Genomic DNA, 1,119,721 nt, shown 5'->3' with positions numbered 1-1,119,721 from the left:
AATTGCCCCCTGGGAAGGTGGGGGTGAGCTGCCATCTTGAACCGCTGCAGTCCATGTGGTGTAAGTAAACCCACAGTGCTGTTAGGGCGGAGCTCCGGGATTTTGATTCAGTCACAGTGAAAGATTTTCAAGTCAAGATGGTGTGTGGCTTGGAGGGGAGTTAGCAGGTGGTGGTATTCCCATGAAGCTGCTGCCCTTGTCCTTCCAGGTGGTAAAAGTCGCAGGTTTGGAAGGTGTTGGCCAAGGAGCCTTGGCACGTTGCTACAGAACACCTCGTAGATGATACATACTGCTGCCACTGAGCATCAGTGGTGGTTGAGGTGCCAATAAAGCATGTTGCTTTATCCTGGATGGTGTTGAACCTCTTGAGTGTTGTTGGAGCTGCACTCATCCAGGCAAGTGGAGACTATTCCATTACACTCCTGCCTTGCAGACTGGCGAGACTGACCTCTGAGGAGAGATTGAGTCAGTTAGGGTTATATTCGCTGGAGTTCAGAAGAATGGGAGGGGATCTCGTAGAAACCTATAAAATTCTAACAGGTCTAGACAGGGTGGATGCAGGAAGGATGCTCTAGATGGCGGGGAATCCAGAACCTGGGGCTATGGTCTGAGGATATGGGGTAGACCATTGAGGACTGAGATGAGGAGATATCTCTTCACCCAGAGAGTAGAGAGCCTATGGAATTTGTTAGAACAGAAACCAGTTGAGGCCAAGCCTTGTATGTTTTCAAGAAGAAGTTAGATGTAGCCCTTGATGCAAAAGGGATCAAAGGATATGGGGCGAAGGCAGGAACAGGCTATTTAAGTTGGATGATCCGCCATGATCATAATGAATGTTGGAGCAGGGCCATCGGGCTGAATGGTCTCCTCCTGATCCTATTTTTATGTTACTGTGACAGGCTTTTGGGAGTCAGGAGGTGAATTACTTTCTGCAGTATACCAGCAACTAAGCATTTTAAGTCATTGTGTTTTCCTTATGAAATGAAAATTGCTTATTGTCACGAGTAGACTTCAATGAAGTTACTGTGAAAAGCCCCTAGTCGCCACATTCCGGCGCCTGTTCAGGGAGGCTGTTACAGGAATCGAACCGTGCTGCTCACCTGCTTGGTCTGCTTTCAAAGCCAGCGATTTAGCCCAGTGTGCTAAACAGTCCCTTATTTTGTAAAGCAAGAGATTGGACAGAATGGGTTTAGTCTTCTATAATGCTAAGCAACTGATGAGTCATTGCATGCAGCTGAACATTTATGGATAAACTGTGGATGCACCATTTGCTATTTTTCACCCCTTGACATTAATGGACAGGAAATGGCAGGTAATGTGCACATGACTGTCTGTTAAACCTCCCATTGCTGGTGGTGTTGAACCTGAGAAAATTCTAGGCTTTCACCCAATAGGTGCATTTACCTATTGTGTAGTTGCATATGGGTAAAGTATCACCATTATGTGAAATTAAGTGGCTGTGCACAATCTAGTGAATGACAATGTCAATGTAACATAAGGTTCAAAATCCTCCTCCAGATACCAGGCCCTAAGAGGACGACCGTGGACTTCCATAGGATTAGTGCTGCAATGGTTCGCCATTGCCTTCTGCGGTATGGCAGACCAGGAAACACTCCCGCTCTTACCACCTAGCATCAGGCTTGTTGGAACGAAACAAAAGTTCAAATTATGTAATGTATAATAAAAGTATAATACGCATCAATCAATCTGTGCATGGGATCAACCTCCAGCCTCCAATTTCATTAAGAGCTCTCTTATTTATTTCACAATCCTGAATTTGAGTGAAATTAAAGGTTTCTGCTAAAGGTTTGTCAATCTGCTTCACTCCTTGCTGTGATTTATGCATCATTACTGAAATATATTGCGTGACCCACAGTTGGATGAATGACATTTTTGTCAAGTGACTCTTGCGATCTGGGAAAGAAGCATTATTGTAAGAATACCATAATTCTTAGACACTTTCCTGCTATTCCTGCAGAGAAAGAAATTTTATATGAAATTACCAATTGAATATCATCTCACCACTGTCATAATTGATTGATTTGCAGGAAGAGGGTTATTTAGTGTCATTCGTATGAAAAATATTGCTCTGTAACTGTTGTTCATGGGATATATCATCTTTGGTTATCCAGGACCAGAAAACTGAAGGAATACAGATGATAGCAGTTTTTGTCTTACAGCACAATTGGATATGAATTTTAACAACAAATTATTTTCCGGTGATGTTTTCACTCCCCCCCCCCCCCCCCCCCCACTCTTCCCCCCCCCCCCCCCCCATTTTTATTCATTTGGGAATCACTTTACTGACCAACAAAATACTTTTTTTAAATCAGTGTTGAGAAATTCATTCAGAAAAGGTTTTGTAGAAAATTTGTGAGATGAACTGCTTTACTGATGATGGAACCATCAATTCACCAGACACGTGTTTCCGATATGAATCTAGGCTTTAATCGACTTACTTCAGAGCCAGCCTGTTACCCGTTGATGAACTCTTAGTGAACTCAGGCTGACTCTGGACAAGGGTATTTATACAGGTGCACTAGGGGGAGGAGTCGTGGGTGGAGCCAAGGGTGGAGCCCAGTACAAGTTCCTGAGTACTCCCAGAGCTACTCCCCCTAGTGGTAGGATAGCGCTACTGCGCTTACAAAGACAGTGTGAATTATCATATATACATCTATATATTACATTCACCACATTCACCCCCTGCAAAAAAATCAAGTCCGGCGGGGGTGGTGGTCTATAAAGTCAGTCTGTCCGGTGGTCGAATTGTCCGCTGTGATCTGCGGAGCACCGTGGTTGCAGCCTCTTGCGGTGGCTGGATGGGTGTTGTGTGCTGGGGTACGATGGCGGACTCCAGGGAGGGTTGTATCCGAGCTTCATACTCTCCTGGTTCGACTGGGGACTGGGGGCGCTGGGGGCTGGCCGGCGCGGGGGCGCGGAACTGGTGGAGCGAGCTCTTGGGCTCAGGAGCGCAAGGGGGTGGCAGCATGGGGTGTAGGGTGAGAGGTCCATCTGTGGGGGTAGAGGGGGCGCTGGATCCGGCGGGTGCCAGATCCCGGAGGGATACTGTGTCCTGACGGCCGTCAGGGAACTCGACGAATGCGTACTGGGGGTTGGAGTGGAGCAGGCGCACCTTTTCAACAAGGGTTGGTTTTGTGCGCCCTGACGTGTTTCCTCAGAAGTACCGGGCCCGGGGTCCTCAGCCATGCCGGAAGTGAGACCCCTGTGGTAGTGCCCCTGGAAAAAATTATGAGCCTCTCGTGAGGGGTCTGGTTGGTCGCCGTGCACAAAAGGGACCTAATAGCGTGGAGCACGTCTGGGAGGACTTCCTGCCACTGGGAGACTTGGAGCTTTCTAGACCGGAGGGTCAGTAGGATGGTCTTCCAGACCGTTGCGTTCTCCCTCTCCACCTGCCCGTTCCCCCTGGGGTTGTAGCTGGTAGTCCTGCTCGAGGCAATGCCCTTGTCGAGCAGGTACTGACGCAGCTTGTCGCTCATGAAGGACAAACCCCGGTCGCTGTGTACGTAGCTGGGGAAACCAAACAGGGTGAAGATGCTATGCAGGGCCCTAATGACTGTGTGGGAGGTCATGTCGGGGCACGGGATAGCGAATGGGAAATGGGAGAACTCGTCTACGACGTTTAAGAAGTAAACGTTCTTGTTAGTTGAGGGGAGTGGCCCTTTGAAATCAATCACCTGCCGTTCAAAGGGCCTAGAAGCCTTAACCAGGTGGGCCCTGTCTGGTCTATAGAAGTGCGGTTTGCACTCCGCACAGACCGGGCAGTCCCTGGTGACCGCTTTTACCTCCTCGTTGGAGAAAGGCAGGTTTCGGGCCCTGATGTAGTGGGCGTGCCGGGTGACCCCCGGGTGGCAGAGGTAATTGTGGATGACTTTTAATCGGTCGATCAGCGTTGGCGCATGTCCCGCGGGATAGGGCATCCGGAGGCTCGTTGAGCTTCCCGGGTCGATATTTGATATCGTAATTGTAGGTGGAGAGTTCGATCCTCCACCTCAGAATTTTGTCGTTTTTAATTTTGTCCCTTTGCGAGTTGTCGAACATGAAGGCAACCGGTCTTTGGTCGGTGATGAGGGTGAACCTCCTACCTGCGAGGTAGTGCCTCCAGTGACGGATAGCCTCCACAATGGCTTGTGCTTCTTTTTCGACTGAAGAGTGTTGGAGTTCTGAAGCGGAGAGGGTACGGGAGAAAAATGCAACTGGTCTCCCTCCCTGATTTAACGTGGCTGAAATGGGGTGGATTCATCCACCGCCCGCATGGCCGCTTTGGCGATGTCCTCTTTGATGCCGTCGAAGGCCTGGCGTGCCTCGGCTGACAGCGGAAATCGTGTGGTCCTAAAGAGTGGGCGGGCTTTGTCCGCATATTGAGGGACCCACTGGGCAAGTAGGAAAAAAATCCCAAGCACCGTTTGAGGGCCTTGGGACAATGAGGGGGAGGGAGTTCTAAGAGGGGGCGCATACGGTCCGGGTCTCGGCCCAGGACTCCGTTATCCACGACATAGCCGAGGATGGCTAGTCTGGATGCGCGGAAAACGCCTTTCTCCTTGTTGTACGTGAGATTCAGTTTCTGTGCCGTCTGGAGAAAACGGTGGAGGTTGGCGTCGTGGTCCTGCTGGTCATAGCCGCAGATGGTGACATTGTCCAAGTACGGAAACGTGGCCCGCAGCCCGTACTGGTCCACCATTCGGTCCATTGCTCGTTGGAACACCGAGACCCCATTAGTGACGCCGAAAGGGACCCGGAGGAAATAGAAGAGGCGCCCATCGGCCTCGAATGCCGTGTAGTGGCGGTCCTCCGGGCGGATTGGGAGCTGGTGGTGTGCAGACTTCAGATCCACTGTGGAAAATAGCCAATATTGGGCGATCTGGTTTACCATGTCTGCAATCCTGGGGACGGGATACGCGTCGAGGAGCGTAAATCTATTTATGGTCTGACTGTCGTCGACCACCATACGGAATTCTTCCCCGGTCTTAACGACGACCACCTGAGCTCTCCAGGGACTATTGCTGGCCTCTATAACCCCCTCACTGAGTAGCCTTCGGACCTCTGCTCTGACAAATACCCTATCCTGCAGGCTGTACCGCCTGCTACGTGTGGCTACGGGTTTACAGTCCTTTGTGAGATTGGCGAAGAGAGGAGGGGGGGGATTTGCAGCGTAGCAAGGCTGCAGATAGTGAGTGGGGGCAGGGGCCCTCCGAAGCTGAGGGTGAGGCTCTTGAGGTTGCATTGGAAGTCTAGGCCTGATAAGAGTTGGCGCGCAGAGTTGGGGCAAAACGTAGAGTTTGAATTTCGAGTAGCTAGTGCCTCGGATTGTGAGTGTCACGGTGGTGCGCCCCTGGATCTGGACCGAATGGGAGCCTGAAGCGAGTGAGATAGTTTGCTGCACGGGTAAAACGGGGAGCGAACAGCGTCTTACCAGGTCTGGATGTATGAAGCTCTCCCTGCACCCGGAGTCGAAGAGGCATGGCGTTTTGTACCCGTTGATATGGACCTCTGCCATCGGGTTTCGTAGATTCTTTGGTCGTGATTGGTCCAGGGTGACCGCGCTGAGATGCGGGTAGTCTGCGGCTCAATCAGCTGTGCTGGAGTGGCCCCGTGATGACTGCCCTCTGAGTTCATAGTCGAATTCGAATTCTTCCGCAGAGTTGTCCGAGTTTGGAGATGCCGATCGGGCCCATGGATCGCACGTGGCGGGCGGCGAGGAAGATGGCGTCCAAGATGGCGGCCCCCATGAGTCGCTGGTGGCCGGCCGCGTGGTGGAGGTTTTCCAAGATGGCGGCCCCCATGGATCGCACATGGCTGGAGGGGGCGGAGTCGGGGCATAGGCCGCAGCGTTTCAGGCCCCGCGGGCCTGCGAGTGAGGGGAGCGATTACTTCGAGTCGCTGGGGAGCTGGAAGCTGGGGCCCTTTTAGCGAGGCACACTCTTGCGTAATGGCCTTTTCGCCCGCAGCTGCTGCAGGTCGCGTTGCGGGCCGGGCAGTGCTGCCGCGGGTGCTGGATCTGGCCGCAGAAATGGCTGGCTGGGGCAGCATGGTGGCTGGGTGGCCGCGTAGCACAGGCCTGGGGGAGTCGCTGGTCGGGGGCCCATGATTGGGTCGCGGGGTCCGCGGGGAATGAGTTAAGGCTGCAGAAGGAGACCTCCATCGTGGTAGCAGCTTCCACAGTCATTTCTAAGTCCTGGGCCCCCTTTTCCAGCAGTCGTTGGCGCACATAGTTAGACCTGAGGCCCGCTACAAAAACATGGCGTACCGCCAATTCCCTGTGTTCAGCCGCGGTAACCGCTTGGTAATTACAGTAATTGGACAAATTATTGAGTTCCCTTAGGAATTCGGCGAGTGATTCTGTAGGCCGCTGGCGGCGAGTCGTGAAAACATGGCAAGCGTAAACTTCATTAATAGGCCTTACATAAATTTTATCGATAACTGCTAGCGCCGCAGTATATGAACTGGCCGAGTTTAGTTGCGTATAGATTCTGTGGCTCACCCTCACGTGCAGTAGACTTAGCTTCTGATCCTCTGTCGTTTCGGCTGTGCTCGCTTCTGCCAGGTAGGCCTTGAAGCACCGGATCCAGTGGGAGAAGATTTATTTAGCCTCTGCATCCTGCGGGTCGAGTTCCAGGCGTCCAGGCTTGATGGCCGATTCCATAATCGATCTTTACTGTTCTTAAGTCGATTAAATTGATGGAACCATCAATTCACCAGACACGTGTTTCCGATATGAATCTAGGCTTTAATTGACTTACTTCAGAGCCAGCCTGTTACCCGTTGATGAACTCTTAGTGAACTCAGGCTGACTCTGGACAAGAGTATTTATACAGCTGCACTAGGGGGAGGGGTCATGGGCGAAGCCAAGGGTGGAGCCCAGTACAAGTTCCTGAGTGCTCCCAGAGCTACTCCCCCTAGTGGTAGGATGGCGCTACTGCACTTACAAAGACAGTGTGAATTATCATATATACATCTATATATTACATTCACCACAACTGAGTTTCCATCAAATTGTTTGTGCAAAACATTTCGCATCAGATTTTCTACTCGAGAGATTGGAAAAGGTGATTTTGGTGTTAACACATGGATAATTCTGCCTGATATAAATTGTTCCAGCTCTGTAATTTTCTGCAATGCTCCGGTGGTAATCTTTGGCAGCCAAGCAGAGATCAAAATATGTCATTTTAATAAGTTTCACAAGTCACAAATGAGCCCTTTGACTTGTGTAAAAAAGTTAGCAAATGGTATTGTCAGGAGAGAACAGCGTACGATAATGAGATCAAAACTGCAAAGAAAATATCATAGTGATCCTCCTAAGTAATATTTGGATCTGAAAAATATATGGGGGAGCTCACCAACCTTGGGCCCCCTTCAAGGAGCTACATTCAAATGTAGAGTGCTGGTTGGAGAATTGACACCATTTGTCAATCTTACTCTCACTCACATTCCTTTTGAGTGTGGATCGGAAGTAGTAAATTTAACCTAAATGGCCACGTTCTTCGCATGATATGCAACCATTCAAATTCAAAGAGCTGAAGATTGATCCTCAGCTGGATATTGGGTCCAATTCTGGGCACCACACTTAGGAAGGATGTCAAGCCATTGGAAAGGTTATAGAGCAGATTGACTAAATTGATACAAAGTAAAATACTCTACATGGTGAAAATCATGAAATAAAAACAGAAAATGCTGGAAATGCTCAGCATGTCGGGCAGCATCCATGGAGAGGAAAACAGAAGCTGGGATTTCTGGTCCCGCCACATCAGAACCCACCATTCCTTCCTTCCATACCCACTCTCAGTTTACCTCAAAGGAGGATCTCATTAACTCGGCAACATTAACTCTTCCCTTGCATGTTCTCCTGGACATTCAACGCAGAACAATACTTTTCATGGTACCTCGGTAAAGTGACATTAAATCTAAATCTAAACCAATAAATCTAAATCTATTCCCCCTCCCAGCTTGCATCTTCCTCTTCTACTTAGTCCTTTACCCAAATTCCCTCCCTTACTCCTTCCTCCCGATAACACCCACATGCATCCTTCTCCCCTATTGGTTAGCATCAATGCTTCACAGCTCCAGGGTCCCAGGTTCGATTCCCGGCTGGGTCACTGTCTGTGTGGAGTCTGCACGTCCTCCCCGTGTGTGCGTGGGTTTCCTCCGGTTTCCTCCCACAGTCCAAAGATGTGCAGGTTAGGTGGATTGGCCATGCTAAATTGCCCGTAGTGTAAGGTTAATGGGGGGATTGTTGGGTTACGGGTATACGGGTTACGTGGGTTTAAGTAGGGTGATCATTGCTCGGCACAACATCGAGGGCCGAAGGGCCTGTTCTGTGCTGTACTGTTCTATTACCCCTTCCTCCCCCGACACCGTCACCTCTACGAGTTCCCTCCCCCTTCGCAGCTTCACCCCTTTCTCCCCAGACTTCTCTTTCTCACCCCACACCTAACAGATTGATTTTGAATGGAGCGTGTTTCATGGTTTGAACTAATCTCTCTGCTAATACACTGGTGAATGGGTTCTAGAGTGCTGAGCTGATGTGATCAATTCCATTACATCTCAAAAGATTCTCAAACTCCTGCGAGACAAATTGAGGTCCATTGTCTGTCACAAATTGTTTTAGTAATCTGGAACAACGGAACATTTCTCTTAGTCTTTGAATTGTACACTCAGCAGTAACAGAGAACATTACTGAAACGTCTGGGCATTTGGAATGAGCAACCACACCCACCATGAATTTTGTTTTTTCAAATGGAGCAGGAAAAGTCATTGTGGATCGGTACCAAGGGTTTTCAGGCCAATTCCATGGATAGAGGGGTGCCAGTTGAGGCATGTTTCTCACACTCTGGCATGATGAATATCTTGCCTTGGCTTCAATAGCTTGGTCCAGGGCAGGCCACTAAAAATAACTTCTTGCAGTCTCCTTCATGCAAACTATTCCACAGGGTCTGGAATGCAGTTGTGCCAACATTGCTTTGGAGCAGGCGAGTTATTATTCCACCAACATTGAGGAAACCAAACATCCTGAAGTGACTAATAACTCCACTCTCCTGGAACGTAAGGATGAAGGTTCGGTGAGACTTGAAAGTCTGGAATACGTTGCCGTGACTTTGGATAATGTTGGGTCCACTCGGGCGGCCTTCTTGATTTGGACTGAAGTGTTCACCTGGTGTACAAAGTAGAAATTATTTTTCTGAGCAGTGTCCCTATGGCTGACTGGTAGGGACAGCCCCAAAAGACCACCCACATTGCCATGAAAGGTAGATTTTCGATATTTGAAGTATTTATTCGATATTTAAGCAAATATGCCTGAGCACTCAATATCAATGCCCTACGCAGCAGCCTGCGTGCAGTTAAAGTAGGATTGCCTGTGCGTGGACTGAATATTGAGGTGAGTGGTCGATGATCTGCCAGGAGCATAAATTCTCTGTCCAACAGGTACTGATGAAACTTCTAGATTCTAAAAATGATTCCCAGTGCTTCGAGTTCGGTTTGAGCCTATTGGCTCCTTGCTTTACTTAAAGTCAGTGAAGCGAATGCTATGGGCCTCTCCACACCAGAGGGCATTATGTGTGTGACAACTACCCCAACTCCAAAGGACAATGTAACAAATGCAAGTTGCAGAGGCAAGGGCGGGGTCAAACTGCGTCGGTACCTGTTCATGCTGATTCAGCCTTCTTGATTTCAGCATCACAGCCTTCTGTCCATTTCCAGAAACAGAAGATAATGCAGGGTTATCAACTGTGGAATAAATCTCCTGCAATAATTCAGCAGCCCCAAGAACGAACGGAGTGGGATGATATTCTGAGGAGCTGGAACATCCACAATAGACTTGTCCAGCAGCAGCAATGGCATATACCAAATATTCCGCAGAAGGCTGAAAAAATTCACATATCTGTCTTTTTGAACCCATAGACTATACTTCTCTAATTGTCAGACTATACATCTCTAGTCTTCAGACCATACATCTCCAGGGCGACATCCAAGTTCTTGAGATGATCCTCAGTCTTGCCCGTTACCAAGATGTCAGCAAGGTAGCACTGAAATCCAGGCAAGCCACTCAGGATCTGATCCATGGCCCTCTGAAACAAGGTTGAAGCTTATATTATTCTGAAAGGAAAGTGGCAGTATCTGTACCTTCCCTTGTGTGTTGTGATATTCTTGTGACTTCTCATCAATGCGCATTTGTAAGCAGTCCTGGTGTAGGTTTATTTTGCTGAATTCCTGTCCATCAGCCAGGCCAGCAAAAAGGTCCTCAATTCGAGAAAGTGGATATTGTTCAGCAAACAACACGGGGTTAAGAGTAACTGTGAAATCTCCACAGATGCAAATGGAGCTGTCTTTCTCGAGCACTGGATAGATGGGTGTTACCCATTCACTATGATTTAAGACTCTTATCTTGACTAGAGCCCCACATCAGCTTTAAATTTTGGTCGTATGGCATAAGGCAAGGTTCTGGCCTTCAGAACGTTTGGCTGTGAATCAGCTTTGATATTTAATTTTACAGTAATTCCCATCACGATTCCCAAATCAACTTTGAAAGCAACAGCACTTTTCATTTATTTATTTGGGGTTTTTTCTTCATAAATTTGGAGTACCCAATTCTTTTCCTTTTCAATTAAGGGGCATGACCAACCTATCTTCTCTACAAATCTTTGGGTTGTGGGGGTGAGACCCATGAAGACACGGGGAGAATGTGCAAACTCAACACGGACAGTGACCCGGGGCCAGGGTCAAACCCGTGACCTCGGCGCCGTGGGGCAGCAGTGCTAACCACTGCGCCATCCAGTACTTTTTTTAATGTAACAGTTGTCAGACCAGTTACTTATGTTGCAATGCTCTGTACTCAGTTTAACTAGATCTTCTCCAGCCATGGCCATCCAACTAGAGCAGGGTAGTTGCCTTTCACACAAACTGTGGTGCCTGAGCAGTCTGTTCATTTAGTTCCACTTTAACCGTTCTGCTCATCATAGGTACAGATTCCCCTGTATGAAAATGAAAATCGCTTATTGTCACGAGTAGGCTTCAAATGGAGTTACTGTGAAAAGCCCCTAGTCGCCACATTCCGGTGCCTGTTCGGGGAGGCTGTTACGGGAATTGAACCGTGCTGCTGGCTTGCCTTGGTCTGCTTTCAAAGCCAGCGATTAGCCCTGTGAGCTAAATATGGTATCAGGTCCATTTTTGCAGACTTAAAGGAAGATGTTTAAACTTCTTCTACACAGCACCTGGGGACCAGAGAAACTGCTGCCGCTGTATCCACTTTCACACATATTGGTTGACCCTCCAGCAGCAATGTTACCCTGGAGCCCTGTGAACTACCTGCCACTGACAGGAGGGGCTCTTCTTAATCTTCAGACTCAGTATCACTCTGGTCCTCCCATTCCTGCCATATGACATGCAGATATTTCTTCTTCCTAACGCCACACTGCAAATTTAGTTTTCTCTGGTTTGCTTTTCTGATTCAGTGCTTTGTTTTGTTTTTACAGGCATGCCACACTGACAGTACTCAAGGTTTCTGCACCAACATCCAGACTGATGGCGACCAGACGTTCCACAACGGTAACATTATCGGCCGCTTGCTAGTTTGTGTGTATGCTCAGCTGTCAATTTATGCACGCAACTGCTGTGCTTCTTTTGCAGCCAGCCCCACGAAGACTGTAATCCCTGTGGCTTTCTGCAAAGTGAGATTAGCCTCTGTCAGGAGGCGTTTCTGGATTGCTTCACTACGAAGGCCACTGAACAACATGTCACCGAGGATATTGTTCAGTACTTCATTTAATTCGCGATGTCCAGTGAGATTTTTAAGTGCTGCAGAATACTGCGCAATTGTTTTCCCCATTCATTAATTTCTTTTGTGAAACTGTAATCTTTCTGCTTTGACAAATCGCCTCGGGGAAAAATGTGTCTTGAAGACTTTTACAATATGATGGTGCCAGGTTTATCAGGCTGCACCAATGTTCGTAATAAGCCAAAGGTTTTAGCTCCCATCACACTTTCTATCCTTTACAATTCCAGTTGCAAAGATAAAAAAACTCAATGTTCGGTGTAAGAGCTCCATTGTTGAACAGTGGGGTGAATTCTCGGCCTCCCCACCCATGCGTTTCTCGGCGGGGTGCCATCGCTGGTAGCGGGATTTTCCGGTCTGCCGCTGGCCAATGGGATTTCCCATTGTAGCCACCCAACGCCGCCAGGAAACCCACTGGGGGGGCTGCTGGTGGAATGGAGAATTCACCCCAGTGTCATCGAAATGTTCCATAGGTCCGGTAAGTGTAGTCACTTTCAGCCTTTTATTTCATCTTCTTAGTCAGTTAATGTGTTGCTACTTTAAAAGTCGTTAGTGCTCTCGGGGCGGCATGGTGGCGCAGTGGTTAGCACTGCTGCTTCACGACGAAGAGGACCAGTGTTCGATCCTGGCCCCGGGTCACTGTCCTTGTGGAGTTTGCACATTCTCGCCGGGTTTGCGTGGGTCTCACCTCTGTGATGATATGCATAAAGCAAGTTGGTGCATAATGTTATGCACGACCTCAGACCACTAGATGGCAGTGCAAACCCACCACGTGATCCTGTGGCTGGGGAGTTGGGAGTAGGTCATGCTGGAGGATAGGCGTATTTTGCCTCTACCGAAATACAATAGTTAATTAGTGTTAGCAGTTTATTGCTTTATTTATCCTAGTTATCTTAACACACAGTTGTTTAATAATAATTTATTTAAACTAGATGTTCTGTAGTTCATCATTCACTTTGGCCAGTCTACAGAACAATTAAACCCCCTCAATCCAAAGATGTGCAGGGTAGGTGGGTTGGCCACGCTAAATTGGCCCTTAATTGGAAAATAAAAAGAATTGGGTACTCTCACGTTATTAAAAAAAAGATTGTTAGTACTCTCACCATTTTCTTCCCCACCCAGCTGCCTCTGCAGTTGCCTGCTTTCTCTGCTGAACTACCTGTGCTTTGTGGAGTTTGGCTGGCTCACCATTGTGGCTGCTCTTTTGTTTCAACACATTTAAAAACTTCTTTGTTCCTGTTTGAAGCACAGCAGCAATCTCTTCTCTTTTATTCTGGTCGACTCTGAGGTTTATTTTTCCGAACCTGGCAGGGACTTTCGCTTTCTGTTTCCCGTGCGTTTTTCAGAATGCCCGGGGATTGACCACTTTGTTCCCTTTCAGGCACGCTAAACTTTTAAAACTTCTTGTTTTTTTCAAAAAACACTGCAGCAATTGCAGCCCATAAACTCTACAGGGTTTTCATTTATTTGTTTTGTTGCTCCTCAAACTTGGGCCAACCAGCGTTCCTGGTAAAACACTCAAACTCGCAAATCATCATACAACCGTACTAAATTAGCACATAAGTATCAAAACATCAATACATAAAGAGTTACACAAAGTATCAAAACTTTTTTCGGCGGAAAGGTTTAAAATCTCACAGCTTGGACCTAAATACCACCGGTTAAGAGACAAGATGATTAGACCTAAGGCTCTACTTCTTACAATGGTTATTTCTGCAGAATATTGCTCCAGATAGACATTGTGTCGATCCCTGCTGGTATGACTCCCACACATTGGGGCCAATACTGACATACTTCCTATTACAAAGTGCCATCTCAGCTGGTTTCGGGAGGGGGGGGGGGGCGGCATCGCCAGGGCCCTTAAACACATCCCCCCACAGGAGACCTCCTTTACCTGTACCCACTCCCACCCCCTCTCTCCCCACCACCGTCGCACCTCTGCATTTGCTGCCCAATAGTAATACAGCAAGTTTGGGAGCTCCAGCCCCCTCCACCCGCTGTCCTCTCTGGAAATAAAGCCCTCCGTATCCTGGGCATCTCACCTGTCCATACTAATTCCGAGATTAATTTATCTACCCTCCGAAAGAATGCCTTTGGAAGCAATATCGGAAGGGACTGGAAAACAAATGAAAACCTTGGGGAAATGTTCATCTTTGCAGTCTGCACCCTCCCTATAAGGACAGTGATAGGGCATCCCACCTCTTCAAATCCCCTTTTACCCGCCTCTACAAATTGGACAAATTCCTCTTAAGCATCGTGGCCCAGTCATGGGTCACCTGAATTCCCAGATATCGAAACCTTATCTTGGCCAGCTTAAATGGCAAAACTCCCAAATTCACACTTCCCCTGGGCGTTCACCGGGAATTCCTCACACTTTGCCACGTTCAGTTTATACCCGGAAAATGCGCCAAACTTCTCTAATCGGTCCATTATTTCCCCTATATGCTCCGGCAGATTCTAAATATACAACAACAAATCATCTGTGTACAATGACACCGTATGCACCCTATCTCCCCTTACAATGCCTTTCCACTCTCGGAGTGCTCAGAGCGCAATGGCCAAAGACTCAATAACCAGCACAAACAGCAGCAGGGACAGTGGACATCCCCATCTTGGGCCCCTATGCAGCCTAAAATATCCCAAACTCATCATGTTCATCCTCATGCTTGCCGTGGGGACAGCATATAGCAAACACACCCACAAAATGGACCTTGGCACAAACCCAAACCGACCCAGGATCTCAACAGGGCTCTCCATTCTACCCAGTCAAAGCCTTCTCCGCATCCATTGAATTAATATCTTCCAGTGCTTTACCCCTAGATAGAGTCATTACCAGTCAGTCTTCTGGGGCGGATTCGGCGGGGGCGGGAATCACGCCCCGTCGGTCGGCGGGCCCCCCTGCGCTGGTCGGCGGACCCCCCACGGCGATTCTCCGGCTGCGATGGGCCGAAGTCCCACCGCTGACAGGCCTCTCCTGCCGATGTAGCTTAAACCACCTCTGGCGCCGGCGGCGTGAGCGGGCCCCGGGGTCCTGGGGGGGGGGTTGCGCAGGGCGATCGGACCCCGGGGGGTGCCCCCACGGTGGCCTGGCCCGCGATCAGGGCTCACCGATCGGCCGGCGGGCCTGTGCCGTGGGGGTACTCTTTTTCTTCTGCCGCCGCCACGGCCTCCACTATGGCGGAGGCGAAAGAGACCCCCTCCACCGCGCATGCGCCGTGGTGACGTCAGCGGCCGTTGACGCTCAGGCGCATGTGCGGACTCACGCCGACTGGCGAAGGCCTTTTGGCCAGCCCTGACGCCGGTCGGCATGGCGCCAAAGGCCGTTGGCGCTGGTCGGCGGAGCGGGAGCCACTCCGGCGCGGGCCTAGCCACTCCGGTACACCGGGACCCCCCCGCCCCGCCGGGTAGGGGAGAATCCCGGCCCTGATTCAGCTTCCTCCTGATGTTGCTCGATATCTACCATCCCTTAACAAAACCTGTCTGATCCGCAGAGACCCCCTCTGGCACACACCCGTCCAATTGCCTTGCCAGCACCTTAGCCATCAGTATTTAACAGACAGATGGGCCGGTAAGACCCACACTTTGCTGGATCCTTATCTTTCTTTGGGATCAAAGAGATTGTTGCCTGCTCCAGCATGGCTGGCAACTCCCTACATGCCAATGAATCATTTTACAATCCCAGGAGATACGGCGCCAAACTCTGCCGAAAACTACTGGAAAGCCATCTTGCCCCTTCCCCGTCTGCATCAACCCGACACACTCCATTATTTCTGAAATCCCAATGACGCCTCCAGTGCCAGCAGCGGGATTCTCCGTTTCTGAGACTAAGATTTGACACCAACGCAGAACTCGTGGACTTCCATGACAGAAAAACAGGAGCCGAACCTGGACCGATTCCACTTCTGTTAAGGGGCTGGCACCGGCGCCATGTTTCAATGAGAAACCGTGCCAGATTCGCCAGTTCTGCGATTGACACTCAGGAGGCTGACAAGCTGCAGCTACAAATACACACTTCACTCCCCACACACACACACCATCCCAGCCAACAAGATGGCAGCAAGGAGAGTGGCCCGAAAATTCACCGACGCCGAGTTGAAGACCCTCTTGAACATGGTGGAGGAGAGGCGGTTGACCCTGTACCTCGGCACAGGAAGGACGCTGCTATCTGCCGCCGTTTGTCATGTGTGGGTGGGAGAAGATAGGAGGGGGACTGCATAACTTGCGGTCCCTCACCATGGCTGAACCGACAGTCCTATCTATAGTGGAGATTCAGTCGCAGAACCAGGGACTGCATGAGGTGTTGCCGGCAAACATCTAGTGGAGGTGTCCAATAGCATAAGTAGCAGCAGGTGATGCCGACAATGCATGCCACCCAGGTGGCGTCCACGGTGGAGGCATTGGGGGAAACGGTTTTGGTGATGGATCAGCATGTCGAAGGCCTGGGGCATTCCGTGCAGGCGATGGCCGAGGCCCAGGACAGGGTCTCACAGGTGACCATATCCCAGAGCCACTTGGAAATTGCAGCGGCTCACCTGAGTGTGGCCCAGTCACAGCAGGCCATGGCTAGGAATGTTGGCGGCATTGTCAAGGCACTGGCCGACATGGCACAGATATAGAGGGAGGTGATCCAGTCCCAGAGGGAGATGGCGCAGTCACTGGCTGATGTGACACAAACCCAGAATGTGGTGGCACAATCGCAGTGTCATATGGCGCAGTCGCAGACAGAGATGGTCCGCTCTCTGTGCTCCATGGGTGCACGTGTGCGGATCCTGGTTGAGACCAGAGCGGGCCTCCAGGACTGGCAGCACCAGGTGGTGGGGGAGCCTCAGGGGATAGCTCTGCTCGTACCCCTGTCCCATGGAGTAGCCCATGAGCCATCGGGCACCCCAAGGGAGGAGCAGATGATGCCGCCCGTGCTGGTGACTCCTTCAGGTGCCGGAACACCGCAGCATCTCGGACTCTCCCAGCTCTCCTGTCCCTGGTACATCTGGTGGGCAGCGGCAGAATGGGGCGGCACGAACCACACGGGGTACCCGGGCAGCAACCAGCCCATCCAGGCTTAGTCACCCCAGAAGATGCCCGCCAACGAGGACACAGGTTGTAGGGGGGGAAATCACAGCAGGCCACCTCCACTCCTTCTGTACCATCTGGGGAACCACCTAGGCATAACTTTGGGCCCGTAAGGCCAGAAAGCTAGACACCAGTTCAGTTGTCACAGGTGCAGGGCACAGTTTAGTTATAGGGGCTAGGGCACAAATCTCTACACATTTCTTAACATTAAAAACATTTTACCACTGTTACAACCTGCCTTGGTGCTCTGTCCGATGGGTGTCCATTAACCGGGTTTAAAAGGCCAAAACTGAAGCCTCCAAGCAGGAGCCACCTGGTGTGCGACTGATCAGCTCATTCCCGTCACCGGAAGTCCCAGCTGCTTTTCTAATTACCTTCTTTCATCATAAAGTCAGAAGTGGAGATGGTCATTGATGATTGAGTGTGGTGGAAGGGGCAGCACGGTAGCATAGTGGTCAGCACTGTGGCTTCACAGCGCCAGGGTCCCAGGTTCGATTCCCCGCTGGGTCACTGTCTGTGCGGAGTCTGCACGTTCTCCCCGTGTCTGCGTGGGTTTCCTCCGGGTGCTCCGGTTTCCTCCCACAGTCCAAAGATGTGCAGGTTAGGTGGATTGGCCATGCTAAATTGCCCTTAGGAACCAAAAAGGTTAGGAGGGGTTATTGGATTACGGGGATAGGGTGGAAGTGAGGGCTTAAGTGGGTCGGTGCAGACTCGATGGGCCAAATGGCCTCCTTCTGCACTATATGTTCTATGTAATACTCTCCATTTGTCTGGATGCGTGCAGCTCCAACAACACTCAAGAAGCTTGACACCATCCAGGACAAAGCAGCCCGCTTGATTGGCATCCCATCCACAAACATTCACTCACTCTGCCGCTGATGCACAGTAGCAGCTGTGTGTCCCATCCACACGATGCACTGCAGGAACTCACCAAGGTTCCTTAGAGAGCATCTCTCATACCTGCGACCTCCAGGACAAGGGCAGCAGATGCACGGGAACACCACCACCTGCAAGTTCCCATCCAAACCACACATAAGACCATAAGACCATAAGACATAGGAGCGGAAGTAAGGCCATTCGGCCCATCGAGTCCACTCCACCATTCAATCATGGTTGATTTCAACTCCATTCACCCGCTCTCTCCCCATAGCCCTTAATTCCTCGAGAAATCAAGAATTTATCAATTTCTGTCTTAAAGACACTCAATGTCCCGGCCTCCACCGCCCTCTGTGGCAATGAATTCCACAGACCTACCACTCTCTGGCTGAAGAAATTTCTCCTCATCTCTGTTCTAAAGTGACTCCCTTTTATTCTAAGGCTGTGCCCCCGCGTCCTAGTCTCCCCTGCTAATGGAAACAACTTCCCTACGTCCATCCTATCCAAGCCATTCATTATCTTGTAAGTTTCTATTAGATCTCCCCTCAACCTCCTAAACTCCAATGAATATAATCCCACGATCCTCAGACGTTCATCGTATGTTAGGCCTACCATTCCTGGGATCATCCGTGTGAATCTCCACTGGACCCGCTCCAGTGCCAGTATGTCCTTCCTGAGGTGTGGGGCCCAAAATTGCTCACAGTATTCTAAATGGGGCCTAACTAGTGCTTTATAAAGCCTCAGAAGTACATCCCTGCTTTTATATTCCAAGCCTCTTGAGATAAATGACAACATTACATTTGCTTTCTTAATTACGGACTCAACCTGCAAACATCATCCAGACTTGGAAATATATCGCCGATCATTTACGGTCACTAGGTCAAAACCTGGAACTCTCTCCCTAACAGACTGTGTGGGTGAACCTTCACCATTTGGACTGCAGTGGTTCAAGAAGGCAGCTCACCACCACCTTCGCAGGGGCGGTTAGGAATGGGCAATAAACGCGGGTCTAGCCAGCGACTCCCACATCCCACCAACAAATGTAAAAGATTTACAAAACCCGTCCAAGAATGATTTTTCAAAATTATAGCTGTCCAAGGCGTTTTGATCATTGTAAAATGGCCATAATTATTTTTAAGTTTCTTAAATTAAATTCAAATTTTTAAGTGATTGTGCACCAAGGCCTGTGTGTATGCTTCTTATATTAACAATGGCCAGCAGGAGGTTTCCTAAAGGCTTACTGGGGATATAAACCATGTTGTGTGTAATTAAATCATATGAACAAGGTGATCTCTGGTTCAATTCTACAGACAGAGGTTTGAATTGTTTCTGGGTTCCACAATCTACCCATGGGTGAAAGGTGGCACAATGGGATTTTCACAGGGTACGCCATCTAATTAAGGACTGCAGGCGGACTTTCAAAGTTGTAAGGACAATCCGAGACCTTCCAGCTTGAGAGGAATAACAGGCAGTAGTGAAAGGGAAAATGGGTGTCCCACCTCTACCACTTATTTAATTCTTCAATTAAAAATAGATTCACCAGCCAGGTCACTACTCGGTTGTATGGGGTGTACAGGGGTGTGTAATGTTCTTGTCGGATGGCCTGATTTATATTACAAGAACACTTCTAGCTAAAGCTATCAATGATTTATTAACATTAATTGTGGGTCAAATATATACAAGTCAACAGATGAATAAAAGTTCATCCTCTCTCCCAACTCCCTGGTCAGTCTGAGGTCATCGGACTCTAACATTCACTCATATACTAATGAGACTCCTAGTGATCAGTCGGTGAATTACAACACAACCGTGATATCACTGCAGGGGGTAGGTGATGTGAAGGTGGGGAACCCCTCTACAGGGCATCTTGCACTCTGTGGCCTTTCCTACATGCAGGAAGGCCCTTTAGGCCTCGTGCCACACACCCTCACCCTCCCCACTCCCACCCCTTGCAGATTGCCTTCAGGTGCCTGGCTCCAGGCTACTTAGCTGGCTCCCACTGGCGCAAAATTCCAGGCAGCTTCCTTTATTTGGCCTCAATTTGGCTTTTAATGAGACCGATAGGCTAACTGCTCGGCTGTCTGCTGCCACTTGTGGATGGGCAGCGCTGCCAACTCCATCACACCTGTTGGGAAAAATGGCCCGGAAAGAGGATGGAGCCGGGAACCAGCATGTTGGCTGGCAGGGCGATAATCTTTGGCCCTGGCCCACCTCCGATCCTGGCTCCAACTGGGCCCGAAAGTCCAACCCAAAGTACCTGGTAAGTTTGCGAATACCTGACAAAAGAAACAGTTAATTTTCTACAATTGGCCATGCCACCACCAAGCTGGCGTAGAATAAATCAGCAGGATTTCTAATGCTAGATCCTATTTGTGCCCCCTGACGGAAATGCACAAGTGACTGCCGGATGATGACAGGACGAGGACAGGACTAACACTAGCTCAGCTGTCGTTTACTGTCTAGGTTCATGCATGATAAATACCTGTCGCAAGAGGTCAACAGGCTTGTAAAATAACAGGATTTTTGAAAGAAAATGGAAGTGAATTTTTAAAAAATTGCCAGATTTAAAGTTAAATTGCCGTAAAATAAAAAAAAATAGTTTTTAATAAACTAACAAAAGTGAAATAAAGCTTGGGCTGAAGAAAGAACGGTTGCCCATGGTGATGCAGTATCCTGGCAACCAAATTTGTTTTCCTTGCGATGTGTGGATATTTTAGAACACGCAAGTTTTGTACTTTTAACGCATTGAAATTTGACTTTTCCACAGGTTTGACATTAATTTGATGTTTCTGTAATGATACATTTGCATTTTGTAGTTTTAATGACATTTTTCTCCCTTTTAACTGAACACAGTGTTCAGGGGCTAAAGTAAAACCTGCCTCTTGATACGATGCAGTTTGTGAAGGCTAAAAATAGGCCAGTGAAAAATTGATATTGCATGGATGTTATTACACTGACATGGAGACCAAAACCATTTTGTAAGTTCAATGTAAAGTTATATTAGGTTTATGGGATCCAGGATCTGTAACCAATATTTAAAGATTAATAATGGGCTGGACTCTCCGCCTCGCGATGCTGGAAACGCGAATCGCGATCGGACAGAGAATTGGACGTCCAGCAAAAGTCGAGGGACACGTCTGGTGCTGATTTTGGTGCCTCCCTAGTGGCGATAATGTGGTTTGTGCCCCGTGCCGGCAAGAGCATGCAGAACCGGCATTTGCATACATTTAAATCTACTTAGTGGGTTGGATAAGTATGCTCCAGCCTTCAGCGACACTCTCAGGCGAAAGTCATGTGGGCTCGGTTTGCAACAGGTATTTACAAACGGGGACTGGGCGCCATGGCTGATGAGGTGGAGTGAGATGGGAAGGAAACTTATAAAAGTGTTCAAGATTGTAGTGCTTGCTGGGGGGAGTAGCCACCCAGGCCGGAGTGAGCGACTTGGTGACAGGCCGGTGGCTATCCCTCTCTGGATCGTGGTGGCCTGGCGCAGGCCGCCATTGCTGCAGTATTTGTTTCAAACGCACCAAATTGGTGCAAGTTACAGGCCCCTGCTCACGTGTCTTGTAAACATTCAGAGTCTCTGGTGACGTGGATGCCCACCCAGGCCACCTCTCTGGAAGCCCTCAGACCCCAGCTGCATCAACAACGGTATGGACATGGCCAAGTCCAATCAGTGGCCCGCCATGTGTTGCCATTCCTCAGCTCACCCCAAACAAAGGACGCATGCACGGTGGTCTTTGGCACCCTCCCTGGCACACTGCCCTCTCAGGGCATAGGTCTCAACAATGACACTACCAGCCGTCTAGGGCAGCATGGTGGCCCAGTGGTGGCCTCATAGCGCCAAGGACCCGGGTTCAGTTCTAGCCTTGGGTGACTGTCTGTGTGGAGGTTGCACGTGCTCCCTGTGTCTGCATGGGTTTCCTCTGGGTGCTTCGATTTCCTCCGACAGAAAAAAGATGTGCCGGTTAGGTGGATTGGCCATGCTAAATTGCTCCTTCGTGTCCACAGAAAGGATGGGTTGGGTTACAGGGATAGGGTGGGATGTAAGCCTAATAGCATGCTCTTTTGGGGGGTCGGGCAAACTCAATAGGCCGAATGGACTCCCATTCATCCTGCCCTGGTCAGGTTGTCACATTGTGACAGATCCAGGACCCAAATCACACTGCAACAAAGCTCCCACCAGACGCATACTTCCCTCGCTCACCCCCATCTGCCCACACACAAGCCTCTAAGCATGGAGGCAATTGGTGTCACACCGTGACTCTCTCCACCAGACAACCAGCTGCCAGATAACACATGTCCTATCCAATGATAAACCCCCAGTAGACCCCACTGGGGAAACAGGACAGTGGCCACAGCCACGGTTCAACAGGGAGACTTTGCACCACTTATGCCAGATGGTGGTGTACCTGGCACAGCGAGGGTGTGGAGGAGGACACTTGTTCCCGGTGGTCACCTTGAACTTTTATAGCTCTGTGTCTTTCCAGGGGCCGAGCGAGGACTTGTCTGGGGTATCGCAGACATCTGCACTCAGGTGTATCCATGCTATTATGGATCCCTCTGCGCCCGAGAAGCCGAACAGAGCAAAGATGGTGTTGAGGGCTTTGATGACGGTGGCAGACGTCATGTCGGGGCATGGGACGGCAAAGAGGAATCGGGAATATTCATCAACCACACTGAGAAAGTACATGTTCTGGTCGGTGGAGGGGAGGGGCCCTTTGAAGTCCACGCTGAGGTGTTCAAAGGGGCGAGAGGCCTTCACCAGGCGCACACGGTCTGGTCGGTAGAAGTGCGGTTTACACTCCGCGCAGACCTGGCAGACTCTGGTGATCGCCCTGACTTCCTCGATGGAGTAGGGCAGATTGCGGGCATTGATGAAATGGTAAAAACGGGTGACCCCTGGGTGATAGAGATTGTCGTGCAGGATCCGGAGTCGGTCCACTTGTGCGTTGGCACATGTACCTCGGGATAGGGCATCGGGGGGCTCGTTAAGCTTACTGGGGCGATACAAAATCTGTTGGTGGAGAGCTCGATCCTCCACCTCAAGATTTTATCGTTTTTGATCTTGCCCCGCTGTGTGTTGTTAAACATGAAGGCAATCGACCTTTGGTCAGTGAGGAGAATGAATCTCCTGCCGGCCAGGTAATGCTTCCAATGCCGCACAGCTTCAACGTTGGCTTGGGCCTCCTTTTTGAAGGAGGAGTGCCGAATTTCGGAGGCATGGAGGGTGCGGGAAAAGAATGTCACAGGCCTGCCTGCCTGGTTGAGGGTGGCGGCCAGAGCAACGTCTGATGCATTGCTCTCAACTTGGAAAGGCAGCGTCTCGTCGACCGCGTGCATCGCGGCCATGGCAATGTCGGCCTTGATACGGTGAGCCTCGGCCGTCAGGGGAAAAACGGTGGATTGAATGAGTGGGCGGAGCCTTGTTCGCATAGTTTGGGACCCACTGGGCGTAATATGAAAAGAACCCCAGACATTGTTTGAGGACCTTGGGGCAGTGAGGGAGGGGGAGTTCCATGAGGGGGCGCATGCGATCGGGGTCGGGTCCCAGAGCTCCATTCTGAACCACATACGGAGGATGGCTAAGCGGTTCGTGCTGCACATGAACTTCTCCTTGTTATACGCGAGGAGAGTGGCGGTGTGGAGAAATTTGGAAAGGTTGGTGTCATGGTCCTGCTGATCGTGGCCGCAGATGGTGACATTGTCCGGGTACAGGAAAGTGGCTCGCAGTCCGTACCGGTCAACCATTCGGTCCATCTCCGTTTGGAAGACCGAGACCCCGTTGGTAACGCCGAAGGGAACCCTAAGGAAGTGGTAAAGGCGGCCATCTGCTTCGAACGCAGTGTATGGGCGGTCCGCCTTATGGATGGGGAGCTGGTGGTAGGCAGATTTCAGGTCCACTGTCGTGAAGACCCGGTACTGTGCAATTTGATTGACCATATCAGATATGCGTGGGAGGGGGTACGCGTCGATCTGCGTGTACCGATTGATGGACTGACTGTTGTCAACGACCATCCTGTTTTTCTCCCCAGTTTTGACCACTACCACTTGGGCTCTCCAGGGGCTGTTGCTGGCCTCGTTGATGCCTTCCCGAAGCGCCGCTGGACTTCAGACTTGATGAAGGTCCTTTCCTGGGCGTTGTACCGTCTGCTCCTGGTGGCGACGGGTTTGCAATCCGGGGTTAGGTTTGCAAAACGTGAAGGCGGGTTGACCTTAAGGGTCATGAGGCCGCACACGGTAAGGGGTGGTAGGGGCCCTACAAATTTCAAGGTTAGGCTCTGGAGGTTGCACTAGAAGTCCAGGCCGAGTAGCAAGGCAGCGCGGAGGTTGGGGAGGACGTAGAGGCGGGAGCTGCTGAACTCTACGCGCTGGACGGTGAGGGTGGCAATGCAGTACCCCCGGATCGCCGTGGGATCCGGAGGCCAGGGAGGTTCTCTGATTAGCGGAGTGTACCGCGAGGGAGCAGGGCCGTACTGTATCGGGGTGAATGAAGCTCTCAGTGCTCCCGGAGTCCAGCAGGCAGGAAATCTTGTGCCCGTTGACCTTCAACTTTGTTGAAGCAGTCGCGAGGTTGTGTAGTCGAGACTGGTCAATCGTGACCGAGGCGAGACGCAGCTGGGCGTCGTCGGCGGTTGCAGGGGTTGAGCTGCCTGATGAGGTTCCCGACGGGCAGGGGTCCTGAGTCAGGTACGATGGCGGCGCCCATGGGCTGCCCGTGTCCTGGGGCAGGCAAGATGGTGGCACCCATTGGTCCTGGGAGAGACAAGATGGCGTGCCCATGGGCCGCACGTGTTGTGAGCAAAGAAAGATGGCGCCTTCCACTGGCCGCACGTGGTCCGAGGAGGGGAAGATGGCGGTGCCCACTGGCCGCACGGGGGTGGTGCCGGGGCAATAGCAGCGATTGAGTGGGCCTGGCGCACTGCAGCGAAACGTCCCTTCTTGCCACTGGCTTTGCAGAGCGCGCTCCACACCGGGCAGCGCTGTCGAGGGTGTTTTGACTGCCCCCCAGGGTTGGTTGGCTGCTGCACGCACAGGCGTGGGGTTGGCTGAGCGCGGTCGCTGATGGGGTTCACGATGGGGCGGCCGTCTGCGGAGTCCACGATGCACGGGGGGGTGGGCCGCGCGGTCGGGGGCAGAGGCCTGAATGTTGCCTGATGCGACCTTAAGTGAGAGCGCTAGTTTTTTGGTCGGCGCAAGGTCGAGCGTGGCCCCTTCTAAGAGGCGCTAGTGGATGTAGTCAGACCCTATGCCCGTAACAAATGCGTCTCTCATCAGCAAATCCGAGTGTTCCGTGGCCGAAAAGGCCTCACAGTCACAGTCTGTAACTATGGCGAGCAGGGCATGCCAGAAATCTTCCACCAACTCACCGAGAAGTTGGCGCCATATGGAGAGGAGGTGTCTGGCGTAGATTTTGTTCGTCCGTTGAGCGTCATTTTCCTTCAGTAGCGCCATGGCCTCTGCATAGGTCGGCGCGTCCTGGACGAGGGGAAAGACGTTGGAGCTCAGCCGCGTGTAAAGGATCTGGAGCTTCTGGAATTGTGTCTGGCGCAGACCCAATGTACGCTTCAAAACCGGTTAGCCAATATTCAAAGTCCTTTTTGGCGTTGTCTGCTTGAGGATGCAGCTGCAGGCGATCCGGCTTGATGCGGAGGTCCATCTCTGAAAAATCGAGAGTAGAATGTAGTCGAGGCTTTATTACACTGAGATGTGTGGCCTCCTACAGCAGCTGACAAATGGCTGCTGTACTGATAGCACACATTTATACTCCGCCTACTGGGCCGAGCCAGCAGGCAGGGATCTACCCCCGTACCTGTAGTACAGGGGCCTTACCGTAAAACACATATATATACAGTATATACATCAGTGGTGACTACCACATGCTGCATACTATACAACATTGCACAGCAGAGTGCTGACATGCTAGAGGAGGAAGAACTCCAGGGCTCATGTGATGAGGAGGATGGCCAGGAAGAACCGAGCATGGAGCTTGGGCTGGCACGGCAGGCTGCCCAACCTGTGCTCCACTGCCACTGCACATGGGACAACCTCATCACCTCCAACTGAGAGGCTGTACCACCGGTAGCTCCACCCATCTCCGCATACCCCCTTCCCAGTAGTGCCCCTTTCCTGCTCACAACCTCCCCTGCCCCTCCTCCCCTCACTGCACCTCCCCTGTTCCTCCTCCCTTAACTGCACCTCCCCTGCCCCTCCTCCCTTAACTGCACCTTCCTGCCCCTCCTCCCCTCACTGCACCTCCCCAGCCCCTCCTCCCTTCACTGCACCTCCCCTGCCCCTCCTCCCTTCACTGCACCTTCCTGTCCCTCCTCCCCTCACTGCACCTCCCCTGCCCCTCCTCCCTTCACTGCACCTTCCTGTCCCTCCTCCCTTCACTGCACCTTCCTGTCCCTCCTCCCCTCACTGCACCTCCCCTGCCCCTCCTCCCTTCACTGCACCTTCCTGTCCCTCCTCCCCTCACTGCACCTCCCCTGCCCCTCCTCCCTTCACTGCACCTTCCTGTCCCTCCTCCCTTCACTGCACCTCCCCTGCCCCTCCTCCCTTCACTGCACCTCCCCTGTCCCTCCTCTCTTCATTCCATCCAAACCACCCCAGCTCCCCCTCCACACTCCGAGGGTCCTACTAGCATCACCACAGGGTGTTGGCCATAGGTAGACAGTATCAGTGGGCCTTGTCCACGGGATGGAGGATGATGATGACTTGCTGTGTGCCGAGTTCTAGTGTTCCTCATTGGTCGACAAAGTCTGACTCCTGCTTTCCGTTTCAAATCCACTGCCCATCTGGATGATCTCCCCATGTGTGCTGACCATTCCATCGCACTGGCCCATATTTCCATTGGTGGAGGTGGCGGGGGGCATGTTATGGAGATGGGGTGAGCGGTGACGGGTCACTCTGGGTGAGCTGTCCAAAAGGCGGACTCATATTTCCGGCCCTGTTCCCTGCCACCTTGTTTTTTTTAAAGTGGATTTTATTCCAAATGTATATAAAAGGTTACAAAACATAAACAATTTGGGGAACAAACTCCACAACACAACTATGCAGTTTATACAAATTTCCCAATTTTTCACCCCCCGCTCCCTGTGACTACAGTTGGAGCTTTCAAGTGTTCTGCGGGCCCTGCCCCATGCCATCCTCCACCACCTTCCCCCCAACCCGCAAAATCACCCCACCCGACACACCCTTTATATCCAGCCCAGCACGTCCCTCACACCCTTCAAACAGAGGATGGAGGCAGGTCGGTTTGTTAGTGAAAATGTGTTTAATGGTGGCTATATTCGTTGATGTGTCCTGAACCATAACTCTAACCTATGTGCAGCACCTGTGTCAACTTAACTGGTACTTAACTTTCTAATTTTCCGTGCGCTAATGGTCCTTTCAAGTGTGACCCAGACAGCACAACAGATGTTGAGACGGCCTGTTGTGTTTCTTGCCCTCTGACCGGAGATGTCTTTGACGACTGTCCTCTGCTGCGCCTGGGCCTGGCCGACTTTTGGCTGTCACAGGTGATGAAGTGCCGGCCCATTATGCCTGCAGCCCATGTGGTGTGCCAGTGTCAGGTGGGGGGGGTTCAGAAGCACTTAGGTGTCCCAGCCCCTACCCTGTGGGAGGCATGGGCCACATAACGTCCTCCTCCTTTGGGGTACTCAATGACCCCTGGGCTATTCTATGGGATGGAGGTGAGGCTGGAGTGAGCTCCTGGCCAATGTTCCGAATCCCACTCATTGTGGCCAGGATCAATATTTAGCAAATCTGCTATAGGAGTGAGACAGCAAGTCTCTAACCCCGTGGGATCGAACTCCTTCACCCCGGAGGCCGGCGTTCAGTGTTGGTATCTAAAAACGACGTCCAGTTGGAATGACACTTATGAGGGCCTCTGATCCCCTGGGAGACTCTGAGGTGCTTGCCATCTGGATAGGTGGCACCCTGGGACTACCAGTGCCAGTTGGGTGCCAGCCTCACAATTCAAGGTACTGTCAGACTGGCATTTTCCCACGATGGCAATCAAGCCTGGTAGTTTCCTGCACATGTGATGTGGTGTGCAGGGGAAGAGGGACCCTGTTATAGGTGTGTTGGGGGAGTTCATGGGTTGCGTCTGCAGAGTCGAGTTCAGGACGGCAAATGGCATCCCAATCTCTTCCTGCATCGAGGACATCTGCCTAGCGGTGCTCCTCAGTACAGGAAACGGGATTAAGTATACCTCGCTAGAGTGTTTCTCGTTATGGCCCCGAACTGAAACGGAGTCCTGATAGATAGCATGGTATTTCTTGGAGCTGTGTTGGGAAACACGCGGCTAAACGTACTCATCACGGGATTCTGTTCCAATTTGGTTAGATTGCGCCCTTAAGTCTCCCAAACAGCGAATCCTACCCAATATTTGGGGGAGCAGAGAGCGGCTAGTTGCCATTGTAGATTACTTTATCATTACTCAGATGTGCGCTACAGTGCTATCCTTATCAGAGACTGAGTTCATCCCACACTTGTACTCTCCTCCTCCTTTATAGACAGTACAAGGGAGAGGGTAAAGACTAAAGAATGCCAATTATTTGAATATTGTGCAGAAATAGTAAGCTACCTAGCTGGTTCTGTAAGAGGAAGGGTAAGCTGCACCATATGTACATTTAAACACATTGAGGCCATGTTTCTTGTCTCCTTTCAGCATGAAAAATTTCAGTTTCCAGTTGCCCTAATTTTTTCCTGCACGGTAGCTCCAGGGGCCCAGGTTCGATTCCCCGCTGGATCACTGCCTGTGCGGAGTCTGCACGTTCTCCCCGTGTCTGCGTGGGTTTCCTCCGGGTGCTCCGGTTTCCATCCACAAGTCCCGAAAGATGTGCTGTTAGGCAATTTGGACATTCTGAATTTTCCTTCCGTGTTCCTGAACAGGTGCCGGAATGTGGCGACTTGGGGCTTTTCACAGTAACTTCATTACGATGTTAATGTAAGTCTACTTGTGACAAGAAAGATTATTATTACTATTTGTCTTACAACTCAGGGGATGCTTAGTTATTTAAGTCAACAATCATTTCATTCCTGTCTCAGTTTAAAATTATTGTAACTCTAGCTATAATACAGTATTATTATTTCAGATTTATGTGGCATATTCATTAAATGGCATTTGGTTTAAAATAAATGACTTGGTAAACTATGGTCACAAGTAATTTTTAAAAAAGCAGCACCTGCTTTATATTTTTCCACTAACAAATATATAAATAAGTATTCGGATGTTAGAGGTGGAGGACATTTTTGCTCTGGTCAGCAATAGGTACAGAATAATGAAAGCTGCAATATGGCAGTGCTAACATTTTCTCCAAAATGATGCAGAGACAATAAATTAGATATTCCTCCTGAGTGTTCTTTCAGTGTTTGATTCAGCAGGAGACCCTGGGGTTGGATTCTCCAACAATGGGACAATGTCCCCACGCCAACATAAAAATGCTGGCGTTTCAGCAGGAACCCAGAGTGCTCCTTGCAGCTCTGGCTGCAGATACGGGGCCCCGCACTTCCGGTTGGGAGTCTGCGCATGCGCATGGCAGCGGCCGCGTCGTCCGACATGGCGGACTCGCACCATGAATGAATGAATATTGCTTATTGTCACAAGTAGGCTTCAAATGAAGTTACTGTGAAAAACTCCTAGTCACCACATTCCGGCACCTATTCGGGGAGGCTGGTACGGGAATTGAACCGTGCTGCTGGCCTGCCTTGGTCTGCTTTCAAAGCCAGCGATTTAGCCCTGTGTTAAACAGCCCCATGGACTGTCATCAAAAATGTAGCCCCCCCTCCTGCGGGGGGGCCGGAGTTTCTGTCTGGTGAGAAACTCCCAGGGGGGGTCGGGTCGGGGGGGGGGGGGGGCGGGGTCGGGGCGGGAGGGGGGTCAGGTGGGGGGGGGGGAGGGGTCGGGGGGGTGTCGGGGGACAGTCAGGGTGGGGGGGTCAGGGGTTGGGGGGGATCGGGGTGAGGTTCTATCGCCATGGGAAATGGGCTGAGTGGGGGGTGCTGGCCAGGGGTGAGCAGTCGACATGTTATGGCTAGTCGGGGTCGGGGTCTGGTCGGGGGGGTGGGGGTTGGGGGGGGAGTCGGGGGTGGGGGGTCGGGGTGAGGTTCTATCGCCATGGGAAACGGGCTGAGTGGGGTTGCTGGCCAGGGGTGAGCAGTCGATATGTTATGGCTAGTCGGGGTCGGGTCGGGGGGGGGGGGGGGGGGGGTCGGGGGTGGAGGGTCGGGGTGAGGTTCTATCGCCATGGGAAACGGGCTGAGTGGGGGGTGCTGGCCAGGGGCGAGCAGTCGATGGGTTATGGCTAGTCGGCGGGGGAGGGGTGGGGGGTGTCCCCTGATCCGGCTGATCACGTGGAACGTGAGGGGATTGAATGGTCCGGTTAAGCGGGCCCGGGTGTTTTCGCATCTGAAGGCGGACGTGGCCATGCTCCAGGAGACTCACCTGAAGGTGGCGGACCAGGTTCGTCTGAGGAAGGGGTGGGTGGGGCAAGTTTTCCATTCAGGGCTCGACGCGAAGAACCAGGGGGTGACGATCCTGGTTGGGAAGAGGGTGGCGTTTGAGGCGTCTGAGGTGCTGGCTGATAGTGGCGGCAGATATGTGATGGTGAGCGGTAAGCTGCAGGGGGAGAGGGTGGTGTTGGTAAATCTGTACGCCCCAAATTGGGATGTTGCTGGTTTCATGAGGCGTATGTTGGGCCGCATTCCTGACCTGGAGGCGAGGGGCCTGATCATGGGGGGGGGACTTCAATACGGTGCTGGATCCCCCACTGGATCGTTCTAGTTCTAGGACAGGCAGGAAGCCGGCGGCGGCCAAGGTGTTGAGGGGGTTTATGGACCAGATGGGAGGGGTGGATCCCTGGAGGTTTGGGAGGCCGAGGGCTCGGGAGTACTCTTTTTTCTCCCACGTACACAGGGTTTATTCCCGTATTGATTTTTTTTGTCCTGAGTAGGGGGCTGGTCCCGAGGGTGGAGGATGCCGAATATTCGGCTATAGCGATTTCGGACCATGCTCCGCATTGGGTGGATCTGGAGATGGGGGACGTGCGGGACCAGCGCCCGCTTTGGCGTCTGGACGTGGGGTTGTTGGCTGATGAGGAGGTGTGCAAGAGGGTCCGGGGGTGTATTGAGAGCTACCTTGAGGCCAATGATACTGGGGAGGTCCGGGTGGGGATGGTGTGGGAGGCTCTGAAGGCAGTGATTAGGGGGAAGCTGATTTCCATCTGAGCCCATAGGGAGAGGGAGGAGAGGAGGGAGAGGGAGAGACTGGTGGGGGAGCTGCTGAGTGTAGATAGGAGGTATGCAGAGGCCCCGGAGGGGGGATTGTTGGGGGAGCGGCGTAGCCTGCAGGCCAAATTTGATTTATTGACCACCAGAAAGGCGGAGACACAGTGGAGGAAGTTGCAGGGAGCGGTCTACGAATATGGAGAGAAGGCGAGCAGGATGCTGGCGCATCAGCTCCCCAAGCGGGGCGCGGCTAGGGAGATTGGTGGAGTGAAGGATAGGAGTGGGAATGTGGTGCGGAAGGGGGTAGAGGTCAATGGGGTCTTCAGGAACTTCTACAGGGAACTGTACTGATTGGAGCCGCCAGTGGTGGGGGGTGGGGGGAATGGAGAGCTACTTGAACAGGTTGCGATTTCCAATGGTGCAGGAGGAGCAGGTGGAGGGACTGGGGGCGCCGATCGAGGTGGAAGAGCTGGTTAGAGGGATTGGCCACATGCAGTCGGGGAAGGCTCCGGGACCGGATGGGTTCCCAGTTGAATTTTATAAAAAATATGCGGACCTGTTGGGCCCCCTGCTGGTTCGGACCTTTAACGAGGCATGGGAGGGGGGAGTTTTGCCCCCGTCGACGTCACGGGCGCTGATTTCCCTGTGCGGAGTCTGCACGTCCTCCCAGTGTGTGTGTGGGTTTCCTCAGGGTGCTCCGGTTTCCTCCCACAGTCCAAAGATGTGCGGGTTAGGTGGATTGGCCATGCTAAATTGCCCGTAGTGTCCTAAAAAAGTAAGGGGGGGGTACTTCCGAGTACTTCAGGCTCTACCGTGGGACGAGGCAGGGGTGCCCCCTGTCCCCCTTGCGTTTTGCGTTGGCATTTGAGCATCTGGCCATGGCGTTCAGGGAGTCGGGGAGGTGGAGGGGTCTGGTGCAGGGTGGGGAGGAGCACTGAGTGTCACTTTATGCAGATGACTTGCTGCTGTATGTAGCAGACCCAGTGGGGGGAATGCCGGAGGTGCTGGAGATTCTTGCTGAGTTTGGGAGTTTCTCGGGCTACAAGTTGAACCTGGGCAAGAGCGAGCTGTTTGTTGTACACCCGGGAGATCAGGAGGAGGGGATTGGTAGGCTCCCGCTAAAAAGTGAGGAGTTTTATGTACCTGGGGGTTCAGGTGGCTAGGAGTTGGGGGACTTTGCATAAGCTTAATTTTACTAGGTTGGTGGAGCAGATGGAGGAGGAGTTTAAAAGGTCGGACATGCTGCCGCTGTCGTTGGTGGGTAGAGTACAGTCCATTAAAATGACGGTGCTCCCGAGGTTTTTGTTTTTTTTCCCAGTGCCTCCCCTTTTTTGTTCCGAGGGCCTTTTTTAAGGAGGGTGAACAGCAGCATTCTGGGATTTGTTTGGGTGCACGGGACTCCGAGGGTGAGGAGGGTCTTTTTGGAGTGGGTCAGGGATAGAGGGGGACTGGCGCTGTCCAACCTCTCTGGGAACTATTGGGCGGCTAATGACTCGATGGTACGCAAGTGGGTAATGGATGGGGAGGGGCCAGCATGGAAACGGATGGAGATGGTGTCCTGTGGAGGCACAAGCCTGAAGGCACTGGTAACGGCGCCATTGCCGCTCCCTCCAACGAGGTACACTACGAGCCCGGTGGTGGAGGCTACTCTCAAGATATGGGGGCAGTGGAGGCGACACAGGGGGGGAAGTGGGGGGCTCGGCGGAGGCCCCCCTGCGGGGGAACCACAGGTTTGTCCCAGGGAACATCGATGGCGGGTTCCTGGGGTGGCACAGGGCGGGCATCAGGAAGTTGGGAGACCTGTTCATTGACGGGAGGTTTGCGAGCCTGGGTGAGCTGGAGGAGAAGTTTGAGCTCCCCAAGCGGAGCTGGGGGAGCAGATTGAGGAGGGGACATGGGCGAACGCCCTGGAGAGGGTGAACTCCTCCTCTTCATGTGCGAGGCTTAGCCTCATCCAGTTCAAGGTACTGCACAGGGTTCATATTTCCAGGACGAGAATGAGCAGGTTTTTGAGGGCGAGGACAGGTGCATTAGGTGTTCGGGGAGCCCAGCGAACCATGCCCATGTGTTTTGGGCATGCCCGGCACTGGGGGAATTCTGGCAGGGGGTGGCGAGGATGGTGTCGAGGGTGGTAGGGTCCAGGGTCAAGCCAGGCTGGGGACTCGCGATATTTGGGGTTGGGGTGGAGCCGGGAGTGCAGGAGGCGAAAGAGGCTGGTGTTTTGGCCTTGGCGTCCCTAGTAGCCCGGCGGAGGATCTTGTTGCAATGGAAAGATGCGAGACCCCCAAGCGTGGAGACCTGGATCAATAACATGGCGGGATTCATTAAGCTGGAGAAGGTCAAATTCGCCCTGAGGGGATCGGTACAAGGGTTCTTCAGGCGGTGGCAGCCTTTCCTCGACTTTCTGGCTCAACAATAGGGAACTAGGTCAGCAGCAGCAGCAACCGGGGGGGGGGGGGGGGGGGGAGTTTCAAGGGGGGCATTGTTTATGTAATGTTAAATTAATTTATTTTGTTGTTCATTGGGTTGGGGGGTGGGGGGGGTTCGTGATATGCGTTGTTACGGGTCAGGGGGGTGTTTATTATTGTTATTATTATTGTTCTGGTGAACGTTGTTCACAAAACACGTTGTTCCAAAAACATTTCAATAAAAATTATATATATATTTTTAAATCCCCACCAGTTGGCTCTCAAAAAGGGGGACAGCAGCCTGTGGTCCTCTGGGGCTTTCATGTCAGTGAAACAATAATGAAAGTTCTGTCATTAATTCAGTGGTTCTTATTTTATCATTTTAAATTCAGAGATAATTACAATCATTGTATAAATGAATGATTCCCAGAGATCACTTGACCAATTTACTTGGGCATAACACTGACTGGATGGTATTTATATAACCAGCCTACACCCTGTAAATCTTTGAGAGTAAAGTGAAAAACAAAATAACAGGAAATAATGTTCGTCACAGAGGATATTGAAAAGTAATGACCAATTTACCCAGTTTTTGTTTGTACACAATTGCCAAAAATACTGTAAACCTTTAAACTAGTATAATGTAATCAATGAAATTAACTTTCATATACTGAAGTCTTTTCAAACTATTAGCAATTGAGAGTTGTTGTTAATTCTATAGCAAAAACAGTAACTTTCAAACATATTAAAATGTAATTATTTATATTCACCATACAAGCATTCATGATATATATGCAAGAAATCAATCGGCCTCTCATGCTTTTCCTGCACAGGCTTCTCTGCAAATGCTTAGAAATTGGAATTTTTGGCTTTTAAGCAGGGAATGTCTGACAACTGTTTTGATGAAAAGTTTGCAATGGTTTTAAAATGTACAACTGTTTTAAAAAGATTTTGACCGGTTATTGCTGAAATGCTTAATACTGCAGATACGTGGGGCAATGTTTAGAGGAGATGTATGAGGCAGGTCTTTTACGTAGAGGGTGGTGAGTGCCTGGAACGCGTTGCCAGGGTAGGTTGTGGAAGCAAATACATTAACGCCGTTCAAAAGGCATCTTAACAAACACATGGATAGGATGGGTGTAGAGGGATATTTCACAAGGAAGTGCTGAGGATTTTGCCAAAGATTGGTATCAAAGGGCCTGTCCTGTGCTGTATTGTTCTTTATTTGCTGAAAGAAATCCAACAGAAGTAGGTTCTAAATAATTAGAATATCTAGGTAGAGGAACAATGCAGTCTATGATCCACCTTATATCCAGCCTTGAAGCAGAAAGAGTAGAATAAAATAGTTAGGAATAACTAAGGATTAATGGTGCTATGATACACAGGGTAGAATCTAGCAACTTGAATTTATGTAGAACAGTCCATTATTGGATTGTTGATCTAGATACAGAAATATGTTCACATCAATAGGTAAACATTCCAGTAGAATTTAGTTATCGCACCAGATGCAGTGTATAACTTTCCAGTCCTCATGCTATCCAACATTATGCATTCCCGAAGACTAACATGAATTATTTCAGTTAAGACTACCCATACTTGTGGGCAGCATGGTGGTGCAGTGGTTCGCACTTCTGCCTCAAGGTGCTGAGGTCCTGGGTTTGATACCGGCCCCACGTCACTCTCCGTGTGGAGTTTGCACATTCTCCCCATGTTTGCGTGTGTGTCACCTCCACAACCCAAAGATGTGCAGGGTAGGTGAAATGGCCACGCTAAATTGCCCCTTATTTGGGGAAAAAAATAACTGGGTACTCTAAATTTATTTTTAAAAAGACTACCCAAACTTACATACTGTTAGAATAAAGAGTCAACCTCTCATACTATCAATCCGGATTAGAATATTGTCGCATCATAGAAACTCTACAATGCAGATGGAGGTCATTCGGCCCATCAAGTCTGCACCAGGCCTCCGAAAGAGCATTCTAGCCAGGCCCACTCCCCGCCCAATCCCTGTACCCTAACCTGCACAACCCTGGATACTAAAGGACAATTTAGCATGGCCAATTCACTTATAGGCACAAGCTGAAAAGGACTGTGCTAATTCATTATTTCACATGGTTCCCAACAATAAGTTAATACCAGTAATGGTTTATACAGGAGACTAATTTCAGACAAAAAAATTGTACAGTAACTGGAAAGATCACTTCAGGCGATAACCACATACACATTCAAAGTAAGAAAACACGTAAACCAATTTAAAAGTATTCAGTTTTTTTTATTTAAAATATTTTGCCAGTACAAAACTGTCATCTTTACAGTTTACAGATAGATTGTAACTAAAATATTCCCTTTGAGTAATATTTCCTTTGAGTAATAACGACTGAAATGGGTATGCTATGTGGCAAGTGGTAAAACCTTAACCACACCTGCGCTTTTTCACCCAACACTTCCTTCAAATCCATCTTTTGAATTATTCAGAGGTGGAAAAATAAGTTGCTCAGATTTTGTGTGCTAAATAAATGGATTGTTTTGAATTCAAGATGACAATGAAAAACTCTCAAAAACTCTCGTTATTTCAGGATTATTGAAAGTGCATTCAATGTTATATGCAGCAAATTCAACTGCATCAAGAATTTCTTTCATTCTGTTTGCCAACAGTTGCTGTAGCGGCCTCTGTTGGTTGCAAATTGGTACGGCAGGAGTTTCCTCTCAATCCATTATTGGCAAGGTGAAAATATTACTCTTGACACAGCATCCAAATATCAATTGGACATTATTCTAGAACATATAAAAATTATAACAAAGGTCATTAGCACATGATAGAATGCACTCGAAGTATCTTGCATTTTAAAAACCAAAGCTGGACAATAAAATAAAGGATCCCTGAATGTCAGTTACAGCCAGTCAACAGTGTAAAATGTCTCTATACTTCATTTGTAAAATTCACAATTACATTGCATTAGCTAGATACAATTTCAAAATGAAGCTTTTAGTTGAGTACTGAGGCTTGAAAGAAATACTAAAAATTAAGCGGACCATTTAGCTATGTTTTTATGAACTGATTGTCATTGTAAATTAAGGCTCAGGTTATATTCAGCCACAAGTCTTATGCGATGCTTTGAATAGGCAAATTCAACACATCAAAATGAAATGGCTTACATGGTTATTAAATAAAAAGTTATACAATAAGTAAACCTGTCAATTTCTATTTATCTTTAACTTGCTTTACAAAATAGCATAGTTTGACCCCCATGCATTTGGAGTTATCCAGTTTAATAACTTACATTGCAGGAATGTATCCATTGAATTACAGTACAAAAGTATAAGCAGGGTACCTCAAAATATTCTGACTTTAGACAACTAAGAGTATGCATTATATGTTTCAAATTTTTTTTTTTTTTAAAGAGTACCCAATACATTTTTTGCAATTAAGAGGCAATTTAGTGTGGCCAATCAAGGGTTGTGGGGGCTAAACCCACGCAAACATGGGGAGACTGTACAAACTCCACACAGACAGTGACCCAGGATCGAACCCGGGTCCTCGGCGCCGTGAGGCAGCAGTACTAACCACTGCGTCACCGTGCTGCCCTGGAGTATGCACTACATGTAATGACAATTTCATTCTGACTATTAGGACTGCGGCACCTCACACCATATTAGGCTCAATTCTTCGGCTGTCGTTGAACATCCTAAAAGAAACACGTGCAGAGGAAATCTTCAGTTTTATCTTTTGAAGATTTCATTAGACAGTAACTCATGAAAAAAAGTGTAAATGTGCTGAATCAAAATACCTAGAAGCTGTAAAGAGCTTTCATTACATTGCATGATTTGATAGGAGAAAAAGCGATTCATAACATTATGAATAATGTTAAAATGAAAATGAAGCAATTTGTTTATAGTTTGGCAGAAAATACGAAGAGAATCTGGCACAATGCAATCAACTGGGATCTAGACCGGACTGTAATATGCTGATTCAACAGAACCATTTAATCATCAACACCAACAGCAGGATGAAGCCCAATGTCATTTTGCCAAGTTTCCATATAATACAAGGGGATCAGTAATACTATTGCTCCCCGTTCCCTCCTAAGCCAGTGGAGACATTCTGATATTCACAATGGGCTACTCTCTACTGGCAGTGCTATATATCATAAATAATTTGGCAAACATTTCTACCAGATGATTTGAACAATCATTTCCGTTGGCTCACAGAGACTGTTTCTAAATAGAGAGACGCTACATAATACTCCCTTAAATGTATCCCAGTTTTATCAGAAATCCATGTTATTTTCTTAACCCTTTCCTTAACAAGTTGACGCAAATTCTTTCTAGAAGTAAAATTCTTGCATTTAATTAATTCCTTTTAAGAACTGAGAACATTGTTAAGTTACTCAGCTATATTGCACAAAGCAAGGTCCCATAAATGAGAAGAGTGATAATCTGGTGGTGGTGTTGAATGGAATATCCTGCTCTAATAACCAGGAATCTGTGTTTTAAATTACATTTGCTCATTATGTAAAGATTTTGTGACAAAAAGAAATTCATGCATTTAGCAGATCTAAAATAAGGAGGTTACCTCACCGTTATAACCTTCAAAAATGTAATAGCTACTACAATCAATGACATTTAATTAAGCACACTGCTGACTCAATATTGGTCTGCTATGTTAAAAGTGTTGGAGGCTATTTATCGGAAAGGTGAATCATTAATCTGAATCTGCATTTTTGTTAGTGAATTGAATACTGTATAATTACATATTCCACATGTAAACTTGTAACGCTGTAATTAGTCTTCGCTTTGTGGTGGAACGTCTGCAGCCCCACCAGTGGTAAGATGAGAGTAATTATAACACACAAAGAACATAAGTAGTTTTCATTCTAAAACATAAGAATTAATAACGGTAATACAAAAATAGGACAGAATGTATCATTTCAAATTGGAACTGAATTACACCAATTGGTCCAATTGCTGTCTGACCTTTTAGTCCAGCTTCACCAGAAAACTACATCTTGTAAAATGTCAGACGCGATCAACTATGATATTGAAGTATCTTAAACCCAATAATAACTTGTTTGCAGTTTGATTCTTTTTTTAAATTTAGAGTACCCAATTCATTTTTTCCATTTAAGTGGCAATTTAGCATGGCCAATCCACCTACTCTGCACATCTTTGGGTTGTGGGGGCTAAACCCACACAAACATGGGGAGAATGTGCAAACTTCACATGGACAGTGACCCAGAGCCGGGATTGAACCTGGGACCTTGGCGCCGTGAGGCAGCTGTGCTAACCCACAGCACCACCGTGCTTCTCTCGGTTTGATTTTTTAATAGGAACTATAATGGTGAGACTCCTTCTTTAAATGATTAAAATGAATTGAAATATTTTGACAACAGCTGTTCACATGTTATTCTTTTTGTACAATATCATACACAGGAAAATTAGAGGGAATTTCTACGAGTATGATTATTTATCAAATGGTATTCTTAATCATAACATTTTCTGTAAAATTGATTTATAGTTCTATGAAATAAGTAGTATGAAACTGTAAAGTAAGCAATCTGTACATTTAGCACACACATGAACAATTATCACAAGAGTTCATGAACCCAACAACCCAACTTAAAGTACAAATGTTATTTTAGTAATTCCATTGAAGGAGGCAGAGTGGGGAGAATAATCATAGCACAAGTTTTTACCTTTATATTAAAAATTTCCCTTTAAACCACACTTGTTACAATATAATTGTTAAAATGCTCAAAGGGATTTCAGCCCAAAATGTTTTATGCTGAAGAAAGGCCACAGGTTTATATAACGTTAACATTTTGAATGGACAATTAAATATTTTTCTTTTTTTTAAATATTTAGAGTACCCAATTAATTTTTTCAAATTAAGGGGCAATTTAGCTTGGCCAATCTATCTATCCTGCACATCTTTGGGTTGTGGGGCGAAACCCACGCAAACACGGGGAGAATGTACAAACTCCACACGGACAGTGACCCAGAGCCGGGATCGAACCAGGGACCTCGGCGCCGTGAGGTCGCAGTGCGGGCCCACTGCGCCAGCCTGCTGTCAATTAAATATTTCTAAGTAGCACATCAAGCTCAATAGTGACAGAGCTCAAAGAGTCCACAACCAACAGCTCTAACGGCAAACACCTCAACGCCCGCCCCGTGCTAATTTCGCCCTTCCCACAAAGCTTAATTTCCAGACTAAGGACTCATTTGAAGGAAATGTCTTGAACATTTTAAATTAATGCAATCGGCAACTGCACTCATAATGCACCGCCTGTGAAAATTCCCTAGTTGAAGATAGATGCTTGTTAATTAATTATTAATTTAACTGAACGTTATACAACTTGCATCAGACCAATATGATAAATGTAAAAAGCTATGTATCAATGATTACAATAGCTTTTGCAAAGCATCTCTTTATTATGCCCATTAAATTGCACTTTTAATGAATTTTAATGATTGCACTGTTGGGTTCTGATTCAGCTTGTACTCCGTATTTTGTAAATGAAGAGATTTTGCATTTTTCTGTTGGCTTCACAAAGAATCCAGTGTAACTATGTTTTGCCATTTCTAGATTATATGACATGAAGCACTATAAATTTTCACATTGTTCATAAGAATTTTTGCATTTAAAACAACAAAAAGAAGTTATTGGTGTGTGTTCATTGAGAATATTTCTCTCTTCCGGGTGATGTTTCTTTTCACTTGCAAAATTACAGGAAGCACTTTTGGCACACCATTCAAATACATGCTTAATTATGTACAACACATTGGATTTAATTACACAAGGTGAAATCTGGAGTCAAGTAGATTAATATAATGAAAATACCTAACTTTAGTTCATTTCAATTTTCTGTATTATGCCCATTCATTTACATGTGCAATATAATAATAGGCCTAGATTATTTTTCTTAAAACGATTGACAGAAATTTAAGAGAAAATAATCTGCCAATTGAATAGCTTGTGAGCCAGCACCTATCCAAACAGTATCAGTAAAGTTTGAGTTATCATCACAATAATAATGAGTCTGTACAAGGGTGATCTTGAAAGACAACACAGACTGGATACAAAGTTAGGTTTGTTGGGAAAATTGATAAGTTAAGCTATGAACACTCTAGGCTTTTATTCTATATTCTTAGCGACTTGATAGACAAAGTCTGTAGGTCTTCCACAGGACAAACAGTTTTCAAGGCACTCGAGCAACTATTTGCTTTAGTCAGCAATATCCTTAAAGGACACGGTTACCACTGCAGAAAATGTTCTACATCCCTGCCAGTGTTTCTTTTGTACAATGGAGTTGGGCGCAATTCCACAAACTATTATTTGGGTGCCGAATGAAGCTGCCATTCAGAAGTCTCTTCTGGTGTTACACTGGACAATAAACAGTGGAATTTAAGAAGGAGACATCTGTGGTTCAAGGGGAGGTTTTCTAATACAAGTCCTTGTATATCTCTTGCAGGAGCGGATGAAGACTCATTTCTGCCTCTGTTTTCCTGATAGTGTGCAGAAGCTGCACATGCTCAGTTACAATCTGTCTTAGATCCGTCATTTTTTGAAGTAGTTTTGCAAATAATTGTGGCGAATCTGGGTGGTTTATCTTAAGTTGAAGGGCAAGTGCTTGTAGAATGCTGTCCTGCAGTTCTTCAATTGGTTTAACATTTAGCAATCCAGGTCGATCTAGGACAAAGATGATAAACAGTTTCATATTCTGATATAACAATAATGCCTTGCATTTATGTCACACCTTCAAGGCAGTAAACCATTTCAAGGCACATCACAGGAGCATTATCAAATAAAATGAAACACCTGGCCACATAAGGACACAGGCGACCAAACAGATTGGTTTTAAGGAGTATCTTATAGGAGGAGAGAGGTAGAGAGCCAGTTTAGGGAAGAAATTCCTGAACTTAGGGCTGAAGCAGTTAAACTACAGCACATATTGTGAAGATATCCTGCTTCTGAATGAATTTCACAATCAAAGCCTCTTAAAAAACAAATCAACAGTTTACAAGACTCTTCAATATTAGTAAACTTATTTTGTTTAGTTTCCCTTTAATAGAATTAAAAACAATGTGTTTACTAGGGCACTGATTTGGTGAAGAAGCAAGCAACAGGAGTGAGGAAGCTGGCTACTCAAAAGTGATGCGACTGTGTTATTTTACGAGTGCATGTTCACTCCTATGAAATCAAATTTTATAACCCTTCCAAGCATCTTACCCTAATATCATAAAGCAGCGAGTGCTCAAATTGTTAAGAACATACCAATAGACAGAGGAAAAATATGAATCAATTCTCTTAACAGCGCTGATGGTGAAACATCTGGTTTGAAATGTGAATCTATTTGTGCTTTGCATAACGTGGTTTCTCTTAAGATGTGTAGAACAGGTGGGCACGAGAAGATTTTCTCGACATGCAATGTGTAACAAAATTGTGAAAGCATTTGTAAAGAACACAAAGATATCTGCCCCTATAATTCACAATGAATCTCCTGAAAACAGGAGTGATTTTCCCACAGGGCATGTGTGAGGTCTCACGCAGGACATCAGTTGGTGGATCGAGTGGAGGCTACAGTAATAATTTCGTCAGGGCCCTGCCAGTAACAATAGGTCAGTAAATCTCAGCTAAGGTGTTGCAGCTCTATCCCCGAGTTGTACTTACATCTCACCTTGCGAAAATACTAATTTTCATAGATGTTTCCCCACTACCCCCACCCACCACCTTAACAGAAAATCAGGCGAGTGAGTAAAACTAGTTGAGGAATTGAACAAATGAATGTGATATAAAATAGGATTATTAGTTAAAATAGTATAGATAATAGGGCCGGTCCGATGGTAGTGAGCTCACAGACAAAGGACAAAGGAATTCAGCAAAGCCTGGCTAGAAAGGGGGAGGGTAGCCTTGTGGAGAGAATGGTGAAAAGGATGCTGGGTAACAAGAGGCTCAGGATTGAGAAATGCGAAGTGAGCCAATCAGGATATATGGCCAGGTCAGGAGGTGTATAGAATGACCAAAGGGAAGCTTATATGTGAATCTTAATGTGATTTTGAATATATCTGCAGAGATCCTTTTGTCCTTGGTCTCTCTTGCTCTGGGCTCCCAGAAGACGGCTGTGTGTGCGTTCTGAGGTCCTACGAGTAAGCCAGCCTTGCAAGTTGGTTATTATTAAATGATACTATACCTATAAATCCATCTCTCATTTTAATGAGCCAGACTATCGGGTGAAGAATTTAACATTAACATTGTGACCTCTTAAGAGAAATATTTTCCTTCTCCAGGCAGGGAATTTTTGTAGTGTGGAGGAGGGTCTCTGGAAAACATATTGAGGGGGAAATAACCCTTTCAAAACACAGTGGAAATAAGACTTCCACGCTCGAAAGAAACACAAAATAACAATCTCTTTTCATGTAAATTCCAGTTCAATTTCTGTTATTAAATTGGAACAGGAGTGGGTCTTTCATCCCCTGGAGCATGTTAAGATTCAGTTGGATCATTCAGTTAGATCATGGCTGATCTATATTATGATTCACTTATCAGCTTTGGCTCCAAATACCTTAACACCCTTGCCTAACAAAACAAAACTCTCATTCTCAGCTTAATTTTCGAAGCCTGGACAGCTTTTGGGGAACAGGGTTCCAGATTTCCACTAAGCTTTATGCAATGCGACTTATGATATCAGTAGCAATACTAGAAGCATAGAACGAAATATTAAATTTTCCCTAACTTTCAAAGACAAAGTATTCTGTTATGGTGAAATGAAATATATGTTCGATTATTTGGAAACTGGTGAAATAGAAGTCTTGATGAGAAATTTGAATTCTTCTTGGGAATTTCTCTCTGCACAGAACCCAAGAATAAGGCCGCCGGTTGTTTGCATCAAGACAAATGGGACAAATTTGCCACTCAAGCACCAGTTCTGAATATAAAACATGCGGCCAGGATACCCACTGGATTACATTGTGGCTTTGCAAACGCTTTGTAAAATAATGTTCTGCGATTTCATTTAAATTGAGCCCCAAGTCCAGTTTTAGCTTAAATATGGATCCCCTGCTCCAAGAACACTCGAGCACAAATATTTTTATGATTCCATGGGAACAGCTAACCTTCAGGCATGATTCATTAAATTGCTTAGTTTTACAGGATGTTTGTAAAGCTGGGCAATCAAAGTAAGTAAATTCTGATGGGAATGAAGGCTGTGGTGATATGTGCCTGCATGAATTATAGCAAATAAGGTGATCAGAGAGCATGGGTAATATTGGACCGAAGAATATCACTGCCCACAGTATGAGGTGAGGTGGGAGTGACTTCCCGCGATATCAAGGCCGTATTTGATCCAGTGTAGCATCCAGGAACCCTGGCAAAACTGGAGTCAATGGGAATCGAGGAAAACCTCTCCGCTGGTTGGCATCATACCTGGTACAAAGGAAGATGGTTGTGGTTGATGGAAGTCAGTCATCTCAGCTCCAGGACATCACTGCAGGAGTTCTGAGGCCCAACTATCTTCAGCTGCTTCATAATGTTCTCCCTTCCATCATAAGTTCATAACTGCACAATTACACATCCATTCATGACTCCTCAGAAACTGACGCAGTCCATGTCCAAATGCAACAAGATCTGTACAACATCCAGGCTTGGGTTGACAAGTGGCAAGTAACAATCACGCAACACAAGTGCCAGTCAATGACCATCTCCAACAAGAGAGAATCTCACCAGTGGGAGGGCAACAAGGGAGGGCAACAAAATATCCCAGAGCGAGGTCAACCAGAAAATAAATAGCTGAAAGAACAGTTGATTGGCCTTTCAAGATCAAGTGCAAAAGGAATGTGTGCCCATTCAGCAACCTGAAGGAATAAAGATGGTCTGAAGCAGCAGAATGGAAGCACAATGGATGGAACTCTAGGTGACTCTATTGCATTACAGGAAAACTCAAGATGAAGCAAGTGAGTTTCGCAAAGCAAAGGAAAACCTGTTGAAAGATTTTTTACACACTACAAGAATCCCTCAAGATGAAGTTTATTCTTCTGGAAAAGTACCAAGAGAAGGAAAATGAATTTAACATCACTCTGAACAAACTGACCAACCAGTTGGCCGAGCAGACTCAGCAATGTTCAATATTCTAGGAGGAAGCCAAAAGCTAAATGAAACAGACTGAAGAGCTGAAGAAGCGGTTGAATGAATAAGAGGAGGCCTTGAAAGGATAAATCGTAGAACTTTCCAGACTGCAAGTATATAACTAAGCCATGGGTAGCACAATTACAGAACTGAAACAAGTTAAAACTTTGCAGGAGACAGACCTGGCCAACGGTAAAAATGAAATGAAGGACCAGGACAAAGTTCTCCTGCGGCCAGGGAACCAAAAAACAGAAATAAGATCTGAAAATGTAATTCGACACCAAAGTGCAAGGATGCAGAAGGAAAAAAAGCAGTGGATATCTCAGACATACAGGAAACCATTGAGCGGAATAAAAAGATTCATAAGCTTGCAAAACCCGAGGGGCAGCATTGGGGTGCAGTGGTTTGGATTTTTGTCCCACAGTGGCAGCGACTCGAAGTTCGATTCCAACCTCGGGCCACGGTCTGCGTGGAGTTTGCACGTTTTCCCCCGTGTCTGCGTGGGTTTCCGACCACAGCCCAAAGATGTGGTTATGGTATTCTCTAAGTCTGAATAAAGATTTTAGACTTCCAGTTAACACAAATACTTTATTCAATGGGTTCGTTCTGTTTCCAGAGCTTAACTAGATAGAATGCAGTCAAGAAGTACAACCAGTGAAGCTAAGGTAAATTGCCTGTGCTGAGCTGTCTCTGTCTGCTGCTGCTCACTAGCCTTGTGCTTCTGAAAAAGGCGGATTCTCCCTTGGGCTGGACCCTTCACACCCGTCTCTGATGCTGCCCTCTAGTGATGCTGTGGCTGTTACATCTGTCTGTATGTGCAGATGTTTGTACAGATGTACAGATCACTACAGTGGTTAGGTGGAGTGGCAGTGCTAAATTGCCCCTCAAGTGTTCAAAGGTTCATTAGGATTGCAAGGTTTTGGGGATATGGTGGGGGAGCAGCCCTGGGTGGGGTTCTCTTTCAGAGAGTCGGTGCAAACCTGATGGGCTTCGTGGCCTCCCATCTGTCCTGCAAGTATTTTATATAGAATCTAAAATGATTTGCAAATGCCCCAATGAACAAATGTTTGGGCTGAAATTGTGAGGCAAATGGAAATGAAGGTTCCATTTGCGAAATGCGTGGATTCAGTAAGAACATGATGGATACCCCAGAAGAAAATTAGATTCCGGTGACAAAAAAAATACTCCACTGACCCTGCTTACTGTTATTGCGAACACATAGGCTTTGCTATCAAATTTGGACAATTGCAAAGACATTCTGATTTTCAATTTTAAGTTAAAGAGACGGTTACACTTCACAATAAAAACGGTCTTTTCCCTTGCTGCAATTCTGATGGAAAATAAAGATCATAAGTTAACCAAGGAAATGGCATTTGATACATTTAGGGGATTTTCACAGTAACTTAATTGCAGTGTTAATGTAAGCCTACTTGTGACACTAATAAAAGATTATTATGACGAGGGAGCAAAGTCGCTGTGACCTTGAGAAGTGAGAAATGGGTCAGACGTTAAGTTTCCCAGCTCAGCACTGACCTAAGCACAGATACATTTTCTATATGAGGGGAATTAAATAAAAACAGTCATATATATGAAGATTTCTCGCTAATTTTGCTTCATTTCCTGATAATAAAGATAGACCCTTCTGAAAACCGTCGAGGCGGGGGCCTTTAGTATCAAGTTCTCAGTAATAAAAACCATATTGTTACCGGTGCCCCATTTTCAAAGTATTAATTCACAACAACTGAACTTTAATGCTCAGGCTTGAAGAGCCAGCACTGCAGGAAGGCATAAAATCTTTGTGAAAAGTAGAACAGCTGAGCCTCTCTGCAGCTTGTAAATCAAAGTGCCTCTTGAATCAGGCAATAGAATATCCAGGAGCCAGGATTGTAAAATGTATTTCATAGGCTCATGAAACTGGGTATTAATTATTTTTTTCAGTTGGTCAGCGTAAGATTATGAAAATGGAATATTTTTCAGGGCCATGGGGAAAGAATGGTCTGTGTGGGATTAATTAGGTAGTTGCTTCAAAGAACCAGAACAAGCACTATGGAATGAATGCAACCCCCCCCCCCCCTCCCCCCTCGCAGTAAAATCCAATGGCTACTATATTTTATGTGGAAAGAAGGGGAGTGTGGTAGCGCGGGGAATCCCAGAAAATCCATTACACAGAGGTCCTGCAGAATTCAGCAGCAGGACCTCATTATCATTAAAACAAAATTCTCCGTCCTCCCTCAGTGCTGGCCAAATCGATCGACAGGAAAGTCAGCGGCAGAAGCGGACAGGCTGTGGCAGTCGGGAAGGCGGGAGTGGTGGCCCACACCACCATGTTCCTCCCTCCTCAAGTTTCCTTACAGATCCATGACATACAGAAACAGAAAAACTCTCATTTACAGTTATATACAGAGAGAGAGTTACAGTAAGGGAGCTTAAAACAAGGTTCATAAGGTAAGCCTATCAGGTGACTTTGTAACTCTTGCCGAACATCTCACCTTGGCACCCTGCTCTTCCTGGTTGGAGGCACCTGAATCGTCAACAAGGGCAGGCAAATTGGGAGAGCCTGAAATAGCGGCAGTACTGACTACTCCTTCAACTCCTTCAGTGGCCCCTGATGATCTCTATTCTAACACCACCACCGTGGCAAATTGTATATTGGTAGCTGGGGTTGGGTCTATCCACCCCTTTGTGGGGATGACAGTTTCTCTCCTTTGGTGCATCCTAACTCTCTGTGGAAGACCTCAGCAATGTGTAAAATTGCCCTGGTATGTCCTGCACATACAGAGGACAAATCTAATCCGGCTAATTACACCCCATCAGTCTACTCTTGATCATCAGTAAAATGATGGAAGGGGCCATCAACAACACAATCACGTGACACTTTCTTAGCAATAACTTACTGACTGATGTTCAGTTTGGTTTCCGTGAACGCCATTGAGCTCCTGACCTCATTACAGACTTGTTTCAAACATGCACCAAAGAGCTGAATTCCAGAGGTGGGAAGAGAATGACTGCCCTTGATATCAAGGCTGCATTTAACAGAGTGTGGCATCAAAGAGCCCTAGCAAAACTGGAGTCAATGGAATCAGAGGGAAAACTCTCCGCTGGTCTGTGTCATACTTAGCACAATGGAAGATGGTTGTGGTTAGTGGAGATCTCACCTCCAGGACATCACTGTAGGGGTTCCTCAGGGGAGTGTCCGAGGCCCAAACATCTTCAGCTGCTCATCAATGATCTTCCTTCCATCAGAAAGTCAGAAAGGGGGATGCTCGCTGATGATTAAACAATGTTCAGCACCATTCGTGACTCCTCAGATAATGAAGCAGTCCAGGTCCAAATGCAGCAAGACCTGGACAATATCCAGGCTTAGTAAGAGTGGCAAGTAAAATTCAGGTCACACATATGGCAGGCAATGACCATCTCTGCCAAAATAAAATTTAACCATCACCCCTTGACATTCAATGACGTTACCATAACTGAATTGCCACTATCAACATCCTGGCGGCTCCAAGAAATGGAATTGGACTAGCCATATAAAAAGTGGCAATATGAGCAGGTCAAATGCTAGGAATTCTGAAGCGAGGAACTCACCTCCTGACTCCCCAAATCCTATCAACCAACTACAAGGAACAAGTCAGGAATGTGATGGAATACTCTCCCCATACCAGGATGAGTGCAGCTTCAACAACACGCAAGAAGCTCAACACCTTCCAGGTCAAAGCAGCCTGCACGACTGGCCCCTCTTCCACAAACATTCACTACTTCTTCCACCAGTGACGAAAAATGGCAACAGTGTGTACCATCTACAAGATGCAGTGCAGGCACTCATCAATGCTCCTTAAGCAGCACCTGCCAAACCCATAACTGTTAACATCTAGAAGGGCAAGGGGAGCAGACATGCGGGAAGACCGCCACCTGGAAGTTCCCCTGCAAGTCACACCAGCCTGATTTGGAAATATATCACCATTTCTTCACCATTGCGGTGTCAAAATCTTGGAACTCCCTCCAGTGCTGTGGGTGTACTACACTATAGGGACTGCAGCTCTTAAAGAAGGCAGTTTCCCACCAGTTTCTGAAGGGCAATTAGGGATGGGCAATAATGCTGGGTTGCCAGCGGGGCCCATATTTGTAAATGAATGAAACAAAATGAGCACTTTAAATTTTCTTTTTTATCTTTTACATGAATGCATTTTAATTTACAAAGTATTCCAACAGAAAGTGAAAATGTATTGCATCTGTTACATCACCCCCACAGAATAATTGTTCGCCCAATTGGAGAAAATATTGTTCTTTAAGTGTTTCTCGTGGCCAAACAGCCTGGCAGCACTTATTCCCAATGTTCACACATGTATAATGGCACAAGTGAAAGGCATTAAAAATTGCACTGTACCCCAGAAAGGCGCCAACAATGGCTTCGGAACAGGAAGAGTGAAAACCTGCTGATAAAACAGACTACAACCACGAAATGCATGCCCGAGCAGCATTTTCCTGATACAAAACCAAAATTAGTATTTCTTACCTCCACTGAGTATGACAACGGCAATAAATATTGCAATGTCACAGTCATTCAGGCCCAAGCTATTGAACTTCATGGCAAATTCAAATTTGGGCTCCATGATGTCACAAAAGGGTTTCCTCAGGCTCTTTAAAAATTCACGAGTCATAAACCCTTGGCCTGCAGCAATCAGAAGTCCATCTTTATTCATCAGGGAGGCCAGCATACTGAATATGACCTCATGGACACCGTATTTAAGGAGAGTAACTTGGTCATTTAGGTCAAGATTTATGAATCCGGGGATAGATTTGGCAAATTCAGTGATTTCCCTGACAGCCTCCACTGAACGGAATTGGCAGCGTTGAAAAATTCGTATTTCTACCTCTGTGTTCTGTTCTTGCAGCGATGTTTGTTTGAATTTGATGCGCTCCTCTCCTGCCTTTAAGGAATTCATGTCATAAATAACAAATGGCTACAACAGGAAAAATAAATACATGTTACATTAGTGATGTATATTGTATTTTCATTAACACTCTTATATTAGAATCAAGATAAGGGCTTTCGGCAGAAACGTGTTACTCCAGTTACCGCATTCTTCTGAGGGTACACACACATCCCTCCTGCAAATGGTGGCTGCCCTACTGCCATTAATGCTGGAAGTGGCTGGCAGCTCTGTAGTGCCAGCAGCGCCACATGGTGCTTTGATCACTGTTTGGACTACAAGGAGTTCCCAGATTCTAAGCCCCGTGGCCAGGATGGAGGTAAATGTGGAGGTCTCATGGCCTAGAATGGGAGGCCCTTGAGCATGGGGTAGAAGAGGAGAGAATCCTGATGGCAAGACCAGGCGGCAAGGGAGCACTCAGGGGCAGACCTTCGGTTGGCAGAGGGGGTTGAGCGCAATGTGGAAAGAGAGAGGAGGCCCCCTTTTTCTTCACAAAGCCCGAGCAGGGGGACCTGCTGGACATCCCACCGCCCCAAGTCCATAAACTCCTCCTGCTGATCATAAAACTAAAGCCAAGCAGGAAATGACCCTTAAGTGACTATTCATTGACCGCTTAGGGAGAGTGTAGCTGGAATGCCCCAGGTCTCACATCCCCCCCACCCCCTCAACCTTTATCCATCAGACCTTGCTACCCCTTCCCCACCTCACAGGCCTCGCAGCCACCTCTCCAGTCTCCCGGCAAAATTGAGGGTAGCATGGGGACGGGCTGTGAGAAGGTCTGTCAAGGAATTTTATATGCCGTCCCGCTCGCTAACCCACTGGCAGGGAACTAAAAAATTTTGCCCCGAGAATTAAAGGGCCAAAGATCCACTGGGGGCAGAGGTGTTGGTGGGGGAGTGGGAGGGGAAAATATCAGAGGGGTTGCATCCTGGCAAATATGGTTAGATATACCTTCCTGGGACATCAGCTTTTAACTCCAGCCAAGTTTTAGAATTCAAAGAGGGAGCTTTGCTATTTTATATGGGACATGCAAACTTCCATTTTTCAGATACTCTATGGCTCCAGAGAAAGGCATAACTAAGGCGAAGCATAACAGTAAAAAAATGTTTTAAGAATCACAGCAGTAAAAGGGCAGTCAGAGAAAAACAGGACCAGGAATAGAACATGCAGTCCCTCAAGCCTGTTCCACCATTCAATTAGATATGTTCCTAATTGAATTCATAAGAGAGATAGAATCATAAAACATGCTAAAATTGTTGAAATGAAAAATAGAATCACAAATATTTTGAATGGCAGTTTCCAGCATGTATTCACAATTGTCCTCTCCAAACCAAGATATTACAAGTAAAATCAATGACTTTATTTTAAGTAAGATGGTGGCTTAGATAAAAGATTTAGCAGTGGGATAGAGAATCCAGCCCCAGGAATGGGAAGTGCTCTCAGAACTAACCAGGCTAATTCGTCTTTTGAAAGAGCCTGCAGCTGTGAAGCCAGGGGCTGCTCACAGTCAAAGGGTGTGAAATTGACTTTCAGGAGAGAAGCTTCAGCCTGGCTCTGTCCTGGAAGTGTTTGGTGGGACAGACAAGCTGAAGCTCTAGTTACCCCTGTTCTGGGTCTTCACAATATTTAAAGTTGACTTGAAGGCCTCACAGACGCAAAACCCCTCACCGCCCCCCCCCACCCCGGTGGTCGACCCCCGACCTGGAATGCTTTGTACCCCCGACCAAGCCCAACCCCGAGGGGCGCTCCGGTGCCTTTGAGCCGCATGCCAGAAAATGGAATGGCTGCTCACCTCCTCCCTTCCCCATAGTAGCTATTGCACCAGCTACACGTTTTTGAAAAGGAGTACTAAACGACATGTGTGTGACTTGGGGCTGGGGAGTCAGGTAATTACCCGGAGGCCAATCAGTTGACTTCAAGCTGGTAATAAGATTGAAATGCAAATGAAATGCCTGCAAATTAGAGTTAATGATATTCTCGCCATCTTTGGGTGAGATCTGGAACTCACCATTGGGAGCAGGCCGGGTGAATCGCAAAATGGTTTGTGCCCGACACAATCTCAATTTTGTTTCCCTCTCAGGCTATTCACCCGGCACACCCAATCTGAGCGCTGTGCAACGCGGTCACTGAATCACACTCAATAAGTCTTAGACTGCTAGTGGATCCAGATCTTGGGATATTTCTAAAACATCTCAAACCTTCTCCAGAGTCCTTCTTACGATTCAATGCGTGCCAAATGAGTAAAATCTGCATGAAAATTCAATTTTTGCTGTCTGGTCAATGGAGCAAAATTGTTATTTTTATTTAGTAATAAATTTATAGACCCCCCTCCCAAAAGGTAAATTGCAAATTGTTCATTACATTGCTTATTAATTAATTGCATAGCTAAATTCAGCAACTAAAATATTGATTGAATAATTCAACTGTAGTAAGTTGGCAAAATAATAGCATTGAACAGGTACTTACCGATATGTCTCCCGTCTTTCCTGCCATAATTGCTCGAGATTTAGCTTTTGTAATAGGAAAAGACTTATTGTACGACTCAAACATGTGTTTTGCAAGAGAAAGGAGATCAGCAAACTCGGGGTTGAGTTGGTCTGCATCGCTGGAGATTTCGGCTAGGAGTTTCTCCTTTTCAGCTTGTGGCATTCTGCCAAATCTAATTGCTATAAAATAAAAATCAAAAACCAAGGGCATTTAGTTTTGAAATTAACTCTATATATGTCTTCATAGAACATAGAACAGTACAGCACAGTGTAAGCCCTTCGGCCCACGATGTTCTGCCGGCCATTTATGCTAATCTAAGATCAACCTAACCTACACCTCTTCAATTTACTGCTGTCCATGTGCCTGTCCAAGAGTCGCTTAAATGTCCCTAATGACTCTGACTCCACCATCTCTGCTGGCAGTGCATTCCACGCACCCACAACTCTGTGTGTAAAGAACCTACCTCTGACATCTCCCCTATACCTTTCTCCAATCACCTTAAAACGATGTCCCCTCGTGACAGTCATTTCCACCCTGGGGAAAAGGCTCTGGCTATCCACTTTATCCATGCCACTCATCACCTTATACACCTCTATCAAGTCACCTCTCTTCCTTCTTCGCTCCAGTGAGAAAAGCTTGCTCCCTCAATCTTACTTCACAAGACATGCCCTTCATTCCAGGCAGCATCCTGGTAAATCTCCTCTGTACCCTCTCCAAAGCATCCACATCCTTCCTATAATGAGGCAACCAGAACTGGACACACTATCCCAAGTGTGGTCTAACTAGGGTTTTATAAAGCTGCAGCAAAACCTCATGGCTCTTAAACTCTTAATGAAAGCCAACACACACTACGCTTTCTTAATAACCCTATCAACCTGGGTGGCAACTTTGAGGGATCTATGTACATGGACCTCAATATCCCTCTGTTCCTCCACAGTTCTAAGAATCCTGCCTTTAACCCTGTATTCAGCATTCAAATTCGACCTTCCAAAATGAATCGCTTCACATTTATCGAGGTTGAACTCCATCTGCCACTTCTCAGCCCAGCTCTGCATCCTGTCAATGTCCTGTTGTAACCTGCAACAACCCTCAACACTATCTACAACTCCCCTAACCTTCGTGACATCGGCAAACTTACTAATCCACCATTCCACTTCCTCATCCAAGTCATTTATAAAAACCACAAAGAGCAGAGGTCCCAGAACAGATCCCTGTGGGACACCACTGGTCACTGACTTCCAGACGGAATACTTTCAATCCACTACCACTCGCTGTCTTCTTTCGGCCAGCCAATTCTGTATCCAGACAGCCAAATTTCCCTGTATCCCATGCCCCCTAACTTTCTGAATGAGCCTACCATGGGGAATCGTATCAAATGCCTTACTGAAATCCATATACACCACATCCACTACCCGACATTCAACAATGTGCCTCGCCACATCCTCAAAGAATTCAATGAGGCTTCATAGAATTTATTTACAGTGCAGGAGGAGGCCATTTGGCCTATCGAGTCTGCACTGGCTCTTGGAAAGGGCACCCTACCCAAGGTCAACACCTCCACCCTATCCCCATAACCCAGTAACCCCACCCAACACTAAGGACAATTTTGGACACTAAGGGCAATTTATCATGGCCAATCCACCTAACCTGCACATCTTTGGACTGTGGGAGGAAACCGGAGCACCCGGAGGAAACCCACGCACACACGGGGAGGATGTGCAGACTCCGCACAGACAGTGACCCAAGCCGGAATTGAACCTGGGACCCTGGAGCTGTGAAGCAATTGTGCTATCCACAATGCTACCGTGCTGCCCTAAGGCAGGCTCGTGAGGCATGACCTGTCCCTCACAAAACCATGCTGACTATCTTTAATCAAACTATGTTTTTCTAAATAATCATAAATCCTATCTCTCAGAATCCTTTTCAATATTTTGCTCACCACAGACATAAGACTGGTGGATCTGTAATTCCCAGGGATTTCCCTATGCCCTTTCTTGAACAGGGGAACAACATTCGCCTCCCTCCAATCATCCAGTATTACTCCAGTGGAGACTGAGGACGCAAAGATCATTGCCAACGGCACAGCAATCTCCTCCCTCGCTTCCCATAGTAACCTTGGGTATCCCGTCAGGCCCAGGGGACTTCATCTATCCTGATGCTTTTCAAAATTTCCAGCACATCCTCCTTCTTAATAGCAACCTGCTCGAGTCTATTAACCTGGTTCACACTGTTCTCATGAGCAACAACGTCCCTCTCTCTCGTGAATACTGAAGCAAAATATTCATTTAGGGCCTCCCCTATGTCCTCAGACTCAAGGCACAAGTTTCCTCCACGGTCCCTGATTGGCCCTACTCTCAGTCTGATCATCCTCTTATTTCTCACATGAGTGTAGAAAGCTTTGGGGTTTTCCCTAATCCTTCCCGCCAGGGCTTTTTCATGCCCCCTTCTAGCTCTCCTCAGTCCATTTTTGAGTTCCTTCCTGGCTACCTTGTAACCCTCTAGAGCCGAGTCAGATCCTTGCTTCCTCAACCTTACGTAAAAGGTAAATTGTAAGATTAAAAGCGCTATCCATACTGAAGTGAATGGAGAGTATTCGTCAAAAATATGATTATCAGACAATGTTTACTCTTTGCAGCCCTTATGCTTCTTGCACTTGAAATATTTTAACTGATTTATATTGTAACAAGGTAGAAAAGGCCTACTTATTTCAGTAATGATGCACCATCAATGGACACGAAACGTAGGTGAAGTCCGAATCGAAAGGCTTTAATCAGCAAGAAGTGAGCCCAGCAGGAGTACAGAAATGGCCTAGCTGCTGGGGAACACGGGTTCTTATACCCCGCCTCGTAGGCGGAGCTACCTTCCTCTCGACCAATGAGAATATAGAGAACACGATACTTGGGCCAATGGGCAGCGAGCCCTCTGCACCAATGGCAGCTCACACTCCCAGTTACCGTAATACCCCTAGTCACACTACCACAAGTAATATCTTTAAAATGTTTGCCATTAACCAGCCTTTAACAGCTGGGTCTGAACATGAAGGGAGAGGCACAAGGTTCTCCCCTCCTGTTGGGGGAACCTTAAATCTTTTACTACCATCACCTGGACCTACTGTCACGCTCCACTCAGTTGGGTGGAATTGTTCTGAACAATTGTGCAATCATGGTGTCTTGAGAAGAGAAAACCAAAAATTCACAAACAGCCGAGTGAAAAAATTTCTCATCCATGTCCTTACTAGATGATCACTTATTCTGAGACTGTGACTCCGAGTTCGAGATTTCTTGGTCAGGGAAACACTCTCCCAGCATGTACGCTACCAAGCCCTTTAAGAATTGTATTTGTTTCAACAAAACCACCTCTCATTCTTCTAAATTCAAAGGGGTGTAGAACTAGTTTACTCAATTTCTCCACATAGACAGATCTCATCATCTGAGGAATCAATAGCAAACCTTAATTGCACCCCGTCTAAGGCAAGTCTATCTTTCCTTGGGTAAGACAACTAAACCTGTGCATAGTGTTCCAGGTGTGGTGGCTATAATTATATAATTGAAATGAAATGAAATGAAATGAAAATCGCTTATTGTCACGAGTAGGCTTCAATGAAGTTACTGTGAAAAGCCCCTAGTCGCCACATTCCGGCGCCTGTCCGGGGAGGCTGGTACGGGAATCGAACTGTGCTGCTGGCCTGCTTGGTCTGCTTTAAAAGCCAGCGATTTAGCTGAGTGAGCTAAACCAGCCCTGCTGCTGTAATTGGTGTAAAGCATCTTTACTCTTGTGCTCTAAATGCTTTGTAATAATAGCGAACATGCCATTTGCTTTCCTAATTGTTTGCTGTAGCTGCATGTTAACTTTCTGTGATTCCTGTGCAAGGACATCAATATTCCTCTCAATATTAACATTTCCCATCTTTCACCATTGAAAAAATATTTTACTTTTCTATTTTTCCTACCAAGGCTGACAACATCATCTTTCTCTACACTAAATTCCTTTTGTATCCATTTGCACCCTTTATTTATCCACTTCGCTGCTAATTATCCCAACCATGAATTTTCAACCAACTTGAATACGCTACACTCTACCTCACCCATGTAATTGATATGGGTAGTAAATAGCTGAGGCCCGAGCACTAATCCTCGTGGTGATCCACTAGTTACAATGTGGCAACCCGGATATTACTTGTTTACTTACTCCTGCTCTCTTTTCTGCCCATTCAATCCATGCTATTATATTACCCCTAACCCATGAGCCCTAATTTCGTATAATAACCTCCAGAATGGTATGCAACTGAATACCATTTTAATATCTACATACAGTCTATACACTGGTTCCCTCTTAGCTACTCTGCTTGTTCAAAATAAAAGTGTTATTTGTAGTAGTGATGTGCCCAAGGACAGGTTCTCTGCTTCTTTCTCCACACTTCGGGGTATTGCGCTGACCTGTTCAGTAGCATAATAATAATAATAATAATAATAATAATAATTGCTTATTGTCACAAGTAGGCTTCAATGAAATTACTGTGAAAAGCCCCTAGTTGCCACATTCCGGCGCCTGTTCGGGGAGACCGATACGGGAATTGAACCCGCGCTGCTGGCCTTGTTCTGCATTACAAGCCAGCTGTTTAGCCCACTGTGCTAAACCAACCCCTAGTACCGAGAAACCTCCTGGGCTGGATCATCCATTTGGGAGACTAAGGGATCGATTCTCCGATTGGCGATGCCGAAATCGCGCTCGCCGATTGGCTGACGAATGTACTTTTATGCTGAAATCGGGGGGCGGCGGCGTTTTTCCGATGCTCCATCCTCTCCAAAATGGCACTGTCGGGGCGGCCTCAGGATGTCACCCGAGGCCCTCACCCGATGCTCTGCCTCCAATGGGCCAAGGCCCCGACGGTGTGGGGGGGGGGGGGGGGGGGGGGTGTGTGTCCTCAACTTTTGGGGACCTGGCATGGCGGCTGCGGGCTGTGCCCAGTGCCGTCACAGTCGGGGTGGGGGAGGGCTGTTCTGCTGGCAGTGGGGACTTCGGCGGAGGCTGGGGGGTTGGTCCTGGGGTGGCAAGGGGGTCAGTTTTTGGCAGGCCAGGTCCACGCGTGGCCGGCACCATGTGGCTCGGTGTGGCTGTGGACCCGGCCATTCTGCGGCCGTATCTTCAGGTACAGGTTTATGCATTGCGACTGCCAGTCCCTCACCGGAGGGAGGATCGGTGCGGGGTGGCGGTGCCAACTTTGTGGTCTAAGACCAGATGGATCCTGCGGACATAGTCGCAGAATCGGAGAATCCAGCCCTAAGTATTCCCGCCGGAATGGAAGAGCATGCAATTTGCATTCCCATTAGGGCGCTATTCGTTCCGCGATACAGGACATTGAAATAGCCCAGCACTCTGCCAGAGTGAATTAGAAGCAATGCCCAGCCCAGCAGGCGGTGCAACCGCTACGGCCGGAATTCATGCTAAACAGCTTGACAAGTTGGAGCTGCCTTTAAGCACTCCACTCACCACATTCTCATTGCAGCCACAAGGATGGCTCAGAGAAGATCTGCCCCCGATTGCGGGGGTCTGAAGTGGACCCACTGCTCAATGCCAATGAGGAGACAAGAGACATCCTGTTCCCCAGGGTGGGCCAGAGACTCAAGCACGTCTTCCTGAACAGTGCCTCGGAGGAGTAGGCAGAGGCAGTCAGTGCTGCCACCCTCATATGGAGGAGACAGCCTGGTGATCCTAAGGGGTGGGGGTCACTGGTGATGCCTCTTCCCTGAGAGGGGCAGTATGCCAGGGAGGGTCCCAAAGTCCACGGTGCAGGTGTCCTTTGGTTAGGCTGAGCTCTGCTAATCTCCTGCTTCCTCTGCAGTTTCACTGAGGAGTGCCAAGACCTGGTGGGCCAGTGATTGAGCATGGTTACGCCCATTCCCTTTTTGAAACAGCTGGGGTATGGGTGTCCAGAGTGGCAGCCTGAGTGAGCTCCCAGATGACCAGAGGCTCAGCATTTACAGGACCCAGTGAGCAGTCAGCAGTGTGAGCAGCTAAGAGCCTGTAAGTAGCATCATAGGTGTGTGTCTAAATCACATAATGCAGCATTGGTGGTCTGAGCCAGGCCTATCGATCCTGAGGGGGAAAGCCCGTGTCCACAGACCTGGCACCGTCATTCCCTGTTATTCCCCTTGGGCCAGGCAGCCACCCCCAGCAAGCCCAACAATTTTTGAGTGTGCCCCCCCCCCCAACCCCCCAAAAACAGGCATGGCACCCAGACCTCACTTGTAAATACTTGCACCAATTCACGGCTCGTGACCACTGCCTGAGGGGTCAGAGCATCACGGAGAGGTGGAGCATGAAGTGTCTGAACCTGCTAATGAGATTTAAATCCATGCAAATGATGGTTTTGCATGGCCCAGCTGTCACGCAAACCTCGCTCGCTCCGCCAGCAGGGGACTGGAGGAGTGGCATTGGAATCAGTGTCGGGTGCAAATCCCGAATTTCCATTGGCATGTTATTCTCCGCCTGATCGCAATTCTCATTGCCGGCAGCAGGAAGTGGAAAACTCAACCCGCCAGTTACAGTTCCGCTGTCCAACATCATCATTCTATTTCTCCCTATTGGTCTACATTCCTCTAATCTTCCTTCAATTACCCCCTTCAGCAGGTTCTCATGCCAAACCAAACTGTTGCCTTTTCTTGATTATATTCACGAAAAATCTTTCCTCCGCCACCATCCTGAGAAGCTTTGTATTCGTCATTGGCTCTCCAACTGACTCACTCATCATTCTCCAGAATCACGTTTCACAACTTTCTCGTCTTTGGATTCCCAATTTTCTTAAGTTCTACACTAGCGTTCCATACAATAAGATACTCTGGCCTGGATGTTTGCAAACGATGGACGAGTCATTGCGAAAAAGGCAGAAAAGACTGAAGATAGTCCAGTACCTCAGCATGGCATCTACCATAATTGCGGAGGTAGGTATGGGCCAGGGTCGGGACTTGCACTCTTCATGGGGGCAGCTGTTCATATAAATTAGCATCTGCCTCCACTCGTGCCTGGGTCATGGGGGTTTGACTCTCACTGCCTGAAAGAGTGGTAGAAGCAGAAACCCTCAATTCATTGAAAAGGTGTCCGGATGTGCACGTGAAGTGCTGTAACCGTTAGGGCTATGGACCAAATTCTGGAACGTGGGATTCGGCTGGGTGGCTCATTTTTCAGCTGGCATCGACACAATGGGCCAAGTGGCCTCCCTCTGTGCCATGAACTTCCTATGATTCTACATAATGGGTGAAGTATAACAGGCCAGGCTGCAGCTAATTCAAGAAGACTGCAAGTAGCATGGAGTATCAAGAAAGTTTTCAACAGAAGAAACAGGCAGCTTTTCAGCTGGGCTGTCTTCCTCAGTGTTAGTGGTAAATCAACTTGCTCTTCCTTTAACTAAATAAAACTTGGTTTGACTAGCTCCTTATTGCGCACTGCATAAATAATGAAATACATTTGGATTTGGCAAAGGCACACTGTTGTGAAAAAGATAGTTTAGACCTTTGTTGTGACCAACCGAGGAGTTTGAAGAGAGGGGTGCCAGTTCACTCCTCACCTGGTCATAATAGTTTTCATAAGGGATTAAACAGTTGAATAAAATATTTATTTTTCTAAGTATGTATTTGGAGCAACACAAATGTAGTGAATGAGTTTTTACAAATGGTGGTGTTTTAAAACAAAAAGTCAACAATAGACACTTCGAACTTTATTTAATTTCAGCATGGGTCTTGCAGTCGGTCTGCCCATGGTGGATACTGGATGAGTTGGCATGATAGGGGTATGGGCATAGGAAGATGGCTGGCGGACATAGGTTGGCATTAAGTCAGCATGGAGGCTAGAAAGGACCATGGGGGAATGAGTGGACAGGCACAAGTTGGCATGAAGAGTATGAGGCGCTATGGGGGTGGTTAGACAGCATAATGTGGCATGGAAGTGGCATGGGGAGCATGTGGGAAGAGTGATTGGTAGAGGGCTGGTCTTTTGTTTTATTGCTTTTTAAAAACATCTTGGACACAGTATCAAAGGGCAGAGGCAGGCCTTCTGCCCAACCTGCCTCTCCAACCTGGCAGCCTCTGCATTCATTTCGGGAGTGGTGGGCCTGACTCCCAGAGAACCCTGCCACCGTGAAAGAAAATCCCAACATCAGGCGAACTTTTCCCCTGAGTTGGGTTTGCAGAGCTAGGAAATGGCCTGACTTGGGAGCGAAAATCTATGCCTCCAAATCATTGCCTGGAAGATCGCTTATATTTATTCCTAGTCTAAGCAATTATTTTTGTTTAGACAATGCTATTTGGATTGGATTTGGATTTATTGTCATGTGCACTGAGGCACAATGAAAAGTATTGTTCTGTGCACAGTTGGTGCAGGATCTGAGGGCACAACCAGGGACTCCATCAGAACCTGTTGCTTTCTGAAGGTTCACCTTCAAGAAAGCCGATCTGACTTCGGAGGCTGTGACGGTAGGTCGAGGCTGTGTTCGAGGCTGCTGGGGCAGTTGACAACGGTTTGTTAGTTTCTCGAACGAGCATAGAATGCATTGAGTTCAGTGGGGAAGGGTGCGCTGTTGCCGGAGATTTAACTTGGCTTTGCTCTGTAGCCCATTATGTTGTTTAAGCCCTGCCACAACCGATGAGAGTCCGTGTCTTAAGTCTGTGGTTCTAGCTTAGTCTGATAGTCACTTGGCATCCTGGATGGCTTTGCGGAGGTCATACCTAGATTTCTTGTATAGGTCAGGGTCGCCTGTCAGGAATGCCTTAGACCTGGCTTTCAGTAGAGAGTGGATCTCCCGGTTAAACCATGGTTTCCGGAGACTTCCGGTGGCGGCGATGTTCGAGTGAGCCGCACATTCGGCGGGCTCTCACTCCGGCGGGGCTTAACAGCTGATTCCCCGCGATAGCGGGACCACGGGGGCGGCAAAAGGCTCCCGTGGAAAGAAGAGGAGAGCGGGCTGCAGCAGATGGAATCATGGGAGGCCAGCAGGTAGAGGAGGAAAGAGAGAGAGAGAGAGAGAGAGAGAGAGAGGGAGGCAAGGAGGAAACTGACCTGAAGGGTAAGATGGCGGACCCACGGACCTTCCTTCCTCCAGGACAAAGAAAAAAAGTTTGGAGTTGCTGAGGAGGGACAGCTTGGACCCACTTCAGATGCCCAGAAGGTAAGATTTAAGGAGCTGGGCGAAGGAAGGTGGCAGCAAAGGTGCTGAGGAGCGGGTTGCGGCACATGGAACAGCGGGATTCCAGAAGGCAGAAGAAGAAGGAGAAAAAGGGACAGAGACAAGGACCTGAAGAAAATTACCTGGGACCTAAGATGGCGGACACACGGACCCCGGACTCAGCAATCCAGCTGGCGCTGGATAACATGCTCCAGGTAATGAAGTCCAGTTTTGAAGCGCTGAAGCGGGACAGCTTGGACCCAATCCAGAAAGCGGTGGATCAGCTGAACCAGAGGCTGGACGCCCAGGATGTTAAAGTTAAGGAGCTGGGAGAGGCGGTGGAGGAGCAGGCGGATGCGCAAACAGTTGCAGCGCTAGAAGTTGACGGCCTGAAAGAGCGGCAGAGAAGACTGCTGGACAGAGTGGAGGAGCTGGAGAATAGAGTCCGCAGGAACAATCTGAGGATGGTCGGCCTCCCGGAGGGGGCTGAGGGAGCTGATGCTGCAGCGTTTGTAGCAGACCTGCTGAAGCAGCTGATGGGGGCCGAAGCCTTTCCGCGACCGCTGGAGCTGGAGGGGGCACACAGAGTGCAGGCAAGGCAGGGGCGGCCGGGCGGACCCCCCCGCCCGATGGTGATTAGGTTCCACAGGTTCGTGGACAAGGAGCGGGTGCTGCAGTGGGCAAAGAGCGCCAGGAGCAGCACGTGGAACAACAGTGTTCTCCGCATTTATCAGGACCTAAGCCAGGAGGTGGCTCGGCGGCGAGCAGCCTTTAAGAATGTCAAGGAGGTGCTGTTCAAGAAGCACGTGACGTTTGGTCTGCTGTTCCCAGCTCGGCTATGGGTCACGCACCAGGGTCAACACCACTACTTCTCCGAGCCCGAAGAAGCGATGGATTTTGTGAAGGACCTGGGGCTGGTCCCGAAAGGAGGCCCCAAGGACGCGAGTTAGGGCCCGAGGATTTCTGTGGGAAGGAACGCCGAATGTGCCTGGACTGCTGCTCAACGGTTTGCTGGGCCAAAGGGGCCAAGCGGAACATTTGAGACTCTTTCCTTTGTTCATGGACATTTATGTGTTTTTTCTCTTTTTTCTGTGTTTTTTTTCATTTTTTTTCCTGTTTGGGCTGGTTTGTGCTTTTTGTGCAGCTCGCGGAAGACACTGGAGCCGGCTTGCCCCAGTGGGTGGGGTGGAGGACGGGGAAACAATGGGAATGAGACAGGAAGGCACCGGAGTGTTGAGTCACCGGGCTAGCAGATTGGCTAATCAAGGAAGTCAGATGGGGGGGGAAGTTACAGCCAGTAGATGGCAGGGGTGGGGGTATCGGGGGATGGGGTTAGGGGAGGGGGGGGTGGGGTTGTTCTGCTGACGGGAGAGGGACTTGAAATAGGCACTGGAAAGGAGGTCGAGGGTGGAGGCAGCCAAAGGGCGGGCCAGGAATGGCGCGACGCACGGGTCAGGGGCCGGCCCGAGAAAGGCTATGGCTGACCGGCGGGGTGGGGGGGGGGGGGGGGGGGGGGGTGGGATGTGCCCACCGACCAGGCTGATCACCTGGAACGTCAAGGGACTGAATGGGCCGGTTAAGAGGGCGCGGGTGTTCGCGCACTTGCGGGCCCTGAGGGCGGACGTAATTATGTTGCAGGAGACACATCTGAAAGTGTCAGACCAGACCAGGCTAAGGAAGGGCTGGATTAGCCAGGTCTTCCACTCGGACTTGGACTCGAAGTCCAGAGGGGTGGCAATCATGATCAACAAGTGCGTGCAATTTGAGGCAGAGGGCATATCCGCAGACAGGGGGGGCAGATACCTGATGGTACGGGGCAGACTGGAGGGGAGAAGAGTGGTGCTGGTGAATATATATGCCCCGAACTGGGATGACGCGGACTTCATTAAAAGAGTGCTGGGGAAGATCTCGGACTTGGATTCTCGCAGGCTAATAATGGGAGGGGACTTTAACATGGTCCTTGACCCGACTTTGGATCGGTCGTGTCCCAGAACGGGTAGACTCTCAGCAATGGCAAGGGAACTGAAAGGGTTTATGGAGCAAATGGGGGCAGTGGACCCCTGGAGAGATGGATAGCCAACAGGAAGGGGCTACTCGTTTTACTCGCACGTCCATAAAGTATATTCCAGGATAGATTTCTTTGTACTAAGCAGGGACTGTATGGGGGAGGTAAAGAATACGGAATACTCAGCAATTACCATTTCAGACCATGTCCCGCATTGGGTGGACCTGCAGTTCGGGGGAGAGAGCTATCAACGCCCGCAATGGAGGCTCGATGTGGGATTGCTGTCGGAGGAGGGGATCTGCGAGAGGCTTCGGAAATGTATAAAAAATTACCTGCAGGTGAATGACACTGGGGAGGTCTCAGCGGCGACCGTGTGGGAGGCGCTAAAGGCAGTAGTGCGGAGGGAGCTGATTTCAATTGGGGCCCACAGAGCCAAGGCAGACCGGGCAGAGATGGATAGATTGGTCAGGGAAATGGGTCGGATAGATGAAGAGCACGCGGAGTCCCCGGGGGAGGTTTTACTCAGGGAGAGGCAGAGACTACAGGCGGAACTGGGGGCACTATCCATGAGCAGGGCCGTGGAACAGCTTAGGAAGGCGAGGGGAGTGGTGTACAAGCATGGGGAAAAGGCTAGCAGACTGTTAGCGCAGCAACTCAGGAGGAGGGAGGCGGCCAGGGAAATAGGTAGAGTGAGGGACGAGGGGGGGCGCAAAGTGGAGGATCCGGCAGAATTGAATAGGGTATTCCGGGACTTCTATTGTAAGCTGTATACTTCGGAGCCGCCGGAAGAACCAGAGGGGATGAAAAGGTTTCTGGACGGGTTAACATTCCCAACAGTGGGGGGGGGGGGGGGGGGGGGGGGGGAAGAGAGTGGAAGAGCTGGGGGCCCCAATTAGAGTAGAGGAGGTATTGGGGGGCCTAAAGGCCATGCAGTCGGGGAAGTCCCCGGGGCCGGATGGATACCCAGTAGAGTTTTATAGGAAGTTCTCTGAGCTGGTGGGTCCGGTCTTGGCGAGGGTTTTCAATGAGGCAAGGGACAGAGGGACCCTGCCGCCGACAATGTCACAAGCCACCATATCTCTGATATTGAAGCGGGGTAAAGACCCGGAGGTGTGCGGGTCCTACAGGCTAATCTCCCTGATTAATGTAGACGCCAAGCTCCTGGCAAAGGTACTGGCGGGTAGAATGGAGGACTGTGTACTGGAGGTGATTGGGGAGGATCAAACGGGGTTCGTGAAAGGTAGGCAGCTGGCGGCCAATCTGAGGAGATTGCTCAATGTGATAATGATGCCCCCGGCGGGTAGAGAGGTGGAGGTAGTGGTGGCAATGGACGCCGAGAAGGCCTTTGACCGGGTGGAGTGGGACTATCTATGGGAGGTGCTCGGACGGTTTGGGTTCGGGGAGAGATTGGTGGATTGGATCAAATTATTATATCAGGCCCCGAGGGCCAGCGTCAGGACCAACAGAGAAGTGTCGGAGTACTTTAGGTTGTACCGAGGGACCAGACAGGGCTGCCCGCTCTCCCCGCTGCTGTTTGCGCTGGCCATAGAACCGCTGGCGATTGCGCTGAGAGCCGCAGAGGGTTGGAAGGGGATGGTGAGGGGCGGGGTTGAACACAGGGTTTCTCTTTATGCAGACGACCTGCTCCTGTACGTGTCGGACCCATTGGCCGGGATGGGAACTATACTGGGAATGCTGAGGAAGTTCGGCCAGTTCTCAGGATACAAATTAAATACGGTCAAGATTGAAATGTTTGTGGTCCAGGCAAGGGGCCAGGAGAACAGATTGAGAGGGCTACCGTTTAGGCTAGTTGAGGAAAATTTCCGGTATTTGGGAATCCAGGTGGCACGAGACTGGGGCAGGCTGCATAAGTTAAATTTGGCCAGGGTGGTGGAGCAAATGAAGGGAGAGTTTCGGAGATGGGATGCACTCCCGCTGTCGCTGGCAGGGAGGGTGCAGACTGTAAAGATGACAATCCTCCCTCGATTTTTGTTTATTTTTCAGTGCCTCCCGATCTTTATCCCACAGTCCTTCTTCAAAAGAGTTAACGGGCTGATCATGAGCTTTGTCTGGGCGGGAAAGTCTCCGCGGGTGAAGAAGGCGATGTTGGAGAGGAACCGCAGTGAGGGAGGGCTGGCTTTGCCGAGTCTGGTCAATTATTACTGGGCGGCCAACATCGCTATGATAAGGAAGTGGATGGTGGGTACGGGGTCTATTTGGGAGCGGGTGGAGGCGGCTTCGTGCAGGGGCTCCAGTTTTGAAGCCCTGGTCACGGCTCCTCTACCGCTGCCGCCGGCCAAGTACACCACCAGCCCGGTAGTGGTGGCGACCCTGCGGATATGGGGCCAGTGGAGGAGGCATGTGGGGGAGATGGGGGCGTCTGTCTGGGCGCCAATCTGTGACAACCATCGGTTTGCCCCCGGCAGTATGGATGGGGGGTTCCGAGTATGGCGGCGAGCAGGGGCGGGAAGGGTGGGTGATATGTTCCTGGAAGGGAGCTTCGCGAGTTTGAGGAGCGTGGAGGAGAAATTTGGGTTGGTAAGGAGAAATGATTTTAGATACCTACAGTTGCGGGACTTTGTTCGTAGACAGGTCCCATCTTTCCCGCGCCTCCCGCCAATGGGGATCCTCGACAGAATAGTCTCTAGGAGGGAAGAAGGGGAGGGCAGAGTCTCGGGTATATATAAGGTGCTCATGAGGGAGGAAGGGTCCCAGACAGAGGAACTGGAACTTAAATGGGAGGAGGAGCTAGGCGGGGAAATGGAGGATGGGCTGTGGGCAGAGGCCCTGAGTAGGGTAAATTCGACCGCGACTTGTGCTAGGCTCGGGCTGATCCAATTTAAGGTCGTTCACCGGGCCCATATGACGGTGGCTTGGATGAGCAAATTTTTCGGGATAGAGGACAAATGCACTAGGTGCGCGGGAGGACCAGCGAACCATGTTCACATGTTTTGGGCATGCCCTGACCTGAGGGGGTACTGGGAGGGATTTGCGGGGGTCATGTCCCAGGTGCTAAAAACAAGGGTGGTGATGAGTCCAGGGGTGGCAATTTTTGGTGTTTCGGAAGACCCGGGCGTCCAGGGGGAGAAAGAGGCCGATGTGTTGGCCTTTGCTTCCCTGATAGCCCGGCGACGAATATTATTGGCGTGGAGGGACTCAAAGCCCCCAAAGATGAGTGGTGGCTTGCGGACATGTCGAGTTTCCTGGGGATGGAAAAAATTAAGTTCGCCTTGAGGGGATCTGTGCAGGGGTTCACCCGGAGGTGGTAACCATTTATTGACTTCTTTGCGGGAGAGTGAGCGTCAGCGGGGGGGGAGATAGAGTAGAGTAGGAGGGAAAATATGGCGGGTAGTACCGGTGGGAGGGGAGCGGGCTTGTGCAATATGTTACGATGGAAGTATTGAAAGTACGTGGATGTTTGCACATTTTTGCCTTTTTTGCTTCCTTTCTGATGATGTCTGTAACTGTTTATAAAGCCAAAAACTACCTCAATAAAATTGTTTATTAAAAAAAAACCCATGGTTTCCGGTTGGTGAATGTACGTACTACCTTCTAGCTGCGGTTTAATTTTCTTCCAATTGGCGGTGCCAGGCTAACTGGTCTACTGCTTCCCGTATATTTGCTCCCCAACTTTGAATAGGAGGATTTTGCTCCCTTCCAATACACATGCACAATTCTAGAATTTCAGGAATTCTCAAAGATCAAAACCAATGTATCCGGTACATCTATCGCCATCTTTTAAAATCCAGGATTTAGCACGTTTTATTCGCATTAATTTCTCTGACATTATTTCTTCGTTAATTTCTTTAATTGGCACAAAATATTTTCTTAATATCTCTGCCATTTATAATTTATAACTTACTTATGTCTCTGCCTGCCTGATTCACATCATCATCAGGCCCTATCATCAGGCTTACAAAATTTTTTGCCATACAAGTCTTTTTCTTTGATCTATTAACAAATATTAACTTTTTGTTTACTTAGAATTTACAGTGCAGAAGGAGACAATTCGGCCTATCGAGTCTGCCTCAGCCCTTGCCTAAGCCCACACCTCCACGCCGTAACCCAGTAACACCACCTAACCATTTTTGGGCAATTTAGAATGGCCATTCCACCTAATCTGCACATCTTTGGACTGTAAACGGGAGCACCCGGAGGAAACCCACGCAGACACAGGGAGAACGTGCAGACTCCGCACAGACAGTGACCGAAGCTGGGAATCGAACCTGGGACCCTGAAGCTGTGAAACAGCAGTGTTAACCACTGTGCTACCGTGCCGCCCGTAAGTGTTTTTTATAATGGACTTTTAAGTTATACAAGGCAAAGGCAATTTGTGAACACACATTGAAAAGTAACAGGAGTGAAATTATGAAATAATAAATTAAAAAATAATAAAATTAAAAATAATACAGAAAAAACAAAAAAAGGAAAAATTGTGTATACATATTTGCACTGAAGATTTAGTGTCAAGCAACAAGCACCAACATGCCAGGTCAGATGCGGGGTAATGATCCCTTTATCCTTTCCAAAACAATGGGGTAGATTTTTAGCTTTACCACCTGGGCATTAAGCATCACCTTGTGGTGGCACGGTAGCACAGTGGTTAGCATTGTTGCTTCACAGCGGCAGGGTCTCAGATTCAATTCCAGACTTGGGTCATTGTGCGGAATCTGCACGTTCTCCCCGTGTCTGCGTGGGTTTCCTCCGGGTCCTCCGGTTTCCGCCCACAAGCCCTGAAAGACGTGCTTGTTAGGTGAATTGGACATTCTAAATTCTCCCTCAGTGCACCCGAACAGACGACAGAGTGTGGCGACTAGGGGATTGTCATAGAATCTTCATTGCAGTGTTAATGTAAGCCTACTTGTAAGAATAAAAAAAAGTCTAAACCTTGGCACTGTGCAGAACACAAAGTGTGGCGAGGTAGATTTCATGCTGTTCACAGAACACACTCAAATCTCTTTCTATTTATTTCAATGGAAGGTGAAACTGGCAGTTTTTCTTTTAAGAGTCATGTGCTTTTCTTTTTTGCGTTCTACCCGAGAAGCAAAGATGAAAATCTACCACAATCTACACTCATTAAAGCTCAATGTGGCATTTCCACTTAGCACATCAATTTGGCTTGTGGCTTTTGAGTATGACTGTCAATAAGTTGCCAGATAATTCCATTTGGCACATCTACAAATCTAACTTCTCAGAACTAACAATGTTGTGGGGATGTGCCAAGAAATCAACTCTGAGCTTTTAAAAGATAAATCTCAAAAGCCCATTAGGCTATGGAATGATTCAACTGCTGCTAAATGTAGGTTGCACACATGGATCTTACGAAATAGAAGTATGAATAGGCTATTTGGCCATCGACCCTGCTCTGCCATTTGACAAGATCAAGGCTGATCTGATTGCAGCCTGAACACCACTTTCCTGCCTGTCCCCCATAAACTTCAACTTCCTGGTCAAGCAACAATTGTCGAACTTTGAAAATATTAAATGATCCAGCCGCCTCAGCTCTCTGTGGAAGGGAATTCCAAAGACTAACAACCCTCAGAGAAGAAATTCCTCCTTATCTCCTTCTTCAATGGAAGACATCTTGGTATTGGTCTACTAGCTCGAGCGGGAGCACGATGTGGCCGGTGGATGCTGGGTGAAGCCTCCCGCAGGCTTCATGGCAGCCAGTAGGCCTCGCGAGCTGTCAAAATCAGGATCCTGCCCACAATAGGCGTGACCAAGCTTCGCTCAAATAGGTTTTGCACCTACTTAAGTGAGCTAACCTGTGATCAGCCGGCCTCCCCAGGAAGGCCCCAGTCGGGCACCGTTCAGTACTGTCCACAAACGTAGACCAGGCGGAACGGCACCCCGGGGAGTGGGGAGGGGGTGGGGGAGGTGGCTGAGTGGTCAGGGATTGACCAGGGTGGCTCCCTAGCCCTCCCCCTGGAATGTGGGTACATTGCTATTGCCAGGCTGGCACCTTGGCACTGCCACAGTGCATGGGAGCCAGTGCAAGGGCATTGCCAAGGGTCAGGGCCTGAGGGGGGTCATGCCCATGAAAGGAGGGTGGAGGGGGTTATCAAGAGTGGGAGGGGGTGCAGAGCAGGTACGAAGGGGCCTATGGGAGGCTAAGGTGTTGAAGAGTGGGGGGGCATGGAAGAGAGGGGGCTGAAGAGGCGGGGGCCAGGGACCCCACAGCAGTGTGCCATCATGTGGGAGATGTGGGGACTAAGTGTGGGCTAAACTGGGGAGAAACTCCCAGAAAAATCCGACACAAATGAGACTTAGAAACATTTCTGTTAGATCGCGCCCTATATTTCACCAGCCCTTTTTATGCACACTCACTTCGACCTCCATATTCCAGTGTAAGCTGTATGCATCTTCCTCTCCATGTGGTTTCCTACCTATCTTTCTATCAGCAGCAGATTTGGCTACAATATTGTCAGTCCTTTTATCCAAGTTATTAATGTAGATTGTGAATAGTTGAGGCCTATGGCGATCCATTAATTATATTTTGCAAACCTGAAAACAACCTATTTTTCCCAGCTCCGTTTCCTCTTAGCCAATCATCTATTCATGCTAATATGCCACCCTCAACACCACAAGCTCGTATCTTGTTATGAAACTTTTTTTGTGGCGTTTTGTTAAAAGCCTTTTGGAAAACTAAATATACCACATCTACTCATTTCCTTTATTCACCCATCTTGCTACATATTTGAAGGACTCTAATAAATTTGTCAAACATGATTTCCCTCTCACAAAGACAGAATGACTCTGCCTGATTGTATTATGATCTTCTGAATGTTCTGCTGCTACCTCCTTAATAATGAATTCCAGCATATTCTCAGGTAACATAACAGAAAAATACTTAGGGACACAAAATTTGAAAAAGGCCCGAATTTTCCGATTGGCCTCAGAACTGCTGCATCTGGTGCTGATGAGTCAGAAAACTGTGCACTTACCTGGTTCTGCTTAAAAGGGTCTGACTTCCCATGCATCACCCAGAAGAACTTGTTCAGTGCAGGAATCCATGCAGAGGCTAGCCAAGAGATCAGTGCAGAATGCATGTCCTATTATTTTATGTCACTAGCTACCATATGGTAAGTTTAAAGGTTCAGTCTGAATATTAGTGAATAGGTAAGTGGGCAAATGGGCTCAGGGGGTAGAGGGTAGGTGGGTAGTCAAGTCAGGGGAGAGCAGTCAGATTGGGTAGACAGTGAACAATGAATCTTGGATATTCTAATTTATATTATTTTAATACTAGCATTAACATATTGATTTAATGTTAGGGCGTAAAGTACCACTGTTCACAAAATGTAAGCTTGCTTGTTGGCAGAACACACGACCATTGAACTATTTCTCCCAGCTCAATCCTGTTTGCACCTGAATACACATGGATTTTCTACAGAGGCTGTTAGACAGCAAGCTAAAGGGAACCATGGCTGATTTCTCCTCTGAATAGCCAGTGGCTGAGGCCATTTGCAGCAAAAGCAAACTTAGCACAGATGGGTAATTATGGAATCCCTACAGTGTAGGAGGTGGCCATTCTGCCCATCAGGTCTGTACTGACCCTCCGAAAGATCATTCCACCTCGGTCCATCAAATTTTAGATCTAGTCTTTAAGTTTGTGGTGCAATTGTACAATTTACGTTATAGTTATCAAACTGGCAAAACAGCATGCTTTATTAGTATTGTCACTTTTGGAGGTCAGCTAGTGGTAAAACATATACACAATCCAAGATGATAGTTCCCACTGTATTATAAGATTTTGGCATGTAGAGGGACTGAATACAATACTGCCCACACAGTGATGCTAGAGAACACATGACCCACACCTTGGGGGTCAGCATTGGACAGTCATGAGCAGAAGCAAGCACGAAGACAGCTCCGAGCTTAGAGCTTTACTGTACCTAAGTATATAGTTTCTAGTAATTAATAAATACGTACTGATGAACTACCTCATGCTACAAATACCGTAATAAAATTTCCTGAACTTTGCCCATGGTGGCAGCAAGAATAGACCAGCTGAAAACTGTGCAGAGATTACAGAAGAAAATTAAAGTCCTGGAAACCTGAAGGAAAAATCAAAGAAGTATTCTGACCTAAAAAAATAGTTCAAGGGGCGAAGGTGCAGAGAGAAATTGCCAGAGAAAAGTTCCAAAGAAAGGCTTGGAAGCTGAAGGCAGAAATTAAATTCCTCACTACAGCAGAAGACTCCACTGAATCCTGTGGATTTCCAGCTTCGATACCCGGAGTGTGCAGAGTCAGTAAGGCAAGACTGCAGTGGTCAGGAATTGTCACTTAAATTGGAGTCCAAGAAACCCAATTCCAAAATTGGGGCCTAAATACGTGGCGGTCGAGCTTGCTCCGAATGAAGAAAACAAATTTAAGATTAATCACGACCGAGCAGGCAGCTTAAAAAAAACAGCAAAAAATTAGGATTCATGCTTTCAAAACCCAGGAATATTGTCTAAGCAGCCATTTGAAAAAAGATTAAATGCCGAGATCATGAATGTCATTACTGCGGGAGCCCGCCAAAACCAAAAAGCATGGGAAAACCCTTTGTGCAGAAGCATAATGTGGTGCTATCTTGGATTTCTGGAAACCTCAAAGCTGAACCTGCAATTTAAAAATTTTAACCATGGATCAGACATCTACTTTTCTGGGCAGCATGGTGGCGCAGTGGTTAGCATTGCCACCTCACGGCGCCGGGGGCCCAGGTTCGATCCCGGCCCCCAGTCACTGTCCGTGTCTGCATGGGTCTCATGCCCACAATTCAAAAAGATGTTTTTAAACTCACTTAGCTGTGCGTGTCTGGGCAGGACACGGTTCACGACGTCTCGCAAGATCTGGTTAGACATTGCGAGGAGTAATCCTGAGGAGGCCTCTCCTGGGATCTACCGGCTGCGTCGCACCCTGGTTTAGGTGGGACGTGGCCAGTAGATCGCGCCCACTGTGTTTCAACTTAAGCAAGTAGGTAATGGAATGGGAATGATGCAATGGCAGGAGCCAGGGCAGGCAGTCAGTTTAGTTTTGGGCTGTGAGTTGAACAGCAGCTTCTGCAGAAGGCTGTCCGGGATTCAGCATGAAACTGATAGGATTTCTCACTCTCTCCAAGTAGTCTTTTCAAAGAACTCTTTATGGATAAGCTGGCAGGTAATCCTGTGCTTGCTAACTTTATTTTGAAATGTTTTTTGACCTTTGATGGGTTTCCTGTCCAGTATGCAGGGCATACGGTGTGTCCAGGGCAGCACGGTAGCATGGTGGTTAGCATAAATGCTTCACAGCTCCAGGGTCCCAGGTTCGATTCCCGGCTGGGTCACTGTCTGTGCGGAGTCTGCACGTCCTCCCCGTGTGTGCGTGGGTTTCCTCCGGGTGCTCCGGTTTCATCCCACAGTCCAAAGTTGTGCGGGTTAGGTGGATTGGCCATGCTAAATTGCCCGTAGTGTCCTAAAAAGTAAGGTTAAGGGGGGGGGGTTGTTGGGTTACGGGTATAGGGTGGATACGTGGGTTTGAGTAGGGTGATCATGGCTCGGCACAACATCGAGGGCCGAAGGGCCTGTTCTGTGCTGTACTGTTCTATGTTCTATGCGAGCAAATGTTAGGGTCTGGTCCAAGATTGTAATACCAACCCCTCAGATGGTTACCATGGCACCTTGAGTAGATTATAGTCAAGAGAAGAACCAGCAATGACAAGAGCCTCAACCTCCGACCCCATGTCAGTTGGAGAGATAAACTCGGACACCACAGAGCAGACTCTGCAATCTCCAGCCAGCGGTGCCTCAAACGATGTCAGAACAGAGTAGCAGCGATCCACTGACAACAGCACACCACACAGCCAAACGGAAGTGGGAGTTCACAACAAAGTCCCACCCTCACAACAGAAAGAGTCACTTTTCATCCCAGCATGCATCATGACAAGCTGCATGAAGCAAGTGAAGAAAATTAAACCCTTACAGAGACTTATAGGACCCAGAGTTCACCTAGCCCATTAAGAATGGGTTAAACTAACCACCATCTATCACGACAATTGTGGAATCGGCAAGAGTCTTCGATGCCAGAGTTCGATGCCAAAGAATGGAAAAATAAAGGCTGGAAAGACACCCAAATGCCAGAAATACCTCCAATTCAACAAGGTTTACCTACAGCGACAGAGCCTACCTCTGACAGCAATGAAAACAAGATGTGGAACGATTGCAAGGCCTCCAGCAACCACCTCTCTCCCCCAACCTATGAACTAAATCTTGAGGAGGAAATAATGTAGTAGTACAAATGTAAATACATGGGGTAAACTGCGATAGCATGTAAATACGCTGGATCAAAAACATAGGGTGGGGAAGGTGTCATATAAGAGCACATAAAAAGCTCACGTGGGACTGAGTACCACCCACACAGTAATGTAAGAGAACACATGACCCGTACCAAGGGGTCAGAGTAGTGTTCGTCAGAGCCATGTGTAAGACCATAAGACATAGGAGCAGAATTAGACTACTCGGCCCACTGAGTCTGTCCGCCATTCAATTATGGCTGATATTTTCTCATCCCCATTCTCCTGCCTTCTCCCCATAGCCCTGATCCCCTTAGAATGAAACTTGGTGTCAGCTCCCAGCTTAAGAGCTTTTCTGCACCAATGTATACAGTCTCTTGAAGTTAATAAATACTCACCATTGATTTACCCCAGACTACGAATGTCTTAATAGGATCTAGTGAAGTATGCCCACCACCTTTTCAGAGGCATCTAGGGATAGGCAATAAGTGCTGACCTTGCTAACAACACCCATATCCCAAGGTTGAATACAAGAAGAATGCGTTGACGTACTGCAGCTCAGCTGTAAAATACAAGTCCACACTCGTGAATCTTCACAAGCTCAGTTACTGATTGCAGCAAGACTGCTGAAAGATATACTTCCCCAAAGAGCAATAGTGAGTTAAAGCTTTCATGCACACTCTCTAGTAGCAAATAGGAGGTTCTGAGGTGCAATTTAATATTGCTGCCTATTGTTACCTAAAGACTGGTGTGATGGTGAATGGGGTGGGAATTGAAAGAGGGAAATTTGATGGTTGTTGTATTTACACGTCACTTTTTCCATTTGCTGTATCCTAAACCGTAGAATTTTCTGAAGAGTGTGAAAAATCTATGCACAGAAGTTACAAAGAGACAGTTTCACTTGCACTTACCATTATGCGACATGCCGACAGCCAGGCATTTCTGAAACCTGCAGTACTGACATTTATTCCTGTTCTTCTTCTGAATCCTGCAGTTTAGGTCACACCTGTCATACATCAACTTCAACCTGATTGTTCGCCGGAAAAATCCCTGTTGCGCAAATCAAATCATGCCATGGATGGAACATATGTATACAAAATGAAATAATTAATCCTGTTCGGAAGATATTGAACAACTTGTGCTTTTCTTTTTGTATTTGGTCTTAAATTCCTGGGCTAAATATGTACAGAACAACAAGTTGATCTGTCTATTGCACACAATATTTTTCAATTAAACCTTTAAACAGTAGTATTCTGACTTCCGGTGGCGGCAACGAGGAGCTAAGCCGCACATTCGGCAGCTCCCGCTGAGAACGGACTTTGGGGCTCTTTTCAGGGCCCCCAACGGAGCTGTAGCGGCAAATCCCGACGGGGGAAGAGGTCAGGAGTCGACCACAACGGTCCTATGGTCCGGACCAGGAGTGGGGTAAGGAAAAAACCGGAGAAAGCACCCCTGAAAAAAATGGGGGAAGGAAGAAAAAATGGCGGCCGGCGGAGGCCTCGAGGAGCTGAGGCAGTGGGCCCAGGAGCAGAGGCGACTCTGCTGCGCTGCTTCCAGGAGCTTAAGTTGGAGCTGCTGGAGTCGCTGAAGGTAACCAACAGGGAACTAATGGAGACCCAGACAGCCCAGGGGGCTGCGGTCCGGGAGCTGCAGCAGCAGGCCTCCGAAAGGGAGGATGAGGTCGTGGCCGTGGCGGGGAAGGTGGAGATGCACGAGGCGCTCCATAAAAGATGGCAGGAGCGGTTCGAGGAGCTGGACAACCGGTCGAGGAGGAAGAATTTGCGGATCCTGGGCCTCACGGAGGGGCTGGAGGGGTCGGACCTAGCGGCCTATGTGGTGACTATGTTAAACTCGCTGATGGGGGCTCACAGAATTCTGGCTAGGAGGCCCAAGCCGAACGAGCCGCCGCGGGCGGTGTTGGTGAGGTTTCATCGGTTCGTGGATCGTGAGTGTGTGCACCGGTGGGCCAAGAAGGAGCTGAGCAGCAAGTGGGAGAACACGGAGGTGCGGATCTTCCAGGACTGGAGTGCGGAGGTGGCGAGGCGGAGGGCCGGGTTTAACCGGACGAAGGCGGTGCTCCACAGACGGAGTGTGAAGTTCGGCATGTTGCAGCCGGCGCGTCTGTGGGTCACCTATAAGGATCGGCACCATTTATTTTGAGTCCCCGGAGGAGGCGTGGGCCTTTTTGCAGGCTGAGAAATTGGACTCAAACTGAGGGTCTAGGATGGGGGATGCTGTATAATACTGCATTTGTATTTGCTTGGTTTAGTGTAAGATGTGGGTTGGCCTTAGGGTGGGTGGGGTGATGTCGTATTGTCTTTTCTATATGGGTATTTATGCAGGGGTCGGTTGGACGGGTTCGGGCAGAGGGGATAAACGGGGAGTTCGGGGAGCTGGTGGGGGGGGGGGGGACTGACAATGGGAGTAGCCCTGGAGGAGGCGGGGCCGGGCAGGGAAGAAAGCGCGGGCTTTCTGCGGGTTTCCCGCGCTGGGAGATGGTGGGGGCGGGGCCGGTGCTGAGAAGCGCGGGTCGTGGCTGGCTGTTTTCTTTTCCCACGCAAGAGCGGGGGGGGGGGGGGGGGGGGGGGGGGGGGGGGAAGGACCCGTTGACGGGCACAATGGAAGAGGGGTAGTCCCACGTGGGGAGGAGTCGAAGGTAGGACGGGAGTCGCCGGGGTCAGCAGAAGTTAGCTGGCTCACGGGAGTGCTATGGAGGGAGGGGCGCGGCTAGGAGGGGTCCTAGCCTGGGGGGGGGGGGGGGGGGGGAGACCGGGTTGCTGCTGAAACGGTCTGGAAGGAGCTGGAGGATGCAGGGGGTGCTGGAGGGAGGGAGGGGGGGGGGGGAGTTGCCGCCATGAGAAACTGGCAGAGCGGGGGACGCTGGTCGGTGGTGGGCAAGGGATGGGGTATGGCTAATCAGCAGTGGAGGGGGGGCAGGGAGCCCTCTGATCGAGCTGATAACCTGGAATGTGAGGGGGCTGAATGGGCCGGTCAAACGGGCCCGGGTATTTGCGCACCTGAAGGGGCTGAAGGCGGATGTGGCCATGCTCCAGGAGACACACCTGAGAGTGGTGGACCAGGTTCGGCTGAGGAAGGGATGGGTGGGCCAAGTATTTCACTCAGGGCTGGATGAGAGGAGTAAGGGGGTGGCGATCCTGGTGGGGAAGAGGGTGTCATTTGAGGCGTTGAAGGTGGTGGCTAACAGTGGCAGGAGGTACGTGATGGTGAGTGGCAAGCTGCAGGGGGAGCGGGTAGTGTTGGTGAATATTTATGCCCCAAATTGGGACGATGCGGGATTTATGCGACGTATGTTGGGCCGCATTCCGGACCTGGAGGTGGGGGGCCTGATCATGGGGGGGGGGGGGACTTCAACACAGTACTGGATCCCCCATTGGATCGATCCAAGTCCCGGACGGTTAGGAGGCCGGTGGCGGCTAAGGTGCTGAGGGGATTCATGGACCAGATGGGGAGGGTGGATCCCTGGAGGTTTGCGAGGCCAAGGGCCAGGGAATACTCATTTTTCTCCCACGTACATAAGGCCTACTCGAGGATTGATTTTTTTGTCCTGAGCAGGGGGTTGGTGTCGAGGGTGGAGGATGTGGAATACTCCGCCATTGGCATTTCAGATCATGCCCCGCACTGGATGGACCTCGGGCTGGGGGAAGAGAGGGACCAACGTCCGCTCTGGCGCATGGAGGTGGGGCTGCTGGCAGAGGAGGAGGTGGCCGAGGGGGTTCGGGGATGTATCGAGAGGTACCTTGAGGCCAATGATAACGGGGAGGTCTGAGTGGGGACGGTCTGGGGGGCATTGAAGGCGGTGATGAGGGGGGAGTTGATCTCCATCCGAACCCATAGGGAGAGGGGGGAGCAGAGGGAGAGACTGATAGGGGAGATGGTGCAGGTGGATAGGGGATATGCGGAGGCCCCAGAGGAGGGATTGCTGGGGGAGAGGCGTAGCCTTCAGGCCAGATTCGACCTATTGACTACCAGAAAGGCGGAAGCTCAGTGGAGGAAAGCACAGGGGGCGGTGTATGAATACGGGGATAAGGCGAGCAGGATGCTAGCGCACCAGCTCCGGAAGCGAGATGCGGCCAGGGAGATTGGGGGAGTGACGGATGGGGCTGGGAAAGTGGTGCGGAGGGGAGTAGATGTTAATGGGGTCTTCAGTGACTTCTATGGGGAACTGTACCGGTCGGAGCCCCCGGTGGAGGGGGGTGGAATGGGGCGCTTCTTGGACAAGCTGCGATTCCCAAGGGTGGAGGAGGAGCAGGTGGAGGGACTGGGGGTGCCGATCGAGCTGGAGGAGGTGGTCAAAGGGATAGGGAGCATGCAGTCGGGGAAGGCGCCGGGGCCGGACGGGTTTCCGGCGGAATTTTATAAAAGGTATTTGGACCTGTTGGGCCCCCTGTTGGTCCGGACCTTTAACGAGGCAAGGGGGGGGGGGGGGGGGGGGGGGGGGGGCTTTGCCCCCAGCTATGTCACGGGCGCTGATTTCCTTGATCCTGAAGCAGGACAAGGAGACTCTGCAGTGCAGATCATATAGGCCGATTTCGCTGCTGAACGCCGATGCTAAGCTGTTGGCAAAGATCCTGGCCACTAGAATAGAGGATTGCGTGCCCGGGGTCATTCATGAGGACCAGACGGGGTTTGTGAAGGGAAGGCAGTTGAATACAAACGTGCGAAGGCTCCTCAATGTCATTATGATGCCGGCTGTGGAAGGGGAGGCGGAGATAGTGGTGGCGTTAGATGCGGAGAAGGCCTTCGATAGGGTTGAGTGGGAGTATTTGTGGGAGGTGTTGGAGAGGTTTGGGTTTGGGGAGGGGTTTATCCGGTGGGTGAGGCTGCTCTACGAGGCCCCGATGGCGAGTGAAGCCACAAATAGGAGGAGGTCGGAGTACTTTCGGCTGTACCGGGGGACGAGACAGGGGTGCCCCCTGTCCCCCTTGCTCTTCGCGTTAGCGATTGAGCCCCTGGCCATGGCATTGAGGGAGTCAGGGAACTGGAGGGGCCTGGTGCGGGGTGGGGAGGAGCATCGAGTGTCGCTGTACGCGGATGACCTGTTGCTGTATGTGGCGGACCCGGTGGGGGGGGATGCCGGAGGTGATGAGGATTCTTAGTGAATTCGGGGGTTTCTCGGGGTATAAGTTGAACCTGGGCAAGAGTGAGGTGTTGGTGGTGCACCCGGGGGACCAGGAGGGGGGGATTGGTAGGCTCCCACTGAAGCAGGCAGGGAAGAGCTTCAGGTACCTAGGGGCCCAGGTGGGGGGCCCAGCACAAGCTCAACCTCACAAGGTTGGTGGAGCAGATGGAGGAGGAGTTTAAGAGGTGGGATATGTTACCGCTGTCACTGGTGGGGAGGGTGCAGTCCGTTAAGATGACGGTGCTCCCGAGGTTTTTGTTCCTGTTCCAGTGCCTTCCCATCCTTATCCCGAAGGCCTTTTTTAGGAGGGTCAACAGGAGTATCACGGGATTTGTGTGGGCGCATGGGACTCCGAGGGCGAGAAGAGTGTTCTTGGAACGAGGCAGGGATAGGGGTGGGCTGACGTTGCCCAACCTCTGTGGGTACTATTGGGCTGCCAACGCAGCGATGGTGCATAAGTGGGTAATGGACGAGGGAGGGGCAACATGGAAGAGGATGGAGGCGGCGTCTTGTGTGGGCACGAGCCTGGAGGCGCTGGTAATGGCGCCGTTGCCGCTCCCTCCAACGAGGTATACCACGAGCCCGGTGGTGGCGGCTACCCTCAAAATTTGGGGGCAATGGAGACGGCACAGGGGAGAAGTGGGGGGCTCGATGGAGGCCCCGATACAGGGGAACCATCGGTTTGTCCCAGGGAGCATTGATGGCGGATTTCTGGGCTGGCACAGGGCAGGGGCTAGGAGGTTGAGGGACCTGTTTGTGGAGGGGAGGTTCGCGAGCTTGGGGGAGTTAGAGGGGAAGTTTGGGCTCCCCCCGGGGAGCATGTTTAGGTACATGCAGGTGAGGGCGTTTGCCAGGCAGCAGGTGGAGGGATTCCCCCTGCTGCCCCCACGAGGGGTGCGGGATCGGTTGCTCTCGGGGGTGTGGGTTGGAGGAGGGAGGATTTCGGACATATACCAGGTAATGCAGGAGGTAGACGAGGCCTCGGTGGACGAACTGGAGGGTAAATGGGAAGAGGAGCTGGGTGAGGAGATTGAGGAGGGGACGTGGGCGAATGCCCTGGAGAGAGTGAATTCCTCCTCTTCCTGTGCGAGGCTTAGCCTCATACAGTTCAAGGTGCTGCATAGGGCCCACATGACTGGGACGAGGATGAGTAGGTTTTTCGGGGGCGAGGACAGGTGTGCTAGGTGCTCAGGGAGCCCAGCGAACCACGCCCATATGTTTTGGGCGTGCCCAGTGTTGGGGGAGTTTTGGAAGGGGGTAGCAAGGACGGTGTCGAGGGTGGTGGGATCCAGGGTCAAGCCAGGCTGGGGACTCGCAATATTTGGGGTTGCAGCGGAGCCGGGAGTGCAGGAGGCGAAAGAGGCCGGTGTTCTGGCCTTTGCGTCCCTAGTAGCCCGGCGGAGGATATTGCTCCAATGGAAGGATGCGAGGCCCCCAAGCGTGGAGGCCTGGATCAATGATATGGCGGGGTTCATTAAATTGGAGAAGGTGAAATTTGCCCTGAGGGGATCAGTACAAGGGTTTTTCAGGCGGTGGCAGCCTTTCCTGGACTTCCTGGCGGAACGGTAGGGAAATAGGCCGACAGCAGCAGCAACCAAGGGGGGGGGTTTGGATCGGGGGGAGGGAGAACTGTGTACATGGGTCTGTGGGATGTGGCGGGTGCTATCTCTTTCCCTTTTGTTGTTTGGGTGCTCTTTTGTTTTTTTCCCTTTTGTTTGTAGTTGCTTTTGTAGTTGGGGGGGTATTGTTCTTGGGGTGTTACCGTGGTTGCTTTGTTAATAGAGTTAAGGTGTTTATATTTTGTAAAAATTTCAATAAAAATTATTTAAAAAAAAAACCAGTAGTATTCTACACAAATGCTGTTACATCTAGATTAGCAATAGGAACATAAATTCAACAAACCTTACATCCTTCACATGCATGGACCCCATAATGGAAACCTGAGGCCTTATCTCCACATACTCTACATTCAATAGACAGGGCTGAATTTGATGAATCTTCTTGTAACTTTGAAAATGAAGGTTCTTTTCCGGATTTTTCATTTAAGGAAGATGGTTCAACTTTAATAGTACCTGTGCAAAGATAAATCTTTTATTCATTCAAAATTCACATGTTATGCCAATTTAGCATTAGAGGACACGGAGACTAATTTTACACCTGGCATTAAATTATTGTAAAGAAAAGATATTCATAAAATGACGAGCAGCTTCAAGCAGGAATTTCCAGTTTTGACATTCAAGTAGAACATTTTTCACTTATCTAGAATTGAATAAACTTCTCCGCGCCATTACACGGTAGCATGGTGGTTAGCATAAATGCTTCACAGCTCCAGGGTCCCAGGTTCGATTCCCGGCTGGGTCACTGTCTGTGCGGAGTCTGCATGTCCTCCCTGTGTGTGCGTGGGTTTCCTCCGGGTGCTCCGGTTTCCTCCCACAGTCCAAAGATGTGCGGGTTAGGTGGATTGGCCATGCTAAATTGCCCGTAGTGTCCTAAAAAGTAAGGTTGGGGGGGGGGGGGTTTGAGTAGGGTGATCATGGCTCGGCACAACATTGAGGGCCGAAGGGCCTGTTCTGTGCTGTACTGTTCTATGTTCTATCTTAATTGTAAAATATTCAGGCCCAATTCCCTGCACCTCAATGGTACAGCTTCCCAGAGCATTTAACATGTGTTTAAACGTTGCCTTCTCCCTGCAGGATATATAGCTGGTTTCCCAACTTTACTTCACGTGCTTGTTCTTTTAATCTGTTTAGAATAATGCTTTTAATAACCATTTCATTTGTTCTCTCCCCCCCCCCCCAATAAATCTTCTTAAACAAATCCCTTATCCCTTTGAGGTTAGGCGTAAAAGGAAGCATTTAATCACATGCACATTGTGTATGATAATAAAAATTCAAATACTATGATACATATTTTAAAAATAATGAAGAGAAAATTTTGAAAAATAATAGCTTTCATTAGATTTGTTGTCCTATAAGACGTAATGAAACAAATAACATACTTTGATAATCCAGATATCTTTCATCATATTTATAGTCTGAAGAATTCTCATCAATTCTGAAAGAGGTTGAAGCATGATCCTCATAATTAACTGGAGAAACAGTGGAAAAGTCCACTGTAGCAAATGGCTTTACATCGAAGGAATGTGAATGGTTGGCAAATTCCGACAGGTCCATTGTGCCCAAGGCAAAATTGATGGGCCATAAAGGCAGTTGTGTATCTACCATTTTTGGTCCTGAGAAAAAGAAAAGTAAAAATGGAAAATTATTGTGGGTTTTTAATGTAAGGAATTCTGCTTAGATTATTGCACAACACAAACGGAATAGCCAATAATACCACAGTAAGCATTCCAGATTTCATGCCAAATAATTCATACGATATACAATATGATACGCATATTAAAATGGGAACATTGCTCCTGAAAAGTTGTCAGACAAACTGTTATATATCTTTGATGCTGCAAAGTATAAAGGAATGGAGATGCCCACAGTCTGGATTCTTGTAAAACACCGTGATAGGTTTATCAAGAGTGTTGCTCATACAATTGCTGATGTCACTACACATCACATAATGCATAACCAGCAGGAATGTATCCCCAAGTACATTCATTTTTAAAAAAATAATAATTTTTATTCAAATTTTCACATTTTCACAAAAAAGGAAGAAAAAAAAACAGAACCCCTCCGCCGTAAACACAAAAGAGAAACAATAAATTAATGCCCGTCATTGGCAAAAAACAGATATTCAACCCAAAACATAAACAAAGAGACAACCCCCCCCCCCCCCCCCCCCCCCGGGTTTCTGCTGCTGCTGACCTTTTGTTTTTACCGTTCTGCCAGGAGATCTAGAAATGGTTGCCATCTCCTGAAAAACCCCTGCACAGACCCCCTTAGGGCAAATTTCACCCTCTCCAATTTAATAAACCCTGCCATATCGTTGACCCAGGCCTCCATGCTTGGGGGCCTCGCATCCTTCCACTGAAGAAGAATCCTCCGCCGGGCTACTAGGGACGCAAAGGCCAGAACACCGGCCTCTTTGGCCTCCTGCACTCCCGGCTCCACTGCAACCCCAAATATTGCGAGTCCCCAGCCTGGATTGACCCTGGATCCTACCACCCTCGATACCGTCCATGCTACACCCTTCCAAAATTCCCCCAGCGCTGGGCATGCCCAGAACATGTGGACATGGTTTGCTGGGCTCCCTGAGCACCTAATACACCTGTCCTCGGTCCCAAAAAACCGGCTCATCCGTGTCCCGGTCATATGAGCCCTATGCAGTACCTTAAACTGTACAAGGCTAAGCCTCGCACACGAAGAGGAGGAGTTCACCCTTTCTAGGGCATCCGCCCATGTTCCCTCCTCAATCTCCTCACCCAGCTCCTCCTCCCATTTATCTTTCAGCTCCTCCACCGAGGCCTCGTCTACCTCCTGCATCACCTGGTACACTTCCGAGATCCTCCCCTCTCCAACCCATACCCCCGAGAGCACCCTGTCCCGGACCCCACGCGGCGGCAGCAGGGGGAACCCCGCCACCTGCCAAACGCCCTTACTTGCATGTACCTAAAGGTGTTCCCGGGGGGAGCCTGAACTTCCCTTCCAGCTCACCCAGGCTCGCAAACTTCCCGTCTATGAACAGGTCCCCCAGCCTTCTGACACCTGCCCCAAGTACATTCATGCCACTGTATTGAAATGATCCAGCTTATGTTGGAAATTGATTTCAGATCGGTCATGGTTAGCAGAGCTCTTCAAAAGGATTCTCAGAACAATGACCCTTTAGCTCAGTGGGCTAGACAGCTGGTTTGTAATGCCAGAACAAAGCCAGCAGCGTGGGTTCAATTCCTGTAGAAGCTTACTCGAACAGGCGCCAGAATGGGGATTTTCACAGTAACTTCATACTTGTGACAATAAAAGATTATTATTATTATTTCAAAAATATGGGGATAGATGTTCACCAGTGCTACAGGCAAAAATAGAACATTTGAGTCCTAATATGTTGGGAAAAAGAGTACTCCTACTTCCTGTACCCGATCCATCTTGTGTCAACATCAGATGAGATGGATGCCTAAAATAGGCATTGGCGGCCATTAATTAAAAAAGTTTGTTTCTGATGAGCGGGTCAGTTATTGTCTATGCTTAAGCCAGGATTCTTCTGTGTGATCCTTGAGGGCAACTACTGGTAAGTTTTAATTGTTTAAAAAAAAAACCTTGTGGAGTTAAGAGTGTTCAACACGACTCCACAGGCCTGGAGGTCACCTCCTCCCAGCGCCCCCTGGCAGTTTCAATTCCACTCCTGCTCCTGAACCTTACCTGAGGACCACTTCCAATGAGGCAGGCAGTCACAATTTGATTTTGGAAACATGACCAGTGCCCTTAACCCATTCCAATTTTTCAGATGAGGCATGAGGATCAATTTCTATCAATCCTTGGACTCTTGATTTTGACGCCCGCTGCCTTTGCGACAAACAGTCGGAACCTGAAAGCAGGCTCAGCCTAATTTCTACCTCTCTGCATTTGTGATTGCCAGGTGCATATTTCACCGTAGAAATAAATTGGCGCAAAACCAGAACTGATAAGATCAGCACAGGAACTGTCATGAAATAGCTCATGAAGCATGTACACTATTGCCCTTTAATCTTTCTGATCTAAATTTCTCTGCGTTGCTTAACAAGGCAAGTGAGCACTACTCGAGTCTGGTTAAAACCTGCCCAACAGTCTGAGGTCTTTAATTATAACTTTGTAATTAACCTTTTTCAAATTTTAATTCTGCTGGTCCTTCAGTGTACGATAGTTACGTTGTTGCATCAAAACAGAAACAACAGATTGCATTTCATGCGCCTTATTTAACAATTAGAAATTATATATGCGGATTCTGTACATCCATGTAGATCTACTTTCGTAAGTCAAAAGAAACTTGCGTGAAAGAAAATTCATGGAGGTATTTAGGCATAATAACCCATGGTGCAAAGGTTAAATGGCTAAATTTTTCCGATCAGTCTTTTGAACTCAAAAACATATTTCTGCTGCATCAAGTACTTCAGAAGAACTATATAGTTCAGCTGTTAATAAGTTATCTTCAAATCTCCTGCAAATAATGATTTCCTAGTTGATGCAATCAGCTGTATGCGTTGCAAATACAGCTGTATGCTTTGTAAATTAAGGTCACTCAGTTTAAGCGTGTCTAATGCATATTGGATTCAAGGCATAAAAAATGCTTTCGGATTATGAAACTATACAATGTAGAGATGCTAACTTTATTAAATTACAACAATTAGCCATTATATTTGCAAAAGCTGCGTTATTCGTTTACAGAGTTTCAGCAACAATGGAGCCAAATTCAGAACAAATACTTCCTTTGTTTCACCAGATCGTATCAGCATAATTTTAGGGCAGTGAACATTCACTGCAGGAGATTGCAAGTTTCAGACTTCTTACATTACATGGAGTAGCAGGAACAGAAACAATTTACATTTAAATAAATACAGCTGCAAGTTGTTTGCTGATCACACTTACAACATGCCACTTAAAAAAAAGAAACAATTAAAACAATAAGTTAAACAACCCAAATGCATTTTCTTAAAATGAAAAAAAAGTTTTTACAGGGAATTAGGCATTTCACTTATTCACTGTAGATTCACTTTGAAATACGGTAAGCACATTTATATGCGAGAATGTATTAAACTACTGATTAGATTTAACTCCTGAAACTTATGGTCAGCAGTAAAAATATATAGAAAATACTAGTTTCTGGAAACCAACAGCAAGTTATCAAATCAATAAACATGCTGTGGTTATGTTACATGTGCTGTGTTCATGCTAACACTGGGGGTGTCACTGTCTGCCAACAGCATGCAGCATTCTCTACACTAGACTCATCATGCTAGTGAAATAAGGGGACAACAATCAAACAAGATTGATCTCCAACTCTGGAAATGTATATAATTCCATGCATAGCCTTCCCTCTAGGCTCAGAAGGTTGATTTTTTTTGTCATTGCGTTTTGGGCGTGTGGGAGATATTGGCGAGGCGACATTCCCCGCCCATCCTTAGTTACACGGAGAAGATAATGATGGACCATCTTCATGAGTCACTCAGTTCCTGAAGTAATGCTGCTTCTTCAGTGGTGCTACAGAGATCCCACAAAGAAATTTACTTGCTATATTTGTGCAACCTTAAAGTTGAAAGATATGTCAAATGGAACACAGTCAAAACTTGTTACAGTGTGTGTGGTTTGTGGGTTTTTATTATTCACCTCAAACTTGCACCAAAAACGGAAAATAAGTTTTGGTCACTTTGTTACATTAGTTAACATTAATTAATATGGTTTCAAATCTCATTTTGCTGTATATATATTAGGTACATCCTGTTTGTCGCAGGCTTAATAAATGTCCATGTAGTGGAGGGACCAATATACCAGGCATTTTCATTTTGCAGAGAATGGGCCATGGTGTGCTGAAAGGTGGCTAATCACAGATGTATTTTTATTTATTTGGTGATAAAATCTGATCATTATTTCCTGTGTCTGTTTTTGCATCTCTTAGCAGTTCTAGAGGTTTCAAGGCTAAAAGCAACTTTACGTACCTTGGATTTTGAAATAGCACCTCACCATTCAGAATAATTCTTTATCCTTCACCAAATTCAAATCAGGGTAAAATAATTGACACTTTCAGATCTCCACTGCTTGACTGGGGAATGGGAAAAGCCCTTCAATCTGCTGATATTTTTTTCCGTAATGGGCCCAGATCTTTCGCTCTCTGATGCACTATCAATTACCACAAGACGAGAGTAGAATGTAGTCGAGGCTTTATTACACAGGGATGTGTGGCCTCCTACAGCAGCTGACGAAATGGCTGCTGTACTGATAGCACACATTTATACTCCGCCTACTGGGCAGAGCCAGCAGGCAGGGATTTACCCCCGTACCTGTAGTATAGGAGCCTTACCGTAAAACCCATATATACAGTATAATACATCAGTGGTGACTACCACACTCTCCAGATCGTTGGAAGACCGGACATATGACCCAAGATTCACGTTGGGATCCCGTGGAAGTCCCAATGCGCCGGTCTCTGTGGGAATTTCCTGGTACGTTTGAACTGGTGAACTGCTGCCCCAGACCCCTGGCAAATGTTTGTTCTCCCACATGGAGTTGGGGACTTCGGACTGTTCTGTGGGATTGAACTGAAGAGTTACCCCGGAGATATTAGACTCGAGAAAAGCTGCCCCAAAATAATTAGGGGCTTGAGAGCCCAAATTTCCTCTGTTCTAATGTAATCCCAACATACTTTGGCAAATTGTGGTGTCCAATAACAGTGTCTTCAGACAGGCTGGTCTGATTGAAGAATTCTCCCAAGTCGGAAAGGAGGAAGTAAACAACACAAATTATAATATCACAAATAAATCAGTTTAAAGGCAGAAGATTGTGACATACATAGGGGATTAATGTAGAAGCTGAAATAGCAAACTTTCAGCAAAACTAATTTAAAAAAATCATAAGAGTTTTACATGTCTTCTGTGGGAATGAGACACCGTATTGTTCATCAGTAATTGTGACTTAGTGCTCCATTAAAACACAACCACACTTCATTCAACATGGTTAATTGGAAGACCGGACATATGACACACCTCATTCGACATGGTCATGTCAATTTACTGGACAGCATTTAATGGAGACAATGGGGGAAGAGGGTCTTCCTCGCCAGCTGGAGAGCCTGTAGGAGCCCCCCATCACATTTATTTTGGGTAAGGCCTGTAGCCACCTGGGGTGGTCACGTCCCGATTCCAAAATGGATGCCCGCAAAGAGTATAGGGAAAATTGGCCAGCCACAGGAAAAACAAGCAGGTGCAAGGTTTCCTGTGTATTAAGGTTTGCAGAACCCAGACAGAACCTAAATCAAAAGCCATCTACATACTAATCAATCGGGACCAAACCAGACTCCCCGGCGCCAGTTGGAGCTAGGGCAAAGGCAGGCCAACGGACACATAGGGCCCGCCCAACCATCAGGGAACAGCTCCAGTATTGGAGAAATCGATAAAAACCATTGGGACATGGTCCAATTAATTGGGACCAAGTCCGGGGTCTGCCCAAAAGGGCGCAAAACCCGTGGGGACTATAGAGTCCCCAAGTTCAGTTTGCTCTCTTGGCAGCTCTCAAAGAACTCTTGACCGTGACTCTCAGCAAGGAGAGACCTGCCTAGTAGCTGCACCAACCAGGTAAGTCTCCAGTCAACGCACGCTACGAGATAGACGCTCCTAGCTACTATTCCATACCAGCTTGAAGCCAGCAGATTCAGAACTAGACAAAGGCCATTGTGCCTCTAACCTGGTGGGCCATTCGAAAGCTAAGTATAGGCCTTTAGTAGCAGTGATAGTTTAGTAAGTAGAGTTTGTGCATGAGTAGTGATTGACTGTGTGTACAATAAATGTGTTTTGGTTTGAAACTTACTAACTGGTGTATTGAGTTATTGATCAGTACTTGGCTTTGAACCTCGTGGTGGTATCAGAAAGATACCTGGCGACTCTAGAGCAAAGGTTATTAAAACAGAGAAATTAAGTAAAAGCATAACGAGCAACAGGCCTGCACCATTAAGTGCAGGTCAGGCATTTAACTGGGCAGTGGCAGGCCTTTCATGGGATCAAGGACCCCAGCAGTGCCTGCCAAGAGCTATTGGCCAGAGGCCAGCAGCCCGTAATTTTTCAGCAGTGCCACTGTGGAAGTAGAGGTTGCCTCTAGTACTACACCATCCAAGGCCTTAGATTGCCATGGACCCAGACACAGCTGCGTGACGACAGGGAGGGGTTTACTGGAGGGAGTCGGGGGGGGGGTTGCTGGTTATGGTTGGGAGCAGGATCAACAACAAGACTGGTGATTGCTCTCAATTACTTTCCTTTTCCAATGCTGGTCCCCTCAATCAGAAAAACTCATGTCTTTGAATATGCAGCCCAGGTAGTGCTGGCTCAGGGAAGAAAAACACGATGGCTGCACAGTGGGCTTTTCCCACCATATTTTGCTGGGAGGTATGTCTCACCCCGTCACCCACTGGCTTTTTAAAGAGTGTCTTGATCTCCAGCACTAAAAAATAAAACCTAGAACACACTCATGGATTCCCCCTCCCCCTGCACACAGGGAACCACCCCCCTGTACCTTCCCAGAGAAAACTTCCCCTTAGCAGTGCCAGGGGTCAGTGCTGGGGTACCGCATAGGCATGCCCCCCTTCCCCTCGGGAGTGTACTTATCTGTGGGCTCCTTGCATGGTTCTTCGCCTCGTTTACGTTGCTTCAGACCTGTTGCAAACCTCACCGATGTGATGGGAAATCCTAATGTGGGAGGACAATGTAGCGGGGAAGCCCACTAATGGGATTTAAATTAGGTTCCCAACCTTCCTGTGCAGGACCCTCATTATGTCAATAGCGGGGCCGGGGTTGAACCGGTCACAAGCTCACGCCAGCGAGATTCTTCTCCTTGGCCTCTTGTAGGATTTTGTGCCAACATCGCTATTTGTGCCCACCGCAAACCTGGGTGCAAAATCTCAACCCATGTTTCAGATGTTCCCATCCTTTTTGTGTCTCTCTGAAGGTCTGTGCCTCTTTATCCTCACCTCCGTGATTTCCCAGTTTATACAATTCCTAGATATTTCCTTTCTCGCTAGATCTCGAAAATGTCCTTCCATATCTTTGCCTCAATTTTTATTCCCCCCTAACTGGTGCAAGCCTCAGCCTCAACAGCAGCTTTAAATCACCTTTTGTTCATAGTTTGCACCTAGCTCTGCCCCTTTCCTTGGCTGAGCAGTAATCTGCCCTTGTGGAAGAGTAACTGGTAAATAAATGGGAGCCACTCCATCACGTTACTTAGCAAAATATCTCGGGGAGAGAATTTGATGTACACGCCTCTGATGTGATTGTTTCCCTGGCTTTGCTTCCCAGTCATCATCCCTGTTTGCACCTAGCTCTGCCCCTTTCCTTGGCTGAGCAGTAATCTGCCCTTGTGGAAGAGTAACTGGTAAATAAATGGGAGCCACTCCATCACGTTACTTAGCAAAATATCTCGGGGAGAGAATTTGATGTACACGCCTCTGATGTGATTGTTTCCCTGGCTTTGCTTCCCAGTCATCATCCCTGTCCTTTCTCTTCTCTCTGTTGTCTTTCAACAGCTCTCTTTCCCACTCTACTCTAAACCCCTTCCTCTTGCTCACTTGGGTCCAATTATTCCCTGGCATTCAACTCAGCCTGAACACTGCACTTGCTGTTGATACCTTTTCTACAATTCCAAGGAAGATTGATGATTATTTATTCTACCTATTTCCAAGAGTGATGTTTGCCTTGCTGGACACCTGTGTAAAGGCTTGATGTGGGGCCCAATGCATTAAATTGAGATTGTTAAACATATCAGGCCTGACAGCATCCATGGGGAGAGAAATGGAGTCAATGTTTTGAATTAAATATGACTCTTTTTCAGAACTGTACCATTTGGAAACTAAAGGAACTAATTGGGATTGTTGAAAAATAAAGGATCAGGTGTGCTTTCAACATGCCATGACCTACAGAGAGCTGATGAAATTTCCATTTATACAATACCTATCACATCAAAACACCTTAATAAATACACACAGAGTACATTGCAGTGATTTAAGTAAGAAAATGCACTGACTTCCAAAATTTAAATACTTATTTCAAAATTTTAGTCACAAGAAGTGACCACGCCAGGGGCCCACAGATAAGTATTCAGAAATAGAAAGTTTTTATAAAATAGTACTGCTATCATTAATTCTATTACTGTACATATTTTTCAGATCTATTTGGCAAATTAACTGGACAGAAGTTTTTTGACGAATACAGTTATCACTTCTGATGACTTCAAATTTATTATTGCAACAAAATGGAGCAAAATTATCACTGGTTTTTAGTTTGATTGTTTCCATCATTAGCTCAATGGGACTAGCCATATAAATATTTTGGCTACAAAAGCAAGTCAGAGGGTGAGAATTTTGTGGCGTGTAACCCATCTTTTAATGCCCCAAAACCTGCCCAACACTGACATTGCACAAGTTAGGTGTGTGATGAAATAGTCTCCACTTGCATGGATGAATGCAGCTCCAACAATAGTGAAGAAAGCTGACACCATTGAGGACAAAGCCACCCATTGGATCGGCTGGCACCTCATCCACCAACTTCATTCACCGACTTAAACATTCACTTCCTCCACCACCAGTGCATAATGGCAGCAGCATGCATCATATACACGGTGCACTACAGCAACTTGCCAAACCTCCTTGAACAGAAGCTTCCAAACCTGTGATGTCTACCACCTAAAAAGGACAAGGACAAAAACTCAAGGGAACACCATCTAGCTGCATGTTCCACTTCAAGCCAATTACCATTCTAACGTGGAACTATATTGCATTCCTTCAAACCTGGAACTACCTTCCTAACAGCGCTGTGAATATTCCTACACCAGATGGACTGCCATCTTCTCAAGAGCAATTAAGGATGAACAAAAAACGTGGGCCGCGATTCTCCCAAAGGGAGACAAAGTGCCGACGGCGGAGTGAAACCCGGAGTGTTTCACTCCGGCGTCGGAGGCTGCTCCTCGCCCCCTATTCTCCCACCCCCAGGGGGCTAGGAGCGGCGGTGCGTCAATCTCGGGCGCCGGGCCTTGACGCTAGCGTCAAAGCGGTGGCGCCTAAATGACGGCACCCGCGCATGTGCAGATTGGCCTGCTCCAACCCGCGCATGCGCGGTTGCCGTCTTCCGATCCGCTGCCCCGCAAGACATGTCGGAGTGATCTTGCGGGACGGCGGAGGGGAAAGAGTGCGTCTTTTAGAGACGCCAGCCTGAAGATTGGTGGGCACCGATCGCGGGCCAGACCCCTCCTGAGCACCCCCTGGTGCTCGACTCTCCCTCCGCTCCCCACAGGCCCCACACGCAGTGGTCGCGCGCTGTTCATGTCGGCAGCGACCAGGTGTGGTTGGCGCCGGCGTGAACCGGTTGTATTAGGCAGGCCGCTCGGCCCATCCGGGCCGGAGAATCGCCGCTCGACCGGAGTGGCGATTCTCCGAGTGACCTGTCGCAAAACGCGACATGCCGTTTTGGGGGGTGGGAGAATCGCGTGCGGGTGCCAGGGTGGCATGGCGTGATTTGCCCGGCACTCCCGCGATTCTCCCACCCAGCGTGGGGGTCGGAGAATCGCGCCCGTGGGCTTTGACAGCGATGTTCACATCCCATGAAAGAATTTTTTTTTTTTTTAAATCACCCTTTGATCGCTTTTATGACTTTCCTTTGTGTCTCTGCTTTTTCTTCTTACAGTCTGAGCATTACCCGGTGTGATTTATTGTACAGTCACTTGCCGTATTTATGTCACATTTATCTTGTGCTCTATTTTAACCAGAGGCATTATTAATTCATTTATTTATAGAGCCGTGTTTTAACTGAGGTCATTTCACTGTTGGTACTTTTGATGAACTTCCTCACTCACAAGCCCTTTATTTAAAATATCTCGAGACAGTGGTCACATTGGCCATGGCAGTATGTTCCACTTCCCCTTACTGAAATGAATCTGGTCAGTGGTCGGGAGCTTCCCCAGCACACAGGGGACGCAGTCAATTCTGCTGGTTTTTCATTCGAAATAAACTTCATGTTGACGTACTGCATTGCAGGAAAAAAAAACTTACTGCTGGCTTTGATTTATAATGAGCCTGCAGGTTTACAAACTTACTCCCCTTAGTTTGGTTGGTCTTCAGTACAAACTGGCTTTTGCCAGTTTCTTAAATTCTGAAGGAGACCCCCCCCTCCACATCAATTAAGTGTCAGAATACATTTTAAGAACTGATGGCTTTAAATTTGAATTAATTCACTGGTGAAACGGTACTAATCATGAATAAAGTCCAAAAGGAAAAGGTTTGTTGACCCAAACATTGACCATTCTGCTCTCCTCGTGTAACCCTTATGATTGCCATCTTTTTCCAGCACTTGCCATTTTTGTTACCTATCGCATGATTAGCTATCAGTGTTGGAAAGTTTTGCTACACTCGGAATACTTCAAATGACAGCCTTTTCTTTATGCAAATCTTGCTTCTATGCCTAGTTCCACTGAGTTAATTTTTCTTTTAAGTCATGTTTCCTGTAATAAAACAGAAAAAATGGTAATACAAGACACGAGATGATGTTGAGTGACAATGATAAACAGCAAAGCCAGAACATAAATGGTTTTGTTTTAAGCATGTTAGTAATGATTCCATCAGCTGGGCTTGTCCTCGGTCATTCACTAATGACATTTTATTTGGGCCTCCCTTCTTGAGGTTTAATTCAATTTTCAGCTGCTCGCAACAAAAGTCTATTAATTCCGATCTGTTTAAATTATTTTTATTAAAACTTTTTCAAGCAGAATTTTTACATAACAGAAAAATATTTAACAAAACTAGGTGGCTGTTATCATTGTACAAAAAGAAAATTTACATTTGACAGACAACCCCCCCCCCCCCCCCCCCCCGGTTGCTGCTGCTGCTGCTGACACTTTACTGCTCCCCTAGAAAGTCAAGGAAAAGTTGCCACCGTCGGGAGAACCCCATCAAGGACCCTCTCAAGGCAAACTTTATTCGCTCCAGGCTGAGGAACCCAGCCATATCACTAACCCAGGTCTCCACGCTCAGGGGTTTCGAGTCCCTCCACATTACCAAGATCCGTCTCCGGGCTACCAGAGAGGCAAAGGCCAACACCTCGGCCTCTTTTGCTTCCTGCATTCCCAGATCCTCCGACACCCCAAATATCATTATTGTTGGACTCGGCTTCACCCGCGTGTCCAATATCTTGGACATAGCCCTCGCAAAGCCCTGCCAGAATTGTTTAAGCGCCGGGCATGCCTTAAAACATATGGACATGGTTCGTCGGACTCCCTGCACATCTCCCGCACCTATCCTCCACCCCAAAGAACTTTCTCATTCTCGCCGTCGTTAAGTGAGCCCGGTGTACCACCTTAAACTGAATTAAACTGAGCCTGGCAGATGATGCGGACGAATTCACCCTGCCCAGGGCATCAGCCCACGGGCCCTTCTTTAGCATTTCGCTTAGCTCCTCCTCCCACTTGCCCTTCAACTCCTCCACTGAGGAGGAGTATTGCAGTAGGGGGATGTATGCCTGTACGTGTAATACAGGTTCCTCCGGTAAGCCCCTGCTGGCTAGCTCCGCCCACAGGGAGCTTGTGTATAAATGTATGAGAGCCTCAGTCTACAGTTGCAGATGGAGGGACAACATCGTACAACAATAAAGCCTCTATTGTACTAGTCCCTCGGCTTTGAGTATAATTGTTAGCGCTACAATTTATTGTTGTACGATTTCCCGTTCACCATGGACATCAGAATCAAGCCTGACCGCCTGCAGCTGAATCCGCAGTCGCCTCACGCCAGAAAAGACTTTGTTCACTGGCTCGCAGTTCACTGGCTTACATAGGATGGTCATAGACTGCAGTCAGACCATCAACAGGTTTACGCAGCTGGACGCGTATCCTCTCCCCCGTAACTCCAACCTGATCAACAGGATCGCGCAGTACAAGGTCTTCTCCACGGTGGACCTCAGGTCCGCCTACCATCAGCTGCCCATCCGCGCGATTGACCGAAAGTACACTGCGTTCGAAGCGGATGGGCGACCCTACCACTTTCTAAGGGTTCCCTTCGGTGTCACAAACGGGGTCTCGGTCTTCCAACGGGAGATGGACCGAATGGTCAACCAATACTGATTACGGGCAACCTTCCCGTATCTCGATAATGTCACCATCTGCGGCCACGACCAGCAGGACCATGACACCAACCTCCAAAAATTCCTCCGAACCGCAAAACTCCTTAATCTGACCTATAACAAGCATAAATGCGTGTTTAGCACTGAACGTCTAGCCATCCTCGGCTACGTAGTGCGTAATGGACTGATAGGCCCTGACCCCGAACGCATGCACCCCCTGATGGAGCTCCCCCTCCCCCACTCCCTCAAAGCCCTCAAGCGCTGTTTGGGCTTCTTTTCATATTACGCCCAGTGGGTCCCCGATTACGCTGATAAAGCCCGTCCACTCATCCAGTTTTCCCATCGATGGAGGCTCACCAGGCCTTTAGCCGCATCAAAGCAGACATTACAAAGACCACGATGTGCGCTATCAACGAGTCCCTCCCCTTCCAAGTTGAGAGCGACGCATCCGATGTAGCTCTGGCGGCCTCCGTCAATCAAGCGGGCAGACCCGTGGCCTTCTTCTCCCATACCCTCCACACTTCTGAACTCCGCATTTATCAAGCGGGCAGACCCGTGGCCTTCTTCTCCCGTATCCTCCACACTTCTGAAATCCACCACTCCTCGGTCGAAAAGGAAGCACAGGCCATAGTTGAAGCTGTGCGACATTGGAGGCACTATCTGGCCTGCAGGAGGTTTACCCCCCTCCTCAGACCAACGGTCAGTGGCCTTCATGTTCGACAACGCACAGAGGGGCAAGATAAAGAACGACAAGATCTTGCGGTGGAGAATAGAACTGTCCCACCTACAACTACGACATCTTGTATCGTCCTGGGAAGCTAAACGAGCCTCCCGATGCCCTGTCCCGCGGCACCTGTGCCAACACACAAATGGACTGCCTCCGAACCCCCCACGAAGACCTCTACCACCCGGGGGTCACCCGCTTTTTCCATTTCATAAAGACCCGCAACCTGCCCTACTCCAGCGAGGAGGTCAGGGCAGTGACCAGGGAATGCCACATCTGCGCGGAGTGCAAGCTGCACTTCTACCGCCCTGAACAAGCGCATATTATAAAGGCTTCTTGCCCGTTTGAACGTCTCAGCATGGACTTCAAAGGTCCCCTCCCCTCCAACAACCGCAACACTTACTTCCTCAACGTGATTGACGAGTACTCCCGCTTCCCCTTCGCCATCCCCTGCCCTGACATGACCACAACCACCATTACTAAAGCCCTACACACCATCTTCTCCCTGTTCAGTTTCCCCGCTTACATTCACAGCGATAGGGGGTCCTCCTTATGAGTGACGAACTGCATCAATTCCTGCTCAGCAGGGGCATCGCCTCCAGCAGGACGACCAGTTACAACCCCCGGGGTAACGGACAGGTCGAGAGGGAGAACGGTACAGTCTGTAAGACCGTCCTGCTGGCCCTATGGTCCAGAAATTTCCCAGTCTCCCACTGGCACGAGGTCCTCCCAGACACCCTCCATTCTATCCGGTCACTTCTCTGTACCTCCACTAACCAAACGCCTCACGATCGCCTTCTTGTTTTTCCCAGGAAGCCTTCCTCAGGGACCCCGCTCCCGACCTGGCTGGCGGGTGCACAAGTCAGACTCGTTGGTCGAAATAGTCCAGCTACTCCATGCAAACCCGCAATACGCGTATATCCTGACGGCCGACAGGACACGGTCTCCGGATCCCGGCGACAACCCCGGCGGCAGCACCGCCCCCCCCCCCCCCCAACCGCCCCCAGCAAGCCCCCCCCCCCCCGGCCCCACCGACACCTACAACCCAGCGGACAGGATGCCCCTCCCCCGGCCTGGCCCCCGCTAGCTCCGACCAGGGGTACGGACACAAGAACAGGATCATCGCTCCCGGAGTCACGTACGACCACCACTCCAACGTCGCTGGCACAGCTACGCAGGTCAAGCAGGACGTCTAAGGCGCCCGATCGACTGATTGAATCAATGTGACCTGCTGACGGACTCTGTTCTCCATTCCCCCCCCCCCCCCCCCCCCCAATGTTTACACACTGTACATAGTTTTGTTGTATTTTGCACATAATTGCGGGCCAGCCATCAATACAATGGTACGACCTAACATCTCTAGTCATACTACCAGTCTCTCATGTACTCACGGGACACGCACCCCCCCCCCCCCCCCCCACACCATGTCCGCGTTTCCCGTACCCCCTCCCGGTTCCTTTTTCAACAGGGGGTGAATGTGGTAGTATGACTAGGGGTATTACAGTACCTGGAAGTGTGAGTTGCCATTGGTGCAGAGGACGCGCTGCCCATTGGCCCAGGTAAGTCATGTGCCTCAGATTGGCTGAGAGGTAGGTAGCTCCGCCTACGATTCGGGATATAAGAACTGTGCTTCCCGGCAGTCGGCCTTTCTTCTGTACGTCTGCTGCCGGGTACACTTCTTGTGTATTAAAGCCTATCGTTCGGACTTCATCTACGTTTCGTGTCCATTAATTGTGCATCAATGACATAATAAAAATCAACTGGATTCATGCTCCTCATTGCCATCTAGTTAACCTCCGGTGGAATTGTGCATGTGTTCACATTGTGCATAGTCATGATCAAGCTTGGTCGCAACGGCGTCGGTGGTCAAACAATCTGATGACAATCATTCCCAACGTTCACAGATGAGCAGTGGCAACCTGGACTAGGTTGTGGTGGTGGGGGGGGGGGGGGGGGGGGGGGGCGTGCACAGCTTACTGTGAAACTCTACCCAAGCGAATGGTCTGTATTCTGTGGTAAAGTAATAGTGAGATCAGTGCTCACCGTTATTGAAGAGAAAAATTAAACAGCAACTTCTAACAACCACATGTGCACAGTTATTTATCTGAGATATGTTGGGCGCAATAAACGGAGTTTCAAGTTTCTAAGTGTGGCAGCGAGCAAAAACTGCGGCGAGCAAGAACTGCGGCGAGCAAGAACTGCGGCGAGCTTCCCGATGCTCAGACAGGCGAGGCCATCACCGGAATCAAACGTTTATTGGTCACTTAACAAGGCCCCACGGGCTTAATGCCTCAACTAATGGTCCTGCCGGCTGATTCACCAGAACCACGTCCGCCAGTCCCTTGCCAATAAGGGGTAGCAGCAGTTAAACTGATCCCGCAGAACAAACCTCACGCAGCCATGCCACCGAGCAGCCAACCCCATCCCCTGGTCAGCGATGCCGACCAGGCCAGATGGTTGGATCCGGTTTAGTCCAGACAGGATGCCCTGTTCCCCCGAGGGCCTCGGAGGGTCAGCCACAAAGCAGTGAGTGTCCCCTGGGAGGAAGTAGCAGCGGCTGTTAGCGCGGGGTTCATCACGAAGATGACTAGCTCCAAGTGTCGTAAGAAGGTGAACAACCTCTACTGGGCTGCATGGGTGGGTTTGCACCAGCCTTGCCCCCGCCTGCCACCCCTTGCCTCCCCCCCCCCATGCACTGTCCTGCCAAGCACGACACTGTGCCCCGGTCCACCCATGTCCAGCAGTGCTGTCCGAGCCTGAATCTCAATTCCCTCCCCCCACCCCCCCGCTTCCCCGATGAACGAAGCTCATGCTCACGATGCCCCCTCGATGTTCATATCATATAATTTACAGTGCAGAAGGAGGCCATTCGGCCCATTGAGTGTGCACCGGCCCTTGGAAAGAGCACCCCACTTAAGCCCATTCATCCCTATTCCCGTAACCCAGTAACCCCACCTAGCGTTTTTGGACACTAAGATCAATTTATCATGGCCAAGCCACCTGACCTGCAGATCTTTGGACTGTGGGACGAAACCGGAGTACCCGGAGGAAACCCACGTAGACACGGGGAGAACATGCAGACTCCGAACAGACAGTGACCCAAGTGTTCCTGCAGGAGAGGTTGGTCCACAACAGAGGGAGAGGGCCCAGATAAGTGGTGGGGTGCCAGACATCAGAGTTCTCACCCCCTACGAGGAATGGGCCCTGCATGTTGCGGCGGTGGCCGAGGACAGATCGGTCACCGACATACACCGACGTGGAGGCTAGCAAATGCCGCAGAGGCGAGAATCCACTGGCCGCCACCCAGATGACCTGTCACACGCAGGTTGTTAATGCCAGACAGAATGATCCTTCCGTCTCACTGACTACATGTCCATTCTCTCGCAGGATCTCCATCTGATGGTGCTGGCCCATCCGGAGTGGTCCCCCCCTGCCTCCCAGGGAACAGTTCGGAGGGGATCTCCGAGATGACCACCATATTCATGGCACAGCTGTCACCCCCCACCCTTCAACAGTGCAGAGACACCATCTCGGTGGGTGACATTAGTGTATAGGCTTCTGGCGCTCATTCTGGAGCACCAGACAGTTACTGATGCACATCAAGTGGAAGCAGGAATATCCAGGTGAGACAGCAGTCGGAGATCTGTTAGATCCCAGGGCCCAGCTGGGTCCCAGGCAGATGCTGAGTCTCTGGACCAGGTTTACCTGGAGCTAATGCAGTCGAGAGTGCGGCCATGAGATTCAGAAGGGGATCTCAGCGACACTCTAGCAGGTCCAAAGCTGATTAGAGACCCAGGGGCTACGGGCGCAGGAGATGGCATAGAGGGCAACACTGCTAGGCTGGTGACTACAGTAGAGAGCCTGGTACCATATGTTTGCAGCATGAGTGCTGTTGTCCAAGGCGTAGCTCATTAAATGACAGCCCTGGCTGAGCGCCTCAGCAGCATGTCCGGCTCGCTGTGAACCTTTCTGAGGCACTGCTGAGCATGTCCCAGTCTCAGCTGGTCATTGCCGAAGCGCTGCAGGGCGTGTCCCGTTCGCTGGGGATGTGTCCCGGTCATAGGTGGACTTTGCGGGACACTCCAGTGACCGATGAGTATCACCGAGGGCGTCGACACATGGTGCAGACCATGGGGTGGGGTGGGGGGGGGGGGGGGGGGGGGGGGGGGGGGGGGGGGGGGGGGGAAAGAGAGACAGGTTAGAAGCAGTGGGGAACAAGTAGGCAGCACCACTGGGGGCTATGTGCAGTTGGGGACACATATGTACAGCATTAAAACAAGTTTCACCCCAGAAATATACGCCTATGTCACTTTCTTCTGCAATGCAGGATGACCTCCAATTGCATCCCCCCCCCCCCCCCCCCCCCCCCACCCCACCCTCCTCAGTGCCCCGTATGAATTGGCAAATGCGTGGTCGTTTGCTGGGTCGGCGGTTAGATAGGGGGTTGTTCCGGTTAGTTGTCCAGAGATTGGTTTTAAGCGGTGATTATTGGTTTCTTGACATGCCATGGCGGGGTTTGGTTCTCGCCAACGGGGATGTGCCAGTTAGATTACAACCAATTGGTGCACCGTGCATTTCCCGAGTTTGGCCTCCCCGCAATTTAATAGCCGTGTCGCGTTCAAGCAATGATGCACCCGTTAAATGGCATCCATTGTCTCTGGGCAAGATAGCATCTGATGTTGTCTGAGTTTCCCTGCTCCTCCAGATCCCCTGCACATCAGTATCTCACCAAGAGATCTGGAATTCATGTACGTGGGAGGGCATCAGATTGGCATATTTTGTGATAGGTCTGCATTCAATACAAAGGAAACATCTAGAGCTTTTCCATTCAAGTGACTATTGACTATTTAATACCATGTTAAGACTTAATTACTTCACAACCATGTTGGCACTGAAAACAACTTTTACCTGTGTATTATTCCTGAATGGATTAGTTATTGCTGGAGATTAAAAAAACTTAAACAAAAATTAAATGTTGCTTTAACTTTTCCTTTTTTTTTCCTTATATCTCTCCCTTAATGGAACCATTCTTGCTGTCTCTTTATTTTGCTTTCTGTACATTGTCTGACATTTGAACTAACTACTCTGACACTTTCTGAATTAGACTTGGCAAGCTCAAAGGACTCTTCAATCTTATTGGTTAAGGAGATAGACAGATGCCAGACTTGTTCACATATGTCCCAGATTCCCTACAGAGGGCGCCTTGCTAGCTTGGGTTTTTAATATTAGGCCATAACTTACTGGCTCCCCAGTGTTGGATTTGAGGGGTACCTAAAAATGCACTGGGGAATCCCGCAAGGAGGTTCCCAGGTAAGAGCTTATCCGGCAATTATGCGGAAGCTCCAACTTCCACTGGACAACTGGGAACCTCCTGACAAAGCGATTAAAATCACTAACTTTGGATGGCTCTACCAGTGTTACACTAATCGTTACTCTGAAAGAGTTGGAAGAAATGAAAGCAATTATAACTTCAGCATAACTATCTCGAAGACCCAGACCGAGTCCTGTTCAGGATCCCCCCAAAACTCCGAGCACTCCTCCCATCAGGTTCGACCTGACGCACACCCCTTCCTGTCAATGTCTGAACCCCCACATCCCGTTCACTTCCCATTGAAACTTACCTTCTCCCTTCCAACTCACCTGCTTTAATAATATAATCTTTAATGACACAAGTAAGCTTACATTAACACTGCAATGAAGTTACTGTGCAAATCCCCCAGACGCCTCACTCCGGCGCCTGTTCGGGTACACGGAGAGAGAATTCAGAACGTCCAAGTCACTTAACAGGACATCTTTCGGGACTTGTGGGAGGAAACCGGAACACCTGCTTTTTCCACGTGGCCGCTCAGCCCATCCGGGCCGGAGAATCGGCGGCCTCGCCGTGTACAGCGGCCCGTGATCGGTGCTGCGTCAAACGCGCCGGCTCAAATGGTGCCGATTCTCTGCGCCTCGGAGAATCGTCCGCCGGCATCGGGGCGCGTAACGCGGTTGCGGTGATTCTCCGGCCTGGAGCGGGGCTCGGAGAATCCCACCCAGGGACTTTAGAATTCTAGCGAAGCTAAATTGTGAGGGAGTGGCAATCTGCTGATGTTTGCCACTCTCAGTTACGGGCCAATCACAGCAGGTTCCAGTGAAAAAGCCCACAGGAAGCCTGTTGGTAAGTTCAAGTATAATGAATGGTGCTGTTTGCTGCAAACTCAGACTATTCAGGAGAGAAATGGAGGGAAGAAAGTTGATATCGCAAACTTAAATTAAAAATGGCTGAATATTATTTGACAAATTAAATATTTAGAAAGGTATTTGATCATGAGATTGATGAATAAACATACCAAAGACAGTGGTTAAATTTTACTAGTCGCAAGGATTACTTGGGAAATTCCAGTTTTCAAAACTTTTAAATCAAAGCTCCTTTTTTATAGTAATCAGTGCAGAAGCACAATAGTTTCTGCTAAATGGGTCATTCTGTTATGATTGAAACCCTTTTTAAGGGGCAACCTCTATCATACTACTGTTCTTTCAGCTGACTTCATGAGCTTTCAGCACTAATTCACACACCTTAACTCTGTATTTCTGTCTGAGTTTGCTTTCTCTAATCATGAATAAAAGTAGGAAGGCTAACATGCTGGATGTGCGCCATACAAAACAAAGGCCTGTGATTTCGTGAAGATTCTTTGTAAATGGCAGCCAGGACCTAGATCTGGATGTCCCATGCCCATTTCTGATGGATCTCATTTTCATCAGAGAGGAAAGAGGCAGGTCGCAATCTGAACTCAGCGGTGCTGTTTGAACTCAGTGCAGAGTTCAAACAAACCACATTTTCACTGCAGGAAGTGCCCAAACGCGCTGTGTGGAAGTTATGAACTTTCAGAGTAGTCATAAAAGCTCTTAAAGGGAGAAACGTCTGCAGAATGGTCAAGCTATCATGTTATTTAAATGCCTTGCCCTTTAAAAATGCTTTTAAAATCAGGTTCCTGAGAGTGCGGAGTTCAAACAAACTACATTTTCACTGCAGGAAGTGCCTTAATGCGCACTGTGGATGTTACGAACTTTCAGAGTAGTCTTTAAGCTCTTAAAAGGGGAGATCATGGCCGGGATTCTCTGATCCCGCGGTCACGTTCTGGTGCTGGCGTCAGCAGGCCTCCAGGTATTCCCCCCTTCCCAGGGGGCTAGTATGGCGCCAGAGTGGTGTGTCCGCTACTCCAGCCGGCGGGCCACGGCCGGTGCGAGTTCGCGCATGCGCATGGGTTACCGTCAGCGCGCTGGCCCCGGGCAATATGGCGGAGTCCTACAGGGGCCCAGCGTGGAGGAACATAGGCCTCCCACGGAAATAGCCCCCCCCCCCCGCCGATTGGTAGGCCCCAATCGCTGGCCACGCAACCGTGGAGGCCCCCCTCGGAGTCGGATCACCTCCCCCCTCCCCACCAGGACAGCCCCTGCAGCCAGAACTCCGAGGTCCCGCCGGGTAGGACCATACGAAAGCTACACGGCAGGACTCGGCCGAACGTGGCGGGCATTCGGTCCCCGACCGGTGCGGCTGCGATCTCACGGGCACCCGAGAATCGACACCAGAGAATTGGCGGGCCGGTGTCGGAATGGCGTGGGGTCGGAGAATTCTGGCCCATGTTTGCAGAATGGTCAAACTATCATATTAGTTAAATCCCTTGCCATTTAAAAATGGTTTTCCAAATAGGCTGCCTGAATCAGTGAGGTCAAAAAAAATCTGACCAGTTACAATAGTTGATTGTTGACATTACTCCCAAGGGCTTTTAGTATTAATGCTTGGCTGCTTTCCACAAGCTATCCTCATTTCGGTAAGTCGTGGAAGTTCACAGTTTGATTGACAGCTCAAAGATGTTATTAAAGAATTAACTTTCTTTCTGATGAGGTTATGAATACAACTGTTTGTTTTACAAGGGATCGCATTCTTGAGGGGTTTCAAATATTTTGAATGGAATTCCATGAATGAGTGTTCTTCTATTATAGTGAAGGTTGTAATGGATTTTTCGAACCTTCTTCCATCTCAACCTGGCACCAGCAGTCTGTCCATGGTGGATACTGTTTGAGTTATTATGGAGGGCATAAGGCAAAGGATGGTGGCTGGAGGAGCACGAGTTGGCATTACATTGGCATGGAGGGTATGAGGGGCTCTGGGATGGGTGAGGACATGTGTTCGCATTGATGCAGCATGGAGAACGAGTGGGGGGGGGGGGGGGGGACGGGATGGAATGGGGAGGTCTAGAGGGTCTAATATTTAACAAAACAACCGCCTTTTAAATAGCCCGCTTTGGTGCTCAGGAGACCCTTTGGTCATCTCCAATCTGCACCCAGGAGTGGTGGCTCAGCTCCATCCTGCTTCACCCCTTGCCAACTCCCCCCCCACCCCCCAATCCTTGAACGAAGGTTGAGCCATTTGGGGAGTTTCTGAGGTGGGCAAGGCAGACCAGGAGATTTCCTGACTTGAGTTACCCAACTTGGGAGCAAAATCACCTTTAGTACAGGTGTCATACAGATGAGGAGAATTTAGGAATCACTATCTTCACGTATTTAATAAGAGGCTGCATGGTGGCACAGTGGTTAGCATTGCTGCTGCCCAGCACCAGGGACCCAGGTTCAATTCCAACCTTGGGTCACTGTCTGTGTGGAGTTTTGTATGCTCTCCCTGTGTCTGTGTGGGTTTCCTCCGGGTGCTCCGGTTTCCTCCCACAGTCCAAAGATGTGCAGGCTAGGGTGATTGGCCATGCTAAATTTCCCCTAGTGTCCAAAAGGGTAGGTGGGGGCTCTTTCAGAGGGTCGGTGCAGACTCGGTGGGCCGAATGGCCCCCTTCTGCGCTGTAGTGATTCTATTCTATGATAAAATTAAAATTTGGTGGAAAAAGTAGTAACCTTTTAATAGTCGGCCTACAATTTAAATAAGAAATGTTGTGGATTTCATGGAATAAAAGTTCAATGACTAGCATAACCTAACACTATTGACACTACCTAACTACAGTAACTATACCTAACTCCACTAGCCATCTGAACTAATCTGATACTGCCCTGGTCACAGTGCACCCAAGAGAGAGAGAGAGAGACACACACAATGTGGTTGCTTTTTTATACCCCTGTTGGTCCGGCCCTCTGGTGATCATGTGGTGCTACTGATTACACAGATTTCCTTGGATGGTGATGTCCAGCACGAAGGGACATAGCTTTAAATTGAGGGAAGATAGATATAGGACAGATGTCAGAGATAGATTCTTTATTCAGAGGGTGTGGAATGCCCTGCCTGCAACAGTAGTGGACTTGCCAACACTAAACGCATTCAAATGGTCATTGGATAGGCATATGGACAATAAGGGAATAGCGTAGATGGGCTATAGAGGGGTTTCACAGGTCGGCGCACCATCGAGGGCCGAAGGGCCTGTACTGCGCTGTAATGTTCTATGTTCTACACATTAACCCCTTATGTACATGCACATAGAGATCACTACAGGCTCCAATGAAGTTACTGCGAAAAGCCCCTAGTCGCCACATTCTGCCGCCTGTTTCAACAGGATTTCAGTTCAAAGTTCTCAAATTTTGTTTGCCCTTGTTCCAAGTGCCAAAGTTATTCTACATACCAGTCAGACTAATGACACAGACCCACGTGTACGAGAGACTAAATCTAAACGGTTTCCCGCTCGGAGAGACGTAAAATTCCCATAGCACATTTTGAAAGAAGAGCAGAAGAATTATCCTCGTGTTCTGATCAAAATTTATCTTTCAATGGGCATGACCAAACAGATTATCAAGTCATTTTTGCCATTCCTGACTGTGGAATATTGCTGTCCAAAAATTATCTGCTGTGTTTCTCTAGATTGGAGCAGCATCCAGGCTGTAAGTCATTTTGGGACATCCAAAGGCTATGAAAGGCCCAAGATGCAACTTCACCTATAAACATAAGCATTGCCTCATGGGGATGGGACAATTGGGCGCAGCCAATTTGGCGCGGCCGTTTGGGCGCAGACGACAAATTAGTTCATTTAGTTTAGTTCATTGGGTGATTATGAGCAAGGCTCCTCAAGTACTCAAATTTTCAAATTTATGAACACTTTCATGTATTCTTTTATCTTTATTGTAAATTAAAAACCTTAAATTAGTTCATTTAGTTAAAAACCTTAAATTAGTTCATTTAGTTAAAAACCTTAAATTAGTTCATTTAGTTTAGTTCATTTGGTGATTATGAGCAAGGCTCCTCAAGTTTTCAAATTTAAGAACACTTTCATGTATTCTTTTATCTTTATTGTAAATTAAAAACCTTAAATTAGTTCATTTAGTTAAAAACCTTAAATTAGTTCATTTAGTTAAAAACCTTAAATTAGTTCATTTAGTTAAAAACTAAAGTTAAAAAACCTTTAGTTTAGTTCATTTGGTAATTATGAGCAAGGCTCCTCAAGTACTCGATAGCATCCATGTTTTCAAATTTAAGAACAGTTTCATGTATTCTTTTATCTGCATCTCTATACTTTTTTAGTTTTTGTGGCGGTTCATGGCCGGCTAGTAACCTTTCATAATATGCATCTCTACCTTTCTGTACTTTACGCAGGCCATCAATTAGTTTCCATATGGTGGGATGATGCATGCCAAGTTCATATTTCAATCGACGGTGGGCTGCCTCCGCATTATTGTTTGTGCGGTCTTCCCCGTTTAATGTTCTCTGATAAAGGTTCCAAATCTCAGGGCGAAATAAAGGTGTTCGTCTACCATTTCCTCGTCTGTTCAGACGACCAACATATGTATCTTCAAACCAGTTCAGTAAATCTTGAAGTTCTTGCGGCAGTTGGGTCGCTAAAGCATCCAGATATTCATCAATTTTGTTCAAAGGGACAAAGGCAATGGCAATAATCATTTTAGCTTTTAACGCGAAATCTGGATCAGTGTTATACAAACTACGGAACCCCATACTAGCTAGATGTTTTTACATATTTTGAGCTAAATGAAAAAAACATCCTTTTATTTGAACATCAGGGAATATGTCTTTCATAGCACTGTGCGCAGCTTGTTCATAATCACAGACGATTGAACTGGGTTTCAAGTTGGGTTCGATTTCTTTCAATAATGCGAACATTCCCGTATATGTGGTGCGTTGCTTGTTGGGCAAAAGAGCATAAACCGTAGGAGTAACTCCTCCGAATGGCTGTTCAGCTGCCTCACCACGTTTGCAGCTTTAGTATGGAGACGTGCTTTGCACCGGTTTTTTTGCTCACAACGCCAAAATTTCACTTCGCTGTCATCTTTGCTTGTTTTGTCAAAGACGTAAAGGAATCCGTTATGAACAAATTTTTCTTTACCACGTTTCGTTGATACTGCCTCAGCCATCATATGGGTATGCGAATTGGTTTAGTTACAAAATATATAAAAAGATGGTGATAGAACGCACCAGCACCCAACTCAACGCACCCGCACCAGCAGCCAACTCAACTGAGGCTAATTCACAAATAAAGAAATGTTATTTTGGTGCCTAAACGTCAATAATGCCAATATATAACGCCAATATATAAACAGATGGTGATAGAACGCACCAGCACCCAACTCAACGCACCCGCACCAGCCAACTCAACTGAGGCTAATTCACAAATAAAGAAATGTTATTTTGGTGCCTAAACGTCAATAATGCCAATATATAATGCCAATATATAAACAGATGGTGATAGAACGCACCAGCACCCAACTCAACGCACCCGCACCAGCCAACTCACCTGAGGCTAATAATAAAGAAATGTTATTTTGGCGCCAAAACGTCCGGCGCCAAAACGGTTGGCGCCAAAACGGCCGCGCCAAAACGGCTGCGCCCAAAAGTACCTAACCCTTGCCTCATTCCAACATTACATAAAGAACAGTCAACTCACCCAAAGCACTGCTCCCAGGTGAGCCTCAACCCACACCCACCCAATTATAATACTTTTTTTTTTAGATAGAGATGTTTTAATGTTAAAAGCACAGAAACAGAGAACTGTTTACATCAGGGGTGGGCAAACTACGGCCCGCCAAAGGTCTTTATGCGGCCCACCAAGATCAAGTCATAAAAAAAAAAAATTTTTTTTCTTTTTAATTTTAATTTTTTTTTTATAAGGATAATGGGGGGGGGGGGGGGCGTTGGGTTACTGGTAGAGGGTGGATACGTTGACTTGAGTAGGGTGATCATTGCTCGGCACAACATCGAGGGCCGAAGGGCCTGTTCTGTGCTGTACTGTTCTATGTTCTATATGAGGCGCCCAGAATCATAACCGGGTGAAGCGCCATTTTTGAAAAGTAGAGAAAAAGAGGGCTAAAGGCAGGATGCCGCCGGGGGAAGCGCTGAGGTATATGCCACACGCTAATTGGTTACAACCGGGACTATTAATTAATATACTATGTGGCCCTTTAAAATTGTGAATTTCTGAATGTGGCCCTTGCACGGAAAAGTTTGCCCACCCCTGGTTTACACGATCAACATACGGTCACCGTTTCAAGTCGGTTCCATGAATTGGATGACAAACTTATAAAACAACTGTAGTCATATTCTTCTGCAGTGATTCACTAGACTAAATTGCAGTTGATAAAGCAATATCGTACCAGCATTACATCCTGTGAGCAATAATTTAATAATTCAGCTTCTTACCGGTTTCAGACATTAGAAACATGAAGTCCCTGGAGCAGCTCAGTGCCTGATGTATAGTAACAGAATCTGATTAACCACTGAAACCCATGTACCTTTATACCAGTGAGAAAGTGCCAGAGTGAACCTTTTGAACTACTGGAGCATTAAAACGTCACATGATTTAAACTCTTCTGATTTCATATATCCTACACCCACTGATCTTGCTTGGTGACACTCAATTAACTTGTATAATTAAAATAATCGAAATTTCTTGATTTAATGTTTGCATGTCTTGGAACCTCCAAAGCCTGACATGAACTTGTTTGTCTTAGCAAATTTCCCTCCCGTTTCCTCTGGATTGGTGGACGCTTAGATTGAATTAATTTCTACTGGGATGGACTTAGATGGAATTAATTTTCCACTAGCTGAAATGCGACTAGTGCTCATGGGCGAATTGTGGCATTGAGCGTCACTGAGCTATTAAAAGACTTACATTTATATTGTGCCTTTCATGGTCACAGGATGTCCCAAGGTGCCAGTAAAGTACTTCTGAAGTATAGTCACTGTTGTAATGTAGGAAAGGCAGCAGCCAACTTGCACATAATGAGCTCCAACATTCAGAATGTGATAATGAACAGATCATTTCTTTTTGTGATATTGCTTGAGGGATAAGTATTGGCCAGGACAGCAGGAATATAATTCTCATTCTGTCATCAAACTTTCCCCTCCAGACCTCAATCTTTTCCAACTTTAAAAAAAATAATTAATTTTCTTTTTTTATTAAGGGGCAATTTAGCGTGGCCAATCCACATACTCTGCACATTTTTGGGTTGTGGGGGCGAAACCCACGCAGACACGGGGAGAACGTGCAAACTCCACACGGACAGTGACCCAGAGCCGGGATCGAACCTGGGACCTCAGCGCTGTGAGGCAGCTGTGCTAACCACTAGGCCATCATGATGCCCTATCTTTTCCAACATAACAGTTGCTGGGCAGTGTAAGCCTGTACTTCTCACTTTCACCTTTGCCTTCAGTACAAGTCGACCATTTTTCATTTTAGATAACCCAGAACTGGAGCCTGCTCAGGCAGTGAGGAAGAGCAAAGAGAAGGTCAAAATGAAGGGACAATGTCACTCTTTCTCACAGTCAGCAGCTCAGATACTGACTGCAGCAATTTAACAGCTATGTTCAAGACAGGATCTTCTTGTGGTGAGGCAACAGGCTCAAACATTCTGGAACCAAGGCTGGGGAATAGGATGGCACAGGAGCTAGCACCTTGGAAGATGAGGTCAGGCACTAGTTCTGTTGCAGAAGACCCAGATGAGGGTTTCAATGGACCAAACTATAGGAGATGGCATGAAAAAATTCTTGGTGCAAGGGGATGCCTGCCAGAAAGCCTGCATTCAATGTCGAGGAAACCAGCACCAATTTGGGGGAGGGCATTGTACAGAGCTTGGAACCAAATCTTTCCAACATGGAAAAGGTTGCCACCTCCAGCAACAATCCTGTGGCGCCAAAAACAGAAAGTACTGGAGTTCTATCGCAGCAGGCCTGACAGCAGCGGTGGAGAGAGAAGGGAGCTAACGTTTCGAGTCTGGATGACTCTTTGTCAAAGCTGGTAAACATGATGCAGAATCTGAAATGAAGCTTACGTTGCAGCACAAGCAACATTTACACACGAGTCTGAGTGCTGAAATTGAAGCTGAGGCTATTGACATGCAATCTCAGTTTGCTCTCATGGATGCTCAAATTCTTGCTATCATGCCTCTGGACACAAGTGTGCAATGGGGTTTTGAGAATGTCACAGCACTCCAGCAATCTGTTTCTCAACAGAGTACTAGGATTCTTAAGGCACCTCCCTGGAGCAGTGATAGTGGCTCCATGGAGGCCTTCTGACAGAAAGGTAACATTCCTGCTCCCACCCCCGTTACTCTGCCAGTGCCCTTGCAGTTGCCTGCCTTCCAGCCAAGGCCAAGATGGTGCAGTCTACAGCTGAGCTTTTTAGGCTCAGAGCAGCTTGAGATTCTTTTCAAAGGCAATTTGCAGTCTCCTTCACAGACAGTTGCTAGCATTTTACCAGCCATGCTGTAGTCACTGGGTTATTATTACTGCATGGGAGCACCAAGATAGCCAAAGGCACAGCGAAAGGCACATGGGTGCTCAAGTTTATTTTTAAATGCACCATGGCATGGTATAATTTATACATTTGGACTGCATAATCTGTTGTTGCTGCTATTGTTGCATTGTGGGTAAAATTGAAAATATGGTGGTCAATGGCAGAGGGAAGGTAATAAACCTGTGAATGCTGGTGGATGGGGAATTCGAGTTGCGGTTACTGGTGTCTCTTATGAATTATTTGTTCACATAGATCTTGGGTGGAAAGGGCCCGTCTAGGCTGCAGCCATCCTTCTTCGCCTCTGTTCTAGCAGCTATCCTATTCTGTGTTACCTCTGCACGTTCTCCTAGTCATGTCAGGCCATCCATGTCTGGAAACAACAGGCTGGATTCTCCGCCCTGCTGTGCCACATTTCTGCTCCGACCTGCCGGCGGGATTCTCCGTTACGCTGGCCGGTCAATGGGGTTTCCCATTGTGGGACAGCCCCATGCCGTCGGGAAACCCCCGGGCGCCGGAAAACGGAGAAACACGCCGGCGGCGAATCCCGCCCCTGGTTTGTGCAAATGGCTTTAAGTCACTAAAACGTACCTCCAAGCTACTCCCATGCATTTTGGATGCCATTTTTGTAGTTCAGCGGTTTCGTGGCATCCAAAAAAGCGTCTGCTCATAATATGCTTGGTGTGTAGATGTGAATAATCCAGGAGACACGAGCAAGAAGGCTAACATAGTTTATTTACAATATTTATATTACAACATAAAGTAAGAAGTCTTGCAACACCAGGTTAAAGTCCAACAGGTTTGTTTCAAATCACTAGCTTTCGGAGCATTGCTCCTTCCTCAGGTGAATGAAGAGGTAGGTTCCAGAAACATATATATATATATATAGACAACGTCAAAAATGCAAGACGATACTTTGAATGCGAGCATTTGCAGGTAATTAAGTCTTTACAGATCCAGAGATAGGGGTAACCCCAGGTTAAAGAGGAGTGAATTGTCTCAAGCCAGGACAGTTGGTAGAATTTTGCAAACCCAGGCCAGATGGTGGGGGTGTGTGAATGATCCGCCAAGTTCCGCACACATGAGTACGGCGTCAACCGGGACCTTGGATTCATGTCGCATTACATTCATCCCCTCCATCTGTTGTGAAACCCTACCAACTGTCCTGGCTTGAGACAATTCACACCTCTTTAACCTGGGATTACCCTTTTCTCTGGATCTGTAAAGACTTAATTACCTGCAAATGCTTGCATTCAAAGTATCATCTTGCAGTTCGACTTTGTCTATGTATATGTTTCTGGAACCCACCTTGTCATGATGTGCAAATATGCAGATAATGACACACAGACAGGCAGCTAATGAACACAGAGAACAGGATAGGACCAATGAGCAGGCAGGACACTCGGGGTGTATCTCACTATAAAAGGCATGAGGCACTCACACTCCGCCATTTTCCACTGATGAACATCTACAAAGTGAGTCAGGGTGTATGTACAGTATCACACCTCCAACATGTGGCTAAGAGCTAGTCTGTTCCAGTTAGACAGAGTAAACACACTTAGGTTAGCAGAGATTCGAACTCGTAGAGAACTGTGCTACTGGTTCAATAAATCAGATTAAACTAACTTCAAGGCCTGGAGTATCTTTTGGTCAAAGCTGCATCCAGTTGCAGCCTGTGTTATCCCACAGTACATAACACATCACACCTCTTCATTCACCTGAGGAAGGAACTGCGCTCCAAAAGCTAGTGATTTGAAACAAACCTGTTGGACTTTAACCTGGTGTTGTAAGACTTCTTACTGTGCTTACCCCAGTTCAATGCCGGCATCTCCATATCATGATCATAATGAATGCCGGAGCCTGGAGGCCCTACCCAAGTAGTTCAGGATATAGCCAGTCTCCTACACCCTACTCACCAAAATAGAGATCGAATCGAAGTGACTGGAGTGCCTAGGAATCATACACCTGGTACAATTCACAGAATGGGCTGCATCAACGGTCCCAGTATTGAAGCCTGGCAAGTCGATCCGCCTTTACAGTGACTATAAGATGACCGTCAACAGAGCCTCTTGCCTAGAGTGGTACCCCATGCCGTGCAACGAGGATCTATACACAAAACTGGCTGGAGGCCACAAATTACAAAACTTGATCTGAGCCATGCAAGATACATAGTTTTTTGAAGAATAAAGGGGGATTAAGGGTTATGGTGTTCAGGCCGGAAAGTGGAGCTGAGTCCACAAAAGATCAGCTATGATCTCACTGAATGGCGGAGCAAGCTCGAGGGGCCATATGGCCTACTCCTGATCCTAGTTCTTATGTTCTTATACCTCCAACCAGAGTTTGATACAGGATCTAGAAAATACATCACAATTAGGCATCACAACGCAGGCATCCCTCTTAAAAGAAAGAAATGTTTGTTTCAGGCGAGCAAGGTAACATACCTCCGGTACCATATTGGCCAGGATGGCCGACATCCCAGAGAAGACAAGGTTAGGGCCATAAAATGAGCTCCTACATCAAGAAACATAACAGAACTAAAGTCGTTCCTGGGATGTATAAATTATTATGGGAAATATATATCTAGCCACTTTGCTGGCACCCCTGCACACACTGTTTAAAATAAAAATCAGAAATGGCTGTGGGAAACACAAGATAAGGCTGGTTTAGCACAGGGCTAAATAGCTGGCTTTTAAAGCAGACCAAGGCAGGCCAGCAGCACGGGTTCAATTCCCGTACCAGCCTTTCCGAAAAGGCGCCGGAATGTGGCGACAAGGGTTTTTTCACAGTAACTTCATTTGAAGCCTACTTGTGACAATAAGCGATTTTCATTTCATTTTATGTGGGATGTCCTTGTAGTCTGCCACTTAGGACAATGTGGCGTAACTTTGCCAATGTAAGGTCCTTTGGGTCCAATTTTGGATCTTTGTGATGGAAACCAGCAGAGTGTCTGAGTCGTTCAGTTCATCGAGAGTTCAACGCGGAACAGGCTGGCTCTGTTGTAAGTAGATTAAAACCACTGTTCATATCTTAAAGCACATGTCTAGTGAATTGATGGTTCCATCAGTGTCCATGAAATTTGGAGTCATAATGACTTTGTCCATAACTGGTGGAGGACTGCAGGCATGTGGGCAGTGGTAGGCAACTCAGGACATCTGCATTTGCTACTTGTGTTCATCGGCAATGCTCAAAAGTGCACTTGTACGCTGCCGATAACAGTACCCCATGTTCGATCTGAGTCAAGGTGATGGGAGGGATTACCTTGACCTCTTTAAAGAAGCCCAATAGATGGTCTGTGATTATGGTAAAGCGTATTCCGGAGACATATTGATGAAATTTCTTTACCATGAATATCACGGTCAACCCCACTTTATCAATTTGTCCATATACCCTCCCTGCATCTACCAAGGTCCAAGATGCATACACAATTGGCTGCTTGGTGCCATCGTTCCATCGGTGAGATGGTACCTCTCCTACTCCATAAGGAGATGCGTCGTACATTAATGAGTGGTCTTGAGGGGTACCAAAATGTGAGATGACAGTAGCTGCCCTTCACCCTCGCAAAAGCCTCATCTTGTGGTGTTTCCCACAGCCATTTCTGATTTTTCTTTTAAACAGTGTGTGCAGGGGTTCCAGCAAAGTGGCTAAATTAGGTATATATTTCCCATAATAATTAATACGACCTAGGAACGACTTTAGTTCTGTTATGTTATGTTTCTTGATGTAGGAGCGCCTTTTATGGCCGTAACCTTGTCTTCTATAAGGTGTCGGCCATCCTGGCCGATATGGTACCGGAGGTACGTTACCCTGCTCGCCTGAAACACCCATTTTTGTCTTTTAAGAGAGATGCCTGCGTTGGAGAATCACTGCAACACGTCTTCTAAATTTTCCAGGTGTTCCTTCTCGGTGGCTCCTTAGATTAATAGGTCATCCAGGTAAATTGCCATCCTGGACAATCCTTTAAGGATGTTTTCCATCACCTTGTGGAAAATAGCGCACGGCAATAATACGCTGAAAGGTAGATAAGTATATTCATATAATCCCTTGTGGGTATTAATAGTGATGTATTTTCTAGATCCTGCATCAAGCTCTGGTTGGAGGTATAAGAACATAAGAACTAGGAGCAGGAGTAGGCCATATGGCCCCTCGAGCTTGCTCCGCCATTCAATGAGATCATGGCTGATCTTTTGTGGACTCAGCTCCACTTTCCGGCCTGAACACCATAACCCTTAATCCCTTTATTCTTCAAAAAACTATGTATCTTGCATGGCTCAGATCAAGTTTTGTAATTTGTGGCCTCCAGCCAGTTTTGTGTATAGATCCTCGATGCGCGGCATGGGGTACTGCTCTAGGCAAGAGGCTCTGTTGATTGTCATCTTATAGTCACTGTAAAGGCGAATCGACTTGCCAGGCTTCAATACTGGGACCGTTGATGCAGCCCATTCTGTGAATTGTACCCAGGTGTATGATTCCTAGGCTCCCTAATCACTTCGATTCGGTCTCTATTTTGGTGAGCAGGGTGTAGGGGACTGGCTATATCCTGAACTACTTAGGTAGGGCCTCCAGGATTACATAAAATTTCACCCTAGCACAGCTAATTTTTCCGAGGCCTTCCTGGAATATCTCAGGTTAGTTGCCTTTGACTTTGTACAAGTTTCCGGTGCCCATCTTAAAAATCAGCTGCCCATTTGGACAGAATTTTTGCAGCCAGTCTCTTCCAGAAGGCTGGGTCCTGGTCCTCGTACTACTATTAAGGGGAGTTGGACCATCTGCTGCCCTAAAGACTCCCCTGTGTACATGGTCAGCCTGGCCCTGGTATCTTTCAGGCTCAGGGGCAATATGCCCACTCGGGAGTTGCCTGAAAGTCAGTTCCCCTATAATGGAGACGGCAGTGGTTCCTGTATCTATTTTCATGTTCGTTGACCTGGAGTTTGATCTGGATTAGGACCACTTTGGGGGCTGTGATGCAATTTAATTACAACTGCTCTTCCTGTTCTGACTGGTTGATTTATAAAGCAATGGCCTGAGGTGGCTTTGTCTTTGCCAATTCCAGCAGCCCTGCCTTGGGCATGCCCTATAACCATAGGTGTGGGAGCTCTGCAATTGCTCTCCATAGCACTAGGAGGAGGTTTCCCATCAGTTCCTGGGGCGGGATTCACCCCTACCCGTCGGGGCGGGGGGTCCCGCGGGACGGAGTGGCGTGAACCACTCCAGTGTCGGGCCACCCCAAAGGTGCGGAATCCTCCTCCGCACCTTCAGGGGCTAGGCCGGCCCCAGAGTGGATGGTGCCCCGCCGGCCGGCGGGAAAGGGGCTTAGCGCCATGCCAACCAGCACCAAAGGGCCACTGCCGGCCGGTGCGTGCGCAGAAGTACCAATGCATGCTGGCATCATCCCCGCGCATGCGCAGAGGGATTCGCTTCCGCACCGGGAATGGCAGAGGACCACAGCCTCCTGTGTGGAAGGATATAGTGCCCCCACGGCACACGCCCGCCCGCAGATCGGCGGGCCCCAATCGCGGGCCAGGCCACCGTGGGGGCACCTCCCAGGGCCAGATCCCCCCGTGCCCCCCCCCCCCCCCAAAAGAACCCCGGAGCCTGCCCGCGCCACCAGGTCCTGTTGGCAAGGAACCTACTCCAATTTATGCTGGCGGGACCGGCAACAGACGGGCAGGACTTCGGCCCACTGTGGGTCGGAGATTTCAGGCAGCCCCGGCGCTCATTGAGTCGCGCCGGACCCTGCCATTCACCGAGGTGGGAGGCACGACTCACGTCGGGCCGGTTTTTGGGGGGCGGGAGAATTAGGAGGATGGTGGGGGTGGGATTCACACTAATCGCCGGCGATTCTCCCACCCGGTGGGGGGTCAGAGAATCCCGCTGCTGGTGTCTCGCGGCTATCGATCCCTCTCCTTATATATTGTGCCTGATTGTTAACTTGGTGGCGGGTGGACCACGTGAGTACTGCCTGTGGGGAAACAGGTTCATCTGGATTGAGGTCGCCCGTTGTGGAGGACGCTGTAATCCATGGAACCCTGGAGTTCCTGAGCCCTTTTTTCCATGTTTTCGCAAGACAGTGACAGTTCTATGGCTCTTTAAGGTCCAGGCTAGTTTCCTCTGAGTTGTGACATTATTTATCCCGCATTCTAATCGATGCCAAAGCATCTCTGGGAGGGGTGGTCCATGCTCAGTGTTCTCAAGACTTGCCAGGAATTCCATTACTGATTCTCTGGGGATTCTTCCTGCTCAGTTAACGAGTCCCAGTTGGGTGGGCCTCTGCCTGCTACCAAGGAAACTCTTTCTCTATGATCCCCATGGGGAGATCTATTAGTGATCCCTGGTGGTGCTCCTGGAGGTTATCACAGTAGGTGCACACACTGATTTGTGAACAAAATCTAAAGCTATAACACTATCATTCCACACATTTATGGACACTGTGCGTTATCCAGACCAATTAGGCACTTTATGGATGACTATGCAATTTTATATTTTGTAATTTACAGGGGAAATACCTTATTTACAGTGTCTATGCCATTTGTTTGAAAAATATTTACTGCGGGTGGAGTGGGAAAGCAATGCATCTATTGGTGGGAAGTGAAGAGAGGCAAGAAAATAGGATGATGAAAATTATCACAGCAGCAATGTAAGCTTACTTACAAACACGTGCTCACACATACACATATTGCATTGCAATAGATAACTCAGCCATGGCAACATAAAAATTGCAGTGGTGGGGGGCAGAGGGGAGGGAGTAATTTTTAATAAACTATGAGGTTCTTCTTTTCACAATGTTATGTTTATGTTCTCCATAGATCACACATGCTCAAAGTGTCACACTGGCATTATACAACATTTAACCTGTAACACATTTTTGCTATGACTGGCTCCGTCATGTCTACCAATCGTATTTTAACTATCTTGATCCATAATACTTGCTTCCCAATGAGCTCTTTCAAGTATTTCTGAAGATCAAATAGCTCTTAGGTTCTCCAGCTCTGCAGTCCTAAACCGGTTCTTTCAAGCGCAAGATCACACTGACAATAACTGGACAATAACTTGCACCCAACTAATAACTGGTCTTAAGTTGTTTCAGTGCTCTTAAGAGCTTTTCCTGCTTTTACAAATACTGAAACAGTTTAAAGAGGGCTCATGGATTTTCACGTGTGTGTGTGTGTGTGCTAGAGGCTATGGGAGGAAAAGGATGGCAAGCTAATTATAGAATTGAAGTGGAAACTTTTGAAATTTAAATAAGTACTGGCAGAGTAGCCCTTTCTAAACGCCCAGATCCCTCTGTATGTCAATGCTCCTAAGAGTTCTGCCTTTTACTGTATAATTCCCATCACATTTATGTTTTGACTAACTCAAGTCATAAAAGAGGGATAAATTACAAGTGATGAAAATCTGCCAATATAAAATAAGTAGTAGAAAGAATTAAATTATTTGAACTGCTCGCTTCAAAGAAATTATGTCTGCCATTAAGAAGCTCATACTCCCCAGAATGTGGTTACACAAGATGGATATTTCAGGTGCAGGGTGATATAGAAAGGGAGGTGTAGATGATCCACAGAAGAACTAGACAGAGATCTCACAGGTCCGGCGAACACTCGACTTATTGGGAGTCGTTCAATAAAAAAGGGGGACGACGGCGGCGACGACGACAGCGGCAACAACAACCTGCATTTGTATAGCACCTTCAGCATAGTAAAACATCACAAGGCGGTTCACAGGAGTGTAATCAAACAAAATTTACCACTGAGCACTGTATTCATACAAATGCCGTTAAGAAATAGGAAAGGAAATGGTGCAAATTCTCAAGTGTGAATTACAGACTGCAGAGAGGTAGAAAGGAAGACCTGCAGACAGTTCAGTGATAAATGTAACAACTGGTCGATAACGCTGGTTATCTTTTATCCATTCAAAAATAGGCTGAAACAAAGACGATTCATTCTTTTGCTGTCAGTTATGTTTCTATCCGAACAAGGAAAGAAGCTTTGCTTAGTTTAATACTGAGAAATAAAGTGAGCAAACGACTGGCGTGAGATCAAGAATGATTGAAAAATAACAGCTATGACGTGGTAATGCTCCATGCAAGAACGGGAAAAGAAAATAGGTTCTGGACTGGGAAAAAAAAGGCACGGTTCAACAAAGTGAGAAGGATTATCGCCCACGGTGACACAGTGGTTAGCACTGTTGCTTCACAGCGCCAGGGTCCAAGGTTCGCTTTCTGCTTGGCTCACTGTCTGTGCAGAGTCTGCACGTTCTCCCGTTATCTCCGTGGGATTCCTCCGGGGGCTCCGGTTTCCTCCCACAAGTCCCGAAAGATGCGCGGTTTGGTGGATTGGACATTCTGAATTCTCCCTCTGTGTACCCAAACAGGTGCCAGAATGTGGTGACTAGGGGCTTTCCACAGTAACTTCATTGCCGTGTAAGCCTACTTGTGACAATAATGATTTAAAAAATTAACTGTGGGAAATCTTGAAATGCGAGCTGGGTAGAGCATAAAGTTAATATATACCCGTAAAGTGAAACGGTGTTGCAGCAAAGAATGGAATTCTGTGAATGAGACAGCTTTACATATTCAAAACCAATTTAAACAGTAGTTTTTCCAATGTCCCTCATTAAGATAGCTTATTCAAATTGTACTTGGGCTTTTCACATAAAACCTTCATTTAAGTTTGTTCTTGGGAATATGCTACTACATTTTGTGCTGCTTCAACTGATTTCAGCAGCATAAAAAGCCACAGGTACTATATAGACTAGAAACCACAAACAGGAAAAGAGAGGTTAGTAGTTGAACAGACAAGGCTGTGAACTTCTGAACTTGGTCATAACTGCGCCAACATTCAATGTCTGTTAAGCTAAATAATGTTGCGGTATATCAGGCTTTCTTATCACGCACGCAATGCAGCGTGCAGAAAATATTGAACTATTTTGAGATATGATTTGACATGAAAAGATCTTAGTTATATTTTACTTTTTAATCTTAGAAATCAAATCTTGTCCTTGATTTGCAAAGGCAATGGAATCATTACAAATGTTTTAATCTGAGAGGTCTTTCTGGGTTAATAAAAAGTAGCAAACTTTCATGTATCCATTTAATCGAGCAAAAATGGACTCGGCACCTAAATGCGATTCCATTAACACCTTGTGGGACATATTACTGCAGATTTTACAGAGGCAGAATCTGTAGCATTCCACAGAGGCAGAATCTGTAACACAACTGCAGTTTCAGTCATCTGAGAATGATTCAAAAAGTGTGAGACAGCCTTGAGGAGCTAGTTTCACTCCTCTTTAACACTGGTTGCAATATGAATGAAGCAGGCACAAAACAAACTTTTTCCGACTTAAAAAGTAAGCCATTTCCTGGAATTTAGTTTCTATAGCTGCAATCCTACTTGGCAATCCTACTGGCTATTTCTGGTCTATTCAGGGCACTGGCACAGTCAAAGCCATCAATTATATTTATGACTGAAACCAGAGGTTTATCCATCCTCCATGGTCTGTGGTACAGTCAACTGCTTAATTATCTTCCCTGTACCGTTCAACGACTCGCTGTCAAAGGGAGACCTGCCGCCCATGCTGGCACAGGCCTCAATCTCATTGATCCTCAAGAAGGAGCGTGGGTCATACAGACCCATCTCACTCCTGAACACTGATGCCAAAGTCCTAGTGAAAGCTCTGGCGAGGCAACCGGAGAGTTACGTGCCAGAGGTAATCGCGGAAGATCAGACGGGTTTGTCCAGGGCAGACAGCTGACGACGAACATCAGACGCCTGCTGAATGTTGTCATGACCCCACACGAGGAGGAGACACCAGAAGTGATAATCTTCGTGGACGCGGAGAAAGCCTTCCACAGAGTCGAATGGAGGTACCAAATGGAGGTGCTTGAACGGTTTGGCTTTGGGCCAGCGCTCACCTCATGGGTGAAACTACTGTACAACACTCCCATGGCGAGAGTATGAGTGAACACCACCAGCTCTGGCTATTTCAAGCTGCACAGAGGGAGGAGACAGGGATGCCCGTTGTCATCGCTGCTGTTGGCTCTGGCAATTGAGCCCTTGGCCATCGCTCTCAGATCAGCAAAAGGGTTGAGTGGCATTCAGAGGGGTGACAGGGAGCACAGAGTCTCTCTCTCTATGCAGATGATCTGCTCCCCTATGTCTCGAATCCCCTGGCCCGCATGGGTAAGACAATGGAACTCCTGAGGCAGTTGGAGCCTTCTAGGGATACAAACTAAACCTGAGCAAGAGTGAAATCTTCCCGGTGAACCCCCCAGGGGGAGGAGCAGAGCTGGGGTCGCTGCTGTTCAAACTGGGCCAAACCAAGTTCAAATACCTGGTGATCCAGATAGCCCATCAACCGGGCCCCCCACCCTATCCCGGTCAGGGGACATCAGGGTTTGTTTTCTTTTTTTCTCTCATTCCTAATCATAAATCTGCTGTATCTGTCACAATCTACATATATTGATGACTCTGGTAAGATGCTTATCACAAATGTATAGCATCTAAGTTGAATTCAAAGATATATATTTATATCTGTTATTTTGGTAAAAGCAACTGTATAGTCAGATTGCGTGTGTAATATGTTTGTTTGTTATAAAATGAAAATCTTTCAATAAAAAAAAATCTTCCATGTGGTACCACGAAGTTGGACTATCCACTTGTGATCTCAATGTCCTGAATTTGTTAGTCCGTCGGGCGTGCACGCTTGGTGGTCCCGGAAGCAGAAGTGAAACCTGCTCCTGACGGCGGTCATCCCCAGAGTGCAATCTCAGGGTGGCTGGCCAAGTAACAAGCATGATGTGGAGATGCCGGCGTTGGACTGGGGTGAGCACAGTAAGAAGTCTTACAACACCAGGTTAAAGTCCAACAGGTTTGATTCAAACACGAGCTTTCGGAGCGCGGCTCCTTCCTCACCTGAGGACTTTAACCTGGTGTTGTAAGACTTCTTACCAAGTAACAAGCAGGCAGTGTGAAAAGCGTTCTGTTGGGCAGCATGGTAGCAGTGGTTAGGACAGTTGCTTCACAGCTCTAGGGTCCCAGGTTCGATTCCGGCTTGAGTCACTGTCTGTGTGGAGTCTGCACGTGCTCCCTGTGTCTGTGTGGGTTTTGTCCGTGTGCTCCGGTTTCCTCGCAGGATCCAAAGATGTGCAGGTTAGGTGGATTGGCCATGATAAATTGCCCTTCGTGTCCAAAAAAGGTGAGGTGGGGTTGCTGGGTTATGGGGATAGGGTGGAGGCGTGGACTTATGTGCGGTGCTCTTTCCAAGGGCCGGTGCAGACTCGATGGGCTGAATGGCCTCCTTCTGTCCTGTTGATTCTATGATTTTATGAAAAGCTGAGCGCAGCGAGGGAATGCGCCCAGAAAAGGCAGGTGTGGCTGGTGCTTCTACTGTGCTCCTGGGAAAAATGAATCCACATGGAAAATCTATGCAAAGTGTGTCCAGGCAGCACATTCAAAAACAAACCTTAGTCCCCAGACAACTTAGAAATTTTAATTTCAGCCCTAACAGTTCATCACTGCGTGGATCGAGGCTGAAGCTAAAATATAAAGGCCGCCTGGCTAATTGGCCCACCTCCCAACTGGAAAGGCAGACGGCTCGTGTAAAACAATTGGCCTCTAAATGGTCATCCTGATTATTGGTGGGCGCACTTCCGACTCTCGTGCATGTCTGTTGACTGAAATAGTGCACGAATTCAGGACCTCTTTCAACGCACGTCCATGATGTGGAGATGCCAGCGTTGGACTGGGGTGAGCACAGTACCACCCCGTCTACAGCACAGTTGAACGTTTGCCCACCCAGGCAATGTAAATTCTGGCCATTCTTAACTTTCACTGTGGGCAGCACATATCCAACCATTTGTTTACCTGATTGCATAGCTGCAGTTTTCCAAGCCCCGTCTCCCCGAGGTGATGGTGGAGGATCAGACAGGCTGTGTCAAGGGCTGGCAGTTGTCAGCCGACATTCGAAGGCTGTTGAATGTGGGTCTCTCCTGTCTGAGGAGCCTGCGTTGAAGGTGATTGTATCTTTAGATGCCGAGATAGCATTCGACAGGGTGGAGTGGAGTGGAGGTTCGAACCTGTTTGAAGTTTTGGAGGGGTTCAGTCTAGGGCCAAACTTCCTGGATATGGGCTTGCATTGACGCTGCAATGAAGTTACTGTGAAAAGCCCCTAGTCGCCACATTCCGGCGCCTGTTTGGCTACAGAGAGAATTCAGAACGTCCAAATCACCAAACAGACACGTCTTCTGGGACTTGTGGGAGGAAACCGGAGCACCCAGAGGAAACCCACGCAGACACGGAGAGAATGTGCAGACTCCACACAGACAGTGACCCAAGCTGGGAATCGAACCTGGGACCCTGGCGCTGTGAAGCAACAGTGCTAGCTACTGTGCCACCCATGCTAATGCTCTGGGGACATGGATGTGAGATTCCCTAGATACTGTTGTTGTCTAGGGCCCCTTGGCTAGTGTTCGTAACAATACCTCGAGTTCGGGGATCTTCCATTTGAAAAAGGGGATCAGGCACTTGTGTCCGATGTCTCCCCTCTTATTTGCGTTAGTGACTGAGCCCTTAGCCATAGCTTTGAGGGCTTCAGGTAAGTGGAAGGGGATAAGGAGGGGAGAGGTGGAGCATAGGAGGGGTCTCTATATGCGGATGATCTGCTGCATTATGTTAAGGACCCAGTCCCCCACTACAGGTGATATATTGAAGTTATTGAGGAGCTTTGGTTAATTTTCAGACTATAAGTTGAATCTTGAAAGGAGTGAATGTTTTCTGGTTAACCCCCCGGGAGGAGAGCCAACTTGGAGGTGTTGCCTTTTCTCTTGGCCAGCTCTAGCTTCAGACACTGGGAGTTTGGATGGCTTATAATTGGGCCCGGTTGCATAAATTGAACTTCACCAGTCTGCTGGACAAGGTTAAGTCCGATCTGCAAAAGTGAGACAACCTAGAGTCCAGTCTATCAAAATGAATATTCTTCCAAGGTTTTTTTTTCACTGTCTTCCTATCTTCCTCCCTAATGTTTTGTTTGGGAGGGTTAATAGATTGATTTCCTCCTTTGTACGGGCAGGTAAGGCACAAAGGATCCACAGGGTAGTTCTTCAACAGGATAGGCAGTCAGGGGTGCACCACTGCTGAATTTGCTTTATTATGATCGGGTGGCTAATGAAATGAAATGAAATGAAAAGAAAATTGCTTATTGTCACAAGTAGGCTTCAAATGAAGTTACTGTGAAAAACCCCTGGTCGCCACATTCCGGCGCCTGTTCGGGGAGGCTGGTACGGGAATTAAACCATGCTGCTGGCCTGCCTTGGTCTGCTTTAAAAGCCAGCACTTTAGCCCTGTGCTAAACCAGCCCCTGCAGGGTTGTCCAGGCTGGGTTTGTCATTGTCATTTCTGATATCAAGGTCTGTGTGGCTTTATTCTTTTTTGCTGCTGTTTGATACAATTGAGGGGTTGCTGGGCCATTTCAAAGGGCATTTAAGAGTAAACCACATTGCTGTGGGTCTGGAGTCAATATAAGAAGACTAGAGCATGTAAAGACAGCAGATTCCCTTCACTAAAGGGCCTCAGTGAACCAGACTGGTTTTTACAACAATCAACAATGGTGATCATTAGACTGGCTTCTATTCCGACATTTATTCATTGAATTTAAATGCAAGCAGCTACAGTGATGGGATTTGAATCCATGTCCCCAGAGCATTTCACAGTAACTTCATTGCAGCGTCAATACGAGGCCACTTGTGACACTAATAAAGATTATCACTTCAGCCGTGCACAGTAGCAACATCGACAAGACGCACAGCAGTAACTCAGCAAGCTTCTTAGACAGCACCTTCCAAACACCGGACCATCACCATCTAGAGAAGTCTTGTCCAACCTTTTCGATCATGGGGCCACATTTGCAAATGACCCTCACTCAAGGGGCCGTCTAGAACATTTCGTAAAATGCTGAGAAGGCGCTGGGGTGGTGCAGTGACACAAATTCCATGTGGGGACAGATGGAGGCGAGTCCTATAATAATCGCTTATTGTCACAAGTAGGCCTCAATGAAGTTACTGTGAAAAGCCCCTAGGGGTCTAGTCTGGAGGCATTAGTGATGGGTTCACTTCCATTTTCTCTGGCTAGGTACTCCTCGAACCCGACGGTTGTGTCCACCTTAAAGGTACGGAGACAATTCAGGTAGCACTTTAAGCTTGGAGCCATGTTGAAGCTGGCCCCTATCTGTGCCAATCATTTATTTGAACCGTCGAGATTGGATGTACGTTTGAGGTGTGGGAAGGGAAGGGGCAGGAGAGATTCAGGATTTGTTTGAGGGACGGTTTGCCAGCATGGAGGAGTTGTCAGCCAAGTTTAGGTCCTGATTTTGGGGGGGGGTTTGAAGAGATAAGGAATTTTGTGCAGGTGGCCTACGGGTATTTAAAAAGGAAAAGAGTGAGTAGAGTGAGTGTTGGCCCTCTTCACTTGATTCTAGAAAGGTTCCCTCAGGCTGGAAGTAGCAAATATAACCCCTCTATTCGAGGGAGGGAGGTAGAGAACAGGAAACTATAGACCAGTTAGCTTGACATCTGTTGTGGGTAAGGTGTTGGAATAGATCATTAAGGAGATTATCCCTGGGCACTTTGAGAAACTCAAGATAATCAGGACAAGTCAACATGGGTTTGTGAAAGGGAAATCATGATTAACCAATTTATTGGAGTTATTTGAAAGAGTAGCATGTGCTGTGAATAAAGGGGTGGCAGGGGGTGTGTACTTGGATTTTCAGAAGGCATTTGAAAAAGTGCCCATCCAAGGTGTTATGGAAAATAAAAGCTCTTGGTGTAAAGGGTAACATACTGTATTAGCATAGATAAATTATTTGTTGGCTAGCAGAAAAGTATGTATAAATGGATCTTGTTCTGATGAGGCGAGTGGAACCCCACAAGGGTCTGTGTTGGGGCTTCAACGTTTTACAATTTATATCAAAGGTTGGATGAGGGGAGTGAACGCATGGTAACTAAATTTGCAGATTTTACAAAGTTAGGTAGGAAGTTATGGTGTGAAGAGGAGAGAAGGAGTTAGCAGCCAGATGTAGATCGGTCAAGTTGGGAAAAAATCTGGCAGGTGTAATGTGGGAAAATGTGAAGTTGTTCACTTTGTCAGGAAGAATAAAAAAATAGAGTATTACTTAAATGGAGATCAGTTACAAAATTGTACGGCACAGAGGGATCTAGGTGTTCTAGTGCATAAGTCTTTGCAGTTTCAGAAAGCAATTATAAAGGATAATAGAATACAAATCTTTATTAGGAGAGGAATTGAACATCAAAGTTATACAGTTATACAGGGCATTTGAGGTAGTTCAGAGGAAGTTTACGACTGATGCATTGAATTAAGTTTGGACAGACTAGACTGGTTTCCACTGGAGTTTAGAAGAGGGGCGACTTGTTTTGAAGTATATGAGATCTCAAATGGTCTTTAGAGGTAGATGTGGAAAGGATACGTCCTCTTGGGAGTGAGTGCAGAACTGAGCAGCGCTGTTTTAAACTCGGGACGTCCTTTTAGGACAGAGATGAGAAGACATTTTTTTCTCTCGAAGGTTGTGTAACTTGGGAATTCTCTGCCTGAGAAGGTGGTGGTGGGGGTCATTGAACATTTTCACGGCAGACATAAGATAAATTATTGTTAGGCAAACGAATCAAAGCTTATCATGGGAAGGCAGGAATGTAGAACTTGAAATACTAACATATCAGCCGCGATCTTATTGAATGGTAGAATAGGCTTGAGGGGCCGAATGGCCTACCTCTGCTCCTATTCATTTGCTTGTATAGAGCTGGATCAATTCTTCTGGCCTGAGCTTTAAACTCAGAGGAGGATTCTCCGACTGCAGGTTGCTAACCACACACGGAATTTCAGGCAAGGCAGGGAGTGTGTTCGGGCAGTCTTCCTTCTCAACTTATTCCCCCGAAACACACCCAATTTCAAAAACAACAGGTCCGAAATGTTTTGGCTGTCATGCAATTTCCAGTAAATCACTAGCCTTTGTCTTCCCCAGTCTCTCCCCATCAATGAAAGCGATTGCACTTCAAAAGAAACAAACAGCTCTTCCCCCTCAAATACCAATGCTGGTCAGGTCAATTCTTGGAAAAAGGCAGGCTTGCTCCCAATCCAAACGTGTAGTGATCCTTCTTTAGAAAAAAATTCAAGTGTCCAAATAAGTCTTTCCATATTTTAAAAGAAAAATCCAGTTTGTGAAGATATGGTTTCCCCAACAGCCGTACTCCACCAGTTACAGTTTGCCAACCTGAAAATGAGCCATTTCCCCTTCTCTATGCTTCCTTTTAGCTAACCAACCCTCCATCCATGCGAGCATGTTACCCCCTACACCACACGCTCCTATTTTGTGTAGTAACCTTTGATGTGGCACATTGTCAAATGTCATTTAGATATTCAAGTACACCACACATTCATAAGTTCCCCATTATCCATGTTGTTTGGTACTTCCTCAAACAGCTGAAATAAATTAGTCAAACATTAAATTCCCTTTCACAAAAGTAATTTTCAAGTGCCTCTTCTGCCACATGTGGGATAGGTGGATTAGGAGAACCTCTGTGGAAATTCATTAAAAAAAGGGGTTTGTATTCTAACATTAGAATTAACTTTGGACGGAATTCTCCCATTTTGAGACAAACTGCAGTAATGGGCGGCTCCGGCAGCATCTGTACTGCCGGCCACACCATATTCAGCACTTGGAAGCTCATTAATTATGCACCAGTGAGTAGCCCTTCGACTCTCCGGACAGGCTGACAGCGGATCTGCCCGCTCATTCTCAGCTAATAGGTTTGAGGTTCCAAGCGCCATTTTTGAATACCAATCAAGCACACTCAAATCACTCTCTCCAGCCCTTCTGACTTCACCAGACCATGGAGGATGCCAGCAGCCCAGGGGGAAAAAGGCTAGCAGCCTCCATAAATCAACAATCTCTCCCCCCCCCCCCCCCCCCCCCCCAAGCCCATAACCTGCGAGCAGCCCATGCTCCACTTGGATGTCTACCCACCGCACCTGGGGTCTTCATCCACCCCTTTCCAGTAAAGGATATGGTGTCCCTTTGACCCCCCTAGTTTGTGAGCTTTTAATTAGTCTTGATGGGCTCCAGGTTCCGTCTTACCTCAGTTTTCCATTGTTCATCTTCTTCATCCACCTCCTTGCCCCTCTTGATCCATCGTGCTGGAGCCCCCCTCCACTCCTTGCACAACCCCATTTCACATGAGCCCCCCCTCATCTTTGTTAGGCCAGCCCAGTCTCTCTCTCTCTCTCTCCCTCCCTCCCTCCCTCCTTCCCTCCTCCCCCCCCCCCCCCCCCCCCCCGGCCTCACCCCGCACTCCAAACCTGGTTGAACCTCAGACCTTTTGTTGTAGTGGCAGCATTAGTCCCGAAGCACAGTGCTGCCAAACAAACACTAAGCAGCATCAGGGACAATGAGACCCCCGTACTCTCTAACCCCGGACACAGCGCTGCTCCAACTTGGTGAGACAGGAGGGTCCATAGGTCTGGCAGTACAGTGCTGTCCACGAAGACCAGCTCAGCATGGGGATGGAGGCAAGAAGTGGTCTGCCCCGGCAGAGTGGCGAACATCACTGAGCGATCGCCCCTCTATGGCAGAAAGTTGTTGCACTCGCCCATCAGTCTGTAGCGAACTGAGGACCACTTGTGCACACCACTATCGGGTTTGATGCTGCTGTAAATTTCCACTGGCGTCATGCAAGATTGAAAGACTTGACGGGCTGCCAGCAGGCAGCTGTTTTAATGAGCATTCATGAGCTATAAGTGACATTTGCATCACCTGCCAGCAGGAAGAGCAACCCGCCATTAACTTTCCATTCGGAGAATTGCAACGTGAATTTACGTTGCAAGGTTTGACTTTTTGGCTCCCAACAGACTCAGCGCACCTGCTCGCCCCCCTATCTGCTATGGGTGGGTTGGGAGAATTCCGCCTTTTAAAAATCTTGTTTGCAGAGTTGCTTTCACATCGGTGTCTATCAGGGGCAGCATAGTAGCATTGTGGATAGCACAATTGCTTCACAGCACCAGGGTCCCAGGTTCGATTCCGGCTTGGGTCACTGTCTGTGCGGAGTCTGCACATCCTCCCTGTGTGTGCGTGGGTTTCCTCCGGGTGCTCCGGTTTCCTCCCGCAGTCCAAAGATGTGCAGGTTAGGTGGATTGGCCATGATAAATTGCCCTTAGTGTTGGGTGGGGTTACTGGGTTATGGGGCTAGGGTGGAGGTGCTGACCTCGGGTAGGGTGCTCTTTCCAAGAGCCGGTGCAGATTCGATGGGCCGAATGGCTTCCTTCTGCACTGTAAATTCTATTATAAGTCTATGATAAGAAATGATCATGCAGCTGGCATAAATCCATATGTAATTTTTTCATAAATCATTTTGATGTATTTGAGTAACACAAATTAGATGTTAGAATTTTACAAAGGTCATGCACACATTTTCTCCCCTTCATGAGGGACTCTGTTCTTAAATTAAAATGTATTTATTTTGTTTGTTTTATAATACGGTTAGCAATGCTTGCTCAACTGTGTACTGAGAGACACCTTGAATCCTTATAAATATCAACCTTTTGGAACCAGCAGCTTCCACCTCAATTATGTTACCCTGGGGAACCTGGCCAGCAGCAATTAAATTCAAACCAGGCTCCATAATCCACTGTGGAAGTCTGATTTAAGTGTGATAATGAAGCTCTCCTCCTTTCCAAGGTGAGACACCCACACACCACATGTATTTTTAGGGTTTAGCCGAGGGTTTGCATCCATTCCAGAATAACTGTGTTTTCGGGAATTGGGCATCCTGCCAAGATCTTCTGTCAGCAGCCTAAGGGACTTACATTTGAAATGAAAAAATGAAAATCGCTTATTGTCACAAGTAAGCTTCAATGAAGTTACTGTGAAAAGCCCCTAGTCGCCACATTCCGGCGCCTGTCCGGGGAGGCTGGTACGGGAATCGAACCGTGCTGCTGGCCTGCTTGGTCTGCTTTAAAAGCCAGCGATGTAGCTGAGTGAGCTAAACCAGCCCCTTTCCTGCCATTGTAAAGCAAGCTACCACCGCTGCTTTGTCACATCGTTAACTGATGACAGAGACGCCTTCTACTTGGAGATGCCACCCCCAAAAAACCAAGACCGCATGGAAAAGGTTGGAGAGGGGAAAGTAGGAGGGCCTGGAAATGGGAGATCTCTGTATATGATATGGGAGGTGGAATGAGTATTGAGGCCTCTAGTTTGGTGAGAAAGTAATCAACCGTTAAACGAGGCTAAGAAGCTGCTTGAAGCATTTAGTATTGATGCAAATTAATTTTTTTTTTCAGAAATTAATATTTTCGGACACAGGATATGAGACATGACATGTGGTGAATGTAGCATGCATGCGAGGAACAGATGACTCTGGAAATTTGGTTCCCAAAGATATACACCCTTCCCTCATTGTGATGAATGTAAGAAATCAGTACATATATTGTAATTCATATCTCTTGCAGTAAGGATTTTAGCAGCCTGGGTTAAGGTATATACTTGTTGCAATAATATTATTAAAAAGCTTAAGATAAGGTATCCAGATGGTGTGTCTGCTAAAGCAGTAATTTAAAAAAAAAAAAATCGTTAAAGGTGTGCTCATGATTGCGATTCTATCCATTTACTTATTTACCTACAAGGTTGAATGGAACATTGTTATGTCTGCTGGAGTTTCCCTGGAGAATAGATCATAGATTGTATTTAGTCCTAACTAAGCAGGTATCTTACATATTAGTGGATACAGATGATGATGAAACAACTTTTCACGAGTCCTTGTTCATGATTCTCTTAAGGTTAACGTGCAGGTTCAGAAGTCAGCAGTTAAGAAGGCAAATGCAATGTTAGCATTCATGTCAAGAGGGCTAGAATACAAGACCAAGGAGGTACTTCTGAGGCTGTATAAGGCTCTGGTCAGACCCCATTTGGAGTATTGTTAGCAGTTTTGGGCCCCGTATCCAAGGATGTGCTGGCCTTGCAAAGGGTCCAGAGGAGGTTCACAAGAATGATCCCTGGAACGTAGAACTTGTTGTATGAGGAACAGTTGAGGACTCTGGTCTGTACTCGTTGGAGTTTAGAAGGATGAGGGGGGATCTTATTGAAACTTACAGGATACTGCGAGGCCTGGATAGAGTGGACATGGAGAGCATGTTCCCACTTATAGGAAAAATTAGTGGACATCATCTCAGACCAAAGGGACGATCCTTTAAAGCAGAGATGAGGAGGAGTTTCTTCAGCCAGAGGGTGGTGAATCTGTGGAACTCTTTGCTGCAGAAGGCTGTAGAGGCCAAATCACTGAGTGTCTTTAAGACAGAGATAGATAGGTTTTTGATTAATAAGGGGATCAGGGGATATGGGGAGAAGGCTGGTGAATGAGGATGAGAAAATATCAGCCATGATTGAATGGTGGAGCAGACTTGATGGGCCTAGTTTCCTAATTCTGCTCCTGTGTCTTATGGTCTTATGTAATGAATCGGAGGAGTCAGGTCTGTCTGTAGTTTTGCAGTTTGCCATATGACTTAAGTCTGACAAGATGGAAGGATTTTAAGTTAAACAGCAGTTTTGCCAACTGCTGCTAGGTTGAGCAAAAGTGTACTGAATCTGCTTCTTGAAAGCAACTTTCCTCCAAAGGTCTCCACAACTAAGCAAGTCATCTGTTTGTTAACTTTATCCATAAGTGGCGTTTGAACAGTATTGAGTTGCGTAATTAGAGTTAGTGGCAGGTATAGATAGTAAATAAACTTTTTCCTTGGGTAAAGAACTGTTAATTAATAACTCTAAAGCTATTTTCTTTGATGTTAATGTGTTTAATTCTGTGTTTAAAGTTTGCTGTTGAAAATGGAGCAGAAGTTTGGGTTAAACGAGTCATTTATAAAACCTGGATTGGATTTTGGAATGCAAACCCCTAAGCAAAAGCATCATGGAGAGAAGGTTTTTCAGTGTTTTTGGGAGTGGAGTTTGGAAACTCTCATGACAATCATCTGGGAGGCGATTATGAGGAGAGAGTCACAGTCACTAACTTGGGCTCAGAGTGTAGTGTGTATTTGACCACATTCATCTTTTGTATTGAAGATGCCATTGCAACTTCAGATGTATTTTATGAAATATTCCAACTTTTCATGTTTACTAAACTTTTTTTTCTCGTTTCGCAGTCCTGTGATTCTGTTCCTCCACGTTTTATAAAGAAAAAGTAAAAGTTATGGTGTTTTGAGCCAGGGTTCCAGTCTGGGATCTTCCCATTCAATTAAAACACCACCTGGGATCGTAACACTGCCCTCCATCTCCATGCCAAGCTAGTCTCCATGGACAGCAGCATGCTGCTCGAGCCATAGACCCACCTGTATCAACGAGTCAGATTAGTACTGCGCATGTGGTTGGCAAGTACAGTAATCTCCTTCCACACACCATTGTCTAAATGGACAGCAGTGTCTAAATGGACAACACTATCCTGCAGGACTGAAGCAGCCACCGCAAAGGTTAGTGGTTTGCTGACATCCTTCACAGTGGACTGGAGAGAGTGATAAGAGAGTGTGCTGGAAAGGTATTTAAATATAGTGCTGGAGCCTGCAGATTCACTAGTTGACAGCAGGTGGACAAACCTGTTGTTAGCCTGCCCAGTGATTAGGAGGGGAAATTGTGCATAACTGACAAGGATCCAAGCGCAGACTCTGGTGCGGGTTCCTGCTATTCTGGCCTGCCACCACACTAGTCTCAAAAATTGAGAACTCTGCCCTTAGTTTGGGCCAACGCTCTGTTCATATATAGGTTATTGTATTACAGTAATTCCACTAATTAGAGTAGGAGGGTCAGGGTCAATACTTAATGGAACACCCTACAGAGAATCACACTTCCTATGCACCAACCACAGAGAGCACCACTTCACATTGGTACTAAAAGTCTAATGTTCCAATTGCGTACTCAGCCACCTTAAGGTGGGTGTGTCCAAAAAAAGGCTCTAAGGTGGCAATATTGGTGTACAAGAAAAAGTTCAGAATTCCCCCTTCCAATATAAGGTCTCTAGTTCGAAGGTCTGATGAGGATAAAAAGTGGTTCATTAAACTAGATTTGATCTGTTAGTTTACTGAATAAGGATATTTCTTGTTTGTTTTTCTCTGGTAGTGCAACTTGACTATTCTTGCAAGTCCACAACCATTTATCATCTATTACTCTCAACTACTATTAATTTCCTACTTTAATACCCATAACAGCAGTTCCTATAAAAGCAAATTACTGCGGATGCTGGATTCTGAAACCAAAAAGAAAATGCTGGAAAATCTCAGCAGGTCTGGCAGCATCTGGAGGGAGAGGAAAGAGCTAACATTGAGTCCAGATGACCCTTTGTCAAAGGTCCTAGCAGTTCCTATGACAAACAATGTCCAAAAAAACTGTCCTCTTTGTAGGATAACATTCCTCTGTTCTGTGTTGTATTACTATGAACTCATTTAAGCGCAGTTATTTCATTATTCTTTTTTGTACAAAGCCAATATGATGATATAATTAAAATCTATCTCTGGAATGAACAGTTCTCCACTGAGAACCCACCTTACACCAATTAAGCTTGAAACATAATGACATGTAAAGGGAATGAGATCGCAAACTAAACTTAATAAACACCAGGGATCCTCTGGGCAAATCCAAACACTGAAGCACAATTTTTTAAAACGTTGAGAAATTGTGGCTGTTTCTATCCATGCTCTCTTTAAACATTACATTGACAGTGAAGGAGAGCATGACAAATGGTCTCAGGTGAAGTTATGAGTGAGATTAAAACGACAACTAGGAAGGCAAAGAGAAAATACCAAATGAAAATATCAAAAAAATTAAATAGTGAAGTATTCTATTGGCACATAAGTAGCAAAAGGAGAATTGAGCTAGGAAAAAGGCCACCTGATGAATGAGGAAAATAAAATTACTGCAGATAGCATTGATACGTCAGGGCACCGGAATGGAACCATTGCCTGAGTTTTTGCTAAAGAGGAAATAACAACAAAACAGTTCAAATAGAAAGAAAGAGGAAACATTAGATAAATTTAAATAGGACAAGACTTTGGGTACAGGTGGACTGACTTGGAGATACTTAAATAAACTAGAGACAAAATCAGCGGCATTAGCATCCATTTATAAAAATTCAACAGACAAAGGATGCTGATAGAGGTTTGGTAATCAACAAATGTAGTATTGAGATAACTAAACTGTCATTCCCGGAGTTAACGGGAAACACACCAAAGTCTTTGTTTAGAAAAACACGCCGACAAAACTACTCGAGAAGTTAGATAAGTCAGCACGGATTTCTTAAAATAAAGGCAACATTTAACCAATCTTATTCAATTTTTCTAGTTTTTCCTACAAGTGGAAACATCCTTTCCACGTCCACTCTATCCAGACCTCGCAGTATCCTGTAAGTTTCAATAAGATCCCCCCTCATTCTTCTAAACTCCAACGAGTAGAGACCCAGAATCCTCAACTGTTCCTCACACGACAAGCTCTTCATTCCAGGGATCATTCTTGTGAACCCCCTCTGGACCCCTTCCAAGGCCAGCATATTCTTCCTTAGATACAGGGCCCAAAACTGCTCACTATACTCCAAAAAGGGTCTGACCAGAGCCTTAAAGAGCCTCAGAAGTACATCCCTGGTCTTGTATTCTAGGCCTATTGACATGAATGCTAACATTGCATTTGCATTCCTAACTGCCGACTGAACCTGCACGTTAACCTTAAGAGAATTGTGAACAAGGACTCCCAAGTCCCTTTGTGCTTCTGATTTCCTAAGCATTTCTCCATTTAGAAAATAATATTTGCCTCCATTGCTACTTCCAAAGTGCATAATCTCACTTTTCCACATTGAATTCCATCTGCCATTTCTTTGCCCACTCTCCTAGCCTGTCCTAATCCTTCAGCAACACCCCTGCTTCCTCAATATTACCTGCCCCATGACATATCTTTGTATCATCTGCAAACCTAGCAACAGTGCCTTCAGTTCCTTCTTCCAGATCATTAATGTATTGATGAGACCATCAATTCACTAGACACGTGCTTTGAGATATGAACAGTGGTTTTAATCTACTTACTACAGAGCCAGCCTGTTACACGTTAAACTCTCGATGAACTGGTCGGCTGGCTCTGGGCATCGATATTTATACAGCAGTCCAGGGGGAGGAGCCGTGGGAGGAGCTGTGGGCGGAGCCAAGGGTGGAGCCCTGTACAAACTCCTAAGCATTCCCAGAGCTACTCCCCCTAGTGGTCAGGCAACGCAACTGTGCTTACAATCATACGGTCTCATATATATATCACAGTGTGAATTACAGAGTTACATTCACCACATGTATAATGTGAAAAGTTGTGGTCCCAGCACCGACCCGAAACACACCATTAGTCACCGGCTGCCATCCTGAAAAATACCCCTTTATCCCCACTCTCTGCCTCTGCCAATCAGCCAATCCTCTAACCATGCCAGGACCTTACCCTTAACATCATGGGCTCTTACCGTATTTAACAGTCTCCGATGCGACAGCTTGACAAAAGCCTTCTGGAAATCTAAATAAATCACATCCAATGGTTCTCCTTTGTCCAATATCCTTGTTATCTCCTCAAAGAACTCTACCAGATTTGTCAGACATGACCTCCCTTTGACGATGCTGTGCTGTCTCTGTCCTATTTTATCATGTTGCGGAAAGAATGAGTCTGAAGCCAGCCTGTAGCTTTAGGCAGATTTATTTCCAAGCCTGTGGAATAAAGACACAGGGCAGAATTCTTCCATCCCGCCCGCTGTGGAATTGGTGGCGGGAGGGAGCAGAAAATCTAGCAGGAGCCTGAAACCGAATTACGTAAAATCATGTTGCAATTTTCACAATGTCTATTAATGGTGGGTCAGTCTTCTCGCTGGCTGGTGGTGTGAATTCCATTTGCATACCACAAATGCTCATTAAAGCAGCTGGCTGCTGATACCCCATCAGGCCTTCTAATCTTGCGCCACACCAGCGGGAAATTATGTCAAGCTAAAACGCAGTTGATAAAGATTGGCTTGCACAAGGCGATCCTCAGTTTGCAAGAGACTTCAAGGGGAGTGCAACAAAAGCCTACTTGTGACCATCATAAAGATTATGATCTGATAACCGATGTCTTATATCAACCCACTGGAGCTTAGAGATTTCCTTTTTTTCTACCATTTGTTTTTGACTTGCTAGAATTTGTTTTAGGATGTTAGTTCATAATCTTTTTCATACTCTTTATGAAGTGTACGTTATCCCAAAGGGATTGATTGTGAAAAAACATTCCATTGGGACATTTTCTTTTGCCTTTCCCAATGTTGCATTTCCCTTAATGTTTCAGATAAATGGAATGCCATATTGACCGCCTCTACTAATGAGAGAGTCTCTGCAGCCAGGGTGCTTTTTACTACCTGCCTTATTTCCGTGGCATTGCAAGCCAAGGGGCAACATTTCCCACAAGAAATATTATGAAACTCACTGCACTTGAAAAGCCATCAATAAGGTTTTTATGAAGGGTATCATAGAACACAATCAATTTTGTATTTCTCGGGTCACATAAGGATAGAAACCTCAGTATACATTACTCCCCCGTTAGCTTCTTAAATGTTTTTTCCACCTGTTGGATGTCCTGGATTGCAAGGGATAATTGCTCTCAAGTAGCTTGTTAAAGAGCCCAATTAACATCCTGTCATTAGTGGGTGGGATTTCAGCACCATGCTTTTTCCATCCCCTCCCCCCAAGATGCAAAAGAGTTAAACCGACAAATGACCTCCCGTCCGATTTTCCTGGCCTCCTTGCTGACATAACCCTCAGAGAGGTCATAAGATAAGGACAATGAGATTCCAGGTGACCTCCTTGGAATATGAGTTTCCCAGGCAACGAGGGGGCGGGGTTTCCCCCTTAACTGAGAGCTCAGCTCTCTTGTATGAAAACCCCAGCATGGGAGCAGGTCAGGGAGGAGGCTCTTCAGGGAGTGGAGTGTGTAAGTGAATAAATAGAATCTTTGTTTTCTACCTGGCTGATCCATGTGTGCTGCTTTAGTGGATTCTACACCAACCAACATGCTTGCTCCAGAAGGCTCCATTAAATTGCAACCCCTATCCTCGGTTTCATGGAGTGAGTGAAAGGGTTTCGAGTGGCAATCTTGTATGGCCTGACTAACTGCCTTGCCATAGTCATGTGACTCTTCCATTAGTCTATCTCTGGAGGCAGGCATCTTTTTATATCAGTTCAATAAAGCCTCTCCGAGACACACTAATGAAGACGGCAAAATGTTGCAAAGGAAAGGACAATAGAAATGCATACGTAGGCTACAAGTGAAATTACTGGCTGCAGGGAAAAAGGAAATAGAGACAAAGATTGCAAAGTAAATATGGAATGTGTAAAAATGGCTGCAATAAATTTTCCAATTCCATCTCCAGTCCAGTCAAGAGAATGGTTCATGGCAAAACTGCCAGTTTTTCCAGTTACAATGGCAAAAGTATGAGACCGCAACAAATTTAAAGAGCAATCCTGAACTTGAGGGCCCATGGTGTTCGAGGTGAGCTACTGGCATGGGTTGAGGATTGGCTGTCTGAGAGAAGGCAGAGAGTTGGGATAAAAGGTTATTTTTCGGAATGGCAGCCGGTGACCAGCGGTGTCCCACAGGGTTCAGTGTTGGGGCCGCAGCTGTTCACCATATATATTAATGATCTAGATGAAGGGACTGGGGGCATTCTAGCGAAGTTTGCCGACGATACGAAGTTAGGTGGTCAGGCAGGTAGTGCTGAGGAAGTGGGGGGGCTGCAGAAGGATCTAGACATTTTGGGAGAGTGGTGCAGGAAATGGCTGATGCAATTCAACGTGAGAAAATGTGAGGTCTTGCACTTTGGAAAAAAGAATCCAAGGATAGACTACTTTCTAAACGGTGAGAAAATTCATAATGCCAAAGTACAAAGGGATCTGGGAGTGCCAGTCGAGGATTCCCTAAAGATAAACATGCAGGTTGAATCCGTGATTAAGAAAGCGAATGCAATGTTGTCATTTATCTCAAGAGAGTTGGATTATAAAAGCTGCGATGTGCTACTGAGCCTTTATAAGGCTCTGGTTAGGCCCCATTTGGAGTACTGTGTCCAGTTTTGGGCCCCACATCTCAGGAAGGACATACTGGCACTGGAGCGTGTCCAGCGGAGATTCACACGGATGATCCCTGGAATGGCGGGTCTAATGAGGAACGGCTGAGGATCCTGGGATTGTATTCATTGGAGTTTAGAAGGTTAAGGGGAGATCTAATAGAAACTTACAAGATAATACATGGCTTAGAAAGGGTGGACGCAAAGAAACTGTTTCCGTTAGGCGAGGAGACGAGGACCCGTGGGCACAGCCTTAGAATTAGAGGGGGTAAATTCAGAACAGAAATGCGGAGACATTTCTTCAGCCAGAGAGTGGTGGGCCTGTGGAATTCATTGCCGCGGAGTGCAGTGGAGGCCGGTACGCTAAATGGCTTCAAGGCAGAGATAGATAAATTCTTGATGTCGCGAGGAATTAAGGGCTACGGGGAGAATGCTGGTAGGTGGAGTTGAAATGCCCATCAGCTATGATTGAATGGCGGAGTGGACTCGATGGGTGGAATGGCCTTACTTCCACTCCTATGTCTTATGGTCTTATCGTCTTATGAACTGATAAGAGTAGCCACAAACCCAACACTGCTGGGGATGCACTGCCACAGAGTGAAGGCCACTCTAAATCAAACAGACGAAAAAGGAAAAAAAAAACGAGAGATTGTGAAAACCTTGAACCCTGAATGAATGTCACATATGTATTCAACACTGCTTGGTTCAATCAAGTCTAAAGTGACAAATGGTTTGGGACAGTTACCATGGTGACCCAAGGAAAATAGGAAGTGAACAAGAAGTGTCAGGTAGACACAGGTACGCCATGGAACACAATGACCTTCACAGATCTGTGCGAAGTAGCTCAGCATAGCAATCCAAAAAATGAAATCCCAAAATAAGTTTGCGTGGTGTAGACTTCGACAGCTAGGCCAGTATTTATTGCCCATCCCCAATTGCTCCTGAGAAGGTGGTGGTGAGCTGCCTTAGTGAGCTGCTGCAGTCCATATGGTGTAGGTACACCCACAGTGCTGTTTGGAGAGAGTTCCAGGATTTTGACCCAGTGAAGGTGAAGGAATGGTGATATAGTTCCAGGTCAGCATGGTGAGCGGCCTGGAGAGGAACATCTAGGTGGTGCTCCCATCTATCTGTTCCCCATGTCCTTTTAGGTGGCTGCAGTCATGGTTTGGAAGGCGCTGTCTAAGGAACCGTGGTGCATCGTGTAAATGGTACACACTGCTGCAACTGTGCAGTGATGGAGGGAGTGAATTTTTGTGGATGGGATGCCAATCAAATGGGTTGTTTAGTCCTGGATGGTGTCAAATTTGAGTGTTGTTGGAGTGCACTCATTGATGCATGGAGCGGTCCCAGAGGGCAGGTGACTGCTTGTGCAGAAACTGACTAGAAGAACAATAGTTGTCAATGCACAAGAACAGTGGGTATATACTAGGTAACTTGGGCAACTCACAGTCACACAGCATTGTGCATGCAAATGTGTCATTTGTTCCTAGGAAAGGAGGTTGTATTTTTACGAAAAAAAACCACAAAGGGAATGTCTGTATCTTTTTTTGATATGAAGGAGATTTTGGGGTTTTGGAAATGCAATCCTATACTGCATAGCCCACTGACCTGCCATAGTCATGTGACTCTACCATGAGTCTGCCTCTAGAAGTCGACATCTTAAGATCAGTTCAATAAAGCCAATAACAGAAACGCATTAAAAGACTATTGTCCTTGTACTTGCAGCATGTGAGCATGCGGTGCATAAACATTGACACAAGTCAATTCGGCCAAATGGTTTCTGTGCTGCATAATCAATGCAAATTTGTACAAATTAAAATTTACTATTAGTGAGCAGAGCTCTCTACATGCATATTTACATCCGTGCACATAGCTCCCTCAAGAAAGATATTTATAGCAATGAAGCCCCTCCAAATAACCAAAGTGCTGCTGGTTGTAAACTTCTCTTTGCAGCCAACAGTTTCAGACATCAACAACAGCTATGAAATATCCAATATAAGATCTTACGGTATTGTACAAGTAGGAAATTCAGCAGTTTTCTGGCGCATTCCTCAACCAGCTGATCAGACTTGGAATTCGGCCAATGTAATATTCATACCAAAAATGACTACCCCAAAGACTACAGAAACAAATAACTTTTGCCCAGAGAAACACCAATGAACTTTGTCATGACCGGTGTGAGCCTTTGTATATAAGCCACAGTGACGTATGGCAAAAATAATTGGAGGTTACACTCAACTGCAATGGAAAATAATTATGCATCCTTTTCCTCTTCCATATCCACTCCCTTTTGAATGCTAACAATATAGGAGAAAGTTACTGTGTCTATAATTTTCCCGCCTTTAATTCATATTCCATAGCTATTTCCTGTTCCGTGTTGAGAAAAGGGGGCAAAGTTAAAAAAATTATGGGATAATATTTTAAAAGGGGGAATTGAGAAGGGCAGCTGTCTGAAGGGGTTCTGATATTTGAATTGGCATCCCAATGAGAAAAGCAAGTGTTTATCTACGTTACTAGGGGAGAACAATGGGGTGTAGAAGAGGCAACTTCAAAACGGAGAGATAAGGGAATTAGCACTTGTGTTAAAAGCCGGGTCCACAGGGTGACAACATCAAAAGGAAAGAATGATATATCCACAGCACAATAACTGGAGAAAGGGACACAATTGCAGCAGCTACCATCACAGCCACAACCAGCTGCAGAGAACAGTCTCTCCTGATAAGTTATTGCTAAAAGGGCAGCCGGTGAAAATCCAAACCGAAAACTGCTCCTTCGCTGAAACTGAAGACGGTTTTCCCAAACATGGACAAATAACCTGTGCACGGTAATTATCTACTGGACTTAGTTCATAGAGTTATATAATATTGTTGTTGTTTGGTAACAAGGGCCATCTCAGAGTTCAGGAAACATAGGTATTTGGGAACAAAAGGGTAACTTCATGTAATACTGTGTAGGTATAGCCATCAGTGCAGTTCAGTGTACTTAGAGTATTATAGTACACCTTGCCATGTGTTTTTCTTTTAAGTTAACAAATATTCTTGATTAATTGATCATTAATTAATTAATGACTGGAGTACTCCACCTTGGTTTGCATATTTTTTCTCACATTATATCAAATTGAAAACTAAGAGCCAGTGATCGAAGTTAACCCTCTGGGTTTTGGGATTCCCTCACATTTAACGGCAGCGGGGTTCATAACACCTGCTACACCTTTCGGTAGGTGGGTGGGTTAATTTGGGTCTCCACTTCCTCCACAGCCACTAACAAAGTGGTTGTGACCAACTGACTGTTGTCAAGGATAGCAGGTGCCTGGGAAAACCACCACCTCTCGGTTCCCCTCCAAGTCACCCATCATCCTGACTTGGAAATATATTGCCGCTCTTTCACTGTCGCTGGCTCAAAATCCTGGACCCCCTCCCTAACCACAGCACTTTGGGTGTATCCACAGCTCAGAGGCTACAGCAGTTCAAGAAGGCAGCTCACCCCAGCTGTTTGAAGGGCATCTAGGGATGCGCTATAAATATTGGCCTAGCCAACAACGTCCACCTCCAGTAAATGAATTTAAAAAAAGACTGGGCCTACATTTCTCCAGAAGAAGTGTGCTTCTGTCAGATTCCAAATTCCCCCCTTTTCCTACTGTGCCCCAACAATGCCTTTCATCTAGTGACCTAGCCGAGAGTGGGCAGCTTGGCAAATGACAGCAGGTAAGATTAAATGACAGTCAAGGTTAGAATTTGGCCTTGCAAAAGCTTTGGCTTTTGAGGTTTAATACTTTTCCGTCAGAGCTACAAGGTCAGAGGAAGTGGAATCGTACTTTTGACTTAGAGTCCATTAAACCTCAATATATTCAACATAAAGTTGTTGGCAAGCTGTAAAATTGACTAATCTCTATTTTTCTTTCTATTTCAGACCACCATGAGAATTCAGGAATTGGACACGAATACACGAAAACTCTCTTTTTTTAAACCACATTCGATCTTTCCCCCAGATTCTTTTGGAATTCACAGGGAGTTGATTACTCCAGTGGGAACTGTTGTATTTCCTTACGGATAAGGAAACTCGTGAGTGACATATAAAGACATCCAGGCACTAAAATTGGAATAGCGGCACAGATAAGGGGCTACAATATTCAAGAAATTATATTTTCAATTAAACTAGCATCTGTCAAAGTTTTGTAATATTGGCATACTTTGTAAAATGTTTCACTACATATCTATTCAGTGGTGTTTATTTCCACAACAGAGACTCATTTAGTTATTTCTCTTAGCTGAGTATTTCATAGTTATCTTCTGAAAGTAGGCTCATTACTTCCAATATTAAACATCTTGCAAGAATCTAGCTAAACAAATACAATGAATGTGTTTAGCAGAACCAGATGAACTGACCAGAATTTTTTTTTTTAAACACACCGGTTCTGATCGGCTGCGATGCACTGGAATGTTGAATATTGAAAGATTCCATAGTAACTTTCAAAATGAAATTTGAAACATAGGGAAGAGTGGGACTAATTAGATAGTTCTTTCAAAGAGCCAGCATGGGCATGATGGACTGAATGGCCTCCTTCTGCGGTGCAAGGTTCAATGATGCTAATATTTATTTCAATCTGCCCATGTTCTAAACAGCATTAAAACGAGTACTACAAAATCTGGTGCATATAGTTTTGTTTAAAAATGTGAGTAATGAAAATAGTAGTGATATCTAGAAACTGGATTTTTGATACTTTTTACTGGAGGAAAGTATTTACATGAGGACTACTGTTAAAATACGAGGCCAAAGAACAACATTTTGAAAGTCGCTTGTTTCACATGGATATAGCATCATGATAGTTTTAAAATAACTTAATGTCTGCAACATCCAGATCCTACCTACAAAAAGCAGACTAAATCCTGCCTTGGCAAATGGGAGAAGACATCAACAGTGCCATCAAGCAACACCACCTCTTCAATAGCCTGCTACTGATTCCCAGTTTCAGTTACTCAGTTCCACACCTTTTTATAACCTTTATCTAGGCATGCACAAAATGTCAGAATCACAGAAAGGCGAGAATAACTTGCTTAGAAATCAAGTAGCCCTAGTAAAACTGGTAGACATCGAGGGTGAGCGGGGTTGGGCCAAGATTCTGTGGAAAAGTAATAAGTAGTCCTTACCCCACAAAGAAAGCCCTGGTTTTGAAATTAACATTGTCTGAATTGGTGTTGGATTTCAATTAGACTATTTCTTATTGAAGATGGTAATTGCCTGATGATTGTGTGCATAGGAACAAGAATAGGCCATTCGGTCCATCCTGCTTTGCCATTCAAACAGATCATGGATGATATCTACCTCCATACCATTCCCCTCCCTCTCTCCTTATTCTTGGTTATCATTTGTATTCAGAAATCTATTGATTTCAATCCCTATAATATCAGTATAAGGAGTTTACAACTTACTTTTTGGCAACCTAGACATCAGAAATGGAAACAATGGTTAACGTTTCTCTTTTTTAGTTAAGTGATGCTGAAGGCAACTGTAGTAATGTAATTCCTATTTTTAAGGGAGACAGAACATGCCCAAGGAATTATTGATCAGTCTGCTTAATATTGGTAGCAGGAACAATAATGGAATCTTGATTAAAGGACAGAATTCAAGGACATCCAAAAAACAAAAGGTGAAAATAAATAGTCAACATGGAATTTAAATCCAATATTCTTGCTTTACCAATTGTTGAGGTGGTAAGAGAGAGAGAGAGCAGACAATAACAATTCAGAAGATGTAATTTATCTGGATTTTCAGAAGACCTTCAAGTATGGTGGCCACAAAATGGACTAATGAACAAAGTCAGGGAGTGCAGAGTCAGGAGGCAATTAGCTTGCTTCAAGACAGAAAGCGAAGGGTGGGAACAAAGGGTAATTATTCAGAGTGGCAGGAGGAGGTGGGGGGGGGGGGGGGGGAGTGGAAAAGAATAGTGTTCCACAGGGATCAGTACTGGGAGCACTGTTTTCATGATTTACATGAATGATTTGGACTTTGGAATCAAAAACACAATTTCTAAATTTGCGGAGGATGCAAAATCGTGGGTGATGGTCATTACTGGGGAGGACTGCAACAAATTTCAGGAGGACATTAATAAACTTGTGGAATGGAAAAATAATTGACAAATAAAGTTCAACACAGATAAATGTGAGGCAGTACAGTTAGCAAAGAAGAATAGGGAAGACACTTTTCACATGAAAGGTGAGGGTTTGGGGGTGATGGAGGTGGGGATGGCTAGAGGAACAAAAGGATCTTGGAGTACAAACATACCAATCAGCAAAAGATACGCCACAGTCTAGCAAGGTCTTTAAAAAAAAACAAGCACGAGGCTTTATTTCGAGAGGAATAAAATTGAAAAGCAGAGAAGATACGCTAAACCTGTATCAAAGCTTGGTTCGCACACTCAGTAGCACATAGTTTTGTTCACCATAGTACAAAAAGGATCTGGAGGCTCTGGAGAAGGTGCAGAGATGATTTACAAGGTTGATCCACAAATACATGAGTATATGAATTTGGAAGGATTGGCAGGCTGGGTCTCTTTTCTCTTGGAAAAAGGCTGAAGGATGACCAATAAGGAATCTTTAAAATGATGAAAGGTTTTGATAAGAGCAGATACAGATGGCAGGATTTTCCATTCCTGCCAGCAGTGGGCACTGTCGCAGGTAGGACAGCAGTATTTGGAGAGCAGCTAAGAGTCAATTGGCCAGAAAGTTCCACCCAGAGCGCATGTTTCCTCTTGTGGGGCAGAGCATAACTAGAGGCCATCAACATAATAGAGTTAACAAGAAATCCAAAAGAGAATTCATAAAAAACCTCTGTACCCAAAGAGTGGGCAGAATGTGGAACTTGCATCTAAGGGGAAGCTAGAAACGTGTGTGAGAGAGAAGGAAATAGAGGGTTACGATGATAATTTTAAAAAATATATTTTTCTTGGTATTTCGAATAACAGTTACAGAATAAACAAGGAAAAAGAGCTGGGTTTCACATGTGCCTACAATGACACAGGTTTGAACGGCCAACCTCGGCCTCTCCTCGTCATCAAAGTCATGACTGGGGCTCTTTTCAGAACAGTTTGTTGGGCTCCGCTGGAACCCCTGCTGTTTGTCGGTAGGAGTTGTTTCTCGTTTCCTCCTTCTGTATCCTGGTGTGTTTGGGGTTTCTCCCCCTCATTTGTCGCCTTCATCCCGCTGGTGGTGGTGGTGGTGGGGTGGGGGGGGGGGGGGGGGAAAGAATAGAGAGAGAGAGAGAGAGAGAGAGAGAGAGAGAGAGAGAGAGAGAGAGAGAGAGAGAGAGAGAGAGCGTCCCACATCTGTAAAGAGAGAAAACAGCTAACATTTCGAGTCCAGATGATTATTGACAAAGGGTCATCTGGACTCGAAACGTTAGCTCTTTTCTCTCCCTACAGATGCTGCTAGACCTGCTGAGATTTTCCAGCATTTTCTCTTTGGCATCAGTGTCTGGGTCTGCGCTGAGAACTCCGTGGAGTCCGTCTTTCCCGTTTCCATGCCACCTCGTGTGGCTGCTGGCTCCGAGGTTGAGGTTTCCCTTCCCTTGTTGGCTTTCTTGGTGGGAAGCTGGCTCGATCTCATTTTCCTCTCTTCGGATTCATTTTGGTCTGCGGGGGTGAGGGTTGGTTGTGGATAGCTGTGGTGCACATTTGATGGAGTTAAAAGGTTAGTTTTGCAGTTTCATACGGGAGCCACCTTGCATGTGACTACTCACTTCATGGCTGTCACCTGAAGTCACAATGATATGTTTTAACGAGTAAAGATGGAACGAATGGTGCTTAAATGCTGCATAGATTGACTGGACTGCAATGGCCTGTTTCCCTGTCGTATATCATAATTATTTATTTTAATCGTTCATGGAATGTGGGTATCACAGGCTGTAGCCACCTGAGTTGGCCACTTCCCCACACAAAATGGAGAAACACAAAGACAGCAGGGAAAAATGGACAGTCTGACCAAACAAGCAGTTCTGCAGAGTTCCTGTGTATTCTGCCTGCAAAGAAAGCAGACAGCACTGAAACCGGCAGTTATACATATTGATGAGCGATCCCCGGGAACAATAGCTACAACAATTAGCTACATTTAAGACACTCGGCGCCAACGGGAGTCCAAAACAAAGGAGAGAAACAAGCCAGAAAGAACCGCCCAGCAATCGAGAAACAGCTCCAGTATTGGGGAATTCAAACCAATCAATTGGTATGGGATCCAATCGACTGGAGGTAAGCTTGGGGTCCGCCCAAAAGGGTGCAAAGCCCCTGGGACCTATAAAAGACAGGTCCCAAGTTCAGTTCGCTCTCTTAGCCGGCCCTCCCAGCAGAACATCTTAGCAGCTCTCGAAGAACTTGACCGTAAGAAGGAGAGGCCTGGCCAACTGCTGCGCCATCAAGTAAGTGTCCAGTCAACGCACGCTACAAGACAGATGCTCCTGACCCCTTAGTCCATACCAGCTGGAAGCCTGTAGACTCAGGATCGAGCAAGAGGCCATTGTTCCCTGTCCCAGCAGGTTCCTTTGTCCAGATAAGTATTGGTCTGTTAGTGGTAGGAATAGCCTAGTCTTTTAGTATTGTATGCATGAGTAGCGATTAACTGTATTAATAAACGTGTCTTGATTTGAACCTTACTAATTGGTGTATTGAGTCATTGATCTGAACTTGAACTTGAACCTCGTGGTGGTATCATAAGGATACCTGGCGACTCTAGAGCTAAGTAATAAAACAGAGCCAATTGAGTGTAAAGCACACTCACCAGAACGTGCAACATTTAGCGGCGACCTCTGACGGGACTCGACTAGAAGTGGCACCCCCACTCCGAGAGAACCCAGCAATTTGAAATTAGAAATCCAATTGGGAACAGAAACAATCACAAGTGTTTAAGCAGTTCTGATCAATCCTCATAATTCGGAAGTGTGTCTTTGCATGCGTAACTGACAGGGTTACAAGGTAAAACTGATAGATTTTGTTGCGAAAAACTGTCGGGAGTTTATATTCCGGAAAATAGCGAAAGCCGTACCCGTGTCTATAGCACCGCCTTAGTATCCCTCGTTCTAAATTTAAAGAGAGCACAGATAGGAAAGATGGCCATGCAGGCAATGGAACACCTCATGAACCCTCAAAAGTTTGTGGTCGCAGCGACCAGCAGCAGAGTAGGACAGTGTCCCGTTTGGGAAATCGAGATCAGAAAGTACCTCAAAGGGATGGCCCCTTTGGAGCGAATTCTGTTCAAATGAGGAAACAGGTCCCGGGAGTATAGGATATACTTGGTGGGAGGACCTGTGTGAGATTCATAAAAAGAGTTTAGGGAAAGCTCGTAAGCCGATGGCAATCGGGTCCTGTTTGGCACAATTGCGAGGCACAGTGGAGGTCGTTCGGACGCTCCGCGCAGAGTTAGAGGAAAGAAATAGGATGAGTAAGGTTGATGTCAGCGATGCAGAAGCAATGCAGCGACTTAAAGGCAGCTTTAAGAGCACTCCATGCTGCCACCACAGAGCAGAGGCAAAGCTCAGTGGACCATGCGAAATGCCGGAAGCAGATTGCAGAACTGCAGTCTCTGCTTTCCGTATAGAATGGGTTCCAAAGCACCTTTGGGACACAGTTAGATGAGGAAAACGGCCCCGATTGGCAGGAATTAAATGAAACAGCACAGAGATATGTTCAGGGAACATGGGCGCAAGAGAAACTGCAGAAGAGGAAAGCACCCCAACCCCCCACAGAGCAGATAGCACCAGCACCCATGAATCCAGTCACCACCCAATGCAAAGCATCCGCAGACGGTGCACCAGATTTCACTTATACCACCCCCTTAACCGTGAACCAATTACAGGACGCGTGCGACATAATCACACCGTTCCTCCCCACCGATGACCCCCACCAATTCTTCGCGAGAGTAAAGCAACAGGCGACCATGTACGGCCTGGATGAGCGATAGTAAGTGAAGCTCACGGTTTTAAGTTTAGACCCCTCAGTTGTAGCAGCCCTTCCCGACCCCCAGAACGTAGGAGGAGGCACCCTTGCAGAGATGCACACGGCGATCCTAGACACGATCGGTTATAACAGAGGTGACCCAGTAGAAGGCCTGAATAAGTGCAGGCAAAAGAAAACAGAACACCCCACAGCGTTTGCAGGACATCTGTGGATACATTTTATAGCAGTTTTCGGCGACTTAAACCGCGCCCATTTGACCCCAGACAATACGGCCAAATGGACCCGCACCCTTATCTCCCATGCCACAGAGGCAGGACAAAGAGCCTGTGCTAACTACGACCCCTCAGAGGAAACTCATAATGAGAAATGAGTTTTAAAAAGGTTGTCCCGCGCTTGGGAGCAATCAGTCCACAATAAAACAGCATTTATAAAACCCGATGAAGAGCAGGCAGATGCAGACATGCATCCAGTTAAAACACATCAAATCCCCCCATGGGTAAATGAGGGAAGGAACAGCCCAGAACAGACCAAATCCCAGGAGTGTTATAATTGCGGCCAATTAGGACATTACGCACGAGAATGTCAAGACCCCCGAACCAGCAACGAAACCAACAGCCCCGACCCCCCACCCAGGGAACCATACCCAAGGGAACAATGCACCAGAGTGCCTGCTCCACCTTATGTGCTTCAGGGGTCATGTTACAACTGTGGACAGCCAGGACACTTCGCTCGAGATTGCAGGAGACCCCCACCACCAGCTAGACCCGCCCCTAGATATGAAAGAGAACCCCACCCACAGCAGCTACAAAGTCCCAGCTGCCCCATGCAAACTGTGAGCGCTTAACCGCCGCTTTTCATGGCAGGGACACCTCAGCAATGCCAATTCATTTTTGTTTCTATCCTCCTTCCTCTCTTCTTCGGTCACACTGCACTGACTCCATATGCTAGTTACACCCCAAGCCAAATGTGATTTACGGTATCCTTCGTTCTGATGGAACCTGCACGTTTTATGTTGCATGTTTGTTTGTTTGTCTGGTTTTTTTTTCCAGGTACAACAGCTCTGCGGCCACACGCCCATTTGTCCGCAGATACCTTTGAGAACTTGTCGGCATGCTTGTCAGCTGAGAACCACTGAGAACTTGCCCAACCCCCGTTCATAACTGCTCCTCTGATTTGAGGGTACTCTTATCAGCAGGAACCTCTGGGAAATTACCAGACCCACATTCATAACTGCTCTTCTGGTTCGAAGGTAGAACCATTACAGCAACCCCACGATGAATACACTCTTGCCCGTTCTTGTCAGGTCACTCCGGCAGTGGAGTAACGGCAGTGGTCCCCGCCCTGTCTGAGGACCCCCCTCTGGTCAGCTAAGCTCGGGTACAGCACAACACGATCGGGATCGAGCAAGAGGCCATTGTTCCCCGACCCAGCAGGTTCCCTTATCCAGATAAGTATTGGCCTCTTAGTGGTAGGAATAGCCTAGTCTTTTAGTATTGTATGCATGAGTAGCGATTAACTGTGTATTAATAAACGTGTCATGATTTGAACCTTACTAATTGGTGTATTAAGTCATTGATCTGAACTTGAACCTCGTGGTGGTATCATAAGGATACCTGGCGACTCTAGAGCCAAGTAATAAAACAGAGCCAATTGAGTGTAAAGCGCACTCACCAGAACGAGCAACAAGGCTGTGCCAGCACCATTCCTAATTTCCCTTGAGGGAGCTTTAAGACTCAACGACATTGCTGTGGGTCTGGCTTCACATGTCGGTCCCTCGATTGCTAGTCCTGTGACAATACCACTATGCCACCGCCTCCCCACAAGGTGGTGGCAGAGTGGTATTGTCCACATGGTGCTCTCACCATGTAATCTAAATTGACATAGGCTGTGGTTCCAATCCAGTATTTCTTGGTTTGCATGGTTCATTGTGATATGCACAATGCATTTACTTACTGAGACAGCAGGGGGACATATCCTAATTCGTAAGCGATAAAGGACTGACTGGGCTTCTCAGGTCTAGTGAGGGTGGGACTGAACAGCACAAGCAGCCCACTTTACACTCTGGAAATAAAAGAATGCCGTTGCGCTATTATTTTATAGCAATTGGATGCAAGGCCTTATACTACATCAACAACCTAGTGGTTAGGTGACAAACATAGCAAAGACTGTACTTGATTTTCTGAAGCATTGCACAAGTATTCTTGTGCCTTGCTGAAGTAAGAGTACTAAGTAACTGGGTCAGCCATTGAGGTCAGTGACCATAAATGTTTCATCCGCAGGAACTGAAACGTTCTATATAAAATCTTGACATTGTGTAACCTCACTGACTTTGTGGATACCATAAAAACGTGTGGCTCGGAGGCAGTATATTCACAATTTTCTGTGGGTGCAAGGCCCAGAACAATTAATTATGCTTGAGGTGTGAAAACAAATGTCTCGGTCACGTATGTTGGCATGCACCTTAGCTGAGGCAATAATTCCAACATTCATGTTTTCAGGCATTTGGCGTTAATAACCAAAGCAAAAGCTTAAAAGAGAATTTGAATTCCATGTTAGAAGTGAAATGGGCTGCAATAGCATTTCTTCAGTACTAATCTAGCACAGGCTAGTGGGAGAAGGGCCCTCTGCAAAAATTACTTCTCAGTTGTTGGGTGGTCATCTATATTTTGAGAGTGAAACTTAGGCAGTCAATCGTGAAGGCTGTTTAAAAAAAAACTTCCCCAGTCACAATGGCCCAGTTTGAAAATAAAGATGGCAGCTGAACAAATAAAAAGTCATGATTTACATTTCACTATTACATTCATAGGAATTAATAATATGGTGCAGAACAATGTTTCGGCAATATATATTTACAATATTTTGTTTTCAATGATGAAACGAGGAACTCCTCTTCACTTTACAACATGCATAAGCAAAAGGATAAGTAAACCTTGTGATGCGTGGCGTGTCTTAACTTGCAGGTGATCTGGTGGATTGTCTCTGGGAACAGTGGTCGCATTAAGGTGTGTTCCTGTCTCATCTAATTTTCTGTGGCTAATGGACAGATTTTCTTCTTGGTTCATGTTTATACACGGTTGTGCAATCCCTGATTCCTATTTCACGTGTAGCTCTGTTCAAGACTTGTCTCTCACTCCCTGTGCTAGTACACACTATGACATTTATATTCCATGGTCAGACGTCTCTTGTCAGACCCCTGTGCACAGGATTTTCATCCAAAACACTCTACTTCACTCCTCTTCTGACAAATTCCTTTTCTGACAAATTCCTTCTGTTACTGAAGCTAAAGCAGGCTAAAGGGCATTATTGCTCGAACAAGGAATTAGTAAATAGTTTAGTTCCTGAGAACTCAAAAGCTTTAATACCATTACGGGGGATTATTTCCACCGCTTACTATTAATAGTGAAATTATAAATGTGCTTCCGATTTCTCTATAAATAGTGAACAATGGAAATCATTCCTTGTGTGTTGCTCTGAAGAGTCAATGCTACAGCAGATGTTCTGTCTATGGTTTTGTCAATTTCTTTTTAACCTTGTAGGCGTGAGTTAACTAAAACATCATTATCTTCCTGAAATTACAGTTTAATCTTTGCTTCATGTCATCCTGGTAACAGAAATTTGGCATGTCTGCATCAACTCTCACAAACTTCTACAGATTTGCCGCAGAGAGCATCCTATCCGGCTGCGTGACAGCTTGGTATGGCAACTGCTCGGCCCTCGCAAGAAACTGCAGAGTGTGGTGAACTCAGCCCAACACATCACACAAGCTTGCCATCCTCCCATTGATTCGGTCTACACCTCCCACTGCTTCAGAAAGGCAGACATCATTGTCAGAGACCCCTCACATTCAGGCTTTGCCTTCTTGCAGACCCTTCCATCAGACAGAAGATACAGAAGTCTGAAGATCCACACATCCAGACATAGAAACAGCTTCTTCCTCACAGCTACCAGACTCCTCAACGACTCTCCCTTGGACTGATTTGTGCCCTGTAAGAACACTATTCACGACGCCCTATGCAGTTCTTGTTTGGCCCTTGTTTTGCACAGTAACCAATCACTATTTGTTGATGCACCATTGTCAATGTACTCTGTTGATTTTTCTTTGTCCACTATGTACGTAGTGTGAACGTTCCCTTGGCCGCAGAAAAATACTTTTCATTGTACTTCGGTATATGTGACAATAAATATCAAATAAAAAAAAAACTGATGCAATGCACTTCTTCAAAGACAGAAGATCAGAACACAGTTTTAAAAGTTAAATGTTTTCAGCATGGTGCTGAGGACCCCGGTTCGAATCCCAGCCCTGGGTCACTGACCGTGTGGAGTTTGCAAATTCTCCCTGTGTCTGCGTGGGTTTCACCCCTACAACCCAAAAATGTGCTGGTTAGGTGGACTGGACATGCTAAATTGCCCGTTAATTAGAAAAAATATATAAATAGGTACTCTAAATTTATTTTTAAAAGCTTCAGATTTAAAATTGACAACTGCTATTGGAATGTTTGAGTGCGAGGTTTCAGGCTTTTCTGGCCCTTTCCGCCAGTGGGATCTTCCAGCCCTGCTGATGGTGACCCCTCGCGGCGGGTTCCCCAGCGGTGGATGGCGTGAGCCTCTCAAACCGGTGTAGACATCGGTGGGACCAGAAGATCCCGATGACGGCCTCAGCTGCTGCCGAAAAACCCGCTGGGGCGTCGGAAGGGGGATTTTCTAGCCATTCCCACTGATGGAGGATGTGAACAGCAGGTAACCGCATTGATAGAGTCTGGGCTGGAAGACACCACCACTGACCATTGATGGACCTCCTCCGCAAAGAACATCCGGGCCCGGGGGGGGGGGGGGGGGGGGGGGGTGGAGGAGAATTCCCATCCTTAAATTGAATTGTATTGAATTTGTGTAGGTTAAAGAAGTAAAAACTGGAGAGTATATACAGTATACAGTTTTGTTTTTTTCAATGCTGAAGAAAAATGAAAATGAAAATCGCTTATTGTCACGAGTAGGCTTCAATGAAGTTACTGTGAAAAGCCCCTAGTCGCCACATTCCGGCGCCTGTCCGGGGAGGCTGAGGCTGATAAATATAAGCCAACCATTAAATAATGGCCTGGATTTTGTGGTAGGAAAAATAATACCTTGAGGCTACCACAAATCACCATTATTAAAGGAGTAAAACAGGCAGGAATCTCTGGTGTCCATACATGTGTAAATGCAAAACGCAGGCACTTGCTGTCTGATTTCCTCTGCTCTTCCACAAACTTCTCTACCGTACCATGAGATTTGGCATTAAAAGCCATGCCAGCAAAAGTTAGGACTTGTCCATTCAAGTGTATGCAAAGTTTTAACAGCATGTCAAGTCTGAATTATCACCAAAGAAGCAACTTAGCTTCTGCAGGAGTTGGATGCAACTGCGGAATTAAAAACTGGGACAAATGTCAGTGCATCTGCAATCCATCTCTTCTGTCAATTCCCTCATTTGACTTGAGTGATGCATTGCTTGTGCACAAACCCCACAGGAGAAAAAGACTGCCTAATAACATATCCTAATTACTAAATCCATGTGATATTTTAAACTTACTTTGAAATTTAATGGCACATCTGTGAGTTTCTTGGAATTCCTGAAATTGTCCAGTGAAAGCAAGGCCAAAACACAATGGAAATACCACAAAAATATTCAGCACTCACAGCTGTTTTATTCCGCTGAATGTTTACTTTCTGCATTTTGAAGGTTCTCTGAATCACATCAGGATGGTTGACACTTTGGTCACCTCAGAGTGCATCTCGCACAGGGGGCAGGCAATATGACCAGCACCAATAGCAGCCTCAGCCTGTTCTTGAGAGACCAGTGTTGGACAACAGAATTTTGCAGCTTGCAGGAGTAACTACCTACCCCACAAGGCCTATGGGCAGAGGCTGAGATTCCTTGGTGCTACGGTTCTGGCAGTTACCACTTCTAACAGTTTTTGGGGGTGGAGAATGGAATAAAACAGGGTTCTTCCCCATGCTCTGAACTTTTGCCTTCCCCACCCATATGGAAGCAGTTTGCCTGCAAACCAAGTCAAAAGGCAAGCTCTACATCTGTTTAGACTGAAAGCATAGACAAAAATACAGCATGTCTTGATCAAAAAACTCCTCTAATCTGATGATGCTGTGTTAGTTGCTTACATGGAATCTCTGCTACAAGACTTATTGATTATCACGTTCATGTTCTTCTGCACTGTAAATTCTATGATTCTATACTATAAGCATCAAGAAAACCATGGTTTTGGGGCCTCGTGTCACATCACTGTCATTGATCACTTAAAATAACGGCCCACTGGAACAGTTTAGCAAATCTTTAAATTTCGGGCCCAGGGTGACAGAACCTGTCTCTTGTGGCAGAACTTGATACATGGATAAGGAAAGCAGTTATCACCTTTGGCTGATTCGCAAAATGTGCACCAAGCTGACTCTTCCAAGATGTTGGTTTACGAGCCTTACATTCTCAGCACCTTGTATGTGGCTGTGAAACATGGACAACTTACAGCTATCAAGAAAGAAAGTTCAAGAATTTTCACCTGCTTGGTTTGTGGCAAATTCTGGGCATCTTATGGACGGCCAAAATCATGAATTGCAGCAGACCCCTTGAAGGAAAATCTCCCCAGCATGTCAGCATTCATCAAGTAGAGGGGACTTCCCTGGCTGGGCATGCTTGCAGATTGGAAATGGATGCATATCCAAGGATTTTCCCTATAAGCAAGGCAGTTGGAGCCAGGAGTCCAGTAGGATGCCCCAGCACTGTTTCAGGAATGTTTATAAGTCCGACATAAAGGCCCCAAGTATTGATTTTCACACCCGAGAAACACGAACTGATGAGAGATGGAAATGGTGACATCACAATTGCCAAATTCCAAAAATAACAATTCACGATGCCTGATAGCCACCTCATATTGGTCGGAGAATTTGCTCCTCACAGATTGATCACTTCAGCCAAGAGCAAAAACGCACTATATGAAGCTTACCCCCATCCCCAACAGATGTGATTTGCTGCATGCAAATCATCTGATATAGATGGACGGATGCGGATGCTAGGAGACTCAGGTTGTGGTGTCAGGCACCCGAGGCCTGTTTGAAGACTTGCTGTCTGCCAGGTTTGGTGGTTAGCAAAGTCACCTTTGGAGAGATATCCAAGATTTCCCATTCAGGTGATTCCCAATGCACAAGGTAAGTGATTGATGACTTGACTGCCATGGCCAACTATTATGCAAACCAGAGATTATACCAGTCTGAATAAGTGCTTGCATTTCTGACTGGATTCCGACAGGTTCAGGTCAGCATCATTAGCGCGCACATGACAAACAAATTAAATCAAATTAACCAGGAGTGTTTGTCAGCCAGAAGGGCTTATATTCCATCAGTGTCGCTGGTGTGAAACTAGAAAAAGATATTATGCAGGAGTGCGCAAGATTCACACAATTCTATTGCAAATCCTACACAGTGCTCTTAAATAACGATGATGTGAAGAACTTTTCTCAAGTGCTACGAAGACGGTATCCATTTAAACAATCTTATTTTTGTGAAGTTTTATTTTGAGTTGTTTCAGAGCAAAAAAAAACAGCTGAACCGTTGCTGCTCCTTGTTAATGTGCTTAAAGAAATAACTCAAAACAAAAGACCGGAAGAGATAATACAATAATCCAAATGTTCAACAAATCCATGTACAGAAGTTTTATGCTGGCACAAATTGCACATGTTCTTGTGCCAAGGTGAAAAATTCATCCAACACATTTTAAACTAGCTCCAATTTCATTCAATAGACAGCAATAATAATGAAAAAGAAAGTGACATTGGTTGCAGTACATATATGGAGATACAATAAGCTTATTCAATCTAAATAAAGTATTGCTGGCACAATGCGAGGATTATTACATTATAAATGTAGTTATTTTACATGGGAATTAAGTAGTTAAACATTTGTTTTAAATATTACTAGTAGATTTCCCATGCGTGTGCCCAGGATATACTGTGCAATAAATTTATTCCATGTAGCACATACAGTGAGAGTCACTGATCCAGTCACCGAAACAGTCAATTTTCATTTTTATTAAATGCCACTCAGCCATTTTGCCAGTTTTAGGGATTGAGTTCTATGGTTCCATCCATAATTCTGTGAAAACCATAATGAGGAATGTGTGTAGTTCTATGTGTATACGTATAGAATGTATCATCGAATCAAAAAATGTAGGAGGCCAATCAGCCTATCATCCCTCCTCCTGTATGTACACTCATACTACATAGATATATAAAATATACAATAATAATATTTATTAGTGTCACAAATAGGCTTACATTAACACTGCAATGAAGTTACTGTGAAAAAAAGTATATATATGTGCGCATCTCACACATCCGCTACCCAGGCTATAGAACTGAATCAATATTGATGGTATTTTGTTGACTCAAGTCTGTCCTATCGCAGACCAGTGAAATGGTCTGCCAGTGACTTGGGGTCATAGTCTTCCATCTGGAATTTTGTTAAATAGAAAGTTATGACTGTTGAGATATTTCACTCTCCATTTAAACGTTTCCTTACATTTGTTAAGCCCAATCTAACCTTGCAGGTGCAATGTACATACGTTGTAGAACTGGTTATAGATCCGTTAATTACCAGGAGTGCCTGAATATTTGATGACCTACTGTGACACTGAATCATTTCCTTATTGATGGCAAAGTACAAAAGCCCTCAGTGGAATAATTAGGACTTTGGTTTCAGTGAACCCCAAAATAATTTGTAAGTCAAGTACCTAACTCAATCTCATTATTTGCTCACACTCCCTGTCCACATAATCCTTATTTTTTTTGGTACATATTTTTAATGGATAACTTGCACGGCAATATGTCACAAGGGGTGACCATGTGAAAGCATAAACTCCATATCAGTATTCCAATGCATCACCATCACATTTTGCCGTGAACCAATTAAATAATTGAAAATGCTTTATGAAAAGAAATCCAACAGCAGTTATTTAGCTTAGTAACTACATTTCTAATGACCAAACAAAACTGTAGGTAAAACAAACCTTTAGATATAATTATAATTTCATAATTACAAAATTAATCAATTGAAATTACTTCTATCTATTTAAATGTTGATTAAACTTTTTCCTGGATTTTCACCAAAGCGGAGAACCTCTCCATCGTGACATGAATGGTGGAAGTGCCTGAAAATTGCAAGTTCCATCCCTGAACACAGTACTCATCATTGTCACGGGAGCGGAAATCAGATCAGGGCGCGTTTCGCACATGCACGTTTTACGGAGACAGCGAGCCATTTAAATATGGAGTGAGTACGGTTAAGAGCAGATTTGAATTTGGTATATTTGTTTGGACAGCCAGAGCAACCCTTATAGAGAGAGGGAAGGTACTGTGGAACTGTCTTCAAACTATTCTCAGTCCCAGAAGTAGCACAAAATCCATTGCAGCTTTCTTCCCATAGCCCACGGGAGGAAGAAGATGGGGCTGATGGTTGGGAGGAGGGGGGATGGCGAGTGTAATACAACATGAATCCAAGGTCCCGGTTGAGGCTGAACTAGTGTGCGGAACGTGGCTATAAGTTTCAGCTCGACGATTCTGCGTTGTCGCCCGTCCTGAAGGCTGCCTTGGAGAACGCTTACCCGAAGATCAGAGGCTGAATGCCCTTGACTGTTGAAGTGCTCCCCGACTGGAAGGGAACATTCCTGCCAGGCGATTGTCGCGCGATGTCCGTTCATCCATTTTTGCAGTGTCTGCATGGTCTCGTCAATGTACCACGCTTCGGGACATCCTTTCCTGCAGCTTATGACGTAGACAACGTTGGCAGAGTCGCACGAGTATGTACCATGTACTTGGTGGGTGGTGTTCTCAAATGTAATGGTGGCACCCATGTCGATGATCTGGCCCGTCTTTCAGAGATTGCCATGGCAGGGCTGTGTGGTGTCATGGTCGTTGTTCTGAAGGCTGGGTAGTTTGCTGCAAACAATGGTTTGTTTGAGGTTGCGCGGTTGCGTTTGAAGGCAAGTGGTGGGGGTGTGGGGATGACCTTGGCAAGATGTTTGTCTTCATCGATGACGTGTTGAAGGCTGCGAAGATGATGTCGTAGTTTCTCCGCTCCAGGGAAGTACTGGACGACGAAGGGTACTCCGTCAGTTGTCTCCCGTGTTTGTCTTCTTAGGAGGTCGGTGCGGTTTTTTTTGCTGTGGCGCGTTGGAACTGTTGATCAATGAGTTGAGCGCCATATCCCGTTTGTACGAGGGCATCTTTCAGCGTCTGTAGATGTCTATTACACTCCTCCTTGTCTCAGCAGATCCTGTGTATACGGAGAGCCTATCCAAAGGGGATGGCTTCTTTAATGTGTTTGGGGTGGAAGCTGGAGAAGTGGAGCATCGTGAGGTTATCTGTGGGCTTGCGGTAAAGTGAAGTGCTGAGGTGCTCCGAAAGCTAGTGATTTGAAACAAACCTGTTGGAATTTAACCTGGTGTTGTAAGACTTCTGACTATAAAGATAACCATCGCTCTCAATGGGAAAATAGTGGTATAGTGGTAATGTCACTGGACTGGTAACCAGAGGCACAGGATAATGCTCTGGGGAGATAGGTTCAAATCGCACCATGGAAGTTGGTGGCATGTGAATTCAATTATAGCAAAAACCCATCTGATTGACTTCCTTTACAGAAGGAAATCTGTCGTCCTTACCTGGTCTGCCCTACATGTGCCACCAGACACACAGCAATGTGGTTGATTCTTACCTTTCTCAGAAACGGCCTCACCAGTCACTCAGTTCTGGGGCAATTAGGGATGGACAACAAATGTGGGCTTTGACCATACCCCTTGAAAGAATAAAGAATTTTAAAAACGTATAAGTCTCATATCAGTATAAAAACATACAAGTCTTTCCAGTGCTCAAGAGGAGACTTGGCTGGTATATTCCAGTCAGCAGCAATCTTCTGCATTAAGGCTGTAACTAATGCCCTGTTTTCTTGTGTGGGGATCACTTTAATGGCACCTCAGACACAGAGAGCCACAGCCTTTTCCAAATTAGCAGGCTTCCATCAGGTGCAATGTTTTATTGCTTGCACCCATATTGCCATATAGGCTCCATTAATTCAACATGTGGACATGTTTGTCAACGATAAGTCCATTCATTCAATCAATGTGCAAGTGGTTTGTGACCACAACAAGGTCTTCCTTCATGTACGTACATGGTTTCCTGGTAGTCGCCACAACTTCTTCATATTGAGGAGATCCAAATTCCCTCAGCAATTTCAGCCACCAACACAGTGTTAGCACACTGGGCTAAATCGCTGGCTTTGAAAGCAGACCAAGCAGGCCAGCAGCACGGTTCGATTCCCGTAACAGCCTCCCCGAACAGGCGCCGAAATGTGGCGACTAGGGGCTTTTCACAGTAACTTCATTTGAAGCCTACTCGTGACAATAAGCGATTTTCATTTCAAATCAGTGATTGGCTTCTATGGACTTGACTAATGAACTTCTTTAGCAACCCACAAATACAATGCAACCAACAACAACAACCATCTCGTCGCAACTAACAACAACCATGTCGTCACCAGGCGTACAATTAAACAGCCAATTAGCATTCTAAAAATGCACTTCAGGTGCCTCGATTGCTCAGGTCGATTTCTGCAACATGCACCAGCAGGGTATCAAGATTAGTTGGGGGTTCCTCATTGGGAGGGGCCAACAAATTTGTGATGAGGCTATAGGCACAGATCCAACTCCGCACAAGAGGGTATTACCAGATGGCCCCTTATGAAAAATAGATTCCCAAAAGATTTCCTGATATCACATTATCAATAGCCAGTCCATGGCGACATACGTCCACCGAAAGAATGCGTACATTGATTCAACAATTAATCAAGCGACTGCCCAATCCGACTAGAGTGAGAATCAATAATGTGTTTGACTCGATCGCAATGATATCGCTGAAAACTTCAAAACGTAACCATGGGCCTAATCAGATGGTAAACACACATAGTAATGTCATTTACAACCTGACCCCCATCAGTTACTGCAAATGAGGGGCCCATGGATGCAGCCAAATTGTCCATTGTCAAATTATGCCCGCAATGTTGAGAGCGACACATTAGAATACAAACCCTATACATGCTGATAGGATTGTATATTGTTGCATACTGGAGGATAAGGCATCTTGTCCATGATGAAACCAGAACCCTGCAACAACAGCTTTTTAAAAGAACTTATGTACCATCCATTCCAGCTAATGGTCCAGTTTCTGACATGCAACATTCCTAGTTTACATATTCCTCTGCTTATTGCACAAAGCATTTCCTGGAATGCAAACACAGCCAAAGTAGTGGGCTCTACAGACAACCAATATTACTTGGATGATACATGGCCTGACTAGCTGTGATGCCTACATCTCAGCCAATGCATAACACTGTAGTGTAGATGGATGTCTTGCACCCAGTATTCATGCTCGAGATGCGCATACTGCCCAGCATCTCCTTATGGAGTCTGATCATCAACCCTCCCTTAAGGGCTGCACGGTAGCACAGTGGTTAGCATTGTTTCTTCACAGCACCAGGGCCGCGGGTTTGATTCCCGGCTTGGGTCACTGTCTGTGCGGAGTTCTCCCTGTCTACATGGGTTTCCTCCGAGTGCTCCGGTTTCCTCCCATAAGTCCCGAAAGACCTGCTTGTTCAGCAAATTGGACATTCTGAATTCTCCCTCGGTGTACACGAACAGGTGCCGGAATGTGGCGACTAGGGGCTTTTCACAGTAATTTCATTGCAGTGTTAATGTAAGCCTACTTGTGACAATAATAAAGATGATATTATTATAAAGTCAAGCTGGGATGGAGAAAAGATACAAAGTGCATCTTAGTATTTGACATTTGTATTATTATTTGATACAGCACAGAAAGCAGAATCCCTTCGTAACATCACAAATTAGACAAATATCTTGATCCTGTTGGTGGCACATCAAGATGTTCCTCAGCATGGCCACCCTCAGTATTACTGATAAAAACCACCATCATGATTTTACCATTTTTCTTGAGCTCTCTACTATACCAACACACACACACACACACACACACACACACACACACACACACACACACAAAGTCATGTACAAGTGTAAGTAAATATATTTAAAATATATGAAAATATATGAAAAGTGTAACCACAATGAAACCATTAATGCTGTGGGGGAGACAGCACCGGGTACTCATGTAAAATGCCCCCGTGTTGCCTCGGAGGTGGAGGCAGACTGCTCACTTCTCTGTCTCCACGCAATCATGAGCGTGGTGGCCTTCTTCATCATGCAGTCACCCACTGGGGATCTCCTCCAGACAGGGGCCTCTGCATGGGCAACCATGGACACTGACACGTGGAGCAGATAAGGGCTTTGATGGAGGGGCTGGGGAGGTGAAAGAAGATCAGGGTGCTGAGGAGCTTTTGGTACCTTCATCCCCCTCCATGACCTGCACAGGTCAGGTTGGCCTTTAGTTAGGTTAGGTGAGGCTGACTGCTGGTGCCACAGTACGACCACCTTGTTACGAGAACATAGCCCGCCATGGATTCCATGAATGTCAGCACGTACTGAGTGGACTGATCCACTAAAGGGCAGTTTTCACCCTTCCTTGGCTGAGATGCTGCTCTTGCATCAACTCCAATGTTCGCTGCATAATCTCTCCATGCGATTGGCCAATATCTCATGGTCGGAGCTCATGCTGTTGAGTCCCAGGGACAACGTGGAGCTTATGACAGTGATGGACTCCTTCATTCGCAGTTCAACAGTTTCCACTATCTCAGGGAACTCTGTCAGACGTCCACATATCTGCTGTTGACTAGATAAATAATGTGTCCCAAAAGGCAACTCCTGAGGCTGCACATTCCTGCCCACTGGAGCATCATTGACCAGGGGGCTACTGTGCACAGACACAGGAAACATACATAGAAACAACGGTAGGCCATTTGGTCCTTCAAACCTGCTCCACTGTTCATGATCATGGTTGATCATCAAATTGGAGTCACAGCCACTACACACATTGTACCAAGTACTTGTGCAGAGCCATTTTCTCCACCACATCTTCAACAGTAATTATTGATGCCACGTTGAAAATGGTTAGCTCAAGCTGATTCCGCCTTCTGCCCATATCCCTTGATCCCTTTATCCCCAAGAGCTGTATCTAATTCCTTCTTGAAATCACACAACGTTTTAGTTTCGCCAACTCTACAGGCCACGACATCCCTCTGATGTTCTAGCATTAGAGTTGGCGGTGTGTGTGGGCTACACAGATATGACACCGCCTCCTCAGATATCTCTTCCTCGTCTTGATGCCTGCAGATGATCTGGCCTGTGGGGTCAGTGAGGGGGCAGAGCTGGAACCTATGTGAGAGACAAAAAGGAGTTATTTTGATGTAGCCCTTCCCATAATAAAGCATGCTCTGATGCATGCCATGGTATTTACCCATGCTCATGCTGCCCTTATTTTTAAAAATAAATTTAGAGCACCCAATTCATTTTTCCAATTTAGGGGCAATTTAGCGTGCATACCTTTTGGGTTGTGACAGCGTAACCCATGCAAACACGGGGAGAATGTGCAAACTCCACACCGCCTTCTCAAGGGAAATTAGGAATGGGCAATAAATCCTGCCGAGCCAACGACGTCCACAATCGGAGGCCAGTGGCCCTCATTGTGTCAGCACCACATGGGTAACAGTGGTAGCTGCTGACAATGGAACCATCAAACGCCCAGGATCAGTGAAGAACATAGGCCACAAGTTGAAAAGTGAGTGGTTACGGGGAGGAGGCAACTGCCTAGAGAGGGGCAGGGGGCATGGAGTTGGCCTCAGTGTTTCCTCCCTTTCCCAATGCCAGGTCCCTCGATCAGACTCAGTGCCTTCGATAAAGGTACGCCCCCCCCCCCCCCAAAAAACAAAATACAGCTGCCCAACTCGCAGGCTTTCAAAGGGCGCTGGTAAAATACCAGCAGTGGTGGGCCGAGAGCCTTAAGTGAGCTTTAATTACCCGATTAAGGGTCTTAATTGGTATCAGAGTGGGAAGTCAATCTACAAGCCTTCCTACCCCAGATTTAACCGGAGCAGAGACAGGAATATGACAGGGATCCTACTCAGCACCCTCCCACCTGATTATATGCGCCCCCCCCCCCCAACCTCCAAACCCGCCCTGGGGGAAGAGTATTAAATTCTCCCTATAGTGTTCTTAAACAACAGCTTTATACAATCGTGCTATTAGTTGATGTGTAAACACAATGCCACCTGAAAATAAGTAAACTATCCCTTCCCTTTCTTGCAATTTTGTTTTTCTGCCTTCATTAGATCTTCCCTTTTCATTCAATATCTAGTGAAAGGTTATGGCAGGCCATCCAGTTCCACATTGCTGGCAATACCATTAATTTGTTCAGTGGTGCGTAAAGATTGAATATGGTGGGATGCATGAGTGTCCTTATTGTGAGCTACAGGTGTGCGGCCACCATATGGGTGAAGGCAGAAAGAGGCATTAGGCAGATAGCAGCTCTTATGCATTTTTACACCTTCTATTCAAAACTGTGCGACCAGGCAACGGTAAAGGCATTTTTCTCTTGTGCAAAAGGAGAGGGAATAGCAAGAAGGAACTCACGAGGCTCCTCATGTGCGTCTCAGAGTAACCAAACCAACTGGCAATGCCGGATGCCACAAGACAGATTCCCTATCCACCCTCTTAGGTTACATAGAATCATGAATGTTTGGGAAACACAGAGACTCCCACTTATTAAAACAAACAAAACAATTTATTTTTCTTTCACTTCAGTAATAGTACAAGTTAAATTGTAGGAGTAATGGAATGCAACTCGAGTCGATTGGAATTTTCAAACAAGCATTCCAAAGATTCTGACACGAGAAATGCTTTACAATGAGCAATCGTTTTTTTGTCCCTACGACAAATTCCGAATATGAACTTTGGATCAGTTAAATAGAAGATACTGATGTAAACTGTGGGGTGCAATTTCTTCCCCACAACTGGCATTGCCCATACGGGTTTGGCCAATAATAAATATTATAACCATGGTCCCAGCATCAGGTATTCAGTTTGAAAAACACCTCAAGTCATTAAGATGATAAGTGTGATTGATACTATAATTTTAGAAGGAAATTATATTAATGGAGTACAGAATGGTGACAAATCAATAAACTATTTTTCGCAGCAGAATTTCTTAAATGTTGATGGTGGTCCCATAAAATACAAGAAATCCTGACATGTGGTATGTAAAGTACTCAACTGAAGAAAACAGTGCTTCCAATTTTCCAAGTACAGTTTCACTAATATAGCTAAAAATTACTTAGCTTTGACAAAGAATCATCGGACTCGAAACGTTAGCTCTTTTCTCTCCCTACACATACTGCCAGACTTGCTGAGATTTTCCAGCATTTTCTCTTTCGTTAAAAATTACTTAGGTCGGTTCGCAGCTGAAAAATAGAAGATTGGAAATGCAGATGTGTGTGTATATTTTATGCCTTGTGCATGAACTCTTGCAACTGGGATCATTAAGCACGATTATAATTGAGAATCGGAATCATTTTTCTTGAGGCCTGGGACTCCATTTGTGGAAAGTTTATTTACCCAAGGTGCGCGGGAATCTAGCTTGAGAATGATAGGGTAGATCTGATAAAAAATCTAAGCATATTCCTCAAGCTTAGCACTGATTTGCTTTCCTAGCCTCACCTTAAATTTACTGCTACAGGCATATTTAAAAACTGCAATGAACAAAGATCATTTTTTTAAAAAGCACACCCTTGTGACTTAATTCTCCTACCTACAATAATTTAAATAAGTACATGTTGTGTAATATGCAAGGTCAGGGCTAGAATGCAAACATGAACCTTGAGACATCGGGTAATGTTTTTTGAAGATAAAATTAAAATTTGAGACTAAATATATTTGTTCTTTTTACCCCCTGAATTATAACTGCATGTAAGTATTATACAGAAATAGGTGACTTGGCTTGCTTTTTGAAATGATCAAATGTTAATAATTCCAAATGATCAAACACGGCACAGTAGGAATAGTTAGCACTGTTGCTTCACAGCACCAGGGTCCCAGGTTCGATTCCCGCTTGGGTCACTGTCTGTGCAGAGTCTGCATGTTCTCCCTGTGTCTGCGTGGGTTTTCTCCGGGTGCTCCGGTTTCCTCCCACAAATCCTGAAAGACATGCTTGTTAGGTGAATTGGACATTTGAATTCTCCCTCTGTGCACCCGAACAGACACCGGAATGTGGCGACTAGGGGCTTTTCACAGTAACTTCATTGCAGTGTTAATATAAGCCTACTTGTGATTCATCTCGCCGTGGTGCAACGTGGCCGGTAAATGCCGGGAGACCCCATTCCCAGGATCTACCTGATTCGCTACACCTCGCACGATCTAATGTGATCTCACGAGACATCACAATGTGAATCCTGCCCATTGTGGGCGGGATCACTTTTAGGCAAATCTGCACATTAAGAGCGAGACAGCTAGTCTCAATCTAAAATGCAGTCCCTGGAGGTAACCGAAGCTATGTTATCTATCCCCTTTGTCTCGGAGACCTCGGGTGAGCGCCGTTCAGCACTGGTCCCCACAAATGGAGACCAGGTGGATCGGCACTAGTGGGGGTCTCCCAAGGAATCGGAGCCCCCAGGTGCTTGCCCTCTTCGCAGAGTGGTATGCTGGCGCCAGCCTGGCACTGTCACCTGGGTGCCAGCCTGGCACTGCACAGGTGCCACTGCCAGCTGGCAGGGGCACTTCCAAGGTGCTAAACTGGCATTTATTTTTTACTGACCGGGATTGAGCTTGGGGATGCCATATGCACATGGGGTGGGGTGTGTGGGGGCCCCAAGGAACCCCTTATAGGCGAGCTGAGGCTGCGAGAGGGTTCAGGGGTTGCATTGGGGGCTCGAGAGACCGTGACGTTGTGGCGTCCCAATCTCTCCCTGCAGTGAGGAGTTCCAGCGAGCGGGGCTCCTCAGTGGAGGAAATGGGACCAAGTGCAACCTCAGCCACGCGTACTCCATTGAGGCCCCGTATCTAACCAGAGTCGTGTTAGATAGCATTGTGTTTCTCGCCGCTGCGAGCGCCGGGAAACACACGGTTAAAAGTACTCGCTATGGGTCTCTGTTCCTATTTGTTAAATCAGGCCCAATGTTTTTTTTCTTTGAGCAATAACCTTGCTGAGACCTTAAGGTTTGAAAAGATTTGGCTGAAATCAGGCTCCCATGAAAACAGTCTAGTTACGTGTTGATGTGACCATCAATTCACTTGAGACACGATAGGAAGTAAAATGTGGCTTTAATAGACTTACAACTGAGCCTGCCTGCGACCAGAACTGAGGGCAGACTCACAAGGCTGCAGCACTTTATACTTCCGGTAGTGGGCGGAGCCAAGGGTGGAGCCCTGTACAAGCTCCTCATCTCCCCCTGTGGGCAGAGCCGCGCAATGGCTCACAGACAGAGCCCACAAGGACACAATACTATACAGTGTGAATTACGCAATGTACATTCACCACACGTGTCTTGTAAAACAAACAAAAAATCAAAACCAATCATCATGCACATTAAATCAAATTCTATGTTCCCCCCTCCACCAAAGCTGCTCTTTTTGGGGGACGATTCCATGAGTACCTGTTAGCATTGCTGTGAGCTCATACCCAAAAAGTTATTTTACTTCTATTTTGATTTCTTCTTCTTCTTCTTGGTGCACTAACCGTCCTGTCACAGAGGTGGCATGCTTCCATATCTTTATTAATATACCAGTCGCAAAACTAAATTTTGTTAAAATTACATGCAGCTCCCAGTTGAAGTACAGATCAGCAGCTGGAATTTAAACATGCTGTGTCATGAATGGCTGGACTGCAGGTTTGCACCAACATCCTGCATCAAAGTTCTGAAACATCTATTGCCCTATCGTTAAGGTCAGGCACCGAGGGGTGGTTTACTTCCCCAGAGGCAGGAGGTTAAATTAGGAAGTATATATCTTAAGTTAAATACAGGCTAGGATTAGTTTGCATGCCTGTCTCTTCAGCTCGAGAGTGACGCATTCGGACCGAAACATTGTGAGGAAATAACAAGTGGAGGGCTGTGACGAGTGGTGTTCCGCAGGGATCAGTGCTGGGACTTTTGCTGTTCATAGTACATATGAATGATTTGGAGGAAAATGTAACTGGTCTGATTTGTGAGTTTGCAGATGACACAAAGGTTGGTGGAATTGCAGATAGCGATGAGGACTGTCAGAGGATACAGCAGGATTTAGATCGTTTGGAGACTGGGGCGGAGAGATGGCAGATGGAGTTTAATCCGGACAAATGTGAGGTAATGCATTTTGGAAGGTCTAATGCAGGTAGGGAATATACAGTGAATGGTAGAACCCTCAAGACTATTGACAGTCAGAGAGATTTAGGTGTACAGGTCCACAGGTCACTGAAAGGGGCAACACAGGTGGAGGAGATAGTCAAGAAGGCATACGGCATGCTTGCTTTCATTGGCCGAGGCATTGAGTATAAGAATTGGCAAGTCATGTTGCAGCTGTATAGAACCTTAGTTGGCCACACTTGGAGTATAGTGTTCAGTTCTGGTCGCCATACTACCAGAAGGATGTAGAGGCTTTAAAGAGGGTGCAGAAGAGATTTACCAGGATGTTGCCTGGTATGGAGGGCATTAACTATGAGGAGCGGTTGAATAAACTCAGTTTGTTCTCACTGGAACGACAGAGGTTGAGGGGCAACCTAATAGAGGTCTACAAAATTATGAGGGGCATAGACAGAGTGGATAGTCAGAGGTCTTTTCCCAGGGTAGAGGGGTCAATTACTAGGTGCGAGGGGCAAGGTTTAGAGGAGATGTATGAGGCAAGTTCTTTTTTTACACAGAGGGTAGTGGGTGCCTGAAACTCGTGGAAGCAGGGACGATAGTGACGTTTACGGGACATCTTGACAAATACATGAATAGAATGAGAATCGAGGGATATGGACCCCGGAAGTGCAGAAGATTTTAGTTTAGACGGGCAGCATGATCGGCACAGGCTTGGAGGGCCGAAGGGCCTGTTCCTGTGCGGTATATTTCTTTGTTCTTTGAAAGGAATGATGTATCTCATTCACTGTAAAGATATAGGGTGGGATTCTCTCAGCCCGAGCCAGGTCGGAGAATCCCCGGGATGCCGTGCGAATCCCGCCACGCCACTCCGACGCCGGAACCCGATTCTCTGAAGCTGAAAAAAACAGGCGTGCATGGCGCCCCGCCGCACGGAACATCGCAGCAAGCGGGCGTAGCGGCCAGCGATCCTCCAGGCCGGATGGGCGAAGTCCCGCTGCGGAAGGAGGTGGTTGACGGCGTTGGGGGTGGGGACTCCGGGAGGGGAAGCGGCATGGCTGTGGTTGCGGGCGGTGTGGGGGGAGGCCCCCCAGGGGTTGGGAGGTGGGGTCTTCCCATACATACGATGCCGAGTGGCTGGTTGGCGAAGGAGCGGTGGGGGAGACAAAGGTTGCGGTCGGCCACGACCAGCCATGGAAGTGTGGATCCAACGGCCCAGACGCTATTACGGCGGACATGCGGATGTCCACCCAACCTGTTTGCTGTTGCGACTCAGGTGTCCCAGCCGTCCTCACATGTGCCAGCACCCACATGCCCCCCCAGCTGGCGGCACCCACCAGCGGGTAGGTCCAGTGCAGCACACACGGCAGCCCCCAGTGAGGGCAGTGCCATCAGACGGTGGCCCTGGTGGGGGGACGGCCGACAAGTATCAGGAACCGAGGGGGCGGGGGGCGTGCTGGCAATCGGGTCTGGCCATGTAGCCCATGTCACCTGGTTGTGGAAGGGGGGGGGTATGCCAATGATGAAACTTTGTCTACACCTACCCCCTGCAGATTGCATAATGTTTAGCCATCTCCCAGCATTGTTGGCCACCGTGGCGGGGGCCGCTGCCCTGCATGACGCCCAGTGGGTGCTGGAGCAGGGGCGTGACAGGGAGGTGGTGGAGGCTGCTGTAGAGGAGCGGGCCGCAGTTGGGTATGTGCAAGCCACCCAGGCGGCAGGGCCACATGCCCGAGAGGCGCAAGAGCAGCACCACGACGTGGAGGAGGACGCTGTGCCACGGCCACGGTTTCATTCGATGAGGCCTCGTGTTTACCGGCGCCGCATCTCCTTCGAGGACTTCCTGGACAGGGCGTGCAGGAGGAGACTCCGGATGAGCCGGAAGACTGGCGCCCACTTCAGCCCTCTTATGGCACACCTGGCACCACGTGGAACTGGGGGTGAACATGCCCTCCCGGTGGCCGTCAAGGTGACGGTCGCTCTCAACTTCTTCACGTCAGGGTCGTTCCAGTCGCCAAGTGGGGACATGTCTGGCATCTCGCAGCCATCGGTGCACAGGTGCATCTGGGCCGTCACTGACGCCCTATACGACATCGCGGACCGGTACATACACTTCCCTGTGGACCATGCCCACGAGGATGCCCGCGCAGCGGGTTTCACCACTGTTGCTCCAATACCCATGGTCCAGGGTACGATCGATAGAGTGCACATCGCCATGCGGCCCACATCGGATGAAAGGGCCATATGCATGAACAGGAAGGGTACGTACTCAATGAACGTGCAGGTGGTCTGTGACCACAGGATCATGATCATGCACGTCTGCGCCAGGTACACTGGCAGTTTGCATGACTCTTTTATATTGGCCCAATCGTTCATCCCTGGCATGTTCGAGGGACAGGCCGCCTCCCCGGCTGCGGGGCTGGTTGCTGGGCGACAGGGGTTATCCATTGCGGTCGTGGCTGAGGACGCCTATACGGAGGCCACAGGCCGCCGCTGAACACCGCTACAATGCCCATAGTGCAATCAGGGGTGTGTTCGAGAGATGTTTTGGGCTGCTCAAGATGCGCTTCAGGTGCCTGCATCGCTCTGGAGGGGCCCTCCAATACCCATCAGTGAGGGTCGGCCGCATCGTTGTGGTCTGCTGCGTCCTGCACAACATAGCCCATTAGAGGAGCAATGTGCTGGAGGAGGAGAAGGGAGAGGATCAGGACGAAGGACACTCCTCTCCAGATGAGGGGGATGGCACGGCCCGATACACAGGACATGGAGGATGGACGGCAACGGGATGCTGCCCGACGCCGCCGGCTGGGGTAGCAGGCATGGGACACGCTGATAGCCGCACGTTTCAGTGACCACGGTGGGTGGCAGGATTGATGGGCATGGGCACAGACAGCAGAGTTCGACACCTCCCCCCCCCCACCGACCACCCTCACCGCATCACCCGCATGCATACCAGCCCCCCATGACACATTCACTTGCGGCACAACGGGATGGGGGTCACACGGTATACGGTGTAGGCGGGTCTGGTACAAGGCATGGAGGATGATGACAGCTCGCTCGGCGATGGGCTCCGAGCTGCACATTGTTCGACATTGTCTGACTCATGGCCACATCAAGACCCTCCAGTTATACACACTGCATCTCATGGCCCTGTCGTATGGCTCGGAGCGGGTTGGCATGGGAGAACCGTGGTGGGGCAGGGCCACACGTCACACACACTCAACATTCCATCGCAGCACCCCACACCCACACTGGCACCCAGTCCCCACCCCACCCCCGCAGGCATTGGACAGAGTACAGAGGCAGTGTACATAGGTGTGAAAGGTGTTTAATAACGGATGTCCTGTACATATGCCCTAGCCAATGTAACTATTCTGTGCCTTGCACCCATGCCCAACTTAATCAGTGTCTCCCTTACTGGCCTTACCACGTCTAGGTGTTCCCCCAGACGATACAGCAGAACTGGAGGTGGACTCCTGCCCTGTGACTAGGGTCTCCTTTGGCTGCCGTTTCCTGGGGCAGCCCAGCCTGGATGGGCCCAGCTGCACCTTGGGCGATTGGGATAACGTGGTGCCACCCTGTTCTGCCCACTAGATGCAGAGGGGCGGTGGGGGGGGGGGGGGGGGGGGGGGGGGGAAAGAGAAAGAGTTTGAGGTGGCGCGGAGTTCGGGGACCTCCCCTGCAGGGGGATCCGGAATGGGCCACATCACCTCGGGGTGCCCGGTGGTCCCAGGGGTTCTCCATGGGACGGGGGTGCGAGCAGATCCAGCACCCGGGGCACCCCGTCACCTGGTGCTGCCAGTCCTGGAAGCCCACGCTGGTATCGACCAGGGTCTGACCGTTTGCAGCCATGGAGCTCAGGGGGTTGGCCATCCCTGTCTGGTTCTGTACAACGCTGGCCAGCACCAGGACAATGGCGCTGATACTCTCAGCGATGGCCTGTTGAGACCGGGCTATGGCCTGCTGAGACCGGGCCAGGTCGACGAGCGCCTCTGCGATGTTCAGCTGGCTGTGGCTCATGGCTGCCTGTGAGAGGCCAGCCCCATCCTGGGCCACGGAGGCCTCATGCCCCAAGCCTTGCAAACTCAAGACCCATTGCCTCCACGGCGGACGCCACCCGTGCGATGTTGCCCAGTGTGGCACTCATGACCAGCACCATTTCCTGCTCCTGGATGTAGATGCACTCCTCCACCTGCGTCTGCAGTGCTGGAAACTGGCCGTCACCCCCTTCGATCGTCCCTGACTGCATCGGATTTATGGATGGGTGAGGGAATTCCAGGAAATCGAGACCCCAGCTGGGCGGCAGCTGTTTGCTGGGGCTGGGCTGCCCTCCAACCGTCAGACCCCTCGGCTGCACCTACCTCAACCTGCTGTACCGGAGCGGCTGTATGGTGTGCATCAGATAGTGTCCCGAAGCCTCACCACTCAAATGGCCAACCGAGGTGAGAGTCTCTGCGGTAGCGGAGGGTGTGGGAAACAGCTGTGACGCAACCTCAGTGTCTTTATCGGACCCGAGGTCGGGAGTCCCCTGGGGCGTGATGTCCTGTCTGTCCGTCCCCTCTGTGTAGGTGTCGTGTGGTGTTCTTTCATTCTGTCTGTCCCCTGAGTGCTTATGTCGTGTGTCATCGTGTCGTGTCTGTCTGTCCCCGTATGCTGGTGTCCTAAGTCGTCGTGTCATTGCTGGACTGGGCCAGAGGGCTGTTGTTGGAACTGCCCTCCCCATCGCTGCTAGAGTCCCAGTGGGCTGCCCGCCCAGGCGCTGGGCGAGAGCGGTGTCTGCCGGGTGGGCCCACTTGATCTGCGTCGGCTGGCCGGCCAGACGCTGCCACGGGCGGGGTCTGCCAGGTGGGCCGGATTGGTCACCGCCAGGCCCTGCAAGACACAATACCCCATCATGGTTAGGCAGGTGGACAGGGGTGTGGGTCGCGGTAAGAGTGCAGAGGGGAGAGTGCAGAGGGGAGAGTGCAGAGGGGAGAGTGCAGAGGGGAGAGTGCAGAGGGGAGAGTGCAGAGGGGAGAGTGCAGAGGGGAGAGTGCAGAGGGGAGAGTGCAGAGGGGAGAGTGCAGAGGGGAGAGTGCAGAGGGGAGAGTGCAGAGGGGAGAGTGCAGAGGGGAGAGTGCAGAGGGGAGAGTGCAGAGGGGAGAGTGCAGAGGGGAGAGTGCAGAGGGGAGAGTGCAGAGGGGAGAGTGCAGAGGGGAGAGTGCAGAGGGGAGAGTGCAGAGGGGAGAGGGGAGAGGGCAGAGGGGAGAGTGCAGAGGACAACGGGGCCAGGCAGGAGGGGATCTCACTTGGTGGCGCGCCACCGATCTCGGCATTGGCAATCTCCCGCTCCTCGGGTACACCAGCTATGCCCAGTGCCCCCTGCTCGTGCACAGCGAGGGGCCGCAAGTCAGGTTCGCCCCCTCCGGTTTGGGCCCGCTCTAGTTGGTTATGGGCGCTCTTCTCCTGGGATTGGGGGTCACACAAATAACAGCATTGTTAGGCGGTCCGATGCATGCAGCCCAGCAGTTGGGTCTATGTTCGCATGGGTGCACAGGGCACACGGCCAACGCGGCTTGCATGAGTGGCTGCAGCCATGTGGGTCATGGCTGTAGTTGCACCGTTTCCCCTGGGGAGGAGGTGGGTGTCACGTGTGGAGGGTAGACGGGTTGGTGCCATGGGCACATTGCTGGGTATTCACCCCGGCTGCCCTCAGTATGTCGTTCATCTTTCTGCGACACTGCTCGCCAGTCCTGGGTGTCACCGTGATGGCACTGACGGCCGCGCCCACCTCCCTCCACAGACGGCGGGCTAATTTGGTTGGGACCCTGTGGCTGGGTCCGGGGTACAGGCGCCCCCTCCTCTCCTCGAGTGGCTCCAGGTCGTGGCCCGTGAACCGGGGTGCTGCTCGGCATGGTGCCATCTTGCTCCGTCGGCCATCTGTGCGCTCGCGTCGCCTTATGTGCGCCGTGGCGCTGCGTCTCTGACGCTCCTCTGCGGCCGCGCCCCTGTACCAGCTCCCATGTGGACCGGAGAACGGGGCCCCGAAACGACAATTGACGCCGGCGTCAACACTTAGCCGATGTATGCGAGAATCCCGCCCATAAAATGTACCCAGGTAGCAGCTCAACTGAAAGCTTAGTCAAGATTGAAGCTCAACTTTGGGCTGGCCTTGGGCCCCTCTGTTCGAGCATACACTACTCATGCTGCGTCAAGACTAGGGCTCTTTCTACCCCATTGTGCTGAAGACTGAGTTATTTAATTTTGGATTATAGCATTTCATAAAGCCAAATGAAATGCAAATGGAAATTCCAACTTCGAAGGAAAGATCCCAAAACTGAGGAATTCCTTCCCTCCCTTGGTTTTGTCCGTTTCGTGCAATCTATGAAGTTTTTACAAGGTACCCTTGAAGGTGCATAACCACCTCTTCATCCCTATTACTTCCAAGCTTGGTAATGTCCTGAATTATGAGCACCGCTTCTTTGCCAGCGGCAGGGCATTGTGGCTGTAGTTTCTAACAGCTACAGAATAGTGCAGCAGTTGGCCAAGCTGATTTTGACAGTAACTCCCACCCTATGGCCCCCCCACCAGCAAGAGAGATATCAGCAGAAATTGTTAGAGAAGCAACTTTCACCTCCAAATAACACAACATTCTGACCTGAACACACAACTCCATTCCTTCACCAACCCGGCATCAAAATTCTGGGATTCCTTACCCAAGACCATCATGGTAATGCCATCTCCACACAGACTGCAATGACAGCCAACTATCACTTTCGGAAGGCATCTGTGAATCAATGTGCTCTTGCCAGTGTCACCCATACCTTGAGACCAAATAGGAGTGTTAGAATGTGAAAGTAGAGTTCACTAGATAAGCGAGCTGGTGTTATCCCATAGTTATCGGCATATAAATGAACCTCCGAGGCCTTGAAAGGTCCCTCCAAAAACACTGGCCGACTTGAACGGCGACAATAAAAATGCATGGGCGATCATCACTTGGGGTGTCTTAGACTCCTGTATCTCTTCACAACACAGTCTGTTCAGCCTGACTGATCCTTTGCATCCAGTTGTAAGGTAGGCATAAGTAAAACGTGTGCTGGTGGGGTGGAAAATTGAGTCTGACTATTCTTACGAGTGCAGCATGTTGCAGCTTAAAGGGTTGTCATTTACACTGAGTAAATGCAAAAACACGATTCCTGGACCCCCCCCCCCCCCCCCCACCCCCCACCCCCCCAAAAATGGGATTGTGTTGCAGGCCAGGTCGACTTGTATGCTGTGATTTGTGGTATAAGTTATTTCTTTATTATAAAAATTAAGTTATACGGCAGTTATCAAAATTCTTCGGTAAACATAGCTGGCTGTCTTCAGTCAAAAATTCTGGAAATTATTTACTTTATTTTGCTTGTTGCATACATCAATTCTTACTGTGTCTGGAAATTCATATCAGGGAATATGATTTGACATAGAATTACAGAAGCGTACCAATTTGCTGAAACAAACTGCCTCACACTCATTAACCTGTATTTATGACAGACTTCCAATTCCTTTCCATACAACGGCATCGAGTGGATAATTTATTTATAGGTTTAAAAACTAATTGGTGATTTCATGCATTATCCAAAACCATGCCCTTTAGGTCATATTAATCTTTTAAAAAAAAGAAAAGATGGTGAAACAGATGTCACACTGGAATGACTCAGTAGCAAGGAATGATGTGGTCAGAATCAGCTGCCTTTCGATTGCGAAGTCTTGCATTATATAGTTTATGTAAAAAGGAACTTGTGAGCGCAGCTCAAATTAGTAACAGATTTTTGTGCAGTATATGTACATAATGACACAAATGAGTTTCTAAAGAGTGATGGATTATCAGCTGTTATCCCTTTCTCTTATTCCACGGGTTTGAGTTTGGTGATGGAAGAAACAGAACCGGTTTGGATAGTAATTTAATCAGTAACCCCATCTCTTTCAAAGGTTTCTCAGTCAAACCTGCTAAACGCCAAAATTAGTTTGAACTAATGTTGTTTCTTTGTTTGGTGTAAAATGGTCTGATCATATATCAAAGTCAGCATTTTATATGGTTTGCTTGAGATTAATTATTAAACAATCATGGCGTGAAATTCAGATCCATTCAGCACCAATAGAGTAGGCGCCATGTTATCCGATCTCTTTCCTGGTGGTGTAAGCAGTGCTGCTTGGTGCTTTTGGTACAGCCTGTCTTGAAACTGTCTGGTGAAAGGATGCACAGTGGTTAGCATTGCAGCCTAAGGCGCTGAGGACCCGGATTCAAATCCGCGCCCTGGGTCACTGTCCGTGTGGAATTTGCACTTTCTCCCCGTGTTTGCGTAGGCTTCACCCCCACAACCCAAAGATGTCTAGGTCAGATGGATTGGCCACGCTAAATTGGCCCTTAATTGAAAAAAAAATTGGGGCCAAGAAAGGACAGCAGTGCAGGCATGGCCTAGAGCGCTGGAAGCAACTGATCTCTTGACAGCTCTGAATCCAGATTCATGGTACATGCTCCCCATAAACTTTGTCCTGAAAAGGGGCAACTCTTATGCTGCCCACGAAGAACAATACCAGCATCGTTCTGCTCGGTACCTCAATCAGAAACTCCCCGGGACAGTGACTACCAATCAGGTCGGCCTCAGCTGCACCCAGCCCAGCACTGATCAGTGAAGGCAAAGCGCAACTCAATTTAAAAGTGTTCGTGTCTTTGAATAGTGTCACTGATACCCGATTTCCTGCACGCAGATTAGGCAGACTGCCAAGAAGCACCACAAGCCGTGGAGGCAGCTTGCTAATTTGAATCAAATGGGTTGGCACACGACTTTTGCATGTGCATTGGGCACAGGCTCCAATCACAAACTTTTATGCCAGTTACCACTGAAAGTTGATTTTCATGCATTCCTCTTGCACCAAAATAATGAAGAACTTTGACGTGTGTGAAAAACAGGCTGGGCACTGATGCACGATCAATTGGACAAAGACGAGAGTTGAATACAACTGAGGCTTTATTGCTCTAAGATGTGTGGCTTCCCACAGCAGCTGGCGAAATAGCTGCTGCACGGAGGACACACATTTATACTCCGCCTATTGGGCGGAGCCAGCAGGTCGGCACTACCGTTGTACCTGTAGTACAGGGTCTTACCGTACATCACCTAATATATGTACAACAATGGTTTACCACATTCATCCCCTGTTAAAATTGAGTCCGGCGGGGGTGGGCGGAGAACTATGTACAGTAAGATTTCAATTTAAAAGTACAGAATTTGCAAAAAAAATTTTCTTTTGAAGTCCAGTGAACCAGTTATAGGTTTAACCGGTCCGGGGTCTTGATGTGCCGCTGGGAACGACGCAGTGGTGGCGGTGATGCCGATGTTGGTCTGGTCTTCGGTGACTCCAGGAGCGTGCCAAAATCCTCTTCATCCTCGGGCGTGGGCAGGGGAGGACGGATGGTCCTGGGGGGGTTGCTGCTTGGAACGCCGGGGGAGGGGGGGGTCCAGACCAGAGGTGTGTGTGTGTGGGAAACCTGCTGGTGCCAGGTCCCCAAGGGAGACAGTATCCTGGAGGCCACCGGGGTACGCCACATAGGCATACTGGGGGTTCGCATGGAGCAACTGCACCCTTTCCACCAACGGGTCCACCTTGTGGAGTCGGACGTGCCTACGGAGAAGAACAGGTCCTGGAGCTGCGAGCCAAGTCAGGAGCCACACCCCGGATGTTGACTTCCTGGGGAAGGCAAAGGGACGTTCATGGGGTGTGTTGTTAGTGGCGGTGGACAGTAGTGACCGAATGGAGTGTAGTGCATCAGGGAGGACCTCCTGCAAGCAGGAGTCCAGGAGATTCCTGGACCATAGGGCCAGTTGGACGGCCCGCCGGACCATCCCGTTTCCCCAGGGGTTATAGCTCGTCGTCCTGCTGGGGGCGATACCCCTGTTGAGCAGGAACTGACACAGCTCATCGCTCATGAATGAGGATCCCCTGTCACTGTGGACGTAGGCGGGGAAGCCGAACAGAGCGAAGATTGTGTTGAGGGCTTTGATGACGGTGGCAGACGTCATGTCGGGGCATGGGATGGTGAAGGGGAATCTGGAGTACTCATCGACCACGCTGAGAAAATACGTGTTACGGTCGGTGGAGGGGAGGGGCTCTTTGAAATCCACGCTGAGGCGTTCAAAGGGGCGAGAGGCTTTCACCAGGCACACGCGGTCCAGCTGGTAGAAGTGCGGTTTGCACTCTGCACAGACCTGGCAGTCCCTGGTGATTGTCCGTACTTCCTCGACGGAGTAGGGCAGATCCCGGGCCTTTATGAAATGGTACAACCGTGTGACTCCCGGGTGACAAAGGCTGTCGTGCAGGGTCCGGAGTCGGTCTACTTGTGCGCTGGCACATATACCTCGGGATAGGGTGTCTGGGGACTCGTTGAACTTGCCGGGGAGATACAAAATCTCGTAATCGTAGGTGGAGAGCTCGATCCTCCACCTCAAGATTTTATCATTCTTGATCTTGCCCCGCTGTGTGTTGTTGAACATGAAGGCTACCGACCATTGGTCAGTGAGGAGAGTGAATCTCCTGCCGGCCAGGTAATGCTTCCAATGCCGCACAGCTTCAACGATAGCTTGGGCCTCTTTTTCGACGGATGAGTGCCGAATTTCGGAGGCATGGAGGGTGTGGGAAGAGAATGCCACGGGCCTGCCTGCCTGATTGAGCATGGCGGCTAGGGCGACGTCTGATGCGTCGCTCTCCACTTGAAAGGGCAGTGTCTCGTCTTACTGCGTGCATCATGGCCTTGGCGATATCGGCTCTGATACGGGCGAAGGCCTGTTGAGCCTCGGCGGTCAGGGGAAAATGGGTGGACTGTATGTGTGGGCGGGTCTTGTCCGCATAGTTTGGGACCCACTGGGTGTAGTATGAAAAGAACCGCAGGCAGCCTTTGAGGGCCTTGGGGCAGTGGGGAAGGGGGAGCTCCATGAGAGTGTGCATGCGGTCGGGATCGGGCCCCAGAACTCTGTTCTGGACCACATAGCCGAGATGGCTAAGCGGTTCGTGCTGAACACGCACTTCTCCTTGTTATAGGTGAGTGGCGGTGTGGAGAAATTTGGCAAGGTTGGCATCGTGGTCCTGCTGATCGTGGCCGCAGATGGTGACGCTGTTGAGGTACGGAAAGGTGGCCCACAAATCGTACCGGTCGACCATTCGGTCCATCTCCCTTTGAAAGACCGAGACCCCATTGGTGACGCCGAAGGGAACCCTGAGAAAGTGGTAGAGGCGACCATCTGCCTCGAAGGCAGTGTATGGACTTACAGTGTCCGCCTTACAGATGGGAGCTGGTGGTAGGCGGATTTCAGGCCTACTGTTGAGAAGACCCGGTACTGTGCAATCTGAATGACTCTATTGCTCTGCACCTGTGCAACAACATTTTCCAACATTGACTGAAGAACCAGTTGAGATCTGTAGTGAATGTGGTGTACTCCAGCTGTTGTGAAATCAGCTTCAATTGAAAGAACTTGAAAATTAATGTCATATTGGAAACGCAATAAAATTGTATCAACTATCTTACCATTTCTCATTGTTGTGATATTATATACTTAAAGGTGACAATAATATAAAAATCATTCAAGCTTACTCAGGAAGGTAATCATTTAAAAAGAGAGAATGAATGCAGCATGGTAGCACAGTGGTTAGCACAGTCGCTTCACAGCTCCAGGGTCCCGGGTTCGATTCCCGGCTTGTGTCACTGTCTGTGTGGAGTCTGCATGTTCTCCCGGTGCTTGCGTGGTTTCCTCCGGGTGCTCTAGTTTCCTCCCACAGTCCATAGATGTGCAGGTTAGGAGGATTGGCCATGATAAATTGCCCTTAGTGTCCAAAAAGGTTGGGTGGGGTTACTGGGTTATGGGGATAGAATGGAGGCGTGGGCTTAAGTGGGGTGATTTTTCCAAGGGCCAGTGCAGACTCGATGGACCGAATGGCCTCCTTCAGCACTGTAAATTCTAATATTGAAGGATTCAAAAGCATTCTAGTGCTACTTAGCCGAGAGGTTTAAACAATCAATATGAAATTCAACATGTCTATAATTTTGTAAAAAGTTAATAATCAACGAAGCAGGTATTACTGCAATTACTGTTTTATTTTCTTAGTCACATGTCACTAGCTTCCCCTTGAAGAGTTGAGGAATTTGCTTCAAGTACTTTTCCACTACTAGTACTGATTCTGTTCTGAGACCGACCAAAACTGGGAGAAGAACTGACAGAAACAAGGCAAGCAGGACTGTCCACATTTTTTCCTTTTCGGTGATCAAAAAGTAAACGAACAAAAATCTGCTCAAATGAGAGTAGGTGGATGTAAGTGAGTCAATTGTGAAATCTGAACTTTCAGCCTTCTGACTAAAGGCCACATGTCCTATCACTTGACTTGGGACTCTTTCATTGCTGCATGCTTTTCTCATAACATATTTTTGAAAATCATTAAAAGGAAATTTAGAAAGATGCATATGATTCAAGTAGGAGCACAATAGAGGTTGTCCCACACTACCCAAAATATAAGATTTTCACACATTACAACAGTGAACATACATCAAAAATATTTCACTGGCGAAAACTTTTGGGATGTTCTGCGGCTGTGATAGGCATTATATATACACAAGTCTTTTTTAAATATATATACATATGTACCTCACAACAGCTCCCAAAACATCTTGATGGCTGCACACAATTAATTGTTGCATTTAATTACTCTTTACAAGCAATTAAAAACTTAATTACTTCAAATCTACAATGTGTGAAACAGGAATTGTAACATTTAGACCTGTAATACTACTTGTTCTCCAAACTGCTACTGCCAACATTTACAATTTAAAAAAATTACTTGCACAAGAATTTATATTATTTCCACATATTTGGCTTAAACAACATGTTAGATTGTCAAAGATTGTTCCAAGATAAATTATTTACCGAATTGGTACAAGGTGGGAAAGACCACACGGGACAATCTTAGCCCAATAAAAATAATGCATCGATAAACCCCAAAATGCATTACTCTTTCCAGCTTATTTTCTGGAGTGCAATCTTTATTGTAAAAGTAACTGCACAGAATTCAGCTTAGATAAACAGATTATATTGGGATTTCAGATGAACACTGCAATTCCTCACTGAATCTAGTTGGGACTTTATATGTACTACTATGTCTTGCACTGGCAGAGAGATCCAACTCCCAAAGCAGAAACACACTGGATTTACCACAGCTGTCTGTGAATACTGCAATAGAGTTCTCTAACTCACACATTCGAATTATGCAGCAAATAAAGAATATTAGGGTCTTCACTGACTCAGGTAATATACAGGACACTGTACAGCATGAACCTATATTATCATTTGTTTTGCTCATGCTTTTTATTTGTTAAATTTTGCTTTACAATTATGTGAATTTTTTCTGAAAGAGGCTTATGTAAATAAGCTGCAAATCATCAGATATATTAGTAAAACATTAACTTGCCAGATATTACCAGTGCCTAGATTCAGAATATCTAAGTTCTTGACAATACAGAGATTTCCGATTCCACATCTGGAAATTAGGAACCTCTTTTATAAAGAGAGTGGGAGAGCAGGAGGAAGTTTGCAATGTACAGCGCAGGGAAAACGGGACTAAATTTAGGTTTGAACATTGAAGTTCTGTTGGCAGCCCAGAAAGTGCACTCTAAAATTAACCTATTTCAGCTTTGCTCGTTGCTCTCAAAGTCTACTTTCATTATCTTAGAATTTAAAATAACTAAACAAAATGCTCAGCTAAGGCAAAGGATTTAATGACCCAGTGATTTTCAAATGTTATGAAAAAAAACAGAGCAGGAATGTTTCCGAGAGCTGAAATGTTGCAGAGATTTGACATAATTACACTTGGCCAGTGAATGAGTTAATTATCTGCAATAAAACCCAATGATCCCAGAAATGGTGGGCTAAGATACAGTTAGAAATATAGTTTGTGCTGAGTTAATTATCAGTGTTAATGGAGCATTGTTCCATATTATAAAGTGCTTATTTCTAAACAAGACACACTTACAGTGTATGTATTTTCAGTTTCAACCAAAGGTAATTTAATTTCTCATTTTGATCGGGAGACATCTGAATGAAATGAGTTTTGAGTTACATATTCCATGGAGGGATGGGATGGCGGCGAAAGTGGGGAGCTGAAGGGGGAAAATTATAACTAGGTCACTGTGGTGGTATGGATATGAGCACTGCCATTGGTGCAGGGCACTGGCTTCCCATTGGCTCTGGCTGGTCATGTGCCTCTCGTCCGATTGGTTGGGAATAGTCATTTGACTGCTCTCCAATTGGTCGAGAGGCAGGTAGGCCCCGCCTCCAAGGTGGGGTATAAGTACCCAGAGTTCCCGGCGGTCGGCCTTACTCTGTAGTCGACCACTGGGCTAACAACTAGCTGATTAGAGCCACAGTTCGGATCCTAATTGTGTCTCGAGTCGAATTGATGGTACATCAGTCATGTTGGCCTATTTCATGCCAGGCCTCTTGACCAAACATTTAGCCTCCATCTTCTTACGGTCATGTTCAGGATAACCCCTCGATCCTTGAAATGTAACTATTTGGATAATTAGTGGTGATTGATACAAATATAATCCAACCAATGTGAACCATTATCATTGGATATTGGGAGGATCATTGAATTACCCAACCGATCCCACTTACCTTTTTCCAGTAAGGAGCATAACCAGACCAGACAAGATGATGCTTTCCAATGTTTTGCTCTCATAAGAAGGGACACCATTACCCGAGCTAAGCCAATAGATATACAATAAGATAAGATCTCCAAATTGATTTTGCAGAAGTCTCCAATACCCTCAGTACATATCCACCATTCATGACAAATGCCAATGGCGGGAATGGCCAACTCCAGCTATCAGCTACAGCCTGGATTTTCTCTTCAGCCTAAACCCCGGTCATGATGCCACTGCAAATGTGCAGTAAACAATTACCTCACACTCAAAAATTGAACAAAGTTTTACAATATCTACGCTTCAAAAATATTTAAGATGATGAACAAAAACATATGGTGCCATATGGTCTGAAAAAAGTAGAGTATTATGTCATTAACTCTGAAAACAAGAAGAGTCCATAAATATTAATATTTTGACTATGTCATAGACCAACTACAACAACTTGTATTTGTATTGTCAATATAATGTAATAAACACTTCCAAAGGTGCTTTACAAGAACAGTATAAAGTGAATTCTGTCACCAGGCCACCACGGGGCTGGTTTAGCACAGTGGGATAAACAGCTGGCTTGTAATGCAGAACAAGGCCAACAGCGCGGGTTCAATTCCCGTACCGGCCTCCCCGAACAGGGGTTTTTCACAGTAACTTCATTGAAGCCTACTTGTGACAATAAGCGATTATTATTATTGGGCAATATTAGAGCAGATGGCCAAAATACTGATTAAAATCACTGGTAGATTTTAAAGAACGTGCTAAAGGAAGGAAGAGAGGTTATAGGGGTTCAGGGAAGGAATTGCAGAACACAAGTCCGAGGAAGCCAAAGGAACAGTCACACATGGTGGAGAAATTAAAATTGGGGGTCCAGATGCCAGAATTCGATAAGTGCAGAGATCTCGGAAAGTTGTGGGACTAGAGGAGATTACAGAGATAGGGAGTGACAAGTCAGTTTAGGGGTAGCACGATAGCATTGTGGATAGCACAATCGCTTCACAGTTCCAGGGTCCCAGGTTCGATTCCGGCTTGGGTCACTGTCTGTGCGGAGTCTGCACATCCTCCCAGTGTGTGCGTGGGTTTCCTCCGGGTGCTCCGGTTTCTTCCCACAGTCCAAAGATGTGCGGGTTAGGTGGATTGGCCATGATAAATTGCCCTTAGTGTCCAAAATTGCCCTTAGTGTTGGGTGGGGTTACTGAGTTATGGGGATAGGGTGGAGGTGTTGACCTTGGGTAGGGGGTAGGGTGCTCTTTCCAAGAGCCGGTGCAGACTCGATGGGCCAAATGCCCTCCTTCTGCACTGTAAATTCTATGTAAATCTATCTATGTAAGTCCATGGAGGGAGTTGAAAACAAGAATGAGATTTTATCATGACTTTGTTTGATTGGTCAGTGAGCATCTGAGTGTCGGTGAATGGACATTTATGCATGGGCAGAGTTTTGGATGACAGCAAGTTTACTGAGGGTGGAATGTGGGATGCGAGTAAGGACTGGGTTGCAATAGTCAAATCTAGAGACAACAAAAGGCATGAAGGACTAGTCCGACATGGCAGAGGTAGAGAAAATTAAAAAAAACAGCACTACAATGGCCTAGCTCAATGCACACTAATACCCGAATGTGCTCAGCACATTAACAAATATTTACATAGAATTTACAGTGCAGAAGGAGGCCATTCGGCCCATTGAGTCAGCACTGGATCTTGGAAAGAGCACCCTACCCAAGGTCAACACCTCCACCCTATCCCCATAACCCAGTAACCCCACCTTACACTAATATTCCTGCTCAGTAACATTTCTAACATTGAGAAAAGATGGCCAGTAATTTGCTAAGATGTTGGTTCCAAAGTTGCTTCTGCATTAATAACTTCCCTTACTCTCTCATTTCCTCACAGCATCAGGAGTTGGTGGGATGGATGGTCTTGAAATTTGATTCCCCAATTATTTCAACTGAGGTTTTTTTTTTTTGCTAGGTGTGCCTATTTGTATAGACTTGGATTGAGTGACTGCTGGTGGGAAGCTTGTTTCACTGCAGACCACTGAATAGTGGATGAGGGTCCACTACAACTACAATGGGCAACCACAGTGGTTAGCACTAGAGCGTCACAGCACCAGGGGCTCGGGTTCCATTCCGGGCTTGGATGGAGTCTGCACGGTCTCCCTGTGTCAGTGTGGGCTTCCTCCAGGTGCACCGGTTTCCTCCCACAGTCCAAGGATGTGCCGATTAGGTGGATTAGCCACGCTAAGTTGCTCCTTAGTTTCCAAAGATGTGCAGGTTAGGTGGATTGACCATGATCAATGTGCGGGGTTACGGCGACAGGGTGGGGGAGTGGGCCGAGGTAGAGTCTTTCGGTGGGGAGGGGTGTTGATGCAGATTCGATGGGCCAAATGGCCTCCTTCTGCATTGTAGTGATTCAATGGCTAGGCGGGGTTCTTGCTTGATTCCAGTTTACATGAGCATTTGTAAACATGCTTCTTTCCATAACCAGGTGTAGCACAATCAGAATAAATGTACCTGTGTCTTGAAGAATCAGTAATCAATGTCATAGTAAATCAATCCAAAATAGATGCCTGTAGTAAATCAATCCAAAATAGATGCCTGTAGTAGAATCCAGTGGGTTCCCCTTACAGTTGCCACAATTAGTGAATCAGGCCACTTTGGGATTTGCTGTGGTATTTTGCAATAGTGCCACAACATGCACCAACGGGAGATTATTTTATTATCCATCTCTTGGTGCCAAAGCAAATTTGTGCTTTTGGATGGGGTCTTCACAGTCAAACATTGAGGTTCTGAAGGCCTCTTCAGGGACAATGTGAAAAGCCAACTCAAGGATAATTCTCAGTTGTAAGAATTGTAGCTGTGAAAATGTACTCGATAACTATACTTGGACTGGAGCTACTAACCCCATAATTGAGTTGCTGTGCTGTGTTCATCTGGATGTTGATCAATTTGCTGTTACTCGGTAGTTGTACAGAACGTTGCCCAGCAGGTATGGCAAAGAAACCAAATGTTTTGCTCACATAGAAAGCCTCAATGACATTAATTATAAGTAATCTAATAAATATTAAAATTTTGCACATAAAGAAATATCAAGCTAAAAGTTCAATTAACCAGGGTTGAATGCTGAATTTATACTTGTGTATGAACTTCAGGCTTTTCATAGACTGATTGCCAAGAAAGAATGGCAAGCATTTTGCAAAATGACTTTTGATCAATAAATTCTTCAACTTCACCAGCTAATACAAAGAACTTTCACTGAATGCGCAAAACATTTCTACATTATTGCAAAGAAAGCAAGATACCATGAGATACTGCCAATTTCTCAACATTAAACTTTAAAATGTGTAAACAGCATCATTATTTTATTCATTAATGTTTGCAGTAGAAAGCAGAGGGCTAGCTTAAAAAGAGGCGCATTTTAAAATAATATTTTGAATTTTTAAGAATTTTGAACTGCAACATGACATTTGTTTTTAATCATGAAATCATCACTGAGTATAACGAGATATCCTCTCCACATTCTTCAAATGAAATGGTTTTTATCTGTTTACATACACCGATCTCGTCTCTGATTTTATGCTACAAGTTATAGAAATAGAACAAGACAGTGTTACTTTATGATACAGGAGTAAAGGGCGTGGATTGTTTGGCAAGTCATTTCTGATTGGCCAAGGTGCTGCCATGGAAAAAGCCATGGGGAACTATAAATCTTTCCCCAATAATGTACTTTTATTACTCACTTTCTTCTCCATTTATCAGCGATGAGCGTTTTTCGGTTATTCTTTGTTTCTTACTCAGTTGATTGAGTACCGAATGGTAACCATGTAGGTCCCAGGAGTTCTTCTATCATTTTACCCTGTTTACTGGCAGAAATGTGGTTGAAAAACCTAATACAGAAACCAATCTCTTCAAAATGATACTCATTTAAGTAATAAAGCCAATGTGATTGAGTAAGCTATCTAGATGATCATTTTACATGGCACTCTAATTACATAAGTCGTTGATAACTCCCTGTAAGAAAATTGGGTGGAATTTACTGGTTGTTCATGGTGGCGGGATATTCCAGACCCACAATTGCGCCCGGTTTCCCGTTGAGAACGGCGGGACCAGAAATTCCCACTGGCGGGCCGCCTCCACCGCCGAAAAACATGCTTGGTAAATCCTGCCCAATGTTAATATCTGGGAGCTTCAAATTAAGTTACTGTGAAACGCCCCTAGTCGCCACATTCATAGGCGCCTGTTTGGGGAGGCTGGTAAGGGAATTAAACCCGCGCTGCTGGCCTGCCTTGGTCTGCTTTTAAAGCCAGCTATTTAGCCCTGTGCTCAACCAGCCCCAAGTTATCACTTACAAAGCCAGTGACATAAAGTGCTGTAGACATGAAAATGAGAAATGTGCAGATCTATGGGGAAAGAGCAAGGTAATGAGACTAATTTAGTTAATTCTTTCAAGGAAGCCAACACAGAATCATGAAAGACAGGAGATCATTCTGCCCATCTTTTCTATGAAGTAACAGAATATTAATACAGAAGAGAGAAAAGATGCATCGCCTGTGTCATATTTTCCAAAAGCTATTTAAAATATGAAATAAAACACTTCAGTCAAAAGTGCTAACTCATGCATGTTTATTAATGTAGTAGACATTCCTTACTTATATAATGTTGTAATATTTGGTGCATTAAGTGAAAATTAACTTCAATCAAACTCTCAAAAATACACAGTGGCAAATGTAAAAGTCTCATAGCATCAGTGACGAAATTCCAGACATGTAATCTCTCCAATTTCGTTCAGTATGTATAACCAGTAAACCCAGGTCCCAAATAAGTCTCCCATCATTTCAGACTAGCATGAGCTTCAGAAAAACACCACATTGCAACAATTTTTTTCAACGATTTCTTTCACATTTTTAGGAAGGACTTGGGGTACCTTCAGCCCAGTTCCCAGTAGAATAAATGTACAGCATGAAACTGCTCAAAATTGGACACAAACTAGGCAGGATTATTCCAGGCACCTATGATGATGTATTGGTTTGGTACATGGAGTTGCTCAAAATGTTCTTGTGAGGAGTTGGTAGAAGGGACACCACCCTATATCGAACCTGCACCCTGTACTCTATTTGATGTGTGATTGCTTGATGCTAGGAAGACTGGAAACAAATGTTCCACTCAATAAATTAAAATAAATTATGAGTAAAGTACTATTAAAATTGAGCATTTATTTATTTAGACAGATTAACAGTAATCTTAAAAGTTTTGCGTCAACCATACTTTTAAACAATTAAACATGTAACACCTTTTTTTAAACAGTTAAAATCTTTATTGTCAAAAGTAGGCTTACACTGCAATCAAGTTACCGTGAAAAGTCCCGAGTCACCCCATTCCGGGCCCTGTTCGGGTACACAGAGGGAGAATTCAGAATGTCCAAATTACCTAACAGCTCGTCTTTCGGGACTTGTGGGAGGAAACGGGAGCACCCGGAGGAAACCCACGCAGACACAGGGAGAAGGTGCAGACTCCGCACGGACCGTGAGCCAATCAAGGAAACAAACCTGGGACCCTGGAGTTGTGAAGCAACAGTGCTAGCCACTGTGCTACCAAGCTGCCCTATTTGTTACACTGAGGGCTGCATGGTGGCAAGCACTGGGGCCTCACAGTGCCAGGGACCCGGGTTCGATTCAGATCTTCGGTGACTTTCTGTGTGTGGAGTTTGCTCATTCTCCCAGTGTCTGCGTGGGTTCCCCTGGGTGCTTCGGTTTCCTCTCTCAGTCCAAAGATGTGAAAGTTAGGTGGATTTGTTATGTTAAATTTCCCCTTGGTGTCCAAAGGTTAGGTTGGGTTACAGGTTTGTGGGGGAGTGGGCCTAGGTGGAGTGCTCTTTCAGAGGGTCGGTGCAGACATGATGGGCTGAAAGGTCTTCTTCTGCACTGTAGGGATTCTATGAAATGAGTAATAAATCAGACTAACCAGTAGGACATTTAGTTAAAAAAAAGTTAAAGGTTTGAAAACTACAAAAATTCCACAATCCTTAATTACCTACTAAAATATATGAGAAGTGAAAACAGAGTATAATATCTGTGTTAACTCAGATCTTTCTGTTGACAGTGAAACCGTGGCTTATGCACCAAAAACAATAAACTTGTCTGACTTGTAGTTTGCAGGAACAACTTCCTCTTCTTGCTGCAGGGGTATTGGGATAAACAAACAGCATGGGCTTCCATGTGGTGCACCATCAGCAAAACCATGTCCCCGTTTGACATCACAAGCTGGTGGAAAGTCTGCATTCAGCTCAATGTCAGGCAAGGGTTTTTTTTTCAAAAATGACTTTGAATTTAAAAATTGTCCTAAACTTTAAAATACATTTAACAATTTTATAATAGTTCAAAAGTCTGCTGGGGTCTGTCCCTTCGAAATTAACAACCCCGGCAAATACTTCCAACCAACGCTATTGGCAGGACTGAGAAGCCAGAGTGGCAGGAGGTGCTGGGAAGGGGATAGCCAGAGGAATAATAAACATTTTTATTGCAAAGATCAATGCTCTGTCTCATAGAATTCACTAACTTTGCTCACTTATACCTGTGCCCATCAGCACCAACCTTTTGTGCGTACAAATCCATGCCAGTTGTGGGTGAGTAGGCAGATTTTCTGCATTAATCGTCCCAGCCTCTTTCAGAATAGTAATGTCAGGACCAGCAGTGTAGGCTCTTGTGGAGCCTATTCAGATGCACCGCAAGTTGCTGATCTCAGCATAAGTGACCTGTGGACCTAGATCTCTAACTGTCAATATTCTTGAGGCTTCTACCATTCACTGTATATTCCCTACTTTATTAGACCTTACAAAATGCATTAACTCACATTTGTCCGGAGTAAACTCCATATCTCCGCCTAAGTCTCCAAACGATCTAAATCCTGCTGTATGCTCCGACAGTCCTCATCACTATCCGCAATTCCACCAACCTTTGTGTCGTCCGCGAACTTACTAATCAGACCAGTTACAATTTCCTCCAAATCATTTATATATACTACGAACAGCAAAGGTCCCAGCACTGATCCCTGCGGAACGCCAGGAGTCACAGCACTCCAATCAGAAAAGCACCCTTCCATTGCTACTCTCTACCTTCTATGACCTAGCCAGTTCTGTATCCATCTTGCCAGCTCACCTCTGATCCCGTGTGATTTCACCTTTTATACCAGTCTGCCATGCGGGACCTTGTCAAATGCCTTATTGAAGTCCATATAGACAACATCCACTGCCCTACCTGCATCAATCATCTTTGTGACCTCCTTGAAAAACTCTATCACGTTAGTGAGACACGACCTCCCCTTCACATAACCATGCTGCCTCTTGCTAATAGGTCCACTTGCTTCCAAATGGGAGTAGATCCTGTCTCGAAGAATTTGTTACAGTAATTTCCCTACCACTGACGTAAGACTCCCCAGCCTGTAGTTCCCTGGATTATCCATGCTACCCTTCTTAAACAAAGGAACAACACTGGCTATTCTCCAGTCGTCTGGGACATCACCTGAGGGCGGATCCAAAGTGAGGATCCAAAGATTTCTGTCAAGGCCTCAGCAATTTCCTCTCCTGCCTCCTTCAGTATTCTGGGGTAGATCTGATCAGGCCCTGGGGACTTATCCACCTTAATATGTTTCAAGACACCCAACACCTCATCTTTTTGGATATCAATGTGATCCAGGCTATCTACACACCCTTCTCCAGACTCAACCTCCACCAATTGCTTCTCTTTGGTGAATACTGATGCAAAGTATTAATTTAGTACCTCTCCCATTTCCTCTGGCTCCACACATAGATTCCCTCCCTGTACTTCAGTGGGCTAACCCTTTCCCTGGCTACCCTCTTGCTTTTTATGTATGTGTAAAAAGACCCATTTATTCCTACTTTTTGCTTCCGGTCTGCTAACCAGCTTTCTATCCATCCCAAGACACTACCCGCACATGCGCTTTAACTTTACATATTAATCTGCCATGTGAGACCTTTGTCGAAAGCCTTCTGAAAGTCTAAATAAACCACATCCACCTGCTCTCCCTGGTCAACTCTACTAGTTATATCTTCAAAGAATTCTAGTAGATTTGTCAAGCATGATTTTTCTTTCATAAATCCATGCTGACTTTGTCTGATTACACCACTGCTTTTCAAATGCTGTGCTTTGAAATCCTTGACAATGGACTCCAGCAACTTCCCTACTACCGACGTTAGGCTCACTGGTCGATAGTTTACATACCTGTTTTCTCTCTACCTCCCGTTTTGAATAGTGGGGTTACATTCGTTACCCTCCAATCTGTAGGAACCATTCCAGAGTCCAAAGAATTTTGGAAAATGACCACCAATGGATCTACTATTTCTAGGGCCACTTCCTCAAGTACTCTGGGATGAAGATTATCAGGGCCTGCAGATTTGTCCGCCTTCAATCCTATTAATTTTCCCCAAACCATTTCTCTACTAATACTAATTTCCTTCAGCTCCTCACTAAAACTTGTGCTTCTCAGCACTTCTGGTAATTATTCATGTCTTCCTTTGTGAAGACAGAAGCAAAGTACAAATTTAAGTCCTCAGCCATTTCTTTGGTCCCTGTTATGAATTCCCGAGTTTCTGTCTGTAAGGGGCCTACATTATTCTTTTTCTCTTTACAGACCTGTAGAAACTTTTACAGTCAGTTTTTATGTTCCCCGCTAGTTTACTTTCAAATTCCCTTTTCCCCTTCTTAATCAATCCCTTAGTTTGTCTTTGCTGAATTTTAAACTGTTCCCAATCCTCAACTCTATTGCTTTTTCTTGCTAATTTGTATGCCTCTTCTTTGAATCTAATATTATCGCTAATGTTCCTTGTAAGCCATGGTTTGGCCACAGTTCCCTTTCTACTCTTGTGCAAAATAGGAATAAAACTTTTGGAGTTCACCTATTTATTCCTTGAATGCCTGCCATTGCCTGTCTGCTGTCCTTCCTTGCAAAAATGTTACCCAGTCTGTCATTACCAGCTCATGCCTCATACCATCATAGTTACCTGCATTGAGGTTCAGGACACTGGTCTCAGAATCAACTACCTCACTATTCACCTTGATAAAGAATTCTACCATATTATGGTCCCCACTCCCAAGGGTTCTCTCACAACTAGATTGCCAACTAATCCTTTCTTATTGCACAACACCCAGTCCAAGGTGGCCTGTTTCTCGTTGGTTCCTCAACATACTGCTCCAGAAAACCGTCCCATAAACACTCCAGAAATTTCTCACCTATTGTACGGTAACTAATTTGAGTCACCCAATCTGTCTGCAAATTAAAGTCACCCATAATCACAGATCTTCCTTTACCACATATCTCTGATTTCCTGTCTAATGCTGAGCGGCATGGTAGCAGTGGTTAGCACTGTTGCTTCACAGGGCGAGCGTCCCAGATTCAATTCCCGCCTTGGGTCACTGTCTGTGCGAAGTCTGCACGTTCTCCCAGTCTGCGCGTGGGTTTCTGGATGCTGCGGTTTCCTCCCACAAGCCCCGAAAGATGTGCTGTTAGGTGAATAGGACATTCCGAATTTTCCGTGTACCCGAACAGGCACCGGAATGTGGCGACTAAGGGCTTTTTACAGTAACTTCATTTCAGTGCTAATGTAAGCCTACTTGTGACAATAAATATTATTTTATTCCCAACATTACCACTGCAGTTTGGTGGTCTGTATACTAACCCTACGAATGTTTTTTGGGTCCCTTGATATTTCTTTTTTTAAATAAATTTAGTGTACCCTGTTCATTTGTTTTCCAATTAAGGGGCAATTTAGCGTGGCCAATCCATCTAGACTGCACATCTTTGGGTTGTGGGGGCGAAACCCATGCAAACACGGGGAGAATGTGCAAACTCCACACGGACAGTGACCCAGAGCCGGGATCGGATCTGGGACCTCAGCGCCATGAGGCAGCAGGGCTAACCCACTGTGCCACCGTGCTGCCCCCTTGATGTTTCTTAACCCCACCCAGACAGATTCCACGTCATCTGTACTAATATCTTTCTTCAATATTGTATCAATATCTTCTTTAATCAACAATACAACTCCACCACCTTTTCCTTTCTGTCTGCCCTTCCTAAAAACTGAATAGCTCTCAATGTTTAGTTCCCATCCTTGGGTCACCTTGGATCCATGTTTCCGTAATCCCAATTATATCATACCCTTTACATCTATCTGTGCAACTAATTGATCCATTTTATTTCAAATGCTCCGCGATTTCAGGTGCAAAACCTTAAGGCTCTTTTAAAATAAATTTAGAGTACCCAATTATTTTTTTCCAATCAAGGGGCAATTTAGCTTGGCCAATCCACCTAGCCTGCACATTTTTGGGTTGTGGGGGCAAAACCCAGGCAAACAGGGGGAGAATGTGCAAACTCCACACGGACAGTGACCCAGAGCCAGGATCGAACCTGGGACCTTGGCGCTGTGAGGCAGCAGTGCTAACCCACTGCACCACCATGCTGCCCAGACTAGTCCTTTTAACATGCCCTTTTCCTTCCTCATTTTTCTTGCTCAATCCAAATCGTCCCTTCCTTCTTTTTATTTATCTTTATGATTTGACTAATTGATCATATTCTCCCTGTTCCTTATTTCTATTCTAAAATTGGCGGAGGATAAACTGTTGGTCATACCCTTTACCGACACCTCATATCATGTTGAACCTGCTCGCCTTGCCATTCCACACCTCCTGTAAGATGTGCACAAAAATAAAACTGAGCTGACAGCTAAGGGGAAAAACCCAACTGATGAGGCATATCTGACCCAGCAAATACTGAGGACAAGCAACTAGAATGACGACATGGCCACTTCCACAATGTACCCTTAATGATCCTTTTAAATGGTCACAGCTGAACCTGCAAACCCACAAGGCAATACATAACAACCTGATCTTGAAAGCTGTTTGAGGAGTTGTCAAAATAAATGCGCCTTTCTCAGACATCGAGCGCGAGTTACCAGCCGTGTTATGCCCGTGTTGTGCGCGGCATGGCACAACACGACCGGTTGATTCCTCTTCTGGGATCTATCCGGTTCGCCTTGCCTCACGTGATCTAACACGTACTCGAGAGATGTTGTGATGTGAATCCCACCCATTGTGGCCGGATGAATTTTTGGCAAACCTGCATATTAGACAAGAAAGCTAGTCTCACTCTAATATGCAATCCTACGATCTACCCACGCTGATGTGATCTAACCCCCTCGCCTTGGATCTGGGCGAGTGCCATTCATGCTGGTCTCCACATAGGGGAACTGCACTCATGGGGGTCTCCCATGGGATCGGAGGCCTCCAGGTGCGTTCCCTCTGGACAGGGTGGCATCCTGGCACTGTTGCCAGATTGGCACTGCCAGCTGGTAGGGGCAGTGCCAGCTGGTACTTCCAAGGTGCCAAACTGGCATATTCTCCATGCTGCGTAACGGGTCTGGGGTAAACTGCATGGGTGCAGGGGGCTTGAGAATCCCCTTATAGGGGAGTTGGGGCTTTGGGATGTTCCGGGGTCACGTCAGGGGTGGGAGGGTTCGAGGGATCAGGGCGCCATTTTTCTTCTGCACTCTGGTGAGCGGAGAAACAAGTGTGGCCTTGTCGGGGAGTTCCCTGTGGAGGGCCCATATCTACCCGAATAGGCAACCAGTAGCGTGGTGTTTCTCGGTGCTCTGAGCGCCAGGAAACACCCGACGAAACAGGCTCCCCACAGGTCTCTGTTTCCATTCAGCTACATTGTGCCCATAATTATATCCGCCAAAGATGCAACTATTGCTCACGTGAAAACAAGGACGATAAAGGGATGTGCTGTTCACAATCATGAAAACCAGAACCATATATTGCGCAAATCAAAGTGACTGATTGATGAGTGTTTTTCGAGCTGCAGTCAGTGATAATCGCGAAGGTGTTGTCCTGTACTTTTGTGGCAATAGTAAGACAACGGAGTTAAAACACTGTAAATCTGTTGCTCACAGAACTTTCCAATCGCCAGAAATCACAGCAATCCAACACCTCAAACTCGGCTGTCATCAATTCATTAAGGGGAGCTCAGAGAAAACAAAATCCTCTTCTGTACTTTTGTTACATCTTCTCGCATCAAACCCAGAATTCAAACTGCAAGGCAACAGCAACCACTCTGCCCAGTCACTGAACAGCAAACCATGAGTCTATAGACTCTGTTAGCATTGAGCAAAGTAGCATAAACTCGCCGAACAAAGCACCGTTACATCAGCTAATGCTTATATTAATTCATAGTGTGTGGATCTTGAACTGAGTGGTTAGCTACACCACTTCAGTTAAGAGTGCGGATAAGGATCAATCACATCATAAGTGACACTAATGGAGTCACATATAGGCCAGATCAGGTAAGAACAGGAGATTTATTTCCCTCAAGAACATGGTCAGCACCAATTCCTGAATTGAACAGCAAGCTCGGAATATCCCTCCAATTCCACCACTGAATAGAAATGCTGAGACTGTATATACACAACATTCAACTTTCACCACCACTACCGACACAGGAGGAATATCTAAATTGAAATGAAATGAAAATCGCTTATTGTCACGAGTAGGCTTCAATGAAGTTACTGTGAAAAGCCCCTAGTCGCCACATTCCGGCGCCTCTTCGGGGAGGCTGTTACGGGAATCGAACCGTGCTGCTGGCCTGCCTTGGTCTGCTTTAAAAGCCAGCGATTTAGCCCAGTGTGCTAAACAGCCCCAGATAGATTGGACCAGTGTTGTTACTTCCTACAACCATACCCGTAGCCAGCTATCAATTGAACAGAGGTCCAGCGCTCCCCTCAACCCCCAGAATGGAAATGCTGGCTGGACCAAACTTCTTTGCTCCATGACCAGAATTCCCAGGACAGCAGTACAAATGTTCATTGAACTTTTCTCTGCATGGAGCATAATTATTGGAATTTTACCCCAACCTCACAATAGATTTCCTACTCCTACTCAGCAGAGGCAGTAGAATGAATCCTTCCAGAATTGAGAATGCCAATGGAGCAGGAACATTCACAGAAAACCCCAACCCCCGTTTGTTCTTCCTTCCCTCCCTTTCCCTGATTTTCCCTCCACCTCACCTACTCTACCCTCAATTTTTCCTCCATAATTCCCATCACCTGCATCTCTACTCCCCGCTCATCCTCTGCTTTCCTTCTCCTCCCCTCCTACATGTTCCCTTTTTCTTCCAATTGCATATTTGATTGGGTGTATCTATGAATGACACATTGCACCTGGGAAGTAGATAGGAGGAACTCATAACTGGAGTTTTCCTGTGTATTGAAACCACACTTTACTTAAGTAAGTAAAGTCACCCTTGTCCAGAAGACTTTAGGCTGCTTTCCCTTTTGAGGGGGAGAGCTGACTGGTGGTGATTTAACCTGATCACCACAGCAGATCACCACACCTCAGGTGCGGGGCAAGGTTGAGAAGGCGGGCCTTCATGAATAACCTCAGCCGGTACGGGATGTCATGTAAATGTAATTACATACATTACATGTAATCATAGAATTTACAGTGCTGAAGGAGGCCATTCGGCCCATCGAGTCTGCCCCGGCCCTTGGAAAGAGCACCCTACTTAAGCCCACAACCTCCACCCTATTGCTGTAACCCAGTAACCCCACCTACCTTTTTTCTGGACACGAAGGGCAATTTATCATGGCCAATCCACCTAACCTGCATATCTTTGGACTGTGGGAGGAAACCGGTGTACTCAGAGAAACCCATGTAGACACGGGGAGAATGTGCAGACTCCGCACAGACAGTGACCCAAGCCAGGAATCAAAATGGGACTCTTGAGCTGTGAAGCAGCTGTGCTAACCACTCTGCTACTATGCTGCCCACACACTGGTAATGTACACTGCATAACATAGCATGAATTCTGCAAATTAATTTAAAAACATGATATATTTCAGTTCAAATCTACAAATTTCCCAAGTGAATAATGTAACCTAACATGCTACTTACCTGGAAAGTTACAGAAACCAATTACATCAGGAATACTTCACCAAAAAGCTACAACGCAGGCGAGAGCAAGTCTTTATTTAGGCAATAATTTTAAAGCCGGCTTTAAATACTTCATTTTAGGTTGACTCAGACGTGTCTCATTTGACATTTATTAAAAGGGGTGCTGAAACTTATGGCACTATCCCCCAACCAGAAGATGTAGTATAGGAAAGGATGGGGAAAACCTTGCATGCTGAAGGAAATTGACTGCCATCCCACATGACTAAATGCAGATTTCACAACACCTAGTTGAAAAACAATTTAGATATAAATCCCCATTAAGCAATGCCCACTCTCAAATTTAATATTTCCGGAATGATGTACAGGATGAAATCACAACAAATTAAAATTGAAAATGTAGATACTTGTTCAGTGAGTTGTATCTTTAGTAGCAATATATAGGAGATATGCAAATAGAGGTTTTATTATATTGTGTTATAAAGACAAATCAAAAAAAAAACAAAGCCACTAGATAATTTACATCAAGAGTCATGTTATGGTAAATTATATGATTAGTAAATCACAAGCCAAATTGAGTTTCTGAAGTTCTGATACAATTTGTTCCATCTGTCTGTTCTGAAACCACAAATTTCTTTCCTTTAACAAAAGCAGATGAATCCCAGTCTTCAGATCTCAGCCGGTGAGTGATGTAAATCACATATTGTGACCATAGTGGCTTGAATTGGATGACTTACAATGTATTCATTTACAGCTCAAGAAACCATAAGATTTTCTTCAATGGTAAAACCGTCTTTCTTTTGAAAGCTGATGTTTTTGTTCGAAACACATGAAGAAAGGTTGAGAGCGGGCCAATATTTATAGATGTATAAAGACCGCTGCTCCAAACTAACCACTAATTTGTATTTAATATACAACATATTGAAAGTCCAGGTGACACAGTAGGTAAATTTTATTTTGTCAATTTTGTGTCACCCAATTTCTTCAGGTGTGCTGTCATGATAACATTGCAAGTCCTGTCCCTTTTCCCTTTTTAAAATGTGAACTTTAAGGATGAAAGTCTGACATCATGTAGGCAGTTGTAGGTTAGGCAAAACCAAAGGGGACAACCAGAAGTATAATCTTTAATTTTATAACTTGTAAGATGGTTGAGTTTGAAAAAAAGGGCTATTTTGTTCTACTTAATGGTAGGTTGTCACTTTTTAATTAAAATAAAACTATTCTGTACACATTGCAAAAGATATGGGGCATCAATAAATATATTGGTTCCATCTAATGCTCACTGCCAAATTTATATATAAATACTGCCAGACAACATAAAAACAGGAAATACTCAGCGCATTCGGCAGCATCTGTGGTGAGAGAAGTCAAATTAGTGGGTAGAATTTCCTCAGCCCTCTGGATGCAGCCTTGGCGGCGACCGGGGGGGGGGGGGGTTGAGGAAATGTACAACATAAAGTATCACGATGGGATGGGTTTGTAAACATGGCTAACGTGATATGCCACAGCTATTTCTGCGTGGGTTTCCTCCGGGTGCTCCGGTTTCCTCCCACAAGTCCAGAAAGATGTGTTATTAGGTGAAGTGGACATTCTGAATTCTCCCTCAGTGTACCCGAACAGGCGCCGGAGTGTGGATTTTCTAGGGGATTTTCACAGCAACTTCATTGCAGTGTTAATGTAAGCCTACTTGTGACAATAATAAAGATGATTATTATGGTGCAATTTGGTACTGGGTCATGAGTTATCAGGTCAGCTTAGCTTGTTCTCTGAGAAGTTGACATTATTTCTGGCTTCAAAAAATATTTTCACTAATTAATTGAGCTAATGTAACGTATTGAGTTAATAAACCAGAAGTGGCAATATATAGTCATCTTTAACATGGAAAAATGAATGAAGCATTCCAACATCCCCTTTCTCAGTAGGACAGTGAAAGTTTTGTTTTGTGTGATTTCAGGGTTAATAACGTAAATACAATTGAAGATGAATTCTTTAAAATGAATTATTTGGAAACAAAAGAGTTCCAGCCTCCTTGAAACTTTTCTAGAGGCGGTTCTGGGGAGATGACAGTGATCTACCCAACAATGGCAGCAAGACAATTTTTGAGCCAATTAGTGGCTTGTTCTTTTAAGAATGGAAAAGAATGTTGCCGATAATGCACGGGATGGCTGCTTTATCTGCAGTTTTGTTACTCAGAGGAGGAGAAAGAGCGCAGCAGGAAGTCAGAGAGGCCATGAGACGCATACACAGTTTTCACTTTGCACGACCAAATTGGCAATCATCAAGCCATCATCCATCTGCCTGCAAAGGAAGGGCCTGCAGAAAGATCCACCAGATAGTGCTGGGCTGAAGGATTTGCTGCTGGTCCCATAATCAGTACTGTGTCTCCATCTTGTGCATCCTTCTCCTGCTCCATTCAGCTCATCATCACACAACTTTGACAGTGGTGTTGCCAGCTGCCCTTCACTTCGGGTGCTGTGATTAATCCTCCTGCTTTGCTGGGCCACCCATCTTCCCTATTTGAACAGTGAATTTGGAGGCAGTGTCTGCTCCTGTAAAATGAAGCCAATGGCAGAAAGCAGAGTTGGGACCCAGAAGCGCTCCCACCTTCAGATTATTCTCCAAAATAATCCGGTCTGTGATCTTTCATCAGACCTTCAGTGTAAAATGTACAAAATGCGTCTAGATTGTGCTCTACTGATTTGAAATGGAGTTGTGTTATTAGTAAGAATTCAAAACATTCAAATGTAATTTCTTTATCTGATGTTTTAATGTCATTATTGGATTTATTTCAAAAATGGTTAAGCACCTAAATACTAAATGAACAGTTTCTATGAATGGTATCAGTAATATTTTACAGAACAATTTCAACTTGTTTTATCATTAGAAAATGCTCAAACCACTGGATAATACTTGCTTTACAAGATTTTGAACGAGTCAAAAATGGACAAACATAGGTAATTCTAGATAACTTCCATCCTCAGAGACAAAGTCGAAGTATCAGGGATAGTGACCTAAATGACCAAAGGCTAGATGATTTATTGCTTCGTCATGAGCAAAACAAGTGGGGTCACCTTGTTCTATGTAATGTTCATAAGATTTAGGGCTGCTGAAACAAGCTCGAAGAAATAGTCGAAAACATCGAATTAATAAACTAAAAGCGAAAATATGCAGCCGTAATTTACTTTAGAAAGTGAATGAAGCATTCCAGACCGCCCTCCCCCTCCTCAAGAGGGGGATGAAAGTGTCGCCTGAGAAGAAAAACTCCAGCAGGTCTGGTGACACCTGTAGAGAGAGAGAGAAAGAGTTCACACGTTCCAAGACCGCAGGACTCTTCTTCAGACTGGGAAACCTGTTTCTCTCTCCACAGATGTTGCCAGACCTGCTAAGCCACCCCCCAGCAACTTCTGGCTTTATTTTGGATTTCCAGCATTCGCAGTATTTTGCTCTCCCACCCCACCCCCCACTCGCCGTGAGAAAGTTACTCGACATTTAAACACCCTGTGGCACTTGTTCCCCTCACTCACAGTCAGTCCCGATGGACTGACTGGCTTACCGGTTGTCACATTAGCGCTTGTTAACGCCGACGCCGCCACCGCCACCACCAACCTTGACTCTTCAAGTATTCGGCGAGAATCTCCGGCCACTTCCTCTCCCGTGACAGCTCCTGTCCGCAGCGGAATTCACCTCATCTTCCTCCGCGTCCCAGCAGAATAAAACTCGCCGGCTCCAGCCGCCTCTCACCAAAGGGTCTCAGGTGCTCCAGCAGCGGGGTTGTCCTGTCAAAGGGGGAGGGGGAGCGCGCGCGCGCGCGCGCGCCACTGTCACAGGGTTCCAGCCACGCGCTCCCAGTGGCAACAAGCGCGATTGTCACAGGGTGGGAGCGGGCGTCACAATCACCGTAGCCGCTGCCACAGAGTTGCGCGCCCGCGCGCCGAGAGGCAGGGCGCGCGGCCGCCAGCAGGGTGCAGGCGCGCCCCCTGGCTCACTCACGGGGAGGAGCAGCAGGTCCGCACACAGCGCCCGGAAGGATCATTCATTCCCTGGCTGGCTGGCTCGGTCAGTCAGAGTGCAGCCGCCTCTTCGGCTTCCCCTCGTCCTCTCAGCTGACCGCAAGGCGCCACTTGTTGCGCAAAAAAATACACAATCACGCGTTGTGGTCGGCGGACCACTTCTATTCTCGGTTGTCAAGATCCTGGCTTTTGTTTTAAAGTTCCTCAAACTAAAAGAGGGGACTTGGAATGTCCATCCGAACAGCAGTAATGTTACTCCCGCGATTCAGGGATGGCTTCGGCGTGCTGAAGCAAGCTTTTCGGTTTTTGTATTTTGAAACTGCTATTCTGCGCTACGTTCCTTCACTTGTAAAACATAGAAGTCTAGGTTGTAAAACATAGCCACGGAGCAGTGAAAATGTTGAACGCGCAAGAAACGCATCGCAAGGTTATCCACATGAGATTTGGGGTATTCTCATGCGTCAGAACATTTTGTAATGCGGGGTGGGGGGTGCAAAATATGAGTCTATAAGAGAGGACACGAAAGCCTAAAGGGGAAAATATAAAAGAAATAAACTCGAAACTGGTACTGAAATTATTGAAAGAAATCTCAAATTTCCATATGAATATGCATTTAGATTCATTCTCTGCTTTATTTATGCTTCAATAGATTTTAATCTTAAAAATGTAATGGTATCGTATCTTTAAAAGCTCCCTGCTTTTCTTGTGCCCCCCCCCCCATTGCTTCCATTTCCCCCCCGACTTTCCTCATTGTTATCCAGTTTTCCTTTCTTCTCCCCCTCATTTTCCTCACTCCCTTTTCCCTTCTTGTGCTATATGTGTTCTGTTCTTTGCCATCCACTCCACTCAGCCTTTCAGAGTCACCACTCTGCCCTCTCTCCTTGATGTGCACTGGCCTCCACTTACTGCAGGGGTGGGCAAACTACGGCCCGTGGGCCGCATGTGGCCTGCCAAAGGTCTTTATGCGGCCCACCAAGTCATTAAAACAAAATTTTTTTTTTAAGGTTAATGGGGGGGGGGGGGGAGGGGGCTGTTGGGTTACTTACTGGTATAGGGTGGATACGTTGACTTGAGTAGGGTGATCATTGCTCGGCACAACGTCGAGGGCCGAAGGGCCTGTTCTGTGCTGTACTGTTCTATGTTCTATATGAGGCGCCCAGAATCATAACCGGGTGAAGTAATTATTTTACTTAATATACTATGCGGCCCTTTAAAATTGTGAATTTCTGAATGTGGCCCTTGCACGGAAAAGTTTGCCCACCCCTGACTTACCGTGTTCACATTTTTACTGCCCATTTCTTCTGACAACTGGTTCCACAATACTGTTATAACTTCTGCTCTTGGATTTTCATTCCTCTCCCAAATTAGAGTAAAACTCAATAACCCCGCCAAAATGATGCATAGGTTGTGATGTAAAATGAACCCATGTCTATTGTAAATTGCTATCTGCCGATTAACTTAAATTGTTACATTTTGTTTATATTTGTTCATGGGATGTGGGTATTGTTACAATCATGAGGTTTTTATAAAATGATTATATTTTGGGACTGTAGCTTCAAATGTAGGGTTTGCCGAGGAGGCCATGTGACCTGTTTTGAACTCTGACAGTAAGCCATGGTGGTGTGATTGCGAGAAATCAAAGAAAGGTTTTAATTATTTTACTGAGAAAAAGATGCAAGGTATGGAGACAATGTTCTCAGTGTCTGAAATTAATAATAAGCATTATTATTGTCACAAGTAGGCTTACATTAACACTGCAATGAAGTGAAAATCCCCTGGTCACCACACTCCGGCGCTTGTTCAGGTACGCTGAGGGAGAATTCAGAATGTCCAATTCACCTAATAGGCACTTCTTTTCAGGACTTGTGGGAGGAAACCAGAGCACCCAGAGGAAATCCAAGCAGACAGCGTGCAGACTCAACACCGACAGTGACCCAAGTCAGGAATCAAACCTGGACCCCTGACACTGTGAAGTAACAGTGTGAACCACTGTGCTACTTGCAGTGAGTCTCCTAAAATCCCAGAAAGATGGTGTATGTACAGGGTTGCAAACTATTGTGCTGCAAACTGCCCATAACACCACAAGATGTAGGAGCAGAAAGTAGGTTATTCAGCCCATCGAGTCTGCTCTGCCATTCAATGTGATCATGATTGATCTGATATGATAATCCTCAACTCTGCCTTCCTGTTTTATCCCCAAAACCCTTTATTCCCTTATTGATTAAATCTGTCTATCACAGCCTTGAACATACTTAAGTAGCCAGTCTCCACAACCCACTGGGGTAAAGAATTTCACAGATTCACTATTCTCTGAGAGAAGAAATTACTTCTAATCTCTTTTAAATGATTGACCCTTTATTCTGAGTTTATGTCCTCTGGTCCCAGACTCTCCCGCAAGGGGAAACAACCACTCAGCATCTCCCCTCTTGAGCTCCCTGAGAATCTTGTATGTCTCAATAAGGGTGCCTCTCATTCTTCTAAACTCTAATGAATACAGTCCCAACCTATTCGACCTCCTTGTGGTGATATGATTTGCATAGCTGTCTGCCATTGGGGCAGAACACCGGCTTACCATTGGCCCTGGTCGGTCATGTGCCTCTCGACCAATTGGTTGAGACCGGTCATGTGACAGCTCTCCGATTGGTCGAGAGGCTGAGTTAACCACGCCTCCTTGCCGAGGTATAAATAGTCAAACGCCCGGCGGTCGTCCATTTTATTGTAGACAACCGCAGGGCTAAGTTTTAGTTTATTAAAGCCTAACTTTTGTAAAGCAACTCGTCTCTCGTGCAATTGATGGCTCATCAATTTAATAAACTAGATTTTTGAAGATGGAGTTCCGGATCAAATGCCTCCGCATCAGCCCGCAAACACCGAACTCTGCAGAACTTTTTCAACATTGGCTGACATGCCTTGAAGGATACCTGGAATCTGCAACCAGCCCCCCCACCATGGCACAGAAGCTGCACATCCTCCACTCCAGCGTGGGTATCGACGCCTACGCGATAATCAAGGAGGAAAAAGATTACGATGCAGCCATACTAAAGCTGAATGGACAATTCATTAAACCAGTCAACAGGGTATTCGCCCGACATCTGCTGGCCACCAGACAACAGCTCCCTGGTGAGTCACTAAACCAATATTACCAGGCCCTCGCTATCCTGGGGAGGAATTGCTCCTGCCTCGCAGTTTCAGCTACGGAGCACATGGAACTACTGATCAGAGACGCTTACGTGGCTGGGATGCAGTCCCCCGCTATCCGCCAGCGGATGCTGGAGAGAGACGACCTCAGCTTAACTGAGGCACGGACTCTCTCCACCTCCCTGGAGGTCGCCGATCAAAACGCCCACGTCTATGTCCCCAGCCGCGCGGCACCACCCTGGGCCACCTGGCACACTTCCCCACCACGATCCGCCGCTCCCGACCTCCCTCAGGCCTGTGCCGTGGGACGCCCCGACAAGTCCACGGGGTCCCGCTGCTACTTTTGCGGGTTCGCGAAACACCCTCGCCCGCGCTGAGTTGACCACGCCTCGGGGCCCCTGCGCCCGGGCTGAGTTAACCACGCCTCCTTGCCGAGGTATAAATAGTCAAACGCCCGGCGGTCGTCCATTTTATTGTAGAAAACCACAGTGCTAAGTTCTAGTTTATTAAAGCCTAACTTTTGTAAAGCAACTCGTCTCTCGGGCAATTGATGGCTCATCACTCCTCATAAATGAATAGAGTCCCAACCTACTGACGTCTCCTCATAAGAAAATGCCTCCATTCCCAGGGTCAACCTCGTAAACCTTCTCTGGACTGCTTCCAATGGCAATATATCTTTCCTTAGATAAATGGACCAAAACTGTTCACAGTATTCTAAGTGTGGTCTAACAAGTGTCTCGTATATTTTTAGCAGGACATCCCTACTGTTATCCTCCTTTACCTTTGAAATAAAAGCCAACATTCCATTTGCTTTCCCTATTACCTGCTGGATTTGCATACTATATTTTTGTGATTTATGTGTGAATCCTTCTGTGCTGCAGGTTTCTGCAGTCTTTCTCTATTTAAATAATATTCAGCTCCTTTATTCTTCCTACCAAGTACATAACTTCACATTTTCCAACATTATATTCCACCTGCTAAGTGTTTGGCCATTCACTTAACCTGTCTGCATCCCTCTCGAGACTCTTTGTGTGATCCTCACCACTTGCCTTCCCGCATATTTTTCTGTAATTTGGAAATTGTACATTCACTTCACTTATCCAAATCATAAATCTTCCTTGAAAATAATTGTGACTCCACCACTGATCCCTGTGACACTCCACTAGCTACAGGTTGCCACCCTGAAAATGCCCCTCTTATCCCAACTCTCTGTCTTCTATGAGTTAGCCAATCCTCTATCCATGCTAATAGACTACCCCCAACACCATGGGATCTTCTCTCAGGCTTTTGTATGGGACCTTCTCAAAAGATTTTTGAAAATCCAAGTGTATTACATCTACTGGTTACCCATTATCTATCCTGCTTGTTACCATCTCAAGAATTCTAATAAATTTGTCAGGCATAATCTCCCCTTCATGAAGCCATGCTGATTCTGCTTGATTATATTATGTATTTCCAAATGCTCTGCTATTACTTCCTGCATAATGGACTCTAACATTTTCCCAATAACCAATGTTAAACTAACTGGTCTATAGTTACCTGCTTTTTTGTCTCCCTCTCGTTTTGAATAAGGGGATTATATTGGCAGTTTTCCAATCACTTGGGTCCTTTCCTGAATTTCATAATTCTTGGACGATTGCTATCAGTGCATTCATCATCTCTATAGCTACTTCCTTTAATATCCTAGCAAGCAACCCATCAGGCCCAGGATATTTGTTGCCTTTCAGCCCCATTAGTTTCTTTGGTACTTTTCTCTTGCAATAGTTTAGTATTTATTTCCTTTCCCCTTTTGCCCCATGATTATTTAGTATTTTCAGAATGTAATCAGTATCTTCCACCATGAAGACTGATGGAAAGTATCTGTTTAACTCCTCTGCCATTTACTGGTTCCCCATTACTTTTTCCCCAGTCTCATTCTCTAAGCGGCCTATGTTCACTTTGTCCTTTGCCACATTGTACGTTCTTTATTTCAGTTTGATACTATCTTTAACTTCCTTGGTTAACCATGGTTGATTTATCCTCTTCCTAGAATCCTTCTTTCTCACTCTTTGTTGTGAGTCATGAATTGTTTTCATTAACGTCTTCCATTGCTGAACTTTTCTGCTGAATTCCTTTCCCAGTCCACTCCAGCCAACTCTGCCCTCATTATCATAGAACATACAGTGTAGAAGGAGGCCATTTGGCCCATCGAGTCTGTCCGACCCACATTAAGCTCTCACTTCCAACCTATCCCCGTAACCCAATAACCTCTCCTAATCTTTTTGGACACTAAGGGCAATTTAGCATGGCCATTCCACCTAACCTGCACGTCTTTGGACTGTGGGAGGAAACCGAGCACCTGTAGGAAACTTTGTAATTATCCTTTTACAAAGGATTTTTTCCAATTAAGGAGCAATTTAGTGTGGCCAAGTCACCTACCCTGCACATCATTTTGGGTTGTGGGGGTAGGGCCCATGCAGACACGGGGAGAATGTGCAAACTCCACATGGACAATGACCTGGGGCCGGGATCGAACATGGGTCCTCAGTGCCATGAGGCAGCAGTGATAACCACTGCGCCACCGTCCTGCCCATTCTTGTTTAATTTTAGCACAGTTGTTTCTGACCCAAGTTTCTCACTCTCAAATTGAATGCTTAATTCAACAATATTATGATCAGTGTTTCCTAGGAGGATCTTTTTACTCTGAGATTGTTTATTAAACCTGCCTCATTGCATATTACCAGATCCAAAATAGCCTGATCCCTGTTTGGATTCACAACATATTGTTCTCGGAAACTGTCCTGAATACACTCTTCCTTGTAGCTACCTCTGCCAATTTGATTTTCCCAATCCAAATGAATATTAAAGTCACCCAGGGTTAGTGTACTGTATTGTTTACATGCTCTCATTATCTCCTGATTTATTCTCCATTCTACAGTATAGCTACTGTTACCTCCACCCATATGGATTCTACATCTTGCTGATGATACAAAAATAGGTGGAACGGCATGTTGTGATGAAGATTTTGTGATTCTTCAATGGGATATAGATAGATTGGGCGACTGGGCGAAAACCTTGCAAATCGAGTTCAATGTGAGGAAGTGTGAGGTCATGCACTTCGTTAGGAAGAAGCAAAAGGCAGATCATTTTCTAAATGGAGATTGCAGGTGAGTGAAGTACAAAACGATCTCGATATTCTAGTGCATGAATCACAAAAAGCTAGCAGGTAGGTCCAACAAGCAGCTAAGAAGGCAAACAGCCTTTATTGCAATGGGGTTGGAGTTCAAAATAGGGGGGGTTTTGTTGCAATTGTCCAGGGTGTTGGTGAGGCTTCACCTGGAACACTGCGTATAGTTTTGGTCCCTTTACCTAAAGAAGGGTACAGTTACACTGGAGGCAGTCCAAAGGAGATTCACCAGGCTAATTCCTGGGATGAGAGGGTTGCCCAATAAAGAGGGACTCAATAGTCTGGGCCTGTATTCCTTGGAGTTTAGCAGAGTAAGGGGTGATCACTTCTCGGCCTTTTGGATCAGATCTACAAGAGTATCTGCTCTGCCTTTTGGCTAAGATCTGGTATGCCTCTCTTATGGGAACCATGAATTGGATTCAATTTGAATTTGAATTGGTTTGTGCAGCAGACAAGGAGCTGGATTAGGGTTCCGCCCCTATCTATACTCTGAGATCTGCCTTTGTAACTCAGAAAAAGTAATTTAAAAAATGGAGAGTAAGGGGTGACCTTATTCAAACATATAAGATCCTGAGGGGGCTTGACAGGGTGAGATGTTTTCACTAGTGGGAGAGTCTCGAACAAGGGGACTTAGCTACAAGATAAAGGGCCGGTCACGTAAAACTGAGGGCCTGGATTTCTTCTCTCAGAGGGTGGTGAATCTCTGGAATTCTCTGCCCCGGAGGGTGGTGGAGTCTGGATCATTAGAAGTATTTAAAGTGGAGGTGGATCAATATTTGATAGATCGAGGAATAGAGGGCCATGAGGAAATGACACAGAAAAGGAGTTAAGGCCGGCATTGATCAGCGATGATCGTATTGAATGGCGGGGCAGGCTTAATAATAATAATTATTGAAAGGCCTGGTGGCCTACTCCTGGTTCTATTATTGTGTGTTCTTCCGATTCAAGGTCAATTCTTGATATCATACTTATTCTATTTTGTACTAACAAAGCTATCCCACCATCCTTTCCTTCCTACCTGTCCTTGTAAAAATTCACATGGCCTTGAATATTTAGTTCTCAGCTTTGATCGCCTTGTAACCATGTCTCTGTAATGGCTCTAATATCATATGCATTAATCTCAATTTGTGCCATTAATTCATTTTGTTTTGTGATGAATACTAGGTGCACTTAAGTAATGAGCCATTCATTTAACCTTTTTACCATTTTTCCCTCTTTCTCCCTATTTGTTGCTCTATTTTATGTTTGTGCACTCTGTTTCTTCCTGCCACACTCCGGTTATTATTACCTAAATAGCTGCCTTGCAATGCTGCCATATTCTTTTGCTTTGCAAGCCTACATATTCTCTCTCCAGAACGTCCCCCGATAGTTTAAAGCTTTCTCTAATTCCCTAGTTATGTGATTTGCAAGAACACTGGTCCCAGCACAGTTCAGATATAGGCTGTCCCAACGGTACAGTCCCCACTCTCCCCAGTACTAATATCAGTGCCCCATGAACCGAAACCCACTCCTCTCACACCAGTCTTAAACCACGTATTCATCTCTCTAATTTCATGCACCCTGTGCCAATTTGCATGTTCCTCAGGCAATAATCCAGAGATCATGACCTTGGAGGTTGTGTTGTTTAATTTAGTGCCTGGTTCCTCAATCTCTCTATGCAAAACCTCTTTCCTTATTCTGCCTTTGTTGTTGGTACATACATGGACCACGACAATAGGAACCTCCCCCTCCCACTGCAAATTCCTCTCCAGCCCACTGCTCTCCTACTACCACTACGTACTTATGTGCTCCCCCCACCTGAATAGATCCTGTACCACAATGCCATGGTCAGTCAGCGCATCCACCCTGCAGCCCCCACACTCATCCAAGCAAGCTAAAAGAACCTCAAACCTGTTGGACAATTGCAGAGGCTAACACTCCTGCCCTCTGGGTCCCGTTACCTGCCTCAGCTGCAGTCACACCTTCCTGTCCCAGACCACTTTCCAAACCAGAAGATTCTATCCTATGGGGTGTGATCGCCTCTTGAAACAATGTGTCCTGGTAACTCTCACCCTCCTGATGTGGTCCAGTGTCCACAGTGCAGTGCTCAATTCAATGACCCTGAGCTGAAGCTCCTCAAACAGTAGACATTTACTGCAGATATTCTTGCCCTGGATAACACCAGTATCCAGGAACTCTCACATGTTGCAATTTTGACACATCACCTCTCCTGCCGTAGTTATGAGCTTTAATTAATTACTTATTCAATTATTGATTTTCTTTTAGATACTTAATCTTATCACAAACTCCAGTACTATTGTAAACCTTCAGGAAATAGACCTTGACCACTTACCAGATATGCACCAGATATTCATTAACAGCTTACCTCCTCTCCTTTAGTACAGCAGAAATCAATTCCTACAGGGTGAAAAAGTTAGAAAAACAAACTAGTACCTCTCTCCCCATCTCGCTGAACTGTCACTTCTCACCAACTTTCACACCCTTTCAGAAGTCACATTTATTTACATCTAAGATTACAGCATGTTGTAGTCAAGATAAGCTAATCAGCATTTCTTCCTGGTTGCAATGTTAATGTGTTTCATGTTGCTGTAGGGAAGAGGACAGAGAAAGCCATTTTTGAGATCAGGTTACAGGCTTCCTACAAAACGATGAATATCACAGAAGCAGATCTGTGTGGTCAGCAGAGAGAAGAGCTTGACTTAGTGAACTACCCCAGGCAACATATGGTTTCTAGTCAAGAAGACTCAACCTGTAGCCATCTAAGGATTCTGGGAGATTTGTCTGGACATGGCTTGGGGAAAGAAGAATAATTGAAACAAGCTTTACTGCTGATAGTTGATTTAAGGAACTCTCCAAGAACTGAGGACAGCACCTGGCGACAGTCACTTGAAGTTGCTACTCAACAAAATGGAGATAGGGAAACCCTTTGGATGTTGGGGGCAATTGCTGACTGCTTACTAAATGGACAGTAATTCCATAGAGAGTGTGATGGGCAGAAAGCATAAAAGGAGAACATCACTTTCTGTAGTTTAAAGTATATGTTGCCTACAAAAACGTGTTTGTTCAATAGTAATTTTTTAGTAATTTGTAAAAGTTTTAAAGTAAGAAATCATGTCATGTCATTATTTCAGCTATCAACTGGAAGTTCAAATCTCTTTTTTAAAGTCATATGATTGTAGCAGCATCGCAGGCAAGGCGGCCAACATTTATTGTCCATCACTAATTGCTGTTAACAGTGTAGCCAAGTCACAAGAACGATCATGGCTGATCTTGGCCTTCAACTCCACTTTCCAACCCACTTCTGTAGCTGAGCAAGGGGTCAAAATGATGAGAGGCCAGTACTGGTTATCGTTATCTTGCAATACTTAAAACCAGCCTGCACCTCTTAAATGGGAGGTACATTTTGTCTGGATTAGGTACTAGAAGGCATTGTCAAAGTGATTTTGACCAGAGAAAGACACAAGAATGGCACAACATGAGAGATCAGGCTCCAAGACTTTCCAAAACTGCATGGGAAACTTTGGTGCTAGAGCTGGAGAGGAGTTATGCCATTAATCCACAAAGGGCCAGGAAGCCTCCAGGCAAACCTCATGAAGGCAGTGGGACAAGATAGCTGTGGTGGTCAATGTCAGGGGTCTAGTCCCAATACCTGGATGCAGTGCCACAAGACGTTCAGTGCAGAGTGTGGTGAACTCAGCCCAGTGCATCACACAAGCTTGCCACCCCTACATTGATTCTGTATACACCTCCTGCTGCCTCAGGAAAGCAGACAGCATTATCAGAGACCGCTCCCACCCAGGCATTGCTTTCTTCCAGACCCTTCCATCAGACAGAAGGTACAGAAGTCTGAAGACCCGCACATCCAGACATAGGAACAGCTTCTTCCCCACAGCTACAGGACTCCTCAACGACTCCCCCTCGGACTGATCTATTCCCTTTAAGAACACTATTCACGATGCCCTATGCTGCTCTTGCTCATGTATTTGCTTTGTTTGGCCCCTTGTTCCGCACTGTAACGAATCACTGTTTGTCGATGTACCATTTGTCAATGTTCTCTGTTGATTATTCACTTTATCTACTATGTATGTACTGTGTATGTTCCCTCGGCTGCAGAAAAATACTTTCGCTGTACTTCGGTACATGTGACAATAAATCAAATCAAATCAGTTTTACACATGTGGTCAAGCACATGAATCCATCTTCAAGTGCCATTTTCCACCAACTCCATCACTCGCCTCAGAAACTGTTTGAAGCACCAGACCCCAATCACTTGGCTACCAGCAATCCCCATCAATCAGGACTAAATTCTAACATTCATAGCTTCACCTCACTCCCACACTTAGACCAGCTGTAACCCTCACACCCACACTTTGTAGCTTTGCCGCTATGCAAGTTGCTAACATAGCTGTAGCTACTAGAGTTCCAAAAGGCTTGCCGGGTGTCAGCAGTTCAGCAATGTGTCCTCTAGCATATTTCTAGAATTGCTGAGGTGCTGCTACAGGGGCAGTGGCAGTGGCTCCATGGAGAATAAACCTGCTGACCTCTCTCACGATGACAGCATTTGTCCTCCGAATGCGGTACTACACCTCTGTTACCTGTCAATCAGCCAGCCCAGGCTGCTGCTGTCCAGACTAAGGTGGTGCAGGGCAAAGGTAGGCCTAGGGCCAGAGCTGTTCAAGGTCATTGTGCAAGGTATCTGCAGTCTCCCCCATGGAAAGTCAGTAGCTGTCCACTGGAGAGGGTAGCACAGCGTAGGAGCACTGGGACATTTAAAGGCACACAGAAGACTGCACCTAAGGAAATGCACAAAAATGATGTTATATGTGTGGTTTGATTCATAAATTTGGTTTGGAATACAGATTTTTTTTGTGGATTTTATTTTTTGTATTGTGACTGAGGGGACGCTGTGATGGTCCGTAATGGAAGAAAAAGGGGTGGCATGGTGGCACAGTGGTTATCATTGCTGCCTCACCTTGCCGAGGACACGGGTTCAATCCTGGCCCCGGGTCACTGTCCATGTGGAGTTTACACATTCTCCCAGTGTCTACATGGGTCTCACCCCCACAACCTAAAGATGTACAAGGTAGGTGGATAGGCCACGCTAAATTGCCCCTAAATTAAAAAACTGTAATAGAAGAACAACATTAACTTTTAATTATATAGTGTAACAATATAACACATCCCAAGATGCTTCACAGAAGCATTGTAAAACAAAATATGATACTGAGCAACATAAGGAGATATAAGCAAGGACAAAGTTGTAGCTGTTAAGGAGTGTTTTAAGGAGGAAAGTGAGGTGCAAAGGCAGAGAGTTATTGGGAGGAAATCCCACAGCTTACTGCCTAGGCAAATAGAAGCCTCAACCACCAATGATGGATTGAAATTCAAGACAATCAACAAGCTAGAATTAGATGAGCGCAGACATTTTGGAGTGTTGTTCGGCTGGAGGAGATTGCAGAGCTCGGGAGGGGTGAAGTTGTAGACGGATTTGCAAACAGGAGTGAGATTTAAGAGGTTGCTTGACCAGGACCTAATGTAGGTCAGCGAGCATAGGGGGAATACATGAACAGAACTTTGTGGAAGTAAGGACATGAGTAGCAGAGTTTTGTATGGTCTCAAGCTTAAGGAGGTATAATGTGGGAGATGAGTCTGGAGTGGAATATAAAGAGTGGAAAAGCCGGCGAATGGTGAATTGGGGTTACATTTACTGGTATCAATCATATGAGTTGTTCGCGAAGAGCCTGCCAGGAAAGAGTTCTACTCCTCTTCCTTGTCTTCACTGGTTATCGTACAGCTGGTGACCAGCACTGTGTCTCATGGTGACAAGGTTGTGCAGCATTTAGCAGCTCACCATGAGTATCATGTCAGGCTTTTCCAAGCCATGATGTTCGAGGCAGGCGAGCCATGCCTCATGGTCTGCATTGACCCTTGTGTTGAAATCCTTCAGTAAGTGAAGATATTCTAACTTAGGGATTCTGCTGATAGCAATGTCAAGTTCCTTGTTGAGCTTGTCTTTCACCTTGGTAATAGAGTGCAAGTTTAGAACATGAATACTCATGAGGTTAATTGACCTTGAGTGTTGAAAGGCAGATAGAGCACCTTCTGAACCATTTGTAAGTGGTATCTCTCACTGACAGCAATGATTTCCTTGCAGCAAAGCCTACACTTTGCTCATACACTTCCTCTAAACTCTTCACCTACCAAACAAATGTGTATCTTTTTCTTTCAGTGAGCCTCGTCTCTTGTGGGGAAGTGATATCAATATTCAACCTATCATATTCCATGTTGATCAAAGTCGCCGAACACATTACTGACCAGCTGCAAGTGGTCTGTCAATACTGCGATTCTGACATTCCAGTTTGCCAGTCAAAGGGTTGGCATTTTATTTATTTGGTGTTGTTTATTTGACTACTGCAATGGCTTCAGTGATTGGCTGAAGAGACTGTAAGCTCCAAGCACCCATTGAAGCAAATGGACCTTGGCGGTGCTGTGCGTTTTCTCTACTACTAGGTCTTTTCTGTGGCTCTGTGCCAATTAGGACAATCAGTGAATTTGTCTTCTTTCTATATTCTCTATGTCCGAATGCTGAGAGACGCCAGGTATCGAATGATACCACCACAAGTTTCAACCGGCTATCGATCAAAGAGCCAAACACCAGTTAGTTAGTTCAAGGTCAAGGCTATTTTATTTACATACAATCAGTCATGCAACATAAACACTACTAGTCAACTACACCTATTACTAAGACAACCTGTACTTAACTTCAGGCTTAGGTCAGAAAACAGTGGCCGCTGTTCAATTCTGGATCTCTTGGGTTCGAAGTAGTAACTGCTGCTCAGCTGGGCTCCACTGTCTGGTAGTGGGCGTTGAACTCGAACTTGCTTCTGGTGTTGCTGCAGTTGGCGATGGCTGTGACCGGGGTACCAAGGCCAAAAGAGAGCAAGCATATGGCAAACTCTTCCTTTATACTCTGGGGGGGGGGGGGGGGGGGGGTCACGCTCTTTTGGGCGATCCTTTGATTTGGGCCTTACTAATTAGGTGATCCCTCTGTTTGATTCCTTAGCCAATAAGTGAGCGGGAATCTGGATGGCTGGGCATGTCCCAAGCGGTCATTGATCCCATTGTTTGCGTTTCCCTTGGACGGGGAGTGGCACCGAAATGTCTGGGACTGTCCCAGTTGCTGGAGTACCAGTCCTTTGTTTTGGGGGAGATGGGCCATCACCTGCCAATCGGCCTGATTAACATGCTAATGGGACGGAGTTTCGATGCCGTCTGGACTTTGCTGACAAATATGCATTTTTTTGCCTGCCTGATTCTTGGCTTGTCCATTTTACCCGTCAGTCTTTGCAAGTTGTTCTGTACCTAGTTGGAAGTGGCCATCCCAGCTGGCTACACTCAGTCCTCTTGATCCTCAACACGAAGCGTGAAGGATCACCATACTGGGTCTTCTTTTTTCTCTTGGGGTGCCAGGTACCCTAAACCAAGGACAGGTTCTACTCTACTCCATCCTATGGGTCCAAACACATTTACCTAATTTCCCGAAACAACACATGTCGAAGAATTTCGAGGGGGCAAGAATGGTTGGGATCCCCAGGTAGGGCAGTGATCAGTGCCGTCGCTCCACTACCCGAGCTCGGCTGACCAAATGTATAGTGGCTCCCCAGGCAGGGTGGGGATCAGCGCCATTACTCCACCTCCTGAGTGACCTTCCAAGAGCGGTACGAATTTGTAACTATATAGGTTCCAGACAAGCTTGTTTCACTGACTGCCATGTGGCATCGGATGAGTAATTATGGCTGCATCAAGAACTGTGGTGTGAGGCCGAAAGAATAAACTGTTTCAAGAAATTCAGCGAGGTTGACTCGAATAGTTGCATAAAGAACAATCATTCAACATTTAAAAAAAAAAACAAATTAAAGAAAGAAAAGCGGGCAGGCTCCATCAGGGTACAGAATACTGTAAATCTCCATCAGTTCCTGACTCTCATCATCTGGACACCTCAAGATTCCATTTCAAAATGATTTGCAAAGGGGTTACCATGGTGGAAGTCAGACTCGTAGCTGTCACCATCTCCCGGGTGCAAAACCGATGGAGTTTGCGTGCTAACGCGGCGTGTGCCGATGTAGGGTCCATTTAGTCATTTCTTGTCAAGCGACAGGAATTGTCACGGTGCTAGTGCTTCATGGTCCGTAGGGAGGTTGTCGGGGGGTGGCAGGTCAGGTTCCGGATTGGGCAGATAAATTGTTTCAAAGGGGCTGCGTGTATCGTCGTCGGGGTGTTTGGGCCTGTAGTGAATGGGGCCTCGTTTGAGGGATCTTTGTTCGGGTCTCTCAGGGGCTTCGGGAGTGCTGTCGCTGTCGTTGTCACTAGCAGCCGAATCAAGCGTCAGGGTGAAATTAGATTCTGGGGGCGTGGTCAAGGTCTTGTCTGTGGACGTGCTTCTGCTGCTGGGGGAGGGGGAACTCGGGTTGTCAGTGGCTGTGTCCTCAGTGACTGCCGTCGCCAATGAGAGGTGGTGCGAGTGGCTGCATTGCGTTCCATAAAGCTTAAGCTGATTTACATGGAACCATCCTGATTTTCCGTTTGGAAACATGATTTGATAAACTGAGGGGCTTGCCTTTTCTGAAATTGAATAGGGTCCTGAAAATTTAGGGGAGAGGAACGAACCATGGTTGTACAAGGTGATCATTACTTGCTGTCCGACTGTATACTCCGTCGGGTGTACTGTTTTGTCAAAGCACTTTACTCTGCTTTTGTTTAGCGCCTAGTCGAACAGCTGCAGTGAGCTGTGCTGCTTTAATATTCTCTACCATTTGCTGGATTGCTTTCTCATGGGTCAGGGTGATGACTGCAGGACTGGCCAAATCAAGTCCAAATAAGTATTTGGTATCCTTTGTGGATCGTCCGGTTATGAGGGTATGGGGGGGGGTATAACCTGTAGAGCTCGACACTGTGTTCCTAATAAACATCAGTGCGAATCGGAGCACTGTTGTGTTGTGCTGCTGCCCCATTTTCCTAAGTGTGGCTTTTAGCCTCCGATTCATGCGCTCCACTATGCCGCTGGACTGCGGGTGATAGGCAATGTGGAACTTTTGTTTAATTCCAAATATCGTCATTACATTTTTCATGACCCTTCCCGAATCTTTGTCCGACTCAATACTACGGGGGAGTCCCCATCTTGTAAAAATCTGTTCTGTTAAGACCTTTGCGGTGGCCTTGGCTGTGGTTCTCAATGGGAACACTTTGACCCATTTCGTAAATGTGTCTATCAGCACTAACACATATTTGTAACCATTTCTGCAGGGGTGGGGGGGAGGATATATAATCCAATTGGAGGTGTGTTGGAGCTGGGCTTTTCTCGCATACCTATCAGGGTTGTTTTGAGCACAAATTAAACAGTTTTTGACGTAGTGGGACATGTCAGTTTTCAACTCGGGCCACCAGCAGAGGGGTCGGAGGTGGGCAAGGGTGGATTCAATCCCTTGATGTCCATGTCCGTCATGGAACTTGCAGATTCCTCACGGACCATCAAAGAATTTCTAAACTTTTCAGAGGGAGCTGGGAAGTTTCCTTTTAAAATCTCCTTTAATGCTTCATCTTCTTTTAGCACCTGGGCTAGGTCTTGGATGTTGGTCTGTGAGACCTGAACTGCATGTACTGGGGCACTCTCGGGGGATTGCCAAAAGTAGCCATGTCGTGAGCCTGCCTTCGCTCGGGCGTCAACTTTCACATAACCGGGTGGGGAGGAACGATGGTGACTTCTTACTTTAACTATGCCATATTTTCTGTCTTTAGCTGTCTGTAGGATATGTTTGAGCAGTGGGGCTAAGGGTAGAAGTTTTCCATCCGTGGAAATAAATCCTCTCGATTCCCACAGGGGTAGGAATTCCGTAAGGCTGTTGCAGACGTACAAACTGTCCGAATATATGTCTGCAGAGGTCAGGAATGAATCGGGGTGCTGGACAATGTAAGCAATGGCCGCTAACTTGGCTGCCTGTGAACCTAAGTGTTCAGGCAACTTTGAAGCTATCTATTCTAAAACGCGTCCCTACGCGTCCTCCACAAAATGCCACAGCCTGTTATCCTTTTTCCCCTCAAGAACTGTGGGGGATCCATCTACATAAATTCTCAGGGCTTTGTCTATGGGCTGGGGTCCGATACCTGTCTTTCTTGGTAATGACTTTGGAACAAAGGGTCCTGTGGTGTGTTTTGGGGCTATGATCTTACACTCATGTCGGGTCCCTGAATAATGCAAGTTATCGGCCTGAAACGTGTGTGTTTTGGTCCATGTTACTGTGATGCCGCGTCCCTGTAGGAGTAGGGTCTATTGCGCTGCTCGAATTTGGCTTACTGAGCTGTCTTTTAGTCTGCCGTTCAATAAAAGCTGTGTCGGGGTGTGCTCGGTCAAAATGATTACTGGGTTGATTCTGGTTATGTACAAGAAGTACTGTACCGCCCAGAAAACTGCTAATAGGTGCCTCTTGCAAGCTGAAAATCCTTGTTAGACCAGATCTAAGACTCGTGAGGCATGGTCTACGGGTCCCAGACGATCGTGCCTTTCCTGCAGGAATACGGCCGAAAGGGTGCGATCTGTGGTCGCTACCTCTATCGCTTACGGGGAGTGGGGATCGGGGGCTTCAGAAGCGGGGGCTGTGCTCAGGGTGTGTTTCAATGCATCCACAGCATCCATGTGCTGTGGAAGCCATTTCCATGGTGCCTGTTTCTTTAGTAACTCGGAGAGTGGGACTGCCTTTGTGGCGAATCCGTCGATATGGTTTCCGACAATAACCAACCAGTCCTAAAAATGACCGGAGGGCTGTAACGTTTTGGGGCAAGGGCAAATTTACGATGGAATCTTATTTGGAGTTCTATTTCACGCTTCCCATACATGATGACTGTACCTAAATAAGTGACCTTTTCCTGAAGAATATGAGCTTTCTTGGGGTTAATTTTGCATCCAATCGTTGTAAGGAGTTCCAATAATTCAGAAAGAAGCGAGATATGCTCTTCAGTCTGTGGGAGCAAGTCATCCATATACTGAACAAGGCATTCAGGGCGGGAAAATTTAGATAATCTGTTTGCCAATTGTCTATGGAAAATGGAGGGGGAGTTGTGGAAGCCTTGTGGAAGGCACGTCCACATGTACTGCTGTCCGTGGAAGGCGAACGCAAATTTATACTGGCATGCTTTGTCCAATGGTATGGACCAAAAGCCATTACTGACGTCTAATACCGAAAAATTGTTTGACTGGAGTCCCTGTCTCAACATGGTCTCGCTCTTGTAGCAATGGTGGGGGGTGCTCGGGGTGTCACTTTGGTCAATTCTCTGTAGTCGATGGTTAATCGACATGATCCATCGGGTTTTCTTACTGGCCAAATCGCTGCAATGTGTCGAATAACGCCTTGCTTCAATAAGTTTTGAATTACCTTGGCTATCTCTCCCGCAGCTGCACTCCCTGCTGGAGGTGACCTGTAAAGCCACTAAGGATAATGGTATCCGTAGTGGGCCATATCTCTTTCTGGAACATGATGGAGTTTAACATGGTTTGGGACCCTCCTGTGTCCCAAAGGAACTCTACGGGGTGTCCCCGGACTGTGCCTGTGACTACTGGTCTTCCGGACGTATCCCAAAGGGTATTGCAGACCCAAGTTGGGGAGCCCGAATACTGCCACTCATGGCCGAATTATCTGGTCGGGCACTAACATTGTGAATGGGTCGTGTATTGTTTCTGGGTGTAGGGGCATTTGGATGCTGATTCCTTTGCTGCTTTGGGGGGGGGGCATTGCATTCTTGAGCATAATGTCCTTCGTGTCTGCAATTATAACATTCCTGTGCTTTAGGGCGCTGCACTGTACCTCTGCCTTCATTTACCCATGCGGGCTCTTGGTGTGCCTTTACTGGGTTCATTGTGGTGTCTACTTATTCATGTTCTGCCTTTTTCTGTACCGACTGTTCCCAAGCTCTGGACAATCGTTTCAGAACCCACATTTCATTGTGTGCTGGGTCTGAGGGGTCATAATTGGCGCAAGCCTTCTGTCCTGCCTCTGTGGCATGGGACACTAATGTATGGGTCCATTTGGCCATATTGTCTGTTGATAAATGGGCGCGGGCTAACTCACCGAATACCACAGTGAAATGGATCCAAAGACACCCAGCAAACAATGTTGGATGCTCTCCCTTTTTCTGCCTGCACCGGTTGAGTCCGTCTACCAGATCTCCTCTGTCATATCCTATACGTCTAAAATGGCCGTTTTCATTTCTTGGAGGCTAACTCCTCCGACATTTTGTGGGTCGGGAAGGGCTGAACTAACTGAGGGGTCTAAGCACATAACTATGAGCTTAACCTGCTCCAGCTCGTCTAAACCATACATCAGGGTTTGTTGTTTTACTAACTCGAAAAAGTGATGTGAGTCCGATGTGGGGTGGAACGTATCTATCTTCTCGCGGACGTCTCGTAACTGGGTGATTGATAATGGGGTGGTGTACACAAAATCGGGTTGGTCTTCCGTGGTAACCCTGCACTGCGTGGTCATGGGGTTCATTGGGTTGGGTGCTGCCTGTGCAGTCGGTGTTGTGGGTGCCTTTCTCTTCGGGGCCTGAGGGGCTCTATTTTGATTCTCGGTCTCGCTTACGTACCTTTGGGCCATTTCACTGAGTTCCTGCCAATCGGGGCTGTCATCCTGGTCTAGCTGTGGGCCAAAGGTGTCTCTAAACCCATTTAGAACTGATAGCAGGGATTGCAACCATGCAATTTGCTGCCTGCATTTGGCGTGGTCTACCGAACTCTGCCTCAGTTACGTGGTGGAACTGTGGAGTGCTCGGAGGGCTGCTTTTAGGTCCTCGCACTGTTTCTTTAGCTGCTGCACCTGATTTTCTGTCTCTCCTCTTACCAGTACAACATGCTGTGTGTCCTGGTAGGCCTTATCATATTGGATTTAGAAGCTGCTAAGGTGGGCGAGACAGGATTGATTTGCCCTCTTGACATCATCCATTTGCTTGTCCTTCGCTGCTAACTGCTCCCGGAGCTACACATTTAATTTCTCGCATTCACTTAAATCTCCCTCTCTCCTTTTCTCCTTCTCCTCTAGCTGCTTGCGGAGCGTCCTCACGACCTCCTCTGTGCCTCACAATTGTGCCAGACAGGGCACGATTGCCATCGGCTTACGAACCTTAGTCAAACTCTTTATATGGATCTCGATCAGGCTGTCCCACCAAGTCTGTTCTATGCTGCCAGGACCTGTCTCTTCATTCGCACAAAACTCATCCTTTCCCCTTTAGGTACTTCCTGATCTCTTCTTCCCATACAGGACATTGTTCTGATCTATTGGTCACTGTGACCTCGGGCTCTTGTGAATGCATAAGGCGTTCCATTGCTTTCTGTCATCTTCTCAAGAGAAATTAGTGATGGCCGACAAATACTGACCTAGCCAACAATGTCCCATGGAAGAACAATAAAAACACTGTGCTGCCATCCCCTTGTGCCTCTGATTCTCTTTGTAGTTAGGATCTGATTTTAAGCCTGACTGTGAAGAGAACTGCTGAGCAGAGCCAGGGTGTTTCTGTACCAGGAAGGGAAGTCAGCAGGTGTGTAAAGCTGTGCTTAGTTTACTCACATCATAATCTCTGACAAAAGATGTGGAGAAGTATGTTACCAGCACCTCCAAGACTCGCAGTTGGGAAAATAGTGCAGAGCAGCATATGAAAAACAGGAAGAACATAATTTCCAAACTGAGAAGAAAGAAAAACAAAATCACTTTGAATTTGCTGCAGTGGAGTGGCAAAATTGGTGAAACAATGTCGTTCAGCCTACATAGAACGAAAATCTTTCGCAAACAAGGTGTTTCCTTCAGTAAAATGGATGATAGTTTTCTGTGTTATTTAGCACTGGTAAAAATCCATTTGAATGAAGCTGATTTAAATGCAGATAACACTCATTAAAGCATTACAGTTTACTGTTGAACATTTAAGGCTAGTTTTGTTCAAAAGTTTGAATAACCAAATAATTAGGCAGTCCACGCAACATAGAGGACAGTGGAGGCTTACTGATGAATCATTTGAATTGAGCAGCTTTGAAGTGAAAGTTTTGCTGACATTAAGCAAAGAGGTTACTTTTACTCGACTATCAATTGCTTTCGACTGGAGCAATGACATCATCTCAATGACATCACCTCGATGACAAATGATATGACAGGCAAGATGGTGTAGAACTATATTAATAATAAAGGAAGATTCCATTTTAAAGAATGGTATTCTGCTTTGGGGAATCACATTTCTGGAACAGATGCAAATAGAAAGGAGAAAGTAAATAATATAAAACAATTTGCCAAACTGGTTTTCAACATTCATTAATAACTTGGATGGTGGTGCAGAAGGTCATATATCCAAATCTGCGGATGATGCAAAGTTAGGTGGCATTGTAGACAGCCTAGATGATAGCATAAAATTGCAAGGAGATATAAACAGACTATTCGGTGAATGGGCAAATTTATGGCAGATGGAATTTAATGTAAACAAGTGTGAGGTCATCCATTTTAGACCAAAAAAGGATAGAACAAAGTATTTTCTAAATGGAAAACAGTTAGGCAGAGTCGATATCCAAAGGGACTTGGGGGTTCAGGTGCATAAGTCCTTAAAATGCCAGGAACAAGTGCAGAAAATAATCAAAAAGGCTAATGGAATGCCAGCCTTTATATCTAGAGGATTGGAATATAAAGAAACAGGGGTTATGCTGCAACTATACAACACCCTGATTAAACCCCATTTAGAGTATTGTGAGCTGTTTTGGGCACCACGTCTTGAGAAGAATATTTTGGTCTTGGAGGGAGTGCAACATGAGTTTACAAAAATGATACCTGGATTACAGGGATTGAGTTACCAGGAGAGATTATTCAAATTAGATCTGCTTTCGTTAGAATTTAGGCGGTTAAGGGGTGATCTGAACGAAGTATTCAAGATATTAACCGGGAAAGTCAAGTTAGATAAAATAAACTATTTCGACTGGTTGGAGATTGTAAAACTGGGGATCATAGTCTATAAATTAGGGCAAGACCATTCAGGGGAGACGTGAGGAAGAACTTCTTCACTCAAAGGGTGGTTGAGGTTTGGAACTCTCTCCCAGAAACAGCAGTTGAAGCTAGATCAGTTGTTAATTTTAAATCTGAGACAGATAGATTTTAGTTTCGCAAAAATCTTAAGGGATATGGGCCAAAGGCAGATATATGGGGTTAGGTCACAGAGCAGCCATGATCTCATTGAATGGCGGAACAGGCTGAAAGGGCTGAATGGGCTACTCTTGTTCCTATGTTGAATGTATCCAAGTTCAAATCCTGCAAGGAGATGCCAATTTAAAGTATATATGCTCTAATGAATGTGAATTTGGTGTCCTGCTAATTTTAACAGGTATTTTCAGAAGGTCTGCTGAACAGTGGTCCATTTCTACCAGTTACTCTGTCCCAAAATGAAGGAACTCAAATTCACCAATCGGTGATGTGACAATGTCAAACGCTGAAACGTTTGCTGTGAAGCAGGTGCTGCTGACCCAGGTGTTGTGTGTGCTACCAGGAGAGGTTACCCGCCCTCTAGGAGTTGCCAGCCAATTGGAGGTATTCCAGCTCAGCAATCTCTGCAACATCGCCAAGGACTGTTCCTGAAAGAAGAACATGCCATGGAAGCATGCAACCTTTCCAACCAGCTAAGAGGGACCTCAGGACAAGTCAGGCAGACACCAGCGATGGGTGGGGGTTTTGCTAACAGTGGGGGAGGGGGGTATATGTGGGCCAGCCCTTGCCGCAGAGGCCACAGAGTGCACACCTATGAAGCCCCTCCCCCCATTGAATCCACAGGAAGGCTACCAGGGTTCACCAGGTGATATCCTCAGGCAAGGAGAGATCCTTAATTCACCATTTGAGTGGTTCAGTTGGCTTCTGGGCCAGAGGGGGCCTTCCACTTGCCTATCACTGGTAAAATAGCATGACGGTAGGAAGACAATGAGCACTCCATCCCCCCCCCCCTCCCCCACCCCCTCTCCATTTTGTGGCCCATTTCCATCCTCAAAATCAAGACCATTAAGTGCAAACACTTGAAATTCGGAAATCAAAGCAGCAGTTTCTAATGTGTTCTGCAAATAAGAAAGCTGAAATTTTGGAAACCTGAGTAAAGTAACTGAACTACCAGACAGATTAACTTGCCTAAGGGCAGAATATATTTGATTGCTTAATTGTAAACTAGAAACAAGGCCATAATTTTTTTGCCCATCCCTAACTCTCCCTGCGAAGGTGAGCTGACTTCTTGAACCCCTGCAGTGCGTGTGGTGAAGGTACTCCCGCAGCTCCGTTAGGAAGGCAGTTCCTGAATTTTGATTTGATGTCTGGGACGTAGTTCCAAGTCAGGACGGTGTGTGATTTGGGGAGAGGGAACCTGCAGCTAGCTGGTGTTCCCATTCACCTGCTGCACTTGTTATGGGTGGTGAAAGTTAATGGTTTGGAAGATGCTACCAAAGGAGTCTTGGTGAGCTGCTGCAGCATGTCTTGAAAATGGTACACACACTGCAGCCACGGTTGAATGTCTAAACTGATGCATGGGTTGCCAATCACATGAACTGCTTTGTCCTAGATAGTGTTGAACCTTTTAAATATTGTTAACCTACACCCCTCCAGGAAAGTAGACAGTATTCCATCAAATCCCTGACTTGTGCATAGGTAGTGGAAAGGGGCCGGTGAGCCAGCGGGAGGTTCACTCATCACAAAATATTCAGCTGCTATCCTGCACTTGTAGCCACAATATTTATGTTGCAGGTCCAAATATGTTTCTGGTCAATGGTGATCTCCCAAGATGTTGATGGTGGGATATTTAACATTAATGATGTCATGGAGTGTCAACGGGAGAAGGTAAGACTCTTGCTGGAAATAGTCATTGCCTGGTACTTGTGGTGGCGTAAATATTATGCCCCAAGCCTAAATGTTGTCTCGATCTTGCTGTACGGAGGCATGGAATGTTTCATTATCTGAGGAGTATTAACACAGTAGAATATGTGAATATGTCTGAACCCCCTGCTTTAAGTGTCAAAAACAATGGTCATTGTGACTTAATAGAAGATGTCAGGAAACTTGATGTCATAAAATTTAGCCATAAGGACCCACGTTTTCCCATGGGTTGTGAATACCTCTGATGTATGGAGACTTGAGCAGCCCAAAGGAATGAAAAAATAATAAAGTGACTAATGCCATTGATTATACCAACCTATTTTTACCTGGAACTTCTTGACCACTCTGCGTAATCGTTGCTGAAAACAGTTAGAAGATACCCATCATAGCTCTGGTCTCTATTGATATCAATAATGGCCACAATTGTTTCGCATTGAGATCCGGTTACATGCCATTTCAAGGTAAGTTTAAAAATTGTGACCTGGCAGTGGTGCGAAATTGACTTTATATAATGCATTTGCTGGGCCAAACTACTTTGAAGTGACCCTGGTAGACATTTTGACCTCTGAAAGCTGTGTATTAGTTGGGGCCCAGTTTGTTGCACTCTTGCCTTTGAGACACAAGGTTCTGAGTTCATATCCAGCTCCAGGGTTTTAGCACAAAGACTGAGAGAATACAACACTGTCAGAGGTGTCTCCTTGTGGGTGAGACATTAAACTGAGGCCCTATCAGCCGGCTCATATTGCTGTCTATTCTGAAGAACTCACTCTCAGTGGCTGTGAAGGTCACTGCAACAATAAACCTCTATGGCACCGTGTCATTCCAGAGCTTGAGCGGGCACCTGTGTGGCATAACCCAATCCTCAGCCCACAGGTGTATCTGGGAAGTGACGAATGCTCTGTAGGCCCGGGCATTCGACTATAACACCTTCGAACTAGACCAGATCCACCAAGATGGCAGGATTTGCTGCCATCGCCGGGATTCCCCAGATCCAGGGGCAATCGATAGCATGCATGTCGCCCAGCGATCACCAGGGCATCAGGGAGTGCCCTATATTAATAGAAAGGGGTTCCACTCCTGAATGTTCAGATCATGTGCGAGACCACCACCTCCGAAACATGCATGTGTGTGCCCGCTACCCTGGGACCAGGCCTGACAGCCATATCCTGAGGCACTCGGAGATCCCTGGTGTTTTTGAAATCCGCTCCAGGATGACGGGTTGGTTCATGGGGGACAAGGGTTACCCGCTGAGGTCATGGCTGATGACACCGGTGTGGAGTCCTGAGACCGAGGCGGAGACTATTAACAATGAGGCCCACGTCTTCCACCACATTGTGTGGTGCATTGGGCTGCTCAAGATGCGGCTCCAATGCCTTGACCGATCTGGCGGTGCCTTGCAGTACAACCCCCAGAGGGTCACCACTTTGGCACAGCAGCTGGAGGAGAAAAAGGAGGAGGAACAGATGGAGGGTCATGCGGCCTTGTCTGAGGAGGAGGGTGAGGCAGTCCAGGAGGGGCTGAAGAACGAACTCGAGGAGGAGCTGGAGGATGGAAGACAGGTGGCGGCAAGGGTCCAACATGCCAGGAGGACCAGGAAGACCCTCACCGTCTCCGGATTCTCCTCGGATAAGGCTGTGTCCATCAGCTCAATATCCCGCCCCCCCCCCATTTCCCTCCCTGCCCCCCAATCCCCTCCTCCCCACTCCCCTGTTTGTCCTCCCTCCCAGAATTCTTCATCCCCATCAGACCGCCCCCTCCCTGTCCACTCTGTTCACCCCTCCAAGGGTCTGTCTAACATCACCCCAGGGAGATGAGCCTATGTTGGCACCGTCAGCGGGTCACTGTAAAAGGCAGGAGAGTGATGATCGCTCTCTCTGAGGAAATCTCTAGTGCTCCTCGGTTCCTGCTAAAGTCTGACTGTTTTTCTGCTGACAGCGCGCTAACACCCATCCTTCGCACGGGGTCTGCATCAGGGCCGAGAGATCTTGGACCACTGTGTCTGGGGGGTGGGAGAGCATGGGGTGGGGGTGTAGGTATGCTGCTGTGAAGAGTATCGTGACAGAGGCTCCACGTGTATGAGGTGCTAAATGTTTTAATCGTGAATATTTCACGATTCATTGGTGGCAGGCCCTGGGTTGGCCTCCAGCTCTTCCTTCTCCCTGTCCGTGCCTGTAGGGTGCTGGCAGAGTTCATGGGATGGAGGGGAAGCTGGAGTGAGGTCCAGAGGACTCTGAGTTATCTGGCGCTGCCAGTCCTGGAGACTCCCCATTGTCAGCACCATGGTGATGGCGCCCTCAGCGATGCTCCTCAGTGATTGGGCCAGGATCTACAGTGCCTCAGCAATGTCCACCTGTGCCTGGGAAACATCCCTCAGCAGCTAGGATATGATGTTGTGGCCTCCAGCCATGGCTGTCACAGACTGAGTCATGCCTTGGGCAACACCACTCAGGATGCAGACGTTGTGTTCCAGGTTTTGCACAGCAGTCGCCTCCCTAGCAGTGTTGGCCTTGGTGCCGTGCATTTTGTCTCACATGAATCAGGATGCCCCGCCTCTCATCCACAGCGTCTATAAGCCTTGTGAGATTGGCATCCCCAAAGCTAGGAGCAGGTCTGCATGCCGCCTTGCTAATGTGTTGACTGCGAGCGGTGTGTGAAGGAGCATTTAAAAGCAGCTCCACCTTGTTAGTGTCCACCCTGTTGAGGTGCCTGTTGGGCGAATCAGACGGTGAGGGAGCCAGTAATATGGAGAATATTGTGGGGATTAATTTTTGCCACTAAGTGTTGTTGAAAATGGGCCGTGATCTCATCAACACGACTGTCGTGAAACTCCCCGCCAAACGGGCCTGAAACCGATTTCCATCTGTGTTGCTCTGCTTCCTGAAGTTGTGCAATGTGCATTATAGTGATATCTCGCTGAGAGACCCCTTATTGAAATACATCGAACGGTGTGACATTGCTGTATTTAAATGATTTGCACCTATTAAACTTGTGAGAAAAAAAATTGGGCTTCTCCCTTCAAATGCAAATACATTTTTAACAGACTGCCAAGTTTCATTTACTGTCACATACTCACGCCGGCACTTGAAATTAATTTCTCCAAGTGTTGAGTCTCATTCCTTCAATTTTGAACTAATGTTGGAGGTTTTAAAAACATTGTTATATTTTTCCGTCTCTTTTATCTCTCCCCAATCGGATCTTTCCCTCTCCTTATTTTGCATTTTGTACATGATTTTATAATGAATTATTTTAACTGATATTTCCTGATTCAGGCTCTGTGCTAGTCATGAATGATTCTGCTGTTTGATTGGCTAAGGAGCTGCGCAGTTGCATTACCTGTTCACATAGGTCCCAGATCCCTGAAGAAGGCACCACACCATTTTGACTCTAATTTGCAACAACTATGGTACTCAATACCATATTGAATGGTTGGAGCCCTTCATTTGAAACTGAAGCACCATGATTATGTTATTCTGGGTACAAATAAATATTCATAGTGGCCCAGTGGCTAGCAATGCTGCCTACGGCGCTGTGGACCCCGGGTTCGATCCCGGCCCTGGGTCACTGACTGTGTGGAGTTTGCACACAGGCAGTGCTAAATTGCCCCTTAATTGGAAAAAAATAATTGGGTACTTTAAATTAAAAAAATAAATAAATATTCATAAAGCGCCACAGAATCAGCTTCACAAACTGGTGTATGTTTTTCAGCCCTTTTGGAGTTCAAACCAAAACTAGTTTTGGAGAACATCATTTTTTAAAAATAGATTTTGAGTTTTTTCCAATCAAGTGGTCAATCCACCTAACCTGCCCATTTTTGGATTGTGGGGGCAAAACCCGTGCAAACTCGGGGAGAATGTGCAAATTCCCAACGGACAGTGATGCAGGGCCAGGGTCAAACCTGGGACCTCGGCGCCGTGAGGCAGCAGTGCTAACCACTGCGCCACCTTGGAGAACATTATTTAATGGCGATTCTGCATTGAAGTATTTTCATGTGGCTGTATCTCTGAAATTGATTATAAGCATTTCAACATATTTTTCACATGCTGGAACTTGTGCTGTCTTTAGTTCTTTGATGCAAAATTGAACTCAGAGTCTTTTATTGCTAAAACTTGAAAAGTATTAAAAATAAACAGTTTGATTTTTAGCAGTTCACAGGTATATGTAGCAAGCGCACAGCACCAGATAGCTAGCAAAACAAAAGGACAAGATTTATCAAATAAATTGTATTGTGCTTCAATTATAAATATCTACATTCACCTTTATGTCCAAAGAACAAAGAACAAAGAAAAGTGCAGCGCAGGAATAGGTCCTTTGCCCTCCAAGCCTGTGCCGACCATGCTGCCTGACTAAATTACAATCTTCTACACTTCCTGGGTCCGTATCCCTCTATTCATGTATTTGTCAAGATGCCCCTTAAACGTCACTGTCGCCCCTGCTTCCACCACCTCCTCCCACAGCGAGTTCCAGGCACCCACTACCCTCTGTGTAAAAAACTTGCCTCGTACATCTACTCTAAACCTTGCCCCTCACATATTAAACCTATGCCCCCTAGTAATTGACCTCTCTACCCTGGGAAAAGCCTCTGACTATCCACTCTGTCTATGCCCCTCATAATTTTGTAGACCTCTATCAGGTCGCCCCTCAACCTCCGTCGTTCCAGTGAGAACAAACCATGTTTATTCAACCGCTCCTCATAGCTAATGCCCTGCATACCAGGCAACATCCTGGTAAATCTCTTCTGCACCCTCTCTAATGCCTCCACATCCTTCTGGTAGTGTGGCAACCAGAATTGAACACTATGCTCTAAGTGTGGCCTAACTAAGGTTCTATACAGCTGCAACATGACTTGCCAATTCTTATACTCAATGCCCCGGCCAATGAAGGCAAGCATGCCATATGCCTTCTTGACTACCTTCTCCACCTGTGTGCCCCTTTCAGTGACCTGTGGACCTGTACACCTAGATCTCTCTGACTTTCACTGTATATTCCCTACCTTCATTAGACCTTCCAAAATGCATTACCTCACATTTGTCCGGATTAAACTCCATCTGCCATCTCTCCGCCCAAGTCTCCAAACGATCTAAATCCTGCTGTATCCTCTGACAGTCCTCATCGCTATACGCAATTCCACAACCTTTGTGTCGTCTGCAAACTTACTAATCAGACCAGTTACATTTTCCTCCAAATCATTAATAATACTACAAACAGCAAAGGCCCCAGCACTGATCCCTGTGGAACACCACTAGTCACAGCCCTCCAATTAGAAAAGCACCCTTCGATTGTTACTCTCTGCCTTCTATGACCTAGCGAGTTCTGTATCCACCTTGCCAGCTCACCCCTGATCCCGTGTGACTTCACCTTTTGTACCAGTCTGCCATGAGGGACCTTGTCAAAGGCCTTACTGAAGTCCATATAGACAACATCCACTGCCCTACCTGCATCAATCATCTTTGTGGCCTCTTCGAAAAAGTTAGTGAAACACGACCTCCCCTTCACAAAACCATGCTGCCTCTCACTAATTTGCTTCCAAATGGGAGCAGATCCTGTCTCGAAGAATTCTCTTCAGTAATTTCGCCAGCACTGATGTAAAGCTCACCGGCTTGTAGTTCCCTGGATTATCCTTGCTACCCTTCTTCACAAATGGACAACACTGGCTATTCTCCAGTCCTCCGGGGCATCACCTGAAGACAGTGAGGATCCAAAGATTTTTGTCAAGGCCTCAGCAATTTCCTCTCTAGCCTCCTTCAGTCCAAAGTAAGATCAGTGAAACCTGTTTCCCTGGGCTGACCTGTATTATTTATTTTCAGTTCGCACATCAGATGCTGCCAAAATAAACAGCATTGCACCATTAAACTGTGTTTTTGGAAAACGAGAGCAGGTTTGGCAAACTGATTTTTCCTCAATAGTGTTCTATAAACTATTACTTTCTTTTAGCTCTTCTCTTGTCCCTTTTTGTATTTCCGTCTTGCCATGTGCTTCACAAGTATAAACATCTAATAGATGAGATTCTGAATATCTGTTTTGGACATGAGCTTAATTTCAAATAAGATGTGTATCTTGGGGGGCAGAAGGGGTTGGGGGGCAGAAATATTCCAGCAGGTCCCATAATGATATCTACATATCTTCCCTGGGTTCTATCATCCCAACGCTTCCTCAGCCCAACATCTCTGAGGTCCTCACAGTACTCTCGCCACCCAAGCCAAACTTGTCACAGACAGACTGTTTCTTGCTGCCAATCTGCAGCTTCAGATCCGTTCTTGGACCTCCCTATGCTAGCCAGCTGCTGTTTTTATCCTGAAATGGGAGAGCTCTTCGTTGTCAGCATTGAAATGTGGCCAAGAAGATTTTTACTTGGTTATTGCTGAAAAACGTGACGTGCTGTCAAAAACTTTTCATCTTGTACTCATCAGGACAGGTACAAGAATACCAAATGGCCAAAGAACCATAGAACCCTTACAGTGCAGCAGGAGGCCATTTGGCCCATCAAGTCTGCACCGGCCCTCTGAAAGAGCATCCTTCCTAAGTCCACTCACTCACCCTATTCCTGTAAAGGTTCCCTCTCCCCCTCACCTAACCTGCATATCTTTGGACACTATGGGACAATTTTACCATGGCCAATTCACCTAATCTGCACATCTCTGGACTGTGGGAGGAAACTGGAGCACCCGGAGGAAACCCATGCAAACATGGGGAGAATGTGCAAACTCCACAGACACAGGTGAGGCAGCAGTGCTAATCACTATGCCATTGTATCAAAGGGAAGAACAATTTATACTGCATGTGTTACGGGCCAGGGTTTGGAGAACTCCAAAGTATATCATGGAGATCACCTAACCCACGACTTTTACTAGATTGTGGTATGGGGAGCACATGGCCCACTCTACAGGTGTAGTGCAGCAGAAATTTAAAAAGTATTTTTTAAAGCAAAACAAAGTTTATTCTATGAACTCAGTTTACCTTTTTAAAAATACAGTGAACATCTTAGCAACCATCAATTCAAATACAACCCCCAAAGAACACAACACTCTAAGTAATCCTCAAACTTTCCTTTTAACATCCATTTCTGTGGGTAGTCCACATCTAGTAAAGAATTTAAGTAACTCCTCCACAATCTTTTTACCTATAATATTGGGTACTGGAATGGCCTCTGGAAACCTAGTAGTCACATCCATTATAGTCAAAAGATATTGATTCCCACTTTTCGTTTTAGGAAGCGGTCCTATGCAATCAATTAGGACCCTTGTAAAAGGTTCCTTAAATGCTGGATTGGGTATTAAGGGCACTGGTTCTATCACCGCTTGAGGTTTTCCTATCACTTGACATGTGTGACATGATCGACAAAATTTATCTACATCTGTATATAGTCCAGGCCAATAAAAATGTTTAGGGATTTTAGCTTGAATTTTCCTTGAGTTTACCCTACCGACAACATAATTTGATGAACCTAAGAAAGACAAAGACCCAACGGAATGTGGGTCATACAGACCCATATCTCTGCTGAACGCAGACGCCAAAATACTGGCCAAAATCCTAGCCAAAAGGCTAGAAGACTGTGTACCTGAGGTGGTCACAGAGGACCAGACGGGCTTCGTCAAAGGTAGACAGCTTACCGCGAACATCAGGCGCCTGCTGAACGTGATAATGACCCCCTCCGGGGAGAGAACACAAGAGGTGATCGTCTCCCTGGACGCAGAAAAGGCCTTCGACAGAGTCGAATGGAAATACCTCATAGAGGTACTGGAGTGGTTCGGGCTTGGAACAGGGTTCACCTCTTGGGTAAAGCTCCTATACAACGCTCCCATGGCGAGTGTACGGACCAACAATACCAACTCCCAATACTTCCAGCTGCACAGGGGCACCAGACAAGGATGCCCACTGTCCCCGCTGCTGTTCGCACTAGCAATCGAACCGCTAGCAATCGCGCTCAGGGCAGCAAAAAATTGGAGGGGGATCCGAAGGGGAGGTAGAGAGCACAGAGTCTCACTCTATGCGGATGATCTGCTCCTCTATATCTCGGACGCACAAAGCAGCATGGACGGAATCATAGCGCTCCTGAAAGAGTTTGGAGCCTTCTCGGGCTACAAACTCAACATGAGCAAAAGTGAGATCTTCCCAGTACACCCGCAAGGGGGGGGGGGGGGGGGGGGCAGCACTAAAGGGCCTGCCGTTCAAACAAGCCCGAAATAAATTCCGCTACCTGGGGATCCAAATAGCCCATGACTGGAAAGGGATCCACAAATGGAACCTCACCAGCCTGACGGAGGAAGTTAAAAAGGACCTGCAAAGATGGAACACACTCCCGCTCTCCCTCGCGGGGAGAGTCCAGACGATCAAAATGAACGTACTGCCCAGGTTCCTTTTCCTGTTTAGATCCATTCCGATCTACATCCCCAAGGCCTTTTTCAAAGCGCTGGACAAACATATCATGGCGTTCGTATGGGGGGGTAAAAATGCTAGGATCCCAAAGAAGGTCATACAAAAAACAAAATCCAGGGGGGGGCTAGCCCTCCCGAATCTACAATTCTACCACTGGGCGGCAACAGCCGAGCGAGTAAGGGGATGGATCCAGGAGCCAGAAGCCGAGTGGGTGCGTGCGGAGGAGGCCTCCTGCATGGGAACCTCCCTCCGGGCCCTCGCCACGGCAGCACTCCCATCCCCACCCAAAAAACACTCCACCAGCCCAGTGGTGACAGCCACCCTCCAATCCTGGAACCAACTGCGGCAGCAATTTGGCCTGTACAAAATGTCGGACAAGGCTCCCATCTGCAACAACCATAGGTTCAAACCAGCACTGACCGATGCCACCTTCAAAAGGTGGAGGCAGGACGGGGGGGACACTGACAGTCAGGGACCTATACACGGACGACAGGATCGCAACACTGGACGAACTGACAGAGAAATTTCAGCTAGCTGGGGGGAACGAGCTACGGTACCTGCAGCTCAAAAACTTCCTACGAAAGGAGACAAGGACGTACCCACAACCGCCACGACAGACACTATTGGAAGACCTACTGGACGCAAGTATCCTAGAGAAAGGGAACTGTAGTGACATGTATGACCGACTGGTAGACAGGGACGACACCGTACTGGACACAACAAGAAGGAAATGGGAGGACGACCTGGGGATGGAGATAGGGTGGGGACTCTGGAGCGAAGCACTGCATAGGGTCAACTCCACCTCCACGTGCGCAAGGCTCAGCCTGACGCAACTAAAAGTGGTACATAGAGCCCACTTAACGAGAAACCGTATGAGTAGGTTCTTCCTGGAGGTGGAGGACAGATGTGAGCGGTGCCAAAGAGGCCCGGCCAACCACGCCCACATGTTCTGGTCTTGCCCCAGACTTGTGGAGTACTGGACAGCCTTCTTCGAGGCTATGTCCAAAGTGGTGGGGGTGAGGGTGGAGCCATGCCCGATAGTGGCGGTCTTCGGGGTTTCAGACCAGCCAGATCTATTCCTGGGGAGGAGGGCGGACACCCTTGCCTTTGCCTCCCTGATCGCCCGCCGTAGAATCCTGTTTGGCTGGCGGTCAGCAGCACCACCCAGAGCTGCAGACTGGCTGTCCGACCTCTCGGAATCTCTCCAAATGGAGAAAATCAAATTCGCCATCCGAGGGTCGGACGACGGCTTCCACAGAACGTGGGAGCCATTCATGCAACTGTTCCGGGACCTGTTTGTGGCCAACGTACATGAGGAAGAATAGTCGGGTGGCCAAGAACCAGGGGAAAATGGGCGGGAATCGGGGGAAGGTAGCCGGGGGGGAGGGGGGGGGGGGGGGGGCTACGGGCTCGGTATGGGGGTTTGATGGCAAGCCAAGGCCCAAAACCAAACTATAAATAAATGCCTATAAACATGTGCCTCGGCCATATTGGGGAATGTAAAATATGTATGCTGGCTAAAGGGGGCGGCCACAATTATTGTTATGAAGATGCTTACCTGTAAATATTCATGTTACATTTTTGTGTTTTCCTTTTTTTTTCTCTCTCTCTAATAACTTGTAATTTGTCATATATAAAGTAGGAAAACTCAATAAAAAAACATTTAAAAAAAAAAACATAATTTGATGAACTTCTGCTCACTTTTCATCCGCCTGCATATGTAAAGGTCACCATTTTCTCATCAAGACAAAACTTTTATGGTAATAACACTCTGGTATACACTCCTCTTACATGTATGCTTTCTGATACATCCGTTTTATTTCTACATCTTTCTATTGTAACTCCACCAATTTTCCTGAACTAAAAATATCCGCCTTATCCTCCACCTGTTCTTTTCCAACCATCTGATCAAAAATCGTTTCTGTAAATGACACTTCACCTTTATCTTCACTCTCTGATTTCTCCTCTTGTCTTAACCTGTGACTTTGTGACCTTGTTACTACACAATCCGGAAAAATCCCAGGATATTCGTCCTACAACATTTCAGTTGTCTGATTTTCCACTGGCTTATCAACCACAGTAGGCATCACTCCCACCTGTGATCCAGCTATATCATTACCCAAAATAAGCTGTATTCCTGGACAAGATAGCTTCTCTATTACTCCAACTACCACTTCACCACTCTTCACTGGACTTTCCAACCTTACCTTATATAATTGAACACTACTTTCTCACCCTGAATTCCACATGTCACCACCTTTTCGGGAAATATTCCTCCCAAACTACATAACTCCTCATCTCTTACCATCAAAGATTGACTAGCTCCCGTATCTCTTAAAATTGTGACTGCTTTACCTGCTCCTCCTGATATACATGAGTAAACTTTACCCACACAAGTAAATTCTTTAAAGAGATCTGGCACCTTCTTATCAATCACCTCTTGAACAGGCTGTACAATCTTTTGCACCTCCTTCGCTTCACTTGGGCTTTCCTTTACCATTTTAACAAACCCCACTGTCTTATCCTGTTTTACCACATCAGCCTTCCCAGTGCTTTTCTTCCACCGCCAACACTGTGACTTTACATGGCCTAGTTTATTACAGTGAAAACATTTAAAACTTTTCATGTCTATTCCACCCTCCTGGATTTCCTTTTTAATCTGAGGTACATTCTCCTTATTATCTACCATCAGATCACCTTTACCTTTACCACTTGAATATTTCTCATGTCCCAAGTTTCTATCCCTCACAGGCTGAAACTGATGTCGTAAACCAAACTTTGATTTATGAACTAATTCATAATCGTCTGCCATTTCTGCTGCCAATCTCACAGTTTTAATCCTCTGCTCTTCCACATGATTTCTCACTACATCAGGAATTGAATTTTTAAACTCCTCCAAAAGTATGACTTCTCTGAGAGCTTCATATGTTTGGTATATTTTCAAAGCCCTTATCCACCTATCAAAATTACTCTGTTTGATCCTTTGGAATTCTCCACTCCCGCGATCAATCGGGAAGGCCGTTGCGAACTCTGCCGAATTTCACGACGGCCTCGGAGGCCGTTCCTCTCACCTTATTCACCCCCACCCGGGGGGCTAGGAGCGGCGCTCCGTAACTCTCGGCCGCCGGGCCTTGATGCTTGCGTCAAGGCGGCGCGCCGAGAATGACGCGACGGCGGCGCCTATGTGATGTCAGCCGCGCATGTACAGTTTGGCCGGCTCCAACCCGCGCATGCGCGGCTGACATCACGACGGCTGACGGCTCAAACCCGCGCATGCGCGGTTGCCGTCATCCCCTCCGCTGCCCCGCAAGATGTGGTGGCTTGATCTTGTGGGGTGGCGGAGGGGAAAGAGTGCGTCGCTTTGAGATGCCGGCCCGACGATCGGTGGGCACCGATCGTGGGCCAGTCCCCTCCCGAGCACGGCCGTGGTGCTCACTCCCCTCTCCGCCCCCCACAAGCTTCAATCGAGCATTTGGCACCCATGTTCACGACGGCAGCGACCAGGTGTGGTTGCCGTCGTCGTGAACCGGTCGGGAACGGCAGGCCGTTCGGCCCATCCGGGCCGGAGAATCGCCGGTCGCCGTGAAAAACGGCGAGCGGCGATTCTTCCAAGCAGGGGGTGGGAGAATCGCGGGGGGTGCCAGGGGGGCGTGTCGTGTGTCGCCTGGCCCTCCCGCGATTCTCCCACCTGGCGTGGGGAGCGGAGAATCGCACCCCATGTAAGTTTGACCAGGTTCTTTCCTTAAAGTTCTAAACCTTTGTCTGTAGGCTTCAGGCACTAGTTCATATGCATCTAAGATGGATTTTGTCATCTCCTCATACGTCTCAGATATCTCCTCTGATAGTGATGCAAACACTTCACTAGCCCTACCTACCAGCTTTGTTTGAATCAGTAATACCCACATGTCCTGCGGCCATTTCATTTGTTTAGCTACCTTCTCAAATGAAATGAAAAAGACTTCGACCTCCTTCTCATCAAACCTTGGCAATGCGTGGACATATTTAAATAGATCCCACCAAGCCTCTGACTATGAAGCTCTTTCGTTTCATCCTCATCACTATCCTCCAACTGTACGTTTTTCTTTCCATCTGCCAATCTTAACTGACTGTCATGTTTCATGGCCATTTTCCAAAGTTCAAACTCTCTCTCTCTTTCCCTGTCCTCTCTCTCTTTCTTTTTCCTCTCTCTCTCTTTCTCTCTCTCTTTCTTTCCCCCGATCTGTATTTCCCCTTCTCTTTCTTTTTGTTCTGCTAGGGCCATTCTTTCTTTTCTCCTTGCTTCTCTCTCCTTTTCTTTTTCCTCTCTATCTCTTTCTCTCTCTTTTTGTTTTTCCTCTCTATCTCTTTTTCTCTCTTTTTCTTTTTCCCTGATCTGTATTTCCCTTTCTCTTTCTTTTTGTTCTGCTAGGGCTATTCTTTCTTTTTCTCTCATTTCGTATTCAAGCTGCTTTAATTCTTTTTCATGTTCAAGTTGCTTGATTTGTAACTGAAGTTTTGCCATTTCCAATGCGTCAGACTGTATCTCAGGCAATTTTAAATGCTCAGCTACCGCCATAAGTACCTCACATTTTCGTACCTTGGCAGGTAATGTTAAATGCAATTTGTTTGCCAAATCTAACAGTCTGTTTTTAGTCTCTGTCTGTAAGGTACTGCGTGCGACCATCTCCATCCCCAAAAACTTCCGAGCCTCTGAAAGAGCCATTGTCCACATCACACTCCCTACTTAAACTAAAATACCACACCTGAAAAGCTACCACAATATGCTCACCCCTCACCGTCTTTAAGTTCGCAAAGCCAACTCAATAGATAGACTTTTATCCCAGAGGAGCCGCCAATTTGTTATGGGCCAAGGTTTAGAGAACTCCAAAGTATATCATGGACATCACCTGACCCACGACTTTTATTAGATTGTGGTATGGAGAGCACAGCCAAGCCTTTCCTCAAAGTGAAACTAAAAAGCAGAGCCAGAGCTCAGCTCCACCCACAGTCTGACATCACTGCAGCCACTTGAGCAGACAAACATTTCTTCAAGTGAAATTCGCATGACACATGTGAAAAAAAATGTGGATTAGTTGGCCAGTGGACTCCGGTCGATGTGTTGTCTTGGGGAATGCACCAGGGAACTGTTGTCCCCCAAGCATTTATTTAATGGAAAAGGGAGCAATGCCTGACATGTTCTCTCTGTCGGCCAAGGGGATTGTCCTGTGTATGAATGTATGTTGCTTTAAATTTAGATGAACCATATTGCAAACCCAACATATTATCCTAAACTAGTTGTTAATGTAATTCTTAGCACATTCAGGATTGTTCTTTAAATACTGTCCAATCACGGAATCACATCTCATGTTGAACACTTTTGAATCTGAATTTTGAAAGCACAGGCTGGTTAAATATTGTTAATGTTCTGTCTGTTGCAAACAGCCGAAAAGTTGTGTTGTTCGATATGATACACCAGTCATTGGGATGTGCAGCCTTCATAACTGGCATCATGCTGGCACTGAAATTCATATACCACAAGACTCATTTGTGTTATAGGCAACATCTTTTTGATCTGATGCCATAATGTTAATGGAGAATACCACTTGTGTTGCTACAGCACAGTATCAATGTGAAATGGCTAGATTCACCTGTCGCTCAAATTGGTGAGGCACCTTCCCTTTCCAGGGTAATTTGAGGTAGACCAACCACTTTTCAAGAGCAAATGCCTTCGGCCCATTCATGAGGTTGTGGATCTACAGTGAGAAAGTATCTGATCAGGATAGCCATTATCCTGCAGTATAGCTTTGATGCAGTCTATTTCGATATCATGCTTGCGCATAAGCATAATCACTTGATCCCTATTTATGAGGTTGTCAATAGGGCCAATCGTATAGTGTATGGAGCTGTGGGAATCCCAGCACATATATTGATCAGTGAAGGGAGGCTTGCGAAAGACAGTAGAGAGCCCATTAGCAGAATTCTCAACTAGCCTGTCAAGGAATGGGAGCTTGTTAAACTGTTCCCTTTCAAGCATGAATTTGAATGCAGGATGGAGCCCAGAAAGGTGTGTACAGGGCGGCATGGTAGCACAGTGGTTAGCACTGTTGCTTCACAGCACCAGGGTCCCAGATTCGGTTCCCACTTGGGTCACTGTCTGTGCGGAGTCTGCACGTTCTCCTCTTGTCTGTGTGGTTTCCTCCGGTGCTCCAGTTTCCTCCCACAAGTCCCGAAAGACGTGCTGTTAGGTGAGTTGGACATTCTGAATTCTCCCTCAGTGTATGCGAACAGGTGCCACAGTGTGGCGACTAGGGGATTTTTGCAGACTCGCACAAACAGTGGCCCAAGCCAGGAATCGAACCCGGATACCTGGCGTCCTGAAGCAACAGTGCTAACCACTGTGCGACCGTGCCACCCAGTATGGTGTTGTTAAAGCTGAACTCTGTCCAAGTTGCTAAGTTCATAAGTTCAATTAAATCAAATTCAGATAATGGCAGCATGTTTAGATTGCCGTGATTTAGTGATGCGGCAGGAATACCTATGACTCCTTCACCTTGTATGTGGAAAACACGCTCAGAATTGGTTGTAGCAATTGTTGCAATATGTCTTGACATCAGCATGACATCAGTAGATGGGAAATTTGCCCTGAAATTTTGAGATCCTAGGTAGACAGCTACACTGGAGATAAATAACCATAATCTAGCCTGGCAGAGGGGCGATATGCTGGAGGGGGAAGAGGAGCAAGGGCAGGCTTCGTCAGATAAGGGGGACAATGAGCAGGACATGGGGGCTGGCTAGGCATGGCAGGCCGCACAATGGAACTGCCAGGGCCAGCATGCACGGGCCAATTAGTTGACACACGTTTCATCAACTAGGGGAGGAGGAGGGTTGATGGGCAGGGGCCCGGACACCACAGTACCACACCCCCTCACCTCCCACACCACTGAACACCCTCACCCCCACACCACTAAACCACCCCCATGCACATTCTTCTCTGTTATATTTACCTGTGGCACTACAAGCTGGGGGCAGTGGGTTGCCAGTGACAGTGGGACTGGTCCATGGGATGGAGGATGATGACAGCCCGCTCTGCGATGAGCTCTCGTGCGCCACATAATATGACACTGTCTGACTCATGCTCACAGTAGCACCTTCCACCTGGGTCATCCCTGCATGCGAGCTGGCCAGTCCATCAAACGGACCCGTAGGAGTGCTGGGGACGGTCGGGGCAAGGCGGGAGGGAGGGAGAGTGCGGAGCACTGTCCGCCCACGGGGCCTGCACTAGTACTCCACCTCCCACTCCCCCTGTCCAACACTGACCGGCGCATCACCGCACCTATCAGACAGAGTACCAAGGCAGCTTTCAACAGTGTCAGCAGCTGTTTATTGTATATACAGTCTGTGCCCTAGCTCCTATAACTCAACTGTGCCCTGCACCCATGCTAACTTAACTGATGTCCAACTTTCTGGCCTTACAGGCCCTAACACTACGCCTAGGTGGTTCCCCAGATGGCACAGCAGGAGTGGAGGCAGCCTGCTGTGACTTCTGCCCTGCGCCAAGGGTCCTTGTTGGTCTACGTCTCCTGGGGTGACCTGGCCTGGATGGGCCCTGCCGCTGCTCGGGAACCCTGGGTGGCATGGTGCCACCCTGTTCTGCCCTCTGCCCACCAGATGCACCAGGGACAGGAGGGTGGAGACCGAGGTGCTACGGTGTTCTGGCATCTCCCCTGCCGGTGTCACCAGCACGGCCCAGCACCTCCTCCTCCCTCGGGGTGTCCGATGGCTCCCAGGCCACTCCATTGGGCGGGGATGTGAGCGGAGCCAACTCCTGAGGCCCACCCCACCACCTGGCGCTGCAAGTCCTGGAAGCCCACTCTGGGCTTGATCTGGGTCTGCACATTCGCGGTCATGGAGCACAAGGAGTGGACCATCTCCATCTGTGGCTGTACTACCACCCTGAGGGTCTGTGCAACATCAGCCAGTGATTGGTCCACATCCCGCTGGGACTGGGTCACTCCACCCAGTGTCTGTGCCACGCCGGCCAGCGCCTGGGCAATGCCGTCAACATTCTCAGCCATGGCCTGCTGTGACTGGACCATGCTGAGAAGTGCCTCTGCGATGTCCAGGTGGTTCTGGCACATGGCTGCCTGTGAGAGGGCAGCCCTGTCCAGGGCCATGAACCCGCCTGCACAGAATGCCCCAGGTCTTGCACACTCTGACCCATATCTGACATCGCCGCTCCCATTGCCTCCGCCGCGGACTCCACCCTTGCGGTGTCGGCCTGGGTGACACGCATGACCGGTACCACCCCCTACTCCTGAACATGGATGGACTCCTCCACATGCCCCTGCAGGTGTTGGAAGCTGGCCGTCATCCTCCTGTAGTCCCTGGATCTCTGACTGCACCTACACTGTGGCTGTGATTGGATGTTCCAGGAGGCCGGGACCCATCTGGTTGCTGGGGCCAGCCTGCCCTCCGACCGCCCGGCCCCTCAGCTGCTCCTACCTCCACCTGCTGTATCGGATGCGATGTGTGGTGCGCATCAGATAGTGTCTCAGGAGCCTCTTCAACCGAGGTGATAGTCTCTGAGATGGTGGAGGATGTTGGAGACAGCACTGACGTAAAGTCCATGTCTACCTCCGATCCGAATTCCGGGGTCTCCTGGGTCTCGGGCAGAGGGCTGGTGTTCAGGCTGCTCTCCCTGTCAGTGCTCGACCGTCTGGGGGACACTGGCTCTGGCAGTGGCTGGGGACAGGCTGGGGACAGGGTGCCCTGGATGGATCGGACTCATCACCGGCAGGTCCTGTAAGACACAAGACGACATGTATAGTTAGACAATGGGCCAGGGGTGTGTGTAAGTGTGGGGTGGGGGATAAGGGTGAAGGATGGGGGGGGGGGGGCATGAGAGGGGTGGAGGGGGTTGGGAGGCAGGGACGGGGGGTGATGGGTGTGGGTTGAAGGTGGTTTGGGGGTTGAGTCCACACGTGTCATGGGCAACCACAACTAAGCAGGGTCTCATCTGCACGCCCACTGCCAACCTCCGTGTTGGCGACCTTCCTTTCCTCCAGGTTGCCGAACACGTCCAGTGCCCTCTGCTCGGGCACGGTGAGGGGCCGCAAGTCTGGTGGTCCCCCTCTGGTCTTCTCCCACTGCTAGCAGTTGTGCGTGGCAAACACACACGACACTGTTAGACGTTCTGATGCATGCAGCCTAGGAGTTAGGTAGGTGATTGCATCAGTGGCCAGGGCACGCGGCCATTGCAGCTGGCATGGGTGCTGGCATGTGGGGCAGGGTGGGGGTTCGGCCATCCCCCAGGGCGGGGTCCGGGTTACATGTGTGTGGGGGAGGGGTCTGGTGCCAGGGGCACAGTGCTGCCTGCTCACCCTGTTGGATCTGAGGAGGGCGTGCAGTTTCTTCCTGCACTGGATGCCAGTCCGGACGACGTTGCCCACGCTGCTAACTGCATCTGCCATGTGCACCAAGGCATGGCGAATGGCGGTGCCTGTTGGCCTTCCTCCCGGGCCGGGGTAGAGGATCATCCGTCTCTTCTCCACGGCATCCAGGAGGGTGTCCAACTTAGTGTTCCTGAACCGTGGCGCTGCTCTCCTTCCAGCCATCTTGTTGGCTGGGACAGTGTGCGTGGGGGATCGATTGTTTCAGCGCAGCTGCGGCGTAAGAGCTTCAAGTGCGCCAATCACAGACCCGGAGAATCCGGTGCTGTTTCGCATGGTTGCGCTCCATGTGGCGATGGTGCTAGCCCATTTAGGGTTGCTGAATCAGTGCAGCTGTTGCGCCATTTTTGCTGGTGTAAAACACTACTGTTCCCACGCCGGCATCAGCGCTTAGTATCAAGATCAGAGAATCCAGCCCCTATGTTTTTCATGTATGGAACCATCTGCCTGGACTGTACACAGAACAATACTTTTCACTGTACTTTGGTACATGTGACAATAAACCTAAATCTGAAAACACAAACATGCATTGTAAATAGTTTTCTTTGGAAGAAGGAAAATATCCTTAAAAAGAAAAAGGTGTGTTGTAATATGCATCTAAGGGATATCAGCATGACAGCACTTAGAAGGGAAGTGTGTCATGTGATCCAGTCTTAGTTTTGCTTTTGCTTTGAGCAGAGCACACACATAATGCTCCAATGCCTTCACGTTTTACACTCATGTATAACTGTTCTTATGTGCTCGTTTTAAAAATGAACTCACAAGGTGTTTACCCAATCCCTATGAGTAATTGGTGCCTTCTATCTAATACAGTGATAATAACACGGCAGCAGTTCACTCAACCATTTGGACAATTCATATTTTGCAGAACCAACCACGGATAAGATAGGTTGTAAAGGGACATCATTGTTGTGTGTCTTGGGCAGCCCGTGGTTATTTGGATACAACAAACCATGAAGACCAATCCTATCATGTACTCTACCAGACAGCTTGCTGCTCTTGCACAAGTCTAACAAAGTTTTTGTTACTTTCTTTTGAGCAGGGCCGTTTGGTCATGCTCAGTGGCGGGTCCAATGGACATGAATTTGGAGCCGTCATTTAAAATGGCACGCATTTTGCCAATGTACTTTTGCTTGTTGAAGATGATTATTTCAATCCCTTTCAGGCTGGTGGACATGTTTGGCTTCGTCTTGCAACCTCGCAATGCCATCATACATTCGGACTGCATGTGAAAATCGATCAGGTCATTGGTTATCCCGCAATATTTGTGCACTAGATCAGCCATGCGTGCTTTTAAGGACTCAGCGTCTTTATTGGATGTTCATTTGTGGTGGGATAGCTGGGAATAAAGGAGTTCAAACTCAGAAAATACATCTTCCTGTTTGATGTGGTATGAAGGCACAGCAAAATTGAAGGCGTGCGTGGGGATGACCTCCTGACCTTCGGAGAGCACTTGATCAGAAAGATTTTCTACATGCCTGACTATTGTGTGTTGTGGTTAAGTAGCAAACAGCAGAGCCTCCGTGGATTAAAATTAAGAATTTTCTGAAATTCTTATGAAAATGTAAAACAGGCCCACTCTACCTACCCTCTCAGGTGACCATAAAAGATCAAGGGAGAGAAGAGGAACATCCACAATGTTCCATCTAAAATATATCCCTGAACCAAATTAGCAAAAAAAAAGATTAACCAATCATCCGTCGCATTTTTATTTGTGAGACCAAGCTGTCTGCAAATTCGCTACCATGTTTGTCTTATTAAACAAAAGGGATACAGTTCAAAAGTACTTTATTAGTGAAGTATTATGGTATACTCAGAGGATGTGAAAGGAGTTCTGCAAGTTTCTTTCTTTAATATAGAGTGAGCAGTAAACATAAGCATTTTCTCTCAATGTTGCTCAAGAGTGATTCCAAGTTCAAGTGCTGCAAGGACATGCCGGTCAAAAGCATGTTTCTGAGATAATAGCACACGTGAAAACTGGTGAATCTTAAATTATCTTGAAGTACATTTTCATGACTAAAATGTACCACTGAAATAAATGTTGATGATAAATGGAAACATCCATGTGTTTTTTTAAGTATAAACTCGTCCTATGAATAAGAATTTTCATCAACTGCAATGGAGGCCAGAAAAATGTATCATGAATTAATAACTAAGAATGGACCTGGAAAATGAATAACTAAAAATAAATTCATTTTGTGCAACTGAAATCACTGTGGCTACCATTCCTTTAACTTTTATATATGTACCATTTAGTGGCCGGATTAGAAATGGTTGGTTGATAAATTTGGTATCGACCAGAATAATATTGTTTTTATACATGCCTGCTAGACAAGAAAGATGTGTGGTTAAATCAAACCCTCTTATCTTCTTTTTCATATGTATACAGTTGCTACTTATTGTAAATTTGGGTAAAACCTTAACAGAGAACATTGCTCAATATAATCTTGAGGCACTATGAATTTTGCTATGTTATGAATATCGCCATAAAATTATTATTGTTCATTGGCCACATTTGGCTTTAATGTACTGCATTGTTTAATTCAGAAAAATGATCAGATTACATAAATTGGGATTTTGTCTAACCACTGATATCTGTCATTCATTAATAAATATTTTCTTGCTAAAACTAATTTGAGTGTGAAAGCTAAAATCTATAGTAAGGATGTTCTTAAATAAGACTGTATGTGTTGTAGGATTTCACCAAGGAATGTAGAGAGAACTATTTATTTTCATTAGTCTCATAGTTAGAAGGAATGAGAGAGGATATAATATTGACAACATAATATTATTACCAAAGTTTTAAAAAGCTCCACGAACAGAACATTCTCAGGAAGCTAACAGAATTAGTTTGTCGACTTAAATTAAATCCAGGGATGACAAATTGTAATTTAATATTACAATCAAATATGTGACTCATGAATAATGATATTGATATTATGTTTTTCCCCTGGGAAAGGATAGGAACATAGAAATATATGGGAATGGAAAAGACAACGGTGATCCAGCTGGCTGGTCCCAGGATGAGGGATTAGTAAATCAATTAAAGCAAAAGAATATGAATAAGGTTTTCTCAATGAATGGCCTTGCCGATTTATTGCCATCTCCTCTTTCTTTACTTACAATCAATTTTAAACTTCTCTTTTTTCAGTCTTCTATATTAATGACAGTTTGCTTCTTTGTTAAAATTCTGTTTTTTTTTCAATTTCGTGTCTACAGCTACGAGAAGAAAGTGATTGGTGTTAAATATATCACATTTCTGTGACTTTATTCTTAATGTTGATAAGTACCGTTAATATGATTGGTGTGTGGTATATTCACTGCAGTTTTATTTGTGAACATTCTACAGGAAAGTAATGATATACCAAAATGCCTAAACAGGTGCTGCTCAATTGGCATAGTATAAATAGTAAAACATGACAGCTTCAATATGTTGAGATATTCTAGTTCCCTTTGGAGGTATCTCCGCAAATAGTCGCAATGTCTTCATTTATTTGATGAACATATACACACCGGTCACAAAGTTGCCCCGTTTTATCAGATCATTCAAGTTATACCGGGTTAGAAAAGCAAGCAAAAGGCTAAAGTATGCTAGGAACAAGAATTTACAACATATTATACAACACATACACTAAGGTAATGCAGAGACCTTTTAATATACATCAATGTCTATAGGAAGTTATTCTGATACCTCCAATTGCCTGTATAGGTTGTTACATTTAAGAGGAAAGCAGCTTTTAGAAGTGCAAATATCAAGGAATGCAATTTTTTTTATCATTCCTTACATTACAAAGTGATTTCAATCAATTCACAGTTAATACTAATGTGTACTTTTGTTACTTTTAACCAATTCAAAAGTAACTTGTAAATTGGCCACAACACATGTACTGAATCAAACTTATTACAGCATAGTCCAGTTAGTCACGAAAGCAGTTTGTTAACTAATTATTAACACTAAGCTGAATTAACATTCTGGCAAGACTTTGAGCAGAATTAAGCACATTTCAATTGAGTATTGTACTGTCAGACTTCACTATTGAATAAAATATAGAAATGTTACATTCACTATAAGGCATCTCTGTGCACATACCACAACATCACAGTGAATATGCTAAAGGTTAGTTTCTTTCCCCTGTTGAAACCACTCAGATATTGCACGGGTAAATGGAGTGTGATCTGTTTTAAATTTACAAAAATCATCTTGCTTCTAACTGACCTAAAGCAGTTCATTATGCCACATCCTACTTTGTACACACTACACTAGCCACCCGCAAGTGCACTACAGAATGCATCAACTCTAGGACAACAGAACAGAATTTGTCTATGGTCACTGAAGATAGCACGCTACAGCTTATTGTAACTAACATTGACATGGGGTTATACAACACTTCAAGGCATTCAATTTTTTTAATCAGAAAATAAGCTGGCAAAAGACTTTCTCAAGTTGCGGATTGTTTCAGCTTTTGCTTCGTCCTCATTCATACTTGATCGAAATAGTGATGATTCCGTAATGCTGAATGCATTGGTCAAAGACTGTGATTTACTGCAAAACCAAAAGAAAAGCCAATGCACTTAAATATATTTTGATAATTGGAAGATTTATATTATCAATAAACCATCATTCCTCATAAAATCATCTTATCATGAAAGGTGGTAGCACCTCAATTATTTGTTCCATCAGCATTAGAAAATTTGCCCTAATCATTTCTATGACCCCAACTGATTAACAAATACTTAATTGTGACACATACAAACTGCGAATTAAGAGGAGTAGGCCATTTGGCCCCTCGAGCCTGCTGTGCCATTCAATAAGATCATGACTGATCTGATTGTGGCCTCAACTCCACATTCCTGGCTACCCCCAAAAACCTTTGACCCCTTAGTTAGTCATGAATCTGTCTACCTCTGCCTTAAAAATATTCAATGACCCCAGCTTCTCTCTGGGGAAGAGAGTTCCAAGGACTCACACCCCTCTAAAAGAACCAAGTTTCTCCTATACTTCATACTAAAGGGGCAATCGGCCGGAGAATCCCCGTTTACGCCGGAATCAGGGTCGGTGCCGTTTTTGTGATGCTCCGCCCACTCAAAAACAGCGTACTCGCGGTGTACAGTGGACGCCTTATGGACAGCCTCAGGACGTCACCGGAGGGCCTACCCCAATGGGCTGAGATCCCGATAGCGTGGGGCGCGTGTGCTCACAATTTTCGGGAACCTCACGTGGGCCTGCGGACCGAGTCCAACGCCACCATGGGGGGGGGGGGGGGGGGGACTTTTGGACGGGGCTAGGGGAACTGGTGGAGGAGTTATCCTGGGGTAGCGAGGCTGGCTACTGGGGGGGCAGTCATCTGCACGGCCGACACCATGATACACGGTCCCAGCCATTCTGCGGCCGTATCCGCAGGTAAAGCCGGGGGCTGCGTGGCTGCTAGCCCCCCACCGGACGGACGATCGGTGTGGGGGTGGCGTGACTTTCCAGTCGTAAGAGCAGACGGATCCTGCGGACATAGTCGCAGAATCGGAGAATTCAGCCCCCTTATTTGTACATGGTGTCCCCTTTTATAGGCTATCCCATAAGGGGAAACATCTCTTCAGCATCCAACCTGTCAAATCACCTCAGGATCTTTCATTAAAATCATCTCTGATTCTTCTGAGCTCCAATGGATCCAGAGCCAGCCTGTCCAAACATTCCTCGTTTGATAACACCGCCCACCATCCCAGGTATCAGTCGAGTATATATTTTTGTTGTACTATTTATTAATTCTCTTTATATGCAAACATTCTATGCATATAATAAAAACTTTTTATTGCTGTCTTATATGTGTGTTATTTAATATAGCTTAATTGTTAATCTCAAAAATTATTGATGGAAATTCTGTAGCTGCATCATGTACCAAAACAGATTAAACGGAAACGGTAAAAAATGTAGGTTCGAGTCATACAGGGATTTCACGTCTTCTGGTCTGCTGATGGTAGTGTAAATGAGCAACTTTTCTTCTGCTGTTTATTTCAGGGAACATAAACTGAAATCTACGAATGTGGAGTTTGAGATCTTCATTTTTGACTGGATTATATATTGTATATAGCTCGCAAGAACTAGTTTACTTGAAGCTCATTGACTTGTCAGAAACAAAGCATAAGAAAACCAAAAGAGGTGTAAACACACAGGACTCTGCAAAAATAATAATTTAAGAAAAGAGTCATCATTCTGTAGATTGGCATCCAAAGGAACCATCTCTTCATCTGTGCTCATCTTTGGTTGCATCAGGGAAAGCGTTATAAAATATGTCATGAGATCCGCTTGAACAAACCTTTTCCTGTGTGCTCAGTGGCTGGTTTAGCTCACTGAGCTAAATCGCTGGCCTTTAAAGCAGACCAAGCAGGCCAGCAGCATGGTTCGATCCCCGGACAAGCGCCGGAATGTGGCGACTAGGGGCTTTTCACAGTAACTTCATTGAAGCCTACTCGTGACAATAAGCGATTTTCATTTTCATTTCATTTTCAGTGCAAGTAATGGTGAAGCAGAACATTGTACCAAATCAGTGTGGGTAATGTGGAAAATAGCTACTTGCTTTAAAGAGCAAGTGTCCCTGTTACTGCAGTATCTGAATTACTTTGAATCATGATTTTATGGCAGAATTCCCTTAGAGGTGTCATCATTATGAACAGGCAACTTGAGAGGCATATCTGTGAATACAGTTCCAATCAAGATGCCTAGAAAACGTAATAAATTTGCGATGCTAATTCTTCCCACACTGACGTTGCCTGACTTGCTGAGTATTTCCAGCATTTTATGTTTTTAATTTAAATTTGTAAATATGGTTGAACCTGTCCCAACTACTGTTTTGATTTAGGAACCCAGATACCAAGGCATTTTCAGTTAATTTTTTTAAAAATTGACCCATCTTACCTTTTGCAACTTATTAACTGGCTTGCAGTGTGGGAGATTTAACCCACTTTTCAGACCACTGACTGAAAAAAAATCATGACTAAACTAAAAGGGAGGAGAAGTGAAAGGGGATATGGATAAAGGGAAGGAAGAGAAGGGAGATATAAGAGGCAAAGGGTTGAGGGTAAAGGGGAAAGGGGATGGTAGAAGAGGAAGAGGAGGTGGGGAAGTAAGAGTCAAGGGGAGAAGGCAAAGCAATTGTAAAGGTGGTGGGTAAGCAACAGAGTATAAAGGTATGGGGTGAGGAAAGGAAGGAGGGGAGAGAGGGAAGGAATAAAAGTGGACTGGAATGTTTTAGATCCGCATGGATGGAACACCATGGAGTTTCATATTGCGCATGTTCAGAAGTTATGAAAATCCTTGTTTGAATATTTGGTATCTGTTTTTTTATTGTTTGAATTATATTTTTATTGTGTTACCAATATTTGTTGTTTAATATTTGAGACAGAAGTTTTATACTTTTCATAAAAAGAAACCTAAAATTAACAATATCTTACTTTAAATGGGGATGGGGTTGTGGCTGTTGCTGAGGAGTTGTTGGCTGTGATTTGAGTGCAGGCTGTGCTTGCATCTTCTGCTCAGGTTGCCCCTTCAGTGGTTGACCTTGTGATCGCTGGGTTTGCAAAGTAGGCTGTGGCTGTTGCGTTGCTTGGCTTGGTGGCCTTTGTTGTTGAGGTGGGGGGCCAGTGGGACGCAGACCTCCTTGTGGACGCTGCCCCTCAGGAAAAGCATGATGTTGCTGCAGTAGACCTTGGCTTTGTGGATGTGTTGGGCCCCCTATGTTCAGCACAAGAAATACTATATAATGTTATATTGATAAAAAATCCTTATCAACTTTGAAATCCAGCGCTTCCTTACTAGAAAATTAAAGGAAGTTTTTTTTATGTGCCCAGTGACCTTCAAGGTGTGACATTTAGTGAGACTCAGTACCTTTGTAATAATTTTAAAGTCACGATTGTAAGCAGCAACTCAGACTTTTGTCACCAATAAAATACAACCTTGCTTATGAAGGCAATACCAGTGTTAGAATAATTTTTGCATCGGAGTTAAAGTCACAAGTAAACAGTCCATGGAGATAACGTACTAGATTGCTGAAAGCAAAAACAATAGAAAAGTCCAAAGGAAGCAGAAAAGCAAGGTTAAAATAAGCAATATGCTAAGAGCCACAAAAAAAGCAAAAATTTACAAAACGTAAGCAAAGCTATGTTAATAACATAGAACGTTGACCCTATTTACAATGGATCACTAGCTGATGAAAACAAGTTTATTGTTAAGCAGTCTATGGACCATTTTACTGCTTTTACAAACTAATACTTCAACGTCGCCAGTCCATGAAATTGGGGGTTCATCCACTGTTTAATTGTCAAGGTCAATACATTTTTCAACAAGCTTTAAGAACCTTTTAAAGAGCCAAGGGAAATACGTTTTACATTTATGTAGTATTGGTAAGTCATACACAACTAGTTAGTAAAGTACCATAAATGATAGAATTTATTTGTGTACGATTATCAGTCATATTTTCTTTCATGCACACAACAGTGGTGTAAAATTGAAAAATTAGTTGACATGCTAGTCTTTGCCAAGAAATCTTTTGGTTATTCACAACTGGCATAAGATCAACTGCATATAATAAAGATATATTAAACGATCAATTTAAAATTAGAATTAAACTTAAATTCAGCTGAGAAAAAACAATATCAGTATTTGTGTATGTAGGGGCATTGAAAAATAGTGCAAAAGCAATTCATTAATCAACGTACAAACATTGGGTATTTGATGTTATATGGCTCTCAGGTTGGCTCTGGTAAACTTTAAAAATGGTGGGCGGGACCCACAGCTGGAAGTCCCACTCCCTATTCAGCCATATCCCATTTTATCTGCGAGGGTGAAGGAGTAGGGGTGTGAATTGCACAGGTGGAAAACTCAAACTCATCCGGGCCACTTGAAATTATTGCTGAGTTCATAAAGACCCCATGTTTACACTGTTCCAAAGGCCTTACCCCATCAGAATGGGAGTCACAGACACAAACACTTGTAAAGGATGGAAAATGTCTGTTTAAGTATAATTATCTGACGTTTATTAAATTCCGAGCCTTTAAACATGAAAAAACAGGTTGAAGCTGTTAGTTTGAATTAAATTAAAACTCTCTGTTGACTACTTTGATTGACAGGTCATCGTGTGTAGATTATTAACAAAAATTAACATCTGTTCCTGAAGTTTCAATGGAGTTCCTTGTTGTCTTTTCCTAAAGGCTGTCATTACAGCTGAGACCATTATGAATGCTTGGCTGAGTTTTAAAAGCTACAAAATACTTATCTCAGTGAGGGTAAGTTCACAATTGTATGGTTTAAAGAGGCTATTAAAGAATTAGATGTATTTGATGGCATTACTGATTATAACTTTGTTTTCATAACAGATTGAACCCAAGGGAATTTAAAATCTTGGAATGGGTTTCATGAATTTAAGATATTTTTAAGTATCAAATGTGTATGATGGAGAGTTGTATTAGATTGTTAGAAGTTTGTTATTTTTCATCTTCATATTGCTCTTGAGGTCTGCCATTGTGGATACTGGGTGAGTGGCTACGGAGGGGACTGGGCGTAAGAGGTGGTATGGAGAGTGGAGGGTGAAAATTGTGTGCAAGAGGGTCCTTTAAACTGAGGTGGGTCTGCCAGGTCTGGAAATTACCTGACTTGAGCTACCTGCCTTGGTAGCAAAACCCGGTTCCATAATATTAGAACAATATACTTGAGGATGTATACATTTGATTGACGATTCAGTTCTATTTAATCTTGGATACAGGGAGAAATAGTACTGTAATTTCTCTAAGTACTTTTAATGAACATCTTTTTACATTTCTTCAGCATTCATAATTCAGTAGATTTCTTCCCTCATAGCTTTATTTTTTTTACAAAATGGACCATGCCCAGGCAGAGGGTGGGGAGATTTCTTTTTGCTCTAAGTTCCCTGTTATTCTTTAGGGAGATACTCGAAGATGTGCGAGAGTGACTCAACGTGACTCGACATCTGATTTCACATCTCTTCCTGTGAGAAGTGCTTGGCCTCAGTTTGATGAATCTCACTGATGGTGGTTGAAGTTGAATACTTACCACATTGGTAATCATGATTGCTTCAAAGTACATCCCTTAATTTGTTTCTTAGAATTTAAATAATAATGCAAGAAATGGTCAATGCATCTATACAAATTTCTGAGATTTACATTTCCAATGCTTAAGCAAGTGCTGGATTTAAATAATTCAACAATATTCCATCGTTACAATACACGATATATGTGATTTTGCAAAATAGATTCCTTCAAAAGGAACGCAGAATGATTTTTAAAACAGTACATTTTCATTACATTGAAATTTCAATTAGATTTGAATGAAACAAATTTGATTGAGTGTTTCAACAGGGGATTTGATTTACTAACAATTGAACACAGTTTCACAGAGATGTTGATGGCAAAAATTTAAATGAGCCTTGCATCATTCTTCAGAATGTCAGGGTGCATTAAAATACAGCTTTAAATCCACTGCTAATACAGTAATGGGTACATTGGCAATTAGGGCCTGTATGATTAAAATAAATTCATTATAATCTACGAAATCCAATGATCTTCGTGGTGCAGAATAAACTCATCTCTGAATAATAATAAGAAACAAATCTTGAATAGTGGTCGCAATAAACGCATGTATATCTTTAAATTGCTTTGTTTTTCAGCATTACTGTGAGATTAAACTGCATGCTTAGGGATAAGCTGTGGTTGTAGCATTTAAATTAAATTCAGACAGAGGAGGTTAATTAGATATGCATAGTCCTTAACTGAATTGTCCTAGATTGTTGTAATCTCACGATGGAGGATATTGTGTTTTCAGAGCTCAAGGTGACCCCAGTGTTCATACCCTGCATGGGATTCCTCCATTGTGTGGACTAGGGCATGCGTACCCTCTGGAAGGATATCCTACTAATGTTTAAAATGTCATGAAAGCTGTTGATACTTTGACATTTTGAAACATAATTAAACTCATTTTACTGTGTTAGCTTTTGGTTCAGTTTGAACGTAACTGTGATTTCCCTTATTGCATTTCTTGTGAGAATTGTCAGTGTAGAAAACAGAATATATAAATGTTCTTAACAAATTATTTTTTTTGTCAGGTATGTGTGTAAAAATTATATCATAAGACCCATCTACCTTTTGTGTTTTTATTGCACATCAAGCTGTACAAGTGTGTAGCCACATTATGTAAAATACTGCAGTAAAACCTGAGCATTTTAAAAAACAAATACAATTATAATAAAAAAATAAGAGAGACTTTTACAAACAAGTCAACACATTTTGTTATGACCTCAACTGTAACATTAAACTTTGCATATAGCATGCTTGCATGCAGATCCAAATGCATATTTAGGAATGTTTATTTTCTGGCTGTGTAATTCAGTGTCCTCCAGGAATTAAAATAAGCCATTTTTGTTTCTGTTAGCCACAACACTATACTTTATCTCCACAAATGTCTCTTCTAAAGCAATGCACAAGGTCAACCATATCTACTTCATATGATTAGGACAACTGCAGAATTACATGCAAATGATTATAACATGAGTTCAGAAGTTCGCCTATTTAGGCTTTAGCTATGGGGAGGAGATCCTTTTCCAAAATTTCAGAAATAACAGGGTATTCCTCAGCCACACACCAGCACATTATGACATTTTTCTAAACTCCATTCAAGGCATTTTGGGAATATATGCTCCTGGTGAGGAGCCCACCTGCTTGGAGTACAGATGAGCAAATAGCATGCATGCTCCTCCATCCAGTTGTTTTAGCAATAATGGCCCAAAGTTTGCTGTGGCATGACAATGCATGGCACTCACTGTTTTAGACTTGCTTTTGTCCATCTAATTTTGATGATATTTTGTCCGTTAAGTGGCTGGAAATATGACATTGAAACATCAAGCTGTGACTTAAGTGAACAAGGCAAGCAATTGTGCATCCACTTCATCAATGAAGGATTGCAAAAATGAACAATGCAAAGATGAGAATGAAGTCTAATTTAGAATGGTGAATTCAATGACAAGTCAGGGACATAAAGAAAAACAAAGAAAGGGAAAGATTGGATTAAAAGAGAAAACAAAGGCAAAGAAAAAGTAAAAAGATTAATTCTTTAAAAAAAATCTCCAACAACAATGAAAGCTTGAGGAAATTAGACTCCATATATGTAACAGTTAATTTCAGTGCCAGAAAGGTTGGTTAGCAGTAGTTAACACTGATCAATAAAAAAGTATCTAAGAGGTGAAATTACTTGACTTTTGGGCAGCATGGTAGCACAAGTGGATAGCATTGTGGCTTCACAGCGCCAGGGTCCCAGGTTCGATTCCCCGCTGGGTCACAGTCTGTGCGAGGTCTGCACGTTCCCCCCCATGTCTGCACGGGTTTCCTCCGGGTTTTCCGGTTTCCTCCCACAGTCCAAAGACGTGCAGGTTAGGTGGATTGGCCATGATAAATTACCCTTAATGACCAAAAAGAATAGCAGGGGTTATTGGGTTATGGGGATAAGGTGGAAGTGGGGGCTTAAGTGGGTCGGTGCAGACTCGATGGGCCGAATGGCCTCCTTCTGCACTGTATGTTCTATGTTGTTCCTAACTTTCTGTGGTGAACCTATCTCCTATCTACCATGCAAGTGCTACAACTTCACATGGTCAATGCAGTTGAATGGGGAGCCAGACAGCAAGGTGCCATTTCCGTAAAACTTATGTCAGAAATGTAACTGTATCTCTGACAGCAACTTATTAATTTCCACTATTAATTATGCATCTGTCCTCAGCCTATACTGCTGCGTGACGATTGCATATAAATAATAGTGAGCACTATTAATCATGTCATTGTTTTCACAGAAAAGTTTGAACCATTATAAGTTATAAGGCCTGTATTTTCCTCTGCATATTAGCTGTTATGAAAATACAAATATGTCTAAATAGGGGCATAACACTAACATTAAGTGCTAATGGGCTGTTTACACTCTTATACTCAATAGTAAAATAGCTTAAAATAGGCTCACATTGCTTGGTGAAAACTAATACCCCCCTCCCTTCAACTTTCTGCTTTTAAGGCCTTATTAAAAAACAGTCATGAGAAATGTTTACCTATTTACGTGGGTATGTGAATGTAAACAATAAGTGAGCAATGAATCCAGGTTAGCTAATAAATGCAGAGAGTTCTAAGAATTATCACAGCATTTGGAGACCAGCATAATAGTTATTTCAACATTGTGTAGAACATACAAATTTGACAAAAGCGGACATTTGAAAAACATACAATTGTTTCATCTGCTTTAATCTTCTAGAATATTCAATTTCTGCAGCTATGCACTACAGCCCATATACAGGTACAGACCAGAAAGACTAATGATCTGTTTCTCAAGTCCTATAGAATTCTATAGCTCTTTTATAGAAATGGGAAAAATTTCAAATTTATAGCTAATAGCTCAATCACTGAGGATGCTTCGTGGAGAACAAAATTGACAGCTTGGACAAAGGGTTTTCTCCCCTTTAGTTTCTGAATCCCACTGTCAAATGGGGATCAGAAACATGGACTGTATGAAAAACAGTCGCTCAATGTGATTTTACACAGAGTGGTGAATTAATAGCCAGAGAGTGGGCCCACTGTCCACTTAAGAATGGAGGGTGGGCTCTCAAAGCTGGAGAGCCAGAGACCTACTAGCTTGAGAGCAGCAACAGGATGCCATGTCAGCTAAGTGAGGAAGAGGGGGCTTCAAAGTTGAGGTTCCCTATCTCCAGCTTTTTCTAAGCTGCTACTCTATCCAGGCAGCCTGATCTGCTGCTACGAGGCTGCTTCTAGGCTCGGGTTCGATTCCCGGCTTGGGTCACTGTGCGGAGTCTGCACATTCTCCCCGTGTCTGCATGGGGTTTCCTCCGGGTGCTCTGGTTTCCTCCCACAAGTCCCGAAAGACGTGCTTGTTAGGTGAATTGGACATTCTGAATTCTCCCTCTGTGTACCTGAACAGGTGCCGGTATGTGGCGACTAGGGGATTTGCACAGTAACTTCATTGCAGTGTTAATGCAAGCCTGCTTGTGGTAATAATAAAGATTATCATATAATGAAGTTTGAATTTTTGGTTATCTTTTACTACTTCTTTTCTGTAAACCACTGAAGTTGAGTTTTAAATACATGTGGAAGAAGCGTATAAAATTGGAAACACAGTTTAAAGCTTTTTTCCAGGATATGTTATCAGTATACGAGCTTTATAGTTCTAAACCTGGAACTTGCATTTCTTGCAGATGAGCCATGTGGTCATAGAGGATGGGAGAAATGCTCATACCTCCTTAAGTGGTCTGTAAGCTGTGGACTGTTGAGTGTTTGACAAAGTTAATGCAAGAATACATTTTCACACTTACAGCACAGAGAGGTACATGCTGGGTTTGAATATTGCATATTGGGTGGAGAGGATGATACACCCATTGCATAGCTAACCCAATTTTCCATTTATTTAATTATGTGCTGTTCTCCATGTCTGATATTCCAGTGTGCTGCTCTAGACCAGAAACACGTATGTATGTTCGCACCTCCTACGTGGTGATGACCATAATGTTAGCAGTTTTGTGGATTCAGGAAGTGATTGAGGTTTTGAATGTTAAACTTCCCAATGGCTTCCTGGATAGTGGCAGACATAGCTGCTGATATATTAGTGATTGGTGCAGCTTAAGTGTGAAAGGTGGCAAGGCAGTACTGGTGGGAGCAGAGGGGTCGCTCCAGATGACAGGAGGACAACGTGGTGGTGCAGCAGATCAAGAAGGAATAGACAATGAAGGGGACGGAGAGCGAAACGTACAGATCTTTGGATTTGGATTTTAGTGCATAAGGTTTGGATTTTTAACATATGGTGGCGAAATCTGTCTTGTACGAAGGGTGGACTTTTGTGTAAGGGATGGATTTTGATGTATTAAGGTTGGATTTTTATTGTACAGACGTATGGATCTTTAATTTTTGAAGGGGTAGGTCTTTTCGCATAAGGATGCTGGATTTTCACCATGAGGATTTGGATTATTTGAAAATGGGATGATTTATTTTTTGGTATATGGGAGGGCACTTGCAACATTTGTGCTCAAAGCAATTTAGATTTTAAGCATGTGGTTGTCGGGGAGGGGGTGGAGGTGCGCTCGGATCTTTAAAGTACAAGGGTTTGGGTTTTGCAGATGATTCTTGAATTAGTGTTTCATTTTTTATTTCACTATTTTACTACAATTTCATCGTACTATTTTAATACAAAAATAATTTATGGAACACCGTGTCACCTTGCCTATCTCCAATGCGTTTTGATTATATGATATTTATTCACTGTGCTCTGTGGATCCAGTCATGTGATCCACAATATTAGGCAGCCCTGTTCTAGAGAATGAATGATCATTAAACAATAACTTCCTCGGAGTGAAATTCAGCGGCAGATCGCCATCTGTACTCACCTACCTTCGCTTAAACTCTTAAGCGCCAGTCTCGCCTGATCTTCCTGACTCAGGCCGGGTGAGATTCAGGCAACGCAGTGGGTCCCTGGACCCAGCATTGGAGCCCAAAAGAAACGGAGCAAAGAAGGATATGCTCCCTTTTTTACAGCACTAGCTGCCGTAAAGCAGGTGAATTTAAATGTCCCATTGAAAATAACAGGCCAGGGAGAAAGGGCGGAATTCTCCGACCCCCCCGGGGCATCGGAGAATTGCCCGGGGCCGGCGTCAATCCTGCCCCCGCCATATCCTGAATTCTCCGCCCCCCCGAGATTCGGCGGGGGCGGGAATCGCGCCGCGTCGGTCGACGGGCCCCCCATGTCGGACGGCGGGCCCCCCGCGGCGATTCTCCGGCCCACGATGGGCTGAAGTCCCGCCGCTGATGGGCCGCTCCCGCCGGCGTGGTATAAACCACCTACCTGACTGGTGGGATTGGCGGTGCGGGCGGGCTCCGGGGTCCTGGGGTGGGGGGGGGGGGGGGGCGCGGGGCGATCTGACCCCGGTGGCCTGGCCCGCGATCGGGGCCCACCGATCGGTGGGTGGGCCTGTGCCGTGGGGGCACTTTTTTTCTTCCGCCTCCGCCATGGCCTTCACCATGGCGAAGGCGGAAGAGACCCCCTCCCCTTCAAAGGGGATATTGGTGGTGAGCGCTCCAGCAGCCATGATTCCCCAGGTTCATCACTGCTCAGGGTGCACCAGAGAGGACGTGGGGGACACGGAGAAGTTCAACTTGTGGCCAGGGCTGGGGGTCAGTCTCTAATTCTCGTGGGGGGGGGGGGGGGGTGGGTGGGTGGGGGGGGGGGGTCACCGGCAAGCCTTAGCTTCCATTCACTTTGGGGCACGCCTTGCTTTAAGTGGGTGTGGAGGCAGGCATGCAGGCATCACTTCCTGGGTCCCCCTTGCTGGGTTTCTGCACTGGGAACTGGAAAATGGGTGACAGGAGGTAATACTGAGGGTCATCACTGGGGGCGACTGTGAGGTAACTGAGTGGAATCCAATGAGAGGCCAGGCTGCAAGGGCAGTGTGGGCAACTCAGGAATTGCTTGCTTCCCTGCCTTATGAGCAATGAAGACCCTCTCTTAGGGGGAAACACAACTGAACTGTGAGGACAACCCCAGGCACAAATCTGCTTACCATGGGGTTGAGCTCTATTGACTACCAATTGCAGTTGTTTAGGAAGCTTGTCTTTCAGGAATAAGTGTATAGGGCTGTGAAATAGGAGAATGGGGGTGCCCTCCAGATGTTTGAGTGTCATGCTCATTGCAAGCTTCACTTTAATTAGCTGTGCCTCATCTGCCACAGCAGGCATTCAATTGGTTGGAATGTAATTTCACCCTTCATTGGCAACTCAACAGTGCCAAAGAAATATGCAAAGTTAAAGAGAAATGCCACTGATGTCAATCCCAACCAACGAACCCCAATGCTCAATCAAGGGTTTACATCCCACAGGATGTGACCTTCAAGGCAAGGCTTCATGGTTAAGTCTATAATCAATCATCCTATCAGCGGTAATGCGGGGGTTGTTTAAGGAGCACGTGCTGCAAGTGCTGGATAGTTTTGTCCCACTGAGACGAGGAAGGAATGGTAAGGTGAAGGAGCCTTGGATGACGAGAAAAGTGGAGCTTCTAGTCAAGAGGAAGAAGGAAACTTACGTGAGGTTGAGGAAGCAAGGATCTGACATGGCTCTAGAGGGTTACAAGGTAGCCAGGTAGGAACTCAAAAATGGACTTAGGATAGCTAGAAGGCAGCATAAAAAAGCCCTGGCGGGAAGGATTATGGAAAATCCCAAGGTGTTCTACACTTATGTGAGAAATAAGAGGATGATCAGAGTGAGAGTAGGGACGATTAGGGATAGTGGAGGGAACATGTGCCAAGAGTTTGAGGACGTAGGGGAGGTCCTAAATGAATATTTTGCTTCAGTATTCACTGGAGGTAGTGACCTTGTTGCTCGTGAGAACAGCGTGAACCAGGTTAATAGGCTTAAACAGGTTCATATTAAGGAGAATGATGTGCTGAAAATTTTGAAAAGCATCAGGATAGATGAGTCCCCAGGGCCAGATGGGATATACCCAAGGTTACTATGGGAAGCAAGAGAGGAGATTGCTGCGTCGTTGGCGATGATCTTTGTGTCCTCACTGGAGTAGTACCGGATGATTGGAGGGAGATGAATGTTGTTCCCATTTTCAAGAAAGGGACTAGGGAAATCCCTGGGAATTACAGACCAGTCAGAATTTGAATGCTGAATACAGGGTAAAAGACAGAATTCTTGGAAGTGTGGAGGAACAAAGGGATCTTGGGGTCCACGTTCATAGATCCCTCAAAGCTGCCACCCAGGTTGATAGGGTTATTAAGATAGCATATTGTGCGTTGGCTTTCATCAACAGGGGGATTGAGTTTAAGAGCTGTGAGGTTTTGCTGCAGTTTAAAAAAAATCCTGATTAGACCACGCTTGAAATATTATGTCCAGTTCTGGTCGCCTCATTATAGAAAGGATGTGGATGCTTTGGAGAGGGTGCCCAGGAGATTTACCAGGATGCTGCCTGGACTGGAGGACATGTATTACGAAGAAAGGTTGAGGGAGCTAGGACTTTTCTCACTGGAGTGAAGAAGGAAGAGAAGTGACTTGATAGAGGTGTACAAGGTGTTGAGAGGCATGGATAGAATGGATTGCCAGAGACATTTCCCCAGGGTGGAAATGGCTGTCACGAGGGGACATAACTTTAAGGTGATTGGAGGAAGGTATAGGGGAGATGTCAGAGGTAGGTTCTTTACGCAGAGAGTGGTGGGTGCGTGGAATGCACTGCCAGCAGAGGTGGCGGAGTCAGAGTCATTAGGGTCATTTAAGCAACTCTTGGAGAGGCACATGGACAGCAATAAATTGAAGGGGTCTAGGTTAGGTTGATCTTAGATTAGGATAAGTGGTCGGCACAACATCGTAGGCTGAAGGGCCTGTACTGTGCCATACTGTTCTATGTTCTATGTCATGACGGAAGCACTTCTTTGATATTACCCATGAGGATCCAGATGCGGGTCGCATGCACCCAGTCAATAGCCCTGTCACCCAGCGCAAGGGGGGGGGGGGGGGGGTATTGGCCTTGGGCTTGGAGTCGGGAAATGGCCGTAAGACAAGAGGCTGGGAAACTCTCAAGTGTCCAGGTGTGTTATCCTGATGGACCTGAGAAGGACAGGAGTGGGGATATGCCATGTGAGAGGGTGTGAGGCTTAGTGGAGAGGCCATCACTCAGGGGGAAGTGCATGGTGGAGGTTCCAGAGGAGTAGAGGGCTGAGGGGCAGGTCTTTCTCAGGGATCCTCGCCGCTCACTTTAGTTTCTTGCTCTTTTCAGTGCAAGATTCTGGAAGATCAAGGAGTCTGTCGAGTTGGCATTTCTACTCATAGTGATAGAGCAGTAGCAGACACGGAGACCTGTCACTGCACGCGGCCAGGACAAGTGCTCTGCTGAGGAGGTGGACCCAGGGCCTTCATCTGTGCAGGGAGCAGCACCACAGGGAGAACAGAACTGTTTGAGACTGTACCGGCCAAGGTTCTTCTGACGTTGGCCCTCCTATCTTCAGATGTCGGAGCCACAGCAAACCACCTTTGTCAAGTCGACCAAGAGCTGGGACCACATGGGATGTGAGGACACCTACTATTAGTGGTCCTTAAAGTCACCACTGCTCTGAACCTTTATGATAGTGCCTGGTTTAAGGACAGCACTGGTGATGTGTGTGGCATCTCCCAGTCAGCCAAACACAAATACATTAGGGAGGTGACAGACACCCTTTATGTGAGGGCCCACATGTATATAAACTTGGGTTGGGACCAGGAGAGCCAAGATGCCAGGGTCATGAGCTTCAACCGTTTAACTGGCATGCCTCGGGTGCTGGGTTTGATCGACTGCACCCATGTGGCCCTGGGGTCTCCATGGTCTCATGTGAGGCCATATTTTAAAAATAAACATTTTATTGAGGTATTGTTGGTATTGTAACAAAAACAAAATAAACAATGTGCATGAAACTATAAACATAGTGCAAAAGCCGTTTCCCTCCCTTACAGTTCCCACCTTTATTAACCACCTACTCTAAGCTAAACTAACCCTTCCCCCACCCCCGCTTCTGCTGACGATTAATTTTCCGCAAAGAAGTCGATGAAACTATTCTACCCGCCTGAAACACCACCCGCTTATTGATCAGGATTGCAACCCCTCTAGTCTATGAGTCTCGTCCCGAGTGAAAGACCTGACTGACCCATCCTTTCCTCAATCTAATCTGGTCAGTTACTCTAAGGTGCGTCTCCTGCAACATTACCACATCCGCCTTCAGTCCCCTAAGATGCGCGAACACACGTGCCCTCTTGACCGGCACACTTAACCCTGGAATATTCCAGGTGATCAGCCTAGTTGGGGGGCTCATTGCACCCCCCCTCGCCGTTCAGCCATCTCCTTTTTTGGGCCTGCCTCCAGCCCATGCTCCGCGCCTCCACCGGTCTGCCCCCAGACAGCCTCCGCCCTCAACCTCCTCTCTGCCCCTTAGCACAAGTCCCTCCCTCGTCAGCAGAAACATTTACTCCCGCCCTAGTAACAACACTCTGTAACCCAACCCTTTTAATAAACCAAACATATGCACACCCCCCACTGCGCTTCCATGAGCTAGCCCGCCCAGCTAGCTTGGTGGCCCCCATCCCTGCTGCCGGATAGTCTCCCACCTAATGTTCTCTCCCCACCCTCCCCCCTGCTCATACAAACATACTCCAACATCAAACAATCCCCACACAATTGCCCGACAGAAAAACACCAAGATCAAACACCTCCATCCCCCAACAGTGCAAATGAAAACCTTAACTCACTCAGCTCTACCGCTAGTCCCAAATCAATGCAAAAGGCATTACAAACAGCTTCCACAAAATGAAAAATGAGAATTAAAAAAAAAAGAACAGAAAAACAAAAAAAACAAAACAAGAAAGTTGCAGCAAAGTTCAAAAGTTCTCAGTCCACCACCAGTCTTTTCCTTTTCGCGAAGTCCAGGCTGTTCCTTGTGTGTGACCCAGAGACGGGCCAGATATAACAGTCGGAACTTCACCTTTTTCTTAAAAAGGATCGACCTAATCTGGTTGAAGCCTGCTCTTCTCCTGGCCACCTCCACACTCAGGTCTTGGTAAACCCGCAGGATACTATTGTCCCACTTACAGCTCCGTGTCTGCTTGGCCCACTGTAGAATGCGCTCCTTATCCAAGTACCTGTGGAATCTCACCACCATTGCCCTTGGGGGGGGGGGTTCTCCCATTCGCGGCTTCCTCGCGAGTGCTCTGTGAGCCCTGTCCACTTCCAAGAGCCGTGAGAATTCCCCATCCCCCAGCAGTTTCGCAAACATGTCCGTGATGTATGCCCCAGCGTCTGCTCGTTCGTACCCCTCCGGGAGCCCAACGATTCTCAAGTTCTGCCGGCGGGACTTATTCTCTAGGTCCTCCACCTTCTCCAGCAGCTTCTTCTGCTGGTCTCTCAACAACCCCGCCTCCAGCTCCACCGCAGTTTGATATTCCTCCTGCTCAGCCAGCGCCTTCTCTACCTTCTGGATCACCCGATCTTGGGTGTCCAATCTAAGCTCCAGCTGCTCAATTGACTATTTCATTGAGTCCAAGCTGTCCCGTTTCTGCTTAGCAAAGCCTCCCTGAATGACTTGCATCAGCTACTCCGTTGACCGCTGGGTCGACAAACCAGAGGTCCAGTCCTCCGCCATGTTGTCTCCTGCTGCAACTTCAACCCAAGCCTTCTCTGTCTTTCTGTTTCTGCCTTTACGAGCAGTCACGAGCAGTTACGCGTCCTTCTCTCCATGCACCGATATGGGAATTCAGTACACAATTGCCTCTGTCATCAGTTTTACAATTCATGCCTTGCAGAAAATCGGGGGAAAAGGTCCAAAAGTCCGACCAGAGCGAGAGCCACCAAATGTGCAACTTACTCCTTCATAGCCGCCACTGGAAGTCATGCTAGGCCATTTATGAAGTGCAAGTGATTCCACTCCCTCAACGTTTGTCTGTGACCACAAATCTTGCAGGTTGGTGCTCGTTTCCCAGGAAGCGTCCTTGATAGTTACATCTTGGGTCACTCCCAGATGTCTTTGAGGGACAGCAGCGTCTGGAAGCATGGCTCCTTGGGGACAGGGGTACCCAATAAGGATGTGGCTGATGACCCCAGTGCGGAGGCCACAAATTAAGGCAAAGACATGCTATAATGAGCGCCATGCTTCAATATGCGTTCTGATGGAGCAGGCAATCTGATAGTTGAAGATGCAATTCCAGTGCCTGGACCAGTCAGGGAGTGCCCACCACTACAGCCCCACAGGGTGTCCCGCACTATTGTGGTCTGCTGCACTCCACAACTTGACACTGCAGAGGGGAGACCACCTGGAGCTGGAGGAAATGGAGGAGTGCCACATCTCCTGAGGAGAGTAGCGAGGGGCAACCTGCGGAGGAGGATGAGGAAGGACCTTAGGCCATAGCCAGGGCCCACTTGGGCCGCCAGGCTAGGAATATTCTCATAGCCTCTAGGTTTGGGGATGAGCAAGACTTTGGGTGAAGACAACGCCATACGAAGGGACTGCTATCTCAGCATTAGTGAGGTGCCCGATTCCATGGGCACAGCACTAATGCTATTGGTTGGACTCTGCAGGGGAATGATGATGACCTGCATTGAGGATAAAGGAATGCTCCTCTCATCCTCTGAAATATGTTTGACTCCTGCCTGACATAAGCTGAACACATCCGCCAAGGAACGGGCTTATCATGGGGTTCAGAGACGTGGTAAATGCTCTAACCTGCTTCCACCCACTCGGATGTCAAGGGCCCTGTTGTGTTCCTCGAACTAACCGCTGGTGGGCAGCCTCTCAGCGCTATGTCAGCCCATGGCATCCTCATCACTGGAGAAGAGTGGCAGCTATGAGAGGCCTGAGCATTGAGGCTGGGGGTGGGAGGGCAGCAGCGTGTCTTCACTGAGTCAGTAGTGCAGGATGTGGCAAAGACATAGTCCTGCCATTCTCACTGCACACGGATGAAGCACCGAGTGTGTGCAAGAGTTTGTGAATCTTGGACCCATGAAATGATAGGGTGGAGAACCTTGTGGTGAACAAAGTGAAATTTATTACAAGTGCTATATTACAGTGCTATATTTCAGTGATGCTCTACCTTAACTAGTGCCTGCGATCACCCACGCCCAATAGGTGCCACAGTTTCCTACTCTTCCTCATCTTCACACTTTATAGGTATATGCCCCAGGATCCACAGCTGAGGTAGAGGTGGTCTTCTGCCTTCCATTTCCTAATGCCTGAGATATCTTTAGCGGGTGCCCCCTAGTGGGCCTGGACCTTGTGGGTCTGGGTGTACCTTCGAGCAGCACGGGTGTTGCAGTGCTGCCCACTTCGGTGTGCGTGGCTGGAGGTGTGTTTCCCACAGGGAGGGGATGTCAAATGGGCTGGGAACCCCCGAGGGTCCCCTAGGTAGGGGCCCCTGGCTGCGCTCCTCCCAATCCTCTTCCCTTCGGATGCTTGAGGGCCTCTGTGCTCCTCCAAGTGGGAGAAGGACAGCTGAAGTGAGATCCAGAAGCCCCACCATCCTCTGGCGCTGACACTCCTGCATTCCCACTCGTGCCTGCTCCTTGTGGTTGAAGCTCTCAGCCATGGAGGTCATATCCTCAGCCATGGAGTGGACATCCCCGTCATGGAGTGCACATGCTGCACCAAGGTCTCCGAAGCGGATGCCACTCCCGCAGTGTTGGTCTTGGTGGATCTGAGTGACGGCGCCATCTCCTCGGACAGAAGGTGACCGGACTCCTCCATTCGAGTTTGCAGTCTCAAGAGGGATGTAGTCATCCCTTCCTGACTCTCATGATTCAGTCTTTGCATCTCCATCAGCTGAGTGCCGGATCCTTGGGACGTCCCTGCTTCCGCTTGCTGTGGGTCTTCATCTGTGAGGTGCTTACCTGTGAGTGACCCAGAAGACTGTTGACTAGTTATTCCCACCGAGGTGTGAGTATCTGCACTGGTGGAGGGTGCGTGTGGCAGCTATGACCCGTTTTGAGGGTGGGATCGGAGAGGTCTGCCTCTGACTGCTCTATTCTGGATCTTCCTGGGGCACGAGGATGGTCTGGACTAGTTGACTGTTTCTCCTGCAATGGGAGGGAGATGACATTAGTACATCACGGGGTATAAATGTTGTGAGGTTGTCACTCACGTGAGGTTTGAGGTATGACTGTGTGTCCTGAGGGGTCTCACTTTTCCTCGCTGCCCCCACTTCGCCATCAGCACAGGCATGGTCAGGCTCCTTCCTGGCCAGTTCAAGTGCTCTCTCCTCATGCAGGGTCAGGTTCCTAAGCTTGTGCATAGCTCCAGATGGCTGCGCCGTCTCACGGCGGTTGTGCTCCAGTTTGTCCTGCGCAGATGCAGATGAGGAGAGTGTTGGCGGCATCACTGCCAATTCAGATGGTTGGGGAATTAATATGTGGGACTGGCGTGGGAGCAGGATGTGAGGAGCAGACCTGAGATGGGGGTGGGGTGAGTGGGTAACAGGGCTTTGTGATGATGTCAATGGGTGGGAGATCATCTTGGAGGTGCATGGAGTGGGTGAGGGGGTGCAGTGAGAGACTGGAGGTGGCAGACCTACCTGGCCACGTGAAGAAGATCAATCAACTTCTTCCTACACGCCTGCCCAGCCCCCTTCCACGGGAGCTGGCAGCAACCAAGGAAGCTATTGCCTCCCAGATGGGGATGGTGGCCCTGCTGGTGAGCCGCCTCTTGGATTGCAGGTAGATTACACTCCACCTCTGCTGCACCCCATCCAATAGTCTGGTCAGGGCTCCATCAGTAAAACGCAGAGTTGGCTTCTGTGCTGCCATCCCACTCGAATGGATCTGAAACAAGTGCTGAGGAGGCGTTTACATGGAGCTCCCCAGTGATTGCATAAGCTTCCCTGGGGCGAGTGAATCAGTGGGAGGGCACCCGGAGCAAGGCGTGATTCCCGTTGAGAGGAAAACTTTTCTTAAAGTGGCATGATATTCCGTGAGAAATCTCGGTGACTCCATCGAAGGGTTTCACTCCGGTTTTCCACCGAAACGGACACTATGCTATCTATTGGTAAGATTCCTCCCCGTCTTTAAAAGATACCATTATTTGCAAAGCAACAAAACCAATTTCTTGAATTTAGTTTCAGATTGATATGTTTTCTGGTTTCAAAAATATGCTGGGAAAATAGGGTATGTAACTTTTTTGCACAGAGGAAAATATGGGCCATAATCTTTACTTTTAATATCTCGCCGTAAACCCTGTTACTGAAACGTAAGGGCACTCCAACCAATATTAAGGAGCAATCAGGAAAATATGCACATGCAGAACTAAAATAAAAGTTTGAGCACAGAACATCTAGTTGACATCAGAACATCAATTGACTAAAACTTCGGTGACCCTAACTCTAGCTGCCAAGTTCTATTAAAAAAGTGCAATACCAGTTGAAAAATCTAAGTTTTAAAATGTGGTATAAATAGAAGCTCACACAATCTATGTCATTCACCCCTGAGCAAGATCCATACACTTTTTGGCTCATCGGTTCTTCCTAACCTTTGCACAAATTGCATTTTCCATCTGCCCAATTGTGCATCACCCCTCTGCAATTTACTGATTAAAATACCAGAATAATATAACTGATAATACAATGTGTATTATATAATTTTCTTCATAAATTATCACTAATCTGTTTGTAACCTGACGATCTGAAGTTTATTGACTCATTAGTGGAGAATTATATAGGATTACATAGGATGTACGGCACAGAAAAAGGCCAATTGGCCCAACCAGTCTATCCCGGAGCTTATGCTCCACTCGAGCCTCCTCCCACCTTTCCCCACCTAAATGAATCATTGCAACCCTCAAATTCTCTCTCTTTCATATGCTTGTTTAGCTCTAAGTACTCCCTTCGGTAGCAAGTCCCACTTCTCACCAATGTAAACGTTTCTTCTCAATTCCCTATTGAATTTCTTGGTGACTATCTGAAGCAAACTATTATTTAAAAAAAATAATAATTTAGAGGATCCTATAATTGTTTTCCAATTAAGGGACAATTTAGTGTGGCCAGTCCAGTCCACCTCCCCTGCACATCTTTGTGTTGTGGGGGGGAAACCCACGCAGACACAAGGAGAATGTGAAAACTCCACACAGACAGTGACCCGGGACCAGGATGAAACCCGGGTCCTCGGCGCCACGAGGCAGCAGTGCTAACCACTGTGCCACCATGCCGCCCGCAAAACTATTATTTAAACAATAAGAGCTTACAGAATGCTGAGGTGAGGGGGATCTGTGGTTCTTCACAATAAGTCAACATGCAGGTAGAACAAGTAATTGTGAAGGCAGATAGAATATTATCCTTAATTGTAAGGGGGATGGAGTATAAAGTAGGGAAATGTTGCTATAGCCGTATAGGGCATTGATCAGAACACACTTAAAGCACAGCGCCTAGTTTAGTTCTCCTGATTTAAACAGGGGTATACTTGCAATGGAGGCAGTTCAGCGAAGGTTCACTAGTTTGATTCCTGGGATGGTGGGGTTGTCTTATGAAGAGATGTTGAGCAGGTTGTGCTGACACTCATTGGGGCTTAGAAGAATGAGAGGTGATCTTATTGACACATGGAAGTTCCTGAGGGGGCTTTGCAGGGTAGATACTGAGATTATGTTCCCCACTCTAGAACTGGGGGCACAGTTTAAATGTAAGGGGAAATTAAGGCAGTGATCAGGAGCAATTTGTTCTCTCAGAGGGTTGGGAATCTAATTCTCCATCCCAGAGAGCAGTGGAGGCTGTGTCATTGGATATATTCAAGGCTGAGTTAGTCAGAGTTTTGATCTGCAGGGCAGTCAAAAGTTATTGGGGGAGGGGGGCAGACAGGAAAGTGGAGGAAAGGCCACAATCAAATCAGAAATGGGCCGGGATTCTCCGACCGGAGAATCGGCGGCAATCGCGCTGGCGCAGTCACCTCGGCGATTCTGCGCGCTCGACGGGCCGAGTGCCTGCCGAGTCCCTCCGGCGTCATTTGCGTATGGTCCTACCCGGCGGGACTTTGCCGTTCTGGCTGCAGGGGCCGTCCTGGTTGGGGGAGGGGAGGGGGGGGGGGGGGACTCCGGGGGGGGGGGGGGGGGGGGCAGGGGGGGACTCCCCGGAGGCCCACGACCGATCAGCGGACGCACTAATTCCGGGGGTGGGGCCTATGTTCCTCCGCCCTGGGCCCCTGTAGGGCTCTGCCATATTGCCGGCGGGCCGGTGCGGAGACGGCTGTGGCACGCATGCGTGGACCCGCCGCCGTCAGTGGCACGCATGCGCGGACCTGTGCCGGCCGTGGAGGGACGGCTTTTGACGCCGGAGCAGCGCACAGAACTCCGGCGCCATTCTAGCCCCCGAGGATGGGGAGAATAACTGGGCCTGGAGACCCTTTGACGCCGGCATCACTCACGTCCGTTTTGACGCTGACGTCAACACTTGGCTGGGATTTCCGAGAATCCCGGCCATGATCTTATTTAATAGACTCAAGAGACCAAATGGCCTACTTCTGCTTCTTGTTCTTATATCCTTACATTGGTGCCGTCTAGTTAACCTTTCCCCCACAAGAGGAAATATTCTCCCTGTCTACTTTATAAAAACATTTTGTTATTTTAAATACCTCTATTAGGTCACCCTTCAGCCATCTTTTTTCAAAAGGAAAGAGATATAGCCTGTTAATCCTTTCCTGATGTGTGTACATTTTATATTCAGAAAATTAAATTCCTGGCTATTTTGCTATAATCCACTAAATCTTTAATTATGTTTATAAGTAGCATAAATATATACATGTGTAGAAATGCTAATCCCATGAAGATCCAGGATCAATCCACACTTTGTGCCAAATTAGTTGACTCCATCCAAGTTGTAAAGATAATTGTCATCAATATCCCAATGTTAGTGAAGGGAGAATTGTTTGGAAGTGAGTATGTGTAGCTGTTGGACAGCAGAAGGTTTGGACAACAGCAAGCTTGGACTTCACTGGGGGTGCTTCATGCAGACAAAGAGCTTAACTAATAATAACAAGGTTCGAAGCAAAAATGGGCCTATTGAGTGAGATAAAGAAGGAAGCTTAGATCTGGGAACATTTTTCAACAAACTGTTATCATTTGCAGGAGAGGAGACAACAAAAGAGAAAGGCTCTAATCAAATAGGTACAAGAACATATAAAATTCACCCAAGGTTAATATTGCCTTGTAATGCCTCTTTTGAGCTGCTGGTGTCATCCTTTGCTCAAATTACTCTCCAGACTCGGGTTTCTCTCAAGCATTCCAAAACAAAATTGATTCATTAAACTTAAAAAGTCATAATCGTGAGAGTGACAGACAAGCAAGAGTTGCCTTACTTACTACGGGAACTAAGAAAAAAAGTTAAAACACTAAAAGTAATGGCTCATCGGCACAAAAATAAAAATGCTGAGAATTAACTCATAAATTAATAATATAAAATGTAAGCTTTTAATGATCTTTACTTGTTCCATTAATTCCCATGCAGAACAACGAGTAGCACATGGTAAAGCAAAGGATTAACTCTGAAACTATTCACCTCACAACATAAAATACTCTGAAACATCATATCTAGCTATTGAATGACAGCAGCACTGGACTCTGTATAGGCACAGTTGTGTGTACTGTTTACAACACTGTAGCTTAAACTGCAGTCCCAAGGTCACAAAATGTACAGTAAAACATAGCCATCAATTACGAGCACAAACAATGACAAATAAACATAAGACAGTACAATTGACACTGCATAGAAAAACACAGTCCAGGTCAGCACTGAAACACTGCCAAAAGTTACGCAGAAAAACTTTTCTGTTTTAGCTAAAAATCACCATCCTTTTTTATTTTTTTAGGAAGCCTGGACTTGTTTTGGTCCTACTGCAACGCCATTACAGTCGAGAATATACTGTAAACAACCTTGTGGTGGTGGTCGCTGCTGAGGAAATGAGCCTGGCTGTATCTGTGTCTCCTTCAAACTTCCACCCTGCAAAAGAAAATGTTGAATCCAAATTAAGTCTGGTACTTAGATATAGGCTAGAATTCTCTGGGGTGTTCACTGGTGGTGGGGTTTTCAGGTCCTGTCGGCAGCGCACCCCCCCCCCCCGTCCGTCCGTTAGTTTCCAGGTGGCAAGGGGTGACTTCAATGGGACTTCCTAGTGACTGTGGCGGGAACAGAGAACCGTGCCACCCACGATTGTCGTGCCACCAAGAATCATGCGGCTGGGAGGCTGGAGAATTGCATTGGTGATACTGGTATAAGGAGTTCAGGGGCAGGATTCTCTGATCCTGAGGCCAAGTGTTGACACCATCGTAAACGCCGTCCCGTTTTACGATGACGTCAACAGGCCCCCAGGAGCAGCGAATGGGTGCCGGAGGTCTGCACATGCGTGATGCGGCCGGCGCAAATTTGTGCATGCATGCTGCGACGGGCGCGAACCCGTGCATGTGCGGTAGCTTCCTTCTCCGCGGCAGCCCCGACGCAACATGGCGTAGAGCTACAGGGGCCGGCGCGGATAAAAGAGGCCCCCTACAGGAGACGCCGGCCTGCTGATCGGCAGGCCCCAATCGCGGGCCAGGCCATGGTGGAGGCCCCCGCCAGGGTCAGATCCCCCCTGCTCCCCACTAGCCCCCCCACCTTGCAGGATGGATGCTGAGGTCCCGCCGGGTAAGACCACATGTGAATGCGCCGGCGGGCCTCGGGCTATCTCGGCGGCCACTCGGCCCATCCTGCGCAGAGAATCACCGGGTGGGCCGGGTGGAGCGGCCCCCGACCGGCGCCAATGGTGCCGATTCTCCGGTTACCGGGGCGGCATCGCGTGAATCGTGCCCGGTCCGGCAATTCTACCACCTGGCCCCGGGGTCAGAGAATCCTGCCCCAGATTTGCCACCATTGGCTACTCAAAGGAACTGTTAAATGTAACCAATATTGTGCACGTGAAACTGGACCTGCGCCCCCGGGAGGCCATATTTGGGGTGTTGGACCAGCCAGGGTTGGAAATGGGTGCGGAGGCAGATATCGCAGCCTTCGCCTCGTTGATCGCCCGAAGGTGGATCCTGTTGGGATGGAGAGCAACCTCTCCATTCTGTGCCCTGGCGTGGCGAGGGGACCTGTTGGAATTCTTGACTCTTGAGAAGGTTAAGTTTGAACTGAGGGGAAGGATGGAGGGGTTCTACAATTCATGGGCATTATTCATTACGCACTTTCAAGAACTGGATAACATCGAACATTAATTGGGGGGGGGGTGCGAGGGTTGAGGGGAGGGGGGCTGTGTGTGTTAATGGCGACTATGGGTGATTCCTGATTCCCTTTTGTCATTTGTTTACGTAAACATGCGGGCTAATGTTTGGGGCTTGGTGGGAGTTTGGGATCATTGTTATTGATATGGGGATTGACATATTTGTTACTGATTATTGTTTATTGTTGGTGGGTGTAAATTTGGCAGAAAATGTGAAAAAGGAGAATAAAAAATATTTTTAAAAATGTAACCAAAATTTACCTATTAGCCATAAGTGAAATACTTCAGACAAGCGTGGGATTTTTAGGATCAGCATATTTAATCACTAATGCAGTAGGTTAAAAATAATTATTCAAAACTTGAATTTGAGAAAAAAGCAAACATTTCACCTTGGCAGATTCTGTTTTCACATAAAAGGAGTGGCATTCTCTGTTGGCCAATGGCAAAAATCACAAAATGGGTTTGGGCGGAGAATCTGTTCCGACGCCGAAATCGCGGCAGGCGCCGATGTGACGCCAAATCGCAATTCTCCATCACCTAAACAACAGCGCCAGTGCGTTCCGGAACACTCGTACAGTAAGCACCGTTTGCATATGATTAGCGGATATGGCCTAGCATTCTCCGGGGCCTCCACGATTCTCCTCTTCCAACGGGCTGAGTTCCCGACAGCGCGGTTAGTGTGCGCTTTTAAAATGCGTGAAATCGGCATGGTGGCTGCTGAGGGACACGGAAAGTGTCCAATATCGCCATAGTTTGCTGACAGTTGTGCTGCTCACCGGGGCGGGGGCTTCTGCCAGGGCTGGGCGGAGTAGCGGGGGTGGTCAGGAGGTGGGCTGTGGGGTCGGGGTGAACATACACTGAACACCAATGCCTCAGCCGGCAAGGCAGCCATTCAGCTGTCCATACCGCTGACAGCCCACTGTGAACTTTGGCCCATGGTTTGTATAGGTGTCCCTCCCCCCATGCCACCCCCTTGGGTGTCCTCTGGACGTAGGCGTCCCATCAGCTGTATGGATGCGCTCCAGCACAACCAGTGCCATCTTGATGGCTGGGATGAGTGTGTGTGGGGATTGTAACGAGTATGTGCATGTAGCTTGTCAGCATCCCAAGTGTCAATCACGGACCGGGCGAATCCTGCACTGTTTTTCATGGGAATCGATTGTGTTCCATGTGCCACTGGTTCTAGTCCCTCCACCGTAATAGAATCAGTCCAGGTGCAGTGCCAGTTTTGTTATTGTGAAAGTCCACGAATGCTGCATTGGCATCAACACTATGGGCGGGATTCTCTGTTTGCCGACCACGGAGCGCAAGTTGTGGGGGCGGGACAAGATGGCGGCACCCATGGAACACACATGGAGGCGGAGGGTGAAGATGGCGGTGCCCATGGTGCACACATGGCGGGGGTGGTGAAAGATGGCGGCATCCACTGATCACACGTGGGATCGGGGGCAGCGGAAGGCAGGGCCCATTGTGCGATCGGCTGAGGCGAGGGGGGGATTTGGGCGCGATAGCGGCAACCATCCGGGACTGGCACACACTGCAAAGTGGCCTTTCTTGCCACAAGCTTTGCAGGTCGCGGTGCGGGCTGGGCAGCGCTGGCGGGGATTCTTCTGCTGACCACAGAAGTATCAGCGGGGATCCCCAGGGTGCGCGGTGCGGCGAGCAGCGCAGGCGTAGTGCGCGGGGGCGGCTGTTGGGGGGGGGCGGTTGTGGGGTCCACGAGGGGTAGGACGGGTGGGCCGGGGGGGCTGTTTGCGGGGTCCACGAGGGGTAGGACGGGTGGGCTGAGTGGCTAGTGGGGTAGGATCACGCACTACGGGAGCCGGCTGTCATTGATAGCGCCAGAGTCTTTGTAGCCGCGAGATCGAGAGCGGCCCCTTCCAGCAGTCGTTGCCGGATGGGGTCCGATGCAATACCCGCAACAAAGGCATCCCGCATGAGTAAGGAATGTTCTGTGGCCGTGAGGGCCCGGCAAAAGTCCTCAATCAGCTGTTGGACGCGAGTAGAGAGTAGATGTCTCGCAAACGGTGTTTGTCGACTGTGCGTAGTTCTCTTTGAGCAGTTCCATGGCCCGGGCGTAGTCAGGCACGTCTCGAATTAGCGGAAACACGCTGGAGCTGAGTCTTGAGTAAAGAAGCTGTTGTTTCTGAGCCTCCGAAGGTGGAGAGTCTGCTGAAGAGATGTCGGCCTCGAAAACTGCAAGCCAGTGAACAAAGTCTTTCCTGGCATGGGGCAACTGCAGATCCAGCTGCAGGCGGTCAGGTTTGATCCTGATGTCCATGGTGTAAGGAAAATCTCACTGTAATAAATTGTGGCGCTAACAATTGTACACAAAGACTCGAGTGAAGTACAAGAGAGGCTTTATTACAGTGAGATGCTATTCCTCCGGCGGCAGCTGTAGAATGGTATCAGTGAAACTTACGAATATTTATACAGCTCCCTGTGGGCGGAGCTAGCCGGCAGGGGCTTACCGTAGAAACCTGTAATACAGGTACGGCGATACATCCCCCTACTGCAAGCACACATATATACAGTGGTTGGATCACCACACGGGCACTGGCAGATAACAGGCCGCCCTACACTAACAGAAGGGGATAACACTCGATGAACATCCAGCTGGTCTGTGACAATCAGCTGCGCATCATTCACCTCTGTGCCCAGTACCCGGGCAGTGTGCACGATTCCTTCTTCCTGGCACACTCTGTGATTCCTGACATGTTCGAGGAACCCTCCCCCTCCACCTGGCTGCAGAGTTGGCTCCTGGGCGACAGGGGTTATTCGCTGTGGCCGTGGCTGATGAAACCGATCTGGAGGTCACAGACCGACGTGGAGACCCGCTACAATAACACCCATACCGCGACCAGGAGTGTGATCATGCGGTGCACTTCAGGTGCTCTTGTTGAGAGTCTCCAGTATGATGCTGAGAGGGTCGCCCACATTGTGGTGGCCTGCTGCATCCTGCACAACATCGCGCAGCAGAGGGGCATGTGCTGGAGGAGGAGGATGAGGAGGAAAGCCTCATCCATTGAGGAGGAAGTGGGGGAGGGGGACAATGAGCAGGAGATGTGGCCCAGACAGGCAGGGAAGGCCGCACAACATCATCACCAGGGCCAACGCGCACGGAACGCTCTGATCGCCTCAAGGTTCACTAACTAGGGCGGGGGAGGGGGGGGGGTGTCTGCTGGCCAGGGGCACAGACACCACATCCCAGTTTCACCCCTCACACTGCCAAACCACCCGCATGTACCCCCCACCCCCTCCATTATACATACCTGCGGCGCTACGAGCTGGAGGCCCTGGGTTGGCAGTGACAGCGGGTCAGGCCCATGGGATGGAGGATGATGACAACCCGCTCTGCGATGAGCACTGGTGCTCCACATCACATGACAACATCTGGCTCATGCCCGCAGTAACACCTTCCACCTGGGTGATCCCTGCATGGGAGCTGGCCAGTCCATTACACAGTCCTGTTGAGTACCTGGGGTGGGGTGCTGGGGACGGTCGGGGAACAGGGGAAGCGTGTTGGGGGGGGGGGGGGAAGAGAGCGAGAGAACAGCCCACCCTTGGGGCCTCCACTGGTCCCACCCGCCTCTGGGACTGGTCCACCCTGTCCAATGTCTGTGCAATGTCAGCCTGCGCCTGGGCAATGCCGCCGACGTTCCCAGCCATGCCGAGGAGTGCTGCTGCGATGTCTAGGTGGCTCTGGCACATGGCTGCCTATGAGAGGGCAGCGCTGTCCTGGGCCTCAGCCCCGCCTACACAGAATGCCGCAGTCGGCTGACCCACAGCCAAAACAGTCGCCCCCAATGCCTCCACAGCAGACGCCATCCGTGCGGTTTCGGCCTGGGTGGCACGCATGACCGGCACCACCCTCGGATCCTGTACGTGGATGGAATTCGCCACCTATGCCTGCAGGTGCTGGAAGTCCTCCTCTTGTGGCCCCTGGATCATTGACTGCATCTCCACTGTGGCTGGGACTGGATGTTCCAGAAGCTCGTGACCCATCTGGACAGGTTCCTGGGGTTGGCTGGTTCCTGGGGCTGGCCTTCCCTCCAACCTTTCGGCCCCTCGGCTGCTCCTACCTCACCTGCTGTACCGGATGCAATGTGTGGTGTGCACCAGATAGTGTCCCATGAGCCTCTTCACTAATGTACCCAACCCAGGTGATAGTCTCTGAGATGGTGGAGGGAGTAGGAGACAGCTGTGACGGAAAGTCCATGTCCTTCTCCAAGCAGAGCCCTAGAGTCTCCTGAGTCTCGGGCGGAGAGCTGGTGTTCGGGCTGTTCTCGGCTGTCTGGGGGGCACCGGCTCTGGCACTGGCTGGCAGCAGAGGGCTCCGGATGTACTGGCCCCATCTCTGACAGGTCCTGTAAGACACAAGACGACATGTATCGTTAGACAACGGGCCGGGAGGGCGTGGAGGATCTACTGGACATCCACCTGGGACCGTCCAAAAGCGCACAAAACCTGTAAGGGGTAAAAGGTCCTTTGCAGCTCACGACTCGCTCTCTCGACCACCGACGGCAACAACGGTGATACCTTCACCAGCCAAGGAGGGGACTATCCACGCCATCCACAGCGGGACCAGAGCTGAGGTCACAGACGACCAGCAACAGACATCCAGCACTGCCAGGCGACCGATTCCAGATAAGGCCACATCGGCTCTGTACTTGTCAGTCACCTGGAAGTTTAGTTGAGGTCTTTCTTGTGTGTTAGTTTAGAGTTCAACTTGTGTGTGATTGCCGAATATTAACCTTGTGTGTGTATAATAAACAATTTAGGATCCATAACAAAGCAGAGTCTCATTTGCTCGTCCGGCGCTGACCTCCACCTCAGTGACCTCCCTTTCCCCTGGGCCGCTGACCACGTCCAGTGCCCTCTGCTCGGGCACGGTGAGGGGCCACAGGTCTGCTGGTCCCCCTCCACTCTTCTCCCACTCCCAGTGGTTGTGAGCGGCTTTCTCCTGGGGGTGGGGGTAAACACAAGCAACTACATCATTAGACGGTCAGACGCATGCAGCCCAGGGTTTGGGTAGATGGTGGCCATCAGTGGCCAGGGCACTCTGCCATGGCGACTGACATGGGTGCAGGCATGTGGGGTCAGGTGGGGATTTGGCCGCCCCCTGCAGGGGGTGGGGGGGGGGGGGTGGCAGGTTTAGGTTTGTGGGTGTGTGTCAACTCACCCTGGCCATCCTGAGGAGGTTGTGGAGTTTTTTCCAGCGACGTTGTCCATGGTGCTGACTGCCTCTGCCACCTGCGCCCAGCGATGGGGCCGGATGGGGACGGGGAAGGGGTGCAGGTTGGGGGATGGATATTCATGAGCGGCGCGGCGAACGGCGGCGCCTGGTAGCCTTCCTCCCAGCCGGGGTATAGGGTCATCCGCCTCTCCTCCGCGGCGTCCAGGAGTGTGTCCAGCCCAGCATCCTGAACCATGACACTGCTTTCCTTCCAGCCATCTTGTTGGCTGGGACGGTGTGTGTGGGGGAAGGATCGTTTAAATGCAGCTGCAGTGTTTGAGCCTCATGTGCGCCAATCATGGACCTGGCGAATCCGGCGCTGTTTTGCCTGTTATTGATTGCGTTCCACATGGCGAAGGCGCTAACCCATTTAAAGTTGCTGTATCGGTGCAGCTATTGTGCCATTTCTCCTGTCGTAAAACGCCACTGTTCCCACGCCGGCGTCAGCACTTAGTCCCAAAATCGGAGAATCCAGCCCTTAGTATCAGAAACAGAGAATCATGCCCAAGGTTCTTATGTCTTTGCTTTGATACACTTCACCCTTCCCATTATCATGAAGAGCAGTTAAATTTTACATGAAAATAACTCGGGCCCACATGAGCTGTTAGGTGATTGCAAAAGCAGAACATTTAAGCCCAAAATTGGTGTGAATAGAGATACCAAGACGGCTCTCAGTTAAGCTGCCTAAATGCTAAAATGCTGTCGCAGCACAATTTAAATGCCATATATTGTTGGTTTATAGGAGAATGCTAATATTGCGGATAGTTTAGTTGAACTTGGAAATGTTGCAGCTATAGTCAGAATGATACTTTATAAAATCAGTCTACAAATGGAAAATTGAACTGTTCAACAAACTGCATTACTGTTGTAAGGAATTCTGTTTTTTAGATTCCAGTCCTTTTCATGAATGACAAAAGGAAACATTAGCATTAAACCATCAGTAGTCTAGCCAGGATAATATTGTACCCGGTTGCTTTACTAGGAGGGTAAATTGAAGTTAGATTACACTGAGGTACGAAACATTACTGACATTTTATAGCGTAATATCAACATATTACTTCTACTGTGACAAATATTGCTGAAAGATTTCACTGTCTTCAAATATGCACAATAAAAAAGGTTAAGCACATTGGATGAATTAATATTTTTTTGTGTTTAGCTTGCCTGTGGTTGTTGCGTGGCAGCAGGTCTCTGAGGTGATGGAATAGGAGTCCTTGGTATCAGTTTGTTCATTTTGGCTAAAACTAGTTCAGTTAGAAGTTCTCTGTCTTCAGCCTGGTGCTCGCCAATTAATGGCATGGTGCAGTCCATGACCTGTAAAAGATCATAAAGGTGTACCTGTTTCGCTGGTGAGAAATTGTTTCATTCTACATCCTGGTTAAACAAAAGAATTGATTTCAAAATTGGATTGTTTAAGCTCGGGCCTTTATCTGCTATAAGCAAAACCAGGCAAATCGAAGTCTGTAGCTGCATGCTCCCATTCACATTCCAATTTAGTGTGGTACTTTTCATAAGCATTTCAATATGATTACCTTCCTTTGCAGAAAACTTCAATTACACTCTTTTATATTGATATTCTGAGTCCAGATTATTTGATATAAACTCAGATGGGTACCACTGACACAAAGAAAGGCTACTGCAATGACAGAGGGTGGAATCTTGTGCTGCCCCTGCGCACAAGAATTTTTGTGGTTTCGCAGTTTTGTGGCGATGGAGAATTTAATCAGGTAGGAGGGTGGTGACACCACCATCTTCCAGTCCATGGTGGGAAGGCCCTTTAACAGCCTGCCCACCCTGCTGCCAATTGGCCTCATCCTTACCTTTTTAAAATAAATTTAGAGTACCCAGTTATTTTTTTTTCCAATTAAGGGGCAATTCAGCGTGGCCAATCCACCTAACCAGCACATCTTTGGATCCCACGCAGATATGGGGAGAATGTGCAAACTCCACATGGACAGTGACCCAGGGCCGGGATTCGAACCCGAGCCTTCTGCGCCGTAATCCCAGTGCTAACCACTGCACCACCGTGTTGCTCCCCGGCCTCATCCTTCCTAACAACACTGCGGGTTAACCTACACCATGTTAACTGCAGCGGTTCTAGAAGGCAGCTCACCATAAGCGCAATTAGGGATGGGCAATAAATGCTGGCCTAGCCGCTGAGGCACGCATGACGAAAATTAACCTTTAAAAATACCTTCACTGCTGATATTAACCGAGCGACAGGTGGACAATTTACCGTGCGGGGAGCGTGAAAAAGAAGCCCAGCATGTTTGCTTTGGGCTGTGGGCGGGTCCCTCATTCGAAGGAATCTGAATCAGGAAGGTGTGGGGGTGCTGCTGTAAGCCAGCCCTGCCCTTGCTGCTGTACAGTCTCCCCCAATACGATCACCATGCCGCAAACACCTTCCCACTATCACTCGCCTGGTTCCCTCCTTGATCAGAGGACTTGGATGGGTTTAGCTACAGGCCTCCTTATGGCCCCGCTGAGAACAGAAGAGGCAGCGCTTGCCCGATGTAATTTCCACCCTGGCCGATTTAGGGGCTGGTTTAGCACAGTGGGCTAAACAGCTGGCTTGTAATGCAGAACAAGGCCAGCAGCACGGGTTCAATTCCCGTACCGGCCTCCCCGAACAGGTGCCGGAATGTGGCGACTAGGGGCTTTTCACAGTAACTTCATTGAAGCCTACTTGTGACAATAAGCGATTATTATTATTGAAGTGCTTGAGCAGCACAACATGTGGCAGTCCTTCTCAAAATTAGGTAATCTGGGGATTTTGAGAGTTCTCCAGCAAACAGCCAAGACCCCTGTTGGCTCCACAAGATTCCACCCCAAGAAGCAATAGGTGTTGCTGTTCCCATTCTGCAACAGCACTACTGTATAAAGAGTTAAAGGCCTGAATTTTCACTGAGTCAGGATGACTTAAGAGCCCTTTAAAAATGTTGGGTGGGATCCAATTGCTGGATTCATCCCCAGTTCTGTCTCCAGCAATTTTCAAACCGGAGCAGGATATGTGTGCAGATATTTAGCCCAAGCTCAGCACTCCTTCTCTTGCCTGCTGCATTGCTGGGGTGGGTAGTTTAACCCTAGAGTCAGGCCCTTCCGTAAGTAATCATGGTTCATGGCCTCTCGGAGAAGATGTGAACCACAGGAGAATCCTGGTCCCAAGCGGTAAACCAAAAAAACTCAGTCACCTGCTCCTGGAACGGGCACCGATCCGAGCGCCATGCTCCAACCACTCGCTGATGGCGTGAACAAGCAGGAGCATGGAAATAACTTTATTTTAGCAGGCTCGGTGACCTATGTGCTGTCCTCTCATGATTCTGCAGTCCCCGCGGCCGGGAATCACGTGGTCAAGGTTCACTTGTGGTCTCAGCAATCGAGAAGCTGACATGGTGGACCTCGCGGTGAGCCAAGGATGAGGTCCACCATGCCAGGGCCACGATTGTAGAGACTACCTGAGGCTATCCCCCTCTCCCATACCATAAATCAGCCCTGAACTCCCACCCCGCACCGCACAGCAGCCCCCAACCCTCAGATTATCTGTGCGTTCCCCCAAACCCCAAGTATGACGGTGACCCGCCGTGCACTCACGCAGATGGCCCTGTAGTGATCTGCATATCTGTGTATATATACATAAGGGGCCAATGTAAATGCAATACAACGAAGCAATTACTAGAGGGAGCACGGGAGATGTATAAATACAGACTGACAGGAAGTCATAGGCACTCTTCACAGGAACAGCAGCTGGTGAGCAGGACACGGACAGGCAGCTCAGATGCAACATAGTATAAGCGCTGGAGAGAGAACAAACTCATACAAATAAAGTATCTACTTCAACTTTAAGACTACGAGCTTTATTCAGACACAGGGAATAATACATGGTACCAGGAGACTTCAGAACGCTTACTAGAAGGTTACACAAGATGCAGACAAAGCAAGATCGAAAACAGAAGAAAACTCGTACGTGGGGAGACTTCGCTGAGTCGATAAAACTCGTTAGAACTCCACCGCAGCTGAAAACAATCGGTAATTTAAGTCATAGATGGAAAATTTTTAAACAAACATTCGAACTATATATTAGAGATAGAGAAATATAGCACAGAACAGGCCCTTCGGCCCACGATGTTGCGCGAACTTTTGTCCTAGGTTAATCATAGAATTTTGGACAATTTTTCAAGGCCAATCCACCCAACCTGCACATCTTTGGACTGTGAGAGGAAACCGGAGTACCCGGAGGAAACCCACGCACACACGTGGAGGATGTGCAGACTCCACACAGACAGTGACCCAAGTCGAAATCGAACTTGGGACCCTGGAGCTGTGAAGCAATTGTGCTATCCACAATGCTACCATGCTGCCCTAAAGAAGTTAACCTACACTCCATTATTCTACTCTAATCCATGTACCTATCCAATAGCCGCTTGAAGGTCCCTAACGTTTCCTACTCAACTACTTCCACAGGCAGTGCATTCCATGCCCCCACTACTCTCTGGGTAAAGAACCTACCTCTGACATCCCCTCTATATCTTCCACCATTTATCTTAAATTTATGTCCCCTTGTAATGGTGTGTTCCACCCGGGGAAAAAGTCTCTGTCTGTCTACTCTATCTATTCCCCTAATCATCTTATAAACCTCTATCAAGTCGCCCCTCATCCTTCTCTGTTCTAATGAGAAAAGGCCTAGCACCCTCAACCTTTCCTCGTATGACCTACTCTCCATTCCAGGCAACATCCTGGTAAATCTCCTTTGCACCTTTTCCAAAGCTTCCACATCATTCCTAAAATGAGGCGACCAGAACTGCACACAGTACTCCAAATGTGGCCTGACCAAGGTTTTGTACAGCTGCATCATCACCTCACGGCTCTTAAATTCAATCCCTCTGCTAATGGTTTGAGCACGGCCTCCGAAGAAATGAAAATAGCACTTCTACTAGCAGGACATGAAGCTAGAGAAATCTATAACTGCTTTAATTACTTGAAAAGTGAAGACAACACCCAATTAGAAGTAATACTTTAAAAAATTGAAGATCACTGTAACACCAGTAACAATGTTGTTTTAAGACATTCAATGCTTGGAGATCAAATTGCACAGGGTATGAGTGATGCGAACAGAAAGGTTTAATGCTGGAAAGCGCGATTGATAAGTGCAGATCACAAGAAAAAAATAACTACGTTTTTAACAAGAAATTACGCTGATAAGGTTCTTCTCCACGGGTCTGAAGAAGTAAAAATGGCATCTGAGCACATTTTAAACTGCCCGGGGAACAAAAGACGCAAATATGGGTCTGCGCATGTGCAGGAAACCGCAGCCGTGCGTGCGCAATTTTAAAAAGTTTTGGGTGCAGATCGTTCTGCGCATGTGCAAGCCGCGCATGTGCGGCCAAAAGAAGATCGAACACCGTTTGACGATGGATGTGCGCATGCGCAAGTTGCGCATGTGCAGTTTACGGAAAAGCACACAGTAAGGGAAAATCGATTTGCACATTCCCACTTAAAGGGGAAATGCCCAAAAACACAAACAAGACTCTTAAAGGCACAAAAGCAACAAATTTAACCTCAAAAGGCACAACATTGCCTGAACTTCCACCAGCAGTTGAAAATAACTTACGCAGCAGCCTGGAACAAGCAGTTTGCACCACCCAAAGTGAAGAGCACAATGACAAATCCAAAACCAAAGAAGATGATTTGTTCATTGAACAAGAAGAGAACAATAACAAATCCAAAACAAAAAAAGATGATTTGTTTATAGAAAAATACTACTCAGAAATGACTGGGTTATTCGGATATGATGATCATAAAAGCATCAGCGCCACGGTTGAAATGCTCAACACGACTCTACTCATGGTAGATGAACCCAACACCATGATATAATGGCAGATCGTCGATACATTGGATGACAGCAACCTGCCAAATACCCACGAAGAACACGACACCCCACAGAGAGTACTGACCGACTCCGTTGAGAGAGCACAGATCGACTCCACAGAGAGAACACTGCACGACTCCACACAGAGCGATGAAAGACTCCACACAGAGAGCAACGCAAGCCTCCACAGAGAGCTCGTCGACAGACTCCAAAATGGAAGCAATTAAACATTCCATAGCAAACTCCATGCATGATCATGACAATGAAGGTCTACCCAACGTATCTGAGCAACCAGAAGCAGACTATGAAAGTCTACCCAGCTGACATATCAACAAGAAGACAATGTAAATCTACCCACTGTTTGTTAAAACAGTGACAATGTGGTCACAATCGACATACAGGATGTGCAGGATCACAGCGAGACTGACAGATCTCAGCTCATCTGTACAGAAGCACTCAACAATCAGAGTAGGTCTACTCATGAGTCCCGAGAGACCACGTCAATTGAAACTTCATCCACTCTAAACTACCCACAAGAAAATGAAATCTTGAAGGTTTTGACTCCAGAAGAGGAGCACCAAGAAACCAAAGATGATTCAAATGAACCAGAAAGGACTCCAGAAGAGGAGCACCAAGGAAGCAAAGAAGAGGAATCAAATCCACCACAAATGACTGATGTCACCCAGATCAATGCAACATCAGGTCATTCTCACACTCCTCAAGAAGAAACACTCAATGTAACATCAGATACCACAAAAGACACTGACACCAATAACTTTGAGAGTGTCTCAAATTATCCACATCGAACAGTCATTGAGCGCAACAAGAACAACAAAAACCATAAGAAGCGCAACAAGAACAACAGCAAAAACCACAAGCGCAACATGTCCAATTTATGGTGACGGGAAGGTGCTGGCTGTGGGATTCTGCCATTGGGCCACTCGCTCATGATGGTGGCCCATTAGCAGGATCCCCTGGGAATCGGCTTGCATTCCAACCATGCATAAATTTGCATGGCAAGGAATACAGAATTGAAACCTGCTTTATGACCACAAATCTATCATAAAACTACTGCAATTCATCTTGGTGGAAGAACATAGGGCCAGATTCTCCGATTTTGAGGCTATGTCCTGAGGATCTGTGGCGTCTTATGTGGGAAAAATCGGTGTCGCCCCCTCACTGGTTGGAGGATCGGTGAGGGACTAATAGCCACACCACACAAAATGCCCGGCCTCCACAAAATAAACAGCTGGAGAATTGCCAGATCCATGACAGCATATGCGCACGGTGACGACCTGCAGCGGTCACGCCCTACAACATGGCACTGGCCATGCACGGACCCAACCTGCCAGATAGTGCCCCCCTGGGCACCCACTCGCCAGCCCCCCCCGGCCACCCCCACCAGTCTCCCCAACCCGCGGCCAGCAGCACGGCTCCTGCCTGCCTGTGGTGGCGCTGGATGCAGTCCTCAGCTGCCACACCAGATTCCTGCATGCCTGGGGCCACATGTCCCCGTGCCATCGTGAACGCGGCCCATCGGGGGAGGATCTTCAGGTGACGGTGCAGCCCATGATTCCATTGTAAAAAGAGATTCTCGCCCGATCGCTGATTGTGAAATCGGCGTCGGAAAAATGAGAATGTCGCCCATAGTCTCCCAAATGGAGTATCCCGCCCAAGACCTTCAGCAGCTTTCACTTTGCAAAATAAGCTCCTGCATGGTCCTGGACTGTTTTGATTGATAGGGCATCTGGTGGAGCTCAGAAAAAAGGCCCTCTGATCTTTCAGTTTTGATAGACTCAACTGTTTACATGACCCAGGGTTTTTTATTATTATATTTGAGCCTCATATGAATGCCAAGCTAAATTTCAAAAGCTCCAAAATCACATATCTCAGCATGGGGCTGTGTTTGAATCTTGATTGACAGTTTTAAAATGTTATTAAAGGATTTTCTGTCTTTGGTATATTTCTGTGAAGGGAGTTTATCAATGGGAGTTTTTGGGTATGAAGTGTGTTTGCGTGTGAGCACTATTAGATTGTTACAAGTGTCATGGGACTGTCCCTTTAAGAAATATTTTGTCTTTTCACATGGCTTCAGTGATGTAATTGTGTGGCTGGAGCTGGGCTGTGGCACTGGGTTTTTACTTTCGCTTTTGAGGTGGGAGCTGGCTGTGGCTCTGAGTTTTACTTTCGCTTTTGAGTTTGAACTGGTTTTGTTCTGCACAGTTTGAAAGAAGGTTTTTCCTCTATCTGCATTTTAAAGCTGTTCCAGACTGCTTGATAACTTGAAAAGAAATAACTGTTTTCTGGAAGAAATTCAAACCTGCTGTTTTGGCAAGGAAACAGGAGCATCCACACCAGGTCTTGAGTGCTGTGGGCTGGGCCACACCTTTGAAAACGATTTTCTGGTTTATGGGATCCTGTTATTAAATTGGAACAGCTAAAGGGGGAATTTATTAAGGGTTATACATAGAGTGCTGTAGCTGTGTGGGGTATTTATATTGGTAGTTGATAAAAATGCTGACTGTGTGTGTTTATAAAAATGTTCGCTGAATTTGTAGAATAAATTTTGTTTTTGATTAAAAGTGCTAAGGCCTCTGTTGAATAACACCTGAAAGGCAGACCCGTGTGCTCATCATAACCAAAATCAATAAACAGTCAGGTGAACGCCATGATATACTTTGGGGTTTTCTAAACCCTGGCCCAGAACACAAGTTTTATTGTTTTTATGTACATATCAAATACAGACTAGAGAAATTTGCCCACAGTAGATACTGAATGAGTGGATATGGAGGATACATGGGGATGAGGGTGCACAAAGGCATCATGGGAAACATGAGGGGCCATGGGGTCATATGGGGGGATATGGAGCCGAAGTGGGGAATGTGAGGGATCATGGAGAGGACATGAGGGGTGAGAGTTTGAAGGGTTGACATTCATCATTAAAATGGAGGTGGATATTCCAGGCTGCTCTACTGCTTCAGACCTGCCTCCAGAAGCAGCAGGCCTGTCTCCTTCCCGCCTCTGTCTCCCCGGAATGAAAATATGGCAGTTGGGGGCCTTTTTAAAGGAGGCGGGCCCGCCGGGTAGAGAGGTTTCCCAATTCGAATTTCCTACCTTCTCCACAAACATCCAGCCCAATGTCTTAGATTACAGTTCCAAAATCTTGGATTACAGTTCCAATTTTTAAAATGTTAGAGAACCAACTCAGCAAGTAATAGGCCAGACTGGCAGCAGGTTGGTTTGCACTATCATGCAATAATTTAATAGTTTACCCAACTAATTTAATCCTCTAATTATAGATAGAAAACCACCGCTAATTGTTCGAGATTTTATTTTCTATGATGTGTCTTCCTGAATCTCAAGATGACAGAGGAATTGATTTAATTGTAAACTTATAAGTCTATGTAATATATAACTGGTCAGAGCAGCAGCACCTATTGATTCTATATCAACATTTATTTTATTCCTAATTTTCTTTGTTCAAGTGTTATTACGCATCTCATTGAAAACACTTTGATGAACCCATTAACACAGAAACCATTACGATCAATGGAATATTTAATAACCCATGTCTGTGCCATCCTGATGACCTTCAATAATATTCCAATATGGATATTCAGATCATTTTAAAGTAATCAATTGACATAACATTTATTGCTTTTGATAGAAATATCGTACAGATGATTTTCCAAGATGGCACCGGAGCATGGTGACTTTCGGCGAGCACTCTCCCCCTGTCCCTTTTCTTTTTATCTCCTGTCAGTGTCCTGACCTACTAAAACTATTTTCCTCTTCTTACGTAATTACTAACAATGTTCTTCTATGTTTCTTACAGACCTGAGGCATGTATTTGCTTTGTTTGGCCCCTTGTTCCTGTGTAACTAATTACTGTTTGTCGATGTACCATCTGTCAATGTTGTCTGTTGATTATTCCTTTGTCTACTATATAGACAATTCCCTTGGCCGCAGAAAATTACTTTTCACTGTACTTCAGTACATGTGACAATAAATAAATCAAATCAAAGATATCTTTTGCGACATGTGTTCACTGGGTAGACAGGATTTAGAACAACATAGAACATGCAATACAGAAGGAGGCCATTTGGCCCATCGAGTCTGTACTGACCCACTTAAGCCCTCACTTCTACCCTATCCCCGTAACCTAATAACCCTATCTAACCTTTTCTGGACATTAAGGGCAATTTATCATGGCCAATCCACCTAACAATATAGGGGCAGCATGGTAGCACAAGTGGCTAGCACTGTGGCTTCACAGCGCCAGGGCCCCAGGTTCGATTCCCCGCTGGGTCACTGTCTGTGCAGAGTCTGCACGCTCTCCTCGTGTCTGCTTGGGTTTCCTCCGGGTGCTCCGGTTTCCTCCCACAGTCGAAAGACTTCCGGGCTGGGTTTTCTCTTTGGGATCAGCATTCCGATGTTGAAACCAAACATGTGACCCTGACCCACACCGTGTCAGGAATAATCGACCAGCAACAGCTTTTGCAGGATTGGCCGATTAATGGACAGAGTGTATTTTCCATCTAAATAAGTAGAGTGGGATGCTCCCGAAGCTGGAGAGCAAGCAGGAGGTCCTCCTGCATTGACACATTGGCAGTCCTACTGACTAAGGTGGGAGCTGTTGATTCCGACAGTGAAAAAGAGACAGCACGAGATGGAGAGGGCAAGAAAGAGAGAGTGCAAGAGAGAAAACGATAGAGACAATATGGCAATTTTGAAATGTCCATCATTTATTTTGACTGTATTGAAGCACCTCAGGGTGCAACATGATCTATGTAGAAAACCAGAATATTATTCCCTGATGGCCATTTTAAAATGTTTCACAGGATAGAATCACAGAATTTACAGTACAGAAGGAGGCCATTGTAATGTTCTTTCAGATATTTTATGAATAAAGTTTATTTTTGTCAAAAAAAAGATCGAGACAAGACGGTGATAACATATAAATTAAAAAAGGCAAGTTGCTTGGCCACGATGGTGGAGAGACAAACCCTTCACTAGATGGCAAGTAGCCGCAGCTGTGGCTCTGCAGCCATAGCAGTTGCAGAAGAGGGTCCGTAGTGAGGTGAAGTATTTCTCCATCACTCCACCCCCTGCTGGTAGGTCATCGTGTTTAACTGGTCATCTTTCGGCCACAGTGTGGCGTCCACCTGTTAACTGGAAAATTCCAGTGGGTGCGGGAAAGATGCTTTGTTATGCCACTTAACTGCTTTAGCTGGTGGTCTGCTTTTCATGAGTGAGGGGCTGTTCTATCCCCAAATCTGCCTTCTTGAAAATGGTTCGAGGGTGGGATAGTGCAAACAAAATAGTAAGAAGTCTTACAACACCAGGTTAAAGTCCAACAGGTTTGTTTCAAACACGAGCTTTCGGAGCACGGCTCCTTCTTCAGGTGAATGGAGCACCTGAAGAAGGAGCCGTGCTCCGAAAGCTCGTGTTTGAAACAAACCTGTTGGACTTTAACCTGGTGTTGTAAGACTTCTTACTGTGCTCACCCCAGTCCAACGCCGGCATCTCCACATCATGGCAAACAAAATAGGCATGGTGCCTGATGGTGGGAAGTTCCGAGTCCACTTGCCTCTAGTCCTATCCCCATCCGGCCGCAAAAATCCTTTTCTCTATCTCTCTGTCCTTGAGAAGTTCACTACAAAATAGCTCTTTTACTAAACGTCTGACCACCTGCTGTGATAGCTCCCAATGCGGCTTGTATCCAATTTTGTTTGGTAATTGTGGAGCACACTGGGACATTTTTGCAACATTAAAAACACTTTAGCCGTGATTTAATGATCGCGTTGCATCGGGTGAGTATCCAGGCGGGCCAGGTGAATAGCAGGAGAGGGCGAAATCGATTTTCTGATTCACCTGGCCCACTGCCAACGGCGAGTTCCCCATCACACCCAAAAATGGCAAGAATATAATTTCCCCGTATTTGCATTCGTTCAATCTCATGAACAAGATTGAAGTTGAATAAAAGTATCTCCCGGGATCTTCTGATCGGAGGTCACCCTTGGGCTGGGAGGGGGGTGGAGGGGGGGGGGGGGGGGGGGGGGGGCGTGAGAGGCGAGAGGCTCTGCATCTGTGAGACATCCCAGCTATCTTTAAATATTGTGGAGACCCAAAATAGGGGTAACCACAACTTCAGCCTGTTTGTCCTACCAGGCACTTCCAGGACAGCACTTCCCTGCTTTTGCATCTCTCCCGAAATTCAATTTCACTCCCTTTGACTGTGAGCAGCCTCTAGCTTCACAGCTGACGGCTATTTCAAATGAGGGATTAGCCTGGTTAGTTGTGAGAGCACTTAATTCTCCTGAACTCTCAAGTGCTTCTTTGGGGGCACACGTGCCATGCCCCAGAGGATGATTAACATGCTGCATGTCCAGCACACTTTGATGCCTGAACAATGTGCTTGAACGCAAAAGGTTCCAGCACCATAGAGGCAGCTGCCATACTCAAACAGTAAAGAACTGGGTTTCACCACTGTGGATCTTCTCACTGGTAAAGGATAAGTATGTGGATGAGCGGAAGGTAGCTGAGCATGGCCTCCCCAATCTTCTCGGCAGAGGTCTGAGTTCCAGGGGCTACTGATGTGGCCGGGGGTGAGTGTGCAGAGCAAGGCGTGCCAGCACAACTTGCTTGCTGGATGGCACTCTGAGAGAAGGAAGGTTAGTCATGGTAAGAGTGGGGTAGGCTTGGGAAATTTGAGGTTCCCGGGATGGAATCCCGAACTCGGGATTTTTCACAGTTCGGCGGCGCCCTGTTGGTGGATCGCGGGTGGGTACTGGGAGGGTCGCAGAGCCGTCCCACAGTTGTTCTGATTGTGAGAGAAGTGCCCAAAGCTGCTACCAGCTTTTACATTGAGAATGGCGGCCGCTGCCATCTTTTAAATGAAAACAAATGAGGCTGAGTGTAGTCTTCTGGCCAGAAGCGAGAGCAGAGAGCAGGTCACGGGCCCTGCACATACATTTGATGTTAAGCGCCTGGTATGTGCTTTTCACGTCAAATCACAGAGCAGAGTTGCTTCCATTTTCCAGCTGCTGGCAAGAGGACTGTGAAGATGGATCATTTTCTTAAAAGTAATAGATGGCCAGAGACTTAAATAGGCAGAGTACCTACTGACCAGGATCTCACAACAAAATTTGCTGGAGAGAGCTGCTCAGGAGAATCTAGGACAGAGCAGTGCGAGTGATAGTTCTGTACAAACTCCAGGCCTTCTGGTTAACAGCCTACAGAGAAGAAACTTAACCTGGAACAAAGCAGTATAAAGATGATTTCTTGAGGTATGGCTTTCTCAATTGTGCCAGTGCAAGCCCCATGTGTGTTAAATGCAAGGAAGTACTGTGAAATGAGAGGAGAAGTTTAAGATTTTGGAGGAGAATTGGTGGGTGAAAAATTCCTTTTGATGTTGAGACACCAGAGAGTCAGTTACTAACTTGGAGCTGACTCCAAATTACAGGACTACACTGGTGTAGCTGACCTGTGTAACCACATTAAAAACATGCCAAAAGCACATGAGGCTGTCAGCATTCGGGAGTAGCATCTCCCAGGAGTATCCAGTGCTGGATAAAACATGCAAGTTTTTATCATTGCCCTTCATGACCTACATGTGCGAGGTTGAATTTTCTGTTTCCAAAAAGATGAAGACGGCACAAAGGAATTGGCTGAAGTCTGTACCTGATATGTGCATTGCTTCCTCCAACGTTGAACCTGATTCAAGTGAGCTTGTGAGGACCAAGCAGGCTCCTCTTTTGCATTAATGGTAAGGGAACATGGCGCGGGTCATGAAGGTTGGCTGGCATGGGTCACGAAGGTAAGCAGCATGGGTCCCGAAGGTCGGCCGGTTGGCAAAAGTGGATCGCAGGAAAAGAAGTTTGAATAATCCCCTAACTGATTGTGGGTCTCTCTCCTTCTCCAATTCCTTCCAGATAAAACAACGTTGGCTTGTGTTGATCCTGCAGAGGCTGTCCTCGTATTGATTGTGGCAATCGAGGCGGGCAGATGTCGTAGAAGGCAGTGATACCCACTCAGGCTGGAGGTGACACCACATGTTCAGGTGGCTATCGCACACCCTGAAGATCCGGTTGTCCATCAGCCTGAGTAGGGACCCAGAAGGGGAGCCAGCAATGGCCCAAGGTGCACAGATGTCATTGGTCACTCCATGAGCTTACGGACAGCATATGTCACTGAAGACTAAGTCTCCCGGGGCCATGAAGGTCACTGCAACCCTAAACCATTAACCACTGGGCCATTCCAGAGATCGAGCGGGGACCTGTGTGGCATCTCGCAGTCATCAGGCCACAGGTGTATCAGGGAGGTGACGTATGCTCTGTGTGCCCGGGCATCATACTATATCACCTTTGACCTGCACCAGGCCCACCAAGATGCCCGGGCTGCAGGATTCGGCACCTTTGCCGGGATACCCCAGATGTCATCGATGTCATCCTGCGACCAGAGCATTAGGGAGTACCCTATGTTAACAGGAAGGGATTCCACTCCCTGAATGTTCAGATCATGTGCGACCATCTCCTCTGATCATATATGTATGTGCCTGCTACCCTGGGAGTGTGCATGACAGCTATATCCTCCGGCACTTTGAGATCCTTGATATCTTTGAGGACCAACCCAGGATGACGGTTGGCTCGTGGGGGACAAGAAATACCCTCTGAGGTCATGGCTGATGTTGATCTTCCATGGTCTAGTACTACATCTAGGTGTGTCCCCAGGATGCACATCAGAAGTGGGGGTAGCCTGCTATTTTCTTTGCCCTGTGGTCTTTGATACCCTTGTTGGATGTCCTTTGGAGGGCCTGGAGCTAGGGGCACCGAACAACTTACTGGTTTCACTGGCGTCACCAGGCCACCCTGTTCTGCCCGCTGCCTGTGAGATGCACCGGTGTGAGGAGGGAGGGATTCAGAAGAACTAGTGAACACCATAGTCTCCTTGATGGCAGGCCCTGGGTCGGCCTCCAGGGCTTCCTCCTCCATGATGGTGCCTGTAGGGCCCTGGAAGACACAATGGGATGATGGGGCAGCTAGAGTGAGATCCAGAGGCCTTGGGGACATCTGGCCCTGTCAGTCCTGAAGGTCTGCGTCATGGTGTCGACGCCTCAGCGATGCTCCTCAGTGACTGGGCCATTCTCTGCAGCGCCTCGACAATGTCTATCTGCATGTGGGACATGTCCATCATTGACTCGGATATGATGTCGAGGCTCGCATCCATTGTCATCACAGACTGAGACATGCCTTGGCCACCACCACTCAAGACATGGACGTTCTGCTCCAGGTTTCCCACTGTGGCCTCTATCCTTGCAGTGTTGGCCTGAGGGCTATGCATTGTCAGCACCATCTCCTGAGCCTGAAGTCTTTGGGACTCCTCCAATCGGTGTTGCAGTCACTGGGATGTTGCTGACATGCCCTCCTGAATCTCATGGCTGTGTCCTATCATCTGCACACATCTGCATCAGCTCTGGGATAAGTTTGTCCAGCGGCTCGCCATCTGGCTGGGTTCCACCTGTGTCCTGGGATCCAGCAGACCTCCAACTGCTGTCTTTCTTGGATGTTCCTGCCTCCAGCTGATGTGCATCTGCAACTGTGTGGTGCTCACCAGATTGTGCCCTAGAGGCCTGTAGGCCTGTCCATTAATGTCGGCCACTGAGGTTGGTGTCTCTGCATTGGTGGAAGGTGCGGGTCACAGTTGTGATGCCTCATCGATGGCCTCCTCGGAGCTCTCGTCCGAGATGTTCCCATGGGTGACGTTGGTGGTGGGGAGGGGGTGGGGGAAACATCTCCGGATGGCCCAGGCCCATCAGATGGAGATCCTGCGTGACAATGGGACGTGGTCAGTGAATGACATGAACCACTCACTTGAACCTGGTCATTTGGATGAAGGAGCAGTGGATCCTCACCGGTGCAGGCCAACCTTGCTGTCAGTGACTGCTCTCTCCTCGGGCAACCCCGTGATTTCGAGGGCCCATTCCTCATAGGGGGTGAGGACGTGAATCTCTGGTACTCTTTCCCCCCCTTCTTGGCCCTTGCCCATTTATTATGTGCTATCTTCTCCTGCAGGGAGGAAGAGAGGGCATTGTGAGCTGCATGCTTGATGGATTCATAGCAGGTGGCATGTGTGGTCACCAAACCAAAACATGAAAGGGTTGTATGAGTGGGTGCCAGGGGGATCTGAGGAACAAGCATAAAGATTGGATGTGGGCAGGGTGCGAGATGTCAGCCAGCGATTTGTGTGTGTGTGTGTGTGTGTGTGTATTTGGTTGTGTGGGGGTGGTGTGCAAGGCGAAAAACACTGCTAAACGTACCCAAAAGCAGACTTTAACTTCAGTCCGCTGAATCACACCCTATGTAAATGCAAATAAAGAGAACAATTTTAATGAACTGCAGACTTATTGCTGGTTGTTCATCCTTCAGTGGATCGTGATTCAGTGAGAAATAGCCGGGATTCATATGCAATTCAAAGTCTACTGATGCATTTTTGACTCATATTATCCAAAATAATGAGCAATACAAGTCAGAAAGCATCAACTTGCACTGATATTTAGATTGATCTTCAGCTACTGTCAGGTAAAATGCATTATTATAGTGTTACACTGCAGTGTTTCTATCCCTAACTATCTCTTCTAATGGCTAGAAAATATTTCCAACTCTTAAGAAACTTCAGGTTAGGAACCCTTTTCTTTATGATGGTCCTCTTGAAAATTCCAATCCAGCAAGAAAAGGACTGATAACAGGAAGAAGAGCAGCAACACACTGCAGTTATTGGGAGCTCATAGAGAAGGAGGTGTGCTTCCAGGGATCATAGAATCCCTACAGTGTAGAAGGAGGCCATTCGGCCCATCGATTCTGCACCGACACTCTGAAAGAGCTCTCCATCCAAGACCACTTCCCCGCCCTATCCCAATAGCCTACAAACCCCTGGCACTATGGGGCAATTTAGCATGGTCAATTCACCTAACCTGCTAAATCTCCCAACAGAATTTATAAACCCAAGACAGCCTCTCTGTAGTTCATAGAAAGCCAGTACATAAGGAGGCTTTGCTGCTCTCTAGGGAGACTCTCAGGTTTGCATTACCACTTGCAGCAATACCCGAAACCACCTGTCACGGTGAACAAGCATTGTCTGTTGCAGTCAAAATTACTGCAAACCCTTAACCACTTTGCCTCCAGCTCCTTCCCATTTGCCATTGGGACTATCAACTTACATTCAACCTACTTGCATTCAGCATTTGATTGACAACATGTTTGTTCGAGTAAAAAGCACAATCACTTTCCCTGTGCACACCCAGAAGCATTAGGAGAAGGCTTTGAGATTCTTACTAATTGCATTATTCTCAGGTGTCCAGGGCCTAACTGAATGCTTCCAAATTGCCCCAAGGGCTCCTTCAGATGACAGCACTGCCTTCATGAATTGTGAGCTCTTCATAACTTCCTGCAGCCAGATCTCTTTCACAGAAGTTCATTAACTGTCATGTCAAGTTTCTCTGAGTCCTTCCTCAAATAACCAGCATCGTCCAAAGACAAAGAGTGACAAATATGCAAACTAATATTGTACAGTCATCGGTGATCACAGAAACACTCTGTATACAAGTATTTCAAAATGTATTATATTTTTCATACCTTTTACAAGTGATAGCACTAAATACTACCCGGATGTGAAGTCCTCTATGCTTATCTTAAACACTCTCTGCATTAATCTGATTTCCTATAAGATGATTCCTCAAATAGCTGCCGCATGGTAAACCTACTGTAACCCACTCAAGCACCTAGAATCTTGCACACTGAAAATCTCTGTACCTGAAAGGTGAGCCCCAAGGCACACTCAATATTGGACCTCCGGCTTCATTTTCATCAAGCTGCAGACAATAACCGGCAGTGTGCCGGCAAAACAGAATGGAGGATGAAGTTGCTTTGTGAGGCTAGCAGTGTTTATGGGGTAACTCAGAGGTATGGAGTGGGGGGAGGGTGAAGATAGGCAATCCGGCCAGGAGGTCGAAGTGGACAGGTGGGCTGGGGGTGTTGGGGTAACTGTGATAGGAGGGGGTGGTAATGGTGGCGATTTTGGTCAGGGGAGAACAGCAATGGCACATGTTTTTTGAATATGTGGTCACAAAAAACACTTCAGCTTCTTCCAGCTCCATGTTCAGGTAAGTATATTTAACAATCGTACCTCATTGGCCTTGGCCAGCAACGGCTCCTTGATGAACAGCCTGGAGGCCTCATATCTATGTTTTCCTGAGTGGCATCAGCAGAATCAAGGGAAAAACAATATTGCAGAGACGCCTCAAACAGTCATTAGGTTCCTTATTTGCACATGGGAAAGGTCTAATGCATGTTTCAGGTGTGGGCACTTCACGTCAATTTATTGGCCTTTACCAATATGGCAGGTGTCGAGCTTTCAACTCATAATTAGATTGTGCTTCCTGTCTGCTATACTGGACACAAAAAAGGTGGTTCACATCTGAAAAATGGTATTGCATGTCTGAATTTCTAGTCTCAGAACTCTTAAGATGCTTGTGGTTAAGGAGCTCAGGCCCGCAGATTGCTGAAATTGATGGGTGCCAGATCCATTTAGCTCAGCTGAATCGGGGTGGGTATTGGTTGAGGGATTTGTGAGAGCCCAGACATGGTGCCTTCCTGCGACATGACAAACTGTTCTCTTCCCATTGCATGACTGCTACAGCTGCCAGCTTGTGACTCATTCTTCCCACCAATCAACGAGAGTGCAGAATGGACAGCCATTACCCAACTGAAACCCCTTTTGAACTGATCTTCCAGTTTGTGCAAAGCGGAGATGATTAAGCCCAGAACCTTTAGACCCATAGGACGAGAGCCCCTGTGACGTGCTGCTACTGGTTCCACAGGCTCCTACAGGGAAGATCTAGCTGCAACATTCATTTGAGACAAATTTATATTGCATGTTTGACTGCTGATTGTCAATGCATGCCAAAATATCTCAAAGAAATTGGACTCCTCCACATTATTTGATACATTTTGGAAGCTCCCTGATAGACTCGCCCCTCCCATCTTCTCGACAATTCAATGAGAAATTGTTGCTCCACAGAACATCTCCTTCTTTCAAAATCTGGACTCATGAAATCTGTATCTCCGTTCACTCCAGTGGACACACGCTTTTCTTTCAGTGAGCTGTTTTCCGGGTTGTCCATTCCACCCTCAGTTGTTTCTGCTGAGGTCTGGCTGACAAGTCACCGACTGCAAAATCATCGAACTCACCACAGTGTCAACTTTTAAGCTAGAGCTTAGAAGTAAGTGATGGTACATCATTGGCAGGGTTATTGCCTCACACTGTGTTTCTGCAAGGCATGAGCTGTCTGATAGTCTTAAGAAGGGGAAAGTATTAAATATATGTAATGTAAAGGATAGCAGCAATAAAATAAATTCCAGCGGAATATACTACCAGGTTGCCATGTCGAATGTATGTGAGAAGGTTAAGTGGCAATAGAAAATGAAGATGCCCAGACAGTTGCTGGAAGTGGCCTCAAACTCCAATACTCAACTCCTTCTCGCTGCCAATGATATTGATGGCCATTCCTTCCATTAGCGTCAGAGTGCATATTGAATCAGATCCTCTTTTCAGTTTTTGTACTCTCCCCTCAGTTGTATGCTTAGCTTCTACTGCAAGAAAGGTGGATGTGTAATTAGTCTGTGTCCTGTTGAAGGCTTCTGAAGGTGTCTGAGGCAGATTAGAATTGTGTGCTTGAAAAAGTGAAGGAGCAACAGTTCTGCTGAAGAGAGTAAAGTCTTTGTAAGTGCAATAGCAGATGTTGAGGATCTGACCGCAAGCAGAAAGAGTTTATTTGTTTGGAGGAGAAATATATAAGTGGGAGAGAGAAGGATTGACAGTGGTGGGGATAATCAACAATGATAAAATAAAAGCAAGTCAAAAAATATTAACTTTGTGTACATATGGCACTTTTAATATAGGAAAGTATTCCAAGAAATTGCAGAAAAGCATCATCAGACAAATATTGACAGAGATCTGTAGGAGGAGACATTAGAAGGAGTGGTGCAGTATTGCTGAGAGAGCAAGAGATACAAAGGAGTGTTTTACCTGAGTTGTTCTGGTGATTCCTGTATTTTCTTCTGGCCCTGCAGCCTGATGCTGAAAACATTGACTTGCTCTACTATCTCTCCCCACTACAGCTGAGAAATTTGAAGGGCCGTCCATCACCCATGGATGGGAAAGAGGGCCTCCTTTCTGTTGCTATCTCGGTCTAGAAACACTCTCCACAGCAGAGAATCCCAGGGCCCTGCCTGCTGCTTCAGAAAGTCGCTTGTCATTATCCCCCATTGAAAGGTGCAAGTCCCCTTAAGGAGCAATAGGCTGCCCGGCTAAATTTCCTGCCCTCTCAGTTTGCGAGCTCTCTGTAAGAAATGCAATTGGCAGCAACAACTCTTTGATTCCATTTAAATTAGGCCAGGCCAAGGAAATGACACAGATCCTCAGCTGACTGTATTGGGTGGGTGGAATAGACCCACGCTGACCAAGCTATACCAGGCATGAAAATCAGTCTCATGATGTGAAACACAAGCTGCATTGCAATATGTGTAATGATATATTTTGCAGAAGGGGAAGCATAGATTTCGGTCTTTGCTGTTTGGGTAGAGCAGACAAAATTTAATGAGATGAGAAGGATGACACCTGTAATGGAGACCACACAATTTTCCTTTGATTATGGATGGATAATTGGATGGGTTCCAGTACAGACATGTGTTCTCCCCTGCCCAATACCATTCTCCTGGACAATGTTTTGACAAGAATCAGTAAAGGTAGAAATCGAACCTAATGTATTTAAAGTCTGAAGTCAGTGACTCCTGTGAATTTGTCCATCATGAATATCAAATTATGGAAAATCATACAAAGAATGAATCACACGACACTGGTAATAGGGAGTTGCTGATTTATTCTAGTATAATTACAGTTCGTGAACAATAATGAAACAGACATTTGAAATATTTTAAGTATTTCATAATGCCATGTATCGCCTCTGCTCGCATTTCACAGTGGAGAAATAACCATCATTGAATTTGTATACCCTGACTATGAAACTCTGCTATTTCAATGCCCTGGCTCTTGCTTCTCTGTATAATAACTTTTAAGTAGAATAACCTATCAACAATACTTACCTGCCACAATAATTTGAGAAATATGACAATATTCACAAGCAGCACAAATAAATATTCACAAATGGGGATGATGATTTCGAAATAGCTACTGTGAAGCTTCAGCAGGACACCTCTACTTTTCTTTAAACCCTGCAAAAGCTGTGTTAAATTTATCCTACCTTCATCATTGTTCATTGACAATGATGGGACTCAACATGGCCAACTCAACCCACAATTAACAATGGTTTCCATGAGAACCCTTCTTACATTGTTCAAAACATGCTGTGAAAAGTGTTTTTTCATTCTTTACATACAAACTCAATCTTTTCAGAACGTCAATGACTGTCAATTGAGGGAGAGATGCAGTGTTCCAGTTTTGCCTGAAATTAACTTTAATACTGGATTTCCTGCAGTGATTTCAAAAATTTTAATAGAAGCAGCAAGCATATAAAAAGAGTGAAATTATGCCGAAGCAAATGTTGTAATGGCAACTGCACATACTTTCCATTCCAGTTTCGTTTCTCGTTTTCATGTAAACTTTAGAAATGGGTACTGAGTTACTGAGTACCTTGTAATATAGTTTAAGTTCACCAGCTGACTAAACACTGAGCAAACATTTAGCAATACTCTTCCGTGATCAAATGAATGATTACAAATTTCAGTAAGTGTTGACGCATGGATAAAATTATTATTCACGAGTTGAACAGTCTGTGATTCGGGCGCAAGGTGACCAATTCTGTCTGAAAAAAATAAGGGACAATTTGCTGTGTGGGTGCTGGTGAAGCCTTGAGAGTGATGATGAGGGGTGCTGGTGAACCTGTGAGTTTCAGGGGGAGGGGATTGCTGGTGGGAGGACAGCATGCCTACCCCGATTCTGATGCTGCCGCCTGTCAGATCCACCCCCCGCCCAGGTTCCCCAAAGAGGAGCTGCGAAACACCCATGCCGGCATATGCGGAGGCAAAGGCCTGCAGAGCCACCAGAAATCTGGGACAAAACACATTCTGGGAAGGTCTGAGCTGGGATGAAAGGCTGAATTATTGGATGGCCCTGGAAAATCCAATTTGCCCTCTTGTAGGTGGGAGTAAGAGAAAAGGTTAAATACCTAGGACACTGTCAGTGGGCCAACTAGGCAATTTTAATACCCAGACCTCAAATTCAATATGGTAGATCTCCTGAGCCCAATGTAAAGTGAAAATAAACCTATTAAAGCAATATTTTATTCTCTGAGGCCATATGAATATAAAACCATCTTGGGTGGTTTTGCAAAGCAGGGAGAATGGCATCAGCTGCCTGTTATATGCCTCACTGAACACTACACACATCAATGCAACTGAAGATCAAGCAGGGTGGATGAAAGGCAGCCAATGTGATACTCTCCATTTAATAATAATAATTAATATTATTATTGAATTAATTATTATTAAGATGGCTATCACTCCTTTCACTCCTCCTCACTACTCTAATCAATTCCCTCTCCTCCATCGTCACCTTGTTCAGCATGTTCAGAGGACACACCTTTTTCCTAATTCCAAACTCACTCATCTCTTATTTTGTTCTCCTCACACTACACCCTAACAGCATTCTTCTCTCACATTCTAACACTTGCACAAGCTCAAAGCTCCCCAAGCACTCCTTTCACACGATGTTAGAACTTGCCTGCTTACCACTGGCGAGGGACAAATGGCAATCCCACAATCCTTTGGGAGTATGAGCTTCCCCAATGAAGGGGGGGTGGGGGGGGGGGGGGGGGGGGGGAGAAATCATTAGCAGACTCCCTGCATAAATAAAGCTGGCCAGTTTGGAACCAGCTAGAGAGCAGTGAGCAGCAAGGGAGTTGCTGCTGCTGTTGTATATATATGTCATTGTAAATAAATGTTATTTCTTTCTATCCTTCAACTTGTGCTGGATTCTTTGTGGCCCTCACAAAACTGGCGACGAGGGTTGAAGTGAATAGCTGTCTACGCTGCTGAAGCCACCTCCCTGGAATTTTTGTTGGATACAGGTTGGAAGTTGTTTTCTGTTACACCATGCCTCTGTATGGATGTTTGGATGTTTTTGATGCTGCGCTGGAAAGTTGGAACCAGTACGCACAACAGATGCGTTACTGCTTCCGGGCAAACAACATTACTGAAAATGAGCGCCAGGTGGTCATTTTGCTCACCGCCTGTGGCCCGCATACGTTTGGGGTGATTAGGAGCCTTACGTACCCAGCTGCACCGGACACCAAAACGTTTGATGAACTTGTGAACTTAGTGGGGCAACATTTTAACCCAACCCCGTCCACGATAGTCCAGTGTTACCAGTTTAATATCGCTGAGAGGACCCCAGGAGAATCCGTTGCCGACTTTCTATCCAGGCTATGCAGGATTGATGAGTACTGTGACTATGGTGAGACCCTGTCAGAAATGTTACGCGACCGTTTGGTTTGCGGTATTAACAATGCGGCCACCCAGAGAAAGTTGTTAGCTGAGCCAACATTGACTTTTCAACAGGCCATTCAAATAGTATTGTCCCGAGAGAGCGCAAAACGGGGAATGGAGGTGCATGCCTTGGGGCGCAACCCCTTCCATCCGAAAACGTCCCCCCGCACCCCTGCGGTACCTTGGGCGAAGCGACATCTGGATTGACGCCAGTGGTCGCCGGACGTTCCTCCCCGAAGGGAGCTTTCACCAGAACCAATGGACGAGGAGCCATGTCCGTGCCGGACTTGTGGGTGCCGACCTCATTGCGGTTGCCGGTCCTGGGGGCACCAGAGGCAACGACGTTCCGACAGAAACTGGGGCCTGCTCAGGGTCCGTACCTTCCATTTGGATGAACCTGCGGTGACTACTCCGGTGGGTGTGGAGACGGAGGACGAGTGCCTGCAGCTGCATTGTGTGGCAGCTCCCCGTGTGGCCCCCATTAAGGTGACAGTACAGGTCAATGGTCACCTGCTTGAGATGGAGTTGGACACTGGCACAGCGGTCTCCATTATCGCCCAGAGGACATTCGACCGCCATATGTAACTCTCAATAAACACCGGGGTCTGTATGAATATACACTGTTGCCCTTTGGAGTATCCTCTGCCTGCGCTATTTTTCAACGCGTCATGGAGGGCATCTTGAGAGGTTTACCGCATGCCGCTGTGTACTTAGACGACGTTTTGATTACAGGGACGTCGGAGCAGGGCCACTTGGAAAATTTGGAGGCTGTCCTGAGACACTTTTCAGAGGCTGGAGTCCGTTTATGTCGCACAAAGTGCATCTTTCAGGTGAAGGAAGTAGTCTACCTGGGTTATTGGTTGGACCATGAAGGTTTGCACCCCGTCGCAGAGAAGGTGCGCGCGATTCAACAGGCCCCTGCCCCGACTGACACTTCGCATCGTCGTTCTTTTCTCGGCTTTGTAAACTATTACGGGAAGTTCCTCCCCAATCTGGCAACTATGTCCCCTTGCACCTTCTGCTAAAGAAGATTCACACCTGGGTTAGGGTTTAGCCGCAAGAAACCGCTTTCCGGCGGGTAAAACAATAATTGTCCTTGTCTGGGTTACTAACCCACTATAATCCTGGAGAGCCTTTGCTCGTCACATGTGATGCATCCTCGTATGGTATTGGGGTCTTCCTGTCCCACAAGATGGAGAACGGGGCCGTGCGGCCGATAGCTTTTGCCTCCCGTACATTGACTGCAGCATAAAAGAAGTACGCGCAGATCAAGAAGGAGGGCCTGGCGATGGTCTTTGCAGTGAAACGCTTTCACCAGTATGTGTATGGCCGCCACTTCACTATCATGACTGATCATAAGCCTCTGCTAGGAGTTTTCCGATAGGATAAGCCAATACCGCCCATTGCAACCCTAATTTTATGGACCCCTTGCCTGTCATGGCATCACAGACCTGTGAGTGGACCCAGACAGAGGTTCGGCACATAGCCCTGTATGGTGGGCAGCATAGACAGCTCCCAGGCAAGTTGGGGGTATTTTCCACCAAGCTGTCAGAATTTAGCGTGGAAGACGGTATCCTCTTGTGGGGGCGCGTGTGATTGTCCCGGAAAAAGGACAGGAGCTGATACTAAGGGACTTGCACAATGGGCATCCAGGTGTGACCAAAATGAAAATGTTGGCCCGGAGTTATGTCTGGTGTCCAGGTCCCGACACCGACGTTGAAAAGGTCGCCCAAAACTGCTCCATTTGCCAGTAGCATCAGAAGCTTCCTCCGGCCGCGCCCCTACCTCACTGGGAATGGCCAGGGCGGCCTTGGGCGTGCTTGCATGCAGATTTTGCCGGCCCTTTTCAAGGATCCATATTCCTTCTATTAACTGATGCCCAGTCTAAATGGTTAGAGGTGTTTAAGTTGGCAGGCACAACATTCTGCGCAACAATCGGGAAGATGCGTTTGTCTTTCAGTACGTATGGCCTCCCCGAGGTGCTGGTCACGGACAACGGCACTCCATTCACAAATGAAAAGTTTGCGAGGTTCATGAAGAAGAAACGGCATATGCCATATCCGCACCGCTCTATACCACCCGGCTTCCAATGTGTTGGCGGAGTGCGCAGTGCAGACATTCAAACGAGGCCTAAAGAAGCAGTCTTCCGAGTCTATGGGAACGAGACTGGCTTGTTTTTTTGTTTTCATATTGGACCACTCCACATGCGGTGACTGGGGTAGCTCCCCCAGAACTCCAAATGGGCCGGAGACTTCGCACCCGCCTTAGCATGGTTTTCCCGGGTATTGGCACAAAAGTACGGCGCACACAGTGTGTGGTGTATTGATCAGTGTGTGAGATGGGTGATGCAATTGGTGGAATGTGGCGTTTGATGATGCACTCACTAATCTTGATCACTCATGTGAGGTCTTTGACCATCTTTTGCAACTATATCCAGGTTCCCCAAGGCCAGACTGCTGACGTTGACTTAAATTGCTGTCTGCTCTCACTCTCTTCACCCCCTCTTACCAATCTCCTGCACTCAGGCCTCCAGTGCTGCTTTAAAGATTCTTGGAGTGTGCACTGTGCTATGTCATGCCATTCCCATGTCTTTCTTTGTTCAGAACCACTGTATAATGAATCACAGCACCCTCTTTACGAGGTGCAGACTGGTTTAAGGAAGCACAGGTTAGCTTAAATCCGTACTAGCCCCTCATTATTCTGTGCTCTCTATACAGGCATGCAGCCACTCAACAGCACACTTATCATAGCCTGCAAACTGCAGGCACATAAATGAACAGGTGATTCCAGTGCCCATTTGGACCTCATCCAATTACCCCCCCATTAAAAATCTAAATTTGCAAAGAAATTCTTTGGTAAATTGATTCAGAAAGCTAATGAAAGCAAACAACAGCATACTTTAAATATGTGAATCAATCACCATTCTCGATTTTGTTGGCAGTTTCCCAAATGGAATAAATAAAGAAAAGTAACAAAGGATCAGAATAATATTCATATAAGATTGATGGATGCACATCATTAGTTTTAGGAATGACCATTTGCTAAGTTGAGGGTTAAGATTGCATTTTTTAAAAAACCAAGTATTTTGTGATATATAAACATTGTTACTCCAATTCATTGGCCAAATGAATTATATAATGTGATGGCAGAACTGGATAATGCCTTGCAATTTCACGATGTGAAGCCCAATTTTCATTTCTCCTACAGCTGTCATGTTTCCAGTTCCTATTACGTTTACTGACCCTGTGGCTTAGAAGCTTGTGGTAAATTTTGAAAATAAAGCCTGGCAGTAACAATTGATTTTTTTTCCCCCCCTACCAGCTTCAAATATCCACTAGAAATTCCAAATGGTAATACATATTGGGCTAAGTTCTCTGACTCACCACGGCAGAAATGCGAATCGCGATCGGGCGAGAAATCCGACATGCGGCCAAAATCGATGTTCTTGCCCGCTGCCGATTTAGACGCTATGCTCTGGTCTCTCCCCGGGGCGAAAACAAGGTTTTCACCCTGTGCTGGCGGGGTCATGCAAGACCGACAGTTGCCTGCATTTGAATGTGATTAGCGGGTTGAGCACAGTATGCTCCGCCTTCCGTGATGCTCCGCTCCTCTCAGCGGATGTCTCGTGGGTGTGAATTACTACAAGTACTTATAAACAGAGACTGGGGCCATGGCTGCAGAGGGGAAGTGGGGAGGCCAAAGAAACATTGACAAACTGTTGAAAACTGTTGGGCTTGCTGGGGGATGGCTGCCCGGCCCAGGGGCAGTAGCAGGAGTGACTTGGTGTCGCCCTCGGGATCAGGGTGACCTGGCTCAGACTGCATTTGCTGCAGTCTGTCTTTTAAATGCATTACAGGCTCCTGGTTGCTCACACTGCTGTGTGCTGCCTGTCCTTTAAATTCTCACCCAGGCTGCCCCTCTGGACACCGTCATACCCCAGCTGTATCATCAAGGACCAAGCTCAATCAGGAGTCCAGCAGATGTTGGCACTCCTCAGAAGCGCTGCCCCATTGCAGAGGGAGCAGGGGATTAGCAGGGCTCATACCAACCAGAGGACATCTGCATTACGGCCTTTTGAACTCTCCCTGGTTATTTGTCCCTCCCAGGGGAGAGGACTTACCAGTGACCCCCACCCCGTTGGATCACCAGCTGTCTCCTCCTGATGAGATTGGCAGCGCTGACTGCCTCTGTCACTACCTCCCAAGCAGTGTTCAGGAAGGCAGGTTTGTCTGCGGCCCACTCTGGGGAAGAGGGTGTCCCTCCGCTCCTCACTGGCATGGAGCTGTGGGTCCACCTCGGACTCCCAACCTCAAGGGGCAGGTTTCCTCTGAGCCATCTTGGTGGCTGCAGTGAGTGTGTGGTAAGTGGAGCGCTTAAAATCAAGTCCAGCTGCCAGGCTCTTTGGCGCTAACTCTGGCCCCAGTGGTTAGAACATTCTCTGGACCTGGATTGCTCGGAATTTGTGGCAGAAGAGTGCTGGCCCATTTGCATGTCCTGACTCGCTTACCGAATAGCGCCCCCAACGAGAAAGCGAATCACACGCAAATCAGTCTCAGCGACAACACTTACTTTACTTGCATAATTTGCTTGCATAATAGCCTAGCCCAGTGAATAACAATAGTAACTCTTGCCACCCAAACCAGACATTCGTAACTCTCAATTGTGTGGTGGACTGAACAAAACTTTGCCGGGATAATGCAGGCGAAAACCAATAGATGGTTAATTTCATATTAAATTGAACATAAGGAATAGCAGTTACGGTTAGCTCACCTAATTCAATCAGTCCAATTCTACCCTGGCATTCTAATACAAAACTCCTTGGAGGCTAAATTCAATACTCCTACAGCCTGTTATTTACCAGTGCCAGGTGGTGGAGGATGCAGCTCTTACTTCCTCTCCTTCCCGTCTCAGTTCGCCACAACCTCACCTTTGTGCCTTTCTCCTTTCAGATACCCAAGAAGTGAAACCTGGCCAGGCAGTGATAGAAGGGAAAATGATAGTAGAAAGACATTAATAAAGAAGAAACACTGCCACTCACGCTTTCACTCACAACCACCAGCTTTGATACCGCTACTGGCAGGCAAAGGCACACAGCAGGATGATTAGTTGATGTCGGTGTGCAACATGATTATTAGACCTTGGCTTGGAATGTTTATTTCGTGTTGGTTTTTATTTTTGCCTTGTGGTCAAGGAGACTATAATGGTCAGTGACAGAGGGGAGGTTGGGTGTGGGACCATTGGTGGGTGGGAAATTGAAGTTGAATTTACCGACAGCACAGTTGAATGAGTGGTTTGTGGAGAGCCTGACCAGAAAGGGGATGTGTTGAGTCCTTCCTCCTTTCCCCTTTATCCTACTCTTCCTGCTTCCGCTCCTGCTGCTGCTCCTTCACTGTTCACTGTCTACCTGGTGGCAAAAACTTTGTCCGCCACAGTGGTGAACGGGTACAGCATGCAAGAGACCACTGAAAACCCTGACATGTATTTTGCCAGCTCAGCTACTGTAATGTTTCTGCTGTGCAGTCCTGACTGGTTAAGTGTTGATTTTAGCACCACAATCATAAAATCATCGAATTTCAACAGCGCAGAAGGAGGCCCATCAAGTCTGTACTGACCCTTCGAAAGAGCATCCCACCCAGGCCCATTCTCTGCCCTATCGCTGTAACCCCATAACCCCACCGAACCTTTGGACACTAAGGGGCAATTTAGCATGGCCAATCCACCTAACCTGCTCACCTTTGAACTGTGGAGGAAGCCAGAGCACCCGGAGGAAACCCATGCAGACACGGGGAGAACGCGCAAACTCCCCACAGTCACCCAAGGTTGGAATCGAACCGGGGTCCCTGGCGGTGTGTGTGGCAGTAGTGCTAACCGCCGTGTGACACATGGAAGTCTACGCTGATCACACTTCCTGTGGCAGCATGACTTTTGTTGTCTGCATGTTGGCCACTGAAACATGTGTTGCACATGGAAGCCAGAAGCCAGGTCTCAAAGGATTAACCCTTGTCGTCCAGCAATCACCTTTCTATTAGTTTGAGTGGGTCAAATGCAGATGGTGCAGCAGACTGCTGCAGAATAAAAACATCATGACTGCTGCCAAGATATCGATCATTGACCAGCATAAAATGCTGCACATGGCCGCAAAACAGCTGGACACAGAGGGAGTGGAATCTTTTTTGGTTGTGACATATCTCAGAATTAGAATGGAATGCCTAAAATGTGACATGCAGGAGAGGATAAAATGTATTTAGCTGTTTTGAATGTAGAACCTCAGCGACCTCCCTTATTCACAACAGTTGATAACAAAATGGGAGGCAGACAGATATGGTAAAATCCAATCCGGAAGGACAACAACATATAAAAGTTAATGGTCACTGTCAGCTTCGCATTCACAATGCAATCTTCACCCTTCTCTGAGGTTGCGGTTGTGCTTACAGAAGCCAAATGTCCTCACTGACATTCAGTAGGAGGATTTTTCCCTGAACAGGCTGGGCAAATAGGGCCTCCTGCTCAGAGTCCTTCTTCCCTCCTCCTCCAGCAGCTTGTCCTGCTCTGTGTAACCACTGCTCATTCTCCCAGTCGTGCTGTAGTCCAAGAGAAATACACACGACTGCATCCCTGTGTAGGAGCAAATAGTTTGTGCAGAATCCTTCGAGTCAGGGGATAATTCTTCAGCACTTGCCATGCTGCTCCCTGCAGACTTTAGAGAATCCGAGGAACTTCCAAATATTTCTACAATTGCAGTGACTGCCAGTAGAAATGAATCAGCAACTAATCTGTACATAGTTAATCATTTCTTTGAATATTGATGTGAGGATGGTGGGGAGGAAATGGTAGTCCATCCTGCTGTTGAACACATGAACAGCTGTGCAATCTTAGGAAAAGCTTTAAAATCCGTCAAATTAGTCTTACATGTTGACTGATGTCACAATCAGTGCGCTCTGCATACTTCATGCTAACACCATCACCAAAAGGATGGCTGAATTCTGTGGCTCTTTTGCTACCTTCCACTCCTCATCCGCGATTCCACAAGCCAAGGTGGCAAGTAGGTTATTTATTTCCCAGTTTGGTCAATATATTTTCTAAAGCGGCACTAGGGACTGTATAATAATGGCCACTCAGGTTTTTCATCTTTCCAACTTAGAAAATGTTTGGATTCTAATGAATCCCTGCCTTTCACTGCCTGACAACTCTCAGTTCCAACATAATCTTTCATTTACTACAAGTTCACATAAAAATGGATGGATTTTGACGTTCTGCAATAATTAGTCGCGAACACATTTAACTTCAAATAAACACTTTTGCCCTGAATTTTCTTGGATCTTGGCCTAGAAATCATTAAAACAAACCTATTAAATTGAGCTATATGGACACCGTTTTAGAGACAACGGACGCGGTTTTCCCACTGCGTGTGCCTGGTGCTCATCCCATTGTGCTGGGTGCATCATGGGAGAGACAGGTCTAGCATGATTGCTAGATATGACTCAGATAATCATACTTTAGCTCACAGGGCTAATTGCTGGCTTTGAAAGCAGACCAAGGCAAGCCAGCAGCACGGTTCGATTCCCGTAACAGCCTCCCCGAACAGGCGGCGGAATGTGGCGACTAGGGGCTTTTCACAGTAACTTCATTTGAAGCCTACTCGTGACAATAAGCGATTTTAGGGGCTGGTTTAGCTCACTGGGCTAAATCGCTGGCTTTTAAAGCAGACCAAGCAGGCTAGCAGCACGGTTCGATTCCCGTACCAGCCTCCCCGGACAGGCACCGGAATGTGGCGACTAGGGGCTTTTCACAGTAACTTCATTGAAGCCTACTCGTGACAATAAGCGATTTTCATTTCATTTCACTTAACGAGCCATTATGCGCATTGAAATATGCATGACCCATTTGAGGCCACATTCTCCGGCTCCCGAGAATCACTGGCCATACTGGCGGGGCCTCACTCAGGCACAGATTAGTGGGTCTCCACAAATGGAGACCAGGTATGAAGGCCATGCCGGGGGACTTGGAGGCCATTGGGACCCACTGGGATGGTCGGGGGCAGGACAGTGACTGCCCTGACAACTGGGTAACCTGGCAGTGACAACCTGGCAACCTGTAACAGGGAACTGCCAGAGAGCCGGGGAAATGTTCAGGCACCAGGTTGGCAATGCCAGGGTGCCAGGTTGACACTACCAAGGATGGGGGCTGAATGGGGACTTGCCTATGAAAGGGGGCATGAAGGGGGGTCATGAAAGGTGGAGGGGGTCTGAAAAGGGGATCCGAAAGGTTGGGGGTGGGCCCTCAGCTACTCCATAGTGGAGTATGCTCAATTAGGGGCTGGCGATGCCCCGAAGCCCACAAGAATGGATGGGTGTGGGGCAGGGTTACCCTCATGCCTGGGTGGTGATGGGGCGGGGGGCTTTCGTGAACCTTTACTAATGGTGGAGGTTTCTCCTCAGGGGTTGATCGTTAGGGGTGTTACCCATGTCTGCTGGGGGTCACATTGTCCGTGGATGGGAGTGTGGAGGACCTTCAACCACACTTTCAGATTGGGGCATCCTTTCAACACGGTGCCCTGCTGCTCTCTGAGGAACCGGTCTTGCCGGCAAGTTTAGTTCCCCACTACTGAAATAAGCTTCTAATGGCAAATGGGAGCGACCTCTTCAAGAATTTAACCCCAAGTTCCAAAGAATTGACTCGGGGCACGATCTCATGAAAAAAAAAATGGCCTGATGTAAGGGAAAGGTTCCTAAGGGCGCAATTTAATTGCCTCGTTGCGTTTTAAGCGAGAGCGCGATGAGGCCGTTAAATCACGGGAGAGGCCAAAATCGAGGACCGTGCCAGGTGCCGATCCGTTTGTAATCTAACCAGCCTACTCCCTTTGGCGAGATCAGGAGCCCGCTGAAGCATTAACAAGATACCAATAATCACCACTTAGGCCCAATCTCCATGCAACAAAAGGAAGCAACCTCCTATCTAATGCCCCCCCCCCCCCCCGCCTCCCCAGCAAGTGGTCACGCAGGCGCTGATTAGGACTCCTTTTTAAAAATGTGAAGCTGGCGGAAGGGGACCTGAGGAGGTGAGCAGCCATCTTCGCTCCCGGGCAATGAACCCGGGAGCACTGGGGTTGCTGCCCCGGTGCACGGAGGGGGGGGGGGGGGGGGGGGTGGGCAGCTGCGGTTGGGGTGGGCTGTCATCGGAGGGGGAATGGTCGTGGAGCAGGGGAGGGTGGCCACTCCTGGGCTGGGCTGGGGAGGGGAGAGAGGAGATGGGTGTCTCAGCGTGTGTGGGTCCGCCATGCCAACCCCTGGATCGTGTGGTCACATTCCCAGCCCCTGCCCTACCGACCACCCATAGCTCCCGTTGACCCCGGAGGCCTCTGGCTGCGTGGCTGAAGGCTATTGCTAATTGGGAATTGGCAATCATAGTCAAATGAGCACTTCACACATCTCAAGTGGATCCCCATGGGTAGAAGTGCCATGTAGCATCTAGGACTTATTACCTAACATCCCAGTCAGACCGTGATGCCTGGGCACTGTGCCTGAACACTGCGGGATGCAATACCTAGAACGCAGTGGCCAGCATCTGAACACCCAGGGACTGGGTCCCAGCACCGGGCATTTCCATGACCAGAGGAGGAGACCAGGACCTGGTCTAGGTAACCCTACATGCAGATGTCTGGGATATCGAGTCTGGGGTCCGGTGAGCAGGGGCCCCCGCTGCGGCCGGGCGGAGAGACACTGGTAGAGACAGCAACAGAGGATCAAGTGCAGGGCCCCACCCCACACCCCGAGGACCCGGCTGATCAACAGGCCAGGGAGGGACCCAGAGGGGGAGGCCCACGACGGCCTAAGGTGTACAGGCGTCGCTGGTCTTTCAAACAGATGACGGACAGCGTGTGCCACAGGAGGCTCCACCTAAACAAGGGGATGATGCGGCATCTGTGCCATGTCCTCGCGGACTTGGCACCACATGGAGGAGGAGTACACCCCCTTCCAGTGGCCTCAAGGTCATCTCAGCCCTGAACCTCTACACCTCAGGATCATTCCAGGGCTCGAGCAGGGACTCGTGTGGCATCTCACAAACTACATCCCAAAAGTGCATTTGTGAGGTCACAGATGCCTTGTTTGCTCGGGCAGCAGACTATGTCAACTATGACATGGACCAAACCCAACAAAATGACCGAGCAGCAGATTTCTTCGCCATCGACGGGGTGCCCCAGGTTCAGGGGCTAATGGATGGCATGGATGTCGCCTTGCACTCACCGGGCTATCAGGGAGTGTTCTACATCAACAGGAAGAATTTCCACTCCTTGAACATCCAGCTCGTGTGCGACCACCACATAAAGATCATGCACGTGTGTGCACGTCAGCTACATCCTGGGCCAGTTGAACATCCCTGGCCTCTTCCAGAACCACCCAAGGATGGCTGATTGGCTCTTGGGGAATAAGGCTTGAGGACCTGGCTGATGACGCCAGTACGGAGGCCAGTGACCAATGCAGAGACCCGATACAAGAAGGCCTAGGTGGCCCCACAGGCTATCATTGAGTGGTGCATCGGACTCCTCAAAATGCAGTTCCAATGCCTTCACCGCTCTGGTGGTGCACTGCAGTACGTCTTCCAGAGGGTGGCCTACTTTCTAGTGGTCTGCTGTGTCCTCCACAACCCGGCACAGTAACGGGACGAGTTGCTGGAGGTGGAGGGGGAGGAACATGTATCCATTTCAGAGGAGGATGAGGACGAGGAGGTGCCGGACCAGGGGGAGCTGGAGGACGAGCCTGGAGAGGAACCGTAGGACCAGTCAGAGGATGGAGGACAGGCAGCAATAGCGAGGGTCTGGCAGGCCAAGGGGAGGGCCAGGGATGCCTTATCCTCGCCCGCTTCACATAGAATGTGGCCTTGCCCATCATCCCCCCTCACCCCAAGCCCCCCTTCCCCCATTCCTCAGCCTCCCCCCCCCCCCCCCCCACCCACCACCATTTCCCACCCTCTTCGGGTCTGTATAACATCACTCCAGGGTGATGGGACTGTGTCGGCACTGTCAGTGGGTCACTATCAAGGGCAGGGGGTGCTGATGACCTCCTGAGAGCTGAGCGCCAGTGCTCCTCATTCAATTCCATAGACTGATCCCTGCCTATCTGCTGAGTGCTCGCTCACACCCACCACCCTGTGGTCTTCCACAGAAGGCTGGGGGTGGGGGTTCCCAAGTCCCCAATTGCCCTAATCCCTCGATGGTGTCTCACCTCCCTTCCCCACTGCTCCCAGACCCTCCCCCTTAACCCCTCCAGTGCCCTCTCAGTGATCCTTGACCTGCTTAGCCTTCCGTGCTCTAAGCTGCGTCAAGGTGTGTCTCCAGGATGCAAATCTGTGGGGGATGCAGCCTGCTGCCTACCAAGTCCTGTGGCCTTCGATGCCCCTGGTGGGCATCCTCTGAGGGCTCAGGCCGGAGGATCCCGGCGCTCTTGACGGTAGTACATGCCCTGTCGTGCCGCCTTTTCTGGGTGCTGTATCCTAGGCGTGCCGTCGTCCGAGGGATGGGTGCGGGGAGTGGGTTGGCCGCCACTGCCACTCGATAGGGTGTCTCAAGATTGGCACCCAGAGCCTCCTCCTCCTGGTCGGTGCTCATAAGGCCCTGGGTTTCACCTTGGGAGTGAGGGCCCCAAGCTGGGTTGAGCCTCGACTGCCCCTGCATCATCTGGCTCTGCGAGCCCTGGCAGCTCCCCAATGTCTGCAGCACAGCGTTCATGCCCTCAGTGATTGGGACATGCTCTGGAACGCCCCGGCTACGCTTACCTGAGACTGGAACATGTCCCGCAGCACCACAGCTGGGCCCACATGGGACTGGGAGACCTACCCTGGTGACTGGGACGTGTTCTGGAAGGCCTCAGCAATTCCCACCCGAGAGTGGGACATGCCCCGCAGCTCCTCACCAAGGTCTGTATGGTACTGGGTGACGTCCCGCAGCGACTGGGATGCGCTGTCAAAGCGCTCAGCCATGGCCGTCACTGACTGAGCCACACCTCGGACACCTCCACTCATGCTGCTGACATCGTCCACCAGGCTCTCCCACTGCGGTCTCCACGCGAGCAGTATTGGACTTAGTGTCATGCTTTGCCAGCGCCATCTCCTATGCCCTTAGCCTCTGGGACTCCTCGAATCGCTATGGACCTGCTGGAGGGTCACTGAATTCCCCTCTGAATCTCACGGCTCACATCTGCATCAGCACTGGGTAAACCTGGTCTGGAGGCTCAGCATCTGACTGGGACCCAGCTGGGTCCTGGGATCCCCCAGACCTCTGACTACTGTCTTGCTTGGACAGTCCTGCCTCCATCTGATGGGCAGCAGCAACGATGTGGCGCTCACCAGAATGTGCTCCATAAGCCTGTCCACTACTCTCACCCACCGATATGTGTGTCTCTGCGCTGGTGTAGGGTGGGGATGACAACAGTGACGCATCAATGCTGGGATCCCCGGAACTCTCCTCTCAGATGTTCTCATAGGAGGCAGGAGGGAAGGGGACCACACGGGGTGGGCCGGCGCCGGCAGATGGAGATCCTGCAGGAGATTGGACATGGGAGAGATGGTTCATTCTGTATGACATTAACAACTCACGTGTGACAGGTCATCTGGGTCGGGGTTGGTGAATCCTCACCTCTCAGCCATACGTCAACCTGTACGTTGGTGACAGATTTGTTCTTCGCCACCCCTGCGACTTCCAGGACCAATTCCTCAGAGGTTGTGAGGGCTCTGATGTCCTGCTCCCCAGCACCCATCTGGGCCGACTCCCTTCTATTGTGTGCCAACTTCTCCTACCCCTGTAGGAGGCACCGCGGGGACATCGTGAGCCACCTGCATCGTTCATCGGCTGGTTCGGAGGGTTGCTCGGGGCGTTGGGGGGGGGGGGGGGGGTTTCGGTGGGATCAGTTTCAGTGCTGCTCTTCCTTGTTAGCGGTGGGTTAGAGAGCGCAGTCCTGGGGAATCAGCAGGCGGGACAGTCATTTGCAGTGTGAAGCCCGTGGGGCCTCATTGACGTTTTATAGTGGTGACGGCCTTGCCGGACCAAGCATCTGGAAGCTTGCGGCAGATCCCCCCCCCCACTCCCCCCCACCCCGCTACCACACTTTGAAACGTTTAGGTTAAATCTTATCCTAAGTGTTATTTTAGGTTGGGAGTTTCTCCCCGGCTCTGTTGGCGAGTTCCCCATCGCTATTTAACCACACAAGTCATATTTTCGGTCCTTGGGGAGTTTCCCTCCGGGTGAGCACACATTTCGAATTTTTTCATCACTGCGTAGCTGAACTCACTGGCTCCTCCGAGATCGGGCCAGCAGTTTGAAAGGGTGCCCTGATCTCGAAGTGAGCTTGAGGGTCCTTCACACCTCCCATCCACGGGCAACACCCTACGTACCCCCAAGTGTGGATACACAGCTGTAGGGTCGTTGAGATTCCTCGTTTTCAGGAAATAAGCAGAAAGGGCTACAATTAATGTCGAGTGAACTTCCCAAACGTGCTCCATGCATTCCAACTAATTCCCCGGCAGACAATTGGCATTTTAAGGTACATCAGAGTGTGCTGCAACTTTTCAAAGAAAATTGTTTCATGCATATATGCTACTGCCCCTCAGACTCTGATTCAATTCCTTGCAAGATAAGAAAACAGCTGAAATATTTTAAAGTAGGTTACTGGAATAAACATGAGCAGCAGTGAACACTGCGCAGAATCATTTGTTCTTCATTCCAGTGATGAAGTTGACAACCATTTCTTTCACACTATTCAATATACTCTAATAAAGCCCAAAACTTTTATGAGAGAAGCAGTAACTTTGTTGAAATAGATTTAGTGTGCCCTTTCCTTCCTATCGTATACATAATAAACCCATAGCAGCAGCACCCAAAATGGACCTAGTGCCTTTTATATTAGCCCAGCTGTTGGAATCCTTACTTTTCCGCTAGACACAAGCAACAGATGTTTATAATATAGAATCCAATTAATTTAAATCTTTAGTGGAAATTTCAGTAACATTAAATAAGAAATTTGTATTCACATAATGCTCCAGTTTTATTAAAACACGTTCTAGCATCTATCATGTACTGCAGTTAATGTATGCGATAATGAAGGGGTTTCTAATTAATGCAAGTGTGTAATGACTATCTGGTAACAGCAAGGAAAACCAAATTACGAAGGAGTTATCACGTTCTGGGAAATAATGACAACCCTGAATGGAAAAACAAATTATCCAAAAGGTTAAAGGATGACGTGCCAGGATATAATGCAGGGGAAAAAAATAAACATGCAGAATGCCATTCCTGCTGCAAGGACATTTCATAGCATAGTCAATTCATTTGTAATGGCCTTCATTTTATTTGTGTTATCAGTGACCTTGATCATTGTAGTGACAGCTGATTATTCACTGCACACCTTTCTGCTCATAACAATCATTTCTGCATTCAAGGCGCACAACCGAATGATTTTAAATTTACTTCATTTAAATCTGAGCAATGTGTGTGATTAGTTGAACAATTTCATACTTATTGAAGACAGACACCGGGGCTAAAGCAGCTGAAGGTTGTCTGTGAAAAACAAATAGTAAATGAACAAAATTGTTACTTTTATTCAGAAACATTTTTTAAAACTCCGAATTGGAACTTTACATTGCGTCTAGAGTGCCAAGCCAGCTATTCAGACTAGTGGGTCTTTACTTGCATTGATACGTTACTGCAACTTTCTTCCACCCTTCTTCATTAACCCTGTCATCAATTCCTGCATTCCTGTATTTGTTGATCCCTTATGTGCTTATCTAATTTCCTCTATGATGCATCTAGATAATTTACCTCAACTACTCCTTGTGCATTCCATATTCTTACCACTCGTTGGATAAAGCTGATTCTCCTGAAATTCCTTTTGTATTCACTAGTGACTATCTTACATTTATGTTGTCTGGTTTTGGACTCATGCACAAGTTGAAAAGGTTTCTCCATGTCTACCCTTTCAAAGCCTCTCATTAATTTAAAGACTTTCTCTTTTCGGGGAGAAGAAGAGTCCCAGCTTGTTCAGATTTTTTGAATCCATGCAGTGCAGAAGGAGGGCATTCGACTCATCGAGTCTGAACCAGCCCTCCGAAAGAGCACCCTACCTCGGCCCAATACCCTGTAACCCCTTACCCCACTGAACCTTCAGACAATTTGGGGAAATTTATCATGGCTGATCCACTTTGGATTGTGGGAGGAAACTGGAGCACCGGGAGGAAACCCAAGCAGACACGGGGAGAAAATGCAAACTCCACAAAGACAGTCGCCCAAGGCTGGAATGGAACTTTGGTCCCTCCCAGTGCTAACACTGTGCCACCATGTCGCCCCTCACCTTACCACCCCCATCACTCCCCCCCCCCCCCCCCCCTTACCTCTCTGGTAAGTATACCTTCAATTCAAGTAATATTCATGCAAATGCTCTTTGCACTTCTCCAATGCCTCTATATCATTTTTATAATACAATATTTTAATATAATATCCAATGGTTACCTAACCAAGGTTCAATGCAAGTTTAACATATCCTCTCAGCGTTTCATAAGCAAGGTCATGGAATAACCAAACAAAGCACTGGACTTTTTTTTCCAGAGGGGCATCATTGAAAAGTAGGGTAGTTGTGCTAAACCTGTATCAAAGCTTGTGAGGACCACACATTGTGTACTGTATTCAGTTCTGTTCACCATAATATAAAAAGGATATAGAAGCACTGGACAGGGTGTAAAGATGACTTATAAGGATGATACCAAAAATGCATTGCTATACATATCAAGAAAGGATTGACAAGTAAGGTCTCCTTTTCCTTGAAAAAGGAAGGCTAAAGGGGGAACTAATAGTAGTATTTAAAATTATGATTATCGGGCAGCACAGTGGCGCACTGGGTTAGCCTTGCAGCCTCACGTGCTGAGGTCCCAGGTTCGATCCCGGCTCTGGGTCACTGTCCATGTGGAGTTTGCACATTCTCCCCATGTTTGCGTGGGTTTCGCCCCCACCCCCCAAAGATTTTTTTTTTTTTTTAATAAATTTAGATTACCCAATTATTTTTTCCAATTAAGGGGCAATTTAGCGTGGCCAATACACCTACTCTGCACATTTTTGGGTTGTGGGGGCGAAACCCACGCAGACACGGGGAGAATGTGCAAACTCCACACGGACAGTGACCCAGAGCCTGGATCGAACCTGGGACCTCAGTGCCATGAAGCGGTTGTGCTAACCACTAGGCCACCATGCTGCCCTTCCACCCCCCAAAGATGTGCAGGCTAGGTGGATTGGCCATGCTAAATTGCCCCTTAATTGGAAAAAAATAATTGGGTACACTAAATTTATTTAAAAAAAATTATGATTATGAAATGTTTTGACAGACTGGATACAGAGAGAAAATTTTGGCTTGTGGGACTGATTGAGCCAAGTTTCTTACTTTAGGCCCATGTATCGCATGTAATCCAATGAAGTCCCTGGAAATGAATCCTAATGTTTCTTTATTTAATGGTCTTATCAATCTGCATCACTACTTTTGGTGATTTGTGAATGTGTACCCTTTGATCACTTTGATCCTCTACCCTACATAAACTCTTATATTCCAATATATCTTCATTTCAAAATGCATCACCTCATACTTATCTATATTGAAATTCAGTTGCCAATTACACGCTCATTCTACCAGAACAACAGTGGTCCCAGCACCAATCCCAGTCAAACATCACTCCCACCAGTCTGTGGCCATTTTTAACATTCAATCTCAATTTTCTGTTTTTCAGCTAGTTTGCTGACATTCTGTATCCTGTCACTTGACAATGCAGGGGCGGGGGGGGGGAGGGGTGGGGGGGTGGGGGAGGGGAAGGGTTAGAGGGGTATAATGGAAAAATGTTAGAAACTATGGGGGAGATTCTCCAAGCGCCGGGCCAGAGAATCGCTGCAACCGCGCCATGACGCAGTGCGCGATTCTCCGAGGTGCGCGTTTGGTGCGGCACTGGCCGTGGGCCGCTGGAATCGGTGGGCTGCCGATTCTCCGGCCTGGATGGGCCGAGTGGCCGCGCGGATACGACAGACTCCCGCCGGCACTGTTCACCCCTGGTCGCTGCCGGCGGGAACTCTGCACGAAGGGCCGGGGGGCAATCTGTGGTGCGGTGAAAAGCAATCCTTCACCGGGGGGGTGGGGGGTGGGGCCTCCGATGGGGTCTGGCCCGTGATTGGGGCCCACCGATCGGCGGGCCGGCCTCTCCCCCCCCCGGGCCTCTCCCTGCGCGGCCGGCCCCGGCTCAACATGGCATCGGTGTTCAGGGGCCGGCCGTGCTGGAAAGTAGGCCCGGGGGCGGGAGACAAAGTTCCCCGCCCATGCGCAGGCTGGCGTGGCCCAACTGCACATGCGCGGGTTGGTGCGGCGTCCATTTGGCTCCGGGGAGGGAGGCTGGAGCGGCGTGAACCACTCCAGCGCCATGCTGGCCCTCTGTGGGGGACAGAATCGGTCGTCCCCGTGCCCATTTCCCACCATCATTAAACGTGACAGCGTTCACAGTGGCGCGAACACTTGCGCTCCAGTTTGGAGAATTGCCCCCTATATATAACTATTGTGGTTGTGGGTGGTTTAGTAACCTAATCTTGTTTGAGTTTGGAATGAAATATATATTTTTTTAAATTAGTCTACAATACAATACCTTATTGAAAACCTTTGAAGCAGTGATGTGAATTTCTTGTATGTGCTGAAGTTTAAATAAAGAACTTAGCAATCATTTGAGGAAAATTCCAATGTTAGTGTTTTTTGTATTCAGCACTAGACACATGCATTACACATTACATACATCAGAAGGACAATAATCATGAATATTTGCAAGTAATAATGTTTTACAAAACTTGAGCACTGATATAACAAATATGGTTGTCTTCTACAAAAGCCCATGTGATGTATACTTTTCTTCACAGGCAATTTCCCAATCCAATCTACTGCATCATTTATTTTCTGTTACTTTGCTCCGAAAAGCCTTTGGGTGCATTTTATATCAACCGCAATTAACCGCATTGCCCTTTTAGTTACATTATGCTGCATATACCATGCAAACACTCTCAACCCTCTCATTAGTAAAGAAGCAGTTATTTTTGAAAGAACTATTCAATATGTATTATACAGATTTAGTTGTCACTAATTATGTGATTTGTGCATTGTTCTCAATGTTATAAACAATTTGAGCTTCACTCATATGGTTTACAATTTAATCAGATCTACTTCAGTGGATTACAGGCTTGCATAGTATTGTATAGTTTACTGTTACTCTGTTTCTATCTTTTGTTCATAACTATTTCTGTATTAGAAATTACTTTGTTCCCTAAAATGCTCACAAGCTGACTTGTACACTTTGTAATTCAAGCTTTCCCCCAGCCTATCATTTATGGAAAAATACAGTTTTGACAAACAGAATAGTTTTTTCCAGTCTAGGGTTAATTACTCCCTAATTTCAGAATCTATTATCCCTGCAAAATTGTGGAAAGTAACTGCATTGATAGGCAAAAGTGGTAACTTTTTGTCAGATTTATTCATATGTTAATTAGTGCACAATTCCAAATGATGCTGAATGAGCATAATACTAAATAAAATTGGATTAAGCCCATATAAATTTAGACACAATTCTTCTAGAGTCTGATAGTGATTACAAGAATTTGTGATAAAATAATTCGGATTGTTTCTCAATGGACATTCCAGACACAGTGGTCCGGTTTACAGCTTCCACCTGCAAGAGGTGTGGGCCAATGGATACCCCTCTGCAGCTAATTGTAGGAAGGTCTGAAATTGGACAGCTCCCAAGTTAGATTGGTCAGTCGATTGGACCTGGGGCAAGAAATGGGTGATCAACGGTTGTTCTTGCAATGTCTTTTGGATATAATAATCGGCTATTGTCACAAGTAGGCTTCAGTGAAGTTACTGTGAAAAGCCGCTAGTTGCACACATTCCGGCACCTGTTCGGGGAGGCCGGTACGAGAATTGGACCCACGCTGCTGCCTTGTTCTGCATTACATGCCAGTTGTTTAGCCCACTGTGCGAAAACAGCCCCAGAATGAAGGTGAAATTTCAACTGGAGTACCCTTGGCTGTCTCAGACGTTGTGTAGTCACCAAATATGGGCAGCAGAATGATAAAGGGCTTCAATTTGCTATGAAGAAGCATAGTTGCGCAAATGCACCTTCTCATTTAAAATACCGTGGAATAGATGTATCAGTTGACTGCAATTTGATTGCACCTATTCATCTCCTCGCCATTCTTTCCAGCTCTGCAGGCTTTTATTGACTTGGCGCTACAAAAATATTTATTTGCTTGCTGACTCCAGTAATGTCTTCTATGTTATTTAATTCAAAGCAGAACAATGAAACATAAGAAAAGGTTATTTGATCTACCCTGCTCAGAATTTGTGCCTCAGTGAAATTCAATGAAAACTGTACTCCACCTGTTGACATTGCCATTTTTTATTTGATGCAAAGTACATATGTTTGCATGGAGCACGAACATGGTGAAGAAGTTCTATAAACCTCAGTTCCATTCTCAAACTATAATGTATGTGGGTCCTTGAATGTACTTCTGATGTACACATAATTACTGCAGATTAAAACATGGTAACCACATGTGTGATTTAAATTCATTAATTTTCATTAATTCTGGTAATAAATAATATCAATGTCAGATAAAGCTACCTTCCCCAAATACCAATCCTAAATTCATTATCTGCAATTAACTACCTATCAGTCATCTATTTTAAATCCATGTTTGTAAGGATACCACAAATAATGCCAGCACTAATCATCTGGACCTTATTCATTCCATTATTTCTTTTATTAAATTTCACTCCTACTTTAAGTTTTAAACAGGCTTGTCTTATTTACTAACTTATAAAGCTGTTTTCATCATACTTGTAATAAGTCCACAGAGGCAGAAGTCTTTTCACCAAAATCCCTTTTATTAACAAAACCAATAGCAGTACGACCATGTGCACTCAGCTTGCTGTCCACACTCAGAGTGCAGAGGATCTGACACTTCCTGTTCTATACAAAGAAGAGGTTCCCTGATTGGCCCACTAATCAGGGAACTCGTATTCCAATTGGCCAATCTCAAAGGCCTGGTCGAAGTCATTACAATACTGATTTTTACAGCCACTGCCATTGCACTCAGGACTTAGCACACAAACATAACTTTGAAAATAAATATAAAAATAAATGGTATTCTATAGGAACAAAAGTAACAAAAAGAGAATTGGGATAGACCAATGGCCACTAATTGATGAGTAAAATAAACTAAGAGCAGATGATCCTGAAATGGCAGGGTTCCAGAACATATACCTTTGCTCAGTTTTCGCTGAATAGGTTCAAAAGGGACAATGAAGGAATAGTGATATCTGTCTAAATTGAGATAGGGGACAGCAGAGTGGCACAGTGGTTAGCACTGCTGCCTCACAGTGCCAGGGACCGGGTTTTGATTATGACCTTGGGTGACTGTGTGGAGTTTGCATATTCTCCCCATGTCTGTATGGGTTTCCTCCGGGTGCTCCGGTTTCCTACCACAGTCCAAAGTCGTGCAGGTTAGGTGGATTGACAATGCTAAATTGCCCTTTAGTGTCCAAAGGTTAATTGGGTTGCAGGGTTACGTGGATACGGCAGGGGATTGGGCCGAGGGTCGGTGCAGACTAGATGGGCCGAATGGCCTCTTTCTGCACTGTGGGTATTCTATGATTCTACTTAGATAGGGTCGTGAAAGTGATGGTGTTCCAAAGTCCCTGCTCCCTTGTACTTCTGGGTGGTTGAGGTTGCAGACTTGGAAAGTATTGCTGGTTGGTGAGTTGTTGCAGTGTCTCGTAGAGATAGCATACACTGTAGCCACAATACGCCGATGGTGGAGGGAATGTTTAAGCCAGTGAGTGGGGTGCTGATCAAGCAAACTATTTGTCCCGGATAATGTCAAGCTTCTTCAGTGTTGCTGGAGCTGTATCCATCTAAGCAAGTGAAGAATATTCCATCCAACTTGTATAGGTTGGAGGGAGGCTATCGGTAAGGCAGAAGGTGAGCCATTCACTGCAGAAATCTATCCTCTGACCTGCTCTGACCTGTTCTCATAGTCATGACATTTACTTAACTGACCCTGTTCATTGGTCAATGACGATACCCAGGATGTTAATAGTGGGACTCAATGATCATAACTCCATTGAATGTCAAAGGGAGTTGGTGACATCAAACACCAACAAAGTCTGGATGATGTTGAGGTTTAGGCGCATGAGTTATGAACTGATCAATTGCACTGTGCAACCAGGTGATGGATAGAAGGTCCATTTCTAGTTGCCAAGGGGCAGCATGTAGGTGAGGAGAAGGAGCCAAGATTAGATTATTGATGAACTCTGGAGATAATGGTGTGAAAACTGGAAGAGGATTTATTGTTTTGAGGTACTCTGGGTTTGATTGGATTGATGGCAGTGTCACTGAGCTAGACAGCTCAGGAAATGCATTAAAGGAGGATGGTATATTTGACAATGTTGAAGGTTGCAAAGAGGTTGAGGATGACAGGGAGGAATATGGTTACAGTGACAGAGGGTAATATTTGTGCATTTCGTCAGAGCTGTTTCAGCACTGTGGCATGCCAGAAACCAGAAAATTCAAGCATGGAATTACAGGAAAGGTGGTTACAGATTCGGGGGCAGGGGGAGTGCAATAACAGGTATAGGATCTGAGGAGAGGAGGGAGAAGGTGGATATGGAACAGGCAGAGGGTTGGTATATTGAGGGGGCTGACAGCTATACTTTTAGATGTTAGGTAGACAATACAATTAAGAATGATAAAAATACCAAAAAGAGCAATCAAATGAATCTGCAACCAATACATTCCACATATTAAAATAATGTATGTCAAACAGCAACAACCATAGCATGTTATTGGAATGACTTAACAAGCGTGAAAGATCCAAAAGTTATGAAAAACACAAAACTGAGCTAACATTGATTGAAATGCATTTTCTGATTTGCTAAATATGTGTACTGATATGAATACGTCATTTCACGATTCATATGTTTTAGGAATATAACTTTTGGTTTCAGGATTGATAAATGAAAACACCTGGTTTGAAAAGCTGGTAAATCTACTTAAGATAATTACAATTATAGTAATGATCCATATTTACTCAAAGGGCTTGAAGTTAAAGGTGTGAAAACAATAAAGAGCATGTAGTCATCTCTTAGATTTGTAATGGAACCAATGAGTGTGGTAAGAATTAAGTTGTCTCTACTGGATGCTTGCATTATTCACTTAATTTTCCAACTCAAAGGAATGTTTGAAAACAACTAGTAAACAAGGGAAGATTTTAAAGTATCCATATACTTTTCAGATCAAAGTTTGAAAGTTGGAAGTAATTGGTTTACATTTCTGTCTGGACGATGTCAGGTATGCCACATTGTTATGGGAATAGTCTAAGTAGAGAGGTGCCCTTTGGTTTTGGCTATATCTCTGTGATCTCTATATCTCACAGAAATGCAGTTGAAGTCAGCCTGGGAGCAGCTTTGAAACAGGGAATTGGTGACTGTGTCAGGAACTATAAATCAGCTGCCGGCCATGAACAAAGGGTATCACAAATCAGGGGTATTTCTCAGTTGGATTCACTAAGCAAGAGTACAATGAGACCCATGTTTGAGCTGGGGTGTCCAGAATAATGAGGTGCTGAAGAAAAGGTGTAGGGTCACCTAGTTGAATTCTAGTGGAAGGTCACCAAGAAATACCATAATTCAGAGAATAGTAGGAACTCTGGAGAGAATCAAAGTCAGATCCTGCAAGCTGTGACATACCTTTATTTGGTCCTAGGAGAAGTGAAGTAACCCCAAGATCCTGTACAGTACAGGGGAACACTTGGATGGAAATACAAGTAAAACAGGGAGTGTCCTGTGGCAGGCTTAAAGAGTAATTGTTTATGAAATAGTGTTAAGTCAGCAGTGGAATTTTGTCCTTCATTGCTAGAGGGATGGCGTTTAAGACTAGGGAGGTTATGCTGCAATTGTATAAGGTGTTAGTGAGGCCACACCTGGAGTATTGTGTTCAGTTTTGGTCTCCTTACCTGAGAAAGGACATACCGGCGCTGGAGTGTATGCAGAGGAGATTCACGAGGTTAATCCCAGAGCTGAAGGGGTTCGATTACAAGGAGAGGTTGAGTAGACTGGGACTGTACTTTAGAATTGTTGGAATTTAGAAGGATGAGGGGGATCTTATAGAAACTTATATAAAATTATGAAGGGAATAGATAGGATAGATGCGGGCAGGTTGTTTCCACTGGTGGGTGAAAACAGAACTAGGGGGCATAGCCTCAAAATAAGGGGAAGTAGATTCAGATCATAGATCATAGAATTTACAGTGCAGAAGGAGGCCATTCGGCCCATCGAGTCTGCACCGGCTCTTGGAAAGAGCACCCTACCCAAGGTCAACACCTCCACCCTATCCCCATAACCCAGTAACCCCACCCAACACTAAGGGGAATTTTGGACACTAAGGGCAATTTATCATGGCCAATCCACCTAACCTGCACGTCTTTGGACTGTGGGAGGAAACCGGAGCACCCGGAGGAAACCCACGCACACACGGGGAGGATGTGCAGACTCCACACAGACAGTGACCCAAGCCGGAATCGAACCTGGGACCCTGGAGCTGTGAAGCATTTGTGCTATCCACAATGCTGCCGTGCTGAGTTTAGGAGGAACTTCTTCACCCAAAGGGTTGTGAATCTATGGAATTCCTTGCCCAGTGAAGCAGTTGAGGCTCCTTCATTAAATGTCTTTAAGATAAAGATAGATAGTTTTTTGAAGAATAAAGGGATTAAGGGTTATGGCGTTCAGGTCGGAAAGTGGAGCTGAGTCCACAAAAGATCAGCCATGATCTCATTGAATGGCGGAGCAGGCTCGAGGGGCCATGTGGCCTACTCCTGCTCCTAGTTCTTATGTACCTGCTTTGTTTAACTCTTCTATAATAAGGGCGAGATTCTCTGCCCCCCCCCTTCCCCACAGTGTTTTTCCGGCTGTGGGAGGTGGCCCGTCATCGGCCAATGGCGGGATCTTCTGGTCTTGTGTTGTCAATGGAATTTCCCATTGAACCCGGGAAACCTGCAGAGGTGGTGCGCTGTCGGCGGGTCCGGACGATCCCGCCAGCATGAACAGCTGTAAGATCACACCAAAATGCTTTTGTTTGAGTTGCGAAATCTTGTGGCATAATTCTTTCAGTTGATAACTGAGTTCAAACGGCGCCGAGGTCCCAGGTTCAATCCTGGCTCTGTCTGTGTGGAGTTTGCACATTCTCCCCATGTTGGCGTGGGTTTCACCCCCACAACCCAACGATGTGCAGGGCAGGTGGATTGGCCACGCTAAATTGCCACTTAATTGAAAAAAATTAATTGGGTACTCTAAATTTAAAAAAAAAACTGAGTTCAAATTTGTTTTTAAAAGTTGTTGGTCTCCACAGAGATCATAACAATAATATCATTATTTCATATACTTGCTTTAAATGGATAGCAGTATTTCATAGCAGTATGTGACACAGATAACGTCATGGTAATTAACCAAAATAAGTTTACATTTTATTGTCCATAGTATTAACTATTTGTGGTTTGTGGAATTACAGCTGGTTTACAGTAATGGGGTCTGCACCAAGCACAGTAAACACTAATACTACGATCCTGTCGGGACCAGTAACCTTTGGTTTAAAGTAGACAACGTTTGAGATCTCAGGTGCTTACTAAAAGAATAAAGTCACACAATTCCATGGTAGGTAAACAAACAAAATACATTTTGCTGTATAAAGTCAGAAAAGTAGAAAAGTATCTATCTGATACTCTAATATTCAGATTCAACATGAAGTACATGCGAATTAACAGGCAAACTGTGGTCAGACACACCGCATTGTACAATAAATGGCAGATGCATCCAAAACAGACCCCACAGATTTCACAGCAACTTAACCTGATGTTAGTGTTCACTGTGAGTTATACAATCTCATTAAAACTCTGTCTCTCTCATGGGGGTTTTCAAGTCTTCACTTTTGAAAATCTAGCTTTTGAATTCCCGCCAAAGTTAATTCCGATTTGGACTGCCTCAGCAACTGCTAACCTCTTGGTGGTTTAATCTCTTCTCCTGGGACTACGGTCCAATAATCTCCTGAGGTTGAACTCCAGCACCGACTCAAAGACACAGCTGAAGCTCTTCAGCCATGCCCTGCAGAACACCACTGCTCCGAAGAGTTATCTTTGCCCCTGTGACCGATAGCACAGAGTGACTGACCTTCCACTGCCTTTTCAGCTCACCAGTGCTTCCCTTGAGGCCTCACTGGAGGTTGCCAACAGCAGTACTTTAGCTTCCTGGAGCATCTTCCTTCGCTCCTCTCCCTAATGGTTTCTCTCACTGGTGGTCCCTCTTGATGGTCTCCTTCCCTGATGCTCTCCCTCTCTGCGACCTCTCCTTGGGCTCTCTCCCTGGGTTCCCTCTCTAGGTCCCAGGACTCTCGTTGTTGTGGCGCTAAAACCTACACCTGTGATTGTTCTTTTCATGCCATTTTCCTGATGGCGGAGCCCTTTAATTAATAAAAAGCTAGAACAGAGCAAGCACAGCCTGTCACCCTATCACTCATGTCGGGAACTCTTGGGTCTGGTGGGAAATGGAATCCTCGGCCTCTGCCTAGAACCCAGGTAAGTTCCCACTTCTTTACACTAATTATTTCTAATGACTTGCTAGTTGGGAATGGGTAGTAAAATGGTGACAGTGGTCCACTGTGGACTCGCAGTAGCCCCGTCCCCTTCCTTTTCTTACCTCAATTATATAATCCTTTCCATCCTTTCCGTGGACAGCCTTCACAGCACAAATATCCAGCCCATCAAATATTTCACAGCATGTATCAACCCAAAGCCTGTATCTGTTGGAGAGAAAAGAAAGAAAAAAACAGCTTTCAGAGGGCCTGCAAAGATTTTATTTGAACTATGCTATATTTCCAAACAGATCACAACCATATTGCAACAATGAGACAAGTATATCGTCCGCTACTTTCAAGAAGTGTTTACTTTCTGCTGTGTAGTGAAAACGGGATTAAGTTCTACTGCTGAGTTTTACAGATGTATGCAGAAACAAATGCCCCAACATTAACTGCCGACCAGGAATGGTGTGGGCAGAGGCAGATTGATGTGGGCGGCACGGTAGCACAGTGGTTAGCGGCAGGGTCTCAGGTTTGATTCCCAGCTTGGGTCGCTGTCTGTGCGGAGTCTGCACGTTCTCCCCGTGTCTGCGTCGGTTTCCTCCGGGTGCTCCGGTTTCCTCCCACAAGTCCCGAAAAGACGCGCTGTTAGGTAAATTGGACATTCTGAATTCGCCCTCAGTGTATCCAGGTGCTGGAATGTGGCGACTCGGGGATTTTCACAGTAACTTCATTGCGATTATTAAAAATGGCAAACCATCCATCTTGCACTGTTTGAGAGAGATTTGAATGCCCGTGCCTCACCAACATGGGTCATCTCAGCCTCGCGCTTTAACCGACTGGGAGGCTGCAACTGGTCGGTGGGTGAGAGCAGGGTTTTAGGTGGCAGGAGCTTGCTGCTATTGACATGACAGAATGGTCCCTGGCACTTTGGTAACTAATTCAAAGGGGTTTCAGGAGGGTGTCATAGCTGAAGGAGGGGGAAGGAAGCCGGGGCCTACAATGAAGCAATAAAAAAAAAACATTTACTTTCTGAGCTGCTTTCTGCTGCGTGCTCCTTTTGCGACCAGGTTGGCCTGCTTGGGAAACTACAATGGGGTCCCTACGAAAACCTTCATTTAAAATCGCAACTGGGTTATGGTGACATAATATGAACCCTATCTGCATATTGAAAGGAGGATCCAACTGCCTTCCAATGAGTCATAGAATCATAGAATTTACAATGCAGAAGGAGGCCATTCAGCCCATCGAGTCTGCACTGGCTCTTGGAAAGAGCACCCTACTTAAGCCCGCGCCTCCACCCTATCCCCGTAACCCAGTAACCCCACCTAACCTTTTGAGACACTAAGGGCAATTTAGCATGGCCAATCCACCTAACCTGCACATCTTTGGACTGGCTGGGGCAGCACGGTGGCACAATGGTTAGCATTGCTGCCTACGGCGCTGAGGACCTGGGTTCAAATCCCGGCCCTGGGTCACTGTCTGTGAGGAGTTTGCACATTCTCCCCGTGTCTGCGTGGGTTTCACCCCCACAACCCAAAGATGTGCAGGGTAGGTGGATTGGCCACGTTAAATTGCCCCTTAATTGGAAAAAATAATTGGGTACTCTAAATTTAAAAAAAAAAAATCTTTGGACTGGCTTTTGTTCTTGCCTGTTCCGAAGAACAGGTTACGCGTGTAGTAAATCACACCCAATATTTTAACGACCTGACAGTTTGATTCTCAACAGGCAGGCAGTGTTATGAGTGGCCCTAAAGATTATTTGATAAAATAAGAGACAAAACAAGGAATTAAGAATGAGTCGGAGGTTGTGCCCTTTATTTTCCAGAACATTGTCTAAACATACCCATGCAGAGCTGCTTGTAGATAATTTGGCAAGTGGCTCTTTAAAAGGTGCATGCAAATGCTTTTATACTCAGTAACTTAAGAGGGGGCACTGACAAGGGCTGGTACCTGGTCATTAATGTTGGCAAAACAACCAGAGGCATGGAGTAGAATATCAGACAAACACTCACTAAAGAGGATTTCAATTTCTGCTGGCTCTAGCTCTCAATGAAAGTGACACCCTTGCCATTCACAGAGAACTTTTGGGCAGAATGTGTTCCTGAAACAAGCAGGAACAAGCTGCTCTGTAAATTTCAGTTCCACACCCACATGTGAATGTCAAGAGGCAGGACAATTTAGATATTTTAGTGACTTATTACTCAAAATCTGCAAACATAATTAATGAAACAGTAATGTCAGCATATCATTGAACTGAATGGGAGGGATTCTCCGACCCCCCCGCTGGGTTGGAGAATAGCTGGGGGGGAGGCGTGAATCCTGCCTCCTCCGTCGGCCCAATTCTCCGGCACCGGAGATTCGGCGGGGGCGGGAATCGCGACGCACCGGTCGGTGATTCTCCGGCCCGCAATGGGCTGAAGTATTTGCCAGTCCCTCCGGCGTAGATTAGACTAGGTCCCTTACCGGCGGGACCTGGCGGCGCGGGCGGGCTCCGGGGTCCTGGGGATGGCACGGGGCGATCTGGCCCCGGGGGTTGCCCCCACAGTGGCCTGGCCCGCGATTGGGGCCCACCAATCCCATGGGATGGCCTGTGCCATGGGGGCACTCTTTTCCTATGCGTCGGCCGTGTCAGCCTCCGCGATGGCTGACGCGTAGGTGAACCGCCCCCTGCGCATGCACGGGGATGGTGTCAGCAGCCACTGACGCTCCCACACATGCGCGGATTCGCACCGGCTGGCAGAGTCCCTTTGGCCCCGGCTGGGGTGTCGCCAAAGGCCTTCCTCGCCAGCCGGTGGGGCGTAAACCACTCCGGCGCCAGCCTAGCCCCTGAAGGTCCGGAGGTATTTGCACCTTTGGGGCGGGCCGACGCCGGAGTGGTTCACGCCACTCCATCCCACTGGGACCCCCCGCCCCACCGGGTACGTGAGAATCCCGCCCCATATCTTTGCAAATTAAATCCCAATTATTTTACTTGGATAATTATATTCTTTGAATATAGAAACATGGATCTATCACATTCATCAAAGTGGCAATTTATTAACGATGTGGGGGTTTGTGTGTGGAGGGGAGCAGAGTTTGTGATCCTTTTAACTGTTCATTCCTTAATAACATGAGAATCAGGAAGAAAAATAAATGCAAATGACACTCGCCATATAACTTTCCCACAGGTTGGCATAAAGTACCAGTTGATAAATGCAGTTGCCTGAGAAATTAATAATCTGATGTACCGTCAATTCACCGAGAGACTGAGAGAGCGAGTGAACATTAGGTTTTATTAATCATGAACTTGCCTAGTCAGAGTCAGTTGTACAGATGAGTGCCACCCTATGGCTCCGGTGAGGGCGGAGCCAGAGGTGGAGCCCACCGGGGTTACAGTACAGGACCTGGAAGTAGCTCGTATCACCACTTCCAGGTCATAGGTTACAGTATCATACAGACAGCTCATGCATTAGGTGAATACATTCACCACATAAACTTATTATAAAATATGGCTATTGATATCATTTGAAGTCCATTATTCAGTTAAAGGCTGATATCCTCTGTTGTGAGTTGTTCCCGCTACCGCTGGTGGCGAGGACAGAGAATTTGGCGCTCATCCAAATTTCCCGAAATCTCCAGTTGTTGCGATTCACTTTTCCCATCGGCAGAGCATCTCCGCCACTCGTGGGTTTCCCGGTGGCATGGGATGGTTACAATGGGAAATCCCATTGACAAGCGGAGGGAAGATAGAATCCCGCTGCTAGCGAATGGTGCGCCGGCCGGCAAGAAACACGTGGCTGGGGGACTGGAGAATCCGACAGCTGTGAACGGACGGAGGATCCCGCTCCTTGTGTGAATTATTCTATATAGTTTTAGTCTTGATTGATGATGATCATAGGTCCTCAAATTGGTCTATCGGCCAACAGATTGTGGGAACGAAGAAAGAAATGGTGATTGAAATAATTCCCACTTCCCACTTTTGAAGTTGTCAGCAAGTTTCGAATCTCAAAATAGTGAAATTGCCCTTAATTCCTGAATACTAAAGCTCTTTCTACGGAAGAAAACTAAATGAGAAATACAGAGCCAATGAATGACAAAGGTTACCATTTCCAGATGCTGCAAGAGTTGATAGTTAACAACTTGTATCTAAAAAAATTTTCAAAGTTTCCATCGCAACAACTGGGATGGGAAGCAAGCTTGGCTCACAAGTTTTCGTTTTTACTGTTCAAAGTGTAGTTGGTTAAAACTGAATTTTTAATGTGTACTACAGTAGTCCCCCGTTATACCGCGGGTGTTGGGGTCCAAGACAGCCACCCGCGTTGCATCTGAGCCGCGGATATCCGCAGGTCTAAAAAAAAACTTACATCCATCACTTTTAGTGTTGCGCTTGTTGATGTTAAAGCGCGACATCGCCTGACCACCGACGGATAAAAAATCAGGGGGAAAAAACCCTGACTTCAACATAAAAGGTTTGTGAGCGGTGTGAGTATAAACTCGGGTCATTTGGAATTAAGAAGCTCTGTTCCGGTTGAGAGTAAGGCAGGAAACAAAGCGACCGGTTTCCCGGTTGAAGGCAGACTGCCCCCTCCGAAAGTTAGAGTTCGAACTTTTGCAGCAAAAGACAGGCTCCGTTCTGCCAACTGCACGACTCGCTCTACTTTTCCCTTTTTCGTTTTAAGAGTCTGAATCTCTCTGAGGGGCGGCAATAAACCCACGCGTGTGGCCTCTCTCTCTCCCTCTCCCGCCTGCTGCAGTGTGCTGTCAGAGCGGGTAAAACAAGGGCACATTCCTCTCCTTGCTGGATACGGAATCTTCAAACAACCTGCAGGCCGGCCCTGGCCTGGGGACAATGGGAAAAGGGACTGACATTCAGCACAGGGCATGGACTCTGCACTTTACCCCATCACTCTCTTTCGCCACCTTTCGTCACCTTTTTTGTGAAAAAAGTTGGGGTCCATAAGCACCCCCGCCGTATATCGCGAACCGCAGTATTGCGGAGCGTGGTATAACAGGGGACTACTGTATTATTACTAAGGAAACAAATCAAATATCTAACGATTTAAAATGCTTGTTTATTTAAAGTAAATGGTTCCACTAAGTGAATTATACAAATAATGAACTCTGTGGAACTGAAAATGACTATCAGTGCTGCCCAAAGAGTGCATAGACAATGCTCAACCATGAAATAGGTCACATTCTTTTAACCAAATCAATCCATCATGGGAATGACACTTTAAGAAATGTTTCTCTTCTCAAGTGGCTGCAGTGATGTCAGTGTGTGGGTGGAGCTGGGCTCTGGCTCTGCTTTTTACTTTCGTTTTGAGCTGGAAGCTGTTTTTGGCTCCTGAATTTTAGTTTTGTTTTCAGTTGGGGAGCTGCATTCAAACCACAGAGGTGTATTTTGGCCTCTCTCTGTGCATGCTAGAGAATGTCTCCAGATCATTTGATGATTTCAAAGTAATACCTCTTTCTGTAAGGAATGCAAACCTACTGTCTTTGTTAAAAAGGGTCTTTGACTTATGGATGTTGTTAGGAAAGGTATTAAGGGTTACCTATAGAGTCTTGAATCTGTGGGGATTATCAGTGTTGGTAATTGATAAGATGTTTACTGTGTGTGTATAAAATGTTAACTGGATTCATAGAATAAACATTGTTTTGTTTAAAAATACTTTAGCTCTCTGTTGCATCACACCTGTAAAGTGGGCCCTTGTGCTCCCCATAACCAAAATCTATTAAAAGTTGTGGGTCAAGTGAACTCCAGATATACTTTGGTGTTCTCTAAACTCTGGCCCATAATAACTCAAGCTTACATTTTGACTTGTTATGCAGTCCACAATACTGCTTTGTTACAAGGAATAATTAGTCAAAGGTTATAAGATGAGGAAAGTGAGGAAGCAGCAGGAAAAGAAGAACCACTTCCCACAGTAGCATAGTGGTTAGTCCTGTTGCTTCACAGCGCCAGGGACTCGGGTTCAATTCCCGGCTTGGGTAATTGTCTGTGCGGAGTCTGCACGTGGTCCCAGTGTCTGTGTGGGTTTCCTCTGGGTGCTCCGGTTTCTTCCCATAGTCCAAAGATGTGAGGATTAGGTCGATTGGTCATGCTAAATTACCCCATAGGGTACAACGGTTAGGTGGGTTTACTGGGTTAGGGTGGAGATGTGGGCTTAGGTTGGGTGCTCTTTCAGGGGCCGGTGTAGAATTGATGAGCCGAATGGCCTCCTTCTGTACTGTACATTCTATGACTCCTGTAATAACAAAAGTGTGAGGGGTGAAGTAATTGTACAGTGACCTGTTAATTCCTCCAAATCTACAGAGGCTTCTAAATTAACAGTCTTTGTTATGTTCTTCACCAACTCTCTGATTCCTGTGGGAAAAGACATTCAAATCATTCAGACACCTACATACCAACAAGGCTGACTCAGAAGCTATTGAGAATGTAGACTGCTTGCACGGTTGCCTATTTTTTGCTAAATTAATAATGCACTGTTTTCCAGGGCTGACCAGTACATCGCTGATATATTCTTTCATCACTGCAAGGAGAAAAGGTGCGGGGGTGCCACACACTTGGATTTCTTCCAAACACGATGCAAGGTTTATTCAGGAGATGTTGCTTACACAGAACTGAGATGGGAACTGAAAGCCCGTCCAAACATTCTGCTGACGTCGTTATAGATCACACACCGTTCCGCCAGCAGGGATGTGTTAGTTAAATACATAACAATCACCTTCCTCATCGACTTCATCAGCCAACAAGTGAGAGCTCAGGGATCTGCAGCAGTGACTAGCTTCCCTTGCATCTGAGTATCTTTGACTGAATGTTGTAATTGGAGCACCAGAACACTTGCTAGCAGCATTCACCAAAGAAAAGCCACCCCTCCATTAATATTCAGGTGGTCTCTGGTTACATGCATTGTCACAATTGTCCTGTCACAATCTATCCCCATCGCACCAACCACAATATCTGGTCCTTCTAGGAGCAGAGCAGGATGGCTGCTAGTGGAAGTTCTGGTGCAACTGGGCATAAGACTAAATAATTTATGCCAGTTTTACACCACCTCTCCAGAATGCCGAAACAATGTCATTTATTTAAATAACTCTGCCTCTTTGTAAAATACCACCTCACACAAAATTCCGGGATTTGCACAAATAATACACTAGTGCAAATATACCCAATTTCTTCCCTGTGTCACCTCCTTCCACTCACCATGCGGGAAGACAACCCAGCAACCTCTCCCTAATTTGCCTTGGGGCTTGTGGGGTCTGTCTTTCATTCTCTTTGCCTGATCGAGGGATGAGCACATCATAGATTATCATAGAATTTACAGTGCAGAAGGAGGCCATTCGGCCCATCGAGTCTGCACCGGCTCTTGGAAAGAGCACCCTACCCAAGGTCATCACATCCACCCTATCCCCATAACCCAGTAACCCCACCCAACACTAAGGGCAATTTTGGACACTAAGGGCAATTTATCATGGCCAATCCACCTAACCCGCACATCTTTGGACTATGGGAGGAAACCACACACACACGGGGAAGATGTGCAGACTCCGCATGGACAGTGACCCAAGCCGGAATCGAACCTGGGACCCTGGAGCTGTGAAGCAATTGTGCTATCCGCAATGCTACCGTGCTGCCCTTCGGAGTGTGGGGTGCAGAAAACCATTGGTGGGCCCTTCCAAAGACCCAAGAGCAACACTGACAGTGGTGCTGCCAGTGTTAGAGAGCCCCATTAGCTCTGCCTTGTGCTGAATGGTTGAATTTTCAGGTAAAATTCACTGCTATTTATTTTATCTACCTGCAAAATTGGTTGGAGTGTTGAATATAACACTGACAACTGGCAGTCAACTACCAAAAAAAGAAAATATCATCAAAAATGTCCGACACAGTAGCACAGTGGTTAGCACTGTTGCTTCACAGTACTAGGGTCTCAGGTTCGATTCCCGGCTTGGGTCACTGTCTGTGCGGTGCCTGCAAGTTCTCCCCGTGTATGCGTGGGTTTCCTCCGGGTGCTCTGGTTTCCTCCCACAAGTTCCAAAAGACGTGGGGCGGAATTCTCCGCTCCCGGGAAAAATCGGGAAGGCCGTCGTGAACTCGGCCGGGTTTCACGACGGCCTCGGAGGCCACTCCTCTCACCGTATTCGCCCCATCCAGGGGCCTAGGAGCGGCGCTCCGTTATTCTCGGCGGCCGGATCTTGACGCTTGCGTCAAGGCGGCGTGCCAAGAATGACGCGACGGCGGCGCCTATGTGCGTCAGCCGCACATGCGCAGGTTGGCCGGCTCCAACCCGTGCATGCGCAGATGACGTCACAACGGCTGACGGCTCAAACCCGCGCATGCGCGGTGGCCATCTTCCCCTCCGCTGCCCTGCAAGACTTGGCGGCTTGATCTTGCGGAGTGGCGGAGGGGAAAGAATGCGTCGCTTTGAAATGCCGTCCCGACGATCGGTGGGCACCGATCGCGGGCCAGTTCCCTCCCGAGCACGGCCGTGGTGCTCACTCCCCTCTCCGCCCCCCACAAGCTTCAAACGGGCCTTTAGCGCCATGTTCACGACGGCAGCGACCAGGTGTGGTTGGCGTCGTTGTGAAACGGTCGCGAACGGCAGGCCGCTCGGCCCATCCGGGTCGGAGAATCGCCAGTTGCCGTGAAAAACGGCGAGCGGCGATTCTTCCGAGCGGGGGTTGGGAGAGGGAGAATCGTGGGGGGGCGCCAGGGGGGCGTGAAATGAGTCGCCCGGCCCTCCCATGATTCTTCACCCGGCGTGGGGAGCGGAGAATCGCACCCGTGCTGTTAGGTAATTTGGACATTCTGAATTCTCCCTCTGTGTACCCGAACAGGTACCAGAGTGTGGTGACTGGGGAATTTTCACAGTAACTTCATTGCAGTGTTAATGTAAGCCTACTTGTGACAATAAATATTATGACTAATAAAAGGAAATTGGACAAATCTAATCTGATGCAATTACAGTTTAGGATGAAAATTAATAAATAAAATATGATGTTTTTTTCAAATCACATTACGTTTTCAATTATTTGAATGTTTAAGATGTGGAAAGAACTCATAATGGTTTTATGGATATTCTCTAGGGTAAACATAACCAGCACATTTTCTCTATTAAAACTCTTTATCCATGCTTCCCCACAGAGTATTGGGGAATGAGCAGCTCGAAGGTTTTCAAATAAATTGTAACCAAGTGCTCTGGTTATTATTTAATGTAACCTAAGAGTATATGATGCATTGAACTTGTGTCAAGAAAATGTTGGCAATATCAGCCCAAAGCATTGCTTAATTGAACCAACAGATCGGATAGACCAGAACTCAAGAAAAAGAAGCGGGAGGAGACGACAGGCCCATCGAGCCTGTTCCATTCTTTTTTTAAAAGCATTCGAGGAATGTGGTGTATCTGGATAGAACATAGAACATACAGTGAAGAAGGAGGCCATTCGGCACCGGCCCACTTAAGCTCTCACTTCCACCCTATCCCCGTAACCCAATAACCCCTCCTAACCTTTTTGGTCATTAAGGGCAATTTAGCATGGCCAATCCACCTAACCTGCACATCTTTGGACTGTGGGCGGAAACCGGAGCACCCGGAGGAAACCCACGCAGACACAGGGAGAACATGCAGACTCCGCATCGACAGTGACCAAGCAGGGACCTGGGACCCTGGCGCTGTGAAGCAACAGTGCTATCTATTTGTGCTACCGTGCTGCCCACGGTAGGCCAACATTTATCGCCTTTCCTAATTGTCTTTGAGATGTGGTGTTATGCTGCATTCTTGAACCGTGGCACTCAACGTGGTGTAGGTACACCTGCAGTGCTTTTAAGGAGGGAGTTCCATGATTTTCACCCATTGACAGTGAAGGGATGGTGATATATTTCCAAGTTAGGATGGTGGGTGGCTTGGGCAGAAAGTTCGAGGTGGTGGTGTTCCAATCTTTCTACTGCCCTTATCTTTCTAGGTGGTAATAGTTGTGGGTTTGGAAGGTGCCGTCTAAGGATGCAGTGCTTCTTGTAGATGGTCCACATGGCAGCCAATGTGTGTCGGAGGTGGAGGGATTGAATGTTTGGGGATGGGTGTCAGTCAAGCAGGTTCTTTGTTCTGGATGGTGTCAAGCTTCTTGAGTGATGCTGGAGCTGCATTCATCCAGGCAGGTGGGGAGTTTTCATCACACTCCTCATTTGTTCTTTGTAGATTGTGGACAGGTTTTGGGGACTCAGGAAGTTAGTTACCTGCTGCAGGATTCCTAGCCTCTGATCTGCTCTTGTAACCACAGTGTTTTTGTGGTTAGTCCAGTTCAATTGCTAGTCTATGGTAACCCTCAGGATGTTGATCGTGGGAGTTCCAGTGATGATAATGTTATTGAATCTCAATGGTGATGGTTAGATTCTTTCTTGTTGGAGATAATCGTTGCCTGGCACTTGTGTGGTGTGAATGTAACTTGCCACTTGTCAGCCCAAGTCTGGATATTATCCAGGTCTTGCTGCATTTGGACATGGACTACTTCAATATCTGACTTAGACTTGTCCTGCTTTTTGAACACAGAACATACCTGGCAATTTTGCACATTGCTGGGTAGATGCTGATGTTGTAGCTGTACTGGAACACTTTAGCTAGGGGTACGGTAAGTTCTGGTGCATATGTCTTCAGTATTATTGCCGGAATATTGTCGGGGCTCATAGCCTTTGCAGTATTCAGTACCTTTAGCTGTTCCTTGATATTACGTGGAGTGAATCAAATTGGCTGAAGACTGACACCTGTGATGCTGGGAAACTCCAGAGGAGACCAAGATGGATCACCCACTCGCCACTTCTGGCTAAAGATTATTGCAAATGCTTCAGCCTTGTTTTTGCGCTGATATGATGGGCTCCTCCATTATTGAGGATGGGGATATTTGTGGATCCTCCTCCTCCTCCAGTTATTTAATTGACCACCACCATTCACGGTGGGAGGTGACAGGACTGCAGAGCTCAGTCCTGATTTGTTGGTTGTGAAATCACTTGGCTGTGTCTATCACTTGCTGCATATGCTGTTTGGCATGCATGTAGTCTAGTGTTGTAGCTTCACTAGGTTGATACCCCATTTTTCGGTATGCCTGGTGTTATTCCTGACATGCTGTCCTGCACTGAACCAGAGTTGATCCCTTCGCTTGGTGTTAATGGTAGAGTGGGCGATATGCTGGGCCATGACCACTACAGATTGTGGTTGAATACAATTGTGCTGCTACTGAATCCTCACAGCACCTCATGGATGCCCAGTCTTGAGTTGCTAGATCGATTCAAAGTCTGTCCCATTTAGCATGGTGGTAGTCCCACACAACACAATGGAGGGTATCCTCAATTTGAAGATGGGAGTTCGACCCCACAAAGACTGTGGCAGATGCACCTGTAGCAGGCAGGTTCTAGAGGATGAGGTCAAGTATGTTTTTCCCCCTACTGGTTCCCTCACCACCTGCAGCAGACACAGTCTAGCAGCTATGACCTTCAGGATCCAATCAGCTCGGTTAATAGGGGTGCTACCGAACCACTCTTGGTGATGAACATTGAAGCCCCCACCCAGAATACATTCTGTGCCTTACCACCCTCAGTGCTTCCTCCAAGTGGTGCTCAACATGGACGAGTACTGATTCATCAGGTGAGGGCAGAGGTACATGGTAATCAGCAAGAGGTTTCCTTGACCTGGTGCCATGAGGCTTCATGCGGTCCAGAGTCGATGTTCTGGACTCCCAGGGCCTCCCTCCTGACTGTATACCACTTTGCCACCACCTCTCCTGGGTTTCTTAAAATGTTATACAAAGTTTACCAAAACCAAACAATAACACATGATAATAGTAACAACCCCTCCCCCCACAACAATATAAACTAAACCATCTCACCTACCCTATCCCAACTCCCCTTACAGCTAACCGTGACCATCTCTTTAAAGTATATTATAAGCAGCTGCCACCTATGGGAAACCCTTCCACTGACCCGCTCATGGTGAACTTGACCTTCTTGAGGTGCAAAAGCTCCATCAGGCCACCCAGTTATGCCGAGGTGCTTGGTGGTGTAGATGACCTCCAGCCTAAGAGGATCCACTACTTGCCACGAGTGAGGTCAATCGGTCAGTCAGAAGGTCAGCCCTTGCCCCAGTCCGGCTCTGGCACATCGAGAACCCCCAAAACCGCAACCAGTGGGCAAGGTTCCATCCCAAATGTTCAGGATTGCTGACATAGTATCAAAAGAGGACCTCCAGAAGCCCACTAGCTTTCAGCACAACCAAAACATGTGCGAGTGGTGTGTCAGGCCCCTTGAACATCAGTTGCATTTCTCCTCCACCCAATTGAAAAACCGTCTCATTCTAACCTTCGTGAGGTGATCTCGAAACGCTACTTCATGCTAAATGAGACTCAGCCTCGCACAGGATCAGATCGCACTCACCCTCCTCAGTGCCTCGCTCCAAACCTCCTCCTCCAAAATTGGCCTCATCTCTTCTGTCCATTTTCACTCCCTCAACCGAGTCCGTCTCCTCCCCCATTATCCGCTGGTATATGCCCGATGTACTGGCCAATTCTGACCCCAAGCAGAATAAAATCTACTCGAGCAAGGTAGAAGGCTGCTTCACCAGGAAGGCTGGAAAGTATTCTTTGACCCGGCTACACACCTGGAGATACCGGAACCGATCAGTGCCTGTAAGTCCATGTTTCTCCTTTGGTTCCCCCCAGGCAAGTGAACCAACTTTCTAAAAATAAATCTCCCATCCTCTCCAACCCTTTCCCCTTCCACTCCCTAAACCTCACATCCAGCCTAGCAGGCTCGAATAACTGGTTTGCACAGATGGGAGTTAACCTTGAGGGAGCCTTCAACTTGAAATGTTGACGGAATTGCCTCCAAATTTTGAACCTGGCAGTTGTGATATCATGGTTGTGTTGTAATTCACTGAGTGACGACTAGGAATCTCATTAGTATATAAGTACATTTTAGAGTCAGCTGTCCCCTCAGACTGGTTGGAGGAAGCTGGAGAGAGGTTGCTTGCACTTGATCTTACTGTTATTCATCTGTTATTTTGTATATAGTTTACCCACAGTTAATGTTAATAAATCGTTTATAGCTTTAGCTACAAAGTGTTCTTGTAATATAAATCTGGCCACCTGACAAGAACATTACAGTAGCCACTACCACTGGGTTAGTCGAGCATTTCTTTGGCACCACGAGGAATGGAGCCGTTACCAACACCCCCTGGCCTGTATTCCTCACAGACCCTTCTTCCACCCAGACCCACGGCTCCTCTGCATCCCCGCCACACTCCAGCACTTATTCAGTATTAACCACCCAATAGTAATATTGAAAGTTTGGCAACATGTCTCCAACTCTGAAGCACCATCCTACTGATCCTCAGGCCCTTACCCAATCACAAGCCAGTGCATCTCTCTGAAACCGCCTTGGGCATGAACACTGGGAGGCACTGGAATAAAAATTAAAATCTGGGCAAGATATTCATCTTAACCGATTGTATTTGGCCCGTCAGGGATAGTGGGAGACAGTCCCATCTTTGCAGGTCAACTTTGACCATCCGCAACAGATTTGTTTAGTTCAATCTCCGGAGTTTCCTCCAGTTCCTTGTTATCTGGACCCATAGATACCAATAATTACTTCCTGCTAATTGGAATGGTAGCCCCCTAAGCTCCCCCTCTCTGCCCTGGTGCCCCAATCCCAATATGTTCACTCTTTCCTACATTTAGCATATACCGAGTCGGAAAAGGCCCCAAAACACTGTACGGTCCGCATAATGTTTCCCACGGACACCACTGGACCCCTAACATATAATAGCAAGTTGTTGGCATACAGCGCGACCCTATGCACCATCTCTCCTCTAACTATTCCTTCCCATGCTTTTGAAGTCCTCAGCGACAAGGCTTGTGGCTCTATTGCCGATGCAAATAACAAAGGGGACATCGGACATCCCTGCTTAATGCCCTGGTATAGCTGAAAGGGCTCAGAAGTCACTTTGTTAGTGCAAACACTGGCAAAAGGGCTGCATACAACAGCCAGACCCACTCTCCGAAGCCAGTCAAACCCGCATTTCTCGAGTATTGCGAATAGGTAGTCTCACTCTTTCTGGTCGAAAGCCTTCTCTACATTAAGCGTAACAATGATCTCCGGATCCTGTGGTGGGTCCCTTTAGTCAGAGTATCCCTGTGGTGGGGGTCCCTTCAGTTAGGGCATCCCTGTGGGGGTCCCTTTAGTTAAGGGGTCCCTCTAATTAGGGGTTCCTGAGGGTGGTTCATTCAGTTAGGGTTTCCCTATTCCTGGGGTCCCTGGGAGGACTTCCTATTGATGGGGTCACTGGGGGGGCGTCTCCCTATTCATGGGGTCCTTGGGGGTTGTCTCCCTATTAAGAGGGTCCCTCAGGGGCTCTCCCTATTAAAGGGGTCCCTGGGGGTGGCTAGTAGAGGAAGGGTGGGAAGATGGGGGGGGGGGGGAGGGTGGCCTTCGGATGCACTTTGGGGGCAACTCTCCTAAGGTATTACCCCCTTGGCCCACCACAAGGTGCACCAAATCCGCGACACACTGGTAAATACCAGGTGATCTGCGCCCACATGATTCCAGGCCCAGAAGACCAGAGAATCACGGAGTGCTGGTGACTCTGGTGCCGGGCCCGCTAAGTGGATGCAATGGGTCAGCATTCATTTACACCTCCTGCTGGCGCGTAATCGTGAAGTTCTATCCTGGCGCCAGCAGGGGGTCGGAGTATCGCGTCGGGTGCGATCCCAATTTTCCCCCCGACATCTGATTTTCTGTCACACCAAGAAATGCATTTTGTGTGTCGCGGGATGGAGAATCCAGCCCTTTGTGCCTTCGCAATGAAACGGATGAACTAATCTCGCAAGTAGATGTAAGTGGGTATGATATAATCGGGATTACAGAAGCATGGCTGCAGAGCGACCAGGGATGGAAACTGAACATCCAGGGGTATTCAGTATTTAGGAAGGACAGACTAAAAGGAAAATGCGATGGAATTGCATTGCTGGTTAAAGAGGGAATTAACGCAATAGTGAGGAAGGATATTAGCTCTGACAATATAGAATCTGTATGGGTAGAGCTGAGAAATAGTAAGAGGCAAAAAATGTTAGTGGGCATTGTCTATAGACCCCCAAACTGTAGTGGTGATGTTGAGAATAGCATTAACAAGGAAATCAGAGACACTTGTGATATAGGAAAATCTGTAATTATGGGTGATTTTAATTTGCAGATAGATTGGGCAAATGAAACTAGTCACAATACCATAGAGGAGGAATTCCTGGAGCGTATATGGGATGGTTTTCTGGACCAATTCATTGAGGAACCAACTAGAGAACAGGCCATCCTAGACTGGATACTGTGTAATGAGAACAGAATCATTGCAATCTAGTTGCCCAAGACTCTTTCGGGAAGAGCGACCATAATACAATAGAATTTTTCATCAAGATGGAAAGTGAAGTAGTTTTTCTGAGACTAGAGTCCTGAAGGGCAGCATGGTAGCCTTGTGGATAGCACAATTGCTTCACAGCTCCAGGGTCCCAGGTTCGATTCCGGCTTGGGTCACTGTCTGTGTGGAGTCTGCACATCCTCCCCGTGTGTGCGTGGGTTTCCTCCGGGTGCTCCGGTTTCCTCCCACAGTCCACAGATGTGCAGGTTAGGTGGATTGACCATGATAAATTGCCCTTAGTGTCCAAAATTGCCCTTAGTGTTGGGTGGGGTTACTGGGTTATGGGGGTAAGGTGGAGGTGTTGACCTTGGTAGGGTGCTCTTTCCAAGAGCCGGTGCAGACTCGATGGGCCGAATGGCCTCCTTCTGCACTGTAAATTCTATGAAAATCTTAATAAAGGAAACTACGATGATATGAGACACAAGTTCGCTATGATCGATTGGGAAACATTACTTGAAGGGATGATAATGGATTGGCAGTGGCAAGCATTCAAGGAGCACATGGGGAAACTGAAACAAATTTTTATTCCCGTCTGGCACAAAGGCAAAACGGGAAAGGTGTCCAATCCATGGCTTACAAGGGAAATTAGAGATTGTATTCGATCCAAGGAAGAAGCATACAAATTGGCCAAGAAAAATAACAGGCCTGAGGATTGGAAGCAATTTAGAATTCAGCAAAGGAGGACTAAGGGTTTGATTAAGAAGGGGAAAATAGAATACGAGGGTAAGCTTGCAGGGAACTTAAAAACTGACTGTAAAGGTACGTGAAGAGAAAAAGATTGGTGAAGACAAATGTAGGGCCCTTACAGTCAGAAACAGAAGAATTTATAATGGGGGAACAAAGAAATGGCTGAGCAACAAGATACATACTTCGGTTCTGTCTTCACAAATTAGGACACAAATAAGATAACAGAAATGTTGGGTACACAGGGTTTACTGAGGAGGAGGAATTGAAGGGGATGAATATTAGTAGAGAAATGGTATTGGGGAAATTAATGGGATTGAAAGCTGATAAATCCCCAGGGCCTGATAATCTACATCCCAGAGTACTTAAGAAAGTGGCTTTAGAAATAGTGGATTCATGGGCAGCACGGTAGCATAGTGGTTAGCATAAATGCTTCACAGCTCCAGGGTCCCAGGTTCGATTCCCGGCTGGGTCACTGTCTGTGCAGAGTCTGCACGTCCTCCCCGTGTGTGCGTGGGTTTCCTCCGGGTGCTCCGGTTTCCTCCCACATTCCAAAGATGTGCGGGTTAGGTGGATTGGCCATGCTAAATTGCGCGTAGTGTCCTAAAAAAAAGTAAGGTTAAGGGGGGGGGGTTGTTGGGTTACGGGTATAGGGTGGATGTGTAGGTTTGGGTAGGGTGATCATTGCTCGGCACAACATTGAGGGCCGAAGGGCCTGTTCTGTGCTGTACTGTTCTAAGTTCTAAGTATTGGTGGTCACCTTCCAAGATTCTATAGACTCTGGAACAGTCTCTACAGATTGGAGGGTATCTAATGTAACCCACTATTTAAAAAGGGAGGTAGAAAGAAAATAGGGAATTATAGACCAGTAACCCTGATGTTGGTAGTGGGGAAAATTCTAGAATCCGTTTTCCAGGCTTTTATAGCAGAGCACTTAGAGAACATTGGCAGGATCAGACATGGATATATGAAGGGGAAATCATGCTTGACGAATCTACTTGAATTCTTCGAGGATGTAACCAGTAGAGCTGATGAGAGGCAGGGTGTGGTTTATTTGGTCTTTCATAAGGTTTTCACCAAAGTCCCACATGAGAAATTAGTGTGTAAAATTAAAGTGCAAAGGTCGGCACAGTGGTGATAATAATGATCATAATGAATGGTGGAGCAGGACCAAAGGGCTGAAAGGCCTCCTCCAGCTCCTACTTTCTCTGTATTTATGTTTCTATACACACACTCACTTCTCTTTTTGACACACACACACTCACCTCTCTCACACATACACACTCAAGCTCGCACCTCACCTTTCCCGCTCACACAATCACACACACATACTCATCTCTCACATAGACACACACACACAATCACCTCTCTCTGCACATACACAAACAAAAACCCCTCAACCCTCTCTATCATTTGCCGGTGATCCCCGTTCGCCCTGAATCCAAATCCTTGCCCCGTGTTCCCCCTTGCGATGTTCTCACTCAGAGGCCCATTTCCCCTCTCACCCCGGCTCCTAGACTGACTTCCCCTCTCATAATAATAATAATCTTTATTATTGTCCCAAGCAGGTTTACATCAACAATGCAATGAAGTTACTGTGAAAATCTCACTCCTGTTTCAAAGCCTGCTTCTCCCACTTATGCCAGATGGCCTCTTCCTCGTCCACAAAGTTGCCTGCTCTGTCGATCACCCTACTCTCCACTTCACTCCATTGTCTGCTCTTCCCGTCACTCCACTCTTCCTGTCAGTCAGCTCTCCCTATCACTCCACTGTCTGCTCTCCCCGTCACTCCACAGCTCACATTCCCAGTCACCCCACTGTCCGTCCTCCCCGTCAATCGGCCCTCCCCATCATTCCGCTACCCACTCTCCCCATCACTCCACAGTCTGCAGTCGCCTTGTTTTAGAAATTTAAGTTTCGTGCTGCTCCTAACTCATCCAATCAGAGGCTAGGAGCGGGATTCTCTGTGCTGCCAGCCCCGTTTTCTGGCGTGGTGCACCCTCACTGACAGTGGGATTTTCCGTTCCCGCAGCCAATGGGGTTTCCCACTGTGGCCACCTGCACGTTGTCGGGAAACCCGCTGACGTGGGTGCGCTGCAAGCAAAGCAGAGGATCCCATCGACGGAGAATCCCGCGGTAGGTTCTTAAAAAAGCCAGCCTCTGATTGGATAAGCAGTTTTGTAGCAGTTTTCAAATTTTATAAATCAGCCTGGCCTGCCATGGAGCCCAGGGGAGCTTCCTTATTTTCAATAAATTTAGAGTTTAATTTTTTTTTCCAATTAAGGGGCAATTTAGCGTGGCCAATCCACCTAACCTGCACATCTTTAGGCTGTTGGTGTGAAACCCACGCAGACATGGGGAGAATGCGTCAACTCCACACGGACAGTAACCCAGGGCTGGGATTTGAACCCAGGTCTTCAGCGCCGTAGTCCCAGTGCTAACCACTACGCCACATGATGCCCTCAAGGGAGCTTCCTTAACCTCTTGAGTAAGCCATGGGTGGGTCTTGTTTGATGAGTTTTGGTTTTTCAATGGATATATTTTTGTTGAATATTTTGAATGGTTTCTTTAAATACTTAAATAAGTTTCTCAGTTATTGTACTGAATACGACTGCGAAGTGATCACCAGATCACCAGATTTATAGCAGAAACATAAATAGGGTTTCAGTCGCACTTCCGGCAAGTTTATGATGGCAGAGCAACAGAAAGTCTGAGGAAATTCAAGAACAATGGGCGCGATTCTCCGCTGCCCACGACGGGTCGGAGAATAGCGGGAGGGCCTTCCCGACCTCCCGCTATTCTCCCCCCCCCCCCACGGCCGCCCCACGACACGAATCGCTGCTCGCGTGGGCCGATCGCGGGCAGCGGGTCCGATACCCGCGTACTCTTTGATCCTCCGCCGCCCCGCAGGATGAGTCCGTGGGGCGGCTGAGGGGCATGACGGCCCGCGCATACGTGGGTTTGACGCATATGCGTGATGACGTCATCCGCGCATGCGCGGGTTGGAGCCGTCCAATCCGCGCATGCGTGGCTGACGTCATCGTGCGCGTCAGCCGCCGTGACGCTTGCCGCGCGGGCTTGGCGACGGTCGCTAAGCCCGCGATGCCGTGCTTCGCGGGGCCATGCTGCTAGCCCCGCCCGGGGGGGAGAATCGGGTCCTGGGAGGGGGCGCGGAGGCTGCCGATGAAAAACGGCCAGTTTCACGGCAGCCTTTACGACTCTCCGCATTTGCGGAGAATCGCGCCCAATATTTCAAATTACAACCGTAGCAAAGTGAATCTGAGGGCTGGAATTTTCTGGCATTTGGATACAGCGTTGAAGGTGGATGTGGTGCCAAGAAAATAGCAGGCCGACAAGTTGGGATAGCACAACGATCCATTCTGGGCTCAGAGACTTAGCAAGGGGTGAACTGGGAACATTGTCTGTTCCACAGAGACAGGCAGCCAAGTACATCAATTAAAGCTCCACTTTGGGATTATCTTGAGCCCATGTCAGTATTTAATCAACATTGGTGCAACACCCCCCTCCCCTCTCCCCGGTGCCCAATGCCTTGAAGCCTCATGGTGGCAAGCCACAAGGGCCATTGGGGAGGTGCCAGGCCCCAATGATGGGGTCAAGGGGTTGAAAGATCCCAGTCTCGTCAGTGCGTCAGCCTGTGGAGTGATTTCCCTTCCATCCCAGTGTCCGCAGCGATTTCAGGAATCTTCATTGCAGCCCTTCAAAGTTGGCCAGAAAGGATGCCTCCATCTGATTGGCCTGCAGCGCCATGAGTTCAGCCGCTGTTTTTAATTGGGTTGCAAAGGTGGATGTGGTCAATTAGGAGGTTGCCTCCTGAAAGATTGCACTCCCGTTTCACTGACAAAGATTGCAGTCTTGGCACCCCCATTTGGTACCAATGTTGGAGTTCCAAAGCCCAGTTGGTTCATGATTCGAACCAAAAGAAAAACCCTGCACACATGTTGAAAATCTGAAATAGAATCATAGAGTTCCTACAGTGCAGAAAGAGACCATTCGGCCCATCAAGTCTGCACCGACCCTCTGAAATAGCACCCTACCTAGGTCCACTCCCCACCTATCCTCCTAACCCCATAACCACACCTAACCTGCACCTCTTTGGACAATAAGTGGTAAGTTTAGCATGGCCAATCCACCTAACCTGCACATCTTTGTACTCTGGGAGGAAACCGGAGCACCCGGAGGAAACCCACGGAAATATGGGAAGAATGTGCAAACTCCACACAGGCAGTCACCCGAGGCCAGAATTGAACCTGGGTCCCTGGAGCTGTCAGCGACCAGTGCTAACCACTGTGTCACCATGCTGCCCCCAATATGAACAAAAGTGCTGGTTGGATGCGTCAAATCCATCAGCATTATTAAAAAGAGAAATGTCGGTTAACACCTTGGGAACACAGCATTTGTAGAATTAGGTACCATAAAAAAGAAGTGAGTCCATTAATAGGACTGAACAAAAGGTGGAAACATATGGGTATTGGTGGATTTGGTCTAAGGAGGTTTGAACATGAGGAAGAGGAGCAAACTCCACACAGGAAATCACGTAGGCTATGCGGGCATGTAGTTCTAGTACCTACTTTCACAATTTCTGTTTTTGTACACTTCAATTTTGTTTTACTGCTTCCATTGACTTCCTTTCTTGTGTATGTTTTTTCGAAAGCATTTCTCCTCTTTTAGCTGTTTTCACCACAGTATCTTTCTGGCATTTTGCTGTGATGAGTTTTGCCTGTTACCAGCCAGTTTTCACTTTTACAATACATCTTTTTGTTGGTCATTCATCCCCCTCTCGTGGCACCCAGTTAAAGCTGAAAAACCAATGTAATGTGAAATGTTTACAACTGCACTTTAAATTTCAAAAACACTTGTGCCACCTTTGTGCTCTTATCAAGACCTCTGTTGATGGCAGGGTAGTTGGGCGGGAAGGTTGTGGGTGTGATGAAGGACCGCTTGTTTATCCAGGCAGCTCTTTTGTAGCCCACCTGTAAGCTGCTACGTGACCAGCTGATAGCCGGTTTCACCACAGAAAAGTTTCTCTCACTGCGTGATCGCACATATCCCCCACATACTGCCAACATTTAAAATTTCAATTGGAATTGTATGGGAACCAGCAAAAAGATAGAGAGCAGAAATAGCGTGCACTTCCTGCTGGGAACGGCCTGCCATGGTTAAAATTCTGCCCACAGTGTCGTCCGCTTTCAGGCAGGCGAATTAGCCCAAGGATGTGTTTGAATGCAGGCAGTAGGGCTCTTTACAGGCAAGGTCTCTTCTTTTTATTAACTACCTTAATGAGAGGGGTCAACATACTTTCAGAGGAAGCCACAGTGTAGGTTCAAATTCAGATTCAATCTCTTCCTTTGTTATTATTAATTTTTACCATTATCTGTTTCTCAGGACGTGACATGTTCAGATTCGAGGACAGTAAGGATATTCCAGTGGCCTTTTGACATGATACCCTGGCAACTGCTGGCGCGATTCAGCGACCGCGTTGCGCCTGTATGGATATGGGTGTGCCGGGTGAATAACTGGAGAGGGCAAAGTCGAGATTCATGCCAGGGATGAACCATTTCACAATTCACCCACTCCCAATAGCGAGTTTCGGATTTCATCCAAAAATGGCGAGAATGTCATTAACCCTAATTTGCATTCATTTCACGCTCCTCAACTTTGAAGCTCCTCCTCGAGGGCACATGTGCCATGCCTCAGAGGATGATTAATGCATTGCATGTCCAGCAAGTTTTGATGCCTGAACATTGTGCCTGAACTCCAAGAGCACCAGCACCATGGCAGCTGCCAACAATCAAACTCTAAAGAGCAGGGCTTCAGCCCTTTGAATCTTCTTGTGACAAAGGGTAAGTTTGTGGATGAGTGGAACACAGCTGAACACGTCCTTCCTAATGCTTCCAGCAGAAGTCTGGGGTCTAGGGGCTCCTGATGTGGCTGGGGGTGAGTGTGCAGAGCAAGGCAAGTACAAGGCTTGGGGGAGTTGAGGGTCCTGGGACGGAAGCCCTAACTGATTGTTGGTCTCTCTCCTTCTCCAATTCTTTCCAGATATAACTCTGTTTACTGGAGTTGATCCCGCAGAGGCTGCCCTCGCGTTGCTTGTGGTAGCCGAGGCAGGCAGATGCTGTAGAAGGCAGCAACGGCAACGTAGGCTGGAGGTGGCACCCCATCTGTAGGGGCCGCCGCAAATCCTGACGACCCGGCTGCCCATCAAGCTGAGGAGGGACCCAGAAGGGGAGGCTAGCGATGGTCCAAGGTGTACAGGTATCACTGGTCATTCAATGAGCTGACGGACACCATATGTTGCAGAAGACTATGTCTCAGCAGCGACAGTGCGGCACCTATGCCACATCCTTATGGACATGGCACCCCGTGGAGAAGGAGGAGGAAACCCGCTCCCAGTGATCGTGAAGGTCACTGCAACACTAAACCTCTATGCCACCGAGTCATTCCAGGGCTCAAGGGGAGGCCTGTGTGGCATATCCCAATTTCCAGCCTATAGGTGCATTCATGAGCTGACGAATGCACTGTATGTCCAGGCATCAGACTATACCACCTTCGACCCGGACCAGGCCCATCAAGATGCCCGTGCCTGAATACTTGCTGCCATCGCCAGGATGCTCCAGGTCCAACAGGCCATCAATGGCAAGGCATGTCGCCCTGCAAGCACTGAGGCATCAGGGTGTGTCCTATATTAACAGGAAGGGGTTCCACTCCCTGAATGTTCAGATCGCGTGTGACCACAGCCGTTGAATCATGCATGTGTGTGCCCGCTACCCTGCATGACAGCTACATCCTGTGACACGCTGAGATCTCCGGTGTTTCAGAGGATGATCGCAGGATGACGGAATGGTTTGTGGGGGACAAGGGAAACTGCTGAGGACATGGTGCAGAGGCCTGAGACTGAGGCTGAGACCCGATACAATGAGGTTCACATTGTCATCCGTGTTGTCACTGAGTGGTGCATCGGGCTGCTCAAGATGTGGTTCCACTGCCTGGACTGCTCTGGAGGTGCCCTGCAGTACATCCTCCAGAGGGTCTCCCGCTTTGTGGTAGTCTGCGGTGCCCTCCACAATCTGCACAGCAACGGGGGACATGCTGGAGGCGGATGAGGACGAGGGGGGGGAGGAGGAGCCAGAGGGACATGCTTTCTCATCTGAGGAGGAGGAGGAGGAAGCGAGATGAAATAATTCTATGCAGAAGAGAAGTTTTACTGTAATTATCTTCCCATACTTTCTCCTTTGAAATACAAATTCATGTGGTGCACAAGTAGGTACAAGTAATGGAACCATGTTAATGGGGTGAATTACCTCACCTTTTCAGAGCACGGATTATGCAACAAAGGAGCAGGAAATGTTTCCGTAAGGAATGAGAAGTAGATGTTTTTGTCAGATTTCCACTTTTGAAAATCTTGTTTTATAACGTCTGCTCGCACTTTCCGAGTCTTACCGCGTTCTACCTGTTGTATTGCCACTAGCCTCATTTGCATATGTTAAAATGAGAGTCAGTGTAGTCAAATTGGGTGGATGCTTTTCAGTGAGAAAGGCAGATGGAAGTGCTGTTAATACTCTGCAATACTTATGTGCGCAGCATTGTAGTTCATGCAGGAATGACCAACAGTTAGGCAGGAGGTGCAGTGACGATGCTGACACCACTGCCAGTGTCCTGGTGTTTTTGCTAGAGTTAGCTAAGCTCTGAAACTGCTTCCTTGCTGATCCAGACGAACATGCCAAGCATGTTATTAGATCGACAAATATGGTCCGGTCTTTGCCAAACTTATTCTACCTTGACCATGTAACATTGGACTTGAAACACTTCCAAATTAAACTTACCATCAGGAGTGAAAAGAAGATGTTACTGAGAAAATGAAGAAAAATCTATCATGAGAAGACTGCTGAAAAGAACTGATAGAAAGGTTGGAGTCTATGGGATTGTAAGAAGTCTTACCACACCAGGTTAAAGTCCAACATGTTTGTTTCAAACTTTAGCTTTCAGAGCACTGCTCCTTCCTCAGGTGAATCATTCACCTGAGGAAGGAGAGGTGCTCTGAAAGTTAGTGTTTGAAACAAACATGTTGGACTTTAACCTGGTGTTGTAAGACTTCTTACTGTGCTCACCCCAGTCCAACGCCGGCATCTCCACATCTTATGGGATTGACAGAGGTTTTAGCCACTAGCTTCAGAAGGGGGGAAGGGAGTCATGGGAAGGGTGGTCACAGGGAGGGGGTTCAGCTCCAAGAGTAAGGGGTAGCTCTCAGCTGCCCTCCTTGATGCCTTTAAATGAGGAACACCACCTCCGGCATCCAGCATGCTCACCCCATGGTGTGCCGCCTGCCATATAAGGACCTCAAATGACGGGCTTCCCTGCCTTGGCCTTATTTGGGCTGCAATAGAAAGGTCATGGGGTCACCATCTGCCATCCTCGCACCTGATTAAATGCCCTCCCCCACCAAACGTGCCACGTCAATTTTTCACCCAACGCCTTTGTAACTTTAAGATCATCTTTATCAATGGAAAAGCATTTTCCATTAGGTGCCCAAGGAACAAGAGCAAACCTGGAAGAACCACGTAGGTTGTGTGAGCTGCTCACTTAAATATGTCTGTGTAAAATTAACGAAATTAATGAAATTAATACGTGAATAGTCATATGCATAACATACGGGCAGCACGGTAGCATGGTGGTTAGCATAAATGCTTCACAGCTCCAGGGTCCCAGGTTCGATTCCCGGCTGGGTCACTGTCTGTGTGGAGTCTGCACGTCCTCCCCGTGTATGCGTGGGTTTCCTCCGGGTGCTCCGGTTTCCTCCCACAGTCCAAAGATGTGCGGGTTAGGTGGATTGGCCATGCTAAATTGCCCATAGTGTCCTAAAAAGTAAGGTTAAGGGGGGTTGCTGGGTTACGGGTATAGGGTGGATACGTGGGTTTGAGTAGGGTGATCATTGCTCGGCACAACATCGAGGGCCGAAGGGCCTGTTCTGTGCTGTACTGTTCTAAATACGATTACAGTAGACCTCAGAATTACAGTCCTGGAGGAAATGTGCAAAGGATATTATTATATTATTTTTATCTGCATTTTAAATTTTAACAATGCACCCTTGGAGAACTACACAACAAAATTGTCTCCATACTCTCCTAACGTATCTAGATGTAATGTGCACTTAGCTATGTTGTGACATATATTTATACTTCAGTCAACATATTTGTACGCCATATGATTCTTTGGCTGTATCAGTGAAGTGCCCACCTGTCTGTCATTGCAATCTGTTCGAGCATGGCTGACCCAGTATTTGTTTTCCAGTTTCCTGATATTGATGTTCTCCTAGAAAAGATAAATAAATTACAGTTAGTAATTTGATTCAATTTCTCAATGATTCTGTAGTTTAATATTTCAGCATGTCTACAAAATATATTTTGCTGTAATTTACATCAAATCAGCATTCATCAGTACTACTAATCTTATTTTAACTAGTACTATTTAATAAATCAAATTGTTGCATGCTTTTGAACAGGATTCCAACACTGTTGTTGGATGAGATTAAGAAAAAACTAAGGGTGTGATTCTCCGGAAATATTTCTAAGTATGGTAGCGAGCGGAAACTCCCGCGAGCTTCCTGGCGCTCAGCCTGGCAAAGCTAGGAACGTTATTCAATGTTAATTGGTCCACTTAACGAGGCCCCATGGGCTTCTGGCTGCAAATTAAGGCTCACCAGCCGATTCGCCAGCATCGCGCTCGCCAGCCCCCGCTAACAAGGTTGAGTAGCACTTAAACAGCACTTGCACAGCCAACTCCACTCAGCTCGCAGCCATGGAGCCGAGAAGACCGGCCCAAGATTTGGAGATGCCGACATAGGGAGGCTCCTAGATGAGGTGGAGGCCAGGAGGGATGTCCTGTTCACTCCAGGGTCCTGGAGGGTGAGCCAGTGCACCCTGGACGAAGTGGCGATGACCGTGAGCTTGGAGAGCGTGATCTGGAGGCCTGGCCTCCAGTGTCGCAAGAAGGCCAACAACCTACACCGGGCAGCACAGGTGAGTTGACACCAATCCTCCCCCTCCCCCCACCCGAGACCTTCCTGCCCCGATGTGAGCACCCACCCCCCCCAACCCCCACCCACCATGCGGCCTCCAAACCTCCCTACACTCTCCCTCCTCCCTTCAGCCCCCACCAACACTTACTTCACATCCCCGTCCCACCACTGTGAACCACATGTGCGGCTTACAATGCCCCCTCTGTGTCTTCACAGGTGAAGCTCTCACAATCTCTGGGAGAGGGCCCAGACTGATGGAGGGGTGAGGGGGGAGTGGGGGGGGGGGGGGGTGAGGGGGTCATGGGGAGAGTGGGGCGTCACCAGTGGGAAAACCCTTGACCACAAGCAGTATCACGCCTCTGTCACTTTCTTCCGCAATGAGGGCCGACCTCCTTGGTCCATCTCTCCAGGCATCTGCCCGCCCCGGGCATACCACCTGCGTGAGATAGGTGTGAGTGAGCAATCAGCAGTCACATAGGGGTCAGACTATGGCATAGATTAGGGAGCACTGGCGCTCAGCCCTCTGTGGGTTATCATCACCCCCCCCGCCCTCGGCAGTGACCCACTGATGATGCCGACACAGTTCCAGCATCCTGGAGTGAGGTGACACAGACCCTAGTAGGGTGGGAAATGGGGTGGGGGATGGGTAAGGTAGCGACGGGAGACCAAGCCACGCCCTATATGAAATGGGCGAGTATGAGGGCCTCCCTTGTAGCATTGCTGCCTCATGGTGCTGAGGTCCCAGGTTAGATCCCGGCTCTGGGTCACTGTCCATGTGGAGTTTGCACATTCCCCCCGTGTCTGCATGGGTTTCACCCCCACAACACAAAGATGGGCAGGGTAGGTGGATTGGCCATGCTAAATTGCCCCTTAATTGGAAAAAATGAATTGGGTACTCTAAATTTACAAAAAGAAATGAGGGCCTCCCTTGCTCTCCAGGCTGGCAGGACCCTCCCTGCTGCCACCCGTCCTGCAGCCTCTGGCTGGTCCGGGGTCGTCCTCCAGGCTCTCATGGTCCGGCGCCTCCTCATCATCCTTGACCTCCTCCTCGTCATCCTCCACCTCCTCCTCGGAAGGAGGCACATGTTCCTCATCACCAACCTACAGCACATCGTCCTGCTCCTGTGCTAGGTTATGGAGGACACAGCAGACAACCACAAAACAGGTGACCCTCTGGGCAATGTACTGCAGGGCACCACCGGAGCAGTCGAGGCATTGGAACTGCATCTTGAGGAGTCCGATGCACCACTGAATGACAGCCCAGGTGGCCACATGGGCCTCGTTATAACAGGTCTCCACTTCAGTCTCCGACCTCTGTACTGGTGTAATTAGCCAGGTCCTAAGCGGGTACCCCTTATCTCCCAAGAGCCAACTGGCCATCCTGGGGTGGTCCTCGAAGAGGTTGGGAATATCTGACTTACCCAAGATGGAGCTATCTTGCACACTGCTTGGGGAGCATGCTTGCATGATCTGCATGAGGTGGTCACAGAGGAGCTGAGTGTTTAAGGGGTGCAACCCCTTCCTGTTAACGTTGGGCACTCCCAGTCGGCCTGGCACGCGCAGGGTGACATGTGTGCAGTCCTTCAACCCCTGGACCTGGGGCATCCCAGCGATGCCAGAGAAACCTGCTGCCTGGATATCCTGTTGGGCTTGGTCCATGTCAAAGTTGATATAGTTTTCCGCCCGGGCAAACAGGGCATCCCTGACCTGTCGGATGCACCTGTGGTCTGTAGACTGTGAGATACCACACAGGTCCCGCTTGGGCCTTGGTGGATCCCGAGGAGTAAATGTTCAGAGCTGCAGTGACCTTCACGGTCACCGAGAGCGAGTGTCCCCCTCCTCCAAGTCTGCAAGGACATGACACAGGTGCTGCACCATCTCCTTGTTGAGGCGGAGTCTCCTGCGGCACGCACTGTCCGCCATCTGTTCAAACAACCAGCGACGCCTGTACACAGGGTCGTCACGGAACTCACCCTCTGGGTGACTCCCTGGCCTGATGAGCGGCCGGGTGCTCAGGGTGTGGGGTGGGGTTTGGTATGTGGGCCGCCACCTTGACCATCAGCAGACGCTGCTGCTGTGTCCAGCGTCTGGCTGCCCAGCCTACTAGCAGCATCACTAAGGCCTGTTCTGCGTGGTCCAAAATACTATCCATACCGTTTAATATCTGTAAGGAATTGGGAGAGGGTGTGAGACTGACAGACAGCAGTGGCTCCCACCCCGGGACCCTCCACTCCCCCATTATCCCACTCCCTTCCCCATGATGCCTGGAACGCCCTGACCACACACTCCCGGCCACAGAGGGCCCTTCTCAACGGACCCCAGACCCGATACCCCAGACAGCCACACATAATGTCACCTGGATGGGGCACTAGTCCCCTCCCAATTGCATTCACCATGGACATGTCCCCAGAGCTGTGCCCCAGCCCCTTAGTGTTTGGATGTTGGCTGCTGCGTGTGTGGTATTGCCTCCCGCAGTGTTCAGCCACAGTGTCCAGGCATCAAGGTCTTATTGGGCTGCTAGGCACTGACTCCCACATGCTACATGGCCCGCCCACCCACTTGGGTTGTGTGAAGTGTTCACTTAATCACAATGACACAAATCCCTATTACCATAGCCATCAGCCGCATGGCCAGAGGCCTCGGCAGTCGATGGCCGTTATGGGTGGTCATTGGGACAGATATGCAGGGACAAGGGCTGCCGCAGGAAAGGTACACACGATCCAGGGGTTTGCATGGTGGATCTGTGCGCGGTTGCCCCCCCCCCCCCAGCGCATCCCCTCCACCTTCCCATGGTGGTCCACCTCTGCAGAAGGTCCCCCACCCCTAGCCGAGGAGCCCCCACCTTCCGCTGAGCTCTGGGGCAGCAAGCCCAGTGCTCCTAGGCTTTTTGCCTGTGAGAAAAGATGGCTACTCCCCTCCTCGGCTCCCCTTCGGAGCCCTTCCGCCAGGTTCTCGATATTAAAAAGTAGTACTAATCGGCGCCAGGGTCACCACATGCTGGGGAGGCCGCTGAATGACAGGAGGCCGTTGTATGTGGGGTTGCTCCCATTGATTGTATGGACATAGGGCTTAAGTGGTGGTAAATGGTTTCTCACACCCTACGGTGGATCCTGATTTCATTTACGTGAGCGGGCCGGTTGTATTGCAAACTGTTTGGCAGCTGGTGCGGTTCTCATTTTCGGCCTCTCCCACTATCCATCGGCCTTGTTTCACTCGTGCGAGATTGCAACGAGGCCGGAGAATTGTGCCCTAAGTATCTTGCGGCTTTGTTTCTTTCTACATCCAAATGTAATTAACCTACAATTCAGTTTCACACACAGACTGGTAATCGCTTCAATGTTGGATTTGCTAATCATCTTTCTATTCAGTTATCAGGAGAATACTATTTATTTGCATTTTTCAGCATATCCTGTAAACCTATATAGCTTCAAAAACAATTAATACAATCAATTTAATAGTTATTAAATGGAGTTCCAAGGTAATCTTATTGGAAAATTTTATTTTCTATCTTAACAATATGCATTAAAATTTTCTGTTAAAAGTGCAGCAGCTCAAATATTTTGGATTTAGATTTTAAAAACTACTTTCAGAAATATTCCTGCTTTAAAACTTAATTATGTTAAACTGCTTTCTTATGTTTCAGGTTTAGAAGTTTCAGCAGAGAAAACTTTGCAGAAAACACCATTACCTGAAATGGGGTGAGATGGGCATTAAGTGAAAACAACTTTCAAAGTGAACATTTGACAGAGGTGGAAATTCATGAGTCGGGGTCAGTCCTGGGTAAGTATTTTAGAACATCTTGTGTGTTTTCCCCCTCATTGGCTGAAGTTTAATGTTTAAATTTGTGAAACTGTAGAGATAGTATTTTCCATTGTTAAACAATTTGTCGTTGGAATAAGAACATAAGAACTAGGAGCAGGAGTAGGCCATCTGGCCCCTCGAGCCTGCTCCGCCATTCAATGAGATCATGGCTGATCTTTTTTGGACTCAGCTCCATTTTCCAGCACGAACACTATAACCCTTAATCCCTTTATTCTTCAAAAACTATCTATCTTTATCTTAAAACATTTAATGAAGGAGCCTCAACTGCTTCACTGGGCAAGGAATTCCATAGATTCACAACCCTTTGGGTGAAGAAGTTCCTCCTAAACTCAGTCCTAAATCTACTTGCCCTTATTTTGAGGCTATGCCCCCTAGTTCTGCTTTCACCTGCCAGTGGAAACAACCTGCTCGCATCTATCCTATCTATTCCCTTCATAATTTTATACGTTTCTATAACATCCCTCCGCATCCTTCTAAATTCCAACGAGTACAGTCCCAGTCTCCTCAACCTCTCCTCGTAATCCAACCCCTTCAGCTCTGGGATTAACCTAGTGAATCTCCTCTGCACACCCTCCAGCGTCAGTATGTCCTTTCTCAGGTAAGGAGACCAAAACTGAACACAATACTCCAGGTGTGGCCGCACTAACACCTTATACAATTGCAGCATAACCTCCCTAGTCTTAAACTCCATCCCGCTAGCAATGAAGGACAAAATTCCATTTGCCTTCTTAATCACCTGTTGCACCTGTAAACCAAGTTTTTGCGACTCACGCACTTGCGCACCCAAGTCTCTCTGCACAGCAGCATGTTTTAATATTTTATCATTTAAATAATAACCCCTTTTGCTATTATTCCTACCAAAATGGATAACCTCACATTTGTCAACATTGTATTCCATCTGCCTGACCCTAGCCCATTCACTTAACCTATCCAAATCCCTCTGCAGACTTCCGGTATCCTCTGCACTTTTTGCTTTACCACTCATCTTAGCGTCGTCTGCAAACTTGGACACATTGCCCTTGGTCCCCAACTCCAAATCATCAATGTAAATTGTGAACAATTGTGGGCCCAACACTGATCCCTGAGGGACACCACTAGCTACTGATTGCCAGCCAGAGAAACACCCATTAATTCCCACTCTTTGCTTTCTATTAATTAACCAATCCTCTATCCATGCTACTACTTTACCCTTAATGCCACGCATCTTTATCTTATGCAGCAATCTTTTGTGTGGCACCTTGTCAAAAGCTTTCTGGAAATCCAGATATACCACATCCATTGGCTCCCCGTTATCTACCGCACTGGCAATGCCCTCAAAAAATTCCACTAAATTAGTTAGGCACGACCTGCCCTTTATGAATCCATGCTGCGTCTGCCCAATGGGATAATTTCCATCCAGATGCCTTGCTATTTCTTCCTTAATGATAGATTCTAGCATCCGAAGTTAAGCAAACTGACCTATAATTACCCGCTTTCGGCCTACCTCCTTTTTTAAACAGTGGTGTCACGTTTGCTAATTTGCAATCCACCGGGACCACCCCAGAGTCTAGTGAATTTTGGTAAATTATCACTAGTGCATGTGCCATTTCCCGAGCCATCTTTTAGCACTCTGTGATGCATTCCATCAGGGCCAGGAAACTTGTCTACCTTCAGCCCCATTATTACTTCATTACTTCTTTAGTGATAACAATCATCTCAAGGTCCTCAGCTGTCATAGCCTGATTTCCATCAGTTACTGGCATGTTATTTGTGTCTCCCACTGTGAAGACTGACCCAAAAAACCTGTTCAGTTCATCAGCCATTTCCTCATCTCCCATCATTAAATCTCCCTTCTCATCCTCTAAAGGACCAATATTTACCTTAGCCACTCTTTTTTGTTTTATATATTTGTAGAAACTTTTACTGTCTGTTTTTATATTCTGAGCAAGTTTCTCTCATAATCTATCTTACTCTTCTTTATAGCTTTCTTAGTAGCTTTCTGTTGCCCCCTAAAGATTTCCCAGTCCTCTAGTCTCATTAATCTTTGCCTGCGGATACCCAGGTTCAGTCAAACAAATAATACTCAGTTCTGATGGAAGGTCATCAACCTGAAACATGAACTCTGGGTTGGATTCTCAGTTTGGGGGACGAGGTGCTGACGGCAGTGTGGGAACAGTGCCGTTTTACGCACGAAAATAGGGCACATAACCTCCACCGATCCTCCGTCTGGTGGGGAGCTAGCAGGCACGCAGCGTCGGCTCTAGCTGCAGATACGGCTGGAGAATTGCCGGGTCCATGGCCGTGCATGCGCATGGTGGCTGCGCACGGACCTGGGCCTGCCAAACACATCCCCCCTTTGGCCAGGCTCGTCACGCCCCGGACCACCTCCACCAGTGCCCCAGCCCCCGTCAAATCCGCCCTGCCCACGGATCGGCCCCCCCCTACCCCACATCAACTATGGCGGCGCAGGACTCAGTCCGCAGCCGCCACGCCGGGTTCCCGAAACAAATAGCACACTCGCACCCCGCCGTCGGGAACTTGACCCATCGGGGGCGGAGCATCGGGGGAGGGCCTCAGGTGACATAGAACACAGAACATTACAGCGCAGTACGGGCCCTTTGGGCCCTTGCGCCGACCCGTGAAACCATCTGAAGCCTATCTGACCTACACTATTCCATTTTCATCCATATGTTTATCCAGTGACCACTTAAATGCCCTTAAATTTGGCGAGTCTACTACTGTTGCAGGCAGGGCGTTCCACACCCCTACTACTCTCTGAGTAAAGAAGCTGCCTCTGACATCTGTCCTATATCTACCACCCCTCAATTTAAAGCTATGTCCCCTCGTGTTGGTCATCACCATCCGAGCAAAAAGACTCTCACTGTCCACCCTATCTAACCCTCTGACTATCTTATATGTCTCCTGAGATCCTGAGGCCGCGCCGATGGGTACGAGTACGCCGTTTTGGAAGGGGTGGAGCATCGCAAAAGCGGTGCCGCCCCCAATTTCGGCCCCAACAAGGATTCTCCGGCCAAAATCCAAACGCAATTTCGCCGTCGGAGACCGGAGAATCTCTTTCTGTTTCTCTTTCCACTGCAGCCTGACTTGTTCTGCATGTCCAGTGTTTTCTGTTCTTTTTCCTGCAGGTTTTTTTGAGATGTAACAAATGTGAACTCAGGCAAACATTATTGCAAGACGTTTGCTCAGTGCCAGAAGGAAAAAGCAGTTGAGACCAGTATTCTTATTTCCCTGTTTTACTGGTGTTCCATTTTAAAGTATACAAGACCAGTTCGGATCACTATTCTCAGTTCCCCTTTTTTTCCCCCTTTTGGTCAGGACTACTTGAGGTCAAGGTCTCAGAGCTTCAGATGGAATTGGAAACAATTCAACATATTGGGGAGGAAGAAAGATTTCTGGACCCTGTGTCTTAAGAGTTTCACCCCCACAGCCCAAAGATGTGCAGGGTAGATGGACTGGCCACGCTAAATTGCCCCTTAATTGGAAAAATTAAAAACAAAATAGAGCAGAATGCTTTCAGAAAATTGTCCTCTCTAACTGACCTCCTGTGTGTAGGATGAAGTCTCTGGGCAGGGCCATCAAAGGATTACAGTGGTACCATGTTCTGGGGAGAGAGGCAGTTGAGGAGAGGGGTGATTAGCAATTTAGCTGTAAATACAGTTGTAACAGGGGATTAGTGCCCCATCCAACAGGAGAAGCTCTAAGTGCCATAGTGGGTACGACTTCGCAGGTGCTTCCTGATGGTTGACCCGGTGAGACCACGGCCCGTATCGAACAGCAATTAGGGCCGGAAATGATCCCCCACGGGCATCATTGCAGAAATGGTATCCCACTAGCTAATTCACCTGTGCCATGCCCGGCAGCTCCTCAATAAGGAGGGAGAGCTACTCATAAACTCTCCTTTTGAGCACACTCCTGTCAGCACACATTCATGCCACCATGTATACCTGCTCCACGTTTTGGAGATGCCAACCTGGCCAGGCTTCTGGATGCTGCGGTGACAGGACAGGACACTCTGTTCCCCCGAGGGGGTCAGAGGACTAGCCACAGGCCCACCAATGCAACACGGGAGGCAGTGGCAGAGGCTATCAGTTCGGACAGCGTGACCAGGAGGACCTCCGTCCAGTGCAGAAAGAAGAGCAATGACCTCCCCGGGCTGCATGGGTAAGTTGACACCAGTACCCTGGGACCAATCCCACCTGTCACCAACCTGACCGTCCCCCTCCCCCACCAACAGGTCAGCTGCTGGCACCTCGACCCCCATTCCCCCAGTATCATATTGCACCTGTGGGACCCACCAGCACAAACTTCAACAGATGTGCGATAGAGAGCATCCTATCCGGCTGCATCACAGCTTGGTACGGCAACTGCTCAGTCCAAGATCGCAAGAGTGTGGTGAACTCAGCCCAACGCATCACACAAGCTTGCCACCTCCACATTGATTCAGTACAGACCTCCTGCTACCTCAGGAAGGCAGACAGCATTATCAGAGACCCCTCCCACCCAAGCATTGCTTTCTTCCAGACCCTTCCATCAGGCAGAAGATACAGAAGTCTGAAGACCCGCACATCCAGACATAGGAACAGCTTCTTCCCCACCGCTACTAGACTCATCAACGACTCTCCCTCGGACTGATCTGTTCCCTGTAAGAACACTATTCACGACGCCCGATGCTGCTCATGCTCATGTATTTGCTGTGTTTGGTCCCTTGTTCCGCACTGTAACCAATCACTGCGTGTCGATGTACCATTTGTCAATATTCTCTGTTGGTTATTCATTTTGTCTACTATGTACGTACTGTGTAAGTTCCCTCAGCCGCAGAAAAAACATTTCATTGTACTTCGGTACATGTGACAATAAATCAAATCAAAATCAAATCAAATCAACCCACCCATGCCCAGGATTGATGTCCACACATGTCACCTGCCAGAGAGCCCCTCTGATGCATCAAGCGTGCGGCTCTCGATACCCTTTCTTTGTTCCCGCAGGAGAAGTTAGCACATAGTAGGCGGGAAAGGGCCCAGACATGCAGCCGGGTGCCGGACATCAGAGTCTGCGACACCTCTGAGGAATGGGCCCTGGGAATGCGGCGTTGACTGAGGACAGAGGGGTCACTGATAGTGAGGTTAGCCTGTGTCACCTGGATGACTTGTCCCAAGCACGCTGTCAGCAGAAAGACAGTAGTCTGCCTTGTATATTGACCCACTTACAGTGCCATCACCCTGGAGTCATGTTACACTCCAGCTACTCCTGGTCTGGCCACTCCTCATCCTGTTCAGATGAGGCTGCATGTTCCTCCTGCTCCTTCTCCTCCAATACATCACCCCATTACTGTGCCAGGTTGTGGGGGGCATAGTAGACAGTGCAGACCTAGGCCCATCACCCTGGGTGACCCTCTGAGGGAACACCAACAGAGCAGTCTCGGCATGGAACCACATTTTGATCACCTGTTCAATGAAAGTTCAGGTGGCAACATAGGCCTCATAATATGAGGTCTCCGCTTCAGTCACCGGCCGCACTGGCAACATCAGCCAGGACCTCAGCGGGTACCTGTTATCCCCCACGAGCCAACCCCTTATCCTGGGATGGTCGTCAAAGACACCGGCGATCTCCAAGTGTCCCAGGATTTAGCTGTCGTGCACACTCCATGGGAAGTGTGCACAGTGTGTGCAAGGTGGCAAGTGCGTCATCAATTACCTCCTGGTCCTGGGGCATCCCGGAGATGGTGGAGGATCCTACTGCCCGGGCATCTGATAGGCTTGTTACAGGTCAAAGCTTATATAATCAGCAGCATGGGCATACATGGCATCTGTGACTTCCCAGGTGCACTGTGGACTGTAAGTTGGGAAATGCTGTACAAGTCCCTGCTCGAAACCTGGAATGAACTGGTGGCATAAAGTCAAGGCTGCAGTGACCTTCACAGCTCCCAGGAGTGGGTATCCTCCTCCTCCACAGTGTGCCAAGTCTGGGAGGACATGACACAGGTGCCACACCATCACCTCGCTGAAACGGAGCCTCCTACGGCACATGCAGTCTGTCATCTCCTCAAACGACCAACAACACCTGTATACCTAGGGCCCTTGCTGTCCTCCACCTCTGGGTCTCTCCCTGGTCTGATGGGCAGCCAGGTCTGCAAGGTGTGTGGTGGCCCCCTTCAGATGTGGTGCTGCCTCAAGCCGGTGTTGACGCTTCTGCCATGTTCTCCGGCGTCTGGCCACCTGGGCTGCCTGCAGTATAATGTTCTTGCCGGATGGCCTGATATATATTCCAAGAACACTTGTAACTAAAGCTATGAATGATTTTTATTAACATTAACTGTGGGTCAAATATATACAAAACAACAGATGAATAACAGTACGGACATGCACAAGCAACCTCTCTCCCAGCCGCCTGGTCAGTCTGAGGTCATCTGACTCTAACATTCACTTATATATTGAGACTCCTAGTGGTCAGTCGGCGAATGATAACATATCACTACAACCAGCACCATGAGGGCTACCGCTGCAGGCTCTACAATGTCATCCATATTGTTATATCTGTAAGGAATTGGAGAGGAAGAGAGACTAACTATCAGTTACACCTTCCACCGGGACCCTCAAACGCCCAAAGCCTCCTCCACCGTTACAGTTCCCACCTTGTCTCAGAGTGCCATCCACCGAGCCAGTTCATAGATTCCCTACAGCACAGAAAGAGGCCATTCGGCCCATCGAGCTTGTAGCAACCCTTAGAAAGTCCACCCGACCTAGACCCCATCCCCCACCCTATAACCTCAGCCTAAGGGGCAATTTAGCTTCTCCAATCCACTTAATCTCTACATCTTTGGACTGTGGGAGGAAACCGGAGCACCCGGATGAAACCCAAGCAGTCAAGGGGAGAAAGTGCAAACTCCACACAGACAGTCACCCGAGGTGGGAATCGAACCCGGGTCCCTGGTGCTGTGAGGCAGCAGCGGTAACCATTGTGCCACAGTGCCGCCCTAGTTGTGTTGGGAGACCCCGCACTGCACACACTCCCCCGGCCACATCAGGAGTTCCCGGACCCCTGCGGGGAACATTAGGGGGACTGAGCTCAGGTACCCCCCCCAATCCACACACTCACCCACTGGCTGCAGGGAAATCCCCAGTGCTGAAGTCCAGCTCCAGACTGTTTGATTGTTGGCTGCTGCCTCTGTGGTGCTGAGCACCAAGTGTCCAGGCAAAGTGTCCAGGCCTCACAGTCTGACTGGAATGCTAGGCAATAAAACTCATTTGAGACATGACACTTGTACCCATGCTTATTAAAAGGTCAACAGTAACAAGGATTTAAAAATAAACTATGTAACATTCCACATATCACGCTAACCATTAAATAACAAGGAAACATCACTGTTCTGTATTGGTACCAATATGAAGCTATATCAGTTCATCTTCACAAATAAAAACACAAACACACGGTATGTGTCATCATGCCCAGCACTTTGTTGCAGATATGATCAATGTGTTACTTGTTCCACGTATCAGTGCCATGCTCTCTCTCTCTCTCTCTCTCTCGAGCTCCTCGAGAGCTGTGCAGGCCTCCCCATGGCCCAATCTCACCAGAACCAAATCCTGGCATCCGCACATTCCACTGGCGCTCAAGGTACAGTTGAATATTCTTGATTTACAGTGTGTTTAACCTGCAGCGATGTGCCAGTTACATGCAGCACTCACCACACCAGCAACAAAAGCATCAGCAATCTGCGAAAACATTTCTTCAGCAGCATCATCAGGTTGCCCATTTGGATCAATGTCGCGCACCAAGACCTGCAGCGCCTTCTTGCTTCAAACCGGATTGCCTTCTGGACTGATATGCCCCCCTGAGCCCGGACTCAGGTATCTTAAAAAAAACTGTCCTTCTTTCCGGCTACAGAAAAGGAAGGAAACAGCAAAAGCAGCCTCCAGGCATTTGCAGCCACCAGCAGGAGCAAGCAGCCAATGCAACCTGCAGCTGTGAAGTTCTCTCACAACTAACAATGCAATTCCTTATTTGCAATAACCTTCAACTGTGCAGGCATAGGTTGTTCACAGTCAAAGGGAGTTAAAGGGAGATCTTCACCATCTATGCACGCACTGGGCTCTGTCCTGGAAATGTATGGCAGGACAGATGGTCAGCAGCTGCAGTTGCCCCTGTTATGGGTATACACGATTTGGGGATGGCCTGTAGGTCCCACAGGCGGTGAGTGCCCAACCCCCCACCCAGCTCAGGGGTGACCCACGACCGATGGCACCCAGCTCCCTGACCAGGCCTATCCCCCCTTGGGGACTCCCCCCCCCGAGCACTGGGGCAGCACCATCAGTGCCCTTGGGCTGCATGACCAAAATGAAAATGGCTACTCTCCTCCTCTGATCCACACAGCAGTCATTGTGCTCGGTTCCCATTTTTAAATAGGAGTGCTAAATGGTGCCCACGTGACCTCTCGCTGGGAAGTCGGTTAGATCCTGGGAGGCCGTTAGATTGGGCGTCCATCTCGTTAATGAGATGGAGAGTGCCCTTAATTGATGTCAATTGGTGTCTTGCCACGTCCGGGCGGAATCCGGTACCCGCCAATTAGTGCGGGCCGGTTAGATCGCAAAACAATCAACACCCGGTGCGGATCCCAATTTCGGCTTCTCCTGCTATCTAACTGGCGCGCACTGATCCGCGCCCGACGCAACGCGGCCATTAAATCATGCCAGAGAAATGTGTGGGAGCAGGACGTCTTCATGAATGGGAATCTACAGATTACACGCCCAGTGACAAATAGAAAAGCAACATGTACCGACAGTGGTGATGGGATGAGAGGGGCCATTTTTAGGGCTATATGGCTGGTTTCTATGCAATAATTTACATGGAATAAAGTAGTAATTTTCAGTAGAAAGCATTTTATCCATCTCATTTTCAGGAAATTTCCCCTCTTTCTCCAACACTTGTTTGCAAGTATAATATCATTAAGTTTGGATGTTTTTGTCTTCATTGTGTAATATGTACAATTACCAGCACATAAAACATCCATGTATAAAAGAACAGTTAGTTATTTTGATCAAAAAGCCATCGTCAAAATCATTGTACCAATGTTGATTTCAAAATTGCTAGTCTTAACTTAAAATTTATTTTAGGCAGGAACCACTGTGCTTACTTACTGACTTTACATCTTGATCGGGTGCATTGAATTTTAAAATGAAACTACCATCCCATGTTGTATCAGTATTCCTAATTAATAACTCGCAGCAGCAAATAAATATTTCCATGTGTGCAGCAGCAGTGCTCAATGGTAAAACATGCAGTACCAATAAATACCATGCATAGAAGGAATCCTCAACCATATTAATAGTTGGGTTCATCAATAAATGAGAATCCCATTTTTATCTGGCCGACATGCATCTTCAATTCAATCTCATACTCTCCAAGAGAAGCAAAGCACAACTCTTTTATCAATTGCCTGTGTCAATTTCCATAATTCTCTGCACAAATTGTAATACAATGCTCAATCAGCCCAGAATGGCCTGCTGCAATTATTGATTGGCAGCTTTTTTGACAAGATTGGAAATTCTGGAACTGCAGCACCCTCCAGTTTGTGATTTGAAACATCCTTCAGCCTGTAGCAACTTATCAAAATTAGTGCTCACCTGCTATACAGCATGAACCACATTGGGGCTATACCAAAAAATAATTCATATGATTACAATAGATAGAGTGGACATGGAGAGGATGTTTTCACTAGTAGGAGAAACTAGAACCCAAGGGCGCAGCCTCAGGCTGAAGGGACGATCCTTTAAAACAGAGGTGAGGAGGGATTTCTTCAGCCAGAGGGTGGTGAACCTATAAAACTCTTTGCCACAGAAGGCTGTGGACGCCAAGTCACTGAGCGTCTTTAAGACAGAGATAGATAGGTTCTCGATTAATAAGGGGATCAGGGGTTATGGGGCTAAGGCAGGAGAATGGGGATGAGAAAATATCAGCCATGACTGAATGGCGGAGCAGACTCGATGGGCCGAATGGCCTAAATTCTGCTCCTGTATCTTATGGTGTCATGTTTTACAACTATGGAAAATTATCAACTAAAAATAAATGAAGAGGGGAAGAGGATTTGGGATTCACAGACACAAAAGAATTGCATTTTGAAGTCATTAAACCGTACTCTAATACAAAATGTTACTTTCAGAGAAATATATATAATGTTTGCTCACATGTAAGCCTTGTAATTATTGCCTATTTTTTGAATCCTTATATCATATTTGGAGTCTATGAAAGGTTCTGTTGTGGCGTAGGTGTTTGTGAGGGCTACCACGCTTGCTATATCCTGAAAATCGTAATGATTTTCTACTTTCACCTGGTACCATCCAACAAAAGGCAGCATATGGGGAAAGGTAGAAGAGAGGAAGAGAAGAGAAAATAATCAGATGAAGTGCTTCTGCTAAAATATTACAAAAGTAATTTTCTTCAGTGAGGATTTTGAAATGATTCTGCAAAGTACCTGCATCACATTTCCATTGCATAATATCATTCACAGTGCATGAAGTAAAACTCAATGTAAACTTTTGGCTAATGGATCAAAATATATATTAGAGGTTAGAACTGGATGGAAGCTTCGGCTTAGCAACATCGAAGGTTTAGGCCCACAAATAATCGTCTGATCTTTCAGGCACTTGGTCAGTAGGTAATAGACAAAGTGGGCTAATTAGCCCCATCACCGAAATACAGTCCTATCATATTATAATCCTATAACATATCATTAATGGGAAGCAATAAGAACCTTAGGATTTAGGGAAATGTTCCTGTTCAACAACAACATTTTTGACCTGGTACTGACTTTTGGCTCAGACAATTATAAAAGATTAGTTACCTTTCCCATGCCTGAATGAGCATGTCCAATCTTCACAACAGCAGGAAATGTTGGCATGGTTAGCTGAAAATACAGAAAATGTTCTCAATAGATTTAATAAATTACATTTTTATTCACACCATGCTTAAATAAAACTTTTTTCATGCCATACCAGATATTACCAAGAGCATTAAGTTCAGTTTATTGCTCTTTAAACAGGAACTTCAGGATTTACTAGCAATTCAAATGAATATATTGTAGCGTTTGTACCAACAACAACTTGCACTTAAATGCGCCTTTATTGCAGACAAATCTTCCAAGGAATCTACATTTGGTTGTTTTACACAAGCCATGGTCAGTTGGTGACCGAGGGGCAGATTTTCATGTGCAAAGTTCAGAGAATGCAATTGTGTCCATTCTTAAATAAAGAGACAAAAACTGTACACTGTGCTCCAGATTAGATTTCACCAATGCCCTGGAGAGCTGTAACATCCCTACTTCTATACTCCATTCCCAATGTAATAAATAACAACATTCCATTTATTCCATTTACCATTTACCCTTCTAGTCTGAAATATGAGGATTTCTAATAGACAACAAGGAAATGACAGAGCAAATTACTTTAGTCCTGTTTTCACGGAGGAAGTCACAAATTACTTCCCAGAAATGCTCGGGAATCAAAGGTCTAATGAGAAGGAGGAATTGAACGCAATTAGTATTACTAAAAAAAATGGTGCTGGAGATATTAATGGGACTAAAAGCTGATAAATCCTCAGAATCTGATCATCTACATTCCAGCGTACTAAAAGAGGTGGCCATGGAAATAGTTGATGCATTGGTTGTCATCTTCCAAAATGCTGTAGATTCTGGAACAGTCCCAGTTAGTGTGCAAGATTAAAGCATATGGCATTGGGCATAACATATTGGCATGGAATGAGAATTGGTTAGCAGAATAGAAACTGAGAGTCAGAATAAATGGGTATTTCTGAAGTGACGGCCGGTGTCTAGTGGGCAAGCAACCCTGACAAGTGTTTGTATTTGAGCTTTTTGCATGGCAAGTCCCCTGTTGGGTGAACACCAGCAATGGTGGGGTCAGGCCCGTAATTGAACATTAATTGCCATGCCTTCCTGCCATGTATTTAATCAGGGAAGAAGCAGATAGGAGTTGGGTTGGCATGGTGGTGCTGCGTGGTTGCCCCCAGATGCCCACCAGCGCCCCCCCTCCTTTGACAGCCCACTCCTGCGGAGGGAATGCCACCCCCAGCCGAGCGCTTCCTGCCCCTCCCCACCGAGCACTGGGATGACAAGACAAGCACCGCTGGGCTCTTTGCATGCGAGCAAAGATGGCTACTCACCTCCTCGCTTCTCCACAGAAGCCCTTCCGCCAGGTTCACATTTTTCAAAAGTAGTACTGATCGCCGCCAGCGTGAGCACTTGCGGAGGAGGCCGATGAATGACAGCAGGACGTTGGATATGGGGTGGCTCACGTTTATTGTATGGAAATTGGGCTTAAATGGTGATAATTGGCTCTCACCATGCTACGGGATTTCGCATACGGGATTGGGCCGATTGCATCGCAATCTGTTTGGCGCCTGGTGCGGTTCTCGTTTTAGACCTCTCCCACTATTCACCGGCTTCTTTCGCTTGAGCGAGAACAATGAGGCCGCAAGATCGCACCCTATTATTTTCTCGTCCATTGTATCATCCTGATGAATTATACTTTACACTTTGTATTACTTTATATTCATATGGTTTTCTTTATTGAGGGGCCCCAAACAATTTAAGGTATGATGGCCTAATGCCTGCCTTGCACAGATTGATCATTACTTCTTTTCTCTTCCATTCAATACCTCCATTATGTCTTTCTGCTCCATTTTACCATTAGTTATCAACTTATTTCCTGCTTTTTCTCCCAAAATGTATTATCCCACATTTGCAGCACATTCTATTGCCCTATCCACACAACTATGCCCTCACTAATTCTTCTAGCGTCCTCCTTCTTGTGTGCCAAACCAACTAATTTTGTCTCACTGAAAATTGAGCTGTATTCTCCGATCCCCCAGCCGCGTGTATTTCGGCCATGCGCCGTTCGCTGGGGGCGGGATTCTATCTTTCCGCTGCTTGTCAATGAGATCTCCCCATTGTAATCACCTCACGCCGCCAGGAAACATGCAGGCGGGGGTGCACAGCTGAAAGGAGAAGTGCATTGCAACGACTGGAAAATTCGCCCATTGTTTCCTTTGGCGCACTGAGAACAAAATGGATGCACCAAGAACCGCCTGTGCATGCACAACACCAACTAGTAAAACCATCATATTAATCAGTTCCCACACTATTTGTACCCAGCGCTTTTACAGTCATTCCTTTATTTAGTACCAATTTTTGAACACTGTGTTTGAAACACTAGACTAGATGCTACCGGAAGGCTGGAATATTTGAGCTAACTATGCTTTTTTGCTTTTGAGGGTTCCTGGACTGAAAGTAACCCGTGATAGATGGCAACTAAATCCAAAGAGGGAACATATGCAGACTGCACCTTTTTCATAATAATAATAATCTTTATTGTCACAAGTAGGCTTACATTAACACTGCAATGAAGTTATTGTGAAAAAGCCCCTAGTTGCCACACTCTGGCACCTGTTCAAGAACACAGAGGGTGAATTCAGAATGTCCAAATGACCTAACAGCAAGTCTTTTGGGACTTGTGGGAAGAAAGCGGAGCACCGGGAGGAAACCCCCGCACACACGGGGAGAACGTACAGACTCCACACAGTGACCCAAGCCGGGAATCAAACCTGGGACTCTGGCGCTGTGAAGTAACAGTGTTAATCATAGAATCTATAGAATTCTTACAGTGCAGAAGGAAATCATTCGGTCCATCGTGTCTGCATCCTACTTCAGCCAACGCCTCCACACTATCCACATAACCTATTAACCCTACCCAATCTTTTGGATACTAAGGGGCAATTTAGCATCTCCAATCCACCTAACCTGCACATCTTTGGACTGTGGGAGGGAACCGGAGCACCCGGAGGAAACACACGCAGACGCTGGGAGAAAGTGCAAACTTCACACAGACAGTCACCCGAGGCCGGAATTGAACTCGGGTCCCTGGAGCTGTGATGCAGGAGTGCTAACGACTGTGCAGCCCCCTGCATCGACAAGACCCTTCCTGCTGTATGTTTGAGACAGAGCTGGCTACAACCATTTCTGTCCTTCTCAAGTTCCTGGCCATTGCGTCCACATGCCACTGTGCAAATGAATGGTAATGGTGAGATTGCTGAGTTCAGCTAAGGTGCTAGTAAAAAAACTCAGTTCCCATCATTTTGAAGCTGGAAGAGACAGCGCCATCTGGTCTGGCATACCAGGTTTCTAGGACAGTAGTTTAGGTATTAATGGTAGAAGCACCGGCTTCTCTTTGGACTCTGAAATATGAACCACCTCTGTGTATGTTCCTGGAGTTGCCACATGCTTCATGGTGGACTGTTGAGCTGCAATGCCATCCAACATGATATTGTACATATGGGTAATCAATTCAGGACACTGCCTGTGATGACTCCCAGTGCATGCACATTCATTTGATACTCCTCAAACATCATTCTTCTTTAGGCAGTACCAATCCGATTTGGACCTCAAGGCTCTTCATCCAAGTGGTTATGGATTCCAACACCGCAATCTGCAACATCCTCTGACTCGTACGACCAGCAGTTCTTTTTGCCTAATTACCCTATGTTCCCCAGGGATGGATATTTCTGGCACGGTGCTTGTGAGAGGTATCCACATTCCTAGGTTAACCAAATGATTATACCCTCTTTAAATCCATGTAAACAGTCTCTTAAAATCCATTTATTATATTTGATGAAGTACAACTCTCTCCTTTCTTAGTTCAAAACTAGACACACATTATCACCCAGAACTTTATCCAAATGTTTAATTCAATTATGAGTCATGGAAAAGATGAAAATGATAAGGTGCCAAGTTCCACATTCATTTATTTTAATCAGTCGGATTATTTATAATAAATGTATAAGTTAAGCACCAAGCAAAAGATTAGAGATAATACAAAGTGTTCCATTTCCTATTGCATTAATTCCGGGTCTGTTAGTCTGCATATTAAATCTATCAGTTACTGCTCAAAAGGGACGTGATTCTCTGGCCACATTGCACCCAATGCAAACCTCGCTATGTCGGGACGATTGCAGGAGAGGCCCGAAACAGGATTTGGGCAGGGGGCCAAACAGTTTCTGATGCTCCTGGCCTGCTCCAGCTGGCGTGAGGGTGTGAACTAGATTAGCATATTCAGTTCCAAGATGGATTCTCCTGGCTCCTGCAATTCTCCCACCCACTGGCACAACGTGAAGTTGGCACAAATCACTACTGCTCTCCACAAATGAAGACCAAACATGATGTCTAAGTTATGGGGCTCTGTTGGCATTGTAGCCCCCGGGTGGTTGGGACATGCACCCTGGCACTGCCAGGTTGTTACTGCTAAGGGGTAGGACCTGAAGGGGTGGGGCCTGAAGGGGGTGGGGCTGGAAGGGGCCTCAATGGAGCAGGGACTGAAGAGGAGGAATTAAGGGGCGAGCATGAAGGGGGCATGGTCTGAAGTTGGCATGAAGAGGGGCATTTGGCGATCCTATTGTGGGGTGTCACTCACCTCGGGGAGGGGTGCTGGTACTGGGATTAGAGGGGGTGGCCTGATGCTGGAAGGAGGGGTGAGTTTTGTCAGCGAAAAGGGGAGGGGGCCAGACAGATCGCTAGTCTGAGATCAGGACACCCTTTAAAAATGGTGCTCCAATCTCTGAGGAGCAGGACCTGCCAGCATCTTCAGGTCCCACGCAACTCATTACCTGTGTAGTTCACCCCAATGTCCAAAAAATTTCAAATTTTGGTTGAGTTTGAATCACATCGTGATTCCTGCCAGAGGCCACACTTAGGAATTATTTGGGAGAATTGCATCCAAGATTTTTAAGTCTTCTGGCCGGGATTCTTCAATCCCGCGGCCAAGTTCTGATGCCGGCGTGAAAAGCGGCGTGAACCACTGCGGCTTCAACAGTCCTCGATTATCAGGTATGCTCCCCTTCCTAGGGGACTAGGTCTGCACCGGAGTGGTCTCCGCAGCTCTAGCCGACACAGCACGGCTGGCGTGAATCCGCGCATGCACACTACGGTTGGCGCGAGTTCACGCATGCGCGCCGCGGCCGGTGCGAGTTCGTGCATATATGTGTGTTCCCGTCACCGCGCTGGCCCCCGGGCAATACGGTGGAGCCTTACAGGGGCCTGGCACGGAGGAACATAGGCCCCCATGGAACCAGCCCGCACGCCGATCGGTAGGCCCTGATCATGGGCCAGGCCACCGTGGAGACCCCCCCTCCCCCAAGACAGCCCCCGCACACAGAACTTCCTGATCCCGCCGTGACCCACGGTGGCAATCCCGCGGGCGCCCGAGAATCGGCACCAGAGAATCGGCGAGCCAGCCTCGGGGGCGACATGGCACGATTCGCACGCCGCCCCGGGGATTCTCCAGCCCGCCGCGGGGTTGGAGAATCCCGGCCTCTATATTTCAATAATAATGCTTTCTTCACGTAACCCAAATTCCATGTCACTTCTCCCGGCGTGTATCCCATCCCTGACTATCATATGACAGTCATTATCAGAATTGCTTATCTGTGCTATATCACCATGTTTGAAAGAATTCAGACTTATCTGTCTTGGTTCCTCATTTTCTGCTTTGCTAGGGCCTGCACCTTGGGTTTACATTGACCTCCGAATAACCCATGCCAATTATCCTTGTGCTTGTCCATCCTGGTTGGTTTGCTGCTGTTTCTTTTTGATTGTGTCACGCCAACCTGGGCTAGTGCATGGTTAATTCCAGCCCCACTTGACCCAGAGTCGTAACACAGGTGAAATAAGATTTTATTTAAAATACCTAAGATTCTTGGTTGAGCCCAATAAACTGCAATCACCAGGTTTGTAATTTTACAACACAGATAATATTTTATTATGTAGAGTATTATAATTAAACAGACACAGTATTATAATTAACCAGTTATAACTGACTATCAACCATCCTGTTCCTCTCACAGTAACAAATGCGAATTGCAATGTATCTAAAACTGAAAATGCCAATAAAAAAATATTTTAAAAAAACTATCCTGTTCCCAATCTCCCCCTTCCTAACTCACCCACTCTCTATATACACACACAGAAAGCACACACGGCGGGGGAAAGGATGGTGGAAAGGTAAAGAAAATATTAATGAAACTCAAAGGATAAGAATCTTTGATGCACTGGGATGACTGCCATATGTGTATTTCTGTGGCTTAGGCTTCGTTTTCTTCCTTCGAGGTTTGAAGGCTGTCTATCTTCTCTGCAGCCTCAGCATCATTTCAGATTCACAGCAAAGGTTATGCCAGGCACTTACTGCTCTCACAATAATAAAGCAGTTCTCGCATTTCAGCAAGCAGGAGATAGAGAGAAAGAGAACTTCCAAGGTCCAAACACTGCACCCAGTACTCTCAAAAAACATCACACATGAACACTGTCCCTGATCAACTCACTGGTTTCCAGTTAACAAAGCGATCTAACTCCCTTCAAACCTGGTTCCTAAGATCCACTCGGTGCTAAGGAGTCTGGCGTCTTCTCGTCAAAGAAAAACCTGGGAACACAATATCCTGACAAGCAGGCTGTCTCAAACTCGAGTCTTCTGCTTAAAGGCACATTCTGATAATGGGTCCATGGACCAAAACCATAAAAGAAAAGAAATGGGAACAAAGGAAATAAACTGGAAGGACACTTAAACTGTTTATTGGTCAGCCTCAAAGGGTCAGTAATGCAATCAACATTATTTGGCAGTCAACCATTATTGCAAATGTGTCATACAATTTATATCCAAGACATATACGTTCAGGTGATCTTGTATTGTTCTTTTGCATGTCATGTTCTGACCAACAAAGCTGTGCCCAATTGAGCACTAATGTGCTAATCGTGTTTTCTTTGAGAATTGTATTATTAATGGAAGTTGCTGCTGACAAAACTTTTGTGTTCTTTCAACAACATTTCATGTATTAGATGAATCTTGATCTTTATTTGCTGTTTTGGGTCATGTTGCTCAAATGTCTATACTTCTGTATTCCCAAATATTTTTCTGAAGTCGTTCACAATGTATATCCTTCTCGCTCGTGCCATTAGAAGCAATAAATCAGAGCTAAACGGCCAATAAGTTGTTTTATCGTCTAACCTTGAACCCGGATACCAACATACTTAATAGTACTTAAGAAGCCGAAACATCAGGCCTAATTTATAAAGGCTCATGAATAATAAGTAAACACTCTTCCTCTAGCCTCTGGAAAACTCAATCTGTGCATTTTTGCAGCTTGCAAACTGCACACCCAACCCATGTGTGATTTGTTGCGTCATTTTTGTCTTTTCACTCCAGAGTCTATTACAAGTTGCACTGGAATGCGTGAGGAGTAACTACCCTGAACATCAAAGAAGCATTTCACTCCGTGTAGAATCAAGGAGCCTGAGCAAAACTGAAGTCAGTGGGAATCAGAGGAGAAGCTCTCCACTGGCTGGAGTCATACCTAGCACTAAGGAGGATGACTTTGGTTGTTGGAGATTAATTATCTTAGTCACAGGACATCACTGCAAGAGTTCTTCATAGTTGTGTCCTAGACCCAACCATCTTCAGCTGCTTCATCAATGACCTTTCCACCATCATATGGTCAGAAGCGGAACTGTTCGCTGATAGTTACACAATGGTCCGCACCGTTTGTGACACCTTGAATATTGAGCAGTCTGTGTCCATATGCATCAAGGCCTGGACAGCATTCAATCTTTGGTTGATATGTGTCAGGGAACATTTATGTCTCTCAAGTACCAGGCAATAAGCATCTCCAACAAGTAATAATCCAAACATCTTCCCATGACATTCAAAACCCACTATCAACATCCTGGAGGTTACCATTTAAAGAAACTTAACTGGACCAGACATACAAAACTATGGCTACAAAAGAAAGTTAGAGACTGGGGGTTCTACAGTGAATAACTTACTTCCTGACTCGTCAAAGCCTAACCACTCTCTACAAGGCACAAGTCTGGAGTGTGATGGAATTCTCTCCACTTTCCTGGATGTGTGCAGTTCCTACAACACTCAAGCAGATGGTTACAATCGAGAACCAAACAACCTTCTTCATTGGCATCCCACGTACAATTTATAAAACATTCTCTTCGTCCTTCCCAAAGTACAGTATATATATGAGATGCACTTCAGCTACTTGTCAAGCCTCCTTTGACAGTACCGTCAAAATGCCCAACCTCTACGAGCTGGAAGGACAAGAGCAGCAAATGCAAGCTCCATTGAAAGCTACATCCATTGTGCCTTCGAATCACAACACTGTTCCTTCAATATTGTTGGGTCAAAACTGTATCTTCTTTCCTAATAGCACGGTAAGTGTACCTGCATCACATGGACTTCAACAGTTCAAGAAGGCAGCTGATCACTATCTATACAAGGGTAATTAGGGATGAGCAATAAATGCTAGCCTAGCCTGCAATTGTCACATCCCATGAAATAATGAATTTTGAAAATTCTCCGATGAATGGAACATTTATTATGCTGAAACCCGTTAGCGTTTGAAACTTAGTCCAACATTGATGATGCCTCAGCTATCCAAACAATAGATTGTTCTCTGAGAAGGAAATAGCAAAATATGTTAATTTTTATTTCAAAGCAGTTGCCTGTCAAGCAATATAAGGAATCAAGTTAGAATACCAGACCAGACCCTAACCTTTGTTAGGATGCTGGATGGGAACCCCAAACAATGGGCTGGATTCTCCGAGCCTCCACACTGAAATCACGTTTGGCGTGTGGGGGCGGAGAATGGTCGTCAACCGGGAAATTTGGACCGGTGCCACTCCCCGGAGAATCGCTCCCCGTGATTTGCGGCGCAGGTAGGGGGCCATTGACAGAAGCCCCCCCGCAATTCTCCGTGCGCAACTATCCGAGTTCCCGACGGCGTGGTTCTAACCCATATTGGCTGTCGGGAACGTCGGCTGGCGGCTACGGACTCAGACCCGTAACCCCAACCCTTCCCCCCGCCAACCTGGAGGGTGACTGAACCCTCACCCTCCACCAACTGCCAGCACCCATACTGGCCGCCATGTCCGAGTGCCCTGACCATGATGGCCACCAGCTACCCACCCCCTATGATTCCGACTGTCCAATGCTATGTGTTTTCTGTCTCCTCAAACCCCCCCCCCCCCCCCCCCCCCCCCCCCCCCCAACCAGGAGAAGGTGGCCCACAACCACTGGGAGAAGGAAAAGACTGGAGGGCGGCCTCCAGATCTGTGACCCCTCTTCGCAGCAGAGCAGCGGGCACTGGACTTGATTGGTGGACCTGGAGAGAGGGAAGTCGCTGAGTCGGAGGTCGGCATTGGACGAGCAAATGAGGCCCTGTTCAGTTGCAGTTCCCCATCGCACGTGTGTCACCACCCCCCACCCCACCCACCCCACACCACCCCCACACATCCTTCCACCACCACTACCCCAAATCCCTCTCCACCACACCCACCACCACCCTCCTCCCTCACACTGCCTTCCCGTCACAGCTGTCTCCAACACCCTCCAGAGACCCTCACTTCGGTTGAGCATGTTAGTGAAGAGATTGTAGGGCACTATCTGATGTGCACCACACCCATGCAGCCATCTGGGACACCTGAGCAGCAGCCAGATCCATCCAGGCATGGTCGCCCCAGAAGATGGACGCCAAAGGGGACCCAGGTCACAGGGCGGGAATCACAGCAAGCCGCCTCCACTTCTGATGTACCGCCTGGGGATCCACCTAAGCGTAGTGTTAGAGCCCGTAAGACCAGACAAGTAGACACCAGTTATGCTGGCATGGCTGCAGCACATTGGATAGTGATACAGGCTAGGGCACAAACCTGTAGAGATGTGATCACAGTTGCACAAACTGCCTCGGTGCTCTGTCATAAGGGTGTGAGGGATGGCCTGGCCTGGGCTGGCTGCAGACGGGGCGCTGGGTGTGTGGGGGTGGACTTTGGGGTGGGCATAGGCCAGGGTCTCCAGTTCAGCCACGCTTAGCATCCCGGTGTCCCAGCCCCATCCCTCTCCCCACCCCGCCACCCTTCGCTCTCACCATCCCCACCTCCGCTATCCCAAGGGTTCAATGGGGCCGTGTGATGGGATGGCCAGCTTGCATGCAGGGATCACCCAGCTGGATTGTGGAAAGTCCTACCGTGGGCAGGAGTCAGAGATTGTCAAATGATGCGGAGCAGCAGTGCTCCTCCGAGAGCAGGTCGTTATCATCCTACATCCAATGGACCAGACCTGCTGTTATGCCAACCCAGGGCTTGCACCCCATAGTGAAGCAGGTAGGAAACACTGATTCCTAATTTCAATGCCAAATTTTAAATGATTGCAACATTTTAGACTATAGGAAAAAATGGGTGCTGATTGGTTAGCAATCCAGCTTTGAGTGGTTAATGCATTGTCATGGAAAAAGCAACGCCAGCTACAGGCTCCCTATTCGTGCAGGTAATTCAAAATAGGTGCAATGCTTGAACAAATTCCTTTTGTTTGCAGAGAATTTGGCTGATGTTCCCCAGCCGTTCACTGGCCCTGCTGGCAGTGCACCCCCACCTGCTGTTTCCTAGCAGCATGGAATGGCTTTGCTTGGATTTCCCATTGGCAGCGGCTGGGGGGCTGGAGAATCCCACCCTTTGTCTCAGAGTATGACAGTATGTCACTTCTAGTAAGCATAAATGAGTCACATTACGATTTTCATTTAATTTCATCTTTGATATTGAAGACCTATCTGCTATTTCCAACTTTATTTTATGCCGAATACATTGACAGGCCCACACACTGTTTTGATGACAATAATAGAAAAGATCAATATAGTGCCCATCAGGGAATGCTTGTATTTCTTCATCATAGTCAATGACCAACCCCCCCTGCCACAATCTGCCAGGCCCCCCATCAGACCCTCACGTCTTCGGCTTCCCACCCCATGCTGGCGAGAACCTGCAAACAGCTCATATGCATCAATTTGAATGCACGCCCCATTGTGCTCCGGCCCCCAGCGGGAACTCCCCTGGACAGGCTTTCGTTCAAGTACTGACAAATGCAGTCCTGGCACGATGGATCCCGTGGCGTGGGAAGTGGGGGGTCAAAGAGGTTAACCCTTTGAAATATGTGAGTGCGTTAGCCATGGTCCATTCGGTAGCACACTGACGTGCGAATCACACGGTCCTGTGTTCAAATCCCACTCCAGGGCTTTAGCACAAAAATCAAGGCTCACACTCCAACACAGCACTGAGGGAGTTCTACATTGTCAGAGGTGCAGTCTTTCAGGTGAAACATTAAACTGAGGCCCCATGTATGCTTGCTTGGGTGGATGTCAAAGCTGCAATGACAATTTTCAACATTTCATTGCTGTCTGTTTGAGCTTGTTGAGTGCAAGCTAGCTGCCCACATTTCCTACATTATAACAGTGACTACACTTAAAAAAAACTTAATGAACTGTTAAACTGTTGTGGGATTATTCTCCTGAGGTGGGTGAGTTGAGCCAGGAATTTTCCCAAACTCCTACTACTCATCTCGGTGATGAAAACCCAAGCCAATGTAACTGGAAAATAGGGCATGGGGAGGGGAGGTACTAACTTTAATTGGCAGATGAAAAATTGATACTAAATGAAGGAGCTGCTTGTTTTGCACCAAGCCCCAGTGGGAAAGAAAATGAGGCAGTGGAAAACAGATGGACAGTTCTTCATTGCTTATGGTAGAGGCTCAGTTGGGTTTGTGAGGGTTGGTGAGGGGGGAGGGTAGTAGCTTGCTGCATTTCAGTTGTTTGATTGCAAGAGTACAGGCCTCAAGCGCAAGAAAAGAATGATATGAAGAAAGGAAATGAGCAAAGGAAGACAGGCAGCAGTGAAAATAGAAAAAGCTGATGTGAAGGCCGATGACCTCTATTGAAACTATTTGGCTGAAAAGAATAAGCAACTAGAAGAGTGAAGAATGAGGCTATCTGAACATAAGAAATAAGAACAGGAGAAAGCCATCCAGCCTTTCGAGCATGGTCCACCATTCAAAGATTTCATGGCTGATCTACTACCACACCAATACTTTGAGCAGGGCGAATTGCCTACTCCTGCTCCAAGTTTCTATGCTTTCCTGCACAATTCCTGTATTCCTTGATGATTTTGATATGTAGAAACCTTGCTTGTTGGCCATAGATTTCAGAAGGATCAAATTAATTGCGGGGATAATTGATTTAATGAATTAGAATGGAAGACGATTAATGATACGTCAGGGAGTGATTTCACTGAAGCTTTGTGGAATTTGTTTTGGAGTCAACATTAATTTCACAAGAAATGATGAAATCATAATCGAAAATCAGTGGTCTCACTGAACAAAATGAATTTTCCAGCCCAACTTCATTGCAAAGAATTTATTAGTCTAATTATTATTTCTTTTAATGATGTTATCTATCCAGCTACTAAGTTATTGAAAGGTTATTTATCTGAACAAGTAATCTGTGGAAAAATGCTTACACAATGGTTAATTCAACATAGAAATGAATTCTATTAGAAAGTAATTTACCTGCAAGCAAGGAACAAGTCATTTGAAAAACTAAAGCGCACTAAAGTCAATCATAAGCTAAATTGAAGATTTGTTGAGTTGGGATTGTATGCACTCAGGCCCAAACATAAGGAAGTGCTGCAAGTCCTATGGTGAAAGGGTATTAACAAGTATCCTGAGCTCAGGAAATGTGCAGCAAACAGCAACAAATACAAAAAGAAACAAAGTCCTGAGCTATCGTATAAAAGATTAATAAGTAACGGTTGTGCAAAAACGTGCAAAATATGGAAAATATTGGATTTTTGCACTGAGTGCTGAATTTGGATGCATTTGAGTGCTATAGTGAGAGTTTGGTGACTGAGGGATATTAAGGGTTTATTTTTTATTTTTATCTAAAGTCGAGTCTTTCTTTTATTTAGTTAATTAACTTAAAAGTTGCTGTTTGGTTGAGAAGAAGGTGAATTTTCAATCAGCTTTCAACAAAGGTTCTACTTGTAACTAGTTACAGCTGGAGCTTGTTAATTAGTTAATTAGATTACGCCAGTTTTCAGAGGCTAGAGTCACAGTATAAATCTGAGCTAGTTACAGTGCAGATTTTGTTTGCACTGAGTGCTGAATTTGGGTGCACTTGAGTGCTATAATGAGAGTTTGGTGACTGAGGGAGCTAGGCGAGGAGGGAGTAAGGTGCTCCTTTTCATTTCATTTCTTCCATTTCCTCAAAGAGCGTGAAGGGAGCCGGGAGTTTACAGAGTGTACAGCTGACTGGGAGCAGAGTCAGAGAGCGGAGTTCCAGTTGGTCCACAGTGCAGCTGTATTCTGTAAGGTAAGAGGGGATGGAGGCTAGGGCAATTGCATGCTCCTCCTGTAGGATGTGGGTGGTGAGGGATACCACCGGTGTCCCCGCTGACTATACCTGCGGGAAGTGCACCCAACTCCAGCTCCTCAGAGACTGTGTTAGGGAACTGGAGCTGGAGCTGGATGAACTTCGGATCATCCGGGAGGCAGAGGGGGTAATAGAGAAGAGTTACAGGTAGGTAGACACATCCACAGTACAGGACAAGAGTAGCTGTGTTACAGTCAGGGGAAAGAAACGAACGGGCAGACAGTGTAGGGATCCCTCATGGCCATTTTGGATGCTGATGGGGGGGATGACCTACCGGGGGAAGGCCCTAGTGGCCAGGTCTCTGGTACTGAGTCTGGCTCTGGGGCACAGAAGGGAAGGGGGGAGAATAGAAAAGCAATAGTAATAGGAGACCCAATAGTTAGGGGAATAGGTAGGAGATTCTGTGGTCGCGAGCGTGTCTCCTGGAAGGTATGTTGCCTCCCGGGTGCAGGGCCAGGGATGTCTTGGATCGTGTCTTCAGGATCCTTAAGGGGGAGGGTGAGCAGCCAGAATTTGTACCAACGACGTAGGTAGGAAAAGGGGTGCGGATGTAATAAACGAGTTTAGGGAGTTAGGGTGGAAGTTAAAAGCCAGGACAGACAGAGTTGTCATCTCTGGTTTGTTGCCGGTGCCACATGATAGCGAGGCTAGGAATAGGGAGAGAGTGCAGTTGAACACGTGGCTGCAGGAATGGTGTAGGAGGGAGGGCTTTAAATATTTGGATAACTGGAGCGCATTCTGGGGAAAGTGGGACCTGTACAAGCAGTACGGGTTACATCTGAACCAGAGGGGCAAAAATATCCTGGGAGGGAGGTTTTCTAGTACTCTTCGGGAGGGTTTAAACTAATTTGGCAGGGGAATGGGAACTGGAATTGTAGTCCAGCAACTAAGGTAGCGGATGTTCAGGACGTCAAAGCGTGTAGTGAGGCAGTGGGGAAGGTAACACTGACAAAGGAGAGTACTTGCAGGCACGGAGATGGGTTGAAGTGTGTATACTTCAACGCAAGAAGCATCAGGAATAAGGTGGGTGAACTTAAGGCATGGATCGGTACTTGGGACTACGAAGTGGTGGCCATCACCGAAACTTGGATAGAAGAGGGGCAGAAATGGTTGTTGGAGGTTCCTGGTTATAGATGTTTCAATAAGTTTAGGGAAGGTGGTAAAAGAGGTGGTGGGGTTGCATTATTCATTAGAGATAGTATAACAGCTGCAGAAAGGCAGTTCGAGGAGGATCTGCCTACTGAGGTAGTATGGGTTGAAGTCAGAAATAGGAAAGGAGCAGTCACCTTGTTGGGAGTTTTCAATAGGCACCCCTCAATAGCAGCAGAGAGGTGGAGGAACAGACTGGGAAACAGATTTTGGAAAGGTGCAGAAGTCACAGGGTAGTAGTCATGAGTGACTTCAACTTCCCAAACATTGAGTGCAAACTCTTCAGATCAAATAGTTTGGATGGGGTGGTGTTTGTGCAATGTGTCCAGGAAGATTTTCTAACACAGTATGTAAATTGTCCGACCAGGGGTGAGGCCATATTGGATTTGGTAATGAACCAGGGCAAGTGATAGATTTGTTAGTGGGGGTGCATTTTGGAGGTAGTGACCACAATTCTGTGACTTTCACTTTAGTAATGGAGCGGGATAGGTGCGTGCAACAGGGCAAGGTTTACAATTGGGGGAAGGGTAAATATGATGCTGTCAGACAAGAACTGAAGTGCATAAGTTGGGAACATAGGCTGCCAGGGAAGGACACAATTGACATGTGGAACTTGTTCAAGGAACAGAAACTATGTGTCCTTGATATGTATGTCCCTGTTAGGCAGGGAAGAGATGGTCGAGTGAGGGAACCATGGTTGACAAGAGAGGTTGAATATCTTGTTAAGAGGAAGAAGGATACTTATGTAAAGCTGAAGAAACAAGGTTCAGACAGGGCACTGGAGGGATACAAGATAGCCAGGAGGAAACTGAAGAAAGGGATTAGGACAGCTAAGAGAGGGCATGAAAAATCTTTGGCGGGTAGAATCAAGGAAAACCCTAAGGCCTTTTACACATATGTGAGAAATATGAGAATGACTAGAGCGAGGGTGGGTCCGATCAAGGATAGTAGCAGGAGATTGTGTATTGAGTCAGAAGAGATAGGAGAGGTCTTGAACGAGTACTTTTCTTCAGTATTTACTAATGAGAGGGGCCATATTGTTGGAGAGGACAGCGTGAAACAAACTGGTAAGGTCGGAGATACTTGTTAGGAAGGAAGATGTGTTGGGCATTTTGAAAAACTTGAGGATAGACAAGTCCCCCGGGCCTGACGGGATATATCCAAGGATTCTATGGGAAGCGAGAGATGAAATTGCAGAGCCGTTGGCAATTATATTTTCATCCTCATTGTCAACAGGGGTGGTACCAGGGGATTGGAGAGTGGTGAATGTCGTGCCCTTGTTCAAAAAAGGGAATAGGGATAACCCTGGGAATCACAGGACAGTTAGTCTTACTTCGGTGGGAGGCAACATAATGGAAAGGGTGTTAACATGTACTAGATGCTGTGGTATGAAGAGGCAAGAGTTCAGCTCCTTTTTCACCAACACACCTTTAATGGTTCAAACTCACTCTGCACAGAACTCTACAGATCATCACAAGCTCCAGAGTCCACCTGAAGCCCCTTTACATATCAGTAACAATCATTGAACACTTAACATAAATGAGACAATCATTGAACACTTAACATAAATGAGACAAACTAATTGCAATGTCTCTTAACCCATTACTTAACAAAGGGTACTGAGGGATAGGATTTCTGATTAGGGATAGTCAGCACGGATTTGTGAGAGGTAGGTCTTGCCTCATAAGTCTTATTGAACTCTTTGAGGAGGTGACCAAGCACGTGGATGAAGGTAAAGCAGTGGATGTGGTGTACATAGCTTTTAGTAAGGCATTTGATAAGGTTTCCCATGGTAGGCTAATGCAGAAGGTAAGGAGGCATGGGATAGTGGGAAATCTGGCTAGTTGGATAACAAACCAGCTAACCAATAGAAGTCAAAGAGTGGTGGTGGATGGCAAATATTCAGCCTGGAGCCCAGTTACCAGTGGCATACCGCAGGGATCAATTCATTAATGACTTGGATGAGGGAGTTGAAGGGTGGGCTAGTAAATTTGCAGACGATACGAAGATTGGTGGAGTTGTGGATAGTGAAGAGGGCTGTTGTCGGCTGAAAAGAGACATAGATAGGATGCAGAGCTGGGCTGAGAAGTGGCAGATGGAGTTTAACCCTGAAAAGTGTGAGGTTGTCCATTTTGGAAGGACAAATATGAATGCAGAATGCAGGGTTAACGGTAGGGTTCTTGGCAATGTGGAGGAGCAGAGAGATCTTGGGGTTTATGTTCATAGATCTTTGAAAGTTGCCACTCAAGTGGATAGAGCTGTGAAGAAGGCCTATGGTGTGCTAGCGTTCATTAGCAGAGGGATTGAATTTAAGAGCCGTGAGGTGATGATGCAGCTGTACAAAACCTTGGTAAGGCCACATTTGGAGTACTGTGTGCAGTTCTGGTCACCTCATTTTAGGAAAGATGTGGAAGCTTTGGAAAAGGTGCAAAGGAGATTTACCAGGATGTTGCCTGGAATGGAGAGTAGGTTTTACGAGGAAAGGTTGAGGGTGCTCGGCCTTTTCTCATTAGAACGGAGAAGGATGAGGGGCGACTTGACAGAGGTTTATAAGATGATCAGGGGAATAGATAGAATAGACAGTCAGAGACTTTTTCCCTGTGTGGAACAAACCATTACAAGGGGACATAAATTTAAGGTGAATGGTGGAAGATATAGGGGGGATGTCAGAGGTAGATTCTTTACCCAGAGAGTAGTGAGGGCATGGAATGCACTGCCTGTGGAAGTAGTTGAGTCAGAAACATTCGAGACCTTCAAGCGGCTATTGGATAGGTACATGGATTACGGTAGAATGATGGGGTGTAGATTAATTTGTTCTTAATCCAGGACACAAATTCGGCACAACATCGTGGGCCGAAGGGCCTGTTCTGTGCTGTATTTTCCTATGTTCTATGTACTAATGAGGTTCAGGAATAGATATGTCAGGTGGCACAGGGCAGCATGATGGCACAGTGGCTAGAACTGCTACCTCACAATGCCAAAGACCCGGGTTCAATTCTGATCTTGGGTGACTGTCTGTGTGGAGTTTGAACGTTCTCCCTGTGTCTGCGTGGGTTTCCTCTGGGTGCTCCAGTTGCCTCCCACAGTCCAAAGATATGCAAGTTAGAAGGATTGGCCATGCTAAATTGCCCCTTAGTGTCCAGAGATGTGGAGGTTAAGTTGCGTTACGGGGATAGGACAGGAGAGTGCTCTTTCAGAGGGTCGGTGCAGCCTTGATGGGCCAAGTGGCCCCCTTCGGCACTGAAGGGATTCTTTGGTTCCAGTACTGCAGTGAATGCTACTTTTCAATCAGCTAGGAAGACGTCCACAGAGCTAGATAATCGACAATCGATGTAGATGCTCTTTGTCGATAAACAAATTCTACCACAGGGAAGGGTTTATCTTGTGTCCCAGCCTCAAACTAATAAAAGCTGGTCTCATCTTTGGTTGGCAGGGATCAATTGTTCTGATCTTTGGCCCAGTGAATCTCCTTTTCCCAAGCACAAGAACCAGGAGAAGGAATAGAGACCTGTTACTCAGGTGTCCACCCCCTTTACAAGACCTCAGGACTTTCAAGGATTTCTAGTGTGATTGTGGAGCTAAGCTGGTCACAGGTTCATACTCTGATTTTGTAGAGAAGTATGAAGAGAGGTTCTTGTCTTGCAGCATCAATTTCCTATCATCATGCTGGGAACCACAAGAAACCTAGCAGTCAGCCATAATGGTGAGAGAATGGAAAGCTCACTCACCTCCAATTAATGCCGCATTAGTGTGTGATCACATCCTTGTAATGCAGCGACGAGAATTATTTACAGTAATCTAGCTGTGGCTTAATTAGTGTTTTATATAGCATTTTACATACTATGCTTTGGCTAATAAAGGAAAGTATTCCCCCTGCCTTCTTAACTATCTTATCCACCTATTCTGCCACTGCGGAGATCTTCCTCCACACTTCTCAATTATTGTGTATTGTTGCTGTATCGAAATACATAGGACAGAATTTTACTCTTCCCCCCCCGCGGCGGGTTCTGAGACAGGGCCGGCGGGATGGATGGGATTCTTCCCGGGAACCTGCTCGTCCAAACCCTACACCATTTCGTGCTTGGACAGGCAGAATCTCGGGCGGGAAAACCTCCCTTTTATGTATTCAGGCCTTTAAGTGGCCACTCAAGGAGCTTTTCCAACCCAGCCTCAATATTTGTGCTAGCGGGAGTGGGTGTGGGTAGGGTGGAAAACTTGGGGTGCCCTTCCATCCGGGACCATTGAGCCCGGGGCCATCTTCCTCCATGGCTTATGCCCCAACACCATGGCTTCCCCCCTCCCAATCCCCCAGGGTGTCCTCTACCCTCCCTCTCCGGTTCCCGGGACTTAGCTTCCCAATGGTCCTGGACTTTGTTCCAGGCGGAATGCTGCAGTACCACCTCAGACCTCTGCAGCGCTGTGCCTGGTTGAATAGAAGAGCTGTCGGCCATTCTGATTGGCTAACGGTGGGACTTCCTTCCAAAGGTGGATGGAGGTCCCGATCACTGCTAATCAATGCTCAAATGAGCATTAAATGGCAGTGGTGGGGGGTTTTGCAATCAGCAGTCATGCGTTACACACCGATCAGGGTGTACTAGCTAGATGGATAAAGAACTGGATGGGCAACAGGAGACAGAGAGTAGTGGTGGAAGGGAGTGTCTCAAAATGGAGAAAGGTGACTACTGGTGTTCCACAGGGATCCGTGCTCGGACCACTGTTGTTTATGATATACATAAATGATCTGGACGAAGGTATAAGTGGTCTGATGAGCAAGTTTGCAGATGATACTAAGATTGGTGGAGTTGCAGATAGCGAGGCGGACTGTCAGAGAATACAACAAAATATAGATAGATTGGAGAGTTGGGCAGAGAAATGGCAGATGGAGTTCAATCCAGGCAAATGTGAGGTGATGCATTTTGGAAGATCTAACTCAAGAGCAGACTATATGGTCAATGGAAGAGTCCTGGGGAAAATTGATGTACAGAGAGATCTGGGAGTTCAGGTCCATTGTACCCTGAAGGTGGCAACACAGGTCGATAGAGTGGTCAAGAAGGCATACAGCATGCTTGCCTTCATCGAACGGGGTATTGAGGACAAGAGTCGGCAGGTCATGTTATAGTTGTATCGTACTTTAGTTAGGCCACATTTGGAATATTGCGTGTAGTTCTGGTCGCCACATTACCAGAAGGATGTGGATGCTTTAGAGAGGGTGCAGAGGAGGTTCACCAGGATGTTGCCTGGTATGGAGGGTGCTAGCTATGAAGAAAGGTTGAGTAGATTAGGATTGTTTTCATTGGAAATACGGAGGTTGAGGGGAGACCTGATTGAGGTCTACAAAATTATGAGAGGTATGGACAGGGTGGATAGCAACAAGCTTTTTCCAAGAGTGGGGGTGTCAATTACAAGGGGTCACGATTTCAAGGTGAGAAGGGAAAAGTTTAAGGGAGATGTGCGTGGAAAGTTTTTTACGCAGAGGGTGGTGGGTGCCTGGAATGCTTTGCCAGCGGAGGTGGTAGAGGCGGGCACGATAGCATCATTTAAGATGCATCTGGACAGATATATGAACGGGTGGGGAACAGAGAGAAGTAGACCTTGGAAAATAGGCAACAGGTTTAGATAAAGGATCTGGATCGGCGCAGGCTAGGAGGGCCGAAGGGCCTGTTCCTGTGCTGTAATTTTCTTTGTTCTTGATTCCCGGGATGGCAGGCGCTGATTGCTCGCCATCCTTAAAATCCTGCCCATTATCCCACACTTCTGATTTAACTATGTTTGCCAATCAATCCATGATAGAACATAGAACACAGAACATACAGTGCAAAAGGGGGCCATTCAGCCCATTGAGTCTGCACCGACCCACTTAAGCCCTCACTTCCACCCTATCCCCGTAACCCAATAACCCCTTCTAACCTTTTTGGACACTAAGGGCAATTTAGCACGACCAATCCACCTAACCTGCACGTCTTTAGACTGTGGGAGGAAACCGGAGCACCCGGAGGAAACCCACGCAGACACGGGGAGACTCAGCCCAGACAGTGACGCAGCGGGGAATGGAACTTGGGACCCTGGCGCTTTGAAGCCTATCTGTGCTATCCACTGTGCTACCGTGCTGCCCACAGGATATCTTCCTGCAGCCTACAGATTTCTTCCCCACTATCAACCAGGTAACTAAATTTTGTATCCTGATAAAAAAAAATCTAAATCAAGGTTTGTGAGAAGGCGATAATGTGATAGCATCACCCATGCTGTTTTCTGCAACAAATTAAAAGGTTTAATTTTAAAGAAAAGCACAAGTTCACATTGCATCCAAAATAGTGCTTGCTGCAGTGTAAAATTATTATAACGCAATCAAGATAAGAGTTTGAATGGGATCTGTGGAGAGATTCTTCCTGGAGCCTAGCTCGGCTAATAACCAACTTCCCCATGTGGCTATGTCACCTTTAGGAGGAGAGGTAACTGTATTGTAACCCTGACACCTTATCCCACATAGCCAGTTGCACTTCAGTTCCTTATTGATGTACTAAAAGAATTGAAAACCCAGAAAAGAATTCTATTCATGCCTCATGATCCTGTTAGTGGATTATTTTCTGAAATGCATTTTTGAATTGATCACAGATATTTCCAAACCACAGACAGCCATTTTTAACTAGTGATTTTTTGTTTTTGTTTCTTTGACCTACCATACTGCAGGAATTAGGAAGTAATGTCACCAGTAACTGCTGACATATTATTGCAATATGCAATATTAAACTCCTGACTGGCGAATTCAATATTGTGGAAAGCAGGTTACTCTTTCTAGATCTTCAACAATCGGTTAAATGAAGCTGTTCATGAAACAACTAATGATAATTTTCAAAGATTTGACCTATCAAAGAATTGACAAATTAAAATTAATTTTAGAATAATATAATTAAAAACAATCTGTAGGAATGCTTTTTAAAAATTATATCTTAAGTTGCATTATTTAAAACATGTACACGAGTCAAGGTTAATATTATTGAAATTTTTTAATGTTTTAAATTTGAAAATAATTTAAAGAGCTATGCTTCTTCCTCCGAGAGGTTGCATTGTCACAGCAATTATACTAATCATAAGAAATGTTTGGAGAAATCACCTGAAATGACCGGTCTGTGTGGGAGTTGGAGTCCAACAACATGCTTTCGTACAGGATCTCAAGCAGTGACAGGCTATTTGCTTCATGGGAAGGCGGAGTTTGAAGGAAGTCACAGGACCATAAATATGAGGGTCCACTGTGGTGGAAGTGGGAAATCAGGCTGCTCAGGCAGAGAACCTTAAACAAGATTGCTGCATCGTGTTACTGCAGAACAAGCTTCTCATCTTCCTATCACTCCTGCTGCAGGCAAAAGAAGTTTACTGAGACGCTCCTCCACGAGGTTAGGTCTTCACATACAACCTCTGCTGAGCAGAAAGACTTTGTGTATTGTGTGTATAATATAGGACAACATGAATACCCCGGTGACTGGCTTGCTCCTCTCAATTCTGACTCTGAGGCTTCAGGAGGTCGTGAATGGATGTACCTGCCTCCCAGTTCACCCACAAATAGCATTTTGTAACTCTGATATAGGTAAGTCAAATGCTCTAACTAATTCCATATTTCCACCATTGTGACTAATGTTTGTCTTTAATTAAATATTTGAAGACTTTCAGACTGGGGGGGGGCGATGGGGGGATATATAATCAGCTTACTTCAGCAATGTAGAGAGCGTAATAAATATTGGAGGAGGAGTCCTATCAAATCAAATGTCACTTTCTGAAGCTTAATTATTATTTCATTCATAGGAAATGCAACCTTTTAATACACGGCTTAAAACAAAGGGTTTTAATATTTTTTAAATATTACTCTAAAAAAAGTAACGGTTTTCAATCTGTCATTGGATATCTGCCAAACACTTCTCACAATAAATGTAAAAAATTTAAAAACAGCATTTGCATTTCTTTGGGACAGACAGTTCTCTCTGCATACTGATTAGCTGTCCTTAATATTCAGATAGATAGGCCTATGTGCAAATTAAAAATCCTAATCTTTGATTCAGATAATTCAGTCTGTAATTCGTATTTCATAAAGCAACTGTCTAATCCCCTTTGTAAACTTTGAGTGTACAAGACCGTTTGAATACTGACTGATCTGATGATAGCAACGACTGGTTGCCAACCCAGGCGCTTTTCGTTCTGTGGCAGGAACCGTTAACCTAGTTTTTCCCCAGTTTGGCTAGATGTCATTATACTAAAATAAAGGCTGTTGAACTATCTCAAACCAAAATCTGATCATAACTGCTACTAAAATCGGAAACAACTGATGGGGTAAAAAAAAATAATATTTAACAAGATGTCTAATCGTCTCGGTGGGGTGAACTGAGTTTATAATGAATAGGGATAATTCAGTCAATGTTTAATTCTGCGAGACCACCGCAACTTTTGCTTTTTCTGTGTCTGTTCTTTATGGTTGCAAGCAGGGGAATTGATTAAACCTGGGCCAAGCACCTTTTACTGTCCATTTTCTTTGAAGTGATTAGTAGTGTTGCACTCAGGGACAGCTTGACAATGTAGCTTTTGTTCCATGAGCCTGTCCCTTCAATAGCCTTCAGCCAGCACACAGCATGCCAAACTAGACTAAAGCTGCACATAAACTGACAGCCGAAAGATTCTTTGGCACTTTGGCGTGTGATATTTAGTATTTGTCTAAATTGCAGTGCCACAACACAGATACAAAACTCTGACCTAAAATTGAGTTTTTAATAATCATTCTCAGACAGGTTACACCACTCATAAGAATCAACAGAAGTACATACTTGTATTCCATGATTTGTTTTTTCATTTGATAAAGTATCCATTAATGTTAATTTACAACATTCTTTACTGTAACCGAGTCTGAGTCTGTTTTGAGACAGTCTTGGGGTTTTGTTTTAATGCACTATCTTTTCAGTTTGCTTAACAAAGCTATCCTCTGAACACAATTCAACATAATGGAATTTTTTTGGGCTCCTCTTTGGGAACCTTAGCAAAGGAATGGAAATAGTCCCAAATCTTGCAAGAGAGAAAAGATTCCTCCAAAGCCCAGGATAAGATTAATAAATGCAGCCACTAACAAACATAAGAAAATGCAAAAAAAAAAATAATCTGTAACGTTTTATCCTAAAGATGACAAACCAACTTTGGGTGCAGACATTTTTGTTTAATTCCTCCTTTTTCCTTTGGGCCAATAACACTAAATGCCTTTTTTCGAGCGCAAATCATTAGATTCTCAGGGCAAAAGTTTGTTTCCCTCTAATCCAAAAATCTGCATTCAATAATTAAACAAAGTCACCGTGGTGCAAAGGAGAAACAGGGGTTACGTGTGATGTTACTGGTTTTGCATCAGACTATCCCTTGTGTGAATACAGAAGTCTATTGCTGCTGGTCATCAAAAGGTCTGGCTTCTTCTTACATATCAAAGAAGTTTATGTGTATGCGTCAGGTACTTATTCCTCCTGTAGGCATTCTTACTTTGTGCAGAGTGAAAAAGGACAGAATTCAAACTGCCTTTGTTTTACATTTAATCATGTAGCAAGCTTTTAGCTGTGGTCTTTGCCCATCGAGTCTGCACAAGCCCACTTAAACCCTCACTTCCACCCTATCACCGTAACCGCTCCTCACCTTTTTCGTCACTAAGGCAATTTATCATGGCCAATCCACCTAACCTGCACATCTTTGGTCTGTGGGAGGAAACCAGAGCACCCGGAGGAAACCCACGCAGACATGGGGAGAACGTGCAGACTCCGCACAGATAGTGACCCAGCAGGGAATCGAACCTGGGACCCTGGCGCTGTGAAGCCACAGTGCTATCCACTTGTGCTACCATGCTGCCCCCAAAGTTTACAAAGGGGGTAACAGCTAAGGCAAAACCCACAAGCATCTTCATTAAAACTCTGCTTTACCAGCAGTGGGCCAGATTATTAACTGCAAATGATTTGATATATTCATTAATACTTGAACAAGAATGTCATGGTAACTTATCTCTTGCATGATAACCGTCTACAGTTTCAGCAGTTTGATAGATTTAAATTCACCGCTATAGAATTTTAAAATGATTTAGCAAACACAATTTTTACCATAATTAATGTGGAAATTGGACGTGCCTTCCAATAATCACAGTTAAGTGCTGAAATGAGGTAGTTTCTGTCTGTGATACTGTGCTTCTCCAGAAGCTAAGCAATAAATGTATTCCAATCTCTGACCCGTCAGTTAAATACATTGAAAAGTGTGAAGGTGTATTTACCCTCCAGTGTCAATACCTTTTAACGCCTCGTAAGTCTGAATTATTACCATTTTGTCAACCACTGAGAATTGAATTTTACAAGCCTGGAATCCCATTCCTTTAGTTTTTAGCGGTAATGGGATATTTAAAAAAAAATAGATTTTTCTTTTCACTTTCTCTTTCTGTCTCTTAATCCCATACTTTTTGCTCTTTTCATTTCATTTTCTATACCTGACTCGACATTAAATTTAATATTCTAACTGATGCTTCTCTGTCAGCAAAGGCGGGGCGGGGGGGGGGGGGGGGGGGGGGTTTTCCAAGGGCAAGAGGTATAGATTCAAGTGCATCCAGGGAGTTAAGCTCTGACAGTGCCACTGGATCAGTGGTCTGAAATCTCTAGGATTCATTGGGATAGGTTTGAAGCTGATATTAGGAACAACCTATGAAATATTGGGGAAGTAATTAAATATTCAAATAGGTCATTAAGCACTGGATTAACCTTCAATTCCATCCTGTCTGTTTCCCAACATCTGAGCAAATCATCGGGGTCATCAAGACGAGTGAAGGGCAGGGAGCGCTTCTGCACTGAGACTGACAGGGTTCGAAGGTTTTGGTCAGTGAAAATTAAGATCTCCATCCAGGCCAGGGTGAGAGGCTGCTGCTAAAGCAATTCTTCTCTTAGAGAGAGCTATCGTTACTTGACAGGCAATTGCCATCTTTTTGCAAGGCACTTCATCTGTTTACCACTTCACTCCCCCTCGTTTGCACGTCCCTCATGCCAGCCTTCACCATGACATGGGAGTAGCTTATGCAGCTCTAGCTTCCACCTCTGATGAGGGATAAGAAAAGCAACGGCACCACCATCTGCAGCAGTAGCATCAGCTGCCTTCTCTTCAAAAGGACATATGCGTGAACCACTCCAGCACTGTGCTGGCCCCCTGTGGGGGCCAGAATAGGTTGTGCCCGGGACCTGTTTGCGCCGTCGTGAAACGCGACGGCATTCACGATGGCGAGGGCACTTAGTCCCGGGAGTGGAGAATACCGCCCATGGAGTGTAGTGCTACAACAATAGAGAAGATACGTAGAGAGATCAGTTCAGTCCAGAAGAGAGTCATTCAGGCATCAGGTAACAGCTGGGAAGAAGCCGTTTTTGAACCTGTTAGTGCGTGTTCTCACACTTTTTATCTCCTGCCCGAAGGAAGAGGTTGGAAGAGAGAATAACCTGGTTGAGAATGGTCTTTGATTATGCTGTCCACTTTCCCAAGGCAACAGGAGGTGTAGACAGGGTGAATGGCTGGCAGGCCGGTTCTCGTGATGGACTGGGCTGTGTTCACAACTCTCTGTAGTTTCTTACGGTGTTAGGCTGAGCTGTTGTCATACCAGGCTGTGATGCAGCCAGATAGGATATTTTCTATGGTGCATGTTTAAAATTTTTTAAGAGTCAATGGGCGAGGAGCACCAGTGCTCAGTACTCAGCAGACAGGCAGGGATCAGATTGTGGAATAGAATAAGGAGCACCGGTGCATCGCTCAGTGGGTCATTATCAGACCTTTGCCCTCAACGGTGACCTGCTGGTAGTTACGACACAGTTTCAACACCCAGTAGTGATCTTACACCGACCCTGGGGGGAGGAGAATGGTGGGTTGGGGGGGGGGGGGGGGGCGCGATGGTGGGGGCGGGGGGGGGGGGAAGCTGAGGGAATGGGTAAGGGGCAGAAAGGTGGTTGGAGAGAGGGGGATGGATGGACGGGGCATCTCCTTGTTATCCTCCTCCTCGGAGCTGGCCACATGTTTCTCCACCTCCAAAATGTCGCCCCACCCCTGTGCCAGGTTGTGGAGGACACAGCAGACTGCCATAAAGTGGCCGTCCTCTGGGGGGGTTATACTGCAGTGCAACACCAGTGCGGCCGAGGCATAGGAACCACATCTTGAGGAATCCGATGCATCGCATAATGACAGCCAGGTGGCAGCATGGGCCTCATTGTATCTGGTCTCCGCAATGGTCACCAGCCTCTGTACTGGCATCATGAGTTAGTTACTCTTATCCCTTATCCACCAAGAGCCCACCATCCTGGGCTGGTCCTCAAAAACGCTGGGAATGTCCGACTGCCCTAGGATGTAGCTGCCATGCACACTCCCTGGGAAACGTGTACACAGGTGCATGATCTTTATGTGGTGCCCACACACCAGCTGAATGTTCAGGGAGCATGGTAGCACAGTGGTTATCACTGCTGCTTCACAGTGCCAGGGACCAGGGTACAATTCCCGGCTTGGGTCACTGTCTGCGGAGTCTGCACTTTCTCCCCGTGTCTGCGTGGGTTTCCTCCGGGTGCTCCGGTTTCCTCCCACAGTCCAAAAATGTGCAGGTAAGGTGGATTGGCCATGATAAATTGCCCTTAGTGACCAAAAAAGGTTACTGGGTTTCAGGGATAGGGTGGATATGTGGGCTTGGGTAAAGTGCAGATGAGATGGGTCGAATGGCCTCCTTCTGCACTGTAAATTATATGATTCTATGATGAGTGGAACCACTTCCTGTTGATGTAGGACACTCCCTGATGGCTCGGTGAAGCAATGCGACACGCCTGACACCTATCATCCCCTGGAACTGGGGCATCTCATCGATGGCAGAGAAACCTGCTGCTGGGGCATTCTGTTGGGCTTGGTCCATGTCATAATTTATATAGTTTGATGCCCGGGCAGACAGGGCATCTGCGATTTCACGGATGCATTTGTGGGCTGTAGCATGTGCTTGCAACACAAGTCCTCGATTGAGCGCTGTCATAGAACATAGAACATAGAACAGTACAGCACAGAACAGGCCCTTCGGCCCTCAATGTTGTGCCGAGCCATGATCACCCTACTCAAACCCACGTATCCACCCTATACCCGTAACCCAACAACCCCCCCTTAACCTTACTTTTATTAGGAGACTACGGGCAATTTAGCATGGCCAATCCACCTAACCCGCACATCTTTGGACTGTGGGAGGAAACCGGAGCACCCGGAGGAAACCCACGCACACAGGGGGAGGACGTGCAGACTCCACACAGACAGTGACCCAGCCAGGAATCGAACCTGGGACCCTGGAGCTGTGAAGCATTTATGCTAACCACCATGCTACCCTGCTGCCCCTCATGATCCTGAGGCCTAGATGTTCAGGGCTGCAGTGACTTTGACAGCCACTTGGAGTGGATGTCCTCCTCCTCCATTTAGTGCCAGGTCTGTAAGGACATGACACATGTGCCGCATCGTTCCCTTGTGGAAGCGGAGCCTCGCTGTCCGTCATCTGTTTGAAAGACCCAAAATGCCTGTACACCTTGGGCCGTCGCCGGCCTCCCCCTCTGGTTTCCTCCCTGGCCTGATGGGCGGCCTGGTCCGCAAGGTGTGGGGCGGGGCCCTGCACATGAGCAGCCACCTTGAGTCTCTATCAATGCTGCTGACGCCGCCTCCTCCGGCTTCTGGCCACCTGGCCTGCCAGCAGCACCATGAGGGCAGCTTGCGTGGGTCCAATATATCATCCATTCCCTATAATATCTGCAAGGAATTGGGAGAGGATGGGAGACTGACAACCAGCAGTGTCTTCCACCCCGGGACCCTACAGTCCCCCCATTGCCATCCCCTCATCTGGCATACACTGCCCATGCATCGCCAGCCGCAGCGGGGACCCCTACTCACCGGACCCCACACCCTGCACCACAGACACCTAAATGTAACATGAGCTGGACCGGACGCTGATCCCCCCGGGGCGCAAATACCCACCCTCGTGTCACAGAAGTGTTCCTGGCGCTGGAACCAGGCCCCTGGGTGTTCAGATGTTGGCCGCTGCCATCAGTGGTGTTGCTTCCTTCAGTGTTCAGGCACAGTGCACAGGCATCATGGTCTGATTGGGATGCTAGGTATTAACTGCCACATGCTACATGGCATGCCTATCTACGGGAATACACTTAGGATGTGTGAACTGCTCACTTAACTACGATTGCCAATTCCCAATTAGCAATCGCCATCAGCCCTGTGGCCAGAGGCCTCCGCAGTCAGTGGGAGTAATGGGTGGTAGGTGGGGCAGATGGGCAGGGGCTGGGGTTGCCTTGGAACAGGACCACACAATCCAAGGGGTTACATGGCGGACAGGCGGGCACGGAGACGCCATCGCACCACCACCACTCCCAGCCCAGCCCAGTCTAAGCCATAGGTGGCCAATCCCTTGCTCCGTGCCATTATTGGCCACTAGGCAAATCAATCAAACCAAGTCATCACTGATGTAGACCAGTCTGCATCACCAGCCTAAAACAGTACAGCCTTTCAGATACTTCTGTTTGAATTAAAGACAATGGCCACTGTTCCCTTCCACATGAATTAAAGGTACAGGCTATCTTAAAGATGCATGTCCATAAATCATCCGTGGATCAAAATTGTAACAGCAAAAATAAAAGGGGTGGGCGCCACGCTCTCCCATCTCCAAGGCAAACATGTCCACCAGGGACATGTAAGATGCAGCCCAACATTTCCAATTTCACCCTTCTTCAGAACGGAAGACACAGATTGATTTGGGTTTAGCATTATAGAACATTCAAATTTTGAATAATTTTTACCACTTGTTTTGCTTTGCCTTTTGAAAATAATATAAATGTTATCAGACATTTGCATTAGCTCAAATGAATCATTTGAGTTTCCTTCAGCTTCAAAAGGTAAATGCAAACATAGCTTCAAAATAACTTCAAAGTCTAAAAGACGTTTGCCGCATGCATTGTGACATGAGTGCTTCATCAAAAGTAAAGGGGCAGCACCCAAAGCTGTTCTTTCCTCAGAACAAAGATGCAGACTCCGAAAACAATGTGGTTAGCGAAACAGCTGTTACCCTGACCAAATGAATCCCTGCAGAGCTAGAAAAATAAACAATCCGATTCAATGCTTTGAAGTTCCAGCGAGCTGTCAATCATAATGCTTTTAGCAGGCATTGGAGTGTGAATTTCATTGTAAATAATCCAGTTCAAAGCATTCAGCCTCCTAGCCGTACACACTGACTTCAACATTTGAAAAGGCATTAGAATTGATAGGTGATAACCACTTCAAAGGTTCACACCACGTTCACCTCCATCTCACAGACCTTTAAATTTGGCATACTAACAAATTTTTTTTAAGGGTTTGGGGTACATATGGGATCACTTTCATTTTATTATTCAGGATGTATTTTTATGAGATAATGAGTGACTGGTATAATGGTTTAGGGGTACATTTTAGAACATTTTCATTTTATTATGGGAAAGCTTTAACTTTTTTTACCCTGGTGGTTATTATTGGAAGGATACTTACCAGCTTGCAACCCGTTGGACCTCAGGGTGCCTGGTTGGCACTGCTAAGGGACAGGGGCTGAAAGGGGGAATGGGAGCACGTAGACTCCAGAATGGAAAATCCTGGCCTCCATGTCATTAAGCAAATGACAAGCTTGGATGCAATGAGGCCCAATTTTGGGAACAAAATGTTTTGCGTTCCACCATCATCTGAAAAATGTCAGGTACTTTTTCAGGCATCCCTGGCAGCTGTCCATAATAGGCATCAGACCATATGTAAATGTGGGCTCTCATGCCTTGTTTTAAGTCCCCTCACAGAAGTAAGGATCCTTCAGTTGCAAAAAGAGCAGTCCCTCTCTAATGTAAGTATTGTCTTAAAATAATTTTATGGACCTTCCTGTGGAGCCAAGATCCTCCTGGATCACAACACTATTGTCAGCACAATCTATTCCCCTCCCGCCGTAACTATCGCATCCATCATGGACCTGTAGCCTAAAATTAGTTGCTGCAAAAGGTTCAGCTGCCACTGGTGGTCCGACAGAGCCCTGCAGTTCACCTATATTATTTAGATGAAGCCCGCAATCTACTTCAGCCCAGGTTCAGGTCTCCAGGTGTGGACACTTGCTGGCTCCGAAGTGCTGGTCCTGGGCCTGAAAACAGGCCCTGACTAGTTTCGACCTCATTGCTGGCACACAATTAAAATGATGGGCGGGATTCTCCGAGTCCCGTGCTGGGCCGGAGAATCGCCACAACCGTGCCATGCCGCCCCGACACCGGCACGCGATTCTCCGAGGAGCGGAGAATCGGCGCCATTTGCGCCGCCGCATTTGGCACGACGCCGGTCGCAGGCTGCTATCCGTGGCTGGGCCGCCGATTCACCAGCCTTGATGGGCCGAGCGGCTGCACAGAAACGGCAGAGTCCCGCCGCCTCCGTCCACACCTGCCCGCAGCCGACGGGAACTCTGTGCGCAGGGTCGGGGGGTGGCCTGTGACGGGGGGAGGGGGGGGGGGGCTCCCGCGATCGGGGCCCACCGATCAGCGGGCCGGTCTCTCCAGCCCCAGCCCCTGAATCCCCACGCCATGTTGCATCGGGGCCGGTGCGTTGAGGTAGTCCCCAGCGTATGCACGGGTTGGCGCGGCGCCCAGTTGGTGCCGGGAAGGGAGGCTGGAGCGGCGTGAACCTCTCGAGCGCCATGCTGGCCCCCCTGTGGGGGCTAGAATCGGTAGTGCCCGCGCCCATTTCGCGCCATCGTGAAATGCAATGGCATTCACGACGGCGCGGACACTCTGCCTCCATTTCGGAGAATTCCGCCCGATGTGTTCATCACGTCAGATTTAGCAACGAACATACTGATCAAAGACTGCTTACTAAAGGTTCTAGTGTTGCTGTTAATGAGATATTGATGGAGCTGACAATTTAAACTGCCAATCAAACAAAATTGCTTGTTTTAAAAGTGTTGAAGGTGCAAATAGCTTCACACATGTCTCTTTTTGTTGCTTTACACTGCACTACAGGCAAAATACAACAATTCAACCCTTTTGCAAAGAATAGGTTTAATCATGGGATATATGCGAATTGAGGATGAATGGGAAAGTTCAACCAGGTCACTGATGTTCTCAATGCAGCTCAAATATAGGGGACACACACATGGTATCATCACATTTCAGAGACCTCCGTGGTCAAGAACATTGTAAACTGAACAGTGAGCAGACAGTTTTAAAACCTAATGCTGCTACAGAGTGGAACTCTCAGGGGACTGCACCAGAATAACAAAACAGAGCAGCTCTGCAATGTTTCAACAACGTTTGAGGAATGCTATCAAGAAAAAATCTACAGTTAGGTCATCCCTCTAATTGTTCCTCATAACCGCTATATATTTACATTAGCAATTTCTGTACACCTTGTATGTGGAGAAAATGGTTGGACGACCTTAATATTTTACAGGTTAGAGATCAGTTGTGTTTTGTAAAATAAAATTAATCTAATTTGCATTTGCAGTCTGCGATTTACATCTCTCTCCCTCATGTCTGTTAGAGACTGGCTATATGAGGTGTGCAGAATTGTTAGTGTGCCACCTGACAAACACATCTTTCACGGACAGGAGTTAAATACCCCACCCCCCTGCAATATTAATATTGCATGCTCTTCACATAGTTAAATTATGAACAAATAACTTTCCCTGGCTCTCTGGCAAAACATATTAGATCCCCTCAAAGAGCTGGAGAGGAAATTTCCTGAATGAGATTCCAAACACTCTGCAACGCATCGTCGGTACCATTTATCATTGTAACAATCCTGACAGAGATGCCTATCTTGAACTAAAATATTAGAAAACAGGAACAAAAATGGCTATTCAGCCCTTGAGCCAATGTGCCATTCAATTTGATCATGGTTGATCTGTACCTTAACTCCATTTGAGGGATGTAGATCCCTCAAACATCCTTGTCTGACAAAAACCTCCCAATACAAAAGCAAAATCTGGAAGTGCTGGAAAAAGAAATGAAAACAGAAAATGCTTACAACACTCAACAGGTCAGGAAGGATCCGCACGGGGGGAGAGAAACATAACTGTTCGGTGGAATCTTGTGGAGGCAACAAAGATCTCTGCCGCCAGTTGGAGAGCCGGCAAGGCTCTTGGGAGGCCCGCAGCATCTTGTGCCCCTCAGGCATTTGACTGGCCAGTGATGGGTTTTCCCCCAGGACTAAAGATTCTAGGGCAGAGGCCCCACTCAGCGAGAGCTGCCAGCCAATCGGGGACGGGGAGCTCTTCTAAACTCAGAATACCTCTGGGGAAGCGGTGGTTGCTGCTGGTGTGACATGTATCCGAGGTCTCAGATCGCCAAAGGATCCAGGCGTAGTGAGTGTGGGATGGCGATCATGGGGGGAGGTAGAGAGAACAGAAGGGGTAGGAAGAATGACTCTCCGTGGAACTCCCCAACAATGCCAGATCTCTTAAATCAGGCACTTGGTGCCCTTAATAAATGGACCACCCCCTCCACCCCTCACCCCTCCCGCAGGAGCCCCTGCATGGCAGTTCTTGCTCACTCAAGGGCAAATTAATCGTCAATAGAAGGGCCCTCAAGTTGCAGAGGGAGAGGAAAGAGATCCATGGGCCTTCCCGCACTTGACTCAATCAAAGTGCAGGAGGGAAGGCAGTGAAGTTTTGTGCTTTATGAGAATCCAGAGAAATCAAGAAAATTCTGGATTTCCACCAATGTTTATGTGGGGAGATAATTTCTGACATCACCCCTTAATGCCTAACTAACTTTTATATTATGCACTCTCACCAGAGGAAATTGTTTTGCTCCAACAATCCATCAACTCTTTTAACCATATTAAACACTTCCATTGTATCATCGATAAATCTTCTGTACTTAAAAGGGCCTTGTTCATGAAACCTGTCCTCATAGCTTAACCCCCTTTAAACTTGATATCACCCTGGCAATGTGCATTGCACTTGCTCCAAGGCCACTATATTTTTCTGGAGATGTGGTGCCCAGAACTGTGTTCTTCAGACATGATCTAAAATGAGGGTTTTATACATCTGCAACAGAGCATCCATCTTTTTATATTCCAGCTTTCTTAAGATGAAAGCAACATTCCATGGGACTTTTAAATTACTTTTTATACCAGTCCAATAGTTTTCAGCAATTCCTATACTTGAACCTCTAAATTGATTTGCTGATCCATTATCCCTAGAATTTTACTATTTAGATCTTCCTAGGGTCCAAAAGCTGATGACCTCACACCTCTCCACATTAAATTCTATCTACCTTAGTTTTGCACATTTGTCTCATTTTTCAATATCCATTTGTTCTGCTCCCAACTACACCGCTTACTGTGTCCCCTAACTTAGTATTGGTAGAAAGCCTGGATTTACAGCTCTCTATTCCTTTATCAAAATCATTAATAAATGCAGTGGAAAACTGAGGCCCCAGTACTCAACCCTGGAATACATCACTGGTCTACATCCTGCCAATTAGGCTACATATCATTATCCCTAATCTCAGACTCTTACCTGTTAGCCAATTCCCCACCCATGTCAATAGCTTACTTCCAATTCCATGTGCTTCCATTTGTGTTATCAATCTTGTGTGCAGAGCTGAATAACATTCAGAGATGTTCCCTTATCTACATTCTCATAAAAATCAAGTAGGTTAATTTGATATGAATTATCTTTGCAAATTCAGACTGGCTTATTGTGGTGATGTTTCATAAACAGTGACTCTCGCTATAATGACAGATTCGAATTATAAATTTTAAAATGCAGACTCACAAATCACCAGGTCGACTTTCTTGGCTAACCATATCTACAAACATGGATTTTTGAGAACTGCAGGACAGGGCCTCAGCTTCCACTTGCTGTTGAAAGGAGTTTCTACTGACAACCAATATTCACATTTGCACTGACAACGCTTACAGTGGAATTAAGCAAACATTTAGGATTTCAAAAACTAAATTGCACCATTCTTTCCGCAATTTGAATCTTTTCTGAAAAAAACATTTGAGTAATTTTAATTGATTATTGCCAGCTTTCAAGCTATTTAGCACTGTGCCAGTTTCAGCTACTCAAGGCTGACATGAGAAATGGATATAATGAGGAGATATATTGGAAAAGCTGGTTTTCTTCTACTGATTTGTGAGAGAAACCCTCAGTTAATCTAGATTGGGCCAGTTTATCATTTCAGGTGCGCTGGAGGCTGATGTGTTATTGGATTACATTCAATTCTGCTGTCAGTTTTTCACTTAGCATTTGTCTCATAAATATTTACAATAATTTGAAAGATGTAGCCATCCTCTGAGCTATTACAGTATGACTCTATCAGGACCTATGAAGTATGTTAATTTCCTTCTTTTGCACAGCTGCAGTTGATAAAATGGTTTTAAGGGTAGTGAACCCAAATTTAATTCAGTCAACGAGTTTACACAGAAAGAAAATGCATATCCCAGTTTTATGCAGTTCCCATCTCATGACCCCATGAGATCTGAACCTATATCAGTATTCCATCTGCCCATGTATTACAACTGAGGCTAATAACAGCTGTACTACCTCCCCCATGGACTATTATTTTGTGGAGTGTTAACCTGCCTTAGACAATAATGTATTCATTTTAACACTGTTCCACTAACAGCAAACCAGAGTTTAAGACCCCTAGATAATGTATGCATAGAATGTGCGCACTATACACGCAAAGCATGCAGTGCTTCACCATGGTTTATCACCTACTGTTTGTAATGCTCTTTTCTCCATTCCTTATTCATAGGCCAATACAGACAAAATCTTATATTTATCCAAGATCCAGTTGGATGCTGGGGGAGTTAAGAGGACTTTCATGATGGGCGAGCTATGACTGGTTGATGGACCAGTCATTTGTTGTTATTTTGTGAATCATGATTTTATCCCTCCAAAGTTCAAGGGTATGATTTAGCCCCCGTGTTGCACATGGCGTGGAGCCGTGCGCAATGGGTAAATCCTATGAAAGCCCCGAATCGGCCTCCATGCCAAGCGCCGCGCCAGTCGCGAGTCACCCGACTCGCTCCGCCTGACGTGACCAGGATCACGTCCCAAATCCAGATAATGAGGTTTAAATGAACCATTGGGCTCATTTAAATACCCGGATGCCGCTTTCACCTGGCACCCGGGAGTCAACTGCCGTATGTGCGAGACCTTGACAGAGCGCTGTTTGGCACTGGTTTCCACAAATATAGACCTGGCATGACAGCACGTCGGGGGTGTCTTGCAGGCCATTAGAGACCGCCGGGTGGTCGGGGACAGGACAGGGTAGTACGCTTGCATTCGTCCTTGCACCTTAGCACTCCCTGAGGCAAAAAAAGTGGCAACGCTCTGGTGAATAGCGGGGTAAATCCTGCCGCTGCAGCTGTTGAAAAACACCCTGCCAAACACAGCCGAATGCGGACTATGTTTTATGTCCACTAAACTGCACCCCAAAGCAAAGGTCAGATTAAAAAGGATGGACTGTAACCGGATCTGGATCTCCGGCCCTTATTTCAAACAGATCCCATTTTCGCCACTAGGGGAAGGGGGCAGACATGAATCAAACATGAGGGAAATGTAAACTCAGCTGTAACAAGTGCCTTAAGCCAGATGAATGACTATGGCGTGATTTAACGAAATGGAAGTCCCCATAGCGAGCCGCGTATTTAACGGTGCTGGCAACCCTGAGAAACACCCGCTATTAGCTGCCTTTGTGGGATTACGAATCCAAGTCTGTTTTTATGGGGAATAATTACTTGAGGAGATTTCAATGTTTTGATGGGCATCCATGAATGGGAGTGGTCCTTTTTATATCTCAATATGGCTTCTGGTCTTTCCATGGTGGAAACTGGGGAGTTGGCTATGAAAGGTGTATGGCAAAGGATAGTGAGTGGGGTGGCATATGTTGGCATTAAGTTGGCATGGGGCTATAAGGAACCATGGGGTGTGTATGGTGATGCAAGGATTGACATGAGATGGCTTAGATGGAGCATAGGGAGTGTGTTGGGGTGAGGAAGTGTGACTGGTGAAAGTTAGAGGGCCTAATACTTAACAAAGCAAATGAAATGAAGTCCCAGAGAACCATGGCTGCCTCCAAACTATGACAGGGCTGCCAGCCCTGACTCCATCCCACAGCTGGTCCCCAGCGTGAAAATCATGCGGATATCATGTAAACATCGTCCTGATTCCCGCTACTGAATCGGGAGCGGAAATTTGAGTCTAGAGCTCTGCAGCTGAGAGCACAGATGTTCTGCCACCTCAGTCATTAATATTTTTTATTAGTTTAAATAAGGTGCACTTAGTGTTGGTTAAAATGCTTTGCATTTGTAAACAGCTCAAGTCACCAGTATTAAGCCAGTGGCAAGTGGAGGTTCACCATTACAAAGGACACAGCAAGCAGGATTGCTTCTTGCATTCCACGGGGCCACCACCGTTAAAAGGCACCTATTCAGTGGACTAAGGGACTTGGCATCATGAATGGAGTGGAGGAGGCCCACTGAGAGCGACCCCCTGCCATTGCTGCTGACCACCCCACCCCCACCATCGTACCGCAATTCCCTTCCTGCCATCACTCATCCCTGGCTTGATATTCAATGATGATACTGGGTCTCAGGCGGGTGTCATACCTGCAGTAGCCATCACCTCCCCAATGGCGCTGCCGATCAATCATGCTGCCAGCCTCTGATCGACCGGCAGCACTTGGCAGGTGTAACTTCTGCCCTTCGGCTCCTTAATCCAGGATAAAGGCTCACCACTGGCCTGCACAGTGCCTGACGGCAACAAGATGCAGCAATCTCGAATAGAGGTAACACGGGACTATTGCCACATCTCCAGCTGGCAGCTGAGATCGCCATTGCTTCCACAAGCTTCCACCCAATACCTCAGCGGTAAGAAAATCTACTGGCCAATGATGCCTGATTTCAATCACACAATTAGTTCACTTCTTATTTACACAAATTTCAATAATTCGAACGGAGAAATGTTCAGAACCATAAAGTTAACATTAACCTCAACAGATCAAACATACCTTACAATAAATGTTCAATAGTCTTTGACTTTCCTTCCCAGCTACAAACATTATGGGTGTGATTTAATGGGCGTGTTGCGCTTAAACGAGAGAGCGACGAGGCTCTTAGATCACAGGGGAGGCCGAAAACGAGAACCACGCCGGGCGACAATCGATTTGCAATCTAACCGCCCACTTCACAGAGAACTTAGCCTTGTCTGTCATCCTACCCACCCCCTGCACCCCTCATCCCGCCTTCCGCCGTCTCTCCCCTTCCCACCTCCTTTTCCCTATCCCCCTCAGCCCCTTCCCTCTCCCACTCCTCCCTCACCTTGTTATACCCTCCCAGGGTCTGTGTAACATCACCACAGTTGATGGGACTGTGCCAGCGCTGTCAGCAGGTCTGTATCAAAGGCAGGGCGGTGATGATAACCCGCTGAGGGCTGAGCACTGGTGCTCCTCAATCTATGCCATAGTTGACTCCTGCCTGTCCGCTGCGTGCTCACTCATACCCACCGCCTGCACATGGTGTACCCTGGGGGCGGATGGAAAAAGGCATCCAGGACCGCCATGCCCGGGGAGCCGGGGCAGGCCGCTCGTCCCATATCGCGGAAGAAATTGCCGGAGGCGTCATATTTCTCGTGGGCAACTTTTTTTTTAATGGTACACATCTATGTCCCCAACTACCCCAATCCCCCAATGGTGCCGCCCTACCTTCCCCACTCTCATCGCACTATCTCCCCCTCACCCCCAATGCCCCCATGCCCTCTCAGTGATCCTCGGCCTGTTTAGCCTTCCGTGCTCGACTGTTGCGTATCGGTGTCCCCCCAGAATGCACATCAAAGTTAGAGGCAGCTTGTTGCTTACTGCATTCCGTGGCCTTCGATGCCCTGGCCAGTGTCCTCTGGGGGTCCTGGGGGCAGGAGGGCCCAAGCCCACTTGCCGGCGGCACCTGCCCCGCCGTGCCACCCTGTTCTGGGTGCTGACTCTGACACAGGGAGAGTGGAACACAGGAGGGCTGGCGGCTGTCTTCGCCACTCCATGGGGTAGCACTGGGTTGGCACCCAACTTCCCCTCCTCCCAAATGGTGCCCATAAGGCCATGGGGTTTACTTTGGGATGGAAAGGCAGCTAGATCAAGCCCCGCTACCCCTCCACCATCTGGCTCTGCCAGCCCTGATGGCTCCCCAATGTCTGCAGCATGGTGTCGCGCCCTTGGCAACACTCCTCAGTAACTAGGACACACTCTGGAGCGCCCCACCTGAGATTGGAACATGCTCCCCAGCACCTCAGCTATGCCCGCCTGAGACTGCGACATTCTCGGCGGACCTCACCAAGGTCCATATTGGACTGGGTCACGTCCCTCAGTGACTGAGACATGCTGTCGAGACGCTCAGCCATGGCTGTCACCGACTGAGCCACACCTTGGACACCTTCATTCACGTTGCCGACTTTGTGCATTAGGTTCTCCACTGAGGTCGTCACCCTAGCAGTGTTGACCTCTGTGCCATGCATTGCTCGCGCCATCTCCTGCACTCATACCTTCTAGGGTTCTCCGATTGGCTATGTATCTGCTGGAGTGTCGCCGACAATCCCCTCTGAATATCACAGCCACACCCTATCGACTGCATCAGCACCGGGTACATCTTGTCGAGAGGCTCAGCATCTGTCTGGGATCCAACTGAGTCCTGGGATCCAGCAGACTTCCGACTGCTGTCTCGCCTGGGCATTCATGCCTCCACCTGATGTGCATGACAGCTGCGTGGTGTTCACCAGAATGTGCTCCAGGAGCCTGCCCACTACTGCCACCCATCGGGGTGTGTGCGTCTCTGTGCTGGTGGAGGGTTGGGATGAAAGCTGTGTCGCAAATACAGTGCTCTCCTTAGAGCCCCCTATCCAAGGTGGTCTCATGGGAGGCAGGGGGGGAACCACCTCAGATGGGCCAGTACCGTCAGATGGGGATACTGCGGGAGAATGGACATGTAGTTAGTGGGAGGGATGGGTCATTTTGTCTGGCATTAACAACTCATGTGTGACAGGTCATCTGGCTGTGGCTCAGTGGATCCTCACCTTTGCGCTGTACACAAACCTCTCCGTCGGTGAGATTGTCCTTGGCCACCCTTCTACCTCCAGGACCCATTCCTCTTAAGCGTTAAGGTCTCTGATGTGCATCACCCTGCTGCCAGTCTGGACCCGCTTCCATTTGTTATGTGCCAACTTCTCCTGCAGGGACACAGGGGGCATCATGAGCCACACGCCCCATTCATTGAGGTGGTTGTGGGGAGAAGATGGTGAGTTTGGGGGGGATAGGGAATATGGGAGGGAAGGGGTTTATGGGGGGGGAGAGGGAAATATGGGGGGTGGAATATATGGGGGGATGGGAAGCATGGAGGAATGGGGAGTATGCGGGGGTTGGGGCAGATGGGAAGATTGGGGAGAAAGGGAGGGGAAGGGAGTTTGGGGGTTCGGGAGTATGGAGGGGATGGGAAGTTTGAGGGGGGTGGGGAGCATGGGGGATGGTAAATTTGGGAGTGCCGGCATGGGCAGCACTACTGGACATGGATGGGCCAGGGCACGGAATGGTGCTGGGTGGGGGTGGTGCCAGGTGCATGCTTGGGGGTGGGGTGTGGGGTTGGGGGTAGCAGGCGAGGCTGGTGCCAGGGGGCCAGTGCCAGCCCACCCTTGCGGCCCGGTGGATGTAGCTGACCGTATAGCACTGAATGCCAGTCCTCCTGGTGACATTGCCCGAGCTGACGACCGCTGTCACTTCCTCCCAGGTGGCACTGGCTGCCCTGAGGCTGACCCTGCAGGCCCCTCGGGGAAACAGGGTATCCTGGCTGGTCTCGACCGCGTCCAACAATCTGACCAGGTGGGCATCTCCAATTCTTGCGACTGGTCTCCTTGGTGGCATGGCTCTGAGCTGTGTGGAGTTGGCTGTGAGGAACGGTTTAAGTGCTGCTCTCCCTTGTTGGGGCAGGGGCTGGCGTACGCGGTCCCGGCAACTCAGTCAGTGGGATAGTCATTTGTGGAGTTAAGTCTGTGGGGTCCTGTTAAGTGGGCCAATTAACAGTTTATAGCGGTGACTGCCTTGCCGGGCCGAGCGTCGGGATGCTCGCGGTAGTTCCCGCTTGCAACCACACATAGAAACTTTTCCATTAAATCCCGCCCTATGTTCTGAATTTTGTTGTCAATGGTAAAATGATGCCACACTTGTTGACCTCAAAGGAAGCTACCCACAATGATTTAGTAACCCCTTTCTTGATGTCATTTTGAATCTCATACCAAGTCAAGGGAATCTCTAGGTGCCCAGCAATAGTGATAACATCAAACAGGGCAAGCAACCAATCACACTGAAGCATTCTCACAGACAGCAAACCCGAAAGTTAAATGTGTTGATCATGAGCTTTTAATTAAAGTTTACAGAGAACAAACTAATTGATTGGGAAATAAACACTGGATTAATGCAGAAGCTTAAATGTCATTAAAAAACTTTTTTTAAAATACTATCATAGTGGAGAAATTTGACATTGCTCATATAAGAACAATTTTCCAAGGCCAGAGAGATTCAGCAGCAGTTTTCTAAAATTAATTCATGGGATGTGTGTGCATCACTGGAAACACGTGCATTCATTGATCATCCCCAATTGCCCTTGAAATGGTCGTGATGAGCCAGCTTCTTGATTGTCGGCAGTCTATTCAGTGTAGTTACACCCACAGGGTGAGATAACCTGAATGTAACCCAGACCTGCTCCTTTAGCCGAAAACAAAAACAAAAGACAATGGATGCTGGAAATCTAAAATAAAAACCAGGAAATGCTGGAAAAACCTAGCAGGACTGGCAGCATCTGTGGAGAGAGAAGAGCTGAAGAAGAGTCACATGGACTCAACATTTTACCTCTGCTTCTCTCTCTTCTTGGTATCAATGCAATCAGTCTTTTCTTCATATCGCTGTGGAGTGAAACAAATTACCTGAAGATCTGTGGTGGTAGAAATCTCAGAGGTCAAGTTACATCAAGGGCCGAAGATGGTTGCAAATGTGTCTGCTTTTATATTTGCACTGACATGCTGGGCTCTGCCTTTATTAAGGGAATGGTAAATGAGTCTTCTCCTTTAGCGTAGTTGTTTAATTGTCAAACACCATTCATTACTGGATGTGACAAGAGCTTTGATCTGATATGTTGGTTGTGGGATCGATTAGCATGTCTGGATGCTTCCACTGTTTAACATGCATGTATTCAAGCATTGTACCTTCACTAGGTTGGCACATCATTTTTAGTCATGCAGTTCGTGACATGCACTCTAATTGAACTGTGGTTACTCCGACAGCAATGGCAGAGTGAGGGATATGCTGGACCATGAGGTTAAAAGTTGTAGTGGAATGCAATTTGCTGCACGTGTGGTCAATGACGGCCCACAACGTCATTTCTGAGCTGCTGGATCTGTTCCTATACCATTTAGTGGCACACAAGATTTTGGTGCATATCCCCAATGTGAAGATGGGATTTCATTTACACAAAGACTGTGCAGTGGCCACTGGCGCCAACACTGTCATGGACAGATGTGTCTGTGACAGGTAGGTTGGTGAAGACACGGTCAAATAGAATTTTCCTTCTTGTTGCTTGTTTCAACACCTACTGCAGTCCCAGTCTGGCAGGTAAATGATGATATAGTTCCAAGCCAGGTTGATGTGTAATTTGGGGGTGAAGGACTTTTAGGGGGCAGTCCTCCTGTGCCTCTGTTGTCCTAATTCTTCTAGGTGGTTCAGAGTGTTGGTGTGATAAACCCCATGAGGACCACATGCGATCACTAATAGATCAACCCGTGGGGCTCGTGGAGTACAAGTTTCCCTGATAGCGAACAGAGGCTCATCCGCCTGGGACTCATTAACCGAGCCCTTTAAATGCCAGTCCTACCCTGGACTGGCATTGCGGTAGTCCCCGGTTGGGACTCTATTGCTGTGCGCCATGATAGAGGCTTCACTTTTGTATTGTAAATAAACTACATTAGCCTTCCTGCTTGTGTCTCCTGGATTATTACACTGGCAACAAGGTGCAAGATAAAGATTCTGGACAGCCTTTCCATAGTCAAACAATTCTGGTAAGAAAAGGCCAAAGAGGATCCGAAAATGCCGCTATTTGGTAAAATACAGCAAAATGGTGCGTGCATGGAAGATTGGCCCCAGTATGCCGAAAGAACGCAATACTATTTTCAGGCAAACGGCACAGAAGGCAAAGACCAACAGAAGGTAATCCCCCAGCTACTTGTGGAGTACCAACGTTCGCCATAATTAAAAGCCTGACTTACCCTGGAGCCCCGGACTCAAAGTCCTTCAATGAACTGTTGGAGCAAGCGGTGAAACACTAAATCACATCTGTGATACTGCAACGTTATAGATTCCAACACGGCCAGAAGTATTCCCGGAGTATCTATAATGGAAGTCCTGACAATACTTCTGAAACTGACAGAACACTGTGAGCATGGACCATTCCTCCCAGAGATACTTCGAGACCGAATATTATATGGGATAAGTAATGTCACAACCCAGAGGAAACTGCTGGCAGAACCTACACTGGACCTTAAAAGTGTCATACAATTGGCACTATCTCATGAAAATGCCGAAAAAGGGCCTGGAACTCCCGGGTTCCATAGATTACAGCGTCCTTAGCTGTTAGGAGACGAGGTTTCTCCACAGACGGTACTCACGTGACCCACCTGCCACCAAGTCAACAATCAGACACAATATATAAGGAGAGGGGTCAATGGCCGCGAGAACTGATGGGAAACCTCCTCCTCAGACTACGGAGAGCAATTGTAGAGTTGCTGCACCTGTGGTCATGGGGCACGCCCAAGGTTGGCCTGCCAAGGTAGGGCTGCCAAGGTAGGGCTGCCAAGGTAGGGCAACTTATACAAAGTCATGGGGAAGTAACCTGAGCTATTCCAGGAAGGCCTCGGAAAAATTAACGGTGCTCGGGTGAAATTTTATGTAGTCCCAGAGGCCCTACCCAAGTACTTCAAGACACACCAGTCCTCTACACCCTACTCACCAAAGTAGAGGCCAAATCATAGTGACTGGAGAGCCTAGGAATCATAACCCCAGTGCAATTCGCAGAATGGGCGGCATCAGTGGTCCCAGTATTGAAACCTGACAAGATGATCCGCCTTTGAGGTGACTATAAGATGACCATCAACAAAACCTCTTGTCTAGAGCGGTACCCCATGCCGCACATTGAGGATCTATACACAGAACTGGTTGGAGACCACATACCAGGGGCTGGTTTAGCTCACCAGGCTAAATCGCTGGCTTTTAAAGCAGACCAAGCAGGCCAGCAGCACGGTTCGATTCCCGTACCAGCCTCCCCGGACAGGCGCCGGAATGTGGCGACTAGGGGCTTTTCACAGTAACTTCATTGAAGCCTACTCGTGACAATAAGCGATTTTCATTTCATTTATTACAGAACCAAGTATGAGCCATGCATACCTCCAACTGGTGCTTGATGCAGTATGCAGCATCTAGAAAATACATCACTATTAATACCCACAAGGAATTATACGAATATACAGAGGGTGATGGGAAACATCCTTCAAGTATTGTCCAGGGCAGTAATTTACCCGGTTGACTGATAAATCTAAGGAGCCACCGAGAAGGAACACCTGGAAAATTTGGAGGAAGCTTACGGTGATTCTCCAACACAGGCAGTCCGTTAAAAGAGAAAAATGTGTGTGTCAGGCAAGCGAGATAACGTGCCTCTGGGACTGTGTTGGCTAGGCCAGCCTACACCCTTTAGAAGACAAGGTAAAGGCTGAAAATGAGCTCTGACAAAAAGAAACACAACAAAACTAATATCATTCCTAGGTCTCATAAATTATTATGCATAGGGTAGCACAGTGGTCAGCACTGTTGCCTTACGGCACCGAGGACCTGGGTTTGATCTCAGCCCAGGTCGTGGTTCGTGTGGAGTTTGCACATTGTCCCCGTATCTGTGTGGGTTTCACTCCCACAACCCAAAGATACAGGGCACGATTCTCCGAGCCCCGCGCCGGGCTGGAGAATCGCCGCAATCGCGCCACGACACCCCGACGCCGGCACGAGATTCTCCGAGGTGCGGAGAATCGGCGGCATTTGCGCTGGCACGTTTGACGCAGCTCCGACCGCGGGCTACGGGGCCACCGATTCTCCGGCCTGGATGGGCCAAGCGGCCGCGTGGATACGACAGAGTCCCGCTGGCACCATTCACTCCTGGTCGCTGCCGGCGGGAACTCTGCGCGAAGGGCTGGAGGGGCGGTGGCCTGTGGGGTGGGGAAAAGTGATCCTTCACCGGGGGGTGGGGGGGGGGCCTCCAATGGGGTCTGGGGGGGGCCCTCCAATGGGGTCTGGCCCGCGATTGGGGCCCACCAATCGGCGGGCCGGCCTCTCCCCCCTAGGCCTCCTTTGTTCCACGGCCGGCCCCTGAACACCGACGCCATGTTGAGTCGGGGCTGGTGCGCAGAAATCCCCCGTGCATGGGCAGCTTGGCGCGGCCCAACTGCGCATGTGCGAGTTGGCGCAGTGCCCAATTGGTGCCGGGGAGGGAGGCTGGAGCGGCGTGAACTGCTCCAGCACCGTGCTGGCTCCCTGTGGGGGACAGAATCGGTCGTCCCCATGCCTGTTTAGCGCCGTCGTGAAACACGACAGCGTTCACGACGGCGCAAACACTTTGGGCTCCATTTTGGAGAATCGCCCCCACAGTTTCTTCACCCTTTCCGAACTACATTATTGTGTGTATGTGTCTGTATCAAGTATATAGTCCATGTTCCGATATTGCCTTGCCATGTTGCATCTCAGTATGATCTCTGCTATCATTTTCATCAGCTTCTTTATGGTTTCTGTTGCAACGGCTTCCAGGATTTTGCCATCATTGATCAAGCACAGCTAATTAAGGATGAGAATATTTAGCATTTGTGCGGTTGGAACATGTGTAAATTGAATTACTAACTTGGAATTCAAAGCAATAAAATTAATTTAATTTAAATATTTCAGACCAAATTAACACACACGACCTCAATTTGTAATTTTATTTTCATTTTGTAAGCCAATGGCCTGAACTCAGTACAACAGAAAAGCTGTTAATATGCGACTGTACAGATTTAAAAAGTTGAAAGGAAGGGAGAAGCAGGGATTAAGTATGAAGCAATGGGGTGAGCTGGGGAATCACATTACTTCTTTTGCTTCTGACTGCATTGCATATGTGACTAAATTGTACAATGAGTTCATCTGCAGAAAGCAGAAGCCTGAAAAGTAACATTTTCTTTTGTCAAGTAAAGAAATTACAAATAAGAAAGACTTTTCCCAGCAGGGAATGCAAATCCATTATTGGATGTTTTCTTCTGAAATGTCTCAGACTGCCAACAAGCCAATTTACTTACCATCGTGATGCAAAATAAGTGTTTCTGTCTTCATATTAAGAATATTTTGCTGCTCAGATTAAGAAGGTAAAATTATGTAAGTGTAGGATTGGCTTTCTGCTTTATGCCACTATACATTAATTATCATCAGGAATATTCCACTGACAGCATAGAACAGGGGTTAACTGCAAAGTAACAGCAGCAGAATATTAATTATAGCAAAATGTCTGATAGACCAGATGCAATGGGACTCCTAATATGCCCAAGTTGTGCTTGTCAGGAACACTTAACTGCAGTATCTCGATGCAGTGTCTATTATTGGGAGAATTCACCATATCAAAAGCAAGATGGAATTGTAATACATAGTTGTATGAAAGGAGGAAAAGTCTCTCTGACTTCCCCAGGATCAGACCCCCAATTGATTCAACCCCTGTGACATCCTCCCAAAAGCAGGCCCAACCTACTGACCTTCCTGCAGAAACTGGGTGATTTTTCTGCCCTTTAAAACCAGTGGGAAGAATGGAGTGCATGTTTGACACCGACAGCTTGCAGCTTAAATTCAATCGCGACCCAATCCTGAAAGTGTTACTTAGCCATCTAGGTTTTACAATAATTATTGTTTCATGGGATGTGGGCGTCGCTGGCTGGACCAGCATTTGTTGCCCATCCCTAATTGCCCTTGAACTGGGTGGCCTGCTAGGCCATTTCAGAGGGCAGTTAAGAGTCAACACACATTGGTGTAGGCCTGGAGTATCCTTTAGGCCAGACCAGGTAAGGACGGCAGATTTCCTTCCCTAATGGACATTGGCGAACCATTTGGGTTTTTATGACAACCATTGATTTCTTCATGGTTATTATTACTGAGACTAGCTTTCAATTACAGATTTGGCAAATGCACCGCCAACCATTTTGGTATGAAGTAGAAAATGAATGCATGTTAAAACAGGAATAAAATACAGTCCATGCCTGATTATTTGTTTTGCGCTAAAAAAAATTGCTTAATTCAGATATTCAATGTAAGTATAGTAATATGGAAAGATAGGCTCTGAAAAAAATCTAAATTATCAGATAGTTTGAATTGACCAACTTTGCATTAAGAAGAGCAGAAAGCAGATTTATCCGAGTAACAAGCAGAGTAAAAATCTGATGGGCATCCTGGATATTTATTTGCCCAGCTGATTCAATTTTCAGAAAGTTTTTAAATGGATGTGTAATACTGCATATCATATTCCGATATGTAATATATTTATTACTCTCTTAATCAAACCGAGTTGTTAAATTATAGCGGTAATCTTCCAGAAATGATTAAGTAATTTATTGATTACTACAAACGTATCTCGTGATTTCGTTTTACTTGATACTAAAGTAGTAAAACAAATAAACAACTGTAGAATATTAACTATTAAATAAGTAGGTATAAAACTCTGATAACTAATAACTTCTTCTCCCTAGCTTTCTCACTTCTGTTCTCTCTGCAACCCTGACGCACACTCCTCTAAGAAAGAGCAGAAAACATTTATATAGGTCCTGATGTAAGGCCACCTGGTGTTTATTAGCCTGTATTAGCCTGTAACATAGTCTGATCATGTATTATTTAAATACAGAGATCTCTACATCCCCCTTTTCTAACATTTTCTTTTGGATATTAAAGAAAATTTTACATTCAAAATGTAGTGATTACAAAGTACAGCAAATATTAGACTTATGTTAAATTCATAAATTTAACCCATTTGGTTTTCTTTTTCGTCTTGTGGATCTTCTTAACTTATTAGTGAGTGGGCAAGAATATGGCAGATGGAATGTAATGTGGAAAAAATGCGAGGTCCATTTTGGTAGAAGGAATAGATGTGAAAAGTATTTCCTAAATGGTAGAAATTTAAAAAGTGTAGATGTACAAATATAACATTCGAGGCTATGGGTCAAGTGCTGACAAATGGGATTAGGATTGGCAAATCAGGTGCCTTTCATGCGGCGGTACAGACTCTAAGGGCCAAAGGGCCTTTTCTGTCCTGTATTTTCTGTGATCTTCTTAACTTGACAGTGATATGGAAATTTTAATGTCCTTGTTGATTGATTGGAATGAAGTTGTTTTCCAACATGCCTTGAAACCGTGTGATTCAATCAAGATCAGGAAAATTTGTGTTTGACCTTTAACTTGAAGAATATCACGACGATTTCATCGAATTATAGCATCATCTGAAGTTTTTATTAGAAATGATCTTGGAGAGATCTGTCTAATAATATGAGCAATGTCAGACCAACCTCCTTCAGGAAGTCTGAATCGGACAGTATCGTTACCGGTTAAAAAATTTAGATTCTTTGCATGCAGGTTTTAGTATTGTCGTAGTTTTTCTCTTTGTTGATGAATTTTCTTAACAGCATTACATTGATCAGGATCTGGAACATGTAACTGAGGTAGAATTGTTCTAATGTTCCTGTTGAACAACATCTGGCTGGCGTTAGTCCTGATGCTAATGGTGATGACCTATAAGTGAGTAATCAGACTGCGAGTCTCTGGATTTACTCATTAACTGTTTAATTATGTGTACGACTTTCTCAACCTTTTCATTTGATTGTGGAAAATGAGGGCTGGATGTTATGTGCTGGAAATTGTAATTCATGGAGAATTCTTTCCATACACAGCTAGAGAAACATGGACCATTATCTGACATTGTTGTATGAAGTATACCATGTCTTGCAAATATGTCTCAGAATGCTTTGATAACAGCTGAGGATGTAAAATCATTTAATTTCATGACTTCAGGAAAATTTGAAGAATAGTCAAAGACTAAAACATAATCCTTGCCAAATAGATTATCATAGAATTTACAGTGCAGAAGGAGGCCATTCAGCACATCGAGTCTGCACTGGCTCTTGGAAAGAGCACCCTAAGCACCTTACCCAAGGTCAACACCTCCACCCTATCCCCATAACCCAGTAACCCCAGCCAACAATAAAGGCAACTTTGGATACTAAGGGCAATTTATCATGGCCAATCCACCTAGCCTGCACATCTTTGGACTGTGGGAGGAAATCGTAGCACCCAGAGGAAACCCACGCACACACGGGGAGGATGTGCAGACTCCGCACAGACAGTGACCCAAGCCGGAATCCTGGGACCCTGGAGCTCTGAAGCAATTATGCTATGCACAATGCTACCGTGCTGCCCAGTAAATGAATGAGATTGATACCTACTTTCACCCATAGTGATGTAACAATGTCATGCTGTTGCAATGTTTCTTTGCACTGCGGAGTTTGGTGTTTCTGACAAGTAGAACATGACATGATCATGTCTGAAATGTGTCGATTATTACCTGGCTAATATATCGATTGTCTGGCTCTGTGTTTGCATTTCTCTATGCCTAGATGACTTTCGTGAAGTCCAGTAAGCATTTCTGACTTCATGCCGTCTGGAATGACAATGCAGTCATGTCTAAGCAAAATATCATCTAAGATAGTGAGTTCTGACTGTATACTTTGAAATCGTGGACAATGATCTTTTGGTCATCCATTCCGCAGGTGATTGATTACTCTGGTCAAAGTGGCATCTTTCTGTGTATCTTCACGTATTTGTTGAAGTTTTAGATCTGACGCAGGAAGCAATTCTTTGAAAAGTTGCAGATGAGCATCAACATCAGTGATGGATACTTATATGATTTATTCAGTGTCAGCTATGACTAATGCTTTACGGAGAGTATAGATAAGATTGAAATCAAATCTGCGCAACATCATCATAAGTCGTTGTAGTCGTGGTGTCATGTCATTAAGATTTTTATTGATTATGTTGACAAGTGGATGATGGCCAGTTTCTACGATGGATCTTGGTGGACCATAGACATAATCGTGGAATTTCATAATTCCAGTCACAAGTCCAAGACACTCCTTTTCAATCTGGGCATACCCGCTTTCAGTCAAAGTCATGGATCTGGATGCGTAGGCTATGGGAACCCAGTTATTGAAATGGTCTTGTTGTAGCAGAACTGCACCAATGCCATTCTGACTGGTATCAGTCGGAATTCTGATGGGCTTGGTCGAGTCAAATAATGTCAAGCTTTGAGCCTGGATCAACTGTTGGTTCAGATCTAGGCATTCTTCAATATGACTCCAAACAAAATCAGTGTTCTTTCTGATTAGCTGACGAAATGCAGCTGTTCTGCAGGAAAGATTTGAGATGAATTTCCCTAAAGAAATTTACAAAGCCTAGAAAACGTAAGACAGCTTTTTTATCTTTTGGTTTCTGCATTGCTTTGATGGCTTGTATTTTGTCTTCGTCTGGTTTGATACCTATTGCCGTAATGTTGTCGCCTAAGAATTTCAGTGAAGATGTGGCAAACATACATTTATCCTGGTTCAACTTTAAACCATATGTGTGTATTCAGAGTGTCCAATTCACCTAACGGCATGTCTTTCAGGACGTTATTTAATCATCTAATAATAATTGAAATTCATGTATGGCAGCCCTAAAAATGTTCAGGTTTTGGTGTTCATATAGCCCGATTTGAGACACTATACCTGTATTAGATTTTTAATGACTTTGGTGAATTAAATAAGACTTAATGGATGGGAGCAATTGCAGGTTAACTCAATGAGAAACTGGGTTCAAATGGAATGGGACAGATGGACGGGATTATCCTGTCTCTGTCGCCGAAACCGCAATCGTCGATCGGCTGGAGAATCCTCGTTTGCACCAAAATCGGGGGCGGCGCCGCTTTTGCGATGCTCCGCTCCCTCCAAAGTACTCGTATGGACAGCCTCAAGACGTCACCTGAGGCCCTCCCCCGATGGGCCGAGTTTCCAACAGCGTGGGTCACTCATGCTGTTTATTTTTGTGAACCCGGCGTGGCGGCTGTGAACTGAGTCCAGCGCTGCCACAGTCAGGTGGGAACCGCTCCGCGGGCAGGGCGGGCCTTTGCGGGGCTGGGCGCATTGGTGGCGGGGATGGTCCAAGGGTGGCGAGCCTGGCCAAAGTGGGGCATTATTTGGCAGGTTGGGTCTGCACGCGGCCGGCGCCATGTTGCATGGCGTGTCCGCTGGAGGCCGCCGCCGTGCGGCTGCGCAGCCCCGGACCCGGAAATTCTCCGGCTGTATCAACAGCTAAAGCCGAGGGCTTTATGCTGTGTGTCTGCTAGCCACTCAGCACACAGAGGATTTTTGCATCTTTTGCGGCTTTTTTCCGGTCATAAAACGCTAGTGTTTCCACGCCAGGATCAGCACTTAATCTTCAAATCGGAGAATTCAGCCCCATTGGTATAACTGATTAATATGATCATATTCCTTCCAATGAGGAAAACTTTCATCATTAGCAGAATCAGGGGCTGGATTCTCCGACACCCCGCTGGGTTGAAGAATCACCGGGGTGCAGCGTGAATCCCGCCCCCGCCGGCTGCCGAATTCTCCGGCACCGGAGATCCGGCGGGGGCGGGGAATCGCGCTGCGCCGGTCAGCGCCCCCCCCCCCCGGTGATTCTCCGGCCCGCGATGGGCATGAATCAAACCACCTCCCTTACCAGTGGGACTGGCAGCGCGGGCGGGCTCCAGGTTCCTGGGGCGATCTGGCCCCGTTGGGTGCCCCCACACTGGCCTGGCCTGCAATCGGGGCCCACTGATCCGCGGGCGGGCCTTTGCCGTGGTGGCACTCTTTTCCTGATGCGGAAGTGACCCCCTCCCCTGCACATGCGCAGGGATGACGTCAGCAGCCACCGACGCCCCCGTGCACGTGCAGACTTCCACTGGCCGGCGAAGTCCCTTCGGCCCCAGCTGGCATGGCGCGAAAGGCCTTCCACGCCAGTCGGCGGGACGGCAACCACTCCGGCGCAGGCCTAGCCCTTCAAGGTGAGGGCTTGGCCCCTAAATGTGCGGAGGATTCCGCACCTTTGGGGCGGCCCGACGCCGGAGTGGTTCACACCACTCCAAACCGCCGGGACCCCCCGCCCCGCCGGGTTGGGGAGAATCCAGCCCCAGATATTTGAACCATACCAGAATGAACTAAAAACCTTACTCTGAATCGGAATAAAACTATTGTAGTATAATGATCTGTCTGACTGCAGCTGTACAGGGCCTTGATAAGTCCACATCTGGAGTATTATGTGTAGTTTTGATCTCCTTACCTAAGAAATGGTACACTTGTTACAGATTGATTCCTGGAATGGCACGATTGTCGTATGAGGAGAAATTAGGTTGAGGCTGCCTGTATTGACTGAAAATTAGAAGAATGAGCGGGAATCTAATTAAATGTGTAAAATTCTGTCAGGGCTGGAAAGATTGGATGCAGGTATGTTGTTTCTTTTTGCTGAGGGCTGGAGGTGGTGGTGGGGTGGGCTTAGAACAAGGAATCACGGTCTCAAAATATAGGGTAGGCCATATTTAAGAACTCAGCGACCAACTTAAATGAGTATGTCACCACCGTCACGGACTTCATCAGAAAATGTGTGGACGACTGCATGCCAAATTAATCAGTACGTATGTTCCCCAACTGGAAACCGTGGCTCAATGCGAGATTGATTCCCTACTGAAGGACAGGTCTGAGGTGTTCAAGTCAGGCGACTCTGACCTATACAAGAAATCAAGGTACGACCTCCGCAAAGCCATCTGAGATGCCAAGAGAGAATATCAGACGAAGCTAGAGTCATAGACTAGCGTTACAGACTCTCGGCGGTTGTGGCAAGGCCTAAACAACATAACGGGCTACAAAGCCAAGCCGAGCAGTATCTCCGGCAGCAGCGCACACCTCCCCAATGAACTCAATGCATTCTATGCTCGGATCGAGCAGGAAACCAACAATCCGCTGTCCAGTGCCCCAGCAGCCCATAACACCATCACAGCTTCCGAAGTCAGATCGGCTTTCCTGAAAGTGAACGCTCGGAAGGCGATGGGTCCGGACGGGATCCCTGGTTGTGAAAGCTTGCATGGACCAGCTGGCAAATGTGTTTGCGGACATTTTAAACCTGTCCCTACTCCGCTCCGAGGTCCCCACCTGCTTCAAGAAGACCACCATCACACCGGTGCCAAAGAAAAACCAGGCAAAATGCCTCAATGGCTACCGTTCGGTGACCCTGACTTCAGTTGTTATGAAGTGCTTTGAGAGGTTGGTCATGAAGCGCATCACCTACATACTCCCACTCGCCGTGATCCACTGCAATTCGCATACCGCTGCAACCGGCCCACAGCCGTCGCCATCTCCCTGGCCCGACACTCATCCCAGGGAGCATCTCGACAACAAGGACTCCCTACATCAGACTCCTATTTATTGACTACAGCTCAGCCTTCAACACCATGATCCCAGCCAAGCTCATATCAAAGCTTCAAAACCTACGACTTGGCTCCTCACTCTGCATCTGGATCCTTGACTTTCTAACCCACAGACCACAATCAGTAAGAATAAACAACAATACCTGCTCCACAATAGTCTTTAATACAGGGGCCACGCAAGGCTGCGTACTTTCCCCCCTACTATACCCCTTGTACGCACGCGACTGTATGGCAAAATTTGGTTCCAACACCATCTACAAATCTGCTGAAAATACGACCATAGTGGGCCGGATCTCAAATAACAACGAGTCAGAACACAGGAGGGAGATTGAGAACCTAGTAGAGTGGTGTAGTGACAACAATCTATCCATCAATGCTTGCAAAACTAAAGAGCTGGTCATTTACTTCAGAAAGCAAAGTATTGTACACACCTCTGTCAGCATCAACGAGACCGAGGTGGAGATGGTTAGCAGTTTCAAATTCCTAGGAATACACATCTGCAAAAATCTGTCCTGGTCCACCCACATTGACGCTATCACCAAGAAAGCACAACAGTGCCTATACTTCCTTAGGAAACTAAGGAAATTCAGCATGTCCACAGTAACTCTTACCAACTTTTACAGATGCACCATAGAAAACATCCTATCGGGCTGCATCACAGCCTGGTATGGCAACTGCTTGGCCCAAGACTGCAAGAAACTTCAGAGAGTCGTGAACACAGCCCAGTCCATCACACAAACCTGCCTCCCATCCATTGACTCCATCTACACCTCCCACTGCCTGTGGGAAAGCGGGCAGAATAATCAAAGACCCTTCCCACCCGGCTTACTCACTCTTCCAACTTCTGTCAGGCAGGAGGTACAAAAGTCTGAGAACATGCTAGAACAGACTCAAAAACAGCTTCTTCCCCGCTGTTACCAGACTCCTAAACTACCCTCTTATGGACTGACCTCATTAACACCACATCCCCGTATGCTTCACCCGATGCTGGTGTTATGTAGTTGTCGTGTTAAGCACACTGAGATAACATGGGCTGAAACTGGATGCAGCTATAACTGAAAGATAGTTCACACCTTGAAGTTAGTTCAATTTGATTTATTGAACCTGTCACACAGTTAGTTCAATTCTCTGTGAGTTCGACTCTCTGCTAACCTAGGTGTGTTTGCTCTGACTGGAACAGACTAGCTCTTAGCCACATGCTGTAAGTGTTATGTGATATATACACCTTATTCACTCTGTAGATGTCCCCAGTGGAAAGAGGCGGAGTGTGAGTGCCTCGTGCCTTTTATAGTGGGAAACCACCCCCAAGTGTTCTGCCTGCTGATTGGTTATGTCATGTTCTCTGTGTTCATTAGCTGCCTGTCTGTATATCATCATGTGCACGTCTGCATATCATGACAGTAGTTACATTGTGTACCTTGTGTTGCCCTATTACTTTTTTTAAATTTCATTTTCTTTTCATGCACTTAATGATCTGTTGAGCTGCTCGCAGAAAAATACTTTTCACTCTACCTTGGTACATGTGACAATAAACAAATCCAATCCATTTAACACTGAAATAAGGAGAAATGTCTTCACTTCACTGGTGAACCTGTGGAATTCTCCACCATAGAAGGTTATGGAAGCCAAGTCACTGAATATATCTAAGGACAAGGAAGGAAATGGATAGATTTCTCTCCTCTAAAGGTTTCATAGAAACATATATGGAAAATAGAACTAGGAGGAGGCCATTTGGCCCTTTGAGTCTGCTCTGCGATTCATTATGATCACAGTTAGAAGTCTTACAACACCAGGTTAAAGTCCAACAGGTTTGTTTTGAATCACTAGCTTTTGGAGTGCAGCTCCTTCATCGGGTGAATGAAGAGGTGGGTTCCACAAACATATATATAGACAAATTCAGTGATGCAAGATGATACTTTGAATGCGAGTCTTTGCAGGTAATTAAGTCTTTACAGGTCCAGACGGTGTGACTGGCGAGAGGGGTAATCACAGGTTAAAGAGGTGTGAATTGTCTCAAGCCAGGACAGTTGGTAGGATTTCTCAAGCACAGGCCAGGTGGTGGGGGGTGAATGTAATGAGACATGAGTTTATAATCATTCATTATGATCATGACTGATCATCAAGTTCAATACACTGATCCCACCTTCTCTCCATTTCCCTTGACTCCTTTAGCCCCAAGAGCTATATCTAGTTCTTTCACAACATTTTGGCCTCAACTGCTTTCTGTGAATTCCACAGGTTCATCACTCTCTGGGTGAAGAAATATCTACTCATCTCAGTCTTAGGTTTACCGCTTATCCTCAAACTATGACCCCCTCGTTCTGGACTCCTTCACCATCGGCAACATTTTTTCTGAATCTGCCCAGTCTAATCCTGTTAGAACGTTATAAGTGTCTATGAAAACCCCTCTCACTCTTCTAAAATCTAATGAATATAATCCTAACCGATTTAATCTCTCTTCATCTGACAGTCCTACCATCCCAGCAATCAGCCTGCTAAACCTTTGCTGCACTCCCTTCATCGCAAGAACATCCTTCCTTAGATAAGGACAGAACTGCACACAATACACCAGGTGTGGCCTCACCAATGCCCCATACAATTGCAGTAAACATCCTTCCTCCTGTACTTAAATCCTCTCGCTATTAAGGCCAACATATCATTTGCCTTCTTTATTCCCTGCTGTACCTGCGCGCTTACTTTCAGCGACTGATGCACGAGGACACCGAGGTCTCGCTGAGAATCCGCCACTCACAATTTACACTCATTCAAATAATATCTGTCTCAAAGGGCAGGGAGAGTTTCAAGGGGTGTGGGGAGAGTGTGGGAGTATGGTGTTGAGATAGAGGATCAGCTATGATCATACTGAATACAGACTCATACAGGCTCAAAGTGTTGTCGCCTCATACACACAACTTCTATGTTTCTATAGTTCTTGTTTCTATCTCAGCATAGAAATCTTTAGTATTGCAAAATTATATTAATACATCTACTTTGTATTCATATATTTTAATACTATAACATTCTCTCTCATTTTGTTTTTAATAGTGATACGAGTATTAGTCACTAGTAAAACGTTGGTTTCTTCTAACGACATGGAACATGACACGGTCCAGTATGCAGTAACGCAAGAAAAGGTACATAAATGTTAAAGACTTGAGCAAGCAGATTGGTCGTTTAGATGTTAAATAAAAACAGAAACATTGGAAATGCACAGTCTGTTAGTCAATAATTTAAAAACAGAGGTTAACATTCTGACATTGCGTAACCCGATTTTCCTCTATTAAATGATGGTCGACCCAACTATGAATGTCTAGAATTTTATGTTTCTATTTGGATTTTCAGGAGATGTCTTTTTTACTTTAGGCCTTTAGCATGACTATATGATAATGCAATATCATGGTCCTTTAGAATATAATTTCAAATGATTAGAGAGGCAATATATATTTTTTTACCTCTGTGTAGTTTGGAAATGAACCATTTGACAAAATTGCCACAGCTAGTTTTGAGCAGTTCTTTTGAAGTTTTCTAACCTTTTTGACATTCCCACAATAGATTTCTAGTTTACTAAAGGCTTATTTCTCTTCAGTATAAATATAACCCTTGATTTTGAGAAGATATTTTTGTCAAGTGATCAGAATAATCATCATAGAATCCCTACAATGCAGAAGGAGGCTATTCGGCCCATCGAGTCTGCATCAACCCTCTGAAAGAGCACCCTACCTAAGCCCACACTCAGCCCTATCCCCGTAACCCCACCTAACCTTTGGATGCTAAGGGCCAATTTAATATGGCCAATCCACTTAACCTGCATGCCTCTGGACTGTGGGAGGAAACCAGGGCACCCAGAGGAAACCCACGCAGACAAGGTGAGAACGTGCAAACTTCACACAGACAGTCACCTAAGGCAAGAATCGAACATGGATCCTAGCGCTGTGAGGCTGCAATGTTAACCACTGTACCACCTTGCCATCTATCTAATTGATTAGCTAAGTCTTATTGAGAAAAATACTGATGTGGAATAATATTAAACATAATTATTTTTGAGTAATGTATCTCCAAAGATCCTTCTAATGCATGAACACATTACCAATATATCTCTCCACATGCACCCTGGCAATGTCAATAATTCCACAGTGAAGTTTGTTCTTGCAAGTAACTATTCATATATGAAAATTCATCTATTCATTTAAAGGGTATAGTTTTTATAAAGATGATAAGGTTTTGTAAGCTTTCAAAATTTGCTGTTGAAAGAACGCTAGGCTGTCTAAGTGAAGCTTTTGATTATGATGGTGTAGTCTTTTTTTTACTAAAAGTATTAATGTTCAAACCTTCACCAGATGTACAAAGGATTTGAAAAGAAGAAAATGGTAGAGTATGTCTACACAGCTTCAAGCTCTGCTGCATGTGGTGTAGAGCTTGAGACCAATGTCCAGTACCTCATAACAGGTAAGATAAGAACTTAACGGGAACAGTTGCATTATTTAAATGCCTTCGTTTTTATTCACTTAAATACTGGCAGATCTCCAGAGATGTTATGAAAGTGAATGGCTCAACTGGTGAGGGCAAGGATGAAGGAGAGAGGAGGAAAGATAGGAAGGGATGGGATGTGAATGGAAAATGACAGGAGAGTGCAAAGAGTAATGGAGGAGCAGGGAAGCAGAGAGGGAAAGGGAGGGATGGAGTAAAGAAACGGGCGGGTTGAAGGAAGGGGTGCGGTGAAGGAAGGGTAGAATAGGGGAGAGAGCAGAGTGAGGAAGATGATAAGGGGAGGAAGATGATAAGGGGAGGAGAAGGTGGAGAGGAAGGAGAGAAGCCTACTGCTTTCTAGAAATGAGTTCCCACTGAAATAATGGAAAAGGGGTGGAAACAATTTGGAATGTTTTTGATTGGTTCTTTTATACAGTGCTTTACACACTCACTGTAAGTAGGCAAATCAACTAATTTATTTCCTCAAAATACCACAGTTATACATAAATAAATGACTGCATGTAACATGGGAAAAAGCAATGTATCTTTATGGTAAAACTGTTTACTGCATGGCTTTTTAGAGTAGGGACTACAGAGTATAAAACATGGCAAAGATTCGACTCATTTTTATCTCACTTATCAAAATATTTTTGCAACATTTTTTTAAATGACCATAAAGTTCTGCTCAAACATGTGTGATTACATTCAGGACTTTTATTCAGAGCCTTGCTTCAAACTCAACTCCTCCGGATGTTCTGTTGTTTTTAATCAATCATTTTGTTTCCCTGGTTGCTTTTTAGTTGTAAGGTGACTGTGTACCCATTCAGAATACATAATAAAATATAAAGATTGTACAATACCCTATTCATTTTTCCGATCCATGGGATGATAGGATTAAGTAAACGACTCATTGAATATAATGGCCTACCTGTAATTAACTGGTGTTGAGGTGGGAGTGTGCCAAGTGTGACACTTGCAGGCAGGCTTCCAAGGACAATAATAACTTTGTTTCACTGCCACTGAATAGCCTTGCTAGACTTTATTCTGGGAGGGAGGGCTACAACATTGTGTTCCCAATTCTGTGTTGAACCCTTTGTCTAATGTAGCTCCAAGCAACAGCCAGGTTGCAATTTCTGCCAGCTAATATGTTACATATAGATATGTGGATATTCTTTTTTTGTTTTAGGCCAACTTGGTATTCAGGGAAAAGTTCACATTGGACTTTGCAATTGGATTGTCCCATGGGATGATCTAACTTCAATGCAAAAACGAAACGTGAAGTGGAACAAATATGAAACAGGCTGCAGCTGTCAAGTAAGTCCAAATCCAAATACACTTTTTCAACTTCCATTTTGCCCTCTTGCGATGGCATTTATTGTTGGGGTGGAACAGCTCCAAGAGCTGATAACACTTCACAGTTGTGACTATTTGGCTCTCCTTTGTGTGAGCTGAGCCAGCGATTGATGGCAGGTTTTACAGAGGCAATTATGTGGCACCTCTTAGTGTCCTCACTTGACATCTACATGCATGCCTTCCAGCAGGATCATTGATAACAATCAGAAACAGGAACCCTGGCTGAGTTGACCCCTCTCGAACTAATGCCAGTTGTTGTGCACTGCCACAATTTTGATGCAATGCCAGATGCAAATGTACCAGACTTCATAGAATCCCTATAGTGCAGAAGGAGGCCATTCGGCCCATTGAATCTGCACTGACCCTTTTGGGCCCAATTCCCCATTCTATTCCTGCAACCCCATCCTAAGGGGTAATTTAGCATGGGCAATCCACCTAACCTGCACATCTTTGGACTGTGGGAGGAAACTGGAGCACGCGGAGGAAACTCACGCTTAACAGATATCTTTGCAGCATCCTTGAGCACGGGTGAGGTCCCGGAGGACTGGAGAATTGCTAATGTTGTCCCTTTGTTTAAGAAGGGTAGCAGGGAAAATCCAGGGAATTACAGGCCTGTGAGCTTGACGTCAGTGGTAGGCAAACTGTTGGAGAAGATACTGAGGGATAGGATCTATTCACATCTGGAAGAAAAAAGACTTATCAGTGATAGGCAGCATGGTTTTGTGCAAGGAAGGTCATGTCTTACAAACCTAATAGAATTCTTTGAGGAAGTGACAAAGTTAATTGATGAGGGAAGGGCTGTAGATGACATATACATGGACTTTAGTAAGGCGTTTGATAAGGTTTCCCATGGCAGGTTGATGGCAAAAGTGAAGTCGTATGGGGTTCAGGGTGTACTAGCTAGATGGATAAAGAACTGGCTGGGCAACGGGAGACAGAGAGTAGTGGTGGAAGGGAGTGTCTCAAAATGGAGAAGGGTGACTAGTGGTGTTCCACAGGGATCCGTGATCGGACCACTGTTGTTTGTGATCTACATAAATGACCTGGAGGAAGGTATAGGTGGTCTGATTAGCAAGTTTGCAGATGATACTAAGATTGGTGGAGCTGCAGATAGCGAGGAGGACTGTCAGAGAATACAACAAAATATAGATAGATTGGAGAGTTGGGCAGAGAAATGGCAGATGGAGTTCAATCCAGGCAAATATGAGGTGATGCATTTTGGAAGATCAAATTCAAGAGCGGACTATATGGTCAATGGAAGGGTCCTGGGGAAAATTGATGTACAGAGAGATCTGGGAGTTCAGGTCCATTGTACCCTGAAGGTGGCAATGCAGGTTGATAGAGTGGTCAAGAAGGCGTACAGCATGCTTGCCTTCATCGGACGGGGTATTGAGTACAAGAGTAGGCAGGTCATGTTACAGTTGTATAGGACTTTGGTTCGGCCACATTTGGAATACTGCGTGCAGTTCTGGTCGCCACATTACCAGAAGGATGTGGATGCTTTGGAGAGGGTGCAAAGGAGGTTCACCAGGATGTTGCCTGGTATGGAGGGTGCTAGCTATGAAGAAAGGTTGAGTAGATTAGGATTGTTTTCGTTGGAAAGACGGAGGTTGAGGGGGGACCTGATTGAGGTATACAAAATTATGAGAGGTATGGACAGGGTGGATAGCAACAAGCTTTTTCCAAGAGTGGGGGGTGTCAGTTACAAGGGTCACGATTTCAAGGTGAGAGGGGGAAAGTTTCAGGGAGATGTGCGTGGAAAGTTTTTTACGCAGAGGGTGGTGGGTGCCTGGAACGCTTTAACAGCGGAGGTGGTAGAGGCGGGCACGATAGCATCATTTAAGAGGCATCTAGACAGGTATATGAATGGGCGGGCAACAGAGGGAAGTAGACCTTGGAAAATAGGAGACAGGTTTAGATAAAGGATCTGGATCGGCGCAGGCTGGGAGGGCCAAAGGGCCTGTTCCTGTGCTGTAATTTTCTTTGTTCTTTGTTCTTTGATACGGGGAGAATGTGCAAACTCCTCACAGACAATCACCTGAGGTTGGAATCAAACCCAGGTCACTGGCGCTGTGAGGCATTAGTGCTAACCACTGTGCCATTGTGTCACCCATCCACCATATTAGAATATTTGATGCCAAATTTATTTTGAATCTCTGGAATGGAATGGTTCATGTTTACCAGTTCAATGCATCTGACAATTAGAACTACATAATAGCAGTTGGTTCTTAATGTCTTTCTTAGTACTGGGGATAATTACCGAACTGATTAGTAAACCCGAAGTGAACAGAGTTTCAGACTCTCAAGAGTTATATCTGAATTAACCCAACCTTAGACCTTAAAATACACAAGTATTACAATCTATATGCTATCAATAATTTGAATTGCTTTTCATAACTTTTGTAATACATTCTTATATTTCTGAACTCCAGGTTGTGACCTGCCTCAGTCTCCCCTGCTCGCTTCCAGAAAAGAGCCAGTGTGTATGGACTGACCTGGTAACTGAGAAAACTCCAGCTGGATCTCAGGCAAAGTACAGCGTCTGCATGGAGCGAGATGATGGTTGCTGTCACTGGTACGGAGAAGGATTAGCCAGCGCGAATGAGAATATCTATTACAGTGAACCCTGATTCTCCCTTCGCCCCACAAAAGTTGTGTTCTTATACCAGCTGCAAGTGGTGCAACTGTATCAAAGACCCCTAAGTTCTTCTCTTTAAACAAACATTTTGTCAGTTTACTGTATGCAATGTGAAGCATAGCAGTTTCTCCAACCATTCTTACACCTGCATCCCAATGAGTGACATGCAATTTTTATAGCCCCTCAATACATTCTGCTGCCGTGATAGGTTTTGTCACATGAGGCAAACTGAAGCATGACCACCAATACAATTCTTGTAAATGTATATTGACTCTGTAGCTGGTGAAGTTTCACATCAAAACCTATGAATTCTACAGATGTGAGCGGAACTAGAAATAAAATATATCTTGGTAATTGAGAATTATGCCGATTAGTTATATTTTTCAGGATTAAATAAAAAATCTAGATTAAAAATCCAGTGTGCAACAATGTATGTAATGTTTGCACTAGCAGTGATGAGGTTACAATCATATCAAAAATTGATATTTTCTTTTAAGGCTGTGCCACATGCAAGGTTATATTAGCATGCGGTTGACTGTACAAAGGGCACATGAGCTGCCAGTGTGCGTGATGCATCAGGGCAAATGAACAATGCCAACAAGCAAAAAGGCCGTCCCTTCCTTTGTCCCAGAAATATTCCCTTTGAAAAAAAACCCGAAGATTTGATATTATCTGAGGGACAGAGAAAGGAAATTATGTTTGTTTTCAAAAGGTTAGTGCCAATAAAATGATTACGGATGCCCTTCTTTGCCCCGTTGCCCATGGCAAAATACAATTTGCGCTGGTGCTGCAAAGAATAAAGTGGGACAACATCCAAATGTTAAGAATGTGAGTACAATGTCTGCATACTAGACCTCAAGTTATCTCAGATATATGTTGCGGTCAGGAAAAAGTTCCATATTCTATCAATCACATACTGTAGTAATACCAGTAAAACCGATGCCCAACACATCAGTTGGCCCATCAAAAAAACTGGTTCAAACAGCTTTTTTAAAGAAGTGATTAAAAACTAAGTGTACTTGCAAAATTCTGGGAATGAATACGTCAAGGCCAGTTGGGCTCCCAAGCATCAACCTTCACATTTGGTTGATAGAATCCAAATCCCATCAATTTTTCATTAAGCATCTTTGATTAGTCTAATGTGTAGGACATAGAAGGCAGCTGGGAAACCTGTTTAGTCATTAGAATATTCCAATCTAATTATCTGACTAATAACTGTGGTCAGTGGTCAAAGAAAGCCACACCACAAAGCTGAAATTGACAATATTCAAATTCAAGACCTATCTTTTTGTAGTTCCTCCCCCACTTTCATTCAAAGTGCTTAAATTTTGCAACATATTCATTTGCAAATAAACTGCTTTAAAATACAACAATAATAATATTTTATTGTCACAAGTAGGCTTATATTAACACTGCAATAAAGTTACTGTGAAAAGCCCCCAGATACAAAGCCCCTAAATATAGATACAATGATGATTTTCATATTTGATAGAATGCTGTGCTTTGCAAGAATTCTGTTGTCTTGTCAAATATCTAACAAAAAGCTTTCTTATAATGTTTTAATAAATGTGCTGCTTTTTCAGTAATACTTCTGAGAGATCAGATATGCTTTATTTCGAAAGGATTCAAGTGCCTGTGTCCAATTTATTTTTGATTAATTGGGACATCAAATAAGTATGGAAACTCAACAACATGCATTCCACTTAAAACAACTGTGGAATTCCTGAAAGTAGAGTTCCTATTTGTCTAATGTGAAGTGCACCACTCTTTCCTTGGAAGGATCATTCTACTTTCTTAAGCTCACTAAACATAGGAACTCTGATGAGCCAAATCTGTACGAGAGGTAATTCTGGAATTTAACCAGCTAAAACTGTCCAGCCCATTGATGCATAAGTTTAAAACTGTTTATCCAGTTAACACCATCCTAGTCAAGAGGTTAGTGCAAGCTTCACAACCTTTCACCTGGGGGCAGAGACATATTTGCATATTTTTCTTACTCAAGGGGGCCGATTGGGAAAATACAGACGATAAAGTTTCATTTTAATTTTTTTTTTTAAAGTTCAGGTTTTAAGGAAAGAAACAATTGCTGAGCAAACGGTGCAAAAAGTCATAGCATAAATTGTTCAGTTAAAAACTAGTGAACAATAAATTGACCAGAGTGTGAGAGTCAGTATATATGGGTGAGTGAGTGTGAGTGGGTGTCTGTGTATGGGTTAGTGTGGAAGAGACGCAAGCTGGCAAGACTTGAGGAGACCACAAAGAGAGAGGCAGACACTGCCAAACCAATCAGTGAACCCATTGGCCTACACCCATTGTCTCTCGAGACAGGGAGGCCCGAGAAGAATGGAATACGTGGTGGTGTGAGAGCAAGTGAGAAACCTGAGACTGGGTGTAAGACAGACGCATTCACACCCTCCATACACTCATTCAGTCTCTCACACTCCTCTCCATACACTCATTCAGTCACTCCCTCCCTCTGTCACTGAGTCATTTACTCCCACCCTATCCAGTCAGTCTCATCCCGTTAGTGTTGGGATGAGGCCGTTTAAATCTCGCGAGTGGCCTCTCGGGAGATTTGCCCGCTCAAAAAGTCTTGCAATATTCTACGGAATCTCCAGTTGTGATCTGGATCTCATTCTTGCTGGGCGAGATCCAGGTGCGTACATTTAAATGATCCATTAGGCTAATTTAAATATATGTGTTCACTCAATTCACTCGGGGCCTGGGATTCATGGGCCTCACCAGCAAGGCCTCAACCGGGATCCATTTGATACTGGTTCACAAAGTTGTGATGGCAGCTTGGGGGGGTCTCACTGGAGAGTCGTGATCCACGGATGTTCAGAGACAAGGCAGGGTGATACCCTGGCACTCCCCCGGCACCTGGGCACGTTGGCACTGCCAGCCTGACACCTTGATACTGCCATCCTGGAACCCTGACAGTGCCACCTGGGCAGGGTGTTAGGCTGGCAGTACCAAGATGCTAGGTTGCCCATGCCAGTGGTTGAGCCCAGCTGTGGCCTTGCCCATAAGGGGTTGAGGGAGGGGCTCGAGGACTCCGGAAGAGATAGGTTGGGTGAAGGTGGGGGGGCGTCCTGCGGGTGGGGGTGCAGAAGAGGGGTCAGTCTCACTCCTACACACACAGTCAGTCTCCCACTCCCGCACAAAGTCAGTTTCTCACTTCCGCACACACACTCCACAGCACTGAGCATTCCCCAGGCCTGCTGAGGCCTGGCCCTCCCATACCCAGAGGAAACATCACCCTCTGTGGATTGCCAAACCTAGCTCACCAGCCTCTAGCCCCACCATATTTTTCTTCATGGGTTATGTGATAAGTGCATGCCTTTAATATGGCAGAACAGCTTATACTGGACAGCGTGTGACATGCCAGTCACCTTCATGTAATAAATGCACAATAACCCCAACAAATACTTCTACCTATGGGTTTTGTGTAGTCATTAATGAAACCTAATTTGCCAATATCCAAAATAACACGTAAATGTGGTATATTTGAGTACAGACTGTATTGTTTCATTATATGTAGTACCAACGTACAGTTTTTCATTAATGTACAACAATCGCACATTGAGATGGCATAACCATAAAAATTAGATTGCATGCACAACCTGTAATGTTCATTGCCTTGAATAATTAATTTATAATAATTGAAATGATTTATATTAATTTTAATGAGCTATTTTTTGAACCTCTGCATTTCAATTATAAAAGAGCAAGAAGCAGCCTTACTAAGTGTAATATATTATGTGTATCATGCTCTCTCCAGGCCCTTACCAATGCTTCATGTTTTAGCAACAATTGGATGTTATCAAAATAACTTCTTGGACTCTCTATATTTGCTATCTCCAAAATTTAGAAGCCAGCTTGTTTTTTTGGGGTTTAGAATTCTTACAGTAGATCTGTCATACAGAACAAGGGAAAAAATCCAGAGCTACACTTACCATTTCCTTATGATTTGGATAAAAGACCTGTTCAATCAGCGGAAACTTCTCTGGCCCATGCCCTTGTAGATGCTCACCAGCTGTGCAAACTGGAACAGCACAAAGCCATTCCATTGCAAGAATTTATTAGATCAATAACATCTTTACAGATTTTCCCCTGGTTCTGATCCCTATCAAGACCTCAAAGGGAGGCAAAACAATTTAGAGAAAATACAGCTGTGGCAATTGCTGATGAACATTATAATCCAGAAAGCTATAATTCAAGTCCTAATCTCCTCTGGTTCCACCTGTCATCTCCGATGGGTTTCATATCAAAGAATTAAACCAGTCATAAATGCACAATCACATTTTTCCAGGATTCACTTATTTTTTTATTCCTTAGATTCTCCTTTCGCTAAATATTACCTTTTTAACCAAGAGGATGCAGTAGAATTTTTTCATTCATCTCAGCACTGTCACAGGACACGAGGAAGATATCAAACAGCATTATCAATACCTCTTACTTTCCCTGCTAGCGGTTTTTGCACAGGACTTTTACACACATACGTGGGTGTATGTCTGTTGCGTGTTTCTGGCATCTATATACTGTTATGTTATATAATGTAACAACCTAAGCATAGTAAAATACAGTGGTTAGCACTGCTACCTCACGGCGCCGAAGATCCGGGTTCGATCTCGGCCCCAGGTCACTGTCCATGTGGAGTTTGCACATTCTCCCCAGGTCTGCATGGGTCTCACCCAGAAGCCAAGATGTGCAGGGTAGGTGGAATGGCCACGCTAAATTGCCTCTTAATTGGAACAAATAATTGGGCACTCTAAATTTATTAAAGGAATAAAAAAAGAACAAAATGCCAAGGATTCTGGATATCTGAAATAAAAACAGAAAGCGCTAGGAAATCCCTGGTCTGGCAGCATCTGTGGAGAGAAATGGAGTTAATCTTTCAAGTCCAGAATGGCATTTCTTTTCAAGAAGAGTCATATTGGATTTGAACGTCAACTCTGTTTCTCTCTCCACAGATGCCGGAGGGGTGATGCCAGGCTGGTGCCGAAGGGTGATGTCAAGGGATCCAGCGTTGTGCCATGAGGGAAAGGGCTGCCAGGATGGTGTCAGGAGTTCCAGGCTGGGGCCCAAGGTGGTGCTAGGGTAGTACCATGACCAGTGCCAGGGGTGCCAAGGTGGTGCCAGGGCGGTGCCAGGGATTCCGGGGGTGATGCCAGGGGGTTCCAAGGTGCGGCCAAGATGGTTGCGGGGACTCCAGGGTGGTGGACACAGGCTGAAGGGTGGTGTCAGGGTATGCTCCTGGCGTGTGGAATATTCCCGTGGCGTGCTCGTTTGTGTACTGGGACAGCCTTTAAAAATGGCACTCGGATCACCGGATCGCTGAGTTGAAGGCAGTGCAGGTGAATCAGAAGCTGCCCAGCATGTGATACCCCTGCCTGCTTTATTTTTCTTCTAAGCCCCGCACTATGTGGTGGGAAAAGCCTCCATTGCCGGTAGTGACCTCAATGCCACTTCGGAGAAAGAATTCTTGACTTTGCCGAATTCAGAGAAAATCTACCTTGTGTCAGCAATTTCCTCACCAAAATCTTTAAGTACCTTGGCTTAGAGATAATTAGCCCCTGTGGATTTATTTATCTTAGGTCCATTATTTTCTCCATTACCTTTTTTTAATACGCTAAATCCATTATGTTCCTCTCCTTGATTTATATTTAGGTTCCCATACCCCAGTGGCAGTCTTCCTGCACTGTGAACATTTATATAATCCTTATTTCACAAGTTTGCTTTTATTTTATTATCCATGCTAATATGTGTGTATCAACCTCTAATAGGCTTACATTCCCCTTTACTCCTTTCCTCAACATAATTAAAAAATCTTTTGCTGTTTAGGGGCCAGAAATTTAAATTTCCCACGCCATTTGAACAGTGATGAAAATGTGGGGGCCTGCAATCTGACATGGACTCAAAATCACATCCAGGCCCAGCCTTGTTAAATGCTTGCCTCAATTTTGAATTTCCCTGAATTTGAAATCTTCAGTGAGGAGGTGGATCTCAGGCCTGTGTGAAACCAGGCCAGGTCAATTTATGACCTTTTGGAGAGGCCTACTGTGAGTTGGGAACCTTTTGACGAGTAGAGTTAAGAGGACTTGCAAACTTTAAAAGTCATAATTAGATGCTATATGTTAATTTAAGTATGGTTTAATGCAAGTGATTAGTAGGGTTCTATCCTTAAAAGCTAAATGACCATTAAATGATTAACATGCGTAAGTGTCCAGATATATTAGAATACTTTCTACAGTTGACAAAGTGCTCTTTTACATTCAATTGTATTGCGAATATTAGACATTAATGTTTCATATTGGACCATGCGCTTTTCAGTGAACTTATACAGTTGTGCAATAACTGTCCATTATTAATCCTGGCTGAGCTCGAAACCCCGCTAATTTAGCTCATCAACGGTTGTTTATACAGCTGTGAAAGGAACTGTGAGCTTTGCTTGCTTGTGAGTTTATGTGGTCCTCAAAGGACGTGCGGTTTGAATGAACCATTCTTTATATCACAAGCATTTCAACAACTGTTAATAGTGCTCCTAAGATCTGTCCATGGTGGTTACTGTGGAGGATGCACAGGGGACATAGTGGTATGGTAGGGGCATGGAAGATAGTGCAGTGCATGGAAAAGGCATGGAGCTTCTGGGGGAGGCTTGGAGGGGGAATGGGAGATATGAGGGGGCATAGGGGAGTGGCGTGGGGGTAACGACGGGTTGAGAGCTCATCGGCTTAAGGGCTAGCACAAGTGGCTAGCACGTGTCTTCACAGCGCCAGTGGTCCAAGTTCGATTCCCCGCTGGGTCATGTCTGTGCGGAGTCTGCACGTTCTCCCGGTGTGCGTGGGTTTTTCTCGGGTGCTCGGTTACTCCCACCAGTCCATGACAGCAGGTTAGGTGGATTGGCCATGCTAAATTGCCTTAGTGACCAAAAGGTTAGGAGGGGTATTGGGGGCAGCACGGTGGCCTAGTGGTTAGCACAACCGCCTCACGGCGCTGAGGTCCCTGGTTCGATCCCGGCTCTGGGTCACTGTCGTGTGGAGTTTGCACATTTCTCCCCGTGTCTGCGTGGGTTTTCGGCCCCACAACCCCAAAAATGTGCAGAGTGGTGGATGGCCACACTAAATTGCCCCTTAATAGAAAAAATAATTGGGTAATCTAAATTTTAAAAAAAAGGAGGGGTTATTGGGTTATGGGGATAGGATGGAAGTGAGGGCTTAAGTGGGTGAGTGCTGACTCGATGGGCCGAATGGCCTCCTTCTGCACTGTATGTTCTATATTCTAAAAGCCATGAATAAAACTAGGCCAAAGTTTTTGTGAATGGAGGGAGATTTCTAACCTGCTGGCTTCGGCATCTTGGGCATGCTCCGGGGGGTTGGAACCCCTCAATTCTAGCCTGACTTGACTTCCAGAGAGGGAAGCTTTCCTATGCATGCAGGTCCATTCAAAACTTGAGCATGTGGCGTCGAGAAGTAGCCTGACTTGCAATGCCCGAGGCCTCTCATGCAATCTCCTATACTGTGCCTGTTTGTATAATATCTCCTCTTGAACCCATTCAGGTACGTTATTAAAAATACAGAATTTAATTCTCCTATCATATTGAACTTACCACCCATGGCTTGTCACAGAAATTGTAGATGGATTCTAATGAGTTCATACTTGGCAGTCCACCATACTGTAGTCCTATAATAATATTCCGGAAATCCTCATTCTCTGCCATGCTATAAGGATGTTGCCTCACAATGACAAAGTCAGGTTTGAATGATCTGGTGATAGAACCACAAAATATATCTGTGTTAAAGCAATTTGGCAATGAACACATATTTTCCCCCTCCTAAATTGGACATGTTGACAATCAAAATCCATCTGCCCACCAAACTCCCAAACCCCCCCACCCAGCCTCAACCACATCTACTCTCAGATAGATGTGAAAGATCCCATGGACAGTGGTCACTGCAGTCAGAAGAAGAGATGAGACCATCATCTCCAGATCCCAGCCTACAATCAGCCAGGTGTTTGTTGTTGTGGAGATATTTTGTAAATTTCAGTCAATCTTATACAGGGTTTTACCGTGAGATTTTGTTGTTAATCCAGTCAAATCTGCACGAGGGGAAATTTTATGAGTTCAATAAACCAACAAATCTGATTTTGAGCCAAATCATGTTTCATGTGCATTTTGTTTTCATGACTCCTGGTCCCAAGAACTGTTGTAAGGGTTTAGGGAGCTGAATCTCTAACAAAGGCACTACATAAATGCAAAACTTTCTGTTTTATTAAAGCAACCTATCAGAAATACCCACAGTGTAACTTCAAACATTTCTATTCCCTAAAATGTGTGAAAAATATACCACGCAACTTTATAAGAAATTAACATCAGAAACAGCATATTTAGTTTTGAGAATGTGATGAAGATTGGATACCACACATAACATGCTTCAAATTATGCAGTTGGAAGCTATTTTCAGCTGCGTAGTCTAGGCCTTTCTGATTACTCGGTTGTATTTTTAAGTGTAACACAAAGTTGTTTTCAGCCGTGGCAAATGACAATTTTTAGTGACATAGGCTGAGGCCCGCTTCCAGCAGTTTCTCCGCACCCTCCCACGGAGTGTTGTTTGTGGACTGAGGCGGCACATCATTGGCTGCCGGTGGGATCTTCTGGTCCCGCCCAAGTCTACGCCACTGCGCTGGGTCACCCTTGACGGGACCGGATGATCCTGCCGACAGAAAATCCCACCCATAGTTTATGACTCAAATGCAGGAACATAAGACACAGGGGCATTAGGAGGCCAAATGGCCATATGACTGAACTATTATATCGACTCCACTCTCCTTCCCTATCGCCATATATCTCAGTCTTGAGTGCATGAATCAATTGCATTTTATATCCATTCATGGGATATTTATTGTGCTAAGGCCATCATTTATTGTTCATCCCTGGTTTCCCTTGAGCCAGTCTTAATCGTTATGGTCAGAAGGAGACCATTCAGCCCATAGGGTCTATACTAGCTCTCTGTAGAGAAATTCAGGCAGTCCCCATTCCTCCAGCTATCTCTGGCTACAAGTGCAGGTCAGAGGCTGGAAGGTCTGCAGCAAGTATCTCACCTCCTGACTCCCCAAAGCCTCTATAAGGCACAAGTCAGGAGCATTATGGAATATTCTCCCCTTGCCTGGCTGAGTAAAGCTCGAAACACCCAAGAAGCTCAACACCAACCAGGACAAAGCAGACCACTTGATTAGCACTTCATCCAACACCTTAAACATTTATTCTCTGCACCCACGATCATGGAGGACAGCAGTGTGTACCATCTACAAGATGCACTACAGCAACTCATCAAGGTCCTTTGACTGCACCTTCTAGATCCACAACCTCTGCCACCCAGAGAAAAACGGGCAGCAGGGAATAGAAACATGAATACCTGCAAGTTCCTCTCTCAGCTGCAAACAACATGCTGACTTGGAAATACATCGCCATTCCTTCACTGACACTGGGTCAAAATCCTGATTCCTTCCTAACATCATTGTGGGTATACCTACACCACATGGCCTGCAACACGTGAGGAGAGCAGCTTACCACCGCCTGCTCAAAGGCAATTAGGAATGGATAATGAATTCTGGCCTTGCCAGCGACATCAACAACTGTGACTTTTTTTTTAAAAGTCTGTGCATTAAGGAACTCCCTCAATGCTGTTATGGTGCAAAAATTCAGGTTTTTGACCCAGCAATGAAGAAGGAACTGCAAACATTCCAAATCATGAGGGTGTATGATATGGAGAAGAATGCAGGTAGTTTTCCATCCACCGCTACACTTCTCTTTCGAGATGGTAGAGGTCGTGAATTTGGGATAAGCTAAATGGCATACCTTCTTATTTGAGAACGATGACTATGAGACAAGTTTAAGGCAGGGCCTCAGCTCTCTTATCACAGGAATGAATCTCTCTTTTTCTTATTCATTCACAGGACGTAACTGTTGCTGGCAAGGCTAGCATTTGTTGCCATTCCTACTTGCCCTTAAATACATGAATAGTTTGGCAGGCAATCTGGAGGGCAGTCAGAGTCAATGTAATAGGTAGTCCAGAAGGGGAAGGACAGGCAGATTTTCCTTACCTGAAGGGACTGTAGTGAACCAGTTGGGTTTTCATGATAATCGTCATGACCAAAACATAGAGAGAAGCTTTTCTATTGTGGATTTATTCATTGGAATTAGATTCCACCAGCTGCACATGGTGGGGATTTTAACCCCTATCTTCAGAGCAATTGGCTTGGACCTCTAGCTTAATGGTCCAATGACATTACCACATGCCACCTTTGCCAAAATCCCATTGAATTAAACCTGTTATGCCCCCTTTTCAGGCAAGTATCACCTCCTTAGGGAAGGCAACAAATACTGTGCACTGTACTTCAAGTATACTCTCCCGAAGCCCTAAATAATGTAAACAATCTGGCCATAACTTTTATCTTGCAACCAATTGCAATAAAGGCTAACATACCATTTGTCGTCCTAATTATTTGCTGTACCTACATGTTTGATTTGTGCGATTAATTTACATGGATTCCCAAATCAATCTGATTACCAACATTTACTGGTCTCTCACCTCTTACAAAAATGCTTTACCATTATTTCTAGTGGATAATTTCACTCGCACACACTTTACTCAATTTGCCACTTTCTTGCCCAATCATTTACCAGGTTTACATCCCTTTTCATCCTCCTAACAGAATCCTTCCCACTTAGTTATGTATCGTCAGTAAACTTGGATACATTACACTTGGTCCCCTCTTCTAAGCTGTGATATAGAGTTATATAGTGAGTGAGTGAGTGGTATATGGTGAGCATAGCTGCCTTCCAAGCAGTTGATCCACAGTAATAATTGATCGGAATTATTTTGGGCGGCACGTGGCACAGTGGTTTGCACTGTTACTTCACAGCACCAGGGCCCCAGGGTCAATTCCCGGCTGGGGTCACTCTCTGCAGAGCCCGCATGTTCTTCCGTGTCGCATGGATTTCCTCCAGGTGCTCCTGCTTCCTCCCACAAGTCCTGAAAGATGTGCTTGTTTGTTGAATTGGACATTCTGAATTCTCCCTCAGTGTACCCGAACAGGTGCCTGAATGTGGAGGACTAGGAATTTTCACAGTAAATTCATTTTTGCAGTGTTTAATGTAAGCCCACTTATGACAATAATAAAGATTATATTATTAAATAGCTGATGACCCGATCAATGATCCGAGTGACAGCCTTGCTATTCTACAAATGCACTGTTCATTCCTCCTCTCTGTTTTTCTGCCCATTACTGAATGCCCAATATATTACCCACTATCCCTGTGGTGATTTCTGTGTGTGCATGTACACAAGGGGTTAATGTGCAATCAGTAGCACCACATGATCACTGGAGGGCCGGACCAACAGGGGTATAAAAAGCAACCACATTGTGTCCCTCGCTCTCTCTCTTGGGTGCACTGTGAGCAGGCTAGTTCCGATGGCTAGTGGAGTTAGGTATAGTTGCTATGGTTAGATCTTGTTAACCTTATCATTAGTATCAATGTTAAAGTAAATAACTCACACAATTATTGTTATAGTTACTCAATAAACCTTTAGTTACTACTGGACGTGTTCGAGTCTTCTTCATCGAGATTCAGAAGATCTCATCATTAACAAGGTTTGAGTAACTCATATTACACTCGTAGTATATCAAGATAATACAGGAGTGTAACAAAGCAATCCCGTGATCCCTAATCTTGTGGAATAACTTCTGTGTGGTATTTATTAAATCCCGTCTGCAATCCAAATACATCACACCCACTGCCTCCCCCTGCTGGTGACACCCACACAAAACTCAAATAGATTTGTCAGACACGATTTCCTTTGTAAAACTAGACTGATTCTGTTTAACCATATCAATAATTTCCAATACCTAGTTACGAGACCTCCAATAATAAATTCTAGCATTTACCCGACTACTGATGTTAGGCTAACTGCTCATATTTTTCCCATTTTCTCTTTGTTCCATTTTTGATTTACTCTTCTATATATTAGAAAAACTTGACATTGTAATGAGTCACTGAACCCAAAAAGACAAAAGTAGTGTTCTGTATTACTGTAATGTGCACTATTTACTGTATAGGAGATACTGCTATGTTCCCATGTATATTATGACCTTCCAGCCAATACTTTGTACTTTTCCAAAGTGAAAAGTGAAAAGAAGGGACTGCCCAAGGATCAACTGACTTATTTTGTGGAATGAAACCACCGCGCTATATCAAGGAGGCAACAAGGGGTATCTTCCAGACTGATTGTTGTACCACTGCCTTCCTGAAAGTAATTCGAATGGTGATTTGAAATTGAATGGGCCATTCAAAACAAAGACACTGTCTGTTTCAAAAGTTCAAGGTGTCAAATGACCTTCATGAGATGTATCATCAAACATACCACCCTTTTTCTTTGAAAAAAAGACTTTGAATTCTACATGCCAATGATGCTGAGTCATTCTATTGTCTACTTTTAAACTTAGTAAGATGTTCTTTGGAGAGAAAGCTCCCATGAAAGCCATCAATTCCAGCTACAAATCATCAAAGTAGCCCAGGTAATAACAGCAAAACCTGAAAGTGTGAGAAGGACTTCCTCCAACCTGTTCCAGCTTTGGGTTAACCTGAGATATCAACCTCCTGGAACTTTGACTGCAAGCATCCTTACAGTTACAGAGAAGCCTCTACAAGACCATTATTTAAACCAGTGTTTTTCAAACTGGTTTTTCCCCTTTGTGTCCAGAGATATGCAGGTTAGGTGGGGTTACAGGGATGGGACAGAGTTGTGGGCATAGGTAGGGTGCTCGTTCAGATGGATCGATGCAGGACTTGATGGGCTGAATGGCCTCCTTCCTGCACTGGAGAGTTGATATGGCATGGACGTCCCTGGTGGAAGAGATTGGGAGGAGGAAGGATGTTCTGTATGTGTAGGGGAAAGGATAACACCTGGATCTACTGTTTTTCTCAACTGCTGCAGCTGGTGCTGCTCTGCTTACTTCATATTCCTCCTCCCATTCCTCACCAAGACCCAGTGAGATGTACTAGCAAGATGCCATGGACCAAGAAACTCTCATTTTCCTGGAGAACTCCTTGTGAATGTCCCAATAAGCTGGAATAGCACAATGCTGAGTGGCGATCAAATGGTAGCTGCCCTTTTTGAATGGCTGTTTTAAATATGCTTGAAATCAATATCAACACCGTGTTTGCACCCCAGATAGCTGATCACTGTTGGGAGAGAGCATTAGCTGGAAAGCTAGCTGACAAAATGCTGCACGGTTGTGTCTAATAAGCAGGAAAAGGCATTTAGTGGCAATCACACAGTTTAACAAGTGTCTGAGTATTTCGAAATCTAGCTTCAAAACTCTTTTTACCAATGTGCATCTTGCATTAAACTTGGCCAAACTGGCATTTCAGCTTATGGCCCAGCTTGGCTGCCTCTTTAGAGTCAATTGGTGAAAATCTCACACATATTTCTGCTTGTTCTGTACCATACTTTTTTCTGGGGCTAGTCACGTGGACTCTAGGGTGTTTTTGGTCCTCTACTTTCTATGGCAACTAAAGGATGTTATTAATCAATGCTGCGACGTAGTACCAGTAATAAAATGAAGCGTTGAAAAGGAAGATCAATCACACGCAATAAACTTTACAACATTCCTGAATATGAGTAAGTTTCGGGTGAAACTAAACTGTGATGCATGCTGATTTCACTCGGACCTTCTCCAGAGGTGGTTTTTAATTGGAGTAACAGTCAAATTGGAAAATGAATTGGAAATGCTAGCATATCACAAGCCAGCTATTCATGGTGACAATGTCGAATAACTGCTTTGGGTGATAAAACAGAGGATCTTTTGCATCACTTAACCTGAAGGTATGAATAAAAAGCAATACACTATGGAGGGAAAGGTCAACAGGACTTTCATCGTGACGCAATGTTCACACTCAGTTTGTGATCATCGGGATGGGGGGGCTAAGGCCCCCCTAAGGCTCAGGGTTTCCAGGGGCTGTGCTCAGACCTGCAATCCAGCGCACTGGCTGTGATCTCTGGAGGTTACTGCCAGTGTGAGAGATGGATGACGTACTGGTCTTTCTGCTAGGTGCCTACCCAACAATGGTGAGCAGGGACGTGCAAATGCACCTCATGTGGAAGAGAGCTGCTTATCATCTCTGTGTGCCCCTCTCAAGGTTCTCCAGACAGAGGCAACTGCTCTTCCACCCCTTGCCAGTGACCTCTGCATCGAATGGTGCCATGATGAATGAGAAGTGTCCAGTCATGGGACTGGATGCTCCTTTGCAGCTGCAGCCAACTCAGGCACCAGTGGAGAGATGTTGAGGCTAAGATCATCATGGTTAAACAGGACAGAAAAGTCAGGCAGGCTGCCTCCAATGCTGCTGCCAGCGAGGGAGGGCACCCAAGACCAGCACCACAGGCGTAGGTTTAAATGCACCTTAATCACAACAGGGGTGTGTCACAGGTGACTATATTGTGTCCATTACTTTGAAGTTTCTGGTAGGTTTGGAATACTTGTATGCTCTTTTTGTGTTAATGTGAAATAACATAAACATTTTCTTTAATTTAATGGGCGGTGTTGGATGCATGCTTTGAACAGTAGCCAGATGTTGCATAGGCTTGTAACTGTATGACATTGTGTGGCATTGGAGTTCTGTGTTGGGTGATTCATTTAAGACTTTTTGCAGATGAGACCTTGCCATTCGATCGAATACGTCTGGATACCTTGAATGTCTAGCTGAAGGTTTGCTGGATCAAAACATCCCTTGTGTCCTTGCCAACCTAAATGTTCCTGTCATTAGCTTTGATGTCTTCACCCTGTGCAATCCCAGGCTCTTCCCTGACTCTTCAATAAAGTCATCCTTCTGAGCCTGTGGAGCTGCCTCACTTTCCTCTGCCCCCCCCCCCCCCCCTTGTCAGAGCCAGGTTGTGCAGGGCATAGCATGGAGAAACTATGAGAGAGACACCTTCTGGAGGCTACTGCACTGATTCCCTGGATCAGTCAGGCATCTGAAGCGCATCTTGAGCAGCCCAATAGTCCTCTCCACCACTGGTCTTATGAAGGGATCACTAGTGTTGTATCTCTCCTCTGCCTCAGTTCTTGGGTGACGGAGTAGGGTCATCAGTCACCTCTTCAAGGAATAACCCTTTTCCAACCAGGAACCATCCATCCCATCTTGCAGGAGTCACAGCAGCCTTAGTACCTGGGAGTGCCACAAGATGTAAGACTCATGTAAATGCCTGGATTACGGGCACATTCTGGCAGAATATGTGTCCTATGGTCACAGACAATCTGCACATTCATTGAGTGACATCCCTTCCTATTGTTAAAAGTTCCCTGCTCACTAGCTGGTGCCCTGATGGTCACATGCGTACAGTCTGTAGCACCCTGGATGCGGGGGGAAACTAACCATTTCGGCAAACCCTTGTGCTCTCTCCGCCTGGCTGGTCCCATCTGTCTGGTAGTTGATGAATGTGAGGGCATGTCTAAAGATGACATTAGTCATTATCTGTGTGGCTGATTGAGATATGTTGCACAAATCCCCCACTGAGCCCTGAAATGAACTTGAGGTGTAGTAGTTGAGAGACATGTTGACCTTCAACATCACAGGCAGGTGGTGTCCCTCCCCCCGGCCCCCCCCCCCCCCCAGTTGGAGGTAATTTGGAGACCTATCATGTGCAAATTGGTGTTGCTGTGCCCCTGGAGAGGCATAGTCTCCTGTAGCACTGGACCTCAAACATTTGGAGGTAGTTGATGCGCTGGCTGTAAATTCTAGCCACTGGCGCCTTTGGCATCCTCGCTTACCATGGCTTCCCTGTTGGCCTTGCACCACAGGGATAGGGTGGAGGTGTGGGCTTTCCATGGACCTGTGCAGACTCGATGGGCTGAATAGCCTCCTTCTGCATAGTAAATTCTATGATCTATGACCAGCTGAGCCTCTCCTTCAGGTCTCTGCCTGCGATGCTGCCTGTGCTCACTTTGCCCCCTCTCCTCCCTGTACCTCTCTTCCTCATCAGAGGAGGTCTCACCAGTAGAAAACACTATCCCCATGAGATTAGATGCAAAGGAGCTGTGCCTTGCACATGAAGTATCACTGTGCCCCAAACCTCTGGAAAACTTTCCGGGGAAGGCCTGAAATGCTGAAAGGCTGGCTCCAAATGCTTAAGAATAACTAGGGAATGCAGGAAAAACTTTATACTCACACAGCACAGTGGGCGCCATGGTAGCACAGTGGTTAACACCATTGCTTCACAGCGCCAGGGACCCAGGTTCGATTCCCAGCTTGGGTCACTGTCTGTGCGGACTCAGCACGTTCTCCCCGTGTCAGCGTGCGTTTCCTCCAGGTGCTCCGGTTTCCTCCCACAAGTCCCAAAAGATATGCTGTTAGGTGAATTGGACATTCTGAATTCTCCCTCTGTGTACCCGAAAAGGCGCCGGAGTGTGGCATCCAGGGGCTTTTCACAGTAACTTCATTACAGTGTTAATTTAAGCCTACTTGTGACAATAATAAAGATTATTATCACAGAGAAACTGCTGCTATTCCTGCCCTTGGATGAGGAAATGCATAAAACGTGATGAGCGCTCGCCTGTTTTGTCCATGCACCAAGCTAAAAATCACATGGGCAACCTGAAATTGCAGTCGATTAGACGTTTAATTACTTTAATTGGTCCTTTAATTGTTGACGGGTCTGCATTCGATTCAAACAAGTGGCCACCGCCCTCAAAATTGATGACGTCGGGAAGTGTGCCCAATGTCTTCTCTCGTGATTACAGGCACTTCCCATGCAACATAAAATTCTGGCCAGGAGAAAGTATACAATTTCAAACAGAAGAATTGTGATCAATTGAATAAGTGCAAAAAAAAACAAGACTTTCATTTATATGGTACCTGTCATGACCTCAGGATGACTCAAAGTGTTTTATAGCCAATGAAGTACATTTGAAGTTCAGTCACATGTAGAAAATATGACAGCCAATTTGCCCACAGCAAACTCCCACAAACAGCTTTGTGAAAATGACCAGATCTGCTTTTGTGCTACCAACTGAACCACAGTCTGACACTATTGACTTTCAGACTTGCTCACAGTGGAGGAGGCCAGAAGCAAATCAGGAACACAGAGGTCTCAGCAGCACATCCTGCCTGCCCCACTGTGAGATTCGTTGTTTTCCCCACTCATGGATAGCCAATGAACCGATCTGTGTGCAATCGCTAGAGCAAACTTTATCCGCCTTGCAGCGAGGTAAACCTGCTTTTGGGATCCAGCCACCTCACTTCGGCGGCAGAACGGTGATTCCACCCAACAGATCTGAAACTGGCAACTTAATGTGATTACGCACATGCAGAGTTCAACTTTCCTGGTAGACACTTTTTAATCTTTCAGGAATGTCACCAAGGTGCATCCACTTTCTCTTAACATTAAAAAGGACAATAAAAGACTGTGGGTGCAATTTAGCTACCACTTTACGCCTGACGTGGATCTGAGCGTGCTGGGTAAATAGCGGGAAAGACCAAAAGAGAGATTCGTGCCAGGGGCGAATCCGTTTGCTATATAACTGGACTGCTCATGATAGTGAATTCGAGTTAAAAAGGACCTGCAAAGATGGAACACACTCCCGCTCTCCCTCGCGGGGAGAGTCCAGACGATCAAAATGAACGTACTGCCCAGGTTCCTTTTCCTGTTTAGATCCATTCCGATCTACATCCCCAAGGCCTTTTTCAAAGTGCTGGACAAGCATATCATGGCGTTCGTATGGGGGGGTAAAAATACTAGGATCCCAAAGAAAGTCATACAAAAAACAAAATCCAGGGGGGGGCTAGCCCTCCCGAATCTACAATTCTACCACTGGGCGGCAACAGCCGAGCGAGTAAGGGGATGGATCCAGGAGCCAGAAGCCGAGTGGGTGCGTGCGGAGGAGGCCTCCTGCATGGGAACCTCCCTCCGGGCCCTCGCCACGGCAGCACTCCCATCCCCACCCCAAAAAACACTCCACCAGCCCAGTGGTGACAGCCACCCTCCAATCCTGGAACCAACTGCGGCAGCAATTTGGCCTGTACAAAATGTCGGACAAGGCTCCCATCTGCAACAACCATAGGTTCAAACCAGCACTGACTGATGCCACCTTCAAAAGGTGGAGGCAGGACGGGGGGACACTGACAGTCAGGGACCTATACACGGACGACAGGATCGCAACACTGGACGAACTGACAGAGAAATTTCAGCTAGCTGGGGGGAACGAGCTACGGTACCTGCAGCTCAAAAACTTCCTACGAAAGGAGACAAGGACGTACCCACAACCGCCACGACAGACACTACTGGAAGACCTACTGGACGCAAGTATCCTAGAGAAAGGGAACTGTAGTGACATGTATGACCGACTGGTAGATAGGGACGACACCGTACTGGACGCAACAAGAAGGAAATGGGAGGACGACCTGGGGATGGAGATAGGGTGGGGACTCTGGAGCGAAGCACTGCATAGGGTCAACTCCACCTCCACGTGCGCAAGGCTCAGCCTGACGCAACTAAAAGTGGTACATAGAGCCCACTTAACGAGAAACCGTATGAGTAGGTTCTTCCCGGAGGTGGAGGACAAATGTGAGCGGTGCCAAAGAGGCCCGGCTAACCACGCCCACATGTTCTGGTCTTGCCCCAGACTTGTGGAGTACTGGACAGCCTTCTTCGAGGCTATGTCCAAAGTGGTGGGGGTGAGGGTGGAGCCATGCCCGATAGTGGCGGTCTTTGGGGTTTCAGACCAGCCAGATCTATTCCTGGGGAGGAGGGCGGACGCCCTTGCCTTTGCCTCCCTGATTGCCCGCCGTAGAATCCTGTTTGGCTGGCGGTCAGCAGCACCACCCAGAGCTGCAGACTGGCTGTCCGACCTCTCGGAATCTCTCCAAATGGAGAAAATCAAATTCGCCATCCGAGGGTCGGACGACGGCTTCCACAGAACGTGGGAGCCATTCATGCAACTGTTCCGGGACCTGTTTGTGGCCAACGTACATGAGGAAGAATAGTCGGGTGGCCAAGAAGCAGGGGAAAATGGACGGGAATCGGGGGAAGGTAGCCGGGGGGAGGGGGGGGGGGGGTGGCTACGGGCTCGGTATGGGGGTTTGATGGCAAGCCAAGGCCCAAAACCAAACTATAAATAAATGCCTATAAACATGTGCCTCGGCCATATTGGGGAATGTAAAATATGTATGCTGGCTAAAGGGGGCGGCCACAATTATTGTTATGAAGATGCTTACCTGTAAATATTCATGTTAAATTTTTGTGTTTTCCTTTTTTTTTTTCTCTCTCTCTAATAACTTGTAATTTGTCATATATAAAATATGAAAACTCAATAAAAAAACATTTATAAAAAAAATGATAGTGAATTCTGGACCACACCCAAATCTGGTGATCATATCATTAACACTCATTTGCATTAAGATCCATCTCATTAGTGAGATTAAAGTCCAATGAAATCACCGCCCAGGAATTAACCGGCTCCCCAGTGAGAAATCATGGGGGCGTCATTGAGTACTTCTTTTTAAAAATGTGAAGCTGGCGCAATGGCTGCTGAGGGGAACTGAGGAGGTGAGAAGCCATTCCCATTTCCTGGCATGCAGCTTAAGGGCATTGGAGCTGCTGCCTCAACACTCGGCGAGGAGAGGGGGGCCCTCAAAGGGGCTGAGTTTGGTGGGGGGGCTGAAGCATTCCAGTTCAGGGATTGCCCCTGGGCTAGGAGAGGGGTGTGGAGCATTGAGGGGCTTTTCATCTGTGAGGTCTTCAATACACCTTAAAATATTGTGGATACCTATAACGGGGCAACTGCAGCTGCTGCCTGTCTGTCCTACCAGACACTTCCAGGATAGAGCCCTGCTCTTGGTTCTATGCTGAAGGTCACTTTAACTGCATTGACTGTGAGCAGCCTCTAGCTTCACATGTGAAGGTCATTACTAATAAGGAATTGGCCTTGTCAGTTGTGAGGGCATTTCACAGCTGCAGGTTGTGTTTGCTGTTGCTTGTGACTGCAGGTGCCTGGAGGCTGCTGTTGCTGTTTCCTTCTTTTTCTAAAGCCGGAAAGAAGGACAATTGTTTCTAAGGTACCTGGGTCCTAGAACACCGGGCTCAGGAGGACATACGAGTTCAGAAGGCAATCCAATTTGAAGCAAGAATGCGCTGCGGGACCTGGTACGCGACATTATTCCAAATGGGCCGCCTGCCATTGCCGATGGAGAAATGATTTCGCAGATTGCTGATGCTTTTTTCATGGTATGGTGAGTGCTACATGTAACTGGCATGTCACCACGAGTTAAACACGCTGGAAGTCAAAGATGTTCAACTGCACCTTGAGCGCCAGTGGAATATGTGGATGACAGGATTTGGTTCCGGTGAGATTGTAACCATGTAGGGGGGGGGGGGGGGGGGGGGGGGGGGACCTGCATAGGTGCAGCTCCTGGATGGAGAATGGCACTGATACATGGAACAAGTCACACATTGATAGCAGTTCATTTCTATCATAAAGTTCTGGATATGATAACATATTCGCAGGCTTATCCTCTATTTTGTTGAGGGACCTGCGAGGGGTAATACCGTGTGTTTGTTTTCATTTGTGAAAATCAGCTGATATAGCTTTGAATTGGTACCAATATAGAACAGTATCCTTGTTGTTTAATGGTTAGTGTGATATGTGGAAGTTACATCATTGATTTTCAAACCTTTCATAGTGTTGACCGTTTAATAAGCAAAATATTCTCAAGTGACTTCTCATGGGTTCACGTGCCAAGCCTCAGACGATGATTATTGCATCGCATTTCAATCAAACCTTGAAGCCCGAGCAGTTTCCCTGAACTCCAGAAGCATCAGCACCATTGAGGCAGCAGCCAATAATCAAACACACAAGAGCTGGGCTTTAGGGCTGCGGATATCCTCATGACCATAGGTGAAGTGTGTGGATCAGGGGTGGGCATCTGACCACGGTCTCCCTAATGTTCCTGACGGGGGTCTAGGGGCTCCTGCTGTGCCCAGGCATGAGTTTGCAGAGCGAGTTGTTTCAGCACAACTGGCTCTGGGGATGACATTCTGAAGGAAGGAGGGATATGTAAGGGTGGGGAGGTTTGATTTGAGTGTGCCGAGGGTGAGGGTCTAACTGATTGTCGGTCTCTCTCCTTCTCCAATCCCTTACAGATGTAACAATTTGGCTGGTTATGTTGATCCTGCAGAGGCTGCCCTTGCAGTCCTGGTGGCAGCCCAACCAGCCAGGCTTCGGAGAAGGTGGCAGCAGCAGCATCATCACAGGTGGGAGGCAGCACTCCATGTGCAGGGCCGGGCGCGAACGCCCATTAGGATGAGGAGGCACTCAGAGGCGGACGACAGTAACACGCCCAAGATGTACAGGTATCGTTGGTCTTTCTAGGAAATGACGGACAGCATGTGCAGCAGGAGACACTGTCTCAACAAAGAAACATGCGGCACCTGTGCCATGTCCTCGTGGACTTGGCACCCCGTGGAGGAGTAGGACACCGACTCCCGGTGGCTCTGATGGTGCCTGCAGGGTCCTGGGGGTCTCCATGGGATGGAGGGGCAGTTAGAGTGAACTCCATAAGCTTCTGTGTCACCTGGCAGCTCCCCATTGTCTGCACCATTGTTTCGACGCCCTCAGCGATACTCCTCAGTGACTGAGCCATGCTCTCCAGTGCCTCTGCAATATCGGCCTGCGTCTGGGACATGTCGCTCATCGACTGGGACATGATGTCGAGGCCTTCAGCCATGGTCATCACGGACTGAGCCAGGCCTTGGGAAAAACCATTCAAGACACCGATGTCATGCTCCAGGCTTTCCACTGCGGTCACCACCTTAGCAGTGTTGGCCTCAGTGCCACGCATTGTCGGCATCATTTCCTGTGCCCGTAGCCTTTGGAACACCTCCAATTGGCTATGCACTCACTGGAATGTCACTGACACCCACTCCTGAATTTCTCTCTGTGTCCTATCACCTTCGTCAGCTCTGGGACAACCTTATCCAGAGGGTCGGTATCTGATTGGGACTCAGCTGAATCCAACAGCTGACATCCTCGGAAGTTCCTGCTTCGACCTGATGTGCATCAGCAACTGTGTAGTGCCCACCAGATTGTGCCCCAGAAACCTGTCCACTAATGTTGAACATGAAGGTGTGTGTCCCTCTGTTGCTGGAAGGGGGGATGATAGCTGCGACACATGATGGTGATCTCCTCGGAGCTCTCCTCTGAGGTCTGTTGGGTGCGTGAAGGGAGAGGAGTGCGGAACACCTCCGGCTGGCCCAGCCTCATCAGATGGAGATCTTGCAAGACAATGAACATGTAGTCAGTGAGAGTGAAGGATCATTTTCTTTACTACGAACCATTCACTTGAGACAAGTCATCTGGGTCAAGAGGCAGTGAATCCATACCTCTGCGGCGCAGGCCAACCTTGCTATGGGTGACTACTCTCTCCTTAGACAACCCTGCGATTTCCAGGGCCCGTTCCTCATTGGAGGTGAGGACTCGAATCTCTGTTGGCCCTTTCATGCTTTTTATGAGCTATCTTCTCCAGTGGGTACAAAGAGAGGGCATTGTGAGCCTTACACTTGATGGGTCCAAAGGGGTCAATAGCAGATGGCATGTGTGGGCACCACACCTGCACAAGAAGGGGTTGTGCTGGTGGATGCCAGTGGGTTCTCAGGAACAAGCACAAAGATCTGATGTGGAAAGGGTGCGAGGTGTCAGCCAGTGATTTGGGGGGGGGGAACGGGTTGGGAATTTGAGGGGTGGTAGGTGGAACTAATGCCAGGAGATAGGTGGTAACTTACTGTTGTCGCTCAGTGGAGGTCGTTGCTCCTCTTTTGACATTGTACAGCGGTCCTCCTTGTCTTGCTGCCCACACTGACACCGCTGTCACTGCCTCCCAAGCGGTATTGGTGACCCTGCTGCTGGTCCTCCAACCCCCATAGGGGAACAGGATGTCCTGTCTTGCATCAACAGTACCGAGAAGCCTGGCCAGGTTTGCATCCCACAAGTGAGGAGCAGGTCTGTGCACTGCCATGCTTCTGTGTTGATTGGAGGGAGTGTTTAAAAGCAGCTCTCCCGTCTTAGCAGTGAGATGCTGAGGCGCAAGGTTGGTGAATCCGACACACAATAATGGTGAGGGGTAGTGGGAGCTCATTTCCGGCACTAAGTGATATCAAATATGGGCTGCGATCTCGCCAATTCTAGCCATCGAGAAACAGCCAATCGTGCCCAAATTGCCACTTTGAAATGTTTAACCTGCCCTTTGAAAATAAACAGGAATTCCTAAGAAATATTTTAAACTCGACTTCACAGCCGATCACAGCCCGAATCCACCTTCTGTCACTGACCCAAGCTGTGTGCAACTAAGGGCTTTTGCATGCTTTCAAGTTAAACCTTGTTGATACATACCCAAAACCACTTGGTAAATCTGGCTGGATAACAGGAGCCTTTAGGCATCAGTAGGATGAGCTTCAATAGTCTCCACTCAGCCGTGACTGATTATGTTGTTGTATACTTTTTGCAAAACAAATCACAGAAAGTACATTGCCCTGGAGAGTAACTTCTGCACAAAAGACTCTCAGCCTTTACCATATAAATGATCACAAATGTAATGGAATATTCAAGGTAAAATCTGTCCCCATTGATTATTTTCACCAGAGCACTGAGGACTGTTAAACTGATTTATATCTTTAATATATCACCAGTAAGCTTACAAAATATCCTTTCAACATCAAGGTCGAAAGTATTAACATGCAATTCCACTTGAATGCAAAATATTGCCATATACTTTCTCAATCAACTTGTAACTTCTTCCTGTCTTGATGACCCAGATTTTACACTTGCATTAATAGCATAACTGTCAGCCTTCACCATCATTATGACTGTGAAACTGACAGCAACTTCTGTTCTTCACACATGCTCAGTTAAACACAGAAATTGCTATCGGTGATTCTTGACTTCGCCACACGGTGCGTTTGATACTCCTCAGTCTTGGAAATCTTCAAAATCACTTGATTTTGACATGAACGTTTATGCTGTTAGCCTTGCCTGAGAAACCTGAGAAAAGGATATATTTTGCTGTATGAGGTGCAACTGGATTTTTAACCAGGTACTATATTGCTGAACAATCTCTCTGGCCTTGAGAAACTAATTTTGTATTTGTGGAATGTCAACTTTCTCCATTATGATAAAATAATCATAGATTTTTTAAAATAATATATTTTTAAAATTTTGTTTATGGTAGTTCAGCTTCTGTCTTAATCCCCATATGCATATCTATCAATATTTCTGTCTCTGTAAAATGATTTTAAACTTTCTAGTTTGATATCTATGAGGATTCTTCAATGTAATTGGCTGCTGGGTCCAATCCGCTTGATGCCATAACAGCTGCAAGATGCCACAGATTCCCTTTAGCTGATGCTGGAAAGAAACTATCATTGGGAAAATTAGGGTGGCATGGTGGCACAGTGGCGAGCACTACTGCTTCATAGCCCCAGGGACCTGGATTCAATTACGGACTTGTCTGTGTGGAGTTTGCATGTTCTCCCTATGCCTGCATCGGTTTCCTCCAGGGTGCTCCGTTTTCATCCCATAGCCATGTTAAATTGCCACTCAGTGTTCAAAGATGTGTAGGTTAGGTGGGGTTACAGGGGTAGGGTGAGGGATTGGGCCGAGGTAGGGTGTTCCTTCGGAGGGTCGGTGCAGACTTGATGGGCCGAATGGCCTCCTTCTGCACTCTAGTGATTTTATTCTATTCTAAAAAGTAAAATCCGTATCATTGTCACATTACCCTGATCTCAAAACCTGAACCATTGGCGTTATAATTGATTATACATACAAAGATTTAATTGCACATACCGAGCAAATGTGGTTCTGTAAATTATTGGGGCCCAATTGACTGTGCCACAAAGGGGTGCACCACAGACCAACCAGGGTTATGTTTTTTTTATCATAGCTGCATAGTCAGTCAATGGGAGAAGGAGCTGCAAGGATCTTTCACAGGAAATAGAGAGAAAAAGATGAAGAGAAACATATGAGTGAATTTTGGTTACTTCAGATCAATGGGCTGAAGAGACTTCAGAGATACCTGTACAGTGGCTTTTCAACAGAATGGGGGATCTAAAGTGTAGAACATAAAAGAGAATGGCAAAACAAAATAAAAATGCTTCAGATAATAAACTGATTTAATTCCTGAAAATCGGATGACTTGGTTCTTGAAACCAATACCGTCCCATTTGGGAAGCTAAAAGCTGAGTATGGCCATGAGAATTTGTGCCATATCACATGACTAATTAAATATCCATCGGCGACGTTTCACATGGCACGGTGGGCTGGATGGCTTCGACCATGACATCATATCCGGTCTTCATTTTTAAAAGGCATTCGGACATAACTGATCCATCGTTTGTAACGTTCTTGTCGGATGGCCTGATTTATATTGCAAGAACACTTGTAGCTAAAGCTATAAACAATTTCTTAACATTAACTGTGGGTCAACTATATACAAAACAACAGATGAATAACAACAGTATGATCATGCACAAGCAACCTCTCGATGTGTTGGGTATGCTGGGTCTGCGAGGACTGCGTTTACCATAGCAGTGCGAGAGACAGGCTTCCATCACTTGGACAAATGCAACTCTATTTTATTGAACTACCAGCTGTTAAACATACTTTGACTGTGGGTTCACACTATGCTGAGTTGACTGGAGACCTGAGGCTAACCTGACCAGACTATCTTACTACCACATGGTGGATGTTTGTGTGGTTGCTCACGGGCTCTGGCTGTCTCAGAGGCTGCTTCCCAAGAGAGCGTGAAAACTAGTGCCCTCTGGCTTTATACTGGCCATGTCTTGTCTGGTGATTGGCTGCTGTGTTCTGTGTGTTCATTGGTCATCTTGCGTGTCAATCAATGTCTGTCTGTGCACCATCATATACTTGTGTGTGTATTATGACACCTCTCTCTTCCAGTTTTTCAGTCAGTCTGAGGTCACCTGACTCTATTGCACACTCCTCCTCCCTTCGTCCCGGACGGCCATTTAACCCGTCCGGGGGGGGGGGGGGGGGGGGGGGGGGGGGGAAGGCATGGAAAAAGCCTGCCCAATGACTGTAAATTGGTGCACCCGGTATTGGATTCGACTTTTGTTTATTGTCACGTGTATCGAAGTATAGTGAAACATATTTTACTGCGAGCAGCTCAACAAATCATTAAGTACATGTAAACAAAAGAAATACATAATAGGGTAACACAAGGTACGCAATGTAACTACATAACACTGGCACCTGGTGAAGCATACAGGGGTGTAGTGTTAATCAGGTCAGTCCATTAGAGGGTTGTTTCGAAGTCTGGTAACAGCGGGGAAGAAGCTGTTTTTGAGTCTGTTCATGCATGTTCTCAGACTTTTGTATCTCTTGCCCGATGGAAGAAGTTGGCAGGCAGATGGATGGTGCGTCCTGCATAAAGTGCATTTTTAATTCTTTCATGTCATGTGGGCTTGATTGGCGAGGCCAGCATTTGCTCGTCCTGAATAAACATCTTGAAAACTCAAAAGCTTTGTCTGGCATGGTGAATACTGCACCGTTAAATGGTTTACTCAGAAAATCTCCCTGTAATCAATGGTTCTCACCTTTCCCCTTTTGGCCAGTCTCTACCCAGCTGTTCTTCTTCTGATGCTCTATGCCACTTTAATGATTTGACACTCTGACACAGATATTCAATTGGACATAAAGAGTTAGATATTTGGATGCACTATTTCTGGGCTCGGGGGAAGAAGGTGACTCCTCCTGACTCCACATTCAGGTAAATCCAGAGGATTCCCTGTCATTTAGAACGTGGCAAGTGAAGTGCAGGTGTGTTCAAAAATCAAGAATGGGTTCTGCAAGAGGCGGCAGGGCCCCAATATAAATAAGTGATTTCCACCTTTTGCAGGTTCTTGACACTTGTTCCTGGTGCCAACAAAGCCACTTTATCCAATATAGCAAGTAGTACACTTCTAGTTGGAAATATATGCATTTCCTGTCTGCCATTCTAATGGCCTAGGAGCCTGCTTAGTGCCCACAAAGCCGGCCCTAGGCAGTCAGATTTCTCCTTCATTATTTCAATTTCTGATTGTTCCCATATCCCTTTAAGCAGCTTTTCACATTTCGCACAAACCTATTTCATTGCCAACTTTATTAACTTTGCTTTTGAACCATCAACTTGGTCATTTCTGAGGTTGTGACATTTGTCAAGCAAGCCTAAGGCTGATTCTTCACAATTACCACGTGCCACTTAGCTTAGCTTGATTAATGACCACCTCTCATCACCTTTCAGTATTGTTCAAATCTATAACGAATGGGTAGTGCTAAATTTCTAAACCTCAACGGTCAATCATTTTGACCAAAGTCTAATTATCGTTTGCCTCGTTATTCCATTGCAGAATTGCTCTTCTGAAATGCAGCATTCTGATTCTACTAATCTCCTCAGCCTGGCTCTTCATTAAATGTCACCTCCAATTAATATTAAGATTGCTTAATTACTTGAGACAAGCATTTTAGAATGAGCCTAAATGAGGTAATTCAATGAATTTCACCATGCAATTTCATTTCCATCTGTATGTAATTCTGGATGTAATTCGAATACTTGCCTCTGAGTGGAATTTTGCTTGGCTTCAAATTCATAAATTAGCTAAACTATATGAACAGAAAATCCTTGTCCATTATGGTTAGTTTTTGTTTTGCCCCTTCAGCTTTAATGCTCCTCCCTCTGCTGCATTTTGTTGGCTTAATTCATATTTATGTACAAACATACAAATTATGAGCAGGAGTAGGCCACTCGTCCCCTTGAGCCTGTTCCACCATTCAATACGATCACGGCTGATTTGACTGTAACCTCAACCCCACATTCCTGCCTACCCCATAACCTTTCACCCCCTTGTTAATCACAAATCTATTAAGATCTACCTTTAAAATATTCACAGACCCTGCGTCCGCCGCCTTTTGAGGAAGAGAGTCCCAGAGACTCCTGACCCTATGACAGAAAAACTTCTAATTTCTGTCATAAATGAGTGACAACATTTGAATTGTGTTCCAGGTTAACTCGCTGAGAGTCTACATAATGGGCTGGGTACTCCGCTTTGCAACGTTGGAAGTGAGAATCGCGATCGAGCGGAGAATCATGCGAAATGGAAAAAATCCATTTTGCACCTGGCGCCACTTCTGATGCCAAGCTCTGGTCCCTCGAAGCTTGCACCCTGCACTGGCGGATCTATTCCAAACCGTTATTTACATCGATTTTAATTTAATTAGCGACTTCAACACTTAATGCTCCACCCTCCGCGATACTTCACCCCTCTCAGTTGGAAATCTCATGGGTGCAAATTAGTGCACGTATTTACAAACAGGACTGGGTGCCAAGGCAGTAGAGGAGGAGCGGGAAGCTAAACAAATTCTGAAAAAGCCTAAAACATTATCGGGGAGGAGGTGGCTGCCTGGGCCAGAGGCAGTAGCAGGGAACAACTTGGTGCAGTAATGGATGGTCAGGGAGATCTGCCTGTAGTGCAGGAGGAAACGACATACAGCCAAGAAGCTAGGGGAGAACAGGAACAGCTGGGAGAAGAGGGAGGAATGTAGGCCAATCAGCCCCTTGAGCCCATTCCATCATTCAGTGAGATCATGATTGGTCTGTTACCTACATCCATGGACCCACCTTTGCCCAATGTCTCTTAATTCCACTGGCCAGGGCAGCACGGTGGCCTAGTGGTTAGCACAACCGCCTCACGGCGCTGAGGTCCCAGGTTCGATCCCGGCTCTGGGTCACTGTCCGTGTGGAGTTTGCACGTTCTCCCCGTGTTTGCGTGGGTTTCACCCCCACAACCCAAAGATGTGCAAAGTAGGTGGATTGGCCACGCTAAATTGCCCCTTAATTGGAAAAAATAATTGGCTAATCTAAATTTAAAAAAAAAAAAATTCCACTGGCCAATGTCAATCTCAGCTTTTAAATCAACAATTGACCCACATTATTTTGCAGATGAAAGTTTAAAGATTCTACTACATTTAGTATGATTGGCTTTTTCCTAACTTCACTCATGGCTCTAATTTTTATGCTATGTCCCCTCGTCTTAGATTCCCCAATCAGAGATGGTTTGCGCCCATCTACCCGATGCTACTTTCCCTCAATATCCTGAAAACTTTGATCAAATCACCCCATAACCTTCTCAATGCAACACTTGTTTGTGTAACCTCTCCTTGCAATAACAAGAACAATAATCTTTATTGTCACAAGCAGGCTTACATTAACACTGCAATGAAGTTACTGTGAAAAGCCCCCCTAGTTGCCATATTCCGATGCCTGTTCAGGTACACAGAGGGAGAATTTAGAATATCCAATTCACCTAACAGCATGTCTTTCGGGACTTGTGGGAGGAAACTGGAGCACCCGGAGGAAACCCACGCAGACACGGGGAGAATGTGGCGACTCCACATGGACAGTGATCCAAGCTGGGAATCGAACCTGGGACCCTGGAGCTGTGAGGCAACAGTGCTACACACTGTGCTACTGTGCCACCCACTGTCATCTTGGTGGGAATTATTTTTGTAAATCCATGCTTCATTCCCTCCAAAACTCATATATCCTTCCTAAAGTGTGAAACAATGTAAGCGGAATCTTGTTGAGACGACAGGGGTCCCAGCTGCTGGCTGACTCCACCATCGGTACTTTTTGAGAAGATCCATCATTTCTTGTGCCGATGAGGCATTTAACAGGTCTGCAGTGGGCCTTCTGGGTCAACAATAGGTCAAGAGCCTTCACTTCACAAATGAGGCTATCACATGCTAGGTGACCTGCTACAGTCACAACTTGACTACTGATCTAGGGCAGTGACAGATGCCCGTGGGTGTCAAGTCCACTCCTGGTCTGAAATTGTAGGCTACATTCTAACCACAGGCATTCCTTTTGTTCATTCTTCCCCTTCCTGCTTTCATTATTTTAATAATAATGTCCTAAGAAATAAGAGAAGTAGATAAGTATGCCCATCAAGCCTTCTCTGGCATTCGATAAGATCATAGCTAAACTGATAATGTCCTTTTCTCTACCTTCCTGTCTGACCCCAGAACCTTTAACTCCCTTGCTGATCGAAAATTTATCTAACTCAATTTGAATATATTCAATGACTCACCCTCCACTGCTCTTTGTGAGATGAATTCTAAAGGAAAACGACCCTTTGAGAAAATAAATTCCTCCTCATCTCCACCTCAAATGTGAAACCTCTCATTTTTGAATTGTTCCCCGGTGTTTCTGTCAGGGACCCTCAGAATCCAATGTGTTTCATTAAGATCATTACTCATTCTTATAAACTCCAACGTGGAGAGGATGTTTCCACTTGTAGGAAAACTAGAACCAGAGGACACAATCTCTGACTAAAGGGACGATCCTTTAAAACAGAGATGACAAATTTCTTCAGCTAGAGGGTGGTGAATCTGCGGAACTCTTTGCCGCAGAAGGCTGTGGAGGCCAAATCACTGAGTGTCCTTAAGACAGAGATAGATAGGTTCTTGATTTATAAGGGGATCAGGGGAGAAGGCAGGAGAATGGGATGAGAAAAATATCAGCGGTGATTGAATGGCGGAGCAGACACGCTGGGCTGAGTGGCCTAATTCTGGTTCTGTCTTATGGTCTTATGAGTATAGGCCCAAGTTACTCAGCCTGTCCTCATAAGAGAACCTCTTCATCCCAGGAATGAGGCTGATGAACTGTAATAACCCTCACGAGACCCAGGGGGACACCCCACTTGATCACATTGTGGGGCTCATGGAATATGAGCGCCTCTTCTAGGGGGTGAAGGCCCATCAGCTGGGACTCATAGAAATCACCTCATAAAAGCTGGCCTGGACTGGCTCAGCTTGAACGGTAGTCCAATTGGGGACCTTGGAGCTCTAAGCCGTCTTGCGGCCTTTACTTTTGTTGTTGAATTAAACCTATTTCGGATTTACCTTCTCAGGCCTATTAAGCTTTTCTATGAGACCTTCTTGGAACACCTTCCAATGCAGGAAATTTTTATATGTATTTTATGCTGTGCCTGTTGCAGTAATGTTATTAAAAACTTAGGTTAAGGTATCCAGAAATAGGGATGATATTTTAGTAGGCATCTCAAATTAAGCCAATGGGTAGAACCTAGTAACACAACAGTGGGGTTCACATTGCTGGGAGTGTCCTATAGGCCTCCAAACAGTCAGGGAAAGATAGAAGGGCAGATATATTTTGGAAAATCGGGTAATAATAGTAGGGGATTTCAACCTCCTCAGTGGTAACTGGGAAAGTCAAAGTGTAAAAGACTTGGGTGGGGAGCGGGGTGGATGGAATTCTTAAACTGCATCCAGGAGAGCTTTTTATGCCAATTCCTAGAAAGTTCTACAAAGGTGTCTCACTGTACAGCTGTAGAAAGACCTTCCTACCTTTATTCTCCATCAGGTCCTACAAGGGAGTCCCAGTGTATAGCTGTAGCAAGACTTCCCAACCTTTAATCTACATCGATCTTGCAATCAAGGCCAACATTCCATTTGTCTTCCTAATTACTTGCTGCACTTTCATGTTGACATTTTGTGATTCAAGGACACCCAGATCCCTTCGCATTGCAGCATTTTGCAGTCTCTCTCCTTTAAGATATTGGCCCAGAATTTCTGCGGAATGGCAATCACCATCAGGCTGCCCCGTGTTATCGCTTACTGACACTGGACTGGAGCTGCACATTTCTCACCCGGACCTCTGGTCTGGGCCTGGTATGAAATGTGCAGCGCAACAGCGATGGAGTCCTTTCTGTGCAGGGCAGCAGCATCAGGGGAATTGAAGCCACACACCCTATTTACAGCACCAGCTCGGGTTGTAAAGCAGGTAGGTTTAAAGGTCACAGCCATTTTGACAGAAGGGAAGCTAAATGTGCAAAGTAAGTGGATAGAATATGTCGGGAGGATTTCGAGGGAGGTTAGTTGGATGGTTGAAGCATATCCAAGGGGTAGTTGGAGGTTTGGGAGGGTAGTCGTGGGGAGGGGGAGCACGATCATTACCATAGTTACCCAGGGGTTAGAAGTGTTTTTAATCCTTCCAATTTTTCCTGGTTAACTATTCTGCTAAGAGAGTCGGAACAATCCAGGACGGGATTCTCCCATCCCATGGAAGAGTCCCCACGCCGTCGTAAACGCCGTTGTGTTACGGTGTGAACGGGCCGCTCCCAGGACTAATTCTGACCTCTATAGGCCGTTCTAGTTGCCGATCCCGGCGTGAACTGTGCGCTGCAGGATCCGCACATACTCAGTTGCGCCGTCGCCAATGAGGACATGTGCAGTGGCGCGTGCATGCACAGTGGCCTCCTTCAACACACCGGCCCCGACGCAACATGGTGCAGGACTACAGGGGCTGGCGCGTAGGAAAGGAGGCCCACAGCCACAGAGGCCGGCCCGCCGATTGGTGGGCCCCGATCGCGTGCCAGGCCACATCAGAGGCCCCCCCCTGGGGTCGGACCCCCCCTCCCCCCCCATAGGCCGCCATCTTTTACGCCGAGGTCCGGCTGGCCCAAAGCAGGTTAGAAAGGCGCTGGGGGTACTCGGCTCTTTTCTTACAGCTGCTTGGCCCATCCGGGCCGGAGAATCGGAGGGCCGGCCGCGTAGAGCGGCCCACGACCAGCACCGCGCTAACCACGGCGGCGCCAATGTCGGAGAATCGCGTATCGGCATCGGGGAGGCATGGTCTGTTCGCGGGGATTCTCTGGCCTGGGGCTGGGAGCACCCGCCCCCAATGTCTCCCATTTAATCGGAATTTCAGGTGGCACTTGGTGCAGGGTCGTTGTCCGTCAGAAGTTGAAACTTCCTGGGTAATTCCTGTACAGCCCATGCCTGGTGACCTACAGCAGGTTCTGCAGCTCATCTTCTGAAGCACCTCCAGGATCTGAGCAACTGTGAATGGAAGTTCGGGGCCTATTTAATATTCTACTTTTCTATTCTTCCTGCCAAATATGGATGACCTCATTTTTCCCACATTATACCCCTTCTGTCATTTTTTTTTGCCTGCCCACTTCTAGATACCTTTGCAGACTCTTTGTACACTCCTCACAACTTGCTTTCCTACCGATTGTTGTATTATCAACAAATTGGATTTAATACATTCCGTCCCTTCATTCAAGTCATTAAGATATATCATAAAAAGTTGAGTGCCTAGCACTGAGCCCTGTGGCACCATACTAGTTGCAGTTCACCAACCCGAAAATGATCCATGTGTGCAATAGTTGGTTAGTTAGCCGATCCTGTATCCGTACTAATATATCACCCCCAACACCAAGAGCTCTCATTTTCTACAGTAAACATTTCTATGACCCCTACTTGAATACCTTTTAGAAATCCAAATACAACCCATCTACTGTCCCCCTTTATTCACCCTGCTCGTTACATCCTGAAAGGTCTCTAATAGATTTGTTAAACACTATATCCCTTTCACAAAATCATGTTTACTCTGCCCGATTGAATGTTGATTTATTAAGTGTTCTGCTACTACCTCACTCATGATGGATTCTGACATTTTCCCAATGGCAGATGTTAGACTAACTGGCCTATATATTCCTGCATTCTGTCACCCTCCTTTTTTGAATAGTGGTTTTGCATTTCAAGATTTCCAATCTGCTGGGACCTTTCCAGAATCTATGGAATATTGGAAGATTACCACAAAAGTATCTCGCCCTGCAGCCTCTTCCTTTATGGCTCTAGGATGCAGGCCATCAGGTCCAGGGGATTTGTCAGACTTTAGTCCGATTAGATTTCCTAGTATTTTTTCTCTAGTGATTGTCATTATTTTAAGTCCCTTTTTCTTCTTGATTTTCTACCATTCTTGGGATACTTTCTGGGTTTTCTATTGTGAAGACAGATATAAAATACTTATTCAAAATCTCTGCCATTTCCTTGTTCCCATTATTAATTCCCTAATCTCACCAGTTAGGACTGACACTACTTTAGCTACTTCCTTACTTTTTATATACATATGGAAGCTTTTACTATCTTTTTTTATATTTATTACTTTTTTTTCTCATACTCCACTTCCTTCCGCTATTTTTTTAGATACTCTTTGCTGGTCTATAATGTTTTCCCAATCCTCTGGGCTACCACAAATCTGTGCAGCATTCAACATCTTTTCTTTCAATTTGATATCATCCTGAACTCCCTTTGTTAGCCATGGATGAGGGGAGGTGGTGGAGTAGTGCTGTTGTCACTGGACTAGTGATCCAGAGACCCAGGGTCATGCTCTAGTGACCCAGGTTCAAATCCCACAATAGCAGATGGTGAAATTTGAATTCGATAAAATTTGGAATTAAAAAATCTAATGACAACCTGAAACCATTGTTGATTGTCATTAAAAAAAACATCTGGTTCATTAATATCCTTTGGGAAGGAAATCTGCCATCCTTACTTGGTCTAGCCTACAGCAATGTGGTTGACTCTTAAATGCCCTCGGTGTTACGAACTGCTACGAAAACACAAAAAAGGAATGAACACGGATGGACCACCCGGCATCGATCCAGGCACCGGAAACAACAACGGCAAACCCAGCCATGTCGACGTTGCAAAGTTTTCCTGACTAACAACTGGGGGCTTGTGACAAAGTTGAGAGAGTTGTCTCACAGACTAGTCAAGAAACAACCTGACATTGTCTACACAGAACAAGTCTGCGAGTATGACTATGTCCCAGACACCATTATCACCATTCCTCGGTATGTCCTGTCTCAACGGCAGGACAGACCCAGCAAAGGTGACAACACAGAGATATACAGTCAGGGTGGAGTTTCTCTAGGAGCCCTCAACATTAACTCTGGACCCCATGAAGTCTCATGGCTTCAAGTTTATCATGGGCAAGGAAACCTGCTGATTACCACACACTGGCCACCATCAGCTGATGAATCAGTACTCCTCCATGTCGAGCACCACTTGGAGGAAGCATGGAGGATGACAAGGGTGCAGAATACGCTCTGGGTGGGGGACTTCAATGTCCATCAGCAAGAGTGGCTCGGTAGTATCACCACAGACCTAGATGGCTGGGCCCTAAAGGACATAGCTGCTAAAATGCGACTGCAATAGGTAGTGAGGGAAACAACAAGAGGGAAATACTTGACTTCATCCTCACAAACCTGCCTGCTGCAGATGTATTTGTCCATGACAGTATCAGTAGAAGTGACCACCATACAGTCGTTGTGGAGACAAAGTCCCATCTTCACACTGACGATACCCTCCATCATGTTCTGTGCCATTACCACCATGCTAAATGGGATAAACTCCAAGCAGATCAGCAACTCAAGCCTGTGTATCGATGAGGTGCTGTGGGCCATCAGCAGCAACAGAATTCTATTCAACTACAACCTGTTACCTCATGGCCCAGCATATCCCCCCACTCTACCATTAGCACCAATGAAGAATGCAGGACAGCATGCCAGGAGCGATACCAGGCATATTGAAAAATGAGGTGTCAATCTGGTGAAGTTCCAACACAGGACTACTTTTGTGCCAAACAGCATAAGCAGCAAGTAATAGACAGAGCTAAGCGAACGCATCAGATCTAAGCTCTGCAGTGCTGCCACACCTAGCCATGAATGATGGTGGACAATCAAACAACTCACTGGAGGAGGAGACTCCACAAATATCCTGATCCTCAATGTTGGAGGAGCCCAGCACATATGGGCAAAAGACAAGGTTAAGGCATTCACAAAATTTTTCAGCCAGAAGTGCCAAGTGGATGATCCACCTCGGTCTCCTCCGGACCCAACATCACAGATGTCAGTTTTCAACCAATACGATTGACTCCACATGATAGCAAGAAATGGCTGAAGGCACTGGATACTGCAAAGGCTATGGGCCCTGATAATATTCCAGCAATAGTACTGAAAACTTGTGCTCCAGAACTTGCAGCACCCCTAGCCAAGCTATTCTGGTACAGCTACAACACAGGCATCTACCCAGAAATGTGGAAAATTGCCCAAGTGTGTGGGACAAATACTACCCAGACAATTATTGCCCTATCAGTATACTCTCATCATCAGCAAAGTGTTGGAAGGAGTCATCAACAGTGCTATCAAGCTGCACTTACTCAGCAATAACCTGCTCACGGATGTTCTGTTTGGGTTTAGCCAGGGTCACTCAGCTCCTGACCTCATTACAGCCTTGGTTCAAACATCGACAAAAGAGTTGAATGCCTGAGGTAAGAGTGACTGTCCTGGGTTAAAAGGTAGTATTTGACCGAGTATGGCAACAAGGAGCCCTAGGTAAAGTGGAGTCAATGGGAATCAGGGGGGAACTCTCCGCTGGTTGGAGTCATATCTGACACAAAGGAAGATGGTTGTGGTGGTTAGAGGTTAATCATCTCGGCTACAGGGCACCACTGCAGGAGTTCCTCAGGGTAGTGTCATAGGCCCAATCATCATCAGCTGCTTCATCTATGATCTCCCTTCATCTTAAGGTCAGAAGTGGGAATGTTTGCAGCTTACTGCACAATGTTCAGCACCATTTGCAACTCCTCAGGCAATGAAACAGATCTTGTCCATATGCAGCAAGACCTGGACAATATCCAGGATTGGATTGACAAGTGGCAAGTTACATCCGTGCCATGCAATGACCATCTCCTACAAGAGAGGATCTAACCATTACCCTTGCCATTAAATGGAATTACCATTACTTAATCCCCCACAATCAACATCCTGGGGGTTACCATTGATCAGAAACTGAACTGGACTATCCATATTAATACTGTGGCTACCAGGGCAGGTCAAAGGGAAGGAATCCTACTGCGACTAACTCAGCTCCTCACCCCCCCCCCCCCCCCCCCCCCCAAAGCCTATCCACCATCTACAAGGTACAAGTCAGGAGCGTATCAGGATACTCTCCACTTGCCTGGATGAGTGCAGCTCCAACAACACTCAAGAAGCTCAACACTATCCGGGACAAAGCAGCCCACTTTATTGCTCCCCATTCCATAAACATTCAAACCTCAAACACGAACGAACAGTGGCAACTGTCTGTACCATCTACAAGATGCACTGCAGTAACTCGCCAAGGTTCCTTAGATAGCACCTTCCAAACCAGCAGCCACTACCATCTAGAAGGACAAGAGAAGTAACCTGGGGACTCCACCACCTGGATGTTCCCCTCCAAGCCATTCACCACCGTGATTTGGAAATATATCACTGTTAACTTCACTCATTCTGGGGCAAAATCCTGGAACTTCCTCCTTAACTTCACAGTGGGTGTACATACACCTCAAGGACTGAAGAGGTTCAAGAATGCAGCTCATCACCACCTTTTGAAAGGCAATTAGGGATGGGCAATGAATGCTGGCCTAACCAGCAATGGCTACATCCCATGAATGAATTCTGGAACTCATTTCTCTTTGAGCCACGCATTCATTTTCCCTGACATTATTCGCCCAGGCCAATTTGAATGTGGTTTATTACTTTTGAGATTGTGATCCTTAATTGGGTGCCGAGCCTCATACTGAATATGTAAAACCTCTTTCCTTGTCTTGCCTAGGATGTTGGTACCTACAAGAACTACGATGACTGGATCCTCCCACTCCAAGTCCCTCTCCAGCCCTGAGCAGATGTCACAAACCTTTGCATCAGGCAGACAACAAAGCCTCCTGGATTCTCCCCATCGCTACACAGAACAGAGTCAATCACTCTCACCAAACAGTTGTCTACTACTACCGCATTCCTTTTGCACCCCCCCCCCCCCCCCCCCCCCCCCCCCCCGCCCGCCCCGAATGGTTTCCAGTATGACGGTGCCATGGCCAGTCAGCTCATCCACTCCCAGCCCCCAATCTCATCCAAAGTTAGAGAACCGCAAAACTGTTGGATACTTGCAAAAGATGAGGCTCCTGCACTCTTGCCCCGTGGGTCTGCTTAACTGCCTCACTCTCAGTCACACCCTCCTGTCCCTGACCAAATCAGAAGGCTCTATCCTAAGGGTTCTCATGTAATATATAAAATATTTAAGATTACAATCTGACGATCAGGAATTACTTTAGATCTAATCTAAATCTTTAATCTAAATAATTTGTGTTTATATTGTGGATTTAGATAAATAAATACCTTGCCCCAAGCACTGAATCTCAATTTATCAAACTAGTTGCCTTTAATCCTCATGAAATAATGTAAGGAACACAGGATCAATTTCAGAAAGAAGCAGTTACATCTGGGCCTGAATTCTCCGATCGGTTGCTAGGGGAGGGATTCTCTGATCCTGCCGGTAGAGCACCCCTGCCCATGGGTTTCCCGGCAGGGTGGGGTGACTTCAAAAGGAATTCCCATTGACAGTGGTGGGGACAGAGAATCCCATCGCCAATGAATGGTGCATTGCCTCCCCCCAGCAAGAAACATGCAGCTCGGAGCCGGAGATTCCCGCCCCTGATCTTCACTGCTGTAGACGAACAAAGTACTCATTGTTTTAAAAATACTTTCAAATTGATCTCACACAAATTGCGGATTTATATTGACTAACCATCCCTATTACGCATAACAGGTTGGATATAAGTATGCAGGCTACCAATTGCCTTATTATCGGGGAATTGAATCCCAACCATATTGCAAATCATCTGACTACTTTCATGAGCTGATGGTATGCTGACTTGATGGGTATGGTTTCCAGAGCAATCAATAACAATTTTCCTGACAAGCTGCATTAGAAAATAAACGAGGATTTATATATCACTTTGCAATTTACATGATAAATATCTCAAACTATTTCGCCCAACACTGCTTCACTTGGACTGCAGTACTTTATTATATGGGCTGTCAATGCAGACAGAAATTGAAATGTATAACATCTGGAAAGGATTTACTTCCATCTCCAGGTGATACCTTAAACTGTCAAAACATATGTGCATTAATTATATCTTTACCTGTTATTACATGGCCTCGTTCCTATGTTATTGTTCAACTCCACAGCTAATTTGTCTTCAGGTCTGGGTGACAGTACACCTCATTAGGAGGTGATGAAGTGTTACATGAAGAACCAAATTAATCAGCACACTAATTGGCCTAGAATCATGAGTGGAGTTGTATGGCTACACAATTTCGGAGAGAACGGAATGCTAATGAAAAGCAGATGTGTTGTGTTGTTCCTCGTGCTTTGCTCTTGCAATCTCTTGTCTCACCTGACAACTTTTGTGCCATTTCGCACCACTTGCATGTCGACCGTGCAGGTTCCATCAGCTTGAGCAACCAGGTTAATCTCAGCAAATTCAGCCTGAAAAAAAGTTCAAACAGCTGGTTAAAGCACAGTGAAAGGTCACCTGGTTAACAAAATTCATTGAACAATATTCCAGATACAACATGGATACTTTCTACAAGTCTCTGATTATCAAAGATATCTCATCCAGTGAATCAGGATTTCATACGAAAAAATAAAGTAGATCCTCCATTGAGTTTAAGTGCATAACTGATAATTGATCAACTTAATTTCTGTTGATAATAGTTGGACAATGATCTGTTGAAGATATGTTTGAATCGTTCATGTTTGTTGATATCCACATTCAGATTTATATGATTATTTTGAAAAAAAATTGCAATTTCAATTCATTTTGAGATCGTAAAGCAATATTCTTTGTTGAATGGCATGGATTTATTTTCTCAACTGCGTTGCTGTACACACTGGAATGTTACATATAAAATGGCAGCAATACAGTTGTCTTTCTGAAAGTCAGCACTATAAAGGTGTTCAACTCCTTGTCCACAGGCTAGAAGGATTCTAGCTTTTGTTTTCACGACAATCGTAACCTGAGAAAGTGGGGCCTCACATGACATTTGACCAGTTTTTGGAACACCTCAGTGGCATTGTCAGCTAATAACTTTCCTTGCTGTGTTTAATGATCTGCAAAGAGCATGATGTTAAATGACAAAAATGCACAATATCATCAAAAGAAATAAAACATTTTTCTGACTACTCCATCTGGAGAGTAGGTCCCCGTTCATTTTAATGAGGCCACAAGAGAGTGGAGGACAGCTGTTAAAAAGTTAACAGGTTCAAAACAAGCCATTGCTTTCCTAGTCTTTACTCCCTTGGTAGCTCTTAGAATACAGGCTGAGTTCTGCAAATACTAGGAATGAGTGGAGTTAGCCACAGGGAGCTGTGGATGATCATTTTAGTCAGGTTCTACTATACAGTCAAACCAACTCAGCATTCACCCTCGACATATTCTCCAAACATTATCTAAATTTGAAGACAATAACTTTGGTGTTTTGAGAGTCATATATTTTTATTAAATACAAATTAGCTACAGTATTAACAATGTTTATCAATAACCCTTTCTATGTGTTAGATATCAGTTGAGAAAGTGGGCGAGTGACCTACTTCCATTGTTGCCACACTTGACCTGATCACTAAAGGGTGTACTGACTCAACTTCACACTTATGATAGTGGAAAGCCTTGCTTCTACTTAAAGCATCACTGTAAAAGCACATGGGTCTTGCTGGTTTTCATGGTCTAGTAAATCTCCTCATTGACTACGAGGCCAAATAAAGTTGTGTTGTTCCTTGTGTCTTAATAAAGCTCGTAGTCTCAAAGTTGGAGTAAATGCTTTATTGTGAGTTCGTTCTGTCTTCAGAGCTTAACTTACAGCTACCTCAATGCTGCCTGCCTGCCTGTGTCTTGCTACCAGTTCTCCCTTCTGTGAAGTGTGCCCTCACTTCCTGTTCCTCTGTATTTATAGCTCTCCCGTGCTCCCTCTAGTGCTTGCTCAGTTGTATTGCATCTACACAGATCTACAATCACCACAAAAGTTGTCATCACATTCTTATTAAATGGATAACTAGGGCATTAATCCCTGAAACTATGCAAGTTGCAATAAATGGTTAAGCCTAATTAATCCCCACACTGGAGAATAACAGGTTTTAATTAAGAAACTACTAAATAATTTAAACTTTTCATAGGGGTAAACAATTTCATAAAAAGTGCAAAAGCCAGCTACTGTAAGATTTTGTGAGACGTTTCATCACAATAATGTTTTTTTTCTCCGACTTCTAATAGGGACTTTGGCAAAGGAATGATAAACCTTACCATGATTAAATCTGGCCACACAAGTTTGTAACAGTGAGGACTGAGTGCCCATAGAAAGAGATTAAAGAACTGAATAAAACCTTGCAGCATTCTAACTTCAGGGCTCCAATGGCCTGATAAGTAGTCATCCAAGATTAAATGACAGAACTACATTTGTTACCTCCACCCCAAAATCTACAAACAGGACTGTCCTGGTAGGCCCATTGTATCAGCCTGTTCCTGCCCCACTAGACTCATTTCTTCCTATCTTGACTCCATTCCTTCTCCTCTTGTCCAGTCCCTTCCCGCCTCCAGATACAATACCTCTGATGGCGTAAACCATATCAACAACTTCCAGTTCACCAACCTTAACGGCCTCCTCTTTACCACGGTTGTGCAATCCCTCTATGTCTCCATTGTCCACCAGGATGGTCTGAGGACTCTCCACTTCTTCCTCAAACAGAGGCCTGAATAATCCCCCTCCACCACCACTCTCTTCCAGCTGGCTGAACTTGTCCTCTCACTCAATAATTCCTCTTTCAACTTGTCTCACTTCCTCCAAACAAAAGTGTGGCTATGGGTATCTTTATGGGTCTCAGTTTTGCCTGTCTCTTTATGGGGTATGTGGAACAATTCCTTGGTCCAGTCCTACTCTGGTCCTCTCCAACAACTCTGCAGCGCAGGTTCAATTCCCGTACCGGCCTCCCCGAACAGGTGCCGGAATGTGGCGACAAAGCTTTTCGCAGTAACTTCATTGAAGCCTACTTGTGACAATTAGCGATTATTATTATTATTTTATCGTTACATTTAACGATAGATTCGGTGCCGTTTCATGTTACCATCTGGACCTGGAAAAACTTATCAATTTTGCTTCCAATTTCCACCCCCCCCTATGACCTTCACATGGTCCATCTCTGACACTTCCGTTCTCTTCCTTGACCTCTCTATCTCTATTTCTGGGGTTAGAATGTCCACTAGTATCCATTACAAGCCCACCGATTCCCACAGCTACCTTGACTACAGCTCATCACACCCCACATCCCACTCTTCCATCACCCCCACCACCTCACCCTCTTCCCAAGAAGGTGCATCACCTGCCTTTTACCACCTCTCTACTCACCACCCAAGGGCCTAAACAGTCTTTTCAGGTGAGGCAGCACTTCACATGCACCTCCTTCAATCTGGTCTATTGCATTTGATGCTCCCAATGTGGCCTACTCTACACTGGAGAGACTAAACGCAGACCAGGTGACTCCTTCTGTCCATCCGCAAGCAGGACCCAGACCTTCCTGTCGCTTGCAATTTCAACACACCATCCAGCTCTCTTGTCCACATATCTGTCCTTGACCTGCTGCAATGTTCCAGTGAAGCCCAATGCAAACTGAAGGAACAGCACCTCATCTTATGATTAGGCATGTTACAGCCTTTTGGATTTAATATCGAGTTCAACAATTTCAGGTTGGGAACTCTCTCCTCCACCCCATTTTTTATTTCTATCAATTTATTTTCATCTCTTCCATCGATTTGTTTTTCCCTCACCACTGTCTCCTCCCCTCCACCCCACCCCTCTAGGGCCATCTGTTCCCTGTTCGGAGGTTATCTTATGACACACTGCTTACCTTTGTTCTGCCATTAATACATTCTGATCTCTTAATGTGCCACTATCAGCATCCTTCTTAACCATGATCAGCAACATTTGCATTCCCTTTGTACTCTTGTCCACAACATCTTTGTCAATCTCTCCCTAGCCTCCACCTATAACTGGCCCTCTATCCAGCCTCATTGTTCCAATGCCTCCCTCACCCTTTCCCCCAACAGTATAAATCTCATCCTATTTCCAGTTCTCTCCAGCAGAATCACCCAGACTCAAAATGTTAGTTCTGTTCTCTTCACAAAAGCTCTCCGACCCGCTAGGATTTTCCAGCATTTTCTCTTTTTGTTTCGGATTCCAGCATCTGCAGTAATTTGCTTTTATTATACATTTGTTCTCTGCTTTGTATTATTTATTGATGTAACATTAGTGTTTCAAATGGCAAGGCTCACTGGCCTTCGAGGCAGTTAACCATTGTCTTTGATGTGTCAAATGTTGGGGAAGCTGCTTCCAAATTAATGATGGAGGCCAGTATAATATTTAGCAACTAAATGGTTTCACTTTCTCATTTCTAACCACAGAAAGTACTTAGTATTGTTGAAGTGGTCAGCAGGTGTCAATCATAGCAAGAATGTTTATAAACATTGCAGCTAGGATCAATGGAGGGCATTTCGGATGCATTCAAGGGAAAGATAAATAAACAAGGGGCAGAATTCTCCGACCCCCCGCAGGGTCGGGGAATCGCCCGGGGCCGGCGTAAATCCCGCCCCCGCTGTGGCCGGAATTCTCCGCCACCCAGGAATCGGCAGGGGCGGGAATCGCGCCGATCGGCGGGCCCCCAGCGGCAATTATCCGGCCCGTGATGGGCCGAAGTCCCGCTGCTGTCAGGCCTCTCCCGCCGACGTGGTTTAAACCACCTCTGTGCCATTGGAAGCAGGCGGCGCGAGCGGGCTCCGGGGTCCTGGGGGGGGGGGGGGGGCGCAGGGCGATTGGACCCCGGGGCGTGCCCCAACGGTGGCCTGGCCCGCGATCGGGGCATTCTATTTATTCCGCCGCCGCCACGGCCTCCACCATGGCGGAGGCTGAAGAGACCCTCTCCACCACGCATGCGCCGGTGGTGACGTCAGCAGCCGCTGACGCTCCGGCGCATGCACGGACTCACGCCAACCAGCGAAGGCCTTTCGGGCCAGCCCCGACGCCGATCGGCATTGTGCCAAAGGCCATTGCCGCGAGTCGGCGTAGCGGGAGAATTCCGCACCTTTGGGGAGGCCCGACGCCGGAGTGGTTGGCAGCACTCCGCTAGGCCGGGACGCCCCGTCCGCCCCACCCCCGCCCCGCCGGGTAGGGGAGAATTTCGCCCAAACTTCCTGGCAGCTGTGTTTAAACCATTAAGCTGTCAATCTAAGGCAATTTAAATATACTCCATAGTGAAATTGAATGAATGCTTAGCATTTCAAAGGATCTCAGGAGGTTTCAAGTCCTTTCAAGTGTGGGATTTTGAAGAAGGCTCTGACACTTCAAATAGCAGCAATTTCAAAAGCACAAGGCTGAGGGAGAAGATGTGAGGAATGGGAAAGTGTTGCCGGCTTGATTCTTCACTGAACTGTCTGGTCTGATCATCAGCAGTTCAGAGTGAGAGGCCACTTCAGAGTTTAAACAAGTCAGACGAGGATGAAGATCTTGAACAGAGGGCTGCCTGAGATCATCAAGCCAAGAGTGATCTTCAGGTTCCACATGGCTAGCAGAGACAGTCCAGATATGGGACCCCAATCCTGGGGAAGGGTCAACACCTTATCCACAGCCCAACCCATCCAACCCTCAGGACTCTTGGTGGACCCTCCCTCTGCAGCCTGGCAGTGGCAGAAGGGCACATGAGTAATGGGCTTGACACCCCCACCCCCTCCTCAGCGTCCATCACGTCAGGACTGCACTAGGCAATACTTACACCAAAGCCTCGTTGGTGGAATTCCTGCTGTAGGGTGTTGGAGCATAACGGGGGGAAGGTGGGCTTTCCAGCAAGTTAATGGCATTCAAATCAGCTGTTTGCATTTTCCCACTACGGTTCGCAGGCTGGCTGTGGAGTCTGGAGATGCCTACCGCCTGGCACAGATCCCGTTTTTGGCCTGACATGGGGTTTTCCACTCAATCGGGATTCCCGATCTTCATGGTGGGGAACGGAGCATCCTACCCTCAGTGTACTCTGTGTCTGTGTGGGCTTCCTATGGTGCCCCAGTTTCCTCCCACAAATCCCAAAAGATGTGCTGTTAGGTAATTTGGACATTCTATGTTCTCCCTCTGTGTACCTGAATAGGCGCCAGAATGTGGCGACTAGGGGTTTTTCATTGCAGTGTTAATGTAAGCCTACTAGCGACAATAAAGATTATTATTATTATAAAGTTCACCTGAACTACAACCTTCTGTTGAATTTGGCTAGGATGATCACAAGAGCCTTCACTGCAGGTGTGATTCATCAGACTTCCTAAACACTTTAATCAAAACAAGGTTTATTCTACTAATGTAGTTATCACACACACACATATATATATATACAAACAAATTACTGCGGATGCTGGAATCTGAAACAAAAGAGAAAATGCTGGAAATTCTCAGCAGGTCTGGCAGCATCTGTAGGGAGAGGAAAGTGCTAGGGCGGAATTCTCCGCTCCCCACGCGGCCTGGGAGAATTGCGGGAGGGCCTGCCGACATTTTTTACGCCCGCCCTGGCATCCCCACGATTCTCCCCCCCGCCCCTCTTCCTCTCGGAAAAATCGCCGCTCGCCATTTTTCACGGCGAACGGCGATTCTCTGAGCCCGATGGGCCGAGCGGCCGGCCCGTTTCACCACGGCAGCAACCACACCTGGTCGCTGCATTCGTGAAACGGGCGCCAGATGCCCGTTTGGGGCATCTAGGGGCCCGATTTGGACGGGAGCACCGCAACTCTGCTCCGGAGGGGACAGGCCCGCGATCGGTGCCCACCGATCGTCGGGCCAGCGTCCAAAACGGACGCACTCTTTCCCCTCCGCCGTCCGGCAAGATCAAGCCGCCACGTCTTGCCGGGCGGCGGTGGAGAAAGACGGCACCGCGCATGCGCGGGTTCATGCCGTCTGCGCGGTGATGTCATCCGTGCATGCGCGGGTTGGAACCGGCAACCCGCGCATGCGTGGATGACATCATGAAAAGCGCCGTTCGCGCATCATTTCTGGCGGCCGAGGTCGCAGCTGGGAATGCCGGGGGCCCGCTCCTAGCCCCCCGGGTGGGGGTGAATTAGGTGCGGGGAGCGGGCCCCGAGGCCGTCGTGAACCACGGACGAGTTCACGACGGCCTCCGCGATTTTTGGCCTTAGCGGAGAATACCACCCCTAATGTTTTCGAGCCCAATGACTCTTTGTCAAAGCTAACAGACAAAGTGGGAAATATTTATACTGTGGAGTGAGAATGAAAGGAGAATCATAGCCACAGAAACTCAGGGAAATAGGCTGCTAATAGCCACAGAAACCAAGGTGAAAGAGTGCTAATGGCAGTCCCCAGAGAGAACAAAAGATGTGAGAGGCCAAACAGCAGAGAAACTAACATTAGAGGCTAAACTGTAACAGATGGAGATGTGGGGGGGAGGGGAAGGGGGAAAGCAAAGGGGAGAAGGGGTAAGGAAAGGTGGATAAGATGGAGCGGTTTAAATATATATTAAGAAAGACAAGAAAGAAAGAAATGGTTAAAGACAGTTGAAATGAAATGGGATGAAAACAAATGGGTTGAGGTGGGATTGAGCTAATCATCTGAAGTTGTTGAATTCAATGTTGAGGCTGGAAGGCTATAGCGTGCCTAACCAGAAGATGAGATGTTGTTCCTCCAGTTTGCGTCGAGCTTCACTGGAACATTGCAGCAGGCCAAGGAAAGACATGTGGGCATGGGAGCAGGGTCTTTTGTTAAAATGGCATGCAACAGGAAGGTCAGGGTCCTGAATGCACACTAAAATATATATGTAGAAACACAGCAAGAATTTTTTTTATCAATTACAAACATAAAGACACCACACAGCTACAGTAATCTATGTATATAACACTTAATGAATGCCCCCTTTGCTGTTCCAATTCAATAACAAAATCCAATTAAACCACAATCGCTTTTCAAGCCAGCTCATTGTATTCTCACTTGAATGGAACTAGTCCTTTTCCTGAAATTCTGATCCAGTTCCAACCAGCAGATTCAAACTCCTTCCGGAAAGCAACTATAGCTTTAACGTTACCAAGGCAGTTAGCTACAACCAATGTGCTTTTTACCGGAACAGCTTTTAAAATGAAAGCAGAGAAAAACAGAGAAAACACTTCTTTCTCCTTCTGCAGTCCAAAGCAGTCAAACTGAAACTGAAACCTAAATACAAAATTCTCTCACCTGACAGCCCACAGCCCAATGTGCTACAAGTCACATGATGTGGAGATGCCAGCGTTGGACTGGGGTGAGTAGAGTAAGAAGTCTTACAACACCAGGTTAAAGTCCACCAGGTTTGTTTCAAACACTAGCTTTCGGAGCACTGCTTCTTCCTCAGGTGAACCGAGTGCTCCGAAAGCTCGTGTTTGAAACAAACCTGTTGGACTTTAACCTGGTGTTGTAAGACTTCTTACTGTACAAGAGACTAAACCTTTCTTAAAGGGACACTGACATGACACCTTCAGGTCGGGGTTCATATCCTGTGGGTAGTTCCTCCAATTGGGAGGAATCTCCACCCCCTAGTCACCTGAGTGGCTCATGCTCTGAAGTATAGGAGTGGAAGTGGATGCGATACAAGTTCTGTCCCCATAGGGGTCATAACACAGCACCACCCCTCCCCTCCCCACTCTGGAGAAATGTCCATATCCTCAGGTGGCCGCTTGGGTTATGGGTGGAGGTCCAGGGATGGTACAGCTGGCCCGGGAAGTGTCGAGCGCGGCTTCTGCAAGGGCCATCATAGCTGGCACGGCTTGGCCAGCAAGGCTGTCAGTTCAATTGGTGCTGGCATATAGTCAACGGGCAGTCCAATATCCATATCAGAATCTGCGTCACTGTTTACGCTATCGCTGGCCGGATCCGCGGGCTTATCATGTCCCTGGCACCCTGACGTTCAACAAGAGGTGGAACAGGCGAGTGGGGTCCTGGCATCTCCCTGGCCTCGGGGCTCCACCTTGAGACGGAGTCTCAGACCTGCGTGGGGAGTCCGGGCCTCCCGCCGGTGGTTCCTGGTCACATCGTCGTATATGGCTCATGGTGTGCTGTGTCTCGGTACCCTGTACCTGGATCATATAGGAGACTGGCCCAATCGTGTGGAGGACTACCCCAGGGAACCATGTGCTCCATTCCTGATGATTCTCATATAAACCGCACAACTGGTTGTGAAGGTGCGCACTTAAATCCCATCCTCATCACCAGTGTTGTAGATGGAGGCAAAGACTGCACAAGAGGCCAGGCTGACAGGATACAACTCTCTTTATTCTCACACTAGATATTGCAATCACTCCTCTCTACTCCCCGCAGGGTCAACTTTATATCCTGTGGGAAGTTCCTCCAATCGGGAGGAGGCTCCACCCCTTAGTCACCTGGACAGCTTATACTCTGAGGCCTAGGAAGGGAATCAGATGCAATTCAAGTTCCGTCGCCATAGGGGTTCCGTAACAATGCGGATACCGAAAAACTGCAAATCACTTTCAGGACTGACAGGGCAGCTGATTAAATTATTTTATATTAGAATTTTGTAATACCTTGCATTGCTTCTTGCAGAAATGTTATGTCGCACAATATATGAATAAAGTGCAAAGCATCAGTTGATGCATTAAGTGGCAAATCAATTAGTGTGACACAATCTTCCACTCTAATCTCTTGCTGCATATGCCGATCCATAAAAATACATGATTGAATTTTAATATTCAGAATGTTAACACATAAAGTGAATTTGATCAATTTCTTGCAATAACAGCAAAATATGGCAGGTGCTGGAGATCTGAAAAGAACACGGAAAATTTTGGAAAAACTCAGCAGACCTGATAGCATCTGTGGAGGGAGAGAAAAACAGAGTTAAAGGGTGGGATTCTCCATCCCGCCAGCCCCATTTTCCAGCGCAGCGCACCCCCGCCAGCAGCGGAATTCTCCGTTCCTGCAGCCGGCCAGTGGGGTTTCCCATTGTGGCCACCCCATGCTGTTCGGAAACCCGCGGGCAGGGTGCTCTGCCGGCGAAGCGGAGGATGCCACTGATGGAGAATCCCACAGAAGGTATTTGAGTCCAGTATGATCTTCTTCAGAGCTCATTAACTTCCTGCCTCCAGAGGATGCAGAGATTATAGATCACCACGAGATAGAAACCACAGGTCATAGAGTTATAGAGCTTTACAGGACAGAAAGACACACTTCAGCCCATTGTGTCTGCACTGGCCATCAAGCACTTATCCATTGGGGTATCATGCAGTTTAAGGTGTTTGCGATCATTTCAGAGGTGATGAGGACCAAGTAGCTTTCAAGACATAAAGGAAGCGGGATCCGCCTATCGATGACTTCAGCAAAAAAATCCTGTTTGCTACTCGCATCTACCTTCTCATCAAAATTAGTGATGGGAGAAACTTCACCGCCAACAAATTCCGTCAGGAAAGGCTGTACAGCTCACAGTTTCCATTATCCTAGAATGACTGATATTTCCAAAATAGAATGAACTTAAATTTTAATTTTGTGTTAGTATGTTTTTATAGGTGCAGACCATGTTTAAAGAAGAGCCAAAGGATTACTGCTGTTACTCAAGGAATACACAATAATTTTAAATGACATTCCTCGACTAGTTTATTCTTGTATTCTTAATTTTATCTGGAGAGGGGAAATATCTCTGAAATACTGGAGGAACATTTTAACCAATGTTATCAACCGTAATTTCTATATCAGGTGACCAAGCCTCTTGAGTCCTTCTCCAGAAATAATTATGCACCAGTTTGAAATATTAATGTTAGTGAGGATTATGGGTTGGAACAAATTAGCCCATCACACCGGGAAACATGGCATCTAGGCTCACTTACTTGTGAGTGAGATCCAATGTCACCCTTACAGTAGCAGCAAAACCTCTCCTGATTTTAGTTGAGGGAGAACGGGCTTACACAGGATTCCCAGCCATTAATTAAACTCATTTGTTCTTTTTTAATTCACCAACGAGATTTGGGTGTTTCTGGCTGGGCCAGAATTTATTGCCCATTCTTAATTGCTCTTAAGGTGGTAGTGAGCTGTCTTCTTGAATTGCTGCAGTCCATGTTGTGTAGACATACCCTTAGTGCTGATAGGGAGGAAGTTCCAGGATTTTAACCCAGTGACAGTGAATGAACAGCGATATAGCTTGAAGTCAGGAGAATGAGTGGCTTGGAGGAGAACTTCCAGTTGGTGGTGTTCCCATGTGTCTGCTGTCTTATGGTAGCGCTCATTGTTTATGAAGATGCTGCCTAAGGATCCTTGGTGAGTCCTGCAGCGGATCTTATAGATGGTATTGTTCGTTTCTGGTCGAGGGGCTGAATGTTTCTGGAAGTGGTAGCAATCAAACGGGCTGCTTCATCCTGAATGGTGTTGGAGCTGCACTCATCCATGTCAGTGGGGAGTATTCCATCACATTCCTGACTTGTGCCTTGTAGATGGCAGACAGGCTTTGGGGAATCAGGGGGTGAGTTACTCACCACACGAGTCCTAGCCTTTGATCTTCTCTTGTAGCCACAGCATTTACACGGCTAGTCCAGTTCAGTTTCTGGTCCTTGGTTACCCCGGGTATGTGGGGGTTCAGCGAGGGTAATGCCATTTAATGTAAAGGGGCGTGCAATAAGCCAATTGACACCAATTATCCCTGAAGCCAAGCCAATTTAGTTGTAACTTTTGGATTAAATGGAGGCCACATGGTTTTTCTATCCCCTCAAAAGGCCGCCTCTCAGGGGAGGATCCCGCAATATCAGGCACTCTGTCCCTGATCGATGGGCCCAACCTCTGGCAGGAAGGTGGCCATGAAACCACCCTACTGTTCTTGTTTCTGACCACTCCTGACTCCCTTCCCCATGCTCCCTGGCCTTTGATTCCTATCCCACCATCACCCATCATTGGTGTGGGATTCCACAATAATCCTGGTCCTCTGGTGGGTGAATTGACACGCTTGCTGCCACCAGGTGGAGGAGGGGGGCCCTGAAGCATAAGGAAGGCATGTTGGTGGCCCCTTGATTCCATTGGGCCTAACCCTGCACAACTAATGGGGGTTCCCAGCCACTTCTCCAACAAGTGGGCAAGACCCTCGCCAGCCCAAGGGAATCCCAGCTGATGTGATAGATTTACTGGGCTGTTATACTCCACAAAAATATTATCAAATTGACAAGCAAATTTAAATACATTTATGAGTACGTGATTCCCATTAAAAAAAAGTGAGGTCTGATGTCAAGTCAACCATTAGCCAGTATACAGAAATAAATTGATTCCATTGAGATTCTATACAATGGTCCAGATTTTGCTCTTAAACTAACGGTGAGGATAATACCATTGCCGCTAGTTGTGTGCAGGAGGTACAGCAGGACCAGGCTGATGTCCTCGGGTGAGTATTTGTTAGAGTGGTTGGGAAGGATTTAAACTAAAATAGCAGGGGATGCGAACCTTTGCAAGGAGACAGAGGAGGAGGAATCAAAATAAACAAAAGACAGTAAGAGGACTAAGAGAAGTGATAGGTAGAAAAATCAAGGGGCAGAATCAAACAGGGCCATAGTGAAAAAAGTGACGTTGAAAAGACAAACCTTGAGGCTTTGTGCCCTAACACACGGAGCATTCGCAATAAAGTGGATTAATTAATCATGCAAATAGAAGTTAATGGGTATAATACAGTTGGGATTAAGGAAACATGGCTCCAAGATGACCAGGGATGGAACTGAACATCCAGGAGTATTCAGTATTTAGAAAGGACAGCTGCATTGCTGGTTAAAGAGAAAATTAAGGCAATACTGAGGAAAGATGTTAGTTCCGACGATGTGGAATCTGGAGGGGTGGAGCTGAGAAACACAAAGAGGCAAAAACATTAGTGGGGGGTTGTATATAGAACCCCAAACTGTAGTGGCGATGTTGGATATGGCATTAAACAGGAAATTAGAGATACACGCAATAAAGAAATATCTGTAATTATGGGTGACTTTAATCTGCATATAAATTGGGCAAATCAAATCAGTAACAATACCGCAGAGGAGGAATTCCTGGAGCATATGTGGGATGGTTTTCTGGATGAATACGTTGAGGAACCAACTGGAGAACAGGCCATCCTAGTCTGGGTACTGTGCAATGAGAACTGAATCATTGGCAATGTAGTTGTGCGAGACCTCTTGGGATGAGCATATGGTAGAATTTTTCATAAAGGTCGAGGGTGACGTAGTTGATTCTGAGGCTAGGGTCCTGAAACTATGATGATATGAGGCACGGATTGGCAATGATCGATTGGTAAACATTACTTAAAGGGGTGACTGTCGATAGGCAATGGCAAACATTCAAGGAACTCATGGTTGAACTGCAACAGCCGTTGATTCCTGTCTGGCACAAAAGGTAAACTGCGAAAGGTGGCCAAACGATGGATTACAAGGGAAATTAGAGTTAATATTAGATCCAAGGAAGAGGTATACAAATTGGCCAGAAAAAACAACAGATCTAAGGCTGGGAGCAGTTTAGAATTCAGCAAAGGAGGACCAAGGGATTGGTAAAGAAGGGGGACATTGAATATGAAAGTAAACTTGTGGGAAACCTAAAACCTAACTGTAAATGTTTCTCTAGGTATGTGAAGAGAAAATGATTGGTGAAGACAAATGTAGGTCCCGTACAGTCAGAAAAAGGGGAATTTATAATGGGGAACAAAGTAATGGCTGACCCACTAAATACATGTTTTAGTTCTGTCTTCACAAAGGAGGACACAAATAACGTTCCAGAAATGTTGGGAAACCACAGGGTTTAGTGAGAGGAAGGAACAGAAAGAAATCAGTATTTGGGAAGTGGTGGAGAAATTGATGGGATTGAAGGCTGATAGATCCCAAGGCCTGAAAATCTACATCCCAGAGTACATAAAGAAGTGGCTCCAGAAATAGTCGATGCATTGGTGCTCATCTTCCAAGATTCTATTGATGCTGAAACAGTTTGTACAGATTGGGGGTAGATAATATAATCCCACTATTTAAAAAGGGAGTAGAGAGAAATCAGGAATTATAGACCAGACAGCCTGATGTCAGTGGGGAAAGTTCCAGAGCCCAGGATAAAAGATTTAATAGCGGAGCACAGTGGCAGAATTGAACACAGTCAGCATGGATTTACGAAAGGGAAATCATTGGCATGATTTAGTGACTCTTGGTGGGGCGACTTGGTGATGCAATGAGGCCATTGAATCTCACGAGAGGCTTCTTGCGAGATTCATTACCCTCAAAATGCCTTGCAGGATTCAATGCGATCTTGTAGGACGTCATGATCGGGATCTCTGGATCCCAGCGAGGTCGAGGTCCAGATTAGCATATCTAAATGAGCCATGAGGCTCATTTAAATATATCTGTGCAGTATTCTCCTGGGACCCTGGGAGACCTCACCAGGGCGTTGTCTTCACAAAAACGTGGACCAAGCTAATGACACCTTGGGGGTGGGGGGTGGGGGAGGGGAATCTCCCAGACCATTAGAGACCCCTGGATGGTTGGGCTCTGGCAGGGTGGTACCCTGCCACTCCTGCTGGCACCCAGGCACCTTGGCAAAGCCAGTCTGGCACCTTGGCACTGCCACCTGGGCCCCCTGGCAGGGCCACCATGAAATCAGAGGCAAGTCTCTACAGCGGTGGCTTCATGTCTGGCTTGTGGGTGCTGGGGAAAGGGTAGCAATGCAAAGAGAGCGGGGCATCAGGCCATGCATTTGCAAAAGCATTTCAAGATTGTGCGTTCTTCCACAGCTGGGATAGTTCCATTGCTATGCTTGGAGTGTGGCTTCTGAAGCAATTAATCCTACTCAAGCAACACAAATTCCTGAGAGTGCCCATGATTGCTCCTGCTGTGGTAATCCATCATACTCAGACTTCCCAATGAACCGGAGTGTTCTGCGGCTTCAGAACCAATGTGCCACTGGACAGGTTTGAGGGTTCTCTGGCAACAGGTGGTCATGGATCACTCACTGAGTGTGGTGCTCCAAACACTCAGCACTATAGTTGTATGGGCATGGAACATTAACCCGCATGATCCAAGCAAACTGCTCAGCCTGGGAATGCAGGTTAAGCCGCACTTGTGCTGAGAGCACAGGGTGCAACGGAGTGGCCGAAGCTGCCACCACTCTGTCATGTGGTGTGGGGTGAATGTGGGTGGAGCTTTGGTCAGGCATCAAGCTGACTGAAGGTTGGGCATTTATTTGGTGGCAAGGCCTCTCTGGGAGTTTCCTATAACTTGAAGAGTGTTAGCCATGTGCAGGGCTGCCCTAGTGTCTGGATTACTGAAGCTCTGGATGGGTGAATCAAATGCTGTCCCATCAGTGATCCCTCATTAAACCCCTGCCTCTGCATTTTCTAAACAAAATCCCGCACAGTACAGCAGAAAAAACGGCACTGTTATCTGCTGATCAAATGCCATATACCCTCCCAAAATCAGACTTTGCAGATTGCTGGGACGCGTCGCCCAGTGATTATAAATCAACATTTATCTTCCTTTTGATCTAAAGCTTGATTGAATTTTACCTGCACTCTGGGGGTGAGATATTGCAACTGCTATCAGCCTTGGTTTGGTCTGTTGGAAACCGAGTTTAAACATCCAAAAATTGTTTCACTTACACTCAATCACTGTGCAAGGAGGCAAAATTTGTATTTCCATTAGTCTGGATTCTTACATACTTACAGGAGAAGACCGCACTGTAGAGGAGACCGCATTGTAGAGGAGACAGCAATTGAAAGAAGTGCAAGTGAATCACTGCTTCACGCAGAAGTATTTGGGGCTCTGGACAGTGAGGAGGAAGGAGGTAAAGGGACTGGTGTTACACCTCCTGCAATTACATGGGAAGGGAAGGAGGTGTTGTGTGTGATTGAGGAGTGGACCAGGTTATCACGAAGGGAACGATCCCTGTAGATTGCTGACAGGGAACGTGACGGGAAGATGTGTTTGGTGTTGGTATCATGCTGGATTTGGCAGCAATGGTAGAGGATGATCCTTTGTATACAGAAGCTGGTAGAGTGGAAAGTGAGGACAAGGGCAACGCCATCATGGTTCTGGGAGGGAGGGGAAAGGGTGAAGACAGAAATGTCAACCACAGTGAGGGGGGGACCCCGGTTAGGAAAAAGGAAGACGTCTTTCACAGTAACTTAATTGAAGCCTACTTGTGACAATAAGCGATTATTATTATGTCAGAAGCGCCATTTTGGAAAATGACATCGTCAGAAGAGGTATAACTGGTGCAGAGAAACTGGAGATTGGGATGGACTCCTTACAGGAAGTGGGGTGTGAGGAGCTGTAATCAAGATAGCTGTGTGAGTCAGTGGGTTTATACTGAAGTTGGTAGAAATTGAGGCAGAGAAGTCATGGAAGGGAAGTTTTGGAGATGGACCATTGTGATGGTAAGAGGGTGGTGGACATTAGAAGAAAATTGATCAATCTTTCCAAGCCCAGATGAGAGAATGAAATGGAGCCTATACAGAAATGAAAAATAACCGAAATGAAAATTATCAAGGTTATCGATGTAATGGAAAAAGAGTTCTGGGAGGGAGCCTGAATAGTTCTGGGACAAGGAATTTTTAAAAAAAGAGAATATTTATCGTCACAAGTAGGCTTACATTAACACTTCATTGAAGTTACTGTGACAATCCCCCAGTCGCCACATTCTGGCGCCTGTTCGGGTACACAGAGGGAGAATTCAAAATGTCCAAATTACCTAAAAGCACGTCTTTCAGGATTAGTGGGAGGATACCGGAGCACCTGGAGGAAACCCCACACAGGCATGGGGAGAACGTGCAGACTCTGCACAGAAAGTGTCCCAAGCCGGGATCGAACCTGGAAACCAGGTGCTGTGAAGCAACAGTGCTAACCACTGTGCTACCATGCCACCCACATACCGCAGAAAAAGACAGACATAACTGGGGCCCATGTGGGTGCCCATAGCCACACCTTTTATTTTGTGGAAGTGAGAAAAGTTAAAGGAGAAACTGTTTAATGAGAGAACAAGCTTAGCGGAGGGTGGTGTTGGATGGAGATTGTTCGGTCTCCATTCAAGGAGGAAGTGAAGAGCCTTCAGAACATCCTGGTGTGTGTTTAGAGATTGAATGTCCAATAGTGAAGAGGAGGCGGTTCGGGCCAAGAAACTGAAAATTGTTAAAATGACATCGGGCATCAGAGGAATCATGAATATAGATGGGAAGAAACTGGATGTGAGGAGAGTAAATACAGTCAAGAAATGAAGAAATGAGTTCACTGGGGCAGGAGCAGACTGACATGATGGGCCTACCAGGATAGTCTTGTTTGTGGATTTTGGAAAGGAGGTAGAAGTGGGCTGTGTGAGGTTCGGGGACTATGAAGTTGGGGTCTGTGGAGGGTAGATCTCCTATAATGATGAGCCCTCAGGTTTATGTCAACTAAGTGAAATATCATGCACTATTTTCTTTTTAAATGCATACCTTTTAAAACTTAAAGCCCAGAGTTAAATCCCTTGACAACTTTGACAGTTCCAATGAGTTTTGACAATTCTTTGAGACCTTTGACTGTTCCAGTAAGTGTATGCACTTTTTGCACACAATCATTTTCTACTTTTAACAATCCTAAAGTGTGCCTCACCTCTCCCAAAGGATGCTTTATCTATCCCAAAGGCGTGCCTTGACTCTCACAACGGTGTCCATATCCAAAGGGGAACCTAGCCTCTCCAAAGGGGCACCCCGGCTATCCAAACAACCCCATCAAGTTTAAATCAACTCTTTTCTGGTCTAATTTACAGTAGGTTTCACACATCTGGCCTACCAAAACCCGCTTCAGTGGATGCGGCTGGTGATTTAGATGGTCAGCTGCCTCTGTAAACCACGCATGTGTGAACCCTGGCAAACTCCAGTCCTGCCCCCTCAAAACTAGGAAGTGCTGAGTTTAGGGGAGGGACTTAGAATTTCCATTTTCATCATGACAGAGATGCTCTCATGGTAGCGAAAATTCAGGCCTAATTATTACAAGTGAGGAGTTAATTGATGTTGGAGACTGTTTTTAAATATAGAATTTTTATTTTCTTTTTACATTTGTTCTCAAGCTCTTAATCCAGTGTTTCTATCCCTCTATTTATTTCTCCTTTTGTACCTGATTTGGCATTGAATGCACCCATTCTAATTTTCACTTTCTCAGTCTTTGTGCTGTTTATTTCTCAATGCCTCAATGTGACTGCTTAAGGAGATACACAGTTGTTTGCACAGTTCACCTGGATTTCTTTGATCCCTCACTCTGACATTCAAGTCTCACTTCCAGCAACCTTTTGTGCAGTAAATTCAAAAACCTAAATGTGCAGTGTCTTATTATGCTCTTGGCGTAGCATAAACTGCTTCCTTGATGTTCACTCTGACAAAGGTTCAGACGTGGAGATAACTTCAACACGTTTATTAAACTATTAACAATTTTCCTTGTCCGATTCGCCACTGCTGTTAATCCTGATATAGTTACTCAGACTGACGAACCAGTCTGCTACAATCCAGGTGGTGGGTGTGATGTTGAATCAACCCTGTGTCTGTACTCACTGAGTGTCTCCACTGGAAAGAGGAAGATCATGTGTGCTGTGTCCTTTATATATGGGTTGGTGTAATGCCCTCCTGTGGTAGTGTCACCTCTGTGTGTATCGTGAATGCCCATTGGTCGTGTCCTATCTTACTGACCTATTCGTTGAGTGTCTGTGTGTCATGTCTCTGGTGCTCCCTCTAGTGTCTAGCTAGTCTACGTGTACTTACATTAACTCCTTGTGTAATTACAGTGATGCATATCACCACATGCAGTATGGCCGTTAATTATCAATGGACACCATTAGATGTTCTGCTGCAGCAACATGTTGCTCATTGTCTTCTTTTTCACTAACTTTTTACGTTTTACTAATATGAAGAGTTATGCCTCAGTGGTCAGATTTTCACTCCCTGTATCTGTGTGTAAGAGTCAGGTTTCAGCCAGGTCCATGGTCAATTGATGAGAAGGGAAAAGGAGAAATGTTCGTGGTTTTAGGAGGAGCAGGAGGGCACCTCCAAGGCCCACAAAAATGGTCTGGCCTGCTGCTGCATTGGTGTTGAAGGTCTACCCCATTCCCGTGACTTACTTTTTTTGCCACTGGTCTAATTTTCCTTTGCTGAATCTGGTGCGCTGTGAAGAGACATCTATTTGGACCCTTGCAGCTCAGCTGGTGTTTATGAAAAAAAGGCGGGCCCTCAAAACTACAGGGGCCTCTTGGTAGCCCATTTGGCTTTTTGGAGAGCGCACTCTGCAGGTCAATCACCCAAAAGTCAAAATAGATCCCGACGAGGAAAATTCCATTCAATTGTTGCATAAATAGAAAAAGGACGCTTTGAGCTATTGCTGTCAGATATTGGGCTCAATTTAATGGCCTCGCTGCACCTGACGTGGTGACAGGACGAGGCCATTAAATTTCACGAAATGCCTCTTGTGAGATTTGCTATGCTCGGATCGCCTCGTGTGATATAACAAGATATCGCTGGGCAAGATCCAGATTAATATATTTTAGTGAGCCATTAGGTTCATTTAAATATGTCCGCACCCGATTTTCCCAACGTCCAGGAACTAATGGCTTCATCTCGGAGACCTCACCATGGCGCATTTTGTACTGGTCCACACAAATGTGTACCAGGTGTAACAGCACTGGGGGGGGGTCTCCCAAACCATTTGAGGTCTTGAGGTGGTCGGGCAGGTTGGTACCCTGGCACTCCTGCTGGCATCCAGACACCTTTGAACTATTGGCCTGACACTTTTGCACTGCCAAGGTGCCCAGGTGCCACTTCTACACTGACAGGGGCACTGCCAGGCTGGCACTGCCAAGATGCCCAGGTAACAGCTTGCCTTGCCAAGAACTGGCCCAGTGCCTTACCCTTAAGATGTGGGATGGGGAGGGGCTTGTGGACCCCCAAGAGGTAAGTTGGGATAGCGGGGAGTCTGGCGGATGCGGTGGGGATTCCAAGGAGCGTTGAAAGATCGTGAGGCATTTAAAAATGGTGCCCGATCAGCTCGTCAGTGCATGAAGTGGGGTAAGTGTGGTCTCGGTAGGGTGTTCCCGACCGCCGCTAAAAAAAACAACAAAGTCCCATTAGATAGCAGGTTGGTTCAGAGAGACCCCGCTATACACATCCAAAACTGGTAATGATTATTAACCTACTGAACTTGTATTTTGATATCAGCAAGTGATGTTTTCTGTTTTTCCACAAAGGCTAATGGAATACATGAGGCAAACGAGACTGTGTCATGCAAAAACTAAAGCAAATATTCAATACTAGATTGATTCTAGAAGGGTTGGCAGATTTTAAATTTCATTCCTTATGTGCTTTGGATATTAAGATCATGTCCGAACAAATGGTGGTGCATATTTTCATTTTGCATTGTGCTGGCATCTGAAAGTAATTGTCGTTATTCTAGTGCCTGCTGTCAGTCCCTGAAGACTCTTGTTTGTTGTCACCTAGTTAGAGAAACTGCTTCTTATAAATGACAGCTCGTCAATCTTTACCATTCAATCCAGCGGTGTAACAGGACAGATGCTTTATCAATGTCACTGGCTTGCAGGAAATTGTCAAAACAATCTTCTATTAAATGCCAACTTATTAGTCAAACAGATTTAGCATTACTCCAGGAGGCTAGACTATTATGTGCAAACATTAATCACAACTCACACACATTACATGCTACTCAACACAGTTTTGAAGATAGAAAGAAATACTGACCTGTTCCACTCTAATATCATATTCTCCATGGACCTTTTTTCCACGAAATAATTTTGCCCTAAGAAAAAAGAAAATCATAAATGAATCACCAATTAGACACTGACTACCTCAAGTAATACTTAGACAGTACTAGTAAGTGTGTTAACCACCTCTTCTTTTTTGCTGCTTTAGAATGTCATGAAGCTGTGCCGGACACAATTAATTTGATATCTTATTGGCAGGTTCCAAATACTATTTTTTTTTGAAGGGACATTTCACTAGAACTCAGAAACACTGACTTAAAATGGTTGCCAATTTGCCGCATTTCATCGAGACAAAAGGGGCAGGATTCTCCGGTCTGCCAGCTGCGTTTTCTTGCACCGTCAGCCACAGCCGGCAGTGGGGTTTCCCATTGTGTCCGCCCCTTGTCGTCGGGAAACCTGAGGGTGTGGGTGCACTACCGGCTGACCGGAGGATCCCGCTGATGGAGAATCCCATTGAAGGTCTATGGAGGCCCCAAAGGACAATGATCGCTCCAGGAGATTTGAAAATCTCTTTTCCCTTTTCATTCAGACAGAAGAATGAACCATTCTGGAGTTAAATGATGGAACATTAAAAATTAATCCCCTCGACTATCACAATGGTTAAGCAAAGCTATGTCGGACATGAGCTGATCAATTTCCTTTTAGAATATATAACTGGCATGCACCAGTGGGTACAGAGGTCATATGCTTTAAATTGAGGGGAGATAGATATAGGACAGATGTCAGAGGTAGGTTCTTTACTCAGAGAGTAGTAAGGGCGTGGAATGCCTTGCCTGCAACAGTAGTGGACTCGCCAACACTAAACGCATTCAAATGGTCATTGGATAGGCATATGGACGATAAGGGAATAGTGTAGAGGGACTTTAGAGTGGTTTCACAGGTCGGCGCAACATCGTGGGCCAAAGGGCCTGTACTGCGCTGTAATGTTCTATGTTCTATGACACTTATATTTCAGATTTGGCAGAGATATTCCAGCTGCTGGACAAAGCGGTTGTCTTTTGCAATCCCCCCCTCTCTACAATATTCTATCGAAGTTTTGAACCCTGTTTTACTGAGCTGAAAAAGTGTGTCTACTTACATTCCTGTAGCAGACAGATACACTCTAAAAAGTCTATTTTTCTCAGCAGAAACATTTAACTGCTTTTGATGTGGTCAGGAGCTGTCAATCATAGCTAGATATTTATAAACATTGTGCTAACTTCACCGCAGGATACTTTAGATGCATTCGAGCATGAAGGACAATGAGACCTTGCAGATCAAAGGATCAGAGTGGGTTTAAAGCCTCATGATGTGTTTTTGGCTTTTTGTGAAGTAACAGCTGCTGCCTTGTACACCTGTCTGAGGCACCAGGTGTAAGGGACAGGTAAATTAAAAAGCAGTACTCCTTACCTTCCAGGCAGGCATGAGTGATGGAGGATGGGTGGGTCTCTTATATGGATGGTGTCTCTGATATGGGTGGGGGTCTCTGATTGGGGGATTCTGAATTGAAGGAGTCTCTGATAAGGGGGTCTCTGATGGGAGTCTCTGATAAGGGGGATATTCTGATATGGAGGTCTAATGGGAGTCTCCGGTGGAGGGAGTCTGATTGAGGTCTCTGATTTGTGTATCTGGTGGGGTTTTATGATGGGCAACTGGTGGAGGGTCAGTAGGGGGGTTGGGTCACCCTCATTTTAGGGTGCTGTGGCAGTATCACACTGGCACCTGGGCACCCTTGTACTGACACCCTGTAAGTGCTACCACCAGCTTGGCAGTGCCACCTGGACACCTTGGCAGTGCCAGAGTGCACTGCCAACGTGCCAGCTGGGCAGTGCCAAGGTACCCATATTCCAGGCCGAGGGACAGGGGGCCAACCTGCACTATCCTTGACCACCCGGGGTCTCCGATGGCCTGGGAGAACCCGAGTGCCATTCATTCTGTTCCACGTTTCTGTGGACCAGTACTGCATGTGCCCAGCTACAGCCTCGCTCGGGAGGCCGGTAGATCCCAGGTGAGCTCGGCTAAGCATGTTTAAACCCTACTTAGGCATGCATCGTATGGTCACTCCCCTTTTGGGCAGGATTCCAATTCCGACGCCTCGCGGGACTTGGGTTTATCCTGTGAGGCATAAAGGCTGCTGGGAAACCTGCGATAGGCCTCTTTGGCATCTACCGCCACATTGTTTTCGAGGGCGAGCGTAATACCACGCCTACTAATAACTTAGCTGCCCACATGTCCTCTGGCACTCTTCCCTTTTCTATTGAGTTGTTAAAATATGACTCCATCTGGGCCAAGGATTTTGTTCTCCTTCAGCTTGATTATTTTGTCAATTATCTCCCCTTTTTCTGTCCACAATGGGCCTGCTATTTAAACATCAAGTATGCAAACATAATGCAACATTACAGAGTACCAAGGTGTTATAACCTGCCTGCTTACCACTGGCTGGGGACTAATGGCAATCCCACAATCCTTAGGGAATATGAACTACCCCAATGAGGGGGGCGGGGGCAGATAAATGATGAGCAGGTTCGTGCATAAATAGAGCTGGCCAGTATGGAACCAGCTAGAGAGGAGTGGGCAGCAAGAGAGTTACTGCTGCTGTTGTATATATATATATATATATATTATTGTAAATAAAGTTTTCTTTCTGTTCCACAAACTCATGCTGGATTCTTCGTGGCCCTCACAAAACTGGCGACGAGGGTTAAAGTGGATAGGCTGCTGAAGCCACCTCCTTGGATTTTTTGTTGGATACAGGTTGGAAGTTTTTTTTTTCTGTTACACCATGCCTCTGTATGGACGTTTGGATGTCTTTGATGTTGCGCTGGAAAGTTGGAACCAGTACGCACAACGGATGTTTTACTATTTCCGGGCAAACAACATCACTGAAAACGAGGGCCAGGTGGTCATACTGCTCACCGCCTGCGGCCCGCATACGTTTGGGGTGATTAGGAGTCTTATGTACCCAGCTGCGTCGGACACCAAGACGTTTGATGAACTTGTGACCTTAGTGGGGCAACATTTTAACCCAACCCCGTCCAGCGTTAACGGTTTAATATCACTGAGAGGACCCCAGGAGAATCCCTTGCAGAGTTTCTATCCAGGCTACGCAGGATTGCGGAGTACTGTGACTATGGTGAGACCTTGTCAGAAATGTTACGCGACCGTTTGGTTTGTGGTATTAACAATGCGGCCACCCAGAGAAAGTTGTTAGCTGAGCCAACATTGGCTTTTCAACAGGCCATTCAGATAGTATTGTCCCGAGAGAGCGCAGAATGAGGAGTGTAGGAGCTCCAGTGAATGGAAGTGCATGCATTGGGGCGCAACCCCTTCCATATAAAAGCATCTCCCTGCACCCCTGCGGAACCTTGGGCGGGGCAACGTCCGGATCAATGCCAGTGGCTGCCGGACATTCCTCCCCGAAGAGACCCTTCTCCAGAACCGATGGATGGGGAGCCATGTCAGTGTCGGACGCCGGTCCTGGGGGTGCCAGAGGGACGTCGTTCCGACAAAAACTGGGGCTAGCCCAGGGGCTGTACCTTCCATTTGGATGAACCTGCGGGGACTAATCCCGAGGACGTGGAGTCGGAGTGTGACTGCCTGCAGCTGCATTGTGTGGCAGCTCCCCGTGTGGCCCCCATTAAGGTGACAGTACGGGTCAATGGTCACCCATTTGAGATGGAGTTGGACACTGGCGCAGCGGTCTCCTTGATCGCCCAGAGGACATTCGACCGCATCAAGCAGGGTATACAGACCCTTACATCAACCAATACACAGGCCAGGTTGGCCACCTACACGGGGGAACCATTGGACATTGCAGGAACTACGATGACCCCTGTTGTTTATAGATGCCAGGAAGGGCGTTTCCCACTTATTGTGGTGCGCAGCCACGGGCCCAGCCTGTTGGGTCGGGACTGGTTGTGCCATTTGCGGCTGAAGTGGTACCAAATCCTTCAAACAGTTTCTGGAGGGTTGACGGAGGTACTAGGACGGTACCCAGATGTATTCCAGCCCGGTTTGAGGAAGATAAAAGGGGCAGTATCCCGTATCCAGATCGAACCAGGAGCCAAGCCGTGCTATTTCCGGGCACGCCCGGTGCCTTACGCCTTGCCCAAAAAGGTAGATGGTGAGCTCACTCGTTTGGGTTCCTTGGGTATTATCAGGCCCGTCCGTTTCTCTGACTGGGCAGCGCCAATTGTAGCTGTAATGAAACCAGATGCCACAATTTGCTTGTGTGGCGACTATAAACTTACAGTGAATACGGCTTCCCCGGCTCAACCGATATCAAATGCCCCGCATAGAAGATCTCTACGCGAAGCTTGCAGGCGGACTCTTGTTCACGAAATTAGATATGAGTCATGCCTACCTACAATTGGGGCTGGACCCTGCCTCCCGGCCATATGTAACTATTGTACACACAGGGGCCTCTGTGAATATACACGGTTTCCCTTTGAGGTATCCTCTGCCTGCGCTATCTTTCAACGCGTCATGGAGGGCATCTTGAGAGGTTTACCGCGTGCCGCTGTCTACTTACGACGTTTTGATTACAGGGATGTCAGAGCAGGGACATTGGAAAATTTGGAGGCTGTCCTTAGACGCTTCTCAGAGGCTGGAGTCCGTTTACTTGGAACAAAGTGCGACTTTCAGGCGAAGGAAGTGGTCTACCTGGTTTATCGGGTGGACCGCGAAGGTTTGCGCCCCGTCGCAGAGAAGGTGCGCGCAGTTCAACAGGCCCCCACCCCGACTGACACATCACGGGCGGAATTCTCCGCACTCACGACGGGGCGGAGAATAGCGGGCGGCGTAAATTTTTATGGCCACGCTGGTCTGACGCCCTCCCGCTATTCTCTCCCCCCCCCCCCCACGCCCGCCTCCCGACACGAATCGCTGCCCGCCGTTTTTTTACGGCGAGCAGCGATTCACCCCTGGCCGATGGGCCGATTTCCAAGGCCTTTACGGCCGTTTTTATAAACGTAAAACACACCTGGTCTGACCGTTCGTAAAAACGGCCGTAAAGTCCCGATCTGGGGAACCATGGCACCGATTGGCACGGCAGTACCACGGCCGTGCCAAGGGTGCCATCGGCCCGCGATCGGTGCCCACCGATCGCGGGCAGCGGGTACTTACCCCGCGCACTCTTTCTCCCTCCGCCGCCCCGCTGTATCCATTCGCGGGGAGGCTGAGGGGCATACCGGCCCGCGCATGCGCGGGTTTCATGCATATGCGTGATGACGTCATCCGCGCATACGCGGGTTGGAGTCGTCCAATCCGCGCATGCGCAGCTGACGTCATCTGATGCGTCAGCTGTCGCTAACTCTGGCTAGCGGGCTTAACGAAATTCGTTAAGCCCGCTATGCCGGAGGTCACGGCCGCACGATGCTAGCCCCGACCGGGGAGCAGAATCGGTTCCCGGTCGGGGGGGGCGGAGGCTGGCGTCAAACCCACCCGTTTTTGACGCCAGCTTCCCGAGTCTTCGTGACTCGGGAGAATCGCGCCCCACATCTTTATTCTTTTCTCGGCCTCGTAAATTATTACGGGAAGTTCCTCCCCAATCTGGCAACTACGCTGGACCCGTTGCACCTTCTGCTAAAGAAGAATCACACCTGGGTTTGGGGTCAGCCGCAAGAAACCGCTTTCCAGCAGGTAAAACAGCAATTGCCGTTGTCTGGGTTACTAACCCACTATGATCCTGGAAAGCCTTTGCTCATCACGTAAGGTGCATCCCCATATGGTATTGGGGCTGTCCTGTCCCACAAGATGGAGAACGGTCCGAGTGACGGATAGCTTTCGCCTCCCGCACATTGACTGCAGTGGAAAAGAAGTAGGCGGAGATCGAGAAGGAGGGCCTGGCAGTGGTCTTTACGGTGAAACGCTTCCACCAGTATGTGTATGGCCGCCATTTCCCTATCGTGACTGATCATAAGCCTCTGCTGGGACTTTTCCGAGAGGATAAGCCAATACCGTCCATTGTTCGCTGCCTACGAGTATTCTCTGGAGCATAAACCAGGGACCCAGATAGCGAACGCCGATGCACTGAACCGATTGCCTTTGTCAACCGGCCCCATGTTGTCCCCCACGACAGGTGAGGTGGTCGCAACCCTAAATTTTATGGCCTCCTTGCCTGTCACGGCATAACAGATCAGTGAGTGGACCCAGACGAAGCCAGTGTTGTCAAAGGTTCGGCACATAGTCCTGTCTGGTGGGCAACATAGACAGCTCCCAGACGAGTTGGGGGCATTTTTCTCCAAGCTGACTGAATTTAGTGTGGAAGACGTTATCCTCTTGTGGGAGACGCGTGTGGTCATCCCGAAAAAAGGACAGGACCTGATACTACAGGACTTGCACAATGGGCATCCGGGTGTGACCAAAATGAAAATGCTGGCCCGGAGTTATGTCTGGTGGCCAGGCCTCGACACCGACATTGAGAAGGTGGCCCAAAACTGCTCCATTTGCCGGGAACACCAGAAGTTTCCGCCGGCCGCGCCCCTACATCACTGGGAATGGCCACTGCGGCCTTGGGCGCACTTGCATGCGGTTTTCGCTGGCTCTTTTCAAGGATCCATGTTCCTTCTATTAATCGATGCCCAGTCTAAATGGCTAGAGGTGCATAAGATGGGAGGCACAACATCCTGCGCAACAATGGAGAAGATGAGTTTGTCTTTCAGTACACATGGCCTCCCCAAGGTGCTCGTCACGGACAATGGCACTCCTTTCACAAGTGAGGAGTTTGCAAGGTTCACGAAGATAAATGGCATACGCCATATCCGCACTGCTCTATATCACCCGGCTTCCAATGGGTTGGCGGAGCGCGCAGTGCAGACATTCACACAAGGCCTAAAGAAGCAGTCTTCCGGGTCTATGGACACGAGACTGGCTTGTTTTTTGTTTTCATATCGGACCACTCCATATGCGGTGACTGGGCTAGCTCCCCGGAACTCCAAATGGGCTGGAGACTTTGCACCCACCTTAGCACGGTTTTCCCGGGTATTGGCGCAAAAGTGCGCTGCACTCAAGAACGGCAATATGGCCTTTCTTGACATCGACCGATTCGGCAATTTGTGCCTGGTGACCCGGTGTTCATTCGCAATTTTGTTGGTGGTGCCCAGTGGGTCCCTGGCGTTACCTTTCGATGAATGGGCCCTATGTCTTACCAGGTGCAAGCCCAGTGTCGTCTCCAGCGCAAGCATGTAGACCACATTCGATCCAGAAGGCCGCCTCTTCCAAAGATTCCATGCCCCCGGAACTCACTTCTAAAGTGAGACCAGACACAATGGAGGGTGTTCCTCACGATCTTCCTCTGGCGCCGCACTCAAAGCCTGTGCGGATCGTTGCAGAACCATGTGGAGATAGGGATGCCGAGATGACAGAGGCAGTGGGCTCCGACTCTGAGATGGAGACACAGGATGCCTCAGAAGGGGAGTCCTCGGTCCCACGGGCCGAGGATGTACAACCGTTATGCCGTTCATCATGGAAGCACCGTTCTCCCATCTCATTACACGCCGCCCAATCCAGCACCTCGTGCAAATGGTGTCCGGCCTGCGGCAAAACGAGTCCGACGCCCTCCTTCGCCAGGGTCTTCGGTGGACTCCTTGGACATTGGGGGGGGGGGGGGATATTATAACCTGCCTGCTTACCACTGGCTGGGGACTAATGGCAATCCCACAATCCTTAGGGAGTATGAGCTTCCCCAATGAGGTCCCTGCATAAATAAAGCTGGCCAGTATGGAACCAGCTAGAGAGGAGTGAGCAGCAAGGGAGTTACTGCTGCTGTTGTGTGTGTATATATATATATATATATATATGTTATTGTAAATAAAGTTTTCTTTCTGTTCTACAAACACGTTCTGGATTCTTCGTGGCCCTCACAAAACAAGGGTTAAAAGTGGCAAAGTTAAAGTACAGATTAAAAATAAGGAAAGTCAATAAAGATTCATTGGTTGTATCTAGAGGCATTGGTTATTCAGCTGAAGCTATTGCATTAAAGTCATGGTTGGTATGTAACCTTTCTCCTGGAAACATTGTGGTTAGGTTCAAAGCAGGTACTTGAGATGCATTCAAGTATGATGGGAAATAAAAATAAACAATCTCAACACCTGGCTGTCTGGAAACTATTACCCTGTCAATTACAGCCTACTTGAAGCTATTTCTCTTTGAAAGTGGATATCAGCTTTGGCTGATAAGTGGCAAGTAACATACAGGCCATAATGATCAGCTCCAACAAAAGAGAATCTAACCATCTCCCAATGGAATTCAATGACATTTCATCACTGAATACCTCACTATTAACATCCAGGGGGTTACCATTGGCCAGAAACTGAATTGGACCAGCCATATAAACACTGTGGCTACACGAGCAGGTGTGAGGCTGGGAGTTCTGCACAGAATAGCTTACCTCCTGACTCCCCAAAGTCTGTACACCAATGACAAGGCAAACGTCAGGACTGTGATTAGTCTGGATGAGCGCAGCTCCAACAACACTCAAGAAGCTCAACACCATCCAGGGCAAAACTGCCAACTTGATTCAAATCCAATCTACCACCTTCAACATCAACTCCCTCCACCACCGACATACAATGTGCACCATCTACAAGTTGCATTAGAGAAACTCATCAAACCTTCAACAGCACCCTCCAAACCGACAACATCTACCAACTAGATGGGCAAGGGCATCAGATGGGGGGAACACCATCACCTGCAAGTTCCCCACTGAGTGACACATTATCCTGACTTGCAAATATTTCCAAGCTTTATTTAGTCTGTTCCAAAGAGCAGGTTCACCAGCTTCTGAAGTTTGTAAGTCTCACTGAACCCGTGGCAGTTTCGCTTCCCATGGCAGGAATCCATGTAACCTAACAGAAACTGTTAGTGTAATGCTGAAATTTACCAAAGTATGTCTCAACTTTTTTGCCAGGGAATCAATATCACTAGAAACTTGATTAATCTTTGAGGACTTGGGAGGGAGAGAAAATTCAGGCTAGGCCATTTGCAGAGGCATAAATATAGGATGCTAACAGTGCAATGGAGGAGCAAGATGTTAACTTGCCAGTTGGGTCTGCCTAAGGGAGAATGCAGAAACGATTTACAAGAAAGGTTCCTGGGATGAGGAACTTAGTTATGTAGATTAATTGGATATGTTAGGATTGTTCTCCTTGAAGAGGAGAAGGTTGAGTGGAGATTTGATTGAGCACTGAGTAAATAAGGAAAAATATTGTTATTGGTGAAAGGATCGAGAGGCAGAGCGGACAGATTTAAGGTAATTGGTAAAAGAAACATGGCAACATAAGGAGAAACATTTTCATGCAGTGAGTGGTTAGGACCTGGAATATACATCTGCGAGTGCGGTGGAGACAGATTCAATCAAGGCTGTCAGAGGAAATTGGAGAGAAAAGGGAGCTAATGTTTCGAGTCTGGATAAACGCTTTGACAAAGAGTCATTCAGACTCGAGACGTTGGCTCTCTCAATAGATGCTGTCAGGCGTGCTGAGATTGTGCAGTATTTTCTGTTTTTGTTTCATATTCCAGCATCCACAGTAATTTGCTTTTATCTAGTTGAAGAAGGGCCCTGTCATCTTTGGGCATTCTCTTTAACCACCCCAATTTAAAATTGTAGTGTGCCAGACCTGAGTGAGAAGCGGATGGGTAAGTTCCCCACTTCATTTTAATGGCATAAATTGGACAGGGAATGTATATTTCCCTACTGTTTCCAGAGAATCAACTGGTATAACAGACACATTTTAACTGGAATTTAAACAGCGAATGGGACTGAGGTGTTATCTCTTTTTTCCCCTCCAAGTTTTTTGACTAAAATAATTGTACTCTGCACTCACTGTTTACTGCAGTAAATTCTAACTGGAGTACTGTTTAAATTTATGATGCCATTATAATAGCCTAATTAGATATAAACAGTCTTTTTCCTATGGTAGCTATTGTAATATATTAGTCTTCCAGAATGTCTCCATTACACTTTTAAGAAGGTCCGAAAATTGTTTCTTTGTGTTTCAATTATAAGTTCCCAACTTTTTTTATTGATGTCCTCATTATGTTTAAATGAGCTGATCCTAATACTTAGGATAATGATTGTGGCGATGATTGCATTCATAATTTAACAGCTCAGCCATCATGAATAATCTATTTGACCATAATACAGGCCTACAAAATGATGAAGAAACCCTGATGGAAGAAAGCTTGATAAAAAGGAACAATTTGCTCATTGCACAAGATAGAATTCCTCTTTAATAATTGGGGACAGCAGTGGTGCAATGGCATTTTCACTAGACTGGTAATCCAGAGACCCAGGGTTCTGGAGACCTGGGTTTAACACCACCATAAGGATGGTGACATTTGAATTCAATTAAGTGAAATCTGGAATTAAAAGATGACCATCAAACCATTTGACAAAGAGTCATAGGACTCGAAACGTTAGCTCTTTTCTCTCCCTACAGATGCTGCCAGACCTGCTGAGATTTTCCAGCATTTTCTCTTTCGGCCATGAAACTGAAGCGACCATGTACTGAGTGCCGCCTACAGGCGTACAGGTTTATATACCACCCCTGAGGGGGCGGAGCCACAGGCAGAGCCCACAAGGGCATCAACATCATACAACACAGCACAGTGGTGAATTGTAATAGCATACGTTCACCACATTCACCCCCTGTCAAAAACTTTAAGTCCAGCGGGGGTGAAGTGGGCTCACAGATCAAGTCTGTCCGGCGCCTTGATCGTTCTCTGTGATCTCCTCAGCTCTGGCTTCGCTGCGGGCACGTGTGTTGAACTCGTCACTGCGGGCACGGGTGTTGGGCTTGTTGACTCAGGGAGCATGTCCTCTGGAGCTTCATCACTGTAGGTCGGCGATTGGGGGGGGGGGTGTGTGTGTAGGCCATGTAGGGGTAGGGGCAGTGTCCGGTGTAGGTGGTGGTCACAGGGGACTGGCGGGTGCCAGATCCCAGAGGGAGACTGTACCTTGTCGGCCGTCGTGGTGCGCCATGTAGGCATACTAAGGGTTGGCGTGAAGGAGCTGGACTCTCTCGACCAGGGGGTCGGACTTATGGCTCCTCAACTGCTTTCGAATGAGGACAGGCCCCGATGTTGTCAGCCAGGACAGAAGCGAGACCCCAGAGGTGGATTTCCTGGGGAAGACAAATAGACGGTCATGAGGGATCTCGTTCATGGCTGTGCAAAGGAGTGACCGAATGGAGTGGAGTGCATCGGGGAGGACCTCCTGCCAGCGGGAAACCGGGAGACTTCTAGACCGTAGGGCCAGAAGGACAGCCTTCAATACCGTCGGGTTCTCCCTCTCCACCTGTCCGTTTCCCCGGTGGTTGTAGCTTTTAGTCCTGCTCGAGGCAATGCCCTTACCGAGCCGGTACTGACGCAGCTCATCACTCATGAACAGCGAGCCCCGATCACTGTGGACGTAAGTGGGGAAACCGAACAGGGTGAATATACTATGCAGGGCCTTAATGACAGTGGCCGAGGTCATGTCGGGGCATGGTATTGCAAAGGGGAAACGGGAATACTCGTCATAGACGTTAAGAAAATACGCGTTGCGATCAGTGGCGGGGAGGGGTCCTTTGAAATCGATGCTGAGGCGCTCAAAGGGGCAGGATGCCTTCACCAGGTGGGACTTGTCTGCTTGATAGAAATGTGGCTTACAGTCCGTGCAGACTTGGCAGTCCCTGGTCGTGGCCCTGACCTCCTCGGTGGAGTAGGGCAGGTTGCGGGCCTTGATGAAGTGGAGAAGCCGGGTAACCCCCGGGTGACAGAGGTCATTGTGGATGGCCCGGAGTCGGTCATCTTGCCGCTGGCGCATGTGCCATGGGACAGGGCATCTGGGGGCTCGTTGAGCTTCCCCGGACGATATACAATATCGTAATTATAGGTGGAAAGTTCGATTCTCCACCTCAAGATTTTATCATTCTTGATCTTGCCCCGCTGTGTGTTGTTGAACATAAAGACTACCGACCATTGGTCAGTGATGAGGGTGAACCTCCTACCAGCCAGGTAATGCCTCCAATGCCACACAGCTTCCACAATGGCTTGAGCTTCCTTTTCAACCCAGGAGTGCCATATCTCGGAGGAGTTGAGGGTACGGGAAAAAAAGGTAACGGGCCTGCCTGCCTGGTTAAGGGGAGCGGCCAGGGCGACATCTGACGTGTCGCTCTCCACCTGAAAGGGGATGGATTCGCACACCGCGTGCATCGCGGCCTTGGTAATGTCTGCCTTGATGCAGCTGAAGGCCAGGCGGGCCTCAGTCGTCAGGGGGAAGATGGTGGCTTTGATAAGTGGGCGGGCTTTGTCCGCTTAGTTGTGGACCCAGTGGGCATAGTATGAAAAGAACCCGAGGCATCTTTTCAGGGCCTTAGGGCAGCGGGGGAGGGAGAGTTGCAGGAGGGGGTGCATGCGGTCGGGGTCGAGCCCGAGGACTCCGTTTTCCACGACAGAGCCGAGGATGGCTAGTCGGGTTGTGCGGAAAACACATTTCTCCTTGTTGTCGGTGAGATTGACGGCTTGGGCGGTTTGGAGAAACTTCTGAAGATTAGCGTTGTGGTCCCACTGATCATGGCCGCAGATGGTGACGTTATCCAAGTATGGGAACGTGGCCCGCAGCCCATACTGGTCCACCATTCCGACCATCGTTCCTTGGAAGAACGAGACCCCGTTGGTGATGCCGAAGGGGACCCGGAGGAAGTGGAAGAGGCGGCTGTCTGCCTCGAAAGCCGTGTAATGGCGGTCTTCCGGGCGGATTGGAAGCTGGTGGTATGAGGACATCAGATCTACCGTGGAGAAAACCCGGTAGTGTGCAATCTGATTCACCATGTCCGCTATACCGCTATACGGGGAAGGGGGTATGCATCGAGTTGCCTGTACCGGTTTATGGTTTGGCTGTAGTCTACAACCATCCGGTTCTTTTCCCCGGTCCTGACGACCATCACTTGGGCTCTCCAGGGGCTATTACTGGCCTCGATGATTCCCTCTCTCAAGAGCCGCTGGACCTCTGACTTGATAAAAGTCCTGTCTTGGGCACGGTACCGCCTGCTCCTGGTGGCGACGGGTTTACAGTCGGCGGTGAGGTTCGCGAAGAGCGGGGGAGGGGCGACCGTAAGGGTTGCGAGGCTACATACGGTGAGAGGGGGTAGGGGCCCGCTGAACTTCAGGGTCAGGCTCCTGAGTTTGCACTGGAATCCAGTCCTAACAGGAGAGGGGCGCAGAGATCGGGGAGGACAGAGTGTTTAAAATTGGCGTACTCGGAGCCCTGTATCGCGAGGTTCGCAACACAGTACCCCCAGATCTGCACCGAATGTGATCCAGATGCAAGGGAGATTGTTTGGGATGTGGGGGAAATCTGGAACGAACAGCGCCTTACCGTGTTTGGATGTATGAAGCTCTCCGTGCTCCCTGAGTCAAACAGGGAGGGCGTTTCGTGCCCATTGGCCCGACCAGTCACCATCGAGTTATTGAGATGCTTGGGCCATGACTGGTCGAGGGGGACAGCGCCGAGCTGCGGGTAGCCGGCGTGGTCGTAGGTGGTGTGGCAGTCCCAAGATGACGGCCCCCATGGGTCGCACGTGTCGGCTGGGTTAAATATGGCTGCCCCCACGGACATCACGATGCTGATGATGCGTCCGAAGGGGGGCGGTACCGGCAGGCACGCAGCCACGCTGCGTGGTCTGCGGGCCTGTGAGTCTGAAAGTCGGGCCTGTGATTTAGGAGGTTTGGATCTTGCCAGGCAGACTTTGGCAAAGTGTCCTTTCTTGCCGCAGTCGCTACAGGTCGCGTTCCGAGCCGGGCAATGCTGCCTGAGGTGCTGGTTCTGGCCGCAGAAATAGCAGGGCAGCCTCCCGGGTTAGCCAGGCAGCCGCGCGGCGCAGGCCTGGGACACCCTCTGGTTGGGGTCCGCGAGGGGACCGCGTGGTCGGAGGGGAAAGCATTGAGGTTCTGAAACGCTACTTCTAAGGAGGTGGATAGTTTTACCGTCTCTTCTAGGTCGAGGGCACCCTTTTCGAGCAGGCGCTCTCTGACGTAGTTGGACCGGACTCCAGCCACATAGGTGTCCCGGATGGTGAGTTCCAAATGCTGTGAGGCTGTGACATCCTTGTAGTTGCAGTTTCTTGCGAGTACCTTCAGGTCGCGTAGGTATTCCTCCAGCGATTCCCCGGGGCGTTGACGACGAGTGGTGAGGAGATGCCGCGTCAACACTTCGTTCACCGGCCTCATGTACTGCCTTTTCAGGATCGCGACCGCATCTGCGTACGTGGTCGCTTCCTCGATCTGTACGGAGATTCTGTGGCTCACCCGGGCGTGGAGGCGACTCAGTTTCTGTTCCTCGGTGACGGTGAATGAGGAGGAGGCGGCAAGGTAGGCCTCAAAACAGCGGAGCCAGTGTGAAAGATTCCTTTGGCTTCAGCTGCCTGTGGGTCGAGTTCCAGTCGATCAGGTTTGAGGGCTGCTTCCATAGTGATATTGTAGCTGATTAAATTGATGCGACCATCAATTCACACGAGACGGAGAGTTGAAGTGCACAGTGGTTTTAATCAGCTAGAACTGTGCCTGCCTGTGACTGCTCTGTACTGAGTGCCGCCTACAGGCTGCAGATCTATATACCTCCCCCAAGGGGGCGGAGCCACAGGCGGAGCCCACAAGGGCATCAACATAATACAATACAATGTAATGCAATTACAATGGTGAATGGTCGCAGTAGTACATTCACCACAGTGTGTTTGTGCTGCTGATGGGCAAAGAGCCTGGACCCGATCCGACTGGATCATGTGCGTCACTTACGGTTCAACAGCCATAGCGCGAGCTGTGGCTCCTTCGCGCCGCCCCCACCCCCCCAGATGTGGCTCGCGCCGCCTCCCACCCACGTCAGTGAGCGACCTCTCCCCCGAATTGGGTTTTTAACCTGAGCACTTGGAAAGAGACAGTTCAGGACGATATTTAAATGTCCACCGGCGCCAAACATGGACCAGGTGTAACAGCACCTGGGGGCATCTCTTCCAGGCCATTGGAGACCCCTGGGTTGTCCGGGACAGGGTCGGGTAGCTCCCGGGCACTCCCTATGGCACCCTGGCAGTGCCACCTTTTATTGCACCTTCTTCAGTGCCTTTTGTCACTTTTGGATAATTTGAAGCTTGTAACATGGAGAAACAAAAAGGATAAAGCAGCATTTTAAAATAGATTAAAAGAGTGTGAAAGACTCAATTTGAAAAATTGTTGCTAATTAAATGCAAAAAGCCTGTGTCTAATTGGATTAAAAGAACCTTAGGTTGCTAAACAATATGACTGTACATTGGCCAACTTGCCTGATATTGCAATGTGTTGTAAAACTGAACTCTTTGTGCCTGAGTGTGCTCTAGTTCTCTGATTGAATAGTGAATAATTCTCCTATATGTTGTTGGAAGATGGAGGATGGATAGAGGGTGGAATTCTCCAGCTTCCCAGTCATGTGTTTCTCGGTGGTGCGTCATTCATTGGGGTCGAGATTCTCTACTCCCGCAGCTGTCAATTGGTATTCCTATTGAAGCTACCTCATGCCACTGGGAAACACATGGGTGGGAGTGTGCTGCCAGTGGGACCAGAGCATTCCACCTCCAGCGAACAGACAGAAAATTCTTTACTCTAGTTGTGTATTGAGTAGATTCTGAATCCCATCAGATTCCTGTAAAGGAGAGGGTTTTTCCTGAGTGTTGCTTTATATCTTTGTTCCTTGCAGTGTTTTCTTTATTCTTTTTGATGAGCTGTTCGCATCGTTGACAAAGACAACATGTTTTGCCTATCCCTTGTTGTCCTTGAAGGTGGTAAACCATCTTCTTGAATGATGTGCTCGGCCATTTTGGAGGGTTGTGGGTCTGGAGTCACATGTAGGCCAGACCAGGAAAATTCCATTCCCTGAAAAGGCGCGAGTGAGTTTTGTGATAATCAATGTTAGCTTCATGGTCACCCTTACTGAGGCAAGTTTTATATTCCAGATTTATTCATTTAATTCAAATTCCAAGAGTGGGATTTGAAACCATGCCTCCAGAACATTTGCCTGGGCATCTGGATTGTTACTACAGCAATGTTACCACTACTCCATCATCTCCCCAAAGCCTTGGATACCAGCTGTAAAAAATCAGTATCACATCTTGGGAGTCAACTTACAAATTCCTAAATTTTGTCTACGTCCCAACTCCCTGTAAATTAAAAAGTTCCTTTATTAATTTGCTTAAATGAAACAAATGTAATATCAAATCTTTATAATGTCAACCAGATGGATGGAAGTGATAAATAGGACTCTTGACAGCTCTGCAATTTCTATGTTATAAGAATGTGACCCATTCTTATTTGTATTTTATCATTTATGTTCTTGAACACTAATTCAAATGTGTGCATCATGATGCCATGGGCGCCAACTCCCATTTTGGCCAAAGATTTGCACAGACCTAATGTGGCTTTCCCGCCAGGCCAACTAAACTTAAAGAGGGCAATTCCTCCATCATCAGGTGGATTGCCATCGAGAAAGTTAAAAAAACTAGGGTGAAAATAAAGGCTCAAATATCTGAATACAAAAGTTCAATAGAATAAAGGAGCTTCACAGCTCCAGGGTCCCAGGTTCGATTCACGGCTGGGTCACTGTCTGTGTGGAGTCTGCACGTCCTCCCCGTGTGTGCGTGGGTTTCCTCCGGGTGCTCCGGTTTCCTCCCACAGTCCAAAGATGTGTGGGTTAGGTGGATTGGCCATGCTAAATTGCCCGTAGTGTAAGGTTAATGGAGGGGATTGTTGGGTTACGGGTATACGGGTTACGTGGGTTTAAGTAGGGTGATCATTGCTCGGCACAACATCGAGGGCCGAAGGGCCTGTTCTGTGCTGTACTGTTCTATGTTCTATAATAACAAAGGCAATCAACAATTGTAATTCCTATCTACACAAAAAATCTACACCTATTTCAAAGCACTACAGACCAGTTGGCTTCATGACAGTAGTATGAAAGACATTAGAATCTTCATTCAAATATTGGATAAGAAAACAGCGAGAGGCAGAGAAGGCAATAAAAAGTAGTCACTATTTATTTCAAAAGGAAAGGTCATGTTTAACCAACCGTAATAAATTGCTTGAAGCGATAGCAAACAGAGAAGATAAAGGAAATGAAAGGGATATATAAATGTTTGGAAGGCCTGTGATAAATTGCCCTGGAAAAAACTCAAGACAAGAGTCAGTGCATGTAATGTCAGGGACTAGTTTGCAGAATGGACTGAAAGATGGCTATGGCACAGAGAGTAGGAGTTAAGGATGTTACTTGGGCTGGCAATGCTAGAATCACTGTTGCTTTCCACATACATAGAATATTTGGACTCAGTAGCCTAAACCTTCAAGTCATGAGAATAGCTGCAGACGGGACAGAGAACTGGATGGACCAGCATAAGGTCTGTTGACCTCGGGCGGAGACCGAAAACGCATCCAGTAATTCGAGATATAGCGTTGAAATATGTAGATCATATAAAAATCGAAGTTAAAGCTAATAATGTGAGGGACAGCACCAAAATACAGGAGGACATAAACAGGCATGAAAAGTGAGTGGATAAATGATAAATAAAATCCAATAAAACAAAATGTCGAAGGTGGTTTTATTATGAGAAATAAGGAGGAAACCTACTTTTTTGAAGGTAAGAAAAAAATGTCTGGAATTCTCCAGCTTTCGAGTTTCTCTGTTCCTGCCGGCAGCGTATTCCTGCTCGTGGGCTTCCCGGTGGGGTGGGGTGGCTTCAATGAGAATTTCCATTGATAAGCGGCAGGAGTAGAGAATGTCACTACCAGCGAACGCCATACCCCCGAGAACCACATGGCTGGGCAGCTGGAGAATCCAACTCAAAATGAAGTTGAACAAAGAGATCCAGCAATAGATAAGACGACAAAAGCAAAGTCCTGGCATTTATTTCTAGAGGAATAAAATGCACAAAAAAGGTGATAACAAATGTATAAAGAATCACAGTTGAAGTACTGCACACAGTTCTGGTTGCCATATGAAAAAAAGATGTTAAAATGCAGGAGAAAGTTAACAGAATTGAGAATGTGGAACTTGCTGCCACATGGAACGGTTGAGCCATAAATTATTGATGTATTTAAGGGGGTGACTTGACACATACGTGAGAAAGGAAATAGAGGAATGGGAAGGCAGGATTTTCACAGTAACTTCATTGCAGTATTAATGAAAGCCTACTTGTGACACTAATAAAGATTATTATTATTAAAATGGTCAAACTACAGATTGTCAGTTGACACTGCTTATGCTCATGTTCACAGCAACTTCCTCTCTTAAGATAGTTTCAAAGTTATAAAGGTTACACACTCTATAATAACTTGTGGAAGGAAGAATCTCCATTGCTCATTGCAGTGGAATATCCTTTGAGGAGGTTTTATTCACATTTCAGAAACAACAGACAACTCAAATATCACAGTGGCAGAACATTCAGAGTGATTTTTGCCTCGGTTGCATTTTAATTGAAAAACAATTGACATTTGTATTGCTTATAACAAAGTATTACCATGCTAGCTGTAATAAGATAGCTGTGGGAGTCAGTGGGTTTATACTGAATTTGGTAGAAATGGAGGCAGAGAAGTCAAGGAAGGGACGTTTTGGAGATGGACCATTGTGAAGGTAAGAGGGTGGTGGACATTAGAAGAAAATTGATCAATCTTTCCAAGCCCAGATGAGAGAATGAAAGGGTACCTATACAGAAATGAAAAAAATGAAATGAAAATTATCGATGTTATCGACAGTTATCGACAGAAAATCATCGACAGTTATCGATGTAATGGAAAAAAGAGTTCTGGGAGGGAGCCTGAATAGTTCTGGGGCAAGGAATTTTAAAAAAATTAATAATCTTTATTGTCACAAGTAGGCTTACATTAACACTTCATTGAAGTTACTGTGCAAAGCCTCCAGTCGCCACATTCCATCGCCTGTTTGGGTGCACAGAGGGAGAATTCAAAATTTCCAATCCACCTAATGTGCATATCTTTGGACTGTGGGAGGAAACTGGAGCACCTGGAGGAAACCCACGCACACACGGGGAGAACGTGCAGACTCCGCAGACAGTGACCCAAGCCGGGAATCGAACCTGGGACCCTGGAGCTGTGAAGCAACTGTGCTAAACACTGTGCTACAGTGCTGCCCTATGTGTTAGCCCAAGGGCTAATAGTATTAACCCTCTTCGAAGTAACGACCAGTGTCTACATAGCCTCTCCATTACCAGGACTATCTCACTTTGACCTTTGTAACATCACCCACCTTCACTCCATCTTAGCCTATCTTTGCCACCACCAAGCCCAACAGGCAACATTTTCCTAGGCTCTTGGAGAGGGCTTCGGGATGAGTGGGGTGGGAAAGGTCCTGAAAATTTGTCAGATTTGGATCCGGACATGATCCTGTCACCTTTCAACATGCTCCACAGTGATATTGAAGGCTGGCAGGGAACCCCCTTGGAACCCTTGGTGAGTAAGTTTTTGGGGTTGTTAAGAATCAAATTATCAACTGCTTTAGCCCTGAATCTTGGATTTCCCAGCCATCAAATCTATTTTGTGACCTGTCAGAAGGTCACCAGTGTCACCAAGTGAGTGCGCAGTGGGAATAGCTTCTTAATAAGAACATAAGAACTAGGAGCAGGAGTAGGCTATCTGGCCCCTCGAACCTGCTCTGCCATTCAATGAGATCATGGCTGATCTGTTTTGGACTCAGCTCCATTTTGCGGCCCGAGCACCATAACCCTTAATCCCTTTATTCTTCAAAAAAATATCTATCTTTATCTTAAAAACATTTAATGAAGGAGCCTCAACTGCTTCACTGGGCAAGGAATCCCACAGATTCACAACCCTTTGGGTGAAGAAGTTCCTCCTAAGCTCAGTCCTAAATCTACTTGCCTTTATTTTGAGGCTATGCCCCCTAGTTCTGCTTTCATCTGCCAGTGGAAACAACCTGCCCTCATCTATCCTATCTATTCCCTTCATAATTTTATATGTTTCTATAAGATCCCCCCCGCATCCTTCTAAATTCTAATGAGTACAGTCCCAGTCTACTCAACCTCTCCTCGTAATCCAACCCCTTCAGATCTGGGATTAACCTAGTGAATCTCCTCTGCACACCCTCCAGTGCCAGTACGTCCTTTCTCAGGTAAGGAGGCCAAAACTGAACACAATACTCCAGGTGTGGCCTCACTAACACCTTATACAATTGCAGCATAAATGCCCTAGTCTTAAACTCCATACCTCTAGCAATGAAGGACAAAACTCCATTTGTCTTCTTAATCACCTGTTGCACCTGGAAACCAACTTTTTGCGACTCATGCACTAGCACACCCAGGTCTCTCCGCACAGCGGCATGTTTTAATATTTTATCATTTAAATAATAATCCCTTTTGCTATTATTCCTACCAAAATGGATAACCTCACATTTGTCAACATTGCATTCCATCTGCTAGACCCGAGCCCATTCACTTAACCTATCCAAATCCATCTGCAGACTTCCAGTATCCTGTGCACTTTTTGCTTTACCACTCATCTTAGTGTCATCGGCATACTTGGACACATTGCACTTGACCCCCAACTCCAAATCATCTATGTAAATTGTGAACAATTGTGGGCCCAACACTGAACCCTGAGGGACACCACCACTAGCTACTGATTGCCAACCAGAGAAACTCCCATTAATCCCCACTCTTTGGGCGGAATTCTCCGCTCCCGGGAAAAATCGGGAAGGCCGTCGTGAACTTGGCCGAGTTTCATGACGGCCTCAGAGGCCGCTCCTCTCACCGTATTCACCCCCACCCGGGGGGCTAGGAGCGGCGCTCCGTTATTCTCGGCCGCCGGGCCTTGACGCTTCGTCAAGGCGGCGCGCCGAGAATGACGCGACTGTGGCGCCTATGTGACGTCAGCCGCACATGCGCAGGTTGGCCGGCTCCAACCCGCGCATGCGCGGCTGACGTCACGACGGCTCAAACCCGTGCATGCGCTGTGGCCGTCTTCCCCTCCGCTGCCCCGCAAGACATGGCGGCTTGATCTTGCGGGGCGACGGAGGGGAAAGAGTGCGTCGCTTTTAGACACTGGCCTGACAATCGGTGGGCACCGATCGCGGGCCAGTCCCCTCCCGAGCACAGCCGTGGTGCTCACTCCCCTCTCCGCCCCCCACAAGCTTCAAAGAGGCCTTTGGTGCCCATGTTCACGACGGCAGCGACCAGGTGTGGTTGCCGCCGTTGTGAACCGGTCGCGAACGGCAGGCCACTCGGCCCATCCGGGCCGGAGAATCGCCGGTCGCCGTGAAAAACGGCGAGCGGCGATTCTTCCTAGCTGGGGGTGGGAGAATCACGGGGTGCGCCAGGGGGCGTGAAATCAGTCGCCCGGCCCTCTCGCGATTCTCCCACCCGGCATGGGGAGCGGAGAATCGCGTCCTTTGCTTTCTATTAATTAACCAATCCTCTTTCCATGCTACTACTTTACCCTTAATGCCATGCATCTTTATCTTGTGCAGCAATCTTTTGTGTGGCACCTTGTCAAAAGCTTTCTGGAAATCCAGATATACCACATCCATTGGCTCCCCATTATCTATCGCACTGATAATGCCCTCAAAAATTTCCACTAAATTAGTTAGGCACGACCTGCCCTTTATGAACCCATGCTGCGTCTGCCCAATGGGACAATTTCCATCTAGATGCCTCGCTATTTCTTCTTTTAAACAGTGGTGTCACGTTTGCTCATTTTCAATCCACCGGGTCCACCCCAGAGTGTAGTGAATTTTGGTAAATTATCACTAGTGCATTTGCAATTTCCCTAGCCATCTCTTTTAGCACTCTGGGATGCATTCCATCAGGGCCAGGAGACTTGTCTACCTTTAGCCCCATTAGCTTGCCCATCACTACCTCCTTGGTGATAACAATCCTTTCAAGGTCCTCACCTGTCATAGCCTCATTTCTATCAGCCACTGCCATGTTATTTGTGTCTTCCACTGTGAAGACCGACCCAAAAAACCTGTTCAGTTCCTCAGCCATTTCCTCATCTCCCATTATTAAATCTCCCTTCTTCAGTGAAACTCTGATCAGTTATACTGAAGAGTTCCAGCTATGGCTGTGACATTATGGGAATGTTCAGAATACAAAGGGTTAACCTTTAATTAACCATCAGATGGTGCTAGATGGAGACCTATTTCAAGCAGTGGCTCACAGACTTCTGAGAGAGAGCTGAAGGAGAGCTGGAGAGAGCAGTAATAGAGAAGACATAGAGAAGTTATAGAGAGAGTGTGGAGACTAGTGTTAGTTGAATTGAGATTATAGGTTATTAGAATATTGTTTACTATAGGAGTAAGTGGTCGAGCTTTAATGAAATGAAAATGAAATGAAATGAAAATCGCTTATTGTCACGAGTAGGCTTCAGTGAAGTTACTGTCAAAATCCCCTAGTCGCCACATTCTGCCGCTTGTTCGGGGAGGCTGGTACGGGAATTGAACCGTGCTGCTGGCCTGCCTTGGCCTGCTTTAAAAGCCAGCCAGTGAACTTAGCGTCTGTGCACTTTGTTAACACTACAACATCCACCCTGAGAACTGGAATCACAAAGATCACCACAATGGTCATTGAAAGATTGATGTCCAAAGCACTTCTTCTCTCAGAAAATGCTTTCACTGCTTATAGAGTCATCGAGGTTTCCAGCATGAAACCTTTGGCCCAACTTGTCCATGCTGCCCAGTTTTTACCACTAAACTAGTCCCAATTGCCCACATTTGGCCCATATCCCTCTACCCAGCTTTCCCATATAACTGTCTAAATGCTTTTTTAAAGACAAAATTGTACCCGTCTCTACTCTGTTTCTGGCAGATCGTTCCAGACACTCACCACCCTATGTGTGGAAAAAATTGCCCCTATAGGCCATTTTGTATCTGTCCCCTTTCACCTTAAATCTATGCCCTTAGTTTTACACGACCCTACCTTTGGGTGGCAGGTGAATGCCAAATTCTTGGAAAACATAGTTGCAAGGGGCAACTATGTGCAGCTCAACCATCCATCGCTGCTGAGGAGCAAGGACAGAGGTCACACCACAACCAGCTGCTTCAGCTCCTCCTCATTTGGTCACGGAAACCAGAGAAGGAACGCGATTGGGTTGCCCTGCTAAAGAACAACTGCCAGGAACGCAGCGCAGCGATTTGGGTTCCAGATCCGGAAATGGTTCTGTTGTTCCAGCAGGAACCAAGGTATTAAGATTTGCTCAAGTTATCTACTGCTCTCCTAACCAGCCCCCCATTCTCCAACCGTTGGAGATTTCAGCTCATCCTACTATTTCTCGCCCTGTCCTCGCTGATCTATATTAACTGTTGGTACCTCCGAAGCCTTAAACTGAAAACTCCCATCCTCATGTTTAAATCCCTTCATGACCTTGCACCTTCCTATTTCTGTAAACTCCTCCAGTTCTACAAGCCCACCCCTCATCCAAACCTTTCATATGTTTCCATACGTACATATATGTATGTATATATATATATATATATATATATATATATATATAATATATATGAATAAAAGATGCAGTAACAATCTTCAATCAGTTTGTGCAACAGCAGTTAACAATTTATTGCTAACTACTGCCACCCACTGACCAATGCACAGTAGACAGCTACAACAGACAGTCAGTGAGCGGCTCACACAGCTATTCAAAAACCAACAAAAATATGCCTTCAGGTTTTGGCACTCTAGAGTTTTCTAACAAAGTTTTTAGCAAGATGTGTTGATTAAGTCAAAACAATTTCACAGTCAGATGCTGCTCTGTGAGTGAGATATTGAAATTACGTAAATTCAACCCCAGGGGATAGCAATAAACTTGTACCAGAACTAAGTGATTGGAGATCTTTTAAAGGGGTTTTTAACAAACTCAGGGGATATGTTACATCAATGAAGCAGGAGCAGTTTCTAAAGTGATCCCAATCCCATCAGCACATTAAACCTTTGTACAAATGTAAGTTTAATAATAAAAGCAGTTATAACTTTATTATTCTTTTGGGCTTTCCTCAAGTGCTTTTCTATATTCACAATTTACACTTAATGTTGCGATTGCTAACTACTGTCTCCTGTTCCCTGAATTCTCCACATGCCTCAAATTGACAGGAAAGGAGAGAACATTTTGCAGGAGAAGAATTTTTTTTAAAAATCGGCCATACATAGAGGTGTCAGCTTCTGACCTATGTTGCGAATTCCCAGAAGGCTTTGTCAGGTTCACGCACTCCTCCCATCAGAACTCGATGGGCCATGAACAGGGTGAGGGGGTGGGAGGAGGGGAGTGGCAGGGGCTCCTTATATTGGGAATCCTCTCAACCCTGATTTCAAAGAAGGATTCCGGTATCTTTGGCTGCAGGTCTATCCAGTAACAATAGCCAAACTGGCCTTTTCCTTGGTAAGGGGGGGGGGTACTGAGAGCCGCGGCCAAAGAGGACCCTTGAAGAAGAAGATGCTATTTTTGTACAGGAGACCAGTGAGCATTCCTTACAGTTTTGGGGGAGAGGTGGGAATTGACGCATAATTACATTATTCCAGGGCACGTTCAGTGCTCCAGTGCCATAGGCACCCATCAACAATATGCAAAACAACCAGCCTCCCGCTGAACTCAAATACTCCAGCAGTGGTAAAGATTATGAGTTGATACAACATTGGTGTAATTGCCAGATATCACCTAGAAATTGTCGTCCCAACATTATTAAATCAAAGCTAGAACTAGATGAGGAAGAGAATCTTTACTGTGAGACTCTAGGGTAGACTGCTGCCATCGCGTCTGCAGCAGGGTTGACGGGACCCATATGGTTGGAAACACGCTGGCATAAAACCGTGTTACAATTCTCCCAAGTGCAGGTGAATGCCGGGTTGGTCTTCCTGCTGGCTGGTGACATGGACATCATTTAAAATAACTTGCATCTTGTGAATGATCATTAAACAGCTGCTTACCGGCATCCCATCACTCTCCCAATTTTGTGCCACGCCAGCAGGAAATTACGTCAGTGTCAAATCAGATTGCTGAAGAGTGGCACACATAATATGGTCCTCAGTTCACAAGAGACTTTGATATAAGTGCAACAAAGCCTTTTGGCCACAGTGCTGTGCACCATTCTACCGGGGAAGATTAGTTCTTGCCTCCATCTCCATGCTGAGCTGGTCTTCATGGACAACACCATGCTGCTGAACCCATGGATCCTCCTGAGTCATCGAGTCGGATCAGAACTGTGCCTGGAGTTGGGAGTCCAGGGACCTCCTTCCCCAGTGCCACACACACATCTGGACAGGACTGTTCTGTGGGACTCAGGCAGCAACAGCAACAAAGATCCAAAGTTTGACTGAAGGTGGAGTGCGAGGTGAGGCCAGTGGCTGGTGTGTGGTCTGACAAATACAAGTGGGGCAATATGGAAGCAGGGCTGCACAAGGAGGGTGTGGGGGAAGGATGGGGACTTGCAATGGTATGCAGAAGGGCAAGGAAATGGATGAAGAAGATGAACAGTGGAAGGCAGAGGGAAGTCCGAGGGGAGAGGGAAGCTGGATCCCAACAAGGCTGTGTGAAAAGCTCAGAAACAAGAGGGTCAAAGGATTGTCACATCATATACTGGAAGGGGATGTACAAAGAGTGGAGATCATATCATAGTATCCCTACAGTGCAGGAGGAGGCCATTCAGCTCATTGAGTCTGCACCGACCGTCTGAAAGAGCACCCGATCTTGGCCCATGCCCCACCCTATTCCGATAACCTCACCTAACCTTTTTGGACTACGGGACAATTTAGCATGGCTAGTCCATCTAACCTGTACATCTTTGGATTGTGGGAGGAAACCAGAGCACCCGGAGGAAACCCACACAGATATGGGGAGAACATACCAACTCCACACAGACAGTCATCCAAGTCTGGAATTGAACCTGGGTCCTTGGCACTGTGGGCAGCAGTGCTAACCACTGTGCCACAGTGCCGCCCAGAAGAACGGAAATTCAAGTAGGGAATGTACGCCTCACAGATAATGGGCTCGGGGGTTGGAGGAAGAGGGTGATTGAATTGAGGAACAGTCTTCTTCTTGGGGCTGCTAGCCTTTTCCCTCTGGGTTTCTGGCGTACTGCACAGTCTGATGGACAGAGTGATATGAGTGTGCTGGACTGGAATTTAAATGTGGCGCCAGGACCTTCGGACCTGCCAGCTGCCGACGGGCAGGTGAATCAGCTGCCAGCCCGCCAGGAGATTTGGAGGAGAACTCGCCCGTGCATAAATAATGAGGTTCAAAGCACAGAAACTGGCATGGGATCCCGCCATTCTGACTAATGGGAAAGGCCCCGCCAGAGCCATCCACCACCACACGTAGTGTCAAAAACAGAGAATTCCGCCCCTGGTGTTTTTTTCTGCAGCATGAAAATCATCTTCACCTCTCCACTTCACCACTGTGTGCATCACACTTCAAATGAAACTTCTCCAACTCAACAATACTCTCTTTTCTAACTCTTTTGACTTACTCCTGTTCAGCATTTGGAGCCTTTTACTGCATTAAATATATTATACAATTTGTTGTGTGATATTAACCTCTCTTTGTGTCACACTTAAATCAGAATGGTGTCGCTAATAAGTAAAACAAGTTAAGGATAGAAGGCTAGAAATCTAGGCCAATTGGTACAGAGGTGACATGGAGTCTGACACAGATAAATGTAAACTGAATGGTCATAGGTAGAAGAATCAAACGTGTGGATTACATATCAACTGGTAATGTGCTTGAAGTAATGGAGCAGGAAAGAGACTTGTGGGTTTTGGTGGATTTGTTTATTAAACTTGTCGGTTTAGTGTTCTTCGGCAGTCAATAAAATGTTGGGATGTACAGGAAGTTGTTTTCACTCATTTATGAGAGATGTGAGGGGTCAGTGGCTGGGTCAGCCTTTATTGCCCATCCCTCAATATTCAGAGAGCGGTTAAGCTGTGTGGGTCATGAGGCACATGTAGACCAGACCAGATTTCCTTCCCGAGAGAGACATTAGCGAACCGGGTGGGTTTTTATGACAATCGACAATGGTTTCATGGTTGCCATTCGACCCTCCTAATTCCTGATTTTCGATAAATTCAAATTTCACCATCTGCCGTGGTGTAATTTGAACACACAAATCCAGAGCAGAACCCTGGCCTCCAGATAGCTATCCGATGACAGTGCTACTATGCCACCGCCACTCCAAGAGGTCAGAATTGGAGGAGTGTAGACATGTTGTAGGGCTGGAGGAGGTTACAGAGATAGGGAGGGGAACGGCCATTGAGGGTTTTGAACCTAGGGGAAGATTTTAAAAATGAAGCGTTGTTTAACTGGGAGCTGATGTAAGTCAGTGAGGGTAGGGGCAATGGATGAACGTATATTTGGTGCGATTTTGGACATGGGCAGCAGGGTTTGGGAAAGTCTCTGGTTTGCGAAGGCTAAAACATGGTAGGCTGGCTAGGTGGTGTATGTTGGCAAAGTCAAGTCTAGAGCTAACAAGTGCATGGATCAGGATTTCAGCAAAAACATTTGCTGGGTCAGAAGTGGAATTGGGCAAGGTTCCGTAGGTGGAAATAGGTGGTGTTGGTGTATACATGTGGTCAGAAGCTTGTCTCAGAGAAAAATATGACATCATGGCTGTGAACCTTAGCCGCCGATGGTTGCCAGGGAGTTGGGTGGGGGCAGTGCTAGTGAACAAAATTTCTCTTGGGGACCAAACACAATGATGTTGGTCTTCCTAATCTTTCGATGGAAGAATTGCAAGGGGCAGCAGGGTAGCATGGTGGTTAGCATAAATGCTTCACAGCTCCAGGGTCCCAGGTTCGATTCCCGGCTGGGTCACTGTCTGTGTGGAGTCTGCACGTCCTCCCCCTGTTTGCGTGGGTTTCCTCCGGGTGCTCCGGTTTCTTCCCACAGTCCAAAGATGTGCGGGTTAGGTGGATTGGCCATGCTAAATTGCCCGTAGTGTCCTAAAAAGTAAGGTTAAGGGGGGGGGGGGGGGTTGTTGGGTTATGGGTATAGGGTGGATACGTGGGTTTGAGTAGGGTGATCATGGCTCGGCACAACATTGAGGACCGAAGGGCCTGTTCTGTGCTGTACTGTTCTATGTTCTAATTCTCTGCTCATCCAATACTGGCAATTTTGAGACTGGCATGATCGAGAGAGGTGGTGGCCAGTTAAAGCGTGTAGCATCAGCACACATATAAAACTGATACGGTGTTGTTGGATGATGTCATCAAGTAAATCAGGAATAGGAGGGAGGCCAATGCAGTGTTGGTGTGGTAGCAGGAAAAACATGTTTGTGCATAATCTGAAAGAAATCTGTACCATATATTTTAAACTATACTCCACAGGCTGGACCTAATAGACTATTATAGTGAAACAATGCCAGCAAATCATGCTATGCTGTACCCATCTAAAAATGTCATTGAATTATCTGTTACCATGGAGACCAGCATCTTCATTGCTTGCTATTTGCGGCTATTACACGTTTGAGTTTGACAAGGGTTTAAACCTTATGTTTTATTCGTTGACAAAAATGTCTCACTTATTGAGGAACTAAATGATCCATTTAAAGCAATTATATGCTGTCTAAAAGGTACAATTGTACAGTGTGAATAAGATGTCTGCCTTGGTTTATGCTTGCATTTTGAGAAGAAATGCAATTGTAAAGGCCCCTTCCTGTTTATTCCCTTATTTCCCCATTTCCTTTATTTTGCCATTATCATTTCTGATCCATGGATGTTTAATGGACATGTACTTTTAAGCTGAGCAGAGGAAGTGAGGAACTCACAAGCTTCAATATAGTACACCGTGCTATCTTTTGCACAGCAGGACCAGACCTTTTAGAACCTGAGAGATTGGAGGGACTCGGTTCGATTGGTTGGCTGGTGGCGAATGAATTGGCCAAAAGGCAGCATTCTGCCTGACAACAGGCAGTGATTGGGTCTTACCCAAGTATGATGGTTTCAGAGAAACAAAGAAAGGACAGTCAGTTCCTGGATGCTCAATGACGAAGCTGTGACTCTGTCTGTCTGTCTTTCTCTTTCTCTCTGTCTCTCTCTCTCTTTCTTCAGAAAAGCCAAACAGCTGCTATATTCCTGAACCTACAGAGAACATGGATGAATCTACAGTGACTTCTTCAACCCGCCAGCCTCGACGCAACATGGCGTGGGGGTTCAGGGGCCGGCCGCGTAATAAAATACGGCCGGGGCTGGAGAGGCTGGCCCGCCGATCGGTGGGCCCCGATCGCAGGCCAGACCCCGTCGGATCCCCCCCCCCCCCGGTGAAGGAGCGCCACTCCCCCCCCCCCAACCCCCCCCCCCCAACCCCCCCCCCCCCCCCCCCCCCCCACAGGGCCGCACCCTGACCCTATGCACAGAGTTTCTGCCGGCTGCGAGCAGGTGTGAACAGCGCCGGCGGGACTCTGCTGTTTCTGCGCGCCTGCTCGGCCCATCAAGGCTGGAGAATCGGTGGCCTGGCACGGACAGCGGCCCACGACCAGCACCATGCCAAATGCACCGGTGCAAATGGCACCGCTGCTTGGAGAATCGCCTGCCGGCGTCGCATCGGCTCCGCAGGAAAAAATGGCGCAAACAGCAATTCTCCCATACGGCATGGGAGAATCCCGCCCTACATTTTTATTCTTTTTCATCAATTCCTTGATTGTAGAACTCCTCTTTCTGCTTCTCCATTCGACCAAGGATGTCTAGGTAAACTACTCACATGCAAAGTTGTAGAACCATTCGTGAGAAAACTGAGGGCTGTTGTCTGACACCGCAACGTCCAGGGTGCCATGTATCATGAGGATTCTTCTTAGTGATGTAATGACTGTCTCTGCCTGTGGTGCTGTATAATCTACACATTTGAACCATCAACGATGATGAAAATGTTGTCTTTAAACTAAAAAAAAACATTCCCAAGGGCTGCCATGTCCTTGAAGGAAAGGTGGAGGGTGCTCGTGGTTTATTCTGCTGCTGGCTATTCACTGCACATATAAAATAGTTCAAGATTAACTCTTCAATGGAATGAGTAACACCTAGCCATCAGACTGTCACCTGGGCTCTTGTTCGACATTTCATTATCTCTATGTGACCTGTATTGATTTTCTGGAGAAATTCAAGTCAACGTGTTTTAGGGATGACTCATCTGCCATTAAAAATGAAGAAATCATCCACAATTGTGAGATATTTTCTCTGTTTGAAGTATAATCTGGCCATCCATTCTATTATTTGGTTGCGCTCATCATCTTACTGGTTTTCAAAATAAATTTAGAGTGCCCAATTCATTTCTTCCAATTAAGGGGCAATTTAGCGTGGCCAATCCACTTACCCTGCACATCTTTGGGTTGTGTGGGCGAAACCCATGCAAACATGGGGAGAATGTGCAAACTCCACACGGACAGTGACCCAGAGCCGGGATTGAACCTGGGACCTCGGCGCCGTGATCATCTTACTGTTGTGCTTGTTTAATTTCTTCTGGTATATTTTTCAGTGACTGATAACTATTTAGTAATGAGTGAAGTGCATTCTTCCATTTCCTCAATAAAACTCAAATCTTTCAGTTTAACTCCTTCCACTGGTATTTTTGAGAATGCATCTGTTGTCATCTAGTTCTTCACTTGAACGTACTCAGTAACTGAATTGTATCTCAGTCTAGAATGTTGAATTCCAAGCGCCAATTTTGCAATCTCCTTTTGTTTAAGAAGAGTAACCAAATGCTTGTCATCAGTTTCAATTTTAAAACTTAAACACATGATATAATCAGAGAACTCCCGTTGGCACAAATGGCTGCTGATGTTTCTTTTTTAATGGTTGCACACTATTTCTCTGTGTCGGTGAGAGCTCTTGAAGCTTAATAAACTGGTCTTCTTTGTCCATTTTCTGAACTTGAATCAACACTGCGCTCAAGCGTGCAAATGATACACCAGCTGCTCCAATTGTTGGCAACTTTGGATTGTAAGGTGTTAGAATGTCTGGTGAAATTAAGAGATTCTTGACCTTTTGAAAATCATTTTGCTGGTCGCAATTCTAGCACCACTGGTGACCATGTCTCAACAGCTGTCGTAATGACTCATTTATTTTCGTCAGGTTTGCGAGGAACTTCCCTACTGGATTGACCATCCCAAGGAATCTTTGAATTTCTGTGATGCTTTTAGGCTGTGGAAACTTTCTAATCACCTTTATTTTATGCAGGTCACTTTTCAGGGTCACACTTATGACAATTATACATGCTTATTTATTATTTGTGGGTCTATTTATAAGAATTGATATAAGCTTCTCTATCAATCAGTGAACAAATGTCATATTGTATACTAGTGAACAATTAATAAAAGGATAAAATTGGTTGTTTAAATAAATGAAAATTCTGTTTTATCATAGTACTGAAGGTGTCATTTTTATATCATTGCTAAAGTTGAATGTCTGATTACAGGGACAGTAAGGCTATGTGTACTCCACTCCACACTGCTTAAAATCTCCCTTGGTCGGCTCCTCTGTGTTTCAGTATGTCCAAGTGGTAATTTTATTGTCTTCTGTGGGTCCTCTTGTTGTAATATACCTTTAAAGGATATCAGCATTAAATCATTAGAAGGGATATGTGTCATTTGATCCAGTTTCCATTTCACTTTTGCTTTGAGCAGAGCAAGCACATAGTTCTGATGTCTTCTGTATAACTTGTCAGGAAGCAGAGGCAGTTTTAAGTAATCTATGTGTGTATTGTTGGATATTATAAAGTATAGATTTAAATAAGTTTAATTTAGTGTTTCTGTTTAAGAAAGGGTAAAAGTCGAGTTAGATTCATGTTTAACAAAGGTGTTTGCATATATGGGAGTTTGATTTCATTTCAAACTGTGTCTGTACTGTGACTAGAGAGTTTACGACATGGAAAAACAAACAAGTTCAAAGAAAGACTGAACTGTTGCTCAGCAACCAGGGACCACCTTTAAGTTAGAAAGACATTTTGAATTTAGTTTTTAACTGGAACGAAGACAGTCGGACCTTAACAGTAGGAGAGGAAAGAGCTCTCACACCTCTGCCAGAAGCAGAACAATGGAGTAATGGAAAGAAAGCAAGTCCCAGAAACTAAAGAACAGATAATTCCAGAAATAGGGAGTGAAAAGAGAAGTCCCAGGAAGATTGAAGTCAAACCGACAAAAGGAACTGGAATTTGAACAAGGTACTGTTCCCTGAAGTTAAAGAAAGTGACAGAGAAAGGTTCCCAGTTAAAGACAGAGCTGAAAAGTGCAGACAAGGTGAGTTGGCTGGGGAGAAGCCAGACGTCTGATGCAATCCTAAGATTGATGACTTTCGTACAGCCTATAAAGCAGTAGTGTTCGATTGGCATGGCTGAGTATCTGAGAGATTGTGTGGAAACTTGAATGTAGGTGATAATTCAAGGCAGAATACTGAAAGGACAGCAGAAATCCTGGACTGACAACATTGAGGGAAAGAATTGTTTGGAAGAAGATGCTAAGGCATGTCTTTCTGAGAGTGGAGTTTGGAAACACTTGTGTGATAATTATCTTGTATTGGATGGCATCTGCCACGTGGTTTCAGACTGAGGTGTGTCTGACCACAGTTAGCCTGTTGGTTTACAGGGACTGTGTGTTTACTGAGAACATTATAGCATAAGATAAATTTTGTAATCTGTGTTATCCTTAAAATCTGCTTACAGTTTTGAGGCTAAGTGGGAATGAAGGAGTATTGTGTTATAGTCAAACTTTTCATGCTTAATAAATGTTTTCTTTCTGTTGTTAAAAGCTAATTGGCAGTCCTTTGACTCTGTTCATCCACGTTTTTTTTTAAAGCAAAAGTTCCGATCTTTTGAGCTCAGGGTCCATTCTGGGACCTTCCCGTCCAGTAGTAACATCAGCGGTTCTCATGTGCTTTGTCTTAATAAGTGAATCCACAATGTGTTTACCCAATCCCTTATGAGTCATTGGTGCCTTGCATCTTGTGCAGTAAATAAGCCCAAGGTATTATGTCTTCATAATAACACAATGCCTCTCACAATTAAAGATACCAATGCATTGGCAGTTCATGTTGTCACTGTTGGTGCTGAAAATTAGCTTTAATGGTCGAACAGTTATCAGGTGAAAAAGGAAAAAGTGTGGGGGAGGGATAGAGGGGCCGATTAAATATGGTTCAAGCTCTTGTCACGGTGTCTGATCATCAATTATGATATGGGATGCCCATTAGAAAACTAACACTTTCTTTTTTTGATCTTTTTCTGGTCTCCAAACATTCAATAGTGGCAAACTCACAGATTATAAAGAAAAATCACAAATCCTTCGGCTGTAATATACTGTTTTCTCTTCTAATGTATTTTAAAAAACACATAAGCACTTTGCAGAAACCATTTAATACCTTAATTGAACAAATAGGGTGCAATTCTCCCCAAAATTTTCAAAGTGCAGTCTCCGGCGGGAAACGCGGTGTAATTCCCGCTGGGCGAGTTGGTACGATCCTCATCGCAATCCATCCACACTCAGACATTTTTTAGGAGATTGGAGATTTGTGGAATGAATGAGATGGGCAAGACCCAAAGACACCGGCAAGGTCGGATCCTCAGAGATTGGGGACCATTTTTAACGGACGCACCAATCTCGGATTAATGCTGTAGATGCCCCCTGTTTCTCATCAGCAAAGACGCACCCCCCCCACCCCCCTTACCAGTCGGCAGTATCAGCCACCCACACAAGGTGAGCGAGACCCTGTTATGGGGTAGCCAACAGACCTGCCCCCTTAATTCCACAACCCGTTCCTGCCACACTCCCTTCAGGCCCTGCCACCTTCAGGCACTGCCCCTTCAGTCCCTGAATGAAAATGAAATGAAATGAAATGAAATGAAATGAAAATGAAAATGAAAATCGCTTATTGTCACGAGTAGGCTTCAATGAAGTTACTGTGAAAAGCCCCTAGTCGCCACATTCCGGCGCCTGTCCGGGGAGGCTGGTACGGGAATCGAACCGTGCTGCTGGCCTGCTTGGTCTGCTTTAAAAGCCAGCGATTTAGCCTGGTGAGCTAAACCAGCCCCTGCCCTTGGGACTGCCCGCTGGCACTGCCCCATGATGCACTGTCAGGTTGGCATTGCCAGGTTGGCACTGCCAGGGTGCCAGGAGGCACACTATGGTTCCAGAGGGCAGGTTCAGGCACTATCCAACCATGTCCCTGACCACTAGGGGTCTACAATGCCCTCCGGGTCACCCGGTGTGGTCATAATCTGTGGTCCCCGTTTTTGGAGCCAGTCATGCTGCTCCTGCCGGAGGGAGAATTACTGGGGCGGGGTAATTCAGCTTAAAGCCAATTCTGCATATTTAAATTAGAATTTTCACCAGATTACATCTGCTGGGAGGGCCGGGAACATCGCAAACTGTTTGGCACCCGGGGAAAATCCCGTTTCAGGGCTCTCCCATTTTCTTCTTTGTACTAAGCTCAACACAGCCGCAGTGCTCCCGTTGTCAACCCTGGGGAATTTGGGACCTGAAATGTGTCACTATTCTAACAGCAGATGACATTTCCAATAATCTTTTTCAACATTATCACATAATGCTTCCTAGTAAGTATTGGTATAGTAAACAGTATGGACAATGACAGCACCATTATGCGAGGTCTGAATGTTGCCAAACATATGATTTATTCCAGTAATAAAGCAAGTGACATTAGGATCACCAGTGGTTATGGTCGGAGCTGTATTCATTACAATCCTGCTGGTTTACAAACTGCCCTCACCAAGCATCCAAATCCAATTCACACATTACTCAGCAACAGGCTCCATTTCAAATGTTCCATATGTTATGCGAACATAATTTAACAAATATATTAACAGAAATATTACATCTGAGCTAGTGAAGTAAAATGAAAATTCTGTACGGCTACACAATCTAGTGTCAATGGCATAAGCAGTGATTCAATCAGCCACATGAATTATACAAAATGTCTGTCACTTCAGCAGCCAGAGCTGCATCATGGTAGACACTGGCTCATACACAGACATCCACATATCTTTTTTCTAATGGTGTCCAATTCTCTCCACAGACGTTTTTTGGTTTAATTGCGTCTGCTGAGTTAATTTATTTTTAAAATTACTTTTTCTGTTGACTCCACACACTGGTGACATTTTCTTGATAAATCATAATTTTCACATTCAAAATTCCTCTTGTGTCTCTTGCTTGTTTCATATTAAATTGAACATCTGCCTTTCAGTAATTCAGTGGCAAATTCATGAACAGCAAACTTTTGTTTTGTTAAATGACAGAGCTTCTAAGCACAAATAACCATCTGTTGTATTAACAAAGTGGATGTTTAATGTTGGCACTAATGAGCCATTCATTTCTGCTCTCAGCTTCAAACACATCTTTGCCAAAAACTCTTTTAGTTCACATGGGAGTGCATCTACATGTGCAGAGTTTTTCAAAGTATGGATCACGACTTGCGGGTGGGTCGCAGGCGGGTGTCAGGAGGGCTGCGGAGTGGTGGGTCGCGCCTTTCCTGCTGTAGTCCCGATCGCCCAATGGCCGCTACCGGCTTTTACATTGAAAATGGCGGCTGCTGTCACCTTTTAAATGAAAGTAAATCAGGCTCTGTGGACTTTTCCGGCCAGAGGTGGCAGCAGAGTAGGTCATGCACCCAATACATACACCTGACCTCAAGCTCCTTCCATGTACCTGCTTTTGCCGCCAAATCAGGGAACAGAGTTGCTTCCATTTTCCAGCTGCTGGCACGACATCTGTGAAGATGGATCATTTTCTTCAAAGTAATTGATGGCCAGAGACTCAAATAGGCAGTGTACCTATTGGACAGGATCTCACAACAGAAACTGCTGCAGAGAGCTGCGCAGGAGAGCCCACGGTAGGACAGAGCAATGCTACTATTAGCTCTGTACAGAACTCCAGAGCCTCTGTTAACAGTCGACAGAGAAGAAACTTAACTCAGGAACAAGGTAGTATAAATATGATTTTTTTTTTGAGGTATTGTGTTGTCAATTATGCCAATGCAAATAAGGATTTGAAGCCCATGTGCGGTAAAAGCAGGGAAGCACTGACAAATGAGAGGAGAAGTTTCAGATTGTGAAAGAAAAGTGTTGGATGAAAAATTCCTTTTGAGATTGAGACCCCAGTCAGTTATTAACTGAGAGCCAACTCCAAATTAAAAGACTATGCTGCTGTAGCTGACCTGTGATGCCACATCAAAAACACGCCAAAAGCCCATGAGGCTGTCAGCATTCTGGAGTAGCATCTCCCAGGAATATCCCGTGTTGAGTAAAACAAGCATTTTGTCGCTATTGCCCTTCACAACGACCAACATGTGCGAAGTTGGATTTTCCATTTTCACAATGATGAAGAAGGCACAAATGAACTGGCTGAACCTGATATGCGCATTGCCCTCGCCTCCTTTGAACCTGATTCAAGTGAAACAATGAGGCTCCATTTTCACATTAAAGGTAAGCGAACGTGGTATGTGTTGTGAAGGTCGGCCGGCGTGGGTCCTGAAGCTCAGCCGGTTGGGAAAAGTGGGTCCCGGAGGGGAAACGTTTGAAAAACACTGTACGAGTGAATCACACTATTAACATACAAAATGCACATTTACAAAGCTTTTATTTAAAATAACGAGGAAAAGACAAGAGAACCTGTGCCAATGTGCTCACTACACCTCAACTTTGATTAAAAGCATTTAGTTAGAACACAACTGCTGTTATAAACCATGATCTTGGTTAATGACTTTTGTTTCAAGTAATATTATCCAAAATTCAATGATGCCTTCATTTCATTGGAGCACACAAAGAACCAGAATTTACTGTAGCCTGTAAACGATTGCTGCCTGCCTTTCATTAGACTTGCCTTGCCCATTTAATTTCTATGACCTTTCAACGGAAGAGCACAGTAAGAAGTCTTACAACACCAGGTTAAAGTCCAACATGTTTGTTTCAAACACTAGCTTTCGGAGCACTGCTCCTTCCTCAGGTGAATTCAGAGCCTGGTGAGACAACACCCTCTACAGAGCATTTGGGGCCTTTGTGAACTCGGCAAGGAACTCGGTTTTTCTTGAATGATTCTGCAACCTGATTGGTTAAAGAGCAGTAAAGCGTCTGAACCATGAAATAGGGCAGGGAGACAATCAAAATGGGGTAGGCGCCCATCCCACCACATTCATGCCCAGCCCCAAGATCACCCCCATAGTGCAGAGAAGGGCAGGCTGCTGAATTCAGCAGCCCGCCATATTTAAATGAACAATTAAGGGTCAATTAGGCTTGTTATCAAGCCAATTGACTTTGATAATACACTGCCCACGTCATATAATGTCTGGCATTGGCTGCAGTGTGAGAGCAGGAAGGCCCTTTTTCACATTGTGCTTAAAGGGTAGGAAGGAAGGGAGCGGCCCTTTCTCAATCATGGATTCTACCCCCCTCCCTTTGGTTGAACCCCATTTTCCTGCCTTAAATCCACCTGTTATAACCCCCATGAAGATGGCGGAGGCTCAGCCAATAGGGATTCGTTAGCTGAGCTTTAAATACTGACTCAGACCCTTACTGGGGAGATCCCAATCGTCCCAGGCTGGGACACCTACTCTGTAATTGCGGTTTTACTTTTGTTGCGGAAAAAACCTTCTTTATTACATTGGCATTGAGGATTAAGCACGGGATTCTGGACCGCCTTTCCAGCACAGATAGCAGCTCTGGTAAGAACCCACGCCCCCCCCCCCCCCCCCCCCCTCCTGCCCCCACCACCCCGCTCCCCCCAAGAAATAAAGCCCTTCTTTGGCAAACCAAGCAATGCAACCCAGATGTAGAAGTCTGTGCCAAGTACGCCGAGCGCATGCACTATTTCTTTTGTGTCACCAGCATTGAAGGGGATGAAAAGGTAATCCTCCTGTTAGCATGTGGGGCCCTAACATTTAGCATTATAAGAAGCCTAACTTACTCAGCGGCCCCGACATTAAAATGCTCGACTAGCTCGTGGACTTGGTGCAAAAACATTATGACCCAAAACCACCCATCATCCTCCAACGGTACCGCTTTAATGTAACTGGAAGAATCCCAGGGGATCCCAGAATGCAATTCCTTAGTAGGTTGTGGAAGTTGGCAGAGGACTTTGAATTCGGCCTATCCCTGACCGAGATGCTATGTGATAGGCTGGTGTGTGGGACTAACAATGTCACAACCCCAAAGAAATTATTGACGGAACCCAATATAGGCCTGAGAAAGGTCAATGAGATAACCTTGTCCCTGGAGAATGCCGGAAAAGGGGCTAAAAAATGTCAAGGGATGTTGGACAGTAGCATCCTAAGGTTCAGCGGGGGGGGGGGGGTCCTTGCATTGGGAGGCCTGCGCCTCCAGTGAAGGCACCCACCTGCCTCACCCATCATCAACCCAACATTCTGTACGGACGACGTGACGCTCCAGAATAATCCCAGAGATTCTCAGGAACCCTCTCGGAGGAATACAAGTGTCAGCTGCTGCACTGTTGTAAGTGCTGCTGCAGAAGGGCACGGCCTAGACAAAGCTGACAGAAAGGGCAAGATGCGCACCACCCAGGCAGGAAGTCAAAACTACCTCAGGCCCATGACTTAAAAGTATACTCGCCCTCAGAGGAGGAAATGATGCTACGAATTGCATCGGCACAACCAAGATTGCCTAATAAGGATAAGTCTGTTCATCAATGGTAATGGAGAGATGGTGACGTAGTGTTATTGTCACTAGGCTGGTAAACCAGAAACCCAGAGTAATGCTCTGGGGACCAAGGTTCAAATCCTGCCTCTGCAGATGGTGAAATTTGAATGCAATAAAAATCTGGAATTAAAAGTCTAATGATGACCATGAAACCATTGTCATTTGTTGTAAAAACCCATCTGGTCCTTTAGGGATGGAAATCTGCCGTCCTTACCCAGTCTGGCTACACGTGACTCCAGACCCACAGCAATGTCGTTCACTATTAACTGCCCCTCAAGGGCAATTAGGGACGAGCAATAAATGCTGGCACAGCCTGCGACGCCCATGTCCCATGAATTAATGAAAAAATCTTCCTTAGAGATGGAGGTACATGCCATTTCCATCATGGGGAAACATTCTATCACCTTCAAACAGATATTCTGCCCTTCAGTTGTAAATATTCCAAAGACTTGCTTGGTAAAGTAAAAGGAGCAAGGGCCAAAATCTATGTTGACCCCGGCACCTTGACAAAATACTTCAGGACCCTGCCAGTCCCATACTCATTGCTTGAGAAGGTGGAAGTGGAGATTGAGTGGTTGGAAAACCTTGAGATAATACGACCAGTGCAGAATGGGCCGCAACTGTAGTTCCCGTCCTCAAGCCAAACAAGTCAGTCCACTTTTGAGGGAGTTATTAGCTTATAGTTAACATTCTTTCTGTCTCACCTGGATTTGCTTGGAATCATTACACCACCCATTCTCTTGAACCACCACCACCGCCCTCCCTCCCCCAGCCCAATAGTCTAGACATCTGGGGCGGGATTCTCCGTAGCCCTTCGTAACGCGGGTTGCCTGCGAGAAAAATCGGTGTCAATCACTCCGGCGCCGGGGCCTTCTTGAAGGCCGCTATTCTCCGTTCCCGGAGGGGCTAGCAGCTGACTGACGCTATACGCGTCAGTTTCACCAGCTGCGGAAGTGGTGAGACCCGGCGTTTTTTGGAGGATAAGGAGGAGAGAGACAGACCCGGCTTTTGGGGGGGGTGGTGGTGTGTTCCGGCATTTGTGGGGGTGGGGGTGGGGTGGGTTCCGGCATTTGTGGGGGTGGGGTGGGTTCCGGCATTTGTGGGGGTGGGGGGTGTGTGTGTTCCGGCATTTGGGGGGGGGGGGGGTGTGTGTTCCGGCATTTGGGGGGGGGGGGTGTGTTCCGGCATTTGGGGGGGGGGGGGGGGTGTTCCGGCATTTGGGGGGGGGGGTGTGTTCCGGCATTTGGGGGGGGGGGGGGGGGGGGGGGGGGGGGGGGGGGGGTTTGGGGGCAGCGGCGGGGCAGAGAGGGGGGGCGACGGATGCCCGGGGCCAACGCACCGTCGCCCCCCCCTCTGTACGCCGCTGCCCCCTACCCCAACCCCCCCCCTCACCACCCCTACCTCAACCCACCCTCACCACCCCTACCTCCCTCCCCACCACCCCTACCTCCCTCCCCACCACCCCTACCTCCCTCCCCACCACCCCTACCCCCCTCAACGCCGGGTCCCCCCCCTCCCCTCCCCTCAACGCCGGGTCCCCCCCCCCCCCTCAACGCCGGGTCCCCCCCCTCCCCTCAACGCCGGGTCCCCCCCCTCCCCTCAACGCCGGTACCCACACCCCGTCCCCCTCCCTCTGAAGGCCGGTACCCACACACCCCCCTCTCCTCCTCCCCCCCCCCTCTCCTCCTCCCCTCAACGCCGGTACCCACACCCCGTCCCCCTCCCTCTGAAGGCCGGTACCCACACACCCCCCTCTCCTCCTCCCCCCCCCTCTCCTCCTCCCCCCCCCCTCTCCTCCTCCCCCCCCCCTCTCCTCCTCCCCCCCCCCTCTCCTCCTCCCCCCCCCCTCTCCTCCTCCCCCCCCCCCTCTCCTCCTCCCCCCCCCCCTCTCCTCCTCCCCCCCCCCTCTCCTCCTCCCCCCCCCCCCTCTCCTCCCCCCCCCCCCCCTCTCCTCCTCCCCCCCCCCTCTCCTCCCCCCCCCCCCCCCTCTCCTCCTCCCCCCCCCTCTCCTCCTCCCCCCCCCCCTCTCCTCCTCCCCCCCCCCTCTCCTCCTCCCCCCCCCCTCTCCTCCTCCCCCCCCTCTCCTCCTCCCCCCCCCCTCTCCTCCTCCCCCCCCCCCTCTCCTCCTCCCCCCCCCCTCTCCTCCTCCCCCCCCCCCCTCTCCTCCTCCCCCCCCCCCCTCTCCTCCTCCCCCCCCCCCCCCTCTCCTCCTCCCCCCCCTCTCCTCCTCCCCCCCCCCTCTCCTCCTCCCCCCCCCCCTCTCCTCCTCCCCCCCCTCTCCTCCTCCTCCCCCCCCCTCTCCTCCTCCCCCCCCCCCCTCTCCTCCTCCCCCCCCCCTCTCTCCTCCTCCCCCCCCCTCTCCTCCTCCCCCCCCCCTCTCCTCCTCCCCCCCCCCCTCTCCTCCTCCCCCCCCCCCTCTCCTCCTCCCCCCCCCCCTCCTCCTCCCCCCCCCCCCCTCCCCCCCCCCTCTCCTCCTCCCCCCCCCCCCTCTCCTCCTCCCCCCCCCCCTCTCCTCCTCCCCCCCCCCCTCTCCTCCTCCCCCCCCTCTCCTCCTCCCCCCCCCCCCTCTCCTCCTCCCCCCCCCTCTCCTCCTCCCCCCCCCCTCTCCTCCTCCCCCCCCCCCCTCTCCTCCTCCCCCCCCCCTCTCCTCCTCCCCCCCCTCTCCTCCTCCCCCCCCCCTCTCCTCCTCCCCCCCCTCTCCTCCTCCCCCCCCTCTCCTCCTCCCCCCCCCCCCTCCTCCTCCCCCCCCCCCTCTCCTCCTCCCCCCCCCTCTCCTCCTCCCCCCCCCCTCTCCTCCTCCCCCCCCCCCCTCCTCCTCCTCCCCCCCCCCTCCTCCTCCCCTCCCTCTCTCCTCCTCCCCCCCCTTCCTTCCTCTGTTAGTGGGGGGGGGGGGGGGTGCGGCGTTAGTGGGGGTGCGGCGTTGGAGGGGGGTGCGGCGTTGGAGGGGGATAGGGGTGGTGAAGGGGGTAGGAGTGGTGAAGGGAGGGGGTTGGGGTAGGGGCAGTTGCGTGCAGAGGGGGGGCGACGGTGCGTTGGCCCCGGGCATCCGTCGCCCCTCTGCACCCCGCTGCCCCTACCCCAACCCCCTCCCCTCACCACCCCTACCCCCTTCACCACCCCTACCCCACTCCAACGCCGCACCCACCCCCCACTAACGCCGCCCCCCCCCCCCCCCCCCACTAACGGAGGAAGGAAGGGGGGGATGGAGGAAGGAAGGGGGGGAGGAGGAGAGAGGGGGGGGTGTGGGTACCGGCCTTCAGAGGGAGGGGGACGGGGTGTGGGTTGCGGCGTTGAGGGTGGGGGGGACCCGGCGTTGAGGTGGGGGGGGGGACCCGGCGTTGAGGTGGGGGGGGGACCCGGCGTTGAGGGGGGGGGGGACCCGGCGTTGAGGGGGGGGGACCCTGCGTTGAGGGGGGGGGGGGGTTGCGGCGTTGCGAGAGATGGGGGGCGGCGTTGGAGGGGGGTAGGGGTGGTGGGGAGGGGGGTAGGGGCGTTGGAGGGAGGTAGGGGTGGTGAGGGGGGGGGTGGTTAGGGTAGGGGGCAGCGGCGTACAGAGGGGGGGGGCGACGGATGCCCGGGGCCAACGCACCGTCGCCCCCCCCCTCTCTGCCCGCCGCTGCCCCCAAACCCCCCCGATGGCCGCAACCCACCCCCCCGATGGCCGCAACCCACCCCCCCGATGGCCGCAACCCACCCCCCCGATGGCCGCAACCCACTCCCCCGATGGCCGCTACCCACTCCCCCGATGGCCGCTACCCACTCCCCCGATGGCCGCAACGCAACCCCCCGATGGCCGCTACCCACTCCCCCGATGGCCGCAACGCAACCCCCCGATGGCCGCTACCCACTCCCCCGATGGCCGCTACCCACTCCCCCGATGGCCGCTACCCACTCCCCCGATGGCCGCTACCCACTCCCCCGATGGCCGCAACCCACTCCCCCGATGGCCGCAACCCCCCGATGGCCGCAACCCACCCCCCCCCCCCCAATGCCTCAACCCACCCCCGACACTGAACGGCGTCAACCATCATCAATGGTTGACGCCGTTTTAAATCAACTCTGATTTGCGCCGACGTGACCCGTGGCCACGTCGGCGGGACTTCGGCCCATCCGGGCCGGAGATTTCAGGTCAGTGCAAATAAAATGAAATCCCGCCGGCGCCAGCTGTTTTCACAGGCTGCCGGCGGGATTTGCACAACGCCGGTTTTTTTCCGGCGGGAGAATTACGAAACCTGCGGGAGCGGAAATGACGCCGCTGCCCGCCAATTCTCCGACCCTGCGTGGGGTCGGAGAATCCCGCCCCTGTTCTGGGGATCCAAGGCCCTGGGGCCCTGTCCTCTCCAGCAGTCCCAGCAGTGGCCATTGATGCCTCTCTGGCACTGCTAGGACTGATGGAGCTGCCAACCAGTTAAGTTCCTACTCGGACCTCATTAGTGCAACCCGCAGACCTCATTAGTGCGCCCCGCAGCACTTTATGGCTGTGTGTCAGGTTGGCGTGGAGCATGTCGGCTCCAGGCCCATGTGGTTTCTGGGCATGCCGTCTACCCCTTGTATCATTCAGCCCATGGTCTACACCTGCTACTATTTCTTATGCTCTCATTAACTAATTTACAAAGCATACTAAAATTGGATTAACATTACACATTTGGAACTGGTAAATATCACATCTGAAATTATGATTAACAAACAACATTAACATGTTATCTGGAGCACATGAGATCAATTCTGAGTCAGAAATTAAACACCTATGTTCACAGTGAAAAAGATATCTTCGCAATCTTAGCAGTAGCGCTAGCAAAGGAAAATCTGCCAGAACTGCTTGAGTCTCTCCTGCAATGATTCACGCTGCAGAATCTCAATTCATGTGCGACCTACAATTCTCAGTTACCCCCCCCCCCCCCCCACCCCCACCATTCTGTCCACCTTTTGAGTTTAACTTAGTCCAAAAAAGCAACTGCTGCTTCCATAAATTCCTGCGTAAAGCAGCAAAGCTGGAGGAAAATGGCAACTAAATGCAAAGGGAAGTAAACAAACATTAGTCAAAATGAAAATGGAACGTTTGCAGATTTGTTCAATCTACTTTTCGAAGCCACGTGCCTTGTGCAGACACACTGACTGACAAAGGTTCAGGTGATTAAAGATTTTGGGAGCGCTAGGAAAAAAATGCAGCTTTTCAATTAGCCAGTAGAGGGTAGTCACAGTCTGTCGATTCTCCAACAAGAATTGAGTTTAAACTATGTGCGTAATTGTCTGGCAGACACAACCTTTCTTTCTGTCAACAATTAAAATGGTTACCAATTTGTAAAGCCTTTTGAGGATCATCACCAAATCGTGGTGTGACTGGTCCGACCTCACATGAACTATTCATTACTGATTTTTCTTTTGTTTCCGTGACGACTGCTGCATTTAAATGTCCGTATAGCCGTGGAGATTGGAGTAACCAGGAACTCTTTCAAGGCTGACCACCCAGATACAAGATAATTGAGTCATTCAATGTGACCTAATCGATGCCAGTGTCGATCAACCATTCCCGCTTCATTTTCATCAATATGAATGTATGTTAGTATTGCCTAGCAACAGATTAGGTGCTGAACTACCTGTATTAAATCCAACCAGGTTCACTTGCAGAGTGTTGTTACTCTCCAAGTGCCAGAATCCTACTCTGCCCATGATGAGCTATGTTTCATTTACTTAAAAAAAAATCGACCTTTGGACCAATTTGGGGCAGCACCATGGCACACGGCAGGGACCCGGGTTCAATTCCAATCTTGGGTGATTGTCTGTGTGGAGTTTGTACTTTCTCCCAGTGCCTGCGTGGGTTTCCTCCGGGTGCTCCGGTATCCTCCCACAGTCCAAAGGTCTGCAGGTTAGGTGGATTGGCCATGCTAAATTGCCCCTTAGTGTCCAAAGATGTGCAGGTTAGGTGGAGTTATGGGGTGACAGGGATAGGACAGGGGACTGGACCGAGGTAGGTTGCTCTTTCAGAGGGTCGGTGCAGACCCAATGGGACGAATAGCCTCCTTCGGCACAATAGGGATTCTATGATACTATGACCAGAGGTAGGCCTGTGTATATAGTATAGATTTTAAAAAAGTGATTGTCGAGATGGGTTAGGAATTTGCGATAGTTCTGAGTAATCTCAATGTAAAGATTTGATATACTGAGTTGCAGATAACAATGGATGACAGGAAACAACATGAGAACATAAAACAGATCAAATCAGAATCTGAGCCATCTATGTCATAGAATCATAGAATTTACAGTGCAGAAGGAGGCCGTTAGGTCCATCGAGTCTGCACTGGCCCTTACAAAGAGCACCCCACTGAAGCCCCCGTATCCACCCTTTCCCCATCACCCAGTAACCCCCACTTAACATATTCTGGACACTAAGGGCAATTTAGCATGGCCAATCCACCTAACCCGCACATCTTTGGACTGTGGGAGGAAACCGGAGCACCCGGAGGAAACCCACGCAGACATGGGAAGATTCCGCACAGATAGTCACCCAGCCGGGAATGGAACCTGGCACCCTGGAGCTGTGGAGAAACTGTGCTAACCACTATGCTACCGTGCTGTCCATAAGTCATAATAGCATCAAGTTAACAGATTATACAAAAAGGGTAATTTTAATTTAACCTGCTAGATCAAAATCTAGCTACGATTGATTGCTCCTGACCACATGAAAAGCAGTTAAGCGCTTTCTGCTGAGGAGACGAGGAAGTGAAAGCACGTAACTCCTCGATGTTTATAAATATTATGGATAGGTTCAAAGCAGAGTATATGAGATGCATTCAAACGTAAAGGAAAGTTAAAATAAACTGTCTGGAAATAGCTGTCAATTATAGCCAACTAAAAGCTATTGTTCTTTGAAAGTTAATAAAGCCCCACAGATCAAAGGATCTGAGGAGATTTAAAGTCTTGTGATGTGTTTTGGCTTTCTATAAAGTAGCAGCTGCTGCTTTCTATACATCTGTCTGAGGCAGCATGTGTAAGGGACAGGTATGTGATAAAGCAATGTTTTTTCACTGTTTCTGCCTGGACTATTCTTTAACTTCCAGACTGGGTTGACTGATGTAGGGGAGAGGGGTCTCTGATATGGGGTGGGGCCTCCAATATGTGGGGGGGGGGGTCTCTGATTCAGGGGTCTCTGATATGGGTGAGGTCTCTGATATGATTGTCTCTGATATGGGGGGCTGATGTGGGAGTCTCTGTTGGGGGCTTCTTAGGGGGGTTTCTGATGGGGGTCTCAAATGGATGTCTGATGGGACTGGACAGGATTTGTATTGTGGGGGTGAGCGGGGCCCTCTGATGGACTTTGGAAGCACCCACCTTATATACCTATTCCCTTGGCCCACTTCAAGGTCCCCCATATCAGGGCTACGCTGGCAAATACTAGCACCAATCCACACCCTTGTGAATTTCAGCCGAGAGGGTGTGGGCATCGTGGAGGTGTGGAGAATCCGGTGTCCAGCCCACTAATAGTTTGCAAATGGGTTGAAATGACCCACCTACATCTTCCCACCGGCCTGGGATGCGGCCCTCGATGCCATTGCCAGTGAAGGACCAGTAGCAATCCCTTTTTTGCCCAATCCGAGATTCCCCGCCACATTGGGAATTTCACTGCCAACGGTAGGCAGCAAAGAATCTCGGGCATGGTGGTAGAGGCTTCTTCAACTCGTGATGATAAATACATAACTGACACATGAATATATGAATTAGGAGCAGATGTTGTCCATTCAGACCCTCCAGCCAGCTTTGCCATTTGATAAGATCATGTCTGATCTGATTCTGATCCCAACTCCGCGTTCTTGCATCCTGTACCCTTTGATTCCCTTGTATAAGATTTTGATAATTGTATTAAATGTTAGGGCTTGTTATTAGTCAGTAACATCTGTGAGTTTTATTTTTTAACCACAGTGACAATTAAATGATTCAGAAGGCAGTTGTTTGTGAGAAACTACAACAAATTGTTTTACGTCTTTCAGTTGCTTGAGAGTGTGGATTCAACAGTCCTCTGTTGTAATTAGGAGCTTTTTGACAATCAACTTCGGAGGAATGGTTAAAAAGTAATTTGAAATTTGAATGGTGTTATCATTAAACAAGACTCATGTATTAATTTAATTGATTGACTATATTTTCAGGGTAGAACATCTGTATTGGAGGGAAACTATTCTTTCTGATTTGACACGATGACAGGAAGTGCTTTTAGCATTTCTTCTTCATAGTATTTGTAGTTGTAGGAATGGGTTAGAGCATGTTCATGTGAATGTTTACGATAGGCGCATTATTGACAAGACGATGCCACTCTGTTTGTGACTTCTGTATCTGAATTCCAATTCTCTTCCCGCAATTAGTGGTGCACTTAGGCAGACTTTCATCCATTTCCATAGCTAAGGGACAAGTCACTTGTCTGTGGCCAGGGACTTAAAGCTTGAGGGGAACCATTCCACATCAAGTGTGGCTGACCAGGAACCTCTCCCGCTCTTACCGTCAACCATTGACATGTCTGGAAGGATTTACAGGTTAACACTCAACCTATTTCACCATGTTAAGAACACACCTTACTTACCTATCATATTCTGGGGCAGGACTCAAAACAGAGCTCCTGGCTCAGAGGTAAGGATGCTACCCATTGCGCTAAAGGTCTCCTAGTCTGCACATGAGGAAATGTGTTATTTGTTTGCAATGGAATGTAAGCACCGGAGGCTGGGGAAACAAGGGACGAGCATTTGTCTTTAGTCTTTATGGCTCCAGTTAGAGAGGTGGGGTGACTTGAGATGATCCGCAACCCAAGCCAACGAAGGAGGTGAATTTGGACTCTTTCCAAATAAGGGATTCCAGAATAATGAGAAGTGGGGTTTGAAAATTGGAATCTTTTTTGGCACAGCGTTACCATGGTTTCTGGGATATGACTCTTCCGGACACAATTCAATGTCACTTCAAAGACAGAGAACAGAAAAACATCACCTGTACTGCCAAAACTCAGGAAATCCTGGGAACTTGACGGATAAGAAACTTCCCTGTTGTCTTCACTGTTTTTCATTAAGTATATGTAAATCTTGCTTAATAAATTCTGTTGGCTTATATATACCCGTTAGGTCAGGTACAACTGAGGACCTTAATTTTAGAAATCAAGTATTTGTAATGAGATGTTTTAAGTAGAAAGGTTTTACACCTCAGAACACTGAAATCTTCCATCTGCCAATCTAACACAGCCTTAAAAATATTCAATGTCGCTGCCTCCGAAGAAGGGAATTTCATTAGCATCCTTCTGACAGACAAAAAAATCTCCTGTTCTCTACCTTAAATGGGAGGCTGCTCATTTTTAAACTGTGTCCCCTTGTTCTAGTGTCTCTCATTTGGGGAAACATCCTCTCAGTATCCAAACTGTCAAGTGCCTTCAAAATCGAACATGTTTCAATAAGATCACCTCTCATTCTTCTAAATTCCAATGGATAAAACACGACCTGTCCACCCTTTCCTCACAACCCCTTCATCCCAGGGATCAGTTGACTGAACCCTTTCCAAACTGCCCCTAAAGCCACTCTATCCTTCCTTAAGCAAGGAGACCAAAACTATACACAATTCTCCAGATGTGGGTCGAATCCTCCGGCCATTGGGATTGTACGGTCCCGCTGGCCGCTCACCCACTTCTGCGGGTTTCCCGGCAGCATGGGGTGGCTTGAATGGAAAATCCAGCTGTCAAGCGACATGAAGAGAAAATCCCGCCACCATGAAACACACCATAGAGGAACCAGAGGACCCAGCCCGTAGTCCCATCAATACCCTATACAATTACAGAAAAATGTCCCTACTTTCACATTTAAATTCCCTTGCAATAAACAACAACATTAAATTTGGCTTCCCAATCATTTGCTTTATCTGAATTCCAACATTTTGTGATTCATGTACCAGGACATCCAGATCTCTCTGTGCCACCAAATTCTTCAATCTGTCTATTGAAATAACATACTGCTCTTCCGTTCTTCCTGCCAAAGTGGACATGTTCACATTTTCCCACATTATACGCCACCTGCCATTTTTTTTTGTCCACTCACTTAACCTGTCTAAATTCATTTTCATAATTTATTTTTCTCTCTTCGTGTCATGAGAAAATTGAGCAACCATACATTTGGACCCTTTATCCAACTCATTTATCAAGATTATAAATAGTTGAGGCTGCAGCATTAATCCCTGTGGCACTGCCAACTCCAAAATGACCCATTTATCTCCACTCTCTGCTTCCTTTTAGCTAATCAATCCTCTATCCATGATAATATGTTACGCCCTACACCGTGCGGCACCTTTGAGGTGGCGACTTAGCAAACGTCTTTGTAAATCCAACACATCTACAAGCTCCCCTTTATCCATATTACTTGTTACATCCTCAAAGACTTCTAATAAATCAGTCAAACGTTATTTCCCTTTCACAAAACTATGTTGACTCCTCCTGATTATATTAAGATTTTCTAAATGTCTGGCTATAACCTCCTAAATGAAAGACTAGTATTTTCCACATGTCGGAAATTAATCCACCTGGTTTGTAGTTACATGTTTCCTGTTTATTTATTTCTCTTGAATAGGGGAGTTATTTTGCAATTTTCCAACTTGGTGGAACCTTTCCAGAAACTAGGAGTTTTGGAAAACTATAATCAATACATCTATTATCTCAGAAGTCACTTCTTTTAGGACCCTTGGATAAAATCCACCAGGCCCTGGTGACTTCTCAGCCTTTAGCTAGAATCATTGAATCATAGAATTTACAGTGCAGAAGGAGGCCATTCAGCCCATCGAGTTTGCACTGGCTCTTGGAAAGAGCACCCTACTTAAGCCCACGCTTCCATCCTATCCCTGTAATCCAGTAGCCCCACCTAATCCATTTGGACACTAAGGGCAATTTATCATGGCCAATTCACCTAATGTGCACATCTTTGGACTGTGGGAGGAAAATGCAGCACCCGGAAGAAACCCATGCAGTAACAGGGAGAACGTGCAGACTCCGTACAGACAGTGATCCAAGCCAGGAATCGAACCTGGGACCCTGGAGCTGTGAAGCAACTGTGCTAACCACTGTGCTACTGTGCTCCAATTGTTTTCTCAGTACCCTTTTCCTGGTGATTGTAATTGTTTTAAGTTCCTCCCTCCCTTCCACCTCTTGATTTATAAACATTTCTGAGGTGTCATTTGTGTCTTCTACAGTGAAGACAGACATACAGAGCGGGATTCTCTGGTTACCGAGCCACGTGTTGCTTGTTGGTGCTCCATTTGGTGGTGATGGGATTCTATCTTCCCGCCGCTTGTCAATGGAATTTCCCATTGAAACCATCCCACACCCATTATTAATTCCTTGGTCTCATTCTCTAGAGGACCCATACTCACTTTAGTTTCTCTTTTCCTTTTTAAATACTTGCAGAAGCATTTACTATCTGTTGTCATATTTCAAAATAGTTAGCTCGCATTCCCTAATTTCTCATTACTTTTTAGCCATTCTTTGCTGGTTTTTAAATTCTGTTCCCTCTTCCGACTTGCCACAAATTTTTTCGGAATTTATATTTTTCCTTTTAATTAGTCGTGGATGGCGCATTTGTCCCCTTGAGTTTTTCTTTCACACTGGAGTGGCTCTTTGCTGACTGTTAGGAAACATCTCCTTAAATGTCAGCCACTGCATCTCTCCAGATCTACCCATTAATGTAATTTTCCTGTTCGCTTTAGCCAGCTCCATCTTCATACCCTTACAATTGCCTTTATTTAAGTTTAATACATATAAAGGCAATTGCAAGGAAGTGAAGGTGGAACTGGCTCAGGTCTTCACAGGCAAGGCTGCCAGACACAGTGGAAATCAAGAGCAATTAGAGTGAGGCAGCAGGATAATGGCTGGTCGCATTGAAGGTGGTGCAATTGAGGATTTGTCAGCAAAGATAAATATCCAGCAGCCTACGCCAAGACATAATTAGATAACAGGGTGAGCAATGTTCTCTGCAGCAGTAAAATAGACTAAACAAGTTAAAAAGAATCTTGTTTCACCAGAATCATATTACAGTTTGATTCTATTAGTTAATGTTGAGAAATGCTAAAATAGTTATGACTATCATTTTTCTATTTTTCTTCCCCCACTGTCCATGTGTATATTCTTCACTCTAACATCCATGTCAGAAGATTGTTGTCTGTCCAGTCCAGGACTTGAGCACACAATCTAGACTGACACTTCAGTGCAGCATTGATGAGGAAGTTGCTGCATTGATGGGCCAATGGAATGAAGTGAAGGACAGTTTCTGAGACTGGGTGAAAATGGCCAACTTGGCCCCACAGGGCTTTGCCCTGGGGTTGGACTTGGGACTAGAGGCCGTCGTGTACAAACAAAACAGAAGGCATTGTAGATTTTTTGAAGGCAAATCGATATTGATGAGATGGAGGAATAGGTGAAAGAGCAGTGGCATTTGGAACTCAATGTCAATGAATTTGAGTTAATGTATTTTGGTTATAAAAAAAAGAGTTTTGAATAAGGGATAGTTTTGTGATTTCAAAGAATGAAGGTCCAGGTTCAAACACCTTCGAAGCAACATGTCGGGTTATTCAGCTAATGGAATTTTGCGTTCTATGTCTCGAGGCATAGGATATAAAATCAGGATGTAATGGTGAATCTATATAAAGTGTTACTATAGCTACTATCGGAGTACTATGAGACAGATGGAAAAATTGGTTTCAGTAAATGGAAGGCTTATAACAATAGGACAACAGATTAACCCAATAATTTAGGAATGAGGGCAAACAAAACCTTTACACAGTTTGATGTTGCAAAGTGCATCAAAATGGTCCCTCAACAGAGACGGTCAACATTTTAACAATAGTTTAAATAGGTAGTTTAAGGGAAAGGGCATAGGGGAATGTGGGGAATGATTTGGGATATGAGGTTAGGACTACTCTTCATTAGGAGTATAAACAAAAACATGGGACGGGATCCTCTGCTTCGCTGGCAGCGCACTCAGGCCCGCCGATTTCCTGACGGCGTGGGGATGGGCACAATGGGAAACCCCATTGGCTGGCTGCAGGGATGGAGGGTTCCGCTGCTGGCAGTGGATGCCACACCAGAAACCTGATCTGGCAGGACAGAGAATCCTGCCCATGGACTATTTAATCCACAAGCCCTGTTTCCATGTTGTTTTCTATATAACTCATGTGGTTTCTAAGTGCTGTTTTCTAGTCATGATGTTATAGCAAAGCCCCATCTGCCAGCTTAAAAGATCCAATTGTACTATTTGAAAAGAGGAGTGAGTTCTCCTGAAGTACTGGCCCACATTTCTCCTTTAAACAACACTACCAAAAATCTGTTTAGCTGTTTATTCATTCATTTGTCGTTCATGGGACCTGACCAGACTGTGTGCTAAATGGCTACTGTGTGTGCTTCTCTAACAATAGTGGCTGCTTTTTAAAGCAATCCAATGATAATAAAATAGAAACATCAGTTTGTTTTTATTGTCAGGATAACTGCTAATGGCATCTGCTCACCATGCAACCCATAACTGAATAAAAGCTCAATGACTGTGTCTTCCAGAGTGAGGGACGGCCATAATAATCAAGTTGGTGGGTAATTGGAGTCCCTATAATTAGTCGCTTGATCAGACGCTCTAATTAAATCAACCAAGTTTCTAGCAATGGCATATTAATATGCTTCCATTTTTTAAATGAGATATTCTGGAAAAATTGGGAGCAAACCTAAGTCCATGAGCAAAAAGATTTATGGAGTGTTGGAGGGTAAGATAATTATTTCCCTTCTAGATCAAGAACCCAAAACCATTGAAATTGCTGTTAAAGTACACAAGTAGTAAGCTGGTTCAAACAAAGGCCAGACTCCCACTGATCTCCTGGTCTTATGCATAATAAAATAAGATGAAGAGTCTAGATTCATTATTTAACAATGGTTATTTGTTTCGTGGGCCCGGACAAACTCTAGAAAGCAACTTTATAGACATAGAATATACTGCCCAAACAGAAACCCTTCCACCCAATTGGTCCAACTGCAGCTGTTTATGTTCCATGCAAACTTCCTCCTATCTCTCTTCATGTAACTCAATCACAATATCCTTTTCCCTTAAATGCATCTGGCTTATCCACCTCAAATAGGCCTTGTGATAACGAGTTCCACATTCTAATCACTTTCTGCGTAATAAAACCTCTCCTGAATTCCCTATTGAATTTATTATTTACTATTTTTTTAATGACCCCTAGCTTTTGTCTCTACCCCAATTGAAAACATTATTTATGCATGACTCATCAAACGCTATCATCACCTTAAAGATTGCTTGAGGTCACCCTCAGTTTTCTCTTCGCGAGATTTATCAATCTTTCCTCCGAGGTATGGCCTCTCCTTTCTGAGAAGATTTAAAATCGTTTTTCCCCTCCTCCTGTGCCTCTATATTATTTTTCTATTCTGAAGCCTGGAACTGAGCACAGAACCAGAAACGGAACTGGGCCAACCATATAAATAAAGGGCTGCAGGGTGGCACAGTGGTTAGCATTGCTGTCTCACAGTGCCAGGAACCCAGGTTAAAATACGGCCTTGGGTGACTGTGTGGAGTTCGCACCTTCTCCCCTGCATGGGTTTCCTCTCGGTGCACCCGTTTCCTCCCACAGTCTAAAGGTGTGTAGGTTAGGTGGATTGGCCATGATCAATGTGCGGGGTTGTTAGGATAAGGCGGGGGAGTGGGCCTTGGCAAAGTGCTCTTTCGAATGGTCGGTACAGATTCAATTGGCCAAATGGCCTCCTTCTGCACTGCAGAGATTCAATGGATTCTACGAAAATACTGTGGCTGCAAGAACAGGCTGGGAATTCTGCAGTGAGTAACTCACCTCCTGGCTCACTGAAGCATGTGCACCATGTGCACCATTACAAGACACCAGCCAGGAGTGTGATTCAATACTCTCCACTTGCCTGGATGAGTATCGCTCCGACATCACTCAACATGCTTGATATCCAGTTTGCTTCATCCACCATGTTAAGAATTCACTCCTTCATATATTGTAGTAGCACTGTTTCCATCTGCAAGATGTTCCCTTCACAGCACCTTACAAACTAATACTTAGAAGGTCAAAGGGCAGAAATAAGCCATGATCCTACTGAATGGCAGAGCAGGCTCAGGAGGCCGAATGGCCTATGCCTGTTCCTATTTCATAGAAATTTATAGAGTTTACAGTGCAGAAGGAGGCCACCTGGCCCATCGAGTCTGCACTGGCCCCTACAAAGAGCACCTTACTCAAGCCCACGTATCTACCCTATCCCCGTAACCCAGTAACTCCCACTTAACCTTTTCGGACACTAAGGGCAATTTAGCATGGCCAATCCACCTAACCCGCACATCTTTGGACTGTGGGAGGAAACCCACTCAGACACGGGAGACCCAACTGGGAATCGAACCTTGGGAACAGCTGTGAAACAACTGTGCTAACCACTATGCTACCCCAACATTTCTTATGGTCTTAGGGTCTAAAACGCATGAAATCACCACCACCTGCAAGCTCCCTTAAAGTCACACACCCTCCTGGCTTGGAATTATATTGCGGTGACTTCACTGTTGATGGGTCAATCACTTGAAACGCCCTAACAGCACAGTGATGTACCTATACCAGATGGATTGCATTGGTTGGAGAAGGTAGCGACCTTTGTGAGGGCAATTAGGATTGGATAACAAATGCTGGTCATGCCAGCGACACATCCCAAAAGCAAGTACAAAAAAGAACCTCTGAGGGTGAGTAAATATTTCATTCTGAGTATTATTGAATCCTAATCACGAGTCCATTGGCACTATTAATTCTACTAAAGGCTACTGTAAAGGTGCATGTGCAGCACGATAAAGCATCATTGATTACAGCAAGGAGGACAAGACACTTCACAAAGGAATAGAAATATATTGATTAAAAATTCAACAATCTGATTAAACCCCAGAACCTTGTTAAGTCCGGATTGCTCTAGTGCAGAGCCAGCATTAAAACAAAGAGCCAAATGGTCTTCTTCTGTGCTGTAAATGTCCACATTCTGTGTTAAATTTGGAACATTGTAAAGTAATGATCATGTGAATACAAAACTGAAGTATCGTCAATGTTCTTCATTCTTAGGAAGACTGCCCGACACATACGATGTGACACTCATTATAATAATCTGCATTCGCATAATTTGCTCATTATGATTGCAATTCTTCAACTAAAACAAATGGAGAGAGCCTGATATATTTCTGTGAAAATACAAATCAAAGTGCTTGGACAGAATTATTCAGCTAATTACATGAATTTGTATGAATTTCATGTCCCATCAGAAAACAATTCATAAACAAAAGAGCTTGGCCCAGTATTTTCTCCATGTTTTTGTCTTTCTCTCATTGAATATCTGGTACTTGTAGGGCGATATTAAATTACTTTCAACAGATATTGATTATACGGAAACTGAATATTAACAACTGGCTTTAGATCTGGAAATCTCATTTTCTTGAAAGGGAAAATATCAATTTTCTAAACTTTACCTGATTAGATAAAAACTAGCAGTAAACCCAGTGGACAAGATGGGGAGAATTGAAAGCTTGTACAAGTGAATATACGTTTTAAATTAATGTAACCAGTTAACACATTTTTTCCTTGTTGCAACACACCACCTGCTTCTTCATTCGCATGTACCGTATAACAGATGTGAGATGAATCAAACAACCAGGAAAATGAGAGACATGAATTTTCAGCCAAAACCCACACATTCTTCATGCTCTGTCAAGAGCAATACAATCCCTCCTGCACCAATTTGATCTGCTGAGGGAGTCAGAAGGGAATTTTCGAGTTTTCCTTTTTCCCTTATTGGCCCAGGGATCTCTGTTAGTAGATTACAAATCCCGGTGGGGTTGGGAAGGGTCGAGTCATGATGAGAAGGCATCATATATAATCAGTTACAGCGTTTGCTTCTTGTCCCCCTGGTCTTGCTGCACATCTCCTGAATGCAGTGACTCATTTTGGTGTATAAATCCATGGACATGAGCAACTCTTCAATGTTCTGTTGGTCAGGCGAGACTAGACTGGGCACCCTACCTCCCACACACCAAGATCAGGTCAGCTAGCTGAGAGTGCAAATCAGGAATCAAAATCTGGCACCTTCTCAATAATATTCAGGCAGTGCCTTACTCTCTGAAACTTCAGCACCATTTCAACGGTGGTCATTCTTCTACCCTCTGAATGTGTACTAATATTTCCAGCATTGCCTTGACAATCTGAATGTCCAAAATAATTTCATTCAATGTCTTTACCCTCCTCAGGATGTTCACACTTCTTCTTCAACGTTCTAAACCATTGAGAAATAGAAGTGTCTTCTGTTTTTAACTGATATCTCAAAATATTTCCAAAGTAGTAACATATTGCTACATTTCATATTTTATTCATTGTGTTGATCCAGTTAATTTCTGCATGAGTTGAATATTGTTGAGAAAAGATCTTTCGCAGCATCTCTCAAGCAGTTCCCGCGATGATGTATGAAAGATCTTGGCGATGTACAGTACTGTCAGCAAAACCTCCATTTGCGTTTGTGGTATGTCAGGATATTTTGGTAAACCTGTATTTTTGGAGTTATATTGGTTCAATCAGATGCACTTTATCTGGTGGTTTCGTAGGCAAAACGAAAACAAAATCTAATTCTCCATTTAGTATTGCTATTATTGGCAGCAACTCTGTAGACTGACTCAGCTGATATATTTACCTGAGGAAAGTAAATTTGATACTTTCAATTATGTAACAGTGGGGAAACTTCCCCGGGGCGAGATGAAACAGCAGGAAAATAATTGTTTTTCTATAAATGCCAAGATGCCACCTTATTTGGTGGCCTGATGATGTAATTCATCTGCTATCATACCAGGGCCTTTGACCATGAAGGACATTCATGAGTTTTGAGTAGGTTGGCAGAAGAGCTTCTTTATTCATAAGCAGGGACACAATCAAGTAAAAGCTTAACATGTATCCCGTGAGCAAAATTTCAGGAAAAATAATTAAGTTGCATACTTTAATAAAATGCATTTGGAAAAAAAAAGAGATCCCGATTTCTCTGCTCAGTATTGCTCTCTGCTTTCCCGGACTCATGCTGACTCCATGAGTTCAAGCCACTCTCGAAGATGAGAATCATTTGAAATTTTCATCCCTATTTTGAAATCCAGTCGCAGCCTCAACCCCCTGTAATCTTATGCAGCCCTGCACCCACCGCGGTTTCTACAATTCGGACCCCTTGATTTTAATTACTCCACCGTTGACAGTCACATCCTTGAACTTCGGAATCCCCCCCCCCCGCTACAGCTCTCACCTTGCTTCCTTTAAGATGCTGCTTAAAACCCACGTCTTTGACCATGTTTTTGGTCACGTGTCTAAATATCTCCTTTGGTGTCAAATTTTGTTTGGTAATCATTCCTGTGAGGCCTTTTGGGATAGTGAGTATCATTTCAACAAGGCATATTCCATGCTTAATGTCACAGGGATGGCACGGTGGCTCAGTGATAAGCACTGCTGCCTCTCAGCGCTAGGGACCCGGTTTCGATTCCAACCTCGGGTGATTGTCTGTGTAGAGTTTGTACATTCTCCCTGTGTCTGCGTGGGTTTCCTCCAGGTGCTCCGGTTTCCTCCCGCAGTCTAAAGATGGGCAGGTTAGGTGGATTGGCCATGCTGAACTGCCCCATAGTGTCTAAAGGTTAGGTGGGGTTACTGGGTTATGGGGATCGGACAGGGAATATATAGGTAAGGTACTAAGGGTTGGTGCAGACTCAAGAGGCCAAATGGCTCCTTCTGCACTGTGGGGATTCTATGATTCTATGACGCATTTAGAGATTTTGACTTCCAGGAATATGCAAAGTCTGGGATAAAAGCCAGCTGAAAAGCTGCCCCAAGTGTGTGTGTGTGTATGAACTAGTGCTGGAGGCGTCTGTGTCTGTGTGTGTGAGACGCGGAAACAGAAAGCCAGCTAGCTGCAGCACCCCTGTTTGCAGGTATCTCTCTCTCTGTCTGAGTGTTGAAGCGAGTCAAATTAGCAAAGACCACAGCTGAAACAGGGAAGCTTCTCAATCAAATGGATGAACACTGGAATCTCTAAATCAATTATTTGACTGCTGAAGTCAGCGCTGCTGGAATCCCGAATTGCAACAGCCACAACGCTCAATCATCTACTCCTCACAAGTCAAGGACAGTTTTGTATACTTGTTTTAGTTACTTACTTCGGACTCAATTCTCATTTCTAATCTGCGCGAATGTACATGCATGTGTTTCACTATTTTCTTCTGTTCAGAAGTTAATAAAGTCAATCTTCCTTTAACTCAAGCCTGATTAAATTGGCTCCCTTTTAAAACATAAATATTGGGAACTGGGAATAGGTATCTGTGAAGGGAGGGATCAATTTTTTCAGATTAATCTTGTTGAACCAACAGAGGGGGTAGATTAAAAAGGGAGCCAGTTCATCTCTCCTTACCTGGGGTATAACAATTGGAGGGATCACAAATTTGAGGAACCTCACCTGGGGACCAGTCGTAACACTAGTTACTGTGAGAAGGTGGTATGAACCATCTTCTTGAACCACTGATAGCAGTTTTACACAACTCAGTGGTTTGCCAACACTTCAGAGGAGAGTTAAGCATTAATCACATCATCCTGAATTAGATCAGAACAGTACAAGTTAATATGGTTCTATTTCATATTAAACAATGGGCGCAATTCAACGGGACAAAAACAGAGGGTGCGATTCTCTGGAATGATTTCCAAGTGTGGTAGTGAGGGGGAATTGCCGGTAGTTTCCTGGTGCTCAGCCTTGTGAGGCTGACAATGCAATACAACATTAATTGGTCCACTTAAATAGGCACCAAGGGCTTCACGCTGCAAATGAAGGCTCGCTAGCCGATTTGCCGGCACTGCATTCGCCAGTCCCCCACTAACAAGGTCGAGCAGCATTTAAACAGCACTTGCACAGCCAACCCCACTCAGCTCACGGCCACGGCACCGAGATGATCAGCCCTACGATTCGGGGATACAGACCTGGGCAAGCTTTTAGAGGCAGTCGAGGCCAGGAGGGGTGTTGTGTTCCCCTGAGGGTCCCGGAGGGTGAACCACAGGCAGCCAGTGCTGTCTGGGATGAAGTGGCAGCAGCCGTCAGCTTGGGAAGTGTAATCAGGAAGACTGACCTCCAGTGACGCAACAAGGTCAACGACCTACACTGGGCCACACGGGTGAGTTGGCACCTCCCCTCTTCCCCCCCGAGAACTTCTCACACTACAAGAGCAGCGCCCCCCCCCACCCTCCATGTGTGTCCCCAACCCTCCCTTCAAACCCCCCCCCCAACCCTTCCTTCAACACACCACCCCTCCCACCACTCTGAACTGTATGTGGGCTAATGATGCTCTCTCTGTGTCTCCGCAAGAGAAGCTCTCCCACAATTGCTGGGAGAGGGCCCAGATTGGTGGAGGGATGTTGGACATAAGGATCCTCATGACCTTTGAGGACCGGGCCCTGGAGGTTAAGGGGGTGGCCGAGGACAAAGCAGTCACCAATGTGGAGGTCGGCACATGCCACAGCAGTGAGGATCCTCTGGGCCCCACCTGGAGGACCTGGCACACGCGAGTTGTTGTTGCCTTACTGACTGACCCATCCATCCCAGTGATCACATGTTCATCGTCCCTGTGAGCAAAGATGGCTACTCACCTCCTCGGCTCCCCACAGCAGCCCTTCCGCCAAGTTCATGTTTTTTAAAAGGAGTACTAATCAGTGTCAGCGTGAGCACTTGCTGGGATGGCAGCTGGATCGGGGAGGCCATTGGATATGGAGTGGCTCCCGTTAACTGTATTGAAATAGGGGCTTAAGTGGTGACTATTGGCTTCTCCCCATGCTACTGCGGGATCCCGATTTCACCTATGGGAATGGGCAGGTTGCATCGCAAACTGTTCGGCGCCTGCTGTGGTTCCCCGTTTTTGGCCTTTCCTGCTATTCACCTGCCTCATTACGTTCCCGCTCGAGTGCAACGAGGCCAGAGAATCGCGCCCAGATTCTCATTTCGGGAACGTTTACCGGACTGCTTTTTGCCGCATGCAGCTCAGTTCACCAGTGCGGGAAGAGTACTCACAGATTGGGACATCCCAATGTTTCGATCACCCTCAGCGACCCCACAGCATCTGCGGACCCCCTGACTACACCCAACTTACCTCTTACAGGATTTGTGAGGCCCCCTGCTCAATAGACCTCTTATTGCCAAGGCACCGGGCCTAACCCTGGCACGGGCAACCTGGTACCTTGGGCCAGGCTGGCAGTGCTATGGTATTATTGCCAGAGTGCATGGGTGGCTATGCCAAGGTGCCAGGCTAGCAGTGCCAGGCTACCATCTTGCCCAGAACCGACCACCTGGGGGACTCTAGTGGCTTGGGAGACTTTGCCCCCCTTCAGGTGCCGTTACGTCTGTGACCCAGCGAGGTCACCCAGACACAGCCGTTAGGTCCGGGACTCTGGGATAATCCGGTGCAGATATATTTAAATGAAGCCTAAAGGCTCACTTAAATATACTCATCTGGATCTCGCTCAGTGAGGGTCAGGTCCAGATCACGATGTCTCGCGAGATTCTGTTGAATCCCACGAGACGTTTCAAGCATTGCGAATCTCCTTGTCGTGAGGAATGGCCTCGTCGTGTCACCATGTCGGACGCGACGAGGTCAGTAAATCGTGCCAACTAAACGTGTTTACCAACTAAGCCATGAGGAAAACTCTCAAAGTTACAAGGATCAGTAGAAGACTAGCCATTTTCTATTAAATGCCACACTGAAGGCAAAATCAGAATGATAATATCGTAATCAAGTTTGGTTTTCGATTTGCAAGCAATCAGATTAAAAAGACTGGTTGGAAATTCTAGTTATTTATTTTGAATCCAAAATTCGTAATTTTGAGCTGCTTTAAAGATGTCCAAATTGCTTCACTTTCACTGACCCCTCAGGCCACAATCTTATATCAAGTCTTACATTCAAGAGTGTCCAAGGTTGCAAGAAGAGTACATAATTAAAAGTAAATATATTGCAGTTTAATATTATTCAAATAAGAACATATGAGGTACTTGGCTTCCTGCATGTCTTGTTGCAGCCTTTGAAGTTACTTTTAAAATCTGACGATTTCTTCTGCTTATGCAGTGATATTCCTTTCCACACATTCCCCATTTATCTTTTAATAAAGAGCCAGCACATGGCTGATTTGGCCTTTGTACCTACCTATATCTACCTATATATAATATATCTTATAAACATGAGAAACCTGCTACCTTTGAAAAAGCTTCCAGAACCTGATGCAGGGTAATAAAGAACTAAAGAAATGATGGTCCATTGTGCTTGCTCTACAGGGTTAACAGAGGCTTTTGTATCATTGGGACAATGTTGCGCGAGCGTTTATTGCAAGCATGAACGTAAAACTGCGCAAGAGTCAGGAAGCAAGATTTTTGAAGGGGAAACCCCTTTTCCCGATTTTCCCTTCCACTTGCCGGTGATGTAATGAGGTTCACGCCCAGAAAGGCTGGGAACTTCATTTAAATACATTTCAATGAGTCTGCATATTATTAAAGGGCCTACCCGTCACATGATCCCCCTCACTGTATATTCACAACAGCTTTAGAAAGACGAGAAACAATCGAGGGGATCCCACTGGGGGCACCAAGGGGAGCCTTGAGGGGGGGGAGGGGGGGGGAGTGGGGGGGACATGCCTGGGCACGGGTTGGAGCTGCCAATCCCAACCTATGTCAGGGGGCAGTACCAAGAGCGAGCCTTTTGGGGAGCCCAATTGAGGGCTGGGGGAGAAATGTTCCCATTACCTGTAGGGGGGGTGAAAGGGAGAGTGCTGAGTCCTTTGAAGGGAGGGACTTGGCAATGATGGGGGCAATGGGCAGTGATGGGGGAGCAGACAGTGATGGGGGGGGGGAATCTGGCATTGAGGGAAGTGCTGACGATGCTCCACAATTGTTGTGGGTGGGGGGCGGGGGGGAGCCACGACTAATCATGCTGCGTTGGGAGGGGAGGAGGGAGAGCCCCCAATACCTTGGCGGTTGGTGGGGGGAGTTTAACCTCATTCTGATCCGGACCTCCTCTGAAGATGCTGCCCTTGACAGCTCTATCAAGCTTCGTCCTGCCAAATTGATGGCATAACCCCTCCCACCCCCCTGCATCTTTCTTGCCAGAGTGGCTCAAGATCTGGTCTGAACACTCAGCAGTACATCTGGAGAGACACATACCGGTTCCCAGTCAGAGCCTGACAATCTGACAAATTATGGGAAAATTCCGCCCACCGTTTCGGCTTTTCTGGAGGGAGACAACAAAATTCTTCTCACAATCACTTCACAAGTTCAAAGTACTTATATAATAGTTCTGACATCTTGTTTAACCCAATAATTTGACAAAGTAAATCAAGGTTTACAATAATCAGTTGAACAATGGGGACAATTGTAACCCCTCCAGCCAGCAGAAACCAGCCAGGATGTGATTTAAAATTCAGCAATTTATTAGACCTCCATTTCCTTACAGCAGATTTCACCCATGACAGCATGCTGATCAAGGCTCAGGAAAACCTGGCAGTGAATATGAGAAGATCCAAAATGGATATATTTGTCGGATCAGAAAAAAACAAGAGTGCTCCTCTAGGCCCAAGGACAGTTTTCACCTCTGTTGTCCTGGGTTTCCACTCTTGAGCTGTAAGATTGTGCTAAAAGCCTCTGTTGCAATAGGCTGTTAATCGATCGCAGCATGACACCACTAGAAGAAAGTGTGTCGTGCGATCCAATCTCAGTATCGCTTTTGTTTTTGAGCAGAACACATGCATACAGCTCTGCTATTGATGACTTCAAACTTTCAATCCAAGTCTATATGTTTTCATGTGCCTAGTCTAAATAAATGAACCAAAACATGTTTACCCAATCCCTCAAAAGCGATTGGTGCCTTTATACCATTTTAACAACACAACAGCCACAACTGTGTGGTAACAAGTGATATGCCGATATTTTCCTGCTGCCTACCAGCCAGCAACCAATTTGTTAAGGCTGGCAGGATGTAAATGAGGCCTAGTAGCTAATATTAGTGGTGCCTCCAAACCAAGACTCTAGGGCAGCATGTCCCACCGACTTCCTTCCAGGAGTTAACATTCACCCAAGGACATCTTGTGTTTCCTGATTAAGTTATGAAGTAAAACTGCTACTTTTAATCTGCAAATTTATCCTCCAGATAATGGTTCTTTAAATAGGGCAGCAGGCCCACAGGCTTACAGATTGAATTGTACTGCCAGAAATTGGATTAGACCGAAATAAAAAAAGGAACAGTCATAAATTAATCAACGACTATTAACTAATCTCGTGTGGAATTGTGCAAAGCAAAAAAAAAGAAGAAAGGATATAAGACAAAAAAAGGAAGAAGCTTGCACTGATACAATGCCTTTCTTAACCTCAGAACCTCCCAAAGGAGTAGACAGGCAACAAATTACATTCTCAACTGTAGTCACAATTCTATTGTTGGTGATCCATCTTTTCACAGCCAGGTCCAATAAACAGTAATTGAATAAATAACAGAATCTTCCCAGCCATGTAGATATGGCTTTGGAGACAGGCGAGTTGGGAAATTCAGATAGTTTCACTCCCAAACAGCTCCCTGCCACAGTCCCACCTCTGGGCATGTTTGCCAGTGGCGGATGTCACTGGAATCAGCAACTCCCTCCATCGTGGTGCCATTAAGGCACCATTTTGTTGCCATTTTCTGAATCTACTGGCTTTTTCCCAGCATTGGACAGCACCCCTTGCCCGCTCATTGAGTCCAGAGCCCTGGCAGCGACTTGGTGGCAACTTCCTGGTGACATCGGAGCTTCCTCTCACCGGGCCCAATAAAGAAGATACAAGGATAAAGGTCACAGCAGCTGCAACAGCCAGCCCTGTGTGGAGGGCTTTTTTTTACTTTAAATTATCTCTGGGCTTTGCAAGAGCACCTCCATTTTGAGGCGCTCTCACAGTCCCTTTTCTTCCACAGCAGCATCCGGTAAGGTCACCAGCCATCCAGTGTTGCAGGTCATCTAACTGGGCCTCACATGTCACTGTTCCACCCACTATCCATGGAGGCGGCCTCCTAATTGGCTGTCTCCCTTAAGATAACACCAATGGGCAGACATCAGACACCTGGGTGGCCAGCACTTTGAAATGGTCCGAAGTTAGATTCCCAACAACCTGTGGGAAAATTCAGACCTATAATTTAATGATATTCCCTGTGTTCTCCTGTAATTGTGTCTCTGTTTATCTCACATTCTAATTATTTGTGCTTATATACCTGGTTTTCTATTTGCCTGCAATGTTCCTTCTGGATCTTATGAAGAGCATCAATAATCATCACCCGATTGCTGTTCAGCTTGAAAATTCTCCCGACCTCACTCTGCTCTTCATTTCCAAGACATTCTGGGCCGGACATACTCTCTTTTTACAGCAATAGCTGCTGTGTGGTAAATTTAAATGTCCAGTTTTTGATTGATAATGAGAAAATTAATGAATGAGTGAGAGGATGAATGATTTATTGAATTAATGGGTCGGGTGGTTGTGGAGATGGGTGAGGTAGATAAGTGGGTAGGTAGGTGAGTGGATAGGTAGGTGAGGTAGGTTGGGTAGGGACGTGAGTGGGTAAGTAGATGAGGTAGGTGGGTGGTAGGTAGGCGAGTGGGGTAGGTGAATACGGTGATTAAGTGGGTGATTGGTAAGTGGGTCAGAGTTGGTTGGGTTGGAACTGGAGGAGTAGTCACGTTGGGTCAAAGGTATGCAGGTGGCCAGGAGGGGTAGTCGGTCGGATTAGGGAATAGCCAGGTCAAGTCAGGAAGGTATAATCAGTTGGTTGTGGGATGCATCAGTGGGATAGTTTGGGAGTCTTGGGCCAATCAGGAGTCAGGGTGGTAATTGGAGGGGTCAGTCCTGGAGGTACCCAGGAGTTCGACTAAGGGTTAATCTGTCTAACATTTCCTGGGTCACTATCCAGGTAAATGTCATGAAATTGTCAATCACGAAAGGTGTTAGGCAGCAGAGGAATTGCTCATGAAAAGTTGAAGCTTTCCAGGCCATTCCCTCATAGGTCCAAAAAGTCAGCACTTTTGCAGGATCCCAACATGCATCTTGGTCGTACCTTTGGCCTCGGATCATCTAAGGACCGGAAGATTTGGCCCCATGTCCCAGACACTTCCACTCATGGTTTTTGGTATTTGTCCATGATTCTTCAATATTTTTTCTGACGTTGTCTCTCAAAACCTTTCTTTCATCTGACACTTCAATGCTGCACATATTCCAAACTCTCTGTAAAACTTACATGCATCTGTATCAGTTTCTATTCCTTGTCTTGAGGCCAGAGCATTGTGTGATTTCAAGAAGGAATAGGGGATGGGATTTTCCGAGCCTCCGTGCCAAAATCGCGCTGGGTGTGGGGGTGGAGAATAGGATGTCAGAGCTGTGATCGGGTCCAACGCCTTCCCACAATTCTCCGCGGGCCGGAGAATCACTGGCAGTCACGCGCACACGCGGTCGACGCGGCACCAGTCAGGGCCCATTGAAAGAGGCCCTCGCGGCGATTCTCCACCACCAGCGTGGTTCCCTCATGGTTCCACCCAGCGGGAGCTTGGAGTGCTGGCTGCAGACCCAGGTTGGGGGAGGGGGGGGGGGGAAGTCCGTTGCCAGGGGGTTATCCAGGATGGCTAGGGTTCTAATCGAGGGCCAACGATCGGCGGGCGTGCGCAATCCGGGGGAGTGCCAATATTGTGGAGGCCATGTAATATGGCGGCCCACTGTGTGGGTCCGCCATATTACATGGGGCCGCCGCCACAGGCAGCCTCCGTGCATATGTGCGGACCCATGGTCGGAAGTGCAGGGCCCCATATCGGCAGCCGGAGCTGCATGGACTACTCTGGGGCCCTGCAAGCCCCCTTCAAAATGGAGAATCACTCTGGACTTTTTCCAAGGAAGTCCAGAGCGATTTGCGCCCATTTTCTTGCGGGCATGCGGACACAGCCCCATTTTCAGAGAATTTCGCCCAGTTTCAGAGAATTCCGCCCAGGATATAACTCGAAGCTAAAGGGATATGGGGGAGACGGCAGGATCAAGGTATTGAACTTGATGATCAGCCATGATCATAAGGAATGGCGGAGCAGGCTCGTATGGCCGAATGGCCTCCTCCTGCTCCTATTTTCTATGAATGTTTCTATGTATGTCTTTTATTTTCTTGGCTGACATGTGCATCTCCCACATTTCCTTCATCATGATCCTGTTTTTTTTGACGTTTTTCATTCACTGCATTTTCTTCTTTCCGAATTCAATTTTCACTTTTACTTTTTAAATTTATTGTCCTTTCTGGTCATGCTAATAGAGATACAAGGACCAAAGAAACCAACTGACTGAGTATGCAGAAAGATCTAAAAAAAAAATCAGTACGAGAATCCAGGATTATAGTGATAAGGTGGGAAAGTGGAGTTGAGGGTTAGCACATCAGATGAATCATGGACTGGAATTTTCTGGTCGTTGTGATTCACTTTGCCGACCAGCAGCGCACCCACGCCCATGGGTTTCCTGGCGGCATGGGGTGGTTACCATGGAAAATCCCATTGACAAGCGGCGGGAAGATAGAATCCCGCCTCCAGTGAACAGCGCGCCGCCGAGAAACACGAGGCAGAGGAACCGGAGAATCCCGCCCATCATCTCATTGAATGGTGGAGCAGACTCGATGGGCTGAATAGCCTACTACTGTTCCCATGTCGTATGGTCTCATGGTAACAGTGCAGTCCACTTTTACACAGTAAGGTCTGAACAGCACTGCCCTGTGAGCTCCTGTACGCACAGCCAAAAGGGTTGAAGGACAAAATTTGAGCACCTCGAAGAGATGTAAAGGAGCATTCTTCCACATGTGAAGCACAGAACATTGCAACTACATATTTAAACTCCTGAGAATAGAGCAAAAGGAGAGCTCCTGAAAGAGAAAGGAAATATGAGGCAATGTGGGCTCTTTCTGTGATCAGAAGCGTTGAAATTTTAATATGAATACCATATCAGAAAAAATAGATTTGATGGTATATGGTGGAACTTCACCATCGAATGTTGAAACTCGGGAAAATGTTCAAGTATAATTTGTTCCTTTTTTTTAACGGAATGGGATTGGTGAAAGTGAAAGAAACACTTAAGTTTGTTTCTCTTTGCTGTTCTTTAGCTTTACATCTTATGAGCAAAGTGGACACTTTTCAAGTGCAAAATATTTAATTATCTAAATTGATGACTAGAAAGATAAAGATCTTTCATTTGGAGTTCGGGAATCGTTGCCGCAGTCATTAAGAGAAGTGGCATAAACTGCTGGCTCCAGTGAATTTCAGTCTTCCTGGAGTTTTCGTTTTAAAGGAAAACTTCAGTTTGCATTCTAACACTGAAACAGACTCAAATATTGTAACAAATGTGAGTCGGAAGTAATTTTATCACCGTACTTGTCTTTGACAATAAATAACGAATATTGCACTAACTTAATTAACTTAAGGGTCGATGTTTTGGACTTGACATTTTCTTATTCGCATTTGCAGAAAAACGTCTGCTCTTTTCAAAGCTCACCGCTTGAATAAACAGGGAGTTGTTATCTGTACATCACTGCATTACATGGCTCCCACACTTGCTATGGTCGAAACTGAGATTGTAGACAACGAGGGAGATTACCAGATATAACATTTGGCTGTGGCAAAATTTTGTGAAAGGTCTTGAGTAAATCTTGGTTTTGGCCATCTTCTACCATTCTCATTGTTCCTTGTTATGTGCACCTATGGGGGCATAATTCATTTTGCAACAACATTCAAACAGCCACTAATATATATTTGTGCTGAAAATATATATTCATTATATGTGTTCTACTTAGATTTCTACTACCTCATATATTGCAGGAAAGGATGCCCCGAAACGTGATTTATTGGCGAGACCATGCAAACGCTGTGACAACGGATGAACAGACATTGCGCGACAATCGCCAGACAGGAATGTTCCCTTCCAGTTGGGGAACACTTCAGCAGTCAAGGGCATTCAGCCTCTGATCTTCGGGTCAACGTTCTCCAAGGCGGCCTTTAGGACGCGCGACAACGCAGAATCGCCGGGCAGAAACTTAAAGCCAAGTTCTGCACACATGAGTACGGCCTCAACCGGGACCTTGGATTCATGTCGCATTACATTCACCCCCCCCACCCCATCTTCTGGCCTGGCATTGCAAAATGCTACCAACTGTCCTGGCTTGAGACAATTCACATGACTTTAGCCTGGGATTACCCCTCTCTCTAGGTCTATAAAGACTTAATTACCCGCAAATGCTCGCATTCAGAGTATCGTCTTGCATCTTTGACTTTGTCTATCGAAATGTTTCTGGAACCTACCTCTTCATTCACCTGAGGAAGGAGCAGTGCTCCGAAAGCTAGTGATTTGAAACAAACCGGTTGGACTTTAACTTGGTGTTGTAAGACTTTTACTGCACATAGATTTCAGTAGTGCAGGACCAAGATTTTGTTGTTCAGATCACCTGAAAGAATGCTTCCAAAAGTGCAGTGTTTCATCAGCTTCTGCAACGTAAACACCACGAGTGTGGTTTTAATCTACAACATTCTGAGGTAAGAGTGCCGCCAACTGAATAAAACTGCCACGTGTCATTTTAGCCAATGGATTGTCATAAGCCATAACTTTGATAGCGTCATTGACATAAGCCGGTCAACTTTTAACACATTATGCAACAGTTTTTGGGGTTTCGCAGATTGTAACCACAAAGAGAAATGTTGATAGTATAAAGCCTTGCCATACATCTGTAACTACGCAAATGTTTTGTTGGGGTGATTTTCCATAACTTGTTCTGACGCAAAATGGGAATCCAAGGTGGTCACGATGGGGAGTTGAGCTGAAAGGTTGGTTTAGCTCACGGTAATGCACAAGACTATCTTGGGAAAGAAGTTGAACTCTGCATTAGGAACAGTTACCTTCGAGAATTGTTCAACAGCTGATTGCCACTTAAACTAGTGTTCATTAATGAGGTTGCATGACAATTTTGTGGCTTGAAATTGACCTAAAGTGCTCTTCTAAAAGTGGCCAATTGACCTCGGAGCAAACGAGTCATTGCTAATAGAGATTTTGAGCACTCCTTAACAGAACATAACCACTAATGTTCACTTGCTGCTGGAGGTTTGTAAAGGATTTTTGAAACCCATCTGGAGATTTTCTGGGACAGTTTGTCAAGATTTTGCTGCAAGAGTGAATACTGTGCTACACTACAGGGGCAGCGCGATAGCATTGTGGATAGCACAATCGCTTCACAGCTCCAGGGTCCCAGGTTCGATTCCGGCTTGGGTCACTGTCTGTGCGGAGTCTGCACATCCTCCCCGTGTGTGCGTGGGTTTCCTCCGGGTGCTCCGGTTTCCTCCCACAGTCCAAAGATGTGCAGGTTAGGCGGATTGGCCATGATAAATTGCCCTTAGTGTCCAAAATTGCCCTTAGTGTTGGGTGGGGTTACTGGGTTATGGGGATAGGGTGGAGTTGCTGACCTTGGGTAGGGTGCTCTTTCCAAGAGCCGGTGCTGACTCGATGGGCTGAATGGCCTCCTTCTGCACTGTAAATTCTATGATTCTATGACTACCTTAGAGGAGTTACCAGGAGAACAATAGGGCTTGGTCAAGGACATTTTACGAAGAATCCTCCTTGGACTGCAGAAGGAATGGGAGGACATGAGACCAGGTAAAGCAGCACCAGTTTCTGCAGGACAATGGGACAGGAAAGCAAGCTGGATTCCTTCCCCCCACCCCTGGTACAGGACATGCCTCCTTCTCTGGACCTCCTACACTGCCATGTCCAAGAAACTGTCTGCCCTCTTTCTGAATACCCGAACATCCTGAAACCTGCTCCTCTGTCAGTGGCCACACATTCAGTGGCCATTGAGCTTACATACATTACCCCTCGAATATTGTCCGCAAAGTTCTGCTCCATAGCTCGGTGGGTGCTGGACGCATTCGAGTGTGGCTGCGCGGCATATGCCCCAACAAAAATAATGTCAATGAGCCATTTCAACTGATTTGACATTGTTTCCCTAATTTGTCCACCGAGTGCCTGTGTTAACCACTCACTGCTGAAACTGCTTTCATGTTTAACAGCATGAGAGCGCCTTCCCCCACTCCCCACACCAACACTATTTTTAAAGGATTAATTACCAACTTTTGCACATACTGTGCTTTAAACGTCTGCTTAAACAAAATTAGTGGAAGCATTGTGCTTGGGAGAGACAATACCTTTTGGTAACCCAACTGTGCGTGAGGTATGGGCTCTGTGGATGTAGTGTCTCTGGGCCAGGAAATGGAATAAAGGCTGAAGTGAGGAGAAACTCTGCAGAGAGGGAGGAAGGGGAGGAGGATGGCTGTCCATGGTAGCCCCTGCCAACCATGGGTCTTTTGAGGGCACAGCTCCTACATCCATCTCACACAGGACCAATTGAGGTGACTCAGGTTCAACAAAGAGGTGGCCACAGACCTGTGCCTCCTCTAATAACCTGACCTGGCACTGTGCACCAGGACGAGGACAGTGCTTCCGTAAAGGCATTGAACATTTTTGCATTTAGATGCACGGCGTCTATTGATGCACCCAGGAGGTGATGAGGGCATAACAATGCATTGTTTTTCTCCCCCAGTAGGGAGAAGTAGGATGAGTTTGTGGCTTCGTTGGAGAATGCCCACTGATTCGAGAAGCAGCCATGTTGGCTTCAGTCTATCATTTCCATCGTCTTTGCTCTTCCTCGGCAACCAGAGGCTGGTTTCTCAGGGAGAATAGGCTACCCCTTATACATGAGATTCATGATGATCCTCCTCCAGCTGACTGCACAATGGCAGGACACATACAACAAGAGACATGGAGCCACAAGATACATCATGGAAAACACCATTGGAGTGCTCAAGTTATGCACTCAATGCCTGGAGTCCTGGGGTGAAATGGGTCTGCTCTGTTGTAATATGCTTTTAAGGGATATTGGCATCGCACCATCAGAAGGAAAATGTGTCACGTAATCCACTCTTAGTTTTACTTTTGCTTTGAGCAGAGCACAGCACACAGTTCTGATGTGTTCAAGCTTTATATCAATATATAAAATCACAGTCAGCAAAATACTGCAGTTGTTTCTCTCGTTCCCGATGCTGCCAGACCAGCTCAGTTTTCCCAGCTCCTTGTTATACCGATGTATGACTGATCTCCTGTGCCTCGCCTTAACAAGAAAACAACACACATGTTTACCCCATTCCCAATGAATGATTGTGCCTTTTACAGAAAATAAGTCCATTTTATTTACCACTCTATAACATGACAATGATAAGGGCAAAGCCTTTGCCATCAGGAATCTGGAGAGGGAGGATGTATTCCAGACCCTCTCCATAAGCCTTGGATTCCATGAAACTATTGTTCTTGGAGTCATCAATGTCCATTCTTACATCCATCTGAGACATCATCCCCTTGGCCAGCATCTTAGAATAAAAGTCTTCTTTGTCATTTCCATCCAAAAACATATCCAATTTTGCAAACAGAAATGAACTATTGTGCAATCTCTGAGTGCCTGTCTTGTGTGTGTCTTTAATAATATATAATGCCACCATGAACTCATAGACAGATTTTAAATTGGTAATGGACTGAAGGGAGAACGGTCAAGGCGGTGGAGTTAAGGCCAGGATGGCCAGGGGCAGCACGGTAGCATAGTGGTTAGCACAAATGCTTCACAGCTCCAGGGTCCCAGGTTCGATTCCTGGCTTGGGTCACTGTCTGTGCGGAGTCTCACGTTCTCCCAGTGTGTGCGTGGGTTTCCTCCGGGTGCTCCGGTTTCCTCCCACAGTCCAAAGATGTGCAGGTTAGGTGGATTGGCCATGCTAAATTGCCCTTAGTGTCCAAAATTGCCCTCAGTGTTGGGTGGGGTTGCTGGATTATGGGGATAGGATAGAGGAGGTGTGGGCTTGGGTAGGATGCGCTTTCCAAGGGCCGGTGCAGACCAGATGGTCCGAATGGCCTCCTTCTATACTGTAAATTCTATCAGTCTATGAGATCAGCCATGATCGAATGGCAGAGCAGGTTCGATGGGCGAAATGGCTTAATTCTGCTCCTACATCTTATGAATTTACAAACACACTCTGTCTTGGGTACATGACATCTATGTTAATCTCTCCTTAGCTCTGGCCTATCCCTGTCCTCCTACTCTGCCCCACCTTTTCCATCACCCTCTCCAACTATATCATTATTTACATTTCTATTACTCTTCGGTTCTGAAGAAGAACCATATGGACTCTATTTCTCTCTTTACAGATGCGGAGTTTATCCAGCATTTTCTGTTTTTATTTCAGACTTCCAGCATCTGCAGTATTTTTCTTTTATTTAATGTTAACCTTTGCCTGTTGTAGAACTCCTAGGTAGTGCGACATCAATGGCTGCAGCTAGGATGTTGGAAAGTTGCTGACTTTCACTGCACTGGTTAATATCGGGCCACCTGGATCACTACCAGCGGTGCTGATTTGGAAGCTTTGACAGCAGCCCAGTAGCCACAGTATAAAGTTAGTGCTGCCACCACTTCCACTGTGGCAAGGATTGGATCTCAACCTGGTACCACAAAGGAGCTAGACCATGTTCCCTGCTAGTGACAAGAGGTGGACCACAAATGCACCAAAACATCATTATCGGCATTCTTCTGTATGCCATCCCATTGAAATATGCACTGGAATCCAATGTAGCAGAACTCATCTGTGATGTTGCCCTCTGTGCAGCTTGCAGATGAACTAGCTTTTCCCCGCACTGGCTGCAGCCCAGACGTACCTGGTGACATGCAGATGCTGTGACAGTCTCTGAGCTGATGGCTGTGGGAGTCGGATGAAGTGTCGTTGTTTCTTCCTCAGAGAACTTAAGCAGCTCTCATCCAACATCAAGAGTTTGCACTGGCTGACCAGGTGGCAATTCTTCGGTCTCTGAAAGCATAACATCAGAAGGGAAAAGTTGGGGTGTTTTGGGCAGGTGCTTGGGGGGCTGGTGTGTGTAAAGCAAGAGGTCAATGGTCACGCCATCTGCAGCTTGCAGTTCATGCCATATATAGGAGGAGGGGGAGGTGAATATTGTGAATGGGCATAAGACAGGACCATGCCATCATCTTATATGCTCTTAACAATAGCAGAGGCCACGAGGTCTGTTGCCGATGGCCCTATCATACACTCCTTTATCGGGCTCTGGGAATGAATCTGTGCCTGGCCCCAGCCAGTTCTGAAATGTGCTGTCTTGTTCTGCAGGATAGAGAGCAGAGTTTCAGTGATTGTGTTGCACTGTGTTTGCATGATGCCCCTGCAGTCGCTGAAAAGCTCTGTGGAGGCATCGAGAGATGGGCTTGAGGCACCGTTGTCAGCTGCTGCTGGCTGGGTAATGGAGGTGTGGTGCAATGGACATAGTTGTGAGGCTGGTGGAGATAGGTAGGAGATACCATGCGGCAATGTATTCAATGATCTTGCCTATCCACGTGAGGCCATTAAATGTAATCCGGCACCGATTCCCATTTCTGCGAGATAGATTCTGGGCTTGATATCCCTGGCCATCTGTTCCCATTCCCTTCAGAGGGCTATCCTAGAGGGCCTTTGACATGACTCCTTGTGGAAACATGGCACCCCCCCACCTTTGTACTTTGTCTTGGGTGAATTGTAGAGCCTTCTCTTTACCCTGGAGCTCCATTTATATTCTCTCCGTTTGGTGCATCCCTCGGTGATTCAGGGTAGCTTTCTTTTAAAAGGGGCAGACTGTTTTTTGAGAATTGGTGGCTAGCTAGAACCTGCGCCAACTAATAATCCATTCAGCACCTGTTTTGTCGACCCCACTAAATTTAAACTAGAACAGAACAACATTGAGAAAACTATGGAAGACATAGAAATCGCACACAGAATTTTTTAACCGTGGGGTAAAATGGAGATGAAGCTAAGACCAGATGTTAGATGATTTTATATTAATTCTCGCCTTCCACTCCAAATGTGGCTGTTTAACATTTTGTGACGAGTGTTGAAAAAATTTAATTTACCTCTCATTACAGCATTAATCCAATTGCTTTAGGTTTACGGCTTAACCTTCCATGATAGAAAGCAATTAAAACTAAGCAGACCCAGTTTGAAAATTATATAGTACATATATCAGAAAGAAAATATCTATTTAAATGAAGCTTTAACATTTAATAATGCACTGCAATTTTCAATATTCCGATATCATTAATAGTTATAGTAATAATTGTGAGTGCTATACTTTTATGCCAGTACAATTATATCAGTATATATCAATTAGGCTGAATCACTTATAGCACGTACATAGAAAGATAGAAAAAAGGAGCAGAAGTAGGCCACTCGGCCCCTCAAGCCTGCTCTGCCGTTCAATATGATTATGGCTGACCCTTTGCCTCAATGCCCTCCACTCTGTTCCTACGCCCATTGATGTCTTAAGTGTCTCTTTGCTTCTTAAATATATTCAGTAACTTGGCCTCCACAGACTTCTGTGGTAGAAAATTCCACAGGTTCAGTATAGAGGAAGAAAGTTCCCCTTATCTCAGTCCTAAATAGTCTACACCATATCCTGAAACTGTGCGACCCTGCTCTGGAGCCCCAGCCAGGGGGAATATCATCCCTGCATCCAGTTTGTCTATGTTCCCTCAGAATTTATTGGATTTTCTCCAAGGCGATCGACGGGATAGCCCTGTCCTCTTTGAAGAGATAGATCAAAGAGCAGGTAGTGGTCAGAAACTATGGTAAAGTGTCTACTATATAAGTACTGGTGGAATTTCTTGATGCCAAAGAATATAGTCCTTCATTCTCGATTTGGGAGTGGCCTTTTCAGCCTCGGAGACAGATCTTGGCACATTCCTTTTAGAGCCATTGAACATCACATTGAACAACACCACACCAACACCATATGGAGAGGTGTCGCAGGTCAATACCAGTTCTTTAGGTAGGTCAATAGCAGAACATGCAAGGGGGTCAATACCATCGTTAAGTTAGGTTAAAAAAAAACATCCATAATAGTTTACCATCCCCAAAAGCGATTCAAGTTCAGTTGTGTTTTCTGGAGCAGGCACCTCCTTTATCACCTTGCCCTTGTCTTTCACGGAGTGTAATCCTTGCGCAGCTACAAGATTCCTCAGGTAGGTCACCTCAGAGGTTTGAAAGATGCACTTCTCTTTCCTTGAGGTAAACTAAATTTGCCAGATGCTCGGCCACTGTCGATCCAGTTCTCAGGATACCATCAAGGTATAATTCAATTTATGGTAACCCCTGTAGAAGACTTTCCATTGTCCTTTGGAATATTGCACATGTCGAAGACATACCAAAAGGCAGGCACGTGTACTGGAACAGGCCTCTATGTGGTTTATCATGCCATAGTCCCAGGAAACATCATCTAATCCGAGTTCCTGGTACACGCGACTCATATTAGGGCAGCATGGTAGCATTGTGGATAGCACAATCGCTTCACAGCTCCAGGGTCCTAGGTTCGATTCCGGCTTGGGTCACTGTCTGTGCGGAGTCTGCACATCCTCCCCGTGTGTGCGTGGGTTTCCTCCGGGTGCTCCGGTTTCCTCCCACAGTCCAAAGATGTGCAGGTTAGGTGGATTGGCCATGATAAATTGCCCTTAGTGTCCAAAATTGCCCTTAGTGTTGGATGGGGTTACTGGGTTATGGGGATAGGGTAGAGGTGTTAACCTTGGGTAGGGTGCTCTTTCCAGAAGCCGGTGCAGACTCGATGGGCTGAATGGCCTCCTTCTGCACTGTAAATTCTATGTAAATTCTATGTAAAAATTCTATATCCAGCTTTGTGTAAGGTTGACTTCCTGCCAGCTATGCATACAAGTCTTCAATTCTAGTGATTGGATATTCATCCAGCTTGGTGGTTTGATTAACTGTCTGCTTATAATCACTGCAAATGCGGGTGGTCTTGTCCAGTTTCAATGAGGAGACTATAGGGGCTGCCCATTCCAAGAACTGAACTGGCTGGATAATGCCCAGTTCCCTCAATCTGTTCCGATTTCTCTTGTAAGGCATATAGTACTAGTCTTGCCCTAAAGAATCAGTGAGTCACCTCTGGCATACATAAATCTTAACGTATGGCCCTTTGATTTTGCCTAATTCATCACAGAAAATGCTCTCATATTTTCTTATTGCTTCGAACAGTCCCCCTTCCTGCATTTCAAAATGCTCGGCTCAATTCAATTTGCTTTCTTTAAGCCAATCGCAGCCAAGCAGGCTGTCATTGTTCACCTGTCATTATTATCATTGGGAGCTGGGCAGACTGTGTCCAAAGCGTACAGGTACCATTGTGGTGCCTTTTATTTTGATTGCTCCTCCAATATAAATCTTCAACTTAGTAGAAGTGCTTTTCAAGTTCAATGATTGGACTCCCTCTCTTAAGTACTGAAATATGTGTAGTACTGAAGTACTAAAAGTACTAAAACCATCACAGTGGTTGATGCCCCTGTATTCATTTTCATCTTCGGAGGCTTCGAATTTACCTAGCGTGATACAGTAGTAGGGTCTATCTGCCTGTTTTAGGTTAAACAGAGAGTGAATCCCAGAATCACTGGTGTTAGGCTTTTCCACATTGTTTACTTGTAACATCTTGATTGATTGATTACTTGGTGATCTTGATGTAGCTCTGCACTGCTTTATCAAATGTCCTCTTTAGTGACAATAACCCCATTCATCCTCCTTAAATTGGCATGATTCAGGAGTGTGGTTATTTCCACATCAGTAACATTCACCTTTAAGGATTACTGTCTGATCGTCTATTCTGTACCTTCTTGGTTTGTTGCTGGGTGAAAACGTTTCCCACTTCATGGCTGCTTTGACAGTTTTGGCGCCATGACTTCCCAAACTGGTGAACAGCACGATTTGGTGTTCACGCCACAGACGAACCTATCCTGTAACATGTCATTTAGAGTGGCACCAAAAATCAAAATACACCGATAATCGCTTTAATTTAGCAATTTAAGTCGTCATCAATTCGCCTGGGGCTGTCCCCTCAAATTAAATTTGAATCTCTGGAGTATGACTGATTATTGAGGTTGCAATTGAGCCTTCACTAAATCCACAAGATCTGGGAGTCTGCTGCCCTTGGGGCTGTAAGACTGCGAGCAAGATTATAGATCTGAGTTCCACAAACACTTAGGCGAATTGTTTTGCCTTTAACCTCTTCCCCTATTCTGTTTACTTGGAAATAATATCTAAGGAACTGACATATTGTCTCTGGTCATCTGTGGGGGAGTCAAATGGGTCTATTCATCCAAGAAAGGCATTCTGGTGAGTACCTTTTTTTCAGACTTCAATTAAAACAGGATACTCACAGGTGTCAGATCAGAGGCAGTGTCAGGACAATTTATCCTTGTCGCCAGTTGCACTTTCGCAGAATTCATTAACGAACACATTATTTAGTAACAAGAATTGTTCAGCAGCCTCATGGCTGTAGCTAGCTCACAAAATGTCTGTCTACCTAAGGGTCTCTCTCACCATGGGGTGATTCCACACGCTCGAGTTCCGAATGCTCACAGAGGTCATGCAACCTTTACTCTGCTGTGTTGCCCTTAAAGGGACAATCACCACACCCACCCAACCTGCCTATCCCCATCTCATCCTGACCAATCCCCACTCTCAACCTGACTCCCAACCCCTAACCCAGCCCCACCACTTGACTCTGTTATCTGATCCCCTGAACCCAACTGACTAGCCCCTGAATGAACCTGACTAACCTCCACCATTCAACTTCCTCCAACCTCACCTAATTTTCCCCAGATCTGATAACCCCTCCAAACTGGACTTGACCAACCCACTGACCCATCTGCCCAATCGCCTACCTACTACCCTACCATTTCTCATCCTACCCCCCCCCCACCTAAGCACCTGACCTACTGCACCACTCACTCACCTAACTACCTCACCCACCTGCCATCCTACCCAGTTCATCACCGAACCACTCAGTGACCTAACCACCTCACACACCTGCCATCCTAACCCACTTTGCCCTTTCACCTACCCCACCCCATTACTCACCTATCTCTCTGTAGCGTTTCAAAGAAGCTTTGCATGAAGGTTAGTCTAAAATTGACATTGGTTAGCGTTCAGTTGTGATTTGTGTGCCTAACAAGGCCAAATGTGAAGGCAAATTTTGAAATAGGAAATTCAGATAGCAGAGAAACATTTCAACTTTATCTGAACAATTAAGGCACACTGAAAATTCTGGGAAAAATAGAAAGAGTGGGCTGAAAGACTTGTGTTTTTCTCATAAAATAACTCGAAGAATAAATATGACAACAAAATAACTTGAAGAATAAATATGACAACCATGCCATGCAGGCATCCCCCCAGGGTTTACACCCACTAGTATTTTTTTACTCATGTGTCAGGGCGGTGGCAACAAACTGAAATGGAACTTCAGATTGACTGAGATTCACTGACATCAGGGCAAATACCAAGATGTGGGATTGATACGTAGAATTTCCTCACCTCATGCTGTGACCTTGCCATAACTGCAGTCAGTACACAGGCAGCCATTAATCATTGCTGCACTCGAGATTTCCACATTGCTTAATTAAATAAGTCAGTTCAGAAAACCACAACACCGATTACATCAGAATCATTCCTCAAAATTGAAAAAAAACTGACTTAATTGTTTGTTGTTCAATATGTGACAAGGAATGAAGGGCATTGCAGATGGAATTAAACAGCCCCATAAACATGTTAAACTCCCCCACAATGTGGAGTTCAGAAAGCCACCATAAAGAGTTGCAGACAACCTGGAGGCACCCCAGGGACTGGAGGGGATGGAGCTGCTGATACAGGAACACAAACTGCTCCCCTTTCAGTCAGAGGGTGTGTTAAACCTGACTGTAAATCACAGCCATGAATTTGTGGTGGCAAATAAGGAATAACTAGGATTATGAAGCAAGAGACTGTGTGCCCAGCTGCTTGAACTGCCCAAAGTCGTCACTTCGCCTCATGTGAACTGCATGTCTGTAATTGAAAGCCTTTGGCAATGTCAAATGGTCAGTGTCATTATCCTGATATAAATGGTTGCCTGGAATGATGTAAGTGGCAGGGACCATACTAGGAAGAAATATTTTTTCAAATGATGATTATAAAACTTTATGTTTGAGAAATTATTTAGGCCGGGATTTCTCCCTAATTGACAGGTGGGGTGTGGACGAGAGGGTGGGGCTGTAAAATTGGACGTCACGCCATGTGCACTGTTCCTTTTTAAAAAAATAAATTTAGAGTACCCAATTACTTTTTTCCCAATTAAGGGGCAATTTAATGTGGCCAATCCACCTAACCTGCACATCTTTAGGTCGTGGGGGGTGAAACCCACGCAGACATGGGGAGCATGCGCCAACTCCACACGGACAGTGACCCAGGTCCGGGATTCAAACCCGGGTCCTCAGCGCCGCAGATGTGCACCGTTCCTGACATATTCCCACTGTCCTCTGCCACGCTCCAATTGTATTAGTGGCAGTGGAGGCATGGAGAGGCCCAGCCACATTTAAGAGGCCATTTAATGACCACTTACGGGCCTCCTCCTGCCAACTCTGGGATGTAATCTGGGACAGGATAAATCTACGCCAGACATCCAGCCTGGGAGCTTTCACTGCTCAGGCTGGTGGCTGGGAATGGTTGGGGGAGTGCCTACTTTACAGTCCCCGCCGTGCCCATTCTATACCTTCTCCAGTTGTCATTCCCCTCACCTGTTGCTCTGTGAACCCTGGACCGTCATCCCCTTTACTCCTTGTCAGGATTACAGGTCCTGGTGCATGCAACCCCCACCTGCCTTCCCTCTTTATCTTTACATGTGGTTCCATAAACAATTGCCTTTGGGTACTGGATGCAGCTCCAGCAATGGCCACGTGAATCCAGACCCACAGTAATGTGGTTGAGTCTCAACTGCCCTTTCAAATAGCCCCACAAATATTCAGTTCAAGGGTAACTAGGGGTGGATAACAAAAACTGGCCTTGCCAATGATGCACAAAAGAAAAAGGAAAAAAAAGTTTAACAGCTTGATGGCTGCAAAATAGCTGTGGGGCAAACCAGCCAAGCAAACGTGGACTCACCCCTGCCTTTTGTATCAAAAGGCCCTTCCACCGCACAATGGTAACTCTTACCCAATTGAGCTCCCCAGAAGTCCCATCCCTGGAACTGCTCTAGTACAGGTTGGCATTGCCACGTCAGCACAGACTGGCACTTCCAGGTCAGCACAGGCTGGCATGGACAGACTGGCACTTCCAGGTCAGCACAGACTGGCACTTCCAGGTCAGCACAAGCCGGGATGGCCAGGCTGGCACTGGTAGGTTGGCACAGGCTGGCCACTGGACACTGGGCCCTGCCTGGGCATGGTCTTCTCCCCTTGGGGCTATAGAGGCCTTGATTTGATAATGTTTTAAATCCCAAATCAATATCTCTGAAAGGTAGAAATTTTCCTTCAGGATCCTGGAATTAAGAGCTTCCATTTTCTAAAGTACTTTATCAGGGCCTTTCCTTCCTTGGTGCTCTCCAATGCTCTAGCACATCAGGCAGATAGTGCATGTGCTTATGTCTATTTCCATGTCTTGTTTTTCCTGGCACAGGTCACCAGCTTGTCGCCAGAGGTTGCAGCAGTGGTGGGCAGCCTGTGTCCCAAGGGGCCACACACAGCCCATCAGGTTTCTGAGTGTGGCCCACAAGACATTTTGGTGACCACTGTCCATGCACAGGTTTGACACACTCCCCTGATTCCTGTTTGCACAGTTTTTTTTCCTACCGGTATAACATGAAGTGATATGCATGTAAAGCAAGGGCACCTGAAGTGAGGTGTGTGCTGATTGTTACACAACATTAGACACAGAGGTTCTCACAGTCAAAGTGTAAATATTTATTTTGTTTTTACCATTTGAAGTTGATGATAGTTGTATTAATATTTAAATGATTAAACATTTAATATAAGTCATTGTGAAATTCTCAGGGTGCATTAAATGCATTTAATCTTATTCATGGGGTCATGGCATGTGAGAAAGCCTGATTTCAATCTTGTGGCCCACTGAGAGAAATGAAGGCCACTAATGTGGCCCAATCATTGCAAGGGGGGAGGGCACTCCACATCAAGTATGGCTGACCAGGCGACTCTCCCATTCCTACCACCTGCTATGGGCATTTAAAAAACATTTACAGGCTGTTAATCAACTTGTTTCACCATATTATGAACACACCTTCCATCACCATCATGCCTTGAAGTGGGACTTAAAACCAGAGCTTCAGACTCGGAGGCAGGGACCCTACACCCTGAACCACAAGACCTCACTGCAGGCCGTTAGAAATCCTGAAAATAACTCAATTTCTGTTTGACAGTTTATCTCGGCTCTATTTGCCATTGTTATGATCCCAAACGATAACCCAGCAATTTGCAATTTGTAAAACTGTGAAGAGTACTTCTCCATAGGAGTGATAACACTGACCAATCGGTATCTTGTATGTAAAAAAAAAACTTTAGTTTCGACAAAGAATCAATCACATTAGCAACAAAGTAACAGCTTTACAGTTAACAGTTAAAACAATTCTTAACTAAAAGGAAAAATTTTAACTTGCTCCCTACACCTACAACTATATATATATTCCAATTAACAAAACCAATAAAGATTATAGACCATTTATAAATAAAGTTAACAGTCAGGTTCTCTGTGCAAAGACTTTGGAGAGAACCATATAGGAGCCAGCTGAAAACAACTTCAGTCTCGTCAGACTAGAATCCTATGGCAAACTGCAAGCTACGGACAAACCTGGCTCCACTCTTAATTACATCATAAGGCATTCTTCCATCTCCTCCCACTAAACCATCCCATGACCTGTTAATCCAGCACTGTCCCTCATAAATCACCTGCACCCCAGGAGGGATCCCCGAAAATCAGAACAATGTTTAGCCGTCTATCTGTGAACAAGTAAATGGTTAGAAACAATAATTCTTTCACCTTTATGGCCCCTTAAACATAGCCTTTGCAGACATACTGCTTGTATGTATCTTAAACAAGATAATAACATTGCTGCAACAAATATAAAACATAATATATAACAATTTCCTACTTTTATCACACCGCTGTTAAACATTTTTTGGCAAACGTGGCAAAATAACTGGTCTTGGTTATTTGGTTATTCTGCAATACCTTGAGGAAAGTGGCTGCTGCTTGTGGTACACTGAATTCTGTAAAACCCTTCAACAAGCAGTATGTCCAAAATCCCAATAGGAAATCAAGTGTCAACTGAATGTTTTCGTCTTCTTCACAAACTACACTTCAGAAAATTGAATTGAAATCTACCACTTTTATAATATGTGCAAATGAAATTAAAATTGCTTATTGTCACGAGTAGGCTTCAAATGAAGTTACTGTGAAAAGTCCCTAGTCGCCACATTCCGGCGCCTGTTCGGGGAGGCTATTACGGGAATCGAACCGTGCTGCTGGCCTGCTTGGTCTGCTTTCAAAGCCAGTGATTTAGCCCTGTGCTAAACAGCCCCTGGTTTAGCTGGTTGCTGCACTGTCTCACATGACCTTTAATTAATCTTTATACAAGCCAACCCTATCAAAATTACAAGACAGCATGACACTAAATAAGGTGAAATTAATTCCCATTTGCCAGATTCATCACAGGTGCAAAGACTAACAAAGATAACTTAACATTATTAATAACATAACTTTATTAGTAACATAACTAATACCTTCATCGGATTAAGCACTGAGAACTTGTTCATATAATATCAACAAGGCATTGACCATTGTAGGCACAATCATGATCTACGTTTGTCACAATATCTCAGCCTTTACTAGGTTTTACTTGACAACTTTGATGGCCAAGGAAGCCAGCGGAAGGAAGGAAAAGATTTATTTTACTTTTAACAGTAACCTGTCCATTGCAGTAACTATCTATAATCACAGTCCCTGTTGAGACAACCAATATGCCGGTCCCTGATCGGGCTGGCTTTTATAATTGGTTTAACGAACCTCAGCTGGTGGGCCTCTGCCCCCTACCTAGGAAGCTCGTACTCCACGAGTCCCATGGGGAGATCGATAATGGTTTCCTTGTGGGCCTCATGGGGGTTATGACAACAACCATACCCATATAGCTATGTTAGAAGTTCAAATTAAAGCATGGTGCAAAATTTTTATTTTTTTAAAAAATAATTTTTATTGAGAAATTTTGATTTTATACAATATTGACACACCTTAGTAAAATACTGAAAATAACAATAATATTAACAATCATATACATTCGCCCCATCCCCATGAACAACCCAGCATTTTAACAACAACGCAAATTAACACACTATAAAATTACAGAATAAACACTACAATAATGCATCCCCCCCCCCCGCCCCCCCCCCCCCCCCCCCCCCCCCCCACCGGGGTTGCTGCTGCTATTGACCCAGTTACCTATCTCTGAGCCAGGAAGTCCAGAAAAGGCTGCCATTGTTTATAGAACCCTTGTATTGATCCTCTCAGGGCAAATTTGACCTTTTCCAATTTTATAAATCCCGCCATGTCACTGATCCAGGTCTCCACGCTTGGGGGCCTTGCATCCTTCCATTGTAACAGAATCCTTCGACGGGCTACTAGGGACGCAAAGGCCAGGACACCGGCCTCTTTCGCCTCCTGCACTCCCGGTTCTACCGCAACTCCAAAAATCGCGAGTCCCCACCCTGGTTTGACCCTGGATCCAACCACCCTCGACACCGTCCCCGCCACCCCCTTCCAGAATTCTTCCAGTGCTGGGCATGCCCAGAACATATGGGCGTGGTTCGCAGGACTCCCCGAACATCTGGTGCACCTGTCCTCACCCCCGAAGAACCTACTCATCCTAGTCCCGGACATGTGGGCCCGGTGCAGCACCTTATATTGGATGAGACTAAGCCTCGCACATGAGGAGGAAGAGTTGACTCTCTCCAAGGCCTCCGCCCAAGTCCCGTCCTCTATCTGCTCCCCGAGTTCCTCCTCCCATTTAGCCTTCAGCTCCTCCACTGACGACTCCTCCACCTCCTGCATTACCTTATAGATGTCAGACACCTTCCCCTCTCCTACCCTCACCCCCGAAAGCATTCTGTCCATCGTCCCCTGCGAGGGCAGCAAAGGGAATCCCTCTACCTGTCGCCTAGCGAGCGCCTTTACCTGCAGGTATCTGAACATGTTCCCCTGGGGAAGGCCAAATTTATCTTCCAGTTCCCCCAGGCCCGTAAACCTCCCGCCAATAAACAGGTCCCTCAATTTGCTGATGCCCGCCCTTTGCCACCCCCTGAATCCCCCATCCGTGTTCCCCGGGATGAACCGATGGTTGCCACCCAGTGGAGCCTCCATCGAGCCCCCTGTTTCCCCCCGATGCCGTCTCCACTGTCCCCAGATTCTTAGGGTCGCCGCCACCACCGGGCTCATGGTAAACCTCTTAGGGAGAGTGGCAACAGTGCCGTTACCATGGCACCCAGGCTCGTACCTCTACATGACGCCATCTCCATTCTTTTCCACGCCGCCCCTCCCCCCTCCATCACCCATTTACGCACCATTGACACATGGGCTGCCCAATAGTACCCAAGAAGGTTGGGCAGCGCCAGCCCGCCTCTATCCCTTCCTCGCTCCAGGAACACCCTCCTCACTCTCGGAGTCCCATGTGCCCACACAAAGCATAGAATACTGCCGGTCACTCTCCTAAAGAAGGCCCTGGGGATAAATATGGGCAGGCACTGAAAAAGGAACAAGAACCTCGGAAGCACTGTCATTTTGACGGACTGCACCCTCCCCGCCAACGACAATGGCAGCATGTCCCACCTCCTGAACTCCTCCTCCATCTGATCTACCAGTCTGGTAAAGTTATGCTTGTGGAGAGTCCCCCAGTCCCTGGCCACTTGCACCCCCAGGTACCTAAAGCTCTCCCCTGCCCGCCTAAGCGGGAGCCTACCAATTCCTTCCTCCTGGTCTCCAGGGTGCACCACAAACACCTCGCTCTTGCCTAAGTTTAATTTATAACCTGAGAAGGTCCCAAACTCGGCTAGTAATTCCATCACTCCCGGCATCCCTCCCACCGGGTCCGCCACATACAGTAACAGGTCGTCGGCATACAACGACACCCTATCTTCCTCTCCACCTCGCACCAAGCCTCTCCACCTCTCTGAATCTCTCAATGCCATCGCCAGCGGCTCGATTGCCAGTGCAAACAACAAGGGAGACAGGGGGCAACCCTGCCTGGTCCCTCGGTAAAGCCGGAAGTACTCCGATCTCCTCCTATTCGTGGCCACGCACGCCATCGGGGCCTTGTATAGCAGCCTTACCCATCTAATGAACCCTTCACCAAATCCAAACCTCCCTAACACCTCCCATAGGTACCCCCACTCCACTCTATTGATGGCCTTCTCCGCATCCAGCGCCACCACTATCTCTGCCTCCCCCTCAATCGCCGGCATCATGATGACATTCAACAACCTCCGCACATTCGTGTTCAGCTGCCTTCCCTTAACAAAACCTGTCTGTTCCTCGTGTACAACACCTGGCACACACTCCTCTATCCTGGTGGCCAGGATTTTTGCCAGCACCTTAGCATCCACGTTGAGGAGAGATATGGGCCTGTATGAACCACACTGCTGGGGGTCCTTGTCCTTCTTTAAAATTAACGAGATCAGCACCCGTGACATCGTCGGGGGCAAAGTCCCCCCTTCCCACGCTTCGTTGAGTGTCCGCACCAGCAAGGGGCCCACTAGATCCACAAACTTTTTATAAAACTCCACCGGGAACCCATCCGGCCCCGGTGCCTTCCCTGACTGCATCTGCCCGATCCCCTTAACTAGCTCCTCCAGCTCAATCGGCGCACCCAGCCCCTCCACCTTCTCCTCCTGCACCTTCGGGAAAGAAAGCCTGTCAAGGAACCTCTCCATTCCCCTCCTCTCCCCCGTTGGCTCCGACCGGTACAGTTCCCCGTAAAAGTCCTTGAAGACCTCATTCACCTCTACCCCCTTCCGCACCACATTCCCACTCTTGTCTCTCACTCCACCAATCTCCTTAGCCGCATCCCGCTTACGGAGCTGATGAGCCAGCATCCTACTCGCCTTTTCACCATGTTCGTACACTGTCCCTTGTGCCTTCCTCCATTGTGCCTCCGCCTTTCTAGTGGTCAGCAAATCAAATTTAGCCTGCAGGCTGCGCCTCTCCCCCAACAGTCCCTCCTCTGGTGCCTCTGCATACCTCCTGTCCACCTCCAGCATCTTTCCCACCAGTCTATCCCTCTCACTCCTCTCGCTCCTCTCCCTGTGTGCCCGGATGGATATCAGCTCCCCACGAATTACTGCCTTCAGGGCTTCCCAGACCATCCCCACCTGAACCTCCCCCGTATCATTCACCTCAAGGTACCCCTCAATACTTGGCATGGTGCAAAATTAAGTGTATGATTTGCCTGATGAACCATCAATTGAACGCGAGACGAGTTGCTGTACAAAAGTAGGCTTTAATAAGCTAGATGTTAGCCCTGCGGTCGACTACAGTAAATGGCCGACCGCAGGCCGTGCTGGGTATTTATACCTCACCCTGGAGGCGGGGTTAACTCAGCCTCTCGACCAATCGGGGAGCCGTCACATGACTGGTCTCAACCAATCGGTCGAGAGGCACATGACCGACCAGGGCCAGTGGTAAGCCGGTGTTCTACACCAATGGCAGGCAGCTATGTTAATCATACCACCACATTGCCTTCAATGCCTCATCGATACATTTGTAAGTTTGGCTGTGGTTCTGCAACATGAACTGACTAATGTATGTCCCACAACGTTTCACTCACATTTCACTCACATTTCATGAAATTTAGAGTACCCAATTATTTTTTTTCAATTAAGGGGCAATTTAGCGTATTCAATCCACCTACCTCGCACATCTTTGGGTTGTGGGGGTGAAACCCATGCAAACACGGGGAGAATGTGCAAACTCCACACGGACAGTGACCCAGAGCCGGGATCAAACCTGGGACCTCGGTGCCGTGAGACTGCAGTGCTACCACTGCGCCACCGTGCTGTCCTTCACTCACATGTTTGCTGTCAGACCAGCATGGCGGATAGATGCCTTGCATGCAAGAGTGACAGTTACCTTTTCTTGAGTTCACTGCCCAAAGGTAGGCCTGACCCACAGTGCCACAGCCTACACCAAAGGTAGAGCAAGGGGGTGGGTCCCAAATCCACCCTAGACAGGAAGGGGATGGATTTCCATGCTGTTGGCACCAATTTGATCCAAACCAGCAGTCCAGCTGAACTGAGTCGACTGACGCCAAGTCCACCAATCTGAGTTGCTGTGACAACCTACACTTTTACATGCATGTTGTAGGTTGGAGCCATGGATAGAAACTCCGATTTCTTTCCCTCGCACGGCTGAGCCGGAATCTCTCCCACTCTTACTGCCTGACATATGTCGGAAAGATTTACAAGTTGATCCGCAACCTGTTTGGTCACGTTATTAGCTCACTTTCCTTGACCGTTCAGTCCTGGACTGAGACTTGAGCACAGAGGGTGCGATCTAACCGAATGCACTTCGGTGGTGGCAAGCGGGAACCGCCAGGAGTTTCCCAACTGCCGATCCAGCGAGACCGTCATCGGTATCCCCCCCACCTGCCCCGCTAACGAGGGGGAGCAGCACTTTAAACTGATCCACAGGGCAAGCCCCACACAGCTTGCAGCCGTGCCACCAAGATTCCGAGATGCAGACCTGGCCAGAATGTTGGACGCATTGGAGTCGAGCCGGGACACCCTGTTCCACCGAAAGGCTCGGCGGGTCAGCACAGGGCAGCCAGTGCCACCCGGGAGGAAGTGGCAGTGGCTGTCCGTGCGAGGAATGTCACAAGGAGGACTGCCACACAGTGCTGCAAAAAGCTAAACCACCTCTCCCGGTCCGCACAGGTGAGTTGGCATCAGCCCACTGCACCATTCTCACCTGTCACTCCCCAGCCCCGATGATCATGCACCTGGCACTGCCCCATCCTGCCCCACCCACCACCATACAACCTCCCACGCCACCCATGCAAAACAGTGATGCCTACGCCAGCCCCCATGCCCTCTCTTCATCTATTCTCCCCCCCACCCTTCTGATGCATGAAGCGTTTGGCACACAATGCCCTCTCTGTGTCCCCACAAGAGAAGCTGGCCAATAACAGATGGGAGAGGGTCCAGACGGACAGCGGGGTGCCAGACATCAGAGTCCTCACCCAGTATGAGGAACGGGTCCTGGAGGTTGTGGGGTGGCCAAGGACAGATTGGACACCGATGTCGAGATTGGTCTGTGCCACAGAGGTGGGTAACCACCGGACCCCACCCAGATGACCGGTCACACGTCAGTTGTTCATGCCTACATGTTGATCCTTCCCTTCGCTGATCACATTTCCATTCTCCCACAAGATCTACATCGATAGTGACGCAGTTTGTTAGCACAGCTGCCTCACGGCGCCGAGGTCCCAGGTTCGATCCCGGCTCTGTGTCACTGTCCGTGTGGAGTTTGCACATTCTCCCCGTGTCTGCGTGGGTTTCGCCCCCACAACCCAAAGATGTGCAGGGTAGGTGGATTCGCCACGCTAAATTGCCCCTTAATTGGAAAAAATGAATTGGGTTTAAAAGAAAAGATCTACATCCGATGGCGCCGGCCCATCCGGGATGGTCCCCCCTCTCCCACCTATGCCTTACAAGCGAACACCTCGGAGGAGGCTCCGGAGATGCCACCATAATAGTTGCATCATGGCTGTCATCCCCATCCTCCATCAGTGCAGAGACACACACCTCTGTGGGTTAAAGCAGTGGACAATGGATCGGCTTCCGGGGTACATTCTGGAACATCCAGATGTGACAGAAGTCGGCGGTCTGCTGGATTGTAGGACCCAGCTCGATCCCAGACAGATGCTGAACCTCTGGACCAGGTTGACCTGGAGCTGATGCAAATGATGGGGTGCGGCCATGAGATTCAGAGTGACACTCTAGCAGGTCCACAGCCGATTGGAGGAGTCCCAAAGGCTGAGGGTGCAGGAGATGACATTGGTAAGGTGCGGCACTGGGGCCATCACTGCTAGAGTGGCGACCACAGTGGAGAGCCAACATAACATCAGCACCACGAGTGATGGTGTCCAAGGCGTGGCTCAGTCAGTGACAGACATGGCTGAGCGCCTCGGCAGCATGTCCCAGGTGCTGGGGACGTATCCCTTATACAGGTGCACCTTTCTGAGGCACCATGGAGCATGTCCCAGTCTCAGATGGACCTTCATGGGGTATTGCGGAGCATGTCCCAATCTTAGGTGGGCTTTGCCAAGGCAATGTGAAACATGTCCCAGACTCAGGTGGGCATTGCTGAGGCACTCCAGAGCATGTCCCAGTCGATGAGGACCATGCCCCAGATTCAAGTAGACATTAGAACATAGAACAGTACAGCACAGAACAGGCCCTTCGGCCCTCAATTTTGTGCCGAGCAATGATCACCCTACTCAAACCCCACGTATCCACCCTATACCCGTAACCCAACAACCCCCCCCCTTAACCTTACTTTTTAGGACACTACGGGCAATTTAGCATGGCCAATCCACCTAACCCGCACATCTTTGGACTGTGGGAGGAAACCGGAGCACCCGGAGGAAACCCACGCACACACGGGGAGGACGTGCAGACTCCGCACAGACAGTGACCCAGCCGGGAACCGAACCTGGGACCCTGGAGCTGTGAAGCATTTATGCTAACCACCATGCTACTGTGCTGCCCACATTGGCGAGGCACTGCACACATAGCCCACTCACATAGGGGCATTGCGGAGGGTGTTGACACCATGGCGCAGACATGGCAGAGCCAGATGACACAAGGGCCCCTGGAAAATCAGTCTGGCTGAGCCTCCAACCCGAGGTGACCACCAGCACCCCGAGACCCTCCCCAGCTCCCATCTGGAACATGGTGGCACGGCAGGGCATGTTCCGCCATCAAGTGGGACGGGGCCCTCCAGCCCCAGGGCCCCCAGAGGACTTCCGCCAGGGGCATCAAAGGCCAAGGGACGTGGTAAGCAGCAGGATGCCTCCACCTCTGCTGTGCATTCTGGAGAAACACCTCGGTGTAGTAGCAGAGCACAGAAGGTTAAGCACTTAGAGGCTGACTGAGATGACACTGGGGTGGAGGAGGGGGGTGAGGAGGTGGGGGTGGGCAAGGAGGGTGGGCAATATTGGGGACTAGGGGCAGTCGGGGGTCACTACTCTACAACAATAAAACACGTTGCACCCGAGACATGTGAAGCTTCTGGCACATTATTCCTCAATGCAGGCCGAGCTCCAAGCCCTGCCCCGCATTCCCCCCTCCTCCTCCTGCCCCCCCCCCCCCCCCCCCCGATACAGTCATCCTGCATCTGCCCCCCTCCCTACCCACCCAGGGCAAACCATGGGCAGGTGATGGGCACTAGTTCGCACTTGACAAACAGACAGGAGTCAGACTATGGCACAGTGAGGAGCACTGGTGCTCAGCTCACAGCGGGTTATCATCACCCTCGTTCCCTCGACATGGACCCGTGGACTGTGCCAATACAGGCCGGCCACCCTGAAGTGATGTAAGACAGACCCTGGGTGGGTGGAACAGGGCGATTCGGGGGGGGGTGGGGACGATGTGGGGGTGGACGCCCAGCAGGATAGTGGGTGGGGTGGGGGGCGGGGAACGGGGAGGGGTGGGATGACGGATGAAGCAATGTCCTATGTGAAGTGAGCCAGGGCAAACCAGGCCCTCGCCGCTGTCGCCTGTCCTCCATCCTCTAGCTGATCCAGGAGAGAGTGAGAGACAGACAATCAGCGATGGCTCCCACCCGAGAATTCTCCAATCCCCCATGGCTTCCCCCTCCCCTGCCGCAGCGGGGACCCTTGGGCACCGGTCCCCAGACCCTGCATCCCTGATACCCGCTGGTAACATTACCTGGACCAGGTGCTGGTTCCCTCCCCGGTCCACACACCCACCCTCTGGTCGCGGGAATGTCCCCAGTGCTGAGGTCCTGCTCTTGGGTATTCTGATGTAAGCGCCTGCATTCATGGTGTTGTCTCCCGCAGTGTTCAAGCAAAGTGTCCAGGGCTAATGGTCAGATTGGGATGCTGGGCAATAACGCCCATCAGCAACATGCCACGCCCACCCATGGAAATCCACTTGGGAGGTATCAAGTGCTCACTTTACTACGATTGCCAATTCCCTATTTGCTATAGCCTTCCGCTCCGCGGCCTGAGGCCACCATGGTCAGTGGGGGATATGGGTGGTCGGTGGGACAGACAGGCAGGAGCTGAAGTTGCCCCGAGGGTCCCCGGGTTCACTGTCCAGGATTGAAGATGGCTACTCACCTCCTTGGATCCCCACAGCATCCATTCCGCCAGCTTTGTGTTTTTATAAGGGAGTACTAATCGCCGCCTGTGTGACCACTTGCTGGGGAGGCGGTTAGATCACAGGAGGCCGCTAGGTAGGGGGCAATTCCCGTTAATGGAATGGGGATTGGCTTTAATTGGTGATCATTGGTTTCTCACCGCGTCACTGCGGGATCCTGATCTGGCCAATAGGAGCCGGTGGTTTAGATCACAGACTGATCGCCCAGTACGGTTACCGATTTTGATCTCTCCCACGATCTAACAGCCGCGTCACACTCAAGCGCGAGTGCGACGTGGCCAGTAAATCGCACCCAGAGCTTCTGAGGTAGCGGGCAAGCCAATACCTATTTCATCACAGTACGTCCTCCAACAGTTACTGAAGGTTGCTTATTGAAGGGAATTTGCTGCATTGCAGAGAGTCCGAGCTGGCATGTGTTCAATGACAAATTTCTAGATTGAGTTGGTTTAAGTGGATTTCAAACTTGACATGTTAATGACATCACAAGACAAATTAATCTTCTGACCAAATGCCAGATTGCACCATTCCAATAACAAAATTCCACTTTAATACGCCAAGGCCTATCGTGCTGCCTCTCAAGAAACTATTTCTTCCAAGATTGTGCTAAGCATACTTCAAGAAATACCATCCTGTGGTACTTTACTCTGACAAATTCCTACAGATACATTTACATCTTTTCTACGATGTTTTGTTTCCAGCTCAAACAAAAACTCAGAAAGTATTGGGATGTTATAACACTGCATGGGACTCATCCAGCTGGGGATGACCTGTTCCACTAGTGCTGGTGAACTCACAACCCAGTCTCCAGCTGGATTAGTCCATGCAGGGTTATAACAGGGGGGTAGGTCAGATAATAGAAAATTAACGGAGAGAAACATGGAAGTTGGCGGTCACAAGCACCACCTACACAGAAATGGGCTGGATGCAAAAATACATCATTACTTCACACAATTCAAATCTGTTCCATAATTCCCACCATTTCCTTGGTGGAGTGGGCAAATGTTGGATGAGCCACAGCTGGAGAAGCGGGACATTGAAGTCTTGCTCCGTCAACCAATCTTTCTGGGCATCAATTCAGCAGAATAAAAGCAGCACACAAGCCTGTCAAATTATTTTGAACATTTAAATGATGGGCAGCACGGTCACACAGTGGCTAGCACAGTGGCTTCACAGCGCCAGGGTCCCTGGTTCGATTGGGTCACTGTCTGTGTGGAGTCTGCACATTCTCTCCGTGTCTGTGTTGGTTTCCTCCGGGTGCTCCGATTTCCTCCCACAGTCCAAAGACGTGCAGGTTAGGTGGATTGGTCGTGGTAAATTGCCTTTAAGTGTCCACAAAAAAGGTAAGGAGGGGTTATTGGGTTACGGGGATAGGGTGAAGTGAGGGCTTAAGTGGGTCGGTGCAGACTCGATGGGCTGAATGGCCTCCTTCTGCACTGTATGTTCTATTCTCTTAAACCTCAATTCTATTCACAATTTTATTCTATTTGGGAGTGTGTCCCAATATTATTTTTTTAAATAAACATTTGATTGAGGTATTTTTGGTATAGTAACAACAAAATAAACAATATACGTGAAACTATAAACATAGTGCAAAAGCCATTTACCTCTCGTACAGGTCCCACCCTTATTGAACCCCTACCCTAATCTGAACTACTACCCCCCCCCCATCTGCTGGCGATTAATTTCCCGCAAAGAAGTCGACGAATGGTTGCCACCTCCGGGAGAACCCAAACAGTGACCCTCTCAAGGCGAACTTGATTTTCTACAAACGGAGAAAGCTTGCCATGTCCAATAGCCAGGTCTCCGACTTCGAGGGCTTTGAGTCCCTCTGAGCTAATACTATCCGTCTCCGGGCTACCAGGGACGCAAAGGCCAGAACATCTGCCTCTTTTTGTTCCTGGATTCCCGGATCTTCTGACAGCCTGAAAATCGCCACTTCTGGACTCAGCGCCACTCTTGTTTTTAACACCGTGGACATGACGTCCGAAAACCTCTGTCAAAATCCCTTAAGCTTTGGACATGCGCAGAACATGTGGAAGGGGCAGCAATCAAGCGGGCTGCTTTGTCCTGGATGGTGTTGAGCTTCTTGAGTCTTGTTGAAGCTGCACTCATCCAGGCAAGTGGAGAGTATTCCATCACACTCCTCACTTGTGCCTTGTCGATAGTGGACATGCTTTGGATGGTCAGGAAGTGAGTTAATCACTGTAGGATTCCTAGCCTATGACCTGCCCTGGTAGCCTCAGTCCAGCTCAGTTTCTGATCAATGGTGACCCCCCCCCAGGATGTTGATTGCGGTAGATTCAGCGATGGTAATGCCATTGAATGTCAAGAGGCGATGGTTAGATCCTCTCTTGTCGGAGATGGTCATTGCCTGGCACTTGTGTGGCGCAAATGTAACTTGCCACTTGTCAGCCCAATCCTGGATTTTGTCTAGGTCTTGCTACATTTGGACATGGACTGCTTCATTATCTGAGTCGTCGTGAATGGTGCTGAACATTGTGCAGTCATTTGCAAACATGCCCACTTCTGACCTTATGATGGAAGGAGGTCATTGATGAAGCAGCTGAAGATGGTTGGCCCTTGGACACTACCCTGAGGAACTGCTGCAGTGATGTCCTGGAGCTGAGATGATTGACCGCCAATCACCACAACCATCTTCCTTTGTACCAGGTATGACTCCAACCAGCGGAGAGTTTTCCCCCTGATTCCCATTGACTCTAGTTTAGCTAGGGCTCCTTGATGCCATACTCAGTCTTGTTGTCAAAGGCAGTCACTCTCACCTCACCTCTGGCATTCAGCTCTTTTGTCCATGTTTGAACAAAGGCTGTAATGAGGTCAGGGGCTGAGTGACCCTGGCGGAACCCAAACTGAGCATCCGTGAGCAGGTTATTGCTGAGTAATGAGTAGGCGTAGACAGTTTGATGGTTGTGCAGTCATCACCACATACTGATTATGCTGTTGGGAAAATAACTTCTGCAGTCAACCTGGCATTCTCTTAATTAATGTACTGCACTTTGTTGCTTTACTTTTTATAAGTGAGCGTTAATTTTAAATTAACATTTATGATGGAGATTATACCCATTGTAAATCATGACCCTGTAACAATAATACTGCAGAAATGTGCAGCTTCAAACAGTATTGCCCACACAATGAAAACAATCTGAGTGGGTTTGAGGCAGTGTTCACAGTAAACAGAAGGAAAAACGGAACTTAAAAAAGTTAGGTATTCCCACTGCTGAAAGGGCAATATATGATGAAAGATGTTAGAACTATTCGATTTCTCATCTCCAGTGAGGGATAAGTCTAAATGGTCAAGAGACCTTTGTTGTCCTAACAGTTAAAATGTTTATACAATGATGTGTGGTAATAATAGGAACATAGGAAATAGGAGCAGGAAAAGGCCATTTGGCCCCTCGAGCCTGCTCCGCCATTCCAAAACATCACAGCTGATCTATCTAAAACATAATTTTCCTGCATTATCCCCATATCCCTTGATAGTTTTGATATCTAGAGAGCTCTGTTTTGAATATATTGAGTGACCGAGCCTCCACAGTTCTTTTGGGTAGCGAATTCCAAACAATCACCATCCTCTGAGTGACAAAATTCCTCCTCATCTCAGGTCTAGGTGGTATAGCTTTGTATTGGTACCAATATGGACCAGTGACGTTTCCTTGTTTAATGGTTAGTGTGATATGTGGAATGTTACGTAGTTGATTTTCAAATTTTTGTCACTGTTGACTATTTAAAAACAGAATATTCTCAAGTGGATTCTCTTGGGTACGTGTGTCATGACTCAGACAAGTGTTATTGCCGAGCATTCCTATTAAACTGCAAGGCCTGGACAATCTTCCTGAATCCTGGAAGGATCGGCACCATAGAGGCAGCAGCCAACAATCAAACACTCAAGCTTCAGCACTGGGGATATCCCACAACCAGACGGTGTGTGTTGACCAGAGGAAGGTACCTGTGCACGGTCCCCCGAATGTTCCCAGCAGGGGTCCGGGGTCTAGCGGTCCCTGCTGTGGCCGGGGGTGCGTGTGCAGAGGAGGGTGATGATAACCCACTGTGAGGTAAGCTCTCGTGCTCCTCAGTCTATGCCATAGTCCGACTCCTATCTTTCTGCTGACAGCACGCTCACACCCATCACCTGCACGTGGTCTGTATCGGACGTTCCTGATCTCGGCTTGGGGGGCAGGCAATGGGAGTAGCAGAGGGTAATGGTGCAAGCCAACCCACTATGAAGAATAATGTGACAGAGGCTTTACATGTCACAAGTTAAAATATTTCAGTTGTGAACATTCAAAACCCTAACTGTCCCTAACTACAGATGATTCCAACCCCCCATCCTCAACGAGTGGCCACTCCATGATGCTGATTCTTCTTAAACTTCCGTGCTCGGCCACTACACCTAGGTGTGTCCCAAGGATGCACATTGGAGGTGGATGCAGCCTGCTTTTCACACCTTGTGGCCTTTGATGCCCCTGGTCGGCGCCAGCCACCTTACTGGTGATACTGGCATCGTCATGCCGCCCTGTTCTGCCCTCTGACCTCAAGACATGCCGGCGTAAGGAGGGGGGGTACTCGGAAGAACTAGAGACCCCATTGCCTCCCTGGAGGAAAGCTCTGGGTCGGTCTCCAGCATTTCCTCCCACCGGACGGTGCCCGTGGGGCCCTGGGATACTCCATGGGACAGTGTGGCAGCTAGAGTGAGCTCCAGAAGCTTCTGCATTATCTGGCCCTGCAGGACCTGGCGCCTCCCCAAAGCCTGCACCACAGTGTCAACGCCCTCAGCGACACTCCACAGTGACTGGGGCATGCTCTGGCATGCCTCGGGAATGCCCACCTGCACATGGGACATGCTCCACAGTGCCTCAACAATGTCCTCCTGTGTCATGAACATAACCCCCAGTGATTGGCACATGCTGTCGAGGCCCTGAGCGACGGCCATCACTGACTGGGCCATGCCCTGGACACCACCACTCATGGTGCTGATGTTGTGCTCCAAGCTTTCCACTACAGTTGCAGTTTTGGCCTCAGTGCCATGCATTGCTGCCGCTATCTCCCATTCCAGTAGCCTTTGGGACACCTCCAATCGGGTATGCAGTCACCGGAGTGTCACTGACATCCCCTCCTTCATCTCACGTCCGTGTCCTAGCATCTGCATCAGATTCAGGATGACCTGGTCCAGAGGCTCGGCATCTGAACAGGATCCAGCTAAGTCCTGGGATCCAGCAGATCTCTGCTGCTGCCTCCCTTGGATGTTCCTCCACCTGAAGTGCATCAGCAACTGTGTGGTGCTCATCAGATTGTTCCCCAGAAGCCTGTCCACTAATGTTGCCCACCGAGGCGTGTGTCTCTGCGCTGGCTGAGCGTGGGGTGATAGCTGTGATGCATCGATGGTGGCATCCTTGGAGCTCTCCTCTTGATGTGTTCACTTGGAAGGTGGCGGGGCATGGGGCATCCCAGATGGCCAAGCCCCACACGGTGGAGATCCTGCAAGAGAGTGTGCATGTGGCCAGTGAGAGGGAAGGATCATTTTGTCCGCCATGCACAACTCACTTGAGACAGATTATCTGGGTGAAGGGACAGTGGATGCTCACCTCTGCAGCACAGGCCAATCTTTCTGTCAGTGACGGCTCTATCCCCTTTCAACCTCACAGTCTCCAGGGCCCGTTTCTCATAGGGAGTGAGGACTGCTGTTCGGCACCCCGCTGCCCATCTGGGCCTTTTCCCACCTATTATGTGCTAACGTCTCCTGCGGGGACAAGGAGAGGGCATCATGAGCTGCATGCCTTATGCATCACAACTCAACCGTGCAGCCTGCTGGAGGCCATTGGTCTTCTTCCTGGATTAGCCCTTGGTCACGCTATCTGAACTGAACGGCGCTGCCACAGCCTCCCTGGCGGCCCTCTGGCTGATCCTCCAACCTCCTTGGGGTGAGCCACCTTGCTTCCATGGCATCCAGCAGCCTGACCAAATTGGCATCCCCGAAGTGGGGAACAGATTGCCGCGGTGGCATGACTGCGTGCTGACTGGCACGTGCATGCGGGAAGTGGTTTATCAGCTGCTACCCCTTGTTAGCGGGGAGCTAGTAGGCACGGTCCAGACGTATCAGCGGGCGGGCGGCCATTTCTGCCATGAAGCCCATGGGGAATCATTTGCGACACTAGGTTATTGGGTTATGGGGATAGGGTGGAAGTGAGGGCTTAAGTGGGTCAGTGCAGACTTGATGGGCCGAATGGCCTTCTTCTGCACTGTATGTTCTATATTCTATTAGATAAAGGGCGCAGTCTCGCCAGGGCCCCAGGAAACACCCTGGAAGTCACGCCCTCTAAGACACTTAGCACTTCACCCATTTGAATGCGCCCTATATTTTCAATAGTTTGGTTAGAGGGCTGCACCATTTTATGTCAGACCAAAATCAGAAGAGATGTTTAGTAACTATTGGAAGTTGAAGCAACTATCTTAGCAAGAGGAAACATTGTCGTAGCCTAATGTCCATAAATGTAGGGAAATGTTTTCCTCATTCTCCTGAAGCCTCAAGTAAATCATGTATCCAGGTGGTTCATTTGATGTATTTAAATTAATAAGGAAGTGTGCTACGGATTTAGAAAATTCAAATTAATACTGAACTGATGCTAACACATCAGAGGAGATTAAAATTCACACAAAAGTTAATAATTGCTTTGCAAAGAGAAGTCATTTTCATACATGAAGCACAGTTTTTCACTCTGAAGAGATGCCATCATACTTCTATGACACTCTGGAAAAACACACAGTAATGGTTAATAATGGATCAAAAAGACAGAATGATAGCCACAAGGTTTGATTTTCTAGTAAGCGGTTATCGACCACAAGCAGCACATCAGGGGATTAGTTTTGAGTAGCTGAACAATAATCTGAGTACTCATTTCAAAGTTGAATCGATATCAGAAATTTACTGAAAGAAAGGAATGTGCTCCTGTAATACTGGACAGGAAAACAATGTTGTATAATATACCATCAGTTGTCAGTACAGCTTCAAGTTTTGTCACAGCTGATGCCAAAGCAGTTGCTGACGGTTAGGATACGCAACGTACTACCACAAGAACTGGTTGAGGCAAATAGCTAATTTGCTTGCAAAAGGAAACTAGATGAATATATGAGAGGTAGAGGGAGCAAAACGATATGCTGAGAAGATGAGATGAGGCCAATGAAATGGAAGGAGACTCATGTCAAGTACAAACACCAGCACACACTAGTTGGGCCGAATGGCCTATTTCTGTGTTGTACGCTTTATGTAAATCTATGATTGACTGGTACCGTGCATGGCTCAATTTTCCGTGCTTCTCAAATTAATTTCCCTCTATGTTTATTTATTATGTCCAGTGACCCTCCCCTCCCCATCACCAACCCTGAAGCTTTGTGATTAGGAAACAGAAGTTAAGTTTTAATCTGGAATATCCAAGGTTTTGGATCATAGAGGAGAGATGGTGGCATAATGGTAACAGTGGACTGGTAATCCACAGGCCCAAGCTATTGTTCTGAGGATATGGGTTCAAATCCCACCGCAGCATCTGATGGAATTTAAATTCAATTTATAAATCTGGAATATAAATGTAAATAGTTAACCGTGCCAACTATTGTTGAACATCATAAAAACTCACCTGGTTCACGAATGCCCTTTAGGGAAGAAAGTCTGCCCTCCTTACCTGGTCTTGTTTACATGTGACTCCAAGCCCACAGCCTTTTCAAATGGCCCAGCAAGCCACTCAGTTTAAGGAAATTAGGGATGGGTAACAAATACATGGAAGGAAAAAGAAAATTTAAAAAATGATTTGCTTTCAAATTTGAAAGTGTGTTATATGCGTTTGTCTTTTTTTACCTCTGTAATTATAAACGTATAATTAACAACGTATAATTCAAAACGAAAGAGATAGAATCATACAATCCCTACAGTGCAGAAGGAGGCCATTTGGCCTTTCGAGTCTGCACTGACCCTCCGAAAGAGCATCCTACCGAAGCCCACTCCCACACTAACCATGTAACCCCGTAACCCTTTGGATACTAAGGGGCAATTTAGCATGGCCAATCCACCTAACCTGCACATCTTTGAACTGTGGGAGGAAACCCACGCAGACACAGGGAGAAATGTGCAAACTCCGCACAGACAGTCATCCAAGGCTTGAATTCGGGGTCCCTGGCGCTGTGGGGCAACAGTGCTAACCACTATGCCACCCCTGAGACAAGGGAGAATATTGCACCTAGATTATTCTGACCATTTGGCTAGTGTCCGGCATAGTTAAAACCAGACAGGGCGAGCACACCTTGTACCAAAATTATAAAACGACCTCTTGGAAGGTGTAATGCACTTTCTAGTACATTACGTATATGAAAGATAACAGTGCCAATATAGAAAGGCTAGGAGCTTGGAGCACTCTATAAGATGGAAAAAAAGATGAATGTAAATAGGTACTGTTCCAAAATCTGATGAAGAACTAATTAAATTGCTTGCAGTGAAATGTGAAGGTCAGACGGTGGAAGGGAGAAGGAGAGATGTTTACTGAATGGCCAAAGCATGGATGAGCAACAAGAATTTATTGTTCAGATACACAGAACATAAAAGTGAAGTGATCGGCTGATAAAGCTGGGAAGGGAAAATGAGTTATGAACATGCAGTGAGGGGAATCATGTGTTGAGTGGGTTTGTTCGGTATATTAAAATGTATTTCAATGAAGTTCACGGCCATCGTTACGTCGCCAGCAAGGGGTGTAGAAAATCAGAAATCAAGATCTCGTTGGTGAGAATCGCATTTTCCGTTTCTCACGGGATTTTCCTCCGCGTCACCATTCTCTCTGACGGCAAATGTAGGCGGGAAATCACTTCCATAGAAATCATTATTTACACCACCATTTTTAGTGTGTTCCATTTGGATACTGTTGCTCGTTGTGCTTTCTCTTTAATTGCTCTGTATTAATAACCTTTGCTCTAGAGTCGCCAGGTATCTTTCTGATACCACCACGAGGTTCAAGGCCAAGTGCTGATCAATAACTCAATACACCAGTTAGTAAGTTTCAAATCAATACACATTTATTATGCACACAGTCAATCACCACTCATGCATAAACTCTACTTACTAAACTATCACTGCTACTAAAAGCCTATACTTAGCTAAGAATGGCCCACCAGGTCATAGGAACAATGGCCTTTGTCCGGTTCTGATTCTGCTGGCTTCAAACTGGTACGGAATGGTAGCTAGGAGCATCTATCTCATAGCGTGCGTTGACTTGAGACTTACTTCGTTGGTGCAGCTGCTAGGCAGGTCTCTCCTCACTGAGAACCACGGTCAAGAGTTCTTCGAGAGCTGCCAAGAGAGCGAACTGAACTTGGGAACGCTATCTTATAGGTCCCAGGGGTTTCACGCCCTTTTGGGCGGTCCCCGGACTTGGTCCATATTAATTGGACCAGGTCCCAATCGTTCTCATTGATTTTCTCCAATACTGGAGTTGTTCCCTGATCGTTGGGCAGGCCCTATGTGTCCATTAGCCTGCCTTTGTCTTAGCTCCCGCTGGCGCCGGGGAGTCTGTCTTGGTCCCGATTGTTTCAATGTTTCTGATTGTTTCTGGAGATCGCTCATTAGTATGTAAATGGCTATTGGTTTCGGTTCTGTCTGGGTTCTGCAACTCTTAATACACAGGAAACCTTGCACCTGCTTGTGTTCCCTGTAGCTGGCCAATTTTCCCTACACTCCTCGCGAGTGTCCATTTTGAAATCGGGACATGGCCACCCCAGGTGGCTACAATACGTTAAGATCATTGAGAAGATACAAAAACTGTATTGTTTCCTCTAGACTTGGCTGTTCCACAACTGTACCGACCAACCTACCCTTTTCTACCGTTGGTAAACAAGAGGTCATCCAAATCTCTGCTGCCCATGTCATAACTTGAATTGATTGGTAACTAGAGGGTAAGTTTAACGCTTATGGAGTAGACAGTTCTGATATTACTAACACGGCTGCAGTCTCCGCTCATTCCCTCATTCTGTAATTCCCTCGGATTCACAGGCTGTTGAGTGTGTGTGCACACACTTCTTACTTCGGCCTCTTTTCTCTTCACAACCCAATCTTTGCTCCCTTTTTCATCTCAGACACCCAAGAACCGTAACCTTCCCAGTCACTGGAGGAAAATGAAGAGACATATGAACATGAATGGGGAGACGGTGAATTAGTGGTAATGTCACTGGGCTCGTAGCCCAGAGACTCTGGCCGATATTTTGGGCGCAAGGGTTTAAATCCCCCCCCTCATCAGCCGGTGGGATTTAAATTCAATTAATAAAATCTGAAATTGAAAAGCTAGTCTTAGTAATGGCGATTGTCATAAAACCACATCTGGAGGGTGGCACGTGGCACAGTGATTAGCATTACTGCCTACGGCACTGAGGACCTGGGTTCAAAACCCGGCCCTGGGTCACTGTCCGTTTGGAGTTTGCACATTCTCCCCATGTCTGCGTGGGTTTCACCCCCACAACCCAAAAAATGCGCAGGTTAGGTGGATTGGCCACACTAAATTGCCGCTTAAATTGAAAAAAATAATAATTGGGTACTCTAAATTAAATTTTAAAAACACACATCTGGTTCAAAAATGTCCGTAAGAAGAAATCTGCCATTCTTATCTGCTCCCGCCCACATGTGACTCCAGTGCGACAGTAATAGCAACCCTGTGAAATGGCCGAATCAGTCACTCAGTTCAAGGGAAATTAAAGATGAGCAACAAATGGTGCCCTGTCAGCAATGCCCACATCCCACAAAAGGATAAATAAAACATATGAACATATGAATTAAGAGCAGGAGTGGGCCATTTGGCTTCTTGACCCGGCTCTGCCATTAGATAAGATCATGATTGATCTGTTTGTGATTTCACCTGCTATAACATTTGATGCCCTTGTCAATTAAGAACCTATATAATCCGCTTAAAAATATTCAATGATCCTGCTCCCACTGCTCTCTCAGGGAGAGAATTCCACAGACCAATGACCCTTAGAGAATAAAAATCACCTCATCGCCATCTTAGCTGGGGGATCCTTTAGTTTTAAACTGTGACCCCGAGATCTAGTCCAACTCATAAGAGGATACGCATGGGGGGAAATCTTTGCCAGAATTTGGTAAAGTATCAGGCTCTCACAGAAAACTGGCATGGAACTGTCCAGTTTTCTCACTGAATCGTGAGCCTCTTTGCCAAAAAAAAATGAGTGGGTGTGGTTTACATCATCACTCTGGTGGGGCAGGAGCTCTTAGAACTGGGAACCAGCTCCACACAGATCGAAGCACCCTTTTTAAAGGACGGTCCTACCAATGCTGCGATGCAACGGCCCCCAGTACACTTAACGGAGGACTCAGGAGCTGCACCTCACCCCCTCTACTTAGCTCCAAACCCCTCCCCACAAAGCCCCGACATTCATCGGCAGCACCACCCCCCCCTCCCCCCAATCAACCTCCGATCTCCGCTGAGAATGATCAGAAGAATGCGCATACTAGATTTCTGCCAGATTTGTGTTCAATTTCAAGGAATTGGAGGAATCTACCATTGGTACAGGGCTTTGCACTGAGCATGGAAGCCATCCTTCCCAACATGGTCACATCCATTGGTACACCTGTGGAACCCACTATGAGACAATGCTTCATAACGAATGTCACAGCTTCTACTTCTTCAGAAGGACTGTGAGGTGGTCACTGCTAACAGTACTGTCACAGCCAGATGCATCTATGACAGGTAGATTGGCGAAGATAAGGTCAAATGGGTTTTTCCCTCTTATTGTGTCAATCACCACCTGCCCAAAGCCCTGTCTGGCAGATATGACAAGTCACAGCCAATTCAGTCATCAGTGATATTACCAAGCCAGTCTTGATGATGGGCATTGGAACCCCAACCCAAAGTATACTCTTTACCCTTGGTTGTTTAACATGGAGCGCTAACTGATCAATTGAGATAGATGGTAAGAGGCAGGAAGTTTCCTTGCTTATGTTTGACCTGAAAATGCATGGGGTAAAGAATCAATGTTAGGGACCCCTAAGGTGACCATCTCCTGACTGTATTCATCACTGGTGGTCTGTCTTGCTGGTGGGAGGATCTGGAATGCTGGCCGTTAGGTACTTGGTGAGTTGAACTGTTGTTTGACTCTCTCTCTTTAGTGCTATTCAAATACTGAGAAAGGAAAATAAAAAATTCCGATTCAGGGGCAATTTAGTGCGGCCAGTCCACCTAGCCTGCACGTCTTTGGGTTGTCGGGGTGAAACCCATGCAGACACGGGGAGAATGTGCAAACTCCACGAACCCGGGTCCTCAGCGCCGTGAGGCAGCAGTGCTAACCACTGCACCGCCGTGCTGCCTAAAACGGAAAACATTTAATGGATACGGGGAAAGGGCAGAAAAGTGGATAGCTGAATCAAAGAGCCAACACAGACACATTGCCAAAGTGTGTCCATCTGTGCTGTAAAGTTCTATGATGTCACAATATGCTGCGGTCACGACAGCTTGCTTATTTGTAATTACTTATTCATTCATTTAATGTCAGAGCGCTTAACATTTGTGATAGGTGTTTGATGAATGTTTTTCCATTTACAAAGCACTAGAAAATGTTTCCCATTGGAAGACCAAGTGATATAAACTGACCCTCAAGAGAAGGCGGACAATAAAATATGTTTTTAAAATTTAACATGTTAAACATAGGAGAAACTGTATGACATATTGGGGGTGACAACAACATTTGGGAATTTTAGACAAACATTGCCAGCTCTGAAATATGATATCTTCCAAAATTACTAAATGGTTTAGTGTGCAGATTAGCTGCAGTAATTTTGGAAATACGGAGACCAAAGATGTATCTTTAGTGTCCCAAAGATTGGTTTAATCAATGATAATGTGGCTCTGGATAGTGAAAAGTGTTCTTTTTCCCAAGATTATCTGGATTAGGAAGGGACGGCATAAACCAAGATTTGATCCATTGCCATTATCCCTCAGCAGCAAACCATGAAGCACTTGGTTAGCTCAGACAGAATGAGTCATGGGTTTGACACTGGGAAGCTAGGGTAAGTTTGAAACTTGATGTCGTGGGCAATATATACCAGCTGCATGCTGATGAAATAATACCGCTTCGGTTTGCAAGGCTATGGAAAGATGGAATGTCTGCCCATCTCAAAGCGCATGTCAATGTGACTTAATCTATACATGGATTAGAAAAGAATACCATCTGGAAAGTTGTGGGTTTGTTAAATTTGATTAGATATTCTTGCTTATAATTGGCTTAGTTTTTCTGGCTGCTGAGGATTGGCTGTGCGAAACCGAGAACCAAATGTGAATTTATAGTTGTTACCGATTATGCCAAAAGTGGAAAACTACTACACAAGCAAAGAAAGATGGTGTTGGTGGTGATGTGTTACAGTTCACTCGGGGAGCGACAGGTACAGTTTACATGCAGTTTGTAGCCTGGAGCTTTTGATAGTAATGGGGGAGGTATCTGTTGTGTCCTATTGTCTTGCTGTTGCAATGATGCTCACAGAGCTGCTGATGACTTGACTAGAATGATGCTTTATTGATGATCATGTGGAAGGGTAACTAACGGAATACTATATAGACTAGATTGCTCTGGAACTACCCAATATGCGCCTGTCCTTGTGTATGCCTTACTAGCAACTGATAAGTCTGCCACATCACGTGACCAAGGTCTGACGCCACCAGCTGGTTGGAGGTCGCATTGCTAACTGCATACAATATTATTCACAAGACGTATCGCCACAGCACCAACGTCCTTTCCTTCATGTGGCTAACCAGGAATCTCTCCCGCTCTTCCCACCTGCCATTCACTTGGGTTGGTCAGATTTGCAAATTGATAATCAACCTCAGAGGACGGGGAAAAACTCAGCGGTCTTTCAGCATCTACCTGGAGAGAAACAGAGTTAGCATTTTGAGTCCATAGACTCTTCGTCTTTGTCAGAACAAAGTGACTATGGCAGTGGTGGCCAACCTGCAACCTGGGCTCAAATTGCGGCCCTCCTGGGTTCTGAGTGTGGCTCATGAGACATTTTGTTATCTGTTGCCCACGCGTTGGATTGCCCGATTCTGCTCGTTTCGTCCACTTAGGTTTTTTTCCTACTGGTATGACTAAAGTAATACGCACATAAAGCAAAGCCAAGTGAAGTGAGGTGCATGCTAATTCCACACAACATTGCTTCTGAGAGCTCTGTGCCCAATCAAAGCATAAATATTTATTTTGATTTTACCATTTGAATCTGATGACAGTTCTATTAAGATATAAATGATTAAGCATTTTCTATAACTTGTTATGAAATATTCAGCGTGTATTAAATGTATTCAATCTTATTCATGGGTCCATGATTAGTGAACAAGCCTGCCTTCAATCTTGCAGCCCATTGAGATGAAGGAGGGCCACTCATCTGGCCCACTCACAAGCCTAGGTTTCCCGTCACTGGTCTAAGGACTCAAAGCTCTTTCGAAGATTCTTTCCTGGTGGATACTGGCAGACCTGTAGCGTTTTTGTAGCGTCCTCGGTTCTTGCTTCAGGTTCCAGCATCCGCAGTATTTTGCTTATTTTGATAATGAACCTGTTTGGTTCTGTCGTGAAAGCTCCTTCCTTGAAAAATAGAACTAGCTTCACCACAATATGAGCGCACGTACTGTGTTGTGTACAAATGTGAGGGTGAATCCAGGGAAGCTTGTATCTGGTTGCAGAGGGTGACTCAGCGTAAAAAATATATAAATGGTGTTAATTAAACCAGGAGGGCATAGTGGTGTAAGCAATCTCAATCACTCATCCCAGGATTGGAAGTATCACAGGAGCAATTACATGATTGCATCTGCACCATGACGATGTTATATCTCCTTGCAATTTGTCACACTTTGCAGGCATTTCAAAGGCAAAACGGTTATTTGAACCTTTAATAAAGGAAGAAAAGAAAATTGAGGGATTTAAACTATCACGGCGCACAGGGAAACAAGCACAAAGCATGACTTCAATGTCTGTTACAGCCTGGTGCTAAAACAATTAAATGATTGGGCCATTTATAGGATCATAGAATAATGATGTGGAGATGCCGGCGTTGGACTGGGGTGAGCACAGTAAGAAGTCTTTCAACACCAGGTTAAAGTCCAACAGGTTTGTTTCAAACACTAGCTTTCGGAGCACTCGGTTCACCCGAGGAAGGAGCAGTGCTCCGAAAGCTAGTGTTTGAAACAAACCGGTTGGACTTTAACCTGGTGTTGTAAGACTTCTTACCATAGAATGATGAAACACTGAAGGAGGCCATACAGCCCATTGGGTTGTGGCAGCTCTTTCGAAGAACAATCCAATTAGACCTGCTCCCCTGCTCTTTACCTCAGTCCTGCAATCTTTTCTTCTTCAAATAATTACCCAATTTTCTTTTGGAGGTAATTAATGAACCCGTATCCACCAGCCTGTCAGACAGTCCACTTACCAAATAAAAGAACTTTCTTCATGTCACCTCCAGTTCTTGTCAATTACCTGAAATCTGTGTTGTCTAGTTAACAACCCTTCAGTGAGTGGAAATAATTTCTCTGTATTTATTTCATCTCATGATTTTTGACACCGCTATCAACTCTGCTCTTAGCCAACGCTTTTCCCTCGATCAACATTTATTGCTATATGTACACGTATGTTTATACTGTTCTGTTTGGGTCCAGCTTGTTTATGTTCTGTCCATAAATCCAGTTAGCTAATTCAGAATCTCTCTCAGATGTGTTATAGGGCTGGTTTAGCTCAGTGGGCTAGACAGCTGGTTTGTGATGAAACGCAGGTTCAATTCCCGTACCAGTTTACCCGAACAGGTGCTGGAATGTGGTGACTAGGGGCTTTTCACAGTAACTTCATACTTCTGACAATAAAAGGTTATTATTATTAATTATATTCTCTTGTGTGGTGACTTGATGAAATAAAGTACAGTAGCCACTAAGAATGCAGATTATCAAAGTTCTAAAGCATATAAAGTTTTGCAAAGGCTGGACACCCCAGGCTATAGCTATTGGGTCATAGGGGACTTCAAATCCACATAGTGAAAATGAAATGAAATGAAAATGAAAATCGCTTATTGTAACGAGTAGGCTTCAATGAAGTTACTGTGAAAAGCCCCTAGTCGCCACATTCCGGCGCCTGTCCGGGGAGGCTGGTACGGGAGTTTGATGTGATATTGCCAGAAGTGGCAGCCCATTTCAAATACACTATAATAATATCATGGTTGTGGCAGCACATTGTGAGTTAGCTGTTCCATCATAGCAGTGGGTAAGATTCAGCAACCCCATTGCGCTCGGCGTGGGTAAATCGTGCGTGAGCCCCAAATTGGGCTCCGCACCGGGCCCCAGGTTGATCACAAGTCGTTCAACTCGCTCCACTGGGCGAGATCCAGATCTGAATATTTAAATGAGTCGGATGCCAGATTCACCCAACTCCCAGTACTCAATGACTGCACCTGCGTGAACTCGCCAGGGCACCGTTTAGTACTGGTACACACAAATGTGGACCATAACAGCATAACGGCACCTGAGGAGGGGGGTGGGTGTCTCCCAGGCCTTTGCAGACCCCTGGGTGATCGAGGAGAAGGCAGGGTGGCATCACAGCACTCTCACTGGCAGCTAGACACGCTGACAGCCTGGAACCCGGACAGTGCCACCCAAGCACCCTGGCACTGCCACCCTGGCATTGCCAGGCTTTCCAGGTGGGACTGTCAGAGTACCAGGGACATTGCCAGGGTGTCAGGATGGCACTGCCAGTGGCTGGGCCCAGGGGGCTTACCATGCCCGGGGAGGTGGGGGGATGTTCCCGGGGGGCCTCCTCATGTTTTGGAGGGGGCTGGGTCAAATAAAGAGGACGGGGCCTGAAAGTGAGGGGGGTGGGAAGAGAGATTGGGGCTGCTGGACAAAATGGCACCCGATCTGCAAGAAGCCTTTCCTGCCCATAAGAAATCCTTCTAAGTGCAGCCTCGGCAGAGAGAAACTCCCCAGAGTCAAATAAAAATGGCAAAGGGCTATTGGGTACCAGGATGTTGCTCAGCGCTGCAGCCACCGGTGACCAGCCCGCTAAACATTCCTGTCAGTCCACTGAACCGTGCTCAATAACATAAATGACAACTGCTGGCATAAAATGTTAAGCTTGTTAGATAATCTTGTGTATGCAAAGTTTTGTTTTACAATAGAATTGTAGAATTTTTACATGAGGCTGAGGAGAGTTTTTCTAATTTTCTTCAAATGTAATTGAATCTTGGTCATATTGTCGACATCTTAAGGCAAAATCCTTTGCTTAACTGGCACAGGGCGGGATTCTCCGGCCAGGGATTCTCTGGTCGTGCCCGCGCACCGACCGGAAATTCCCACCCAAGGTCAATGGGCCTGTACATGATCCGTGTCCCGCCCGTGGCGATCTTGCGGCAGTCAGGGCGGAAGAATCCAGGCCACAGTTAAATACAGCTGGTATCTTCTGTTATGGACAGGGATGAGAAAGAAATGAAACTCTTGTTCTCTTCCCTTAATGTCTGTCATCAATGTAATTTTTGAAATGAATTAGGCCCTGAGCCTTTGATCAATCTGATTAACAGCAGCAAGCTTACATGAGTTTAAATAAATCCAATAAATTATGAAAATCCAATGCTACATCCAAAGCTCACCACTCCTAAAAACATGCACTTATAGAAGTTACAAAAACAGGAATGGCTGATAAGTGATTTGCTTGTCTTGGTGTGGATCTGTTGAAAAAGCGATTCTCTGCCATTCTTGAAGTGTAGCTAAGTGAACTCAATAACGTAAGTCATTGCAGATTTCCTTGAAGAGGCGGATTTTCAGCAGGTCACAAAGTTAGTTAATTGTAGTCATATTACTCGGAGGTCATTTTCACTGCACTGGGGGGCTTGAAAACAAACAGGATTGGAGACCTTGGATGCTGAAGCTCTCAGACAGTGGATTTTATGTGTCCCTGCTGGCTGTGTTCTTGATGGGAGGAGGGTGCAAAACAGAGCCAGGGCCCACCTCACCCACTTACCGCTCACCCCCGTGGGTGGGCTGCCCACCATGTTTAAATAAATTATCAAGGGACAATTGAGCTTGCGAACAAGCCCTGATAACCCACTCCTCACAGCATAATATGTTTGCAATGGACTGAGAGGCAGCACTGAACTGATCATTTAAAAAAAAAACCTTTTAGAAGGATTGGAAGGAAGGGACGCACTACCATCAATGGGAGTGCCCTTTGTGCATGGGGGACGTGCCAAAAGATAGTACTTCCCTTTCTGCCTACCTGCCTGCTTACCAAAACCTGCCACCCCCAACCCTTACCTCCTTCACTGAACTGGCAGAACCTCTCCGCCAATGCCCCAGACTTACCCTACTCACTGCCCCATTGGGCCTTCTTCTTGAGATTGGTTGACTTCCCACCGACTTTGCTTCCAGAGATTGAAGTCATTTCCTCCCCCACCACCCCTGTAATATAAACCCAGTGGGTCTGAGAGTCCATTTATCTTGAGTTTTGAGTAATTCCACAAACACTAAAACACTATCAGGTGTGTAATCCATAAATGGCTTTGTCTTGGAACATCCATTCAAGGTCATTCAATTCTCGGAAACTTGAGCTGTTTCTGCGACTTTAAAGTTGCAGAAGTCACCTGACCCTCAGCAGCCATCTTTGCAGCCTTTTAATGTCCATTTCTAACAAGAAAAGACAGTTCCAGAAAATTCTACACTGACTACAGAACATGTTTAAAGTTCTGAGTATGATAAACCTTTCCTGGGCACAAGACAACAAGAATAATTAACTTAGACGTCCATTCCTTTTATCGCTGTCTTTGACAATTCACGATGAAGGTTTTTCTCATTCTATCCTCCCCTGCCCCTTTTTAAATGCACCCTGATCTCTCAAACCTCCAACGTGACCCTCACCATCCCGCCCCCCCCCCCCCCCCCCCCCCAAAGCTCCAACTCACCTGTTGGGGTGGTACTCCAGCCCCTTGCACAGACCTCATACAGGCTGGGCCCAATCCCCGGCATGGGCAAAATGTCACCTGGGCACCTTGCCACTGCCAGCCTGGCACCCTAGCAGTTCTCCTGCCAGCCTTGCAGTGCCACCTGGACACGCTGGCAGTGTCCAGGATTCCCAGGTGGTACTGCCAGGGTGCTAGGTTGGCAATGCCAAGGTGTCTGGGTGACATCCGCAGTGCCAAGGCGCCAGGCTGCCCAGATACCAACCCCCCGGGGGCCTCAGATTGCCTGGGAGACCGTCCTCAGTGCCATTCCACGTGGTCTCTGTTTGTGGGAACCAGTGCTAAACAGTGCCCTACTAGGGTCTACCCAGCGAGGCCGGTAGATCCCGGGTGCCAGTTCAATCTGGCGTCGGCAGAGTGAAGCGAGCTTTTAAACTCGCTTAACTCAGCAAGTCTGGGTCCCGTCCATTGTGGGCGGGATCCAGATGTCTCATGAGATCTTGCTAGATCTCGCAAGGCGTAACGACATTCGGGGATCCCGGAAGAGGCCTTTTGCAGGATCTACCGGCTGCATCCCATCCCAATTCCAGCAGGACGCGGCCGGTAAATCGTGCACATTAACTCTGTTTCTCCCTTCCCAAATGATGCCAGATCTATTGAGTATTTCTGGCATTTTCTGTTTTTAGTTTAGATTTGCAGCATCTGCTGGAATTTGTTTTAAGGCCTCAGTTCCTGTGATTATGCTAATCAGGGACCAAATGCCAAATTGGATACAGATTGAGCAAAAAGACATGTGTCCCACGCAGCTTCAATGTCATGAATGCCCCTGCTATCTCTGCTGCACCAAGGCGGGCAGTGCCCACGCTTGCCCTGTCCCATTCACCCCACCAATTCAAGAATCTGACTGAAGGCCATTTCCAATTTCGTAGTCAACACGAATGGAGGCTGCAAACTGATAGCTGCATAGATTCAGGGGAGATCTAGTGCCGAGTTCTCCCCAGGCTTCAAGCTCAGCAATCAAATTGACTTGCCACACATTTCAGGTTTAACTTTAATTTCTAGCTTCATTAATCCAGAGGAAAGAGTTATTTAGCTTCCACATTTATAATACTAACTTACAATATCTTTCAAACTGTGAATAACATTTCATCGATTACTAATGGAGTCAGGGGGACAGGGACTGAGGACATAATGTACAAATGACTGATGAAGTAAATGAGCCTCAACTTGACCTTCTGAAATAAAAATACGTTAAAGTATCAATATTATTGGCACAGAACGCAATGTCATGGATAAATACCATGCTCCATCGAGTGGTGCTGTACGGACGTTCTTAAAAACCATTATTAATTCCCCATCTGAGCTCAGACTAATTAGTTACTGGCCGAATATGGCCAACACACAATACATTTAAAATTAGGTTGTTTCCAGCAAACGTGGAGAGATTAAACAGCGTCAATGTTTCGGGATGAATGGCTCATCTTCTGAAACCCGAATTTCCAAAGAAAAGTCATTCGACCTGAATCTTTGGCTCTTTATCTCACTCCGCAGAGGCTGCCTGAGACTTTCCAGCATTTCCTGTTTTTAATTCAGATTTCCAGAATCTGCAGGATTCTGCTTTTATTTATTTGAGGGTATCTTTAATGTTGTTAAGTGAATGAAAAAGTGGTAAAAGCAGACCTTCTTTCTCGGAGGACTGTGCTAGATAACTTCATGAATAACAAGTCCTAGCATAATTTTGAGTGATAATGGATATTGACTTTATTTGAAAGTGAAGTACCAGCAGTTCATGAGACCTGAGCTTGTTAGCAAATGTATTCTTACAATCGCTGCTCAATATTGTAATTTGAACTTTTGTTCAGCTCAGGCAAAACTTTTGCTCTCCCTTCTCATTTTAATTTCTCTTTGCATTTTAATCCTGACCAGGGTTTGGACTGGTAAGGAGGTAGGGCCAATGCAACATCCACGTACTGCAATAAATTTCAGCTTAAGGTTTGTTTTTTTAACACCTGAGCCTCATTTACAATTGCCCACTCCAAATGGTGGAAAATAACAGCTGGCAAGCACAAAGGAGTGGATGTTGGGCAGGCTAGAGGCTGTTGGTTGGCACAAAGGGAAGGCTATTCATCACCCAAGTCTCAGGGAGCTGGTTTGGTTGTGTCTTGCACCTGGGGATGGAGGGATGTAGGCAGCAGTGGCCCAGGTCTTCCTCGTGGACCCAGGAGAAGCCCAAAGGTATTTTTAGGTACCTTGGAGGGTCTTTGACACAAAATAGGACCACAACAGCAAGCACCACATTCAGGATGGGGTTAAAATTTCATTGGAATTCTATTTTCATTCATAAGCTGCTTCCTGAGTCTTCCAGGCACATCATCCTCTGCCAAAACGAATGGCATTAAAATGATGTACCATTCGGAATGGAACAGAGAAATTAAGCATTGCTCTTCAACTGCTTGCCTGCTCTGATTTCACCGAGTAGGGAGAATTAAAAAACCCCTCCCCTTTGCTTCGGCCTTTGCCTTTCTTGAAAGCAGTGACTCCACGACTACCATCAGCCCTGAACAACATAACAGAGCTCCTCCTAGGAGGAAATGGTGGCCCAGTGCTAGTGTACATGGACTAATAATCCACAGGCCCAGGTTTATGGGTTCAAATCCCACAGTGGTGCTTGGTGGAATTTAAATCCAATTAATAAAACTGGAAGCAAAAATCAGCAATGGTGACCATCTTGGCCATTTGACAAAAAGCCCAAGATGAGGTCCAACACCTTTTCTTGTCAGCCTGTATCTTGTATGTCTCTCTTGTGGAGACCATGAATTGGATTCAATTTGAATTTGAATTGGTTTTTGGAGCAGGCAATAAAATGGATCAAGGAATTGTCCTGCCCATTCTGCGCATTGGCTTTGTAACTTTAAGGAGGGGATAAAAATTAACAACCCATCATTGATTGTTTTAAAACTGCATCTGGTTCATAAATTTCCTTGAGGAGGAGGAAATCTGCCATCCTTGCCTGGTCTGGCCTACAAGTGGTTCTAACTGTCCTCTGAAATGTCCAGTTTACGGATGGGAAACAAATGCTGGCCTTCCATTGATGCTCACGTTCCCATGAAAGAATAATGAACATCCCATGATTTTGATGGGGTCGGATTTTCACAGGAGATTTGGTTTACAGATCCTCAGAGGAGTCATGCACCATGGAGAAACTGTGGTTTGGAGTCAGGAACCTTGGGCAAGATTCTCCCCTATCCGGTGGGGCGGGCCGTATCGGTGCCGAGGGGTGGCGTGATCCACTCGGGCACGGGCCGCCTGGAAGGTGCAGAATCCTCCGCACCTTCAGGGGCTACACTGGCGCCGACGGGGTTGGCACCCCGCCAACCGGTGTGGAAGGGCTTTGCTCCGCGGCAATCGGCGGCAAAGGGCCTCCGTCGGCCGGCGCGAGTTAGCGCATGCGCGGGAGTGCCAGCGTGTGCTAGCGTCATCCCAGTGTATGTACAGGGGGATTCTTTTCCGCACCAGCCATGGCGGAGGTTGTTGGCAGTCGGTGCGGAGACAAAGAGTGCCCCCACAGCATAGGCCCGCCCGTGGAGCGGTGGGCCCCGATCGCGGGCCAGGCCACTGTGGCCCCCCCGGGGTCAGATCCCCCCCACACCCGGGGTCAGATCCCCCCGCAAACCCGCCCCCCCCCCCCCTCCCCCCGAGAACTCCGCAGGTCGCCCGGAGAGCCAGGTCCCGCCGGTACAGACCTGGTTCTATTTATACAGGCGGGACTGGCACAGGGCGGAGAATCGCCGGGGTGGGATAGGGTGGGGGGGGGGGGTGTAGCGCCGCTGACCGCTGCCAGCAGCCACCAACCGGTGCTGCGCGATTCCCGCCACCGCCAAATTCGGCACCGGAGAATTCGGCAGCCGGCGGCGGGGCGGGATTCACACCGCCCCCCCCGACGATTCTCTGACCCGGCGGGGGGGGGGGGGGTCAGAGAATCCCACCCCTATTCACAAGTAAGTTTAGATGGTGTATGATTTTTTTTTTTTAAAGTATGCATTTGAGGCTTTTGCATGGCTTTAGATGTTTTCAATTTTGGGATTGCAGTTTTGTGAGATTTCCTCAATGGAATGTTGAATGCCTAATTTTTTAAAAATTTGATGAACATTTAAAAAACTTTCCAGAATTGTAATCGGTTTCATGGTTCTATATTTTGTGGATACTGGAAGGTTGATGTCACGGACAGAATGTCTTTCTCTCATTCTGCCCCTAACTAGTATGTTTTGTGTGGAAAGTGGAGTGCATTTTCCAATTAAACAATTCAGCAGCATCTTTCATGAGTTCAATGTAAAGAAGGATATTTATTCTCACAATTACCCAAAATTAATGCAACAGCACATACTCGGTCTCACACACAAAGATTGGATACAGATAAGGTAGTGTACTTTTGCAGATTACAGTTAATTCATCTCTGATTTAGGATTTACGGTCTCCCATGTGGCAGGCCTATGGTTACACACAAAGATTGGATACAGATGAAGGTAGTTCCTTTGACAATAGCAGCCTACCTGGAGAACACACTGCCAAGATATGAGATATTTTTCTACAATGTTTATCCTGGCACTTGCATCAAAGCCACCTGAGGTTCAGCATGAGAATTCAATGGCAGGACAAAAATCACAAACAACAAGGTTTTCCATCATGCTGGGCTTATTTTGAAGGGGTAAAGTAGCAATACAGATTAATATGGATAATCCACAATGAGACACTGCCCCGAAGGTGCTCTTTTTCTTTTTTCATAATGTTTTGTTAACTTCTGCCACCCTATCTTGGTAAATATTACTAAATTCTGTGTTGTTCTCTGCTATGCTATACCCTCATGGTTTGATCCATAGTGTTGATCAAAGAACGAGTCTTGTTGACAAACACAAGTACTTTATTTAACACTACTTAACTGGGTTTGACTCTTATCCCTAAGAAACAAACAGTTGATTGATAACACAAACTATTCTTCTCTACATCTAACTCACTACCAGATTAAACTATTATCTACCTCTCTATCTTCAGTCTCTCTAGCTAACTCCTCACTCCTTCTGCTACCACCTTCTCCAACCTTCTGTCCCACAAGGCTAAGCATCATCCCTTATGTACTCTTAGGACTAGCTCCCTCTAGGGGCTGGTTTAGCTCACTGAGCTAAATCGCTGGTTTTTAAAGCAGACCAAGCAGGCCAGCAGCACGGCTCGACTCCCATACCAGCCTCCCCGGACAGGTGCCGGAATGTGGTGACTAGGGGCTTTTCACAGTAACTTCATTGAAGCCTACTCGTGACAATAAGCGATTTTCATTTCATTTTTCATAGTGGCTGTCTGTATACATTTCATTAACCCTTGCATTACCTACATGTGTGATAATACTATAAATACAAAATAACTATTTTCTTCTTAATGTTATTGGGGTTTGGGACAGGAAACCACCTAAGCTGAAAAAGCTAAAATAGAAAGAGTAAACCTTTGGACATTGAAAACAGCAGAAAGATTTTTTTGAAGTTTTCCATTTATAACAGAGACTGTTAGAATGTGCTGAGACTTTCCTACAAGTCTACAATGTTTATTATACCTCTATATTTGGTAGCAGACATTCTCACCCAAGATAAAATGGAGACAGTGAATAGGCGATGTCAAGCCTGAGGGTTGAATATTATAACACGGAATATTATAAAAGGAAAAAAGAGCATGGTGTTCCAAACTTAATGATCCCGCTAAAGCCAAACTAATGTTTTGCCTTTGCAGAAAGCAAAAGCAATTGTCAGATATAAAACTCTCCAGATCGATTCTGCCTCACATCTCAGAAGAACAAAGATGCTCTGCCTTCCACATCTTCCTCAAACATTTTCAGTCAGCGCAGAGTCATACTTTTGAGCCAATGATCCCTCTTTATTAAAAATAGTGAAAAATTATATTTTTCTCTTCTACTTAAAGGTCCTGCTTGTATTTGCCTGTGAAAAGACTCATCCCCGAGATCGGTAAAGTCTGGGCGGGGGAATCCCACCCGAGGTCAATGGATTTTTTCATTGTCGGCGTCTCACCTGTGGCGTTCTTGCAGTGGAAGAATCCAGCCCTCTGATTGTGGGCGGGTAAAGTGGTATTTGATCCATTAACGGCAATGGTGGCACTTTGTATAAAGAATGTAGAGGCATAGATTTCATGTCAGATCACCGGTGGGCTGTCTCTGATTTGACCGCCCCGCCAGCGCTTCAATAATACAGGTGTCATATTTAAAGGCCGCCCCTGCACACACTTCAAGTCAGAGGAAACCACTGGGAAATCATGGCTGCCATACCATGAAGCATACTACCCTGGGGTTACCTTCTTTTCCCTCCCTTCAGCCCTTCATGAGGCTTGTGGCCTGGCACCTCAAGGCAGCCACTAGAAGCTGCTGTGCAGGCTTGCCTGTGACCGCCCCCCCAACCTGCTGAAGATACGGAGCTACTCCATGAGGCGGTGCCAGCTCGGGTGCACTCAGCTCTGACCGCCCTTCGGAATTCTGCTCCCCAAGTGCATGTATTTCGAATCCAGTCATACGCCACGCCATTCTGACATCATGGCGCTGCGGGAGTTAAATTTGAGATGGCGTATGAGTCTGCCATATGGGCCCAATACTGGTATGCACATCGGGAAATACGGCCTACCACTGACGGGGGAGGGAACGATGGCATCCTACATTTACGCTGCTGGGAAACATGTCAAAGACCGTCATGCGATAGTTTCCAGTCGCGCTGTCAAACACGCCCGTCTTGAACGCGAGCGGAAAATCCTAGCCAATGATTTCGAATTTTTAAGAAGGAATGGCACTTGGTTTATGGCGCAGCAGGTGCTATTCAACGACCTCGTCACGCCCGACTTGGTTACGCAACGGGGCCACTGAATCTCGCAAGAGTTTTCTTGCAAGATTCGCGCCGCCCAAATCGCCTCACAAGGCTTAATGAGATCTCGTGAGACGTTGCGATCTGGATCTCATCTTTACTGGGCGAGATCCAGATTAATGTATTTAAATGAGCCATTAGGCTAAGTTCAATATCTCTCACCATGTTCACCCTGTGCCCATGAACTAACAGCTGTGCCTGGGAGACCTCGCCAGGGCGCAATTTACCACTGGTTTCCACAAACGAGGACCAGGCACAATGGCGCCCGAGGGGCTCTCCCAGGCCATTGGTGACCCCAGGTGCTTGGGCTCTGGTTTGGGTGTTACCTTGCACTCCAGTTGACACCAGGCACCTTGGCACTGCCAGTCTGGTACTTTGGCAGTGCCACCTGAGTACCCTGCCAGGCTGTCAGTACCAAGGTGCCAGTGTGACAGGGTGCTTGCACCATGGATCGGGCCCAGGTTGCCTTGCCCTGAAAAAAATGGGCTTGAGGACCCCCTAAGATGTGTCAGGTGGAGTGGGGGAGGGAGAGGTCCGGGGGCCACGGTGGGGAGGCTGAGGGAGGTCAAACGATCGGGGTGACATTTAAAAATGGTGCCCTGATCTGTGAGTTGTCTTCCTAAACTGATGAACTGAGCTCATTGGTACAGGAAATGAGGTAAGTGTGGCCTCTGCGGGGCATTCCTCACCAAGGCCAAAATAAAAGGCAAAGTGCCATTAAATAACGGAGCCTTTCTCGACGCTGCACGGGCTGAGAAACACTCCAATAAACGTGTCCAAAACGGAAAGCAAGGCAGATTAACGAACTGCATAGAGCATTGAAATCAATGCATCATCAGCATTATTGCTTACAGTGAGCTCAGTTATGGTCTAAATGTCTAAACAAAAGCCGTCCTGATGATTTTCATTCGATTTAAATAGTGTCCGTCAGTGATGCACGATTAATTGTACAAAGTCTAAGGTTGGATACAACTGTGGCTTTATTGCAGTAAGATGTGTGGCCTCCCACAGCACCTGGCGGAATGGCTGCTGAATAGAGGACACGCATATTTATACTCCTCCTACTGGGCGGAGCCAGCAGGCAGGGGCTACCGGCGAACCTGTAGTACAGGTCCTACCTTACATCACCTAATACAGGTGTAACAGTGGTTTACCACAGTCAGCACTGAGCATTATTTAAATTATACCATGTTCTCTGCCCTGCTCGCAATTGTAGGTGTTCCTCACGCTGCTGATACAAAAGACCAATTCATTCCAATCCCTTTGAAGATAAATCTGTTTTATTAGAATCTCGCCGAGTGCAAATTCTTAGCGATTTGAATAATCTGTGTGGGATGCTGAAATGTGCTACTTTAACGAAAGCAAGCTGAAAATGTATGTTTTAGGTGCTGAACGTGTCTTTTTTACACATACCTGATGCTTGATAAGTAATTGATATTACGAACCGAGAAAACCTCGGTGTGTTGCATGGTAGAATTTATGTTGCTAACGAATTGAAAATTCAGTCTGATAGACTAAATTAATCATAAATGATTCAGTTTATATTTCTAAAAATGGAACACTGCATATGCTGGAAAATTGACATGAAAACATTTTGTTTTAAGTAGGCAACAAGTAAAGAAAGAGCACTTGCAAGAAAAAATAAGATCTAACGTGCATGGCGTAAGCACTGAAACCTGTCTTTTCTCTTTGTAGATGCTGAACAGCCTGCTGTTTATTTCCTGCTTTGGGGGCCATGACTGTGATCAGGGTTCAGCCAGTGTTGCAGGAATGTTGGTGGCAGCAAGGTTATTGAAAGAGATGGAGGACATTGTTTGGGGGTGGAGGGACTGTGCAAGCGGAGTTTACTGGCATGCAGGAAATGCTCTTGCTCCTTCTGGCCCACAAGCTGTGCTGTAAAAAGGTACTCACCCAATGGATCGAGCCCTTTTGGTCTCATTTTACCAGAGGCTTGGGAAATGACTTAAAGTGGGTTAAAAACAGAAACTCATTTAAAATGAAGGCCTGTCTCCTCCTTAAAAGCTTTCAATGGGCCACCTGCAGCTTGGTTGACAGTCTCTCGTCCCACCATTGCTAAAACATGGGAGCTTTGAGACAGAGCAGTTACCCGGTTCAGATTTTTAAGATTTAACTCCCCACCTGAGCCAACTGTTTTGGGTTGACAATATTACCCTAAATGTGTGGGAATCTTTGAAATGTTATGTTATAGTTTAGAAGTGAAAGGAAATGGCAAACATACTTTTTCATATAAATTGCAAAAAACGTATATCACCCAGTGCGGCCACCCTGCCATTTAAACCCTCAACACCAGGTTAAAGTCCAACAGGTTTGTTTCAAATCACTAGTTTCCGGACCACTGCTCAGGTGAATGAAGAGGTAGGTTCCAGAAACACACACATATATAGTATATATTATATATATATGCGAGCATTTGCAGGTAATTAAGTCTGTACAGATCCAGAGATAGGGCTAACCCCAGGTTAAAGAGGTGTGAATTGTCTCAAACCAGGACAGTTGGTAGGATTTCGCAAGCCCAGGCCAGATGGTGGGGGGCGAATGTAATGCGACATGAATCCAAGGTCCCGGTTGAGGCCGTACTGATGTGTGCGGAACTTGGCTATAAGTTTCAGCTCGGTGATTTTGCGTTGTCACGCGTCCTGAAGGCCGCCTTGGAGAACACTTACCTGGAGATCAGAGGCTGAATGCCCTTGGCTACTGAAGTGTTCCCCGACTGGAAGGGAACATTCCTGCCTGGCGATTGTCGCGTGATGTCCGTTCACCTGTTGTCGCAGCATCTGCATGGTCTCGCCAATGTACCACACTTCGGGATATCATTTCCTGCAGCGTATGAGGTAGACAACGTTGGCCGAGTCACACGAGTATGTACCGCGTACTTGGTGGGTGGTGTTCTCATGTGTAATGGTGGTACCCAAGTCGATGATCTGGCACGCCTTGCAGAGATTGCCCTGGCAGGGTTGTGTGGTGTTGTGGTCACTGTTCTGAAGGCTGGGTAGTTTGCTGCAAACAATGGTTTGTTTGAGGTTGCGCGGTTGTTTGAAGGCAAGTAATGGGGGTGTGGGGATGACCTTGGCAAGATGTTCATCTTCATCGCTGACATGTTGAAGGCTGCGATGAAGATGTCGTAGTTTCTCCGCTCCTGGGAAGTACTGGATGATGAAGTGTACTCTGTCGGTTGTGTACCGTGTTTGCCTTCTGAGGAGGTCTATGCAGTTTTTTTGCCGTGGCGCGTTGGAACTGTCGATTGATGAGTCGAGCTCCATATCCCTTCCGTACAAGGGCATATTTCAGCGTCTGTAGATGTCTGTTTCGCTCCTCCTCATCTGAGCAGATCCTGTGTATACGGAGGGCTTGTCCATAGGGGATGGCTTCTTTAATGTGGAAGCTGGAGACGTGGAGCATCGTGAGGTTATCCATGGGCTTGCGGTAAAGCGAAGTGCTGAGCTGACTGTTCTTGATGGAGATGAGTGTGTCCAAGAATGCAACCAATTTTGGAACGTAGTCCATGGTGAGTCTGATGGTGGTATGGAACTTATTGATATCATCATGTAGTCATTTCAGTGATTCTTCGCCGTGGGTCCAAAGGGAAAAAATGTCATCGGTGTATCTGGTGTATAATGTCAGTTGAAGGTCCTGTGCGGTCAGGGGGTCTTGTTCAAACGTGTGCATGAAGTTGGCATATTGAGGTGCATATGTGACCCCCATGGCTGTTCCGTGCGTCTGGATGAAGAACCTGTTTTCGAAGGTGAAGACGTTGCGATCCAGAATGAAGCGGATGAGTTGCAGAATTGCATCTGGAGATTGGCAGTTATCGGTGTTGAGTACTGAGACTGTTGCAGCAATGCCGTCGTCATGGGGGAAGCTGGTGTAGAGTGCCGAGACGTCCATTATGACGAGGAATGTTCCTGGTTCAACTGGTCCATGAGTGGAGTTTCTGTAGGAAATCCGTCGTGTCGCGACAGAAGCTGGGCGTTCCTTGTACGATGGGTTTCAAGATGCCCTCGATGTAGCCAGAGAGGTTCTCACACAGGGTCCCATTGCCTGATACGATAGGGTGGCCTGGTGTATTGGCCTTACATATTTTCGGAAGGCAGTAGAGATCTCCAACGCGGGGAGTACGTGGGATGAGAGCACGTAGGGTGCTCTGAACGTTTGGATCCAAGGTCTTGATCAGTCTGTTGAGTTGGCGGATGTGTTCCTTGGTCGGATCAGCGGGTAACTGTCTGTAGTGTTTCTGGTTGTTGAGTTGTCGGTACACTTCTTTGCAGTAGTCCGTTCTGTTCAGTATGACGGTGGCCTCTCCTTTGTCTGCTGGTTTGATGACGATGTTGTGGTTGGTTTTGAGATGGCATTGCGTTGTGCTTGGGTGACGTGCGGGGCTGTCTTGTGAATGTGACTGATGAATCTGGCATTGACGCAACTCCTGGCATCTGGCATTGACGCAACTCCTGGCGGCTTGAGCATACATGTCAAGTCTAGGGCAGGGGTCTTCCGGAGGGGTCCAATTCGACACTTTCCCCTTCGGTTGCCGCACCACAGATCTCTCAGTCTGCTGTTCCGGTTCATTGGTTGACTCATTGGGTTCTCTGTCGGCCTCTTGTGGTCTGTGGAAGAACTCCCGGAGCCTCATTCACCTGATGAATTCCGCCGTGTCTGCCGCGAGACTGATGGGGTCTGTTTTGGTGGTGGTGCCGTCACACCTCTCTCACACTCGACCACCTCATACACCAGCTCTACAGCAGACGCCGCAACCTGGAAACCAAGATAGAGGCCATATTCTCAACTTGCGCTCAGGATGCAGCAGACCAGCTGCGGAACACCGCCAAACAGATGAGACAACGATACTACACCAGCTATATGCACACCAAGAACAGGAAGCTTAAGAAACTCTGCATCACCACCAGCAGCATCCAAGCCTCCCCCGGTACCACAGTAGAAAACAATACAGGGAAATCTATTGACAACGTTTCGAACTACACCGTTCAACCAGACAAAATCGAAGTCCTCAAGCAGAGGGCTCAATTTCTGCACCACTACCAAAATGGACCTTGTTACTGTGCTCACCCCAGTCCAACACCGGCATCTCCACATCATTTAATCCCTCAGTAGTGAATCAAAAGTAATAGTTAGGTAATTTATTGAAACAGGCCCCGTCTGACTCTTGAAGATGTTGTGAGATTCCTCCTCTTGTCCTCAGGGACTATACCACATTGCCTGTGCTGGATTATGGCATGGGGCATATTCCCAAAGGGTATCAAGTTTGGTTTAGGAAGTCTGATAAGTAACTTTGGGCGGGATTCTCCCATTTCCGGCAGGGCGGGGGGTCCCGGCGGGACGGAGTGGCATGAACCACTCCGGCGTCGGCCCGCCCTAAAGGTGCGAAATCCTCCACACCTTCAGGGGCTAGGCCGGTGCCGGAGCGGTTTGCGCCCCCCCGGCTGGCATGGAAGGCCTTTGGCGCCATGCCAGCCGGGGCCGAAGGGACTCTGCCGATCGACGAGAGTCCACGCATGCGCGGATGGGTCGGGGGGCCCCGATCGCGGGGCAGTCCACTGGAGGAGCACCCCCCAGGGCCAGATCGCCCAGCGCTCCCGCCAGGTCCCTGGAGCCCACCCACATGCCAGGTCCTGTCGGTAAGGGACCTAGTCTAATTTACGCCGGCGGGTCTGGCAAAGAACCAGCGAGCTTCAGCCCATCGTGGGTCGGAGAATCGCCGGGGTGGGGGAAGACCGCTATAAGTGGCCGCTGACCGGCGCAGCGCGATTCCCGCCCCCACCGAATCTCCGGTGCCGGAGAATTTGGTGGATGGTGGGGGGAGGGGGAGGATTCATGCCCCCCCCCCCCACAGATTCTCCAGCGGGGGGGGGGGGGGGGGGGGGGGGGGTTGGAGGTCGGAGAATCCCGCCCTTGTGTTTCATGCATTGAATCTGCTTTTATGGTTAGGAAAATCAAACAGCAATTTAGGAAATAGAGTACTTCAAAATGGTGGAGAAGTGTTCCGATTCCTTTCCCGAGGTGCAGCTTTGTTAGCTTTCCTGTTAGGTATTAGTTACAGAATATGTGCTTGGGAAACCCAGTGACTCCAGACAAATGAATAAAACAGCTATCAGTTGGTCCATTTCTGACCTGCCTCTGATATCCGAGCTATTGAACTCAGGAGATGCTGCACTGGGGAGGCAGGATTCTCCTGCACTGGTAAATTTGCGGAACACTTAAATGGTAAAGTCACAGAGCATCCCCTCTCCTCTCTTCCCCTGCAATGTAGGACTTGGAAGACACTCACACCACCTTTGAGTCAATTTTGCCTCCAGCGTCTATAGAAATAAATGAATATATAAAACCATATACTTACATCATTACGCTCAGCCTTTATGTTACTATAAGTAGGAAAAACAGATTTAAAAGGTACATGCCAATGAGCACTTCCTTCGTCACTGAACATGTCAACATAAAAAATTCAAAAAACAATCTCATTGTTTGTGATTGACTCTAAATATTATTTCAACTGTTCAGGGGCAAATAGATTTGAAAGCTTGACATGATCAGCCCTCACTGGTTCTTTATAATAACAAACTGCTGATGGTGCATTCTGCAACACTCATTACTGCAGCCAAATACAAAATCCAATACAAAACTAATAGGTTTGGAAATCCTGAAGTTGGTTTGATAAACCTGGAATCAATTCTTCTCAGGAGCGAAACATCAATTTCTGTTTCTTCTGGATCAGCCTCTTACTCCTCGCTGGTTTTCAACATTTTGTTGGTGAGGTTTTCAGTATATATATGTACACCTGTGAGCTACAGCATGGGCATCTTTGATGGTTCACAGCTCTTGAGCAATCAGTGAAGAGTTGAGCTTGCAGCATCACTTGGTTCAGACTTCAGCGCTCACACAGATTGTGTGAGGTTAACTGAAGCTGGGCAGCAAATGACCAGAAAGGAATCATTCAGCTGCATTACTCTCAGGTTGTGCAATTGAAAAGACTCTGCAATTTGTATTAACCAAAATGCACTTATGATTGTTGCATCAATGTAAAAGCTTATTGAATATTCACTTTGCTTTCTGCTTCTGTTTGGAGTCTGTCCATCATGTTTCTGTACTTAATAATTTCTATAGCTTTCCAAAGCTTATATAATCATACAGCACAGAAGGAAGCAATGTGGCCCACTGTATCTAGAAATAAAGTAGTCATCGTTCCCCATGACCATAGGTTGCTTTTCCATTTGGGCGGGGGGGGGGGGGGGGGGGGGGGGGGGGGCTGACTGCTGGTGGTGATTTAACCCAAGGATCACAACACCAGCCTTTTGAAACATTATCCAATTAGTCCTAGTCCCTTGCTTTTTCCCCATGGTCCTACAAATTGTCTCCTCTCAAGTTGTGGCTGTGATGGTTTTCAAGACTGCTCCTGGTGTTACTAATGAGCCCCAAAATAACATCAAAACCAACTACTGCTCTTTGCAAGTGAATCATGACTGGAGACAATTGTGGGTTCTGCAGATTAACACCACTGTAATTAAGTGCGTCACAAAGTCACGCTTTTTTCAAGTCTTCAGTTTTCTCTAGGACCATTCTTTTCTCATCTGCAAGAACGTCAAGCATTAGTATCACGATGAATTTCTCATAATACTGCAGAATTTTTTCCAGTGCGTCTACTGTTCTGCTCCATTCTTTATTTTGTACTGAATTTAGACACGTGCTTGCATTTTTGTTGGCTAAATCTTTCAGAGTTGGTACTGCCACTAATAAATAAACATAAACAGATGTAATTTTGGGACATCAAAAAGATCTTTCAGAAATGGCCAGGCTTTGATACCTTCTTGACAATAAAGCAAATCAAAGCAGAGAAACCAAATGCAAAGGGCTGTTGTGAAATAGCGGCATCAAAGGTTTCACATGTACCCTTGTTAATGTCCCCGGACCATGTTTTTATATTGTTCCATTGCATTATTCCGGACTATTATATGATGCTTGCCATGTGACTGTTAGCATTGTTTAAACTTACGCTTCGAACAACCAACAGTCGAATCTTGCCACTGCTGCCATGGAGAAATGATGCTCAACATGCCTTTAACAACCTATGAACTGACAATCTGTTGGTGACAATTTCTTTGAATACGTCGGCTGGATTCTTCTGCCCCGGCTGCCGCAAGATCGCCATGGGCGGGAGGCAGAGCATGCAAAAGGTCCATTGACCTCAGGCGGGAATTCTGGTCGCCAGGCAGGCGGGGCCGGAGAATCCCGCCCTGTGACTCTGGCTCACCCATAATGGCATGAGATTCTTTGGAACTCAGTAAAATGGGATGTCAAAAGTACAGCACCATGGGACCATTCACAAAAGGTGCGCAGAGAATCTCATCGCCCGGATGACCAGCCCACCTCACCTATCTGTGGTGTAAAATCAAAACGTGTCTGATGGAACCATCAATTCAGTGAACACGTGTAGTTGGATCTGAACAGAGGCTTTAATACACTTACAATAGAGCCAGCCTATCCGTCATTGAACTTCAGATGAAATGGCAGGCTGGCTCTAAGGCACTGATCTTTATACATCGGTCCCAGGGGGAGGAGTCCTGGGTGGAGCCAAGGGAGGAGCCCAGTACAAACTCTCACGTACTCCCAGAGCAACTCCCCCTGGTGGTCGGATAGTGCAACTGCACTTACAATGGGTAGATAACGAACATATATACATGGAGTGATATTGGCAACTATATATAGTGTGAATCACATTCACCAGTGTCCTTGCTGCTCCTTCACGCGGAAAACAGCCATTTCCTCTCAAGACTCAAAAGCTTTTATATGAACGATACATGGGGGGAGGTGGGAGAGGGTCGGGGGATTATAATGTGCGGAACATGATTCCAAATATTTGGATGGAAACCAAGGAAACTAAATTAAATAAACTGAAGGACAAATCAAAAGGGGCAGCAGGGACACTGCCTTAAACAAAAAAGAATCACAGATGGCGGAACACGGTTCTAACCCGACAGACCATTTGTCCTGCCGTTCAGGGGTGGGATTCTTAATATTCAAATCACGGCCCTTTGTGCTGCTGCACAGATTTTCCAGTGGTTGGAAAACCTGGCAGTGAAACAAACGCGGGGGTTCCCGGCTCCCCCCATTCTACATACCTTGTGAGCCAGAAAGAGTCGGATTTATATGATACCGGCAATGAGAGGCTGTACCTATTAGGAAGAATTAGGGCTTTATATATCTGTAGCATGATCCATACCCATTGTATTATATTCTTTCCGTTATAAAGACCAGCCTTCCGTTAACCTTATTATGTTCTGTATTGGAATCTCCAGTTTTAATTCCATTTTCTCTTGCACTAAAAAACCTATCATTTAAGAACAGATCCATGCTTTTAAATCTAAACCCATTCCAAGTGGCAGAATGCCCAGAAGCTGACATTTAATGGGATTTGACTTTCTTTATTCCATGGATACCAATTAATGGAGGCTGTATTTTCTTAGTCAGAAAGAGCAGTGGCAACAAACTGGGAATAGTAAATCATCATGTTGAGAATAAGATGTTTTTAACTGATAAAGAGATTGCTCCTAAAACATTTTTAGTTGTTATTTCATTCATCATGGTAACATCTGGAGCTCACTCTGCTCAAAAAGGAGGTTTTTAGTAGTTAGTATGCCAATCAGCATCAGTTTCTGCTCAATATACTTCAATTGTGATTGGAGGCTGAAGGTTCACCGTTTTCTGTGCTTCTTGTGTTCTGAAAGAGTTCCACAAACAGTGCAACAAAGTATGATATTTAAGTCTCAATATGAACTACCTTCAGATATAAACCAACAAAAACCACAGCACAAATTCCAACATATTTAAGTGTAGATGATTTAATATCAATTGATTCCAATGTCACCTAAGGAACAATGGAGTGGGCATTTGAGCAGAGAATGAAGTGTCCCCCAAATAAACAGGTTTGGTGCCACTGTGAAGCTCCAATTCTCCATCGGCTGCCTCAGCATGCTACCTGCCTTATGATTAATGGTTTGAAGCCCGATTCAACCCCCACTGCCCCTTCTGCACTGACCCTCACAGCAGGCAATCCACCGGGCATGCTTTGGGGCAGGGCCACTCTCAAGTGTGACCCTGACGTGGTGGACCCCTCGGTGGGTCAAAAGGGTCAGAGCATAACTGAAATGCCCCCTGCTGTGAATAAGAGGAAGTGAACCACTTAGCACAGTTTGATGTGGTGAGGAGCTGTCAATCATCGCAAGAGTGTTTATAAATATTGTGGTTAGCATCAAAGCAGGACACTTGAGATGCATTCAAGCGTGAAGGGAAAGGCAGATAAACAATCCATGAAGAGCCTGTCTCTGGAGTAATACAACTGTCAATCACTGTTGTGTGAAATTGAATGGGAATTTAGCATTTCCAAAACTGACAGGGGATTTGAAGCCCTTTCTAGCGCACTTGGCTTTCGTGGAAGACTCAGGCACTTGTAACAGCTGCTGCTTTAAATACTTTTGTCTGAGGCAGCAGATGTTAGGGAAGGGTAAGTGAAAATGAGGTGGACGTTCACTGTACAGCCTGGACTGCTCTTCAGCTTTCAAGCAGGGGTGACTGATGGGGCTCGCTGATGGAGGGTCTGATGTAGGAGCCATTATGGGGGTCTCTAATGAGAGTTTCTGATGGGGCTCTCTGATGCAGGTCACTGATGGAGGGTCTGATGTGGGAGCCTGATGGGGGTCTCTAATGAGAGTCTCTGATGGGGGGGTTCTGATGAACGTGACAGGGCTGATATATGACACAGTGGTTAGCACTGGGACTGCGGCACCGAGGACCCAGGTTCGATTCCCGGCCCTGGGTCGCTGTCCGTGTGGAGTTTGCACATTCTCCCCATGTCTGCGTAGGTTTCACCCTAACAACCCAAAGTTGTGCTGGTTAGGTAGATTGGCCATACTAAATTGCCCCTTAATTGGAAAATAAAAATAATTGACTACTGATGGGCGTGACTGATTGGGGGGTCTGATGGTGGGCTTTGATGGGGTTTCTGGAGGGGGGGAACTGGGGGAGGTTGGTGGGGAGAGCCGGGTCACTCACATTCATGTGTGCTGTGGGGAAGGGGGTTAACTCGTTATTCCTGTGGAGGGGAGGATACCCCTTCTTGTCAGCGGATTGGAGGAGGGGCGAGGCAAAGGATTAGCATTGTGGCGTGACGGGCGTCCACCGCCAGACCTCCTGCTCAAAATGGCATTTCAATGGAATCCGGCAAGCTCTCCCCCATGCATATATTTGCATGGTTAAGGAGTGAGACTTACACCTGGGTGCCACCCCCACCGCCAGCGAAAGCCAGTCTCTATTCTCCACTGGAGAATGCACTTTGTCTCCAGAATGGAGAATCCAGGCCGTTATTGTGGAACAAAAAGCCGCTCTGTAGTTTATCGAGGGACTGTGCTTAGCAACGATTCTTTGTTCAGGAAAATAGGTAACAAACGGTGTCAGGAATACAGCTCATAACATGGTGAGTTGTCTGCTTTGAGCCAGTGAGGTGCACATATATAAAACGGTTAGTAGAGATGCTAAGAACTCAGGACCAGGCCTCTGGTGCCAGTCTGTGTACAGGTTAACAATATAGTGTGAAACATAATGACCTGTAAGTCAGAAAGCCATAGGTTCAACCCCCACTCCAGAGACTTCAGCACAAGATATATTCTGATATTTCTAATATTTATATAAAGGACCTTAAGGGTTATAGTTCTGAAAATAATCTTCTACTCAATAAGAAATTTGTATGACTGCAGTGTTTCCTGATTTGGCATGGAGCAGGAATCATGCAGCAGGGGCAGCACGGTAGCATGGTGGTTAGCATAAATGCTTCACAGCTCCAGGGTCCCAGGTTCGGTTCCCGGCTGGGTCACTGTGCGGAGTCTGCACGTCCTCCCCGTGTGTGCGTGGGTTTCCACCGGGTGCTCCGGTTTCCTCCCACAGTCCAAAGATGTGCGGGTTAGGTGGATTGGCCATGCTAAATTACCCGTAGTGTCCTAAAAAAGTAAGGTTGGGGGGGGGGGGGGTTGTTGGGTTACGGGTATAGGGTGGATACGTGGGTTTGAGTAGGGTGATCGGCTCGGCACAACATCGAGGGCCGAAGGGCCTGTTCTGTGCTGTACTGTTCTATATTCTATGTTCTATTACTGTCTCCCCGGTTCACACCCATCTCAAAATTAATATTGTACGAAACTCAATAATCGCATCATCGGAGTCGAGGCAGAACATTGTGCAGGGATCTCACTGATGCTTGACTTGACTGGTTCCTTATTGTTAAATGTTGCAGAATCTTCTACAGCAGGAAAGACCAGGGTTTAGGACAAAACACATCCACTGGAGTGTATAATGGCACCTGTTGATCGTGTGCTCAATATAAATCCAGCAACAAAATCCTCTGCCACACCCCACCCTTTCAAGCTGCTGCTGCAGTGTGAAGTTGACTCACCGGCAATATGATCATATGCAAAGAGAGTTCCTTTCTCTCCTGCAGTAAATCGTGACGGTCGTGATCCTGCAGTAGTTCAGTGAGCTACCGCTGATCAAAATCAATGTAATGTAGCAAACATCACCAAAATGACTACAGTTAATAGCAAAATGTTCTTAGTTATCAAATAGAAAGGGGCAATGTTTTCCAACAGAAAAAAAGGAAGCCAACCTTGTAACATTGCAATGCTAGCAGACACTGTAAAAGCAACAGACTGTCCCCATGGAGTAGCAAGTTCAGAATGCATTAGATTAATGTCACATGGCAGAGATCATGCAAGCACAGAGATAGCAACATTTTCATTTCACACAGATTTCAGATGTCATTTAAACTGCTCCGTGCTGCACTTTGCTTCCTTATGCTGGTGCTGTGCCAAAACTCAAGGCAACGGCCAGTGACAAAAAGAAAATAATTTTTTCATTTGCACTAAGAGCTATTTAACTTTTACCTTCTCAGAAAAGAGGATATGGTAGCTAATGCATTTGGTACCGGGGTGAATTATGGCAGTAAAGTCACATTACTGACTATTGAAACTAAAAGTTAAAGCTGAAAGACTACTTTAATCATACAATCTCATTAAGATGGTGCAAGAAATGGGACAGCCAAGAATTTCCGCTTTGGGCGATCTGGTGCACTCAAAGAGGGGACTTTTGACATGGTGGGAACAGTCAGAAGTCTTACACCAGGTTAAAGTCCAACAGGTTTGTTTCGAATCACTAGCTTTTGGAGCACTGCTCCTTCCTCAGGTGAATGAAGAGGTGGATTCCACAAACACATCTATAGACAAATTCAATGATGAATGGCCTACTTTTGCTACTGATTCTTGCGACATGTGTTCATGATTGTGCTAGTTTTCAGTAGTTTTTCCTCAAGTTACCGCTAAGGTAATTTGCATATTGTTGAATGAAAAAGCTGCTCTGTCGCAGAACAAATCGGGCTGTGTTTTAGAACATAGTTGTTTAAAAACTGTTTTGCATTAAAGCATATTCTTTGATATATTTAAGTGTGCACTTTTCTACTTATGGCTGAAAATGGCTTTATAAACAAAAAATAAACATCTTTAATTCATGCCTAATCCATCACATGTGAGTGATTCAATTTTAAGTTAATGAAAATGGCTTTAAAGTACTACACAGAAACATTACTAGTTACATTAGAACATAGAACATAGAATATTACAGCGCAGTACAGGCCCTTCAGCCCACGATGTTGCACCGTCCTGTGAAACCCTTCTAAAGTCCCTCTACACTATTCCCTTATCGTCCATATGCCTATCCAATGACCATTTGAATGCGTTTAGTGTTGACGAGTCCACTACTGTTGCAGGCAGGGCATTCCATGCCCTTACTACTCTGTGAGTAAAGAACCTACCTCTGACATCTGTCCTGTATCTATCTCCCCTCAATTTAAAGCTATGCCCCTCGTGCTGGACATCACCATCCGAGGAAAAAGGCTTGCGATGTCCACCCTATCTAATCCTCTGATCATCTTGTATACCTCAATTAAGTCCCCTCTTAACCTTCTTCTCTCTAACGAAAACAGCCTCAGGTCCTTCAGCCTTTCCTCATATGATCTTCCCTCCATACCAGGCAACATTCTTGTAAATCTCCTCTGTACCCTTTCCAATGCTTCCACATCCTTCCTATAATGTGGCGACCAGAACTGCACACAATACTCCAAATGCGGCCACATCAGAGTTTTGTACAACTGCAACATGACCTCATGGCTCCGAAACTCAATTCCTCTACCAATAAAAGCTAACACACCGTACGCCTTCTTAACAACCCTCTCAACCTGGATGGCAACTTTCAGGGATCTATGGACATGGACACCGAGATCTCTCTGCTCATCCACACTACCAAGAATCTTACCATTAGCCCAGTACTCTGCCTTCCTGTTATTCCTTCCAAAATGAATCACCTCACACTTTTCTGCATTAAACTCCATTTGCCACCTGTCAGCCCAGCTCTGCAGCTTATCTATGTCCCTCTGTAACTTGTAACATCCTTCTGCACTGTCCACAACTCCACCGACTTGTGTCATCTGCAAATTTACTCACCCAATCTTCTATGCCCTCCTCCAGGTCATTTATAAAAATGACAAACAGCAACGGCCCCAAAACAGATCCCTGTGGCACACCACAAGTAACTGGACACCAGTTAGAGCATTTCCCATCAACCACCACTCTTTGTCTTCTATCAGCTAGCCAATTTCTGATCCAAATTGCTAAATCACCCTGAATCCCATGCCTCTGTATTTTCTCCAATAGCCTACCATGGGGAACCTTATTAAACGCTTTACTGAAATCCATATACACCACATCAACTGCTTTACCCTCATCCACCTGTTTGGTCACCTTCTCGAAGAACTCAATGAGGTTTGTGAGGCACGACCTACCCTTCACAAAACCATGTTGACTATCTCTAATCAAATTATTCCTTTCCAGATGATTATACATCCTATCTCTTATAAACCTTTCCAAGACTTTTCCCACAACATAAGTAAGGCTCACTGGTCTATAGTTACCGGGGTTATCTCTACTCCCCTTCTTGTACAAGGGGACAACATTTGCTATCCTCCAGTCCTCTGGCACTATTCCTGTAAACAAAGATGACTTAAAGATCAAAGCCAAAGGCTCAGCAATCTCCTCCCTAGCTTCCCAGAGAATCCTAGGATAAATCCCATCCGGCCCAGGGGACTTATCTATTTTCACACTTTCCTGAATCGCTAACACCTCCTCCTTATGAACTTCAAGCCCTTCTAGTCTAGTAGCCTGTATCTCAGTATTCTCCTCGACAACTTTGTCTTTTTCCTGTGTGAATACTGACGAAAAATACTCATTTAGCACCTCTCCTATCTCCTCTGGCTCTGCGCACAAGTTCCCACTACTGTCCTTGACTGGCCCTACTCTTACCTTAGTCATTCTTTTATTCCTGACATACCTATAGAAAGCTTTAGGGTTATCCTTGATCCTACCTGCCAAAGACTTCTCATGTCCTCGCTTGGCTCTTCTTAGCTCTCTCTTTAGAGCATTCCTAGCTAACTTATAACTCTCAAGCGACCCGACTGAACCATCACGTCACATCTTCACATAAGCCTCCTTCTTCCTCTTGACAAGTGTTTCAACTGCTTTAGTAACCCATGGTTCCCTCACTCGACCACTTCCTCCTTGCCTAACAGGTACATACTTATCAAGGACACGCAGTAGCTGTTCCTTGAACATGCTCCACATTTCCATTGTGTCCATCCCCTGCAGTTTTCCTCTCCAGCCGATGCATCCCAAGTCTTGCCTCATCGCACCATAATTGCCTTTCCCCCAGCAATAACTCTTGCCCTGCAGTTTATACCTATCCCTTTCCATCGCTAAAGTAAACATAATCGAATTGTGGTCACTATCACCAAAATACTCACCTACCGCCAAATCTAACACCTGTCCTGGTTCATTACCCAGTACCAAATCCAATACGGCCTCGCCTCTTGTTGGCCTATCTACATACTGCATCAGGAAACCCTCCTGCACACATTGGACAAAAACTGACCCATCTAAAGTACTCGAACTATAGTGTTTCCAGTCAATATTTGGAAAGTTAAAGTCCCCCATAATAACTACCCTGTTATTTTCGCTCCTATCCAGAATCATCTTTGCAATCCTTTCCTCTACATCTCTGGAACTTTTCGGAGGCCTATAGAAAAGCCCTAACAGGGTGACCTCTTCTTTCCTGTTTCTTAACTCAGCCCATACTACCTCAGTATTAGAGTCCTCATCAAATGTCCTCTCAGCCACCGTAATACTGTCCTTGACTAACAATGCCACCCCTCTCCCTCTCTTACCACCTTCCCTGAGCTTACAGAAATATCTAAACCCCGGCACCTATAACAACCATTCCTCGCCCTGCTCTATCCATGTCTCCGAAATGGCCACAACATCGATGTCCCAGGTACTAACCCATGCCGCAAGCTCACCCACCTTATTCTGGATGCTCCTGGCAGTGAAGTAGATGCACTTTAGACCACCTTCCTTCTGCCGGTACACTCCTGCAACTTTGAAACCTTACTCATGACCTCACTACTCTCAGCTTCTTGTGTACTGGAGCTACAATTCAGGTTCCCAATCCCCTGCTGAACTGGTTTAAACCCTCCCGAAGAGCATTAGCAAACCTCCACCAGAGGATATTAGTACCCCTCTGGTCCAGGTGTAGACCATCCCATTTGTAGAGGTCCCACCTACCCCAGAATGAGGCCCAATTGTCCAGGAATCTGAAACCCTCCCTCCTGCACCATCCCTGCAGCCACGTGTTCAACTGCTCTCTCTCCCTATTCCTCGACTCGCTAGCACGTGGCACGGGTAACAACCCAGAAATAATAACTCTGTTTGTTCTAGCTCTAAGTTTCCACCCTAGCTCCCTGAATTCCTGCCTTACATCCCTATCCCTTTTCCTACCTATGTCGTTGGTACCTATGTGGACCACGACTTGGGGCTGCTCTCCCTCCCACTTAAGGATCCCGAAAACACGATCTGAGACATCGCGGACCCTGGCACCTGGGAGGCAACACACTAAACCGCGAGTCTCTCTCGTTCCCACAGAATCTCCTATCTATCCCCCTAACTATGGAGTCTCCAATGACTAATGTTCTACTCCTTTCCCCCTTCCCTTCTGAGCAACAGGGACAGACTCTGTGCCAGAGACCTGTACCCCATGGCTGACCCCTGGTAAGTCCCCCCCCCCAACAGTATCCAAAGCGGTATACCTGTTACTAAGGGGAACGACCACAGGGGATCCCTGTACTGACTGCTTACCCCCAGCCCCTCACCGTCACCCATCTATCTTTATTCTTTGGCGTAACTACCTCCCTGAAGCTTCTATCTATGACCACCTCTGCCTCCCGAATGATCCGAAGTTCATCCAGCTCCAGCTCCAGTTCCCTAACACGGTTTTTGAGGAGCTGGAGTTGGGTGCACTTCCCACAGATGTAATCAGCAGGCACACTGATGGCGTCCCTCACCTCAAACATTCTGCAGGAGGAGCATTGTACTGCCTTCCCTGACATCACCTCTAGATTTAAAAAAAACAAGAAAAAGAAAGGAAGAGCTTACCTGATATCCCCTCAAATCCTGCTCCCGCTGAAAGGTAAGCAAATTTAAAGGCACTCACTCACCTTCACGACAGGCCCCTGCTCCCGCTTCCCAACGACCGTGGGTTTTTTTTTTGGTTAGAGGAGGAGGTAGGAGGAGGGGGGGGGGGAAACATTGAAGAAGTGTTTCGGGTTTAACTGTCACTTGACAACAGCCCCTCCACAAACCACCTTCAAATTAGGCTGACCGCACTGCACATTATTCTTAAGATTGCTACAGCACAGGACACCATTCAGCCCATCACTGTTCAAAAGCTTTGAAAAAGGTGCCCACTAGGGTCCTTGTGCCTAAAATTAAACAGAATTTTAAGATCTTCCTTGTAGTGCACCAAATGGGTGCAATTAACAGAAACTCATCCTAGTGATTAGTTTAACTGGGGGCATGGCCAGTTTTCAGCTGGTTTCTGACAAATTGGGCTGTAACTTCCAATGAACTTGCAATTGAGTCGGATTGCCACTCCACTCGGAGGTTCATACACGATCTTCCGATTCAGGCGGGCGAGATCTGGGCAGTGCAGTGCGACCAGTGGGCCTAGTGCAGAGAGCTGTAGAATTGAAGGTAAGTAAACTCCTTTTTTACAGCACTAGCAGCAATAAACCAGGTATGTTTAAAGGTATTTCCCGAGGTAAGTGTACAACGCAAGTGTGCAGGATTTGTCAAGGGCTGGGTGGGAGATGGTTGTGTCATATTGGGTCAGGGCTGAGAAGGTTTGTATAGCGAAGGGCAACCCAGGCCTTGGGGGCTATTTGAGGGTTGGGGGAAGTCCCATGGGAGTGGGGGGGGAGGGGGGATTCTGTGGGGTACTAAGTGTGGCCCGCCTTCTCTTAACCTGCCTTGCACTCCCATTCCGTTTCCCTGACACTCCCGCTCATAGAGAACCCTGGTGCCATCAGTTTAAGATCAGAGATCCCAGCCTCCAGCAATCATACTGACACTGAAAGTCTGCACTTCAGCCAAACCACAACCTCTTCCATTGTTCAGCGAACCTCAATCCCACCCTCTTTGCAGATCCACACCTCCTATATCAAATGAAAAGCCCTCCAACAAACTAACTTAAAATCTGCAACGTTTTCAATTCTAGTTTATAATATTCAATATTGGATTGTTACGACATGTCATTCTGCAACTGCCTTGTAAATTACTTGGACATTTCAGGGTTTTTACATAGAATTTACAGTGCAGAAGGAGGCCATTCGGCCCATCGAGTCTGCACCGGCTCCCGGAAAGAGCACCCTACCCAAGGTTAACACCTCCACCCTATCCCCATAACCCAGCTACCCCACCCAACACTAAGGGCAATTTTGGACACTAAGGGGAATTTATCATGGCCAATCCACCTAACCTTCACATCTTTGGACTGTGGGAGGATGTGCATACTCTGCACAGACAGTGACCCAAGCCGGAATCGAACCTGGGACCCTGGAGCTATGAAGCGATTGTGCTATCCACAATGCTACCATGCTGCCTAGGTTACTTTTTTCTAGGTTACTTCAAGGGATTGAGATACAGGGGGTGATTTTGCACCCACATTGTGCCAAGCACACATCCGCCCTAAACGGGGTTTGCGCCGGGCGCGAAACAAAGCGCAATGCTCCCGACTCACTGCAGCTGGCACAATCTGATTCATGCCCTCGCTGGGTGTGAACCAAACTAGCATATTTAAATATGGGGGCGTCGGGGGCTCAAAGGCTATTGGAACCCCGGATGGTTGGGGATCTGGCCGGTCAGTGCTCTTGGACTGTTAGGGTGTCAGGAGGGTGCCAGGAGGTGGGGCCTGAAAGGGGCAGGGTCTTAAGAAACAGGGCCATGAAAAGGCAGGGCATGAAGGGGTAGGGCCATAGAACATAGGACAGTACAGCACAGAACCCAACACCCCCCCCCACACCTTACTTTTTAGGACACTACGGGCAATTTAGCATGGCCAATCCACCTAACCCGCACATCTTTGGACTGTGGGAGGAAACCGGAGCACCCGGAGGAAACCCACGCACACACGGGGAGGACGTGCAGACTCCGCACAGACAGTGACCCAGCCGGGAATCGAACCTGGGACTCTGGAGCTGTGAAGCATTTATGCTAACCGCCATGCTACCGTGCATTGATACCGGGCCATGAAGGGGCAGGATCATGAGGTGGGACATGAAGTAGGTGTGCATGAAGGGGGAACATTTGGCAACCCCATATCCGGGTGTTACTCACCTGGATGAGGTGGATGTTCTGCTGGGATAGCGATTGGGGGTCTGATGTCAGCTGGAAGAGTGTGGGGTCTTTTCCAGTAAGAGGAAACATTAGGAACCATCAAGCGGCTATTGGATAGGTACATGAATTACGGTAGAATGATGGGGTGTAGATTAATTTGTTCTTAATCTGGGACAAAAGGTCGGCACAACATTGTGGGCCGAAGGGCCTGTTCTGTGCTGTATGTTTCTATGTTCTATGTTCTAAGTGGGCAGTGCCTGAGGTGAGACCCTTTGGACCCAGCGATCTTTAGAGGGGAGGGGAGAAGAGGGTGCTGCCGAAGAGGTTTTGTAACGGGTGGGGAACAGCACTGAAGCCCTAATCCTGGCAATGTTGGGTGGGAACGTCTTGATGGTTACTTAGAGATCGGGCGCCCTTTACAATAGCGCCTCAATCTCTGTGAAGCCAGCTTTTCCAGCATGTTTAGGTCCCGCCATCCCAGTGCCAGAGCAGAACTTGCCCTTCTGCAAAAGAATTTCTAAGTATGGCTGGATTGCAAATCTGGATTGCGGCCAAACACCAGGTGGGAATCGCACCGATTTTCCTGCCGGAGACCAAGGGCTGATTCTGCGAATCAGGCAACTCCGGTTCGAGGGAGTGACGTGAACCACTCCGGCATAGGGCCGAATGTGCCGAATGTGGGGAATCCTCCGCACCTCCAGGGGCTAGGCCGGCGCCGGAGTGGTTTACGCTGCACAAGCCGGTGTGGAAGGGGCTTGGTGCCACGCCAACTGGCACCGAAGGGCCTCCGCCGGCGAGTTGGCGCATGCGCGAGAGCGCCAGTGTGTGCTGGCGTCATCCCAGTGCATGCGGAGGGATGTTTATCTCCGCATCGACCATCGCGGACTGTTACAGCGGCCGGCGCGGAGGAATAGAGTGCCCCCACAACACAGGCCCGCACGCAGATCGGTGGGCTCCGATCGCGGGCCAAGCCACCTTGGGGGAACCTCCTGGGGCCAGACCTACCCGCTCCCACCGCGCCCCCCCCCACCACGCCCCCCCTCCCCCCACCATGCCCACCCTCCCCACCGCGCTCCCCCCCCCCCCCCCCCCCCCCCCCCCGCGAGGCCACCCACGGAGCCAGGTCACACTGGTAAGTACCTGTTGTAATTTACGCCGGTGGGACCGGCCGTAAGCGGGCAGCCACTATGGCGATCGCGGGCCGGAGAATGGCCGGGGGCGGGGGGGGCGCTGCTAGCAGCCGCCGAACGGCGTGGCGCGATTCCCGCCCCCGCCAAATCCGTGGCGCTGGAGAATTCGGCAGCCGGTGTGGGTGGGATTCACGCCGCCCCCCGGCGATCCTCCGACCCGGCGGGCGGGGGTCGGAGAATCCCGCCCCATATACTGAAAAATCTTTTGGGAGAATTGCATCCACAGTCTCCACCAGTTACACTGTCCATGCTTATCAGGCACAGTCAGTTATACTGGGCAAATGCCACTAGCCGTTTGTCATTATCACAGGGATCAATTACAAAGTTGGCACTTGTGACATTTTAAACTATTTTGTGCAGCTCAACGAGGTCTTTGCACCACATTAAACCCCCGTATTTACTGTCTTCTTAAGCACTGTGCTGATATCTGGCAAACTCAAATCTTCAAGCTGCTGCAATCCAGATTACCTCCTTAATCCCATGTATTTAATAACATGTGATCTCACCAGTTTGCAGTAAAGTATTGCTTAGCTGTGCCTTTGTAAGCCTGTTGCTGAATGTACAATGCTCTGATTTAGGCTCAATCCTATAATGAGCGATACCTCCAGGTGGCAGTAACGTTTACATACTCTCACAAATATTGCCATGGTTTAATAACAGCTCTTGGATGTTGGGGTGTATTCGTACATTCTTGTTTCTCATACATTCTACCTTAAAGTCTGGAGTCTTTTGGCTTCTTGGGTAATCAAAAGGTAGCATTTTGTGAAAATATTCTAAACAATATGACAAACAAAGGGGAAAATAAAACTATGTTCACTGTCGAGATCTTCAATATCATCATCTCCATCAGTCACTCAAACGAGGATGATGTCCACCAGGCTTCACAATTTGTGTATCCTCAGGTGACTCAGAAGCCCTGCCAGACCTCATTGGGCAGGAGAGGAGGAGGAGAATTGCCCTGAGGAAGGAAGGGAGGGGGGCGGGGGGAATGTTTTCAAGGCAGGCTTCTGCTTGCTGTCTCCTTCCACTGTTGCTGCTCCTCCACAGATTCCAACTGTGTTGTAGCCCGTTGGGTGAGGTGCCGCCAGGTGGCGCAATTTCAGACAATTTCCTTCACGCACCGATGTCAATTTGTTCCCTTTTCAATGAGGCCTTCAGTGTCCTCAAAATGTTTTCTCTCTCGTCCTCGAGATCAGGTGCCATCCTCGAGTTGTGAAAAGTGGATACGTATAGGAAGCCGATTATTTGCCCGGTGGATGCAGTGCCCACACCAGCAGAGTTGATTTTCTGTGACCATGGTTGCAAAGCTAGAGGAATTGACTTCATTGAGGATGCTGGAGTTTGATCCCTTGTCTTCACACTTGACCAAGAGTATCCTGTGGAGACGCCGCTGGTGGGAAGTGTCCAACAACACCCAAGGTCTCCCCATCAATAAGAATAGTTGAAGGTGCAGGTCGTTGCGTGAGGATTGGGGTGCTGAGGATTCTGAATGCGAGATGAAAACCTTTTGTGTGTGAAGTTGAAGATGTTGAGGGTGATCTGAAAGTCTCTTGTAGTGTAGGCCCCAACTGTGTGGAGTTGTCGGAATATCGTAAGTCGTCAGGGTTCAGGAAGCCTCACCTTAGGTTCGCTCTCAGCTTTTGTATTGGTTTAGAAAGCTTCTTGTTGAGTTGAAACTCAATCATGGCCCCTTGTGGAAGCTGGCCAGGAATGAGTCCCATGACCAGGCTAAGGTGAAGGTGAAGAGAGTTTGCACATTCACATAGCCTTGCTTGACACCCATACGAATACAAAAGGGAACGCTCCTCAATCAATCACAAAGGATGGTTGCTGTCATACAGCAGGTGGAAGTCGCAGGATATCTCGCACACCTGACAGTGCAGCCCTCGTTACTGCAATGAGGCGTCAGCATTGATTTCTATGCTCAAGTCCTGTTACCTATTATCCATCATTCACATCTCCTGCTTTGCTGTTCAAATATAATTCATCGAGAGAGGCCAAGTTAATTCTTACACTTCCCTTGGTTTGCAAATGCTTGGTATAATCAAATGTGAAGTTCTGTTGCTTCACGTTTATATTTTACATCAACCTTCATATCAAGAGGTTTCCTTGCATGAGAGGTTTTATTTTGAAAGAAATGCACAAGATGAACAAAAGTATATTATGCCAAACACTGCATTGTGTGGTCCATTTGAGTTCATTTCTCTGCAGTAACAACTTTATAGACATTGTTACATTTGAGTTTTATAATGCTAGTGTACTTAAATTGTTTATGCCACAAAGATCTAGAGTGGGATTCTCCAGCGACGCCGGAATCGTGCAATGCGATTGGACGGAGAATCGCGAGTGAGCCAAAAATAGTGGCTGGCGCCGGGCACCTGACTCGCCAGCGACATGAATACATTCCACATGTACAGTAAATGCCGTTGTCATATTTTGGTTCACAAACCAAAAGGGGTTCCATTCGATTGGCGTGCAGCTGGTGTGTGACCATGAGATGCACATCATCCACATCTGAGCCTGATACCCGTGCACTGTGCACAATGCCTTCATCCTGGCACACTCGATGGTTCCTGACACCTTCAAAGTGCATGCCCGGGTGAGGGGTTGGCTCTTGGGCGGCAGGGTTTATCTGCTGCAGTGATAGCTGATGACACCTATCCGGAGGCCATAGATCGATGCAAAGCCAGTTCCAATGATGGTCCTGCAGCGACCAAGGGCATGATCGAGCAGTCCATTGGCAATCGGAAGATGTGGTCCAGGTGCCTGCACTGCTCCAGCAGGGCCCTCCAGTATAGTGCTAGGAGAGTCTCCCGCATCGTGGTGGGCTGCAGTGTCCTCCACAAATTTGTGAAGCAGAGGGGCAACGTACTGGAGGAGGGGGATGATGCCAGGCCTTGTCCAATGAGGAGGAGGCGGGGGAGGGCCAGGATTGGCAGGGCAGGCAGCCCTGGGTGGCACGCATGGTCAGCACCGCCTACTGCCCATGCAGGCGGCTGGACTCCTCCAAGTCCACCTGCAGGCGCTGGATGGTTGCTGACAATCACTCATGTAGTCCCTGGCTCTGACTGCATCTCCATTATCGATGGGACGCCCTTTCCAGAAGCCTGAGACCCATCTGGATGGCAGCTAGTCCTTGGGGTCAAACCGCCCTCCGATAATCCACCCCATCAGAGATTCCTGCATCCACCTGATGTACCATTGCATGTGTATGGTGCCCACCTGATAGTGCCGCAGGAACCTCTTCACTGACATGCCCAACCCAGGCGAGTGTCTTTGGGATGGTGGAGGGTGTTGGAGACAGCTGTGGTGGAAAGTCAGTGTCGTCCCCGAACTGGTGTTCTGGGGTATCTCAGGCTGGCATTTGGGGGCTCACTTCGCTATCCATTGCCGACTCCTCGCTGGAATCTGTTTGAGGTTGTTGTTGGGGTCGGGGGTGGGTTACACCAGAAAGGCCTGTCTCGTTGCCAGGTGATCCTGCAAGACACAAGACATGATGCATGATTGGATCGCAGGTTAGTGTGGTGGATGATGTGGGGAGGTGTGGGATGGTGTGCTGGAGGTATGGTAGTGTGGGTGTGGTGAGGAGGTGATGAAGGTGTGGTGAGAGGGTGGTAAGGGTATTGTGCCATGCGTGCCATAGGGATATCACAGTTCAGCAGGGGCTTCCTTGCTTGCCCGATGCCAATCTGCGCCATGGCGACTGCCCTCTCTCCGGGCCCTCCAAATCTAGTGCCTCTGCTCCAAGACAATCATAATCATAGAATTTACAGTGCAGAAGGAGGCCATTCGGCCCATCGAGTCTGCACCGGCTCTTGGAAAGAGCACCCTACCCAAGGTCAACACCTCCACCCTATCCTCACAACCAGTAACCCCATCCAACACTAAGGGCAATTTTGGACACTAAGGGAAATTTATCATGGCCAATCCACCTAACCTGCACATCTTTGGACTGTGGGAGGAAACCGGAGCACCCGGAGGAAACCCACGCACACACGGGGAGAACGTGCAGACTCCACACAGACAGTGACCCAAGCCGGAATCGACCCTGGGACCCTGGAGCTGTGAAGCAATTGTGCTATCCACAATGCTACCATGCTGCCCCTGAGGGACCACAGGTCCGATGGTCCCCCTCCGATTTTTTTGCTCTCCCTGCGGTTATGCGCCGCCGTCTCCTGGGGGGTGGGGGGAGGGTGGGAGGAGACAGAAAGCGCAGAAAGGCAGTCGGATGCGTGCAGAGGGCGTGGGTAGCCGATTGCCTTTGTCAACAGAGCACCCGGCCATGGCGGGTGATATGGTTGCCGATACAGTGGTGCAGGGTGGGGAGCACACACAACATTGGCAGGTCGGGTTTGGTCGCCCTCCGGTGGAAGGTGGGGGTGAGTTAAGAGTGTGGGGGATGGGGGTTGGTGCCAAGGGGAGCAGGGTGGCCCACTTCTCCCCCCGACGTCCAGCAGGGTCTCGAGCTCTGCATCCGCAAACTTGGTTGCCACTCTCCGAGCTGCCATCTTGTTGGTTTGGATGAGTGGGTGTGGGGAATGGAGTGCTAATATGCAGCTACAGATTGTCAGCTTCTTGAGTGACAATTCCGACCCCAGCGAATTGGACACCATACTGCATTGAAATCGACTGAGTTCCACGTGACTTTGGTGCTAGCCCAGTAACGGATCATGAATTGCTCCAGGAACGGCACCGCATTAGATGTCGTAGAAGTCAACCGATTCAGTCCCGGTGTCAACACTTATAGTTTCTAAAACAGAGAATCCAACCCTAGAATCTTCTTGTAAACCTCACAGGTTTAATTTCAAACTATAACTCTGCAGTTTTACTGGGAATTTTAAGGGTCAGTTTCAAAATCTGACTGTAATATCCCGCACGGAACCCATGGGGTCTTTGTGGTGTACGAGTGTGGGCGGAGTATCTCAATTAACCAATGTATATAAGGTCAGTTAGTACCAACCAGAGAGAGAGTATTCTGGTAGGGATCTACTGGGTAGTGTATGTATCATTTGTGTAAATAAAACTTGGTTCTTATTTTACTCGGTGTGGACTCCACGTGTCCTTATTAATCTGACCTTTTTTCGTGAATGTGCCGACAACTATAGTTGAAACAATTTTCAGAAAGAGCAAATAATGAATGTTACAATCTCCAACAATTCACTCTTGCACATAGTCAATTAACTGTTCTTGCGGCATGATCTGTTTTGGCAGGTCATACATTCCAAGATCTTCACAGGTCTTTACATTGCTTTATGATTAATTGAATTGATTAGCTCCTACTGCGTAACTTCAAAGTATAATAGTAATTTCATCACAAAACCAATATGTCTCAAATACAATTCAAAACTGTACCATGCGTGCCTCCCATCCATTGACTCTACCTGCACCTCCCGCTGCCTGGGGAAAGCGGGCAGCATAATCAAAGACGCCTCCTACCTGGTTTACTCATTCTTCCAACTTCTTCCATCGGGCAGGAGATACAGAAGTCTGAGAACACACCCGAACAGATTCAAAAACAGTTTCTTGCCCACTGTTACCAGACGCCTAAATGACCCTCTTATGGACTGACCCGATTAATATTACACACCTGTATTCTTCACCCGATGCCAGTGTCTATGTATTTACATTGTGTACCTTGTGATGCCCTATTATGGATTTTCTTTTTCTTTTATTTTCTTTTCATGTACTAAATGATCTGTTTGAGCTCCTTGCAGAAAAATACTTTTCGCTGTACTTTGGTACACATTTCGTTTTAAAATTGAGAGTACCCAATTCATTTTTTCCAATTAAGGGGCAATTTAGCGTGGCCAATTCACCTACTCTGCACATCTTTTGGGTTGTGGGGGCGAAACCCACGCAAACACGGGGGAGACTGTGCAAACTCCACACGGACAGTGACCCAGAGCCGGGATCGAACCTGGGACCTCAGCGCCATTAGGCAACAGGGCTAACCCACTGCGCCACAGTGCTGCCCCTTTGGTACATGTGACAATAAACAAATCAAAATCCAAATGCGCATCAGTGGAGCTTGATAACAGGAATTTACTGTGAAGAATGCAAAGAACTTTGACTTTTCTTATCCAAATTTATACAAATAAAGGTAAAAATATTGCTGTGTTGCTTTTCCTCGATCTATCATTTTGCCTGTAAATAAATCTGACCAAAGAACTTTTCATCCATTTACAATGTGCTGTTTTCACATTCTGAAGTTGATGGGAAAAAATGGCGGACGTGGCAGACATGTTGCAGTGAGTGATGTGCCATATTTTATGGATTAATTGTTAAATTTGGGGATGCTATTGCACAGATTGTTTTCTAATAACTTCAAACTATTCGGTCTTAGTTTAAAATACATAAGCAAGTAACAGCAAGTAAGAAAGGCTCTCATGCAAATATATGGGTTTAGGAGAGATTTTTCAGAGACTTTGAATCCGTCAAGAGGTCTGCAGGCCACAAATGCTTTACGACATATCAACAATAATGGTAGTGACAGGGGTGGGTTTCGTAAGCTGGGAAGAGAGGTTTAGTCCGGGTAAGACTCACACTGCAGAGTTTTAACTTCTCCAGCTATGTCATTTTGTTTCTGCAGGATCCCCCCTCGGAAGTCAATCTGAAAGGCTTGGCTTCCTGTCAGATGGTTACCGCTCCAGTGAAGACTTTGGCTGCAGGAGCAGATAAGGAATCTGGTGGGTTGACCACCTGAGAGCAGGTTGACTACCCTTTTCAAAGCTGGACATAGGCAGACTGAGCTGAGTTGAGACAAAGTTTGATACTCAAACCACCCATTTTTAATGTGCCTCTCTTAAAATCTGTTCAAGGGAGAGAATTATGCCTATGTTGAAATTGTAGTGAACTGCATGCCAGTGTCTGGAGAGGAATTTGCAAACAGACAAAGGCTATTAGAGTGCCGAAGATTGGCGTTTTGAATGGCAGCACGGTGGCACAGTGGTTAGCATTGCTGCCTCACAGTGCCGAGGTCCCAGGTTCAATCCTGGCTCTGGGTCACTGTCTGTGAGGAGTTTGCACATTCTCCCCGTTTTGCGTGGGCTTCGCCCCCACAACCCAAAGATGTGCAGGCTAGGTGGATTGGCCACGCTAAATTGCCCCTTAATTGGAAAAATGAATTGGGTACTCTAAATTTATTTTTTTTAAATTGGTGTTTTGAGAGAATATTATACCCTATGAGAAATGTTAGTATTAAATTGGCTTAAGTGCACCAGGAAAAGATTATCCTCAGACAATGAAGAATGAGATTCTTGACAGAACCAGTGAGGATTTTCGAAGATTGATAGAACAATGGAATAATTGAACATGCTCAGGCACTTGTAAGGTTAGAAACAAAATGTCTTCATATGAATTTTACCAGGTTCATAAACCAACTGCGTCACTGGTAGAACCTTAGCAGGAGGTTACTAAAGACATGGGCGAGCCCTGCGGGGAGAAATTTTTGATAGCTAACTATAAATTCTGATTTCTTGAAATAGCTCTTCCATCAGATATAATGAACTAGTACATGATGGAAGATTTAACAATATATTCCAGCATTGGGGCATTTCCGAGAAACGTATCATTCATAGCGGAAAATAATTTACAGATCTTCAGGCATTCAGAACTCAGGGGGCCTGCAACAGCCAACATTGATACTGAACCTGACACTCCTGCTGTTTAGTTGTTACTCCTGATGCCTATCATCCACAAGTGAATGAAAAGACAGGACTTTACAATGAATTTAATTTTTTTTCCGAAATTTAGAGTTCCCAATTCTTTTTTCCAATTAAGGGGCAATTTAGCGTGGCCAATCCACCTAGCCTGCACATCTTTTCGGGTTGTGGGGGGGGGAAACCCATGGAGAATGTGCAAACTCCACACAGGCAGAAGCTGGCCCACTCCATGCCAGTCCACTGCGCAGTCACAATGTGCGGTCAATGGGCTAATATGCCAGACAGTAGGGGTTTCCGCCCCTCATTGGGGAGAATGTCCCACTCTTGGGAGCTTCTGGCTAATCTGATTGGCCAACAGACCCAATCATCCCAGCAGCACCCAAGGGTGCAATCTTGGCTCTGTTGGGACATCAGCCAGCCCCAAGAAAAAGGTTCACTGGATCCCAGAGTAAGTTAAAGCAGAGGTATTGGGTGGAGAAGATAGTACCCACCCGCCTGCTTCACCACCCTTTTAAAAACCTTTTTAAAAATTAGCCTGCCTACTTCCGCCCGATGCCCAAGCCAACCGTATTATAGCGTGGCCCCATGGGCATGTATTAATGTGATGAATTGGCTCATTAACAAGCTCAATTGACTCTTGATGATTGATTTCAATATGGAGGGGCGGGTTGCCGATTTTGACATCCTCCCACTTACCTTGCTTGGGAAGGGTGATTTCGGGGGTAGGCGGGGAGGAGGGGGGGGGGGGGGGGGGGTTGGTGGGCTGGGCCCCACCCTATTTCACAGCACCCCAACGCCCCCCCCCCCCCCTCTACCTTTGCCTTTGCCAAAAACATGCCTGGTGGGGGCATGTAAAATCCAGCCCTTCGTCTTATTCAATTATACAGCCAACCACATTTGTGACAACCAAAAACAGGCCGAAGTAGTTAGACGTATTCCTAACAGTTCTCTGGACCTGGTGGCTTACATCCCGGGCTTTCAAAAGGAGGTGGCTACAGAGATAGTAGATACGTTTGTTTTGATCTTTCGGCGTTCCCTAGAATTTAGACCCAGCCAGATGGATTGAATGGTAGCAAAATAATTCCACTATCAAAACAAGGAGGAAGGAACCATAGGCTAATTAGTCTGATACCAATAGTAGGAAAATCTCTAGAATCTATTATTAAGGATTTAGTAACAAGATACTTAGGAAATAATAATGTGATTAGGTTGAGTCAACATGGATTTATTAAAAGGAAATTGTGTTGTCAAACCTTTTAGAGATCTTTCAGATTGTGACTAACAAGTGTTTAGCTCAGTGGGCTGGAGAGCTGGTTTGCAATGCAGAATAAGGCCAGCAGCGTGGGTTCAATTCCTGTACCGGCCTCCCCGAACAGGTGCAGGAATATGGAGACAGTAACTTCATGCTTGTGACAATAAAAGATTATTATTTATTATTATTAGATAAGGGGAAACCTATGCTGCAGGTTTGTCCATCCTCTGCTTCACCGGCAGCAAACCCACACCCGCAGGTCTCCCAATGGTGTGGGGTGTCCGCATTCTGAAACCGCATTGGCCGGCTGCGGGAATGGAGAATCCCACTGTCGGCGAGGGCACGCCATGCAGGAAAACGGGCTGGCAGGATGGAGAATCCTGCCCATGGATTTTGCATAGGTGTTCAATCAAATGCCACATAAGAGGTTATTACACAAGATAAGGAATCAAGAGATTGGGGATAATATATTAGCATGGATTGAGGATTGGTTAATGGAATGAAAACAGATTAGGAACAAACCTGGTCCGTTCTGGGTAGGCAGATTGTAATAAGTGGGGTTCTGCAAGAACAGTGCTTAGGTCTCAGCTGTTTATAACAATGACGTAGATGAGGGAACTGAGTGTGATCCTGGGGTTCCCAAACTGTGACCGACAATGTGACAACCACTGAGATCATGGGCCCCCAACCCTCCATGGCGGCACTGGTGACTGTGGAGTGGAGGCTCAGGTGGGACAGTTCTGGGATTGGCTCCAAGGCTCCCTTGACAACCATGGTCGCAATCTTCTTTGTGCCTCAGGCCAATGGGTGCGGCCTAATAAAATCAGCTCTTGAGGCCCAATTGCTGACTCCAACAAAGTCTTCAAAATGGTAGGTTAAAACATAATCACTGCCTGTTCTCCAACCTTGCCTGTTATCATGGCTATGGCTCTACCCCCCGCTCTCATTCCCCCGTCCCACTCTCACAAATTTCTCCCCGTTCTCATAAATACCCACCCCTCCACTCAACTATTCTCCCATTCTCACAATCTCCCCTTCTCCTTTCACAAATCTCCCTCACACTGTCCCTACTCTCACAAATACCCCCCTCCACTCCCACAACTCAACCCAACTCCCCTGCCCCCACAGCTCTACCAACCCTCCTGCCTCTCACAGGTTTTACCTCCCCCTCCTCCCCCGCCCCACCACCCATCTCAGGCCCTCACTCTGGGGTCACGGCAATTTTCCAGTTTCAAAATGAGGTCGCAATGTGATAAAGGTTGGGAAGCATACATGTAATGTATCAAAGTTTGCTGTTGATGCAAAGTCAGGTGGGAAGGTAAGTAACGAAAACATAAAGAAGCTACAAAATGATACAGACCACTAAGTATGTGGGCAAGATGGTAACGTATTGAATGGAATGTGGAGAAATGTGAAGTTATCTCCTTAGGTATGTAAAGCAGAAGACTTTTTCATTGTGAGAGACTGTGAAATGTTGACATTCAGAGAAATCTGGCCGTCCTTGCTTACAAAATCACAGAAAATTAACATGTAGGTACAGCAAGAAATTGGAAAAGTAAATGGTATTTTACCCTTTATTACAAAGGAATTGGAGTATAAGAATAAAGAAATTTAAACGTCATTATATTGGGCTTTAGTGAGACACCGTGTGGACGTTTGGTCCCCTTACATGAGGAAAAATCAAACAGGTTTGTTTCAAACACGAGCTTTCGGAGCACGGCTCCTTCTTCAGGTGAATGGAAAGGCTTGTTCCAGAAATGTTTATATAGACACAGTCAGAGATGCCCCGGAATGCGAGCACCTGCAGGCAATCAAATCATCAAAGATGCAGAGAGAGAGGTAACTCCAGGTTAAAGAGGTGTGAATTGTCCCAAGCCAGTTCAGTCGGTAGGCCTCTGCAAGTCCAGGACTGAACTGGCTTGGGACAATTCACACCTCTTTAACCTGGAGTTACCTCTCTCTCTGCATCTTTGATGATTTGATTGCCTGCAGGTGCTCGCATTCCGGGGCATCTCTGACTGTGTCTATATAAACATTTCTGGAACAAGCCTTTCCATTCACCTGAAGAAGGAGCCGTGCTCCGAAAGCTCGTGTTTGAAACAAACCTGTTGGACTTTAACCTGGTGTTGTAAGACTTCTTACTGTGCTCACCCCAGTCCAACGCCGGCATCTCCACATCATGAGGAAAAATATAAGTGCCTTGGAGGGAATGAAACAAAGGTTCACTAGACTGAATCAAGGGATGATGTTCTATCCCTCTGTGGATAGATTGAAGAAACTAGACCTATATTCTCTAAAGTTTAGAAGAATGAGAGGTGGTTTCGTTGAAGTATATAAACTTGAGTGAGAACTTGACGAGGGAGGTACCTGGAGGACATTTCCCCTGACTGGGGAATCTCGCGCTCGGGATCAGAGTATCAAACTCAGGACAGAGGTGAGGGGAAATTTATTCACTTCAAGAGTTGTGAATCTTTGGAGGTCTCTATCCACAAAGAGTTGTGGATGCTCAGTCATAGAATCATAGAATTTCCAGTGCAGAAGGAGGCCATTCAGCCTATCGAGTCTACACCGGCCCCTGAAAGAGCACCCTACCTAAGCCCACACCTCCACCCTATCCCCGTAACCCAGCAACCTCACCCAACTTCGGATACCACGTGGCAATTTAGCATGACCAATCCACCTAACCCGCGCATCTTTGAACTGTGGGAAGAAACCGGAGCACCCGGAGGAAGCCCACAGACACGAGGAGGAGGTGCAGACTCTGCACAGACAGTGACCCAAGTCGGGAATCGAAACCGGTCCTTGCCGCTGTGAAGCAACAGTGCTAACCACTGTGCTACCATGCCGCCCTTTGATAGGATAAGAGCCCATGGTGCTGGGAGTAGTATATCATCATGGATACAGAATTGGCTAACTAATAGAAGACAGAGTTGAGATAAGAGGAGCATAGATAAGAGGATGGCAATCTGTAATTGGTTTTGTGCCACAGGGATGTGTGCTGAGGCTACAATTATTTACAATATATATTAATGACATGGATGAGGGAAGTGAATGTACGGTTGCCAGTTTGTGGATAATACAAAAATAGATGGGAATGCAAATGGGAAGGATAACACAAAGTTTACAGAGGGACGTAGACAATGTAGGTGAGTTGGGGAAAAAAACTTGGCAGGTAACTATAATGTAGGAAAATGTGAAGTTATGCACTTTGGTAGGTAGAGTAAAGGAGCGTAATACTATATAAGTGGAGAAAGCCTGCAGAAAACTGCTGCACTGAGAGATTTGGGGGTCTTTGTGCGTAAATCACAAAAAAGCTGGCATGCAAGTTCAGCAGGTAATTGGGAAAGCAAATGTCCTTGAATGCATTCATCACAGTGATGGATAGGCTTCCCGATAATAATGGAATCAAGGAATAAGGGGACAGGATAGGAAAGTGAAGTTGAGCCAGAGAATCATCCTGATCTTATTGAATGACAGAGGAGGCTCCAGGACCAAATGGCCTACTTCTGCTTCTATTTCTTAGATCTTTATATAGGACAAAAGTTTGAAACAAAAATGACCAAGTATCATTTAAAGGCACAAGAAAGCTGAGAGTTCTTGACAGCACTTTTTAAAGCAGTAATAAATAGATTGCACTGAAACAGATCGCGATGATTAACTAAGGATCAGGATTATGCACAGTGTCATGAGCTAATGGTCTATGTGCAATAACTGGAGAAATCTATAATCAAGTCCACATACAAAGAAGAAGGATGGCCCAGGATATGAAGGGTTACACTTTGTTACTACAGTGAGTTAGCATCAGATGCATTCAAGCCTGAACATCATTGTTTATGTGATAAAAACAGAAAATGCTGGGAAAAACTCAGGTCTGGTAGTATCTGTTTAATTCTGTTTGAAGTGGTCCAGCAGCTGTCAATCAAATCCTGATGTGTATAAACATTGCGGTTAGACCACTTCAGAGTTACTCACCCATGAAGGAAGATGAATGGAACAATGCTGACAGCTGGGGTGTGTAGAATTTGTCAATTACAGCCTAGTAAAGTAAATATCAAAGATAAATCAATGAATTACTTGCAGATAATTGATCTGATGGGGTTTAAACCAAGCTGATTGGTTTTCTCTTTCCAGGAATTGACAGGTGTTGCTTCCTCTGTCTGAGCCAGCAGCTGTATAGCCCAGGTGTGTGTTAAAGTAGTGATCGTTTTTCACTGCCTTTGTCTGGACTGCTCTCTAGCTTCTAGCCAGTGGTCTCTATTCTGGGAAATTCTTAAGTGGTCTCTCTTCTGGAGAGCTTCCTCATAGGTGTCACTTTGCTGGGTGGGGGGTCTCCTTATTTAGGGGGTCTCTGGGGGTCCTTATTTAGAGGGACTCTGGGGGGGTCCTTATTTAAAGGGTCTCTGGGGGGTCCTTATTTAGAGGATCTCTTTATTCAGGGGGTCTCTCAGGAGGGTTCATTATTTAGTGGGTCTCTGCAGGATGTCTTTATTTAGGGGGTGTCTGGGGGGGTTCCTTCTTTAGTGGGTCTCTGGAGAGTCTCTTTATTTAGGGATTCTCTGGTGGGGGGGTCGTGGGATTCTGGTAGGCGTGAGGTGGACAGGTCTTACAATGCGGAGGGGAGATGGCTCGTGGATGGACTTTGGATAATTCTCTTAAAAGAGTTATCCCTTTAGCCCACTGTGTGATCCACCGTGTCATGGCCATGCTTGTCAGTACCAGTAGTGATTCTCGTTCAAGTGATTCCCGGTCCAGAGGACAGAAGAATCACGTGGGCCTGGAGAATATGGTGCCCAGCCTGCAAAGTGGCTGCAAATGGGTCTTAATGGTCCATTTGTATCATCCTCGTGGTGCGGGGCACAAACCTCCATCCCGATGACAGATGGGGTGGGGGTGGGGGTGGGGGTGTGGGGGGGGGGGGGGGGGAAGCGGGGGTGTGGGGCATCGGAAGAAACTGATTCAGTTTTCTTCAAAACGCTGCACTCTCCGCCTCACCAGTGGTGCGACACATAGAATTTTGCCTAATGTCTTTTTGGACTGACGGCAATATCTCAGTAATGGAAAATACCACTCACTCATTGCCTCTGCAAGTAGTAGTGTGAAATGGCTTGATTAATATATTGTTCAAATATTTGGGATATGTTGCCTTTCCAGGGTCATTTGAGGTGGACTGGGCACTCGGATCATTTGTGAAATGTCGTCAACAGGATGCTGCCATTTGGATGACTGGCTGAGTTTCTTGCCAACCAATCAGCAGCCTTTAATCCTGTAGTATGAATTGTCGCGATCTTTTGAAATTTGGCATTCCTGCATTTGTCCAGGTGAATGCAAATGAAAAGCTTGAGCAACATGTGTCTCTTTTCAGATACATTGGCTGGGATTTTCCGAGCCTCCACGCCGGAATTGGAATTCCACGCAGGGGTGGAGAATGGGGCTTCAGACCCGCGATTGAGTCCGACGCCGGGACGCGAACCTCCGGCGACCAGAGAATAGGCGCCAGTCGCGCGTGATCAACGCGGCGCCGGTCAGGGGCCATTGAAAGAGGCCCCCGCGGCGATTCTCTGCAGTCAACCTGCCGAGTTCCCCCCCAGCGTGGTTCACGTATGGTTCCACCCGGCGGGGAGTTGAATGTCACGGCTGCGGTGACCATCCTGGTGGGGGGGGGGGGGGGGGGGGGGGGGCTTCAATCTACAGTGGGGTTGGGGGGGCCTCCACTACAGACAGGCCCACGATCAGGGGCCACCAATCGGCCAGTGCACACGATCTGCCGGCACGGAAGCGGACTTGGGGCTGGCAGTGCAGGGCCGCGTGTCGGCAGCTGGAGCTGCATTGAGCACTCCGCCACTAAGCTGGCCCCCTGTGGGCCATGGAATCGCTGGGCCAAGAGGCCCGTTGACCCGGCGTGAAACACTGGCGTCAACACTTAGCCGCCGTTTTGAAGAATGCCAGCCATTATCTGTAGAAAATACATCTACAAATTTCACATATTTCACGATTTACCAGGTTTTGGGATTACAATCATTAATTCTGGATTTCTGTTGACCAAGTAGAATAAATCAGGACCCGTGACTGCTCGTCACTCAACAGTATTACAAAGTACAATATACAATCACATGGGTGAGTCTGTCTCTGATCCTCAGAACAACCATTATGATTTCATTTCTAATTACGCAAGAGATTTCATGACTGAGCTTCGAATAAAATCTCTTCTCTTTGTGTAACTCAGCAGCTTAATTACAATAATTTGGGAGAATTTGGATGTGGAAAGCTAAATACTTCACACACTTACACTTAAATGAAGGGCTGTGGATAATTTGTATTCTGGTCCAAACTGGGCAGCAAAGCTTAGCAAAATGACAGTTTTGTTCATATTGGAGCAGGTGGTATTGACCGAGCAAGAAGGACTTATTTGGGTCAAGTGATCTTGGATTTGGAATAAAAACTAAGCACCAAGAACAAGGCAGTGTTCTGACTAAGGGCATTTGTGATCCAACTAAATTCCTGTAGATTAACAGTCACAAGTGAGCAGTTATCAGTTACAAATGTTATGTTGACAGTTTGTATTGAATATATCAGTGTAAAATTTCTTGGGTGGTATCTTTTGCCCACCCCCATGGTGGGTTTCACGGTGGAGGAGCATTTACTTAGGCGGGAGCGTTATGGGTAGCGACATTCCCGCCTCAGGCCTAATTAAGTTCAGGCTCTTACGTGGGCAACTAAGGCCCACTTAAGAGACTCATCGCACCACGGCTAGTATTAACCCAGAAGTTTGTGGGGGGGGGGGCCTCACCATGCACAGAAGCAAACCCATGCAGAGTTGCTTGAGGGCTCCCAGGGAGTTCCGGAGCACAAAGAGCCTGCCTCCAGCAGGGCATCCAATCCCAGGACCCTGGCTCCTGAGAAGACCTGCCACTGGCCTTTCAGTGCCTGTGTGGAACAAAATCTGACGGGCCTCCGAGCAGAAGTTGGAAAATTTAAGAAAATTAGGTCTTAGGCAAACAGAGGTCAAGACTGAAAAACATATCACGACAGTTAATTAAATAAATTAAGTTTCTAAGCAAAGCCAAGAGAGTGTGAAACAAGCTCAACTAAAGCTAGGACAGAAAACAATGATTCAATGTGAAGCTGAATTGAATAAATCCAAATTCCAAGTATAAGTTACAGAGATGTTAGAATTTGCTTTAGGTTCCATCAAAAATAATAACATCTCAGATAAGCATTTGTGTTAACACTGGAGATCAGCTAGAACTATAGAGCATCCTTATTGATCACCTGTCACTACATTATCAATCGGGGATTCCCAGAGCATCTCCTGCCCTTTTGTATTGTCAGACAGGAGACAGGAGGTAAAGCAGATCAAAATAAACTGAACAATCAAACTACCAAGATGGCCAATATATTGATGCTAGGTCATGGTGAGATGGAACCTGACCTCTTTCTGAGCATCAAGTGACATAACTTGACATCATAGAAGGTGGTTCTGGACTTAATGGGAGGGATGAGCATAGGGTTTCCCTGGAAGAGTGAGGGCCTTGTGGAGACCACGTGGTGGTCGCACATGATCTGAACATTAAGGGAGCAGAACCCCTTCCTGATAATACAAGGTACTTCCTGACGCCCCATTGCTCACAGGGCGACATGCGTATTGTCAATCATCCCCTGGACTTGGGGCACCCCGGCGATGGCAGCGAATCCTGCAACCCAGGCATCTTGGTGGGCCTGGTCCAGGTCAAAGGTGATATCGTCGGATGTCTGGGCATACAGAACATTCGTCACCTCCTGGATGTACCTATGTCTGCCGATTGGGCTATGCCACATAGGTCCCCGCTTGAACCCTGGAATTATCCGGTGGCATAATCGTTTAGTGCTACAGTGACCTTTACGGCCTCCTCCTCCACAGGGTCTGCGAGGGTGTGGACTGATGCCGCACTGTCTCCCTGTTGAGACGATGTCTTCTGCGGCATATGCTGTCTGTCAACTCAATGACTCCTGTGCACCTTAGCATGTCACTGGCCACTCCTTCTGGCCCCCTCCTCAGCCTGATGGGCGGTGGTGTACAGCCGCCCCCTGCACGTGGGGTGCTGCATCTAGCCTGCGATTGCCTTAGCGCCTTCTTTGGGGTCTGCCCATCACGGCTTTGACAAGCACTGCGAGGGCAGCCTCCATGGGATCGACATCAACAAACATATTTGTGACTTCCAGTGGCGGTGATGATGTAGGAAGCCGCACATTTGGGAGCTCCCGATTCAAACGGACTTTTCGGCTCTTTTTAGATCCCAAAACGGAATTTTTTTCGATGTCTCCCGGTGGGAGAGGGTGTGCTGATCAACTTTCTCCACATTTCATGACTCGAACTCGGAGTGGAAAGGGGAAAAAACGGCAGCAGCTCCCCAGAAAAAACGGGGGAAGGATTTCAAGATGGCGGCCGGCGGAGCACCAGAGGAGTGGAGGCTGTGGGCGCAGGAGCAGCAAGCTGCTCTCCTGCGCTGTTTTGCAGATTTTAAGGCTGAGGTGCTGAGCTTTCTGCAGGAAACGAATAAAAAGCTTTCGGAGATTCAGACGATCCAGGGTGCCGCCATCCAGGCGCTGCAGGTGCAGGCCGCTGAACGGGAGGAGGAGGCCGTGGTCCTCGTGAGTAAGGTGGAGGGGCATGAGGCATTCCATAAGAAGTGGCAAGACCGCTTTGAGGAGCTTGATCTCCGCATGAGGCGGAAGAATCTGAGGATCTTGGGCCTTGCGGAGGGGCTGGAGGGGTCGGATCTGACAACCTACGTGGCCACGATGCTGAACTTGCTAGTGGGGGCAGGATCTTTCCATCTGCCCCTGGAGCTGGAGGGAGCCCACAGAGTACAGGCCAGGAGGCCTAAGGAGAATGAACCCCTGTGTGCGGTGCTGGTGAGGTTCCACCGGTTCAGTGAGTGTGTGCTGCGCTGGGCCAAGAGGGTGAAGAGCAGCAATTGGGAGAATGGGGTAGTAAGGATCTACCAGGATTGGAGTGCAGAGGTGGCTAAGCGGCGGTCCGGTTTTAATCGGACGAAGGAGGTGCTCGAGAATAAGAAAATAAAGTTTGGAATGTTGCAGCCTGCGCGCTTATGGGTAACTTATTTGGAGCGACATTATTATTTTAATTCCCCGGAGGAGGCGTGGGCCTTCGTGCGGACGGAGAAGCTGGACTCAAACTAGGGGTTGGGGGGTCGGTTGTAATGCTTTATTGCTGGTTTCTGCTGTTGCTGTGTTTTTTCTGTACTTTTGTAATTCTGATATGGTTATTTATTGGGGTGTTGTATTGTTTTTTGTTGGGGGGCATTGTTTGAGTTTTGTATTTTGCGGGGGGTGGTTGGGGGGTTTGTTGTATTCTGTATAGGGTTGGGGGTATGGAGTGGGGCTGGTATTTGGGAGCTGCGTCAGAAGGGTGGGGTGGGGCAGTGCGAAAGCGCGGGCTTTCCTCTGGTTTCCCGCGTTGCGGGGCTGGGGGGTGGAGATGATGACGGGGGGGGCGGGGCCTTAACTGGTTCCTCCCCGCGCTGGAGCGGTGCCTTGAGGAGTGACAGGATGGGGGATGATCCCACTCTGGGAGGGGTCGGGTTTTTGGCGGGAGTTTCCGGGGTCAGCAGAAGTTAGCTGACCCACGGAAGTACAATGGAGGACAGGTAGCAGCTAGGAGGGTTCCTAGCCTGGGGGGGGGGGGGGGGGGGGGGGGGGGGGGGGGGGGGGAAAGGGGAATACCGGGTTGCTGCTGGCAGGGTCAGGAAGGGGCTGGTGTGGGCCGGGGGGACAGAGGTGGGGTGTTGTCGCCGTGGGGACTGGGTCGGGTGGGGGGTGCTGGCCTGGGGCGGGCAGTCGATGGGCTATGGCTAGTCGACGGGGGAGGGGGGCGGGATGCCCTCTGATCCGGCTGGTCACCTGGAATGCGAGAGGACTGAATGGGTCGGTGAAGCGGTCTAGGGTACTTGCTCATCTGAGGGGGCTAAAGGCAGATGTGGCAATGCTTCAGGAGACCCACCTGAGGGTGGCGGACCAGGTCCGTCTGAGGAAGGGGTAGGTGGGACAGGTTTTCCACTCTGGGTTGGATGTGAAGAACCGGGGAGTGGCGATTCTGGTGGGGACAAATGTGTCGTTTGAGGCATCTGAGGTGGTGGCGGATGAGGGGGGTAGGTTTGTTATGGTAAGGGGCAGGCTACAGGGAGAGAAGGTGGTACTTGCTAGTGTGTATGCCCCAAATTGGGATGATGCGGGCTTTATGAGGCGTATGCTGGGACGTGTCCCGGATCAAGAGGCGGGAGGTCTGATTATGGGGGGGGGGGGGACTTCAATACGGTGTTGGATCCTTCACTGGATCGTTCCAGTTCAAGGATGGGTAGGAGGCCGGTGGCGGCCAAGGTGCTGAGGGGGTTTATGGACCAGATGGGAGGGGTGGACCCGTGGAGGTTTGTGAAACCGAGGGCATGGGAGTACTCTTTCTTCTCCCATGTACATAGGGTTTACTCTCGGATAGACTTCTTCATGGTGAGTAGGGGACTGATTCCGAGAGTGGAGGAGGCCGAATATTCGGCCATTGTAATCTCCGACCACGCTCCGCATTGGATGTAGTTGGAGATGGGGGAGGTGCGGGACCAGCGCCCGTTGTGGCAGTTGGATGTGGGGTTGTTGGCGGAGGAGGAGGTGTGCAGGAGGGTCCGGGCAAGTATTGAGGGGTACCTCGAGGTGAATGATACGGGGGAGGTCCGGGTGGTGATGGTCTGGGAAGCCCTGAAGGCAGTGATTAGTGGGGAGCTGATATCCATCCGGGCACACAGGGAGAGAGAGTGAGAGGAGTGAGAGGGATAGACTGGTGGGGGAGATCCTGGAGGTAGATAGGAGGTACGCGGAGGCACCACCCCCCCCCTTCCTCCGGCCGCCCCCCCCCCCCCCCTAGGGGAGCAGATAGAGGATGGGACTTGGGCGGATGCTTTGGAGAGAGTCAACTCTTCCTCTTCCTGTGCGAGGCTTAGTCTCATCCAATTTAAGGTGCTGCATCGGGCCCATATGTCTGTGACTCGGATGCGGGGGTGAGGACAGGTGCACCAGATGTTCGGGGAGTCCAGCGAAACACGCCCATATGTTCTGGGCATGCCCGGCACTGGAAGAATACTGGAAGGGGGTGGCGGGGACGGTGTCGAGGGTGGTAGGATCCAGGGTCAAACCAGGTTGGGGACTCGCGATTTTTGGAGTTGCGGTGGAGCCGGGAGTGCAGGAGGCGAGAGAGGCCGGTGTTCTGGCCTTTGCGTCCCTAGTAGCCCGGCGGAGGATCTTGATGCAGTGGAAAGACGCGAGGCCCCCAAGTGTGGAGACCTGGATCAGTGACATGGCGGGATTTATAAAATTGGAGAGGGTCAAATTTGCCGTGAGAGGATCAGTACAAGGGTTCTATAAACGGTGGCAGCCTTTCCTCGATTTTCTGTTAATTTAAGTTGTTGTTAATATGTTTTGTTGTTCATTAAGGATGGGCGAATGTTTATGACTGTTATCATTATTGTTATTGTTGGTATTTTATTGCAGTTCGTTGTTGTTATATAAAATTTTTCAATAAAAATTATTTTTTTTTAAAAACAAACATATTTGTCTCAGCAAGGAATTGGAGGAGGAGAGAGACCAGCAATCAGATAGGGCTTACACCCCAGGACCCTCAAATCCCCCAGGCTTCCCCCACACTTAACATGATTGTCCCGCCTTCTCGCAGAGTGCCATCCACTGAGCCAGTTATAATGGCAAACCTTGCTCTACACAGTCTCTCCCGGCCAGATCAGAAACCCCTCGATCCCAGACATCTTCCAGCAATATCAGGGAGCTCATGCTCAGCTGTCATCTGCTCATCCAGATACTTACACTTTACCCACAAGAGGGTCGTCAGTGGTGAACCCTGCTCTTTCACGTTTGATTGTTGGCAGATGCCTCTGTGCTGCTGGCACTCCTAGAGTTCAGACAAACGGTTCAGGCAACAAAGGTTGTCGGACATTGTGTTCACTAATCATCCTCTCAGAAATGGGCACCTGTTCCTTTGAGAAGGCACTTGAGAGTTATGGGGCGGCATTCTCTGATAATGGGGCTATGTCCCCAAGCCCGCAAGAAAACGGGCGCGAATCACTCTGGACTTTCCTGGAGAAATTCCAGAGTGATTCTCTGTTTTGCAGGAGGCTAGCAGGGCCCCGAAGTGCTCATCGCAGCTCCAGCTGCTGATACGGGGCCCTGCACGTCCGACCGCGGCCCCGCGCAACATGGCGGACCCACACAGCATGCCGGCGCCAACAATATAGGCCCCCCTCCCCTCCCAGATCGCGCGCGCCCGCCGATCGGTGGCCCCCGATCGCAAGACTGGCCATCCTGGAGTCCCCACCCCCCGAATGACGGATCCCCCCACCCCCCACCAGAGCGGCCGTGGACTGAGTCCGCAGCCGCCACTCCGAGCTCCCGCCAGGTGGAACCATGAGTGAACTACGCCGGCGGGAATTCGGCCAGTTGTCGGAGGAGAATCGCCGTGGGGGCTTCTTTCAATGGCCCCCGACCGGCACCACGTCGACAGAGCGTGTGCGATTGGCGGCGATTGTCCGGTCCCCGGAGAATTGCGGCAGCGGCATCAGACCTGATCGCGGGTCTGATGCCCATTCGCCGCCCCCACCCCGAGCACTATTGCAGTGTGGAGGCTCAGAGAATCACGGTCCAGAAGTGTGAAGTGCTATCACAACTAACAAGGCCAAGTCCTCCTTTGAAATACCCTTTAGCTGTGAAGCTAGGGGCTGCTCAAAGGGTGTGAAATTGACTTTTCAGAGAGAAGCTTCAGCATGGCTCTGTCCTGTGAGAGTTTGGGGACAGACAGGCTGCAGCTGTAGTTGCCCCTATTATGGGTCTCCACAATATTTAAAGATGGCTTGAAGGCCTCACAGACACAAAGCCCCTCACCCACAGGCCCAGGTGTGACTCCTGACCTTGATCCCTGCAACAACCGTCCCAACCCCCGCTCCCCAAATGGAATCACTTAACTAATAAAAGAGAGAATTCTTGCAGTAGGGAACACATTCAAAACAGAAGGACTTAAAAACAACACAAAAGACTATAGTAAATAAAATGCACTGGACAACAAAATAATACTTATAATAGTATCTTGGCCCAATGAATTATTTAAGCAGGTTGCTACATAGTTTGTCATGTCGACGAGAAGCATAATTTAAAGTCAAAATCAAAGTCAAAATTATGAGCTTGGGACAAAATTGGAAAATAAAACTATAGAAATGACAGGAACCAAACCAAAATTCACACCTCTATTGAAACCAAAGCATTTTTGAACATCACAAAGGAACTTTGAACATCACAAAGGAAACAATGTAATCAGAGACCTGAGAGGTGAGGTCATGTCAAAATGAATACTTAGTTGTATTGGAATGTTTAGATCAAAGATACTTTTTTCAATCAAAGTGCAATAATAGTCACTTTACAATAACGTCATAAAAACTTAATAACTGTTGGAAAGAGAATATAAACCCAGAGACCAGAGAAGGAATTAGCAGAACCAGAACTCAGAGAGAAGCAGAGAAGGAACAAGAGAAGCAAGCAGATCAGCTTACAGCCAGCTCGGTCATGGGAAAGATAAGACATAGCAGCCGAGCTAAAACAGCTAATACATCTAAGAAAGACTAGAATTTAAAGAGGAGATAGAGTCAGCTCAGAGATAACCAGCAGAGCCAGCTCTCATAGCTCAGTACATGGATCGACTAGACATAGCAACCGAGCTAACCAGCGAATACATCTAAAGAAGACCAGACTTTAAAGAAGATTGATTTTCAAGGTGGGTCTGAAGGTCCCTTCAACCAATCAGCAGGATCCAGTAGCAAGATCTTTTTACCTTTCTGTAAAGAAAGTGATTGCAGCTTTTAAAAGAAAAAATATAATAACAAAATAACTTAAATTTAACCTGAAACAGTGGTTATTCCTAAGTCTACTTTACTTACTTAGCAATGCGGGACCCAGGACCGATGCTACTAAGTGGTAAGTAGATGAAATCTTCGGTGAAGGTATGGGTTATACTGGGGGATAACTTGAAAATATAGTTTGACCTGAATAGCACCCACCGAAGCCTGCATCGGAGTCAGGGTGTGAGAATCCCTGTTCACCATTTAGAATGACGGCCCTTTTTGGTATAGGGGGAATTCTAAGAATAGTGGTGAGTTTTCAACAACATTACTTAATTTAATTGTAGTTAATCTAAGCAAATTGCATTCAAAATGTTTCTTTTAAAGCTGCAATGTTGTTTTTCTCCGGCTTGTAGACATCAATACCAAACCACAAAGAGCACCATCAACCTCTCTGTGCCATTTCTTTAGACCAATGTTGTATGTATTTCAAATTATTGACTGAGATTTTGAATGTATAATTTAGTTGCATCTTTCATGGATTAGCTTTTGAATTGAGCACAGTTTGAAGCTAATATTGAGCTGTCACCAGCATCATGAATTTCAAAGGCAAACGTGTTACTGTGGATTCACAGTGAACAGAAAGAAATACTGATTTTTATTGTAACAGTCTTCCTTAATACAGTGCCCGAGATTCATAAAGAACCATCCGGAGATGATTTGCCCATAAAACACATTCCATTCTTATTCCTTGTGTGCACCTGGAGGTGCGCTAAGGTACTTTCATCATGTTTCCACACCTAGTAATTCCCAGAAGAGGCCGCTAGATTGTTGCCAAAGGCTAAGAACTGGAGGGGCGCCACTCTACATCAAATTTGGCTGACCAGGAGTCTTTCCACTCTTACCACCAGGCATTAGTGTGTTGTATTTGCAGGTTGACATTCAACCTGCTTGACTGAGTTATGAATGCACATTCCTGGACCATCAAGTCCTGGAGTTTGGGAGTCGAACCCAGAGCTTCTAGCTCAGAGGCAAGGACTCGATACATTGCATCACCTATCTCCCAATAAATCAGATTGGAGGAACCTTTATTATTTTGAAATTTGTGGAAACTTTATCAAGTGGTTGAACCATTTCTGAAAAAGCACTGGGTAGTTAGTCATGTCTTAGGATATTAGCAGTGGAGAACAGGGTAAAGTGAGCATTGTCCTTATTTTAGGCTTATTTTGTGTTACAAGAGAGGAGCTTTAACTACTTAAAAAGCTATCCATCTTATTTATCTTGAATGCATATGGCTCTGTCTAACATTGTAAATCATTTGCAAAATAATAGAATCACTGCAGTGCTGAAGTAGACCATTCAGTCATTCATAATCCACACCGACCCTCTGATACAGCACCTTACCCAGGCCCACTCCCCCACTCGTCTCCATAACCTCATAACCTTTGGACACTGAGAAGCAATTTAGCACGGCCAATCCATCTAACCTGCACATCTTTGGACTGTGGGAGGAAACCGGAGCACCCGGAGGAAACCCACGCACACACAGGAGAAAGTGCAAACTCCACACAGCCAGTCACCCGAGGCCGTAATTGAACCCAGGTCCCTGGCGCTGAGAAGCAGCAGTGTTAACCGCCATGCCACCTTGCGGAGATAACCCAGCACTTATCACTAAATCTATAAGAGATGGATTTGGCTTCAGTTCCCTGAGAATAATATCGCACAATGGCATTTTAACAACCCACAGAATTAACTTCAAATATAAAGTATCTCTTCATAAGTTAAATTGCTATTGTGACAATGCAAACTGAATTTTTACATGCTAAAAATGTTTTTTTTGCCAGATTATGCTTTCTGATCTAGTTTCCTAGGTGGTTTAGTACTTTGATATCGATGGGTATTTTTCCCTTCCAATAAGCTGGTCCGAAATAGAACCAGACAAATTATCTACAAAGTGGGTATCAACCATTGCTGTCTATACATCACAAGTGTGCTGTCCTAAAAATTCCTGGCCTTGGTTTACAGCATATTCCTTTATCAACAAACCCATCTTATTCCTGTGTTTTGTTTCGTTGAAGATTCCACATTGTATCCAACACCCCTCAGTCAAAGGTGGAGATACAAGTAATAGTCTCCTGACGATGCACTTCTGTAGTAATGGTCTCCTTGGTGTTTTTTTTTATTGTTCTAAAGAAACGCAAAGCTGCAGTGATTCACCAGATGTTGTTACTAGGCTGTGTATATATGTTGCAGACACGTAATGGTGAGCAGTATTGTATTGAGGCAATAAAGAGATGATACCAATTTTGCTGAAAATCAAAGCACTAAATGAGTTTTACTTTGCATATCGCTCAAATGATGAAATCTGTTCACACCAAATCAAATACTAATACCTTTAATCTGAAAGAAAATATGTGTACGTAGCCACCACTCTGCCCCTTTTGAAACAGACTTGCTCTTAGTTTGTTTAGTAGTTTTCTGCATCGTTTAACACGGCTATGGAAGTTGGCAGCAGAAATCACCAGGGGCTTCAACTATGTTTCCAGCTCATTCTGCTTGTGACTGCAGATGAGTTTACCTTTGGGAGAGGCAGTAATGTTATTCTGGTATAAGTAAGACACAGACTGGGATGAAAGCCTAATATGAAAATGCAACAGAAAAATAAATTGACATTAACGCAAAAGCAATAAAAAATAGAAATATGTTTGTGCTGAGGCTGTAATTATAATGTAGATATTAGTGAAAAAAATCACATTGGAAATGTTTCCATTGCAGGTGGATGTTCCACTTGTCAGAGACAATGCTGGGATGTGTAAAATAATTCCTTGAGTGAAATTAATAAAGTTATAAATTACATGCTTCCTGGGTAATACAGATTGATTTATTTTCTATTCACCCATGGCCCGAATTGTGATAGGCACTTCTATATATATATATATATATATATATATATAAGGGACGGGATTCTCAGATAATGGGGTTAAATGTTGACACCGTGGTAAATGCCGGAGGGTTTTACGACAGCGTCATTTGGCTGCTCGGAGCAGCGATCCTGTACTGCACAGGGGGCCAGAATGGCACTGGAGCGCTTCACGCAGTGCCAGAATGGGCGGCGCGGGTGCAAGCATGCGCACCATGGCCAGCACGGGTCCACGCATACCGTCATGGCTGGCGCGGATCTGCGCATTTGCGTGGGTTGCCATCTCCGTGCTGGCCCCCGGACAACATGGCAGAGTCCTACAGGGGCCCAGTGTAGAGGAACATAGGCGCCCCCCCCCCAGGAATTAGCCTACCCACCAATTGGTAGCCCTCTATCGCGGTCCTGGCCACCATGAAAGCCCTCTCCCGGAGTCGGATCCCCCCCCACCCCCCGGCCACCAGGACGGCCCCCGTAGTCAGAACGCCACGGTCCCACCGGATAGGACCACACACGAACGACGGCGTTGGGACTCGGCCGAAGTCAGCAGACATTCAGCCCGTCAAGCACAGAGAATCGCGGGGGGGGGGGGGGGGGGGGGCGGGTTGAGCAGCCCCCGACCGGCCCGTGGCGACTGCACCATTGGCCCAAAGTTGGAGTGGCGTGGCGGGATTCACGCACCCACCCACCCCCCCCCCCCCCCGGCAATTTTCCGACCAGGCACGGGATCAGAGAATCCCGCCCATGGAATGTAGGTTTTCTGAGCCAATGACAACTTTTATCATTGATCATTTTTGATGTTTGCTAAGACAAAAAGACATACAAATATTAACCTGGTCACTTCCATAATTTGATTAAAATGAACCAGAGCCGGAGCAAGTCAAGAAAATGGTGAGGTCAATCTTTAAATTTACGTGCAAGTGGCAATGTAAGAACACTAAAAGAAGGAGAACATGCATATAGGGAGCACATTTAATCTAATAAAATACTCCAAGATGATTCAGAGGATAAAATTAACACTGAACTAGTACAAGAATTAGCGAAGACTATTTAATATGCTTTGAAGTTGATGAGAAACGTGAGGAGAGATCTATCAAAATGGGGACAAATATAGAGGGAATCCCATGGACGAGCAAGACGTTTTTGAAAACTCTCTTGACATTAAATGCTTATTTTCAAAGAATTACAGAATCTTTACGGTGCAGAAGGAGATTATTTGGCCCCTTTGTCTGACTGGCTCTCTAAACGAACTTTGTGACTTAGTGCATTTCCCCTGCCTTTTCCCCATACTCCTGCACATTGTGTCTAATGAAGTAATCACATAATAGCCTCTTGAATACTCGATTTAACCTGCCTCCACCACACTTCCAGATAGTGCATTCCAGACCCAAACCATTTATAGAACATAGAAAAATACAGCACAGAACAGGCCCTTCGGCCCACAATGTTGTGCCGAACTTTTGTCCCAGATTAAGAACAAATTAGTCTGCACCCCATCATTCTACCGTAATCCATGTACCTATCCAATAGTCGCTTGAAGGTCCCTAATGTTTCTGACTTAACTACTTCCACAGGCAGTGCATTCCATGCCCCCGCTACTCTCTGGGTAAAGAACCTACTTCTGACATCCCCCCCTATATCTTCCACCATTAACCTTAAATTTATGTCCCCTTGCAATGGTTTGTTCCACCTGGGGGAAAAGTCTCTGACTGTCTACTCTATCTATTCCCCTGATCATCTTATAAACCTCTATCAAGTCGCCCCTCATCCTTCCCCATTCTAATGAGAAAAGACCTAGCACCCTCAACCTTTCCTCGTAAGACCTACTCTCCATTCCAGGCAACATCATGGTAAATCTCCTTTGCACCTTTTCCAAAGCTTCCACATCCTTCCTAAAATGAGGCGACCAGAACTGCACACAGTACTCCAAATGTGGCCTTATTTGTTGTGTGAAAATGCTTTTTCTCACCTCACATTTGATTCTTTTGCAATCACTTTGAATTTGTGCTCTCTCATTCTTGAGGCTTTTAGTAGTACAATATTAGAGTAGCAAAGCTATGCCTTACATTGACTCGTTTTCTTCCTATAATATTAACATTTGCTTGGATACCGGACCAGACCCCAACATTTGTTAGGATGCTGGACAAGAGCCCAAGCAATATTTTTGTAATTTGTAAAATGTGAGGAAAGGATAGTTCACCACAGGAGTGATTACTCTGACTAATAGGTATCTTTCATGTTAAAATAAACTTAATTTAAACACAAAGTTAACCACATTAATATCAAAGAAACAACTTTACAATCATCGGTTAAGCAGTTCTTAAACTAAAGGAAAGATCAAAACTTAATATCTACACCTGCTACTAGCTCAAATTAAGCAAACCAATCCAGTTCAAATGCTACTTATAAATAAAGCTAACAACAGATTATTTGCTTAGCTGTGTAGACATTTGGAGAGAGTTCCTTTCAAGAGCAGATTATGTGCACTTCTGCTCAACCTAGCAGCATTTGGAAAAATTGCTGTCCAACTTAAAATCCTTTTGTGTTGTCAGACTCAAATCTTAGGGCAAACTGAAAAATTACAGACAGACCTGGACCCTCCAATTAATTGCATCATCTGTATCCCATGAAGATGTCACATAACCTGCATAGCTAGGACATAGAAACATAGAAAATAGGAACAGAAGGAGGCAATCGACCCTTCAAGCCTGCTCGGCCATTCATTATGATCATGGATGATCATCCAACTCAATAGCCTGATCCTGTCTTTCCCCATATCCGTTGATCCCCTTCACCCCAAGCGCTATATCTAACTGCTTCTTGAAAATATACAATATTTTTGCCTCAACTGCTTTCTGTCATAGTGAATTCCACAGGCCAACCACTCTCTGGGTGAAGACATTTCTCCTCATCTCTGTTTTAAATGGTCCCTCCCCGTATTCCATACGGTCACCCCTGGTTCTGGACACTCCCAGCATCGGAAACATCCTTCTTGCATCTACCCTGTCTAGTCCTGTTCAAATTTTATAGGTTTTATGAGATCCCCCCTCATTCTTCTGAACTCCAGCAAATACAATCCAAACCTACTCAATCCCCCCTCATACTTCAGTCCTGCTATCCCAGAAATCAGTCTGGTAAACCTTCTCTGTGCTTCCTCTATAGCAAGAACATCCTTCCTATATAAGGAGACCAAAACTGCATTCAATAGTCCAGGTGTAGACTCACCAATGTCCTCTATAATTGCAGCATGGCAGCCCTGCTCCTGTACTCAAATCCTCTCGCTATGAAGGCCATCATTCCTTGCCTTCTTTACTGCCTGATGCACCTGCATGTTTACCATCAGTGACTTGTGTATGAGGAAACTCCCCTATCCTAATTTAAGTGGTTGGAATCAATCATGACCTCACTTTTTATGACTCCTTAATTACTGATTTAGCAGACATACTTTCTGGATACCTTAATCTAGGTTCTTTAATAATATTACTGTAGTAACTGTATACCTTAACCTGGGTGTTTAATAATACTGCCACAAATATAAAACATATATAACAATTTCTCCATTCATCACACATTTTTAGCAACAATGATGTAACAGCAGAAACTAGACCAGTCCAGGATTGACCTGAAGCCGCCAGCAGTCTTTAATTATAAATTTGAAATGTATGTAAGATTCTTACTGTAATTAAGTTAAAATTGCCAAATAAATAGCCCACAGTTTCTTTGATGCCAGACAGAGTATTAAAAGTAATGGAGCGGAACACTTCATTGTCTGATGCCGTGGCTGTGTTATGGGCCAGTGTTTAGAGAACCCCAAAGTATATCATGGAGTTCACCTGACCCACAACTTTTAATAGATTGTGGTATGGGGAGCACACAGTTCACTCTGCAGGTATGGTACAGCAGAAAATGAACCAGTGGGGTTTTGAAACCAAAACAATGTTTATTCTATGAACTCAAGTTAACCTTTCTAAAACAAACAGTGAACACCTACACAGATACATAGAACATAGAACAGTACAGCACAGAACAGGCCCTTCGGCCCTCGATGTTGTGCCGAGCAATGATCACCCTACTTAAACTCACGTAACCCGTATACCCGTAACCCAACAATCCCCCCATTAACCTTACACTACAGGCAATTTAGCATGGCCAATCCACCTAACCCGCACATCTTTGGACTGTGGGAGGAAACCGGAGCACCCGGAGGAAACCCACGCACACACTGGGAGGACGTGCAGACTCCACACAGACAGTGACCCAGCCGGGAACCTGGGACCCTGGAGCTGTGAAGCATTGATGCTAACCACCATGCTACCGTGAGGCCCCTTAGCAACCTTAGCAACCATTAATTCAAATACACCCCCAAAGAATACAACACCAAGTAATTTTTATGCTCTTCTTTTAACATCCAAAAGACTTAACAAACCTTCAAACAGGAGCACATTAGGGTTTACATTCAAGACTGAAAACATTTATAATTCTTCTGAATTCACCAAATGATCGATTGATAGTCTTTTGATGGCAGAGATCAACAGTAGTGCAGCTCACTTTTAACTTCAGATTCAGCTCACTGAAAAACACAGACACAAGCACAGCTCTTCCTCAAACTGAAACTCAAAAAGCAGAAGTGGAGCTCAGCTCCACCCACACTCTGACATCACTCCAGTAACATCAGCAGCTCCATTTCTTAAAGGTACATTTCTTAAACACCCATTTCTTAAAGGGTACTCTCACATGACAGGTGGAGAATAGGTACCGCCACTAAAATCACGGCGTGCGCCGATATTTGATGTCAAATCGCTATACGCCGTCACCTAGACAACGACATCAATGCGGTCTGGAACGCCCATACAGTAGGCACCGTTTGCTTATCATTAGCGGGCCTGACCCGGTATTCTCTGGGGCCTCTGCAATTGTCTTCCACCGATGGGCCAAGTTCCTGACAGCACGGTGCATTGGGGGGGGGTTGCGGCGGTTGTCCAGGAGGTGGGTTGTGGTGGACGGACACGGAACGCCATTGCCGCACGCCGCTGATAACCCACTTTAAATTTAGGGCCACGGGTCAAATAGGTGTCGCTCCCCGGCCACCCCCCTAAGTGCCCTCTGGCCCCAGCTGACTCATCAACTGTATGGACATGCTCCAGCACAACCAGTGCCATCTTGTTGGCTGGGATGAGTGTGTGTGGGGACTGGAATGTATAGATGCAACTGCAGCTTATCAGCCTCCCAACTGTCAATCACGGACCCAGCGAATCCCGCACCATTTCCCATTGGAATCGCTTGTGTTCCACGTTGCACTGGTGCTAGCCCCTCCACAGTTGCTGAGGGATCGGCGCCAGTTTTGCTGCTGTGAAAATCCACAAATTCTGCCTCGGCATCAACACCGAGGGCTGGATTCTCCGATTGCTGAAACCAAAATTGCGTTCGCCGATTGGCCAGAGAATCCGATTTTATGTTAAAATCAGGGGCGGCTCCATCTTTCAGGTGCTCCGCCCCCTCAAAAATGGCCTCATCGCTGAGAATACCGCACGCCGTTGGGACGGCCTCAGGACATCACCTGAGGCCCTCCCACGATGTTCTGCAATCGATGGGCTGACTTTCCAGTGGTGTGGGTCGCGTGTGCTCACATTTGTCCGGGGGCCTCACGTGGCGGCTGCGGACTGAGTCAGCTCCGCTACAGTTAGGGGGGGGGGGGGGGAAACGGGACGCCATTCTGCTGGCTGTGGGGGCTTCAGCAGGGGCTGGGGGGACTGGTGGCGGGTGGTCCGGGGATAGCAAGGGGGGGGGGTTACAAGAGGACACTATTTGGAAGGCCGGGCCTGCGCGTGGCAGCCGCCATGTTGTACAGCGTGACCGCTGCAGGTCGCCGCCGTATGCATGCGCGACCACGGTCCTGGCAATTTTTCGTCTGCATCTGCAGGTAAAGCCGAGGACTTTATGTGGCGCGGCCGCTAGCTGCCCACCGGGCAGAGCATCGGTACAGGGGTGGCACCGACGTTTTGGTCGTAAGACTAAATAGATGCTCCAGACATAGCCTGAGAATCGTAGAATCCGGCCCTTAGTCTCAGAGACGGAGAATCCAGCCCTTGGCCACGATTCTCCGCTCCGGTGACAAGAGTGTGGACGCCGGCGGGAAAACGGGGAGGTTTTACCTCGCTGCCGGCGCCCATTCAGAGATGGCATTCTCCGGTCTATAAGGGGGCGAGGCGGGAAGTGCGGGGGCGCGGCCTTGAAGTGGTGTCGGAGACCCGGCGCCACGTAAATGACGCCGCGCCGCGGGCACCACAGGTGACCCGAGCGCACAGGCCGCCGACGGGGGACCATGTGCCACACCGAGCAGCTCCTAGGGTCACACACCACTACCTGGAGACGCTGCTGGACACCGTCGAGGAGAGGAGGGGGCGTCTGTACCCCGGACCCGGCCGGAGGGTGCCAGCCAATGTGACCCGGCGTCTGTGGAGGGAGATGGGCGTGGCCGTGATTGCCACCGTAGTGACACCCAGGGCTGGCGAGCAGTGCCGCAAAAGGCGCCACGACCTACTGAGGGCAGCCAGGCGGAGTGTGCCCATGCACCCACCCCCTCCCCAGGGCGATGGTACAACCAGAGCCGAGAGGCACATGGCTGCAGCCACCCATACATGTCGCATTGGCCCTGTGCACCCATGCCAACATAAACCAAACTGCATGCAGTGGACCGCCTAACAATGCTGTTATTCCTCCTCATCCCAGGAAAAGAGCGCCCATAACCAACGGGAGCGAGCCCGAACCCGAGGGGGTTAACCTGACCTGCGCCAGCTCACCTTGCACGAACAGAGGGCCCTGGACATAGCCGGTGCACCCATAGCCGGGAGATTGCCAATGCAGAGGTCGGGGGTGCGCCACCAAGTGAGATCACCCCCCACCTGGCCCCCAACCCCCTCAGCCCTCCCCTCCCTCAGCCCATACCGCGAACCACACCCCCCTGCACCTGCCTAACCATGATGATGTTTTGTGTGTCGCAGGGCCACGTGGTGATCGACCTGAAGCACCCGGTGGACACCGCCCGCAACCAGCACCTGGACAGCCAGCCAACACAGACCAACCGGGCGCACCTGGCAGACACCGCCAGCATCCACCGCCTGGACAGCCAGCCAACGCGGACCAACCGAGCACATCATGCTTACACCGCCCCCGGCCAGCGCCTGGACGGCCAGCCCACAGGGACTCTAGCAGTGATGGGGAGGGCAGCTCCAACAACAGCCCCCTGGCCCAGTCCAATGATGACACAACGACACAGGGCACCAGCACACAGAGGACAGACAGACATGAAAGGACACAATACGACACCAACACGGAGGGGACGGACAGACAGGACACGCACCCCAGGGGACTCCCGACCACACCTCAGAGGAAGACACAGGTTGCGTCACAGCTATCTCCTCCACCATCGCAGAGACAACCTTCCCCACCCCACCCCGCGGCGTCACTGCACAAACCACGACCCCACGACCCCACCCCCCCCCCCCCCCCGAGACCCGGCAAAATGGCCGCCCGCCACGCAGCGCCAAGTGAGACTCCCGACTGGCTGCCCCCCTTTCCCCCTTCCCCCACATATCCAGGGGGTCGGAGAATCCCGCCCAGAGAATCCAGCCCTCAAGTCTCAGAAACGGAGAATCACTCCCATATTTTCCGCTGGGCATGCAGACATGTGCAGCTGCTTAGTACGTGCTTGATTTCAACGTTTAGAACCACCAAATTTTCCGTGCTTCATATGTTCATAAAACTGAATGATTTAAATCTGAAAATAACACGCAACTTTAGTAGTAAAATATTTCTTGAATCATTTTCTTGGCACCTCCACAATCACCTCTCTCTAAACCCAGTGCAACCTGGCGCATTTCCTACTTTGAATATTTTTGTATTTAAGAGATTGAAATTTACTACCTGGTATTAGCAAGGACCCCATTTAACGTGATTGAATGAAATTTGTCAACCTTTTTTGTAGTATCAGCTGCGGCTCAATTGGCAGCAATGTTATCTGATTCACAGGTTTTGGGTTCAAGTCTCACTCTAGCGCTGAGACCTCCCGGTCCTGTTGTGGCTAGATTTCCAGCAACGGATGTGACGGTCTATTTAAATCCCCGTCGTCTTTGGCCTGGAGCATGAGGTCAAAAATCAAAAAGCGCGACACTCCAGCGTACCACTGAGGGAGTGCTGCATTGTCAGAGGTGCCATCTGTTAAATGAGATGTTAAACCGTCTGCTCAGGTGGATGTAAAAGATCACACACCACTACTTTGATGAAGATGGTGTCCTGACTAATACTTACCCCTTAATTAACGTCACAACAAACAGATTATTTGGATGTTATCGCTCTGGTGTTTGTGGGAGTTTGCTTTGTGCTGTGACAAGATGCAATAACTAACCTTTTAAAATCAGCAGTTGTAGATGGGAATTTGTGAACTGCGGTCCCAGTGGGCTTTGGGGTTTCTGCGCTTGTGTCTGCTGTAGAATGACCACACACTGTGAGGCAGCAGTGCTAACCACTGAGCCACCATGCTGCCTAGGGTCCTGCGTTTCTGCACAGAACGGAAAAAAGAAGGGAGGTGAAGCTGTGCAAAAAGAGAGTTCAGGTGAGGTGAAAAGGAGCATCGCTGCAGAGAAGGTGTCCCAAACGCAGCACATGGAGGGCGAAGGAAGGTTGAAAACAAAGGAGATCCCAAACCAGGGAATGGGGCAGAAACAGGTCCCAGAAAATAGTCCTAGGTAGAGGACAAGGACAGAGATCAGAAATAGATCCTGTTGAACAAAGTCGACAGAACGGAGCAGAGCAATTGGCTCCAAGTTAAAGAGAGAGCTGTGAGAGGCAGACTGAAAGCAATGTGGGCTTGGGAGAATCCAGAAGATCTGAGCAGGCAGCCAAAAGTTGGTGACTCCTTGCTGGGGGCCTTCGGAGCAGTAGTGTTCTGCCTGGCACAACCGAATATCTGAACGTGTGCTTGAAAGGTGAAACTTGGCTGTACATGGCGATCCAGGAGAAAGGAACATTGGAGAGATTGAAACCCTGAATGTGGATCCTTGATGAAGTCATTTGAAATGAAGTGACGTTTGGGAGAGAATTCCAAGTTTCCAAGGCAAATTCTTTGAACATGGGTGATTGGACGTTCTCATAAGCAAAACAAAGGGTGGAGCCTACTATAATTTGGCAAAGTGTCAGACTCGCACAGAAAATTGGCCTTGAACTCTCCAGTTCCACAGATTAGTTTTCAGATGCAAACTCGAGCCTTTTTGCCAAAAACAATTGAGTGGGCGTAGTTTACGGCTTCACCCTCGCGGAGTGGGGCCTCTTGGAGCCGGGGACCAGCTCGAAACTGATTGGTGCTCTGCCAAACTCTGGAGCCAAACAGCCCCCAGCACACGTCACAAAGGTCTCAGGGTCTCTTCCCCGCCCCCCCCCCCCCCAAAATGTATCACTGGCATGCCTCATCCCACCTCCCCTCCAACATTCTTTATTAGCAGACCTCTTCCTCAGCCCAACATTCATCACTGGCATTCATTCCCAATCTCCACAACCACCCCACCCCACCCCCCCCCCCCTCTCCCACCATCACCACACATCAAAGAACTACCTCCATAGGTCTCCAACTATGGTCCACCTCTGACACCACCCCTGCCAGTGTTGCCCTTAGTGTTGGGTGGGGTTACTGGGTTATGGGGATAGGGTGGAGGTGTGGCCTTGGGTAGGGTGCTCTTTCCAAGAGCCGGTGCAGACTCGATGAGCCGAATCGTCTCCTTCTGCACTGTAAATTCTATTAAATTAAGCCAGGTTTCCTTCTGGTATCTGGCTTGTCCAGGAGCATCAGCTGGGATCATAGAATCATAGAATTTACAGTGCAGAAGGAGGCCATTCGGCACATTGAGTGTGCACTGGCACTTGGAAAGAGCACCCTACTTAAAGCCACACCTTCACCCAATCCCTGTAACCCCACCTACCCTTTTTGGACACTAAGGGCAATTTAGCATGACCAATCCACCTAGCCTGCACATCTTTGGACGGTGGGAGGAAACGGGAGCACCCAGAGGAAACCCACACAGACAAGAGGAGAACATGCAGAATCCGCACAGACAGTAACCCAAGCCGGGATTCGAACCTGGGACCCTGGAGCTGCGAAGCAACAATGCTAACCACTATGCTACCGTGCCCCTCATAATATAACAGTGCATATTTGCTGCCACATTTCCTACTCTCCAAGACTGCATGCACTTCAAAAGTACTTTATTGGCTGTAAAGCACTATGAGATGTGCGGTGGTCCTGAAAAGCGATATATAAAATGTATTTTATTTGAGAAAGCTGCAAATGTATTTAAATTAATGTGTTAATATCAGCTGTATTAATGTAGTAGTCAGCCGATAAAATATGTTTACAATATATTAGTGCTATAAGGATACAGTACTATACTGCCATTTAAAAAAACATTACATGCACATCATGTTTAAAGGTGCTACTTCTGACACTGCAACACTCCACTGAAATGTCAAGGCAAATTTTTGTGCTCAAATATCTGCTTTGGCACTTGAACGCACATCCTTCTGACTGAAAGTAGTTTTCCTGATGTTCCCCATGCATCACAGAAAAGTAATTTCAAACTTTCCTTTGCCGAGCGCTGGCTCTGAACAGGTCCAACTTAGTGATGATTGGATCGTGATTTGCATCTTAAAAGAGGCCGACTGCCTGAAACAAATGAACATTCTTAGGTGCCCAACAATAGTTCCCAACAGCCATTGCACCAGTGTTAACAAGGCGATAACAGTATGGTAACAGTATGCCAAGAGATAATTTTATGTGAAGCTCGGAGCTAAGCCTTGTCCTGTATATAATTAGAAGAATGTTTAATAAACTGTAAAATTTGGCAACAGTCTTGCATCTATCAGTCTCTTTTTAAAAATTCATTTACGGGATGTGGGTGTCGCTGGTCGACCAGCATTTGTTGTCCATCCCTAGTTGCCCTTGAGAAGGTGTTGGTGAATGGCCTTCTTGAACCGTTGCCATCCAGGGAGGTGCAGGTACACCCACAGTGCTGCCAGGGAGGGAGCACCAGGATTTTGACCTAACCAAGGTCAACCTCATTTAAGAAACACAACAATAATAACAGATAAACATCAGGCGAAACAGATTGGCAAGAAACATTTAGAAGCAAAAATGTGTTTGTTTCTTTCAGGAAATAGTTTCAAAATTAAAGATTTTTCATTATTCCTGAAAGACATTAAATCCAGAAAGAACTGTAGCTTGGCTGCTGCAGTTCCCAAGTTCGATCTATAATACTATAAAACTAATAACAAGAGAATGAAGGTCATTCGGAATTGCAGAAATGTGCATTACTTCATGATTTAATTCAAGCCATAATTTCTCCATCAAATGTACATTTTAAATTCAAAACAAAACAAAATTAGATTTTAGCAGTTGAGTGTAATAATTCCCATTTTAGAGAATTATATCTGCCAACGAACTAGAGACTGGGGCTTTTAAACACGGGAGACGGAACTGTTCTCGCTGAAATTTCGCCCTGTGAGTCTATGCTGCTACGAGTGAGTCATTAAGAAATGTATGTTAATGTGCATGTGTGTGTGTGTGTGTGAGAGACCGACAGGCAGACTAACAGACAGATCGCAATGTTGTCTTTGAATACCTGCCATTTAACCTATAAAACTGTGTGCTTTGCAAGCTAGAGCCTCCTTGTTACTAAAGTTCTGGGATTGATCTGAATTCGACTGGAGGTGTGTTCCATCTTCCAGAGGATATTATTGTCTGTTTTCAAAATGATTTCTTCCCTCCTACTCATCTCCCGGTATAATTTAACCCACAATCCGATTGATTCCAATTTGCTTGCGTTTTACTTCGAATCAAAGAGGTGTTAGTTTGAATTTCAGTTCAATGTTCTTTACACTGCTCCTCCAGGAACCCACTGATTTCTAAAAGTAAATAAAGTGAGAAACCTAATAACGATCACAGCCAGTGTCTAATCAAGTATTCAGTATTGCATGTTCTAATTATTGCTGCTGTATGAACAATGTGCATTTTAAATAGGAAATTAGTTGATGGAGGAGGGCATCCCTACGGCATCCAACATAGTTTTAGCTTTATAATTGAATGCCTTACAAAATGGTTTCCATGCAGTTATACAGAAGCAATTTGACTCACAGTTTAATGCATATATTTTAACAGAAGTTCTATTCGTAGAGTCTACAGAGGGATATAGACAGGTTAAGAGAGTGGGCAAAAAACTTGTCAGATGGAATATAAATATAGGAAAATGTGAAGTTTGGCACTTTATCATAGAATTTACAGTGCAGAAGGAGGCCATTCAGCCCATCGAGTCTGCACCGGCTCTTGGAAAGAGCACCCTACCCAAGGTCAACAACTCCACCCTATCCCCATAACCCAGTAACCCCACCCAACACTAAGGGCAATTTTGGACACTAAGGGCAATTTATCATGGCCAATCCACCTAACCTGCACATCTTTGGACTGCGGGAGGAAACCGGAGCACCCGGAGGAAACCCACGCACACATGGGGAGGATGTGCAGACTCCGCACAGACAGTGACCCAAGCCGGAATCGAACCTGGGACCCTGGAACTGTGAAGCGATTGTGCTATCCACAATGCTACCGTGAGGAGCTGGACATTATTTAAATGGAGAAAGACCACAGAAAGCGACAGCACAGAGGGATTTGGATGTCCTCATTCATAAATCACAAAATGTTGGTATGCAAGCTTAGCAGGTAATAGGGAAAGCAAATGGAATGTTGGCTTCAATTTAAAGGGAATGGAGTATAAAAATAGGTACGTCTTGCTAAAACGATATAAGGACACACTTGGAAGACTGTGAACAGTTTTGGCCCCCTAACTAAGGAAAGATATACCGCCATTGGAGGCAGTCCAGAGAAAGTTCACTGGGTTGATCCCGAGTATGGAGGGTGTTTTCTTATAAGGAAAGGTTAAGTAGGTTGGACCTTAACTCATTGGAGTTTAAAAGAATGAGTGGTGATCTTATTGAGACATATTGGATTCTCAGGGGGCTTGACAGGGTAGATGCTGAAAGGTTGTTTCCCCTTTGGGAGAGTATAGATCAGAGAGCACAATCTCAGAGTAAGGCGGTTGTCCATTTAAGACAGAGATGAGTAGGAATTTCTTCTGAGGATAGTGAATCTGTGGAATTCTTTACCACAGAGAGCTGCAGGGGCTGGGTCATTAAGTATGACCAAGGCTTGGATAGACACATTTTTAATCAGTAAGGGAATCAAGGGTTATGGGGATAAGGTGGGATAGTAGAGTTGAGGATTATCATACTAGTTCAGTCATGATCTCATTGAATGGCAGAGCAGACTCAATGGGCCAAATAACCTGAATCTCTTCCCACATCATAATGTCTAACAGTAACAGAAATATTGCTGTTTCAGCCTGTTCTACCTTTTCAATTTAGATCTGTCCATCACCCGTTTTTGTTCTTAACCCATTAACCTCTACACAACCAAAATTCATGTGGTTAGCAACAACACACCTGTCCTTTACAATGTCAATGACTGCTTCAAAAGGAACCTACATTCTCAGGAACGAAAGAGAAAATGCTGGAAAATCTCAGCAGCTCTGGCAGCATCTGTAGGGAGAGAAAAGAGCTAATGTTTCGAGTCCGATGACTCTTTGTCAAAGCTAACAGACAGAGAAAGTGGGAAATATTTATACTGTGGAGTGAGAATGAAAGATGAGTCATAGCCACAGAAACCCAGAGAAACTGGGTGCTAATGGCCACAGAACCCAAGGGGAAAGAGTGTCAATGGCAGTCCCGAGAGAGAACAATAGATGTGAAAGGTTAAACAGCAGGGAAACTAACATCAGAGGATGAACTAGGTGTGGGGGGAGGGAAGGGGGAAGCAAAGAGGAGAAAGGTGCAGGAAAGGTGGATAAGATTCTCAGGAAATACAATGACCAATACCTTTCTTGCCAAATAACGATCGTTAAATCTTTCTTACCGGTGTATGGAAAGGGGATACACATTAGAACCTTGTGTTTCTCATTGGGTGCATCACCATTTCTCCCTCTTGGGTTACATTCCTCTAATCGTCCCTCAGTTACACCCTTGAGAAAGTTCTCATGTCTTAGAACAGGGGTGGGCAAACTTTTCCGTGCAAGGGCCGCATTCAGAAATTCACAATTCACAAAGGGCCGCATAGTATATTAAGTAAAATAATTACTTCACCCGGTTATGATTGTGGGCGCCTCATATAGAACATAGAACAGTACAGCACAGAACAGGCCCTTCGGCCCTCGACGTTGTGCCAAGCAATGATCACCCTACTCAAGTCAACGTATCCACCCTATACCAGTAAGTAACCCAACAGCCCCCCCCACCCATTAACCTTTAAAAAAAAATTTAAAAAAAAAAAAGGTGGGCCGCAGAAATACCTTTGGCGGGCCGCATGCGGCCCGCGGGCCGTAGTTTGCCCACCCCTGTCTTAGAATATGGCCAATCCAATCTTGATGATGTTCACCAGCGATCTCTCCTCCTCGCCACACTGAGAATATTGCCATTGCTCTCATTTTCTCTCCAACTGATGCCCTCCGTCCTGCTTCAGAACGACAGTTCACAATTTTCTCATTTTTGGATGTTCACTTTTCTCTAGAGCCCCATTTTACCCGCACAACAAGATCCCCCAAATCATAAGAGCACAAGGTACTCTTAATAATTTGTGCCCAGTCACACAAGCTCCAAATTAGCTTGGGGATCAAATGCACTCCATAGAGATATTTACATACTTTTTAAATTGCTTTTATAAACTCTATTTGCTTCCCTGGACTTTAAAGCAATCCAGACTCTGAGAAAATTGTTTCCCTACGGAAAAATATATGAATATGAATAAGGTATAAATCTCATAGAGGTGGTTTATTTGTGCATGATCTTATCGCAATAAAATTACATCTGGCTCTCCGCTCCCTAAAAGCAATCCAAACGCATTCTGATGAAAAAATGATCACTTTTACTAATGACAGTGACTCCTTCATTGGGAGAACTATTTCTGATCAATAAGAAACAGCTTCAATCTTCACTGAGTTTCTTTGAAAGATACCTTGTTGGAATCCCAGTATATGTTGAGTTAGCAGCAGCAGGGGTACCTCATCGTACTTTTCCAGACCTGGACCACAGTATTCGTGGGAAATGAATAAATTCCCCAGCAATAATGGGAACAAATGTGCATCAGACACGCCTGTAATTTAATGTCATCCTTTGATTTTTCTCATTGCCGAGTGACCTTTTCCACACTCTCTCATACGTGACTGCAATAATATCAGGAGCTGACACAGCTGCCCCAAGCTACAGCAACATCGATCATGATGGTCAGGATTCTGTCGGGCAACAGGGCATTGCCAGCCAGTCAGACAATCAGCAGGGAACCATCATCAGCTCCATGGGGGAGGCCTAACAGAATAAACAGAATGAGGGGTGGCGTAGTGTAGCAGTATTCTCACTGGACTAGTATCCAGGGGCGGCATTCTCCCCTACCCGGCGGGATGGGGGGGGGTCCCGGTGTAGGGGAGTGGCGCCAACCGCTCCGGCGTCAGGCCTCCCCAAAGGTGCTGAATTCTCCGCACCTTTGGGGGCTAGGCCCGCCCGGAGCAGTTGGCACCACGCCGACTGGCGCCAAAACCGGCACCAGCGGCCTTTCAGTCCCGCCGCCCCGCACCGGGGCTGACCGAAAGGCCTTCGCCGGTTCGCGCATGCGCCGGTGGTGATGTCAGCGGCAGCTGCCGCTGACGTCACCACCGGCACATGCGCACTGAGGGATTCTCTTCCGCTTGAGGATGGCGGAGGCCGCGGCCGTGGAGAAAGAGTGCCCCCAAGGCACTGGCCCACTCTCCGATCGGGGGGCCCCGATCACGGGCCTGGCCACCGTGGGGACACCCCCCGGGGTCCGATCGCCTCGCGCCCCCCCCCCCCAGGATCCCGGGGGCCCGGTCGCACCGCCGATCCCGCTGCCACCAGAGGTGGTTCAAACCTCGGCGGCGGGAGAGGCCTCCCAGCGGCGGGACTTCGGCCCATCGCGGGCCAGAGAATCGCCACAGGGGCCTCGCCGATCGGCGCGGATGTGACGCCGGTCGGCAGGGCGTGATTCCCGCCCCCTGCCAATTCCCAGGTGGAGAATCTCTGCCACGGCGGGGGTGGGATTTTCGGCGGCCCCAGGTGATTCTCCGACCCTGCAGAATCCCACCACGGCAGACGGTGATGTTTGGATTGCATTTTTTTTAAAATCTGGAATTAGATGTCTAATAATGACCATGAAACCATTGTCATAAAAATCCATCTGGTTCACTAATGTCCAAGGAAATCTGCCATCCTTACCTGGTCTGGGCTACATGCAATTCCAGATCCAGAGCTTAAATGGTCCAGCCAGTAACGCCCACATCCTTCAAAAAACTGTGGCGGCATAAGTCCCACCTGCAGAGAATGTCCCACCTGCAGAGAATTGTCAGCCAAAGAGGCTGGCAGCTCCAGTCAGTGCCAGCAGAAGGGATGGCAGCTGGTAGTAATACATCCACCAGAGGCCCAGATTCACCATAGGATCTTAGGCCCAAACGTTAGTGAACGTGGGATAAGGATCATGGGCTGGGAGTCAAAGAGAGGGGGTAGGCAGTCGGTGGCAAGGAGACGAGGTGGTTTTCAGCTCACTCCCCCTTTCCAATCAGGCACAGAGTACTCGACTGATGGACCCGCACGCCCAGAGGTTGCGAACAAACTTGATAGGGTTTCCTGGGCAGTCTTCTGAGGGCCCAGAAAGGTGTGTGTCCTTCTTTAGTCCCCGAGCCACTTAAATTGCCGTGGACTCAAAGCTAATGGATGGCAATTGGCTCACTATTGAGCATAATTAACATCCTGCTGCTGGCAGGTGGCAAGCCAGAGTGTTCTGCTGTCCAACCTAATTACGGAGGTTTGGGTGCCACTGGGAGACTGACGCTGGGCCCTTCCCATCATTATGTGGGCCTGGTCACCATGGTTCCTGCCATGACAGGCTGCATTAATCCCGCTCTTTCTCTCAAAATGTTTGGTATTTCCATCAAAATCATGAACATGTACTAAAAGAAAACAAATTTACATTAATATATTTCTAATTTTCCTAACACACAGTCAGCAGACAAATTATCGTCCTGATGTATACCTTGCGCCAACATAAAGTTATGAGGTGGTTTTGTTTTATTTACCATATTTGTGTTTTTCTTTTATACTGCTCTGTCTTCATGGTGTTTTGAAATAGCTTTCTGGAGGGCCAGGTACATGTTAAAATATGAATTCAACACAGGTGTAGCGTCCCTTCTCGTCTTCTCCATCATTTGATAAGATCATGGCTGACCTGAATGTGGTCTCAACTCGACTTTCTTGTCCGCCCCCTCTGACACTTGACATCCTTGTCAATTAAGAATCTATCCAACTCCCTCAGCCTTGATGACCCAGCCTCCACTGCTCTATGTCCACAGGCTAACAACCTACTAAGAGAAAAGATTTCTCTTCATCTCCATCCTACATGAGAGACTTCTTATTTTTAAACTGTGTCCCGTGTTCTAATCTCACCATAAATAAAAACATACCCACAGAGTCCACATTGTCAAGACCAAGCAGGATCTTATATGTTTCAACAAGATCACCCCTCATTCTTCTAAGCTCCATTGGGTATAGGTCCAACCTGTTCAAACCTTTCTCATAATATAACCCCTTTATACTAGAATTAAGTCGAGAGAACCCTCCGGTTGCTTCTCATGTAATTTTATCCTTTCCATAGAAAGACCAAAGCTGTACACGTTACTCTGATCTGGTCACGCTGCAGCCCTGTACAACTTCCCTACTTTTATATTCCATTCCCCTTGCAATAGAAAATAACAATTTATTTACCTTCCTGATCACTTGCTATACCTGCATACTAACATTTTGCATTTCACATACCATTATTAATTCCACAGGCTCTAGAGGACCACTCACTTTACCTTTTCAAATACTTGTCGAAGCTCTTACTATCTGTTTTTATATTTCTAGCTAACTTTCCCTCATACTCTAATTCCTCTCTTATTTTTTCATTGATTGTTAAAAATCTGTTGAATCTTCTGACCGGTCATTAATCTTTGCAAATTGTTCGCTTCTTCTTTCAATTTGATACGATCTTTGACTTCCTGGGTTAGCCGTGAGCAGGGCAAGGGAGAGAAATCGTATATGCAGCAAGGATAATTAATATTAAGAGCAGGAACAATATAATAGAGTGATAGCCTGTGTGCGCCTTATAAATGATCCCACCACGAGCATTAAACAAATCAAATTATAGCTTAACAGCATTGTGCAATATTGTTAATTTGACAGGAAATATCCCATTAGTTGTTTATAACACTGAGCAGGCTATCAGTGATTGCTTCATTAACATGTTCTACACATTGCACCATATGCACATGCACCATTTACACATGCACCATATACACACGGTGACAGTAAATTAGTATTTGAGGAAAATATTCAATAGTAAAACACAGATTGCAAGAAAAACCTTCAAGATTGTCTCTTTAATAGAGACAAGATGAGTAACACAAAAAAATGCTTATTTATGATATGGACTAGATAGAAAAGTGGCTCGATTGAACCTCATTGGGTCCACTCACTGTCAGTCGGTTCCGATCTGGTCAGCCTTTTATACAACATGGTTATCAGTCCCGTAGTTAGCCGAGGTGGGATTCTCCAATAATTGGGCTATGTCCCCAGGCCCACAAGAAAACGGGCGCGAGTCACTCCGGACTTTTTTCTAGAAAGCCCGGGGTGATTCACCATTTTTAAGGGGGCTTACAGGGCCCCGGCGAAGTCTACGCAGCTCCGGCTGCAGATATGGGGTCCTGCACTTCCGGCCGCGGGTCCGCACATGTGGCGCCGGCCCCGCACAACATGGCAGACCCACACAGTGGGCCAGTGCCAAAGAAGTAGGCCCCCCCGCCACAGATTGCGCACGCCTGCCGATCGGTGACACCCGATCATGGGCCTGGCTGTCGTGGAGGGCTCTCCGGAGACGGATCCCCGATCCCGCCCCCCCCCCCACCAGGACGGCAACCGCAGCTGTGACTCCGACCTCCTGCCGGGTGGAACCGTATGTGAATCACGCCGGTGGGAACTCGGCCGGTTGTCCACGGAGAATCACTGCAGGGGCCTCTTTCAACACCCTCTGACCGGCGGCGCATCGACTACGGGTGTGCGACTGGCGGCAATTCTCTGGTTGCCGGAGAATCGCGCGAAGGCGTCACGGGTCCGACGCCCCATTCTCCACCCCCCGCGCCGGACGGGAATGCGGCATGGAGGCTCATGAGCATCCCGGCCCATAGTTCATGAGGCACACTGGGAAAACAAATCGACCCTGCCCCGGTGTGTTTCATGCAGGTTATTAGTCTCCATGCTACAGGTTGCATTGCTGCATTGTTGGAAAGTTGCGGAAGGGAAAGAGGGATAGAGGATGGCCACAATGGGCAGGATCACTCTTTGGCAAATCTGCATTTTAGAGCGAGGCCTTACTCTAATGTACAGATTCCCAAGGTACCCGATGCTTTTGGATTCAATTCCTTTGCCTCAGGAATCTCGGGCGAGCGCTTTGCCTCAGGGATCTCGGGCGAGCGCTGTTTGGTATTGGTCTCTACAAACGGGGACCAGGCGGGAATGACACTCATGGAGGTCTCCACGGAGATCGGAGACCCCCAGCTGCACACCCTTTGGGCAGTGTGGTGCCCTGGCATTGCAGGTGCCACCTGGGTGCCAGACTGGCACTGCCAAAGTGCCAAGCTGGCATTTTGTACGCAGGTCCAATCAGGCCAGGGTTGCCTGGCGTGGGTGTTGGGGGGGGGGGGGACCGGGGGCCCCTCCCATGTTGCATTCAGGCTGGGAGCGGGTCGGGGTGTTTTTTTTATAAAGAGTCTTGGAGATCAAGACACCATTTCAGAATGAAGTCCCGATCTCTCGCTACAATGGTGAGTTCCAGCGAGCACGGCTCCCCATTGTAAAAACGGGGCTACGTGGAGGCTTGGACGCACGTTCCCCATTTGGCCCTTTATTCAAAGCAAGCCATGTTGAATAGCCACGTGTTTCTTGGTACTACGAGTGCCGGGAAACATGTGGCTAAATGCGCTCGCTCGGGGACTTTGTTCCCTTTTGGGAAGATTGCACACTAAGTTTAATAACCTGCACGGGACATATCTGGCTGGGGATGATCGTTTCCCTGTGCTCATTGGTCGTGCGAGCGCCCCGCTTAGGGTGCGATAGCTTATCAGTACTGATATAAAAAGTTTGGCCAGTATGCAGTCGACCAGAAAGGAGAGAGGATCTGGTGAGATGTATCCAGGCCTTGTGCAGATAATATTGTTGTTAAATAAATGTCTTTACTACAACTCACTGTGGTCTCCCGTGCCTTATTAAACCAAGTTCCAGTTCCCTGGGAGTGGCTCATGCTGCAGTGGTTCAAGAAGGCAGCTTACCACCACCAATAAACACTGGCCGACCCAGTGGCCCCCTCATCTCGTAACCCAAACAACAGCTGGCATGGGGACATAGCCCCATTGTGGGAGAATCCAGCCCCCCATTTCATTAATCATAAAACAGACGGGGAATTTTCCTGGCCAACATTTATCACCCAAACAACTAGAATAAAACGCAGATTATTTGTCATTTATCTCAATGCTGGTTTCAGGATGTTGCAGTGTGCAAATTGGCTACCATGTTTGCTTCCATAAGTGACCACACTTCAAACGGTGGCCTGTTCACTCTCAACTGCTTTGGAACATCAGGAGGTTATTGAAATCACGGCAAAAATCTAAAAACTCTCTTTAAGTTAGAGAGTTAAATGGAGTAGATTTTGTACAAAGTAACAATAAATTGAAAAAACTCAATCGCTACATAATTAGCTGGATCGACCTACTTTAAACAGAGAATGCTGGGAAAACTCAGCAGGTCTGACAGCATCTGTATGGAGAGAAAGTGTGGCCAGAAGGAAGGTGGGGGGGGGGGGGGGGGGAGTGCAAGGGGGTTTGCATTGAACAATAAATGTATGGGATATTAAAAAAACATTTAAGATGGAGGAGAAAGGTCACAGTCTAAAGTTGCTGAACTCACTGTTGCGTCCTGAGGGCTGCAATGTGTCCAATCAGAAGGTGAGATGCTGCTCCTCCTTTCTTGACCTCCCCACTCTGGGCCATCCTTCTCTTGTTCTAAAGGCTGACTCATCTAGTGGCAATCTCTTCTCAGTTACAGTTTAATATCCAACACATTTTCCCTCTCTTTATTTCTGATGAAGAGTCAAACAGACTCAAATCTATAGGAGAGATTCTCTTGCCTTCCCGCAGCACGTTTCTCAGTGGCTGGAGGCAGCCTGCCGCTGACCGGTGGCAAGGTCTTCTGCTCCTGCTGCTGCCACCAATGGGATTTCCCATTGAATCCACCTCACAACCTCACAACACCTGGAAACCAGCAGCGGGAGTGCACCATCGCATCAATGGGACTGGAAGATCCCGCTGGCGTGAACAGCTGGAAGATCTGGTCCAATAACGCTGTTCTCTCTCCCGACAGATGCTGCCAGGCCGTTTGGGTTTTCCAGCTGTTCTCGTTTCAGATTTCAGCATCCGCAGTGTTTGGCTTATTTTGAGTTTATGATAAATAGTGTAGGCCGTGTAAGTCTCAACCCGCTATGTTCTCCCTTCTTTAATGCTTTGTGAGCCAGCACACTGATATAATTGTGTTCCAGTTCACAATAAAACTACCAGAATTCACAAGAGAAATAAAATAATGAACCGCATTCTTAGTTATGGAAATAAATGAACCATTTCTTTGTCCCAATGTTATAAGACTGGCTAGTTGGAACAATATGCACCTCTCTTGTGAAAATAGGACTTCAATTAAAGGTACTTGATTAAGTAAGGAAAATGATGAGCAGTCTCAAACAACTTCTACAAATGAAGAATCAGCAACAACAAAAAAAAACAAATGCTCAGATAATTAAATCCATTATACTAAAAGCATTAGGAGTAATGGAAAATTGCAATACTCAACTTATGTTGCAAATGTGTAGTGACAGAGAGTAATTAATATCCACTTGATAATATGCGAAATGAAGTTTAAAAAATCAAAATGCTGCTTCGGATCTATGATATAATTTCTCAGTCATAAATGACAATAGCCTCCGTGTGAAGTTTGCACATTCTCCCCGTGTCTGCGTGGGTTTCGCCCCCACAACCCAAAAATGTGCAGAGTAGGTGGATTGGCCACACTAAATTGCCCCCTTAATTGGAAAAAATAATTGGATAATCTAAATTTATAAAAAAAAATTTAAAACATTTTTTAAAAATGTCAATAGCCTGGGTTCCACAGGGATTTAGTTGGTATGAGGGTGGGGTTTGACAGTGAACTGTGTGGTGAATGTATAATGCATATAATTCACACTGTGTATCACTGTGTCCCTGTGGACTCCATCTGTGAGCCGTTGTGCGGCTCTGCCCATAGGGGGAGATGAGGAGCTTGTACAGGGCTCCACCCTTGGCTCCGCCCATGGCTCCGCCAATGGCTCCTCCCACTACCGGAAGTATAAAGTGCTGCGGTCTTGTGAGTCTGCCCTCAGTTCTTCTGGTCGCAGGCAGGCTCAGTTGTAAGTCGATTAAAGCCACAGTTTACTTCCACTCGTGTCTTGAGTGAATTGATGATCGCATCAAACTGTTAGCATTTACTGTCATTACCCGTCTCAACCTAATCCTGAATATGTGATCTGTCACAGAGTGCTCATCCGTAAGCAGCACGATGGACTGCGCCCCTACCCTCCCCGCCGCTCCACCAACCATCCATTCCCCGCACCCCACATACCAAACTAAGCAAAGATTGAAATCAGCAACAACGTCAACCTTCCTGCTGTTAAAAACCCCATAAATCAGCTGGAACTGGGTTTTTAAGAGCAATGTGAGTAATAACTATAGCCTTGAAAATAATCATTTCATTTCTGCCGAATTTCATTAAATGATTATTGAGTAGATTTATTTCAAGCTACATGGTTTTTTTTAGTAAGAATTTGTCAGAAAGGGTTTGCAGAATATTTCAGCTTCAAGCCATAGGCGCGATTCTCCGGCCTCGTTACGCTCTGGCTCAAGCTAAACAAGGCCGGTGAATAGCGGGAGAGGCCAAAAACAAGAACCGCGCCAGGTGCCAAACAATTTGCGATGCAACTGGCCCGCTCCTGTAGGCAAAATCGGGATCTCGCCGTAGCGTGGTGAGAAATCAATCATCATCAACCAAGCCCCTTGTCATTGTGGAGAGCCCGGAGTCAGTCTACTTGGGTGTTGGCACATGTACCACGGGATAGGGCATCTGGGGGCTCATTGAGCTTCCCAGGTCAGTACAAGATCTCGCAGTTGCAGGTGCAGAGTTCGATCCTCCACCTCAGAATCTTATCGTTCTTGATTTTGCCCCGCTGCGTATCATTAAACATGAAGGCAACCGTCCGTTGGTCAGTGAGGAGAGTGAATCGGCTGCCGGCCAGGTAATGCCGCCAATGCCGCGCAGCTTCTACAATGGCTTGGGCTTCCTTTTCGACAGAGTGTCGAAGTTCGGAGACATGGAGGGTACGGGAGAAGAAAGCCATGGGCATGCCCGCCTCGTTGAGGGTAGCGGCCAGAGCAAAGTCCGACGCATCGCTTTCCACTTGGAACGGGATGGACTCGTCCACAGTGTGCATCGCGGCTTTGGCAATATCTGCCTTGATGCAGTTGAAGGCCAAGCCGGCCTCAGCCGTCAGGAGAAAAATAGTGGATTTAATAAGTGGACGGGCCTTGTCCGCACAATTGGGGACCCACTGGGCATAGTAGGAAAAGAGCCCCAGGCATCTCTTCAGGGCCTTGGGGTAGTGGGGGAGGGGGAGCATGGGGTCGGGCCCTAGGACTCAGTTTTCCACAACGTAGCCGAGGATGGCCAGTCGGGTTGTGCGCAAAATTCATTTTTCCTTATTATAGGTGAGGTTCAGGAGTTTGGCAATGTGGAGGAAATGTCGGAGGTTCAGGAGTTTGGCGGTGTGGAGGAAATGTCGGAGGTTCAGGAGTTTGGCGGTGTGGAGGAAATGTCGGAGGTTCAGGAGTTTGGCAGTGTGGAGGGAATGTCGGAGGTTCAGGAGTTTGGCGGTGTGGAGGGAATGTCGGAGGTTCAGGAGTTTGGCAGTGTGGAGGAAATGTCGGAGGTTCAGGAGTTTGGCGTGTGGAGGAAATGTCGGAGGTTCAGGAGTTTGGCGGTGTGGAGGAAATGTCGGAGGTTCAGGAGTTTGGCGGTGTGGAGGGAATGTCGGAGGTTCAGGAGTTTGGCAGTGTGGAGGAAATGTCGGAGGTTCAGGAGTTTGGCGGTGTGGAGGGAATGTCGGAGGTTCAGGAGTTTGGCGGTGTGGAGGGAATGTCGGAGGTTCAGGAGTTTGGCAGTGTGGAGGAAGTGTCGGAGGTTCAGGAGTTTGGCAGTGTGGAGGAAATGTCGGAGGTTCAGGAGTTTGGCGGTGTGGAGGGAATGTCGGAGGTTCAGGAGTTTGGCGGTGTGGAGGGAATGTCGGAGGTTCAGGAGTTTGGCCGTGTGGAGGAAATGCCGGAGGTTCAGGAGTTTGGCAGTGTGGAGGGAATGTCGGAGGTTCAGGAGTTTGGCAGTGTGGAGGAAATGCCGGAGGTTCAGGAGTTTGGCGGTGTGGAGGGAATGCCGGAGGTTCAGGAGTTTGGCGGTGTGGAGGAAATGTCGGAGGTTCAGGAGTTTGGCGGTGTGGAGGGAATGTCGGAGGTTCAGGAGTTTGGCGGTGTGGAGGGAATGTCGGAGGTTCAGGAGTTTGGCTGTGTGGAGGAAATGCCGGAGGTTCAGGAGTTTGGCAGTGTGGAGGGAATGCCGGAGTTTCAGGAGTTTGGCAGTGTGGAGGAAATGTCGGAGGTTCAGGAGTTTGGCGGTGTGGAGGGAATGTCGGAGGTTCAGGAGTTTGGCGGTGTGGAGGGAATGCCGGAGGTTCAGGAGTTTGGCAGTGTGGAGGGAATGTCGGAGGTTCAGGAGTTTGGCGGTGTGGAGGAAATGTCGGAGGTTCAGGAGTTTGGCGGTGTGGAGGAAATGTCGGAGGTTCAGGAGTTTGGCGGTGTGGAGGGAATGTCGGAGGTTCAGGAGTTTGGCGGTGTGGAGGAAATGTCGGAGGTTCAGGAGTTTGGCAGTGTGGAGGGAATGTCGGAGGTTCAGGAGTTTGGCGGTGTGGAGGGAATGTCGGAGGTTCAGGAGTTTGGCGGTGTGGAGGGAATGTCGGAGGTTCAGGAGTTTGGCGGTGTGGAGGGAATGCCGGAGGTTCAGGAGTTTGGCGGTGTGGAGGGAATGCCGGAGGTTCAGGAGTTTGGCGGTGTGGAGGGAATGTCGGAGGTTCAGGAGTTTGGCGGTGTGGAGGGAATGCCGGAGGTTCAGGAGTTTGGCAGTGTGGAGGAAATGTCGGAGGTTCAGGAGTTTGGCGGTGTGGAGGGAATGTCGGAGGTTCAGGAGTTTGGCGGTGTGGAGGGAATGCCGGAGGTTCAGGAGTTTGGCAGTGTGGAGGGAATGTCGGAGGTTCAGGAGTTTGGCGGTGTGGAGGAAATGTCGGAGGTTCAGGAGTTTGGCGGTGTGGAGGAAATGTCGGAGGTTCAGGAGTTTGGCGGTGTGGAGGGAATGTCGGAGGTTCAGGAGTTTGGCGGTGTGGAGGAAATGTCGGAGGTTCAGGAGTTTGGCGGTGTGGAGGAAATGTCGGAGGTTCAGGAGTTTGGCAGTGTGGAGGGAATGTCGGAGGTTCAGGAGTTTGGCGTGTGGAGGGAATGTCGGATGTTCAGGAGTTTGGCGGTGTGGAGGGAATGTCGGAGGTTCAGGAGTTTGGCGGTGTGGAGGGAATGTCGGAGGTTCAGGAGTTTGGCGGTGTGGAGGGAATGTCGGAGGTTCAGGAGTTTGGCAGTGTGGAGGAAGTGCCGGAGGTTTTCGTCATGGTCCTGCTGGTCATGGCCGCAGATGGTGATATTGTCCAAGTACAGGGACGTGGCCCGCAGCCCATACTGGTCAGCCATTTGGTCCATTTCTTGTTGGAAGACCGAGGCCCCATTGGTGACGCTGAAGGGAACCCTGAGGAAGTGGTAGAGGTGGCCATCATGCCTCAAAGGCAGTGTATTGGCGGTCCTCCGGGCGGATAGGGAGCTGGTGGTACACGAACTTCAAGTTAACTGTGGAGAAGACTCGATACTGCGCAATCTGATTGACCATGTCAGATATGCGGGGGAGGGGGTACACATCGAGCTGTGTGTACCGGCTGATGGTCTGACTGTAGTCGATGACCATCCGGTGCTTCTCCCCAGTCTTGACTACCACCACTTGGGCTCTCCAGGGGCTGGTACTAGCCTTAATGATCCCCTCTCGCAGGAGTCATTTAACCTCCGACCTGATAAAGGCCCTATCCCAGACACTGTATGCCTGCTCCTAGCAGCGACGGGCTTACAATCCGGGGTCAGGTTAGCAAAGAGCGGGGTAGGGCGACCTTAAGGGTCGCAAGGCTACAGACGGTGAGGGGGGGCAGGGGTCCGCCGAACTTTAAAATAAGGCTTTGGAGGTGACACTGGAAGTCGAGCCCCAGTAATAGGGCAGCGCAGAATGGGGAAGGAGGTAGAGTTTAAAGTTAGTGTACTCTACGCCTTGTACAGTAAGGGTCGCAACACAGTACCCCCGGATTGCTATGGAATGTGATCCGGAAGCCGGGGAGATTTTCTGGGTCGCGGGTAAGATTGGGAGGGAGCAGCGCCTTACCGTATCTGGGTGTATGAGACTGTCTGTGCTCCCGGAGTCGAAAAGACATGCCGTCTCGTGCCCGTTGATCCAGACAGTCATCGTCAATTTTATGAGGTGGAGAGGCCGGGACTGGTCGAGTGTGATGGAGGCGAGCGTCGGAAGGCGATTGGTAGGTCGGTCGGAGGTAGCGGCGGCCAGCGTACGACTGGGTGAGCAGGGCTCCCGGGAGGCTGCGGAGTGGTCCAAAGATGGCAGTCCCCATGGGTCGCACGTGGTGGGTGAGGAACAAAATGGCGTTAAAGATGGCGGACCCCATGGGTCGCACGTGGCAGCCGAAAGCGAAGATGGCGGCGAAGATGGCGGCGCCCACAGGTCACACATGGCGGGTGGCATGGCAGCTGGGGGCATCCCCAACAGGCAGCGCTGCCGGGCTTAGAAGCTTTCGGGAGAGATCAGGCCTGGCAGACTTTTGCAAAGTGGCTCTGTCTCTGGGAGGCCGAGTGTACCCCCTTCTAGCAATCGCTGGTGGATGTAGTTTGACCTCATGCCGGTGACATAAGCGTCCCTGACCAGCAGCTCCGCGTGTTGGGTAGCTGATACTGCCTGGCAGTCACAGTTCCGGCCGAGTACCTGCAAGACAGGCAGGAAGTCTGCTAGTGATTCCCCGGGCCCTGTCGTCTTGTGGCAAGAAGGTGCCTAGCATACACCTCGTTCACAGACTTAACATAGTGTCCCTTCAGCAGCATTATTGCCTCCGTATACGAGGGGTCGTCTCTGATGAGGAGAAAGACTTGCGGGCCCACCCATGCATGGAGGATCTGCTTCTTTTGGAGGTCGGTGAAATCTTCGGTGAAGGATCCGAGGTACGCTTCGAAGCAGCTTAGCCAATGCTTGAACGTTGCCGTGGCGTCGGCTGCCTGTGGGTCCAGCTCCAGGTGATCCGGCTTGAGTGATGAATTCATACTAGATATTTAGTGTATTAAATTGATATGCCATCAATAAATACACTACGAGTGGTGAACGTAACTGAGGCTTTAATGCACTAAACAGAAAGCCTCCTGGCCTCAGATCCCGAACTGGATCAGTGGCAGAGTCCAGCCACCTTTATACCGGCTCGAGGGGAGGTGGAGCCATCGGCAGTGGTTTACCACCTTACACATAATAGTGGCCATTACCACAATACATGTATTATACATTACAGTGGTTTACCACAATGGCTAATCATCCTGGGCCCTCGGGGGAAATAGGACATCCCTCCTGGCCTCCACTGCATTCAACAGCCTCACCACGTCAGCATCCCTGAATCTTGGGCCTGGTTTCCTGGGCGCCATTGTTGCGAGCTGGCTGAGCAAATGCTGCTCAAGTGCTGCTCGACTTTGTTAGCGGGGGGGGGGGGGGGTGGCAAACGCGGTGCCAGAGAATTAGCTGGCGAGCCAGCATTCGGGGCGTAAAGCCCAGGAGGCCTCATTAAGTGGACCAATTAACATTGAATCGTGTTGCCGGCCTTGTTGGGCCAAGTGCTGGAAAGCCCACGGCAATTCCTGCTTGCTACCCCACTTAGAAATCTTTCTAGAGAATCGTACCCCACGTCTTTACCCAAATGATTAATTTGCTTAATGCAAGGCTAGCAGTGAGGGGCTTTTACGCAAGGGACAGACTTACGACTTTGGGCGAACTGACGGAACGCCTGGAACTACCGACAGGACAGGAACTCCGGCACCTTCAAATTAAACACTTTCACCGCAAGGAGATGGCAAGATTATAATATTTTTTATTGTCACAACCCCAGGGCCGAGAGACACTCTACTCGAGGAACTAATAAACACGGTCGGTAGGGGGGGGGGGGGGGGGGGGGGGGGGGAAGCTGTGGGAACATATCCTGGATAGGGCAAGACTGCCACTGGACAAAGCCAGACGGAAATGGGAAGATGAACTGGGGGCTGGAGTGGGTTGAGGACTCTGGAGCGAAGCACTGAGCCGGGCCAACTCCACCTCCTCCTGCGCTAGGCTAAGCCTCATGCAGTTTAAAGTGGTGCACAGAGCTCACCCAACCATGTGAATGGTGCCAGGGAGGCCCGGCCATCCACACCCACATGTTCTGGGCTTGCCCCAGACCTGTCGGGTTCTGGACAGCCCTCTTCAAGGCAATGTCCAAGGTTGCAGGGGTGAGGGTGGAGCCGTCACCGATTTGGGCAGTTTTCGGGGTGTCGGACCAGCCAGAACTACACATGGGGAAGAGGGCCAACGCCCTGGCTTTTGCTTCCTTATCACCCGTCGGAGAATCCTGCTCGGCTGACGATCAGCAGCACCACCCGCAGCAGCGGACTGGCTGGCAGACCTGTCGGAACTTCTCACCTGGGGAAGATCAAATACACCATCCGAGGATCGGACTAGGGCTTCCACAAAGCGTGGGGGTATTCATCGACCAATAGCGTCAGGAAAGAGAGGGGGGGGGGAAACAAATGAGGACAGACACAACGGAAAGAAGCAGAGGGGAAAGGAGAGGGGGGGAACCCAAGGGAATCACAGAACGAAGCGTGGGGGGAAAAGGGAGGAGAGGAGGGGCCATGTAGCCCCCCCCCCCCCCCGTCCCTGCAAATACAACAACTAAAAACCACGATGGAAAGGAGCAGAACACAGTACGAGATGCCCAGGGCAGAAGTCAGCACTAAGAGGGAAAACTAAACTACCAACCGGGGGAAGGAGGGGAGGGGGCGGGAACCATATGTAAAAATCTCTCCAAATAAGAAACAACTTTAAATGTAAATACCAGGTGCACCATTGATTGAGCTGTTACTCTTTAAAAACTGCAATATACCAATAAAAATGTTTTTTTCAAAAACATATGTTGCCATATGTTTTTATATGTTACATTTGTGATTTCCGAGGGTGAAGGAGGAGCAGGTGGAGGGACTGGGGGCGCCGATCGAGCTGGAGGAGGTGGTTAAAGGGATAGGGAGCACGTAGTCGGGGAAGGCGCCGGGGCCGGATGGGTTTCCGGCGGAATTTTATAAAAGGTATGTGGACCTGTTGGGCCCCCTGTTGGTCCGGACCTTTAACGAGGCAAGGGAGGGGGGGGGGCTTTGCCCCCAACTATGTCACGGGCGCTGATTTCCTTGATCCTGAAGCGGTACAAGGACCCTCTGCAGTGCGGGTCATATAGGCAGATTTCGCTGCTAAATGTAGACGTCAAGCTGCTGGCAAAGATCCTGGCCACTAGAATAGAGGATTGCGTGCCCGAGGTCATTCATGGGGACCAAACGGGGTTTGTGAAGGGAAGGCAGTTGAATACGAACGTGCGAAGGCTCCTCAACGTTATTATGATGCCGGCTGTGGAAGGGGAAGCGGAGATAGTGGTGGCATTAGATGCGGAGAAGGCCTTTGATAGGGTTGAGTGGGAGTATTTGTGGGAGGTGTTGGAGAGGTTTGGGTTTGGGGAGGGGTTTATCCGGTGGGTGAGGCTGCTCTACGAGGCCCCGATGGCGAGTGTAGCCACAAATAGGAGGAGGTCGTAGTACTTTCGGCTGTACCGGGGGACGAGACAGGGGTGCCCCCTGTCCCCCTGGCTCTTTGCGTTGGCGATTGAGCCCCTGGCCATGGCGTTGAGGGAGTCAGGGAACTGGAGGGGCCTGGTGCGGGGTGGGGAGGAGCATCGAGTGTCGCTTTATGCGGATGACCTGTTGCTATATGTGGCCGACCCGGTGGGGGGGATGCTGGAGGTGATGAGAATTCTTAGTGAATTCGGGAGTTTCTCTGGGTATAAGTTGAACCTGGGCAACAGCGAGTTGTTCGTGGTGCATCCGGGGGATCCGGAGGAGGGGATTGGTAGGCTCCCACTGAAGCAGGCAGGGCAGAGCTTCAGATACCTAGGGGTCCAGGTGGCTGGGAGCTGGGGGGCCCTGCACAAGTTCAACCTCACAAGGTTGGTGGAGCAGATGGAGGAGGAGTTTAAGAGGTGGGATATGTTACCGCTGTCACTGGCGGGGAGGGTGCAATCCGTTAAGATGACGGTGCTCCCGAGGTTTTTGTTCTTGTTCCAGTGCCTCCCCATCCTTATCCCGAAGGCCTTTTTTAGGCGGGTCAACAGGAGTATTACGGGATTTGTGTGGGCGCATGGGTGAGAAGTGTGTTCCTGGAACGGGGCAGGGATAGGGGGGGCTGGCGTACCTCTGTGGGTATTATTGGGCTGCCAACGCAGCGATGGTGGGTAAGTGGGTCATGGACGAGGAAGGGGCAGCATGGAAGAGGATGGAGGTGGCGTCATGTGTGGGCACGAGCCTGGAGGCGCTGGTAACGGCGCCGTTGCCGCTCCATTCAACGAGGTATACCACGAGCCCGGTGGTGGCGGCTACCCTCAAAATTTGGGGGCAATGGAGACGGCATAGGGGCGAAGTGGTGGGCTCGATGGAGGCCCCGATACGGGGGAACCATCGGTTTGTCCCAGGGAGCATTGATGGCGGATTTCTGGGTTGGCACAGGGGTTAGGGGGTTGAGGGACCTGTTTGTGGAGGGGAGGTTCACGAGCTTGGGGGAGTTATAGGGGAAGTTTGGGCTCCCCCCGGGGAACATGTTTAGGTACATGCAGGTGAGGGCGTTTGCCAGGCGGCAGGTGGAGGGGTTCCCCTTGCTGCCCCCATGTGGGGGGCGGGACAGGGTGCTCTCGGGGGTGTGGGTTGGAGGAGGGAGGACTTCGGACATATACCGGGTGATGCAGGAGGTAGGCGAGGCCTTGGTGGAGGAACTGAAGGGTAAATGGGAAGAGGAGCTGGGTGAGGAGATTGAGGAGGGGACGTGGGCGGATGCCCTGGAGAGAGTGAATTCCTCCTCTTCCTGTGCGAGGCTTAGCCTCATACAGTTCAAGGTGCTGCATAGGGCCCACATGACTGGGACGAGGATGAGTAGTTTTTTCGGGGGCAAAGACAGGTGTGCTAGGTGCTAGGGGAGCCCAGCGAACACGCCCATATGTTTTGGGCGTGCCCAGCGCTGGGGGAGTTTTGGAAGGGGGTAGCAAGGACGGTGTCGAGGGTGGTGGGATCCAGGGTCAAGCCAGGTTGGGGACTCGCAATTTTTGGGGTTGCAGCGGAGCCGGGAGTGCAGGAGGCGAAAGAGGCCGGTGTTCTGGCCTTTGCGTCCCTCGTAGCCCGGCGGAGGATCTTGCTCCAATGGAAGGATGCGAGGCCCCCAAGCGTGGAGGCCTGGATCAATGATATGGCGGGGTTCATTAAATTGGAGAAGGTGAAATTTGCCCTGAGGGGATCAGTACAAGGGTTCTTTAGGCGGTGGCAGCCTTTCCTGGACTTCCTGGCGGAACGGTTGGGAAATAGGCCGGCAGCAGCAGCAACCCTGGCGGGGGGGGGGGGGTTTGGTTTGGTTCGGTGGGAGGGAGAACTGTGTACATGGGTTTGTGGGATGTGGCGGGTGTTATCTCCTTCCCTTTTGTTGTTTGGGTGTTCTTTTGTTTGTAGCTGTTCTTGAAATTGGGTGGGTGTTGTTCTTGGGTTGTTACCGCGGTTGTTTTGTTAATATTGTTGTGATGTTTATATTTTGTAAAAATTTCAATAAAAATTATTTTTTTTTAAAAATATGTTACGTTTGTTATTGCTTTTTTCGCTGGTTGGGTCTCTGTGAGAATGTTTCTATGGAATTGATTGCTTGGATGGGTTAATGATATCACTCCAGCTGCATGCTGGGAATTTCCCAGTAAAGAACGCTACGATCAGTTGCAGGACACTGCACCTGGATGGAAGTAACATTTTCACTGGAAAGATCGTTACATCGCAGCGAGACTTACTTTAGATTTAGATTTATTGTCACATGTACTGGGGTACAGTGAAATTCATTGTTCTGCGTCCAGTCCAGGCAGATTGTTCCATAAATGAAAAACACAGGATATACGATAAATACACAATGTAAATACACAGACATATATATTGGGTGAAGCATACACAGTGTAGTGCTACTCAGTGGAGAAGATGCATGGAGAGATCAGTTCAGTCCATAAGAGGGTAATTCAGGAGTCTGGTAACAGTGGGAAAGAAATTATTTTCAATCTGTTAGTCCGTGTTCTCTGATTTTTGTATCTTCTGCCCGATGGAAGAGATTGAAAGACAGAATAAGGCCAGCGACGAGCACCGTTGGTTCACGGCTGAGTACAAACTCCGGGCTACTGTATAATTTAATCCTGACAAAGAGAACAAAACCTTTGGGTGCTTGAATGACTAATGCCCGACATCCGGAATAAAACTGAGGTTCAAATTTCACGTTGAACTGTCACATAAACTGTCTTTCATCAGTTGGAAGAAGGACGAGGCGGTGAGGCATTTTTAAAAAGAAGAGCTAATGTAGAATAATGGCGAAGGATGAAGTAACATTATATACTGCACACCAGAGGGGGAAATCATAATGTGTGTATTAAACCAGCTGCAGAAAAACCTGCATTGCTGTTTTATATTATCGACAATGTTGTTTAATTTGGGCCATTAACGTTCCCAGAGGAAGTGTATGATAATTACAAAAATCAGTCTCTAATTTGAGGACACAGCAATATCCCGGTCTTCTGAGATTTGTATGACTGGTTCAGCATGGTCATTAATAACTGAGCAATAGAAACAATAGACAAAGCAGATAATTACAATGGGGCAGAATTTTCCAAAGCTGGTGAATGAGCAGTATGCACTGTTCATTAGACTGGCTGTTTAATTTCTATGGGATTTTGCGCACCAGGTTGCTGTAATCAGGGGACCAAAACGGCGCAGCACCCGGCTGGGCACCTGATACCCGCGTGAACAGGGCAAGCAACTCACTTAACCAGTCAGATTGAAGGGTTGTGGAATGAGACCATAAAACATAGGAGCAGAATTAGGCCATTCGGCCCATCGAGTCTGCTGCACCATTCAGTCATGGCTGACTGAACAGCACAAAATCGGTCCCAAGAAGTGTTATTCAGAATAGACAATTCAATGTCAAATCAGGCACGCTAAAGAAAGGGAAAGAAAGACTAGATTAAGAGAGAGAGAAAATAGATAAAGTAGAAATATAATTTTGTTAAAATATCCAACCCACAATTAAACACTGAAGTAATGATCCTCCACACTTGTAAGTGATAATTGTCAGTGTCAGCAAAGGTGTTTCGCAGTAATTAAAATGTTCCACGCCTTTAAAAAGGACTAGAATGGCCAAATGCACAATTTCTGTGGCAAGCTTGGTCCGTATCTACCATGCAATGACAGTAAACACTGTTCAATGCATTTCAGCGGTGAGTCAGATGGTGAAATGCTGTTTACACAAAGTCATGGTAGAACACCCCATATAGGGCAGCAACTTCCAATTTTCATGTTTAACTGCCCATCTTTGGTCACTTGAAATTGCATGCGCACTTAAATAATGGTGTACGCCATTAACCTCCTGTTATTTTGGCAATAGATTCTGGTCCAACATCTTGACAAGAGGCTTCTAAATAAACGTTACCACTATGTTTGAACCAAACACTATTTAATTTACAAATCTAAAAGTGCCACTTACAAATTTAGCACAACCATATACATTATACATATAAAAAAGTTATGTGATTGCTACTTACAAATTATTTATTGTGGTTTCCCTGATGGTGTAATGAGCTTATTTAGTCAGTAGCTGATTTGATTATTCTGACCCCCGTGAATGAACAGCCTGCTTACATTTGCTGTCAAGACTTACAAATGAACTTGCGGTGACGGCGGAACTTCCGATGACGGTGGGCGGGAGGCAGCCACACACTGGAGGGCTCCCGCTCATAAATAGAAATTTTGGGGTTTTAACGCCCGGTCCCGGGAGCAACGGAGGTTGAACAAGCTGTAAGAAGGCACAGGGAGGAGAAATGTCCAAGTTTGGAAAAAAAAAAGGCCATGAAAAAGAAGGTTAATGAAAGTCCGCCAGTGAGTGGAAAAGTCAGTGCAGAATCTGTAAGGAAAGCGGAGGCTGGATCACCAGGGGAGGCCACATTGCTCAAAGCAAAAGAGATGACCAAGGTGATGGCTGTGGAACTTGAAAAACAGTTCACAAAACACATGGAAGCGATGGAGAAGGAGATGGGGGCGGTATTGAAAGTGCTGGTGGAGGATGCGATTGCCCCGGTGAGGGCCACGGTATCAAGGGCAGCGGCGGAGATGCAGGAACAAGGTGAGACACTGAAGGAAGTGGAAGAGGCATTATCGCAGCACAGTGATCAACTCACCTCGATGGGGAAGGAGTTGTGGAAGGTGACAGAGACCAACAAGGATCTGTGAGCCAAAATAGATGACTTGGAAAACAGATCCAGGCGGCAGAATCTGAGGATCGTGGGTCTGCCGAAGGGGTGGAAGGCCCAAGGCCGACAGAGTATTTTGCCACAATGTTGTGAAGCTATTGGAGGAGGGGGACGATCCCTCTCGATATGAACTGGATCGGGCTCATTGGTCGTGGAGGCCTATACCTAAGGCGAGTGAGCCGCCAAGAGAAGTAACTCTGTCTTTCCGTAGGTATAGCGTGAAGGAGAAGGACCTGTGCTGGGCAAAGCAGAAGCGGGTGGTGCAGTGGGCTGGAGCTGGTATACGCATATACCAGGACTTTACGGTGGAGCTGGCGAGGAGGCGGGCTGCCTTCAGCCGGGTGAAGGCACTGTACATCAGCAAGGCGCAGTCTGGCATAGTATATCCAGCTAAGGTGAGGGTGGCCTACAAATCCAAGGACTTTATTTTGGGATGATGGAAGAGTTTGCGAAGGCAGAAGGACTGTGGCAGAATTGAGAAATGGGACTGAGAGCGGGTCGTGTACCGATGTAGCCTCGTGTAACTTTATTTTTTCACTGCGTGTTGGTGTATGTACTAAATGAGTCAACGCTGTATATTTGGACAAGGGAAGAGTTGGGACTTTCATTTGCAATGATGGTTCTTTGGGGCTTGGGTGTGTATGTTGGGGTTGTGTGCTAAAGGGGATTTTGTGGTTTTCCTGGGACTGGGAAAGGGGGAAGGAGACCTGGGCGGGGGCCTCCACACTGGCCGGTTTAAGCCAGCCCGTGAACGAGAGTGAGGTGGGGGGAGAGGATGCGGCCATCGGAGCCTAGTAGAACAGGTTTCGGTGAGTCTAACCGGGGTGAAAAGTGTGGGAAGGAACCAAGGTTGGGCGTTGGGGGGGGGGGGGGGTTTACAAGAGGAAGTGGAGGGGAGGAGTCTGGGAGGGGGGTGTCTAGAATTAATGGGTGTCATTAACGATACTCTTTCGGGATTGGATGGTGTTGAATATTAGGGGGGGGGGTGGACTATATATGTCAAAGGTGACCATAGGCGATTCCGGATTCCTTTTTCTTTTTTCCTTTTTTCCTCCTTGGGAGGTTTCCTCTTATTTGATTCTTATATTGTGAGGTGGGTCGTTGTTGGGCTGGAGGGAGGATGGGATCATTGTAGTTAATAAGGGGATTAACATTGAATTCGTTACCGTTTACCGTTTGTTGGTGGGGTGTAAATTCTGAAGAAAGTGTGAAAATGGACAATAAAAAATATTAAGAAAAAAAACACAAAGAAAAAAGACTTACAAATGATTAAATGCTGCAAGGGGTCAGGGGGTGCTGATGCACCCAGCAAGAAATCAATACCTCAAGGAGAAGAAGGGACGGAGAAGAAAATGGCAACAAAAGGAATTGCATTAACAATACAATTGTGCGTGTTCATCCAGAAACTAAGCTCCAGTTTAGCGGAGGCTCTTTCTCCAAAGTATATGAGGAAATTGGACTTTCATTAAACACCCAGGAAACTAAGGTCCTCTTCCAACCAGCTCCACCAACACAACACCCTCTCCCATCAATAAAGATCTAGATCCTAGAAAATGTGGACCATTTTCCTTATCTTCAGAGGCTTCTCTCAATGAAGCAGGCATAGAGACTCAAACCCAGCTCTGCTGAGTGGGACATGTTGCTCACATGCCTGACACCAGACCTCCAAAGTCGATGCTCTATTCCCATCTTGCTCGGGGCAGGAGATTCCCAGGAAGGAAAAGGGAAACACTTTAAGGATGTCCTCAGAGCATCCCTGGGGAGCTCAAATATTCCTGCCAATTAATGGGAGACTCTGCCTTATTACCGACCAAAACATAGAAATTCATTCAGGACGGGACCGAACACAAGAGACTTTGTCAGGAACACAAAGAAATGAAGCTGAAGTTTTGGGGAGAGCAAACAAACCTTCAACCACTCAACCTTTCAAGCACCCTATGCCTCACATAGAATCTTAGCATTTATAGTGCAGTATGAGGCCATTTCACCAATCGAGTCTGCACCGGCCCTTAGGAAAGAGCACCCTACTTAAGCCCACGCCTCCATCCTATCCCAGTAGCCCAGCAATTCCACCTAACCTTTTTGACACAAAGGGCAATTTAACATCGCCAATCCACCTAACCTGCACATTTTTGGACTATGGGAGGAAACTGGAGCACCTGGAAGGAAACCTACGCACGCACATGGGGAGAACGTGCAGACTCTGCACAAACCGTGACCCAAGCCGGGAATTGAACATAGGACCCTGGAACTGTGAAGCAACTGTGCTAACCACTGTGCTACCGTGCTGCCATGTGGAAGAATCTGCAGATCACGGATTGGACGTATCAGCCATCTCACCCATCGAACCAGACAAGAAGCAGGTCATTCTCGATCCCGAGGGACTTGAGAGGGATAATGACAACAAACGGTTACAGTTCACTGCTAGTCTCTACTTCCCCTCATCAACCCCTGCAAAATCTAGACCATTGTGATTTATGTCTGAGAAATTCTATCATATCCAAAACAGCATTTTGTTCTTCTTACTTTCTTTAGCATATTATCACGTGGATATTAATTACTCTCCATCTGCAGCATCAGATGATTATTCTAATTTTCCAGATCCCAATGCTTTGAGTATAATGGAATTAATTCTCCGAGTATTTGGATTGTTTTGTTGTTGCTGATTATCTTAGCTTAGTCCATAGAAGTTGGGACTGCTAATCATTTAATCGAACAGTTAAATGATTAATTAGTAGATTTATAATAAGCTAAATATTTTTTTTTTTATAAATTTAGATTACCCAATTATTTTTTCCAATTAATGGGCAATTTAACATGGCCAATCCACCTACTCTGCACATTTTTGGGTTGTGGGGGCGAAACCCACGCAGACACGGGGAGAATGTGCAGACTCCACACGGACAGTGACCCAGAGCCGGGATCGAACCTGGGACCTCAGCGCCGTGAGGCGGTTGTGCTAACCACTAGGCCACCGTGCTGCCATAAGCTAAATATTTTAAATAATATTCTTTTAAAAGGTTTTGAAGAATATTTCAGATACAACACGCCTTGATTCCAATCATTGCTCTATGTAAAAGTTTTAATATTTTAAAATGTTATCACGTGTTCTGGTATGTTAAAACGTTTACTGTTTTTTCCCCCCTGGTTGGGTCTCTGTGAGAATGTTGAAATGCATTGAGCTGCAGTCAGTTTGAGTGCTCTGCACACCGTATAGGGGTGAGATTTTCACCAGAATGTTCACTAGATCGTAACAATGCTTCCTTTTAGGTCAGCGGTGAGAAAACAGAGAATACAAGCGCGAAAAAAATATTTATCTTTAAGATTTGATCATTGGGATTAGGGATTTTTAAAAAATGTATTTTTGTTAAAGATTTCATTTTATAAAACACAAAATAAACAAATCCATACAAACAAAAATACCATTTACAAACTCTTTCCCTTGGAGAGAACCCACCGACTCGCTGACGGTGACCAATTCCTAAAAGACAAAGGTCGCCACCTCTGGCTGGCCTGGGACCAGGACCCACCCAAAACAGCCACCAATCCCACCCCTAGGACAAGACACTTACAAACACTTAGTCCCAGTTGTGACAACAGCAAAAACTAGGAAATAAGAATACTGATCTGAATTGTCTATTTCCCATTGGGTAGAGCCCTCAAAGTCAGAATAAAATAAAATTCTAAAACTAGGGTCCTGCAAAATTAAAGTGAAAGAACTTGAAATGGTTTATAAAATGCCGGGATAAATATAAATATCAAAATTACTTCAAACTACTTTTTTAAAGCATGCAATGTTGCTTTAGCCATAATGAAACATGATTATTATAGAAAGAAGCATCTCCGCAAATCTCTTGAAGAATTGGGAAGATGGGAGTTCAGTTGCAATTATCCTCTGATACTGGTCTACCACTGTCATCAAAAGATTTGAAACAGCTTGACATTCAACACCATTAAAAGTTTCAATTCTAACCCCAAAAATTTGAAATGATTATACTTTTACAATTACTTTTTAAAGGTTGAATCCCAACCAGTAGCTGCCCGCTCAATTATCCCTCATTAGAAAATTAATGAATACCAAAAGAACAGCAGTCTTTTCTCACTATGGAGAGCTTCTAAAATTGACAGACCTAATGATGAGATGGTATCAAAAATCTACACAGCTAGTGTCAACATGCAGAGTGAAAAGCCGGGCCATCTCCCTGCCATAAGGATCTACTTAGCACCCTGAAATTGATTTGATTTGTGTGAAAAGTGGTTAGGTACAATTTAATGTTACAGTAACCACAACCAATGTTTGAATAGATTAAATGGGAAATGTAATGTCACATCTCATAGGGTATTTGCAAGTAATGCCAGTAATATTTGAATGTTTATCGCCTCTTGTCTGAATAGATGTTTTGATGGATTTGGTGAGACGGTGGCTAGAGTTGATACAAGAGAAATAAATACAAAATCCTCAGACCTAAACACTTCATCCTGTTCTTAAAAATATTTGTACTTTTATGCTCTCAGATGAGACATGTTATGCCTTACACAAATAACAAGAATTAAATAATTTGACAAAATATAACCTTTAAACAAAACAAATTAGATCTGTGCCTTACTGTAGGCCTACAATTCAATTCTAGTTTTGCAATTAGTCATTCAAGAAACATTAGAGTAACCAGCGCTGTGGAGCAGTTAACATTGTATGTTCCAACAATACTAGTGTTGTAGAAAAACCACCATGCAAACAGTTACTCTGCTAACAAGTACTGAAACTACAATGGCGATGGTTTGGATTAAACGTACAATAAAATCAAAAGCTTTATATTCTCAAGATGTCAATGGCATCTTCAGATAATTGCAACTGCGTGAATCAAACTCTTACAAAGAGTGACTTATTCAGTTTTCAGTCACTATGTCAACTCTCCTCACCCTGAAAACAGGAATGAACAGCGGAGGATGCAGATCAAGGAGAGCTCTGCTCTCTATGGTCACTCTAAGGGGCAAAGTCATTTCTGAGAAGTACAGTCTTTAAATAAAAGTGACCTTTTTTGAGAATACCGCCATACTTAGGGTTGGAAAGAAAACCTAGTTCACCAGGAGCAAAAAAGCAACATCATACAAGCGTATATGTCAGTTTGGATTACTTGACCTAGAAATGAAGCATCTAACATGCTTGGTGCCATGTGTGTGCATATTCCAAGCTGCCAGTTCAATAAAGATCTCGATCTAGTTGTCTTGGTGAAGGGAGATAGGAGGACCAAAGTCTCCTTCCCAACACTGGATTGTGCAGAATGCAGCCAGCAGACCAAGCCAGGACAACTGCTGCATTCAGAATAACCTTTTCTGCATGAGGCTTAACCAACAGTCCCCCCCAATTATCCCCCTCATCTTGTTCATTCCCTTCATTCGGAGAACACACACACACACTTTTATTTTTTATTTCTTAATTTTTGTTTATAAGCTTTTTATTTCAGAAAATCATTACTGTGGCTTGGTACAAAAACACATCACAACTTAATCTGTTTTCCGACAACCGGTATCCAAAATGCTATGTAAGACAAGTTAGCTATTTGCTATAGTGTAGAGATAATCAAGTTCCAGTGAATCCTTTCTTAACCGTGGACGCTCTGTAGTAAGGTGATGTTGTCCCCTTTCAGCATAACACGGCCGAATGGTTTTCTTGATTTTGATCTCATGTGAATTTCCTCCGCATCATCCAAAATAAGGTTCATGCATTCGTCAAAGCCAGTTATACACCCTTCTATCCTCATGTTGACTTGTTCACACAGCCATACTTGGATCCTGAATCGATTTTGAAGGTATCTGAAAATAAGATTGATGGGCTGCACCATCACTTTCTCCGTCCCCCTGCGGCTGGCAGCGAGCGAACAAAATGGCGGCTGGCCAGCGCGTAATTTCCACCCATTTTAATGGTATGACAAGTTTCATAAAAGGTCCTCCCCCTCCACATACAAACACACAAACAAACAATCGCGTAACTGATAAAAATGTGTGAAGTATTTCATACCTTCACTCCTGAAAGGCCTGGCTCTAGGTTTGACGCTACATCACTAGTTATGGGCTGCTTAACCAATGGAAATAGATTCCCTCTGCTTACCTTGTGATTCCCCTTAATATCTTGAGGGGAGGGGGAGAAAATCCAATCAAAACACCCATTTGCCTTCTAAGTTCCATGGATTACAACCCTTATTTATCTCCTAATTTAGCCCTTGGGAGTCCAGGTATCATTCTGGTAAACATATGTTGTACCCCCCTATCTTTTGTAATGCATGGTGGCGAGAATGAAACATGGGACTCTATACCTTCTATCTGGTTGCATTTCATGCCTCTGGACATAAAAGATCAGTGTTCCATTCAGCTTTATTTTCTGTACCTGTCCACATTTTGATGATCTATGTACCCCCAAGTCTTTTTCAAGTTTGTCATTCCTTCATAACCGAACATTACCACTGTTGGATTTATAGTGCTGGGTGAGAGGAATTCCTGGTGTGGAATCTGCTTCTACAACCCTAAAGGACAGCTTGCTGAACTTACACTTCCCACAATGCTGCTTCACATTTTGTATGTTATGGAGGCTACACTCACAAAGAAGAACAGAGATCACAATGTTCTATGCAGTGGTAATAAACTGACACTATGCCAGCACTTATGATGCAAATGAAGCTTAGCTGCATGCAAAGTCATTAAAGTTAATTGGGCTGCCTTTTCTTCTCTGCCTCTGCAAAGGTTGACTGCAGTAATTTAATTTTCCGTGGCATGGTGACTTTCATTTATTGAAATGAAAGAATCTTCCATGTATCCTGTTTTTAAATAAAAACCTGATGGCATAATAATAAGCAGGAGTTAAAAAGTTTAGAAGTGGCCTTGAATCAGAACCTATTTTTATTTTGGAAAACAAAAAATGTTCCCAATGGGAATGTTTGTTCTCCAGGATTTTGTAAAACCAACCACAACTAGTTTTTCTACCTTATTGGGCAGAATTTGAGCGGCCCCTTTAAAGGTGTGAAGAGGGTGGGGTGGGAGCAGTAAAACCGTGTAAAACCACGACAGGCAGGATTCCCACCTTCCACCAGGTTTTCTGTAGGCAGCCCATGTGGCAGGTCGAGGAGGAAACAGGAAAGGCACTTTACATAGTGAAGGAGATTTTGCCAGGGAATTGCCATCATATCAGGGGCACACATGAATTGCAGAGGGTCGGAGGAACTCAATGAAACCAAGCGAGGAATCACCCAGCAACGTCAGGAGGATAAAGGGTAGGCGTCTGAACCAGACTGCAGTGTAAAGTCTCAACCAAGCTGGGCTATCATTTTAATGACTGCAGAGAGAGAAAGAGAGAGCGAGACCAAAGATTGCTGCTTCTGTTGGAAGTGTGTCAGTAGGGTCTTAAGAATCCACTGGAGGCAGGACGCAGGGGTGAATACCCCAGGGTTAGAATGCCTCAGGGGTAAAGCTGATCTTGAACGGCCATGGAGGTACTTAGAGGTGAGCATCAGTTCAGTGATCCCTTTAATACCACCAGCTGGACTACTCAAGATCTGGTAAAAACGGACAGAACCTGCACTTAAAATTTTCATTGGGTCCCATTTATGACCCCGATTTGCATAGGCCTCTTTAGGCCTGCCTACAGTGGGCGCACCATTTGTCCATTTATTGATCCCTGCTGAATATGATATCCGGTGAGTTTTGGACATTAGAGAACAAGGTTGAACGCCCTACCCAACAATTCTAAACTCCCGGCTGCCAGTTTATCAGCCATGGCCAGAGTTGAATCACTACCTTCAATCCAGTATGGAAACTGTCTGAATTAACGGCTGATCATTTGACTACATAATCTGAAAGGCATAGTTCAATTCAACATTTTATAAGCTCACATGCTTAAATGTTACCACGGGTACTCTTGAGAAAATCACCAGTGAACTCTTCTTTACAATGTCATCTTCCTGGAATGATTTTGCTTTGCTATTAATCAGTAAATTGAATTTTGATTATAAGTAAGTGTTAGTAGTGGTGTTTAACTATTCCTATGAAATTACATCATGCAATATATTTTAAAAATAAACCATTAAATGAAATAAACAGAGGTTTCCATGGATAAAGGAACATTTCACAAAATGTCTTTCTTACAGTGCTTTTCATTTTCTTACCAAACTCCATTTATGTTTGAAGCAAAATTGAATCCATTATTTGTTTTCAAGCGCTACAAACTAACAAGTTTATCTTGTTATTTTTAGTAGCTTAGAAACACTGTTGATTTCTCTTCTGAAGTGTTGTGTGTGACATTATCGAACAATTTACTTGAGCTGGAAAGAAAACTGCTTTGAATGCTAATGCAATCTTTGGAGGCTTTGAATGTAATAATAAATAAACTGAATATTGATCGATAAGTTACAGAACCTGTATTTTGATTAAGCTACCTGGCTTCTAATTAAAGATAAAGGTAATATGGAAGATCGCTTAATTCATCAAACCATTTCATTTTTACTAGTGTGGACTCACCCCAATCTCTTTTATTTCCTGAGGAAGGAAGATGCTAACCATGAATAAAACTTCCCAGAAGATGAAAGTGTGTAAAAATCCCCCCCTAAAATGTAATGGGGAAAGGTTCCGGACATTGCTGCATCATCGGTACGATATTCTTCAATTCCAATGAAGTGAATTCCACACAGTCAGTCATTGTCGAGCAAATATTACCATTTTATTTAATAGTAGTAGTTTCCAAGTTTTTGCTGAGAAAGCTCATTTGTCCCGGCACATAAATGGAAAATTACAGGCACTCTGGCCTCATTTTCCACTCATTGGCTTCAAATGGACAGAAAGTGGCAGTGATCATAAAACCAATGGAACTTGCAGCACAGAAGGAAGCCATTTGATGTTTTGTAGTTGTGCTGGTTCTTGTAAAGAGCAATCATGCTTAGTCCCACATTCCAATTTATTTTGTCCATTGTAAGTTCTTCATTCTCACGTACCGATCCAATTCACTTTCTTTTTTTTAAAATAATTTTTATTGAAGAGATTTTTTTACATGAAAATATTTACCCCCCCTAACCATAGACTATTACAAAATATTCCCTCTTAACAAATATCCCCCCCCCCCGCCCGACCCCCCGCGCGCGCTGTCCCTCCCCCCTCCCCCCCCCAAAAACAAACAAAGCAACAATTAACATCAAATATGAACTGCGAACAAATTTGTCCGCATTACAACCTTAAATAGCCCACCACACCCATTGTTGCCACCCCCCCCCCCCCCCCCCCCCCCCCCCCCCCGGGTTGCTGCTGCTGCGACCTCTGCACCCTATCTTTGATCCAAAAAGTCGAGGAAAGGCTGCCACCGCCTGAAGAACCCTTGTACCGACCCTCTCAGGGCGAATTTGACCCTTTCCAACTGGATAAAGCTTGCCATGTCATTAATCCAAGTTTCCACGTTTGGAGGCCTCGCGTCCTTCCACTGTATCAGTATCCTTCTTCGCGCAACTAGGGACGCAAAGGCCAGTACTCCGGCCTCTCTCGCCTCCTGTACCCCCGGCTCCACCCCAACCCCAAAAATCGCTAGTCCCCATCCTGGTTTGACCCTGGATCCCACCACCCTCGACACCGTCCTTGCCACCCCCTTCCAGAACTCCTCCAGTGCCGGACATGCCCAAAACATATGGACATGGTTCGCTGGACGTCCCGAACACCTGACACATCTGTCCTCACCCCCAAAGAACCGACTCATCCTTGTCCCCGTCATATGGGCTCTATGTAGCACCTTAAATTGAATGAGGCTAAGCCTCGCACACGAGGAGGAAGAATTAACCCTCTCCAGGGCATCAGCCCATGTCCCATCCTCTATCTGCTCTCCCAGCTCCCCCTCCCACTTGGCTTTCAGCTCCTCTACTGATGCCTCCTCAGCCTCCTGCATTACTTTGTATATGTCCGATATCCTCCCCCCTCCGACCCAGACCCCCGGGAGCACCCTATCGCTCGCCCCCCTACTGGGGAGCGAGGGGAACCCTTCCACCTGGCGTCTAGCAAATGCCTTCACCTGCAGATGTCGAAACACGTTTCCCGGGGGGAGCCCGAATTTCTCCTCCAGCTCTCTCAGGCTCGCAAACCTCCCATCTACAAACAGATCCTTCAGCTGCCTGATGCCCACCCTGTACCAGCTCTGGAATCCCCCGTCCATATTCCCCGGGATGAATCTATGGTTCCCTCTTAACGGTGCCTCCATCAGACCTCCCACTTCCCCCCTGTGTCGCCTCCACTGCCCCCAGATCTTGAGGGTGGCCGCCACCACTGGGCTCGTGGTATACCTCGTGGGAGGGAGCGGCCATGGCGCCGTTACTAGGGCCCCCAGGTTTATGTTGCCACAGGACGCCCTCTCCATTCGTTTCCAAGCTGCCCCCTCCCCTTCCATCATCCACTTGCGCACCATCGATACATTAGCCGCCCAGTAATACCCCGAAAGGTTGGGTAATGCCAGCCCTCCACTCTCCCTACTCCGCTCCAAGAAGACCCTCCTCACCCTTGGGGTGCCGTGCGCCCACACGTAGCTCATGATGCTGCTCGTCACCTTTTTGAAGAAGGCCCTAGTGAGGAAGATGGGCAAGCACTGGAATAAGAACAGAAACCTCGGGAGGACCGTCATTTTAACGGACTGCACTCTGCCCGCCAGCGACAGCGGCACCATGTCCCACCTTTTAAATTCCTCCTCCATCTGTTCCACCAGCCTAGTGAAGTTCAACTTGTGGAGCGTCCCCCAGTTCCTTGCCACCTGCACCCCAAAATATCTAAAACTCTTTCCTGCTCTCTTCAATGGGAGTCTCCCGATTCCCTCTTCCTGGTCCCCTGGGTGTATCACAAATTCCTCACTCTTACCCAAGTTTAGCTTGTACCCCGAAAAGTCCCCGAATTCTGCTAGCAGTTCCATCACCTCCGGCATTCCCCCTTCTGGGTCTGCCACGTATAGCAGCAGGTCGTCCGCGTATAGCGATACCCGGTGCTCCTCCCCGCCCCTTGTCAGCCCTCTCCACCCCCCTGAGCCCCTCAGTGCCATCGCCAACGGTTCAATTGCCAGTGCGAAGAGCAGGGGGGACAAGGGGCACCCCTGTCTGGTCCCCCGGTGGAGCCCAAAATACTCCGATCTCCTACCATTCGTCACTACACTTGCCGTCGGGGCCGAATAGAGCAGCTTCACCCATTTAATAAATCCCTCCCCAAATCCAAACCGTTCCAGCGTCTCCCACAGGTACTTCCACTCCACCCTATCAAATGCTTTCTCCGCGTCCAATGCCACCACTATCTCCGCCTCCCCCTCCACTGCCGGCATCATGATGACGTTTAGCAGTCTCCGCACGTTCGTATTGAGCTGCCGCCCTTTCACAAAACCCGTCTGGTCCTCGTGTATCACCCCTGGCACACAATCCTCTATCCTGGTAGCCAGGATCTTTGCCAGCAGCTTGGCGTCCACATTCAGGAGCGAGATAGGCTTATATGACCCACACTGCACGGGGTCCTTGTCCCGCTTCAAGATCAGAGAGATCAGTGCCTGCGACATTGTCGGGGGCAGAGCCCCCCCCTCCCATGCCTCGTTGAAGGCTCACACCAGCACAGGGCCCACCAGATCCGCATATTTTTTGTAAAATTCCACCGGGAACCCGTCTGGCCCCGGCGCCTTCCCCGACTGCATATGCCCAATCCCCTTGACTAGCTCCTCTAACCCTATCTGCGCCCCCAGCCCCTCTACCAGCTCCTCTTGAACCTTGGGGAACCTCAGTTTGTTCAAGAAGCCCTCCATCCCCCCTCCCCTCGTCGGCGGCTCTGACCGATACAGCTCCTTATAGAAGTCTCTGAAAACCCCATTTACTTCTGGCCCCTTCTGCACTATGTTCCCACCCCTCTCCCTCACTCCCCCAATTTCTCTAGCCGCATCCCGCTTGCGGAGCTGATGCGCCAGCATCCTGCTCGCCTTCTCCCCATACTCATAAATCGCGCCCTGCGCCCTTCTCCACTGTGTCTCCGCCTTTCTGGTGGTCAACAGGTCAAACTTAGCCTGCAAACTACGCCGTTCCCTCAGCAGCCCCTCCTCTGGTGCCTCCGCATATTTCCTATCCACGTCCAGAAGCTCCCCCACCAGCCTCTCCCTCTCCTGTCTCTCCCTCCTTTCCCTATGTGCCCGTATGGAGATCAGCTCCCCCCGGATCACCGCCTTCAGGGCCTCCCATACCATCCCCACCTGCACCTCCCCCAGATGTCCAGATATCTTTCAATGCTCTTCCGGACCCTCTTATACACCTCCTCATCCGCCAGCAACCCCACATCCAGGCGCCACAGCGGACGCTGGTCTCGCACCTCCCCCATTTCCAAATCTACCCAGTGCGGCGCGTGGTCTGAGACCGCTATGGCCGAGTACTCCACTTGCCGTACTTTCGGGATCAGTCCCCTGCTCAATACAAAAAAGTCAATTCTAGAATAGACTCTGTGGACATGGGAGAAAAAGGTATACTCCCTCGCCCTCGGCCTCCCAAACCTCCAGGGGTCCACCCCTCCCATCTGCTCCATAAACCCCTTTAACACTTCTGCCGCTGCCGGCCTCCTACTCGTCCTTGAACTCGATCTGTCCAACACGGGGTCCAGCACTGTGTTGAAGTCCCCCCCCATGATCAGGCCCCCTGCCTCCAGGTCCGGAATGAGGCCCAGTAGGCGCCTCATGAAGCCAGCGTCGTCCCAGTTCGGGGCATACACGTTAACCATCACCACTTTCTCCCCCTGCAGCCTACCCTTCACCATGACATATCTACCCTCTTTATCCGCCACCACCTCCGCCGCCACGAACGACACCCTCTTCCCTACCAGGATCGCCACCCCTCGGTTCTTTACGTCCAGTCCTGAGTGGAACACCTGTCCCACCCACCCCCTTCTCAGGCGGACCTGGTCCGCCACCTTCAAATGGGTCTCTTGTAGCATTGCTACATCCGCCTTCAGCCCCTTCAAATGCGAGATTACTCTCGTTCTCTTGACCGGCCCATTCAGCCCCCTCACATTCCAAGTGATCAGCCGGGTCGAAGGGCAGCCCGCCCCTTTCCCCTGCCGACTAGCCATATCCTGTCCCCTGCTCGCCCCGAGTCAGCCCTCCCTTTCTGACCCGCTCCCCATGGCGATGGCGATGGCGATGGCGCCCCCCCCCCCCCCCCAGTCCTCAACTTCTCCTCCCTGGCCTTTTCAGCAGCAACCCGGTGGCTCCCCCCTTCCCCCCTCCCCCTCCCCCTCCCCCCCCCCCCCCCACCCCCCCTCCCCCCTTCCCCCCTCCCCCCCCCCACCCCCCCCTCCCCCCTTCCCCCCTCCCCCCCCCCCACCCCCCTCAGGCTAGGACCCTTCCTAGCCGCGATGCACCCTCCATAGTACTTCCGTAAGTCAGCTGGTTTACGCTGACCCGGCTGCCCCTGCCACACTCCGGCTCCTCCCGGCATGGGGGACGTCCCCCCCCCCTTACCACCCCTCCTTGACCCCGCTCCAGCGCGGGAAAGGGAGCCATTGCTGACCACGCCCCTTACTCCCACCCCCCCTCCCTCCTCTGCCCCGTGCGCGGGAAACCAGAGGAAAGCCCGCGCTTTCGCCCTGCCCCTCCCCGCCCCTCCATCTTCAGTTCCACCCCCGTCCCCGATCTCACACCGATAAATACAAAACAACCAAAAACCCCACAAGAAACACATACCCCCGGCACTCCCCCCCCCCACCCCGCCCTCCCAACATAACATTATAAATAACAGGAAAAAGAGAAAAACAAAAAAACCTGGTATAGAGAACAAAAAAGGTCCAAAAATACGGCCAAGTGAAAATCCAACCAAAAGAAAGCCACGTGACCAGCTTAAAGTACCAGAGCGGCAACGACCGCCAAGTATCCCCTGGTTCTAGTTCGAGTCCAGCTTTTCTTCCTGGACAAAGGCCCACGCCTCCTCCGGGGACTCGAAATAGTGGTGCTGGTCCTTGTAGGTCACCCACAAGCGCGCTGGCTGCAGCATCCCGAATCTGATTCTCTTGGCATGCAGCACCGCCTTCGTCCGGTTGAACCGGGCCCGTCGCTTTGCCACCTCCGCACTCCAGTCCTGAAAGATCCTCACCGTCGAGTTCTCCCATTTGCTGCTCCTCTCTCTCTTGGCCCACCTCAGCACCCTCTCCCGGTCACTGAATCGCTGGAACCGAACCAGCACCGCCCTCGGGGGTTCGTTTGCTCTTGGCTTCCTGGCCATTACTCTGTAGGCCTCCTCCAATTCCAGGGGCGAAGGGACGGCCCCTGCCCCCATCAGTGAGCCCAGCATTTCTGCCACATATCCCTGGAGGTCCGACCCCTCCAGCCCTTCTGCCAGGCCCAGGATCCTCAGGTTTTTCCGCCTCATGCGGGTATCCATCTCCTCCAATCGGTTTTGCCATCTCAGGTGGAGTGCCTCATGCACCTCCACCTTTCCCACGAGGACCGTGGCCTCCTCCTCCCTCACAGTCATCTCCTGCTGCAGCTCCCGAATTGACGCCTCTTGGGTCGCCTGTGCCCCCATCAGCCTGGTGGTCGTCGCGTTCATCGACTCCAGCAGCTCCACTTTCAGCTCCGTGAAGAAGCGCAGGAGAGCGGCCTGCTGCTCCTCCGCCCATTTCCTCCAGTCCTCGGGTGCGCCGCCGGCCGCCATTTTGGATTTCTTCCCCCGCTTTTTTCGGGGAGCTGCTGCCGCTTTTTTTCCTGCCCCACTTCGGGTGACGACCATAAAGTTTTCGGGGTTCACCTCTGGGAACCTTCCCCCACCGGGAATTGCCGTTCCAGCGCCGTTAGGGGCCCTCCAATCGGCCCGAAAACACCTTCCTAACAGGAGCAGCCAAACGTGCGACTTAGCTGGTCATAGCCGCAACCGGAAGTCTCTCCAATTCACTTTCAAAGTTAAATGATGGACTAAGCTTCCACAATCTTTTCACATGGAGCATTTCCAGAGTAAACTGTTTTTCCTCATCTCCCCTCCAGGGGCAGGATTCTCCGTCGTCGGGATTCTCCATTTTGCCAGCACCTGGTGGTTTCCCCAACGGCGTGGGGCTGCCCCACAATGGGAAACCCCATTGACCTGCCGGCGTAATGGAGAATCCCGCCGGCGGGTCGGCGAGAAATGTGCCGTGGCGGGGCGGAGAATCCCCGCCCCCGATCTTTTGCCAATTGTTTTAAATCTATAAACTCTGGTTATTGATCAGTCCACTAGCGGAAAGAAAACCTCGTCACCTTTCCTGTTCCAAGGAGAACAGTCATAACTTTTCAACCTCTTCATCAAGTCCCTCATCCTTGGTAACATCTTGATAAATCTTCCCTATACTCTTTTCAAGGTCTTGGCATTTTTTTGAAATACGGTGCCCAGAATTGTCCACAATGCTCCTCTTGAGGCCTATCCAATGATTTGTAGCTGTTTCCATTACATTCTGATTCATACTGGCAGCTGTTTGGTAGAAAATCTATCCTATTGAATAACTGATCATCTGTCCACATATATATATTTAATCCAATTAGCTTAATATTTATCTAACTCTGCATTCATATAATGGGTGAAATTCTCTGTTCCCTGCCGCGAAGATCGGGAATCCGGTCCACCAGGCCAATGAGGAGGCGGCACCACATCAGGCCACGTTTCTACTGTCAGCGCTCGTCTTTTGAGAAGCTGCCAGACCACATGCCCTGCCGTCAACTCAGCCTCACCAAGGAGACCATATGCCACCTGGTGATAGACCTGGCACCACAGGAGGTAGGAGGGTATCTGCTGCAAGTGCCCGTCAAGTTGGCGGCTGCCCACAACTTCGATGTCTCTGGCTTGTTCCAGGGCTTGAGTGGGGACCTGTGCGAGATTTTGCAATCACCCGGGCAAAGGTGCATCCAAGATGTCACGGATGTCCCAGGCATCTATCTACAGCCTCTTTAACCTGCACCAAGCCCACTAGGATACCCAGGCTGCTATATTTGCTGCCATCGTTGGTATGCCCCAGGTCCAGGAGTGTTCAATAATGGGTGTCCTTCATTAACAGAAGGGGTTCTACCCGCTGAATGTGCAGTTTGTGTGTGATCACCAGCTGCACATTATGCACGTCTGTGCACGATACCCAGACAGCGTGCACGACGCATACATCCTGGCATACTCAAAGAATCCCGGCAACTTTGAAGCGCTCCCTCGGGTGAGGGGTTGGCTAATGGGCGACATTCCTACCCACTGAGGTCATGGCTGATGATACCTGTGCAGAGGCCCCAGACCTAGAGAAGAGGCGTTATAACGATACTCACTCAGCAACCAGGAGAATCATCAATCCCCTCGATTCTGTCATAACTGAATCCCAATGTCTGTTTTATTTTTATGTTTGGCCCCCAAAAGCTTAATTCTCCATCTGGTTATAAGATTTTCATTTATTCAACTAGGCACTTTCGCCTTTACTCTATTGGCTTCCCACGTTCATGCCCTGCAATACCGTGAATAGTGCAACCCACAGCCCTTCAGCATCTCACCTTTAATCCTTACTCAGCAGCATGTGGCCCTCATAACAAGTAATAGCTTTGAAATTAAAATGAAGGAGGCAGCGGGTGTGAAGGAATATACTTCATGAATGACCTGATAATATCACTGTGAATCATCCCAAACTGCGCTTTTTGAATTTGTGTCGCGACACCCAGTAATTTGAAATGCTTCCTTTTGTTCGATTTAGTGGCAGTTACTGAGAACATATATAAGCATCAATCAAACCCCATCTTAATTGCTATGTTAGGCAGCAATGGCCTTGTACGGAATTCATTTAAATTCCTTTTCCAATTTTCTCTGGAAGAAGAGAATGCTCCCTGAGATATAATATGGGTGAAAGTAACTGACTACCCCTGAGGGGGTCATCTGCAGGATGAGATAACACACGTTTCTCGGTCACACAGAAGATTTGCTTTTAGAACAGAGGGATAGCCTTCCTGGATTTCACTCAAAACAAATGCCAAAATCATATCTTACCCTGAAGTAAATATCCAAAGCTATGAAGCAAAATGGCAGAGAAATTCATTCAGGCTATGTCAACAGCGGAGATGTTAAATATATCGACTTCAGGCTAGTGATTTAAATTAGCTCATTCTTTTCAACCAAAAATCCCTGGGGGGGGGGGGGGGGGGGGGGGGGGGCGGGGGTGGAAAACAAATTGGCTAAGTTTCATTCGCAGGCCTGGGGATCATTACGTGGAATTACTCCAGTTCAATGCAAGTGCAAATGTCATGCAGTCTGCTCAGCTCCATGATTGTGGCATCATGCAACCCCAGTGCTAAAAGTGATGCTGAGCACGTCTAGGTTCTTGTGAGGCTAGTGCCCACTAAAATCTAGGCCTTGCTTCTAAAAGCCAAAACTGCATCTCAGGAGGTGGACTCTGGCTGAAGGAGGGCTGGAAGTGAATGTGAAAGGATTTTCCAGAAAGGAACAAATGGGAGCAATGGAGCAAGAGGCCAGAGAGAGAGAGAGAGATATCCAATGCTCTTTAACTGAGCGTGTTGGAGGCATTAGGTTAATTCGGTGGAAAGGAGAGAGGCCATTACTCAGCAGAGCACCAGAAGGCCCTCCAAATGGAAAAGGGAGCAGATATGGGGCAGATATTGGGGCAGCGCGGTAGCATGATGGTTAGCATAAATGCTTCACAGCTCCAGGGTCCCAGGTTCGGTTCCCGGCTGGGTCACTGTCTGTGCGGAGTCTGCACGTCCTCCCAGTGTGTGCGTGGGTTTCCTCCGGGTGCTCCGGTTTCCTCCCACAGTCCAAAGATGTGCGGGTTAGGTGGATTGGCTATGCTAAATTGCCCATAGTGTCCTAAAAAGTAAGGTTAAGGGGGGTGTTCTTGGGTTACGGGTATAGGGTGGATACGTGGGTTTGAGTAGGGTGATCATTGGTCGGCACAACATCGAGGGCCGAAGGGCCTGTTCTGTGCTGTACTGTTCTATGTTCTATGTTCTATATCATTGGGGCGAACGCTAGGAATTTGGCTCTAAGGACCTAGCTACAGAGCTGGAAAAACAAATGATCGATTGCATGTGCTCAAAGTCAATTGAATTTATCTTCAAATGTCATCTCGGTTCCACCACATCACCAACCCCACACTCCGCACAATGCATTTACATGCCCACCAAAATTCTCTAGCAGTCAGGACTCGTGCTTAACGTTCACATGTTCCACCTCACCCTCACAGCCCCTGGTGGTGCTCTCCATGCCCTGCATGGTGGCTGCAGACCTGGTCTGAGATGGTGCACAGCTCAGTTACCACCCCCTTGATGAAGTTTAGCTGCCTCAGTCACTGCTCCTGGGTGAGGTGAGGGGAGGGGAGGAGAAGTGCTCACTGGAAGTCAAACCTCAAGAGGAACTCCTCCTCCTTCAATCCCTGCAAACAGCTTCTCATCTCCGCCGCCTCGAGCTGCTCCATTTGCCTGTCTCCCTGCTGGAGAAACTGAAACTATAGTCCCCTTAATTACAAGCATGCGTCCCACTCGACTTGCAAATAAAAACGGAAAATGCTGGAAACAAAACCTCAGGCAGCATCTGGGGAGACAAACAGAGTTAACTTTTCAGATTGATGACCTTTCACCAAAACCTGATAAACTCTGAGTATTTCCAGCATTTTCTGTTCTTCTTTCATCTTTCAGATTGGGGCGGCACAGTGGCACCATGGATAGCTCTGCCGCCTCACATACCTGGGCTCAATTCCAGACTTGGAAGACACTGTCTGGGGTTTGCACGTTCTCCCGGTGTCTGCATGAGGGTTTCTTTTGGGTGCTCCGGTTTACTCCCACAGTCCAAAGGTTGTGTAGGTTAGGTCAATTAGCCATGATAAATTGCTCCATAGTGTCCAAAAGATATATGGGTTGGGTGGGGTTACAGGGATGGGCAACAAGGGGCAGCCTAGGGTGATCTTTCAGAGTGTTGGTGTAGACATGATAGGCCAAATGGCCTCCATCTTCTCTGTAGGGTTTCTATGATTCTATGTTATCCAGAACCTGCAGTATGGTGGCTTTTATATGGTGTCCTGCTTTGAGGCCTTTCAAATCCCCATCATTCTCTTCTGACTGAAAGAGCTTGTGTAATCTCCTCCAATGATGCATTGCACAATCCACCAACTCTGCAGCATAAAAGTAAAGTCAAAATACTTCACCTCTGGTGGGGAGCGGGTCACCCGTGGTACGCACATGGTCAACTGTGCACATTTAAAAAATGGTGTTAACAGGACTTGCGAGGTCTAAAATGGCAGGTCAGGTGACAAACCAACGTTATATATCAACTCCTGTCATGATCTTCCCATGCTGCAGGCTTCCAGCACATACAGAGAGTGGCCATTCTGTCACCCTGCCAAACGTGGCAATTAGTGTGGGCCATGCTGGAAGTCTTGGGAGTGGATCTACTTTAACACTTCCTCGGGCGGGCTAGTTTTCACAACTGCAATGTGGGAGGGGCGGACAGACAAAGCATGGGAATTGAACAAATGCGGAGAAGAAGTTGAAAGTGTGTCAGGTAAGCTGACAGGAAAAGTAACAGTTGGTAGGGGAGAAAGGTAGTGAACCTTGCCTGAAATATGAGAGGGATTTGGGATAGGATGTAAGTGTGAATATGTACAATATAATTGCAACAATTCTTGTGCCTCCTCAAACAAAGAAACAAAACCGTCAGGCATTATAATGTGCTTAGCTTGCCATCCTCTACAGAAAGGGCTATCAGACATTCATAAGCATTTACAGCACAGAAAGAGGCCATTCGGCCCATGGCATTCAAGCAGGTCAACAAAATCTGACTACATGGATCTCATTTTCCAGCGCTTGGCCCATAGCCCTGGAGGTTAAAACAGAGGCCCTGCTGTAGTGGAAATTTGAATTAGAGAAGAATAATAAACCACTAGCAAGCAAAATCTGATTAAGTAAAGAGAGTCATGTATATGTGACAGAGAGCTTTGCAATTGTTAATCAGAGAAAACTGATGTACCTTTCAGAGGAACTAATCTCTTCTGCGAGACTCTGCTCAAGTCTGGCAGGTCATTTCCTTGAGCAGGGCTTAACAAATGGAAATTCTACAGGGCATGAAAGGAACATGATGGGAGAGGCTTCAAAAAGTAGAGAAAATGAACTGCCAAGAAAAAAAAACTTATTTAATAATCTGAAATCCTTGTTTTTCTCCAATATGTTATTATGGTACAGTCATAAATATTTCTAACTATTGTGGAAAATCCTAAACATGTAAATACTTTAAAAATTGCCTTTAAACTGTGGGAAGATGGCCAAAATCACCAAGAAGAAACAATAAAATAAAGTGGAAGGAACACATTGGGCCGGATTCTCAGTTTCAGAGACTAAGTGCTGATGCCAGGACTGAATCGATGGTGTTCTACAACCCAGGAAGCAGCAGCGATCCCGGAGCAATTCAGGATCCGTTAATGGGCTAGCACCAGCTCCATGAGGAACCACAGCAATTCCAATGAAAAACGGCGTCAGAGTCGCCGGGAGCGGGATTGGCACTCGAGAGGCTGACAAGCTGGAGCCGCATAACAGCACTCCATTCCCGACACACACACACCTCAGCCAACAAGATGGCAGCCCGAGGAGTGGCACCCCGGGTCCCAGGTGCAGAGCTCGAGACCCTGCTGGACGGCATGGAGAAGAGAAGGGGCATCCTGTTCCCCGATGTGGGAAGGAGGCTGCCACCCGCCGCCGACCAGGCCTGGTCGCAGGTGGCAGAGGTCTGAGTGCCGTGACCCCATCAGCAGAACATGCCAGCAATGCCGGAAAAAGCTGTATGATCTCCTCAGGGTGGGCAGGGAAAGTAACCAGTACCATGCCCCTGGTACCAACCCCTGTCCCACACAGACGCATAACACCCCCTCCCCCCACATCTGGAGAGCGATGGAACCCCACACGCCGGGAGCCTGGTTGCACCCCACCCAGCACCACATGTCAGCACCCATACCGCCAGCTATGGCCGGGTGCCCTGTTGTTGCTCTCCTTTGTGTTGCCCGTGGCCGACTGTCTAACACTGTGCATTTTCTGTCTATCCCCTACCCCTATCCCCCCCCCCCCCCCCCCCTCCCCCCAGGACAATGCGGCACAGAACCACCAGGGAGAGAGAAGACTGGAGGGGTCCAGCTGGACCTGTGCCTCTTCACCATCACGGAGTGGCAGGCACTGGACCTAGTCAGTGGACCCAGGGAGAGGGCATTGTCATGGTGAAGATCGGCATTGGGAAACTAAGTGGGCCCCTGCTGAGTTGCAGTGTCCATACGGCACACGTGGCACAACCCCACCACACCACACCCGCATCCCAGCACCCCACTTCTCCCACACCACCACCCTGACACCACCTCCCATCCCACCACTCCACCCCACTACCACCACCCCCATCCCAGCACCCCACCACCCTCGCACCACCACCACCCTCCATAGCAGCACCCCACCACCCTCACACCACCCCACCCGAGCACCCCACCTCCCACACACCACCCCATCCCAACACACCACCCTCACACCATCCCACCACTCCATCACCCCCACACCACCATCTCACCACCCCAACACCCTACCTCCCCCACACCACCACCTCAACCTAGCATCCAACCATGCATCATGTCTTGTGTCTGGCAGGTTCACCTGTCGACAAGCTGGGCCCTTCTGGTGTCCCCCGCACCCAGCCACAACTCCAGGACATGTCCAGCGCCGCGACGGCACTGGACAGCGACGCAAGGTCCCAAACGCCAGCCCGCGACATCCCGGAGCACCAGTCGGGGACGATACCGACTTTCCTTCACAGCTGTCCCAACACCCTTCATCTTTCCAGAGACACACACCTCGGTTGGGCACTTTAATGAAGAGGTTCTGGGGGCACTATTTGGTGTGTGTCACACGTGTGTAGCGGTACATCAGGTGGAGGTAGGAACCTCTGAGGGATGGATAGTTGGAGGGCGTCCGGAACCCTGGACGCCGTCCAGGTGAGTCTCAGGCTTCTGGAAAGGGCGATCCCATTGGTGCTGGAGATGCAGACAGAGACATGGGTTTGCAGCAACCACCTAAAGCCTGCAGATGGAGGAGTCCAACCACCTGCAGGGCAGGAGGCTGTGCCGACCCACACCAACGCCAACAGGTGGCATCTGCCATTGAGGTCTTGAGGCAAAGGTATTGCCCATGGGTCAGTATGTCCAAGGCCTGGGGCACTCTGTGCGGGTGGTGGCTGAGGCACAAGACAGGGCAGCCCTGTCACAGGCAGCTATATACCAGGGCCACCTGAACATTGCAGCAGCGTTCCAGATCTTGGCACAGTCACAATGGTCATGGATGAGGGCATCAACGGCATTGCTCGGGCACTGGCTGATCTGAGCCAGTCCCAGAGGGACGGGGCACAATCCCAGAGGGAGGTGGCCCAGTCCCTGTACTCCATGGCTGCAATGATGTGGAGATGCCGGCGTTGGACTGGGGTGAGCACAGTAAGAAGTCTTACAACACCAGGTTAAAGTCCAACAGGTTTGTTTCAAACACGAGCTTTCGGAGCACGGCTCCTTCTTCAGGTGAAGAAGGAGCCGTGCTCCGAAAGCTCGTGTTTGAAACAAACCTGTTGGACTTTAACCTGGTGTTGTAAGACTTCTTTCCATGGCTGCAAGCATCGATGGAAGCATCCATCGACCAGGCTGCAACCCTGGTCAAAATAAGAGCATGCCTCCAGGACTGGCAACTCCAGGCGGCAAGGTAGCCCACAGAGCTTGCTCCAGCCACACCCCATCCCAAAGGGTAGCCCAGGGGATGGAAGAACAAGTGATGGGGCCCGTGCCAGTGACCCCCTCAGGAGGTGTGCCGGAACACCACAGCGCGTCGGACAGCGCGTCGGACACCCCCCCCCCCCCCCCCCCCCCCCGTTCCTGTTGCATCTGATGGGCAGCAGGCGGAACAAGGTGGCATCTCACCACCTCGGACACCTGAGAATCTGCCAGGCCCATCCAGGCCCAGTTGCTCCAGAGGACAGCCGCCAAAGGGGAACCAGGTCACAGGGCAGGAATCGCAGAAGGCCGCCTCCATCCTGATGTACAGCCGGAGGATCTACATTGACATAGCTTTAGGGGCCTGTAAAGGCCAGAAAGTTAGACACCAATTAAGTTGGCATGGGTGTGGCACACAGGAATGCATTAGAGGCTAGGGCAAAAACCTGTAGATACCTGTTCACAAATGTTTCAACGTGCCCGAGTGCTCTGCCAGAAGGGTGTGAGGGATGGGCTGGGCTGACTGGGTGTTGGGGTGGGGAGATAGGTGGCTGTTGGAGGTGGGCATGGGCTAGGGTCCCCAGGTCAGCCACCGCGCACCATCCCAGTACACAGCCTCACCCCCATCCCTCTCCACCTCAACCCCCCACACCCGTACCCATCTCTGCCACCTCAAGGATTCGGTGGGATTGAGATAGAATGGCCAGCTTGCATGAAGGGATCAACCAGGTGGAAAGTGCTATCATGGGCAGGCATCAGAAGTTGTCAAATGATGCGGAGCACCAGAGCTCATCGCAGAGTGGGTCATCACCATCCTCCATTCCATGGACCAGACCCACTGTTGCTGCCAACCCAGGGCGCACACCCCGTAGTGAGGCAGGTAGGAATCACGAAGGGGGTTAAAGGTGGGGTGGTGGGGGGGGGGGGGGAGACGAGGTGTTGATGCAGGGGGGTTGCCAGGGGAGAGAGTGATCTGCTGTGGATAGGAGATTGTGAGGGTGGGACAGGATGATTGTGTGCCGCCATCGGCTGGCTCCCTAGTCAGCGAACCTGAAGGCAATTAGAGAATTAGAGCGTTCCATGTGCACACATTGTGCGGCCTCCTGTGCCTGTGCGGCCTCCTGTGCCTGCCTGAGCCCAATGGCACTGTCGGGGTACTGCCCTGCCTTGTCCCGACTACCAGGGGGCTCCAATTACCTCCGAGACTCCCCAAGCAGCTATCATGCCTGGTCCCCACAGTGCCAATCAGCGCCTGGGTGAGGCTTCGCCAGTGTGGCTGGTGACTCCCAGGTGCCGGGAGAATGCGGCCTCAAATAGGTTGCGTTTATTTGCATGAGCCTAATGGATCATTTAAATATAATTATCTGGATCAGGCCCAGCGAGGGCGTGATTCAGATTGCTCTGGACACCGGGCCTGAAGCCCGATTTGGGCCTCCCTGCAATGCACCAGAATCGGCACCAAGCACAAAGCGGTGGGAAAATCATGCCCTTGATCTCACACTAGCAGTGAATCAGCCCAGACACTGGCACTACACATACCTGAAGGCAAATGTGGAGTTGGGATCAGCAGGTGTCAAATCACCTGTTAGGATTGGGCTGCAGCCAGGCCAGGGGGAAAGGATATAGTGTGTTTGCAAGCTCACCAAAGGACAAGGGCCAGATGTGTTCTGCTGCGGAGGGCTTGGATCAGGATCTCAGTATGACAGTATGCAATAGAGCATTGAGGGGTCTACACAACAAGATGCTGAGTCTGTTGGCCGACCTGTCACACAATCCCCTGTCACAGTCAAGGAGCATGGGTGAGTCCAACTGCAAATTGAGATCGGGCATCGTGCAGAGCTTGCCCTCTCTGCAGTATCTCCCTGTTACGCTGCAGACCCAGAGGCAAAGCTGCTGCTGCCCATATACCTGTTGCAGCCTTTGTTTATACAAATCACCTACTCCTGTGCATCACTGACTGGATGCAGCAACACTGCCAATTTTAAGAACTTGCCATAACACTTCCAAAAGCACTGCAGAGTGCTTACAGACACCTTACAATAGAAATTCTTAAAAATTACTGCAACTGAAATTTGGGTGCCTGCCACTTTAAAGGAATGTGAGTTCAGGGTCTATCTTGGAGCGTTTGTTGTTTGTGGAGTGATGCACCTGGAGCTGCATAGTCCAGGTCGGGTGTCCTGGTATTGTATCACAGCTTGTTGGGCTGGGTGGAACATAGGAACAGGAATAGGCCATTCAGCCCGTCGAGCTTGCTCCGTCATTCAAATATGATCATGGCTGATCAGATACTTCAATGCCTTTTACGCCCACTATCCCCATAACCATTTCGGCTGATGTCAGGGGAGCACTGACTCTCCGGCAAGCACTGACTACACATATCTGCAGTAATTATGCCTTCATTCATAATGCTGCTGTTGACTTGCCACCCACGGTATTTCAATAGTTGAATAAATCACTCTTTTTGCTCAGTCTCACATTCACTTGGGATTGGATCAAATCTGTGTAACTGCTTTTTGTGCTGCCCATGAATTGATTGATACAAGCTCTTGGGAAGCAGAAAGGCACCCGTGCTCCTTTTTGTTTTCATTCATCGGGCTCTGAAATTCTTACTTCAAAAAATCTATGTTCCAGATGGATTCTTGGGGCTTTTGCTGGTCCTTGTGTGGCAGGCTGGGAGGGGGTGCTGGCTGTTGGTGGGGCAACCCAACTCTCCCCCCTCCCCCCCCCCCCCCGATTCCTAATTGAATTGGAAGCCATTGTTTCAGTGGAGGCCTCATCCTTCAGCAGCCTGGGTGATCTATCAGTATTCCAAACCACAAAGAGGAGGCCCTGGATCGGGAAGGCTGTCCCAACAACCTGCCCTCTAACCCTCGACTGCTTGAACTCTTCCTTTTCATTCCACTTACCTGGTTGGAGCTGGCAGGATTTCCTGCCTGCCTCAGCGGTGACCACTCCTGTGGCTTTCAAAGCTGACGGACCTCTGATTGGAGCAGCAGCACTAGGAGCCTTACAGCCTTCGTTAAATTGGGCAATGGGCCCACAGAGGGCACCTGGAGTGGGAAATTGCCGAGTTCATCCCGTTGCCAGCAGGTGGTGATTCGAGACCCTCTTTTTGTCCCCAATCCCAAAGCAAGCCATTCCCTTGGTTTTCTCTAACTCTGAACTACCTTGCATGTTTAAGGTGAATACCTATAAGCATATGTCTGGACAGCTAGATGCAAAAAAAAAAGATCGGCATCTGCAATTCCTAACCCCCCAATGAAGCTAGATCATTATTTTCAACTAAAATTAATAAAACATTTTATTAAAGCCTGAAAATGTTCCTAAAACCTTTTCCCTATTATTAAGGCCCAGGAAACCAAGCGGTAAGGTGAATGTTGATTTATTTACAATCACAAAACGTCTGTTTGTGGCAGTGAAAATGTTTCCAGAGTACATTCCCATTGGGACAACCAACATGCCGGTCCCTGTCCAGGCCAGCCTTTAGGCCAAGTTCTTATGAGCCCCATCTGGGCGGGTCTCCACCCACTAGCGGGGAAGCTCATATTCCACGAGTCGCAGGAGATCAATCAGGGCAGGACGGGTAGCTAGTTCACCTACTTCCTACCCACTCCGAGCTATCTCTCAAACAGTAGGCAAGTAAGACACGTGTGCATCAGACCCACTCTGCCCCCCCCCCCCCACTCCCGCCGCTCCTTCCCACCGCAGTTCCATCAACTCCTGAAACTTCTTGAAGAGGATCCTGAAAATCTGTCGCAACCATTGATATTGTTTCACTGTAAACAGATTAAAAGCAATTCAAACTCCTGTCTTTTTAAAATTTATAATAGCAGCATTACTAAGATAGCAATCCAGTACTGGCTTATTCATTAGAGAGTCAGAGAACGCACAATTGGGTTTCATGGACTCAAGTCTGATACTGAGCTTCAAAATTACTAAAGCGATAACGTTTATAGTGCTTTATCTTTTCTGAACTTGTCACTGCAGTATAATGCAGTGAGCATCAAACTGTTTTATGTTCTCATTAAATTAGCTGCAATACTTCTGCAGGCTTTTGTGTCTCAGTTGGTAGCGCACTTGCCTCTGAATGTTTGGGGGTCAACGCAGGCGTGAAATCTCGCGAGAGGGGGAAGCGAGATTCACGGCAACAAGATCTTGTTTCCTGGTTTTCTCCACCCTTCGTTGGAGGATGTAAAGTTCCAGCCCACAAAGGGCGAGAACCTCATTGTAATACAATTAAATAAATTTTAATATCATTAACGAGCCCACCAGCCACATGATTTCCCCCTCACTCAATATTCATACCTCGTTGATGTCCCTTTGGCAAGGTGTAGAACAGGTATATAACAGTGTGAACCAGTCAAAGGGATCACCCTGAAAATGAAATGAAAATCGCTTATTGTCACGAGTAGGCTTCAATGAAGTTACTGTGAAAAGCCCCTAGTCGCCACATTCCGGCGCCTGTCCGGGGAGGCTGGTACGGGAATCGAACCGTGCTGCTGGCCTACTTGGTCTGCTTTAAAAGCCAGCGATTTTGCCCCGTGAGCTAAACCAGCCCCTTTGAGCTAAACCAGCCCCTTCGTCAGCCCTTGGTCACAAGGGCACATATAGCTCCTTGGGGGGGGGGGTGTGGAAGGGGCATGCGTGGCATGGTCTGCTGGCACTGCCAGCTGACAGTGCCAACCTGTGCCCGGGCAGACCCTCTGGGAAGTCCTATTGGGGGTGGGTTCTCATTATGTTTGCTGGGGGTGAGCTCCGATGCTTGTGCGGTGGCGAGGGGGTTGGGGAAGCCCCCGGTGCATGTGCAATGATGGGGTTATGGGGAGGAGACTCCCTAGTACTTGTGTGGTGGTGTGAGGATGGGGGGCCCTGATGCTTGTGGGGGGAGGTGTCCTCTGTATCTATGGGGGAGGGGAGGGCACTGCGAGGAGTCTAATTTTAGTTCACCTTTAAAGATGATTCCTTCATCTGTGTGGAGCTGGCCTTGCTGGCTCTATCAGGCCCTGCCCCGGTGATGCCGTAAACCAGACCCCCACATTTGTTTGCTCAGAGCATCAGAAGATCAGCTACGCAGCTGGAGAGCCATATGCAGTTTTCAGTTGGACAGTCAAGCGATCGTGCAGAAATATCTGCCCATAATGATCTGGGTTCAAGTCCCACTTGAGACCTTGAGGTCTAACATCTAGGCTGACACACACTCACACACTAGAGGGTTTTGGTTTAGATGGGCAACATGGTCGGCACAGGCTTGGAGGGCTGAAGGGCCTGTTCCTGTGCGGTACTTTTCTTTCTCCATTGATACATCACATGGAAGCACTTCCCAGTCAACCCCCCATACATGCACAGTAATTTCAAAATACAAATAAGGTCAGGCTTTTAGGTAATCAGACATAGAGTATAAAAACCCAGAGATCGGAAGTTCAGATCCCATCATGACAAGTTCTCAAACAAAAATTTAATAAATCTGGTCATTTAGGAGAGAACTAAATACTCAATGTCTTAGCTAGTTCACAAGGGGACGGAGCCTACCACCCCCACCCAGTCAGCCTCCATGTGACCAGTTCCTACACTATTCAGTTGACACCTAAGCCAGTTAATTGTAAAATACATTGCTCTGTACCAGTGCCAGAAGAATTGCGTTTTGTCAGAACAACATGAGATAGCTATTAGCTGGGACCTGGACAGTGCCATCGAGATAGTGAGAACAAATTAGCATCAGTCAATTTAGTTGGTCACTTAGAGAATATTTTTCCCAGTACTAATTTCAATCATACTTACTCATATCTTCATTCAAAAAAAAAGCCTTTGAATTTCCAGCAGACTCGTCCATATTTCATTGGCAGACGTGGACTTTTGCAAAGTCAGAGAGAATCCACAGATATTACAAAACAACAGCCGGGACCAACTTCAGGGATTCCTGACCCCATTCATGGATTTCCGATTTTTACAAGTGCCTTATAAAAAGCCCACACCCTGCATGTTTGACTTGGTCGGCCCCATTGTGAGAATAGGGTTGACCTAGTCCTCCACAATTTTCATGAAACTGGGCCAGCTTTTCAAAGAGTCGGTGTTCACGGCACCACAAAAGTAGGTTCAAAAGGTTCTCCTCATGTCCCCATGCCAAGGTATGATCCCCCCTCCAACCAACCCCAATGGCCCCTCATTCCCCCATGTCTAGCTCTGGCACCGCCATGCCCAGTCACCCACTATACCCTGAGAACCAAAGAATCCTAGAGTGAAAACAAGGTGTAAGAAAACCTTTAAAAAGGCAGTCATTCATTGATAACTTTCCATTTTCTGAAAATGGAACTCATTTTTACTATAAACCAATAAAAATGCCAATCATCCAGACTATTTAAAGTATCAATAGCAGAAACTTCAAATACTTAAAACCTCTATACCTTATGAAAATAAAGGTTGTACAATTGACAGCATAGATCAGATGGCCAGAACATTGGAGGCAGTCCAGAGAAGGCTCACTAGGTTTATCTCAGTTATGGAGGGGTTTTCTTGAGATGTTGAGTAGGTTGGGCCTGTACTCATTGGAGTTTAAAAGAATGAGAGGTGACCTTATCGAGACATACAGGATTCTTTTGGGGTTTGACAAGGCGGATGCGGAGAGATTATTTCCCCTTGTGGGACAATCTAGGACCAGAGGGCATAATCTCAGAGTTAGGGGTCACCCATTTAAGAGAGAGGTCAGGAGGAATTTCTTCTCTCAGAGCCTCCAGCTCTTATTCTTTCAGATGTGAGCAATAGTGGGTTCGGAAGATGTTCTGAAAGGATCTTAGGCAAGTTGCTGCAGTGCATCCTGCAGATTTTACACATATTACTGTGTGTCAGTGGTGGACTGAAGATTTAAGTGGGTGGACGGAGTGCCAATACGATTCCCGTAACAGCCTCCCCGAACAGGCGCCGGAATGTGGCGACTAGGGGCTTTTCACAGTAACTTCATTGAAGTCTACTCGTGACAATAAGCGATTTTCATTTTCAATCAAGCGGGTTGCTTTGTCCTGAATGGTGCTGAGTATCTTTTTGTTACAGGTGCACTCATCCAGGCAAGGTGAGAGTATTCCCTCATACTACTGGCTTGTGCCTTGTAGATGGCAGATAGGCTTCGTAGAATCAGGATATGAGTTACTCGATGCAGAATTTCAAGCTTCTGACCTACTTTTGTAGTCGTAATATTATGGTTGTTCCTGTTAATGTTCTGGTCAACGGTACCCCCCAGGAGATGGAGGGAGAAATCAGTGATGATAATGTCATTGCCTGTCAGGGCTGGGGTGGTTAGATTCTCTTTTGTTGGAGATATTCATTGGGTGGCACAGTGGGTAGCACTACTTCCTCACAGCACCCTGGACTCAGGTTTAATTCTGGCCTTAGGTGACTGTTTGAGTGGAGTTTGCACTTTCTCCCCGTGTCTGCTTGGGTTTCCTCCGGGTAATCCGGTTTCCTCCCACAGTCCAAAAATTTGCAGGTTAGGTGGATTGGCCATTCTAAATTGTCCAAAACGTTAGGTGGGGTTGCCAGGTTATGGGATAGGGTAGTGGTGTGGACCTAGATAGAGTGCTCTTTCTGAGGGTTGGTGCAGACTTGATGGGCCAAATGGCCTCATTCTGTACTGTAGGGATTCTATGGTTCTTGTGTACTATGAATATTACTTGCCACTTATCAATCCAAGCCTGAGATCGGAGTACTTTCCGACAGGGGTGTCCCTTGTCCCCCTTGCTCTTTGCGTTGCCGATCAAACCCCTGGCCATGGCGTTGAGGGAGTCGAGGAACTGGAGGGGACTGGTGCGGGGTGGGGAGGAGCACCGAGTGTCGCTTTATGCAGACGACTTATTGCTATATGTGGCAGACCCAGTGGGGGGAATGCCGGAGGTGATGAAGATTCTCAGGGACTTTGGGGACTTCTCAGGGTATAAGCTCAACCTGGGTAAGAGCGAGCTGTTTGGCGTGCACCCGGGGGACCAGGAGGAGGGTATTGGTAGGCTCCCGCTAAAAAGGGCGGAGAGGAGCTTTAGGTACCTGGGAGGCCAGGTGGCCAGGAGCTGGGGAGACCTACACAAACTTAACCTTACAAGGCTGGTGGAGCAAATGGAGGAGGAGTTTAAAAGATGGGACATGTTGCCGCTGTCGCTGGCGGGCAGGGTGCAGTCAGTCAAGATGACGGTGCTCCTGAGGTTTTTGTTCCTGTACCAGTGCCTCCCCATCCTTATCCCGAAGACCTTTTTTAGGAGGGCCAACAAGAGTATTACAGGATTTGTATGGGCGCACGGGACCCCGAGGATGAGACAGGTGTTTTTGGAACGGGGCAGGGATAGGGGGGGGCTGGCGCTGCCCAACCTCTGTGGGTACTACTGGGCTGCCAACACAGCGATGGTGCGTAAGTGGGTAATGGACGGGGAAGGGGCAGCATGGAAGAGGGTGGAGATGGCGTCCTGTGTGGACACGAGCTTGGAGGCGCTTGTAACGGCGCCGTTGCCGCTCCCTCCGAGGTATACCACGAGCCCGGTGGTGGCGGCTACCCTCAACATTTGGGGGCAATGGAGATGGCATAGGGAGGAGGTGGGGATCTCGATGGGGTCCCTGATACGGGGAATCGATGGCGGGTCCCTGAGTTGGCACAGTGCAGGTGTTAGGAGGTTGAGGGACCTGTTTGTAGATGGGAAGTTTGCGAGCCTAAGTGAGTTAGAGGAGAATTTCGGGCTCCCCCCGGGGAACATTTTTAGGTATATGCAGGTAAGGGCGTTTGCCAGGCGGCAGGTGGTGGGGTTCCCTCTGTTGCCCCCATGTGGGGTTCAGAACAGGGTGCTTTCGGGGGTGTGGGTTGGAGGGGGGAGGATTTCGGACATATACCAAGTGATGCAGGAGGTAGACGAGGCCTCGGTGGAGGAGCTGAAGGGTAAATGGGAAGAGGAGCTGGGTGAGGGGATTAAGGATTCTCTTCATGTTCGAGGCTTAGCCTCATACAGTTTAACGTGCTACATAGGGCTCATATGACCGGGACGAGGATGAGTAGGTTCTTTGGGGGCAAAGATAGGTATACTAGGTGCTCGGGGAGCCCAGCGAACCATGCCCATATGTTCTGGGCATGCCCAGCGTTAGGGGACTTTTGGAAGGGGGTAGCAAGCACGGTGTCGAGGGTGGTAGGATCCAGGGTCAAGCCAGGTTGGGGACTCGCAATATTTGGGGTTGCCGGGGGTGCAGGAGGCGAAAGGGGCCGGTGTTCTGGCCTTTGCGTCCCTAGTAGCCCGGCGGAGGATTCTTCTTCTGGCAGGGTTCATCAAATTGGAGAGGGTGAAATTTGCCCTGAGGGGAACAGTACAGGGGTTTTTCAGGCGGTGGCAGCCTTTCCTGGATTTCCTGGCAGAACGGTAGGGGAAAAAAAAGGCCAGCAGCAGCAGCAACCTGGGGGCGTCGTTTTGGTGGGTTGGGTTGAAGGGGCATGTACATGTGTTCTTTGGTTATGACGGGTGTTAATCCCTTTCTTCTTTTTGTATTTAGCGGGGGGGGGGGGGGGGGGGGGGGGTTTGTTCATTTTTGTTTTTCTTAATTGTTAATATTTTTGTTTTTTGTTAATATTTTCTGTTATTGATATTTTGTGAAAATCGGAATAAAAATTATTTAAAACAAAAAAATAATCAATCCAAGCCTGAACATTGTCCAGGTCTTGCTCCATGCGAGCATGGATTGCTTCAGTATCTGAGGAGTTAACTAGACAGCCTCCAAATAAGCCATCAAATAAAGGACTAGGTACTGGACTCTATCACACACTTATTAAATGAATGCCTATACCTTTATTTTTATTTTTTTCTTATTCTTGGGTCTTCCTTCTCCTTCATTTCCTGAAGAAGCTTGCAATGATTGATGTGCAAAGGGGCAGAAATTCACCTTAAGTGAAAAATAGACTGTATCACATCAGCCACCTCTAGTCCATTTCTATTGAAGTCAATGGAACTAAATATTGGATGGGTGAATAACTGGTAACCAATGCAATACCTCCAAGACATATTTTCACCCCCCTGTGAAACTGCAAAGATTTGTAAAAATATTTTCACCCAATTGCAACACTCCTTGTTAATGGCTTTCATCACAAGTTTGATGAGTTTATATCAAAGTACATTATGGTTTCTCGTTTCATTCTGTCTTAACAGGGGGACCCATTCCTAACCGACTGGATTGGATTTATATCTGACGTAATGCTCAAAACCTTGCTGATTAGTGCCAGTTTGAAAAATAGTAAAATATGCACTTTTGAGAGAACTGTGCAGTTGTTGAAAGGTATTTGACATCCATGGTCATGTCTTAATGAGCCAAAACCGTCCTTTTTACTAACTTTCTATAAATGTTTACTAATCTATTTTTGCAGAGGTACGATTAGTCAGTGCAGCTTCCAACACAGTGGTCCCTCCACCTTTATTTCTTCACCTGTTACTTGCATCATTTTGCAACATTAACAAAGCCAACACAATAAGCTTTTTTAAATTCCCATGCCGATAAAGGAACAAAAATATAGAGGAATAAACGTAAAATTGCCAGGGTCAAAGGAACAGAAACAATAAAAACTGAGGGCGCGATTTTGTGGCCAAAATGTGCTCAAGCGAGAGCACAACGTGGCCATCAGATTCTGGGAGAGGCTTCCCGGCAGCCGCCACACCTCGTGCAATCTAGCCAAGTCCCGCAAGGCGTTAGAATCTGAAGCACACCCAAGGTTGCAACCGGGTACCGTTTCAGATATGATCCACACAAACGTGGACCAAGCGGAACGGCAGCTGGTAGCTGGGCATTGCCACCCTGGCACAGCCAAGCTGGCAGGAGCACTGCCAGAATTCCAGGGTGCCAAGGCAAGAGTGCCAGGATGGCACTGCCAAGGGTCAGGTCCTGGGGGGGGGGCATGTCCATGTAATAAGGATGGGGGGGGGTTTGAAGGGTGGGGTGGGGGTGCATGGCAGCTATAGCGGTAGAGACCTCTGGGAAGTTGGAGGTGTGATGGTGGGGGTCCTGGAGGGTGTGCCTACAAGGAGGCATGGGTGGGCTTGAAGTGATGTTCTTCTTCGGGTTTACCCTTCCAGAAGGTACATATTTGCCACTAGCACAGTGGTTAGCACTGTTGCTTCGCAGCGACAGGGTCCCAGGTTCGATTCCTGGCTTGGGCCACTGTCTGGAGTCTGTACATTTCTCTCCGTTTCTGCGCGGCTTTCCTCCGGGTGCTCTGGTTTCCTCCCACAAGTCCCAAAAGACGTGCTGTTTGTGAATTTGGACATTCTGAATTCTCCCGCAGTGTACCCGAACAGGCGCCAGAATGTGGCGACGAGGGGATTTTCACAGTAACTTCATTGCAGTGTTCATGTAAGCCTACTTGTGACAATAACGATTATCAAAAAAACACCCTTGACCACAACCAGTATGACGCCTCTGTCACTTTCTTCCACAATGCGGGTCATTCCACATCCCCATAGCACTCTAGGGGATGACGCAGAACTGACACAGCCCTTGAGGATTACAGTGAAAGTAGGAAGGAACTTAAATGGGGTATTAGGAGGGCTAAAGGGGGCCATGAAATGTCTTAAGCAACCATGATAAGGAGAATCCCAAGGCTTTTTATGCATATAATTAGGAGCAAGCGAGTAGCAAGAGAAAGAGTAGACCCACTCAAGGACAATGGAGGGAAGTTATGCATGGAACCACAGGAAGTGGGAACTCATCCTTAATGAGTATTTTGTATCGATATTCACCAGGGAGGACATGACGGATGTCGAGGTCAGGGTTAGGTGTGTGAACATCAATATGTCAAAGGAGGATGTGTTGAGCGAGACTAACATCAGTGGTGGGAAGCTTTTGGAAAAGATACTGAGGGACAGATATATACATATTTGGAGGAAAAGGGACTAGTTAGTGACAGGCAGCATGGGGAAGGTCATGTCTCACCAACTGGATTGAGTTTTTTTGAAGTGGTAGCAAAGAAAATTGATAAGGGAAGGGCTGTGCATGTAGTTTATATGGGGCAGGATTCTCCATTTGCCGACGTCTAAATCACGAAACGTGATTGGGCGGAGAATGGCTTCCGATGCTAGAATCGTGGCGAGCGTCAATTTGATGCCAAATTGTAATTCTCCAACAGCAGCATCAATGCGGTCCAGAACGCATGTACAGTACACACCATTTGTATACAATTAGCGGGCCTGACCCGGTAACTCTCCGGTGCCTCTGTGATGCTCCGCCTCCGATGGGCTGAGTTCCCGACGGCAAGGATCACTTGTGCTTTTAAAAATCATGAAACCGCTGTCATGGCTGCTGAGGGAGAGAGAGAGCAGGTATGGAAAGTGACCAACAATCGCTATAGTTTGCTGAAAGTTGTGCCGCTGGCTGGAGGACGTCTGCCAGGGCAGGGAGGAGTAGCAGGATTGGCCAGTAGCTGGGCTGTGGGGCCGGGTGGACAGAACACCATTGCCGCAGCCAGCAAGGCAGTCATGCAGCTGTACACACCACTAACAGCCCACTGTGCACCTAGAGCCATGGGTCGTATAGGTGTCCCCCCAGGGCTACCCCTGCAGGTGACCTCTGGCCCCAGCCGACCCATCAGCTGTATAGGCATGCTCCAACACAACTAGTGCCATCTTGTGGCTGGGATGAGTGTGTGTCGGGAGTGTAATGTGTATGTGCTGCTGCAGCTTGTCAGCCTCCTGAGTGTCAATCACGGACCCGCCAAATCCCGTACCGCTTTCATTGGAGTGGATTGTGTTCTACGTGGCACAGGTGCTAGCCCCTCCACAGTTGCTGAATCGATACAGGTTCGGCGCCATTTTCTCTATTGCGAAAGTCCACAAAATCTGCATTGGCGTCACTCAGTGCTGGATTCTGATTCTGCGGCTGTGTCCGCAGGATCCGTCTGGTCTTCTGATCAAAATGCCGGTGCTGCCCCCGCACGGATGCTCTGCCTGGTGGGGGGCTAGCAGCCGTGCCACATGAAGCCCCCGGCTTTACCTGCCGATACGGATGCAGAATGGCGGGTCCATGGCTGCGCAGGCGCACGGCGGCCGCCTGTGGTTGTACAACATGGCGCCGGCCGCGCACGGACCCGGCCTGCCAAATACTGTCCCCTGCACCCCTCCCCCCCCCAACAACTCCCCCCAAAGCCTCTCTCTACCACCCCCCCCCCCCCCCCCCCCCGCCAGTGGAACGGCTCCCCCGGCACTGAACACAGTCCGCAGCGAGGTCCCCGAAAGCGGAGGACATGCGCCTCATGCTGGGGCGCCGTCGGGGACGGCCCATCGGGGGTGGATCGGGGGAGGGCCTCAGGTGACGCCCTTAGGCCGTCCCGACGGGGTGCGGCGTACTCCAGAGTATGCTGTTTTTGGAGGGGGCGGAGCATCGGAAAAATGGTGCTGTCCCCGATTCCAGCGTAAAAATGGATTCTCCAACTGATCACCGAATGCAATTTTGGCGTCGGTGATCGGAGAATCCTGCCCATGGTCTCAGAAAGGGAGAATCCCGCCGATGGACTTTAGTAAGGCATTTGACAAGGTCCCACATGGCAGACTGATGCAAAAAAACTAAAATCACTAGGATTCTGGGTGGGCTGGCCAGATGGATACAGAACTGTCATGGCTATAGAAGACAGAGTAGCGGTGGAAGAGTGTTTTTCAGAATGGAGATCTGTACCCAGTGGTGTTCCGCAGAGATCAGTGCTGGGAATTCTGTTGTTGGTGGGACATAAATGATCTGGAGGAAAACGTGGGTGGTCTGATTAGTAAGTTTGCGGATGACACGAAGATTGGTGGAATTGCTGATAACGCCAAGGATTGTCAGAGGATACAACAGGATACAGATAGATTGGAGACTTGGGCACAGAAGTGACAGATGGAGTTTAATCCGGACAAATGTGAGGTGATGCACTTTGGAAGATCAAATCTAGATAGATAAGAATGATACTGTAAATGGCAGTACCCTTAGGGACATTAACGTACAGAGGGGTCTGGGCGTGCAGGTCCACAGTTCTCTAAAAGTGACATCACAGTTGGCCAAGGCGATGAAGATGGCATATGGCACGCTTCTCTTCATCAGGCAGGGCATTGAGTACAGGAGTTGGGAAATCATATTGCAGCAATATAAAACCATGGTTAGGCTGCATTTGGAGGATTACTTGCATTTCTGGTCACCACGTTATCAGAAGGACGTGGAAGCTTTGGAGAGAGTGCAAAGAAGGTTCACCAGGATGTTGTCTGGTCTCAAGGGCGTTGGCTATGAGGAGACGTTGAATGAACTAGGATTGTTTTCACTGGAAAGACGGAGGCTGAGGGGAGACCTGATAGAGGTCTACGAAATTATGAGAGGCATAGACAGGGTAGACAGTCAGAGGCTTTTTCCAAGGGTGAATTACAAGGAGGCACAGGTTCAAGGTGAGAGGGGGGAAAGTTTAAGGGAGATGTGTGGGGCATGTTTTTCATTCAAAAAGTGGTGGGTGTTTGGAACGCGCTGCCAGAGGATCTGCTGGAAGCAGGCACTTTGGCAACAATTAAGAGGCATCTGGATGGGTACATGAATAGGGAGGAAATAGAGGGATATGGACCGAGAAAGGGCAGAAGTTTTGGTTTTAGTAAAAGGCATCATGATCAGCACAGGCCTGTTCCTGTGCTTACCTTTCTTTGTTCACTCACCCACCCTCCGGCTGTGGACATGTCCCTGGAACTGTGTGCCATCCCCTGGGTGTTCTGATGTTGGCTGCTGCGTGTGTGGTGTTTCCTCCCAGTGTTCAAGATGTTATGCGTGGTCGGTGGGGTAGACTGGCAGGGGCTAGGGTTGCCCTGCAATAGGTACAGAGGTTGGCATGCTGATGCTGCGCACGGTTGACTCCCAGCACCTCCCCCCCTTCCCATGGTGGCCCGTCCCTCGGGATGGTGCCCCCCCCCCCCTCCCCCACCCCACACACACCCAGCTGAGGATCCCGATCCCTTACCGAGCACTGGGGTAGCAAGACCAGCACCCCGGGCACTTTGCCTGTGAGCAAAGATGGCCACTCACCTCCTCGACTCCCCACAGAAGCCCTTCAGCCAGGTTCACGTTTTTGAAAAGGATTACTAATCGGCGCCAGCGTGACCACTTGCTGTGGCGGCCACTGAATGGCAGGATGCCATTGGATATAGGGTCACTCCCATTAATTGTATGTAAATAGGGTTTAAGTGGTGATAATTGGTTTCTCACGATGCTACAGAGAGATCCCAATTTCGCCTGAGGGCGTAGGCCAGTTGCATCGCAAACTGTTTTGCACCTGGCATGGTTTTCGTTTTCAACCTCTCCCGCTCTTCACCAACCTTGCTTCGCTCGAGCAAGTGCGCAACGAAGCCGGAGAATCGTTCCCTAAATGTCATTTGATAGCGGTGGAGAACTTGCTGGCAGAGCCAGGGGGAAACTCCCTGAAAACCCAGATGAACCCTTAGAAATTTTTCCATTAAACTCTGCCCTGAATTTCACCACTTGAAGCGATCACCTAAGATAGCAAGTTGATTTTCAGAAGCATTATATGTGAAGTATATTAAATTCAGTGCTTCTGGCAATTTAGACATAAAATAGTGTTGAAACTATCAGCGAGATCTGTTGTTTGTGGGGAAATAACGGTGCTATGTCTTTTCGTCCGACGTCATTTCGTCCAACGACACTTCGTCCACGTCTTTTGGTCCAACGTCTTTTTGTCCGCTCGTCTTTTGGTCCAACGTCATTTTGTCCGGTGATTTTTTTCGTCAAAGAATTTTTGTGACTTTTTACGTGTTTTTGTCGGATGATTTTCTTGGTCAAAGAATTTTTGTGACTTTTTGAGTGTTTTTGTCGAATGATTTTTTTTGTCAAAGCATTTTTGTGACTTTTTACGTGTTTTTGTCGGATGATTTTTTTGTCAAAGACTTTTTTAATAGCATAGTAATTTAGCATGACCAAACTTGCTTAGTAGCACTCCACTCCACTTTAACTTTTGTAAATAGAAATCTTCTCAAATGCACATAATATACAATAAAGGATCTTTATTACCAGCCTCTTTCCTTTAACGAGCCTCGTTAAAGGATAGTTATTATCGTTCTCTCCCCTTTAACGAGCCTCGTTAAATGATAGATATTATCGGTCTCTTTCCTAATCCCGAATTCGCCCATCCAGAAATGGCAAAGTTCAGGGAAGGGCTAATAATAGGCAAAAAGGCTCAAATTCTTCGGGGAGATCAGTCGACGTCATGTCCGCGATACAAGAAAATAACTGAACGCCTCAAAAGATTGGTCGTTGAATATGTTCCTACAGCGAAAATTGATTTCTTGAGGAATTTTGCTCACAATTTACATCAATTTTAAGTAATTTCGGGAATTCATCCTTAGTAAACTTTTAGATCTTTTTAAATGCATTTTTAGATTTTTTAACTTTTTAACTGCATTTTTCAGCTTGCATTTTACTTGCATTTCATCAATTACTTGCATTTTAGCAATTAAATTCACTTGCTGTATTGTGCCTGCTTTCTATCAATTAAATGCTTTTATACGGAGTTGATTTGTAATTGGTTAATTGGACGAAGTGACGTTGGACCAAAAGACGGGCGGACAAAAAGACGTTGGACCAAAAGACGTGGACGAAGTGTCGTTGGACGAAATGACGTCGGACGAAAAGACGCGACACGGGAAATAACAATCTAAAATGTTATCTTTTATTGGCAATGGAATGAAATGAAAGTCAATTCGCTAAGCTGACTGACAGGGCTGTAGACTGTAAGAATTCCAAATTAACCATTTCGTCTCAGACATCGAGAACCCCCATTCATGCTAATGGAAGTTACAGCAAATATAAGTTGCAAGTGGTAAAGGCTTTTAAGAAAAATAAGCAGACCTTAAGCTGGCTATCCAGTTCTTTCATTAAAGCAACAGTGGACTTTCTCATTTCCACAACATGCATAAGTCACTGAAGCTCATCTTGTCCAAGTGTACCGACTTACGTTGAACTTGAATTTCCCTTAAAGGCAAATCAGATTCATTTTCTGCCACACCACTTGCGTCACGGTGAAATTTCAGACCTGACCCCAACAAATTGCACTGACCTTTTTATATCTAATGGTTTATCTGACTAGGTTTGGAGAAAGATGACATTGTGTACATTAGATTAAGGTGAATTTGGTGCCATAACCTAGACTGCCTCGGATCCAGACACTGGAAATTATGAGCTGATATAACCTCATTCCAGTTTTTCAATGTCAGAAAGTATTAAAAATTGAGCCAAGGGATGAAGCAGAACAACATTTATGAGTGTTCAAAAAAAAAAATAGCTGGAGGTTCTGCCAGATCTGCAGACATGAAGGCTACTGGCGAGAACCGTCTCCTCACATTTATTACAAATGAAGAGTCAGAGCAGATTGAACTGGACTAATTTAGATAAATGCATCTCAAGAAGGTGCGGTGTCGTTTTCAAAACATGCAAGCCGCAGGTGAGATTTACAGCATGCGCTGCCTTCTAACTTTTAGAGTAAACCACTGCTCTTTGTAACTCCTGAAATTAATCCACTCAATCAGTCAGTCACTGCCCTCGTGTTCAACCCTGTATCACTAAGACCTCCTGCTTCCACCTCTGAAAAATTACCTATCTTTACATTTGCCTTCCGACGCCCGTGTTCAGGACTTTCCATCGCCTCAGCCCTTCCTGTCTCTGTAACTCTACCAGCCCCACAACTCTCCAAGGCCTCTGTGCTCTGCCGAGTCTTCCCCGTTGAGCAACCTAATTCCCTTCACAAACTGTGGAGAGAAACACAAACTGGAGGGTCACTGACCTGCAACATTTACTCTGTCCCTCTCTTTACAGATGCTGCCAAACCTGGTACATATTTGCAGCATTTTCTGTTTCCATTTCTAATCTCTCTTCCGTGGTTTGCTGTCAATTGTTTTCTGAAGATGCTCCTGCGAAGTGGCTCAGGACATTCTGCTAAATTAAAGCGACTACATAAATGCTGTTAAGGTTGTTGCTGCTACTAATTGATGTGCTGATACAAGATGCTTCATCAAACATTTTACTAGTTCAAGAAAAAACTAAAATTTAGATGACAGGCAGATTCTCCCGTACGCCGTTCACTGGCAGCGGGAGATTATTATAGGGTTGCATCAATAAGCCAAAGTAACACAAAGATGTGCTTCCCACAGCATGCACCTCAGTGATATTCGGTGCTCCCATGTACACTGCACTAGAACGGTCAAGCACAGAATTACTGCTCGATTTCAGCACGGACAGTTGTCACCTCAGTTCCACACTAGATTTAGGGTCCTTCCCAAGACAGATGAAAAAAAAAAAAAAGAGTCCAACTCACCTCCTAGCAGCGGGCTCATCATGTTTTTAGGTCTCATGAAACAAACAGTCTTTTGAGAAAGATTGTGCTTTTTAAACAAGAAAAGGTGAAAATTGCATGAAATATGGAAACAGACTTCACAGGCATCCATCTCATTTGTGAGATCCTCAGTGAGTGATGCAAAAATATTGCCCAAGTTGTCATTATTAGTAGAGATTTATGATTATTGTCACTGGCTTACATATTGGGCTTCAGGGCAATAACAGCTAATTCACTAGCAAGTACCAATGCCTAGTGAACATTTTCATTTAACGCACAATGTCTTCATTTAAATCTCAAAAAACCTGGTCCAAAATCACCTAACAGAGTTCTTTACCTAAATAGGACATTACAGACTGATAGTAACATGCGGATTAGGAATGCAACTAGCAAATCCGATCCTCTCGCTTTTTAAATCTAATTCCTATGCTATGAAACTATCAAGGGCATAGCTTGTATGAATTGATTTGTGGTGAGTCACTAATAGTTACAAAATAATGGGAAATGTTATATTTCGTAGGAGCAGCTATAAAAATTGCCTCCATAATAAGTTGGAAATTTTTATTCAACTCAATTTTCTGTTTTCCTTTTGTTTACCAGAGAATTAAAAAAATACGTTGTTAACCACTCAACTGAAACGCTTGAGCATTTATTTCTTGGAATTCATTTTATTTTATACATTTCCTTAAATGTATATTGATGGTAAACTTCTCTAAACACGCTGGTGATAGCATCAGCTCTTCTGTCCCAATGGGTGGAGTGCAATTGCTTCCCTTGGGGTGGGCTTCATTGGCCTACTGTGTATAGAACCATATGCGAGATGGTGTAGCTTGATGTTTTGTGTAACATCAGCAAACATCTGCTTTCCATGTGTATTCCCATGTCTGCCAAAAATAGATAAAGTAATTTTAGAAAAAGTAACAGATAGGCAGGGCTGCACTATTACTGCAGTACTGTAAAAACGATCCCATATTCTTTTCTGCTTTCCATGTCTGGTAGTAACTGCTCCACTTAAACATATGCCTGACGTAGAGTCACAGAGCTTTATACCAAAGAAAGAGACCCTTTGGCAGTCTGTGTCTGCATCGGTCATCAAGCATCTATCTATCTATTCTAATCCAATTTTCCAGCACTTGGTCCATAGCCTTGAAGACATGGCTGCAGAGATTATTTGCCACTTTTGAGGCCAGAGTATATAAAGAGTGCAAGGTTCAATGATAAGACCAGTAAACTGTGTCCATCACATTCTCCATCGGTGGTGAAAAATTGGAATAACTGGGTGATCCAGCTGACCAATACCAGTATGAGAAGACAACTTGGAAATGTGCTTCCCAGGTTCTGTTAGTATCCATCTGCGTAACGGAATGCCCCTCTCAAAATATCTCTCTACCTTTTCTCTGGGAAATGTTTGAAGTGCACTCAATAAGCTCTATTAAAAAACTGTAAGCGGAAGGCAGCATGTGGTTAGCACTAGGACTGCCGCGCTGAGGACCTGGGTTTGAATCCAGGCCCTGGTCACTGTCCATGTGGAGTTTGCACATTCTCCCCATGTCTGCGTGGGTTTCACACCCACAACCCAAAGATGTGCTGGTTAGGTGGATTGGCCACAATAAATTGCCCCTTAATTGAAAAAAAAAATAATTGGCTACCCTAAAAAAAAAATGTAATTAAAACTCTAAGTTGAATAGGTTTTGAGCGAGTTCAAATTGGGCACTGTTTCCCCACAGTGACATGGATGAGAATTGGAATGCAGTGTGTGGAGGTTTAGGGATATGAATCCACATTGTATTGCATCATGGCGCAGTAGCTTGGGGGTTCACCTTGCGTCACTGGTACAATATCTTTGGAAATAAGTTATCTATAAATTGTGGTATTGGGTATTTGTCAATAACCTTTCATAACCATATCCTGAGCATTAATCTTCCTGGAGCAATGTCATCCCCAAACACCTGAACAACACACCAGCAAACATGGCAGAACAAAGCCAAAATCATACCAAAGCCTTCAGATAACACTGAAAGTAGTCAAGAGAGATATTTCTGACAGTGATCCCAAGGTTGTTCAGATAATGGTTAGCTTGATTCAAGCATGGCCCTCATTGTGTATGTTGCCTCCTGAGCACTATGGTTAACACTATGGACTTGTAATTAGTCTCTGGTAACCTCAATGCTTGATCCATTATGAGAAATGTTGGTCAAACATTGCACAAAATAGTTTACCTTTAGTGGGTTAGATCGCCTCATTTCCTAATATGTAAACTTAGATTTTTTTCCATACAAGAGAACGTTTCAATAATTGATTTAATTACATTTTAAGGATCAGTGCTCAAGTAGTTCACGTATTTGTCTATTCTAACTTGCTAATCAATTTATCACCCAAGGGGAGCGATGCTGCCGGCTTGGAAGATTAGTTACATATTGAACTGAAACAGCGCCACACTTCCAGCACAATCGCAATGCAACATTTGAATACGGTGTCAACTTTGCCAAAGGGTTTCCCATTCTGATCATAATTTAATTAACAATAGGTAGAATTCATTAAATTACAAAGCAGAAAGGATCATAAGAACTAAACAGGGGCAAAGTATGTCTAAAGCTTTATTACCATTGTCAGGTTTACTGGTGAGGCTTATTTGACTCCCAAGAAATTGCTATCTTCCAATTACAGTGCACTAGTTGAAGCTAGATCAGTTGTTAATTTTACATCGGAAATAGATAGATTTTTGTTCAGCAATAATATGGATATGGGCCAAAGGCAGGTAGATGGGGTTAGGTCACAGATCAGCCATGATCTCATTGAATAGTGGGGCAAGCTCAAAGGGCTGAATGATCTACTCCTGTTCCGAGTAACACTTACTTAATCATTTACATTGAGGTATATAGTTGTATTATTTCCAAGTTATAGATCCTTTAAAGTAGAACTGAGAGGATTGAAATTTACAATGGGCAGATTCTCCACGTGTTTCTCTGTGGCGCACTGTTCCTGCCACTTCTCAATGGGATTTCCCATTATAACCACCCCACGCCGCCAGGAAGCGTGCTGGCCGGGGTGCACTGCCCGGGAGGAAAAGTGAATCGCAATAACCCGGAGAATTCCAGCCAATATCTCCGAATTATCTCAAAGTAGAAAGATATAATTTTATCATGTAATTTTATACTTTACGCATATAATTAATATAAATTGAAATCCAACATTTCAGAACACAAATTATAAAAATTGTCTTCAATTTGCATAATTTTACCACAATGAATAATTGTAGACGAAGATACAAATAACATACTAGAAATATCTAGGGGCAAATAAAGTGAGGAAACTGAACTGAAGAAGTGTTATATTCGACGTGAAACATTAACTCCGTTTCCCTCGCTAGAGATGCCGCGACACCTGCTGAATATTTCCAGCACTCTGTTTTTATTTGTAAATGTTGAAGTTCGGAGAGATTTGGGTGTGCTTGTACAAGGAATACAAAATGTTGGCAGAGGTACAGCAAGCAATTCGGAAAGCAAATGGCATTTATTGCAAGGGAATTGGAGAATAAGAATAACAAAGGGTGGAATTCTCTTCCCTCCTCGCCCCTCGCGGGGGAACCCACTTGGGACGGGTGGGGGGCAAACTCCGCAGGACCAGAAGATCCCCCCAGAGGGATGGACTGGAGAATTCCACCCAAAGTCTTGGTACAACTGTACAGGACTCTGGTGGGACCACATCTGGATTATTGAGGGCAATTCTGGTCTCTATATTCAAAGAAGCATTGGAGGCAATGTAGGGAAAGTTCGCTAGACTGATTGATCCCTGGGATGAGGGTTGCCCCATGCAATACTGAAAGGTTGAGACAATTGGGTCCGCATTTTCTGGAGTTTAGAAGAATGAGAGACAATCTCATTGAGACATTCAAGATTCTGAAGGGTTGTTTCCTCGGCTGAAAAATCTAGCACACGCAGACAGGGCCTGCTCATTTAGGACTGAGGTGAGGAGAAATTTCTTCACTCAAAGAGCCGTGAATCTTTAGCATTCTCTTGTTCAGAGGGTTGTGGATGCATTATTATTGAATATATTTAAGGCTGGGATCGACAAACTTTTGGTTTTTCAGGAAATCAAGGGATTTGGCAAGCGGGCGGGGAAGTTGAAGCTCAAGATCAGCAATGATTCTATTGAAAAGCAGAGCAGGTTTGATGGGCATATGGCCTTCCCCTGCTCCTGTTTCTTATCTTCTTATGGCAGGAGAATTGTTGAACAGGAGTGGAACGTGCAGGCAGGAAGCAGCCACAGTTTTGGTCCCCTTGGCTCCACATTGGGGCAAGTAGAAAGCAAAAACATTGGCTGCCTGCTGCATTCCTTTAAAGATTGCTGGTTAAGTTGTTATCGACCCAGTTTTTGTTTAATTTGGTCTCGAGGGCTGAAAGTGTTATTAGACCTTTGACTAGTATCGCTTGTGCAGAATACATGTAAGTTTAGTGTTGGAGATTGCTTTGAGAGAACTTAAATTACGTTATATCAAGATGAAAGGTGGCACACTAGCAAGATTAGTTTATACCCATCTGCTATTGAGCTGCCAACCTGGACACACCAATCTTCCAACGACAAAACACAACTACCTGGGTGGTTGCCCGAGCCGGTGCAGACTCGATTGTCCGAATGGCCTCCTTCTGCACTTTAAATTCTATGATTCTACCTCAGAGTTAAGGTAAGCACAGAGCTAGTTCCATCGGTGCAGCAATCGGCATGGTCACTGAATGGCACAGCTGTCCAATGTTGCATTTCCCAAAGTAGAGGCAATCTTCATGGTAACTGCAATCATTTGGGCAGTGGGTTTTGCTCTCCTGCTTCCAGTCCTTATTCCACCTCAACTTCACGCTGTAACTCACCTGATACTACCTCCTCAAACTCACTAACTGCACCCTCTGGTGTTTGTTTATCAGTGACAGTGTTGCAGGCATTGGGCGAAAAGAACACAGCGCGCTGCGAGGGCTGTCTTGTTCTGAGTCACTGACAGTGCCTTCAGGTTACATTTTCATATTTAAGATGGGGTCTAGGATACTGACGGCATGGACATATTGGTGAAGCAATTATGATTGAGAATATACAAAGAGGCCAGAATTGGAGAAGCACAACTACCTCAGAGGATTGTGGGAAGGATTGAGACAGGGAAGGACAAGGAGAAATTTGAAAACAAGGACAAAAATTTTAAAATCAAGACATTGTCACGTGAGAGTACCTTTAAGAAATAGGTGGGTCATGTGAGAGTACCTTTAAGAAATGGGTGTTTACTACTGCAGTGATGTCAGAGAGTGGGTGGAGCTGGGCTGTCTGTCAGCTTTTTACTTTTGTTTTTGAGCAGGCTGCTATAGAGTGAATGTTTGGTTTCATTTTCAGTGTTGGAGCTGAAGCCAGGCCAAGCAGGTGTACTGATCTCACTGCCATGATAAGACTATCTCTTGATCATTTGGCGAATTCAGAATTCTAAATGTTCTCAGTAGTAAATGTAAACCTAATGTGCTTGTTAAGAAGGTGTTTCTTTTGTCTTCTGGATGTTGTTTGGGAAGTTATTAAGGGTTACTCAGTGTTGTATTCTTTGGGGGTTGTATTTGAATTAATGGTTGCTAAGATGTTCACCATGTTTTAAAATGGTTAACTTGAGTTCATAGAATAAACATTGTTTTGCTTTAAGAAATACTTTTCCATTTCTGCTGTACCACACCTGTAGAGTGGGCCGTATGCTCCCCATACCACAAGCTATTAAAAGTTGTGGGTCAGGTGAACTCCATGATACACTTTGGGGTTCTCTAAACCCTGGCCCATAACAACACTGACCAGAAACGTAGGTCAGTGAGCACAGAGGTGATGGGGGTAATGGGACTTGCTCTGAGTTAGGGCAGCAGTGTTGTGGATTACCTCAGGTTTACTGAGGGTAGAATATGGGAGACCAGCCAGGAATGCAGGAATTGTTAAGTCTAGAGGCATGGATGCATGTTTTCACAGCAGATGAACTGTGACAGGAGCGAGGATGAGCAATGTTATATAGATGTGAATAGATGGTGTAAGAGATGGCACAAATGTGAGGATAGAAACTCAAAATCAGCCTCAAATGGACTAGGTAGCCAGAAGTTTGCATCAGGGTCTGAAAACAATGGCTTCGGTCTCCCTAAGCAAAAGATTTCTGCTCATTGCTTGTTGGAGAAGCAGTCTGATAATTTAGTAAAAGTGGAGGGGGTCAGGAGGGCTGGTGGTGGGGTAGAGCTGGGTGTCATCAACATACATGTTAAAATTAACACCTTTGAATGATGTCACCAAGAGGCAGCATGTAGATCAGAAACAGGAGGGGGCCAAGCCCCTGCCAGAAGGACATCAGTGGAGAGGCATTGAAGTATGGTGCGGCCAAACAGGTCAAAGGCTGCAGGCAGGTCAAGAATAATGAGGAAAGAAAGTTGACCTCCATCACAGTCATTTGTGACTTTGATAAGATCCCATCTGGAATACTTCATGTTATTTGGACTACCAAACCTAAGAAAGATTCACCAGAACTACAGCAAAGTTTCAAGAGTTAAATTAGAAGGATGGGATGCATCACACCGACTTGCCTTGTATCCCATTCAGTTTAGAAAGTTGAGGGTTGATCAAATCGAAGTCTTTAAGATGCTTAAGGAATTTGACAGGGTAGGTACAGAGGAACTGTACTGGTGGGGGGAATCCTAGAACAAGGTACCCAGAATCTTAAAACTAGAGCTCGGACATTTAGGAGTGAAGACAGAAAACACTTTTTCCACACAAACCTCAGTGGAATTTGGAAATTCATTCCTCAAAAGAATGTGAATGTTGGGTGAACGGAAATTTTCAGGATTGAGACTGATGGTTCTTTAGGGTAAGGTATCGGGGATAGTGAAGGAAGGCAGGTCAATGCAGTTGAGCTACAAGTCAACCACAACCTAAGTAAATAGCAGAACAAGATTGAGGGGCTGAATGAGCTATAATACTTAGGACAGTGCCAGAAATCCAATGTACATACATGCAGAATTTCAGAATTAGAAAAATAATCTGTATTTAAAAGTTTGTTAGTGAGTTGTTATGGTACAATAATTTCTTTCAAAGGTAGACATATCGGAATGGGAGATTTTTGCTAAATCTGGTTAAGTGTAATACATCGCAGTGGTCAACCTTTCAGCTGATGGGTTGTTGCCTGTCTCAGTTGTAAATATCAGATTACACCCTGAGAGTTATTTTCATCATGGCATCCATGTCTTGAATCCAGAAAGGATGACTAATGGAGAATGGCATGATAACTGGGCATCAGGTTAGGGTATGATGGAGGCACACTCAGTCCAGTCGACCCTGCAATGATCTCCCTACTGACATCTGGGGCTGATGCCAAAGTGCTGTCCTATCGTCAAGTAATAGTCTGACATGTCTAAGAGCCAATGTTCCAAACGCCTTCAACACGATCCCCGAGTATGTTCTCCCGCATCAATAGGACAGCACTACCAGCAGTGGGGCACAGTACTATACTGCTGGTGGGGAGTAGCCTTGGCAATCCTCAACATCAACTCCGAACCCTATGAGGTTTCATGGCATCAGGTCAAACATTAGCAAAGAAATCTTTTTGCAGATTACCAGCCACCACCCTCCTGCTACTTAAGAATCAATCGGTCTCCATATTGAACACCACTTGGAGGAAATACTGAGAATATTAGGGCACAGAATATACTTTGGATGAAGACCTGGCTAACCTGTCAGTTTGAGATTCTGGTAGGTGGTGTGCGAATCTACATGGGCTAATTTAAAAATTGGCCTCATAGGTCGAATCGGGACTCTCAGAAGCAGCAGAACTGTATTCCACCACAATGTATACCTTCACGGTCCAGCATATCCCTCAGATCACCCTTACCACTCAGATCACCCTTTCCACCGAGCCAGATATCTATCCCAGGTTCAAATAAAGATGTAGAAGAGCCACTTACAAGAACTGGATAACATTAGTTTGGGGGGGGGGGGGGGGGGGGGGGGGGGGGGGGTGTTAATGGTAACTATGGGTCATTTGTTTTGGCATGTTTATGTTAACATGCGGGCTAAGGTCTGGGGTTTGGTGGGAGGACGGGATCATTGTTACTGACATGGGGATTGACATTACATTTGTTACTGATTATTGTTTATTGTTGGGTGTAAATTTGGGAGAAAGTGAAAAAGGAGGAGAAAAAATATATATATTTTTTTAATGTAGAAGAGCACAGCAAGCATACTTTAAAGTGAGGTGCCAATCTGGTGAAAATGCAGCACAAGACAACATGCACACTACACAGCAGAAGCAGTATGCCAGTTAAAATAATTTAGTGGTCTCTAAAATAATTTGATGGATTGGGTCAAAGTTCTGCAGCCCTTCCACTTCGAGGTGTTGTACAATTAAGCCATTAAATGGGAGGAAGGAGGCTCCATGAACATCCCTATCAATGTTAGCAGAGCTCGGCACGAGTGAAAAGATAAGATAAAGAATGTTCAGAATCATCTTCAAACATAAATGTCAAATTGATTCTCAGCCTCCTCCTGAGATACCCACCATTACAGATCCCAGTCTTCAGTTAATTCAATCCATATGATATGAAAAATGAGCCAATTGCACTGGACAACACGCTGCTGTAATGTTGACCTGTTACAACCTCTGACCATGCTGTTCCAGTGCTATTCCAATGCTGCTAGAACACAAACATCCAATAGGGAACAAATTGCAATGTCCTGTCCACAGAAAGTATGATAAATCCACACTGGTCAATTACCAATGAACATACTCTGATTCCATCAGTAAAACGATGGAAGAAGTTGTCAACATTGCTATCAAGAGGCACCTGGCTCCTCAATTACAAGTCCACCAATTAATTCGACCATCATGATTTGCATCCAGGCCTCATTAAAACTTTTGTATATAAACAAAAAAAAAAAGAGGCGAGTTGAGAATGACTGCATTTGATACCAAGGCAGCATTCAGACTAGCGTGGCACCAAGGAGCCCAAGTAAAACTGGTCAATGGTGATCAGGAAGAAAACCCTCCAGTATTTGGAGTCATACCCGCCAGAAAAGAAGATGGCAACTGTTTTTTTTAGAAGTCAATCATTTCAGCCACAGAACCCAATTACAGGAATTCTTCAGGCTGGTGGCTTCAGACAAGCTATGTTCAGTTGCTACATCAGTGACCTTCCATTCATCGTCGATATTCACTGATGATTGCACCATGTTCATCGCCATTTCCAATACCTCAGTGACTGAAGCAATCCATGGTCACATGCAGCTAGATAAGGATCAGCCATGCACCATTCAGCCCCCTGAGACTTCTCCATTATCCCATATGATCAAGGCTGATCTTTTACCTCAATTCCACCTTGTCACTTGCTCCCCGTAACCCTCGATTTCTTGAGACCAAAAACCTATTCATTTCAATCTTGAATATACACCGCAATGTAACACCACAACCCTCTGGGATTCACAATTCCAAATATTCACAACCCCTTGAGTGAAATAAAAATTCTTCTTCTCTCAGTCCTAAATGATTGACCCCCACATCCTGACCCTGATCCTCCCCCCCCCCCCCCCCCCCCCCTCCACCATGTTTGATATTCCCCAGCAAAGGGAAACAACCTTTTACTATCTACCCTGTCAAGCCCATCATAATTGTGTTTGTGTCGATAAGGTCACCTATCATTTTTCTAAACTCCAGATAATAATGGGTCAGTTTCTCATTCCAGGAACCAATCTAGGTGAACATTCGCTGTAGAGGCTTCACGGCAAGTACATCCTTCTTTCGCTATGAAGATCAAAACTGTGCACAGGTGTGGTCCTACATATTTGCAGTAAACGTGATTATTCTTGTTCTCCAATCTCCTTGCAATGAAGACCAACATGCCATTTCCCTTCCTAGTTGCTTGCTGCACCTACATGCTAACTTTGTGTTCCTTGTAAAAATACACCCAAGTGTCTCTGAACATCAACATTTACCACCCCCTCTCTTGTCCGACTTTTTACGTGCTGTCTCAAAAAGCTCTCCTGGATTCACTTTAAGAATTCCACCCCCTCTAAGCCGGTCACACTTTGCCTATACAAATTAGTATTGGGGAAGTTGAAATCCTCTACTATTAATACCTTATTATTTTTACATTTCTCTGAGATTAGCCTACATATTGTTATATTATCTCGTGCAATATAGTATATTACTCTTTTGAACCAGCCGAATTCATGAAATGAACAATAGTCTTCTTGTAAAGATGAACTAATTTACTGAGTAACATAAATAATATTTGTGAGTCCTTTTTACTTAATACTCAACTAGTAAAAGAAATAAAGTACAGTAAAGATAACTAAACAATGTAATAATGAACTAACTTCTCTCTCTCTCTCTAGCTATTCAACTTCTTTCTCTGACTATTGTATGTCTTGTCTGTTCACTCTCCTGAAGCACACTCTCAGAAAGAGCAGGAAAGTCCTTTTTGTATCACTTGATAGTGAGACATCTAGTGTTGAATTGACTGTACTAGTTTTACATACATTGGTCACGTATATTGATATACACAGAGATCACTACACATATCTGCTGTTTTATTGCTCCTGGCTGTTTTGCGGCCTACAGTATACTCCCAGAAATGCGATTGTCCCTTTTTGTTTTTAAGTTATATCACCTCAGTTGAGGAGCCTACTACTCCTCATAGCAGTAATTGACTCCTTGATCAATACTGGAACACCACCTCCTCTTATACACCCTCCCCTGCCCCAATTCCCAAGTATACTTTGACTGTCTCTCAATCAGCTGAGGGCTCTCCCAACTGTCTGTTCGCCTTCTGATAACAAGTCAGACATATGATGGAACATTCTTCACTTTCTTGGATTGGTACAGCTGCAACAATACTCAAGAAGCTCAACACTCTTCAGGACATAGCAGTACGCTTAATTGCTACCCCATCCAGAAACTTAAAATTTCACTTTCTCCAGACCCAGCGTACAGTGATTGTGTATAATCTAAAATTTCCACTTCAGCAAAATGCTAAGTGTTCTTTCGCAGGACCTCCAAAATCGGACCTCCACTATGTAGAAGCACAAGGGCAGCAGGTGAATGGAAACACCATCATCTTCAAGTTCCCCTTCAAATCACATGCTAACCAACTCGGATATGTATCATTGTTCCTTCATCATTGTTGGGTCAACATCCTAGAACTTGCCACCGAATTGCTTTGTGGAAATAATTTTACCAAATGGACTCCAGTGGAAAAAGAAGAAGGCCTACCACCATATGCTCGAGGATGGCAGTGCCAAGGTAACCGGGTGCCAGTTGGAGTGCCAAGGTACCACCCTGCCCAGGGGCAGACCATTCAGGGGTCTCTAATGGCCTGGGAGACCGCCCCACAGATGCCATTACACCTGGCCCACGTGTGAACCAGTGCTAAACAGTGCCCGGCAAGTACTCCCAGGTGTGGCTGTTACTTCCCGGACCCCAGGAGAATACGGCTATCTGGATTTTGCCCAGCGATGGCGAGACCCAGATCGTTGCGACTCATGAGATTCAGATGAATCTTAGTGTTTGCAAAAGACAAAAGATACAGTTGCCTAGTTTCAACGATTGTGCTACCTTTTAAGGTCGTAAGACAACTACTGCAGCCTTCATGAACTTTCTAAAAAGACAATTCTACTGCGGTGCCTTGAGAGAAGCAAAAGGTGATCTAAGGGTAACAAATTCTCATATTTAATGCAACAGGTTGGTAAATTACAAATTGAGGAGCATCATTAACACAACTGGTCATATAAAAATAACAATTTAGCTGATACTGTTTTTTAACTCACCATCTTTTATTTTTCTTGTTAAGTGTTAGTTTAAGTTAATTGTACATTTTTAGATTCAAATAAATCATTTTTATAAATTGGTAACAAGCTTGAATAATTGACATTTATCAGAACAACTTCTGTTGTGTAAGTGAAAAGTCAGCATTTTCAACCAAAGTGTATTCATTTCACTCTGTGATGAGCAGGAATGTGATATAAATTAATTTTATTATCTGCAACCATTTGAGAACCGGAACATTTTTGCAGCATATTCACGAATTGTATGTAATAAAACACATAAAAGTCCAGTGTTACTGAGTATAATAATGAAGTATTGATTTCACACAGTTGCAAAAGAAATAAATAGCAAATATTTTATTATGCAACCTAATAAGTCAGGATGTCTGAAGGTTTGTAAATTAACACAGCAAGGAATCTGATATGTTTCCTGTTATGTTCTGCTGCATTTGATGCCAGGAACACAGTAAACATAAACATGCAGGATAAATACATGAAATGAAAGGGTTGTGAAGATTAATACCTCCTGGAACACAAGAGTATACTGATTTTATAAGCAACTGGAAAAGCAAAAAACAAAAAACAAAACATAGGTTCCCTCAGTGTCTGATAGAGAACTCTATCTTGATTAAAATCCTGAGGCCAGATTCAAAATAGATCAGTACCTGTGTGTAAGAGGTACATGGTCACGTTCTTTAGTGCTTTATAGTGAGAGTGCTGCGGCCTTTTTAAAGCAAAGAGTAGGCATTTCGGAAATTAATATTCCAAAATATTTTCTGATCAAGGACATTTTGAAAGCCAATTGTCTCAAAATGAATGAGTTTTGCTGACAAACGTCTCCATGTACCCGTCTCTATCAATTTTGCAATTGACTGACCAATTGTATTACATTAATTGCTTGTTGCAAGATTACATACAATGACAGAGCTATGGAATAAACTGTTCATTTACTTGAGCACTCAGGTTGCCATGACCACCCCTTTCTCTGCCACAAATTGCATTTAAATAACACGACTGAGGGCTTATCAGCTTCCCTCTAACATCAGTTCAATTATTTGGAAATTATGTCATGGAAGGATGGGCGTTGCTCAGCATCTGTGTAGGTGCAACTTACTCATAATTCACAACAGGGCAAGAGGTGTCATGGCAACACAACTAACTCAAATACTGTAACACGGCACAGGGACCTCTGACCGGAGATGTGAACAACAGTGAAGACACATTTCCAATAAATCGTGAAAAGAATGGTTCTACCACAGGAGCTCCAATCTCCTTTGATAAAAACATTAATAATGTTACTGTCAAGCATTCATGACTGGATCATACACAGCGAAAGGTTAATTGTGACGGATGTTTAATTTCATAATTTCAGAAGATGTAGGCTGACAATAAATGTTCTTTGAAAATATGTTTTGTTTTCAAGACTAATCTTATGTTTCCAGCCGCTCCAGACCGGAGGTAATTTATAGGATTTTTTTTTTTCACACATTTGTTAAGACTCTTGTACAGTGAAGCAGGAAATTTTGGCTTTTGAATGAAATACTATTGCCAGTGATGAAGTGCTTATATTGAATATAAGCTTCTACGTGTCAATATAACGGTTGTCTAAGAGAATGCAACATCCTGATAATTATTTTTTAAAGGAGGGGTTAATTTTGTATTTTGTGACTGTTGTCTAGCAGAGGAAACATGATTCAAGATCTGGAAAACACACGCTAGCTGCTCTGCAGTGCAGTGTGACAGGTTGTAAAGACTCATGAGAGTTACAGCAGCACTTTGGGTATACCCCCCTCCTCCCTCTCGAGTATTCCTGCATGGCAATTAATATCAAGAAGGAAAGCAGCGAGTACAAGCTGCTTGTTTCTAAGAACTCAATTAAACCACAATTCCACACCCCCAGCCATCCGAGTGCTGTTTAAATAAAAGGGAATAAATACAATTTACTGAAGAATCTGCCTTTATGTGTATTGCATCACTGACAAATAGCCCCCAAAACAGGCAAAAGCATTTATTAGCCCTAGTGCTCTCATTTTAATCTATGTATTTTTCAGAGTAACTGAACTGTGAAACGATTTCCCTCAGAACATCATTTTAATGAGTGATTTTACGCTATCGACTAGAAGGGAACAGTGATAGTGGCAAGAGCAGTTCTGCTATTCTGTCTGAATGAGCACCTACCAGTCGGTGTGCGGTTCATCAATGACGAGGAGGATTTTGGCTTTCTTGGCAGCCCCAGTGGATGTTTGCTCCACTAATCCGGCAGCGGCCGCCGCCGTAGTTTGCTTGACAGCATTTGAAATGGAGCTGAAGAAGCTGCTTCCTGTGGACTGGCTCGACTGCCTTCTTTCTGGGGTGGGGGAAACCGGCGGAGGGGGTTGAGGGGGATCTGGCCGCTGCAGGTCAGTCATGTATCCATTTGGCAAATTAGCAATAAAGCTGCTATCAGAAAGCCTCCGGCGCAGAAAGTTCATCATTTGTGCTGAATCCGACGGTGAAGACCAAACCGGAACAACGATAGACAGGCTCGGTGCCCAGCAGTTAGAGAGGGGAGTTTCAGAAGCAGGTCTGTGCAGTGAGCAAGCTTCTGTGCGATGCCTTTATAGCTCTGTCTCTAAAGAGTGTTCACCTGGAGAATCAGGACGGCACATATGCTGACGTCTCCCTGCCACAGCTGCTGCTGCTGAGTCTATAGTAACAATCGGTGCCTTGCTCTTTCTGCCGTGCTGTCCTCTGCCTTCCTTGACAGAGGCTCCGCTCAGACACGGTAACTGGCTGATTAGCCAGTCAAGTGCAAACTGCCGAGCCTGCCACAATCCAGATTGCTCCAAGTGATGTGCTCTTGAATGTTATAGGCGGCGTGGAGTTGTCACATGGCAGCCAGTGAATCCCCCATATAAATATTCAGATTAAAGGTGGGACGCTGCCTTCTTTGCCAATGTGGCTTTTCACTTCCTGCATTTCTTTCTGACTTTTCAGATCTGCCTTTTAGCTGCTGGGCCAATAATGAATATTGAACATATACATTTCCCTGCATTTCAAATGATCACCAGGCAAATGGATGCGCTGCAATGTGCTTTATTTATAGCTTTCCGATGACAGCGGTTAGCAAATGCACACAGCAGCAGCCTCTCAATGTGTAACGTCTTTGCATTTAATTCCTAAGGTTCCTCATAGACATGGTAAAAATTTACCACTAAGATAACATTCCTTAATAAATGTTTTCCCTGCGATGCTCTTACGTTACAATAATCAGTATCTAGGTGAATAATCAATTAAATGGCCAAAGGTCTTTAATAATTATTTCTTCAGACATACCAAACAATTAACCAGTTACAGCACTGATCACTGTGTTACAGACTTGTGAGTAATTCTCCAAGTAAATGTGAAACTAACAAATAATTTGCTTTTGAAATTTCACATGCATTTTTGCCTCCAGAGAAAATAATGATTCAACATTTGAGAGGGAGTAAATGGGAAAATATGGTGCGACAATATGTAGTACCAGTGCTCCTATCATCCTTTTATAATCAGCTCTTCATGTTGTAGATCTTTCGAAAACTGGGGATGTTGAAAAAATTGCTTGCTGGTTAACCCCTGCTTGTGTGTGTGTTCCAACCTATAATTTCTGCCAAATTGTGTTCTGAAAACGGCATATAATTAAACATCATGAGGTAGAAGTGTAGAGAACCACAGAAGAGGTCTCCCATTCCTGTAATTTTTGAATGAAGCAAAAGACTGCAAGCCTGTCACATTTGTATTCAAGGCACAGAAGTGCTGGGGACCCTCACAGGTTGCAACAATTACTGTACGTGAGAAAACCACAGACCTTTTGTGCAGGAAAAACCTGCCCTTGAAAATGTGGCTTGTTTGCAGAATCCAGCATGGTTTTATAATATGGAGGCTTGACAATCTGGCGTCATGTCAATATTGTGAGAGATTAGGAAGCCAAAGAGAAAGAAAAGATCATACCAATTTTTATTCTAATGGCAAATGTACAATATTTTGGCAAAGCCTGTTAAATTAAAAGCCAAATTGTATAACCGATTTGAGTTGTTTGCTAATGCCTTCCATTGAATGACAATAGCCATACAGAAGTGTTTATGTCAGGTCTCTATCACTGGTTATTACATTTCCAAGATGTGTTCAGTGACTGTTATCCAGAATTATGATGCTTGTTAAACAACCAAGAGGATATTCAATAAGCAACTCTTGGTGAATACATTACATATGCTTCCTGCAAAGTATCCACTTCATCTTTCTGTAGCTAATCATTGGAAATGTTTTTATTGGTTATTATTCTTGTGGCACTGTAGAGAACATTTATATACAGGAATTATATAATCAGAATAGATCATGTTGCTCCAGAATTTGTGTAAGTTTTTTAGCAAACCTCTAATAAGGTATAGTAAAACCTTCTAATGCACAGCTCCATGGTTACTGACTTCCCTCTCATTTATGAAACGGAGAGTTCACCCAAAAGTATTTTAAATCAATTGCAATCTTGTTGCATGCTTGGAAGAGACAATTCCTTAATGGAATTTACCCATCTGGCACAGTGTAAAGAAGAGATTTCGCTCGCTCGTATCTTATAAAAAACACAATATTGATTCTGTACCACATGGCTGGTTGGAGGACTGCTTCAGAGCAGAGGCTGTGTATGAGTTTGATTTATGTTAAACTCCTACTCCTCGATTACTATGATCACATTGATGTTGGAGTAATGTAATTAGCAAATTAATTTTTCAAGGTAGAAATAATTGCTGCAATAAAGTGTGTGCAATACTGTTGTGCTGAATATTCAAAAAACCTCCATCTTATTGTGCTTCTATTTAATAGCAGCTTTTCGCTATGATCACACCATGCTATGCTGTGGGCCTTAGCAGTCTGCACTTTCTGCCAAAGCAGGATCTGCATTTCAATGTGTGAAAAATACTTAATGGAGGATGGTGACTCTAAAGCACTTTCGAGTTATCAGCTGAAATAATGAAAATCAGAGTGATTTTGTATCTGCGTATATGAAAGCTTTTACAAATATCAAGAGAAATGTATATGATTCCATCAATTTTGCCAAAGGAATTTCTGAGCTCTTTAGCCTCAATTTGCCACTTGCTGGGGTCACCAGCATAATGTTGACAGGGTGGGAGGAAGTTTGTGTCCATTGGCTGACCCAAATCGATTTCCCAGCCTAGTTTCAATTGTGTTTGAGCTGGTTCCGAACAGCCTTCCCATCAGCATTTGGGATACAGGGGGTGAGGGGTAAAGGGTGGAATTGCTGCTGAGTTCAGGGACATATAACAGTGCGATAGAATTTAGAAGGTACAGTGCAGAAAGAAGCCATTCAGCCCATCAAGTCTACACTGGTTCTTGGAAAGAGCACCTTACTTCAGCCCACGTCTCCACCCTATCCCGTAACCCAGTAACCCCACCTTACCTTTTTTGGACATTAAGGGCAATTTAGCGTGGCCAATCCACCTAACCTGCACATCTTTGGATGGTGGGAGGAAACCGGAGCATCCAGAGGAAACCCACGCAGACACTGGGAGAACATGCAAACTCCGCACAAACTGTGACCCAAGCCGGGAATCAAACCTGGGGCCTTGGAGCTGTGAAGCAACTGTGCTAACCACTGTGCTACCATGCCGCCCGATGATGGACCAGAAGTTGCAATTGCTGGTGGAAGGACAACTTGCATAAAAGTGACAATCAATAGACCTGGCATTAATTACACTACCAACTTTGGGCATTTAATTGTTGCAAGGCTGGGCAGTTATTGTATGTTGCCATTGGTAACAGCCAGTGTCAGTAAAGTGTTAATGACAGGGGATGTGAAACGTGGTGATTTTTACATGTGAGCACTAATTTAAATGTGGCTATTCGTATCTGGATTTTCCTGGCTCACACTTCTGCTGGAAAACGGAGCCACTGAAAGGATGGGATTCTATCGGCACAGGCCGATCTATTTTCCCATGGTGGCTCTCCCCATTAATACTACAAAAATATCAATTAATACATGGAAAAAGTAACCTTCCTGTCAAACAAGTAGTGAGAAATTGGTGTTGCATAAATACATAGAAACATACATGGAAAATAGAAGCAGGAGGAGGTCATTTGGCCATTCGAGCCTGCTCCGTCATTCAGTAGGATCATGGCTGATCATCAAGTTCAATACTCTGATCCTGCATTCTCCCCTATCCCCTGATCTCTTTAGCCCCAAGAGCTATATCTAACTTATTGTTAAAAGTACACAACCTTTTGGCCTCAACAACTTTTTGTGGTAGCGAATTCCACATATTTACCACTTTCTGGGTGAAGAAATTTCTCCTCACCTCAGTCCTAAAAGGTTTACCCCTTATCATCAAACTATGAACCCTAGTTCTGGACTCCCCCACCATCGGCAACATTCTTTCTGAATCTACCCTGTCTAATCCTGTTAGAATTTTATAAGTTTCACTGAGACCCCCCTCTCACTCTTCTAAATTCCAATGAATATAACCCTAATCGATTTAGTCTTTCCTCATATGACAGTCCCGCCATCCCAAGAATCAGCCTGGTGAATCTTCGCTGCACTCCCTCCATGGCAAGAACATCCTTCCTCAGATAAGGACACCAAAACTGCACACAATACTCCAGGTGTGGTCTCACCAATACCCTATATAATTGCAGTAAAATAGGTTTTCAACTAGTGTGTTATCTTGCTAGCTGGTTTAGCACACTGGGCTAAATCGCTGGCTTTTAAAGCAGACCAAGGCAGGCCAGCAGCACGGTTCAATTCCCATACCAGCCTCCTCGAACAGGCGCCGGAATGTGATGACTAGGGGCTTTTCACAGTAACTTCATTGAAGCCTACTCGTGACAATAAGAGATTTTCATTTCATTTTTCATTTCATTTAATTTTCAATAATTTGTCATATGATGCTTTAGCTTCAAAGAGAGAAAGATATATAAAATATAAAAGTGTCACTTTAACTGGTTGACAGAGGACCAGGTTGAGGTATGCTTGACAACTCATAGTTTCAACCTGAACTGCACCAGGCAGGAAAAGCAAGGCTTTTTTTTACTGGTTGAATGAAGAATGCAAAGTCAGGCGTAATAACGAATAAGATGAGACCGTGACATGAAATAAGCGTAGGAAACTCATTTTGACCTTGGGTCTCTTCTCCAGTTCCTCATCAAATGACATTTCAAATACTTGTGCTTTCCTCCAGCATCATTGGGCAAGATTTACCGACCAATCCGTCGTGTATTTTGGCAGCGTAGGCGGCCCGCCAGCGGGATTTACTAACTCCGCCGTTGTCAATAGGATTTCCCGGTGACTGCCCACCTCGACGGCGGGAAACCCACGCGCCGGCTTGGGACCGGAATTTCCCGCCACCGTGAACAGTTGGTGGAACACGCCCATTGTGATTCGGACAAAGCAGCTTTTATGCTTCGTCAGAAAAAGATACAAAGGGAAAAGAATATTGGAAAATTACAGGGCAAACTATTCAGAACAATAGTAAAATCCAAGCAGACATAGGAACAGGTGAAGGCCAAACAACCAGTCGAGTCTGTTCTACCAGCCAGCCAGAATATGACTGCTCTGAATTCTAACAGCATTCAACTATCTTGGCTCCACATCCCTTTGATACTTTTGGCTAGCAAAAATCTACTGCTGGCAAATTTTACATTATTAATTGAACTAGAATCTACTGCTTTGTGTTTTTTTTACTCACTTCCGGCAAGTGGTTGGTTAGTCCAGCATTTATTGCCCATCCCTGATTGCCCTTCAGAAGGAGTGGCACAGTGTTCATACTTTTACTTCCTTTTTGATTGTTCTTGTACGAGACCACTACATTTTTGTGATCTGTGTACATGAATTCTAAAACTCTTTGGATCTCCGTTGGTTCCAGCTTTGCACCATAAAAAAAATAAACTTGGATGTATCCTTTTTTGGTCCAAGGTGGATTCATTTACCAGCAACTAATCCATCTGCCACGGTTTGGCCCACTCGGTGGCACTGCGGCCTCACAGCGCCAGGGTCCTGGGTTCAATTCCAGCTTTGGGTGACTGTGTGGAATTTGCACTTCCTGCCTATGTCTGCATGGGTTTCTTCCGGGTGCTCTGGTTTCCTCCCAAACTCCCAAAGATGTGCAGGTTAGGTGGGTTGACCATGCTAAATTGCCCTTTCGTGTCCAAAGGTGTGCAGCTTATATGTGGTTACAGGGATAGGGTGGGGGGAGTGTGCCGAGGTACGGTGCTCTTTCAGCGGGTTGGTACAGGCTGGATTGGCCGAAATTGCATCCTTCTGCACTGTTGGGATTCTACGAATCTATCAATGCTTCTTTGCAATTTTACACTCACATCTGCAGTATTTATATCACACCAATCTTTGTGCCAACATAAAACTTGGAATGTGGCTCTCCAGTGTGTGATCCAAGTTCTTGATATGATGGACAGTTGAGACCTCAACACAGATCCTTGTGGGACACACCTTGTCACTTCCCACCAGTTCCAAGTACAGACCCATTCTCTAGGATTTTGACACCAATGTGCTATTCCTGATGTGACTGAAACTTCTGCTTTCTCTTTTCTTGGCAATTCCCACGCAATTATCAGTAAAATTCCAAGTGCCAGCAATGTGAATGGAAAAACACCTGTAATTTAGCAGTGAGGAAATAGTTTCATTGGTGAAACCCACTGTCAGCGGGCAATGCTGCATTTATAGATGGCCTATTGCAGAGCCTGCTGGCCAAACAGGGAGGCTGTGTGCATCATGGCCCCAAGTTCCCTATCCAACCATTAACATAAGACTTGGGAGCAAGGGCGGCCCAGTGGTTAGCATTGCTGTCTCATGGCGCCGAGGACCTGGGTTCGATCCCGGCCCCAGGTCACTGCCCGTGTGGAGTTTGCACATTCTCCCCATGTCTGCGTGGGTCTCACCCCCACAACCCAAAGATATGCACGGTAGGTGGATTGGCCTCGCTAAATTGGGCCTGAATTGGAAATAAAAAGGATTGGCTACTTTAAAATTTAAAAAAAGACTTATGAACACAAATAATAATTATTATCAGTGTCACAAGTAGGCTTACATTAACACTGCACGAAGTTACTGTGAAAATCCCCTAGTCGTCACACTCCGGCACCTGTTCGGATACACAGGGAGAATTCAGAATGTCAAATTCACCAATCAAGCGTGTCTTTCGGGATTTGTGGGAGGAAACCAGAAGAAACCCACGCAGACACAGGAAGAACGTGCAGACTATGCACAGACAGTGACCCAAGCCGGGAATCGAACCCAGGTCCCTGGCGCTGTGCAGCAACAGTGCTAACCATTGTGCTACAGTGGATGTTATTCAAAATTAAATTTCACTTTAAAATATTTCACATTACATTGGTTTCACTTGAGACATGTGTACATCATCATTATTCGCTGAGACAAGCTTGATCGGAGAGCTAACTGTACTGGCACTCCTCATGGTTGGCACGTATTGATGGCCACAGGGGAGTTCGGGACAATCTCTTTATTGCAGAAGAAACAATTGTTTATTTTTGTTGACTTTTTAGTGTCCAGTGTTGTACTGTACTCACTACTCTGAGGTTCACGATTGAGCTTACAGGCTCAGCTGGCCATCCCCTCTGTGCATTGCAAAGGAGAGTGTCCAAGATCACTCTCAATGAGTATAATTGAAATGCTATAGCTGAACTCAAAGATGTCTAAGGACTCTGCCAGGCAATACCTTGAGACAGATCCACATGTGGACACTGCTGACGTCACCCTTCAAGTGCCAGATTTTCTTACCTTGACTATCTGTCCACACACCCATCCCCCATCACACACAGTGCGCCAGGCCCTTCTCACTTCACTCTCCCATGTCCCCAGCCCCACTCCACAGTCCCCTCACCACCAACTCACCCTTTAAAAAATTTATTTATACGGGATGTGGGCATTGCTGTAACCCCACCTAACCTACACATCTTGGGACACAAAGAGACAATTTAGCATGGCCAATCCACCTAACATGCACATCTTAGCACTGGGGGAGGAAAATGAAGCACCCGTAGGAAACCCACGCAGACAGGGGGAGAAAGTGCAAACTCCTCACAGACAGTCTCAGAAGGCCGGAATTGAACCCAGGTCCCGAGCACGATGAGGCAGCAGTGCTAACCACTGTGTCACCGTGCCACTCCTAATTGCCCTTGAGAAGGTGGTGGTGAGCAGCTTTCTTGAACCGCTGCAGTCCATGTGGTATTGCAACAGCTACTGTGCTATTATCGAGGGAGTTCCAGGATTTCGACCCAGCAACAGTGAAGGAGCAGCGGTATATTTCCAAGTCAGGGTGGTGAATGACTTGGAGGGAAACTTCCAGAAAGTGGTGTTCCCAGGTATCTGCTCCCTTGTGATTCGGGATGGCAGTGTTCATGGGTTTGGGAGGTGGTGCCTAATGCACCTCGGTGAGTTCTTGCAGTGTATCTTGGAGATGGTACACACTGCTGCTACTATGTTTTGGTGGTGAAGAGTGAATGTTTGTGGAAGGGGATAGCAATCAAGCAGGCTGCTTTGTCCTGAATGGTGTTGAGCTTCTTGAGTGTTGCTGAAGCTGTGCATATCCAGAAAAGTGGGTAACTCACACTCCTGATTTATGCCTTGTAGATGGTAGACAGGCTTTGGAGAGTCAGGAGGTGAGCTAATCCTAGCCTCAGACCTGCTCTTATAGCCACAGTATTTATATGGTTAGTCCAGTTCAGTTTCTGGTCAATGGTAATCCCCAGGTTGTTGATGGCGGGGATTCAGTGATGGAATTTCAAGGGGCGATGGTTTAATTCTCGCTTTTTGGAGATGGTCATTGCCTGCCGCTTGTGTGGGGTGAATGTAACTTGCCACTTGTCAGCCCAAGCCCGGATATTGTCCGGGTCTTGCTACATTTGCATGTGGGCTCTTTCTGTTTCAGAGGAGTCACGAATGGTGCTGAACTTTGTGCAGTCATCAGCGAACATCCCCCCAATCTGACCTTATGTTGGAAGTAAGGTCATTGAGGAAACAGCTGAAGATGGTTGGGCTGGCTCGTGAACCTAAATGCTAGAGTCCATTCTCCTGCTCTGCTTCCTTTCGCCCTAAGGTTAAGTCAGGAAAACCCCTGGGCTGCTGACAAATCTGACTGGTGCACGACACATTTCGACAATCCTGAACTGGGTGCCACAAGGTTCCCGTGCGCCGCTGACGGTAGGATATAATGACAAAAAGCTTCACACTAATGTGTATGCATGGCATGTAAATTTATGACAAGTAGGAACTCACCGCACGCCAGTCTAATGCTCAAATGGAGGGCACTGATGATCTGATTGTGCTTGAATGATTATATAGATTTCTCACATTGACTATAATATCTGAAGTTAGAAATCTGAATTCCTGCACTGATAGTCACAGATTTATGACCAGCATTAAAAACAAAAGGTTTTTCTCCTGTCTGGCCTTTCAAGCATGTCTCAAACAAAATTGTATTTGGAATTAAGGATTTGTTACCACACATAAGATGAATATATTTCAATCATTTAGGTATTAGACCATTTGATTTTATCAGTCTGAAAGCCTCAATACATAGCATATATTAAAGGAACAAGAATTTTCAGAAAATGCTGTCTTCAAAGCCCAGGGGGCTTAATGTTAAGCTGTTGAGAATCTAGCTTCATAACCTTGAACAGAAGAAATTAATCAAACTCAAACTCAGCCTCATTGGGAAAACGATTTTCGCATCACAACGAGTGTACTATCATGACTCACATCATTGGCTAAATTGGAGTTTTATGGAGGTTGGCCAAATGTATATATAATATATATATATGTTATGGGTTAAGGGGTGGTAGGGGGGAATTAGGCTTAGATTAGGCGGGAATAGTGGGAGATAGAGGGATGTGTTATGCACTGAACTATGTTTACATTTGCATTTGTATCTTTTCTTGTTATAAAACCATAAATGCCTTCATAAAATGTTTTTAAAAAATATATATTATATATATTCAAAAAAGCTGCTTCCACTGCCTATTGAAGAAGAGAGTTCCAACGATTCACGACCCTCTGGGGGGAAAAAATTTCTCCTCATCTCTGTCTTATATGAACAACCACTTGGGGTCAGCACAGTGGCGCAGTGGTTAACACTGCTGCATCATGGCACCAAGGAACTGGGGTTCAATCCGGGGTCACTGTCCGTGTGGAGATTGCACATTCTTCCCATGTCTTTACACTATTACACGTCTTCCTGTGTCTGCATGGGTTTCCTTTGGGTGCTCCGATTTCCTTCCACAGTCCAAAGATAATAATAATCTTTATTGTCAGAAGTAGGCTTACATTAACACTGCAATGAAGTTACTGTGACAAGCCCCTCGTCGTCACATTCCAGCGCCTGTTTGGGTACACAGAGGGAGAATTGAGAATGTCCGAATTTCCTAACAGCGCGTCTTTCGGGACGCGTGGGAGGAAACCAGAGCACCCGGAGGAAACCCACACAGACACAGGGAGAATGTGCAGACTCCGCACAGACAGAGACCCACGCTGGGAATTGAACCTGCTGCCCACGTTGAATGCGAGTGCATGTTAGGTGGATTGGACATGCTAAAATTGCCCCTTAGTGTCCAGGGATGTGCAGGTTGGGTGGGGTGACGGAAATACGGCGTGGGTGTGGTTCTGGGTTAGGTCCTCTTTCAGAGCATCAGTGCAGACTTGATGGGCCAAATGGCCTCCTTCTGCACTGTAGGGATTCTATGGATTCTATGCAGGAGAACGCCTGAGCCAACAAACATACCCCAACACCTGAGTACACAACATAGCTAAGGCCATTCCTCGGGCTCACCAGATATTACAGAAAATCTATTCCCAATCTGCCCACCATACTTGCGCCGCTGCACGTGTTTCTAAAGAAGCACCAAAAATTAGCATGATAGGCGCCACAAAGTAGATGCATTTGTCAGAGTGAAGCACCAGCTGCTATCCTCCAGACTACTGGCACATTACGACCCATCAAAATCACTGATCCTCACTTGTAATGCCTCCCCTTATGGCATTTGGGTCGTGTTATCCCATGAGTGGGGTGATGGGACAGAGTGGCCGATAGCCTATGCATCAAGAACCTTAGCTGGCGCAGAGCACCACCAAGCACAAATTGAAAAGAAAGGACTAGCCATGATTTTTGCAGTCAAAAGTTTCATCAATAAGTCTAGGGACGTCACTTTTCAAAGAGGATAAAATGATACCGACAATAACTTGGGCCAGGATCCAGCAATGGGCATCACTGCTGGCAGCATACAAGTATATTTTTGAGTATTAAAGTTACTCGGGATAGATAGGGGGCCTGAGCGGGGAACGCGCGGTTGAAGCCGCCTATAGCCCCATTCTCTGCATGAGGAGCTCTGATTGCCGGAATACCTCAGTGCAGCGAGAGATCAAATGGCGGCCCGATCTCTGGAGTCCCCAACACGACCCCCCCCCCCCCCCCCCCCCCCCCGCCCCCTCCACCCCTCCAAGCCTCAACTCACTATGAGGGGGCCCCTGGGCCCCTCTCTACATACCCCCAACACCCACACAGGACAACCCTGGTCCGATTGCTTTCGCGTGAAAAATGCCAGCTTGGCACCTTGGCAGTGCCAACCTGGTACACTGACAGTGCCCCTGCCAGCTGGTAGCACCACTTGGGCACCTTCTCAGTGCCAGGCTGGCATCCCAGTGACACTACAAGGGTGTCAGGCTGGCAATACCAGGGTTCCCAGATGGCACCAGCAATGCCAGGGTACCACCCTGCCCAGCAGGCAAGCATTTGGGGACCTCCGGTTCCCTGGGAAACCCCACCAAGTGTAGTGTTGTTCTTTCTGTGGACGCCAGTGCTGAAAGGCACTCGCCCAAGGTCGCCAAGGCAAAAGGGATTGAATCTAAGGCCTTGGGTTTCTCGCGGAATTGCATCTTTGAGTGAGACTAGCTGTATGACGTTATTGATGTGACACTTCTAATTAGAAGCTGTACCGTGCAGAAGAAAGCCATTCAGCTCATCGAGTCAGCACCAATCTTCCAAAAGGGCACCCTACCCAGGCACACTCCCCCACAAATCTGCACATCTTTGGACCGGAGCACCCAGAGGAAACTCACGCGAGCATGGATCTTACGGACATCCAATATGCACATTTTCCAAAAAGTCATCCTGCCCAAAGTGGGCGGGATTCACATCGTAACCTCGCGACAGATTGCATTAGATCTCATGGGGCATTGCGAGCAGGTCGATCCCGGCAGGAGGATCTCCTGGCTTCTAACGGCCATTTTGGGTGTAGTGTGGCCGTCCGATCGCATCCTACATAAAATGCTAATGTGTCGACCTATATTTACCCCCCCCCTGTGCCAGTAGTGGTGTCGCAGTGCCTCATTGTTGTGTTGCCCAGTTCTTCAGCCTGTATTGTGAAAATTATGTTATCAATATGTAGTAGATTGAGGATTGTAGGTTTTATATGGCCCTATTCACAATCAAATATAACTTTCCTGTCTCTTCTGCCACTAGGTGTGACAGCATGGTGGCAGAGTGGTTAGCACTGCTGCGTCAAAGAGCTAGGGACCCGGGTTCATCCCAGCCTTGGGTGACTGTCTGTGTGGAGTTTGCATGTTCTCCCCATGTCCATGTGAGTTTTCTCTGGGCGCTCTGATTTCCCCCCACAGTCCACGTAGCATGGTGGTTAGCATCAATGCTTCACAGCTCCAGGGTCTCAGGTTCGATTCCGGCTTGGGTCACTGTCTGTGTGGAGTCTGCACGTCCTCCCCGTGTGTGCGTGGGTTTCCTCCGGGTACTCCGGTTTCCTCCCACAGTCCAAGGATGTGCGGGTTAGGTGGATTGGCCATGCTAAATTGCCCGTAGTGTAAGGTTAATGGGGGGATTGTTGGGTTACGGGTATGTGGGTTACGTGGGTTTGAGTAGGGTGATCATTGCTCGGCACAACATTGAGGGCCGAAGGGCCTGTTCTGTGCTGTACTGTTCTATGTTCTATGTTCTATGTGGAGATTGGGTGGGGGCGTGTGCGTGGGTGGGGTGCCCTTTTGGAAGGTTGGTGCAAACTCGATGAACCGAATGGCCTGCTTCTGCACTGTATAGATTCTAATTAGAAGTGTCACATCAATGACGTCTGGGTGTGCAAAGATTTATTGGTGCTTTCAATTCTTGTTTTTAAGGAGGACAAAGGAAAATGTGGAAAGCACAAATTAAGAAAATATCAAAGTCATGAAATGTTAAAAAGTGAAGAAAAGAGAGAGAGCATTAATGGTTGGATCAGTTGGGATGAAGGTGGAATTGGAAGGATGGATTTGGTTTTAACAGAGCCACCCTGTAAAAACTCAGCAGGTGGATAGTTAAATTGAGAAGGCTGGTAACACAATTTGATCTGGACCCTTCAGAGCATTTCTGATTTTAATTTGCAGGCTCTGGTCAGACCCCATTTGGAGTATTGTGAACAGTTTTGGGCCCCATATCTAAGGAAGGATGTGCTGGCCCTGGAAAGGGTCCAGAGGAGGTTCACAAGAAGGTTCCCAGGAATGAAGAACTTTTCATCTGAGGAACGGTTGAGGACTCTGGGTCTGTACTCGTTGGAGTTTAGAAGGGTGAGGGGGGATTTTATTGAAACTTACAGGATACTGGGAGGTCGGGATAGAGTGGACGATGTGAGGATGTTTCCACTCGTAGGAAAAACTAGAACCAGAGGGCACAACCTCAGACTAAAGGGACGATCCTTTCAAACAGAGATGAGGAGGAAGTTCTTCAGCCAGAGGGTGGTGAATCTGTGGAATCTTTGCTGCAGAAGGCTGTGGAGACCAAATCACTGAGTGCCTTTCATACAGAGATGGATAGGTCCTTGATTATTAAGGGATCAGGGGTTATGGGAAGAAGGCAGGAGAATGAGGATGAGAAAAATATCAGCCATGATTGAATGGTGGAGCAGACTCGATGGGCCGAGTGACCTAATTCTGCTCTTACGTCTTATGGTCTTATGGTTCAACAAGTGATTGAGGTGCCCACCTGAAGGCCTACCTAAAAGTAACTTCATGAATACAGACAGATTGGGGCATATTATGTCAACATGACCCCATTTCATTCTAATGAGCCCTTCTATCCATATCCAGCTCAGACCCATATTCATTTTCCCCATTTTGCTGTTTTTTCCTTCTGGGAGGTCTGCAACTGCTGGGGGGACAGATGAGGCCTACCAAGGTAAGCCCACAACTTTCACTATGGGGCTGGAAGTAACAGAACCACTCCTTATCATGATTCACACGTGTAAGTGTGGCAACTAGGGCATTTTCACAGTAACTTCATTGCAGTGGTAATGTAAGCCTACTTGTGACACTAATAAAGATTATTATTATTATTGAAATGGTAACTTCCTTAGCCCCATTGCCGTCTCCTCGCCCTTCTTTCCTCTCACGAGACCCTCCTGAAAATCCCCTTACCATTTTTTGGGAGGATCTCGCAGGAGGAGAGTTAAGGGGAGAGATTTGTGGTTTGAAGGGAGTAGTTTTCCTGTATCGGGCATGGAGGAGCTCCTCTGCTCTGTCCCTCCTGGCTCTGATAACACGTCAAAAGAGAAGGTTAAAAAGCAGGTGTTAACAGCTCCGAGAGCCAATGGCTCCAGTCAAAGAGATTCTATTGGCACAGGAGGGTAAGGTTGGAAGGACGCCTTTGGTCCTGCATTTCATTTAGGATTCTTATGAACATCCAAAAGAGACCATGGGCGGAATTCTCCGACCCCCCGCAGGGTCGGGGAATCGCCCGGGGCCGGCGTAAATCCCTCCCCCCCCCCACACCGTGGCTGGAATTCTCTGCCACCCGGGAATCAGCGGGAGCAGGAATCATGCCCCGCCGTTCGGCGGGCACCCTGCACCGATCGGCGTGCCCCCCGCGGTGTTTCTCCAGCCCGTGATGGGCCGAAGTCCCGCCGCTGACAGGCCAATCCCACCGACGTGGTTTAAACCACCTCTGTGCCGGCGGGATTGGCGGTGCGAGCGAGCTCCCGGGGTCCTGGGGGGGGGCGCGGGGTGATCGGACCCCGGGGGGTGCCCCCACCGTGGCCTGGCCCGCGATTGGAGCCCACCGATCGGCCGACGGGCCAGTGCCGTGGGGGCACTCTTTTCCTTCCACCGCCGCCACGGGCTCCACCATGGCGGAGGCGGAAGAGACCCCCTCCACCGTGCATGCGCCGGTGGTGACGTCAGCGGCTGCTGACGCTCCGGCGCATGCGCAGACCGGCGAAGGCCTTTCGGCCATCCCCGACGCCGGGCGGTGTAGCGCCAAAGGTCGTTGGCGCCAGTTTTGTCGCAATCGGCGGAGCGGGAGCCACTCCGGCGCGGGCCTAGCCAACCTTGCTAATTTATTGGGAATGCCTCTCAGTTTCCTTGCTTTCAAAATGCTTTCTGTCTGATTCCACTTTAGTTAGTAAACCTGGCTCTCAAATGATACAGCAATTCTGCATGATCTCCACCCAAACTACATCACATCAACATGAAAGTGTCATTAATTATTAAGAAAGTCCTATATCAGGCACTGCTCTATTTCTTTAATTATTAAAACCAATTACCTGACAAAACTGTTTGAATTGTATTTGGAAATTATTTTGGTCTCTGACCAACCAGCTTTCAGATTTCATTGAGAGCCATCTCTATACTGATGAGAGGTTGGATATCTGTATGTGGGTTGCATTCATGCATGAAGTATTATTTGATTTGTTCAGGTACAAACTTACAAGCAGAATTCTAAGTTAATTGGAATGATACGTGAGCTATTATTTGATTTGATCTGGAAAAATGCTTGATGTGCACTCTGCACTTCACTCCTCGCCCTCCTCACCCCATCCAAGCCCTTACCGTCTCCATGTGACCTCATACCCCCATGACCTCCTCATACTCTCTCGCTTTCTCATGTCTCCCATACCTCAGGCTGCCTCCATAACCAATTACCCATATTCACTATGGGCAGACCGCAGGGTGGTTGTTGCTAAATTCACAAAGACCACAAAATAGCTTTAACTTGAACAAAGCTATAAATTTACTAACACTACTAATTTGGATTCGACATGTACTCCTAAATAATACAGAGTTGATAATTAACATACAATCTACACTCACCTACAACTTATCTCTACACTATATTAAATTATGACTATATTTACTTCAGTCTGTCTCTAGCTAACTCCTTCACTTTTCTCTCCCACATGGCTTAGCATTAATGTCTTGTATATTTGTATGTGTAGCTCCATCTAGTGGCTGATCTAGACATTTAATTAACCCTTGTAGTTCTTACATTTATGATAATACACACTAAGGAGCCATGTGGAAATGAAAAAAAATCTCGCAATCTAATAGAGGTCTTATCCAAACACATTTGATTCTAAAAATAACATTCACTCATGAGACCCATTCAAAAAAATGAAATTCCCTCAAGTGGTCAAACGGTTGTAAAAACAAAGATCCAGTTTGCAAACCACATAGAAGACATATAAGGCAGGACTCCCCATCTGTTCACTGCAGCGGGATTCTCTGACCCACTGCAGTAAATGGAAAATCTGGCTGTGCCAAATTATCCATCCTCGCTCGCAGTGGTAGCAGGGCAGACTCGCAATAGAGAATCCTGGCCATAATCCTTTAACAGCCTCCTAAAACTGTCACACAAAAGCTATGCAGTCTGCAGTGGACATAAATGCTTTTGGACCTTTTGAAACTCAGCCAAGCATTCATAAGTGGATCAGCTTTAAATAAAAATAACTCGGGAAATGTAAACATTCGATGTTAAGTAATGGGTTAAGAGACATTCCAATTAGTTGTCTCATTTATGCTAAGTATTCAATAATTGACCCTGATATGTGAAGGGGCTTCAGATGGCCTTTGTGTCAGGTGAAGTGATGATAGAGTTTTGTGCAGAGTCTGTTAAAGTGAAATAAAGGTGTTGGTGAAAAGGAGCAGAACCTTTGATTCTTTATACAACAGCAGCTAAACGTCTAACATTTGAGACTATTGAAATTGCGAAAACAAATAGCTAATGGTTTTCCTAAAATTTACCCACTAGTCTGTCAATCAATGCATTCCAGTAACAGTTCCTTTTTTTGCTCTAGGTAAAAGCTGTAGACTGTTTTTATTTTCAATTTTAAAGGACTGGAGATTTAAATCACTTCAGATCATACTTAAAAATACATATATATGCCCTTCACAAGCATTTATGCCTCCTCCATAAAATTATGTTTCCCACATTGCTGGGAAAAGCTCTTGGGACAGCAGAGTCTGTTTGAACTCAGCACTAGTTAAAAATTTCCCAACAGATTCGTTTTTGCCTGTCTATTTCACACTCCACCCCCTTCCTCCTGCCACCAAAAATAGGATCTGCCAAAATTGGGGTCAGGACATTGGCCTCCAAGAGAAGGTAGTGGTGTAGTGAATGCGGTGATATGATTTGCATAGCTGTCTGCCATTGGGGCAGAACACCGGCTTACCTTTGGCCCTGGTCGGTCATGTGCCTCTCGACCAGTTGGTTGAGACCAGTCATGTGACAGCTCACCGATTGGTCGAGAGGCTGAGTTAACCACGCCTCCTTGCCGAGATATAAATAGTCGATACTGGAAGTCTGCAGAGGGATTTGGATAGGTTAAGTGAATGGGCTAGGGTCTGGCAGATGGAATACAATGTTGACAAATGTGAAGTTATCCATTTTGGTAGGAATAACAGCAAACGGGATTATTATTTAAACGATAAAATATTAAAGCATGCCGTTGTGCAGAGAGACTTGGGTGTGCTAGTGCATGAGTCACAGAAGGTTGGTTTACAAGTGCAACAGGTGATTAAGAAGGCAAATGGAATTTTGTCCTTCATTGATAGAGGGATGGAGTTTAAGACTAGGGAGGTTATGTTGCAATTGTATAAGGTGTTAGTGCGGCCGCACCTGGAGTATTGTGTTCAGTTTTGGTCTCCTTACTTGAGAAAGGACGTACTGGCACTGGAGGGTGTGCAGAGGAGATTCACTAGGTTATTCCCAGAGCTGAAAGGGTTGGATTATGAGGAGAGGTTGAGTAGACTGGGACTGTACTCGTTGGAATTTAGAAGGATGAGGGGGGATCTTATAGAAACATTTAAAATTATGAAGGGAATAGATAGGATAGACGCGGGCAGGTTGTTTCCACTGGCGGGTGAAAGCAGAACTAGGGGACAAAGCCTCAAAATAAGGGGAACTGATTTAGGACTGAGTTTAGGAGGAACTTCTTCACCCAAAGGGTTGTGACTCTATGGAATTCCTTGCCCAGTGAAGCAGTTGAGGCTCCTTCAGTACATGTTTTTAAGGTAAAGATAGATAGTTTTTTGAAGAATGAAGGGATTAAGGGTTATGGTGTTCGGGCCGGAAAGTGGAGCTGAATCCACAAAAGATCAGCCATGATCTCATTGAATGGTGGAGCAGGCTCGAGGGGCCAGATGGCCTACTCCTGCTCCTAGTTGTTATGTTCTTATGTTCTTATGAAACGCTCTGCGGTCATCCATTTTATTGTAGACAACCGCAGGGCAAAGTTCTCGCTTATTAAAGCCTAACTTTTGTAAAGCAACTCGTCTCTCGTGCAATTGATGGCTCATCAGTGGTCTTGTCACTGGACTGGTGATCCAGAGACCCAGGGTAATACTCTGGAGACCCGGGTTTGAATCCTGCCCCAATGGAAATTTAATCCAATAAATATGTGAAATTTAAAGTCCAATGATGACCATAAAACCATTGTCGATTGTCATACAAAATTGGTTCACGAACGTCCTATGGGAAAGGAAATCTGCCATTCTCAGTTGGAGGAGCCCAGCACATCTGCCCAAAAGATAGGACTAAAGCATTCGCAATATTGTTCAGCCAAATGTGCCGAGTGGATGATGAAATGAAAATCGCTTATTGTCACAAGTAGGCTTCAAATGAAGTTACTGTGAAAAGCCCCTAGTCACCACATTCCGGCGCCTGTTTAGCGAGGCTGGTACGGGAATTGAACCCACGCTGCTGGCCTGCCATGGTCAGCTTTAAAAGCCAGCTATTTAGCCCTGTACTAAACCAGATCAATCGTGGTCTCCTCCAAAGATCCCCAGCATCACAGATGCCAGTCTTCAGCCAATTCAATTGACCCAATGTGATATCAAGGAACGGCTGAAAGCACTAGATTCTGTTGGCCTTGACAATATTGCAGCAATAATACTGAAGATCTGTGCTCCAGAACTTGTCATGCCCCAGCCAAGCTGTTCCAGTACAGCTACAACACTAGTATCTACCCGGCAATGTGGACAATTGCTCAGGTATAACCTATACACAAAAAACACGACAACTCCAACCCGGCCAATTACTGCCCCAAAAGTCTACTCCCAATCATCAATAAAGTGATGGAGGTGGTCAAGCGGCGCTTACTTAACAATGACCTGCTCACTGACGCTCAGTTTTGGTTCCGCCAGGGTCACTCAGCTCCTGACCTCATCACAGCCTTGGTTCAAACATGGACAAAAGAGCTGAACCGCAGAGGTGATGTGAGAGTATGACAACAAGGCATCATTTGGACGAGTATGAGTATGGAGTCAATGAGAGTCAGGGGAAAAATTCTGCACAGTTAGAGTCATACCCGGCAAAAAGGAAGATGGTTGTGGTGGTTGGAGGTCAATCATCTCATTCCCAGGACATCACTGCAGGAGTTCCTCAGGGTAGTGTCCTAGGCCCAATCATCTTCAGCCACTTCATCAATGACCTTCCTTCCAAAATAAGGTCAGATGTGGGGATGTTCGCTGATGATTGCACGATGTTCAACATAATTCTTGGCTCCTCAGACACTGAAGCAATCCACGTGCAAATGCAGCAAGAACTGAACAATATCCAGGCTTAGGCTGACAAATGGCAAGTTGCATTCACGCCACACAAGCACCAGGCAATGCCTATCTCCAATAACAGGGAATCAAATAATTGCCCTTTGACATTCAATGGCATTACCATCACTGAATCCCCCAGTATCAACATCCTGGGGATTACCATTGACCACAAACGGAACTGGACTAGCCACATAAACACTGAGGTTACAAGAACAGGTCAAAGACTAGGAATGCTGCAGCGAGTAATTCACTTCATGACCCCCCCAAAGCCTGTCCACCATCTACAAGGCACAAGTCAGGAGTAATTTGGAATACCTCCGACTTGCCTCGATGAATGAAGCTCCAATAACATTTCAGAAGCTTGACACCATCCAGGTCAAAATAGCCTGCTTGATTGGCACCATTTCCAGAAACATTCACCCCCTCCACCACCGAACCACAGGAACAACCGTGTGTACCATCTACAAGATACACTGCAGGAATTCACGTCAGACTCCTTAGGCAGCACCTTCCAAACCTATGACCAGTACCATCTAGAAGGACATTGGCAACAGATACATGGAAACCCCACCAACTGGAGGTTCCCCTCCAAGTCACTCACCATCCTGACTTGGAAATAAATCGCTGATATTACTGTCGAGAGTCAAAATCCTGGAATTTCCTCCCTAATAGCACAGTGGCTATGCCTACACCACATGGACTGCAGGGGTTCAAGAAGGCAACTTACCACCACCTTCTCAAGGGCAATTAGGGATGGGCAACAAATGCTGGCCTAACCAGTGAAGCCTACATCCCGTTAAAAAATAATAATAAAAAAAGGTGCCACCACCATTTTCAACGCTCTGCTGAGTTGGCATGACTGGGTGAAAATCCAGCCTCTCTCGTACGTACTTATATCATTCTTCTATTATTTGCCATTTGTTATCCTTGGTTCTATGTGAATAACGTTCAGAGTTATTCTAGCCTGCAAGCCTCTTGTTTGTGAGTTGAAATCCATCATTTCAGGGTATTTGGAAGCATCCAACAAACTATATTAGTGAGATTAAAGGTGGAATTCTCCAATTTTGAGACCCGGTCCCGTGGCGGTGTGGTAATGTGGAATGTTTCCCGCTGCGGAGGCTGGCAGGAAAACTCGCAAATCCTCTGGACGCAACTTCATTAGTTATGCACCCGGATCTTATCAGTGGCGGGGCAGGCCTGGTTGGTACCTAGTCTGCCATTGTGTCTCGGTGTCATATTGAAAAGCTGCCCAATATCACTGACCCTCTATTAAGTAAAGAAGGTGAACCTCCTGAAAATGAAGATGGATCTCTGGGAAAACTCTGAGATCTGAAGATGGACCTTCTGAGAACGGAGATAGATCTCCAGAATGATTCTTAGGCTGGAAGATGGACTCCTTCCAGGACACTGAATCTGGAGGGTCCACCAGCAGATACTGCCCTGACCCACTGCTGTGATCTCCCAGGGTCTAGGGTTGCAGGCAGCCTCCATCCTGAACTCCAGGGTCAATCCCAGGCATTGTTCTAATGAGTTCCGACATCCACATGCCACGTTTTTCCAAATGTGTTTCAGGCCAGTGTATTTTCCTGCCTGCATTGCGGAAGATCTGGCATGGGGGGGGGGGGGGGGGGGGGGGGGGGGGGAGAATTGGGCCTTCATCTGCATACCATTCAAAGAATGCAAGTGAGGCTCATGCCAGCCTCTGGCGGGTTTTCTGTCCCGCCATGGAGGGTACCAAAGGAAGATCATGCTATAAAAACACGGCAGTGGGGGTTTGAGAGAATTCCATCCCATGTCTATGTAAGTAGATTGGTCTTGTAAGGGGATTACTGCATATTTTGCAATTGTTAATTTTTTCGGCAAAGTTTCCTTTGTAAAGGAATTATACATTATAGCGGCTGCCTCCACCACAAAGTATCAGCAATCAATAAGTCTGCGTGATCGGATACCGAGAATTACAGGTGGGCTCTCTGGCGACAAAATTGTTTTTTGTAGTGATGCTGGTGCCAGTGCTTTGAAAGTCTGAAATTTCAAAATGTCAGCCAGACGGCTTCTGGCCACTGACAGCAAGGCTGCTGGCGTGGGCATGCCATGCATCTTTTGCAAGCGTTCAGAATGATGAGATCATGATAATTTTCTGAGCCTAATGTTAATTTGGCACACCGCCTGCCATTTTGGGCCTCTCGGGTCCTGTTGATCTGCTTTCTTGAACACTGATGAAGGAAGCCACTTCTGATATATTGCAGTATATGTATTTGGTAGAGCAAGGGTTAAAAGCCTGGGTTAGCGTGTGGATGACTCTTTCAGATCTCTTTCTTTAAAGCAGTCTCAAAAAATTTCTCTTTTTCGCAACGGAGTTTCAAGACATCTCTGCACAGCAATTATGCCTGAATGCTAACTGTATTTAAAAGTGGATTGGGATCTGGCATGGTTCTGTTGTTTGAGTAGAAGTAAGAATAGCAGTTCGGGGTTATTGTGTCACTGTATTGATTAGCATTGTTTAAGTGGTAATTTCTTGTGCGATGCTAAAGATATTTTAATACTCTGTTAGTAGTCCAATTCGTTTTAATATATCATATCCCTATTTTGTGTGAAATCACTCCAGGAGCAAGATATCCTTTCCTTACAGTCTTAAAATATTAAAATAAATGTTTGAAGTTTCTGTCCAGTATCCTAGCCACTGCTGGGCTCTGGTCTGGAATCGTAATATGTGCCTGATTTCAATGGCATTCTGCAGCATTAGGCATCCCACTGGCCTGACCTGATTTGAACAGCTACTTGAGGGACCTATCACTTAATGCTTTTTCAACAGATAAAGGGAGTGATGCTGCACTTTGGCAAGAAGGTCAGAGGAGGCCTTATTTTATTCTTTCATGGTGCACGGGTATCACTGGCAAGACCAGTGATGTACCATCAATTGAACGCTAGATGTTAGCCCTGCGGTCGGTTACAGTAGCGTTCAATTGATGGTACATCAATTTAATCTGCTAGATGTTAGCCCTGCGGTCGATTACAGTAGAAGGACGACCGCCTGTCGTACTAGGTATTTATACCCCACCCTGGAGGCGGGGTTAACTCAGCCTCTTGACCAATCGGGGAGCCGTCACATGACTGGTCTCAACCAACCGGTCGAGAGGCACATGACCGACCAGGGCCAATGGTAAACCGGTGTTCTGCACCAATGGCAGGCAGCTATGCTAATCATACCACCACAACCAGCATTTGTTGTCCATTTCTAATTGCCCTTGAACTGATTGGTTTGCTGGACCATTTTAGAGGGCATGCCTGGGCAGGTAAGGATGGCAGATTTCCTTCCCTAAAGGGCATTAGTTTTTAGGTAGATAGGTTTTAACATTAATCAATGATAATTTAGTGGTCACCATTACAGAAGCTAGCTTAAGATTCCACATTTATTAATTGAATTTCAAATTCATCAGCTGCCATTATGGGATTTGAACCTGTGTTCGCAAAGCATTTGGGCCTCTGGATTATCAATCCAGTGACATTCCATCTGCACAACCTTCTGCCCGGGAGTTGGTTGGCCACTGTCAGGAGAAAGCCCGCTTTCAGTAATAGGGATCTGTAGTTGCGGTTCCTCCTAGGCTGCAGCATGACTTAGAGATGGAGCACAGGCAGCGGAGAGGGAAGGAAGGGGTGGTGGGCTCTATACAGAAGGTGGTGCATCAAGAGTCTGCAGGAAGCACATCTCTTACTCCGTCTCAGCCAGGAGCAGTAACTGAGGCGGCTACACCTCACCAATGAAGCGGTGGCTGAACTGTACCACCTCCTCTAACTGAACATGCAGCCGGAAAGCAGGGGGAGGATGGCACTGCCAGAAGGCATGAAGATCACTGCCACTCTTCATTTCTACAGTGGATCGTTCCAGGTTGGAGCACAAAATATTCCCAATATTTTACATTTCACCATTCATCACTCTATCAGAAATGGTGCAGCGGCTCTGTATAGAAGGTGAAAAGACTTCATCATCTTCTGCCGTACCAAAGAGAAACAGGAAGAGCAAAAATGTGGCTTTGCCAGGCCGATGGGATTCTCAATGGTGCAGGATGCTATTGACTGCAGGTCCATGTCTCTTTGTGCCCACATATTAACCGGAAAGGGAAGATGTACTGTAACCACAAAGGCTACCACTCCATGAACGTATAATTGGCATGCCTGATGAACAGAAAATCCTGTCAATGAATATGCATGATTTTGGCAGCAGCCATATGCCCTCATCATCACCAGTTAGCCACAGCTCCCATCTTTGGGCCATCTCAATGAGCCAAAGGCTGGCTGCTCGGTAAAAGGATTCCCACTCTACAATTGGCTCATGTCTACCCTCCACCACCTGACCATTCATGGGCAACACTTTCAAAATAAGAGCTAAGCTGCGACCAGGGACATTGTGGATCAAACCATCGACGACCTGAAGCAATGGGTTCTGCTGCCTGGACAACTGCTTACCCTACGTTACTCATCAGCATGTCTACAAGCTTGTGGTGGTCTGCTGCATCCTGCACAACCTTGCTGTGAGTAGGACACAGCTTCTGCAATCAGGTTTTGGTCGGCACCTCAGGAAGGGAGGGGGAGGAAGAGGAGGCCTCCACGTTGCTTTGGCTTAGAACGGGCTACTGAATTGCAGTAAGGAAATCTGCCGGTGACCTTTTACGATGCCTGTGAGTAGCACTAGGCACATAGGAACACAAGACAAAGGAACATAGGACTTAGGAGCAGGTGAAGCCCATTCGGCCGTTCGAGCCCTCTGCCATCCGATAAGATCATGGCTGATAGGGGTCTGTCTCCACTTTCCTCTCTGTCCCCACACCACATGATGAGATACGAGGCAGGTAACCTAAAGCTTGGTCATAGAAGTAGATTTTAAGGAATGCTTAAAGGACAAGAGAGGTGAGGAGGTTTAGTGAGGGTGCTCTAGAACCTAAACCTTGTAACCTGCCAATAATGGGACGATGGAAGCCTAGGATGGACAGAATGTCAGGATTGGAAGAGCATAGAAATTCTAAAAGACTATTAAAATGAAATTGAAAACATCCCTGTGGCAGGATGTATCAGTGCGAGTCACAATCGAGCAATCTTTATCCATCTGTGTGGATGTTTTTACTACTCACTCACCTGACATACTTTCTTCTCTTCTAATTGAGATTAAAGAATTACTGCCAATTTTTGTTCTCTGGAGTCATATTTAATAAAATATAGCTGAGCCTGCCCAATTAATTTTGGAGCAGGGCCCTTAGCTGGTGACTGAGAAGATTACTTCAGACTGACCTGAAATTCCAACCCAGGCTTCAGACCTTCACTGTGAAAGAAAGGGTCTTCCAACCATTCCTTTCTTAGGCACATTTGAAATATCGTGTGGCCAGAATTATGCTGTTTTGAGTTACTGTCACCAAACAATATTGATTTAGTCTCGCCATAGCATGCTTAAAGCAATAACAGCCAATGGATGCTAATCCCAATGCAGTTTTCAGCAACTGATGGTACGTACAATTTTAAGCAACGGTAGATTAATTTCTATTGCAGAGGTTGCCTTTTTTGTTGTCTTTGTAAGCCTTCCTCAAAATGTTGGAAATGCATAGAAAAGTAATACCGCTGATCTATTTTCATTCAATAAGGTGAACGAGAGAGCCGCTGTTATGTGACTGTTAAACTGTATATATCAAAGTGTTCGCCACATTCCCCCTTGGAAGTATATGATGCAATCAGCCATCTGTTTCTTTTTGGGTAAGGTGCGAGGTTTTTTTTATATTAAGTCACAGAACAGCAGTGTTCAGCTCGAGGCAATTGCAACAATGACAGATGCCTCCTGAAGCTGACCTGGATGGTTGCTTATTTGAAATTCTTTTAACACTATGCTGCTTAGTATCAAGATCATAGCAGACAATTTGAGCAACTTTGGAATTGGAATTTTGATTAAACAAAATGGATGCCTGACAAATTGCAGGCAGCCATCAAAAATAGTTGACAGCATTAAATTACACAAAGTTACATTCTTAATAGTTGGAGATTTTGTGGTGGACTGTGCAAAGAAAATAATAAAATGGTTGACACTCTTTCTTGGCTGTAATGTAACCAAATACATTTACTTAGACTACAATGAAATTCAAGAGGTATTGTGACCCAGGTAATGTTGTTAGGTAAAGCTTTTTTTTGCTGTTCTCAGTTTAGCATCCCATCCAAAAGATGGAGCCTCCAACACTGCAGCACTTTAGTACTGCACTGAAGTGGCAGCCTTGATTTTTGTTCTCCCTGTGATAGAACCTGAATCCACAATCTTCGGACCCAGAGGTAACAGTGCGACCAACAGAGCCATGACTAACACAGCGATGTACTGCAATGGAAGCTGCAACATCAGCTATTAGACCCCGCGATGTGGTGGATTTCACAAGCATGCCGAAGAAGTTGGCCACTTATCCCTAACAGGCAAGAAAGGTTTCCACGATTTGCAGAAATCCCTATGCCAAGTTGATATTGTATTCCTCCATGCTCCTTGATGTTGCAACACAGACTTTTTGGCAGACTTCCCAATGCATATATGTGTGTACTGCCAGCAGCATCTTTCGTAGCCTTGTCTATTGAATTCCTCATCTGAGTCCTCTGCACTAGTGGAACTAATGTGCACCTGAGCCCTCCAGGTGAGCTGCCACCTACACTATATATCCCTCCAGCCCAGCCTCCCTGGCATTTGGGCCTGGTATCTCACTTCATACAGATCCATGCTCTGTCTGGAGAAGTTCCAGTCCATGGGTACCTGTTTGGAAATCTGCTCTGAAAAGCAGACAAGGGTTAGCTTGTGGTAGGGGGAGGGGAGGGGAGAAAGTAAGAAGTGCATGCTTACACCCTCTGCAGCTTGTGAGTCAGAAGGGATTGAAGAATGAGGGGGTGAGGGTGGAATGTGTAACACTGCATTAGGTGTCAGGATACCATCATCTTCAATGGATTCAGACCATGGCCTCAGCAATGGCCCTCCCCAAAATGTCTCCTCTATGGGAGTTAAAACCTCCTTGTTAAAGCAGCTTGTCCTCCTCCAGTTCTTACCTGCTACCAGTTGTTACGCCTGCAAGAAAAAGGGAAGTGTGTCAGTGAGTGTCATGCAACATGTTTGGGTGATGTGGCTGCCATGGCTTTAGCTGCCAATATTTCAATGTGTGCACGCTGTGGGTACAAGACTTGCAACATTGTTCACCATGTGAAGGTCAGTTAAAGCATGTGAAATGAAGGGTTCTGTTTGATAGAGATTTTTGGTTTGTAGATTAGTAATCGGGTTGAAGTGAATTTAACAATGGATAGATATTGTTTTCTGTATTCATGAGATGTGGGTGTCGCTGGCTGGGCCAGCATTTATAGACCATCCCGGAGGGCATTTAACAGTCAATCACACTGCTGTAGATCTGGAGTCACATGTAGGCCAGACCAGGTAAGGATTTCCTTTCCTAAAGGATATTAATGAACTAGATGGGTTTTTGCAACAATCGACAACGGTTTCCAGATCATCATTAGACTTCAAATTTCAGATTTCTTTCTTTAAATTGAATTCAAATTTCACCACCTGCCATTGGAGGATTCGAACGCAGGTCCCCAGAGCATGACTGATGCTCCATCAATGGACACGAGACGAAGATGAGATCCAAACAATAGGCTTTAATGCACAAGATGTGTGCCCGGCAGCAGACGTACAGAAGAATGGCCGACTGCCGGGAAGCACGGGTTCTTATATCCCGCCTTGTAGGCGGAGCTACCTATCTCTCAGCCAATCGGCTGAGAGGCACATGACTTACCCGGGCCAATGGGCAGCGAGTCCTCTGCACCAATAGCAGCTCACTTCCAAGGTACCGTAATACCCCTAGTCATACTACCACAATGACTCTGGATTACTAGTCCAGCGACAATACCACTACACCACTCCCTCCCCTACGGTGCAGTTAGTGGTGTGTGCCATTTGAAGATGAACTCACTGCCCTTGTCCACTTGTGAGGTGGTTAAACATCATCCTGCACTGCATCCAGATCCTTGGAGCAACATGTGTGGCTGTGACCTTTGCTATCATCATCCCACGGGCTCCTGAATAAGTGTCTGGATGGTCTCCTGTCCCCCTGGATATGCAACATCTCTCCTCTTTCCACCTCTTCCAACAAGACGTCCAGTGCAATATCTGAAAGCTTGAAAAACACGTTCTCTCATTTGTCCAGCTTTTGCACAGGTTCAGTTCTGACTCTAGAACACTGTGGATGCAGGAAATCTGAAATAAAAACTGCAAATGCTGGAAATACTCAGCAGACCTGGCAGCATCTGTGGAGGAAGAATCACAGTTAGCGTTTCAAGTCCAAATGACTTTTCTTCAGCTGAACTGCAGCCAGAATTCACCTACCCTTTAAGAGGTGTTGGATGCCTTTAAATAGCACCAGCCATGCCCGTTATTGAGCGCCCTGCTCATGCGTGCAGCAATGAACAGCATGGGGATACCGGATGCGCACGTTAATCATGGAGCAGGCAGCACAAATTCACCATGCTGACTGCAAAACAATGAATAGGCGAGGGTTAGTTGGATTTTCAGGGGTTAGTAAATTTCTGATATTTTGTAACTTATGACTGGACCAAAAGAACCGCTCGGCTGCACAACTTAGCTCCGTGGTGCCACTGGTTCTGTCCACTTCTGATGATGTCAGCGCGGCCAGGGGGCGATCACCATGTTTTGAAGGATGTGACGTCAGTTCACAACTAACACTGATTGGCTGTCCAGCCGGCTTCAATGGACCTCGTGGATCCTGTTAATGACCTCTCTTAAACAAGCACAGCTGACATAATATTTTCCACTGCGAGTAAAATTCACTAATATTGGCGGCAGTAATACTGGCGTTCCATTTTAAGGTGTACAAGACCAGTTTGTACAGGTTTTGCTGTTATCCTTCATTTCCACATTTTACTAGTTTTCCACTCCGTGAGCTGAGACACATGGGGCGGGATTCTCCGAAACTGGGCGCGGGCACTACCGATTCTGGCCCCCAACAGGGGGCCAGCACAGCGATAGAGCGGATTACGCCGCTCCAGCCTCCCTTCCCGGCGCCAACTGGGTTCCGCGCCAACCCGCACATGCGCAGTGGAAGGGGGAAGGGGGACTTCCTCAACGTGTCGGCCCTGACACAACATGGCGCGGGGGTTCAGGGGCTTGCTGCATAACAAAACAGGGCCGGGGCTAGAGAGGCCAGCCCACCAATCGGTGGGCCCCAATCACAGGCCAGATCCCATCGGAGGAGCCCCCAGTGAAGGAGCCCCCCCCCCCGGCCACAGGCTGCCCCCTGACCCTGCATGCAGAGTTCCCGCCGGCTGCAAGCAGGTGTGGACGGCGCCGGCGCGACTCTGCCATTTCCGCGCGGCCTGCTCGGCCCATCAAAGCCGGAGAATCGGCGGCCCGGCACGGACAGCGGCCCGCGACTGGCACAGCGCCAAACGCACCGTCGTGGGGCTCGGAGAATCCCGTCCGGGATATTTGCATCTCAGTTCAATCTGTAAACACGATAATGGAATTGGCTACCACTTCCATGCTGGGGAGGATGGGCTCCAAGTTGTATGTGAAGCTCTGTGACAGGTCAGAGTCAGACTCCTCCATGCACCCTGACAGTGGCAGGCAACGGGCTACCAATGCATCAAGTGTTTTGATGTGCATTCCCATCATCCTTTTCCTGTACCTCAACCCATCAAAGCCCTCATCTGAGTCTCCGGCAGCAAAATTTGTCTTCAACCTTTCTGTCCAGTGAGCAGGGACATGCACATTCCTTTCCCCATGTCCTGGTTGCAACCCACTCATGCTCGGTAATTCGCCAGACTCAGATCCCACCTCTATACCATTCCCTGAGGCACACACAGCACCAGTACATAGAACATACAGTGCAGAAGGAAGCCATTCGGCCCATCGAGTCTGCACTGACCCACTTAAGCCCTCACTTCCACCCTATCCCCGTAACCCAATATCCTCTCCTAACCTTTCCGGTCACTAAGGGCAATTTATCATGGCCAATCCACCTAACCTGCACGTCTTTGGACTGTGGGAGGAAACCGGAGAACCCAGCGGAAACCCATGCAGACACCGGGAGAACGTGCAGACTCCGCACAGACAGTGACCCAGCAGAGAATAGAACATGGGATCTGGCGCTCTGAAGCCACAGTGCTAGCCACTTGTGCTACCATGCTGCCCATTGTGCTACCGTGCTGCCCAGTATCCAACTCAGTATCTGAGTTATGTCTGGGAATGTCAGATCTTAGGCGTGCTATTCCTCTGGGTCTTCACCCTCAGGTACGATTGCTCATCCAGGAGACAGTTTTTGGGTGACAGAATGTATAAATGTATAAGGGAAGTGTTGGGTGAGAGAAGATGAGAGGTGTGTGGAAAAGCAAGAGATGTATGTACACCATCTACAGTTTGTAATTTATACTAGATTGCGGGATGAGGGTGAAGTGTAATTTGAGAAGGCGCAAAGACACGGGCTGAATGTGCAAACTTCACACAGACAATCAAGGCTGGAATTGAACCCGGGTCCCTGGCGCTGTGAGGCAGCAGTGCTAACCACTGTGTCACTGTGTCACCCCGTCAGGGCCTTGGGGCCAGACTCCTGCATGGTATTGACCTCTGTGGTTACCTGTTCCCGTACATCCCATCTGTATGCCTGGAGGCCCTCCTGGCTCCCTAGGGAAAGATGATCTCTCTTCTATCTATCACTTACCCTCAGGCTTCCAGCACTGCATCGAGAACCCTCTCCTCAGCCTGCTGCCCCATCGATTCCGCTTTTTCCATCTCTGGAAGCTTTTCCCAGGCATTTCCAGCGACAAGTGAATGCCAGAATATACCTTTCCTTTTTAATGAAGTACAGGCTAGCTTCAGTTGCCGCTCACCCCACGTTAACTTGGCCCCCTGCTGGGCATGCAGCCACACAGCAACATGTTCAGGACTGGGTTGCATGTCACAATCAGGGAGTTATACCTTTGCGCTGACTGCGTCACATACATCGCACGGTGGGTAATCACGCATCGTCATGTACATGCCTCTAAGCCCCCTGGATTTTTAAATATTTGCTTCATGTCAGAAATGTTAAACTGATATTTTTTAATAATCTTTAACCAAAGTCAACTTTTATATCTGTGGATTTATGCCAAACTATAAAACACAGAAATCAAACAGGAATAATATGAACTATGATCTTAAGACAGACAAAAGTGTTCAGTATAGCTCTGCAGCATTGGTCTAATTCCAGAGTGCAATGTTGTCCAAATTACAGTTTACAATCTGTTCCCCATAATTGTGCCTACTGGAAGGAATTGTTTTAATCAGAATGTACAAGCTGTTCGAAAACTGGGCAATTCACGTGTTGAAATGTCAAATGAAGTCTGTTATGAATTGAACATCCACCCACAAGTTCCAGTGTTAACAATGGTTGTCATCAATAAGAAGTGAACTGTGAATTCTAGTTACTGAGCCTAAAAGCTATACATGCAGTCGACGTGGTGGATGTAGTTAATGAGAGCTGTTTCTCATACTCCTGCGGCTGAATTTAATTTAATGCTGCAGAAGGTGGTGTGGAGGGAAGAGCAACGAGTCTCTGAATGGGCGAAGTCTTGGTACCAACGGGACCCTCTTCACCCTTACGCCCATCGGGAAATTACCAAAACAATCTTGACTTATCCACCCCCAACTGGGGAAAGTCAGGAAGGAAACGAGCTCCCCATCACTCTACCTTGGCAGACCATTATATGCTGACCGCTGCCTATCGCACGCCCCAACCTGCTGTTGGTGGGGGAGGGGTGGGTGGGTGTGGGGGGAGGAGGGTGATGCTGGCGACGAAATTAAATTCTGGCCCTAGGTGTAATACTTTTCTTAGGTAAAGGCATCAAGGGATGTACAGCTAAAGCGGGTAAAGGGAATTGAATTTCAGACTGATCATGATCTAATTGAATGGAGGAGGTGGTGGCACAGGGGTATTGTCGCTTCTCTAGTAATCCAGAGACCCAGGGTAATGCCCTGGGACCTGGGTTCAAACGGGTGTAATTTAAAAACTCCAAAAAATATCTGGAATTAAAAGTCTAACGATGACGTAAGTCGAATATAAAAACCAATCTTGTTTACTAATGTCCTTTAGGGAAGGAAACTTTGGCCTATATATGACTCCAAAACTCACACAGCAATGTGGTTGACTCTTAAATACCCTCCGAAATGGCCTAGCAAGCCATTCCGTTGTATTCAACTGCATTTGGTGGAGCACTCACTATCGACCGAGTACCAGAAATGAAAACTGCCACCCCAGCCCTGTCGATCCTACAAAGTCCTCCTTACAAACATCTGGCTTGTGGCAAAATTGGGAGAACTGTCTCACAGACTAGTCATGCAACAGTATGACCTAATCATACTCACGGAATCGTACTTACGGGATAATGTCCAAGAAACCACCATCACCATCTGTGGGTATGATATGTGCCACCTGCAGAGTAGACCCAGCGGAGGTCATGGCCAGTGCTATACATTCGGGAGGGTGTTGCCTCAGAGGTCCTGAACATCGACTTAGGACCACATGAAGACCCATGGCACCAGGTCAAACATGGGCAAGGAAATGTCCTGCTGATTACCACATAGCACCCCCTCTCAGCTGATGAATCAGTACTGCTGCCATAGAGAGCATCCTATCCGGCTGCATCACAGCTTGGTATGGAACTGCTTGGCCCAAGATCGCAAGAAACTGCAGAGTGTGGTGAACTCAGTCCAACGTATTACACAAGCTTGCCACCGTCCCATTGATTCTGTATACACCTGCCGCTGCCTCAGGAAGGCGAGCAGCATTGTCAGAAGCCCCCCACAAACATGTTTTGCCCCCTTCCATCAGGCAGAAGATACAGAAGTCTGAAGACCCACACATCCAGACATAGGAACAGCTTCTTCTCCACAGCTACTAGACTTCTCAACGACTCTCCCTTGGACTGATCTATTCCCTGTAGGAACAGCATTCACAATGCCCTCTGCTGTTCTTGCTGATGTATTGCTTGTTTTGCCCTTGTTCCATACTGTAACCAATCACTGTTTGTTGATTAATCGTTTGTCAATGTACTCTGTCGATTATTCTTTTGTCTACTATGTACATACTGTGTACAATCCCTTGGCCGCATAAAAATACTTATCAATGTACTTCGGTACATGTGACAATAAATATCAATCAATCCTCTATGTTGAACACCACTGGTGGCAAAAGCGCAGAATGTGGGGTCTTCAATGTCCATTAGCAAGAGTGGGTCAGTGGTACCACCACAGACCGAGCTGGCCAGGTCCTAATGGACATAACTGGTAGACAGGGGCTGCAGCAGGTGATGAGGGAACCAACAAGAGGGAAAAACATGCATGCATGCCCCCATCCTCACCAACTTGCCTGCTGCAGGTGCATGACAGTATTGGAAGGAGTGACCACCACACAGTCCTCGTGGAGACAAAGTCCCGTCTTCACATTAAGGATCCCTTAGAGAAGTTGGTGTGGCACTATCACTGTGCTTAATGGGATATATTTCAAACAGATCTAGCAGCTCAAAACTGGGTCTCCATGAGGCGCTGTGCAGCATCAGCAACAGCAGAACTGTACTCAACCATAATCTGTAACCTCATGCCCTGGCATGTCCTTCACTCTAACACCAAGCGAGGGGATCAACTCTGGTTCAATGAAGTGTGCAGAAAAGCATGTCAGGAGCACAGCTGGCACATCTAAAAAATAAAGTGTCAACCTGGTGAAGCTGCAACACATGTGTGTCAAAAAACATGAGCAACAAGTAATAGACAGAACAAAGTAATCCCACAACCAATGGGTCAGATGTAATGGGGCAATCTTGCCACATCCAGTCATGAATGGCGGTGGACAATTAAACAATTCACTAGAGGAGGAGGCTCCACAAATATCCCCATCGTCAATGATGGAGGAGCCCAGCACATCAGTGCAAATGGCTGAAGCATTTACAGCAGCCTTCAGCCAGAAGTGCCAAGTGGATGATCCTCTGGATCCCCAGCATCACAGGTGTCAGTCTTCAGTCAATTCGATTCACTTCACGTGATATCATGAAACAGCTGAAGGCACTGAACACTGCAAAGGCTGTGGGCCCTGTCAATATCCTGGCATCAGCAAAGTGATGGCATGTGTTGTTGACAGTGTTATCCAGCGGCATTTCCAAAGCAATAACCTGCCCACTGACGCTCAGTTTGGGTTCCGCCAGGTTCACCCAGTCCCGGACCTCGTTACAGCCTTGATTCAAAAATGGATAAAATAGCTGAGTGCCAGAGGTGAGGTGAGAGTGACTGCCCTTGACATCAAGGCAGCATTGGACCGAGTATGACATCAAGGAGCCCTAGCAAAACTGGAGTCAATGGAAATCAGGGGGGGGGGGGGGTACCCTCTGCTGGTTGGAGTCACACCTGGCACAAAGGTATGGTGATTTACGGTCAATCATCTCAGCTCCAGGACTGCAGGAGTTTTTCAGGGTAATGTCCTAGGCCCAACCATCTTCAGCTGCTTCATTAATTACCTGCCTTCCATCATAAGGTGAGAAGTGGGGATATTTGCTGATGACTGCACAATGTTCAGCACCATTCGCAACTCCTCAGCTACTGAAGCAGTCCATGTCCAAATGTAGCCAGACCTGGACAATATCCAGGCTTGGGCTGACAAGTGGCAAGTGACAGTCATGTCACACATGTGCCAGGCAATGACCATCTCCAACAAGAGAGGAGGTAACCATCGCTCCTTGACATTCAATGGCATACCATCGCTGAATCCCCCACTATCAACATCCTGGGGATGTTGACCATTGACCAGAAAATGAACTGAAAAAGCCATGTAAATGCTCTGGCTACTCGGGCACGTCAAAGGCTAGGAACTTACCTCCTGACTCCTCAAAACCCCCACCATCTACAAGGCACATGTCAGGAGTGTAATGGAATATTCTCCACTTGCCTGGATGAGCACAGCTCCAACAATATTCAAGAAGCTTGACACCATCCAGGACAAAGCAGCCCGCTTGATTGCTCACCGTTCCACAAAAATTCAAACCCTCCACCACCAACAAACAATGGCAGTCATGTGTACCATCTACAGGATTCACGGCAGGAACTGACCAAGGCTCCGTAGACAGCACCTTTGAAACCCACAACCACTACCACCTAGAAGGACAAAAGCAGCAGATACCTGGGAACACCACCACCTTGGAGCAGCGCCGGCTCTAGGGTTGCTGGCGCCCCGGGCAAGCTGAACTTCGGCGCCCTTGGGGGGGGGGGGGGGCGGGGCCGGGGGGGGGGGGGCGGGGGGCGGGGCTGGGGGGGGGGGGGGCGAGGGGTCCGAGGGGGGGGGCGGGGGCCGGGGCCGAGGGGGGGCGGGGCCGAGGGGGGGCGGGGCCGAGGGGGGGGCGAGGGGGGGCGGACGCGCGGGGGGGCGGACGCGGGGGGGGCGGACCCGAGGGCGGGGGGCGGACCCGAGGGCGGGGCGGGGGGGTGGACCCGAGGGCGGGGCGGGGGGGCGGACCCGAGGGCGGGGCGGGGGGGCGGACCCGAGGGCGGGGGGGGGCGGACCCGAGGGCGGGGCGGGGGGGCGGACCCGAGGGCGGGGCGGGGGGGCGGACCCGAAGGGGGAGCGGGGGGGGGCGGACCGAGCCGGGGGGCCACCCTGGAGGCGGGCGGCCACCGCGCATGCGCTGGTTGGCATCGGCCCAACTGCGCATGCGCGGGGCCCGAGTCTCTGGCGCCCCCGAGCACATCGCGCCCCGGGCGACAGCCCGAGTTGCCGGTGCCTTGAGCCGGCCCTGCCTTGGAGGTTCCCCTCCAAGTCACTCATCATCCTGACTTGGAAATATATCGCCGTTCCTTCACTGTCGCTGGGTCAAAATCCTGGAATTTCATCCCTAATAGCACAACGGATGTACCTACACTTCAGCGAATTTCGTGCTTCAATAAGGCAGCTCACCACCACCATCTCAAGGACAATTAGAGATGGGAAATTAATGCTGGTCTAGCCAGCGACACCACATCCCATAATGAATTCAAAAAAATAATGCCAGAATAGGCTCTAGGGCAGACAACTCTTGTTCCTATTTTCCTATATTTCTTTAATGAGCACCAGAATGTAGAACCTATTTCACATATACATCATTTATGCCTGAGATTTTATCAACTTTTTTCCCCTGGCCACCATTTCAGTTGGTCTGCGCATCAGCATTTTCTCTCCATTAAGTTCAAAGTATTTTAAATTAATAATAGGGGAATACTTTTGGTAATGACTGCAGTAAGCAGAATTCAATAATGTGTTTTGTATCAGTGCCGGGGGGGGTGGAGAGGCCTGTGAGAAAGTCATCTGACACAAACCTGCGCTATCTGCGTGTTGCAATCGTCCCGGTATGTTCAATTTTTGAAGACAAATTGTTTAGTTCACTGCATTTTTATTATAGGTCCATTAATGTGCTGTTAATACATTTATACACATGTGTCCTCATGTTTTCTATGATTCAAAATAATTGGTAGAATTTCCTTGTTCAAGTTCCACTTTGCAAATTAAAACCATTTAAAAATCAGTCTGATTTTCAATTTCTAGCCAGCAGTCAATTTTGAAACTCAGCTTACTGCATGGGTGTTTATAGCAGTTTATTTAAAACACTGTATGTATGATAGATTCTGAATGTTCTTATTTAACAGCCCCAGGGTAATTTTAAAATGTTAATAGAATTTCAACCTTTACCTAAAATCCGATGTTTATCCCTTCAGATGTCCCACCTCCACCAGAGTTTTCCTCCCTGCTTGGGGGCCATTGATGCCACTCCTTAGTTGAAATGAAATGAAAATCGCTTATTGTCACGAGTAGGCTTCAATGAAGTTACTGTGAAAAGCCCCTAGTCGCCACATTCCGGCGCCTATCCGGGGAGGCTGGTACGGGAAACGAACCGTGCTGCTGGCCTGCTTGGTCTGCTTTAAAAGCCAGCGATTTAGCCTGGTGAGCTAAACCAGCCCCTAGTTACGCCACTAGGAGGCGCCTGTAAAGGATGTAGTAAGTGATACGGCCCAGCTATCATTTCCCAGTTGACATGGTTGAGACTGACAAACATACAGTTACGCAGGAAGAGTTTTATGGACTTGAAACGTTTGCCTGAATTTTCTGACCGTTCACGCCGGCGGAATCTTCCGGTCCTGCCAACGATTCACCCCGCCGCGGGTCTCCCGGTGGCGATGGGTGCATTCAACCGAAAACCCCGTTGACAACAATGGGACCAGAAAATTCGACCGTCAGCCAATGGTGTGCCGACTCCGCCACCGAGAAACACGGAACAGGTTGCGTGAAAAGTCCCGGCCATTATCTCTGGGCACGATTTAATGGGAAACGTTCTTAGTGCCGTATCGGGCATGATTCCCGGGTGCTTCCCGACGGCCGAGCCGGAGAGACAACGGCCCATATTTAACGGCAGTGTTGGAAATTATCTCCCACGAGCTTCACGGCGGAAATGGCCGTCCCGCCAGCTGGTGGACGTGGACAGCACACGGCAGCTCCCCGCTAACAAAAGGGAGCTGCTCATTAACTCTCCCTCAGAGCAGCATGTGGCACAATGGGTAGCACTGCTGCCTCACGGCAGCTGCCCGCTAACAAGAGGGAGCTGCTCATTAACTCTCCCTCAGAGCAGCATGTGGCACAATGGGTAGCACTGCTGCCTCATGGCGCCGAGGTCCCAGGTTCGATCTCGGCTCTGGGTCACTGTCCCTATGGACTTTGCATATTCTCCCCGTGTTTGCGTGGGTTTCACCCCCACAACCCAAATATGTGCAGGGTAGGTAGATTGGACACGCTAAATTGCCCCTTAATTGGAAAAAATGAATTGATGCTCTAAATTTATTTTTAAAACTCTCCCTCCAAACACACACCAATCAGCACACAGCCATATCACGACGTAGACCTGCTCCATGCTTCATGGTTGCTGACCGGGCCGGGCTGCTGGACACCGTTGAGGCGGGACAGAGCACCCTGTTCCCCCCAGGGGGTCAGATGACCAGCCACAGGTTGACATTACACGTAGGTTTACATTAACACGGCAATGAAGTTACTGTGAAAAGCCCCTAGTCGCCACATTCCGGCGTCTGTTCGGGTACACTGAGGGAGAATTCAGAATATCCAAATTACCTAACAGCACATCTTTCGGGACCTGTGAGAGGAAACCGGAGCACCCGGAGGAAACCCACGCAGACACAGGGAGAACTTGCAGACCCCACACAAACAGTGACCCAAGCTGGGAATCAAACCTGGGACCCTGGTGCGGTGGAGCAACAGTGCTAACCACTGTGCTATAATGCCGCCCACTGGGTAAACCGGCAATGTATCCTAACCTCCACAACGCAGGCCAACCTCGCTGTCGGTGACTGCTCTACCCTTGGCCAACCCTGCTATTTCCAGGGCCCATTCCTCATAGGGGGTGAGGACTCTGCTGTCCGGAATCCCGCCGCCTCTCTTGGATCTTTCTCGCTTACTATGGGCTAACTTCATCTGCAGGGAAAAAGAGAGGGGATCATGAAGAAAGAAAGAAAGAAGAAGAAAATAGCTTATTGTCACGAGTAGGCTTCAAATGAAGTTATTGTGAAAAGTCCCTAGTCGCCACATTCCGGCGCCTGTCCGGGGAGACTGGTACGGGAATCGAACCGTGCTGCTGGCCTGCTTGATCTGCTTTGAAAGCCAGCGATTTAGCCGAGTGAGCTAAACCAGCCCCTGGCATGCACGCTCGATGAATCAGGGGGGTTCCCAAGACAGTTGGTATGTGTGGGCACCGCTCCTGGGCGTGAAGTGGTTGTGCTGGTGGGTGCCAGGGTGTGCTGTGGTGCAGGCATGGTAATATGCCAGGGGGGAGGGGTGGGGTGGGGTGTGAGTTGCCCGCTGTGGATCCGTTTGGGGGGAGCGGTGGTCAGGGAAGTGGCAGGCAGAACTAATACCAGGGAACCGGTGTTACCTTAGCCGTGCGGCCTGGTGGATGCCATTGATCTTCTTCCTGCACTGGACTGAGGTCCTCTTGGTCGCACTGCCTGAACTGATGGCCGCTGCCACTGCTTCCCAGGTAGGGGGGCAGCACGGTAGCATGGTGGTTAGCATAAATGCTTCACAGCTCCAGGGTCCCAGGTTCGATTCCCGGCTGGGTCACTGTCTGTGCAGAGTCTGCACGTCCTCCCCGTGTGTGCGTGGGTTTCCTCCGGGTGCTCCGGTTTCCTCCCACAGTCCAAAGATGTGCGGGTTAGGTGGATTGGCCATGCTAAATTGCCCGTAGTGTCCTAAAAAGTAAGGTTAAGGGCGGGGGGGGTTGTTGGGTTACGGGTATAGGGTGGATACGTAGGTTTGAGTAGGGTGATCATGGCTCGGCACAACATCGAGGGCCGAAGGGCCTGTTCTGTGCTGCACTGTTCTATGTTCTATGTTCTACTTGTGACAATAAAGATTATTTTTTTTTAATGATCTGCCTCAAGTGAGCAGTTCATGTTGGATGAAATGATCCTTCCCTCTCACTGATCGCATGTCCATTCTCTCACAGGATCACCATCTGATGGGGCCGCGCCATTCAGGGTCATCCCCCGCCACCTTGGAGGAGAGCACAGAGGATGCCACTGTTGAGGCATCACCACCAACTTCCACTAGCGCAGATACACACACCTCGGTGGGTGACATTAGTGGACAAGCATCTGTGGCACAATCTGGCACCAGAGCTTACCACACAGTTGCTGATGCATATCTGGCGGAGACAGGAACATCCAAGGACTCAGCTGTGTAGCAGTCAGATGCCAATCTGCTTTACACTGTTGTCCCGGAGCTGGTACAGATGCTGGGGTATGGTCGTGAGATTCAGGAAGGGAATTCATGCGAGTGCATAGCCCATGGAGGAGTCCCAAAGGGTACGGGCACAGGAGATGATGCCGACGATGTATGGCATTGAGGCCAACACTGCTAGGGTTGCAACTGCAGTGGAAAGCCTGCAGCATGAGTTCAGCATCTTGACTGGTGATGTACAAGGCATGGCCCAGTCAGTGACGACCAAGCCTGAGGGCCTCGACAGCATGTCCCAGTCGATGGGGGATGTGTCCCAGATGCAGGTCGACATTGCCAAGGCACTGCGGAGCATGTCCCAGGCACAGATGGGCGTTGCCGGGGCACCCCAGAGCATGGCTCAGGCACAGATGGGCGTTGCCGGGGCACCCCAGAGCATGGCTCAGGCACTGAGGAGCATTGCCGAGAGCGTCAACACCATGGTGCAGACAACGTTGGGGCGCCAGGACCAGCAAGGGCGAATGATGTAGAGGCCTCTAGAGCTCACTCCAGCTGCCCCTCCAGCGCACAGAGTCTCCCAGGGCCTCACGGGCACCGTCCGGGAGGAGGGGGCACTGGAGGCCGACCCACTGCCTTCCACCAGGGAGATGACAACGGTCTCCATGTCACCCAAATTCTCCCCTCATGACAGCACGCGTCTCAAGGTTAGCGGGCAGAAGTGGGTGGCACAGTGATGCCAGTGACACCGGTAAGTTGGCCGAAACCAGGTCCAGACACTCCAGAGGACACCTGCCAGTGGCATCAAAGGCCACAGGGCTTGAGAAGCAGTAGGCTACCCCCAGCTCCGATGGACATCTAGAGGCACACTTGTAGATAGCGGCAGAGCATGGAAGCTTATGAAGGTTGGGGATCATTGAGTGGGCACTGAGGGTGTGGGGGGGAGGGATAGCGAGGCACCATCTGTATCTAGGGACAATGGAAAATTTTGAATGTTGACAATTAAACCATGTCACGCCTGATAAATGCAAAGCCTCAGTCATGTTTTTCCTAACAGCAGGCTGGCCTGCACCCTGTCCTCTATTGCCCTCTGCTCCCCCGATCCGCCCGCCCCCCAGGCACATTGGTCCTACAGCAGGAGCCCCCAATGCAGACCACATTCAGGTGATGGGTGTGAGCGCGTGATCAGCAAACAGACAGGAGTCAGACTACGGCATGGAATGAGAAGCACCAGAGCTTACCTCAAAGCGGATTATCACCACCCTCCTGCCTTGTATAATGACCCACAGACAGTGCAGACTTAGGCCCATCATCCTGGGGTGGTGTTACATAGACCCTTGGAGGGTGGAACAGGGTAGTCGGAGAAGGGAAAGGGGTGTGTGGAAGGGTCAGGGCATGGGGAGGGGGGGGGGGAGGGGGGAGAGAGAGTGGAAATGGGTGGGAGTGTGGGGGATGAGGTGGGGTTGGTCAATGGGAGAAGGAGGTGATTGGGGGAGGGGAAGGAAAGATCAGGAAAGGAGGGTTTGGGGGGATGGAGGAATTGGGGGAAAGGGGGATGGAGGGGTGTGGGGGTGGGCTGACGGACAAAGCTTCCTCCTATGAGAAGCGGGCGAGGATGAGAGCCTCCCTGGCTCTCCGGGCTTGCCAGTTGTCGCCACCTGTCCTTCCTCTGGCTGCTCCCACGGGTCTTCCCCAGGTTCATCCTCCAGTTCTTCTGGTCCTGCCCCTCCTCATCCTCCTCAGATGAGGCTGCATATCCCTCCTCCTCCATCATGTCTCCCGGCTGCTGTATCAGGTTGTGGAGGGCATAGCAGATAGTGCATACATAGGCCTCTCACCCTGGGGTGACCCTCTGGGAGGTGTACTGCAGTGCACCATCAGAGTGGCCCAGGCATCGGAACTGCATTTTGAGCAGCCCGATGCACTGCTCAATGACAATACGAGTGGCAACATGAGCCTCATTATATCAGATCTCTGCTTTGGTCTCCAACCTCCACACTGGCAACATCAGCCAGGACCTCAGCAGGTACCCCTTATCCCCCAAGAGCCAACCCATCATTCTTGGGTGGTTCTCAAAGATGCCGGGGATCTGTGAGTGTCCCAGGATGTAGCTGTCATGCATGCTCACTGGGAGGCATGCAGACACATGCATGATCCGGAGGCAGTGCTCGCACATGAGTTGAACATTCAGGGAGTGGAACCCCTTCCTGTTATTGAAGGGTATTCCCTCAGGGCAGCACGGTGGCACAGCGGTTAGCATTGCTGCCTACGGCGTTGAGGACCTGGGTTCGAATCAAAGTCCTCGCTCAAGCCTTGGAGTAAATGGTATCTCGTCACCTGGGCTGTCACTAGCTCAGAGGGAATTAAATTGACCGTTAGCAGATAACCACTAACAGGGCTCTGTCCTGGAAGTGTTTGGTGGGACAGACAGGCAGCAGCTGTGGTTACCCCTGTTATGGGCATCCACAAATCAAGGAATGGCTGTAGGACCTACAGGCGCTGAGCCCTCAACCCCAAACCCCGACCGATGGCGCCCGGTCCTCAACCAGGCCCTTCCTCCCTAGGGCTCCCCTACCCACCCCCCCCCAACCCTGAACACTGGGGCAGTAGCTCCAGTGCCCCTGGGCTGATGCCCAAAAAATAAAATGGCTACTCACCTCCTCCAGTAGCCATTGCACTAGACTGCCAAGACCCTTGGGACACATTGGCTCGGAGTCGCCGGTCGGTGCTGTGTGTGTCCGACAGGGGGGAGTGCTAAAAGGTGCCCATGTGACCTCTCACTGGGGAGCTGTTTAGTTCCCGGGAGGCCGTTATATTGAGCTTCCATCTCGTTAATAAGGTGGAAATTGGTCTCAATTGGTGTCAACTGGTGGCTCGCCTCGTCTTGGCGGGATCCGAAACATGCCAACGGGAGCAGGTCAGTTAGATTGCGAACTGATTCGCGCCTGGCTTGGATCCTGATTTCAGCCCTTTCTGAGATTTAACCCGCGTGCATGGTTCCGTGCCAGCCGTGACGCAGCCGCTAAATTGCACCCCCTGTTTCTCTCTCCACAGATTCTGCCTGACCTGCTGCGTTCTTTCAGCAGTATTGTTTTCATTTCAGATTTCCTGCATCCGGAATATTTGACTTTTATTATACATCTAAGGAAACTGTGAGCAGCCGAGCATTCATGCTTGGGTCTAACAACTGAGTGCTCTATTGCTGGCCTCCTTACTCCCGACCACCAAACAGCATGATTTTATCAGCCTATGTACAGCATACCAATAACTTCAATGCGTTGATGCAACATGTGAAAAAGCTGCACAGTGAGTGGCCAAAATAAATGTATTTTCTCCAGGAAAATGTTTAAAATGTTCCATACAATTATTTGTCCTTACGATTTTCCACAAATTTTCTTTCCTCCTTTTCTCAAGGCATGTGTTCACCCTGCACAGGCACATTCCGATATCACATCCAAATGGCTGGTGGCAATCAGGAGAGTGTTCCTGCTACGCTTATGGAATCAATGCACATAATGAATGACCTGAGGAAGCTCTCTCACACATTTCTTGTCTCTCATTCTCTTGTTATGTTTCTTTGATAGCAGACTAGCCACGGTCATTGCTGACAGATCACTGCAATCAAATCCAGTCACCTGAACAGAAGTGGAAATGTAGCAGTTATTTCAGCATCAAAGGTTGTGTTTATATTGGGCTGGATTCTCCGTAGCTCCATGACGAAATCATGATCGGCGATTGGGTGGAGAATGGATTCCGACGCCGGAATTGGGGTTAGTCCACCACGCTCCGCTCCCTCCAAACCAGCGTCATCGTGACATGCGGCGTGCGCAGTTTCAACACTGTTGGCGCCTCGGCGGCCGGTATACCCGCAATGATCCGCCCCCGATTGGCCGGTTTCCCGACGGTACGGACCATCCCAGCGGCCAGGCATCCGGCGTGCCTGCTGCGGACAATGTCCAGTGCCTCTATACTCATCCGCGATCTGTGCCGCTGGTCAGGGAGGCTTCTGCTAGGGCTGGGGGGGACTGGGGGTGGGGGTGTGGCCAGGGGATGGGCTGTGGCGTTGGGGTGGGCGGGTTAGGGTTCCAGCATGACTGGCGCCATGTTTTATGGTGCGACCTGTGCAGGTCGTCAGCCGTGCGCATGCGTGGCCCGGGGCCTAGCCATTCTCCAGCCGATTTCAGCGCGATCTGTGGCCGTTTCACATGGCGCTGGTGCTAGGCCCTCACCGGTACCGGAATCAATGAGGGGTTCACGCCGCTTTTCCTCTCGTGAAACTCCCTCGGATTCTCCGTTTGAGCCAGCACTTAGCCTCAGAAATGGAGAATTCAACCCATCATGTTTTTTTTTTAAATTTAGAGTACCCAATTATTTTTTCCAATTAAGGGGCAATTTAGCGTGGCCAATCCACCTACCTTGCACATCTTTGGGTTGTGGGGGCGAAACCCACGCAGACACGGGGAGAATGTGCAAACTCCACACGGACAGTGACCCAGAGCCGGGATCAAACCTGGGACCTCAGCGCCGTAGGCAACAATGCTAACCACTGTGCCACCGTGCTGCCCCGCCCATCGTGTTTTTAATGTAGAAAAAAATCCCATGGTACTTCACAGAGTTGTATTCAGAAATCTATTGTGCACCAAAGAAGGGGGGAATGATGGAGGTTGGGGAGGGGATGACCAAAAACTGGTTTGCTGAGGAAGGTTATGAGAAGGCTCTTAGAGGGCTGTAAAGGATTAAAGCAGGCTTGTCGAAACCCCGGTCTGTGGGCCGGATGCAGCCCATGAGGCTCTTGGATTCGGCCCACCATGCCCTTGGACTTGGCTTTTAAATCTTTATAGGCACCCTTTTGCGAAATTCTGCCAGCTGATCATCCAATCCAAGGCTTATCAGTGAGCCTATCAGCAGCCAATGCAGGGAAGAACCAGGCTCTGATTGGACGAGCAACACACAGTTAGTTGCCAGGTAAGTTAAGTTCTTGGTTTCAACATGTGGAGCAATGAGTGACAGGTCAGGACAGAACAGGAAACTGCAGCGGTCCGGGGATTGGGCTAGAAGTGATCAATCTGCCTGGGCTGGACCTTGAAGGCCACAGGCGGCCTCAAATTTATTCCAGAGGGGTGGGAGGGGGAGGTGGTCAGATTGCTCAGGGCTGGACCTGAGGTTGTTATGGGTCCGGGGAGGGAGGGAGGTTGCGGTGGGTCCGGGGAGGGAGGGAAGTTGCGGTGGGTTTGGGGAGGGAGGTTGCGGTGGGTTTGGGGAGGGAGGGAGGTTGCGGTGGGTCCGGGGAGGGAGGGAAGTTGCGGTGGGTTTGGGGAGGGAGGGAAGTTGCGGTGGGTTTGGGGAGGGAGGGAAGTTGCGGTGGGTTTGGGGAGGGAGGGAAGTTGCGGTGGGTTTGGGGAGGGAGGGAAGTTGCGGTGGGTTTGGGGAGGGAGGGAGGTTGCGGTGGGTTTGGGGAGGGAGGGAGGTTGTGGTGGGTTTGGGGAGGGAGGGAGGTTGTGGTGGGTTTGGGGAGGGAGGGAAGTTGCGGTGGGTTTGGGGAGGGAGGGAAGTTGCGGTGGGTTTGGGGAGGGAGGGAAGTTGCGGTGGGTTTGGGGAGGGAGGGAAGTTGCGGTGGGTTTGGGGAGGGAGGGCGGTTGTGTGGGTTTGGGGAGGGAGGGAAGTTGCGGTGGGTTTGGGGAGGGAGGGAAGCTGCGGTGGGTCTGGTGAGGGAGGGAAGTTAGGGTGGGTCTGGTGAGGGAGGGAAGTTAGGGTGGGTCCGGGGAGGGAGGGAAGCTGCGGTAGGTCTGGTGAGGGAGGGAAGTTAGGGTGGGTCTGGTGAGGGAGGGAAGTTAGGGTGGGTCCGGGGAGGGAGGGAAATTGCGCTGGGTCCAGGAAGGGCTCAGTGTCCTGGTGAGTATGCTGCAGTGAGAGTAAGTGACTCAGTGTGTGGAGCAGTGAGAATGACAATAAGACCACAAGAAGCAGGTCATTCAACCCATTGAATCTGCTCCACCATTCAATGAGGTCATGACTGATCTGTAATGATCATTCTCAGCTCCACTATCCTGCCTTATCCCTATAACCCGCGATTCCCTTACTGATCAATAATTTGTCTATCTCAGCCTCGAGCATACTTAACGACCCAGACGCTACAGCCCTCAGTGGTAAAGAGTTCCACACATTCTGTACCCTCAGAGAAGAAATGCTTCCTCATCTCGGTCTTAACTGGGTGACCCCCTTACTCAGATTATGCCCTCTGGTACTAGACACTCCCAAAAGGGTAATCAACCACTCAGCATCACCCCTGTCAAGCCCCCTGAGAATCCAATAGTAAGGCAGCTTCTTATTCTTCTAAACTCCAATGAATACAGTCCCAACCTACTCAACCTCTAGTCATAGCAAAACCCCTCCCTACCCGGGATCAACCTAGTGAACCTTCTCTGGACAGCCTCCAATGCCGGTATACCCTTCCTTACATAAGGGGATCAAAACTATTCCCAGTATTCCAGATGTGGCCTTGTATAGTTTTAGCAAGACTTCCCTATTTTTATACTCCATTTCCTTTGCAATGAAGGTCAACGTTTCACTTGCCTTCCCTATTACCTGTTGAACTTGCATGCTATTTTTTTAATGATTTATGCACAAGGGCTCCCAAATCCCTCTGAGCTGCAGCTTTCTGCAGTCTTTTTCCATTTAAAAAATATTCAGCTCCTCTACACTTCCAACCAAGTGTATGACTTTCCATTTACCCACATTATATTTCATCTGCCAAGTTATTGCCCATTCACTTAACCTGTCTATCCCTCTGTAGACTCTTTGTGTCATCCTCACCACTTGCCTTCCCACCTATCTTCATGTTATCCACAAGCTTGGCAATAGTACATTCACTTTCCTCATCCAAGTCATTAATATATGTTGTTAATAATTGTGACCCCAGCACTGATCACTAGTTACAGGTTGCTATCCAGAAAATGCCCTTCTTACTCCACTCCCTGTTAGCCAATCCTCTAATCTCTACCCAATACCATGGGCTCTTATCTTATTGACCTATTCTTTTGTGCAGTACCTTATTGAAAACTTTTTATAAATCCAAATAGATTACATCAACTGGTTCCCCTTTATCTACCTTGCTCATTACCACCTGTTATGGGAGCGGCGTTTTCAGAACCCCAAAATGTATCATGGAGTTCAACTAACCTCTCCCTTTAATGTATTGTTGCTTTTGAAGCACACGGCTTGGTCTCCAGGTGTGGTATTACAATTATGGACGCATGGGTTTTTAAACACAAAACAATGTTTATTCCATGAATTCAACTTAACCTTTTTACATAAACATTGGATCCCTTAACACCCCTTACTTCAAAGATAACCCCGAAAATAATACAACACTAAATAATCCCTCAAAATGTTCCTTCAAACCTCCAAAAGACTTAACACCTTTAAACAGAAACACATCAGGTTAAAGACATTACTATTATGCCTTTAAATCACCCAAATGTTTCAGAGATAGTCTTTCATGACAGAGATCACAGCAGATCCAGGTTACTGCAAAACACAGACACACCAAACCTCTTTTCCTCAAAACTAAAACCAAAACACTGCAAAATGGCTGAGCTAAAAACCCAGTTCCACCCACACTATGACATCACTTCAGTAATATGAGCTGCTTCGTTTCTTAAAGGTACATTGCTTAAATATATATTTCTTAAAGGTACTCTCATATGACACACCTCATAGAATTCTAATACATTTATCAGGCATGATTTCCCCTTTATGAAGCCATGTTGACTCTGTATGATTATATCATGCATTTCTAAATGCTCTGCTATTACTTAATTTATAATGGACTTTAACATTTCCCCAGTGACAGATGTTAAGCTAACTGTCCCATACTTATTTGGTTTTTGTATCCTTCCCTTTGTGAATAAGGTTTTGGCAGTTTTCCAATCCTCTGGGTCTTTTCCAGAATTTAAGGATTCTTGGAAGATTACTATCAGTGCATTCATTATCTCTGTACCTACTTTCTTTAATACCCTGGGATGCAACCCATCAGGTCCAGAAGACGTACCTGCCTATCGCCCCATTAGTTTCTAGAATACCTTTTCCTACAATGATAGTTATTGTATTTATTTCGTCCCCGTCCCCCCCACCACCGCAATTTGTGTCCCTTGATTATCTAATATTTATGGAATGTTATTAGTGTCTGATGGAACCATCAATTCACCAGACACGTGTTTCCGACATGAATCTAGGCTTTAATCAACTTACTTCAGAGCCAGCCTGTCACCTGTTGATGAACTCTCTGTGAACTGCAGGCTGACTCTGGACAAGGGTATTTATACAGCAGCACTAGGGGGAGGAGTCATGGGCGGAGCCAAGGGTGAAGCCCTGTACAAGCTACTGAGCATTCCCAGAGCTACTCCCCCTAGTGGTCGGGTAATGCTACTGCACTTACAATATACAGTGTGAATTTACCATGTTATATTCACCACAGTGTCTTCTACTGTGAATACTGACACAAAGTATTTATTCAACTCCTGTGCCATTTTCTGGTTCCCCATTATTATTTCTAGTCTCGTTCTCTAAGGAGCCTATGTTCACTTTGGCCTCTCTCTTCCCCTTTTATATATTTAAAGAAACTCTTACTGTCCATTTTTATATTACTTGCGAGTATACCCTGAAAGTTTATTTTCTCCCATTTTATTTCTTTGGTCATCTTTTGTTGACTTTTAAAACCTTCCCAATCCTCTGGTTTACCACTAACCTTTGCCACATTGCATGCTTTTTCTTTCAGCTTAATAATACCTTGATTAACCATGGCTGATTTATCCCCTTCCTAGAATCCTTCTTCCACACTGGGATAAATATTTGTTGTGAGTCGTGAACTATTTTCATGAACATCAGCCATTGCCGATTAACTGCTAATCTCCTTTCCCAGTCCACTCCCAGCCCTCTTTCCTTTGTAATTACCGTTTTTTATGTTTAGCACAGCTGTTTCTGACTTGAGCTTCTCACTGCCACACTGAATGCTAAATTCTACCATTTATTGGTTCCTCTTTGCTAGGGGGATCTTTTATTCTGAGATTGTTTATTAAACCTGCATCATTACACAGTACCAGATCCAAAATCGCCTGATCCCTGGTTGGGTCAACAACATTTTGTTCCAGGAAACTCTATGAATTCTCCCTTGCAGCTACCTCTGCCAATTTGATTTTTTCAATCCACATGAATGTTAAAGTCCCCCATGATTAATGTACTGTCTTTATTTACACCCCCCATTATCTCCTGATTTATGCTCTGCCCTACAGTATACTTACTGTTAGGTGGCCTATCAACTTCGAGTGCCTTCTTCCCCTTGTTATTTCTTAATTCCACCCATATGTATCCTTCATCGTCCAAACCAAGATCATTTCTGGTTATTGTACTTATTCCATCATGTTCTAACAAAGCTACCCCAGCATCCTTTCCTTGCTGCCTGTCCGATCGAAAAATCAAATATCCCGAAATATCTAGTTCCCGGCTTTCATCTCCTTGTAACCATGGGTGGGATTCTGCGAAAATGGGTGTGGCACGCCCCCACCGGCAGTGGGACTCTCCCCCCGGTAACCGGCCAATGGGGTTTCCCATTGTGGTAACGCCTACACCGTTGGAAAATAGGGGGGCGTGCGTGCGCTGCCGGCAAAGGGGAGGATTCCCGCCGATGGAGAATCCAGCTCCACCTCTCTGTAATGGCGATAAGTGAGAATAAAGATATTGGGTGGGATTCTCCGCCGTCGCGATTCTCCGTTTTGCCGGCGCCCCGGGGCTTTCCCGACGGCATGGGGCTGCCCCACAATGGGAAACCCCATTGACTCGCCGGCATAACGGAGAATCCTGCCGGAGGGTCGAGGCAGAAAAGTGGAGCGGCGGGGCAGAGAATCCAGCCCATTGTTTAGGAAGTGATTGTAAGCTATTTTCTGATGATGTTAAAGATTTTAATACTGTGTTAGTAATAAAGTTTGGTGTAATATACCATATCCCTATTTCTTCGTGTAATCACTCCTGGAACAAAGCATCCTTCCCTCACAGTAACAAAATTATCGGTGTCTCTGTCCAGTATCCTCGCCACTGTTGGGGTCTGATCTGTACTTGTTGGAATTTAGAAGGATGAGGGGGGATCTTCTAGAAACATATAAAATTATGAAGGGAATAGATAGGATAGATGCGGAAAGGTTGTTTCCACTGGCGGGTGACAGCAGAACTGGGGGCATAGCCTCAAAATAAGGGGAAGTAGATTTAGGACTGAGTTTAGGAGGAACTTCTTCACCCAAAGGGTTGTGAATCTATGGAATTCCTTGCCCAGTGAAGCAGTTGAGGCTCCTTCATTAAATGTTTTTAAGATAAAGATAGATCGTTTTTTGAAGAATAAAGGGATTAAGGGTTATGGTGTTCAGGCCGGAAAGTGGAGCTGAGTCCACAAAAGATCAACCATGATCTCATTGAATGGCGGAGCAGGCTCGAGGGGCCAGATGGCCTACTCCTGCTCCTAGTTCTTATGTTCTTATGATCTGATCTTATGTTCTTATAATCTTATGATTAATAGGTCCCAGCATGGTTCAGATGTAGACTGTCCCATCAGTACAGTCCCCCCTTTCCCCTGTATTGATGTCAGTTTCCCACAAACTGAAAGCCTCTCCTCTCACACCAGTCTTAAGCCACGTATTCATCTCTCTAATTTTATACATCCTATGCCAATTTGCATGTGGCTCAGTTAATAATTCAGAGATTATGGGGAGAATCACCTCGGGCTGGCGTCAATCCCGCCCCCGCCGTGTCCCGAATTCTCCGCCCCCCCGAGATTCGGCAGGGACGGGAATCGCGCCGGTCGGCGGGCCGGAGAATCCAGCCGACCGACCGGCCCGCCGACCCGACGGGGGGTCGGAGAATCCAGCCCATAGTCCCAAAAACAGAGAATCCAGCCCATACTAATTGCTCTAACTAAAAGTTTCAAACTGAAAACAGGTCTAAAGTGGCTGAATCTATGCCTGCCTATGACCCCGAACAATAGGAGCTAGCCGGCAGTACTGGGCAATCCACACCTCATCATCTCTGAAAAGACACAAACAACACATCGTGCGCTGCACTGACCAAGTTCAAAGAAAGTATGCAAAAGCCAACTGCATTGCATAACCCAAGATGGCTAACTGGAGACTGCTCATCTGCGAAGACAAAGGGCCCTGCAATCTTCCTTTCAATTTTTAATGGTTGAGACATTCCATAATCGCGGAGACCCAGATGAGGAATGCACACTCTTGGAGAGATGGGAGTCATGTGGCATGGACCTAGCTTGTGGAATCAGTAATATTGTTGTATGGGACCACAAAGTCAGCCTGACATTTACTATCCTACTCGCAGCCTCATAGACAAGGAGCTCTGGCCCAGGTTGGACACAAGGCCCCATCTACAGTACTTCTACAGGAAATTCTGTACCATCACCTACAAAACTGATTCATCTCTGCATATCTATCTCATTGAGTGAAGTCTACACTACAGGAAAAGTGAATTATACAGCATCGGTTTTCAGCTCACGGACCTCCTTGAAGGAGTACTTCATTGGATTTTGATTCTGGACTCTGGTCCCATTTCTGCACTGTGAATCTTTCTTTTCCCTACCCCTCTTTTACTGCATGAATACAAAGGAGGCAACGCTGCGACCCCTCTGCCGAATTTTGTACCTGCGCAAATAAAATAACCCTTTGAGTTAATCATGTTTGCTATGGGGTTATTAATGGAAAATTGGATCACACCAAAATTGTTGGGTTGGAAACTACACCACTGCTTATAAAAGGGGAAACAAGTCAAAACACCTTTCTGCTAATCGACAGGTGGTGAGGAGAGACATTAGTGCTGTTTAAATGAAGCCCTTACCTGTTCATAATGGGGAAAGGAACGTTGAGAGACAGGGGTTTGTCATAATATACACATCAGTATATAATGGTGCAGACACACACACACTGCAAGACCAATCAACACACACAACACAGCAGCCAATCACCAGTTAGAGCATGCTCACTATAAAGCCAGGGGGCACTAGTTTTCTCGCTCATTTGGGATGCAGCCTCTGAGACAGACAGAGCTTGCAGCTAGTAGCACAAACCTTCACCATGTGTTAACAGTCTAGACTGGTCAGGATAGGCATAGGTCTTCAGTTAATCTAACATAGTGTCGACCCACAGTGCAAGTATGTTCAACAGTTCCTAGCTTAATAAAATAGTGTTGTACTATTACAAGTGTTGGCAGCCTGTCTATGTTACTGCTAAGGTAAACGCAGTCTCCACAGATCCAGAGTACCCAACACATCAGCGTTTGAGGAGAACATTCCAGGACATGGCAACCTGAGGTTGAAGGCCCAGCTGCCAATGGTGGGGGAAACAAAAGGGCTGCAAGGCTGCCAGAGGTTGCAAAGAAAGGGAGCAATGAGACCCCATGAAGTAATATAAGCACAAGGATGCCAGTTTGGAATTGGAGGCACTGAGGGCTGGGAAAGAATGTGGCCAGCAAATATAAACGAGTGGGACCTATTGCAGTCTAACAGACTGAAAATTGAGTTTTGGATGAGCTGACTTTTATGGAAGGTGGTGTTTGGAGGCAGTGGTGGGTGGAAAGCAATAGACTGACTCGGAGAATACTGGAATAATCAATCGCGATAGTAAACGATGACGTGAATGAGGGTTAAAGCAGCACATGGACTGAAGAAGGCACAGAAGTGGGTGAAGTTACAGGAGTGAAGTAGCCGGTTTTATGGTGGAACTCCAAGGCCTGGATTTTCGCTCCTGGTCGGAAGTGTGCAGTCAAGACATTTCCCAGCTTCGGATATCCAGCTCAGGAAAAAGTGGCCTGGAAGGTCGAATTTTCTTTTTGGATAGCGGGGTTCCCTGGGAGCTGGGCTGGACCCAGGAATGAATGTAAAAGATACCAGGTGCTGAGGTGAGCTGGGTGAAAGGCCTGCCTTGGTGCTTCAGCACTGATTTTGTTTTAAGAGAAAATGTAAAGCAACCTTGCAGCCCTCATCCGACTCAACCCTCCCCACACACTCCCCATGCCCATCCATGCTAACCTATGCCACCTCATGCCTCACACCCACCTCCATGCCACCCCATGGCCCTTTATAGCCCCTATGCCAACTTAGTGGCAACTCATCCTCCCAGCCACCACCCTTTGCCCTTATACTTACCAAGCCTACTCCTACAGTTTTCACCATAGGCCAACGATAAAACACATGCTAAGATTAAATTAAGTACATTTCCAAACATCTACTCCAGGCTTTATTGTTTTTCAAATACTCTCATTCACATAAACGCATTTGCTACACTTACATTCCTTGAACTGCATTATCCCTTAGGCCAACAAACATTTAATGAAATTGTATAATCCCATATAAAAATAAGCATCGGAATTCATAGTCCCATTTCAAAGACTCCACAAACACTTGGAGCTGTCATTCAATCTGAATGGCAGACACCCTACTGAGATAATGGATGGCTGTGAAATCAGTCATGAAGCAACAATTAAGTAATGGTAATTAATGGTAAGGCTTATGTCAATAGACCGGGCGAAATAGCAAATAGTCCTCTTTTTTTAACAATCATAGAATCATAGAATGAAAAGGCTTGGGTAGCCTTCTGCACTGTAAATTCTATGATAACAAGTTCCTACCAGGCCTAATCAGAGCGTATCAGGTACCACTCATACCAAAATCACAAATGAGTGGGGGCAGCTCCTGTTTTCTATGGGCAGCTGCCTTCACAAAATGCACACGAGTAAATTCTGACCCGGGCCCATTCCTGCCCCCTTGGAAATGGGAGGTGCCACATTTGGGGGCAGGACTTCCAGATTCGGGCCTCCTCCGCCGTGATGAAGTAGCGCCCTGCCATGGTGAAAATCCAGGCCCAAGTCTCCATTATTAGAAATTATTAGGAATATAGAAATAAAATAATTATTGACTTTTTATGTTAGTGCATTATGAGGACATAAAATGAGCTAAGCAAGCTAACCTTGACTTTTTAACTTACTGAGTATTTCTGGGTTTGAATGCATATGATTTTTCTCGGAGTGAATAGCCTTGAGATGAGATAAGCGTGCATTAATTTATTCATTATTAATTGCAACAATGGAGATTAATAAGCAAATTAGAAAAGATACATTTGCTGTGTCAATGCCTTTAGTGAGATGGAGAACAGACATCATTTAGATTCAGAGAACAAACTCGTAAATTTGACGTCTCTTGAAATAACCCATAGTGTATTAAAGTGGAATTTTCCAAATACAGAAAGTGTTTTTACTGAAACATATAAAATACTAAGGGGGCTTGGCAGGATAGATACTGAGAAGATGATTCAGTTCCTTGGGAGGTTAGAACTAGGGGGCACAGTTTTAAAATAATAATTTTACCATTTGAGACAGAGATGAGGAGGAAGCTCTTCTCCGACAGGGTCATTAATCTTTGGAATTCTCCACCTCAAAGAGCAATGGGGGATGGGTCATTAAATGTATTCAAGGCTGAGTCAGACAGATTATTTATCTTCAAGGGAGTCAATGGTTAAGTGGAGCAGGGTGGAAAGTGGAGTTAAGGCCACAATCATATCAACCTTGATTCTGTTGAATGATGGAGCAAATGGCCTACTCCTGCTCCTATTCCTTATGTTCTTTTATGTATACTCAGATTTTAGCTGCTTAATATTTGCGACAGTAATCCATTTTATGCAACTGAAACATTAAATCGAATCTTAAATCAGGCTGCTGCCTGCCTTCTCTCTCACCCTTGGTTTAGTGGAAGCTCTCTGTCTAAGAGTTAGAAGATATTGGGTACATTTCCCACTCAAGGAGCAATATTTTATTGTGGTAACGTTCCGACAGTAACATGAATAAAACAGTCACAAGGCACAGGGTCTCAATACATTTAACAGTCACATGAGCACATCAGGCACAAGCCCAAGGCCTCAATACATTGAACAGCTTCATAACAAAACCAATTCATCGACATAAAACAACAGCACACAAAAGGAAGAAACATCTACTACTGTAGTACCAAAAGCCACTCATGTATGTTACACAAGCACCCCCTGTTTTTCCCCCCGAAGGGGTCCCAGTTAAAAACCAAAGCAACAGTTCCGGGCCACTAGCCAGAAAACCAGCAAGCGGCCCCACTCAAAGAGCAGAGTACATTACCTGGCTGATCAGTACAGTACAAAGAGACCACTGCAGATATTGGCTTTGGATAAGACATTAAACTGAGAATCCACTGTTTGCACTCTCAGGTGAATATACAAGATCACATGGCAAGATTTGAAGAAGAGGGAGGTTCTCAGTGTCCAGGCCAAAAATATCCCTGGACCCAACATCACAAACACATCTCCTTTTAGTTACTGCCCATACTGTTGACAAAGTGGCTGTTGTGATTCTCTTTCACCTCCCCTTGTTCCCATGACTATATTTCCTGAGGTTATGAAGGGTGTTATATAAGACATTATTATTAAATCTAAGTGGCAGTGGCATTAAAAAGTTACGCAAAGAAAAGAAAATGATGTTTTGTTTTCTTTTTCCATGGGCCGTTTACTTCACCAAGACAGTTCCACAAGTTGACAAAAGTATGCCTGAATGAGGTTGTAACAGAAGGAAAGTTCTTTTTTTAAACAGGGAATTTGATGAATCATCAATTCTGATGCCCTCTGTAGGATTTGGGAAGAAGTGTAGAATACATTACACTGCAGAAACAATCTGGACACAGTGAAAGCAAACACGTTTACCTGTCCTTGTGGTATATCTTGTCCATATCATGTGGTTGCAAGGAGGTCTTGTGATGCAGTGACGTGGCTGAAGCTCCAGGTCCAAGTCCCACTTCAGAACTTGATGGCCACAGATGTATTTGTAACGTGGCCAAACAGGTCGATTATCAGCCTGTAAATCTTTCCAATATGCCTGGTAGCAGGTATTAAGGAGAAGAGTTTCCTCGTCACCAATAGCAAGCCACTGCAGTACTTTGCCAAACATAATCATGGACATATCCAATGGAAGTCCATGGTCGTCAGTGCCCTTTTAGGTCATGATACCTGGAGGAGAAGGAAGATTGTGTGGTACACATTTCCTTCCTTACTTTGGGCAAACAATGACCCAGAAATTCATTGAAGCCGTGCCGTTTTTACAAACATAACAGACATATACTTGACAGCAAATATTCCTGAAGTATTTGAATATTTTATGCGCGGTGGACACAGTGGTTAGCACAGTTGCTTCACAGCTCCAGGGTCCCAGGTTTGATTCCCAGCTTGGGTCACTGTCTGTGCGGAGTCTCCACGTTCTCCGTGTGTCTGCGTGGGTTTCCTCCGGGTGCACCGGTTTCCTCCCACAAGTTCCGAAAGGCCTTGTTAGGTGAATTGGACATTCTGAATTCTCCCTCTGTGTACCCGAACAGGCGCTGGAATGTGGCGACGAGGGGCTTTTCACAGTAACTTCATTGCAATGTTAATGTAAGCCTACTTGTGACAATAAAAATTATTATTATTAGATTGTACCATTTCCAGTTATTTCAATTATAAAGAACACAACTTCGATGAAGTAAATCATTGATGAAGTAAATCTTGATTTTAACACAATGGGTAAAGGGAAGAGATAGACAATCGAGCATTGGATGGTATATTTAGCATTCGATGGTGAATCATGTTAAAAGAAACATTAACCAATGTTCCCTCTAAACTGTGCGACTGGGTGACCTCACATTAACCAAAAATTCCCAAGAAAACACCTGCAAGTCTGCCCTTAAAGTTAAAGTAAGTCAGCCAGCTGAAACATTTATAGGGCGCATGCTCTTAAACGTCGTGCTACCAAAGAAGTAGAGGGTGTGTTGGCACTGATCCATACAACATTGCAAAATAGGAACAAAGGAAGAACTTACATTTATGTCTTTTCATGACCTCAGGATATCCCAATGCACTTTACAGTGAGATTCTTTAGTAAACACAGCACGCCATCTGAGCAGAGCAAAATCTCCACAAATAGAAATGAGATTCATGCTGGTTGAGGGAACATCTTAGCTAGTGCACTGGGAGAACTCACGACTCTTGCTTAAGTAGTGTTATTAGATCCGTTTCATCTCACTGCACTGAGAGAGGGGGTAATTATAACATCTCAGACACTTCTGACAATGCGGAATTCCCTCAGTACAACATTGAGTTGGCAGCCCAGTTTATTTGCTTATGCCATGTAGTGGGGCTTAAACCCAACACTGTGTGATGCAGAGTCAAGAGAATAGCTGAACCTGTAATGATATGTATAATCTAAGGAGAGTAAAGGATTAACAAGGTGATGTTTGCGTACCTCAACACTAGATGGCATCACTGAGTAGTCTTATAAAAGGCTGCGTCTCTAAGCATTCTGGGAGAAGCTTATGGCGAAGGATAGTGCGAGGTGGGTTAGATTGTTGGTTGTATTAAAGAGACAATAGATTACTGTAATATAGATTGGATACTATTATTTTGTTAGCTATTACTTAGTAGAGTGTGCAAACCATTTAAAGTAGTGTAAAATAAACTAGCTTTGTTTTAAATACATACTTTGATGTTCTTTGTAAAGATGACTTTTAGCTATCTTGGAGAACAATACAAGGAACATCACAGAATCAAGCTGACAAATTGATGTCAGGAAAAGAAGCGAGGCTGCGATGAATAAAAACAAAAGGTGAAAGCAAATGACAAGTTTGAACCTATACTTTATCTTCCTCTTCATGCCATTGCATCTAATTCTAACTGCTTATCAATGATATTTTATTTATCTTTCGACAGATCAGAGGAGGAACAGTATCGGGAATAAACAATTGCTGCTAATTGATTAATTTAGTTTAATCAGGCAAAGGCTCACGCTCACAGGCTTTAATTCATATAAGCGCAAAATAACTCAGCTCTGAAATTAACCCTCTCCCACCTATTCGTGGGATAGTGATTAGAATGATGGAAAACCACTCACTATCCTGCCTCCATTGCAAACTGTCTGATTTTAATGGTGTCACAGATCTAAACCAGAAATAATGAATATATTCAAATTGGAGTGCCATTATGTCATTGAGTCCTTGTCCTGCTTTAACTGGTGTTCCAAACCCAACCTGCCTGCTGCTTATCGAATTTAAATTCAATTTATTACAAGATCTGGAATTGAAAGCTATGACTGGATTTTTATGTGGACAGAAATGCTCTCCACCTTTGCGAAAATGGTTCTTGCTGCCCAAAACTGGAAGTCCTATCACCGAACCTAACCCCTGCCATTTCCATCAGGTTTGGGGTTTGGGTTATTGGGAACAGGTCAAACCTGGACATGCGTGATTCATGGAGGCAGCTACACATGCTAAAGTGCAGCTTCCTTCAGTCCGGTGTGAATTTCACAAAAAGAGAGTTGTGCACATTAGACCTGGTAGTAAAGGTAAAAACCTATCAGAATTCTTTGGAGAGGTTGGGTATCCTTTTGGATATAGTCCCAACACACCTTTGGGAGAGGCATGGTGCCTTTTTGGATTATTAAAAGTAGACATGAATATGCATGAAAAATGGATAAACTCTTTGGAACTGTCAAGCTTATTGGTACTATCAAGAGAGCTGTTGAGTTTTTAAGGCATTTAAATCTATCATCCTTTAAATTTAGGGGGTGGGGCATGTTGTGTTACGCTGCTTCGGATAACACAGGCTGCTACTTGATGCAGTCTTAACTGAAGGATGCTCCAGACTCTGAAATGAGTTCAACGTGTTTATTGAACTATTAACACAGTTCTCAAATGAGTTCGACTCTGCTAATCTAACTGTAGTAACTCAGTCTAACTGCACCAGCTTGCTCTAAGCCACGTGCTGGGGTGTGATGCTGCTGATCAACCCTGTCTAATTCTGTGGAAAGAGGCAGGGTGTGAATGCCTCATCCCCTTTTACAGTGTTTATGTCATGCCCCCTTGTGGTGATGCCACCTCTGAGTGTTCTGACTGCCCATTGGTTGTGTCCTATTCTGAGTGTTCATTGGTTGCATGTTTGCATATCATGACAGGGCTGACTGCAGTGTAAACAATAATCAGTTATGATTATTCACTTTGTTGACATAAGCCTGAGGAAAGGTATTACAGGATTGGTGCTGCATGGCTGATTTCAGAACCTATCATTATCACAGTGGGGTGTTGACAGTTTACAGTTTGATTGACAGCTCCAAGTGCTTATTAAGGGTGCAATCTATCGGCCTCACCACGCTCAACACGGAATGCGACGAGACCAGTCAATCTTGCCAGCGCCTCGCAAGATCTAATGAAATCACGCAAGGGGTAGTGATCTGCATCTCACCCTTTGAGTTCAGGACCCAGATTTGCATATTCAAGTGAGTATGTCGACGCCGGATCAACCAAGCACCCGGGATCCAATGGCCTCGTCTTGGAAACGCTGTTTAGCACTCATTTCCACAAACGTGGACCACGCATACCGGCATTTGGGGGGTCTCCCAGGCGATCAAGGGCCCCAGGGTGGTCGAGCTCTGGATTTGGTGGTACCTTGGCACCACTGATGCCACACAAGCACCTTGGCACTGCCAGCTGTTCCACCCAGGTGCCACCCTGGCAGCACCAAGGTACCCAGGTGACATTGCCAGGCTGGCAGGGGCACTGTCAGGGTGCCAAGCTGGCAGTGCTAAGGTAACATCACAACACTGGGGATCGGGCCTAGGGGTGCCCTGTCCTTATGGGGTGCAGGGGGACTCAATGACCACTTTATTGGTGAGTTGGGGTGTTCAGAAGGTCCGGGGGCCTCGGCGGGGGCTTTAGAGCTTCCTGCACTGGCGAGCAGAGCTCGTTAGCGCGGGAAATGGGACTGAGTGCAGCCTCAGTGCAGTGTTCCTCACCGAGGCCCAGAAATGAAGCAGAGTCCCTTTTAATTGCGGGGTTATTCTGGGAGCTGCCAGCGCCAGGAAACACCCGGCTAAACAACTTCATCACGGGACTCTGTTTCATTAAATAGCACCCAAAATCTTTGAAGGGGGACTAGGAATACAAATGCTTGTTCTCGTAAAGGACTAAAGGAAGCTAAATGTCGTGAATGTTTTTTTTTAAATCAATGTGAATGATTTTTTTCAAATAATTAATTAATCGATACTTTATTTAATCTCAGCATGGTGAATACTCTGTTTGTTGGCATGGAGGGTGTAAGGCAAAAGGGTGGTTGGTGAGGAGCATGGCTTGGCATGGGTTAACACTATGTTGGCATGTGGGGCTCAAAAGGACCATAGGGGATGCATGGGGAGATAGGTTGGCATGGAGGATATGTGGGGGCCAAGGAAAGTGAGTAGAGGGACTTGGGTCGGCACGGAGAGTATTAGGGACCATGAGGTGCTGTTGGGGGCATGAGATGGCATGGGTTTGGCATGTATTAGGCATGGAGAGTGTGAGGGGTGAGTTGGAGGACTGTTTTTTGTTTCATTCCACTCCCTCAGCTGGGTCAAAGTGACAAGTTACTGAGGCTGGCCTCACACCCAGCTACCCGCCTCACCTCCGCATCCTGCAGCCCCTGCAGTGCCTCCGAGCCCCTTCTGGAGGCGGTGGGCCCTAAGTCCCTGGAAAACCCTGCACCCACCCCACCACCTTACCCTATCAGTCCACCCCAAAACAGAAATTTGAACTTCTGGGGCACTTGTTCAAGAGTCAATGCCAGGAATTCTCCCAACTCTGTGAACCAAACGGGAGAAACATTTAGGTCCCAATATCAATAATGGTGACCATAAAATCATCCATTATCAATTGTGAGTTGGGACTTTGAGGGTCCGGGGCTGCATCTGCCGGGCGTGGGGGGGGGGGGGGGGGGGGGGGGGAGGGGGGGGGGGGGTTTGATAGTTCAGGGTGCCATTTAAAATGGTGTTCTGATTGCCTCCCGCACCGAGCCGTTCTGGTGATCGGAGCTCCTCGGTGCTGGAAACAGGACTAAGTGTGGCCTTGGTGTGGCGTTCCCGCTGAGGCACGGTTTGCAACCAAGCGTGGTCTTTCCCAGCGCTGTGAGCGTTGGAAACACCCGGCAAAACCGGCTCGACACGGGACTCTTTTGCAATTCGGTTAGTTCATGCCCCAAGTGCATCCGCTGAAACTGAATCACGTGCAATTTGTGGTCTTGCTGGGGGCGTTGTTTAAATAAAATTCAGGAAATGCAAATGAGTCAGCACTCTGCCGGTGAGAATTGGAAGCAATTCCCAGCCCCACTGGTGTCGGATTGGGTGGGGCTGGAATTCACGTTAAAGAGATTGACATGCTGGAGCTGCTTATAAGAGCTCCACTCATCACACACTCTCATTCCAGCCAAGCAGATGCCCCCCACCCCCACCAATTTCAGGGGTCTGAAATGGGCCAACTGTTTGATGCCATTGAGGAGAGGAAGGATACCGTCTTCCCCAGGGTGGAGCGGAGACTCAAGCCCGCCCTCCTCAACAGCACCTAGGAGGAAGTGGCACAGGCAGTCAGTGCTGCCAGCATCACCAGGAGGACAACACACAATGCCGGAAAAAGATGAATAGCCTCCTTAAACCATGCATCCTGCTGGGCCTGGTACAGATTAAAGGTGATGTAGTCAGATGCCCGGACGCATAGGGCATCCATCACAGCGCAGACGCATCTGTGTGCGGACGTTTGCAAGATCCCATACAGGTCCCTGCTCAAGCCCTTGAATGAGCCAGAGGCATAAAAGGCCAGGGCAATCTTCACCTAGGTGGCCACTGGGAGTAGGTGTCCTCATCCAATTCCTCACGATGCCAGGTGCGCCAACATCTGGTACTGGTGGCGCACGGACGGTGCAGCAGCTTCTCAAAGGATAGGCGCCAACGGTATAAATGTGCCCTGATGCAGCACCTCCTTCGCACATCCCCCTCGGCTTGTTGAACGGCCAGTACTGAAGCCTCACTAGCTGGCCCTGGGTGGGCAGACTCCTCTTGTGCAAGATCCTCCCTGGGATGGCCCTTGCGCCCCAGCCTCCAGGCATCCCCAACGGCAGCAGCGGCCAGGTAGATATTGAACATCGCTGGCTGTACTGCGAAATCCGTGTCTCTACAGGTGAGGTGGGGTGGGGGTAGGGGGAGAGACAGAGAATGTTAGCAAGATGACAATTCCCTTGACCATCCAAATCCACCAGGTTATATGGTCACCTGGGTTGTACTGCTGCGCCACCCTCAAGACATTCCCCCCCACTCCCACCCCACCCAGCCCCTTCGATATGTTGGCATCCGCACTGCAACCCTGTCCCCACGAGTGAGTGACAAATGGCTGGCGATGTGAGGATCCTCTCTTCTCAGCACCGATCTATGTCAACAAGGGGTACCGGTGGCATCCACAACCCATGCCAGCAATAAGCTCTGTAGCCACTGTGCTGATTCCCCCAGTGGAGTCCACTGTGATTCTTCTCACTGGTGGCCCACCAGCAGGGTAGCAACTGTTTGCTTGGTGTGGGTAGGTCCTACAGGTGTGAGTGAGGGCAATGTGCTTTTGCTGGGACCTCAGCTGCAGTGTGATGTGGGCCCTGGGTGTAACACACAAGGTTGTGACAGAGCTGGTCAGGTTTCCTGGCCGGGGGCAGGATGGATGGGAACAGGGCTGCTGTGGACAGGCAGCGCTTGAAGACAGCTCGTGGTCCTGAGGAGTGAGCCAGCTGATATTGTCACTGGTGAGGCTTCTACTCTGAGAGGGGCTGGGTGCCAGGGAGGATGTCAAAGTCCGCGGTGCATGTGTCCATTGTTTGGGTTGAGCTCTGCTAAATCCCTGTTTCCTCTGCTGTGGGGCTGTGCTTCTGAGGAGTGCACTGAAGAATGTGAACATCTGGTGGACTAGTGATTGAGCTTGGCCACACCCATCATGTTGAGGATACAGCTGGGATGTGGGGGTTTCCAAAGGGGTGGGCTGGGTGGGCCTCTACTTGCCAAGAGGCTCTCTGAGCATATACAGGACACAGTGTGCAGTGTGAACAGCCAGGAGTTTGTAAGTTGCACCAAAGGGGTGCATTTTAATAACATTTTGCCACAAGGTGGTATAAGCCACACCATCCTGATCCCAAGGGGAAGACCCCGAGTACACGGACTGGGCACCAAGTTATTCCCTGCTTTTCCCTGCGATCCAAGCAGCCACCCTCCATCAAACCCAGCAGGTTTAGAGGGTTTTCTTAACTTCTCATTCTCCTTCAACAGCCATGGCGCCCCGGCCCTGGTTGTAAATACTTGCACCAATTCACGCCCGCATGACTGCCGCCTGTGAGGGGTGGAGCATGCCGTTCCCAACCCGCTAATGGCATTCAAATCTATGCAAATGACAACTTGCATGAGTCCGCCGGCACGGAGCACAAACCTCACTACCGCCCCCAGTGGGGGACTGGAGCATCGTGTCAGAATCGACGGCAAGCCCAAATTCCTGGGTGGGATTGTCTCAGCCCACGCTGGGTCGGAGAATCACCGGGCCGGGCGCGATTCGCGCAACGCTGCCTAGACGCCAGTCCGCCGATTCTCCGGAGAATCGGCGACATTGGCGCCAGTGCGTTCGGTGCAGCGCCGGTCGGGGGCTGCTCTGCCGCCCCACCCCTTCCCCCCCCCCCAGCCATTCTCCGCCCAGGATGAGCCGCCCAAAAAAGCTCCAGTCCCGCCGACGGCATTCACATCTGGCCTTACCTGGCGGGACCTCAGCATCCATCCTGTTTGGGGCCACCTGGTGGGGTGGACCGACCCCTGGGGGGCCTCCACCGTGGCCTGGCCTGCAATCGGGGCTACCGATCGGTGGGCCGGCCTCTCATCGTGGGGGCCTCTTTTGCCCCACGCCGACCCTTGTAGCATTCGCACCGGTCACAGTGCAGATGCGCGCCAGACGCAGCACGCATGCGCAGACCGACAGCTCCCATTTGACGCCAGTATCGGCAGCTGGTGCGGCGTGGGTCGCTCCAGTGCTGTGCTGGCACTCTGTAGGGCAGAGGATCGCTATACATAGCGGTTCGATGACCCCATCGTTCAACTCTCCAGTTTTTACGATGGCGTCAACGCTCTGCCTTCAGATGGGAGAATCCAGCCCCCTATTTCTGCTTCATTCAGTATTCGCTACCTGAACGTGATTCTCGCTGTCAGCGGCAGGCAGCGGAAAATCCAGCCTCAGATGTAAGAGTGCCTACTCCTTGTCAGCTCGCAGCTTCATATATTGATGTAAATTGCGGCTCTATTAAATCTATTAGGTCAATTGGACCGGACACCTTGATAGCCTGAAAGGGAGTGAGTTTTCCCTGGATAACCAAGCATGAAGGTTGGGGAAGCCTTCCCACTAAATTTTTAATGTTCCTTTCTGAGACCTGAATTCTTGCTGGGAATTAAAATTCTTCGCTTTAAGCGAAGTAGACCTATAAATTTATCAGAATTCAAATCTGACAATTTTATTAGAAGAGAAAACAATTCATGCTCAAGGCAATCTCATATGGAGATGCAATAAATCAACCATTTTTACATTAATTTCAATGTAAATATTACATTTATTCATACATTAAGATCTAGAGCAGCACATCATCAAGATTCTGAATTTATTCACTTTGCATGAGGTAAAACCCCCATAAGAAATGTCATTCTGTGAAACACTGCCAGTTCAAAAATAAATCAGACAGCTCCATCTATGAGGAACCAATATTGGCTGTAACCATGACAATGCCTTTCCATGACTACCCTTAAAGTATTCTGTGGTGTCAGCAGCATATATGATACCATTGGTTATTGTCTCGCAAAAAAAAATCATATCAGCGCCAAATACAAAATAGAACCAAGTTAACTCTGCCACCAAACGTATTTGATAAACAAGAGGCAAATTAAGATGGCGAAGCAACACAGTGACCCAGGCAACCAATTTGTGGTATTCATAAGTGAAACACTCAGCTTCTTGGTAATCGCATTTCTTACACTAGTTATTATGGAAATGACAGAACACACAGAATTACAGAATGACGATTCTCATTTTTACACTATTACTGACTTACAAAATGGCAAAAAAAAATCCAAGTTCAACAGAAAGCGTGTTGGGTGTTTGGAGAGCTCTCTACAAAATATATCAGCCTATTCCAAATACATGGAAATTCGTAGAAGTTACAAGAGGGAAACAGGCCATTTTGGCTATAAAGCATTGGTACTTTTGTGCCAACAGCCTGCATCGTGGATCGTGAACCTTATGTGAGGCCCGCCAGTCACAGCACTCTTACTACTTGGAGTCTCTTTCCTTGTTCCCCATCCTGATGGTTCCGATCGGTGGCCTCCTCCTGCTGGTGGCTTCCTGCCTGGTTCCTTCTCTCTAACTGCCGCACTATGGGGTATGGGCCCTGGGTTGGCAATAGCACTGGGTCTGGTCCACAGGATGGAGGGTGATGACAACCCGCTCTGCGATGAGCTCTGGCGCTCCATATCATTTGACAACGTCTGACCCCTGCCCACGGTAGTACTTTCCACCATCCATCGGGGTGATCCATGCATGCGAGCCGGCCATTCTATCACATGGTCTCATCGCATCCCTGGGGTGGCGGTGGTGGGGATGGTCGGGAGTGCAGGGGCAGGAGGAGGGTGGGAGCCCAGGCCGCTCATAACATCTGCCCATTCCCCCCCCACCTCTCTCTGGCCAGCCCAGACCAGCCCACCCCTCATATCCATCTGACAGAGCATTGAGGTTGTAACAGTATGAACAGATGTTTAATGTGACAACGTATATGCAGAAATGTGCCCGAGTCTCTATAACTAAACTGTGTCCTGCACCCTTGCCAACTTAACTTGTGTCTAACTTTCTTGCCTTACGGGTCCAAACACTACATCTTGCTGGTTCCCCAGACGACACAGCAGGAGTAGAGGCGGCCTGCTGTAATTCCCTCCCTGCGACCTGGGTTCCTGTTGGCGGCCATCTCCTGAAGTGCCCGGGACTGGATTGGCCCGGCTGCTGCTCAGGTATCCCAGTTGGCCTGGTGCTGCCCGGTTATGCTGCTTCCCACCAGATGCACCAGGGATAAGGGGGGATGGGGGGAGTCCGAAGTGCTGCGTTGTTCCGGCACCTCTCCTGCGGGAGTCACCGGCACGGACCCCATCACCTCCTCCTCCCTCGGGGTGCCCGATGGTCCCGGGCTGCTCCATGGGATGGGGGTGCGAGGGAACTATCCCCTGAGGGCTCCCCGCCACCTGGCGCTGCCAGTCCTGGAGATCAACTCTGGTCTCAACCAGGGTCTGCATGCTGTCGGCCCTGGAGCACAGGGAGTGGGCCATCTCCACCTAGGACTGCGCGTTATCACCATTGACTGTGCCACCACCTTCTGGGTTTGTATCACATCAGCTAGTGACTGTGCCATCTCCCTCTGGGACTGGACCACCTCTCTCTGCATCTGTGCTATGTTGGCCAGTGCCTGGGCAATGGTGATGTTCCCAGCCATGGCCTGCTGTGACTGGGCCACACTCAGGAGTGCCGTGGTGATTTCCAGGTGGCTCTGGGACATGGTCATCTGTGAGGAGGCAACCCTGTCCTGGGTTGTGTGTGGACCCGGGTGTTAGCAGTCCTCCAGTCCTCTGGCACCTCACCTGTGGTCAGAAAGGATTTGAAAATTCTTACCAGTGCCCCTGATATCTCCTCCGTTGTCTCCCTTAACAGCTTGGGATACTGTGGTAACACAGCCCCTTTAAGGGGGCGGGCCTTATGGCTTGTGGCCAATCATGCAGGAGTGTATGGTACCCCAGCCAGTACCGAATGTTCCAGGCCTTGGACATGCTGATCCATAGCTGCCCTCGCCTCCACTGCGGACGCCACCCGTGTGGTGTTGGCCTAGGTGGCAGCTTTGTCGGCACCACTTCCTGCTCCTGCATGTGATTGGACTCCTCCAACTGCAGTTGCAGGTGCTGGGTGCCCGACGACAAGTCCTCATGTAGTCCCTGATTCTGTGACTGCATCTCCAGAATCGATGAGACTGTCCATTCAAGAAGCCCGAAACCCAGCTAGTCCCTGGGGTTGGCCTGCCCTCCGACCGTCCACCCTTTCGGGTGCTCCTACCTCCCCCTACTGTACCAGTATGGCTGTGTGGTTCGCACCAGATAGTGTCCCAGGAGCCTCTTCACTAAAGTGCCCAACCGAGGTGAGTGTCTCTGGGATGGTGGAGGGTGTTGGAGACAGCTGTGACGGAAAGTCAGCGTCATCGTCAGATTCAAGCTCCGGGGTGTCCTGCATCTCGGGTGGAGGGCTGGTGTCTGAGCTTCTCTCAGCATCGGTGCTCGACTCACAGCGGGGGCTCCGGCTGTGGCACTGGCTGGGGTCGAGGGGCACCTGATGGACTCACCCCATCTCCAGCAGGTCCTGCAAGATACACGACAAGATATATGATTAGACCCTGGGCCGGGGGGAGTGTGGGGGGGAGCGGGGTGAGGGTGGTGTGGGGCTGAGGTTGGGGGGGGGGCGTGGGAATGGTGTTGGGGGGGCATTGACACACGTGTCACGGCAACCACAACTCAGCAGGGTAATAAAAAGTGTGACTTTACAAAAAAAATTAAATATATAAAGAGCAAGATAATAACAAAGGAAAGAGTAGGGACAATTAGGGACCATCTTGGTCATCTGTGCGTGGACCCGGAAGACATGGGTACTTTCCATCGGTTTTCATAAGATAAAAGGGTGGCGTAGGTGTAGATATCAGACTGTGAAATATTAGAGGAAATTAACAGAGAGAGAGAGGAGGTTCTAGCAGCTTGAGCAGCCTTAAAAGTGGATGAATCCGCAGGCCCTGGTGAGATGTATTTGTGGCGGCTTGAGGCAGACATGCTGGAGGCTTCCAGTGATAACTAAAGGGCTTTATTATAGATGATAAAAGGCTGGTATGATACAGACATGGAGCAACAAAATACAAGTGTTAACTCCTCGGCTCCAGGATTCACTTTGCTTGGTCCCCAGTTCCCGGGCCCTGCACTAATACGCTACTGGCCGGGGTATCATACACTCCCGCATGATTGGCCACAAGCCATCAGGCCCGCCCCCTTAAAGGGGCCGTGTTACCACAGTATCTCGAGCTGTTAAGGGAGGCAAGGGAGGAGATATCAGGGGCACTGGGAGTAATTTCTAAATCCTTTCTGACCAAAGGTGAGATGTCAGAGAACTGGAGAGCTGCTAACATTGTCCCATTCATAAAAAAGGGAGGTAGGAATAGCCCAGGAAACTATAAGCCAGTCAGTCTAATCTTGGTGGTGGGAGGTAACAACAAACAATTCTGAGGGACAGAATATATCAGCACTTGGATAGACATGGATTAACCAGGGATAGCCAGCATAGATTTGTTCATTTTTATTATGGCATTTATAAATATACATCAAACACAACCACAACCAAGATCAAAAAGATAACAAAAAGAACAAAGAACAATCAGCACAGGAACAGGCCCTTCGGCCCTCTAAGTCTGTACCGGTAAAAAACCCTCAGCTCTTCCTAGTGCTGTATCCCTCTATACACATCCTATCCATGTATTTGTCAAGATACTTTTTGAACGCCGATAACAAAAGATAACAAATAACAACCCCCCCCCCCCCCCCCCCCCCCCAAGCCTGCTGACTTAGCTGTCCTGGAATAAGTCAATGAACGGCTTCCATCTCCGGGCGAACCCTTCCATCGACTGCTTTCAGGTGAACTTAATTTTCTCCAGCCTAAGGAAATCCATGAGATCGTTCACCCACACCCCCAGGTTTCGGGTGCCCCGAGTCCCTCCACCCCAACAGGATCCGTCTCCGGGCTACCAGAGAGGCAAAGGCCATTAATCAAATGTTTTGAGGAGGTAACCAGGAGTGTTCAAGAGGCTAATGCATTTGATGTTGGCTATATGGACTTTAGCATGACTTTTGCTCAGGTCTCCCATGGCAGACTGGTCAAGAACGTAAGGGTCCATGGGATCCAAGGCAAAGTGGTACATTGGATTCAAAATTGGCTGAGAGGCAGGAAGCAGTGGTAGGGGATATTTCTGTGTGATGTTCTATAGATCTCGGTGATAGGGACCTTGCTATTTGTGGTGTACATTAATGATTTGGACTTTAGTGCTTAAAAGGTCCACAGATTACACAAAAATTGGAGTAGGATAGCTCTAGACTGCAGGAGAATGTCAATGGACTGGTCAGGTGGGCAGAGCAGTGACAAATGCAATTCAACCCAGAAAAGTGTGAGGTAATGCACTTCGGGGGAGGGCTACAAGGCAAAGGATTACGCTATGAATGGTAGGACCCTGGAAAGTACTGAAAATCAGAGAGACCTTAGAGTGCATACGCACAGATCCTTGAAGATGGCAGGGCAGGTAGACAAGGTGGTTAAGAAGGCATATGGGATACTTGCCTTTGTTAGCCATAAGGCATAGAATACAAGAGCTGGGAGGTCATGCTGGAACTGTATAAAATGCTGGTTAGGCCACAACGGAGTACTGTTTGCCGTTCTGGTCTCAACATTATAGGAAGGTTGTGACTGCAAAAGAGAGTGTGTAGAGGAGTGTAGAGGAGAGCTGCCTAGGCTGGAGGACCTGGACTATGAGGAAAGATTGGCTAAGCTGCAGCTGTTTTCCTTGGAGCAGTGAAGATTGATAGGGGGCCTGTTAGAGGTGCATAAGATCCTGAGGGGCACGGATAGGGTGGATAGGAAGGCACTTTTTCCATTAGTAGACAGGTCAATACTAGGGGCCATAGAGATAGATGGGTTCTTGATTAATAAGGGAATCAGGGGGTATGGGGAGAAGGCAAGAGAATGGGGATGACAAAAATATCAGGCATGATGGAATGGCGGAGCAGACACGATGGGCCGAGTGGCCTAATTCTGCTCCTATGTCTTATGGTCTTATAGATTTATGATAAAAGGTAGAAGGCTAGGAGGAGAATTGAAATATAGTCACAGGCTGATGGGAGCCTGGAACTCGCTGCCTGAATGGGTGGTTGAATTAGAAACTTTCGCAACATTTAAGACGTATTTAGATATTCACGTGCACTGCCACAGCCTCCAGGGTGATGGGCCAAGTGCTGGAAAATGGGACCTTTGTTGACCGGCATAGACACAATGGGCCAAATGGCTTCCTTCTGTGCTGTAAATGTCCATGAGTCCATTGGAGCAACTTATTTCAGGTTATAAAAAATATCAGGCACGGAGAAAAAAGGATTGTTCGACCGACAGTCAACAACCTGCCAATGAAAAGTTAATTTGTTTTCTAGTTGGCATGGGACGGCGAAGCACTGAGACTAGGACAAGCTGGCTAATCAATAGAAGGAGTATGGGGGGAGGGCAGTCGCAGAAGAACAACTCCTCCATATTGGCAGGATGACTTTCCAGTTGGCTTTCTCGGGGGCTTTGTTTGGGTTGCAGCCAGGAGAATGAAAGCAGGGATACCAGCCTGTCAGCCAATGTGTGTGATCACTGCCTGGTCTGGGTGCCAAAATAGGCAATAGATTTTTCAAATTATATCTTGACTCCCATAAGGGGGACCAATGTGACAGGAGAGAAATGATTCCAGGGTTAAGAGTTGGCAGGTACTGTACCTAAAAATGTCATTCTAGATGCACCAGTGCCTGCTAGTGACATTTAAATGACAAAGCCTGTTCTCCATGGCTGCTCTAGCGGGGACGCAACCAAAGGTTCTGGCAGCTTCAGCCAGGCACATATGCTAGGATGTCACCCCCATGAATTTTCAAGGCAACTTTACTGACAGCCAACAATTCACAGATTGACAATCTGCACAATAGTTGCGTCCATCTCTTTCTGGGATTGCAGCTTCTTGCACTCATCACTCACGATTTGTACAAGAATCATTCCTGATGGAATACGGAACAAAGATGACCATTTCCATCCGTGGCTCTGATCCCAGAACTGTGGCACTGATGGGAGTGAAGGTGCTCATATTTTAAACATGGCTGGCAGCTTTCCAGTGGTAAGATTTTGATTCAATTGCTTCCTTGTCCAGTATAGGGGAGACCCCGATGCCAAGAAATATATAATGCACCAGCTGCTGATAATTATATTTTCATCTTTGTGTCATGTACCATGGACAAAATTTGATCATCTATCCCTCAGAGCATCAGTTAACAGCTTTGACTGCGATGACGAGCATTGGCTAAAAAGCAATAAAAATATCAATCTTGGCCATGCTGCACTCTCACTTATCGTTGCTACTAATCTCTTTGAACTGATTTAGTCTCCAACCGCAGATAATGGCAAGTTGCAAATAGCAGTGCCTGAGACAGGGCACTCACAAAAGAAAACACCAGATGGAACTGATCTGCATTTGAATTTTTTTTTTACCAACACCTGATAACATAATTTGGAGGGTGCAGAACATTTTGACATAGGGTGGGGAACAGCAAGACGTTGTGGTCCGTACGGAAACCAAATATGCAGAGGAAGGAATTGTAGTCAAAATTACAGAAGCTTGGGTGGAAATTAAAGAGCAGGATCTCAAAGGTTACGGCCAGGATTCTCCGATCACGCCCGTTGCCAGCCCACTCCCAGAGAGAAGAAGAATTTGGCACCACAGCCAAAACTCCACTCACTTTCAAAATCCCAACATTGAGCGAGGTCGGAGAACTCTGGACAGCAACCTTTGGATTACTGTCCCACAGCTGCACTGCAGTGAGCATTGGAATAGTGTAGCGGGATGAAACAGATTAACGTGTGGCGGCAGGGAGGACTTTTAAGTTTCTGGGGTGTTGGGAGCAGTTCAGGATCTGTTCAATGAGGGCAGGTTGCATCTGAAGGCAAAATACCATGGATACAGGAAAGCTGAAATGAAACAGAAAATGCGGCAAATATAGGTCCTCACATGAGGATATAGTTGTGCTCATTAAAATCATAACTATGATTGAAACAACTTTAAGTAAATCGCAGATTCCACTAGGAACCAACAGGTTCACACTGGCGAGGTCTTGTGGTCCCATCAACCGTGCACGCCGCAGGAAACCCTTTCGACAACGGTGGGATCTTCCACTGGCGACCCATCCTCAGCTGCTGCAGAACACGCCACAGAGGCAGAGGAAATTCCCACCCACTGTTAAAACCAGAGGCTGGTTCCTTCAGGCATTTCTCATCCGGAAAATACAATGTACAAGAACTTAGAGCCTTGATTCATGCGTGGAACCTGGATGTGGTTGTGGTAACAGAGACTTGGTTGAAAAAGAGATAGGACTGGCAGCTAAATATTCCGGGATATAGGTGATTTAGGTAAGACGGGAGGAAGGTAAAAAAGGTGGGGAGTTACAATACTAGTTAGAGAACATATTACAGCTGTACGGAGGGAGGGCACCTTGGAAGAATCAAGTAACGAGGCACCGTGGGTAGAATGTCTAAAAATAGACATTGGACCACTGGAAAACGTGGCTGGAGAAGTAATAATAGGAAACAAAGAAATGGCAGAGGAACGGAATAGTTACTTTGCATCCGTCTTCATGGTGGCACGCACCAGTGGGATGCCAGAGCTCCAGGAGAATCAGGGGCAGAGGTGAGTGCAGTGGCCATCACTAAGGAGAAGGTTCTGGGGAAACTGAAAGGTCTGAAGGTGGATAAGTCACCTGGACCAGATGAACTGCACCCTAGGGTTCTAAAAGAGATAGCTGAGGAGATTGTGGAGGCATTGGTAGTGATCTTTAAGGAATTACTGGAGGACTGGAAAGTGGCTAATGTAACACCCCTGTCTAAGAAAGGAGGGAGGCAGAAGACGGAAAATTATAGGCCGGTTAGCCTGACTTTGGTCATTGGTAAGATTTTAGAGTCCGTTATTAAAGATGAGATTGCGGAGTATTTGGAAGTGCATGATAAAATAGGACTAAGTCAGCACAGCTTTGTAAAAGGGAGGTCATGTCTGACAAATCTGTTAGAGTTCTTTGAGGAGGTAACAACAAAGTTAGCAAAGGAGAACCAGTGGATATGATTTATTTAGATTTCTAGAAGACCTTTGACAAGGTGCCGCATAGGAGACTGTTAAATACGTTAAGAGCCCATGGTGTTAAGGGTAAGATCCTGGCATGGATAGAGGATTGGCTGACTGGCAGAGACAAGGCAGAGAGTGGGGATAAGGGGGCTTTTTCAGGATGGCAGCCGGTGACTAGTGGTGTGCCTCAGGGGTCTGTTCTGGGACAACAACTTTTCACAATATACATTAATGATCTGGAAGAAGGAGCTGAGGGCACTGTTGCTAAGTTTGCAGATGATAAAAGATCTGTAGAGAGACAGGTAGTATTGAGGAAGCAAGGGGGCTGCAGAAAGATTTGGGCAGGCTAGGAGAGTGGGCCATGAAGTGGCAGATGAAATACAATGTGAAAAAGTGTGAGGTTATGCACTTTGGAAGGAGGAACTTAGGCACAGACTATTTTCTAAATGGGGAAATGCTTAGGAAATCAGAAGTACAAAGGGACTTGGGAGTCCTTGTTCACGATTCTCTTAAGGTTAACGTGTAGGTTCAGTCGGCAGTTAGGAAGGCAAACGCAATGTTAGCATTCATGTCAAGAGGGCTAGAATACAAGACCAGGGATGTACTTCTGAGGCTGTATAAGGAGTATCGTGAGCAGTTTTGGGCCCCGTATCTAAGGAAGGATGCGCTGGTCTTGGAAAGGGTTCAGAGTAGTTTCACAAGAATGATCCATAGAATGAACAGCTTGTCGTATGAGGAACGCTGAGTCTGTACTCGTGGAGTTTAGAAGGATGAGGGGGGGATCTTATTGAAACTCACAGGGTACTGCGAGGTCTGGATAGAGTGGAGGTGGAGAGGACGTTTCCACTTGTAGGAAAAACTAGAACCAGAGGACACAATCTCAGACTAAAGAGACGATCCTTTAAAACAGAGATGAGGGGGAATTTCTTCAGCCAAAGGGTGGTGAATCTGTGGAACTCTTCTGCTGCAGAAGGCTGTGGAGGCCAAATAACTCGGTGTCTTTAAAACAGAGATAGATTCTGGATTAATAGGGGGATCAGGGGTTATGGGGAGAAGGCAGGAGAATAGGGATGAGGAAAATATCAGCCGTAATTGAATGGTGGAGCAGACTCGATGGGCCGAGTGGCCTAATTCTGCTTCTATGTCTTATGGTCTTATGATCTAACTCAGAAACAGGAAGGGGGCAGTCACTATGATGGGGGTGTATTACAGGCCTCCCAACAGCCCACGGGAAGTTGAAGAACAGGTATGTAAGCGGATTCTGGATAGATGTAGAAATAATAGGGTTGTTGAAGTGGGAAACTTTAATTTTCCTCACATTGACTGGAAATCCCTCATGGCTAATGGGGAGGAATTTGTTATGTGTGTCCAGAAAGGTTTTTTGGAACAATATCTGATAGCCCGATGAGAGAGGGGACTATACCGGACCTAATACTAGGCAATGGGTCCGTCCAGGTCATCCAAGTAGCAGTGGGAGAACATGTGGCGAACAGTGACCACAATTCCATCAATTTTCAGATACTCATTGAAAAGGACAAGTGTTGTCCTACAGTTAAGGTGCTAAATTGGAGGAAGGCGTCATGTAAGAGTACCTTTAAGAAATGAGTGCTTAAGAAATGTACTTTTAAAAAATGGGTGTTCATTAGTGCAGTGATGTCAGAGTGTGGGTGGAGCTGTGCTCTCTGTCAGCTTTTTACTTTTGTTTCAGGATGTTTGCTGCAGGGTGTTTTTTAGTTTCATTTTCAGAGCTGGATAGCTGCAGTCACAGCCAGAGGGTATATTAGTCTCTCTCTATGTAATCTGAAGACTGTAAATCAATCCTTTGGTGATTTAAAACTAATGACTGCTCTCAGTAGTGGCTTTAACCTGATGTGTTTCTGTTTAAATGTTGATTTTTTTTCAGTCTTATGGATGTTAAAAGGACAGCTTAAGGATTACTTAGTGTTGTATTCTTTGGGGGCTATATTTGAATTGATGGTTGCGAAGATGTTCACTGTCTGTTTTAAAAAGGGTAACTTGAGTTAATAGAATAAACATTGTTTTGCTTTAAAAAACACTTTTCCATTTCTGCTCTACCACACCTGTAGAGAGGGCCATGTGCTCCTCAGATCACAATCTATTAACAGTTGTGGGTCAGGCGAACTCCATGATACACTTTGGGGTTCTCTAAACTCTGGTCCATAACAAATTAGGGGCTCGTCTGGCAAAAAAGTCTATCTATTGGATTGGCTGAGTGAACTTAAAGACAGCGAGGGGTGAGCATATTGTGGTTGCTTTTCAGGTGTGGCATTCTAGTTGAAGTAGGAAGTGTGTTGTGGACAGTAGCTCTTTCAGAGGCTCTGAAGTTTTGGGGGGTGGAAACAGTCACACGCAGTACCTTACGGACAGAGACTAAAAGCAGACTGTTAGATTTGTCAAAAAAATTGCAGTTAACATTACCTGACAAAATCCGAAAAGATGAGGTAATTATAGTAGTGGCTAAGCATTTAAAGTTGCCTGAAATAAAGTTTGACTCATTGGAAATGGAAAAAATTCAGTTACAAATTAAACAAATGGAAAATGAGAAAGAATTAAAGCAGCTTAAATACAAAAAAGAGGAAAAATAGAGAGCGTGGAAAAAGAAAGAGAAAGAGAGGAAAAAGAAAAGGACAGAGAAGAAAGGAGAAAAGAAAGAATAGCCCTAGCAGAACAAAAAGAAAGAGAAAGGGAGATACAGATCAGGGAAAAAGATAAAGAGAGAGTTTGAACTTCAGAAAATGGCCATGAAACATGACAGTCAGTTAAAATTGGCAGACGTAAAGGGAAACGTACAGTTGGATGATAGTGACGAGGATAGTGAGAAAGAACGTCAAAGTCGAAGGCTTAGTGGGAATCTATTTAAATATGTCCAAGCATTGCCAAAGGTTTGACGAGAAGGAGGTTGAAGCCTTTTTCATTTCATTTGAGAAGGTAGCTAAACAAATGAAAAGGCCACAGGTCATGTGGGTATTACTGATACAAACAAAGCTGATAGGAGGGCGAGTGGAGTGTTTGCATCACTATTGGAGGAGGCATCTGGGACGTATGAGGCGGTGAAAAAATCCATCCTAGGTGTGTATGAACTAGTGCCTGAAGCCTCCAGACAAAGGTTTAGAAATTTAAGGAACAAATTTGGTCAAACGTACATGGAGTTTGAAAGGCTCAAACAGAGTAATTTTGATAGGTGGATAAGGGCTTTGAAAATGGACCAAACGTATGAAGCTCTCAGAGAAAGTATACTTTTGGAAGAGATTCAAAGTTCAATTCCTGATGTAGTGAGAACTCATGTGGAAGAGCAGAGGGTTAAAACTGCGAGATCAGCAGTAGAAATGGCAGATGATTAGGAATTAGTTCATAAATCAAAGCTTGGTTTCCGACATCAGTTTCAGCCTGTGAGGGATAGAAACTGGGGACATGAGAAATAGGCAAGTGGTAAAGGTAAAGGTGATCTGATGGGAGATAATAAGGAGAGTGTACCTCAGATTAAAAAATAAATCCAGGAGGGTGGAAGGGAAATTAAACGTTTCAAATGTTTTCACTGTAATAAACTAGGCCATGTAAAGGTGGTTGAAGAAAAACACTGGGAAGGCTGATGTGGTAAAACAGGATAAGATGGTGGGGTTTGTTAAAGTGGGAAAGGAAAGCCCAAGTGAAGCGAAGGAGGTGTAAAAGATTGTACAGCCTGATCAAAAGGTGATCGATAAGAATTTACTTGTGTGGGTAAAGTTTACTCATGTGTATCAGGAGGAGCAGGTAAAGATGTCACAATTTTAAGAGATACGGGAGCTAGACAATCTTTAATGGGAAGACATGAGGAGTTATGTAGTTTGGGAAGAATGTTGCCTGAAAAGGTGATAATATGTGGAATTCAGGGTGAGAGGAGTAGTGTTCCATTATATGAGGTACGGATGGAAAGTCCAGTGAAGAGTGGTGAAATGGTAGTCAGAGTAATAGAGAAACTATCTTGTCCAGGAATACAGTTTATCTTGGGTCATGATATACCTGCATCGCAGGTGAGAGTGATGCCTACTGTGGTTGATAAGCCAGTGGAAAATCAGACAACTGAAGTGTTGAAGGACGGATATCCTGGGATTTTTCCCGATTGTGTAGTAACAAGGTCGCAAAGTCACAGGTTAAGACAAGAGGAGAAATAAAAGAGTGAAGATGAAGTTGAAGTGCAATTATCAGAAACGATTTTTGATCAGATGGTCGAAAAAGAACAAGAACAGGTGGAGGATGAGGTGGATATTTTTAGTTCAGGAAAATTGGTGGAGTTACAACAGAAAGATGTAGAAATAAAACCGATGTATCAGAAAGCATACATGGAAGAGGAATCTGAGTGTATATCAGAGTGTTATTACCATAAAGGTAATGTCTTGATGAGAAAATGGAAATCTATACATATGCAGGTGGATGAAAAGTGGGAAGAAGTTCATCAAGTAGTATTGCCGGTAGGGTATAGAAAGGAGGTGTTGCGAGTTGCACATGAGGTACCAGTGGGAGGTCATTTGGGAATAAGGAAAACTCAAGCTAAAATACAAAAGCATTTTTATTGGGCTGGACTACATAAAGATGTAGTTAAATTTTGTCAATTATGTCACACATGTCAAGTGATAGGGAAACCTCAAGCAGTGATAAATCCAGCGCCCTTAATTCCCATTCCAGCATTTAAGAAACCTTTTACAAGGGTCCGAATTGATTGCGTAGGACCGCTTCCTAAAACTAAATGTGGGAATCAATATCTTTTGACTATAATGGATGTGTCTACTAGGTTTCCAGGAGCCATTCCAGCACGTAATATTACAGCTAAAAAGATTGTGGAGGAATTACTTAAAGGCTTTACTCGATATGGATTACACACAGAAATGCAATCGGATCAAGGATCAAATTGTATCTCAAGGTTATTCAAATAAGTTATGGATAGCTTAGGAATAAAACTATTTAAATCAACTGCTTACCATCCAGAATCGCAGGGAGCATTACAAAGGTGGCATCAGACATTAAAGACAATGTTGAGGGCTTATTGTTAAGATTATACAGAGGATTGGGATAAAGGAATTCATTTGTACTGTTTGCAATTAGGGATGCACCTAATGAGTCAATCAAATTGATTTTGACAAGAAATCCAAAGTTTGTTGTTTTGCCAGTGGAGATATAGTTTTAGTATTGTTACCAGTGTTGGTAACAAAGGTGAGCCTTTAAAGGCAAGGGTTTGTGGACCGTATCAGATTGAAAGGAAATTCAGTGAGGTTAATTATGTGGTAAAAACACCAGATATAAGGAAGACTCACCGAGTGTGTCATGTGAATATGCTTAAAAGATACCTTGAGAGGGAAGGAGAGAAAAAGGAGGAGGTGTTAATGATTCTAACTCAAAGTGACGAACCAAATCCAGATGGCTGTGGATTTGACATACCTCAAATTAAATTGGAAAACGAGGATGTTCTTAAAAATTGGGATAAATTGTTGAGTTACCTTCCAGAGGAAAAACGAACTGACCTGAAAGAGTTATTGATATCACGTGGGCACGTTTGTGAAGATAAATTGGGAAGTACTAAATGGCTATACATGATATAGATGTGGGAAATGCTGTTCCAATCAAACAACATACGTACAGACTTAACCCTTTAAAATTGGCACAGATTAACAAAGAGATTGAGAGTATGCTTAAAAATGGCATAATTGAAGTGGGTTGCAGCCAATGGAACTCACCCATAGTGATGGTACCTAAACCAGATGGTACCCAACGGTTGTATGTGCACTATAGAAAGGTTAATGCAGTTACAAGAACGGACTCTTATCCTATCTCACGTTTGGAGGACTGCATTGAGAAAGTAGGACAATCAGCTTTTATTTCCAAAATGGATTTACTTAAAGGTTACTGGCAGGTACCTTTATTCGGAAGGGCGAAGGATATTTCAGCTTTTGTGACACCAGATGGTATATACCAATTCAAAGTTATGCCATTTGGCATGAAAAACGCCCCAGCCACATTTCAACGGTTAACTAACAAAGGCATTTCAGGATTACCCAATTGTGCGGTATACATCGACGATCTGGTAATTTTCAGCCAGACATGGAAAGAACATTGAAAACATCTGATGGAGTTATTTGATTGACTTCAGGAGGCGGGTTTGGTGATAAACCTAGCCAAAAGTGAATTTGGAAAAGTCCAAGTCACTTTCCTTGGCCATACAATCGGACAGGGCCAAATAGTCACACAGGATGTGAAACCAAGTTATTGAGGAGTTCCCGATACCCTCAAGACAAAGGGAAATAATGCGATTTCTTGGAATGAGTGGATTTGATGGAACATTTGTGAAAAATGTTTGTAGCGTGGTTGCTCCACTGATAGACTTGCTGAAGAAACGTCAAAAATTTCAGTGGACAGCGGAGTTTAAAAAGGCATTTGACGGCTTGAAAGTTGTGATAACCAATGCTTCGGTTTTGGAGAATTAGAAGGGACTCTGTGATCAGATTGAACAAAAGTATCTGACTTTAAAAAGAAATGCTGAGGTGTAGAGAAATGGATGGATCATGCAGAGACCTTCTTGTTCAAAGTGACTGTCAATCAAGAAGACTTCCAGTTGGAGGAAGAAAAAAAAATTGACTATATTATTATACATGTTTGCGTGTGTTGTTTTTTTGAAACGATAAAGTATATTTACTGTGTGCATTTCTTAAAGGATGGTGAAAAGGTGAAAATAAAACCATCTTGAAGTTGATGGTTTATTTTTTGGGGGGGAGGTGTCATGTGAGAGTACCTTTAAGAAATGAGTGTTTGAGAAATGTACCTTTATGAAATGGGTGTTCATTACTGCAGTGATGTCAGAGTGTGGGTGGAGCTGGGCTGTCTGTCAGCTTTTTACTTTCATTTGCGGCTGTTTGCTGCAGGGTGTGTTTTAGTTTCGTTTTCAGAGCTGGATAGCTGCAGTCATAGCCAGAAGGTGTATTAGTCTCTCTCTCTGTAATCTAAAGACTGTAAATCAATCCTTTGGTGATTTAAAACTAATAACTGCTCTCAGTAGTGACTTTAACCTGATGTGCTTCTGTTTAAAGGTTTTTTTTTAAGTCTTAGGTTAAAAGGACAGCTTAAGGATTTCTCTAAACCCTGGCCCATAACAAAGGCTACTCCAACCAGATTAGACAGTATTTGGAGGCTGTTGTTTTGGAGAGGCTGTTTGAGGGTAAATCCACATTTGGCACGTGGGAGTCTGTGAAGTTTAAATCTTGGATTGAAGGCTAGGGAGCTGAACCTGACCTTCCGCTCTGCAGTCCGTTTAACCCGCGTGAGACCCCCTGAGAGTGAATCTTGATCTGAAAAAACGGCAGGCACGCAGTCGAGGATTGGAGTAACCTTCATTTAAATTCTCCGGTAGGAAATCCTAAAATTGTTTCAGTGAGACTGGAAGTCAATCAGTTAGCGACCTGTCAGGCCTCAGCCAACCTCAGGGGGAGGATTCTCAGTGTGAAGACTCTGATTGCTGAAAGTGAAAGTGACTTACCAAAGATCATTTTACAGCCTGCAGGTTCTGGTTGAAGGACACCATTAGAAGATTGCTGGCTATAAAGAACGCTACCTCGGCAGCAAAGAACCATCTCACGCCTTTAAATCCCTGTTATTTTCAATCCTTTTCTAACCCCTACCATATGTTTGTCTTGTGTGTGTCTGGGTGGAGGGAAGGACGGGGTTTGGGGAATAGTTAGATTAGCAAATCATTGTTCCATTCTTACTAGAATATAGAACAGTACAGCACAGAACAGGCCCTTCGGCCCTCAATGTTGTGCCGAGCCATGATCACCCTACTCAAACCCACGTATCCACCCTATACCCGTAACCCAACAACCCCCCCCCTTAACCTTACTTTTATTAGGACACTACGGGCAATTTAGCATGGCCAATCCACCTAACCCGCACATTTTTGGACTGTGGGAGGAAACCGGAGCACCCGGAGGAAACCCACGCACACAGGGGGAGGACGTGCAGACTCCACACAGACAGTGACCCAGCCGGGAATCGAACCTGGGACCCTGGAGCTGTGAAGCATTTATGCTAACCACCATGCTACCCTGCTGCCCCTGTTATATATATACTGTTATATATTCATTTTTTTCTTTGCTATAAATAAATTGTTTTTAATGTTTTACTTATAAATCTGTACTTGTAACTCATTGGAGCGGTCAAGGGTTAAAGATCTCAGGAGTATATACAAAGTATTGTTTAATTCACTTGTGTTGCATTCCTGGGTCTGTGGGGTAAAGCTCCAAAGCAGGCAGACCTCATAGACTCCCTACAGTGCCGAAAGAGGCCATTCGGCCCATTCAGTCCGCACCGACTCTCTGAAAGAGCACCCTCGGCCCACTGCCGCGCAACACCATCACCTAACCTACACATCATTGGACACGAAGGGGCAATTTATCATGGCCAATCCACCTAGCCTGCACATCTTTGGACTGCGGGAGGAAACCGGAGCACGCGGAGGAAACACACACAGTCACGGGGAGAACATGCAAACTCCACACAGACAGTCACCCAAGGTTGGAATCAAACCCAGGCGCTGTGAGGCAGCAGCGGTAACCGCCATGCTACCTGCTCTCCAAATTTTAAAGCAGCTGGCAGAATCAAGAAATGGGCCTTCTCTGCACAGAAATATGCAGCCCCGGCTTTAACACTTTCCCTACAAAATAAAAATTCTGTTTGTTTGGATCTTGTTCTTTGAAAAGTTTGTTTCAGAGTTTCCGTTAAAAAAAAATCTCAATGCCTCTGATTACAATCAAACGCTTTTTTACTTGCATTTGATCAAGGTGATGCCAATTGGGTCACAGGACCTGACATCAAACCAATGCGAAATGGTGATGCAAAACGCCGCAAAACGCCATTGTGAAACAATGCGAGATGAAGTGAAACATTGCAAACGGCTTAAAATTAAACCTGAAAGGTTAAATTCGGAAGACTGATCTTAAAAGCTGCCCAACTTTAAATCTAAATGAATTTGCATGGGCAACTTAGAGAAAAGACTAACTGCGCTCAAAAAATAGCAACCAAGCACAGTATCCCTATCATTGTCCTGGCATATGCATCAGGTCTAGGATCATTAAGTGAGTCATTTGGTCTACAGCAATGTCAGAACATTTAAAGGTTACTTCGACTAGGAAGTGCTACCTGCAGGATATTCTTCGGATTGTGTGATTGCCAATACGTTACTGGGAGTACTCAGAGCCAGGGATTGTGTTGGCTGATCTGATCTTTGGCAATTTCTGCATTAGATGCTGAGGCATCACAACAGAAAGCTTATGAACATTTCCAAGCAGCAATAAGGAGCCAATAGCAGAGGCTTGAATGAGCCTTAACTTGTCAGGTGGATGGGTTTGAAGTCACTGCTGAGAAAAAAACATTCCAACTGTAAAATTCGATGTACAAAAAACACACCCGAAACTCAACTAAAATGACAAGAGGAATTTAAAAGACTTGGTTGGAGTTTTTTAGGATGGCGAGCGCGTGCCGTACTGAGCGTTGGTGTGTAATGCCATCCCAGCCATCTCTCAGAAGCCCACTGCCATTTAATGAGGGGGGGGGGGGGGGTCGGCCAGGGGGGAGGGTGGAACAGAGGTACAAGGTCCAGGAGGCAAGGTTGCCTCAAATGTGAAGGGGCCACCTCATCCATGATAGAGAAATCCATGAAAAAGGCATTGCCCGTTCGCCCATTCTGCCCATGCGAGGGCTGAAAAATTACATGGGCAATGTAATATTCTGGGCAATAGGTAATAGATAATCCCTTAAAGTGGCTCCATAATTGTCGGTGGGCGCGCTGGCGATCTGTGTCTGCCGACCAAAATATCACATGAGTTTGGGATGACGTCAAGATGCACGGTCCATAGGGGACAGAAGTAAATGGGGTCTTTCGGGACTTCTACGAGGAACTGTACCGGTCGGAACCTCCGATGGGGAGAGGGGGGATGGAGAGCTTCATGAACAGGCTATGGTTCCCAAGGGTTCAAGAGGAGCTGGTAGAGGGGCTGGGGGTGCCGATAGAGTTGGAGGAGCTAGTCAGGGGGATTGGACAAATGCAGTCAGGTAAGGCCCCGGATAGAGGAACTTGCACCAGACATGATCACAATTGAAAGCCACAAAGGCATTGTTATCAAGATGAAAGGCAGATATGATATGTAAGTTGCAGTTCTGTAATTGGATTTTAAAAAGGAATTGAGTAAGCATTAGAAATATTTAAAGGTAGGTCTGAAGAAAAGAGAATATGACCTATCTGGGCAGCTTTTTATAAAAGAGTGTCAGTACAAGCATGATGTGCCTAATGACCTCATTCTATGTTGCATAATATCAGAGGTGGGATTCTCCATGGGCTGACCCCGGAATCTGGAATGGTGATTGGGCAGAGAATCGGTTTTGACGGTGAAATTGTGGCTGGCGCCTGTTTCACTCCAAATCCCAAAAATCGGGAAACAGGCGTCGTGGCTGCTGAGGGAGAGAGAGAGGGTATGGAAAGTGCCCAGTATCGCCATAGTTTGCTGACAGTCATGCCAGTGGCTTGGAGCTCCTGCCAGGGGGACTGTGGGGGGTGGCCAGGAGGTGGGTTGTGGGGTCGGGGTGGACAGGCACGTGGCCTGCAAGCTCCCCGTCCCGTTCGTGGCGATCTTGCGGCAGGCGCGGCCGAAGAGTCCAATTCTATTTCTTGGAAATAATACCACAGAATCTGATACGTCCAACTGAGATGTCAAGAGGAGGCCTCGAGTTAACTTGTCATTAAATAGATAGCACTTCCACTAGAGCGGCACTCCCAATGCATTGGAGTGTCAATGTAGATTGTTGTACTTAAGTCCTGGAGTGGGACTTAAAATCTCAATCATCTGACATGGAAATGAGGGTGAACAATTAACACAATCCATGTTTCAAGTTCCTTCAAGTTTTTTTGCAGTTCTCTATAATGCAGAAGTGGTTAACCTAAAATATAAATGATTGATAATCTGATAATTCTATTGAAGAGAGAAGCCATTTGTTTGAAGATTAATAAATTGAATTCACTAATAGTTCTCATTCTTTCAAATTTGATTAAGTAAGATAATGTTGTAGTTCCATGCTTAATAAATCTGAGGATCAGTATAAGTTTAATATAAATGCAACTTGTTTCTCGATTGAACCATACATTTCAGATGACTTTTCAGAAAAAATGGGATTCAGCGACTGCGTTATCCATCAAAGGAATGGCATTTAATCTTGCCTTTCTGATGAGGACAAGTGCTAGTCGCAAATATGATGATTATCCCACTCTGAGAGCTGAAAGCACACAATTTGGAGCTGATCTGGAGTTTGTCATCTGGGCAGTGGATGTGGAAGTTATTTTGCATTCAGATTTATGATGGAAATTGTTTTCTTATTTTCATCATCAGGTCTTCTTCATTTATCAATGATATTTCCATTTTTGGTCAATGACACATCATTAAGTAAATTAGGATTGAGATTTGCTTTAATACTGTGGAATCTGGACAAATGCAACTGTGTAAATAAACTCACTCAGATAATCCTTTTATGAGAGTCTGGACTCTCAACCATGCATGCTCCGAAGGACCCATCTTTGTCTTCGTTACTATCTATTGTTAGTTCCTTTTGATTTGCATCATCATTTTTGTCATCCACCCTTTCACGGACTTCCCTTTTTGTTCCTCCCCTCCTCCTACCCCTTTCCTTGCCTCTGGACATACAAAATCCGTTTAAATCTCCAACTTCTTCCACTCATTATGGTACGCCATTGATTGTAAATGGTTGCTCCCTTACCAGATCGGTATTTCCAGCATTTCCTGTTTCTGTTGTAGATTTCCAGCATCCTCAGTATGCCATATTCTTCCTGCACTCAGGAGCCCCGCTCGCCGAAACTTTTCAGCGCAGGGAGAGGTCCGGTCACAGCCCAGTACTCTTGGCAGTGATAACCTGGCAGTGTGGGGTTTGAACTGCCAGGGTGTCAGGGTTCCAGGTTGGCACTGCCAGGGCACAGCCCTGCCATATCTCTGACCATCCAGGGGCTCCAATGGCCTCCAAGCCTCCAGACATGGTCATCGTTTCTGGTTTCCGTTTCTGGAAACTAGTACTGATTAGCGCCAGCCTCACGCTGCGCCAGTGGGGCCGGTGAATCTTGGAAGCCGGGAGACTCCAGCCTCAAATGGACTGAGCATATTTAAATTTGGGCGTGTTCCAGATCCCGTCGGGCGCCAAGGGTCTGGAGCATTGCGATCCATGCCGCGCTCGGCGGCAACTCTATTTAGGGGCTATTCTCCAGGGTGGTGCGCTGGGAGAAACACAGGGGGTGAATTGTGCCCATTACACCCTCTTCAAAACTTACATGCCGACCTTTTTTTGTGCCAGGATACAAGCAGCTCAGTCAAAAGAACCAGCTAAATTTGGCCTGGGATACAGAAACAAAATTCCATGAATGTAACTAATTCCTGCGCAAATTGGTTGCAGGCTGTACCCTACTATACCCTAATAAGGGGGAACGACATTGGCCATTACCAATTTCTTCAGAACAAGTATCAGCAAACGGTATTGGTCAATTTATTGCAGGGTAATCTCCTCCATGGCTTATTTGTGTGTTAAATTAGCAGAAGGCAGCCATTAAGCAATTTGTTTCAAACATTTCAAGTTCTTTAAGCAAGTTCTGTCATAGGTATTTAAAGGATTAGACAAAGATTTCAAGACTAAGTCTGCAAGAATAAGGAAAAATTAGTTCCGGTCATAGAAGGACACAGATTTAAGGTAATTGGCAAATGAGCCAGTGACATGAGGATTTTTTTTTCAATGAAGTACATTGTTATGATTTGGAATGCACTGCCTGAAAAGATCATCAAAGTGGATTCAATAGTGACTTCCAAAGGATGATCAGATAAATACTGGAAGATGAGAAACTTGCTCAGCTCAGGGAAAAGGGCAGTTGAGTAGCATAAATCGGAAAACCCTTTCAAACAATAGGTGAAATGGCCTCCTGTGCTGAATCAAACTCCCATTGTGCCCTTGATACGACCATCAATTCACACGAAACACAGAGTAGATGTAAACTGTGGCTTTAATTGACTAGAACAGTGCCTGCCTGCGACTGCTCTGCTACTGAGAGCCGCCTACAGGGCTACTGCTCTTTATACCTCGCCTCAAGGGGAAGAGCCAGGAGCAGAGCCCACAAAGGCACCAACATGATACATCACAGGTAATACCTTACAATGGTCCATAGGTGGAGCCTTCATGGGCAACAGCGTGGTACAGTTACAAATATGGTGACTGGTCACTGCTATGCATTCACCACATTCACCCCCTGTTAAAAAAATAAAGACCGGCGAGGGTGAAGGGTTCACAAGTTCAGCCTGTCCGGCGCCTGGATCGTGCGCTGTGATCGCCGAAGCTCTGGTATCGCAGCTGGCCCGGATGTCAAACTCATCCGTGCGGGCATGGGTAGTGAAGTTGCCGGTGCGGGTACAGACGAGGACTCCGGGAGCGTGTCTTCTGGAGCTTCGTGCTTGTGGGTCGGTGAAGGGGGAATGGGGGGCGGTGGTGGGTGCGGGTGCCATGTAGGGGCCGAGGTGCTGGTCAGCGTAGTTTGGGTGGGGTAAGTTGGGGTGGCGGTGGTAGTAGAACCTGCGCGCGCTAGGTCTCGGAGGGAAACCGAATCCTGTTGGCCTTCTAGGGTGTTCTATGTATGCGTACTGGGGGTTGGTGTGTAGGAGCTGGACCCTTATGGCTCCTGACGTGTTTGCGGAGTAGGACGGGCCCCAGTGTCTTCAGCCAGGATGGAATCAAGGCCCCGGAGGTGGATTTTCTGGGCAAAACAAACAGGCGGTCATGAGGGGTCTCGTTTGTGGCCATGCAAAGGAGGGACCTAATAGAGTGGAGTGCGTCAGGGAGGCCCTCCTGCCAGTGGGAGACTGGGAGATTCCTAGATCATAGGGCCAGGAGGACGGCCTTCCAGACCATCGCGGTCTCCCTCTCCACCTGCCCATTTCCCCGGGGGTTATAACTGGTAGTCCTGCTCGAGGCGATGCCCTTACCGAGTAGGTACTGACAAAGTTCGTTACTCATGAATGACGAGCCCCGGTCACTGTGAACATACGTGGGGAAACCAAACAGGGTGAAGACACTATGTAGAACTTTAATGACGGTGGCCGCGGTCATGTCGGGGCTGGGGATTGCAAAGGGGAAGCGGGAGAATTCGTCAATGATGTTGAGGAAATAGGTGTTGCGATTGGTGGAGGGGAGGGGCCCTTTGAAATCGATACTGAGGTGCTCAAAGGGCCGGGATGCCTTTACCAGGTGGGCCTTATCCGGTCGATAGAAGTGCGGCTTGCACTCCACGCAGATCGGGTAGTCCCTGGTCATGGATCTGACCTCCTCAGTGGAGTCGGGCAGGTTGCGGGCCTTGATGTAGTGGAGAAGCTGAGTGACCCCCGGGTGGCAGAGGTCATCGTGGATAGCCCGTAGTCGGTCATCTTGCGCGCTGGCGCACGTGACGTGGGACATGGCACCTGGGGCTCGTTGAGCTTCCCAGGATGATATACTATATCGTAATTATAGTGGAGAGTTCGATCCTGCACCTCAAGATTTTATTATTCATGATTTTGCCCCGATGCGTTTTATTGAACATGAAGGCTACCGATCGTTGGTTGGTGACGAGGGTAAACCTCCTACCAGCGAGGTAGTGCCTCCAGTGCCGCACGGCTTCCACGGTGGCTTGGGCTTCTTTTTCGACTGAGGAGTGTCGAATTTCAGGTGAGGGTGCATGAAAAAAACGCTACTGGCCTGCCTGCCTGACTGAGGGTAGCAGCGAGGGCGACCTCTGACGCGTCGCTCTCCACCTGGAAGGGGACAGACTCGTCCACCGCACGCATTGCGGCTTTGGCGATGTCCGACTTGATGCAGCTGAAGGCCTGGCGGGCCTCGGCCGCCAGTGGGGAAGCTGGTGATTTTAATTTGTGGGTGGGTTTTGTCCGCATGGTTGGGGACCCACTGGGCGGTCGGGGTCGGGTCCAAGAGCCCCGTTTTCCACGACGTAGCCGAGGATGGCTAGTCTGGTTGTGCGGAATACGCATTTCTCCTTGTTGTAAGTGACGTTAAGGGTTTGGGCGATTTGGAGAAATCTCTGGAGGTTGGCATCGTGGTCCTGCTGATCATGGCCGCAGATGGTGACGTTGTCCAACTACGGAAATGTGGTCCGCAGCCCGTACTGGTCTACCATTCGGTCCATGGTACTTTGAAAGACCGAGACCTCGTTTGTGACGCCGAAGGGGAGCTGGAGGAAGTGGTAGAGGCAGCCGTCTGCCTCAAAAGCCGTGTAGTGGCGGTCCCCTGGGCGGATTGGGAGCTGGTGGCACGCAGACTTCAGATCCACCGTGGAGAACACCCGGTAGTGTGCGATCTGGTTAACCATGTCCGCTATCCGGGGAAGGGGATACGCATCAAGGTGCATGTACCAGTTTATGGTTTGGCTGTAACCTATAACCATCCGGTTGTTTTTCCCGGTGCTGACGACCACCACCTGAGCTCTCCAGGGGCTATTGCTGGCCTCAATGATCCCCTCCCGCAAGAGTCGCTGGTCCTCCGACCTGATAAAAGTCCTGTCGTGAATGTTATACCGCCTGCTTCTGGTGGCAACTGGCTTACAGTCGGCAGTGAGTTTTGCGAAGAGCGGGGGAGGGTCGGGTTTTAGTGTCGCGAGGCTACATGCTGTGAGTGGGGGTAGGGGCCCGCCAACTTTCAGAGTTAGGCTCTTGAGGTTACACTGGAAATCCAGTCTCAACAGGAGAGGAGCGCAGAGGTCAGGGAGTACATATAGCTTAAAATCGGCGTACTCGGTGCCCTGTATTGCTAGGGGTGCAGTAGTGCACCCCCGGATCTGCACCGAGTGCAGTCCAGAAGCGCGGGAGATGGTTTGGTGCGCCGGGAAGATTGGGAGCGAGCAGCGTCTTACCATGTCTGGATGAATAAAGCTCTCCGTGCTCCCGGAGACGAACAGCCAAGGTGTTTCGTGTCCATTTACCCTGACAGTCAGCATGGAGCTCCGTAGGTGTTTGGGTCGTGACTGGTCCAGGGTGACCGTGCTGAGTTGCGGGTAGCCGGCGTGGTCGGAGGTGCTGGGGTGGTCCCAAGATGGCTGTCCCCATCGGTCGCACGTGTCGGGCGGCGTTGCAGATGGCGGCCAAGATGGTGACCACCGTCAGTGGCACGTGTCAGGCGGCGAGGAAGATGGCTTCCAAGATGGTTGCCCCCACGAGTCGCACGTGGCGGGCCGCATGGGCGAGGATGGCCAAGATGGTGGCCTCCGTGAGTCGCACATGCTGTGCGGGCTTGGAGATGGCTGCCTGCACGGACAGCACGAGGCCGATAACACGTCCGGGGGCGGTGCCGGCAGGCAAGCTTCTACACTGCGGGATCTGCGGGCCAGTGTGTCTGAGGGTTGGGCCTGCGATTTTGAGGGCTTGGACCTGGCCAAGCAAAGCTTAGCAAAATGTCCTTGTTTCCCGCAGTTGCTGCAGTTCGCGTTCCGGGCCGGGCAGCGCTGCCTGGAGTGCTGATGCTGGCTGCAGAAATAGCAGGGTAGCCCCCCGTGTTGGGGTTGCATGATCAGATGGGAACGTTACTTCTAGGGAGGAGGCTAGCTTTACCATCTCTTCCAGGTCCAGGACACCCTTCTCGAGTCAGCGCTGTCTCACGTAGTTGGACCTGACTCCAGCCATGTGGGCGTCCCGGACTGCAAGGTCCATCTGTTGAGTGGCCATAACGGCCTGGTAGTTGCAACTTGCGCAAGGACTTTGAGGTTGCGTAGGTACTCTTCCAGCGATTCCCCGGGGCATTGGTGGCGAGTAGTGAGGAAATGCCGCTTGTACACCTCATTCACGGGTCTTACATATTGGCGCTTCAGCATCGCGAGGGCGTCTGCGTAAGTGGAGGCTTCCTAGAGTTGTACAGAAATTCGATGGCTCACCCGGGCGTGGAGGAGGCTCAGCTTCTGATCGTCGGAGATGGAAGGTGAGGAGGAGGCGGGGAAGTAGGCCTCGAAACAGCGGAGCCAGTGTGAAAAAATCCCTTTGTCCTCCGCAGCCTGTGGGTCGAGTTCCAGTCGGTCAGGTTTGAGGGCAGATTCCATAGTGGTGTTGTAGTTGATTAAATTGATGTGACCATCAATTCACACGAAACAGAGTGTAGATGTAAACTGTGGCTTTAATCGACTAGAACAGTGCCTGCCTACGACTGCTCTGCTACTGAGAGCCGCCTACAGGGCTACTGCTCTTTATACCTCCCCTCAAGTGGAGGAGCCAGGGGCGGAGCCCACAAAGACACCAACATGATACATCACAGGTAATACCTTACAATGGTCCATAGGTGGAGCCCTCATGGGCAACAGCGTGGTACAGTTACATATATGGTGAATGGTTACTGCAATACGTTCACCACATTCCTCATTGAGGTCTACAGCACAGAAAAGGCCCTTCAGTCCATCACGTCTGTGGGGCTCAAAAGCAAACACCGATCTATTCTAATCCCACTCAACAGCCTGGGATACATTTCATCTGGCCCTGCAGATGTATCTACTTTTAAGTCTGCTGGACCACTCAGAACCTCCTCTCTGTCTATGATCATTTCTTTAATTTTATCAGAGTCTTTCTCCCTGATTTCTATACCCACACCGCCCCTCTCATGAGCGAACACCGATACAGAAGTATTTATTTAGAACCCATCCTCACTCCACACAAATTACCACTGTGGTCCTTAATGGACCATACTCTTTCACTAGTTATCCTTTTACCCCAACGTACTTGTGAAACAATTTAGGATTTTCCTTTATTTGACCTGCCAGTATCCTTTCACGTCCCCTTTTTGCTTTCCCGTTTTCCTTTTTAACTTCCCTTTTGGATATTTTATACTCCTCTCGGGCTTCTGCTGTACTGAACCTTCGATATCTTCTATAAGATCCCCTTTTTCTCTTTGTCCAATGCTGTATATCCCTTGATATCAAGGGTTTGCTGGATTTGTAGGTCCCACCTTTTGGCCCTGGACTCTCCCTATTTACTTCTTGAATGCATCCCCCCATTCTATCACAGATTTACCTAAAAGTGTCTGCTCCCTGCCCACTTTAGCAAAATAATATCTGACCTTTTCAAATCGGCCTTCCCCCAGTTTAGAACTTTGATATCCTTGTCCTTTTCAATAACAATCTTAAATCTAACTGAATTATGATAACGTTCAGCAAAATACTCCCCCACTGATACTTGTCTGGCTTCACTACCTAAAATTAAGTCCAGAACCTCATTGGTGAAGGGAAAAAGAAAATGGTGGCAATGAGGGGACAAGGCAACTTGATGTATTGCAGTCTGCTGTTAATGCTTAAAAGGTCGTTTTCAACTTTTAAGAATATGAAATCACGTGATTTCTATAATAGGTACCTAACTTGTCAAGCTGGTTTTATGCTCCAGGGAGATGTAGAACATTACCAAAGTGAATTCTGTAGTGCTCTGAAATTCCATATGCAGTTTAAATTTTAATCAGATCTAAAATGACCAAACCCAATCCTTTTTTGAGAACATTAGGGATTCCATGCCAAACCTGTGAAACTCAATGATTGTGTGATAAAGGCAAAATACGTATTTGTTTTGTAGAACAGTTACTATCACAAAGTGTGTTAAGAGAAAGGGGCATTGTTATGCTAACAGCTAGCGGTCTGTACATGCTAAAATAATCACTAATCCTGAATCTAAAGTTAGTTGTTTTGAAAATTTTCTCCATTACTAAAGAAGGTACAGACTTAATTATCACTTCTAATGAGCTGAATGTTGATGCTGTGACCACAGATCATTGCTGATCTGGACATAAATAGCATTTTAGTGACTTTGATAAAGAGCAGAAATAACTAAATTAGTCAAGCACAAAATCTAAAGGAACATTTTAATGAGCACCTTAGTGTACACCAGAGAACGTGGTTTGCAATACTCCATCAATTTTATATCCTCAATAGACAGTTATTGTACTGTCTGACTTAATGCCACTCTTGAAAACAAGTTGCAGCCAGCATTAAACCAATAATATGGACCAAACCATATTGCTTTTTTAGATTAAAACTATAATGCATTATCTGTATTAATCATTGTCACAGCAACAACATGCTCCCGTTAGGAATCAATACAAATAAACAATAAGACAGCAGGCATGATCTAACAGCAAGGTTTCTAAGTGTGGTAGTGAGCGGGAATAGCCAGGTGTTTTCCTGTGGCTGACCCAGCAAGGCCGTCAACTGTGACTAATGTTAATTAGGGCAATTAATGATGCCCCACAGGCTACACGCTGGAAAAGACTGTCCCACCAGCTGATTCGCCTGGACCACGTTTAACTGCTCCCCACGAACGATGGGGTGCAGCACCTGAGCCAGTCCCGTGGAGCAGACCCAGACAGCACGCAGCCATGCCACCGTGCAGACCTGCTCCACAATTCGGAGATGCCGACCTGGCCAGCCAGGCTGTTGGACGTGGTGGAGTACGGATGGGATACCCTGTTCCCCCGATGGGGTCAGAGGGTCAGCCAAAGGGCAGTCAGTGCCACTGGTAATGGCCGTCAGCGTGAGGAGTGTTTCCAGACAGGCGGCAGGGTGTCGGACATCAGGGTCCTCACTCCCTATGAAGAACAGGCCCTGGAAGTTGCGGGAGTGGCTGAAGGCAGATTGGTCACCGAGGTCAAGATTGGGGTGCACCGTAGAGGTGAATATTCACCTGTCCCCAAATGACCCATCACACGTGTGTTGTTCATGCCCGACAGAATGATCCTTCATTCCCACTGACTACATGTCCATTCCCCTGCAGGATCTCCATCCAATGGTGATGGCCCACCCGCTGTGGCCCTCCCCCTCCTGCCTTCCAAGAGAATACCTTGGAGGAGAGCTCCGACAATACCACCATTGAGGCGTCACAGCTGACATCCCTACCCTTCACCGGCACAGAGACACAGAGTTCGGTGGGTGAAAGTAGTGGCCAGGTTTCTGGGGAACCACACAGTTTCTAAAGCTCATCAGGTGGAGGTCGGAACATTCAGAGGAGACAGCAGTCAGAGGTCTGCTGGATCCCGGGCCCTGCTGGGTCCCAGTGAGGTGCTGAGCCTCTGGACCAGGTTATTCCGGAGATGATGCAGACGCTAGGGTGCGGCCGTGATATCCAGAGGGGGCTGTCAGCGAGACTCCGGCAGATCCATAGCCGATTGAAGGAGTCACAAAGGCAGGAGATGGTGCCAGAAATGCGTGACACCAAGGCCAACACTGGTGGCAACTGCAGTGGAGAGCCTGGGGCACAATATCAGCACCATGAGTGGTGGTGTCCAAGGCGTTGTTCAGTCAGTGACGGCCATGGCTGAGGAACTTGAAGGCATGTCCCATTCGCTGGGACGTGTCCCTGATGCAGGTGGACCTTGCCGAGGCACGGTGGAGCATTACCCAGTCTCAGGTGGGCATAGCCGAGGTGCTGCGGAGCATCACACAGTCTCTGGTGAGCATAGCCGAGGTGCTGTGGAACATGACCCAGTCTCAGGTGGGCATAGCCGAGGTGCTGTGGAACATGACCCAGTCTCAGGTGGGCGTAGCTGAGGCACGGTGGAGCATCACACAGTCTCTGGTGGGCGTAGCCGACGCACTGTGGAACATGACCCAGTCTCAGGTGGGCATAGCCGAGGTGCTGCGGAGCATAACCCAGTCTCAGGTGGGCATAGCCAAGGCACTGCGCAGCATGACCCAGTCTCAGGTGGGCATAGCCAAGGCACTGCGCAGCATGACCCAGTCTCAGGTGGGCATAGCCAAGGCACTGCGCAGTATGACCCAGTCTCAGGTGGGCATAGCCGAGGTGCTGCGGAGCATAACCCAGTCTCAGGTGGGCATAGCCAAGGCACTGCGCAGCATGACCCAGTCTCAGGTGGGCATAGCCAAGGCACTGCGCAGTATGACCCAGTCTCAGGTGGGCATAACAGAGGCATTTCATTTTTCATGGATGATATTGTGGACCCCGCCGCAGCTGCCCTCAGGATGGCATTGGCAGTCCAGGTGGCCAGACACTGGAGAAGATGGCAACAGCAGCACTGGCAGAGGCTCGAGGCGGCAGCCCTTGTGCAGGGGCCCGCCTCGCACTCTGAGGATCCGGCCACCCATTAGGCCAGGGAAGGACCCAGAGAGGGAGACAGGTGTTGGCCCAAGGTGTACAGGCTTCGTTGGTCATTTGAAGAGATGTCAGATAGCATGTGCCGCAGGAGGTCCACCTCAACAAGAGGACGGTGCGGCACCTGTACGACATCCTTGAGAATTTGGCACCATGTGGAGGAGAAGGACACCTGCTCCCAGTGGCCATCAAGGTCACTGCAGCTCTGTACCCAAACCATATTGCTTTTTTAGATTAAAACTATGATGCATTATCTGTATTAATCATTGTCACAGCAACAACATGCTCCCGTTAGGAGTCAATACAAATAAACAATAAGACAGCAGGCATGATCTAACAGAAAGGTTTCTAAGTGTGGTAGTGAGCGGGAATAGCCAGGTGTTTTCCTGTGGCGACCCAGTGAGGCCGTCAACTGTGACTAATGTTAATTAGGGCAATTAATGATGCCCCACAGGCTACACGCTGGAAAAGACTGTCCCACCAGCTGATTCGCCTGGACCACGTTTAACTGCTCCCCACGAACGACGGGATGCAGCACCTGAACTTACTATTTACGACAGTGGTACAAACATGAGGCCTTTCGTTCCATGTGGTACTATTTGAACAAGTAGAGTCTTAATTCTAAACAAAACAAACTTGAAAGCAATGATCTGCATAAGTCGATATTTGGTGTGTCAGAAGACCCGGGAGTCCATGGGGCGAGAGACTCCGATGTCTTGGCCTTTGCCTCCCAAGTAGCCCGGAGACGATATTGTTGTAATGGAGGGACTCGGGACCCCTGAAACAGAGGGTGTGGGTGAGTGACCTGGCGGAATTTCTCAGGTTCGAAAAAATAAAGTTCGCCTTGAGGGGTTCTGTGGAGGGGTTTGCCCGGAGGCGGCAGCCGTTTATCGACTTCTTCGAGAAAGGTTAAAATGTCAGCAGTAGTGGTGGGGGGTTGGGGGAGTTAAAATGAGGAGGCAGGGGAGTTGGGAAGTGGGGAGCTGATTGGTGGGGTATTTTGATGAGTTGGCAGTCCTGTTGGCTTGATTTGATTTGTGATTATGTTTGTTGTGTTAATATGTAAATGCCTCAATAAAATATTTTTTCAAAGAAAAAGATCTGCATGAATATTAACATAACCAGGTTATAACAAAGTAAGCTCAAGTCACCATAGTCTCTGATTTCCCCTTTGAGGGGGAGAGCTGACTGTTGCCGATTTAATCTGAGGATCACTGCACCTCAGGTGAGGTTGAGAAGTCAGGACCTTCACGAGCAACCTCAGCCAGGATGGGAATTTGAACCCATGCTGCTGGCCTCATTCTGCCATCACAAACCAGCTGTCTAAGCCAAGTGAGCTGAACCAGCCCCAACTTATCAAGAGAGCACCCGGAGGAATCATTAATTTTTAATGGAACCAAATGAGACATAGCCTTCTGAAGTTTGGCATTCCCTCAGGACTGGATTATCACCGAAATTGTGTGTTTAAATCCTGGAATGGGATTTGAAACCACAACTTTCTGCCTCCATATATAAGTGCCAGCAATTAAGCCAAGCTGTCATACAAATGCCAGTTATTGTATTTTGGCTGCTAAGATGAAGCTTTGGTTCTTAAAAAAGCTGTACCATTTCATTTTTAAGTAAAGATGGGGTTGGATCGGATGTTTATTTTTTTTCTTCAAGGTGAAATTCAGAACCCAGGTTTTGATTTTTTTTGAGTCAAATTGGTAAGGTTAGTTAGAGGTTATAGACATGCTGGCTCCTGCATTAATTAAAGCACTTGCAATTACTGGGTACTTTCGATGTTCCAAATGACTGCCTTTGTTTCTTTGTACTATTGTCCAAGTGTGACACAGAATTCGAACTGTGACACCCAAAGTACCATGGAGCACTGGGACAGAAGAAAATTGTATGCTAACAGTAAGCTTCTTGCCCCTAGTGAGTCAGAGGATACACAGTTTTGCAGGGGTGTATCTAATGCCATCTAGCACATAACATATTATCGACAAGATCACTCAGTAAGGACCCCTATCACGGAGCAGGCTGCACTGCATCTAGTTTACTGTGGAGCAGATCATACTACAGAAATAACTCCAAGGCCATCAATGCTCACCACGATTAAAAGTATGAGATCGAGAACAGCCTTCAGTGACTGCATGTTAAACTTCCATATCTCACCGAGAGTCTCAGCATTGATATACATGGGATAGTCTGACGTTGCTTTCCTTGTTTTAAACTCATTATTGGGATGTGGGCATCGTTGGTTAGACCAGCATTTATTGCCCATCACTAGTTGCCCTTCAGAATGTGGTGGCGAGCTGCCTTCTTGAATCGCTGAAGTCCATGGAGGTGTAGGTACACCCACAGTGCTGTTAGGGAGAGAGAGTTCCAGGATTTTGCCCCAGTGACAGTGAAGAAACAGTGATATATTTCCAAGCTGGGGTGGTGGGTGACTTTGAGCGGCATCTCCAGTTGGTGGGTACTTAGGTATCTGCTGCTCTTGTATCAATAAACAGCCATTAAGTGTGTTAGAAAGAGTTAGGCTTGTTCATTTCAAAGTAAGTAAATGTTTAACAGTGTATTAAGTCCATAATTGTCGCCAATTAAACTTTCTGATGCTGAAACTTAACTTTTACAAGTATGGAGTATCATTTCTTCAGATTGCAATTATTGCTGAAGATTTAAAAACATTAAAATATATGCAATTTCTGTCTCCTTACTCTCTCTCTCTCTCTCTGTCTTATTCCCATAAGCACAGTAGCAGAGTGGTTAGTTCTGTAGTTTTACAGTGCCAGGGTCCTAGGTTCGATTCTGGCTTGGGTCACTGTCTGTGTAGAGTCTGCAGCTTCTTCCTGTGTCTGCGTGGGTTTCCTCCAGGTGCGCCAGTTTCCTCCCACAAGTCCTGAAAAACGTGCTGTTAGGTAATTTGGACATTCTGATTTCGCCCTCAGTGTGCCCGAAGAGGCGCTGGAGTGTGGCGACTAGGTGATTTTCACAGTAACTTAATTACAGTGTTAATATAAGCCTACTTGTGACAATAGTAAAGATTATTATAATTTGTTTTTACCCCTTCCTTCATTTCATTTTCTATATGTGATTTGACATTAAGTTAAATATTCTAACTAATATCTCGTGAGTCAGACTGTATGGTTTATTAAGCACAGTGGTTAGCACTATGGCTTCACAGCGCCAGGGTCCTAGGTTCGATTCCTGGCTTGGGTCACTGTCTGTGCGGAGTTTGCATATTATCCCCGTGTCTGCGTGGGTTTCCTCCGGGTGCTCCTCCCACAAATCCCCAAAAACGTGCTTGTTAGGTAATTTGGGCATTCTGAATTCTCCCTCCCTGTACCCGAACAGGCACCAGAATTGGCGACTTGTGGCTTTTCACAGTAACTTCATTGCACTGTTAATGTAAGCCTACTTGTGACAATAAAGATTATTATTATTATTATTATTAATGGTTCTTCAATCTGATTGGCTGAGGAGAGGGGGAGGGTGGAAAAATTGAAAAATTGAAAATCACTTATTGTCACGAGTAGGCTTCAATTAAGTTACTGTGAAAAGCCCCTAGTCGCCACATTCCGGCGCCTGTCCGGGGAGGCTGGTACGGGAATCGAACCATGCTGCTGGCCTGCTTGGTCTGCTTTAAAAGCCAGCGATTTAGCTCAGGGTCTGTTCCCAGGCTATTGGAGGCCTCCAGGTGATCGGGCTCTGGGCAGTGTAGTTCTCTGGCATTCCTGTTGCCAGCTTGGCATCTTGGCACTGCCACCCACTTCGGCAATGCCAGGATTCCTGGGTGGTACTAGCCCCCCCACTGCCAGTCTGCCAGACTAGCAATGCCAAGGTGCCCGGATGGCAGGTTGCCCATGCTGGGGATGGGGCTCGGGGATGCCTGCCCTTGAGATGGGGTGAGGGGGCTCGAGGACCCCCAATAAATATGTTAGGGTTTTTGGGAGGGGGGGGGGTCCGGAGACTGTGGTGGCTGGGGTTTCCCCCGGGTGCTCCGGTTTCCTCCCACAAGTCCCAAAAGACGTGTTTGTTAGGTGAATTGGACATTCTGAATTCTCCCTCAATGTGCCCGAACAGGCGCCGGAATGTAGCGTCTAGGGGATTTTCACAGTAACTTCATTGCAGTGTTAATGTAATTCTACTTGTGGCACCAATAAATATTATTATTGTAAATTGAACCTTAGTGTCCAAAGGTTACCTGGGTTTACAGGGATAGGAAGGGGGAATTGGGCCTAGGTTTGGGTGCTCGTTCAGAGGGTCGGTGCAGACTTGATGAGCTGAATGACCTCATTATGCCCTGTAGGGATTCTGTGATTCTATGCTATACCCTTCTCCTTCCTCCCTTCTCACTGTCCCAGGCCCCAAATACGCCCTCCAAATATTTCCATCTCCCAATTTAGTACACAGGGAGACGACATATAGGCTGGGTGGCCATTCTGCTGAACACTTCTGTTCAATCCACAAACATGACCCAAGATTACAGTCAACTCATTTTAATTCTCCACTTTTTTCTCACTCTAACCATTCTGTCCTTGGCATGCTTCTGTGTTCCAATAAAGCTTAACACAAACTCAAGGGACAGCACATCATCTTTCAACTGGGCACTTTACAGGCTTCTGAACAGTTCAACAATTTTAATTTATAACTCTTGACCTGCCAAAAATACACAATGAGGCTTGGCTGAGAGCCCAGGCATCCACTAGTTTATTGCTGAATCCCAAGGAAAGCATTGCTTGATTGACAACTTCTCACATAAGTATTCTGCCAAATCAAAATGTTTATTTGCACAAGATTTTAAAAACGATGCAGGTGCTTGCAGTTCCTGCTACTGCTACTTTAAAGGATTTGGATGGTCGACACTTTAAGATTGTTATGATAAAATTAACAATTTCCGAAAGCAATTTTTGAAGCTTTACACATAATTATTGTTACTAAAGGTTTCAGTGGTCCTGTACTGAGGGTATAATGGTTGAACGGGCATGGAAGTGCCATAGAACATAGAACATAGAACAGTACAGCACAGAACAGGCCCTTCGGCCCTCAATGTTGTGCCGAGCCATGATCACCCTACTCAAACCCACATATCCACCCTATACCCGTAACCCAACAACCACCCCCCTTAACCTTACTTTTTTATTAGGACACTACAGGCAATTTAGCATGGCCAATCCACCTAACCCGCACATCTTTGGACTGTGGGAGGAAACCGGAGCACCCGGAGGAAACCCACGCACACAGGGGGAGGATGTGCAGACTCCACACAGACAGTGACCCAGCCGGGAATCGAACCTGGGACCCTGGAGCTGTGAAGCATTTATGCTAACCACCATGCTACCCTGCTGCCCTAACCATAGGTTAGGCATAGGGAGCATGAGGGGTCATGGGAGAGAGGTGGAGGGATATAGGTTGATATAGAGGATTAGAAGGGCCCTTGGGGGCATACTTTGGCAAAGGAGCATGGCTAAGGTCATTTGAACTTAATTTTTAATAGGTTGACTCATCCAGACTATGTTTCACAACACCTCTGGGAGGCTGTGAACCCCAAGTCCTTGGGAAACTGGCCTAACATCATGAAAATTACAGAAGGCTGGGGGATGCCTATCCTCGTAATGGGGCCAGTGAGGTCAGAGCACTGATTACATTATAAACACTGGTGAAAATTGGGGGTGGTAGGAATCCTAGAATTGGGTCCCAACCTCCATTTTTGAATGATCCATGGAGTCTCCCTAATTCTGTGAAAATCCAGCCTGTTAACTCTGTTTCTCACTAACCAGATGCTGCCTGACCTGCTGAGTATTTCCATTCCTGTTCTTATTACACGATTGCTGGATCCTTTTACCAAGTCCCAGATTCCCTGTAAAGGGCACTGCGTCACAATGACCCTAATGACAGCAAGTTCAGTGCAAACTCCCATAAAAGCTCAGTGAGAATGTCAGTGTAATAATCAGCTGTTCCTGTTTGTTTGCTACCATTCTACCCATGGCAGGATCTTTTGGAGCTACATTTCCGAATTCCATTCAGTTTTTAATGAAGATTTACAATCAATGTCTTTGAATATTGTTAAATGCTGCATCTAGGGGGGGGGTTGGTGGAGGGTGATTTTCCATCCCCCACCCCACAGCCTGTTTCGCGGTGGCCCTCCATTGGTCACAAGTGGGGTCTTCTGGTACCATCACTGTCAGTGGGATTTCCCACTGAATCCACCCCCTGCTGCCATGAAACCTGCAGCGGGTGTCCACCATTGGTGGGACCAGAAGATCCTGCTGATGAGAACAGGCAGAAAATCCCGGGACCTAGCAACATGAGGTGTCCTGAGATCTGCCAGCATTTTATTGTGCGAAAATGTGAAATGTTTCTCCTCAACAAGCTTGTTTTCCCAGGCATTTGAATGAGATATAAGTAATAAAAGGTATTTGGAGGTCAATAGGAAAAACCACCAAAGGCTGGGTTCACATCAGAGACACAGAAGGATATTTGCGGTTGTCAGACGCCACTCACTGCAGCTACAGAAGATCGCTGCCAGGGCTTCTCAGGGCAGCATCCTCTGCCCATCTATATTTAGCTGCTTCAATAATGATCTTACATCAGTCATAATATCGTGCATGGAGCTGGTTGCTGCAATTGCAAAGATGTTCTGCTCCATTCACAACTCCTTTGATAATTAAGCAAACAATGTCAGCACAACAGGATAACATGGCAGGTGACATTCCTGCTGCATAATACAATGACAAAATCAAATATTCTTCTGTCCTCCATATTCTCCTGCCCACCGGGATTTCCATAATTGCTACTCAGAACCTCTGAGTGCGGGTGAATGGAACATTTCCAAGTGGTCTCGTAGGTCTTCACGCTGTCAGAAGCAAAGCCAGCTTTCTCCAGATGCAAAACAAAAAGAAAATGTTCCAAAAGCACTCTCACTCTCACTTTTTTCTCAAAGATTCCCCAGGCTCATTAACTAAAGGGTGTCCATCAGTATCACAAACACCCCTCGTGGAATGGGGCAGGGGTGGGTTAATTGTGGGCTTGGGCACTGTTCCATCTCTTTTTAATGCATTATAATAAGCTCCCAACAGCACCAATGTGTGCACTGTCAAAGAGCCTAGGCCTCATTAGAAATGACAGCACAGCAATCACGGATGGAAGCCCAGCATAAATCGGATCCACCTTCATTTGCAAGTCTCAGTCAGTATAAACATTATTCCGGTGCCAAGAAAAGGTTGGAAGTAGTGAGCAACTGTCGGGCCAATATGTTTACCGTCATTTATCTTGAACACTAGAAATGATTTGCGCTACATAAAACAAAACTCAAAACTTTGCAGACAAATTAAGAAAGAATGCTGCCTTGTGGATTGTCAGCTGATTATGTTACATTTCTGCACCATTGTGAAGGGAGATGGGACACAATTTGAACTTAGACAAACAATGCATTACATTTTTCACCTTAATGTGTGCAATTTAGCTGCTGCGTTTCCTGACCTTGGAACAATGACAATATACTTTAGATGTTGGCGATAAAGTATTTTGGGATGTCCTGAGATTATAAATGGTGTTACATAAATGTAGGTTGCTTTTCCTTTTCAGTGGGTCATATGCAGGGCGTCCTGCCTCCCTCCCAACATCTAACCATTGGAAAATTAAATTGGGTCTGCCATTCTTCGTGAGCCTTAAAAATACAAAAGTAGAATTTGTAAATTTGTCTTCCCAATGGACAGAATATCCTGAGGGTATTGACCTCAATTACTGAATTCCCAATGTGTGTTCACAGTGCTCAAAACCTTGCTGGAGGAGAAGAAATGTGTCAAATTGATTATGGAATGCTTAAATAAGGCTGGTTTAAACACCGCCACATCCCCCAATTGAAACATTACCGACTCTGAACCAAGTCAGGTTCGTACACAGCAGGGAAAGGAGATTGTGAAGTGTGAGCAGTATTACTTGGTGGAGGTATCAAAGACTGAGGGAAGCAGAGAGACGTTAATTAGCAGAACATTATTCAATACATCTGCAAAGATGCAATTAATTCCACCACAAGGTTACGCGTTGAAGACCACAGCAAAAGTGGACTCATCTTTAATATCATGTTACAGAACTTAAATCATTATCTCCAGCATAATATCTCAGTTATAGCTGGATTTTACTTGTGACAATATAATTAAGTTATTTGTTATTCAATATTGCAATACTGCCTTAGTAAGGTTAAGTTCAACACATCACCCGTCACTTTCCACTATTAATTAAGGCTTTCTATTGTCTAATGAGCATAAGAGCGTATAACTTATGCCTCTTGAGGTCTTCCAAGACTGGTGGGCGCCACAAGGGCTGGGGCACATTGCCACCCGGGAAAATAAATTTAACTTGATTTTGCAAGTTTCCTTTGAAGCTTTGATTTTTTTTTATTGCCATGCCCTACCAGGCGCCATCACCCCATCTCATTTTTGATATTTTGTTTAATTTATTCATTTTTATTTTATCGCAAAGAGCATACAGACTCTTCCTTTATACTAGTGTGGTGGATGTGGGACAATGCTGCCTTCCTCTGGGACCCTCAGACATCACCTGTGGGCACATCTACAGTGAGTCATCATCGCTGGACCATTGTCTTGCTTCTTCAGGCATATTAGTTCCTTCCTACTTTAAGTCAACCGTGCAACTATTATAATTTCCTGTTGCTACACCGTATTTTGTGTGCTTAGAAATTGGCACCACTCACTTACATGTCGGGACGCATTTTGCAGATTTTATTTCTATTTGAATTTAAATACTTACAACACAAATTTCAGATCAGAACTGAAACGATTCGCCCTTTAGGGGACGCTGCTGGTGCAGCCCGCACTAGAACATAGAACAGTACAGCACAGAACAGGCCCTTCGGCCCTCGATGTTGTGCCGAGCCATGATCACCCTACTCAAACCCACGTATCCACCCTATACCCGTAACCCAACAACCCCCCACCCCTTAACCTTACTTTTTTTTAGGACACTACGGGCAATTTAGCATGGCCAATCCACCTAACCCGCACATCTTTGGACTGTGGGAGGAAACCGGAGCACCCGGAGGAAACCCACGCACACACGGGGAGGATGTGCAGACTCCACACAGACAGTGACCCAGCCGGGAACCGAACCTGGGACCCTGGAGCTGTGAAGCATTTATGCTAACCACCATGCTACCGTGCTGCCACTGTGTGCCTCATGAAGAAGGGCATTTGAGCAGAAATCTGCTGCGAGCACCAGAAGTAACTGGATGCATCCGATCCTGACAGGCACAGCCACACAGGTGAAGTGAGGTTCATTAACCAAATTTGAACCACCCGGGTCAACAATTTCACACATCATTCACTAACGATAACAGGTGGAATCATCCCCTCCTGCCAGCAGCAGTGTTCCTGGCGGGCAGGGGTGGAGGATATTTCAGGAGGAGGAAAATTGGTTTCCCGACGACGCAAGATGACGGTGGGATCTTGTGATCCCGACTGTCATGGCGGCTCAATGGAAGGTCGTCAGGAACCAAATTTACATCTAATGAATGCTACTTAAAACAGCAACAGAGCACAATCTTCCCTCTGCCTCCCTCATCTTCCACCTGGCCAGAAGGCATTCACACCCGGTCAAACCTGGGGCGGCACGGTGGCACAGTGGTTAGCACTGCTGCCTCACAGCTCCAGCGACCCGGATTCAATTCCGGTCTTGGGTGACTGTCTGTGCGGAGTTTTGCACTTTCTCCTCACGTCTGTGTGGGTTTCCTCCGGGTGCTCCGGTTTCCTCCCACAGTCCGAAGATGTGCAGGTTAGGTGGATTGGCCACGCTGAACTGCCCCTTAGTGTCCAAGGTGGGGTTACAGGGATATGGTGGAGGCGTGGGCGTAAATAGGGTGCTCTTTCTAAGGGCTGTTGCAGACTGGATGGGCCGAGTAAATTCTATGATTCTATGATCCTCTGAAAACAGGTGCGGGAGAGTTACAGTGGGGGTGGGGGAGGTGGGTGGGGGGGGGGGGGGGGGGGGAGGGAGGGACAGGAAACGCACAGTGTTGGACAGTCCAACGCATACAGCCCATGGGGTAGGTAGCTGGTGACTTCAGTGGCAAGGGCACCTGGCCATGGCGGCCAGTATGGGTGCCGGCATGTGGTGCAGGGTGGGGGTTCTGTCGCCCTGCGGGTGGGGGGGGATGGTAGTACGGTTACCGGTGTGTGGGGTGGGGGTTGGTGCCAGGGGCACAGTGCTGCCTACTCACCCTGGCCGCCCTGAGGACATTGTGCAGTTTCTTACAGCACTGCTGGCCTGTCCAGATGGTGTTGCTGATGGCGCTGACAGCCTCTGCCACCTGCGCCCAGGCATAGCGAACAGCTGACAGCCTCCTTCTCAGGCCAGGCTACAGGGTCACCCGTCTCTCCTACATAACATCTAGCAGGGTCTCAAGCTCGACGTCCGAAAAACGGAGTGGCGCTCTCCTCGTTGCCATCTTGTTGGCTGGGACGAGGGGAGGGGAGTGTATATATCCGGCTGATTCTTGTCGGCCTCCTGAGTGTCAATCGTGAATCTGCCGAATTCCGCACCGTTTCTCGTTGGAATCGATTGTGTTCCATGTGGCGCCGGTGCTGGCCCTTTAATAGTCGTTGAATTGGTCCAGGTGCGGAGCGTGGGCCTAAATAGGGTGTCCTTGCCACGGAAGGAGTCTTACAACACTAGGTTAAAGTCCAACAGGTTTGTTTCAAACACAAGCTTTCGGACCGCTGCTCCTTCCTCAGGTGAAGGAGCAGTGCTCCGAAAGCTAGTGTTTGAAACAAACATGTTGGACTTTAACCTGGTGTTGTAAGACTTCTTACTGTGCTCACCCCAGTCCAACGCCGGCATCTCCACATCTTGCCACTGAAATCACCAGCTACCCACCCCATGGGCTGTATGCGTTGGACTGTCCAACACTGTGCGTTTCCTGTCTTCCCCCCCACCCACCTCCCCCACCCCCACTGTAACTCTCTCTCACCTGGTTTCATAGGAACATAGAATCATAGAATTTACTCGGCCCATCCAGTCTGCATCAGCCCTTGGAAAGAGCCCTTGGAGTGTCATAGAACTCTGTGAATCCTGCCCCGTTCTCAGGAACAGAGAATTTTAGCAGTTACAATGAATGGGTTAGGGACTTCAGAAATTGAGGCTCCGGTGGCATTTTGGCGAAGCCACAGACCATCTCTGTCTTTATGAAAATTCAGGCCTACGTCATAGTGCAAAACTAATACCCACCAGTTTTAACAACCACAAAATAAATTCTCAGTGACAACTGCGGTAAAATTTCATTCTGCACCTTTAAAAATAAAAGAAAAATGGCAATGAGTTGTTTTACTTTCTGACTGATTGGTTAAGGAGAGACTGTTGGTCTCCTCTTTCGGGAAGATGCCCCAGTGCCCTCACAACGCTATTATCAGCTCACACTTGCAGTGATTTGTCGCAAAACGTTTTTTTTGAGCCGTTTATTTGCTAACAGGTCATGCTGCAAAATGTCACACTTCAACAAATTCTGCCATTATGTTCAAGATAACGAGAATCAATTTTTCATTACTATTTTAAAAGGTATAAATATTTAATTTTCAATAAATGCTTTGAACAAACAGCCAACATCATATATTGAAGGTGATCAGTGTATATGGAAATATAGGCAACCACAGTACATTAAAGTAGGAGATGAAGCTCACAATAAATCCTAGTATTCTTTTAATTTGCTGTCGTAAAGCAGGTGTTCAATTCAAAACGTTGTCCTACCTGCCATATTTTTAACATGGAATGATAGGAGCATTAACGTACTTTACAATAACAAAATTGATTCTAGTAGTTTTAATGCATAAATTATTCTAAGATACTATAAGATCCTTTCCTTGGATTACCATCTTGCTGTGGTGGAGAGACTTTAACATTTTATTGATCCCGAGAGCAATGCCGTCGGGAGTCTAAGCTCCTGGCAGAGTCACCCATGATGGTAAGGTCGGAGGGGATGAACCAGACAATGCATAATCCAAACAAGTCCTCAACGGTGGACTGGGGGGAAGATACCGATATGGTATCAATGGCTGCGATGGCAGATGTAGGCTGCAGCAGTTGGGATATCCCAATCGTCGAGGTTCCCTTCCCGCTGGAACTGGACCAACTCTCTGTCAAGGACTGTGTGTCTGCTTATGTGCTGTTAAAAGATTTCCCGCATGATGCCACCATCAATTCCCGCAATATAGAGAGTAGATGTAAACTGTGACTTTAATCAACTAGAACAGTGCCTGCCTGCGACTGCTCTGCTACTGAGAGCCGCCTACAGGGCTACTGCTCTTTATACCTCCCCTCAAGGGGTGGAGCCAGGAGCGGAGCTCACAAAGGCACCAACATGATACATCACAGGTAATACCTTACAATGGTCCATAGGTGGAGTCCTCATGGTACAATTACATATATGGTGAATGGTTACCGCAATACGTTCACCACACTCACCCCCTGTTAAAAAAATGAAGTCCGGTGGGGGTGAAGGGTTCCGTGCGGGCATGGATAATGAGGTTGCCGGTGCGGGTACAGACGCGAACACTGGGAGTGTGTCTTCTAGAGCTTCATTCCTGTGGGTCGGTGAAGGGGGAATGGGGGGGGCGGGAGGAGGTGTGGGAGCCATGTAGGGGCGGGGGCACTGGTCAGGGTAGGTTGGGGGGTAAGTTGGGGTGGTGGTGGTACTGGAACCTGCGCGCGCTAGGTCCCGGAGGGAAACCGTATCCTGTCGGCCGTCAGGGTGTTCTATGTATGCGTACTGGGGGTTGGTGTGTAGGAGCTGGACACTCTCGACCAGGGGGTCAGTCTTATGGCTACTGACGTGTTTGCGGAGCAGGACGGGCCCCGGTGCCTTCAGCCAGGATGGAAGCAAGGCCCTGGAGGTGGATTTTCTGGGGAAAACAAACAGGCGGTAATGAGGGGTCTCGTTTGTGGCCATGCAAAGGAGGGACCGAATCGAGTGGAGTGAGTAGGGAGTACCTCCTGCCAGTGGGAGACTGGGAGATTCCTAGATCGTAGGGCCAGAAGGATGGCCTTCCAGACCGTTGCGTTCTCCCTCTCCACCTGCCCGTTTCCCCGGGGGTTATAACTGGTGGGCCTGCTCGAGGTGATGCCCTTACTGAGCAGGTACTGACGCAGTTCATCGCTCATGAATGACGAGCCCCGGTCACTGTGAACATACATGGGGAAACCGAACAGGGTGAAGACACTAATTAGGGCTTTAATGACGGTGGCAGCGGTCATGTCGTTGCAGGGGATTGCAAAGGGGAAGTCAATGACATTGAGGAAATAGGTGTTGCGGTTGGTGGAGGGGAGGGGCCCTTTGAAATCGATACTGAGGCGCTCAAAGGGCCGGGATGCCTTTACCAGGTGGGCCTTATCCGGTCGATAGAAGTGCAGCTTGCACTCCATGAAGATCGGGCAGTCCCTGGTCATGGCTTTGAATAAAGCTCTCCGTGCTCCTGGAGTCGAACAGGCAAGGTGTTTCGTGTCCATTTACCCAGACAGTCATCATGGAGCTCCGGAGGTGTTTGGGTCGTGATTGGTCCAGGGTGACCGCGCTGAGTTGCAGGTAGCTGGCGTGGTCGGAGGTGCTGGGGTGGTCCCAAGATGGCTGCCCCGTCAGTCGCACGTGTTGGGCGGTGTTGCAGATGGCGGCCAAGATGGCGGACCCCATTGGTCTCACGTGTTGGGCGGCGAGGAAGATGGCGGCCCACACGAGTCGCACGTGGCGGGCCTCGTGGGCGAGGATGGGCAAGATGGCGGCCCCCGTGAGTTGCACATGAATGAAAATGAAATGAAAATTGCTTATTGTCACGAGTAGGCTTCAAATGAAGTTACTGTGAAAAGCCCCTAGTCGCCACATTCCGGCACCTGTTCGGGGTGGCTGTTACGGGAATCGAACCGTGCTGCTGGCCTGCTTTCAAAGCCAGCGATTTATCCCTGTGCTAAACATCCCCTGTTGTGCCGCATGTTGTGCGGGCTTGGAGATGGATGCCCCCACGGACAGCACGAGGCCGATGACGCACCCGAGTCGGAGCCGGCAGGCAAGCTGCTACACTGTGGGATCTGCGGGCCTGTGAGTCTGAGGGTCGGGCCTGCGATTTTGTGGGTTTGGACCTGGCCAGGCAAAACTTAGCAAAATGTATTTTTTTCCCGCAGTTGCTGCAGTTCGCATTCCGGGCCGGGCAGCGCTGCCTGGGGTGCTGATGCTGGCCGCAGAAATAGCAGAGTAGCTCCCCGTGTTCGGTGGGCAGTCGCGCGGCACAGGCCTAGGATACTCTTCAGTCGGGGGTCCTTGAGAGGGTCGCGTGATCAGACGGGAACGCGTTGAGGCTTTGGAACGCTACTTCTAGGGAGGAGGCTAGCTTTACCGTCTCTTCCAGGTCCAGGGCACCCTTCTCGAGTAGGCGCTGTCTCACATAGTTGGACCTGACTTCAGCCACGTAGTCATCCCGGACTGCGAGGTCCATATGTTGAGTGGCCGTAACAGCCCGGTAGTTACAACTTCGCGCAAGGACTTTGAGGGCGCGTAGGCACTCTTCCAGCGATTCCTCGGGGCGTTGGCAGCGAGTAGTGAGGAGATGCCGCACGTGCCCCTCATTCACGGGTCTTACATATAGGCGCTTCAGCATCGCGAGGGCATCTGCGTAAGTGGAGGCTTCCTCGAGTTGTACAGAGATTCAATGGCTCACCCAGGCATGGAGGAGGCTCAGCGTCTGATCTTCGGAGACGGAAGGTGAGGAGGAGGCGGCGAGGTATGCCTCGAAACAGTGGAGCCAGTGCAAAAAAATCCCTTTCGCCTCCGCGGCCTGTGGATCGAGTTCCAGTCGGTCAGGTTTGAGGGCAGATTCCATAGTGGTGTTGTAGTCAATTAAATTGATGCGACCAGAATTCACGCAAAACAAGGAGTAGATGTAAACTGTGGCTTTAATCGACTAGAACAGTGCCTGCCTGCGACTGCTCTGCTGCTGAGAGCTGCCTACAGGGCTACTGCTCTTTATACCTCCCCTCAAGGGGAGGAGCCAGGGGCGGAGCCCACAAAGGCACCAACATGATACATCACAAAGGCACCTTACAATGATCCATAGGCGGAGCCCTCATGGGCAACAGCGTGGTACAGTTACATATATGGTGAATGGTTACTGCAATACGTTCACCACACCGCATTAGGTGTCTACCTAGTGGAAACTAGCACACACCGCACACAGACAAGCCGCGCGGTGATCAGCAAAAGGTGACGGGGGCAGGATAGTGAGATCTGGAAGTCCCTAGCTTTGGACCAGCACGGAGGCAGTAGAGTTTGATTCAGTCACCTCCCTCTTGGAATAGGAACAGGAGTGTGTTCCAGCAGCTTTCCTCACTTCTGAGCAGCCATCTTTAGGATACCCTCTGCTTATCCCGCATGGGGAAAGAGTTAGAAAGAGTGCCCTAAAAATAGTCTGTTCTGACCCCATCCTAGCTGGAAAACTGCATCCAGAAAATCAAAGTTAAACTGAACTTCGGAACCTGGAATGTACCAACCCTCAAGGATAATGAGCAAAATAATTGACTGGAAGAGAGAACTGCCCTTGTTGCCCGTGAACGCAGGCAATTCAACATTGATATCTTCTCCAAAGTCTCCAAGTGTCCTTCTGGTGGAGTAGACATCTCAAGCTGTGACGAAACCATCGGATACAAGACCAGGAAACACCAAGACTGGTTCGACGAGAACGACCACACCATCCAAGACCTCATCAACAAGAAGAGGAAAGCTCTCCGCGCCTGGCAAACCGACATTACCAGCAAGGCAAAGAGAAGAGCTCATCAATTAGCCAGGTGGAGGTACAAAGAAGAACGATGGAAATCAAATACCAATGGTGGACTGAGAAAGCTCAGGAGCAACAACTCCTCACTGACAAGCATGACACCTGGGGATTCTGGCTTCTTCAGTGCCATCAAGGCAATATATGGTCCCAATATCCTAGGTCCCATATTGGTGCAGTGTAATGATGGAACCCTCTTGAGAGTTAAAGAAAACATGGTCCTTCGATGGAGAGAACACTTCAAAGAACTCCCAAACCGTGATGCAGGCATAGATGAGGACGTGTCAAGTAAATCCCCCAACTCCCCATCAAAGATGGTCTTGGACTCCCACCAAGTGTGGACGAAGTCGAAGCCGCCATTAAACACATGAAGAATAGAAAAGCTGCTGGAGGGGGTGGAATACCAGCTGAGATTTTCAAATCCGGAGGTGAAGAGATTATCCGCCATCTCCAGCAGTTGTTTCTGAAAATCAGGGTCAGAGAAGGAACTCCTGCTGACCACAGGGATGCTGTCATCGCCACCATCTTCAAGAAAGCAGACACAGTGGGAACTACCAAGGAATCTCCCTACTCACCATCGCTGGGATGATCATTGCGTGAATCCTCGCTCACCACCTTCTCCCACTCTGAAGAAATCCTTCTGGAATGCCAGTGTGGCGAGGTTCAATGGTGAAGATGGGGATTTTGAAAATTATGTATTGGGGGTTAAGGAACTGCTGTAATTCATCAAAGATTAGGATGAAGGGAATGCAGATCAATGCAGGATAAGATATGGAAAGATAAATTTTGGACGAGTTGGTTGTCAATGGTGGAGCTTGTGAATGTGGTGAAGACGGTATTTGACTTCAGAAACGTCACAACCGTGAATAACCATGAATAAGGATTTTGATTGCAGCAGCGAGTTAGGCACTGATAGAAGCAATGTTTGGGTATAGAACAGTTTTTTGATTGTAGTTGGCTACAGGGTCAATGGTAACAGTTCAAATACTAAAGTTGGGCTCATCCTGGTTCAGATAATGTTGCGTTGATTTGACATTCTTTTACCAGCTTTTCTTTTCACTGATATTACTACAATTTGGCAGAATAAAGAACACATTGGAATAGAGTGTAAGCTACGACTCAGGTGGTAGCACACCCATCCTGAGCCACAAGGTCCTAGGTTCAAATGCCACGCCAAGACTTGAGCACAGAAATCAAGGCTGACACTCCAGCACAGTACAGCGGGAGTGCTGCACTGTCAGAGGCCATCCTGACGTTAAACTCGGGGTCCCATCTGCCTGCTCAAGCTAGATTTAAAAAACCACATTGTGCTATTTTGAAGAAGAGCACGGAATTATCCCGTTTCCAGCCCCAACATCATAAAAAATAAGGAATGCGATGAAAGGGCCACGCTGCGCTGGTAAAGCAGTTCGCCGCAGTGTAGCGTGGGCACTGAAAGCCGGGAGACACCACTCCCGGGATCTACCCAGCTTGCAACGCCTTCCGAGATTCAACACAATCTCACGAGATGTTGCAATGTGAGCCCCGCCCACAATGGGATTTCACAAAATCTGCATATTAGAGCGAGGCAGTAAGCCTCACTCTAATCTGCAGATTCCTGAGGTACCTGAGGCTTTGGGATTCAACCCCTTTGCCTCAGAGGCCTCGGGCAAGCGCCGTTCAGCACTGGTCCCCACAGACGGTGACCAGATGGAACGGCACTCATGGGGGTCTCCCAGGGGATCGGAGGCCCCAGCTACATGTCTTTTGAGCAGACTGGTGGCCTGGCACTGCTGGTGCCACATAGGTACTCTGACAATGCAAGCCTGGCACTCTGGCAGTGCCACCTGGGTGCCAGCCTGGCACTACCAAGGTGCCCATGTGGCACTGCCATTTGCACTGCCAAGGTGCCAAGCTGGCATTTTTGCGTGTGTGCAATCGGGCTGGGATTGCCCAGCGTGTTGTGTTGGGCTGGTATAGTGTCCGGGGCTTTGGCGATCAGGACGACAGCTCTCACTCCAATAACAGGGCTATTAGTGGCCTTGACCGTGCGTTCCCCATTCAGGCCCCTTATTCAAAGCGAGTCATGTTGAATAGCTATGTGTTTCTCAGCACCGCGCTCGCTAGGCGACTTTGTTCCCTTTTGGGAGAATCACCCCCAAGTATTTGCTCATTATCACATTGCTGTTTGTGAGAGATTGTTGTGCGCAAATTAGTTGCTGTGTTCCCAATATCACAACTGTGACCACACTCCAGAACTACTCCTGAAAACAGCTAAATAAATGCAAGTCTTTCTTTCTAAGTATATTTAAACAGTCTCATCCCAGTTTGGGTGAAACTAGAAAACAGCCAGAGATTATGAGGCTCTCAGTGAAATGTCAAGACAGTTTGCATGGAAACAGAAATGTCACGTTTGTATGATTAAGAGGTATTATTTTGTGCTTGGGCCTGAGGCTCATTGATGGAGTGGCTGGAACTATATTCTACATTTGGCTCATGCTGTAAATAGCCCAGGAGTATTTAATAATTTACACCAAATGCAACCCTCTGCATAAGCTTATCTAATTTTGATAGATGTTAGAAATTAAGCGACAGAAAAAAAAACTAATACATTGGACCACGATAGAACCACTATCAACAAAACAAAATGCAACGTTTAATTAGAATACATATATTATTTTTTTAAATATCTTTTTGTTTCTTTTAATTGCATGAGATGGTTTGTGTGACTATTACGTGCGTTATTCTCTTAAATTTACTGTTATTGCCAACATTACCATGGTAATGCAAAGCACCATTTCACTCCTGCTGCTGCAGCAACTGCTAAAATTAAAAACATATTTCAGTAAATGTGAGGCATGATTTTTGGGTAGCTTTGTGGCTTGACTTCCGAAAAACCTGACCAGTTACGACTGCTAACTGGAAGCGCTACAGCATGAGTAGGAGTCAGGCGTGAGTGGGAGAATGGTCAAGTACAATTAAACTGCTTCCATATTTCTGAAAATTACCTATGCACAGATAGAGTGCTGGTCCTTTTCTTTCTTTACCTTGCCTCTGTTTTCTTTGATTTTACATTCCTTCTCATTTTCCCTGCAACTCATTGTTCCTATCCTGTTTCTGTCCCCCCTTCTGAATCAATGATTAATTGAAAGCCAGTCTTGCTGCACCACATGTACTACAACTAGGTGTCCATTGAGATTGTCTATTTTTGTAGACAACCGTGATAATTATTGATAACGCATATGGTGATAAACTATGCATACAAAATAATGTGCTAAACAATGCACACATTCTTGGAACTGACTGCTATAATTTTTTTTTAAACAGGTGATCGGCTGCAATTTTTTAAAGGTACCAATGCCTAAAAAGCACATAGGGATACATTTTTCTGAAAAATCATTCCCTTACCTATAACAAGTCCTGAAATTCCTAAAGAGACAGAAACACTGCAGTAGCTGCCTTAAATCAGCTGGAGACTCTCCTGCCAGTTCCTGTGTTACAAATGCTAGAATATTCATCATAAGGTATGCTGAGGAAAATTGAATGCAGCTAATATAGATAAATGTAAGGTATGTGTGTTAGAACAACCAGGAAACCTGACACATGCGCTCAGTGCCAAAGTATCTATTAGCAAAGGAGGGCAAAGGAGAGGTTATAATTATTCACTAATCAGCCAAGGCAAGGGAATACATGATAAATGGCAGGACCCTGGGAAGCAGCGAGGATCAGAGGAATCTTAGTGTGCATGTACACCTGTCCCTTTAGGTAGCAGAGCAGGTGAATTCAGTGGTTAAGAAGGCATATGGTATACATGCCTTTATTAGCCAATAGAGTTTAAAAGCAGGGAGGTTATGCTGGAGCTGTTTAAAATGTTGGTTAGGCCGCAGGGAGAGTATTGTGTTCAATTGGAGCAGAAGAGACTGAGGGAGAACATGATTGAGATGTGTAAAATTATGAGGGGCATGGACAGAGCAGACAGGAAGAAACTTTTCCGCTTGGTGGAGGGGTCAATGACCAGGGAACCAGGGGCCTGAAAAATGAAAATCGCTTATTGTCACGAGTAGGCTTCAATGAAGTTACTGTGAAAAGCCCCTAGTCGCCACATTCCGGCGCCTGTTCGGGGAGGCTGTTACGGCCTAGATTTAAGGGAAGGAGCAGGAGGTTTAAATGTGAGGAAAACATTTTTACCCAGAGGGTGGTGGGAGTTTGGAACTCGTTGCCTGAAAGCGGAGGCAGAGACCTTCATAACATTTAAGAAGTATTTAGATATGCACTTGCGATCCCAGGGCATACAAGGATTGAAAATGGGATTAGAATAAGTTAAATTAGGTGGTTGTTTTTGACTGCGCAGATGAGATGGGCCAAAGGGCCCTTTTCTGTGCTGGATGACTCTTATGCCTATTCCTTCAAATTTTCTAACCAATGTGAAGCTGCAATCAACACAAATACTACAATCCATTACAAAGGCATTTAAGCATAACTACAAGATGACTATAGGTGATGCCACATTTGGAACACTATAAGATCAGTCACTCATTAAACTTTTCTGAGAGGAAATTGTAAACTAAATGTTGCCTATTTTATTATTCGCCCCCATAATTCATAAACCAGTAAGTTTATAATTGGTACAAACTATAACATGTATTTGTTCTATGTCAGAAAGTATATAAAATCTGATAAATAATAATATAGAAACCATGCTGAAATTAGGACAGATTTTACTCTGCCTTTGACCTGGGAAACATTCCAGATATTTCCTGGAGTTGGAGGGACATGGAGAGGTTGCATTTATAACGTTGTGAAGCATTGGCAGCCATATAAATGAAATGTGAGGATTTAATGGCACTTACAGTCTTAATTCTGCACAGATATGTGAGTAAATATCCATTCAAATGGGTGTTCAGAAAATGCAGTCAGAACTCTGTGTGCACATCTGAGAGAATTAGGCAGCAAGGCTGTGGATCCAAAAAAGTCAATTCTGTCAATTCTGCTCTCCCAGTGATCCTCGGACATGGAAGCTAGGAGCTTTTTATCTGCTGCATCTATATTTTAGAGGTAGAGGAAAGATTGGCACAAACCTGACTTAAAATGCTCAGCTTTCCGCACTTTCGCCTTCAAAAGGACATTAGTGAGTCAAAAGGTTTCAAAGAGCAAGGGAGATGATTTCAAAACTTATGACCTTGAATCTCTTTGAATTTTTCAGTTCAATAGTGGCATAAGTATGATGCAACGCCAAATCTAGAATCATAGATCAGAATTTTATGCCATCCTCTTCCCTCCCTCGTGGGCTCTCAGGTGAGCGGGAACATGAAATTGTATGGAAGGGATTTCCTTGGATTCCCACCAGAACTGGTAGTGATTTTATGCCAAGGTGGGTAAGTCCTTGCATATTTATGGCCAACTCCTTGCCCCATTTATGGCCACTTAAGGACCTTTTCAGGTCCAGCCTCAATATTTAGGCTGGTGGGCAGATGTCAGCTTGAGGAGAGGGTGAGGCGAATGCATAAATGAAGATAGCTGGATCTCAGGTGGAAAGTGGGGTGGGGCGTCTCCATCAGAAGCCACTCCCCATAAGGGGCAGCACCAAATGGCACTCACGGAAGTAGGTCGTAAACCTACTTATAACCTACCAGCCCGGGATCCATTGGCCTCCATCGATTCTCCACCCCAGCCAGCGAAGCTGCAGCCAGACACCGTTCAGCACTGGTCCACACAAACGTGAACCAGGTGGAACAGCACCTAGGGGGTCACCTGGGCTATCGAAAACCCTTGAGTGGTCAGGGTAAGTGCAGGGTGGCTCCCTGACCCCTCTGGAATGCGGCACCTTGGCACTGCCCAGCTGGCACCCTGGCACTGCCACTCTGGCACAGCCAAGGTGCCAGGGTGGCACTGCCAAGCCAGCAGGAGAACTGCCTTGATGTCAAGGTGGCAGTGCAAGGGTGACCAGGTGGCACTACCAAGGGTCAGGTGCCGAGTGGGGCAGCTCCCCAGGGCCCAAAACAATGACTAAATGTCATTGAATAGAGGTAGGGAACTCGCCGGCAGAGCCGGCAGGAAACCCCCTGAAAAACCCACCACAAATTAACTTAGAAAGTTTTCCAGAGAATCATGCCCATTACTTCTGTTTCTCTATCTCTCCAGAGTTGAGATGTTGAGTTTTTACAGCATTTTCTGTTTTTATTCCAGATTTCCTTGGACTGATTTTATAAGTTTTATAAGTTTCCGCTGTCACATACCGATAAAATGGGCAAAAAACTTTTAAGCAATCAATATTGGCATGAGGTCGCAAATAAATCTTGCCATAAATTGCGTTTAAGTAGAATCATAGATATTCCAAAACAAGAGAATTGATTTAGTTGTGTGTGTGGGGCATTGTGTTGGCCCTTGAATTGGTGAGGTAATATGAATTAAAATGTTTCAATTTAGTGCAGAGAAAAATAATTCAAATGCAGAATGCAGCAGAAAAACATCTCAGAGGGAATGTTTGGTTAATATTTTAGACATTATGGACTTTCAAATTCACATTCTTGTTTTCTAGTCCCTGCATGGTCTTGACCCGCCCTATCGCTACAATGAATTCCAGAATTGAGGTTTCTGCACCCATATAATTCCGATGTCCTGAGTATGCCCAATTTTTATACTCCATCATTGATGGCTGTGCTTTCCGCTCCTTGAGCCCTGAACTCAGGAATTCCCTCACTGCATCTCTCTGCCTCTCTTTCCCTCTTTAAGATGCTACTTAAGGCTTACTTCTTTGGCCAAGCTTTGGGGCACCTGGCTAACATCGCCCTACGTTGCTTGATGCCACATTTTACTTTATAACGCTCCGATGAAAAACCTTGGTGGCAGAGTGGTTAGCATTGCTGCCTCACACCTCCAGGGATCCCGGTTCAATTCCAGCCTCGGGTGACTATCTGTGTGGAGTTTGCACTTTCTCCCTGTGTCTTTGTGGGTTTCCTCCGGATGTTCCGGTTTCCTCCCACAGTCCAAAGATCTGCAGGTTAGGTGGATTGGCTATGCTAAATTGCCCCTTAGTGTCCAAAAGGTTAGGTGGGGTTATGGGAATAGGGTGGAGGTGTGGGCTTATGTAGGGTGCTCTTTCCGAGGGCTGATGCAGACTCGATGGGCTGAACGGCCTCCTTCTGCACTGGTGCAGTTTTAGTAATATCAAGAGTCGGGACACAGACACAAAAGTGGCACAAACCTGTCCCTTCAGGCCTGCATTGGCTCCCAGCCCTGCAAAGCAAATGTAAAATTCCCATCTTTGTCTTTGAATCACACCAGGGTCTTTCCCCTTCTGAGCTTGGTGGCCCTAGAGTCCTCCCGAAGCACCTTTCTCACCCACCCCAACCCCAACATCTTCATCTCTTGTACATGTCTTGCTCCTCAACTTAATTGTTTGTGGTCATGCCTCTAATCTGATTTGATGCTCTGGGATTCCCTGCTTAAATCATTATACCTCCCTATGCTTTTTTTAAGATTGTTTAAAAGCAGCCTCTTTAGCCAAACTTTCCTTGTACCTCTGTGAATCACTTGGCTATCTTGTGCTTCTAATTTAATGTAGAGGCTAACAGCTTTGTTATGACTGTCCTATGCTCACACCAATCTTGTAATCAGAGGGCGTAATAGCCAATAGAGCCTGGTTGCAACAGAGTTCCAGTTGTGTAAATACAACATAAAACTGAGGCATCAGAGGGTTCTTAAAGGGGAATGAGATACAAGTGCTTTGGATGCCTGTTATCAGCATAGAGAATACTGGGTTCAGATATAACATAACCAGATCCAGAATAACATGCACATTATGGGGCTGCACGGTGGTTGGCACTGCTGCTTCGCAGCGCCGGGGACCTGGGTTCAATTCCGGCCTTGGGTGGCTGTCTGTATGGGGTTTGCACGTTAGAACATAGAACATAGAAAATACAGCACAGAACAGGCCCTTCGGCCCACAATGTTGTGCCGAACTTTTGTCCTAGATTAAGAACAAATTAATCTACACCCCATCATTCTACCGTAATCCATGTACCTATCCAATAGCCACTTGAAGGTCCCTAATGTTTCCGACTCAATTACTTCCACAGGCAGTGCATTCCATGCAGGGCCGGCTCAAGGCACCGGCAACTCGGGCAGTCGCCCGGGGCACCATGTGCTGGGGGGGCGCCAGACTCGGGTCCCGCGCATGCGGTTGGGCCGGTGCCAACCAGCGCATGCGCGGTGGCCGCCCTCCCCCAGGGCGGCCCCGCCCCCCCGCTCGGTCCGCTCCCCCCGCCCCCTCCTCGGGTCCGCTCCCCCCGCCCCCTCCTCGGGTCCGCTCCCCCCGCACCCTCCTCGGGTCAGCCCCCCCCCTCGGGTCCGCCCCCCCGCCCCGCCCTCGGGTCCGCCCCACCCTCGGGTCCGCCCCCCCTCGGGTCCGCCCCATTTGGGTCCGCCCCCCCTCGGGTCCGCCCCCCCTTCGTGTCCGTCCCCCCCCGGGTCCGCCCCCCTCGGGTCCGCCCCCCCCGGGTCCACCCCCCCTTCGGGTCCGCCCCCCCCGCCCCCTCCTCGGGTCCGCCCCCTCCTCGGGTCCGCCCCCCCCCCCGCCCCCTCCTCGGGTCCGCCCCCCCTTGGCCCCGCCCCCCCTCCTCGGGTCCGCCCCCCCACCGGTCTGCCCCCTCCTCGGCCCCGCCCCCCCTCCTCGGCCCCGCCCCGCCCCCCGTGGCCCCACCCCTCCTCGCCCCCCCCCATTGCCCCCCCCCCATGGCCCCCCATGGCCCCCCAAGGGCGCCGAAGTTCAGCTTGCCCGGGGCGCCAGCAACCCTAGGGCCGGCGCTGATTCCATGCCCCCACTACTCTCTGGGTAAAGAACCTACCTCTGACATCCCCCCTATATCCTCCACCATTCGCCTTAAATTTATGTCCCCTTGTAATGGTTTGTTCTACCTGGGGAAAAAGTCTCTGTCTACTCTATCTATTCCGCTGATCATCTTTTAAACCTCTATGTCTCCCCTCATCCTTCACCGTTCTAATGAGAAAATGCCTAGCACCCTCAACCGTTCCTGATTGGGTGTTCTCCCATGTCTGCATGTGTTTCCACCAGGTTTTCTGATTTCCTCCCACAGTCCAAAGATCGGCAGGTTGGATGCATGAACCATTCTAAATTTCCCCTTTGGAGTCCAAACGTTAGACAGATTTCTGGGGATAGGACAGGACGGAGAAGGCTGAGTAGGTTGGTCTTTCGGAGGGTCATTATGGACTCGATGGGCCGAATGGCCTCCTTATGCACTGGAGGGATTCTCTGATTCTCTCAGACTTCCCAATCCCTCTTCCAGTACTGTTTGTCCAGAATAATGGGCATTGATACCCCTGTTTTACACCACAGGTAATGAATGAATGGCAAGGCAGCCATCTCCCCAGCCCAGCTCTCCCTGTGCAAGCTGCAGCTCGCTCCTCCCGCCAGCAGGTGGAGCGGTGAGCGCGGCTGGAGACCAGCGCAGGCCGCCCCGCCCCGACGCCATGGAGCGGCTTCATTCATAACTTTACCGCGGGGATTGTGCCGGGCCCGTATGAATCGCGCGGAAGGGGCTGTGGGTGTAAGCCTTTGCGCGGGCGCGGCAGTCTGCCGGCCGCCATGTCGTTGCCAATGCTGCAGAGTAACAGTGGGTTGATGCGGAGGATCCTGGCCCACTTCCCCCGGGACCTGAGCTTGGCCTTTGCTTACGGCTCTGGTCTGTTCGGACAAGCAGGGCACCCGGGCCCGACTGTGAGTGAGGGAGACAGGGGGCCGCCTATAAACGGCACTAACATGGGCTGGGGTGGGGAGGAGGGACATCCTTGTACCAGTCTAGGGGGGGATATGTGACCAGAAAACAATATATCAATAGCACTGATATTTGGGACAAAATTAATAGTCACTTGGGCAAATGTGGATTAATTAAGGAAAGTCAACACCATAGGTGTCGAACTAACTTGATTAAGTTTTTTTTATGTGGTGACAGATTATTTGGTTTAAAGTGTACAAAACTCTGGTGCGGCCGCATTTGTGGTATTGCGTGCAATTCTGGTCGCTGCATTATAGGAAGGATGTGGAAGCATTGGAAAGGGTGCAGAGGAGATTTACCAGGATGTTGCCTGGTTATGGAGGGAAGATCTTATGAGGGAAGGCTGAGGGACTTGAGGCTGTTTTCGTTAGAGAGAAGAAGGTTAAGAGGTGACTTAATAGAGGTATACAAGATGATCAGAGGATTAGATAGGGTGGACGGTGAGAGCCTTTTTCCTCGGATGGTGATGTCTAGCACGAGGGGACATCGCTTTAAATTGAGGGGAGATAGATACAGGACAGATGTCAGAGGTAGGTTCTTTAATCTGAGAGTAGTAAGGGTGTGGAATGCCCTGCCTGCAACAGTAGTGGACTCGCCAACACTAAACGCATTCAAATGGTCATTGGATAGACATATAGATGATAAGGAAATAGTGTAGATAGACTTTAGAGTGGTTTCACAGGTCGGTGCAACATCGCGGCCGAAGGGCCTGTACTGTGCTGTAATGTTCTATGGTTGTACAAAGGCTTTGATAAAATCTCAGATAATCTGTGACAGGTTTGTCAGTGACGCTGGTCCTGTAATGAAAGTGCATATGCAGTAGGGGTAGGTCACTCGCCCCCTCAGGTGGGCTCTGCCATTCACTAAGATCATGGCTGGTCTGATTGTAACTTCAACCCCACGTTTCTGTCTACCCCATCCCCCATGAACTTTTACACCCTTGTGATGTGTTAGGCAGGTTGGTACCATGTGGACTGCACTCGATGCAGGGAAGTTAGAAACAGACGTCTAACACTGGAGAAGATCCAACACTGTTTTATTCAACTATAGAAATGCTATATATATTCAGCTGTGGGTCGACACTATACTGATCTGACTGGTGACCTTGTAGTAGCCTGACCAGACTTACTAGCTACCGCATGGTGTTTGCACTTGCTAGCTCGTGGACTCTGACTGTCTCAGTAACTGGGTCCCGAGAGAGCGGGAAACCTAGTTCCCTCTGGCTTTATAGTGGTGGTGTCCTGTCTGGTGATTGGCTGTACTGTGTTGTATGCTTTCTGGTCATTCTATATGTCAATCAATTCCTGTCTGCATCTCATATACATGAGTGGATATTATGACACCTTGTTAATCAGGTGGTTCAGTTCAGTTGGCTGGTTTATGATGTGTAGCGATGCTAATAACATGAGCCATTTCTAACGGTCGAGCGGCGATTCTCCGGCCCGGAGGGGGGTGCTCAGGAGGGGTCTGGCCCGCGATCGGTGCCCACCGATCGGCGGGCCGGCGTCTCTAAAAGAAGCATTCTTTTTCTTCCGGTTTTCACTCCGGCGTCGGCACTTAGTCTCCCGTTGGGAGAATTGCGCCCTAAATCTTTGTCCCTGTCTTAAATGAGAAACTCCTTTGTTTTAAACAGCGACACCACGTTCTAGCTTCTCCCACAGGAGAAACATCCTTTCTGCATCCACCCTGTCAACCTCCCTCAGGATCTTACAATCCAGTCACCTTCGACTCCTTTTTAAAATTGAAAGTACCCAATTCTTTTTTTCCGATTAAGGGTCAAATTTAGCATGACCAATCCACCTCGCGTGCACATATTTGGATTGTGGGGGTGAGACCCACACAAACACGGGGAGAATGTGCAAACTCCACATGGATAGGGACCTGAGGTCGGGATCGAACCCGGGGCCTCAGTGCCGTGAGGCATCAGTGCTAACCACCGTGCCGCCACACCTTTTACTCCTCTAAACTCCAGCTGATAGAAACCTAGCCTATCCAATCTTTCCTCATAAGATAATCCACCTATTCCAGGTATTAATCCATTGAATCTTTTCTAAACCTCTTCCAGGGGCTGTTTAGCTCACAGGGCTAATCGCTGGCTTTGAAAGCAGACCATGGCAAGCCAGCAGCACGGTTCGATTCCCGTAACAGCCTCCCCGAACAGGCGCCGGAATGTGGCGACTAGGGGCTTTTCACAGTAACTTCATTTGAAGCCTACTCGTGACAATAAGCGATTTTCATTTCATTTCATTCCAACCTATTTGCATTCTTCCTTTAAATAAGGAGACCAATACTGTGCACAATACTCCAGCTGTGGTCTTACAGTGCCTTGCATAACTGAAGCATAACCTTTCTACTCACAGAATAAAAGGGACAGCAACAGCATGGATACAAAGTTGGCTGGGTGTCAGGACGTATTGGTGGATGGTTGTTTTCAGACTGGAGGAATGTGTACAGTGGGATTCCTCACGAGTCAGTCCACTGCGTTTCCTCATATACGTTAATGCCGTAGACTTGGATATGCAGGGCACAATTTCAAAATTTGCAGATGACACAAAATTTGGATGGACTTTAACAACAAGAAGTGTGAACAAATTAATTTTGGTAGAAAGAGAATGTAGAGTGCAATAACAAAGGAGTTATTTTAAACCTGTATAAAACACCGGTTTTGCCTCGTCTAGATTATTCCGTCCTGTTCTCGGCACCACACTTTACGAAGAGTGTGAAGGATGTGGAAAGGGTACAGAAACTATTTACAAGAATGGTTCCAGGATTAAGGCACTCAAGTTACATGGATAGATTGGAGAAACTGGGATTGTACTCTTTTGAGAAGTTGAGATGTGATTGTTATAATAGATGTGTTCAAAATCTTGAGTGTTTTAGCCAGAGTAGCTAGAGAGAAATTGTTCCATTGGCAGAAAGTTTGAGAACCAAAATACACTGATTTAAGGTGATTGGCTAAAGAACCCTCAGCGAAAAAGGAAAACCATTTATGTAGCGAGTCATGTCATTTGGAATGCGCTGGCTAAGAGTGTGGTGGAAGCAGATTCAGTCATTGCTTTCAAAAGAGGATTGGACCATTATCCAAAGAAAAACTATGGGGGAAAAGGCAGAGCAGTGTGACTAAGCGAATCGTTTGTGCAGAGCGTTGGCACAGTGGTCTCCTGTGTTGTAAGTCATCTTTGAATCTCTAATATGGGTAGAGGAAAACTTTTCAGTGGTACTAATATGGAGGGCCCCTTATTAATGATACTGACATAGAAACTAGAAGCAGTAGTAGGCCATTTGGTCTTTCGTGCCTGCACCACCATTCATTATGATCATGGTTGACCTCTATCTCAATGGGGGGTTGGTTAGCTCAGTTGGCTGGACGGTTGGTTCATCATGTTGAGTAATGCCTACAGCGTGCGTTTAATTCCAGTACTGGCAGAGGTCATTCATGAAGGCCCTGCCTTCTCAGCCTTGCCTTTTGCCTGAAGTGTGGTGATTCTGAGATTAGATTCCCATCAGTCAGCTCTCTGTCTCTAAAAAAGGAGGGAACAATGTATAGTCCTTGGGGACTATGATAACTTTCATTTCATCTCAGTGTAATATTCCCCCTTTCTACCCATACACCTTGATGCTATTAAAATCTAAAAAGAATTATCTATCTCTTTGGGGGGGAGAGAGACCGCCTTATCTTGGGAACAGACACTTGCTACTCCTATCATAAGGAGATAGATGAGAGAGACTGTGAAAGTAAGTCAGACCCCTCATAATCTCTCTATCTTCAGGTGCCATGCCCTAAGAGAGTGTTATTGACCATGGAAGTCTGTGAGTTAGGTCATGGTTCTGCATGACAAGGTACTGAAGTGGTTAGCCATTGCCCTCTGCGGGTTCTGGCTGACCTGGAGACTTTCTTGCTCTTACTGCCTGCCACAGGCGTATTGGAAGGATTTGCAAGTTGATGATTAATCTGTTTGGCTATGATTTGAACACGCCGTCTGTGATCATAAAGCCCTAGCGTAGGACTATAACCTGGAGCTTTTAGCTCGGTAGTAGGAATGCTAATACTGTGCCACAAGACTCTGCAGCCCAATCTTACTAATGATGCTGTGAAGAGCGACTTACTCATGGTTTGTTGCCAAGATTGCAGCTGTAGAGTATTCTTGACCTCAGTATCTCTTAACCCAAATTTCACCATCTCATTATCTTTCAAGACATATAGTTTGATTTAAATCTGAACAGTTGAATGGAAAGAAAATGATTTAATTATTGTTTCACATTTACAAGGAGCAGGACAAACCCTGAACAGTTGCTAACATTACAGCATATGCCAAATCATTTAGCTCTGTGCCATAGAATCACTTCTCTGTCCTGTAGTGTTTTAACAGGGAGTTAGGTGTAGGGTGTATGCATTATAATAAGATGTATTGGTTGTGGGCAATGGAATATTTCCCACTTTAGGATTCCAGGACTGAGCTACAGAGTGAAGTGCTCCCCTAACCTTTGGTGAGCATCCTCCACTGAACTAATATCCACTTCAGTAATTTGAGTGGTTCCTCTGTGTAGGATTGTCAATTTTTGCTGCAAAATTGGTTGTTTTGTGCAGTGATCCTATAAATGCTCAACTAGATTGATATTGAACAATTGTTCTTTCAGTTGAATTATGACATCTATAAATCCCTCATCTGTGCCAGTGTTGTTTAATTGATTAGTCACTAGATTGAGTACTGTGGACAATCACTCAGTAAAGGAATCAATTAGAAATATTCAAAACATGTGCTGTTTTTTGAGAATCCAGATGTGACTAATTGCATTTAGATTTAAACAATAAATTGTGAGTAATAGAAATTTGTAAGGCATGTGATCTCTATCTATAATCACACAGCATATATGGACATTCATCTTTATACTTTTCTTGGTAAAATGGTCAAACAAAAAGCACATGATTTTTGATCATGAGTGTTTTATTTCACTTGGTTATTGATTGGGGTAGATGTTAAGTAAATGTAAACATGTGCCATATCACACTGTCAATACATGTAAATGGAAGGTGTTTATTACTAAAATTAGTGCACGTGACTAAAACTATTGCTGTAGCCACACTTGTTGCCTGTCAGCAATTTCTACTGGACAACATTGGTCTCTGTTCTCTCTCAAAATTCTATATTGTGTCTCATTTTAAAAATACTTTAAATGAAAGAGTTACGGTCATAACATTGAACTATTCTGCATTGTGGTGAACTATCATCCCTGCACTTGTAATATTACCACAGTAATATCAGAAGTGTATAAACTTGTTTATCAAATAAAAATCTGGTTTGGCATAAATACTAACAAATTAAGTAGGGTCACCTGCAATGCTATTATAATTCATTGGCTAATACTGTGACATATACCCCTCGAGGTCTATAATCAGTGAATTTAAAACTTGTATATTGTCTGAAAAGTACATTTGACATTGTAAAAGTGCATTTGACATTATTTTACAATGTAGAAAACAAAGAACAATACAGGACAGGAACAGACCCTTCGGCTCTCTAAGCCTGCCGCCGATCACGTGTCCTATCTAGACCAACCGCCTGTATCCTTTTATACCCCATCTGTTCATGTGTCTATCTAAATAAGTCTTAAATGTTGCTAATGTATCTGCTTCAACCACCTCACTTGGCAGTGCATTCTAGGTAAAAGAATTTTCCCCGCACATCTCCACTGAACCTATCCCCCCCATCACCTCGAACTTGTGCCCCTTTGTAATTGTTATTTCTGCTCTGGGAAAAAGCCTCCAACTGTTCACCCTATCTATACCCTCATAATTTTAGAAACTTCTATCCGGTCGTCCCTCAGCCTCTATGTTTCTAGGGAGAACAATCCCAGTTTATTCAATCTCTCCTCATGGCTAATACCCTCCATACCGGGCAATATCCTTGTAAATATTTTCTGTATGCTCTCCAAAGCCTCCATGCCCTTCTGGTAGTGTGGTGACCAGAATTGGACACAGTATTCCAAATGTGGCCTAACCAACATTCTATATAACTAACATAATTTGCAAACTTTTATACTCGATGACTCATCTGATGAAGACAAGCATGGCATATGCTTTATTTACCACCATCACAGCTGCCTCACGGCGCTGAGGTCCCAGGTTCGAATCCCGGCTCTGGGTCACTGTCCGTGTGGAGTTTGCACATTCTCCCCGTGTCTGCGTGGGTTTCGCCCCCACAACCCAAAAAATGTGCAGAGTAGGTGGATTGGCCACGCTAAATTGCCCCTTAATTGGAAAAAATTATTGGGTAATCTAAATTTATATTTAAAAAAAAATTATTTACCACCATTTCCACCTGTGCTGCCACTTTTAAGGATCTGTGGACCTGCACACCCAGATCTCTGTGTGTCTATGCCCCTGATGGTTCTGCCATTTATTTTATAGCTCCCACCTGAATTGAATCTACCAAAATGCATCACCTCGCATTTGTCTGGGTTAAATTCCATCTGCCATTTCTCCACCCAATTTTGCAGTCTATCTATATCCTGCTGCATTCTCTAACAATTTTCATCACTATCCGCAATTCCAGCAATCTTAGTATCATCCGCAAACTTGCTAATCAGACCAGCTACGTTTCCTTCCAAGTCATTTATATATATTGCTATGAGTAGAGGTCCCAGTACTGATCCCTGCGGAACACCACTAGTTATAGACCTCCGTTTGGAAAAACACCCTTCCACTGCTAACCTATCTTCTATGGTCAAGCCAGTTCTGAATCCCATCTAGCTAGTTCACCCTGATCCCGTGTGATTTAATCTTTTGCACCAGCCTGCCATGGGGGACCTTGTAAAATGTTTTTCTAAAGTCCATGTGGACAACATCCACAGCCCTTCCCTCGTCAATCAATTTTATCACCTCCTCAAAAAACTCAAATAAGTGAGACGTGACCTCCCTCTTACAAAATCATGCTGTTTGTCACGAATAAGACAATTCACTTCCAAATGTGCATGGATCCTATCTCTGAGAATCTTTTCCAACAATTTCACCATCACTGACATCAAGCACACTGGTCTATAATTACCCGAGTTATCCTTTCTACTATTCTTAAATAATGGGACAACATTGGCTATCCTCCAATCCTCTGGGACCTCACCTGTGGCCAACGAGGAAACAAAGATTTTTGATAGAGCCCCAGCGATTTCATCTCTTGTCACCCTCAGTAATCTGGGAAAGATGCCATCTAGACCTGGGGATTTGTCTACCGTAATGCTTTTTAAAACACCAACACTTTCTCCCTCGCAATAATGACTTGTTCTAAAGTGTTTACATATCCCTCTGAGACAACACCAATCAACGTGTCCCTCCTTTCTGAATACCGATGCAAAGTACTCATTAAGGATCTCACCTACTTCCTTTGGTTCTACGCATAATTTCCCTCTTTTGTCCTTGAGTGGACCAACTCTTTCTCTAGCTACCCTCTTATTCCTAATATATGTATAAAATGCTTTGGGATTCTCTTTAATCCTGTCTGCCAAGGACAGTTTGTGACCCTTTTTGCTTTCGTAACTCCCCGATTGAGCTCTTTTCTACTTTCCTTGTATTTTTCAAGTGCTTCATTTATTTTTAGTTGCCTAGACCTCATGTATGCATCCTTTTTCATTTTTGACTAGTCTCGCAATTTCCCTGGTCACCCATGGTTCCTGAATCCTGCCTTTCCATTTCATCGGCACATGCCTGTCCTGCACTCCCATCAACTTCTCCTTAAAAAGCTCCCACATGCCAAATGTGGATTTATCCTCAAATAGCCTCGCCCAAACAACAGCCTCTAAATCCTGCCTAATCTGGTTGGAGTTAGCCTTCCCCCAATTTAGCACCTTAACCGTAGGTCAACACTTGTCCTTTTCCATGAGTATCTGAAAGTTTACGGAATTATGGTCACTGTTCACCACATATGACCTGGCCAGGCTAGTTCCCAAGTACTAGGACCAGTATAACCCTGTCTCTAGTTGCACTGTCCGCATATTGTTCCAGAAATTTTCCTGGGCAAATAACAAATTCCTCACCATCCGGACCCTTAGCCCTGAGGGATTTCCAGTCAATATGAGTCAAATTTACGTCTCCACTTCAACAACCTTATTATTTCTACATCTGTCCAGAATCTGTTTACATATCTGTTCTTCGGCAGCACGGTGCTGCAGTGGTTAGCACTGCTGCCTCATGGCACCGAGGTCCCAAGTTCTGGAATCGAGGCTCTAAGTTCATCTATCTTACCTGTTATACTCCGTGCATTGAAGCAGATGCTCTCCAGACCTCCAGGCCCAATGAGTTTGACCTCCCCCAGCCTGCCCTTCCTCTTAGCCGGCCTGGCCCTGGTACCATGCTCATCCAGTCTCTACATTTGTTAGATTAGAAACGAAATACTAGTTAGGCCCTTAATAAAGTTTGATCCTGGCTCTGGGTCATTGTCCTTGTGGAGTTTGCACAATCTCCCCGTGTTTGCGTGTGTTTCGCCCCCACAACCCAAGACATGCACGGTAAGTGGATTGGCTACACCAAATTGCCCCTTAATTGGAAAAAATGAATTGGCTACTTTAAATTTCCCTTCTTCAACTTCCCGTAGCTGTTGGGAGGCCTGTAATACACCCCCATCATAATGACTGCCCCTTCCTGTTTCTAAATTCTACCCACAGTGTCTCGTTACTTGATTCTTCCAAGGTGTCCTCCTTCTGTACAGCTGCAATATGTTCCCTAACCAGTATTGCAACTCCCCCTCTGTCTCGCCTAAAACACCTATGTCCTGGAATATTTAGCTGCCAGTCCTGTCCCTTTTTTAACTAAATCTCCGTTACCGCATCCACATCCAAGTTCCGCGCATGAATCAAGGCTCTAAGTTCATCTGTCTTACCTGTTATACTTCGTGCATTGAAGCAGATGCACTTCGGACCTCCAGGCCCAATGAGTTTGACCTCCCCAAGCCTGCCCTTCCTCTTAGCCGGCCTGGCCCTGGTACCATGCTCATCCAGTCTCTACATTTGCTGGCTGACTGTTCTGATTCGCAACCCCCTGCCACATTAGTTTAAACCCACCGAACCATGGTAGCAAACCTCCCAGTCAGGATATTGGTGGTCCTCCAGTTCAGGTGTAACCCGTCCTTATTATACAGGCCCCACCTTCCCTGGAAGATATCCCAATGATCCAAAAATCTGTAGCCCTCCCTCCTGCACCTGTTCTTTTGCCACGTGTTAAGCTACACTATCTCCCTGTGCCTAGCCTCGCTAGCACGTGGCATGGGGAATAATCATGAGAATACTACCCTAGAGATCCTGCTTTTTAATCTTCTACCTAACGCCCTAAATTGCTGTTGCAAGACCTTGCCACTCTTTCTACCTATGTCATGCGTGCCAATGTGGACAATGACCTCTGTCTGATTTCCCTCCCGTTTTAGGATGCTTTGTACCCGCTCAGAGACATCCAGAATCCCGGCACCAGGGAGGCAAACTATCATCGTGGAGTCCCTTTTGCGGCCACAGAAGCACCTATCTGTACCCTTGATTATTGAATCCCCTACCACTTTTGCTTTGCTACGCTTTGCTACCCCCCCCCATCTGTGCAGCAGGGCTATCCCTGGTGCCCTCGCTCTGGCCACTGCTGCTGCTGTTCCCGATGGACCTTCCCCTCATCAGTATCCAAAACGGCATACTTGTTAGATAGGGGAACAGCCACAGGGGACCCCTACACTGTCTGCCTACCATGTCTAGCAGTCACCCATCTATCTTCCAGTACACTGGATGTGACCACATCTCTGCAGCTATTATCTACAACAATTTCAGCTAATTGTATTCGCCTCAATGCTTCCAGCTGCTGTTCTAACTGATCCATGCGTTCGGTGAGCTTCTGCAACTGAATGCATTTCCTACAGGGACACTTGAAGTGTCCATGATGCTCCACATCGTGCAGGAGTAGCACACAACCCCTCCATTTGACAACTCTCTGCCTCTGTTGATTGTTAGATTAGAAACTAAATACTAGTTAGGCACTTAATAAAAATTTACTGCTGCTGCTTTCACGAATAGGCCTCCCAAAATTAGTGTGTCCCCTGGTTAGTTCAGGTTAGTATAAAATATTAAATCTAGCTTGCTACCCTCCAGTAAGTGTGAGAAGAAAAAAAAACTTACCTTACAAAATGTAGCTCAGAATGTACTCTGGTGAGCCTAGGAATGAGGGGGTCATCGGTTTCCTACAGTTCCCATGAGAACAATGCCCTCAGCTACAGAAAATGGATCATGTTGTGTTTTGACATGGTAATCAATTTTTCCTTAATTACAGCACAGGAGCATTTGGGGCTATCATTGTTGGTCTCATTTCTGATTACAGAGCAAATGTGAGGCATTTTTGATGGCAAAAAGAAAATCTTTCACGTACATTATTAGAGTCCATATGAAACATGAGCGAGGGGAGGCAGTGGTGTAATGGTATTGTCACTGTACCAGTAACCCAGAGATTCAGGATAATGCTCTGGGGAGCTGGGTTCAAATCCCACTGTGGCAGATGGAGAAATTTGAATTCAATAAAAATTTGGAATTAAAATGTCATGAAACCATTGTCGATTATCTGAAAATCCATCTGGTTCGCTAAATGTTGTTTTGGGAAGGAAATCTGCTGTCCTTACCTGGTCTGGCCTACATGTGATTGATTCTTTAATACCCTCTGAAGTGGCTCAAGCAAGCCACACAGTTCAAGGGCAGTTGGGGGTGGGCAATATATGCTGACCCAGCCAACAAAGCCCACATCCTTTGAATGAACAAAAGAAAAGATGTGACCAAAAGTAATTGAGATGCTCTCAGATCAATTAGCTGTTAAGTTATCAAATCCCTATGTGGTCAACTATAATTAATAGCTTGACTATTAAGTCAAAACTATAATTATTTTTCAAGAGATAATTATCAAATTAGAACGTAACCAATTATGAAATGTTTTGATGTAATTAAGATCACGAGTAGAACTAAGGACTGGTTGTGATGTAGAAAATAATTGTTAAAATTAATGATAAGCTTAACAAGGCTGGCATTCTTGGCTTTAAGTGTCCATTTTGTGGCCATTCTCATTCATTATTTTCATGATCTTTGTATTTTGCGACTCTTGTCTTCCCGTTGCTTTCTGTCATCTTATTGCCTCATCTTCTTGGATGCCTCTTCTGATTTGTATTTCCCTATACAACTACCCCAGATCAATAATACTAGATCCACTCTTCTACTCAGCTCACAAATGATGAGGCTTAAATTTCTTGATGGATGAGAAACAGAATAACACGACACAACCTCAGATTGAGAAAGTATGCAGGCAAAAGTGCAATGTTGTTCAGTATTTGACCCTTTTGGGTAATAGTCAAGTTTCTTCTGCCCCTTTAATGATGAGATAACATTACTTTGTCTGTTGTAGTGCTTTTTAATTGTGAATAAAAATAATACAAATTATATTTACTCCTAAGATTTACATTTTTTTTTAACCTAAATATTTTGTTCACTTTTAGAACAATATGCTGGATTTTATCTTTGCTGTGGATGATCCTGTGACTTGGCATACAATGAACATCATGAAAAATCCCCGGCATTACTCATTTTTGAGATTTTTTGGACCAAAGCATGTTAGTAAAATACAGAATAATTATGGAGCTGGAATATATTACAATACATTAGTGCCATGCGATAACAGGGTAAGTGAGCGCAACATGAAATTTAGCTTTATATTATTAATTGCAGGAAGTACAATTGACAACGGCATATAAGTTGACCTTTCAAACTTCAAAACATGCTTCCAAAAACAGGGATCAATTTATATGCTGAGTATAAAATGTGAACTGTCAGTGTTGGCATAGGTGGCCACCATTTTGAATTGTGTAAAATTTCTGTTCGTCGGTTGCTATGTGTGCTCTGCTCCCACGCATATCCTTGGCAGCATGGTCTGTATCACCTGCTGGAACCCATGCGCAGACTTGCACCATGCGTCAAACCCAAAACTTGTATCTCTGAGCTGAAAGATTGAGGCCAACTCCCAATGCAAGTATAGCCCTAAACATGTGAATGCAGGAAAGACTTTTCAGGTCTGGCAGCATCTGTAGGGAGATGAGTGATGCACCTGATCATCTATCTCTTGTTCTTAAGTTTGCTGCAATCCCTTCCAGCTACATATAATATCTAACAGATTTTGCCTTTCAGTTCTGATGAAGAGCCAAATGGAGAGAGGCACGGCAGCACAGTGAGTAATACTGCTGCCTCACAGCTAATGGGACCCGGATTCAATTCTGGCCTCGAGTGACATCTGTGTGGAGTTTGCACTTTCTCCCCGTGTTTGTGTGTGTTTCCTCTGGGTGCTCCGGTTTCCTCCCACAGTCCAATGATGTGCAGGTTAGGTGGATTGGCCATGCTAAATTGCACCTTAGTGTCCAAAAAGTTAGATGGGGTTACGGGGATAGGGTGCAGACGTGGGCCTAAGTACGCTGCTCTTTGCAAAGGCTGGTGCAGACCCGATGGGCCGAATGGCTTCATTCTACACTGTAGGGGTTCTATGACTCAAAACATTGACTGATGCTGCCAGACCAGCTGAGTTTTTCCAGCATTCTTCATTTGTTTCAGTTCCAGCATCCACAGTATTTTGCTTATTTTAGCCCAAACCTAAAACTTGGGTTTATTTATTAGCTGAAAATGGAGGATTGTCTTCTATACAGAGCGTAGGCCTAAGCCTTAATTTTGACGATCAAAAACAGGGGTTGTCCAAAAAATGGATTGACTTCTATGCCACAATCTATGGTAACTGTATCTAGTCTGAGGTGGGAATGTAATGACAAACATATTTTATCCATTTGTATTGCATCAAGTGTTGTATTACATGCATCAATAAAGCACTAACTGTAGGAAGCAATATTTTGCATGAGTGTGTGTGTGTGTGTGTCCATGCAGATGCTATTTTGACACTGATCACAGTAAATTGGATGATATGAGTTTTATGCGCTAGAAGTAGAGACATTGTACTGTACAATAAGCAGCATAATTTAATCCACAAAATCTAATTGCTGTTAAGTATACACTAGATAAGGTTGTAATATAATTCCACATCAAAAAGCAGGTCAGTTCCCTGTTTTTTGTTGACGGGAAGTCTGATTTAATAATTATAGGGTTATAAATATTCTAGCTATTGTATCTACTAGGTACTTTCAACTGCTGGATAACTTTATACATTCCAAATGTTGACTTTTGTTTTTTTAATGTTTTTTGTAAAGAAGTGATGCTATTTCTGAATGCAGTAGTTTTGTTCCTTCTGCCTCAGTTGGTAGTAATCTTGCCTCTATCACAAGGTTGTGGTTCAAGTCCCATTCCAGAGACTTGATGACAAACATCTCGGCTGACACTCCAGTGTAGCACTGACAGATGAGGTGTAAAACTGTGGCCTGCTCTGCTCTCTGGTGGATGCACACAATTTATGGCACTATTTCAAGGAAGAGCAGGAGAGTTATCCCTGGTGTCCTGGGCAATATTTATCTCTCTCAGTCAGCATCGCTCAAAAATAGATTATCACCTTGCTGCTTATGGGAGCATGCTGCAAATTGGCTGCTGCATTTCCAAAACTAGAAGAGTAACTACGTCTCAAAACTAAACCATTTTCTAAAGTGCTTTGGAAGGTCCTGAGGTCATGAATATATATAAATATATAAATGCAAGTCTTTTTTAAAATTAATATAAATTACCCCCATTATTCAATTTGGCACAACATCAGGCTAATGTTTGTGTATATTTAGTGGCGAGGCTGCCATTATAATGTTCTAAATTTATTTTAGAATGACAGCTTTATTCACATAATTGAAAATTAGTTCAGTAATAATATGATAATTATGTGGAACGTTGCCAAATTGAATCACTCTATGTAAGGTATACAATATTGGGTTGAACCTATTTTGGTCAGTGAAGAAGAACAAACTCAGATCTGACAAAAAACAGGTTAATAAATTGGAGATAAACTGATTTTATGGGGTTGAGGGTTGAACTTGGAAATATAAACCAGGCAACAACATTTTAAAACTGGAACAATGAGAAACAGTGTTCAACAGAGTGCGGAAAAATATATAATCAGCTGAGGGGAAAGTACAACTAAACATTGAGACTCCATAGATCAGTAAAGATATGGGGGAACAATTGTGGGTAAGGAAGATTCATACATTAGGTACCAAGAGAGGTGTGCATGATGAGAGAAAAAACAAAGAAATCAGGAGAGAAGTCAAAAAGGAACAGAAAAACAAAAATGAATTATTAAATTAAATTATCAAGGAACATGGGTAATATATTTTACAGGTGGGCAGCAAGGTGGTGCAGTGGTTAGCGCTGCTGTCTCACGGCGCCGAGGTCCCATATTCAATCACTGTCCGAGTGGAGTTTGCACATTCTCCCCCACAACCCAAAAATGTGCAGGGTGGGTGGAATGGCCACGCTAAATTGCCCTTTAATTGGAAAAAATTAATTGGGTACTCTAAATTTATATTTAAAAAATATATATTTTACAGGTACATCAGTAAAAAAGGAAGCCAGATGGGAATAGGACCATTAAGAGACAGGGTAACATCACAGGTAATGATATATGGCAGAAATATTAAATGACATTTGGTTTCTGTATTTACTGGGGAGATAGCAAAGGCAGTCATGACATTGAATGATAGATGAGCAATGAGATAAGTGGCTTTAAAATTATTAAAAGGGTTGTATTTAATAAATTAATCAAAAGCAGAAGAGGATAAAGCCCCCGATCCAGTTGCATTGCATCCATGCATTTTAACATAATCCTGGGAAGAGATAGCAGATGCATTAATATACACGTTTAATAATTAATTAGAATAGTTGTAGGTGTAACGCCAGAGTACAGGCAGATAGCTAATAGGCAGCTTGGTAGCACAGTGGCTAGCACTGTTGCTTCACAGCACCAAAGTCCCGCTTGGGTAACTGTCTGTGTGGAGTCTGCACATTTTTCCTGTGTCGTGTGGGTTTCTTCCGGGTGCTCCGGTTTCCTCCCACAAGCCGCTAAAGACGTACTGTTAGGTGAATTGGACATTCTGAATTCTCCCTCTGTGTACCCGAACAGGGGCCGGAGTGTGGCGACTGGGGGATTTTTACAGTAACTGCATTGCAGTGTTACTGTAAGCCTACTTGTGATACTGATAAATATTATTATTATTATTGTAATTTCTATATTTGAAAAGGGGGAGAGAACATGCCTAGAGAATTACAGACCAGTCAACTTAACATCATTGGTAGGAATAGTAATGGAATCCTAAAGAAGAGAATAAAAGAACTTCTAGAAAAGTATAATAATAAATGATAAATAGCATGGATTTCAGAAGGGAAAATCTTGCTTCACCAACCTTGTTGAATCTTTTGCAGAGGTTACAAAGTATACAATGGAAACGCAGTAATGTAACTTTTCTGGATTTTCAAAAGGCCTTCAGTAAGATACCCCATAATAGACAAATGAATAAAGTCAGAGTGTAGAGTCAGTGGACAAGTGGCAGAATGGATTGTTAGCTGGCTTCAAGACGGAAAGCAAAAGTGGGAGTAAAGGGTTCAGAGTAGCGGGACATTGTGTTCCACAGGAATCAGTGCAATGCCCACTGCTATTCACAATTTACATGAACAATTTGGTCTTTTTTTAGAAATTTGCGGATGGCACCAATTTGGTGAGAGAGAGTGTGGTGTATACTTAGAACGATTGCAACAAATTACAGAAGGGCAATGATAAACTTTCAGAATGAGTGTATAATTGGCGAATGAAGTTCAATACAGGTAAATGTGAGGTAGCACATTTTGGTAGGAGATCACGTTACTTGGAAGGTGACAGTCTAATTGCGGTAAAGGAACAAATGGATTTTGGAGTACTTGTACACTAATCATTAAAAATTGCACCAGCAGTTAGCAAGACCATTAAAAATGCAAACCAAGCACTAGGTTTTTTTTCTAAAGGGGCGGGATCTACCGATGGCGTTGCACACATCGCAGCCGGCGATCCTATTTCCAGGATCCTACTTCTGTGATAATTTGATTCACCCCAATTGTGGGCAGGATCACTTTCTGGAAAATCTGCTTATTAGAGTGAGACAATTAATCTCACTTGATTATGCGTTCCCGTGATCTAACCAAGTCATGGGATCTAACTCACTCGCCCTGGAGACCTCAGGCGAGTGCCATTCAGTGCTGGTCTCCACAAATGGGCACCAGATGGAATGGCACTTGTGGGGGACTCCTAAGGATTGGAGACCCCAGGGTGCATGCCCTCTGGGCAGGGTGATACCCTGGCACTGCTAAGGTGCCAAGCTGGCAGTTATTTGCACAGCGGTGATCGGGCTGGGGGCTGCTGTATGCCAGTGTGGGAGGTTGTGAGGGAGCCTGTGGACTTCTTTATAGTGAGTTAGGGCTTGGAGGGGGAGTTTGGGGGTCACATCAGGGGCTCGCAAGATCAGAACACTTTTTAAATAGCGTCCTGATCTTTCGCTGCACTGAGGCGTTCCGGCGCATGGACATCCTCAGTGCATAAATCGGGGAGTTACCCGCTGAGGTCCCGGTCTACCTGGATGTGTGTTAGATAGCGGGGTGTTTTCCAGCGCTCCGACACCAGGAAACACCCAGCTAATCTCACGCTCCGGGACTCTAAAGCAAAACAATGTTTATTCTATGAACTCAAGTTAACCTTTTTAAAACATACAGTGAACATCGTAGCAACCATTAATTCAAATACAACCCCCAAAGAATACAACACTAAGTATTGCTTAATAACTTCCCAAACAGCATCCAGAAGACAGAAGAAACACCTTTTAACGGAAGCATGCTAGGTTTACATTCACGACTGAGAACATTTATAATTCTGAATTCAACAAATAATCAAGAGATAGTCTTTTGATGGCAGAGAGAACAGCAGTACACCTGCTTGGTCTGGCTTCAGCTCCAACACTGAAAACGAAACACACCCTGCAGCAAACAGCCTAAAGGGAAAGTAAAAAGCTGACAGACAGCCCATCTCCACCCACACTCTGACATCACTGATAAACACCCATTTCTTGAATGTGCATTTCGATGAGAACATGCAAACTCCATGTGGACAATGACCCTTGGCCGGGATCGAACTTGGGTCCTCAGCGCTGAGAGGCAGCAGTGCCACAGTAACCACCGCCACTGTGCTGCATCACAATGGTAGATTTAGATGCAGAAGGATGGGAGGGGGCTTGATTGAAGGATAAAGGCCTGCATGGACTGGCTGGGCTTAATTGCCTTTTCTTGCTGAATGCCCCAAGTGAAATGTTGTCCCATAAATTGCAGTTCACTTCAGATACAATTAATCAGAATTTGCCAATACAGAAGAGATCAGCACAGCAAACATTCTGTTGCAAAAACTATAAGCAGAAAGAGATTTCTTATTATAGCCATTTAAAAAATCTTTACAACAAAATATCTTAATGAATGTTTAACATTTAAATATCTGATTAGAAACTATGTATTTTGTGCAGTATTTTCAGCAAAGTGTTAAAGTACTATAACTAGATCACTTACTGGATCCTAATAGAAGCCACAAGGACAACTAAGATTGAAATGACATACGAATAATCTGCTGGAGTTATCATGAAGCACTCTTTATTTTTTTCAGATAATCAAATATGGAGTTATCAGTACAGGAACTCTGATTGAAGACCTTCTTCACTGGAAAAATCTATACATTGCTGGAAGACTGCACAAACCTGTAAGTTACATACATCCTGAGCGATAGCAGCTTTTGAGTCCAGAACCTAGTTGAAGTACTCCCTTGTGTTGGAATGTTGAGTAGGTGGCACGGTAGCACAGTGCTTAGCACTGTTGCCTCACAGTGCCAGGGACCCGGGTTCGATCCCTGGCCTAGGTGCGGACTCTGCACGTTCTCCTCATGTCTGCGTGGGTTTCCTTCGGGTTCTCCGGCTTCCTCCCACAAAGTCCTGAAAGATGTGCTGTTAGGTGAATTGGACATTCTGAATTCTCCCTCAGTGTACCTGAACAGTCACCAGAGTGTGGCAACTAGTAGTCAGGAGTCCTATCCAACAACAGCTTTTATCTCCAAGTTTCAGTTATCATCAACAAAACACGATGCGCAATTAAGTTGCTTCCAAACCGTTCTCCAAAGGTCTTTGCCTTCTATGAACAGCAGAGAAAATCCCTTGGTTTGGATGAAGATTGTGTATTTGAAAATGAGAAGCTAGTAAATGGAACAGAGGACAGCAGTTACTCTAATGGCGATGATGAGAAGCTAGCATCAGATTTAGTTGAGACTTGTGCTGCCTGCCATTACTCCTTCCGCGGCCCTGGTTTCTGAGGCTAACGCTTTCTGCTCGCTTTTTCTCTGAGGACTTGAATGAGCACCCTGGGAGTCAACTGTTTGCAATGCACCAGCAGCTAAGCAGCATGATGAACTGCATCATGGGAAACCTACAGTCTCGCTGGAGGTCGTCACCATGTGAAGCTCCTGACTGATGTTTAAGTCAGCTGGCAAAGTTCAACCAAAAGGATGGAGAGCATTGACTGCCTCGCCCTGCCTTCACTTTCCCCAAGAGGCTTAACTTTCCCTCACCTTTGGTAATTTCCCACACTCATTTTAGATCAGTGTAATTTTCTTCTTTGATAACATCCTGCTACTCTGGCAGCTGAGCATTTTACCTCCACCTTCGAGGGTTGGGAGTTTGAATCTCAGTCTTGCCTGCTTTTCAAACGCATCTGTCCTCTTGTGGAGGTGTTCTTGTAAAATACAGCAATAAATGGCGTTGTCAGAGTGGGAGAAGCAGTCTTAACAGATAGTACCTGCAGTTTGATACAAGCTCATCCCCTTTTGACTGATCCAGACTGGTATCACCAGCTGTGCCATTACCATGAGAGGCTGCCTTCCCTGAAGGTCAAATAGAGGGACTGTTGATATTTAAAGAATGGGGTTGATGGGAATATCATTTAAAGAGATTGGTAATGAACTTTGTAAGAGAACTGCTGACCAGAACTCCTTTGTCTTATTCTGGTGGACTGCTTTACAGAAAGGTAAACCAAACACATGGTGTTGGTAATTAGAGGGGGCCTCACTTGGTAACAATTTTTTATAACCAGGAGGACAGAACTCTACGCAGGAAGAGGACCACGCACAGAGCTTTCATTCGAGAGACTCATTAGTGCTATGTAAATTTTAAAAGTAGGTTTTTTTTTAATGGAGATTTTTCTGTAAGGAAAATAATTTTGTAATGTTAAATTATATTGTCTTGCCAAATGGATTTTTGCTTTTCTGTTAGTAGAATATTGCAATGGAATATTGCTGCTAATTCTGTACCTCTGGCCATTACTTGACTTTTATAGTGATGTTTATAGCTGCCAGAGCAAATCAGTGCACAGAAATGGAAGCAGAGCTGCACTTTTTTATTAAACCTGTGCAAGTAAAAGAAATTGCATTTTTTTTGTGAAAAAAAACCCACAATGCTATGAATCCTCTGTCTCTTGAGTCATGACAGCCCTGATGGTGTACCTTTCTAGAACCCTTTTTCAGTCAACTAACCAATAATATCCCGATTCACAGTTTGGTAATTTCTAGGAAAACACCAAACCTTTTTGCACTTCTGCTATTCCCAAAGCTTTTTGAGTTTTTGGCAACTTGTACATTCCCTGTCTCTTTTTCTACCAGACAGAAAAAAACGGACTCCTTCCTGAGTTATTTGCTTCTTCTCCTCACAAGAGTTTGGGTTAATTTTTCTGGCTGATTTCTCTTTGTGTCTGCATCTGAGCCTCACCCTGCAGGTCATAGAACATAGAACATTACAGCGCAGTACAGGCCCTTCGGCCCACGATGTTGCACCGTCCTGTGAAACCCTTCTAAAGTCCCTCTACACTATTCCCTTATCGTCCATATGCCTATCCAATGACCATTTGAATGCATTTAGTGTTGGCGAGTCCACTACTGTTGCAGGCAGGGCATTCCACGCCCGTACTACTCTCTGAGTAAAGAAGGTCCTCTGCTTGTAGCTCTCCTTTGTGTCTGGTCTCTCAACTTTTTTCTGTACTTCCTTCCTGTTTGTACTGCATCCAGGTCAAGAGTCACCAGGTCACGTGAACCAGAATGTATTCTAATGCAAGAAAATTACAGTTGACCCCTTTACTCTAATGCAAACTCTAAAAGTCCTTTTCAAACATCCTTAGAAAGAATTACATATTCCAAAGACCTTTTAAACAAATTAAATTTTTTTTTTACCATACTGCTTCTGTGTCAATGGTCATTACACAGACCATCTGACATTTTATTGTTGACTCCTTTTTAGTAGCATGTTTAAAATTGGTAACTTCGCCTAGAGCTACCAGTTGTCGGTCTATGAACATAAATAGGCTTGAGGTCGTAAATCATAAAACTCTCCAGAGATAGATGGTCTTGATGCCTAATCAATAATGGCGCTAAAAGTTTGACTTTGTGATTCTTCATGAATGAGTCAATGCCAGGTGGACTTGTGGGATTGGAAACGCATTAAAATTATGTAATTTTTTTCGATAAGGCAGCTACAACCTAGGATCATCAAGAAGTAAATGTGAGAAGCTGCCTGCCTAATAATCTAATAAAAACCACCAACGTAGATTTGGGAACAGGGGTGATCATATGTGGCTGTCTGTCTTGATTATATTTTTGAAGAAGTGACATCCCAAGTGGACTCTTAAGCCTGACAACATGCTGCAGTTTGACTTTCAAAGATATATTGGACACAATTGTTCTATATGAACGACTAGTGCATATAAATGCATGGCAGTTGTATAAGCTTGAAATGCAGAACTTGGGAAATGCAGAACTTGGGAAAGTAACAAATTAGCTGAGAGGTAGCAAGCAGCTGCTTCCTACTCGTTTGGTACTAATTGAATAAAAGAGTGCAGAGTGTGACTTCTGGGATCTGTTTGAATCCTTAACTTTTTCTATTTGTATTAAAACTCGATACTCAAGCTCAACGCAAAATGGCATAATTTGTAGATAACACTGAACACGGATAAATTATCCTGATGATCTAGGTCAGGAAACAAGGAATGAATGTGACAAAATATGTAAGTGAACAGAATAATGGCAGATGACATTTTATGCAAGCAAGTGTTTAAGATTATTTTTTTTTATAGATGTTTTTTATTGTGTTTCAGAACAAAGTATATTTACAGTTATATACACAGAATAAAATATATATATACATAGAAAAGAAGAAAACTAAAGAAAAAGAAAACTGGTAGGATATTGTGCACTAGTTCAACAACAGCAACTCTGTACAGTTAGAAATATTATTTTTAACACATAAGTAGGCACCTGATTCTGGGCGGGGGGGGGGGGGGGAGGAGCAGGAGGAAACTGGGGAGGTACATATATATTTTGGTGCCGGAGAAGCAATTACATTGGTTATGTCCAATACAGAGAGGGCAATGCGAGAATTGATCTGGTGTTGGTGTTGTTATTTGCTTCTCCCGGACGGTTTTCACTGCCGTCGTCGTCTCGCGTTCACCTCCACTTCGGACGGTCGTCCCATCTTTCGCCCGTATTTTCCTTGCTCTCTGTTCATGTGTTTGCCAAGTTTGTTATCGTTTCCTGTGCTCTCCTTCCGGCTTTCATTCCCTTGCCTCCCCCCCCCCCCTCTTCTTTTCTGGTTCCCCTCTATATTTTTCCTGTCTCCACCCTCTTACCCCTTCTGCCCCTCCTTACCCCCTCCCCTTCTCCTGTGGTTGACTTTTCTTTTCCCTTCGGTTTAGCTGTCTCTCTCTCTCTCTCTTCCCCCCCCCCCCCCCCCCCCCTCCTCCCCCCACCCTCTCCCTCCCTCTCACGCCTTGGCACTTTCCCCTGATTCATGGATACCTGGCTATTCATCAGCTTGCTCGTTGGTCACAAACAGGTCCCGGAACAATTGGGTGAATGGCTCCCACGTTCTGTGGAAGCCGTCGTCTGACCCTCAAACGGCAAATTTTATTTTCTCCATTTGGAGAGATTCCGAGAGGTCGGACAGCCAGTTTGCAGCTTTGGGTGGTGCTGCTGACCGCCAGCCGAACAAGATTCTACAGCGGGCAATCAGGGAGGCAAAGGCAAGGGCGTCCGCCCTCCTCCCCGGGAATAGATCTGTCTGGTCTGAAACCCCAAAGACCATCACCTTCAGGCATGGCTCCACCCTCATCCCCGCCACTTTGGACATTGCCTCAAAGAAGGCTGTCCAGTACTCCACAAATCTGGGGCAGGACCAGAACCAGAAATGTAATTACGGCAAGAAGAAACAAATGGATGCAATTCATACTCCATGAATGGCCATGAAATATCTGGGGCGGGATTCTCCTTTCCAGAGACTAAGTGTTGATGTCGGGGCAGGGTTCGTGGACTTCTATGACGGCAAAATTACCATTGCACCTGGACCGATTCAGCGACTGTTGTGGGGCTAGTACCAGCGCCACGTGGAACACAATCATTTTCAATGGGAAACGGTGCCGGATTCGCCAGGTCCGTGATTGACACTGAGGAGACTGACGAGCTCCAGCCGCGCATACATACTGCACTCCCCACACACACTCATCCCAGCCAACAAGATGGCACTGGTTGTGCTGAAGTGCACCAACCCGTTGATAGGTCGGTTGGGGCCAGAGGACACCTAGGGGTGGAGGGGGGGAGGCTCACCTGAGGAGACACCCATACGACCTGTAGCTCTAGGTTCACAGTGGGCAGTTGCTGCATGGCTGCCTTGCTGGCTGCAGCAAAATGTGTTCTGTGCCCGTCCACCCTGACCCCACAGCCCACCTCCTGGCCATCCCCTGCTACTTCCCCCGGCCCTGGCAGGAGCCTCCCAGTCAGCGGCACAGCAGTCAGCACCCCGTGTAGCTGCTGGACAGTTTCCGTATCCCCTCGCTCCCCCTCAGCAGCCACAACACCTGTTTCACGATTTTTAAAAGCACAAGTGGAGCTCGCCGCCGGGAATTGCCCCCAGTGGAGGCAGAGAATCACATTGACGGCGCTACCAAGGCAGCAGAGAATTGCGATTTGGCGTGAGCCCGGCATCTGCCATGATTTTGGCGTCAAAACTGATTCTCTGTCCAATTGTCTTTCCCGATTTCGGCGTTGCCCGATGGCGAACCCCACTGCTGCTGATTTAAATTGAGAATATAAAACTCATATCTTTGTGAACTCAATGGGGTCATTTCAGCTTTCTGCTGGAGCATGAACTGTCATTGTGAGTTGAGTTCAGGAGAATTGCAATCACCACAACTTTTGATAGGCTCGACTGAATAGCCCAGACATGACATGTATTAGTGTAAAATTCAACCAAGCAGTGAGTTTTACAGAGGCTGTTAGCTGTGTACTGCTGACTTCCATGAAATTCATTCTGGAAAAAATATGTCTCTGTAACTGGGCATTTCTTTCAAGCTTGGTTGATAAGATGCTAAAAATAATTTGACCAAGGATGCATATCCTGCAGCTAATATGATCTTGTGTGAACTTTCATTTTTACTTACTGATATTCTAAAGGTCGGGTGAGTACATTCTTGTTTTATTTAAAGCTCTTGAGTAGATACTTACTTGTACTCAGGAGTTCGACAAATTCCTTTACAGAATCCATTGTTAAATTTGAATTTATATCTGGACAGTATGGTGCTGCAAACTTTTAAAAAATTGTTCCTGGTGTAATAGCACACACGGGCCTACGGGGTGGAATTTATTATCTTCCCCCTGGCCCTTCTGGAGTGCGAGCTTCCCCGCAAGGGGCGGTGGATCTCTATTAACCTCTGTATAAAAGGTCGGCCAGTAAGGCACCGAGCAGAACAGGAACCGATAGGGATCTACCGCGCAGTTAAATGCCGTGTGTAAGTAAAACCACGTTACTTTATTTTACTCGGTGTGGAATCCTCGTGTCCTTATTAAACCTGGACGTGGGCAGCACTGAAAAGGTCACAGTTGTTATCCAATCCCAAATTGTCCCAAGGTGGCGGTAGTTCTTGAACCAATGCATTCAACAATGGTAGTAGGTAAAGAATGCAAAAGTATTGATTCAGTGATGGTGTATGCCCAAGACAGGATGATATATATCAGAGGTGATGTTGTTCCCCTGACATTGCTGCTTTTGTCCCTTCTCTCTGTCATGGATAGTGTGAAACCTTTTGTGTTATTAAGATTGCACACATCCCAACAAGTGGTGAGTTTTCCATCACATTTCTACATGGAGCCTTGTAGATAGGCTTCCATGGGTCAGAGGTAAGCCACTTGTAAACTAGCCTCCACCTACAGTGTTTATCTGGCTGATCCATTTCGGTTTCTGGTCAGCGATGATCCCTGGGATGTGGGCGATTGGAAGCTCTGCATTGTTGGTGGTTTGGAAGCTCTGGAATTGTGGTGCCATTGACTATCAAGCTATGATGCAAAGTTAGATGGCTAGAGTTTCTCTTTTTACTACCTAGCTCTTCTATAGCATAAATGTTACTTCCACATGGTATTTCAAGTCTGGATGTTATCACTGGCATGGGTTGCTTCAGTATTGAGGATGTACAAATGAAGTTGAACACCAGGAATTATTAATCGCACTATTGAGATGGAAAGTCAATGATGAATCAAGGCTACTTCCTTGAGGAGCTCCTGCTGTGATACCTTGGGGCTGTGATGACTGTTCTTTAACAGCAAGTCACCTTTAGATTCTATTACGGATCATATAGATAGATAGATAGATAGATAGATAGAGAAATACAGCACAGAACAGGCCCTTCGGCCCACGATGTTGCGCCGAACTTTTGTCCTAGGTTAATCATAGAATTTTGGACAATTTTTCATGGCCAATCCACCCAACCTGCACATCTTTGGACTGTGGGAGGAAACCGGAGTACCCGGAGGAAACCCACGCAGTCACGGGGAGGATGTGCAGACTCCACACAGACAGTGACCCAAGTCGAAATCGAACTTGGGACCCTGGAGCTGTGAAGCAATTGTGCTATCCACAATGCTACCGTGCTGCCCTTAAGAAGTTAACCTACACTCCATTATTTTACCCTAATCCAAGTACCTATCCAATAGCCGCTTGAAGGTCCCTAACTTTTCCGACTCAACTACTACCGCAGGCAGTGCATTCCATGCCCCCACTACTCTCTGGGTAAAGAACCTACCTCTGACATATAATGTGACCTAATTTAAAACTTTAAGTATTGACAGTTTTCTGGTTTTAATTTCTATTTGGCACATTTCATTTATATACTACGCATGACCCTTTTAATGTATCAGTAATAAAATATCAGCCACAAATAGTTGGCAGGATTCTCCAACCACACACACACACACACACACACACACACACCCCGGGCGTCGGTTCTAATTCTAATCCCAATTCAGACTTGTACGTGGCTATCTTCTCTGGGTTAGTTTTGCCAATTACTTTCAACAGGCTACTGGAGGTGAATTGTATGCAATTGCAATAAATGTATCTTTAAAATTGGGTCCAAGAGTAGAGTAAAGGATTAATATCAGGAAGACCAGATGCTTATGTAACTATGATGCAATGTCAGATGACATGGAGACAGATCTGGTGGAAAGCAGAAGTACAATCCCGTGTAGAATACTGAGGTGTTTGTAGAACTATAAATAAACATTTTAGGCTGCGAGAATCATGGGTTTGAGCTGGGGGGGGGGGGGGGGGGGGATGAATAGTGTAGACAGGAGGTGGAGGGAAGTGGGTCTGGTCAAGGTGAGGTATTTGTATTTGGAGGAAGGGTTCGCCAGTCTGGAGGAGCTAAGGGAGAGGGTAGAGCTGCCGAGGGGTAGCGAGTTCAGGTATCTACAGGTTAGGGACTTTGCACGAAAGGTCTGGAAGGGGGTTCTCTAGATTGCCGGGATACACCCTGCTGGAGCGACTGCTGCTTCCGGATGTGGAAGGGGAGGGAAAAATTGGGGATATATATAAGTGGCTGGGGGAGCAGGGAGGCGAGCGGGTGGTGAAGATCAAGGAGAACTGGGAAGCGGAGTTGGGAATGGAGATCAATTGGGGAGTATGGAGTGGGCACTGCGAAGGGTAAACGGGACCTCCTCTTGTGCAAGGATGAGCCTGATACAGTTTAAGGTGGTGCACAGGGTGCATATGACTCGGGCGAGAATGTGTGGGTTCTTTCAGGGGTAGCAGATGAGTTTGAGAGGTGTGGGCGGGGGCCAGCGAATCATGCGCACATGTTTTGAGGTTGTGAAAAATTGGGAAGATTCTGGGCAGGAGTGTTCGCAGTCTTAGCCAGGATAGTGGAGGAGGGAGTGGACCCGAACCCTTTGGTGGCGATATTTGGGGTTTCAGAGAAGCCGGAGCTCATGGAGAGGAGTAAAGCCTATGTCTTGGCCTTCGCCTCTCTGATTGCATGATGACGAATTTTGCTGGAGTGGCGGTCGGTATCGCCACCGGGGGTAGCAGCATGGTTGGGTGACTTGGGTGGGTGGGTGATGGGAAGGGGTGGTGAAAAAGGAGAAAAATCTGTACAAACTGTATAGTTGATTGCTAAGGAAGAATGTTTCCTGGGGTGTTTTTTGCTGTAACCTACTTTGATACAAGTTTGAAAATAATGAGTTTTTTTTAAAAATCCAAAAATAAACAATGATGTTTTTTACGAATAAGAGTCTTAAGATAACACTCTTAGGGCAACAGGTAAACCCTAAGGAAATCCCATCTAGCCCCTGAACTCGAGATGGAATATAATGGCAATAGATAGAGCATAAAGACTCAAAGCTCCAAGAAGACTGCAGACCTGAAAAACCTACAAATCTAAGGGCAGCATGGTGGCGCAGTGGTTAGCACTGCTGCCTCATGGCACCTAGGTCCCAGGTTCGATCCCAGCTCTGGGTCACTGTCCGTGTGGAGTTTGCACATTCTCCCCGTGTTTGCGTGGGTTTCACCCCCACAACCCAAAGATGTGCAGGGTGGTGTTTGGCCATGCTAAATTGCCCCTTAATTGGAAAAAATGAATCGGGTACTCTTTTTAAAAAAAAAAAAAAAAATTTAAAATGAAAAACAAAGAAATCTTTGGTAAAAGATTGAAGATTCAGCTGAGGGTGTGACATCGTGGATGCTGCAGATGCAAGCAACACACGGACAGTAGAATAGAGATCATAATCTAAAAGCCAAACCACTGAAGTAGCAATAGGTCCAGAATTTAGGTTAAGCATGGAATTTACATTGTCACTTCCAGAACTGTTCTGAAGCTTTCTAAAGTAACATGCTCAAACACTAAAATAAAAATAAAATGTGAAAGTAAAATTAGAGGGAGTGCCGAGGCAATTCACAAGAATGATTCCAGGAATAAAAAACCAGAGCTTTGATGATAGATTGATAGATTGGAGAGGGTGCGACTGTTTTTCATGGATAAATGTAGGCTGTGAGGAAACTTGTCAGAGGTATTCAAGATCCTGTAGTGTATGGACAGGTTAAATAGTGAAAAAATGTTCACGCTCAAGAGCATCAAGAAATAATTGGTAAAAAAGAGGGTGATGGAGGCAGGTTTAATTGAGGTACTCAAAAGAGAATTGGATTGCTATCTGAAAAGAAAAAAATAACAAAAGTTCCTTGGAATGGTCAGTCAAGTGAGCAAGTCCCTGCCAAACCTAGTGAAAATTATGAGCTGCAACAGCAACTGTTGCGACAAGGCCAGCAATTATGCTGGAACAAGGATGCAGGAAATTCTTTCAGCAAGATCAAAATCTCCTGATTTCACCAGAAATTCTAGCACACTATCTTCCAAAATTGCCGATAATTGTAGTAGCAGAGGATCACCTACAGGCTTGAACGCAGTGTTGCTCAAAGTTCAAAAAGATGGACTAAGATGACCAGTTTATTATGCCTCAAGATCTCTTATGAACACAGAGAAGAGGTATGCTACCATTGAGAAAGAACCTAGAACATACAATGCAGAAGGAGGCCATTTGGCCCATCGAGTCTGCACTGACCCACTTAAGCCCTCACTTCCACCCTATCCCCTTAACCCAATAACCCCTCCTAATCTTTTTTGGACACTAAGGACAATTTAGCATGGCCAATCCACCACACCTGCACGTCTTTAGACTGTGGGAGGAAACCGGAGCTCCCGGAGGAAACCCACACAGACACTGGGAGAACATGCAGACTCCGCACAGTGACCCAGCAGGGAATCGAACCTGGGACTCTGGTGCTGTGAAGCCACAGTGCTAACCACTATGCTACTGGGCTGCCCAAAACATTAGCAACTAATGGGCATATGAGAAATTCACTGATTATGCCATGTGATTAAGGATTAAAATAGAACCCAACTATAAACATCTCGTTACTCTTGTTAACTTTTAAGAATCGCGCCAGTCAGGGGCCGCTCTATGTGCGCACACACGCCCCCGGCCCGCGCGGCGATTCTCCCCCCGAGATGGGCCGTGCGGCCACGCAAAAAGAGCCGAGTCCCGCCGATGCCGTTCACACCTGCTCTTACCCGGCATGCATGCATGTGGGGGCGGCCTGGTGGTGGGGGGGGGGGGGGGGGGGGGGGGGGGGGGGGGATGGGGATGGGGGTCCGACCCCAGGGAGGGCCCCAGTTGTGGCCTGGCCTGCGATTGGGGCCTACCGAACAGCAGGCAAGCCTCTCGGGCTGGGGGCCTCTTTTGTTCTGCGCCCCTGTAGCCCTACGCCATTTTGTGTCGGGGCCGGCACAGAGAAGGGAGCCACTGCGCATGCATGCATTGGCGCCGGTCCCACTGCGCATGCACAGACCCAGCGGCGCCCATCTGACGCCGGCGATTGGCAGCTGGAGCAGCGTGGGTTGCTCCAGGGCCGTGCTGGTCCCCTTTCGGGCTCAGAATCGCTGCTCCTGAGGCCATGTTGACGCCGTTGAGAAAACGCGACGGCGGCGACACTTAGCCTCAGGATCAGAGAATCCCGCCCATGATTCAGTGACAGAGTACATTCAAAGGAAGTACCGGACAATAGCCAATGCATTATCAAGAATACCAGTGGAAGGAGTTAAATTTGAAGAGTTAAATTTTAGTGAGGAAGTGGAAGCATGTAGTTAACTCATTACTAAAAAGTTACCAGCCACAGAAAAGAGATTACATGAATTCAAGCAAGCACAGCAGCAGGTTGATGAGTGCAACAAAATAAAAGACTATTGCCAGAACGGGTGACTGGATTATACGCTTAACAACCCAGTATTTTGCCAGTACTTAGAACAGCGAAACCTCTCATAATCATTCATAATTTCATAGTTTTTAATGACTGGCTAGTCATCCCTGAAACACTTCAACTCGACATTCTCCAAAAAACGCATCAGGGTCACTTTAGAATAGCAAAATGCCAAGCAAGAGCCCAGTGGTTAAGCATCAGTCACTCTATTGAAGAGTTAATCATGAATAGCCATATGTGTGCAGTGAATATCCAACGACAGAGAAAACCACTGGCACGTCCGCCTTCCAGTTTCCTTTTGAGGCCAAACCAGAGCCTGGGAATAATTTTATTTAAGTTTAAAAGGCAATATTTTCATCATTGTCATTGATTACTACTCCAGATGGTTTGAAGTGAGTGGACTGCATAGCACCATGGTGGAGGCAGTCATTACATCACTAAGAAGAATCTTACAGCACAAGGCATCCCGGACATGTCAGACAGGAGTCCTCAGTTAATTAATGAGCCGTTCCATAACTTTGTGCCGGAATATAGTTTTGAGCATGTGACCAGTTAACCTAGATATCCTCAGTCAAAGAGAAGCACAAAGAGGAGTTTGAACAATCAATGAATTGATGAAAAAGAATAATGGTATTAACTTAGCCTTTCTTAACTACAGAACTTCCCTGCTAAAGTGCGGTGTTCTAGCCATCAGACGCCAGTGAACACAACTTCCAGCTCTACAACAAATTCTACAATTAACATTACCTCAGAGGATCGTGAGAAAGTTGCTAAGTTGAGGAGCAACAAAGAGACAATCAAGCTTATAATTTCAACTACAAACACAGTGCACCAAACTTGTCAATGCCTGGAGAGAAAGTGTGGATACGAGATTGACAGAAGATAATATTGTAATAGAAGAGACACTACAACTGAGACCGTATAGAATTGAAATGGACCAGGGAAATATCAGAAGGAACCAAGGAGTCTTGATAGCCTTGGGAAGTAAACCAGTGGAATCTGGTGCTTATTATCGTGGGCCGAAGGGCCTGTTCTGTGCTGTATTTTTCTATGTTCTATTATCCAGATCCGGAAGGAGACACAAGAAACCAGAAATAAGTCAAAGATCTACAACTATCCAGGCGGAAGAAGGCATTCTGATTGAACACCGAGAGAGTACAGTTCATCCTCAACCTCAAATGGAACAGGACCAGATTAGGGAGATTGCTTAAGGCACCACAGAGACTAACCGTGTGAAGTCTGAAACTTTGCGGGAGATACAACGATGTATATAGTTGAGATAAAGACTTTGGGAGCACCTGATACTGATGTAACTAATGTAACCAAGACGTAATGCAATATTGCATTGTTAAGTAACAGCGATCTAGTGGGAAGCAGAAGTACAACTTAATGTGGCGTATTCGGATGTATATAGATCTGTAAATAGACGAGAATGGTCTTTACAAATAAGAGTATATGGTAGCATTCTTATAGTAACAGGCAAGCACCCCCACCCACCCACCCTGTGGTGTTTGGTGACACAGACGGCTCGCCATTAGTCCAGTCAATGTCAGTTTTGTGATGTTTGCCAGCCATGCCACTGAGAAACCTGCCACGGGGAGTCACCATTGGCGGGACTGGAAGATCTTGATGGCAGAAAGGACCATAAAATTCAGTCCAACGTGCCTAAGCTTTTGATTAAAATCTCCTCCTTAATATAGATTGCTTTGCATAATTGAGGTCTTTGTGCAATAAACCTCATGAAAAAGAACAATTAGATAATTGTTTCCAGGCCTCTACTTCCTTGTATCAATTGAATAAAAAACTGCGTGGATTGATTTGCTCTTCGGGAAAATGGGCATCTGACTCCGCAACAGTGGTTCCATGTACTAATGCTATCCTCTCATGGACTACTTACGCAGGGGCGCCACGGTGGCACAATAGTTAGCACTACTGCCTCATAGCGCCAGCGACCCAGGTTTGATAACCTCGGGTGACTGGGAGTGTGGAGTTTGCACATTCTTCCCGTGTCTGCATGGGCTTCCTCCAGCTGCTCCAGTTTCGTGTCACAGACCAAAGATGTGCAGGTTAGGTGGATTGACCGTGCTCAATTGCCCCTGTGGGGTTACAGGGATGGGATCGAGATAGGGTGCGTTTTCGGATGGTTGGTGCAGACTCAATGGGCCGAATGGCCTCCTTCTGCACTGTAGGGATACTATGATATTCAATGATATATCTTGTGCGCAGCACAGCATCACTGAAATTTATGTTCATTTTCAGGTGAAGATATTAATCCAAAATGAAAACGGCAAATTACAAGCTGCATTGGCTAGGAATCTAAAAAGTGCAGTGATTACAGCTTTTCTCATGCTACCAGAATCATTTACTGAGGAGGAGCTGTATGTTCGTATTGCTGGACTCTCCTACTCAGGTTTGTTTGTTTTTGTAATTGCAGTTGACTCCACTGAGATTAATTCAGTGAATAGAAATTGAAAATCCAAGCAAATGTTCTGACTAAATCTATTGCATTCACACACATTAGCTGAATTCTTTTTTGCTTATTTGTTTATCCATTGTATCCCTTGTTTCATTTACAACATCTTCCATGACCTTATCCCATCTTATATCTGTAGCGCCTTGCAGCCCCATATACCTTTCAAAATGCGGCATTCCTCCCTGGTTCTACCCCAACCCGTTGCCCCACCATTTGTGAATGGCTGTTCTCTGCTACTCCTCCCACCAACCTCTCCGCTTCTCTACCTTTCTAAGAGCTTCAGGACTCCCCATTTCTAAGCTTTCAGTCATCCTGGCACAATGCCCATAAAACAGCTGGTGATTTGTGTTTTCTACCTTTTAAAGCTACAATCTAAACATAAGTTGCTCCAATATCGTTATCACAAAAGCAGCCACTTTAGAAATTTAAGACTGAAGTTTGAATTTGTGTAAACACTGTTTGTAATGGAATTAATGTTCTTTTAAATCAAGGTGATTTTAGAATGATTATAGGGGAAGACCGATCAAAAGTAACGAATATTGTCAGTGCAAACTTGGAAAACTTCCAAAGACTATACAATAACATTTTACAGGACTGCCCTCAAGTGGTCTACAAGCAGCAACTGGGTAAATTAGAGGTAATGACACTTTAGTTTGAAAGCAAGTTGGATGCAATATTGTGTAGTATTAATTGATGTAAACCCTATTATTGAACAATGATGATCAATTATGTTCAATTTTTAAGCTTGATAAAAGCCCGGAAGGCCAGTTCAATCAGCTGATGGCTTTGCCCAGAACTCTTCAACAAGAGATAACTCGTTTGGTAGACCAACCAGGAAAAAATCGAGATGTAGAGGAGATCTTGCTTCAGGTAGCCCAGGACCCAGACTGTGGATCACTGATACAGCAAAGTAAGTGTGATAGATTTGATATTTTACTTATTGAATTATAAAGAGGACTTGAACAACTTTCATTATAGCCTTGCCGTGGTATTTGATGTTTTATAGTCCTAGTGACCTAGATTCTGATTCTGAATTATTTTCAGACTGGTGAAAAGGAAGATACTGCATTTATGTTTTCTACAAATTGCCCTTCCCTTGTGGCATGTTTGGAGAGTGGCATTTAATCGTGCGGGAGGATGGCGGGTGGCTAACCTACCCACCTTCTGGCTTTCACCCCGCTTAACTCCATGGCGGGACAATTGTGGATGGCCTTCCCACTGAGCCACCAATTGCGGCTCTTAAGTGGGCAATTAATATCCACTTAAGAACTTCATACTGCCCAGCGGCAAGCATAGTCTCACCATGCAGGGCAAGCAAACCCATGCAGCGTGGGTCCCCTGTTCCATGGCACAGTGTCTGATTGGGGGCCCTGGCAGGTCCGCCGTTGGTCTGTCAAGTGCTTGATCGGCACAAGATACAGAGGGCCTTCCCAAAAAGAGATGAGGCAGAGTTCCCTCCTGCCGGTGACTGAAACTCCTGTCACCCCTACAAGCTCCACCCCCCCGGTATGTTTGAAATTCAATCTTCCCAGTGATTTGTTTCAAAAATATAGCTACCAAGTTGTACCATGGTGAGGTTTGATTTGCTCCAGTAAAACTTTTAATGACGTGGGACTTTTTGATATACTTAAAAGCTATTTGTACATTTTAATTTAAAATGAGACAAACTTAATGTTGTAAAACATCATTGCATAGCCAATAATAATCTTCTCCATTGATGGAAATATGGTAAAGTGTCTTGCATCACAGTTCACCCCGGAAGGAGCCCTTAACAAAATTACCCAGAGAGACTACATGTTCTGATTATTTCAAAATGCAACAGGATTTAGTACTAAAACTTTTCTTGAAAATGTCATTCCATGAACTGTTTTGTTTACTCTGTTAACATCCAAGCTGGAAGTGGGAATGTAAGCTTCTTGTGTGATCTTTTAAGTGCTGTTGTATTGCCTTCTAAAGCATTTGACGGTACATCAGCAAAATCCTGATTAAGTGTAAACAAAATTTAAGTTGGAAATTCAGGTTGTAACTTGATTCACTGGCAAATCACATTATGGAACTCGAGCCTCGAGTAACAATTTACTTTTTTTAAAAAGCAGACGTTTTGGTGGGGTGTTTATGATGCATGTGTATTATGAAATCTTATTAGCAGCGATGTCATCAAAATGCAGTAAGACGTCTATTCAAAGGGATTACCATGTCTGGAATTCTCAACATATGTAAAAGACTATTCATTATGAGTTTCACTGCATGGTAATGTTTTTTTAAACATCCTGAACTAGCCACGCTGAAAGTAAGCTTGAAATAATCTGTTATTACCACATTCCTTTAAGGATGATGAGCATTGAACTTTGCCATAAAATGTCACATGCTTTCAGGCATTTGCATGTAAGTGTATTGAAAGTTCAAGTTTCATTTGCCCCAAATTTTATGGATACTAGCAAGACAGCTTTCTGCACCCTCAGGACTAGGCTGACTATAGTGTCAGAAGCCACCGTTGGGTAGGTCCTGGCAGACTTTTTGTTTTCAAAAGGTGATCTACTTTTATTTATATAATTTGTAAAAAATACGTGACATAAGTACATTACAGGGTGAGATTTTCCCATCTGTGTTCTAAGTACAGTGGTGGGTGGGAAGAGCGGCATTTTCCTGCTGTGCAGAATGGACAACACGCGCCATATTGTCCACTTCCTGCCTTGTTAATTAAGCACCAACAGGAAACACGTCGGATCAGGGTGGGTGGCCTCTGATTTGGCTTCCCCACTGTGACCTCAGTGGTTCTTTCTGCCAGGCGCCATATTTAAACTGCACCTCCACACAACCTTCTCAATGTCTTCAGCCCAGGGAAGACATGACTCTGAAAGATAAGAAGTGTACTGCTCCCAAATTTAATGACACTTCGCTGGGCCACCTGACAGGATGTGCTGTCACCCAGTAATGGAGGTCAACCAATGCCACCAACCCAGTTTTTGAGGCGGCCCATTCCGAGGTCAGTGCAACCATAAAGACAGAAAAGGTCTGCAATCTAGTGAATGAGGAAGATGGATGATCTCATCAATTCTGGCAGAGGAAGTCAACAATCTCATCACTCTCCACTCACACATCCATAAGACCATCAGGCATTCGCAGGATGACACTCCACAGGGATCTCACACACTGCCAGCTCAAGGGACATCACTACTCACTCTCTCACACACAGTTCACATCTCCATCTGGCCTCATATCCTGTGTTGATCGCATCCTCATCCCGTGCACTGCTCCACTCACCATGCACACAAGTCAGGCATCTGCCCTTGGCGTGTGTCCTGCTCACACACTCTCCATTTGTCTTTATAGAACCAAAGAAAAGTTACAGCACAAAGAGGCCATTCACCCCATTGTGCCAGCACCAGCTAAAGGGACTTGTCGCCCATTCTAATCCCACCTTCCAGCACGCGGTCTGTTGCGTTGCAGGTCACAGCATTTCGGATGCAGATCCAGGCACCATGAGTTGTGAGTTTCTGCCAACAATTCAGGCAGCAAATTCCAGACATTTACTACCCTCTGGGTAAAAATAGTTTTCCTAATTTCCCCATTAATCCTTCTACCAATCACCATTGCAACCGGTCCACATCAGACGCCATTTCCCTGGCCCTATACTCATCCCTGGAGCATCTCGAAAACAAGGACTCCTACATCAGACTCCTATTTATTGACTACAGCTCCATCTTCAACACCATAATCCCAACCAAGCTCATATCAAAGCTCCAAAACCTAGGACTTGACTCCCCACTCTGCAACTGGTTCCTCGATTTTCTGACCAACAGACCACAATCAGTAAGTACGAACAACAACACCTCCTCCACAATAGTCCTCAATACCGGGGCCCCGCAAGGCTGCGTACTTAGCCCCCTACTCTACTCCCTGTACACACACGACTGCGTGGCAAAACGTGGTTCCAACTTCATCTACAAGTTTGCTGACGATACGACCATAGTGGGCCGGATCTCGAATAACGACGAGTCAGAATACAGGAGGGAGATAGAGAACCTAGTGGAGTGGTGTAGCGACAACAATCTCTCATTCAATGCCAGCAAAACTAAAGAACTGGTCATTGACCTCAGGAAGCAAAGTACTGTCCACCCCTGTCAGCATCAACGGGGCCGAGGTGGAGATGGTTAGCAGTTTCAAATTCCTCGGGGTGCACATCTCCAAAAATCTGTCCTGGTCCATCCAAGTTGACGCTACCAACAAGAAAGCATAACAGCACCTATACTTCCTCAGGAAACTAAGGAAATTTGGCTTGTCCAGATTAACTCTTACCAACTTTTACAGATGCACCATAGAAAGCATCCTATCGGGCTGCATCACAGCCTGGTATGGCAACTGCTCGGCCCAGGACCGCAAGAAACTTCAGAGAGTCGTGAATACCGCCAGTCCATCACACGAACCTGCCTCCCATCCATTGACTCCATCTACACCTCCCACTGCCTGGGGAAAGCGGGCAGCATAATCAAAGATCCCTCCCACCCGGCTCACTCACTCTTCCAACTTCTTCCACCGGGCAGGAGATACAGAAGTCTGAGAACAAGCATAAATAGACTCAAAAACAACTTCTTCCCCACTGTCACCAGACTCCTAAATGACCCTCTTATGGACTGACCTCATTAACACTACACCCTGTATGCTTCATCTGATGCCAGTGCTTATGTAGTTACATTGTATATCTTGTGTTGCCCTAGTATGTATTTTCTTTTATTCCCTTTTCTTCCCATGTACTTAATGATCTGTTGAGCTACTCGCAGAAAAATACTTTTCACTGTACCTCGGTACACGTGACAATAAACAAATCCAAACCAATCCTTAAATTTGTGCTCCCTGGAAATTGACCTCCCCGCTAGGGGAGACAAGTCTCCCCTGTGTATCTAGGTCCCTCATAATTTTGTACACCTCAATCAAGTCACCCCTCAGCCCCCTATGTTCTAAGGACAAGCGCGCGCACAATAGGAGAGGTCCCAGAATGGGAGTGAAGTGACCGAAATTAAGGCCCTCACTCCATATGAGGAACATGCCATTGCACCAGCCAGTAAGGATGGTCGTGCATATGGTGATGGTGAGATCGGCGGCGCACACCCAAGTGTGAACCCTGCACCAGCTCATCCCTCAGATAACAATACTGTGAGCCTATTATTCTATCTTCCAGTTGCTTGCCATGCTTAAGTTATCTCTACTTTCTTTCCGAGACATCTCTGGAAAGTGCCCAGTGGCATCAATCAGCCAGGCATCACATCCAGCCTTACACCACTTCAGATGAGGAAGCAGAGAAGAGCACTGTTGAAGATCTGTCACAGTGCTCACCCACACTACCAGCACAGAGACATACTGCTGGACTTAGTTCTAGAATAACCTCACATTCACAATCGGGTGTGTACAGCACACAATTTGGTCCACAGCATGCAGAGGCAAGGATATCTGTGGTCTCTGGCACTCGGAGGATTGCTGGAGGCCACGATTCTACTGAGTCCAAGTCTGATGACAAGCCTCCAGGCTCGGTTCTAAATCAGTTGGGGGAGCTTCAACCAGTGTCAGGAAGGGTTGTCAGCTGCTTTCCACAGATTGCAATATACGATAGGGGAGTCAATCCGTGTTCAGTCTGAAGTAATAGTGCCAGCATGCCAACACACAGACCTCAACACTGGTAGGATAGTGGCCACCATGGAGACCTTGGTCCTGGACATAGTACTTTCACTGCGTCAGGAGCTGCACTTTATCAATGAAGGCATTGGTGGGATCCATTGGTGGCAAGAGGAGGTCGAGTCAACTGTATGTCACCCCAGCTGTCTCTTAAGGAGTCAGCCAGGAACCAGGCACCCATAGAGAGGGAGACCAGCAGCAGGACATTTCGAGTGCCACCCAAGCAGGTAACTCGGGGAGTGTCCAGCAGACCCCAATCCCCCCTGCTTGTGGCCCCATCACTTCCAGCTGCACATGCCAAGGGAGGCACACTTGCCCCACAGTTGGAGACCAAAACTGCCTGGTGCCGTCCAGCGCAGTGTTTTTCAAAGTGATGGTTACGACCCACAGGTCGGTCGCGGCTGTTAAAAAATGGGTCGCCAAAAATGATCCCCAAAGGTCACCTGACCTTTTTTTCCATTTTCTCTCTGGGTAAATTTTTGCTACCCTAAACTGATCCTTTTCACAAAAGAAAGTGCATATTTGTAAGGTTAAATTTAATACCTAGCTAATACACAAATACAATGGGCTGGAAGATCCGGTTCCCAGCAAGCCGTGTGTTTCTCGGCAGCGAGCAGTTCGCTAGCGGCGGGATTCTGTCTTCCCGCCGCTTGTCAATGGGATTTCCCATTGATGCCGGGAAACCTACCAGTGGGGTTGTGCTGCCAGCGGGAAAAGAGAATCCTGATGACCAGAGAATTCCAGCCCATGTTTCATTATGAAATTTAATATTTGGAATGGCAGTGGGATCAAGACAGCATTACATATAGATCTGGTTCTGTTCTGTTTAGAGCGTGCGTTTTGTAGAAGGCGGTATTACAATGGGGACATCTCAATAATGATAGCCAGCATGAGGTCTTTTGACGTGGAGGAACGCTTATAATAATAATCTTTACTGTCACAAGTAGGCTTACATTAACACTGCAAATGAAGTTACTGTGAAAAGCTCCTAGTTGCCACACTCTGGTGTCTGTTCAGGTACACCGAGAATTCAGATTGTCTCAATTATCTAGTACTGCCTGATGCAGTTCAAGTTGCATGCACTTTATGAAAGAAAAGGTAAGAATTGGGGGAGAGGTGTATTTTTAAATGAGAATGAATCCCATTTAGATTGTGACTATAACAGTAGTACTGCAGCTTGCCTGGTCAGTGGGTGCAGCCTGAGTCTCGAATTTCCCGCCATACAGGTCGGCTGTGACTTCAGAGTTTGACGAGTGTCACCGTTATCTCCCAATCCAACTCATTGGGCCTGTTACTTCCGCCCCGCCGCCACAAGAACACCCACAGACAGGAATTTGAGGTCGCCGGGCAGGTGCAGCCGGAGAATCCTGCCCATTATATTTTCCCGTGTGCATTGAAATACTTTACTCAATCAATTTCAAAATGAGATGATGCCTGACAAATGTGCACCGCCGACGTACAGTAAACGAGTGTATTGTCTGATTTCGGACATTTATTTTGAATTTGTATGTTGACATGGGGAATAAGATTTATCATATTTCTTTCAAGCTGAATTCAGTATTAATACAGCGCTACCAGATCAGCGGATGTGTTTCGATAGGTGGGATGGTACATGGATGTGAAATCCTCAGATTGATTAAGCAGCCTTTTGGACCTTTGGAGCCCAAAGTTAATCTCGGGTTCGAGTTGGAAATGTCCAATTGGACAAAACCAATGATTTCAGTGTCAGGGATGTAAAACTGTTTGAAAGCAAATTACTGCGGATGCTGGATTCTGAAACCAAAAAGAAAATGCTGGAAAATCTCAGCAGGTCTGGCAGCATCTGTAGCGAGAGCAAACGTTTTGAGTCCAGATAACCCTCGTTTTTGGACGTAAAACAGTTGGCAAGTGAAATTTGCAATATACAAGGCACACGGCATCTTCAGCGCAATTAAAATCATCTACAGTCCGAGTACCCAGGAACCCACCCCACTGAGCCAAAAATGGAGAAGCACTCGACAGAGAGAGAGGCAGTCAATGCCCAGTGGAGAGAGCACTTTGAAGACCTCCTCAACCAAAACATAGCCTTCGATGCAAGTGCTCTCAACACCATCCCGCAATATGCTACTCACCACCATCTCTTTTTTTTAAAAAATATTTTTATTAGGTTTTGCAGAATTTTTCATAATAAAACAGTAATAACAAAATAGAGTGAACATTCTCAAAAGAGAATATACAATAACAATTAAATAGACATTACCCCACGTGACTCAATCTTCCCACACCATCCCAATGAAGCACTCACCCCCCCCACAGATTGCTGCTGACATTTTAATTTACCCCGAGAAAGTCGACGAACGGCTGCCACCTCCAAGAGAACCCTAGCATAGACCCTCTTAAGGCAAACTTTATTTTCTCGAGGCTGAGAAACCCAGCCATGTCATTAACCCAAGTCTCTATACTCGGGGACCTCGAGTCCCTCCACATTAATAAAATCCGTCTCCGGGCTACTAGGGAGGCAAAGGCCAAGACGTCGGCCTCTTTCACTCCCTGAACTCCTGGGTCTTCTGACACTCCAAAGATCGCTATCCATGGACTTGTGTGTTAAGCACCTTGGACATTGCCCTCGCGAACCTTTGCCAGAACTCTCGAAGCTCCGGACATGCCCAAAACATGTGGACATGGTTTGCAGGGCTGCCCTTGCACCTCAAACAACTGTCTTCTACCCCAAAAAACTTGCTCTTTCTCGCCGCCGTCATGTGTGCCGGTGGACCACCTTAAATTGAATTAGACTGAGCCTGGCACATGATGAGGAGGAATTAACCCTCTCCAGGACCTCTGCCCACAGTCCCGCTTCCAGCTCCTCACCTAGCTCTTCCTCCCACTTTCCCTTGAGCTCCTCCACCGGGGTTTCCTCCGCCTCCTGTAGTTCCTGGTAGATATCCGACACTTTCCCCTCCCCCACCCAGGTGCCAGAGACCACCCTGTCCTGTATCCTCAGTAGCGGCAGCGTCGGAAAGGCCACTACCGGTTTATTTCAGGAAGGCTCGTACTCGCAGATATTTAAAGGCATTTCCTGACGGCAGATTAAATTTGTCCTCTAGCGCCTTCAAACTGGGAAAGCTTCCGTCTATGAACAGATCTCCCATCCTTCTGATGCCTGCCCTCTGCCAGCTCTGGAACACACCATCCATCCTACCCGGGACAAACCTGTGGTTGTTACATATCGGGGTCCAGACCGACGCTCCCTCCACCTTCTTGTACCACCTCCACTGTCCCCAGATCCTCAGTGTCACCACCACCACCGGACTTGTGGAGTAACGGGTCGACGAGAACGGCAAAGGAGCCGTTATCAAAGCTCTCAGACTAGTACCTTCACATGACTCTGCTTCCAGCTGCTCCTACGCCCCCCCGCCCCCCATCGCCCACTTCCTAATCATAGCTATATTGGCCGCCCAGCGCCAACCCCCCCCCCCCCCCCCCCCCCACAACCCCGGCCCTCCGACTGCGCTCCAACAGTGATCTTACTCGCAGGGTCTTATTCGCCCACATAAAGCCCAAAATGATCCTACTCACCAGCTTTAAAAAGGCCTTCGGGATTAAGATGGAGAGGCACTGAAAGACAAACAAAAATCTGTGGGGACGGTCACTTTCACGCTCTGCACCCTCCCTGCCAGTGACAGCAGGAGCATATCCCACCTTTTAAAGTCCCCTTCCATTTGCTCCACCAACCGGGTCAGGTTGAGCCCATGCCGAGCATCCCATTTCCTGACCACCTGTATAGCCAGGTAACGAAAACTTTTCTCTACCATCCTGAGCGGCAGCTCTTTCAGTCTCTCCTCCTGCCCCTTGGCCAGGATCACAAACAACTCGCTCTTTCCCATGTTCAGTTTGTACCCTGAAAAACTACCAAAATCCCTCAGGATCCGCAGAACCTCCCCCATCCCCTCCACAGGGTCCAAAATGTACAGGAGCTAATCATCAGCGTATAGTGAGACCGGATGTCACCCCCGCCAGTTCCTCGAGGCTCTCAGCGCCATAGTAACGGTTCTATAGCTAGGGCAAATAGTAACGGGGAGAGGGGACACCCCTGCCTCGTTCCCCGGTGAAGCTCGAAGTACCCCGACCTCAGTGGTTTATACACTTGCAATCGGTCTGTATGACCCGCATTGTTCCGGGTCCTTCCCTTGTTTAAGAATGAGTGAGATCAAGGCCTGTGACATTGTTGGGGGGAGGGTTCCTTTCTCTCTACCCTCATTGGAGATCCTCATCAGGTGTGGGTTCAATATTTCCGAAAATTTCTTATAGAGTTCTACCTGGTACCCGTCCGGCCCAGGGCTTTACCCGATTGCATGCCCTCTATACCTTTGACAATCTCCTCCAATTCAATTGGGGCCCCCAGCCCCTCCACCAGGTCCTCTTCCATCTTTGGGAACCTCAACTGGTCCAAAAATTGCCTCATCCCTTCCGCTCCCCCCCCCCAACCTGATCCAGGACCATGTTTCCTCCTTATTCTTTACTTCCCCAATTTTCCTGGCCGCCTCCCTCTTTCGCAGTTGGTGTGCCAGCATTCTACTCGTTTTCTCCCCGTACTCAGACTGCCCCCCTTGCCTTCCTCAGCTGTGCTACCGCTTTCCCTGTGGTCAGCAGTTCAAACTCCGCCTGCAGACTCCGTCGCTCCCTCAGTAGCCCCGCCTCAGGGGCCTCCGCATATCTCCTGTCCACTCGGAGTATCTCCTCCACCAGTCTCCCTCTCTGCTCTTTTTCTCTTTCCCTATGGGATCGAATTCAGATGAGCTCCCCTCTGACAACTGCCTTCAGAGCCTCCCAGACCGTTGCTGCTGCTACCTCACCCGTATCGTTTGTTTCCAGGTAATCCTGGATGTTCCTGCTAATCCGCCCGCAAACTCTTCGTCCGCCAGCAGCCCTACATCCAGTCTCCAGAATGGGCACTGCCCTCTCTCCTCACTAAGCCGCAGGTCCACCCAGTGCGGAGCACAGTCCGAGACTGTGATTGCTGAGTATTCCGTTCCCGCCACTTTTGGGATTAACGCCCTGCTCAAGACAAAGAAGTCTATGCGGGAATAAACCTTATGAACGTGGGAGAAAAAAGAGAACTCTTTCGCTCTCGGCCGCGCGAGCCTCCATGGATCCCCACCCCCGATCTGCTCCATAAAACCCTTCAGTTCCTTAGCCGCTGCCAGTCGCTTCCCTGTCCTGGACTTCGACCGGTCCAGCTCGGGGTCAATGACTGTTAAAGTCTCCCTCCATGATCAGGTTGTGTGACTCTAAGTCCGGGATTTTGCCTAGCATGCGTCTCGTTAATTCCACATCATCCCAATTCGGAGCGTAGACGTTCACAAACACTGCCCGGGCCCACTCCAACTTTCCACTCACCATTATATACCTGTCCCCGTTATCTGCCACAATTCTCCCAGCCTTGAATGCCACACCTTTACTGATCAGAATTGCTACCCCCCTGGTCTTCGAATCCAGCCCTGAATGGAACACCTGGCCTACCCATCCATTTCCAAATCTCGTGTGATCTGCAAGCTTTAAAGGTGTCTCCTGAAGCATTGCTACACCTGCCTTTAACCCCTTTAAATGCGCAAACACGCGCGCTCTTTTGACCCCATTCAAACCCCTCACATTCCACGTGATCAGCCGGGAAGGGGGGGTCCCCCCCCCCCCCCCCCCCCCCCCCCCCGACTAGCCATCGCCTTTTTTTGGCCAACCTCGAGCCTGCGGCCTTCGCTTCCTTGAGCCCCCGACCCTCGATTGGTGCCCCGAAATTGATACCTCCTCTGTAAGCAAAGCAGCATCCCCCCCCCCCCCCCCCCCCAACAGCCCCATGACCCAAGACCCCCAGCCAAGCACCAACTGAGCACTTGCTCACCCCCCACTACGCTCCCGAGAGTCAGCTGACCCCGGCAGCTCCCGCCCCTGGTGCCGATCAGACTGTCGCCTCATTGTCCGGACCCTTCTCACCACACGAATCAACCAATTAAGCTACCTCTCCAGCCCCAGTGAGTAAATAGTAATACGAAACGAAAAATAAACAGAAGACACTAATATAGCCCCGTGAGGAGACACCCATTGAACCAAGGCTCCAAATTCCCAACACAAGACTCCCAAAACAAGTGCTCTCCTTTGAGCTCTGCAATGGCCAGTGATTACGAGGGGGACAGAGGAAACGCGTTAAGGACACTCTGAAAGCCTCCCTATATAAGTGCAACATCCTCACCGACACGTGGGAATTCTCTTACAGAAACTACAGAAAAAACATCCACGAAGGCGCCAATCATCTCGCGTGTCACAGAGAGGCCAAGCGTAAACAGCGGAGAGTGCAGAAACCAGAGGGCCCACCCACACACCTCATCAAACACCACCTGCCAAACCAGTGGCAGAGTCTGTGGTTCCAGGATTGGAGTATTCAGCCAAGCTGAACCCACCTCCCCTGGAGTGGAAGCAAGTTATCCTCGACCCTGAGGGAGTGCCCAAGAACCACATGTATATAATTGTCAACCATGTAAATAGAATCGCATCCATTTTGTATATGTCTCCTCTTTATGATGAGCAGAATGTGTGACACCATGGTCCCTCCTTTCACTTACTGCATATGTCAAAACCATGGACGGATTCTCCGTTAACCAACGCCAAAATCGGGGCGTGCGATCGGGCAGAAAATAGCTCCCAACACTGAATCACGATGCTCCGCCTCCCTCAAAACGGCTTCAAAGCGACACACGCCACGCGTAGTTGCAACACCATTTGCATATCATTAGTGGGCCTACCCGCAGTCTCCGCCTCCGACGGGTCGAGTTCACAACAGCGCGGTCCACGTGTGCTCTCACAAATCGTGCACCTGGTGTGGTGGCTGCTGAGATAGAGAGGATGTACAGACATAGTCCAGCACCGCCATACTTCGCCGACAGTCGTGCCGTTGGCCTGGGGGTCTTCTCCCAGGGCTGGGGGGAGTAGTGGGGTGTGGCCAGGAGGAGTGCTATGGGGGTGGGGGGGGGGGGAGTGCAGCATCGTAGCACAGTGGGTAGCAGCACTGTTGCTCACAGTGCCAGGGTCCCAGGTTCGATTCCCGGCTTGGGTCACTGTCTGTGCGGAGTCTGCACGTTCTCCCCGTATCTGCGTGGGTTTCTTCCGGATGCTCCGGTTTCCTCCCACAAGTCCTGAAAGATGTGCTGTTGGGTGAATTGGACATTCTGAATTCTCCCTCTGTGTACCCGAACAGGCGACGGAATGTGACAACTACGGGCTTTTCACAGTAACTTCATTGCAGTGTTAATGTAAGCCTACTTGTGACAATAAATATTATTATATGGAATGCAACACCATTACTGCAGCTTGCAAGGCAACCATGCAGCTGCGCATGCCACTGACAGCCAACTTTAAACCTGTGCCCTGGGTCGGAGAGGAGGTCTCACCCTCCATGTTCTAAGGCCGTACTAAGAGGGGAAATCATCGCTTTCAAAGCGCGAAGGGATAGGGAGGAAAGGGCGGCTGAGCAGCAACTGGTCGACTCCATACTGGAGATAGACCGTAAATACTCTGAGGCCCCGACCGTAGAGCTCCTGGCACTTGGGACCCTGTACGAACACGGAGACAAAGCCAGCTGCCTGTTGGCACACCAGCTGAGAAAGCAGGCAGCCACCAGAGAAATTGCACAAATCAGGGATACCAGAGGCACATTAGAAACAGAACCAGAAAAGATCAACAAAGCCTTCAGGGCCTTTTACCAAGGGCTGTACACCTCAGAGCCCCCAAGGTGGGAGTCCGGGATGAAATGGTTGCTTGATGAACTGGACATACCAGTCGTGGGGGAGGGCAGAAAACGGGGCCTGGAAGCACCACTAGTACTGAGAGAGATCATGGACAGCATTAGCTCCATGCAAGCAGGGAAGGCGCCGGGACTAGACGGGCTCCCGGCGGACTTCTACAAAAAATTTGCGACAGCACTGGCCCCGTACCTGCAAGAGATGGTCACCTGCGAGAGACTTGCTGGCTCGTGGCACTCTGCCACCCACGCTAGCACAGGCCTCAATCTCGCTGATATCTAAGAAAAATAAAGATCCAACGGAATGTGGGTCAAACATACCCATCTCACTGCTGAATGCAGATGCCAAAATTCTAGTCAAAAGGCTAGAAGACTGTGTACCTGAGGTGGTCGCAGAGGACCAGACGGGCTTTGTCAAAGGTAGACAGCTTACTTCAAACATCAGGTGCCTGCTGAACGTGATAATGATCCCGTCCGGGGAGAGAACACCAGAGATGATCGTCTACCTAGACGCAGAAAAGGCCTTCGACAGAGTCAAATGGAAATACCTCATAGAGGTACTGGAGTGGTTCGGGCTTGGAACAGGATTCACCTCCTGGGTAAAACTCCTATATAGCGCACCCATGGTGAGCGTACGGGCAACCAACACCAACTCCCGATACTTCCAGTTGCATAGGTGCACCAGACAAGGATGCCCACTGTCCCCGCTGCTGTTTGCTCTAGCGATCGAGCCACTAGCAATTGCGCTCAGAGCAGCAAAAAGCTGGAGGGGGATCCAAAGGGGTGGCAGAGAGCACAGAGTCTCACTCTATGCAGATGACCTGCTCCTCTACATTCCGGACCCACAAAACAGCATGGACGGAATCATCGTGCTCCTGAAAGAGCTTGGCGCCTTCTCGGGCTACAAACTCAACATGAGCAAAAGCGAGATCTTCCCAGTACACCCGCAAGTAGGGGGGCAGCACTAACGGGACTGCCGTTTAAACAAGCCCGATACAAATTCATGGGGATCCAAATGGCCCATGACTGGAAAGGGATCCACAAATGGAACCTCACCAGTCTGACAGAGGAAATAAAAAAGGACCTGCAAAGATGGAACACACTCCCACTCTCCCTCGTGGGGAGAGTCCAGACGATCAAAATGAACGTGCTGCCCTCTTCCTACTTAGATCCATCCCGATCTACATCCCCAAGGCCTTTTTCAAAGCGCTGGGCAAACTAATCATGGTGTTCGTATGGGGGTGGGGGGGAAGAATGCTAGGATCCCGAAGAAGATCCTACAAAAACAAAATCCGGGGGGGGTCTAGCCCTCCCAAACCTACAATTCTACCACTGGGCGGCGACGGCCGAGCGAATAAGGGGATGGATCAAGGAGCCAGAAGCCGAATGGGTGCGCACGGAAGAGGCCTCCTGCATGGGGACCTCCCTCCGGAGGTCAGCACTCCTATCCCCACTCAAAAAACACCCCAGCAGCCTGGTGGTGATAGCTACCCTCCAGTCCTGGAACCAACTACGGCAGCAATTTGGCCTGACTAAAATGTCGGACAAAGATCCCATCTGCAGCAACCATAGGTTCACACCAGCACTGACTTGACACCACTTTCAAAAGGTGGGGACAGGATGGAGGGACACTGAGTCAGGGACCTATACACGGACGGCAGGATCGCAACACTGGACGAACTGACGGAAAAATTCCAGCTAGTCAGGGGGAATGAGCTAAGGTACCTGCAACTCAAAAACTTCCTACAAAAGGAGACAGAGACATATCCACAACCGCCACGACAGACATTACTGGAAGAGTTACCGGGCGCAAGCATCCTAGATAAAGGAAACTGTAGCGCCGTGTATGACTGACTGGTAGAAAGGGCCGACACCGTACTGGAGGGAACAAGAAAGAAATGGGAGGAGGGCCTGGGGATTGAAATAGGGTGGGGACTCTGGAGCGAAGCACTGCATAGGGTCAACTCCACCTCCACTTGCGCAAGGCCCAGCCTGATGCAACTAAAAGTGGTACATAAAGCCGACTTAACAAGAACCCGTACGAGTAGGTTCTCCCCGGAGGTGGAGGATAGATGTGAACAGTGTCAAGGAGGCCCGGCCAACTACACCCACATGTTCTGGTCTTGCCCTAGACTTGCGGGGTACTGGATAGCCTTCTTCGAGACAATGTCCAAAGTGGTGGGGGTGAGGGTGGAGCCATGCCCAAAAAGTGGCGGTCTTCGGGGTTTCAGACCAGCCAAATCTATTCCAGGGGAGGAGGGCGGGCACCCTTGCCTTTGCCTCCCTGATTGCCCGCCGCAGAATCCTGTTCGACTGGTGGTCAGCAGCACCACCCAAAGCTGCAGACTGGCTATCCGACCTCTCGGAATCTCTCCAAATGGAGAAAATCAAATTTGCCATCCGAGGGTCAGATGACGGCTTTCACAGAACGTGGGAGCCATTCACCCAATTGTTTCGGGGCCTGTTTGTGGCCAACGAACAAGCAGAAGAATAGCCAGGTAGCCAAGAATCAGGGGAAAGTAGCCAAAGCATGAGAGATAGAAGGGGGGGGAACAATAGAGGAGAACCAGGTAGGTGGGGAGGCAGGGAAACGATAACAAACTTGGCAAACACAGGAACAGAGAAAAAGGAGAATACGGGAGGAACGGCTGAAGCGGAGGTGAGCGCGAGACGACAACGGCAGCGAAATCCGTCCGTGAGAAGCAAGTGACAACACCAACACCAGACCCATTCGAGTGTTGCCCTCTGTAATTGTTTCTCCGGCACCCAAATGTATACACCCGCCCCCCAAACAGATGCCTGCTGGTGTGTTGTAAATAATTTTGCCAAGTGTACAGAGTTGCTGCTTTTGAATTGGTGTATAATACCTTATCAGTTACTTGATTTGATTTTATATTTCTTATTATTACTTTTTTTTTGTGATATGTTTGTGTGTGCCCTTCTCTCTCTCTCTCTTCTATATATACATATATCATATTGAATTTGCAGTGCAGAACGAGGCCATTCAGCCCATCGAGTCTGCACCGGCTCTTGGAAAGAGCACCCTACCCAAGGTCAACACCACCACCCTATCCCCATAACCCAGTAACCCCACCCAACACTAAGGGCAATTTATCATGGCCAATCCACCTAACCTGCACATCTTTGGACTGTGGGAGGAAACCGGAGCACCCAGAGGAAACCCACGCACACACGGGGAGAACGTGCAGACTCTGCACAGACAGCGACCCAAGCCGGAATCGAACCTGGGACCCAGGAACTGTGAAGCAGTTGTGCTATCCACAATGCTACCGTGCTGCCCCTCTGTACATAACGGCAAATATACTTTGTTCAAAAACTCAATAAAAAACATTTATAAAAAAACACTCTGAATTGGAGGATCCGGCCCCATGTGTGTCTGGTGGATATTGTTACCTTCCATGTCCCCACAGCATGTGCTGCCATGATTTTTAAAAATAAATTTAGAGTACCCAATTATTTTTTCGAATTGAGGGGCAATTTAGCGTGGCCAATCCACCTCCACAACTTTGGGATATGGGGGGTGAAAGCTACGCAGATACGGGGAGAACGTGCAAACTCCACATGGACAGTGACCCAGGGCCAGGATTTGAACCCGGGTCCTCGGTGCCGCAGGCAGCAATGCTAGCCACTGTTCCACCATGCTGCCCTCACCATGGTGACTTTGAACACCAGTGATACATCGTCCTATATATCAAGTCTGATTGTGTACGGAACCTCATTCACATGGTGGGCTGGTTCATGTCATGTTCATTCTTGGCTGTTTAAGACTGAGGCTAAGGTATTGACCCGTTTTATCTGCATTAATGTACAGTGAAGGCCTATTATCCATGGAGAAGGATCATGATCCTGAAACTCCATTTACTCATTGTCATCCAGCAAGATTTCCAATATTTTTACTCTTTGCTCGTGCACACACTTGCACATTGCCGACTCTCTGAGTGTACGTTTGCTAAGCATAGCAATCAGTGTGAGCACCTTTAAACCTAGTGCCGGAGCTCTGCCCCTCGGAGGCCTTAACACCTTATGGTTGTCCGCATTGCAGCCACAAGGCTCTGGATGTAAGGATACAGAGTTGAGCCATTCTGAGGAGCATCCTCTCACCTATACGCTCGTTGAGGTCGGTTATGGTATATCCATATGTTGCAGTCCATGGAGCCTTGAAGCATGCTCCGGAAGTGCTGATAGTAGCTTTTGAAAATGTTGAGGGCAGCAATGGAATGCAAATGAGGATATAATGAATCTGAAGATTTATCTTTGTTATCAACAAAACAATATCTTGAGTACTTCATGCCGTAGCATTTTACAGTTGGCAAGGGTCAGGGCTAATTGTAAGGGCAAACTGGCCATTTGAAATTTGTGATCCTTGGGTGGTCCAGATTCATGGAAAGTTCAGAATGAATGCACGCCTGCATCCCTAACTGAGCGTGCCAGATGTGAATGTGGTGGAGGAGAAGATGGCACAAAGGACGGGCGATGTCAAAATGGAGTGAGACCTGCATGACATCCTCTGCCTTGGCCCCCAAGTATGACCTTTCATTTTCACAAGCACGGTGGCACAGAATGCGTACTCACATTGTTGCGATGGATCTCCTTGAGGAACTTGTCAGAGTGAAGGTATACTGCTATAAGTCCACTAAGGAGAAACACCTGCCTCTACTAGGCTACCATGATGGCTGGCATGCTGCAGAGTCACAAGAAGAGGCCGTGTCATCTGATGTGTGATGCTGGGATGCTCTCCTCCAGGTTGGTCCTCATTTCAACAAGGACACATATTCCCACGGTTTTGTCATCCTTCAAAGAAACAGGACAATGGTTAGCCAAATGGGTAAGCACTCACTCTCCGATTAAAGTGCAGAGTTGCAATGAGAGGGATTGCAATGCTGGTGTTCATGTGGACTCATGATGGAGGGCACTTGTCAAAGAGGATGCTGACTATAACTTGTCATCCTCCTCGTGGAATCTGGTGGAATGGGTGCCCAGTATGTAAATCTGACCTGCCTGGTTGGTGCTATAGACTCTTCCCCGGCAGCCTCAGCTTCTTCAAATTCATCCCTTTCAATATCCTCCGGAGGAAATGTGCGGCTCTCGAATGCTGGCATCTGGCAAGGCCACCCCTCTATTTTCTTTTAATGTGTGCAGTAATCACCAGGCCAGGCAATAGCATCCGCAGTGGATGAATGGAGCCCTCTGCGATCTCCGCTGAATTTTGTTAGGGGGCAGTCTTCAATGATATGAGTCATTGATTGGGGTGCATCACAGATGCAGTCCAGGTTCCCTACGAGGCCCACTTGTGCTGGTTGGCTGCACAAAGGCTTTAGCCAGGGTGGGTATAGTTAAGTAGTGTACAGTGTTGGTGTGGCAGGTTGAAAGTGGGTGGGCGGGCTGTGGGATCTGTGATGAAGTGTTTTCTAATGGTGGCATGTTGGTTCCATTCCTGTGCCACATGGCCTCTATTGTTATTCCTGGTACCGATGGGCTGGTATGATGGGAGGTGAGCAGCAGGTGGTCTGGTAAGGTCCTTGTGTAGCAGCAGGCTTGGGTTGATGTCACGCCATCCGTCAGTACCCGGTATAACCCAGAGAACCAGTGATCCTACAAGCAAACCAAATTCAGCAAACTCAGGCTTCAAATATCCTGGTATCACCATCTCTTAGACAGCCAGCAGTATGAATTCCTTTAGATCCCTCATGATCGGATCTGCACTCTGCATCCCGCGACTCAACATTGAGATGCTAACTGCCGTCAAGCGTCTACTAATTATCAATCTCATCCAGCAACATGCAACTAACATGTGATCTCTATCCAAGAAACACACATTCCATCTGATGAAGCTGGGATATATATGATCGAAGCTTTGATTTGATATGCCATGCAACCTATCCAAAACATAGGTGGGCTACTTATATTCAGTCGACCACTTTAGAAATCGATTGCCTCTCTTCCACTGAACACCTTGATATCAAGATTGGGGCCTTCAAGATAGCAAAATTGCAAACCCAACTGATAATCTAAAATTGTTTTTTAGTGTAATTCTTAGCACACTCGAGATTGTTCATTAAGTGCTGTCCAATTGCAGAATCACATTTAGCATTAGATGCTGAGTTTTGAAAGCACAGATTGGTATAATTAATACTCTGCCTATTGAAAACAGCCAGAGACCAGCTGTTTGATATGATTCGCCAGTCATTGGGATGAATGGCTTACATAACTGCCGTTGCACAGGCACTGTGCGCCCCTCCCACCCGGCCTACTCACTCGTCCAACTTCTTCCATCGGGTAGGTGTACAAAAGTCTGAAAACACGCACGAACAGCTTCTTCCCCGCTGTTACCAGACTCCTAAATGACCTTCTTATGGACTGACCTGATTAACACTACACCCCTGTATGCTTCACCCGATGCCGGTGTTATGTAGTTACGTTGTGTATCTTGTGTTGCCCTATTCTGTATTTTCTTTTATTCCCTTTTCTTCCCATGTACTTAATGATCTGTTGAGCAGCTCGCAGAAAAATACTTTTCACTGTACCCTGGTACACGTGACAATAAACAAAAGCAATTGCTGAGATTCACATACCACATTATTGACTTTATTAATTTGTGTGGTAGGCAAAAGGACTGTGCACAACTAATGGAAGTTAGAGAACATTGGTACCACACCGAAGTTTGATATGGGGAATAATGGCCACAAAGCTGCATTTAGGCACTGTAAATGAGCAACGTTGCATTTTGTCAGACATCCCCTTCTTCATCATTTAATAAACTAAACCTGTACAGCCCATTGTAAACTGGCTAATGCAAAAGTCCAGGTTCTGCTGCTTTTGTTGTAAATACCTTTGCTCGTGTACTTGCCGGGGAGGGAGTTTGAACGCAAAATTGTGAGCAAAACAGTAACAACAGCTGGAGGACAATTGTGGGAGAGCGCCCCTAGATTTGAGACTGATACTCCAAGGCCAGTTTAATTTACATGCATTATCTTTTCCAAGCAGCACTTCCAAATTTGAGTCTTAACTGTTAAAAATAGTATTTTAAAATATATTTGGGACTTTTATAGCATATGTTAATTCCTTACAAATTAGAATAATAGCTTTGGTTTTTTTTTTCTCCAAATGCGAGGTGTATCTGGTATCGTAAAATCCTCCAGTCTTACCCAAAGTGCGAAAGGAATTCTTACTGCTGGTAAGTTTTTTTTTTTTTTGTTTTGTTTTGTTTTGTTTTCTTCCTATAACTAAATAATTTTCCACTATTATATTGATTACATTCAGCTAAAATGCCATTGGCAATTTTAGAGGTTTAAGCAGTGTCTCATGTAATGTTTCATGTGTATTTAGGTATGCGAAAAACAGTTACCTACAGCACGAAGAAACTGCATAAAATGTGGAGAGGATGGAGAAGAAAATCTTCTGAACATTTTTGTTAACTATTATTTAAATTATATTTGGAAAATACATTTTTTTTAATGAAGCACACAAGCTGTGAGTTTTTCATCAATGGCTGGCATACTTTATAAATTATTAAATGCATCTTTATAATGTCTCCAATTCACTATCATTAATAATAGCTCAACATATTTTCAAAAGAATTTTACTGGTAAATATTTTATCAACACAAGTACTGTTTATGTTTTGCAATGTTCAGCTTTTAAAGAACTTTATAAATATGCAAATTTTGCAAGCGATAAATATTTAGTAATCAGTGGGTTAATTGGGATCCAATCATGGAAACCGTTCTGATATCCACAGATCCAAATGAGGCACATGCTCTACTTAACAGCGAACTCAACCAATGGGAGTCCATATTTAGATCATATTGTTATTTAACCATCTCTTAAGGCACATCCATTAACCAATATGGTGACATCATAATAAAGCTTCAGGTTACGTGAGTCGTACGTTTTGTGTCTGAATCACTGGAAAATAAGATTTAATTATTTCTGTTTCAGTGAGTTCCATATTGTGGTGGTATGATTTGCATAGCTGTCTGCCATTGGTGCAGAACACTGGCTTACCATTGGCCCTGGTCGGTCATGTGCCTCTTGACCGATTGGTTGAGACCAATCATGTGACGGCTCTCCGATTGGTCGAGAGGCTGAGTTAACCCCGCCTCCAGAGCGAGGTATAAATAACCAGAACACCCGGCGGTCGTCCATTTACTGTAGTCGACCGCAGGGCTAACTTCTAGCTTATTAAAGCCTAACTTTTGTACAGCAACTCGTCTCGCGTTCGATTGATGGTTCATCAATTTAATAAGCTAGAATTTTGAAGATGGAGCTCCGGTTCAAGCCCGAATGCCTCCGCATCAGCCCGCAAACTCAGAACGCTTCAGAAATCTTTCAACATTGGCTGGCATGTGTCGAGGGATACCTGGCGTCCGCAAATAGCCCCCCCACCATGGCACAGAAGCTTCACATCCTCCACTCCAGCGTGGGCACAGCAGCCTACGCGCTGATCAGGGAGGAAAAAGATTACGATGCGGCCATGCTTAAGCTGAATGGACAGTTTCTTAAACTGGTCAACAGAGTATTCGCCCGACATCTGCTGGCTACCAGACGACAGCTCCCCGGTGAGTCATTAGACCAATTTTACCAGGCCCTCGCTGTCCTGGGGAGGAAGTTTCAGCCACGGAGCACATGGAACTTCTGATTAGAGATCAGAAGAGATTAGAAATGCTTACATGGCTGGGATGCAGTCTGCCGCTATCCGCCAGCGGATGCTGGAGAAAGACGACCTCAGCCTAACTGAGGCACGGACTCTCTCCACCTCCCTGGAGGTCGCTGATTTAAACGCCCGAGCCTATGCCCCCAGCCGCGCTGCAGCACCCTGGACCTCCTGGCACGCTTCCCCACCGCCATCCGCCGCTCCCGACCTCCCTCAGGCCTGCGCCGCGGGACGCCCCGACAAGTCCACGGGGCCCTGCTGCTATTTCTGTGGGTTCGCGAAACACCCTCGCCCGCGCTGCCCGGCCCGCTCCGCCCTCTGTAAGAGCTGCGGGAAGAAGGGCCACTTTTCATCCGTCTGCCAGGCCAAATTGGTCGCTGCTGCACCGCACAGCGACCGGGGATCCCCCACTCCGGGCCCTTGCTGGCCCTTCCAGTACGCAGCGCCAATCTCTTTCCCCCCCCCCCCCCCCCCCCCCCGGACCCCTGCGCCCGGCCTGCACGCCTCCCCCTCCTCCGGGCCCTCCCAGCGCACCGCGCAACTCTCTCCTCGCTGCCCCCGGCCCCTACGCCTGGCCTGCGCGCCTCTCTGCCCCCGCTCTCAGCCGCTCCGGTCGGCCCGCCGGCACCGCTAACCCCGTCCCCCACAACCACGAGGGCCCCGCGTGCGCCGCCATCTTGGGGCGCCGACTCTACGTGCGGGTCCTGGGCGCCGCCATCTTGGGGCGCCGACTCCACGTGCGGGTCCTGGGCGCCTCCATCTTGGGGCCCCGACTCCACGTGCGGGTACTGGGCACCACCTTCCTGGACTGGCACGCAAGATTCTGCCAGCTACTACTCGGCCGACGACAACTGCGACGATGGTTCTTCTCCACGGCTCGCGACCATTCAACTCGACCAGTCACGGCCACGCACGCTCGCCAAAACAACAACGCTGATCCACCTCAACGGCCACGAGACGGGCTGCCTGCTGGACTCTGGGAGCACGGAAAGCTTTGTTCACCCTGCCATGGTAAGACGCTGCGCGCTCCCTGTCCATCCTGTAAAACACAAAATCGGGTTAGCTGCATCGCGGACCTCACGGTCCAAGGGAAGGTTTTAAAAAATTACAAAGTCCTTGTCCTCCCTGACCTTTACGCACCGGCACTCCTAGGACTGGACTTCCAGTGCAACCTGCAGAGCCTGACCTTTCAATTCGGCGGCCCTATACCCCCCCTCACTGTCTGCAGCCTCGCGTCCCTCAAAGTGGACCCCCCCTCCTTGTTTGCTAATCTCACCCCCGATTGCAAACCCGTCACGACACGGAGCAGGCGGTACAGCGCCCAGGACCGGACCTTCATCAGGTCCGAGGTCCAGAGGTTGCTGAAGGAAGGGGTCATCGAGGGCAGCAACAGTCCCTGGCGAGCCCAAGTGCTGGTGGTCCGGACTGGGGAGAAAAACCTGATGGTCATCGACTATAGCCAGAACATCAACCGGTTTATGCAACTGGACGTGTATCCTCGCCCCGTATTTCCGCCATGGTAAATGATATAGCGAAATACAAGGTCTTCTCCACTGTGGACCTTAAGTCCGCTTATCACCAGCTCCCCCTCCGCGCGAGTGACCGCAAGTACACCGCGTTCGAGGCTGATGGGCGCCTCTACCACTTCCTTAGGGTTCCATTTGGTGTCACAAATGGGGTCTCGGTCTTCCAACGGGAGATGGACCGAATGGTCGACAAGTACGGATTACGGGCTACCTTACCGTATCTCGATAATGTCACCATCTGCGGCCACGACCAGCAGGACCATGACGCCAACCTCCGGAAATGCCTCTAAACCGCAAAACTCCTTAACCTCACATACAGTAAGGATAAGTGCGTGTTTAGCACCGACCGTCTAGCCATCCTCGGCTACGTAGTGCGTAACGGAGTGATAGGCCCCGACCCCGAACGCATGCGCCCCCTGATGGAACTCCCTCTTCCCAATACCCTCAAATCCCTCAAACGCTGCCTGGGTTTCTACGCTTACTATGCCCAATGGGTTCCCAATTACGCTGACAAGGCCCGTCCCCTCATTCAAACCACGACCTTCCCGCCGTCGACAGAGGTCTGCCAGGCCTTTAGCCGCATCAAAGCGGACATCGCAAAGGCCACGATGCGTGCCATCAACGAGTCCCTCCCCTTTCAGGTCGAGAGCGACGCATCAGAAGTAGCTCTGGCGGCCACCCTGAACCAAGCGGGCAGACCTGTGGCCTTCTTCTCCAGAACCCTCCAGGCTTCCGAACTCCACCACCCCTCTGTGGAAAAGGAAGCCCAGGCCATTGTCGAAGCTGTGCGACATTGGAGGCACTATTTGGCTGGCAGGAGGTTTACCCTCCTCACAGACCAACGGTCAGTAGCCTTCATGTTTGATAATGCACAAAGGGGCAAGATTAAGAATGACAGAGCTTACGGTGGCGGATCGAGTTGTCCACGTACAACTATGAGATCTTGTATCGTCCTGGGAAGCTCAATTAGCCTCCTGATGCCCTGTCCCGCGGTACCTGCGCCAGCACGCAGATAGACCGCCTCCACGCTGACCTCTGCCATCCAGGGGTGACCCGTTTCTACCATTTCATTAAGGCCCGCAACCTGCCTTTCTCCATCGAGGAAGTCAGGACAGTAACCCGTGACTGCCACATCTGCGCAGAGTGCAAACCACACTTCTACCGCCCTGAGCGCGCACATCTGATCAAAGCATCCCGCCCCTTCGAACGTCTCAGCATTGACTTCAAAGGGCCCCTTCCCTCTAGCAACCGCAACATTTACTTCCTGCCGGTAATCGACGAATAGTCCCGCTTCCCCTTCGCCATTCCCTGCCCCGACATGACCACATCGACCGTCGTTAAGGCCCTCCTCTCCATCTTCTCCCTGTTCGGCTACCCTGCATACATACATAGCGATCGGGGGTCCTCATTTATGAGCGATGAACTGAGTCAATTCCTGCTCAACAGGGGCATTGCCTCTAGCAGGACGACCAGCTATAACCCTCGGGGTAACGGACAGGTCGAGCGGGAGAATGGTACCATCTGGAAGACCATACTACTGGCCCTCCGGTCCAGAGATCTCCCTATTTCCCGATGGCAAGAGGTGATCCCCGATGCCCTACATTCTATCCGCTCACTCCTCTGTACCGCAACAAATCAGACACCTCATGTACGTCGTCTTGTTTTCCCCAGGAAGTCATCCTCCGGATCCCCTCTCCCGACGTGGCTGGCCGCCCCTGGACCCATCTTGCTCCGGAAGCATGTGCAGGCGCACAGGTCCGACCCGTTGGTTGAACAAGTCCAGTTACTCCACGCTAACCCGCAGTATGCGTATGTGGAGTACCCCGACGGTCGGTAGGACACGGTCTCCCTCCGGGACCTGGCACCCGCTGTTGTGCGGCCTCCTCCCCCCCCCCCCCCCTTCGCCACAGAGCCCCCCCCCCCTGTTTTTTTTTTCCCCCAGCGCCCCACCCTGGCCACCCCTTCCCCATCCATGGCGTCTCCACCGCCAGCCTGGGTGACGGAGACTGTTCAAGGACCATCGCTCCCGGACTCCAGGACGTCAGCGGAACCACCACCATCGGCTGAACCAACGTCACCAACTCCACTGCGGCGGTCTGCCAGGACGTCACGGGCCACGAAAAGACTGATCGAGTCTATTTAATTTACAACAACTCCATGGACCTTGTTGGGACATTTTGTACTATTGTTAATTGTCTGGGCCAGTGGGAAGCCAAAACATTTTTTTCTCCCTTCTCTGGCTGCTACTCATACCACCAGTTCTCCCAACCTCCCCCCCTCCCCCCCGGCTCTCGTTGATTACCCCCCCGGCTTCTCCGCAAGGGGTGAATGTGGTGGTATGATTTGCGTAGCTGTCTGCCATTGGTGCAGAACACTGGCTTACCATTGGCCCTGGTCGGTCATGTGCCTCTCAACCGATTGGTTGAGACCAGTCATGTGATGGCTCTCCGATTGGTCGTGAGGCTGAGTTAACCCCGCCTCCAGAGCGAGGTATAAATAACCAGAACGCCCGGCGGTCGTCTATTTACTGTAGTCGACCGCAGGGCTAACTTCTAGCTTATTAAAGCCTAACTTTTGTACAGCAACTTGTCTCGCGTTCGATTGATGGTTCATCACGTATCAACACTACTTTTCATTTTATTTGATACTTTTATTTTTGTGCACTGTTTAGACACACTGGTTCTGATTTGAGTGGAAGGGGAGGAGAAAACCAGGAGGGACCCGGGGATCAAATCATGACCTTCCCTAATTCCATGCTTAGTGCCACACCATGTGATCAATTCACCCACGGACGCTGAGGAAAGGTGGGGCATACAGCTTCTTAAAGCTCAAGTTTACTTAGCAAAACAGGTTCTGGTGCAAATGACAAAAGAATTGTATAGTAATAATTGTCATTATGAGGTACAGTGTTTGAAACTGAAACCTTTTGCTAAGCAACAGCAATAATTTAAAACTCTTGTATTTATTTAGATTGATTGCCTTTCAGATAAAGTGAATTAGCATTTCACAGTAGAATCATTCACTTTGAACAGATGGTTTAAACCCAAATTTACCTTGGGGTCATGGTTTACCGAGTTAATACAAAGTTTGAAATGCATTGAATTACACTAGATACTGTATTGACTGCATATAACCAGTAACAATAGTTTATCCTTACAAAAGGTCATGATTTCTGCATTGTTCAAATGAATTTTTTGCCAGTCACTTGTCACATACTTGTAGCAAACCATCACCGTATGAAAGTCTTCAACCTAATGAAAAATATCAATTGATAGAACTTCTGTTGCCTGATAAAGAAGTGCGCATTTTCTTTTACTATTAAACTAACTCAAATCCATAGAGCTTGGCTGCAGCTTGGCAAAAGCCCCCAAAATTTATGTGCAGGAATATTACTAAAATTTAGTGAGCTGCTTATTATACTTGTAAATTTTGCTTCCCTTTGTTGAACCCGGATTACAGGAGACCCCCACTAGGCACTACTAATAAACCATAATGAAAACAGAAAGTGCTGGAAAAACTCAGCAGGTTTGGCATGAGAGAGAGAAAAACAGTTAACGTTTTGAGTAAAATATGATTCTTCTTCAGGAGAAGTAGTATTCAACTTGAGACGTTAACTCTCTTTCTCCCTTCACAGATGATACAAGACCTGCTGGGTATTGCCAGCACTTCCTGTTTTTATTTCAGATTTCCATCATCCGCTGTATTTTGCTCTTATTTAACTACTAATAAGCCAACCTTGTTAATGAGTATTTCCAAAGAGATGTTGCTTGTTTCATTTCTTCTCCCTCCACCAAAAGGAAAGTTATTAATTGACCAAAATGTATTTCTATAAATATCAGATATATTATTAAGCTTGTGTTATGAATATCTTGTAATATTTCCAAGCTTTTACATCAACATGTAGTGCTTTTCAGTTGAACGTACCACCAGATTCCTTTTGGTGGCAGTGTTTAGAAGTGGCAGCCAAAAGCAAATCTATAAAATGTATTCAAGTTGAATCCATTTTTTCTGGGATTTTTACCAGTGTTTTGGGAATCCAAGATTCTACTAGTATTCTTGCAAATTGTACAATTTAAAGGCTATATCATTTATAGTGATGCATAATTGCATGGAAATCTGGATTAATATTGCCTGAAGGGTAGACTTCAGTGGGTTTGCTGCCTTAGAAATCATTAAAATAAATATGCTGGTATTTTACTATACACTGTTTCGCAACCAGTTTACCTTTTGGATTTGTTTGGCATTGTAGTTTGTATTGTAGTGTCTATTAGAAAGCTGCCAAACACGACACTGCAAGGCCCATAATGACTAAGTTATTTACATTTCTAACCTGCTTAAAATTGTTGAGATACTGCATCTCTCTTTAAGGTATGAGGTGGCACTGTGACACAGTGGTTTGCACTGCTGCCTCACAGCGCCAGGGACCTGGGTTTGATTCTGACTTTGAGTGACTGTGGAGGTTGCACACACTCCTAGTGTCTGTGGGTTTCCTCCGTGTGCTCCGATTTCCTCCTACCCAGTCCAAGGATGTGGGGCTTAGCTGCATGGACCATGATAAATTGCTCCTTAGTGTCCAACAGTTAGGTGGGTGACAGGATTAGGGTAGGGTAGTGGGCCTAGGTAGAGTGCTCTTTCGGAAGGTTGGTGAAGAGCCGATGGGCCAAATGGCCTCCTGCACTGTAGAGATTTTTAAAACAAAGCTGTTATTTAATGTAGGTTGTTTCTGACTTGAATCTGAAAATTTACGGTTTGGAATGCACTTGTAATCATCCTTTACCAGCAGCAATTAAACTCTGCTTGACCTCAGTATGTTTATTTGGAGCAGTTAGATTTCATATTCTTCAACACAGCTCCAGTTTAGTGAAGAGTAATTCTACACAAGGCGGTGTAATGTTCTTCCATTAAAACATTATCACCTAACTTTGTGAACCATTTAATGTTTAGAAAAATACGAGAAATTAAGATCCTGACGGAGCTACCTATGTTGAACGCACAATTTTTTACAGCCGCTACTAACCTGAAGATTAAAAAATGGAGAATCCTGTTAAATAGTGCATTCACCAACATGTCAATAAATGTACAAAGAGCTGTGGAAATTTACTAGCCACTATGATGGGTGGAATCATAGGCCACTAAGAAATCTACTCAGATAGAAATGAATTCCATACGGTTATTTTTGATGCACTCCAATATTAAGAAACAATGAAAAAGGGGTTCAATCAATTGGCAAAATTACAAACTGTGTATCAAAATTTCTAGGAAATTAAGATGTCATAATAACTGCCCCTTTCCGAGAAGGGCACAGGCAACTTGTGCCAAGGTCTTGAGCCCATAAAGACACCCATATGGGAACTTCAAATGAAAGATGTGCCTTTTGTCCAGCAGAAGCCCTCGACCAAATAACAGGGCTGAAGTTTGGAATGTGCCACAGGGAGAATTACAGATGTGAGGTTGAATGGTATGTGAATACAGGTAAACATAATGCATATTTTAGTAGTAATTACACCTATTACTGGGTGGAAGGTAAGTCTGAAAACAGGTTGGCAAACAGTGTAATTTTGTTTGTTTAGCTTTCTGGATAAGTCTAGCAATAATTTATAGACAAATGGGAGAAGTTTCAGATGATAGTATACCTCAGTCAGTGTGTCAGAATAGTGATTCATAGGGAGCAGTTTCTTGTAAGTCGCTTTAAAAGAATTGTGATTATCTTGACAAAAAAAAAGTTTTAAGTTCATAAGAATGTCATTAGTGTGTTTTAGAGGAAGTGCTACAGCATAAGTGATGAAAAGGGAATGAATGCTGGCGAGCTGCAAGTTTAAGCACATCTGATGCACAATTGGTTTTCCCATTCTTCATTCGCTGTAACGAGGACAACATTAGGTGCTAGTGGGCTTCAATCTGTACCAAAGACACCCAGAATGGATCATCCAGGAGAGAAAATATAACTCCTTTTGTCTTTTCTCCTCTACCAACCACCTTATCAAACCCGTCTCACCTGTGCCCCATCCTCATCTCAACAAGAGAATAGAGCTCATGAACTTCTTTATTCCTACAGTGTAATGAATATATAGAGTATATTCCATCAAAAGCAGTTAATAAAGACAATTGCATAAATCTGTGTTTAAAAACACAATAAAAGACTCTGAGGGTAGACGGATTCTCATATACTGTATGGAACACACTGATGACTTGTCCTCATGGGACTGTGGATGTGTCACCCATGGAAGGCAACTGGTCAGAGTTAAACAGTAGAAGTTGGTGCAGTTGGATTCATAGTCTGAGGTTTTATTTGGCTTAACAGTCTGGGAAGAAATGTCATCTTTTCCCTGTGGTTAATTGCTGGCCTCAGTAGATACTCAGGTTCGATAATAATCTTTTATTGTCACAAGTAGGCTTACATTAAATAAAAGCAAATTACTGTGGATGCTGGAATCTGAAATCAAAGAGAAAATGCTGGAAAATCTCAGCAGGTCTGGCAGCATCTGTAGGGAGAGAAAAGAGCTTTGACAATGGATCATCTGGACTCTCAATGTTAGCTCTTTTCCCTATGCTTACATTAACACTGCAATGAAGTTACTGTGCAAAGCCCCTAGTCACCACACTCCGGCATCTCCTTCGGGAACACAAGAGGGAGAATTCAGAATGTCCAATCCACCTAACAAGCACGTCTTTCGGGACTTGTGGGAGGAAATTGGAGCACCCGGAGGAAATGTTTAGCTCACTGGGCTAATCGCTGGCTTTGAAAGCAGACCAAGGCAAGCCAGCAGCACGGTTCGATTCCCGTAACAGCCTCCCCGAACAGACGCCGGAATGTGGCGACTAGGGGCTTTTCACAGTAACTTCATTTGAAGCCTACTCGTGACAAGCGATTTTCATTTCATTTTCATTCATTTCATTTCATTTTCAAATCCACGCACACACGGGGAGAACGTGCAGACTCCGCACAGACAGTGACCCAAGCCAGGAATCAAACCTGGAACCCTGGCGCTGTGAAGCAATAGTGCTAACCACTGTGCTGGTGCAGGTAGATGCTCAGATCATAAATGTTTAGGTTTTTGAAAGCAAAGTAAGAAGATAGAGATCAACTTCTAGAGGAGAGAAGCATAAGTAGTAAAGAGCAGTATCGAAGAGACTGACCAGAAGTAACTTGGCATTGAGAAGAGCAGGAAATGAGATTGAAGGAGATTGATGAGGTAGGATAGGGGAAGGCCATGGAGAAAGTTGAATCAAAGATGAGAATCTTGAAGTTGATTTCCTATGACACCAGAGCTATTAAAACATTGGTGACAGTATGGAACGTTTTCCAGGTAATGGTGTGAATTTGGTAATTTGAATGAGCTGTAATTTTGGATGGTTTGAGACAAGGAGGCCTGTTGGGGAGAGCAATGGAGAAGCCAAACCTATAGGGATGGGACCAGGGTACTGGTGGAAGTAACGGTAGAGACAGACAGTGTTATGGAGGTTGGAAAATTGACCTTGAGGGAAAATATGTGTGTGATGAAGAAAACTGAGGATCATTGAATCAAAAGTTAAGATTCCCACAATACAAGTTAAAATTCAAAAGTTCTTGCAGTACCTTTTTACTGCCACTAAATGCCTCCAATGCACTAACTTTCAATAATGTGTTCCCAAATACTGTAGTGGGAACATTAGGTAGCATCAGTATGCAAATGCAAAACATTCTGAGATTAACTTTTCTCTGGTAAATTGATTTTATGTTGTTCTGTATTAACCTGAATTAGCTATTTCATTTAAAAAAGCTCAAACTGTAAATAGCAATTTAATGGCTGTAGAAGCAAGCGAAGGTGAATTTTGTGCAGTTTTTTTTCTTGAAATTTGCAAGAACAATACTTTGTATATGGGGCTGGTCCTGACAGAGCCTGTATGAGTTCTGCCAAACTAGCCTTGTTTGACGAGTTTTGGCTCTTCCACCCTGTCTTGTGTACAGCCCTGAAATTGAACACCAAGTGGTTTAAGCAAATCCTCAGACATATCCAGTAATTATATGGGTGAGGATGTTCCCAGCAATGTCAAGTAAAAATAAGTTTGAGGATTATTAAAATAAGGATGACTCCATTCAACTCGAAAGAATAAGTTCTCTATAAGCTTGTTATTCACTTAAGAGCACACATATAATAAAGGCTTTTATGAGTGCACAAATGTAACAACTTTTTCTGATGCCCTTCCCCCACTAAGGAGGTCTGTTACATTCATAATAGCACTGGATGAAACTAAATATATGTGGAATCATTATCCGGGAATAAAAATGGAAAATGAATCTTAATTTCCCTTTTCAAATAGATGGCTTTTACATTCCTGAAAGTTTCAATCACCTTGAATTCAATTATGGAACAAGTTGTTTCTCGATCATCCTTTAGTCGGGAGTAGATTCTAGATTGCGTCTAAATTCAAAGCGATCCAAACTGGAATAATTCAGATCTATGTGTTCATGCTGATCAAAGATTCAGATTGCACCAAACTTTTCATTCCATCTCACACCGTAGCAAGTGAGTGGCTATTGTCAAATCACACTTAAGAAATCAAAGCCAATACTTCAAATTATGTAACAGATGAAACACCTGGAGTTCTGAATCAGATGCAAGTAAAATTTAAAGGCGCGGTTTTCTTATACAGCATCCATAAACACAAATGGGCAGCACACTATTGCTTCACAGTGCCAGAGACCTGGGTTCGATTCCCGTACTGTCCACGGAGTCTGCATGTTCTCTCCGTGTCTGCGTTGGTTTCCTTCCACAAGTCCTGAAAGATGTGAGTTAGGTGAATTCTGAATTCTCCCTCTGTGTACCCGAACAGGCGCTGTAGTGTGGCCACGGGGATTTTCACAGCAACTTCATTGCAGTGTAATGTAAGCCCACTTGTGACACGAATAAAGATTATTATTATTATTAGTTATTCATTCCATTGGCAACTAAAGTATTGCAGTGTTTTGAAGTTTCCTTTGTATGTAGGAATTCCCTCAAACTTTAAGGTTTTTTTTTCTTATATCCAAATTCTTAAAGAAGCAAAATGCTTTCATTTAAAATTATGTTCAAATGGACTGCCGGTGACGGGGATGTGCTGAGAAGTTGCACATCAGGTGGCTCTCTTCCCTCAAACCTGAGAAATAGGAATTTTTTTGCCCGAAAAACACCCACAAACAACACAAATCATGCCCACACCACTAACAAAGTACAGAAGGAGGAAAAGATGCCAAACAACAGCCAGTCCAGAGGACGAGTGGAGAGCAGGAGTGAAAAAAGCCTGGAGAAACGGCAAACAACTGAACCAGCCGCGCACGAGGCGGTGAAACGCAGACTTCACCACACCGAGAGGGACCAACCCACCACACGAGAAACCCCCCCATACCAGGGGGTGGTTGTAGGATGTTTCTCGCAGGAGAATTGAGGGACCATCAAGAAGAAACAAAATCAAAGATACAAGCTGCAGTGAAGGTTGCGGTGACCAAAGCTCCGGCGACCATGCAGGTGCTTCTGGACAATACCGAAAAGCGACTGAAAGCCCAGGAGGAAACAGTTAAAGAACTGGAGAGGGCAGCAACTGACCAGGGCGACCGGATTGTCGCCCTGAAAAAGGAGGCGGCAAGGCTGGTCGCGACACAAGGGAACCTGAGCTGAAAATTTGAGGACCAGGGAACCGGTCAAGGCAGCAAAACCTATGAATCATGGGCCTACTGGAGTGGATCGAAGGTAGGAACCCCACAGACTATGTGGCCCAAAAGCTGGGCAATCTGGTGGGAAGGGACAGCTTCCCCAACCCACCAGAAATCGACAGCATGCCGGTTGCTTCGACCAAAGCCCAAAGCCAGGAACAGCCGAGGGTGATAATTGCAAAGATGCAATGGTACCAGAACCGGGAAAGAATCCTGCGTTGGGCCAGACAATGCAAAAGCTGTAGCTGGGAAGGTCACAAGATCCGCATTTATCGGGACACTGGGGCTGACAAGGTCAAGCGCCGAGCTGAATTTAATAAAGTGAAGGCTGAGCTGTACAGAAATGGTGTGAGATTCCAGTTCCGCCAGACAAGGGGGCCCTTATGAACACGGAGACAAGGCTAGCCGCCTGCTGGCCCACTAGCCGAGAAGGCAGACAGCCACGAGGGAAATAGCCCAGATTAGGGAGAGCAAAGGCAAATTAATAACGGAGCCGGATAACGTCAACAAGGCATTTTAGCCCTTCTACCAGGGGCTGTGCACCTTGGAGCCCCCAGCGGGAGGCTCGGGGATAATGCTGTCCCTTGATGGACTGGTCATGCCAGTCAGGATACGGAGCCTGTAAGCACTGTTAGAACTGGGAGAGGTCATGGAGAGTATTATCTCCATGCAGGTGGGGAAGGCGCCTGGACCGGATGGTTTCCCGGCGGACTTCCGCAAAACATTCGCGATAGCACTGGCCCCACACTTGTGGGAGATGTTCACAGACTTGCTGGCGAGGGGCACCCTGCCGCCTAAGCTAGTACAAGCCTCAATCTCGCTGATACCTAAAAAAGACAAAGACGGGGCAGCACGGTGGCTCAGTGGGTTAGCACTGCGGTCTCACGGCGCTGAGGTCCCAGGATCGATCCCGGCTCTGGGTCACTGTCCGTGTGGAGTTTGCACATTCTCCCCGTGTTTGCGGGGGTTTCGCCCCCACAACCCAAAGATGTGCAAGGTAGGTGGATTGAACAGGCTAAATTGCCCCTTAATTGGAAAAAATTAATTGGGTACTCTAAATTTAAAAAAAAGAAGACTAAGACCCATCTCGCTGCTAAACGCAGACACAAAAATACTGGCCACGATCCTAGCCAAAAGGCTGGAAGACTGTGTACCAGAGGTCATAACAGAAGAACAGACTGGCTTTGTCAAGGGTAGTCCGTTAACATCGAACATCAGGTGTCTGCTCAACATGATCAAGGCCCCATCTGGGGAGAGAACACCTGAGGTGATCGTCTCCCTGGAAGCTGAAAAGGCCTTCGACAGAGTAGAGTGGAAGTACCCCATAGAGGTACGGAGCAGTTTGGGCTAGGAACAGGGTTCACCGCCCGGTGAAAATCCTGTACAACGTTCCCACGGCGAGGGTACGGACAAATACCACCAGCTCTAGCTACTTCTAGCTGCACAGAGGCACAAGGCAGGAGTGCCCGTTATCACCGCTGCTGTTCGCCCCAGTGATCGAACCACTAGCGATCGCGCTTGGGCCAGCAAAGAATTGGAACGGGATCCAGAGAGGAGACAGAGAGCACAGAGCCTTGGTCTATGCGGATGACCTGCTCCTCTACATCTCGGACCCGCAAAACAGCATGGAAGGAATCATGGCGCTCTTGAAAGAGTTTGAAGCTTTCTTGAGCTGGAGGGGCTGCTGTTTAAACAGGTCCGACATAAATTCTGTTACCTGGGAATCCAAATTGCTCATGATTGGACAGGATCCACAAGTGGAACCTGACCAGCCTGACAGAGGAAGTAAAAAAGGACCTGCAGAGATGGGACACACTCCCACTCTTACTGGCGTGGAGGATTTAAACAATCAAAATTAACGGACTGCGTAGGTTCCTCTCCTGAAGAGGAAATACAATATTAAAGAAAGCTAGCAGCGAACGTGGAATGCACTGCCTGTGGAAGTAGTTGAGTCGGAAACATTAGGGACCTTCAAGCGGCTATTGGATAGGTACATGGATTACGGTAGAATGATGGGGTGTAGATTAATTTGTTCTTAATCTCGGACAAAAGTTTGGCACAATATCGTGGGCTGAAGGGCCTCTTCTGTGCTGTATTTTTCGATGTTCTATGTTTAGATCCATCCCGATCTACATTCACATGGCCGTTTTCAATTCATCGGACAAACTGGTTATGGCGTTTGTGTGGGGTCGGAACAATGCAAAGATCCTAAAGAGAGTACTGCAGAGAACGAGATCCATGGGTGTCCTAGCCATCCCAAACCTACAATTTACTACTGGGCAGCGACTGCGGAGAGAGTAAAGGGGTAGATAAAGGAACCGAGTGGGTGCTTATGGAGGGGAACTCCTGCAGAGGGACCTTCCTCCGGGCCCTAGCCAGGGCAGCACTCTCATTCCCACCAAATAAATATTCAACCAGCCCAGTGGTGGTAGCCCAACAGGAGAAGCATGAGACCCGGTTTTGGGGGGGGGGGGGGGGGGTTGAATGTGCAACAACCTGAACCAAAGGGGAAAAAAAGTTGAGAAAACCCGGTGGGCAGCGAAACGTAGGGGACCACAATCATCACTGCAAATACTATAAGGAGCAAAAAGAAAAGAAACTGTTGGATGAATGTAAATAGTTGAAGCCGATCTATGTGTAAATAGTTTGTTTTACTTTTTAATTTTGTTTTTTTCTCTTCATCTCCTATTGTTTGTTCATATTTATATTTGTTTTATATACCAAAAACTCAATTTTAAAAAAAAATGGTTTTATTATTTTCAAATAATACTGATACCTGAGTCCTTCATATCCAAATCTCTCCACAACAGGCTGTGTACAATGGCAAAAGCAATGGTAAGCCGCTTCAGCTAGTACTGTTAACACAGGCCAGCTAGAAATAGTTGGACAAAAAGGTGTAGTTGTGTCCCACGTCAAACTAATACTCAAAAATAGACAGAGGTGGGGCATTGATGAATGGCATTCGAGACAGTAACAGTCTCTGCCTCACAAAATGGAGGAATACCAGTCATATTCCCCTCACATGATTTCCCAGTCCTGTCCATATGTCTGTTGGAAGCAAAGGCAGGCCTCTTATGAGATGCTACTGCACAACTTCTGGTGGCTCACTGATGAGTAAAGTAACAGAATCACTTACTCTCTCAGTTATGCAAGATGGAAAACTGACGAGGCCTGAACAAGAAGGGAAAGAATAAAAATAGGAGGGATAGGGTTTCCAACCTAATGTAAGTATTTTTTCACTTGCAATGTGTTATTAAAATAGCAGTGATAGGGATTCAGATGCATTCCAAGCATAAGTAGAATTTATAGCTTTTCATAACAAATGTAGTTTTTGCAACTGTCCTACATTCATTTTATTAGATCCATTATTTTAGAAGAGAAACTCTACCCTTTGAGCTACTGTCAGCCTAATTTACTGAAATGTGCACCCGAGCAGATGGATAGATGAGGCAATTGTATTTGCCTGCCCTGTCAAAGTCTACTAATACAACACTTCCATTATGTGGAAGACAAATCTAAGCATATATGTTGCTCATCTGAAAAACATATGAGAAAGGACCAGCTAACTCACCATATACACAACTTGAAAGCAAATTCGGATAAGTACCCTAATTCAGAGAATTTGTTGTCCGCATTTCCTGCATAAAATCACTTTGTGGCCTGTACCTACTGCTTGCCGTATGTAAATTCAGACTTTTTTTTGTCCAGGATTGGCTCAATTCCTTGTAAATGAAACACAGAATATCTCTAATTACTAAAATTTATTGGTTTGTGAAGAAATTTAGTTCTGAAAAAGTGGATTTGACTTATTGTAAAATCTTTGTCCAATCAACTCCCACATAAAGACGCTGATTGAAGGACAGTAATCCAGTGTACAAAACCACTGCCTGTTTCTATTTGTAGGAAATTCCTGACCCATGTAAAATAACCAAATATCAAATCTTCATCCCAGTGTAAAATATTTCCCCTTTCGTAAGAAAAGATTGAGATTTGATGGAAGTGTTCAAAATCATGAGGGGTCTAAACAGAGAGAAACTGTATCCATTGGGGGAAGGGTTGAGGCCCAGAGGATGCAGATTTAAAGTGATTGGCAAAAGAATCAAAGGCAAATCCTTAGGATTTGGAGGAAACATTTTGAATGCACTTCCTGAGAATGTGGTGGAGGCAGATTCAATCATGGCTTTCAAAAGGGAATTGGATAAAGAACTGAAAAGAAAAGAAAATCGCACGGCTACAGGAAAGAAGAGTAGGACCAGCCGAATTGCATAGGGCTGCCACAGGCTTGACATGCCGAATGGCCACTTTCTGTTTGATTCTATATTCCCAATTATCTGATCCTTCACGCTTAGTACACAAGATGAATCAATCAGCAGTGTAATTTAAATGTCTAATTACCTTTGTGTAAAATAGTTTTTGTTTAAAACTTGGTTCAAGAAAGGTGAGTGAGTGATATGAAACTAAATTTATAGATTGCCAATTTTTAATCTGTAGTTTGGAGAAATTCTGATCCAGGTGCAATAACACTTGGCAAGCTTATTAGGAATGTGTTGTATTTAACTTAAAGATTGACTCAATGCAGCATTAGGAAATTACAGGGTTTGAATAATCCAGGAATCCACTGCTTTACAGTCTGTGACTCAATAAGAATGGGATCATTGCCATATATCTTTTAGTAAACACGTTAGCTCATCAATCCAATAGCATACAAATGAATCATTTCCAAACTTAGTATTAAAAGTATCAAATCTGTGAGTTACGTCTGTTATGTAGCTGTGAAAAATATAAAGGGAAACACCCAGGTCTTGACACAGATTTTACAAAGAAATGTTTTGACCCTGTCATTTCCTATCTGTATTTTGAGAACTTGTATTACACAACAACTGATAATTTTGGCACTTAATATCAATTTGATACTTGACACGTTTATAGTATTTCAACTCATGTTTTGGGGGCGGGTGGCATGTGTATTAAAAACCTCATTGAACAGGTCATAAACAGATGCAATTGAAGTAAAAGCAACTACTTTTAATTAAAAACATGCAATTTAGTTATGAGAGGGTTGAAGTTACCCCCAACTGAGATAATTGCTAGGGACCTTTATAGTGGCATTTGTTGTTAACAAAGTTGAATATCTGATTGAAATTACACATTGCTAAAAATGTTTTGCACCAGCTAATTTATTAAAAGGTTTCAACCAACAGCTTGGTGTGTTTTTTAATATCATGTCAGATCCTGTAAACTAGGTGTTAAGACTATAGAAAACACTGCTGCATGTGCTTGCTGGAATTTCCTATAGTTCCTCCTCCCCCTCCAGCTACCACGCCTTATGAGGGCATCGCTGACCATGAATTTCCATTAGATTGGTCCATGATTAGGCTTGGCAAAGAATTGCAGTGGTTCACTATTGTCTTCTAAATTATGGCTGGCCAGGAAACTCTCTTTCTGCTTGGCACTTGACATCAGGCATATTGGAAGGATTTGTAGGTTGATGAGCTACGTGTTTGGCCACATTGTGAACACACCTTCCGTGGCCACCAAGTTCTTGAAGTCAGACTTAAACCCAGAGTTTCTGGCCCAGAATTGGGAATGCTACCAATACATCACAAGACCTCCACTTTCTATAGATGCTTGGTCAGTTTTGATTGGACATTTAACCTAATCCAATTTAAATCTATTCTTGTAAGCATTGCTCATGTCACAAAGTCATTAACAATTTATTAACTGCCTACAAGAGGAAAATAGTTGCAACAGTAAAAGCTTCAAAGGTAGATTTTTCTGACTATAATTACAGCCAGCACAAGATATTGTTTGTACAGCCAGGAAGCAGGAGGATAAAAAATAATTGCCACAAATCGATTTCCAGTTTTCAGTTGTTAATATTCACTGAAAAGAAATGGCGGCCCTTTTTTTGCAACCTTCAGACTTCAAGAAAATTGGTAACTATAAGGTCGGGCGTTCATTAGGTTAAAATAGTGGGATTTCTCCTTTGGAAACCGAGCTCAATTCAGCCTTGCTGGATGGGGATAAATGGCTATTACTAAAAGTGAATGGCAATGCCAAGGCAATTCTCAATAGATTTGAATGCATGGACCAAAAGTAGACTGTAATTTCATCAAACTATAATTGCAAGTGGAAACTGAATTGTTGGGAATGGAAGGGGTGTGATGAATTATATGCCATCGTAATTCACACTGTATTGCCTTGCATGTATTGTGTCCTTGTGGGCCCTGTATGTGAGCCGTTGCACGGCTCCGCCCATAGGGGGAGATGATGAGTTTGTACTGGGCTCCGCCCATGGCTCCTCCCACTAACCGGAAGTATAAAGCACTGCAGCTGTAAGCCTGCTCTCGGTTCCTCTGGTCGCAGGCTGGCTTAGTTGTAAGACTATTAAAACCACAGTTTACTTCCAATCACGTGTCTAGTGAATTGATGGTCACATCAAGGGGGAAATTCACAACTGTGAACAATGCCAGTTTCCTCTCATTTAATAATGGGAACCAAAAATGTTTTTGTTACTTGATATGAGCTGCCACCAGTGTAGACGGTCTCAGATAGGAAACATCCTTTAAGAATGGATAGATCCTTTATAGAAGACTAAGGGGCTAGCCTTCTGCAAAGGTCCCACTTTCCCGACAGTAATTTTATTTGCTCCGATATTTGAATTGGCTTTCTTTATTTTGGAAGAGTGTCAAGTAGATCAGCAGATGAAAGATTTGCGAGACATTCTTGGAAATAGGGGCAAAGGGGTCTTCTTCATCTCACACTAACCTGTAATCGCCTCTGGGTGTTTTCAAATCAACCAAACAAAATCTACAATTGTCTCAAATTCATTGAAGTAGCTGTGGTTAAAGTAAGTACTAGTAATTCACCAGTGTATTAGCATCATGTTCTGCCATTGTGTTACAGCTATGTTGTGTTGTTGACCTTGTGGGCTCCACCTATGGGCTATTGTGTGGCTTCACCCACAAGGGGATATGTTGGTGCATGTACAGGCTCCACCCATGGCTCCTCCCCCTTGAAAGGAAGTATAAAGAGCAGTTGACCTGTAGGCGGTCCACAGTATTGTACTAGTCGCAGGTAGGCTCTGTTCTAAGCTGATTAAAACCTCGGTTTGCTTCTACTCGTGTCTTTGAGTGAATTGATGGTCGCATCAATTTAATCAGCTTAAAGACAACTATGGAATCAGCCCTCAAACCTGATCGACTGCAACTCGATCCTCAGGCTGCGGAGGTGAAATAAAAATTTTCGGACTGGCTTTGATGCTTCAAGGCCTATCTCGCTGCCGCTTCCACGCCTTCCGTCACTGATGAACAGAAGCTGAGCCTCCTCCACACACGGGTGAGCCATCGCATTTCTGTTCAGCTCGACGAGGCCTCCTCATACGCAGACGCCCTCGCGACGCTCGAACGCCTCTACGTACGGCCCGTGAATGAGGTCTATGCCGCCAGCGCCCCGGGGAGTCGCTAGATGACTACCTACGTGACCTCAAAGCCCTCGCACGCAACTGTAATTACCAGGCCATTACGGCCATTCAGCACATGGAACTCACCGTCCGAGACGCCTACGTGGCGGGAGTCCAGTCGAATTATGTGAGACAGCACCTGCTCGAAAAGGGGGCCCAGGACCTGGACAACACGGTAACGTTAGCCACCTCTCTGGTGGCTGCGTTTCAGAGCCTTACTGCATTCCAGGCTGACCACCGACCCCTTCGTGGGCCCCCGACCAAAGACTACCCCAGGCCTGCGCCGCGCGGCCACCCGCCCATCATGGGGGGGCTACCCTGCTATTTTTGCGGCCAGTCTCAACACCCCCGACAGCACTGCCCGGCCCCCAACATGAACTGCAGCAGCTGCGGAAAAAAGGACATTTCGCCAAAAGTTGCCTGGCCAGGTCTAAGAACTTGAACTCACAGGCCCGATCCTCAGACTCACAGGCCAGCAGACCCCGCAGTGTGGCAGCGTGTCTGCCGACTCCGCCCCCTGCAGACACGTCATCAGCCTCGTGCTATCAGTGGGGGTGGCCATCTTCCTGCCCTCGCAGCACGTGCGACGCATGGGGGCTGCCATCTTGGCCATCCTCCCCCACCCGGCCGGCCACGTGCGATCCATGGGGGCCGCCATCTTCCTCACTGCCCGCCACGCTCGACAAATGGGGGCCGCCATCTTGGCCATCCTCCGCCACGCGGCCGGCCACGTGTGATCCATGGGGGCCACCATCTTGGATGCCATTTTCCTCACCGCCCGCCACGCTCGACCAATGGGGGCCACCATCTTGGCCGCCATCTGCTACGCCGCTTGACGCGCATGATCAATATGGACAGTCATCGCGGGGCCGTCCCAGCACTTCCGACCACGCCGCCGGCTACCCGCAGCTCAGCGCGGTCACCCTGGACCAGTCGTGGCCCAAGCACCTCCGGAGCTCCACGATGGCCGTCCGGGTTAACGGGCACGAGACGCCTTGCCTCTTCGACTCCGAGAGCACAGAGAGCTTCATTCACCCGGACATGGTAAGACGCTGCTTACAATTTTCCCGGCGCAACAAACCATCTCCCTCGCCTCTGGGTCGCACTCGGTGCAAATCCAAGGCTGCACTACTACAACCCTAGCAACCCTGAGTACGCTAACTTTAAATTATATGTGCTCTCAGACCTCTGCGCTCCTCTCCTATTGGGACTCGACTTCCAATGTAACCTGAGGTTCAGGGGGGCCCCTGCCCCACTCACCATATGCAGCCTCGAGACCCTAAAAGTCGACCTTCCCCCTCTCTTCTCAAACCTCACCGCCGACTACAAGCCAGTCGCCACCAGAAGCAGGCGGTATAGCATGCAGGACAGGACGTTCATTAGGTCCGAGGTCCAGAGTCTCTTGCAGGGGGGTGTCATCGAGGCCATCAATATCCCCTGGAGAGCTCAGGTGGTCGTCGTCAAGACCGGGGAAAAGTTCCGGATGGTGGTTGATTACAGCCAAACCATTAACCGGTATACGCAACTCGATGCGTACCCCCTTCCCCGGATTGCAAACATGGTGAATCAGATCGCACACTACCGGGTGTTCTCCACGGTGGATCTGAAGTCTGCATACCACCGGCTCACAATCCGCCCGGCGGACCGCCACTACACGGCTTTTGAGGCAGACGGCCGCCTTTTCCATTTCCTCCGGGTTCCCTTTGGCGTCAAGAATGGGGTTTCGGTGTTCTAAAGAGCAATGGACCAAATGGTGGACCAGTACGGACTGCGGGCCACATTTCCGTACTTGGACAATGTCACCATATGCGGCCATGATCAGCAGGACCACGACGCCAACCTCCACCAATTTCTCCAAACCGCCCAAACCCTCAATCTCACCTACAACAAGGAGAAATGCATTTTCCACACAACCAGACTAGCCACCCTCAGCTACGTCGTGGAGAACGGGGTCCTAGGGCCCGACCCTGACCGTATATGCCCCCTCCTGCAACTCTCTCTCCCTCACTGTCCCAAGGCCCTGAAGAGGTGCCTTGGGTTCTTTTCATATTACGCCCAGTGCGTCCCCAATTATGCAGACAAAGCCCGCCCGCCCAAGATTAGTGGTGGCCACTAATCAAGGCCACCAGCTTTCCACTGGCAACTGAGGCTCGCCAGGCCTTCAGCTGCATCAAGCAGGACATCGCCAAAGCTGAGATGCGCGCGGTGGACGAGTCTGCCCCTTCCAGGTGGAGAGCGACGCATCAGAGGTCACTCTCACTGCCACCCTCAACCAAGCAGGCAGACCGGTAGCGTTCTTTTCGCGCACCCTCACCACCTCTGAAATTCAACACTCCTCGGTCGAAAAAGAAGCCCAAGCCATCGTGGAAGCCGTGCGGCCCTGGAGGCACTACCTCGTGGGTAGGAGGTTTACCCTCGTCACCAACCAACGATTGGTAGCCTTCATGTTCGACAATACGCAGGGTGGCAAAATCAAGAACGATAAGATCTTGAGGTGGAGGATCGAACTCTCCACCTATAACTACGATATAGTATATCGTCCTGGGAAGCTCAACAAGCCCTCAGATGCCCTGTCCCACGGCACATGCGCCAGCGCGCAAGGTGACCGACTACGGGCTATCCACGATTACCTCTGCCACCCGGCTCGTCCATTATATCAAGGCCCGCAACCTGCCCTACTCCACCGAGGAGGTCAGGGCTATGACCAGGGACTGCCAAATCTGTGCGGAGTGTAAACCGCACTTCTATCGACTGGCTAAGGCCCACCTGGTAAAGGCATCCCGGCCCTTTGAACACCTCAGTATCGATTTCAAAGGGCCCCTCCCCTCCAATAACCGCAATACGTATTTCCTCAACATCATAGATGAGTTCTCCCGCTTTCCATTTGCAATCCCCTGCCCCGATATGACCTCATCCACTGTCATTAGAGCCCTGCATAGTGTCTTCACCCTGTTTGGTTTCCCCAGTTATGTCCACAGCGACCAGGGCTCGTCGTTCATGAGCAATGAACTGCGTCAGTACCTGCTCAGTAAGGGCATCGCCTCGAGCAGGACTACCAGTTACAACCCCAGGGGAAACGGGCAGGTGGAGAGGGAGAACGCGACGGTCTGGAAGACCGTCCTACTGACCCTGCGGTCCAGGAATCTGCCAGTTTCTCACTGGCAGGAGATCCTCCCTGATGCGCTCCACTCTTATCAGGTCCCTCATTTGCATGGTCACGAACGAGACTCCTCATGAGCGCTTGTTTGCTTTTCTAGGGGAGCTACCTTCAGGGGCCTCGCTTCCATCCTGACTGAAGACAACGGGACCAGTCCTCCTCAGAAAACACATCAGGAGCCATATGACCGACCCTCTGGTAGAGAGGGTCCAGCTCGTGCACTCCAACCCCCAGGATGCTTATGTTGAACACCCCGATGGCCGACAAGATACCGTCTCCCTCGAACCTAGCGCCCGCAGGCTCCACCACCACCACCTCAGCCTCCCCACTATATCCCACCCAACCTACCATGTCCAGCGCCCCCGCCCCGACATGGCTCCCGCGCTCCCTCCCGCCCGCCACACCGGTCCATAGGAATGAAGCTCCAGAAGAGATGCTCCCAGAGTCCAGGCCTGTGCCCGCACCGGCCCCACTTCCGATGCCAGCACGGATGAGCCCGACACCCAGACCAACAACAACACCAGAGCTTCGGGGATCGCAGCGCACAATCCTTGCGCCAGACCTGCTGAACTTATGAGCCCGTCACCCCCGCCGGACCTCATTTTTTTAACAGGGGGTGAATGTGGTGAATGAATAGTACTAGCTATTCACCAGTGTATTAGTATCATGTTCTGCCATTGTGTTACAGCTATGTTGTGTTGTTGACCTTGTGGGCTCCACCTATGGGCCATTGTGTGGCTTCACCCACAGGGGGTATGTTGGGGCATGTACAGGCTCCGCCCATGGTTCCTCCCCCTTGAAAGGAAGTAGAAAGAGCAGTTGACCTGTAGGCAGTCCACGGTATTGTAATAGTTGCAGGCAGTTCTCTGTTCTCAGCTGATTAAAACCTTGGTTTGCTTCTACTGGTGTCTTTGAGTGAATTGATGGTCGCATCAGTAGCTGAATGCTGGGTTAATTCGATTGAAGCCCATGGAGGGAGAATTTTTGGATTTACCATCAGCTCTGTCCTGTGAAAGTATATTATATATAAGGATTACAAAAAGTTAGCTGATTCCAGCTGCGGCCGTAGCAGGGTAACACACATTAGCCTCAGTGCCCTTAGGCTAGGCTTTGAGAAACGGTGCAAAAGGTCCAGTTCTTTAATCGGCCACCTCCTGCTGCCAGGCTGGACGTGCGGTGACTGGGTATAAAGTGGTATTGGGTGGTCATCTCCCTGGTGATGTCAGGCTGCCAAGCATTCGCTGTGTAAACTGATGTGAATAAGAGGCGCTGGTGGAATTGTAACCCAACATGACTCAACACCAGGAAGAGGGGGAGGAGGGAAGGTCATTTTTGTCAGTGCTCAACAGCTTTTTTTTTTCCCCCGCAGGCGGAAATGGTTGTGATAAATAATTAAACGCGGGGGAGCATGCTTGTGAGAACACAAGTGTCAGTTTCCGCGGATGTAACTAACTGCCTGTTGCACACACGCGAGTGACTGGAATTCTGCCCATTCATCCAGCACCCCCTCCCCCTCTCTCTCTCTCTCTCCCATTCCTTGTTACGGGATCACGATGTCGCCTATTTCCCGAAAGTGCTGAAGGCTTGCCTTTTTTTAACTAGTCTCACGGAAATGGCGCAAAGCCTCCCACCCAAGCACACTGTAATCATTAAATATTTCAATTTATATCGACAAATGATTAACTTGCTTGTGGCTTTCAATCAGCTCCACCATTGTGATCTTGCATTGAACCATTCGGCTTCATCAAACAGACCCTGGAGAATTAAGGAACAGATGTCACCTCACGTTTAAAGAGAGAATAGATTATCCTTATTTTGTGTTTTAATAAGTTAGTAAAGTGAGTGGGCACGCAGGGATAAGTTTTTATTTCTGATTAATATCTGGCAGCATGTGCAGTCCATGATTAATACAAGCATGTTACACCGCTTTTAATTATCACCACAATCTCCTGCCACTCCACAATGTTGGATGTTTCTCTCTCCACTGATGCTGCCAGACTTGCTGAGTTTTTTTTCGGCATTCTCGGGTTTTCTTTCAGATTCCCCTGAGCTGCATTTTGCTCCTTTTTAAATAAAAAAAACAATAATTGGGCCCATGGCATTGCGACATCATCCCACGGAAAAAGAGCACATGATTCTGTTCAAACATGCCAAACACATGCATCATAGGTCAAAGATTGGGGAGTTTTGAGAAACAGATTATTCAATAAACACAACGCTGCAGATGCAGGAAATCTGAAAACAGTCATAAAACCAGGGGCTGGATTTACTGTTTTCCCCAGTATATGTCGTCACACTATAGTTGGACTGAACTAGCCCAGAATATCTGATTTCAACACTTACGCTGCGGTTGCACCTCAGCAGGCTATCGCTGGTCTTTTTTAACAATGCATAACCTACATTGGTCAATGCTCCTCGGTGCTGAACTGTTCACAAAGATTGGAAGCTACCTGGTTTCATGCCTTCCTTGCAATCAGCGTAACTTTAGGCTCCATCTGAAAATGGTCTGTAGCTCCCCTCATCAATGCTGACAAATGTAAGTTGAGCAGAAACTTATAGCCAAGTTGCGCACACATGAGTGTGGCCTCAACCGGGACCTGGGATTCATGTCGCATTACATTCATCCCCCACCATCTGGGCTTGCGAAATCCTACCAACTGTCCTGGCTTGAGACAATTCACACCTATTTAACCTGGGGTTACCCCTATCTCTGCACCCGTAAAGACTTAATTACCTGCAAATGCTCACATTCTAATCATCGTCTGGCATCTTTGAATTTGTCTGGATATATGTTTCTGGAACATACCTCTTCATTCACCTGAGGAAGGAGCAGTGCTCCGAAAGCTAGTGTTTGAAACAAACATGTTCGACTTTAATCTGGTGTTGTAAGACTTCTTACTGTGCTCACCCCAGTCCAACGCCGGCATCTCCACATCAAGATTCAGATCGACTTTGGACAAGGGGTGGCTTTCTGAAATAAAAGCAGAAAATGCTGGCAAACACTCAGCTGGACTGGCAGCTTATGTGGAGAGAGAAACAGTTTTTAAAAAACAAATTTAGAGTACCCAGTTATTTTTTTCTCCAATTAAGGGGCAATTTAGCATGGCCAATCCACCTAACTTGCACATCTTTGGGTTGTGGGGGTGAAACCCACGCAGACATGGGGAGAATGGGCAAACTCCACATGTAAGTGACCCAGGGACGGGATTCGAACCTGAGGCCTCAGTGCCGTAGGCTGCAGTGCTAACCACTGTGCCACGCACCATCCTGAGAGAGAAACAGAGTTAAGGTTAAGACTCCTTGACTCTTCAGAGCTGAGGAGGGGCAGAAATGTGATTGATTATATCATTCTAGAGGGAGTGGAGAAGGTGGAGCAAAATAAAAGGTCAGGGAAAGGTGAGAGCTCAGAAGAGATTGACAAAATGTAATGGACACAAGATAAAAGGAGTGTTAATGGTAGTGTTAAAGACTAAAGTTGGTGCTAATAGTGGTATAAAGGTATGGTAACAGAATGTTGTGCATGAAAGCAAAACAAGTTACAAATGACCCGTGATGGAGGGGATTGGGAGGAAAATGAAAATGGAGCAGAGCGATCAAGGTCTGAAGCTGTTGAATTTAGTGTTGAGATCAAAAGGCTGAAAAGTGCCCAATGGGAGGATGAGGTACTGTTAGAAACATAGAAAATAGGAGCAGGCGGAGGCCATTTGGCCCTTCGAGCCCGCTCCGTCATTCATTATGATCATGATATGGAGATGCCGGTGTTGGACTGGGGTGGGCACAGTAAGAAGTCTTACAACACTACCAGAAGGATGTGGAGGCTTTAGAGAGGGTGCAGAAGAGATTTACCAGGATGTTGCCTGGTATGGAGGGCATTAGCTATGAGGAGCGGTTGAATAAAGTCGGTTTGTTCTCACTGGAACGACAGAGGTTGAGGGGCGACCTATTAGAGGTCTACAAAATTATGAGGGGCATAGACAGAGTGGATAATCAGATTAGAGTTAGGGGTCAATTACTAGGGGGCATAAGTTTAAGGTGCGAGGGGCAAGGTTTGGAAGAGATGTACGAGGCAAGTTTTGTTGCACAGAGGGTGGTGGGTGCCTGGAACTCGCTGCCGGAGGAGGTGATGGAAGCAGGGACGATGGTGACATTTAAGGGGAATCTTGACAAATACATGAATAGGATGGGAATAGAGGGATACATGAATAGTATGGGAATAGAGGGATACGGATCCAGAAAATTTTACTTTAGACAGGCAGCATGGTCAGCACAGGCTTGGAGTGCCGAAGGGCCTGTTCCTGTGCTGTACTTTCCTTTGTTCTTTGTTCTAACACCAGGTTAAAGTCCAACAAGTTTGTTTCGAATCACTAGCTTTCGGAGCGCAGTTCACCTGATGAAGGAGCTCCGCTCCAAAAGAGCACCCTACCCAAGCCCCATGCCTCCACCCTATCCCCTTTATTCCCATAACCCAACCTAACCTTTTTAGACACTAAGGGCAATTGAGAATGGCCAATCCATCTAACCTGCACATCTTTTGGACTGTGGGAGGAAATTGGAGCACCCGGAGGAAACCCACACACACATGGGGTGCACGTGCAGACTCCACACACTGACCCAAGCCTGGAATCGAACCTGGCACCCTGGCACTGTGAAGCAACTGTGCTAACCACTATGCTACTGTACTGCCCATCAATCCCTTGTTTCTTCTTTGCTGAATTCTAAACTGCTCCCAATCCTCAGACTTGTTGTCTTTCTTGGCCAATTTGCATGCTTCTCATCGGATCGAATACTATATCTAATTTCCCTTGTAAGCCATGGATTGGCCATCTTTCCCGTTTTACTTTTGTGCCAGACAGGAATAAACAATTGTTACAGTTCCTCCATGCCCACTCCTTGAATGTTTGCCATTGCCTTTCCACTGTCAACCCTTTAAGTAACATTCCCCAATCCATCAAAGGCAACTCATGGTTCATATCATCATAGTTTCTTTATTAAGATTCAGGACCCTAGTCGCAGAATCAACTACTTCACTCCACCTTGATGAAAAATTATGATTGCTTATCCTGAAGGGGTCCCGCACAACTAGATTGCCAATGATTCCATTCTCATTACATAATACCTAGCCTGGGATGGCGGGTTCTCTAGTTGGTTCCTCAACATATTGGTCCAGAAAATCATCCCATAAAACATCCAGGAATTCCTCCTCTACTGTATTGTGGCTAATTTGATTAGCCCAATCTATATACAGATAAAATCACCCATAATTACAGATGTTCCTTTATCGCATGCATCTCTAATTTCCTGCTTAATGCCATTCCCAAGTCGCCACTGCAGTTTGTGGGTCCATATGTGACGTCCACTATCATTTTTTGCCCCTTGATGTTTCTCAGCTCTACCCATACTGATTCCACATTGTCAGAGCTAATATCCTTCCTCACCATTACATTAATTTCCCCTTTAACTAGCAGTGCGACTCCACCGCCTTTTGCTTTTTGTCTGTCCTTCCTAAATACTGAATACCCCAGGACATTCAGTTTCCATCCCTGGTCACCCTGCAGCCATGTCCCCGTTATCTCAATTATATCCTTCAGTTCATAGAATCTACAGTACAGAAGGAGGCTATTCGGCCCATCGAGTCTGCACCAGTGCTTGGAAGGAGCACCGTACTTAAGTGCACACCTCCACCCTATCCCCATAACCCACTAACCTTTTTGGACACTAAGGGCAATTTAGCATGGCCAATGCACTTAACCCGCACATTTTTGGACTGTGGGATGAAACCGGAGCACCCGGAGGAAACCCACGCAGACACGGGAGAATGTGCAGACGCCACACAGACAGGGACCCAAGCCGGAATCAAACCTGGGACCCTGGAGATGTGAAGCAACAATGTTAACCACCGTGCTGCTCTGCCACCCCAGTTTACATTGGGATCCACTGGAACATTAGCAGGCTAAGGACAGAAATGTGAGCATGGAAGCCAGATGGGGAGTTAGAAGTGGCAAGCAATGGGATGGGTGGAGTCATGCCCTTCGGGGCCCTTAGGGGTGGCACAGTGGTTAGCGCTGTTGCCTCACAGCGCCAGAGGCCCGGGTTTAATTCTTAGAAGACTATGTGCAGTTTGCACATTCTCGCTATGTCTGCGTGGGTTTTGTCCGGGTGCTCCGGTTTCCTTCCAAAGCCCAAAGACATACTCGTGAGGTGGATTCGCCGATATAAATTGCCTCTTAGGGTGGGGTTGCAGCAATAGGGTGCGGGATTGGGCCTGGGTAGGCTGCTCTTTTGGACGGTCAGTGCAGACCCGATGGGCTGAATGGTCTCCTTCTGCTCTGTTGGGATTCTATGATTCTATGCTTGCAGACTGAGCAAAGGTGTTCCGCAAGGCATTCACCCAGTTTATATCTAGTCTCCCCAATGCAGAGGAGACTGTATTGGGGGCAGGGGATGCAGTCGACTAAATTGAAAGAAGTGTAAGTGAATCTCTGCTTCACCTGGACGGAATGCTTGGGACCTTGCATGGTGAGGAAAGAGGATGTAAAGGGGTTTGTAAAGGGATGGCTTTCCGTGTGGGCATACTGCTCCAGGCTGTCACATTGAAGGAGGGAGTGCAGTAACAGCCTGTCCGGGCCATATGGCTGAAGAGAGCAAACACCATCACCCTGCCACTGTCCAAGCTACTCTACCCGTGACAATTAAAGTAACATTGCAGCCAGTGAAGGAGGGACTGACTAATGATAAAGAACATAGAACATAGAACAGTACAGCACAGAACAGGCCCTTCGGCCCTCGATGTTGTGCCGAGCAATGATCACCCTGCTCAAACCCACGTATCCACCCTATACCCGTAACCCAACAACCCCCCCCCTGACCTTACTTTTTAGGACACTACGGGCAATTTAGCATGGCCAATCCACCTAACCCGCACATCTTTGGACTGTGGGAGGAAACCTACGCACACACGGGGAGGACGTGCAGACTCCGCACAGACAGTGACCCAGCCGGGACCGAACCTGGGACCCTGGAGCTGTGAAGCATTTATGCTAACCACCATGCTACCGTGCTGCCCTACATTTAGGGCATTAGGACTTACATTTATAGATTACTTTTTACGACCACCAGCAGTGTCGAAGACGTTTACAACCTTTGTGACGTGTGATCCCTGTTGTACAAACATCAACATTATAATGAACAAATAAACTTTTTTGTAATGTTAATCGAACGATAAATATTTATAAGAACACCCATCCATCCTTGGATTACTGTCAACTTGTTCTTCAAAATAGTACATCATGTTTCTATAGCTAGTGGGGCTAAGCGGATCAAGGTATATGGGGGAAGGTGGGATCAGGGTATAGAACTTGATGATCAGCCATGATATAATGAACGCTCGAATATAAACCTACTTGTGACACTAATAAAGATTATTATTAAGGGCTGAATGGCCTCCTCCTGCTTCTATTTTCTATGTGGTCTTTTACATCCACCCAGTCAGACAGGTTGGGCTTCAGTTTAACAGCTGATCCAAAAAAACACCTTTGACACTGCGGCACTCACTCAGGACAGCACCGGCTGTCACTGTGCATTTCCGCAGTCAATCCCTGGAGTGGGACCTGAACACAACAACCTCATAAGAACTAAGAGTGCTTTCCACTGAGCTACAATTTACACTTAAACACCAACCAAACCCTGAAAAGAATTACTGTGTTCAGGAGAGAATGGGTGAAGCAGGAAATAAATTGCCCACACTTCAACTCACCCAGCAGAAATGCTGTTTTCGCAGAGAACCTGCAGTGCAATATGTGCAATGTACAGTCTGTTGTTTAGATTGATTCATATTTCAATCCCGGGTTGAGCAAGTTGGGACAAGCTTGAAGTATTGCAGCTATTATACTCAGACAACTTTCTAGTTCTGAACAAGTTTGACTAAAGTGCAAGATAGATTGTGTAACAGGGATTGTCAAATTCACCCACAATATATGGCTCGACAATGCCTAGTTCTTCAGGAGAAACTGGATTGTGGGAATATTTTCACCTGGAGTATTGCAGCGATTCACAAAGATCCCTCTCTGGCCTCACCCATCACAATCTCTGTAGCCTCCTCTAGTGCAATAAACTCCTCTCCAAACTCTGTTCGTTTGACTCCAGTTTATTATTCGCCCTCCCAACACCCCATCAATGATGACTGTGCCTCTTGCCATCCAAACCCCAGACGCTGAAACTTTCTCTGTAATTCCACAAATCCCTCACTTCCTTTAAGACACGCCTTAAAACCTAGTTTATTGGCCAAACTTTTGATCACACCTTAACATTTTCTCCTTTAACTTGGTGTACTTTTTTTTATTGTTTATGTCTCTCTGAAGCTCTATTAAACTCCAGGATCTTCTTTCGAATTTTGCCAAATCTCAGTATTATCCTCCAGAGTTCTGCCAAACTTCACCGCTCCAATGCTACTAGCGCATTTAAACTTCTTGCATAGTACCACTAAACACCAGAAACTTGCCTCTGTCCCAGCACTTTTTATCCATCGTGCCTAACACCCTGCTATGTCTCCTGGACTTTAAGAAGTAAAAATTACATTTGTGGATAATGAAACATGATAATAGTCAAAGCCACGAAAGAGGCTGTCTAAATCCAAGTCACTGACACTTTATTTTAAATCAGAAAATGTGATCAACCACACAAGAGAAGTGGAGACACAGAATGCAGACATGGATAGAGAAACTGGCAGAAAAAGATAGCCACACAATTCCAGAAACTAATTATAAAACACCAAATCAGGGCTACCCGCACTCTTTCCAAGTACTGGCAGGCCACTGTCTGCTTCTCTTTGCTTGTGTAGACACCAGGAATAAGTTAAACCCTACCTTCCATCCCCAGTCCTGCAAACCTGTTTCCCATCAATCTAATACCATCTTAGCTTTAAAACGATAAAGGATAAAATTCATTTGTGGGTAATTCAGGGCACTAATGGGAGTACATCTGCGCACAGTATTGGTCTCCTTATTTCAGGAAAGAAGTACATGCGTTTGAAGCAGTTCAGAGAATGTTTATTAAACTAATATCAGGAATGGGCAGGGTTTCTTAGGAGGAGAGGTTGGAGAGGTTAGGCTTGCATCCACTAGGATTTGGAAGAGTAAGAGGCGACTTTGGAAGGGTAAGAAATGATTGAAACCTTGAGGAGTCTTGACAAGGTGGATATGAAGAAGATGTTTTCTCTTGTGGGACAAGGTAGAACTACAAGCCACTGTTTAAAAATAAGGGATCGCTCATTTAAGTCAGAGATGAGGAGAATTTGTCTCAGAGGATCGTGACTCTCTGGAACTCTCTTCCTCAAAAGGCAGTGAAAGCAGCGTCTTTGAATTTTTTAAAGGCAGAGCTGGATAGATTCTCGATTAACAGGGGGGCGAGAGGTTATCGGAGGTAAGCAGGAATGAGGCATTGAATTACAATCAGATCAACCATGATCTTATTGAATGGCGGAGCCAGCTTGAGGGGCCGCGTGGCCTACTCCTAATTCATATGTTTGTATGTAATGCAACTGTATTATTATTTATAGTCACCAGTTCCAATTATAATTAAATTATGGATACTTAAACAATTCAATTTTGAAAGTGACAGTAAAATTTCTAGAATGATAGTTAATGAAAGTGGAATTTCAATTATTCAGTTACCAGTGGCCCTCATGTTATTCTATCCATAGCAAAACACCCCTATTATTATAAAACAGCATATCGTCTGACTCATCACAAACAGCCTTATGGGAGTTTACCTTTATTACTGCAGTTAAAAAACCACATTGCATAGCTAGTGAATTAATGCACATCAGATCAACAACTCCAACAATAAGCTCGTCTGGGGCCTTAACACAGGTAAGTGACCGGTTGGAATAGTCTGTTTTGTGTATCGTAAATACTATGTAATCTAATAAATGCACATAATTACATAATAATGCAGCACAAAAGAACATTAATTCAATATTGATCAGGCTGTTGCAGTCAAAGTATTTTATATGATAGGTAATTTTATATGATAGGTAAGTTTTATAAAGCAATTGAAGTGAAAGGTTTGATGTGCAACAGGATTTCTTGTATTGCAGCGTGGAAAGCTGACATCAATTCTTACGTTTGAGAAGTATTGCATAACAAGGATAAAATAAAGGTAAAATCTAAACTGGCTTGGGATATCTCACAAGGCTATGGTGTGGTTTGACTAGTTGCATCATCAGAACCCTATTTTAAAAGCAATAAAAATACACTAAGCTTTCTTTCTAATGCCCCATTTCTTTCTTCAGTTGTTGAATTTCCCAATCAAATTTTTGATAATGTTTTCCAAGACTATTATCGTCACATGTACTGTCCTATTGTATGCAAATGAAATTTCCTGCGGTTCTTGAACATCATGGAGCATTGTATCCAGGTTTGAGGGATGCTTGCTTCCTCAGTCACTTCCATCCTTTCCTGCTTGTTCAGCAGATTGGCCTCTTTCTCCGATGTTTGGAAACAAAACTTTCAGTCCCAAAGAGAGTAATCTATTCAAGCTTTCTGATAATGAAAAGCTAGATGGAGATGCAAGCTGTGAGGAGGACTGCAGACAAGGCTGTGGACCAAGCGCTGGAACATGGGATTAGAGGAGATAGGTGCTTGATGGCTGGCGCAGACAGGTTGGGCCAAAGGGCCTCTTTCTGTGCTGTAAAACCCTATGACTATGACACAAACAGGCTGCAAAGAGATATAGAGCTGAGTTACAGGCCAATTATTACAGGCCATTTATGGGTGAGAAGACAAGTCTAGGGCCCTTTTCCCATAATTCTGCCTCCTGTGTCCACCTTGCACCAACCACCCTGTCCAACATTCTCCCCAACCCCCCCCCCCCCCCCCTCCCCCCTCCCCAGCCATTGCTGAGGCCTGCCAACCCAGCCACAGCGAGATCCAGAACTTAACTGGGTTTGGGGGCTCCCAGGGTTCCCCTTCCTTTAGGACCTCCTGCAATAGTGACTGTGGCTACTGAGCCTTCAATTAGTTGGCAGCTCAGTGAGACTGTCACCTAAAACATTAATGCGTGAAGAGCTGGCCAATGGGAGACGGGCCCACCCAAGATATTTACTCTGGGGTGCAAGGAGCCTGCCATCAGCTTGTAATCCAACACATAGACCAGTTAGTGAGTGAGCAACAAGGTGGCAAATTAAATGATAGGTTATTCACTTTGATCATAAGAATAGAAAAGCATGAAACTTGTAAATGTTGCTGTCCAGAGAGACTTGGGTGTACTCATACAAGGAACAGAAACATAAGGCATATTGGTCCTTATTACATGAGTATTGAAGTGCAAGAATATAGGAGTCTTGCGACAATTATACGGCCTTTGGTGAGACCACACCTGGAATATTGCGTGTAATTGTGGTCTCGATAGTTAAGGAAGGATATGATTGCACTGAAGGCAGTACAGCGAGTGTGCACTAGATTTGTCCCTGGGGTGAGAGGGAAGCTGAATAAATTAGGTCTATATTCTCTAGAGTTTGGAAGAATGAGAGATGATCTCACTGAAACATTCAAGGTTCTGAAGGAGCTTGATAGGTTAGACACGAAAGGTTGTTTCCCATGGCTGGGAAATCTAAAACAAGGGGGCATTGGCTGGTTTAGCCCAGTGGGCTAGACAGCTGGTTTGTGATGCAGAACAAGGCCAGCAGAGCGGGTTCAATTCCCGTACCAGCTTACATGCACAGGCGCTGGAATGTGGCGACTAGTGACTTTTCACTGTGACTTCATATCTGTGACAATAAAGGGTTATTATTATTATTATTATTAAAGTTTCAAGATAAGGGGCAGATCATTTAGGACTGAGATGAGGAGAAAATTCTTCACTCAAAGTGTCATGAATCTTTGAGCTTTGGATGTACTATTACTGATTATAATGAAGGCTAACAAAGACATTTGGTATCTCAGGGAATCAAGGGATTTAGTAAGGGGAGGTCGTGCCTGACAAACCTGTTAGAGTTCTTTGAAGAGATAACAAATAGGTTAGACCAAGGAGAGCCAATGGATGTTATCTATCTTGACTTCCAAAAGGCCTTTGACAAGGTGCCTCACGGGAGACTGCTGAGTAAAATAAGGGCCCATGGTATTCGAGGCAAGGTACTAACATGGATTGACGATTGGCTGTCAGACAGAAGGCAGAGAGTTGGGATAAAAGGTTCTTTTTCGGAATGGCAACCGGTGACAAGTGGTGTCCCGCAGGGTTCAGTGTTGGGGCCACAGCTGTTCTCTTTATATATTAACAATCTAGATGACGGGACTGGGGGCATTCTGGCCAAGTTTGCCGATGATACAAAGATAGGTGGAGGGGCAGGTAGTATTGAGGAGGTGGGGAGGCTGCAGAAAGATTTAGACACTTTAGGAGAATGGTCCAAGAAGTGGCTGATGAAATTCAACGTGGGCAAGTGCGAGGTCTTGCACTTTGGAAAAAAGAATAGAGGCATGGACTATTTTCTAAACGGTGACAAAATTCATAATGCTAAAGTGCAAAGGGACTTGGGAGTCCTAGTCCAGGATTCTCTAAAGGTAAACTTGCAGGTTGAGTCCGTAATTAAGAAAGCAAATGTAATGTTGTCATTTATCTCAAGAGGCTTGGAATATAAAAGCAGGGATGTACTTCTGAGGCTTTATAAAGCACTAGTTAGGCCCCATTTAGAATACTGTGAGCAATTTTGGGCCCCACACCTCAGGAAGGACATACTGGCACTGGAGCGGGTCCAGCGGAGATTCACACGGATGATCCCAGGAATGGTAGGCCTAACATACGATGAACGTCTGAGGATCGTGGGATTATATTCATTGGAGTTTAGGAGGTTGAGGGGAGATCTAATAGAAACGTACAAGATAATGAATGGCTTGGATAGGATGGACGTAGGGAAGTTGTTTCCATTAGCAGGGGAGACTAGGACGCGGGGGCACAGCCTTAGAATAAAAGGGAGTCACTTTAGAACAGAGATGAGGAGAAATTTCTTCAGCCAGAGAGTGGTAGGTCTGTGGAATTCATTGCCACAGAGGGCGGTGGAGGCCGGGACATTGAGTGTCTTTAAGACAGAAATTGATAAATTCTTGATTTCTCGAGGAATTAAGGGCTATGGGGAGAGAGCGGGTAAATGGAGTTGAAATCAACCATGATTGAATGGTGGAGTGGACTCGATGGGCCGAATGGCCTTACTTCCGCTCCTATGTCTTATGGTCTTATGGTCTTATGATATGGGGAGACAGCAGGAAAATGGAGTTGAAGCCCAAGATCATACTGAATGGCAGAGCAGTCTTGATGGGCTATATGGTTTTCTCTGGCCCCTGTTTCTTTTGTTCCTTATATTCCTCCGATCCCACATTAGGACTTCAGGGTGTGTGTCTGATATCCCAAGGACAGCCTCCATGTTTCCTTTCCATTCCCATGCCTGTTGATATCTCAGGAATTCACGCGGTGTTCAGCGATTCTGACCCGTCGCAGAGTCCCTTCAGCCAGAAATCCATCCTTCGGCAGATATGGTGTGTCACCCCATTGGCCTTCAGTGATTGGCCAGGAAACACAGAAACAGAATGCTAATGCTGTGAATAAGTTAAAGCTAACCAGCAAAGTCCACTTCCATCAGAAAAGAGACCCCATAATGTTACCAGCCTGTTCTTTTTTGTGTGAGTCTGTTATATTAGGATTCCACCTCTCTTTTAGTTATTCTTCATAGAATCAAAGAACCCCTACAGTGCAGAAGGAGGCCATTCGGCCCATCAAGTCTGCACTAATTCTTTGAATTAACACTCTACCCATGTCCACCCCGCCCTATCCCCATTACCCCGTAACCTAACGTGCATAAACCTGGATACTAAGAGCCAATTTATCATGGCCAATCCACCTAACCTGCACATCTTTGGACTATGGGAGGAAACCGGAACACCCGGGGGAGACCCACACAGACACGGGGAGAATGTAAAGTCCACACAGACAGTGACCCAAGGCCAGATTTTAATCCCTGGTGCTGTGAGGCAGCAGTGCTACCCACCACTGTGCCACTGTGCCACCCATGGTTCGCGTTCTCTACCTGCGAGGGCAGCCAATCAAACTATTCCCAAGCCTTAGCTAACATCACTCTTCAGTTGATTCCCAGAAAGTATAAAAGTGTTTCTCGGGATATCTACTGATATGGTCCCCCGTTTTGGCAAGAACCTCACCTCTGTTTTGTGTTTTATGTCGCACTGATTTATGGTGTAATACTTCTTGTGCCCTGAGGACAGAGTGATATTGGAAAACAATATTCATGCTGTTCTTCAACAACAGCCTGGGACAGTTTTTATCATAGTTATCATAGGATTTACAGTGCAGAAGGAGGCCATTCAGCCCATCAAGTCTGCACCAGCTCTTGGAAAGAGCACCCTACCCAAGGTCAACACCTCCACCCTGTTCCTATAACCCAGTAACCCCACCCAACACTAAGGGCAATTTTGGATACTAAGGGCAATTTATCATGGCCAATCCACCTAACCTGCCCATCTTTGGACTGTGGGAGGAAACCGGAGCACCCGGAGGAAACCCACGCACACACGGGGAGGATGTGCAGACTCCGCACAGACAGTGACCCAAGCCAGAATCGAACCTGGGACCCTGGAACTGTGAAGCATTTGTGCTATCCACAATGCTACCGTGCTGCCCTTATTGAAACATAATGCAGTGCAATTTACAAGAATACATTATATGTACAAATTGTCCATATTGGTATAATTACAATATTGTAACAATACAATTGATTTATTTTATTATACATCTTTCTTCAGCAAATTTTGATAGGGTTTAATGCAATTTTGTGACTCCTGCAATGCTAGGATAACAGTATGTTTTGACTTATAGGACATACAATTCCATCTGCCCATGTATTTGCATTAAAAGAGCAATTATACATTGACGTATAGGGCAAAATCCCAACAGAGAAAGAGTTGCTGATTTACAACACTTTGAAGTTTGGAATCTAGTTGAGGAACTGGAACATTTAATCCTTAATTTTCTATAATTAGTTGCAAATAATGTTGAATGCCAATTAAAGAGTTTAAATGAATGAAAACAATACAATTATGAAATGAATGGTGAGTCAAGACCATCAGGCCCATCAAACTTGCCCCAGTGCGGACATGGCAAAATCATATATACCATTTACTCTCTGGCTAATTATACAAAATATCAGAGGAAAGGTCATTCACATGTGTCATCAGTTTGGTGCCTTCAGGGACAGAACCTTCTAGCAAATCTCTTCCCGCCTCCCTAAGGCAATCAAAGAAGGCTACAGGAGGCTGAAGGAGCCTAGACACCTCGACATCCCAGCTAACCAGCAATTAACTGTCTATAGTTGGAAATGTCCTCCTCCCTCAGGAACTTGTCAGGTTTCCTTTTAAAGAATTGTAGTAAATCCATTGGGTTGTTTGTTCCAGAGAGACTCTAGAAATTCTAAAGAAAGAATTCATGCAATCCAATCTGTTTACCTAGGATGTTTTTCTGCATGCTTCCTGGTCCTAATAATCTTTATCAGCTCAAATAACCTCATCAACTGAATTGAGTGCAAAGACCACTGTTTTCAAATTATCAGTCACACCTCCAAGTGTTCCTATGAATAGTCCTAACTCATAAATCCTTTGCTGATAATAAGGAACCCTTTGGCTATGTAAAATCTTGGTTACCATCTAACTTCAATATATTTTGCCATGGATGGGAACCAAAATTTGTCCAGAAATGGAGTAGAATAGAATAGAACAGGATAGAATAGAGCTTTATTGCCCATGCAAAAGTGGAAATTTGTCTTTGGCTTTACCTCCAGTATAACACATAATCAGACAGACACTAGAGGACTTCCTGTGTGGGGCCATGGAGTGAGTGGTCACACACAGGGCAGCTCGTGCTCAACGTCACAGAAAAGAGCTCTTTTTAACCAATACTGGGTGGAATTTTGATGAAAAGACGTCGGTGAATGTTGGAGGAGTAATTTCCCCCGGGAATGGTATATCTGCTGGTTACCAGACCCAGCAGAAAACAGTGAGAGATTTGGCTGGAAAATTGGAACAAACTTGTGCTGCAGCAGCAGCAGCAAAAGCCACTTTCAGCATGCAGACAGGGGAAGGGCTGATGAAAGCTGGAAGGCTTCATCTTGACTTGATGGCCTTTATTAAAGCTGAATTTCAGTAGCAGAGGGATCCAATGCGGGAAGATCGCTCAAAGGCCATTGAAGAAGTTCTTTGGAATGGGTGGAGAGATGTTTGGAGGTGCAGGGGTCACAGATTCGGGAGTTTGAAGGAGTGATCTCGGACCACAGCGATCGTGTGGTGCCTCTGGAGACGGAGGTGGGGCTCCTAGGAGACCTCTGGAAAACATTGAAGGCAAAGTTGGAGGAGCAGGAGAATACCTCAAGAAGGCAGAACCTCCGAATAGTGGGTCTGCCTGAAGGAGTGGAAGGTGTGAATGCCATGGAGTGTGTCTCGAAGATGCTGGTGGGGCTGATGGCAGAAGGGGTGCTAGATAAGGCGCCTGAAATGGACCGAGCGCATAGTAACCTGAAGCAGAAGCCTAGAGCTGGGGAGCTGCCTTGGGTGGTGATCGTGAGACTCCACAAATTTGAAGAGAAAGAGAGGAGTCCGCGGTGGGCCAGGGAGAAGCGTACCTGTGACTGGAGGGGAATAGGGTCCGAATTTATCAGGACATTGGAGCTGAGTTGGCGAAGCGACGGGCAAGCTTCAACAAGGCCAAGGCGGTGGCAGATCCGGTTTGGTGGTGCTCTACCCGGTGAAATGATGGGTGATATTCGGAGGCCACGAGTTTTATTTTGAGACCCTAGATGCCGCCGAAGACTTCATTAAGGAGCATAAAAGGGGGAGAACTGAGCGGACAATGCTTGGGAACCGGGGAGCTGACAACATCGGTTGTCGCTCTATGCCGATGACCTTTTGCTACATGTTTCGGATCCGTTGGAGAGCATGGAAAGGATTATGGGCCTGCTGGGGAGGTGTGGAGGGTTCTCAGGGTGCAAGCTGAATGTAGGGAAAAGCGAGGTATTCCCGGTGAATGAGCTGGTACAGTGGGCTAATTATGGTAGCGAGGGATAGGTTTAGGCATTTGGGGATTCAAGTAACGAGGGAATGGACAGGGCTCCATAAGTGGAGCTTAACGAAGCTGGTAGAGGAGGCTAAGGAGGATCTTAAGAGGTGGGATACACTGCACTTAGCGCTGGCGGGGAGGGTACAAGTGGTGAAAATGAATATTCTGCCGAGGTTCTTGTTTATCTACCAAGCTCTCCCGATCTTTATACCAAAGGCCTTTTTTCGGAAAGTGGGCACGATCATCTCTGACTTTGTATAGGTGGGTAAAGGTGCCGAGGGTGGGGAGGACCCTGTTACAGGGGCAGAGGCAGCAGTGGGGGTTGGCGTTGCCGAACTTGCTTCATTATTATTGGGCAGCGAATGTGAACCAGGTGTGGCAGTGGTGGTAAGGAGAAGGGGTAGAGTGGGTTAGGGTGGAGGAGGAATCTTGTAAGGGGTCCAGTTTGAGGGCTATGGTATGGCGGCATTGCCAAAGGCTCCGAGTAGGTATTCAGAGAGGCCAGTGGTGCAGTCCATGGTGAAGGTATGGAATCAGCTGAGGAGGCATTTTAGGGTGGAAGGGATGTCGGTATGGATGTATGTTATATGTTATATAAGTCCGCTGTGCAGGAATCATGGGTTAAGCCAGGAGGATGGATAGTGTATACAGGAGGTGGAGGTAAGTGGGGCTGATCAAGATGAGGGATCTTCATTTGGAGGAAGGGTTCGCTAGTCTGGAGGAGCTAAGGGGGAGGGTAGAGCTGTCGAAGGGGAGTGAGTTCAGGTAGCTGCAGGTTAGGGATTTTGCGTGAAAGGTCTGGAGGGGGTTCCCTAGGTTTCCGGGATACACCCTGCTGGAGCGACGACTGATCCGGATGTGGAAGGGAAGGGAAGAATTGGGGATATATACAAGTGGCTGGGGGAGCAGGGATGCGAGCGGGTGTGAAGATCAAGGAGAAATGGAAATGGAGTTGGGAGGGGAGATCAATTGGGGAGTATGGAATGAGGCACTGCGAAGGATAAACGGGACCTCTTCTTGTGCAAAGATGAGCCTGATACAGTTTAAGGTGGTGCACAGGGTGCATATGACTTGGATGAGAATGAGTGGGTTCTTTCAGGGGGTAGCAGAGATGAGTGTGAGAGCAGCATGGTGATTAGCACTGTGGCTTCACAGCGCCAGAGTCCCAGGTTCGATTCCCCGCTGGGTCACTGTCTGTGCGGAGGCTGCACGTTCTCCCCGTGTCTGCGTGGGTTTCCTCCGGGTGCTCCGGTTTCCTCCCACAGTCCAAAGACGTGCAGGTTAGGTGGATTGGCCATGCTAAATTGCCATTAGTGACCAAAAAGGTTAGGAGGCGTTATTGGGTTACGGGGATGGGGTGGAAGTGAGGGCTTGGGTGGGTTGGTGCAGACTCAATGGGCCGAATGGCCTCCTTCAGCACTGTATGTTCTATGTTTCTAGGTGTGGGCATGGGCCATCGAATCACACGCACATGTTTTGGGGTTGCGAAAAATTGGGAAGATTCTGGGCGGGAGTGTTCGCGGTCTTAGCCAGGATAGTGGAGGAGGAGGTGGACCCAGGCCCTTTGGCGGCGATATTTGGGGTTTCAAAGAAACCGAAGCTCATGGCAAGGAGGAAGACCGATGTCTTGGCCTTCACCTCTCTGATTGCACGCAGGCGAACTTTGCTGGAGTGGCGGTCAGCATCGCCGCCGGGGGTAGCGGTTTAGTTGGATGACCTGAACGATTTCCTGCGGTTAGAGAAGATAAAGGATGAGTTAAGGAGCTCCTCAGCGGGGTTTGAGGAAAGGTGGGGTGATGTTTGTGGCCGTGTTCATAGAATTTACAGTGCAGAAGGAGGCCATTCGACCCATCGAGTCTGCACCGGCTCCTGGAAAGAGCACCCGACCCAAGGTCAACACCTCCACCCTATCCCCATAACCCAATAACCCCACCCAACACTAAGGGCAATTTTGGACACTAAGGGCAATTTATCATGTTCAATCCACCTAACTTGCACATCTTTGGACTGTGGGAGGAAACCGGAGCACCCGGAGGAAACCCACGCACACACGAGGAGAATGTGCAGCCGTGTTCATAGAATTTACAGTGCAGAAGGAGGCCATTCGGCCCATCAAGTCTGCACTAATTCTTTGAATTAACACTCTACCCATGTCCACCCCGCCCTATCCCCATTACCCCGTAACCTAACGTGCATAAACCTGGACACTAAGAGCCAATTTATCATGGCCAATCCACCTAACCTGCACATCTTTGGACTGTGGGAGGAAACCGGAGCACCCAGAGGAAACCCACGCACACACGGGGAGGATGTGCAGACTCCGCACAGACAGTGACCCAAGCCGGAATCGAACCTGGGAGCTGTGAAGCGATTGTGCTATCCACAATGCTACCGTGCTGAACAACCATGGTTGTTCATCGCGGGGGGGGGGGGTGAAAAAGTGGAAGAATCTGTACAGACTGTATAGTTGATTGCTGGGAAGTATGTTTCCCGGAGTGTTGAGTCGCTGTAACCTGTTTTGATACATGTTTGTAATTAAATACATTTTTTAAAAATCATACAGTCATTGGTTAAAAACAGTAAATATATCATGTATACATTCCTACATTTGTGGACATATAACATACATCCATAGCATACAGACATTACACATTTCTCTCTCTGTTAAAGCACATACTGTCGTAAGTACAAAACTATACATAGTGTATCTTTTTTTAATACTTCGTTGTCAAAGCAGTACACTTCAAAAATCTATTTATTTTCCATAATCATGCTTGTACATCCTTAATAAGTTATCAAATATTAACCCAAGTTTCTTTTTCCATTTCTCATGTTTCATTCGTGGTCTAAATCAGCTGGAAAACAAAGAAGAAAGACATTTTTTATTAATTTATGCGACGTGAACATCCTTGACAAACTATCATTTGCTGCCCATTGAGAAGGTGGTGGTGAATCGCCTTCTGGAACTCGGCAGTCCAGATGGTGGACATATACCCACAAGTGCACTTTGGGAGTTCTGGGTCATTCCAGGGTTTTCACCCAGTGATTTCGCTCTTGTATTTATAGAGCACCTTTCTGATCACAGTGCTTCACAAAACATTTGACAGCCAATGAAATACTTTTGAAACATTGTCACTACTGTACCATGGGAAACCAGGCAGTTAATTGTTCATGGCAAGCTTCCACAAGTAACAATGTGATAATGACTAGATCTGTTTTTTAAGAGATGCAGGTGGCAGATAAATGTTGGCTCGGACTCTGGGGATATCTGTCCCGTTTTTTCTTCAAAATAGTGCCATGGGATCTATTGTAGTCAGTGAGGAGCCCCAAAAAGGTAAGTCAAAAGTAATTTATTTCCTACTCACAGTTAGGAAATACAGCAATTAAGCAACAGTCTGGGTCCCAGCCGGGACCATCCTGAGATGCCGGTTCCTTCCTGGGCTGGCTTTTATCTCAGGGAATTGACGATCCCCTGCCTCTCAGCGGGGGAGCTCATATTCCACGAGCCCCATGGGAGATTGATCGGGTCATCCCGGTGGGATTATGACAAGATCATTTTCATCCATCTCAGAGGACAAACAGGAACTCCGAACATAAGAACATTAGAATATACAAACTCGGAGTAGGAGAACACCAAAAGGCCCCTCAACCCTCCTCCACCATCTAATACGATCATGGCTGATCTTCTGCCTCAACCTCATTTCACTCTCTCCTCCCTGTTGCCCGAGAGATTACAATCTGACTAACTCAGCCTTGAATGATGGAGTACCGACCATTCCTATTGCAAAGATATACGCAGCACGGTAGTGGGGCAGCACGGTAGCACAAATGGATAGCACTGTGGCTTCACAGCGCCAGGGTCCCAGGTTTGATTCCCCGCTGGGCCACTGTCTGTGTGTACTCTGCACGTTCTCCCCATGTCTGCGTGGGTTTCCTCTGGGTGCTCCGGTTTCCTCCCACAGTCCAAAGACGTGCAGGTTAGGTGGATTGGCCATGATAAATTGCCCTTTGTGACCAGAAAGGGTTAGGAGGGGTTATTGGGTTACGGGGAAAGGGTGGAAGTGAGGGCTTGGGTGGGTTGGTGCAGACTTGACTAAATGGCCTCCTTCTGCACTCTATGTTCTATGTTCTATGTCACCTTCTCAGTGAAGAACTGTTTCCTCATCTCAGATCTAAATGATTGACTCTTTATTCTGAAGCAACACCCCCAAGCTCCAGTTTCCCCAGCCAGGGGAGACAACCTCAGTGAGTCTCCCCCGTCAAGCCCCTGTCAAACTTTGTATATTTCAGAGAGATCATCAGTATGCTGAGCGCATGAGGTATTTCTTCCATTCACGGTATTTTGGGGGAAGACCATCTGAAAATCATCCTCCTGACCGCCTGCGGGGTCCCAACGTTTAGAATTTTAAAGAGACTCACTTACCCGCCCACACCAGACTCCAAATCGCTTGACGAGCTGGTCATGTTCGTAACTAAACTCTGTGACCCTAAACTTCCATTATCAGGCAGCGGTATAGGTTTAATATGGTGATACGGCCTCCAGCTGAATCGGACTTCTTGACCCGCCTTAGCCGACTGGCATTGTGATTTTGGGCCGGCCTCTCCACAATGGTGTGGGATAGGCTGGTTTGTGGGATAAACAACACAGCCACTCAGAGGACGCTGTTGGCAGGGCCCACCTAATATTTAAAACGTGCCATCGAGCTGTCACAGTCCCATGAGTACACAGAGAAAGGAGTGCGCTAAAGCTGCAGGGGTTCAGGGACTATGGCATCCATAGTTTGGCCCGACCTCTGTTTCAAACTCCTGCTGCATCACGGTCGGCCAGATCTCCTTCCAAAAGGCCAACCCCAGAGGCAATTCCACAACCGGCCCAAGCACTCAGGAGCCACTGTCGACCCACGGGATAATTCCCCCAAGGGCATAGGGGAGAGCTGACCACATTGCCAGATTTATGGTTGGAGGACACGTGATGGCCAGAGCCGCCAAATTCAGAACACTGTCCACGGCAGCTGCCAAGATCACAGTGAGCCAGGGCATTGCATGTGGCCTCCAATGGTCACTCAGTGGTGATAGAAATGGACTCTGGAGCTGCCATCTCCATCATGAACCATCAGATGTTTCAATGTCTTTGCACAGGGATTATGTCGTTGACGTTGCGTGACGTCAAGGTGAGGTTGGCGACCTATATCGGTGAGCCATTGATCACAATAGGTCACCGTATTGATCACCGTAACTCCAGTAACGCACAGGCAACAGTTGGTCCTTCTTCCCTTGGTTGTGGTACAGGGATCAGAGCCCAATATGCTGGAGCATGACTGGTTGCAAGTCCTCCATTTCAACTGAAGACAGGTGTTTCGGATGGGCACTGGGAATCTCTATGATGTACTAGGCAAATACCCTGACGTGTTCCGGGGGAGTCTGCGTTGGATAAAAGGGGCCAAGGCCCATATTTATATGGATCATGATGCTCAGCCGTGGTACTTTAGGGCATGGCCTGTCCCCTACATATTTCTTGCCAAGGTTGATGCAGAGCTACAGCATCTGGGGATTATACATTCTGTACAATTTGCGGAGTGGGCTGCACCTGTTGTGCCAGTAATGAAACCTGACAAATCTTTTCAACTCTGTGGGAATTAGAAGCACATGGTAAACAGAGCTTTGTGCCTGGATTGGTACCCGATGCATAGAGTGGAAGATTTGTACACAAAACTAGCTGGAGGATGTTTCTTTTCAAAACTTGACATGAGACACGCCAATTTACAGAAGGAGCTAGATCAAGCATCCAGAAAGTTTGCAACCATAAACCTCATAGAGGGTTATTTAAATACACCCGCCTCCCATTTGGGGTTTCACCTGCAGGGAAATGGAAAATCCTGCAGGGACAGCCGAAGGTGGTTGTCTATCTAGATATCGTGCTCATCACAGGCTCCTTGGAGAAAGAGCATATGGACAATCCGCAAGAAATGCTCAGGCAGTTTTCCCAAGTGGGCCCCCAGCTAAAGAGGAGCAAGTATGTGTTCCGTGCTAGAGCGGTGATTAATTAGGATACAGAGTGGACAGGGATGGCCTACACCTGGTGGAAGATAAGGTTCGGGCCATAAAAGGGGTCTCGAACCTGAAAAGCACCACTGAACTCTGATCATTTCTAAGCTTGGTGAATTATTTTGGAAAGTTCATTGCCCACCTGGCCACCTTATTGGCTCCACTCCACATACTGTTGAAGAAGGGTCAGTAGTGGTTCTGGAATGCTTCGCTAGACAAACCAGGGTAAAAGAGCATCTGTCGTCCACACAGTCCCTCACTCACTGTGATCCAGCTCAGCCGCTAATCTTAACAAGCGATGCATCCCCTGAAAGCATTGGTGCTGGCCCACAGATGACGGCTTGGAACGCCCCATCGCTTTTGCCTCAAGGACCTGGCGGACACAGAACGACAATATGCCCAAATCGAGAAGGAGGGCTTAGCAGTAATATCTGGAGTCCCGAAGTTCCACCAAGGTGATTTGGGGAGGCACTTCTCTATTAAGACTGATCACAAGCCCTTGCTCAGCCCTTTTAAGAAAGACGAGGGAATTTCACCCATCACATCAGCTAGACTTCAAAGTTGAGCACCGTGTATGTATATTTGCCCAGGTACGCAGATTGCCCATGCCGAACGCTCTCAGTCGTCTACCATTGCCCATGAGTTCCCTGCACTCACCAGTGGCAGGCTAAGCGATTGCAACTCTTAATTTAATGGATGCCTTGCCAGTGACGGCTCTGCAGGTGTGAGCATGGCCGCAACGGTATCCGAGGCATGCTTTTGAGCGGCGGAACGCAGGGGACCACTCCTGTAGCCCTACCGCCTTTTGCCCAGAAGCTCAGAGCTCAGCGTGGAGGATAGTGCCCTATTGTTGGTACCTCACATAGTCATCCCACCACAGGGTCAGGAGTCCTTGTGAAGGACCTACACAGCGGTCACCCGGGGTGCCTCTAAGATGATGATGCTGGCCCATATTATGTCTGGTGGCCTGGCATTGATGGGAATATTGAAAGGGTCGTGTGCAGCTGCCCGGCGTGCCAGGAGCATCAGAAGCTCCTGCTGGTTGCCTTCCTTCATCCATGGGAATGACGAGGAAGACCATGGGTGCACCTGCATGGCATTTGACGGCGACCATGTTTCTTATCATCGTGGATGCCCACTCAAAGTAGCTTGATGTACATAGAGTCACTGTAGATTAGCCATGGTACTTGTTTAGCACCCATGGGATCCCTGAGATCTTGACGACGGACAAAGGGATGTCCTTCACGAGTGAGGAGTTCGCCACATTTGCGAAACGAAACGGCATCCGGCATATTAGAACTGTCCCGTACCATCCCTCATCAAATGGCCTGATAGAAAGAGTGGTGCAGAATTTTAAAAGGGGCATTAAAAAGCAAACCACAGGCTCCGTGGACAAGTGACTGACATGGTGCCTTTTTAACTACCACACATCGTCACAGGTGACAACGGGGGTAGTTCCTTCAGAGCTGCTGACGGGCCAAAGGCATAGAGCCCAGTTGAGCCTCACATTTCTGAACGTCGGTAGGAAATTGAAGGTGCAGCAGGGGGCACACCAGCGGCACCATCACTTGAGAACGCCAGGGCAACAGTTTCACGCCGGGGCCACGATCTACGCCCGCAAATGTGGAGATGGGGCCCTTTGACTCTCAGGAGAGAACAGGACCTGGCTCCTACAAAATCAGGATTTAGGGGAGAGTTCAGTGGAAGTATTTGGATCACCTCAAGAAGCGGGAGCCAGGGAAGCACAGTGACGCAGTGGTTAGCACTGGGACTGTGACGCTGAGGACCCGGGTTCGAATCCTGGCCCTGGGTCACTGTCTGTGTGGAGTTTGCACATTCTCCCCGTGTTTTTGTGGGTTTCACCCCTGTGGTGAATGTAACTTAGTAATTCACACTGTATTTACCAATACCATTGTAAGCGCAGTAGCGTTATCCGACCACTAGGGGGAGTAGCTCTGGGAATGCTCAGGAGTTTGTACAGGGCTCCACCTTTGGCTCCTCCCATGACTCCTCCCCCTGGACTGCTGTATAAATACCTTTGTCCAGAGCCAGCCTGCAGTTCATCGAGAGTTCAACGGGCAACAGGCTGGCTCTGTAGTAAATAGATTAAAACCACTGTTCATATCTTAAAGCACGTGTCTAGTGAATTGATGGTTCCATCAAGCCCCACAACCCAAAGATGTGCAGTTTAGGTGGATTGGCCAAGCTAAATTGCCCCTTAATTGGGAAACAAAAATAATTGTGTACTCTAAATTTATAAAAAAAATGAAGCGGGCGCCGTGCTGCATAACGCCCAACCGGCAGTATTGACATCCCTTCTCTACCAAGGACCGCCCCTCAGCCACGGGACCCAACTGTCTATATCCAGCGCGGAGGAGGATGACTCCAGCTCAGAAATGGATCCATGCAGATGGACGATGTTATGTCATGGCCAAGGTCCCGGCAATAACACTTCAGAGGTCGGCCAGGAAAAGGTGGGCGACAAACCAATATACACCGCCCAACCCACAACTGCCGCAGGCTGAAGCACAGCCTCGGGCGAAGTGGCGCAGAAAGCCCTCAACGTTGGCAGCTGAAAGGGAGCTCTCGAACTCTGGGGGGTTTGGAGGTGTGTCATATCCCCGAAGAGGACCACAGGGAATCCATTGTTGATTTGCCCGTGCAACCCGTGCAGTACGAGCTTTGCAGATAGGGGGTGGAGACCACCCAGCTGGAGCTCGTTAAAGACTCCCACTTAAAAGTCGGCCCAAGCAGGGCCTGGAGTTGTTGGTTGTCACAACAAGGACTGGATTGGGAGAGAGTTACTGCCGTGGGTAGAGTATTGTACATAGTGTATAATGCCAGTATAGTAAAGGGTTAATATCTGAATCTATGTGTAAATCAAACACTAGAGGGCATTACTAATTCACTGTTTATAAGACAGAATCTCTAGGAATTCTGGGATAAGCTGAGGAGAAGAAGAAGAGAGCAGAGTGAAAGTTGAATAGAGAAATATAGCACGAGGTCAAGTCACAGAGTAGTTTAATAGTTAGATAGAATATTGACTACTGTACTACAGATTCAGTATCATTAGTTTATTATCTAACTCAGTACAGTGTGTGAACTTCATTTTAGTTTCGTTGTCTAAAATAAATTAGTTTTGCTTCAATCTTCTTTGTATATTCTTTGTCAGCACTATACATCTGGCTATCTTGGAGGAAAAGGCAAGGAATATAACACATAGTTCAATAAATGCTTGTTCCACGACTGCTGGTTTCCTCAAGTTATTGAACCTGCATTATACTCCATCTTGTGGCCCACTCTCTTAACCTGTATCAATCCCTTTGAATCTCTTTGTGTTCTCACAGCTTACATTCCAACTTAGATTTATATTGTTAGCAAACTTGAATGTATTATTCTCAGTCTCATGTTCTACGTCATTAATTTGGATTGTATATGACTAATTCTTGCAACACTTCACTTGGCACAGCCTGCGAACCTGAAAATGTCTTGTTTATCCTTCCTCTGTGCTTCCTGTCCCTTTACCAATCCTCCATTCATGCTACAATTTTATCCACAACTCCATGAACCTTATCTTGCATGTTAGTCAAATTATTATCAACCCTTATACTAATCAAACCACGTCAAAATATAATCAAAATATACTACTTCTATTGGCGCCCCTTATTAGCCGTACAAGGGTTTTTAAATTTTGTGTCGGGATGTCAGCTTCGCTGGTTATGCCAGCATTTATTGCCCATCCCTAATTGCCCTTGAGGGGGTAAAGATAAGTCACCTTCTTGAACTGCTACAGTTCATTGTGATGTAGGTACACCACAGTGCTTTTAGGAAGGGAGCTCCTAACAATATCCCCAAAGTCTAGCGACCTTAGTCTTGAATATACTGATTGATTAAGTATCTATAGCTTCCTAAGGTCGGGAATTTCAAAGATTAACAACCCTTTGAGCAAATAAATTTCCCTTTCCTAAATGACTTACCTCTTATTCTGAGACTGTGACCACATGTGCTAGATTCGCCAGCCAGGGGAAATATTTTCTCAGCATCTATCTTGGCAGGCTTCTTAAATAATTTAATTGTTTCAATTGGATCATCTCTCAGTCTTCTAAATTTCCGGGAAGACTGGCCCAGTCTACTCAATCCCTTCTTATAAGAAATACCCCAAATTATATTGCAACTTATTGATTTGAACTGAATTAGTAACTCAAGAGCTAATTTTCATGTTGCCCAGAAATTCATGAAAGGTTTCATTAATGCCTTCATCCAACAATAAAGAATGAAGACGATTAACTGAGAAACTTGAGAAGCTCAGTTCATGAACAGACCTGATTCAGATCTATTTTCATTTGCGGTAAATCTCTGCCTATGAAATTTCAAACAATTACCTATCATCTAATCCCAATATGATCTTATCTCTTCTGGTTTAGCTCACCAGGCTAAATCGCTGGCTTTTAAAGCAGACCAAGCAGGCCAGCAGCACGGTTCGATTCCCATACCAGCCTCCCCGGACAGGCGCCGGAATGTGGCGACTAGGGGCTTTTCACAGTAACTTCATTGAAGCCTACTCGTGACAGTAAGCAATTTTCATTTCATTTCATTTCATTAATGGCTTTCTATGTAAAACTTCATTGTACACCTTTTGGAAATAAAGGTATATAATATCAACAAATTGCCATCATCCACTATCTTAGCTTCATCGAAGAATTCAATAAGGCGGGTGAAGCAAGGCCTAAGTTTCTTGCAGCCAGATCTACAATTCCTAAAGTTTCTCAGTTTATTCTAAATCACATCCTCTGAAATACTTTCCAGCTGTTTTCCTGCACCTGACGTCAAGCAGACGTTCCAATCTATGAATGATGCTGGGTATTTGGGACTGGGTGGAAGGTAGGCTCTGTCCTTCATTCTTTCAGAAGGTGTGGATGTCGCTGGCTAAGCCCATCATGAGTTCCATGACTTTGTTGCCCATCCCTCAGCCTTTGAGAAAGAGATGGGAAGAAAATTATTTGCTCAAAGGACACTGCAACATGTAAAGCAATTACTTCAGGCTGGAAAGAGATTTATTTACAAAATAACAAATGCCATCTAGAATCTTCTGTTTAATAACATCCGACCTGTTGTGAAGTTTGATGTTTCCTGACAGCTACATGTCATCCAAATTTAAGTCAAAGGCAAAGGTTTATATCGGTTGTATTTCATAGTGGGCTTTTCCACTGTTGTGTCAGATTGCAGCAGTGTAGCATTGTGGCCAGGATGCGACCAGCCATTTAAATTCCCATTCAGTTCGGCAGTGCCTTGTCACATGACCACTGTCTCCAGACTACATGGTGGATCTGTATCGCCACCTGCTGGTTGGAGGTCACACCACCAACTATCCACAATATTGTTTACAGGCATGTCACCACAGGCAGGACCATAATATTCTGCCGTGTGGGAAGGGTGGTAAGATATTGGCTTGTGTATTTTGGGCTGAACATTCTGCCAGTCATTTTCACAATAACTGTGGAAAAAAAAACAATCTTCTGCACACCAGGATGAATTTGTCCTTGCTATAGTTACAAGATTGTTGATGTGGGAGTCAAAGGAGCAGATCGCGATGCTTATTGTCATTGTTTGAAAGGTCATACTAGATTTTGTTGAGAGATGCTTGGAGTGTTTGCGCTAAGAGTTCTCAATCCTGTCAAATCAGGGTTCTCTAATCTTTTTAAAAAATTCATTCTTGGCATGTGAGTGTCGCTGGCAAGGCCAACAGTATTATTGCCTGCCTGTCATGAATTGCCCTTGAGAAGGTGGTGGTGGGCCATCTCCTTGAACCACTACAGTCCTTGTGGTGTAGTTAAACCCACAGTGTTATAAGGGAGAGAGTTGAAGGTAAGGACTTCATGCGACACCAGGTAGGCAGGATAACAACTAGGTTTATTTACTCTACTCACAATACTACAATTACTCGCCTCCTCACCCTGTAGGATCACCCACCCTGACCTGCTCCCAGGTCAGGGTTTCTACCCTGTGAGATTCCTCCTAATTAGGGGGGAGGCTCCACCCCCTCCATCACCTGGGGAGTTCGTACTCCAAGGTACAAGAGAGGAACCGTGTACAGTATGAGGGGGTCGTACAATATGTTGGGGGCAGCATGGCAGCATAGTGGTTAGCACAGTTGTTTCACAGCTCCAGGGACCCAGGTTCGACTCCCGGCTTGGGTCACTGTCTGTGCGGAGTCTGCACGTTCTCCCTGTGTCTGCGTGGGTTTCCTCCCACAGTCGAAAGATGTGCAGGTTAGGTGGATTGGCCATGATGAATTGCCCTTAGTGCCCAAAAAGGTTAGGTGGGGTTACTGGGTTACGAGGATAGATTGGAGGCGTTGGCTGAAGTAGGGTATTTTTTCCAAGAGCCGGTGCAGACTCGATGGGCCGAATGGCCTCCTTCTGCATTGTAAATTCTATGTAACAGTGCCGCACCTGCCAGGAGGAGAAAGTCTCTGAATCTATTTCAAACAAAATGATAAATTCACTTCAGATTTGCTTTAAATAGTAGCATCGGTCACAGACAAAGGTTTTATGTTATGGTGCTTGAAAGTTGTGTAGCATAGTGGTGTTGGTTATTCGAGCTCCAAGTGCCATTTTGTGGGAGTACGCACGCTTGCTTAGATACTCGGTTAAATCTGCAGTTTGAGCAATGTCAACTGGACACTGTGCTTTCACCCAGATGGGGTTATGGAAAATAAATTAGGATAATCAATTTGGCCAGTGATTTTTGCCATGTGGCATTTTGCCAAATGGGGCTGTGGCAGAAATGTAGAAGACGACTGCCCAGTTGTCCTTTGGCAACAGAGACAAGAATGCAGAGAGGTGCAACTAAAGGATCATTACCATATATTGGAAAAAATACCCATTAAAAGATAAAGTATTTACTATTTAACATTACTATACAAATGCAAGCCAGTGACTAGCCATTATTAAATATGTTCTAAAATAGCTTTGGCTAATGTTTGGTTAATGCATACATATTTAAAATGGCACACTGAAGCTTTATTTACAAGGTGTATTGATTTTAGCCAATGCTTTGCTATTTCGAAGATGTTATTGCTTCACGTCCAGACTGAGATGTTAATCAGTTATATATCATACTTTAATTCAGTTTATTTTTTTGATGCAAATATTGGTGCTGGCAAAATGGGTCATAGGAACAGTTCTATAGACCTTTTATTATACAAATATGTGTGAGGTCAGTACTCCCAGTCAATAAATTATTTGTTGTTTCGAAAATTCGGAGTTGTCAATTCAGAAGGCATGCTCGAATGCAACGAGTGGGTGTCTTACTCATTAATTAGTCTCTCAACTCAATTTTCTTTCAATCCTTTTCCTGGAGAAAAGATTTTACCGTAAGAGACAAGTTGTTCTAGGTCAATGTCACACTTCGTTGTGATTGCATGCTTGTGTTGTTATTGCATGCTTTTATTATATGACCATTGTTGGTGTTTTGAATGCGGAGCATATTTGATCTGATAATAGCGAGAATCTAAAAGTTCAGCAAAATAATTGACACGCAATTCCACCTCCACATAGAAACTACCTCAGCAGACAATAGCAATGGTTAGCAGTTTGTAAACTAGCTCTGGCATTGTTAACATTCTTGGGGAAGAAAATAGTCTAGGAATGCCAGACATTAATTATGAAAATAATTACTGTAATATTTAATCGTTAATTTATTTATCAGGTGTTGGCACCAATAAATCATGATGATGTGGGTTGCATTATGCAAAGCTGTGGGGCTGCATTCCCCGATTCTGCGGCTAAGTGACGACGCCGGCGTGGGAACTGTGGCGTTTTCCAAAGCCAAAATCGGCGCCAAACCCTCACTGATTCCGGGACTGGCAAGGGGCTAGCAGCGGCGCCGGGTAAAACTCCAGGCTCCCACACCAAAAACGGCCAGAGTATGGCTAGGTCCGTGGCCTTGCACAGCAACGGCCGCGCCGTGCAACATGACCTACCAAATACGGCCCCTTAGGAAAACCCCTGGCCACCCCCCACCAGTCTCCCCAGCGCTTGCAGAAGCCCCCCTAGCCAGCGGCACGGTTCCCGGTCGACTATGGCAGCGCTGGACATGGCCATCGGGCACGGAGCATCAGGGGAAGGCCTTCCGAAGACTCGCCAAGGCCGTTCCAATGGCGTGCGCCGCACAACGCGATGGTGGCAGAGACTCGAAAACCGGCGGCAAACTCTCGCCACCCCATTTGGCCGTTGGAAGGAATACTCTGCCCGATCGCCAATTATGATATCGGTGTCGGGCAATGGAGAATCTTGCCCGTGGTGTAAGCCTACATTTAGAATAGTATATCACTCTGGCCCTGTCCCCGATCTTTCAGCTGGAAAAGGTGTTCCTGTATATATTTTTTCAAATGGAATTCTGTGGGTTGTTTTGGAGAGCAGTGTGAGTCTGTGGAATGAAGTTTTTTTTAAAATAATTTTTATTGAAATTTTTACAAAATATAAACATCTCAACTCTATTAACAAAACGACCGCGGTAACACCCCAAGAACAATACCCACCCAACTTCAAAAGCAACTACAAACAAAGATAGGAAAAAAACCAGCAAAAGTACACCCAAACAACAAAAGGGAAAGAGATAACACACGCCACATCCCACAAACCCATGTACACAGTTCTCCCTCCCACCGATCCAAACCCCATGCAGCACCTTGAACTGTATGAGGCTGAGACTCGCACAGGAAGAGGAGGAATTCACTCTCTCCAGGGCATCCGCCCACGTCCCCTCCTCAATCTCCTCACCCAGCTCCTCTTCCCATTTACCCTTCAGTTCCTCCACCGAGGCCTCGTCTACCTCCTGCATTACCCGGTATATGTCCGAAATCCTCCCTCCTCCAACCCACACCCCCAAGAGCAACCGATCCCGCACCCTCGTGGGGGCAGCAAGGGGAACCCCTCCACCTGCCGCCTGGCAAACGCCCTCACCTGCATGTACCTAAACATGTTCCCCGGGGCGAGCCCAAACTTCCCCTCTAATTCCTCCAAGCTTGCGAACCTCCCCTCCACAAACAGGTCCCTCAACCTCCTAGCCCCTGCCCTGTGCCAGCCCAGAAATCCGCCATCGATGCTCCCTAGGACAAACCGATGGTTCCCCTGTATCGGGGCCTCCATCGAGCCCCCCACTTCTCCCCTATGTCATCTCCATTGCCCCCAAATTTTGAGGGTAGCCGCCACCACCGGCTCGTGGTATACCTTGTTGGAGGGAGCAGCAGCGGCGCCGTTACCAGCGCCTCCAGGTCCTTGCCTACACATGACGCCGCCTCCATCCTCTTCCATGCTGCCCCTTCCTCGTCCATTACCCATTTACGCAACATCGCTGTGTTGGCAGCCCAATAGTACCCACAGAGGTTGGGCAACGCCAGCCCCCCCCATCCCTGCCCCGTTCCAAGAACACTCTTCTCGCCCTCGGAGTCCCATGCGCCCACACAAATCCCGTAATACTCCTGTTGACCCTCCTAAAAAAGGCCTTCGGGATAAGGATGGGGAGGCACTGGAACAGGAACAAAAACCTCGGGAGCACCGTCATCTTAACGGACTGCACCCTCCCCGCCAGTGACAGCGGTAACATATCCCACCTCTTAAACTCCTCCTCCATCTGCTCCACCAACCTTGTGAGGTTGAGCTTGTGCTGGGCCCCCCAGCTCCCAGCCACCTGGACCCCTAGGTACCTGAAACTCTTCCCTGCCTGCTTCAGTGGGAGCCTGCCAATCCCCTCCTCTTGCTCCCCCGGATGCACCACAAACAACTCACTCTTGCCCAGATTCAACTTATACCCAGAGAAACCCCCGAATTCACTAAGAATCCTCATCACCTCCGGCATCCCCCCCACCGGGTCCGCCACATACAGCAACAGGTCGTCCGCGTACAGCGACACTCGATGCTCCTCCCCACCCCGCACCAGGCCCCTCCAGTTCCCTGACTCCCTCAATGCCATGGCCAGGGGCTCAATCGCCAACGCAAAGAGCAAGGGGGACAGGGGGCACCCCTGTCTCATCCCCAGGTACAGCCGAAAGTACTCCGACCTCCTCCTATTTGTGGCTACACTCGCCATCGGGGCCTCGTAGAGCAGCCTCACCCACCGAATAAACCCCACCCCAAACCCGAACCTCTCCAACACCTCCCACAAATACTCCCACTCAACCCTATCAAAGGCCTTCTCCACATCCAATGCCACCACTATCTCCGCCTCCCCTTCCATGGCCGGCATCATAATGACATTGAGGAGCCTTCGCACGTTCGTATTCAACTGCCTTCCCTTCACAAACCCCGTCTGGTCCTCATGAATGACCCCGGGCACGCAATCCTCTATTCTAGTGGCCAGGATCTTTGCCAGCAGCTTAGCGTCGGCGTTTAGCTGCGAAATCGGCCTATATGACCCGCACTGCAGAGGGTCCTTGTCCCGCTTCAGGATCAAGGAAATCAGCGCCCGTGGCATAGTTGGGGGCAAAGCCCCCCCCTCCCTTGCCTCGTTAAAGGTCCGGACCAACAGGGGGCCCAACAGGTCCAAATACCTTTTATAAAATTCCGCCGGAAACCCGTCCGGCCCTGGCGCCTTCCCCGACTGCATGCTCTCTATCCCTTTGACCACCTCCTCCAGCTCGATCGGCACCCCCAGTCCCTCCACCTGCTCCTCCACCCTCGGGAATCGCAGCTTGTCCAAGAAGCGCCCCATTCCAACCCCCTCCACCGGGGGCTCCAACCGGTACAGTTCCCTATAGAAGTCCCCATTAACATCTACTCCCCTCCACACCACCTTCCCAGCCTTATCCGTCACTCCCCCAATCTCCCTGGCCGCGTCCCGCTTTCGGATCTGGTGTGCCAGCATCCTGCTCGCCTTCTCCCCATACTCATGCACCGCCCCCTGTGCTTTCCTCCACTGAGCTTCTGCCGTTCTGGTAGTTAATAGGTCGAATCTGGCCTGAAGGCTACGCCTCTCCCCCAGCAATCCCTCCTCTGGAGCCTCCGCATATCTCCTGTCCACCTGCACCATCTCCCCTATCAGTCTCTCCCTCTCCCTCTGCTCCCCCCTCTCCCTATGGGTTCGGATGGAGATCAATTTCTCCCTCATCACTGCCTTCAATGCCTCCCAGACTGTCCCCACTCGGACCTCCCCGTTGTCATTGGCCTCAAGATACCTCTCGATACACCCCCGAACCCTCTCGGCCACCTCCTCATCTGCCACAGCCCCACCTCCAAGCGCCAGAGCGGACGTTGGTCCCTCTCTTCCCCCAGCCCGAGGTCCACCCAGTGCAGGGCATGATCTGAGATGGCAATGGCGGAGTATTCAACATCCTCCACCCTCGAAACCAACCCCCTGCTCAGGACAAAAAAATCAATCCTTGAGTAGGCCGTATGTACGTGGGAGAAAAACGAGTATTCCCTGGCCCTTGGCCTCGCAAACCTCCAGGGATCCACCCCCCCATCTGGTCCATAAATCCCCTCAACACCTTCCTACCCGTCCGGGACTTGGATCGATCCAATGGGGAATCCAGTACCGTGTTGAAGTCCCCCCCCCATGATCAGGCCCCCCACCTCCAGGTCCAGAATGCGGCCCAACATATGCCGCATAAACCCCGCATCGTCCCAATTTGGGGCGTAAACATTCACCAACACCACCCGCTCCCCCTGCAGCTTGCCACTCACCATCACATATCTCCCGCCACTGTCAGCCACCACATTTAACGCCTCAAACGACACCTTCTTCCCCACCAGGATCGCCACCCCCTACTCTTCTCATCCAGCCCTGAGTGAAATACTTGGCCCACCCATCCCTTCCTCAGCCGAATTGGTCCACCACTCTCAGGTGTGTCTCCTGGAGCATGACCACATCCGCCTTCAGCCCCTTCAGGTGCGCAAATACCCGGGCCCGTTTGACCGGCCCATTCAGCCCCCTCATATTCCAGGTTATCAGCCGGATCAGAGGGCTCCCTGCCCCCCTCCACTTGCCCACCACCGGCCAGCGTCCCCCGCTGTGCCAGTTTCCCACGGTGGCAACTCCCCCCCCCCCCCCCCCCCCAGCACCCCCTGTGTCCTCCAGCTCCTTCCTGACTGTTTCAGCAGCAACCCGGTACACCCCCCCCCCCCCCCCCAAGGCTAGGACCCCTCCTAGCCGCGCCCCTCCCTCCATAGCACTCCCGTGAGCCAGCTAACTTCTGCTGACCCCGGCGACTCCCGTCCTACCTCCGACTCCTCCCCATGTGAGACTACCCCTCCTCCATCGTGCCTGTCAATGGGTCCTCCTCCCCCCCCCCCATGCTCTTGCGCGGGAAAAGAAAGCAGCCAGCAACGACCCGCGCTTCTCAGCCCCGACCCCGCCCCCACCATCTCCCAGCGCGGGAAACCCGCAGAAAGCCCGCGCTTTCGCCCTGCCCGGCCCCGCCACCTCCAGGGCTACTCCCATTGTCAGTCCCCCCCCCCCACCAGCTCCCCGAACTCCCCGTTTACCCCTCTGCCCGAACCCGTCCACCCGACCCCTGCATAAATACCCATATAGAAAAGACAAATCGACATCACCCCCCCCCCCCCCCCCACCCCCCCCCCCCCCTCCCTAAGGCCAACCCACATCTTACATTAAACCAAGCAAATACAAATACAGTATTATACAGCATCCCCCATCTTAGACCCTCAGTTTGAGTCCAATTTCTTGGCCTGCACAAAGGCCCACGCCTCTTCCAGGGACTGGTGCCAATCCTTATAGGTGACCCACAGACGCGCCGGCTGCAACATGCCGAACTTTACACTCCGTCTATGGAGCACCGCCTTCGTCCGGTTAAACCCGGCCCTCCGCCTCGCCACCTCCGCACTCCAGTCCTGGAAGATCCGCACCTCCGTGTTCTCCCACTTGCTGCTCCGCTCCTTCTTGGCCCACCGGAGCACACACTCACAATCCACGAACCAATGAAACCGCTCCTACACCGCCCGCGGTGGCTCGTTCGGCTTGGGCCTCCTAGCCAGAATTCTGTGTGCCCCCTCTAACTCCAGGGGCCCCTGGAAGGACCCAGCCCCCATCAGCGAGTTTAACATAATCGCCACATCGGCCGCTAGGTCCGACCCCTCCAGCCCCTCCGTGAGGCCCAGGATCCGCAAATTCTTCCTCCTCAACCGGTTGTCCAGCTCCTCGAATCGCTTCTGCCATCTTTTATGGAGCGCCTCGTGCATCTCCACCTTCCCCGCCATGGCCACGACCTCATCCTCCCTTTCGGAGGCCTGCTGCTGCAGCTCCCGGATCGCAGCCCCCTGGGCTGCCTGGGTCTCCATCAGCTCCCTATTGGTTACCTTCAGCGACTCCAGCAGCTCCAACTTAAGCTCCTGGAAGCAGCGCAGCAGAGTCGCCTGCTGCTCCTGAGCCCAGTGCCTCAGCACCTCAAGGCCTCCGCCGGCCGCCATTTTGTCTTCCTTCCCCCGCTTTTTCAGGGGTGCTTTCTCCGTGTTTCTCCTTACCCCACTCCTGGTCCAGACCATAGGACCGTAGGGGTCGACTCCTGTCCTCTTCCCACGTCGGGATTTGCCGACACAGCTCCGTTGGGGGCCCTGAAAAGAGCCCCAAAGTCCGTTTTCAGCGGGAGCTGCCGAATGTGCGGCTTAGCTCCGCATTGCCGCCACCGGAAGTCCTGTGGAATGAAGTTATGCAACAAACTGTTTATGTAGCCGGAAATGGTAAAAGGTTGAGGGTAATGATTTGGAAACATGTTGGGCGGAATTCTCCGCAAGGCCTGACGCCGTCGTGAAACCTGGAGAGGTTCACGGTGGGGTTGGGTGGGGTTGCTGGGTTATTGGGATAGGGTGGAGGTGTTGACCTTGGGTAGGGTGCTCTTTCCAAGAGCCGGTGCAGACTCGATGGGCCGAATGGCCTCCTTCTGCACTGTAAATTCTATGATCTAGTATCTATTAACAGTTCAATTAATGCAAAAAAATGTGAAGTTGAAAAGTTCACTCCGTGTTAAGTTGATGCATCATCCATGCCGTGCAGTCTGATGGTAAAGTCATTCAAGGAAAGGGCATTAGGATTATAGACGGTAGAAGATTTCTTTACTTAGATGGGCGTTTAAAGAATACTCCAGAGAAACATGTCTTTCTTGGTGACCTGCGAGTCACCTTTGCACATTTAAAAAATATATATTTTATTGGCATATTCAATTTTACATAATGAAGCTTTGAAACTTCGCATCCGATACTTACAGTTTATGCAGTTCTTATATACATACAATCTATCTTGGTATATCCTCTCTCCCCCCCCTCCGTCCCTGACCCCTCCTTGGCATCCCCCTCTTTCGTTCTGGATGTTCTGTCCCAGAGCTCCTGTTCTCTTCCCCCCACCCCCCTCTGTGGTTTCTGTTGCTGCCTTTGTGGTTCGGGGGGTGGGTGGGGGTGGGGACTTCCAGCCTCCTCCATACCCCCACACTTTTTCCTGTGGTTCTTCTGAGTTTCCTCCTCACTTCCTCCACCTTCCCTTTGAACCTCTTAGAGTTGTGTATCTCTGTCTGCTCTCCCTCTGTCTTTCACTCTTTTCCTAGTAGCTGTTGTCCTCAAACCGGTCTTGGAACAGGCCGACAAACTGCCCCCATGCTTTGAGGAAGCCTTCTTCCGACCCTCGGATGGTGTACTTGATCTTCTCCAGGTGGAGAAATGCCAGCAGGTCTGCCAGCCAGTCTGCAGCTGTGGGTGGTGCTGCTGATCGCAAGCCGAACCGGATCCTCCGGCATGCGATTAGGGAAGCGAGAGCTAGGGCTTCAGCCCTCTTCCCCATGTGTAGATCTGGCTGCTCTGATACCCCGAAGATTGCCACTCTCGGGCACGGCTCCCCCCTCACCCCCACAACCTTGGACATTGCGTCGAAGAAGGCTGTTCAGAATCCTACATGTCTGGGGCAAGCCCAGAGCATGTGGATGTGGTTGGCTGGACCTCCCTGGCACCATTTGCATTTATTCTACACCTCCGGGAAGAAGCTGTTCATTCGGGTTCTGGTCTGGTGCGCTCTGTGCACCACTTTAAACTGCATGAGGCTTAGCCTTGTGCAGGGGCAGGTGGAATTGGCCCTTCTCAGTGCTTCACTCCAGAGTCCCCAGCCAACCTCTGTCGCCAGTTTGTTCCCCCATTTTTATCTGGCTTCGTCCAGTGACAGTCTTGCCTTGTCCAATAGCTGTCCGTAGACTTTCCCACAGTTTCCCATTTCCTTACTGTTCATATTTATTAGGTCCTCTAGTAATGTGGGTCTCAGGGCCCTGCAGTATCCTACCATCTATTTGCGGAGAAAGTGCTTTACCTGTAGGTGCCTAAGTTCCTGCCCTGTTGGTTATTCAAGGTCCTCCATCAGTTTGTTCAGTGTTACTGGGCTGCCTCCCATGTAAAAGTCCATAACTGTTAGCGTTCACCCATCCTGTCTCCATTTTCTGAAAGTGGTGTCAAACATGGCTGGTTGGAATTTATGGTTTCCGCAGATCGGGGCCAATGGGGACATCTCAGTCAAACCAAAATGTTGCCTCATTTGGTTCCACGAAATGAAAATGAAAATAAAATAAAAATCGCTTATTGTCACAAGTAGGCTTCAAAAGAAGTTACTGTGAAAAGCCCCTAGTCGCCACATTCCCGCGCCTGGTACGGGAATTGAACCGTGCTTCTGGCCTGCCTTGGTCTGCTTTAAAAGCCAGCTCTTTAGCCCTGTGCTAAACCAGCCCCTAAGCATTATGTGCTTAGTGTAGCTACCACCACTGGGCAGGATGTGTGTTTTGGCGGGGGGGGGGCGGGGGGGGGGGGGGGGGGGGGGGGGGGGGAGTGCTGCCGTGGCAAGGGCCCGGAGGGTTGTTCCCTTGCAGGATGACCCCTCCATCCTCACCCATTCCGTGGTGGATTCACATCTGCATCCCCTCTCTCTCTCTGCCGTTGCTGCCCAGTGGTAGTATTGTACATTCGGTAGTGCCAAGCCGTCCATGATTTTTCTCCTCTGCAGTGATCTGGAGATTCTTGGAATCTTACCCCTACACAAACGCAATGATCATTTTGTCTATGCTGTGGAAGAAGGCCTTGGGGGTGAAGATTGGTATAGATCTGAACAGGAAGAGGAACCTCGGCAGTACATTCATTTTGATCGTCTGCACCTTCCTGCCACCGTGAGTGGGAGCGTGTACCATCTCTGTAGGTTCTTTTTAACTTCCTCCGCCTAGCTGGTCTGATTCCACTTGTGGATCTGTGTCCAGCCCTGGCTATTTGGATCCCCAGGTAGTGAAATTTGTTTTGGACTAGTTTGAATGGGAGTCCTTCCAGCTCTGTCCCTCCCCCGTTTGAGTTCACTGGGAATGCCTCACTTTTTGCCCAGGTTAAATTTATAACCCGAGAAAGTTCCAAACTCTTCAGGAGCTGCATGATTGCTCTCGGGCCTCCTTGTGGTTTCAAGACGTATCGAAGCTGGTGATCCGCATAGAGTGAGACTCTTTGTTCTCTGCCTCCCCTTTCGATGCCCTTCCAGCCTTTTGCGTCTCGCAGTGCGATCGCCAGCTGTTCAATTACTAGGGCAAACAGGAGCGGCGACAATGGGCATCCCTGCCTTGTGCCTCTGTGCAGCTGGAAGTATTCAGGGATGTGTTGGTTTGAATGCTCGCCTTGTGCAGGATTTTCACCCAGGAGGTGAACCCTGCTCCTCGGCCAAACCGCTCCAGTACCTCAAAGAGGTAATTCCACTCCACTCTGTCGAAGGCTTTTTCTACATTCAGGGAGTCGATCACCTCTGGTTTTCCCTCCCCGGGAAGTCATTATTACGTTCAACAGCCGCCTGATGTTCGCAGTAAGCTGCCTAACATGAAAAATCCTGTCTGGATCTCTGCGACCACCTCTGGTACGCAGTTCTCCAGTCTCTTGGCCAGGACTTTCGCGAGTATCTTCGCGTCTACATTTAGCAGCGAAATGGGTATGTACAAACCGTATTCTGTCGGGTCTTTGTCTTTTTTGGGTATCAGCGATATGGTGCCCTGTGTTAACGTTGGAGGCAGGGTGCTTCTCGCTAGCGTGTCTCCGAACATGTCCCTTAGGTGTGGGGCCAGGGTGGCGCGAATTTCTTATAGAAGTCCGCCGGGAACCTGTCGGGTCCTGGTGCCTTTGCCACCTGCATGGAGCTGATGCTCTCCATAATTTCTCCCTGATCTATCGATGCTTCCAGCTCCCCCATCTGTCCTCCCCCACAACCAGCAAATTCAGTCCATCTAGGAACTGTTTCATCCGCACTTCTCCGTTGGGGGGGTTTGGAAGTGTACAGCCATTGATAGAAGGTCTCAAATGCCCAGTTGACCTCTTTTGGCTCGATTACCAGTCCGCCTCTGCTGTTTTTTATCTGCGCTATTTCTCTCGTGGCTGCCTGCTTTCTCAGCTGGTGAGCCAGTAGGCGGCCAGCCTTTTTTCCGTGCTCGTAGAAGGTCCCCCATGATTGGCGGGTTTGGTACACTGCTTTCCTAGTGGATAGCAGGTTAAAGTCCATTTACAGCTTTTTCCTCTCTTCCAGAAGCTCTGTGGTCAGGGCCTCAGAGTACGTTCCTCCGACCTCCAGGATGGAGTCAATCAACTGTTGCCTGGCCGCCCTCTTTCCCTGCCTCTGCGAACCTTGGAGGCTATAATTTCTCCCCTGATCACAGCCTTCAGTGCCTCCCAGAACGTGGAAGGTGAGACTTCCCGGTTCTGGTTATTAGTAACGTACTCGCCTGTGGTCTGTGATGTTTCCTGGCAGAAGGCCTTGTTGGCCAAGAGGTCCATGCCCAGTCTCCATGTGGGGCGCTGGGCATGGCCCATCTCCAACCTCACATCTTTTACCAAGGCTGCCTTTACCTAAAGTTGATAAACCATCAGTAGCAGATCAGATTCACTGCAGAACACTGAGGCAATTGGGAACACGAGCCATAATCTTCTAATCCTCTTCAGATGGAAGAATTGTCCCAGAGAACTGGAGAATTGCAAATGTTGGACCCTGTTCAAATAAGCCCAGCAATGACAGGCCAGGCAGTTTAACCTCAGTAGTGGGAAAGCTTTATGGAAATTATAATCTGGGACACAACTAATAGTCACTTGGACAACGCAAGTTAATTAAGCAAAGCCAGCATGGATGTGTGAAGGGGAAATCGTGCTCTGTAGAAGGGTTATATGGACTCGAAACGATAACTGTGTTTCTCTCTCCACAGATGCTGCCAGACCAGCTAAATTTATCCAGCATTTTCCGTTTTTATTTCACGTTTAAGTAATTTGATTGAGTTTTATGAAGAAGTAACAAAAAAAGTTTGAGGGTAATTTAGTGAACATGGATTTCCAAAAGGCATTTGATGAACTGGCGCAAAACAGGTTTGTCAGAAACGTTGAGGCCCACAGAATAAAGGGAGAGTGGAAGGTTGGCAAGGTTGGCTGAATGACAGGAAAGCGTCAGTAGTAGTAAGCAGTTGCTTCTTGGACTGAAGAACTGTAAATAGCAGAGTTCTGCTTTACTTGATCTATATTAATGACCTAGACTTGGGTGTGCCATCTTTTAAAATAAAATTGTATTCAAACCAGAGCATACATAAACATAAACACACAATCATTCAACAATCCCCACAGTTTGACATTTTTCCTGTTTTCTCCCTTAATAGCCCCCCTGCCCCAACCCACTGGCAACAAACAAGTCCTCAAACAAGAACAAACTCCATCTTGCCACAACTTTTCTTTTGAAATATATTTTTATTTGTTTTTGAATTTAACTTGTAACAATATTGCTGAGTAAGAGTTAAATAAAAAAGAAAAGAGAACAAAAGATCCAAAAGCAACGCACAGTCTAAAACAAAATTTAAATGGAGAAACAAATTGATCTGGTGCAAATACACAGGAAAGCCATATACAGATTTGAGGCCTGTTGGCATTAGCCCTCAGTATTCGGTTATCCCAACCGCGTCGTTTTGCATGCGGCCCCATGATGTTAAATAACATTCCATGGGCTCCTTTCTGGTCACCCAGGTGCGCCCTCTTGTTGCTGCTGTGGTCCCCGCCCCGGGTTCACCCCCTTCGGTGCCCTTGGTCCCTCTGCCCTGCTTCCCCTGTGCTCTGGGTGGTGTCTGTGGTGAATGTAACTTAGTAATTCACACTGTATTTACCAATACCATTGTAAGCGCAGTAGCGTTATCTGACCACTAGGGGGAGTAGCTCTGGGAATACTCAGGAGATGGTACAGGGCTCCATCCTTGGCTCCGTCCACAACTCCTACCCCTGGACTGCTGTATAAATATCCTTGTCCAGAGCCAGCCTGCAGTTCATCGAGAGTTCGACGGGTAACAGGCTGGCTCTGTAGTAAGTAGATTAAAACCACTGTTCATATCTTAATGCACGTGTCTAGTGAATTGATGGGTCCATCAATTTAATCTACTTAAGAACAGTCAGGATTGATGATGGAATCAGCCCTCAAGCCTGGACGCCTGGAAATCGACCCACAGGATGCAGAGGCAAAGGAAATCTTCTCCCACTGGCTGCGGTGCTTTAAGGCCTACCTGACAGAAGCGAGCACAGCCAAAACAACAGAGGAACAGAAGTTAAGTCTACTGCACGCGAGGGTGAGCCACAGAATCTCTACGCAACTAAACTTGGCCGGTTCATATACTGCAGCGCTAGTGATACTCGATAAGATGTATGTAAGGCCCATTAACACAGTTTACGCACTCCGTGTGTTCACAACTCGCCGCCAGCAGCCTACTGAATCACTCGCCGAATTTTTAAGAGAGCTCAATAATCTATCAAATGACTGTAACTATCAAGCGGTTACCGCGGCTGAACATAGAGAACTTGCTGTATGCGATGTTTTTGTAGCGAGACTCAGGTCTAATTATGTGCGCCAACGACTGCTGGAAAAGGGAGCCAAGACTTAGAAACAACTGTGGAAATTGCTACCACGATGGAGGTCTCCTTCCGCAGCCTCACCTTGTTCCCGGCGGACCCCGCGACCCAATCATGGGTCCCCGACCAGCAACTCCCCCAGGCCTGTGCCACACGGCGACCCAGCCACCATGCTGCCCCAGCCAGCCACTATGCTGCCCCAGCCAGCCACTATGCTGCTCCAGCCTGCCATTTCTGCGGCCAGAATCAGCACCCACGGCAGCATTACCCGGCCCGCAACGCGACCTGCAGCAGCTGCAGGCGGAAAGGCCGCTACGCGAGAGTGTGCCTCGCAAAAAGGGCCCCAGCTTCCAACTCCCCAGCGGCATAAAGTAATCGCTCCCCACACCCGCAGGCCCGCGGGGCCCGAAACGAAGCGGCCTATGCCCCGACCCCGCCCCCTCCCGCCACGTGCGATCCATGGGGGCCGCCATCTTGGCAAACCTCCACCACGCGGCCGGCCACGTGCGACTCATGGGGTCCGCCATCTTGGACGCCATCTTCCTCGCAGCCCGTCACGTGCGATCCGCGGGCCCGACCTGCATCTCCACGCTTGGACAACTCATCGGAAGAGTACGACCTCCCCGGGTGCTCGTCACGCAGCCCGCAACTCGGCGCAGTCACCCTGGATCAATCATGCCCGAAGCATCTGCGAAATTCGATGGCAGAGGTCCAAATCAACAGGTACAACACGCCATGCCTTTTCGACTCCGGGAGCACTGAGAGCTTCATACACCCAGACCTGGTAAGACGTTGTTCGCTCCCCATTTTCCCCGTGCGGCAAACTATCTCTCTCACTTCAGACTCCCATTCTGTCCAGATCCAGGGGCGCACCGCCGCGACACTCACAATCCGAGGCGCAAGCTACTCAAAATTTCAACTCTACGTTTTGCACGACCGCTGCGCGCCACTCTTATTAGGCCTAGATTTTCAGTGTAACCTTAAGAGCCTCATCCTCAGCTTTGGCGGGCCCCTGCCCCCACTCACTATCTGCAGCCTCGCTACGCTGCGAATCTCCCGCCCTCCTCTCTTCGCCAATCTCACAAAGGACTGTAAACCCGTAGCCACTCGCAGCAGGCGATACAGCCTGCAGGGTAGGGTATTTATCAGAGCAGAGGTCCGAAGGCTACTCAGTGAGGGGATTATAGAAGCCAGCAATAGTCCCTGGAGAGCTCAGGTGGTGGTCATTAAGACTGGGGAAAAATTCCGCATGGTTGCCGACTATAATCAGACCGTAAATAGATTTACGCTCCTCGATGCGTATCCCCTCCCCAGGATTGCAGACATGGTAAATCAGATCGCCCAGTATCGGCTCTTTTCCACGGTGGATCTGAAGTCTGCACACCACCAGCTCCCAATCCGCCCGGAGGACCGCCACTACTCGGCATTCGAGGCCGATGGCCGCCTCTTCCATTTCCTCCAGGTCCCCTTCGGCGTCACTAATGGGGTCTCGGTGTTCCAATGAGCAATGGACCGAATGTTGGACCAGTACGGGCTGCGGGCCACGTTTCCGTACTTGGACAATGTCACCATCTGCGGCTATGACCAGCAGGACCACGACGCCAACCTCCACCGTTTTCTCCAGACGGCACAGAAATTAAACATCGCTTATAACAAGGAGAAATGCGTTTTCCGCACAACCAGACTAGCCATCCTTGGCTATGTCGTGGAAAACGGAGTCCTGGGCCCAGACCCGGACCGTATGCGCCCCCTCTTAGAACTCCCCCTCCCCCATTGCCCCAAGGCCCTCAAACGGTGCTTGGGCTTCTTCTCCTACTACGCCCAGTGGGTCCCTCAATATGCGGACAAAGCCCGCCCACTCTTTAATGCCACACGATTTCCCCTGTCAGCTGAGGCAAGCCAGGCCTTCAACTGCATCGAGGAGGACATCGCCAAAGCGGCCATGTGGGCGGTGGATGAATCCGCTCCATTCCAGGTTGAGAGCGACTGCTCCACTCCACCCCCAGTACGCCTTCGTCGAGTTCCCTGACGGCCGTCAGGACACAGTATCCCTCCATGATCTGGCACCCGCCAGATCCAGCGCCCCCTCTACCCCCATAGAAGGACCCCTCACCCTACACCCCATGCTGACGCCCCCGCGCGCTCCCGAGCCCATGAGCTTGCTCCACCAGTTCCGTGCACCCGCGCCGGCCAGCCCCCAGCGCCCCCAGTCCCCGGTCGAACCAGAAGAGTATGAAGCTCGGACACAACTCTCCCTGGAGTCCGCCATCGTACCCCAGCACACAACACCCATCCAGCCACCGCAAGAGGCTGCAACCCCGGTGCTCCACAGATCACAGCGGACAGTTCGACCACCAGACAGACTGACTTTGTAGAGCACCACCCCCGCCGGACTTGATTTTTTTGCAGGGGGTGAATGTGGTGAATGTAACTTAGTAATTCACACTGTATTTACCAATACCATTGTAAGCGCAGTAGTGTTATCCGACCACTAGGGGGAGTAGCTCTGGGAATGCTCAGGAGTTTGTACAGGGCTCCACCCTTTGCTCCGCCCACGACTCCTCCCCCTGGACTGCTGTATAAATACCCTTGTCTAGGCCAGCCTGCAGTTCATCGAGAGTTCGACGGGTAACAGGCTGGCTCTGTAGTAAGTAGATTAAAACCACTGTTCATATCTTAATGCACGTGTCTAGTGAATTGATGGTTCCATCAGTGTCTTCCCCCGTCCCTTCTCTAGACCCAGCCCTCCTATCCACCTCCCCTCCCCCCCCCCTCATCTTTTGTCTGTTTCGGTCTCCCCCTCCCCCCTCCTCCCTCCCAGCCAATATTGGTTACTGGTCACAAACAGGTCCTGGAGCAGCTTGGGAAATTGCTCCCATGTATTGCGGAAGCTCTCCTCCGATCCTTTGATGTTGAATGTTATCTTTTCCAATTTGTGGAATTTCGCTCAGTCAGACAGCCAGACTGTGGCTTTGGTTTGCTCTGCTGCTCTCCAGCAAAGCAGGAGTCTCCGGCAGGCCATCATGTAGGCAAAGGATAAGGCATCTGCACTTCTCCCCGTAAAGAGTTCTGGCTATTCTGATACCCTGAAGACTGTCACTAGTGGGCATGGCTCCATCCTCACCCCCACAACTGTGGACATGGATTTGAAAAAGGAGGTCCTGCACTTGACAAACCTGGGACATGACTAGAACATGTGGCGTGGTTGGCTGGGCCTCCCAGGCACCCTTCATATTTGTCCTCCACCTCCGGAAAGAACCCGCTCATATATATTGTGGTCAAGTGCACCCCGTGCACTAGCTTTAGCTGCATTAGGCTCAGCCCTGTGCATGAGGAGGTGAAGTTCGCCCTATGCAGTGATTCGATCCAGAGTCCTCCCCCAGTCCCCATGCCTAGTTCTTCCTTCCACTTTTCCCTTGCCTCGTCCAGTGATGACTGTATCTCCTCCAGTCGTCATCTGTACATATCGGCACAGTTACTGTCCCCTAATTCACCCGCAGTTAGATATCTGTCCAGTAGAGAGTGTCCTGGTGGCTGGGGGAACGTTGCTGTCTCCTTGCAGAATGATGCACTATCAATTACCACAAAGGCGAGAATAGTGGAACAATCGAGGCTTTATTGAGCAAGATGTTGTGCCTCCTGTAGCTGGAACCAGAATGGCTGCAGCACAGGAGAGCACACACATTTACACACTGCCTACTGGCAGAGCCAGCAGACAGGGATTTACCCTTGTACCTCTAATATACAGGCAGTGCCGTAATACATGTAGTATACTACTAGTGGGTGCCCAGTAGAAGGCGTGTAAATGTGTGTGCTATCCTGTGCTGCAGCCATTCTGGTTCCAGCTACAGAAGGCACAACATCTTGCTCAATAAAGCCTCGATTGTTCCACTATTCTCACCTTTATGGTAATTGATAGTGCATCAATTCATTCAGCAAGATGTTGTGCCTCCTGTAGCTGGAACCAGAACGTCTGCAGCACAGAAGAGCACACACATTTATACGCCGCCTACTGGGCGGAGCCAACAGGCAGGGATTTACCCTTGTACCTCTAATATACGGGCAGTGCGATAATACATGTAATATACTACTAGTGGTGACTACCACACGGAGGAAGTTCATTAGTTGCATATATCGCAACTCATTCTTTTTCGGGTTCTGTACCTTGTTCCTCAGTTCCCCCAGAGTCGCTCCCGGCTCCCAGTATTAGAGTTGGAAGTTCAGGAGGGTCAGCCCCCCCCTCCCCCCCCATGGTTCTCCTTCCTTGTAGGACCCTATTGTGGATCCTAGGATTCTTTCCCTGCCCCCACACAAATGCCATGATTAATTTGTCTAACTTCGTGAAGAAGGTTTTGGGGATCAAGACTGGGATAGATCTGAATTGGAGGAGGAATCTAGGCAGTACGCTCATCTTGTTGGTCTACACTTTCCCAGCCAGGAAGAACAGGAGTGAGACCCCTGCAGGTCCCACTTTACCTCCTTCATCAGGCTTGACAGGTTCCATTTGTGGATCCATGTCCAGTCGTGGGCTACTTGAATCTCCAAGTATCGGAATTTGGTTTGAACCAGCGTGAATGGCAAGTTTCCCAGCTCCAGTGTACCCCCCAACCCTGCCCGATCCGCAGGGTGATGGGGAACATTTCGCTCTTGCTCAGAGTAAGATTTGTCTTATCTCTCGTTCATAGATAAGTCAGTTCGGTTGGATGAATGGAAGCAAAATTTTTATTTCTTAAAAACACATTTTGGTACATTCACACGAAATTAACTGGAAAATGCTTTCTCCGTGTCTCTCGAAGTGTCTCCTGACTTTTGTGCCACGTTCAAGCTCCCTGTGGCACGTCTGGTCTCAGCTGGGATACTGTTTCAATCTTGTTGAATGTACCTTCATATCAGATAATGTCAGATAACGTCAGAACTTGTAGTTCATTATTTGATACAGCCATGGACAGTGTTTATAATTATAATCATAATTATAACTTACTCATATTATTTCTTCAAATTCAGTCATTTTCAGGAATTTTTATTAGCTAATATTTTAAAGGACCCCCCCTCTATAATTGCAGAATCCAACAATCAGGTTGAGTTTGTACCCTGAGAAGGCTCCGAACTCTCTTAGGAGACCCATTATTCCTCCCATTCTGGCCAGGGGTTTTGAGCAGAGAGGAGCAGGTCATCCGCATAGAGTGAGACTTGGTGCTTTCTGTCTCCCCTCTGGATGCCTCTCCACCACTTCGCTGATGTGAGAGGGCCAAGGACGAACTTAATCTTTTCCAACTTAAGGAATTCTGTTGCATCCCCCAGCCACTCCAACACCCTCGGTAGCTCCACTGACCTCCACTCCAATAGAATTCACCTCCGGGCAATCAAAGTGGGGAAGGCCAGTACATCAGCTCCCCCTCCCCTCCAACAACTCCGGCAGCTCTAACACCCCAAAGATCGCCACCAAAGGGCCCGGCGACATCCCCACAATTTTCTATAATGCTTCAAATATCGGGCCCCAAAGGCCCACAAATCTCGGACATGACCAAAACATGTAGACATGATTTGCCGGCTCTCCACTCATAGAACATAGAACATAGAACAGTACAGCACAGAACAGGCCCTTCGGCCCTCGATGTTGTGCCGAACAATGATCACCCTACTTAAACCCACGTAACCCGTATACCCATAACCCAACAATCCCCCCATTAACCTTACACTACGGGCAATTTAGCATGGCCAATCCACCTAACCCGCACATCTTTGGACTGTGGGAGGAAACCGGAGCACCCGGAGGAAACCCACGCACACACGGGGAGGATGTGCAGACTCCACACAGACAGTGACCCAGCCGGGAATCAAACCTGGGACCCTGGAGCTGTGAAGCATTGATGCTAACCACCATGCTACCGTGAGGCCCCTCCATCTCTCACATTTATCCTCTACCTCGGGAAAGAACCCACTCATCTGCACCCTCATCATATGAGCCCTATGCACCACTTTGAACTGTACCAAGCTGAGCCTAGCACAATACGATGTTGCATTTATCCAGTGCATATTCTCACTCCCCACACTCCCCAATTCAAACTCCATGCACAATTCCTCCTCCCACGTCAGCTTCACCTACTCAATTGGTGCTTTCCTTGTGACCACCAGCCATCGATAAATATCTGCAATCTCCCCAACCCCAGCTCATCTGGGGACAACAATCTGCCCAACAAAGTGTGCTCTGGCACACTGAGGGACAAGGGCACCTCCTTCCACACAAGATCCCGTAACTGGATATACCTGAACTCAACTCCCCCACCCACCCGCGCCCTTCACCAACTCATATTTCTCCTGCAACTTGCCCAAACTAGCAGGGGTGTGCTATTTCTGGATAGCACATGGATTTAATTGATTTGGCTGAAGCTCTGCATTTGTGATTGTGGGGACCTCAGGAGGAGGTCAAGATGGATCATCCACTTGACACTTTGGGCTAAAAATGATTTAAAATGCTTCAGTCTTGTCTTTTGAATTGACATGCTGGGCGCTGCCATCATTGAAGATGTGGACGTGGAGACCCCTCCTCCTGTTGCTTAATTGTCCATCACCATTCATGACTGGAGTGTCAAGGTTGCAAAGCTTTGATCTGATTCATTAATTAGATCATCTAGATCTGCCTATGCAATACTGCTTCAGCTGTTTAATATGTATGTAGCCCTGTGTTCCAGCTCCAGCAACTTGGCACTTGCTTTGAAGTTAGGGCGGCCAAAGCCCTCTTCGTTCATGGGCTTTCTGGTAGATGGGCTATGCTGGGGATATGTTTGCAGATTGTGATGGAATCCAATTTTGCTGCTACTGATGGACCACAGCACCTCATAGATGCCCAGATAATGAGAGAAGAGCTGGCCTTGCCAATGACACCCATATCCCATAAAGGAATATAAAAAATAGGTTTGAGTTACTAGAACTATTCTGAATGTATCCCATTTAGCACAGTTTTAGTGCCACAAGACACAATGGAGGTGGGCCAGGACTTTGTCTCCACAAGATCTGTGCGGTGTTCATTCCTACCAATGTTTTTATGGATGGATGCATCTGCAACAGTTAGATTAGCGAGGACGAGGTCAAGTAGGTTTTCCCTTGTGTTGTTTCTCACCTCTTACTGCAGGTCCAGCTTGGGAAATAGGTACTTCAGGATTCGGCCAGCCCACATGTTAAAGTACCAAACTGGCATTTGTATTGATGTAACAAAAATAACATTTGAGATACATTCACAAAGGTCAACATTCATCCCTGTTATTAAAACAGAATATTCATTGGTCACGATGCTGCTGAATTGACTGCTGTAAGTTCCCAATGTAACAGAGGTAACTATGCCACACACTATTAAGTGCTTTGTGGTTCTTTTATTCGTTCTTGGCAAGGAAGTATGGTTAGCAAGGCTAGTGTTTATTGCCTATCCCCAATTGAAGGTGCTGGTGTAGCACCTTCTCCAGATGGTGGTATAGTGATTATGTCACTATAATATTAGTCTAGAGGCCCAGACTAATCGTCTGGGGACACAGGTTCAAATCCCACCACGGCAGTTGGTGGAATTTAAATTCAATTAATTAATTGAATTGAATTGAAAACCCTTTGTGGTGATGAGTACTATCAACGATTGCCATAAAAATTCATTCAGTTCACTAATGCCCATTAGGGAAGGAAATCTGCCATTCTTAACTGGTCTGGCCAACATGCGACTCCAGACTCATAACGTGGTTGATTCTTAACTGCCCTCTGAAATGGCCTAGCAAGCCTTTCAGGTCAAGGGCAATTAGGGATGTTGGCCTTGCCAGCAACACCCACAGCTCATGAAAGAATAAAATAAATCTGGGTGCAGGAATACCAACAGTGCTATCAGGGAAGGTGTTCCAGGATTTTTACAGTCACAGTGATGCAACGATATAACTTCCATGTCAGGATGCTGTGTGGCTTGAAAGGTGCAGTTTCTTTTGCACCTTATTTTAAAATGGATGACACCATCCTCACCAGGCAAAGCAATGACAATAGACATTGAGTTCCATTTTTTTTTAAAGGGAGAAATGATTCTCTTTGAAGCTATTTAAAAACAAACATTTTGAAAAGAATCAGTTGCCTCTATCTGACCTCAGACTTGTAAGACCCTTCTGAAAAATGGCACTCCCAGAGGAGTAACAAAAACAGAAAATGCTGGACAATCTCAGCAGATCTGATAGCATCTGTGGAGAGAGAAAATGGAACTAACGATTCGAGTCCGGATAGCTCTTGTAATGTTCGGTCTCTCCCCACAGATGCGGTCAGACCTTGAGAGGCATGCTGCCACAGTGGTTAGCACTGCTGCCTCACAGCTTCCAGGGTCCCAGGTTCAATTCCGGCCTCAGGTGACTGTCTGTGTGGAGTTTGCATTTTCTCCCCGTGTCTACGTGGGTTTCCTCCCACTATCCAGAGATGTGCAGGTTAGGTGGATTGGCTATGCGTCCAAACAATTAGGTGGTGTTACTGGGTTACGGGGAGAGAGTGGGGGTTAACTCTGGTCAGAAACAGTACCTTGGACCCATTTCCTGGCAGATGATCAACAATTAAGTTCACCACAATAATTTCCAATACATCCCTGTCCATGTGAAGTTTGCACATTCTCCCCGTGGCGTCTCATTCACACGACCCAAAGATGTAGGACAGCACGGTAGCATTGTGGATAGCACAATTGCTTCACAGCTCCAGGGTCCCAGGTTCGATTCTGGCTTGGGTCACTGTCTGTGCGGAGTCTGCACATCCTCCCCGTGTGTGCATGGGTTTCCTCCGGTTGCTCCGGTTTCCTCCCACAGTCCAAAGATGTGCAGGTTAGGTGGATTGGCCATGATAAATTGCCCATAGTGTCCAAAATTGCCCTTAGCGTTGGGCTATGGGGATAGGGTGAAGGTGTTGACCTTGGGTAGGGTGCTCTTTCCAAGAGCCGGTGCAGACTTGATGGGCCAAATGACCTCCTTCTGCACTGTAAAATCTATGTGCAGGGTGGGTGGACTAGCCATGTTACATTGCCCCTTAATTGGAAACATTAAAAAATATATAATAATTTTCAATACTGCGTCTTTAAGCAGACACTTCATGCAAAAGTGCTGGAAGCTAAGGAGAGAGCGCGAAAGGAAAGCTGCGTTCCTGGGAGCGTGCCTTCCTCTTCCTGGAAAAGCCAGCATCCCGAGGTGAAGGTTAGGTTTGTCAGTCAGTCAGGGTCACTTCCGCACCATCCGACTGGCTCTACCTGAGGATGTGACGCCTGGCGGGGATTAGCATAATGTATTGGGAGCTTGGTGGCGCTCTGAGCCAATGGCGTTGTGTCACTTTCACCACCTGCCATGAGAGAATTCCATCATTCCTCACATTCTTCCGCGTCAGTGTATCCACTCTACAAGCCAAAGAGGCGCTGCCACTAAAACACACAGGTAAACCAGCAGTGCTTTCAGCGAGAACACCACTCGGAAAAAAAAAACATCACGTTTATAGAGTCAGAGTGCACATGTGTAATTGGTAATAAAACGGGGCTCGTGCTTTTAAAGGCTGCCGCCTTTTAATATGTTACATTAGAGACTGTGGTGGCTACTATGTGTGTGTGTTTGGGTTGTGTCGCGTTATTGTTGAAACAACAACAAAAAAAGAATGAAGTCCAAAGTTTCTTCATATGATGTGGTGGTACAGGCAGTGTGTTCTGTTTTGCGTTCATTCTTGCAGGCTGCAGAGATATATATGCACATATATTTAAAGAATGGAGACTCCCCTGGATGTCTTGTCCCGAGCAGCATCTTTAGTACACGCTAATGACGAAAAACGTAAGTATGGTAATGAGAGCATTGCAGTTTCTCAGCAGGAGTTAATGACAAGTGCCCTGGTTTTAAGGGGAACCGGGGGTGGGGGGCGTTCACAAAGTGCCTCCCGGGCTAAATGTTCCCGATAGTGAATAGGAAAACTGATTGAGTTGCTTTTGTTGATTTTTTTGTGTGTGTCCTGTACATCAATTGAATGTTAAGGGTTAAAAATCGTAAATTGCTTTGCAGTGTGTTTAAGCCCCCCCCCCCCCCCCCGCAAAGTTGTAATACAGTGATTCTCGAGATATTAATGCTGCAACGACAGTTCAGGGTTTGTTTACTACTCGGCGCCTATGTTGAGTTTGTTTAAAAGGTGGGAATTTTATCAGTTTAACACATATGTCTGAAAGATTGGATTTCCGCAATGTTTTCGCTTAATCTTTAAACCCCCCCCCCCCCCCCCCCCCCCAACCACCACACACACACACACACAAAATGACAAAAAGGCAGTTGCACCACCTTGGAAACTGGGTGCCAGTCCTCCAACTGGCAAACAAATTAGCTGCAACGGCTCTTGTTTTGGGAGGGGAGGGGGTGGAGGTAATCATTGTGCTTTAATTCTTCGAAATGAAATCAATCAAGGCAGGATTTTGGGGCAGACGCTTGTTTTCATTGTTCAGGTTCCCAGAGGAGACGGAAAGGACACTAGCGTAGAATCTCTCTCTGTGTCTCTCTGGGTTGTACACAGCGATTTCCCAGGAACCTGACTTGGAAAGTGATACAATGAAATGATGTAATTTCTGTCCAATCGCCGCATCGTCTCCAGCGGTTCGCAACCCCGCGTCTGTCAGTTTCCGAGAAGGGCGTTAAAGGTGGATCGCCCTGCGGTGTAAACAGCTTATCACCCCGGCTAGACTGGGGTTTCAGACTCTCTTCCAAACCCCACCTCACCCCCAAAATCGCCGTCGATTTCTTCTCTGCCCCGCTGTTGTAAAATATATCGGGGTCTCTCTTGTATATTTCATGCCTTTCCAGTCATTGACCGGCGGGGTGACGGGCACTTCACCCTCCCTGAAGCAGTGTTGTTGTCGTCTCGGGTGTAACTTTGGGCAGCAGCCAGCCCCGACATTTATTGGGGGGGGGGGGTTACTTGTTTTGAAGTGCACGGATTTACACATGTAACACACTGAGGCGCAGGCGTGAATCGCGAAGGTTTTGCAGGACTGGGAAATTTGCTTCTTTTGTTGACGTTTCGGCGCGGGCGCTTGTGTTTTTTTGGGGGGGGGGGCGGGATTCCCTAATCCTGAAATTCGATTCCTCTCCTGACTATTTTTTCCTGCTGCTCTCCTGTACAGAAGAGGAAGAGCGCCTTTGGTAAAGTTCAAATGTTTCCAAAAGGCAGTTAAGCCTACAAGTTTCTCTGTCAGAATTAATGCAGCATTTTTCAAATGACATTTTTTTTCTTTTAAAAGATGTAAAATAATATCACTTTGTCCCTATCCATTTTGTCCGCCGAGTCTGAAATTAAACATAAACCAAAGTGCTGGAACATCTCAGCAGATCTGGCAGCCCCTGTACCGAAAGAAATGAGTTAACGGGCGGGATTCTCCCATTCGGCGGCAGAGTGTCCATGCCTTCTTCGGAAACGCCGTTGCGAATCGCGACGGCATGAACGGGCCGCTGGGAGTACCGATTCTGGCCCCAACTGGGCCAGCCGGGCACTGGAGCGCATGCATGGTGGCACCGGCGCCAACCCGCACATGCGTGGTGGCCTCCCTCAATGCGCCGGACCCAACGCAACATGGCGCGGGAGTTCAGGGGCCGGCGTGGAAGAAAATAGACCTGGGGAGCGAAAGGCCGGCCCGCCGATTGGTGGGCCCCGATCGCGGGCCAGGCCCCATTTGAGGCCCCCCCCCCCCCCCCCCCCCCCAGGCTGTCCTGCGACCAGGTGTGGACGGCGCCGGCGGGACTCTGCCTTTTTAGAGTGGCCGCTTGGCCCATCCTGGCCGAGAATCGGTGGCCCGGCCGGGCCCGTACAGCGGCCCACGACCGGCGCCGTGCCAAATGCGCCGGCATTGGGGCGGCATGTCCCAGTTGTGGGGATTCTCTGGCCCGGCCCCATGCCGGGAGAATCCCTCCCAACGTTTCCATCTAGTGCAATAACACTCCTTCAGAACCGAGTCATGTCAACTCTGCTTCTCTCTCCACCGATGCTGCCAGACCTGCTGAGCTTTTTCCAGCATGTTGGTTTCTAATCTCATCATCCTGTCAGCTCATTCCCCCAACTCTCCCAAATTCCCTTTATTGAGGAGGTCTTGGAGTGGCTTCAACTCTCTCTCTCTCTCTTTCTTAGAATCAAAATGAATCATTTGAGGCTTAAAGCCCAATTTTCTGCCCGAGAATGATTTGTGAAATCACACTTCTCGCCTCCATTGCAGCTCATGCCAATGAGCTGGCTGATTCGTCACATGCTAAAGTATCAAGACTTACCTCCAGAAATAACAAGCTTCAACTTCTGATCAATGATTTCAGAAAGATATTTATTTTGTTGTGCAGATAAATACCATTTATAAAAACCACTTCATTTATGACCCAACTTGAGGGCTGGGAAATTCTCTTCACCACTGACGTCTCATATCAAGCCCTCCAAATTACACTGACCCAGCCTGGCAAACGGCTGTGAAATTTAGAAGTCACTTCGTCTGTAAGTATGAACTATGTCAATTGATAGCTTGATCCAGCTTAACCCTGCTGCCAACTGACACACAGTCAAAGGGATTGTTGTAGGGGCTGTGCCAGCATTAGCAAATTAGACAAGCCTTGAATAAAGTTCTCCAGCTCTAGTGCTGCTGCTCTGATAATTTTCACACTCCACCCCCTCCCTTCAGCTGCACTCTGACCCAAGCCATCGCTGTCTTTCCTGCTCCCCGAAGTACAGATGGTAATGTAGTAGACTGGGGCTCTTTTTCCTCAGAAAGTGTTAATAGCAGGGATCCTCGTCAAATATATTGTGGGAGGGAATACTCAAGAACAGGAATTTCCTCCTCCAATAAACAATGACCAAAATCACAGCTTCTATGCCTGGAGCAATATCAAGAAGAAATTAAATGAAAATGAAAATCGCTTATTGTCACGAGTAGGCTTCAATGAAGTTACTGTGAAAAGCCCCTAGTCACCACATTCCGGCGCCTGTCCGGGGAGGCTGGTAACCGTGCTGCTGGCCTGCTTGGTCTGCTTTAAAAGCCAGCGATTTAGCTCAGTGAGCTAAACCAGCCCCAGAAGAGAGGGGCCTTGTGGTTATTCTTTGCTCCATCTTGATTTACGGGTTGCCAGAGTGCGGTGGAAGACAAGAGATGTAATTTTTTTTGCGGGGGGGGGGCTGCCAAAACTATAAGCACTTTTTGAAGGGAGGAGGAGGATAAATGCTGACATCAACTGAAGAGGGTGAGTGTGTAAGGAGTGCCAGTCTAATGGGTAGGAAAGGGTAGAAGAGGATGAACTTTAACAAAGTAAGGCAGGAGAACAATGCCAGTTTGAATGCTGGGTGTGAAAGGTGAGGACCACTTTGGGCTGGTTGGAGGGTAGAAAGGTGTAGCAGGTGAAATTGTTTGGGGGTACGCAGAGAATGGGCAAACAGGCAGTAGTGTGGGCAGGGTTAGAGAGGAAGAGCTGTGTCATTCACGCAGTGTTTAGCATTCGGTGAAGATGTGTTGGTAACCCAGGACAGACTGAAGTGTCCTGAGGTGATGAGATCTCTGAGCTCTTTTGCATTTGTTGACTTCAGCTTCATGCCACTTATTCAGTTGTACAGGTAATACAATACAATACTAAGGCATTTCCTTTGCACAGCTGACACTGTCTGATGTTCTTGGATTTGTGTCAATATTTTTAGCAGATCCTTTACAACTGAGATATTTTGGACCGGGGGGGGGGGGTTACACAAACATATATTTTCCAAACCTGTTTTAAGTGGACTGTAAGTTGCTTTTCTATTGATCTCAGTGGGGCATGGGTATGTGCAGTGCAGGGTGCGGCAGCTCAAGTATCCCAGCCAGCAGGAATCCCAGTGTAAATCTGGATTTCCAGGCAAACCTATAGGATCAACAGTACAAGTTCAATGTTTCCTTGTATATTGCAAGTATAGCCATTCAAAGTTGCAGGTCTGATTTAATTATTTATGGACTGTTAATCCACTTGTATATTGTTTGTTCTATTTAATTCGTGGGTGGCACGGTGTCACAGTGGTTAGCATTGTTGCTTCACAGCTCTAGAGTCCCAGGTTTGATTCCCGGCTTGGATCACTGTGTGGAGTCTGTATGTTCTCCCCATGCCATGTGGGTTTCCTCCAGGTGCTCCGGTTTCCTCCCACAAATCCCGAAAGATGTGCTGTTAGATAACTTGGACATCTGTATTCTCCCTCTGTGTACCTGAACAGGTGCCGGAATGTGGCGACGAGGGGCTTTTCACAGTAACTTCATTGCAGTGTTAATGTAAGCCTATTTGTGACAATAAAGATTATTCTTAATTATTATTCTGCCCTTTCCTCACACTGCCTTGGCAGAAGTTCTAGTCTAGAAGTAGACAAGTGCCCATTATTTGTGTAATGAGCCTATTTTGTGACTGTGAGGGGAATGAGTACTTTACGTTTGGCCGTGTCTGCCCTATGTACGTGCACGCTTCCAGCAGTGGTTCCTAGACAACAGTTAGAATTCTGCCCAGTGTATTTGTCATTTCCTCATGGTCTCAAAATAATGAAACCCATTCTGTAGTTTCTCTCCACTACTACTTGTGTGTAAAAACTACCAGAACTTGGACTAGCTGGTGAGTAGACCTGTTTTTAGTGGCTGCAAACACAGGCCTTGTACAATGTAAAAGCAGCTAAAGGATTTCCCAGCTGTGCCGGGCTCCTCAATAGAGTGAAGTCAGATGTTTAGTTGAAAGTAATCATCAAGATTGATTTTCCACATTTACTTCAGTAAAACCTCCCCCAACCCTTAACCTAACAATCCATTTATAGATCTTCATTTGGTGGCAGTGGATGGTGTAAATAGCTGGAGTAAAGCTCTGTTCTCCATATACCTGTGTTCACGCTCCCATTAATGTATATGTATCAGAGCTTTTATTCACCATTGCCATTTAATACACTTATGAGCAGCATATTGAAATTAATAAATCCAGATACATTGGTCTAATTTTGCCTAAACATTTAGTGTCAGTGAATTATATGGGAGAAAAAGGAGTTGCAACTGAGTCTTTGCTTGGGTAGACTGAGCTGATTGTTCTGATGCCTCAACTGGGATCAGCAAATATTGCATTTACCTTGTACATCAGAGTACAAAGAGTAATGTAACACTGATCTCCATGCAGTGCTCTCGCACATTTAAATTATCACTTGCCTTTACCCCACCCCCTGTTCAGAATATGGAAGCCAGGAATTTCCATTGCATGAGAGCGGAAGCAAAGACAACAGGTGCAACATTTAAAAATTGGATTTGTTGAGCCAAAGAATTTGTGCTGAGATAGTTGTGTGAGTCAGTATGCTGCATCATTATGGGTTTGTGATCAGTATATTGTATTACATGTATTTGGTGCATTAGCACCTGAAGCAGTCGGGTGTTGAGTTACAGTTCGGTTAAATTGGGAATGTTAACAGACGAGCAGCTTTTTGCCAGACGCTAGGAAATTAAACAGTAGTTTGACATAGGCAAGAATCGGCAAGCTTGTTCCTGAAGGAGCTCTCTTTCTCAAAACAGTTTGTCCAATGTATATCTTTACAACAAGTATTTCTGGCTTGGCTAGCTGTATTTAAATGTGGTATTTGACCCGAGATGGGTTTTGCTTGAGTGGAGATAAAGGATAGCAGTTAGGATTTAGTGTTTCTTTTACTGTTGAGCATTGTTTGCAGGGTAATTGTAAGCTATTCCTTGTATGATTAAGTATTTTACTCATCTGTTAGTAATAAAGTTTGTGTGTGGAATCACTCTTGGAGCGAAGTATCTTTTCCTCACAGTCTTACAAATTAAATAAAATATTGGGGCTTCTGTCCGGTATGCTAGCAACTGTAGCAGTCTTGTCCGGGATCATAATAAAATTGGGGGCTTGTCTGTAATTTTAGAGTATAATTCCTAGTTTGGCTTGGGATTATTGAATTGAAAGACAGAGTGTGTGTGGGAACTGGTGCTTTGTTTCAGGTCTTGAAGTTTAAATGGGGATTGACTTGGGAAATTGATATAGGCTCATTGCTTTTAGAGGACCCAAAAGGGACGTTGTTCATCTAATGGCAGGTGGGAAAATACAGATGCCAGGGTCTGTGCTACAAAAGCTTTGCAGTTTTTGTGTTCATGAATGACGTTGGTGGTGGAAGTCAATAGACTAGCACCAGAGCTCCAAGTTTAAAAGAAAAGTAAAGCTTAAAACAGATTGGGATTGATAACCTAAAATATCAATCGACATTTGATTTGATTTATTATTGTCACTTGCATTAGTACACAGTGAAAAGTGTTGTTTCTTGCAATACAGACAATGCATACTGTACATAGGGAAAGAAGGAGAGACTGCAGAGTGTAATGTTCCAGTCATAGCTCGGGTGTAGAGAGAAGATCAACTTAATACGAGGTAGGTCCATTCAGAAGTCTGATGGCAGCAGGGAAGAAGTTGTTCTTGAGTCGGTTGGTACGTGACCTCAAACTTTTGTATCTTTTTCCTGACGGAAGAAGGTGGAAGAGAGTATGTCCGGGGTGCGTGGGGTTCTTTTAAACTAAGCGTTTTAAACTCCTTATCCGCTGATTTTGGGAAACTGTTGGGAAACCATCACTGGTATCGTTTATAGTTTACTGTCTCTATCACCTTTACTTGTGGAGGCAACTTCTCTAATTCCCTTAAGCTTTTTCCCCCTTTATTATTTCATGGGATTTGGATAGCACTGGCAGGGTTAGCATTGCCCATCTCAAAATTGCCCTTGATTTGAGTAGATTGTTGGGCCATTTCAAAGGGCAGTTGACTGTCAACCACATTGCAGTGAGTCTGGAGTCCTATGAAGGCCAGACCAGGTAAGGATGGTGGATTTTCTTCCCTGAAGGATAGCAACAAGATTGGTTATACAACACTTGATGGTGGCCAGGTTACCTTTACTGAGACTAACTATATATTGCAGATTTATTAATTGAATTTAAATTCCGCCAGCTGCCGTGGTAGGATTTGAACCCTTGCCCCAGAGCATTCGGCTGGACCTCTGAATTGCATGTCCAGTGAGAGGATTTCCCCTTTGAGCCACTGAAACATGGCAAAGTTTGTCTTTAATTTGTTGATCAGTAGTATATGTACTATAGCCTTTAAAATCAATAGGGCCTTCACATTCCTTGCTGGGTTCTTCACCTGCTACTGGGCTCCTCTGGCCTGACATTAGTGTACTTGAGGGCTTCCATATTTGATGTCAGGCTGGTGAAGTGATTCAATCCCATTTCTATTCATTTCTATGAAAGATTTGTTTTGCATTGTTCTGTGATGCATATATGTGTCTACATTTTGTTTCGATTTGTTTTTGTTTTGGAGAAAAGTATTCCTGGATGGAAATGTTGTATGATAACATCAGGGACATGTTTTGTTTTAACATCACAACACTTCCTCCAGCTGATGTGACAACAATTAAGTCATGAAGGCTCTTGAGTGTGACCTTTTTGGAGTGCAAAATGTTTTGGTTCTGTCACTGGTCAGTCACTGGTAAATTGCTAGGAAAATTGTCCAGGTTTATTTAGGCTACAGTTTTTTTTAAAAAAAAGACAAATGTGCAATTCTTGACCCTTTTGTCTGCTCGCCAGAAATTGTGCATGCATTATTCTAATTTGTGTTGTCTTATTTGATAAGATCATTGTTTTAAATTAAAGTGCAGATATTTATTCTTTTTAAAACGACAAGAGCTTTGTTTTTTGAAGTCTGTGAATTTGTAAAATCCAGTAAATGTTGGCACTGGGAGGTTGAGATATGAACACTTTGGGTGAAATGTGCATGTGTGGTCTTTCATGGAATGTATCAAAAGAAACAGATGAGCTTTGTTCAATGACTGGCTGCCAGAGACAGAAATAATGTGGACTGAGATTAAACGATAGCAAATCTGCATTATCACAGGTAGTGTGGCATCTGGCCCTTTTCTTTTTATGGAATAAAATGTTTTAGCACTTGAGATCCAAAGAAAAGGTCAATTGTGTATCCTGCGTAGCACAGTTGATGTTACAATCGTACCCCTTGCTGTAGTAGGAAAAACTTGCTTTGCGGGTATATTTAGCCCTAAGAATGTACTTCTGGTACTTCACATTAATACTAATACTTAATTGAAAAAGCTATGGTTCTCCATTGCAATTTATTAACCCTAGAGAGATGAAGTCAGCCCTTAAAAATAGAAAATGCTGAAAGAACTTGGGTCAGGAAGCATCTGTGGAAAGGCAAACAAAGGTATTGTTTCAAGGTGACGTCCTTTTGCCAGATCTGGGGGAAAAAATGTGTAGATGCAACAGATTTTGAGCAAGTGCAAATAAAGGGCAGGAGGAGGAAAGAACAATGGAGAAAGTCTGTGATGGATTGGAAGGCAGGAATAATGGAATAGTGAGGAGCAAAGGAGGATGACAAACGTGTCTACAAAGGAGTTTTAAATGGGGATAACAGAATCAAACCAACAGCTGCTATCTGAAAGTACGGGAGTGATGGTTATGATCAGCAATTGTTGAACTCCGTGTTGAATTTTGAAGGCTGTAAAACAGTGATGGGTAACCTAGGCCAGTGAGTGGGTCATGTGAGTTGACTCTTCTTCATCACAGTGGGCCGCAAGATTGAAATTGGGCTTGTTCGTTAACTATGACCGCATGGATAAGATTAAATACACTAAAGACATGCTGAATATTTTATAAGTTATAGAAAATGCTCAATCATTTATATACTAGAACTATCATCAACTTCAAATGGTAAAAGCAAAAGAAATATTTAATCTTTGGGCGCAGAGGAAGTGCACGACTCTCGCATTCAATGTTGTGTGCTATTAGCATGCACCTCACTTTACTTGCCCTTGTCTTATGTAATGATGTGGAGATGCCAGCATTGGACTGGGGTAGGCACGGTAAGAAGTCTTACAACACCAGGTTAAAGTCCAACAGGTTTGTTTGGAGCCACTAGTTTTCAGAGCACAGCTCCTTCATCAGGTGAGTGATCAGGGGAGTTAGACTCACCTGATGAAGGAGCTGTGCTCTGAAAACTAGTGGCTCCAAACAAACCTGTTGGACTTTAACCTGGTGTTGTAAGACTTCTTGCTTTATGTGTGTATGGACAATGATCAACAAATGCAAATGTCTCGTGGGCCCCACTCGGAATACAGATGGGCCGCGTGACACCCCCCCCCCCCCCCCCCGGCACAGGTTGCCCACCGCTGCTATAAAATGTTGAATCATGAGATGCCTTTCCTTGAGTTCCCAATGCAGTTCAGTGGAGCAATGTAGGAAGCCAAGGACAGAGGGGTTGGAGTGGAAGTGGGGCAGAAATTTAATATGATAGGCAACTGGAAGCTCAGGGCCACATGCAGGCTGAATGGATGCAAAGCAATCACACACGTAAGCTCTTTGATCCACTCAGTAAAGCATATTCGTTCTCACCTAGAATCAAATATGTTCATGTATTGCCTCATCTTCTATTGTCCATTTATGATGTGGAGATGCCGGCGTTGGACTGGGGTGAGCACAGTAAGCAGTCTTACAACACCAGGTTAAAGTCCAACATGTTTGATTCAAACACGAGCTTTCGGAGCGCAGCTCCTTCCTCAGGTGAGCTGCGCTCCGAAAGCTCGTGTTTGAATCAAACCTGTTGGACTTTATCCTGGTGTTGTAAGACTTCTTACATTGTCCATTTAGGAAGCTCTTTTATTATAATACTTCAATTTCTAATTCCACAGCCAATCAATTACGCCATTCTAACCGCAGGTCTCATTTAGAAAGTCCTGAAGAAGTCGAGTTTTTTAGATTTTCTTACTGCTGGCAATTTAACCAAATTTGAAATAATTTCTGTGTTTGTTCCTTTTGCTGTAGTTGTTTTTAAAAAAAAAAAAAATATTTCACGTCTCTATTGCAACTTAATATCAGGCATTGGTTAAGTATAGGAGCATATGTCTGCATCGATAAGACACCGTGTTGTGCCAAAATACCTTTTTGAAGAATTAGTGTTGTGTCCTCTCAATCATTCTTGGAAAAAATTGTCAGAGGAACTTTACTCGTCAACACTAATGGAAAAATGTGATCACCATTGGTGGTTAGTCATCTGCAGTGAGATGATGTATACAGTTTCCATCCCAAACCATTTGACTCAATTATGTTGCGTATGTTCTCCACCCGTTATAGAAACAAGTGAATCTTGGTAACATTAGATGATTCAGGACATTAACACATGCCGAGTCCCTGTTCATTTTTCATTGAACTGTATTTGACTTGGATGAGAGACATTTTACCATGGTTTTCACTGTGAGTTAGCCCTGATCGTTTTTTGCCAGCTGGTCTATAAATAACTTTTGTGATTTTCTGCGAAGCTTGGTGCATTCAAGGGGGAGGGTGCTTTGATGCATCATATTTTTTTTTCTTAAATAATTTTTATTGGAATTTTTTACAGAAAATATAAAATATAACAACAAACAATGAAATGCAACAAAATAACCCATAACAACTGTAACACCCCCCAGACCGTATCAACGCATGTATCACATCCCCCCCCCCCCCAACCCCAACAAGAGAACTTAAAAATAAATTAAAATTAAATAAACAAACATAGTCTTCGTTTCCCCCCCCCCCCCCCCCCCCCCCCCCCCCCCCCCCCCGGGTTGCTGCTGCTACTGTCCCAGTACCCTATCGTTGAGCCAGAAAGTCGAGGAAAGGTTGCCACCGCCTAAAGAACCCTTGCACCGATCCTCTCGGGGCGAATTTGACCTTCTCTACCTTAATAAAACCCGCCATGTCATTGATCCAGGTCTCCACGCTTGGGGGCTTCACATCCTTCCATTGTAGCAAAATCCTTCGCCAGGCTACTAGGGACGCAAAGGCCAGCACACCGGCCTCTTTCGCCTCCTGCACTCCCGGCTCCACCCCAACCCAAAAATCGCGAGTCCCCATCCTGGCTTGACCCTGGATCCCACCACCCTTGACACCGTTCTCGCCACCCCCTTCCAGAACTCCTCCAGTGCCGGGCATGCCCAGAACATATGGGCATGGTTCGCTGGACTCCCCGAGCACCTGACATACCTGTCTTCACCCCCAAAGAACCTACTCATCCTCGTCCCAGTCATGTGGGCCCTATGCAGCACCTTGAATTGGATGAGGCTAAGCCGCGCACACGAGGAGGAAGAATTAACCCTCTCCAGGCCATCAGCCCATGTCCCGTCTTCGATCTGTTCCCCCAGTTCCCCCTCCCACTTAGTTTTCAGCTCCTCTACTGACGCCTCCTCCACCTCCTGCATAACTTTGTAGATATCAGATATCTTCCCCTCTCCGACCCAGACGCCCGAAAGCACCCTGTCACTCACCCCCCTCGCAGGAAGCGAAGGGAATCCCTCCACCTGCCGTCTAGCAAATGCCTTTACCTGCAGATACCTGAACATGTTACCCGGGGGGAGCCCAATTTCTCCTCTAACTCCCCCAGGCTCGCAAACCTCCCATCGATAAACAGGTCCCTCAGCTGTCTGATGCCGCTCTGTGCCAACCCTGAAATCCCCCATCAATGTTCCCCGGGACAAACCTATGGTTCCCCCTTAACGGAGCCTCCATCGAGCCCCCCACTTCTCCACTATGTCGCCTCCACTGCCCCCAGATCTTGAGGGTAGCCGCCACCACCGGACTCGTGTTCCATGCTGCCATTCCGTTTCCATGCTGCCCCCTCCTCCTCCATCACCCACTTGCGCACCATCGACACATTGGCCGCCCAGTAGTACCCCGAGAGATTGGTAAACGCCAGCCCCCCCCCCCCCCATCTCTACCCCGCTCCAAGAAGACCCTCTTCACCCTCGGAGTCCCATGCGCCCAAACAAAGCTCATGATGCTGCTGGTCACCCTTCTAAAAAAGGCCCTAGGGATAAAGATGGGCAAACACTGGAAGAGGGACAAGAACCTCGGGAGAACCATCATTTTGACGGACTGCACTCTACCCGCCAACGATAGCGGCACCATGTCCCACCTTTTAAATTCCTCCTCCATCTGCTCCACCAGCCTGGTAAAATTAAGCTTATGGAGAGTCCCCCAACTCCTGGCCACCTGCACCCCCAGGTATCTGAAACTCTTCACTGCCCTCTTAAACGGGAGCCTCCCAATTCCCTCCTCCTGATCTCCCGGGTGTACTACAAATACCTCGCTCTTGCCTAAATTTAAAATATAGCCCGAGAAGCCCCCAAATTCCGCTAACAGCTCCATCACCCCCGGCATTCCCCCTTCTGGGTCCGCCACATACAACAGCAGGTCGTCCGCATACAGCGATACCTGATGTTCCTCCCCACCCCGCACCAGACCCCTCCATCTCCCTGACTCCCTCAACGCCATAGCCAGAGGTTCAATTGCCAGTGCAAAGAGCAAGGGGGACAGGGGGCACCCCTGCCTGGTACCACGGTAGAGCCTAAAGTACTCCGATCTCCTTCCATTTGTAACTACACTCGCCATCGGAGCCGCGTAGAGCAGCCTCACTCATTTGATGAATCCCTCCCCAAATCCAAACCGCTCCAGCACTTCCCACAGGTACCCCCACTCAACTCTATCAAACGCTTTCTCTGCGTCCAGTGGCACCACTATCTCCGCCTCCCCCTCCACTGCCGGCATCATGATAACATTTAGCAGTCTCCGCACATTCGTGTTGAGCTGCCGTCCCTTGACAAATCCTGTCTGATCTTCGTGTATCACCCCTGGCACACAATCCTCTATCCTGGTGGCCAGGATCTTCGCCAGCAACTTGGCGTCAACATTGAGGAGCGAGATAGGCCTGTATGATCCACACTGCAAGGGGTCCTTATCCCGCTTTAGGATGAGAGAGATCAGTGCACGCGACATCGTCGGGGGCAAAGCCCCCCCCCCCCCCCCCCTCCCATGCCTCATTTGAAGGCTCGTACCAACAGGGGGCCCACCAGATCCACATACTTTTTATAAAATTCCACCGGGAACCCGTCCGGCCCCGGGGCCTTACCTGACTGCATTTGTCCAATCCCCCTGACTAGCTCCTCCAACTCTATCGGCGCCCCCAGCCCCTCTACCAGCTCCTCTTGAACCCTTGGGAAACATAGCCTGTTCATGAAGCTCTCCATCCCCCCTCTCCCCATCGGAGGTTCCGACCGGTACAGTTCCTCGTAGAAGTCCCTAAAGACCCCATTTACTTCTGTCCCCTTCTACACTACATTCCCACCCCCATCCATCACTCCACCAATTTCCCTAGCCGCATCGCGCCTACGGAGCTGATGCGCCAACATCCTGCTCGCCTTCTCCCCATACTCATATACCGCGCCCTGTGTCCTCCTCCACTGTGTCTCCGCCTTTCTGGTAGTCAACAAGTCAAATTTGGCCTGCAAACTGCGCCGTTCCCCCAGCAACCCCTCCTCCAGTGCCTCCGCGTATCTCCTGTCCACATCCAGGAGCTCCCCCACCAGTCTCTCCCTCTCCTTCCTCTCCCTCCTTTCCCTATGGGCCCAGATGGAGATCAGCTCCCCCTGGATCACTCCTTTCAGAGCCTCCCAGACCATCCCCACCCGGACCTCCCCCGTGTCATTGGTATCAAGATACCCCTCCATACTTCTCCGGACCCTCCTACACACCTCCTCATCAGCCAGCATCCCCACATCCAGGCACCAGAGCGGGCGCTGGTCCCGCGCCTCCCCCATCTCCAGATCAACCCAGTGCGGAGCATGGTCTGAAATCGCTATGGCCGAATACTCGGCATCCTGCACCCTCGGGATCAATTCCCTGCTCAGGGCGAAAAATTCTATTCGGAAATAAACCCTATGGACATGAGAGAAAAAGGAATACTCCCGCGCTCTCGGTCTCCGAAATCTCCAGGGATCCACCCCTCCCATCTGGTCCATGAATCCCCTCAGCACTTTGGCCGCCGCCGGTCTCCTACACGTCCTTGAACTGGACCGGTCCAGTGGGGGATCCAGCACTGTGTTAAAGTCTCCCCCCATGATCAGGCCCCCTGCCTCCAGGTCCAGAATCCGGCCCAACAAACACCTCATGAAGCCGGCATCATCCCAATTCGGGGCATATACCAGCGCCACCATCTCTCCCTGCAGCCTACCCTTCACCATAATATATCTGCCCTCCTTGTCCAACACCACCTCAGCCGCCTCGAACGCCACCCTCTTCCCCACCAGAATCGCCACCCCCCGGTTCTTCGCGTCCAATCCTGAGTGAAAAACCTGCCCCACCCACCCCTTCAATGCATCATATTTTCAATGGGTTCTCGATGCTCTCCTGGCTTGTCTCCCATACTGCTCTTTGCTGAGCCATAATCATTTGCGATTCTGACCTAACTCTCTCCCGTCACTGCACAATGCCTGCAAAGCACTCAGATGGTGAGCTACTCTCAAGAAATTATTTGTAAAAGATTTAAACTAGGTATACCTTTTTAGATCTCTTGAATTAATTTTCTCCCTTCCGCTTGTTTCCTATACCCTAAGGGCATTGACTTCTACTTTGGGTATGATTCCACTGTCACCAGTTAACTATTCATATTTTGTCCAGGTTGTTGTTGTGTGTATATTTTGTCTGTGAATGTTGGTGCTATTCAACCAGGGGGGTACATTGTGGCCAACTCTAATTCTATCCCCACCTGATGTCAATTCATTCGCACTTCAAGCAGGGAATTCTGGAGTGTGATTTTGTGTTCTAGCCGTGTCATGTCGACTCACCAGCTTAGATCAGCTAACTTAGGGCAGGTTTTAACTTTTCTGGTCTATATTATGTAGGTGCACTGTGAGGAAACTATACTTAAATCATTTCATTATTGTTACCTTTTTTATGTCAAGTGTTGTTAGCAGCTAAGGATTTGCCTTATGATTACAGTGTTGTGGGGAAACTGCTCTATTTCAGTTAAGTATAGTTTTAATTCTCCATTCTCTGGAGTCGCAGTGATACTGCACTGAGTATTGCATCACCTTTGTTACTGTATCAATAGATCACATCGCCGCTGTTACTGCATTGATTAGACCACATCTTTTGCAGCAAAGACTTTAATGGAATTCTTTCATCTAAGTTTCATCTATTTTATTCAATCTATAAAAGGTAAGGGAGAGACAAAAATAGACATTGAACCCCTGGAAAATGTGGCTGGAGAAGTAATAATAGGAAACCAAGAAATGGCAGATGAACGGAATAGTTACTTTGCCTCAGTCTTCACGGTGGAAGACACCAGTGGGATGTCAGAGCTCCAGGAGAACCGGGGGCAGAGGTGAGTGCAGTGACCATTACTAAGGAGAAAGTTCTGGGGAAACTGAAAGGTCTGAAGGTGGATAAATCACCTGGACCGGATAGACTACACCCCAGGGTTCTAAAAGAGACAGCTCAGGACATTGTGGAGGCATTGGTGATGATCTTTCAGGAATCTGAAGAGGACTGGAAAGTGGCTAATGTAACACCCCTGACTAAGAAGGGAGGGAGGCAGAAGACAGGAAATTATAGGCCGGTTAGCCTGACTTCAATCATTGATAAGATTGTAAGATTTTAGAGTTCATTATTAAAGATGAGATCGTGGAGTACTTGGAAGTGAATGATAAAATAGGCCGAGTGAGCACGGCTTTATCAAGGGGAGGTCATGTCTGACAAATCTGTTAGAGTTCTTTGCGGAAGTAACAAGGAAGTTAGACAAAGGAGAACCAGTGGACATGATTTATTTAGATTTCCAGAAGGCTTTTGACAAGGTGCCGCATAGGACACTTTTTAAAAACGTTAAGAGCTCATAGTGTTAAGGGTAAGATCCTGGCATGGATACAGGATTGGCTGACTGGCAGAAGGCCAGTGGGGATGGCAACTGGTGACTAGTGGTGTGCCTCAGAGGTCGGTGCTGAGACCACAACTTTTCACAATATACATTAATGATCTGGAGAGAGGAACTGAAGGCACTGTTGCTACGTTTGCAGATGATACAAAGCTCTGCAGAGGGGCAGGTAGTATGGAAGAAGGAGGTGGGCTGCAGAAGGACTTGGGCAGGCTACGAGAGTGGGCAAAGAAGTGGCAATGTGATGTTATGCACTTTGGAAGGAGAAATGGAGGCATAGGCTATTTTCTGAATGGGAAGATGCTTACGAAATCAGAAGCATAAAGGGACTTGGGAGTCCTTGTTCACAATTCTCTTAAGGTTAATGTGCAGGTTCAGTCGGCAGTGAGGAAGGCAAATGCAATGTTAGCATCCATGTCGATAGGGCTAGAATACAAGACCAGGGATGTACTTCTGAGGCTATATAAGTCTCTGGTCAGACCCATTTGGAGTATTGTGAGCAGTTTTGGGCCCCATATCAAAGGAAGGATGTGCTGGCCTTGGAAAGGGCCCGGAGGAGGTTCACAAGAATGATCCCTGGAATGAAGAACTTGTTGTATGAGGAACGGTTGGGACTCTGGGTCTGTACTCATTGGAGTTTAGAAGGATGAGGGGGGGATCTTATTGAAACTTATAGGATACTGCGTGGCCTGGATAGAGTAGACGTGGAGAGGCTATTTCCACTTGTAGGAAAAACTAGAACCAGAGGACACCATCTCAGACTAAAGGGACGACCTTTTAAAACTGAGATGAGGAGGAATTTCTTCAGCCGGAAGGTGATGAATCTGTGGAACTCTTTGCCGCAGAAGGTTGTGGAGGCCAAATCACAGTGGGTTTTAGACCGAGATAGATAGGTTTTTGATCAATAAGGGGATCAGGGGTTATGGGAATGAGAAAAAGATCAGCCATGATTGAATGGCGGAGCAGCCTCGATGGGCCGAGGGGCCTCATTCTGCTCCTATGTCTGATGGTCTGAAGTCCTTGCTGGAAAGACTGGATCACGTTCGTGTCGGGAATCCAAATCCCGTGATTTGTGCACCCAACCATTGCTCTTTCCCACAACAAACTAATTACCAACTGGCCTCTGGGCTCCCCGGCCTGTTGAGAGTTTGGATGAAGTTACACGTTAATTCTGTCAAAGGATTAATTGAAGGAACTCCGGCGTATATTACAAGAGCTCACCAGCACCTGGATCTTGGAGGCGGCAGGAACCATAGGAATGGCAAGGAGACCTGGGAAGCCCAACTTCTGCAATCTTCCCACCCTCATCTTTCACTCTTGCCTATAGGTCTTGCTGTGGGATCCAAGGGCCTGCAGTGAGGCGAGCTCTCCCATGGAAGGGAGGAAGAGGACAACCTCTCCAACTAAGAAGGCTTGATTCAAAGTGGCCAAGGAAAGCAGCAGCAGGAATGTGGATCCTCCAACCAGGAGACAATGCACTAAAAGAATCCAAGACCTCCGGAGGGCATGACTGATGTGTGATACAGCACTTTGTGCCAAGCCCAACAATCTGACTTACGCAGCATGCCTCAGGGAAACACACCGTGCAGCTCTATTTATTCCTCTCACTAATGCCAACTTGCATCCACATCTGAACATCCAACTCTCACACAAACTCTCAACCTATTGCCCTCTCGCACTTGTGTCTCACAATCACCCTCCACAAATGATATCCTTCCCATCTCCACACAAGCCATTCTGAACACACTCACCATCTCTCCTTGCAGGATAAGAAAGAGAACAGCTTGGCACTGACCCAGGTGGGGAGATGGGGTGGCCTTCCAGTGACTGGCACCATATTGGCCACTGACCATGCATTCCCGCCCAGTCCACTGGGAAGGAGATCTCATTCCAGAATGCTGAAGATGTCTGTAGTGACCTGCCGTGAAAGCTTCCTGAGGAAACTCAGGAAGACTACAGTCAACCAGAGGATACTGGAAGTCTGCAGAGGGATTTGGATAGGTTAAGTGAATGGGCTCGGGTCTGGCAGATGGAATACAATGTTGACAAATGTGAGGTTATCCATTTTGGTAGGAATAACAGCAAACGGGATTATTATTTAAACGATAAAATATTAAAGCATGCAGCTGTTCAGAGAGACTTGGGTGTGCTAGTGCATGAGTCACAGAAGGTTGGTTTACACGTGCAACAGGTGATTAAGAAGGCAAATGGAATTTTGTCCTTCATTGCTAGAGGGATGGAGTTTAAGACTAGGGAGGTTATGTTGCAATTGTATAAGGTGTTAGTGCGGCCACACCTGGAGTATTGTGTTCAGTTTTGGTCTCCTTACTTGAGAAAGGACGTACTGGCGCTGGAGGGTGTGCAGAGGAGATTCACTAGGTTAATCCCAGAGCTGAAGGGGTTGGATTATGAGGAGAGGTTGAGTAGACTGGGACTGTACTCGTTGGAATTTAGAAGGATGAGGGGGGATCTTATAGAAACATTTAAAAATATGAAGGGAATAGATAGGATAGATGCGGACAGGTTGTTTCCACTGGCGGGTGACAGCAGAACTAGGGGACATAGCCTCAAAATAAGGGGAAGTAGATTTAGGACTGAGTTTAGGAGGAACTTCTTCACCCAAAGGGTTGTGAATCTATGGAATTCCTTGCCCAGTGAAGCAGTTGAGGCTCCTTCTTTACATGTTTTAAGGTCAAGATAGATAATTTTTTGAAGAATAAAGGGATTAAGGTTTATGGTGTTCGGGCCGGAAAGTGGAGCTGAGTCCACAAAAGATCAGCCATGATCTCATTGAATGGTGGAGCAGGCTCGAGGGGCCAGATGGCCTACTCCTGCTCCTAGTTTTTATGTTCTTATAAACTGGTGCTGAAGACATGCCGAGAGCACTGATTGTCTGTAAACCTATGATGGAGGTCTTGCTGCCTTCCAGCTGGATCTTGGTGTCCAGCCCCTCTTCCCTTTTGGAGGGGCATTCGTCTGAGGAGAAGGCACCTGGTGCTATGGCTATTGGAGAGGATGGCTCTGATATGGCTTCTTCTCTTGCCCCCTCAGCTAGTGGAGCTGTATAAATGGTTGAGCACAGTGGGTTAAACAGCTGACTTGTAATGCAGAACAAGGCAGTAGCGCGGGTTCAATTCCCGTACCGGCCTCCCCGAACAGGCGGCCGAATGTGGCAACTAGGGGCTTTTCACAGTAACTTCATTGAAGCCTACTTGGGACAATAAGTGATTATAGCTGCTTGTGTGCCATGGTGAAGGCTGGCATCAGGGAAGTGCAGCTGGAGAAGATGGACTAAGTAAAGGTGCCTTACAGTCAACCACCTGTTGTCAACTACCTGTTGAGCAGTGCACTTTGAATAGCAGTCTCTCAATGAACACGGTTGGAGCCCTTTGTGTAACTGATCAAAGTCTTCCCAACTTGTCAGTTTTGCTGAAGAAGCTCTTCTCGTTGTGCACTTGCCTTGGTGATCCTTGTGAGTTTCTGAACATTTTGGGAAAGGGGCTCCCTGGCTGCGAAGTATAGGAATTGGGGTTAAAACCGATCACGATTGGCTTCTTAATTACCTCAACCAATTCTTATTTATTTAAAGACCGATCCTGCTTGCCTTCAATCCTGCCCCAGGAAAAGCTGGAAGAGAGTAGGATTTAACCAAAATTCCATATAAATTCCAGGACTTTTCCACCCTTTCCCAAGTTCCCAAACTACCTCCCATCCAGCTGGGTGGATTCTGTCTTTTTTATCGCTAATACTTCATATACTTGGTAAAACAATTTTTTATTTTGAGTAATACTCCCCAGAAAAGTCTTTTAGGCATTTTATGTTGAATAGAATTATTTTAGTTTGAATAATGTTTTGTCCATTTGCATTCTGCTGTTGGTCGGAGATTAGAAATAGTTAAAATTTGCATAATTCCTGAAATGTGATGACTGCAACAATTCGTTTCTCTGTCGTAAACTGTTAAGAAACAAATAAACAATGCAAATATCTTTATCTTTTTAGACATTACTCCGTAAAATTCCTGGTGAGTAATGAATAGGCACAAAAATCTCCTGCTCTATCAAGTGACCTTTCACCAATTTCCTGTGCCTTATTCTGAGCTCCATAAGGTACGAAACCCACGTTGGTGCTCGATATGCAGTTTTTGGAAAGTTTAGGTTGTGGCAATAATTTTCTGGCAGGTAGTTGGAAAAGCTCCAATACCGACCAATTAGTCCTGAGATAGTTAAAAGATAATCCAATGAATAAGCACGGTCAGTGGCCATTCTGATTGCTTGCGCCTTGGAATATATCAGCACGATTAAACAAATATGTTGAATATAAATATGCATTTTAGCTTTTGAGTTGCGGTTTCACATTTCTGTTTAAGTAGGGTAATTGGCACATTGATTTGTGTTTCAATATTGTAAAAAAAAATGAACATAAATGCACTGCAAATGCTGTATTTGTGAACCATTTTACTGCATTTGCTTCTATTAAATAATGCGTACCCTTTCAATATAATTTTAAGCTGCCCCAATTTTGTGTTGCTGTTGTCATTCCCTCAATCCCTAAAGATGTACTTGGTTACTTACACACCAGTGGAAATTGGACTGGAAATAAGTAATATATTTCCCAAGATCTCGAGCAAACTGAAGAGTTATTTCTTTTTTTTTTTGTTTTTTAAATTTAGCGTACCCAATTATTTTTTTCCAATTAAGGGGCAATTTAGCGTGGCCAATTTACCTAACCTGCACATCTTTGGGTTGTGGGGGTGAAACCCACGCAGACATGGGGAGAATGTGCAAACTCCACATGGACAGTGACCCAGGGCCGGGATTCGAACCCGGGTCTTCAGCTGAAGTGTTATTTCTGTCTGCATGACTCTGTTAAGGGGAATTTCATGGAAAGTTGAATGTTTGTGATCTATTGGTACACAAGTGGCAATTTAATAAGTGGGCAATAGCTAAATAGATAGTACAACTCTTTAGATTGGGGGTTATTGCTGTCTTTGTTTTTATGAATAAATCCAATTTTTTTTAAAAAAGGCCTGTGGTCAGGGTTTTTATTTTGCCCTCAGTCATGGAAACAATTAACTTGAGCCTAAGCAACATTAAATATATATTTTTTAAATGGATATATAAAGCCATTACAATTTGAGGATTTATGGTAGCCTTGGTGAGTTTACTTGTGCCAAGGAAGACAAGTGTCGAGTCTCTGGTAAAGGGTTGGTTGGATTGAGATGTTCTATATCATCACCTTCTGTTTCTTTACCTGTATTATGTTGTGCCATTGAACCCCATACACACAATACACAACACTTACTCAAGGAAACAATTCCACTTTTATTAACTATTTAAAGTTTGTGAAATAAAATGAGGATAAAACATTGTATGCATATTATTCTGCATCTAACTGCAGTGGTTCGGTGATGTTGGAGGGTTGCAGGGCTGGAGAGTCGAGCGGTAGGATGAGCGAGATTGCCAGAAGATCAAAAGCTGCATCTGCTTTTGATTTACTGTCCGTAGTTAAACTAGGAAACAAAGGCCACAAAATGCTATTTAATTAAAACCTGCCGCCGCAGCACGGCAGCGCAGTGGTTAGCACTGCTGCCTCACGGCGTCGAGGACCCGGGTTCGATTCCGGCCCCGAGTCACTGTCCGTGTGGAGTTTGCACATTCTACCCGTGTCTGCGTGGGTCTCCCCCCACAGCCAAAAATATGTGCAGGGGCTGTGAATTGGTCACGCTAAATTGCCCCTTAATTGGGCAATACAAATTTGAGTACTCCAAATTTAATTTTAAAACTCCTGCCAACGTTCAGTAACAGTCGGTACCTCCTATTCATTGCACCAGCATGAGTGCACTAAATGGGACTTCTAACGGTGAATCATATTATAAAAAAATGTTAATTTGTTCATGTTATACTAAAAATGACTATCAGAACTTGTTGAGATCATGTCGAGGTGATGTAGGATCAGTAACAGTACAAATGGAAGTTGCTCACCCCCGGTTATGTACGAACATTTGGTTGATCACCGTGTGCTGAATATTAAAATCAAGGGGCCAATGTAGGTTTGGGGGGGGGGGGGGGGGGGGGGGAATGGGAGGTGGTGTGGGTTGGGATATTGGCATTAGAAATTTAAATGAGCTTAAGTTTATGGGGGTTGGAAAATGGGAGACCAGTTAAGAAAGTGTCAGACTAGTCCAGTCTAGTGGTGACAAAGATATGAATGAGCCAGCAGATGATCTAAAGTAGGGGTGTAGTTGGTTGATATTATGAGATTGAAATAGGCAGCCTCGGTGGTTGAGTGTGTAATCCAAAGCTTACCTTTGGGTCAAATTCAACATCAAGGTTGTAAATGGTCTGGTTCAGTCTCGGGTGGTTGTCATTGGATAGAAATGTTGTGAGGGTGTTGGTTTAAAGAAGCCTCTGTAGTTTAACCATAAGTCTTTACTGGAACTATTTTCACATAAGCAGTCAAGGGTAAAAGCTACTAGTTATTTTCACACCACATGTCTGCTCAACACATTGCCATCTGGGTCTGGGTCATGTGCCTTCTTGCATGACTGTGAGTGGTACTATACTCCGTCTCACATTAATCCTTTATGTGCCAGATGTCCATACACTGCTGTACTGTTGTTTCAGTTCACACTGGCCAATTCTTGCCTCCGAGAACAATGTTGTCAGCACACGCTGAACTTGGGGCACTCCGTGTAAAAAGTATGAAACTTCATTTGGCCTGTGTTATTCTGTATCTGCCTGTTATGATCTCAAAAAATCTGATATTTGCAACTTAAAATGCTAGTTTAGAATTGCTTCAACAATAGATTAGTATTTTTAAAAATAATACCCTTAACGCACTGTCACAAAACTGAAGACAAATCTTCCAAAAATTCCATTTAACACAGCCATGTCGATGTGGTGAATTTATGAGGTATCAATGTTGCTGAATGTTGACGGGAGTTTTAATTAAACTGTATTTTATTGGCTGTTGTTTCCTAGTTCAAGCTGAGGACAATGAATTAACAGGAGTGAATAGGGATACTGTTCTGTCTTGGCTCAGCGTTGCAGTGTGTGACATTCAAGTCTATGAACACTAAATTAGTGAGGTTTTTTTTTCTTTTTGCTTGACACGCCATTGTGGATAAAGCCTGTAAGAATACACATCTATAATTCTTTAGCTGTGAGACTGGAGCTATGTTGGGATTTGTAATCAGTGAGGTTAATTGATAAGTCGAAGAATTATTCTTGTGAGAGAGAAAGGAGCTAACATTTCGAGTCTGGATGACTCCTCTAAACGTTAGCTCCCTTCCTCCCCACAGATGCTGTCAGACCTGCTGAAATTATCCAGCATTTTCTGTTTTTGTTTCGGATTCCAGCATCCGCGGTAATTTGCTTTTATCAAAGAATTATTCTTACTGTGCTATATTTTGCAGATCTGGGTAACGGATTAATTGTCTTTGTGTAGGCTACTGGTGTTTAATGCCTCGTGTATTATGGAGGCATTTCCAATCATAATTGTTGGTTCCTGACAAATGCTGTCATTTGTATAGTTGAATTCTACACCGCAATCTATGTACAAGATTTATGCACCTGCAGTTGGATAAAAGTCAGAAATGAATGTGGAGTTATCACAAAATCTCATCTTCCTGGCCTGTACCTACTCCAACTAATGCAAACATAAATGGTGACAACGAGGCACTCTGGTGACCTGTACAGTGTTCAGTCTACCTACAGTCAAAATCGAGATGGCAGACCTAATTCAAGAGCTGCCCCTGCACTTCTCCAAGAAATCCGAAGAATCATAGAATTCCTACAGTGCAGAAGAAGGCCATTCGGCCCATCGAGTCTGCACCAACCCTCTGAAAGAGCACCCTAAATAGGCCCCACATCCATGTCCAGGTGCTGACTTGACAGGCCGAATGAGCACCTCCTTCTGCTTGTAACAATCCTGTGTTCAGAAGCAGAACCAGAAGTAAACCATTTGATTTAAAGCGAGGAGCAGAGGTGACATGAAGAAAAAGTTTTATTGCATGAAGAATGGTTAGGTTCTGACATGCGTTGCCTGGGGAGACGAAACCAATAGATTTCAAAAGGAAATTGGATGATTATCTGAAGGGCAATGGAGGAAGGGAGGGAGTGGCCTCCTGGGCTGTAATCATTCAATGATTCTATATGGCCCCTTGAGCGGGTGCTCCGGTTTCCTCCCACAAGTCCCGAAAGATGTGTTTGTTAGGTAATTTGGACATTCTGAATTCTCCCTCAGTGTACCCAAACAGGTGCCGGAATGTGGTGACTGGGGGCTTTTCCCAGTAGCCACATTGCGGTGTTAATGTAAGCCTACTTGTGACAATAATAAGGATTATTATTGTTATTATCCACGCCTAATCTGCACATCTTTGGATACTAACGGGGAAAATCTTTTAGCGTGGCCAATCCATCTAACCGGCACATCCCTGGACAGTGGGAGGAAACTGGAGCACCCGGAGGAAACTTAGACATGGGGAGAAAAGTGCAAACTCTACACAATTGCCCAATGTCGGAATTGAACACGGATCCCTGGTGCTGAGACACAGCGGTGCTTGCCACTGGGTTGCCTACAAACGCTCTCCGATTGAGCCTACCGGATTGGATCACTATTGGAAATGTAGGTTGGGTAAATGGAGGAATTATGTTTTCTTTTGTATTGGGTGAAGTTCCCCAGCAACCTGAGACTGCAGCACCATGTTACCTGCATCAAATAAACTGATAGCCTTGAGATAGCAGTCAAGTTCAGGTTTCCAAGTTAGGACTACAATTCTAATACAGATCACTTTTTAAATGTCAGTGAAAATGTGTATTTTGGCTCAAAATTTGCATTTTAGTTGAATCAAAACAATTCAGATGGACAGCAAAATATCTCCTTGGTGGTGAAGCAGACCTTCTATAGGCTGCAGTTACACGAGCTGATGAGGCAATCGTTCTTTGCAAGTAAAGGCAGCATTGGAAATTCTTTACCCACCCTAGTTAGGGTGGGGATATAAACCTGCACAGCTTATAAACCATTTCCTTTTAAACGATTAACTTGCTTTGCGGTAGGTATGTAATGCTACATTACCCAACAATTGTTTTTAGCATTTTATATTTGTAGTGTAGATTTTCCCACAGTAGGACTATCATGCCAAAATCGTAATTATTTTCATTAAAGTATTAGATTTCAAAGTTTCTATTCTTCAGTCATTTGGGCAAATCAAACATCTTAACAAATTCCACTTGGCAGTCGTTGCATATTCCCAGATGGAGAAAATAAAAAGAATAGCTCCATTAATTGTAAAAGGAAGAATCTGTGCCCGTGGAAGAGCTTTTCATTTTCCAGTTCGGTTTTTAATTGAGTAGTCCTTTGTGATTCAGTCTGGAATAAACGTGCCCCTTCACAAGCAGTGAGGCGAAGGGTATGTGTTTGTGTTAAATGTATCCTAGTTCTGGGGGCAGCATGGTGGCACAGTGGTTAGCATTGCTGCCTCAATGCACCGAGGTCCCAGGTTCAATCCCGGCTCTGGGTCACTGTCCGTGTGGAGCTTGCACGTTCTCCCCGTGTTTGCGTGGGTTTCACCCCACAACCCGAAAGATGTGCCGGGCAGGTGGATTGGCCACGCTAAATTGCCCCTTCATTGGGAAAAAATGAATTGGGTACTTGTATCCTAGTTCAACATCACAAGTTTTCCTTTTTTTTATTTCCTCCAAACTGAAATCCAACCAGCTAGAATCAAAATTTTATTGGAGAAGATTAATGTTGACTAAAGTAATGTAATCATTTTACAACTTTCAGGAACATCTAAGCCTATGATTTTGAAAAAGAAGCAGTCATTTAGCACACAAAGAGAAGGCATCTCGGAGATCAATACATTAAATTGATTTTCATGCTGTTGAAGCTTCTTTCATCTTCCACCCACCAGAAACTTCAACTTATCCCAACCTCTGCTCAAATTCCATTCCACACCAAGTCACGCCTATTTTTTTAATTTTCCCAATTAAGGGGCAATTTATGGCTAATCCACCTACCCTGCACATCTTTTGGGTTGTGGGGTGAGACCCACGCAGACACTGGGAGAATGTGCAAACTCCACACACAGTGGGCTGGGATCGAACCTGGCTCCTCAGCACCGTGAGGCATTAGTGCTAAAGTCATACCTTCTTATAATACCTGTCCCCTCAGGCCTGCATTGCTCCTAGCCCTGCAACACAATTGCCATCTTTGTCTTTGAATCACACAAGGTTTGTAAGTCCCCTCTGATCTTAGTGGCCCTAGAATCCTCCCAAAGCACCTTTCTCACCCATCCCAACCCCCAACATGTTCATCTCTTCTACATTTCTTGATCCTTAACTTAATTGTTTGTGGTCATGCCTCTAGTCAGATTTGATGCTCTGGGATTCCCTGCTTAAATCATTGCACACCTCCCTATGCCTTTTTTAAGATTGTTTAAAAGCAGCCTCTTTAGCCAAAGTTTCCTTGTATCTCTGTGAATCACTTGGCTATCTTGTGCTTTTAATTTAATGTAGAGGCTAACTGTTTTGCTATAACTGTCCTATGCTCACACCAATCTTGGTAATCGGAAGGAGTAGTAGCCAATAGAGCCTGGTTGCAGCAGAGTTCCAGTTGTGTAAATACAACATAAAATTGAGGCATCAGAGGGTTCTTGATTGGGAATGAGATACAAGTGCTTTGGATGTTTGTTATCAGCATAGAGAATACTGGGTTTAGATATAACACCACCAGGTCCTGAATAAAGTTCACATTATAGAGCGGCACAGTGGTTAGCACTGCTGACTCACAGTGCCAGAGACCTGGGTTCAATTCCAACCTTTGGTGACTGTGTTGAGTTTGCACTTTCTCCCTGTGTCTGCCTGTTTCCTCCTACAGTCCAAAGATCTACAGGTTACGTGCATTGGCCATTCTAAATTGCCCCTTAGTGTCCAAAGGTTAGACAGATTTCTGGCGATAGAACGGAGGAGAAGGCTTGGGTAAGTTGCTCTTTCGGAGGGTCGGTGCGGACTCGATGGGCCGAACGGCCTCGCTATGCACCGTAGGGATTCTCTGACTGATTCTATAATGCGCCACTAATATCACTTAACCCACCCAATCTCCATGCATCCTTTCCCAGGCTGCTATGAGTTTTTTCTACTTCCTATGCTGATTGCTGTTGAGGCATCTGAGTGAGGTGGAAAATTGGTGCTGAAAGAATGGATACTTTTGTGTTGAGATGGTACAATTAAAAACAAAGTTGATCCCAATCAAACAGAAAAAGCAATGATTTATTACAATATGTGCAGCCAACAGAGGTGGCATAAAAGTGAGGATCAGATGTGAAAGAATAAATCCCACTCGATCTCTGATAATACTTACAGTTTAACACTTTTGAAAAACGTGTTACATCGGTATAAGCCTCTGGTCTTGTTGAAAGAAAAGGATCATTGGGCTAGAAAAGCTAAAAGGTACATGCTGTTCATTGGGTAGCTGTACCGATGGTTAGATATGCCATTGGGTGATTAGTTAAGTAATTTTCCATAAGAGATCAAATCACTGTATACTCGTGCACTGGATTGTAAGAACACTCTCAGATGATTGATTGGTCTGTGGAACAGGATGGTTTTGAAACTGCTGGGTCCATTTAAAAACCACATGGAATGTGGTGGTATGATTAGCATAGCTGCATGCCATTGGTGCAGAACACCGGCTTACCATTGGCCCTGGTCGGTCATGTGCCTCTCGACCGGTTGGTTGAGACCAGTCATGTGACGGCTCCCCGATTGGTCGAGAGGCTGAGTTAACCCCGCCTCCAGGGCGGGGTATAAATACCCAGTACTCACGACGGTCGTCCTTCTACTGTAATCGACCGCAGGGCTAACATCTAGTATATTAAAGCCATACTTTTGTTCAGCAACTCGTCTCGCGTTCAATTGATGGTACATCATGGAGGTTGGGTCAAATTGATGTAAAAAGTTGTAGTGTTAGATAGAATGATAAATATTCCAAAATTTGGGATCTATAAGATGTTCTGTAGCACCATTCCATAGAAAATTACTTTGGCTCTACCAAACCCATTTATATGTTCTGACAGTGACACTTTAGATATACAAAGTTTGACCATTTTTAATGAGGTTCTGTGGGTGGATTTGGTGTGTTAGTGCGTGTCCTGCATACATAGTTTTTTTTTATTACTTTATCAGAGTTACAGCAGCTCAGAGTGTGGACAGGGGCAAACCCATAATCCAGCTTCATGCCTGCTCCAAAAACAAATTCAAATTGAATCCAATTCATGGTCCCCATAAAAGAGACATACCAGATCCAGGCATTACACCTGACCTCACGCTCACCTTAGCCAAAAGGCTTAGAAGCGATTCCTGCATAAACTAGTTAAATGCAAGTCTTGTTTGACAAACTTTGTTAAAATCTTTGAAGAAATGCCTGGATAAAGGAAATAGATTTTCAAATGGCTGTTCAATAACAAGACTTTTCAAATGTTAGAAAACCTGAGGGGCGAAAATACAGCACCATGGATTAAAAAGTTAATTAATGGACAGGAAGCTAGTTCAGATGAGAAAGAAAGGGGACAATTCTCTGACCATGTTGTGCTGGGCGCACGGTTTGAATAAAGTAACTACAAAGACTTGCGAGAGGAGCACTCCAGGGTTGATTAGAAGGGGAGCCTGGCAGGGAAGACAGTGGAACAGCAATGGCATGAGTTTTTTGAAGGGTTATTTGGGAGGCATAATAGAAATTCACAACAAGGAGGAAGACACTTGCTGAGGGGGAGGATGAGGCATCTATGGCTGACCAGGGAAGTCGAGGACAACATAAAAGCAAAAGAAAAAGCATACACAGTGGCAAGGATTCATGGGAAGCTAGAGGATTGGGAAATTCTTAAAAGCAAGCAGAGGAAAACTAAAAAAAAAGTAATAAGTTGGGTGAAGGTGGAATAGGAGTGTAAGCTAGCTAGTAATATAAGAGAAAATAGCAAGCATTTTTTTTCAATATATAAAAGAGAGGGGCAAAAATAGACCACAGGAAAATGAGGAAGGAGAAGTAGTAATAAACAAAGAAATGGCAGAGGAACTGAATAGTTACTTTGCATCAGTCTTCATGGTGGAAGACACCAGTGGCATACTAGAACTTCAGGAGAATCAGTGGGCAGAGGTGACTGTAGTGGCCATCACCTAAGGAGAAGATTCTGGGGAAACTGAAAGGTCTGAAGGTGGATAAGTCACCTGGAGGAAGGACTACATCCCAGGGTTCTAACGGAGATATCTGAGGAGATTGTGGAGGTATTGGTGATGATCTTTCCGGAATCACCGGAGGAAGCAGAGGACTGGAAAATGGCTAATGTAACACCACTGTTTAAGAAAAGGGGGAGGGAGAAGGTGGGAAATTATAGGCTGATTAGCCTGACTTTGGTCATTGGTAAGATTTTAGAGCTCACAATCTCATTTTCAGTAATGGAGTACTTGGAAGTGCATGATAAAATTGGACTGAGTCTGCAGGACTTTGTTAAGGAAGTCATGTCTGACAAATGTATTATAATTTTTGAGGATGTAGCAAGGAAGTTAGACAAAGGAGATGTAGTGGACATGATCTATTTAGATTTCCAGAAGGCCTTTGACAAGGTGCCATATAGGAAGCTGTTAAATATGTTAAGAGCCCATGGTGTTGAGGTTAAGATACTGGCATGGATTGAGGGTTGGCTGATTGGCAGAAGCATTGAGTGGGGATAAAGGGGTCTTTTTTAGCTTAGCAGCCGGTAATTCAGGGGTCGGTGATGGGACCACAACCTTTCACAATATACATTATCTGGAAGAAGGAACTGAGGGCATTATTGCTACGTTTGTAGATGGTACAAAGATACACAGAGGGACAGGTAGTGTTGAGGAAACAGGGTGGCTGCAGAAGGACTTGGACAGGCTAGGAGGATGGGCGTAGAAGTGGCAGATTTAATACAATGTGGAAAAGTGTGAGGTTATGCACTTTGGAAGGAGGAATGGAGGAATAGACTGTTTCCTAAATGGGGAAAGGCTTAGGAAATTAGAAGCACAAAGGGACTTGGGAGTCCTTGTTCACGTTTCTCTTAAGGTTGACGTGCAGACTCTGTTGGCAGTTAGGAAGGCAAATGCAATGTTAGCATTCATGTTGAGAATACAAGAGAAGGGATTACTGTTGAGGCTGTATAAGGCTCTGGTCAGACTCCATTTGGAGTATTGTGAGCAGCTCTGTTCCCCGTAACTATGGAAGGATGTGCTGGCCTTGGGAAGAGTACAGAGGAGGTTCACAAGAATGACTTCTGGAATGAAGAGCTTGTCATATGAGGAGCGGTTGAGCAGTTTAGAAGAATGAGGTGGGATCTTATTAAAACCTACAGGATACTGAGAGGCCTAGATAGCGTGGACATGGAGAGGATGTTTCCACTAATAGAAAAAACTAGAACCTGATGCCACAACCTCGTCTGAAGGGACGATCCTTTCAAACTGAGATAAGGAGGAATTTCTTCCGCCAGAGGGTGGTGAATCTGTGGAACTCTTTGCCGCAGAAGAGTGGAGGCTAAACTGAGTGTGTTTAAGACGGAGATATATAGGTTCTTGATTAATAAGGGGATGTGGAGAAGGCAGGAGCAGCACATATGAGGCTTTGGCAGGGTCTCTACCAATGTGTGTAAGGTGTGAGCATGCGGCTTCCAGCAATTCGAAGTGTGAGAGAGTGGGGTGTAGACGGTGAATGTAAATTTTGAGTCGTTCCTGAGAGCGATTTGTTGGTAGGTGAGTAGGTGACAGGTGAACAGTGAGTGAGGCTCCTGGGAATTTGATGGGATTCGCCTGTATGGATACATTCATTGACCGTGGCCCCTCCATGTGCAGCTACTGACCTTGTGGCACTGATCCAGGTCCGCAGTGCCAGACTGGTGGCATTGACTGCCTGCTGCTGCTGCCTTCTGAACTTGTCTGAGGGAAGAGAACATCCCTCTTCCAGTGGACCTCCTGCTGCAGCCACTTCAACCTGGGGTCACGCTGTCTGGCCTTTTGTGTCATTAAAAAAAAAAAAAAATATTTTTATTAGGTTATTTGTAATAATAACAATAACAATGCCATGAACATGGTACAATAAACATTCCCCCCCCCCCTTTTGGAATACTGCTGACGGTTTCATTTTCCCCGAGAAAGTCGACGGAACGGCTGCCACCTCCGGGTGAACCCCACCATTGACTCTCTTAAGGCAAACTTTATTTTCTCAAGACTAAACCCAGCCATGTCACTAACCCAGGTCTCTACACTCTGGGGCTTTGAGTCCCTCCACATTAATAAGATCCGTCTCTGGGCTACCAGGGCGGCAAAGGCCGAGACGTCAGCTTCTTTCACTCTCTGAACTCCCGGCTCTTCCGACACTCCAAAGATCGCCACCTCCAGACGGCATCATCCGTGTTTTGAGTACCGTGGACGTTGCCTTAGCAAAACCCTGCCAAAACCCTTTAAACTTCAGGCATGCCCAGAACATGTGGACATGGTTTGCTGGGCTTCCCGTGCACCTTGCACACCTGTCCTCTATCCCAAAAAAACGTAGGGTGGACTACCTTGAATTGTATCAGGCTAAGCCTGGCACATGATGAGGATGTATTAACCTGCTTAGGGCATCCGCCTGCAGACCCGCCTCTCTCTCTCCTCCTAGCTCGTCCTTCCACTTGCCCGTAAGCTCCTCCACTGGGGTTTCCTCCGCATCCCAAAGCTCCTGGTAAATATCTGATACCTTCCCCTCTCCCACCCAGGTATTGGAGACTACTCTATTCTGTAACCCTCGTAGCGGCAGCAGCAGGAAGGTCAGAACCTGCATTCTGCACCTGCACCTGTTCTTTTGCGTCATTTCTGATCCTTCCCCCTGATCTTCAATCCTTGTCCAAACCGTTTCAGTCCCTGCTGCAGCCAGACTGCACCAGCCTAACATTGAGTGCCACAGACTAGCTTTAAGTCGTGCTAGCCTCAGGTGAACTTTGACACCCCCCCCCCCCCCCCCTGCTGAGATGTGCTGCCACTCAGTGGCACATTCAGCCTAGGACTGCACACCAGAGTCATGGAAATGAGCAGGTAGCATGACGTTTGTGTGCTGCCTGCAATACTTTGAATGTGCATGAGGTAATTGAGCATAGTGGTCCCTGCACCTAATTTCAGGGGCTGTCCAATTTGGCCCCCGAACATTGCTGACAATGTCATTGATGACAGGTAAAGCCATGTACAGTGCTTTGGCTTTTACAAATAGTAACATTGTGTAAAGAATCAATGATAAATATCAATTACAAATCAAAGGATTGTCAAGGCCACACTTGGAGAACTCTGCGGTTTTACGTAAATTATAAAAAGGACCTTAAAGCTGCAGAAAGTCTGCAATGTAGATTCACTGGAATTATGCGACAGATTGCAAGCCATAGTTGGAGATATTGAGATTATTTTCACCCTGGGGGGAAATAAGAATATGTGAAGGGTTTAAGTGATGGAAGTATTTTGATAAGAGTGAACAGGTAAAGAGTATTTCCTCTGTTGGTGAGCCAGTCATGAGTGATCATCAACTTAAGAAAAGGTTGGGGGAAATTTCTTTACATGGCATGTTGCTGGAGCATGCAGTGCATCTTTAAAGACAAATTGGTTAAAAAAAATTGATGCAAATGAAGAGATGCTAGGGGAAAGGAGAGAGCGGATAATAGGATTGATTATTTGAGTATAGCGCCTGCAAATGTATAAAGGGCACAAGGATTGTCTGTAAAATGTCCGTTGTACGGACGGAATAATTTGGTCCAGGGGGTTCAAAACATACTAATTTCCGTTAACTTTGTAGATGCTGTCTGCAAATATGAAGCAGCATTCCCTTGATTACTCATTTAATCATTTTAAAAAGTAAATCAAGTTATGATTTTCATCTTTTTAAATCTTTTACCACTGGGGAATATTTTTGCTTAAAACTAGAGATCCTGAACACTGTAGCCTATATTAGGATGCAAGATATTTTTTACTGAATTCAGACCTTTGTACCTTCGTTCCCTATCTCCATAAGGGCAGCTGACTGTGTCCTTAGTCATAGGTTTAAAATGTTTTACAAATCAAGCAGAAAGGAAGAGAATATTAATCCTTTAATTTCAAGTTAATTGTGCAGTTATATGTCTTCCACTTTTTTTTCTCCCAAAGGAGAGGAATTGAGATCAAATGCTTATGGAAACAAAGTAAATATCTTGCTTGATGTAAATGACTGGTTTTTGGCTGTAGTGTATATAATCTTTCCAAAAAATCATTTCAGGAAGTGCCAGGGTACAAAATCTACTAGGTGCGGTATTTTCTCACTTGCCAAGCTTGTGGTTAATGTAATCTGGTTTTTGTAACTATGGCAACACTTGTCTTTAAAGCCTTGTAGAAAATGTGAAGTTCCTTATAATAACATTCTGTTGACATAATGAATAAATATATACTGTGATGTGTACTGATCACGTGGGCCCAATGGTCTGAGGTTTGAGTCCAGCCAGTGTTAATCTCCGTTGGGTTTCTGCAAATAGATTTCACTTCACCCTTGGACCAGGGAAGAAAAAAAAATATTTTTAATTCATTCAAGGGATGTGAGCTTCGCTGGCTAGGGGCCAGCATGTGTTGCCCATCCCTAATTACCCTTGAGGTTGAGTTGAGGTTCTAGCTCCTCATTTCTAACTGCAGGAAAGAGCACATGTGGCATTGAGTGATGCCCTCCCCAGTTGAATGCCCTGCGACCTGCCACCTAACCAGTTGGGAGAGCTACTCGGGCTAAGTATCTAAACACCAGGTTGCTGGAGCCCATGAGGCTGTATCCCAATAAACATCAGTGCCATCTCCTTCTCGAGGGCAATAACCAGCAACGCTCACATCCCACAAAAGAATAATACACAAACATTCAGGCAAAGGGTGATGTGTGAGGGAGCAGGAAGGGGCATAAAATCTTGATGCTTTAACAGCAACGAGTAGTAAAATGTGCTGGAGCACTTCAAAGGAACATAATTGGAAACCCTGCTGAATAAGGAGACATGAAGGCAGGTGATCAAACACTTGGTCAAAGTGGTTGGATCTAAACAGTCTCTTGGAGGTAAGGTAACAGGTTGATACTGGACAGTGGCGGCGCAGTGGTTAGCCCTGCTGCCTCACTGCACCAGGGACCCGGATCCAATTCCGACCATGGGTTACTGACATCTGTGTCTGCTTGAGTTTCCTCCAGGTGCTTTTATGTATTTTATTACAAACATGTATCAAAACAGGTTACAGCGAATAAATACCCCGGGAAACATACTTCCCAACAATCAACTATACAGTCTGTACAGGAGATGTTTCCCCTTTTTCACGCCCCCCCCCGGCGACGAACAGCCCCTCAAACACGGTCCTAAATATCCTCCATCTTTCCTCAAACCCCCCTGAACCCATACTTTATCTTCTCTAATCGCAGGAAGTCGTACAGATACCCAACCATGCTGCTACTCCTGGTGGTGATGTCGACCGCCACTTCAGCAGAATTTGCTGCCGTGCAATCAGAGGCAAAGGCCACGACATCGGCCTTCCTCCTCTCCATGAGCTCTGGTTTCTCTGAAACCCCAAATATCGCCACCAAAGGGTCTGGGTCCTCCACCTCTTCCACTATCCTGGCTAAGACCGCGAACACTCCCGTCCAGAATCTTCCCAATTTTTCGCAACCCCAAACATGTGCCCGTGATTCGCTGGCCCCTGCCCACACCTCTCACACTCATCTGCTACCCCCTGAAATAACCCACTCATTCTCGCCCGAGTCATATACATCCTGCGCCCCACCTTAAACTGTATCAGGCTTATCCTTGCACAAGAGGAGATCCCGTTTACCCTTCGCAGTGCCTCACTCTATACTCCCCAATTGATCTCCCCTTCTAACTCCGCTTCCCATTTCTCCTTGATCTTCACCACCCGCTCCCCTCCCTGCTCCCCCAGCCACTTGTAAAGATCCCCAATTCTTCCCTCCCCTTCCACATCCAGAAGCAGCAGTTATCCAGAATTAATATTTAATGGTAAATATTCCATGAATGACATTGACAAATTATTTTGCCTATTCCTATAAGGGGCTGATGCTTTAAAATTTCATCAATTTAAATTTAAAATTTAAAAAAAAAGTATTGGAACATTGAATGTCCTTTTATACTCTCTGTCTACTTGAGGATTAAATCATCTCCTTTATTTTGCATCATACTTTAAAAGGAGAAAAGTCAATAGGCTCTCCAAAATGTTATTACAGCCCCCCTGAAATATTTGAGTTGCAGCTGCAATAGTGAATTTCACATATTGAAATTTTGATATCCTAAAAACTTTGAAAGTATTGCTGGTACCTTGAAATTCAAATAAACTCACAAAATTGTTGCTTACATTCTTTGTACTATTTTTCCAACCTAACAGTATTGCCTCAGTCAATTAATCTGTTAGTCAGTCAATTGTTGCCTGTAATAGAAAGGCAAATGAGGCAGAGGAGCAAAGGGATCTAGTGATGAGACACGGAAATCACCAAAATAAGTAACACTGGTTAATCCAACCATGTTTAAAAAAGCAAACAAATTGCTGTAGTTCTAAAGGGAGTTAGCTCAGTAGTCTGATGGCTCCTGCATGTTTCAGAATTCTGCCAACAGCACAGGTTCGATTCCTGACCTGGCTGAGGTAAACTTAGGACCTGCCTCCTCAGCCAGCCCAAGGCAATGACAAAAGCAAAAATTGCCCAGCTGTGGATGAAACATCAGCAGACGGAACACACGTCACTCACTCATTCAGAACTGAGAAGCAATGCCACTTGTTGAACTTCTATAGAACCTTTATTAGACCACACTTGAGATACTGTGCACATTTATTTGTTCGCTACCAAGGTCAGAATTTCCAGAATATTGTTCATTTTGATTTGGATTCCAGCACCTGCAGTATTTTGCTTTTATTAACGGGCGGTTTCCTTGCCCGTGTTGATCAGATGCCTTGAGAATTCAAAAGGTTTTTGAGTCAATGTGGAGAACATCCAGGGCAACACCCTCCCAACTGTGTCATCATCTGTGGTGGGACAGAACATACCCAGGATGTTGACTGTGGAGCCAGAGACATATTGCTGTAAACTAGGACAGGATGTTGCTGCTCTCCCAATTTTGGCACAAGTTCCTAGATTTTAAGGGAGGAGGACTTTGCAGGGTCAACTGGTCGGTTTGTCTTTCATTTTTGTCGTTTCCAATGCTTTGGTTGATGCTGGGTTTTCCAGCAACTAGGATTCAGAAATAAAACATCGTCATAGGTCCAGGAGAAACCTCCTCACGTAGTGAGTAGTTAGAATATGAAACGCACTGGTACCAGGAGTCGTTAAGGCTTGCATGCATTTAGGGGAAGCTAAATAACCACCTGAGGGAGAAAAGAATAGAGGGTATGCTGATGAATAGATGAAGAGGACTGCAAGGTCTTAAGTGGAGCATAAACAGAGACTTGAAGCCTTTGGGCCTTCCAGCTCTTTTCTGCACTGTATGTTCTACCTAATCCGATGTAAGATGCCTTACAGCTACTGAATGAGGTGAAATTATTAAATGTGGATGGATGTTACTAACGTCGTCCCATTAAAAATAATTCTAATTCACATAATGAAAAAATTATTTTTGTTTAGTTTATCCCAATTTATAACCTTGCGGTGCTCGTACCAATTTCACGTGAAAATAACACTGAGTTTCCCTGGACTTGTGGTCGGTCAAAAATTACAGCATGTAGATAGTCTGCATTGAAAGTTCGCCTGCTTTTGTTGTTCACGGCCAAGACATCCAACGGGTTGGGTCCACTGTTTTCTTGTCAAGTTAAAACTCAGTCGAGTTTGTCTGCAGGGACAATACTGTCCAAAAGTCAGAGACATGATTTTACATTCTGACATGGAGCAATAATGAGAACACGTGGGGTGGTCCAGTATGGGTTAACTGCTCAATAAATGGCTCCGATGACACTATATTCAAACGCTGTTCATGTTTAGCAATTTATTAACAATAAGTACAGCAAATTCAGTGAGGAAGATAAAAGAATTACAGCTTGGGAGCGGGTCTTCCTAGGTCAGCTCTGAAGAAGCAAAGTTACCATACCTGTACTTGTACTCTTCAAATCACAGTTGTATAAATAACATTAATGGTCACAACAATTAACCTCATCTGAAGAGCCCTCCGCACACAATAGCAGCACCATAAGCAGATACATTGGGGTATTTCCCACTGTGTCCCCATTTGACTCTTTAAAATTGTCCTGACCCCCGCCTTCCCGATGCCAACAAAAGCTAAACATCAGGGTAATGATATTCAATGACAGCACGGTAGCAGTGTTTAGCACGGCTGCTTCACAGCACCAGGGCCCCAGGTTTGATTCCCTACTTGGGTCACTGTCTGTGCGGAGTCTGCATGTTCTCCCCGTGTGTGCGTGGGTTTCCACCGGGTGCTCCGGTTTCCACCCACAGTCCAAAGATGTGCAGGTTAGGTGGATTGGCCAGGCTAAATTGCCCTTGGTGTCCAAAATGGTTAGGCATGGTTATGGGGATAGGGTGTGGGCTTAAGAGGGTGCTTTTTCCAAGGGCCGGTGCAGACTCGATGGGCTGACTGGCCTCCTTCTGCACTGTAAATTCTATGATCTAATATTTTTTTTTGTTTAAATAATTTTTATTGAAATTTTTACACAATATAAACATCTCAACTCTATTAACAAAGCAACCGCGGTAACACACCAAGAACAGTACCCACCCAACTTCAAAAGCAACTACAAACAAAAGAAAAAAACAAAAGAACACCCAAATAACAAAAGGGAAAGAGATAACACCCACCACATCCCACAGACCCATGTACACAGTTCTCCCTCCCACCGATCCAAACCCCCCCCCCCCGGTTGCTGCTGCTGCCGGCCTATTTCCCTACCGTTCCGCCAGGAAGTCCAGGAAAGGCTGCCACCGCCTAAAGAACCCTTGTACTGATCCCCTCAGGGCAAATTTCACCCTCTCCAATTTAATGAACCCCGCCATATCATTGATCCTGGCCTCCACGCTTGAGGCCTTGCATCCTTCCATTGGAGCAAGATCCTCCGCCGGGCTACTAGGGATGCAAAGGCCAGAACACCGGTCTCTTGCGCCTCCTGCACTCCCGGCTCCACTGCAACCCCAAATATTGCGAGTCCCCCAGCCTGGATTGACCCTGGATCCTACCACCCTCGATACTGTCCTTGCTACACCCTTCCAAAATTCCCCAGCGCTGGGCATGCCCAGAACATATGGACGTGGTTTGCTGGGCCCCCAGAGCACCTAACACACCTGTCCTCACTCCCAAAAAACCGACTCATCCTTGTCCCGGTCATATGAGCCCTAAGCAGCGCCTCAAACTGTATGAGTTCACCCTTTCCAGGGCATCCGCCCTCGTCCCCTCCTCAATCTCATCACCCAGCTCCTCTTCCCATTTACCCTTCAGTTCCTCCACCGAGGCCTCGTCTACCTCCTGCATTACCCGGTATATGTCCGAAATCCCCTCTCCTCCAACCCACACCCTCGAGAGCAACCGATCCCGCACCCCTCGTGGGGCAGCAAGGGGAACCCCTCCACCTGCCGCCTGGCAAACGCCCTCACCTGCATGTACCTAAACATGTTCCCCAGGGGGAGCCCAAACTTCTCCTCTAACTCCCCCAAACTCGCGAACCTCCCCTCCACAAACAGGTCCCTCAACCTCCTAAACCCTGCCCTGTGCCAGCCCAGAAATCCGCCATCAATGCTCCCTAGGACAAACCGATGGTTCCCCCGTATCGGGGCCTCCATCGAGCCCCCCACTTCTCCCCTATGTCGTCTCCATTGCCCCCAAATTTTGAGGGTAGCCGCCACAACCGGGCTCGTGGTATAGCACGTTGGAGGGAGCGGCAGCAGCACCGTTACCAGCGCCTCCAGGCTCGTGCCCACACATGACGCCACCTCCATCCTCTTCTATGCTGCCCCTTCCCCGTCCATTACCCACTTACGCACCATCGCTGCATTGGCAGCCCAATAGTACCCACAGAGGTTGGGCAACGCCAACCCCCCCCCCCCCCCCCCCCCTATCCCTGCCCCGTTCCAGGAACTCGCTTCTCACCCTCTGAGTCCCATACGCCCACACAAATCCCGTAATACTCCTGTTGACCCTCCTAAAAAAGACCTTCGGTATAAGGATGGGGAGGCACTGGAACAGGAACAAAATCCTCGGGAGCACCGCCATCTTAACGGACTGCACCCTCCCCGCCAGTGACAGCGGTAACATATCCCACCTCTTAAACTCCTCCTCCATCTGCTCCACCAACCTTGTGAGGTTGAGCTTGTGCAGGGCCCCCCGATCCCTAGGTACCTGAAGCTCTTCCCTGCCTGCTTCAGTGGGAGCCTATCAATCCCCTCCTCTTGATCCCCCGGATGCACCACAAACAACTCACTCTTGCCCAGGTTCAACTTATACCCAGAGAAACCCCCGAATTCACTAAGAATCCTCATCACCTCCGGCATCCCCCCCACCGGGTCCGCCACATACAGCAACAGGTCGTCTGCATACAGCGACACTCGATGCTCCTCCCCACCCCGCACCAGGCCCCTCCAGTTCCCTGACTCCCTCAATGCCATGGCCAGGGGCTCAATCGCCAACGCGAAGAGCAAGGGGGACAGGGGGCACCCCTGTCTCGTCCCCCGATACAGCCAAAAGTACTCCAACCTCCTCCTATTTGTGGCTACACTCGCCATCGGGGCCTCGTAGAGCAGCCTCACCCACCGGATAAACCCCTCCCCAAACCCAAACCTCTCCAGCACCTCTCTCAAATACTCCCACTCAACCCTATCAAATGCCTTATCCGCATCCAATGCCACCACTATCTCCGCCTCCCCTTCCACAGCCGGCATCATAATAACGTTGAGGAGCCTTCGCACGTTCGCATTCAACTGCCTTCCCTTCACAAACCCCGTCTGGTCCTCATGAATGACCCCGGGCACGCAATCCTCTATTCTAGTGGCCAGGATCTTTGCCAGCAGCTTAGCGTCGGCGTTTAGCAGCGAAATCGGCCTATATGACCCGCACTGCAGAGGGTCCTTGGCCCGCTTCAGGATCAAGGAAATCAGCGCCCGTGACATAGTTGGGGGCAAAGCACCCCCCTCCCTTGCCTCGTTAAAGGTCTGGACCAACAGGGGGCCCAACAGGTCCAAATACCTTTTATAAAATTCCGCCGGAAACCCGTCCGGCCCCGGCGCCTTCCCCGACTGCATGCTCCCTATCCCTTTGACCACCTCCTCCAGCTCGATCGGCACCCCCAGTCCCTCCACCTGCTCCTTCTCCACCCTCAGGAATCGCAGCTTGTCCAAGAAGCGCCCCATTCCACCCCCCTCCACCGGGGGTTCCGACCGGTACAGTTCCCGATAGAAGTCCCCATTAACATCTACTCCCCTCCGCACCACCTTCCCAGCCTTATCCGTCACTCCCCCAATCTCCCTGGCCGCGTCACGCTTTCGGAGCTGGTGTGCCAGCATCCTGCTCGCCTTCTCCCCGTATTCATACACCGCCCCCTGTGCTTTCTTCCACTGAGCTTCCGCCTTTCTGGTAGTCAATAGGTCGAATCTGGCCTGAAGGCTACGCCTCTCCCCCAGCAATCCCTCCTCTGGAGCCTCCGCATATCTCCTATCCACCCGTACCATCTCCCCTATCAGTCTCTCCCTCTCCCTCTGCTCCCCCCTCTCCCTATGGGTTCGGATGGAGATCAACTCCCCCCTCATCACCGCCTGCAAAGCCTCCCAGACCGTCCCCACTCGGACCTCCCCGTTGTCATTGGCCTCAAGGTACCTCTCGATACATCCCCGAACCCTCTCAGCCACCTCCTCATCTGCCAGCAGCCCCACCTCCAAGCGCCAGAGCGGACGTTGGTCCCTCTCTTCCCCCAGCCCGAGGTCCATCCAGTGCGGGGCATGGTCTGAAATGGCAATGGCGGAGTATTCCACATCCTCCACCCTCTAAACCAACCCCCTGCTCAGGACAAAAAAAATCAATCCTCGAGGAGGCCTCGTGTACGTGGGAGAAAAACGAGTACACCCTGGGCCTTGGCCTCGTAAACCTCCAGGGATCCACCCCCCCCCCCCCCCCCCCACCCCCCCCCCCCCCCCCCCCCCCCCCCCCCAATCTGGTCCATAAATCCCCTCAACACCTTAGCCGCCGCCGACCTCCTACCCGTCCGGGACTTGGATCGATCCAATGGGGGATCCAGTACCGTGTTGAAGTCTCTCCCCCCCCCCCCCCCCCCCCCCCCCCCCCCAGGTCCGGAATGCGGCCCAACATATGCCGCATAAACCCCGCATCGTCCCAATTTGGGGCGTAAACATTCACCAACACCACCCGCTTCCCCTGCAGCTTACCACTCATCATCACATATCTTCCGCCACTGTCAGCCACGACATTTAACGCCTCAAACGACACCTTCTTCCCCACCAGGATCGCCACCCCCCTACTCTTCTCATCCAGCCCTGAGTGAAATACTTGGCCCACCCATCCCTTCCTCAGCCGAACCTGGTCCACCACTCTCAGGTGTGTCTCCTGGAGCATGGCCACATCCGCCTTCAGCCCCTTCAGGTGCGCAAATACCCGGGCCCGTTTGACCGGCCCATTCAGCCCCCTCACATTCCTGGTTATCAGCCGGATCAGAGGGCTCCCTGCCCCCCTCCCCTGCCGGTTAGCCATACCCCATCCCTTGCCCACCACCGACCAGCGTCCCCCGCTCTGCCAGTTTCCCACGGTGGCAACTTCCCCCCACTCCACCTCCAACACCCCCTGCGTCCTCCAGCTCCTTCCTGACCGTTTCAGCAGCAACCCGGTACCCCCCCCCCCCCCCCCCCCCCCCCCCCCCCCCCCCAAGGCTAGGACCCCTCCTAGCCGCGCCCCTCCCTCCATAGCACTCCCGTGAGCCAGCTAACTTCTGCTGACCCCGGCGACTCCCGTCCTACCTTCGACTCCTCCCCACGTGGGACTAGCCCTCCTCCAGCGTGCCCGTCAATGGGTCCTCCTCCCCCCCCCTCCCCGCTATTGCGCGGGAAAAGAAAACAGCCAGCAACGACCTGCGCTTCTCAGCCCCAACCCCGCCCCCACCATCTCCCAGCGCGGGAAACCCGCAGAAAGCCCGCGCTTTCTTCCCTGCCCGGCCCCGCCTCCTCCAGGGCTACTCCCATTGTCAGTCTCCCCCCCCCCCCCACCAGCTCCCCGAACCCGTCCACCAGACCCCTACAGAAAAACCCATATAGAAAAGACAAATCGACATCACCCCACCCACCCTAAGGCCAACCCACATCTTACATTAAACCAAGCAAATACAAATACAGTATTATACAGCGTCCCCCATCTTAGACCCTCAGTTTGAGTCCAATTTCTTGGCCTGCACAAAGGCCCACGCCTCCTCCAGGGACTCAAAATAATGGTGCCGATCCTTATAGGTGACCCACAGACACGCCACCTGCAACATGCCGAACTTCACACTCCATCTGTGGAGCACCGTCTTCGTCCGGTTAAACCCGGCCCTCCGCCTCGCCACCTCCGCACTCCAGTCCTGGAAGATCCGCACCTCCGTGTTCTCCCACTTGCTGCTCCGCTCCTTCTTGGCCCACCGGAGCACACACTCACGATCCACGAACCGATGAAACCGCACCAACACCGCCCGCGGCGGCTCGTTCGGCTTGGGCCTCCTAGCCAGAATTCTGTGGGCCCCCTCTAACTCCAGGGGCCCCTGGAAGGACCCAGCCCCCATCAGCGAGTTTAACATAACCGCCACATAGGCCGCCAGGTCCGACCCCTCCAGCCCCTCCGTGAGGCCTAGGATCCGCAAATTCTTCCTCCTCGACCGGTTGTCCAGCTCCTCGAATCGCTCCTGCCATCTTTTATGGAGCGCCTCGAGCATCTCCACCTTCCCCGCCACGGCCACGACCTCATCCTCCCTTTCGGAGGCCTGCTGCTGCAGCTCCCGGATCGCAGCCCCCTGGGCTGTCTGGGTCTCCATCAGCTCCCTGTTGGTTACCTCCAGCAGCTCCAACTTAACCTCCTGGAAGCAGTGCAGCAGAGTCGCCTGCTGCTCCTGAGCCCACTGCCTCAGCTCCTCAAGGCCTCTGCCGTCCGCCATTTTGTCTTCCTTCCCCCGCTTTTTCAGGGGTGCTTTCTCTGTTTTTCTCCTTACCCCACTCCTGGTCCAGACCATAGGACCGCAGGGGTCGACTCCTGTCCTCTTCCCACGTCGGCATTTGCCAACACAGCTCTGTTGGGGGCCCTGAAAAGAGCCCCAAAGTCCGTTTTCAGCGGGAGCTGCCGAATGTGCGGCTTAGCTCTGCATTACCGCCACCGGCCTATGATCTAATATTTAATTATTTAAGTTTGCACATTTAAGAAAATCAAGATATAAAACTGTACAACTTCACTGGTATACTTTGATTGCTGGAAACGTGAAATTTGGGTCCTCATGAGTTTAAACATCAACGTCCCATCATTCCCCAGGCTTCCGGATGTCCCATTGATCTTGGCCATTAGTAGTTCACACTTCCAAAAATATCTGCTGAGCTGCAGGGCGGGGACAAAGTCCAACGAATGGACTTGCACCTGTAAATTCTGGACCAGTAACTTATTAAAATATTTTCATGTTCAATCCTCCCACAGTCCAAAGATGTGCAGGTTGTTCTCGGTGCTGCATGTCGGGAAGCACCCCACTAATACACCCAAAACAGGATTTTTAATTAATTTTTAAAATTACTCTTTCCCCCCCCCCCACACACTAAATCATGCCCATAATCATCGTTGTCTCAGTAAATGATGGAAACTTTATCATGTGCCTCTACTCATGAATGTCATGTTTTTCTAAAAATCAATACCCACTTCTTTTTTCCCAATTAAGGGGCAATTTATCATGGCCAATTCACCTACCCTGTTCATCTCTTGTGTTGTGGGGGTGAGATCCACGCAGACACTGGGAGAACGTGCAAACTTCAGTGTCCTGGAGCTGCGATCAAACCTAGGTCCTTGGTGCCGATGTATTTCATGCTATAGCTTTGTGTTTAGTTGGCGTGAGTCTGGAAGTTCTAGTCCTTTCGACAGAATGAATAAGATCTGCCAACATTCCGCATCAAAACATTGCGGAAACCCATTAGGTATCAATGGCTAAATGGATAGCATAACAAATGTCTTTACTAAGTAAAAGGCTCATTCTAATTTCTAAAAAAATATTTTTATTCTCCTTTTTCACATTTTCATCCAAATATACACCCACCAACAATCAATCAACAGTAACAAATACAATGTCAAACCCCTGGTCAACAATCCCTTCCTCTCACCAACTCTCAACATTTTAAATAAAAACCTCAAAGAAAAGGAATCAGGAATCCACCATCCACCATACATAGTCATCAACAACATACACAATCCAAACGTCCAACCCCCCCCCAAATATTCAATGTCATCCACTTCTTGAAAGTGCATAATGAACAAAGCCCATGCCCCCTCCCGCAACTCTCTCAAACATCCTCTACCCCCTCAAAGAATTGGCTCATCCTCACCCTTGTGAGATGCGCCTTAGATACCACCTTCAGCTGTATCAGCCCTAACCCCACGCAGAAAGTTGAGGCATTTACCCTCTGGAGCACCTCACACCACAATTGCTTCTGAAACCCTCTCCCAAGTCTTCCTCCCACTTTGTCTTGGCTCATTCTACTTCTAAATGGTTAATTCTAATTGAAGAAAAGACACGTTAGTAGAAAGTTTATGTTCAGTGTTTTTATTTCACATGTGTATAAATATTTAATTGGCTCTCTGCTCTCCAGTTCACAAGTGGCTATAACATTAGCTGTTATCATAAGAATGATTAGACCACTGTTAGGCTAATGAAAGATTACACTAAACTTTTGGAATCTTCTTTGATTTTTCATTTGAGATTAATTTCATTGTGGCCAGCTGTGAATTGTGATAAATATTGTCAAGAGTCAGAGAGACCTCAGGACTCCCTAATCTCTCATCATTGATTTAATGAAGATTAAATGTAAATGACCCTTGTGCATTAGAACATTCTCTGGCAAGCAGTGCTAAACCTGCAACAGCAATTCTCCAATGTGTTGCATAAACCAGATTTAAAAATTGAGAACATTTGCATTTAAGACGACCCATATTCTGGTAAATGTTACACAATCGCAACAGAATAGGATCTACAGTGAAACGATGGGCTCGACCTAATTTACAATTTCTCAAACAAGTGCTGTCAAGTATCAATGATTTCAATAGCAAACATAGGTGCAACAACTGGAGTGATTGAGAATTGGGCCTGTTACAAATTTTCTTGGCATGAGTTATGTTCCCTCATCATTCGCATCTATTTCTAGCTCTAAATACCCCTTCAGTTTCCTTTAATCTCCCTGGTGGTCCAGAATTGAATAATAATAATCATAATAATAATCGCTTATTGGCACAAGTAGGCTTCAATGAAGTTACTGTGAAAAGCCCCTAGTCGCCACATTCCGGCGCCTGTTCAGGGAGGCCGGTACGGGAACATCCGTGTTTGAGGTTCTAGATGTCTTTTATGTAGTAGCAATTTTTAAATTGGACATCACTGGATAATAATCACCACTATTACGATCCCAGACCAGACCCCAACAGTGGCTAGGTTACTGGACCAAAACACCAAAATTTTAGATTATTTCGGCCTCACGGCGCTGAGAGCCCAGTTCGATCCCGGCCCTGGGTCACTTCCCGTGTGGAGTTTGCACATTTTTCCTGTGTGCGTGGGTCACACCCCCACAACCCAAAGATATGCATGGTAGGTGTATTGACCACGCTAAATTGCCCTTTCATTGGGATAAAAAATTATAAAATATTTTTAGTTAATTTTGTAAGACTTTGCTCCAGGAGTGATTGTCCAAAGAAATAGGGATTTGGTATTTTAAAACAAGACTTTATTATGAACACAGTATTAAACACTTTAACATCACCCTTGAAAATAGCTTACAATTACCCCTTAAAAATACTACTCAATACAGTAAATACAATACTCTTAATTACCATCTATATTCCCAATTAAACAACAAGAAAGAAAAATAAACATACAGCTCTCAATCCATCCTACATCCAATGGGCTAGTAATGCTTGCTTTCCAGAATAGATTTGTCTTGTGTTAGAACCTCTGCAGACTCTGGATGGATGTCTTCAAAAAGATGTTTCAACTGTTTTATTCAGCTTCTCTCTTGTCTCCATACAAGTCTGCACTGCTTTAAATACTATTTTTTTAAAACTATCCTACTGTGAGAGCAAAATATCTCACTTGTGGACTCCATGTCAGCCAGATTAGAACTCAACCCAAACGTTTTCTCAATATGTTGAATAACTTAGTTCCACCCAGCAATGACATCATCTCCCCAAGCGGATAGTATATGGATTCCCCATAGTCAAACAACAGTGCATTAGCTCAGGCTTTTACAAGGTCAATTTCACCTCTGGCTCATAAATGCTTTCTGGTGATGCAAAAGAAGAGGTGGGTTTCTCTGTAGCCCCGTGCCAAAATTGCGTTTGACGCAGGGGCTCTTGTTCAGGCGGGAATCGTGGCTTGAGCCGCTCCTGCGGTCCCTGGAGAATCATACTCGTGCGGATTTTGCGGCGCAGCTGGGCGGCCATTGGCAAAGGCCCCCTCCAGCGTTTCTCCAGGCAAAACTGGCTGAGTTCCCGACGACGTGGTTATAACCACGTATTGCCGGTCGGGAACCTCGTGTGGCGCTATGGACTCAGTCCGCAGCGGACATCAGACACCGGAGTGAGGGCCTCGTGGGCGGCCGGGACAGCGATCAGGCGGCTCGGAACCGCGGGCGCACGCCATCTCAGGGGGGGCCTATATTGTCGATGTCAGTCCGCGGTCCGAGTCCGCCATGGCGCTCGGCGCAACCGCTGCAGGCCACCGTTGTGCACATGCGTGGACTCCCGACCAGAAGTGGGGGGGCCTGTATCCACAGCCAGAGCTCTGAGAAGCATTCCGGGGCCCTGCCGGCCCCCTAAATCGCTGAAAATTTTTATATGGAAAGACAAGAGTGAAACACCAGCGTTTTTATGCTGCCGTGGGGACATAGCCCCATTTTTGGAGAATCCAGCCAAAGATTCTTTTAAAAACATGACTACTGCAGTCAAACACACTGTACCACCGCTTTTAAATATAAAATTACCAAATTATTATATTCCAATATATCTAAAATCCTGCAATCGTCACACACGCAACATAGTACACACACAAGCGTGATGGTAAGATGTGACTGCCAGGAATGTATGCTGCAATTGAAATTAATAATTGGGAGTAGTTTCACAATGGTGATGATCCTTCAGGCAAAGTCAAAACATGAAGGTTTCTGCAACTTTTTACGTGTAGAGAAGAACCTGGAGTTGAAATTGGTGTGAGTGGTAAGTGTAAATAATTAACTTTAACATCTGCTCTTAAAACATGCATTAGCTTGACTTCAAATTCTAGTCGATCACAGCCTAATTATTTTAAACCATTTTCCAAGAACTATTCTGTTCTTCCATTAGTCAATATGGCAGAGAAAATCAGCAACCCCTCCTTTGCAAAAATCCCAAACCTGTAATAGTCTTCACTGCATCAGTAAATCTTTATAGAAACTAAATTACCAATTTGAATTAAAGGCCACCTACATTCTATTCCTCTTCATAAACCCAAGATTGTTCAAAACTCTGTTGCCCATGGCCTAACTCACGCCAAGTCTTGTTCACCGAGCTGATTTCATACATTGATTCCAAGGCAAGCAATGTCTCATTTTTTCATAGAATCCCTACAGTGCAGAAGGAGGTCATTCAGCCCATTGAGTCTGCACCGACCCTCCGAAAGAGCACATCACCTAGGCCCATGCCCCCTCCCTATCCCCGTTATCCCACCTAACCTTTAATACTAAGGGGCAATTTATCATGGCCAATCCACCTAACCTGCACATCTTTCGACCGAGGGAGGAAACTGGAGCACCTGGAAGAAACCCACGCAGACACTAGGAGAATGTGCAACTCCACGCCAGCAGTTGCTCAAGACCGGAATCTAATCCAGGTCCCTGGCGCTGTGAAGCAGCAGTGCTCGCCACTGGGCCACCGTGCCACCCCTCACCCCTGTTTTATTCTCACCCCTGGCCTCTTCCTCTCCTTATGTTTAATAGCCCTCCTGAGATATCTGCACTCGTTTAATTCTGTCCTCTTGAGCATCCCCAGTTTTAATTGCTTCACCATTGGGGTCCTGCATTCAGCTGCTTAGACCCCAAGCTCCAAAATGATCTCCCTCAACCTCTCTACTTCGCTCTCTCTCTCTCTCTCTCTCTCTCCTTGTTTAAGACTCGCCTTAAAGCATATCTCTTTTATCAAGCTTTTGGCCATCTGGCCTGATAACATTTTATGTGGCTCAGTGTCAAATCTTCCTTTTACAATACACCTGTGAAGTGCATTTTATTTCATTACTTTAAAGGCAATGTATCAACACAAATTATTCTTTCATCACCCATATGGCGTTACCTTTAGAAACCTTGAGCAGTAAAATCTACCAAGGCTCTGAATATACTGGGTACTCTTATGGCCTACAATTTGCTTCTATCCACTGACAGCGTAGTTATTGCTGGAATGCTGCTGTGCAACAGATCACATTGAATTGTGCCAAAGCTTACTCCAATTTAAGACCTTCTTCCCAAATCGGTGGCTCCTTGTCCAAGAACATAGAACATAGAACAGTACAGGCCCTTCGGCCCTCGATGTTGTGCCGAACAATGATCACCCCACTTAAACCCACGTAACCTGTATACCCGTAACCCAACAATCCCCCCATTATCCTTACACTACGGGCAATTTAGCATGGCCAATCCACCTAACCCGCACATCTTTGGACTGTGGGAGGAAACCGGAGCACCCGGAGGAAACCCACGCACACACTGGGAGGACGTGCAGACTCCACACAGACAGTGACCCAGCCGGGAATCGAACCTGGGACCCTGGAGCTGTGAAGCATTGACGCTAACCACCATACTACCGTGAGGCCCCAAAGGATAAGTGACTTGGAAATTGCAGTATGTGTAAAGTTGCCATAGTCTCAGATGACCATAGGCTGCTTTCCCCTTTGAGGGGGAGAGCTGACTGATGATGATGCGTTAACCTGAGGGTCACCACACCTCAGCCGAGGGGCAAGGTTGAGAAGTCGGGTCCTTCATGAATAGCCTTCGTAAAATGAACACGTGCTGCTGGCCTCGCTCTACATCATAAATTGGCCCCCAGGGGTTTTAAACTAATTTCAAACTAATTGATTAATATGATCACCATAGGAGATTACATCAAAGATAATGCATTCCCCCTATACATCATCAAAGATAATACATTCATCCTAATCCAAGATTGTCAGCGACCATTTTTTTCAAAGCTACAGGTTTGCGGTTATGGAATTTGTCAATGTTTTGCATTGTTAATTTTAGTCAGTTTTAGTTCATTTGGAGTAAATGGACTTTGTAGCTTCATTTCCTGATCTGCATTTCACAATAACAAACTCGGACAGCATTCGAACAAAAATGTAAAACATAGCATGAGTAGGCCATTCAGCCCTCCAAGGATGATTTGCCCTGCCTTTCAATAAGATCAACAAAAAACAGAGGAACATGGGATTTGGGAGCCAGAGTAGATCATGGCTTCTCTAGTTGTAGTCTCAGCTCCATTTTCAGATCTGCACCCGATAACATTCAACCTCCTTGTCTTCCAAAATCAATTTCACTCGACCTTGGATAAATTTAATGACCCAGCCTTAAAACTACTTTCGGGGGAAGAGAATTCCACAGATTAATGAGAAAAAATTCTCCTCACTCCATCTAGACAGGGAGGCCTCCTATTTTTAAACTGTTCCCTGGTTCTACTCTCTCCAATAAGTGGAATTATCCTCTCAACACAACTCTTTAAAGCTCTCTCAGGATCTTGTATGTTTCAACAAGATCACCTCTCATTCTAAGGTGTAAAGATCCAACATGTTCAACCTTTCTTTATAAGGTAAGCCCTTCACTCCAAGAATGAGTGAGTGAGCCTTCTCCGAACTGCTTCAGTGCAATTGTATCCATTTTCTAACAAAGAAACCAAAACATTGCACAACACTCCAGACGTAGTCTCGTGAAGAGCTTGTATAGCAGTAGAACATCCCTTTTATATTCCATTCCCCATCCAATGAACGGCAATATTCAATTCACTGTCCAAATAATTTGCTGTACCTCCATAATAACTTTGATTCATGCACCAGAACGCTCCGATCCTTCTGAACTGCAGCATTCTGCAATCTCTCTCCATTTAAATAGTATATTGCTGTTCAATTCTTCCTGCCAAATGGACAAGCCCACATTTTCCCACGTTATATGCCATCTGCTAATTTTGTCCCATCATGCCTTACCTTCTACTCCACTTCCCCTCACAAGTCCTTATCCCTAAATTCCCTTGGTGTCCAAAAGCCCATCGGCCACTGTTTTGAACGCACTTAAATGTCTGAACATCTGGGGTAAAGAATTTCCAAAGATCCACAGTTCTCTGAGTGAAGAAATTTCTCATGTCCATCCTAAATGGCCGACCTCTTATCCCTAGTATGAACACATTGTTAAAATGCTGAATAATTTCTGAGACTTGTAGAAGTAAGACCTGAACAGATGTATGCCTCTCGCTTGGTTTTCTAAACTTTGCTTATTTGTCCAGGCTTCCCACATTGCTGGGAAACCTCGTCATACTGCTTTTGAGTCAAGCTTTCGAGACCAAATCTCGATTTAAGAGGTTGGTTGCCGCCTTCCACTTGTGAAATATTGCCTCATAGAATATTAACCTTGTATCTCAATAGTGGCAGAAATACCAAGGGGTAGAGGTTTGCTCTCTATTTAACAAATTTATTTCACAAAAATATTTACAATTTAAAATTATTTATCAACAAAATTCTTAAGAAAATAAAAGCGTGAGATATAAATGTGCAACCATTCATTTATGTACTTTTTATCTTTTCTGGGACCCTGGATTTGAATAACTGTCAACTATATTCAAAAATAACTGTCATGCAAATAACTGAACAAACTTCAGTCTGCTTTTTAGTCAAAAATAGCTTGCTAAGTTTTTCTATCAACTGATGAACCATGCAACATTTATAGCCCGTTAAATTTTGGATAAGATCCTAACTAGCGACTGGCCTAAGTGAACTTCTACAAAGTAAAATGAAACAACTGCCTAATTTCACGGTTATACTGTGGCTCACCGGTAACACTCTTTCCTGAGGTCGCACTCAAGGATTTTAAACACACAACCTAGTCTGTAACTTTCACACAGTAATGAAATGCCGTACTATATTATCGTAACATTAGTTTGTTCTCAGTCCAATGATGTTACTTCTATTTGCACAATTTACAAATACGACCAAATGTGGAATAAGTCACCACCTGCAGGATCCTCGGAAAAGCTTGATGCTGGCTCCACAATCACCATTTCAAAAGGCTTTGAGGTATCTTTGATTGGCAACGCCCTAAAGGGTTACTACTGTATATTCATAGGCCATCCTGCTCTGCCAAATATGCCCTGACAGTTTGCATGATAGAATATAATATTGTCGTGTTACTGCATCTCTGGATATTACTGTCGTGTTAGGTACACTGGTATAACACTGGCCGCAACTTGGTGCAGCTTAGATCAAAAATATGCTCCAGACCTTGAAGTTAGTTCAATGAGGTTTGTTGAACTAATAGCACAGTTCTCTGTGAGTTCAACTCTCTGCTAATTTAAGTGTGGTTACTCTGTCTGACTGAACCAGACTAGCTCTTAGCCACGTGGTGGAGGTGTGAGATTGTAACAACACCCTTGACTGACACTCTAGATGTTCATCAGTGAAAAGAAGCAGAGTGTGAGTGACTCGTGTCTTTTATTGTCCGATCCCAACCCTGAGTGTCCTGCCTGCTTATTGGTCATGTCCTGTTCTCTGTGTCCATTAGCTGCTTGTCTGTGCCTGCCTATATATCATTATGTGTGTGTCTGCATATCATGACAATTACCAGACTACAACAAGACATAGCCTGAATTCCCTTCAGGAGCTCTGTGGCACTGTTGAGCAGAAAACAGCTGCAATTGTAGCTGATGTGTTCCTTTTGTGTTGGATAGATTTTCTGGCATTTATAGGCCAATCAATAGATCACTATGTGAAGGATCATGCTAGGGGTAGACGCCCTCTTGCTTAGTAACATGGCTTGACGTCTGCTGGTTAGCCTTAGGCACCCCCAGTCACCACAGTCTTCTGTAGTTGCTCAATCATTCGCTCACCTCCTGTCTTTGCCTGTATCCGAGGTGGAAAAACATGTTCTCTCTTACCTTACTCTTTTGCCCAGTAAAGCCCGCATCTTTGCATTCTCACATAGCAGACTTGAATACTATTAAGGTCCTGCTGTTAGGGCGGCACAGTGGTTAGCACTGTTGCCTCAAGGTACTGAGGACCCGGGTTCGATCCTGGCCCTGGGTCATTATCCGTGTGGAGTTTGCTCATTGTCCCCGTGTCTGCGTGAGTCTTACCCCTAAAACCCAAAAAGATGTGCAGTGTCTTTTTTTTTTAGCCACGCTAAATTGCCTTTTAATTGGAAAAGAAAATTGGGTACTAAATTTTTTTTTAAAATTAGGCCCTGCTGTTCTCTGCCAAAGCTGCTCACTATTTCAGGATCATCCTGAAATTAAAAGGTATCGCTTGGTTTATTTACTCCACAACCAATTATCCTGTCTGGTTTCCAACATGCAAGGACTCTTTTTATTATTATTATTGAGACCATCCATCCAACTGGCTTTGCTGCATTTCCTGCTCTAGCCCAGAATTTTCTTTCTCATCTTCCCTCATGCCCTGTCCAAGTTTATCTTATCCATGAGATCAATGTCCTGCTCTAGACACCTTATCCACTAAACTATTCCCTTCCTGGCTCCCATCACCCCAGGTACTGCACTTCACAACTGTCATCATTACGCCTTAAATAAAACATTCTTGCTCCCTTACAAACTACTGCACCATCGCCAACTTTGCTTTTGTCTCAAGTTATTGTATGCATTGTTGCTCTCAGTTCTGTACAAATCTTACTCTCTACTTTCTGTTTGAACCTCTTCAAATCATTCTTCCATCCATGCCAGCAGTGAAACTGCCCTGAAAGGCACAATTACATCCTCCATTACTGTTGTATACTGTTTCCCCCCTCTTGCTCCTTGACCTTCCAACAGCCTTTGACACTGTGGATGACAGCATCCTCTTCCAATATGTCTCCTTCATTGTCCAGTTGAGTGAAAGAACAACAGTTGTAGCCAGAGAATTTCCCAAGGCACATCCCTGGCCCTTTCCTTTTCCTCATTGTATGCTGCCTCTCAGTGACATCATCCAAAGGTACATGTGTTACACTGACAACACTCAGCTCGACCACTCCATTATTTCCATAGCCCCTGTGCTGTCAGTCCTCCATATCCCAAATCCAGTCCTGAATGCGCAGTAATTGCACCTTGTAGATCAACACCATTATCTTTCACTGTTCCCTTGACTATGATTTCAACCCACCTCAAGGTCACTGTCTCCACTCAACATAATACAACCTTCACGCGTGCGTGTGTATATGATGTAAATGTACAGTCTTTATCAGGTAACATGACATCACATGATAACAGAGCATGGAGAGATAGAATTCCATGTAGAGCCTCGTGCTAAGTCTACTTTGTAACTAGCTTAATGTTGAATAAAAGACTGAGCTTACTAATAGCATTGTCTGTAAGTTTAGGCCTACAACTACCACATCAAAGATTTAAAAAATATAAACTTTTGACCCGGTACCTTCTATCACAAAGATTGCCTATTTTCAGCTCCCTAATTTTGTCCATCTCTGCCTCTACTTCAGCCCTATGTTTTGCTGAGCACCTCACCCATGCTTTGTTACCTCTGCTGCTCTCCTGATCAGCTCCATTCTCCATACACCTGAGATCAATTTGCCTGTACTAAGGCCTGCTCATTCATCGTTGACCTACATTATCACCCTGTCCACCATTGTCTCAGATTTAAAATTCCAAAGCTTATGTTTAAACGTTTCTCTCCTACAGCCGCTTTCAGCCCTGCAACTTTCAAAAACTTTGCTCTCCTCCAACTCTGGCCTTGCACATTACATACCAGTGTTACATGAAACTATCCCTTGGTCCCCAACTATCTACGCTAACCTAAATTCTGAGACATCCACTTTCCCAAACAACATCCAATGTTAAGTAACTCTCTGAGCTAAATTCAGCAAGTAATTACCAGACCCAGGTTAAGGTGGCCACCTCTGGGAAATAGTCTTCAGGTTCAGCGAAGGTGGAAAATGGCTGCTGCTTTTGGGAGACGGTATCTGAAACTTGCTGCAGTTCTGGTGTTGGCTGTTTCTCTTTCCTTCGTGTTCTACAGCTATACTATTTTTCCCTTTTTTGATGTTATTCACCCTGTGGGCTTTTGGCAGGAACATGTCCATTTTTTTATCTCTTCACTTTGAAGCCCCATTATTTACCCTAATCGCAGAATGTAAAAGACTTGTTTTCCACTGATAGGCGAATTCACATCTTATAATTTCTCCAGACGACTGTCTACAATCAACTCCGTTTTACTTCGATTTGTTTCCTTTTTTAAATCTTAATATTCCCCCTTCTTAACACTCTCCTTAAAACCTATTTCTTGACCACACTTTTTAGTCTTTCTCCCCTAATTTCTGCTGCTTCGATTCCATGTCAATTTTTATCTGATTATATTCCTGTGAAGCACCTTGGGATATTTTCCTAAAGTGAATGGTGCTATAAGAATGAAACCACGCTGCATAATAGTGTGGAACAACAACAATCTGACTGATGATGCCAAACTGAAAGTCTACCAGGCCCATGGCCTCCATGCACTCCTGTATAGTAGTGAGACCTGAACAACATAAGCTAAAGACTGAACAGTTTGCACCTTTGTTCTCTTGGACTTATCCTCAGCATCTCTTGACAGGGCGAGGTTACCGACTCTTGAGATCCTGGAGTGTGCCAATTGTCGGCATTGACTTGGCCACGTTCATTGAATGGACATTGGCTGCATAGCCAAAGACGGTTGTGTGATAAACTGGCATCTGGGTTACGGTCAGCTGTCCATACCTCCACCATGGGGACACCTGCAAGTGAGGAACAAAAATGGCAGATGTTAACATGAACAACTGAGAGACAGCCGCCAAAGGCTGTGACCCCTGGGGGTGGGCTGATTGTTTTGGAGGGTGATACGCGATCAATGAACACAGAAACGAAGGAGTAGTCCAAATCAAAGGCTTTAATCTACAAGAAGTGTGCCCAGCAGCAGGAGTACAGAAGTGTCCTGGCTGCTGGAAAACACGGGTTCTTCTACTCGGCCTCATAGGCGGAGCTACCTTCCTCCCGACCAATGAGAAGACAACATTTGGGCCAATGGGCAGCGAGCCTTCTACACCAATAGCAGCTCACACTCTCGGGTACCGTAATACCCGTAGTCATACTACCGCAGAGGGGCTTTGGGAGAGGTGAGGAGAAATGGAAATCTCAGCTGCCCGAAAAGAAAGCCCTGGAGAAAACGGAAGCCGTGAATCCTGCACCTTCTCCGCCTCACTGCCTTGTGCGGCCAACATGCCAGAGACTGCTGTGTCAGAGTGGGGCTGCTGATCCACACCGGGTAATGTTTAACATAGAGTTCACCACTGGACATAAGTCATCGTCTCATGAGATGCAAGGCTGGCAAAATAAAGAAAATATATGAATGGCAGTTGTTGCAGGCGAACTCCACTCATGGTGGGCTAAAATATGTTCCTGTTGCTGGGATAGATAATAACTTTCCCCCTTCAGAAAGAGTTGCGATCAGAGCATGTCAACATAATATTTTATTGTGCTTAACTCATTTGTTTCAGATTTGGATTGGCTAGCCTAATAAATTTGAATGAAATTCTTATTAAGCAATGTATCAGAGCCGCTTGTATTCCATTTCGAACATGTCAGCTAGAACTTCTCCTTTGTTTAGTACAATTACTCACGGTTACATTGTTGTTCCAGCTGCAAGGGACTATAGTGCCAGGTTATGATTTCAACTGCTTTTGTGCTACACGAACAGTAAATACAAATATGTATTCAAATTTGACACGTTTACTGTAGCTTAAAGGCATTAGCAGAATGGTTCAGGAGTTCAATCCAGGACAAATTTCTAGATGCCATAGAAACATCACAAAGCAGCTTGTCATTCATATTGTTCTTTTGTGTGCCATATTTAATGGCTATGCGAAATTTGCATTTATTATGAGTTTTTGGTCAAATCCTCCCTTTATGTACTGAAGGATACTTGACTGCAAATGACTTCTTGCCTTCGAACTTGGCCTTATAAATAATTTGGTGAATAATGTCCCTTAATCTGTTTTGAAATCTGAACAGCTTTTCATACCAAACAGTCCTTGTTTCAGTTTCAAAACTTGAACCTCCCATTGTCCATGTAACTTTGAAAGGCTTGTGAATGCCAATTCATGGGGTATTAAAATGTGGGGTTGTTTGGGGGGGGGGGGGGGGGAAGAGAGAGAAGAGCAGGCCCGAAGCACTAGCATGCCCTGATCCCCAAAATTCATTTAAAAGCATGTTTAAAAGTTTGTAGGTATGGTAAGCCATAAATAACCTCTTCCTTTTCTCTAATCAGCTTAGCAATGGAGAATAATGATAATAATAATAGCCGCTTATTGTCGCAAGTAGGCTTCAAAACTGTGAAAAGACCCTCGTCGCCACATTCCGGCGCCTGTTCGGGGAGGCCGGTACGGGAATCGAACCCACGCTGATGGCCTTGTTTTGCATTACAAGCCAGCTGTTTAGCCAGTGTGCTAAACCAGCCCCCGGATGTGCTAAACCACCCTCTGAGTAGGACGTTCATAGCTGCCCTAAAGCCCTTCATTCATGGCATCTATTTACTTTTGGCACCAAAATAATAAACCTATCCGCTCCTCATCTAAGGCTAAATCAGACAAGTGTGCAACCTGTGAACTGTGCTTGACCCTGGGTTTACCTTCCTTATCCTACATCTGATCACATGTCAAAACTATGTTTTCCATCTCTGGAACATTATCCAGCTGTGCACTGCTACTTTCCCTCCACTGCTAAAAATCAAATCCACACTTTCATCACCTTGCAAATAGGTTTCTTCATACTCTTGTTATGTTTTATTGTTGTCTGTATGATATTTAAGCAGGTAAGATGTTCCAAAAAGTCTACTGTGTCCAAAATCTAGGTGAATGATAGTGAAGCGCTGGGATCAAACATAGGAACCTTGTCACTGTACACAGGCTTTCTGAAACTTGTTGCAATAGAATTCCCCATATCTTTGATATAAAACTTGAATATACATTTTACTGGCAACCATCCAAGAAACCATTTATTTATCACAGAATTGTATGAACAAAATTTCTTAAACCATATTTAGAATCCCTGCAGTGCAGAAGGAGGCCATTTGGCCCATTGAGTCTGCACTGACCCTTGGGAAGAACACCCTACCTAGGCCCACCTCACCTCATCCCCATAAGCCCACTTGACCTTTTGGGCATTTAAGGGGCAATTTAGCATGGCCAATCCACCAACCGGCACATCTTTGGACTGTGGGAGGAAAGCGGGGCACCCGGAGGAAACTCACACAGACAGGGGGAGAAAGTGCAAACTCCACACAGGCAATAACCCGAGGCCGGAATTAAACCCGGGTCCCTGGCGCTGTGAGGCAGCAGTGCTAACCACTGTGCCACCGCACGACCCATGTTACAATAAGTTCTCCACCATAAAACCAGAAAATGCTGGAAAATACTCATCAGGTAAGGCAGCATCTGTGGTGGGAAAAAGAGTGTTAATACGTCAGGTCGCTTCTCAGCAAACTTTTCTATCCTACTTCGTATTTCAGACCGATAAAGCATTTTTCCCTGAGCTGAGTTATCTCTCTACTTTTATTAAACTTTAGAAGTGGATATAGCCTTCTGGCAATGTGAATGCATGGAATCAAATGTTGACGAGAGACTTACATTTGAGCCAAAAATACGCACTGAAAGTACGATGCCAGATCCTTGGAAATAAACTGAATAAAGCTCATTCACAATGATCTGCATTCCGTGTAATTAAATGATGATGACAATTGAATTGACCATTATATTAAAATACTTGTCTCCTAGGTCATACATTTGTGATAACCAGACCAGCATAGAATCCATAAAACAGGTAAACAAAAAAATGTCTCTGCATTCGGTTTGCATGGAGCGTATTATAGCCACCTTTTGTTTGCTAGGAAGCACTTTAAAGGCTTCCTGATTACATTCAATACTTCCATCAATTATCATTCAGGAAACTTGTCCAGATTCTGCTGAGTGTGCACATTCAATGGCCTTTTCTGTATGATTGCAAATTATTAACCCCTCAGATGCTGATACCAGCAACAATGATTTCTATAATCCAGTACAAAAAAAATAAGGTTTTGTCGCCACCCTCTTGCCAACCATCCCATCCAATCCCTACCTTTGACAATCTCTAGCTAATCCAGAAATGCCATGGCTCGTTCTGTCCCTCTAATGATATTGCCAAGCATTGTTGAATTTCTTCCCCCAGTGTAGCAGTTTCGAGATTCTTACAACCACAGAATTCCCACAGTGCAGAAGGAGGCCATTCAGCCCATCAAATTTGCACCAGTCCTTTGAATGAGCACCCTACCTCGGCCCATTTCCCCCATAACCCCACCCAACCTGCACATCTTTGGAGGAGGAAACCGGACGAAACCCACGCTGACAGGAGGAGAAAGTGCAAACTCCGCACAGACAGCTGGAATTGCACCTGGTCGCTGGCACTGTGGGCAGCAGTGCTAACCACTGTGCATCATGTCGTCCGAATCTTGCCTTCGGTTGCAGATGGTTTAGTCAGAATTTTCCTCTAGCCTCTTCATTTTAAAGCTACTTAAATATATACACCTTCGCTGTCATGCATCTTCAATTAATCCCAGTATTAGTCAGAACTTCTTCTCAACCAAATGTTCCCAAAGGTTAGTGTGATAGGCGGTTACTATCCTAGACCAGACCTGCAAATGCTTTTGTAGACCTGGACAAGACCCTCTAAATTGTTGTGATCTGATTAAGGATCAGTAAATTATGTTTGTTAAAATAGACAAAGTTAGAAACCCTAGTCACTTACCAAAAAAATAAGGCTACAAGATTGCATGCAGAAGAAATGTTTCTTATACAAGAATCAACAAAGCAAACAGTCAATACTCTTATCTTGTACTCTAATGTACAGAATTAACTTGAGGGAAGGAAGGCACAGTGGCCCAGTGGTTAGCACTGCTGCCTATGGCTCTGAGGACGTGGGTCTGATCCCGGCCCCAGGTCACTGTGTGGAGTTTGCACATTCTCCCCATGTCCGAGTGGGATTCGCCCCCACAACCCAAAGATGTGCAGGTTGGGTGGATTGGCCACGTTAAATTGCCCCTTAATTGGAAAAAAAAATAATTGGGTACTCTTTTTTTTTTAAAAAAAAAATGGTAACTTGAGGAAAGCATGAACGAGCCAGCATCCTGTGGTTGGAACACACCAGAAACTACACATTAAATGGTGGACACCACCAGGGCAGGCTCTCTGTATTTCTCAGCAATCGACCCGGACAACAGTCATCACTGAGTCACAAAGATTCTTTAGAGGCTCTCTGGCTATTAGAATAGATGGCATTGAGGTGCGTAGGGAAGAAGTGTTGGCTATTCTGGACAAGGTGAAAATAGATAAGTCCCCGGGGCCTGATGGGATTTATCCTAGGATTCTCTGGGAAGCCAGGGATGGGATTGCTGAGCCTTTGGCTTTGATTTTTATGTCATCATTGGCTACAGGAATAGTGCCAGAGGACTGGAGGATCGCAAATGTGGTCCCTTTGTTCAAGAAGGGGAGTAGAGAGAACCCCGGTAACTATAGGCCGGTGAGCCTCACGTCTGTTGTGGGTAAAGTCTTGGAGAGGATTATAAGAGATACGATTTATAATCATCTAGATAGGAATAATATGATTAGGGATAGTCAGCATGGTTTTGTGAAGGGTAGGTCATGCCTCACAAACCTTATCGAGTTCTTTGAGAAGGTGACTGAACAGGTAGACGAGGGTAGAGCAGTTGATGTGGTGTATATGGATTTCAGTAAAGCGTTTGATAAGGTTCCCCACAGTCGTCTATTGCAGAAAATACGGAGGCTGGGGATTGAGGGTGATTTAGAGATGTGGATCAGAAATTGGCTAGTTGAAAGAAGTCAGAGGGTGGTGGTTGATGGCAAATGTTCAGAATGGAGTTCAGTTATGAGTGGCGTACCACAAGGATCTGTTCTGGGGCCGTTGCTGTTTGTCATTTTTATAAATGACCTAGAGGAGGGCACAGAAGGTTGGGTGAGTAAATTTGCAGATGACACTAAAGTCGGTGGAGTTGTAGACAGTGTGGAAGGATGTTGCAGGTTACAGAGGGGCATAGATAAGCTGCAGAGCTGGGCTGAGAGGTGGCAAATGGAGTTTAATGTAGAGAAGTGTGAGGTGATTCACTTTGGAAAGAATAACAGGAATGCGGACTATTTGGCTAATGGTAAAATTCTTAGCAGTGTGGATGAGCAGAGGGATCTCGGTGTCCATGTACATAGATCCCTGAAAGTTGCCACCCAGGTTGATAGGGTTGTGAAGAAGGCCTATGGTGTGTTGGCCTTTATTGGTAGAGGGATTGAGTTCCGGAGCCGTGAGGTCATGTTGCAGCTGTACAAAACTCTGGTACGGCCGCATTTGGAGTATTGCGTACAGTTCTGGTCGCCTCATTATAGGAAGGATGTGGAAGCTTTGGAAAGGGTGCAGAGGAGATTTACCAGGATGTTGCCTGGTATGGAGGGAAAATCTTATGAGGAAAGGCTGATGGACTTGAGGTTGTTTTCGTTAGAGAGAAGAAGGTTAAGAGGTGACTTAATAGAGGCATACAAAATGATCAGAGGGTTAGATAGGGTGGACAGTGAGAGCCTTCGCCCGAGGATGGAGGTGGCTAGCACGAGGGGACATAGCCTTAAATTGAGGGGTAATAGATATAGGACAGACGTCAGAGGTGGGTTTTTTACGCAAAGAGTGGTGAGGCTGTGGAATGCCCTACCTGCAACAGTACTGAACTCGCCAACATTGAGGGCATTTAAAAGTTTATTGGATAAGCATATGGATGATAATGGCATAGTGTAGGTTAGATGGCCTTTAGTTTTTGACTTCCCATGTCGGTGCAACATCGTGGGCCGAAGGGCCTGCACTGCGCTGTATCGTTCTATGTTCTCTGCCTTCCTTGCAAGGGATTTCAGCTCCTCTTCTTCCTTGAGCTACTCTGATTCCCAACCAACAGCAGTGCCACTCCACCCACGGCATACAACCCTCCCCCAGACGTACACTATTCGAGATCTCTCCAATCATCGTGGTCATCTTTATCAGCTGAGCTGACCTACCAAGACTACCTCCCCATGTTGGCCAGATTACATTCCAGGGTCTGAACATTTGGACAGTCCCATCTTCTCAGCCACACTCGACGAACAACTCCTTCTGGGCTTCCTTGAGCCTGAACCCACAGCTGCACCAAGCAACATCCAGCTCCTGGATCTCCCTAAGCTCCAACACTTATCATCCCACAGCCACCAACAGGGCTTCTCAGAGCCTCAGCCCCTTCAGCTGCACAGAGATAACTGTAGCACTTTAGCTGCATGGAGTCAACTCTCCTCCCCATCTACTCCTGACTCGCTGTTCACCATGACCTGTGATATCTCCCAACAGAGTTTCAGCCCCATGCCCTGAGGCAGAGTCCGATGTATCAACTTGGAATGTTTTGTGCCTCGAATGTTACAATATCCAGTCAATCATGGGTCACTCCCTAATGGGTGCTAAACTACTGTAGCTTCACCCCTAAAACACAGACAAAGAAAATCCAAAAAATATAGATTTCGCCACAAGACTGAATCACTGTAAATGGCATGCTGACGCAAACTACTTCTACGCGCAGGAGATTCACTTAGATCCTGCCTTGAAGGCCTGTTGGTTCAGGCATTGACACCACCTACCAGCAGTACATAGGACTGCTACTGCCTCCTATTTCCTTACTAGTAATATTGTAGTGAGGCTTTTACATTTGAACAGTGTGTTGATCATTTTTTCTTTTTGTGGAATTCTGCAAACTAAGTAAAAATATTCGAGAAAGAGAGCTGAACAGTGCATGTGATGCAGTAGAAGTTTTGAGTACTTTGACTTTTTCAATTCCCACAGTGTACACCTTTATTTCCAGTGCAGAGTGTGAGAGCAGGAGATGGTTAGTTCCAGTTCTACCTCTTTTTGCAGGATTTATTGCATGATTCCACCACCACCCCCCCCCCCCCCCCCCCCTCCCCTCAGTATTTGACTGTGGGTGTGCAGCGTGGACTGCAGCAATTCAAGTAAGCGACTCACTACCACCACCTCGAGGGCAGTTCGGGATGGGCACAAAATGCTGGCCTTGCCAGCGATGGCCACATCCCCTTAAAGAATGGCAAAAGAGAAAATACCCAACCATAGAAATATTTGAGAAGTCAGAAAACACCTTAACTTCAGGCGAGAATTCATCATGAAACTGTCATTTAACAGGACGGTATAATCGTTCAGTGCATTCCAGACGATTCATCTACACAAGTGTGCCCTCCACTGGGGGTTTATATGCAAAATCCGTAGGATATGAGGCTACCCAAATCTGCGATTTATGTTTGCGGGGGAATGGAAAAGTGAAGCATTTAACCCTGGTATTATCTCCAATCACAAAATATTTTGGTGATTGTCGGTCCTTCAAATGAAAATGGATTTACATTGCATTGCATGCATCCCTCTCTTTGTAGCTTCAGTTTAGTTTTCCAGAACAAACATCTTTCAGCTGGTCTTCCACTTCTAACTTGACTGTCTGTGGTAGGGTGGATGTTGAATGAGTCATTTGAACGCCAAGGCTAGTTAGGCGAGGTAATTAAAACCATGATTACAAATAAGCCTTCATTACATGTTGATGGTATGTTAATTAGATTGTTAAAATACGCAGGTGTGAAGCATTGTTTAATTAAGTAATAAGAGCACTTGTAAAGAGAGACACACTTGTTTGTGGCCATGCAGTGGGGGCACATGATGTCCATTGGTATGCTGGAGGCCTTCCATGACCAGTGGGCACCATGGAAGCTGGAGGGCTTCATCAGGCCCGCAAATGACATTTTAATTTAGTTCATTTAAAATTCTGTGTTTTTGTTAGTTTAGCTGTTTGGCTAATTGGCTGGTTTAATTGGGAAATTTGTTAATTGCCACGTCTTTTATTGATGTTCTCAAGAGTAAAAAGGGAGACAGCTGGAACATGGGAGGGGTACGCTAAAGGCGGACATATGTAATGCTACATTCTGTAAATAAACCTACTGGTAAGAAACGGATTAGCGCCTGGTTTCATTCTTCACCACCTGGCTTGGGAGCCATTAGCCAGTTCTTATCCAACGTGACCTGTCAATTGTATCTCTCTGGGGCAGTCAATAATATCTGCCGTTCACAAAGAGGAGTGTGGGCAGAGGAAGGGGTGGGGTCTACAATATTTAACGTGCTTCACATTTGGTTTACCTAGATGCGTTTGACCTGCTCTCTACCTTTTCTTTGCACACCTGAATCCTAAAAATACTGGTTTCCAAACTTGGCTGGCAAACAGATATTGGATAAGAACTTAGCAGCTATAACTGGTCCTTTTGTGTAGTATAATGATGTCTTGCTTGATAACCGTCATGATTACATTCAGGTTATTCTACCTGGGAGATCACTACCATGTGAAACAGCAGTTACCAAGAATGTGTGCCTCCAGAAGTTTGAGGCATTGTGGGATAGTCTCTTGTGAATGATGGCTCTTCTCTGTTGATTCAAAATGGCCATTCTATTTCTCCTGCTTCATGAGAGAGGTGTCAACCCAAATTTGGTTAATTTGTAAATTTTATATGAGAAGCAAAAAACTGCAGGAGAAGGGTAGTTAAAATGTAAGTGATTAGGGAATTGATAAAGACCCTAGACTTTGATACCATGATGGGGTGACAATAAGGGGCAGTGTTATCTCTTGTTTCACTTTAAGAACATTTTAACACTCAACACACTCAACAAATGCAATTCTATAATCATTCCTAATTTATAGCTTTTCTTTTTCAAATCTGCAGAGTTGTTGTGGCACTTTAACTCCTTCATACTTAATTTGGTGTCGATACTCCTACTTCCTGAGGCTATCTTGTTCAGCTAATGTAAACAATTGTACCTCTTTTGAAGGAGAATGTATTACAGCTCTCAGATCTTTTCCATTTATCACTATGGCATTTGTTTTCTTGTCAACTTTCCTTTAAAGATAGAGTGCGAGGGGCAACAGAGACGGCAAAGGCAGGGAGAAGGCACAGTGAAGGGAAATGTTGAAAATAAGTTGTTAAATAAAATGGCCGTGAAAAAAGCGACAAAGTCTGTCGGAGTGGAAAGGTCACCGCGGGGACGGCAAGAAAAGTGGAGGCTGGGGCACCAGGGGAGGTCGCACTGCCCACGGCTGAAGAAATGACTCGGGTGATGGCCGCGGAACTCGAAAGGCAGTTCACAAAACACATGGAGGTGATGAGGAAGGAATTGAGGGCGGTATTGAAAGTGCTGGTGGAGGAGGCGATTGCCCCGGTGAGGGTGGCGGTATTGAGCACAGTGGCGGAGGTGCAGGAGCAAGGCGAGGCGCTGAAGAAAGTGGAAGAGACATTATTGCAGCAGGGTGATCAACTTACCTCGATGGGGAAGGAGATGCGGGTGGTGATAGAGATCAACAAGGATCTGCGAGCCAAAATAGATGACTTGGAAAACAGATCCAGGTGACAGAATCTGAGGATTGTGGGTCTGCCCGAAGGAGTGGCAGGGCCGAGGCCGACTGAGTATTTTGCCGCAATGTTGGTGAAGCTTTTGTGGGAGGGGGATGATCCCTCCCGATATGAACTGGATCGGGCTCATCGGTCGTGGAGGCCTGTACCAAAGGAGAGTGAGCCGCCAAGAGTAGTGACTGTGTTTTCGTAGGTACAGTGTGAAGGAGAAGGTCCTGTGCTGGGCCAAGCAGAAGCAGGTGGTGCAGTGGGCTGGAGCTTGTATGCGTATATATCAGGACTTTACGGTGGAGCTGGCGAGGAGGCGGGCTGCCTTCAGCTGGGTGAAAAAGGCGCTGTACATCAGTAAGGTGCGGTGCAGCATAGTCCACCTAGCTAAGTTGAGGGTTACCTACAAATCCAAGGACTTTTATTTTGGGATGGCGGAAGCAGCGGAGGAGTTTGCGAAGGCATAAGGACTGTGGTTGAATTGAGAAATGGTCTTGTACCGATGTAGCCTCATGTAACTGTATTTTTTCACTGCGTGCTGGTGTATGTGCTAAATGAGCCAACGTTGTATATATTTGGACAAGGGAAGAGATGGGACTTTCACTTGCAATGATGGTTCTTTTGGGCTTGGGTGTGTATGCGGGGGTTGTGTGCTAAAGGGGATTTCTAGGTTTTCCTGGGACCGGGCAAGGGGGAAAGAGACCCGGGCGGGGGCCTCCATACTGGCTGGTTTAAGCCGGCCAGTGAACGGGAGTGAGGTGGGGAAGGGGTTGCGGCCATCGGAGCCTGGCAGAACAGGTTCTGATAAGTCTAGCTGGGGTGGAAAGTTGGGGGGAAACAACAGAGGTTGGGGGGAGGAGTTTTGTAAGAGGAAGTGGAGGGGAGGAGTCATGCCCAGTATTTTGCTTTTATTGGGGCCCAATGGCATACATGTTGAGCTTCATTGGCAGAGTTCAATGTCAATTTCAAAATCTGACAAAAATCGCAATCAAAAGGATGTAGAGGAACAAATATTTGTAATTTCAGTATGTAATAATTTTTTTAAATTTAGAGTACCCAATTCATCTTTTCCAATTAAGGGGCAATTTAATGTGGCCAATCCACCTACCCTGCATATCTTTTTGGGTTGTGAAGGCAAAACCCATGCAGACACTGGGAGAATGTGCAAACTCCACACGGACAGTGAATCAGAGCCGGGATCGAACCTGGGACTTCAGTGCCGTGAGGCAGCAATGCTGACCACTGCCCAACATATAATAAATATGATGGAGTTTTTGAATTCATTGAATGAAACAGAAAAGCACAACAGCTTGTTTGTGAAAGAAAGCATGCAGTTTTTATTGTTGTGATACCATAGAATCCCTACAGTGCAGAAGGAGGCCATTCAGCCCATCGGGTCTGCACTCACCCTCTTAGAACATAGAACATAGAACAGTACAGCACAGAACAGGCCCTTCGGCCCTCGATGTTGTGCCGAGCCATGATCACCCCACTCAAACCCACGTATCCACCCCATACCCGTAACCCAACAACCCCCCTTAACCTTACTTTTTAGGACACTACGGGCAATTTAGCATGGCCAATCCACCTAACCCGCACATCTTTGGACTGTGGGAGGAAACCGGAGCACCCGGAGGAAACCCACGCACACACGGGGGGGACGTGCAGACTCCACACAGACAGTGACCCAGCCGGGAATCGAACCTGGGACCCTGGAGCTGTGAAGCATTTATGCTAACCACCATGCTACCGTGCTGCCCTAACTTTTAATTCTTGAAAGTGCAACCTGCCAAGGCCCACTCCACCGCCCTATCCCCATAACCCCACCTAACATGCACATCTTTGGACACCTAAGGCAATTGTTTTAGCACGGCCAATCCACCTAACCTGCACATCTTTGGACTGTGGAAGGAAGCCCACTCAGATATTGGGAGAACCTGAGCCCTGGTCCCTGATGCTGTGAGGCAGCAGTGCTAACCACTGTGTCACAGTGCAGCCCCCATGGGACACTGCTCATGGGGTGAATCCATGGGACATTCCTGCTCATTCCTGCTATTTAGATAGAGAAAAAGGTGATGATTATTAAGACTTGGCTGGGAAGGAACAATTTCAGGAGAATATTTTCTTTCTTGTCCTGCATTCTTCTACATGCCATCTCAAAAGAGCCTTAATGCACTTGGCTGTATACACAAATTGTTTGAATTTCTCTGGGCATTCCCTAAAAATGAAAATGTTGATCCCAAAAGATTTTATCTATTTCTATTCCACTGATATCTCTAGCGAAGTAGAAAGAAGTGGTCCCAATTGCATTCAGAAGGAAACATGGATCACAAAGTAGGATCCCTGCTTTATTTGTTAAATAAGCTGCATGAAAGCGCTGCAGAATCTCCTGGAACCCAACTTTTTAATTTCATATGAAACTGCATGCTAATCCCTGGTCAGCACAGAAAGATAATTCTGTGCTCAAAATGTGTGAAGAACTATCCCCATGCACCGATGGATCAGTAAGGTTGGAGGACTTGCATCATTTTGCATGGCAAGAGTTGCTAACAAGATCCGTAGATTTCAATTACATCTTTGATTTTATTTGCTAGGCAGGAGGTATGAATAGGGGCTGTTTCGCTCACTGGGCTAAATCGCAGGCTTTGAAAGCAGACCAAGGCAAGCCAGCAGCACGGTTCGATTCCCGTAACAGCCTCCCCGGACAGACGCCGGAATGTGGCGACTAGGGGCTTTCCACAGTAACTTCATTGAAGCCTACTCGTGACAATAAGTGACTTTCTTCTTTCTTTCTTTCTGAATAGTACCACAAGAATTTGCAAGTCTTTAAGTTCCTGCAAATTCAGGCACTTCATTTTATTCCACTTTCTCACTGATCAGTTTTATTCATGAATCCTTTGCCTGCCGCTTGCCAGCACTGTCTGAAATGTTAATCTGCCGCTACATTTTAAAGGCGTGCTTTATCTTTCCAGTATTTTGTCTTGACTAAGGATAATTTTACTTTGCAACACAAGGGGGCGCTCTTCTGATTTGATGAAGTGTGGGCTGTAATTTTGCGCTCTCAAATTCTGACTTTTAAAAAATCTTGGTCATTTCATACATTGTTTAATGTACCATTTATTGGATGGTGATTCTAAAGCTGAAATCTGTGCTGCCATCAATATTTTCTGTGCTTTAAATCCCATTTTTGTGGAAATGCATCTTTATTGTGGGACTTATAGATTTACTGTGGGGCTTGGAATGCACAGGCTTCCCATTGCCTTTTGTGTGTGCTAGTCTGCCAGGTGGTGTAATGCAGTGTTAATGCAAGGGACCTTGGACAGATTGTTCTTTCTCCAGTACACAGCATTGAAGACGCACAAATACAAATAGCAACACTCGGCTACTTGGCACTTTGCATTCTTTGCCAAGAAAAGCAGTCGTTTGAATTGGCCTACACTTATCATCAAGGTTGCCTCTTCTCACAAAACAAACCGACATGTAAATTGTGCAGATATTGTAGCTCGCTGGCAGGATAAATAGAATGTTCTGGATTTGACATGATTTCACCGTGTTCCTTTCATTTAAAAAAAAAGGAATTCCAATTAGAAAAGTATTCCCCTTCCAGCCCCACGTGCTGCCCTCTCCTGAAGGAGGTTCGCAGCCTTGTTGCCGACCCAGTCACAAAGGCACACCCCAAAACCTCACCGAAGTGACCCTTTCTCATGTGTGAACCAAAACTTGCCATGTAGATGAGGTTTTGAGGAGTCTCTGTGGAACTGTAACCCAAAAAAAATCCATTAGATTTCAACATACACTGACTGGTGTACACAGATAGGAAAGAGATCAGGAACCTGACAGGAGGGGTTAAAGACTGAGTTATAAGAGAGGGGAGTGGTACTGGAGAGCCTGGAATAGTTGGAAGAGCAGGATCAAGTACCTTCCCCAGTTTCACCATCACAATTTCTTTAAACCCAAATTTTAATCTGCTATGACCTACACTTGTTGTCTTGTGTATATATCTGATGTACGATCAATTATTGCGAAAGCGAGATTAGAGAATAATCAAAGGCTTTATTAGACAAGATGTGTTCCCTGTGGTGATATGCATCACTAAATACACAAGGGGTTAATGTAAAAACACGTAGACGAGCTAGACACTAGAGGGAGCACCAGAGATATGACACACAGACATTCAACCAATAGCTCAGTAAGATAGGACATGGCCAATGGGCATTTACGACACACTCAGAGGTGACACTACCACAGGGGGGCATTACACCAACCCATATAAAAGGACACAGCACACATGATCTTCCTCTTTCCAGTGGAGACACTTGGTGTGTACACAGGGTTGATTTGAAACACATCATACCCACCACATGGATTGTAGCAGACTGGTTCTTCAGTCTGAGTAGCTATAGCAGGATTAACGGGAGAGTCTAATCCAAGTAGGAGAATTGTTAACAGTTTAAATAAACGTGTTAAAGCTATCTCCAAGTCTGAACCTTCCTTTGTCAGCTTATGCTACGTCAAGAACATAACAAAACATTCGCCAGCAGCTCGTAACAGAAAATGGCTGCAGCTGGGGATGAACACCTCTTTATACCATCCACTGGGCGGAGCCAGCAGACAGGGATTTACCCACATATCTCTAATACAGTAGTACCTCCAACACAGGTACAGTAATACATATAATATGGTCTACCACAATATCTGGGTTCTATATTGATTTAAATTTGCTACGTCAGCCTTGATTCGGGTGTTGTAGTTTCAAGTCACACACCAGACTCTTGAATGTAGGCTAGCATTTATATGCTGCATTGTTGGAGGTACTGTCTTTCAAAAGAAAAGTTAATTGAGGAGCCGCCTTATCTCTTGAGATGGACGCAGTAAGATCTCCCAGTCAAAAGCTATCCTTGCACCAACAATTAAAAATTGGTTGATCTGGTCATTTGTTTGTGTCAGCTTGCTGTGTGCAAAAGTTGGCTGCCGCATTTGTTACTTTGGCATGTCCTGAAACACTACAGCAACTCACCAAGGCTGCATGGATAGTGCCTTCCAAGCCTGTGACTTCTCTTGACAGGTGAAGGACAGCAGGTGAATGGAAATGTTCTAGTTTCCCTCTTAGTCCGACACCGTCTATCACTTGGAAATGTATTGTTGTTCCTTCATTGTCACCGCCGTTGGTTCAAAATCTTGAAACTCCCTTCCTGACAGAACTCTGGGAGTACCTATACCACATGGTCTGCAGTGGTTCAAGAGGACGGATCATTATCGCCTTCTCGCGGGCATTTAGAGATGGGCAATAAATGCCAGCGAGCCAGCAGCATCCACGCCCTGTCGATAATTTTTTTTTAAAAATCCAAGTCTTGCTGCTGTTTGCTTTTTCCTTTCAGATATCAAAACTTTTTTTCAAACAGCTCAAGGGGAAACTCCACAAACCATTGTATTAAATGTTGGCCTTCATTTGTCGTTGATTTTGTCCAAAATTAGCTCCTGTATGATGTCTTGATGAACTTTCTGATATCGCTTAATAGTTGAGTGAGGTAGTTCTGCTCCAACAATTTAGAATTCTGAGCCCAATTATATCATTGACTGAAAGTGTTATGTTTGTCAGAAAGCTAGATCAGAAAGTGGACATGGGCCGTTTAATAAGTGTTCAAATAAAGCATTTTTATTCCACCATTTCACTCTGCAAGCAACATATGTCAAGTCAGCCTTTTGTGAAAGAGCTTAGACCACTGACGTGTTTGCTTTGTAATGTATTCCAGAACTGTGCCTGTATCAGTTGCCTTACTGTTTACAAGGAAGTGCAAGGCTGCCGAGGGATTTTGTGTGCTCTTGGGATTTGAGGGTGAACCAGCCCAATTTTTTTCAGCCCTGGTGTACACCGATTACATAAAAGAGGGGGCGGTGGTACATGTTTTGTCTTAAATATGGCATCTGTTCACCATTATCACATTGCTGAATCATCCTGAATCGTAGGTCAAAAGATCTGGTCACCTTCAGCACAGGTCTAAAAGTTTTACCCACCTTACCCGCATTTGATCAATGAAGAAATGTAGTTATCAGCCAGGAAGAGTTGGAGAACAGATGTTCATTACTGGCTCTTGCAATGCCACATCTGGAGCTTTTATTCTGCTCAATCTGTACAATTTCTCTTTTATGGTATTATAACAATGGGGCTTTTGTTGGAAGAATAGTTAATGTGCAGGAAGCACTGACTGGCCTAATGCCTTCTGTTATGGGAACATTGTGGGTCCTCAGGGGTTTAAGAGTACCAACTGAGATTAAATTTTCACCAAGTGGAAAACATTTTTTTTTCACACCAAATCTGTAGACTAGTTTTAAGTTGTTTTGACAAAGCTGACCAATTGTACAGAAACACAATGGCATTAAACTTTCTATGTTGCCGCTTGTCTTGCGTGAAGTTGTGTACTTTTCAAAAGCACAACCTCTACACCGTTTTTATTCAAATTAAAAGTTATCTTCCCCCCCCCTCAGGTCCTACATTATTGTTTTGAGAACTGCTGGGTGTCCCTTTTGAGATGAAGCTTTCTGAAGGCCAACATTTACTACAATGGTTTGTGGAGTTTTTCCCCTTGAGCTGTTTGCAGAAGGAGGTAAAAATGTCATTGTATCTAAATTGTCTGGGTGGCATGTCTCGAAAATGCTGGCAAGATCTGATAGCTCAGCAGGTTTGATCTGAAATGCTGGCTTTTTCCAAACAAACTTCTTACTTTCAGTTTTAAATTTTATAAATTGCTTACGATTCAAGAATACCACTCCTGTTTACTCCAGTGTGTTCCTTTAGTATCTTGCAACTGGATAGCGTTGTTATGTATCTTGAACAGTCTGTGATGGACATTATTAATAGTAAAATGAGTATAGCAGGCGTAGGCACAATTGAAAATCTTTGTAGTCGACGGTTATATTTTATTTGTGAATTGTATGGGTTGGATTGTTTTTGTTTGAACTTTCTCTGGGACTGGGTGGGAGGGAACGGTATACCTTGGCGGGGGGAGCTACCCGCGTCAGCTATCTAAAGTCGGCTTGTGAACTGAGATGAGAGGAGGGCTGCGGACATTGGAGCTTGGTTAGCAGGTTTTGATGGGCCTACAAGGTGAGCGAAGGGGGAGGGGAAGGGATTGATGCTGAGAGATATTTTTTCGCGAGGAAAGGTTGGGGGGGGGGGGGGGAAAGAGATTTGGGAGGGGGGGAAAAGGTTCAATGTTAATAATGGATAGGGGTGGGTCAGGCTCATGGGGCAGGGCCCAGTGGTATGATGATGGTGGATAAGAAGGGTGGGGGGGGGGGGGGGGGGGGAAATGAGAGACCCCCAGTTTGAAACCTGAATTTCTGGTTTATAAACCAGTTTGTGGACATAGTATGGTCTTCGAGTTGAAAAATATTTTTCAGTGGAAAAAGCCTCTCTAATCAAGATTGGCATCTCTGGCCCTGTTACAGCTGCCACCATGGTTTACATTAACATAGATTTTTAAAACTTTACTGTCAGTATGAAAAGAACAAGGGTAGAGGCATATTGAAAGTAGCTTGAATGTGAATCCTGACCTTGTTTTTAAACAAACATCTTTTAATTATCATAAAATAATCTCCATTATAAAGTTGCAGATACATCTATTTGTTGTTGTATCACTGCTACATTCGCTCTAGGTTGTGCTGCTGTGCACATTCTATGGTTCCAATTTCAAATGTTACTCTTAAACCCAGAAACGTTTTGCCGTTTCTTCTCTTTCCACGTTTTAAGAGCAAAGGTTTGCATTTTTTTTTAAGTGGCTTACGTCTCCATCAACGATATTCCACTCCTTCATCTCCACAGTGATTTTAATAATTGAAAATGCTGGGCCTGGAGCCCATAATCATCATGCAAACAAAATTTGCTGGTAAAATTCAGCAGGTCAGGTAATGTCGGTGGAGAGAGAAACAAAGTTATAATGTTTTAAGGTTAATGATCTTTCATCAGAGCTGGGACAGGTAAAGAGTGTTATAACCTGCACGAGATCCATGGGGTTGGGCCAATTAGTCTCCCCCATGAGTCTGGTTGAGTACGAGCTTCCCTGCTGAGGGTTGGGTGTCCCATCAGCGGGACCATGGACACTATGTATAAAAGGTAGGCCCGAATAGGGGCCAAGGAGAGGGAAGTCCCAACTGGGACCTGTGTACAATGTGTTCAATAACGACCAGTTTCTCCTAGCGTCTTCTGTGAACTCCTCTGCAGACACCATACTGGCGATGAGGATAAAGTGGAGCTGCAGACAGCACCGCTGATCGTTGGAAACCCTCTCTGTACCACTGGGGACGGGTTTGCACTACTTTCAAAATGGTGCTCTTTGGGAGATTGGGTGTATTTGATGCGAGCATGGAAAATTGGTCGCAATACGCCGAACGTAGGCACTATTTCTTCAGAGACAAGGCTATAATGGGTGAAGAGTGCCAGACAGATATTGTTGACTGCCTGTGGATGGCCCACCTTCAGTGTAATCAAAATTCTAACATGCGCAGCGTCTCCAGACTCTTAACAGTTGGTAAAGCTCGTGGCAGGTTATTACGGGCCCAGGCTATTGGTTATCGTGCATCGTTATCATTTCAACATAGTTGAATGAACCCCGGGGGATGTCTGTAACCCCATTTTGTGATGCGTCTAAGGAAACTGGCTGAATTTTGTGAGTATAGCCCTTCGCTATCTGAAATGCTTTGGGACAAATTAGTCTGTGGGGGAATATCAGAATTTACAGTGATGTGGAGATGCCGGCGTTGGACTGGGGTGAGCACAGTAAGAAGTCTTACAACACCAGGTTAAAGTCCAACAGGTTTGTTTCAAACACGAGCTTTCGGAGCACGGCTCCTTCTTCAGGTGAATGGAAAGGCTTGTTCCAGAAATGTTTATATAGACACAGTCAGAGATGCCCCGGAATGCGAGCACCTGCAGGCAATCAAATCATCAAAGATGCAGAGAGAGAGGTAACTCCAGGTTAAAGAGGTGTGAATTGTCCCAAGCCAGTTCAGTCGGTAGGCCTCTGCAAGTCCAGGCTTGTTGGTGGGGGCCGAATGTAATGCGACATGAATCCCAGATCCCGGTTGAGTCCGCATTCATGCGTGCGGAACTTAGCTATAAGTTTTTGCTCAGCAATTTTGCGTTGTCGCGTCTCCTGAAGGCCTCCTTGTAGAATGCTGACCCGGAGATCAGAGGCTGAATGTCCTTGACTGCTGAAGTGTTCCCCAACTGGAAGGGAACAGTCCTGCCTGTTGATAGTCGCACGATGCCCGTTTACGACAACGAATAAACGGGCATCGTGCGACTATCAACAGGCAGGACTGTTCCCTTCCAGTTGGGGAACACTTCAGCATTCAAGGACATTCAGCCTCTGATCTCCGGGTCAGCATTCTACAAGGAGGCCTTCAGGAGACGCGACAATGCAAAATTGCTGAGCAAAAACTTATAGCTAAGTTCCGCACGCATGAATGCGGACTCAACCGGGATCTGGGATTCATGTCGCATTACATTCGGCCCCCACCAACAAGCCTGGACTTGCAGAGGCCTACCGACTGAACTGGCTTGGGACAATTCACACCTCTTTAACCTGGAGTTACCTCTCTCTCTGCATCTTTGATGATTTGATTGCCTGCAGGTGCTCGCATTCCGGGGCATCTCTGACTGTGTCTATATAAACATTTCTGGAACAAGCCTTTCCATTCACCTGAAGAAGGAGCCGTGCTCCGAAAGCTCGTGTTTGAAACAAACCTGTTGGACTTTAACCTGGTGTTGTAAGACTTCTTACAGAATTTACAGTGGAGAAGGAGGCCATTTGGCCCATCGAGTCTGAACTGACTCTTGGAAAGAGCACCCTACTTAAGCCCACTCTATCCCCGTAACCCAGTAACCCCACCTAATCTTTTTGGAAACTAAGGGCAATTTAGCAATCCACCAGTCTACCTAACCTGCACATCTTTGGACTCTAGGAGAATGTGCAGACTCCACACAGACAGTGACCCAAGCCCGGTATCGAACCTGGTACCCTGGAGCTGTGAAGCAACTGTGCTAACTACTGTGTTACTGTGCTGCCCACGATCATAGGGTGACTCAACGGAAGTTGCTGGCCAAACCACTACTAGAACTGAAGAAGGCCATGGAGATTCTGTCCAGTGAGAGTGCAGAGAAGAGAAGGGAGTGCAAGAGTTCCAGGGATTGGAAGTCAATATTGTGGGACACGCCCCCTCCTGGGGTCCAGCTAGGAATCCCACCCTGGACGGAACACTACCGAAATCAAGGCCAATGATCGAGGACAGAGGACATGCAGGACCTGTCCCCCGAAACTGAAGAGGAAGAGCCCAGGCAATTTGGGGCATGCAGCCGGAGAAGCCGCAAGGAGCAGAAACCGCAGGACGGGCAGTCAGCCCACCGCTCCACTAAAGATAGATGCCAACCCCGGTCCCGCACCCATCTTTGGAGCAGCCAGAAGACTGGTGTACGTAATCACAGCACCAAACGTTGCCCCCATTAAAATCACCGTTCAAGGAAATGGCCATTACTTAGAAATGGAATTGGACTCGGGAGTCGCCGTCTGGACTGGTAGTCTATGGACTGCGGTCCGTACGGTTACCACCGATTTTAGCAGTCACTTACAAAGTCAGGGTCACGACCTGCGGGTAGGTCACGGGCAGGTGTTGAAAGGGTTGCAAGGCTATCTGTCATGCCATTCCCAATCGCGGGAAGAAGTGCCCAATGGCTGGACAGGCTTTTTAAAATGCCGGCTACGACTGGCTCTCAGAATGTTAGCCGTCCCGCTCACACGTGCCCCCTTGGCAGTGCGCAGGCCCGGAGCACAGCGAGTCAGAACGCTTCCTGGCATCAGCGCACTGACCCAGGAGCAGATAAAAATCGATGGAGTCTTTCTGTCTGGAGCGGCAGCAGAGATCGGGTCACTGACGTCACTTGCTCTGGACGTGAGAGAGATTCCTCCAATTCGTAGTTTCCAGCAGTGCTGGTGTGAGCTCCAGGGACTTTGATGAACATTCCATGAAGAAGAAGTTGAAAGATAATTTCTTGTGGTATGGGTTTATTAATTGTGCCTGTACAACTCCGGATGCAAAGTTCATGGGCGAGTAAAAAGCGGCGATTCGTGGCTTGGGTCGGGCGTGGGTGGGGGGGGGGGGAATAGCGGGAGGGCATGAAAAATGTCAGGAGGCCCTCCCGCTATTCTCCCACCCGGCGTGGGGGGCGGAGAATCGCGCCCCATGTATATTATCTACAGGGAAGTACTGGCAAATGAAAGATTAAAACGCTCAAAACTTCAAAGGCATTTCAAGACTAAGCATGGCGGGTTCGAGGACAAACCTCTTGATTTTTTTTCAACATTTGCAGTGAGAACTTAAATCATCATCTGAAGTCAGCACAGTAACACAATGGTTAGCACAATTGCTTCACAGCTCCAGGGTCCCAGGTTCGATTTACACCTAGCTCACTGTGCGGAGTCTGCACGTTCTCCCCGTGTGTGCGTGGGTTTTCCCCGGGTGCTCTAGTTTACTCCCACAGTCCAAAGATGTGCGGGTTAGGTGGATTGGCCATGCTAAATTGCCCTTAGTGTCCAAAATATGTTAAGTGGGGGTTACTGGGTGATGGGGAAAGGGTGGATACGTGGGCTTGAGTAGGGTGCTCTTTGTAAGGGCCGGTGCAGACTCGATGGGCCTAATGGCCTCCTTCTACACTGTAAATTCTATGATTCTATAAGTCCTTACCAGAAATGGACAATTGAATGACAAAGCAAGTGAGATTGTGAGGACCAATTAGGCTCACTTGTCACATTAAAGGTAAGCAAAAACGTGAAGGTCAGCCAGCATGGGTACCTAAAGGATGGCCGGTTGGTAAAAATAGATTCCGGGCTAAAAAGTTTGAAAAACACTGGATTATAGTTAAAGGTATTTTGCTTGGGCACGATTGGATACAGAGTCTCCGCCTTGATTGGCAGCGATTTTCCAGATGGGCTCAGGAGGCCTCTGCGAGATACTGGGGAAATACCCTGAGGTTTTTCATTCTGGCTTGGGCAAAATAAAAGGGACCATGGTGAAAATTCATGTGGACCCTGATGCACAACCAAAATACTTTTGGGCTCATCTGGTTCCCTAAGCGCTACTACCTAAGGCGGAGACAGAACTGAATGGCTATGTGACCTGGGGATCATCAGGCCAGTTATATTCACACACTGGGCAGCACTGGTAGTCCCCACCCTGAAGCCGGGCAACACCGTTTGCCTTTGTGGCGACAATACATTAACTGTAAATAGGGCCTCCATATTGGACCAATATCTGATGCCGTGGATTGAGGACTTGTGTGCAAAATTGGGTGAATGCTACTCATTCACAAAGCTTGATCTCAGTTATGCGAAACCTACAATTGGAATTGGACCCTGAGTCACAGCGGTGCATGACTATCGATACCCACAGGGGGCTGTACTGGTGAACGGGCTCCCTGTGCTCCCGGCTTGACTGTCGATCGGGGCGGACTACCCTTAGTGCGCTCTACCGTCATCCGTCCGTGACTCGGAGTGGTTTGGGTTGGTGGAGGGGGGTGCTGCCTTTTGGGGTATTGTCAGCTTGCACCATTTTCCACAGTTATGGAAATAATTCTGCGGTGTTTGCCACGAGTGGTGGTCTATCTGGTCGATGTTTTGGGCACAGCACGGCAGAACGTGAGCACCTGAGCAATCTGGCTGAGGTAATTTGCCGCTTTTCACGGACGGGTGTACGGCTCGAGAAAGAAAGGCGTTTTGCATGCCAAAGAGGTTGTCTATCTGGGTAATTTGGTAGACTGTGAGGGTCAAAACCCAGTGAAGGAAAAGGTCCGATCAAACAAGCTCCCACACCGGAAAATACAACACAACTGCGATCATTTCTGGGACCGATAAACTACTACGGCAAATTCATTCTGGGTCTCACAACCATTCTAGCTCCCCTGCACACAGGAGTGCCGCAGGAAGAAGTGTTTGCGGCAACTGTCTTCATCCCGCCTGCGGGCACACTATGCTCTCCCCCACCCAAACCACTCCGAGTCACGGATGGATGACGGTAGAGCGCACTGACGGCAGTCCGCCCAGGTTGACAGTCAAACCGGGAGCACAGGGAGCCCGTTCACCAGCTCCCCCCGACGGCCCGGAGGTCGGGGAGGGTTGTGCGTGGCAGAAGGTGCAGCAGCGGTCACTTCCCTCGTCCCCTGGAAACAGCGAAGGTTCCTGCCGGGGGGGCTGTTACATTCGCCGCCGGAGCGGCGAGCCAATCGAGAAAAGTTTAGCCGTGGTCTGCGCTGTAAAGAACTTCCATCTGTAAGTGTATGGGCATTCTTTCATGGTGAGAACAGATCTCAAGCCACTGTTGGGGCTTTTCAAAAGAAGATGAGGCCATTCCGACTACTGTATCAGCCAGAATCCAGTGGTGGGCCTTCCTATTGGCAGCATACGAGTACACATTGACGCAGCAGCTGGGGTGAAGAATGCAGATACATTGAGTTGGCAGCTGCTTCCAACGAGGCCACCAATGCCACCCAGAGCTAATGAATCATAGCTGCATTGCACTTCATGGATGTGTTGCCGGTCACAGCGGCCCAAATATGAGAATGGACACAACTGGACCCCCTATTGTCCAAGATTTGCCATATAATACCGTACGGGGGGGCAGCATCTGAATTAAAGGCTTTCACCAGCAAAATAGCAGAGTTCAGTGTGGAAGATTGCATCCTCCTCAGGAGGACTTGCGTTGTGGTCCCGTACAAGGGTCAGGACCACATACTGAGGGACCTTTTTATAATGGAGTGTCCAAAATAAAAAATTGCCAGCCCGCAGCTATGTCTGGTGATCGGGGCTTGGACACAGAGATAGAGCGACTGGCCCAACAATATAGTGTGTACCAGAAACTGCAGAAGCCTCCGCCCGATGCACCTCTTCATCCTTGGGACGGCCTTGGGTGCAGCTTCATGCTGACTTTGCCGGCGCCTTTCAAGACTTCCTGATCATAATTGATGCGCATTCAAAATGGCTGGAGGTCCACAATGCCGCCCACGACTTTTGAGGGCAAATATAGAGAAATTGCGCCTCTTGTTTCGCACAGAAGGCATCCCAGAAGTGCGCGTCATCGACAATGGCACGCCATTTACGAGTGAGGAGCTTGGGGTTTTCAAGAAAACGAACTGGGTTGTGACACATCACGGCCCTGTATGAACCAGCTTCAAATGGGCTGGCTGAAAGAGTGGTGCAAACGATCAAGAGGTTTGAAAAGCCAGACATTGGGCTCCCTTGACCTACGTCTCTCCACATTCTTATTTTGTTATCGAAACACTCCACATGCTGCAACCGACATAGCACCAGCAGAATTTCTGATGGAACGCAGACTTCAGACCCGCCTCAGCCTTGCTTTTCCAGATATTGGCGGCAAAATATGCCATGGTCAAGAGCAGCAAGGGTGTTGCCCAGACGAGCATAAACAGACCAGATAATTCATACCAGGTGAAGCAGTCTACATTAGGAACCTCTGTGCTGGCACCATTATCATTTGCAGTTCTGGTACAGGACCGCAAAATTAAGAGTTACTTTGCTGGTCTCCTGGTTTGGAGATGATCTATGTGCAAAGCTAATCCAGAAGAGCTTGCTCCAGTTCATACAGCAACAGCACCAACAGCTTCAAGAGCTTTGCCCCAAGGGGGATTTGATTCAGAAATGAAGGGGGTTGAGGTTTCTGACAAGGCATCGGACGTATCTGACGGTGAACAGACCAAGCAGCCACCAGTGGTTTTCCAAGCGCAATGGTCAGCGAGGAAATGATGTTTGCCGTCTCTAGACACATCGCCTGATCTAGCTCCACATGCACATGCAGCGCAGGCGAAAAGAAGCAAGTGCCCTCCTACTCCACCTTCATCAGAGGAGTCTTCGGGCTTTGCTGGGGAGGGATGTTATAACCCGCACAAGACCCACTGGGTCAGACCAATTAGTCTCCCTGTGAGTCTCATTGAGTACGAACCTCGCGTTGAGGGGTGGGGGCCTCGTCAGCGGGACCATGGACACTGTGTATAAAAGGTCAGCCTGAGTAGGAGCCGAGGAGAGAGTAGTCCCGACTGGGACCTGTGTACAACATGGAAATAGTTTCTCCAATAAATAAACAGTTTCTCCTAGCCTCTCCTGTGGAGTCCTCTGTGGACACAATATAGAAATATAACAGGTTTTTTGGGGTGGGAGTTAGGAGAGATTGAATGACGATGGTGTTAATGCCACTATTACTAAACTGGAGAACCCAAAAAATTCCCAATGAAGAGGTCAACTCATCAGTAAAGGAGGGAATCGTAACAGGAAATCATTTGTTAAAGAAAATGGTCGAAAGCAAGCAAAAACTAGTTTTATTTTTTTTTTAAAGTATCACCGCTGTGGATCTGCAGTTAAATGCACAGCCAAGTGAGGACATGAACCATACAAACCAAGGAAGGTCAAAGGTTCAATCTATAGTCTGTCTTGAGGTAACTTATCTCCGTCAAGGCAATAGACAGCTGGTCCCAATGCCCCTGAGCTACATAGAGGAAGAAAACTAGCCAAGGTTCTTGCTCCAGATTGCTATCCAGTAATCATTAGCAGGAATGTGTACATGCGTGTGGATGTCAGCTGATGGTAGGATTGGGTTGAGCTTCAATCATGGTCAAGAAGTCTGACAACACTCACTATCTTGACTTGCACAGAGAATAGCTGCTTTTAGTGAAGTATTCGAAATGTGGCTGGCATCTGTTGGAAAAGCAAAAATTATTCTAACTACAGCAATTTTTAACCCTGATTTCAAATGCAATTTTTAAAAGCATTGTAAGATGGCTTGTAAGGCTGGGCTTGTACGGCTGCGGTACCCATTGGATTTCTTCCTGGTTTTTGCTTTGGATCCCAGCATGAATCACTGGATAATCAAGCAGGAACCTTGATTTTATTTTTGCCACTACTCCCCTCTTGACCCACTTCAAAACACCACCTCCCCCGTTGCCTTGTTTACCTGCTGTAAATATGGCAATAAATAAGGTTGCCCTTCTTTCTTTGGATATCGATATGTTGCTCGGAGTCGCCAGGTATCAAATGATACCACCACAAGGTTCAACCAGATATCGATCAAAGAGCCAAACACCAGTTAGTTAGTTCAAGATCAGAGTACTTCATTTACACACACAATTAATCACGCAACATAGACACTACTAGCTAAACTACACCTATCAACTGTGACAACCTGTACTTAACTTCAGGCACCCGGCTTAGGTCGGAGGAACAGTGGCCGTTGTTCGAATCTGGGTCTATCGTGTCTGTAGAAGTAACTGTTGCTCAGCTGGGCTCGTCCATCTGGTAGTGGGCTTGTATCGATTGCTCAAGTATCAGTCTTTTGTCTTCCGGAGATGGGCCATCAAAATGCTAATCAGTTGGGGGTTTCAATGCTGTCTGGATTCTTCGCTCACAAATATACATTCAGGCTCTGAGCCTGCCTTAACCTTACATTGGCCACTTTTCCTGTTATGCTTTGCGACCGTCCATGTTTCTTATTGTAAGTGGCCATCCCAGATGGCTACACCCCCGACCCTGGCCTGTTGAGCCTCTTCAGTGGCCAATTAATGGCTGTTACAGGGATTTCACCTATGGCGGGTGGAGACCTTTGCTTTGCAGGAAGCCTGGCGGTTTTGTTGCAACCGATACAATCCCAGACATTTCGGCGCCACTCCCTGTACTCGGGAAGCATCAACAACAGAGCCAATGACTGCTTAGGACACGCCCGGCCATCAAGGCACCCGCCCTTTATTGGCTCAAATCAAATCCAGTGATCAAGAATTACCCAAACCGAAGGACCGCCCAAAAGAGCGCAAAACTCCAAGGACAAAGAGAGAGACCACCATGTGTTCGGCCTCTCTTGGACCTGGTGCTCAGGCAACGTCTACTTTCAATTGCAGCACCACCAGAAGCAAGTGCAAGTTCAATGCCCACTACCAGATGGACGAGCCCAGCTGAGCAGCAGTTACTTCTACAGACCCGATAGACCCAGATTCGAAACAACGGCCACTGTTCCTCTGACCTAAGCCGGGTGCCTGACAAGGTAGGATCCCTTTGCAAGCCCTCTGGGACAATTGGCACAGTGGTTAGCATTGCTGGCTCCGTGGCAGGGACCCAGGTTCAATTTCGGCCTTGGGGGACTATCTGTGTGGAGTTTCCAAGTGCTCCTTGTGTCTGCGTGGATTTCCTCTGGGTGCTCCAGTTTCCTCCCACAGTCCAAAGATGTGCATGTTAGGAGCATTGGTCATGCTAAATTGGCTGTTGGGTTAGTTGGGGTTACGGGGATAGGGTAGGGGAGTGGGCCTATGAAGGGAGCGCTTTCAGAGAGTCAGTGCAGACTTAATGGGCTGATTGGCCTCCTTCTGCATTCTAATAACTCTATGGGGTTACGGGGATAGAAGGGGGTATTGGGCTCAGGTAGGGTCTCTTTCAGAGGGTTGGTGCAGACTTAATGGGTTGAATGTCCTCCTGCACTGTAGGGATTCAATGGAGGCACTCCTTCAAAAAGTGAACCCCCTCCCCCCACCCTTAAACCCTCCCGTTTCAACTGAGGTGGGAGTTAACTCTGTTTCTAGTTCCACTACTCCATGGTCGTAATAATACATTTCTCCATCTAGCTACATGGCCAAGTAGATGTACTTTACCTATGAATCTCAGGATTACCACTCAATGCCCAGGTTTCTTCACTAAACAACAGAATCTAAGACATATATTATAAAACCAGACTCTCGAGTAGAAAGGCAAAGCTTATTATATTTTGAAATATGAAGGTATCTCTCGCACACAACAAAAAAAATAAGAAAAACAAACAGCAGAATTCTACCAAAAGGTTAAAATTCAGTGTCTCAAGGGAAAAGGATAGACTGTGGAGTCCTTGAAATGGGGCTCTGGTTATACGGTGGGGGTTGGTTTTGCAGCACTGATCTGTGAGATAATTGATGACTCTTGCACTACTTTTCAGGTGGACTTGAAGAAAACTCAGACAGTTGGTTTCAGGATGTAGAGCTTAATTACCTTTTTTGTGAAAAATTTTGTCTTTTCCTGGAACAATAGCAAGGAGAGTCCTTATAATAACCCTCTAAGTAATAGAGTCTGTGTCTTTTAATAAAAAAAACACCAATTCTTCTAAAGTTTTCTTAGTCATAGAAATGTAGAAAGTAGGAGCATGAGTGGCTATTTAGCCCTCCGATCCTGTTCTGCCATTCATTATGATCATGGCAGATCATCAAACTCAATAGCCTAATCTCGCCTTCTCCCCTCCCCCCCCCCCCTCCCCCATATCCCCTTTGCCCCAAATACTATAAATAAGTGCTTCTTGAAAACATACAATGTTTTGGCCTCAACTACTTGATGTGGTAATAAATTCCACAAGCTGACCACTCTCTGGGTGAAGAAAGTTCTCCTCATCTCTGTCCGAAATGGTCCACACCGTAAACTCAGACTGTGCCTCTGGTTGGTCCATTACCATCGAGAACATTCTCCTTGGACCCAGTCTAGTCTTAGAATTTTACAGATTTTTATGTCCCCCTCATTCTCCTGAATTCCAACAAATTTAATCTTAACCGACTCAATCTCTACTCGTGCGTCAGCCCTGCCATCCCAGGAATAAGTCTGGTAAACCTTCTCTGCACTCCCTCTAGAGCAAGAACATCCTTCCTCTGATGTGGAGACCAAAACTGCGCACAATATTCCAGGTGTAGCCTCACCAAGGCCCTGTATCATTGCAGCATGCAGCAAGACATCCCTGCTCCTGCACCTGAATCCTCTTTCTATGAAGACCAACATGCATTTGCTGCCTTTATTGCTTGCTGCACCTGCACACTTACCTTTAGCAACTGGTGTACAACAACACCCAAATCTCATTGCACATTTCCCCCCCTCCTGAATAATGGACATTCAGATAATCTGCCTTCCTGTTTTTGCTACCAAAGGGGATTTATTCAAATTTTACTGCATCCGCCATTCATTTGCCCACTCACTCAACTTGTCCAAATCACGCTGAAGGATTTCTGCAACCTCCTCACTGCTCACCCTCCCACCCAGCTTTGTGTCATCTGCAAATTTGGAGATATGATTTCCCTTTCATAAATCCATGCGGATTCTGTCAGATCCTGCCACTGTTTTCCAAGTGCTCTGCTATAAAATCTTTGAGAATGGATTCTAGAATTTTCCCCACGACCGAGGTCAGGCTTACTGGTCTATAATTCCCTATTTTCTCTCGTCTCCTTTTTTTACATAGTGGAGTTACATTAGCTATCCTCCAATCTGTAGGAACTGTTCCAGAGTCGACAAAATCTTGGAAGATGACCACCAATGCATTCACTATTTCCCGGTCCACTTAAATACTCTGGGATGTAGATTATCAGGCCCCTGGGGATTTATCGGCCTTCAATCCCATCAATTTCCCCAACATAATTTCTCTCTTACTGATCTCCTTCCAGTTTCTCCCTCTCACAAAACCCTGTGTTCCCCAACATTTCTGATATTGTATTTGTGTTCTTCTTTGTGGAGACAGAACCAAAATATGTATTTCATTGGTCAGCCATTTCTTTATTCCCCATTATAAATTCCCGTTTCTGACTGTAAGGGACCTACATTTGTCTTCACTAATCTTTTTCTCTTCACATTCCTATAGAAATATTCACAGTCAGCTTTATGCTCCCTGCAAGCTTACTCTCGTACTCTAATTTTCCCCTTCTTAATCAATCCCTTGGTCCTCCTTTGCTGAATTCTGAATTGCTTCCAATCCTCGGGTCTGTTGTTTTTCTTGACCAATTTGTTTGCTTCTTCCTAATTTCCCTTGTAAGCCATGGTTTGGTTACTTTTCCCATTTTACCTTCACGCCAGACAGTGTAAACCATAGCTGCAGTTGTCCCTTGCGCTCCTTGAATGTTTGACATTACCAACTGGCATAAGTAGAACCATTTTCTGTGATTAAAATGTTTATGACACTTCTCACTGCCTCTTGATTTTGAGGCAACCTACCTATCCATCAAAAAGGCCCAACCTGGAGGCACTGAAGTCGATTGTAGTTAAATGGGGATGAGAAAATATCAGCCATGATTGAATGGCGGAGTAAATGTGATGGGCCGAGTGGCCTAATTATGCTCCTATGTCCTATGGTCTTATGGTAGCAGCCTGCCTGAGGTTGTTTTACTCGGCACAGGCAGAAATCGAACTCTCACCTTCTTGTTCTGTATTAGCTACTCATTGGATGTACCTGTTGAGTCACTCGGGGAGACCAATATTGATCTAATGACAAAAATATTCAAAAGCTTTAGGTATGAGCCTAAGAAGTATGACGTTGGAAGGACATGGGCATATTTCCCAGTGGTGATTTGGGGATTTCACACTCTAATCACACTCCTGAGTCGACGCAAAGTTGAATCTATATGCTGTTGTGTAGTGAGTGGTCTTCCCAACATGGTTTGATGCACATCCTGATCCAGCAGCTCTCTGTGACAGGCAATGTCACACAGCTCTGGGCAATTTCGACAAATCTTTGTTACCCATTTTTAAAAAGCTCCATCTATTTGCTAAGCGTGCATAGTGAATTTGTATTTTAATATTTATTAAAACTGGCTCAACAGATTTTGTTTAATTCTGTTCTATATCAGTATAGATATCATGATTTCAAACCAATTGAATCAGAATTTTAGGAGATTCTAATGACAAATATTCAATTAAAAACGCCAGATTGCTTTTGTTCTTCAGACATTTGTTTATGATTTGAATGCAAAGCTGTGTACATTGATAACAGCAGTTTGGAGTCACTTGCTGTGTGAAGTATTTCAAATAGACACAACATTTTAATAATCCGCACAGTGTATTTTAAACTAAAACTGAGCTCCGGTAGATTTGCGTTGCTGGTCATTTAAACAAGGTCACGTTTTGTATTTCTGTGCTTTGGCCTCTGGATACGGTGAAGGGGCAATGGGGCTAATTGTCAGATGCGTGGCTTGTGGTTGCAAGTTGTGGTGAATGTATTATGGCTACCATTCACCATTGTATTACATTACATGACCTTGTATTATGTTGGTGCCCTTGTGGGCTTCGCCTATGGCTCCGCCCCCTCAGCGGAGGTATATAGATCTGCAGCCTGTAGGCGGCACTGAGTTCAGAGCAATCGCAGGCAGGCACAGTTCTGGCGGATTAAAACCACTGTTCACTTCAACTCTCCGTCTCGTGTGAATTGATGGTCGCATCACAAGTTGCTCAGTTAGACCTCAGAAGGGCGAGTTAGTGGCAGAGGCCAGTTTCTTGGCCATTACAGATATTTGGAAGCAACTGTGTAATCTTGACCTTTTTGGTCACGAACTATGTGTTTTATAGAAAGGCCTAAAGAAGAGCAACCCCCCACCCCGCCCCCCCATTGGATCGAGCTTGTGCCCACATGCACATTCCCAAACAGGTGTCAAAGCCACCATAGCTCTTCGCGCGCGGCTCGTGCCCTGCTTACTTGCAAAACGAGAATCCTTCCAAGGGTTTGAAATACAACTGTACAAGACAAAGTGTACTCCCTACTCGCTGACTGTGTGTGTTTTTTTGCGAAAATAAAGTCTGTGTGTTTGACTCTGGTTCTTGTTTAATTCGCTTTGGGGATAGTGGGGGGGAGGCAGAGCAGGCCCTGAACAGGGGGTCCTGCCTTGTGCAGTGTGTGTATTTTATTATTTTTTTTTTGCAGAGCCACCAACATTACACTCCCTCACTCACACACACACTGTCTCCAGCAGTGGGTGCATTTTGGAGTCTGATCTTGGGCAGGAACAATCCCTGACCTTTGGAGAGGGGGGCGGGGAGGTAGGGAAGGAGGGAGTGAACATACTCGCTGGCGGCCTAGAGGAAGCCGCCTCTCTTCCTTCCCCTACCCACCCCCCCCCCCCCCCCATCACCATGTCATACCAGGCATAGCCTGCATGTCTGTGCAGTTGGAACTTGCAGCCGGGCTGTGAGGGGAGCTGCCTCGTCTCGTCTCCCTCGCCGCCCAGAGCCTTCTCGACCATGAAGAGCCCGCCTTTAAGAGTCTCGGGCCTGTGAGGGGGAGAGGAGGGGGGAAGTACGACTAAATAAATATATATATATATTACCTACATTGTGGGTACAAATAGAAACCCTTTTTTTTTCTTTCGGCCGCGTTCAGAAAGTTTTTTGCGTGCCGGTTACGACATATTTATTATTTTTTGTGTGTGGAAAGATTTGTGATTTGAAAGGCTGGGGCCTAGGGGGGAGAGGGGGGCGCTGAGGGAAGGCAGTTAGCGCGCTGTCCTGGTGAAGCAAACAGCTGGCCTCTTTGCTGCCCGGTAAATGCTACTAAAGAAAATGGACCTGTTGAACTATCAGTACTTGGACAAGATGAGCAACAATATCGGCATCCTGTGCTTCGAAGGTAAAAACTCCCAACTTTTTTTTTTGCTCTACAATATCCCCTCCCTTTTAGATGGTAAAATACGTTGCTGATAAGGTTGTGTATCGTGTGGATATATATATATTTATCTTTAATAAATGGCCTGTCATTTTAAAAACACAATGGTTCACCTTTCTTTGTTTGTCAGACTCGCAGTGTCCAGTGTCTGCCCCTTCCCCCCCCCGGGCTCCCAGATTTGCAGCAGCGCTAACAAAGAAAATTAGCTGCCTGTCTGAGGAGCCATGTTGTACTTGCACAGTCTGCACTCTTTGTTTAGCTTATCATTTCCTGTGTAGTTCTGAGAAAGTTCTGACATTGAAGGATGTGCCTCTTCCCTCAAATGCTGGAGGAAGACAATGGTCGAGCCGATTTCCAATATATCCTCCACTTTTTTTTTGGTCCAGACCGTAGTTGCACCTTTTTTAGTTATTTACGCGTTTGTTGTTTTTGGCGCGCCAGTGTTTTGTGTTCTTGGGGGACTTCATTAATGATCAAAGATGAACACCCACACACCAGTGTAGCTTTGGGTCTGCCTGCATTGTTAAACTCTTGTGTGCAGATTAAAGGAGGGGTAATGGCTTGATTTTTGGATTCTAAAAGCTTTAGGGGTTTAAGATTGTTTGACAAGTATTTCATAAACCACATTTGATGCAGTACTATCCATGCTCGTGCTAGTAAATCAATTCAGGCTGCATATTTTTGGGACTTCATTCATTAAAAATGTAAAACAGAGCGAATTGCTAGTGTGGGGGTTGGGTCCCTGTATTGTGACCTGTAGATTCAGATTATGTTGCGAGTTCCTAAGCCATCTTGTGCTTGTACACTAGCTTTATCAGCTTCAACTTTTAAAGCTGAATCTGTTAATTAGTTACTATTGTAACTGCCCGAACACAAGTAAAAGTTTTAAGAGTGGCCAGCCAAGGAAAGCAGCATTTCTGTTTTAAATGATTAACTTACAAATGACTTTTTAAGAAAGTGACAGGAAGCTTGATTTCTTCCTTGGATTCATTTTGCCATTTAATTTCCCATTCTAGTACTGTAGTTTTCAGTGGGTGAAGTTGAACACCTCGTGGAGACAAATGACTAATAGTTTTCTAAGCTTTCTTTTATTTTGAACTTTACCCAGCTTTGATTTCCCCTTCATTTGCCCTAACAATTTTTCAGAAAAATACAGTGGAAAATTTTGGGATTTTCCATTAATAAAAATAGACCCATAATTCTTTGCCAGTGTTACAACCATTTTAAAAACATGCAAAAATGCAAGGTAAACACAGTAATGTTTCCATCAGAATCTTTTTGGTGCCAATAAAGTAAGTAAAGTTTCCTTTATCCAAATGTTTTTGTGAGATTCAACATAAAATGGAAGTCCATTTAGGGTCCAACCCATTCTGATGGTTTATTATTGTATTCATTTTATGATTGACAGTTCCATTCTGGTTTGCACAGAGTTTAGATGTGCATGAAATTAGTGGAACATCAGTTAACCACATCTGTTTTCCAATTTTCGGCTGCTTGGGCATACTAATTCAGTTTGAAATCATTAAGAGTTTTAATGCAACTTACTTATGCCAAACAAATTGCAGTTTGGCAAACTTGCTGTTGTAGACTCTTGGAAACTCTTGAATAATGAACAAAGATCAAAGCAAACTTTTTAATAATGGGAATTAGGCATTTAATGCACAGATTTTATTCTTAATCTTTTTATGAAGTTTCAGAATGTATGGTTCTACTTTACTAGCTGCCTCTGTGTTAGCAGCTGTTGTGACCTGGAAGCAATCCTGTTCAGCAAACAGTAATTCAGCCACATTAATGGCAATGCCAGAGGTCACTTGGGTTGGTCCACACATAATTGGCATAAAGAATTGTACATGTGTTGGATTTTTGCTCACCACCTAACAGGAAAAAAAATCATACATTTGTAAAATTGATTTTGAATTTAAATTGCTTTCTTAGACACTAATGTTTAAAATGCTTTTATCAATCCCTACATTCACTGCTGCTCTCAATCTCCTTCATTGTATGTTTTGTATGGTATTATGCCAGCTTTCTTCTTCTCTTGTTTTCATTTAATTTATTTTGGATACATTACCTATGTGACTGTCCTTTCAGTTAGAAACCCTCAGAGATACAGTAATGAATTATAATTAATGTATATTGTCATTTATGGAAATAAGATCTACAAATTCAAACTGTTGCAACAATATTTTGTATATAACTGGCATTAAAGTCTTCCCTGTCTGTGCTTCCTGTATTTTTGGTTATCAGGCAACAGATAAAAAATTTATAATATTCAAGCCATTTGAATGGTTTGGGCTCAGAATGGTCAGTTGGAGTTTGCACCATTACACATCAAAGAATGTTTGTTATGAGACATGATGAGTTTAAAATGGATTATGTCTATTTTGATTTATTAATCAAAGATGGGTGAGTCCCAGAATTGGGGACCCAGAAAAAGAATCATAATTGACAATTTCTGTGAATTTTGACTGGTGCCCATTTTAATTCTGATATTCGGGATTCCGTGTGATCTGTGTACTGAGAATGCAGGCATTCAGAAGCCCATTACATAAGCTGAGGCAGAAGCACTGAGGTGAAAAGGCTATGTAGCAGAACCATTCTGTACCAGCTGCCTACTCTGGTGCACCGTGTCAAATGACAAGACACTTGATACTTGGTGAATTTTGAGCTTCAACATCTGCATCCTATTTTTTCTGTGAAAATGATGCTTGTTGAGCTCATTGAGACTAGTGAAGATAGTTGAAGCATAATGCAGTAGTAGATTTGTTATTCCTTAACTTGCTGTTAATTCTACTCTGCAAAATAATGCATTGATGTAATTCCCTGTGGTGGGGGTAGATTCCCTCGGTCGTGATTTTGATTTGTTTAGTTTGAGTGTCCAGATGGCTAAAACAACAGGAGGTATCCTTTTGTGATCTACGCTCCTTCTGTATCTCTCTCCTTGGCCTTGAACTGTGGTTACTAGGATGTAGAAACCAAACAATAAACAGTGAATTTTAGCAGCTGCCCTTTGGGTATTTCCTGAACTTGGAACAGAACTGGAGCTCAAGTGCTGGCTCATTGAGCAGAAACATAATTAATACTTTACCAATACAATAATTGATCAACTTATGGGAAAGTGCCTCTCCTGATTAACTTTTATTTTCTGAAAATGTCAAAATTGATGTTGAAAATCGTATTCCAAAACCTTTTGTGGTGACAGGCAAAAAGGAGTTGGCTGAGTAAAAGCGTAGTGTGAAAGTATTCCAGAGCTGCAAGGGAGGGGTGAGAAAGACTCCACATTCTAAAAAGGAAGGTTGGCCAAACATATAGAGAGACATCTGTAACTGGAAGTCTGGTATATATTATAATGCTATAAGCAATAATATTATAATGGCATAAGCAATAAACAATTTTCTGTTGGAAATTAAAAGAAATTGCAATTATAGTTTCACATTCTGAAATGCAACATTCAGTTAAACTGCAGGTTGCATTGTGTTTACCCCATTGTAAATCCCAGTTTTTCAGTTGCTTAACTGATATCCTAAGAAAGTTTATGTTAACTATCCTACCTGGTGAAGTGGTCATGGCTTGGAGATGTGCAGAGAAAATGTGAGAATGGCTGTATATTTTTTTGGTGGGGGAGGAGGAGAGAGGTCAAACTAACCCTTTCTATCAGGGTTAAGCAACTACATTTCTTCTGATGTGCTAAATTCTTAGTGCCATTATTTTTTCAATGTCAGTTGTGAGTTCCAGCTTGAGGTTTGTTGAGGAGAATGTGAATCTGAATCCAGATCAGTTTTCACTTTACTCTCCCATCAAACTAACTGAAACATGGACATATTAATGTACCTTCATAACATGCCTACATAGGGAAATGTAAAGCAGCCAGATAAAATTAGTCTCTTTGACTATCTGACTAATATTTACCCCTCAACTAACACCTAAAATAGATTATCTGATCGTTTATTTATTTGTGCCTATGGAACCTTTCACCGTTCCTCCATTATAATGGTGACTGCATTTCAAAAGTACTTCATTTGCTAAAAAAGAACTTTAATGCAGGTCTTCTGTTTTGTCTTTGAAATTTTGAAATTGTTGTTAATGCATTTATGTAACCCATGTATAATTCTCGTGTAAGCCTTTTTTGGGTTGGATGCTACTTTAAACCCATATTTTATTTTATCTTTAGTTTACTGCATATTATTTTGGCGGAAAGCAAAATCCACTTAAGCCAGAGGGATCCTATCCTGGAAAACCTGATCTGCAACATTATGCAAACTGACTTGACGTTTTTATGTTCACTGCTTCATCTCCCTGCAAAGGGATAAAAGGAGAGGTCATTTTCGGTGCTATCGGCAGTGATCTGAGCTGTGTTTTTCAGTTCCAACAAACCTGGAACAGATTTAAATGGAGTAGACCAGAGGCAGGGCAGAAATAAAAAGACTGGTAATGCAAACAACAGTGAGCTTTGTTAAAGTACAACTGAAATTAAGACTGAAAATTTACTCATGCATAAGCCTGTAGAATTTCCATCTGTTTTGCATGAGAACAATTTCTCATTATATTTTGATTTGAGACCAAATGCAGATATTACACTGTTCTTTGGCAGCTGGGCCAGGATTCACAGTTTAAGTGTGCTGTTGCATCAAACAACTGGTTAAGAATGTGATTAAAATCAAACTCCGCAGCCTTGTTTCCATAATTGTGGCAGGAAAATTTAAAGTAGCCAGATGGTCAATCTTAACCTAAAATTGGCCGTCAAACAGCAAAACATTACGGTCACGTTGAAAACGAGATCTGGCTGGACTGTTTGTGTTGAAATACCAACCATATTTGTGTTGTTTGTACATAAATAATCCTTAATTAATGATGTAAATATCTCCTAATTTTACAGTCATTTTTAGTTATTTTGAAGATTTCATGGGGATTTTTTTCAGTTTAAAAACTCAAATCAACCCACAAAGGCATCTTGTGTTTGGGTTTTGAATTCGCAAAATCTCTCTCAGCTTTTTTTTTGTTACAATTTAATGTTCACCTTAAAGGTTGGATAATTTTATTTTATGGTAATGTTAACTTGACTAGTTAATAATCATTACCATATATCATATTTCAATAAATGTTTTACGAGTTTTCTATTTTAAAAATAATTGTACCCAGAGACACGCTTCCTTTTTATGTGGCAGAGTGACTGGTGCAGTGGTTCCCATGCAGGAAAATGGGTCAGGATATAGAACTTAGCAGCTGCAGATATAAATAGTCCTGAACCAAATGATTCTATAAATTCTATATGCATATTTAATGAAAATATGATGCAATTTCTCACTATGATATAGAAGTGAGTCTTGTGCATACATTGTTTCTGTACAGACCCCTGGACGTACTCCTCCGAGGACATCTGGTGTGCTTTGCAGATATATTTTTCCATTGCTTTCTGTGGTATCTTTTGAAGGCTATCACAGTAACTGTGGTCTGCCCAGATTAAATCATATAGAGCTGACTGAGAATGCTGACAGTTCCTTTCTACTCTTTCTACCCGGCTGCACCCCCCCCCCCTCTCACACATTTCCTGCTGAACACAGCCAAAATGTTGGCTGCAGCTGAGGATGTGCAAATCTGCAGTATTTATTAAAAATAGGATTTGGAAAAGACATAAATTATTGTAATGCATAAAATGTGACCGTGGAAGAAGCAACTTGTTCAGGGAAAAAATATATTGTAGTGGACTCGAAGCTCTGCATTCAGAAACATTTATTTTGCTTTGTATGGCTACAGTTGAAGGTTAACTTAACTGAACCAAGAAATTAGCAAATCAAAATTATTGCTGCAATAGATACCTTGTACATGTGTGTTTGGAGTTGCTAGCACTGTTGATCTGTTAATGCAGCGAAGCCAAACTATAGCCCTCGTGCCACATGTGGCAATCTCATCGAAGTCCAGTTTGTGCTTTTTTATATTTGCCTGTTTTAATATTTTTATCTTAAAAGGTTGGAATATTCATAAAAAGCTTTGTTGCTTCAGTAGTTGGATAAATCATTGATTGGGACACTTGGATTTCTTAGTTTCCACACCTCTGGATGTGTCTATTAATATGATTTAAAAGGATATTTGCCCTTGTTGGGCACTTCTGCTCTAATATATTGAATGTCGCAAAAGCTATTGGTTCCAATTTAGTATAATGCATTGCCTAGTTTTTACTCCTGTCTTAAATGTTTGTTACCCATTTTGGGATTACCATAACTCGTGCAAATGTTTTATTTCATTTGATTTAACCACTGCAATCTGATTATTATACCTCAAATTTACTTCTGAAGTTTCAACAAGTCCCATTTTATGTTCATTTAATGCTTTGATAGGTCCTGTCTGGCACACTTTTATTTTTGTAGCTTTTTCACATCTGTTGGGGGGGGGGGAGGAGAACTTCCTTCCTGGGGAGCAGAAGTAACTTGGCAAACATCAGGTTAAAGTTCCATGGGGAGGAGGGGTGGAAATTCTATACATAGCTGTTCAGCTGGGCAAGGGAATACATGTAATTGAATTTTTCTGCCTCAAATGAATAAGCAGTCAGGAAGGAAAAATTGGAAATGCATCAAAATGTTGCCTGGTAATGAGACTGATGACTCGTAAAATGTCACATGAATATCTTGCATGTGGAATGTGTAGTATCTGGTTCTAGAAGACAAAAACTAAATTAAATTTATTCAAACTGCTGCTGAAGCTCTTTTTTTTTTATAAAGTCTAGGTTTGTCAGAGCGTTTCTTGCCAAAATTATGATGTCATTTGGTTGCCATGGAGCGTGGTTAGACTGGAGGAGACAACCCAGCCAGTAAAATAGGACATTTGTTTGGTGAACTGCGCTGTGGTTTCCCTTCACTGAATGCAATGGGGAAAACTATCAACAATAAATCTCTTGAATGTTCAGCTCGTTTTTTTTTGTAGCTTGAGGAAGAGGTCTGGGCCTTGTCGCAGACTTGGTACATGCTCTTATTTTTCCCATGTAGGTAGGGTGTATGAGCTTGTTTGGAGTTTGTTTTTTATGCCTACGTACATATACTGTAGAACATTAACAGTGTCCAATAAACTTGTAAAGTTTAGTTTGGCAAGCTGATTTTCCCTCTGCCACAGCTCTTACTGCGCGGAAAGAAAAACATTTCCCACAGCAGCACTTGAGTTATTTATTTCATTGCAGTAACACAAAATAGCAAATTTTATGCAAAATGGAGGGTTTGGTTACCCTTTTATGATCAATTCAAGAGTGCGAATACAAAGATGTTGAATTAAATGTGGTGCATTTTATCTTTTAAAGTGCAGCATTTTTTTAACTGTCTTCTCATAGCTAGATGTTATTTGCAACCTGCTATAAAAAGGATGATGTTTGAGAGGAATAATTTTGTAAAATGTTTAATCCGTAGGTGAAGCAGCACTAAGGAGTGACGGTAGGATGCAATCAATCCCAGTGTCCTCTGCACTCACCAACCATCGCACAGGACCTCCACCCATCAGCCCCAACAAGAGGAAGTACAGTGGGGACCAGGGAGGTGAAGATATGGAAAGTGAGAATGAACATGCCTCTAAAACAAGCAGGTTATATGTTCAAGTGTAAGTATTTCTTGACTAGCAGCATTCCATGTTCTGGAAACTCGGAATTCTTTGGGCTACATCAGTTACAAAAGATGGAACTGGTTGGAATGGATTAACCAACCTGAATGAAGAGCAGATTCAGCAACAATTAGGATCCACATTTTTAGTAAGCTCTGGTATCTGCACACATTTTTAATTGGGTCCTTCTGCTGATTTTACTGAGTAAAGGTTCCAGCAGGAAAATGGCTTGGGGCCAAAAAAAACCTATTGACTAAATAGTATGCTTATCCAAATACTGCCTATACATAAACCACTGTCCGTCATGTCTTAAAAAAGTGTCTAGTGCATTCAAACTCCATCTGTGAAAATTGTCTCAAAGATTACAATTTTAACTTTCTAGTGTAAAACAGAATTGTGTAATACAACCTTTTTTTGCCCTGTGAGGATGATGATGGAGAGGGATATGAAATATATTGTCCACTGAAATCTTTGTTTAATCAGCTGTTATCTGATGGTTTATTTTTGCTCGGTATGTCACAAATATTTTGTGCACCCTTGATTTTCTTTCAGCCGATGTAGTAACATTACTGTATGTCATGTTGCAAACTGGGAGAAATAACATGGTTTTACATGCACCAAGACTCCTTCCTCAGCTTGTGACACATTGCGTTATACCCCGAATGTATAATTTAATCCTTGCCTCCCCAGCCTGTCACATGTCATTGCTTTATGAATGCTTGGTTCCCTTTCATTTTGTTTTGAACAGCAGTCTTTCCCTCCCTACTATTAGTCTGCAGCATTGTGATTCTTTATACACACGGTACAGTTCTTCTTTTGTGTCACGCAACTTGATCCGCAATGCTGCCACTACACTTTGTTCACCTTTTCTACCCCCAATGCACCTGTGCTGTAACATTTGCTATCTATATAGGGTGCACTGCTGCAATTCACCTGGCTTACTTTGACCATGCGTCCCAACCCTTCCATCTCATCTTAATGAAAAGGATGAGCAGCAATGCTGTGGGATCACCTCCAAGTTCCACTTCATGCCTCACCATTCCAAACATAGCTACATAATGCTATTCCTTCATCTTTGCTAGCCACAAATCCTAAACTGTCCTACCTAACATTGATGTGGAAGGGCCATCTCATGAACTGGAACATTCTAAGGAGAAAGCCCTATATCGCAAGAAGGGATAATCGAACAATAAATGATTTAAACTAATATCACCTATATTCTGAGAGTAAAATAAATTTACAAAATACTCCAAAAACACGTTTCCTTGCACCTTTACAAATACTAGATGACTTCCACTTGTCCTTGTATCATACCCTAGGAGAGGTAGTGGGAGCAGGTAGCACAGTGGTTAGCACTGCTGCATCACAATGCCAAGAGCCTGGGTTCGATAACGACTGTTGGTTACTCTGTGGAGTTTGCATATTTTCCCCGTATCTGCGGGGAATTACCCTCGGGTGTTCCGGTTTCCTCCCACAGTCCAAAGATGTGCAGGTTAGGTGGATTGGCCATGCTAAATTGCTCATAAAGAGACCAAAGTTAGGGTGGGGGGTTGGGCCTGCGTGGAGTGCTCTTTCGGAGGGACGGTGCAGACCTGATCGTCCAAATGGCCTCCTTCTGCACGGCAGTGATTCCATGATCCCCTCACAGCTCCCTGCCACCACTTCCACCCCACAGTTCCTAAGGGCCTTTGTATGGGAAAGTTTTCGTTAGCATTAGAAAAATATTTTGGGACGGCACGGTGGCACAGAAGTTAGCACTGCTGCCTCACGTTCTTCCCTTGTCTGCATGGGTCTCACCCCCCACAATCCAAAAAGATGTGCAGGAAAGATGGATTGGCCATGCTTAAAAATAAATAAATAAATACAAATTGGGGTACTCTAAATTTATGTTAAAAATATATTTTGGATTTTGCTTGGTTAACAGTCAAGTTTACCACAGAACATGAATAAATTATCTTTTATGTACCTACCAGTGTTATTTGTGCATCAACCAGATTGAGCTGTCGTAAAAGGTACATTTATTAGAATCTAAATTGAGTTCAAGAAAATGGAAAAAACAGAGGAGTTTGTTTTCCGCTTTCTGTGTCAGAATGTAGCCCTCTGCTAGCCAATGAATGGAATTTTCCGCACATGATTTTATATGCTGACTTATCTAGAGAAAAAGGCATTCAGGGTTTTCTTTTTAGTGGTATTATGCAATAAAAGCTAATTTTTTATTTGCCTTTGAATTTATTTGATCTGATTTTTAATCTTTTATTCCCCCCCCCCCCCCCCCCCCCCCCCCAAGCTGCCTGCCCATCCTGGCTCATTTTCCATACTTATTTCTGAAGTTTGCTACTGCGTCAGTTATTCATGTATTTGTTGGACAGAGTGTGAGGCGTTTCCGCCTGGGGGTAGGCCAGGGGAAGTATTTAGGCCAACCATAGCCTTGCATGGCATTGAAGCAGTTTCAGTATTAGGTAAGAAGTTAATTAATGAAAACCGTAGTTTCTTTGGCTCCGTGTACTTGCAGCAGCAGTACACCCTGGAAATAGTAAATGCTGAAAGCACAGTTGCACAGCACTACACCTTTCAAATTAGAATAGAGTCGAATCCCTGATCTATGTTGAAATTGTTATTCTTCAGCTTGATAGGGCTCAATTGGCATTAGTGTTTGGGAGCTAAGTATTATGAGGCGGGGGGGTGGGGGGAGGAATCAACTTTGGTTCCCACTCCAGATCACCACGCCAGTTATCCATGGGGGATATCTGTGATTGCCCTAACAGGTACTCAGTCTAATAATGGCTACTGCATACAGTTCCACAGGTGGCCACAGCAAGCCTCTGGTATATAGGCGAATAACATGAAATCAGATATAACAATTAATTGGACCTAAAAATTATCCTGAGTGTGTTGATGCTGCTTTCTCAAGTCTCTATTTCACTTCATAACATAGATGGTGAAAGTACTGATATTAGTTTGTCAGTACTGTAGCACTGTTTACTACACGAGTTATACAACTCATTTTAATACAGATGTTTTTTCTGAACAAAGCCATTCTCTGAGCTATTTTAATCAAATAATGAATAGTGAAGCAACTTTGTTTTTGGAAATACAATGGCTACAATTCCTTAATGGGAAATTACAAGCTTCTTAAAATATAAATGAATACCCAATTGAGGGGCAATTTTAGCGTGGGCAATTTTAGCGTGGGCAATCCACTTAGTGTGTGCATGTTTGGGTTGTTGAAACCCACATAAACACTGGGAGAATGTGCAGACTCCATGCAGACAGTGACCTGGGGCTGGGATCGACCCAGGTTCTCAGTGCCATGAGGCAGCAGTGCTAACCACCGCGCCACCATGCCGCCTTTACAATTTCTCAATAGGACAACCAATTTCCTCTAAATCTGGGGAATTATCCAGATACCTTGTGTACTTTATTACTGCTTCTAGTTAGTTTTGTTTGTAGAATATCTGGCATAAGCTCTTCCAATTGATGTGTATAAAACCCAGGTTGGAAGTGAGCCATACAGACCTGGACAATCTTATGATTAATCCATAATGTGCACTGAGCCTGCAGATAATCGGTTGGGTGGTGACGCATAATTGCTTTTGGTTAAATCTCTGGCGTGGGGGGGGGGGGGGGGGGGAGCAGTGAGGGGCTCAAGTGTGGTGGTGGAATTCCTTATTTCTACCTCGGCTGGAAGGTGTTTGTGTGAGGTCAGCTTTGGTCTTTGTTATGACATTCACTTTGGTTGAACATCCTGCTGTCACTCATTAGAAGGTACGAAGGCTGCTGAAACCCATGACAATGCACCCCTGCAAGAACGACTATACAATTGAGGTAGAGAAAAACAAAGGGTTTTTTTCATGCCTACCTAATAGCAAACTTGCCTACTGCAGTTGAAATTTTAAAAACAAACTAACATGGAAGATGGTTTTGCTAAATCGGATGTCTAGCTGGCACGGTGGTTAGCACTGTTGCCTCAGCACCAGGGACCCGGGTTCAATTCAGGCCTTGGGTGACTGAGTGGAGTTTGCATGTTCTCCCTGTGTCTCTGTGGGTTTCCTCCGGGTGCTCCGGTTTCTCCCACAATCCAAAGATGTCGAGGTTAGGTGGATTGGCCATACTAAATTGCCCCTTAGTGTCCAGGGTTGTGCAGGTTAGGTGGGGTTACGGGGATGGGGTGGGGGAGTGGACCTGAATAGGGTGCTCTTTCAAAGGGTTGGTGCAAACACAAATAGGGAATCTGATATATGGTAGTGCTTTTTTAACTTCTCTTCAAATGGATATCATGAGATGAGAGGATGTGGGTTTGTTACCCTTTGGAGGTGCCACCAATATCCAGGTTTCCAATTAATGGATAGGGGAAGCAAGTGGCAAGTTACTGCAACTTGCATGCAGTTGTTTTGTTCTAACTAGGGATGCCTTGTAGTAGGTCTGCTTGCCTGTTGTCATCGTTGGTTTGGGAGTGCAGGGGAAGCAACTACAAGACAACTTTGAAGTGGTGGTGAGAGGCAGAAGGTAATCAAATATGTATTTGCATTCTTGTAGATGGAACTAAAAGAATTCCTTGTACATGAAGTCTACAATAGTTGCTTAGGTTGTGGTGTATATCTTTTGGTTGGTATAACTTTGTCTGTTGCAAATCCACCCTTCAAAGAAGAAAGTGTGTGAAATGTAGTGTGCCGTTGCCATAATCTCTTGGAGAACTGATTGTGCTTCAATGACAGAAGAAATGTAAACAGAACGTAAATTGCAATCCCAGGAGCTTCTATTAAGGAGTAGTTGAACCATTGAGACGAGGAATGTCCCAGGTTCTGTCTACTGTGCTGATCTCTGGAGAGTGGAGTTAGCAGACTGTAGATTCCTCTTCCCTGAATGAACAAAACAATCTTATTTTTTTCAAAATTGGAACCAAGAGCAGGCATTGAGCCAGCCCTGTTTATCATATGAACTTGAGTCACGATGCTGCTTTGCGTCCTGATACAAATATATTGACATACTGCACTGCAATTACAAGAAAGCCTAGCAAAGTCTACCCAACAAGTGATTTGGGAGACGAAGGAAAAATGTGGTCCTCACTGCAGTCAGAACACCACAACTATCTCATCTGGTTGTCATGTTGACTGACTTTGCGTGCCTTGGTAAGAATTTTAGTACAAGTAGCATAATCTAAAAGTAGCTGATTGAATTAATGAAAATATCATTTTAAGATTGTGTGTTTTTAAAAATAAATACTAACCAGTGACTCTAAGTTTGTATTGTAACTCGAGGATTAGGTGGCTGGAAACAACTCCCTATAGTTTAATATCATCTGAATATCTTGTTTGGGGGGGGGGGGGAGAGGGAGGTTACATGTAAAATACCTCCCAACTTGAGTCTTTTCGTCTCGGATAGTTGAACATTCATCATAGTAACAAATTCAGCAGGTTTTTCTCTTGATTGGCCAAAAGTGTGTCGAATCATAGCCATTTTCTCATGCCTTTTAAATAGTTCATATTGTGATCATAGTCTGATCTTGTCAGTGGCAAAAAAATTTCATTAGTCCAAATTATTAGCTGCAACCCTAGTAAAATCAACAGTAACCTGAGCAACCTCAAAAGTACACCAAATGACATTACCATGTGCCTCTACAACAGTACATTTTGCAGTCAAATCTCTGATTTAATATGTAAACACTGACTGGTGGTCAGTCCCTTTTGAGCAGATGCAGCTTGTCTCTGATAACTGTGTGGATCATATTTTGAGCAGAAAGAATATGCGATCAGAGCAAGCACCCTCTTTGAGCATCCATTTATTTTTTGTTTTGTCTACATACCTTAGTTTCTTGAATTGTGCTGGCAATTTTAGCCTTTCAACCGTTGTGTGAGCCCCTACCCCTATCATTATGCTGTCATTCAATGTAAAGTTTCACCATAATGTTCTTATCATTCCAAATGCACTGTTTGATTTTGTCTATAATTTGGGTTAATAGTCAGATTTGAGACCTAAAATATAAACTGGAAGAATCATGAACCCACAAAACCCTCAAACTATATTGTCTCCATTACCAGTCACTAAGATGCAAGAAAGTTATTAATTGGACTTGAGCACTATACAAATTCAAATATGTTGTATTTATGATAAGTTTATGCTATATATCTGAAATATATTTTCACTGAAAATGATTGCATAATGCATTGCGGGGGGGAGGTGGAAGTTTTTGAAAATGATTGCCTGAAATGATATTGTACTTCTGTTTTGAGGTGGAGATTTGTAATGTAATGCAAGTTTTCAAATACTGGTTATGGACATTATAGAATAATGTTTTCATTAGGCTGAGAATGGGCATCTGATAATACCCAGATTTCAAGGAAACGCACAAAATGCTTTGCTGGCATTTTTCTTTTCGAGAATGGCCCCAGCCAAGGATGCAAACTTGCAAGTATGTAGCGTGCAAAAGGTTTATCAGTTCACAGTCCAATCTGGCTGGAGCAAATCGAGCACTTTTTGGTGCTGATCTCTTCTGCCATAATTCACTTCTTCAGTATCATCCTGAATGCAAAGATAACCCCAGGTTCGTTCTCTCCACCACTGTTTCCATAAACTCTTCTCTTCCAAGGAGCTTGTGGATTACTTTATCACAAAGAGTACGACCATTCATTCTATCCTCCTGTCCCATTCCTTCCTTCCCACTGTTCAAAAAGTCAAGGATCCTCTTGTGCCCTAATGCAGAATTCCTATCTTTCTGCAATTTCTCTCTTGTCTTCCCTTGGGCATCCACCAAGTTCATCTTGCTACGAGATTCATTTCCTGCTTCCTGAATCCAATTCCCACTAAACTGTTGACCATCCAATTTCCCTTCCTGGTTGGTCTCCATGATAGCTGGCATCCTAAATGGTTCCGATTCCACTGCTGTTATCCTTGAACATGCTGGTGGGTCCACATTTGAATCAAACATCCACCCCTGCCAAAGCCATTAAACAGTCCCCATCAAAGTGATGAGTGACAATCTCTGTGACACTGGCCGTGGTGCATTAAGCCTCCTCATCCATCTTGACCTGCCTGCAGTCTTTCTCACATTTGATCACACTTTTCCTCGATTGTACAGTTATCTAGTCGTTGCCACGGATACTCTTGCAATGGATTATCTTGTACCTTTCTATTATCTACTTGCTGTTCATTGACGATATCTGAAGGCACAGCATTGGGTTCCACATTTAGGCTGACAATACCACCCACCTCTCGACATCTATACTGTTTGTCAAACATAGAGTTCTGGGTGTGCTGTAATTTCTTCCATTTAAGCATTTGGAAGACAAAAACCATTGGTATCTTATCAAATCCTGAGTTTAACATGCCACTTTATCACAAATACGCTTCATTCCTCCACTCGTGAACCGTGCACACATCTCCACCCCTTCCTTGGCATTTCTTCTGCTAAAACTCTGATCCATAACTTGTTACCCCAGACTTCTTCATTCCAATATCCTTCTCACTGCCTTCCCAACTTCGAACCTCCATAATTGTGAGCTCACCAAAACACTGCTGCATATGTTCTAATCCGCACCAAGTTCTGCTTGCCATCATTCCTCCCAGTCTACCAATGCCTTCATTTTAAAATTGTCTGCATAGCCTTGCCCCTCCTTATCTTTGTAACCTCTGACGCCAACCTTTCAAGAACACTGCATTTATCCAACTCTTGTTTCTTGTACATGCCTCGTTCTCCTTGCTCCATGCCTTCATCCATCAAGTCCCTAAGCATTGGAATTCCTACCCTCTACCTTCTGCTTTAATATGCTCCTCCTCAGTCTTTGCAGAATGCTTTTGTTAGAAATGGTATCGTGCGTAAAATGCTGAATTGAGAAAGAAGAGGGGAGGAAAATAAAAACCAACGGATTAGGAAAATGCATTAAAATGTTTTCAATTAAGTGGTAAACCTTGGAAAGCTTAAGTGGTGTGGGCTAATATTCTGACTTTAGATGTGCCATACCACTCTTTAATTTTGATGCGTGGAAAATACCAAAGTGTTCCCAGAGTTTGGGCTACATCTGATTAAAATTTATGTTGCTGTAAAATTGCATCGTTCTCAGAGACACTATTTCATACAGGATAATATGAGAAAGTGTTTTTATCAGTTAATGTGTGTGCATATTTGTGTAAGTGGATATGATAATATTGTCAGAAGTATGAAGTTACTGTGAAAAGCCCCTAGTCGATGTACATGTGTGCATATATAACATACACATGTATGTGTGTGTGTGTAGGACAGGAAAGGCTTTCAAGATTTTTTCTTTGTTTTCATGATCATGAATGGTATCAAATTGAAATATTTCACTTATTCCTGACTAGACAAAATGATCATCGCGCATTGTCAGCAGAGGCAGTATGCATTCCTGATCACTACTTAACAGTTCTTAGCTTTAGAGCTTAACTGAAGTAGTCTACATTCCTTGCATTCCAGTTCCAATTAGAATGTGGTGTGTAGTCATAAAGCATATACAGTGAGACCTTGATGAATAGTCAGTTTCTTTTTTGTTGCAGGCTGCACCACTGTATTTTATCCGCTTCATAGGCTCAGTGTATGAATAGTATTTTTAAAGAAACAACATCCAGCTTGAACAGCCTTCCCAACCTGATCACAATGTTTATTGATGTGTCAATTCAGCCAATTGCTAAATGCATGATGTTTTACCAAATTGTCTGGAGATTTTGGTGCTGCTTCTGGTTCTGTGCAGCTCCAGATGATTTATGATGTGATCTGAAGCAGATCTGGGATTCTGACTTGCATCTCTCCCTTTGGTAGTTTACATTAAGATCATTTTGCCGCAGCCTCAACTCTAGTCACCCAGACCTTTCCTTTCAGTCACTTGTGGTGAATCGACTCTTGATTGTTGATCCTGAAAACTGTTCTGACTTTTCAATCTGTCTATTGTGTTGTCTCAATGGAACAAAATCGGCTGCTGGTTGATGAGGTCACCGAGGTGGGGAAGTAGAGGGAGTGGAGGAAATTTGGTGTTTGTGAACACGAGAAGCCAGTGATTTGTATTTCTTGCTGTATTGGGATTGAAATCTGCCATAGTTGCTTCATTTATTCTGGCTCAAATTATGCTATGAACCCCAATAATAAGATTTTTATTTCTTTTTTAAAAAAAGGAACAAATGGGCTTGCGATTGGTTAAAAAGAAATGTGGGCGCTGCCCTCAAAACAAAGGTAATTTGAGAGATCAGCAGTGAAACACTTTTATCAATGGTAACAAAAGTGTATAGTTTACATGAAACTCCTAGATATAAATATGTTTGTTGATTTTAAAGAGGAAGAATTTGAAAGATTTCATACACTTGAACAAAATTTGCAGTTCCATTCACAACAATCTGTTTCCTTTTATGGTACAATATAGTAACACTACAAGATTTATTCATGACTTACAAGTGGATGGTGACATAATGCAATATGTTTTCTGGCAGTGAAGCAGCGAAGAACAATGGAAGTCAGTAACTGCCTTAGTTCCCAAAACAGGATGATGTCTTCACATTGTTTATAATATGTAAGAATTTATCTGAACACGCAGTCAGTTACATACTTGGTTCTTGCCATATCATACAGGTTGAATATATATTTTTTAATTGCATCAGTTAGAAGGAAGAGACTAACTTTGCTTACTGACCCTAATTCAGTTTCGCACTTGTAATGTCTCTCCCCAAAATTCACAGTGACAGGAATCAAAACAGCGTCATTGGAAATGTGCAGTGCCAGTAACTCTGTGTACACCGTGGCATTCTATCCTTGTGCTTGCCCTCTAGCTGAATGAGCAGTATTCTCCTGGTAACGTCTGAAGTCAGTTTTGCTCAAAAGTTTGACCAATGTAGAATCTCAGAAGAACCATTAACTTTTCACACACAGCTGGGAAAATCATGGCTCATGATGCTTGTTCTATGTAGGAATATGGAAACCTGCTTGGGAGTGTGCTTGGCTCATGATCTGGGCCTTTTCAGAATTTCCCATTAATTGCAACTAGAGAGGTGAGGTTCTTGTGCATATCATGAAAGAAAAGAGTTGGAATTTTTCTTTTCTATATGTCAATTTGTAATTCCTGTTTTCTAGTTTACTTTCAGTCTACTAGCAAGTTGGATCTATGGGATGATTTAGTTGTATTTCAACATTAACCAATTAGAATGCAGTATGCTAACTGAAAACTTAACTCTGTTTATTCTCGCACATCTGGCTCACCAAGAAGTAAAACCTCTTTGTTTATCCGCCGAACACAATCTATTCTTGTTTCAGGAGGAAGCTGCACCTTGTTTTGTGCTAGTAGTGCGACATGTTTTTCACAACATCAGCTGAAAGTAATGTCTTGCATCAGACTGTACACAGGGTCACCATCATGTTCAAATAGCTGTATTTAAGATCAAGAAAAACGGAAACACCCCTGCAATTTAATGCCAGTAAAAACGGATGGTATATAATTACTTCCAGAGCTCTTTCTTTCCTTGAAACCTCCCTAGCTCCTGCAGAATACAGCTTTCAGTAAAGTTTTGGCTTTCATAACTAGCTTTGGCCCATGAACTAAAAGCTGTTTTGTGTAAACCATCGCAAACTTGTGGATGTGATCCAAAACCAGATAACCTGTAGAAAGTCCATAGGCTTGATTAGGTGCATAAAGTGAATGAACGCATAGCCGTTCAAAACAAAACACTGCTTTTATATTTTTTAAGTTAATAGCTCAAAACTCTGTTCTCATTTGTTTTTTTCCCCTTGGACCACTGTTTGGCCTAATTTAGATAATTGGATATATCACAGGATCAACGGGTGGGTTTGATTGAACCAAAGAATACCTACTTTCCCCTCCATAATGTTATTTGTCTCTGCCCCTGCCTCAGCTCATCGCTGAAACTTTGATCTATGCCTTTGTTATCATTTAGACACAAACATTCTAATGCTCTCCTGGCTGGCCTTCCACCCTCTGTGAATTTGAACTCTTCCAAATCTGTGCTGCTAACTTGCACCAAGTCCCATTCACTCCTATGCTTACTGACCTACATTGACTCAGTCCAGCACTGCCTCAGTTTAAAAATTCTTGTCTTTGTTATCAAATTTCTCAGTGGCCTAGCCCCAACGTATTTCTGTAACCTCATACTGACCTCCAATGTCTCTGCAGTTCCTCCCAATTCTGACTATCATTTATACAACTTTGCCTTGAAGTGCTTGGCCCTATGGCCTGGAATTTCCCCCTTAAACCTCTTATTTTCTTACCTCGTTCTCTACATTTAAGAATCTCCTTAAACCCGACCTCTTTGACAAATCTTTTGGATATGTGGTAATGTGTAGTAATATGTGGTTAAGAAGACACGGTGACAGAGTGGTTGGCACTGCTGCCTCACAGCGCCAGAGACCCAGGTTCGTTTCCGACATCTGGTCACTGTCTATGTGGAGTTGGCACTTTCTCTCCGTATCTGTGTGGGTTTCCTCTGGGTGCTCCGGTTTCCTCCCATTGTCCAAAAATGTGCAGGTTAGGTGGATTGGCCATGCTAAATTGCCCCTTGGGGTGGGGTTGCAGAAATAGGGTGGGGTATTGGGCCAATGTGGGGTGGTCTTTCAGAGAGTTGTTAGCAGACCTGATAGGCCGAATGACAGCACGGTGGCATAGTGATTAGCACAATTGCTTCACAACTCCAGGGTCCCAGGTTCGATTCCCGGCTTGGGTCACTGTCTGTGCGGAGTCTGCACGTTCTCCCCGTGTGCGTGGGTTTCCTCTGGGTGCTCCAGTTTCCCCTCTCAGTCCAAAGATGTGCAGGTTAGGTGGATTGGCCATGATAAATTGCCCTTTGTGTCCAAAATTGCCCTTTATGTTGGATGGGTTTACTGGATTATGGGGATAGGGTGGAGGTGTGCGGTTGGGAAGGGTGCTCTTTCCAAAGAAGTGGTGCAGACTCGATGGGCCGAATGGCCTCCTGCACTGTAAGTTCTATGGCCTCCTGCACTGTAAGGCATCTGCGATATCCACATGTGGCTTGTTATCTTAATTTTGTTTGATAATTGCTCCTGTGAACCACCTTGGACCATTTTACTCTGTTTCTTGTGTCACATGACTAGTACACCATAATCTTCCATGGATTTGAAGTAATCGCACTATTAAGTTTCTTGAGCCAATTAGAATTCTACATATCGCTCATTTCCTACTTGGCAAGTTCCATATATTCCGAGAACGTATGGGCAGAATTCTCCCTTTTTGAGACTTGTGTGTGGTGGCGGGTGAGCAATCCGGCAGTACCTTTCCCATTGGCCAGAATGCGGGACCCCAGCATCAGATTCTGCGTTTGGAACCTCTAACTATGCACCGATGCGTTCCGCTCCTGAGTCACTTGGTGGGCTGTCAGCTGATTCGTCTGTTAGCTGACAGGTTCGAAGGTTCTGACACGATATTTAGTTACCAGTCCAGCACACTCCTGTCACTCTCTCTAACCCACCTGGCTTCGCCAGACGGTTCAGGATGTCAGAAACCCAGACGGAAAACGCTAGCCGCCTCAAAAAGAAGTCTTGTTTCTCGATTCAGTCACCGTCTTCCTCCACTCCCCGGGACCATCACCCATGAGATGCTCATGCCCCACTTGGCATTTACCCAAGTCTTTGTGCATCCCCTTCTAGTGTTGCATCCCTATGACCCACTCGTTTGTGAGCTATTCATGCAACCCTTGTTGGGATCCATCTTGCTAATGCTCTGCCTCCCATTCTTCATTTTTATTCACCACCGTGCCTCTCTGCCAGCCATCGTGAGCTGTCGTCCTTCCACATCCCCCCCCCGGCTTCGTCAGGCCACCTTGCCTGTCACCCCATGTCGTACTTAAAATCCTTGCTGCATGAGTCTCACAGCACAGTCCTGTCCACATAAAACACTAGTATGTGGTGCAAAGGGCAAGGACCCCTGTAATCCCCAACCCCAGCTGTAGCACTGATCTAAGCCGGTGGCATAGGAGGGTCCATAGGTCCAGCAACATGGTGTTGTCCATGTAGATCTGCTCTTGGAGATGAGGGCAGGAATCGGTCTACCTAGGCAGAGTGGTGTGCTGCATAGCGCAACGGCAATGTTGCCCTCACCCGAAAAGTCTCTTGTGAGCTGAGGACCACCTTGTGGACACCGCTTTTAATCAGTCGGGTTTTAGACCAATGCAATTTCACACTAGCATAACGCAAGATTGAAAGGCCTGACACTTTACTGGCAGGCAGCTCCTTTAATGAGCTTTCATTAGATACAAGTTACGTTCACGTCACCAACCAATGGGAAGACCAACCCGACATTGGGAGAATTGCTACATGACATTATGCCGGCAGGTTTTCAGCTTTTGGCTGCTGCTAAATTCTCCGCTCCTAGTCCCCACAGAAGGAATGGGAGAATTCCGCCATGTATGTCTGGGTCTGACTTCCAGTTTGTATTACCTTGTATAGTTGCACATTGAACTTCATTCATTACTGACCAGCCTATAGGTGAATGTGCTATTCAACTCTTAAGATCCTGCCAGCTTCTTTGAGGCCTTCAACCTTGATGTTAATGTGATCTACTTTGCATTGAGTCTGAATTCAAATCATATGCAGCTTGACAAACTTATTTAAAAATGTAGCTGTAAAAAAAAAACCCCGTGAAAACTGATTCCATTATTAGTTCATGGCAGGGGTGACTAATATGGATCCATCTCTGCTGTAAAATTGGTGGAAGAACAAACTGCACACTCTTGGTGCAGAAGTTGATATCAACATCGAATTTTGGTTGAATCATCTAAACTAAAATTATTTAGGCAAGTATGTATCTGACTTGAGTGGAACTGGAACATCCTGCTCAATGGCTTAATCACAATGTTCTAATGACAAGGATACTAGAAATGTCTGAAGTAAAAGAATAGCATCCTGAGCTCGACTTTCACCAATGACTGGGGAAAGTCTTCTTTCCACCACGCCCACCATTTTGTTTCACCAGCCCGTCCCAAGTGTGGTGTCTATGCCGTGGTTCTGTTCAGAGTTGCTGCTAGCTTTTTTTGTTTGTAAATTACTTTCTGAAAAAGGAGACATGTTGTTGAAGCTTTTCATCTTGCACTCATCAGGGCAGATGCAAGAATGCCAAATTTATTTATTTATTTTATAAATTTAGAGTACCCAATTCTTTTTTCCCAATTAAGGTTGCTGGATACTCTTTTCTCATGTAATATAAACTGTTGCTCCTTTTAAAATCTGGCATTCTTGCATCTGTTCTGAGGCGTGCAAAATGAAAAGCTTCGAACAACATGTCTCTTTTTTTCCCCCTTGGTAATCCTCAAGTTCTGTATGTCGCACCAAGTGATTATTGATATTACTTTCCTTCACATGAGCCCTGACAGTGGTGGGCTGATTCACCACTGAGGATAAACCTGACGGACCTTGTCTTGACATTTGAAGATCCAAACATTTGCAACTTCTGAGTAGAGCTGGAATCCTGACTGTTTTCCAACCCATTGTCCACAGACATTGAGACCAAGTACAGTACCTGACTGTTACATTGGCTGTAGTTGGCACAGACTATAAATTGAAGCTGGGAACTTGTAGAACTTCCTTATCTTCATGGTAGTGTACCACATTATTAATTAACTTCCATTGGGAAGTTTGTGGAGGGGGCAGAGAAATTAATACTTTCTGAAATCATTTTCCAACCATTTATGCAGTGAGTCCCCATCTTGCCCTCATTTCACATTTTTGATAAAGATGAATGAGAGAAACCTTCCATGTGGTGACATCCAATTTTCCCTTTCGACTGAACCATCATGAATGGGATATGTGATCAATCATCACAACAGTGTCCATGGAAGCACATTCAATTTTACTTTTACTTCATAGCAAGCTAAATGCTCTTTGAGACTGGTGCATTCATCCTTGTTGCAAGTACAAGCGGGATTGACCCTAATAACTGAAAGAGATAAATTCTCTTTATTGTTTAGAGCAATTATAAAATGTAAGCCCTCTTTAATTTTTGAGTTTGTTTAATTCCCCACTTGCATGAAAGATCCTCCTTGTCAGGACTGGGTAACATGAGAATTTGACTATTATCTTTCTGGCAAGTCTTGAGGAAATTTCCCCCTCCCCCTCCTGGCCAGACCCAGTGAATCTTGTTATTATCAGAATCCTCTGCTTGCGTTCACTCTCTCTCTCTTTCTCTCTCTCTCTGTCTCTCTCTCTCTCTCATTTCCCCCCCCCCCCCACCCCAGATTTCTAAAGAAAAAACTTCTGTGCAAAGAAATACACCGAGTACATAAATTGAACTTTTAAAAATTGCAGTACACTGATTCTCGTTTTGCAAGGAGCTTTTATGTTGAGTGCTTTAAGCAAAGGGCTTGGGATGACCTGTGCAGTGTGGGTTTCTTGTTTGTCGGCTGGAGCCATTTTCTCATTTTCACAGTTCAGCTGAAAACAAAGACCTCCTTATCCTTTTCACTGAGCTGTGTTCACAAGCGCTGACATCAGCCTTCCCCCAGCAGGCAAATGTGCTGCGTTAAGAGTCTACAGGGGTGTTGGGAAGCTTGACAGATATCCTTTCTCAGGGCATTTTATATCGATCAGTTGCTTCGTATCTGTGTGGACAGTAAATGACACTAGCAATAACAGTTGGCACTGTAACAATGTTGAAAATTAGTTTATCTGGAATTAAGCTCAAGTCTTCAATGCCTTTTTATGTAACAGCCTTTTGAACTAAATATCGTATAATTGTGCGCTGAGTAACTTCATTTGGATGTAGTGCAGCGCAAAGGAGATTAGGAAAATGTGCATTGCACTAATTCCCTGTGTTTGCAAGGGGCTTTTATGTTGAAATAGCTTCTCCCTGCCCAGCTTTTCATAAGAGAGCCTGCCAAGATTCAGGGGCCCAGGACTTTCTTGTGGGAGGACGTTGGGCTGCCTTCATGCTTTTTGACAATGATTAAAGTGAGGTTAGTACCAAAACCTTCCATTCTATTTTTTTTTCAAACAGATGGTAGTTCCATGTTCAGCTGCAATTAATTTTAAAGTTTTGAGTCCATGCGTTCTGTAGAGGTAAAATTGTTCAGCAGCGAACATTAATCTCTTTGCTGTACTATTAGCTCACAAGCAGTGGTGATTGGAGAATATATTGTGCTGGCTCTAGGATAACAAACTTGAATCGGGGGAACTGGAATCGCCAATAAACTCCTTGTACTGAGTGACCAGTAATATTGGCAATCCTCAGTACAAACTTTCTGTATGCTATTACGCTCTTATGCCAAGTTGCAAGCTTTGACTGTGTCTGTGTGTGTGTGTGTGTGTGTGTGTGTGTGTGTGTGTGTGTGTGTGTATATATTATATATATATATATATATTATATATATATATATATATACACACACCAAGTTAAACTCCCCACTGCTATATTTTGAAGATTAAAGAAGAAAGCAGTACATGGTCAACCTATTTTCTAGCTGATATTACTAGAATACAAAATGTATTCATGTTAACCAATCAGAAAAATGTGTATAAAACCATGAGGATTTAGATTGAGGTTTAATTACTAATTGGCAAGTTAGCAGTTAAGCTGCAAGTGCAGAAATCGTTGATAAACCACCTTCCTTTTACTCCTATACGAGTACTGGTTCAGAATGTGAACCCTGATTGGGCCCCCTTTAGAATTTGGTGGATTTGAAGGTCTGGTGTGCAAGGGAGAATACTGTACAATGCAAAACTTGCAGATGCAGCCGTACTCGTGTTGAGCACTTTTTCCGATAACAGCAGCAATACAATAAATTAGCACAGTTCCTGTCCTACTACTTAGTGTTTTAAAATGCTCTTGTTCTTCCTCAGTAGATAAATGTTTTACTTGAAGAATGCCCATTTCTATTCTGTTTATTAGTACAGTAGTGGTTACCGTATGGTGCTAGACTGAGCAGAAAAATAGTGGAAGAACTCCCCAGCCCGTGAGCGAAGTAATGAGTGAATAATAGAAATTGCGTGGTGTTTTCCATATTCCAAGCTGAAGCACCGAACATATCGAACATGGAATAATTAGTGCCTGCGCCTTCGTGACGGACTGTAGGATTAATGTTGTGATGTGTTTGAAGAGATCATATTGATCTCATACACTGATCATTGATCATACACTGGCATTCATAAAGTGAGGATCTGGTCTTACAGTAGCTTCTATCATTAGGTGGGCCTGTTAACTTCATACTGTAATAGTTGGTTGCAAATCAGATCTTGGTGGCAGTTATCTAGAGGGAATAGACTGGGTGTTTCTTTTTGGACTGAATTATTTTCTTTTATTTTGTGTGGAGGGTTTTTAAGTTGAAGTAACCTTGTATTTGTGGTGTTTGGTAATTTTCCTGTGTAATTCATTGTGAAGCATTTTGAGGACACGATCCATAATAGTGCTCTCTTTTTATTGTTAGGTGAATGTATGCTATGGATCTGAAGTATGATGGGTTAACAGTAGGATGGGTGAGGTTGTGCTCTGGAGAACAAGAAGAGGGTTAAGAATCAACATTGGGTGGCTTATTCGGAGTAGGTTTCAGGGAGTCATTGCATCACGTGATGTGTATACCATAATAATCCTTAATGGGTGTTTATAATAAAGCTTCATTTCCATTGTATTTCCCCTTGTTTGTATCAATTTTTGCAAAATCTATTTCTCCCCTATCTATTGACCAGGTAGAACAAATGTGGATGATGCTACAAACCTGAGTTGCTGTTGGACCAATGGGTGACTCGTATCACGAGTGCCTAAACCAGGGAGTGCACCCCTCCTCCACATGTACATTCATCAATTCCCTGAACATCTCTCTTAAGTTATTTTTTTTCTCTCTCATACATTTTGTAAAGAAATAATGGCTGTCAGATACACTGCTTGGGGGTGGGGGTGTGCGAGCAAAATGATGACTGTAATGCAAAACATCTGAACTGGAATATTAAAAGGGGCATCCTATGGGAAGCAAAAATAAATGCAGGATGTAATTTTCAGGAAATGTGGAATGATGAATATATGTATCTATATTTTTACATGGAATATAAATCATGACTATTACAAGGTTTTAATACTCCGAAGGGAAGGTAGAATTCCATCATAAATTGCAAATGCAAAACCTGAATACACTATTCCGAACCTTGCTATTATGTAAGAAAATAACAAATGGGAGCAGGAGAAAGCTATATAGCGCCTCGAGCTTGCTCTGTTATTCCGTAAAATCATTGCTGATCCGATCTTTACTTCTATTCCCCTTTCCTGCCTGTCCCCCAAAACCACTGATGCCCCATATATTTCAAAAACCTGTCTAATTCAGCTGTGAATATATTCAATAACCCAGCCTCCCCTGCTGTGGTGAAGAGAATTCCAAAGATTCACAACCCTGAGAGAGGAAATTCCTCCTCATCTCCATTTTAAATAGGAGATTCTATATTCCCTAGTTCTAGATTCCCCTCCATGAAGGGAAATATCCTTTCAACATCTACCCCACTGAGATTATGCATGTTTCAATAAGATCACCTCTCATTCTCCAAAAGTCATGAGTATATGCCCAACCTGCTCAACCTTGCCTCGTAAGGCAACCCCTTAATCTGAGCATTCAACCTAGTGAACCTGTCTGTACCGTGCCCAACAAAAGTATAGCCGTCAAAAAAGAGAACAAAACTGTACACCTGAGTCCAAGTATGTTCTCGCCACCTATGTGGTGTAACAAATCGTTGCTACTTTATACTCCCATTTCCCTTGCATTAAAGGCCAACATTAAATTTGTTGCATGTGAACTTTTTATATTCCAGATCCTTCTGTACCTCAGTATTCTGTAGTCTCTTGCCATTTAAATTATCTTTCATTTCAGTGCTTCTACTATTTCAGTGCTTCTGCCAAGTGGACAACCTCAAATTTTCCCACATCATTATACTCCATTGGCCAAATATTTGCCCACTCACTTAACCCGTATATTTCCCTTTGCAGACTCTTTGTATCCTTGCTTTTCCACCTAACTTTGAATCGTCAGCAAATTTGGCTGCAGTACACACAGTCACTTCATCCAAGCCATTAATACAGATTGTAAATATTTAAGGCCCCAGCACTGATCCCCTGTGGCACCCCACTAGTCACAGTTTGCCAACCTGAAATTGACCCATTAATCCTGATTCTCCTCTGTTAGCTAGCCAATCATCTCTCCATGCTAGTATATTACTCCTAACACATGAGCTTTTATCCTGTGCAAGAAGCTTTTATGTGGCACCTTTATTGAATGCCTTTTGAAAATGCAAATAACTTCATCTACTAGTTCCCCTTTATTCATGCAGCTTGTGACATCCCCAAGAGCTCTCATAAATTTGTTAAATACTATTTCCCTTTTATGATTTCTGAATGTCCTGCTACTACTTGCAGAATAATGGATTCCTGCATTTTGCAATGACAGATGTTAACCTAACTGGACTGATTTCTGTCTCCTTTTTGAATAGCAGCATTACAGTAGTGGTTTTCCAATCTGCTGGGACCTTTCCAAAATCTAGGGAATTTTGGAAGATTACAACCAATGCATCTATTATTTCTGCAAACATTCGTTCAAGATAATAGGGTACAGCTGGGGAGGTCCTGAGGCACAGTGGTGGAATCTCTATCTCTCCGCCAAAAGCTCCTGGTTCAAGTCCTGTTCTGGGGCTTGACAGCCACAGAAGGTGCATTCATAACCTGGCTGATTATCAACCTGAAAATCCTTCTGATATGCCTATTGGAGGTGGTAGGAGCAGGAGAGTCTCCTGGTTAGCCAGAGCCTGCAGAAGATGGCAAGATACTGCAGTGTCTGGCCAAGCATAATCATGGACCAACACATGGAAGTCCATTGTTGTCAATGCCCTCTTAGGGCATGATAGTTGAAAAGAGGTGTTACGACATCCTGGGCTAGCACACGGTCAATTCCAGCCCCATGTGCTCCGGAGTCGCAACACAAGTGAATTAACCAAAGTCTTTGACTCTTGGCTGCCGAATAATCACAGTCACCAGGTTTGTAAATGTAAACACTATTACTGTTTACTTATACCAAGAACTATCGTGAAATATGCAGTAAATATAACTGGTTAACGACAAACTAATACCTACTCCCCACTTCATCCGCATCAACCGTTACCCACACACTCAAGACAGACAAACATGGGGGAGAAAGGGGTGAAGTATAATGAAGATTAAAGTCAATAGATGAGGGATTTTGTTTCCGATGGTGGTTCTTCACATTTTCTTCACTGCAAGCTTGCTGATTAAAGTCTCTGGTCTACAGCTGGTAATAGTCTTCTTTGTAGATTCATTCATTTAGGGTCCCTGTGGTTTAGAAAATGCAGTACTCCGGCAGCAGGCTTTCTCGCGAGACACCTTATTTCTCATCAAATTGGGTCTTGAACCCATGATTTGTCTTCAGGTTCTTCCGTCTCAAGAGAACAGCACGCAGAGGCTTGCTGGAGCGAGAGTCGGTCCTCAGTATCCTTCTGGAGAGAATTAGCTGGATATTGTTGGAGAGAGTTAGTTGGATCTCTTCACCGGACTGCCAGAATCAAAATTGAAACTAAACTCCAGCCTTGGGACTCTGGTTCTGATCTGAGTGATTTGTTTTTTCGGTCACCACTTGTTACCGGGCAGATCACAGCCTGTTGGGTCAATTCATTGGCCATCAGCCAATTAATCAAACAGTCCTCACTGTCGTCGGCAACTCTGCAATCAGCAGTTTAAACCAGCGCAGCCTTCCGAATTCTTTGTAAAGATACAAGCTTCTTACAGGCTGCATACCTTAAAGTGAAATGTCCATCAATCATCCATAGATCAAAAGTGCAAATGCAAAATAAAAGAAAGGGGAAATAAGGGACTAAACAAGAAGGCCCCAGACAGAGGATCCAGGTGATCAGCTCCAGGAGAAGCTTTTGTTCTGTTAGTTTGCCCAGCACTCTTTAATTAAATTAAATTCCTCCCCAACTTTTTGAATGCTCTATTTCTGCTGTTATTAAGATGATTTTGTCTGCTTTTAGCGTCTTCTGCCATGAAGATAGATATTGTATCTTCAAAATTGCTGGAATTTTAACTGGATCATGTTCTTCTGGCTCTGCATTAAGTAACTTTTAATGAACCCAGTGTTACATTAGGGACTATTGAGGGCAGCTGATGGAAATACCCTATTTTACTGCGAGAAAATATCAAGTTTAATATCTATGCTGGTTTAGCACAGGGGGCTAAATAGCTGGCTTGTAAAGCAGACCCAGGCCAGCAGCGGGGGTTCAATTCCCGTACCAGCCTCCCTGAACAGGTGCCGAAATGTGGCAACTATGTGCTTTTCACAGTAGCTTCATTTGAAGCCTGCTTGTGACAATAAGCAATTTTCATTTTGTTTTATTTCATCTATGCACAGCAACAAAAAAATGCCATTCCAATTTGTATGTTATTTCACTTAATATTGATCTTATTTTCTGGAGTTTAAAAAAAAACTTGATCTATTTATCAATATCTAGCTGATAGTTGTTAAATAGAAGGTTGCATACATTTAATTTGTTTCTCTAAATACATTTTGAGTAATTCAACAAAGCAAGTACTGTCTCTAAGTTAGGGGATTCTATACCAAACTTAAATGAGAGGTTAAGATGTAATGCATGTTTGCCTGAGCAGTCGATTACAAACCACACATCCTGTGTTCCCCTATATGACACATTACTGAATATACTGTAATTTAAAAAAGTTTTAACAAAAACAGTCAAAAAAAGTTTTAACAGCAAAACATTGAGCAATAGAAACGAGGGGACTGATTTGTTCACAAAAAAAAGCTTATTTGTGGAAATGATACCACTCAATTGAGCATTAATTATTCAGTTGTTTTAATAATTGGAAACTATTTTGAGGCAGCAGAGTCATGGACATTAATTGCTCTGGGTAACAGTCCTTCCAATAACTGATAACACTGGATACCCGGCTTACTTGGCAAAATGTTGTGCAATCTCCTGTACCCACCTTAATGGCACCAAGTCGTGACCTAGTTTTTCATTCACAAACTGATTATAGTCATCAATTAAGTGTAATTAATTCCTTTTTTCCCCCATTTGTACTACTGATGTGGGCGATGTTGCCCTCAAGTTGCATTTTTATCAATTCAATTACTGTTCCACCTGTGAAGAGCTGTATAGAAATCAAAACAGAAAATTCTGGATAAAACTCAGCAGGTCAGGCAACATCTGTGAAGAGAGAAAGAGTTGACATTTCAAGTCCATGTGACCCTTCCACAGATTCAGCTCTGTGTCATTTTAAGATGATTATCAAATGTATATTTCTTGGTACAAAACAGAAGTACAGAGGCTTACCCGTTAGATACTGTTAGTAAAACTTTTTTTTAACACTTTGTTCAAAATATTTAAGTATCTGGATGGACATATTGGAATATGATTTCATTTAAATAAGGTTTTAAGCGGAAAGTTGTAGATTTTGATAACGAGTATCTCATGGATTATATATTTACAGAATTCTTACTACTACTTCACTGTCAAAAGCTGGAAAAGCACAACTGTATCTCTAGTTGTAGGCTTTGTATGGGAAATAGGTAGTTCTGTGAATGTGAACTGCTAGTTCATTTCTGTTATTATCAGTTCATTGACTTACATTTGCCTGTTGACTTTATATAACTTTAGTTTTATACTGAAGTAAACTTCCTTTCCCTCATTTTTCCCACTGCCCCATCATTAGTAACGTATGAACTTTCTTTGATTGAATGATTAATATCTATCGTACAAAACTCCACATGTCTTATCTGGTTCTGTTTCAAAGAAGCAGTCACACGGTTGTAGTAATTGTTTTCTAAAAATGTTATGTGACTAGTGAATACTAACCAAATCCATTTATACAGGACCAAACCAGTCAATGGGGATTTTCGAAAAGATCAACATAGAGAGCGAAGTCGTAGTCCAATAGAACGTGCTGCAGTGTCAACCATGAGCCATCTCAGCAATCATGCCTATGCTGGCATAGGACTACCAAGTATGTCAATGGAACAGCCTCTAGCACTGACCAAAAATAGCATGGATACAACTAGGACAGTCAGCATTGGTGTGGAACGACAGCAGGTATAAATGCTGATCTTTTGGTTGGTTTTACAAATATATATTGTATAATTTTCCTTTTCCACTGGAGTTGGTGGTCAGTTATGTTTGTGCTTAGTTGCAGATAGGTGTATTCTCTGGCCACCTGAATTGACTCATCTTGACACTATACAAATGCACCCCTCACAGATTGTCTGGGGAAGGAGGGAACATCCTTTTTGGAAGAATTAGAAAACTGAATTGCTGTCCTGAATTCATTAGTTTATCTGATGCATATTAATGAGTTTCATTATCAAGAGTAATTGACTTGTCAACTATACCTCTATGCAATGTTTACATTTTTACATTGTTTGGCCGTTGTGTCAAAATCCTGACACAAAAGTAAAGTAGCAGAAACATATATCCACGTATTTTCCGAAGGTCAAAGCTATACCATACTGCTGATTTGGTTGGCTTGTAGCACTCCTCTGAGTCCGTAAGTTGTGGATTCAAGGCCCGTGTCAGGACATATTCTAGGCTGATGCATCAATACCGTTGAGGCAGTGCTGCAGAATCATAGAATTTACAGTGCAGAAGGAGGCCATTCGGCCCATCGAGTGTACCGGCCCTTGCAACGGGCACCCTAATTAAGCCGACACCTCCACCCTATCCCCATTAACCCTATCTAACGTTTTTTTGGACACGAAGGGCAATTTAACATGGCCAATCCACTTAACCTGCACATCTTTGGAGTGTGGGAGGAAACTGGAGCACCCGGAGGAAACCCACGCAGACACGGGGAAAATGTGCAGACCGCCCGCACAGAAGTGATCCAAGCCGGGAATTGAACCTGGAACCGTAGAGCTGTGAAGCAACTGTGCGTGCTACCATGCTGCCAATTCTTTTTCTTTTGTTTTACAATGTCCCAAAAAAAAAACAATAGGTGAAAATAAAAGAAAGACTGTTTACCAGTCACCGCTACTTACCAGATAGATTGAAATTTAGCAGATCTCACACTCTGCCCCTGGAGACTTACTCTCCCTTGTGTACTCGGCTGCCAGTTTCTCCTTCTTCTCCCAGTTCCACTAACTCCCAGTTTTCACCCAACTCAAGAGCACTGTCACTCAGCCAAGGCAGCACTCGCCTTGCAGAAGTAAAACTGAGGTGCACAGATAGATGTAAACATTCTGTGCCATTTTATGAAAGAGTGAAGGAGTTCTCTTGTCTGACCAGCATTCATCCTGAAGTTGCGGGATCTTGGTGTGTAAACTGGTTGGCATGATTTTAACCGAACTATCAGTGACTGCACTTCAAAAGTGACCCATTGACTGGAGAGTGCTTTAGGACAATCTAGGTTTTGAATATTACCATAGAAATAAAAGTTCATTATTTTCCTAGCTGCTTGCAATCTATTCATATAGTCCAGCAATGCAGCCCACTTGGCTTACTTATACAAACCGTTCCTCGATGCTGGGCAAGGTGCAGTGGCAGAAATAAAAGTGAAGATTTGTGACTTTAGAACACAAACACTAAGAGTTGTTTGCGCATTGTTGGTTTCTTCAATCTGCTGTGTTATGTAAATTGAACAGACTTCCTCCTGTCTTTACATGTTGATAGAATTATTTCCACTAGAACTTATCCCAATAAAGGGAGGGCAATCAACGCCATTTTAATTTAAACTTGAGAATTTGCTATTTATGAAACAAAATCCTCACTGTTTACATTAAGACTGCAATGCTCTCTGTCAACATGGTCACCTCACTGTTGTTGCATGTGGAACTTGGGTGGAGTGGATCATTATGGCGCATCATGGTGCGATTTATAAAGTGGTAACTTTTTCTGAAGCAACTTAATGACAAATGCTGCACCTCTTGGAGGTGGCATTAAACTAAGGCACTGTCTACGGTCTCCAGTGGACCTAAATAATTTCAGACCACCTGATTGGAGAAGCACAGGGGAGTTCTCTGGTGCCCTGGCCAACATTTATTTCTCAACCAAAGTAACTAAATTAACAGCTAGCCACTTATTGAGGTTTTGGGGCTCTGGGATATGTTTTGATTTGGGACATTCTTGTGCCCAAACTCTGCATTCCCCAATCAGTGGACACCTAAACCAGGAGGATAATTGAAAATTGTTCATTGGGCATTAATAGCATATGAACTGTCATCATTGATCATGCCGAGTAATGGATCTCGGGTAATTCCCAGGAAAGTGGTGAGGGGCTGCATGGCAGTAGGAACCGCCATTCCTGTAGAGCCAGGAAAGTATCCCATGCTTGGGCACATTCACAAAATGTTATTTTTAATTCGAAATACTGTTGCTGTCTAACATTTTGTTTGGTGGTCAGTGGAGCTGCTGAAAATTCCGAGTGGGCTGGACTCATTGCTGGCTAATTTCTGGACTGGCTCCTCCAATGCCATTCATCTCTGGGGGTTCAAGACCTATTTTGGGTATATGCCCAGTCTGCTGTTTTTTTTAATATAAAGAGCCCCACAAATTTGGTCCTGGGATTAATGCCTGATCAGTGCTGCTGCTAAATCAGGACATTTTGTGCACAAAAAAATAGGCAAAGTGCAAACTATTCGACCCACTTGTGTGCAGATTGCCTGACGTGCTTCATTACATTGCAGCACTGACAAAACTTCATAGGATCTCCCAAAGCACTTTAGAACCAGAGGTTGTGAAAGACGCAAATAAATGAAGGCTTGTCCTTTGATTGAATAAATTAGTATGCAAAATTGATGCCGATTTCCAACTGTAAACATAGTATAAAACTCAGGGGCTGGTTTAGCACAGTGGGGTAAACAGTAGGCATGTAATGCAGAACAAGGCCAGCCGCGCGGGTTCAATTTCCTTCCCGGCCTCCCCGAACAGGCGCCAGAATGTGACGACTAGGGGCTTTTCACAGTAACTTCATTGAAGCCTACTTGTGACAATAAGCAATTATTATTATTATTATTATTATTAATAATAAAGAAAACATAGACTCTAAAGATTAGTAGTAGGGGTAGTTATCAATAGGCTCCAGGTGCTAACTTTGGGGATTGAAAAAATCTAGTAATTGTTCTTGATGCCATTGAGATTCCTTTTCTGGTCTTGAATTCAGCCTGCAAGTATATGTGAAAAGAGACCAGTGGAAAAGAAAATAGTCTGCAACCTGTTTTGACAGATGATGCTGCACTCAATGTAAAGCAGTAGTTTTCATACTTTTTATTTGGAGTCTGTTCTCAGCTTTTGAAATAAGTGTAATCTAATAAAGCAAAGATGTGGTATAATTGCAAAATGTTTCTTGGCATAAAACAACAAATAATTTTCTTCAAAATAAATCTAATAATTGTAAAGCAATTTGGGATGAATGTGAAGTGCTGTCACAACTAAGCAGGGAAAGTGGCAGACAGTTTTTGCACAGCACGATCCCACAAACAGCAATGAATGAGAAGCCATATAATCAGTGGTATTGGTCCAGAGAAAAACCTTAATGAAGATGCCAAGAAACTAGCTGCTGCGCTTTTTGCTGTGCCATCTTTTGCATCTACTTGAGCTGGCAGACAGAGAAGTCTTGGTTCAATGTCATCTGATGGCACCTCCAACAATGCAGCACACCATGTCATTCTAGCTCATGTGCTCAACTCCCTAATGGGACCTAAAGTCAATTCCTGACTCATAGTTCACACTAGTCAAAATCAAAGCAGCAAAAATATAGCTTCTAGATTCTTGAGAGCGCACAACCCTGGCAAACATCAGCCTGACTATGAGGACTGTTGTGTCCTGTTTGTGTTGCCCAGTTTTGAGCTGCAAGCGGATTCTGTTGACCCAATGCAATTGCAAGAATAAAATGGATGCATTCTGGACTGTACAAAGCAGTCCTGTTAATGATATTAAGTAAAATACATACAATTAATGGGGAGGTCAATTTTTACATTGAAACTGAAGATGACATTTTATAATTTTGGACTAAAACCTTTCAGGGTTTCACCTTTTTCCTGTATTATTATTAGCTATTATGCTAAGCATTAGGTCTTTGATAATTGGAACTGTACTAATGCACTATTTTGTCCATCCAGAATCGCCCATCGGTAATTACATGTGCATCTGGTAACAATCGTAACTGCAACCTTTCCCACTGCCCTATTGCTCACAGCGGTTGTGTTCCAGTCATGCCCCCAAGCTACAGGAGACCCTCAAATTGTAAGTCTCATTTCAGTGATGTTTATATAAGCACTCTAACTCAATCCAGTCATGCCCTGAGGCTCTGTGTTTTTATTTTTTAGAATACAGTATTCTCCATCTGTGCAGCTTTCCCGTGATTATTTCAGCACTTGCCTTTCAAGTGAAGGGGCCCCAGTTGGACACAAGTGAAGCAAATCTTTACATTTTGCATTATTAAGTTGGTACAGATTTCACCAAATATTTGGCGCAGTTCTAAAATGTTTCTGCACTTTGCTGTAGAATGCAATGGCAACTATATGTAAGAATGCAGCTTGATGCACTTTACATGGCAAATTTGGATTCTTAATAGACCCAACAACTGGCGACAATATGGTACTGCAGTGCCAAGAGAATGTGAATTAACAAAGAGGGCTCACTGCAACTGGGCTTCAGCTCAAGCCAATATAGGTCATGAGAAACGATCTTTTATATTTCTCCTGTGGCTTTCAGCTTGCACTGTTGATTCAACACACCCACTGTAAAAATAAAATGGTGTTCTCATCAAAATTGAAGTACAATTTAAGACATTATCAGGAAACCATTTTTTTACTGAGTTCTTTTTCACCCTTTCGTAGAAAAGGTTAGCTTCTTGTTTTATGTGCAGTTTTCAAATGAGCAAGTTGTGCTGAAAAGTACAGCTGTGCAATCACTAATTATATACCACTGCAAATTACAGAAAAAAAGGAGGCCTATGTCATCATATCTGTCAAACTGATGGTATCCAGTTATCTTGAACATGCTTTCACTGTAACCGTGATCAAAAGTCTTATAGTTTCATCTATTCAAATAGCACCTACTATCTCCTCCCCTCGTAGCTAGTGAAATAGGGAATCACCATCTCTCTGAATGTTGATGGCATTGTGCATTACCCATCAGGAGACATATGTTTTGGAGTAACTTCTTGCGAAGTATCACCGTTTATACTCTGCCCTTGTCATGACTTTGTTTTTCCACCCCTCATTGGATGTTATATGTTCTCTCATTTCATTTTCCCCTTTTCCAATTTGTTGGATAATATGTTGCATCGAAGAACCTAATTGCCAAAGTGTATGGTCATTTTGAGGACTTTACTCCATTTACCATGGGCTGGGTTGTTCTACACCTGATTTGGATTTTTATATGTTGGTGTTCTCACTGATCTTTGGTTCAAGTTTGCCGTCAAGATGAGGGATCATGTCAACTTAATCTGGGTAACTCAAATAATATTGGCACAAGCATAAAAGGCAAGATGCTTTCTGCCGATTAGGGTAAAGGTGACTTGAGATTTAATTAAGCAAATGGCTGGTTGTTTATTACAAGAACACTGAATTGTTAATTTGGGAGTGATAGCAGCAAAGTAGACTGTTGGTATATTGCATAAGTCAACATGTCCAGAATGCCATCACTCCACCACAGCAAAAAGCAAGGCTGTGTTATATGCATACTTTATAAAGGTAATTCTTTTTATAGTCTGTTTTCAACCTAGTTTATTCATTTCAACAGACAGATTCTGACATAAAGCTGGTGGAATTATAGACCAAAGTATAAAAGTGTTTGGGTTGCGTCCAAAATCAGCTTCTGTTCTTGTTACATCAGCAATTTACTTTGGTTTCAACTAGAAAATCTGGATAAATGAGAAACTCCTGATTCTGAGTTTTATCCAGTGTGCAAACTTTACGTACTGTTCAATCACTACTGAGGTGAGGCAAAATGGTCATTATTTTTTTTTTAAAAACAAGCTAGCACAGGTTTTATGATTATTGAATACTATTTCATTGAGAATTTAACCTCCGTAAATAGCTTTACAGAATAAGATGCTGGGAAGAAATTTAAATGGTTTGTGCCATTTATATCATTGTCAAAATATTTTTCCTTTTATTGCACTAGGGAAACTAGAACCCCTTTTGAAACTGTGTTGTCTGAATACTGAATTATAATATTTACACGATGCATACAAATTCAGCCGTAAAATTTTACATTTCTGCACCAAAATGTTTGAATGATCCAATTCGAATGAGATGATTGTTGAGTTAAATGTATGCTATTGGATGTCTTGTGATTCATGCAAGCAATTGAATCAAGAAAAAGTGTAGTCTCCAGGCAAAAAGAACTGGGAGAGTACCAGATAATCTGATTAAGACATGCAGACATAATTCCATTCTTAGTTTAAGGTCTCATATTTTGAACTTAGCATATATTAGAATTATAAAATTATTGGTCCAAAATTTATACCATCGCTCGACATCATTCTGTCACTGGTAATACTGCAGTGTTTCCATTGTTGGAAGAGTATAATTATAGCGTATTGTTACTTACAATGTTCAGCTTCCATTATAGTTATGGATTTAGGAGTATATAATAGAAAAGTTGACCATAGGTATGTGCTTTAGTCAGATTTTTAGTAGCACAGTATACAAACTAGTAGTTATCTGCAGGGTTGCATGCAGCAAGTAGGAGAATAGTCTTGCCTCAGTTGCATTACTTGCTTATTTACTCTTGGCCTCTCTATTTAACTCTCTTTTTAGAGTATAAGTCAGGAGTGAGGTTGGCAGGTATTTTAGTAGCATGGGGCTGGAGGCTTTGGGTTGGGATAGCAGGGCAGCAGGCATTTAAGGGATTTGAGTCCCGTGTAAGGTGCAGTTGGGAACAAGGTTAATGGGGTTGTTTAGATGATGTGCAATTTTAATAGGGGGAAGAGCTCATTATCTCTTTGGACATTTCGCAGCCCATCCCCTCCGAAATGTCGTAGTGGCACGGCCTCCTGCAATACTACGTCCCCGATGGGACGAGTTCCCGATCGTGCGGGGGACGTGTGGAACCCAGAGTGGCGGCTGTGTTCTGTGTCCAGCGCCGCCATGCTTAGCTGGGAACTGTGCTGCACGGGGGGTGGGGGGTTGGCCTGTGGGGTCACGGATGGCGGGTCACATCTGCGCACACCTGGCGCCATGTTGTTTGGTGCGACCGTTGCAGGTCATCGCTGTGCACATTACACGGCCATGGACCTGGCCATTCTCCGGCTGTTTTTAGTGCAGGAATAGGGAGTTTCACCCGGCGCCGCTGCTAGTCCCTCACCGGTCTCAGAATCAGTGAGGGTTTGGCGCTGATTTTCGGGCCATAAAATGCCCATGAATTCTCCGCTTGAGCTGGCACTTAGCCGCTGAGACGGAGAATCCAGCCCAATGTTTTTCAAAATTTGAGTATAATTTCAAATGCTGCACAGTTCGCCTTGAGCCAGCCCAGCGTTTTAGCTTCCTGATCCCACTGAATGAAGTTTGCAGCTTTTAATGCCCAACATTTTTGGAATGTTGGCCTGTTCCATTCCCTCTCTTTCCTGGTGCCTAGTTTGCAGGGACATGAGAAGCAGTGGCCTGCATTTCATAAGATAACTACGGCAAAAGCCAAAGAAGCAGGAGGGCGCGAGTCTAACAAGAAGGCAGCAGGTGGTGGGTGTGAGCCTAGAATCAAGTGGAAGGAGCCAGACCTTGGATTGGAGCCCACAGGTACTGCAGGCCTTTGATCAGAAAGTAGAAATGGCTGCCAGAATTTAATAAAAATGGAGGTTGGTGCACCTCTGGAAGTAAGCTAGCTGCACAGAAAAAAACCCAATAAAAAAAATATTAAATTAAACTTAATATTCACTGACACTGAATAAATAAATTGGATAAAAACGACCTGCCATCCAGTCCTGGGAGTATAGATGAAAAATAACAAGCTGATATTTTGTGCCCAGTGTCACAATGCAGTTGAAGTGAGAGATCTTGGTGTACAGGTCCCTAAAAGTAGCAATACAAGTAGATACGGTTGTAAAGAAGGCATATGGAATTCTCTCCTTCATTGGCAGAGGTATAGAATACAAAAGTAGGGATATAATGTATAAGACACTGGTGAGGCCACAACTGGAGTATTATGCACAGTTCCGGTCACCACTTTACAGGAACGACGTAATTGCTCTGGAGAGAGTGCAGAGAAGATTTACTAGAATATTGCCAGGGCTAGAAAATTAGCTCCAAGGAGAGGTTGGATTTGTTTTCCTTCAACAGAGAAGGCTGAGGAGTGACCTAATTGTGAGGGATAGTGATATAGTAGACGGGAGGAACCTGTTGCTTGGCAGAAAATTCAAAAACCAGGGGTCAGAGATTCAAGATAAGTGGCAGAAAGATTCGAGGGGGCATGAGGAAAAACCGTTTAACGGAGAGGGTGGTGGGTATCTGGAATTCGCTGCCTGAATTGGTGGTGGAGACAGAGACCCTAAACTCTTCTTTAAAAGTAACTGGATCTGCACCTTAAGTACTGTAAACTGCAGGGCTGTGTGCAGGAAGGTGGGATTAGAAAAGACACCCGGGTGTCTGGGTCAGCATGGACAAGGTGAGCTAAATGTCCCCCTTCTGTGCTGTATCTTTTCTATAGTTCTATGACAAAATCATGACATGGTAAATATGATAACAGGAAATGTGCATAGTCATGTGTGTATGTAGAAAAAAGCTGATAACTAAAATGCTATTATATTCTTCGAGCAAGAACAGCAGACCCGGAATCAAAGTATTAAATCCATTTTGAGTTTAAATTCATCGGTCTTTTCCCTCCCTATCTCTAACCTCCATATGCTCTGTAATCTTTGGATTCTAGCCTCTTGTGCAACCATTGTTTTCTTCTGTTCACCAAGGATGGCCGTACCTTCAGCCAATCAGCCCTAAGCTCTGGAATTCCTTCACTAATGTCTCCGCCTCTACCTCTCTTTCCTCCCTTAAGGCGCTCTTTAAAACCTGCCTCTTGGCCAAGCTTTTGTCATTTGTCTTAACGTCGTCTTATGATGGTATGAGGCAGTTTTTGTTCGACATTGCACAGCACAGGAACAGGCCCTTCAGCCCTCCAAGCCTGGCCGACCATGCTGCCTGCCTAACCTAAACCCTTCGACAAGTCCGGGGTTTGTATCCCTTTATTGCCATCCTATTCATGTATTTGTCAAGACTCCCCTTAAACGTCACAATCGTACCTGCTTCCGCCACCTCCTCCGGCAGTGAGTTCCAGGCAACCTCTACCCTCTCTGTTTAAAAAAAATAAAATAAAATAAAATTTAAGGTGTGAGGGGCAAAGTTTAGAGGAGATGTCCTCCTCTAAACTTTGCCCCTCACACCTTAAACCTATGTCCCCTAGTAACTGACTCTTCAGGTCGTCCCTCAACCTCCATCGTTCCAGTGAGAACAAACAGAATTTATTTAACCTCTCCTCGTAGCTAATGCCCTCCATACCAGGAAACATGCTGGTAAACCTCTTCTGTACCCTCTCCAAAGCTCCATATCCTTCTGGTAGTGTGGCGATCAGAATTGAACACTATATTCCAAGTGTGGCCTAACGAAGGTTCTATACACTGCAGCATGACTTGCCAATTTCTATTCTCCATGCCATGGCTGATGAAGGCAAGCATGCCGTATGCTTTCTTGACCACCGTCTCCATCAGTGTTGTCACTTTCGGTGACCTGTGGACCTGTACACCTAGATCCATCTGCTTGTCAATACTCTTAAGGGTTCTGCCATTTATTGTATATTTCCTGAATTAGACCTTCAAAAATGCACATTTGTCCGGATACACAGCAAATTCTTTTGTACACCTTCCTTGGTTCTCCCAACCACAGACCCGCTGCAAAGCTGTACCACCTGCTATTGTCAAAGCCCACGATCCCTTCTCTGGATTCTTCTAAAGCTAGTAGGTCCTTGTATTCCTTTATTCACTGCGATTAAATACATGCCTCCTAAACCTCCATTGAAAGGAAAATGCTGAGTTGACCACTTCGGTTAAGTAGAGTTCGCCTTTTAAAAAGGTTAAGAGCTAAGATTTAATACATGAGTAAAGAAATATATAATCACATTCTCAATTTGCAGTTTTTATAGACAAAAGGACGCCATGGAATTTGAATTCAAAATCCCACAGCACCTTATTAAAAGAAATGAAAATTTAAAAACAAAATAAATTTAAGAGTACCCAGTTAATTTTTTCCAATTAAGGGGCAATTTAAGGTGGCCAAACCCCACCTACTCTGTACATCTTTGTGTTGGGTGAGACCCACGCAGACACGGAGAATGTGCAAAATCCACAAGGACGGTGACCCGGGGCCGGGATCGAACCCGGGTCCTCTGCGCCATAAATCAAGACTCTTGATATGTGTGTAGCAACACCACGTCATTGTAAAATGTTGTAACCTATAGTTGATGAGCAATGCCGTGGAAGATCTAATATTGTCAGTGTTTTTCTTTATTATGTTTATGTATGCTACAAACCAGTTTAAAGGAAAAGGGATCCAGTTTTCTAATGTTGATTTATAGATTTTAGATACTTTTCTCTAATTCTGCCCCCCCCCCCCCCCCCCCCCCCCCCCCCCCATTTTCCCTCTACTCTGTTCTGACAGCGATGACTCCTTTTTAAGTCTGACAATACAGCAGCTGTCTATTTCTTCACACGTATCCAATGGCGGACAGCGAATATAGACTAGAGTGATCTAGAACCTAAGAAGACCTGCAATCTTGTCTTAGAGAGGCTTGCACAAAACAACATATGTAACAAGTTCTTGTATGTTCAATGGGGAGCACCACTTGCAGAAAAAAACACACTAATCCCAATCAGTGCCACTCAAAGGAAGTATTGGCATAGAGAGGGGGAGGCTAGATTTAATGTACTGTTCAACCACCCATTCTTGGATTTGAATTCGCCAATTATCACAACCAACAACAAAGCACTACTGGTTTGGATGGGATTGTGAGCTGGCTTCTAATAAGGAAAATACACATTACAACACAGCTTAGAACAAGAGAATTGTCTGTAATCAAAGTTGGAAGATGGTTTTGGTCCTATTTGTAATGAAGTGCTTGGTATCATTCCATAATGGCAAATATGATTTGTAATGAATGCCTCCTTTGAACTAAATCTGAGATTAAGCGAAGATGTTACATGATATGGAGTAAATATGGGTTTATGGTGTTAGATCAGAGATCAATCATAATCTCATTGAGGGCAGCACGGTGGCACATTGGTTAGCAGTGCTGCATCACGGCACTGAGGTCCCAGGTTCGATCCCGGCTCTGGGTCACTGTCCGTGTGGAGTTTGCACATTCTCTCTGTGTTTGCGTTGGTTTTGCCCCCACAACCCAAAAGATGTATATGGTAGGTGGATTGGCCATGCTAAAGTGCCCCTTAATTGGAAAAAATGAATTGGGTACTCTAAATTTACAAGGAAAAAAAAGATCGAATTGAAAGGTGAATAGGTGTGTGGAGCTAAATGGCCTACTCCTGTTCTTGTATGATAGTGTGTGGGACAAAGTGACCATAGCAGATGCTTTCATTTTAATTGGTGATTTGTTTTGTTACAATAGGAACAAAATTTGAGAAAATGGTACTTTAATTTGACATGATTGCTCCCAATACCTCTCTCTACTAACTATTAAATTGATTTTTCTTTACAGCCTCCATAATTACTACTACAACTTGTGATCCTGTTGTGGAGGAACACTTTCGCCGAAGCCTTGGAGAGAGGTACAAACAACCGGAGCCAGTGACGAATTCAGTTTCTATCACAGGATCAGTAGATGATCACTTTGCCAAAGCTCTGGGAGAAACATGGCTTCAAATCAAGGCTGCCAAAGATGGAGTTTCGAGCAGCCCTGATTCTGGCTCAAGAAGAGGACAGTCCTCCCCTTCATCCCACATGGTCAATCACAATCACTCACCTTCAGTCGTTTCATGAAGAGCGGACCACGTTGCATTCTATGCTGAGTGAAATGCATGGTTTGACTGAGCTTGAACACTGCTAAAATAAGTGGGGAGGGGGATTTTTTTTTTTAAAAACTAGACACTTTTGTGTATTTGCTTAGCATTTGCAAAAGGGTGCCCTAAAAAAAATAGCAGGAACTATTCATATAAATTGTATGATGTAGCATCCTAATCTCCTGCCTCAGTTACCAAAGAAACCTCTGATGCAATTCTGCTGCCCCAAAAAGCCATGTTAGGATTGGTTGACCCAAACGCTTTGGCCTCTGCTAGTTCCTTTGACTAGAGTGTGTGTGGTTTGCTTACATTGCTTTTCTGTTATGTAATTTTGTATGTTTATATACTTGAAAAGAACTGTATGTCTGATTTGCACTATTGGGGAGTGGTGAGGTTGCTTGTCAACTTTACATCAGATTTTCTTGTTTTGTTAGATGGCAGACTGCTGACAATGAGGGCTTAGTATGATATGTATTGCGCTTTACAGAGGCAAAACAGCTTTGGAAGGGAAAGTCTCATACAGGTATTAGCCTTTCTCTAGCTTCAGATTACGTTTTGTGCTTGGTGCTCACAACTGGACTGCATTTGTTGTCAAAGAACACGGGCATTTTGTTTCCTACACCTATCATCTGTATTTGTCAGCTTGTTCAAATAGATTTGAGATATGAAGGTCAATAGTGCTTCTATTAAAGTAGCTGCATGATTTTAAAAAAATAGCTGGTATCTATATTGTATAGGCGTAATGAAAATTAATACTAGAGCTTTTTCTTCAGAATTGTAGTTTATTTTCATCAGTAACAGTCCTAGATACTTACTGCTGGTACAGTTTTACTCAATGACATTTAAGCATGTATTCACACTGGTAGAAGCCAGCAAAAGAGGATCGCCTCAGGAAAGGCCCGCATATAATATTCAGTAGATTATAAATTCCATGGTACAGGCAGCAATAGCTTTGTGCATGACTGAATAATCAATGCATAACAACCTGCTTAATAAAGTAATAAAGAGTAACTCCCATAATATCTGTAAAATCAGACTAAAATTTGCAGTTAAACAAGTCATGACTTTATTTGAAACAAAGAGAAATGCTTGGCTTTAATGTGGTAATGCAGACTGTCATGGCTTGTGGAATACAATTTTAATTTTTTTTATGCTTGTTCTAGTCCTGTGCCAAGGTGTACATTCCTCCAATAGTATAATGCTATCTTGTTTGCTGTATTAATAGCTACTACTACTACTACTACTAGAGGCAGAGGTACAGAAAGCAGCTGTGTAATGCTTTATAGTTTCCCAATTTAGCCTTTGTCTTTGAGAAAGTCACACATGCCCATACATTCCGTCATCCCAGTAAAACCGTACACATTTCATCGCCACCTTACTGGGTAGTTACCGCTTGTCTGCTTTGGCATTCAGTACCCTACTCTGTAGGAAAATCACTAAATGAACACTTTTTATATAGGTAACTATAAGACCATCATTACGCTGTGCGTAAAGAATGTACAAAAAAATTCGTAGGTATTTTTTGAGGAACAATTAATTTGTTAATGATATGTAGCTATTTAATTTTCCCTGTCCTTTTTGTTGTAATCATGCATTTTTTTTTGTTTTGGAGAAAAAAGTTGATCTTTTTTGTTTGGTGTAGATTTGTCTGTTATAAGGTAAAAAGTGCAGGAACACAGTTATCTATGGAACACTGCGTTAGCATTAATAGCCACTAGTTCATTACTGCTACAGGCTACTGAGCATTATAATGGTAGAAGGCTGTAGATGCTGTCTGTGGACTCTATGCGTCTGGTTACTTGGCTGTTTTTTTAATGTGAGACAACTGAACAAGAATACAAACAACAATCCAGGGATTGTGGACTAATTATAAATTTCGTGGAGACTGCAAAACATTCTAAAATGTATAGACCAGGTTTGTCTACAATTTTTATTACTACAGAGAGCAGAAATGTCTACAGTGTACTTACTGTTAGTTTCAGTTTGTAAATTTGAACTCTATCCCTCTTGTTTGCGGCCTTGTTTCACCCAAAATGGAAAAAAGCTTTTGACAGGCCACTTTTTGTACTTAAAGTAGCCTCAAAGAACAATAAAGTGCTCTTAAATCATTTGTGTTGTGCAGTTTCATTGTGATGTATTACCAGTTAGATCAGCAAGTGTGGCAAATATTCAACCACATTAAAAATTTTGCATGGTGACAACAGCAAAAAGTTTCGTTCTTCCACTTCAAAATAAAATTGAGCCACTTCCTGACCTGAAAATCCATTTGCCTTTTTGGATTTTCTATTCCAAATCAAAGAACGGTGAATGGCCCAGATGTAATTAGTAATTTTGTTGCAAAGGAGGACATTTTCTCGGAACCTAAAGATGGGAATAATAATCTTTATTGTCACTAAGTAGGCTTACATTAACACTGCAATGAAGTTACTATGAAAATCCTCTAGTCGCCACATTCTGGCGCCTGTTTGGATACACACACGGAGAATTCAGAATGTCCAATTTACCAAACAGCGCATCTTTCGGGACTTGTGGGAGGAAACCGGAGCACCCGGAGGAAACCCATACAGA

At 46.7% G+C, this 1,119,721-nt stretch overlaps 5 protein-coding genes across 13 annotated transcripts; 3 read left to right on the top strand and 2 right to left on the bottom strand.

Moving 5' to 3' along the window:
* Positions 1-35,623: 35,623 nt before the first annotated feature.
* pparg (peroxisome proliferator-activated receptor gamma) lies at positions 35,624-198,562 on the bottom strand. 2 transcript variants are annotated; one of them, XM_038812670.1, is made up of 7 exons: positions 198,262-198,562; positions 81,459-81,692; positions 80,363-80,532; positions 74,232-74,370; positions 51,889-52,088; positions 49,005-49,419; positions 35,624-41,059 (listed from the first exon to the last, which is right to left on the bottom strand). In XM_038812670.1, the coding sequence occupies exons 2-7, from the start codon at positions 81,682-81,684 to the stop codon at positions 40,812-40,814; spliced, it is 1,398 nt and encodes a 465-aa protein (XP_038668598.1). In that variant the 5' UTR covers positions 81,685-81,692; positions 198,262-198,562; the 3' UTR covers positions 35,624-40,811. The 2 variants fall into 2 exon arrangements, with proteins under 2 accessions (XP_038668598.1, XP_038668597.1); XM_038812669.1 differs by having other exon boundaries at positions 49,005-49,452; positions 198,262-198,559.
* A 44,762-nt stretch (positions 198,563-243,324) lies between these two features.
* syn2b (synapsin IIb) lies at positions 243,325-740,411 on the bottom strand. Its single transcript, XM_038812667.1, is given in 14 exon segments — positions 243,325-244,235; positions 247,136-247,415; positions 268,138-268,204; positions 275,857-276,006; positions 323,919-324,021; positions 349,164-349,238; positions 363,948-364,090; positions 364,604-364,666; positions 430,303-430,361; positions 430,364-430,391; positions 433,956-434,112; positions 465,537-465,628; positions 485,906-485,963; positions 739,752-740,411. Coding segments are annotated over 14 exon segments (1,707 nt in total). The 5' UTR covers positions 740,048-740,411; the 3' UTR covers positions 243,325-244,099.
* LOC119973965 (metalloproteinase inhibitor 3-like) lies at positions 386,445-427,934 on the top strand. Its single transcript, XM_038812668.1, has 5 exons — positions 386,445-386,800; positions 420,934-421,022; positions 422,226-422,334; positions 423,542-423,669; positions 426,141-427,934. The coding sequence occupies exons 1-5, from the start codon at positions 386,680-386,682 to the stop codon at positions 426,336-426,338; spliced, it is 645 nt and encodes a 214-aa protein (XP_038668596.1). The 5' UTR covers positions 386,445-386,679; the 3' UTR covers positions 426,339-427,934.
* Positions 740,412-858,565: 118,154 nt separating the features above from the next.
* On the top strand, positions 858,566-911,851 carry tamm41 (TAM41 mitochondrial translocator assembly and maintenance homolog). 5 transcript variants are annotated; one of them, XM_038812662.1, is made up of 9 exons: positions 858,714-858,846; positions 870,110-870,201; positions 870,400-870,582; positions 876,543-876,635; positions 890,299-890,449; positions 891,004-891,149; positions 891,257-891,422; positions 911,083-911,145; positions 911,298-911,851. In XM_038812662.1, exons 2-9 carry the CDS (start codon positions 870,157-870,159, stop codon positions 911,384-911,386), a joined length of 936 nt encoding a protein of 311 aa, XP_038668590.1. In that variant the 5' UTR covers positions 858,714-858,846; positions 870,110-870,156; the 3' UTR covers positions 911,387-911,851. The 5 variants fall into 5 exon arrangements, with proteins under 5 accessions (XP_038668592.1, XP_038668589.1, XP_038668590.1 ...); XM_038812661.1 differs by lacking the exon at positions 870,110-870,201 and having other exon boundaries at positions 858,567-858,846; XM_038812663.1 differs by lacking the exon at positions 858,714-858,846 and having other exon boundaries at positions 870,111-870,247.
* Positions 911,852-986,719: 74,868 nt separating this feature from the next.
* Positions 986,720-1,119,263, top strand: vgll4b (vestigial-like family member 4b). Of its 4 annotated transcripts, XM_038812659.1 has the most exons (6): positions 986,757-986,882; positions 987,169-987,266; positions 1,082,027-1,082,213; positions 1,105,038-1,105,254; positions 1,109,274-1,109,397; positions 1,116,853-1,117,133. In XM_038812659.1, exons 2-6 carry the CDS (start codon positions 987,203-987,205, stop codon positions 1,117,131-1,117,133), a joined length of 873 nt encoding a protein of 290 aa, XP_038668587.1. In that variant the 5' UTR covers positions 986,757-986,882; positions 987,169-987,202. The 4 variants fall into 4 exon arrangements, with proteins under 4 accessions (XP_038668585.1, XP_038668587.1, XP_038668586.1 ...); XM_038812657.1 differs by lacking the exon at positions 987,169-987,266 and having other exon boundaries at positions 986,720-986,882; positions 1,116,853-1,119,263; XM_038812658.1 differs by lacking the exons at positions 986,757-986,882; positions 987,169-987,266 and adding an exon at positions 1,074,114-1,074,599.
* Positions 1,119,264-1,119,721: the final 458 nt, after the last annotated feature.

This window comes from Scyliorhinus canicula, chromosome 11, assembly GCF_902713615.1.
Source record: "Scyliorhinus canicula chromosome 11, sScyCan1.1, whole genome shotgun sequence".
NCBI classification, from domain to species: Eukaryota; Metazoa; Chordata; class Chondrichthyes; order Carcharhiniformes; family Scyliorhinidae; genus Scyliorhinus; species Scyliorhinus canicula.
This window is presented reverse-complemented; position numbering and strand designations above follow the sequence as displayed.

Excerpts from the sequence above, each read along its gene's own strand:
- tamm41 (XM_038812661.1), top strand. The coding sequence starts at position 858,715 with ATGTCGTTGCCAATGCTGCAGAGTAACAGTGGGTTGATGCGGAGGATC. Across the intron at positions 890,450-891,003 it reads TGCTGGACTCTCCTACTCAG|GTGATTTTAGAATGATTATA; the intron begins GTTTGTTTGTTT and ends TTTTAAATCAAG. Across the intron at positions 891,423-911,082 it reads TGGATCACTGATACAGCAAA|GTGTATCTGGTATCGTAAAA; the intron begins GTAAGTGTGATA and ends TCCAAATGCGAG.
- LOC119973965 (XM_038812668.1), top strand. The coding sequence starts at position 386,680 with ATGAATACCCCGGTGACTGGCTTGCTCCTCTCAATTCTGACTCTGAGG. Across the intron at positions 386,801-420,933 it reads ATTTTGTAACTCTGATATAG|TGATACGAGTATTAGTCACT; the intron begins GTAAGTCAAATG and ends TGTTTTTAATAG. Across the intron at positions 423,670-426,140 it reads AAACAGGCTGCAGCTGTCAA|GTTGTGACCTGCCTCAGTCT; the intron begins GTAAGTCCAAAT and ends TCTGAACTCCAG.
- vgll4b (XM_038812657.1), top strand. The coding sequence starts at position 986,735 with ATGTATTGGGAGCTTGGTGGCGCTCTGAGCCAATGGCGTTGTGTCACT. Across the intron at positions 1,082,214-1,105,037 it reads AGCAGGTTATATGTTCAAGT|GACCAAACCAGTCAATGGGG; the intron begins GTAAGTATTTCT and ends CCATTTATACAG. Across the intron at positions 1,105,255-1,109,273 it reads TTGGTGTGGAACGACAGCAG|AATCGCCCATCGGTAATTAC; the intron begins GTATAAATGCTG and ends TTGTCCATCCAG.
- pparg (XM_038812669.1), bottom strand. The coding sequence starts at position 81,684 with ATGGTAGATACACAACTGCCTTTATGGCCCATCAATTTTGCCTTGGGC. Across the intron at positions 52,089-74,231 it reads TGTCGGCATGTCGCATAATG|CAATTAGATTTGGCAGAATG; the intron begins GTAAGTGCAAGT and ends TTTATTTTATAG. Across the intron at positions 49,453-51,888 it reads GAAAGACGGGAGACATATCG|CCATTTGTTATTTATGACAT; the intron begins GTAAGTACCTGT and ends TTCCTGTTGTAG.